Here is a 1042500-nt window from a genome sequence, read left to right on the forward strand (position 1 = left end):
GAGTGTCATTCGCAATCATTGCAATGAAATATGCATGGTTAATACGTTACCCAGTTAGATGTTATAATGCATTAAAAGAAACGAATTAAGGTTTTATTTTCTTACCGTGTATTTCGCAGTGCCCAACGGTTTATGCGCAGTGTGGATGGTCAATGAATAATTGACTATCGTTGATGGGGCAAATTATCAGCCATGATTAAAATTGAATTTTCATTACTCACCTGTAACGCTATAAATGATACCACGGGACAGCGGTATTGCAAACGAAGGCTGCCCCCACTTACCAAACAACAAGCAAATCTTGAACGAATGATTTTCTCTACATATTTTAATTCTTTTCCTTTTCTCAATCACCCACAGCATCTCCCGCTCATTCACAGCAGCCGCCGCCCCTGAATAACAAGCTGAACACCTGGCAAGCTCCATCACTCCACTTTGTCACTGTAAATCTAAATAGGGGCCGTTCAGATACCACGTGGACAGAAAAATGAGATTTTTGACACCCCCCTCCCCCTCCGTGGACAAGCGTGGACATTTGGCAAACCCCTACCCCCCTTCCCGGATGTCCACGTGGACAGATTTGATATTGTTTTTTTTTTTCAAAAACTCGTTTGACAGTTAGAAAACACTACTTTTTGCCTATTTTTTATTGGAATGGCTGATTTAAAAAATAAACAACAGCATTACCTGATATAAAATAATTTTTAAATTTTTAAATTTCTTTATAATCATATTTATTACTTGCTTTCAAGTGATTTTTAATTGTTTAAACTTAAACTGGAAAGCTTTGTAATTTTAAGATTCCAACAAAAAGTATGTCCACGTGGAAACGACCCAAACCCCTACCCCCCTCTCCGTGGACAAGCGTGGACATTTCCATACACCCCCCCTCCCCCTAAGTTGTCCACGTGGTATGTGAACGGCCCCATACAGAATCAATTTTCAACCGATTGCCAAAATCCTGGCAAGGATCACCAATGTAAAATCCTCGACTGGTTCAGGCAATGTTCAATTGAATACTAACTTGTTGATCGGGTTGCACGCTTATCTTCCAAAAGTCTCATGATGGTTCAATTCAAACCATAGCTTCACTCATATTGTACTTCACTTACTTTCATCTTTATTATTAGTCAATATTCAGGATGCCACAACCTGGGGGAGGAAGACTGAAATTTCCTGCATCGTTTTCTGCATCGTTTTTTCACTGTTCGGGAAAAAACCAGCAATTGTTGAAAAGATTTGTAATCGTTCAAATTTTAACTTTAGATGATCAGTTTCGTGTAGTGAGTCATGTAACTCAGTTGTTTAAGTGCTAAATTTAGATTTAGCTATATTTTTAGAACAATCATTAATCACACGCAGAGAAAACTTGGATTTTGAAACAAAACAAAACTGACTTTGATTCAAAACACTCAGTTTTTTTAATCAAACTCCTGTTTTCTTTGAATCAATGAATTCTCGTTCTGATTCAAATGAATAATTTTTGAAAGAAAGAATTAATTTTTTGAACCGAATAATTTTGGAATTTGATTTTAAACAAATTCTTTGATTCAAAAGACATTTTTTCAATTGCATATGTCTTTTAAAACAAAGTAAATTTTCTTTCAACCAAAGAAAAATGTTTTCAACAGAAAGGAATAATTTCTTTAAGTTAAAACTTCAAACTTAGAAGATAATTTGGATTGAGCAAGTACCGAATTTCGAATTAAGTTTCGCCGGTCGTGTTAAAAATCAAAACTAGTGAATCAGAGATAGCTATTTAGGAGGATTCAGGATGAGGAATGCATACCATGGTAAGTGCGTGTTAATCCATTAGTCAAAAAGTGAATATTTAAGATTTTATATAAACTTTTGCATTGTTACAGGACCACGGCTGATTCCGCCCAAAATCCAGCGGTCTGATTATCTTCGGGCCGATCTTCAGCGGCAATCACCAGTTGGATGACCGGAGTTGCTTCCGGAAGTTTATTGAGCGGTCCAAGAAGAATGCCCTCAGGCCAAAATTTAGGACCGGTTAGTTCCATTATAGTGAACCAGTGTTTGTGTTAAGTTTGTAATAAAAATGAATTTAAGATGTAAATTGTTTCTTTTTATTGTTCAAAACTCCTAATTGGAACTTCTGTACAACAGAAAATATTTTTTCCAATTGGAATAAAAGGAAAATATTTCAATGAACCAATCCTTTTAAATCTAAATCTAAATTACATTGTAGCAAACGAAAACAACTTTGCATCAAATGAAACTGTTTTTTGTTTCAAAGCATTAAGATTTTGACTCAAAGATTTTTCAAAAGAAAAATTCTTTGAAGCAAAGGAAAATGTCCTTGAACCAATGGAATTTTTATTTATCCCAAAATCAAAGGAAAAAATCCTTTGTTTTTGCGGCACTTTCCTTTGAAATAAAAAATCTTTTTTCTGCGTGCAAGCCATTTTTATTTATCAGCTCCAAAACTTTGACGAAATTTGAGCGACATAATACGCCTGATCATGCAGGAATTTGCCAGAGCAAAACAAAACCTAATTAAATCATTGTTTTATGCAAAACAAGTGCTTTTCAGCATGAAAAAAGTTTTATTAAAAATTACTAAATAAGAAAGTAAAATTTTGAACCTTCGCACTGGTCGGTAGATTAATGAGAGAAATTTGACGTTTGAATTTTTTTTTGCTTTTTTTATTCAGTCTTCCTCCCCCAGGCCACAACCTGTAGTATGTGTGATGTTGGGTAGTAGCTGCTTTTAAGCTGCTTTAGCAGAGAAAGGTTTCATAGGAGAACAACCGAGGATTGATCATAAGTTAAATTAAAATCAATATAAATAATAATAAAATTTAATTGTGATTTTGTTTATTTACTGTAAACCCTCTTAACGTTATATGACAATTGCCACCTATCTTATCGAAATCACAAATATTTATCAATATTTGTGATTTCGGAGCTATCTGAAGTTTAAATTTAAGAATTAAAATAAAATTTAAAAAAAACTTATTTTTCAGTTAGAATTTCGATGTTAGTTACTCAGTTGAACAATTTTACTAAATTCAGGCTACAGATTCACATCAGATTCAACATTTAGATGAAAAAATGTTGATTTTAAATAGGCAATAGGTAAAAAAAATAAGTTTCTACGTACCATTAATTTTTTTTCGGGGAAATATTCGGAACTATTTAAGGGATTTCGATGCCTTTGTTCCAATCGATAGAGATCCTCCGACCCCGCCGATCCAACGCCGATAATGAGCTCCACTAAATACCGGTAGCATTCTCGGCACAATCGAAGCCAATTACGGAAAACTTTAATCTTACGAGGCCAGTATTCCCAGCCGATTCTACCAAACCAGTGGCATCCGGAACTACATAACCTTAAAAAACAAAATAAATTTTCAATAACATTTATAATTATTACTAACCTCACAACTCCTACCGCCACCAAAAGGTAACTCCGGGATATTCCACAGTGCTGATGAAGCCGATTCCTTTTCCACGAGGATTCCGGTCTTCCGCGAGGTAACATTTTTTGTTCCGTGCGATTCCCGCTCTTGCTTTTTGTTGACTGACAGTGAAGACACACGATGCACTCGGATGCACCAAAATTGAGTTAATTTTTAAGATTATTACCCGTATCTTTCAATAATATTTTTATATCGTTTTAAGCGAAGACGCATAAAAAACGCAAAAGATTGTTGAAAATTAGAAGATACTACCCGCATAATCAAATATCATACACGTTATCATTGATATTATTCTATTCTGATTACACGAATAGTGATCATTCGAGTAATCTTTCCTAAATCTTTAAATTTTGGCTAACTTTGATATTTTTCATGCGTCTTCGCTTGAAATGATAAAAGAATATTTTTGAAAGATACGAGTAATAATCCTTGAAACCAAAATCCAAATGCATCTGAGTGTGTCTTCACTGTCCACAAAGAAAAAAAAATGGCGTGCAACTTTAGTATTGTGGACCGTTCGTTTCCGGAAAACCCTTCTAATTTGGCCGGGAAAGCCATAAATGGCCGTAACAACACTGAAGAATAAGCGTACCGAGGCCCACCGCAACCCATGCGATGAAGGTAAGTGCTAAGGTTTTATTGTTTTGATAATATACCTATTAGTTTTTTCAACTCTTCGACAGCTCCCCAAAGAACAGCAGATAAGGGGATTTGTCGACAAATTCCACCATCCGGCTGGACAAAAATCGGAGCTGTTCCAGTGCCAAACACACTATAAGACTCCGTGGAAGTGGCATAAACTGTGATTGCTGCAGCTGTGGTCAGGGGAAATTTCATTGTGTTGAAAAAAAACTCCATGGTACCGGGGATGGCATCGGTAGAGTATTCCAAAACGACAAACAATTGATACGCATTCTCGCACTCAAAAAATTCCCCTATTGGATGCCTTCCTGTGAATTATGCGTCGTATAAACTGATAAAACGAAGGCTTCCACAGTTATGAATGGAACGGATTCGACATTTGGTGGGTGAGTTATTCGAATTTGTTTCTTTTTATTGCGCTCATTACACTCCTAATACTTATGTTCTGTACATCCGACAGAAAAAAATGACTGCCTAACGAACCGTCATTGCTGGAACTTGACTGTCAGAATAAAGTACGGGATGGAGCACGATCTGGTCAAGACAATTTATTAATAAATTATCATCACAAGGTGACCCTGCTCCGGATGCATCCAGAGAAACAGCAGGATCAAGGAAGTTCTCCCAGAAGTGAGCCAAGCTGAAAATGAGCGATAAGGACACAGCTTTAGTTTTGTAAACAAAGTAGCACCACCCTGAAGTATGCCGCTTCCAGTTCACTGGTACTATGGTAGTTTCTTCGAAAGCCGTAAAATGTTGAATTGTGAGACGATTCACTGCATGTTCTATGATCAGTGCGGTTGATGATAAAATGAAACTACCGCTGCTAGGAGCATGCTTTACGGCACTATAATTTCACAAGTAAGTAATTGTAATGGTACCTAGTGGTCTATAAATTTTAGACTTTGATTTTGTATTTTGGTGATTTTTTTCATGTTTAATTTTATAATTTTCAATTATTATAAGATATTTTGTGTTTATTTAAGGTTGCTGGATCGACGAAATATATTCCGAATCACTGATAAGTTGAATGTGAAGCAACAGAAAAAAATCAACGGAGACTGCAGTTTCGAATTTACGATAGGTTTTCCGGTTTCAAGATTTCGGATGGCAATGCTCCAGATGCGGCTACAAAGCGTTTTTTTATGTGCATCTTTTAAGGAAACTCAAAAAAGCGAACAAATTGATTAGACACGGTTCGTGTTTCGAATTTCGACAAAAATAGGTCTCTGATGTTGCCACCAAAACAAAACTACCAAAATCGATGCTTTGCCTCATCTTTTGTCATAACTCAAAACCTTTGCGAGCCATCAGCAATCAACTTCAGTCTCGTTTCTAATCTACTGTTTACGGAAGGCGCCACTACGCTAATGTAGTCTTCGAAAAGGAAGATGTGGACCAATTCAAGATGCATCTAAGAAGCTGCAGAACCGTAGAATACTAAAGGATTCATGAAAAGGTATTTATGAATGTATTTCTTAAAAATAATCATGAATTTTATCCATTACGTTTGATTTTGTCATAATTAAAATTGTAGAACAGTTAAAGTAAATATATACAAAGTTGTAATTCTATGTTTGATACCACATGAATTTATAAAACAGAATACGTTCTGAAATAACAATTGAAAATTACACCAGAATTTAATCTATTATATAAAATTCTCTTGTAACGGTGTTTGTAGTACTACTCCTCCGAAAGAACCGAAACGATTCGAATGAAATTATTTTTAGAATATTCTGTAGCCATGCGAATCGGTTTATATCGAATAAAAACAACAAAAAGTCGCATCAATTGTCCGTAATCATTAAATTTGTAATAAAATGAATCAAATTAAAGTCATGACATCCATTTTCTCGAGATTTTTTTTCCTTTGGGCGGTTTTTTTTTCGTCTCCATGCTCGAGGCATAGCATACTGATCAGTGAGAATATTTTGGGGCGTATTTCTCAACCAAGCATATTTTCAATGCAAGTGGTGGCGATATGAAGCATTGATTTGGTTTTTTTTCTTCTTGATTCCTAGCTCATTTCTACAGCACATGGTTATGAATGACGCCTAGATATGACTCAGATTGACATTTAGCCGATCGAATAAAAAAAAAATTTCATTTTGCCAAAATCTGAAATTGAAAAGTCAGGCATCCATTTTTAGAAATTTTCTTTTTTTTGAGGGGTTTGTTGTTCGTCTCCATGGGCGAGGCGTCGCTAGCAAACGTCGTTGCAAGATAATAGTAACCAAAGCATACAGTTCATTGGTCGCTGGAAAAATTTAAAATTAGGCGCCTCTTTCTCAACCAAGTACCTATATGTCTTATGCACGTGGGGCGATATGCAACCTAGATGTTTTTTTTCCTTGCATATTTGTACGCAGCACATGGTAATAAATGACGCCTAGATGTTACACGGATTGATATTTTATCGATCGAATCAAAACCATATAAACGATTTCAAATATTAAAACCATTTTTATTTCGTGTTAATTAAAGTAGTAAATTATTGTCCAAAAGATATGAATTTGGTGATGATAAACATGAAATAATGACACTTTGCGGACGTTTGAAAATAATAAATTGGGAAGCTTTATATTCAATTTCGTATAATCTGATACGCCTAGAACGCTGGACACATCAACTGAATGAGAGTCTGTTCTTTGAAATAGATTAAATAGGATTGAAGTTTTTAAAGGCCGAATGAACTTTTTGATTTTTTGCAAACGTAAGTTGAAGTTATCAATAAAATAATCTACTTTTCAATAACAAAAAGTGAGGATATGCATTTTCCGGAAGAATTTTCAATTAAGAAAGTAAACTAGAGCAAGTGCAAACTTTCAACTTTTACGAAAAATGTATACATTATTCCTTCATCTAAAAATTGTTGGGCCCAAAAAAACTATCTGATTAAATAAACTCAACTCTTTTTTTAATCATTCATCAAAAAACTGTTTACACGTTGACTGTTTGTTTACACACAATTCAAGTACGAACTTAACATAAAAAGTATGTTTTTGTTTAACATATTGTGATTACATAGAAGAGACTTTTGATTCATTTTTTTGTTGAAAAGTTTTTTTGTGATTGATATTCCAGGGGCAGCAGATTTTTATGTTGAACTTTTAATATGACCTGAAAGTGTTAAAAGTAATATAAATTCCTGTAATTTCTTAGGTGGAATAAGTGAAAACACGCCATTTAAAAATGGAACATCTACAATTCAAGAATTTTATCTCCAAAATAGCCAGAAAGGATATCCCGAGTGTTAAATCTGAAGTGGATTTTCAAAATTATTATAAAGGTCTTTGTAAATCAAGGTCTTTTGGTTGAACAGCATTCAGTGAAATTATTTAATTAATTTATTTATTCCGGAGAAAACTTAGTATATATCAATGAAAGTTGATAAAACAGACAAACAAGAACAAGTATTAAATTCATTTTAAAGTCTTTTCACTGACGCCTCTGAAAAAGACAATGTTCAGGAAGTTTTGAAATCAGAACATCCCATTGCTTCAATTAGAATCTTTAAAGTAATGGGTGAATATATCTAAACATACATATGTTTTCCTCTTTTCAAAACCAATCGTTTCTTTGATTCATTGGGTTGAAGTTCAAAGGAATTAATTTGCATTTTTTGCTTGAATAAAAAAAAAAGGAATTTGCAGTATACAAAATCGTCAGATTTAATGCCATGACAAGTGCTGTTTGGGAACATTTTTAGTTGAAATATGTAAAGTCTATAACTTAAGTATCAGACGAAACTTTTTGAAAATGATTTTGGTAAGAATATGGATTTTAATTATAACTGCTACGAAGCATGAGGATGGTGAATAAAAAGCTGTTTGAAAAAGGTTAGTAAAAAACTTTTCTTATATGTTTCATTTCTTCAGCTCTAAAAAATACACCATCCAAAGCTAATTGGGAGCTGAAAGCGCTGCGTTAGGCAAAATATTCGGAATACTCCAAAAATTGTCCCGATATTACAAATTCTATTTTAAAAAAGATTCATAAGCAATATATTCCAATAAATGGGGAACTTTTTATTTCGGTTTAAACCTTAATGTAAACTCGAACAAAACGGAATAAATCTACTAAATGGAATACAGCAAATGAAACAAACATATTATCGACAAACAGTTATTTATGGAACAAGTACAAAAATTGGATTTTAAAAGACCCGTTGAGTTAAAATTCTTAGGTTAAATTTTGATAGAATTAAGCGGGACGATTCGAGAGAAGGGAAAAAAGTGAAATGTAAAGAAAACTAGAAAAAATGGAAAATGGACGCCAAGTTGAACATGGTAAGACGAAGTTTACCGGGTCTGCTAGTTTCTTTATAAAAAGTTTGAAACATTTTCTTCCTAAAAATTTATCTCTTTAATGAACTTAGGAATATACCAATTCAGATGGAAATTTAGTATGTAGGATAGGAATCTAGATACGATTTTAGAGTACAAAAATGTAGTATTCAACAATAGGGATAACTCATCAAGAAAGACTTCGATATCAGTTTTTCTTGAAGTAAACAGTATTGTATATCCCAGATGTCTCATTTCAATTCCGAAATTACTTTTGTTCTGTTCTGACTTTTTAAATATTTTTATCAAACTTATATATTTCTTCTAAATCTTTCACAGGTAAAGTATCCTGGACATGGCCAAAATTCCGGTAAAAAGACGAAGGCCTAAGGCAATTCCTAAGACAACAAAATGTTCATTGGCGCAGGAAACAGAAAGTGAAAATGAAACTGAAAATTGATAATCATGGATATCTATAAGGTTCAAGCTAGGTCAGCAAAAATTTTGTGTCCATTTAGACGTAGGTATCGGCTGTGGTATCAGTACGGTTTAGGGAAGTAAGATGAACGAAAAAAGAATGCCGAAACACACATTATTAGGCATTTTGTTTATACCCAACGATAAGGCAGAATTATCTTTTTTATTTATGTTTTGTAAAACTAATCGAACTTATAAAATGTTATAGGTACTTATATTTATATTAATGTGTATTCTATAAATAATATGATATGTAATTATCTAATACCATGTAGTTCAAGAAATAAAATAATTGTAAACCAATTATAACACTAATCGTTTTCTTTTTTCTTGTAAATCTTAAAAAGATCTTTAGAAGATACAGTTTATCGTGTAAATAGATAGAAATGGACGATATGACAACGATTACATCTATAGTTTTGCTTAAGGTTCTTGAAAAATCTCTAGAAAAAGGCAAAAAAATTGAATGGTTACTCTACTTAACGACCCGTTCGTTGTATCGTAAAGTGCGTCCAAACGATTCCATTTCATGGAAAAAAGACTACCTCAATCGTACATCAATAATCCAAAACGATAAAGCTAATCTTTAGTGTGTCGTAGGAAAAAGATAATGGAAATCGTTATTGTATAATGCTGATTTATGCGGGTAGAACGATTACACGAATAGTTACCATACATGTAATCAGAACAGAATAATATTAAAGATTAAGTGTATGATATTCGATCATGCGGGAATGGACTACCCGCATAATCAAAAACCGTTCAGCTAATCGTCTGAATCATTTGGTTCTGATTACATTAATCGTCACGATTTGTCTGGCGACTTTGCTGATGGTGCCTTTGCTAGGAACGATAAAAAAAGATTTCTGTAATACAGGATGAATGATTTTAGAAAAAAATGGAAATTTTCGCGCATCTGAATGTAGGGTGTCTCGAGTGAAGCGTCAGTGTGTCTCAACTTCTCTTTTGTTATAGCATCATTTTATTGACCAGCAAAAATATTTAGAAAAGTAATGTTTGAAAATGTTAAAACCCGTGAATCATAACACAAAATGCGTGCTCAAACTACATCGGTAGGTAGAGAGTGCTATGTCTCCATAGAACATTCTTTCGCACCTGGGATCGCAGCACCGGAGGAGCAGGTGCTGCAAGCAGCGAAAAAAACGATTCCGGAGTAAATCATGATTGTTTGTTCCGGATGTTGGTCAAATTGTTCCAGGTCAGCCGAAAGAAAAACGCGAAGAATTAAGAAAAAACGCTTTCTTCAGAACCACCACAGGTTCCAGCTCGGAAGGTGAGTACCCATACCATATTACCTGTAGGATCAAGATTGTCCATGAATGCGAACATTTAAAGCTTTTAAATCCATTTGTTTTTAGGTTAAACATTCGGATCTGGATTTCGGTTTCTCTTGAATAGACTTATTTGTACTCGTTCTGGTCTTCATCATCCATCATCTTCATCTGATAACAAACAACGTGTCATCCGATGTAAACAGCTTCAATAGAATCATAAAAAAGTGGAAGGAAAAGTTTTTATCGCGGTCTGCATGTAATATTTAATTAACAGTTTTGCTTGAAATTACAGTAAGGTTTGTACGTACACACAGTGCCGCTGTCCTATGTGGCTAGGTAGTAGTGGCGGAATGCATGACTGCGGGTTTCAATCCGTCGCTTCCGAAATATCGAATCTCACAGAGCAATAGGTAAGCAATCAACCAATAGTTTACCCTTCCAAAATTAAATCAACTTTTACATTTATTAAACGTTCTAGGATTTAGCCTGAGCTACAGTGCGGTCCAGAGACGTTGCAGGCAGAGGCGGATGTGTTGGATTGAAAACAGTAGCCGGGATTGATGGCAGTGGCTGTCATAGTTCAAATAGTGCCACGGTAATTTGTGTATTCAAACAATCAATTTTGCTGCCAATCGACAAAAATTAAGTAGTGGATTGACAGCGCTGAATGCAAAAATTGATCTCAACGGTGAGGTGCTCGGAACCGAAGAACTTGTTCTGCGAGCTGCGATTATCTCCAGTGGAATCCAGACAGTGTAAGCACTGGTGTAAGTATAATGATTCGTTTTGAAATTGCTTCCGTAATTGATGAGAATATAATAAAGTTATTTATTTCAGTAATGTTTTGTGAAACCCTGCGTACCTGGGGAGTTATGGTCAAAACCACCGTCACGGCGCCACCGCCCACCGAGCTGGTTCCACAGTGCATGCCCAGCATGTCCCGATACGCTTGCCACCGATTGACTGCATCGATGAAACAACCACCCTGAACGACCAATCTAACGAAGACCTAGTCTCTAAAAACTTTTTCCTGGAGAAAAGAAAGGTCCATCAAAAATTGAGTGTGGTTACACTATTTACAGAGCATAAGCGCCAGAAAAACCGAAATTTTAAGTTCTGACAGGAGCGTCTGCTTCTAAATGTTTCACATTGCTCGAAAGTTGTCAGCGTGCTAAAGGCTTGCCTTGATAAAAGACGCGAAGAAAACCTTGCCAAAAGCTACTTAGTACGACATCTTTCCGAAGCAACTCCTTTACCGGAAATGCCGTCTAAAAATTGAACTAGTCAGATGCAATTAAGTCACCATCTAACCTGCTATTCTGTTTTTTCGAACATCCCAAAGATGCGAGTAAAAACAACATAATATGCAACGATGGAATAGAAGGGTCACATGAAAAATTTCAATGAGGTGTTTGTAAATTTTATATTTATAAATTTTCGAATGTTTCATCAGCAATGTTGAAGATTAATTTGTTTTTATCAACGAGCAATTGCAATTTTTCATTTCATTGTTGAATTCAGGATAAATTTAAGATATCAGGATGTTTAATTTATGCTTCGAAGATAATTTAGTAATTTAGTCTGTTAATATGTCAAATCATATTTTTAATTCCTCAATCAAAATCAGTTGACGAAGTAACATCCCATAATCATTTCCACATAAATAAGTTTGAATCAGAGTTGAACAGGAAAAATAGTAGCAGAAATCAGGTTTTTCGAGAATAAAATATGATATAATTCAAAATGCCAAACCAAAATAACAAAATCTATTTTAAGAAGATTTCAGAACCAAATGTTTGTTTATTCAAAGTGAAAATTTGAATTTGATGTATCTTTTTTTTATTGGAATCAAAAAATGGTTTTATGGTTTAGTACTTTGTAAAATGTTTTTGGAAATTGTTAGATAAAAAAATGTACTATAGGAAGTACAATACATACAAACTTAATTAAAAGATTATGTAAAGCATTAGGGAATGTTGCTGAACGTATAGATCGGCTTCGAAAGCTCGTTTGCATCTCACGAAGCCTAGAAATGTTAGTCAAATCTTAATTTATTTACTAGTGTTAAAACTACAGGAAAAATTAATGTAACAACTTATAAAACGACTTTTGTAATAAACTCTGGGAAAAACACAAATATTTTACATTTCTATTATTAAATTTATTTATATTACTATTTATTACCAACCATACCACGAATCGTCCCGCCAAGATGATTTTTTGTCTTTTTATTATTGTTTGAAGATACGTTCTATCGTCAACATTCTCTTAAAAGATCATAAAGTGAAGATTACACGTATCATACAAACCGGGTCACGGAGAAGAAAAAAGCAAAAAAAATGAATGGTTACTCTACTTAACGACCCGTTCGCTGTATCGTAAAGTGCGTCCAAACGATTCCATGTCATGGAAAAAAGACTACCTTAATCGTACATTAATAATCCAAAACTATAAAGCTAATCTTTCGTGTGTCTTAGGAAGAAGATAATGGCAATCGTTATTTTATAATACTGATTCATGCGGGTAATCAAAATTTAAAAAAAAAATGAAAAGTAGATTTTTTGGGCTGAATTAACGCTCAAAATATGGTTTTAGACTTTTTGTTCATTTTCAAAGAAAATTGGCCTTTTTGATAAATTAATGCTATTTTCAGCCTACTACGATTGGCGCGTTATAACGAGCGCATGGGCCGTGATAGAACATACTCATAAAAAGTATACCTTTGCGAGTTCAGTATGATTTTTTAGCATAAAATCATAGTTTAGATTCTCCTCTTTCGATGTGTCAGAAAATATTTCCTTATTCGTTTTTCTCTGCTTGGTGACACCTTATTGAAAATGTTTTAAAATTTAGATCGAAATGAAGAAAAACCTAAATTGTGAAATTATCACGACACAGGGGCATTTTAAGGAAAAATTCATACTTGCCATGGCGTATCACAGCATTTAAAACAAATAGGTAATATTTTGCAGGCTTAAAATGTTTCAGATTCTTCAAAATAAGGGTGGCGCGTATTAGCCACATGGGGCGTTATATGAACTTTTCCCCTATGATGAGTGATATTCGCCGATAAGTACGAGATTTCATCAAAATAACTTTAAAGTGCAATAAAAGACCTCCATTTTGAGTACATAACATTTTGATTTCGTTTATATAGCTCCGAGATAGGCCGGTTTAATGCGTCCAGATTTAAGATTAACTATGCTTTAGCAACACCAACAGATTTTCCATCCAATTTTCAGAAATATTATTTTAACAATAAAGTTATTGATTTTAAAGCATTGAAATGTTCTGATACAATGATATGGAATAAGGATGAAGGATATTGGAAAAAAAGTTTTGTTTTAGGAAAAATAAAACAAAAATTGATAATCAAAAGTTTGTTTATACTTAAACTGGAAAGCTTTCCATTTTTTAGATTTTTATTTAAACATCTTAATATTTATACACATTTAGAAAATAATTTGGAAGTAAGTATGTCCACGTGGACGTTAAATAAATAACGTGGACGTGACCCAAACTCCCACCTCCCTCTCCGAGGACAAGCGTGGACTTTTCGAAACACATCCCCCCCCCCCCCCACCCCTCTCTTCCTTGTACACGGATGAAAGGCCCGAGATTTGTTGGTTCACAAAATATGATAAAAATTTCTTAGAATTGTAGAAATTAAGTTAGAATGAATAAACTAAAAAAACGAATGCGTGCACGATAGCGAATCAGGTTTTTTTCAACTATACATAGGATTGATTTATTGCGGTTACTGGGAAAATTTCTAATCGAGCGACGGTAGCCTTCCGTGCGGTAGGCTAGCCGGAGCAGTAAACACAGTTAAAAAATTCACTCTTACTCACTAATTTCATTGAAAAGTTAAGAAGTAAATTCTTGAATCAATCTTCAAATCATTATTTTACAAGAGAGGACAAAACATGAAGTCATCGGAATGAAATATTATTATTCTTAGTATTCATTGAGACTGAATTAATTACGAGCGTTAAAATCCCAGACAAAACAAAAAATATTGAACACTATTGAAAACACATTTTTCCATAGCCTGAGAATTAACGAATTTGGCATGACAAAGATTTTTGATGCGATAAATGCGTCTTTGATACTTTATATGCTGGTCGAATTCAATTATGTTGTCGTTAAAATGTAACAAATCGTATATGAGAAGTTAAAAAAAGGAGTTGTGTACGGATAACGATCTATTATAGGAAATAATACAATTCGCATCGCAAAAAATTGGACTGCGCACTCATAACTGCGAAACTTGTGCGATCTGTCAAATCAGTATAAAATCTGTCGGTGGGATTCATCCAAGTAGCTCGACTAGTGCGGATGTCATTTTTTCACGACCGTCTCGAAGTGAATTTTTTCTATCGCAAAATCGAAATTTGGCTGAATTTGCCACGAACGGTGGTTTTCCTGCAGTTTGCCACAGAGTGTGGTTTTTCCTGCTGGTACGGTTGTCAATTGCCGTACACCGCCAACAAACAACCGGTGCGAGGGTGCAGTCGCCAATTTGGTCGGAAGCTGCGGATTGTTTTTCGCCATTGTCACCAACATCGCCAAGGCCATCATCATCATCATCAAAAGGGTGCTCTTTGTTCGCTCTGAACATACGGGTTTGCATACCGAGGAGGGCGTACCGAGGATTCTGGTTCTGATTGCCGTAATCGGGATACAGGGAGGACCCAGCAATTGATTGATCGTCGCCACCTTCAACCAACGAAGGACGACAACGTGGTAGAGCCGGTGCCGAAACTGAAGAAAAACACTCGCTTAAGTCTAAAAAAAATAACTGTGAGTTCTTTTTATTCTTTTTTATCTTTTTCTCCTCTATCTTTTTCCCTTTAGTTGATTTCAACAGTTGTAAGCTTTGCTTATATTTTCCACACGGAAGGCATTCGTGTCCCCGTTGGAAAATATGAGCGAAGGCGGGGGGCTTTACCCGTTAACTGTGGATGACGAAAGTGTCACCTACGAGGATGAGGAGTATTTGGAGGAATCGGCTGTTGCTGGTCCATCAAATGCTTCCCATGCTCTGATGGAGGATAATCTTATATCACCCACAGTTAATAGTAGACCCACCCGGCTCCGAACCTACACAGATGGTTCAACTTTCAATGGGCCTTGGGTGGTTTTCATCCGGCCCAAAACCGGTGGAAAACGACTTAATTTGATTCAGATAACTAAAGATCTGGCGAGGTGGACCTCCGTGACCAGCATAACTAAGGTGCGACCAGACAAGTTGCGCGTTGTTGTGGCTGACCGGAAAGCTGCCAATGAAATTGTTGTCAGCAATTTCTTTAGGCTAGAGTACAACATTTTCATTCCGTCTCGAAACGTAGAGATCGAGGGCGTGATAACGGAAATGAGTCTGGAGGAAGACTACATTAAATCCAAGGGCGTTGGTAAGTTTAAAGGCCTTGATTCGGCTTCGGTCGAAATCTTGGATTGTCGTCAACTTAAAACTGCCAACGTCATAAATGGAGTTAAAGGGTATTCGCCTTCAGCCTCATTTCGTGTTACCTTCGCGGGAACCGCCCTCCCTCACTACGTCTTGATTGACGGAATGTTGAGGCTTCCTGTGCGACTCTTTGTGCCTCGCCCAATGAGTTGCAAAAGGTGCATCAAATTGGGCCATACCGAGTCCCATTGTTGCAATAAAGCACGGTGCTCTCGTTGCGGAGAGGATCATGAGGAAGGAGCGTGCTCAGCAATAGAGCAGAAATGTATCTATTGCGGGGGCTCTCCTCATGATATCTCTGTGTGCGAGGCATTTAAGAGTCGCTGGGATAAGGAGAGGCGCTCTTTGAAAGAACGATCCAATCGCTCTTACGCCGCTATTTTAAAGAGCGCTTCTCCCCCGATTCAGCCTCCGATAAGTAACATTTTCTCAGTGCTGCCAGTTGACAATGGAGATACTGACACGACTGATGAAGAACATCCTATTGTTTTTGTTGCGAACTCTCGAAAACGTTCTAAACCAGCTCCGAAGAACCGGCAAATTCCAAAAAAAATTCCTACATTTAGCTCTTCAATCGATGATGGACAAAAACCATCTACTTCGGGAAAAGAAAAATCAATTCCGCCAGGATTTCCCATTAATTTTGTTACCCGAAATAAACCAAAACCAGCGGAGACTTCGGAACCCCCAAAATCTAACACAGTTTCGGCTGAGCCATCAACTCAATCGGGAATTTTTAAGTTGAGCGACATCTTAAATGGAATATTATCGTTCTTCAACGTATCTGAATCGATAAGAGGCATCGTTTCCGCGTTGCTTCCTGTAGTAAAGACATTTTTAAAGCAATTGATGCAAACTTGGCCCCTTCTTTCAGTGTTTATCTCTCTCGATGGCTAATTTAAGCCGAGAGGTCGGAGATATCACTGTTCTACAGTGGAATTGTCGTAGTATAATCACTGATAAACTGATGTAATTCCCTAAGCAAACGAAAGAATATTTTATCGCCCAGAAATTTTGGGCGACATCTAGCTCATCATTCCCGAACCATAGGCTCCTGTGTGAGCATTTCCTATTCTACTAGCGCCATCACTATCAACGGTATAATCACTAACTATTGAAATGATGGTTGATGAAAAAGGAGCCCAGAGTTACATCAGCTTATCAGTGGTATAATCCCTAAATTGGATCCGTTCAAATTTCTTCTTCATGAAACAAATTGCGATATTTTTGCGTTATCCGAAACTTGGCTTGCTTCTCATTCTATCATCTCTTTCCACGATTTTAATATCATCCGTCTGGATCGTGACGATTCTTACGGAGGGGTGCTTTTGGGGATCAATAAGCGCCACTCCTTTTATAGAATTCACCTTCCATTATCAGGCGGAATTGAAGCTGTTGCTTGTCATACAACTATAAGAGGTAAGGACTTAAGCATTGTCAGTTTGTACTGGCCTCAGAGAGTTGCAGTGGATCGAAGTCACCTAGAGGACCTGTGCTCAGTGCTCCCTGAGCCAAGGTTGATCCTGGGTGACTTCAATTCTCATGGAACTGTCTGGGGAGAACAAATTGACGATAGTCGTTCTTCTCTTATCTATGACATTTGTGACAGTTTCAATTTAACAATTTTGAACACGGGTGAAAAAACACGAGTACCCAAACCTCCTGCAAGACCAAGTGCAATTGACCTCTCACTCTGCTCAAACTCACTATCATTGGATTGCCAGTGGAAGGTAATTCCTGATCCCAATGGTAGTGACCACTTGCCTATCAAAATTACAATCACCAATGGAGTCAACTCTTCAAACTCAACAAATATAGCATATGACCTCACTAGACACATCGACTGGAAAAAGTACTCAGACACAATTGTCTCAGCCATCCATTCCGTTGATATTTTACCTCCGATGGAGGAATATACCTTTCTTGCTCGCTTGATTTATGAAAGTGCAGTTCAATCTCAAACGAAACCCATCCCAGATCCATCTGTTCGTCGAAGGCCTCCCAATCCATGGTGGGATAGTCAATGTACTAAACTATACGTGGACAAATCGAATGCTTTCAAAATATTTCGGAAACACGGTACCCTTGATAATTTCAACACGTATTTTTCTCTTGAGCAGCAATTCAAAAATCTAATCAAGGGGAAAAAACGTGCGCATTGGCGAAATTTTGTTGAAGGTTTGTCGCGGGAAACGTCCTTAGGCACTTTGTGGAATGTGGCACGGAGCATGCGTAATCGTTCTTCCACGAACGAAAGTGAAGAACATTCGCATAAATGGATTTTCAATTTCGCACGGAAAATCTGTCCAGATTCCACACCTGTGCAAAAAATTGTCCGAAGTGTGCCTCCGAATAGATGCGATCTGGATTCTAGCTTTTCAATGGTGGAATTCTCACTTGCTCTCCTTTCTTGTAACAATTCAGCTCCGGGAGTTGATAAAATAAAATTCAACTTGTTGAAAAACCTTCCGGATGCTGCCAAATTTCGCTTGTTGAATTTATTTAATCAATTCTTGGAGCTTAACATTGTTCCCGAAGATTGGAGACAAGTGAGAGTTATTGCTATTCAAAAGCCTGGGAAACCTGCGTCCGATTTTAATTCGTACCGACCAATAGCGATGTTGTCTTGCATTCGGAAATTGATGGAGAAAATGATTTTGTTCCGTTTGGATAAGTGGGTGGAAACAAATGGTCTCCTTTCAGATACTCAATTTGGGTTTCGCAGGGGCAAAGGGACAAACGATTGCCTGGCTTTGCTGTCTTCAGAGATACAAATGGCGTACGCGAAACGTGAGCAAATGGCTTCAGTGTTTCTAGACATAAAGGGAGCTTTTGATGCAGTTTCAATAGAGGTTTTGGCAGACAAGTTGCACTCCCGGGGTCTGCCTCCTCTTTTGAACAACATCTTATACAGCTTGCTTTGTGAGAAACATCTGAACTTTGCTCACGGAGATATTGAAATCAGAAGAACCTCTTACATGGGCCTCCCGCAGGGTTCATGTTTGAGCCCACTTTTGTACAACTTTTACGTAAGTGACATCGATTGTTGTCTCTCTGAAGGCTGCACTCTAAGACAACTTGCAGATGACAGCGTGGTGTCTGTCACAGGATCTACTGAGTCGCATCTGCACAGACCTTTACAGGATACTTTAGACAGATTATCTTCCTGGGCGTTGGGACTTGGGATTGAGTTTTCCCCACAGAAAACGGAGATGGTTGTTTTCTCCAAGAAACGCCGACCTGCTCAACCTAAGCTTCAACTCCTAGGCAGAACGATCACTCAATCGAGATGTTTCAAGTATCTTGGAGTTTGGTTTGATTCCAAAGGCACTTGGCGAGCTCACATTGAGTATCTGAAAGGAAAATGCCAGCAAAGAATCAATTTTCTACGTTCAATTACCGGCACCTGGTGGGGAGCTCATCCGGAAGATTTAATAAGGTTATATAGAACCACTGTTCTCTCAGTGATGGAGTATGGCAGTTTTTGTTTCCAATCGGCTGCCAAAACACACCTGATAAAACTCGAACGTATTCAATATCGTTGCCTCCGCATTGCTTTGGGTTGCATGCCCTCAACGCATAACATGAGCCTTGAAGTTTTGGCAGGCATACTCCCATTAAAAGATCGATTCAGCTTATTATCACTCCGGTTCCTCACCAGATGTGAGGTCATGAATCCATTGGTGATCGCTAATTTTGAAAGGCTACTTGAGCAAAATCTTCAAACCAGATTTATGTCTATATACCATGTCTTCATGTCCATGCAGGTAAATCCTTCTTTGTATTCTCCAACTCGTGTTTACATCCCAAACTACGACAACTCTTCTGTCCAGTTTGATTTGTCTATGCAGCAAGAAATTCGTGGAATCCCTGATTCGCATCGTCCACTTATGATTCCAAGAATTTTCGATGCTAAATATAGACACGTCGATGCTGACAAAATGTACTTTACCGACGGGTCCCTTATCGAAGAATCAACGGGATTTGGAGTGTTCAACCAGATTACTAGTGCTTCGTACTGTCTTCAATCTCCATGCTCAGTATACATTGCGGAGTTAGCAGCGATTTATTGGGCTCTAGAAAATGTAGCCTCACGACCCGTTGAACATTACTATATTGTAACTGACAGTCTCAGCTCTGTTGAAGCTATCCGTTCGATAAGACCAGGAAAGCACTCACCGTATTTCCTCGGGAAGATACGGGATGTTTTGAGTGCTTTATCAAGTCGATGCTTTGTCGTCACCTTTGTTTGGGTCCCCTCACATTGTTCGATAGTGGGCAATGAGAGAGCAGACTCGCTAGCAAAGGTGGGGGCAATGGAAGGCGACACGTTTCAGCGTGAAATCGTCTTCAACGAATTTTACTTTTTGGTTCGAAGAAACTCTCTTGTCAACTGGCAGCGCAAATGGGACGAGGATGAGTTGGGTCGGTGGCTTCACTCGATTATCCCAAAGGTAAGCCTCAAACCCTGGTTTAATAGGTTGGACCTGAGTCGGGATTTTATTCGTATATTTTCCCGTCTCATGTCCAATCATTATCCCTTAGACGCGGTACTCTTTCGTTTGGGTATTGCTGGCAGCAATTTGTGCAGTTGCGGCCAAGGTTATCACGACATCGAGCATATTGTTTGGTCGTGTGAGGTCCATCTTGTCGCCAGAACGACTTTCATAGATTCCCTTCGGGCCCGAGGAAAACCACCTAACGTTCCAGTGAGAGACGTGCTAGCTGTGCTAGATTTGGACTACATGTTCGAAATCTACTTCTATCTAAAAGCTATCGATCTCCGTCTATAACCCTATTTTATTTTCATATTTCCCTTTCTATCTTCTTTTTTCTTTAAAAAAAAGTGCTAGACTAAGAAAATGATTGTGAAAAACAAAAAACGAGTGTGGCTCCTTAAAACTTAAACGTATGAGCCGTTTCAAATAAAGAATTATAAAAAAAAAAAAAAAATCTGTCGGTTTTCTACACGCTAACCGCTTTTCAGTTAAACTTTATACGGATAACTCCGACTGCAAAACATAGCACGAAATCCAACATTCAATGAATGATCGCTACCGTGTCGTCGAACTCTAAACTTATTTAAACAACTACAGCGTTTTCTTTTTTTTCGTGAATTTGTCCGCTGATTGACCCCATCGCAAACAGTTTTTTTTATTATTCATTTTTCCGTGATTTCGACCGCTGATTGACCAAGCTCAAGGCAAACACAATTTTTTGTTTTATAAACAATAGATAATCCGATAATAATATTTGGTATACATGTTTGTTTGACAACTTTTTATTAAATCATCTCACGCAGAAAAATATATTTTAAAAATAATAAGATTTCGGTCAAAATAAATAAAAAATTTGGTTGGGAAAAAGCACAAATATAATTCAGATTACATCGACAAAAAAAAACCGATTGAAAATGAACTTATCATCCTTGTTTAAACAATATAGGCCCTTTTTGAAAATGATTCATAATTTTTAGCAAAATAGCCAAAATTTTGGGTAAAACGTACAAAAGATTTTTGGTCTGAAAACAAAAATAATTGGCATTTGTTTATAATCAGTTCTGTATGATTGATGTAAATGAGTATATTAATTTTGAAATAAGGGATTTTTCTTTAAATGGATTAAATTTTATTACACCAATTAAAACGGCATTTTGTTTTTTATTAATGATTTCACAATATACACTTTCACGCAGAAAAAGAATGGGGAGTGGTTCCAACAAAACGTTTTGTTATTTTATTTTTTATTTTAAAAGCAGATTTTTGGATAACTTTTACAAAAATTTGGAATATAGATAAACGAAAAATATTGTTATTTTTGTACGCTCATTTTTTTATTGCATTAAAATGCAATTTGGTTTATTTTAAATCCAATATGAGGTTTCTTCGATGAACGTGTAACTAAAAAACGATAACTTGAAAAAAAGAAAAAAATATATATGAAAAACTTTCAGAATCCGAAACACAACAGCGAGAAAAGTCATCAAAAAAGTTTAGGCGAAGAAACTTATGCTGAAAGCAGCTTTAAAGGTAGGTTTCATAGTTCCTAACTAGCCCGAAAACTTCTCAAAAACGGCTGGAAAAACATCTTTTTTTAGAACATTCATTTTTTCTTCAACTTTTTTTAAATTTCTGTTCCAGATGCTTCGACCCAAAACGTGCCGTCTACCCTTTCCATCCACTGCTGCTCAACTGGATACAATCGAGCTGCTGGATTCGATCGAGTGTTATAAATCAGGTTCCCGGTTGGCATTCTTGGCGTATGTGTTGGCCGTCGGGGAACGCTTCGGCTTGTCCAGGACGAAGATACCTTCGTCCTTTTCCTGCGCATCTGGTTCACGATGAACATCACCACCAGGAAGTCGAAGAGCAAGCCTTCCCGATGACAGCCGTTAGGATGTTCTCCTGCCCAAAGAAGCTCGCGGTTCAGTCACTGTGGTGCTCGTCCATCAGCGTAATGTCTAGCTCAGATCCAGGCCGTCCCTGAAGCAACTGGCTCGAGCGATCGTGAAAATTTTAATAATTGTAAGTTTTTGATAAATTCCAATAAAAACTTTTGAACATGCTATAAATCTTTTTAAAATACAATATAGAAATCCGAAATGCAAGTATACAGTATAAACAGACATAAATTTATTTCAAGTCAAATTAAAAAAATAAATTGATTTCAAACATCACAATCTTGTTATTTTTTAACCAGATTTGTGTTGTAATCTTTACGCTAAATTTTATTATTTTGACAAGTATGATGGATCATTTTCAAAAAGGGGGTATTTCGTTTTCAATCAAACGATAAGTTTAAATCAAATCGATACTTTTATTCAATGTGGCCAAAAATATATTTGTGCTTTTTCCCAACCAAAAATTTTATTATTTTCGTTCGAAATCTTATTGTTTCTAAAATAAATTTTTCTGCGTGTTGTTTTTCCTATGCTTTCCGCTCTCCTGTAGGGCAGATCTTCCGTCAAAAGCGGAATCTGAATCACGATCACTTGGCTTCGCACTGGTCCCCCGAATGTTGATGTGCATTAGTTTAAGTTTACGAACTGCGAAAGGGCGGGACCAGGAACGCAAAGGCCGATTATTATTGTTTTTTTTTATTATTTTTTTTCTTTTTTTTTTCAGTTGACGTTTCGTCTTGCACGCTTGGCTAACAAAACATATTTTTCGATTCAGAACAACCCAACTATTAATTTCAAAAACAACAAAAATATTTTTTATTAAATCGACGCACCCCTCTTCCATACACGATGGCTTGCTCTCGACTATTTTGTAAAAATCACAATATGTGGGATTCTGTTTCGAATCGAATTTCATATCAAAACTACCGATTAAATGTGAATGGATAAAACAAAAATTAATAATAAAACGTTTTGTTGAATCGACTCCCCATTCTTTTTCTGCGTGCTTTAAATGTTTTCCGCTTATTCATCCGATTTAATTTCAGTCGATAAATAATCCTTATGTAGAACAATGCTCATTTTTTTCTTGAATACTGTAATTTTTTTTACAGTGGTACCCTACGGGAGCCCAAATCAGCTATCGCAGAAATAGAAAAAAAGAGTGGATCAGCAATATTTGCAGTCTGCGGGTATACATACATACATATACAGTTGCGTTCAAAAAAGAATGAAATCGCGTGAAGCTGCGCACCCACTTCCAACTTTGACATGCTGCCATTTCTCTCTTGGTTGATATTTTTCCATGAAAATTTCACACAATCTAGTTCAACTATCCAACAAACTTTCCACAAAATTTGAAGTCTTAACAATGACGGAAAACAAAGATACAGCTATTCCCGTAAAAAAAAAGGGAAATTTGGAGTTGCTTCACTAAATTTGCTGTATCTTTGACAAATTTCATTGAAAAATCTTGAAATTTAGTTCAAAGATGTAAAAATGTTTTATCTAATACCAGGCCAAGTTTCGTCAAAATCGATGAACGTGATCAAAAATGGTGCCGGGTTGAAAATGAGGTTCATTATCGCCCAGCAGACGATTTCATTCTTTTTTGGACGGATGTTTATATGGAAAACAACGTTATCCATGTATTCTTGGTTTTTACTTTCACAAAACCAAAATTTATCACAAAGAATGTTTTAAATTGCTAAAAACTTCATTCGTTCTTTGTTTCGGAAAGAAAATGTTTCAACAGAGTTCAAAATAAGAAGAACAGAGTTTCAGAAATGACCTGCTAATTATACCAATAAACAAATTTGATACACAATTACAGCGAGTGTTCTATTCGTTCTTGTGTTTCAATACCAGCTCTTTTGGAACAATTTCTACTTCTAAACAAAGCACGAATGAAGTTCCTATCAATTTACAACATTCTTTGTGATAAATTTTGATTTATTGGAAGAAAATACTAAGAATACATAGATAGCGATGTTTTCCATTTAAAATCCGTCCAAAAAAGAATGAAATCGTCTGCTGGGCGATAATGAACCTCATTTTCAACCCGGCACCATTTTTGATCACGTTCATCGATTTTGACGAATCTTGGCCTGGTATTAGATAAAACATTTTTACATCTTTGAACCAAATTTCAAGATTTTTCAATGAAAATTGTCAATGATACAGCAAATTTAGTGAAGCAACTCCAAATTTCCCTTTTTTTTACGGGAATAGCTGTATCTTTGTTTTCCGTCATTATTAGGACTTCAAATTTTGTGGAGTGTTTGTTGGATAGTTGAACTAGATTGTGTGAAATTTTCATGGAAAAATATCAACCGAGAGAGAAATGGCAGCTTGTCAAAGTTGGAAGTGGGTGCGCAGCTTCACGCGATTTCATTCTTTTTTGAACGCAACTGTACATAGGATTGATTTATTTGTTCAATGCTGTAGTATAACAGTATGTGTGTTCAATGGAAGTTAGTCGAAACAGGTTGAAATAGGTCGAAACAAGTAGAAATGGATTTTGACAGTTGGTATTCTGTCTCTTTCCAATTGACTTCGACCGATTTCAACCAGGTCGTCCGTTGAACATACGTTCACCAATACTAATGCGTGTTTTGTGCGTAGTACACACGAATTTCCAGACAGACCGTTTTCATTCAAAAATTTTTGGAACCTGCGAAACGATTAGATTTATGCTTTTCTAAAATTCAATTTGGTTTAAAGTTTCTTTCAAAATTCATTAAATGAGCAAAAGTCATCAAATAGAAAACTTCTATAGCTTTTTTCGCATAACGCAAAATTATTTGAAGTATTAAGGAAAGTTTGATAATTGATTCGAAACTTTTTTTCTAGAATGGGCGGCATCCATAAATTACGTAACGCAAAAAATGCACTTTTTCGACCCCCTCCCCCCCGTATATCACAAATCGTAACGCTTTGACGTACCCCCCTATGAAAATTACGTAACGCTGATAATAACCCCCCCCCTCCTCCGATTTTCTCATGTTTAAAAATACTGATTTTCGAAGGTCAAAACAGAGAAATTTTTTAACGTTCTTTAAAACGGAATGAATATCATCGATCAGAATCGCATCTTAGTACTCATTGATGATAATTCTCTGATAAAATGAATTGAATGTCTTATTACGAGTTGCTCTGTGCTTGTTAACTGATGATCTACCTTGTTTACTTTATTTTGTTCAAAGAGCATAACTTGCTACGCAAAATTTACTCCACTTAGTAATATTCGTCGGAATAATCAAAATTGCGTTTTAAAAATCAATTGAGAAAAAATAGTAAAATTTTCTTTCTTAAGGTTCAATTGAGTTCTTGGGGATAAATGTACCCAATATTCGGTTTTCCAACGGTTAATTTACGGATATTCAATACACATTTTAAGGAATCTATCTCACAATCATTAAAAAGCAAAGGTTACAATCCTTTTTCTATCATATTGAAGCTGACAAATTTAAGGCTGATTTGGGTTTGCTTATCATTCTGCTATAATTGCATGACATCTAAATAATTGCGATGAAACTGAAATTTTTAAGGAAAAAATCGTTACGTAACGATGAGCATACCTCCCCCCTCCCCTATGTCACAATTCGTAACGATCGAGCTTACTCCCTCCCCCCCCTAGGAGCGTTACGTAATTTATGGATGCCCCCATGTCACGTTTTTGTTTTCAATTTTTGTAAAAAAGCGTTAAATAATTTCAACTTATTTAGAAAAGTTATTTCAACATCAAGAGCTAGCTTAGCTTAGCTTGGTTGACTACTCATATCCACCTTAAATCATTGAACTCGAAATGCTTCACTTACAGTTTTTTTTTTAAATCGATTCTAGAGGAACTTCGTATTTTTACATTTAATTTCAAACTTTACATTTCGAATTCCATGATCGCTGGCGTGGCTAAGCAGAACAAGTTCCACGTCGCCAATGGTTGCTACTCCGTGATTAATCGAGGCCACCAATTTTGCACAAAGTCCAAAAGAATGGTGCTTGGGATTAGCAGCCATTCTCATTGTACAAAACTGATGCTCTCCCTTTTTTATATGATTAATAACGGCGCCGGCCACGTCCTAGTAGTCAATGGGGAAAAGGGAAGGATTATTAGTAAGATACTCTTTAAGTTCAACTAGCAACCTCTCGCGACTGCACTCCAAAAAAAAGTTTTTTGAAATAGTCAGAACCAGATATAAGCTAGTATCACCAACTATGGAAGTTATTTCAACATCAAGAGCTAGCAGAAAAATTGCATATTCAGATTCAGGGCACATAAATGAACTCCTGTTACATGGTTTCCAATTTGTCGATGTATAAAACAAGTATTCGATAAATAAATTTTGAAGTTAATATGGTTCGTTTCAAACTATGTTCTTATTCAGTCACACTTCTTAATTAAAACCCATTCAAATGACGAGCTAGTGTTTTTATATGTCTTATTTAGAGTTTCAATTAAAACAAAAGGTTAATTGAATTGCAATTTAAAATTTACAATTAAACATTATATTTTCAATTATAGTGTTGTCAAATGATATTAGGTTGATTAAAGTGTTAATTCCGCCGGAAGCGAACCAAATTTCTGACTGGTTTGTCAACACTTATTATTAAACACCTTGAAGGTTAAGCAATATTCCGGAACTCTACGAAAATTTTACTTGGAAAAAATCTGCATGGGGGGGCGGTTTCGCACGGCTTTGGTTGGTACCTAAAAAGTTCAAAAGTACCTCCGGCAAGCACCACATCAAACCGTTTGATTGCGGTGCCAGCAGAGATCATGTATGAAAAATTAATTGCAGGCAGCACAGCGACAATCCCGACACGAAACTCACAGGACCGACCGCCGACTGAATCCAAACATCCAAAGTTCGAAAATGAAATGGCGAAAACGAAACAAAAACATGCTCTCTGTCTAACACACACGCTGCATGTGTGTTAGTGTGGTAGAAACGAATCCTGCTTTCGAGCTGGATCGGTTTCGACTAGTTTCGATCGATTTCAACTTGCTCCGTTGAACAACGACCAGACCTGTTTCGACCAAAACATCAGCCGATTGAACAACGACCACTTGACAGAAACTAGACGAAACCAATCGCTACTTAGGGCTGTCCCAACGGTAGATGCAAAACACGGTTTTCGACCACGCTAAAACATTTCGGCTGGCACCGGTGGCGTATATTGCTGTTTTAGCACAGTTATCGATTTCAAAATTCCCAACAGTTATACGCCTTTGTTCCAAATTCATGCAAATTTGGAACAGGATTTCAAAATATACGACAGACCGATTTAGTTCACGGTGAGAAAATTTTAGCCAACAATGATTTCTTTCACACATGTTTGGGTAACATTGGGTGTGATAATAGTTTCTTTTTGAGATATTATTTGAATGTTTTTTTTTGCTTCAACCACCCTATACGTAACATAAATTGAGAATAGATGTTAATAAAAACCATATCAAGTATAAATAATACATGTTACATTATTCTCGATTTAATATAATTGAATAAAAAGTTTTTCATTTGGGCTCGACGAATTAGTGAATCCAGTCCGCGTTCTAAAATTTGAAAAAAAATAAACGAAAAGAAAATTTTAATACTTTTTCAATGAGGTAAAAAAAATGTTTATTGTTTGTTCTATAATTTTTGTTTCATTTGAGATATTGAGGGATTTTTAGTTTCGTATGGATTGCTCGGAGTTTTCGTCGATATTAGCATATTTTTCTGTATCCATACATAAATTTACAAATAGTGAAACAAGTTTTTGTCAAACAAAAATGTCGACAAATCAAGGGAAAATTTCCTTTGACTTTGGGATGAACATTTCTCGTTTCCTTTATCAATGTCAGCAATAACTTGAAAAAAAATTGCTTTTTCATTTCATTTCAACAAAACTTTATTCCATTGATTCAAAGCAATTTGATTGAATTATTTGAAGAATTGTTTCAATTGACCTTTTTTCCTCGTTGTGTAGTCATTTTTGCTTTTAAATTAATGAAATCCTGGTAGAATAGTTGAAATCATTGTTCTGTCAAAAAGAATATTCGTAGAATTAATTTTAAGACAACTAACCTTGAAACTCAAAACTTATGCAATTTTTCCAATAACATGGGTTTTTTCTTCTCAATTATTGAGTGTCTGCAATGAAAGTGTTTCCGTTTTAAATTTGCTCCTACACCGGTGGGGAGTGGGTGTTTTAGCCGATTCTAAAATTTCAAATTTTGCTTAAACTGGTATACTTAAAACCAATATTTACGCCTGAACCGTTGCAGGTGCTCTTACGATTGAACGCAGCTAGTGTTTTTCTTATTTCTCTGCAAGAAAATTCGTACGTATGATATATCTTCAAGTCAGTTTTCTAACAGCTCCTGAGACACAAACCTTTCGAACACTTCCAACCAAATGTCAACTGCAGTTTTTTGTTTTTGTTTCGTTGCGTTTTCTTTTGAAATTTCATTCTTTACGTGTGGTCCTTCAGTGAGTACATGTGCTCGGTGATAATTTGGTGTAAATTTGAAATTGAATCCGTTTTTCATCATTTCCAGCAATGGGGAAAGCACGAAAACCCAAAATACACAAGAACAAAGTGAACCCGACCGGGTTGGTTGATGTCGGTGCCCTTCTGGATCAGGAATTAGCAAATGGAAAATCTGAATCCCCCATCCATGCTATCGTGGACCAGCTGCAGTCATCCAGCACAGAAGATAAAATCTGCGGACTGCAAACGTTGGCCACCATTTGCCAGAACAATGTGAACATCAGTGCTGCTGTCGAGACTGACCTGGTTCGAATTGCCGCTTCATTGTTGGTCGATCCGGATCAGAGTATTCGGCATGCCACGGCCGGAGCTTTGCGGAATCTTTCGGTTCTGTCGGTGGAAATTTGTGAGTATATGGTGGATCAGGATGTTCTAACGCCGCTGTTGGCCCTGCTGAATAAGTACTCGAACACCGATTGGAAGCCAGTTTTCGATCGGAACATGCAGGACCAGATGGACGAAAAGTCGGATACCTTCCTGCAGGCCGTCAGCCTGCTGTGGAACCTCTGCGAGAGTACTTCCGTTGCCCTGGATAGCTTCAATCAGTCGCAGCTTTTGGAAAGCTTCGTCAGATGTCTCGATTGGAATGTTTACGGGAAGGAAATCGGTGAGAGAAGTTTTCACTGATAGCATTCTGATTTAAAAAAATCATTTTACAAAATTAACACTTATCATACCGACACTTTGTAAATACCTATTTATACCGCCGGGGGTCAAATGACCCTTAACACTTTTTCCGCTAAAACTGTCATTTTTTTTAGATCATGGCCACAAAAAATGTAAAAATAAGTGGTGTTAAAATCGTACTTATGAATTAATCCAGTCGCCAAATTGGTTGATTCATTGAAACCTACGATTTTTACACCACTTTTTACATTTTTTGAATATAAAAAATATTTCCATAAGCGCAACTTTTATAGCTTCTAATTTTAGCTTTCTCAAGCATTTCGTGACTTTTTTACAAGCAGTTAACTGACTTACTGCCTTTTTCCCGAAGCATGTTTTTTTCGGATTTTTTTCCCAGACTTTGTATAACTTTAAAATAAATGATTGTAGCTGAAAATTGTCAAAAAAATATATTTGCGTCACGTTTTAAACTTTCCAAAAGTACAAATTTAATGAATATCAGTTGAGAAACAAGAGAGTTTTAGCGGAAAAAGTGTTGGGGGTCATTTGACCCCCGGCGTTAGAAATAGGTATACTACTGCGTTCTTCAAAATCTACTAACTTCACAATAAATATTTTGATGAGAAATTTGCGAAAACAGTTATAATAGAAGTTACAGTCATTTGAATTTAAAAAATGTCGTTTGAATCCCTCCGTTACGTTTAGTAATAGGAAAAAACAATTTTGTTTAAATTTTTAAACTTGTTTTACTTTATATAGTCGTTGCTGTCGCCCAATGTCTGCTGGTCATTTCGGAGGACAATGTAGCTTCCTGGCGTACGCTTTGCAACTTCGGCAACGAACTATCGTCACTACTGCAACTTCCGGACTCGGACAATCAAAGCATTCTTCTAAGAACCGTTGCTTCCGGTATAATTGCCAACGTCCCAGCTTTGTCGGCTACCTATTTGAGTCAGCTGTTTTTAACACTATCAAAAACTCTAGAAGTAAACCATCGCACCGCTCTGGGATCGGTGACTAGTTCTCTTCCGCTGATGTCCCGGAACGATTTGACTGAGCTGGAAGTGATCGACGATGCTCAAATGGAGGAGGAATCAGCCGAACAATCCTTCCAGAGACGGAGGCGTGCCGATTTACCGTCTGAGGTCGAGGTAGAGATCAGAAACGTGGGTTTATTGTTGCAAGCTCAGCGGATTGCGGCCGAGATTTTGACCAATATTTGCTCGGTCGAGGAGGAGGAATGGCAGGAAGATATGGACGACGACAATCTGTCGGAGGCTGAGAGTGTGCACGATTACGATGCAGCAGACTTGAACAACAGCTTACAGAATACCGACAAGTTACCGGTAGAGGTCTTGGAAGCTATCAAGTCGCAAGGCCTAGTGGAAAAGCTTTGGCAAAAGGCACAACCAATCGCCGAAAACGTTCGACAAATCCTTGCGGAAAATGATAAAAATCTATTGAAGCGAGTCAATAATCTAAGATCATCTTCCATGCTGTGTCTTCACAATCTTTGTAATCACATGTCTACTGATGATCTCGGAGGTGCCGAGGCAGTCTATCAGGTGTGGCTGGAATTGGGTCAGCAAGTATTCCAAGGGCAACAGAATCCAAAACTTCTAGAAGCGTCAACTTCCTTGATGAGGGCTACCCTGGAACATTTGCGTAAAAGTCCTGATCTGTTCAAACAGATGACAGACAGTGACCTTCAGCTTATGCTAAACGGTGTTAATGAGTGCCAAGATCCGGAAATCCGTGCCAACTGGCTTCGTATGTTGGGAACTCTGGGATGTCTGCTGCCAGAAGCATTGATAAAGTTGATCATTGATTTCGTTATAACGACGTGTCTAAAAGAGCAAGACATATGGACGATTTCCGAAGCCGTGGATTCTATGATGGACATTTTTGCCGATAACGACTGGAATCAAATAGTGCATGAGGTAGGAATGGTGACCAAATGCAAAGAGCTGGACCGTCGGATGAAAACCAAGCTGAAGCAAAGCAAACGGGACCTCAACGAGCGATATCCGGCTGTTTGCACCGTGCGAACCAACCTCAGCCGATTCTGTAAATATTTGGAAGCAGAAATGAAAAAGTTTAAACCTCAAACGGTATCCTAAAGCAAACAATCAAATGACTCCAGTTAGCGTTAAGAAGAGCGTGACCATACCAACTTAGCGTGTGATTCGTGTTATGCCTAAATCTACAATCGAGAACTGTAAGAATTGAACAACTAGTTTTTCACCTCTCTGCCTCTTTTAGACATTAGAAGTGATAGAGATGCACTGAATGAAGTCTATAAATTTTCGTAGAAACTCTACACAGAATTGTTCTCATTTCTACATCTTCGAAATATCCTGATAATTTTGACTCCCGGCTGATTACATTGTTCACTAGATTTCTTCCGACTAAATAAATATCTTATTTGTACAAAGTTGGCACAGTATTGAAATTTTTCAGAAAACATCAGATTTTTTCAGTAATCTAAAACCAAACCTTCAATTCGCTTTTGATTTCGATCTTCGGTAAGAAAAAGTTATAAGGTACTTTCAGAACAGAATAAATTCAACAGAAGAATCCCGGACACTTCAATTTATGGTTTCAAAGTTTGCTTTCGGATTAACAAAAGATTCCGCGAAGCCTGCCATTAAAACTCCCTTAACCTTCCAAAGTCGTTCGGGTCAATATGACCCGAAGCGCACATTCAAATCATCATAACTCTTCGAGAAAAAATCGCAAAAATTTGATTTTAAAAACCTCCCTGGGGAATCACGAAATACACAATCTGTAGTACCAGGCAACTTCCTGTGACCACCGGAAGTGCTCCCTCAAAAAAATCCGTAATTAGGCTGTTCGGGTCTATATGACCCGAGAGTTTTCGTAAGTTCCCCTGGCCGCAAATATTGACCGATTTCGATGAATTTTAATTCATTGTATAGATAATTTATTCTAGTTTCTCAATATTGAAAAATAAAGTCGAAATATTTTACGAAATCACCAGTAGCTGATTCCGAATGAAAAAAGTCCCGAAAAAGAGCTCTTTTTAGAATGCCTATAACTTGAGACAGGTTTCAAATATTGCGCTGATTTTATAATATTTGGAATTGTCAAGAATAAATCTATCCATGGATGCATAAATTTTTGGTGGTCCAGAGAAAGTTTTGGCCGCTATCCCGGAACTTCCGGTAGAAAAAATTCTCACTTCAAAAAAGTCACCCAATTTTGGCTTTGCATTGCTGTATCTCGATTACCAATGGATCGATTCTCTAAATTCAAATTTTAGTTTTTTTTCGTTAACTTTATTATTATTTTCGTAGAACATAGTTGGTTCCTCAAAAATCTCAGTTGTTCAGTATATGGTAATGAAACTCACATCCTTTTTGTCATTTTTCAAACTCCCCCTCGTGTCTCGGTGGGTTTACGCGATTTTGTTAGCGTGATTTCTCTAAAATTTGAACTCAAATTGGTCACTTTTTATATACCTAGAGATTCATTAGAATCTCCTCTTTCGATTGACATACATTTTGTGTGGTGTTTTGAAAATTTGTAGCAACGTTTTTCGAATTTACTGAAAGCTGCCAGATTTCAACCAGTTTGGCCCACGTTTTCAGCAGGTTGGTGTACAAATCTCGCACCCCTCACGTAGCCGCGGGAGAAAGAAATCCTTTAGCTCTCTTTTTGTCGCTCACCAAATCTACCACCCAACCCAGCAGCAGGAGGAACTGCCGTCTCGCCGCGTGGTTTGTTGATTGATTTTGCTGATGCTGATGCCTCTTTGCGTAGTAAATGTTTTGATTTTAAAATAGAGAAAGATTATTTTTCCAAATTGAAATAAGCTTCTTGAATCTTTTTAGATATTTTATCATTAGAATTCTTCAGTGATATATTTGTTTTGAATGGTTATCATGATTCTTTTCTGAATTTCTGAATTTTAGAATTCTTCAGTGATACATTTGTTTTGAATGTTATCATGATTCTATTATTTTATTTCAAGCAGTGTCTACTGCAGAAAACACAAAATCTATGATTCAAGTAAAAAATATTCTGAAATTTTAATCACAAACTTTAATCAGAAATCGGAATTTGAATCGGAATCTGAAATTAGAAATTGAATCTGAATCTGAAATCGAAATCTGAATCTGAAATCTGAATCTGAAATCTGAATCTGAAATCTGAATCTGAAATCTGAATCTGAAATCTGAATCTGAAATCTGAATCTGAAATCTGAATCTGAAATCTGAATCTGAAATCTGAATCTGAAATCTGAATCTGAAATCTGAATCTGAAATCTGAATCTGAAATCTGAATCTGAAATCTGAATCTGAAATCTGAATCTGAAATCTGAATCTGAAATCTGAATCTGAAATCTGAATCTGAAATCTGAATCTGAAATCTGAATCTGAAATCTGAATCTGAAATCTGAATCTGAAATCTGAATCTGAAATCTGAATCTGAAATCTGAATCTGAAATCTGAATCTGAAATCTGAATCTGAAATCTGAATCTGAAATCTGAATCTGAAATCTGAATCTGAAATCTGAATCTGAAATCTGAATCTGAAATCTGAATCTGAAATCTGAATCTGAAATCTGAATCTGAAATCTGAATCTGAAATCTGAATCTGAAATCTGAATCTGAAATCTGAATCTGAAATCTGAATCTGAAATCTGAATCTGAAATCTGAATCTGAAATCTGAATCTGAAATCTGAATCTGAAATCTGAATCTGAAATCTGAATCTGAAATCTGAATCTGAAATCTGAATCTGAAATCTGAATCTGAAATCTGAATCTGAAATCTGAATCTGAAATCTGAATCTGAAATCTGAATCTGAAATCTGAATCTGAAATCTGAATCTGAAATCTGAATCTGAAATCTGAATCTGAAATCTGAATCTGAAATCTGAATCTGAAATCTGAATCTGAAATCTGAATCTGAAATCTGAATCTGAAATCTGAATCTGAAATCTGAATCTGAAATCTGAATCTGAAATCTGAATCTGAAATCTGAATCTGAAATCTGAATCTGAAATCTGAATCTGAAATCTGAATCTGAAATATGAATCTGAAATCTGAATCTGAAATCTGAATCTGAAATCTGAATCTGAAATCTGAATCTGAAATCTGAATCTAAAATCTGAATCTGAAATCTGAATCTGAAATCTGAATCTGAAATCTGAATCTGAAATCTGAATCTGAAATCTGAATCTGAAATCTGAATCTGAAATCTGAATCTGAAATCTGAATCTGAAATCTGAATCTGAAATCTGAATCTGAAATCTGAATCTGAAATCTGAATCTGAAATCTGAATCTGAAATCTGAATCTGAAATCTGAATCTGAAATCTGAATCTGAAATCTGAATCTGAAATCTGAATCTGAAATCTGAATCTGAAATCTGAATCTGAAATCTGAATCTGAAATCTGAATCTGAAATCTGAATCTGAAATCTGAATCTGAAATCTGAATCTGAAATCTGAATCTGAAATCTGAATCTGAAATCTGAATCTGAAATCTGAATCTGAAATCTGAATCTGAAATCTGAATCTGAAATCTGAATCTGAAATCTGAATCTGAAATCTGAATCTGAAATCTGAATCTGAAATCTGAATCTGAAATCTGAATCTGAAATCTGAATCTGAAATCTGAATCTGAAATCTGAATCTGAAATCTGAATCTAAAATCTGAATCTGAAGTCTGAATCTGAAATCTGAATCTGAAATCTGAATCTGAAATCTGAATCTGAAATCTGAATCTGAAATCTGAATCTGAAATCTGAATCTGAAATCTGAATCTGAAATCTGAATCTGAAATCTGAATCTGAGATCTGAATCTGAAATCTGAATCTGAAATCTGAATCTGAAATCTGAATCTGAAATCTGAATCTGAATCTGAAATCTGAATCTGAAATCTGAATCTGAAATCTGAATCTGAAATCTGAATCTGAAATCTGAATCTGAAATCTGAATCTGAAATCTGAATCTGAAATCTGAATCTGAAATCTGAATCTGAAATCTGAATCTGAAATCTGAATCTGAAATCTGAATCTGAAATCTGAATCTGAAATCTGAATCTGAAATCTGAATCTGAAATCTGAATCTGAAATCTGAATCTGATATCTATCTGAAATCTGAATCTGAAATCTGAAATCTGAATCTGAGATTTGAATCTGAATCTGAAATTGGATCTTGAAATTTAAATCTGAAATCTGAAATCTGCAATCTGAAATCTGTAATCTGAATCTGAAATCATGGACGTGAACTCTAGAAATGTTGCCCATCCATTAAAATATTAAATCGAAAAAGATTCAAGCAATTCCTACAACAATAAAGCATTCATTTCTTTCAGCATCAGCACAATCAATCAACAAACCACGCGGCGAGACGGCAGTTCCTCCTGCTGCTGGGTTGGGTGGTAGATTTGGTGAGCGACAAAAAGAGAGCTAAAGGATTTCTTTCTCCCGCGGCTACGTGAGGGGTGCGAGATTTGTACACCAACCTGCTGAAAACGTGGGCCAAACTGGTTGAAATCTGGCAGCTTTCAGTAAATTCGAAAAACGTTGCTACAAATTTTCAAAACACCACACAAAATGTATGTCAATCGAAAGAGGAGATTCTAATGAATCTCTAGGTATATAAAAAGTGACCAATTTGAGTTCAAATTTTAGAGAAATCACGCTAACAAAATCGCGTAAACCCACCGACACGAGGGGGAGTTTGAAAAATGACAAAAAGGATGTGAGTTTCATTACCATATACTGAACAACTGAGATTTTTGAGGAACCAACTATGTTCTACGAAAATAATAATAAAGTTAACGAAAAAAAACTAAAATTTGAATTTAGAGAATCGATCCATTGGTAATCGAGATACAGCAATGCAAAGCCAAAATTGGGTGACTTTTTTGAAGTGAGAATTTTTTCTACCGGAAGTTCCGGGATAGCGGCCAAAACTTTCTCTGGACCACCAAAAATTTATGCATCCATGGATAGATTTATTCTTGACAATTCCAAATATTATAAAATCAGCGCAATATTTGAAACCTGTCTCAAGTTATAGGCATTCTAAAAAGAGCTCTTTTTCGGGACTTTTTTCATTCGGAATCAGCTACTGGTGATTTCGTAAAATATTTCGACTTTATTTTTCAATATTGAGAAACTAGAATAAATTATCTATACAATGAATTAAAATTCATCGAAATCTGTCAATATTTGCGGCCAGGAGAACGTACGTAAACTGCAGGTCAAATTTATCAAAAATAGATTTGTACGGAAATTTTGCGAACGGCTTTGGAAGGTTAAGTGAATTGTGGATAAGTACTCGATACACAATGTGAACGCAACTTCTGAAAGCGATATGCAAAAATTAGAGTTGCTTATTACCTATTTGACAGCGTATAGTGTGCACCGGAGTATTATGGGCACCTTCTTTTTTGAACAATAAATTAAAAAAGTAAAGAATATTACTTTGTATTATCGTTGTATAATGTGGGCCCCTACTTTTGCACAAAATTTTGGGTAGAAAATTTCGCATTATACACCCTTAAATACGGTACAGTAAGGTTTTATACGCGGATTTTTTACACGGCTTTTTTACGCGGTGTTCGGACAGGGAATAAAAACCGTTTTTGAAGCGCTTGGGTCGTTATAGCCTTAGGCTCAAACTAAAATAAGTTCAATTTATTAGATACAGAAGGGAGTTTGTTTAATTGTTAACTTACAATAAATGGTTTGATCCCTTATTTTCTGCCCGAACAATTGGTGCAGTTTGCCTTCTGCTAGGCTTGTCTACATGACATTAAATTGTTATTATAATCAGTTAATATTAGTAATTATTGAGAAACTTACGAATAAGAATGACGAGGTGTACTAGTTCACCTTTGCAATCACTCAACTCACGGGTAAAATATAGATACTTTCACCACTGACCACATTGACATGACACTTAGAAAAGAACTTCAACCATTTTCTGTCTAATTTTTTGTTGTCAGATTTCGCAGATACGCAATACCGACGGCAGGTGGTGAACCTGAAAAATTTGACAAAAAAGGCCCTGGGGGCCGTTCACATACCACGTGGACAACTTAGGGGGAGGGGGGGTGTATGGTAAATGTCCAAGATTGTCCACGGAGAGGGGGGTAGGGGTTTGGGTCATGTCCACGTGAACATACTTACTTTCAAAATATTTTCTAAAGATGAATAAATATTAAGATGCTTAAATCAAAATATCAAAATTACAAATCTTCCAGGAATTCCAGTTTAAGTTCAAACGATTAGTAGCCACCTGAAAGCAAGTGATAAATATGATAATTAAGAATTCGATTTTGGCAACATTTGATTTTGGAAACATCGGATTTTGGCACAAGTGTTAACGGTTGTTAGAAATCACAATACCTTTTAGTTTTCATTATAACTGGACCAATTTACTATAACTGGACCAAACACCAAAAAAAGTGTTCACGTTCTGAAAAGGTGATAAAATACAACAAAAAACAAGTTATTTTTAAAAAATTATAAAATACTCAAAAATTACAAAAACATAAAAATTCAAAAATTTAAAAAAAAATTACTAATTACTGACTTAAAATGGTAAAATTCAACTAACAAAATTATGAAGAATAATAAAAACGGCAAATATGACAAAAAAACAAAGATTATAAAAAAAACATGAATAGTGTGAAATGCATCAAAAATATGAAAAAATATAACTGTCAAATTGGATTGAGAAAAAAAAATTCAAATCTGTCCACGTGGACATCCGGGGAGGGGGGTAGGGGTTTGCCAAATGTCCACGCTTGTCCACGGATGGGGAGGAGGGGGTCAAAAATCTCATTTTTTTTGTCCACGTGGTATCTGAACGGCCCCCTGTAGGAAAAAAGGTCTTGTTTAGCCCGATTTTATCGTAGAAATTGCGTGTTTTGTTTTTAAAGTTGGGTGGCATTTCCTAACTGGGATAGCATTTCTTCAAATCGATCGATGCGCACTCTGGAATCGACATTGCGTACTGTTAGAAAAATTATCCAGAAAACGAAATCGAGTGTCCAGTCAGTATGGTCAGTGCTATGAATTTAAAAGATGACAAAACATGGCCAAAAACATCATTTGTGGAACAAGGTTTATTAACGGAAGTTATGTTACCAACGTCATTTTGTTGTGGAAACAGCTTTTATTTTTCACTGTTTCCAAGATCAAATGACGTACATCCATCGTAGCATGCGACGAACCATTTCCAGATATTTTCTTTCACAATCAGTCAAGTATTCGCGGCTCGTGGGTGGTAAGCTGTATCCGAACCAAAAAAATGAGTTTATAGCTGAGTACGGTATGTAACCGTCTGTTACATATTTTTGTGTGGCTCCGCCACAAAATCCAGTAATCCCTGTCCTTTACGGAAAAACAACAAATTTCACCCAAAAGAACGGCTAACTTCACCCATCCCAACTGTCATTCCGCACAGGCACTCTCTTTCTCTGAGTGATCCATAGGCGTCGTGCTCAACCAGGGTCGTCGCGGGGAAGTGTGGGCACCCAGAGAACGACGCACCATGTAATTTTGCAGGATGTATGGGCGTCGGCCGAAATTGTAGGTCTCGCGAATTTTGGCACCACTGAGCATGTTCTTTCTGTCTGTGATCTCGTTAAAGAAAAGTAGTGCGCGTCTTGTGTCGTTAAAGTAAAAATTTATTAAATTGTATGGTGTAAATTGATTAACCTATTTCTACTTATTCTAGAGTACAAAAACAAAAACACATTAAAAGTACAATGATTAGTACAGTGTAAATTAAAATGCGGAAAAATAGTACGGTTAGTAAAATAAGAACGAAACATTGAAGTCGAAAAGCACATGTTAAAAGTTTTATGTAAATATGTTATAGCCAAAAAAATCGTTAAAAGAACAACACATTGTGAACGTTAAGCAGAACAAAACACATTTAAAAGAAAAGGTAAATGTTTGTGTGTAAAACAAAACAATTTGTGAACCACGTGGACGATGTTATTTAGTCGCTAGTATTATAACCTTACTTGGCAGGTCCAAGAGGGCCTTTTCTTGTTCGCATGCTTTTTCTCCAGTAACATCGTCCAGCTAGAACGCACAGCGGCACTAGAAACCCAAATCCAGAAGCAGACAGAAGAGACCACAACCCTAACCTTGCTCGCCACTTCAAGGTTGTCGACGAAGCCCTCCCGGTGCTTGGTAAAAGCTGAGATCATCAACAACAAGTTCCAGGCTCTTCCGGGACGCCGGAAAGAGGCCTGCTGAAGCTATCTTCGTCGTTGAAAACAACCCTATCAACTTTCGATGGAATTCCGTCGACTCAACCTAGTTCTGGCTTACAAACATCGTTCAACGGTTCCGCTGCATGCTGCAGCTAAGTACGAAGAAGAAAACCGCAAGTATGCTAAAATGAAAATGTGACGTCACCTTCCCAAAAATTGTTTAAAATAAACCCCAACATTATGTTTGTATACAAATTCAGGCTTTAGTAATTTGCAAGAGATAATTGGTTGATTTACACCTTTCTTAAATTCATATTCGTTTTTCCAATCATTTGCTTAAAAGATCACTTTCATGAGATTACATGCTTTGCCCGCCTCGATTTAATGTTCATTAATAGTGTGGACTGGTTGCTAGCATGCGAAGTAATCACCCGTGTACGCCCCTGGTCGACTCGATTCTAACTGGATCACTCTGCTGCGAGTTCCGCGGAAAGGAAGTGTCGCGTTGCATCATCAAAACGACCCTGAGTTCCCATTTGTTTACCTTTCCCAAATCCCCACCCACTGAGCTAACTCCGTGTTACAGGTAGCATGAGCGAGAGTGAGCCTGACGATAATCCGGTAACAGAACAGGTACCTGGACTAACGAAGCGTGAAACGAAGCATTTGGAATCTGTGGCAAACAGGAAACGGAAGCATAATGTGTTCCTAATAACATGTAAATGTGAATTCAATTGCTCGAATCACATTTCCACAGTGAGGAGAACTTAAACAAATGAAGAGCATTGGAACCTTTCCCTGGATAAAGGTGCATTTACAGTTCTTTCGAACGTGAAAATGAAAAAACTTATATTCTTTAAAAACTCGACTATGCTGCATTTCATGGCTGCGAAACTAGGTGGAATAGATGCGGAATGGTTGAACGATTATTTTTGAACTGATTTCCTTGTTCAAAGCCCTTTAATATTAATTTTATTTCAATTCCCCCGATTTTCACTGCGGAATATTTTTTCCGCGTTCACTGACATTCCGCTCGAAGTGTAAACGCACTGAGCGAACGTGAAAACGGAAAACGAACAAGAGTGGTGAATATAAATTCCGCGTTCATTTTCACGTCCGAATGGCAATGTGCATTCTGAAAAAAATTTCACCGATGACGGAAAAATTTTTGCTTCATAAAAAATTAGTTTTTAAATTTGTAAGCACATTTGAAGGCAATTAAAGGCTTAAAATACTACGAGTTTGAAATGAAACGCATACGATATTTTTTTTTAACTTTAAAACCCGCTTGGGCATCATTTAATTGCACCTGTTGGAAGAGTTTCTCGACGAATAAATGTACCTGTTGGAAGAGCTTCTCAACGAATAAATGTAAATGAAGATCATCGAATGGCCAGATTCCATTGAAATAAAAAAAATAGATTCCGCTTTGTTCAAATGTGTGTTTCAGAAAAGGTATGGAAGTAATTATAAAAATTTATGAAATCATTCAAAAATAATGTGTTTTAAGGAGAACTGAAAAGCTGAAAAATTAACAAACAACAGAATACTGATGCATTTTAATTAAATAAAAACCTTTTCAATTGTTTCACTAATTAGAAGTAATTTTGAAATTTTTGATTGTCAATTTTTAATCAAGAACAAAAAATGGCTATCTTGTAGAAGTTATATTCATAACGTCCTTTCAATAAGTTTTTCAAAAGAAACGAATCGCTAAAGCTCGTTACTCCTTGATCGATCGATACTTTTTGGGAGTACTTTAAATTCATAAAATTTAATTTCAATTCATTGTATTCAAAGATAAGAACTTTGGGATTATTTGATTAAATCAATCGTTTTCAAAGCTGAACATGTTTTGAAGAAGAACAATATGTTTTTTTGAGAAATTTGAATTTAAATTTGAGCATTGGTTCGACAAGTATCGATCAAAACATTGGTTGAATGATCTATCATTTTCCGATCGAAACCAATTTCTACCCGCAGTTGAACAAACCTCTTACTAATTTTGAAGATTTGACCGATTTGACATTTCAATGCGGAATATTTTTTCACTGTGGTGAGTTCACGTTCACGTTCGAGTTCGAGTTCACAAGAACTGTAAACCGGGCTTAAGAAAAGGGTCTTCATATTCCAGCACAACCTTCGCCAGGACGTTAAACGCCGATGAGTCGAGCCTGATATTTATTTCCGGTTCAGGTTTCAAAAAAGCATTTTCATATGCTTACAAGCTAACAGATGAAAGCAAAGCTACACAAATAACACACGACGTATTACAGGACACGACACTTAACGTTTTTACTAACGGAAAAAAGAATTAAATTTACCTTTTTTGTCGACCGGTTTCGGGCTCGATGTTGCCCATCTACAGGACGATGTCCGACTGCACTAACTTCGCCGTTTTCCGTTAGTAAAAACGTTAAGTGTCGTGTCCTGTAATAAGTCGTGTGTTATTTGTGTAGCATAAGTTTTTACGTTTAGCACAACCAGTAAAATGAGTGAAAGCAAAGCTGTTCACCAAGTATGTCCGCACTAAAACGCGTGTCATTATGCAAAAAATTTGAAACACAAGGACTTAATTATGACCTAAACCCACCTCCTTCCGCCCTCCCCAACCTTCTCGTGAATAGGCAAAGCCATTGACACCTTTTGAAATTAATAATCATTTTACAAGAATTAAGATATAAAGGTTTTGTCCCTCATTTCGATTAGCCCTGAAGCTGGCACTAGTAATTTACTAGTAATTTTATTCGTAGAATCAAATAATTGGACAAAGACAGTCTTTTATTATGGTGCTCACACTCACTGTTACTTTGAGACGTAATCAAAGCGTTGCAAACATATTTTTTTTATTAAACTTAGGTCACGTTGAGTAGAAATGGCGCATACGTCATTTTGTTTTCATAATGTTATCACTGACCACACTGACTTGACTCTTAGAACAAAAATTCAACCATTTTCTGTCTAATTTTTTGTTGTCAGCTTTTGCAGGTTCGCAATACCGACGGCAGGTGGCGAACCTGAAAAATTTGACAAAAAATGCCCTGTAGGAAAAATGGTCCTGTTCAGCCCGATTTTATCGTAGAAATTGCGTGTTTTATTTTTAAAGTTGGGTGGCATTTCCTAACTGGGATAGCATTTCTTCAAATCGATCGATGCGCACTCTGGAATCGACATTGTGTACTGTTGGAAAAATGATTTTTGTTGTTTTTTTTTTCTGGAAAAATTATCCAGAAAACGAAATCGAGTGTCCAGTCAGTATGGTCAGTGATGTTATGTTGGTATTTTTTAACATTTATGAACATATTTTTATGTTTTTAGGTCGAGTTTGGTATCTTCTATCGTTCAACTGCAAAAAACACAAATCGGTTATGTTGGCGCATACGTCAGATTGCCAGATAACGGCAGTGCTGGTAGTTTCAGCGTTAACACCTCATTATACATGGTATTTCTAAGCACACACTCTAAGCCGTTATAACCCAAAATCAAGTTGGAATGCCGCAAAATCGGATGATTTTGGCTCCCGACGAAAATGAGTTTGAGGGGGTTTTCCCAAACTTGAGAATAGACGTCATTCTCACAACTTAATTTTGGGGCATGTCATACGGTAGGGATTTTTTTTGGGATATTTTTGTTTGATGACCCACTTATCAAAAGGGATTATAAATATTTGAGAAATAACAATTTGTTTTTCATTAAATAAAATTAATTTTATTAAAAAATAAACTTTTCACAATTGCATAGGTACTGATCTCGCAGTAATTTAAAAATAATTACATGAAACCCGAATCTGATTCGTTGTAAAAGAACATCTTACCTACTGTGGGTGATCTCCACACCAATCAGAAAGGAGAAGGAACATCCGAATTCATGTTTTGATTAATGTTAATGGGAATTTTCCGGAGAGTGGCACCATTTAAAATAAAGCAAGAGTCGTCACAATTTTCGGACCTTCCAGCGTTGTGTTATCCGGAGGCCCCGTCTTCAGTGAGTTGTGAATGGCAAGTCCGACTTTTGTCCCAGATCGCCATCCGCTTCTTGCGGTTTTTCAATGGTTTCTTCTTCCTTCCTTTGCATCGCCGGAGCACAGCGCTTTCAAAGGTACCGCTCCAGAAGAATGGTTCCATTCGATACAAATCCGCCTAAAAAACTTTAAATAAGATAAAAGAACGCCCGAGAACATTGCTTTTAAATCTACTTACCAAACTTTTTTTCCGGAACGATCGACTGACTCGCTGGGAAAAAGAAACAACCTTTCTGAAAACAAGGGGAAATTTTTTTGGGGTGGTCAGTTCCAGCAACGAACTTTTGTTTTGGTGCATTGACAACACCCCAAAATTAAGAAAGCAAGCTGAACTTGATTTTGCTGCCTTGGCAAAGTCAATTTTGGGTTGTTTTGATTCTGAGTGCAGGTCCGAGTATGGAACCCTGTGGAACACCCGCTGTTAGGGCATTTGATGGTAACCTAGTTTTGGTTTCGTACGTCAGGACTCGATTTTCGAAGAAGCTTCCTATTATCCTGCACAGGATATTGGTAATATGCATCCTGTGAAGCGCTTCAGCAATAGCTTCCCAGCTGGTATTGTTGAAGGCATTCTAAACGTCGATCTTCACAATGGCGCAGAGACGAACGCCTGGCGGCTTCTGTTTATATGCGCGCTTTTCCCAATTCGTGGAAAACGGCGAAGTTAGTGCTACAACCGAAACCTGGGAAACCCCCAGGGCATCCATCATCATATAGACCCATTTGTCTGCTGGACACCCTTGGTAAGCTACTGGAGAGGATAATATTAAACAGACTTATTTTCTACACAAGAGGCGGAAGTGGACTGTCGGACAAGCAGTTCGGTTTTCGAAAATGGAGATCTACGGTGGACGCCATCCGAATGGTGACAGACTACGCGAAGCGCGCATATAAAAAGAAGTGGACAGGTGTTCGTCACTGCGCCATTGTGACGATCGACGTTAAGAATGCCTTCAACAATGCCAGCTGGGAAGCGATTGCCAAAGCGCTTCACAGGATGCTTGTTCCCAATACTCTCTGCAGGATAATAGGAAGCTTCTTCGAAAATCGAATCCTGACGTACGAAACCAAAACTGGGTTACGATCTACTGCCCTAACAGCGGGTGTTCCACAGGGTTCCATACTCGGACCTGTGCTTTGGAATGCCATGTATAATGAAGTTTTAACGCTGAAACTACCAGCAGGCGTGCAGATAGTCGGATTTGCTGACGATATCGTGCTCATGATTACCGGCGAAACAATCGAGGAGGTAGAAGACCTTGCAACGGTGTCTGTAGAAAGGGTTGGCATCTGGATGGAGGGAGTTAAGCTTCAGATAGCTCACCATAAAACTGAAGTTCTGCTCGTGACCAATAAAAAAGTTGTGCCGCACATGGAGATTTCCTTCGGAGGGCACACAACATCTTCGAAACAGCAGCTGAAATACTTTGGAGTAATGGTCGACCATCGCTTAAGTTTTGGTGCGCATGTCAAATACTGTTGTGAAAGTGCATCGAAAGTCATAGATTCATTGGCCTGGATTATACCGAACTGGAATGGTCCAATGAGTAGCAAGAGACGTCTCCTTGCGAGCGTAGCACTGTCGAAACTACGATACGGAGGAGCGGCCTGGAGCTCCGCGATAGAGGTAGAGCGCAACAGATCCAAATTACGGAGCACACATCGGTTGAGAGCCATGCGAGTTTCCTGTGCGTACAGGACCATATCAGCAGATGCAGCTATTGTCATCGCGGGCATGATTCCCATCGACACAACTCTGGCGGAGGTTATGGAGTGTTACGAAGCAAGAGCTGTTAGAGGAGTGCGGAAAGTTCAACGAGCAGCGTCAATGCTCAAGTGGCAGGAGCAATGGGACGCATCGAACAACGCGAAGTGGACGCATAGGCTAATCCCACGACTTTCAAACTGGGGAAATCGGAAGTTTGGAGAGGTCAACTTCTACCTGACGCAGTTCCTTTCGGGTCATGGGTGCTTTAAGCAATACCTTCATCGGTTTAAGCTTATCAGCTCGCCTTATTGCCCGGAATGCGTAGAGATGGAGGAATCGGCAGAACATGCTATCTTTGTTTGCCCCAGGTTCAATTCAAGGCGTCAACAACTTCAAAATTTGAAAACTGAAAACATAGTGAGTGAAATGTGTCGCGACGAACAATTGTGGCGTGCTATTAGTCGACGAAGTCTCGCAAATCATGCGCGATCTGATAAGAATCAGGAAAGATGATAAACGGAGAGAGCGAGATAGTCAACCAAATTTGACAAGCTAATGGAAGGTCTTGGGCCTCGTATGACACTTCAATTCAAAAGCAACGCGATCTTAGGGCGCGGTATAACCCTAATCTGGACTCGGGACTCGGGACTTAAAAGGTCTCACGTACTCAGCTACGATCTTCCCTGCAGCAAAGGGAAGCGGAGATACCATTCGGGGTGGTCGTGTCGGGATTCTAGCTTGGTAGTTTCTCAATCGGCCATGTCTTGGTGGTTAGAAATCCTGGGGAAGTGGTTGCTGTGACGGGCGCGAGTTACTTTGAAAGCGTTACCTAACCGGCACACGTTTCGAGGTCCCCGGGATAGTAGATGCTGTGACGGGCGTGAGTTATTATAAAAGCGTTACCTAACCGGCACACGTTTCGGGGTCTTCCGTACCAGTCTGAAGTTGGCGATAGAGGAAAAGGAGAAGGAGAAAAAAAATAAAGCAGAACGATGATCAAGGAGAAACTGAGGAAAAATTGAGAAAGAGGAAAAGGGTGAGATGTATAAGTGCATGAGCACAGCCTACCCCTTGATGTAGTATCATAGGGTGAAACCAAGGGGCACATCTAGCACACGAAGCCCCAGGTAGTTTTAGTGGGACGAACCCACTCACGGCAGCAAACACCCGGCTGTTATGGTTTGAAGTCAAATTTCCATCTTGTAAAAAAAAGATATGCGCGCTTCGTGTACTCTGTCACCATACGGATGGCATCCACCGTAGATCTCCCTTTCCGAAAACCGAACTGTCTGTCCGACAGTGCCTTCTGTGTAGATGATTAGTCTGTTAAATATTATCCTTTTCAGTAGCATACCAAGGGTGTCCAGCAGACAAACAGGTCTGTACGATGATGCCCTGGAGGTTTCCCAGGTTTCGGTAGCAGCACCAACTTCGCCATTTTCCACGGATTGGGAAAAGATCCCTCATCGAGACACTTTTGCAGCATGACTCTAAATGTATCCGGAATGCTCTGCACCGCCACCTTCAGAACTGCATTTGAGATTCCGTCCGGACCAGGGACCTTATTCACCGCAAGTTTCTTAGCGATAGCCACAAGTTCCTCGTACGTTACTGGCTTGATGTCGTGGGCTCCCGCGTCGTACGGGGTAAGTGGCCACTGCGTCGGGCCATGCTGCGGAAAAAAGATGTGCAACGATCTCTTTCAGTTCTTCCGGACACTTTTCGGTCGGCGGCTTGGGGCTACCGAATCTCGTCAGTGCAACTCTATAGGCTTGACCACATGGATTATCACCTCCGCTCTAGCATAACGCTCTGTAGCAGTTCTCTTTGCTTGTTTTAATAGCTCGCTTAAGTGCCACCCTGGCTGCTTGGTAAACGGCACCTCTCGTTTCTCTATCGGCTTCGTTTCTCGCCGATTGAGCTCGTCGTCTGGCCTTTAGGCAGCTGGTGCGAAGCTCAGCAATTTCTGAGGTCCACTAGTAATCTGGTCGTCCCCACCACTTCGGTGTTTTCCTTCTGGGCATGGTCATGTCGCACACCGCAACCATCATTTTTGTCAGCTGCTTAGCATTATAGACCTGCGATGCTTCCTGCATGTTAATAGCTTCGGTGCAAACTTTCTTATCGAAAATTTTGGTCCTCCATCTCCGCTCATGGACTGGCAATTGCCTTACTACCTCCGGATTTCGGTTTCCTACGTTATAACGTATCGCATGGTGATCGTGGTATAATCGTCACACACTCTTTAATTCATGTTAGTTTTTAATCATGGACTCGCGAAGGTGATATAAATCACTGAAGTTCTGTCTTGAATTCTATGCTTGCGATAGGTGCTGATGGATTCAGTGTTGCCCAGCTCACCCTCCACTCTCGCGAAGGACTCTAGTAGACTGTGGCCCCTAGGGTTGTTGCACCTACTACTCCAGTTAATCGCCCAAGCCTTGAAATCTCCTCCTATTACTACAGGGGCCCTTTCTGTCAGTTCGTGAGTGAGTTCATCCAACATTGTGTTGAACTCCCCGATCGTCCATCTTGGTGAAGCGTTGCAGCTGCAGAAAAAGATGCCGTTAATTTTAGCAATCCGTCCCGAGAATCTACCTCTATCTCCTGGATAGGAAAACGGCGTAGACAGCAGCTAAGCCAGACCTGTCCGCTGTCCAATTACCGTTTCCAGAAGGAATTCTGTAAGGTTCTGACAAAAGCGCCACATCACACTTCCTTTCGCCTACCGTTGACTTGAGACCTTGTCTCATGACATGAGACCTGAGACCATATCTCAGACGCCACAAAAAACAACTTTGCAATGAAAATATTCGGAATAGTCTGCACACTCTACTATCGAATTTGGATTTCCATCCGAAGAGTTGAGTCAATCGATGAATAAAGCCTAGATTTAATCGACAAGAAAGTCATCAACGAGCTCACAAGCAAATTTGCACCCTGAACCACAATTTAATAATTTTTTTTTAACTTTATTCCATAAGAAACATTTATAATTTACAAATTATATGGTGGTTAAAATCTACATAGCAACTAGCTAAAAATTGATAGGATTTACAATTTTATTCTGCTTTAATCTGTAGTTTAAGCTTTAGTTCACATTCAAAATAAATACAACCTAACCCTATACATGGTAAGCATCAATTCACTTGGATTGCACCGGATCGCCGTTATTGTTTTGATCGATCGTTTTCAAAACACTTCCATTTCCGGCCATCTGCTGGACCCCATTCACACTTCGGCGTGGCTTAGGTAGAGGATTCCAATCGTGACAATCCTGGAACTGTGCCACTTCGTCTCCGTTGTTGTCCATTCCCAACGATTTGGTGGGGCTTTTCTTGACCCGAAAGTTCCCTTTGCTCATCAAGTTGTTCATATTATCATCCCCATCTGGAACGTTGTCATAGTACGAACCTCGTTTCGTCTGGCCAAAATCGCTGACCGATGAGCTCGGTTGACCACGATCACCGTAACGGGAATCGATTTCACGCAGCATGTTCTGGATTTCTTTCTCCCGTTCGTTCAGTTCCCGTATGTTCCGATTGACGCTGTCGTTCGATTGGCTGGAGTGCATTCCAGCGGACGTTTCGTAGTTCACTTTGAGCAGACTTTGACTTTTGTTGATCGAGTTGATGATATCCCTGACGGACCGGCGTGAATCTTCGGCATCTGAAAGGTAAAATATGTTTATAGTTTGGATCTGTGTTGGTTTTGAACAGTCTTAGATTACCTGTTTTCGTATTTAAGCCCTCGGTTGATTGAGTTGATTCGTTGATTTTCAACCTAGCCGTTACGATCTTTTCATCGATTTGCGTCTTGATGGGTTCGACTTTGTATTGATATTCGTAGTCGATAGGTTTAACTGACTTCGTATTCATGTTCTCCTCCTCCTCCTTAGGTGCTCTCGGTTTTTCGATAATAGAGGTCTCGGTGGTAACTAACGAGTTATCACAGTCCTCGGTTATACGAAGCGAAGTGTTGGCATTGGATTGCTTGCTGAGAGTTTTGTTGCGGTTGTTACGTCGTGCGGGAATCGGAGTTTCCGGCAGAGAAAGGTTCTCGAAGTCGACGTCAACTACGATTGGCGGTGTTCTTGGAACAGGGGGTACAGGTTGTACAGCACGTGGCGGAGGATTTGGTACACTGTTTTTGGGTTCTTCGATGATCTTCAACTCCTCGATCTTCGACAGTGACTCCACAGGTTCTGGGATTGTAGTGCTTTCGGTTGGTGCTATTGCTTGTTTTTCTTCCACTTTTTCGCTTATTTCTGGTTTTGGTTCTTCGGGTGGTTTCTCTGTTTGAGAAACGTTTTCGACAATAACCAGCTTTGTTTCCGTCAGTTTATTATTATTAGTATCACTTGATGTTGCTGTTTCAGCTGAAACGTTTTGTTTGTCGTTGGTGTCTTCATCTGATGTTGTTCGCACGAACGATTCTATCTCCGCGGTGAGATTAGAAAGTTGTTGGACATCTTCTGCATTCTCTGGAGGTGGTGATTCCTCTATTTTCAACCTCGTGCTGAGGAGGGCTTCTTCAGATGGTCCGTTCGGTTGATTGGGCTTAAAATGGTAAAAGTAATATAAAGTTTGAGTCTTCAATTCAACAATTATTGGATATTACCACATGGTGACGCACTGGAGGCGGAGGTGGTGCTCGTCGCTTCTTCCGGGTTCGCATACTAGTGCGAATCGACCCATTTCCTGCACTAAGTGAACTATCGTTTAACGATACGCAGTCCCCGAGATCATCGTCCTCGAAGGGGTTGGAGCTCTTGAGACTAGTTTGTGAAACACTGGGAAGTAGAATTTCAGTCATTGAAGAGATCAAATGAACATAACTAAACTTCTTACCCAGCGGTCATCCCGCGGCTATTGGTGCTGTACTTTGAGCGAGGTGTTGAGGTGACCATGCTGCCTCCACTATAAGTCGCGAAGCCATTTTGGATGGTGTTGCGGTAGCGATCGTTCCTGTTGAATCCAATGCCATTCTCCTGCAAAATACATTGGTTATACAGACAAACCATAAAACATATTTTGGGTTCTCAAAACCTCACCTTAGTTTGATCCTGCAGGGAGCTGCGGTACCGTGTGTTCCGTTGAAACTGTGGCGTTGTCGTGTTGGATTGAGTATAGCCTGGACCCACGGTGCTACGGTAGCCTGTTGAAGTCGAGCTTACGGTGTTGTAGTAGCTGTCGGCATTTTCCCGGCGCAATGGCGGTGGACTCTCGGAGGTTTGATTGATGCCCAACGACGAAGCTCGTTTTTTCTTCAATCGAAATGTTTTGAATTCCCTGTAAAGTAACAAAGAAACAAAAGCAGATTTTATTGCCTGGTGTGTAACCGGTATATGCATGTATACAGATTTGTTGCCACTGTTTAAATGTATTTGAAGATATTAGATTCTTTTATGGAAGCCAAAACCTATGAGAATTGACCTATCTCTCAGTGTCATTAAGACGCGTCGCGACTTTAGTAACCGTAGATAATAATTGCCATTCCCTTTACAACTCGAATTAGAACAGTAGAAAACGAATACGGCCAAATTTCTTCTCTGTAATTTTTTTTTAATAACGCAAACTATCGACTGGTATTGCAGACGATACTTTGAAATCAAAGAAATTTTTCCATAATATTTTTTACAATTCTGAATGTTTCGGAATTTTCGAAATAAAGATGAGTGTACCGGAATGACTACAAAAATACGTATGCTCATTTTCAAAATCCAGGCTACTAATACAAAATTATGTGTGTTCCAAACAATGAATTCTAATCGTTCTTATATTTTTTTCTGATTCAAATCAGATTTTTTGTTTTATTAACAAATTACTCTCTGGAGCCACTGCCACAGTACGTCCCTGGACTAGTGGAGCAAATTAAGCTTTTTTTTAAACCGAAAACATTCCCATTTAGAGAGTTTTGAGTAAAATATGTATTAGGGTGTCCCTAAATTGCATAATTTCTAGAAATCTGGGGGCTCACCCTCCAAATGGTGGATAAAGATGTAAGAAACAAATTTTTGTATGGGGTCAACTAAAAAAAATCACGTTTAGATGTTCCTAGAACGCGATCTTTGAAAAAAGTTCACTTTTTAATGTTTTGAATTTCATAAAATTCTGGATCCTTAAATTTTCCTTAATTGTTTTACTGGCTTTTCTAGTTGATGCTTTTCGGTGAATTTGAAATCAAATAAAAACAATTCTTTTGACGTTTCGGCCTACTACCTTCGGCCATCCTCAGAAAACTATATTATAAACAAAAACTTAAATTCATACAAAAAATTCTTCACAATATTCCATCACCATTTTACTGCACTTTTGCACTTACGATTTGTATCGCCGCGTGCTTCCTGAACGGCTGTCTTACTTGATTTAAGTCCGGTTTTGAATCGATTCAAAACCGGACTTAAATCAAGTAAGACAGCCGTTCAGGAAGCACGCGGCGATACAAATCGTAAGTGCAAAAGTGCAGTGAAATGGTGATGGAATATTGTGAAGAATTTTGTGCATTAATTTGAGTTTTTGTTCATAATATAGTTTTCTGAGGATGGCTGAAGGTAGTAGGCCGAAACGTCAAAAGAATTGTTTTTATTTGATTTCAAATTCACCGAAAAGCATCAACTAGAAAAGCCAATAAGAATCAGCGGTGACATTAAATTATTTTACTCCTCTCGAAGTTTTTTTTCTGAGCCTAGGCCTCTTGTGAAAGTTCTCTGTCGATTACTCGATACATAGGGAAAATTGTTATTTAAGTTCTATTCAAATAGAAAACAAAAAATCTGATTTCATCTTCCGATTATTACTTTCATACCTTGGTTTTCTTTTATGTCTTTTCAATCTGATATCTGTGTTAGAATATTGATTCTTGGCTTTTCAGTATAGTTTTCAAATGTTCAATAAAATTTCATTATTGCTATTATGAGTTACAAGCAAAATTAGGAATATGCATGGAAGATGTCTTTTAGGAAAAAAATCCCTATTATTTTTTTCGCTGTGTTGATTCGGCAAGATATGATCGATTTTTAAAACCCCTTTGACGATACCATCAAATAATAGGGGAGAGTGAGGTAACGTGGGCTATGGGGGCTCCCAGGGAACATTCTTTTGACCTTTGATCAAAATTGATGGCCTCGAACAATCACGGAGAAGCAAATTTTGGCGATGTAGAACTAGTTCTACAGACATCCATGGCTGATATGAATAAAGCTCTAGTAATTGCTTTTGCTATTTTCGAGCAGTTTTGTGAGTCAAATACTTCGAATGGCATGCATATTTTCAATCCGGAGCTCGTTGAAAGTAAATGTTCTACTCTGCTTTTCCATATCTAGTTGAGCAAATGCTTTCAAATTTTGCCATTTTAAAGTTCAAGTTAAGTAAAAGCTATCGAAGCAATTGCTATTTTCTTATTCATTCCACCTCATGTATTTTGTTTAGTTTAGGAACCACTGCACAGTGGTCCAGATCAAACATTTAGCGAGACACAATTAATAACACAAAATCGGTACGTTTTAGACAAATCATTTGTTCTACAAAGTAACTTCATATAACAAGCGCTCTCTTTTCAAAAGGTAAATTATTTGGACGTGTCAATACCGTGGAAATTCGAGATACTAATTTCTTTCGGTGAAGAAATAAAGCAAAGAAATGTTCTAGAAAGCTATGGATTGTATCTTTTGAAGAAACTTTGCTGAACATACCAAAGTCGTGAATGGAATGGTATCGCTCTATGATTTTTTCAAGATTGAAAAAGTAGGGCGTGTCAAAAACAGTTTTTTGCTTATACCTTTTTTTATACAAGCTCTACAAGTTTGGTGTGTTCTAAACACTTTTTCAACACAACAAAACACATATTTCTCTTGAAGACTATGCATGGATATCTTATTGTCTTTTAAAGCTAGGAGCATTATTGTGTGAAAACTTATCAATTTTTGAGCTGCTGTATCTCGAATTGGGACAAACGAAAAAATCTGCTTTTTTCTGCATCAACTAGATTGTAATACAAATATTAGATACAGAAAAACTTGAGATGCGGTTTTGTTTAACTCGGGATTTTTAATTTTCAATATTTTTTATTTTTATGTTTTTTGAAACAAAAAAGCACGTATTCAAATTTCTCTTCCATCTGTACCGTTGAGCAGTCAACACGTACGCCGGAGCATCGTATCGTTGCTGTGTACCTGCAGGAACATTTTACATTATTTATTTTTTCCTTACCTGTATTTCAATCAGCACTTTTCAGTGCTAAAATTATTTTCATTTTCTTTTATTCATATTTTCTCTTTTCTTTCCAGCATGGGGAAGTCTTCGGCCGGCTCAAGGGCCGGAAGAAAACGGATTGCTGAACCTAATCCAGGGCCATCTTTTAAAAAAAGTTGAAATTTCCAATTCATTCGATGTCCTTCATAACATCGGTGATGAGGAAATATTCATATTTAATTCTGATAAGAGTACTAAGAAACCTTCTTCTTCTTATACTCTTAAAAACGAAAAGATTCCACCAATAACGGTCACGATTCCTGACTTCAATGCCTTTCGAAAAGAAATCGTCACTTCCGTCAAGGATGTGAAGATTTCTTTTCAGATCGGTCGAAGGGGAACTGCTCGTATATTGGCAGTATCTTTTAATGATTTTCAAAAAATTTTAAATTATTTAAATAATAAAAAACACCAAATTTTTACGTACGACACTAGAGGTGATCGTCCTTTTAAAGTTGTACTTCGTGGTCTCACCGGCGATCAGACACCGGATGAGATCACAAATGAATTAAATTCTTTGTTAGGTTTTTCTCCAATTCAAGTAATTCAAATGAGGAAAAGAACCAACACGAATAATACCAGTAGTGTTGGTTTTGCTCCTGAACTTTATTTGATCCATTTTAAAAAGGATCAGGTTAATAATTTGAAAATTTTGGAAAAGGCTCGTCTTATGTTTCATTGTCGAGTAAAATTTGAACCTTTTCGTAAATCCCATACCAATATTTTACAAAATATTACGCAATGTCGTCGTTGTCAAGCTTTTTGTCATGGCACTAAAAATTGTAGAATGAACGCCAGATGCATGTTTTGCGGCTCATTCGATCATGAAAAATCTAAATGCCTTTTTGGTGGTGATAAGCCAAAAACAGAATTTTTTAAGTGTGCGAATTGCGCAGGTAATCATTCCTCGTTTTCTCTAGATTGGCCCGTTAGGGCAAAAATTGTTGCTTCTAGGAAAAACCCCAAAGTTTCCAGAAAAGTTTCTTCTCCTCCTTCCTCTTTTTCGTCTACACACGTCAGACCGGCAAACAACCTGCCTGTTCGCATTCAGCCTCGGTCTACATTGGAATCACGGCTGGGTAATACCCGAAGTGATTTTAATGTTACCTGTGCTGAATCTGCGCCACAGACTCGTTGTTTATCGTTCTCAGAGGTGGTTGAAAATGGGTTGCCCTCTCCAGGCATAACTAATAAAAATGGGAAAAAACCAAGTCTCAACGTTCATGCGAAGGCTTGGGAAAATCCCCGAAATTCAAATACTTTTTCTTCTCCTTCCTCTTCTGATTCTAACAATTTTGTTGATTTGGGTGAGATTACTGAGGAAAAATTAAAATTTTTGCATCAAAATTTAATGGAAATGATGCAACTTATGTTGAAAGCAAATTCAATGTTTGAAGCTTTCCAAACTTCTTTTAATTATGCTAACAAAATTATTATGACTTTACGATTCCCTCATGGATCCAAATAGATGTTTATATATTATGAATTGGAATGCTAGATCTTTGCTGGCTAACCAAGATGAATTCTTTTTATTTTTGAAAACTCAAAACATACATATTGCTGCCATCACTGAAACTTTTTTAAAGCCAGACATTAACTTAAAAAGCAATGTTTTCTTTAAAATTTTGCGAAATGATCGACTTGATCGACAAGGTGGGGGTGTAGCTATTGTCATCAATAGTCGTCTCAAATTTAGACTTCTTCCTTCTTTCAATACAAAAGTCTTAGAAACAATTGGAATTGAATTAGAAACTTCTATGGGGAAAATTATAATTGTTGCCGCATATTTGCCTTTTCAATGTAGCGGTGAACAGAAAAATTTTCTGAAGGGAGATTTACAAAAACTCACCAGAAATAAATCTAAATTTTTTATTATTGGTGACTTTAATGCAAAACACCGATCTTGGAATAATATTTCATCAAATTCAAATGGGAATATTTTGTTTAATGACTGCTCTGCAGGTTATTATACTGTTGAATATCCTAATGGGCATACTTGTTTTTCTTCAATTAAAAATCCCTCCACAATTGATTTGGTTCTAACGGATTTAGGCGAGCATTGTAGTCAATTAGTTACTCATGCGGACCTCGATTCAGACCACCTTCCAGTAACATTTTCTTTATCCCAAAGTCCCATTGAAAACCCTTTAAAATCAACTTTTAATTTTCAAAAGGCTAACTGGGAGCGATATATGAATTTTATTGAACGTAATTTAGATGTAAACGTTCCACTGAATTCAATAGAAGATATTGATTTGGCTGTAGAAAATTTGACAACTGCAATAGTCAATGCTAAAGTCGCTTCAATACCTAAAGTTAAACATAAATTCAATCAACCTTTGATCGATGATGATCTTCAGTTTTTGATACGACTGAAAAACATTCGTCGACGCCAATATCAACGTACTAGAGATCCTTATTTGAAATTAATTTATTGCGACCTTCAAAAAGAGATCAAACGTCGTTTAAATTTCATTCGTAATGAAAATTTTGCTAAAGCAGTAGGGGACATAAAACCCTACTCCACAGTTTGACTTCAACCTCTGAGCGAATCACATCGTCTTCAAGAGCAAAGTTAGGCATTCTTTTATTCAAATCTCGTTATCGGTAGTACCGGTAGTATTTTTTTGAGACCTGTGCGAGTACCCCACTGAGTACCTATAGTAGGAGAACACGAAAGATGGCCGCCGATCCAGGTGGCGGAACCCCACCGACCACGTTTGGTTCAAGGTTTCAAGTTTTGACCGTTGATGAAGAAAGCAACGGAACTATTGGATGGAAAACAGCCAAAAAGCAAAGAAATGGGAAAAGAACAGCACAGCGAAACGACCTCCACGAGCAACAATTCGTCAAGCAGTTGAGGACAGGAGGTTGCGACAATGGCGGACGGTTTCTGGTCGTAACTAGGACGGATCCAGAATGCACCATGGACGATCTCAATCCGTTTGTTATTAAAAAGTACTTCGACAACATAACATCTGGAGTACAAATTTCGAGATCCAAGGAAGGTACGTTACTTCTGAAGACCCTTGATCGTTACCAAGCGGAAAAACTTCTGAAGCTAACGAAGTTATGTGAAAGTGTTTCCGTCAAAATCACTGAACATACCACGATGAATCGATCCAAAGGAACCATCTTTTGCCCGGATCTGAACAAGCTCGATGACACTGTTATATTGGAATATCTGAAGGGAGCCCATGTGACAGAAGTTAAGCGCATGCAACGAAAGAATTCCAAAGGCAAACTTGAGGACACCGGCTCGTTTATTCTCACCTTCAATCTGAGTTACTTGCCACAGACGATTGAAGTTGGTTTTTACAGCTGCCGCATAAGGTTGTACGTTCCCAATCCAATGAAATGTACTTGCTGCCTCCGATTTGGACATCGAAAAGATCAATGTAAAGGTAACCAAGTTTGCGCATCTTGTGGACTTCTACTCCACAACGGAACACCATGCCCCAGACCATTAACCTGCATCAACTGCAACGGAAGCCATCATGCATTGTCTAAACAATGTCCGAAATTTATCGACGAATTAGAAATCCAGAGAATAAGAGTTACTGAACGAATTCCAATGAAAGAAGCGAGACAAAAACGACGCCCCCAGGTACCACAAGCAGTCTTTGGATTTTTACCATCATCTCGACCAACATTCGCCCACGTTGTGCAAAGCAGCGTGGCACCAATTACAACACCAACACCAAGCCAACAACCCCAACAACAGCGAGCATATGAACGAAAAATCAACAACCCACCATCAAGCCCCACCCGTTCTCTTGAGTTACCGGAAACAAGCAGTTCTCACCAAAACTCCTCTCTCGTGTGCACTCCCGACGTCGATGGAACTACGGAAGCCCGAACGCTGACCGAAATGATGCCGAAACCACTGTTGCCACAGGCGACGATGACGAAGACGGATACGACTGATGATAGGAACAACGTAAATATACCACAGTTAACTAACACTATATATAAACCTCCTAATACTAATGATACCACAGTTGATATTACTGAAAATTCAAATGATCACCCACATAGCCCAGATACTAACGATACAATGTCAGAAAACTTTAGGATTTTGAGTGATGCAGTTAGAACGTCTGCACTATTGCACTGACTCAAAATGGTTTTGATTGTACGATTTTTGACTGTAATCTTAATTTTTTTCAAAATGACCCTACTACAATGGAACTGTAATGGTTTTTACGCCCATTTCGAAGAACTGAAAATGCTTATTGCAGAATTTAACCCGGTTTTAATTTGCATTCAAGAATCTCACTTTAAAAGTTCTCAAACACCTACAATGAAAAATTATTCTATTTTCTATTCGATTGATACTTTACACCTTAGAGCCTCAGGTGGCACTGCAATTTGTGTCCGTAATGGATTTGAAGCTCAAGAAATAGATTTGAACACAAGCTTTCAAGCAGTTGCTGTCAAGGTTTTCTATCCTATTGAATTCACTGTTTGCTCACTGTACCTATCTCCAAATGAATCGTTATCCACAGCTTGTTTGAAGAATCTGATTGACCAACTTCCAAAACCATTTCTTATAATGACAGATAGTAACGCCCATAATATTTGTTGGGGATCCAACAAAGATTGTGTAAGAGGAAAAATACTAGAATCTTTGTTTGAGGAATTGGATTTAAACTGTCTCAACGATGGGTCAGCAACTCATTATAGTTTAGCCCACAATTCATTTTCTTCTATCGATCTTACATTTGGTTCTCCTATAATGTCAACATTTTTTGACTGGAAAGTACATGACGACTTGTGTTTTAGCGACCACTATCCGATCATTCTCACACCTTTATCCAGAGATGTCAACATTTCGAAACGACCTCGATGGATAACCGATTCTGCTGATTGGGAAAGTTTCCAAAATCTAGTTACGATAAATATCAATGAACAAAAACCATCGGATACCTTGACAAGAGTTGAACACTTCACACTTTCTGTAGTTAATGCTGCTTTGGAATCCATTCCTAAGTTTTCTAACAAAATTAAACGATTCAAACCACCGTGGTGGAGTTCTGAAATTGCTCAGAGCATTAAAAACCGGAAAAAAGCCTTACGCAGATTCAATAGATGCATGACAACTGAATCAGAAATCGAATATAAGCTTGCAAAAGCTAAATCCAGAAAACTTATCAGACAAGCTTCCTCTAATTGTTGGAAAGAATATGTTTCATCAATATCCATTTCTACTCCTAATAAAACAGTTTGGAACAAAATTCGGAGTATCCAAGGTCGAACAAAGGAAAATATCATATCATCCCTGAAAGTCAATAACATCCTTATCACGAATCCAGTTGAAATTGCAGATGAATTGGCAATACACTTTTCTTTCATCTCAAGCTCTGAAAACTATGACCCAGAGTTTAAATTGAAAAAAGATCGGTTTTCAATTGACACTATAATATATGATGAACCTGCAGTTAGCGAACTTAATGCCCCTTTCACTATGGTAGAGTTAAAAATGTCATTGGCGACATGCAAAGGTTCATCAGTTGGTACTGATGAAATCCACTATCATATGCTTCAAAATATGCCACCAGACGGAATGTTTTATCTTTTAGAAATTCTAAACGCTGTGTGGCACGATAGAGTATTCCCAGATAAATGGAGGGAATCAATTATAATAGCTATTTTAAAAACCGGGAAAAATCCATTAAATCCATCCAGTTATAGACCCATATCTCTGACCTCATGTCTCTGCAAACTAATGGAAAAAATTGTTAACCGTCGTCTGTTATGGTATCTTGAATCTAACAACTTGATAGATAATACACAATCAGGATTTCGTAGGTACCGTAATACCTTAGATAATCTTTTGACATTAGAGTCTGATGTACAAAATGCTTTTTACAATAAGGAACATCTAGTTTGTATTTTTTTCGATCTCGAAAAAGCATACGACATGACGTGGAGAGCACGAATCATTGAAATTCTTTCACAACTAGGAGTCAAAGGAAACATGCTCTACTTTATACGAAATTTCCTCGAAAAAAGATTGTTTAAAGTTCAAATTGGAAATTCCTCATCCAGGTTTTTGATCCAGGAGAATGGCCTTCCACAAGGTTCAGTATTAAGTGTCACACTTTTCCTAATAGCGATGAACTCAGTTAGTAAAAATTTCCCTGTAAATGTCAAAAGTTTGAAATTCGCTGATGATATGGTGGCCTATGCAAATGGAAAATCTCTGAGTGCTATCCAGGAAAAATTACAGACCGTACTCGAAAAGCTTCAAGAATGGAGTAAATCCACAGGTTTTCGTTTTTCGGCTAATAAAACGAAAATGATTCACTTCTGCAGACGATCCGATTGTCGAACGAATCCAGAACTTTATTTTAATGGAACAGCTATTGAAGTCGTAGAATGTCATAAATTCCTTGGTATCTTCTTTGACCGGAAACTGAAGTGGGACACTCATGTTAGAAATCTGAAGAAAAATGCTGATAACTCTACTAGGATTCTAAAGACATTGTCTCACACCTCGTGGGGCTCTGATAGGAAAACACTGCTTACATTAACAAAATCCTTGATCTTATCAAAAATTGATTATGGATCGGTAGTGTACAGTACGGCCAATGAAAGACTCCTGAAACAACTGGATGTAATACACCATAAAGGAATAAGATTATCAACAGGTGCATTTCGTACGAGTCCCATTGAAAGTTTATATGTTGAATCAGGATTACTCCCTCTAAACTATCGACGTGATTTATTGACCATGAAAGTTGGATTTAAAATTTGCTCTCTACCTCGCCACCCTTTGTACAAAATTTTGTCTGAAACTTTGAGGAAAAACTTATCTGGATCGTCTAATGATTTCTGTAATCGATGTGTGGAATGTTTTAAAAAATACCAAGTCATGTACCATGAACCTATGAACAGGGGTTTCCACGAAATTCCTCCGTGGATCAAATCTAACGTATCGTTTGACCTCAGTTTGGAAGTTCTAAGAAAGGATGAAACCTCTAAAGAAATGTACATATCGAAATTCAGACACACTAAGAACAAATATAAGAATTTTAAGTTGTTTTACACTGACGGTTCCAAAGCTGACAATACTGCTGGATTTGCAGTGTTTGATGGATTGAATAATATCAAAAAAAGAGTTTCATCAATGACGTCGATATTCTCAGCAGAAATGTTAGCATTGAGAAGTGCGGTCGAAATGGCTATCGATAAGGACGAACATTATCAATTTTTGATTCTATCAGACTCTTTAAGTTCAATTCACGCTCTCCAAAATCCTTTCAGTGAAAACCCTTTAGTTCAACAAATCCAAACCCTTATGAGGAAAACTCCAGCTAAAGAATTCAAATTCATGTGGATTCCTAGTCATGTAGGGATCATTGGGAACGAAGAAGCTGATGAACTAGCGAAATCAACGAGACATGATTCTATCACATGGTATGCTCCATGTTTACACGATATAACATCTGTTATTAAAAATCTAGTATGGGTAGATTGGAATCAAAAATGGAACACCATGGAAAATAACAAGCTGTGGATGATTCAGAAAACTGTCAGTGAATGGAAAGGCGTAAACCGATTTTCTAGAAAAGATTCTGTTATACTAACTAGACTACGGATTGGTCATTGTAAATTAACGCATAAATACCTTTTAGAACGTACAACAAAACCACGGTGTTTAGAATGTCAATGCCCCTTAACTATTTTTCACGTGTTCAACGACTGCCAATCTTTTTTACATTTGAGAAACAAATATAAAATAAGTATGGATAGCTTGAAAAATAATGGAAACCATGAAAATGTGATACAATTTCTTAGGGAAGCTACATTGTATGATGAAATTTAGATAAGTTTGTTTTATTAAAAATTAGATAAGATAAGTTTTTTTTTTTTGTAAAAGTTAGCTAAAGTACAGATAGCCATTGTATGTGCTGAGTACTGAATTAAATAAAAAAAAAAAACCCTACTCAAAGCCATTTTGGAAATTAACTAAAATTCTAAAAAAGCCCCAGAAACCAATTCCTACTTTGAAAGATGGGGATAAACTACTTTTAACTAATTCAGAAAAAGCTCAAAAATTAGCCCAACAATTTGAGTCTGCTCATGATTTTAATTTAAACGTTGTAAGTCCAATTGATGCTCAAATTTGTACGTCTCGGTGGTCGAGTGGTTAGCGTGGTAAGACGGTAATCACTGGTCCACTGATGGCATGGGTTCGATTCCCATCTCGGTACTGGGTAAATGTTAATCTTAAGTTGTCCGCGTCATTTAATCAGTCTGTAAAGCCTAAATCGGCTAAGACGGTGTATGTCTTTTAAATTTCCCTAGAATTTGATGATATTCTTTCTAAGCAAATTGTGTTTGAAAGTTCTTGTGAGACAAATATTGATGAACTTAAATTGATTTTCAAAAAATTTAAAAATATGAAAGCCCTGGGGGAAGATGGGATTTTCTATATTCTTATTAAAAAGTTGCCTGAAAGCACTTTAAATTTTTTAGTTAAAATCTTCAATAAATGTTTTCACTTGGCTTATTTTCCCAATAAATGGAAAAATGCCAAAGTAACTCCAATTTTGAAACCTGGAAAAAGTGCTTCAGAGCCATCAAGTTATCGACCAATTAGTTTGCTTCCTTCTTTAAGTAAACTATTTGAGAGAGATATTTTGAATAGAATGACGATTCACATTAATCAGAATTCTATTTTCCCTGATGAACAATTTGGTTTTCGTCATGGACATTCTACTACACATCAACTTTTGAGTGTAACTAATATGATTAACGCTAGCAAATCTGAGGGTTATTCAACTGGTGTTGCTCTTCTTGATATTGAAAAAGCTTTTGACAGTGTTTGGCACAAAGGTTTAGTAGCTAAATTAGCTCGATTTGATTTTCCTGTATATCTCACCAAAATTATTCAAAATTATTTGACTAGCCGAAATTTGCAAGTAAGCTATCAAAATTCATGCTCTGAAAGGATACCCATTAGAGCTGGTGTCCCTCAGGGTAGTATACTTGGGCCTATTTTATACAATATTTTTACTTCTGATCTTCCTGATGTCCCAGAAGGAAAAGGTAGAAGATTATTTGCTGACGATACTTTGCTTTCAGCCAAAGGTCGAAATTTACGGGTGGTACGCAGTAGATTGCAACAAAATTTAAATTCCTTTTTGAATTACTTGAAAATGTGGAAAATTTCTCCTAACGCTTCCAAAACTCAACTTATTTTATTTCCCCATAAGCCAAGAGCAAATTTTTAAAACCCAATGAAAATCATTCCATAACTTTTAATGGGGTTTCTTTAGAATGGTCTGATCACGTGAAGTACTTGGGACTCACACTTGATCGGAATCTTTCTTTTAAAAATCACATTGAAGATATTCAATCTAAATGTAATAAATACACTAACCCCCTTATTCTGCGCCGCGCGTGAGGTGACGATAGTCGAGTCGAGTCGGAGTCACGTGAGTCTTGTCACCTTATTCTCGAAGCCGATGTGACAGAGCATATGATTTGTGCCTCACGGTGACTACTAGATTAGGATAAGAACTCAAAAAGTTCATTTTAAAAGACGTTTCTCACCTAAAGCGACTACTGGAATCGGGTGACTCGACTATCGTCACCTCACGCGCGGCGCAGAATAAGGGGGTAAATCTCTTTATTCTCTCATCAACAGGAAATCCCGACTTTGCCTGAAGAATAAGATGCTTATTTACAAGCAAGTCTTCCGACCAGCGATAATGTATGCAGTTCCGATTTGGTCTAGCTGCTGCGCGACGAGGAAAAAAGCCATCCAGAGGATTCAGAACAAGGTTCTGAAAATGATTTTGCGGCTTCCACCTTGGCACAGCACCGAAGATCTTCATCGGATTGCAGGCATTGAATCTATCGAAGAGATGGCCAACAAAATCATCTCCAACTTCAGAGGCAAATCGATGCAGTCTTCCATCGCAGAGATTCGCTCTCTCTACAATTAGTTTAATTTTAGGATAGCTTTAGCTTTAGTTTTAAGTATAAAATATTTTTTTTCACTACAGGATGTTCTCCTTTATAAAAATGCTTGATTGTGCTCAGCAAATTTAAGTCGAATAAAAAAAATTTAGTGATTATAAAACTATAGGGCTCTGAAAGTTCATTATTGAACTGAACACCTAATTTAATGTATTAATGTAATATAAATGTAATGATGAATTGGTACTAATAAAGATATATTAAAAAAAAAAACGTATTCAAATTTCGTGCTTTAATTTTCATTGAAATCACATTCAGTCGGTCGAATGAGAGTATTTATGCTATATTTTTTACCTTTCTCAAATATTCTTTATATTAAAATACTTTTTATATGAACAAATGCATTTTCATACAACAATAATGTTAAAAATGTTAAAATCAAATATTTTAAATATACTGTGCACAGCTTCACTTAGTTGAATTTCTTTGACCCTGAATTTTAGCTCCTCTCTCCGCTACAATTGGGTTTCTTCTAACTGAAAAAAAAGATTAAAACAAGAACTTATTTCATTTCGTAAGTCGAATTTTAACTTTTAAAAACAACTCCATGGATCACACGTACGCATGTGATGGGGAAAACCATAACAATATTTATTAGGATTTTTCTCGTTGATTGGTTGCGGTTTATTCAGCCTTTTCCCAGATAATTTACAAATGTAAAAATTTTGAGAACATGTTAAAACCGTCAAATTGTTAATTACTTTTGTATCAGCCATGGTAAAGAGAAGTTCGCTTTTGATATTGACAAATAAATTCTTGTACAAAAAACACGTTAGACGTAATAATTTTATCTCATCTTCCATTTTCAAACTTTTTCCAGAGTTAACACATGGGTGTCTGTTTTTTAAACAAGCTTAATTGGTCTTGGTAATTGGTAGTTGAAGAGGGATCTGCGACTGAGCTAGAATTATCCGGGAGTTGCTGGCCAATAGTCTCAAGATGTAAATTTTTTTTACATTTTTCGATGCCGTAAATAACTTTACCTCGTATGACGGATTGGCTTAATGATATTACCTACAAACTTTATATTGCTTTTATTATCCAATACCAACACTGTTGGTGTATAAATATTTTTCGGACAACACCAATTTAAATACATATTTTTTAGTTAGCTGGCTGGGGCAAAATGCAAAAAATTGCAAATCAGAAATAGATCTCATAAATCGAGTTTCCATATGCTGGGATATGATTATTTTGCATTATGCGTTTGTTAACATTAAAATTTCATCCATCCTCAGATTTATTTACATGATTTAAGATAATAGAATATTTTGCAGTATTTTTTACCCCTAAAAGTATGCAGCAGATTAACACTTTTTTCTTAAAAACATTTTTGACAGAAAAAATGTTAAATTTAATTCGAAAAAATCCAAAAATTACTGCAATTGGTGTTTTATGTGTTATGAAATCACAAATGCAGTTTTTATTTGATTTTTCATTAATTACAGAGTTTGTTGCAACTTACCCCTTTTTCTTAGTAGGGTGAAAATCGCATGTTTTTGTGAATTTAAAAATAACTGTTAAAACCAATAATTTTTTTGACAACGTCAGTTTGGTGTCCCATTAACCTTAAAACTTTCGATGTACAAGAGGTATGATTATCTGTAAGCATCAGTACTGAAATCAGTAGTTATTGAAGTTGAAAAGTGTTGCATGTTGCACCAGTTGACGATAGTCATTGTTCCCTTTCAAAAAGGTCATATGACGGTTTTCAATGTACTGAGCTTAGGTTAAGTCATTCCGACAAAGAAACGCCAAAACTTCCTCTAGCGTCTACGGATCTACCGTGGGTTGTACAGACGCTTGCGAGGATGCGTCTGGCGATTTTGTCACTGATTTGATTTTTTGTCTTACATTTTAGGTAATTTTCTACTAGCAATTAACAGTTAAAAAACACTGTATGGAACTTTCATTTCGAAAAATCGAATATAGCTCTAAATTCAAACTCACCAAACATAACATGCTTAATAGCACGCCTTCGCTTTCTGTGACTTTTATCTGCACAAAATCAGAATTTTTTTAATAACTTTTAAAGCCGGGAAAAAAGGGGGGTTTTAAGAGGAGGATTTGATATTTTTTGAATGAAAAAAATATAAAAATAAGAAATGGAAATTAAAAATCTCGAGTTAAGCAAAAACGCATCTCCAGATTTTTCTGTATCTAATATTTGTATTACAATCTAGTTGAAGCAGAAAAAAGCAGATTTTTTCGTTTGCCCCAATTCGAGATATAGCTGCTCAAAAATTTAAAAGTTTTCACACAATAATGCTCCTAGCTTTAAAAGACAATAAGATAGCCATGCATAGTCTTCAAGAAAAATATCTGTTTTGTTGTGTTGAAAAAGTGTTTAGAACACACCAAACTTGTAGAGCTTGTATAAAAACAAGATATAAGCAAAAACTGTTTTTAGAAACGGCCTACTTTTTCAATCTTGAAAAAATCATCAAGCGATACCGTTCCATTTCATGACTTTGGTATGTTCAGCAAAGTTTCTTCAAAAGATACAATCTATAGCTTTCTAGAACATGTCTATACTCTATCTCTTCACCGAAAGAAATTAGTATCTCGAATTTCCACGGTATTGACACGTCCTAATAATTCACCTTTTAAAAAGAAAGCGCTTGTTATATGAAGTTACTTTGTAGAACAAATGATTTGTCTAAAACGTACCGATTTTGTGTTATTAATTTTGTCTCGCTAAATGTTTTATCTGGAACACTGTGCACTGTGGTAGCATTATATTGAGCCGGGAATGAATTAAATTGCTTGGTGACCAGATACGGAGAACTCGCTCTGGGAATGATCTAATCTTGAGTCCTAGCTGAATCTCTTTCTACCTATGACAATAGGCACCATCATCATCAGTAAAAGTCATCATCGGTGATCACCAAGGCTGAGATTACAGCTGATAAAAGAGTGGTCCATTGTCAGAAAAACATCGCAATATCCGAGTCCAATCTGGAGACCTGCACACAAATTGATCTTGCCATCACCGACCAGTTGAGCATCCACTCCCGGTTACCTAAGATGCATGCGATCGTTCGTGAACTGTACCTAACTGCTTGCTACTAGGTATAAGTACAAAATTATATTTTGTAAGCCTAAATCCTAATATAAGTACAGTTAGTTAAATCCGCGAGTGTTCTTTATCTGTTCCGCAAAATCCGAACCAAAAAGGCGTCTGCAAGTCTGAGTAACGACACTTGGTACCCCGTTGGCGATCACGAAGTTTGGCCTGAGGTCAATGACTTGATACCGATCTGCAAGGGGTGTCCAGACGACCAAGGAACCAGGTATTGGCCAATTCCAGACCCCAACATATTTACTCTCATCAAAAATAAATTTATCAAATAAATCTAAGAACATACAACCACCCATTATTCAAAAAAAAATATGAATCACTTCGGGTTCAATGATTTAAGGTGTGTGTGTAGTAAATCAAGCTAAGCTAAGCCAGAAGGTAACTTCTAGATTTCAAAGATTCAAATTTATTTAGATAGCATTTCATCACATTTTGGAAAAAGTTTGAGTTTGTAGAGGTACACTGTAACTAAAATAATTAGGTAGGGGAGAGTGGGGTAACGTGGGACATGGGGAAACGTGAGCCACCCTAAATATCTCAGCTGTGTGTTGAGATAAAAATCCCAATCCAACTGTCATCGTCGTCGCTTTGCGTAAGCATGTTTTTCTATATGTTGTTGACTTATATACGCATCATATGTTTCTTTTATTTAACTAGCCTAGAAAAATGTTCTTATATAATTAAAAAAGCACCCGCATAATTGCATCCGTGGGAGACATAGAGTACATTAGAAACATATGCTCATACGCTTATTATCGTAGTTTTGTCATGTTCTTTCACGTGGAAAAGGAATTTTTGATGAAACATCAATAAGTTACACAAACGCAACCAAATCATAGCTTGTGGGGAATCGTGGGCCACATTTTTTGGGGTATCTTGGGTCACCTATATTTTGGAATTTTTAAACACATTTAGAACTTAAAATACTTTATTCTATATGTAAAGTTTTCTTATGCCAAATGAAAAGTTATGAAAAATGTTTTGTCGATCTTTTCTAACACAATAGAGACGAACATTAATTCTATATATGGAATTTTGCCGAAACGTTCGCGAGCCTGGTTTTAGGAACTATTCGATCATGCACACCTCTCTTTTTTATTTCCTCATCTAAAATTGAAATTATGAAATGAAATGAATTATGAAATTTCAGTTTTGGGTCAACTCATAAATTTCACATGTTATCTAGTCGGTTTGGATTTGGTGGCCCACGTTTCCCCACAGTTTTTCAAAATCCAATTAAAAATACTTTTTTTAAAACAGTCAGAACTCATGATATCAAGAAAAATAGTGGCCCAAGTTACCTCATTCTCCCCTACCTTTGTCATTTTTGACAACTTTCAATGCCCAAACTTCAAGATGCCAGTGGAACTAACAAAAAAATAGATTTCGATTAAAAGCAAAAAAAAATCTTTATTTACATTACATTTTATTGATCGTTATCAGCATCATGAGTATTTGGTTTTTCAAAATAGTTGATAAATCTAGTTCTGGGCAACAGGGGCAACCGGCAGATGAGCTCCCTCAGGATGGAATCCGGTCTCGTCGGCCGTGTAGGTCAGCTGAATTTGAGTTCCGTCCGGGGCCGGATAGGAGAAGCTTCCGGTTTGAACCAAAGCTTGGACTGTGTCCGTTCCTGCTCCATCGGCCTTCGGAACCTGGACCGTCTTAATGTCTCCCTTGTTCTGGACCTTGATTCCGTTGCCACTTTCGTATGCGTACTGGAAGCTGCCATCGGGCTGGATATCGGAATTTTCACTCACAATCGGAACCGGAGGATTCGCTTGCTGGGGCGCTGCCAGAACGGCCACCGAGCAGCAAACGACGGCAAACAGAACTACCGATTTGTTCATTTTTGGAATTTTGGAATGAGATGTGCTATGGATTGACGTGTGGTTTGAACTATGCATTTTTGCCCAAATCTTTGACAATTTATAGTGCCGAACTTTTTTCCACCTACCCATAACAGGTGTGAAGGTTGTTAGATGGAACGATGAAGGTGATAATTTTTATCAGCTTCGAGGTAGTTTGATTCACGAATTTTCGGTGTAGTACAAAAATTTAACCCCTATTATCGTCATTGAAAAGACAGTCACTTTGGGAATGGACGGAATTGAAAAATAATATAAAATAGGAACCTGTTTGTGGATAAATATACATAGGTAGGTACATATGGTACTAACCGTTGATTGTTTAAAATAGACGATGTCTAAGTTCATTGCCCGAAATATTTTCTTGTTGTTGACATCTTCAAACAGCAGAAGAAGCAAGAAGTGAGAATCAATCGATTATACAAAGCTTGTCTTAAGGAAATGTTTAAGAAAATGAACTTTCAAAATAGTTTTATGAAGAACTTTTAATTATATAGCTTTTTCTGAAACTGATTTAAAAGATTTCCAGGATGACGATTTTCTTTCGTATAGCAATTTTTCACATTTCATAAAAAAAGTTATTATTTTTATTTTAAACCGTGATTGTTTTTTTTTTGCATTATCAAACATAGTCCTACGCATCAACGAACAAAGCTGGCAGATGAGCTCCCTCTGGATGGAAACCACTTTCGTCGGCCGTGTAGGACAGTTGAATTATTGTCCCATCCGGGGCCGGATAGGAGAAACTTCCGGTTTGCACCAGAGCTCGGGCTGTTTCCGTTCCCGAACCATCGGCCTTCGGTACTTGAACCATCTTGATGTCTCCCTTGTTTTGGATTTTGATTCCGTTGCCACTTTCGTATGCGTACAGAAAGCTTCCGTCGGACTGGGCCTCAAAATTCTTGCTCACGATCGGGATGGTATCTAATTGGGGAGCAGCTAAAATGGACATCAAACAGCAGACGAGGATGAATAGGACAACGAGATGACTCATTTTGTATTTTTTTCTGTATAAAATTCAAAGGTCTCTGGATTACTGTAAAATTTCAACTATGCATTTGCAGTCGCTAGAACACCCTTATATAGTGCAATCATGTTTACCCCGAATGCATTTTGGCATTTGATTCAAATGGGATAGTTCAATAGCGATCGGTTCTTGTCCAAGACCGATTATCGTCTTTCCAAGAATCCTCAACTCTCGAAAAATCGCGACTTCTTAGTCAATATACCGACAACAAATTATAGATGCATCTATAGAAATTCTTGATTCAAATCAACATCGTGGAATATACAAGTATTATGAATGATAAATATTAAAGATCTGCATCATAGATTTCTTAGTTGGTTTTAAAACGTAAAGAATTCCTTTAACTACGATAAAATTCCATTTCAATTCAATGTTCACTGCTATACATATCAAGCTTAGTTCAATATATTTTTGGTTACGATTATTCTTAAGTAAAAAAGTGCAACATCAGCGCATTGAAATCTATTTAGATTTTGTGACTCTGAGTTTAAATAGGCACCACCTTTAAGTTTTAAAAGTGAAATTAAAGTAAGTAATGGTAACGAGAAAGGTATAAAATCTGGATTGAATAAGATGGGACACATATAATCGCAATGGTTTTATTAATACAAATAGAATTTAAATGTTACTAGGGGTATTCTGAACTTAATTTTATTAATTTTATGAGAGGCTAGAGCATGCGCGGTTAGACTGGCCCATAACACAAAAAATACTTTTATTCCACGCGGCACCCCCTAGGTTGGTGCCTTTAGGTGAAAAAATAACTTTCTGAAAGTTTCAAGTCATTTGGCAGAAGCACGAGCTGGCGCAAAGGACTTGAAATTTGTATGAAGATTTTCGGAAAAATGTATGAAAAATCGCCATACCTTCACTCTTTATGTTCTAAAATATGTTCCCAGGATGCTAGAAAGCTCAGAATATCAGGGATTGTAGTTCAAATAATGACAAACAAGTTTGTAGAAGATTGTGACGCGATACGAGTTAATTGTGATGAGTTATTTGCAAATGAATGTGTGATTGTCGCATTTCTATGATATAACGTGAACAGTTTATGGGCTAATAATCGCACTTATTTGATCGCATCGTCACACAATGAAAATAAAAAAATACATAATTTTTGTCCCGGCAAAGTTGTAGCTTAATTTATAACAAATAGATGCAACTATGCCGAGGACACAAATTTTCTATCTGTTATCTCATTGTGTTACAATGCGATCAAGTTAGTACTAATAATCCACCTATATACCATTCACGATATATCGATGAAATGCGAAAAAAATCACACATTCATTTGCAAATAACTCATAACAGTCAACTCGTATCGCGTCACAATCTTCTACAAACTTGTTTGTCATTATTTAAATTACAATCCCTGAAATTCTGAGCTTTCTAGCATACTGGGAGCATATTTTAGAGAACAAAGAGTGAAGGTATGTCGATTTTCCATACATTTTGCTGAAAATCTCCATACAAATTTCAAGTCCTTTGCGCCAGCTCGTGCTTCTGCCAAATGACCTGAAACTTTCAGAAAGTTATTTTTTCACCTAAAGGCACCAATCTAGGGGGTGCCGCGTTGAAAACAATGTTGTAAAAATCACCCCATACAAATTTGGGCCAGTCTAATGCGCGGTCCTATGGGGAGGGAGTGATCGAGGTGATAACTCCGCCCCTCCCCAAGCAGGAAAAATTGTTACAAAATACACGAAAAGGCTCGAATTTCTATAAAAATTTAGAACCTTTCCTAGCCGATATACAATTGAATTTTCAAAATTTTCCACACCGTGGGAATCTTTATGGAGCAAAAGTTATGTTCTATTGGGGTGATCAATTCTCCAATAAAGGCATTTCAGAAGCGTAGGACTTCTGTAGTCAGTCTAGCTTCCTTCTTTTTTCACATTGTTTTAATTCTACGAAAAACATTATCGTAACGGAAACATTTCTGCATTTTTAGCGAAAATTCATGGACACATGGGCTTAATAACTGAATTTCAGTATTTTTTCGAACATATTTTTGGATTCGTTGTCGATTTTCCTTCCTATATTTCTTCTTTTCTACTTAACCTATGATGATTTTTTTTCAAAACAAAGTTAATTCATATTGGTAATGAGTATGAGATCTAACTGTTTTTAGATCAAAATCGCAAGGGCCAAGGATTTCTGACGCTACCAAAATGATAATTTTTGGAAAAAAAGACCATTTCCAGTTTTCTCATGTTTTTTTTTAGGTGAACAGACTAAGATTGCATTTATTCCGCTCGGGACCATGATTCTCCATGTCACAGGAATACTGCTCAATTCAAACGAAATTTGAATGAGAAATAACTCGAACCTCGAGCGGGACTCTTCATTTCTTCTGAAATCCTAAACACACTCGCTACAAGACGGGGCTTGTGATATAGCTCAGTTGGCAAGTCTGTTGTCTCCTGAGCCGATGTCCGCGAGTTCGAGCCCAAGAGTAAACATCGAACACAGTTGTACCGGATGAGTTTTTCAATAACGATCCGCCAACTGCAACGTTGATAAAGTCGCGAATGCCATAAAAATGGTAAAACGACTATGATCGAAACAAACAAAAAAACTCGCTACGAGAGCACAGGAACTTTAAAGTGCCCCTGTACTATCAGGATAGTATTCTCTTGAATCATGGGAGAACCTATATTTGTCAAATTTTCTCTCTCTTGCTCTCCTGTGTGGAAAAGCAACAGTCTTTGTTCCTCTTTTTCACTTGAGCATAAAATTTAAAACCGCTAAACGTTTCAACTCGTAAATTTTTTCATTAGTTTCAATCACTTGTTGAAGTATTAAAGTCTGCTTCATTTAATATTGGAACAAATTCTTTTGCTCATTGTGGCGCTCCTAGTGGACGGATTTGGAAACTTTTTTCACCCACGTGTCGGGAAATTCATTACCTTTCACCATGTATTTATGTCATAACACCAAACGATAGCATTTTGTAAACAACCGCCATGGAAGCCGAACGGAGAGATCAAATTGTGCACAGTTTTCTTGAAAATCCATTGTTGTCGGCATCGAAGCTAGCTAAACAGCTTAAAATGCCCAGAAATACCGTATGGCGTGTTATCAAGCAGTACAAGGAAACATTGACGACGGCTCGGAAGCCGCATTCGAAGCGTCGGAGTGGAACTGTCGACCGGAAACTGCGTGGGAAAGTCATCAAGGCCGTCAAGAGGAATCCCAATCTTTCAGACAGCGAATTGGCCAATAAGTTCCAGGCCGCTCACAGTACGGTGCGACGAATTCGTCTCCGGGAAGGAATAAGGTCATTCCGAGCCAGCAAACAGCCAAATCGGACGCTGAAGCAGAACAATGTGGCCAGAATCCGTGCTCGAAGGCTGTACGACCAAGTGCTGACCAAGTTCGACGGATGTATTCTGATGGACGATGAGACCTACGTGAAGGCGGACTTTGGGCAAATCCCAGGTCAAAAATTTTATTTGGCGACGGCTCGGGGGGATGTACCTGCAAAATTTAAGTTCGTGTTTGCGGATAAATTTGCCCGCAAGTTAGGAACTTGCTTGTTAGGAACATGACTCAAATGAAGAACTGGTGGAATCAAATCGCCAAAACGGTGGACGAAAAGGGTGTGCGCCGCCTAATGTGCCGTATTACGGGAAAAGTACGAGAATTTCTTCGAAACAGCAATGAATAATTTTTTTAATTTTTTTTTATGAAAGAGTAAAGAAAATGCTACATTTGTATGAAAAACTAATTATGAATTCGTTAATAAATGACTGAACTACACGCAATTGTTTGTGTTCCAATATTAAATGAAGCAGATTTTAAGTGTTGAAAAAAGGAATCAAATCAACAATTTTTATGTTCAGAGACACAGATCGTCGAACATCATTTGAGAAAAATGTTAATGGCCCCTCCGTCCTTCCGTTTCTTGAAACCGCCCAGGCCGGCAAAGTTGTTTCCGATATTCTGTTCTGAGAGTGTTCTGTAATTTCAGCTGTTGAAAATACAGGACAAAATCGGGACGACGACCACAGGAGACAAGATTAACTGTGTACACATCAAGAGAATTATTCCGTTCGGGACCATGATCTTCTGAGTAACAGGAAAACAGCTCAAAATGACACTTGAACTTTTAAAAAACAAGAGTTTTCTTGGGCCATTTTTTTTTATTTACAGAGAAAGTGTCCCACCTGTGTGTAGTGTTGCTAAATAATACAAAAAAAAAAATTGATATAGATGGATGAAAAATTTGCTGCTAAACATTTCAAAATAAATTTCATTTTTTTTGTTAAACATTTGTATGTGATTTTTCTAATAGTGGGTTGGGATTCATTTTTATAATGAAATGAAAAAAGAAGGGTTGCAAGGATACCAAAAATTCAATCAAAATCTCGGGAGAAAGCCTTTTTGGGCTCACAGGAAAATTTTCAATAGTCCCGAGATTTTCTGTAGTTTCAGCTGTTGAAAATACAGGATAAAATCTTCCCGACCCCAGGATAAAAGATTAAGTTTGTAGGTCTTGACAACTGCTGAAACAATCGAACAGTGGCGATTAGTATGAATTGTTGAATTTACATAATTTGAAACATTCTGCTTAAAAAAATAAAAAAAAATTAACAAATGATTTAATGCATATTTTAGCAAACGCCATCTAAAGGCGGGATTGGTTTTTAGAGGGGGTAATAAAATTCAATTTTGGGATTTTTTTTCTCGTGAAGTAACAAATTATAACAAGAAATGTTCAGCATAGAAAAGCAACAACGTTTTTTTTCCAATTATTTTTCCGTTAATGTAAATCATTACCTGTTAAATATGATTCAAATAGAAAATTAAAAAACTCCGAAATGAAGAGACTCGATTTGCTCTTTGTGATAACCATTAAAAAAATTTAAACTTCATGATACACTTTTAATTTAAAGTCCCGATTTTGGCAATCATCTCTTAGAAATCATCTGCCCCATAGCCTCGGTACCGTATATACAGTTTACGAGCTCTAGAACTAGCCGGTTTATTTCCGAAGTTTTTGAAAATCTCGCATGTTATACCGATACACAAGAACGGTTCCAGGCTCACTGTAGAAAACTATCGGGGTGTTGCAATTCTATCTGCAATACCCAAACTTTTTGAGAGTATTGTATGTATACGATAAGATTTACCTGTGGATTGAAACGAAGATTTCGGACGTTCAACATGGTTATCTCCAGAAACGTTCAACCGTAACGAACCTAACATGGTTGTATCGAGAACCTCACAATGGATGATGCAATATACATTGCGTGTCCAAAGCCTTTCACGTTATCAATATAAACGCTCTATTGTCGGAATTATGCAAGAATGGAATTACCGGATCATGTCTCCAATGGATTCGTTCGTACCTAATCAAAAGAACGCAATATGTCAAATTTAAGAACGTAAGATCTAGTACTTTCCGGGTCAACAGTGGTGTTTCACAAGGGAGTCACTTAGGACCCCTTCTTTTCATCGCTGTTATGAACGAATTTCCTGTTATTTTTATGTTATTTCTGTTTTATGCCGATGATTTAAAAATGTTTTTGCCTATTCGTCACCTGAAGGATTGCGTGACTCTGCAAAACGCCTTGCACAGGTTCACAGATTGTTGCAGTAGATTTGGCTTAAAGATCAATTCTTCGAAATGCAACGTGATAACATTTTTTCGAAAAATAAGCAATATCACTTATGAATAGGTACCGCTTAGAAAACGATTTCATCATTGCATCACACAACAACAGGCTAGAGAGAGTTCAGAAGAAATTCTTGAAATACGCTTTGAGAAACCTTGGGTGGCCAGCAGAAATGCCGGAGTATCGAGTCTTGTGCATGCTGGTAGGGTTGGACACATTGGATTCCCGAAGAAAGTCGATCGACGCACTGTTTCTAAAGGATTTAAACTGTGAAGATATTATTTGCCGTATTTATTATCTCCTATATTTATCTCCGTACGAAGGCCGCAGCAGTTTACCTAGCGTAGGGCAGTGTCAACTAGATAATTGGATCCAGAATTACGCCAGAAACGAACCAATTTACTGAATGGTGACATTTTACACACTTAATCTTTTCTCCTGTGGTCGGAACGATTTCGTCCTGTATTTTCAACAGCTGAAATTACAGGACGATTTCAGGACAGGAAAACAGCTCAGGAAAACAACTGTCAAAACGTCCTGTGAGTTCAAAACGCTTTCTCCCTGAGAGTTATAGGAAATTCTGAATTGGGTTCCTGTACTTTCGGGACTGTTTTTTTTCCAAAATGTTATCGTACAAGACAATTGAAAGAATAAAACGCAATACAGGCTATGAATGAATAGTATTTATTTCCAAACATTTCAAGCTATTTTAAAAAATTTCACACATGGCCACACAAAAACTGGAAGATTCATTAAAAAAACTCCACACGGAACACTTATAACGAAAACTCGGATTATGGGACCTGTTTCCGGAAAGCCGTCTCCTCTTGCGATTTGGAAGCCGCCTTTTTCAAATTTGTCACTGGAAGCTGAACCGTTCCTGTTGCGGAGTGCTTGCTGGTAAACTTGCGTTGGCCAGATGAATTGTCTGCATAGTGCTTCTCATGATTATTTGTTGCTCCGTTTGCACCTCCGTTGAATCATTTGCTGCAGGTGCCCGAATATTCCAAGTTGAACGCCAAGAAAGTCACTGTTCTCGTTGACTCCACTTTTGACTCGAACCTTTCGACGAAAACAAAACAGAAAGATTTTTAAAATGAAGGTTTTTCAAAAAAAAGTTACAACTCACTTGCAAATTGATGTGTTTTTTTCCAATTTTGATCGAAAACTTAAACTTAAGTTCCGAAACTAACCTTGACTAAAGTGAACGTTGCAATGTCAAACAATAGAAAAGGATAAAGGATAGTTGTATACTCACACATCGACAAAAAACGCGCGAAATCAGATGAGCTTGAGGTGATACAGGTGATAACTGTCCTGAATTCCGGACGGTTGATCGAGTACCTGTGCATTCATTAACGTTTTCTCCTGGATTTCAGAGAAAGCGAGTCGTCACGGGTTTCGGTCGGGTTTTCATTTGATTTTCGTGAATTTTTAGTATGTCCCCTGTGGTTCGTGAAGTCGTTATCCCGAGCGAAATAATTGCAATCTTAGTGTGTACAACGCGAACGTCGATATTATTCAACTAAGAGAAACAGACAACTAAGAGAACAAATCAAAAGTAGAATTGTGCAGTGCTCTTTTACTAATTAACAATTACTGTAGTTATTAAGTGTCATTTATATTACAGAATAAGATAATGGACTGAAGCCTAGGATCTAATCAATAAAACATAATATAAACAAAACATTAGAACCGAGGTCATCTCTGCATTCTAGCAAAAACAAAATGTTGTTGGAAGTATGAGCGAAAGGATATGGTCAAGAGGCACTCTTCACTAAAAATTTATTCCACAATTTCCTGTGAACTCTAATATTTACAGTTGAGTCTAGGCTCTCTGCTTGATTTTTTGTTCATTTTATCTAACCTTGCTCTAAAAAATGTTTCTCACTTTTTCATACAAAAACTGTTACAAACTTTCTTGTTTTGAAAACTAGAAGTTACCTTTTCCAGAAAAATACAAACAACAACAAAATCGTGTCCCAATTGGACATCGTTCAAAAGTCAACGAGTAGCGTAATTCAAAATTCCAGCCAATTTCATTCAGCCAATGTTGGATACGGAACCGAGAAAATAAATACCGTAGAATAGGGTGAGTAGGTACGAAAGTATGAAAATAAATATGACTCCGGAGCAGTCTTTGATGCCCGAATCTATAGCAAACAGTAACCAAAATAAGCTACCAATAACATAATGATAGCATAATTTAGTATAACATTTTTCCCGATGGAAAAATTAGGTGTCATTTAAGCATCAGTATGTTGAATGATGATGCCTTACCAATACCTAAATAAGGAAATGAGACCAAAATGAAAGCACTATGTGATTTTGTTTTTTCAAGATAACAGAATGAGGCATCATTAAGGTTTCATTTATTATAGTAGAGTCTATAGTCTATCAGTTGAGTAGCTGCGACTGCTGCAGCCCTCTCCCCTACTAACCTAGTGAAACGAATAAACCAAGCACAAAATATTATTATAAGGTTGCTATTATTTTATCTAATAACTTGGCAAAACCCGGCCAGTTGATTTCAAAATTGGCGACATAAAATCCGGGCAATATCCGGGTAAATTTAGTCAAACCCCAAGAATAACTCAACAAAAATTAAGCATTGTTTTTTTATCAAACCTCATCAGAAGATTTCAAATTGTATTTGAGATTTCCAAAAACCATAATGATTTTTTGCTCATAAAATTTCATCTTGGACGCAAAAAAAACACAATTTGTTTCTTTTTTTGTTGGATTTGGCAAGTGAAGTGAAGAAATTCGGGCAGATTCCTGGCATTTTTCAATGAAATTCGAGCAACCGGCATAAGCGGATTTGTCCAAAATTTTGTATTAAATATCCGGGAAAACCCGGATAAAACCGGGCAATATTATGGTCATCTTTTGGACATGGGTAAAAAATTGAAATTCTTTTCACGTCCACTTTCATGGAATTAAAATGTGAAATTTTTGAATAAGTTAGTATTTTCGGTACTTACAATTTTTGAAGTGAAAACCAACGCACTGATAGATTGCCTCTTTTCACCTCACTCCGAGCGTAAACAAAACTAGATATTCTTAAATTGTTAGTAAAAATCTGATTTACTGTTTTTTAATTTTTTTTAAATTCATTTTTGTTTAGGTTTACAAATTACATCATTTAAAGAAAATTGGCTGCTGGAAAGGTTGAATTTGATGGTTTTTTTTTACCTAAATAGTCCGAAAACTGTCCCAATCCACCCCATTCTACGGTATCACGAATCAGTGCTCATCAGACGACGCATTCACTTGTCTTAGATGTTCCGCCTTACGCCAGTCAATTTAGGTAGTAGCGATCTTAACGACTTTGTGAGAGTTAGATATGCGATACTTTCCGCCCCGCGTTGTTGGTCTTCGGAACAAATTGCACAAGTGCTCTCACCAAAATGTCGATCTGGTTTTTTCTACAATGTCAAAGCCCATTAGATGCATTGCCTTTTGAATGGTTATTGTTTCCTAATGCAAATAAGCTCCGATGTTCTGTGATGGAGTTCCTATACATGCATCATAAACGTCATATGTATTGGAGCGACCAATTTGCTCCCATCAATACGGAAAGGCGAATGACCTTCGTCTCAATCTTTTAGTAGCAAGCGCATACAAACTACTTGAACGCCATTTAAAATATCGGGTCGGGATCGTAAAAAACGGATCTCGAGTGATGTTTGAACTTCGTTTGATGTAGGTTGCGAACGACCAGATCCGGTATTGTTTAGTATCAATCAATTGTGATCATTAAACAACCATGTCTTGAGAACGAGTGTAGGTTTTTGGAATGTTGGGAAATTTAATTTAGAATACATGCAAATTACATCTTCGATTAGCAAGCTATCTATGTATATCAAGGTTGATTTAGTTAAGATGATACTTGCTTGTCACTGAAATTGACCCATTAGCACATTTAGGCCTATATTCTAGATAACTCGGTTTTTGCTATCCTCATGTTTGTTACACTTAGAAAAATAGCTTTGAAATAAAAAATAAACAAGACATCAACATTACACTTCCAGTGCCGTCAACTGGGGCAACATGCAACACTTTTCAACTTCAATGGCTTCTAAAATCTTAATGTCTGCAGATAATCATACCTCTTAAACATCAAAAGTATTAAGGTTGATGGGACACCAAATTTACGTAGTCAGAAAAGTTATTGGTTTTACCAGTTATTTTTAAATTTTCAAAAACATGCGATTTTCACTCTACTAAGAAAAAGGGGTAAGTTGCAACAAACTCTCAAATCATATGAAAACGTTTGAAAATTTATAGTTTTTGATACATTTGTTTTTTTTTTTTTTGTTTCGATTATAGTCGTTTTACCATCTTTATGGCATTCGCGACTTTATCAACGTTGCAGTTGGCGGATCGTTATTGAAAAACTTATCCGGTACAACTGTGTTCGATGTTTGCTCTTGGGCTCGAACTCGCGGACATCTGCTCAGGAGACAACAGACTTGCCAGCTGAGCTATATCACAAGCCCTTTGATACATTTGTGATGTCATAACGCATAAAGCACCAATTGCAGTAATTTTTGGTTTTGTTCGAATTATATTTTACATTTTTCTATCAAAAATGTTTTTTTGCATACATTTAGGGGTAAAAAAATACTACAAATATTCTATTAGCTAATTAGCTTAAATAAATCTTAGGATGGATGAAATTGGAATGTTAATAAACGCTTAGTGCAAAACAATCTTAACTCAGCATATGGAAACGAGATTCATGAGGTAAAGTTCTGATTTTAATTTTGTTGGATTTTGCCCCAGACATGTAAGTGAATTATAAAAATATTTATTGAAAAAATTGGTGATTGTCCGAAATAAATTTTTACACCAACAATGTTGGCATAGGACAATTAAAGCAATATAAAGTTTGTAGGTGATATCATTAAGCCAATCCGCCATACTGGGTAAAGTTTTTTACGATATCGAAAAATGCAAAAATTTGTACATCTATTAATCGATTTTTTAATTTTTTTATGAGAATAAAAACCTTTCAAAAACTCTTTCACGATGTTAATGACGTCATCAATTTGTTATCATTCAATGATAACTTCATTACAGTATATACAATACAATACAAGTAAATAACAATTCAATGAGTGTTGTGGTACAAATGTTGCATCTAACCCTGATTTTGCATGATTCCCCGTTTGACAGTAACTCATAAGTGTTTACCGTCAACTGGGGCATCATGCAACACTTTTCATCTTCAATGGCTTCTAAAACTTAATGTCCACAGATAATCATACAGCTTGTACATCAAAAGTATTAAGGTCAACGGGACATCAAATTGACGTCTTGAGTCAGAAAAATTATTGGTTTCATCATTTGTTTTAAATTTACAAAAACATGCGATTTTCACACTACTAATAAAAAGGAGTATGCTGCAACAAACTTGTTTTGAATGAAAATTCAATTGAAAACGTTTGAAAATTTATAGTTGCTACAAAAAATTTTACTAGCAGAAATCATGAAAAAAATTAATGTTGAAATGGATGGAATTTTGAAATTAACAAACGCGTCATGCAAAACAATCATATTCCAGCACATGGAATCGAGATTTAAAATGCGAATCTTTCATTTGCATTTTGATGCATTTCAGCCCAGACTGGTAACCGAACTATAAAATCTATATAAATAAAAAGCAATTTCTGTGGGTTTGTTTGTTTGTTTGTTTGTTTGTTTGTTTGTTTGTTTGTTTGTTTGTTTGTTTGTTTGTTTGTTTGTTTGTTTGTTTGTTTGTTTGTTTGTTTGTTTGTCCTCTATAAACTCAGCCGTTTTAAGAGCTAGGGAGCTGAAATTTGGCATGGATGCTCATAAGGACCAGGAATGATGAAAAATGTTTTCAGATTTTCGGATGACCCCTTTTGAAGGGGGTCGTCCATACAAGACAAATATTGTTTTCGCGATATTGACGTTATTTTTTGTCGGATTGCGATGAAAATTTGCACGTGGGGATTTTTAGAGATGAGCAATTAATTTCAGGTATTGCGTGTTGGGTCAGGGGTCGGCGAAAGGGGTCGTCTATATCAACTGTTTAATATTTTTGCGATATTGGCGTTATTATACATCAGATTCAGATGAAAATTTGCACATAGGAATTTTGAGCAACGAGCAATTGATTCCAGGTATTAAATGCGGAGTCAGAGGCCAGCCAAAGGGGTCGTCCATATGAACCATTCGCTGTTTTTGTAATATTGACGTTATTATGCATCGGATTCAGATGAAAATTTGTACACGAGAGTTTTGAGGGACGGGCAATCGATTTTTGGTAACGAATTTTCAAAGGGGCCGGCAAAAGGGGTCGTCCATATTACTTTTCAATATTTTTGTGATATTTTCGTTATTATACATCGGATGGTGATGGAAATGTGCTCATAGGAGTTATTAAGGACAAACAAATGATTCCAGTCATCCAAATCTTGGTCAGAGGTCGGCCAAAGGAGTCATCCATATTAACTGTTCACTGTTTTCGCGATATTGACGTTATTAAGCATCTGATTGAGATGAAAATTGGGACACGGGAGTTTTAAGGGATGAGCAATTCATTCCAAGCATCCAATTTTGAGGGATGGGTCGGAGTCGTCCATATTACCTGTTCACTGTTTTTACGATATTGACGTAATTATACTTTGGATTAATATGAAAATAGGCACACGAAAGTTTTCAGGGATGAATAATCGATTTCAGGTTTCAAATTTGGTGTAAGGGATCGGAGAAAGGGGTCGTACATATCACCTGTTCACTTTTTTTGCGATACTGACGTTATTTTAGATTGCGTTGCAATGAAAATTCACGGGTTGTAAAAGTCGGGCATCCGATTTCAGGTATCAAATTTTGTAAAAGGAGTCGGCCAAAAGGGTCGTCCAAATCACCTGTTTTTATAATATTTACGTTATTATCCACTGGTTTGAGATGAAAACTAGCACAAGGGAGATACAAGGACAAATGATTGATTCCAATTATCCTATTTCGGGGCAGGAGTCAGCAAAAGTGGCAGGGGTCGGCAATATTGGTGTAAAGGGTCTGCAAAAGGGGTCGTCCATATTAACTTGTGGCTTAAAGATACGAGCGATTATATGGATGTAAAAAATAATACACGGCGGTTTTATCAGGTGAGACGAATTGATCCGTATTGTGAAATTTTCAGTTAAAAGTTCATGCACAGGATCGATGAGTTTGGGGGTGGTTTTCCAACTTTTCAATAAAAATAAATACTGTTTAGAAAAGGTACTTTTTGTTCAGTGTAGAGAATATTTTACTTTGTTGGAAAACATCATCTTATTTTATCACATTTTTATGAGTACTTGCGAAACGAAGTTCGTACGGGATCAGCTAGTAATTTATATAAAAAAATAGGGTGATTGTCCTAAAAATATATTTACACAAACACTTTTGGTATAGGGTATACTGCCGCTGGAAGCGTATTTGTCACATGTTACATTTTGATATGTTAGGTGTTTTGGTGTCTACCGGTTCGTTGCTATGAATATTTTAAATATTTTTAATAAAAACATGTTTGGGCTTTCTTACAGAAAGGCATAGTCCTATTTGCCGCTAGTAGTATTTGTGTCGCAATTCAGGGCGTTTCACTAACACTTTTTCATTTTGAGAACATTAACCTCAAAAACGACCGTGTTCGTCGGCTGGCTGCTCGATTTTTGCACTGGAATTTTTGGAGGTTAATTGTCCCGTTCTCGTCCGTACACGCCAGTGGGACGCCAGTTAATGTGCGTGAGAAATGTCAAAAACAACTCTATAGCGAACGGTCAGTTGGGGATATCATTAATTAAGGGTCCAAAACCCACTTAATATATAGGCTACCAAGCGGCTTATCTCGACGAGTTACGAAGATGTCCGTGGATTTGTATGTTCCATTGAAACGTTCATACCACCCTAACTCCTATTCTAGGTTTTACGATTTTGATGAATTTAGTATAAAAAATTGGATTTTTCTCATGTAGGTCATATCTTAAAAAAAAACAACATTGTTTAAAATCGTTCTATTCCATAGTAAATATCATGCTCACGTTGACTCCAAAAAAGGTAGCCATTTGCTCAGCAGCAGTAGCCAGCAATCGCTAAATTAATTACAGAGGCGATCGAAAATTTGAGAAAAAGTTCATCCTATAGCCGAGAATCGATCCCATTCATCTATCATGAGAGTTTAGGAGGCTAACCCCTTGACCACTAGTGAGCGTTGCGAAATGTGGCTCTCAAACTTAAACAGTTAGAAATATTTTTATAGTGAATGAACTCCATTTATATCAGTTCGCTTAACGTACTGGCCACCCTTTTATTATATTGAGTTTAGTAATTTTTGCTTGCAATTTTCTTTAATCATAATCTTTTTTATAGATTGATCATATATAATTCAGAAATAAGATATCCATCATTGTGTCATATGTTGTTTCCAAAGATAATTTACACTCTGTAAGGGCATCCGCAGCAATCGCGAGCAAAGTGAAAATGCTCACGAGTTTAATCACTTCCATACCGCACCGGGGGTTAGTATGAAGGTGAGCAAAATAGGGCCGTTGCCGTCGGGACCGACAAAATCAGCAAATTTGCTCACTAGAAAGGGGCGAGAGCAAATATGCACTGAAAAATTTTTACCGTTTTAAGCAGAATTAAACAAACGACGTCGCAGCGTGTAGATGTTAAAATTTGTATGAGATTAAAATTGAGGATGGACTTTTTTTTAATAACTAGTTGAATTCGCAATTTCGTTAAATTTTTTCGGGTAGGAATTGAACGAGAAAGTGCAAATGCTGGTTATTTATTTATTTTGAGTTATTTATTTTGTATTTTATATTGTTTTGGACTTTTTTCTTCCCTACCGATTCGGCTTTCGAAACGAGGTCTCCCAATAAGTTTGCAACTAACCCAGTTTTTCGGAGCAGCAATTATTTCAGTCAGCACGTTGGATAGAAAAAGAAGTTGAAGATTTTTTAGAAAAGTATGATTTTAATATAAATATAATAAACAAATAAAGTTGAATTTTAATTGAATTGTTTGGTTTGTTAAATATTGTTTTTCGGGTCCATGTGTTAGGAAATATAAGTGCCCGGTGTTTTGAAAGCAAAATCGAGCTTAACTCGAAAATATATTTTTATCTGAACGTTCTACAATTCAATAAGTTTTTAATCACAATCCAGCAAACGGGTGACACGGAATTGGAAACATCGGTAGGGAAACTCAAAAGCGGTGCCCTATAGATATGATGACGAAGTAAAGCGAAGCAAACATCCTGCTCGGAAGTTCTTGCTGCATCCGTCATCGGACCCTATTGCTGGTCGTCGAAGCCGCTTGGCCTTGCTGCTGCTGTACGGCATGTTCAACCAGGATGTAGACTTTGACGTCACGTTACGGATAGCTAACCCGTCGAATAACTGCCAACAACCCCCAGGCCCTTTTAGCGAAAAAACTGACGACTCCGAAAATTTACTCGGTCCGTATTAATTTATAATTAAGATTTTCTTCAAAAGTTTTCTCAGTGCAATGCTAAATTTAAAAATAATAATGCTACCGCCCGGTGCGCGAAAGAGTGAGTATCCTAAAACCGGTCCGCTGAAATGAGCAAAACCGGGCCGCTTATACTCACTTATTGGTGCGTTTGCTCTAAGAAAGCCTCCTATCCACTGTAAAGTGGATATTATCTAATAGACAGTTTTATTAACATTAAATGAATTTTAAAAGAATAAAATTTGTCTGGATTTTTTTTTTTTTTTTTAAATATGTCTTTATTTGTATCAAATCATGATTACACTTATATTACATTATTGCATTAAACTAGGTGTTCAGCTCAATAATGAACTGTTCATAGCCCTATAAGTAACTAGATTATAAAAATTTATTTATAAGATTTAAATTTGCTGAGCGCAATCAAGTTTTTAATGTAGGAGAACATCCTGTAATAGCAAAAATATTTTATACTTAAAACTAAACACTATCTTAAAATTAAACTAAACATAAAGAGAACGAATCTCTGCGATGGAAGACTGCATCGATTTGCCTCTGAAGTTGGAGATGATTTTGTTGGCCATCTCTTCGATAGATTCAATGCCTGCAATCCGATGAAGATCTTCGGTGCTGTGCCAAGGTGGAAGCCGCAAAATCATTTTCAGAACTTTGTTCTGAATCCTCTGGATGACTTTCTTCCTCGTCGCGCAGCAGCTAGACCAAATCGGAACTGCATACATGATCGCTGGTCGGAAAACTTGTTTGTAGATGAGCATCTTATTTCGCAGACACAACCGGGATTTCCTGTTGATGAGAGAATAAAGAGATTTAGTGTATTTATTACATTTAGATTGAATATCTTCAATGTGATTTTTAAAAGTAAGATTCCGATCAAGTGTAAGTCCCAAGTACTTCACGTGATCAGACCATTCTAATGAAACCCCATTAAAAGTTATGGAATGATTTTCATTAGGTTTTAAAAAATTTGCTCTTGGCTTATGGGGAAATAAAATAAGTTGAGTTTTGGAAGCGTTAGGAGAAATTTTCCACATTTTCAAGTAATTCAAAAAGGAATTTAAATTTTGTTGCAATCTACTGCGTACCACCCGTAAATTTCGACCTTTTGCTGAAAGCAAAGTATCATCAGCAAATAATCTTCTACCTTTTTCTTCTGGTACATCAGGAAGATCAGAAGTAAAAATATTGTATAAAATTGGCCCAAGTATACTGCCTTGAGGGACACCAGCTCTAATGGGTGTCCTTTCAGAGCATGAATTTTGATAGCTTACTTGTAAGGTTCGGCTAGTCAAATAATTTTGAATAATTTTGGTGAGATATACAGGAAAATCAAATCGAGCTAATTTAGCTACTAAACCTTTGTGCCAAACACTGTCAAAAGCTTTTTCAATATCAAGAAGAGCAACGCCAGTTGAATAACCTTCAGATTTGCTAGCGTTAATCATATTAGTTACACTCAAAAGTTGATGTGTAGTAGAATGTCCATGACGAAAACCAAATTGTTCATCAGGGAAAATGGAATTCTGATTAATGTGAATCATCATTCTATTCAAAATAACTCTCTCAAATAGTTTACTTAAAGATGGAAGCAAACTAATTGGTCGATAACTTGATGGCTCTGAAGCACTTTTTCCAGGTTTCAAAATTGGAGTTACTTTGGCATTTTTCCATTTATTGGGAAAATAGGCCAAGTGAAAACATTTGTTGAAAATTTTAACTAAAAAATTTAAAGTGCTTTCAGGCAACTTTTTAAGAAGAATATAGAAAATCCCATCTTCCCCTGGAGCTTTCATATTTTTAAATTTTTTGAAAATCAATTTAAGTTCATCAATATTTGTCTCACAAGAACTTTCAAACAAATTTTGCTTAGAAAGAATATCATCAAATTCTAGGGAAATTTGAGCATCAATTGGACTTACAACGTTTAAATTAAAATCATGAGCAGACTCAAATTGTTGGGCTAATTTTTGAGCCTTTTCTGAATTAGTTAAAAGAAGTTTATCCCCATCTTTCAAAGTAGGAATTGGCTTCTGGGGCTTTTTCAAAATTTTAGTTAATTTCCAAAATGGCTTTGAGTAGGGTTTTATGTCCTCTACTGCTTTAGCAAAATTTTCATTACGAATGAAATTTAAACGACGTTTGATCTCTTTTTGAAGGTCGCAATAAATTAATTTCAAATAAGGATCTCTAGTACGTTGATATTGGCGTCGACGAATGTTTTTCAGTCGTATCAAAAACTGAAGATCATCATCAATTAAAGGTTGATTGAATTTATGTTTAACTTTAGGTATTGAAGCGGCTTTAGCATTGACTATTGCAGTTGTCAAATTTTCTACAGCCAAATCAATATCTTCTATTGAATTCAGTGGAACGTTTACATCTAAATTACGTTCAATAAAATTCATATATCGCTCCCAGTTAGCCTTTTGAAAATTAAAAGAAATTTGTCTGGATTGTTTGACGAAAGACATAACTTTTTCAGTTGCGAGTGGTGTAAAATTTAATCTAGATCTTAATCAAATCTAGAATAATAAACGAGTTTTTTTTATTGCACCTATAAATCAGACTTTACTCCAATCATTATTCCAACTTCCTTGGAGGTGGAATTTTCGGTATTATGTTCTATGAAGGACCGGCATTTACCCTTTAATGCATAGTGTTGTTTTAAAACATTACTAATCAAAATCCAAATATCTCGGAAACGCGTTTTTGAGTGGTGTATTCACAAAAATATTGTAGAGATTAAAAGAAATTAGCCCATGGTGTTTTTATTACGAAATTTTGATGTATGCGTAAGATATCTAACAAAGTATGCGGAAAAAATACAAAAATCAAATTCATTAATTTCTTTGAAAAAAAGTAGTTTTTAGAAAATCGCTGTTATTTCTTCAGATTTACAAATTCTAAAAATTTTTTTATTCTCAATCAATCACAAACACTTTCCTGCACCCAATTAACAAGTTTGGAAGAAATTTGCTAAATCGTATTGAAATGAATTAAGAATTTCAATAAATATTTTTCAACTTTGATGGGCCATAACTTTTATAAAACTCAAAATAACGACATCAAACCAGTTGAGTTGTGTTATTCGAATTAAAATGATACTATTTCACTGAATCAATATTTGCTATTCTCGTTTTAAAAAAGTCATGCATTAAAGGGTTAACCAGCCTTTTTATTACTGGCATTGTCCCCCTAGCGCAACCGCATTACATATGTCGGAAAGAAAGCGAATAAAACATATCCCATATCCTATCACAAGACAAAGCAGGATGAAAACTATCAGCCAGCAAGGATATTGTCGAATGATATACCGAGTGCTGTGTATGTATGTAAACCAGCATCAGAATTTTTTTTTTGTTTCTAACTGACGGCAAAAAACCACCAGCCAAGATGAGCTTTGCGCGTGTAAGTAAACCGGCCGGCAATAGAAAACAGTTTCTAGTTTCCCATTCCCGCCCCGTTCCACTCCTCTTCTCATCCCTTCCTCATCAAAGACAAAGGGAGATGAAGCAAAAACTACCGGCCAAACGGCAGACAACCAATGCAGTGCATTTTTTTTGGTAATAGGGGCGGTGGCAGAAACAACTATGACAAAAAACTTTTATTTGCTTACCGACTCAGATGGTGCACTGGGTAACACATTGGACTGGCAAGCCGAGATGAGATGTTGCAGTGAGTTCGATTCTCATTATATCTCAAAAAATGTTTTTCTTGTATCGCTTGAATATAGTGGTCCTGCATAATTTTGTTGGAAGCTCGAATTTTATGTTGGTAGTGCTATTCCAACCATATCATCTTTGGTACAGTACACTTTTCAGCGCATTTTTGGCATAGAGATTTGCTAAATAGGCAAAGATTTATGCGACCTCTTTTATGGGAGTACCTGAAATCAATTGCTCATCCTTCAATATACCCATGTTCACTCATATTAAACGGGATTGTGTCATGTTCCAATATTTATTTCAATCCTATGAGTAACATCGTCTTTATCGTTAAAACAGTACTTGTATGGTCCTAAGGAGCACCCATGCCAAATTTAAGCTCTCTAGCTCTTAAGACGGCTGAGCTTTTTGAAAACAAACTAACACACAAACAAACAAACAACCAAACAAACAAAAAACTAAACAAAGAGATATTACTTTTAATATACATAAATTAGTTCTAAAACACTACAATTCATCTGGGTTTGGTTGATAAAGCAATACAATTTTTTCTGGACTTCCAGAATGCGTGCATTATTGATGATTTTCTAAATTCATAGGGTCCCAAAAATGACCTTTCTCATAATTTACCCGAAAACATATTGTATTAAATTGACACTCGAGTTGTGGGTTAAGTTAGATTAGTGGCACGCCAAGGCATAATGTCTTTTGAAACCGAAGGGATTTGATGCCACCTTCAGCACGCTAAGCATGTGTTCTAAATGTTCGGTCACTGAAACCGCCATTCCACCGTTTAGTATGTTCAGTACGCTGACGTACTCCAATTACCTGAAACAGTCCAAACCGCCGCATTTTCAATAAAAAAGGCTTAATAAATTATTCCCATCAAATCATAATTGACGGCTCAATTATGAGTAAGCCATTGGCAGGCTGCAAAGTAACACGCGCAGTGAGGCCGCCTCGCTTAACACTGATCTGCTACCGGAGCGATGCTAATAGATTGTGACAAGTTGAACCGAGGACCTTGAAGTGGACTTGTTGTTTGTAAACGTAAATACATATGATGTGGGGGCTAAGTATTGCAACTGCATCAAGTTATTCCCGGTCCGGCACAACTAAAACTCGACTCACTGTCATGGGTGAGGAAATTTCCTCAACTCTCATCATGGCCTTTTTCGATTTATTAGCACCTTTTGGATTTGAAGATCATCTGTTTAGATTTGGTCAATGTTTGGGAGGGATTCGATCATCAAACTATATAACTTATAGTTGGAGGCAACTGGAAGTCATAAGTGCATTTTGAATCCAGATTTCATCGTGACAACTATCGTTTATTCTTCCTAGCCAAAGAAACTTCATCAAAATGATGATTGAAGTGTTTGCCATTATTGCTGCGGCAACTGTCGTATTTGGAGCTCCTCAACAAAATCCTTCGGACAGCACGCCGGTGCCGATAGTGTCCCAAAGCTCGAACCTTTCCCCGGACGGTTCCTTCAGCTATGCCTACGAATCAGGCAATGGAATTAAGGTGCAGGATGAGGGAGAAATCAAAGTGATTCAGGTGCCAAAGGAAGATGGAACCGGAACTGAACAGGCCTCGGTAGCTGTCCAGCATGGAAGTTACTCGTATCAATCTCCCGATGGAACTCCGATCCAGGTTCAGTGGACTGCCGACGAGAATGGATTCCACGCTCAAGGAGATCATTTACCGGTGGGACCAGTAGCTTAATTGTGTTCTAAAAGTGAATACCGCGCTCCGACTGAATTGTGTGACAATTAACTATTATCTTTATATACTCAGTTTTGTAATCGATGGAAAAAAAAATAAATTGATTTTTACGTTTCCATATCTATTTTTGTGGTGACATATTAGTGTAAAACTCTTAAGTTTTTCCTTATTGTTCGTTACTTAATTTTATCAGCCTTATCGGTGAAAAGTGAGTAAAAAAATCATAAGATTATGATATTTTATAGATGGATTGATAGATAAAGGAAATGCAAGATGTCGAAAATGAGCGAGTAGAATTTACAAGAAGCATTATCAGCACATACTAAATTTTTAAACTGTTTGATTAAGGCATTTAACTTATACCGTTTTTTGTGCCGAGTATTCATTTCACTTTCTTAGTGTTGATATTCATAACATAAATCATTTTAAGATTCCGTAGAAAACGCCATGACTTACAAAATTTGTCAAAGGGGTGATACCATAAAGTATTTAACAAAAATAACAAGAACGACAAAAAAAAAAATCACAAAAATTACAAAAATTGCAGTAATTACAAAAATGACAAAAATTACAAAAATGACAAAAATTACATAAATTACAAAAATTATAAAAAAAAACAAAAATTACAAAAATTACAAAAATTACAAAAATTACAAAAATTACAAAAATTACAAAAATTACAAAAATTACAAAAATTACAAAAATTACAAAAATTACAAAAATTACAAAAATTACAAAAATTACAAAAATTACAAAAATTACAAAAATTACAAAAATTACAAAAATTACAAAAATTACAAAAATTACAAAAATTACAAAAATTACAAAAACTACAAAATTTACAAAAATTACAAAAATTTCAAAAGAAACAAAAATTACAAAAATTACAAAAATTACAAAAGTTACAAAAATTACAAAAATTACAAAAAAAAAAAATTACAAATAGGACAAGAATTTAAAAATAAAGTTGGTTTGTTTTATCTGAGATTTTGACAAAAATGACAAAAAATGACAGATAATGACAAACAATGACAAAAAATGACAAAATAATGACAAAAAATGACAGAAACTGACAAAAAATGACAAAAAATGACAAAAAATGACAAAAAATGACAAAAAATGACAAAAAATGACAAAAAATGACAAAAATGACCAAATTGTCAAAACGTCAAAAATTATAAAAATGAAAAAAACTAGAATTATATTCGCTAGTCATTTTCTGAATTGCTATTTTCGATTTTAACAATTGATTAATTTTAGTATGAGGCATTTATTCATCAATGGTATTGGCAAAATCTTAACTTTTGAGATTTTTCAAAAATGTATGCCATTTATGTCATTTAAAAAATGCTGCAAGTCATGGCTTTAAAAAGAAAATTTTTACAGACCATGTTTTTTTACCAAACAAGTTTTTAATTCTTTTTCGGTTTTATTAATTTATAAAAACAAAAAAGGTTTACATGCGTTTTGGAGCAGGTTGTGATGGCAGGTTGTGATTTTACAAGCTACTTCTTCAACATTTTACATAGTGTCATTAGTTAACAGAAAGTCTCAGTACCAAAAGGTAAATTAAAAAAAAAAAGTCACAGCTCGTTGATTTTCGTTTTTTTACTGACACTAAACCCCGACGTTTTATGTAATTTTAAATCATGATGCATGAAAAATCGATTGCTATGTAGTTAAGATGTATTAAGAGTATTTATCAAAATTTATGAATAGGTCGGGAGTTTTTTATGTAAAGATTTTCAAAAGATATTCCTTTCAAAAAAAGCCGTTTATCAAATTTGAATCAAAAAATTTCTCATCTGAGAACTTTTCGATAAAGATAATATAGATATTGATTGAGATTCAACAAAGCAAAGTCTTTGCTTATAACTCGAGCCAATGCAATGAGGGCCTAATTTTTTTTCGATTATAGTCGTTTTACCATCTTCATGGCATTCGCAACATTTTTTATCAACGTTTCAGTTGGCGAAAGTTATTGAAAACTTCTCCGGTACAACTGCGTTCGATGTTGACTATTGGGCTCGAACTCGTAGACGTCGGCTCCGAAGGCAACTGACTTGCAAACTGAGATATATCATAAGCCTCCTCACGAGGGCTTAAATTTTTCAATACATGCCACAGCAGAAACCACAAGAATTTAATTTCATGAAACGATAAATATATCAAAGAAATATGAAAAATATGGCAAAACTGCACGGAAAATTCACATTTTCGTATTCTGGAAGGCAATCCTTCTCAAGCACGTGAAATTTTACCATTTCGATTTTCTTTACATGCAGCGCACAATTTTTTATTGCTGAATAATGAATTCAGCAGAGTATTAAAAAAAATATTGAAGAGCCTTATTATTTTTCGATTTGGCAAGGATAACCAAGGATACCGAATATTAACATTTTAAGATAAAAACTCGAATAAAAATCTCAACTTTCGCAAGTTTAGAAAAACAATAGATTTAAAAAATAAATAAATTTCTATGGCTTTTTATGTTACTCTGACAACAACAGGCAAAACAAACAAAACAAAGTCAGTCATTGATCTATTCTTGTGAGCGACCGACGTTTCTGAGTGAATTTCTGAATTGAGATTCGCGAAAATCGTAAAATCACGACAATGGCGTGCAATAAGCACGGAGAGCGCAAATTGTCAAGGCTGCTACTACGAAAAGTTCATTTCAGCAGCAACACGTGAAAAGAGTCTATGTTCATTTATAACGTTTCGAGAAAAACGCGTTTGAAAATTTTGCAACCTTATTTTAAATTGCTAATTAAAATCCACGAGGAACCTTTCAAGTCTATATGTTTTTACAACCTAGCTAGAGTATGAATTTCGTCTTAATGTTTTATACACCCTTTGCTTTGTACTGCTTGTCTCATATGTGTGAGGGAGACGGAGATAAAATTACCCCTTTTTTTGGCAAACACCTCTAGTTCTCTTTATAGGAGTGAGTGAAAAGAATTTCTTATCCTTCCCATTTTAATGTTTTGCATCTAGACCGTTTGTTTTGTTGTGGAGTAAAGGGTGTATAATACAATTGGCGTGAGGATAATGTCATTTATGGCTCTAAATTTTTTAGATCCTTTGCTCAAACTTAGGAATCTTACGGAAACTAATGAACTAAAAACGGTTTTTGTGGTAAGTAGAGCTCATATTGGGCTATTTGAATCCACTGAAAACGGGTTTTGGTTATTTTGTCTCTTATACCCCTTTCACATGTTGGTGCTGATTACTGTTTCGGCCTCCGGTAAAAAGAAGGATTGGCACAGGTTGTGCAAATTTTTAAGACCGCTGCTGCTGTTTGTTAGTTTCTGATTCGGTCTCTGGCGGGAAGACGGGTTGGCACAGGTAGCGTAGATTATTAAGACTGCTGCTAAGATTGTTTGTTTCTTATTCAGCCTCCAATGGAAAGACGGTTTAGTACAGAAAGCGCAAATTTTGAAAGCTGCTGCTACGAAAAACTTGTATCTGATTCGGCCACCGTAATTTCCCCACGGCGCAGATTTTTAAAGCTGCTGATTCTGTGTGTGTGTTTTTTTTTATGAAGATCGACACGAAAAGCACAGATTGGGAAGGCTAAGAATGTTTTCGGCTAATTCCGGCTCTGATAAACAGAGACAGAACGACAGGAAAGACACAGACTAAAAAGGTGTTCCTAAGAATATTTTAGGATTAAAAGGAGGGTTTGCAGGAAATGAGTAAAGCCTTTGCTAAGAATGAAATGAAGAATTGAGATAAAGGATATTTGAAAAATAATATTTTGTTTTACATACAGTACCGTTCATAATTGTATAGAAATTGGAAGCACGCGCACTGTCACCTCGACTTTGAACTTCCATTACTTTTCACTCTGATGATATTTTTTGATCAAATTTTTTGCTTTAGATAGATCAACTATCACACTATTGTATCACAAAATTTGAGCTTTCAATATCGTGAGATTCTGATTTCAAAACACAAATGGACCATTTATTCCATTTTTTCTTTTCTTCATTGCTTTTGTCAGACATTTTTTGTCTGATTGTTGGATGGAAACGATATTGTTCTCATGGATCGTCCAAAATTCTGTAGAAATCGCATTTCTAGGTTCATGCCTGAAATATTGCACCTCGCGTAACTTTTGATCTCATCGACAGAACTTTTCGAAAACTTCAGACATGCTAACTCTAAGTTTCAACAATCACTCTTCAAAATTTCAATGAAAAGTGTAGCGTAGTTTCAGAGATATTGCAGTTTAAATGAGAAAAGTCCAAAAAGTCCGATTTTCGTAGAATTACTGTATCTCAGGCCACACAAACTCCAGAAAGCTCAAATTTTGTTGTATAATAATGTGATAGTTGATTTATCTAAAGCAAAAAAATTGATCAAAAAATATCATCAGAGTAAAAAGTTATGGAAGTTCAAAGTCGAAGTACAATTATGAACGGTACTGTATATTCAAACAAAAGTCGACAAATAAAAGTTTCCTTTGAGTACCGTAAAACGGGGTAACATTGATCACCGGGGTAGCTTTGATCAACATGAAAATTTGCCACATAATCATCAATAACTAAGTCTTAAGTTAAAATATCTTAAAACTTTTTTCTACGTTTAAAAAACTACATGTTGTGTTTCAAATTGTGTAAATCTTGATTTGTTTTTGAAAATTTCAAATGTAAGTAAAATGTTATTTCAAAATCTTGAAATATCTGTCTTTTCGAAGGCTCGCAAACAAACACCCGGCTGTAGGAAATGATATACAGAAAGTGGTAAAAGTTATTGAATATAATGATAGAATGTAAAATAGGAATCTTGGCAACACAATATCAAAACTGTGCGTTCATTCACTCGGCGAGCCGAAGGAAAACTTCTGCTGATGAGCGAGAAAGAGATTGTGATAGAGTGTAGAGTTTTTAGAAGAAAAGAGAAGTAGTCTTATAAATTTCTGCAACCTTGTTTTACGTTCATAGGAGTCCAGTACTGGTTTCAAAAATATGAAACATGTCACATTCCCCTTAACAGAAAAAGTTTTTGAGAAATATTTAAAAAAGTGATCAATCTTACCCCGTTAAAAAGGATTTGTGTGATGAAATGAGAATATGCAGAAAATAGATAAAAAAATTTCGATTAGAAAAGCTTTTGGTAAGAATAGATTGGAGAATTAAGATGGAAGATGTTCGTAAAAAAGCTTTTACTTGGAATGAAATGAAGAACTGAAATGAAGGATATTTAGAAAATAATTTTTTTTTCGAATTGTCAAAAGTCTAAAAGTTAAAAACTGTAATTGAGAAAGAAGGTGAGAAGGAATGTAGAGATGAGATAAAGCATATGTAGAAACTAAATAAAATTAAAATTTTAGTCGTATTTGGCAACACTGAAGATTAATAAAATAAAATAAATGTATATGCCAACGTTTATGGTTTTTGCAACACCAAACAAACAAAAGTCAGTCATTGATATTGTGAGTGGCAGAGGTGTTTGAGTGAATCTCTAAGGTAAGATTCGTAAGAATCGTAAAATTACGACAATATTGACCCTATAAAAATCTTCAAATGAAAAAGGGAACCATTCATTCATTTTATTCACTTTCGAGAACTTGAACATTGGAAAAATTCTTGTTTAAGCTTTAAGTATAAAATTTTAGTAATTTTGTTCATGATTATTTTGTTTCATATTCCATAATCGTTCATTATTGTTCAAAATTATGAAATCGAATGCCTCGATTTTGTCAATTTTTTAGACAACATAGCAACATTTTGCGAAAAATAAAAAAAAACCCTGCGTTAACAGTCTTATTAATTAATTTAAAAAGTGTGATAACTTTTATAGGAAAATGTGTTGATAGGTAATCAAAACATATCAATTTCTTTTAGTTGAGTATCAAATTTTGAAATTATATTGGTTGGTTTATTTATTTCAAATCAGCCATCTTCAGAATAAAGCTGAGCCTCATTATTGGAAATGTTCTCATTCAGAACACAACCGAAACTCATGAAAGCAGTAAACGTGCGAGGAATTAGTATTTGTTGAACAATTCGACTTGTTGAGCCATCCAAATGAATTGCCCCGGTCGATCTGCGCAGACACATTGAGAGTCTCGCGTGTTCGAGGGGACAAATTAATTAAACTTGATGGAACGCCGGCCGTTCGATAGATTGCTAGCTAGTTCGAAACCCTCGAAATGGCTAGGCGCATCCCGGATTTCCATATCATAAAAGGCAATGGCAGACAGCAAAAAAAAAAAATAAAATCAAAAAACACTTACCACATGTCTCGGATGTTATCTTTGAGGCTGACCAGACTGCCCCGGCGCCCCGATCCGCTTGAACTCCGGTTAAACTGCCAAAACCGGAGCCGTTTGTGGTTTTCGTCCTCATAGAAGGGATTCAGATGTTCCGGATAGTCATAGATTGAAGACTGGCTGGCCGTTCGGCCACTACTGTATCCGTAGGACATTTTCCGGGGTTTTCAAAAATCAACACTTTCTGATACACTCACTAAATTAATTGCATTTTCTGCACAAACCCCGTGATATAAGGTACTTGTTTTCACTATCACTGTATTGGGTGTTGTGTCTTCCTTAATGATAAAATATTTGAAATTTCACTTCATTTGAGAATTCACGTAGCTTCCTGTCGCTTCATTAGCAACGTTGTGTTAATTCCAGAACCATTTTACGGCAATTTGGCTGTCATTAAGATTTTGCCTGTTGGAGCACACTATGAAGATAAAGTGGTTTCGTTGTTGGAGAACGATTCGACAAATGAGGAAGCTGGATGTTATTGGCTTGAAACGCGCACTGTCTAAAAATTTCAGATGCAAATTGAAGGTAACTTGGGAATGATGTATGGGCAACTTGCAAACTTAAATCACGAAACGGTATCTCAATTGTGCGATGTAACCGCGATGCGGTTATCTTCGACCGTCAGCTATAGTCAGTCGGTGTTCTTCAGCATTTTGCTATCACGGGAATGTTTTATCTTATCAGTCGAAATACAAACAAGATTGCCTACGACGACCGCGCCGCTGCGATTTAGTTGAGGAATGTAAAAAGCACATATTATTGGGCACACGAATACCATTGAGCGTTTTTCCGTGGTCGCGCAATGGCTACAGAGAAACTTAAGTCACGTTTCTAGTTGTCACCCACGAATGAAGCATCGATGTTAAGAAAAAATCCATTTTAACATTCAGAAGATTTAGGAATAAAGAAACTTGACTTTTCACACCATAACCAATTAAATTCACTGTCAACACTGTCTTCACAAAAGTCTATAATTTTTCATCTATATTTAAGAAAACTGAGTTGTTTTATGGATGATCCCCTGTATTAAACTCCACTTGACATAGAAGGGATTGATACTGTCATATCTTTTTTCGTTAATCCTACTTAACTAATATACCCAAAGCACCTGCGTGTGATGCATTGATTATGTAATATTAAGGCTTAGGAAAGAACAACTTGGAAGATGTTCCAAAAAAAAAAAAACAATCCCTGTTCCTGGCAACACTGTTTGATAATTCAGATTATTTTGAATAAAAACATTCATTTACATAGGACATTACATAACATCATATAAATACAAAATTTCGAGAAAATGCTGGAAAAAAATGCTGAATTGATCCTTTCTCTGAAAACACCAAAATTTTAGAGAGAGTAGCAGGATACAACGCAAGAATAACTACATAAACCTTTTACATTAAACTAAGAGGGGACAACAATGTTGTAAACAGACAACGAGATTCATGTAATTTTAAAACAGCATACGACCCCGTCATTTCCAAATTAACACAGACACTGACACACAAATGTAAACGCAAAACAAAACAAACTGAGCCAGAACAAATTAGTATAGACGAAAGCCAGTAATTCGTAAGTTTGAAAACAAAAATTAAAATTTTAGTAATTATTAGTAATTTAAAATAAATTTTAGTGTCCACTGAAGAGGAGCGAATATCAGAGTAGCTTGAAACGTCTGGACAAATGGTATAAAAACGTTTTTTAATTTGTAAAACTCGCCGAAAAACGTCGATAAAATTCAACAAGAATTCGAGGAATGCCCCTCTGTTCTTCCTGTGGGAAAGTTTTAAAGTGGAAGGGTTCACTCATACTATTTTTTACATCACTCGAGAACTTATCCAGCAAATGGAACCAAATTTAGCTTGGAATGGTATTCCAGTACTAGGAATAAGAGGATAGGAAGAAGAGAGGGGGCTCCGTTACAATGTTTCGCATAGCTCAAGAACTAATCTAGGAAATGGAATCAAATTGGACATGGAAGGGCATTTGGATACGATAAATGGTTTTATGCTTTTTCGAGACTCCTTCCTTCTTCAATTGGGGATAAAGTTAGGGAAGAGGGGAGCTCACATCAAATTGTTTTGCATAAACCAAGAACCTATCAAACAAATGGAACCAAATATGACATGGGAAATCATTTGGGTACGAGAAATGGTTCTATGATTATTTGAAACACCATCTTTTTTCCAGTGACTACATAGGAAATGGAGAGGGGGTCTAATATTATTTCCTTGGTATAGAATTAATCAAGCAAAAAATAATTTGCAAAATCAAAATTTACATGGGAAGGTATTTGAGTTCGAGATATGTTTCCAAGGAATGTTACAGACACATTGACTTGCAGTATGGATAGGGGAGGGACGGAGGGAGTTCCATATACATGTTAATGGCCCTTATTCTGCGCCGCGCATGAGGTGACGATTGTCACCTCACCTCGAGTCACCGTGAGATTTGTCACCTTATTCCCGGAGTCGTTGTGGGTAAAGTGACAGAGGTTCACTCAAGGTGAGTGACCGAATGAACACATCTGTCAAAATGGTAGAATTTTGCTGGTGTTGTTTGGATTTTGCTCTCGCTTCGGATTTTCCGAAGTAAGTTTTTAGAATTTCGGGTTAGAATTTTGGTTCGAAAATGGCCATCATCGGATGGTACGGTTACAGCAAGCTGCTTCAGGAAGAAAAACGGACGATTTGTGCGACGTAAGTGGAAATTTCGTTCATCGAAGCTAAGTTCGGATCTGGGTCATATTGCCGGGGAAAAAAAATCAGATGCCGACGGCTGCTGCTCCAAAAACCCAGCGCACAAAAAGGCGGTGTTTGTTAAACATTTCCAAAGGTTTATCAGGTATGTAAAATAATTTGTGTTTTGTACCTGAAACTGTTCGATCATCCAAGAGAAGTTAAGTTTTTTTTTTCGTTTTCAGTAATGGCGAATGCTGCCGGTTTATATATTTTCCTCAACTGAAGTTACCCCCGTGGCATGCCGGAAGTTGTTTCGCCTGCCAGATAGGAGATCATGGAATGCCGAGCATTTATCGAAACCAACGAAATAGCAGCAGCAGCATCAGATTCAAACGACAAATTTCGGTCACATAAACCTAAATCCGGTTTCTTTGCATAGCATATTATTAAAAAGTGAAAATAAAATTAAAAGTACTATAATATTTGAATTCCAAAGTTTTCGTCATTTCATCGTTTTAACGGTTCGAAAAACAAACTTCAATTGAATCTGAATTTTAGATTTCATTAGAAGATCATATTTTCCATTCAGTATTCCAATCCAAATTATATATTTGAGATAGCAATGAAAAAGTTTCAATATATTTAAAAATCATATTTGCTAATAAATTTGCTTAATTTTATTTCCAAAACTATCATTCATTAGTATAATTAACCATTTAGAGCCTAACATTGTGATTTACATAAATTCTCGATTAAATTTCTATCTCGTCACCACCTGAAAAGGTACCGACAATTGTCACCTAAAATCGTCACCCGAATGCGACGATTCTCACCCACGGTGACTACGAGAATAGGGTAAGAACTCACAAAGTTCATCCGAAGTGACGTTCCTCACCTAAACCGACTGCTGGAATAGAGTGACTTGGGTGACTCTACTATCGTCACGTCACTCGAGGCGCAGAATAAGGGCCAATGTATTTCTTAAAACTTTTTAACCAATAAAATAGGATCGCTACCTCCTTGCAGCATTTGCAGATGCGAGGGGAAAAGATGGGTTTCCATACAAGTTTTTTGAAATAAACCTAGTACTTATGATACCTACAAAAAAAAACAATATTTAATTTTTTTTTTATAATTTAATTTATTTTTGCAAAGCACACCGGGTCAGCTAGTCAGTTTATAAAAAGGAACCATTTATTTGGTGAAAAAACGTTCATTTAAAAAGGTCGAATGAAGGAGGAGGGGGAGTCTTCAATATTTGCTGCACACTACTCCTCCCCTTAAATATTTATTTTTATATCCTTTTGCAAAACTTGGATGTACTTTTTATAAAACAATCTGCGAATCTATAATAATCATCATGAAAATATATAGATAAAAAGATAATTTTCGTAATTTGTATATCTTGAAGTTTAAAAATTATCACTTTCTGAACTCTTTCATGAATCTCTCGGATGAAAATAATGCACATATTTTTGGCGAAGAAAACGAAGATAAAAATCTCAAATCGATAAATTCTAAAATAAAATTATCAACCTTAGGTTTAAGCTTTTGGAACTTTATTTGCATTGATAATATTTCGAATTTTAAGCTCTCATAACAAATTTTTTATTGAGGCCTCAGATTCAGAGACAGATAATAACCCAAATGATAGTTTCAAGAAAACGCGCTTCAGAGTTGTCAAGTTGCTTGATTTTTGATATATTTTTTAACTTGGAATGTTTTAGGTCAGAAGAAAAAGTGTTAAAAAAATGTTTTTCAATAATCTGAGTATTGAACCAGATGTAGATTAAGATAAGAAAAATCAACTGGTAAATTTAACTCAAATCGATAATTTTGGCGCTATCTCCCTATAATTTTGAGAGCCTCAATTTGATTTGAACTGAAACGGATGAAATAGTAAAAAATAAGCGACAAATGATTTATAAAAAAAAATTAAAATTCGTATTTTTTTAAATGTGCGTATTCTATCTATTTTTTAGTAGAATTTTGAATACCTATAATAAAAAAATGAAATAATAAGTAAATTTCTGATCGGTAATATTGTTCATTAAAGAAGAGTCCTTAATAATTCTTATTGATATAGCCAAACTTTCAGATCCAAAGTGGAATTTCTTCTTAAAATCTAAAACTTTCTACTTAAATTTTCAATTATAATTGTTTGAATAAGCTAGAAGCAGTTTTAGTAATATAATTGATAAAATCTTTAAACCCAGTCGTGTCGTGTTGGTCAAAAATCAAATAAATATTTTCTGAATAATCAACTTGAGCTATTGCCTTGAAGCAGAGAAAAAAGTCGACTTTAAACAGGATAGTTTTGAAATAGAAAAGAAAAATTCTAACATGGGCACATTTTTGGTGAAAGATTTTTGTGTCCTGAGCTCGATCATTTAGTCAGATTATGTCTATCAGTTCTAGTTTTAGGAATATGGCGTTTAGTAGTTTAAAATTAATCTGTTTAGAGTGAAATCAAAAATTGATTAATGATACAGTAAATAACCTACATGAAAAACCAAAAGCGTCACAAAGGAGTAAAGTCCTCTCTCCCCAACAGGAAAAATCTCTATTTTCTTCATCTTTGTAATATGTCACACTGATAGAAAAAAAATCAAACAGCGCGCAAAATTAAGTCAAATCAATTTTCAAATGTCTGCTGCTCGTGGATTTTTAGCTCTGGAGATGAATTAAATGTATATCGCTAAACACTGTTTCCTCCATATTAAAACAGCATTTATAAATACATACCTTCTAACTATCCCTTTTGGCTCTGAATAATCATAATGATGGTTATAATACGCAATCCCGTTTTTTGATTTGCTGTTGCTTGAATCTCCTATGTTTTAATGATTTAACTCGAATCAAGAAATAGGTTACAGAATTTTTCTACTTACTCCGTAATATTCTATATCTGATTTCTGTTTTGCAACACCAGTATTTTTTACGGCCATTCATTATATCCATATTTGTGTGTGATCGATGTGATTTGAAACGGAATAAATTGAAATCGAATCCAAAATTTAAATTATGATTATTGAATGTCCATGTCCAATGTCCATGTCAATGCCCATGGTTAAGCTTGCCAGATTGCCCGGTTTTATCCGGGTTTGCCCGAATATTTGATGCAAAATTTCGAGGAAGTCCGGTCCGGCCCAGTTGCCCGGATATCGTGAAAAAAATCCGGATGTTGCCCGGATTTTTTCACAATTTTCACAAAGAAACAAAAAAAAAACATAGTTTTTGAGTAAGTTTCATTAAAATCGATTAACGGTATGGAAATTTTCAACGGTTGTTTCAAATAATTTCGCTGATTTACTTTTATAAATCTTTAAATATTTAAGTGTTCCAAAAAGTTTTTGGAAGTCTGCAATTACATTAATAAAATATATATTTTATTTGTTTTTTTGCATTTTTTCTTTGGTTTTATATATAATAACACCTAAATTTTGCCCGGTTTTTGCCCGGTTTTTGGATTTGAAAAATTGAAATCCATGCCCGGATTTTGCCAGGTTTTTTTGAAAAAATGCCTGGATTTGCTAGGCCCGGATGGGAATGGAAAAAATTCTGGCAACCTTACCCATGGTAATTTTGAAACATCGTCATTTGTACACCCATAGAAGAGGTTGCAAAAATCCAACGCCTATTTAGCAAATCTCTGTGCCGAAAATGCGCTACCAAAGATGATATGATTGAAAAGGCACTGCCTGATATTGGCCGGTATTTATTTTCACCCTCCATCGTCTTGTGGTGCGATAGGGAGGGACGTGAAAACGTTTTTATTTGGTTTCTTTCAGTCATAAGCAATGCGGATGCGCTAGGAGGTTAATGCCGGCGGTCGCAAATCGAATCATCCTCGCACGAGTTCCTTTCTTATGCCAATTACGCTATGATATTCGTTACTCATGATTGTAGTAAACGCTAAATTTTGGGTGTATTGTCGAAAATACTATGCTCATTGTAATTCATAGTACTTTTACTATGAATTCGGATTTCGGAATACGGACAAAAATTTTGCGCGGGTACGTTTATGAGGTGGATGCTGTTTCAACTAACCTGGTTAGTACCAGGAGTTCAGTCTAGGTAGTTCATTATTGGAGTGTAAATGCGCCTACAGCCGTTTGGCGAAACGGCTGGTAAAACAACATATCTAATCATTGCTTTTTGAGAGTTGTCAGTTTCTTGCATTTTCAATTAAATTATATGAAACACATAAATGCTTAAAACATAAATAGGCGCATTTAGCTTAGTAGGTGCATATAGCATTATAGCCTGCTTCTCACCTAGTCTGTAACTCTGACAACTGTCACTACTTTGACATGTATTTTACATTTTGAGAAGTCTAATTTCGGATATGTTGGGGAGATGAGGGCATAACGAGCACCCAGGGCATAATGAGCACTCCTTTTTTCTACATAAGTACGTATTTTCTTAAACAAATTTTCATAAGGACTTGTTTCGTACTACCCATAGTATTAATTTTTCACCAAATAAGAAATATCCTTTTCATCTTTACAGAAATATAAAAAATAACCAGCTAGGTTCTCAAGTGACGAAAGTATTATAATTTTTGAGTACCACCAAATAAGCTTTTATGACCTTTAAATCATCTTGATCTGAAATGTACGCACTGCAACATGATCTACACATTGTTTCTCAATTTTCAACATCATAAATTTTTTGATTTTTCACTTTTTAAAACGCGTTTTTATTTTAATTTGTTCACTAGAGGCGAACAGAGCACTTTCAATGAAGGCATAATTAGCATTTTCTGCTGTATAATCTATCAGTGCATTCAACTCGATGAAGGCAACTGAATAATAGAGCTACAGCTTAACTTGTTTCGTCTGTCGATTTAGCCTATTGGTTAGGTGTCGGAGAGGTAATCAGTAGACTCGAGTTCGATTCCTGTTCGAGGGGATTTTTTTGCACATACCATTCATGATTGATTTTTTTATTGTTACATTATACGGCTAATAGCATCAAAGCATCATCCGTCAAACAAAACACCAGAAACATAATGTATGAGCATGTGTTAATTCTTTGAATTCTACAAAGAGACCTTGATTATTTTGTTATTGCTTTGTTTGATGAATCTACGCCTCACCGCTTAGTGCAATCATGATCATGAATGATAAATAAAAAAGAATCACCTCCTCCAGGAATCGAACTCGAGCCTACTGATTACCACTCCGACATCTAACCTATAGGCCAAATCGTCAGACGAAACAAGTTAAGCTGTAGCTCTATTACTCAGTTGACTTCATCGAGTCGAATTCGCTGCTAGATTCCCCGCAGAAAAGGCTCATTATGCCTTCATTAATGGTGCTCATACTGCCTCGGGGGGTTTCTCATTATGCCTCTACAGTGACTGGTTTTCAACTTTCTGCAAAAAATTTTAAAATGCATTTTTAAACGTTTTTATCTACTTTTTCAAGTTTCATCCAATTAGCCCTTTAATGCATAGTGTTGTTTTAAAACAACACTAATCAAAATCCAAATATCTCGAAAACGCGTGAATATTTTTGAGTGATGTGTTCATAAAAAATATCCTGGAGATTAAAAGAAATTAGCCCATGGTATTTTTATCACCATATTTTATTGTGTGTGTGAGATATCGAACAAAGTATGCAAAAAAATTGCAAAAATCGAATTTATTTATTTTTTTTGAAAAAGTTGTTTTTGGAAAATCGCTGTTATTTCTTCAGATTTGCAAATTCTAAAAAAAATTTTAATCTCAATCAATCACAAACACCTTCCTGCACCCAATCCACTAGGTTTTGAAGAAATTAGCAAAACCGTATTGAAATGAAGATATTTTTCAACTTTGATGAGTCATAACTTTTATAATACTCAAAATAACGACTTCGAACCTGTTGAGTTTTGTTTTTCGAATTAAAATATTATTATTTCACTGAATCAATAACTGCAATTCTCATTTTTAAAAAGTCATGCATTAAAGGGTTAGGCAATAGACTATTTGAGTGTCTGAAACAATGATGTAATTTACATATTACAGCTGTTCTCTATGGTTAAATAAGCATTTTCCTTAAGGTAGCCATTAAGCCCCCATCTCCCCTTTCACCGAAAAAAAACTGGTTACAAAAGTTATCGAACATATTAACAAGACTACTCCGAGGTTGAAGAATCTGGTAAAAATAACAGAACTTCATTTCCGTTGACTAATTAAAATATATTTTTCGAATATCAAAAATCGATTTTACGTTCGACATGCTCTCTACTTTTGAATGAAATTTATCAAAATATGTTTTTGCATCTGATCGATATCCTGAAATAGAAAGTTTCATACCTGCATCGTTTTTTATGCGAATGTCAAATAAACTTTGCTTCATATGGATTTTGTTCTCGGTACTGCCTTGTTCCAATTTCGGACCTGACCAACTTTAATAAAATAGTTTAAAAACACACCAGACGCGATCCACTTTCTGGAAGCAAACGGACGACCACGGACGGGTTATTGCCAATCGAATGTTTCCTCATTGGAAGGCGTCCGTTGTTCTCGATTGAAACTATCAATAAATAACTGAACCGACTAAACAACAATTGTTTCCACCAACAACTGCCTGGTGGTAGCGTGTCTCATTCAAAAACCATCAAAACATCATCAACTCGACCGACGACACCATAAAGCCGTCGTCATCATGAAGCCGTTCGAAGTTTCGATCGAGTTCTGACTGGTTTTGACGAACGAAAGATGATGACCGGATAAAGCAATACGGCGAAATACCCACTGCCCACGTCACATTCTGAGTACTATTGGATTTGTGAGTAGTTCATCGGAAAAGCGGTAACCGTAAGATGTTAATAAATAAGTATGTAAACTATCCATTGCACTCAGAGAGGTGGTGCTCCTGCATTGAAACTGTGAACTGGAAACAGCTACAGCGACATATCACCGGTAGCGGGTGGGTGTCTAAAAATATGAACACGTCCAAGAGGCAGAAATCGGTGACGTGATCCATCCACGATGCGACCACCAACACTTTAGGAAGCTTCGAATTTAGTTGAGCTGGCCTTGTTGTTTGCTCATTTCGGGACAACTCTACTCTCAATGAGGTGTGTTTGTATGGGACGTGTGGTTGCGAATTAACGTCCACTTGGCGGAAGCTATCTAATTTTTGTTCAATCGCGCTACAATAAAGGTGTGCCGGTTTATGGTTTATGTAGAAAGCAACTGCAATTGCTTCCAACGAAACTCGGTGGTCTTCAATTACGATATTTCGTTAATCTTAAACATCAGATATGGGATATATCGATTTTTCGTGATATTTTAACCATAAAATAAAACTAGGTAATAAAAAAATATTCTTCAAGAAAGTAAATAAAAAAATGGAAGATTTTCCTTTCATTCGCAAAAAACTGTGCAATTGAAACCCATCGAAGTTAATTGAACTCAGACAAACACACGAGGCGTAGCATTCTCAAGCTCAAAGCGGCTGTTATCCAACATTCCTTAATCGTCATATGATTATACTTCAACCGGCCTAGTAGAGACGCTGTCAGTGAGTTTAACGCTATCTACGCGACTCATTATCAATAAATAAAGGCTTGTTTACTTTGGGTGCTGGCTGCTACCTGAAGAACGTCGATTTGGCATGCGCTGCTTGTTCGCACCTTCTATGTACGATACAATCATCTAGGTGCACACAAAACTAACACAACAACAGTCAAGTGTAAATTAAGTGCACTTGCAGATAAAAGCTGCGATTGAATGCAGCACACCATTGTTGGTACGAAAATAAATATTAACATCACAGGTATCTTCAATAAGGGATAAATCAAACATTTGCTCAAAAATTCACAGGGAAAATGAAACTCCCGGAAGAAAGATAAAAAAATAAAATCGATGGGAATTCTTTGCCTTCATGTATTAATATTACTGATCATATATTCGGTGTACACGGTGTGCCAAAATACGTTATTAAAAATAAAAAATGACCACCAAAACGGCACTCGACATTCGAAAGATATAGTATTCAGGCATCTATCCTGAAAATTTGGAAATGTTTCATCGGGCTTTTTTGAAATTAGAGCGATTTTAAATTTTAAGTCAATTTGCATTAGATTTCTAATGGGGTTTTTCGACCTTATGTTCTATGGCCATGGATTTTTCTGACTACTCATATTTTATGACAATCACCCAGTTCAATGACTTTATGGAAAATTTCTTGCCCGACAACTTTGTGGAAGACTGGAAAAAGATTTGAGTTGATCCTGAAAAGTTATTGGCAATTTTCAAAAACTTTATTAGACTGATTGAAATATTTCCATGTTTCTTAGTTTTTTTTTCAATTCCGCTTCACTAAAAAACGAATATCTTTCCAGGGGTAGTTTGAATCGTTTTTGGGTCTTCGATAAAGTTGTTTGAGATAGAATTTTCAGCACAAATGTATATGTTATAGTAAATCTATGGGTAATAGTCATCATTCGAGCTCACAGCTCTTTGAAACCAACTGCTCCTGTATCTGCCCAGAATGCGTTCGAAATGAAAGTTGACAACAACTTAAGCGTGAGGAAAACCCTTAGTTTTACACGAAACTTCCGTATAATGGGTATAAATTTTGAGCCTAATCTTAAAGAAAAGTTAGGCTCATATAACCGGCAATTAAAGGATTTCTTCGAAATCAAGAAGTTGGGTGATATGGGAGGAAACGTCAAAGAAGCACCTATAGTATACTGCGTCGATGTAAAAAAAAATATTGGAAAGATTCGAGACTCGCGAAATATGACTGATGAAGGACTAATTTTTAAATTTGGAATGGACGGTGGAGGTAGTTCTTTTAAAATTACTTTGTCGGTGATTTCACTGGGACAGCAGTCCAAAGCTGAACGTTTCAAGGATGGCGGTGTTCAAAGGATTTTTAGAAATAGTTATGAACATTAGGCTTTGATGAATCTCATCAATATTGGTCACCCGAATCGTAATGTAATTATGTCAATAGTTGAAACCCCCTAGAATCGTTGCTATAATTTAAGTCCTAAATGTTGCCAGTTTGTCATTGTTTTCTGTAACCTATTGTTTAATTCCGGCGGGAAGAATTAATGTAAATGATGGAAATCAAATAAATGTCCTTTTTTAGTTTGGTCATCAACACGATAACACCTATCTTTAACCCATCCGAAATGGTCTGCCCAAACATTTGGTGCCGTGACCAGGATTGGAGTTAAGCTCCTATTCCTGTAGTAACGTTTGAGCAACCCTTCAAAATCCCTATTCGACACATCCGACCCGACAGTTGATCGCCGTACCGATAGTTTCAAAGCAGTTTTGATTCACCCCAGCCGTTCGTTGCCGATTAATCTTGTCTCATCCCGATAAGATATGCGATTCGGATGGATGGTACTGGTATTCAGGGCGAATACCAGCCGTCTGGATCCCTGCCGTGCTGGTTGCCCGACCAGTACTTGCCGCATAGCAGATAGTCCAAACTATCTCGCATAACGATTTTCTCGAAAGGCAACCTGTTAACTCCCAATGAAGCCGAGCCGATTTGCAGTACCGTACCTACCCGTTGGACATCATTGTGATCCTGTTTCGTAAGCCAAAGCCCACGCCTATCTGTGACCCATGTTATTTGTTCCGTTCCCGATCAGTGATTCGACCCAGTTGTGATGTACTGGTAGGTCCAATGCCAGCCATCTGGGTACCTGCCGTACTGTCTGCCAGGCAGTACTAGCTGCTAAAAGTATTTTGCAAACACTTTGGAAGTGATAGTGTCAATTACTGATCAATTTGTCCAGCGGCCAGAAGAGTTTGAACAATACTCTTACGGAGTCCAAACTTCATTCCCGATCAGAATCCAACTGCCAGCAATCAACTGTCCGACATACCTACCCAACCGTTCCATTGTACCATCCAGTTAGTGAATCCGAAGCAACAGTTTATCCGCTAGACGATCTGCAAAGAGACTTTAATTTTTTCTGCAAACCAGAAGAGTTGTGTACAGTGAAAAGTGTACCGTGCCTTCTAAAAACAAAAGCACGAAAGTTAACCAAAACAATGCTAGGGTAACCAATGTAAAAACAGTTGTTTTTGGTGGCCGGTATGATGAATCTCATCAATATTGGTCACCCGAATCGTAATGTAATTATGTCAATAGTTGAAACCCCCTAGAATCGTTGCTATAATTTAAGTCCTAAATGTTGCCAGTTTGTCATTGTTTTCTGTAACCTATTGTTTAATTCCGGCGGGAAGAATTAATGTAAATGATGGAAATCAAATAAATGTCCTTTTTTAGTTTGGTCATCAACACGATAACACCTATCTTTAACCCATCCGAAATGGTCTGCCCAAACAGGCTTATAGTATAATAACGTCAAATTATTCAATCAACTATTAGCCTTTTGATTTTTGCTCTTGCCCCAAAACTGGAAGAAAAATATGAGAATATTGCTTCAATTTGAAACGCGCTACAGTTGCAAGACTTCGATGTATGTGTTGCAGGAGATTTAAAAGTCATAAATATTATAACGGGCATAATGGCTCATTCGTCAGCACATCCGTGCCCATATTGCGATGTCAGTAAGCAATATTTAATGACACGTAACGGAAACTTGAGGACTTTGGGGACATCAAGAAAAACTGCCAAACTCTTCCAAATTCCACATTCTACGATTCCATGTAAAAGGTTTTTTCAAATACCCCGGAAAATCGCAGGGTGTATTCGGAGAACAAGCCTCGGAGGGTGTTCATCATGATTTTTCAGAAACGTGGAAACAATATCAAACCCCCGATACATCAAAGTTGTACAATGGTCATCTCTTAAATGCTGTAGTGGACTATAACAGTGGTCTCTGTGTTGATTTTTAATTTAAAATTAAAAATATCGATTTTTTTTTTGTTGAATCCAAGAAGGTAATCAAAAATGACTATTTTAAAGCTAATATTACGCTATTTACCTTGTTCGACTAAGCACATTCTAAGCACGAAAAAAAGGTTGAAGACCCAAACACGAATCAAACTACGCCTGGGAAGATATTCGCTTTTTAGTGACGCGGAATTAAAAAAAAAAATAAAAAAAACATGGAAAAATTTCAATCAGTCTAATAAAGTTTTTGAAAATTGCCAATAACTTTTCAGGATCAACTCAAATCTTTTTCCAATATTTCACAAAGTTGTCGGGCATGAAATTTTCTATAAAGTCATTGAACTGGGTGATTGTCATAAAATATGAGTAGTCAGAAAAATCCATGGTCATAGAACATAAGGTCGAAAAACCCCATTGGAAATCTAATGCAAATTGACTTAAAATTTAAAATCGCTCTAATTTCAAAAAAGCCCGATGAAACATTTCCAAATTTTCAGGATAGATGCCTGAATACTATATCTTTCGAATGTCGAGTGCCGTTTTGGTGGTCATTTTTTAGTTTTAATAACGTATTTTGGCACACCGTGTGTAAGGTATCCTCCAATATTGAATATCAGATCGAAGGTATCATATATCAGATAGAAAATATTAGATATCAGATATCAGAAATAAGACATCAGACATCTGAAATATGACACAAGAAATTAGATCAGACATCATCAGACATCAGACATCAGAAATCAAACATCAGACATCATACGTAGGATATTAGACATCAGACATCAAACATTAACTTTAGCTATTTTTTTTTTTTTGGAAACAAACACACACACATAGGATCTCAGTGAAACTTCATATTTCTTTGAAGAGATCTTCTTTCCTTAATTCTAAGCGCACATCTTTCGAAGTAATGATGGCTAGCATCTTACAAATGCTAAAACCACAAGACCAGAAAGTGTACTCTGTATGCCATGACCGGGAATCGATCTCATGAACTTTGGCGTAGATGACTTGAACTCTAACCACTACGCCGAAGCCGCTGGCGAAGACGTCAGACATCAGAAATCAGATACAAGAAATCAGATAGGCATCATACAACAGACATCAGATGTAAGAAATCAGGCATCAGACATAAGAAATCAAACATCAGACGTCAAACATCACATATCAGACATCAGACATCAAATACCACACATCAGACATCAGAAATCAGTTATCAGACATCAGATATTCAGACTCAGACATTCAGATATCAAATATCAGACATCAGGCGACAGACAGCAGCAATAAAACATAAGACATCATACATCGGATATCATACATCAGACATCAAATATCAGACATCAGACATCAGACAGGAGAAATCAGACATCTGACATCAGATATCAGACATTATACATCGAATATCTGACATCAGACATCAAATACCAGACATCAGACATCAGATATGGGACTTCAGACATCAGACACCAGAGAGCAAACATCAGTCATCAGGCATCAGGCCTCAGACATCAGATATCTAAAATCAGACATAAGAAATCAGACACCAGACTCAGACATCAGATGACAAAAATCAAACATCAGACATCAGACATCAGAAATCAGTATCTGTAATCTGACATCAGACATCATATATCAGACATCAGAAATCAGTATCTGTAATCTGACATCAGGCATCAAACATCAGACATCAAACATCAATCATCAGATGTAAGACATCAGGCATCAGACATCCGAAATAAAACATCAGTTATCAGAAATCAACCTTCATACATGATACAACGAATATCAGACATCAGACATCAAATATCAGACATCAGACAACAAAAATCAGACATCAGAAATCAGCCATCAGAAATCAGACATCAGGCAAATCTGACCTCAGGCATAAAATCTGACCTCAGGCATCAGACATCAGGCATCAGGCATAAGACTCAGACATCAGACATCAGAAATCAGACATCTGACATCAGACATCTGACATCAGACATCAGAAATCAGTATCTGAAATCAGACATGAGATATCAGACATCAGACATCAGATATCTGACATCATACATCAGACACGAGACATCCGATATTAGACATCAGACATCAGACGTCTGGCACAAGACATCAGAAATCAGAAATCAGACATCAGACATCAGAAATCAGTATCTGAAATCAGACATCAGACATCAGATTTCAGACTTCAGACATTAGATATCAGGCATCAGATATGAGACATTAGACATCAAACATAAGACTTCAGACATCAGACATCAGACTCAGACATCAGATATCATCAGGCATCAGACATCAGGCATCAGACATCAGGCATCAGACATCAGGCATCAGACATCAGACTCAGACATCAGACATCAGACATCAAACATCAGAAATCAGTATCTGAAATCAGACGTCATATTTCAGACATCAGACATTAGATATCAGGCATCAGATATGAGACTAGTGCTCAAAAAAGTCAAATTTATTTATCACAATACAAACTGAATGAGAAAAAAATACTCTCTTGCCCATCTGTTTAGACAGACAGTGAAAAATATCAGGTTGGCCTAGACCAACTTTATGATGATTGTGGATATTTATGTCTTATTCCATCGTTTGCTCCACAGTCAGTCATTTCACAAAGTCGTGACATTATGAGAAAATGTGAATGGATTTTACAATGTTTAGTTTTTTCGGTAAATTTTGTTATCAATATGAAGAATTAGGAATAGAACACAAACATTAGAAAATTCTTTCAATTTCTTTTCAACTTCCATAAAAAGCTATTAAACGTTTAAGAATGTCCTTATCTTTTTACATGCACTCAGACGATTTCTGGATAATCCCATCAGAAAAGCATAATATATACAACGCCATGCATTTCTGAGTGCGAAATCTTTTTTTGTTTTTGCATGGAACAACTTTTTTTTCCAAATATAAATATTAATAGCAAAACAATTTTTTTTCTAGCCAATGCATCCAACACCAGACACCAGACACCAGACATCAGAAATCAGTATCTGAAATCAGATATTAGACATCAGACATCAGACTCAGACATCAGACATCAGAATTCAGACATCTGACATCTGACATCAGCCATCAGAAATCAGTATCTGAAATCAGACATTAGACATTAGACATCAGACTCAGACATCAGAAATCTGTATCTGAAATCAGACATCAGACATCAGATATCCGATTTCAGACATCAGACATTAGACATCAGACATCATACGTCACACTTCAGTCATCATATGTCAGACATCAGACATCGGAAACAAGACATCAGAAATTAAACATCAGCCATCAGAAATCATACATCGGATATCACACATCAGACATCAGACATCAGACATCAGACATCAGACATCAGACATCAGAAATTATACATAAGATAACAGATATCAGATATCTGACATCAGACATCAGAAATTAGTATCTGAAATCAGACATCAGACATCAGACATCAGACATCACATATCAGGCATACATCTGACATCAGGCATCAGATATCAGACATCAGACATTAGACATCAGGCTTCAGTATGAGATGTTAGACATCAGACATCAGACATCAAACATCAGATATTAGACATGAGACATCAGACACCAAACATCAGACATCAGACATCAGACATCAGACATCGTACATCGGATATTAGACATCAGACATCAAATACTAGACATCAGACATCAGAAATTAGACATCAGATATCAGACATCAGACATCATACATCGGATATCAGACATCAGAGATCAAATATCAGAAATCAGATATCAGATATCTTACATCAGACATCATAAATCGGATATCAGACATCAGACATTTGTCAACAGACATCAGACATCAGACGTCAGGTATTAGGTGACAGATATCAGATATCAGGCATCAGATATCAGATACCAGACATCAGACATGAGACATCTGACATTCTAATCTAAAGACATCTAATAGCTGACATCAGACATCTGATATCCAGTGTCAGATTGCTTGGTTTTATCCGGGTTTGCCTGGATATTAAATACACAATTTGGAAATCCGGCATGGCCCGGTAGCCTGCATTTCATTTTATTTGGCAAATCAAACAAAAAAAAACCAATTGTTTTTTCAAAAATTTTATTTATGCTTCCCAACGAATTTTTTTTGAGCAAGTTTAAATAAAATGATTTTTATTCAATACGATTTAAAATCTGTCGTTAAGTTTCGTTTGAAAAGAATTATTTTTTCACAATGTTTTTTTCTTGATTTCTGTTGAATAATTTCTGGGTTTTGACAAAATTTGTTCAGATATTGCCCGGATTTTCGGTCGTCAATGTTTAATTCAATTGCCGGGATTGTGCCAGGTATTTATATAAATATGCCCGGATTTTCTCGGCCCGGATATGTGCCGAAAAATTTCTAGCAACCTTAATTTATCTGATATAAGATATTAGATCTTGTACATCAGATATCATGTGTAAAATATTAGATATTCAATTCTGATTATCGATATTCAAAATCAGATTCGATAGTAGAGATTTATTCTAAGATCTGAGAAATCAGATTTTTTTTTAAAAATTAGGATAGGACAGTTTGATAAAAAAATTCAGTTAACAAAATTATCAAGTTTTTGATTTGCCACTAAATTGAGCAATGCTGTACCTACCTTAACGGAATGATGTATTCATCAAAGTGTGAACTAAACCCATTTGTGGTTGTCCATTTCTGTGGTTATTTTTTTGTTGTTGCAATAATCAGTACCTATACAAAAGTATTTCAACTGATTCGATTGGTAGAGAAACGCGATGAGTCGCATGCCTTCACAAGAAAGCATTTGTTTTCGCCATCAATGGTTAAATATCCGCGGGGATTTTTCCGTGAGATAATGAGCTGCAAGTTTATTGCTGTATTGCTAAGTGATCAAATGCTTTGAAAGATGTTGTATTTCTTTTCTTAATGAATTATTAGATTTTATTTAACAATGTATCGAGAAAGCTTTTGTTTATACTAAACAATGAAAAAAATTTCTTACATTGCTCAAAAGTGCAATTGAATTGCCCTTAAGGATCTGATTGAAAAAAGAAGATTTTAAATTTTTGTCAACCATCTTCTGAGCTAGACAAAAGTAAGAATTAAATTTTATCAATATTTATCTGTATACTTAAATCGACTTAAAAATTTTCAATATCACCAAAGGAAAGAGGCCAAAAGAAATTTTAGTTAGATGGCAAATGACTTAGAAATGCATGAAATCTATATTTTTTTTTAATTTGTGAGTAATACGGCATGAATCGAAGTCTCAGTTCTCGTGTCAGTTCTTCTGTTTAAGGTTCATGTATCGTTTTATTGAAATTTCCTGGAATTTTATGTGTCCATATATGTATGCAATTTTTTCTCATAAATTATTCTGAGCTGGTGTGCATATTGCATAATTACATTGAGAAGAGAGACTTGTGAAAGGCAAATCAACTTGTAGCTATTATCAAATTTTCACAACGATCGTTTTCAGTATCTTCTATCTCAAGACAATATCTATGAGAATGTTCTCAACAACCCCTTGCGCTGGTCGGTTTCTCAACGCCCCATAATTGCACCTTTATTTCAATCAATCAGTATCAGTGATGGTCCATTAATCACCATTCCATCTGTGTAGTAGGTACCGAGATGCTACGCGAACGTGATTAGTGCGATCTCATCAATGAACCCCAAGTAATGGGTGGTTTAAGCATGTGCGCTTGCTCAAGATGATCGTTTACCGGGTGTTGCAATGAGAAGCAAAAACAGAGAAGTAAAAAAAACTACACTGCCCAGAGATCCATACAATCGAAACCCATTTCACACCTATTTGAGGCGATTACTGTATACCTGATTTATCTTGGCTGTATAGTGAAAGAACTGCCGTGGATAGGTTACTGTACTAGAATATATATTTTTTCACTTTGTTTGATTCAATTTATCATGCCATTCTCTTTGTTACCCGAAGGTGTTATCCGAGCGTATCAGTACACCGTTTCACAATGCATGTTCTCTGCGAATAGCTGATAGTACGATCACATTGATAAAGGCACCCATTGAAAGCACTCTCATTAATATTGGTTAATTATTTTGACACACGTCTTCGTTCTTTTTCTGGAAACCTTATCGCTGATATGTTGTGAAAACAGTAACTTTAAGCACTACAAACTCTTGTTTGAGCAATTGTGTCAATTTGCAAGACCGAATCGCATTGGCTTAAAGGGAAATCGTACCGAATGTTTTCATAACCTTATCTTCTGGATCGGCACCTTTTATTATGGAGCAATGATGAGTATAGCGATTATTAGCAGCGATAGCGCAGGGCCAAATTTTCCCTTAGTAACCCAACTACTGAGATACCTATTACTCAAAATACAAGATGATGAGGTCAACAATCAATGACCGGATTAAATCCACGATCGTGATCCGTCGAGACTCGTCATCGCCAGGGAACAATTTGTCATAAAAGCGTGATTCTATCATTCCGGGTGCTACTTTTACCTGCCTGTAGGTGTTGTCACTTGGGTAAATCGCAGTTCATCAGCCCACAAAGTGTAAGTAGATACAAAAGCCGCATGGCACTGTTTGCGAATCTCATTATCCACATTCGACACGGGCACATACGATCATACGGAGGAAATTTAGGGTGTGTCAGTTAATTTTGCATCATTTTTCAAATTGTGAATTGAACGTTGTGAAAAACGTAAACAACAGGTTAAAACTAGATCAAGGTATTATCGTAGGCAGAAAATGGCTAAGCTCAAAAAGAGGTTGCAAAATATCAATGCCAAACGAAGCTAACTATTTATGTGCGGAAATGCTTTTATTGGAAACGGCTAGGACTTTGTTCAGTTTTAAGGAGCCTATGTCCTTTGTTTTTTTTCATGGATGACATTGATCACCTCAATCTAATAAACTTATTGAAAAAGGAGAAGGAGTAGTTATAGACGAGGATCAATAGATAAAAAGATAAATTTCAGACATATAGACAAGGTCCATCGCAGCCAATACATCTCTCACTGGAACTGCCAACCAGATTGACACGACAGAGTAACGCGTCCAAGGCACAGTGGTTGGACATGTGACGGGAAAATGTTTTAATAAAATCTCGGCTCAAGTCCAATTTTCTATAGCATGGCGTGAGGCTTACCTTGGGGATGTTTGAGTAGAGCCATCGACCCAACTCATCTTCGTTCCATTTGCGCTGTCAGTTGACGAGGGAATTTTTACGGACTAAAATGTAGAATTCATCAAAGGTGATTTCACGATGATAAATATCTAAGTTAATCGCACCCACCTTTGCAAGCGAATCGGCCTTCTCATTGCCCTCTATAGAGCAATGTGAAGGGATCCACACAAAGGTGATCAAGAAGCAGCGTTTGGATAAAGCACTCAGTGTTTCCCATATCTTTTCGAGAAAGAACGGCGTGGGCTTTAAAAAACGAACACACACACATAGGATGTCAGTGAAACTTCATATTTCTTTGAAGATATCTTCTTTCCTTAATTCTAAGCGCACATCTTTCGAAGTAATGATGGCTAGCATCTTACAAATGCTAAAACCACCAGACTACAGAAAGTGTACTATGTTTGACCTGATCGGGAATCGATCTCATGAATTTTGGCGTAAATGACTTGAACTCTAACCACTACGCCGAAGCCGTTGGCTTTGTTTTTATTGAACGGATAGCGCTCATAGAGCTAAGACTATCCGTGACGATGTCTGACTGACCGTAATTTAATGCTTTCAAGTGCCCAATGAATAGCGGCTAATTCTTCAATATAAACAATATAAGGTGACTAGAGACTGAAAGTGGTGTTAGATAATTCGTTAAAGACTCCAAATCCGGAAGACTCGTTAATCAGGGATCCATCTGTAAAGATCATTTTATCAGCACTGATGTATCCATACTTTGCATGAAACATCCTAGGAACAATAAGGAAGAAATGTTGTTCCGGAACTCCACCGATTTCATGATGTATGGACAAATCAAACTGGACAGAGGTGGTGACAAACACGAATTGGAGAATAAAACGAAGGACTAACCTGCATAGACATGAATTCATGATATGTGGTCATGTATCATGATTGAAGTTTTCGCTCAAGTAGCTTTTCAAAATTTACAATCACCAATGGGTTCATGACCTCACACCTTATAAGGAACCTCAGAGATTAAAGGTGACACGGTCAAAATTTGGTCAAGGGAAATCGCGTGTAAATCGGTGAAATAGTTTATTTAAAAAATCAAATTCAGGAGAAATATTCAGTTAGGCTTCCGCTTTTCCAAATCCGAATTGCCAGGCCTTAGGCTTAACCCCTGCCATCAAATTTGTACAGCCACCTTGTCCACTTTCTTCACCGCAGAAAGCCAGTTTGCCTTGAACTGCTGCTCGTCCTTAGCAGTTTTTTGGTCTTCTATAGGTTCCGCTTGACAATAGCCCAGTATTTCTTAATTGGGCGGAGCTCTGGCGTGTTGGGAGGATTCTTGTCCTTGGGAACCACCTGCACGTTGATGGCGGCGTACCACTCCACGGCCTTTTTACCGTAATGGCAAGATGCCAAATCCGGCCGAAACAGTACGGAACAACCGTGTTTCTTCTGGACAGGCAGCAGACGGTTATTCAAACACTCTTTCACGTAAATTTCTTGGTTGACAGTCCCGGAAGCTATGAAAATGCTGCTTTTCAAGCCACAGGTAAAGATGGCTTGCCAAACCAGATATTTCTTTGCTAACTTTGACAGTTTCATGTGCTTGAAAATATCTGCTACCTTTCCCTTTCCTTTTGCCGTATATAGCTCCTGTCCCGGAAGCTGCTTGTAGTCGGCTTTGACGTAGGTTTCGTCGTCCATTATCACGCAGTCAAACTTCGTCAGCATCGTCGTGTACAGTCTCCGTGATCGCGCTTTGGCCGTCGTATTTTGTTTATCATCGCGATTTGGAGTAACTACCTTCTTGTAACCTTCTAAGTAACCTTCTTGTAAGTCGATAGTCCGGCTCGTTTTTTGGCTCGATGTACGGTTGTAGACGATACACCCAGCTAATTTGCGGCATCTCGGAGAGAGAGGTTAGGATTTCGCTTGAAACTACCGGCTTCCGGTTTTCGATTTCCCCCCGATCCAGACTTCCTGGCTGGCGACAAACGGTCCCCAAACACTTTAATTACATTTGTAACGGTTGATTTGGCAACTTTTGGCGATTTTGCCAGCTTTGCGTGCGAGTAGCTCGGATTTTCGAGATGCGCGAGCAAAATTTTGATACGCTGCTCTTCTTCCTTGGACGGCATTTTGACAACTGAAGAGTGAATTCCAAAATCAAAATAGGAGCGACATTCTACACACACACACCTTCATAACGAGGGGTGTTCAGGTTTTTTAAATGCAAAATTGAAAGAAATACGTCAAGTTGATATTGACCAAATTTTGACCGTATCACCCTTTAAGAAAGCCAGTGCGGCATGAAATCTTATAACGATAATTGCACCTCAAAGGAAGTTCATTATTAGAGTAGAACTGATTTGTGGTGTGTACTGATAGTGATTGTTTTCAGTCAAAAATCAGAGATTTGATTTTGTTAATCCAGCACCAACACTGGTGGAGCCAAAAAGGCTACGTTCTTTACGCGTAGGATGCTCTGCGGATCTTTGAAATGCGCTTTAGGTTGTTGGTGAATCATCAAACTTCTTCACTCCATCTACGGTATACGTGCGTCATATTATAGCAGAGTTCAAATTCCAAATGTATTTGAAAATATGCATACCGGCTGATATAATTTTCAAATTTATATGCTAATGCGGCTATGACTAAGCGAAATTTAGCAAGGTTTTGGCGAGGTAGTTACAAGTCAACTGAAAGCCGCTAAAATCTGCCTCGCAAGTGGCCACAACCTCACAAAATCTGATTTACTCAGAAACCAGAGAGCAAAGGCTCAGTAGATTGTGACGCCGCGCTGCGGAATAGGCATGAACTGAGATGATCCAATCCGAACAGTTCCATTCACGAAAATAAATAGGTCCAATGCGCGGAAATATTTCCGAGCAGCAGCAGTTCATTTTAGAAAAAAATTGGTTTATATTTAATGATAAGTTTTTTGAAGTAATAATCGCGTTCTTGGGTTAGTTTTTTTTTCTAATTTTGAATCTCAACCAGATATCGGTTTTTCCAACATGATCTGGAAAACATAATTTCTGTCCATTGGCCAGCACCGATCGCGATGGAGCCAAAAAGTCTGGATAACCCGACTTCCAATCGGACTTGCAAAACCCGAAGGCAACGTACGCTACGCGTAGGAAGCAGATCGATAAAATAAACGTATTAGTATGACGTAGTAGTTCGTTAGTCATAAAACTGTAGCACTCCATCTTGCGGCTGATGTCATTTTCGGATTAAAATGTTAATACGGCTATGACTAAGCAAGATTTTGGGAGGATGGGCATGGGTTGCATGATGTTGTGCGAGATCAGGGATAGTTTTAACTTATACTTTAGAGTCTTTTCCAATTCGTGATGATAAACGCAGGCGAAAATTTCCACGGAAAGTTAGTGTAAACCCTTTTTGAAAACCATCAACCATGGCGTAGTGAATACTTATTGCTTCAATCTTAGCGTTGAATTGACAATAGCCAGGCTTCGAACTCGTTGTAGAAACTACCTGTATGCCATTATAATTATGAACTAAACGTCTAAAAACGGATGGTCTTGCAATTTGTTGGTCCTCTGGATGAAAACCTTTACATAAATATCTGTATTATTTAGATCCCAAAGATCTGTCTATGTACGTAAGAGTTTGTATGAAATGGTTCTGATAAAAAAAAACTGTTTTTGACAGAGAAAACTGAATTTGTATCAACCATGCGATGCGTTAAGTCAATTACGTTAGTTTCGATAACAGCATAAATATCTGTGGAATACCAAATTATTGAAATAGGGTATTATAGACTGTTCCAGAAATTATAAGCACACTCTCAAAATAATAAAAAATATAGTTGAATAAAATTCCATATATTTTATTTGGCACACTGTATCATTATTTGTGTTCTACCCACCACTATACTCTTATTTGATGAAAATCTTTAATCATTCTATTCGCACTTTTCTTCAAACATGATTCATAAGCTTCTGCACAGTTGCATTACTCAGCATTTTCACCACTTTTGGAAAATCTTTTTTAAATTTTCAGATGTCATCAGCTGGTTTTATGTATTTTCGTAGCTTTGCTCTGGTCAAAGCCCAAAAAGTCTCGATTGGCCGCTCCTTTGGCGTAATGACATGATGCCAAATCGGGCCAAAATATGACGGGTCTATCACGCTGCTTGATCGTCGGCAATAAACGCTTCTGAAGGCATTCATTGATATAGTTCTGGGTGCTCATTGTTTCCGATGTACGTACGGGCTAGATATTTTGCCGCACTCGCAAATTTCCTGCCACACCATCATCTTCTTGCCAAATTTTTCGATGAAAATGGCCTTCTCCGTTTCGTGAAGTACTGTGGCCCAGGAAGAGTTTTATATTTTGTTCAATTTTACATACGTTTCATCGACCATGATAACGCACACAGAACTTTTACAAAAAATTGAATCACACAGTTTCCGGACTTTAGGTTTGACATAAGCGGCTTGATTTAGCATACATCACGTTAGGCGTCGAGGTTCCGACTTTTCTTGCCACATCGCGAACGGAAGCCGATGGTTTCTGTTTGTAGGCATCCCTGACCTTTTTGTCGATAGCAGGACTTATAGGACCAGATTTTCGACTACTCCTTGATTAATCTTTGAATATACAATGTTCACCATATTTTTTGATAGCTGTCCGTACCTCTCCGATGCACTATAAGGGAGGTTCCATATATGAGGCGGCAAAAAGTATGATTAGGTGTTTTGGACTATTTTGTTATCTTTGAAAATTTTGTATGAAAATTATTATTTTAACTAACTTAAAATAAATTCAAAATTTGTATTCATAATTTTCAAAGTATGATGCTTGGTGTTATTTTTACCATACTTTATATTTCTTTATGAAAACCGGGTTTTGGACTAATTGATCATTAAATGATAAATAACATCAAGACATTTCATGAAACTCAAGAGAAAAATGTGTGAAATGATTGATCAATCATGAGAAACATTTTTTTGACGAACCAACATCAACTTTGTTGAATTTATACTAGATAGACGAATAGACGAAGATACGAATAGACCTTTTTCTGAATTAATTGAAAATTAAGGGGAATTCAGGGTAAAAACAGTAATAACTTCATTTGTCGATGCGTGCGGTGGCTCAAGTAGATTTCATTCGTTATCTGGAGAAAAATCTCATAGGAAAGGTATAATTTTTTTTTTTCTAAATTTCCAAGGCCAAATATTCTTTTTTTTATTATTATTTGAAAAATGTAGGATTTGAATCGAGGATAAAATAGCCATAACGAGCGGTGGCACGAACAGGCTTCATTCGATTATTCGGGAAATATAACACAAGATAAATCTCATTTACCCTTTAATTATGCGTTATCGTCTAAATTTTTAAGAATTAAAACGTGAGGGACTTGAAAGGTTTACCAAATGCGACATAAGAATGAAATAACAAGGATTGTTTTCTGGATTCAATGGCCAACTTACATATTAAATGATATTGTTTCAACCTATTCATAACTTCTCTGGTCTTGTGAATCCCACTATTTGCCATAAAAAGTATACGAAACACGATTAATAGCTAAACTATCGTTCGCCATAAAGAATTTGTTGCTTACCGTGACACACCCTAACAAACACGATTCATTCATTCAACACTTAACCGCTCTCGTTCGGACACCCAACTCATAAACCGGGCAAATTCATCGACCCTATCAGGTGGCGTAGGAGGTCATCCATTGTTTTTTGTGTTGTACCCAGACAAGTTTCGCACAAAATTTTAAATGGTAATAGCTCTAGCAGTGACATTGCGAATACATTCATCGGGTGCTTCGATAGTCAAACCATATTGATCCGTAGCTATGATGGGTTGAGACGCATGAATTAGGCCATGCTGGATTTGGATGTAAACGATCACACTCGTTCATGTTTTCTTTAATCGCTTTAGCAGCAGCTTATTTCAACATCCCCGCTAAGGCGACGCGAGAAAACCGTTTACCAGTTCCGCGAGTTTCTTCTGCAACAGATCAGCGGGAAAATTCAAAGCAAAATATAGAATATTTATTTTTAGGCACTGTTTTGCTTTATAATTTCACTTTGCACAGTTGAAGGTATTTCACTGTTGATCTCATTTTTGCACCGCCGCTGAGGCGAGATTTTTCATCGTTGGTTTCGGCTTTTCCTTCTCTTGGCTGTATACATCGATACACATATGTGAACTTTACGCCAAGCTGAGCTGATTTTTCACCACGTATTATCATTGCGTTTTACCCCAAATAAAACAGTCGGAATATTAGATCATCCTATGCAGCTTTCAAGCCATACACCCATACATTTCTTCCTTATTTGTCGATTCCATTAACAGTTGATTAACGCTGTCGTCTAAACAGCTTGGGCAAATAGTTATTGTTTCCCTTTGATAATCGCTAATCACACTTCGTCACTAGCGACTCCTGAAACCGTTCCCCATTTTCAACCACCCCACACACCATCCATGAAAAGAAGAACCCGCAAATTTTCTGGAAAACCAAAACCAGCCGCGTGACTCAACAAGCAACCGTGCAAACTTCCTATCGATCGCGACGAGTAGCTCACCTTAAGCTAGAGCGAGGAGCGCAAAGTCAAGAAGTTGACGACTGTTTTAAGATCTCGTTCGATCCGCGTCCGCAAACCAACTGAAAGAAGGGGGTGAACTGCAACGACGAGCTAGCAAACAAACCGCGCTCCTAAGTAGATAGTCGAGCAGACGTCTGCCTGTTGCTCGCGTGTGGAGGAGCGTATAGAACATTGCCGGCTGATGGGTTCGACTAATTGAAGAGAATAACTTATGGTTGGCGGTTGGCAGAGGCGTTTTCGGGATGTATACTTAAGAGAAGCTCAAGTAATGGTTAACTATAAATTAAAACAAATGGTTGACGAATTTTAACCCAGCTAGTGCCCAACCCCGCCTAATACTCATACTAAAATAATCATAAAACCGTATAGAATAGTTGGTTTTACAATTTTTTTCGCTAAATGATTCAAATCAGGGATGAGCTTGCGGCCCTCGAGGCATATTTGTGCGGCCCGCGAAACTTATTTTTCTACGATAGAGTTAACTATCACAAAATAGCAGTCCTACTAAACCAAAAAAAAAAATCAATTACTTGATATGTACGTTACTTGTTTGCAGCTGCATTTGTCCATAATAATCCAGATTGTTGACTTTTTTGTAGGATTTAAGATTAATTGAGTACTTTCAAAGACTTTTTAAGATGCAATATTATTGATTGGAAAACCGTAACTAAGGAATTAGTAAAGCCAGTACTTGTCGTTTTAAGCAAAGTTAAAATTGTATGATGAAGTGAAATATTTTGTTCTTGATAAATTACAGAAATAAAGATAGTTTTATAATAAAGACTAGGTGAGCGATTATAGATTTCTTATCGACATCACCCAAAAAGTTTGTAATGATTACAAAGGAGAGCAGCATTTTGGTGTCTATGTTTCATTTTGTTAGATTTTGACATTTTACAGATTTCGTCTATCACTTCTAGTTTCAGTGATATGGCGTGTGGAAATCTTTATATTGATCAGTTTTGGGTCATAACTGATAAAGCAATAAACCTACATAAAAACCAAAAGCTGATTTTCAATTAATTTGCTACCCTTCATTCAGTAAAGGACTCAGATATTGCCAAGATATTTCTGTATCAGAGATACAACGTTTTAAAAAAATTAGATTCTATAATTAAAAAATAAGATTACAACTTCTTCTGATATCAATAAAAAAAGTAATTGAATATTGAATATTAAAGATTTTATTTCATTTAACAACTTTATTGTAGCCTGTAAAATATTTTGACTTACGGTTTAAAAAATATCAATTATTCAATTTAGTTTAATGTTTCTTTAAATTTCGTCAAAATTCGCGAATTTTGACAAAAACCGGAATTTTTCGTCCGCAGCTGCAAATACCTTGCCAGATCAAACACTTTCTTGCACACTTATCAGCAAAAACGAATTTGAAGTTGCCGGGGACATCACCATGACCAGTGCAGTGCACCACTGCAGTGGCTTTACATAATTTTTGGCCAGAAAGCTGCCCAAAATCCATCTTCACGTACGTTTCGTCATCCATGAGGATGCATCCGTCGAACTTCGTTGGAATCTTCTTGTATAACTTGCGGGCACGTCCTTTGGCTACTAAATTCTGCTTCAATGTCCGGTTTGGTCGCTTACTGGTCCGATAGGATCGTATTCCTTCGCGTAGACGAATTCTGCTGACGGTGCACCGGTCGGCGTTGAATTTCTTGGCAATGTCATAGTCCGACTACCCTGTGTTTTCCTTGATCGTTCTCAACACCTTTGAATGCAGTTTCCGATCCTTAATTCCACTATGACGCTTGGTATGAACCTGCCGATCTATAGTACGCATCTCACGGAAACGTTTGAGAACGCTACACACGGTTGATTTGACCATTTTTAACGATTTCGCGATTTTTGAACCCGACCACGTCGGGTTTTTGACGTGGGTGTTCAAAATTTATTTTCATCTCGTGGCTTCCATCACGTGTAACTTTTTCGAAACAAAACGAATCGTAATGAAATTTTCAGCACTGGTAGAAGAAAAATTCCTCTACAAAGTGCTACCAAAACATTCCAGATCCGACAACTAGGAGCACTATGGTAAAATAAATAGTGCGTCCAGATTTGTAGTGATCCATGCTTTAACTCTGAAACTTTGCGATTTCTGTGATACTTTTTCTTAAAAAATTCTTCAAAAAGTTATACCAGATAACGACAAATTGAGAAATTCAGTGATGTCTGCTACCTTATTCAACATTTCAAAGATATACAGAGTTTCAAGTCAATAAAGCTTTTTACACGTCGTCTGTTAAAAAAAATGGGAGTGTTAAAAAAAAGTTCCTCGCCGGTTTTAACAAAACAGGATTTTTCTCAAGAAACGGGAACAGTAAGAAGGGAGAAAATAAAAGTTTGGCAAATGTATTGAATTTAAAAGTATCAAAGTATATGAATTACATGAATTTGTTTGATTTGCATTTTTTAATTTGTTTCGTAAAATGTTTATGCTAGGACTTATGCCCTAGCTATAAGCAAAATTTCGTTATGCTTCTTAATCAATGAATGTCTGCTAAATAATAACGCGTATTGAGTGCGGCCCGCCGAAAAAATATTAAAATTCAAATTGGCCCGTTGGTTGAAAAGGTTGCTCACCCCTGATTTAAAATATGTTAATCAATCCTTGTAACTGAAAACTCAATTTGGTAGCCTCACAAATCCTTTGTTAATGTTTTGTTTTAAATCTAAAAAATGATTGGTAGTTTAGTCAAACAGCTATCACCATACTGGATTGATTTTAGAGATAAAAATAAATCTAAGTAAAGGTTTCTTCAAGGTCAAGTTTCAATTGAGTGAAAAATGATTGAACAGTGTGAAAACTACAATCGAAAAAGTAGGGTGGATGTACCTAATCTCGCTAATTTCTGCTAATCATCATTGGAAATTTATATGTTTTTTAAAGATTGTTCATATTTCTAATTGTGCACTTATTGTTCCTAATTATTACAATATCGTTTCCTAATTATAAGGAAATGTGTATCGGAGTACCCAATATTACACTTTTTGTTTCTGATTTTGCATATGGTTATGTTTCTTAGAATATTCATGGAAAAAATCTTAAAACTTACCGTTTGATCATGAATTTCATAACTTTTTTGGAATATCAACAGAAAATGAAGTGATTGTACACAATATTCGTTTATGCTTGTTTTGTAGAAAGTTGTTGAAGTTGAGCTTTTAAAAATCAAACTATGCCTTTTCTAGTGAATACTGTTGAAACTTGTTTGATTTTTTCTTTTTCTCAACTATATTTTTTCATTTTTTATTTTTTATTAAGGCATTTAACTCATAAAGTTGTGTTTGTTTTTTTTATGTGAAGTTAGTTATGTTTGAATATGGAGAATATTCAAATGAATAGATATAAATAATTAAAACTTCAATAAGTACTCGACAATTTTCCCGAGCAGACTTTGATGCCCAAATCGATAGCAAACAGTAATCAAAATGAGCTATCAATGCCAAAATGATAGCATAAATCAGTATCAAATATTTCCCGATGGCAAAATTAGGTTTCATTAAACCATCAAAATTTTGAAAGATGATGCCCAACCAATACCTGAATGAGGCATAGAGTCCAAAATGAAAGCACTTTTTGGTTTGGTATCTTCGAAGATAGCAAAATGAGGCATCATTAAGGTTTCGTTTATTATGACAGAGCAGAAAAGTGAGAGCAAAATGACAGCATGATTTGGTATTCGATTTTCTGTGATGATACCAGCAGCACTTTTTTTTTTAAAATTATAAATAATGTAGAGAAATGAATCCAACTTAGATGAAATTTCAGGGACTAGATAAGGGAAAATTGATGTTGAAAAACATGCGAAAAAAATTCGCCTTGTCTCCCGGTGAGACTTGAACCCACATCTTGCGCCTCTCCGGGGCCCATGTATTAACATTCTACTACAGGAGACCAACCTGGCGTATACGTATACGCCAGGTTGGTCTCCTGTAGTAGAATGTTAATACATGGGCCCCGGAGAGGCGCAAGATGTGGGTTCAAGTCTCACCGGGAGACAAGGCGAATTTTTTTCGCATGTTTTTCAACATCAATTTTCCCTTATCTAGTCCCTGAAATTTCATCTAAGTTGGATTCATTTCTCTACAAAAAAAGTTTCGCTGACTGAATGTTTGAGTCAAGACCCATCTTTGGGTCACAGTTTAAAAATTATAAATAATGTTCAAATAATATAATCGCAGCACACTAAATCGGACTGGGCATTTCATAATTCTACAGTGCGACTTTTGAGCGGTTGGTCAAATCTTGCCTAAATCTTTTTATTACGCGATAACCGTTTTTTGAATTAATTCTGTTCGAAAAATATGTTGCGATTAAAAAAACATTATTATTACACGTTATAAGTGTTTTTCGGTCATATGAAAAAGGATCATTTACTTTAATGTATCCATAAAACCTTAAAATATTTTATATAAAAGTTGTGAAACTTAAAATTATTGTAAAATTTGAAGATTGTACACGCAGAGAAAACTTGTACCATCGAAAAAAAAACTACACATTTTAATCAATTTTCCATCTTTGAATTTGAATTTTATAACTTAGATTTAAAAACTTTTTTCATCGAAAAAAAAAATTATTTGAATTCAATGTCAAGAAATTGTGAACTAATGTACTGTACTTAAAATCAAAAGAAAATTATTCGTGCCATGAATCAATGAAAAAATTGTTTGATTTTGATTACATTTTCTTTTGAAATGAAGGCCAAGAATTTCTCCTTCTTCTGGAAACTGTTAGAATTCGAGACAGCCTACGCGACCGGTCAGCCTCCAGGGAAAGGCAGGCAAAAATAAGCGAAAGCAAGGAAGCGAGAGCTGAAAAATAGAAAAAAAAATAAATAAAAATCGCTCAAATGTCAAATTGGTCGGATTGAATCATCGATCAGTGAGTAGGTTAAAAAAATTTTGTTTATAGAAAATAACCATTATAAAAACTTTTTTTTAAGCATTTAAGAAAATTTTTGATTGAACTGGTTTGCAAACATTTCTTCGAAACAAATGAAATCGCATTTGAATCAAAGGAATTGTGTTTGTCCAAAAATCGTGTAAAGTCGTGTGCGTGTAGGATCGATTGATTGGAGAATGGCTTTTATAATACAATTATATTTTAAACTAACAACAATAATCCAAATATATTAAACTAAATTTGGAAACCAATTCTAATGGCAAAAGATTCTCACATAATTAAAAACCATATACCTGTTCAGATTTCTACAACTTTCCAAATATGCAAAACTTATAACATGTAAAACCACCTTGTTTTCATGGTTGTTTCTTAAATTTTTTATTTTTCGTTTTCGAACGTACGTAGCGTTATAAACGTAATAGAAAATTTTAGTAATGCTTCTCATCTCGAAAACTTCAATCGATTTTTTATTCAAATAACACAAAAGAACTACTAGACATATTGTTGATGTCACTGATCCAATCTAGGAAGGGAAACAAAACAAAAAAAAAATAAACAGTGCAAAAATTTGCAACGAATTAGACCTGAGTTCTTCCAAAATCCAACAGTTTTCGCATCATCAGATGCGAAATATATTTATCATACGTTGTCTAAAGGTAAGTTAGATAAGATAAGAGTAAAATCATTAATAACCGTAGATCTATATTTTAGTTTTTCAACGTTTGAAAAAATTCCTTAATGGATGTTCCGGCGAAAGCGAATTAGCTCCGAAACTTTATCTTACCGTGATTCCATTTTCACACCCGGTTTGACGGAAGTATCTTTGAGCGACTCAATCATAAATACCGAATCCAATTGGTTCTTAATACCTGTGGTCCAATGATGACTGGAGAGTGAGGAAGACGGACGAAAGAATGGCCACAACAAATAAAAGCTACAGGGCGGTTGTCTAAATACCAGGTAAGTTCGACCTGGATATTGACTTTTTACCAAACTAATATTTATATTGGTATGATATTTCACGGCTTTCGAAAACCTTAGACTTGTTAAATTTATGGATTCTAATTTACAAAACCTACTTACATTAAGTTTACAAACTTCAGGATACATGCTTCAAAAACGTCGTTAAAATTAATTTTTTAAAGAGCTTTGAACCGGTTAGTTAAATATAACTTCATAGAAGGTCATATGATTTTCTAAAATATTGTCAAACAATAAATGGTTAAGTTAAAGGCAATAATCGATTACCTTCCTAAGTCATAAAATTTTGAATAAAAAGTGTTAAGTACTCACTAACAGTTCAAAAAAGACATGCGACGTCATGAAAACATGTTAATGGATCGATTTGATATGGTCACTGGTCAGATAAATAACTTAATGTAAACTTAATGTAAGTAGGTTTTGTAAATTAGAAATAATAAATTTAACAAATATTAGGAATTTGAAAACCGTGAAATATCATACCAATATAAATATTAGTTAGTTTAGTTCCATATTTATGCTTTAAATCCTTGCAACATTAAATTGTAACTCGGAACTATTAACAAAAGGGAGGAATGTAAAGTAGATTATGTCCTATATGGGAAATCAGTTTTCTTTTGTGCATTTAGTTTACATTTTCTTTATCCAGGTTTAACGCCTTTATTTGTAGAATGCATCAAAGCAATATTCATACATAATACACTCTGACATTTAAGAATATTTAATGTGCACAGTCTTTGAGCCCGATATTAATGTTTTATTCTTCTGTAAATCATGCGAAGGTTGCAATTTATGTATGTACATTAGGTTGACAGGCTCTTGCAGAAACATGCTACAAAATTTATGTTGCGCGATATTTCGTATGTATCTGCTATTTGACTTCTGTGTGTTAATTATATATCTAGCGATTTTAATTAGGGATGAGCAATCTTTTTTATTGAAAAGCCTTTATAAGTTTTGAATCTTTTTTTTTACAATTCAAACTTATCATAAATGTTAATTGATTTATACAAATTTAACAAAATTATTCAAATTTCAGGGGGGTTACTTTCGATTGATTGAGATTAATATTTTATTGGAATCTTCAAATCTGTCGAAAAACAATTAAGTTTAATAGTTGGCAAATGCTTTTCAGTCCAAATCACAACTACTGGGACCAATATTCTAGCAATTCTGAAATAATTAAATTTTAATTTCACAACACTTTAAAATAAATGTTAAAATATTATTCTGCAATCAGGTTCATCAGTTCAACTAAATATTTTGAATGCCTTCATAAAAATTATTTGGACATAGAAAACAAACAACTGCTTTGTATCCAATACAATAACATTTTTTAAATACAAATTCAGGAGTTTGGCTTCGCAGATACATGTAAAGAATTTTTCGTTTAAAAAAAAAACATTCCATACTAGAATTTATGATATTTTAAAATCGTCAAACTAAAATCTTAGGAGATTTATGAATTTTTGAAAATTTTTGGTATTACCAAAACCATACATTAGATCTAAATTTCCAACACTATGTATGTTCTCGTAAAGTGTTATACACGTTGCATAACTGAAGGCGACTTTGGTAAGGTATGAATATTTATTTCATTTGATATAGTGTAATGCCGGATAATTGCATGAATACTAGCGATTTTTTACCTCGATTTTCATCCTATTGTATGTCCTATTGTTTATCTCAATACAGACGATTTCACTTATTCTTTACGATTTATCTGACAAGGTTTTCTACAATCCAGAGCAAACATTATTAAAATCCCCGAAAATCAAAAAACAAAAAAAAAACGGAGCAAACATTAAAATGGCTGAATTATAATTATTTATGCTATCATGCCTTGTTAGCAATATGTGGTATCATTTTGCTCTAATAAAGGTACTAAAATTTGGGTATCGTTTTAGATTAAAAATAGCTCACTCACTACCAAAATTTGGGTATCGTTTTAGATCAAAAGATAGCTCAGTGATGCCACATTTTGGTTTCTGATGAACGCTTAATGATGCCTCATTTGGCAGCGTTTTAAAAAAAGAATTTGATGTCACAAAGATGCCCAATTTTGGCTGTGAAATACACCAAAAAGTGGTATCATTATGCCCTCAAAACTCGCGTTGAAACGTTGGCTAAATAAGGTATCATTGAGGTTTCAGTGAAACCTACACTTGACATGATTGAGGTATCCATATATGAAAAGTGAGACCCAAATTTTGGCATTGTACCACCTTTATTCGGGCAGAATGATACCTCAATTTACTGTCAAGGCATGATAGCAAAATAAGGTTTAATTTTGCCATAAAAGTCTGCTCGGGTTAACTTAAAGTTCACGCGAAATTGAAACAAATTAATTATGATTAACGGCACAAATACCGCGAGAAATAGGTTTAGCTCCGATTTCAACTTGTGGCCCCTCTTTTGAAAGAGTTTGACTAGTAGGTGATGGAAATTAGTGTCGCGAGTTCAATAGTACAAGCTACTAGTGTAAGTACCGCGAGAAATTAGTTTAGCTTTGATTTCAACTTGGACCCCTCTAGTAAAAGAGTTTGACTTGAAGGTGACGAAAATTAGAGTCGCGAGTACTTACACTAGTAGCTTGTACTACCGAACTCAAAACGCTAATTTTTATTACCTAAAAGTCAAGCCCTTTCACTAGAGGGGCCGCAAGTTGAAATCGGAGCTCAACTTATTTATGGATTAATTTAGTCGTTAGAAGCTGCACGATTTTAACCCTTAACTAGTTACTTGCCTTACTGTCAAGGGATACGCAAGAAAAAACAATACTTACATCGGAATTTAATCCTGTTTTAAAAAATTTAACATCGATTTAATACTGACCTACTTACTCAACCGAGCTCCACCTCTGCCTGCTCGTAAAATGCATCCACTTTATCGAAGAAAGAGAGCGCGAGAAATATAATGCAGTAAACATGATGATAATAAACTCGCCCTTTACCCGCTCAACTGGTGATAATCGAACGGTTAAACAGCAGCCACGCGAACGGATTAACTAAATAGAAGAGATTCTCTTCACCTACTTAACTAGACGCAGTAACATGAGTGGATTGGCCAAACAGTGCCGGAGTTCATGACTCACAGCTTGATGTGTGGCCAATGTGGCGTTTTTCTTTTGGTTTCTTGAGGGTGGCACTGTAGAAGAATGACGTCATATGATGCTTGTAGGTTTTTTTCTCCGATATCTTTTTTAAAGTGAACGGGAGCTTCTAACATGGAATTTAAAGATAAGGGTGGCAACGAATGTATGCGACAAATTTCATGAACAAATTTTGTCGACCATATACGTTTTGTAGATTGGCCCAAAAAACTGACCTGTTCAACAAATCGAACTTAATTGACCCTAAAAATTCACCAAAGAGGAGACCAAAGGAAATCGGAAAAATCGAAATTTTATTTTGATGCCAAATTACCCGATAGCTTAAAGAGTTTTCGATAATGATGAATAGAATTGAATAAAAATTTCAAGTTCAAGAACGGCATTTACTATTGCAGGAATACTTATGTCTAACAAAAAAAAAAAGCACCAGCTTGAATTATTTGGAACCGACACTGCAGTGTAAGCTTTCCTAAGAAGCGTGTGCTATAAAGCTTCATGGGTTGTCAGCTTTTTAGTACAATATAAGGAAGCACCAAGTTTGGTTTAATATACTAGTTATAGCATCGATCACTACTTAGTACATCTTCGAAAATTCCAGTAAATGAAAAAAATATTTACAACGATTTATCATTTAAACTGGCTCTAAACGCGATTCTCGTATACTATGGGACTCCTAATTTGAATTGCGATGCCGATCAATCATTTTCATATTAAATTTTTGTCAAAAATTTTGGTTCTAAATAAAATTTCAGAATCTTTATGTTACATACTCGTTTTTTCTGAGTTTTTTTAATCGTTTGGTATGTTAGGATTTATTATGAATCTCTAGGCTAAAAATTGATGATGGATTGCTTATTGAAAATTTGAATCTTATAAAATTAAGCTATAATCTTCCGAATGGGTATTTTTAATATCGAAAATGAGCAGTTTATTTTCATTCGGAGCAGTTTTGGGCTAAATTTTTGTAACGCTTGCTCAATTTAAAAAAAAAACAGAAGTTTTTTTTTAATTTCTCTCCCTTTTTTTTAATACCAATACCTTACGTATAGTCGAAATAAATGAAATAATCAAAAATTGAATAAAAAGTTTATTGTCAGAACTTTGAGTTCCATTCCATTGATTCTCTAAGAGCAGAATTATGCTGAATAACAATATAAGACGAATGAATAATAGATTCTTTAACTTAAACACCTTGCACTGATTTATGAAATATTGCTGTATTTCCATTGTTTGAAATTATTTCTACAAAAAGACAATTCGATTAAAATGAATAAAAGTTTGAGATTTTAAGTTCAATCACCTAGAATCCTTCATATGGGAAGATTTATAAACTATCAATACACCGAAAAAACTGTCGGTTTATTTTTGCAATAAAAAGATAAGATGTTTCAACACTTTTTCATAACTTTTAATCCAGCTTACTTATGAAGGTTCACATTACGTCAAATACATTAAATTGGATTATATTTTCGGTGTATTGAGTTTATAAATCCATATTTTTTAAAGGATACTCATTTAAAATTTGGACAAATATAAGTGGAAAACAATATAAATCATAATAAATTTGGGCAAAACTGATGCTCTATCGATGAAAATTCCTGGTGAATCGGATTTCGCTAAAAAGAAAAAAGAAAAAAAAAAGAATAAGTTATGCTTTGGAATAAATGCTAAAGTATTATTTAATATACAGCTGATTTTAGGCAAGAATGCCAGAACTTCAGCACGTATCCGGGAAATTTTATATGAAAACCTGGCAAAACCCAGGCATTTGATTTCAAAGTTGACGACCAAAAATCCGGGCAATATCCGGGAAATTTTGTAAAAACCCAGAAATTACTCAATTTTGCCAAATACAGTTAAAAAATCCAGGCAAAATCCTGGATTTTTTCAATGAAATTTCGCAAAAGGGCCAATTATACATTATAAATCTGGGCAAACGCGGATAAAACCGGGCAATCTGTCAACCTTAGCTTAGGGTGTTACTCAACATAGTGAACATTTGGTACATGAGGCAAAAATCAATTTTAATAACTGTACTAAACATAGAGTCACTAAGGATGCGCTATGACAGATCAGGCGGACAAAAAATGTAAAAATAATTGCAAAAGATTTCTTTTCTATAGCTTATAAGCAAAAAAAGACCTTCTATAGTTTTGCAGGAAACAAGATGAAAATAAGCAAAAACAAGATTTTTTTGATTGGAAAAATTGATATAAAAAAGAGTTAAAGAACACTTACAGAAATACAGTAAAATATAAAAACAAAATGTGTTGCGTGTCTTCGAAGTTAAGAAAAAAACGTGAAGCATGAAAAAACAGGCAAAATCAGATTTCAAAGTTATTTTTTTGTTATTTATATAATTTTTGTATTTTATGTTATTTTTGTAATTTCTGTAATTTTTGTCATTTTTATAATTTTGTTATTCTTGTAATTTTTGTATTTTTTGTATTTTTTGTAATTTTTGTATTTTTTTAATTTTTGTATTTTTTGAAATTTTTGTATTTTTGTAATTTTTATAATTTTGTAATTTTTGTAATTTTTGTATTTTTTGTAATTTTTGTATTTTTTGAAATTTTTGTATTTTTGTAATTTTTGTAATTTTTGTAATTTTTGTAATTTTTGTAATTTTTGTAATTTTTGTAATTTTTGTCATTTTTGTAATTTTTGTAATTTTTGTAATTTTTGTAATTTTTGTAATTTTTGTAATTTTTGTAATTTTTGTAATTTTTGTAATTTTTGTAATTTTTGTAATTTTTGTAATTTTTGTAATTTTTGTAATTTTTGTCATTTTTGTAATTTTTGTAATTTTTGTAATTTTTGTAATTTTTGTAATTTTTGTAATTTTTGTAATTTTTGTGATTTTTGTAATTTTTGTAATTTTGTTAGTTTTGTTATAAAAGTAATTTTTGTAATTTTTGTAATTTTTGTAATTTTTGCAATTTTTGTAATTTTTGTAATTTTTGTAATTTTTGTAATTTTTGTGATTTTTGTCATTTTTGTAATTTTGTTAGTTTTGTTATAAAAGTAATTTTTGTAATTTTTGTAATTTTTGTAATTTTTGCAATTTTTGTAATTTTTGTAATTTTTGTAATTTTTGTAATTTTTGTAATTTTTGTAATTTTTGTAATTTTTGTAATTTTTGTAATTTTTGTAATTTTTGTAATTTTTGTAATTTTTGTAATTTTTGTAATTTTTGTAATTTTTGTAATTTTTGTAATTTTTGTAATTTTTGTAATTTTTGTAATTTTTGTAATTTTTGTAATTTTTGTAATTTTTGTAATTTTTGTAATTTTTGTAATTTTTGTAATTTTTGTAATTTTTGTGATTTTTGTAATTTTTGTAATTTTGTTAGTTTTGTTATAAAAGTAATTTTTGTAATTTTTGTAATTTTTGTAATTTTTGCAATTTTTGTAATTTTTGTAATTTTTGTAATTTTTGTAATTTTTGTAATTTTTGTAATTTTTGTAATTTTTGTAATTTTTGTAATTTTTTAATTTTTTTTATTTGTTTTATTTTTTCAAATATTTGCAAATTTTGTTATTTTTTGTAATTTTTGTCATTTTTATATTTTTTGTTCTGTATTGTAGTTTACTTTTGTATTTTTTGTAAATTTTGTCAATTTCAACATTTTTGTCATTTTTGCCATTTTTAAAATGTTTTACATTTTTGACATTTTTGACAATTTCAACATTTTTGACATTTTTGAAATTTTTGAAAGTTTTAAAATTTTTTGAAATTTTTAAAATTTTTGAAATTTTTGAAATTTTCGAAATTTTTGAAATTTTTGAAATTTTTGAAATTTTTGAAATTTTTGAAATTTTTGACATTTTTAAAATTTTAAAAATTTTTGGAATTTTTGAAATTTTTGAAATTATTGAAATTTTTGAAATTTTTGAAATTTTTGAAATATTTTAAATTATTGGAATTTTTTGAAAATTTTGAAATTTTTGAAAATTTTGAAATTTTTGAAATATTTGAAATTTTCGAAATTTTTGAAATTTTTGAAAATTTTTGAAATTTTTGAAATTTTTGACATTTTTGACATTTTTGACATTTTTGACATTTTTGACATTTTTGACATTTTTGACATTTTTGACATTTTTGACATTTTTGACATTTTTGAAATTTTTGACATTTTTGACATTTTTGACATTTTTGACATTTTTGACATTTTTGACATTTTTGAAATTTTTGACATTTTTGACATTTTTGACATTTTTGACATTTTTGACATTTTTGACATTTTTGACATTTTTGACATTTTTGACATTTTTGACATTTTTGACATTTTTGACATTTTTGACATTTTTGACATTTTTGACATTTTTGACATTTTTGACATTTTTGACATTTTTGACATTTTTGACATTTTTGACATTTTTGACATTTTTGACATTTTTGACATTTTTGACATTTTTGACATTTTTGTCATTTTTGTCATTTTTGCCATTTTTGACATTTTCGACATTTTCGACATTTTTGTCATTTTTGTCATTTTTGTCATTTTTGTCATTTTTGTCATTTTTGTCATTTTTGTCATTTTTGTCATTTTTGTCATTTTTGTCATTTTTGTCATTTTTGTCATTTTTGTCATTTTTGTCATTTTTGTCATTTTTGTCATTTTTGTCATTTTTGTCATTTTTGTCATTTTTGTCATTTTTGTCATTTTTGTCAGTTTTGTCATTTTTGTCATTTTTGTCATTTTTGTCATTTTTGTCATTTTTGTCATTTTTGTCATTTTTGTCATTTTTGTCGTTTTTGTCATTTTTGTCATTTTTGTCATTTTTGTCATTTTTGTCATTTTTGTCATTTTTGTCATTTTTGTCATTTTTGTCATTTTTGTCATTTTTGTCATTTTTGTCATTTTTGTCATTTTTGTCATTTTTGTCATTTTTGTCATTTTTGTCATTTTTGTCATTTTTGTCATTTTTGTCATTTTTGTCATTTTTGTCATTTTTGTCATTTTTGTCATTTTTGTCATTTTTGTCATTTTTGTCATTTTTGTCATTTTTGTCATTTTTGTCATTTTTGTCATTTTTGTCATTTTTGTCATTTTTATCATTTTTGTCATTTTTGTCATTTTTGTCATTTTTGTCATTTTTGTCATTTTTGTCATTTTTGTCATTTTTGTCATTTTTGTCATTTTTGTCATTTTTGTCATTTTTGTCATTTTTGTCATTTTTGTCATTTTTGTCATTTTTGTCATTTTTGTCATTTTTGTCATTTTTGTCATTTTTGTCATTTTTGTCATTTTTGTCATTTTTGTCATTTTTGTCATTTTTGTCATTTTTGTCATTTTTGTCATTTTTGTCATTTTTGTCATTCTGTCATTTTTGTCATTTTTGTCATTTTTGTCATTTTTGTCATTTTTGTCATTTTTGTCATTTTTGTCATTTTTGTCATTTTTGTCATTTTTGTCATTTTTGTCATTTTTGTCATTTTTGTCATTTTTGTCATTTTTGTCATTTTTGTCATTTTTGTCATTTTTGTCATTTTTGTCATTTTTGTCATTTTTGTCATTTTTGTCATTTTTGTCATTTTTGTCATTTTTGTCATTTTTGTCATTTTTGTCATTTTTGTCATTTTTGTCATTGTTGAGAACTGGGCGCACTGCCTGAGAGTGCTCCAGAACGCCACCTGAGAGATTACGATGGTTCTTACAACTCAGGAGACAGTCTTGGTGAAAATTTGACAAACCCGATCTGACAGACAACATCCTGTTTTGATCATCGCTTTACACACGTTTTGGAATACTTTGGTCGTGGCTGCGAACGAGGTTTATTGAAGTGAATTATGAAGTTGTACCTTATAGTTAAAATATGTATTTACCTTCTTATAGTTATTAGGCGCTGCAAGCATCTGCATTATCAGAGCAGGTTTAGGATTTGTAAACTCAGCCAATCGTATTTACAAAAAGGTATTATTTGAGGTTAAAATAACGCTATTTCTCCAGAACCGTAACAATTTAAGTTCCTTATCAGGCTCAACTTCTCGGAATAGCCAGCATATTTGTTGTTGAAGTAAACACTGAAGGAAAACTATAAATGTAAGTCAATGAACTTCCTTATGAAATTATGTGAAACTAATTCAATCCATATAAATATATTCTAGTTTGAAGCGTTTTGCTACCAGAATAAGTTTTTCGTCTCTCAAATAACATCAATCTTCAAAATTTATATGGCTGGATCAACCTCCGAGGGTCAGGAAGAAACCCCTGCCAGAAATACCGAAAAAAGCAGTTGTGTCGCCTGTGAGAAGCCCGACTCGTGGGACAACATTGTGCAGTGTGACAGTTGTCAGAATTGGTGGCACCAGTTGTGTGCAGGAGTCACTGGATCAATTGCTGATCGTCCATGGAGTTGCCGGAACTGCATACCAGCTATAAGCGAAAGTTCCGTGTTGACGACTGCTAGTGTTCTTAAGCGTCGGAAGGCGCTCCAGTTGCAGCTGCTTAAAGAAAAGCGCGCCCTGGATCGACGTGCACGAGAGATCAGTGTAAAAGCTCGCGAAGAGAAGCTTAATGCTCAGCTGGAAGAAATCCAGGCTGAGAAGAACTATGTGGACGAAAAGTTCAAACTCTTGCAAGAAGATGACATTTCTGGCAATGAAGAGGAAGCACAGGAAGTGGGCAGCCTCATCAGTCGTCGATCTCGCCGAAAGAGGGTTGAGACCTGGGTGGAAAATTCATCATGTCGAGACGGTGCAGTCAGCATACATCCCAGAGTTTTGGAACAGGAAAAGAATAAGCAGCAGCAACCAAGCCGCGCTATTCGTCACGACACCTACGAAGTTCAACCAGCTCAACTAACTCCCCTACGTTCAACTGGAGCGATTCCAAAGCATTCATTGGGTCAACCAATGGTTTCCAGCTTTCCTTTGGGTGCCTCGGATATTGGTATCAGCCCAATGCAGCCAGCCGTAACTCAGATGTACCCTAAACCGTTTTCACTACCGAAGGTCAACGAGAGATGTTCGGAACAAATTCTTGCTACTCCAGCAGGAATGAATGCTAGCTGCAGCGGAGTTCGGGAACATGCAAGTGACGGTAATCAGTATCTCCCCCCCTTCGAGATTAGTCAACAAGCCACAGGTAAGACTGTTCCAATTATTTCTCATCATGACCAACATACACTGCCTTGCCAACAAAGTGAGCCCCTATCCCACCTCATTCAACAACTTGGTTTGGGGCCAAACGAACAATTAAATTTTTCCCATATATTACCCGCATACCAACCTACGCCATCTCAACTCGCTGCTCGGCAGGTTATAAACCGCGACTTGCCTATATTTACGGGTGCCCCGACTGAGTGGCCAATTTTCATTAGCACTTTCACCAATACCACTCTAAATTGTGGCTTTAGCGCAGCCGAAAATTTAGTACGCCTACAAAAAAGTCTAAAGGGCCCCGCTTTAGAAGCTGTTCGCAGTGATTTGCTTCAGCCGGAGTGTGTTCCACAAATTATGGAAACACTTCGATTTGTTTATGGACGGCCTGAATTACTTTTAAAAGAACTTCTGGAAAAGATTCGTGGGATTCCAGCTCCAAAACCTGATCGCCTTGAAACTCTGATCGATTATGGGGTAGCCGTTAAAAGTTTGTGTGGTCATCTGGAGGCCACAAACCTACATGCACATCTGTCAAATCCGGATCTGTTATTCGAACTCGTCGACCCGTTACCGGCGCATACGAAATATGAATGGGCAAAACATAGTGAACATTTGAAAGAAGTGAGTTTGAAAACGTTTGGTGTATTTATGACAAACGTAGCGCGAACGGTGAGTCTAGTCTGCCCGTACAGTGGAGCAACAGTGAAGCATGAGAAAAGCAAAACGAAAAGAGGCGCAATCCACGCTCACGTAGAACTGCCGAAGGAACGTAATAGTATCACCGTGAAAAGATGTCCGAAATGTACTGGGGACCACTATTTGAGGGATTGCGAGGAATTTCAATCGTTTGATATCGACAGCCGTTGGAATTTCATTAACTCTTCAGACATATGTCGCATCTGTCTTTTCAGCCATGGGAGGAGATCTTGCCGGAGTAACAACCGATGTGGGGTTTCCGGATGCAAATTACGTCATCATCCCCTTCTTCATTCCACGCGTTCTTCTTCGATTTCCCCGCATTATTCATCAACAGAAAACCATAGTAAAGCTCCTATTACTACCTATTCAGCTACTTCTGGCGAAGTTCTATCCCACAGAAGTCCCGATCGTGGGAGTTTATTCAGAATGATCCCTATAACTGTGTACGGAAACGGAAAAGCCATCGACACCGTAGCTTTCATCGATGAAGGATCGTCTCTCACGCTGATAGAGGAATCACTGGTCAACGAGTTGGGCATTAAAGGTATCGCGCAAGCACTCTGCCTCGAATGGACTGGAAATGTGACACGAATGGAGAAGGATTCTGAAGTATTTGATCTCGTGGTTTCCGGAATAAATCAGCAGAAAACTTATCTTAGAGAAACGCGCACAGTTAAAAACCTGTCATTACCGACACAAACATTAGATTACAGTAAGTTGGCGAACCGATATCGGTATCTTAAAGGCCTCCCAGTGGCCAGCTACGTCAAGGCAGTCCCTCGAGTCTTGATAGGCGTGAACAACCTCCATCTGACCGTACCATTGAGAATCAGAGAAGGGCAATCGGGTGAACCAACTGCTGCAAAAACTCGTTTGGGTTGGTGCATCTACGGCGGAACTCCAACTGAACAATCTATTCCGTCTGTCAACCTTCATGCCTGTGGTTGTTCGAAAGATGAAACTCTTCATTCAATGGTACGCGATTTCATCTCGCAAGAAGATGCAAGACCAATCACTGAAGTTATCCTGGAATCCAAAGCAGATCAAAGAGCTCGTTCTATATTGGAAGAAACAACACGCAGAGTAGGCGATAGATTCTCAACTCGACTGCTTTGGCGTTTCGATGAATTCGAACTTCCCGATAGCTACCCAATGGCGGTAAAACGCCTAGAATGCCTAGAACGGAAAATGGCTAAAAACCCTCGTCTTCAGGAAAATTTACAGAAGCAGTTGGTGGATTACCAATTAAAGGGCTATGCTCATCGGGCGACAGAAACAGAGCTGAGGAATTCAGATCCAAGACGAACTTGGTACTTACCACTAGGAGTGGTAGTCAACCCTAAAAAACCGGAGAAGGTGAGAATGATATGGGACGCTTCTGCTACGGTCGACGGAACGTCATTGAACACCATGCTGCTCAAGGGGCCTGATGAACTGATTCCACTTCCCTGGATCCTTTTCCGCTTCCGCCAGTACCCTGTGGCCGTAACCGCTGATATTACAGAGATGTTCCATCAAATCTCGATCGAACCTATAGATCAACAAGCTCAGCGTTTTCTGTGGAGATCAAACCCTCAAGACTCACCCGAGATCTACGTTATGAATGTGGCAACATTTGGGGCGACGTGTTCTCCAGCTGCCGCTCAGTTCGTCAAGAACAAGAATGCCAGAGAATTTGCAAATATTTACCCAAGAGCAGTGGAAGGTATCACACATGGCCACTATGTTGACGACTACGCCGACAGTTTTGAGACACCCGAAGAAGCAGCTAGAGTATCTTCAGAAGTTCGGATGATCCACGCAGCAGGTGGTTTCAACATTCGAGGTTGGCGATCTAATGACACAAAAATACTCGCAAGTCTAGGTGAAGACGTAAACCAGCAACCCAAAACTTTGGATCTAGAATTTCGTAGCTATGAACGCGTTCTAGGCATGCACTGGTTGCCAGAGGAAGATGTCTTGGGATATTCCACTTCACTAGCACAGGAACTCCAAGATATCATTAGGCTCAGGAATCGACCAACAAAACGACAAGTACTACGCTGTCTCATGACTTTTTTCGACCCGCTAGGTTTGTTGGCAGCCTTTATTCTACATGGAAAGGTATTACTGCAGGATATTTGGCGCTCAGGGATTGAATGGGACGAAGCTATCGACGATGGAGCTTTTGGGAAATGGCAACGGTGGACAGAACAATTCGTACATATAGCTGAACTTCGAATACCACGCTGCTACTTTGCCGGAGCGACTAGAACTCGCTATCAAAACATGGAACTGCATATCTTCGTAGATGCCAGCGAGGACGCTTACGCTGCAGCTGGTTACTTCCGTATTCCTAGCGGTCCTAGTAAATTTGAGTGTGCTCTTGTAGCGGCCAAAACGAAAGTTGCTCCGTTGAAACATTGGTCCATTCCACGCCTAGAACTTCAAGCTGCTGTTATCGGGACGAGACTGAAGAAGTTTATTACTGACGGGCATCCACTTGTAGCACAACGTGTTGTATACTGGTCGGATTCAAGCACGGTGCTCGCGTGGATTCGATCGGACCATCGCAGGTTCTCGCAATTTGTTGCCTGCCGTGTGGGAGAAATCTTGTCGACAACAAATGTATCCGAATGGCGCTGGATACCGTCGAAACTCAATGTTGCGGACCTCGCTACCAAGTGGGGACAAGGACCTCCTCTCCGATCAGCTGATAGCTGGTTCAAAGGGCCGGCTTTTCTGTGGGAACCAGAAAAGGAATGGCCACAACCGAAGGCCCCGAAAACTACTACCGAAGAATTAAGAATCTCGTGCGTGCACACTGGGTTTGTTGCCATAGATCCCATAGTCACCTTCACCAACTTCTCGAAATGGGAACGCCTCGTAAGAACTATGGCATATGTCTACCGGTACATTAACATGAAAATATTTAAAAAAATATATTGTGAATTCCTGGGACAAGAAGAGCTCATCGCAGGAGAGAACGCTATCTTTCGTTTATGCCAACAACAATCCTTCCAAGAAGAATTGAAAATTTTGAAGCGCAACCATAAACAACCTTTGAAAGACAAAATCCCTTTACCTAAGGACAGCGTACTCCACACACTTTCTCCGTACTTAGATGAGAACGAAGTAATACGGGCGGACAGTAGAGTTAGAGCAGCGAAGAACTTGGCAACTAATTTTAAGTTTCCTGTTATTCTACCAAAAAATCACTACGTAACCGATCTGATTGTGGACTACCATCACAGAAAATACCAACATTGCAACACAGAAACAGTTGTCAATGAACTGCGCCAGAATTTTATCGTCGCACAACTAAGGCCAACTGTAAAGAGAATAGCTCGTAGATGCCAGTATTGTAAAGTGTATCGCCAACAACCCCAAACCCCTCGAATGGCTCCCTTACCCGAAGCTAGATTAGCGTCGTATACTCGCCCGTTCAGCTACGTAGGACTGGATTTATTTGGTCCGTTATTTGTTAAAGTCGGAAGAAGTTCGGTGAAAAGATGGGTCTCACTGTTCACCTGCTTAACGATTCGCGCAGTGCATGTAGAAGTGGTATATAGTCTAAGCACAGAATCGTGTATACTAAGTATTCGAAGATTCATTGGGAGGCGTGGAGCACCAATTGAAATCCACTCGGATAATGGTACCAATTTTCGAGGGGCCGATAACATCCTGCAGAAACAGATCCAACAGCTACATACGAACATGGCCTCCACCTTCACGAATGCGCGGACAAAATGGGTCTTTATACCTCCCGGAACTCCGCACATGGGCGGAAGTTGGGAGCGCATGGTGCGCTCCGTTAAAACTGCACTAGAAGCGAGCGTTTGCGCGGGACGAAAGCTCGATGATGAAGCGTTGTACTCACTCGTTGTTGATGCCGAAGCGATTGTGAATTCTCGGCCGTTAACCTATCTACCTTTGGAAACTGAGGAACAAGAAGCTCTTACGCCCAATCACTTCTTGCTTGGGAGCTCTGATGGGGTCAAACAAAAACCGGAGAACGCAACGCCTGATGCTAAAGCTATCGGCAAGTCGTGGAATCAAATTCAAGGGCAACTAGATGTTTTTTGGAAGCGATGGGTACGCGAATATCTGCCTTCGATAACGCGTCGTACAAAGTGGTTCGACGACGTAAAACCAATTGAAGTCGGGGATTTGGTCGTTATCGTGAACGAAACGCGACGAAACGGTTGGACACGCGGTCGGGTACATGAGGTCATTTTGGGATCTGATGGGCGTGCTCGTAGAGCTATTGTGCTTACAAATAAGGGGCTCACGCGGCAGTCGGTCGCTAAATTGGCAGTCTTGGACGTACAACAAGGGGAAACCCTGGGCCTCAGTAACTAGTGGCCAGCGTTACGGGGGGGAGGATGTTGAGAACTGGGCGCACTGCCTGAGAGTGCTCCAGAACGCCACCTGAGAGATTACGATGGTTCTTACAACTCAGGAGACAGTCTTGGTGAAAATTTGACAAACCCGATCTGACAGACAACATCCTGTTTTGATCATCGCTTTACACACGTTTTGGAATACTTTGGTCGTGGCTGCGAACGAGGTTTATTGAAGTGAATTATGAAGTTGTACCTTATAGTTAAAATATGTATTTACCTTCTTATAGTTATTAGGCGCTGCAAGCATCTGCATTATCAGAGCAGGTTTAGGATTTGTAAACTCAGCCAATCGTATTTACAAAAAGGTATTATTTGAGGTTAAAATAACGCTATTTCTCCAGAACCGTAACAATTTAAGTTCCTTATCAGGCTCAACTTCTCGGAATAGCCAGCATATTTGTTGTTGAAGTAAACACTGAAGGAAAACTATAAATGTAAGTCAATGAACTTCCTTATGAAATTATGTGAAACTAATTCAATCCATATAAATATATTCTAGTTTGAAGCGTTTTGCTACCAGAATAAGTTTTTCGTCTCTCAAATAACATCAGTCATTTTTGTCATTTTTGTCATTTTTGTCATTTTTGTCATTTTTGTCATTTTTGTCATTTTTGTCATTTTTGTCATTTTTGTCATTTTTGTCATTTTTGTCATTTTTGTCATTTTTGTCATTTTTGTCATTTTTGTCATTTTTGTCATTTTTGTCATTTTTGTCTTTTTTGTCATTTTTGTCATTTTTGTCATTTTTGTCATTTTTGTCATTTTTGTCATTTTTGTCATTTTTGTCATTTTTGTCATTTTTGTCATTTTTGTCATTTTTGTCATTTTTGTCATTTTTGTCATTTTTGTCATTTTTGTCATTTTTGTCATTTTTGTCATTTTTGTCATTTTTGTCATTTTTGTCATTTTTGTCATTTTTGTCATTTTTGTCATTTTTGTCATTTTTGTCATTTTTGTCATTTTTGTCATTTTTGTCATTTTTGTCATTTTTGTCATTTTTGTCATTTTTGTCATTTTTGTCATTTTTGTCATTTTTGTCATTTTTGTCATTTTTGTCATTTTTGTCATTTTTGTCATTTTTGTCATTTTTGTCATTTTTGTCATTTTTGTCATTTTTATCATTTTTGTTATTTTTGTCATTTTTGTCATTTTTGTCATTTTTGTCATTTTTGTCATTTTTGTCATTTTTGTCATTTTTGTCATTTTTGTCATTTTTGTCATTTTTGTCATTTTTGTCATTTTTGTCATTTTTGTCATTTTTGTCATTTTTGTCATTTTTGTCATTTTTGTCTTTATTGTCATTTTTGTCATTTTTGTCATTTTTGTCATTTTTGTCATTTTTGTCATTTTTGTCATTTTTGTCATTTTTGTCATTTTTGTCATTTTTGTCATTTTTGTCATTTTTGTCATTTTTGTCATTTTTGTCATTTTTGTCATTTTTGTCATTTTTGTCATTTTTGTCATTTTTGTCATTTTTGTCATTTTTGTCATTTTTGTCATTTTTGTCATTTTTGTCATTTTTGTCATTTTTGTCATTTTTGTCATTTTTGTCATTTTTGTCATTTTTGTCATTTTTGTCATTTTTGTCATTTTTGTCATTTTTGTCATTTTTGTCATTTTTGTCATTTTTGTCATTTTTGTCATTTTTGTCATTTTTGTCATTTTTGTCATTTTTGTCATTTTTGTCATTTTTGTCATTTTTGTCATTTTTGTCATTTTTGTCATTTTTGTCATTTTTGTCATTTTTGTCATTTTTGTCATTTTTGTCATTTTTGTCATTTTTGTCATTTTTGTCAATTTTGTCATTTTTGTAATTTTTGTAATTTTTGTAATTTTTGTCATTTTTGTAATTTTTGTAATTTTTGTCATTTTTGTCATTTTTGTCATTTTTGTCATTTTTGTCATTTTTGTCATTTTTGTCATTTTTGTCATTTTTGTCATTTTTGTCATTTTTGTCATTTTTGTCATTTTTGTCATTTTTGTCATTTTTGTCATTTTTGTCATTTTTGTCATTTTTGTCATTTTTGTCATTTTTGTCATTTTTGTCATTTTTGTCATTTTTGTCATTTTTGTCATTTTTGTCATTTTTGTCATTTTTGTCATTTTTGTCATTTTTGTCATTTTTGTCATTTTTGTCATTTTTGTCATTTTTGTCATTTTTGTCATTTTTGTCATTTTTGTCATTTTTGTCATTTTTGTCATTTTTGTCATTTTTGTAATTTTTGTAACTTTCGTAATTTTTGTAATTTCTGTCGTTTTTGTCATTTTTGTCATTTTTGTCAATTTTGTCATTTTTGTAATTTTTGTAATTTTTGTAATTTTTGTAATTTTTGTAATTTTTGTAATTTTTGTAATTTTTGTAATTTTTGTAATTTTTGTCATTTTTGTCATTTTTGTCATTTTTGTCATTTTTGTCATTTTTGTCATTTTTGTCATTTTTGTCATTTTTGTCATTTTTGTCATTTTTGTCATTTTTGTCATTTTTGTCATTTTTGTCATTTTTGTCATTTTTGTCATTTTTGTCATTTTTGTCATTTTTGTCATTTTTGTCATTTTTGTCATTTTTGTCATTTTTGTCATTTTTGTCATTTTTGTCATTTTTGTCATTTTTGTCATTTTTGTCATTTTTGTCATTTTTGTCATTTTTGTCATTTTTGTCATTTTTGTCATTTTTGTCATTTTTATCATTTTTGTCATTTTTGCATTTTTGTCATTTTTTTCATTTTTGTCATTTTTGTCATATTTTGTCATTTTTGTCATTTTTGTCATTTTTGTCATTTTTGTCATTTTTGTCACTTTTGTCGTTTTTGTCATTTTTGTCATTTTTGTCATTTTTGTCATTTTTGTCATTTTTGTCATTTTTGTCATTTTTGTCATTTTTGTCATTTTTGTCATTTTTGTCATTTTTGTCATTTTTGTCATTTTGTCATTTTTGTCATTTTTGTCATTTTTGTCTTTTTTTTCATTTTTATAATTTTTGTCATTTTTGTCATTTTTGTCATTTTTGTCATTTTTGTCATTTTTGTCATTTTTGTTATTTCTGTAATTATAGTTTTTTTTGTTTTTGTTTGTAATTTCTGAGATTGTTGTCATTTTTGTCATTTTTGTCATTTTTGTCATTTTTGTCTTTTTTGTCATTTTTGTCATTTTTGTCATTTTTGTCATTTTTGTCATTTTTGTCATTTTTGTCATTTTTGTCATTTTTGTCATTTTTGTCTTTTTTGTCATTTTTGTCATTTTTGTCATTTTTGTCATTTTTGTCATTTTTGTCATTTTTGTCATTTTTGTCATTTTTGTCATTTTTGTCATTTTTGTCATTTTTGTCATTTTTGTCATTTTTGTCATTTTTGTCATTTTTGTCATTTTTGTCATTTTTGTCATTTTTGTCATTTTTGTCATTTTTGTCATTTTTGTCATTTTTGTCATTTTTGTCATTTTTGTCATTTTTGTCATTTTTATCATTTTTGTCATTTTTCATTTTTGTCATTTTTGTCATTTTTGTCATTTTTGTCATTTTTGTAATTTTTATCATTTTTGTCATTTTTGTCATTTTTGTTATTTCTGTAATTATAGTTTTGTTTTGTTTTTGTTTGTAATATCTGAGATTGTTGTCATTTTTGTCATTTTGGTCATTTCGGTTATTTTTGTCATTTTTGTCATTTTTGTCAATTTAGTCATTTTTGACATTTTTGTCATTTTTGTCATTTTTGTCATTTTTGTCATTTTTGTCATTTTTGTCATTTTTGTCATTTTTGTCATTTTTGTCATTTTTGGCATTTTTGGCATTTTTGGCATGTTTGTTTTTTTTCAACTTTTTTAGTTTTTAATTTTTTTAAAATTTTAGTATTTTTGATGTTGTAATTTTTTTTGTTATTGCCATTTTTTTTCCTTGATAACACCGTTTATGTCAAATATTCAATTTTTGTCACAACCAAGACCACCACTAGCCAACGATTTGATCTTTTAAAGTTTAAGTTAGAATCTTACCCTCATTGACTTGTTGATTGGTCCAGGAAGCACCTTGAGGAGGAGTTTGTGCTGGTATTCCGCCTATTACTCCAACATTCGGATGGGACGAGCCTGATCCCTTTTCCTTGCCCGAGCTGATGCCAGCAGTCGTATAAAGAAACCCGATTTCTGAAGCAATCCACTCGCGGAAAGGCTCGATCGGGGTGCAATAGGCGGTTGTCCGTCTCAGCCGGGCACAATTAGCTGGATTGGGAGTCGGATTAATTTCCGCCAAAATGCCTGATAGAGTAAAGTTGCAAACAAGGGCAGTTCCCCGTTCTTCACTAGACCGGAGGATTCGGGAATCGAACTGAAAAGAATTGATAATCTGGTCAAAACTCTAAAGACGAAAGTTTATTTCACATACATTTTGGTATATAAAATATTTGTTAAAATTCGGAAAAAAATTATTAAATTTCTCTTATCGGTCTGTAATTTCTGCTTCAAACACCTGAATGGCATGCAAAGTTAAGCATTATGTATGCAACGTATATTTTTAGCAATTCTCCTGTATAAACATTTACCAAAAACCATCACAACTTACCGAACACGACTGCAGTCCACTGAAGCGATACTCCAAACAACGTCCTTCGGCCCGCCCGCCAGGATTTGCCCAAGACTGATCACAGACCCATCGGTCCAGAAAGCTCACATTTTGTACCGAGGTGTAAGGATAATTGGAAAACTACAAAACAAAATTGAGACGAAACATTGTGGTGCAAAAAATGTTGCAATTAAATTATAAAGCTTATAACTATAACGGGGAAGTACATCTGCTGGGTGGTGCATTAGGGTGGTTCAGATTATAAACTTAACATGAAATTTACTACTGAAATTATTAAAACTTCTGTTTCGTACTAGTTCTTGAACACATCGTAAGTTTTATTGAAAATTCCAATAAAAACAGGGAAAGTTCCACAGCTCTAATAAGCACGAAGCTTATGGCTTTAATCCGGAAAGTGGACAAAGTTGGAGTGTAATTTACTGTTACAGTCGATGCTGCTTTTTTTTTCCTTCCCCGCACAAATGTTCTGCCATACTTTAGGCGAGAATTGTTCTGGAGGATAATATTAATTGCTTTCTGTCCGAGAGATGAAGTTTTTATTTGGTTCTATTTTTTGTTGGCTGCTGCTGCTGTTAATATCCTTCCGCTATCTATCGGGATGATTCTCGGACAGCTGGATGCAGTTTGGATGATGCTCTGACTTTGCTGGACGGACCATTCGAGGTCCGGTTGAGCAAAACTTCTTTTACAAATGGTGGATTTTGCAACTTTATACGATGATCATTCATGCGCTTCGTCTTGCCTTTCGGAAAGCAAAAGATAGAAAAATTATTTCGGGCATGACTCAACTTGTTTCTATATAAATACGTACCGCAATTTTCTAAGAATAATCTTTCAAAGCTGGTCAAGTTAATATGACCCGATACGCACATCTAGATCATCTAAATCTAAATCTTCATTCCAATATTCTGAAGAACTGAGATTTTTTTATAGGCCAAGTATGTTCTAAGAAAATATTAATCAAATTGACGAGGAAAAACTAAAATCTATGTTCAAAAAGTCGGTTCATTGACAAATGAGATGCAGCGAAGCAAAGCGGATATTTTCCGAACAGCTTCGGAGGGTCAATTACTTTCAACAAATAGGGGAGCGTGGGGATACTTGATCCCCTTTTCTTATTTTCACCATATCTTTTTGGAAAAATTTAGCAACTCGCCGTCTTTTACATTTTCTGACAGTTTGTAACTTTAAGTTTCTATGCTTCAAAAATTAGAAAGATACTTGAACCCGTTGATGAACTACAAGCATTTTCGTGGGAGTAAAAAATTGCGATTTTTCTGAAGCTAGGGGAGACTTGATCCCCTATTGAAGGAGACTTGATCTTTTTTCAGGAAGCCCTAATCCTTGTATAAAAATCAAACAAAACCCCAAGATAAAATGTTAATTGACTATTTTGGTCATGTTTGTTCTCATTTCACAATTTATAGCAGACATAAGAAGAAAATTCTATAACTTTGTCTCAACGCTAATAACATTGCATACTTAAAGGCGCTATTTTTTTTATAATTAAGAGAAAATTAATTATTTTTGCTCTTTTCTTCAGACAATTGTTTGATAAATATTAGTTTTTGGATAAATATTAGTAATTTCGTAATCAGCAATCATAACGATCAATTCAGAAGAAGAATATGCCGTTTGGAAGGGGGATCAATTGTACCCAACTCTAGGGGATCAATTGTACGCATAATCAACATTTTAGAAAAATTTTTCTGAAAAAAGTTGAGAGTTTTCCATTGCTTTGAAAATATGGCATTATGAAGTTCATTTTACGCTCGAACGATTGATACATTGGAACAAATATTTTTTTCATAATTTTCCCATATAAGGAACATTTTAAAGTGATGGAAAAAGATCTTCAAGTTACATTTTGTGAAATTTTCCAAACAAAGTTCAAATACTCAAACAATGATTTTGTTAAAAATTTTTAAACTACAAGCATTGTTATTTTGCTCATTTTGGCACATTTTTCTAGAACATTTGATCATTGTAAGACATTCCAGTTTCGAGATATAGCTAAGGAATCGAGTATCCCCAGGGATCAAGTATCCTCATTCTCCCCTATTGTTTTCTTTTAATTAAGTTTCATAAAAATAGCTATGAACAACTGAGCTGAATTTTAATCAGATGAAAACTTGAAAATTAATTGCAGAACTCTATTTCGGGACATTTGAACTGAGCAAAGGTTTTCTTGTTTTTTTTTTCCTATTCGGTCGAATACTATCCCAGCTATTCGGTGAGTCGAACATTTCTAGTCCAAATTAATTGATGAATGATTCACTATAATCATTTTCATCAAAGCCGTACTGCCACTCATAGCAAGTCCGTCCTATTTGCTTTTTTTGTTAACTTGAGAAAACAGCAATTCAAATTTGTAACTTGTTTTTCGTATTTCCCCGTTGATCGTTGCAATCTACAGGATTTGTTACTTCCGTGACAAACAAATACTTTTGCATCATTGCTCTGGGACACATATGCAATTATTTACACGGTAGGTATTTCACAAGAATGATAGCAAATCAGTTCCATTCCATAGGAAACTGTAAGCGCTGATGAAAAACAAGACTAGCGGAGAGCCTATTACAGTCTGTCGGAAGTATTTTGCTTTTCTTAAACAACCCAGGGTAAGCATTCCAGGTTGTCCGAGTTTAACCGGCTTGCCGGGTTTTTCAAGGAAAATATTGGGAAATACCCGGTTCGGTCCGGCCTGACCTGGATCAAACAGAAAAACAAATCTGGAAAGTTTAAGCCTTTGATGCAAAGTGTTGTTTTAAAGCAACACTAACTAAAATCTAAATATGGACTTGGTAGGCTATGGCCGTCGCACACAGGGGTAAACGCACCTAAAAAGCGATCAAAATTATTTGCGGACAAACGGTAAACGATAGACATGTGATGTCTTCATAACGTTTTCATATTTTTTGATGATCTATCAAATTTTTGAAAGAAAATAGTGATTTTTCCACCTGGAACCGAAATAAAAAAAAATCTCAAAATAATTAGTTTAGAGACTTGATGTCTTCACAAAAGTTGTAGATCCTTTTATTATAAGAGCAAAATCACTGGTGCTGGGAAAAAGTGGTAGAAATGTTGACATTGCAAAAATGTTTTCAAAATCTTGGAGCGCTGTATTTTTTACAGCACTGATTCTATTTCAGCCGTGTGTGATAGAAATATTTCTATTTTTGCATCACAGCTTGCGAAACTACAACACGTGTTGTTAAAAATCTTGAAACTTGAAAATGTTTTTGCATGGCAAAATTTTCAAAATGTGTTGTAAAAGTGACAAATTTCTGCCACTTTGCTCCCAACACCAGTGAACTTACCCTAAGAAACTTTGTTGAAGACACTATCAAGATCGCATGAAAATCATAAATGTTACGAGCATTTTAAAAATAATAAAGCATGGATCACTACAAATCTGGACGCACTATTTATTTTACCATAGTGCTCCTAGTTGTCGGATCTGGAATGTTTTGGCAGCACTTTGTAGAGGAATGTTTCTTATACCAGTGCTGAAAATTTCATTACGATTCGTTTTGTTTCGAAAAAGTTACACGTGATGGAAGCCGCCAGATGAAAATAAATTTTGAATAACCACGTCAAAAACCCGACGTGGTCGGGTTCAAAAATCGCGAAATCGTTAAAAATGGTCAAATCAACCGTGTGTAGCATTCTCAAACGGGTCTGTGAGATGCGTAGGGTAAAACTGTACAAGACGCACCAGCTAAGTATAATTGCTATTTACAGCGATACCAATCATTTAAGAACCAAATTGAAAGTTGACGACGATTCAAGCATGAAATTTACGTATTATCTAAAAGAAAAAATATGATTAAAACACGCTTTTAATTAAATTTTTGCAAAAAACTAAAACAGCCAGAAAACAAACCGCGGGGTAGAACGCCAAAACTAGGGGACAAAACGCACCAAACAGGAAGGGTGGTAAGAAATGGAACAATGATTATACGGAATGTAATTACTGAAACACCAAATGTTTAATTACATGTTCATCGTATTTTTGTAAACTACCATTCTTTGGCTCAAAATCATTTAGTATTGCTTAACTCATCTAAAATTTCGCTTTTCAAAATACACATTTTTATATCCTTATATATAAAACGCCTTCAAGTAGGCAATGAAATTCAATTTTTTTGACTGATATAGTGATATTGCGGCAAACATGGCGGCCAATACTTTTTTCGAGTCAAATATTGGTGCACCGTTTTAACTCGAACAAGGACAAAATATGTTATAACCATGCATTGTTATCGTAATTTGGGAGTCAGCAAATAAAAAGAATGGTATTTTGTTTTGATATTCGGGTTTTCTCAAAAATTAATAGCATTCAAAATTTGAGCGTAGAACACGTGGTCTTGTGGACATTCTGCCCCAATTTTCACATGAGTGATTTTTGATAAAATTTGTAGGAAGTTAATATAATACAACAAAATATTTATGGTCTTTCGAAAGTGCACATGAGTGGTAAAACGATAAGCTGTAGTTTGATCAGATTGCGCAGGCTGTTTTACCATAAAACCTTATATGTTACTTATGAAAAATAACAAGATTCACGCTGATTCAATTAATTCCTCTGTTTCTAAGAACTAAAGTAGATTTTGTGAACTTTTCATGTATTGAATGATGAAAAAGCTTGTTTGCTACACTAAAAATGAAGAAAAACATCATTCGAAGTAGTAGGTTAGTGTATATTTGAGAAAGAATGACATGGGCCATCTTACCCCGCTGGTGCGTCCTGTACAGTTTTCCCCTACTATAGATCGGCAGGTTCATACTAAGCGTCATAGTGGAATTAAGGATCGGAAACTGCATTTCAAGGTGTTGAGAACGATCAAGGAAAACACAGGGTAGTCGGACTATGACATTGCCAAGAAATTCAACGCCGACCGGTGCACCGTCAGCAGAATTCGTCTACGCGAAGGAATACGATCCTATCGGACCAGTAAGCAACCAAACCGGACATTGAAGCAGAATTTAGTAGCCAAAGGACGTGCCCGGAAGTTATACAAGAAGATTCCAACGAAGTTCGACGGATGCATCCTCATGGATGACGAAACGTACGTGATGATGGATTTTTGGCAGCTTTCTGGCCAAAAATTATGTAAAGCCACTGCAGTGGTGCACTGCACTGGTCATGGTGATGTCCCCGGCAAGTTCGAATTCGTTTTAGCTGATAAGTTTGCAAGAAAGTGTTTGATCTGGCAAGGTATTTGCAGCTGCGGACGAAAAATTCCGGTTTTTTGTGAAAAACAAGACCATGGACTCCGAAATTTACAAGGAGGAATGCCTGAAAAACTTTTTTTTTCGTACATTAGATCTCACAAAGGACTAGTTAAGTTTTCGCCAGATTTGGCAAGCTGCCACTACAGCTAGGAGGTTCTACAGTGGTATTGGGCCAACGGGTGGATTTTGTCGAAAAGGACATCAACCCACCCAACTGCCCTCAATTCCGCTCTATCGAAAAATTTTGTGCAAATGTCAAGCAGAAGATGAAGAAGAATGGTAGGACGACTCGGGATGCAACAGAGATGAAGAGATTGTGGAACAAAATGGCCGCTGAGGTCAGCGAATAGGGTGTTCAAACTATAATGAGTGATACTCAACGAAAAGTTCGAAAATTCATCAAAACAACATCGGAATAATTTTTTTATTATTTTTCCTTTAAAGTGCAATAAAAACCCTACATTTTAAGTACAAAACATTTTTATTTCGTATACATAGCTCCGAGAGAGACCCGTTTTAATGCGTCCAGATTTGTCCTCAGATTTGTCCTCAGCGGCCATTTTGTTCCACAATCTCTTCATCTCTGTTGCATCCCGAGTCTTCAGACCATTCTTCTTCATCTTCCGCTTGACAATTGCCGAAAATTTTTCGATAGGGCGAAATTGAGGGTAGTTGGACGGGTTGATGTCCTTTTCGACAAAATCTACCCGTTGGCCCCATACCACTGTAGTACCTCTCCCAAGTAACACAGATCAAGCTAACTAGCATTTCGATGTTTTATTATGGTTTTATTATGGCTTTTTTATGCAGCTCGTTTTATGATGGTTTTATTATAGTCATGCAAAATGCTTATATTCTTGAATCGACTATCTGTTTTTAGATAGTTTTGAAAACGCTCATAAATCTTCCATTAAACATACTGTTTTAGTTATTTAGAAAGAGTTAGGCATGCTATGTTTAAACTATAATACAACACAAACTTAGAAGTTTGCTTCAAGCTTTCTTTTGCGTGTTCTAAAATAGCACTCAGTGCCTAATTATTAAATCGCCATAAATCTTAGTGACAGTTCTCGATGAAGATGTCAAAACAGGACACGCTCAGATTAGATAGCAATATTTGAATTGGAATTCCCATTTTTACACATTTTTGATAAGTTCTGTGTGTTGATTTTGAGTTAAAATAATAAAAAAATTAAAAAATCTATGAAAACTTCGAATTACCGGAAGTGGAATGAATAACTCTACAATATGAGTATTGAGTGAAAGGGTTCAAATAGGAGGAACAAAACTTGTTGCTTGACGCCATCATTAATACAAGATGGCGGCTTCCGCTTTTATTTTCAAAGCTGTAAATTACTGAAAATATCATGAAACCTTCTTAATTTTGTTATTAGGTGAAAGTAATAAACGAGTAGAAGTCGAATTTCGTTGTCCATCGCCATCTTAAATTCCAAGATGGCGGCTACCACTCAACTTGAAAATACTGCAAATGACTGAAAATCGCCTTAAACCCTTACAATATGGGTATTAGAATATAATATCTTTGGTATTACTTGAAAGAGATGAACCAGTAAAAGTCGAAGTTCGTTATTTGACGCCATCCAAATTCAAGAACTGCTGAACTTTAAAATGTTGTATATGACTTATAATCGTTTGAAACCCCCAAAAAAATGGTATTGGGTAGAAGGGCTAAACGAGTAGTAGTCGATTTTCTCTTTTCGCTTTACTCTGAAAATCGCATTAAACAACCACAATACAGACCTCGATCGTTTTTGGCAATATTCGATTTTGGCAACATCCGAATTTGGCTCATGTGCCTAAATCGAACAAGTAACAGAAACAACATTACCTTATAGTTTTCGCTAGAATAGGACCAATACAATTTAGACATAATAACATGACATAAATAGCAAATATGGCAAAAAACAAAAACAATCGACAAAACACGAAAAGTGCTCAATGCATCAAAAATATGATAAAAAATGTAGTACTAAGTAAAAACAAAGTTGGGGAAAAAGTCATTCGATTTTGACAACACAAAATGTTCGAGCGGGTTGCCAAAAACAAACAAGGTCTGGTTCTTCTAGTTTATCCCTTCCAACGAATACTAATATTGTAAAGCTTTCGTGCGGTTTTTAGTCATTTGCAGAATTTCAAAGCTCAGTGGAAGCCGCCATTTTGGATTTCAAGATGTCGTATGATAGCGAACTTCGACTTTTACTCGTTTGGTCCTTTCATCCAATGCCAATATTGTGGAAGTTTCATGCGATTTTCAGTGAATTACAGCATTTTAAAGCTCAGTGAAAGCCGCCATCCTGGATTTCGAGATGCACCTGATAGCGAAATTTGACTTCTTCTAGGTTAGCCCTTTAGCAAAAATAGTTTATATAAAGATTCTCAACTCTTATGAAAACCGGGAGATAAAAAAAAAATAAGCGCCACCATCAAATATGACGGCAGAAATGCAACTAAAACACAGTGAACCCTGTTAGCAGAAAAAAACTCATGTAAAGCAGTTTTTATCACACAGTGGGACACATGTACTCAATTGAGAGTTTTTAAGCACAGCAATCAAAAGTTCCATTAACAAAACTTATTTTTGCACTCAAAAATCTTTAGTGTCAGAAATGAGGGTGTGGATTATTTTATGCGCAGCGCACAAAATGGTACTGCACACTTTAGATCCGTGGATCTACTATCTTTGTTTTTAGCCAATACCCATATTGTGGGGGTTTCATGCAATTTTTAGTTATTTGCAGCACTTTAAGGTTCAGCGAAAGTTGCCATCTTGAATTTCAAGATGATCTGATAGAGAAATTCCACTTAAACTGATTAAGCCATTTTACCCAATGACCATATTGTGGGAATTTCAAGTGACTTTCAGTGATTTCAATCATTTTATAGTTCAGTGGAAGCCGCAATCTTGGATTTCAAAGTGACGCCTGATAGCGAAATTTGTATTCTTCTCGTTGATCCTTTTCAACTTATACCCATATTGTGGGAGTTTCATGCGATTTTCAGTGATTAACAGCATTTTAAAGTTCAGTGGAAGCCGTCATCTTGAATTTCAAGATGGCGTCAGACAACGAAATTCGACTTTAACTCACGATTAATTCCACGGGTGATTAACAACCCATCCGTTTTTATTCAAAATTTCTGTCCTCATTTACTGTACTAAGGATTAACAACTCAGAAATGAGGAACTCATCCTAAGCATGTAATTGGCTGGCTTGCGAGAGAAACGTCAAATTGTAGCTTTTTTGGGGTCATCATTCAACCATAATAAAACTAATTAGCCATTTTTCTGACCATAGAAAAGCTATTAAGCATTGAATTGACTAACGCCATGTTGGTTGCAAAATCGAAGGGCACAAAATGACGCCATGTTGATGGATTCACAATGCAAACATATGAAAATATTTTTTTAGGCCTATTTTCCATCAATTCCATCAGATTTGACGAGGCGCATTTATTTTGAGATACTATTTCATACACAGTTAATCTTGACTGGCAGTGAAAAAGATGCTCATAATATGGTTAAAACATTGATGTTTTGGCTATTAATTTTACCAGATCATATCTCAATATGCAATTATCATTCATCAACAATTATATTTGATGGAAAAAAATAAAAAAAAAAAACTCCGAGAACTCACCGAATCGAAAAAAAAAACAAAAATTGATTAATAATAGCTTTTTAAAAGCTTTGATGACCAACAATGATTGGTTATGATGAAGTTTCTAGGATAGGGCCAAATAGTTTGATTTTGGCTTTATTAGAGTCCAGGAGATGTTATAGAATGCACATTAGCTTTTTATGAAGATTAATGCAATAGTCCAAACGAAATTATGCTGACCATAATAAAGCTAAAATTGCTACTTGGGAACTGAACTATATCACAAGTATCTGTATTTTTTAAAGCTTCATGGAAAAAATTGGCAACTCTTAGGACTTATTTTTAAGAATTAATTACTTTTAAAGCAAAATAACCTTAACTTGAATAATTTTATTTTAGAACATATACATTTTTTCAACTTGTGAATGCATTGTTCAAGCAAAAATGTTGTAGGAAAAAATTGTCATCAACCCCCCCCATGAGCCGGTTCTTCCTACGGCTCTGTGTAGGAAACGTATTAAAGTGATAAAAAGAATCTTCAAACAATTTTTTGTTAAATTTTTCAAACAAGTTTTAAAACTAGATAATCAAAATGAGATAACAGCATAGTTGGTTTGTTCTATTTGGCACATTTTTTTACAACATTTGATGTTTGTAAGACATTCTGGTTTCAAAATATACCGAAGGAATCAAGTATTCCCAGAGATAAAGTATCCTCATTCCCCTCTATCTATGAATTTAGCTATCATTTTAGGGATCCGTGTGCAATTTTCGTGAGCAACGTTCATGCTAAAACAATTTAGTAATCCTAATGAAAACCATTTATACGTTTCCTTGAAATCGTTTATGTTTATATGTGTATAATTCCTATACGCATAAATGGAATCGGCATTGTTTTTCATTGCATCCTCAACAACAACACCGTTCAAGAAACTTTTGCCTCGTTATTATCCGGTTACGTTACCAGCAACACCCAGGAATGCACTGAAAAATTAAAACCATATTCCCTGCTTTCTCGCCTTTCCCTCCTCTCCACATTCCTAAGTGGCCGTTTGATTTGAAATATGTTTAATGATAACGAGAACGGAACAACCGAACGAAAAACAACTAACAATGATAATAAAAATAAGACCGGAGCAGGATCACTGCCCGCCACTCAACTCAACTTACCCCGACCGAGTTGTTGTAAATGTTTATGAAACAGTTTTCATTAACTTTGTTACTGGTTGGCACGGAAGTTGGGCCTGGGTGTTGTTGTTGTTGTTGTGGGTGGCTGGAGTTATTCTGACTGGGGGTGGTGGGTGAACTCTGCGGTAACTGAGCCAGTTCGATCAACATTACCGAAGTCGTGTTGTGATGCAGAAGCAGCGACCGGTCAAGCTGTCGGAGGTTTCGGATTGCGTCCGTAGAGTAGAAGTATTCCGAAAACGGTCGATGACGATGTGGGTGGAGCGAGCGTGCGGGTGACGACGACGACGCCGCCGTTTGGAGAACCGGAAATGAAAGTTTATTAAATTTATTAAAATTAATTTCAGTTTTACTTGTTTCGCTGTCGAGTAGTGGGAATTATTCGGTCGAGGGATGTTGTCCAACGGGAGATTCTGATGTTGCAAACATTTGAACATTTCCCGGGAGAGCGTGTTTCGTTCTCGTGAATGTTCAGTCTGTTGAAGCGTGGCACTATCTATTCGTTTCCAAATGTTTTTGAGAAAAAACTGCTGTAGTTTTTTTTCCTCAAATAAACAACTGTAAACATGACCTCACCAGTAGAAGAGCGATGTCATTTGCACCCGATGATTCATTGAACCCGGGGTGCGGTATCACGGATATAACACTACGCCGCAAGGTGTCAATCGAATTGGACCAATTTCCGGCCGGGGATCCTGTCAGTTTGACATTCCCAGCCACCACGAAAACTTCAACAGGAAAAATAAATCGCCTGACGTAAGGAAGTAGTTAGTGGAAGTTATTTAAAAACATTTTTTTTTATATTTGAATTTACCTCAAATTGGTTTGTCTATCGACGATATAAAGGCAGCTGGCCGTGGTGAGAATATATTTCTCTTTCACGAAAACTCCACTACAAATGTGTTGCTCCAAAATTTGTCCAACGTTCGAAAGGCCCACAACTGAGGCAGCATTGGAACGAATAGATACCTGAATAAAAAAAAATCATAAATAAACTTCAGCAACATCACATCTTCCACTTGTGTTTTTTTATTGCCTGATATGGTGCTGATACTGCGGAGGATGTATCAAATTTTAGAATGAATAAAGAAAATACGAAGGAAATCCACATTTTCTTGTAATTTGAAATATCTTTCTCTAGCATGGATATTAAATTAAAACACAGTTCAGTTCAACAATCACTTTATCAACTGCTCTGTTAAGACTATAGTTAACAGTAGTGAACGCAAGCCAAAGAAACCTTGAATAAGCAACGATCATGAGACGATGTTTAGTAAACGAGATAAGCTTTTTATCAGTAGAAAATCTTCGCCTTAATGCCATATCGTTGCATTTTTGCATCATCTCGAGAATGCTGAGAAATTGTTTCTGATTGAGGCAAATCTGGCTCGTAATATTTAATTTGAATTACAGAAAAAAAACTAATATTAGGTATCAAATTTTACACAAGTACAGTAAAGTTGGGAGGGAATGAAGACACACATTTGAAAAAAAAACTACAAGTTCAAATTTGCGCAAATGTCATAACCTTTGTGCATTCATTTGTAAAAAATTAAATTCTACGGTTTTTTTTCAATTTGGAAAGATTTCACTATAAGTTTATTTTACTTACTGAAGAATGTGTAAGGAAAAGGTTTGATTTTATTCAATAATTTTTTTGAAGCCTCGAAAATGATTTTTTGCTCTAAAACATATCTTAAACTCAGTTTGGTTTTAAATAGAGTGTCCATTTCCCGGCAATTTTTTCGTTCCCGGGAATAGGAATCTGCCATGCAATTTTCTGGGAATTCCCGGGAACTATTGGAATAATGTAAAATGTCTGTACTTTGACTTTAATACAACTGGTTAGAGCTCTGCTGCTTGCAATCTCTAATGGTCTAAGGTTTTCATTATTTAATTGTTTAATCTGGATTGTTTAACTCTTTAACATATAATCAACTGTGAAAAATTAAACACAAATAAAACATAGTATAAATTGAACTTGCGATTGCGTGCAAGGATAGGAAGTGTGGTGAAAAATCCATATTGGTTTGTATTAAGGTAGAGAGAGGAAAATTTTCAAATGTGGAAAAAGATTGAAGGTGGCATATTGGAATCGTGATTTTAAAGGCTTGATCAGCGGGGGAAAAAACGACTTGTGCTACGTTTGCATTGAATATAGAAAAAAGTACCCCAAAAAGAAAAAAAGTGAGGTAAGGCAAGGGAAGATAAGGTAAGTAGAGTTTCGGCAGCGAGGTAAGATGTCTAGTGTATTTGAAATTTTAATTTTGTCATATAACTAAATTAGAATGATCAATCACCTGCAAACTATCCAGGTATATACACGGATGCCGGAATACCTGATGAAAATTTATGAAAATTGTAAATTACAATTTTTGTAAAATTTTGAATGGTCGTGTAGGTGATTGAAAAATTCCTCCAAAATAAATACCAACATTGACACGAAGTACATACATCCACAACATATAACACGAAGCCATGGTGCCGGGTGTGGAAAATTCTGCATTAGTGATACGCCTAATTCTAAATACGAAAAATGCAGTTGTGTTCTTACTTTGGTAAAACTGCGGTGAATCCGTGCACCCATGGTGGATTACCAACATACATACATACAGTATAAATTGAACTTCCAATTGCGGAAACCATTCTTGCAGTTTATTGGTCATAAAACTTATCAAGTAAGTTAAACTAAATAGAAAAATAACAAATTGAGAAAAAAAATAATGTAAGGTATGCTGGAAAAATAAATCAAAAGTTCCTTTTAGATATTATTCAGGGATGTTGTACACTAGTCGAAGATACGAATAATAAAATGAATAATTTTAATTTATTTGGATGCTTAGGGGCTGTTCACTAATTACGTAAGCACATACGGGGGGTGGGGGGTTTTCACATTTGCTTACGATATCTTACTTGGGGGGCATGGGGGGGGGGGTTTCCAAAAATCTTACGTAAGAAATATTACATTAAAAATTCATCACAGCCACAGCCATACGAAACCATATTACTCAGGTTTTATTTTACTCACTATATATTCGTTGGTTAATTTTTATGTTCTTCTTTATGAGCGTCTGTTCTCCAGGTCAGGGGCAGCTCAAACAGCGTCTATCTCGCAGCGAGCGGCTGAATTTACGAAATGCGGCTCCCGCCAGCTAAGTCCAAGATGGCAGCCCCATCGCGGGATAGGGACTTTAGGCTAACAACCTACTGCTCCCGATTCAGAAATTGTTACGGAATCCGAAAGAAATGACCAACTTGGAACTTTGGCGACGACTTTTAGCATGAAAACACGGACACGAATTGGAACTTGGAACGTTTTAACCCTTTCCCAACAAGGCAAACTGGAACAACTTGCTAGAGAGGCTAGCCGCCTCAAACTTGAAATTCTGGGACTGAGCGAAGTCCGTTGGCCTAATATTGGAGAACACAAGACACAATCCGGCAAGTCCTGCTTTACTCTGGCATACGAGGAGAACATGCTACTCGGGAACGAGGAGTTGGTTTCCTGTTAAGCCCGCAGGCCTACGCGGCCCTCATAAAATGGGAACCGATAAACGAAAGAATAATCGTAGCCAGATTTAGAACAGGGGTTAGAAACCTTACAATGGTCCAGTGTTATGCGCCAACTGACGTTGCCGATTTGCAGGAGAAAGTGCAGTTTTACAGTCAATTGAACAGCGTGGTAGAGAAAATTCCGAAGGGTGGCATTCAAATCCATTTGGGCGACTTCAACGCAAAGATTGGCTCCGACAATCAGGACATTGAGCGCATCATGGGGCGCCATGGTCTAGGACAGATGAGTGAAAACGGAGAGCTGTTTGTAGAATTTTGTGGCAACAACAACATGGTGATCGCTGGATCGCTCTTCCCCCATCGACCAGCACATAAGGTCACTTGGGTATTCCGAGATGGCCGAACAGAAAATCAAATTGACCACATTTGCATCAGCCGAAAATGGAGAAGGAGCCTTCTTGATGTCCGCAACAAACGAAGCGCAGACATTGCATCTGACCATCACCTTGTCCTTGGCGAGATACGACTAAGAGTTGCGCGTGTCCAACGGCGCGAGGAGAAAGTCGGGTGTCGATACGACGTCCGCCGGTTGGAGAATCCAGAGATGAAAAGGGCATACGTTGAACAGCTAGAATCCCGAGCCTCGGAATTGCCGACAGACGGAACAGTCGAAGAACAGTGGTGTGGAATCAAGAATGCCTTTATCACGACGAGCCATGGTACTCTCGGTAAACTGTGTGGAAGAAGAAGTGAATGGATGTCGGATGAAACTTGGAGGATGGTCGATGATCGGAGAAAGGCGAAAGTCGGAATTGAGCAGGCATGTCCGGGTCAGCCAAAGCAGTCGCCCGCTTACGATATGCGGAGCTGGAAAAGGCAGTTAAACGAGCTTGTAGACGAGACAAGAGAGCCTGGACAAACTCCCTAGCCGAAGAGGGAGAAAGAGCCGCCGCCAATAGAGATATCCGATTACTTTATGACATTTCTCGCCGCCTCAGTGGTGCAAGGACTAATGAAAGAATGCCGCTGAAAGACCGAGCAGGTCAGTTATTGACCGATCGAACATATCAGCTCAAACGATGGACTGAGCACTTCGAACAACTTTCCTGAGTCACGAATAGCGATGGCCAACAGAATCCGCAGCTCGAAGCGCCAACAGTAAGTCGCATAAATGGCGTCAACTCGGAAGCGCCTTCGCTGGCTGAAATAGAAGCGGCAATCAAAAACATGAAATCCAACAAAGCACCGGGGATCGATTGCATCCCTGCTGAAATGCTGAAAGCCGACCCTGGCCTGTCAGTACAAATGTTGCACCGTCTTTTCGCTGACATCTGGGATACTGCAACATTCCCGGCCGACTGTATGCAGGGTATCCTCGTAAAGATCGCGAAGAAAGAAGACCTGACAGAGTGCGGTGACTGGCAAGGCATAACGTTGATCTGTACAACCCTCAAAGTACTTTGCAAAGTGATCCTGAACAGGATCCAGGAGAAAATCGACGCTACACTCCGACGGCAACAAGCTGGATTCCGATCCGGGCGATCATGTGTGGACATCACAACGCTACGAATAATACTGGAACAAATCAACGAATTCCAGGACTCTCTTCTGCTGGTTTTCGTTGATTTCGAAAAAGCATTCGACCGACCTAACCATGAAAACATCTGGGCGGCTCTAAGGTTACGAGGGGTCCCAAGAAACTAGTCCATCTTATCGAAGCACAATACGAGGCATTTTCGTGCAAGGTCTGGCACGATGGTGTCTTGTCCGAACCAATCCCGGTAACTGCTGGAGTGAGACAAGGATGTATCTTATCACCGCAATTTTTTCTCATCGTAATGGATGATATTCTGACTGGATCGATCGACTGTGCACCGAACCGAGGATTGCCGTGGAATCCTTCAACAATGGAGCAACTGAACGACCTTGACCTGGCTGACGATATTGTTTTGCTCGCCCAAACACAACCGGATATGCAGAGCAAACTCGACGACCTCACCGAAAGTTCCAAGGCAGCAGGTCTCAAAGTTAATGTCGGAAAGACCAAGTCGATGGAGATCAACACAGGAAATCCCTCAAGTGTCATGGTAGCTGGGCAACAGGTTAAGACAGTGGAGTGCTTCCAGTATCTTGGTAGCCAGATAACGCCTGATGGTGGTACCAGGAAAGACATCGAAACCCGGATCAGAAAGGCCCGATTTGCGTTTGCGAGTCTCCGAAACATCTGGTGGTCACGCCAGATCTCTCTAGGAACGAAAATCCGAATCTTCAACTCAAACGTCAAATCCGTATTGCTGTACGGGTGTGAAACTTGGTGCACATATGCGGTAACGACGAGAAAACTGCAAGTATTTGTAAACCGCTGCCTGCGGAACATCATCCGCGCTTGGTGGCCTGGCAACTGGATCTCAAATGAGGAACTACATCGCCGGTGTCATCAAAGGACGCTAGAAATCGAGATTCGGGAACGTAAGTGGAGATGGATTGGGCACACGCTGCGGAAAGATGAAAATGAGATTTGCAGAGAGGCTCTAGATTGGAATCCAGAAGGTCATCGAAGGAGAGGCAGACCCAGAAACTCGTGGCGGCGAAGCCTAGCCGCTGAAATCCGAACTGTCGACGAGAATCTTGACTGGGACCAGGTGAAGACGCTGGCACCGGATCGTCAACAGTGGAGGTCTTTTACTACGGCCCTATGCACCGGTGGATCGGTGCGGGATCATTAAGTAGTAAGTAAGTTATTTATCTTTTAATGTCTTTGAATTAATAAAAAAAATTGCAGGATCTATAAAATTTATTGAGAATCAATTTAAACCAAAAACCCTAAATAACATTTTTTAAAAAGTTATAATATTTTAATGGCATTTGAAAACATTTTTAAAAAAGATCGTCGCTTTTCGCTTTTCATCATAACAATCTTTTCAATTGAGAAATCTATAGAAACAACAAGGAAAACGGCGCGTTTTGACACCACGATTTGAATCCATCATGTTTGATAATGACTTCATTCAGAAAAAATCTTTAAAAATCTATATAAGGCGCTTTAAATATTGAATTTCTAAACAGTTTTTTCCGTGATATCTAGACACTACCAACTCTAAATTAAAGAATAGATTTACCAAAAAAATCCTAAAACTTTATCGCTTACCGCTGAATGAGTCAGAGCTTTTAGGTTAGTTGACAAAGTGATTGTCGTTAAACATTTTTGACCCAATTCTAGTAGTAGTAGTTTTATGATTTTCAGGTAAAAAACATAACAATTTTTTATGGTACATTGTGCTAACCTGATCTCTCTTTTTGAAATCGGAATTTAGATTTAATATCGTTTATTCGATTGTGGAAATTTATTGAAATCTATTGTTACCCCATACATGTCTTGAATAATGTTTTCTTCAATCGTTTACGACATTTCATCTGTTGTTTTGTATAGATTGTTCTTTTCAAATACAGTTTTTTTAATTTAACTCAAAAAGTGCTTTACTTTGAAGTTTGTATGTCACATTTTTAATATTTTCAAGTATTTTTGAAAAAACGTGTCAATTTCTCTGACACGAATGTCATAATGCTGGTAAAGTGTCGAAAATAAAACCTAAAAAAAGTGTCAATTTCTCAAAGAATAAAAAACGTAAGATCTTACTAGAGGGGAGGGGGGTTTTGAAAAATCTTACTTTTTCTTTCCAGGAGGGGAGGGAGGGTTGGAAATTTCCAAAATCGTGCTTACGTAATAAGTGAACGGGCCCTTATCATATTGTAAGTGTTTTGTTATATTTTATTATTATAATTAATTTTTACTTTACCTTTCCTATACATATATTCGTATCTTGATCGCCCCTGGGTTAGTTCAATAAAACGTTTTGCAAAGATTAACCGTGCTAATGCATTATTTTTACTCTAAAACATATCCGATACAGAAAGATTTAATCAAAAGCTTGAATAATCTATGGGATAATCAACTTTTTAGCTTGAACAATCTTTTATTCGTTCTTCGTTTAACATTTCGTTTGGTTGATTGATTAATGAATTTTGTTGCATAACATTGAATATCATTTCTGGGGTAAAAGTTAGGTTTAAGGTTTGTTTACATAAAATGTACAGCAAGCATAAAAAATTATATAAAATCCAAAGATATATTTTTTAGAACTTTCAGTACATCTCTGGCGATTTTTGATTGAAAAATTTTGATATCCCATACAAATTTCCATACAAAACTCAGAACTGGATGAATCGCATCCAAAATTTGTATTTCTTTTTGTGGCAATAAACAAATAAAGTTATGTATAAATGTAAAAATTTGAAATTTTCATACAATGCTTACAGCGGTACCCAATATGCACATTTGGGAACACTTCCCCCTATTACAGTGTCTAGAAAATCCGTAGCGAAGAGGCGGGTTAAAGGCGCATACTAAGGAGAACACTGTTTTTTTCCCATATTCTAATAGATAGGAGTCTGAAAACTTTACACACATGAGTGGACATCTGTTGTTCATACGTTAGAACAATTTTTCTGTTAAATTCTTTTACAGTGGTTAAAAAAAGTATTTTATAATAAACTAGCTGACCCGGAAAACTTTGTTGAGCCTTTGAACTTCGAAAAAATAATGTACATGTAGATAAGCAGAATGAAGGTCATTAATTATCTTTGTTCATGAAACTGAATTGGGGTGGATTGAGACAGTTTTTGAACTATATTCGTTATATTTCTGTGTTATTATGTTAAGAGGACCTTCACAACATCATCTTGAACGTGGATCAGTGCGTTGTTTTTCGCTTCGCAAATATTTTATAGCAATTAAACCCAGGGGACTGAGATAAACGGAGAATCATCGTCAATGATCAAACAAATTTTGAAGCCAATGATTGAATTTGTGGTAATTTGTTGCAATTTGTTAGAGACTGGGGGAGGAAGATTGAATATAAAATGGAAAAAAAAACTTTCAAACGTCAAATTTCTCTCATCAATCTACCGACCAGTGCGAAGGTTTAAATTTTTACTTTCTTATAAGTGATTTTCAATAAACCTTTTTTGATTCTGAAAAGCACTTGTTTTGCATAAAACAATGATTTAATTAGGGTTTTTTTGCTCTGGAAAATTCTTGCATGATCAGGAGTATTGAGTCGCTCAAATTTCGTTGAAGTTTTTGAAGCTGATAAATTAAATTGTTTGATTAATGGTTGTTCTAAAATAGCTTATATAACAGATTTAGATTTTGGGTAGATCCCATGAACCGAACAACATTTTTATATAGTTCAAACACAGACAAAGTTCAAAGTTTATATTTACGACAGAGCTGACAGACTGGTATTGGATAGTCTAGCTGGCGTATTCAATTTCGATGTTTATATTTTTGAATCTGCAGCAATTAACTCAGAACACTTGAATTTAGTACCTAAACAACTGTCATGACTCGCTACACGAAACTGTTCATCTAAAGTTAAAACTTGAACGATTACAAATCTATTCAACAATGGCTGGCTTTTTGCCGAAAAGTAAAAAATACGATACAGAAAACGATACAGCGTATTTCAGTCTTCCTCTCCCAGGTTAGAGAGAATTAGAAGGTTTGATTAAAAATGAGAGAAACCAGTGCTCAGAGAGAGTGAAAATGTGCTAATTGTTGCAATTTGTTAAGCAGTTGTGGAATTTTGATCATTACCATTCCAAATGCAAAGAATTCTCTCTCCATTGCAGATTAAACCTATTAGGGACTTTCTCGTATTTTTTTTGTTTATTCCAATTCCTCGTTTTTACCCTTTTCGTCTCCCAATTTTATTCAAAGAAATGTTAATGGTAGTAATGATAACCTCAAGATAAGTACCCAAAGAATTGAATTGACACGTGTCGTCATTGTCGTGATTCAACCAAAGGACTGAAGCAACTGTCAAATCGCATACAAATGGACCGTACCGACTTTTTGGAACCAAAACGTCAGTTCCCATTCGATTTCAATGGCATTTTTGGTACCAAAACGTCAGTGTGGTACTAAAATGTTAATTCGGAAATTTGCTTCTCTTTCTGCGCCTTGGATTCAACGAATCGCAATTCAGAGACTCACTTAGACGTCTGTCGCTCACAAGAATAGATCAATGATCAATTAAAGCTTAGTTCTTTTAGAAATGGGACAGTTACAAATGCGTGTATCTCAAAAACCATTCGTTTGAACGAAATACTTTCTATGAAGAAAATGAAGGTAATGTTATGATATTTCATGAAAAAATTTGAAAAAAAATATTTACCGTTTTTTGTTTAAAAAATTTCTACTTTATTCTTGGTATCTCCCATTGGCCGGCGCACACTTTTTTCAGTCATGGTATTGATCAGTTTCTTCAACTTATACTTCATAAAATCTATATTTTAGGTGGCTTCACCCTCTTTCTTCAATTTCTGATACTTTTCGGTCCAATACTTCTCTTTGAAAAAAAAAAACTGGAAGCATTTTAGTGGAAACAGTTGTTTCGAAATGAACAAATTTGAGTATTTTTGAGCACATTTTTGAAAGTTTTTTTTCGGTATCGGTTTTACAGCTTAAGAGATTTGGAACTATCAAAAAATGGTTGTTTGAGGTTGGATTTCAATGAGTAATCGCTAGGCAACACTTTCAGCTTATCGGAGAAAATTGTTTTGGACATTTCAGCGATCTACCCTTAGTTTTTCGTTTATTGAAAAATAAAAATGCTGGTATGAGACTTGGCTTCCTTGATGACCTTTAACCGTAGTTGCCGATCATGTGCTTCACTCCAATGCTTGATTTGAACTTTCGGGACATTATTGACAGTGTTTGCATATTTATTCACCACAAAAACTCAGTAATTCTTTGAATAATCAACGGTTTTGTCAGCTATCAATTTGATAATGACGAATTTTCAAGGAAACTGTGCAAAATTATTTTTTTCTTTTTCTCTTGCATCGTACATATCTCAAAAACGCGTAAATTTTAAATTTTGAAAAAAATAGGTCGAATAGTACTTTTTATAGGCAACAAAATGCTGTCAAAATTTTTAATATCCAATATCTAGTTAACGAGCTATTAGCAAATGAAAGTGTCCCATTTCTAAAAGAACTAAGCTTTACTAACTTTGTTTTGTTTGTTTTGGCTGGTGTTTCCAAAATAACAAAAAAAAAATTTATCTCCAGTGTTGCCGAATGCTACAATTTTTTTTTACTAATTTTTTTACCGTATATCTTTCACCTCATCTCTACAGTCATTTTAAGCAATTTCAATCAATTGTCTTTCTATTTTCGCAAAAATCATGTTAGCAGTGTTTTTCATCGTATACTAAAATGGCAGACATGGCACATCACTATTAGCAGTGTTTCTTTATCAACACTTCTCATGGTATGAAATTTCACGAATTTTATGCTCCATACATTGTTTTGAGCGAATTTACATATTCCATTCTGTATTTTCGTTATCTATTTTGCATTTGATGTGTACTCAGCATTTGATAATCTCTCATTTCTATGATCAACCTAATATTACAATTTTATTTTTATCATGTTTAAATCAAGATATGAATGCTTAAGCACTGAACGTTGAAAATTACACATTTAATATATGTGACATTAAATATATGTTTTTACTCACAGCAACTATAAACCAAATGCTATTGAAATTTTTTACATTGTGATCTTGAGTTCAAAATCAGAAATGAAATTCTAAAACTGCTTCGCTGAATTAAAAAAAAATCATTCTTTGTTTTGGTTTTTGGATTTTTTTTCAAGAAATTTATCAGCAAGCTGTCATTCTTCTCAAAATCTTGAATTATATTTTGAATACTCGAGACTAAAATTAATATTAATAATTATTATTTTCCTAGCTGCTAATGCTCTAAGATGTTATTGAATCAAATATTTGTTTCTGACTTCTGATGCTGATTGTTGGATCAAATTATGAGTTCAAGTTCTATAAAGTTAACAAAGTTATGCATCTAAGCATGAAAGGAAGAAGAGGGCATCATCAAACATATTCTAATTTTCCAACTGATTTTTTACATAGATGAATTTCTCATCATCATCTTCTTCTTCTTACATCAACATGGCCAAAACATGTAGGCATCCTGGAAAATGCTATATAGATGAATTTCTCATGGAATCATAAAGCTGCGTATCATTTTATTCTCAAACTAACTCAATATATTTTTTTCGTTTACCATAAATATGAAAAGAAGATTTTATAATGGAATATTTCATTGTATTTATTGTTATCTGTTTAGTTGTTTTGGATACGTCAAAACTTTTGCATTCATATCGTAGAATATAATTTCCCTTGAGTAATATGACATTTTTTAATATGTCTTAATTAACAAAACAAAATAAAGAAGTAAATTGAGGTTATCAGAATTTTTTCCGCACGAATTCAGGCCAGGCAAATCCAGGATATTTGATCTAAAACCCTTAAAATATCCGGGCTTTTGATTTCAACATTTGAAGTCCAAAATCTATGCAGTACCAAGCAAATTTTGGCTAAATTCAGGAACTACTCAATAAAAATCCTAAAGAAAATAACTTGAATCTTTTTTTTAACCCATTAGCAGATTTTGAATCGCATTTTATGCATGCAGAAACCGTTCATGATTTTTATGATTAATTTGTAATGATTCTGAAACAAAAGTGCCAATAATCGGAAACATGCTCCTTACGTCATATTGCAAATTGCAAATTAATTGTCAAATTTCACAAAAACATTTTCAAAAATCGTCGTGTTCTGCTCAGCGCAAAAACGGACAGATAAAAAAAAATTACATGAAAATCGGATAAACCCTGAAAGAGTAGTTCGTGTACGTACATATTTAGAGCACTTTATATTGAAAAAATCTTTGGGATTCATTGAACTTTTGGCGCACAAAAAATAACGAATGGTTGTAAGATGAAATTTTGATAGTGATGCTTAAGCTTGTTCCACAGCCTCGAATCGATATGATTTTTTAACGGAAAAATGTTTTAAAGCCATCATTTAAGCCTTTTAATTCGAAATTGTTTTTGTTCCAATAGTTGAACACGATGATTCAAATATTGAACAGTTAGTGTTTCAGTTATTGAACAGGTAAAAATGGGAAATCGTTGTATACATTTAGGGGTATTTCTTTCAATAGAATACTTTGCAAGGGCAATTTGGGTTGAGCTAGCAACCAAGAAACAGTTTTTTTTTTTAATTTCCAAGCACCCAACCGATGTCTGGTCAATAACTGGTACATGCATTTCTTTATGAAACAGGTATAGCATAATTGAAACATTGGCGTTTTCGGTAATCCAATGATTGAACAATTTAATTTAGAAATTTAAAAAAAATAGTTAATGAAGGCTGCCAGCCTGCTAGAAATTATCAAAGAAGACTTATTGGAAAACAGTCATGATATTATTATAGAGTTTTATTTGTTTTTAATCCAATTTTTATCCCAATCAAAAAATGGCTGTTTTCTTCATCCAGTAAAAAATCATGTAAAAATTTGAACAAATATTAAAGTTTTGCAGATTAAAGCTCTTAGAGTCCGAAATTTTGATAAAAATTCAAACCAAGGTAGAAAGTTTTTCAACAGTGGCACGGCGGTTTTTGTTTAATTTTTCATTGGTTTATGTTTTGCTAATGTTCAATATCTGATACCTGTTAAATAACTAGTGCTTCTACCCTATTTTCGTAAAATTTAATTGAAAATGGTTGAAACTGATGTTAAGCATACATCAAAGCTGAAATTTCGGTGAATTGGAATCATTTGGATTCTTGTTCAGTTAAAAAAAAATAATGTATGTTCAAAGTCAATTTAATTTCTTGCTATAGTTTCCTACATCACAATTGTTTTCAAATGTATTTAAATTAGAGAAACTTATATTTCATTCATGAGGACACACTCTTTAATTCATGTTCGACTTTCTCAATTGCTTGATGATTATCATATTTTTTCAACCAAAGTAGATGTAATGCTTTGTACGCTAAGCCACATCCAACGGCAATATATCCCGTGTAACGGAATGCCATTCTCGTCCCATACTGAACGATCATAAATCCTCCGAAGACCGACCCAACACCTTTTCCCAAACAGAAATGAACCATTCCTGCGACGCCGATTAGAGTGGCTACTAAGCTGTTAGGTGCCAGCACAGCACAATAAGTTGTGGCCACCACCCACATAAAGTAACAGGAAATAGCTTCGTTCAGTTCGATCGGAAAACACCAAAAAGGATTGCTGAAAATTAGAAGTAATATAAATAAGAAGTTTAAATTATGCTATGATCAACCTTTACTTACTGGATGAAAGAATATCCCAAAATCCTTAAAGCATGGGCGAAAAACGCCAGCACCAATAAGTTTACATGTCCTGCCTTTCTGGTGATCGGGCCCGTGAGGTACATCATCGGAATGCTGGCAACGGTTCCCACGGTGTAGGTTAGCCCCAGGAGATAATTTGGGGAACCCATTTCCTTCATGATCACAAACAGGTAGCTCTCGATGAAACCCCAGAAGCTACCCAGGAAAAACAGGAAGAACACGAATGCTATAACGTGTGGAAGCTGCAGAATTTGAAGCAAGTGCTTCAGAATGCTTTCCGAAGGCAGCTTTTTACCGACCGGAAGGAATGCAACGGATATGAGTGATAAACCCAGTAAGAAATCATACGTTATGAAAGCTGGTTCGTAGTTTGTGTTGAAGTGATCCACCGAATAGTAATCGATCAGAAGTCCCGTGAGAGGCGTGAAAATTGCCATACCAACGCTGGAAAATAGTTTTTCCCGCCCAAAGTCTCCACCGTGCTGCTCGATCATGGTGAGAGCTACCGGATCCGTTAGGGTTAAACTGGCGGAAAGCATTGTGGTAGCTACGAATCGCACCATCAAGTAGTACCAGAATGTTTTATCGTTTTCACTTCTGTTAGGACATTTTACAAGTTTGGTCCAATTTGTGAGATTGCTTTCCGGAGTGATACAAATCGGAATTGAGGGGATTCCTGCACACGATTCGTTGGGTGACAGAATTTTGATTTGCAATGCCATCTTGACATCGTTGACACTGACGCAGCTCTCTAAGTTGGTCTGAAGACGGTCCAATGATGGGCATATTTGTATATCACACGGAGCTTCCTGTTGACATACAAAACATTAGGATTAATACTTATTAGTTAAATCTGATTCTGAGGAGCATTCATCACAGAAATATAACTTCCGGCTAAATCATGTTCGAATTCAAATGATTCCACTTTGCAGGATTTAAATTTTTAAAGCATTCTTGAAAATAGCTTCACAACGTTTAACCACTTGAACCGAAGAAATTATCCTACAGTTTATCCGTATTCGTATCAGTATTCGTGCCAAATATCACCCAAATATCCGTTAGGCTGAATGTTTAATTTCTTCCTTTTAATAACACATTTTATGATACAGAGCGGACTCGATTATCCGGTGCCTCGATTATCCGTGATATGATTATCCGTGTATTTTGACTCGATTATCCGTTCAAATTTTTGTCGTGATCACATTAAGATTGAAAATAAATAAGTGACCAATAATTTTGCTCTCGTGTTAAAGTGAATGTTATGTCAACTAAAGAAAAAATTGTTTTTAAACAAATTATTAAATTTACGCTTGAGATTTGACCACACAAAATCCAAAACTAGGATTGTTTCTTTTTTGGCAAACGGCTTTGCTCTGCTCGAGTGATTTAGTTTCAAAACCATTCTACGCCGAGGCATTGGAATTATCTCATTGCTTTTTATCATAGCGATTGTTGGATCCACATTTGGCGAAGAAATTGCTTTTTTGAAAATGTATCATCGCCATCATAGAATGAAAAGTCAATATTGAGATTCTAAATACTCACAATATTTTCTTAATTTATCACATCAATCTGAGCGTATTCTTCTTCTTTAACGGTGTTTTAATGGCAATTTCCATGATAATTTTTGAATAACTTAATGAGTTGAATCAAAAGTTACGCGAGGTACAATATATTTAACTTGAACTGAAATATGCGAGTTGTATAGAATCTTGGAAGGATCATGGGGACAATATGTTTTCACTCCACCAATCAGTCTATGAATTTCTGGCTAAAATAATATCGAAAATGAAAAATGAAACTAGAGATGTACCGAATACTCGGTTGGCCGAATACCGTTTAAAATCCGTTAAGCCGAATATTCAACCCACCGAATAGTTGAGCTAAGTATTCGGCCGAATATGCCGAGTAGGCCGAATATTAATTACCGTAAAACGGGGTAACTTTGATCACCGGGGTAAATTCGACCAACAATAAACTTTTCCACATTATCATCAATAACTCAGTCTATATTTTGAATTCTTGAAAACTATTTTCTACGTTTGAAAGCCTATTAATGGAGTGTCAAATAGGCAAAATTTGGTTTGTTTTTGAAATTATTTTCTGTTAGTAAAAAATCTAATTTTAAAATCTTAAAATATCTATTTTTTCAAGGCTCGCAAACAAACAGCTCTCATGATGATTCCAAAAAGCATTTAGAAGCAAACAGGTTGTTAAATGTGAAAGACCAACGTTTTTTCTTTGTATATGAACAGTTATAGTGCTATTTTAATAGTCATTTAATGATAAATTTAACTTACTTACTTAACTTACTTAATGATCCCGCGCCGATCCTCCGGTACATAGGGCCGTGGTAAAAGACCTCCACTGTTGACGATCCGGAGCCAGCGTCTTCACCTGGTCCCAGTCAAGATTCTCGTCGACAGTTCGGATTTCAGCGGCTAGGCTTCGCCGCCACGAGTTTCTGGGTCTGCCTCTTCTTCGATGACCTTCTGGATTCCAATCTAGCGCCTCTCTGCAAATCTCGTTTTCATCTCTTCACAGCTTGTGCCCAATCCATCTCCACTTACGTTCCCGAATCTCGATTTCTAGCGCCTTTTGATGACACCGGCGATGTAGTTCCTCATTCGAGATCCAGTTGCCAGGCCACCAAGCGCGGATGATATTCCGCGGGCAGCGGTTTACAAATTGTTGGGGCCGTACCTTGGTTCCTTCGAAGTGGTTCCTTATAATCCTGTTTTATAGCGACGGCACTCCAACACCGAACCAATCCCAGAAAGACTATCAGTCTTGCCTTGCTCCCGTGCAAGGCCTTGCGAGGCAAGCTTCTCGGATTAAATGTTCAAACACGCGCACAATATTGTTAAAAACTACGCACAATTTTATTCCGTATAACAAACACAATTTATTACTTAAGGTTACTAAAGGTTTAATAAGCAAAACTAGATTTGAACTTAACTTAACATGTATTATAGCTTATCCTAACGAGTAACACTTATAAAATTTATAATCCGATCCGGAGTAGTTGGCTGGCTCAACTCGACTGGTTCGAGTGGTGAGTTTTGCCTTCTGCCTCCTCATTCTGCGATGTTTTTTCCCGGCTGCAATACTCTCGCTCACGATCTTGCTGTAGTCGCTAGAAACAATACCGGCTGGTGATGATCATCTCAACCAATACTGCGTGATGATTGCCGGCCGGTGTCATCGATCAGCAACTCGGGTACCAAACATGGGATGAAAAAACAATCGGTCTTCTGCCGTCTATTGTGTGGTAGAACGTAGGTAGCTGCTCGCTCAGACCGGTCCGTGTTGAAAACACCAGCTCGAGCGATCGTCGAAAACAATACAGGCTGGTTGTGATCGGTTGTGATGATTGCTGTTGGCTGGTGATCACGGGTAGAAAAAACCTGGTTGGTGCTGGCTATTTTTAGACCGTAGGTCGTCGCTCGCTAGTCGTCTGGAAAACACCGGCTCGAACCAAGATCAGCTGGTTGTAGGTTTTTGGTTTGTTTCGTTGCCGGCTATCAGTGGTGTCACTAGGGTCTATTGCGGTCGTAGACACAAATACTTGCAGTTTTCGCGTCGTTACCGCATATGTGCACCAAGTTTCGCACCCGTACAGCAATACGGATTTGACGTTTGAGTTGAAGATTCGGATTTTTGTTCGTAGAGAAATCTGGCGTGACCGCCAGATGTTTCGGAGACTCGCAAACGCAAATCGGGCCTTTCTGATCCGGGCTTCGATGTCTTTCCTGGTACCACCATCAGGCGTTATCTGGCTACCAAGATACTGAAAGCACTCCACTTTCTCAACTTGTTGCCCAGCTACCATGAAATTGGAGGGATTTCCTGTGTTGATCTCCATCGACTTGGTCTTTCCGACATTGACTTTGAGACCTGCTGCCTTGGAACTTTCGGTGAGGTCGTCGAGTTTGCTCTGCATATCTGGTTGTGTTTGGGCGAGCAAAACAATATCGTCAGCCAGGTCAAGGTCGTTCAATTGCTCCATTGTTGAAGGATTCCACGGCAATCCTCGGTTCGGTGCACAGTCAATCGATCCAATCAGAATCTCATCCATTACGATTAGAAATGGAAATTTAAGATATTTAAAAAATAAGGACATTTTCCAAGAGTAAGCCCGTATTGGACAAATGGATAGGAACCCTATCAAGTCGCTAACTTTGAAGAAAAAATGAAAATGGAAATAGTGGGAGGGGCTAGGGGAATGTGTGAAAGTGAAATTTTATTTGTATTTTTAAGCTCAAACTATTAAGCAATTATGAATAATTATAATTATTTTTATCCCTAAATGTAGGCAGTATCTGGTTAATTTTTCGATTTTAAATATTTTTAAAATAAAACGTTAAAAATCAAGAGTAAATTTATAAACTAGCATTTGTAAATATTATGAAGGTTTTGAAAATCCATTATGATCAAAAAATCTCGTTAAAACCGTCATAATAGAGACTGATCAATGTCACCCAAAGCATCAAATTCTGAACAGAGACGAAAACGATTTTTAAATCAAATTGAAAGTAGCCTAATAATTTTCTGCAACCATGTTTTACGTTCATAGAAGTACCTGGTAATACTGGTTTTAAAAATATAGAACATGCCAGATTCTCCTGAACAGAAAAAATAATCGAAAAATACTGAAAAAAGTGATCAATTTTACCCCGGATTACGGTAAACAATATTTTTATTTTATTAATCATTTAATAACAGTCCTTACAGAGAAATTAACTTAAAAACTTGTCGTGATATGCTGATTAAATGAGAGTTTCTGATCAAAGGTTACTCCTTGATCCTTTATGGTGTAAACTCTTTCAAGCGAAGTGCCACCAAAAAAAGCTGAAGAAAAGCTAATACACTTTATTGTGTTGTGAGCCAACTTGGTTGAATGATTAAGCTGAATCAAAGAAATCGAAAGATTCCTTTTAATTCAACCACGGTAAATGAAAAGGTCATATATCGATATTTCGATAGCAACTTACTACCTTCTTCAGTGAGCGCTTTCGATGGATCAATCGAAAACGCTCACTGAAGAAGGTAGTAAGTTGCTATCGAAATATCGGTATATGAACAAATAAGTCTTGTATTTAGTAGGTCTATAATTTCAAAAACTTGAAATAAAAGAAAAATAGAGAAAACTTTTAACAAATTTTCTCATTATACTTATTTTGATATCTTTTTATAAATCAATCTGCAAATCATAGAAGTTCACTGCAAAGAAGTGTTGATAAAAAGATATTTTTTTTAATTTTACATTTGGCAGTTTAAAAAATATAACTTTAAGAATTCTTTAAGGAATTTTCCGACATTAATGTCATTTCACTAATGAAAAATAAACACACATTGTCTTTGAAGAAAATGTAAAAAAATCTTCAAGTAATCCACAATATTTTTACTGGGAATCTTCATATCAAGGTAAAACCCTCACCAAAAATTTTAATGATTCTCAATTTGCAACGATTCTAACACAAATATTTGAGAAAATTGTTTGTTTATAATTGCTTTGAATCAAAAACTGAATATTTAATTATTTTTCTTAAGTATTTTTCTGAATCGTTGCTCGAAAGTATCGAATTATTAATAATTCGTTTTCAAATTCTTAAATTTTTGAATATAAATTTAATTCTAAAATAAGATCATCAAAATCATATTCTTAGGTATGAAGCTTTTGAAATTTCATTTTCATTTGTTTTTTCTTGAGTTTCAAGCTCTCTTACTAGTTATGGGTTTTGTTGGTACTGAATTCAAAGAAAAAGTAACTAATTTGCAACGAATTATTTATGAAAAAAATCGATTTTTTCTTCATGCTTTCAATATTTTCAAACTTTTTTTTCATAATGTTTGAGTTAAAAAAAACATATTCTATATAGAGTCAATTTCTGAAAGTTAAAACTATTTCGAAATTTCAGTGAAAATTCATAATCAATTGCAATTGAAAAGACCAAACTCTCAGATTCAGAGTGGATTTTTTAACCTTAATAATTAAACTGGATTTCGACTTCAAACTTTAAATATTATTGCGTTGATGAGCTAAATCAGTATCTGCGATATAACTGGTGTGAATCCTGAAATTCAGCCTTGTTGGTCAAAAATTAGAAAAATGTCTTTCAAATGTTCAACTTGAGCGATTGTCTTGTTTCCGAGAAAATAGTCGGGGATTACGAAATAGTTTTATCTCACCTGGTAAAAATTAAAACATAGGCAAGTTTTTGGAGCATATGTTTAAAAATTGATTTTGGAATTAAATTTATGAACTCGATTTCAGATTTTATTCATCACCTCTAGTTTCAGAAGCAGTATTTTCAGTATTTTTCGAAAATTGAATAGATATCATTGCAAACGGCCGAATACCAACTATTAGCCCTTTTCAAATATTCGGCGAAACGAATATTCTGAACATGCAAAATCGTTAATAAGCTTAAAATGTGTTCAAAAGTACCGTCTACATCACCGAATATTCTGCAAAAAATACCATTGTGAGTAATATTTTAAAAATGATTATAGAATTGCAATGCAAAAGTACTAATCAAAGCAGGTGTAAAACACTATTTTTTCGTGCTTTGTATAGAGTTTGAAGCATAACTGATATCAAGTTTCAATCAATAATCTAAGTGTCTCATTTTCAATGTAATTTTTGTTATTTGGTACCAATAAACCCCCATAATTGAAATTTATTTTTATAATTTTGGTCTCAGAACAACTTTATCGTAACCATTTCTTGCTGGATTAACTTAATTTTGAAAGTTTTAAATTAAATGATTGATTTTTTTTATAAAAACTATTGATCATTATTCAAATGGTTTAATTATGATAACGGCTCAAATTGAATGAGGCCCTTCCAGCCAAAGGGGTATAAAAGCATAAAAGCTAATGAAAAACGTAAAATATCACAGTAAATAAGCCTTGGAAAGATAAATAACTGATTTACTGAAAAAAAAAGAAACTTATTTCGAGAAAACACATTTTTAGTTTGATGTGTTTGGCCATTTTCCTTATATTTATCTAAATTAAATTTATCTAAAAGTATGTAAATTAAAATTCTAAATATCTGAAAATAGTTTGAATTATGAAAAATCCTTTTATATCAATAAATCAAAATCGATCACTTTTTGCTACGTCGAGGCGAATACAATCAAAGCACATTTTTTTTCAAAAACGTTCCAAAATAAGAAATTATTAAAAAAAATATATATATTCTGAAAATTAAATGTTTCTTTTTAATTTAAACTGTCTAGACAGTTTCAATATCTTCAATTCAGAAAACAATATGGGCTTTTGAGAATATCAAATTGAGATGCATTTTGTAAATCGGATATTGCAATGAAAATTAAACTAAGAAATGGAAATGTAGTATTAGGTGTAGGAAACAAAAATCGAATCTGCCCAGGTGGGCATCTGGGGGAGAGGGGTAGAGATGGCCAAATGTCCACACTTATGCACGGAAAGGGAGAAGGGGGTAAAATCTAATTTTTCTGTCCACGTGGTATCAGGGCCCAAAGGTAATTTAACACTTAAAGGCTCAAGTCTTTTTTACTTCTGAAAAGGATCGAGATATGTTGATCCATCAAACATGGAGCCAACCCGATCTGCAATAACTTGTAAGATAACAAAGTTATGATCGAAACAAGTTTGCAGGTATTTATTGAACATACCGACTATTTGGTGAACATTATCAAAAAATTGATCAAATGATAGCTAAAGTTTTAACGAAGTTAGTCTGAAAAAACATTTATCACAAAAAACAATATCCAAAAAGCGAAAACAACTCATGAGCATTAAATATAACTTATCACATTAGCAATACGATGTTTGATGACAGAGATACGCACGAAATTAAACTGCATGTTTCGCAAGATCCCAAACTTTTTGCCGATACAACATACTGAGGGGTGAGCACAAACTTTTGATCGATAACTTAACTAGCTATTTTATCTGTTTAATGCACTATGCAAATTTTTAGCACAAAATTTTAAAAATGTGTTTTGAGATTAATAAAAAAAGATTCAAATGCAACCCAGGACTCTCTTATGCTGGTTTGCGTTGATTTCGAAAAAACATTCGACCGACTGAACCATGAGAACATCTGGGCGGCTCTAAGGCGACGAGGGGTCCCAGAGAAACTAGTCCATCTCATCGAAGCACAATACGAGGCATTTTCGTGCAAGGTCTTACACGATGGTGTCTTGTCCGAACCAATCCCGGTAACTGCTGGAGTGAGACAAGGATGTATCTTATCACCGCTACTTTTCCTCATCGTAATGGAGGAGATTCTGACTGGATCGATCGACTGTGCACCGAATCGAGGATTGCCGTGGAATCCTTCTACAATGGAGCAACTGAACGACCTTGACCTGGCTGACGATATTGCTTTGCTCGCCCAAACACAACCGGACATGCAGAGCAAACTCGACGACCTCACCAAAAGTTCCAAGGCAGCTGGTCGCAAAGTCAATGTCGGAAAGACCAAGTCGATGAAGATCAACACAGCAAATCCCTCCAGTTTCATGGTAGCTGGGCAACAAGTTGAGAAAGTGGAGTGCTTTCAGCATCTTGGTAGCCAGATAACGCCTGATGGTGGTACCAGGAAAGATCTCTCTACGAACAAAAATCCGAATCTTCAACTCAAACGTCAAATCCGTATTGCTGTACGGGTGCGAAACTTGGTGCACATATGCGGTGACGACGCGAAAACTGCAAGTGTTTGTGAACCGCTGCCTGCGGAATATCATCCGCGCTTGGTGGCCTGCATGGTTGTCCATTCCTCTCCGAGCGGCTTGAAAAGTGCAACTCAGTGAACTTTTCGTTCTGAAACACTTGCCCTGCTCTGTTAAGACGCCAGGCGCACACCCAATCTAGGAGCAGAGAAAGCCTTCGCCAGGGTGAGAGCAAGAGAAAAACAATGATCACATTAAGTGTAGGGGAGCAGCGCTAAAGCAACTCAGTAGGTTTGGTTCGTTCCCAACAAGAAAAGGAAGAAGAAGAAGCAATATCGTTTCGTGCTGTTTGTTTGCCTACTGTGGTAGGAAGAGAAGGAAAAATTGGATCCAGAAGATTGGCTAGATTGGAATCCAGAAGGACATCGAAGAAGAGGCAGACCCAGAAACTCGTGGCGGCGAAGCCTAGCCGCTGGAATCCGAACTGTCGACGAGAATCTTGACTGGGACCAGGTGAAGACGCTGGCTCCGGATCGTCAACAGTGGAGGTCTTTTACCACGGCCCTATGCACCGGAGGATCGGTGTGGGATCATTAAGAAAGTTAGTAAAACCCTGAGCTGATCGGGTTTAAATATAAAGTGCGATTTTTTGTAAATTTTCCAACTTTAAGTCAAGTTTAAGTCATATTAAGTTAACATATACATTTTGCCGAAAACATACGAACAAGGTTTTGCTCATCGACTTTAGAATGAGATCAAAAGAAATGCAGATAAGATGACCGAGATATGGCCAAACAAATTAACTTTTTTGAGGGGGTAATCTTAAACTTATGGCCGACAGCGTATATGGTCAGTAAATTCGAATTCAACGCTGTTAGTACTTCAACAAAAGTTATTTGGTGAAATTCGGTCTAGGGAATTGTAAGTTACAGCTATTTTAGTTTGACGGATCGACTTTTTTCCAGTTTTAAGCTATTATAAGCGATTAATAAATTCTTTTATTGAACAACCCCCCACGGAGTGGAAAAATTTCGAAAGTACACCTACTAGGAAAAGTTGTTAGTTTTTATACAAAATCCAGCGTTAGCGAGTACTTCGTAACGGTTTTCTGCCGCTTAGGGGGGGGGGGTGATCACCCAGATCACCCCCCCCCCATAGGACCGCGCCTGGTAAAAGCCTACTACAAACAGCTTCCGGGACAGGAGTTTTATACGGAAAAGGAAGAGGAAAGGTAGCAGATATTTTCAAGCACATGAAACTGTCAAAGTTCGCGAAGAAATATCTGGTTTGGCAAGCCATCTGTACCTGTGGCTTGAAAAGCAGCATTTTCATAGCTTCCGGGACTGTCAACCAAGAAATTTACGTGAAAGAGTGTTTGAAATCCGACCAAAACACGGTTGTTCCTACTGTTTTGGCCGGATTTGGCATCTTGCCAATTTGGTAAAAAGGCCATGGAGTGGTACGCCGCCAACAAAGTGCTTGGTTCCCAAGGACAAGAACCCTCCCAACACGCCAGAGCTCCGCCCAATTGAGAAATACTGGGCTATTGTCAAGCGGAACCTAAAGAAGACCAAAAAAACTTCTAAGGACGAGCAGCAGTTCAAGGCAAACTGGCTTTCTGCGGCGAAGAAGGTGGACAAGGTGGCTGTACAAAATCTGATGGCAGGGGTTAATTTGGAAAAGCGGAAGCCTGACTGAATATTTTTCCTGAATTTTATACTAATTAAGCTTGAAAAAGATTCTACAATTTTCAGTATAGAAAAACTGTTTTTGTCAGGGTATTTTTTTCTAATTTTACTCTATCTTATGAGGCAGATGTAATAGAACTTGAACATATTCTACAAAATGTATGTATAAAAGATAAGCAACTTTATTGAAGATATCAAACCCTTTATTTGAACAACAACAAAGTTGGACCCCGGTGGACCCCTCGGCAATTAATTTTATACCAAAATATACTCCTTGTAAAACAAATGTCTATCACTTCAACTCTAGGCGCAATTGATTAAGTATAGTTCGATTTATGTTGTGTACTACTGTGCAGTGCATTTGAATATATAGGTATTTCAAAACTAATTGGATTTAGAGAAAATTTAGGCTCTGCAAACTAAAACTAGACATCTCAGTAACTCAACAATTCACCACCCTATATTTTAGTTAAGAAAATTTTGTAAGTAATAGGACGTAAAATAAAAACAAATTTATCAAAATGAAACATTGTAAAAAAGAAAACGGAAATTTTAAGCTCTACGGAGTATAAAAGATCACATAGACGAACCAGGGAAAATGAAACAATGAGAAAATTTCTATCACTTTTTTCAGAAGTTAGAATGATTCACGATCTTCGGGAATGTTCAATTTGTCAAGGAAGAATGACCCTAAAGGGTTAAACTACTATAAAAAAAATGGAATGTTTAATTCAAAAATCTTTGAAATCTTCTTCAAATTTGACCAAAATTGAATGAATTATCAACTATTTTCCAAAATTATTTCGAAAACCAAAGCTGCTAGAGAAAACAAACTAGTCTGAATCAGCCAAATAAGTCTGGATCAGTTTCTAAGTTCTTTGAACCTCGGATTAATGTAAATTTAGTTGCCTTACGTTCTTACCATCAAAAGCAGTTCCCCAATGCTGCCGGTTTTCACTTCAAGCTGCACCCCAACTGGAACCATTTGAAACGGCTGCCTCCTTGGGACCAAATCTAGCGTATGATGAGCCACCATATTGAGTGCCAAGCTTACTAGAAGCACCGGTTTGTACCGACCGAACCGATCCACAATATATCCGGTCAAGGGCGGACTCAGACAGGTGGTAACCAGCAGCGTCAAATAAACGGTCGCAATTTCGCCCACCGTCAGCCCGATACTTTGCATGTGAACCGTCAGATACGGCACCAGGGACGAAGTGGCGCCAAAAATCAGGAACAGCGACACCTTCAACAGCACCAGGTGAGGATTAATGAGTCGCGCTTTGTCTTGGCCGCGGATGGTTCCATTTTTCCCGCTTAGCAGCTTATCTATTTCCGGTTTAGGAGTTCCCTTCCCACCAAAAGTGGCGCCCACCAGGTGGTTTTGTTCGGGCTCTGTGGCTTCCATGAGGGTGGTTGTGCTTTAGTTGAAAGACTCCAGAAGACTCCATAAAGGTGATAAATGCGACAAAGAACTTCAGAACGGTGGTGTGGCAAAAAATAAGTCTACTTCAGCGTCGTTCTCGGAAAAACGGCGGAGGAATGTAATTATTTTTGAGCGATTGCCAGAAACAACTAGAAATGACGATGGTCAGACTGCGAATGTTTCAAACCTTTGCACAAACTGAGCTCCCACTGATGGGATTGAGGATTTACATAAGTCAGAACGGTCCATCGTAGATGTGATAAATTTGATAATTTAGATCGTTTACGTTTGCCGGTGAGCACGATTGAGATACGTGCGCTGGTGACGAAGCTAAATGTAGGCTCAAAATGGCAACAGATATAGTTTTATTTGTTATCACAGCAGATGGTTATCTGCAGGTCCAGATTGCTAGCTGAATATTGTCGGATGATAATCAGAATCATTTTATGCTTCTGTCAAGATAATGCAGGGCAAAGTATTACGAATGGTTAATGATTTTATAATTGTTACGAATTTATTTTTTTTTTATTTTGAAAGAGATCAATGCTAAAACTTCTATTGGTTCCATGTCACTTTTTGACTTACAATCAACGGTCAGTGCTTGATGTGCTACATATTTGATCAATACTGTGCATAGTGCACACATATGATTCTTAGTGCTCTGCATAAAAACGCCAGTCTGCTAACTTTTTATTAATGAATAAATTTGTGTGCTAAATATTTAACAATCTAGAGTATTTAAAAGTAACGATAAATTAATTTGGCCATATAAAGACGAAAAAGATCGTCAATTCGCCATCATTCGCCGGTTCAAAGTTTAAGATTGCCCGGATTTATCGAAGCATGTCCGAATATTCAATGTTCAAATTAAGAAAAAGTGTCATCCGGCCCAGTTGGCCGATAATCTTATAAAAAAGCCCAGTTTTTTGCCTGATTTATTCACATTAATTGTAAAACCAAACGAAAAACAGCAGTTGAGTAATTATAGTTTTTTTTATTATTTTCGCATCCATCGGCAAATTGTCAATGATTGATATTAAGCATTGTGTGAATGTAAAATTTCTTTTTCTTTCGTAGTTCGAAAATATTTAAGCGGCATCCATAAATATCGTAACGCAAAAATTGCACTATCTTGACCCTGTCCCCCGTGACACTACGAACGGGCCTGCGGCCTTTTCCTGTTTTTAAATTTCAATTTTAGAATGTTCAAAAACCGTTTTATCGTGCTAAATTATAGTAAATTTGAACATTTCATAGGTTTGCGACATACTAAAAAAAATAATTGAAATCAAACCAAACATCACAAAGTTTCTAAATCATAACTATCGAAGTCTAGATTCGAACAGATGACTTCTAAGTACTCAATAATAAGGGGAAAATGGGGATACTTGATCCCTGGGGATACTTGATTCCATGGATGGCAAAACTCTTCAGATCGGCTTGTCCAGTGAAAAAGAGTGTAATTTTTTTTCGTCTGCTTCCCCCAAGCTGTGCGGGGAGCGATAAATTGTACTGCAATCAAGTGTGAGATTGTCAGCACATAAGAGTGAGCAAGAGCATTCCCATTTACTGATGAAGAGAATTCCCTTCCCCGAAAAAATCAGATCCCGGCAATGTTATACAAACCATGTTGAGCACATCTCTCAGATTTAAGCTTTTTTTGACAAATTCAAGCTTTTTTCTCAGATTTGAGCCTTTATCTCCTATGCTCTCAAGGCAAACACGCTTAAATCTGAACAAAAAAAAGCTTAAAAACTTGATTCTAGCCATGTTATACAAACCGTGTGGAGCACATCTCTCAGATTTAAGCTTTTTCTGACACATTTAAGCTTTTATCTCAGATTTGAGCTTTCATCTCCTATGCTCTCAAGGCAAAAAAGCTTAAATCTGAGGAAAAAAAAGCTTAAAAACGAGATTCACTATGCCTTATTAAAAAGGTGTTGGTCACACGATACATAGACAAATCGTGTAACGTTCCCGTGATCTGGGAAAAATCTATTGCGCATTGTGTTGATGGGAAATTTGAGAACTAACACAGTTTTATTCTTGGTACGTTCAAAAGAAAAGATGCTGCTCTCCGAACCAGAGATGTATTGATTTTCTCAAGATTTGTCCTGATTTTGGAGAGGCCGCCCTAGTTTTTTTCAAAAACTCTCGAATTGTTCCGATTCTTGAAAAAAATCTAAATTTTAATTGAATGCCATTTCGTTAAATTTATGAGAACATCAAACGAATCTGTAAAAAAAACTCGTAAAACCGGTGGTGATATTTAAATGGTGTTTTTCGATATAAACTGCAAGACAGCTACGAAGTTGATCTCTTCTGCTGCATAAGTGAAGGCGTCTACATCACCGTTATTTCTTCCTCATTTATGCATTTTATCTCCATTTTATCTCTTTGTACGTTGTGTGGTAGGAACAAGGGATTGAAATCAAGAGAGAATTCTTTGCATTTGGAGTGGTAATGATAACATTTTCACTCCCTCTGAGCACTGGTTTCTCTCATTTGAACTCAAACCTTCTAGATCTCTCTGACAAATTGTCACAAATTACCATAAATTCAATCATTGGCTGCACGATTTGTGTGATCCTTGACAAATTTTCTCCCTTATTTCAGTTCTCCGGGTAGGAGTCTTAATATTTGTTTTCTTCATTTACACTGAGGTGTATGAATGAAGCACTAGGTCTCCTTGGCCTTCTCTTTCTCCCACTCAGATGCGAAAGCTCTCACACTTGCCGTCAGTGATGTCAACTTTCCAGATTTTGCCTGGATCTTCCAGACTTTTTGGACTTCTGTCAGACATTTTTTTAGGTTTTCAAACTCTCAGACTTTTGTCATTTCTTCCAGACATTTCCAGACTCATGAGTTTGGACATAAATTTTTGACAAAACAGTCAAAATTCGAAATATTTGTTGCAAAATGGCTTTAAATGATTTGAATAAGTAATTGAGAAGTGAGGAATGTTGCCAGCAGAATAAAATCGTAATCTAACGCTGAGCATACCTCCCTTCTCCCCTAAGTCATCATTCGTAACTCTCGAGCGCTCCCCTCCCCCTCCCTGAGAGCGTAAGTGGATGTAAATGCAGTAAATGGAAGCAGTAAAATGTTTTTCGCAAAATCTTTTCTTATAAAGATACCCCTGTTTATTACAATTAATTTGATGTTTAAAATGTTATTATCGTCTGAATAGGAGCAAAGTTATTCAAATATTCATGCATCAGTTTTCAAATCATAACAGAGTTCCTATTCAAGTTTTAGCTTCATGCAACCTGAAAAACGTTGCATCAAAAGGACTTGCATATAACTTGATCAAAGCGCGCGTCTTTTTTTAACTCCTGGCCCAGTCATGGGGTACTAGATTGAATAAAATATCATTGCTTGTGCACAAGTTGGTGTGGAGAAAACTTGAATGAAAAATATTGTATAAATTCAAATTTGTTGCAAACATCTGTAAATAACTTGACTGCAATAAATCCAATTTGTATATTTATTAAATCAAAGGAAAGGCTAGCTTAGCAAAAAAAAGCTATTGTGAAACATATTTTTTCTGATTTACTGCAGATTTTTTACTTTCAACTTGTAAGTAAAATTTCTGTACAAGTTGGTAGTTTATGATTTTTCAATTTTTTTCGGTTTGTTTTCAACGATTATCTAAAACAGATCCATAAATTGCTCAGACAAAGGCAACAGAACCGTTGTAATGTACACCAAAGATTACGAGCAGAAGATGACTGAGCTCGTCAAAGACCATAACACGTATGAGAAGCTAACAAAAGATCCCACAACCCGGTTTAAAAACAAATCAAATGATTTCGTGAACCGTCTCTTCAAGCTAAATCTAATTGATAAACGGACTAAAAGACTTCTGTACACCTCCGACTCAGTTTGCCCCAGGATTTATGGTCAGCCGAAAGCTCACAAACAAAATCTTCCTCTCAGGCCCGTCATACCAAACGTAACAGCACCGACCCACCGCATATCAAAGTTTTTAGCTAACATACTACTCTCCTGCAAAGGGAAGTACAACATCTCCAGCTCTTCCGCTTTCTGCGAAGAGATAAACACGGTGGTTCTACCAGAAGGATACATCATTGTCTCCCTTGACGTGGTGTCTCTCTTCACTAATGTGCCCAGACACTTGGTCATCAAAACAATAATAGATCGATGGGATGAAATCATTACAGAAATAAATCTCGATCTGTTCCTGGAGATGATTGAGTTTTGTATGAGTTCGAGTTACTTCCAGTACAAAAACCAAACCTACATACAAACATTTGGAACAGCCATGGGCAGCAGTCTCAGCCCCATTCTTGCCGATATTTGCCTCGAAGGAATAATTGATAGAGCACTCGCCCAACTACCCTTTTCAATACCAATCCTGAAGAAATACGTCGACGATCTATTTCTAGCAATCCCATCAGACTCTGAACAACAAACTCTAGAAGCTTTTAATGCACAGGAACCCAGAATACAGTTCACCATGGAAACAGAAGAAAACAACAGCTTACCATATCTCGACATGACAGTTATCAGACAATCCAACCAGAAACTCATCACCGAATGGTACAAAAAATCCATAGCATCGGGACGCATGCTCAACTTCAATTCATGCCACCAACTCAAGCATAAAGTCAACGTTGCCCGAAATTTCATTCACAGAGTCATCTCTCTCTCTCACGAAATCCATCCAACCAAAACCCGAAAGAAATCATTCACGAAATCCTGCAAATGAACAACTATCCCAAAACGCTAATAAACCACATCATCAACCTGCAATACAGAAACAAAATTACGTCATCAACAAGCACATCAACAACAGCTCCGTTCACCATATCTCCCACCGCCCGATCTCAGCCACCCAACATCCAATCAGCCACCGCCAGATTACCATCACCAACCGAAACTGCCTCGCCTACGCTCCGTAACATAAACTCATCAACCCCACTTCTGCCGATCGAATCCGCCACTTCCAAAAGCCATCAAAATAGCCATACCGATTTTAACACACCCACATCATCCGGAAAACATCACTGCACCACCCATCTGAACCAGCATAACATCAACCAAATTCCAACATTCCATCAATCAGCCGTCGCCGTCACCAGATCGTTCGAACAAACTCCGTCATGCCAATCCAACAACACATCACCAATCCAGCACGAATCTCAGGTTATCCTCGCAGCAGCACCAACAAATCCATCGCCATCCTGTCCGTCCCACGATACTCCAACAGAAAACAGCCAACTCAGTTATTTTTCCATGGCATTTGTACCTAATTTGACGGAAAAATTAGGGAAAATGCTGCAAGCCGACTATCCGTCCATCAAAATCGCCAGTAAACAAACGAATTCCATAGGCAACATATACACAAACATGAAAGATCCAGTACCAAACGATGATCGCTCTAAGCTCATCTACTCCATCCCGTGCAAAGATTGCGACCACCTATACATTGGCCTCACCCGACAGAGATTAAGCGACAGAATATCAGGACACAGATCACTAATGAACCAGTTAGACAAGATAGTTAACTCATACTCCAACACAGCCCCCCTGTTAGACAAACTCATGCAAAAATCCGCTCTTATAGAACACTGTATTAAAAGTAAACATAGATTCGAACTCTCAAACACCAAAATAATTGATAGCACACTACGACATAGAAATCTGGAATTTTTGGAAATGTGCCACATCTACATGACCAAAAACTCTGTAAACAAACGTACAGATGTTGACAATCTCAACACTGCATACGCTGCAATATTTGACAAATTGTACAAACACTTCGAACATCAATCTAAAAGCTTACAGAATGAACACATAGAACAAAATGAACAAACTTCCATCGATCAAAGCTCAAACATATCACAGTAGCTTGTGACCGCCATAGACAAACGACCAAAATCTCGTTCCCATGTGCCAACTACCGATCGACCAGCAATGTGACAATAGACTTATCTTAAGTAAATTAACAAAGGACAGAAACGTTATTGTAAGTAGGACCAAACAACACTTAGAACATTTATAACACCTTTATTCTAACTAAAATCTCACATTTATATTAAACTATCTTAGTTTCCCTGAAGATGGTGCCAACAAGCACCGAAACGTTGGACAAATAATAAATTTCCATGTTCGGATTATAAAGACTGCTTGGCTATTATTAAAATAAACAACGTACAGTCGAAAAATTCTCATCATAAATTTGTTAATAATATCAACCACCTTGTATCTTAAAATTATCGTTTTATATTTACAGGCACTTGCTAGAACTCTCATTAAAAAAATTTTCAAGAAAAATGGACTTTTTTCACAAAAACTCATTGCGCAGAATAGAGATTAGTTCAATTGATCTCAAATTTAGCAGAAATATGAGTCCGGCTTTGATCTGCGAAAATAGCCGAAAAGTGAACTAGTCTTATGTACATTAAAAGTTTTAAGGTTGACGGAACATCAAATTGACGTAAAGCATGGATCACGCAAAATCTGGACGCATTAAAAAGGGTCTATCTCGGAGCTATGTAAACAAAATAAAAATGTTTTGTAATCGCAATGTAGGGGATTTTATTGCATTTCAAAGGAAAAATAAAAAAAAAATATTTCGATTTTGTTTGAATGAAATTTCGAACTTTTCGTCCAGAACCACTCATCATAGTTTGGACACCCTATTCACTGACCTCAGCGGCCATTTTGTTCCACAATCGCTTCATCTCTGTTGCATCCCGAGTCGTTCTACCATTTTTCTTGATCTTCTGCTTGACAATTGCCTAAAATTTTTCGATAGGGTGGAATTAAGGGCAGTTGGGTGTGTTGATGTCCTTTTCGACAAAACCCACCCGTTTACCGAATACCACTATAGTTTATGAGATCTAATGTACGAAAAAAAAAAACGTTTTTAAGGCACTCCTCCGGAGTCCATGGTCTTGTTTTTCACGAAAACCGTGGTTTTTCCTCCGCAGCTGCAAATACCTTGCCAGATCAAACGCTTTCTTGCCAACTTATTGGCAAAAACGAATTTGAACTTGGCGGATGTGTGGTAGTCTATTACATGATTGTGTAATACAAAGCTGTTTAGTGTGAGAGTGTTAGTTATGTCCAATCGCTCTCCCGATCACTCCTTGACTGTCTGAGCGTTTGTCTCTTGAAGGACGTCATTCAGCAATACCTACTACGGGAGTTGAGACGTGTGTTGCTTGTTGGGTGATTCCTTGCGAAGGACCATTTTGCATATTGGCGACCGTGGCAGGTTCCACTTTCGTTTACCGACGAGGCGAAATCCAAAGAACAAGATTTTCACCTTCCAGGAATCACTCAACTTGCAACCAGTGAAAATTAATAGTGATTTTATCTTTTCTGTCGATTGTGTAGTTGTGCGTTATCGAAACGACAGAAAAGACGAAAGAAAGGGCACACAATCAAAAAGTGTCAGCTGTTTTTTTTGGTTTATTGATGTCACTTAAAAGTAAGTATCGTGTGATATTGAGCTCGGGACGAGCAATTGATATATGACCGTATGCTAGCTCGGGACGAGCATTAAAAAAAGAATATTTTAAGCTCGGGACGAGCACCTCAATATTTGTATGTATGATAGCTCGGGACGAGCGAAAGTCATGAATATTAGCTCGGGACGAGCATTTGGCAACTCAAGTGAATTGAAGCTCGGGACGAGCATTGAAATTAAAAGGATTTTGAGCTCGGGACGAGCATTGAATTAAAAAGGTTTTGAGCTCGGGACGAGCATGCATAACATGATTTTGAGCTCGGGACGAGCATAAATAATATGATTTTGAGCTCGGGACGAGCATAAGTAACATGATTTTGAGCTTGGGACGAGCATTTTAAAAATGATCTTGAGCTCGGGATGAGCCCATTATTTTTGTCTGTTGTCGACAGCTCTGGACGAGCAGAAAAGAAGTAATTGTAAATTTTGTATGTTTATGTATGAAAGCTCGGGACGAGCTATATTCAATGATAGTTCAGAATGAGCAACTTCAACATTCCTATTAGTGATCGCTTGGGGCACGAATTTTCGCTCGAGACTAGCAGCAATGAAAAAATGGCGGAAGGGCGCTTTAGTAATTCAAATGTTCACGCAATAGCTCGCCGGTAGCTGGTAGCTGGTAGTCTGATCGACGAATTCACACACAAACACAATCACAGATTATGTGAGCAAAGCAAACATTCTCCTTCTCTTTGGGTACCAGCTTATAAATTGTTGTTGTATTTAGTGCTGTGCGCAAGCCGATGTTTGCCAGTAGACATTGTGTATATAACCATGAATGGTAGAAGTGTGTACACGGAGTAACCGACAAAAAAATCAATGATGTATGTGTTGCCAAATCATCGAACAATTACCAAGTTAGGTTTTGAGGACAAACGTTGCAACCAATTCAAATCATCCGATGATAATGGTGATGGTAATTGATCATTTCTAGAAAATCACGAAAACACCAACACAATGAAGCTACAGGCTTTTATACTAAACCGAACCATTGCTATCCCCCACCCCACCCTTTCTGTCGCTCTCGTTTTACCTTGCTTGTCTCAAATAATTTCAATTTTCTACCGAGCGCCGGTTGCTCTTCGAAAGATGCGTTGATTTTCGAATGTGCGAGTCCTTCTCGAAAACGCAGAAAAATGTTTTCTCTCTCAGTAGCAGCGAACGACAGCCAATAGCAACGTCGATGCAGAGACAACATAGAGCGACGCCAGGAGAGCCCTCGACGAGAGCGAATTATCGTGCATGAACGATGCGTCGCTTGAAAGAGAGCATCACACCGTCGCGAACGTGTGATACCGGGAGCAACGACAATTGCAAAAACAACGCACTCAGCATATTCTGTGCAGTTTGGTGATGTGCGTGCATTTAGGCGTTTAGAACGCTAGTCTATTGTTAGGCGCGCCCTATTTGCGCATTTGTTCTTGAATAGCATCTTGATATAGAAGGGTATTTCCAAGCGTCATGGCCACAGACTCACACAGTGAAACAGTCAGAGAAATAAACTGTGCATAAAAACAGAAAGGAAGTGGTGTTCTTTTTTGCGCCTCTTATCCTGGAATTCGGTCTGCCTGTTCGTACCTTGAGTTTGATAGTTTGTTGGTGCAGATCTGTACTTTTAGAACCCTCAACGAAAAAGTTGTTGAATGTTTTTCTGTGCTCACCAGTTCTACCATCCAACCGATCCGCGTGCCTACCAAGCAGAAGACTCCCTCCTAAATAGTATGCATTCTTTTACCCTCTTGGTTTTTACTAGCGCTAATGAGTTGCTGCCCAATTTCCCCGTCCGGTAGCACACTGGGTGTGAAGTCATTTCCGGTTGATATTATTGAGATGTAACACTAAATGTGAAATAAAGCATTGGGATTTAATTTCCTCTGCACTGACTAAAATTTACAGGTTGTCATTTACCGTTTTTGGTGCACAGCTCGCACTGGCTAGTGTTGTACTGAAAAAATAAACAAACAAATTGACTGCAATCAGTGGCGCACTGAGTGCAACCCAGATTACTCCCGAGAATGAACGAATCGCATCGAATAAGGCTGGGTAATAGCCATGGATCGTAATTACGGTTCGTAAACATTGAATTTTGAAAATCGTGGGTCACCGGTTCTAATCAAACGATTTTGTTCCGCTTTGTGGTAAATTAAAGGTGGAGAATTCAAGTGAATACATTTTAATTTTATTTGATACACTTCACTCATTTGGAATGTTCCAAAACCATGTTTGAAAACGAATCAAAATGAATATTAAAAATAGTTTCAAACGTGCAAAGTTTTCTATTTGTATAGATAACTTTTGAATTCATGGATTAAAGTTGATGAAATTTTTAGTGATACAAAGTAGTTTTGTACTGTTTACATGTGTGGCGATCGGTCAATTGGTTTTTGAGATAGCGTCTATGTAAAGATCAATGACCGTGTAAAAATCATTGTTATAAACTCTCTTATTGAAAAAAAAAAATTCTGAACGTATCAAAACACGTATTTTCAGACATGATTATAAAATTTCAAGATAATGATATTGTTAAATTAAACGGTTAAATAACCTCTGACCCAGGATGTTTATTTTATATCTCCGGGCGTTGGAGGCTTAAAAAACGTAGGCACGGTTTGTCAAATCCTTCTCGAAAGCAAGGTCTTTTGATACACTAGGTTCCCGACTTTCACAGTAAGTAGGCGAGGAGTGAGCGGGGCTCTCAATGAGTTTGTTTATTTTTTGCTCAGCTTTTCGGTGGTTTGTTGGTAAACAAACTTCATGAGTTCCGTATAGTTGCATAGTCTACATAGCCAAAATGGCTGAATCGGGAATTCGATATTCGGTAACACCTCCTGAATATATACACACCTTGCTCGAAAGTGAGGAAAAGGACAGAACAAAAGCTTCGTCTCAGAAAAGTGCTCACGATAGAATCGATACCTCATTTGTTCGGTAATGAGAAAGAATATTTTATAATCTGGACAAAATGTAATTCAACAAATGTTAAATGCCGCGTACGAATGACGTCACATCATGGTTTCTGGTGAACAGTTGTTAAGAAGTAAACTGCATCAAATTATGCACGACCTTTTCTGTATTTATGGCATAGTACAGAGCAACAAGTACCAACAACATCTGAATTACTTTCACGAAATCATAATACTTTGGAAAACAATGTCAAAACAAGCATTTTCTGAGTGAAGTGAAGTATTATTTTCATTTTATTATAGTCAGGTGATAAGATTTCATCAGATTTGAGTGCAAAGTTGCAATATTTGAATTAAAAGCTACAAAGTTTAACGATCCCAACTATTTGTTAAAAAAAATTCTCCCGCGTATCTCGATACTTTGGTTGTAACTATTTACATCTAGTTTCTTATTCCTTGATGAGACGTTCAAGAGAACATGTTCATTTATAGAGCTACTGATGCTAAATGTCAAGATCGAGTGGTTCTGGGAAGTTTGTTGCCAAATATATGCTAACCCATCATATAAGTCATGGATAACCCGCCACCAAGTTTTATTGTCAAAGTAATTTTTTTTTTCAACTTTCAAGGAAGATTTACAATATTTTTTAATTTTGGACTCGCCTTAGAGGACTGCTTGGTTAGAGCGATGCCCGTGTCTGAGTACAAAAGTACTATAGAGTTGTTTTTGACATTTCTTACGCACACTTGCTGAGCGTGTACAGATGAGACGGGACAATTAACCTCAAAAACTCTCGGTACAAAAAACGGGCAGTCGATCGTCACACATGGTCGTTTTTGAGGTTGATTGTCCCAAAACTGAAAAGTATTGGTGAAACAACCTGCATAATATCACGAAGACTATCAGCGGCAAATAGGACTATTACTTCTCGAAGAGATATAGACTATGGACTAACTTGGAGCATGGTTGCCACATGTACAGATTTTTCTACAAAAATACAGATTTTTTAGTTCGTATTCGGTACAGAACTTGACTACAAATGAAGATTTTTTTTTCTAACTGATACAATTTGTTGGCATTTGGTGTAATATGTAGCGCTGCGTTTTTTTTATATGCAATGGAGTTGTAAAAATAATTGAACCTATGTGATAATTATACTGGATTTTCTTATATCGGCGGTTACAGATTACAGAAAGCCTAATTTGAATGTGGCAAGGGTGACTGAGAGTTTTGAAAGTGGCTTCCAGGTCGCCTAAATTGTAGGTAGCTAAAATAATATACATATTTTGAAATCATACAAAAACGGAAAGTTACAAAATAATTTTACAGCATGACGTTAGTAAATGTTATTCCGTTGATTCAAAATTTCGCCGAAAAAAATTTCTTTTTCCTTCTTTTCCTGGGAGAAGAGGGGAGATGTGTGGTAGTCTATTACATGATTGTGTAGTACAAAGCTGTTTAGTGTGAGAGTGTTAGTTATGTCCAATCGCTCTCCCGATCACTCCTTGACTGTCTGAGCGTTTGTCTCTTGAAGGACGTCATTCAGTAGTTAACACTACGGGAGTTGAGACGTGTGTTGCTTGTTGGGTGATTCCTTGCGAAGGACCATTTTGCATAACGGAGACATCACCCCGACCAGTGGCTTTGTAAAATTTTCGGCCAGGAAGCCGCCCAAAATCAGATTTCACGATTTTTGAACCAGACCACGTCGGGTTTTTGACGTGGGTGTCCAAAGTTTACTTTCGTCTCGCGGCTTCCATTACTTTATTGAAACAAAACGAATCGTTATGTAATTTTCAGCACTGATAGAGAAACATTTCCGAACAAAGTACTGTCAAAACATTCCAGATCCGACAACTAGGAGCGCTATGGATAATTAACAGTGCGTCCAGATTTTGGATGGACCATGCTTTAGTCAGAAAAATTATTGTCTGTAGTGACTCCAAACACTTCTGCACGTTCACAATTTAAAATTCACCAACGTAATGAAAACGCAACTACCACTTACAAAATCACTCAACTGAATGATGTTCTTTTTATACACGCTTAACTAATCAACCCCACGTTTTGGGAGGTAGAAACGTAAACCCACTTTCTTTTTTATTTACACGTTTCTCTATGTTTCGCAACTTTGTGAATAGAAACGTAGAAAACTGTCCGTTTATGAAAAAAAGAGTAATTTCAAATTCATGACAATAAACTAAGCTTGCCAGATTGCCCGGTTTTATCCGGGTTTGCCCGGATATTTGATGCAAAATTTTGAGAAAGTCCGGTCCGGCCCGGTTGCCCGGATATCGAGAAAAAAGTCCGGATATTGCCCGGATTTTTTCACAATTTTCACAAAGAAACCCAAAAAAATCATAGTTTTTGAGTAAGTTTCAGCAAAATCGATTAACGGTATGGACATTTTCAACGGTTGTTTTAAATAATTTCGCTGATTTACTTTTATAAACCTTTAAATATTTAAGTATTCCAAAAAGTTTTTGGAAGTCTGCAATTACATTAATAAAATATTAATTTCATTTTTTTTTGCTTTTATATATAACAACACCTAAATTTTGCCCGGTTATTGCCCGGTTTTTGGATTTGAAAAATTGAAATCCATGCCCGGATTTTGCCAGGTTTTTTTGAAAAAATGCCCGGAATTGCTAGGCCCGGATGGGAGTGGAAAAAATTCTGGCAACCTTACAATAAACTCTGTCAATATTAAATTACAGAAATTACTACCATATGCTGTTCTTGTTACTATCATTAACCTTACTCACTACTCACTGTTCATCAGTTATTTTTAAATTTACCACAACTTGCGAATTACACCCTTTTATGATATGAAAATAGGTTAAGTTGCAGCCATCTTCATAACGTTTGAAAATATATAGCGATATATTTGTGATGTCATTACGCATAAAGCAGTTGCAGCAATTTTTGGTTTTCTTCGAATCAATTTTTTTTAAATAAAAAGTTTAAGGGTGCTGCAAACATTTAGGGATAAAAAATCATTGTGTTATCATTAAATGATAAATTTATTACACTATATTAAAATGAAATTTAATAACGTTGTGAACAAATGTTGCATCTAATCCTGCTGTTGCGTGATGTACCGCTTTAAGGTACATAAACATGAGCACTCTTTTTAGGCTTTAAAAGCAGCGAAAATCAAAGTTTTTGTCACGAATATTTTTGCTTTTTTATAGGAGCAGAGTCCCACCAAATCATGATATTTTTTTGCCAAACATCCATCAAATCCATTCTTTAATCTGCTAGAGATTCAATCAGTTTAACAGTTTATTGACTTTTTTGCCTAATAGAATGCGAAGTTACGGTCTTCAACAAAGTTGTTCAGCTGGAAATTTCCTTTAGAGATTTCATAAATTGGCGCCAAAACCATAAGTGGGCTTGGTTCCATAGAAGAAACAAAAATGATGTTGATTTTTCATTATAAAATATTCAATTTTTCCATACAAACCTTCAAATTTACTCTTGTAAACGTTACTTAAAAATTCTGCAAAAAATCATGGATGAGGTTTGGACTAAGACGAAGCTCTTAAGACTCCAGGGATTGAGAAATTCAAAAGTGAACCCAAATCGACTCAGTCTACTGTACAGCTTACGAACTCTTGAACTCGCAAAAATGTATTGTTTGAGGTTTGATTTAATTAAGTGATAGCTAGACTCGGAGACTAACTTACTGAATATCTCAGAGACCCTTAACTGCAGTTGCCGATGATGTTCTTCACTTCAACGCTTGCTTTGAACTTTGGGGAAATCCTTAACAATGTTTTTATACACAGTAAACAAAAATTACCGTGTTCGGTAATTTTATTTACCGAAATCCTAACATGTGTAAATCGTTAAACTGTTCGGTAATTTTTTCGGTAAAAAATAAATGAACATCGGTAAATCGATTCTTCATTTACCGATGCTCGTTTATTTTTTACCGAAAAAATTACCGAACAGTTTAACGATTTACACATGTTAAGATTTCGGTAAAAAAATTACCGACCACGGTAATTTTTCGTTTACTGTGTACTTTTTCACCATTCACGCTTTGTGATTTTTTGAACAAACAACGGTTTAGTCAGGTCTCTTTTGAAAATGATAAATTTTGCATGAATCTGTGCACAATTATTTTTTTCTTTTTCTAGTACTTCATTTATATCTAAAAAAAATTCATGAATTTAAAATTTCGAAAAAAAATAGGTTGAATAGTAATTTTAACAGGCAACGCAATGCTGTTAAAATTTTGTATGTCCGATTACACAAATTTACAAACCATTTTACTTTGCTCCATTGATTCAACAATCTCACATTGAAAATTATGTTTGCTCTTTATCGATAATAAATACATTTCCTTACATCAGATTAAGAAAAGCTTTCAGCAATTTCTCAAAATATGTTTCAAAACGCAATTAGATGAACGGAGAATCGTTTACATCATCCAAACACAAATATCACTCTCATCTATATTCTGCAAACGAGCAGCTTTCATCTGCATTCATTCGGATTATAAATTTGTATTCTATTCAGAGGAATCAAAAAACCATCAAATAGAAACTATTCCCGAGCTGTAGGTATTCTCCAAAATTTGATGCATAAAATCCTAGCCTAGGCAATGCATATGGGGCAAGTAAGAGAGAGAGAGGAAGAAAAAAAAGATCCTTTCCCTAGAAAAGATGAAGCAAAAACCTATCCGAAATATGACCCACCATCAAACATCATGAATGCAAATTAAATTTTTGCCATTTGTATGCGAACAGCCTCTGACTAGTCTGAATCAACCGCACCTGATCATATTCCATCCGGGGTCAAATGTGCGAGGAAATGGAGAGAAGGTAGCAAAAATGAAAATAGGGAAAGCCGCCTTTTCCAGACTGTGGCTTCCGAAGCACCTACGGGGTCGTCATGATCCGTATTGACTGCCCCACTACTCACAGGGACAGTAAAGGACTTGCCAATTGGCTGCACCCAAGCTCACACATTCAGGTCAGTCAAAAAGCTGTGTTCCTGGTTTTTTTTTTCGAATTTTCCAAAAAAAGGCGAAGAAAAATAACAAAAACCCTCTCCGAAATAAAATAGAAGAGGTAAATCTGCTTCAGCCATCCGTAGCAAGCATTCCATCATATTGACATAACGCGGGCGAACGTTTTCAGCCGAACAGGATTTCCATATTTTGAGCATTTCTATTCCGTTGTTTCGATTCCAGTCCCGAAATGGTGTGTCGACGACGTTCCCCGACGAAGAAAATGGTGTTTTTCACTCTCAAAGCACTAGGTTCGAAGGGATTTGATAAAAAGCTAGAAGAGAAATTTTTCACTATAGAAAGTGTACAGCTTGATGAATTTCAATTTTAAATAAAGGGGGGGGGGGGGGGGGGGTTAGGGTCTAACGGGTAAAAACAATCACCATTTTCACGATTTTTTTTCTAGAGCTGTCGTTCAAAGCATTGTTAAAAGAACATTTAGTAATTTTTTGGTAGAAAAATATCGAAAAATGAGCCGGTGACGAAACACTTTCGAGGATGCCTTTTAGAAAACAGGATTTGCGGTGGACACTGTATCTCAACACAGAATCATCTGAAGTCAAAAAATCAGAGCAACATATTTTTAATAGATGTTTTTCTAGACCCCAACGTTTTAATTTAACTTAAAAATTTTTTTATGAAATTTTTGTGGCTGTTCGAAGTAAAAACTACGATTTTTCACGAAAAAATCCGCCATTTTTATCTGTAAAATCTCCCCAAAGTAATAAAAAAGAAAAGGAAAAACGTTGGGGTCTGGTATTTTATATTTAGAAAATATGCTCCTAATTTGAAAAGAATTGGATAAGTAGTTTTCAAATGGCTATGTCCACGGACTTTAAAAATGTGCTTTCGAGAAAATCGCGTTTGAAGTTTCTGCTCTTGCTTTCTTCCAGTATTAGATAGGAGGAGATAAAGGCCTATAATTTTTACAGTTTTGCTTCAATTGACTTGAAAATTTGACAAAACATTCTTGAAATGTTTTACAATAAGAAAATAAAGAAAATAAAAAAATCGATTTTTTTAAATTGTTAGACCCTACCCCCCCACCCCCTCCCTCCCCCTTAAGGAACAACTACCAGCTACAATTTTTATGAGTTCACATTTGTTAATCATAGCTGCTTATACTATTGACAAGCTTCTTGGGTTGGGTTCGAAGAGTGGTTGAATAAAACGTATTAAATTAGAAAATAAATTTTATGTGAATTCAATTATCATTTGAAAATAAAAATTAAAAAAAGATACAGTGCAACACAAAAAGCGGAAACAACTCCAATCTTTGCGATTTTGAAATTTCAAATAAAACTTATTAAATTTTTCATTTAATTTTAACTTCTTTGGGAAATTGACACTAATGTTTTGTAAAAAACGTTAACCACTTCGGGTTAGCAAAATGGTTTCTGGGATTAATTTTTGGTGAATTGTTTTCGTCTTTCGGGTGAGTATCGATTTCACTTTGGAATCCTTAAAGATGATCAAAACGATTGGTAACACTTTGTTTAGCACTGTTGACTCCAGAGTGGCTAATGCTGAATTTATTTTTCGAATCTAGGGTTTCTTCAAGATGATTACAAACGATAAACAATACTTTCCCAAGTACGGAGTTGCTCTATCAGATGCTTGGATCTACATGAATAGAGGAACTAATTCAAGGCATATTCTACCCGAAAACTTACTCTCTGGAGCCACCAATGTAAAATCCAAATAGTACATACATCACTTATTATCGATTTGTTCAGCACGATTGATCTTTTTTTTGAAGTGGTGCAGTCAACTTAAAAATAGTTGATAAATAATAATCAAATCAATGATAGGTACCTATAACATTTTCTAAAGGTTAACATAACCATCTTAACAAAATTTGTAACAAAATGTATCATTTTGTATAAGTTTTATAATTTTAGACTTTTAATTTATTTTTTTTAGACTTTTAATTATGTTCATTTTATGCTCTCAATATGATGAAGATTTTTCTGTTGCTCGACAATATGAGCTGTAGTCCCTCCGATTGAAAATTAAATGCGTTATCCATGAACCACGCTCAATTCGAAAAAAAAAACTGATTTTCAGGGAGAAAAAATCAAGAAATTTTGCTAGTGCTAACATGGATTATAGGAACCATACAAATCATGTTACATCTACACGGAAAAAAATTGCGTTGCTTTTCCAAAGACGTTGTCATGATAATTTCACCATTTCTGCGTTATAGTATTTTCAACCACGTAAATTATAACATCAATTTTGTTAAAGTACGCATTAAACATTATTGAAATTACTATGCACCTAGTAGTTTTCGATAAATGTCAATGTTTGTTGTCGAAAACACTATGGTCATGATGATTTGATCATAATTTGTATTACAACTAGCGTCCGCATATTAATTTCGACATTGTGGCATCAATTCATATCAACAAAACATTACGCACATGGTACTTTTGAGAACAAAACATATTTGACTCAAAAACATCAGTGCGTATGCTAATTTTACTATGGAAAACATTCTTGTTGTTTATACTTATTCAGGATCATTAATCATCAAACCCGCGAGTAAACAAACAAATTTTGAGCTGCTTTCAAGTTTCATAACTTTGTAAAAAAATTTCCAGGGCATCGTAAGAACACACTAACATTGACCGACGTGTGTCGGAAGTGTGAATTTCAATGTTTTACATGAAGTCATAATGTATGCATGCAAATGAACAAACAAACATGCATAGTAATTTTACTATTCAAATCAAGCTCCTCGTGTATACTAATCTTTATCATAACACATACTAGTTTCATCATGAAACATATCAATTTTACTAGAAACGAATTAAAAACATGCATCATTTCATTGACAATTTTACTAAAACGCAGTCGAATTTACTATGCTCAGCCAAATTTAGCACATGGTAAAATAGCTATGCGTAAGATATTATAAACAACAAAACATATTTGACTCAAAAATATGGTTGCCTGTTGTTCATTTAAACCACGGATTTAGTAGTTTTACTATGCTTTTTTTTTGTGTGTACGAGGATTTCAAGTAGCAAATAGAGCTCACATAGCACGCAGAATTCACGTTATTTTCATATGAGATTTAGTTGTTAATCGAATATGAAAATCCCTTAGATGCGTTTGATTTAATCAAAATATGATCATTGTGAATTATTTTCCTATTGATTGTGCAAGTGAACTTTATTAGGTCGAATAAATATCATAACACATAAATCACATACCGTCAACTGGGGCATAATGCAACACTTTTCAACTTCAATGGCTTCTAAGAACTGAATGTCCACAGATAATCATACCGCTTGTACATCATAAGTTTTAAGGTTGATGGGACATCAAATCGACGTAGTAAGAAAAATTATTGGTTTCACCAGTTATTTTTATGTTTATAAAAACATGCGATTTTCACCCTACTATATTAGAAAAAGTAAAAATTAAATGAAGTCGTTTTAGTATTATAATTTAGTATTTGTGGTTGTTGAATTTTGAGCGTGTAGTGATTGGGTAAAATCGAGCCAAGCTCGAGTATTGATAGTATAGAATGTAAGATGTCAAACAAATACACGTCAATTAGAGCGGCCACACGCTAGAAACTATTAAACCATTTATTATTCAAAAATAACCATTTTTGACCTTTTCCCGGGAAATGCCATTTTATGAGTTCTCAATGAAAACCCATAAAATGACTTTTCGGGGAGAAGTAGAAATATGGTTGTTTTTTAACCACATGGAAGATTACCGTAGAAATTCAAAAATGGTTATTTTTCAACCGTAAGGGCTGTTTTGTGCGATTTAATTACAATTGTTGAAGGAATAGATAAAATAAGAGTTATCAGAACATTAATTTTATTGTTTTTGTACTTAATACTTATAAACTATGCCCCATTGTAGTAATTTGAAAGCCTTTTTGTATATTATGACTGCCACCTAGCTTTAAGCAAACGCCAACAGCAGCCGAATAACCTGGTAGCAGGAGTAAAATTCCCCCACGAGCGCTACTGAAACCTGATAAGAAAGCGAGCTCTTGCGGGATGGCCAATACCATTATCCCTAGTTTGCTATCTTTAACGTGGTGAGGGGGAAGGAGGCGGGTCTGGCGAATAATCTTTGACTCGCTGGTGATGTTTCTCAAATATTTTGGCCTCCTTCCGGGTGGTGCTCCAGCTCCTTCCGGGCGGTGTGAAATCAAATTCCTGTATTCCATTAGCAGTGGCTGGTAACGATGGACCGGTGTGTGAGTTCTCGTCCTATGGAATGTTGTTGGTTTATCAAACGGAATCGAATCGGCATCATCCAGTCGGCACCCTGAAATTTTTCTTTGTTCATGATGTTGAGATCGACAAATAATTGGAATAAATCACTTACCTTTCTCCATCTGCGACAAATCCGAAGTTTGTACGATTTCCAGAACTGATTTTTCAGGAAACTGGATGCTGTTCCGCGGAAGAAAAATTTGCTTGGGGGTCCGGCTGCAGTTTGAACCGCTTTCAAAATGGCGATATCAAATTATTCAACCATTTTATGGTTTATACTCGAAAACTACCAAAATGGTTAAAATTCTTGCTAGAAAAATTATTGAAAAATAACCATATTGGCGATTTTGAAGTAAACATCATAAAATGGTTATTTAAGAACCATAAATGGTTATAAGAAAATGAGCGTGCAGGGCTTTTAAATCTTTATTTTTATTTACTAAGTCTTCCGTCTCACGACATAACTTGACGAACATAATTCCTAAAATTCACTCGGTTCATAGCAACCGTTCTCCAATTTCTCGGGCACCCCACGTTTGCCAGATCACGCTCCGCTTTTAAATCTATGGGTGGAAAAACTTTGACACAAAGTAGGCGCGGTGAAGAAGTGGGCACGGAAGCCAAAATTTTGACAGCCTATTTCATTCTTTACGTTTTGTGTCAAAGAAAATCGATGAAAAGTATGACGAAACAGTCGTGCTTTGGTAGTGGTGTTTTATATGACGTCACCATCAACTTGATTTGAATCTTTTTTGTTTTTGTTTTATAACAAACAACAGTGGCTATTTTTCTACCCCGTAATGCCGTCTTCGTAATCGTTAATATCGAGGTAAGTGTATGGCCCTAGTTGTCGGTTCCGGCTGGACAAATCGAACTAGCAGAACATCGGACCAATCGGCGGGCACTGTTTTATTTTTCGAATCGCCCAATAATAATAACTTCATATCGCCATAGGTACTTCAGCTACTGACCGCGCGGGTAAGCCCACTGTTACACGAGCGTTCGGAAAAGGTCAGCACCTCACTTGGTAGGCTTATTGAGGATCTGATGAAGCTGGTAGAGATGGTTTGCGTTGCTGGTGATCCGTTGGAATTCTTTTTCGTACATGTCCCTGGTCTGGCTACCGAAATCGTGGAGGTTGTTGTTCAAATTTCAAGTACGCTGCGTAGCTTGTTGCTGGTGATGCACATTCCCTTTGGCGAAAGCGACCAACTGATCAAACCAGAGTTATCCGCATCACTAGGATCGAACGACAGCCAAAAATTCGAAGGCCGAGCTGCATTACTTCAGAAAAACATTGCATTTATTGTCAGTGATTTGATTAGACTAATCTAACCCATACGTTAATCAGTAAGAATACAGTCATAGACTTAGCCAAGAAGAGAAGATCGTGGCAGTGGCCACGAATATACTAGGAACGCTTCATGCTCTGCTCAGCTACTACCAGGAGCATAGCAGTTCTTTCAAGCAGATGATTGCCTACAGACCTGTGATAGAAAGTACTCTCGCCATTTTCACCGCGGCCAGCAGTAAACGTTCGATTCGAAGATCGGGTTTTGAGGTGATTTTCTAGCTTTAAATAAGAATACTCTTACTAAAAAGGAATTTTTTTTATTCAGTGTGAGGAACAGTAGAATTTGTTGAAAAACCATAACCTTATTTTATCACATTTTTTATAATTGCATGCAAAACAAAGATCTCATGGGATCAGCTAGTGAAGAATAGATGAAGCTTTTTTTAAAAGGGTACCTGGAAAAATTGAAAGAAAAGGGCCACAGATCGGTACTGTAGATTTCCATGTACTGCAAACGGTGCGGTTCCCGATCGTGAATCTCTCGGAAAATGTTAACGGCCGTTTCATACTCTCGCATCTCGTGGTGCGACAGGGCGATCATACTTTGAACCCAACTGCTGTTGTAGTGATGCGATGGAACTCTGTTGTTTCATGGCCAGCACGAGCTGTGCCATTTTCTGGGCATTGTTGATACTGTTGTTGATGAAATCTTTTTCACTTATCGTTTCACTGGAAGTGATGGTTTCGATCTTCTCCTTTCCATCGCTTCCTGTTTAAGATTTCCGTTCGTGGACATTTTCCAGCAAGCTGGCCGTACTACTGTTTAGATTCTTGGAAATTCTTTGCTTCGATTTACGCGGCTGAGATCTATGTGCCACGAATTTATTATTAAGTTGAGGACTCTTGGTGTTTTCCTTGACTGAACAGTTGTTGTTGCTAAAAAGTAACATTTTCTTCTGTCTAAAATGTTTTTTAAGAAACTACATAAGGGTGCTGCATCAGGTATTAGGTATCAGAAAAGGGGTAGGCTTAAAGCGGCACGTTATCCAAACAAACGGGAAAATTGTGCCTAGCCTTTTTTTTCACAGATTTCATCATTTACCTGAGAAACCTGAAAACCATAAAAGGATTAGAAAATAAACAAATTTATAGGGCATAAAACCGATCCAGGTAGGGATTTTGAAGCATTGAAACTTATAACCACATGGGGTGAAAAATGACAGATTGTTATTTTAGTTTAAATTCTTAGAATTAGATACACTTATAACAATATAGGCGAGAGTACCGAAAAGCTTCCTAGCAAACGAAAAACAGCCGTTATATGAGCTGAAATGCATCATACATTATTGATTCACAACTACAAAATTCAGGATAGTTGAGTTTACAATGATCAGAAAATGTTCTATCCAGGATGCTACAATGAGGGCAAATGAACGATTTTATAATGGCAAAGTTGGCATTTAGCCAATCCACATAGGGATTTTTAAGCAATAAAGCTTTTAATCATAATATTGGAAATAAGGACTTTTTTTAAACTTACTTTGTTAAATTCTGACATACATTAAAGAAATGTAGTCGGGCAAAAGAGGGACATGTACACACTAAGTGGAAGATAAATTTAGGTACAATAGTACCTCTGAATCATAGCTTAACCATACAGCAGATTCAGAAAACAAAGTCTTGTTTTTATATATTTTTATTTAACTGACCAGTTAGCGCTCTGGTTAGACGACTACACTGAGTTTCTGTGATGCAAAGTTGAAACAAGCGATATAAACACTGCACGAAGCTGTAGCAGTGGATTCCAGAACCAGGATTGACGTATGATAACGAAATATCAGAGTGCGATATTAGAGGAGCTTTGACTCTTCCTAACACTATAACCATTCTAAAGCCAAGGGAACATTGGTCAATACAAGAGAAGTGACATTTATTAGGTAAGACAGATATGACTGTCGACATGCGATACAAGTTTTGATCAAAAGCTTGATTTAATAGGGAATTTTAAAGCCTTTTGGCAACCTAAATGAAAATATTTTTGAACATTTTTTTCATGGAAACGATATTTGTACGGCTTGAATGATTGAATAACCGAGACGCAATTTTCAAAATTAAATATCATTATATGAAAGGACATTTACCTTCACAAAATTCTGTTACCAATCCAAAGATAAAAGGGACTGAACACTTGTCTATTATAAGGAACATACACTTATTTTGCGCTTGATGTAACAGATTTAACTGATGTAATTTAGATCATATTCTTCAATGATTTCAAATGGGTTAATATTAACAGATAGCCAAAAGCAATGCGTTTGCGATTCACATTTGAACACTCGTGAAGAGATTCTATTAAACGAAGTTACTAGGAGAGCAAAGATATTAATTAAATGAAAAATCATATTCAAATTGGCAAAACAAGAAAATATGGAAGAGTACAGCTTGTGCAAATGCATGTACTACATATGCACCATTGGCATACCCTTCTCGAGAGAAAATACGTACAAAAATTCAAAAATACTAGCAAGAATTTAAAACTGATTCAGATTGAAAACATTTTCTTCCAATGTTTTGAACTTGAAAAACTTCCGAACTCTGTATACAATAATTGACCTTGACCTATTTTCTCCCCCTCCCAGATACAGTCTCATTGATTTCCAATAAACAGAAATATGAAATAAACGTATCTGGGAGGTACTGGATAAGTCGCCTCGTACGACATGGACCAGTATCCCAGTGCACAGTGGTCCGAAAAGGCTAAAAGTGGAACTTTTTTCGTAGTGCCTCTGTCCATCATTTTATCTCTTAAGTGTCTTCAGAACATTTGCTTCTTCAAACATGCTTCATAACTTGAAATAATCAAAAGTTAGTCAAAGCCTACTATAAAATAATTGAAAATTCTAACTTTTTTATTTCAATACATAGAGAAATACTTTATACTACAAAGTTGTAGAATACAAGAAAATATGAAACTTTGTTGAATACATCAAAACTCTATCTCTTTTCATAGCAGAGTTATAAAGGATTTATTTTAAAAGTTATTTAAAAGTTAGTTTTTTAAACTTAACTATAGTTAGATGAGGATTTACATGAATAAAATGTTCTAAACATTTGTTGAGACATTCTAATCACACGTTTTGCACAAAATTGCAACATTCTACGACGTTTCCTAGCCAACTTATTGCATTTTTAAGTTTTATTTTTACTCAACTTCACGAGCGGTTATTGCAAAAACGTGCAAGTGGATTTTCAAAACTAATAAACCACATTGAAGCTTGAACGTAGTGCAACAAATTGGTGTTGGCACCATTTGTCTCCACGCGCTTTTATTTGATCACAACTGGCATACGTTTGATGTGTTTTGCGTGTTTTCATACAAAAATTATTTTTAACTGCCTTCTGCCTTCGTTTTGCGTAGGATCTGCGTAGCCTGGAAATGAATTTTTCCATTTTTGGTATGGAAACACATAAAACATATCAAATATATGCTTGTTGTGTTCAAATATGAGCGCGTGGAGACAAATGGTACCAACACCAATTTGTTGCACTAAGTTCAAGCTTCAATGTGGTTTATTAGTTTTGAAAATCCACTTGCACGTTTTTGCAATAAACGCTCGTGAAGTTGAGTAAAAATAAAACTTAAAAATGCAATAAGTTGGCTAGGAAACGTCGTAGAATGTTGCAATCTTGCGCAAAACGTGTGATTTGAATGTCTCAACAAATGTTTAGAACATTTTATTCATGTAAATCCTCATCTAACTATAGTTAAGTTTAAAAAACTAACTTTTAAATAACTTTTAAAATAAATCCTTTATAACTCTGCTATGAAAAGAGATAGAGTTTTGATGTATTCAACAAAGTTTCATATTTTCTTGTATTCTACAACTTTGTAGTATAAAGTATTTCTCTATGTATTGAAATAAAAAAGTTAGAATTTTCAATTATTTTATAGTAGGCTTTGACTAACTTTTGATTATTTCAAGTTATGAAGCATGTTTGAAGAAGCAAATGTTCTGAAGACACTTAAGAGATAAAATGATGGACAGAGGCACTACGAAAAAAGTTTCACTTTGAGCCCTTTCGGACCACAGTGCAGTGGTAGTATTCTTTAGGCCGCTGCCACACAGCACCGAAGCACAAACATATAGGGGTAAAAAAAACGACGAAAAATTTGGATGAAATTTTGAAATTAAAACAGCGTAATTCTAAACAATCATGGAAACGAGATTTAAAATGTGACTATTTGATTCGCATTTTGACGCAATTTTAGCCCAGACTGGTTACCGAATCATAAAAATATTTATTTTAAAATATTTGGTAATTGTTCGAAAAATACTTGATCATCAATAGTGTTGGTATAGGATAAATAATTAAAGCAATTTAAAGTTTCTAGGTGATATTATTAAGCCAATCCGTCATACTGCGTAAAGTTTTCTAAGGCATCAATAAATGTAAAAATTTGTACATGTATTGCTCAAATTTTTAAATTTCCTTTGAGAATCAAAAATTTCAAAAAACTATCTCACGATATGAGAAACTGTGTCAGGATAATTTTGTTTTTATTTGATAACTTTATTACATTACTAGCTGACCCGGCAAACGTTGTTTTGACATCTAGGACAGTACGAAACACATTGACGGAAAACATTGTGCGAGATAAAAATGACTACATGAATTTCAAATTTAAATAACTCATCTAATCATTTAGAGAAAAGCGAAATTATAATATCAATTTCAAATTTCAATGTTTTAAAGAGTTTGAATAATTCAAAATTAAATTTGATCTATCGTAATATTTGCTTTCTTCAGCTTTCTAATTTTTTTTTTCATCCAGATGCGATTCAGAAGCTGAAATCTGAGTCTGAATTCTGAATCTGAATTTCGAATCTAAAATTTGAATCTGAATTATTAATCTAATTCCTGAATCTTAATTCTGAATTATTAATCTGAATTCTGAATCTTAATTCTGAATCTAAACTCAGATATTTGATTACTGGCAAACATTGTGTATCTTATGGTTGTTTTTGCTATATGATTATTTAATAATAGGGAAGTAAATGGTGATGTCTTATTGGAATATCAAAAAGATTATTTTATAAGGCTTTCAAACATAATTTTTGATTTATTAACTTAAACTATACTACATGAAAACAACACAAACAATGATTATTAATTTTGAAGAACGGTAGAGTGAACAATATTTTTAGTTATTCCATGATTCGCTAACACGACCAAATTCGATGGCTTACCCACGCGAGAACACGCCACGTAGAGTTGTCCATGTGAATAACACGGTGTGCTCAGATCGAGACCACAAACGGACATGGTTTGGTCTTGTGCTTTGTTTATAGTGATCGCAAAAGCCAATCGGATTGGGAATTGAAGCCGTTTGAATTCCATGGGCATATCCGTTGGAATCATTGGTATTCTAGGCAGTAGGACATCTTCTCCTCGAAATTTTTCATTTAAAATGGTTACCCCGATAACGTTTTTCATTTATTTCTTAATTACTAAACGCGTGAAAAGCCGTGGAGGGTTTAAATTTCGTACCAAAATTACTGGCGATCCTACTTTAAGTTGGAGATGATGTGGTGGCAAGCCTGGACAATCCAAAGAATTTAAAAACTCGGAGGGGTAGTTTACCGTTTCGTTGGCATCGCAAATGGTTTCAATAGATTTTTATGACACTAAATCTCTTGGTATTAAATGCTGAATCCTAATATTTAGATTGTTTACTACATCATTTTTGGCAGCCAAGATAGCTCTTTCTGCCAACCACTCGTGCCTTAGAAAGTTTTTGTCAAGTTCGGGGAATATGCGGTTAATGAGATCATTCTGGGACTCAACAATTTAGCAGAAGTCTGCCAGTAATTTGATACATCCTGTGTTTTCATGCTCAGCTAATTTCCCATCGCCGATTTCTAGAAGCTTTTTTGAGAACACTTCAGCGGATGGATCTTGAAGCGTTTCTACTCACATGTTCGTTTTCAAGTGTAATTTTTTAACAAACCTCCACAAATGCGATGATTTTATGCAAGCGTTCACCTCATCGGTATATGTTGACCGCGGAATGACGGGTAGGGTTTGTCTGAAATCCCCTAAAAGTTTAAAACGAATATCAAATATTAGATGAAAACGACTTACCTGCCTATGTATTTTTCTGCATAAGATGGTACACGCAGATGGCAAACCAAAGGGGATTAAATTTATCCGTCGTTTTCTGTTTACTGCCACGCAACTGATATTTGATCCACACGACACCGTTATTTGCACTTCAGGGATGACAGACCCCATAGACGTTAAATTCTTTATGATCAAATATTTATTTTTTATATTTTCACTTTGTTTGTGGTTGCTAAGTTGCATTATAAACCACCACACAGGTGAGCGTCGCTGTAAAGAATCCTATTTAGGTAATCGAGGCACTCGTCCTAACCACCTTAAGGCATCAATTCCACCAAATAAGACTCTTGCTATTTTTTTTTGTTCTTCTGAAAATTTTGATGGTGATTTAGACAGCCACATCTAGGATGCATATTGTCACCACGTACATTAAAATATGCTTGGTTGCGAAATAGGCGCCAAAATTTTTCATTTTTCCAGCGATCATTGATTAGTATGCTTTGGTTACTATCCCCTTCCGACGTTGGCTCGCGACGCCTCGACCTTGGAGACGAAAAACAAACCGCCCAAAGGAAAAAAAATAATCTCGAAAAAATGGAAGCCATGACTTTTATTTTATTCAAATTATTACAAATTTAATTATAACGGCCAATTCATGTGACTTTTTGTGTTTTTTATTCGATATAAACCGATTCGCATGGCTACAGAATATTCTAAAAATAATTTCATTCGTATCGTTTGAGTCATTTCGGAGGAGTAGTACTACAAACACCGTTACAAGAGAATTTTATATAATAGATATTAAAATAAAAATTGAGCAAGTGTTGTGGTATACAAATGTTGCATCTAAACCTGCTGTTGCATGATTCCCGTTTGACGCACTTTGTGTTTGCATTAAACTGAGACTTTTTATACTTCACTTCACTAAATCACATTAATGTAACACAAATTCGCCGAAAAAAGGTTTTTGGTTTTTCCCTTTAGCGGTTGCCTGGCCGTCTTAGCTGCATCATTTCAAAATCTGTTAAAATAACAATGTTGTAAATACACGCAGAATAATCTGAACGTCGAGGCTACGTAAAGAACTACATAATTTTTATCCAATTGATTTTTTCGTAGATGCTACGGAATAAAAATGTAAATGCGTCCCTATAGGAATTGTTTCTTACCTAAAACTTACGTGAAATTTAAGTGAGCTTAACGCGATGTGATGATGGATGCTACGTTAAATGTTTTGAGTATTGAAAAGATGTTTGAGTCCTTATTCGTTTATTTTAAAAATAATGAGTAAATTATAAAATTAAATCGTAAATATTTATTTGAATTTTCTTAGAATAATCACTATCACTTCTTCAGTGCACACTAACACTACTCTTATTGTTTCAAAAATCCTCAGTTCCAGAAGTTGCCAGCGGGTTAATTCAGGAAATTCTGAAAAGTTAAAAAAAATAATATGAAAAAAAATATCTAAATGACACAAATTACCATGATCGGTAGAAAAATTTATTTGTTCACCAAACCCGGAACGCAAAACGACTGCAGGGTACCCGACTAACCTCAAAATCAAATAGCCTTCAGCAAGTTCCCACGTCAGCTAACCAAACGCTTGAGAAATATGCGCAAAAGGCATTCACTTAGACTTTACGTGAAATTCATTGTTTAGATACATAAAAGTAAAGGAGATACTTCAGGACACACGTAGAATCGATGTAATGCATCAAAAGCTTTGTTTACATGAGCAATACCGTAAAATTAATTTCTAAATTATTTTGCGTGTAGCAACCACTAAACAATTTTTTTACCTTCAAAAAGACAGATTTTCCATTACTCAAATTTTCAATGTTTATTTATGCACCAGCTGTAGGATCCACGGCATATTGAGAACTGTTTTCCTTCACATAGATTTTACGTGAATGAGCCATTCGGAGTTACGTAAACATCATATAGACTGCACCAAATCCCTCTGTACTGGGCTAATCACTGGATTTTTACTTAAATCTAATTTGTCTTTGTTCTGACATGCATTCAACTAAGTTATTTTCGCGGAAGGATCAAGTGATTTTAGCTTCTAAATGCTTCACGTAAATCAAACAAAAATTAACGTAGTGAGTGGCTACGTGAAAATCCAAGTGAATTTAAATTTCTTTTTTCAGCTGAGTGCGGCAGTACCAAATTGTATGTGTATGTTTCCTTAAATGCTAAATCCTCCAGAAGAAATACTGTGTGTCATGACCAAAATTTGATCTTATAACCATCGATTGGGTTAAAAGACTCACTACAATACGGCAGCTGTTATTAATATTCGTTGATTTATATGCTCTGAGCCGGGAAGTTAACCTTTTTGTTATTTGTACAATATTTACAGTGTCTCTACTTGTTAAACGTTTAGAGATTTATTGGAACTTAATGAAACATAAGGTCTATCGTTTCGGTAGCCAAGGGTAGCCCATTGTTGTAGTTAGTATTCCCCACTAAGCATACGAAGAGTGCAATATGAAAGAAAGTGATAGGAGTCCTTTGAGGTTTTTCCGTTCCTTTGCCGAGCTGGAAAATGCTTCCTTAAGGATGCTAAATAAAAGCACATTCCTGGGTGCTGGCCGGTACAAAATGCTCGAGCACCTTTACTGGTATGTACCTATTTGCTGTTGCCTTTGTGCGTCTCTTTCGATGTTTTGTTGTTCGTGCATCATCAAAAGAAACAACCCTACAACTGCTACCTACTTCATAGAGCTTTATGGATGTCGGCTGGCGTCATCCAGAAAACCGATGTTGGCAAAATAAAGGGAACATCCTTCCGGATGCTACAAGAATGGGAACCAAACATCTCCAGGAAGATAATCCTGGGAAATTGCTTCTCATCACGTTCACTTCTCGGAGTCTGTTTATAGAACCATTGTGGCTAGTCTTCTTTCACATGGAATCGAAGCTTCCTCATTTTCCAAAAGAGTTTTTAATTATTTTGGTAATTGTGGAAAAACTATTTATATTTATGTTTTAGAAAAATACTTCAAAATTATACGTGTGGCAATCGTATTTAAAATATGTGTTAATTTGTGAAATCAGTTATACTAGATCCCTCAGAGAATATCTAAAATACACTCGAGGATATCTCCAAGGTGCGAAGGTAATAAAAAAAATCCGAGTACCAGCAATTACCCCCATATCTCGTAGAGCAATGGCACAAGATGCGCACTGAACTGTTAAATTCAATTGAAAAACCTGGGCGGACTTTGAGTGGAATTGGATTTTCATTGCTTTTTGGTTGAACTTTTTTCGTTCTTCTCCTTACGCTGCTTTACACCTTAATAATCGGCAAGCGAAAGCTGTCATCCAAGTTTCATTTTGGGGCTTCATTCGGAGAAAGTGAGTCATTTTTAAGCATTCGCCTCATTCGCAGGAAATGCTTGATGGCAGCACATTATTACACCAAATAGCATAAATTAGCCTAATAGCCGCCATCTTCAAGGATTATGGTGACAATTTACACCACTCCGTGGTAATGATTTTTCGGCTTTTTTTACTTTAAAAATAAATGAAAAAATATTTTCGCAAGTTATTTCAACACAAACAGGAACGATTTTCTGGAATTCTAATATGAAATGAAAAAAAGGTAACGTTTTTCGAATTCATGTGTTCTCTTCTAGACTATTATTGAGTAGTTCCTGGATTTCTCCTAAATTTGTCCGGATATTGAGGGAGCTTAATTTGTAATTGCTACACATCGATTTTATAGGAAACTAGCTGATCCCATACGAACTCCGTTTCGCTTTCAACTTGGAATATGTCATGAACAGTTTGTATGAAAGTCAATTGTCAGACATTTTCCAGATGCACTTCCGAATGCATTGTTAAGTAATAAATGCAAAAATATTGGACTACCACTTTTTCTGTCGTCTGCTACTGAATTTGAAATCAGGAATCAATTGACCGTGCCAAAAAAACCACGTGTACAAATTTCGACTTAATCATTGCATAACAACGCAGTTATTGCCAAAAAGCTTAACCCTTTTCGGGAGCTCTTATACAATCTTTGATAACTGAAATCGATTGCCCTTCACTCAAAACTCCCATGTGCAATTTTTCAATGCAATCCATTGTATAATATCGTCAATATTGCTAAAAACAGTGAAAAATAATTTATATGGACGACTCCTTTCATCAACCCCTGGCAAAACATTTGACATCTGGAATCGATTGCCCGTCCCTGAAAACTATTGTGTGCAAATTTTCATCCCAATCCGATGTATAATAACGACGATACTGCAAAAATATTGAAAGGTTTATATGGACGACCCCCTTTGCCGGACCCTTACACTGAATTTAATACCTGAAATCCATTGCTCATCTCTCAAAACCTTCGTGTGCCAATTTTCATCTGAATCCTATGTATAATAACGATAATATCGCATCAATAGTGAATAGTTAATATGGACGACCCCTTTGGCCGACCCCTGATTTTAGATTGGATAAGTGAAATCAGTTGTTTGTCCCTAATAACTCCTATGTGCAAATTTTCACCCCAATCCGATGTATAAAATAGTCAATATCACTAAGATACTGAAAATTTAATATGGACGTCCCCTTTTGCCGGCCTCTTAGAATGAATTTGATACTTCAAAACGATTGCACGTCACTCAGAATTATCGTGTACCAATTTTTGTCTGAATCCTATGTATAATAACGTCAATATCGCAAAAACAGCGAATAGTTAATATGGACGACCCCTTTGGCTGACCCCCTACACAAAATTTGACACCTGAAATCGATTGCTCGTCTTTCAAAACACTCAAGTGCAAATTTTCAACACGATCCGACGAAAAGTAACGTCAATATCGCGAAAACAATATTTGTCTTGTATGGACGACCCCCTTCAGAAGGGGTCATCCGAAAATCTAAAAACATTTTTCATCCTTCCTGGTCCTCATGAGCATCCATGCCAAATTTCAGCTCTCTAGCTCTTAAGACGGCTGAGTCTATAGAGGACAAACAAACAAACAAACATACAGAAATTGCTTTTTATATATATAGATAAAGAATTTTGTTCAAAAGACAAGATATGCGCACTTACAAAAAATGGAGTTATTTGTCATGTTAGGGCATCCGCAGCAATCGCGAGCAAAGTGAAAATGCTCACGAGTTTGATCACTTTTATACCGCACCGGGGGTTGGTATATGGGTGAGCAAAATAGGGCCGTTGCCGTCGGGACCGATAAAATCACCAAATTTGCTCACAAGAAAGGGGCGAGAGCAAACAGGCACTGAAAAAATTTTACCGTTTAATTCTGAGTTAAACAAACGACGTTCAGCGTGTAGAGTTTGTTTACATTCCATTTTGCGCATCGGGTCGAACTGGTCCACTGAACACCGGCCGTGGTGGAACCGGCAGACTCGTTTACGGGAAGAGCAGAAATTTTTCCAATCAAGGTGCATCTCCCAGGGTTAACAACAACGGAACTCCGAACCAGAATCATGGCCTTCAATAACTTCAAATCAATCTTCGAAGTAACAGCAACATCAACCACAATCAGTTCAAAAAACAAAGAAATTTTCATTCGTGATTTCATCCGAAGCTCCATGGTTCGCCGATTCGACCCGAAGGATTGCTAAAAGGAAAAAAGTCTCCGTTCTCGAATTTCAATATTCGCTGGTGGCCGATTCTGATAAACATTGTTCCGGTCGTGTAGCTGTGATTTTATTGGTCTGTGTGCTCTACGCATAGCGAACCAGAATACATACAAAAATAGGAAAAATGAAAATCAGCGCTTCTAAAATATCAGGTAAATATGATAAAATAAAATTGGTTCAGCACATGCCAACTATATTTTTGTATTTTGAAGGTTCGTCTGCAAAATGCTTTCGGGGATACAATTTGATATCGTTTGTTGGCATTGGAAACGTCTTCCGGAAAGTCGAACAACTTAACCCAGTTGAGAGGACTAGGTCAGCTTCAAATTGGCCTTCTAATCAGTGAGCAGCTAATCGATTGAGACAGTGGCTCAAAAACATAATAGGATGGCGTACTGGATGATGACGTATGTGTTGAACAACAGTGCAAACATGTTAAATTTGAAATATTTGTAGTGTTGTTTTCTACTATTGAACTGTAATAAATAATGTATCATAAAGTGTTTCGAATATTAATGAAACGTGAAAAAAACTTGATTTTCTTCATATAGGTTTATAAATAGTTTATTTCGAAGGTTTTCAATCTGTCCATATTTGTTTTTTTCTGGAAAACTTCCAATCTGTACATTTTCTAGAAAATCATTATGATCGGAGTTAGAAAGCTTCAGCAAACTGTTCAAAATGAATATTCTTCGTTTTAGGATTTTCCTGTTTTAAGCATCTCGTCCATTACGATTTTCGTGGCGGTTTCGGTGACGTATTAGTCGCTTCCTGATGAGGTGCATCAAATCGAGGATGCATCAGATAGGCTTGAACCGGGGCAATGACGAAAACGGCCCTTCATCTCGCTCCAGGCCGGACGGGTCCAACTCACAGAAACCGAAGCCTCTGACCAGCGGTGGAATACTTTCTACTTGATGATAGAACTCCACAGCACCTGGAATATTTCGCGCAGATTCTGCTGACTTTGATTCCGGCTGTTGCTGCCCGGAAGTTTCGGCTGTATCCGCCACCGGACCCGGTTGCTGGTCGGTCGAAGCTGCTTGGCCCTGCTGATGCTGAGATGTCGACTATGACTTAACTTTTCGAAAAAGCACCAATCGAAATTTAATCGAAAAAACTCACGGCTAAGAAAATTTACTCGGTCCGTATAATATTATTTGATCAAGATGTTCTGCAAAAAGTTTTCTCAGTGCAATGCTAAATTTAAAATAAATATGCTAACGCCTGGTGCGCGAAAGGGTGTGTATACCAAAACCGGTCCGCTGAAATGAGCAAAACCGGGCCGCGTATACTCCCGTATTGGTGCGTTTGCTCTTACTGATAAACTTGCAAATTGATTGCAAAAAAAAAAATTAAAATAAGAGAAATTCCAATTAATATCAAAATTCAAACCAATTTTTCAGAGTTTGAACATTTTGTAGCACGAAACAGCAACAATCGGATTAAAATTATTCTCATTTGGTTGAAAGTAGTAAACCAACAAACCGATTCTAAAACTTATACTTTTTTGAAAATAACTTGCATTCAAGAGTATAAAATTGCAGACTAATAGTTCTACATTGTGCTCCTGTGAATTTTTCAATAAAATCTTCGCAAGTATTCAATGACCTGACACAAACACTTAGGGATGATAAGAGCATACTATTTACTTCTCTTTTCTACAAAAGTACGTATTTTCTAAAAAAAATTCTTGAGGATTTGTTTCGTACTTCCTCTAGTATTATTGTTTACAAAAAAAATAATACTTCTTATAATCTTTCCAGATATATTTAAAAAAAAACCAGCCAGGTTTTCAAGTGACGAAAATATTATAATTTTTGAGCACCACGAAATAAGCTCTTATGATCTTTAAATCATTTTGATCTATAGAGTAAAGTGGGGCAAGAGTACGCAGGCGGAAAGAGTACGCACTAGGCTTTTACAGTAAACGACAACAATGAAACTAGCAACACTGTACCGGTTTGACAGGTCATCGAGTCAGCTGATCATATGTGTTTTTGTTTGTGGATTGATTCGCGCACGTCGGAGAAATGAGATAAGTTTTAGTTTTTCCAATTTTCATGTAATTTTATGCGTATTTGGAAACATTATTACGCTTCGTGGAAATTCGCTTATCAAATCTGCATACGTGACAAAGGACACATAATTAATATAGATTAAATCTGTGGAACACTCATGCCAGGATATGATCGAAATATTTAGCACTTTTAGTTTTTTCACAAATAGTCGTAGGGGGCAAGAGTACGCAGATTTGGTGGGGCAAGAGTACGCGTTGGTTTCCTTCGTCTTTTTGATAGCATTTGGAAAGCTAACCCAAAGAATAAGCAAGTTTTCAATAATCAGTACGTACAAAAGGAGAACTAACCGGAAGATTTGCTCTCCGGAGATGCTGGAAAACGCAAGGCAGCGGTTGAAGGAGGGAGAATCGAAGCGCCGGATTTCTGAAAGCCTCGGGACTTCGGAATCAACCTTGCGTAAACGCCTTAAGAAGGTAATCAACAGAAGATATTTTTGTATTGAATTGTGAATAACAATCACCAGGGATTCGGTGCTGAAAGCCATGGACAATTCACTTCAGTTTTTACCCCTCAGCAGTCAGACGATCTCGTAAATCACTGCAGAGCGCTGCACTGTGTTTTTAACGGTCTGACTTACTTTCAGTGATTTGCGTCGCTTCGCCTTTGCCTTTGCTGAAGCGAATAGAGTTACCCATAAAATCACTGTTTTATTTTAACTATTGTTTATGAAATAAAGGTTTTGTTTTGTTTTGTTCAATAAACGATTATAATGATTCAAGACCTCACTTACACCGGACCAGAATGGAATACAATGAGCTTATTAAATGCGTACTCTTGCCCCACTGGTGGGGTAAGAGTACGCTTTGGTAATTTTTGAAAAATATGATTTTTTATCGATGTTTACAAACATAATCAAAACTTTTTGCGTCATACAATCAAGGTAAAGAGCCTTACTTTAATTTGGTTTAATTACTATGATCGATACTTTGTTCTTTGAAGAGATACAATAAGTACACAACTAAGTGCGTACTCTTACCCCACTTTACTCTAATGTATGCACTGCAACATGATGTACACATTGTTTTTCAATTTTCACCACTATAAAGTTTTTGATTTTTTACTTTAATCAATTTTAAAACAAGTTTTTACTGAAATTTGTTGGCTTGAGGCGAAAAGAATTGGGGCACGAAAAGCGTTTTCTGCCGTATAATTTAGCAGCGAATTCAACTCGATGTAGCCAACTGAATAATAGAGCTACAGCTTGACTAGTTTACATCTGACGATGTGGCCTATTGGTAAGATGTCAAAGAGGTAATCAAAAGACTTGAGTTCGATTTCTGTTCGAGATGATTTTCTCCATTTACAATTCATGATCGATTTTTTTGATTGTTACATTATACCTACGGCTAGTAGCATCATCCGACAAACAAAGGACCAGAAACATAGCGTATGAGCGTGTGAGAATTGATTCTATTCTAAAAACAGACCTAGATTATTTTGTTATCGCTTTGTTTGATTAATCTACGACTCACCTGACTTTATCGCGTCGAATTTGCAGCTATAATCCCCGGCAGAAAACGCTCATTGTGCCCCGATTAATGGTTCTTATACTGCTCCAAGGGGGTTCTTATCATGCCTCTACAGTGACTGGTTTTCAGCTTTTGGCGAAAAATTTTAAAATGCATTTTTAAACGTTTTTCTCTACTTTTTCAAGTTTCAGCCAACTAGGAAATAGACTATTTAGATTTATATTTATTTATAATTAGATTAAGAATATTTTGGAAGGAGTTGCTTTTTTGTAATGCATAAATAAAAGTTTTAAATTTCTTACTAAGGTAAGGAGTAAGCATGATCATTGATAGCAGAATATTCAAACGACATTAGTGGCTATAAATAAATGTTTGTTACAAAACCAGATCTCAATTTTCGGGGTAACTTTGATCACTATGGTTTTAGTCTATCTCAACTCACTGAAGGCTTGAAACATCAATAACAGTAATTTTTGGTTTGGACTCAATTGACTTTTTCAACTTTTTCTTTCAAAAACATATGTACTCAAAAGATGAAAATTCTGCTACACACATTTAGGGGCAAAAATTATAAACATTTCTTAATATTGTTTGGCCTCAAAAACAAATGAAATTTTCCATCCCTTCAATTTCCTAGGTCCTCTTTCTATGTTCTTTTGTAAAAACTTAACCATTTGATAGGGTTTTCGGCCTTTTTTTGTGTACAGGCTTTCTCAAAGAAAATGTTCGTTTTATTAATATCCAAAAATTATCACAGAACTACCATGAAAATAACACTCTAAAACTATACTTGTACAACGGAAAAAAGTTGAACTTTCAAATAAAACAATCTATTTGCTTCTAAATGCTATCATTTTATCAGGAGAGGTGTTTGTTTATGAGTCTTCGAAAGATCAGAAAAATTTCAAACATTTTTCTTCGATCAGAGAAGTTGTAATTTCTGTGAAAAAAAAACGTTTTCAAACTTGATCAATACTGTTATTCAAATTTAAGTCGTGTAATTTTTCTAAGTTTATTGAGTAAACTTGATCCATGGTGTGGATCAGTATCTCGTGTGGATTTGCCATTTTGTATCTTTTCACAATATTGAATTTAATTAAATATGTAGTTTTTAGCTTATCAGGAAATCGACAAAATTAAATTCTCGATAAAAAATAGTATTAAGGGATGAGCAACATAATATTCATTTGAATATTCTTTACATTGAATTCCAAATTATACTTTTAAAAATTATATGTTATTTTCTTTTTATTACATCTGTTCCAAAAGTTACGCTCCAAATGTCTACAATCCCGGATTCATTTTGTACGAACCGGGAAATTTTGTCTATCCAAATCGCGAGCCTGCGCACACCGGTGACAGTTCTATCGGCAACTGTCATCGGACCAAACATTATTATCAACCATATTCGCTTTCCATCCGCAGCATCCAGCAGCAAACAGAGAGCGAACCATTTTTTACCACCCACCCACCATCTAAGAGTTGTGAAGGGCGGATGGAGAGAGGCAATTATCAAAGTGAGAACGAGGGAGCACAAAGAAGCTTTTAGAGCTTTTTTCATTCCTTCGGCTCTCCCGGAATTCGGTATTATGTCTCTCGCTCGAAGACGGCCACGCGGCCATCTCCCGGTTTGTTTCGGTTTGTTTTTCTTCGGTCCCACCCTTTGCGCCCCATTTTCCTCACAAAAAAACGCATTGATCCTGAATTCGTTTCAATGTAGGTATGTTGAGTGTTGGGTAGGAAAACAGTCGTTTGTCAACATTCCTTCGGTTTTAAGAACAGAACGGTTTCGTGTTTTGAATAGAGAGCAGAATTATGGGTGCCAAATTGTTCGATTTTCGGGTTTACTTCTTACAATAGTCGTTTTATCAAATTTCGTACAATTTTGATACTGTCAAACGGGGCATCATGCAACAGCAGTGTTAGATAGAAAATTTGTGTACCACAACATTTATTCAATTATTATTTTAATATAATTAAATAAAGTTAGCATTTAATGATAACAAAATGATGATGACAAAGTTTCTCACATCGTAAAAGAGTTTTATAAAGTTTATGATTTGAAAATTTAACAAATCGGGCATTTGATTTACAAATTTTTACATTTTTCGATACTGTTAAAAACTTTACTCAGTGTGACGGATTGCCTAATTGTATAGGTAGCCTACAAACTTTATATCGCTTTTATTACTTTATAGGTACCAACCCTATTGGTTTAAATTTTTTTTTTTAGAAAATCGCGCTTTAAATAAGTACTTTTATAATTCTGGGATTAAGTGCTTAAAAATTCAAATCAAAGATACACATATAGAATATGATTGTTTTGCATCTCGCAGTTGTTAATTTCAAAACTTCATCTATCCAAACATAAATATCTATGATTTCAGCTAGTAGATTTTTTGTAGTATTTTTTAACCCTAAATGCATTTTCTTTAACACTAGAAAGACCGCACCAGTCAAAATGACTGGTTGGACACTTTGTTTGTTGAACATCTTTTAAATTCTTCGCTTTGAAAATTCGCAAAAATACGACTTTTTATGAATTTTGAATCTGAACTGTGTATTTTTTATTTCACTAGCTCTTTTAATAAACGAGAAAAATTTTGCAATGGACACTTGGACCATAACCAGTCAAAATGACTGTTCACAACCCTGTAACGCAAACAAGATAATTTTTTTTGCTTGCTTTTGGTTTCCTTTGCAATCTACATTCAAGACAATGAGATCTAGTTGATTTATGGTGGGCAGAAGTGTATCATTCGTTATGAAATTATTGATTTTTGATGCGAAGTCATGAAGATTTGGAGAAAAAGTTCTCGGATTGACCGCTGTGTGGCGCTTCGAGCACTTGACTCCCAATTTTTTTTGGACTTTTTTGTTGCTCAACTTTCTGTCAAAATTTTCAAAATTTTATCAAGATTTGTAAAAGTTATGTTAGACTTAATACATGTCCACTCGAGTAATTGAGTACTTTTAGGTGATATTTAAATATGTTTTATACTCAACTTGTATGAGTAAAATTATTATGAATTGTGTACTGTCGACCACTTATGTGTTCGAACCCAAAAGTTTTCTTACCGATACCGTGAATCGAAACCAGTACGCCTTCCATACTAAGACCAGACTCGCGCCAGCCTATCTGCTAGACCACATCGGCGCTACGATATTTCAATATGGGTGCACGGAATGGCCGCAATTTTGCCGTTGTAAATTATATAGAGTGAAATAATTTTCAACTTGTTCAGAACACAAAATATTTTTGAGTCAGATATGAAAGGTATTTGAAATGCAATAATGGCCAAATAAAAAACTATTCAGAAAAACAAATCAACGTAAAATTTAACAATGTTGATTCATTATTTTTATTTTCACTGCTTTCCGTCGCACGACATAACTTGATGCACATAATTCCTAAAATTCACTCAGTTCATGGTAACCATTCACCAATTTCTTGGATGTTAATTCAATTACCATATTATCAGATAAATATATGATTGCAAAAACCTGTTTTCTAATTATAAATAAATAAATTTAATATTTCAAGATATAATTGAAATATTTCATTTCCAGGTATTAAAACGAAACTCAAAATAAAAATCGTTATTTGAATTGTTATGTCTCAACATGAAAGACATGGTTTCGACTTTGGTTTAGTTAAGATTTTTGTTTTATTGTTTTATTGTTTAAAAATTAAGTGAATTTTAAGTGATGGGTCAAATGAATTCACTTAAGTGACCAGTCAAGTGAATTACACTACGACTTTCGAGTGAAATTTATCTGAATTTCTAAGTAAGTTTCAAGTTAATTATCTCTCGCGTTTTTAAATAAAAGAACATTTATAGAACACCACTTCGATTTCAAATACTTACATTTCGCTTTCGCCATAAATTTATGGATTGGAGAATTCCATCGTAATCCCAAGGCAGATCGGTTACTGCGGATAGTGCAACTTCTAAATCTTCCCTGCTGCTACCGCCAAAATCGCCTAGTAAAGAATTGGGAAAATCTCAATCCAGCATAAGCTTTAAACGCTCATCTTTAGAATTTGCCATTTTGAACTCTGAAAATAAACACAAAATAAACGACATTCACTTGAAATTTAAGTGATGGGGAAGTGAATATTTTTCCTCACTTCAAAATTCAAGTGACTTCAGAGGGATGGGTGCTAGAAAATATCTACTACGACAAAATTGAAGTGAACCGTGCACCCCTATTCAATATGTGTCCATAACGTGTTTTAATTTTTTTTAAATAATTTGAAATAATCATTTTATGACATACACGCATTCATCATCTATACCAAAATGAGGTGATTCCGTGCACCCTTGATAAAATAATATTCACATTTTATTACAAAAATATTATAGAACAAGTAACAAAATAATATCAAAAGATTAAAGTTCAAAATAATAGTTGATTAAATAATTTGACGTTATTATACACAGCAAGAAAAATTCGTGGAAATTTAGATCAAAAACGATGCACGAAAACGGAACATCGATTTTGATGTAAAATTCTATCACGGTGTATTTTTTTCACGGATGTTTGAATTTTGAATTTTGAAATTTATTATCGTAAATATTGATATTTTTGTTAAATATTAAGGTTTTTGCTTTTGTTTTGAATAAATACGACGAGTGTATAATTTTAAATTCATATTTATTTCGAAAAATGAACATAAAAAACCATAACGGAAAGCGTCAGGCTGGAATTGTTGTTGCATCCGGATTCTAAGCACGGAGACGTTTTTAACGATCAGCGTCATCAGTATCCTCGAACGGTTCCGGAACATCATGATTCTTCGGTCAGCATCACCAAAAGTTCCTCCAGAAAATCACTGTCCGGATATCAGCCTCTGAAACTAATCAGTTTCAACCGCATTTTTCATTTCACGTCAATTTACTTCTTCAAAAGGCTCTATAGAAGTGCTGCTATACACAGAAAAAATTTTTGACTATTACGTGTCATTAAAACTGCAACCTTTAAGATAAATCAACCTGTAATTAACAAAACCTGTAATTTTAAATTGTTTTCCTTGCAATTTAACGAAGATTCATTCATTATTACAGCAAATGTCCTGTAAAAAAGTTGTACACTGAAAATTAAATGTCACGTAATTTGTTTGACCTGTAAAATTATGGTAAATGTCCTGCTTCTTTTTGTTACAGGACATTTGCGTAATTTTACAGGAAATAATTTTTGCTGTGTAGCTACGCCTCACTCGTTTCTGAATCATATTCTGACTTGTTTACTTTGAGCCCGACGCGCAAACTAACTTGAAATATAAAATGGCACAAGTTAAATATTTCCATTCAATTTTAAATCGAACAGATATAATTTTACGCTGTTTGTAATATAAATTTCATTAACCGGTTGATTTTTGCATGACGCAATGTAAAATTGAATCAAAACAGTTTATTTCTATCTAATTTTTGAAAATAGACTAATATTACATCAAAAGGAGTTTAAAATTACATCTTTTTGTAATTACACCAAGGAAAAAATAGATCACTTGTTTTTTTAGATTCCGTGTACTTTTAGATTTTTTTGCTGTGTACTTATAAGCCTTATGTTCATAACTATTTCTTAAATACCTTCGAACACCGCCATCCTTGAAACGTTCAGCTTTGGACTGCTGTCTCAGTGAAATCACCGACAAAGTAATTTTAAAAGAACCGCCTCCACCGTCCATTCCAAATTTAAAAATTAGTTCTTCATCAGTCATATTTCGCGAGTCTCGAATCTTTTGAATTATTTCTTTTACATCGACGCAGGATACTACAGGTACTTCTTTGACGCTTTCGATTCCTCCCATATCACCCAACTTCTTGATTTCGAAGAATTTCGGATTTTCCTGTCTCAGCCATTTTTGTAAAGTGTTCGTCCCGGGATTTCCCGGTCGAGAATTCCCAGGAATTTGAATGATTCGGGAATTCACGATTCCCGGGAAACATAGTTTCTTTCCCGGGAATCCCCGACATGTATGAAATTAATTACTCTGGAAAAGCCTGTAGCCTCCAGAATCATTCTTATTGCTCTTTTTGAAAATGTAGTTATACAAAACTTATTGAGAATATGCCGATTCCTGTGGCAGTAGACATTTTGCAGCCATTTGGTGCAATTTTTTCATTCAAAAAGATAAGTTTAAAAAGATTATATGTTTTACCACACCGTTTTTATTGAACAAGAATTCACAACACTCCGAAAAATATACGAAAAATCGCACAACAGGTAGGCAGATTGCGTTTTCTCGAAAGTAACATTTATGCACTGGTTTCTCTCTGGCTTTGAATGCCAGATGAACTTCAAAACTTAAGAATGAAGAAGATATCGTTTTTTTTGTTCATATGAAGAACAAATATCTAAAATGTTAAGAAAAACGAAAAAAGGTTGGATTATTCAAACAAATAAAAAGATGTTTTTTTTCTTTTAACCCCTAATTACACAAATGAATTCTTCATTTGACTTATTTAGGTTAGTATATAGTTTCGTTTGACTGTTTTTAATTTAACATTGTTGAAAACAGTTTGAATTATATGATAAATACAAGTTTCATAAACATTGAGAAGAGTACATTTTGAACAAATTATGGGCTTGTATGCACGCATGGTTCGATAAGCTAAATTTGAAGCAAAATGCATATATTTTACAAGTTTTTGAATATTTCGTCACAGTCATTCAAATTGGCGACACGTTCGGATACAGTACAGGAATGTTTCTTTCCTTTGTGGATTTCGGATAAGCAGTCATTGCACCTGCGCGTAAACTCCTTTGGTTTACTTTCAAAAGATCTTGGGCGTCCTCGTTTCAGCTTTTTAGTTTGTATCTTGCCGATCGTTGTCTGAGCGGCTTTGCATATTCCGCAGCAACACCTTTTGTTTGCTTTGGTTATGGCAAGTCTTTTTATGTAAATATGCACTGATATTTTTCGTTCAAAATTGCCTGTAGCGTATTGATTGCTGACAACTCGACAAGTATTGCAAAGAACGTCAGGGTAATATGCTTCGCGACTTTTAAAACGACTTATAAAGTTAGCACTGATGACCTCCTTTTGACTTTCTGTTATCTTTCGCATACAACTTTGTTTCGAAAAGCATAATGCACATACGACGTAGCGATTAGCGTTATGTGATCTATATAAAGTTTGTAAACACATTTTCTCCTCACCCTGATGCGTCTGCCGATGAGATCAAAAAAAAAAAAAAAAAAATGCACTTTCAATAAGGCCGGAACAAATTTCAAATCCTTCTTTTGTCACTCGGAGTTGGAACATCGCGAGGGGGGGGACAATAAAAAATAATGCGAAAAACAAATAAATTGTAATAAGTTGCTCGGAAGCTTGTATGCAAAAAAAAATTGCATACTATATCGTTGCACAAAACCTCTACATCAAGTAATTTTTTATCGAATAATTCAATCAAATCAAGAAAACCAAAAGGTGAAAAACTTCCATAATCTTAAATTTGTTTTTTGGTATTTCAATCTTTCAGATATTGGAATTTTTTATCGAAATTTACATAAATTACTTCAAACTTTATTTATTTCCCCCTTCGGGTTTTTTGAAATTTCGAAGGGGGGGGTGACAAAAGAAGAAATTGATATTTGTTCCAGCCTAATGTCAGGCACCAGTTTCTAGTCCCTACGCCAACAACAACAAAAATAGAACTAACCCAGCTGTCGAAAACTGTTCTCTTTTTGTTAAACTCACGAAGATATCTGTGACAGTAAAAGCTTGCTAGTATGATGACTTTTACCTATACATTTACTATTACATACACATTTGGGCTAAAAATTCTATCCCAAACAACTTTATTGAAGACCCAAAAACGATTCAAACTACTCCTGGAAAGATATTCGCTTTTTTAGTGTAGCGGAATTGAAAAAAAAATTAAGAAACATGGAAAAATTTCAATCAGTCTAATAAAGTTTTAGAAAATTGCGAATAACTTTTCAGGATCAACTCAAATCTTTTCCAGTCTTCGACAAAGTTGTCGGGCATAACATTTTCTATAAAGTCATTGAACTGGGTGATTGTCATAAAATATGTAGTCAGAAAAATCCGTGGTCATAGAACATAAGGTCGAAAAACCCCATTGCAAATCTATTGCAAATTGACTTAAAATTTAAAATCGCTCTTATTTCAAAAAAGCCCGATGAAACATTTCAAAATTTTCAGGATACATGCCTGAATACTATATCTTTCGAATGTCGAGTGCCGTTTTGGTGGTCATTTTTTTTTTTTTAATAACGTGTTTAGTAGGTTGCCCCAAATGACCCGACTTTTGAAAAAGTTATACGCTGCAGGCTGAAATTGATCCTGAGTCTAGTACAAGATCTCATGCCAAATTTGAGCCAGATCGGACCACGGGAAGGGGTCGCTCAACGAGCCTGAAGTTTGTATGGGATTTTGAGACATTTTGTTCGAGAGGAACATGAAAAACCAGTGTTTCGTCAATAACTTTTGTTTCCTTTGACCGATTGCTTTCAAAACCGGGTTTTCTTGAAGCCGAAATTATGACAAATGATTTCATCCCAAGGTTTCACTTCAATTAAAGTTAAGATAAAAAAGTTATTAAGCTTCAAAAATTGGCTAACTTTTTTAAGGGTGATATTCATCACTGTTTCAATGACTGTTGGTACTAAATCTCCGACCAGGACACTCAATGTGAAATACATGCCGTTTCGTTAAATAATGACCGATTTTATCCATTGTTGTTGCGCTCGATTGCAATTTTTGATGTTTTTCTAATATTTGAGTTGGGATGATATTCGTTTGATAGTTCGGAAAGAAGTAAGGGCGGAAAAATGCTTAACAATTTAACGACTTCCCCGAATCATTGCCAGTGATGAAAATCATCCTTTAAGAAAAACCGTTTTAAAAAAAAATCGGCCAACGAGAACCAAAGTTATTGATGAAAAACAAGTTTTTCATGTTTCTTTCGAACAAAATGTCTCGAAATCCCATACAAACTTCAAGCTCGTTGAGCAACCCCTTCCCGTGGTCCGATCTGGCCCAAATTTGGCATGAGATCTTGTACTAGGACTAGAATAAATTTTAGCCTGCAGCGCATACCATTTCACAGGTTTTGAATTTCCCATAAAAATTTGGGGCAGTCTATTGTACATATTTCCACCTTTGGGCGACTCAACCGCCAACCTTTTTTTTAGATCGAAAAACACATGGACCAACGCTTTATGATGCCAATAAAATGATAATTTTTCGAAAAGAGGTCCTTTTACATTTTTCTCACGTTTTTATTATATTAGCTGTAGCTTTCTATTGATAGAGAATGAGGGTGAATCTTTTTATTGGCATCACAAATCGCCCAGTCATGTTCCTAAGCCCCTGTGGTTATGCAATTTTTCATTTAAATTGTCAAGCATTTTTCTGCCCTTACTACTTTCCGAACTATCAAGTGAATATCATCCAAACTCAAATATTAGAAAAACATCAAAAATTGCAATCGAGCGCAACATCAATGGTTAAAATCGATCATTATTTGACGAAATGGCATGTATTTCACATTGAGTGTTCTGGTCGGACATTTAGTCGCCTCATTAAACAGTGATGAATATCACCCTTAAAAAAGTTAGCCAATTTTTGAAGCTTAATAACTTTTTTATCTTAACTTTAATTGAAATAAAACCTTCGAATGAATTATTTGTCATAATTTCGGCTTTAAGAAAACACGGTTTTGAAAGCAATCGGTCAAAGGAGACAAAAGTTATTGACGATAAACTGGTTTTTCATGTTCCTCTCGAACAAAATGTCTCAAAATCCCATACAAACTTCAGGCTCGTTGAGCGACCCCTTCCTGTGGTCCGATCTGGCTCAAATTTGGCATGAGATCTTGTACTAGGCCCAGGATCATTTTTAGCCTGCAGCGTATGACATTTCACGGGTTTTAAATTTCCCATACAAATTTGAGGCAGTCTAGTGTTTAGGCACACCATGAATATCTAATAAAAAAATTCCCCTTTACCAGTCATTTTGGCTGGTCACGGTCCAAATAGGTTCATTCAATTTGCCGGTCCTTCTAGTGTTAAACTAAATCTAACTTTTATAAATAAAACAAATATGGAGGATATCTAAAGCGTCAACGAATCGTTTCAAGCTCACTGAGAAACATCGAGAGCTATTATTAGAATAGAACTGATTGATAATGCAGTTAAAGTCACCTCCAAGTACTGAGCAATAGGCTCCAGGTTTACTGAAATGCATAGAAAAATCTCCTATGAACAATTTCTTTCTTTCTTTCTTTATTTCTTATTGTTTCCAGAAAAAGCATAAATATTGAAATTATGTTAACAACCAGCGAAGAAACTCTTCCGTTAGGGTCCAGAATAATATTGCTGTGTTCGAATGGTTTTCGTACTAAAATACCTATTCTATTCTATTTTGTTTATTTATAGAGGATTTTAACCAACTTGGTCATTCGTCCTCTACTAAAATACCGGTTGCCGTATTTTGGCCATTCACATTCAAAATCGCAAAATAAGAAGGGATAAAGGAGAAGGTCTCATAGCTTAGCTCTTGTAGAAAAGTTGAAGAAAAAATGAAGAATCAATTTACCGATGTTCGTTTATTTTTACCGAAACAATTACCGAACAGTTTAACGATTTACACATGTTAGGATTTCGGTAAAAAAATTACCGAACTCGGTAATTTTCGTTTACTGTGTAGGATTATTCATAAAAAAAAGTGAGGAACAAACTCACTGCAACATCTAATCTCGGTTTGCCAGTCAGATATCTTACACAGTGTACCATCTGATTCGGTTTGCAAACAAAATTCTATTGTCATTGTTCATGCTCACAATCGTTCAGAAATCCCCAGTCCATGCAATTTCTCATAATAAGGCCAGAACAAATTTGATTTTTTTTACTTGGAGTTGAAACATCACGAGGGGGGAGGGGGGATGGGGGGGGGGGTTGTGATAAAAAATAATTCAAATTTTCAATAAATTAGAACAAATTGAACAAAAGCTCACAGGCAACAAACTTACGTACAATCTACATTGCTCAAAATTTAAAATTGAGTATAAAAAATCGAAAATTTGAATCAATTCAGAATACAAACAGTGATACAATTCCCAACTTCTACAGTTTGACTTTCACTCTTTCAACTGTTTGAATTTAAAAAAAAATCAATGAAATAACTTAGACTTTATTTAAAGTCTGTTTCACATATAATCTGGTTGGATAAAATAGATCATTTTAGACTCGAATGAGCACTCAGTGTTTAAAAAGTCTCTAATAAAAGTAAAAAAAAAAGATCATTTCTCCGCTAAGAAATAACGTACAACAAAAGTAAAAATGTCATTTTGTAGGGTTTTTAATGCAGAAAAAATACATAAAAATCATTCGATAGCTCTTCGGATGAATTTTCGAACTTTTTTTTTGATACCACTCATCATTTTCAGAACAGTACTGCTGGTAACCTCATTCGCCATCTTGTTCCACCACTTTTCCATTTGATACTTAATACTTTTTTCAACAAAATCGATCTTGTTCTCCTTATACCACTTAACGACATCCCGGCTGTAGTGGCAGCTTGCCAGGTCCGGCCAGAACTTCACCGGACCTTTGTGGGACCAAATGAATGGCAAAACCCTCTTCTGGAGACATTCTTCTTTGTAAACGTAAACAACTACAGATCCCTTGCCAAAACCTCAACTTATGAGCATATTTATCTGCGAAAACAAACTTGAATCTATCCGCAACATTCCCTTTACGCTTCGCAAGGTAAAATTAGTTACCGGGTATTTGTCCAAAATCCATTTTGACGTAAGTTTCGTCGTCCATCAAAATGCATCCGTTGTACTTGGACAACACTTTCTCGTTCAACTTCCTTGCCTTGGTTTTGGCAACCAGGTTTTGTTTCAGCGTCCTGTTGGGGTGTTTGCTTGCATAATACGACCGCAAGCCTTCTCGCAAACAAATTCGTCGAGCTGTACTGTAGTTCGTCTTGAACTTTTTCGCCAAATCACGCAAGGAGATTCCAGGATTATTGTGAACTGATCGAATAACCTTTACTCGCAGCTTCCGGTCATATGTTCCACTTTTACGCCTGGTTTGTTTTGCTCGATCCACCGTAAGGGTCTCCCGGTAACGTTGCAGCACCGAATTTACAATCGATTTTGGATATTTCAGGAATTTCTCGATCTTTACCCCTGACCACGTCGGTTTCTCTACGTGAGTGTGTAGAATTTTCTCTTACCTTTCGCGTTACATCGTCGATAACTTTTGACTGACTGCTTCAACCTTGTTGAAATTTTCACCACTAAGCAAACAAGCCATGCGGATCAAAACACTGTCAATAGATTCGCGATGTGACAACAAGGGGCGCTGCAGTAAATGAAAAGATGCGTCCAGATTCTATGTGAAACAGACTTTACTATCCGGATCGGGATTTTCGGAAAATTTGAAATGGAGTTACACAATAAGAGCTTGATACTTACTTATTCCGAATCAGCATATGCAAAAGGTTTGGCAACGCTGCCCTGGTGAGAGTGGAAAAGCGCATCTCGAATCGGGTGTGTTTTCCACCGTTCGTGAGAGAGAAAGCTTTCCACCGTTCGTTCGTTTAGGGCGCGTTCCATTCTACATTCCAGAGGTGTCCTGACTGGTGGCTTCGTGCTCCTTTTTGGCCAGAGCTGCCTAGTGCCGGACCAAGGGAGATCAGTTTTGCTGAGATTTTCGTCCCCATCGGATGCTGACCGTGGACAATCCGCCGGAGTGAATTCTTGTGCTTCAGATATTCTGTGTGTGAAGGTAGAAAGAAGAGTGGTTTGGGAGCATTAGGGAAAAAAGGCTTCTCCACATCTTGGATTATAGGGAGTTGCTGATGTGAATTTTTTCGTTGCCTCATCTCGGATACCAACTTAGTTGCTCGAGAAGGAAGAAGAAGGAGCGACGGATTTGTCGTGTTTCTCTCTTTCGCTCAGTCGGTGGTGAGTTTGACTAGCAGGATCCCCGCCAGGGTGTCGAAAGGGGAGGATTTTCCTCCTTTTTGACAGTTGTGTGTTATTTTTTAGATCCGCATCCGTAAATCGAATAGAGAAATTGTGTGCCAAATCAAAAAAGTTTTCATGGTTTTCCTAATCGGCAGTGCATTTGAGGCGAGTGTAATCAACGGAAAAGTTTTCGCCAAAGGGTGGCACTTTTTTTTGTTGTTGTTATTTTTTGGGAAAGGAGCGAGAAGATTTACTCTTTAGAATTGTGTTTAACTTCGGTGGTGAATCGATTAAGGGTTTTTTCCTACAACATCCGATAGGGAGTCCGCTAGTGGGATGAGATAAAACACGACAAGCTAATTTTGCTGGCCAAAATAGAAGGGGCGAAAGCTGTCGTGAATAGCGACGCAGCATCCTTCATCGAGTGATTCAAGTGTTTGTGTGTGCGTTTTACGGTCCAGAAGTAGGAGAAGTTTTTGTCCTAGGGGTGGATTAGCAGGAGGGCGTGTAAGTTTCCCGGAAGAAAAAGAATAAAATCAAGCTACTTCTCGGAAAATGTGATAATGTTTTGCCATTTCTGACCAACCCAAACTCCAAAAGAAGAACCCCCGGCCATATTCGAGGGAGGGTAAAGTTTTCCTTAGAAAAGAGTACAACAACAACAGAAGAAGAAAAAAAAACATCCAAATCGGGCTCACACACAGACAGCTCATAATCGACACTATTTGTGCTTCAATCAAGTGGACGGCTGGGAATTTGGAAATCGGTTGAGCCCAAAGCTCACATTCGTGTGAACACACATACACACACACAAACACAGAAACGCACATTCGAGAAGGAAAACTCCGGTGATCAAATTGTCTCAACCTTGTTCGACCATCTGCTGCCACCGTTTTCTTCTTCTTTTTCTGCTTCGGAGTGTCCTCTGAGAAGTGAAGAAATAGACGGAACTTTCGCTACCATTTCTCGATACGCTTCCCCGATGAAGGTGCCCATTTGGTGCCGCTTGTTCCGAAATCAGCAACTTTGGAGATTTTAGAACTTTATCACCTGGACACTGCGAAGAAAAAAAGGTGAGTTGAGTTTTCTATTCAATCTTCTGCCACCCTGAAATGGAAAAATTATTGAAAGTTTGTTAGAAATTTTCCTTATGGGGTGAACATAGAAGTGGCAAATCAACTAAGTCGATTTAGGATTGATTACACAAGGGAAAACAGGTTTGGTGTCTATTTTTTAAATCAAATATCGGAAGATTTGGTCGTGCTGATTTCAAATCATTCGGCAGATTTTGTCTTTTTAGCAAAATTGATCTTTGATTACTCATAAACTTATAAACCTACATGAAAACGAAAATAAGTCTTGAATCTATTTATCATGCTTTTTAAAATAACGCTGCTGTTAATCAATGGTGGATACATACTTACATACATGCAAACATTATTATGCATCATTTCATCAAGGATTCAGATTTTTCCTAGAAATTTTAGTTTCATAATATCAACTTTGACAAAAAATAATTCTAGATTTTTTTAAATTTGAATAGACATGATAACAGCTGTTTCTGACATCATTCAAGTCTTTGAGTATTTAATTTCCAAGATTTCTACTCATTCAACAAATTTGTTGATGACTGCAAATTCAAGATATATCAATGACTTCTATAACTTTTTTTCTTAGAATTCAAAATTACTCGAAAAGTTAATCACTGAGTTTCAACCTTACAAAATTGTGGCTATTTTCTCCAGTTCTGCCAAAAAACAAATGAACAAATTTATAAATATAAATAAAATTTGTTAAAATAATTAAAATTTGGTTTTATTTTAAACCAAATTTCATCATAATTAAGAAATTAACGCTTTAAAAGAGGAGCTGCAACTGGAGTTTCCAATTTCCAAAGATGATTCTATAATATTTTGTTGAAATTGATCTCGAAAATTTGTTTTTCAAGATCCGAAACTTTCAAACTATTTTTAGAGGCTCCATAGAATTTAAAATTATGTCAAAATGTATGTTTTAATGATATGGACTTTCAGACTTTTCCCTCTTCCAATTCGAGAAGTGCTCACGAACTGCTATAAAACATATCTAAATGACGAAAAATTGATTTGTCTGATAAATTTTCAAATTATGCCAATTGAATATATATGTACTTGCCTCCTTCTTTCCGACTCCACCCAAAAATAAGAAAGGGTCTCAAATTATTCGTCCGCCAACAACCTCTCTTCCTTTTTCTTTCATACCGATTTTTGAAAAATTCGATCAAACAGAAAAAATATTTACAAACTTAAATGAAAACAGGGCCGCAGTAAGAATCAGATCAGGTGGGGGGGGGCTAGAGGGGGAGGAGGTTTGCTGACAAATTCTTTTCTATGAAATTTTAGCTTGAAAAATGCATAACTTATAGAAAAAAGGAGTTCTATATGATTATTCAAGTTTGAGTTATTTTACATTAAAAGTTGGTTATTTATTTTAAGGCTATGATCATTAAGAATCCGGACAGTTACAAACGTGTGTATTTTAAAAATTATTCATTTGATCGCAAAACTTTCTATGGAGGAAATGAAGGTGTTAATATGACATTTAATGCAAAAATATAGAAAAAATATTTATCAATGATTTCACGAAATAATCTTACTTTTTCATAAAATCTCTTTTTCATCTTTGCACACTTTTTTAAGTCAACGTTTGCAAAACCATGATATTTTACACAAACCCACCAGGAAAAACCAATTGGAATCTGGTTGGAATCTTTTCATGAGTAGGCATCTCGAAGAATTTGACTTTTTAAATCCGGTTTTAACATATATTTCTTTGTCCATCAGAATACATCTGTCACATTGCGTAAAAATCGGATGCACAGATTGCGATCTATTGAACTGCTCACTCACTGAGGTTTATTTGCTACTCTAGACAACGCGATTAAAATGTAAGATTTTTGTTTGAAACTTTGGTTTTTTCATGAAACCAAATGAATATATTTCCAGTTGAACTTTCACTAGAATATAAAGTTCAAGTTCTTTCACCAATATAAATTTATAACTTATTTATAAATATCAAATTAAATTTGGATTCATTTTGAACTAAATTTTCAAAATGAATCCAAATTTAATTTGATATTTCACTTGGTTTGTCGTTAAAACCTGACTGAGATTGAATAAAAAATTATAATTTGGAATCCTGAATTCAAAATTTTGAAACTACGATCTTCTGCTATTTGTTCCAATTCTTAATCAAATTCTCACATTGATATTTTAATCTTGATAATAAAACTTAACTTCAAGCTGAATTTGAAACTGAGTTTTTAATTTTTTATTCCGGATCTGAAACCTGCCTTTTGAACCTGAGTTCAAATCTAAATTTCGAATTTGAAAACGAATTTTGAATCTAAGTTCAAGATAATAATTCCTAAATAATAATTACTTACCAAAAAGCGTTATTTGTATTAGAATCCTTAATCGGAAATTTCCTATTTGAATTCTGAATTTCTAGATTTCAATCTGATTTCTTTCTTCAGTTATTGATGCAAAATTAAACTTGTGAATTTAAATGAAAATTGCGGATAATGACACTGTTTCAATTTTGGATCACCATTATGGTACTTTCTTAAGCTCCGATTCTGTATAAGAGAGAAAAAAAAAATCCAAATGTTAAAAAGTGTTTATAATATCAAGTATTTTCCTTCATATTCCAAAATGATGAGTTTCTTATATCAAAAAAACCAAGATTCGAATCATAATTTTTATGTCAATGATGATAAACTGAAATTCATGAATAATTAACTGGACACAAAATCCGAAATCAGATCACGGATATCGAATTTTAATGTTTAAAAGCAGCTCTTAAACCACAATATCTGGAGTTATTCTAACCTAAACTTTCCAGATATTTTCCGGTTAGTGTCCGTTTCGTGCAAATTCGTGCTATTTTGCTAATTATCCACCTACATAAATTATTCAATTAAAGTAAGTAAGAAATGTATTTTAAATTTTTTTTATAGAAACACCTCAAATCCACCACCTCAAATCATATTTTAAGCTTCCAAAAATCGTTTAGGTTCATTATAATGAAATTTGCGTAAAAAATTGTAAGCAAAATACGCAATTTGAAAGAATCAATTTAAATTTTTGTTTGCTTTTGCAAATCAAGTGAAACTATTCGGGCAACCGGACAAGCCATATTGTATTGAAATTCAATATTTGGGACTAAAAAGTACAAAAATCATCCAAAAACTCTAGACATAAGTTAAAAATGTAAACTTTTTTTAAGAGGGCGAATGACCAAATTGGTTAAAATCCTCTATAAATAAAAAAAAAATAGAATAGAATAGAATAGAATAGAATAGAATAGAATAGAATAGAATATTTGGGACTAGGTTTGTATGAACAAAAGAAGAAATTTTCGAAAAACTGTAGTAGAATTTGTGACCTGGGATAAGATTTCGAGATTTTTGTTTTAGTTTTGACAGTCTGAGTCGAGATTGTAACTTTTGAATCATTTTGATCGTTCATCTAAATTTGATTAAAAATTTGAAATTTGGAGTTTAGATAAGAACATTTTCCTTGGCATTTTGGACCCTTATGCATTTTTGGACCCTTATCCAGCATTCCTCAGCGTAGACGATAGCATTCCTGTCTTCTATGCAAACTGTTTTGAAATCGAATCTTGGTCATCGAATAATGTGGTAGATTTTGAAGTTGTATGTTTAAAACTAATGAAGTAAGATACACTGCCGTCCAAAATTTTGGGATCACTCCTTCAAAAACATGAAAATTTTGACCGGCCATATCTCAGCTATCTTATGCCGTATTGTGATTATTTGATCTCATTCAAAAGGAGGTAAGCAAAACCTTTCTTGTATGTTTTTGACAAGTTGGGACATTAGCCTAAAACTGCACATAAAATTCAAACCCGACCAACTTCATACTCATTTAAACATTAATGTTCAAATCATAGTTAACGTTCTGATGACAATCATAGATGATATATTCGTTTTAGCTAAGTGCAATTTATAAGCTTATAAATAAGCCAATTCGATCTGCAATAACTTGTAAAACAATTGATTTATTGTCAAAACTAATTTGCATGTTTTTAAACGGTCGGACCATTTGGTGAAAATTTTTAAAAAAATGATCAAACTTTAACTAAAGGATTTAGGAAGCTGGTCTTCAAAAATATTTCCGCTTAATATCCATAAAGGAAGTTCAACTCATTAGCTTCCAAATCAGCTTAACAGATATACAATACGACGTTTGACTACAGAGATACGCGTGAAATAAAAATACATGCTTTAAAAGACTGATTCCAAACTTTTGGCCGTTACACCATATTGCGGGGAGATCCCAAACTTTTGGACAATAATCTAAGTAGCTATTTTATGTATTTTGAGTACATTTCAAATTTGTTTCAAAATTAAACAAATATGTTTTGATAAGTACGAAAAAAGGATTCGAATGCAACACGAATTTTTTAATTTTGTCCACCCCACCTTGAGATGATCGGGTTTAAATTTTAAGTGCAGTTTTTGTAAAATGTCCGAACTTGAAGCTAAATTTAAGTAATACAAACTTAACAAAGACCTTATGTGAAAACATATGAAGAAGGTTTTGCTCACGATCTTTCGAATGAAATCCAAAACATCGCAATATGTCATAAGATGGATGAGATATGGCCGATCGAAATTTCGTGTTTTTGAGGGGTTGATTCCGAACTTTTGGCCGACAGTGTTAGTGTGCGCTCGTGATAATTAGTGCACAGTATCCCAAGTAACACTTAAAGTTTTATAGCAGGCTACTAGATATAGTTTTAGTTTTATAAGGGGCTTGAGAAGTCTAATAAAACTATCGGTGTTACTTGGGGTATGTACTCTAGAAGAAAAAACCTAGATGTTTAAAAATAGCGATCAAGGTTTGATAAGTGTGACGAACGATTGATGCGAAGATAAGAAACAGATGATAAAATTTCTCATGAGAAATGTGACTACAAAAAAAACGGTTGAATCCTTTTAATAATTTCACAAATAATTTCTATGAACAGATTTTCAAGCAAACACAAATAAAAACAGGGCTTGTGATATAGCTCAGTTGGCAAGTCAGTTGCTTTCTGAGCCGATGTCCGTGAGTTCGAGCCCAAGAGTAAACATCGATAACAGTTGTACCGGATAAGTTTTTCATTGACTTGTCCGCCAACTTCATCGTTGATATAAGTCGCGAATGACATAAAGATGTTAAAACGACTATAATCGAAACAAAAAAAAAAAAAAAACAAATAAACTAAATTCGGATTTCCCAAAAGTCAAAGCAACCAGCGTAAATGAAAACTTTCGAAACTAATAGACCATTTAATTGAAAAATCATTTGACACAGAAGGAAAGCTTAACATGGATAATAAGATAAAATTGTTTTCAAAACTGTGTTTTTTCTCTGAAGTTTCAGCTTTATTACGAATTGAATTAAAAAAAAAAAAAAAATTATTAAAAGAGGAATTAAACCACGCGAGGTTACTGGCCCTCTGAACATATTGAAAGTGTTAACCGCTTTAGTTTTCAATGCATTTTTTTAATATCGACAATTTGTTCATTCAAGCTTTGAAAATATAGAAATTTTTCAATACTCTTTCTCTCACTTCGAAAAAAAAATCGGAATTAATACCGTTTTTGGAATTTTGATACCGAATGCCGATTTACCTGAAAATACCGGATTTAATGCGGCATCACTGTAAACAACGCAATTTATATAGAACTCCCTTTGTCACTCCCTTCTTCATACTGCATTGCAGAAAGATTTGAGATAATCGAAGAAACATATCTCATACCCAAATACCTTCCCATGTTAAAATCATGTTAATAATTTTGTTCGCCAAATACTAAACTTGTACACATGACACATTACAACTTGAAAAGATGCCAACAGCACTTGTCATGGTATGAAATCCGGCGGTTTTTTTATATTGCAAATTACTATTTTTATATTTTTTTAAGCAAACAGTGCAAATAAAATTCATATGGATAAGCTGTAACCCAATGGATCATGGAAAAGAATGATTTTTAAAGGAGAAAAAATATTTTGATATTGTGTTATTCGACTGAATCACAGCATTTTTTCTTTTTTGTGCTAAGTGTTCTTTTTAAGACTTTTCAAGATTTTAACTTACTGACCTTATTCTCATAAACCCATTGAAATGCACATTTTCAAAAATTGAATGGATCAGTTCATATATCGACAGTGGTATGAATATTTTCTAGAAATTTTCAATGAAACATCACGCAAAACCTTAAAATGATGATGTTTGCGCCGAAAATGATAGTAGTTAACAAAGTTTCTTCTGCTTCTATTTTTTAATTTCAATCTTTATTTCAATTCAGATGCAACGCACAATTGAGAAAAAAGTATATAAAAAGCGAAGAAATCAATATCGTCCCTCCTACACAAAACAAATCAGTTTTTTTATAGGAATTGAACCCAATAAGGTAATTTTTCCTCGGAGACTGCATCGTTCTCCCGTCGCGCGTGGTTGGTTTTTTTTCTCTCCGGTTTCTCGTTCGTGTATTTTGTTCGTTTTGTTTTTGTTTGGTGGTTTTCGTGCAAATTTGTGAAAAAATACATTTTGTTTGAAGTTTAATGACGCGGCCGTTTTGAAACTAGTTTTAGTGACCTCTGAGATATAATCAGTTTAAATGGGACCATACAAATTTCATTCGAGAAGAAAACGCCAATATATGTGCTCTGTGATTGTACCCCGTCTGCTCCGAGTTGGTGGTCTTGTTCGTATTGAAAAGAAATAATAATTTCTTTATAAAAACTCGAAAAATTCAAATCGTCTTGTGAGTCACAGTTAAATCAAAGTGAAAATCGAAAATAATATCCGATCCGGTATATGACGCCGGAACATGCCAGCGCATGTTCGTCTAGATCGCAGCAAGCGGAGAACGCCAGCCTCAAGAGAGGAAAGAGCGAGTTCCATCTTTTGCTATTTCTTCTTTTTATTATTTTGTTATTTCTCGATGCATGATTTCTGTTTCTGGTTTCTTTTCACTGCTGATGCTGCTAAAATGCGCTGGCGGTGAGTAGCAAAAGTTCTAATAAAAAATATATGGATGTTTTTTTTTCGTTTTGCGTGGCAATCAACGGCGAATTTTCTCGGGAATATCAAACAAAGTTTGTTTAACAAGCTTTAGAAGTTCGAAAGGTTACTAGTTAAATGTTAATTCGTTAGGACATCAGAATGCATCTTTTTCTTTTTGTAAGGGCAGAGTGAAAGCGAAGGGCTCTGGTGCGCGGGGGTCTATCGATTGTGGGCAGTGTTGAGATCAGCGGTAGTCGGTAGACTACGATAAATTCTGTGATAATGTTCAATGAAAGTGTGTGGGTGTAAGTGATTACTTTGGATCCAAATTTGTGAACGTGCTCTGAAGAAGAAATACAGATTAGAGTGCGCAAACAGCTACTGGGTAATTTTCGAGCGCATCCCGCACAAGAAAATGGTATGAATTAAATCGAATTGAGCGATTAATTCTTTCAAAGTTTTAATCGAGTTTATCTGATAACTGGCAGGAAATGTGAAGTCGCTTGAGAGTGTTATTGTGTTTTTAGAAATGAAGAATTGGGTTTTGGGCTGAGTTCGCTAAGTGAAGTGATTTTGAGTGAGGCACGAAGCATGTCTACAAGAAATGAAAGTTGTTTGAATAAAAGACAGCAAAAAATTTGAAAAACGCTGCTGCTGTCTAATTCAGGGCTTGGAGAGCACCTGTATTCCTGAAGGCAGTGGAATGGTGAAGCTGAACTATGGTGAGATCGTTGCATTATATTGATTACATCGAACATTATTTAAATTGTTCATAAGAATATTCAATCAGTTGCCAGCTGGCCAGGTATATACACGGATGCCGGAATACCTGAGTAAATGAATAACATAGAAAATGTTATAAATTTTAACTGGTTGAGTAGCTAATTGAATCATTCCCCCAAAATACACTACATAGACACGTAAAACATTCACTCCATAAAAGTTCATACGAAGCCATGGTGCCGGGTATGGTGAACGTTGCATTGAAGATTGGTTGGGATATTTATATAATGCATATGGAACCATACTTTGGTCAAACTGCGGTGAATCCGTGCACCCATGGTGGATTACCAACATACAACATATAAGGTAATTTTTCCTCGAACATAAATCTATGAAAAAATACTTTCTTTTAGTGTAAATGTCCAGAGAATCGATTGGACGTAGTTTTAGAGGCTGCACGAGCTTACGAACGGAGTTAAAGTGGCTATTTCACCCTCAATTTCCCTGTATTTTGTAAACAATCGTAAATGAAACTAATTGAGACTTAAAAATTTTGAACGAAAATAGACTTATCTTGTACATTTTTTTCTGGATAAGGCAGTCAGCCACAGTCCACTTAGGAAAATGGAATTATTGCTGATTTTACCCCCAATTCCCCTCTGTTTTTCAATTATTTCAGAAGAAAACATGTTTGGACTTCCAAATTTTAAACCAAATAGTAAGTACCGTATGTGATTTTTTCAAGGAATCGAATGGAGACTGTTTGAGCCATTGCATGGCTGTTTTACCTTCAATGCCCTTACATTTCTCAAATAGTTCAGAAAAATCACAGTAGTAAAAGATAGTAAATCAGCCATCACTCCTGTTTCCAAAGCATGCGGTGGCTCAAAAAGGCTTCGTTGGATTCCTCGAAAAATATCACACAATATACGTACATTTTGGCTCAAAATTTTTAAGTCCGAACATGCCTTTTTTAACAATTGAAAAATGTAGGGGAATTAAGGGTAAAAACAGCTCAAACTCCATTTTCCGAAGCGTGCGTTGACTCAAAGTCTGAACATGGGGTTTCTTAACTATTTGAAAAATATTGGGGAATTGAGGGTAAAACAGCCATAACTCCATTTCCTGAAGCGTGCGGTGGCTCAAACAGCTTTCATTGGATTTCTCGGAGATAATTTTTGTTGAACATTTTTAAGTCTAAATTAGTATTATTCACGATTGTTTACAAAATATAGGGGAACTAGGGGTTAAAAAGGCGCTAAAACACCCTTCGTTAGCTTGTGTGGCGTCTGAAACTACGTCCAATCGATTTTATGGATATTGAATTTTTACGCGGTTTATACACTTTTTCCCCATTGTGCACCGGGGCAAGTGCAAACGGATTTTACCATGGTTGAACTTTTATAAATCTAAGAAAAATACGTAAATCTTTTAAACAATTCTATTATCCTTTGTTGCATAACTAAATGAGTTATCAGAAAACTCTTGTTGACTGTAAAGTATGTAAAAATGTCCAAAAAGATATTGCTTAGTTTACATTTGTTCCGCTTATTGAGGCAAGTGAAAAAACAATGCTTTTTCTGAACTTATTCATGGATGCGTAGCGTCATTGAAATGAATTTAACACGTATTCCTGTTTGTTTTGTCCAACTTCATCGATATATCTGCAGTTTTTCTGCAGCATTAGTTAATTTTTGATATTCCACTTTAACTGAATGCTGTTTTAAGCAAAAGACCTTCATTTAATATTTTTGAAAATCGACTTCAGATTCAACAGACGGGATACCCCTTTCTGACCCTTTCTCACATAATGCTGAATCCTTTTGGAGAGGAAATGTTTAAAAGGTTTATGTTTCATTGGTAAAAGGCGCGTTTGAGCATGTTCCACCGTGTGAAATGACAGGAGTTAATATTATTTTCAACACTTTCAGGTAATATTAAAAAAGTATCAAAAAAATCTTCTTTCACTGGAATATCAATCATAAAAAAACTTTAAAACAAAAAAGCGGATCAAAAGTCTCTTCTATGAAGCCAAAATATGTAAAACAAAAACACATTTCTCATGTTGAGTACGTATGGTAACAGCCTTATTTTGGACCGGGTACATATTTTGGACCACATTTCGGCTGTTTTCTATTTCATCCATTCCATTCATTAATTATTTTAATCATGAAAATTTAGAACTTATATAGTTAAAGCTTCTTCTTACGATTCTCATTATATCTAACATTCTATTTAAATAAACCGATAAGGGAGAGAAAATTGAAAATAAAGTGTTGAATTTTCACAGTTGGACCGAATCAAGCCTATTTCAGGAGGACGTGCCATTATTGGAGTCAACTTTCAAGAAGTTTTCTGCGTAGCTGTGATGAATTTAACAACTACGATCATGTTGACAGCTATGAAAAAATACTTGAAAACTAGTTTACTAGCTCGAAGAACCAAAAAAAAACTTGTTTTGATAGCAATTTGACCCATGTCGAAAATAGGTCCTACTTAATTCCTTAAGGACTTATTTTGGACCACTCAACATAACTCGAGTATTATACTTGTTGTTAAATGTTCATGGACTTAACAAGACGTTTTACGACGATATGAAAAGAATTTTACACTATTTCAAACACTTATTATAAATAAAATTTAATACTTGGAATTTTGGCATTATTTTATTAAATCAACTCCCTAAAACTCAAACCTGCCTTTATACTGGGCTTACTTCAATCGGATTAAAACCAAGCCAACGATTGTTTTAACTTACTTTTTGTGATTTAAACCACGTTAATCTAACAATCCAAATTTGATAAGTAGTTTTTAAAGGCTTCAGCTTAATGAAGCTTAAAAACATATTGAAAGTGGACATGCACAATTTTTTTATTTAGTCAGTATTTTTTATGTTTCATAAAAACGGATAACTGTTTGGCCTAAAACTCACAACCATTCTGGATTGATCTTCAGATAGAAGAGACGAAATATAAACCCCGTCTAAAGGAGGGGTTGAAAAAAAAAACGACAACAAATCGGCAACTATGTAACGAGTTTAATTTTTGTAACAGTTGAAATATCTCAATTAATAGTAGAACATTTTAACAAACAATACATTCAACTATAGCTATGAGATAGTCTTATAAGGCATCAAAACTTAGAAAAAAAATTGTTGAAATGTGTGAAAATTACAAGCAAAAAAGTACTTAAAGTACTTTTTAAAAATCTATTCCAACGAAGTTTTTTTTCGTAAAACAAAAGTTGTTTCAAGATAAAACTGAACTTTTGAGATTTTTCAGCGAAAAAAATATAGCTTTCGGGTGGTAAAAAAACTCGAATAATTCTCGCACATTTTTATCTTTTTTGAATATATGTAAATATTCTACAGAACTTAAGCTGAACCAAATCCGCTAAGGTTTTGGAAGTCAAAATGCATCAATTCATGTCACGGAGTTGATGATGTCAGACTTTCTTAACTTATTATCGGGTCGCCAGATGGAGATTGCGTTCAATAAATTGATCCTAAAGGTAAAATATTTCTGACCTGGCTTTCAACGTTTGAAACACACTATACAACAGTGCAGTTTTTCTGTTTTTACTCTTACCTTTTCTAAAATTATTGTTTTTAACCACTAGAAGTTTTAGAAAAAAAGGTTGTAGTAAGAAATATTCAACAAACAAGTGTATCTGCATAGAGGCTGGGGAAAGGTTGAAGAAAGTTAGTTCAGGAATGAATTAATGTGAACAAACCAAACTTGACTATTCGTATTATTCACATAGTTGCGTATCAATCGCTGTCATAAATATAGCAAAATTTAGAAAAAAAACTTTTTTAATTTAAGGGTGGTCTAAAATAGGTCCGGAGGGTGGTCCATAATAGATACCTGGTGACCAAAATACCGACCATCTTAAATCTTGTTACATTGCAACAAACTACGATATGTTTCGATAGAAAAAGCCTTGATTGTCGTAATGAACGGATAAAGCATTCAAAAATTGTAACATGTACTTTTTTAATTCAGAAAAAAAGCATAGCCACTTCCCAAAGCGGTCCAGAATAGGTCCGTTACCCTTCTTGAATTGTGTGTAAACAAAAAAATACAATGTTTTTCGGTAAATGATTTAAACAAAGTTAAGTTTATGTAGTCAGACTGTTTATTTGGGCCCAACAATTTAAAGTTGAAGAAATAATTTATAATTTTTTTTGTAAATGTTGGACATATGGATAAACATTTTAAACATGTCTTTTAAAAATCAGTTTTTAAAGAACCTTGGACGGAACACTCAAACTTGTAATTTGATTGCTTTTTCGGGGTAAACTTCTCAAACATGAGCAAATAACTTATTTTCCAAAGTTGGCCAACCAGCCATGGCTGCTGCTCAAGTTCAATTTTCAGTGTCCGTTAGCATGCAAAACAGGTACAGTGAAAACCTAATTTTCGGAAAAGCACGTTAAACGATTGACGTAACGAAAATTTCGTCGTAATCTCCCCGTCGTCCCGGTAGGAAAGTGTGAGAAAATCGAATGAAAAACTTTATAAAATCTAATTCGCTTCAACAAAAACGCGCTCACATCAGTCTGGCTGGGGTCGTGTAGCGCCAAAAAGTTTTTCTGAGGTGTTCCCATTTTCCCGTTCCATGTTCCACGACCGAAAATCTTGACCCGTTCAATGGAAGCTTCTTTGCACGGAAATTTGAACCAAGTTCGGAGTGGGTGGATGTCGAGAGCGGATGATCTAAAATAACGAACGACGTGAGATCCATAAAGATTTAACACCCGGCCCAGCAGAGGGTTTGTATCTATTTTGTCGAGAGCTGCTACCCACCTTGGAACTTTGCATTTTCAGTTTCGATTTTGAGCTTTAACATCAATTTCGTTTTTATTTTATTACTGTTCAAATCGTCCCAGGATTTTTCTTGCTTGTATTGATAAAACTTAATAAAGTGCAAAACTGAAGCGTGGTGATATTGTAGGTAAAAATAAAACAAATGCAATTAAAGAGGGTAATGGTACCAGATATCAACTATTCAATAATCTAATGCTCAAACGAACTTTGTTTCCTATTCACATTTAAATTTTCACACTATCACTATATTTTTTGTCGTGTTTTTTCTGATGAATTGTAGATGAAACTACCCTACCCGATCCCGATTTACTGTTTCCTGTTTAACTTTTCATTTGCAGTTCGGGAGTTTTGAAACCGAAAATTTCTAACCGGAAACTGCTCACCTGGTCGGGGTCGGATAGAAACTTGCATTCTGAAACTGCGACTGCTTCTCGGGAAAACATACCCGGAGCTGGCATTAGTTAAAAATTTAGTTTGTTAGTTTCAGTTATTACGATGTACGAGTACACTACAGATTAGTTTTCTTTTAATCATATGGATTGTGCTGTTTCTTTTATGCTTGGTTCTTGGCATTATAAATTTCATAACAGTGAAATGCATTTAAAGATTCAACATGTTGTAAACAAAAATTTATCTTCTGGAAATCAGTAAAGCTACCTAAATATGTAATGTTTACACGTACATAATTTGATATCAATCAGTTCATTGGTTTTCGAAATAGCGTCCAATTGACTGAATTTTCTGGGCAGTATAGAGAAAAATCCAAGAAAATCCCAGTGGGAGAACCAAAAACAGCCAAAATCTATTATTCGAAAATTCTTCCAATAAAGAAAAAGCCGCACCCAGATGCTCTGAGTAATAAGTATCCTATGCTCACTGTCAAAAGCATTTAAAAAGCTTCTCGAGAACTAAATACGTACTTTTATCAGCGACAATAATCTACTATCTAAGTTTCAAGCTGAATTTAGACCTGATCAAAGTGTGAAAACTGCAACCCTTCGAGTGAGTGATGATGTTGGTATAGTACTAGACGGTAAAGGTAGGTATTGCAGTTTTTCTATTGCTAGATATTTCTAAGGCATTTGATACGATAAGTCATTCAAAGCTTTGTCAAAAATTATCAATAAATTTCAAGTTTTCCCGAAACGCTGTTCAACTGTTATCTACGTACCTTCGTGGGCGTGAAAAAATAGTTTTTGGCGATATCATTGCTGGAATAGTGCATCTGTTGCCTCAGGCGTGCCCCAGGGATCTATGCTTGGACCTTTGCTGTTTTCCTGCTACATCAACGACTTTCCTGACGTCTAAACATATTGTTCAGTTCTGTGCGTCCGATCTTAGTTAGCAGTAAAGCATACAAAGATAAGACTCTACCTTCTGCGTAATCCGAGCTGTTAGGTACGTTGCGAACGTTGTGTAGGATACCTCCACGCACCGCCGCGGATTATCTGAGTAAACGCGCTCCCTACGAGGGAAGCTGCGGGGATAAGACTTGACCTTCTTCGCAGTCGAACTCGTAGGGGGAAGAGTATTTACGCCGCGAAATACTCTCGGGTAGGGTGACTTCAAGTCGTCGGCAGGTGAGCCACCTGAGTCGGTGTAGGATGAATTCTTCGCCGGGACGTGTGCTGTGACAGGCGGGTGTCCATGATAAGCTGCTCTCGATTCGGCACACGGACGGGCAAAGAGGGGCCTCGAGCCTAGCCAAGCGGAGCCAAGATCTCGAGTCGTTAGAGGAGAGGTCATTGGTCTCTTGCAGTGGGCTCGAACAGAGTCGGAGTGCGCGATATTCGTTAGTCTCGAGTTGCGAGTAAAGGCCGGACCTCGAGTCGTTAGAGGAGAGGTCCTTAGTTTTGAATCGTAACAAGAGTCAGGGTATATATGCTGGAGTTTGACTCGAACTAGAGTTGCCGATGAGCGCTTTAAGCGCGGACTTGGTCTCCCATCTCGGGTATAGCCTTCGTTGCAGGTCCGGATGGGAATTATGGCCAGAAGCCCCAGGTGGACTTTATGGCGTAGGGGTACTTAGTATCATGAGTCGTCCAATTACACCCATGGACCCAGAGTAGCATACTGGGGGGACTCGGTCGCTTGCCGTGCCTTGGAATGCAATCCGTAGAAAAGATTTACCACCTGGGTGATAAACTAATAAAAAAAAATATTCGCTGATGATGCATAAAAATACTTAGCGAGGCACAACTTCTCAGCCAATGAGCTCATACGAATGATGAATGACGATCAAACCTGTGTCTCTATGAAGCCTTCATCAGATTTACTAAATGTTAACCACAGCAAAAGTAACGTGCTGTTGTTAACCAGAGTGATGTTCGACCTGTGGAAAATGTGGTAATGGACGGAATTGGCATGGAATTCAAAGATAAGGCGCTTAACCTTGGTACAATTTTTCACCGAAACCTAGAATAGAGCGATATGGTCACCCAAAAACGTTAAAAAATTTGTGCTGCATTAAGGACTCTCAACCAAAAAAACGCTCTCAGCTTCAACCGCAACTAACTTGAAACTAACCAAATCATTTATTTTATTTAGCAGTAGATTTTAGGAAATTTCACATAGCAGAGCAACAAATTAAAACCATAATTAATATTTTATATATAAATAAATACAAAACAGTGAAATTTCATAGCTAGAATAACTAAAAGGAGAAGTGGCACAATGAATAAATAGAAACAACACAAAATACAAATGTCAGGTACTGTATACAGCCTTTCACAACACCACACGATCCACGACACACCTATGAATTCTGGAGTTTAGGGGTAAATCCAGGAGGAGGGAAAAATGCGTTCAGCAACTTCTTCTGACACTTGGATCGAGACGGGAGAACAGCTATCATCCAAGATCATAAGCTGTGAAGTGTCTCTAGCGTTTACTACGGGATATCTTTAACCGTCGCGTTGATCCAAGTAAGGAAAACTGAAGGCTGTAGCCACGTTAGCGTCAATATCGATCGGGCTCAGCCAGGAATAACAGAAGAATTGGCCGTATCGGCAACTCCACGTGGTCCGGTACCATGGCCATACTTAGCAGCATCGCTACTTGAGCCAGGAGGTCAACACCAGGGCTAGAATCACGATAGCGCCGAATTTGACCGAGTCCAAGAGCGTGGACAATTTCGACTGGTTACCTGATACCGTCAAGCAATATCGGGCACAGTCGAGTGGCGAGCCGTAGGCCGACGGTAAATCCAGGTGGGATCCCCAAAGATCGGTGCAAGTGCACGTATATGCTTCCGGAATCTGAAGTCAGGCATCGAGGTACCGGTTTCCCCTGGAGAGCGTTGGCGGTATTTCATGTGGTGCCGCAGATGACGGCGAAGGACCTAAATAGCATTGGCAAAACTGGACTAAAGCAGCACGCATCGACGGGCCCCTACACGACACACCACACACTTGACTAAACCGTAAGTTGGTTGTGAGGGAACTTAGACGAAGTTAGGGATTAAGGGAAAGTGCCAACCCAGAAAACATGAAATCGTATCAGAAATGATAACTTTAGTCATTGACAATGGTAATGCGAATCGCAATTTCAACTGCATAGTGAAAAGATCGTATAAAATGTCATCTGAAGTCAGTTTAACACGCTTGTCACCATGGTACCCATATTCGGGTGACGGGTATATTTCCTGGGAGGCCCCGTCACATCAAACAATGTGTGACGCTCTCTTACTCAAGTTAGCCGCTCAGTTTAGCCACGTGTTGCAAATCATGGAATCTCCCTCTTTTCTTTCTCGTTCCGAGAATTTCTTTGCCCGGCTAGTAAAACTACCAAAAAGAGCGTGGCGACGAACGCGTTAAATAGGATATGATAGAAAATTCGCCATGTTTGTAAATTTTGAAATGATTTTGCTTCTCGTTGCAACCAGCTGTGCATCCATATGGCCAAAATTCAGATGGGAATGCAGTAATACTAACCAATGAGTGAACTGGAAAATATTGCCACTGGTAACGGTTTGAAGGTTAAGAGAGCAAAATCTTCCGCCATCTTGCATTCTTCCGATAGGTATAAATAAGGTGTCGAATAGCGCCCAATTGGTGTAGTTTTCGTCGTTTAGAAAGAAATTAAATTTATGCATGTATATTGCCTCCACTTCGGTACGTCCATGCTGTTTTTTCAACTTTCATACGATCATTTTATGATGTATGTGGAATGTATATCAAAATAACATAAGAATAAAGCTACAGAAATGTTTACTGGGAACAAGATAGTTCAGTATATACATTGATTTGGTTCCCGCACTTTAGCTCTAAGTTTTCACTTGGGCTAGTGAGCCGACCCTGGGTGTTCTTTGAAGAGTCCTTGTGACTGAGCGGGCTGAAATATAAGGGATTGTTACAGGATACAACGGGCGACAACAGAAGTAACTTTCAGGAGGGGCTGTTTAACTTTTTTTTAATTGTTTATAGTTTTAAACAATAAATCGGAAGTAGTTATTTTAAAAAGGGAAATTCAACGCTACTGGGCAATATAGAATAATAATAATAATGATAAAAATAGTATGTGTATTGGAAACTCTGTTCCAAAACTTTCATTCGAAATCCTTAGAAAAAAAATGCGTCTGAAAAATGCAAAAAGGAATTTTACATTTGAAGATCACAAATCAGAATATAGAGGAAAGTCGGGTATACCGGAAATTTTCATTATCTAGAAAATTCCCATTTTATGCACTTATCTAAAGAAATGAAAAATATCAAGAGAGGGAAAAATATGGAAAAACTTCGGGTTCACTGGGAAACTCTTCCGGAGGCTATAAAGTAATTTGAATATCGTTATTTAGTCAGATTAGGATTTAGGAAGGAAGGATTTAGGAAGGAAGAAGGGAGAATATACCTTCCTATAGATTTTGGTTTCGAAGTCGTAGCTGAGATTTTAAGAAATCGGATCTTAATATATGGAAAATTCCCCATTTTTGCGGCTATGTTTTATAGTATATTATAAGTATACTTTGCAAATTAAATGCTAACGACGACGACGACGAATACTTTGCGTCTTTAATGCTAAGCGCTTGCGTTTTTGAGAGTCAAAAAATCCAGAACACCGGAATAAGAAACTTACCCGGAAGAACCTGTATGCGAGAGGAATTTGTATTTTCGGTAAGTTTTTCTATTGATTCTATTGATATATCGTACCGTTGCGGCAGTATAGAAAATTCATTTGTGGATTATTTCTTGATCATAGCCAATATCAATATTAATTATCGCGATGATTCTTCTTTCTGTGCCGATTTTCTAAGAAATCCCTCCTGAGACTTCTGCACATCAATTATTTCGTATGGTTGGTGGTTATCTTTGAAACACATTTTAAATCGAAAAGAGGACAATGATTATGCAGAAATTTAGCAGCAAAAATAATACAAATTGCTATATATTTTCTACCCAGCAAACATGAAATCGCATTAAAAATGATAACTCAAGTCATCAATAACGTTACTGCGAATCGTAATTCTAACTAACGCAAGTTTAAGGTCGTAAGAATCGTTACTCGAAGTCGGTTTAATTGCTTCTAATCGGATATTATAAAAGTCCACCATGTTTGCAGATTTTGAAGACGTTTTCGAACCTTTTTTTCTCCCGCGGAAGGTCAAGTGAGAGAAAAGCTTTGTAGTTCTCTCTGCGACCAGTGGTGAAACCAGATTTCTAAAAATCAGATGGTGTATTTGCAAGAATTTCCCAGTGACAAAGGCAGCAAATACTGTCGCTGGCAAAGGTTCGTATGCGTTGAGAGAAAAAACTTGTGCTCTCTTGCATTCTTTCAGTATGAATTTGGTGTCGAATATCGTATACTCTTGTCGCTTTAGCCAGAAGTTTGAAAATATGTATGTATATTACCTCCACTTTTGTAGGTAAATGCTGTTTTTTCGCGTTTCATACGATCATTCCATAATGTATATGAAGCGTATAACAAAGTTGTTGAGTAACATACCTACAAAAATGTTTGCTGGGTAGTTACAGAACATATAAAATTATACTTTTTTACAATTCTCAATCCTCCCACTCTTTCCACTTCCTTTTCTTTCTAAGAATTTTACCGTTTAATAGGGTCACAAGCCATTTATTCTTTACAGGCTTACTATTGGAAAATGTCCTATTTTATAAATATTAATAATTTATCACTAAATAACGAGAGCGCCGATGTGATCCAGCAGATAGACTGGCGCGAGTCTGGTTTTGACATGCCGGGCGTACTGGACGCATCAACCCATTCGAGACGGAGGCCTTTTCACGACATTCGTACTCATAGTTCTTTACTCTTAGATAACTTTTACGTCGTTTAATTTTCATTAAAACCATTTCCCAATACATTTTGCCTAACATTTGCGGATTCCATTGGTACAATAATATTATTTTTCCGAGCAATAGTTAACTCACTATAAAAAAAGATTGTTCTGACAAAGGCATAAAAATTCCATTGCACACACGGTGTGCAATCAGTCTCGAACGGGTTAACGGGTCTATCTCGGAGCTATGTAAACGAAATAAAAATGTTTTGTACTTAAAATGTTGGTTTTTTACTGCCCTTTAAAGGAAAAATAATGAAAAAAATATTCCGAGGTGGCTTTGATGAAATATTGAACTTTTCGTTGAATACCACTCATTATAGTTTGGACACCCTGTTCGCTGACCTCAGCGGCCATTTTGTTCCACCATCTCTTCATCTCTGTTGCATCCCGAGCAGCGATGAAAAACAAATTCGCCGAAAAAAAAGATGCCCTCGGGATTGAGTTCGCTCTTGGTTTGTAACATACCGAGATCTGTACACGTTGAGAATAAACGTTGGTCGACTCGAAATCCTTCCTTCCGAAATCGTTCCTTCGCGCAAACGAATCCTTCTGACGGTGCACCGGTCGGCATTGAATTTCTTAGCGATGTCATAGTCTGACTGCCCTGGGTTTGCCTTGATCGTTCTCAACACCTTCAAATGCAGTTTCCGATCCTTAAGTCCACTATGGCGGTTGGTATAAACCTGTCGATCTATAGTATTCATCTCACGGAAACGTTTGAGAACGCTGCAAACGGTCGATTTGACTATTTTTAACGATTTTGCGATTTTTGAACCCAACCACGTCAGGTTTATGACGTGGGTGTTCAAAATTGATTTTCGTCTCGTAGCTTCCATTACGTGTAACTTTTTTGAAACAAAACGAATCATAGTGACATTTTCAGCACTGATAGAGGAAACATTCCAAAAAAAAGTACTGTCAAAACATTTCAGATTCGACTACAAGGAGCGCTATGGTATAATAAACAGTGCGTCCAGATTTAGGATGATCCATGCTTTAAACATAACATTACTAACTTAAAACTAAATTTCATTCAAACCGAAATTTAGAGCTTGACAGTACTTTATTTCATATTTGCAGTGCACACTGTAGTCGGTGCTGCTCTGACTATGATACTGTGCGGCTTAAAAGCGCCACTCCGGAAAGGAGACCGCACAGCTAGGTTTACCCGGATGAGATTCCTTTGAACGAGCCGTATGCATTGCTCCCCAAATCGAGGAGGGTCAGGACAGCTAGACTACGGAAATCTCCAAAACGACCAAACTCAAACCTCTGCCTAAAAGTAGCGAACGTTTGCCAACTAGAAGCGTGACCAGCAACGCCTCAAACCGACTAAGGACTCACGATGGTTCGACGACACCCATACCCGAAGACTCTCATCATTGGACAATCTAACGTTCATCCCAGAAATACTCCCCGAACCTGGAAGCGTGGTGGACTCAGAATTCTAATGCGCAAAGCGCAGAGCGAGCAAACGAAATGAACAACGACCGAAGCGAAGTAAACATCTCTTATCAAATTCAAAACTCAATTCTGGCTAGGGTTTTGGATCCATTGTATTTTAAGGGCGAAATAACCAATTAATAAGGGGTACATTTGGTGGTTTTAAGTATATTGGACTAATTATAATTAACTTGCGTAGTAAAGTCTGCTTCATTTAATATTGGAACAAATTCTTTTGCTCATTGTGGCGCTCCTAGTGGACGGATTTGGAAACTTTTTTCACCCACGTGTCGGGAAATTCATTACCTTTCACCATGTATTTATGTCATAACACCAAACGATAGCATTTTGTAAACAACCGCCATGGAAGCCGAACGGAGAGATCAAATTGTGCACAGTTTTCTTGAAAATCCATTGTTGTCGGCATCGAAGCTAGCTAAACAGCTTAAAATGCCCAGAAATACCGTATGGCGTGTTATCAAGCAGTACAAGGAAACATTGACGACGGCTCGGAAGCCGCATTCGAAGCGTCGGAGTGGAACTGTCGACCGGAAACTGCGTGGGAAAGTCATCAAGGCCGTCAAGAGGAATCCCAACCTTTCAGACCGCGATTTGGCCAATAAGTTCCAGGCCGCTCACAGTACGGTGCGACGAATTCGTCTCTGGGAAGGAATAAGGTCATTCCGAGCCAGCAAACAGCCAAATCGGATGCTGAAGCAGAACAATGTGGCCAGAATCCGTGCTCGAAAGCTGTACGACCAAGTGCTGACCAAGTTCGACGGATGTAAAGTCTGCTTCATTTAATATTGGAACACAAACAATTGCGTGTAGTTCAGTCATTTATTAACGAATTCATAATTTGTTTTTCATACAAATGTAGCATTTTCTTTACTCTTTCATAAAAAAAATTAAAAAAATTATTCATTGCTGTTTCGAAGAAATTCTCGTACTCGTACTCGTAAGAAAACTGTGCACAATTTGATCTCTCCGTTCGGCTTCCATGGCGGTTGTTTACAAAATGCTATCGTTTGGTGTTATGACATAAATACATGGTGAAAGGTAATGAATTTCCCGACACGTGGGTGAAAAAAGTTTCCAAATCCGTCCACTAGGAGCGCCACAATGAGCAAAAGAATTTGTTCCAATATTAAATGAAGCAGACTTTAACATACATAGTGTTCTTTTCGAGCTACCCTTTCGGTACCTAGCCGTGTGCCATTTCTACTATCTAACCTCTCAGTGCTCTTGCTTGTCTCTTATTCTCCCCGGGGCGATATTTAGTTTGGTGAGGTTGGGGCGGTCATAAAAAATGGCTTATCGACCGATGTGCCTCGACAACCTTATTTCGAGGAACGGACCATGTGTCAACAGTTCAGAATTTATAGTTTTATGATCGATCAATTATTCATTCAAAGGTATCCTCCTTTAAGGACGGACCCTCATGGAAAGCACCTACTTGTTTTTGCTGCTGCTGCTGCCGATGATCGGGATGACGGTGATGCTGATTGGCTGCTCTCGCTTCCAATGAGTGGTTGGTGGAGCGGTTAGCCAATGATTCTACCGGATGTATTTGACGTTGGTGGGGTTGCAAATACACCGGATATGCTTCCAGTGTGACCAAAAGTTCCCAGCCTTCTTCCAGCAGATATGGTGACGCATCGAGCTTGCCTCCAGCGAAGAAGTTTAGCCCAACGGGCTGGTGTCTCGGGGTGAAGTGTGCAGCAGGGGTTTGCCGATGATTTTGCTGCGATCGCTATTTTGTAATTAAGGTTATCGTTAGACAAGAGCATGACGATTAAAGAGCGCTTTTTACCTTAATTTATCTAGGCACAAATAAACAACTGCTTGGCACACTACACACGGCTTATTTCTAACGGAAATCTACGAAAAGAACTTTAAAATTAAACAAGAAACTCTTACTTCACTTAATAAATTAACCTACAAAACGAAACCCGAACAAAACGCGCACAACCAAACTCGTGGGCAAACTGGGGCTGAATGATAGGTTGTTAACCCTCAGATCAGGGAAGGCGCCATCAGACCTGGCTCCCCGGAACTACGCCATTACACGAAAACGTTTGGGAGATTCGGGTTTGTGAGCACGATCTAGTTGCTCGTTTTTGCTCCCAGACCCCCATTTTTCACTATCCTGCTCCCACAAGACCGGGGAGATACATCCCGAACTCGACCTCGGGAAATTCTCAATCCAGGCCGTTATTCTATGAGAAAGGTCAACTATCATTGATGATCAACGTTATTTAAATTGCAGCACTCTATCAAGTTCGACTCTACTGATTAATTGATCTATTTTTAGAAGTAGTTAATAATTTAATACCTAAATATTTATTAATAAATAGTAACAAACTAACAATAATATTGACGCTCATGAATAAATAACAACTTATTTAATAAATAACAAATAATGTATTAAATAAAAAATAAACTTTACAAGTGAAACATGTAACAAGATACGACCGTTACAACACTTAGACTGAGTCGATTTGGGGTCATTTTTGAATTTCTCAAACCCTGGGGTCTTAAAAGCTTTGTCGTGGTCCAAAACTCATCCATGATTTTTTGCAGAATTTTTAAGTAACGTTTACATGAGTATATTTGAACTTTTAGGTTTGTATGGGAAAATTGAATATTTTGTACTGAAAAATCAACATCGTTTTCGTTTCTTCTGTGGAACCGAGCCAGCTAAAGGTTATTGTGCCAATTTATAAAATTCCTAAGGGAAATTCTACGCTTAACAACTTTGTCTAGGAGCGTAACTTTGTATCTCATTAGGCAAAAAAGTTATTAGCAGTTTCATAGGGGCATGTCTTTTCGCATTGATAAACATCAAATTCAATTTATAAATTGGCACAAAAACCTTTAGCTGGCTCGGTTCCACAGAAGAAACGAAAACGATGTTGATTTTTCAGTACAAAATATTCAATTTTCCCATACAAATCTAAAAGTTGAAATTTACTCATTTATTTATTTATTTATTATTAAATCAACAGATCAAATATTGATCCAAATGATATTTTAAAATTAAAAACTAACAACTAATACAAATCTACACTGAACTTAGAACACTAAGAATTCTTCTTCGGAATAAAACCTTCGAAACGTCAAAATCAAAATGTTCTGAGAAGCGGTTAAAAGTCTTGATGACGCCAATTATTGCAGAGTTGGCCCCGTAATTGTTTAGTCTAACATGAACGAAGAGCTGAAGATCCCGATTCCTCAAACCACGAGGTCGGACGCTAAGTGGAAGAACTTCCAAAAGTGCAGGAGAGTCGATTCTTGATGAAAGCAGATCAGCGACGAAAGAAGCACGAGTGGCTGTCCTGCGGGCTTGCAGCGTGTCGATGTCGATCAGGCGGCAGCGGCTTTCGTAGCTGGGAAGTCGAAAAGGGTCTTGCCAGTTTAAGTGTCGAAGGGCATACCTCAAAAAACGTCGTTGGATGGCTTCGATGCGATCAGAGCCGTTTTGATAATATGGGCACCAAACCGCAGAAGCATATTCGAGGATCGATCGAACCAGACTGCAGTAAAGACTCTTCAGGCAGTAGATGTCCTTAAAGTCCTTCGTCATGCGGAAAAGAAGACCCAGGCTTCTGGAGGCTTTGTCAACGATATAGTTGGTGTGATTCTTAAAATCCATCCGCGCGTCGAGGATCACACCAAGATCTTTCACGTGTTGAGCTCGAGAGATTGCATCGTTTCCAAGGAAATAAACGGCTGAGAGCGGGCGTCGTTTGCGGGAAAATGATATTACTACACATTTATCACGGTTTAAAGGTAGGCGATTGGCATCACACCAGGAGGCAAAGAGGTTAAACTGGTTCTGCAGGAAGTTCACATCCTCGGAGCCATTGATAGAGTAGTACAGTTTCAAGTCGTCGGCGTACGCCAATTTTGGTCCGTCGAGGAGTTGCAGCACGTCATTGAAGTAAATTAGGAATACTAACGGCCCTAGGTGACTTCCCTGAGGCACGCCTGATGAAGCTGAGAACTGCCTGGAAAAACAGTTACCCGTACGAACTGTCAATTTACGTCCCGTAAGGTAACTGCGGAACCAGCCAATGAGTGATCCACAAAATCCTAAACGCGCGAGCTTTCCGATGGCAATATCATGGTTCACCTTGTCGAATGCGGCAGACAGATCGGTATAGATGGCATCAGTTTGGGATTTCTTTGCAAAACTTTCATGCACATACGAGGTAAAGGTTAGTAAGTTAGTTGTAGTTGAGCGTTGAGGCATAAATCCATGCTGGTCGTTGGAGAGGTTGTGCTTGCAGAACATGAAAATGGGATCTAAAACCACCAATTCGAAAAGTTTGGCAATAGCACACAGAGCTGAAATTCCTCGGTAATTATTAACATCTTTCCTATCTCCCTTTTTATGAACCGGGAACATGTAAGCTTCTTTCCACAGTGAGGGGAAGGTGGCCTGGTCGAGCGAAGCTTGGAAGATAAGCCTGATAGGAGTCAGCAAAGAAGGCATAAAACGCTTCAGGAAGGTAGCTGGTATCCCATCCGGGCCCGTAGAGAAGGAGTTTTTGAGCTCAGTGGCTGCTTTAGAGATGATTGTGTCCTCGACTGTAATACCGTTTAAAGAAAAGCCCAGTGGTGAAACACTCCTGATGGCGCGATTCAGTTGGTCGTCGGTTATTGAAGATGTATCAAAGATGCTCGAGAATTTATTGGCAAAGAGATCGCAGATTCCGGAGTCAGAGTTCGCTATGATGCCATCTAAGAACATGCAGGACGGTGTTCCAGGTTCATTCCGCTGATTTTTAACGTGATTCCAGAAGGATTTTGGGCTAGTCTTGAGATTTTGCTGAATTCGACGAAGATGGTTTTGATAGCTACGTTGGCAGGCTTTTTTATAGGCGGAGTTGAGTTTGCGATATTCTTCCTTGGTATGCGGCGATTTGTGCTTGTTGAAATTTCGAAGGGCACGCCTTTTTGTCGCTTTCAGTTGTCGTAAAGCTGCTGTAGCCCATGGAGTCCGAGGATTAACATTGGCGGTGCGTTTCGGCACATGACGGTCGATTACGTAGTTGAGGATGTGCGAGAAAGTTTCGGCTGCAGCATTAGGGTTAGCTAGTTCGAGTTCGGATTCCCAGTCTATAGTGGCCAGTACGCGAGAAATGATATCGAAATCGGCGTTTTTATAGTCCAAGTAGAAGGGTGTGAGTTTATTAGCGGGGTTACACAATCTAGAGATATTAATTGTAACCAGTAAAGCCGGGTGATGTGGGCCTACTTTAACTAGCGGTGCCGGTTCTGATTCGATAGTTGGTAAACGGAATCCGTCATTGGCAAAGCAAAGATCAAGCATCCGGCCGTTCTCGTTTACAACACTGTTGATCTGACGTAAGCTTGCTGTACTCAAAGAGTCTAGAATAATGTTCGAGGAAGCCGAAAAAGTGGAGCGTTCAGGATCGGGATACAGGAAGCTAGCTTGGCTGGAACACCACTTTATACCTGGCATGTTAAAATCGCCTAAGACGATTATGTCATCTTCTGGAGCGCAGAAAGAGCTTATTTTAGAAATGCAACTAGAGAATGATTCAGCTAAGGTCACGTCTCTCGAGCGATCAGTGTGTGTGTGTGTGTGTTCCATCCAACGACCCCCTGAGCTGGCAGGTATGTTATGCAAGAGAACCAATGTCAACAAGTTTGGATAACTTGGTTCAATTGCGGGTGCTGGAGGTGTTAGCTCTATTGAAATTCCAGTAACCCATTTCAGAATGACAGAGACCTAGCTGCACATCCCGAGGTTACTTTCCTTATCAATAAGCCCCGCCCAATCATAGCCACATGACCAAATGGGTCATGTAATTATGATTAGACTTTCAATCTTTTATTGCAATACCTATCTAGGTTCCAATTAATTATAATCGTCTGATTATATGAAATTATTTTCCTAGTCAGTTTAATAAAAGATTGACATGTATTTAGAGAGTAACGCATTAAAAACAAGGTTATGATTATTTTTTATAAAAAAAAAGAATTAAATGATCTTACCGTTTTGTTTTCTTATTTCATTTACCATTCTTTGTACCAGTATGATTCCTCTGCTCCTCTGCTCCTAAAATTATACTTGAATTTATGGCTTCTTGTTAGTGCAATTTCTCTTCTGAGTATTTGCAAGAGGCTCCTGAAAATAATACATCGGGCTGTTTAAAAAACTTTCTATACAACAAATGTTCGACCATGCTAGCTACATCACGAATTAGTAAGTTTTGATTAGTTATAAGAAATTCAAATAATGTTAATGCTAATGTACTACTTAATATTAATAATGGTGAAATTCTCAATTGTCAGATGATACGGCGAAATCATTTATGGAAATCTAGAAAAATTTGAAAATTAGGTACATACAAATGAAATTAAAAATGTCCTGCAAAAATAAAATTAATTATTAAAGATTTGTAAAAAAAAGTTTAATTAACATGATAGAAACGGAGATAAAATTGTTAGGTAACTTTTATATGCTGTTTGCCTATATTAATATATGTGTATAGTGTATAATACGGCTTTTTATGGATAGTATTTTGCCTGAAGGACAACAAGTTAGTTGAGAGAAAAAAACCTTGATGTATATCTTGATTTCAAAAAGTAGCAAGTACTAATACATCGCTTCCAATATATTATTTTATTTTAATGAAGCTTAAAAACAAAACAAAAAGGTTAATAAGGCATTTTATTGAAGTAGTACAGTTTATGGCAGCCGAAAAAGGACCCAAAACTTAGGCAGCATCGTACAATAAACGATCATACTACATTTGCCAAACAAACGTGAAATAAATATTACGATTAAATTAAGAGGAGCTGAAAAAAGATATATTAGCCGGAAAAGATATACCAAATGTTAATGAGCGTAAGAAAAATAACCTTTAATCAAACAAAATTTAATTCACTGTTGAATATAAAGTCTGAACCCTGTTGCAGAAAAATAACAGCAGTGTAACACATGTCATATTAGAGTTTTGGTTTATAAATTTTCCTAGAATGAAAAAAGTAATAATACATAAAACGCTTAAAAAAATAAAGCATTAAAAAAATAAACATTATAATATGTTCAACTAAAAACATCTTATTAAAAGAATTTGAAAAAAAAAATTGATCGTTGAATATTCGATGATCTGTAAATTAATAAATGGTTAAATTACAGATAAAATTTGCGCATTGATTGTATGAATAACACACATGACCCAAATCAACATATAAACAAAATATAACACTAGATTTTTCTCCTAAACCATTTTTTGAACGTTTAAGAAAATTTTTCAATATAATCCAATCACCATTTATGTATTTAAAAGGATGACCAATTTCAAAAGTAAATCATTTCCAACCTTATTCATTTCCAACCTTATTCACCATTCTGAAGTGATCTGGATGAAATCGGGAAGCTCACATGTTTGATTTGAATATTGATTCCTGCTACGGTACAAATGATAGAATTCAATCGTTATGATTTTCAACGATTATTAGAATATTTCACGAAAGATAGAGGATGATTCTGGAAAATGATTATTTTGATAAAGTTTTAAATATGATGAAATGATTCCTGCAATGCAAAATTCAAAACCTCTAAATAAGCCAAAACAAACTATGAACTGATATGAAACGCCATTTAACACCACATTGAAGATGTATTACGAGCAGCCTTCGATGACTCTGGAAAAAAGATATTAGTATTTTTTTATGAAAATTATAAAACATTATGAGATGATTTTGAAGATCAACCTGAATTATTTAGGAAAACCTATAATACTAAATTCAATGCTTCATTTGATTTTGTATAAAATGCTGACAGTAACTTTCAAGACCATCCCTAAGGAACGAAGATTAATTCATACCCAACACTTTCTTTAATCAACGCATGTTTTTTTTTATCGTAAAATAAGTATAACGATGCCCATACTGAAATTTGGAATAATCTCACCAAGTTCTAGCACCTCCTGTTCTTTTACTTAATTTGATTCAGCAACATGCATGAAATCAGCGGCAGGATCACTGAAAACGTTCGCACACAGTCACTGATACATTATGCTATACTTATTTCACTATGGACCAAATCACTTTTTCATTAACTTTAATTTAATGAAAAATGCATTTTCTATTCTCTCATAGGGTTGCTGTTCAATAATGAATTTATTTTCATATTTCCACTTCTTTTTCGAAATATTTCCTTGTCGAATTCTTTTACCACAATTCTTCCATAAATTTCGAATGTGTATTTGAATTTTATTTTTTTTAGTAAACCACATAGTAGCCCACTGTTGCGCTCTCTGCTGGGTTGTCATTTGAAACGGACACATGATAACTATGTGTGTGTAAGTGATGCACTTTCAAAGGCTTCTCTTCACGCGCACGCCGTGGCCGCCAATTTAATTCACCACTCAAGAAAGCTACACATTAATCTTACTAAAAGAAACCTGTAACGTTCCCATTGATCTCCCACCCCGGACACAGGAGTAATTCCTCTTCCTTTTACGCTCACAAAACACTGAAAACTTCGATGACTGGGCCAGTATTGAAAGATTTTTGCACCCCCGCATAAAGCATTAGCACATAATTCCCAATTAGACAACCATCTCCTCGATATTGACACAACTTTTGAGAACGAATCTGAACGAAACCACCCACAAATCACAACCACTAATATCAGGGTGTATCACTGGAATCACTGTGACGCATACAATTAAAGTTTTCCCCTGTTTAGGAGAAATTCACCACTGCTGAATATGCCTCCACAGAACAAACAAAAAAAAAGGGACGCGAGGAATGAACTTTTAAAAATTGATTTTTTCGAAAGGCCGCTCGAATTTCAACAAAAATTTTACATGTACACTTCACGAAAACGCCCGAACTCCAAATACACAGTATTTTGATTGTTTCAAAGGCGAAAAAACACGAAAAGTTGAAACAAATTCTACGACCGATAAGAACGCGTGTAAACCGTTCAATTCACCACGACGGACCATCGGTCACGTCTCTCGAGCGATCAGGAGGCAAATATAGTACGCCAACGTAATGCTTCCGGTCGCCGAGTTCGATGCGGGACCACACCATCTCAAGATTATGCCAAGATTCATCATCGATTGGCATGGCTCTGAATTTGGACCTTACGGCGAGTAACACCCCACCACCTGTGGCCTTTCTGCTGTTACGGGAGCTTCGATCGCAGCGGAACACTGAATAATCGGATCCGAAGATCTGGTTGGAGAGAGTGTGATCGTTCAACCATGTTTCGGTAAAGGTGATAATATCGTAGCAGGAATATGAAGTAGCAAGCAGATAATCAGTCACGCAGGAATTGATACCACCGACATTCTGATAGTAGATGTTGATGAAATCAAGCGGTTCTGATGCCGATCTGGAGCCGTTGTCACTGAAATGGAGAATACCATCTCGCGGAGGAAGGCAGTCAGAAGCAGCGTACTTGCCTGGTAAAGCAGGCTGGAGAACCCCTACGCCACAGACGAACTCAGGGCCGGGACGACTGGTGACGCTGGCAGGAATCAGCTCGACTGAGTCGAAGGGCACAGGGGTCTCCGTGAGGCCCGATACGTTGCGTCCCGGTGATGAGAGCTCAGTACCAGTCGTGATGATCGTGGGGGGCGATGAAGAGCATGTTGGATTACTAGCAAGCACAGCTTGGTGATAACCAACGAATGATGTACTGTTGGGCGGAAATTTATCACACAAAAATAATGTTCGAGGTGATGTAGAGTACTTGCCTGAGTATGCAGGCTGGAGAACCTCATTGCCACGATCGATCTCAGGGCCGGGACGACTGATGACGCTGGCAGGAAACTGCGCGACTCAGTCGAGGGGCTCTGAGGTCTCCGTAGTGCCTAGTTCGTTGCATCCCGGGGTCGAAGCCAATGCCGCTGGGACAGAACCTCCAAGGTGTGGTAAAAAATCGATGAATCTGTCGAAAGGCAGGAAAACATCAGGCGCAGGAAGCGCTCTCAAGATTGACGAATACTTGCCTGTAAGGGCAATTTGGGGAGCCTCATCACCACAGACGAACTCAGGGCCGGGACGACTGAAGACGCTGGCTGGAAACGGCGCGACTGAGACGAAGGGCTCCGAGGTCCCCAAAGTGCCAGATTTGTTGCGTCCCGGTGATGGAACCCGTAATGCGGCAGCAATAAGATCAAACTGGAGGATGTCGTCACTCATGTAAACGTTACTTAAAAATTCTGCATAAAATCATGGATGAGTTTTGGACCACGACAAATCTTTTAAGACCCCAGGGTTTAGGAAACTCAAAAATGACCCCAAATCGACTCAGTCTAGTGCACACTGTTCAGAAGTCATATTTGTTGAAAGAACCTCGATTTACATCCATGGTTTTACAAACAGCAGTTTAATCTAATACATAGTGTTCTGGAATAAGTTGTTTTCTAGTTCCAACCTACTCATTCATGCACACGCAAATCCGCAGTTACTGCACGTGAAAAAGTAAACAGGAAATGAAAAAAAAACCGAGTTGCAGAAAATTTCAACGCGAGTGGCATAAATTTCCAGGGTCTTGGTGCAGGTGGGTTGAGTTTCAGTCATAGAACCGGAAGGGGTTTGGCGTTAGCAAATGGCTGGGAAAGCATACAGTTGATACGCAATGAAAAGTTCCTTAGAATGCCGGTGATGATGCTCGGTTTGAAAAAGGCAAATGCTTCATTGTCTCTTGAAGTGGCTTTTGTATTCACATCCCCCAACCATCTAACCCCTACTAGGTAGATAGCATGAATGTTCGTATTACAAATGTCGTAAAAGTTTCGCAGAAGACTGCTGTTGGAGCCATCTGAAAGCACCCGGTAATGAGTGGTTTTATGTGTCAAATTCATCATTTTGAAGCTTCCCTTAAAAGGGATGGAAAGGGCGAAAGGATCCCTGGCAGCCCAGATACACGTAGAAGGTAGATTGTGGGTCATTGTGACACTTGTTACCGTTCTCAATTTTCGTCGTAGGTTTGGTAGCTACTCATCGTTCGGTTTGAGCTTCTCGGTTTTTACATCTTCGTCGTCATCGTTTCTTCTGTTGCTCGTTAAAGGTCTAATAACTGTAGAAATTGGGCGGGACACAAGTTTCGGAGCATTTTAATGGCACTTGGTGGTTGAGCTTCTTGCTTGTCATTTTTGCCATAGAAGTACTACCCTCTTCCATTCGGTTGCTAGGGATGGCGAAGGTAATTGCATTTTATTATTTCACTGCAGATAAACTGAACACCGACCGAAACAGGAACAAAGCTCTCCCACCTGACTGCTGGATGAGATGAGGGCGGCCATCGAGGTTTATGGTTTGGATTATCGTTTGTTTGATGTGCCATTATTTTCTTAATTTATCATTTTTTTTATGGCCACAATCGAGGAGGATGACATTTTCTGGTGTAAGATGCTGGATAGTTAAATCTTGCGGAAGTGTTCTGCTAGGTCAGTAAGTGTGAGAACAGAACAGAGCTGCGTGAATTTTATTATCTTCTATTATGAGAACGTCGGCTTCAATGTGAATAAATAAGATTTTAAACTCAAAAGCTCTGACAATTCGGAAATAATGAACGAAAATTTTTTGCAAAGCAGATTTAAATATCTACGTTTTCTTTTGATCCTATTTTAGGTTAAAAATGTCCAGTATACTTTCCTTTCACATCCTGTAACGCAAACTTCTCGATCCATTGATGGTTTAATAAATAATAACATTCTAAATATTAAACTCCAAAAAAATGTGGAACTCAATAGTAATTTTCAACCATAGAAAAGTCGGGTAAGACGGACGGCCTAAAATAAAATCGGAATAGATATTAAGATATCGTATTTGTCCTAGGCTTCAATCAATTTCCTCCATCGATACTGTTTTCAATTGTTATTCAAAACATGCTTGCCAATCATACTATTTAGAAAAGTCGGGTAAAACGGATACCAAGTAAATAGGTATACAATGCATTGTCGAAAAAATTGACATACATGCCAAGTTACAAAATTTATGAGATTGAGATTTTTTTTAGTGAGATTTTCCCTCTTTGAATTTCACTGTGACGTTAATAAATCTCATCGTAAGCATTGCGAGCAATAACTGCCTTGAATGTTGACGTTTTCTCATCCTGAGAGTCACAGACAGAAAAACTATTTTCACGAGGACAGATCTTCGACAAAAATCTGATTTGTGATTTTTTTTTTTCGATGTGATGCTTAGCGAAGTTCGTTTGACGTAGAAAGCATTGAGAGACAGTGAGTATCAATTTCAATTGATTATCGGAAAACTTGCAACTCTGCATACATATTCGTTCATATTTTTGTGCATTACGCATTTGAGAACGTTTTGCCTTCCTAACAGAAAGGTATAGCTACCAATAGATTTGAGAGATTATTAATTGTGGGTCTTGTGCAAACCTGTCCGGAGCTCCGAAGCCCGGAAGTAGCACTAGTGGCCCACCGGATCACTTGCCGCCGCGGGAACCGCACGCACTACTCAGCTGACTCGCCTGCTTGTCGACTGGCTGACGGAATGGACTGACTGCGTGCACGCTTGAGGCGAATGACACGGTATTGGGTTGATCCATTCACACATCCCCTTCCTATCCCAAACAAAATAACTTTGGAACAATAAAAAAGAAACTGTTTGAATCGTTCCTTTTTTATGAAGTTTTCTAGAAAAAAAAGATAATGAACAGCAAATTTGTTTTTCCGTCTACTTTTTTTTATACCTTTAAATTGCCCGCCAGCATGTCGACAGCATACAAATAACAAAACGCGAACAAGACTCTACTCATGCTGGGAACCATTTTTTTTAAAGCTATATGCGAAGGAATGGACGAGAAAAAATATCTAAATTTACGTTAACGTGTGAATCTCAGTGGAAATATATCTTTTTAAGAGATCCACAGAATACGACAAAAATTTACAAAATTAAAACTAGGTTAAAAGATATGAAGAAAAAATTTAAACTAAGGCTGTCTTAAAACTAAATTAAAAAAAAACTGAACTAAATTAAATATTTAAAGGTGAACAAAAAAAAACTAAAATTACTATGACTGATACGATGGTTGGTGGTTAACGAACATGAATTCCTTTGAGATATTGTATCAAATTTGTTTTAAAGGCGGATCGATTGTTGATGATTTTGATTCGATTGGGTAAACTATTATATTTGGTAGGCCCAATGAAGGAGATTCTTCGTTGACCTAGAGTAGTCGATGGTCTACTACGCTGAAGATGACTTGATTGTCGGGTATTATGGGTTCGGACTCCCATGGTAAAGCTCATATTTCTATTGGTTGGAGAATGAAGATTATCAAACACAAATAAGATGGTTTGTAAGTCACACATTTCTGTAAGGGGCAAAATATTGTGGGATCTTTCAGAATAAAGCTGGAAAGTTGGAAACAGTAATGGAAGATTAAATATTGTTTTCAGGCAACGGTTCTGCAGTGTTTGTAGGCGTGTTAGTAGGGATACCGATGCTCTTCCCCAAAGAATGATTAAATAATTTAGAATAGAATTAACAAATGCGTAATAGAATTTTAGTAAGACATGACGTGGCACAAATTGCTTTATACGCCAAAGGATTCCACACAGTGATGAGACCTTGCTTTCCAATTGCATTATATGATACTTCCATGATAAGGTGTCATCTAACAGTAGCCCAAGGTATTTGAAGTTCATAACTTTCTCAATCACCTTATCATTGACTATAGGATCTTCATGACTGGGAACTATTTTTCTTGCTGAATGAAACACCATATATTTTGTTTTCGAAAAATTTAGAGTAAGAAGATTTGCATTAAAATATCTCAAAAGAACTGTAAGATCTTCTTCAATTTGCTTAACAATAAGCCTAGGACATTTCCCTGGATAAAAAGGGCCGTATCGTCTGCAAACAGTCTTGGGATGCCATGTAAGGGAATGTTCTTAATATCATTCACATAAAGCAGAAATAGCAGCGGTCCAATATTACTCCCTTGAGGGACTCCAATGCTCATGTTTTGTAGAGAACTGTTGGTATTATTTACTGATACATATTGTTTTCGACTTGACAGATAACTGCGAATAACATCGTTCGCAATTCCCCGAATCCCATAAGAATCTAGTTTTTTTTAACAGTATATCGTGATTCAAGGTGTCAAAAGCCTTTTTCAGGTCTAAAAACGAAGCCCCGACTATGTTTTTTGAATCTATGTTTTCGATTATCGTGTCGACAAGTTCACAGGTAGCAATTGAGGTGCTAGAACCAGCTCGAAATCCATACTGTAGATTATAAAGGATATTATTTTCTTCCAAGAATTTATTCATCCTATTAATCAACATTTTTTCAAATACTTTGCTGAGAATACTTAAAGTAGAAATCGGACGGTAGTTGTTAACATCAAGACGGTCTCCTGACTTGAAAATTGGCACGACTCTTGCTATTTTGAGAAAGTCAGGATACTGTCCTGTTTCTACGATTTTGTTAAAGCATTGACAAAGAATTCGAGAGAAATCATCGCAATTTCCCTTTAATAAGTAAGTAGGGATCTGATCGTGGCCACAGCATTTTTTGTTTTTAAGAGAATTTATAATTAAAACCACTTCGTTTTTTTGTTCCCGGATATAGGAAAATGGAGTTAGAGATACGATTAGTAAAGGATAACGGGTCAGATTGAAGATCGTTATGAATAGTTGTTGCTAGATCTTTACCAATTTTTGTGAAGTGATTATTAAAAGCTTCGCATACTTCGGGGTTTGTCTCGAGAAGAATATTATTAACTTTAAGTTTCATTCCATTATTAGGATTACCTTTTCCTAAAATTGAGTTAATGCCTTTCCACACTTTGGAGCTTGTTGTGTTGCTGAGCAAATTTTCATAGTAGGAAGCTTTACATTTCTTCTTACATTGTTCTACCTTCTTAGAGATATGTTTTAATATTTCTTGTAAGTGTGAATCTTGGGGATTCCGTTTTAAACGTTTTATATAATTATTTTTTATTTTGATTAATGTACATAGATCAAAAGACATCCATGGGCAAGGCTTTCCTTTCAATTTCATTTCTCGTGTTATTTGTTTGGTACATTCCGATACTAGTCTATCGTAAACGGTACACATTTCTTTCAAACAATTCTCAGGATTTTCGATAATTTGTACACTTTTAAGGTAATCAGAGAATAAACTGTTTAATCTTGCACGATCAATGATATTTTTATACAGAACAGTTTTACATTTATTGGAGAACAATCTTAGAGTCGTAATAACTTGAGAGTGGTCACTAATATTATTGCCGATTGTGTCGTTTCTAACGAGAGCTAAATCACTGTGCTTGCAAATAACGTGATCAAGAACATTTTTACTCCTGGGTCTTGTGAACAGTGTGTTCGAACATACAAAACCGTAGGATTCTAAAAGTGATATGTATTTTTGTACGTTACTATTGCTTGTCATGTTAACAGGTATGTTGATATCACCAACCAAGAAACAAGAGTGATTCTGGGGAACGGAAGACAACATATTTTCAAGAATTGGAAAAAAAATTATAACAGGAAACGATGGAGGTTTGTATACACCATACACATCGAAAATTTGGTCTTTTATTTTAATTTCAATGCTTGGCTTCTACCATGCATTCTATCAATTCTACGGTAGAATTTCTACCTCTATTTCAATCTCCGTTAAATGAAATAATCTTAAATATTTCAACGGAATGAGATCTCTATTTGATCACCGACTTACTCTGCGACGAGAATTTACGACAATTTTTCCACGAAATGCGAACTCTGTAAACTATGTAAATGTAAACTATATATGGGTCGTAGTGGTTTTAGGCGTAGTCATGTTTGTTTATATTTTGCATAAATGTTTATTGTTGCCGTTTTACAAATTTGATACACAGTTAACATACAATCAATAAAACGGTGTTATAAATCAACGATTACTCGTTCGATCTCCAAGCTGAATTGAGAAAACCAGTATTTCATATTTTATCGTTCATGTTTCTTATATTAAATTATGTTCCCGATTTGGACAATTATTTCTCGACTTTTATCACTGGTTACCCTCATCTCACAACTCGTTTGATTATTTATTTTATAAGAAACTGAAACTGTTCTCTCAACATTTTGTCAATGTATTCTATTCACCTTCAAACTTTCCACTCGATTTACATTCTACATGTTTTCACCATTTGTTCTTATCCCAAGCTGTTTAATTTCAACTGATTCTCTCGCCACGCCTTATTACAAACAATCTACAAGCTGTTGATAGTACAACACGCTTTTTTCCTCATTTCAAGTTGTCCTCTCGACTCGCTTCGTAGTTGAATCTGTCCTCAAGATGTTCTCCCTACCCGGTTGATTTTCAATTTTAAAAAAGTATATAAAATGTCATTCGATTCAATATTTTCAAATATCAAGTAGTCCTCTAGACTCGTTTTAAATATTAATTTTATCGCAAGCCAAAGTCCAAAGTGTTTCCATTTATTTTATGTTCAAGCTTTCTTTCCAACCCGCTTGGTTTCCAAAGATAAAGTACTCTCTACTCTCAATTCGCCTTCCATTATCAAGCTGTCCTCTCAACTCGCTTGAAACTTTTATTGATAAGTTCAGGCTGTCCTATCAACACGCCTTTCATTTTCAAGCTGTCCTCTCAACTCACTTGGAATTTCTATCGATATTTTCAGGCTGTCCTCTCAACTCGCCTTGAAAATTCAAGCTGTCCTCTCAACCCGCTTGAAGTTGTAATCGATATGTTCAGGCTGTCCTCTCAACTCGCCTTCATTTTCTAGCTGTCCTCTCAACTCGCTTGGAATTTCTATTGATGTATTCAGGCTCTCCTCTCAACTCGCCTTCCAATTTCAAGCTGTCCTCTCAGCCCGATTGAAGTTGTAATTGATATGTTCAGGCTGTCCTCTCAACTCACCTTCCAATTTCAAGCTGTCCTCTCATCCTGCTTGAAATTGTGAACATGGTTAGTGTGAATTTTTGTACCCTTTGTTCTCGACGTTTTTGGGAAACTGAGCTGCACAATTAAAATGATTTTTACTTGAAAAAATTGGATTTTTTTCCTCTTCAAACTACAAAATAATGAAAAACAAAAATACAAAATTGTTTGAATTTTTTTTTCATCGGAAATATCATAAAAATGATTACTCCAAAAAACGTATGCATTTGGCTTGCCTAACAGCAATATCCAGCAATCACCCATCAATATGATCAAAAATATGGGCTTGCTTTCACAATGCGCAATTTACTACGATTAATAGAGAGGGCGTCGACTGATTGACAAACATGACAATTATTACACAAGTACGAAATTGACAAACGATCAAAGTTGTCAATTAGTGATTTACAATCGGGGAATTAATTATATACAATCAACATTCAATGTGTTTTTCAAAGGGATTGCACAATGCAACGCACATATCATAGTCAGAAACGTAATATTAGAGTTTTTTTTCTAAATTAAAATAAAACATTCCTATTTTTTCTTGATCGCTTACAAATTTAAAATCAATAACTAAAGGCAAACAAAGAAATTAGAAGAATATTGATGATCACATGATGCTGATTTGTTTCATAATTTTGTCAAAGATGAAGTTGTATGATTAATTAACTCAGCAGATATTTTTTCTTTGAAAATATAATTTGTTTTTTCAAATTGTACAAAAACGCTTATTTCGTTGGTAATTGAATTGAAACTTAGCATTAAAATTACCGAAAAAATCATGTTCTTGACAAATCCATTATTGTTATTTTGTATTTGATCCAAAAAATCTGTGAAAATCTAATGTTATACCAAATCTTAACAAATTCAGTCTTTCAACTTGGTAAATAACAATTCATATTACCAACGTTAAGATATTTTCTTAAGCTAGTGTTAGAAATCATATCCCAGTAGCGATGGAGTTTATATCATCTGTTAATAAATGTTTTAAAAAACTACAATAAAGAATGTAAACTCTTCTTTGATAAAATACGCTTGGGAATCTGTTAAATTATGGTTATTCCCACGATTTCTCAAATTTGATCGACATGATATGTTAAAAATATTTTCTCACCAATTTCAGGAAATAATCAGGACTTCGATGGCAAATAGGAAAGATTTTTTTGAAAATTCGTACTAGAACCAAAATTTTGATTAATGAATTTGAACCACAGAAATAAAAGATCTTTAAAAATTTCCGTTTTTTGGGAAAAAACGTGATCCAAATGTTGTCTATGTTTGGAAGAGCGAATGTTTGTGAAGAAGTAAAAGTTAATTGAAAAAAAATCAATATTTTCCTACAAACCCTGACTTTGATTTGGTGACGTTCCCAATCATTTTTGGTGGATTTGTAAAAATGTTGTTTATTTTTTTAAGATTTGAAATAAATAACATTATTCATTAAAAAATTGTCATTTTATATAAGTACAGCCCGTCGAGAAGAAGTTGGATTTTAACTGGCCCATTGGTTCAAAAGGTTGCTCACCCCTGGTTTAGAGCATTTGGAGAGCTTTTGGATGTATTTAATTAAAAGCGAATAAGCTCTTCATGTAATTTTTTTAAATAATTAAGGGGCAATATTTTGTTATGGCAAGGTACCGAACCGACGAAAAAAACTAAATAAATGTGCCAACAGACTCCCATAAGAGCAGACATTTCAGAAGCATATTTTCATAAATGGAGATCAACTCATGAAAAAATTTTTAAAAATCAAAATTGACATAATTGACAAAATTGACAAAATTGACAAAATTGACAAAATTGACAAAATTGACAAAATTGACAAAATTGACAAAATTGACAAAATTGACAAAATTGACAAAATTGACAAAATTGACAAAATTGACAAAATTGACAAAATTGACAAAATTGACAAAATTGACAAAATTGACAAAATTGACAAAATTGACAAAATTGACAAAATTGACAAAATTGACAAAATTGACAAAATTGACAAAATTGACAAAATTGACAAAATTGACAAAATTGACAAAATTGACAAAATTGACAAAATTGACAAAATTGACAAAATTGACAAAATTGACAAAATTGACAAAATTGACAAAATTGACAAAATTGACAAAATTGACAAAATTGACAAATTTGACAAAATTGACAAAATTGACAAAATTGACAAAATTGACAAAATTGACAAAATTGACAAAATTGACAAAATTGACAAAATTGACAAAATTGACAAAATTGACAAAATTGACAAAATTGACAAAATTGACAAAATTGACAAAATTGACAAAATTGACAAAATTGACAAAATTGACAAAATTGACAAAATTGACAAAATTGACAAAATTGACAAAATTGACAAAATTGACAAAATTGACAAAATTGACAAAATTGACAAAATTGACAAAATTGACAAAATTTACAAAATTGACAAAATTGACAAAATTGACAAAATTGACAAAATTGACAAAATTGACAAAATTGACAAAATTGACAAAATTGACAAAATTGACAAATTTGACAAAATTGACAAAATTGACAAAATTGACAAAATTGACAAAATTGACAAAATTGACAAAATTGACAAAATTGACAACATTGACAAAATTGGCAAAATTGACAAAATTGACAGAATTGACCAAATTGACCAAATTGACAAAATTGACAAAATTGACAAAATTGACAAAATTGACAAAATTGACAAAATTGACAAAATTGACAAAATTGACAAAATTGACAAAATTGACAAAATTGACAAAATTGACAAAATTGACAAAATTGACAAAATTGACAAAATTGACAAAATTGACAAAATTGACAAAATTGACAAAATTGACAAAATTGACAAAATTGACAAAATTGACAAAATTGACAAAATTGACAAAATTGACAAAATTGACAAAATTGACAAAATTGACAAAATTGACAAAATTGACAAAATTGACAAAATTGACAAAATTGACAAAATTGACAAAATTGACAAAATTGACAAAATTGACAAAATTGACAAAATTGACAAAATTGACAAAATTGACAAAATTGACAAAATTGACAAAATTGACAAAATTGACAAAATTGACAAAATTGACAAAATTGACAAAATTGACAAAATTGACAAAATTGACAAAATTGACAAAATTGACAAAATTGACAAAATTGACAAAATTGACAAAACTGATAAAACTGATAAAATTGACAAAATTGACAAAATTGACAAAATTGACAAAATTGACAAAATTGACAAAATTGACAAAATTGACAAAATTGACAAAATTGACAAAATTGGCAAAATTGACAAAATTGACAAAATTGACAAAATTGACAAAATTGACAAAATTGACAAAATTGACAAAATTGACAAAATTGACAAAATTGACAAAATTGACAAAATTGACAAAATTGACAAAATTGACAAAATTGACAAAATTGACAAAATTGACAAAATTGACAAAATTGACAAAATTGACAAAATTGACAAAATTGACAAAATTGACAAAATTGACAAATTTGACAAATTTGACAAATTTGACAAAATTGACAAAATTGACAAAATTGACAAAATTGACAAAATTGACAAAATTGACAAAATTGACAAAATGGACAAAATTGACAAAATTGACAAAATGGACAAAATTGACCGAAATTGACAAAATTGACAAAATTGACCGAAATTGACAAAATTGACAAAACTGTTAGAACTGTCAAATTGACAAAATTGACAAAATTGACAAAATTGACAAAATTGATAGAATTGTCAAAATGACAAAATTGACAAAATTGAACAAAATTGAACAAAACTGATAAAATTGAAATAATTGACAAAATTGACAAAAATAACAAAATTGACAAAATTGACAAAATTGACAAAATTGACAAAATTGACAAAATTGACAAAATTGACAAAATTGACAAAATTGACAAAATTGACAAAATTGACAAAATTGACAAAATTGACAAAATTGACAAAATTGACAAAATTGACAAAATTGACAAAATTGACAAAATTGACAAAATTGACAAAATTGACAAAATTGACAAAATTGAACAAAATTGAACAAAACTGATAAAATTGAAATAATTGACAAAATTGACAAAAATAACAAAATTGACAAAATTGACAAAATTGACAAAATTGACAAAATTGACAAAATTGACAAAATTGACAAAATTGACAAAATTGACAAAATTGACAAAATTGACAAAATTGACAAAATTGACAAAATTGACAAAATTGACAAAATTGACAAAATTGACAAAATTGACAAAATTGACAAAACTGATAAAATTGACAAAATTGACAAAATTGACAAAATTGACAAAATTGACAAAATTGACAAAATTGACAAAATTGACAAAATTGACAAAATTGACAAAATTGACAAAATTGACAAAATTGACAAAATTGACAAAATTGACAAAATTGACAAAATTGACAAAATTGACAAAATTGACAAAATTGACAAAATTGACAAAATTGACAAAATTGACAAAATTGACAAAATTGACAAAATTCACAAAATTGCCAAAATTGACAAAATTGACAAAATTGACAAAATTGACAAAATTGACAAAATTGACAAAATTGACAAAATTGACAAAATTGACAAAATTGACAAAATTGACAAAATTGACAAAATTGACATAATTGACAAAATTGACAAAATTGACAAAATTGACAAAATTGACAAAATTGACAAAATTGACAAAATTGACAAAATTGACAAAATTGACAAAATTGACAAAATTGACAAAATTGACAAAATTGACAAAATTGACAAAATTTTCAAAATTGATTAATAGAAAAATTGGAAAAATTAACAAAATTTAAAAAAAATGATGAAATAGAAAATATTGACATTTCATAATTTTTGATATCTTCAGTTAATTCTATCGACTTGTTGTTGCCGAATCGTATTTTTCTTAAGCAATTGTAATTTTACCCAATTATATTTTCGATTTATTCGTTTCCTTCACTATAGAGGTTATTTTTAACAAATTAGAAATTTATTTCTATGAATGTTTTATAAATTTGTTCGATATCAAAAGTAAATCAATAAAATTTACCATGTACAAATATTTTCTGAATCTCTTTGTGTTCATTTCATGGAAACCAATTTTGCTTGAACATACTGCCAGCAAGTAGTACAAGCTATTAGCGGTTTGTTTTTCATTCCAACACAGATCTATGAACAACATAATCTTTTCACAAGATTGTTATTAATATCACAGATAATTCTTGCTTAATGATTCACGAAGGTTATTTTTAAAAAATCACTAGAATTTCATTTCTTTGATGGATTGTCTTTTTCTCGAATCAAGTGTTAAACAAGCGCGATTTTTTAACTTATTATTAGAGTCGTTTAAAACAATCGTGTTTATCAAAAAAAAAAATTAAGTCGCTTACTTTTGTTAAACGTTTGATGATTGAATTCTTGAACGTCTTGAAAAAAAAAGTCTTGAAAGTTTTCGAATAAAGCGAATCAATTTTCGTGACGTCGCAACGCGTTCTTTACCCGGGTACAACTCACAACCTTCTAAACCGATATTCATTCTGAAAATTGCTTAAAAGTCTTTTCAAAAATTTAAAGAGGCTCCCAATTTTCAACAAAATGTGACGTTTAAAGAAATCCAGAACTGGAAAATAGAAGAATTTTCGTGACGTCACAACGCTAAAAAATAGATATCTTTCTCACCGATTCTAGAGCGTAAACTTGCAGTGAACTTTCATTATCTCATATCATGCGTCAAAGATGGCTTTTCATGTTGCAATTTTTTTTTGGAGTAGCTACATTTATGACTATAAGTTATGTTCCAAATAAAGAATGATGTTAAAATTTTTTTTTTTTCATACTAAAATTTTTAAATTTGTACAATACCAAAACTATACAAATGCAAACGAAAAAAGATCAACTTTCATCATTTTACTTATTTAAATACTTAATGCTTAAAATTCATTAGGAGAGGAATTTGTTTGCGAACCTCCGGGAAAAAGATATTTCAAAATTATGAAATTAAATTTGGCTAACAGCAAATATTTTTAAAAACATACAGTATTTTGCATGTTTGAAACACAACTAACAGGCTTCCAGACGAAGAAAACATTTTTAGATATTCAAACTTAAGGCATAATTATTGATATTTCTGAGGAAAAATTTCATGATCATGTGACTACAGTTTACGGTGCTTCAATTAAATTCTTATCCGGTGCCAGAAAACGTAATTATTGAGTCACTTTACATGCTAAGTACACGATCAGAAGAGCATATCAAAATGATAACTAAAAAATAACTTAACGAGATTTTAATATCTCATCTAGATATAAATACTCCAGATATAACAGATTCTCACAGTTTTCGAGTTTCAGTTTCTTCAATTTAGGATATCCATAAGAGTGCCCAAAATGACCCGATTTTTGAAAAAGTTATGCGCTGCATATTCGGAAAAGGTTTGCTCAACGAGCATGAAATTTGTATGGAATTTTGAGACATTTTGTTCGGAATGAACATGAAAAATCAAACCATCACTAACTTTGGCCCCCCCTAAGGTTGCCAGAATTTTGACAGCACGTATTCGAACCGGAGAAATCCGGGCTATTTTATGTAAAAAAAAATAGAAAAATCCGGGCATTTGACTTGTCGGCCAAAAATCCGGACAAATTTGGTAAACAATTAGTTATTACTGAATAAAAATTAAAAAAAAAAAGCTTAAAAAAATGTTTTTTTATCAAAACTTATCAGCAGATTTTTAATGGTATTTTTGGCTCCCATGAAACCTTTTATGATTATTTTTTTTAAACTTGCCCAAAAAAATTCGTTTTGGACGCATAATTAATTAAAAAAAAAACAACACAATTTTTTTTTTTTTTGTTCAATTTAGTAAATAAGGTGAATAAATTCGAGCAAAACCCGGTCTTTTCAATAAAATCCGGGCAACCGGGCCGGACCGGACTTTTCCCAAATTTAGTATTGAATACGAGTTTTCATAAAGCTTTAATTATGACAAATATTTTATCCATGGGATGGGTGCCTGGCGCAATTGTCTAGGGCGTTTGACTGGTAAGTCAGAATTTGAGGGATCGAATCCCACTGCCCCCCAACTTTAGGTTAAGAAAAAAACTTTGTACGTCTACGGACATAAAAATGAACACAAGAAAATATAATACAACACAAGAACATGAAGAATTTGTAAAAAAAAAGACCGCAACATTCATCACTGTTAATGATGCGTCGAAATTGTCGACCACTCTCATCGTAACACTCAAGTTGAAATGCATGCCATTTCTTCAAATATTTACCAATTACAACAATTTTAAATTTTTAACCGTTCTAAAGATTTTTCAATCTAATGCAACAAAAATGGTTGAAATCGGTATATGAATTTGATAAGTCTCACAAAAATCATCTATATAAAGTATTTTAGATCAAGTAAAATGATAAAAACATCTTTACTAGTGGCTCCGTTCAACGGCCACTATTTGAGTTAAACATGAGTTACAAAAGACGTAACATCAACCATAATAACGACTAAAAAATAACACTCAGTGCAAACATTCACGTTTTTCTTTTTTAAAATCACGCCATCTTATAGTCTCTGGAGCCACCAGTTTGGAAATCTTCGAATAAATTGCTATCAAATTAAGCTGTTAATTCACGAAATCGTTGTCGAGGTATGTACGTGTAACGCATCTATTATAAGCATCGTTTTTTAACAATTTGACCATTATTTCTCTTTGATGATCGAATCTAGTTTTTTAAGATTATTTTTGATTGTTTCTTTTTCTCTGCTTCATCATATAGTCTTGTTTAGGTATTCGCAGGACATAGAAAAATGTTCTCAACCAAAAAATCAATGAAAGCGACCTCTAGGTTTAACATTCTGAAATGCTACCTTTTTCATTTTAAAGCTACCATATCCTGTGACTTCAAATGGAGTAAATTGAGTGAGATTATAATGTCATAGAAACGGGATCATACAAGATATTTAAGAATCCAGTATTTAGAAAATCGCCAATTAGTTGGAATTTACGTTATTTATCAAAAAAATCTGATTATTTCAAAATACATTATTCTTTAAACAATTTTGAATCTTTATTTCTTTAATTCATTTTTTGTTTACTGCGTTCGAAATTCTTTAATCGTAATTCAGAATTTATAAATACAGACCCCGTTCGTTTTTGGCAACATTCGATTTTGGCAACATTCGATTTTGGCAACATCCGATTTTGGCACATGTGCCAAAATCGAACGGTTTTTAGAAACAACATTACTTTTTAGTTTTCGTTATAACAGGACCAATTTAATTCAGACAAACATCATAAATACGTATTTATGCTCTGAAATGGTGATAAAATGCAACAATAAAAACCAAATATTTTTAAAAAAATTATAAAGTACTCAAAAATGACAAAAAGATGAAAAATTCAAAAAGATAAAAAACAAATTCAAATAAATGACTGAATATGACAAAAAACAACTGAAAAATGATGAAGAATGACAAAAACAGAAAATATGACAGAATAAAACAAATATTATAAACAAAACAAGGAAAGTGCAAAATGCATCAAAAACATTATGAAAAAATTAAAAAACTACTACAAATGGTCGAAAATTTACTGAAAACAACGTTTTTGATAATAATCATAGTTATTTTATAAAAATAACTCAAAAACCAGATGAAAAAAAAAACCGTTCGATTTTGGCAACATTCGATTTTGGCAACAGAAAATGTACGGGCATGTTGCCAAAATCGAACGGGGTCTGTATTACATTTTTTTTATTATTTCGTGCAATATGTATCCAAATATACTTTACACGTTGTGAGAAAGGGTACAATCCACTGTCAAGTGTATTAAATCGATTTTTTTAAAACTAAAATTTTATAGTGTGGCGATTTTATCGTGGACATTCTTTCTAACGGAAGTAAACGGTCCTAGTCGAGTAGTTAAATAGTGTGTTTCACGGAATTCCGTTGTTTATAGGCGCTTTTCTCACGAGAAATCAGATTTTAATAGTTTTTATCGCCTATTTAAGATGCTGAGAGCATTTCGACTGACAGCTGCTCAGGAAACATTGGAGGCGTCTGAAGGGTCAAATCGATAAAACAATTTGATATACACTGCATAAACTTATGTGTCTTATTTATACGACCTTGGAGTATTCGTCTTACCCGACCTAGTAACTTTTTTTTTAACACCGCTTGTTCCTAAAGTCTATAGACCTAATTTTACTGGTTTTTCTCCAGATGGCCAATGACAACCCGCATGCTTGGCATCGCTCCTCAGATTTGCCCGTTCAGAGTAAGAGCGTGTATTTTTTTCGCTGTGCTCTTCCCAAACGGAGAATCTTAAAAAAATGCTCAGTTACCTCCAGAGCGACCTAGCGTCCACCCAAGTGTGGGCAAGAGAAGCAAGCAAACTGATGAAGTGCGTTCTCGGTGTAGATAAATTCGTTCGCACTCGGGCGAAAGAGAAGCTTTACAGAAAACTCGGTTAGTCTTCATCGGTTGCGTCTGGATCGATGTTTCGAAGTGCGTCAGAATTTACAATGCAGAACATAAATCTAACGAAACTAAATTAATAACGCCAAAGGTAGTTAAGATAGAATTCTGGTGTCTTCGACAATATTGCTCTGTATAATAAAGCGCATATTTTGATATGAAATATAAAGTTTAAAGGTCCACCAATAGCAAGATATAAATCTTAACTTTCTTGTTTAGCATTTGAGAGCTTAAGTTTTTTCTACAAAGTTATTTATCTCAATAAAACACACAACTTTGCTTAACATGTCAAAGTTCTACAATCTTTACCCAAGGAGATACGGTTAAATTAGAAAAAAAAACTTTACAAAAAGTTATTGTTATTATCGCGCTATTTTTTAATCTCTCCACTTTAAATTTTATATCAAAATATGCGAATTGACAACTTTGCCCAAAACCCCTATCTGGTCATTCCTGAGCGAGTTCCTCTAGATTGATGTTCTGCACCAGGACTAATGATTAGCTACGAAAGCTTTCTTCGGTCAAAAAATATCAAAAGCCTAGCGGTAAAGGAATAGATAAATCCTAAATTTTACGAGTTGTGAAAGTTTTGCAGTTTTATTACTAAAATTTGTCCTAGATCCCTGCGTAATTTTCACGGTTTGTTTAATAGACAAAGATTTTTGGATAATTTTAGTAAATGTTACTTTGCGAATTGCTGCTTTTGTAAATTAATGCTACCCACGTACGATATTTAAAGTACATAAACCTAAGTATACAGCAATTTGCAGATGCCTGGATATTGTGAAAAAACTACTTGGATTTTGCCCAGTTTTATTCACATTATTTGGAAAATGAAACAAGAAAATCGAATTCAGTTTAAAATTGTTTGTCGAAAATTGGATTTGTGAAAGTTTGTTTCATCAAAAATCAAACCAAAACTTTCCTTCGTATGCTTTAAACATAAATGTAACACTGCTGATGTGTTGCGACAAAAAAATGTAAGTCGTTTTTCTTCACTAGATAAATGTCTGGAATTTCCTCAGATTTGGCCGGATATGGCTCGGTTTTTGGAATGGAAAATTTCAGATTATTTACCCGGATTTCACCATGTTTTTCAAATAATTTGCCAGGAAGTGCCCGGCCCGGCTACGTACAAAAATATTTTATACATAAACCTACATTGGACCTCTTCGATTGATGCACTGTTCCGCACTGCATAGCGGCTTTTTAAAAGAAATCATTCCTGCATTGAAATCTTTCTGGCTTGATACACTGAGCTACTCAGCAGCGTCGCTAGAGCACAATTTTCTAGCCAGCTCCTTCTCTTTTCTTTAGAGCGAGCGACGTCTACCCGACCGTCAGAGCAATCGCAATCGGGCGCACTCGGCAAAAAGATTTGTGAATGTTGATCGGCTGAGCAGTGCACTCGGAAACCTAAATGATAAAAGTGTAATTCGTTCTCTGCTCTGTTCTGCTTGCGAGGTGTTGGACAAGCATGAAACCCGTATGAACTTTCCATAAATGAGAAAACCGAACATTTGGTGATTTTTTGTTTTCATTACCGTGAACTGGCGTTACTTTGATCACCGGAGTAACTTTGATTATCAAGCATGTTTCCACATTATCATTAGTTATCAAGTAAAATATAAATATCTGAAATACGTTTACTACGTTTGAAAGATTTTTAATTTGAGTTTCAAAAAAGCAAAATTTGACTTGTTTCTGAAAAAATTACTTTAATTAAAAAAAGGAATTTCAAAATATCAAAACATATTTTTTTTCTAAGGTTTTCAATCAATCTCTTCTGTTGAAAAAAAAAGAAACATTTAGAAGTAAGTGGAATGTTTGATGTGAAAGTTGTACTTTTTAACTTCGTACATTAATAGTTTAAGTGTAATTTTTGTAGCCATTTTATCATACATTTTTGGTGGGACATTTGTCAAGACTAAACCTTTAAATGACATATGGCTCGGAAATATATAATGTGGTAAAATTTTAAGAAAAAAAACAGTGTTTATAGTGGGATGGCCTTGGGAATAGTATGAAGGTAAACTTTTATTTGTGTTGTAGCTAGAAAATATTTAGCGATGATTATAATTTATGCTCCTAAATGTATGCATCTTCATTGTCCGTCTATATTAAAACAAATTACCCCCGCGCTCTTTAGATACCTCATTACCTTTTAATCATGCACTTCCACTACAGAAGTGCTTTGAATTCGATTGAATATATCAGTAATAAAATTATATTTAAAATGCTTAATAAGAAAATTCCAATTTCTCTATTTCCACTGACATTGAAAGCTATCGAACTAACATTGTCCATTACGATCATCCATGGCAAATGAGAATCAATGTTTCCTCAAGCGATTCTTCAGACCATTGATTTTGTACGACCTTGTCGAATGGCCAAACCGACGATAACAATAAACGCAGCCGGAATAAAACTTAAAATTGCTGCTCAATTTATTTTAATTCTGATTTAGGAGCCGACAGGAGGTCTACGCTTTTCAAACATTTGTAACGCTCGGAATGGAAAGCGAAATTCTCGAAACAACATAAACCCAACCTAGTCCTGAAACTGTACGTAATCCTTCCTTCCATTGGAAAATGGCATTCCTCGAGAGTTTTATGGGCGTTCGCTTTGACTGCTGAATTCGTTCTTCGGATCGTTCTCGATGACTTCACTGACTCGGAAAAAGGGACGTTTGTGTTTTCTTGCACTGCCACAAGTCGAGAGAAGCCAAGAAATGTTTTTATTGTCTTTTTTTTTTACAAAGTTTGTGATTTTCTCCTTCCCTTTTATTTTATTTTATTTTATTTTTTGCAAGAAAATGGCTCCAGGGGTCATTCCGTTGCGCTTTCAGATTCGTTCCGATGGCAGACGAATCCCAGTTGAAGGGTGGCTCCAGAGAGATGCTGTCAGGGAAAGGTCATGAATGCCAATGGTAAGCAGCTCAACGAAGCTAAAAGCTTTTAATGAAAGAACGAACAAAAACTCAATTTGCTCGCTCAGGCTTATTCTTGGCTTTTGCTATTCGCTCGAGTCTCGAGTCGCCTAAAGCCATCGCATTTCGGATGGGACGCTTGAATTTTCGAAATAAGCCATCAATGTTAATTATTGAAAGTTGGTGATAGAAATGGCTTTCTGTCCGGGGAAGAAAATTTCGAATGTTTTCTCTTCATTTGGATTTTTGTTTTTCTTTCTTTTGCCTAGAAGCCATTCTATGGAGAGAGAAAAAAGAAGCATGAAACCCTACCGTTTTCGCTTGACAAAGCATTCAATTTCCATGAGATTGCAGTTCTGCTCTTTGTCCTCATGAATGTTTCATTCATTGATGTGAGCGAACAAAACAAAATCGCTGCAGATGTCAATCTTCGTGTACTCTGGCAATTTAAAATCTGCCACAGCCAAACATATCACCCCCAAACAGCAGCCAGCATCCCGGCCGAGATATACGAGTCAATCTCCGGCAACACCGCCATTGCCAATAAATTGCAGAGCTTTGGATCCTCGAATCGAGTGCACCGGTTAAGAAGAAGAGGCGAACGGAAAAAAAATCCCTAGTAGTGTACACAACACCCGAGGAGAGCACCATCAGGAAATGAGGTCAAGTGTCAGGCACATTCGCATTAAGTGCATCGAAAGCGTTTTCACTGGCACAATTTTTGAGCTGAATCGAACGTTCGAACGAATGGAAATGGGAAACCGTTTGAAGGATCCAAACGATCAAAATGAGCCTGGTTTTGAAATTTTTAATTGGCAAGTGCATGCAATTTAAGGGATTCCTCTGCCGATCTGCGCCTATAATGATGGAGCTTTGAATGATTTTTTTCTAGAAACCCCACAGAATAAATAAATGGGGGTGAATAAGCGCAATTTAAGGATTGTTTTCTCTCTCACACTGTGCTGTCATGTGCATTGTACCATAAAAAATTGGTAATGGTTCAATTAAAGCTTTAATCTTATACAACGTATAAATCAATGCATAGTTTTTCAAATTCATTTTTCTATCTTAAACATTTTGACAAAGCTTGCTAGATCGTCCTGGTCTACCTGGACTTGGCTGAATATTTGATACAGAATTTGAGAAGAGTCCGGTCAGGATTTTACCCGGATTAATTCACTTCATTTGACAAATTATACAAAAAAATTGAATTATAATTCTTTATTATATTTATGCATCTTAAGCGAAATTTTTTAAGCAAGTTTGAGGGTTGTTCCTGAAAGGATGTATAGTTAAAAGTAGTCTGAAAGTGCTCAAGCTTTTTTTAGTTAATTATTCCGATTCCTACAACGGAAAAAATACCAGTGTAAAATTTTCGTATTGAACATTTAAGCTCGTTCGATTGAAGTTTTGTGCGTGTGCGAGCCCCGAATTGTAAAAACTGTATTTTTGTAAAATTAGCTTTTCGAATGGTCAAACGCCAACCTTTTACCAATCAATCCCTCAAAAACAAAAACTTTGTTCTTTGTCATACAACAAGCCTCCTATACCTACTTATCGTCAACTTTTTAGGAATGATACTGCTATACAGTTTGTCGACTACGCTGAAAATCTGGGTGTTATGTTTGACCGCGATCTTTCATGGTCAGGTTAATGCTCAATCTCGCAAGATTTATGGCTCAGTTAAAAGACTTAACTTTACAACAGGCCATCTGGATGTTTCTACACAACTAAGATTGTTTAAGGCCTACGTTTTTCCTATGTTAATTTATAGCGATTTAATTTATTCGAAGGCATCGGAGAGATCTGTTCACAAGTTACAGTTGTCCGTTGTGTGTCAGATTGAGAGCAGCTTATTCTAGACTCGTGCCTGTCACGGCACACGCGCGGGACTTTACGCAACGACTCGGATGATTCCCGACGAAGACGTCATCCTATTCCAACTCAAACGGCTCAACCGGCTCAAATCGAGAGCCACTCTACCCGTGAGTATTCCCCGATCGTGGAATAACCCTTTCCCAACGATTTCCACTGCGAAGAAGGTATGGTCTTATCCCCGCAGCTTTGGTCGTTGAGAATCGTCCTACTCGGATACACTCCCCGAAGGTGCACAGCAAAAAAATTTGGTGATATAACATCAAAATCAAGCACATAGTTTGAGTTTCAAAAGGCATCTAATATTACATTCTGTTGATGTACACAGCTGCATACATTTGATGTAAAAATGTTACACTTTGTATTTGTATCACAGTAGACGAATTCAAGCACGCAAATTGTAGAGCTTCTGCTTCTAATGATATGGCAAGCCGTCATTAATTTCAATGTTTTAGAATCTTCCTGACAATTCAATAATAACTTCCGATTTTATTCGTAACAGGGGGCATGGGTCCACCTTACAACTCAGATTTCAAATATTGAATTAGATGAGAAATTCCAATCACAATAAAAAAGCGAAATTGTTTGAAGCGTGATTTTTTTTTTATTTATTAATCGAGAAGACTATTTACTCCCTTCAGTGGAAAAATGATTTCACTCACAAATCCTGCCCGTTTCGCTGGAAATATTGGAATCAAGTTGGTGTGAAGTATTATTTGCATTCTGAAAACAGCTTTCCGATCACAGATTTCACGAATCATCGAACCCCGATTTCACAATGGAATGTTTAATGCATCCGATCCAATCCCGATCCACTTATTGTTGAGGTTCCATACCCTCCAGATTTGTCCTTTGAATGACCACTGCATGTTCACAAGACTTTCTAAAAAAAATATTTGAAAAAACAATTCAGGGCTTACAAATTTTTGAACAACATACTAACCTTCCGGTTGTTTTGAAATCCGTTAATACTTTTTCATTCAGACGTCTCGAAGTAAATGGACCTTCAAACGAAAAGAATTGAAAAAAAAACTTAGGGCAATGATTTGCTTAGACTTTTTATTAATATTGATAGCGCTTACCGGCAAAACACACATCCCCAAAGTTTATAATCGGTCCCCAACTTTTTAATGCGAGAAATTTCAAAACGTCAATTTAGATAAACATTGGCTACTTGATGTAATACTACAGAACAGGTTGTGATATTACACTAAACGACATGTTCGCAGTGTGTACATCGGTTTGATGTAATATAACAACGAATATAACAAATAACACATGGAACGTCTAACATCTCCTCAAATTACATCGGCCATCGTTACATTATTTTTTGCTGTGTGGAGCATCCTACGCACGAATACGACGAACCCACGGCATCCGCTACGCAGAAGGTGTTGCCTTATCATTGTAGCTTCAAACCGTGGGGTCGGACGCACACTACTTGACAGCCCCCCGTCGATGGGGTCAGTCTACTCCGACCGTTGTCCGGTCTTCTTTATCCCCCTTGGTTGGCAACCCTAGGATTTTTGGCCCGCGGATTTTCCTGCCCGTTGTGTGCCAAATCGAGAGCAGCTTATCCTAGACTCGCGCCTGTCACGGCACACATTCGGGACTTGGAACGCTATGACTCGGATGTTTCCCGACGGTGACGACATCCTACACCAACTCGAGAGGCTCGCCCGGCGTCGAGAGCCTCTCTACCCGTGGGTATCCCCCGACAGTGGTTAACCCTCTTCCCTCGAGATCCGCTACGAGGAAGGTATAGTCTTATCCCCGCAGTTTCCCATTTAGGAAGCGACACTACTAGGATACCCCCCGACGTTGGGATATCCTACAAACGTTCGCGGCGCACCCCTGACCTCCGCTACGCAGAAGATGATGCCTTATCTTTGTAGCTTCGATCAAGGGATCGGACGCACACTACTCAGATGCTCCCCGCCGATGGAGTCATCCTACACCGTTCGCGCCTTTAGTTCCAGCTCCTCTGTAGGGCAGTTATGATCTGGGTGAACCCATCGCTGACCGCATCCCAGCAAACATAACATCGCATAAGAAATGTCAGCTCAACTCGTTAACAATGTTAATGCGAATCGTAATTCCTACCAAACCAAGTAACTGCCCGCATAATCAAATACCATACCCGTTATCGTTGATATTATTCTGATCTGATTACACGAATAGTGACTATTCCAGTAATCGTCCTTAAATCTTCTAATTTTTACCTAACTCTATATTTTTCATGCGTCTTCGCTTTAAATGATAAAAAAATATTTTTGAAAGATACGAGTAATAATCCCTGAAATAAAACTCTGAGTGTGTCCTCACTGTCTTAAGAAAAAAAAAAATGGCGTGCGCGACTTTAGTTTGTAACCCGTACGTTTACGAAAAATCCTCTAAACTCGGTCAGGCAAACAAAGAATGGCCATAACAGCGCTTAAGAATAAGCGCACCGAATTTCACCGCAACGCAAGTGCTAATGGTAAGTGGAAAAGCTTTTTTGTTTGCCGTAAATTTTATTTTTAAAACCCTCCTTACAGCTCATCAAAATACAGCAGATAACAGAACAAACTCCACCACCCGGCCGACCAACATCGGAGCGGTTGCACTGCAGTGCCCAACAAAATAAACACAATGCTCCGTAGGAGCGGCAGCAGCTGTGGTCTGTCTGCGAGAAATTGGAAACACAATTTAGGAGATGGCATAGGCAGCGAAGTTCCGGATTTGGCGGCATCGAAGAAAAAGTAGTTCTTCCGAAAACCGGAAAAAAATTTCATCACTCGTCCAGTTTTCGATCATGATTGCGACCACACCACCAGTCACAACATTCCGGAGGCCGAAGTATCCGGTTGCTGTAAGTATACAGTTTTCTTTTGACTTCTCTCCAATCCCCTAAGATTTTTTTGTATTTTAAACAGTGGCGGGTCTCACCAGGAAACAGTTTATTCTCCCAAGACGGTAGCGCACCAGGCGCGGCAATTTATGTCGATGGCTAATGACCGGAATTCAATTAGCATCGAAAATCTCATGTAGAAACAGGAAATTTTACGCAGCTCTCCAGGTAAGTACCACCATTCCTTATCGGTTAAATGGTTTTAAGATTTTTCTTTGTTTTGCAGGTTGAGCCTTTGGTTACGAAGGACCCCGTCCAATTTTTACAACTCTTATCGCTTAAGCCGAAAGTTAAAAATATGTATGTATATTGCCTCCACTTTAGTACGTAAATGCTGTTTTTTCGAGTTATATAAGATGATTTTATAATGTATATGAAACGTATAGCAAAGTTTGTTGAGAAATATACCTACAAAAATGTTTGCTGGGATGCCAAGTGTTGGAATCGCGTTGTCTGCTGTCGTGTCGAGCCCGCAGGCGGCAAGAATATTGGTACGTACCCCCGCAAACCTCGAACATACAAACACCACATCTTCGGGTGTTTCCTCTACGTTCCCACAATGGGCAATATGGCGAAGCCACATATCCAAACCGGTAGTGGTACTTCATTAAGCATCCATGACTAGTCAGGAATTGTGTCATATGGAAGTACACTTCACCGTGCCTTCTTCCGATCCAGCTCCCGATGTGCGGGATCAGACGATGGGTCCACCTTCCTCTCGCGGAGCTGTCCCACAGCTGCTGCCAGTTGGACATCAAGTCCTCATTGGCGAGATCTCGTACGTTGGGCATGTCCTTGTTGTCGTACCAATAGACATCCGCCTCAAGTAAAACCGAGATGGCCATGACACCCGCCACTACACAGGCGGCTTCCGACGACACAGTCCGATATCCGGTGATAACCCGCAGGTTCATCAGCTGCTGAACGCGGCTAAGTTGCTGCAGGTTACAGTTTTTTTTTCCAGGGCCTGCCTCCAGGCCGCTACTCCGTACCGCATGATTGATGTGGTCACATTTGCCAGGATCCTCCTTTTACTCCTGCGGATTGCTGAGGAGTTCGACATCATCCGAGAGAGTGCAGCCGTGGCCATTGCCGCTCTCTTGCACACGTAATCGACATGACTCGTAAAGCTAAGGCACAACCTGAATGGTTTTAGCGGCATACCACTCCAAGGTCTTTTTTCATAATGGCAGGATGCATAATCCGGTTAAATACGAAATAATAATAGAATAAATACGGCGAATTAAAGTTGACCACTTTTTGATCCGAACACCCTTTAGAGTCAGTTGATAGAGAATTGCGGTATCGAAAGACTGTGAAAAGCATTCCCGAATGCGCAGTGAAAAAATACTCTACGGACTCGACAATGGTGTGGTCAAATCTCCCGGGGAATATGCGTAGGGCGAGAAAAGTGAAAACATAGGTACATATCGGTAAAGTGGATGTGCGTGTGTATTGAATCAATTGATGAGTATCTGAGTGAAATTTATCAGTGATGAGGTTTGTCAGGGTACCCTGATTTTGCCATCGGACTTCAAGTTCGTCAGGTACCCATTTTGAAATGGTCCAAAGTTGTGATTGCCTTGCTTTGTGATCGGAACAATCGCTCTGAGTGGCGCATATTCAGTACTTTGAGTGGATCTGACTGATTTTGTTCTGAGTGGAAAAATCGAAAAGAATCTCGAGCGATTCTTGCTGGCTTTGCGTCGCCTACTATTGGCTCTGAGTGGCCATGTAGGACTTGCTCCGAGTGGCAAGTAAGAAAGAATCTTAAGCAATTGTTAGGACTTACCTCGAGTGGCGCAGTTAGGCTCTGATTGGCCTTATATCGGCTCCGAATGGCCGTGCACTTGCTTCAAGTTGCATGTAATTGGGTATTTTGAGCGATTCTTATTGGAACCGAGTGGCCCAGTTTGGCTCTGTGCTGCCGTGTACTTCGAGTGCAACTATGTAATTGAGAATCATGAGCTATTCTCACTGCCCTCGAGTGGCATTTTTATGGCTCTGAACAGGCTTGCTTGAGATGCGAAAAATTGGAGAAAATAATATCTTTTTTTTTCAATTCGTTTATTTGAAACGGCTCGCACTGTTGGTTTTACGGAGCCAAACTCTAGTTTTTTGTATTTACAATTCATTATTTAAATTATTGTAGTTGGAGAAAGGAACAGGAAAAGAGAACAGAAATTTATACACGGAGATCGATAGATTTAAGGAAAAGGTATAATTCGAACATGTAGTCTAGATCTACAGCAGCCACCACATCCCTTACTGGAACATTTGGTGGTCTACCTCGGGCCCCGAGACAGTCTATCAAATTCGCCCTGGCGATGAGAAAATAACTTTATTATTTTTTTTAAGAAATGAGAAATGATCAATTAAACATATGAAATATGTTTTCGGAAATATTGAATCCGAACATGAATATACACGTAATGCTGGAACATGAAATCTTTGTGCAGTCTGAGAGCTGAAAAGAAAGTTTGTGTTTTGGTAGCCTTGCTCTGATGAATTTCAAAAGCAGAAATATTTGAGTCAGAAATTAGATGAAAGCAGAGTTGAACCTGAAGATCGTATTTTTTTAACTCAAGAACTCATATTTTTAAACCTAAATTTGTTCCTAAAAAAATTTAATGAAAAATGGGAAATGTATTGATTTGAAGATTGAATTTTGAATTTTAAAATAATAATATTTATATGAAACGGTAAGATGGTAACTATTTTGAAATCAAGTTGAATTTTAATATCGGAGTCTTATCAATTATTCTCGCTCCTGAAATTTAAACCTAAAGTTTGAGATTGTGGCCTAAAAGGCAATAATGAATTTTTCGAATTCAAAGCGTTATGACAGAAATTCTAATTTAAAAGCCTAAAACCTGAGGTTTGAACAAAAGTCTAAATCTGCGATGCGTCCAGTATCTGACTTGTATGTTTTCATTTGATATAACTGAGCTTTTATTTATCAGTTGATGTGAAACAATGATATGAAATTGAGGTTTGAGCTTGAATTCGCAAATATGTTTTTACGATATGTCTATCAGTTGAAAATCAAAACTGTTGATTAATTGAACCTTAAGCAGTCTGACAAAAAAAAGTTTAGTCTGAAGACTGAATCAAAAGCCTTTATTTATATTCGACATTAAATACGTCCGAAATATGAAATAGAGCCCTTCATTTGAATCTAGATGTGAATACTATCTGGAAGATAAAATGTTATTTTGTCTGTACAATAAATCAGTTTTCAAACATTTGAAAGGAAATCGAAATCTGAAATTTAAGATGGAGTGCTGATCCAAAAACGTGTAACAATAATCGGGACTTCATGTATGAAATTAAAATTTGAAAATTAAAAGCAAGTTCGCTTTGAAATCTGGATCTGAAATTCTTATTTGGAATCTAATGTTCTTCGATAAAACACACAAACTCATTTCGAACCCTGAAAATTAATTCTGATCATTAAATCTGCATACGAAATTTGTTTCTGAAGATCTATTCTGAAAAGTTTTGAGTTGCAAAATTTAAATCTGAATTAATTTTGAAATTGAAACTGAGAAGTATTTCTGAAATCAAAACATTTCGTTTAATTTTGAATATACTGAGCACAACGTTTGAATCTATCAAAATTTGAATCAGTAGCTTAATTTCGAATCGGACAAAGTCATCTGATCTTGAATCTGATGTCCGATAGACGATAATGAGATCTGAATGATCCGTTCAAAAGATTTATGAATCTTCAATGTAGGTATGAAGATTGAGTAAAAATACATGAATTAGAATTAAGAAGTAAAGTCTTATAAATCGATTGTGTCCAAATGCCGTAATCAAATTTATGCATATTTAACTTTAAATTTGATCAGGAAATTCTAATGTGTAGCTTTTATTAAGAGAAAACAAATCTGAATATACTTTTAGAAGATTTATCAATTTTGTGCATCCAATTTGACATAAATTTACACCAAAAAATTAATAGTGTGTACCTATCTGAAAACATATGGTTGAATCAAGAATCAAAGCATTTTCCATGACCATAATAAAATAGGTTTAAAACTAGCTGCATTTGAAATGTCATGTTTTAACTTTCAAATGATAGTTGCTTAATCTCTGTTACTCGGAAGACTAAAAATTCCCTTTTTTTAAAGGGGTTAAACATTTTATTTTAGAATTTTATACTTGATGAGTCTTACAGACGATTGTATCTACTGAAACTATTAGTACTTTCAACATTTTTGTGCGAAGGCTTTGATATTTTTATTTTTTATCAAGAACTATTTAATAAGCCTAAAAAAAATTTCTGTATAGAATTTGATTTTAGGCTTAATAGTTAGTTTCCATAGACATTAATTCCCTTTACTGATAAATTTAAAGTTTAATTACTAGTTGCCTTATTTTTTTTTAAACATAATCGGATATTTCAGGACATCAGCTTTGATAATGCTTTCTCGTAATTGCCTTCGATAACCCTCCACCTCCCCTTAATACGATCATGCTTTTTAGTTTTATTCTTTAACTAGCTGATCCCGTACGAACTCCGTTTCGTTTTAATTTTAAAAATGTGATAAGTGTGTGTAAATGGTAATTGAAATGCATTTTCAATACTATATTGCATAAAATATTAAACAGTTTTTTTTTGAAAGACAATATCGCGATAACAGTAAATAATTGAAAACGTGACGTAATACAAAAATGGGGGTTACGGAAGTTGTGACAATTTGTGACAAAGGGGGGAGGGGAGGTTATTTTTTTCCAAATTTTGCGTGACATCCTTAATGGACGGCCCCTTAATATCCATATTTTCATCAAAACCACGTCAAAAAAAAGCTCGCCCTTTTTTCATTTGTCGGAGTAAAAATTGCAAATTTTTATTCCATAAAATATTAACTCAATAAATCAAGTTTTCTTGATTTATTGGTTTAATGTTCAAAGGAATTTAATTTGGTTTTGAAAGAAGAAAAAATATGTTTACCTTTTTTGTTATTAATAGTATTGAAGGTGATTTACGATGTCATTGAAGATTATGCGCTATTTCTAAGATTCAATAACATTTAATTGGAATGCAAGTTTTAAAAAATTAAATACATAAAAAGAACTAATCTTTTAAGGCTACGATGATTTAATCTGTTCATTCTATATTCTAGAAATTTTCATGTGAATCTACCTCGAAACCTTTAACATTTAAGTGTCTTTCTTTATTATACATTGTTATTTTTATTAAAGAAACATCGGGGCAAGTGCAAATGGATATCATCACAGTTTAACTATCATATTCTTTCAAAAAGAAAATGATAGACTTTAAAATGAATTTAATACTTGTTCCTGTTTGTCTTTTTTATCACCCTTCATTGATATATCTGCAGTTATTCTCCAGAGTAAAATAATTCTTGGTACTTCAATTTTTCTGAATACTGTTTAACCAAAAGACCTTCATTTACGAAGACATTTATTAATTGTTGAATATCCGCTTCAGATTTAACACTCGGGATACCCTTTCTGACTATTTTAGAGAATTGGTAGGTATATGTTTCATGGCTAAATAGCACGATGCCACTTGTTTCACCGTGTGAAATGACAGCAGTTAATATTATTTTCAACACTTTCAGGTCCTCATAAACACTTATCAAAAAAAAATCTGCTTCTGCTATCAAAATCAAAATCTGCTTCTGGAATATCAATCACAAAAAAAAATTTCAACAAAAACGCGAATCTAAAGTCTTTTCTATGTAGCCAAAATATGTTAAACAAAAACACACGTTTATGTTAAGTACATACCTGAATTCTGTGTTAACAAACAGGGAACCTGTAAACAGTTTTTCGGTGAATGATTTAAAAAAAGTTGAATTTATTTAGTCAGATTGTTTATTTGGGCCCAACCATTTATAAATTAAGAAATCATGCATACATTTTTTGTAAATGTTGAAGGTTTGCACTTCTTTGCATTCAACTTTTAAATAAACATCAATCCTATATAATCTATTTTGAAGGACAGACTCTTGTTCAGTTCATAAGCCATGTGTTTATGTTCATTTTCAACGGATTTTGTAGTTGTTCTGATAATTTAAAGGCGCTTGATACAACTTCAGTAAAGCACATTTGTACATGTTCGAAAAATGTTTCTAGGCGTATTGTATTATAAACCAAATCTATCGACTTTTCTTTTTTCAAATGTCCGTAAAGAGTCATACCATTATTTCATATGCATCAGTACTAAATTTATATTTTTCAGACAAAAATTCCTTCTTTATATAACACGAATTATAGTTTAATTTTTTTAAATCGTTTAAATGGGTTTGAATTGATCGGCAAAATATCAATTTGGGTCACATCTAGGCGTCATTCATTACTATGTGCTGAAAAAATGATCTAAGAATCAAGAAGAAAAAAACACATCTAGGCTTCATGTGGCCACCACATGCATTGAAATTATGCTTGGTTGAAAAATGCGCGCCCAAATATTCCCACTAATCACAATCAGTACGCTATGCCATGGTTACTACCCTCTTTCGACGTTTGCTCGCGACACCTCGACCATAGAGACGAAAAACAAACCGCCCAGTCGGCGCCCAAAGGAAAAAAAAATCTCGAAAAAATGGAAGCCATGACTTTTATTTCATTCAAAAAACTACAAATTTAATTATTACGGACAATTGATGCGACTTTGTGTTGTTTTTATTCGATATAAACCGATTCGCATGGCTAGAGAATATTCTAAAAATAATTTCATTCGAATCGTTTCGGCCATTCCGGAGGAGTAGTACTACAAACACCGTTACAAGAGAATTTTATATAATAGATTAGTGATAAATAAAATCGTTGTTATCATTTAATGTTTACAAAGGTTTTTAAATCTTTCGTCAGGTTTCGTAGAAATTCTCAATTTTCATTAAATACAAAAGTTGCTCAAAGCTTATCTCTCTAATTTCTCTCTCATCTACTCAATACTATTCAAGGAATCTCCGTAAGAAGTTTAGCACAAATATTTGATATTTTTGTCGTTAAATTATCGTTAAAAAAATAAGTACCCTATTTTAATGTGTTTTTACTTTTTTTTTTCCAGGTAAAACGCCTAAATATATGAATTTCTGAAGGTAAAATGTATAAGATTTCAATACCAGGAAAATAATAACAAAAATACTGCACGTCACTCAACGTTTCAAACAGTTGCGACAAACTTTCGTGGGATCCGTTTTACATCTCCTCTACTGTTCAAAGAAAAGTGACATCATTGAAAGCTGAACAAATGACAAAACAAACACAAACAACACGACAAACAAGAAGTATCCGTCTATGTATAAAGTTAGCATCTTTCCATCTTCCACACAGCTAAACAGCAGAAGTTGAACTTTTGAGGAAGTAGGAAGCAGTATCACACAGCCTCGTGAATTTCGCGTGTGTCAGATAAGCTCACTTTCGAAACAAGACCTGCCTTATCACTTTGGTCGCATCTTAAAGTGTCAACGGTCTTGTCTTCCTGGTTCTTTGCCAACATCAACATCAATGACGAGCAGCTTTATTCACCCTTCTTTGGCACATGCATGGTTGAGATACTTAACTTTTCCCAAGCGCTATCATTGGAGGCTTAGGCTGGAGCCTAGCAGATTGAGTCCTTACCGGGTTCAGAGAGAATTTTTAATTATTCTTATTCCTTTTTGGCATTTAGCTGACAGCATTTAGGGCACCACCATGAGTTCATTTTCAACGTCAACGCCTCGAAAGGGAAAGAAGCCAAAAAAATAGAACCTGTTCCAACATTCTGACTTAAGGCTTCTCGGCAGAATCGTTCTCGCAAGTCTTCCGGGCAACTTTCACCCAGATTCGATAAATCATTCCGATTATCAAAAATGTATGGTTGAAAATACTTACCCACCCATTCTTCGTCGTTTTGGCGCCAACTTGCTGCTCCGATCAGTAATATACCTACTTCTACTCGTTGGTAGGTATACTTAGATAGATACTTCTTTTTTATGGCAACCGTCTCGCTCGATGTATGTGTGCCAGGCTGCGTTGTACGTGTGAGCTGCTCAGACTCTTCGGGCTATTTATCACCTCGAAATTTATTGCGCAATTCGGTTAGGTCATAGGTCGGCAACCTGCGGCTCGCGAGCCGCATGCGGCTCTTTGGATGTATAACTGCGGCTCTTTAGCTTAATGTGTGAAAATTTTGAAAATCCTCAAAATTTTCTAGAGTAAACGAACGCAACATAAGTTTTCCTTCAGTTCAGATAATATTTCCCAGGATTAAAAAAGTCACCAAAAAAAATACTATACAACAAATTAACAGCATCTTGTCAGTTGGCAATCAAGTTGGGATTAAGAAATCAGTTAACGTTCTTCATGAAAGTCTGATATAGCATTTGGAAGCCTGGAGAAAGTTTTCTACGGTGGTATGAGAACGTTGAATTTGTTTTATTTGTTGTTCTAATTTAATCGGATAAATACGGATCATTTTTTAATCGTCAAATAAAGTCCTCACTTTTGAGATTAAATTGAGTTTGATTTTCTTGAATTGAAAATTAAAAAAAAAAATTAGCTTTACCACCATTCTGATCAAATATGTACATCAGCTGATGATTTTAACATTGCTTTGAGTACTGATAATAATTGTTCTGTGCATTAAAATTTCTTTCTTTTTGTTTTTGAATTTTTCAAATATTGAATTCCCTCTCTCAATGTTCCTTTTCAAATCCATGAAAGCATTCCACAAATTTTCAAAAATTCAAGTTCTTCCTTCTAATTTTGAACATGAGTTCAAGTTAGTTCAAGATTGTTAAAAAATATTTTTGTAAACCGGGAGCTGAGTGCTGGATCTTATTTGAGAATTTTATATATACCTAATATGAATATTTTTAGGTATTTATTCGAAGGAACAACTTTATTTGGTAAAGCAGAATTTTCTTCCATATACTTTAATATATTTTCTTACAACTTTTACATTCATTTTTGATTAAAAATCAAATTCCTTTATCATGTTTCTGCAATTATTTTTAAAACGCTATGACTGTTTTAAAAGTTGATTTTGATTTCTGAGTCTTTGTCAGAATTTTGGTTTTGGTTTATTCTATAATGTGATGATTAAAATAAAGTGATTATTAAGGGTTATTCTTTAAAGTGATAATGTCAAAAAACTAAAATTTGAGTTTATAAAATCGGGTTGTTGAAAAAAGAAATACTGCGCAGCAAAGCCAAAGTATATTATTATTATGTAAGATTTATTATTGTACACGAAGATCTGAGATAGCTATCGAAACTTTCATTGGACCCCAGCATATTAATACATCATCGGATGAATCTATTCTTGATGATTCCAAAAATCGAAGATACACTGAAATACAACAAATCTGTCAAGAATTAAAAGTATATTAAAAATATTTTTTTGACTGACATATAAATAAAATCTTGGTTCAGTTTATTTTTTAACAGTTGTTCAGAAATGTAATACTTTGTTTCGAACGTAATTAAAATTTCCTTGAACTTATAAAAAGGCCTGTGCTAAAAGGTTTTTGTGTGTAAATAAATCAACAATTACAAATTACTGATTGAAATATTTGATTTTTTTTTGTTTTGAAATATTGAAATATAAAAAAAAATTATTCACACAACGAATCTTGTATCATTATAATCGGTTAGCATTTTCGACCTTATCTTGGCAGAATGCAGAAGAAACAACTTGAAAAGGTTACGATTATGAACAGAATTGAGAATTTATACTTAAATTTTCGTTATCATAAAATATAATTTTTGAAACCTCTTTTTTTATTTTACCAGAAATCAAAAAGAGAACTTGAAAGCTGAATCGGAATGCTTGTAATTAAAAAAAAAAGATTTTATAACCGTATTATCAGACCACATTTCACGACCGATCGTTAGATTTTGTCAAGTTGTGATTATTTTTTTTCAATCCCTTAAAAGAGCATTCATGAATTAAATTTTGTTGGTTTATTTATTCTAAGGCTCGGAAAACATTGATCTATTTGTAATGATAGTTTTATGCGCATAACAATCAAATGAACCTCAATGGTTGGTTTTTAACGGATGTTCAAAACCAAAAAAATAGGCCTATTTGTAAAATTTGAAGTCAAAAATAATAGTAACAAACCCTCGTTTACTTTTTTTTTTAGTAAATTTACTTCTTGTAGTATGCATTTTTATAATATAAAATTTTCAATGCATCTTTTTAATATTTCAAAAGAACACATCGAAAGTCTATTTTTTTTATATTTTGAATAAGTGTTAGGAATGAATTGCACCAAAGTTTGGAATCTCCATAATTTCAACGTTACTAAGCTGTACTCGATTTGAAAATGTATTGAATCAAAAGAAAGAAAATCGCTTCTGTTTGCCAATGGAACAACAAAAATCTGTGGTGATGTGAAAAAGGAAAATAAAACAGTTCACATCAGAATGCAATGTATATTAGCGATCACCATTATTTGTAGTTAGGATAAAATGAAGTGCGGCTCTTTCAAATTTGGAAATTTGCATAATTTGCAATTTTTGGCTCTTCTGTCTCAAAAGGTTGCCGACCGCTGGGTTAGGTATATATACATTTTTTTACTCTCCCTTGAAAGTTATCTGTAACGGCAGCGATGCGAGTTTAATTTTTTTTTCTCTAGTTGCTTCGAACTTGAAAAATTGTCATTTAAAGCTCGGAAGCTTCCGGTAAACTGTAGGGGAGAATGAGGATACTTGATTCCTGGGGATACTTGATTCCTTAGCTATATCTCGAAACTGGAATGTCTTACAAAGATCAAATGTTCTAGAAAAATGTGCCAAAATGAGCAAAATAACAATACTTGTAGTTTAAAAATTTTTAATAAGATAATTGTTTGAGTAATTGAACTTTGTTTGAAAAATTTCACAAAATGTATCTTGAAGATCTTTTTTCATCACTTTAAAATGTTCCTTACATGGGAAAATTATGAAAAAAATATTTGTTCCAATGTATCAATCGTTCGAGCGTAAAATGAACTTCAGAATGCCATATTTTCAAAGCAATGGAAAACTCTCAGCTTTTTTCAGAAAAAGTTTTCTAAAATGTTGATTATGAGTACAATTGATCCCCTAGAGTTGGGTACAATTGATCCCTCTTCCAAACGGCATATTCTTCTTCTGAATTGATAGTTATAATTGCTGATTATGAAATTACTAATATTTATCCAAAAACTAATATTTATCAAACAATTGTCTGAAGAAAAGAGCAAAAATAATTAATTTTCTCTTAATTATAAAAAATAGCGCCTTCAAGTATGCAATGTTATTAGCGTTGAGACAAAGTTATAGAATTTTCTTCTTATGTCTGCTATAAGGCCGGAACAAATTTTAAATCCTTCTTTTGTCACTCGAAGTTGGAACATCGTAAGGGGGGGGGGGGGGACAATAAAAAATAATGCGAAAAATAAATAAATTGGAATAAATCGCACGAAAGATTGTATGCAACAAAATAGCATACTCCATCATTGCACAAAACCTTTAAATCAAGTACTTTTTTTTATCGAATAATTCAATAAAATCAAGATTAGAAAAGGTGGAAAAACTCCCATCTTCCAAAATTTGTATTTTGGTCTTGTAATCTTGCGGATATTTGAATTTTTGGTCGAAATTAACATAAAATATATCAAACTTTATTTTTTCCCCCCTTCGGGTTTTTGGAAATTTTGAAGGGGGGGGGGGGGGGGTGACAAAAGAAGAAATTGATATTTGTACCAGCCTAAATTGTGAAATGAGAATAAACATGACCAAAATAGTCAATTAACATTCTATCTTGGGGTTTTGTTTGATTTTTATACAAGGATTAGGGCTTCCTGAATAAAAGATCAAGTCTCCTTCAATAGGGGATCAAGTCTCCCCTAACTTCAGAAAAATCGCAATTTTTTTACTCCCACGAAAATGCTGCTAGTTCATCAACGGGTTCAATTATCGTTCTAATTTTTGGACCATAGAAACTTGAAGTTGCAAGCTGTCAGAAAATGTCAAAGACGGCGAGTTGCTAAATTTTTTCCAAAAAGATATGGTGAAAATAAGAAAAGGGGATCAAGTATCCCCACTCTCCCCTACTCAAAAAGAGCTGAAGACTTGAACATTTGCATCACATCTTCAGTTGTTTTGAACAGGAATTCGGATTAATTGATTATGAAATGAAGATTTTCTTTCAATTCTACAAGATGCTGGTATCTTATAGTTTTAGGGCAGAGACACAGTGCACGCCTTCCTAGTAACTTTGTCCGAATAATGGTATCTAATAGCCCACATTTTCCCTAAAATTTTTATGAGAGTAGCTAAGTTATACTTAATTGAATTAGTATTTTATGGAAACATAATGGCAAGTTTTTTTTTATCGAACCTTTGAAAACTTTTCAAATTGAAATGTGTAGATTTATTTAAAAGCTTAGTAGTGCCATATTTTTTTAAATCGTTTTAAGAAGCCAAAATAAGAAAATTCTGGGTGTAATGGAAGTCAACAATTGACAGCATTGCGCTCTCAAAGATCTTGTTAAACGAGTTATCTTGAAGCAAAACCACCTTTATTTGTTTGTTTTTTTAGTGTGTGATTTTCTTAAATTCAGTTAGCTAAATGTAGCTTTATGTTTCCAATAAAAAATCTGCATGGGCTTTGTCTTACAATGGATCTAGAATAGATTTTCAAAAGTTGTACCAGATCTGATCCCAGAAACAATTCATAAAATTATATTTTTAATATTCGTCATAGGAATGCATAATCTTGGATTCAACATTTAAATTTCACACAGAAATATTACATTTGAACCTGAATTTCAAATATCAAAATTTTAAATAAAGCTTTCAGAGTGAGAATAGTATTTATGACTATTGAACTGTTTCAAGATGTGCAAAAAATAACACAATTCTATAATTAAACATATGTAGTCCTGCGAAAATTCCACTTTTACAAATTCTAGGCACTCACATTCAATAACCAATTGGAATTATTTTCTTTTTCTTGAAGCAATGTAATTTAATCACATCACCGTTGAGATGAAACACTCAATTTCGAGTCGCTTTCTGGAATGATTTGACAACATTGCTCAAATTCCTGTCGCGAAATGATACAGCAGAAAATCTAATTAACATCTCTCTCTTCAGTCAGTCAGAATCCTTCTGCGGTAATTCATCAAACAGCTAATCTATCCCAAACATTTTCGGCTAATTGAACAGGACTCGAGCGAAGGATTGGTTTTTAGGAGCGAGGGTGGGTCTGTTTCGAATGTGTTGGTTTGATGTGGCTCTAGTCAGACACAGAAAAGGAGAAAAAAAATCATTGGCTCCCCAGTTAATACCTCCCCAATCGCCGAGTTCGTTTGCCCCCATCTTGGCCGATGGAATGGTCCTAAAACCATTTCCATCTACTGTGGGGCTGTTTTTCTTCAGTTTTTCCCTTTCATCAAAATGTCTTCTGGGGTTGATTTGTTTTTACACCATCTTTTGGCGTGGTGTTGAAGGAGCGTTTTTTCTAGGCTATGGGCCCAGAAATTTAGGAAAACGAACCAAGAAAAAATCACCTAACGAACAAGAAAAATGACTTCGGGAAGAAATGTTAATTAAATTTCAACGCTGGGGGATATTTCGGGGTTGGCTGGGCCGGGCTTATCAAAACGATGACTTTCTGGTGAAATCATAAACCGCGAAATGGACAAACGGAGAAACAAATCAGATTATTTTGTCTGCTTTTGGAAAAATACTGTTGGGTGGGTTTGGGAGAAGAAGTTCATTTAAATTCAAGACCTTTTTATAATATTTTTGATGATATATGTAAAAGCATTAATTTTTCTTCATAATTTATGCAAAATCTATCCTTCTATTCTATAGCAATAAGAAGTTGCTTAACATTTACGAACCAGTTAAAGGATTGAAAATTTAACGAAGCCTTTTAGGGAGACAGAGAAGTACCCTTTCATTGAAGACGTTCTAGTATCCTTTTAAAATGGTACGAGGTAAGATGTTAAAAATGTGCGACTTTTTTTAACTATATTCCTACAATCAAAATAGCTTAACTCTATTAAAGGGGATTAGTGGGGGGTTGGACAGGGCATCAAACGAGCGGAAAACTGATATACAATGGATTGTGGGTTCAAGCCAGCCGGAGTATCTCGGCAAATTTGGAATTTTGATTAGGCTACTTAAGCTCCTTTTCAGGATTCTTTATTTGTTTCGAACAGTTTGAAGGGAGTAAGATGAGTCAAACCTGTCCCAAGCCAGTGGTAACGGACCCCTTGGTTGTGCTGCAACTATTGTTGATGAGTTAAGCATGAACAGTATTTGAATGCGCGATCGAGACTTCCCGTACTGCCTCGGGTCGAAAGACCTATCAGCCACTGGTGGGTTCAACTACATACATACATACATACATAAGAAGTTGCTTAACATTTAAGCCTGTAATCGACCTTATGATTTGACCTTCATAGTTGCTCTTTAAACATCCCGAAAGCTCAAATTGTAAATCTCATCAATAATGCATGACTGTCAAATGGTGCTTCCTATTTCCAGAAATCAAACTACCAAAAATATGACACAAATTACGCCAATCATCAGCATTCCAGATTGGTTCAAATCTTAACGAAGCGAAACGAGACGTAGGTATTGTATATCTTCAGGCGCTTCTGGTTCTACGAGCTGCCGCCCTGATTCCTGCTTCCTTCTTCCCAACTTCTGTTCCGAGCTCGTTTATTACATCAAACTGCTGCGCAGGAATCAATTTGTTACAATAATAAATTCGATTTCTCATTTTGTGATGTCGCTGATGTTTTTCCCCGTATTCGCCCTAGATATTTTTTTTCTCGCTTGGTTCTCATCCACTTTTCATAGCTCCAGCCCGGATTCGAGACACAAATTGTTGTTCCGTAGCCGCTCGCGAAAATTCCACCCGATCGAGCCCCAGAGTATTTTTTCGAGCGACAGGATACCTGACGTCAATAATGGAAGCTCCAACAGAACAGCACCTTCAACAAGGAATGGGAAATCTATTGATTCGTTGCCTTAGAGTTGCTCCTGGAAAACACCACCCGCGCCGTTGAAAAGATGGAAGAGGATTAAAATTTGATGCTGTAGCCGTCTTTTGCTCGTTCAGTCTATGTTTGGGGGCTGACTGCAATCGGAACTGGAAAATGTAGGCGGAGAAATATGGTGACAGGAAACAGTAACTAAGCTGCTTCCTAAGGGTTGTGGGTTGGGGGCCAAGGTTGGTTGCTGCGAAGATCAGTGATTTACTTTATTTTGTGAGCAAGCTGCCAGCTATGTTTTCTAGAAAGCTGACTTTAAAGGAATAACCATTTTCAATAGAAATCTGTTTTCATAATTTTACTTGGAGGAAGAAATTGTTTTGAAAAATATAAAATATTACAGAGTCTTCAACCCAATTAAACCATTGACATACCGAGAAATTCAAATTCTATCGTGATAATTCTTTCAAAGATATTTTATGTTTTAAATTTTCATTTCATCATCGTTAGAATCTACCTAGTGAAGTTCTGGTCATTTGAAAACTTTTAATATTTTACGCCTTCATATATGCAATGGAAGACCAAAAAGTTCAGCAGAGACACCTCTGAAACTCATCAATTTGGTTTAGACGAATATTTCATACGGCGAACGAGATGTTATTTATCTCACCGACATTTAACCTTAACTTACCCAGTTCGCATCGGAGTACACTTAAGATAATGTTTTGATCGTTTGATTTTTACCAATACCTTTTCCTGATTTGTTTGTCTTTACAAATTCTATTCTGAGAAAAATTGAATTTACACAACGGTAGTACCCAACAAACATTTTTGCTGATTTAGAAAGCCTAAAGGGTGATACGGTCAAAATTTGGTCAAGGGAAAACGCGTGTAAATCGGTGAAATCACTTATTTAAAAAATAAAATAAAATTTCCTTTTTTTTGTAGAGAAATGAATCCAACTTAGATGAAATTTCAGGGACTAGATAAGAGAAAATTGATGTTTGGTCTCCTGTAGTAGAATGTTAATACATGGGCCCCGGAGAGGCGCAAGATGTGGGTTCAAGTCTCACCGGGAGACAAGGCGAATTTTTTTCGCATGTTTTTCAAACATCAATTTTCCCTTATCTAGTCCCTGAAATTTCATCTAAGTTGGATTCATTTCTCTACAAAAAAAAGTTTACTGACTGAATGTTTGAGTCAAGACCCATCTTTGGGTCACAGTTTAAAAATAAAATTTCCTTTTCAAGTTTAATTAGTATAAAATTCAGGAAAAATATTCAGTTAGGCTTCCGCTTTTCCAAATCCGAATTGCCGGGCCTTACGCTTGACCCCTGCCATCAGATTTTGTACAGCTACCTTGTCCACCATCTTCGCCACAGAAAACCAGTTTGCCTTGAATTGCTGCTCGTCCTTAGCAGTTTTTTTGGTCTTCTTTAGGTTCCGCTTGACAATAGCCCAGTATTTCTCAATTGGGCGGAGCTCTGGCGTGTTGGGAGGGTTCTTGTCCTTGGGAACCACATGCACGTTGTTGGCGGCGTACCACTCCATGGCCTTTTTACCATAATGGCAAGATGCCAAATCCGGCCAAAACAGTACGGAACAACCGTGTTTCTTCAGGAAAGGCAGCAGACATTTATTCAAACACTCTTTCACGTAAATTTCTTGGGTGACAGTTCCGGAAGCTATGAAAATGCTGCTTTTCAAGCCACAGGTACAGATGGCTTGAAAACCAGATATTTCTTCGCGAACTTTGACAGTTTCATGTGCTTGAAAATATCAGCTACCTTTCCCCTTCCTTTTGCCGTATAAAACTCCTGTCCCGGAAGCTGCTTGTAGTCGGCTTTGACGGAGGTTTAGTCGTCCATTACCACGCAGTCAAACTTCGTCAGCATCGTCGTGTAGGGGAAGAGGGGGCATAATGCCCACGTTAAGAAGAAAGCCTTGTTTTAGAATACATTTGAAAAGATTAACTTTAATTTTCGTTTGTGTTTGGAAGTTTGGTTTGTTTTTTGTCTAAATCTGATAGTTAGAATAACTGGAATGTCAAAAAAGGCCACAAATTTAATGAAGTTTGAAGAGTAGGTAGAAAATTGGATTTCAGATTCAGTAGGGGCATAATGCGCATATGTGTGTACCCAATCGCGCCGTTTAACGTTTACTAAGTGTTTATTGATCCAAGTGCCTCCGAATGTGTTTGCCAGGTAAAAACACTTCTATTCTACTTCACAGGTGGAAAAATGTAATGCTACGCGCAGGGCTACCAGATATACTGCAATTTTTGTGAATTGTTAATTAAATCTATATTAAATTTAGGAATTTTAAATATATTCGTTTATATTCAAGTTATGTTTTCCAATACAACTTATAAATATCTTAAAAAATGTTGTGATGAAACTGAATATAAATTGAAACAATGTGAAACATGCTTAAAGATAAACGGACATGGCGCGTTTTGCCCCACCTAGACATGTTCATTAAAAATCGTTCAAAATAACATAAAAAATAATTGAATAAGGAAATTTTTCGTTTTGTGATGATTTTCAAGACCAATGTTCATCATTGTAACAGATGTCAGGTAATTTTTTTTTGGCGATAGATGCCGTAATTCCTTACGAAAGTCAAGGCACAAATTGCAAGGAATATGGCTTGAAAAGTATTTTTGGATTTTTGCAGGGATTTATCGCATATTTGATGCTAATTTTTTGTACAAAATGTTTCTACTGTTAATTAGAAGGGAATAGCGTACCAAATTCTTAAAATAAGTGTATATCTAGCTAGATATCGCAGTGGGTCGTTTTGCCCACTCTGGGCATTATACCTCCAGTTCCCCTACAGCCTCCGAGATTGCACTTTGGCCGTCGTATTTTGTTTATTATCGCGATTTGGAGTCACTACGTTCTTGTATGTCGATAGTCCGGCTCGTTTTTTGGCTCGATGCACGGTTGTAGACGATACACCCAGCTTATTTGCGGCATCTCGGAGAAAGAGGTTAGGATTTCGCTTGAAACTACCGGCAGCTCTCTTTGTCGTCTAAGCGGCTTCCGGTTTTCGATTTCCCCCCGATCCAGACTTCCTGGCTGTCGGCAAACGTTCCCTAAACACTTTAATTACATTTGTAACGGTTGATTTTGCAACTTTTAGCGATTTTGCCAGCTTTGCGTGCGAGTAGCTCGCATTTTCGCGATGCGCGAGCAAAATTTTGATACGATGCTCTTCTTCCTTGGACGGCATTTTGACAACTGAAGAGTGAATTCCAAAATCAAAATAGGAGCAACATTCTACACACACACACACACCTTCAAAATGAGGGATGTTCAGGTTTTTTAAACGCAAAATTGAAAGAAATACGTCAAGTTGATATTGACCAAATTTTGACCGTATCACCCTTTGCTAGGGTTGGATTCGGCGGTGGGGGCGAAACGCAACCGAAATTTGACAGCTGGCTGTTGGCTGGGCTGCTGGCTGGCTGGGATGCCAGGGGCACTGATTTTTGTAAAACACGGAGTTTTGCCAATCATGAATATATTGCTCAGATAAAGATTTCGCCATGATTTTTGCAAATATAATCCATAGAAGCGAAAAAGTTCTTCCGGCTGAGTTCGGGGCTGGTTAGTGTGCGGTCTGGTCCCGCGATTGGAAGCAGTACCGGCGGGCAACAGGCGAGCGCTGTTGCACCCGGCTCGCTCGCTCGGGTCGTACACGCTGACTGACTGAGTGACCGACGTGCACGCTCATGACAAACTGTCGAGTGACGGTTTAATCCATCCACACAGTAAGCAAAGCTGGAAGACGTTGAACCAATAGATGACGGTGCCAATTTTGTCGGTAGCAATGAGAAACATTAGTTATCTCTGGATTATGTCTGGAAGCAGTAGGAAGTTATCGAATTGGATGGTAACATGGTGAGGTATGACATTCCATCGTCCGAGAAGCGTCTGGCCTTCCTGCAGGAACATCTGATCTTCATCGAGATGAAACAGCGGCTTCAGAAGGACCTCCGTCTGTTGCCACCGCGGCTCCAGAAGTTCCAATCGAGTAATCCGGATCTGATGGGTATCATTTGGGAAAACCAGATGGAGTTTTTGGCCCTTTTGAACGAGGGAACCGGTGGCAGTGTCATAGTGCATGATGTGGCCTCGACTGCCGCTTTGAAGGTGAACACCGTGAGTCCGACCTCGATGCCATCGATCGGATAAGCAACATCCGGTTTAGGATTATGGTTATTTGGTGCACCCTTAACCCATTCGAGACGGCGACTTTTTTCGATCGCGTCCCCCAGGAGCGAAAAAAATTTATTCTTTGATTCGATCAATATTTATCTGAAAAACATAAATTCAATGAAATTTCCAAAATTTAATCGTAAATTCACGAAAAATGTCCATTGCACACCGTGTGTGCAGTCCGCTCCTCGAAATAAAATTATTTCGAGGAGCCGCATTGCACACACGGTGTGCAATGGGTAGAAAAATGAAAATACATCATTTTAAACATGTTCATCATCCGTTTAATTTTTGTTTGGTCATAAAGGAAAGAATATAATGCAAAAAAATATAATGTAATGTGGTTTAAACCAACAATAAGTTTTTTTCAACTTTTTCCAAAATGTGGTTACTTTTGTGATTCATGGCCATGTTTTCAACTTTGTCGGTTTTAACCCAATTTTTACTTGTGTTCCTGTGGATTTTTTCTATTTGAAAACTATTTAAGTTGTTCAACTATTTAAGTCCGTCTAATTAATGCTTGCGATAATTTAGATCTATATTTCATCAAAAATATACATTGAAATATGTAATGATCGTAACATTATCTTGCGTATATTCTACTGAATAGCACCTTGAAAGGAGGGTGATTCGCCCATCATTTCATGAAGACACATCGAACGAAACGTTGAAATTATAAAAATTTCAATACAATATAAAACAAGAATTTACTAGAAAATCATGTTATGAATGTTTGAATACATTCCATGAAAAAACAATCCATGATGATGATATTATTAGCAATTACCATAGAGCAGAAATTTATTTCATTTTTTTCTAAGATAAATTTTTTAAATGTTACCAATAATTAAAATTTTATTTGATCATGTGTTTAGTTAAATAGCTATTTTTCATAATGTTTTCAGCTATAAGATACAGATTTCATCTTGGTGAAAGTAGAATTTACTTAAATTACTCCGCCAAGGGCTGGAGAACCCAACAGCACGCTCTAAACTACAGAATTTAACTTAAGAAAATAAGGACTTAACAATACGAAGTTTACACAAACGGTATACACCAGCTCCTAGATGAATATCAATTTCAGTTATTCTCCTCTCACCATAACCTTAACAATCACCGACGCAAACTTCCATAAAAACAGCACAAATAGCGTTCAAATGACCTACTGTCTGTATCGACGATACGAAACTCTGTCTGCGGTGCTCGATTTTATAAGTCATTTTCAACCTCATATATTTTGAAGACATTTTCATACACAGTGAAACCAATGCCAAATTACGATTATGTATGCTTTTAAGATTCTATTATTTCAAGAACCATGAAAATTGGTCCACTAGTTTATTCAAAATCATGAAAAAGTTAAAACTACTTCCATTGCACACACGGTGTGCAATCAGTCTTATAGCCTCGGAAAGTCATTGCACACACGGTGTGCACTCCGTCTCGAATGGGTTAAAAAATCCTTCCTTTTATCACGGTTAATCCCAGCTATTTCGGAGCTTTCGAAAAGTGCGGAGTGTACTGTAATAAAGGAAATAAACTAAAACCCAATTTGGTTTGAAATCTTTTTTTTCCAGGATTTTCATCCTTAAGGATGATTTATCCCTTGGTTTTAAATCTTTTGATCTTTGGTCTACGACATGCACAGATATACGTAGACTTTTTTCTATGATTTTGTATCTCAAACACCTGGCATCCCTGGACCCCCTTTTTCGTAAACACTTCAGCCAGCTGTCAAAACTTTTTTCAATATGGCTGGACGTGCGATTTGGCATGTGAGACCACCATTCCTCATGACTCAAACTACCATTCAGGGTTGCCAATGTGCCTGATTTTTCAGGATTCGCCAAGCTATCTTCTTGAAACGTTTCATGCAACATTTGCTGACTCCCATCGGACAAATTTTTCGAGCTTCGCTGAACTTCGCAACCTTTCCCTCGCTCTGGAAAGAAGCTTACATGTTCCCTGTTCACAAAAAGGGAAATAAGAAAGATGTGAACAACTACCGCGGAATATCAGCTCTTTGTTCGACAGCCAAACTGTTCGAATTGGTTGTTCTGGATCCGATTTTCTCGTCCTCAAATCAATACCTTTTCAACGATTAGCACGGATTTCTGCTGAAACGATCCACGACAACAAATTTGTTGACTTTTACATCGTTCGTGCAAGATAGCTTCACCATGAAGTTACAAACTGACGCCATCTATACTGATATGTCTGCTGCTTTCGATAAAGAAAATCACGATATTGCTAAACTCGAACGCTTAGCATTCTGTGGATATCTACTAGACTGGTTTCGAAGCTATTTAACGGGACGAAAGTTATCAGTGCAAACTGGAAATTACTTTTCAAGACTTTCTCCGCTTGTTCAGGTGTGCCCCAGGGAAGCCACTTGGGACCGATAATTTGTGTCATCTCACGATGTTCTCACTCTCTTGGACGGCCAAAACTTGCGTATGCCGACGACCTCAAACTTTTCCACACCATCAATGGCCAAGACGATATCGATCTCTTGCAAAGGCAGTTCAACACCTTCGCTCACTGGTGTGACACCAACTGCTTGCCTTTGAACCACAGCAAATGTGCGGTCATTTCTTTTTCTCGCAAGCGGAACCCCTCTCACGCAGAGTAAACTCCATCGCCCACGAAACCATCGCCCGGGTGGACCACATCAACGATCTGGGCGTTATCCGAAACCATCGGCTGGAGTTTAAGACTCATACGAATTACACCGTCGATAGAGCGTCTAGAAGTCTTGGCTTCTTATTTCGCGTAACAAAGGAGTTTAAAGATGTGTACTGCCTAAAAAGTTTGTATTGCAGCAAAGTTCGCTCAACGCTTGAATATGCATCTGCAGTTTGGTGCCCATTTTACCAGAACGGAGCTGAACGAATAGAGGCTATCCAGCGGCGTTTCATACGGTATACCCTGCGACACTTGAACTGTTTAGATCCGTTTCGTTTACCCAGTTACGAAAACCGTTGCCGCCTAATTGATTTAGACACGCTTCAAATTCGTCGTAACGCAGCACGTGCTCTATTCGTAGCGGATCTCCTTGCGTCGAGGATTGACGCTCCCATGCTGCTGGAGGCTATTCCTCTCAGTGTGCGACCCCGAGGATTAAGGAACCAAAATCTACAGCTCTATGTTCCCATCCGGCTGAATAACTACGGAGCCAACAGCGCTCTAATTGGAATTTTGAGAACTTTCAACCGCTTTGCCGAGTACTTCGACTTCGACGCTTCAAGGACTACTTTCCGAAGAAAAGTTTTAATGGTTTCGAGAACTTTGTAGATTTAACTAGTTTTTAGCTCATTATTTTATTAAGTTATCATTAGGATCAACATGTGATCCGTTGATATTTTACACAAATAAACAAATTTTTGGAGCCCCAACCAGTGCTCGAAACATTCACAGTCATTGACAGAGAGCTGATTGAATGTGAGAGAAAAAAGCTGTCACTTTCATCTCCTTCGTCAGTCAATGAAATGTACTCAGTATGGAGAGGATGACCTTCATGTTGACTGTGAATGTCTTCTCCTTTCTTTCACCATTCGTTCCACACTCATTCGTTCCGCAAAGTCGTGACAGGTTCAAACTTAGAAAAATCGTTCAGCTGGGCCCTCTTTGAATGTGTGAACCAATCATATTCGCTTAGGTTACTTTTCATGAACCAAATAGAGCGATCAATATTAATAGCGGCTAAACGGTAAACGATAGCAACTTCATGACTTCGAAGCAATTTATCAACGCAACAAAAGCTTTCATATTCTATTGAAAAATAAATGATTAATTTACTAAGATGGGAGATAAAATAATTATTACTAAGAATATTTAATTAAGACACTTGATACATTGAACAAAGTTAAAGATTGTGCATTTCTTACAAACTTTGTCGAGGGCATTATTGCGATCAGATGAAAAATATGAAAGTAACAAGCATTTTAAAAATAAACATGAATGCAGCTATAACATCAAGAGATCGACTGAGTTTTTATGTTTTTATACTAGATGTTATTAATCAAGTAATTAACTTTCAAAGGATCTAGAAACGAAACATTAGTTTTCACTAGATTTACTGCAAACTTCCAATTAACATTTAGGGTTTTTTCTTATCCACACACTAAGATTGCGATTATTCCACTCGAGACCAAGTTCCAATATTTTTTGCCCTTGGAGGTTGGCACTATAATTAACATTCCTTTGATATTGATGTTAATAAATAATAATAATGTCTTCAAAATTTTCTACTTCTTCTTCTCGTTTTCCAATCGCCGGATCGATGGCATAAAATTTTCAAAATTTTTGTTTTTTTTGCAATTTAAACAATTTGTTTTTATAAGAAAAGTCTGAAAAAATTATACCGTCAAACGGGGCATCATGGAAAAGTAGGGTTAAATACAACATTTGTATACCACAACACTTATTCAATTTTTATTTCAATATACTGTAATAAAGTTAACATTGAATGATAACAAATTGATGATGACATAGTTTTCAACATCGTGAAAGAGTTTTTTAAAGTATTTGATTTTCAAAAAATAAAAAATAAAATTCGTGCAATAAATGTACAAATTTTAACATTTTTCGATGCCGTTAAAAACTTTACTTAGTTTGACGGATTGGCTTAATATATCATCTACAAACTATATATTGCTTTTATTATTCTATACCATCACTGTTGGTGTATATTTTTTTTCGGACTATCACTAAATTTTTCTAAATAAATATTTTTATAATTCAATTAGCTGTATGGGGCAAAATGCAAATCAGAACTGAATCTCATAGATCGCGTTTCCATATTCTGGAATATGATTGTTTTGCATTATGCGTTTGTTGACATTAAAATTTCATCCATGCTAAGATTTATTTTCATGATTTAAGCTAAATGAATTTTTTGTAGTATGTATTTTTTACCCCTGAATGTATGCAGCAGATTAAAACTTTTTTAAAAAAAATTTGACAGACAAAATTTAAAATTTAATTCGAACAAAATCAAAATTTTCTGCAATTGGTGCTTTAAGCGTTATGACTTAACAGATGTATCCAAAACTATAAATTTGTTCGTGTTCATTTGATTTTTCATTGATTACAGATTTTTTTCTCTTAGTAGGATGAAAATCGCATATTTTTTTAAATTTAAAGATAATATAAAACCAATAATTTTTCAGACTACACCAGTTTGGTGTCCCATAAACCTTAAAACTTTTGATTTACAAGAGGTATGACTATCTGTAAGCGTTAATATTCTAAACCATTGAAGTTGAAAAATGTTGCATGTTGCCCCAGTTGACGGTAGCTTGTTTTTTAAATGCTAATAACTTTTTTTTTGTTTTTTATTCGATTTCGATGATTTCCTCCACAAAGTTTCTCAAAGGACACAATCTTAAACTTTTTTTTAATGCATCGAGTGTCTAAACTCAGTATTTAAAAAAAAAACAATTATTTTATCTCCTTTCAAGCTTAACACGTGACGTATGAAACAAAATGTAAACAAATAGATTTACTACGAAAAAATACAAAAACTTTCCTGAACAAGTCGCAATTTTTTCGCATTAAGAATATTTGTAGTTTGGATAACATGTTCTATATGTTAAAGAAAAACTTAAAATTGTTTGACAACTTTTTCATTTTTTTAAAAGAATATGAAAGACCTTGATGTGTACACACAAAATTTTCGAGGCCGGAATTTAGCAAAATTTTGCTCAAATTTGACCAGCTACAAACTTAGCAATCAATTTAGCAATATTTTTTAACTAAAATTTTAGCAAACGAGAAAAAAAGTTAGCCGCCGCTGTTTTACTCATATTTTAGCAAAAACCGGAGAAAAAGATTGCCCGGATCCGTAATTTCATGTTCTGTTATTTTTTCTCTGGAGAATCAGGGGAATGTTTGATTATTGAGTAGAATACACAAATTTCATTCACTTATAATTTATTTTTAACATTAAAAAAAAATCACACTTTTTGTAAAACGGAAATTCCGATCCTGGGAACGCACCTACTGGCTAGCGAAATCCCATGCCATCTTCATTAAAGAAAGCACCGGGGTGTTTGCCGGATGTAGCTTGTTTCCAGTTGTGGTCCTTCTTTATTGCCGGAGTGTTGCGGGTTTCGTGTTGCAGTTTTAACCTGGTAGAAAAAAACAAACACACAAATTTGAAATTTAAAAATTGGACAATCTAAACATTTCAAGATCGGACCTTACCTGTAAGCATCTGGTGTCGATTCAGATATCATTTACTCGCGGAGTAGGCCACCACAAGAAACACCACCAACGAACATCCGGAACCGCACTTAATCGCGACAGCTTTTTGTTTTTCTCCCAACTGGCGCGGCGGCTGCTGTCTGTGAACAAAGCGGCTGAAAAACCTTCGTTTTACTAAAATCTAGTAAAATGACCTTTTTTATTACTAAAATCAAGTAAATGTAGCTTTTTGCTAACTGAACAGTAAGAAAATATTTTTGCTAACGGAAAGTAACAGCGAAATTTTGCTAAGTGGAGCCCCGAAAGTTTTGTGTGTAGATAAATTGTCTCGAAGACACTGACTTTCTATAGTTTACCGTTTAGCCGCTATCAATTTAAATTGTTTTTTATTTCCATTTATCACTTTGTGCGCCAGGAAGTCAAAGAACAACGTTCAACTTGTCTCCAACGGATTCCATTCATTCAACATCAGAATGACTGAGTTTACATCGAAGCTCACAGTCATGGGCTCGAAGTGACTGTGACCTTTGTCCAAATGGAATGAGAAGAAGAGCGAATGAAAATTGTAAAGGCTGTCAGTCAGAGAGAGCTTATTGAGTGAGAGAAGGAAATGAAGGAAACGCAAACGGAAGACTCTGAATGGAGAGAAATTTCACATTCACGCAAGGCTGTCAACTTTTTTAAGCTCTGGCCCCAACCTGATAACCTGATAAGCCTTCGTTTTTCACTTATTGTTGGAAATAAGCCTGATTTTTCCTGGTTTTTGTGAATAAGATGGAAAATGGATAGTATGGAACTGCAGTGAAACATTTGGTGGAGGTATAAATGTGGATTGACTACCGAAAAAAAAAGTCCTCAAATCGACTGAAATTTCCGTTAAATTATGTATCCTGATTTTGGAGAGATACGACTGAGAGTCGCGCGTGTCCAGTGGCGAGAGGAGAAAGTCGGATGTCGATACGACGTCTGCCGTTTGGAGAATCCAGAGGTGAAAAGGGCTTACGTTGAACAGCTAGAAACCCGAGCCTCGGAATTGCCGTCAGAGGGAACAGTCGAAAAACACTGGTGTGGAATCAAGAATGCCATTATCACGACGAGCCATTGTACTATCGGTAAAATATGTGGAAGAAGAAGTGAATGGATGTCGGATGAAACTTGGAGGATGGTCGATGATCCGAAAAAGGCGAAAGTCAGAATTGAGCAGGCCAGGATCAAGGAGAAAATTGACGCTACCCTCCGACGGCAACAAGCTGGATTCCCATCCGGACGATCATGTGTGGACCACATCACAACGCTACGAATCATACTGGAACAAATCAACGAGTTCCAGGACTCTCCACTGCTGGTGTTCGTGGATTTTGAATAAGCATTCGACCGACTTAACCATGAAAACATCTGGGCGGCTCTAAGGCGAAGAGGAGTACCAGAGAAACTAGTCCATCTCATCGAAGCACAATACGAGGCATTTTCATGCAAGGTCTTGCACGACGATGTCTTGTCCGATTCGATCCCGGTAACTGCCGGAGTGAGACAAGGATGTATTTCATCACCGCTGCTTTTTTTCATCGTAATAGATGAGATCTTGACAGGATCGAATGACTGTAGACCAAACCGAGGATTGTCGTAGAATCCTTCGACAATGGAGCAGCTGGACTACCTTGACCTGGCAGACGATATTGTTCCGCTCGCCCAAAGACAACAAGACATGCAGAGCAAACTCGACAACCTCACCGAAAGCTCCGAGGCAGAAGGTCTCAAAATCAATGTCGGAAAGACCAAGTCGATGGAAATCAACACAGTGAATCCTTCTTATTTCGTGGTAGCTTGATAACAAGTTGAGAAAGTGGAGTGCTTCCAGTATCTTGGTAGCCAGATAACGCCTGACGGTGGTACCAAGGAAGACATCGAAACCCGGATCCGAAAAGCCCGATTTGTGTTTGCGAGTCTCCGAAACATCTGGTGGTCATGCCAGATCTCTCTATGAACAAAAATCCGAATCTTAACTTAAACGTCAAATCCGTTATGTATGCAGTGACGACGCGAATACTACAGGTATATTTGAATCGCTGCCTGCGGAGTATCATCCGCGCTTGGAGGCCTGGCAACTGGATCTCAAATGAGGAACTACATCGCTGGTGTCATCGAAAGGTGCTAGAAATAGAGATCCGGGAACGTAAGTGGAGATGGATTGGGCACATGCTGCGAAGAGATGAAAACTAGATTTGCGGGGAGGCGTTTGAATGATATCTAGAAGGACATCGAAGAAGGGGCAGACCAAGGAACTCGTGGCGGCGAAGCCTAGCCGCCGAAATCTAAACTGTCGACAAAAATCTTGACTGGGACCAAGTGAAGTCGCTAGCGCCGGATCGTCAACAGTGGAGGTCTTTTACCACGGCCCTATGCGCCGGAGAATCGGTGTAAAACCATTAAGTCAGTAAATAAAATAACGAGCTGAAGAGAATACTATTCATTTCCTTTGCCTTTATTGCATACCCAAAAGCGCTTATAGTCTTCTGTCACTATTCAGAAATTTGTATTACTTAAAATTTTCCTAACAATAAGCTTCTGGCTAAAATATAGATATTTTTCTAATAAAACCTCACCCACGCTGCGTAAACATCTTGTCAGCTCTTTCATATGTCATCCAATAAATCTGTGCTGTGTATTTTTATCGTTTCAAAAACGGTTCAAAGTCTTCCTCTCGCAGATGGGGTAATTCAGTCACGTTCGTTCGCTGCTGCCGGTTGAATCTGTGACATAAAACGAGCAAACAGCTGAATTGCTGCTGCAGCTCTAATCAGTTTCCATTCGCATCAACAGACTATCCACCAGCAGCAGCAGATAAGAAGATTAGCATTTCGGTATTGCGGAATACCAGACAGCACACGGTTCGCACGTCAAGAAAACTGTGTGGAATTTCCCACAGTGCCGAAACCACAGCATCCCATTCATCTTTGCAAGAATCTATGAATGGATGTGTGCTGTTGGGTTGAGTTGGGAATGCCAAACGAAACGAAACGAAACAGCTCCTCCGTAACAAATTCAATCTGTGCAATGGTACCTACTACAACACACAGGATTCAGGCAGGAGCGAGAATCGGGAATGGCGTGCATGAAGTTATGCGTCTGTTACCAAGTGCTGCTGTTCTACTCATAAAACGACGAAGCCACGACCACGTACAGGATTTTCGGAAAAGGATGCTTTTGGCTGACGTGATTCATGTTCCTTTTTTTTTTGTTGTTGAGGGAGCCTCGTTGGAATAAACCGTTCTCTCTTGCCATATTCGTTTTCATCCTGGTGGTGCACCGGTAGTGCACCAAGTGTTGTCAAAGCGTTTTTTTTATATGAAGATGACAGCAGTTGGTGCACTACCATCTTTCCACCAGATGAAAACGAATATGGCATCTGTCTCTCGGAATCATAGTTTCCCATAAAGAGGTTTGCTTGTAGAGGATGAGGTGTTATTTCTTTCCACTTCATGATGCAGCTCGGTGGCGCCTGATGGCATTCTACACTGTCCCAAGCATTTGTGCCACTTAACCGAAGGATTCCTTCGCGTCACGAGACAATCGTCAAGGAACTGCTACTGGTTGGTTCGTGGAAGACCAAAATCGGCACTGCCTTATAGAACAATTTCAACGAAGAACCAGGCAGTGAACTACTTTTATACCATTATCGCATGGTGAAAGTCACGACGACGACGACGTTTTAAATTGATGCGCCATGCGATTCTTGACTTACTCCAAGGCCGGAAACGTCGAGATGCATCCCCATAGCGCGTCACTTCTGTCAACCCAGATCCCATTCCAGAGAAATTTATCATCCGTTGGTACCAAAAACTGGTCTTTGTCAGTTACTTTCATCTGGTGCGGATTTTAATTGTGATAAACGAGCAACGCATACATCAACAGTTCTGTTATTTGGAGAAGAATAGGTAGGGGAACATGCCCTATTATGCGCCACCTAAGCGAATCGTTGATTTTCTATGTATTCCACGTACAAATTGTGTTAAAAATGGGTGCAATCGTTGAAGAAAATTGTTTTCTACAAATGCCAATGATTTTTTATTACTCAAATTGCTATAGTTGATTCAACAACTTGATTTTTAAAAACCTTATTCAAAGCCACAGAACAAACCTGTGCTGCAAATACGCGCCGCCGTGTATTCAATACGCGCCTAGCAGCCGAACACACCCGAAAGCAGCCGAAGACCGAAAACACACCAATACTTACAGACACTTTGAATGAAAATAAAATCAAAATGGACTAATCAAAATTTAAAAAAAAAATAAAAGTAGATTTTTTGGGCTGAATTAACGCTCAAAATAAGGTTTTAGACTTTTCGTTCATTTTCAATGAAAATTGGCCTTTTTGAAAAATTAATGCTATTTTCAGCCTACAACGATTGGCGCGTTATAACGAGCACATGGGCGGTGATAAAACATACCCATAAAAAGCATACGATAGCGAGTTCGGTATAATTTTTTAGCATTAAATCGTAGTTTAGATTCTCCTCTATCGATGTGTCAGAAAATATTGTTTTATTCGTTTTTCTCTGCTTGGTGACACCTTATTGAAAGTGTTTTTAAATTTAGATCGAAATGAAAAAAAAACTTAAATTGTGAAATTATCACGACACAGGAGCATTTTAAGGAAAAATTCATACTTGCCATGACCAATCACAGCATTTAGAACAAATTGGTAATATTTTGCAGGCTTTAAATGCTTCAGATTCTTCAAAACAAGGGTGGCGCGTATTAGCCACATGGGGCGTTATATGAACTTTTCCCCTACCCATCTACTCAAGCTTCCGGTTATTCACAGGCAGAAGCACTCTTCAATTGTTTCCAGAGAATTTTGCATCATCCTCAATTTGCTGCGATGCTCTTTTGAGTAACTAGGTATGATGCACGGGAAACAAATGACGTTAGAATGCTTTTAGCGGAAAGTATGAAATGAATGGGTTTTTTTGGATTATTATTTTGGTTAGATGTGAAATAAAAAGCTGTGGACGGTTTTCATGAAGTTATTATTTTAATTTGAATAAACGGCAGTGTTAGAAAGATTTACTATTCAATTTCAAACTTTGTGTGCTCTTGTAAGTATGTTTATCACAAGACAACAAAATTTACATTGAAGATGCCAATATGTTAGAGCTAATTTTCAATATTATTATTAAAAATTTGAATTTTTTTAAATTTTGCGCACATTTTTCGTTAAACCGTAGAGTATTATCATGATACAGATAAAGATGAAGATTTCAATTCAATGATCAATTTTTTTCCAAGCACAAGTGGTCCTGAGCGGACGCCATGGTTTTCTTTTAGACCTCAAAATTCTTTGATTTAAATCTTAAAATTTCTTCACGCATCTTTTCACTCAATAGTTATTTTCTCAACTCCCGTTCATCAACGAATTTTCCAACACCTATAAGCATAAGCAACTGCATAAGCATTATAACTTTTAGCTCTAGCTTTAGACACGTTTATGTGATAACACTCACGAAATACGTCGAATTACTCATTAAACCAGGCCCGTGCGAAGGACCCGTCAAGGGGGGCGGGGATGGAGGGAAGCTTTCGAAATTCAAATTTGGCTTGAAACAATAACAACACCAAAAATGCACAATAAATCCGGTAATTCAATATACAAATATTCAAAATTATGTAATTCCATATTTTGAAGTAAATATTTAAAAAAAAAGCACTTCAAAAACAATTGAATTTTGCTTCAAAGCTGCTACTTTTAATAATTTTTGAAAATTTTTATAGATTAACTATCACAATAAAAATACGGGAAACGCTTGAAAACTTTAAAATGCATATAAGATAGTTTAAAATTTCAAGCTCCTAATATATTTTTTAAAATACTGAGTCGTGACAAGGACAAAAGGTTGAAATTGTGTTTTTCTTAATGAAAATTAATGAATATTTTGTTTTCAGAAAACAAAAATTCGGAATTAAAAACAAAAACAAACTTATCAATAAATATCTCAAAAATTTAAAATCGTTCTCTCACAATTTATATGAAAATTTCAAAAACAATGCAATAAAATTTGGTGAGGTTATTTGAAAATACAAAAAAAAAAACAAACAGATAAGCTTTTACTAAGAAATTTTTGTCAATAAAACTTCTTATGATTTCAAAAATTAATTTATAGATTTCAATTGATAGCTAAAGAAAACAACACTTTATGCCTTTGTTAATTTGGTAGTTTTCAAATTTTCCTGAAATCTACTGAGTTTCCTGAATTTTTACATTAATTTTGTCAATCGCCTCTAGTTTTGGAGATATGAGGTTCATAAGTTTAAAAATGAATAAGTGTTGAGTGATATCAATCATACTGATTAACTAGCAAATCTACATGAAAGAACAAAAACTGACTTTGAATTTGTTTACTTCATTGAAAAATATGTTTATCATGATGATGATGAATAATTCAAAAGTAATACATTTGACAGTTTATAAAAATTGGATTAAAATCATAACAATATTTAGATTTTCTAAAAGATTATAAGATTAAACTTTTTTGTTTAAGCCTGAAAAATCATTTTATTTTTGCCTTAAAATATCTAAAGTTTTTGTTGATTTTTTTCAAAATTAATTAAAATTAAATTAAAATTAAAATTTTTTAAAATTCCTTTATTAAACTTGCGGTTTTAAAAAAAGTTGAAAAATTTTAACCGTTATTGATTTTTTGTAAAGCTGTAAAATTTTGTCTTAATGATGCCGATTATTCTTATCTGACTTTTACACATTTAAAAGTTATATTTCAAATGAAAGGAAGATGATGATAGAAAGAATCAATATCTGCATTTTTGGATTTAATTAATTTAAAGGATATTCGCTATAAAACCCTTGCTAAAAAACCCCTTGAATGTGGAGTTGAGTATAAGAGGAACAAGAAACACAAATCAAAATTGAAACTACATTTTGTTTCTTGAAGAATATTTATAGTTAGCAAAAAAATGTAACGACTCTCAAATTTTTACCAATTTGTTGACATGTAAAGTAAGAATTCGATTAATAAATTTTGTTAGCTTCAAATTCTGAATTTGGTTTGTTACGCTTCTTAATGAAAACCCATTCTTAATACAACCCATTTTTTGTGTCAAGATTTGAGTTTCAATACAGATGGTCTACTGAATTACAAACTCGTTCAAATTCAAGTTCAAACCTTATTAAAATTTTGCTGAAGTTAATTTCAAATCAAATCCGAAGGTTTTCCGGTATCAGCCCTACAAGACGGAAATTTTTTCAAGAGGTCTCAAACCTTTATTTCAAAAGATGATTTCTAGAGTTTGTTTTGATTAAGTCGTATGAACCAATATAAACTAAATTGAGTTATTGAATGCAAACGACTGATAAACATGTAATCTATATTACGTAAAAATTTGGTTTCATTTGATCTATGTATAAATTTTACAATATGATTTGAATTTTGGACGCATGATGACTTTTTCATTTTCGAGTGTAATTTGGTTTTTGCGACTTTTTGCACTGCACTGGATTGGCGTGAAAAACAAAGGTCGAAAAATAATTTTTTGGCTGGTTGGTTTTGCAACGTTATGCATTTTCTCAGAAAATGCTTCGGAAAGTGTCCAAAAGATTTAAAATTTGAAAGAAAATCGTTTGGAAGAGTAGTTTAAGTTACTCAGCATGAATGGTGTATTCAATTTATTGCAAGGTAAGTTAAATAAGTGATACTTTTTTAGCTGGATAAATTTATCAATTCTAATTTTTCCATCATAGTGGCAATGGATAAGTTTCCACACTCAACGGTTGCCGGAGTCACAAGTAGTGATCATCATGACCCTTACAGCACCATGCTAGGCTGCAGCGGCTGAGAGGAGATTGCTTTACTAAAGCAGAAATAGAGACTTGCCATTCGGAAAAGCCGGAAATTCTGTAGCGTGCCTATCACCCGGGGCTCAACGCACCAGAAGGGGTTCAAAAGTAAGTCCTTTTCCTTTGACACTCTATTTTGAGGTGCTTGGCAAATAGCCATACTAAAAATATCTCAAAATCTCATATCAATTATTGAGTCACTCGTCATAGGGGCATATCATGATAGATTTTAAATTAATAAAGCAGGTTAGCAAGAATTAGCGAAGCATTTGCAAGATCAAAAGTAAATCCTTTTCCTTTTTCGCTCTATTTTGAGGTGCTTGGCGAATAGCCATACTAAAAATATATGTAAATCTCATAGTCACTCTGCAGACGGGTTATATCATGATAGATTTATAATTTTTGAAACAGGTTAACAAGAATAAGCGAAGTTTTTAAATTATTTTTATCGATCTGCAAAATGACGTTTGCGCCAAATACTTAATGCAAAAGGTTGTAAGTGCATATATTCTAGAAAAACTAAATTTATGCCTCTATCGAACACATTCACGTTTTGCTCAGCTTTTTTATTATCGTATACCAAATTTCCAGACTGTTATGAGCGATATTTAAAATATAAGAATTAAAAATGTGTAACAAAACTTCAACAGCGATTTTCTCGAAACAAGTCAAGTGGTTTATACGACGTAATCAAAACAAACTCTAGATTTGTCCTGGCTTCCTGGAATGCTGTCGACCACTCATACTAATCGAGGATAAAACCTTCGGAGCTATTCATTGATGTTTGGTATCCGGAAAACGTTAAAGCTAAGTATTATAATTTTTTTTTCAATAAGTTATTCAAAACTTGTAAATTTTACCTAAATACTACAATATTGTCAATGTGAAAAATTATTCACAAATATTCGTGTCACATTAATAATGTCGCAAAAAAAACATTTCGTAATTTTTATAGAATATTTTTAAATGTTTTCAAACCAATCGTTATTTCACAAATTTAAAATATAAATTTAATCAGTTCTATTACAAAATTGGTCCCTTTTTGGTTAATTTTTTTTTATTCTTGTATCAAACCTAAAGTTGGATTAACTTATTCAATAGCTTGCTTAGAATTTCTTAATTTCCCATCAACTTTTCCTTATTTAAATGTCCAAAACTTTAAAGGGATCGTGATTAAATCATAAACAAGACACAAGTTAATTCTTCATGTTTTTAATCAAATGGGGAAAGTCGTTACATGAATCTTTTAATCAAAATTGCTAAAAATAACTAACATAGTTTTCACATGTGATACCATTCTCTCCATTTCTCTTTTTTTTTAAAAAAAAAAAAAAGGTAGAACGTTCTATTTGAACTAGATTTCTCCAATGGTTCATTTAACTTTTTCTTTCAATCTATTTCTGAATTTTTCTCCAAAATATTTGAACTTTTACAATTTCCATACGTTTTTAAATTCCTACATAAATATGAGTTAGAACTTCAGATCGAATATCATTTCGAACTTTAAATTATGTGAGCAGCAACTATTATAGATACAGATAAAGATGGAAATTAAGTTTAAACGATTGACTTCGAAGGTGTTCAAGTCATAATCTCCCTTAAAAATTGTTGTTTCTTTTTTCACACAAATGTTTTAATAAATAAAAAATATGTTTCAGGCGAAAAAATTGCTGATAGTCACTGCTTAACACTAGTCAAAAGTGTTTCCAAATTATTTCCTTTCCTTCACATTCCCAACAAATTTTACCAAATTTTTTTAAAAAAAAAAAAAAAAAGGTAGAACGTTCTATTTGAACTAGATTTCTCCAATGGTTCATTTAACTTTTTCTTTCAATCTATTTCTGAATTTTTCTCCAAAATATTTGAACTTTTACAATTTCCATACGTTTTTAAATTCCTACATAAATATGAGTTAGAACTTCAGATCGAATATCATTTCGAACTTTAAATTATGTGAGCAGCAACTATTATAGATACAGATAAAGATGGAAATTAAGTTTAAACGATTGACTTCGAAGGTGTTCAAGTCATAATCTCCCTTAAAAATTGTTGTTTCTTTTTTCACACAAATGTTTTAATAAATAAAAAATATGTTTCAGGCGAAAAAATTGCTGATAGTCACTGCTTAACACTAGTCAAAAGTGTTTCCAAATTATTTCCTTTCCTTCACATTCCCAACCAAATTTTTTGCAAGGACGCAGAGGTGACCTCGGTTCTTAAGCACAAAGTTGTTCTTTCATCCCTTTCTAATTTTTTCTAACCTATCTTTTGACTACTAGGACGTGGCCGGCGCCGTTATTGATGTTCAAAGAGAGAGCATCAGTTTTGTGCATTGTGAATGTGTAGCCAATCCCAGGTTCCGTTCATTTGACCTCTGAACAAAATTGATGGCCTCGGTCAATCACGTAGTAGCAACTATTGGTGATGTGGAACTCGTTCTACTGAGCCACGCCTGCGATCTTGGAATCCGAAATGTATTGAATCGTATTTGAACCAAATTTAGAAATCAATCACAGAGTATACTAGAATACTTTTAAATTCTTTATCATCTTAAGGTGCATTTCGGGTTCAATGATTCAAGGTGGATGTGAGTAGTCAATCAAGCTAAGCTAAGCTAAGCTAAGATGGTCTACTGAATTACAAACTGAAGTAGTATCAATTTGGAAAGGTCTTAAAATGAAATGTTTTAGGCCTTGAGTGATTTTGGATTTAATTCCGCCGGAGGCAAGAAATTTTTCCAACATGTACGGAAAATTATTTTCTTGAACTGAAAATTTTACTTAGAAAGAATCTCCATGGGGGAAGGGGGGATTAGACCCCTAACCTTCCCCCCCGCTCGCATGGCCTTGCGTTGAACGAATAATAATTCGAATGGATACGAGATTAAAATTTTTTACCTTATCAATCCTAGAACCTATACACGTTTTTATTTTGGCTTGTAGAACAAATGAAATTTGTAAAATTTATTGAATTTTTATTTACTTTTGTAGGTTTGATTTTTTATTAAAGATGATTTCATCTTATTTAGTGAAACTTGATCTTTAAATCTGTTTTTCAAGATTTGAAACTGTTACTTTGATTACCTTTTGATTTGTTAGTTTCATGAGTTCTTTAATCTTCCTTTGCAGTTAGGTTCATACACGGAGAAAAAAGACCACAGTTGCTCTAATATTTCTACTGGTTGTAGCAATCATCAAAGCGTAGTTGAATTTTTCGCATCCAACTATAAATATAATAGACTCAACTACAAACTGATGATTGACTTTACGCAATCAACTATGAATATAATAGAATCAACTGTTATGATATAATTGATTCAACTGTAAATATGATAAATTCAACTACAATTGTATGGTTGATTATAGTTATTCAACTATAAATATAATAGATTTAACTATACATATCTGGTTGACCTCTAACATTCAACCATAAATATGATAGATTCAACTGTAGTGGTAAAATTGATTCAACCGTAAATATTATAGATTCAACTACAAATGGATGATTGATTCTAGGTATTGAACTATTAATTTAGTAAATTAAACTATATTTTCATGATTGATTGTGTGATACTTGAATTCTATAGTGTTCATCCGTGTTCATCAGCAAAAATTAAAAAAAATTGTAAGAGTGAGACCAGTATGTGCTCCCTGCGATGATCGTAGTGTTGGTTTTAGGGCTCAGCCGGCAGTTCCTGACGTCGGTGGCAAAACGCAAGCGCTCTCCGGCGATGGAGAAACATTTTCCTCTACCAGTTCCTGGCAGCGGTCGTGTAGTAGGCCGCCAATTTCTGGAATTGGGAAAGGTACACCTACTGATGTTCCTTTACGTGATTCTGGCAGAACCCCACAGGACACTAGCATTGTTAAGTCAGCGTATGATAGATTGATGCCATGATATTGAGTGAATTGAGTGAATTTAAGTGAATTGAGTGAATTTAAATAAACAATATTTATAGTTGACCTCATTGTATCAATCATATTATTCTTGTTAAATCTATCATAGTTATAAATAAATCAATCATATTATAGTTGAATGTACTATAACTATTGTTGAATGTATGACATCAATCGTACATTATAGTTGAATCTTTTGTTGAAATTTTGATAATTATAGTTGGTCGAGAACCAATCAGATATATGATTAAATATAAGTGGTTTATTTTTGTAAATACCATACGCAGACAACCAGAAGTCGTATTTTATTTTACAGATTATATCGTATAGAATGTTATTCCAACTCATTTTTGTATATCTGCCAGTGATTGAATTTTGCTGAGCATGAGTTGATCAACCATCTCTCGCTCAACGCATTAATCGGAAGCAAAGGATGCTTTGAGGCAGCGAAAACGACAAAACCGATGATGCATACGCTCTCAACATGGCCCGCCTTCACGAAGCAATTTATTTATTTTATTTACATAGTATTCCGTCTTACGACATAACTTGATGAACATAATTCCTAAAATTCACTCGGTCCATGGCAACCGTTCTCCAATTTCTCGGGCACCCCACGTTCGCCAGATCACGCTCCACTTGGTCTAACCACCTCGCTCGTTGCGCCCCCGCTCGTCTTGTTCCTACCGGGACAGTCGTCCGGCATTCTCGCAACATGTCCCGCCCAGCGTATTCGGCCAGCTTTCACCACCTTCTGGATACTGGGTTCGCCGTAGAGTCGCGTGAGCTCGTGGTTCATCCTTCGCCTCCACATTCCGTTCTCCTGTACGCCGCCAAAGATGGTTCTTAACACTCGTCGCTCGAATACTCCGAGTGTACGCAGGTCCCCCTCGAGCAATATCCATGTCTCGTGCCCGTAGAGAACAACCGGTCTAATGAGCGTCATAAACAGGTTACACTTCGTGCGAGGGCTAAGTCTTCTCGACCGCAGTTGCTTGTGGAGTCCATAGTAGGCACGACTTCTGCTAATAATTCGCCTCCGGATCTCACGGCTGGTGTCATTGTCTGCGGTCACCAGTGAGCCGAGATAGACAAAGTCTTCGACTATCTCCAGCTCGTCGGAGTCGATCGTGACCTTGTTATTACTGGACAAGCGGGTTCGGTCGGTCTCGGATCCGCAGGCCAGCATATACTTCGTCTTGGACGTATTAATCATCATTTGGAAATTTCCATGTAGAGGGGGGTAGGAGTTTGAGTCATGTCCACTTGGACATATTATGAAATTGTAATTAATATTTTAAAATATCTAGCATTTTAATGAAAATTATAAATAACTTTTTATTAAAGTGCTAAATTCAAAGCAACATTACGTATATAACTTCTACTACGAATATAAACTCGGGATTAATGTTAATTACACAGAAACATGTCCGCTGGAGTCCTCAATTTTCGTTCATTTATCTCTAGCACACTTTAGCAGCTTTCTCACATTATCCAAATTAAAGTTAAAATTATATTATAGGCTCACATTTTTCGAGTATCTGAATTTTGTTGATTTTGTATACGAATACGTATACGGATTACGAGATATGGCTGAAATATCAAACAATCCAGCGCATCCTTCTTTTGTGTGTTGAGCTGCTTTTGCTTCAAATTAGCAGCTTTTGGTTCTTCGCCCATCAAATCACAGGTAACATAGACTGAGGAGCGAAGAACAGCAGAAAGCTGTTCGAGCGTTCTCTCGAACCAAAGGAACCGTGCTGGGTGGTGGTTCAAAAAAGAGTCGAAAAACGGCTCGAAAAAGAACGGCTCGAAAAAGAACGGCTCAAAAAAGAACCGCTCAAAAAAGAACCGCTCAAAAAAGAACCGCTCAAAAAAGAACCGCTCAAAAAGAAACCGCGACTCGCTCAACTCTGGTTCACAATCTGAACGGCAAGAGCGGAGTATGGAGAGCCGTTCAATTTGATCAAATGAACGGCTTGGCTCGGATGCTCTGTTCGGTTTTTTTTTTTCGAGCCGTCCTGTAGCTCTTTTTTAACCATCCACCACCCACCTCGGTTCTTTTGGTTCGGGAGAGCAAACGAACGGATTTCTGCTGTTCTCCGCTCTTCAGTTTGTGTTGCTTGTTTGGTGATGGGAGAGCAACCAAGAGCTGTTTATTTGAATCGGCTCTTTTGGAAAGAACGAACGAACCGTGACTCGTTTGATTCGAAGAACGGATGGCTCTCCACTTTCCGCTCTTGCATATTGTAGCGGTTGAATATTTCAACCGGTGTTGAGCGGCGGGTCACGGTTCATTTTTGAACCGCGGCTCTTTTTTTAAGAGCCGCGGGTCGTTCGTTCTTTTTGAAGAACCGGTTCAAATGAGCGGCTCTTGAGCGCTCGCGCATCACTAACTTAGTGGTGAAAATTTCATCAAGATTGATCAAGATTGAAGCAGTAAGTCAAAAGTTATCGACGATGGAATGAAGGCGAGAGAAAGTTCTGCACACTCACGTAGAGAAACCGACGTGGTCAGGGGTAAAGATCGCGAAATTTCTCAAATATCCAAAATCGACTGTAAATTCGGTGCTGCTACGTTACCGGGAGACCCTTACTATGGATCGAGCAAAACAAACCAGGCGTAAAAGGGGAAGATATGACCGGAAGCTGCGAGCAAAGGTAATTCGATCAGTTCACAATAATCCTGGAATCTCCTTGCGTGATTTGGCGAAAAAGTTCAAGACGAACCACAGTACAGCTCGACGAATTTGTTTGCGAGATGGCTTGTGGTCGTATCATGCAAGAAAACACCCTAACAGAACGCTGAAACAAAACCTGGTTGCCAAAACCAGGGCAAGGAAGTTGTACGAGAAAGTGTTGACCAAGTACAACGGATGCATTTTGATGGACGACGAAACTTACGTCAAAATGGATTTTGGACAATACCCGGTAACAAATTTTACCTTGCGAAGCGTAAAGCGAATGTTGCGGGTAGATTCAAGTTTGTTTTTGCAGATAAATTTGCTCGCAAGTTAATGATTTGGCAAGGGATCTGTAGTTGTGAGAAGAAGACTAAGATTTTCATCACTGGGGACACAATGAATGGAATTGTTTACAAAGAAGAATGTCTCCAGAAGAGGGTTTAGTTTAGTTTAGTTTATTTATCAAAAGCGGCGTAAGACAATTGTCTTTTTTAATGCCACAATGGCTTTAAAGTATTGATGGAATGCACTATCAAATTTACAATGGTTTGCTTCTCTATTTTCGATTATTCGCTGAATTTCTCTGATTGTTTTTTTCATTTAACTAAATAGTATTGAACATTGCTTTTTGAATGCGCTAAAATTTAAAATATTTTTAGTTGAAGTTGGAAGTGAATTCCAAAGAACTACACCTCTGACAAAAAATGTGCAATTATAATATGTGCTTGCATGATTGGGTATGACATAATTTCTCACTCTAGTCCCACTGAAGGGTTGAAGAATGTTAAACAGGTATAAAGGACATTTAGTTTTGACGATTTTATGGAACATTAAACATGATCTAACTTTGATAAAATTATAAAAAGAATAACTTAGCAACTTATGTTGTAAATGAGTAACTCGATCTAAGCGATTTAAGCTAAAAACAAAACGGACGCATGAATTAAGTGCAATTCTCATTCTGTCGAGTGCTCTGGCTGATAATGTGGGTAGAAGGAAATCACACGCGATGAAATATGGCAAAATGAATGTCTTAAAAAGTTTCAATTTAATGTTCTGGTTAAGGAAACAAGACTTGAGCTTTAAATTTCTAAGCATTCCGTAAATTTTACCACACTGATTTAAAACATGACTATCCCAATCAAATTTGTTGTTTACCAGAAATCCTAAACTGGTAGCTTTTTCCACGAAAACTATTTCATTTCCTCCTAACTTCAAATACGGCGTTTCTGTGCAAGCGGTTCGAGTTACCAGAAGGGCATTCGATTTACATGCGTTCAACGTCATCAGATTGTTCTTCGCCCATTCATTGATTGAATCTAAATCAAGGTTCACTAACCGACAGGTTTCGACAATATTACGTTCTTTACTATTTAAATACAGCTGGATATCGTCAGCAAATAAGTGTAGAGTACAATGATTTACAACACTTGGAAGATCGTTTATATACATTGTGAACAATATTGGCCCTAAAACAGATCCTTGTGGCACTCCAGAATTCACGGGTAGAAATCTCGAAAATTCTTCGTTGCTGTAAACTGCTTGTTGTCTGTCCTCCAAGTACGAAAGAATTAAGTCAACGGCTACCGGCTTGAATTTGAAATTTCTGTTTAGTTTTTTACACAGTGTTCTGTGAGAAATTGTATCAAACGCTTTTGAACAATCTAGAAGAACTAAAACGACTTTACAACCTTCGTCAATAGATTTTGATATATCATTACCTATTTTAAGCATGGCTGTTTTAGTGCTATGACCTGTTCGATATCCAGATTGATGTTCTGTAATCAAATTATTTGCATTTAAATATGAATTGATTTGCTTTTTTATTATTCGTTCGAATACTTTTGATAGAGCACATAAGATGCTTATTGGACGGAGATTTGAAAGTGATGTTAAATTTGTTTTTTTCTTGAAAGGAATTATTTTTGAAAGTTTCCAAGCTTTTGGATATTGAGATGTTTCGATTATTTTGTTGAAAATGTGTGATAAATGTTTTATGATAAGTGACAGAATTCGCTTGATAAATTTTATGGGTATTTCGTCTAGTCCTACGGCATTTGATGTTACTTCGTACAAAGCATTGATAATTTCATATTCTTGAATGTAGTTGAATTCAAACCCTGATGAATTTACGCGATAATGATCATAAGATCCCACATGGTCTACAGTAAAACTTTCGTGAAACTTTTGATTGATTATATCTGGTTGAAAATTATTTTCCGTAGTAGATTTACGCTTTGTTAAGCCAATATTTTGAAGCTTTCTCCAGAACTCTTTTGGTGTCATATCCTGACTAAAGTCACTATTGTAGTAGTCGCGTTTTGCTTTCAAAATTTTCTTGTTTGCTAGATTTCTTAGTTTTTTTAAATTTGATTGATCTTCACTGGATTTAGTAATTTTCCATTTAACGTAAGCGCGGTCGCGGTCTATCAGTGTCATTTGTAAATTCGAATTGAACCAGGGATTGGATTTTCGTTTAGTTGTATTTTTTCTTCTCATTGGAACACACGTGTCATGAAGACATTTGACGTGGTCGTTAAAAAAATCAACAATTTCGTTGGTATCAGTTAGGGTGTAAAAATAAGTCCAGTTGATGTTGTTGTACTCTTGAATAACATAGTTTGGATCTAGACGTTTATAGTCTCTGAAGAAGTATTCATCGTTAACATTATCCGTATCGTAGTTGAAAGAAGCATAGATCATATCGTGATTAGAAGCATTGGGTACACTTATTTGTCCAAATCGTATGATTGAGTTTTTCTGACATGTTATGAGTAAATCAAGTTGTGAAGCTCCTTGATTATAGAAAAAGGTTGGTTCTGTCCCTACATTATGCATTCCTATTTCAATCAATACATTACAAAAACGTTCGGTTTTACTACTTTGGATCATGAGATTAGTATTAAAGTCACCTATCAAAACAATATCATCGTAAGCACCTTCGTATTTTAAAATTTCATCGTGGATCATTTCAGCACAGTCTATGTTAGGATGATTGTAAATTACTCCAATTAGTATTTTTTGATTGGGCAAAATCAGCTCTACAAACATATACTCAAATGTATTAGAATGTCTAACGATGAAATTTGCTTCAATAAGTTTGCATTTGTAACGTTTTTTAACATATAGAAGTAGACCACCGCCGGTTTTGCCTACTCGATCACTCCTAAAGGTGGAGTAATTATCTATAGTAATTAAACTTGTGTCTTTGGTATGGTTAAGCCAAGTTTCGCACACTCCTGCAACATCGACAGATGAGATTTGCAATATTTGTTTAAATTAGTCAAATTTGGTCATACTTTTCGCACATATGCTTTGCATATTGAGAGAACAAATAGATAATTTCTTAGATTCATACGAGGATTTCATAACAATACCGGGTATGCACAAATTCGCCATGGTGTTGAACTGATTATTATAAGCCATTATCGTGAAAACACATTCAGAGAAGCAATGATCAATATAAGCTAATACGTATTTTTGCACAATTTCTTAACTAGACAGCAGGCTTATACTCGAAAATAGCATTTTTTTCCGCTTAGGTAGATAGAGTAACGGTCAGAAGCAAGTGCATTCGATGACGCCGATCCGAAGATATCACAGCAGCAACAGCTCCCACTCATCAGCAGCAACATAGGCAGCAACCACAGCAGCATACTTTTAGGAATGGGAATCATGGGAAATTTTTTAGGATGGATTGGAAGGATAGAGAGCGCTTGTGAGGAAAGGTGTTTTTTTTGTTTAACTTTTAGGAGGGGAGTCACGGGATAACTAAAGGATGGATTGGAAGGATAGAGAGCACTTATGAGGATAGGTTTGTTTACTTTTTGTAACTTTCAGGAGGGGAGTCACGGGATAGCGTAAGGATGGATTGGAGGGAAAGAGAGCACTTGTGAGGAAGGGTTTGTTTACTTTTTGTAACTTTCAGGAAAGGAATCAAGGGATAATTTTCAGGATGGATTGGAAGGAAAAGAGAGCGTTTGTACGGAAAGGTTTTTGTATTTGTTTTTAACTTTTAGGAGGGGAATCACCAAGGAAAAAAGGATGGGAATCAGAGGAGAGAGATATCTTAATAGGGAAGGTTATTGTAGAGCTCGCTTGAGATCGTCTTCCGAAGAGATCGGGGTGCCTTCGATGTCAGATCTCTTTTTAACAAACACCACGCCGTTTCTCGTGAAGACAGATGAAAGCTTTTTCTCCCGTTTCATATTAAGAGCTTTTATGTTGAGTAACCGAGCAGCGGGTGAGAGATTCTCGTTCACGTAGATTCGATCCTTGTTGTTGAAGCCGATGATCTCGAGAGTGAGTGTCCTAGTTCTGAGATACCTGGAGTAGAAATCGTTCCTCTGGTTGGTTATCGCGAATTGGATCATCACGATGTACGCCTTCCCAGCTACCATTGTGGCTCTTGACAAGCGTCTTATATCGACGAGGGGCACCTGTCCAGCGTAACCAAGATGACGACAAAGACTTTCAAAATATGCGTATAGGTTTTCTCCTTGAACAAATGGGATGCCTCTCATCAACAGATCGTTGGTGATCAGAGATCGTTCGATACGCTCTGTGTTTAATTTGATGCTTTCCGTGTTACGTGTAACTGAAACACCAAGCTCAGAGATTGTTCGCTGTAGATCTGAGCGTATGAGATCCATTTCAGCTTTTAACTCAGATTTCATGGACAATAGCTCATCTTTGAGATTTTCGGAAATTTCAGTTTTTGTTTGTTCCATCTTGCCCGTCAACAATTCGGCTAGTTGTGAGATGGACATTTCTTCAGCAGAGTCGGTGGAATCGTTATTGTCCGGCTTGTTTCTTTTATTGTTCTGGCTCCGCGTTGCCATAGTGAGCGGAATTGGTGAGATGTGGCCGGTGGGTACAACGAACGGTGTTGAAATCCGTAGACAATGGCTCCCTGCTGACGGAATTCCAATTTTTTTTTTTTTTTCGTGTTGATCGTGCTTTACCGACGGTACGAACTCGCGTCGACAAATATCGGTTAAAGTTTGACCGTTTAACAAAATTTTGGGTACACTTTGGAACGATTATAAGGTAAGATGACTGCTTTTTTCGAGGTTTAAGCGCGCCACGATCTACTCTATGCACTCCATAATACTACGAAAGTGGTGGAACAGCCATTCATTCGGTCCCACAAAGGTCGGGTTAAGTTCTGGCCGGACCTGGCAAGCTGCCACTACAACCGGGATGTCATTAAGTGGTATAAGGAGAACAAGATCGATTTTGTTGGAAAAAGTATCAATCTACCAAACTGTCCGGATTTTCGTCCCATTGAGATATATTCGGCAATTGTTAAGAGCAAACTGAAGAAATGTGGCAGAACCATGAAAAAATCGGCTCAAATCGAAAAGTGGTGGAACAAGATGGCGAATGAGGTTACCAGCAGTACTGTGCAGAAAATGATGGGTGGTATCACAAAAAAAAGTTCGAAAATTCATCCGAAAAGCTGACGAATGATTTTTATGTATTTTTTCCTTAAAGTGCAGTAAAAACCCTACAAAATGACATTTTTACTTTTGTTGTACGTGATTTCTTTGCGGAGAAATGATTTTTTTTATCCGACCAAATTCTATGTGAAAGAGACTTTACATTTTGGAAAAAATTTCTTAGTAAAAGTTGAGGAGTACATGTTATTATCTTACGATTGGCATATTGGAATGAATATTTTTATCACAATTTATTCATGTGGGAAACATTTTTGAGCGATAAAAAAATCTTCAATCACATTTTGTTGAATTTTTGAAACAAAGTAGTTCAATAGCTCGAAAAACAAAATTTTCAAATGTTTTTGGGATAACAGAGTTGTTGTTTTGTTATATTTGGTTTATATTTCTAGAACATTTGATAGTTGTAAGACATTCCGGTTTCAAGATATAGCGAAGCAATCAAGCATCCCCAGGGATCAAGTATTCTCATTCTCCCCTATAGATAAATATCGGAACTTTTTACTTCGCTAACTCAATAAAAACATAGCGGAAAAATTAAACCGCTAACAAAAAGTTTGCGGACTAATAAACGATTAGCGAATAAGCGCGTGTTTTAATGAAAAATAACCTGCGATTATCAAATTTCCCCCAGTTTACTGTTGGTAAATTTATGAACCAAATACCCTCTTCCAATCACTTTAAACGTTTGCAATGAATTGTCATCGAGCCAATTAATAGACAAAGAATCATTTTCCGCTTCCTGCCATAAATGTCAAAAGCTCAAAATCCTTTTGCGAGCTTCGCTCAACCTTACAAGCATAGAATTTGGAAAAGTCTGAAAAAACACTCATTTCAAACTCTCAAACTGACGGCGGCAGCGCCTGTCGTCATATTTGTGTAGGACTTTCTGTGTTCCGCCAGTCAACCAACAGCCAACATAAAAATGGGGGAGGGTTCATCGTCGTTTTTCGTCGCAGGATTATGTTCGCATCCATAAATATGAATAAACATCAGAGCAGACACATGTTTCCCATTCGTAAAGCCAGCGGGATCCCAAAGAACGGCGGGATCTGTCCTATTCTTGTATGAGCCCCGGAGTCGTGTTCCTACCCCACTGCCTGTATTGTGTATATTGTTGTATTCAAAATGGACAACATATGTTGTTTGCGGGGAGCGAGCTCGCGATGGCCATTTTTTCTTGTTTTTCCTTAGCCTGCCGGCGGGCGCAGTGGCTCAGCAGTCAGCTTCCAGCGCGGTTGTTCACATGCGGATGGTTTCACTTTTTGCCGGATCGGTGCTTTCCGGAAGCTCAACTAACCGCATCGCACAAATTTTGATTCTGCATGTATGGTGGAAAGTTAATTCTTATTTTATGGATCGAATGCTTACCGACAGCCGATTTGTGCTTGCAAATTCCAGAACCACCATCGAAGTCAATTGATCAGACTTATTCTTGTTTAGAAGCCTCAAGGTTTGGCAGAACTGGAAAACCTTCAGGATCGAAAAATTTTGAGTCTGTGTACTTAATTTAAGTTGATATTTAGTCTTGGATAACTTGTAGCTATAGGCGATATATATAGGCGATATAGCTATAGGCGGCAATATAAACTGATTCTGTAAAACCTTTTTTAATTATTTTTTTCAACAAGTCAACTCCCTAGGGTTCACTGAGGCCATTCCCGATCAGGAGAGCATATCAAAATAGTAACTCAAACGTATCTCACCAAGATATTTACATCTGATTCAGTTATAATTAAGTACTCCAAATTTTCGATTTTAAGTTTCTCCAATCTGAATTATATCTTATTCTGATTGACAAATTTGAATGGGGTTCCCGATCAGAAGATAAAAACTAAATTATATCAAGATGAGATATTTTGATATTCAATTTTTTCCTATCTGGATGAGTTATAATTTATTTTTACTCATATTCAATGATCAAATTTTTTTTCGGATTGTCCAAAAATTAAATGATTACATCTTATTTTGATATACGTACAACTTTTTCTGAAACACGGACATCGAAGTCAACGGCTCAAACCTTACATTAACGAGTTTTGCTCAACAGATTCATAAAATTGAATCAATCTTTTGGGGAACCAAAAATGGGGCATGGTTTTATCAAATAATGTGGTTTATTGACTTTCCACTAGAAAATTTTCTCGAAGCACTCATATCTTGATAAGTTATAATTTTGATATAATTTGTTCTGTCCAATATCAAACTATGCTATCTGAACGAGATATAATCTTGATAGGAGCATATCAAAAACTGATATAATTTAGCTATGATCGTATAGATTTTTTGATATAATTTGAGATATTTTAACATCCTACGAGTACTGAATTATAACTCATTTAGATAGAAAAAAAATAAGTATCAAAATATCTCATTTTGATATAATTTTGTTTTTCCCTCCTGATCGGGTTGACCTTGATCAAGTTTGGGCACTGGTCTAAAGTATTCACTCGGATGAGAGTGCCAGTGCATTCCAATGCAATATTCATAGACGAATCCACTGCGTCAGAAAATACTTAAGGACCTTACCTCCAAACGACTCAAGAGTCTTGTAGACTAACAAGCCTACCCAAGACCTGACCCCTTCGTGTGACGCTTATCATGGACCCGTGCCTGTCGCAGCTCATGCTCGGAACTTTTTTTACGCTACGGCTCGAATGTTTCTTGATGGTGAGTCACCAACACCGCTTCGAGTACCTCTCTTATAACCAAGAGTCTTTTCACTCTGACTGTATCCCCTGACAAAGAGTTACCTCTCTCCTACGAGATTCACAGCGACTTTTCAACGAGATCAATAGAGACTTATTCTCACGGCTTTCCGGGTGAGAAGCGACATTACTTGGGCGCTCCCCGTTGGTGGATTACAAATACTCACGAACAAGTCGTACTCACAGCATCCAAAGTACCGAAGATCACAAACGAGTCTTACCCACAGCATCCAATGTTCCGAATATCATTCCTCAACTTTGAGTTTAAACCGTAGGATCGGACGCACTCAACTCAGGTGCGACAAAGTCATTGTATATCATTCGCTTCCTGCCGCACATTCCAACTTCTTCCAACATACTTCGAATCATGGTATTGGCTGCTGTGTCAAGTCCGATATATAGCCCGTGCGTTCTCATATCTTTGGTAGTGTGGGACAGAAAAAAGATAGCATGTTTTGCCGATTCCTCCGTATCTACGCATTCCGGGCATTAAGGCGAGTTGAGGAGCTTAAACCGATGATGGTAATGCCTCAAGCACCTATAACCTGAAAGGAACTGCGTCACGTAGAAGTTGACCGCTTCATACTTCCGATTTATTCGGTCTAAAAGTCGCGCAATTAGACTATGCGTCCATCTCGCGTTGTTTGATGCGTTCCATTACTCCTGCCTCTTCAGCATTGACGCTGCCCGTTGAACTTTACGCACTCCTCTAACAGCTGTTGCTTCGTAACACTCCATATCCTCCGCCAGACTTATGTCAATGGGAATCATGCCGGCGATGACAAAAGCTGCATCTGCTGTCTGCTGATATGGTCCTGTATGCCCAGGAAACTCGCATGGCTATCAGCTCCGTAATTTGGATCTGTTTCGCTTTACCTCTATGGCGAAGCTCCAGGCCGTTCATCCGTATCGTAGTTTCGACTGTGTTACGAACGCAAGGAAACTTCTCTTGCTACTCTTTGAATCATGGCAGTTCAGCATAATCCAGGCCAATGAATCGGTGAATTTCGATGCTGCTTTTTTGAAGATGTCGTGTGATCTTCAACAGTAATCTCCATGAGTGGCACAACTCTTTTTTTGCAGAACTTCGGTTTTATGGTGAACCATCTGAAGCTTAACTACCTCCATCCAGATGCCAACCTATGGACACCGTTGCAAAGTCTTCTACCTCCTTGATTGTTTCGCTGGTGATTATGAGCGCGATATCGTCAGCAAATCCGACTATCTGCACGCCTGCTGGTAGTTTCAGCGTTAACACCTCATACATGGCATTTCAAAGCATAGGTCCGAGTATGGAACCCTGTGAAACACCCGCTGTTAGGGCAGTAGATTGTAACCCAGTTTCGGTTTTGTACGTCAGAACTTGATTTTCAAAGAAGGGTCCTATTATCCTGCAGATGGTATTGGGAACATGCATCCTGTGAAGCGCTTTAGCAATAGCTTCCCAGCTGGCATTGTTGAAGGCATTCTTAACGTCGATCGTCACAATGGCGCAGTGACGAACACCTTTGCGCTTCTTTTATATGCGCACTTCGCGTACTCTGACACCATTCGGATGGCGTCCACCGTAGATCACCCTTTCCGAAAACCGAACTGTTTGTCCGACAGTCCACTTTCGCCTTTTGTGTAGATAATAAGTCTGTTAAATATTATCCTTTCCAGTAGCTTACCAAGGGTGTCCAGTAGACAAACGGGTCTGTACGATGATGGATGCCCTGAAGGTTTCCTAGGTTTCAGTAGTAGCACCAACTTACACCATTTTCCACGGATTGGGAAAAGATCCCTCGTCGAGACACTTTTGCAGCACTACTCTGAATGTATCCTGAATGGTCTGCACCGCTACCTTCAGTACTGCATTTGGAACTCCATCCGGACCAGGGGCCTTATTCACCGCAAGTTTCTTAGCGATAGCCACAAGTTCCTCGTTCGTTACTGGCTCGATGTAGTGGGCACCCGCGTCGTGCGGGGTAAGTGGCCACTGCGTCGGGCCATACTGCGGGAAAACGATCTCTTTTAATTTTACCGCACACTTTGCAACTCATGGCATCATGGGTTATCATCTATGCGCTGGCATAACGCTCTGTAACAGTTCTTTTTTCTTATTTGAATAGCTCGCTTAAGTGCCACCCTGGCTACTCGGTGAACGACACCTCTTGTTTCTCTATCTATATCTATCTATCTAGCGTTGAAATCTCATCTTATTACTTCAGGGGCCCTTCCTGTCAGTTGTTGAGTAAGTTCAACCAATATTATGTTGAACTCCCCGATCGTCCATCTTGGTGGAGCGCAGCAGCTGCAGAAAAAGATTAATTTTAGAATTCACGAATCCGTCCCGAGAATCTACTGCTCTCTCTTGGATAGGAAAATGTCCCGTGGCGTAGGCAGCAGCTAAGCAAGACCTGTCCACTGTCCAATTACCGTTTCCAGTCGGAATTCTGTAAGGTTCTGATAAAAGCGCCACATCACACTTCTTTTCGCCGACCGTTTGCTCTTGCAAGAGCTGTGCAACCTCGCTTTGGTTAATGTTTAGTTGGATTATTTCCAGTTTTACTGGCTTGCCTTTGCATTCATATATACCGGGCAGTCCAAGCAACCTGTTTCGTGAACATTGCCATCCGCTTGCTTGCATAGCCTGTATTTCTGTGGGTTTCTGCAATCTCTAGGGAAGTGTCCTTCTTCACCACATCTTCGGCAACATCGTGACCGGTCGGGTCCGTTGCAGCTTCGGGATTGGTGACCAAAGTCCCAGCAACTAAAGAAGCGGTGCGTTTGTTTCGGTATCCTGGTCGTGGTTCTGAAGTGCCCCACTTACAATCCTGCACTGCTTTCTCCGTCCGCAATCTCGTAGTTCGTACGCTACCTTATTTACAGGCATCGTTTACGACGAGGGAGTCGCGAACTCTTTTCGCGTTTCTTCTCGGTTTGAACTCCTTCGAAGGTCCTTGAGAAGCAATCAATTTTGCTTCCTCCAGGTCCTTCTCCGCAGCCTCGGCTTTCCGCACCAGCTCCGGCCGTTCTTTGACGGCACTCTGCAGAAACACCGTCAATTTGACACCGAAGTTTTGATGTGCGTTTGCACGTTATTGGTACTTCGCACAAACTTCTGCATCTTTTCGACAATGTCGGCTGCCTCCAAAAGGCCACACTGTTTGATGCCCCTACAACTGGGATCTGCTCATCCTGCTGGAAATTACTGAGATTTTCAGAGTACCCATCTGCGGTCGGGCTTTTTCCCGCTTCCTTGGCAACCTCCCTGCCAATCTCCTTTCCAAGTTCCTTCACGATTTTGCTTAATAGAGTAGATCTAAGGAGTCCTGCGTTCTTCTGCGCTTTCCTCCTTCGTCCGAGCTAACGTCAGTTGTCTCGACGTTCCTTCTGTTTTTGGTGTTGTTTTTGTTTAAATTCATGTTTAGTTCCACGAGAAGCTAGAGAAATATACGGTCCATTGTTCCAGTGCCCTGCTTTAGCGCAGCAAGAACTTCAATTCTGTGGAGTGCGTCCTGGTGTCCCGTTTGCGTGCTCCCGTGAGTAGTACGCCTTGGGGCTTTGGTTGTTATTTTCGTATATGGGAATATGGGTTAATATTATTCGTATATCTTCATCAAATGGGTAGTTGAGTCGTTATGAGGAGTGTAAATGCAGAAAACGGTTTCGTTAAAGAGTATGTCGTGGAGCGCACTAAATATTTCGAGGTATGAAACAAGTATTTCGACATCATGTGAAGTTTAGGGTGTAGAAGGTATATGTGTTGTATACCATTAGTCTTCCCATTTAACCTATGAACCAAAAATAGCAAACTTCGAAGACGCGGTGGTTTGGTAAACGAGGATTTCCCACCTGGGTAACGAAATTGATAAAAAGCCCCTCACAGACCTCACACGTATTTGTCGAGCTGCGCCAAGGATAATTTAATCGGGGCAAATCTGGTGGATTCTTTTCACGTTTCAACTGAGTTCTGTCTATTGGAGGATGTTAAAGAAGGTAGGGCTAGGTGGGGTAATTATGAACAAAATTTCTTCATTTTGCACACTCACAGCCACCATATGTTTATTTCTTATCATAAATTCTGAAAACCTGCCAATAATGAATGTTTCCGTACTCTTTATCATTCTGTAGAGCAATTTTTTTTCTGGCCGCAACCCACGTCCTTGAGACGTCTGTTCATAATTACCCCGTCTGATCATATTTACCCCCCTGTCTAGGGGGTAATTATGAACACGGATTACGGACTTGGTATAAAATTTTTGAAAAGTAACAGTATTTATACGTTACATTTATATGGTGTCATAAAATCTCAATGCAACACCAAATAATGAAAATAATTAGCAGTAATAAGAAAATGGGTTGTTTTATAAAAACTCAATTCAATTCATGTATAAAACTTATAACATAAATAAATGTAATCAAAATTTAGAGGTAAAGCAATACAAAAAACAGCTATTAAGTGTTCTTTTGTATTGATTTTTTGTATATTTTGTTTCGGGAGTTCAAATTTTTGTTGCATCCTTTACGTTTTAGTTGGTTTCTTTTTCTTTCGTTTCTTTATGTCGTGGCAGATCATTTTTATTTGATAGGACCTCTCAATACGTGTGAAATTTCAGGCGAGTTAGGCTACTCGATAGTCCGTTTTAAATGTACTGCGCAGCAAACATCAAGTTTTCACCGAAATTTCGTGGGTTAGGCTTTTCACGTACGTGCGAGATATCATGAAATTGAAACCGATACATACATATACAGATAATTCTAATTTTTTTTAAAGATGGTTGTATCACAAAAACACCCATTAACATCTTCTTGGATCATTGAACAGTCATATGCAAGGCTTGTCAGTTCTATATGATCGACTGTTTTGAAAAATATTTACACTAAATAATTTTTTTATTACCTGTACGAAATTTCACATTATTTAATAGCTCCATTTTCTAAAAAAAAAAAATAATAATGCAGAAGTTTTCCTCACCAAACTGAAAGAGAAAATCTTCAACCAAAAGATTTTCATTTTGTACTAAATTTAAAAAAAATGTATTCGAACAAAAAAAGATTGAAAAAAGTAACAAAGTTTGAAAATAAAACAGCAAGAACATAGATTTTGGATCTTTGTTATCCGAATGTAACTCATAAACAATTATTCTTTGCTATAATTCTAATGCTCTGAATAGCAGCACGTTGTCCAAACAAACAGAAAATTTATCTTTTTGATCTTTGTTTTGTGGACTTATTCACCTATTAAATTTATCATGGTTTTTCATATATTTTACTGTTTACCACAGTGATACAGTGATTTAAGATTTATAATAATGTCAAATTTCACGCGGTAATGAATTAAAGCTCGAGCAGCAAACCTTTTGTTAAAAAATGGTGAATTTTATTTTTAGTAAAATTAAAAATTTCTTAAAGTCTAGTTTAAAGCCTTGTTATTTATCAAAACCATAAAAACTGGTTTTGGAAGGACGTAAAACCATTATTCGGTGTTAGAAAACTATTCCTGGGATACAAGTTTTCGGTTTCGGTATTACCGGTAAAACTATCTGTACGCACCACTCACTTAAACTGAGAAAACATTTGACTACATTTTTTTTTCTATCAACAAAAAGCAAGTTCTTATCACTATTTTTTTAAACAAAATTAAGACTCGTTTAAATGCGAATAAGCTTTTTTTCAAAATTTCTGTCTTATAAACTTTTTTCACTCTTGAAGTTTTATTCAGTTTTGATAAAATTGTGTTCACATTTTTTTCAAAGACTGAAAAGAACTGGCATAGCTTTTTTCTAAATCCGAATCTCATTTTTAAAAGAAAATAAAAACAATTTCTCAAAAATTCAAAACTTAACACATTGCGGACCTAATAAAAGCCAAATAAATGTCAGGAAATGTGTGTTCATAATTACCCCATAGGACGAAAACTATGGGGTATATATGAAAACTTATTTGTGAAACTGTGCGAATGAAATTTTTCAAAATTCCTTCAAAATCCAGACAAAGCATCATTAACCGGATGTAAAACAGTTGATAGCAACATTCTAGCTGGAATTCCTATGATCAGATATTCAAAACATTGAACACTGTCCAAAACGATTTCTGTTCCACGGGGTAATGGTTCTTTAAAACATCTGAAATGATATCATTAGGATTTGAAAACAGATCGGAAACAGCTTAAAGCTTTCAATCGGATGTTAAACTACCACTTTTGGAACTTTTTGTGTTCATTCATCCCCCACATCAGCGCGTATGGCACTTGTTCGGAATTACCCCGTATTCATAATTACCCCAGACAACCAGAAGTCGTATTTTATTTTACAGATTATATCGTATAGAGTGTTGTTCAAACTCATTTTCGTATATCTGTACCTGGATTGTGCGGCCCATGCATATTCTTAATCGTATTTAGTTGCATTACATGATTTTGTTACGACAAGAAGATAGACTCGTATTTATGTACATATGAACTCGACTTTTGTGTACGACAATTCGCATAAAATCCGTGAAGGGACCGATATACGATGATCAGCCGTGATTTTTCTATCAAACAAGATTGCTAAAGTAAGAGATTATATTTAAATGAAACAATTAGTGATAAAATTTTATTTTAATTTTTAGTATGTTTAAAAAGTAACTTCAAACTTAAGTATCTTAAGTTATAAGGATTAATAAACTATGAAATGAGATGAAAAAGCATTACTCACTCTGTGATAGCATATTGAAATGTTTGTTCTAATATTTGTGTAAATTTCGTGAATGAATGAATGAAACAATGAAATTTCTCGTTATTTGAACAAAACCTGTAAACTGAAATAACAGAAAATAAGCTCGCAACTCTGCTTGCCACTTGGAGATATATGCAATACAATCGTATATAACTGCATTGATTCGTAATAATTTGCATGCAATCGTATACCTATGCAAATTAAATCGCATGTCTGATTTTCGTAAAACGTATTTGCTACAAATAAGTTCAATAAAATCGTTTATGATAATGATACATCGATGATTGGAGTCGTATTTAAGGAGGCTTTAAATTGTTGGTCTATTTATAGATCATCGATGACGTGTTCTACGATTTAAAAGATTTTAGTTATAGAAATATACGATTTGCTTTTGGTTTAATGCCTTTGAAGCAAATAACACTGAATTTATTTATTCCAGATAGCGTCGAGGAACCATCCTGAGCTGGTGATCATATCGTCAGGGGAACAAGTCCAGGTGCTAACAATAAATACATGAACGTGGAAAAAAAATCTGCAATCAGGCAAATAATTAATTTGTACCTACGATATAAACTTGAATTTGACAGCAAAAAACGCATTTTTTTTGAAACAATCTAATTTTTAATTTTTTTTGGGGATGAATAAACCAATTGGTTTAAAATCCCACAAAAAATATTTTTATTCAACTGACGTAAAATGAGAGCCCTGCACTCAAGTCGCAGAAGACGACCAAATAAGTCGTCAAACTTTCCATATTGTTACGAAAAATGTCCTATATAAAGCTATTCCCAATCGCATATTAAGCGAAGACCTACAAGATTACCACTCTCAATCATCTAAATGATGATGTAAATTGTCAAAGTATATTCCAAAATGAATCAGGGTAGTCTTAAATGTTTCGCATGACAAATCGTGCAAATCGTAATTCAATACAATCCAAATCAAGAATATGTGTGCTTATGTATATGGCTCCCAAAATGATATGTATATACTGGTTTTGCTGCATTATATACGATATGTTTACACGTATATTTGCACGTATATTTGCGTTGCAAATTCGAAATACCCACCAAATGGTTGTCTGGGACCCCACTTGACCCTACATCCTCTATTATGATTTGGTCTTGATCGTCTCCCTCTTGTCTCTCACTAAATTCTAGAATTTAGTTTGAGGTAGGATTTGGGTTTTTCTTGCGTACCGACAATCCTCTGTTAAACGGTAGTTCCCACCTTTATGCGGCGCACATCTTTGCTCAGATCAAACTAGACTAGTTGATCCTCGATTAGTTTTTTGTGTTTTGAGTTGACTGGTATTTTCCTCTTAGGTTTGTTCGTTCTTGAGCCGCCTGCACAACCGCGTTGCCCCTCTTCTGGACGAATGGTTTTCGACTTCGGTAGAATCTCCGCCATACCTTGTTCTTTCTGTGGGTTGTCCACTGAAAACATAAGGCTTATTATGGCCTTTTCAGGCGGGGTAAAATGTGTCATCAGTTTTTATAGTTTATCCTATTGCGTTCGCAGATTTTAGCCATACTATTCGTTGTAATCTCGTCAAATTTCCAATCAAATTCTTGTAAGGGAAAGGGGATGAGGATTGCTAGATTTTTTTGCTTCTTACGAAATTGAGCAAATTCTCCAAAGTTATATTTTTTAGCCGCTACCCTTTAACTGAAATAAATATTGGAAAACCTATTTACTACGCCTCTACTTTGTTAATAATGTTGTTGTTATTCCAGCTAAATTTAAAAAAAATCGAATTTCTGACAGAACATTTCTATCCTCTAACTTAGGTTAGAGCTTAGGATATTAGATGTCAAAACGTCATAAGTATTTTTAAAAATAGAAAAAACACGTTCGCTAGGAGTTTTTGTGATGAGTTAACTAAACTGAATACTTCACACGAATGAGATAAAATATAAGTGCTTTTCAAAAGGAGTTTTTTTCCTTCAAAAACTGGATATTTTAAAAATAAATTGGAATCATTTTAACTCTCAAGATTCCAAAGCCATGAATTACTGCGTGTTCCAACCTCATTCCACACTGTAGAAATAGATTTTCCCATCCCTCTTCCGCACAAACTTTAATGGTTGTCACTTCTCGAAAACAAACCATAAGAATTGCTTGGCGTGAAATAGCTACTCTATCCTATCGCGGTTTGTCACGCAAATGGAATTTAAATCAATTAGCACACCGCCCGAGTTGCCTATTACAAGGCGCATAGAGAGGGAAATATATTCCCGAGCACGATTTCCTCGACAGCGCGGCCCCATGCACTTACTTGCTTACTCGGGTAGGTAGGTAAATGTTTCTGGATGTTCTTCGTGGGTGCCCCGGAAGTGCCACATTTCCGTTCTGTTTGCACTGTCTGTTACTGTGGGACTGAGTGTACATTGGGTAGGGTAGGGTTGGATTTTTTTTATCCTCTGCTACACCATTTTCTTCGTACCGAAGAACGTGGGCGTATGTCGGAAGTCCTACTTTCCCCCCTGCTTCCCCCTTCCACTTTTGGTGGTGGCTCTCATTCGGATTGCGGAAGGTTTAGGTAAAAGCTTTTCCCTCGCCCAGCTCCGGTTAATTTGATTCGAGGGCTGTAAATTGAACCACCACTTCTAGCCGAGCACTTTTCCATCCGGAACTACAATCGAGAAAATGTGACACAGAAGAGCAAAGCAAGGGAAAAATGCTCTCCCCTAGAATAAAAAAAGGCACACCGGAAATGCAGCGAATGTAAAACGAAATCCTGTCATTTGTGTTAGACAAGCACACGCCAAAGCGCAATTTTATCACAATCACGTAAGCGCGGCGAGCTTTCGCGGGGATTTGGATGATGATTGAGCAACGGAAATTTCAATGAAGAGAAAAGAACGGGAAAGAATGGCTATTATTATTTTGTATGGGAAGCGGCTTAACAAAGTATTGTTTGTCATGTAGCAGCATTTGTTTCGTGTTAATTGTTGAGTGGTGAAAATTGTACGAATCAGTACATATAGCAACTCAGAATGTTTGAAAAGGTAGGTTTTGTGATTCAAACATTTTTTTTACGAATATTTATCAACGAAATCAATGATTTTTCACTTTATTTTTAATATAAACTGTTACAAATTTCTTACTTTAGGAAGCAAAGTTAACAAAACGAAATAGACGGGAAACGTGAAAACCTTCCATTACAAAACCATTTACTTTCGCTCTACTTTGTACAACGAATTCTTATCAGCGAATGGCATTTCTGCACCGGGTAAACAATCACATAAATTGATTAAATTCCTTTAGGTACCACCGATATCAGCCAGCCAGGAAGCTTCCTGCTTTGAGGTGGTTTCGCCAAGAAAGGTGCAAAAGAATATTTCACTCCATGCCAACAACGGAATGGAAGTTGGGAAGCAAAAAAAAAAGGTTGAAAGTTGCTCGTTGCTTCGTTCCTTACAGCAAGTCTCCGGGTCTGATTCCATTATTGGCAACACTTTTCAAAATTCATGGCATATCGTCGAATGAGTTTTCTTCGAGAGCTTTTTGCTCGCGTTTGTAAGATGCTTTAAGGGGAAACCCGGAAAAACTCTTGGGAGTTTAAACTTTTGCTGGCAAGTGGGTGAATGTAGTCATAAATTTCATCATAATTGCAAACTTCTTACAATTATTTAATTTCTGTTTTTTTTTGCTTTTTCGTTCCAGGTTGGTACAATCTTACTTTGAAACATTGCTGGTATTGGAACGGTGAAGTAAGTATCCCTGTGGCAATATTTGAATAGTTGAATGCTTTGTAAGTTTTTTTTCTGGTGAAGAATTCAAACTATCGAACACGTTTGTTGAGGATTGCTTAATTATCCGAAAAATTTATTGATCATTTATTTTTTCTTCAGTTTTCTAAATTATAAGGATATTTTTCTTTTATTTACTATCAAATAACATGTGCAGTGTTCGACACAAAATCACTAATCCGATAATCGCTAATAAGTCCGCAAACTTTTCGTTAGCGGTTCAATATTCCGCTTATCCGTTTTTATTGAGCTAGCGAAATAAAATGTAAGTACCCCTTCTTTATGGTTCCGCTAAATAAGGGCCGATTAATCCCATGTTTTTTTTCTAATGCTTGGATTATTACTGATAAAGGTATTTTTTGAGTCAATAATTAAGCTAAGGAGACATAGGGTATCATTAAGCCCGATTTTATCCGGGTTATTTCATAGAAAACGCGAAAATAGTCCGGTCCGGCTCGGTTGCTCGGATTTCATTGAAAAAGCCTAGATTTTGCCCGGATTTATTCATGTTATTTGGCTAAACAAACAAATAAAAAACAAATTGTGTTGCAAAAATTCTCATTCATGAGTCCAAAACGAATTTTTTTCGAAATTTTTTTTCTTGATTTATTTTAGTAATTCCTGGGTTTGGACCAAATTTCCCGGATTTTTGGTCGACAATATTAAAATCGCCCGGATAGTTCCAGGTTTTAAGATAAAATAGCTCGGATACGTACTGAAAATATTCGGGCAACCTTCGGTATCATGACTCAAATACACGCTCGAATACAATATCTCATAATTTCCAAAATGGTTCCACTTGCTGAAAGGTCATCAGATGACTTGTCGCTTCTATAGCCCGAATATTTGGTACATCTGTAGTATTTACGAAACATAATTACTCCCCATAAAATAGTTAAGTAAAAAGATAGTTTTCTTTAATTTAGTTAACTATTTTTTTCATCATTTTTTTTCTGTTAGAAGTCCATTAATATTAAGCCACGGTTTGCTGGTTCTTTTAAAAAATTGGTCCAAATAAGCATTTAGTCGCCCGCCCATCAAATCACAGGCAACATACACTGAAAAGAGACCCGGTAAATTTGAATCGGCAGAGAGGTAACTCAAATCGCCAGAGGGATCGTAACGATCTCTCTGGCGATTTTGCATCATCACATCGTTAGAGAGGAACACACCATATGGTTGCCTTGGGTGAGTACCACGAATTAAGCTAAGACTCGCCCTCCAGAGAAACACACGAACACAATCCGAATCGTGTCTGTATGTTTCCCTCCGAGACGCGTGTTCGCCTGTCTGAGAAGTCGACAGCTACGATTGAAAGCACACACGTGACACGGGGACCAAATGCGACCACACCGTACGAGTGTACGATTCAAACTGATTTCGCATGTACGCATTCGTATTTGTTGCCTCTAGGTATCTCGGCAGGACAAACCGAATGAAAATATTTGCGTTCTTGGAGTGTCGCCGAAGTTAACCGTTTTATTCTAAGTTCGGTGACTCAACTCTCAATTTTTTGCATGCTCTGTCGATTTCTGAGAGGACGCGCTTACTGGGGAAGAACAGCAGAAAGCCGTTTGTTCGTTCTGTCGAATTGAAAGAATTGTGGTGGGGTATGGTTCAAAAAAGAGTCACGGCACGGCTCGAAAAAGAACCACTGTTCGAAAAAAAACACAATTCGGAAAAAAGACACGGTTCCATGGTTGGTTAATAAACTTAACGGCAAGAGCGGAGTATTGAGAGCTGGTCGATAGAATGAACGGCTCGCCCGCCATTCTCTGCTCGTTTCTTTTTCAAATCGTGGCTTTTTTCGAGACTCTTTTTTTGATCCACCACCTATCAACAATTTTTTTTTCAAAAATCTGGGACTGGATAAATAATAATCATTGATGACCTTTTTTCGGTCGTCGCTGCACATTTTCACTACAGAAATGGTATCTAAGGCAGTCTAAGGCTCATTACCCATTTTCAAAGATCAGGGAAATTCAATGGCTTATCAGGTTGTCAGGCTGAGCTTCGAAAAATCAGGCAAAACCTGAACAATCAGGCACATTGGCATCTCTGCACATCACGGTTCTTTTGGTTCAAGAAACGAACGAACGGCTTTTCGCTGTTCTCCGTTCTTCAGTTCATGTTGCTTGTTTAGTTATGGTCTGACTTTATAACTTATTGAGGAGCAATCAAGAGTAATATTTGAACCGGCTTTTTTTTTTGAAAGAATGAACGAACCGTGCGGTCCTTTTTTAGGACGTTCCTCTTCGAATTTTGGACTATAGAATACTATGTTTTTTGGTGTCTCGTCTACGTCACCGCATGTCAGGCAGACTGGCGAGGGCACATGTCCGAACCTGTGGTGATACTTCATGAAGCATCCGTGACCAGGAATCATGATCATGATCATGACCAGGAATTGCGTCATGTAGAAATCCACTTCGCCATGCTTTCACTCCATCCACTCCTTGATGTTTGGGATCAAACGATGGGTCCACCTTCCTTTTTGTGAGCTGTCCCACAGCTGCTGCCAGTTAGCCATGGCTATCTCTGGCTCGTGTTCTCACGTTTTGCGTGCCTCTTTTTTCGTAGCGATAGGAGTCCTCCACCACAAAAAGTTCAAGAGGTTGTTTATAAGACACAACCACAAGGTTTACGTAGAACTACGGCATCTTTTTTCATTTTCACAAAAACTTAATAAATTATTTAATACGAATTTGTTTAGTTTGTTTAATTTTAACTTTAATATTTTTTTCTTGTTATCGTTTGTGTCATTTCTAGTCAGCCCTAACCGCTTAACAGTTCAATAAAGTCTGTTTCACATAGAATCTGGTCGGATGAAATAGATCATTTCTCCGCAAAGAAATAACGTACAACAAAAGTAAAAATGTTATTTTGAAGGCTTTTTATTGCACTTTAAGGAAAAAAATACATAAAAATCATTCGTCAGCTTTTCGGATGAATTTTCGAACTTTTTTTGTGATACCACCCATCATTTTCTGCACAGCACTGCTGGTAACCTCATTCGCCATCTTGTTCCACCACTTTTCCATTTGAGCGGGTTTTTTCATGGTTCTGCCACATTTCTTCAGTTTGCCCTTGCTCAATATTTCTCGATGGGGCGAAAATCCGGACAGTTCAGTGGATTGATACTTTTTTCAACAAACTCGATCTTGTTCTCTTCATACCACTTAAAGACAGAACTTCACCGGACCTTTGTGGGACCGAATGAATGGGAAAACCGAGGGATTGCAGTGAAGAGAGAATTCTTTGCATTTGGAATGGTAATGATCGAAATTCCACAACTGCTTAACAAATTGCAACAATTTGAAACCATTAGCACATTTTCACTCTCTCTGAGCACCGGTTTCTCTCATTTCAATTTAAACCTTCTAATTCTCTCTAAAAAATAACCACAAATTACCACAATCATTGGCTGCAAAATTTGTTTGATCATTGGAGATGATACTCCGTTTATCTCAGTCCCCTGAATAAACTGGTGCATGTGGGATTTTATTATAAGCTCTCCTCGTCATTGCTGCGTCACAAGCACGTGTTAGTACTTTTGTCAGGTTTTCCGGCGACAAGTTAGACAGGTTTTGCTCCCACTTCAACACCTCGAGAAAGACATTCCGGTCAAATTGTTTGGACCTCCTGCGTCGTTCTCCTACCATTACCTCTCCTCTGACTGACTATGCACTCTTACTCACTCGATAGCGGATCGCAAAGTGGTCGCTATGAGTGCAGTCCTCGCTCAGCCTCCAAATAGATGTCCATCTGGGACTAGCAAATGTGATATCTATAATCAATTCCCGTCCCTCTCTACGGTAGGTCCTAGTATTACCTACGTTCACCAGGTCCACATTCAGCCTTGCAAGTGATTCAAGTAAACTCTGTCCGACTCTGGCGTTCGTAAGGATACTACCCCATTCCTGGGCCCACGCATTGAGATTCCACGCGATAAAAACGGGACTTCGACCTGTGAGCACCTCGAGTATCTTATCCATCGTAGCGCTAAATTTCTTCAAGGTCCACCTCTGAGGATTGTAGCAGCTACAGAAGAAGATCCCATTGATTTTGACTATCACGAAGCCTTCCTTATTCGATGTGACCACTTCTTGTATGGGAAACATTCCTGTCACCCCTATTGCGACCAGATTGGCATTATCGGTCACCCAATTTGTGCCATTCAAGACTCTTTAATAAATAGGGGTCTGCTACTAACGCTATGTCCAGCTTTTCTTCCTCCGTCATCTGTCGCTGAAGCTGTTGTGCTCCGTGACAGTGGTTGAGGTTGGTTTGGATTACTTCCAAGCCCTTGGTATCGCTAATAGCGCTTTTTGGTAGGCAGGGCACCTTGGGTTGCCAGTTACATGGTCACCAGTGCAAATAAGACACTTCGCTGTCTTACTGCATCTAGCCTCTATGTGACCGGATTCTCCGTACCCCCAGAATAATCCTCGTCTGTTAACTCCCTTGCAGTCACTTGTGGCCGACTCCATGCATCAAAAGCATAACTCTGGTTGCTGGGAGATGGTTATCTCACAAACTGACCATCCCACCTTTAGCCGCCTGCACTCAAATGCTGCGTTGGCTGCTGCCACTGGAAGCCTTACAATTGCGATCTGTGTTCTGGATTTGGGAGCATCGTGTCTTAATCGGATCGAGATCTGATCTTCGTTGACCTTACTCTGGTCGACTAGTGCAGTTCTGGCTCCATCTTCTGTCGTAATTTTGTCGAGATTTTTGATACGGATGGTTACTTCGTGACATAGAGCACACACCTCCGCTTTCTCGCCTAGAAGTTCCTCCGCTAGCACCTTCATGGATGCACTCTTTGTTGCTGAACTTCGTTCCAACTCGAGGATCATCTCAACGGAACGAATACGACGGATCCTCCTCACGTTTTCACCTAGTCTAGAAAGCTTGTCGTCGGTTGGCATCTGACGAAGCACGTCCGCGTACGTACCCACTGGCGCCCTAACTACGATAGCTTCACCCTTTTCCCTTACGCTCGGGGTTTGATTTTGTTGCTCTCTCCTTACGGTGTACGTCACTGTTTACCATTTGAAGTTCTTGCCGTCCTTGCCTTTTAACTGGATATGGTCCTGTCGAATCACCGGATGTCGGGCCTTCTTCTATAGGCTGCCAGGTCTTGGATCACCTGGCGACCCGTTGTTTTCTCTTTACACTATTCGTTTGAACGATGGCATCGATGCGTTTCGGGTGACTGACATTAGAGGGTTTCTCTGCCTCTGTTCCTCCACTTAGTAGAGCTGCCATTTAGCGCTCTAACTATCATCAGGACCGCTTTGTTTGCCTCTGTAAGTAGAGCTATAGTCTTTACCAGCTTGTCCTTGACCTCCTTATGAATGTTATGCTTGCTCAAACCAAGCTAGTCAAAGCCTTCATTTCTGTTATCGCTTCCTCCTTCATTGCCTTCGGTACAGGAATTATCTCCTTTTTAGGGCTTGCACTCTTCTGCGCACTCTCCTCCTTCTTTCTCTTATCCTTATCAGTATTAGTATTTTGAATCAGTATAGAATCGCACGAGTAGCTAGGAAAATACATGGTTGACTGCACCACTGCCCTGCTTTAGCGCAGTAAGGACTGCAATACTGAGGGGTTTGTCCCGCAAGCATTCCACGTCATAAGCACGGTCATGGGACCGTTTTAGCGCTCCCACGAGTAGCACACCTTCGGTTGTTTCTTTTCAATAGGTTCGATAGAGTATTCTAGTTTCATTTGCCATTGTCGTCATCGAGAAGGGGGTTGCTAAATTTAGTCAGTGACCCAGGGGTAGTATTCTTGGGCCGCTAGTCTACGACTGTGTGTGTGCGTTTTTATTTTTGGGATACCCAGGTGGTAAATTCGAAGAAGGAATTTTTACGAATTGGTACCAAGGCACGTCGAGAACCGTGTCCCTTGTGATCGGCGCGGAACCCCGACGTCCCTCTTTTCCACTGGCAACTAAGCGTGAATGTTGCCATATTTTCGTTCGAAAATTTGGCGCTGAAGCTAACATTTTCCAACGTTCCTCGGTTTCCATTTATTTGCCTTTAATATGGCCAACATAACACATTACATTTTTTCCTCTGAATCGCATGCGTAGCATTTTTCCCTTGATGACTTTTTTACCTGCTTTGCGCTCTACCTTTGTTTTGCTTTCGCGACAAAATTTTCGGCACTTAGAAGGTGTGCGCTGCTTCTCATTTGGTTCATATGTCGAAGTGTTGAGGCTGTTCGCCACGTTTGGTAACAAGATAAAAAGATGCACTACAATTGGAATAATACTAATCTACTATTGGAATTTACTAATCGTTAAATCTTAGAGTTTTCATTAACACATTATTTTGAATAGTGTCTATGAATGAACTTGAATTTTCGTGGAATGAAATGAAAAAAGAGATAAAAATCAAGTTGTCGTTACCTTGTGGTTGTGTCTTATGTATAACTTCTTCTACTTTTTTTTTAGTAAGAGTAAATAATTTAAAACCATCTTATCGAATTTTCTGTGAGTTTCGCAGCACATGAAGCAAATATAAAATTGGGTCTGGATTCTCACATGATCGATAAACAAAATCGGTTGCCGAAGTTCTTTCCCGAATATATCTTTTCTTAGCTAGGTGTCAATCTTAAACCTGTCTCCAAAATGAATCCGTATAACTTCAGAGCATGGCGTCGTCGACGGCACCTTTTGTCACACCAAGTAGATTGGTACCCACATTTCTCAACACTAGAGTGAAATTCGCAGATAAAAAGCCTGTCACAGGCACGATTTACTATTCAGCTGAGTGAACGAAACTCCTAATCCTTCATCCGAACGATTGAACGTGTGACACGAGGACGACGACGATGACGGTGAAGATTGACGATCGTTTTACGCTTCTTTGGAGCACCGACACAAAAACAACAGAAAACCTGCCGAGCGACCAACAAAACCAACTCAACTGGTAACGTAACGTTTTCTCTTATCAAGCCAAACATTTGGTGATTTACAGTTGGATGCATTTCATCGTTTGTTATCACGAGTGAGTAAAAGGGAATGAGACCGAAAAAAGTACGACCAGAATAGGAAAATAGGAAAACTCTACAACACGGTATTTTTGTAACTAGAATCCTCGATGAGCAATGACACGATTGAAGCGTTCAGAGATAGGATACAACACCCCATTTCACCTACCGGGTGACGTTTCACCGCTTTTCTTGTTTGTTTCCTGAAGTTTCCTCCCGGAAATTTCCCTGGGAAGCCGCGTTGTTGTTGTTCACTTGGCATTTTCAAACGATGGAAGTTTCGTTCGCTTGTCAGGATTTACTGCCATTAGGAGGGTAACTTGGCTGAAGTTCTTTTTTTTTTTGTTTGTTTCGTTCTATTCTCTATTTTCTCGATGTTCTGGTGCCATTGCAGCTGGAGCTAAAACGAACGAAAGACGGCAATGGAAAATGGCGGCAGCAACAGAAGCAACAAAACAATAGCAACAGCAACAGGAACACCAACCAGGTATGGCGCGGAAAACTCACCGTGTGTGTGAAGCAACTCGAGCATGCATCGATGGGAATTGCTCAACTACGCTCGAGTCTTTTCGCTTCGCTAGATTTTCCCGAACACGCTCCAAGGCAAGAGGAAAAGATGCAAAAAAAGAAAACCCGTTCGTTCATGGATGTGTAATCCTTAGTTACATCGGATGGAGGAGAAAAAAAATTCTCCGTACATCATGGTGGAAAAATTCCTGGTGCTGGAAAACTAAAGGCTATCAATGTATTCATCATTACGCTATTAGTTTCTAAAACATTGAATAGCTGATTCAAATTTAAGCATTATAAGTGCTTCGAACTGAATATGATAATAGGGGGAGTGTAGTGTGGAAATATTTTGATCAATTGAAATAGTTTTTTATGCATCAAGTTGCAAAAAGCTGATTTTTTCAGCACGAGCCTTACACAGGAATAAAAAAAGAGTTTTGCAACGAGTTGCTAACATATTTTTTTTTGCAATCCCGCGAAATACTCTTTAGGATCAAGTTTTAAAAACTGAAGAGAAAAATTGTAGTTTTTTCATTAGACTCAAAACAGTGTCGAAATTGCTAGCTTTCGACACTGTTTTTTTCTATGCGAAATGTAGGTTTTTGCATGGTAACGGCATTTACCAATCGTTGCACAGTTCGGTGTGTCGTTTTGCAACTTTTTTAGAATTTCAAAAATCCTGTAGTCTTAAAAGTTTCCTTTTTAATCAATACAAATGACAGATTTTTTACAGATTTTCCAAATGAGATGTACATATGTAGGTACCCGGTGTAACAATTTTTCGGATGCAAGAATTGCACTTTTGTTTGGTGTCTGAACTTAGAAAGAATCCTCTTTGGAACCCTCGTTCCACTTTATTTATACTTATTTAAACTTAGAACTATCTTACTGCCTAAACCCTCCAGTGGGAATTTTTCATCCGTTGGGAAACAATCAACCAAATCGGCATAGAGTAAATACCGATAACGTCTGTTGACTGTTTATGTCATTTCATGCCTCATTCGTATAGTGCATAGGTTGGCAAAATGCGGCTCTTTTGGTGTAAAGCTGCGGCTCTTTAGTTATCTGCGCTTATATTATACTAACTGACCCGGTGTGCTTTGCTACACCTTTCAAAATCAAATGATAATTTCAAAAATTATTCAAATGTTAATTTTTTTTTGGCATTATTTCAAATCAAATTATAACATAATTCATTAGCAACCGCTATAAAATGAGAGCTGCAGTTGCAGTTACAAATTGCAACACAAAGATAATTTAAACAAATATTCTAAATCTTGCTCTATAAATTTATGTTAAAGATCTGATAATTTGAATCTGTTTGGAGGGTCTCAAATTATTCGTACGCAAACAATCTAACGTGTTTTTTCTTAATATGTTCTGGATTTATGCTGAAAAACTGTTAAGAGTGACCCTGCCCTGTCCTTACCTTCACCCCCTGCTGAACGTGATTTTTAATAATCATACCTAATTTTTTCGTTGATTGAGAACTTATGCTAACACTATTGTTATGGGCTCACCTCCCTCCTCCTATGTACCTACTCACTGAAAGGAGGATGGTGTGTCAGATAATCATAGAATCATACCAAAATGATTTTCCATGTTAAGGTTTGTCCATTTCTTGGATTTTGTAAAAAAAGTTAAATATAAGCCTCCTCTTCCCTTCCTATATTCCCAATTCTATCATTCTACTGCAAGAAAAGAATTGTTTTACAAAGAAAAAGCATTTTTCATACTCAAATACTTTTTGATGACAAACTTGGTTACATTTGCTCGATTAATTCTATATGAAGTCCCCTTTCCCTCTTTATATCTTTCCGCTGAAAAAGGGTGGGGCTTCAATTTATGATAGAAATATCTCTCGTATCCAAATAATGTCATATGCCAAATATGGTTCAATTTGCTCGATCAACTCTCCAGTTATACTGAAAATTGTAAAGGAGACCTTTCCTCTCCCTTTTCATCCACCTCTTTGAAGGAGTGAAGGATACCAAATATTCATAGAAGCATTTCTCGTACCCAAATATTGTTCCATGCCAAATTTGGTTCCATTTGCTGTTGTTGTTTTTGAATTATGCTGGAAAAATTGTATGAAACTCCCCTCCCTCTTTCCTTTCTCCCCGCTGGAAGAAAGAAAGGGTTCCCAAACAATCATGAGAACATGTCACGTTCCCAAATACCCGCCCATGCCAAATTTGGTTCCATTTGCTTAATTAGTTTTTGAGTTGTGTGAAAAATTATAAAATAGGCCCCTCCCCCTTTTATTTCTCCCTACTGGAAAGAGGGATGGGTCTCAAATAATTATAGAAATATTTTTCGTATCCAAATACCCTCCCATGCCAAATTTGGTTCCATTTGCTTTATTAGTTTTTGAGTTATGAAAAAAATATGAAAGAGGCCCCCTCCCCCTTTCTACTGGAAAGAGGGAGGGGTCTCAAATAATCATTGCAATATTTTTCGTATCCAAATACCTTCCCGTGCCAAATTTGGTTCGAATATCTTGATTAGTTTTCGAGTAATAAGAAAAATTGTTAGGTAGGTCCCCCCCCTTCCTATCACCCCACTGAGAGGAGGGAGGGGTACCTAATATTCATAGAAATATTCCTCGTACCCAAATACCACCCAATGCCAGTTTGGATACCATTTGCTTGATGGGGGCTCGAGTTATGAAAAAAATTATCTTTTGTTTGGGAGGCCCCTCCCTCCCTTATTGAGAAAGGGAGGGGTCTCAAACCACAATAGGAACCTTCCCCTGCCTCCAATACCCCCCCCCTGCCAAGTTTCACGCAAATCGGTTCAGTAGTTTCCGAGTCTATAGGGAACAGACAGACAGACAGACAGACAGACAGACAGACAGACAAACAGACAGGCAGAAATTCATTTTTATTTATATAGATACTAGCTGACCCGGTGTGCTTTGCTACACCTTTCAAAAACAAATGAATGTTTCTTTAAGCGTCGCCCTGAAAAAGGAGGGGCTCAAATTAATCGTACGCAAACAATCTAACTTATAAAATAAGGTTGTTTTTGCTTTATATGTTCTGGATTTATGCTAAAAATCTGATAAGAGAGCCCCCCTGTCCTTCTCTTCACCTCTTGCTGAATGGAGGTCGTGGTCTTGAATAATCATACACATTTTTTTCGAGCCCTAAAATCCTCTCATATACTGGTATTTGTTGATAAATTTTTAAGCTTTACTACAAAATTTCTTCTCCTCTCTACACTGTAAAGCGTAAGGATCTATAACAATCGTAGAAAAAATATCTCGTAGCCAAATACCTTTCCATGCTATATTTGTTGGCTTCGTTAGCATAAATTGAGAACTCATGCTAACAAAATTGTATTGGGCTCAACTCCCTCCTCCCATGTACCTACTCACTGAAAGGAGGATGGTGTGTCAGATTATCATAGAATCATACAAAAATGATTTTTCATGTTAAGTTTTGCCCATTTCTCGGATTTTGTTGTAAAAAAAAGATAAATGTAAGCTTTCCTCTTCCCTTCCTTTATTCCAAATCCTATCATCCCACTGCAAGAAAGGAATTGTTTGACATAAAAGAAATACTCGTATTGAACTACCATCCCATGCCAAATTTGGTTTTATTTGCGTGGTAAATTCTTGAGTTATGCTTAAACTTACCACCATCCCCCCTTCCGTTCTCCCCATTGAATGGAGGGGTGTGAACTTAATATTCACAAAAGTGTTTTTTTTTACTCAAATACTTTTTGATACCAAATTTTATTTCATTTGCTCTATTAATTCTCGAGTTATGCAAAAAAAAATTGTATGGAAGCCCCCCTTTCCCCCGTATATCTTTCCGCTGAAAAAAGAAGGGGCTTCAATCTTTAATAGAAACATTTTTCGTATCCAAATACCCTCACATGCCAAAATTGGTTCAATTTTCTCGATCAGCTCACCAGTTATACTGAAAATTGTAAGGGAGACCTCTTCTCCCCTTTTCATCCACCTTTTTGAAGGAGTGAGGGATACCAAATAATCATAGAAGCATTTCTCGTACCCAAATGTAGTTCCATGCCAAATTTGGTTCCGTTTGCTGTTATCGGTCTTAAGTTATGCAATAAAAATTTTATGAAATTTCGCTCCCTCTTTCCTTTCTCCCCGTTGGAAGAAGGAAGGCGTCTCAAACAATCATTAGAACATGTCACGTTCCCAAATATCCGCCCATGCCAAATTCGGTTCCATTTGCTTGATTCGTTTTTGAGTTATGAAAAAAATTAAAAAAGGGCCCCCTCCCCCCTTTATATCTCCCTACTGGAAAGAGGGAGGGGTCTCAAATAATCATTGAAATATTTTTCGTATCCAAATACCTTCCCATGCCAAAATTGGTTCCATTTGCTTTATAAGTTTTTGAGTTATGTAAAAAAATATGAAAGAGGCCCCCTCCCTCTTTCAACTGCAAAGAGAGAGGGGTGTAATATAATGATTGAAATATTTCTCGTATCAAAATACCTACCCATGCCAAATTTGGTTCCAATATCTTGATTAGTTTTCGAGTTATGCAAAAAATTGTCTTTTGTTTGGGAGGCCCCTCCCCCCCTTCCTGTTAGAGGGAGGGGTCCCAAACGATAATAGGAACCTTCCCCGGCCTCCAATACCCCCACCTGCCAAGTTTCACGTAAATCGGTTCAGTAGTTTCTGAGTCTATAGGGAACAGACAGAAAGACAGACAGACAGACAGACAGACAGACAGACAGAAATTCATTTTTATATATATAGATATTTTTAAATAACATATTTATAAGATCATGCTGAAGTGATAATTAAGTCTTATGACCTGGTACACAAATTTTCATAGCTTCACAAAAGAATTTTAGAATTGCATCCGCTGTAGGAACAAGCGGAAAGGACCAAATGGCAAAATAGCATTTTTAGAAGCATCAGCATAGAAATCAAGAATTAGTTTACCATGAACTGTAACTGCAAAGAATAACTGTTGTTTTAAAACAACAGAATTAAATTATCATCAGATTATTTATTTCCAAACGTTTGTATATTTTTGATTCAATCAAACACAAACACAGGAAAACCAAAGTTTATCATTTACAAAAAAGTAGTTTTTGGATAGACTCAGTTTTGTTATCAAACAACGTAAAATATTCTATATTTCAAGCACTCATAACCCAAGTAACCAAAAGTCACTTAGATACTTAATCGTGTACATTAAAAGTTCACATTTGGCTGAGTAAAAGGTACTCAAGAGAAATGAAAATAGGTTCTTGATTTGGACTTCTGACCGAACATGAAAAGTCTAAACAAGTAGCATTGAACATGTTTGTGCGTTCCAAGTACCTTAAAAAATCCAGAATTCAATTAGGCTTATCGTGCTTCGTTACGAACTTCTTACGAATCTGTTGGTTCAATGCAGAACTTCTTACGAACTTTTCAATTCCAAACAGAACTTGTTACGAACTTTTTGGTTCCATGAGGATCTTCTACAGAACTTCAATACAAACGTTAGCGTTAAGATTTTTCAAAAGAGTGAATAACAGAATATCTAACTTCGAATATACGAGCAACGATTTTTTTATCTTTATAAGAGATACTTTCAGCCTTTAGCTGGTTCGTCTCTACCAGAACAACGAATTAAACCCACAAATAAATCAACTATTTTAATCAAAATGGAAAAATGACATAAATCTAATATATTTTTCACATTGTTTTGGATTTTAAACAATATTCATATTTAACTAACCGAAAAAACACATCTTTTCGTTTGCAATTTGATTTTTCTTCTTGCACCTGGAGCAACGTAATTACCGGCTTGTATCTACGGTAGCCTCTTGCAACTAGCGGCAATTTATTCTTTAATAGGATAAGCTGGGTTCGAAATTTCTCTATGCCTTTTTTATAGTTGAACATGGTCCGCAAATTTTCATTCTCGTGGTTGGGAGAACTCTTGATGAGGAATTAAGCGCTCTCCATTTTTGAAACTAAAATAGAAAACAGATAGAAAGAAAATGAATCACAAAAAAACAACTTAAAACATAAAAATACTCACGTTCAATTTCAGTTCCTCCTAGTTTGTTTTGGAAAAAGTTTTAAAATCCTTTGGTGATGAAGTACGAATGTTTACATTTTTTTATTATCGCCTGCTTTGAAAAGTCGATAATTCCAAGTTTATTTCATATTGATGTTTAAAATAACAGCAATCTAAGCATTGGCCATGGTACAGAGGTAGCGTGTTCAGTTTTTACCTCGCTGGTTCAGGTTCAAATCTTCAAGCAGACAAATTTTTCAAGTAAGTATAAAACTCATTCACAGTTAAAGTAACATCAGATTAAAATTAAAAGGTATAAAAAACCGTAGCAAGAAACGGATTTTTCTTTTTTCATTAATTTTTTTTTTATGTCTCTATTGAGCCTTCTATTCAGCTTCTATTTAGGACTTTAGAAGTATCGATAAGAACTTAAATTTGAGGCTGGGTAGAATGCTACTCATTCGTTAAACAAAGCTGAGTAAGCTTTTAAGAGCCTGTTTTATGGAACTTTTGGTTACTTGGGAATTATCTTTTTCCCTCTATGAAAATTGATCAGTTGAAATTTCCAGAATTTTATTAGAATTAATCAACCATTTCGATTCAATCGTCGATGAAAAAAATATAAAATCATTTAAAGCTAAAGTAAAATATAAAAATTTTGCTTTTCACGTCTGATTCTCGCAAATCTAAATTCAATATTTGAGTTCGAAATTTGACTATCTGAACAGCTGCTGTTTGAAAATAAACGAAACAAAACACGGAGAGAAAATGAAACTCACTGCAGATTTTTCCTCGTGAAGATTACATGTTTCTTTATCAGCAAACATTCTTCATTTAAAATCAATTCCAAAGCAAAAATCCTGTGGTTGATTTGTTCATGAATCGAAATCAGTTTTTTTTTATCATGAAACCAACTTCCAATTGAAATCAGGTTTTGCTTTATATTTGTGATCTTCAGCTGAAATTTTAAAACTACGTTACCAATCAACGTTTTAAAACTCAATTTACCATCTAAATCGGAAATTGAATTTTCAATATTATTTCTAAATCCAAATTCGGAACCTGCATTCAAAAATTGAATTTTGAATCTGTTTCCGAATTTCAATACGCTTTCTAAAGCTTAATTCAAATTCAGAATCAAAAAATGAACCAAGATGTGAAGTATATTCCAGAGCCCTCAAAAGCATGAATTTATATTTATAGATTGTTTGTTTTTCATCCGACTTGCAAACCTGAATTTAATATGAGTTTCGAATGAAGATCTGGTTCCGAGTTTTCAGTTGTGGATGGCCATTTTAAAGCTTGGCTATACCTGAATTTAGCATAAGAATCAAGTTCAAGAATTTTTTTATCTTAAAACAAAACTAATACTCAGGACGGTTCCTAATATTATTTTTTTCCAAATTATGAAAATTAACCTTTTCAATTTTGTAAATGCATACCCAAGCAACCAAAAGTCTCATAAAACAGGTACAAAAACGGTACGCTTACTCAGCCCCATCATTGATATGAAGTACGTTCTATGCAGCTCAAAATTTAAGTTCTTATTGATACTTTCAAGTTCCAAAACAAGTTTAATGATCTTCTATTCAGCTTCCAGCGGTCTCTTAATTCAGCTTCCAAAAAATCGCAAAATGAGCAAAAAAAATTTTCTCTATCTCAACTGAACCGTTGGCTTCGGTTCATATCACCTTCTCTTGATTATTTACTGTGTTCTGTACCGGTGCCGCCATGATGCCACGCGCCGGATTTCAAACTCTGCATATTGCTCACTTACACTTACACGGGATTTGGTAAGTCACATAAAGGGCACTTTTGTGCCCTTTATGTGACTTACCAAATCCCGTATTGGGCACTTTTGTGCCCTTTATGTGACTTAAGTCCCGTATAACGTACGTATAGATCACTTTTGCAGCTTTCAAGTTCGTTAATGAGCACATATAGTTCACTAATGGGAATTGGGCAAAACAAGTCACATACAACGTACATATTAATCACTTTTGCAACTTTCAAGTTCATTAATGAGTACATAAAGTTCACTAAAGTGAATTGGGCAGTTGATTCTCTTTGTCAGCCAATATGTAACTTTCAATGCCTTCATTCAAGTAAATATGTGACTTTTGGTTGCTTGGATATGCATTGTGAAATTCATGGATCGAATTTTGTATGCCAGGACCCAGGATTTCCAAACTTCTATCGAAAGTTTCCCAGAATTATTCAAATTCCAAATAAAAATTCTTAAACTCGAAACAAAAAACAAAATATAAAAACAGAAATACAATTATGATTTTGACAGCTTGGAACCAAAATTGCTGGAATGAATTGAATCTCATTTAAAATTTAATATAAAGATCTGAGTTTCAATCAACAAGTTAGAAAATTTTTAATAACTGTTGCAGATTTTTGAACCAGGAATTAGTGTGGCTTGACTTGACTTGAATTAGAACTGATCCGGGGCTTGCCCAGATTTTCAAAGAAAAAAATTGATGGTGCCAGGCCCGGTTTTTCCAGGAAATTCCACTAATTTTACAAAATAAATTCGCATGCATTTTTGAAATATTTGAATAAGATTTGAACGCTTCTGATGTGCCTTTGTAAAGAAAATCATTTTTCGTGTGTTTATTTTTCAGCTTTTTTCTTGTCTTTTTCCAAAAATACGTTGATTTTGGCTGGATTTGCCCGGATATTAACCGGTTTTGAGTTATAGATTTAGAAACCCAATGTCCGGATTTGCACGGCCTGGATTCTTACAGAAAAGTTCTGGAAAGCCTGTTCAATAAAAAACGGATTAAAAAAAAGTGAATAGAAATCTACATGAAATTGAAATCCAAATTCCAAAACTAAGAATTGAGGATTACAAATTAAAGTTTGACAGCTTTTCCAACTCGAATCATCATTGAGAATAAATAGTTATTACAATTCGGAAAAACTATTTAAAAATTTCACCATAGGTTAAATATTTGTTTCCAATAACTTAATTGACATTTTCGCCCTGAAGCAGTTTTTTTAGATAATTTAATAGAAAATATAATAAAATGTAAACTTTTGAGTCTTTGAACATAAATATTTAAAACTTCAAGTGTGATGCGTGCAGCCAAAAAGCACACAAATTTTGAACAAATTTGCAGTAACGGATTTTTTTTCATTTGCGATTGAGAGTTAATCATCGTTGATTTATTTTTAGTATTTTTTTAAACTTTAAAAATATTGATAAAAACTGATATTTGCCAGTTCAAATGTACTGTTTCTTTATGATTTGTTACGGTTTTTACATGACGGCTACATAATTTCAATTTTAGAGATTTATACTGGTCAAACAATATTTCACTCCAACAAATTAAGCTTTGACAAGCATTTATAATATACAATGTATCAAATTGTATATTTGTAGATGCATAAAATTCTGAAGACTCGTTCACTTGATGTCATGAATTTTTAAAATTTTACCAGTTGTCAGGAGCATATTTTTTGAAGATTGAAATTTTCAACTAAATAAATTATAGTTGATTTTTACCTCATACTTCTAGATTTTGGAAAGGATTTACTAAATCTGGTGAGTGTCTTAAAAAAGCTTTTCAATATAAAAAAATATTTCTCTTTACTTTGTTATTTTAAAAGCTTGACTTTGCGAAGAAATTATAAACATTCTGCTTTTGTAAATAAGTTCAAATCCTTCTCATTATCATCATGCAAAGTATTCATATAAGCTTTATATGCACTTAAAACCATCTTGACTTGATTTTGCCAACGTATTAAAATTGATATACATTCAAACCATGCAAGAAGAGTTTACGATCCAGAAGGGAATCTATGTTCTGAGAGCTAAACAGAAACAGAATGAAAAGATAAATCCAAGAGTGAAAAAAACTCTAACGCCTTTGAAGTTATTTTCGTAAAACTAATGTTCATTGATCATTCAGTTATTTTGATTTTAAAAATTAAAAAAAAACTCTAATGTGGCTCTTTCAATCTCAAGAATTTTGAAAATTTGAGGTTTTTGGCTCTTCTGACTCAAAAGGTTGCCGACCACTGGTATAGTGCAATAAAATGCATCCTGTGAGAATGAAGGAATCATGAAAAAAAAAATGAAGATAACAACCAACGGACGGACAGATCTCACTCAAGTGACTATAAAGCATAATTTATATGCTTATGCCACACCGGGTATTGATTTGATATTTCGTATGGAAAAACACGAAAATTTGTCCGGAGAATGTCCTTTTTTGTTTACTTACTTACTTAATGATCCCGCGCCGATCCTCCGGTGCATAAGGCCGTGGTAAAAGACCTCCACTGTTGACGATCCGGAGCCAGCGTCTTCACCTGGTCCCAGTCAAGATTCTCGTCGACAGTTCGGATTTCAGCGGCTAGGCTTCGCCGCCACGAGTTTCTGGGCCTGCCTCTTCTTCGATGACCTTCTGGATTCCAGTCAAGCGCCTCTCTGCAAATCTCGTTTTCATCTTTTCGCAGCGTGTGCCCAATCCATCTCCACTTACGTTCCCGAATTCCGATTTCTAGCGCCCTTTGATGACACCGGCGATGTAGTTCCTCATTCGAGATCCAGTTGCCAGGCCACCAAGCGCGGATGATATTCCGCAGGCAGCGGTTTACAAATACTTGCAGTTTTCGCGTCGTCACCGCATATGTGCACCAAGTTTCGCACCCGTACAGCAATACGGATTTGACGTTTGAGTTGAAGATTCGGATTTTTGTTCGTAGAGAGATCTGGCGTGACCGCCTGATGTTTCGGAGACTCGCAAACGCAAATCGGGCCTTTCTGATCCGGGTTTCGATGTCTTTCCTGGTACCACCATCAGGCGTTATCTGGCTACCAAGATACTGGAAGCACTCCACTTTCTCAACTTGTTGCCTAGCTACCATGAAACTGGAGGGATTTCCTGTGTTGATCTCCATCGACTTGGTCTTTCCGACATTGACTTTGAGACCTGCTGCCTTGGAACTTTCGGTGAGGTCGTCGAGTTTGCTCTGCATGTCCGGTTGTGTTTGGGCGAGCAAAACAATATCGTCAGCCAGGTCAAGGTCGTTCAGTTGCTCCATTGTTAAAGGATTCCACGGCAATCCTCGGTTCGGTGCACAGTCGATCGATCCAGTCAGAATCTCATCCATTACGATGAGGAAAAGTAGCGGTGATAAGATACATCCTTGTCTCACTCCAGCAGTTACCGGGATTGGTTCGGACAAGACACCATCGTGCAAGACCTTGCACGAAAATGCCTCGTATTGTGCTTCGATGAGATGGACTAGTTTCTCTGGGACCCCTCGTCGCCTTAGAGCCGCCCAGATGTTTTCATGATTAAGTCGGTCGAATGCTTTTTCGAAATCAACGAACACCAGCAGAAGAGAGTCCTGGAATTCGTTGATTTGTTCCAGTATGATTCGTAGCGTTGTGATGTGGTCCACACATGATCGTCCGGATCGGAATCCAGCTTGTTGCCGTCGGAGTGTAGCGTCGATTTTCTCCTGGATCCTGTTCAGGATCACTTTGCAGAGTACTTTGAGGGTTGTACAGATCAACGTTATGCCTCGCCAGTTACCGCACTCTGTCAGGTCTCCTTTCTTCGGGACCTTTACGAGGATACCCTGCATCCAGTCGGCCGGGAATGTTGCAGTATCCCAGATGTCAGCGAAAAGACGGTGCAACATTTGTGCTGACAGGGCAGGGTCGACTTTCAGCATTTCAGCAGGGATGCAATCGATCCCAGGTGCTTTGTTGGATTTCATGTTTTTGATTGCCGCTTCTATTTCAGCCAGCGAGGGCGCTTCCGAGTTGACGCCATTTATGCGACTTACTGTTGGCGCTTCAAGCTGCGGGTTCTGTTGGCCATCGCTATTCGTGACTCGGAAGAGTTGTTCGAAGTGCTCAGTCCATCGTTTGAGCTGATCTGTTCGATCGGTCAATAACTGACCTGCTCGGTCTTTCAGCGGCATTCTTGCATTAGTCCTTGCACCACTGAGGCGGCGAGAAATGTCATAAAGTAATCGGATATCTCCATTGGAAGCGGCTCTTTCCCCCTCTTTAGCTAGGGAGTTTGTCCAGGCTCTCTTGTCTCGTCTACAAGCTCGTTTAACTGCCTTTTCCAGCTCCGCATATCGTAAGCGGGCGGCTGCTTTGGCTGACCCGGTACATGCCTGCTCATTTCCGACTTTCGCCTTTCTCCGATCATCGACCATCCTCCAAGTTTCATCCGACATCCATTCACTCCTTCTTCCACAAACTTTACCGAGAGTACCATGGCTCGTCGTGATAAAGGCATTCTTGATTCCACACCACTGTTCTTCGACTGTTCCGTCTGTCGGCAGCTCCGAGGCTCGGGATTCTAGCTGTTCAACGTATGCCCTTTTCACCTCTGGATTCTCCAACCGGCGGACGTCGTATCGACACCCGACTTTCTCCTCGCGCCGTTGGACACGCGCAACTCTCAGTCGTATCTCGCCAAGGACGAGGTGATGGTCAGATGCAATGTCTGCGCTTCGCTTGTTGCGGACATCAAGAAGGCTCCTTCTCCATTTTCGGCTGATGCAGATGTGGTCAATTTGATTTTCTGTTCGGCCATCTCGGGATACCCAAGTGACCTTATGTGCTGGTCGATGAGGGAAGAGCGATCCACCGATCACCATGTTGTTATTGCCACAAAATTCTACAAACAGCTCTCCGTTTTCGCTCATCTGTCCTAGGCCATGGCGCCCCATGATGCGCTCAAGGTCTTGATTGTCGGAGCCAATCTTTGCGTTGAAGTCGCCCAAATGGATTTGAATGTCACCCTTCGGAATTCTCTCTACCACGCTGTTCAGTTGACTGTAGAACTGCTCTTTCTCCTGCAAATCGGCAACGTCAGTTGGCGCATAACACTGGACCATTGTAAGGTTTCTAACCCGTGTTCTAAATCTGGCTACGATTATTCTTTCGTTTATCGGTTCCCATCTAATGAGGGCCGCGTAGGCCTGCGGGCTTAACAGGAAACCAACTCCTCGTTCCCGAGTAGCATGTTCTCCTCGTATGCCAGAGTAAAGCAGGAATTGCCCGGATTGTGTCTTGTGTTCCGTCGCCAAAGTTCCAGGTCGGTCATTTCTTTCGGATTCCGTAACAATTTCAAATCGGGAGCAGTAGGTTGTTAGCCTAAAGCCCTATCCCGCGATGGGGCTGCCATCTTGGACTTAGCTGGCGGGAGCCGCATTCCATAAATTCAGCCGCTTGCTGCAAGACAGACGCTGTTTGAGCCGCCCCTAACCTGGAGAACAGACGCTCGGTTGTTGTTGCACGCCGCCCCTGACCTGGGGAACAGACGCGTGCGGCCACCTTCTCAGTCTGCATGCGACCAAAGTATCCACCGGGGTTGGGTACCCGATCTCCGCTTAGGTTACTCGCACCCCAGCCGGCACCGCGGGGAGGTAGAGATAGGAGTTGTGAATAAGAGGTGATATGACCACTATGGGGTCTCGTGTTGCACATTATCCACCGTTTACCAGCCTCCTTTTTTGTTTCGTCTTGAATATTTTTACTCACGCGTACCATCTTGAATAGTGGAATGATCTCGAAAGAAGATTTCCATTAGATGGGGGATGGAAAAGATAAAAAACAATTTTAACATTTGAAGATTAAAAGTATTAGGCGAAATCTATTTAAGCTTCCTGAAAAATGGTGGATGATAAATATTATTTTCGTGATAGTAAAACATTTCTATTAATTAAAACCTCATGACTATAGTTTTTTCAATCTCAATTAAAACTTAAAGAAGACTTACAAAACTTACATGGCGAAACATGAGCCAAACTTCATTTAATGATCAATATTATGCTTCCAAAATTTCTAAAAATCTTACGACTCATTTTAACGAGCAAGGCCGGATGAAATTAGCTAGCATTTTATATTTACGGAAATCTCCGTTTGGTTACAGTTCTTTATCCATTCTAAAGATGTGTCAAGATGTGAGTTTCAATTTAAAAATTTTACTGAACTGCAAACCACAATTAAAATTCAAAATTAGTATCAATATGGAAACGTAAATAAGTGTCTTCTAATAATATAAGTAAGGTCTTGAATGATTAAGTGCTGAATTCCCACGGAGGGGAGCCAAATTTCTATCATGTTTATCAACACTTTTTTTAACCAACTTTTGCGATCAAGTCACATCTATTGACTACAGTAAATTCATATCATGAATTGAAAATTTTCCATAAAAGAAACTCCATGGGGGTTATTTTTGAAAAACTGGGATTTCATATTCCTCCCGCACAAATCCCAAAAAAACTTCAGGCTCGTTGAGCGACCCCTTTATGTGGTCCGATCTGGCCAAAATTTGACATGAAATTTTTACTAGGCCTAGGATCAATATAAGCCTGCACTGTAGCGCATTTCATTTCACAGGTTTGAATTTCCCATAAAAATTTGGAACACTCTTGTGTGCAACTAATGGTTGACAAAATTCAAAAACTCTATAATGACTGAAAAAAGATGAAGCTATTCTGGTATTAAATGAAAACTTCAGTATGCTTTCTTTTGAAAATAAGCAATATTTTTTATATTCAAATCCACTTTCATCCTGTTTATGGCTTTCCCGATACACTTTTCAAAACAAAATATGGTTAACTTTGAGATTCAACTCGAACAAGTTTTCTTGCTTATAAAAATCAATATCACCTATGAATATTATAAAAAAGGAACGTTAAAAAAATTATCTTTTTCATGCCAAGCGTGTATGCGCTCGAGTTTTTTTTTTTAACAATTCCATTCTATAGTGTTTTAAAATATAAATTCGAAACACTTAACAAATTTTTCCTAAGAAAACTTTTTTAAGACCATGAAATTAACTGTACGTGTACTGTATTTTAAATCCCAAAGCAACAAATAGGAAATCATACCATTACCATCATCTGGGTCCAGACTAACTTTTGATCAATTAAAAAAAAAGTCTCTCGTAAACATCCTTCAACTCACAATCACCAAGCTTTCTTTATCAATAAAACTTTGAATCCCGAATTCCAAAACTTCGGTCCATCTCCATCCATTTTATGGCACCAAAAACACACAAAATTACGAAGTTTATGTAATCTATTCGAGTTGTTTATGCTCGATGGCTCTAATTTTCGCTTCCCATTCACCCAGAGGGTGTGCACCATAAAATTAGTTCATTCCAATCTGATTATTTCATTATATGGAAGCCGTCCCTTTTTCTCGGTTATTCGAAAAAAAGCCCTAGCTCCCACTTACGAAACCCTCCCGGGATGTTGATGGGTGGGCCTTTGGTTCCGTGCCGATATCTCTGGTGTTTTAAAATATCTGCCCAGCATCGACGGCGGTGGTCCAGCTGCGAGAAAATGAAAACGAAATGCTAATCGATATTCGCCCCAAAACCTGGCCAATCTATTTAGCTCGGTCACCAATTTTATTATCAACCTTTTTTTCAGGAGAAAACTTCGTGCTTCTATCACAGCATGATGCGGAAAAGCTCTTGGAGGCAATGATTCTAGATTGTGAACCATTTTCGGTTTTCTCCAGCGATTCGGTCCCAGCGGAAGGCAGCACGGTATGAGAAAACTGTGAGATGACGTAGGAATGTTAGCAAACAGAGAAATAAAAAAACGTTTGGATCGAGATGAAATTATGAATAAAATTATTCTCGACTTTTGAAGTTTCCTGGTTGAAATTCCTCGAGCTATTAGAAACTGGGAGTGGCAATGGTAAAATTATTAGCTACTGGCTCATCTTATGATCCCTACTCATTCACAGTTTCCAATTTATTTAAACTAGAATAAATAAGTATATAGATTTTGGTAAGAGTAAGTATTTATTACATTCTGATTCTTTCAAATCTTTGATTTATAAACTATCGACAAATGTTATTGAAACACAATTATTTTTTTCTGTCGTAGTGGCTCCAGAGAGCTATATTTTTTAATTTATCGCTATAAGTTACTTAACGCTATAATTACTAATTTTTTTAAACTGGCAAATCCATTTTGTATGTTTTATGATTTGTCTTAATATTTAATTTCTAGTTTAAATATTTTAAGACGTCCCATGTGTTATTAAAAGTTTTTGGTACCAGCAGCTGATAGCTGATCTGATATCCTCGTAAAATATAAACCACGTTGAAAAAAAAAATCAATTGAATCCCTCTTTCTCACGGCTGCAAACCAAAATCTGCCACAGATCCCCGATCCCTAACAAGCAGCAAAAATTATCCAAGAATTTTGGTTTCAATTACCTACCCCTCCTCAGGCCGGACTCCGGGAGATACGTTCTGGTTCTGGTTGTTTGCTGGTCCAATAAAGTTGGTCAGTGCAATGCGGTTTCATCTCCGATTAATACGCGGCCCAGTCTCTTCAATTTCGGTGTTTTTGCCGGTTTTGTTTTTCTCTGTCCTCTTGTTATAGCTGAATTGAAAATTTGATTCGATGGGTCGCGTTTTTCTCTCTGTTAACTGTCCATGATTTTTTCCCGTCATTTTCGACAGATGAACCATCTGCTACATTTCTTCCACGAAGTCTCGTACAGTAAAATCAATACCTCTAGCATGAATTACGAATCAGTCGTTCATTAAACCATTATTCAAAAGTAAACGTTATTAAATTTGAGAAAGTTTGATAAAGATCTTAAAGGTGGATATTTTGTAAAGACTATCCAAAAATCATGAATGAAATCAGCCGGTTTTTATTGAGTTCAACTACTGTATTATCATGAATTGTTGTATGCAGCCATCTTAATGACTGTTTACAAATTACATTTAACTTCTAATAATTCTATCAAGTGTTTTTATTTCAAGATTGTCGAAAAATTTGTGTGGTCAATGCTTTTAAAATGGAATTCAGAGAATTATTGTTTTTAAATAAAATCCTCAACAGGCATCATCTAAATTTTATTAAGGGTGGCATCGCTGAACTTGAAAGACCGAAAACTGTATCAATAAGGGTATATATTTATGAACGAGAGTATTGGCGAAAAAATGGCCTTAGCCATAACCTCAAATTTTGATTTGCTGGCGGCCCCAGTGCACCAGTGCACCAGCACCAGTGATTTTAGGTGCGTTACTAAAATCAGTTTGTTCTTGCTTTAAACTAATTATAATATTTCTGAATTGATTAATTTTTTTTAAACTATCAACAGCTAAACGTTTGAATTCATTACGGAGCGTCTATAAATGGTTGAAGATAAGCAATCTTTTGCTAATGAATTTTCAAGGTAAATTCAAAACATCTGAAATATATTTTCATGTACAACTTGGTAGACTGAAAAAGAGTTGTTTCCAACTTCTAAACGAATGCAAAATCATTCATTGTTACAAACAAGTAAACTAATGAAAGTCCCGTCTATGTTGACTTTGAAAACCTCAAACCATGGAAGAACAGAATCGATTTTTGAGAAGGGCGCACGGTAAACGCGATTTCCCAGTACTAATATTTATCGACAAATTCGCCCTGTGGAAAAGTGCGCACAGATGTTCGCGTTTTGATTTTTTTAGGGTGCTCAGGGGTGCCAAGTGCATTAATATTTGGAAAATGATTAAATATTTTAATTTCCTATTATTTAACTGCTATTATTGACTGGCCCGAAATATAAGCTTATTTAGTATTTATAATAAAGCGTATGTAATACACACTTTATTGGTTTTTTTTCACGGCTCGGTGGTAACATATACAGATTATTAATTAAAAAAATGTCAGATGCCTTCAGTTATAAAGCATTGAAAGAGAAAACATACATTGAGGATAACAGTTTACGCTTAAGATCAAGGGTGAGCAACACGCGGGCCGCATGTGGCCTTCGATGCATGTTTGTGCGGCCCGCAAAGCTTTCTTGAAATTTAATTTAACGATTTTTTTTTTCGATAGATTGTTAATCATCATTAAAATACTGGCCCAAGCAAATAAAAAGAAAAGATAGGTGTGTCATGTCACAAATATGATCAAGTATGACTTCAATCGTTCGTTGTTGCATTTGCCCCGCAATCAATCAGACTGAAAACTTTTTCAAGAATGTTAAGCATTAATTGTGTTCTTTTAAATACATTTTATTTTTATTCATTGGCTACAGATAATCACAGGCATTTCTAAGTCCATTAGTGAAGATTTATTTTTCATTTCAAGCAAAAATAAAGATGTGTGATGAATATGCTCAGCAGTTTTTTTTTTAATTTTTTTAGTTCATCGAATTTGGAACGAGGTTAGTTCTGAACAAAAATATGGACTATAAGAAGAAAATAAATTTTGTTCTTGAATATGGACGAAAACGAGGAAAGCCGAATAAAAAAAAACTGGGTGAACGATCCAAGGTTTCTCACGACCAAGTAAAAAACAAACATTCTGAACTTTCGGTGAAACCAATATGTGCTATTCTTGGATTCGACCCAGAAAGTTTCTGACAAATATTTGTGATGATATTTTCAGAAATTTTACAGGATTTACTTTAAAATAAGCAATCAATATTCAAAACATTTTCATAAACCAGCTTTAAAAAGCCTTTCCCAGTGGAATCTGTAAAACGAAAAAATTATAGAATCAGATACGTAACCTGTAATTTTTACGAAGTTTGCATAAAAACTGTGAAATAAGGTTTTTTTCTGTGACTTTAACTACCATGCTATAGTAAAATTCAATGATTATATACGGAACATCAAATTAGAAAGCCGTTTTTTACCCTCTGTAGAGAAAAAAACAGGTCTTTAATTTAGAAGAAACATTTAAAAAAGTACAGTACACAGAGAAAAGGATTTTAAGTCTTTGAATTTCAATAACAATTCAAAATACAACGCAAAGATTACGGTGATTTCCTAAAAATATATTAATCTCACTTTGAGCTTCTTAAAACTTTTAGATTGAAGGGATGTCGAGTTGTAATAACAGTTAGTACAGAAAAGAGTTTTTCCTTAAAATGGTCAAATCTTTTTACAAAATATTTTCGTTTCGAATTAAAAAAATTAAATAAGAATATATCCCAGCGGCGATTAAAATAAGATAACAATTAAAAAAGGGAAACAAATTTAGTTTCTGTTAGTAAGAATAAATAAAGTTCAAATCGATTTTTAAAATCAAAGTTATTCAAAAATGATTAAGGTTTGGTGATATAATTATTCAATTTGGCTGATATTATGCACCTTGTTTGAAAAAAATGGTGATAATTTCCTTTTTCATCTTCTTCTTCTTCTTTTACCAACATAGCCAAAATGTGTAAGCACCCTGGAAAATGAAAAGACTTGCGTCCTTCATTTTTCTTTTCAGCGTATTACCTGTTACATATTGCTATGCATTGCAGATATTACTACGGCCAGGCCAACCATGTGAAACCGCGAAAGATGCAGGATACGGGGGTGGAATGAAGCGTGGAGATCCCTACCAAACGCTTCATATGGATTACTTAAATACCTACAGCATAATTTGAAAATATCTACACTAATCTAATGACAATGTGTATTAGGAAAATAACGTTTAATATAATAGAAAAGGTTTGATCTCACCAAATAAGTCTCGGAAGTTTTCGACTAAAAAACTTTTCCTTTAGTCCGGAGCAGCTGACTTTAAAATTCCAGGATTCAGCATGCCGAAACAAAGTACGAACCGCTCCGGGAACTACCACCAATCACTTAATCTAGCATTTTCCACTGTTTTATTTTAAAATTTCTAGTTTTACTTAATTTTATTTAAAAAAAAATATGGACGAAAACAAAAACGCGTGCGATGCCCAAAAACCATGGCTTACTCCGTGACAATTTCCTTTTTCTTTAAACTCAAAAAATTGTTTTATTTCATCTGTTTATGTTTTTTGTTGTCATAAAAATTGACGTAAAGCTCTGACTAATAATAAATATTATTTTGAGTGCGGCCCGCCGAAAAGATTTCAAATTAAAATTGACCCGTTGCTTCAAAAGGTTGCTCACCCCTGCTTTAGATGGTTCGCTATAAAAAAGACATTTTAGGCAATAGAGCCAAAGGGATATAATGTTTAAGTGCCTCAAAGCTGTTTTCGAGAAAACGCGCTTCCAAGTTTTCTTTTTTCCAATTTAACATATATTTTGCATAAAGTTTTAGATTTCGTTCGTACGGAATAGTATGAAGGAAAAATTCTACAAATCCGAAAATATAACTAAATATAGTTTAAAGTATGAAAAATATGTTGCATTATAAACTCAGAAAAGACCATTCAATTTTAAATAAGACACTCAAATGTGTTGATTTTTTCTTCTTTTGATCTAATAAACTTCAAACTTATCAAGAAAAATTATCGAAAAACTTGTTGATGAAATGATTATGTTCTTTTCACTTCTATGAGATAAATTTTATATTCCACTGTATTAATATTTTATTATTTGAATTCCAGTACGGGGCTTGATCCAGCGAGTTTTAAAATATATTTACAAAGAACGAATACATTTTATTATTTTTAAAATTGAAAATTCAGAACTATCTTCCATCATTCGATATCCGAGGTTTGAAGTATTGTTTTGCTTGTTTTCTAAGAGACTAATGAAAACTACAATGCTCTTTATTTTAACTAAAGTATGAACCGTTTCTATTCATGAATCGACGAAAAAAGCTCTTTATTTAGCTGTGCAGTAGTTTATCTGGCAGTGGAGTTTTTTTGAAACTTTTTCTTTTTGAATTTAGGTTTATTTTTATTGCTTTTTTGTTCTTAACCTGATTTCTGATTTGAATTCTAATTTTAGAATCATGTTCCATATGCTTATGTTCATCCCGTGGATTGAAAAAAAAACTTTATTCTTCCTTTAATTTTTCCAACGAACTATATTTAATAGTGTTATGTAATTTGTAATTGAATCATTCCATCAAATAAATAAAATAATAGGGGAACTAGGTACAAAATGCGCAGAGTGGGCAAGATGCGACAGCATCAGTATTTCACTAATAAAACTTTTTTCAACATATCTGAAAATTCCAGATTGTTCTTTTTAAACTATTGTGCGTTTATAAACATTTGAGGACCTTCTAAGTTGCTTATATCACGTAAATTTGACGGAAAACGAAAACAAAATATTTTAGCAGATTTTCTTGCAATTTCTCAACTTTTCTCGGAATTACGGCATCTAAAAGCAAAAAAAAAACACCTGTCATCTATTCTAATGATGACACGGCGCGCCTCCATCAAAATAATTTTTAGATTTTTTTCCGTGCATCAGGCATAGGACTTTAGATCTGATACAAAATAGCAAAAGGCTCATGCGAAATGATCGTGATCTTGTAAGGAAATAGTTCGGAGAGATTTTTTTTGGTAGTTAGAACAATCAATAAGAAGAGGCAGAATTAAAAGATATTGCGCCAAATTTATTGAGCAGTTTGTGAAATACTGTAAAACTTAAATTAGAGCCATTTTTTGATAACTAATTTGAGCACGCCTTGATAAAGGAAAGTGATCAGCATAAGCACCATTGTGATACGACCAGAATGGATTCCAAACGACCCTCATGTTTAGCATCCACTGAGTAAATTGTCTAAACGCAAACAGCGTTCAGAAGAAAGGCGTCGCCGTGTTATTGAAGCTTATTTACATACTTACTCGTCATACAAGTGAGGTTACCCATTTATTAGTAAACATATTAAATTATAACCAAAATATTGGAATGCATCACAATAAGCTGCGTAAATCGTTTAGAAGAATCGAAAATAGAGTCTCTAGAATAGAGAAAAACAGTAAACGTAAGTCAAAAATTGAAATGTTAACATAGCAAATTGTAAAACAAAATCGTTGCAGGAATTTTCTAATATATTGCATATTAAAAATACGGAATCAACTCTACTTTATTCTTCTTTAAACGACAAATGATAAACATGGGTCTTTAAATTCATCACAAAACATAAAGTTTCCCAATTTGTCACTGAACAGATCTTCGAAACCAAATGTGCCATTGAACGCACTTGCGCTGGAATGACAGCTGTAGGATTCGAAGATGAGTTCGATGTAGGTGAGAAGTGAGTTTAGAAGTCTAGGCGGGAAAAATAAAATAAAGTTAAAGCATGGATCACTACAAATCTGGACGCACTATTTTTTTACCATAGTGCTCCTAGTTGTTGGATCTGGAATGTTTTGACAGTACTTTGTTCGGAAATGTTTCTTCTATCAGTGCTGAAAATTTCATTACGATTCGTTTTGTTCCAAAAAAGTTACACGTGATGGAAGCCGCAAGACGAAAATAAATTTTGAACACTCACGTTAAAAACCGACGTGGTCGGGTTAAAAAAATCGCGAAATCGTTAAAAATGCTCAAATCAACCGTTTGCAGCGTTCTCAAACGTTTCCGTGAGATGCATACTATCGATCGGCAGGTTCATACCAAGCGTTATAGTGGGCCTAAGAATCAGAAACTGCATTTGAAGGTGTTGAGAACGATCAAGGCAAACACAGGGTAGTCGGACTACGACATCGTCAATAAATTCAACGTCGACCGGTACACCGTCAGAAAGATTAGTCTCCGCGAAGGAATACGATCATATCGGGCCAGTAAGCAACCAAACCGGACATTGAAGCAGAATTTTGTAGCCAAAGGACGTGCCCGCAAGTTATACAACAAGATTCCAACGAAGTAAGACGGATGCATCCTCTTGGATGACGAAACGTACGCGAAGATGGATTTTGGGCAGCTTCCTGGCCATAAAATTTTATAAAGCCACTGCAGTGGTGCACTGCACTGGTCGGGGTGATGTCCCCGCCAAGTTCAAATTCGTTTTTGCCGATAAGTTGGCAAGAAAGTGTTTGATCTGGCAAGGTATTCGCAGCTGCGGACGAAAAACCCTGGTTTTTGTGAAAAACAAGACCATGGAGTCCGAAATGTACAAGGAGAAGTGCCTTAAAAAATGTTTTTTTTTCGTACAATAGATCTCACAAAAGACCAGTAAAGTTTTCGCCAGATTTGACATGCTGCCACTACAGCTAGGAGCCACTACACAGAAAAAAGTTTGGACTATTACGTGTCATTGAAAATGGTTACCTTTAAAATAGTTCAACCTGTAATTCAAAAATCACATAATTTTCAATTGATTGGTTGAAAAGTAAATGTTAAATCATTTGATATTACAGCAAATGTCCTGTAACAAAAAGGAGCAGGACATGTACTGTAGTTTTACAGGTCGAAGCATTATTTTTAAGTGAGAGCATTATTTACAGGCTGGTTTCGTGCATATGAATGTAGTGTGTCTTCGCTGTTGCTGCCAGTCACGTCAAGAAAAAAAACACCGCAGGCCGTTAAAATTTCAGAGAACTCCTTAAATTTGGCCAGAAAAAACCGTTAAAAGACAATAAAAGTACTGAAAACTTAGCGCACCAAGGCCGAAAACATCGCTAACGATGAAAGTAAGTTTTAAAATGGTTTTGTTTAGCGATAATTTTAATATTTTCTACCCCCCGTACAGCTCGCAGTAAATGCGAAAAACGAACTTCACCATCCGGCCGGACAAACACCGGAACAGTTCCAGCGCCAAACGAGGTGAAAACTGGGCAGAAACGACCATGCATCATCAACAGCAGCGGTAGAAGATTTTACTTTGGCGAAAAAACAACATCATCACCCGTCCAGATCCTCAATCATGACTGCGATCACACCACCAGTCACAACATTCCGGAGGCCCGAGTGAGAACCAACACCATAGCAGCCAATTTTGGGTCGCAGAAAACGCACCGAACCACCTGCGTCGGCGCCCTTTATTGGTAAAGTAAAAAAAGCCATTAAATCGAAAATTGTTCATTGATGTATTGAGGTTATTGTAATAAATAAATAGTGTACGAATACAATTTGGTTTGTTCATTAATGAAATTTAATTCTATTATAATAAATCAAAATAATTAAATTACGTGCAGATTTCATAACTGGTCGCTTAAAATTACAGGTCGCTTGCAATTACAGATCGCTTGCAATTACAGGTCGCTTGATATTACAGGCCTGTAATTTTAAACTATCCTGTGAATTGCCATGTCCTCGACCTGTGAAATTACGGTAAATGTCCTGCTCCTTTTTGTTACAGGACATTTGCTGTAATTTTACAGAAAATAATTTTTGCTGTGTACAGTGATATTCGGCCAACGGGTGGATTTTGTTGAAAAGGACATCTACCCACTCAACTGCCCTCAATTCCGCCCTATCAAAAAATTTTGGGCAATTGTCAAGCAGAAGATGAAGAAGAATGGTAGGACGACTCGGGAAGCAACAGAAATGAAGAGATTGTGGAACAAAATGGCCGCTGAGGTCAGTGAATAGGGTGTTCAAACTTTGATGACTGGTTCTAGACGAAAAGTTCGAAATTTTATCAAAAAACCATCGAAATATTTTTTTACTTATTTTTCCTTTGAAGTGCAATAAAAACCCTACATTTTGATTATAACACTTTTTTTTTCGTTCACATAGCTCCAAGATAGACCCGTTTAAACGCGTCCAGATTTGTAGTGATCCATGCTTTATAGTATACGAGGTGTAGCCAATGACTTAAATCGTAGCTACCCAAGTAACCATAAGCACTAAAACATAGCCCTTAATCAACACTATATTCCCATATATAACTCTGTATCAATGCTTTTTTTGCACTATATGCGTATATAATGCAGATTTAATGCTAAAAAGGCGAAATAGCGGGCTGATTAAATGCTATCACAAAATAGCCTTTAAAAAGCATAACAAATGCTGAATAAGAGCACCATCAAAACGTCATTTTTCGCAAGCCGTATAAAAGCATTTACAATGCATGCATACTTAGAACACCTTTTGTTTATTTAATTATTATTTTTTAAATAATTAAAATGAACAAAAAATAAAAAAATTATTATTATCTGCAACATCAATCAACCTGCTGAATGGAGGAGGATTATGCCTGCTTAATGAATTCTTCTGAGTCTCGAACCGAGGATTCCGCAGCAGCCTTTATCTCTCCTTGCGCCTTTACCATTTCGACCACTCTTGATGCTGATAAGGTGGGTGAAAAAATCCGTACTTCAAGTACTGTTCGGGTCACACCACTCCTAATGCTTATTAACTTTAGAGCTACTCTATATGTGCATATAGTGCTATCATTAGTGCTAATTTTCTTTATTGCTTCTATGCATTAATAATACTTATATAAAACAAAAAAGCATTATGAATGTTGATTTAATGCCAACTTGCATTAGAAATGGTGATTTCACGCTAACTTGCATTAGAAATGTTGATTAAATGCTGATTCAGGGTTTTGGCTTAATGCTTATGGTTACTTGGGTACTTATCAAATCGAAAGTAATTCGTGCCCATTGACAATACCGGCAGTGCACTTGAAAAAATTGATATAGGGGTTCCATAGGGAAGTATTATTGGACCATTACTTTTCCTGATATATATCAACGACATAAGTAAGCTTCCCTCACATGGTACTCCTCGTCTATTTGCCGGCGATACTGCACTTTTTTACCCTGACAAAAATCCTAATTCAATAATAAGGAAAATGGAGGAAGACTTCAAATTGCTACTTAAATATTTCAACAGCAACCTTTTGTCATTGTACTTTTCAAAAACTAAATATGTAATGTTCCACTCAGCACGGAAAATTGAACCTCCACACAATGATCCATTGATTGGGAGGTGTACCATTGAAATAGTAAATGAGTTTAGGTATACTTTTGGATGTATCGCTTTCTTGGAATAATCATATCACTCGTATTCAAAGAAAAGTGTCCTCGTTTTGTGGAATTCTGTGGAAAAATAAACAATTTGTTCCACGCCACGTTCTTTTCAAGCTTTACTATGCGTTCATACATTCCCATCTATGTAAATTATTTGATAGCTGTATGGGGCAGGGCCTCTATATCATCTTTATCTCGGTTTCAAACCCTACAAAACAGATGCCTGAAAACTATTTTAAATTTGCCTCTGCTTTATCCGACATCAGCACTATACTTAGACACGTCGCACAATATATTGCCTTTATCTCAGATTTGTGACTTGCAAACAATGATTTTTGTGTTCGATATCCTCCGTTCCACTGATACCTCTCGTAATTTAAAATTCACTGTAGTATCGCGCACCCATAATACCCGACAATCAAACTATTTACAATGCAGTAGATCTAGCTCGGCCTTTGGTCAACGTAGAATGTCTTCTACCGGACCTACTAAATATAATTCTTTACCGCAGGAAATAAAAAATTCTCAATACCATAACATGTTTAAAACGAAACTATCACATCTTAAGAAAACGCCGAACCTATAAAAACCAATCGTCATGCCAGTTTTTTTTATTTATAATATTTTTATTTGTTTTTCTAATTTTGATTTGTAATTTTGCGAACTTTAATAATTAAGTAGAAGTGTAATATTCTTTAATTTTTTTTCTCTTATTTGTTATTTTTATAAGTATGCAAGTAGGATCTCTTAAAAGGAAACCTTTTTCCACTGAGATCCCTTTTCTAGAATAATACTTAAATCTTAATATACATTTCCTTGCATTAAATATATTTATGCTCTCAACATGCTTAAATTTTTTGCTCGCGTTCTTTTGTAAATTTTGCTGCCAGACATGTTTAGAACTGAAGTGTCCATTACCAGGCGACTTAGTTGATTTTTTTGGTGTGGGGGAGTGTGGCGTGCCATTAAAAATTTAAATAAATAAAAATGTTAATGCGAATCGCAATTTCTACCAAACAAGTAAACGATCGTAAAAATCGTTACTTAAAGTTAATTGCAAAAAAAAATGGCAAATAAAAAAATTGCAAATTAATAAATTAAATTAATTGCAATGAGAGAAGCAGCAAATATTGTCGCTGACAACGGTTGGCATGCGTTGAGAGTAAAACTCGTACTTTCAGGATATACGAATAAGTTGGTGGATATTGTCCAGTTTGTGTAATTCTGATCGCTTAAGCCTGAAGTATAAAAAAATAATGTACATCGCCTCCTCTTTGGTAGGTTAATGCTGTTTTTCCAATTTCATGCGATGATTCTATAATGTAGGTATATGAAACGTACAATAAAGTTTGTGGCGAAATATTCCTACAAAAATGTTCTCTGTTCTTCTTTTTAACCTCCTTTATTATCTTATCTAGAATCAATGAAACATTCTCAAAGTTCAATATTATTTCGATTAAAGAGCTTATTGCATTGTATGTAACATCACAATGTTGGTTGAACAACCAACTTGCTTACCAATGAAGGAGCATTTTTTTTTCTTCTTATAGGTCTTTGTTGAATATAATCAATGCTGATATTTAACCGGTATACGGTCTCTCTGATGGAACCATATTATTTATCAAAAATTAGCATCGCTTATTTTTGCAGCATTCGAAAGCTGGGACTTTCCACTTTCATTTCAGCCCAAATTTGAAACAATCCATGAGGGGTTAAGAATTTTTTTTTCTTGAAGATTCTTTAACCTTTTTAATGGTTTTTTCGAAGACTAAATTCTACTTTTTACTGTGAAAACGCTTGTCTGTTAACTCAACTCCATACGTAATATTAGAATGATTGTGTCTTTGAAAAAACCATTAAAAGGTTTAAAAATCTTCAAAAAAAATTATTCTAGACCCCCCGATGGATTGTTTCAAATTTTAGCTCAAATGAAAGGGGAAAGTCACTGTCGGCGCGACTAGCAACACTTGTGTCATCGATCGCAAGACAACAAACCACCCTGTGCTACTGACGACTAAAAAACGTTTTTTCACTCGGCTCACTCGAAGTTCTGAGTTCGCCGGATAAAAAGTGCGCGTCATTCCATCCGCCATATGAATAAGTGCCGAAGTAGTATATATAATCTTAAAGTTTGTGTTATTCCTGGAGCATCCAGCTAAGATTTTGTTTATCCAGGAAATTGCGTAACAGTAAGTTGTTAGTTTATAAATAAAATCGGTGATTTCAATTATTTGTACCTGGTACTAGCTCCGCCCGGTTTCCAGACAGTCAAGCCTCAGTTAGTAAGAAGAAGGCTAGCAAAAGCGTCTTTTTTGACCGTAGGTAAAATTATTTATTCTAAAAGGATAAAATTAGTTAACAAAGTTTGTTTCTAGTAGGAGGTAAACTGGACCGGATAGCAAACCCGGACAGCACTAGCGTAGACTTTTTAACAAGCACACTAAAATGTAAGTTTGTCTCGAATTGTAACCAATGTAACCATGTACTGAAAATAACCTCAATTTCAGTTTTGAAGCTGATCAAATATACTGCTATCAAACATTAGTGGTTTCGCTTGTGTCTGCTTCCGGAAGAATCAACAGTCACAGCTTTCGAATGGTGCAAAAATTAGTGATGCTTATTCTACAAAAGCAAGTTTTTTCTCAGAGACACCGTGAGTAGGTACGTCGAGCTCATTATTTATTATAATGTTTCAGTTTTTGAATAACTTTAATTATATGAATGTTAATCATTAAAATGCTCTTTTCGAGTTTAGTTTCGTTTTCAAGAAAAGTCGTTTATATATAATTTTTGTTTCCGAAGCTCAAATAATGCTCATATGTTTTTTTCAGAAGTTAATCCTCTTTTTGGGCTAGTATCTTTGGCAAAAGTTAATTCAACCAGCTTACCTTCGTATTTATATTTCAAACTAAGCTTGCTAGAAAAATCCTAAACCTTTAATTAAGGTCGTTTTTTCTCCATTTCTTTTGCAGGTAATCTACTCATTTCCGGCCCTAATCTTTGAACGAACAGCCAATGATAGAAGGTACCTACCCAGGTTTGACATTATGAAGGAAGGATCCGTAACCAAAAGTGATACAACTTCCCAGGGGCCAAAACCTAGTGAATCCGTTAGACTGGACCTGGACCTGAATCTGAAGGATTAGCCGCTCGATGGAACCGTGGAAGTGAAGAGCTATAAAATCCATCCCATCCAAAGTTTAGTCCGCTTTTACTGCTTGTAATCCTTTTGGCTAACTTTCAGCTTCGTAGAAACCGAAATAACAACAGAAAAAAAATGCTAAAAGAGGAGTGTTTCTCTCAGGTAAAGATTGTTACGTGAGGTTGAAGCATCTCATTAAATAATGATTAGCAAAAGTTTAGGTGATGATGATGATTTGATAGGGAATGGAATTTGCAATTTGTAATGCAATCGTCTGCAGATTTGTTAATCAACAAGTTTAAATTGAATTTCATTCTTAAGAATTACTTTTGTGTACAAGATTTAAATGCTTTACCGTCGAGTTGAAAAAAAAAATGAAGCATAAACTAGTTGTTCTTTTCCTTCCAAACAGTTGAACAATGCATGGGACGCGTTCCACGAATAGTTTATCCTCAGGCATCATTTTTGTTTTTATTCTACCATAAAAACCAGCACTAGAGCCGGTTGTTTAGAAGCAGTACCAGTGAATTTACCAGTCATATCTTTCGCGGAATCTTCCCTTCTGCTCATGAATTCCCTGGTTGGCAATCACTAAAAGCTACCGGGAAGGAAAGGGAAAGGAAAATGGAAGTCGAGGGATAGGAAACAAGCAGGTTGGGACCACACGGTGAATTCCTAGGTATTTTTCGGTTGGCAAAACTTAACCAGGGCCACGTGCGCCAAATTCAGTAAGTGCACAGAACATCCCTTGGCTAGCTCGTGGGTGGGTGGGTGGATTTTTCACGTCCAACAACACAAGAAGGAATAAGTTGACTGAGACACCGGGTTTGGAAGTGGGAAAAGTTAGTTCGCCGCTAAGCACTTTTCTCATTTCGTGCCGGTCGAAGGAAAAGCGGGTCAAAGCCACGTCACGGTTATTCGTTTACGTGTGGGTGGGTGGGTTTGTTCTCGTTTCTTTTTTTTTTGTTTCTACGTGAAACTCAAACTTCACCCTTAAGAGACTGGTGAAGTGATGTGTGCTGCAAATGTATGCGCATACGGTGCAAGTTTCAAGTTTTTTCTTGTGCCTTTCCATATAGTTATTCTTAACCCAAAACGAAATTTAGCCATGTCTTCGGGGAGAAAGCTTTTGTAGTAGTTTTTGTTTGGCTTTCCTGGAATCGGAGCTCTTTTTTTGCCTTCATTTTTGTTTTGTTTGCGCTGCTAAAAGTTTTCTATGAATATTTTGCTTTCGGATAACAAGCAAAACTTTCCCGCATATCAACTGGTTTGAACCCTGAACTGCATATTCATTTTGTTGGTTTTGGATTTGAAGCAATGGAAATTAAGCTCCAGTTTTGCAAATTAATTCAAAACGACTATCTTCATAAATCTTCATGTGGCAAGTTCATACGATCTATTTAAAGTTATTTTGAAATAATTCACGCTTTTGACGTATACCTACTGTGTATCACTTAAGGGTTGCTTATTTAAAGGTACAGATTATTTTGAGAGTCATTTATTTCTTTACTCTCCTACTTGTTTCTCTTTTAGACGAATCGACAGAATTTCTTATTGAAATGTTTCAAATAAACTCCAAATCCTCACAAGAATAAGAACGTAGCGAACCTTTTTGCATCCCAACATCTGCATCTGCAAAAATGTTGCAAGAAGCACTTATATATGGGAATCAATAAACCCGAGAAAAAATCAAATGGACGATACTACACAACAAATTTGGAACCAGACTTAGAATCTTAATTCAGCCATTTGTTTTAAGGTTGTTCTGAAAACGCAAATAAATAATTTACTAAATAAACTGTTCAAGTTGTTCAGAAAGAGTTCTGAATGCTCTATTGAAACTGAAATAAAACATGAACTTAGAATTTTGTTCCAAGCTTTTTTTTCAAATGTTTTATAAAGGCACGCAGTGTTTCATTTTAAAACCGTTATAAAACTAGGAGACAGTTATCGATCAAGATTTCAAAACATGACACACTCAGTCTTGATTGCTTCTATTTAAATTGAAATTCTTACGCATCTTTGATAAGTCATATGTTTTATTTTTCAGTTAAAAAAATGTATATGAAAATCTTTGTAATGAAAGGGGAACGGGTAGAGGAAGAATTCCGCTGTCCGACGCTACCTTGAAATCCAAGATGGTTCCATCCGCTCAACTTGAAAATACTGTGAATTACTGAAAATCGCACGAAACCCCCCAGATTATAAGTTAAGTTGAAAGGGCTCAACAGGTACAAGTCGAATTTCGCTATCTGACATTATCTTGAAATCTTTTCTTTTCAAACCTGTATATTGCTTATAATAGCTTGAACTTGAGATGTTACGAATAGTAGTATTCAGCGAACTGCCGAATACAGAATATTGACCTTTTCAACTATTCGACCAAACGAATATTTGGTCGGATATTCTATTCGGTTTTTAATAAATAAACAGAACAGAAGTGATTCTTTCAATTTACTTATTTCTTCCATCCAAATGCGCCTCATGGAAGTTGATTTTTTTAACCAGTTGATATAATAAGAAGACGTATTACAAGATTTTTTCAAGTAGGATCTCTCTGATTATAAAAGTGTCAACAATAGCTGAAAGGACATCAGATGACTTGTCGCTTTTAAAGCCTTTGTCACCAAAGAGAATGGGTTTCTGTGAAATTTGGGAAAAACACGTTGAAACAGGTGCCAAGCAATTTGAAATTGCTTATTTAATATCGAATTAGATGAAAGTCGAATATGAGTAAGAAATTTTCAAAATAGTTGTTAAAAAAAACGATGATCTTGAACCTTTAGGTATACCATACTTTAAACGACACGCTCGGGAAATTCAGGTCGATTTTTGAAAAAAAGGCATATTTGTACAAAACTAGGCGAAAAACATACAAGAAGGAAGTGAAAGAAAATAACTTCAATTTTAAAATTTTCATTGAATCATAGCAGCAGTATTAAAATCGTATCTAGGAACTAAACAAAAATTTATGTTCATATTGAAGTAGTTTAAAAATCGTTATTGAACATAATATGTTGAAATTTTCAAAGTTAAATTAAAGTTTTTATTTGATTTAGCAAACAATTTGAACGAAGCTGGACCTTCCGGCCAGATTTGACTTATCTCGAAATTTTTATTGGATTTATGGGAAAGCCTAGGTATTTTGAGAAGATATGTCTTATAATCGATAATAATAGCGATATAAAGCGATACTTGTCAGCATTTTCCTGAACGATATCTACAGTATCAGATCTTTATATATCTACAATGAAAGATACACGAATACACCTAAGATATTCAGCGGTACTTTTGGATATTTTATAAATTATTCAAAACGAGAACGGCTTTTCCGGGTGAATTGTCGAGTTCATTCGAATCGCGCAGGGGGCTTCGACAAGGTGATGGTCTATCCTGCATGATGTTCAACGTGGCGCTAGAAGGTGTTATTCGACGAGCGGTGGGCGAAATGCGATTTTCAACAGATCCAGTCAACTTATCTGCTTTGCCGATGACATTGATATAGTCGGCAGATCATCTTCGGCGGTGGAGGAGATCTACCGCAAACTGAAACGCGAAGCAGGAAGGATTGGGTTGATGATTAATACGTCCAAGACGAAGTACATGCTGGCGTGCGGATCCGAGGCCGACCGAACCCGCTTGTCCAGTAATAACAAGGTCACGATCGACGGCGACGAGCTGGAGATAGTCGAAGACTTTGTCTATCTCGGCTCACTGGTGACCGCAGACAATGACACCAGCCGTGAGATCCGGAGGCGAATTATCAGCGGAAGTCGTGCCTACTTTGGACTCCTCAAGCAACTGCGGTCGAGAAGACTTAGCCCTCGCACGAAGTGTAATCTGTATATGACGCTCATTAGACCGGTTGTTCTCTACGGGCACGAGACATGGATATTGCTCGAGGAGGACCTGCGTACACTCGGAGTATTCGAGCGACGAGTGTTAAGAACCATCTTTGGCGGCGTACAGGAGAACGGAGTGTGGAGGCGAAGGATGAACCACGAGCTCGCGCGACTCTACGGCGAACCCAGTATCCAGAAGGTGGTGAAAGCTGGCCGGATACGCTGGGCGGGACATGTTGCGAGAATGCCGGACGACTGTCCTGAAAAACAGGTGTTCGCTACGAATCCGGTAGGAACAAGACGAGCGGGGGCGCAACGAGCGAGGTGGTTAGACCAAGTGGAGCGTGATCTGGCGAACGTGGGGTGCCCGAGAAATTGGAGAACGGTTGCCATGGACCGAGTGAATTATAGGAATTATGTTCGTCAAGTTATGTCGTGAGACGGTATACTATGTAAATAAAAAATAAATTTGGATATTTTATAAATTATTCAAAATTATTTGAAAAATTTTGACAAGTTTGTGATTGTATAAATTTAAAAACTCAAGTTCAACTATTCGGTAAGCCAAATATTCGGCCTCACAGTTTTTTAGCGATATTCGGCCGACCGAATATTCGGTACATCTCTAACTTCAAACCCCCATAATATCCGTATTGGATGAAAAGGCTAAACTATAAAAAGAACTATATAAATTATATAAACTCCCACAATTACTGCAAGTGACTATAACTTCTTTTATATTTGTTTTTTCGCAATATTTTCTTTTTTCTTAAGTTTTTAGATCTCGAAAAACGTATGTGGTAATAATACCTATTTATACCGCCGGCGGTCAAATGACTCCTTACACTACAGGGTGATACGGTCGAAATTTGGTCAAGGGAAAACGTGTGTAAATCGGTGAAACCGTTTATTTAGAAAATCAAATTAAATTTCTTTTTCAAGTTCAATTAGTAGAAAATTCAGGAAAAATATTCAGTTAGGCTTCCGCTTTTCCAAATCCGAATTGCCAGGCCTTACACTTAACCCCTGCCATCAGATTTTGTACAGCCACCTTGTCCACCTTTTTCGCCGCAGAAAGCCAGTTTGCCTTGAACTGCTGCTCGTCCTTAGCAGTTTTTGGGTCTTTTTTAGGTTCCGCTTGACAATAGCCCAGTATTTCTCAATTGGGCGGAGTTCTGGCGTGTTGGTAGGGTTCTTGTCCTTGAGAACCACCTGCACGTTGTTGGCGGCGTACCACTCCATGGCCTTTTTACCGTAATGGCAAGATGCCAAATCCGGCCAAAACAGTACGGAACAACCGTGTTTCTTCAGGAAAGGCAGCAGACGTTTATTCAAACACTCTTTCACGTAAATTTCTTGGTTGACAGTCCCGGAAGCTATGAAAATGCTGCTTTTCAAGCCACAGGTACAGATGGTTTGCCAAATCAGATATTTATTCGCGAACTTTGACAGTTTCATGTGCTTGAAAATATCTGCTACCTTTCCCCTTCCTTCTGCCGTATAAAACTCAAGTCCCGGAAGCTGCTTGTAGTCGGCTTTGACGTAGGTTTCGTCGTCCATTACCACGCAGTCAAACTTCGTTAGCATCGCCATGTTCAGCCTCCGGGATCGCGCTTTGGCCGTCGTATTTTGTTTATCATCGCGATTTGGAGTCACTACCTTCTTGTAAGTCGATAGTCCGGCTACCTTCTTGTAAGTCGATAGTCCGGCTCGTTTTTTGGCTCGATGCAGGGTTGTAGACGATACACCCAGCTCATTTGCGGCATCTCGGAGAGAGAGGTTAGGGTTTCGCTTGAAACTACCGGCAACTCTCTTTGTCGTCTTAGAGGCTTCCGGTTTTCGATTTCCCCCCGATCCAGACTTCCTGGCTGTCGACAAACGTTCCCAATACACTTTAATTACATTTGTAACGGTTGATTTGGAAACTTTTAGCGATTTTGCCAGCTTTGCGTGCGAGTAGCTCGGATTTTCGCGATGCGCGAGCAAAATTTTGATACGCTGCTCTTCTTCCTTGGACGGCATTTTGACAACTGAAGAGTAAATTCCATTTTTTTTTTAATACAAAATTGCAAGAAGTACGCCAAAATGATATTGACCAAATTTTGACCGTATCACCCTTTAACAAAAAACACACAAGCATTAGCGCAAAATTTCTGGATTTACTTTAAAAAAAATATGTATCGCATTTTTGTCAAGCATTGCACAGCCAAAAGAATTACATTACTAGAACAGCTATGAAATTTTCTTTCTTGGGCATATAGTTTTATCTTTTGATAACATACTGAAAATCCAGTGCAAAGCCCAATGTAGATGCAAGAATAGTCTCCAAAATGCAGATTGATAAAAAGTTCAAAAAGCAGCTACCTTTGAATAGGAGTCAACAATTCTGTGTTTTGTGTTTTACACATCAAAAGATACCAAGATGTCACATTTTACGTCAACTTTCAAATTCTCTTTGTCATTTTTTAACTGTGACTGGAACAGCTTTGACGGTTGATCCATTAAAAATATGGTTTATACACCACTCTTTTACATTTTTTATGGCCATGATCAAAAGAAATTTAAAAAATAATATTTTTTCGAGCACCTAATAACTGACTTACAGCCCTTCTCCCGAAGCATGTTTTTTCGATTTTTTTTAAACTGTGAATAACTTTAAAAAATAATTGTAGCTGAAGAAAATCTGAGAATCAAATTTGAGTTACAAGCTTTCTTAAACTATAAATTGTGTAAAAACTGGTTGGGAAATAAGAGAGTTTTAGCAGGAAACGTGTTAGGAGTCATTTGACCCCCGGCTGTATAAATAGGTTGAATCGAAGTGTCGGTAGCTTCAATGTTAAATTTTAATGATATTTTCGACCATTTACAGCATTGTCAATTTTACTTCTATTGTTTAGCCTTTTCACCCAATACCCACATTGTGGGGGTTTCATGTGATTTATAGTCGTTTACAGCATTTTAAAGTTAATCGAGAGTCGCCATCTTGGGTTGTATGTTGGCGTCAGAAAGTGAAATTCAACTTCTTCTAGTTTAGCCCTTTCACCCAATACCAATATTATGGGGATTTCATGCGATTTTCAGTTATAAACAGCGTTTTAAATTTAAGCAGAAGCCGTCATCTTGGATTTCAAGATGGTGTCAAGTAGCGAAATTCGACTTCTTTTTGTTTGACCCTTATATCCAATATCCATAAGGTGGGAGTTTCATGCGGTTTTTAATTATCACAGCATTTTTTAGTTCATCGATAGTCGCCATCTTGTATTTCAAGATGGCATCAGATAGTGAAATTTTTGTAATTTGGCTCTTTCACCAAATACCCATATTGTGGGGGTTTCATGTCCTTAAGACCTTTTAAAGCGAAAGCCGCCATCTTGGATTTCAAGATGGCGTCATACAATGAAACTTGACTTCAACTTATGGTAAGGCTATGATCATTTAGCATCCGGACACTTTATTTTGGTGATTGCTACGTTACTAGAGCTTGGATACGCAAACCTTTAGCAGCGTTGTTTTGGTTATAGAAAGGAATATTTTGCCAATATTTTTTTCAAATTTTAAAGTTCACGTGTGTTAGAAATATTTACAATGCAAAAAGATATGGTAAAAATAATGTTGCACGACCGCCTAGGAAATTCTTCATTGTCGACTTGAATACTCCAGAACTGTTGTTTTTTCTGATTTTATTTTTGGTAGGGGAGCTGAGGGCATAACGAGCACCCAGGGCATAATGAGCACTCCTTTTTTCTACATAAGTGCGTATTTTCTTAAACAAATTTTCATAAGGACTTGTTTCGTACTACAAATAGTATTAATTTTTCACCAAAAAAGAAATATCCTTTTCATCTTTACAGAAATATTAAATAAAAACCAGCTAGGTTCTCAACCCAAGCAACATTTTAGGTTTTATAACCGGCTTCAAGACCAACGTTTAGTTTCATAAGAGGCTTGGAGAATCTTATAAAACAATCAATGTTACTTGGGAAGTGACGAAAATATTATAATTTTTGAGCACCACCAAATAAGCTTTTATGACCTTTAAATCATCTTGATCTGAAATGTATGCACTGCAACATGATCTACACATTGTTTCTCAATTTTCAACATCATAAAATTTTTGATTTTTCACTTTAATCAATTTTAAAACGCTTTTTTACTTTAATTTGTTCACTCGAGGCGAACAGAGCACTTTCAATGAAGGCATAATGAGCATTTTCTACCGGGGAATTTTGCAGCGAATTCAACTCGATGAAGTCAACTGAATAATAGAGCTACAGCTTAGCTTGTTTCGTCTGTCGATTTGGCCTATTGGTAAGGTGTCGGAGAGGTAATCAGTAGACTCGAGTTCGATTCCTGTTCGAGGGGATTTTTTTGCACATACCATTCATGATTGATTTTTTTTATTGTTACATTATAAGGCTAATAGCATCAAAGCATCATCCGTCAAACAAAACACCAGAAACATAAGGTACGAGCATGTGTTAATTCTTTGAATTCTACAAACAGACCTAGATTATTTTGTTATTGCTTTGTTTGATGAATCTACGCCTCACCGTTTAGTGCAATCATGATCATGAATGATAAATGAAAAAAAAATCACCTCGACGAGGAATCGAACTCGAGCCTACTGATTACCTCTCCGACATCTTACCAATAGGCCAAATCGTCAGACGATACAAGTCAAGCTGTAGCTCTATTAGTCAGTTGACTTCATCGAGTCGAATTTGCTGCTAGAATCCCCGGCAGAAAACGCTCATTATGCCTTCATTAATGGTGCTCATACTGCCTCGGGGGGTTTCTCATTATGCCTCTACAGTGACTGGTTTTCAGATTTCGGCAAAATTTTTTAAAATGCATTTTTAAACGTTTTAATCTACTTTTTCAAGTTTCATCCAATTAGGCAATAGACTATTTGAGTGTCTGAACAAGAAACAATGATGTAATTCACGTATTACAGCTGTTCTCTATGGTTAAAGAAGCGTTTTCCTTAAGGTGGCCATTATGCCCCCATCTCCCCTACAAATGGTTGAGAAGTATAAGGAGCCACTAGAATGTTCACGAAGTTCAAACGAAGCATTGGAGTGGAACCCTTGATCTCAACTATGGTAAAAAGTCTATGGTTATTGGGGACTATGCCCCTTAACTATGCAGTTAATTTGTTTCCGGCAGGTAAAAAGTGTTGCCTAACTAGTAGACGCCAAGTAAATAAGCTATAGTGAGCAGTTCCATAGATCGCAATCTATGCCTCCGGTTTTTCCGTAATATGACAGATGTGTTCTGATGGACAAAGAAAGTCATGTTAAAACTGAATTCTGTGTCAACATGAAATATTCAATTGGTTTTATTGCAGGTCAGGTCAATTCCAACTGGATTCATACGAGAATGAACAGAAAGCTCAATCCCCAAAGCACTCTGCGCACTCATTCATCAATCAGCGACATCGATGTTGTTAGCAGGCTCTTTGCAGGTTCATGAGATTAGCAAATCTTCCTTTTCAGTTTCAGGCAAACAATGCTGACAGTGATAAAAGCTTCATTTCAATATTATTAAGTTTCATAAAGTTAATGGTGACAAAGCTTGGGCGAATCGACTTCTTGCGACTTCAGAAGAAACTATGTTTACGACAATCAACGATGAAATTATTTATGAAAAACACACTACCAAAAAATCTGGAAAATTACATCTCATATGATGTTAACAAAAAGAAGCCTAATATATGACGGAATTTTCAGTGCGTGTTGAATGTAACACGCCCGTAAAATTATGCAACGTGTAATGTGGAAGTGGTGTAAATTTTAAAGCCAATGAATTTACGGAAAATATCCTATATTTAAAATTATTAATTCGTGTAAATTCTGCATCATCAAGAAATTTCTAGTATGACTCCATAAAACGTCAAGGTATGAGCCGTTTCAAATAAAGAATTAAAAAAAGAAAATTCCAACCCGCTCAGCCTTCCGCTCTTCATCAGAATAATCGTTTACGACGATTCAGGGATCCGTTTTATGTCTTCTCGAAGAGAAAAATAATTATAAAATCTTGATTTTGATGATACTTTTGTAAAAACTAAACCAGCTAGAAAACACACCGTGGGGTAGAACGCCAAAACTAGTGGATAGAACGAAGGGGAAAACTGTACAATAGACAATTTTTGTTTCTTCTGTGGAACCGAGCCTGCTAATGGTTTTTTGCAAATAAAAAAATTTCTTACAGGAAATTTTCCGCTGAGCAACTTTGTTGAATATCATTACTTCGTATCTTTTTAGACAAAAAAGTTATTAACTATTTAACAGGTGTATGTCTTTTTGAGTTGATATACCATGAATTTTATTGACACCACTGCTTGTGCCCCACGAAGTATGGCATGAAAAGTGGTCTTGCAATACTTCGCTAGGCACCCAGCAGTGGTGTCAATTGAATTTCTTGTTTATGAATGTCAAAAGACATACATCTGTCAATAACCTGATAACTTTTTTGTCTAAAAAGATACGAAGTTATGAAATTCGACAAAGTTGTTCAGCGGAAAATTTCCTGTAAGAAAAACTATTAGCAGGCTTGGTTCCACAGGAGAAACAAAAATGATGTTGATTTTTCAGTATAAAATATTCAATTTTCCCATACAAACCTAAAAGTTCAAATTTACTCATGTAAACGTTACATAAAAATTCTGAAAAGAATCATGGATGAGTTTTGGACCAAAACGAAGCTTTTAAGACCCCAGGGTTTGAAAAATTCAAAAATGACCCCAAATCGACTCAGTCTACAGTACAAGACGCACCAGTTAAGCATAATCGCTATTTACAGCGATACCAATCATCTAAGAACCAAATTAACAGTTTACGACGATTCAGGGATCAGATTTACGTATTATCAAAAAGAAAATATATGATAAAAACACGATTTTGATTATATTACAAAAAAAAACTTAAACAGCCAGAAAACAAACTGCGGGGTAGAACGCCAAAACACGTGGACAGAATGCTCCATATGGAAAGGGTGGTGAGAAAAGAAACAATTGTTATAAGGAATGTATTGATTCAAACTTAAAATTTTAATTACATGTTCATCGTATTTTTGTAAACTAACCATACTTTGGCAAAAAACCATTTACTAATGCTTAACTTATCGAAAATTTTGCTTTTCAAAATACACTTTTTTATAGCCTTATAGGTAAAACGCCTTCAGGTAGGAAATGAAATTCAATTTCTTGACTGATATCGCGGCAAACATGGCGGCATATAATTTTTTCGAGTCGAATATTGGACACCTTTTAAATTCGAACAAGGACGAAATCATTTATAATTATGCATTAGACTGGCCCATAACAAAAAAATCCGTATATTTCACGCGGCACCCCGTAGATTGGTGCATTTAGGTGAAAAAATGACTTTCTGAAAATTTTAGGTCATTTGGTAAAAGCACGAGCTGGCGCAAAGGACTTGAAATTTGTATGGAGATTTTCGGCAAAATGTATGAAAAATCGACATACTTTCACTCTTTGTGTTCTAAAATATGTTTTCAGTGTGCTAGTAAGCTCAGAATTTCAGGTATTGTAGTTCAAACAATGACAAAGAAGTTTGTAGAAGATTGTGGAGCGATACGAGTTGACTGTGATGAGTTATGCGTAATTGAATGTGCGATTTTCTTGCACTTCTTTGATGTATTGTGAACGGTGTATGGGCTAATAATCGCACTGACTTGATCGCATTGTCACACAATGAGAATAACAAATAGAAAGTTTGTGTCCTTGGAAAAGTTGCGAAAAAAGCTTTAACAAACATTATCGCATTTAAACTTTGCCGAGGACACAAACTTTCTATCTGTTATTCTCATTGTGTGACAATGCGATCAAGTTAGTACTAATAATCCACCTATCCACCGTTCACGATATATCGATGAAATGCGAAAAAAATCACACATTCAATAGCGGATAGCTCATCACAGTCAACTCCTATTGCGTCACGATCTTCTACAAACTTCTTTGTCATTGTTTGAACTACAACTCCTGAAATTCTGAGTTTTCTAGCACACTGAAAACATATTTTAGAACACAAAGAGTGAAAGTATGTCGATTTTTCATACATTTTGCCGAAAAACTCCATACAAATTTCAAGTCCTTTGCGCCAGCTCGTGTTTCTGCCAAATGACCTGAAACTTTCAGATAGTCGTTTTTTCACCTAAATGTACCAATCTAGGGGGTGCCGCGTTGAAAAAAATGTTGTAAAAATCATCCCATACAAATTTGGGCCAGTCTATTATGCATTGATATCGTAATTTAGGAGTCAGCAAATGAAAAGAATGGCATTTTGTTATGATATTTGGGTTTTCTCAAAAGTTAACAGCATTCAATATTTGAGCGTAAAACACGTGGTCTTGTGGGCAATCTGCCCCAATTTTGATATGATTGATTTTTGTTAAAATTTGTATGAAGGTAGTAAAATTCAACAAAATATCAATGGTCTTCCAACAGTGCATGCGAGTGGAAAAACGATAAGCTGTAGTTTATTCAGATTGCCCAGGCCAGTTTACCGTAAAACCTTAAATGTTAACCATGAAAAATAAAAGGTTTCACGCTGATTCCATTAATCCTTCTGTTTCTAAGAACTATAGTCGTTTTTGTAAACTTTTCATCTAATAATTTTTGAAAAAGCTTGTTTTCTACAATATAAATGAGGAAAAACATCATTCGAAGCCATAGGTTAGTGTATTTTTGAGAAAGAATGACATGGGCCATCTTAGCCCGCTGGTGCATCTTGTACAGCACAGATTTAAGCTTTCATCTCCTATGCTCTTAAGGCACAAAAAAGCTTAAATCCAGAGGTCGGCATTAAAGCGCTATTCGCTAGTTAGTCCGCTACATTTTTGTTTATATATTTATTTTATAACTTTATTTTTAGAAAAATTACGGCTGAAAAAACTCCATCACCTTGCAGAAAATAACATTTATCAGCATTCCGGCTTGAAAAATGGCACCTAGTGGAGTTTGTTTATCCCTTATTTCAACAGAAATCCCGGAATAAAATAGATTTGCCAGCAAAAAAGTAGCGGACTAATTAGCGATTAGCGATTTACCGCCAGATACAAGAGAAAACCATATATCAGCGTTCTTCCTTGACTGATTTCTTGTGGTGGAGTTTGTCTATCTGTTAGTACAAACGATTGGTCAAAAACTGAATTAAAACGATAATTATTTAACAAAAACGGAATAGACAAATTAGCGATTAGCGCTTTAATGCCGAACACCGAACACCGAACAGCCGAACCGATTTAAGTTAAATCTGAGTAAAAAAAACTTTAAAACGAGATTCGCTAACACTTTGCAAATAGATGTTGGTCACACGATACATAGACAAATCCTGTATCATTGCAGGGATCTGATCTTACCCCGCTGATGCGTTTTGTACAGTTTTTTTTCCTACTAATGATAAAGACTATAATAAAGTTATTAGGCATTGACTTGTTTGCAATATAGAAGGGCACAAAATGACGCCATGTTGATGGATTCACAATTTCAAGCATCTGAGAATATTGTTTCAGGCTTATTTTTAATCAATTGCATTACGTTTGCGATATCGTTATGTCATGTTTTACAATTATATTCATTGAAAAATATATTTCGCGAAATATTTTTATTTTAAATTTTTCCCATAAAAATAAATATTCTATTAAAAATTATTCGATTTCTTTTCTTGACTTGGTGCATTGATTTTAAGATACTATATCTTACATATTTTACCAAAAATCTTTACTGGCAGTAGAAAAGACGCTCATAATATGGGTCAACAGTGCTGTTTTTGTTATTAACTTTACCAAATTATCTTTAACTCAATTATGCAACCATCATTTATCAACCATCATAATTGTTGAAAAAAAAACTCGGAAGACTTACGGAATCGAAAAAATAACAAAATTGCTAATATGTATTGAAGAGATGAAGAGATTAGCTTTATTAGCTTCATTAGAGTTCTGATGATGCATAGAATGCGCTTTAGATTTTTATGAAGATTAATGCTATAGCTGTAATGAAGTTATGCTGATCATAAGAAGGCTAAAATTTTTACTTGGGTAGCCATCTCTTGACAGATAAAACGGAAAGAAAATAAGAAAACCTATCATTAGCAATTCAAACGATGCCAAACCTCAAGCCGGATTTAAACATATCGATTGAGCTGCCTTCCCAGAAACTTGAGTCGAAACCAATGACCCATGGGTCAATTTAGATCCACGTGGCCTTTTAACTGTACTTATAAACATACCCACACACTCCAGCCTCAACTCTCTGGAGCCACACATGATCTTCTGAAATCTCAATTCACGTTGTATCCCGTTTTGGAAAGATTGGACCACATGTGACTTTGTTTCTTCCACATCATTCCGGCTGAATCTCCATCACAATGACCACAAAAGGAATCTGGCCTATTCATCGAATCCCAAAGCCGGCCCCAGAACGATTTCTCAGGCCCCTCCTAAATCCATCCCCTCAGCCGGATGACGCTGCACCATCTGGGGAGGGCATTCTTGCGTGCTTATCTCCGGAATAGAAATATCTCCGGCTGGTTGACACATTAAACGACACAATACCCGGACCCGATGTGATGCTGCTGCTGCTCCCAGAGCAATCTAGCACCGGTGCTGCCATAACTCATACTGAGCGATGGGAAGAAGGAGGAGGAGGAGCCTCGAAGATCTAAGGAAGGAAGGAAGGAAGGAACCAAGAGGATTCGCCCATTCATCTCCAGCAAACGGAAGAAGGTGGGGCAGTGAAAAGTAAGTTGGCATGGCAGGGACAAACACGTACCGAAACGCACATTGAAGGTCGAGAGGAAAAATCGATTTTCCGGTATCCGGAGCCAGGTTGCTTGGCGTCGGGTTTAATTTATTGGAATCAGCCAGCAGCAGCGTCCCGGGGTCGTCGTCGTCGTCGTCTCCGTCATGCTGATGCTCATGCTGTGTCTTGCTGCTGGGCTGGGTGAGGAAGATTTTTCTTTTTCCATTCATCTTTATATTTCTTACTTGGGTAGCACATTTTCACTTCGAAAGAATGCCAGTGATGCCATAATGATGTAATATGTGCAAATTCTTTGATGGTGTCATGCACCAGGAGGACCAAACTGATGGTGAAGTTCATATACATTCTATAACTGAAGAAATTTTTGTGAACGGTGGGTGGTGATAAACTTAGGAAAATTTTTACGGATATTTAATAATGAACAATTGAATATTCAAGCTCCAAGTAAAGTTACCTTTTGAGAACGCTTTAAAAATTAACTAGTCTGGACTTTTAACTGACTAAAAAAGGAAAATAAAGCTGCAAAGAGATTTGGAAGCAATTTTTACGGTAAATTGGGTTTTCGTTTCGCAGAAATTTAGCATGCTTTTGTTAGAAACAATTTAACCCAATTCTACAAATTAAATTTCTTTGGGTGACCTGAAATGTTGTGTTTAATTTTGTAGAATAAAGTTTTACTATCGAGTTTATAGATTTCGAGTTATGCTTCTAAGTGTAGCACACTTGCGGCAAGCAACATAACGAAAATTCTCGTAATTGGTCCAAAATATAACTGTACGGACGCAGGATTCCGTTGTTAGTGTCCCACGAAATTAGGTCCCAAACGGCGTTGAGGGATTCGAAATAGCAGGAACAACTTTGGTCATCAATTTGACCAGCGATGGCGGAGCAGAGCAAAGGCCGAGAAACGAACGAACTTTCGGGTGGTAAAAACACGTCCGTTGCGCGCGATTAGGTTTTCAAAGTGATTTTTATTGAAGCATAAATAAATATACATGTCACTTATATACTAGTATTGGAATTCACTTGTCATTTTTTCGTCATGTTTTTTCTCACTCTTAAATCTATGGTATGAGTGTGCAGTGTTGGCAATTCAATGTTTTGTGTTGTGTGTTGTGTGAAATTGTGTTTGGTAAAAATCATGTTTTATGTGTACTATTTACAAAGAATTTCCTCCCTTATGTCTATTTCACTTAAAATTTTTCGAATTTTCGTATTTCTTCGTATTTTATCGTCATTATTTGTTGTGGGCCGCTTTTCGTTGTGACTGCGCTGGAACAATAATAGTAAAAGCAAATCACTTCATTTTGATTTTTTTTTTCATGTTGTTTATAAATTCTATTGAATAATTTGAAGCTATTTTAAGATCTTGTTGAAGTTTGAAGTTACTCATCGACTGAAGTCAACATTCAATCCTAATACGTCCTAAAGTGACATTTCGACACTATTGAATGTTTGGAAGCTTGAAGCATTTCTTCAGGATATCACAAATAAAAAAAAATCTGGGACATTCAATGAAACGCTACTTGATTGCCCTGACAAAAAATTTAGGATTCAGAGCATGAGTGGTCAACATTTTCAACAGGCAAGTCAAATTTTTTATATGAGATTTACTCGCGGGTCAAACAAGTATTTTTTCTTTAATATTCCAGGAAAAAAAGCCAAATACAACATAAGAATTAAAAATTTCTGCATATGCCTGCATCAAGAAATGCTTTTTTCATCAAAGAAAATTATTACAGAATTTAAGGGGAAGATCACAGAAAGTCAGATTTTTAATGAAAAACACATAATTATTTTCGGCACTTTGCTGTGGAGTCCACTTCACAAACCAATGCTGGTATGAAATAACCAAAAACAATCAGAAAAACTGCCTGATATGTGATAGAAAGTACACAATGCAACAAAATTTACATTTTTCCGAGGCGCAGAGACTTTAATAGCTTATTTTCTCTAATATGATAGCGCTAATTTCAATGGATTTAGTTATTTTTTCTATCATCTCTCGTTTTCGAGATAACTCTTGACAATAGATGAAAATTTATTAAATTAATTTGTGCACTTTTTTGACAAACTATAGAACATTTCAAAAAATTTTAAAACTAAGTTTTTAACTCAATGAACAACTTTTCAGAAGACTGCGTATAAATTTATCATCTGATAACAAAGTTACAGTAGTTTTTTTTTATCTATTTTTCTCAATCCTGTAAAAACACGAGAAATTTTACGGAATTTAAAAAAAAGATTCAACCAATTCGAATCTTTGATATTTTTGAGCATAAGTCGTATCATGACACACTCTGCAAAAAAGTTGTTAAAAGAGTTAAAATCTTCAATTTCAAATACTCCAAAACTTTCTAGAATTATTTAAGAAATAGTTGTTTTCTTATGTATTCTAAGTTCTAAAAATTGTAAGATTTAATTTTTCAAGCGTATCTTTGAATCAAACATCTTAGCAAGACCTGAATCCGATATTTGAATAAAGGATAATAAACCGATTCAAAATTAGGTTTTAGTTTTCATTTATTTTATTTTTATTTATAGCTGATCAAAGATCGATTTTATTTAAAACTGATCAATTTTACATTTTTCACACGTTATAACACTAGATCTGGAAGTGATGAATAAAATCTGACAAACAATTTATATTCAGGACGCCACAATCTTCTAAAATCAGTTATCAAAACATAGGCAACAAAAATGTTATTCCCCTGTGAATGTGTCAAATATTGTACACATTTTATAATTTAATTTTTTTGTATTGGAATTGTATTTGGTCCATTAATCAGCGACTAAACCATTTTTGTAGAATTACATTATATCAAATAAAGGAGGTACATTTTTTTGAATAATATAAACCGAGAAACACAGTCAATTCTGAGAACGTGGTAACTTAAAAAAGAGCTTTGCGGACCATAAAAAGTCAGCCGCGGTCCAAAAATGGCCCACGGGCCACGGTTTGGCCACCCATAATTTAGAGAGTTAATTACTCAACTGTAAAGTTTGAACAAGTTGAAAATTTGTTCAAACTTAGTTTCGGAAAACTTTTAACGTAACTCAAACATGAAACTGAGACAATAATCAGCTACTATCACTCGTTTTCATGTAACTCAAGATTGAAGAAAAAAGATGCATCGGAAAAAGGCTATAGATCAGATTTAAATTGCTCAGAAAAAAATTTCATTTAGTGCCTTAGAAAACTGATGTTAAAACCTGTGTGTTGAACATATGGATTTTCAATGATTTTTTTTTAATTATGGCCATAGAAAAAGTACTTACAATTTTTTACATAACTCACAAAACATTCAAGCAAACGGAATACAATAAATATTTCTATGATTATTTGAGACACCACTCTTCTTCTTCTATTGCATTGGTGAGATAGAAAAGGAGTTGGGAGGCTCCCATGCTTATTTTTGCACAACTCGAGAACTTATCCAAGAAATTGAACCAAAGATGTGGGCACAAGAAATACTTCTTTTATTATTTTAGACACCCTCCTTTCAACAAGTTTATTAAAAAGGGGGAGGACCCTTATACATTTTTTTGGCAAAACTTGAGATGTTATCAAGTAAATGGAATCAAATTCGGCATGGGAAGGTATTTGGGTACAAAAAATGTTTGTTAGATTATTATTTTTTTCATTTTTTTCGTATACAGTAACAGTAATTTTAATGAAGAATTGCAGAACTAGAAAAATGTCTTAAACACAAAAGCTCTAGCTCACATTTTCACCATCTATTTGATTAATCAAAACTAGCACAGGTTTATATACTGGTTAAAGATACTCGCAGGAATATCCAAAAACAGGAGTGAGCAAAAACAAGGCCGTTTCCTAATCCACAAAAAAACAACGTTCCTGGTGAAGATGTTTATTTTGGAACATTTTTAAATGGAGAAAATAAGCTTTGTTTGCCATTGCCTCTAATTTGACTGGTTTACCTTACATATGTTTTGAGCTGATCAAATTAATAATCTCAATAGCTGCCAATTATACCTAATCCATTTTGAAATTCGACGTAAAAATTGGTAATTTCAATTGCAATTGACTACGACTCTGCAGTAAAGAATAACTACACAAGATGACAGCTTTTTTTATACATATTTCGTCAGATTTTGTCTATCAAGTTTAGTTTTGGTGCTATAGATCGTAGAAATTTTAAAAATATACCTCTTTTTACTGAAATCAATCAATAATTGATGTTAAACTATATGAAATCCGATTTCAAACCATTCTACTATCCTTTATATAATGAAGGATCGAAAATTGGCATAGATATTCTAGTTTCAGAGATGCAATGCTTTAGAAAAAATGTAATGTTGTTTTTAGAAAATTTAGTTGAAAAGAATGTAACCATTTCTGCCATCACTAAAATACTAGAGATTTGAATTCATTTGACAACTTTGTTGAAGACTGAAAAAAGTTTCGCTATCAAAACTGTCTAAGAACACTTTGGTATTTGTTTTGTCAAATTTCTGGATTTTCGCAGAACTGGACAAAAATAAAAATTTAACTTATGTAACTTTTTCATGGCTGTCAGAATTACTCTCAGTCATCGAGAAAGTGAATCCTTGATTCAAATCCTTTATTTTCATTAGCTTTGCAACGATTGAAAGTTTTTTAAAGTGCACAAATTTACTTAATTAATTTTTACATGTTTTCAAATGCAAGCCTAAGTCTCAGAATCGAGAAATGATATAGTGAAATTAGAAGCGTATTTGGCTTCAGAACTCCCGAATCAGTCAAAATCAACTTTTCAATTTTTTGCATTTCGAAAAAATGTGATTTTTTGTCTTTTGCTATCGGTAATTGATCCTTCATTTAATGATTTTGTAATTTTTTCTTAAAAATTGTTCTAAAATTTTGAGAATAATGTGTTCTTCAAGAAATTAATAAAACAATTTTTCAATTTATTTATACATTCTTTATTGCAAATTGGTTACTATTTGAAATGAAGAGGTTTCATTTCATTTCATTCGTTTCAGATTAAATGAAGTAAGGATGAGAGCTTGCAAATTAAGAGCAAATCAATAAAAGAAATGCTCCCAAATCGCTAGAGTTCAGAGTCATATTTTATTATTTTATACAAGAATTAAGTTTAGATTTAGAAATACAATTCTTCGGCCACACGAGAAATGAATTTCAGGATATAATAAACAACACGATTTCGATTTTCAAATTACTATTCCGAAAAATATAACCTAATTAATAATAAAGAAAATATCATTTTGAACCAAAGAATTCAAATGAATGAATTTAAAATAGCAATAATTATCAAAAACTAATGTCAAATATATGTTTTACGAACAAATACATAGGTGCAAAATGCAGGGCCGGATTAAGCCATTGGGGAGCCCGGGGCAATTTATCTCGGGGGCCCCTAAAATTCGATTTTTTTTTCAAATGCTACCCAGAAAATACAAAAGCTTTTAAACGTGTTAAAAACTGGAGATGAGTTAAGTATACTATCTTCAAATTGCCATATTGTCTGCGAAGAAAATAGCTTCTAGTATCTTCAAATAAAAATTGTTAATCAATCACGTGCAAACATTGCTGAAGAGTTTAGAAATTTCTTAAAAATGAAAACTCTTATTTAAGCTGCAAAATGCTAAATTTTATTCTTTTTTTTAAAACCCTTATCACCAACTAAAATTCTCTAATTTAAAAAAATTACTGGATAGATATTTTAAATGATTTTCATATAATCATTGATCGTTTGGTTTGTGCTAATTCGAGAAATATTTACCTAGTGACAAATAGGAAAAATCTTGAAAATTTGAATCATAGAAAACAAAATTAAAAAAAAAAATAAACAAAATAACTAAATCCATATTCCATAGAGATACAGATATAAGAGTTTAGGAATTCAAAACTTTAAATCACGCTATATTCAGAACCAAAATACAGTGTCCCAAATCTAAAGCATAATTTCTTATCAAGTTTAAGAAACAGAATATGAATTAAATTAAAAAAAATAGAGATACAAAGTTACAATCAGAGCAAAATCAGAAATTGCACCAAATGTGAATTTCAATTTTATGTCTTTGAAACTTAAAAAAAAAACTTTTCATGATATGTTTTTGAATATGATTCTCATCAGATAAATTTTTTTTTATCAAATTTTTATTTTAAATGTGACGAAAGTTTCATTCGATGCCTTCAAAACCAAAGAGGTATTAGTGCCAAAATGATCGGTTGAAAAAAAAATTGAGAATAAAGATTAAATGTTTAAAACACAGAATCAGTTATTATTGAAAAAAAAAACAGTTACGGAATCCAAATGAGTTTAGTACGCAAAACTAAGGTTGCCAGAATGCCCAGTTTGCCCGGATATTTAATAAAAAATTTGAAAAAAGTGCGGTCCCGCCCGGTTGTCCGGATTTCATTCACATTATTTACCAAAGCAAATAGAGAAAATCATATTATGTTGTGGTGTCAATCAATCAACCCAAACGTAATTTTTTGAGCAAGTTTTATAAAATTAATAATGAAAAGTTTTTTTTTTAAGCTTAAAAAACGATTTAGAAATTGCTGATGAAAAAAAATCAAGTTTTTTTTTCTCGTTTTGTGTACTTCCTGGGTCGACATTTTGGTATCAAATGCCCGGATTTTGCCAGGTTTTTAGCTAAAATAGCCTGGACTTGTTCGGCCCGGGTTCGTGCTGAAAAAAATGTGGCAGCCTTACTCTAAACAAAAATCCTGAATTTTAAAAATTCAGAAAAATGATGGAACTGAACAACACAAGACTTGAAAATCCCAATGAATTGGATCTGGAAAAAGACCATAGAAATATTCATATTGAAAAATGACTCAATCGTTTTTATGATAATTTGAGAATGAAGATGTTTTTTTTTATTTTACCTGTTCTGTACAGAATATCGTAACTGATATGTTTCGATAAAAAATGAAAATTTGAGGTGTTTGGCCTCATATCCTTCTTAATTTTTTTTCGAATTCAGTTTTGTTCGGAAGATTTTGATATTCTTAGCTCGGAAATGTGGGAGAGCTCCTTCACTGCTTACTCTAGGAGGCCCCTTAACTTTTTAAGACAAAAACTAATCTAGATATTTTTTAACGTAGGCCCTTTAGTTTTAAGTTTTCAAGTTTTCATTCCGATTTTCTAGTTTTGATTTATTTTCATGGATTTGTAGTAGTTTGATTAAAGTAATGTTAAAACTTTTTTTTCCCTCAGGGGGCCCCCCTGAGCCGGGGGGCCCGGGGCAATTGCCCCTTTTGCCCCCCCTTTAATCCGGCCATGGCAAAATGAGAATCATAAAAATTTTGTTGTGTTAACCTTGCGCTGATATGAAGAAGCTCAGGAATAACAGATAATTGAAAAGTTTCTGAAAATGTTCTTTTGTTCAACAACAAGTGTATTATTTTCTTTTTATAAAATAGAGAGATACCATACAAAGCTCCTCAGTCGGTATTTTTTTTAACTCCCTGGTAAACAAAATACGAAAATCATCTTTTTATCGACACTTTAATTATCGCATTGAATATTATAGATTCGCAAATTGAAGTTGTATCAAAAGATATCGAAAAATTAAAAAAGGGGTTTTAAAAAGTTTTCATTTCTTCACTAACTATGAAATTTTTCAAATAGGTACCTCAAATCGAGTTCAATGTAATGAAATAGAAGGAAAAGAGGTAGTGTGCAGCATCTCTCCCCCCTCTTGCTCTCTCAAAATTATCGTTATTACACTAGATATTAAAGTTCTTTTCATTGGTCAATTTTTGAAAAATAAAATCAGCCCAAATCAGTCCATAATCTATGGATAAGTTCTCAGGACTAGTGTATTTTTCTCATTTAGTTCTTATTTTATTTAAATTTAGTTGATGGATCCCTTTTTTCAATAAAGGACCTTTTTCTAGGTTCAGATTCATCCATCCTTCTGTTATAACACATTTAATCAAACAGCTGAATTGGTATTCTCATACTTTTTTCTAATTCTCCCCCCCCCCCCCCCACCCTTTTTATGGAGCCTTGATGAGAACGCTATTCATAGGAAAAAAATAATTTTAATTAATTGAATAGTTTCTCATTTTTGAAGGTGTTCACATCATGATGAATGATTGAACTGTCAATTAAACGTTAATCAAAATTCTTAAGTTCAGTTTTGCTTAAAATATACACACACACACGCATGCACAAATGAACATGTAAAGCTTAGTAAATCATAGAGCTTAATCTCGATAGAGATACTTATAAAAGTGTGTCTAGAACCCATTATTTATGACATCACCATGATCATCAGAAGGATAAAAAAAGGCAAAAGATCGGCCCAAAAAATATAAAATTCAAGGTTTCCGAAATTTTGGAAAAATAATATTGGCAACTCTGTTTCCATTTGATTTGCTCAAACATCAACTCACTTATTGAGAGTTCAAAGAATAAATGGGGAACATGACGCATTTTTCCATAGAAAATTATCAGTCCCGCTCCAAAAAAGAACAGTTTCACGAGTTATTGAATTGTTCAGATCATTTGTATTTCATTAATTTTCTCGTCTTTTGCAAAGGTTTGATAAAAGTGGAGTGTCAAAAATGATAATAAAGCTTGCTCCAGATAGAATTGCAACAAAATCAATTGCTTGTATTTCAGTTATTTATTATTGAATTCAAGATCTTTTTTCATACAAATGTAACGTTTTCTTCATACTTTTAAGAAAAAAACACTTTTTTTTGTTTCGATTATAGTCGTTTTAACATTTTTATGTCATTCGCGGCATATATCAACGACGCAGTTGGAGGACAGTCATTGAAAAACTTATCCGGTACAACTGTTATTGATGTTTATTTTTGGACTCGAACTCACGGACATCGGCTCAGGAAGCAACTGACTTGAAAAGAAAAAAAAATACGGATAAATTATTCGTCACGGTTTTGAAGGCTCATTAGGCGGCGCACACCTTTTTCGTTCATCGTTTTAGCTATCTTATTCCTCCAGGTCTTCATCTGATTGATGTCTTTGACAACCTTTCCCTTTGCCTTGAGTTCTTCATGATTGCCCAGTATTTCTCAATAAAGCGGAACTGGGGCAGTTGGGTGGGTTAATATTTTTCGAAACAAACTGGACCCTTTTCTCTGCATACCATTCTTGAACGACTTTGTTGTGATGACAGCTTGCCAAATCTGGCCAAAACATCACGGGATGGTCGTGAGATCAAATGAACAGCAAACAGCGTTTTTGGAGACACTCTTTTTGGTATAATTTTGACGTCGTTTTCTTACTTGTAACCAGGGTTGGTCGGCTCTTCTCAAACAACAAAGAGCCGGGAGTAACCAACACTGTTTTCAGTTCGGCTTCCGAGTGTAATCCTCTTTCGCTGATCGTGCTCCACTCGTTACCCGAGTTTACACGAGCTGTAAGTGACTCGAACGGCAAGAGTGAGAGCATTTGCATCCGAGTGGGAGAAAGAGAATTCTAAACAAAGAGCGCCCTGTGTTTCAGTCATACACCTCAGAGTAAAGAAGGAAAAAAATATTTAGACTCCCACCACACAACGTAGAAAAAATATAAACAATTTCTACTCCGCTACCATGCCTACTGCTGTTAACTGTTTTGAATTTTTTTTTTGCAAAAGGTAGCGTTCGAAGAAGAGGTGGACAGGTGGTTTCATCAAAAAATTAGGACACCGCGTAGAACAAAAACCAGGATTTTTCAGGAGCCCGATAGATTGGTGGAAATGAAATGCAGCTCTTCTTAGATTGCATAAATTAAGGCGAAATAGCGGTGCAGTATACGCCTTAATGTATGCAGCAGAAGAGATATGAAGTTAGGTGGCTTTTAGTTTATACCGAAAAACACCCTTCAAATATCATCTGAACCGAAGATTACCATTGGTTTAAGAGGTTAAACTGTTTTTTTTTTTTTTGCAAAATCAATTGCAATTAAGATCAGGACGGCTTCTAGAAAATCAGGACACCGCTGGGAGGTTTGATTCGGAAAGTAGCATCTTTTTTCGTGAACGTACCAAGAATAAACTGAGTTAGCTCTCGAATTCTCCTCAGCACATTGCGCAACAGATTTTTCCGGAGAAGGGAATTCTCTTCATCAGCGGATATGAATACTCTCGCTCACTCTTATGTGTTGACAATCTCACTCTTCATTTCAGTGCGATTTATCTCTCCCCGCACCGATTGGGGGAGCAGACGAAAAAAATTGCACTCTCTTTCACTGGACAAGCCGATCTGAGGAGTTTTGCCACCCATGCTTGTAACAAAAACTTTCGTTTTTTCCCACAGCTGCAAATGCCCTGCTAAATCATAAAATTTTGAGCAAATTTGTCGGCAAAAACAAATTTAAAGTTGGCGGGAGCATCCCCCCGAGCCGTTGCTAGGTAAAATTTTTGTCCTGAGGTCTGCCCGAAGTCAGCCTTGACATAGGTTTCATCATCCATCAGAAGACACCCGTCGATTTTGGTCAGCACCTGGTCGTATAGCTTCCAAGCACGGATTTTGGTTACACTATTCTGTGTAATGGTTCTGTAATGCTAGCTTGATACGACTTGATTCCTTCCCGGAGTCGAATTCTCCTCACGGTACTATGGGCAGCAGCGAATTTTCTGGCCAAGAAACGGTTCGACAGATTGAAATTCCTCTCAATCGTCTTCAAAATCTTACCATGCAGTTTCCGGTAGTCAGTTTCACTCCGACTAGCAGAAATGTGTTCCAATTCTAAATGAAGCAAGCTTTATTTTAAAAAAAATATATAAATAGGTCTTTGTAAAAGTTAATGCTTTGTATTCAAAATGTTTTTTTCCTGAAAATATAAATTACGATACATTAATACAACTGGACCACAGGAATTACAACACCTAACATTTTTAATTTAAAATTTTTAACCACTACATGATTCGGTTCTGCATCGCTCAATAATTTTGGCATCTCTTCCGGGAAAAGACCTATTTTCCGAACGGTCCATGTTGTTGGTTTTTGGCTTCCACATTCCATGGTTACCTACAAAGATGTCCCGATGTTGTTATCGTTCGGCAGCTGGCCTTCGTCATCTCCCGACCGGCCAATTATGAGCGTGGGTGACTGGATCGGATCGGTCGCCCTGTTGTTGGTAAAAATGTAGCCAAATTCGCGACCCAACCATAAAAAATCCTACAACAGTCCAACGGAATAAAAATGCCATGTATATTGAAACATTTGGTTTGGCTTGGCGAAAACAGCCGGCAAAAAAGAGAGCCTGGTGCTCAACCAACCGACATCTGACAAATATGTTTACATTATGGTCGTAGATTTCAGATCTCCACCCGCGCCATCTCTTAGGGAACCATTGCATTGCCGGCCAGCCGTAAACATTCCAAGTCCACCACCTCCCCCATTTCGAGAAGGACATCGATGATTTACCGAGCCTTTTAGTGGATTCAGGAGGTTCCGGGTCGTGGCGAAGGAAGAGGGCGGTGAAAGTTTGAAGAGGATTTCTGGAGCCACGCGGCCAGCCCACACCGTTTTATGTAGCCAAACATGTTTTGGGACGATGCCATCTGCGTAAAATAACTCACTGATGCTGCCGCTAGTTGGGGTCAAAGAGTGGAAATGGTTATCCATTTTTCACCGGCCCCAATGTTCTTCCTTTGGCAACCGAGTGAGTGGGCGGCTTCTATTGACTTTGTGGCAGAACCTTTTCATTGTTTATGATTATGGTGGGCATTATGTTCGATGTTATCGCAGAATTAGGAAAATTCTCGATTGGCATTTGAATCGTATCGATTCTTCTGCTTTTAGAATACTGAGAAGGGTATTGTTTACGATAAAAATTTTAAGGTATTTTTTTTGAATGAATTAAAAGCAAATGTTTTACATTTCGAAAAGGGGGTGAGTTCTCAAAACGTGCTTTACGTCACGAAAAGGTTAAAATTAAAAAAAGGACCCAAATTTTGGAGTAATTTAAACTGGAACTACTGTAAACATTCAAACTGTGATATAAAGGGTGACAACGATGAAATTGCCACACTATGAAATTGCTCTAACTTTTGGATAGAATTTAATGAAAATTTGGGAGGCTTTAGTTCATAGTGCATTGTTTACATCCTGCAAGTCCTGTGATCAAAAGTCGCGAGTCGAAAGAACAGCTCTTGCGTGATAAAATCTTGCGCATTTATCACGAGAACAAGGATCACCTACATCGTTCCATCGCTAAAACGTTGGAAATCGCGAATTCCACGATGTCGCGAGTGATTATGCGGTTCGAGGAACGATTGACCATCAATTGGAAGCCCAGAAGTGAGGGAAATAGTATTCCGTATATTACAAAAAATCACAGACGCGTAGTTGGGGCCTTCAACCGAAATTCGAACGCTTCCGTTCGGGATGTGGCTAAGAAGCTGCACCAAAGCCGAAGTTTTGTCCAGAGGGCCAAAACTAAGGCTGGGCTTCGAAAATTCAAAGTACTTTTTTTTTTCTTATTATAGAGACTTTCAAGCCTTGGGCTGGTTCGTCTCTTTCTAAGCGCATCTTTCGAAGTAATGATGGCTAGCATCTCACAAATGCTAAAACCACCAGACCACAGAAAGAGTACTATGTATGCCATGACCGGGATTCGATCTCATGAACTTTGGCGTAGATGACTTGAACTCTAACCACTACGCCGAAGCCGCTGGCGATAAGTTCAAAGTACAAAAGGCCCCTAATCGCGACAAGAAGCAGGACAAGTCCGCCAAAACCCGTGCCAGGAAGTTGTATCTCAACATGCTGACGCAAGTTGAATGCCACATCATGGACGACGAAACATATGATCCTTGGCAACCTGTTTTTCACGGCCAAGGATAAGTTCAGCGTTCCGGGGCATGTCCGCACTCAGAAGATGTCCAAATTTGCGAATAAATTCCTAGTTTGGCAAGCCATTTACACGTGCGGGAAGCGAAGTGCACCTTTCGTGACCCAGAAGCGAAAGGGTGCCTTCAGAAGCGGCTGCGTCCTCTCCTGAAGGCCCACAACGTCCCAACAATCTTCTGGCCGGATTTGGCCTCACTACCCCAAGGACGTGCTGAAGTGGTATGCGGACAATAAGGTCAATTTCGTGCCGAAGTACTGAGCGATTATGAAGCAGCACCTTCTTAAACGACCTAAGGTAGTGAAAACAGTCGAGGAACTGAAGAAAGTATGGGTACTACTAGCTATACGTTAGAAAAATCAAAAATTTTTTAGAGAAGTTTTTGATGAAATTTCAAAACTGATTTCAATACTCTGATATTTTTTTTTATTGTTCTATTACATTTTTCTGAATAGTGATTCAGAAATATAGCGTTGTTTTCGTCACTTCTGAAATCACTTTTCATTGTAAATTGTCGTCGAAGAATTTCATTTCTAAATATAAATTTAATTCTGAAATATGATCATGATATACGATTCAGAACAATGGAGTTTGAAACTCAAATTACTCAAGTTCTCTATCTAGAATTTTATCTTTTTTTTTTAATATGAACCGAATTAAATGACATTTAAATTCTCGTTTCGAATTTGCAACAAAAAATGTATGAATAAAATAGATTTTTAAACAATTTTCAGATAATAACAAAGGGAAACAGCATTTTTTAAACCAAAACTTAGAAAACTTAATATTGTGTTTATCACCCTAGAGTTTTGGAGATATGGCGACTAAAAATATTGAATTGGTCAGTTTTGAGTAAAATAGATTCCTTGATAACTGATAAACTAAAACGAAATCTGAAAGCTGATTTTATACCAATTTACTAACCTTCAAAAAATCATGGATTTAGATTTAGATACAACACGGTTTATTACGTAGAAAGACTTATTGTCAGTGTACGGCACTAAAGCGCTTATCTTCTAATCGCTAATTAGCCCGCTAACTTTTGGTTAGCGGATTAATTTTGCCGCTAAATTTTTGGTAAGCTAGCGAATTAAAAAGTTCCGCTATTTTTCGTTCCGCTAATAAAAAACCGCTTATCTCATATATTTTTTTTCTAATTCGTAGATCACTGCTGATATAAGTAGGTATTTATACTTTAGGTCATTTATCAGGCTACCCAAGTTGCCATGAGCACTAGACTTGTAGTTTATTTCGCCAAATCTGGCTCATAAAGCTTAGAGAGAGCAGAGAAGCTCTAAAGCTGATTTTGGATAGCATTTTGACAAGTCATTAATGCTTTTGGTTACTTGGGTAATCCGGCATTTCGAATGGTTTCAATGAAAAAGTGCGTACTAGAGTCAAATGATAGGAGTATTTTGGGTCACCAGATTAACCAAGATGTGTAAACAGCAGGTGATTCGATCTGTCAAGTTTCAGAATCAGCCGTGTTGATTGCTTCGTTGCGCTTGTATACCTTTAATTCATAGAACAGCTGAGACCTAAGCTTGCCTTTTAATTTTAGAATATCGAACAATATCGAACTTTTTTACATCCTTTAATTGGTTTATTGTTTTAAAGTAGTTGAAATATTCAGATTTCAAAAATAAGTTTTTTTTTATTTCACAGATCAATTCATATAAAATGAGAAGAAAAATCACCAGAGAAAAAATTGACATTGTTAAACAGTATGCTCATTGAATTGTTCGTTTTGTATTCGATTTAGGTTCGAATAGATATTGTATGAAGATTCACGTTTGGGAACGCTTCTATCATGAGATTCATACAAGTTTGGAAAAGGAGATAATTGGTTGAAGGATTTAACAAAAAAAAAACTTCACTATGTTTGCCAAGCATTTGAATAAAAAAAAAACTTTAGATTCAACTATAATCCATGCTATTAACAGTTAATTTTTTTGTGTTGTTTTTAGAAGTTATAGTTAACTGTATTTGCAACTACAGAGCTATTAAAACAAAGAAAATTGCCTGAAAAATATCTTCTAATCTAAATTTTAAAATCGGCTGGCAAATCTTTTCAACTATCTGAGAGGGTCAAATTATCTGAAGTTATTATAATTATCTGGAATAATGGATTCCAGATATATATATATATATATATATATATATATATATATATATATATATATATATATATATATATATATATATATATATATATATATATATATATATATATATATATATATATATATATATATATATATATATATATATATATATATATATATATATATATATATATATATATATATATATATATATATATATATATATATATATATATATATATATATATATATATATATATATATATATATATATATATATATATATGGATTCATTTGAATCCATGATCTTTAGATTTTCGGATTGTGGCAACACTGGATGGAATGTTATTCAAAAAAAAAGCTCAAAGATTAATAAAATCAGGTAATACTAGGAACCAGTTTAACTTTTTTGTGATAACGCTTATCGTGATGCGATCTAGAGTATTAACAGGCAATGATTTACATTAACTGAAAAATAATTCAAGAAAAATGATGTGGCTTTTCTATTTTACACATGTATGTTTAGAATTTGTTACTTCTTGAAAAAAAAAAAATAAAAATAGAATCAAAAAATGAATTTTATTAACCCTTTAAATACCAACTCCGGCTTCAGAAGGTGTTTACAAAAAGCATAAAATTAAAGCAAATCATTATTTTAACTTTTTCTTTAGAAGAATATTTTAAATTATGTAAATTTTACAATTCATAGTAATAGCCTCTGTTCGATTGTTTTAGCAGTTGGCAAAATCTACGCATAAGATAATCATGAGAAAACGGGAAATGGACTTATTTCTTCATACATTATCATTTTGGTAGTTTTCTCAGGTTCTCTCAGCTGTAAATTTTGACAACTGCTTGTCAAACAGTTTTCAGTAAGAAGGATCTATAGCATTTAGCAAATAAAAAATCGTGGAATCGACTTTTTGATGCTGTTTTATGATTATTTAATGGTATCGAGTGTAGATCACCACTGATTGTTATTTAATTTTTGGGTCGATACTTTTCAGTAAATTTCAAATCAAATAAACACAATTGCTTTTGACATTTCGGCTTACTGTACAATTTCAGCTATATTCAGAAAAAGTAAGTGTCCAAATGAAGCTTGGGAGAAAATGTGCTAGAAGGGTAAAATTCAAATATTCATATTTAATTTGAAACAAACCTTTTAGTCTCCAATCATTTTGAAATTCATAAATAGACCAAATAAGGCACACTACATTAGACTGAGTCGATTCTGGGTCATTTTTGAATTTCTCTACCCTGGGGTCATAAAAGCTTCGTTTTGGTTCAAAACTCATCCATGATTTGTTGCAGAATTTTTTTGTAATGTTTACATGTGTAAATTTGAACTTTTAGGTTTGTATGGGAAAATAAAATATTTTGTACTGAAAAATCAACATCATTTTTGTTTCTTCTGTATAACCAAGCGTGCTTATGGTTTTTATGCCAATTTATAAATTTTCCATAAGAAATTTGCTGCTGAACAACTTTGTCGAAGACATCAACTTCGTATCTTATTAGGCAAAAAAGTTATTAGTTGTTTAACATGTATGTCTTTTTCCATTGAAAAACAATAAATTCAATTGACATCACTGCTTGTGCCACGCAAAGCATTGCATGAAAAGTAGTGATAGTACCTTGATAGGAAATTGAATTTATTGTTTATCAATTCCAAAAGACATACATACATAATAACTTTTTTGCCTAATAAAATACGAAGTTAATGTCTTCGACAAAGTTGTTCAGTGGAAAATTTCCTTTGGAGAATTTATGAATTGGAATAAAAACCATAAGCAAGCTCGGCTCCACAGAAGTAACAAAAATGATGTTGATTTTTCAATACAAAATATTCAATTTTCCCATACAAATATAAAAGTTCAAATTTACTCATGTGAACATTACTAAAAAATTCTGCAAAAAATGGTTAAGTTTTGAACCAAAACAAAGCTTTTAAGATCCAAGGGTTTGAGAAATTCAAAAATGACCTCAAATCGTCTAACACTACATTATACAACAACTTTTATTTAGCTGCAAGCTAATTATAGATGAGAAACATTAATGTAAAGATTGCTTTATTCTTTACTTCTGTAGATACTTTTGAAACCCGAGATATAGATTTTTCAGTGGACTGTGGTCTTAAAGCTTCATTTTAGTTAGAAACTCGTCCATTATTTTTGTAGAATTTTTAAGAAATGTATACATGAGTAAATTTGAATTTCCTTGTTTGTATGAGAAAATTGATTATTTTGCACTAAATAATCAACATCATTTTTGTTTCTTCTGTGGAACCAAGCCGCTTTGTGCTGATTTAAATATTTTCTAGAGAAAATTTTATGTTGAAAAACTTTGTCGAAAAGCGTAACTTCGTACCTATCTTTTGAGACAAAAAAGTTATTTGGTGGTAAATGGGGGCATGTCTTTTGGAATTGATAAACAATAAATTAAATTGACATCAATGCTGTGTACATAGCGAGGTATTGCATGATTATTTGTCATGCAATATTTTGCGAGGCACCAGCAGTGATGTCAACTGAATTTATTTTTCTTCAATGCCAAAAGAAACACCCCTGTTATACGATTAATATTTTTTTTGCCTAATGAGATACAAAATTACGGTCGTCGACAAAGTTGTTCAGCGAGAAATTTTCTTAAAAGGATTAAAAAGTTAACACAAAAACCATAAGTGGGCTCGGTTCCACAGAAGAAGCAAAAATGATGTTGATTTTTCAGTATAAAATATTCAATTTTCCCATACCAACTTAAAGGTTCAAATTTAGTCATGTAACCGTTTCTAAAAAAGGCTGCAAAAAATCCTAGATGAAAATTGAACTTTTACAAAGCTTTCAACATCCCGGAATTTGAGAAATTCGAAAATGTCTCCAGATCGACTCAGTCTGATGTGCATGACAAAGGTTATTGATTGTCAGAGTATAGATATTTAAATTCGAAAGTGTCCTAGAAATCTCGCATTTGTTCTTTTCGTGAGAGGTCTGAATTTCAATTTATTTCATTAAATTGGAAGTTTCAACCTAGATTGCCTATGATGATTTGATTAAAATTAGAAATTCATAATATATTATCTCTATTATGAATTTGAGCAATAAAAAAAAAGTTTCATTTTTACTTCCTAGATTTCTGTTTGAAAGTTGAAAAATAAACTCTGTATCTGAATATAGATTTAAATACTGAGTCTTTATTTAAGATGTAAAATCGAAATCAGAATTCTGAATACGCTATCAGAATCTTAACCCTTTATTTGAATCAGATTGCTACATTTTATTTATTTTTTTTTTCGAGAAATTTGACTTGACTGATTCAAATCATATGAAATTGATGATTTAAAGACGCTCTTTTTCCTAGTACCTTACACTAAATTGATTCTCGAGCCATTTAGAACAAAAAGTTAAAGTCCTCAGGATCAGAGTGTTAGCACTTACACATAATTGATTTTGAGTTAAATGTACCAATCGATATTGTATATCTTAATCTACATCTGGTGCGAAATTCTATTTACAACACTTTTTGGATTGAATGAAAACTGCTTGAATTATATGATAATTCGAGCACCTTCAAAACTATAAGTGCGTTTTTTTTTCTCTTAAACTTCATTTGGGAACTTGCACTCCTCTGATTCTTATCGTCTAGATTGATTTCTCCTTCTTAAGTGATCAAAGATATCATGTTAATCTTATTATGTAGTTTAATCATCGAAACATCGATTTACTGGCAACCTGCACAATAGATTGCTTTAAGCCTTTTGTTTAACCCAGAATTAATTATTTTTCAAAACCTTTTCCAAATCCAACATCAGAGAACAACTCAACTAGCGAACCCTATGATTATGCAAGGTTTCATTCACATGTGTGAGTAAGAACACATGAACCCGATAGTAGGTAATTGAATTATTGCGTCGTAATTCATCTTCCAACAGCTCCGGGGAAAACTTCAAACAGAAAATCTCAAAATCTACTCTCGTATCCGGAATGGAAACCTTTCCAAGTCGAATTAAAATCGAACACACCACACAGTCTTGCCATATAGGAAGCCTTATTTGGAAAATTATATTCACAGAGCAAAATCTTTGGAATCACATACACTGGCACAAATTAGCCGAAGTAGATTCACTCTTTTTCATCGGCTTCACCAAAGCTAGTCAAGACCGGAGAAAGTTTCTAATGATAGAAATATATATATATTTGAGAAAAAAATAAACACCACCCTCTCCATATTGAAGCAAATGGCCAACGAAGTGTTTTGTGGGGTTCGAGAAATTAAATTTGAATTCATAATTATGTGTATGAGGGCGTCTGCCATCTTTGGTTATAGCTGAAAGACCGCAGGCATAAGCCTCATCGAGAGCTTCTCGGAGTTTCCCATTAACCAGCACCCTCTTAGTATAGAAAGCCTCCTCGGTTGCCTGCTGGTGGTTGCTAGTTCAACAAGACATTTATCTCGGGAAATTGAAATTTGTTTGATGGAGTACTTCTTGTTTTGTTTCTCGAGAAGCAAAAGGCCTTCCTACCCCATCGCATCGTATCGACAAGCTGGCTCAAGTTCATTGCCTGGGGAAATATTTGGCTTTGGAGAAATTTTCCCAAGGACGTGATTGACAAAGTGTGCAAACGGTTTTTAATCAACGTTTTGCCTGGGCCTGACATTATTCTCTATTGAAATGTGATACTCAACGACTGGTTTTTGCAACAACGACGGGGCTTCCCGGGGAGTTTCTTCCATATTTAATTGAGGCTTCTGGCTTCCTCGAAACGGATTAGTCGAATAAAGTTACTGGAGCTTTTTGCAAAACATGGTTTCCCCTGGATACCTTTGAACGTGATTGGCATCGGCAAAAAACAAGTGCTCGGTTTATAAAATGGTACGTTTCCGTATTTTAAATATTGAATGAGATTGTAGGTTCAAGTCTCGTCAGTGAGCCGATGTTTCTTTTTCGAAAAAATCTATATATTTACGGCCTCTGTTCTTTCTTTTCATGATATGTTTCTCTAAAATTTTCCATTACCTTGGAAAATTTGATTGAACGTTATTGAATGTTGATCCTATTTTCCGCTTTTTGCGGAATATTCTAGATGAATTTAGCTAAACTACCCTAACCCTCTAAAACCCAATCCAGTCATCTTTAATAAAATAGTAAAAAAAAGCAGTGATGGGGAAACAACCAGGTTTGTTTCTGCCGAAGGTACTTAAGGGTATATGGTTACCGGAATTGTAGATCCTACCGTCCAACGATTTGTTTTTTGGAGAATTTCCGTGTAAAGTTGTGTATTTTCGATTCCGGAATATCCACTGAATCACACTATCACAATTTTAGTTGCAAAACGCGCGTTTATTAAAAACAAATAATATTTTCACTTTTTATTTATTCTAATTTAACAATCTAACTTAACGAATCAGTGGATTCACGAGTATTTCCGATGCCGAGCGATGGTTGGCTTATAGTGGGCGAAGATCAACTGCTCCGGGTGATCGCGCCAAAATCGTCGGGTACTGTCGGCTACTACTTTGACTGCTAGTGGGCGATCACATCTTCGGGTCCTCTGGGTTGTAGCTCACCTTAGTGAGCTGTGGTAGTGCGATGTGGTAGTTGACAGTATGAGATGAACGGGTCGAGGGGCTTTTGTATAAACAAGCAGTGTAATTTATCCACAGAGAACCTTTATCCTTGAATGCAATCCCAAAACATGAAAGTCAATCAGACTTTCAAATCTTACTTCTGAATTTTCAATCTCTGAATTAAATAACAACTGGATTCTAATGCTGAGTTTTGATAGTCACGGTGTCGATAGTTGGGTGTCGATTCAACGTCCGCCGGTTGGAGAATCCAGAGGTGAAAAGGGCACACGTTGAACAGCTTGAATCCCGAGCCTCGGAGCTGCCGACAGACGGCACAGTCGAAGAACAGTGGTGTGGAATCAAGAATGTCTTTATAACGACGAGCCATGGTACTCTCGGTAAAGGCATGTACAGGGTCAGCTTGAAAAGGCAGTTGAACGAACTTGTAGACGAGACAAGTGAGCCTGGACAAACTCTTTAGTCGAAGAAGAAGAGAGAGCCGCCGCCAATGGAGATATCCGATTACTTTATGACATTTCTCGCCGCTTCAGTGGTGCAAGGACTAACGCTAGAAATCCGCTAAAAGACCGAGCAGGTCAGTTATTGACCGATCGAACAGATCAGCTCAAACGATGGACTGAGCACTTCGAACAACTCTTCCGAGTCACGAATAGCGATGGTTAACAGAACCCGCAGCTCAAAGCGCCAACAGTAAGTCGCATTAATGGCGTCAACTCGGAAGCGCCCTCGCTGGCTGAATTGGGAGCGATTGCACCCCTGCTGAAATGCTGAATGCCGACCCTGCTTTGTCAGCAAAAATGTAGCACCGTCTTTTCGCTGACATCTAGAATACTGCAGCATTCCCGGCCGACTGGATGCAGGGTATCCTTGTAAAGGTCCCGAAGAAAGGAGGCCTGACTGAGTGCGGTTAAGTACTCTGCAAAGTGATCCTGAACAGGATCCAGGAGAAAATGGCACCAATGGCACTAGGCTGGATTCCGATCCGGACGATCATGTGTGGACCACATCACAACGCTACGAATCATACTGGAGCAAATCAACGAATTCCAGGACTCTCTTCTGCCGGTGTTCGTTGATTTCGAAAAAGCATTCGACCGACTTAACCATGAAAACATCTGGGCGGCTCTAAGGCGACGAGGCGTCCCAGAGAAACTAGTCCATCTCATCGAAGCGCAATACGAGGCATTTTCATGCAAGGTATTGCACGACGGTACTTGTCCGAACCAATCCCGGTAACTGCTGGAGTGAGACAAGGATGTATCTTATCACCGCTACTTTTCTCAGACTAATGGATGAGATTCTGACTGGATCGATCGACTGTGCACCGAACCGAGGATTGCCGTGGAATCCTTCAACAATGGAGCAACTGAACGACCTTGACCTGGCTGACGATATTGTTTTGCTCGCCCAAACACAATCGGATATGCAGAGCAAACTCGACGACCTCACCGAAAGTTCCAAGGCAACAGGTCTCAAAATCAATGTCGGAAAGACCAAGTCGATGGAGATCAACACGGAAAATCCCTCCAGTTTCATGGTAGCTGGGCAAAAAGTTGAGAAAGTGGAGTGCTTCCAGTATCTTGCTAGCCAGATAACGCCTGATTAAGGTAGGATTGAATATTTACTATAAATTGAAAGGTTTTAAGAAGTTGAAAATGATACAGTAGAAATGAACAAAATCCTAAGGTCAATTCAATGATGAGTTTGTTTTACTTAGGTAATGTGTTAGATAAGTTAAACGTGCAGAATATTCTTGCTGTCAGTTTTGAGTTCAAGAGGACAAAATAAGAATTACGATAGAGAGAACGAGATCGCGTTAAGCGCGTCATTCTTTTGACGAATTTGTAGGGAGTAAGATGTCTTTTTAGTTGTGTGGAGGAAATTTTAGGAAGTGACCGAGAAATTTGGTCTTTTTAGTTGTGTGGAAGAAATCTTAGGAAGTGACTGAGAAATTTGGTGATGAGCACGACAGGTGGTACCAGGAAAGACATCGAAACCCGGATCAGAAAGGCCCGTTCTGCGTAAAAGACATCACTTTTCACCGCTAGGCCGATAAATTAAATCTACATTATTTAAGAAAATTCTGCACTTTTCTGAAAAAAAAAACTTCAAAACATTTGAAAAAAACAAAAAAATAAATGAGTTTTTATTAACTTTTTCCAAGACCTCAAGAAATTTTGACATCTGCCAAAACAGTTAAAAAAGTTTATTGTTTGTTTGGTTCGTTGATTGAAATTTTTATATTTCAAACTTTCGTCAGTAATGTCAGAAATACTTGTATATCCAAATTTATGAAAACTGTAGAATTTATGTATCATGATACATCATAATTATCATCACCAAAATATTATTCATTATCTGTATAAAGTATAATATAGCATTTCAGAACCATTTTTTTCATGTAGATTTGTTAGATAATCAGTAATCGATGATTGATTGAACTAAAAAAATCACGTTAAATCTTATGAACTTCATATAATATTTATTCATTTAATTTATCGACCTTATCAGTGGAAGTTATATTCTTTCAGTATGCATATTTCAAGAATATGAAAAACGAAAAAAAAAATAATATACTCAAACTTAGTTCCTACTTTTTATTCGTTCCGGAACCTAATATATCAATTAACGGCGAAAAAACATTCAGAGTGTGATATTTTTAACAATAATTACGCTTAAAAATTTATAAACGTTTCACTTATTTAAATTGTTTGTTATTGTACTGTTAATCCATCTTTTTAAAATCGATTTGACGTTATGAGCCATTCATTTGGATAACTGGAAGAATTTGAATATAAGAAAGATTTTTATCTCTAACTTTCAGTGTCACTCTTGAAGTAGAATTGAATATTTACATTTTTATCAAATCCAACGCCATTATCATCTACATATGTTAAACTAATTCACTTAAGTTCAAATTGAATATTTTTTTTTCATAGAAAAATCACATTACCATTTTGCTGACCTGATCTGAAATTTGTTTGTTAAATTTGAGTTTAGTTTCTTTTTTAATCTGGTATAAAATTTTATGTTTTCTAAATCTTTGCACTGATTCTTATGCCCAAAGCTTAAAATTCTGGTTTCATCCAAAATTTTCATTTTTTTCGTACAATGCACTTTGCTCAAGGAATTTTATCACTATTTTTTCACTTTCTTTGTTATTTTTCAACATATTCACTAGTCCTCCTCCGGCGTCGGAAAAAATATTAGCCCTTTGCATGTCGTAACATTGCTTTCAAACTTTGATTCTTATTTATTTTGAACTTTATAAGTAAAGCATTTTTTTCGAGTGAGTGTGATGATCATGAGTGTAAAAATAGGTTAAGAAATTAGTTTCCTTTTTCATTGTTTTGTTTTGGTATTGTTAATAATACCAGCTAATTTCGGCCGAATACTTAGCTCAACTATTCGGTGTGCCGAATATTCGGCTTAACAATTTTTTTTGCGATATTCGGCGATGAATAGTCGGTACATCTCTATTAAATATATTCGTCGAATTTTTACTCACAGCAACTTAAAATCACAGGGTTATGGGATTTTTTACATTTCACTAATCACTAATCACTAATCGTACTTCCATAGCCAGAACTTATGTCTGAGTCCCAAAGAATAATAAAAGTGTTTTTTTTTTTTTTTTAAATATGTCTTTATTTGTACCAATTCATCATTACATTTATATTACATTATTACATTAAATTAGGTGTTCAGTTCAATGATGAACTGTCCAGAGCCCTATAGTTTATTAATCACTATAATTTATTTATTTGCATTAATTTTGCTGAGTGCAATCAAGTATTTTTATGTAGGAGAACATCCTGTAATGTCAAAAAATATTTTAAACTTACTACTAAAAACTAAGACTATCCTATATTAAAACTAATTATAGAGAGAACGAATCTCTGCGATGGAAGACTGCATCGATTTGCCTCTGAAGTTGGAGATAATTTTGTTGGCCATCTCTCCGATCGATTCAATGCCCGCAATCCGATGAAGATCTTCGGTGCTGTGCCAAGGTGGAAGCCGCAAAATCATTTTCAGAACCTTGTTCTGAATCCTCTGGATGGCTTTCTTTCTCGTCGCGCAGCAGCTAGACCAAATCGGAACTGCGTACATTATCGCTGGTCGGAATACCTGTTTGTAGATTAACATCTTATTTCGCAGACACAACCTGGATTTCCTGTTGATGAGAGAATAAAGAGATTTAGTATATTTATTACACTTAGATTGAATATCTTCAATGTGATTTTTAAAAGTAAGATTCCGATCAAGTGTAAGTCCCAGGTACTTCACGTGATCAGACCATTCTAATGAAACCCCATTAAAAGTTATGGAATGATTTTCATTAGGTTTTAAAAATTTAGCTCTTGGCTTATGGGGAAATAAAATAAGTTGAGTTTTGGAAGCGTTAGGAGAAATTTTCCACATTTTCAAGTAATTCAAAAAGGAATTTAAATTTTGTTGCAATCTACTGCGTACCACCCGTAAATTTCGACCTTTGGCTGAAAGCAAAGTATCATCAGCAAATAATCTTCTACCTTTTCCTTCTGGTACATCAGGAAGATCAGAAGTAAAAATATTATATAAAATTGGCCCAAGTATACTACCCTGAGGGACACCAGCTCTGATGGGTGTCCTTTCAGAGCATGAATTTTGATAGCTTACTTGTAAGGTTCGGCTAGTCAAATAATTTTGAATAATTTTGGTGAGATATACAGGAAAATCAAATCGAGCTAATTTAGCTACTAAACCTTTGTGCCAAACACTGTCAAAAGCTTTTTCAATATCAAGAAGAGCAACACCAGTTGAATATCCTTCAGATTTGCTAGCGTTAATCATATTAGTTACACTTAAAAGTTGATGTGTAGTAGAATGTCCATGACGAAAACCAAATTGTTCATCAGGGAAAATAGATTTCTGATTAATGTGAATCATCATTCTATTCAAAATAACTCTCTCAAATAGTTTACTTAAAGAAGGGAGCAAACTAATTGGTCGATAACTCGAAGGCTCTGAAGCATTTTTTCCAGGTTTTAAAATTGGAGTTACTTTGGCATTTTTCCATTTATTTGGAAAATAAGCCAAGTGAAAACATTTATTGAAGATTTGAACTAAAAAATTTAAAGTGCTTTCAGGCAACTTTTTAATAAGAATATAGAAAATCCCATCTTCCCCTGGGGCTTTCATATTTTTAAATTTTTTGCAAATCAATTTAAGTTCATCAATATTTGTCTCACAAGAACTTTCAAATACATTTTGTTTAGAAAGAATATCATCAAATTCAAGGGAAATTTGAGCATCAATTGGACTTACAACGTTTAAATTTAAATCATGAGCAGACTCAAATTGTTGGGCCAATTTTTGAGCTTTTTCTGCATTCGTTAAAAGAAGTTTATCCCCGTCTTTCAAAGTAGGAATTGGCTTCTGGGGCTTTTTCAGAATTTTAGTCAATTTCCAAAATGGCTTTGAGTAGGGTTTTATGTCCTCTACTGCTTTGGCAAAATTTTCATTACGAATGAAATTTAAACGACGTTTGATCTCTTTTTGAAGGTCGCAATAAATAAATTTCAAATAAGGATCCCTAGTACGTTGATATTGGCGTCGACGAATGTTTTTCAGACGTATCAAAAACTGAAGATCATCATCAATTAAAGGTTGGTTAAATTTATGTTTAACTTTGGGTATTGAAGCGGCTTTAGCATTGACTATTGAAGTTGTCAAATTTTCTACAGCCAAATCAATATCTTCAATTGAATTCAGTGGAACGTTTCCATTCAAATTACGTTCAATAAAATTTCTATATCGCTCCCAGTCAGCTTTTTGAAAGTTAAAAGTTGATTTTAAAGGGTTTTCAATGGGACTTTGGGATAAAGAAAATGTTACTGGAAGGTGGTCTGAATCGAGGTCCGCATGAGTAACTAATTGACTACAATGCTCGCCTAAATCCGTTAGAACCAAATCAATTGTGGAAGGATTTCTAATCGAAGAGAAACAAGTATGCCCATTAGGATATTCAACAGTATAATAACCTGCAGAGCAGTCATTAAATAAAATATTCCTATTTGAATTTGATGAAATATTATTCCAAGATCGGTGTTTTGCATTAAAGTCACCAATAATAAAAAAATTAGATTTGTTTCTGGTGAGTTTTTGTAAATCTCCCTTTAAAAAATTTTTCTGTTCACCGCTACATTGAAAAGGCAAATATGCGGCAATAATTATAATTTTCCCCATAGACGTTTCTAATTCAATTCCAATTGTTTCTAAGACTTTTGTATTGAAAGAAGGAAGAAGTCTAAATTTGAGACGACTATTGATGACAATAGCTTCACCCCCACCTTGTCGATCAAGTCGATCATTTCGCAAAATTTTAAAGAAAGCATTGCTTTTCAAGTTATTGTCTGGCTTTAAAAAAGTTTCAGTGATGGCAGCAATATGTATGTTTTGAGTTTTCAAAAATAAAAAGAATTCATCTTGGTTAGCCAGCAAAGATCTAGCATTCCAATTCATAATATTTAAACATCTATTTGGATCCATGAGGGAATCGTAAAGTCATAATAATTTTGTTAGCATAATTAAAAGAAGTTTGGAAAGCTTCGAACATTGAATTTGCTTTCAACATAAGTTAACATTTAATTTTAATTTTTCCTCAGTTATCTCACCCAAATCAACAAAATTGTTAGGATCAGAAAATGAAGGAGAAGAACAAGTATTTGAATTTCGGGGATTTTCCCAAGCCTTCGCATGAACGTTGAGACTTGGTTTTTTCCCATTTTTATTAGTTATGCCTGGAGAGGGCAACCCATTTTCAACCACCTCTGAGAACGATAAACAACGAGTCTGTGGCGCAGAATCAGCACAGGTAACATTAAAATCACCCAGCCGTGATTCCAATGTAGACCGAGGCTGAATGCGAACAGGCAGGTTGTTTGCCGGCCCGACGTGTGAAGACGAAAAAGAGGAAGGAGGAGAAGAAACTTTTCTGGAAACTTTGGGATTTTTCCTAGAAGCAATAATTTTTGCCCTGATGGGACAGTCTAGCGAATTCGAGGAATGATTACCTGCGCAATTTGCACACTTGAAAAATTCTGTTTTTGGTTTATCACCACCAAAAAGGCATTTAGATTTTTCATGATCGAATGAGCCGCAAAACATGCATCTGGCATTCATTCTACAATTTTTAGTGCCATGACAAAAAGCTTGACAACGACGACATTGCGTAATATTTTGTAAAAAATTGGTATGGGATTTACGAAAAGGTTCAAATTTTACTCGACAATGAAACATAAGACGAGCCTTTTCCAAAATTTTCAAATTATTAACCTGATCCTTTTTAAAATGGATCAAATAAAGTTCAGGAGCAAAACCAACACTACTGGTATTATTCGTGTTGGTTCTTTTCCTCATTTGAATTACTTGAATTGGAGAAAAACCTAACAAAGAATTTAATTCAGCTGTGATCTCATCCGGTGTCTGATCGCCAGTGAGACCACGAAGTACAACTTTAAATGGACGATCACTTCTAGTGTCGTACGTAAAAAATTGGTGTTTTTTATTATTCAAATAATTTAAAACCTTTTGAAAATCATTAAAAGATTCCGCCAATATACGAGCAGTTCCCCTTCGACCGATCTGAAAAGAAATCTTCACATCCTTGACGGAAGTGACGATTTCTTTTCGAAAGGCATTGAAGTCAGGAATCGTGACCGTTATTGGTGGAATCTTTTCGTTTTTAAGAGTATAAGAAGAAGAAGGTTTCTTAGTACTCTTATCAGAATTAAATATGAATATTTCCTCATCACCGATGTTATGAAGGACATCGAATGAATTGGAAATTTCAACTTTTTTGGGCGATGGACCTGAATTAGGTTCGGCAATCCGTTTTCTACCGGCCCTTGAGCCGGCCGATGACTTCCCCATGCTGGAAAGAAAAGAGAAAATATGAACAAAAGAAAATGAAAATTATTTTAGCACTGAAAAGTGCTGATTGAAAAACAGGTAAGCAAAAAATAAATAATGTAAAAATGTTCCTGCAGGTACACAGCAACGATACGATGCTCCGGCGTATGTGTTGACGGCTCAACGGTACAGATGGAAGTGATAATAAAAGTGTTTAATTATTCTTCTTGTCTTTGTTCATGTCTTTAATTATTTTAACATACAAACATTAAAATGATCAAAAACACAAAGTGGTTGGGCCTACCATGGAGCAGAGAACGCAGAGACATCTGGAACACAGGAACAGGAAGAAACGTGGACCACCAGTACCATACGTTTCAAATGGGGGTTATCGTTGGAAGCATGCTAAGAAAAATGCTCCTTGATGAAGTAACCATGCGTGAGGTAAAGAAATTCTGCCAATCACTAGGACCATTCTAGAAGGGCTGGAAATGATTTATTTTGTACACAGAAATCCTAAACCTCAGAATAAAAGAATTTTGAAGAATTTGATGTTTCAATAAAAGATTCCTAAGTATAAAGTTTTATTTTCATCGTTAAACTGTTAAGGAATTCAGTGTTCAATCATTTCTGGTCATCGACCAAGGATAAAGCGCCTTTACTCGCTCTTGGAAATAAAAAAAGAGAAACGGAAAATATCAGTAGACCATGAAACCTTTCTAAGTCTGTTTAGAACTCGAAAGGTTTTTTTCATAAAAATTGCTCCCCCCCTCACATTCATTTGGAAGAAAAATGCACAAAAAAAAATTGATAAAAATCCTGGAAATGTACTCACCAAGCCTTATAAATATCGGAAATATAAACATTTTAATGCAATCGTCTTGGAAATAAAGTAGGTATAAATAGAACGGGCTCACCAATTATGTAGACAGGGACAGGAATCACATCAGGTGTGAAAATATAGGAACGTGGGTTACGCACTCTGCAATCAATTTTTCTGTCACTGATTTTAGGGACCCTTACCAGTTCTTTCTATACCTCGTGCACTTAGAAATGTTATCAGTTTTTACACTCAAAATCCAGGCTTAATCAGCCGGAAAAAACCAGTACAAAAAGGCACCATGCAGGAAACCATGTTCACTTTTTTTTTGATATTTTTACGCAATCAAGATGAAAACAAATCCATGAGATGTCCTTAGAATAATTACTCGGTTATCATTCCAATACTAAACATTTTTAACAGCCCAATAATCTGCCAGAACATCACTTGTTTCAAAGCATGTGTGCACATTTTCTCCCATTAAAAACCACCTACACTTTCTGATATGTTGTTCATCTTTGGCCACGTTCACACATATTTGAAAAAATGGAACTGAAAAAATTTCTGGAAATTCCATCCATTCAATAATTTATTCCCAATACGTTCACTATTTTTCTTCATTTTGATGACTGCATCCACCCGTTTATTTCACATTGCGCACAATCAAAATTTTCTTATTTTTGAAGATCCCGAATGTACTGCAAACTATGTTCCACTAATCATAAACCACTTCGGCAACTTCCGTCAGTCACTTATAAAAATATTTTCCACTATGCTGCTCTTTTACTCCTAGTTAATTTTAATTTTATTGAAAATTCGTTATGGGATTTTTTACATTTTGTTCTTAAATTCAAAATCAGAAATGAAATTTAAAAAATTTCTTTGGAAATCTTGAAAACTATTCATTTTCTTTGTTTTGGATATTGGATCATATTTTTCTCAAGACTAATTTTATACCTTTCAAGCTTCTTGTGTTCATAAATCAAATCAAATATCTGTCTTTGTCTTCTGATGCTGAGTATTGGATCAAATTAAAAGTTTTAGTTCTACAAAGTTAAGTTATTATTTTGTTAAGTTTGTTAGCATCTAAGCATGAATGGAAGAAGAGCAGATTATCTAACGTTTAATAATTTTCCAATTGGTTTTTGACATTGATGCCATGAAATAATAATAAGAAAACCATGTAAATGAAATAATTACTAATTTGGTAAAAATTAGACGTTCTTTTGTTGTTACCAGAAATATGAACAGAAGATTTTGTTATGGAGTACCTCATTGTTTTATGATTAGTTGTTTTGGATATTTAAAACAAACAATTACAGTCGTATCTATGAACACTATTTCCTTTCAGTAACATTTACCAGTGTGCGGCACGAAAACGCTAATCGCTTATTAGACTGCTAACTTTTGGTTAGCGAATTTATTTTCGCGTTAAATTTTTCTTCAGCTATCGGGTAAGAAAGTTCCGCTTATTTTTAGTTCCGCTAACTGAAGAACGCTACCTCTTTGAAGTGTTAATTTGGCCATAGACTTATAAATCTTAAATTCGGCATCTTTCAGATTTTGAAATTATGAAACCCACCAGGTATTAAAATTTTCGTTTTAGATTGATTTCAGAAGCTATTCGATCTTGAATTTAACTGGAATCATAGAAATAAGCTTCTTTTTTAATTGTCTTCACTTGAATTTATGTCTGAAGCATGTTTGAATATAAAAAAAAGGAAAAAAGTTGTGAAAAATTGAAATTTCCAGAACAAAATAAGTCAATCAATCAATCAATAAATCTTTGAGTAAAAAAATAAATGTAAAAAAAAAACTATTTCAAACAAAACAAAACATCTACTTAAAGAGAATCTTTGCGTTAAATGATGTAAACAAAATTGATAAACAGGTGAATATATTGAAAAATATGATTCAAAAGTATTCCCTTTTACTTTCCACCAAATATGCTAACTTAAACTAAAATTGGACTGACGCAGCAGACATGGACAGAAATATTACAAAATAAGTTCGAAAACTGCCTTTATTGATATCCTTTAACAAATTTTTTAGTCAATATTATAATCAAAGATGGCTGCAAAATTTGTGTTATGTGCTTATTTTTTTCTAAACTTTTGACTATCGATTAGCAAGCTTTTTTTTGAGCCGTTTTAAATAAACGAATTGTAAAAAAAAATACTATCGATTAGCGATTAGGGCTTCATCATTGATTGATAACTTTTACGCAACATTTAGCGGTTTTAATTGCCGATCGCTAATTTTGATCTAGTTAGCGATCTAATTAGCGCCGATAACTTTTCATTTAGCGATGCCGAACACTGGCATTTACATTCTCTAATATGACCGAAAATTTAACAAAACAAAATAACGGGGTAGATTGAGGTTTTCAGAAATTATGCCGCGCGTATCCGGACTTATTATCTTAAAACCTAACAGTGTCCGGACATTCGATTTCAAAATTTTCAATCAAAAATACAGGCAATATCGAACAACTTGCATCCAGCTCTGCTTTTGTATGATGCTCCGTTTGACGGTATCGAGAATGCAGTAAATCATAGTGTGGCCCTCATGTTTTCTAATCTGTCTATTGACTACTAGGACGTGTGAGGTCCATGTTGTCGCCAGAACTAATTTAATAGACTCCCTTCGGGCCCGAGGAAAACCATCCCACGTTCCAGTGAGGGATGTGCTAGCTGTGTTAGACTTGGACTTCATGTTCGAAATTTATCTTTTTCTAAAAGCTATTGATCTTCGTCTATAATCCTTTTTATTTTCATATTTACCTTTCTATCTCCTTTTTTCTTCTAAGAAAAGTGCTAAGCTAAGCAAACGATTGCAAAACAAAAAAATAAGTTTGGCTCCTTGAAACCTAATCGTATGAGCCGTTTCAAATAAATCAGTTACGAAAAAAAATAAAATAAAAAAAATTCTAGGACGTGGTCGGCGCCGTTATTGATATTAGAAGAGAGAACGTCAGTTGTGTTCATTGTGAATTTGTTGTCAACATCAGACACCATCCTTTTGACCTCTGGGCAAAATTAATAGCCTCAATCAATCACGAAGTAGCAACCAATGGCGAGGTGGAATTTGTTCTACTGAGCCACGCCAGCGATCATGGAGTTCGGAATGCATTTGTTTTAAGTAAGATTCCGATATAAGAAATACCATTGAAAAAAGTTTACGAAGCTTAAAAAAAATGCTTCTTTAAATTGTTAATATTGCATTTAGAATTCAGTTATCAAAGGTGGATGTGAGTAATTAATCAAGCTGCTTTCTATCAAACTGTGTGATTTGAAAGGTGAATATTTATACAATGTACCGAGATTGTAATAATTGAGCTGTTAATAAAGTTATTTTATATAACCCTTAAAAAAATTGAAAAAACCAAAGTCATCCCTGATTCACAAGTTAATGTTACTCATTTCATCTTATGTGTCCAATCAGGAAATCATTCACACTTTACTTATATCAACTTATCGATAAGCATCAGAAGCCCCTTTTTTTCTCGGGACAACATTACAGCAAGACCTCTTCTTGTGGTTCTGCTATATTTCCCCCCTGGGACCCATTCCGATATCGAACATGCTTCATCAATCATGTTTGTTCAGCATCATCCGCCGTGTCAGTGCATAAAAGTTTGAATTTTAATGAGATTTCTATCAATTAGTCTCTCGCCGGCAATCTAGTGATGACCCGTCAATGGCACTTGCTAATTGCCCTCAATAGAATCAATAGTAAAATAATTATTCTTTTTTTACTTATGATTACACAAACTGCTCCAACACCCCCCTGCGGCAAGGAATAGAACTTTTAGATATGCTTAGCAAACAACCCCCGTCACACACGTATAACTACACACATTCCTAAACTCACTCTAGGAGTGAGTCACTTATACAAGCCCTCGGGAGCTCCAGTATGCATATATGGATGACGATGAAAACTAAGAGAAGGACTTCGTTTCGTCGGGTGCTCTCTTTGCGAAGCTGCAGAAATATTTGTCCCCACACACATTTCAGCTCGCTCTAACGCACATGAATTCAATTAGTTTTCAATTAAAGCGAGAACCGCAAACCAAAACGACAGCCAGAAACGCTGACTCTGCTGGGTCCTGGCTGGAGAATTAAAGACGGAATGATGATGATGACTATGATGATGCGATGTGTTGGCATAAAATTTTGCGGAAATGTTTTATGGATTTGAACCACTGCGGAAGGGGTTCGTTGGGTTTTACAAAGCTTTCTGTGGCTCGGCTGCTCCATTTCACACGAATATGACCGTTCCGGAGTTTTTTTTTCCTTATGTTTAAGTCAAATTGAAGCTTTTTAAAACTTCTCTATGATATTCTACTCATATAACGGAACGACAAGTGATAATATATTTCCTTTCTTTTTAAAATTTTCTTCAATATAATTTCTTAGGAATGATTGTAATATTTTGCATTGCTTCACAGTTTTTCACTACAGAATATGTAGAAAGCATGATTAAGGCACTGCATCAGATGTCAAGAAAAAACAAACGAACGGATAGAGAGTGTTATCTAAATAGTTTTTCTCTGTTTTATTTCCGAACACTGATCTAACACCAATTCATTTTTGTTTCTTTCAGGTATGGCATTCCACCACTCAACCGACTTCTACAGAGATTCTGATATACGAGTTAAGGTAAATTTAACAATAAAGTTTTTTAAAGAAGATTAGAAGATGAGAAAGTATGCAATAAAAGATGATCAGTTCCTTGGGTCGAGTATTAAAATTTACACGTGCATTGGACTTGGTCGATTCGGTGTCACTTTTGAATATCTGGGGTCACAACAGCTTCGTTTTGGTTCAACCCTTATCCAAGGTTTTTGCAGATTTTTAAGTAACGTTTACATCAGTAAATTTGAACTTTACGGTTTATATGAGAAAGTTTAATAAATTGTACTGAAAAATCAACATCGTTTTGTATGTCTTCTGTAAAATCAAGCCTATCGAGTTTATCGTTTTTGTGCTTATTTATAAATTCTTTTAAAAAATTCCCTTTAACAACTTTGTCGATGACCTTAACTTCGAATTTTTAAGACAAAAAAGTTTAAAGTTGTTGAATGAGGTGGGTCTTTTGGCATTGAAAAACAATAAATTCAATTGACATAACTGCTAGGTTCCTAGCAAGGTATTGTATGAAAATTTTTCATGCAATACTTCGCGAGGCACCTGCAGTGATATCAATTGAATTTATTGTTTTTTAATGCTTAAAGACATTATACAGTTTTAAAACAGCTAATAACCTTTTTGCTGCAAAAAATCATTGATGAGTTTTGAGCCAAAACGAAGCTTTTCAGGCACCAGGCTTTGAGCAGTTCAAAAAGAGCTTAAATCAACTCACTCTAATGTGCATTGTTAAAATTGATGGTGTTTCATGTTCAATTTTCAATGCGTTAAAGGAAATCTTTACAGGGATTTCTACCACAAAATATTTCCCCTAAAAAAATTAAACTAATTTTCTATTATCAATAAAGATGGATTAAAAGCAATACAATTTCTAGTTAACCACCAGTAAATCATTTCAAATGGGGTAGGAAACATGCTCTAATATGCCCCATACAAGCGAATCGGGATTTTCCGAGTTATTTATGTACATTTTTAGTTAAAAAACGAGTTGACTCGTTAAAAAAATCGCGAATAGGTCAATATATAATTTAATACGTGACACAGTCCAAAAAACCCTAAGATCAAAAATAAACTAATACTTGAAGACATTTTGACTGAAAGATTGATTTATCTGGGCTAAATAATAATCTTTAATTGGTTTTTGGACATTTTATAACTTTCCGATACTTTGCATATTCAGCCTCAGAAGTTTATTACGTACCTACGAATATAAAAGTGGCAGTCGAATTGGTCATGTCTAATTTTGCAAACCAATCAAATGAATTTTGTAAATTGGCCCAAACAAATTGACCTGTGTGGAATTTCAGCTCATTCGGACTAAATACGGGTACCGTAAACTGGGGGAACTTTGATAACTTTTTTTATTCATTTTTGAATATTTTGGTAGAGGTTGCTTTTTTGTAATATCTAAAATTTTTAAAACCCTTACTGAGGTGAGAAGTATCAAACATGATCATTGATTGTAGTAAATTCAAAAGACATTGGTGGTAATAATTGAATGTTTGTTACAAAACCAGATTCCGAGTTTCGGGGTTACTTTGATCACTGTGGTTTTTAAGTACCGCAACATCTTCAAAATTTTTGTTATGGTGCCAATAAGCACACAAAGCATAAACATTAATAACAGTAATTTCTGTTAGGACTATACTGAGTTTTTCATCGTTTTTTTCAAAAACATTTATAGTCAAAAGATGGACCATGTTGCTGCATACATCTAGGGGTAAAAATTATAAACATTTCTCAATTTTTTTTTGGCCTTAAAAACAAATAAAATTTTACTTTCATGCAATTCCCTAGGTCCCAGCACTGTTCCCATGTATTTTTTTCTTCAAATTGAACTATTTGATAGGGTTTTGAACATTTTTACTATTCGGGGTTTCTTATGGAAATACACCGTTTTTTCCAATATAAAAACATTATCACCAAATGACCTTAAAAATAACACTTAAACTAACCCTAAACAAAGAAAAAAGTTGAACTTTCACATTAAACAACCCATTTGCTTCTAAATGCTTGAGTTTGATCAGGAGAGATGTTTGTTTGTGAGCCTTCGAAAAACTAGATATTTTAAGTTTTTAAAATTACATTATTAAGAATATCAAAAATCTTCTAATAAAAACCAAATTTAGCTTATTCGTAAGTAAATTTATAGGCTTTCAAACGTAGTAAACAGTTTTCAGATATTTTAACTTTTTGCTTAGTTAATGATGATTATCTGCAAAAATTTTATGTTGATCAAAGTTACCCCGGTGATCACTTACTTACTTTACCCCCAGTTTACGGTACCTCAAAGCGTTTTGATGCCAAATGACTTGAAAATTCCTAAAACATTACAATCTAGTGTTATCTTGTAAAATAGAGGTTTTTGTCAAAAAATTACTTTAGGATTTAAAAAATCACGCAAGGGGGGGGGGACCAAAGGAAATCCGGAAAATTGAAATTTTTATTTATATGACAAATAACTTAAAATCGCAAATTCTGGCCAGAAATCGAATTCCTGGGACGACAACGCCAAAAATTTGTTTTCGAGATAAATGCAGATTTTTCATGCATTTCATTTCGCATCAAAATTAAAATTTCGAATTTCTCGATTCCCTTTGGTCCCCCCTTTGGTGGTTTTAAGGGCAAAAAACCCCGAAACTTTGAGCCCTTTGAGACACTCTTCAATCTAGCCCGTTTGAGCCGTTCGAGCCCGTTTTTCATAGGTCTGTTTGTTAGGCCAATTCACAATATGAATAGATATGGTCGGTTTTCGAAATTCGTCATGACCCACTTTGAATAGGATGAATAATCCAATAGGGTGAAAATTCCCGAAAAAAAGACATGACCTATTTGGCTGCCATCCTTATAGATAGACTAAGAATTTCCCGGATATAGCTCGGTTTTTAGAGTTTTGGAGTTTCCCGGTTTTGCCTGGGTTTTCATAATATTTCCCGGAGTTGCCAATCAAAGTTGCGTATGAAAATAATTCTGGAAAGTTTAATCTTTTTATTGGGGTGGCAATGGATGTATGGTAAAAAAAAATTTATGATCGAATTTTGTAAATCGACCATACACATTTTGTAGATTGACTAAAAAAACATACCTGTGCCAAATTTCAGCTAAAAAAACGAAATTTAAATTTTTATGCCATTTGTTTGTTTTTTAAGGATTTCAACACTCTCGTGTTATTCATCCTTTATAAATTTTTATGCCAAATAACCTAAAAATGCATAAAACGATAAAATCGGATGTTATCTCGAAAAAAAAATTTTTGTCAAAAATCGACTTGAAATTTCAAAAATCATTAAAGGAGAAACCAAAGGAAATTTGGAAAATCGAAATTTAAATGTTGATGCCAAATGATTAAAAATACATTAAACGTTGAGATCTGGTGTTATCTCGCGAAAAATTTCGGCAAAATTCGACTATCTGAGACTTGGTTTTCACAAAAACGGTCAAGTTCCAGAATTTCATCTTGACGTTTTATACATTTCTAAATCATTTGGAATCAAAGTTAAAACTTCGATTTTCAGAATTTCATTAGGCACTCCTTTCGGTGATTTTTGAGGGTCAAAAACCAAAAATTTAAGCGCTTTGAAGCACCACGAAATTAAGTCTTATTGAATTGCACAGGTCAGTTTTATTTGCCAATCTACAAAATGTATATGGTTGGTTTTCAAAATTCGACATGACCCATTCTGCTGCTACCCTACTATATATAAAAATAAATTTCTGTCTGTCTGTTCCCTATAGACTAGGAAAATACTGAATTGGCGAAAAACTTGAAAGGTGGGGCATTGAAGGCAGGAGAAGATTCCTGTTACTGTTTTGAGAGGGAAGGGGGTCTCACAAACAACGGAAACATGTTTGAATATGTTGAGAAATAATCAAGCAAACGGAACCAAATTTGGCATGGGAAAGTATATGAGCAGGAAGATTTTTTTTAAGGGTGGTACGAGACCCCTTCCTCCTTTCTGTGTGTGGAGTTAGAAAGGAGGAGGAGGGCTTGGGTCGTTGACTTGGGTAGTTGTTTGAGTACGAGAAATATTTTTGTGATTATTTGAGACGCTTCCTTCTTCGATTGGAGAGATACAATAGGGAGAGGGGCACTCTGGAATAAACGAATCAAAGATTTTCAAGGGAGTATATTTGAACACGATTTTGTTTAATGTTCCCTACTTCTGAGATCCATACTTCTCTCCATAAAGAAAAGGAGAAGAAGAAGAAGGGAGGCTTTCGTACAATATTTTTTGATCATTCAAGAACTTTTTATTCAAATTTAACAGCAGATGGTATTTGAGAATTTAGAATCTTTTTCCTATGATTTTTTAAGGGGGAAGTAGGGTCTAACACTTTCAAAAAATCGATTTTATTTTTTTTATTTTCTTATTATAAAACATTTCAAGAATGTTGTGTCAAATTTTCAAGTCAATCGAAGCAAAACTGTAGAAATTATAAGCCTTTATCTCCTCTTATCTAATACTGCAAGAATACTATTTCTCGAAAGCACATTTTTAAAGTCAGTGGACATCGTCGTTTGAAAACTACTTCACCGATTCTTTTCAAATTTGGAACATATAAAATACCAAACCCCAACGATTTTCTTTTTTTTTTACTTTGGGGAGATTTTACAGATAAAAAATGGCGGATTTTTTCGTGAAAAATCGTAGTTTTTACTTCAAACAGCCACAAAAATTTGAAAAATATTTTTAGGTTTAATAAAATCGTTGGGTCTAGAAAAACATCTATTAAGAATACTTTGCTCTGATTTTTTGACTTCAGATGATTCTGTGCTGAGATACAGTGTCCACCGCAAATCCTGTTTTCTAAAAGGCATCCTCGAAAGTGCTCCGTCACCGGCTCATTTTTCTATTTTTTTCTACGAAAAAATTACTAAATGTTCTTTAAACACTGCTTTGTATAATGCAAAAAAATTCAATACATTTGTTTGAACGATAGCTCTAAAAAAATCGTGAAAATGGTGTTTTTTTTACCCGTTAGACCCTACTCCCCCCTTAAGGCTCCCCATCCCCCTCGAAAGCGACAGAAAACCGTTTCAAAATACACGAAACCGCTCGAATTTCTATAAATGCTTAGAAGTTTTTCTAGTTGATGTACTTTATAATTTAAAACAAAATTCAAATGTTTTTCAAACCATAATAGTTTTATATCACTTAATCTTAAAATCTTAACAAAATCTTTTATATTGGCTTAAAAATAACAAAACATTAATAATTTCGCTTGACTATTCAAAATTTCTACAATGTTTAGTAATCAACAGAACTAGGACCTTTCAAAATGTAAAAAAAAAGACGTTGGGCCTTAAAGTGTCTATAAGTTAAAAAAGATAAAATGCGTAATTATTTCCTTTGGAGTTGTCAGTTCCATTTGCACTCTAATTTTCATAACCTTATTTTAGACATTGTGGCCAAGGTTGCCTAAAAAAATTCTGTGCTTTGACGAAAAAAAATCTGACTTTCTGTGATTTTAACCAAAAATTCTGTGATGGATTTCTGTGACGCTTTTTCCATAAATTTCATTCAAAAGTCATGTCAAATTGCATCTTTTAACATTTTACTTAAGAAAAATAAATTAACATTTCAAATTTTATCATAATTTTCTAATTCGTAGATAATTATCCAAAATTTATATTTACATATAAAAATTGGATTTTGAAAAGAAAACGTCCTGAATTTCAAAATTCTGTGTTTTGTGACACAGATTCTGTGATGAAAATTGGCTCAAAATTCTGTGAAATTATAGATTTTTCAGTGATTTTGGCAACCTTGATTGTGACCTTTACTTGATGTTTTTGATTTTGTTTCAAAAAGTTACAAATTAAAAACAGATTGGGTTGTATTACATAGAAAAAGCGAAACCATTGTTTTTTTTTTAATTTCTCCTAATTTGCGTATATTATTGTCTTAAAAATGATTTAAATATAAATATTAAATACTTTAAAATGCAGGGTTGAAATTTGTTTGTTTTTCGTGGCAATTTTAAAAATTTTAAAAGAAAATCTTAATTTTTAAATTTCTCAGTAAATTATTTTGTTAAACTTATTTCTTATGCCCTTAGCCCTTATTTTTAACAGAATGCAAACAAAAACTCCATTATTTTTTCTTAATTGAAGATAGTAAAACTGATTAGATGATTTCAACTTAGAAAATTTTGAAATACTCTACTGTTAGTTTCAATCACCAACACAATAACTCAAATGTCGATATTGGACTGACATCCACTTTTTAAAATGTTTTTTTTTTTTGTTTATTTTTAAACACTAGTCAAAATCATGAACTCAAAATCAGAACATCATATCAAAACTACGGCTTTTGAATTAAAAGCTTGCACATGAAGTTGAAATAAAAATTAAAAGCCTTAATTTCCAATCCAGTATCAGATCTCAAATTTTGAATGCATAATTAGATTTCCAAATCAGAAATTTGGACCTGAATTGAAGCTACACCCATAGAAGAGGTTGCAAAAATCCAATGCCTTTTTAGCAAATCTCTGTGCCGATAATGCTCTGAAATGTGCACTGTGCCGAAGAAGGTATGTTTGAAAAACCGTAACTGGCATAAGGACTCGGCTCCCAACCAAAATGATGACCACTACATTCAAGCGAAACAAGAAAAACATTTTATGGGATTTCCTTCCTATTGGATAATTCATCCCAGAAAAAAGAAAATAAAAATTAAAACCACAGCGCTGTATGTAGTGAGAATCGAACTCACATCACCAATTGTAGCGTCTTGCCATTCCGACATTCTAACCAGTGTACTTTCTGTTACCGATCAATCACAAAAAACGTACAACGGCGGCTTCCCGGCGTTTGGCCTCCTTTCAATGCATTCCTTTGTCTTAAGATGGAAACGGGAAAGGGAACGGGAGTGAAGGAACGGGAAACCCATTGAATAAGAACTGTGCTTTGCTTACTGCCTGCTATTACATACACACGCTACATATACACAGCTGCTAAAGCCGGGCAGCTTTGCCGGTTGTTGTTTGCCGGTAAATTGAAGGAATGTTTTTGTTGTTGCTTTTGCTACATACACACGCACAGCTTAGCCGTGTTTGCCGGTTGATTGAAAGCTGCGTTCAATCGTAAGTAGCGATTGGTTTCGTCTAGTTTCTGTCAAGTGGTCGTTGTTCAATCGGCTGATGTTTTGGTCGAAACAGGTCTGGTCGTTGTTCAACGGAGCAAGTTGAAATCGATCGAAACTAGTCGAAACCGATCCAGCTCGAAAGCAGGATTCGTTTCTACCACACTAACACACATGCAGCGTGTGTGTTATACCGTATTTGTTTATGCCGAGTGTTGCACTAGTGTTGCACTGGTGCACCACTAGGTGCTGTCAAACTGTTTGTTTATTCGGACGGTGTTGCACTGGTTTTGACCTGTCGGAGTTCTGCTTACGGACGGTGGCCCACCGATAATTTTGCCAGTGTTGCGAGAGAGCGTGTGAGTGAGCGAGGTAGCAATACACTGGCGAGGATTTGTGTTTGTTTTTATCGGGTACGGTGGAACACTCCACGAGTGGAGAAAACAAATACAGTATTAGACAGAGAGCATGTTTTTGTTTCGTTTTCGCCATTTCATTTTCGTGCTTTGGATGTTTGGATTCAGTCGGCGGTCGGTCCTGTGAGTTTCGTGTCGGGATTGTCGCTGTGCTGCCTGCAATTAATTTTTCATACATGATCTCTGCTGGCACCGCAATCAAACGGTTTGATGTGGTGCTTGCCGGAGGTACTTTTGAACTTTTTAGGTACCAACCAAAGCCGTGCGAAACCGCCCCCCATGCAGATTTTTTCCAAGTAAAATTTTCGTAGAGTTCCGGAATATTGCTTAACCTTCAAGGTGTTTAATAATAAGTGTTGACAAACCAGTCAGAAATTTGGTTCGCTTCCGGCGGAATTAACACTTTAATCAACCTAATATCATTTGACAACACTATAATTGAAAATATAATGTTTAATTGTAAATTTTAAATTGCAATTCAATTAACCTTTTGTTTTAATTGAAACTCTAAATAAGACATATAAAAACACTAGCTCGTCATTTGAATGGGTTTTAATTAAGAAGTGTGACTGAATAAGAACATAGTTTGAAACGAACCATATTAACTTCAAAATTTATTTATCGAATACTTGTTTTATACATCGACAAATTGGAAACCATGTAACAGGAGTTCATTTATGTGCCCTGAATCTGAATATGCAATTTTTCTGCTAGCTCTTGATGTTGAAATAACTTTTCTAAATAAGTTAAAATTATTTAACGCTTTTTTACAAAAATTGAAAACAAAAACGTGACATGGGGGCATCCATAAATTACGTAACGCTCCTAGGGGGGGGGAGGGAGTAAGCTCGATCGTTACGAATTGTGACATAGGGGAGGGGGGAGGTATGCTCATCGTTACGTAACGATTTTTTCCTTAAAAATTTCAGTTTCATCGCAATTATTTAGATGTCATGCAATTATAGCAGAATGATAAGCAAACCCAAATCAGCCTTAAATTTGTCAGCTTCAATATGATAGAAAAAGGATTGTAACCTTTGCTTTTTAATGATTGTGAGATAGATTCCTTAAAATGTGTATTGAATATCCGTAAATTAACCGTTGGAAAACCGAATATTGGGTACATTTATCCCCAAGAACTCAATTGAACCTTAAGAAAGAAAATTTTACTATTTTTTCTCAATTGATTTTTAAAACGCAATTTTGATTATTCCGACGAATATTACTAAGTGGAGTAAATTTTGCGTAGCAAGTTATGCTCTTTGAACAAAATAAAGTAAACAAGGTAGATCATCAGTTAACAAGCACAGAGCAACTCGTAATAAGACATTCAATTCATTTTATCAGAGAATTATCATCAATGAGTACTAAGATGCGATTCTGATCGATGATATTCATTCCGTTTTAAAGAACGTTAAAAAATTTCTCTGTTTTGACCTTCGAAAATCAGTATTTTTAAACATGAGAAAATCGGAGGAGGGGGGGGGGGTTATTATCAGCGTTACGTAATTTTCATAGGGGGGTACGTCAAAGCGTTACGATTTGTGATATACGGGGGGGAGGGGGTCGAAAAAGTGCATTTTTTGCGTTACGTAATTTATGGATGCCGCCCATTCTAGAAAAAAAGTTTCGAATCAATTATCAAACTTTCCTTAATACTTCAAATAATTTTGCGTTATGCGAAAAAAGCTATAGAAGTTTTCTATTTGATGACTTTTGCTCATTTAATGAATTTTGAAAGAAACTTTAAACCAAATTGAATTTTAGAAAAGCATAAATGTAATCGTTTCGCAGGTTCCAAAAATTTTTGAATGAAAACGGTCTGTCTGGAAATTCGTGTGTACTACGCACAAAACACGCATTAGTATTGGTGAACGTATGTTCAACGGACGACCTGGTTGAAATCGGTCGAAGTCAATTGGAAAGAGACAGAATACCAACTGTCAAAATCCATTTCTACTTGTTTCGACCTATTTCAACCTGTTTCGACTAACTTCCATTGAACACACATGAATTAGAAGGATGTTTTTGTTGTTGCTTTTGCTACATTCACACGCACAGTGCTCGGTTCGCTGGCTGCCTGGTGTTGGCCGGTATTTATTTCCATCGTTCTTCGGCTTGTGATGCGATGGGGAGGGACGCAAAAACGTTTTTGTTTTGTTTCATTCAGACATACGCAATTCGGTTACGCTGGGAGGTTAATGCCGGTGGGCGCAAATCGAATCAGTGCCGGTCGCGTTATCTTCTTGTACCAATGATGCTATGAAATTGACTACACGCCATTGGCACAGAGGCTGAATTTTGGGTGTACTTATTTGATTCCAATACTAAATCTCTTCTAATTAAATTCCGTTTCAAATCTTGAATTCATATTATTGATGACCGTGGAAAAATACAAGTACTGCAAAACTGAAATCGAATATACACAATTAAGAGATAAATTCAAAAACTTTTTTGCAGATTTAAGTTATAAATAATATAAAAACACAAGAGATTCTAGCAACAGAAAAGGATAATATGTATTTAAATATGCTATTTGAATATGAAGCAATCAGTTGCATTAAATTTGAAATTCAGAGTTCAAACTATTTATTCATAAATTTTGCAATACCTAAAAATACCTACGAGAATTAATCTATAAAACTTGCGAGTAACGGAGGGATGTTTTTCTTCGGAACCAAAACAGTGTCGAAAAGTAGCAATTTTTGACATTGTTTTGAAAACTTTATAAAAAAGTACTACTTTCGACAGTGTTTTTTTTTCGGTACAAAAAGCAGGCCTTTCCAAAATCAAACTTCGTAATGAAAAACCAACAACATAGTTCGGACTAGCAAAAATCAAATTTGAGCGCCACTGTTGCGCCTCGATTAAAAAAATCGATGTATTTATTTTCCCCCTGAATACTAAAATTTTGGCCCTAATCTCCTGAATATTGTTCGTGTTTTGACTTAAAAATTTCAAAATCTAATGCCAGGATTCTTTCAGATTTTTGAGTAAATATAGCTCCGCCAAAATAAGTTTAAAAAACTGGAAAGCCTTTGTCATAAATTCCAAAAGCTTTGTTTCTCATAAGAGAGAAGAGTTCGTATTTAGAAATTAATGAATCAATTCCAGAAATGATAAAATTGATAGTATGATATTTCCGAATCACAATTCAGTAAATTATTTTGGAATAATAATAAAATATCAGAGTTTAAAAATCATTTTTAAATTCATAATAAATCCACACTTACCTATTTTAAATGGTTGCTTCTTTAAATGTCTAGTTGCAGAATAAAAACCATTAAAAATTTCAGGAAAAATAGATAACTTGAAAATTTTTTTGCATTCTCTTCTAACAAGTTCATTGTTATTTAAAAAAAAGAAGAAATTCTATTAAGAGCTCATAAATTAAAAATTTTTAAACTCCCAGATAATCCAAAATAAAAAATTTCATCTTTTATTTCAATATTTTATCGCATTAGCTAGTTTTATATAGGTATGTCTTTTGTCATTTAAAATCTATTAATTCAATTGATATCACTGCTGGGGCCTTACGAAGTATTGCTTGAAAAGTAGTCATGCAATACCTCGCTAGGCACAAGCAGTGATGTCAATTGAAAAGATTGTTTTCCAATTCCAAAAGACATACTCCTGATAAACAGCTAATAACTTTTTTGTCTAATAAGATACGAAGTTACAGTCTTCGATAAAATTGTTCAATGGAAAATTTCCTGAAGAGAATTTATAAAAACACAAAAACCAAAAGCAGACTTGGTTTTACAGATGAAACAAAAATTATGTAGATTTTTCCGAACAAATCATTTAATTTTCCAATTCAAACTTTAAGTTCAAATTTATTCATGTAAACATTTCATGTAAATTCTGCAAAAAATCACAGATGAGTGTTGAACCCAAACGATTTTTTTAAGATCCCAAGGTTTGAGAAATTCAAAAATGATTCCAAATCATTCTATTGGTACAATAATTGTCTTCCAGTAATCAGTCGGACATCGTTCTGTAGATAGACAACATCGTGCTTGAAATCCGTCGACAAAAAAGGTAACTTCAAATCTTTCTTTTCGTTAAGTAATAACTTTAAGTGTCGTGTCCTGTAATACGTCTTGTGTTATCTTTCTTTACTTTAAGAATTGATCAAAGCTTTTTAACCCTTTAAACGTTTTGTAATAAAAATACTTCATGATGACTTCAAATTCTTTCAACATCAGTAAATTGCGTGTAATTCATTTTTAGGAGAAAAAACTGATGAAATTTGGAACATTGTAACTTTTTCATGATGATAATTTATATTCATTAACTTCGTCTGTTTTCAAGAAACAACTAAATTTATTTGTTTCCATTTTAACTTTCTGCAAGAAATAACTTAGAACTTCTGTTACTATCAATTAATCCAAACTGATTTAAATTCTCCTCTTGCACTTCAAGAATAAGAAGCAAAATATTGATCCGAAAACGTTTCCTACTTGAGCCAAATTGCTTAAAGTTGGCCAATCATTCTAAGCGACAATGAAGACGAATTGACTTGACAAAAGTCAGATAAGATGGATGCGATACCTGTATCTGGTGGTAGAACGTCACACAAAACAACGCGCCGAAAATAACTTCCATCTTCCATCTTCGAATAGGAGAAGGTAGTGGGTTGGAAAAGCATTTTCCATCACTAGAGCACTTTCGAACTGTAGCAGATGCCATCTGATAAACGTTTATCTTCAACCGCCGAAGCAGGTATCTCAAGTGGATGGATGGATATTGAAAGTTAAATTTCAAGAATTGAACACAAATTTTCCTTCCCCCCCTTGGGAGAACATTTTTTATTATTTTTGTTTATCAACTTTGCTTTGATTCCGAACTCGTTTATTTTGCTGCTGCTGAATTCGCGTACAAATAAAACGGAAATTCCTGCTTCCAGCGAGTAGGTACGTAAATAGAATTTTAAGATCTACATCGGGTAAGAGCCCGGGAGTGAATTTACTTACCCTGAAGAGCGGCGTAAAAGTTCAACAATCGTAAAAGTCATGATTTACAATCGTAATGATTCACATTGCCGCATCACAAGCAGCTTCAGGAACTTGGACGAGTTGAATTGAGTGAGATGGGTGAATCTCAAAACTTGGAAATTTTCGCTTGCAGCTCTTCAGCCGACAAACTTCCAACTTTTCATCATCTACATTTTGGGAGCGTAAATGTTTCGCCATCGTTAACTCCTTTTCATATATTAACTTTTGGATCCGGAATGCTTATCGCCGGGGTAAAGTTATTCCACGTGCCTCGGAAGAGTTTCCGTCGAACAAGAATCCAACTTTTGTTTTGAAATAATTTCAGCGCTATTTGAGGTTTAGAATTTCACAAAAACACAAGATACTGTTTTGGAAACTTAGATTTTAATAACTGAACGTAACACTACAACAAGTTTCCCACTGTTACGAAAATTTCCTGACTTCATACATTGACAGCAGCGAAATTCATCCAATTTAGTCACGTTGTTAAACTTGTCTCCAAACTACGTGAATCATTTTTAGTGCTTCACATCTGGAAGTTAGTCGTCGTTGTCGTCGTCGTCGTTAGCTCGTCAACCGTAACCATCACTTGAACAACACTTTTTTGCACCCATACGCTCATAACTGCCTGCCTGGCACGGAAACACGTGAATCACGAGCACTCGCTGAAAGTGTCATAAAAATTCAAATATCACATAATCATCGCGCTTAACGTTTCCGGGGTGCCGGGATGTGTTTAAAATTTCTGAACACGAGGATTCCGAGCTGACGAGGTTCGAGTAAACCAGGTGGCATCTTTCGCGAATGTCGGAAAATGTACCAGCCCTAATCTTATACACCTGTTGGGTCCTTAACATGCTTTCATTTTAAACTGTTTTTCGTTTTTTTGTGTAAAATATATAAAAATAAATAATACCTGCACTGCAATAGCTACATTTTTTACAATTATAGTCATTTAGTAACCATCTTAATGGCATTCGCGACTTTATATCAACGTTGCACTAGTGGACATCGACTGAGGAAGCAACTGACTTACCAACTAAACGTCTATTTTTCTTTGGTCATTTCCATCTAAAACTTCTTCGAATACATCTAGACATGCCCGGTTCATATGAATAAAATTTGTTTTGACTTGACAGTTCTTTTCTCAGTCAGAAGCTTTTACTTTTAAAACAAGTAAGTTTGTGTGCGGTGCACGAGTTAACAAGTTAACGCCTGCTGCATAGATTGCTTTGACCGTGTGTGGCGCGTACGAATACATCACAACGATTGCTATTTGCCTCTCTCATCAGCGTCGTCTCTTCCTTTCGGGCGTCAGTAGTTGAACGAGTAAGTCGAGTGTACGTGGTATATATTGTCTCGTGATTCGGGTGATTTCATGTGCATAATTAGCCATTGCACATTTGGCGACCATAATAGGACATTTTTTCTTCGAAAACCAGCATTGAAATCACCCGGTCACGACGACTGTTTCTGTTTTTTGCCGAGAAGTTATTTTGTCCAGAAAGATGAGGTGAGTAAAATAGCGCGTTGAGAGTCCGCTTAGGGGAAAATTGGAAAGCGTGCTTGGAGTCCGCTTCATTAAATGAAAAATGGCGCGCTGAGAGTCCGCCAGAGATAATATTAAAAAGCAGGCTAGGAATCCGCTTTAGGTACAGAAAAGAAAACAAAGGCGCGTTGAGAGTCCGCCGAAAAGAAAAGTGTGCTGAGAGTCCGCTTAGGTAAAAGTTAAAATGGTGCGTTGAGAGTCCGCCTAGAAGGAAATAAAGAAATGTGTTTGGAGTAAGCTACATAAAATGAGAAAATGGTGCGCTGAGAGTCCGCTAAGAAGAAAATGATGGAAATGCGTGCTGGGAGTCCGCTGAGAATAAAATAAAAATTGACGCGTTGAGATTCCATGAAGAAATTTGTTTTAAGAAAAAGTCTGCTGGAAGTCCCCTATGGAGCTATAGAAACAGGTGTTGAATGTCCGCCTGAAAGAGATTTATATAAGTGCGCTAGAAGTCCGCTTGAAAAAAATATGACGAATTGATAGCCTGTCTAGAGAAATATTACAGGCGTATGATAAGCTTGATACAATAGAGGAGTGGAGAGCGAGAGTACGCCGACAAGAAAAGGTGCACAAGAATGATGATAATAACATATTGACAGAAAGAACACTGAGAGTTCTCTTTGAAAGCAAATAAAGAGCGAGATGGGAGTTTGATGGATATAAAGATTAGAAACGAAGATGCTGATAGTTCACTTATTTACACAGAAACTGTGCAAGGTGAAAATCATCAATATGTAATTTAAAAAAAGCGTCAAAAATCCCTGCCAAATTTGAAGAAATAAAATGAAAAAACCGTACCTTGGCAGTTAGTTTTAAATATCAACTTGGGTATGGAATCGAAACTGCGAAAATAATTAGGTTATGTTCACAAAACTAGGAATCAGTTGTAAGTAGTGGATAATGTGATCTTGGGCATAATCATTAAAGCAAAATTGCGTTGATGTTGACAGTACAATCAAGCATGCTGAAAAAACAGAACTTTAAATGTTATGATAAATAACAAAAAAAGAATACACCTATTCTGGCTCATTTCAATGAAATAATGACATAGTTAAACCACTTATAATAAAAATTCCACGAAGGTCTGGTACTGATAAATTAAATGACAAAAGCAGTCATTAAATAACTAGAATGAACTCATATAACAAGAAAGAGCATGGAAAAAACAGTATATTTCAGAAAAAAATGTACCAGTAATTGAAGCATCATTACTTCCATCGGAAAGGTAAGATTTTGGAACGAACAGCAAATTGAGAAAAATATGTATAAATTAAAGTAGCTTCTTCATAACTTCATATTTATAATTAAATCAAAATATTGTCTTGAAAGTTTCCATTTATTTTTGGAAATAAACCGAAACAATTGCAATAAGAATGTCATGAATTGTTTAGCTGCATGTGATAAAAAATAGTAGTTTCCCACCGGCGCACACAGGGGTAAAATATGAAAAAGGCGATCAAAACTATTTTCCGCTAAAACTTTGCGTTTTAGACCTATAGTGTCTTCGAGACAAATGACCAGCATTACAAGGGCTAAAAAACGAGTTTTTTGAAAAATTGATGAATCCACCTAGTAGTGAGTTAGAAAAACTAACTTTTTTAATATCCATTTTAGAGCTGTATTGTCTGAGAAAAGTTTTTAGTTTGTACCAATTCTAGCAACTTTGCTAAAGAAGTCATAGCTATAACATTAAACGTTTCAAAGTTATGACAATTTTTAGAAAAATAACACCAATTTTTAGTTTTTTCAACATAACTTTTTTGCGCGTGATTTTTCATATAAAATATGTTCTAGAGAGTTTTAAAAACAGAAAAGTTCCAGCATTATTGAATATATTGTATAGAAATTTTGAAGTTTAAACTAGATATCTTAAAAATACTTAACAAAAATAGTCATTTTGAACTGGTTATATCTGCTGAGTTCGGACGAGTTCGGTTACATATTTTACAGTTTTAGAATTAGAAATGTATCGCCTTTCAAACAATGTACAATTCAAAGTGGCCAATTGTGACCTTCATAGTGTAAATATCAATAGAAGTGAGCCGAAAGTGAAGTTTTTATACTAATTTGAGCATAACTATTACTATTAGGCTGCAACACGTAGGATTCCTAAAAGTAGGCCTACTTGAACCACTTGGACTTGAGATGGTAGATGGGCTCAAATTAGTATAAAAAGTTCATTTTTATCTCACTTCTATTGACATTTACACTATGAAGATTAAAATTGGCCACTTTGAATTGTATATTGTTTGAAAGGCGATACTTTTCTTATTGCATAACTGTAAAATATGTAACCGAACTCGTCCGAACTCGGCAGATATAACCAGTTCAAAATGACTATTTTTGTTAAGTATTTTTAAGATATCTAGTTTAAACTTCAAAATTTCTATACAATATATTCAGCAAAAGTGTACAACTTTTCTGTTTTTAAAACTCTCTAGAAAATATTTTATATGAAAAATCACGCGCAAAAAAGTTATGTTGAAAAAACTGAAAATTGGTGTTATTTTTCTAAAAATTGTCATAACTTTGAAACGTTTAATGTTATAGCTATGACTTCTTTAGCAAAGTTGCTAGAATTGGTACAAGCTAAAAACTTTTCTCAGACAATACAGCTCTAAAATGGATATTAAAAAAGTTAGTTTTTCTAACTCACTACTAGGTGGATTAATCAATTTTTCAAAAAACTCATTTTTTAGCCCTTGTAATGCTGGTCATTTGTCTCGAAGACACTATAGGTCTAAAACGAACAGTTTCGACAGAAAACAGTTTTGATCGCCTTTTTCATGTTTTACCCCTGTGTGCGGCGTTCCCTGAATTGAAAAAAAAATGATTAGAAATCTCAGGCTAAGAACTGAACTTGGTGGTCAGGTTCAAATAAGAAAACTTGTTTCTAAACAATCATAAAGTTTAGCAACAGCAAAAATGGGGAGATTTAATTGTGAGAAATAATTGAGTTTCTTTGCAGAGATGATAGAACTTTTAAGTTTAAAGTCTCTCTTATCAAACAATTAATCAATTATGTTTCTGTATCTGTGTATCATGTCGGCAAAGGTAACGGCACTGACAGCGTGACCAAATAATTTTGTAACCTACACAGCTAACATCGTTAAAAAATACATGAAATTTTCAGCAAATTCATTGTCGCACATAAGCTTCAGAAAGGATAGTTAAACTCGAGAAAACCTACAAAATAATTTAAATGAAATTAATAAATTAAAGGAATTAAAGCAAAAGAAAAGAAAAAAATGTAAAGGAAGCTGGCCTAAGTTGATAAGGAATGTACACTCAGAATTGAAAATAATATAAAAATAATAAGTTTTTAGGTATTCGGTTAAATCTCTGACGATATTAAACTGAAAGCATTAAAAAATAATGACTCACGATCATTTGTATCTAAGAAACGATCCAATGCATAAAATTAATAACTACGAGATATTTCTTTCCTAAACAAACGTTCTATCTTTTGTGCGTTTGAGTCCCAGCTAACCAGTATGTGAGCACGTGCTAATTTTTTCAGTTGTCACATGGTGCTCACACAGCTTGGTTGCATGTTGCTCGCATCCTGACTTCAGTTATTTTAAATTTGAATATAAGGTGAATAAAAGCAACATCACCAAGTATTATGCTTATGGTTTTATGGCCATGATGATGGAAATGACATTGCAAACCAAACGAAAACAACATGGTTTTCGTTTGCTTGTTTTTGTTTAAATTCAGCTTCAAGCGTTTGCGATTAGTCCTGGCTGAAACCTTTTTTTTTCTACCACCAGATGTCGCAAAAATTCAATAACCGAGATATTTCTCGGCAAGAAATATCCCAGTTATTAAACCCAGAGAAATAATTCTGTGAGTGGGCACGGTAAGCTTGAAAAAGTATGATAAATTATATTTTTATTTTTTTTTTTAATTTCTGAGTGTAGTCTTCTCGATTGCTAAGGTAATCTACTTCTACTTTTTGTTTAGTTAATAAAATTGTAGTGAATAAGGGAGTCCGATGTGTGTAATGATTTGAAGGATATAAACATCTTGTCTATATGAATAACACCTGAAAATTTATATCAGTTACAACGATGTGTAGAAAAACAACCATGATGAAAAATTAAGGGATTTATAAATGCGTGCGAGAGAGAGAGAGAGAGAGAGAGAGAGAGAGAGAGAGAGAGAGAGAGAGAGAGAGAGAGAGAAGAATATAAAAAAAATGAGAGTAAGATAAGTATGAAGAATTGCAAAGCGTATAGGCAGATCAGTTTGAAAAACGTTGTACGAAAATGAAGTTGAGAGAAAAATGAGAAAACTTTTTGAAGTTTTATGAAAAATACGGATTTGAGGATGGAATTGTAATGTCCAAGTCGATCGGTTACGAAAAACACCATACTATAAATTAAACATTCCAGATTTCTCGCATTTATCCGGGCTTGCCCGGTTCTGTTGATATATTCTCCAAAACAGAGGAAGACCCACGTACTGATTCTGGAAGGGGAAAAAGTGCTGTCTCTCAAAGATAACAGAGGATCCGCGAAAGAGATTATATGGAAGACTACTGGTTATTGCAGTGAATGTCCTGCTATTTGTAAGCTCATCTTCAGCTTACACAGCTGCGATCGGAAGAGTTCCAGCTGGTTCGTACCTATGAAGAAATATATTGCTCACAGCCGTGCCGGCAGTGTGATATTAGCAAGAGATGTGAGGGTGTGTGTTACAGAAAAGTTCGGAGATGTTGCAACAGAGTGTGCAGTGAATTGATTAAACTAAGTATATTCAGGTTGCCGGATGCACGAGGGAGATTCCATTGAAATCCTTTTTTTAAATAAGAATTAATGAGAACCTTTCGATTGCTTTGATTTAGCCATTTTTTCATTTTTTCACTTCAGCTATAGTACCTACTCCTGTTCCTTACTACCCATTTTCATGACATTTGCAAAAATCAGGCAAAATCCGGCATATTTTAAAAAATCAGCGAAATTCAATGGCTTATCAGGTTGTCAGGCAGAGCCTCGAAAAATCGGGCAATGCCTGAAAAATCAGGCACATTGGCATCTCTGCTCATCAGCGTCGTCTCTTCCTTTCGGGCGTCAGTAGTTGAACGAGTAATGGCGTATTTTTTTTTTTGATTCCGGATTTGGCTCTGGAACCGTCAGAATAAAAAAGCGTCTTTCGGGTTTCGAGTTATTCCATACGTAGGTGTGCGTGAGAACGAGCGCAATGTTTACATGCAGCTATCATTTTGTTTTCTCTTCTGGATTTCTTCATTCGGTTCTTCACATCCGGATTGCCTGTTTTCGTGTCCGGATTGCACTGGACAGCAGATAGTACGATTTTGCTTGGCTGAGAGGTTCAAAATCACTGCAATAATCATTTTCCCGTTCATTATTTCAACTGTTTTGCTTTCAGCCCAAAACAGCTGTTTAATGTTTTGACAACAACGTTGAGAGTATTGGTGAACTTCTCGCAAAACTGACTTTTTTCTCAGGGCGACTCCGTCCGATTTTCGAGCAAACCTAGGTTGCCTCTCGAGCAATAAATGAGCACGATGACAGCAGTTTGTGCGAACCTAGGTTGCCTCTAGTTTGCCTTCAGGTGAAAAAAAATACGGTATAAGTCGAGTGTACGTGGTATATATTGTCTCGTGATTCGGATGATTTCATGTGCATAATTAGCCATTGCACAGTTTGGTTAGAATAAAGCCCAAATCTGAAGCAATTATTCGAGAAATCTCCTAGCAATTGCTTATATTCAAAGCATGCTCGGGGCAGGATGGGATGAACGATATTCAGAAATTAAACAAAATCAAAATGAAATTAAAGTTGTGTTCGGCAAAAACGTTTGTTGTTTTGGCAATCCTAGGCAAAAAAAAAACAAAACAAAGTCAGTCGCAGAGATGACAATGTGCCTGATTTTTCAGGACTTGCCTGATATTTTGCCTGATAACCTGAAAATCTCGATTTTCCCTGATTTTTGGAAATAAGCCTGATATTTTGGATTTCACATAAAATTAGTAAAGATCCGTTAATACTCAATAGAAATTTAGAGTTTGCTCGTCGTCACCCCATCCTTGAACTCAATAACTTCACACTCTATTAGATTCAAATCTTCTATCAATGTTTTATAGCTAGTTTTAGAAGATGTTGTCACCCTGGACTCGAAGTTTTTGTCAGAATTTGTCTATCGCATCCACTTTTACATTTTAACTTCAAAGTCAAAATAACTTGCGGTATTCAGGAAAGTTGATCATTGCGTAAAAACTTTAATTTTTAATATCATGTGTTATTCTACAGTTTTTCGAAAAAGTGCTCAAAAAGAGCTGGTAGAAAAAAAACATAATTGCATATCTATTTAAATTGCGACTCCAAATTAGTCAAAATCTATTTTCAAATTTTTGGCACCTCGGAAAAATTTGAATGTTGTTGCCTTGTGTTATCGCACCTTTATCGGAGTCAATTGGACATTTCTTAAATATATGTAACTTTATGTGTTTCAGTACTTGTAAGTTAATTAAAATTAGAATTTAATATGAATCATTCAAATAACAATATTTATCTTAAATGTTTCGAAACTCCTTTTAAAAAGCTGGACGTTTTCGCCCAAAAATCTGAAAATTATATAATGTTTAAAATAATAAGTATAAACACGAGATGAATGATTGATTTGTGTTTCAAAGTCTTAGGGAAATGTACTTTTAATAAAAATTATTTGACTCGAGGATAAATGACTGGAAAATATGATTGTCGTCGAATGGCTTTGGTTAGTATTTCGAAAATTAAAGTTTGAATAAAACAAGTTTAAAATAGTAGATTTTTAAACAACTGATGAATCACATATGTAGGTATCACATATTTGTAAAAACAATATATTTTGTCAATAAAACATGTGAAAGCTGGTCAATCTGTGGTCAAATCTGTTGAAGTGTCAGTAAGCAGCTCGCTAGCTAGCATGTCAGCTCCACAACATTTTACAACGGTGACCAAAAATGGCACTCAGCTCGGCCTCGGCTCGGCTCGGTTTGTCAGATTTTCCCTAATTTTTATTTTCAAGCTACCTGAATTTTGGTAAAAAAAATGATGACAATCCTGGTCAGTCGTCGATCGCATGATGAATCTAGATATGGTGGTCTAAATTTACATAAAATGTCTCGAAGACATCGAATTTCTAACGTGTACCGTTTGGCCGCAAATAATTATGATCACCTTTTTTGCCCCTGTGTGCGTCGGTAGCAGTGTAGTGAGTAACATTAATTATCCATTACTTATGACAGATTTTTGCTTATTTAACACTATTTTCTTCCAAGAGCTGTATGAAAGCAGCAGAAAGTCATCGAATCGGATGGTAATATAGCGAGGTATGACATTTCATCGTCCGAGAAGCGGCTGGCCTTCCTGCAGGAATATCTTATCTTAATCGAGAGGAAACAGCTGCTTCAGGAGGACCCCCGTCTGTTGCCATCGCTGCTTCAGAAGATCGAATCGAGGAAAACCAGATGGAGTTTTTGGCCCTTTTGAACAAGCGATGAGCTGAAGGGTGGTGGAGGAGGCGGCGTTAGTTGTGACAGTGTCGTAGCGCATGATGTAGCCTCGACTGCCGCTTCGTTGGTGAACACCTTGAGTCCGACCTTGATGCTATCGATCGGACAAGCAGCATCCGGTTGAGGATTATGGTTGTTTGGTGCACCCTTAAAAGATCCTTCCTATTATCACGGTTAATCACAGCTATTTCGGAGCATCCGAAAAGTGCTGAGTGTATTGTAATTAAGGAAATAAACTTAAACCCAATTTAATTTTAAATCATTTGATCTTTGGTCTACGACATGCCCAGACATACATAGACTTTTTTCTTTGATTTTGTATCCCAAACACCTGGCATCCCTGGACCCCCTTTTTCGTAAACACTTCAGCAAGCTGTCAAAACTTTTTTCAATATTTGGCATGTGAGACCACCACACTAGATTCATCATGGTCGATGGATTCTTGAGAGCGAGTGAATCTCTTGAGATTCATGATAATCGTGGAATCACGACAATGGCGTAGTTGGTAGAATAAGCATAGATAGTGCAGATTTTTAAGGCGGCAGCTATGAAAAAAATGTTAATAATTCGGCATCCGGTAGAAAGACGGATTGGTACAGGAAGCGTAGATTTGTAAGGCTGCTGCTGATTGTTGGTTTTGATTTGGCCTTCCTTTTGAAAAATACGGGTTGGCTAAGGAAGAGCAGGTTTAAAGGTTACTACTGACTGTTTTGGCCTTCCGGTGGAAAAAGACGGATATGCAAAGAAAGCGCAGAACTTTTAGGCTTCTGCTGATTGATTGCTTTTATTTGGCCTTCCGGTGGAAAAAGACGGTCATGCGAAATGCTTAAATTTTTGTTTCGACCATATGTTCTTAGATAGTTTTGAAAAGAAACTTTTATTAAACATACTGTTTTAGTTGCTTTGAAAGATTTATGACTGCTCTGTTAAAACTTTTATGATACACTAACTTTAGAAGTTTGCTCCAATGTTTCTTTTGCATGTTTTATAACCGCACTCAGTGCTTAATTATCAAACCGCCATAAAACTTAGTGACAGTACTCGATCAAGATGTCAAAACAGGATAAGCTTAGGTTAGATAGTATTTGGTTTTATTCGATTTCCAGTGATTTACAGCATTTAAAAGTTCAGCGGAAGCCGCCATCTTGGATTCCAATATAGCTTCGGAAAGAAAAAGATAGACTTCTTCTAGTTTAGCCCTTTCACCCAATACTCATATAGTGATGGTTTAATGTGAATTTTTGTCATTTACAGCATTTCAAGTTGAGCGTATGCCGCCATCTTGGATTTCAAGATGGCGTAAGAGAGCGAAATACGACTTCTACTTGTTTTGCCCGTTCACCCAATACCAATATAGTTGGGGTTTCATGCGATTTTTAGCCATTTACAATATTTTAAAGTTCAGCGGAAGCCTCCATCTTTGATTTTAAGATGGTGTCAAACAACGAAATTCGACTTTCACGTGTCATTCACAACCGATCCCTCTTCAGTCAAAAAGTCTGTCCTCATTTACTGTACATTATTAGATTAACAACTCAGAAATGAGGATCTTGCGTTTGCTTGCGAAAGAAACGTCAACATTTAGCTTTATAGTTAACTGGCACTCATAAAACCATTATTAAACTAATTAGCCATTTATCTGATTATAAAAAAGCTACTTAGCATTGAATTGACTAACGCCTTGTTGGTTGCAAAATCGAAAGGCACAAAATGACGCCATGTTGATTTATTCACAATGTCAAGTATTTGAAAATATTTTTTTAGGAAATTTTCCATCCATTCCATCATGATTGCAAATCAGATTTGGCGAAACGCTTTTCTTTTAAGATACTGTTTCATTCACTTTTTTCCTAAAATCTTGACTGGCAGTAGAAAAGATGCTCAAAATATAGTAAAAACATTGTTTTTTTGGCTATAAATTTTACCAGATCATATCTCAATAATGCAATCATCATTCATCAACCATCATGGATGCTAGAAAAAATAAAAAAATAAAACTCGGAGAATGCACAGAATCGAAAAAAATTTGTTAACGTGTTTAGTAATGGCTTTATAAAAGCTTTGGTGACCAAAATTTTAAAGCATAATGATTTAATCAAGGTATAAAAAATTGGTTGTGATGACGTTTCTAGGATAGATTTTAGCTTTGGTAGAGTTCTTGTGATTTTATGAAATGCGCTTTGGCTTTTTATGAAAATTAATGCTATAGTCCTAACGAAATTTTGCTGACTATAACACTGACACTCTACAAAGTACGAAAAAATTGTGGTTTTTATCTGCTTTGATAAGTTCTTTTGTTTCCATGTAGATGTGCGTACTACCTCCATATGTGAGTGCAGTTATTCGACCATTGTTTGTTTTCGAAGCAAAAAAAAGAGATTTATTGTCATTATTTCTTTCATAACTCTTCAAAGAGTTGATGGCTCGCTTTGATGTCTTTAGATGAAAGTTGCATAATAAATTGAACTATACAAAGGAATTTTTGGCAAAATATTCCTTGATGCAGACAGTACTTTTAGACGCCATTTAAAGCTTTCTTTACAATTTTTCATTTTAAAGGTCATTAACGAATTTTTTTCAAGTATTTTATTTGGAAAGCTTATTAAATTTCAATGCATTTTAACTTGCTATTCTATAATCTCCGTTGAAAAATAACAGAGTTATGTAGCTTTGAAATATCGTTATTTTTTATTTACAAAAAAATCTAACCGAGTCTTACGTGAAAAATAAAAACGTTAGAAATCTGAATAAACGCACATGTCGTAAAAATGAATCAAATGTTCAATTTTGTGAAAAATCTGAAGGCCCCCGGTGCAAACCCGTCAGATAATAAAAAAAATCCCCATAAATTAGGAGCTCAAACTGGAATAACAAAAGTGCTTAACTAAACAGTAACTTAACAGTAGTTCTTCAAATCATTTTTATTTCATGAATCATAAAAAAGATAGTGATTATGTAGGTAGACGATATCAACATGATATAATTTAACAATTTTGTTGAAGACTGCGAAAAAATTTGACTTATAGTTTTAAAAATAACAAAGATTCAATTTAGTTTGATTTAAGTGAAAAATAGCTCTTAAATGTGAATTTTGTTGTGAAATGGGAATCCTTGCCTATTTCTGTAGAACTAGGATTCCCATTTTCAGTTTAACCCTAATGAGGGCTGTGACTTTTCCTTGCCATCCACTCAACTCACCCGAATAAGTAGCTAGATTACTTATTTTCATTAAATCATTCTCACCCTAAACTGACGGGACGGAACGCGTTGTGACGTTGCGGTATGTGAATCTCCCGGGGGATATTCCGCAATACGAGCGAGCGTCGTTCTTCAAGAACGACGCCAAAACAGGACACACAGGGACATCAACGAGAGACAGGAGAAGTAAAAAACAACAGCCAACCAACCATTGGGAACGAAAGATGACGACTGTTTGCTTTTAGTGAGGTGTTGGCAAACGACGACCTGGTCCCGGGTTTTGGCTATTTGTCATGAATATAATCCGGGAACCCTTCCTCTGTTTTCCCAACTGCTGGGTTCAGAGGGTGGGAGAGGTTTCGCAGTTTCCAAACGAGCAGGGCTGGTGTAGAGTGTATAATCTGAAAATATAACACGAATTATGGGACTTGATCCCCCAGAGGATGGGTTCAAGAGATTCGGGGCCAAAGAGACTTTTGTGATTATGTCATCCAATCTGCTGACAACCGTACATTTCGGACAGTTATGTCGTTTGATGAGCTTTGGTAAGAGTTGTTTGGAGTAATTTTCCGCAAACATTGTGTTATTGTTAGATCATACATGTTACTCTGGTTACGACACATTTTGAAGCCAGATTTTGGACATCGTTGAAAAGGCTGTAACACCGATAGTTTTATTGGACTCCTCAAGCCCTTATAAAACCAAAACTTTATCTAGTAGCCTGCTATAAAACTTAAAATGTTACTTGGGTATGTGAGGTAGGTTTTGAAAAAAGTTAGACAAGTATTTGTAGGTTATACCTATTGTGTTATAGGTTATCTGAATCAAAAATCAAAAATAATTAATATCTTTGTTTTTATTGTGATTTGATTGTTATTTACTCAATCTTCCCATGCAGGAAGAAAAAGATGTCCTCGAATGTGTGCATCAACTGTTAAGAAGGAACCCATACGTTGTCATAACAATTTAAAAGAAGCTCATCTTGCTGGGTTCCCAAGTGTTATCCGGAGTCGTTTCCCTCGGGGGAAAGTCGACTTTCTTAAGCCAGTACTCTTCTGATTCTTCTTCTTCTTCTCGAACCAACAACAGGAGCAGCTCTCAGACTAAGAAAAGTAAACACACAACAGCAGGGGAAAGATCAATTAACTTTTTCCGCACCCACTTTGGCCCTCGAGGGGTTTTACACTGGATGTTGACGATGATGGTGGCAGACACTTGCCATAAAAGATCTCAAACGAAAGTTGCAAGTTAGTTGCTTTCGATCCCTTCACAACAAAATGCTCGTCTTCGTCGTCTTAGTTGTTGTCGTCGTCTTGGGCCTCGGGATGGTGTAACGTCATCTTCTGCATTATTGTTTGCTTGAGTGCTTGTTTGTCTAGGAACTATTTTTTTTTTTTGCTTCAACCTGTCGCTCTTGGAGCAATGAAAAGATTTCGGAAGAAAACGTCAACCTTTCAGTACTAGCTGGTTGCACCTTGCCTTGGCACTATTTCATCGTTCATCCGCTCCGGGATGATTGGAATAAAGCAAGTATGTTTGCCAAGGTTTATCCTAAGGAGATCTCGAATGAAGTCTTGGGTTGTGGAGAAAGGATTCACTCGTTGGCACTACAGCTTATCCTGCTTTTTACTTGATGAAATGGATTGAATGGGCTCTCTGTACGTATTTGTGCACTTACATTCAACAGAATCATTTGAAGCTAGCTTGAACTATTTGATGTTTATGCGATGGACGAATCTTTCAGAAAAGAAACTTTCAAGAATTTTCAGAATGAATTCATTTTTTTTTTGCCACAATTTTTCAAATGTTCTTTGACTCAGTTAGCTCATAATTGTACTAAAAAAAAATCAAAATCAAAATTTTGTCAATATAAACTTGACGTATTTCTTTTAATTTTGCGTTTAAAAAACCTGAACACCCCTCACTTTGAAGGTGTGTGTGTGTGTGTGTGTGAAGAATGTTGCTCCTATTTTGATTTTGGAATTCACTCTTCAGTTGTCAAAATGCCGTTCAAGGAAGAAGAGCAGCGTATCAAAATTTTGCTCGCTCATCGCGAAAATCCGAGCTACTCGCACGCAAAGCTGGCAAAATCGCTAGAAGTTGCTAAATCAACCGTAACAAATGTAATTAAACTGTTTGGGGAACGTTTGTCGACAGCCAGGAAGTCTGGATCGGGGGGAAAACGAAAACCGGAAGCCGCTGAGATGACAAAGAGAGTTGCCGGTAGTTCCAAGCGAAACCCTAGGCTCTCTTTCCGAGATGTCGCAAATAAGCTGGGTGTATCGTCTACAACCGAGCATCGAGCCAAAAACGAGCCGGACTATCGACTTACACGAAGATATTGACTCCAAATCGCGATTATAAACCAAATACGACGGCCAAAGCGCGATCCCGGAGGCTGTACACGACGATGCTGACGAAGTTTGACTGCGTGGTAATGGACGACGAAACCTACGTCAAAGCCGACTACTAGCAGTTTCCGGGACAGGAGTTTTATTCGGCAAAAGGAAGGGGAAAGGTAGCAGATATTTTCAAGCACATGAAACTGTCAAAGTTCGCGAAGAAATATCTGGTTTGTGTCTTGAAAAACAGCATTTTCATAGCTTCCGGGACTGTCAACCAAGAAATTTACGTGAAAGAGTATTTGAATAAACGTCTGCTGCCTTTCCTGAAGAAAAACGGATGTTCCGTACTGTTTTGGCCGGATCTGGCATCTTGCCATTACGGTAAAAAGGTCATGGAGTGGTACGCCGCCAACAACGTGCAGGTTGTTCCCAAGGACAAGAACTCTCCCAACACACCAGAGCTCCGCCCAATTGAGAAATACTGGGCTATTGTCAAGCGGAACCTAAAGAAGACCAAAAAAACGGCTAAGGACGAGCAGCGGTTCAAGGAAAACTGGCTTTCTGCGGCGAAGAAGGTGGACAAGGTGGCTGTACAAAATCTGATGGCAGGAGTTAAGCGTAAGGCCCGGCAATTCGGATTTGGAAAAGCGGAAGCCTAACTGAATATTTTCCTGAATTTTATACTAATTAAACTTGAAAAAGAAATTTAATTTGTTTTTTAAATAAACGATTTCACCGATTTACACGCGTTTTCCCTTGACCAAATTTTGACCGGATCACCCTTTACTTCGAATTATCAATTAGAATTTCAATTTAAATAGTATTGGGTAATTTTTTACCCAAAAAGCTTTTCAAGGCTGTTCTACATAATGTTGCATAACGCGAATGTGCAGCTATTCCAAATTATAAGTATGAGGCGCTCAGAGCCAAAGGGGTAAAATGCAAAAAAGATAAACTTTTAGTTTACTGATGCCAAACGCAACAATAATGGTTAACTTTGCTCGATTAGTTTTTGGGTTATGTGAAAAATTTTAATGGAGTCCCCTCTCCCTTTTCTGTCTTGCCATTGCAAGAAGGGAGAGGTTTTGAATAACCATAGAATCATATATTGTATCCCAATACAATTCCATGCCAAATTTGGTACCATTTGCTTGATCGGTTCTCGAATAATGCAAACATTTGTCTTTTGTTTGTAACGCCTCCTCCTTCTTTCCTGTGAAGGGGGAGGGATCTCAAATCATAATAGGAACTTTCCCCGACCTTAAATACCCCCGCCTGTATAGTTTCACAAAAATCGGTTCAGTAGTTTTCGAGTCTATCGGAACAGTCAGTCAGAAACTCATTTTTATAAACATACAAGCTGACCCGGTAAACTTCGTTTTACCTTACTCTAAATTATAAAATGTAAAATATTCAAACAGAGGAAGAATGACTGCAATGGTTAAAATCCTCTATAAATAAAAAAAATTAGCATTAGAATTAGAATTCATCGAATTATTTATTAGAAAATGTTTGCCTTCATCTACACGTCTTTAAATTCTTCGTGCCCGTGAATCAATTTTCCTGAAATTCGATCGTCATTCCAACCGTCCGTTTATACGTGATGGTGTTACAAAGAAAACGCCTCCATTTTATTGTAAGAAATAGACAGAGGGTTAGAAGGAATAAAAAATGATTAAACGAGCGAGCAGAATTCATTATTAACATTATCATCACATTCCCAACTTATGTTTATCTTGGGCGAACTACTATGAAGTGGGCAAAACAGATAGAGTTTAATCTACCATAGATTAGAAGGCCAAGCGAGGTTGTCCTACAAGCGGAAAACTTGCAGTGCGAACGAACTCAAAAATTGTAGATGATACACAGTAAACGAAAATTACCGAGTTCGGTAATTTTTTTTACCGAAATCCTAACATGTGTAAATCGTTAAACTGTTCGGTAATTTTTTCGGTAAAAAATAAACGAACATCGGTAAATGAAGAATCGATTTACCGATGTTCATTTATTTTTTACCGAACAGTTTAACGATATACACATATTAGGATTTCGGTAAAAAAAATTACCGAACTCGGTAATTTTCGATTACTGTGTAGGTCAGATAAGCTCCCTTAACCTCAGAAACGGATCTATCGATGTATAGCCTTCTCAGTTTGTTATCATCACGTACCGATACAACCGGGGTTCGGTTGCGAATCGGTAGGTAGGGCCGATAGTTTGAAAGAACAATTGGCATATAGTGCGTGCTTCCGAAAATTGCCGATGCTCATAAAATTGGGGCTAGTAGCATTACCTTTAAGCACACTTTCTAGCACAAAAAGGAAATAGTCCGCATTTTCTAAATCCGTGAACAATGGTTTCCAGTTTGAGAGCACGGTTCAAGGCTTCTACTAGAGTAGGGACAAAACTTTCGAAAATAACGACTCCCAGGCCATTAAGCCTCATATCTTCTACCGTTTCAGCCCATGAACTTTTCAGCGGTTTGAGAATGGCAACATCAGCTGGTTGCGTAAAATGAGTAGTGTTTGGGTACAGAGCAATCAATATTATATCCTGGTAAATGCACTCTTCAGCCACTTCAAAGCTGAGTGACTGGTGTGCCCATGAACAAAAAAGATGTTGAAAACGCAGGTTTCAGTGGTGGAATAGAGTTAATATTTATTCGTTTTTTTCGCCAAGTCCTTAAATAACTACTTATAACATAAGCGATAGCTATTTAAATTATTCACTGAAGTGATATCCTCAATTATTAGTTTTCTCATTTTCGTGTGATATTCTGAGCTAACCACTCAGAATATCTGGCAACACTGGTGAGTTACTACGAACCTAAATTGAGTTGTTTGGCTTCACAGTGTGGTGATGTAAACATTTGTACCGTGTTTATCATCATCAGCAGTCATCATTAATCATCACCGCTATTGTTTCAATTGCGAATTGACTCAAAGCATTTTCGCCGACGGAGCGGCAGAATTCCTCTGCTGAAAACGTAAGTATCAACAAAAGATTACAGGTTATTTTTATCAGATACGGTTTGAAAATCTTTCTCATGAAAAGCACGAAATTTTTCGCATCCATCCAACTTTTTTGCGACGTACCAAGCCCTCAACCTGACGGAAAAGACAGGATGGTCTGTTTCTGTAGTCGTTGAACTGGAAGGATCACATCCGGTGGCAGAATTTTTCCATCTGCAGAAAACGTGAAGAGTACTGTTACATTTTGTTTGGCCTTGCTGTAGGATCTTCCAATATTTCTAGATATTCATTTTCGGTGAGATATTTCTGGACGGCATCAAACCATTCCCGAATGTCTTTTTCGGACACTTTTGAACTGGCTAACTTACTGCCTCAGGAGTGCAGAACGATAGAGAACGATGACCCTTAAAAAATCTGGTACACCATTTCCTGCCTGAAAGTGATCAAACACATAGGACTATAAATAAAGTTAAAAAAAAAAATAAATTCAGCTAAAAACAACAACGACTGCTTGTTTGGCCTAGTTCAAAACTTAAATTCAAAAGTATCAAGAATCAGCTGCCTATCTACAAAATTTGAAGCCATTTTTCTCAGGAATCAATTTTTTAAATTAAAATTAAATCATCCGCCTTTAAAGCAAATTTTGCTCAAAAGATACAATAAAAAATAAATTTAAAACTTGAAGAAGGCCAGTTCTGAACAGAATTCAAACCCAATTTAAACTTTTTGCTACGTAGCTTTGATATATTCAGAGGGAAATTTAAGTTTGAATGCAGATATTAATAACTGACCATGCTACGATTTCTAAAAATGTTTTTAAAAATTCTTTCCGTAAATCTAAACAGAACATGAACAGAGCAAGTTATTTCGAAAACAACCCGGACACGTTCGAAGCTCTTCCATATTCTTACTCAATATGATTTATTTATTCAAAACAATCTTACCTGGCAGGCCGTTTGTGAATGGTGTAATTCGGTTGTTTTCTGATACAAATTTCTGGATTCTTTTAAGCAGACCATATTTCGTTAATGGAAAACCTTTCTCCTGCGTATTTGTCCGGGATTCTTCTTTCTTTGTTAGGACAGTAGTTGGTCCTCTTGTTGGTGATCCTTTAAATTTATTCATCCGGAATTGTATGGTGGTTCGGGGGATTTCATAAAGCTTTAAGGCCCGGTACGTTGTTATGCCACCGGATCTCACACGCTACAACGCTTCCATAAGATCTTCCTCCGTGTACGCTACTGTGAGAAAAAAAAAATTATAGGCTTCACTTGATTTAGAAATGTTCAAATTACCTTTGCGCGTTGAGTTTTCTGGTAGATCCACATCCATTCCGGTTCGGGGTTTTCAAAATCAATGCTGTAAACGAACCAACCAGAGATGCCAGGTGGTTTTGGCGAAAATCATGACATAGCGATAGGGGTGTCAGGTGTCCTGATTTATCAAGAATTGTCCTGATTTTCGAGAGATCTTAATTTTTTTTCAAAAACGCTTGAATGGTCCTGATTTTTGAAAAATGGCCCTTAAAATGTCCTGATTTGTCCTGATTTTTTGAGATTCTTTGATTCAAATGATACTTCAATGAGGTTTTAGATATTAACTGCAGGCCAGCCAAGGTTATTCTCGCTTCAGTTGCATAATTTGCCTTTAGTTATGCAATCTAAGCAGAACTGCATTTTGTTTTCACTAATTTGGTGGTGTCCTGAAAAACCCTGATTTTTTCTTCGCGGTGTCCTGATTTTTCACAAAACGACCTGGCACCTCTGCATAGCGATGAAAAATTTCTGGATTTTTTTAGTATACCTCTGGATCGATGGAAATAATAAAACAGCTCGGCTTGGCTTGTGTTAATAATGGACATATTTTATGCAAATGATGCGAATAGAATGTAAGCTTGCCTGCAGTTTATATCGAAAAAAAATCATTTTAATACTATGTGAACCGAAGATCATCATCGGTTGAATGTTTTAAGCTATTTTACTATAGAATTGTTGCAAGTTATAGTGGTTTTTTTATGTTAGAAATTAGAATATAGTTATTTAAAAAGATTATTTTCATATTTCACACACAGCAAAAATTTTTTAAATTTACATGAAACCCAATTCCTAATACGATATAAAAATCCACAACATAAACTGAAATCAAATATAAATTCACATCGGATAATATACAATTCCTTACAAATTACGAAGCATTTGTTTCTGAGTGTTTTAAGATAGATATTTCAAGAGCCACGCTGTAAAATTATGTTGAAGCAACAAAAAATAACATCTTGTCGATGTGATCCTGCAGCACCGTTTGTTTGCAAATGGCCGCGAAAATAATTGTTTAATTGAATCAGTTTTTCGTTCTTTGTGTCGATTCGGTACGTCGGTAAAGTGTTATTTGTATTCAATAGTTTATTTAAACTTACATAAATCCAAAATAAGTTGGAGTGTGTATTACAGATGTTTGCCTTAAATCGGCAATAGCATATAAGTGTCTTCGAAAATGGCTCCACCATTGATACCAAAACTTCTAGTGCTGAGTGCTCAGATGGGATTTCACGGATTCCAGTAACCAGTTACCATAAATAAAAAGCTTACTCAAACTAGGTGTGACACTTCCGTTAAGTTCACGTAAGAATCATCCAGGGTAAAGTAACTGCACCGTCAGGTTAAGTTGTAAATTTCCTTGTTATGTTGGATATTTACCTAAATATTTATTTTGTCTCTTTTCCTAAAGGTCTAAAATTCTATGGAAAAGCTTAAGAGCTTTTAGAGAAATGGATCAGCCATTTCTATAAGTAGAAATCTACCTGCTCTTAAATATATACATCTTTTGGACAGGTGAAATTTTGACTAAGTCAACTCCTCCAATTTCATCTTCCACAAAAACACGGGTAAGTTGAATTTATTTACGCTTGTTGTATGGATAAATTATGATAAGTACTTTATAAAAGAAAATGTTTATTACTCTCAGAAGAACTCTAAGGTAATTTAAGTTTTTTTCAAGCATAAGCATGAATAAAATATTGCCGAGTTTATATGAGATAATTAAGTAGGGTTAAAAAAATTAATTCCAAACGAATTCTAAAACGCTGATTGCGTTATTACAGTTTTTGTATCCGACAAACGTATTGTTTCTTTTGTTTGTTCTTTAAACTTTTGCGATTATTGTTAAAGCTTACTCAGCAAAGGTGATTTTCAAATATGCTAATAATGATAGTACAAGGATATTTCAATTAGGTTCACTTCAAACTATTTTCATCATTCATTTACATGTGTTTTTTTCAAGAATCAACTCTTCTTAGGATTTTCTCAAGTAGCAGTTATAACTTCATGTTTAAAAAACTCATAATTTCTATTATTCATGCCACTAATCTGCTTGATTTCCAATTCAGTCAAACTAAAAATGGATTTTTCCTCTCGTCGTCATCTGGTTCATTGATGAACAACCAACACTCGGGTACAGGAGCACCTCCAGCAGCAATCAACGAAGAACAACCGGATAATAGTGATTTAGACTTCCAGAACACTTTTTCTTCGGGAACCTTCTGGAAGGCTCTAAACTGTTGTCTAGTATCCATTTCTATGTGGATCTCCAAATGAACGAACGGGATTTAGCTGTAGCGATATTGTAGAATTGACCCTCGAATGCTTGTCTACTGCCTAAAAACACAAAACAGTTTCTATGACGTATTCCAATATTTCACCTGAGCAAACGCTTACCTTTTTAATTCCAGGATTCAGAATAATAGTCGTCTTTACGATTTTTTTGGTGCACCATCATCCAAGTTAAGACTCGTAGCAAGCTAGCGCTTAAAAACGAAAAACTTTTCGGATTCTTTAGAAATGTTTCTAAAAATTAACATCGAGAATATTTGTTGTTGTAGTGACGGGAAGTGTCAACAGAGCAACACGCAATAGTTGCCTTACAAAACTTTGGTTTATAAAAACCTAATCCAGAGAGTTATGCTGCAAAATGAGTCCCAAAAACGTGTATTGTCTATTTTTCGAACAACATATCTCTATTAGAGTTTCAATATTAAAATGTTATTGACGAGTATCCTGGATAACTTGTTATTACTTGCAAGTGCATATGTCAATAAAATCACTTCATTTTTTTGACAAGGAACCTTCAGTTGGGCTCGTAAATGTTTAAATCCGTGGTTTTTAATATTTCATTTTTTCAACCAGACAGCTTTTCTAATACGTGTTTTTTCGCGTTTTAAAGTCAATTAATTATTTTCATGACGAACGGCAACTTTTATGGTAATTTACCTTTACTAAATTGTAGATGTTTGTTTCGAATGATTATTCAAACAAGTTTTTGGGTGGTGTACTTCAGCATTATCAAAATGGGTTTTTACAAACCAGAGCTTTGTGAAGCATCTTCATCGTGTGGTTCTACTTATGTCACAAACGTCACAAAGTCACAAGTCACAACATATACAACATTATCGTGGTGCTTAGCTCCAAATATATTTCCAACCCAATCCGAAGTGTTTTTTTTTCGGAAAAACGATCAATCGAACCATGGTTTTTCAGAAAAAAATGATAACGACTAGAATTCTGGATTCCCGGATTGAAAGGTAAACGTATGTTCCGCAGTAATTCTTGAATAGTTTCATAGAAACTTGTTTGTTATTTTCCAGAATTTCAAAAATTCGAAGGTTATTCCTTCAGCCAGTATATATCGCTCATATTAGCTGGCTACAGCTCTCCCGGTTTTCAGTGAGACGAAAATTGATGCCAGTCAACAGATTTCAGCATTAAAGAATATAATCCTACTAGGATTTTCCGACTGCTCCTAGATGATTGGCTTCGGAGGTGCTCCTGAACGAAGTAACTTTACGATTTCATCATGTGTCGGTCAAAACAGTTGCATTCAGCATGCGTGGAGGCAGATCAAGCTTTTTAAACAGGTACAAACTAATTTTCAATGATTATCATTGCAACTTAATTTAAAAACAGTTTGCGTATGGATACTTAGATAAGAGGTTTATTTAGTGAATCTTAAAAATTAACTGCTATCACTGAAGCTAAAAGAAAGCTATCCTCGATACAATAAATTGAAATTTATAAAGCTACTGTCTCAGCATATTGTGTTACATTGTGATTATTTAACTACACGTTCTTATCCAGGTAGATCATGCAGGCTTGATTAAATTTAGTTACTGTTTTTAAAAAGGAAAAGAATGATATAATGGCCCCGTAGGGTTGTTTAGTGATGTTCACACTGTGAACTGTGAGCAAGTAGAGCTACAGTAAAAAAAGTAGTACACTCAACAAAATCATTCTGCTCTATTTATACAAATTTTAATCTTACTGTAGAACAATCAACACTACATTTTACAATACACTAAATGCTCTATCATTTTAACAGGTCTTGGTTATAGCCCATCGTCCAACGATTCGTACCTATCGGACCAGTTCGACAGAAATCATTTTTTATGTAAAGCATACCGCTCCCGACTTAATTATAATTGCCTTATCTTAAAGTCACAGAATGAATTAGTTCAACTATATTGTATTTTAATATCTTCATCGAGAAGACCAAAAAGTATTGCTGTTTTTGTGCTCAAAAGTAAACTGTGTTTTCAACCATTAGACCGATTACATATTTTCTGTAAATGATAATGAATAAATAAATAAAAATATGTTTGAATTAAATCACATAAAGTTACTGATTCCGCTTGTTATGCAATTCATTTTTATAAGATTGGCACCCACGAAGGAGTGTAAGTAAGTTATTCTTTAAAACAAACCAAATCCGATAAGAATATAATGGCTTAGCTGATATTATGCGACCGTCAATCGAACAAGGTTTTCCAATTGACACTGATCACCGTAAAACACAAGCCATCAGCAAGAATAGAATTACAAAAATCCTTTCTGGAATATTTCAATTAAATGTACGCATCGTAAGACATACGATGAAATAAATTTAAATACTTTAAGAGGAAAAAATAAGCTTCACATTGCCATTGCACATTGCATTGCCCGATGTGTATTTACATCAAGCAAATATTTACATCGATTGTAATTTTACAAGTCATGATGTAATTTTGATATGAAACATAAATTTGTGTCTTAAGCGATGGTCCAATAATTTGCATCGCTTTCAATGTAAAATTGAATGAATCAATTTTTGCTGTGCAGAGGATGAATGTTTTAAAAAACTTGACGTTCCAAACAAAGTTTCGTGAAATAGTATTTTAAACAAGTTTGTTGAAGACCTTTAAAGCGGTTGGTACAACGGATTGTAAGTTAGATTTTTTATCATACTTAAAGGGAAATAAAAAAAAAAAATTATACATTTTCTTATAAAACTCATTTTACTGTAAATCTGCTTGAAGATAAAATGTAAAACAAAAAAAAAAGCAATGATCACATTTTTCACATTTATGACCACTGTGCTGTGGTTTGGGTTTTTTTTTTGTCTCAAGACTCAAACCAAATTTATTGTTTATTGTTTTTATTCAACCCTATAAAAAAAATGTAGGTACTTGATTCTATGCCCGTAATTGCTATCTAGTTCAACAACATTCACGGTCGTAACCAGTGTCACATGCAGGAGTAATGAAACTGTCGTTTGAAACAAGTAATTCACAACTTGTGCCACAAGTAATTGATGAATTTTGCTTCAAATTTTCTAGCTTCAATGAAGATTAAAAAATAATGTGTCATCACTTTAAATTCAATCATCATTTGGCAGTTTCCAGGGAAAGCTGCCTTTTTACTTGAACTTGAAATTCCAAGAAATGGAAACATATATCAACTCACGTCTAGCAGGGCCAATGGTCATCCAAGCGAACAATCAACGGTCATTGCTTGTTTTCCCCGAAGGTGTAACCTGTAATGCATACATAGGTGTGCTCTCGGAATGAAAAACATTTTTAAGCTCGGATAAAAGATACAGACTGGAGAAGATAGAAACAGAACCACGTCCTCGGAACAAACGGAGGAAAACTTTTCCCGTGAAAACATTCTTCCCGAACAGACTTTGTTGCCAAAATCCATAGCTGATTGAAACCAAAATCAGCTATCAATGCCAAAATGATAGCATAATTTAGTGTTGATTTTTTCCGATGGCAAAATAAGGTTTCATTAAAGTATCAACTTGTACAAATGTCATGACAAAACGACACCAAAATAGAGCATAGATAGCAAAATGATAGCAGTTTTTGATATTAATTTTTACTATAACAGCTAAATAAGGCATTGGTAAGGTTTCATTTACTCCCATAGAGAAGAAAAATGAGATCAAAATGATAGCATGATTTGCTAATAAATTTACTGTAATGAAAAATAAGTTTCATTGGGATTTGTAAATGAACACTAACACATACCCAGGGGTGGAAAACAGAAGAAAATAACAAAAAAAAAGCGCTCAAATGTCAAATTGATCAGAATAAATAACCGACCAGTGAGCAGGCATCAAATTTTGTTTCATTAGAATATGTCCATTCTTAAAACTTTTTTTAAGTATTTGAGAGACTTTTGCATTGGATAAGTTAACAAGTTTCACCAAACTGAGCATGCTTCATCTATGAAACAACAGCTTTGTTGATTTTGTTTGGTGTCGGCACGAATTTTTATCATAAACGATTACAAATCTTTTCCAAAAGTACTCAAAAAAAAAAAAACGCAGCAAATTTCAATTTGCCGGACCTAGACACATACTAACACATCTTTCCTTACCGCTATGCTGCGCATTATTAAGCGTTGATTATTAGACATAGCAAAAATAATCATTTTTGAAATGCCATTATTTGATTATTCTAGATTAATGAGGAAGAGGGGGTTCGAAAATGATTGAAAATTGAGTTAGGTAATTTTTGAACTCCCTCTTATGTAGTTAGAGTGATTGAAATCATAAGGCAAATAAGCATATTACATAGAAATGATTTTATGCTTTGATAAAGCCCCAAAACTAAATTTATGTTGTGATTTCAATGCCAAAGCATAAAATAATCTAATTTCATAATAACATGCAAATTAAAAATATTTCAAAAAATATTAAGGTAAAAAAAATTTTCAACTTTGAATACTCATGCTAATTCACAATCGATAAAATAGACGGCAATTGATAAAACATATTTTTCATTGAATTCTAAATAATTCCTTAAAGTTCAAAAATATAGTCATAACCGGTTGAAATTAAATGAGCGTGTAAAGAAATACAAAATGTAAACAAAGTTTGTTTTGGCTCAGCGGTGGCCGTGGCATGCATAATTTATTCACAAGAAAAGTTGCGGTTTGCAGCGAGATAATACGATACCGTCGGTAAACTCCGGATTGAAATTTAAAACACAGCACTAAGATGCGTGGACAAGTAAGTACAGTTGTTATTCAGTAAGTTCACAACAACAACAAAAACTTATTAATAGATGCTATCCGAACAGATTGTCGACGGACGGCTTTGCTTCAATGTGCTTCTATCAACTGCTATACCTAGTTATTGCTTGATGGAATGAGACTTCCTGATATCATAGATCGCTGCAGTCGTACTATGCAAGAGAACTTCCAGTTACAAGAACTCAACCGATGGAGGAGGCTTGCTTGTCCCGGGGCGGCTAAGAACTCCAGTATGGTCCATCTTGTCGGAGATTGTATTATCAGCAACGAGCATGGAAACCAGAACAAAAAATTGATGAGGAACAAGGTTGGCGACTCCTGCTGCTGCAGGTGTTATACATTTTAATCAGGTGAGTGAGTTTTGATGCTTAGAAATTTATCAAGCGTTAAACCATAGAATAGTCAATAACTTTCCTTTTAGTTTGAAGTTATTAAATTTCAAACTATCATTGAACGCATCAATGTACGATGATTAACAATCACTGTACGAAATCTGCTTTAGACTGACATCAGAATTCTGAAACAATTTTAACTGAACTTCGGAGTTTAATTGATATTAATATTCCTAGTTTTAACACTTTTTCCATAACCTTGGAATCCCATCCCACTTCAAAATTTATATTTAGGGTTTTTTGTCGATTCCTATTTTGAAATCCAGACCCTATTTTAGATACACTTGCGAAAACGATTTTAATTACAGATGTGTTAGGTAGTTATTTTAAAGCAACTGCGCAATTCTATAAACACGATGTTATGATTCCGTAATGAAGTTCATATATCTAATGTATTGTTCTAAATTTCGGTAAATGTCTGAAAATGATAAGACTTTTCACAAGATTCTGAATAAAATGAAGTTTTGATTCGAAATTATCTAATACCGCTTAAAATTCAAAACTAGGATTCAAACAGTACTTGAATCAGAGTTTCTTATTCTGGTATTTCAAATTTTAGTCACACTTCGTCTTCAGATTCAAAATCATAACTTAAAGCAAAATTTTATTTCAGAATCAGGTATTTTAATTATAAATAACTTGTTGTTCTGATTTTTATTTCTTCGTGACTTATTTATAAATACGGTTCAACAATATAAATCCAAATTTCTTTAATTGAACAGAACTGTTGATAAAATCGTATGATCTGTAATTTGTAGGGAAAGAATTGAAATAAGGTAGTTATTGTACTATTCTATGAGTAGATTGTTATTAGCTATCGATTACACCAATCGCTTCTTCTTTATTTTCCTAACGATGATTCTGATGATTATTTGTCTAACATTCGAAACAATTATAAACGCTAAAGTATATTGAAAATGAAAATTAAGACTTCGACTAATTTGCTCTCACAGATGTCATTTGGATCGTATATATTAAGGCGTTTTCACACGTGGTACAAGCTATTCGAAGGGGCACTTAAGAACAGAGGGATGCAAGTGCCTAAATGATAATTTCGAGAACACGCGCTTCAATGTTGTGAAGGTGCTAGTTTATTCAAATATGAGCATTTTTTCAAAACATTTGAATTTGTACATCATTGCGTTTCTAATAGAATGAATGTTAGTTTTTGTCATCGCCTTTTTTGCCAAAATCAATGATAAGTACAAACAACTTATCGTGGCGATTAGTTTATTCAGTAGCAGAATGAACGTTCAAGGAAAACAGTATTACTGACAACTATGATATGTTTTCGTGTTATAAAGGCATTTCACCTATAGGTACTTTTTTAGGTTTTTTTTATTGACACTAACTCATCATGGCATTCGTGTCTAAATAGGTACTTTTGATTGTCGACATTCAAGACCATTATTTTAATGACACCAAACAACGTGGAAACATTCTAGAAGATCAGAAAATCTCAATTAAGTCTTCATTCCCCCTACTGAATATGTAACGCCTAAATGTATACCCTACGTATGGCTTAACTGAAGGCGAATCTGGATACTCAAATAAAATTGTAAGATTGAATTTTGCTATCACGCCTTGATCAGCAAATTCGTTCTCATTTCGGTTGACTTAAGGTAGAACATAGCAAAAATAAAACGCAATTTTTAAACAGGAATAACAAAATCATACCTCGTTTTGCTGTAGTTTTATTAAAATTTTGAAAGCAAAATAATGCCAAATTTTGATGTCAGGCAAAATTATGTGATGCCTTATACTGGCATCATTGTGCTCTCCAAGCTCTCGGAAAATGAGGTGTAGTTCGGCTCTTAGTTTTAGCAAAATCAGGCATCACTTTGGTAACCAAGTATGAAAATCTTTGCTCTCATTTTTGCTGTGTACCACCTTATGTCAAGCAAAATGAGAGCAAGTTCGGCTCTCAGGGCGTGATAGCAAAATTTGCTATAATTTTGCCATAAAATTCTGCTCGGGTTTCGCTTACGATATGGCTCCAGCTTTTATTGCAGTCAGCCATCCAGTCACGACGGAGACTGAAAACGAAAACAAGCGAGGAGGATCGGAAAATAAATACGAGCTTGTTTCGCATTAATTGCGATAGCAACCGGCCGTAAAACTGCAATAAACGGCCCCTTTTCCCCGGTCCCAGTTCTTACTTTCCACAGTCTGCCAGTTTGCCTTCTACTGGCTTTTGCTGCCGCTCCTGGGCAAAATATAGTGACCTGACCAAGCATTCTTACAGACAGGGCAGTCTTTTAGGCCGTTCTGGGTGCGACACTCCGGAACAAGTTGGCGCTTCATGACACTTTCAACTGACCCATTTCGAGCCTAGGCTCTGCCCGATGGGAGTAAAACTCTGGAGCCGGTTGAACTGTTTCCGAATGAAGATGCGAGAAGTATTTTTCTTAAAGTTTTTCTGAGCTTTCTCATGTCACTTTAACTCTTGAAATCGTTTGCCAACGCAAATATATATAAGATGCTGCAAGTAACTTCATCTGTTGGGGGAAAGTTAATATAACTGTAGATATCATTTGAATTCAAAGCCTTTAAAATACTACAAATTTGTTTAAATACAATGGTTTGGCATGAAAAATATGATTTTATCCTTCAAGTACCCTTGTGTGGTGGGAATTCTACCTTTTTAGTTTTTTTTATACATACCATAGTTAGAAAAATTGGTAGGTAAATTTTTCCCTGATACATTACAAGAGATATTCATTTTTATGATTTTAACGAAAAGAGTTAGCTTAAGGATAAAACTTAATATAAGTTCACGGATCAGAATCAGACACAGGAGAGATAAAAAAAACGTTTTCAGTCACTGAAGAAGTTTCAAATAGGATGGAAACGTTGGATTTAAAAAAAAATCATTTTGCTTCAAAAAGATTGCAAGCCAGAATTCCTGCAGGATAATAGTTCTGATCGATTAAGATCAAAATCAGGAATAAAATCATGATCTCGATTAAAATCATGATCAGGATCTGGATCAGGACCAGGATTGGATTAGAATCAGGATAAGTCAGGACCAAGAAGGTAATTAGGCTCATAAACAAAAGAAAAATCAGGGTCTAGATAAGGATTACAATGAGGGTAAAAATCTGATGCAGGAACAGGGTCTGGATCAAGACCACAATCCGTTTTGCTGTCAAAACCACGATCAAGACCTTTACCTACCAATAATTTTTGAAATGTCAGATTTGAATTTTTTTAAAACTAAACTCACTGAGATGGCAACGCTCGATGGAACTTTCCTGAATTGAATGATGGACTGCGCACTTCATTCAAGCTCTCGTTATTGGTGTTTCATTCCATTCCCGAAAAATGGAAACGAAGCCGAACACCTCCGGCAGCCTTCACGTGGCACATGAAATGTCCCTCGAAGGGCCATCTCATCGGCTTCCGGGACTACCGAAAGGAAATTGCAGCGGCATCCATTCATCACTCGAATGAAAAAAAAACAGCACGTCACACTTCTTTTTATATTGCCCCATCCCGGTGTGTCGTTTATTTTGGACCAAACAACCTGAATGGGTTCCTACGGACCGTCCATTTTTGGGTTTGGGGAGCAGAGTGAAAGCTTTTATGGGTAAGGAGGATGCCCTTTAATGGAGGCGGTGTATGGAACACATTTCTTTCAGCTATAAATTTAGCCTCGGACCTGTCCGTTCAGTTATATTCAGCCCATTTTGTGGACAAAAGTCCAGGTTAAACAGACCGCGGTACAAGATCCGAAATTTTTCTGGGGACTTTCCTGTTCGGCCAGGGAAAGGTCCGATCCTAAAGAAAGGACGGCCAGGAGGAGATACACGCAATGAGACTGATTTATAGGCCTCTAAATGTGCTATAAAATGTTGGAATCTTTGTCGAGTTTGGGCTAATGAATGAACCTCAGAAGGTGGTTTTGATGATTGGCTCACGGCGATTTTGGGGAAGTCTTTTAAATTTGCTTGGCTGAAGATTTAAGAATCATTTAATCCTAACATTTTTTTTAAATAGAAAATACTCAGCTAGTATCGTTCGATGAGTCCGATGAGTATTTATATAAGCATGCCAAATTGCATAATTTCAGGGGTAAAATACTTAAGCAAGATAAAGTTAACACAAAAAGGCAGCTGTGGGCTTAGACAAACTTCTATTTGCAAACAAACACTGAAATTTATCTTGAAATTTATATACAGCACTTTTTCGATTTTATCACTGTTAGATTTTTCAATACTCGCTAAATTCACGCTCGATTTTATCACGTTGTTTTTGGAAATCATTTAGAAATCATTTGCCATTTTTCCATTTTTATTTCAAGTTTCGCCAAATTTACGGTTTTGCCATTATCACGGTGAATTAAGCGTGATAAAATCGAAAAACTACGTAAAAATTACTGGCAAAACTTACACTGACGAAATTTTAAATTTTTCTGCCCAGTTCCTTAAGCGAAAATAAGATTCAAAAATATCTTATTCTGATTATTCACAAAAACGACAAATTTTACGCATCAAAAACTAAAGAAAACTAAAAAAAAACTACTGAAACTTTTGGGCTGCAATACTTGATTTGTAATTGATTTTAATTTTTGTTGAAAATTTGCAGAAAAATAATCAAAAGCATTGAAAATGCATTTGAAGAATTGCGCTAAATTTCACCCAGTTTTCTTGTCCCAAACTTTACAACATATCCTGATTCCAAACAAACAAACCTATACCATCACGAAAGCTTCCAATTATTGCCAAAATTAAACAACAGATCAACCAACAAAAACCAGTCCCGACCCGAGTCATGTGCGAAATCTATTTGTACATCAATTTCTCTTCCGAAATTGTTTAGTTCTCAGTATTATGGCCACGTTGCGTAACCGAGCAGGGGTACCTTTTTTGAATTCTGCCATAAAACCGAAACGGGAAAATGAGCTCTCCTCCATTTTCTCTTCCGACCTCCAAGCTCAGCTAATGGTGGCTCCAGAGAGTGCGTATTTACGTGCTTCTGACCGAAATTGCCCCTCGGAAACGTGCCATTTCTGATGCGCGTTGAATTTGACTTCGGGCCAAAATGTGTTGTTTGTGCCCGGAAAATAAACCACTATTGTGCTTAGTCAGCACTTGAATGTATTATTATGTCCATCCTGCACGCAGTCAGCCTCTTCCCCATCCCCCTTCATCTTCTTTTCGATTTCCGATCGACAATTCATTCCAATTCGGCGTAAATGGCATCGTTTACCGATATGAGCTCGGGGCCATACAAGTGATTGAGATTCTCGCTCGAAACAACAAATGGTCCTGTCCATCTAATTGGGCTCTTATATCCTGGCCGGGAATCGGGCACACGTAGCTCGTTGTAGAAATTCTACCTCGAATTCGTAACCAAACCGAGCTATTTGACGACGACGTGTGGGAAGCTTTCGATTGCTTTCCCGGTACTAATGTGTTCATTGTTTTATTTATGGTTCTGAAGTTAACTTTTGTTTGCTCACAACAGACAGCACAATTGATTCCGATGAATGTTCAATAGCAAAACAACTTCTTCGAACCTTGAATAGAAAAATACTTGAGCAAATCGAAAAAAGAAATTTTCTTTAAATGTTTTCCTAAAATTAACCAGAAAGAATCGAACCCGGCGAAGATTTCTCTTTACTCTTGACTCTTGACTCTTGACTCTTGACTCTTGACTCTTGACTCTTGACTCTTGACTCTTGACTCTTGACTCTTGACTCTTGACTCTTGACTCTTGACTCTTGACTCTTGACTCTTGACTCTTGACTCTTGACTCTTGACTCTTGACTCTTGACTCTTGACTCTTGACTCTTGACTCTTGACTCTTGACTCTTGACTCTTGACTCTTGACTCTTGACTCTTGACTCTTGACTCTTGACTCTTGACTCTTGACTCTTGACTCTTGACTCTTGACTCTTGACTCTTGACTCTTGACTCTTGACTCTTGACTCTTGACTCTTGACTCTTGACTCTTGACTCTTGACTCTTGACTCTTGACTCTTGACTCTTGACTCTTGACTCTTGACTCTTGACTCTTGACTCTTGACTCTTGACTCTTGACTCTTGACTCTTGACTCTTGACTCTTGACTCTTGACTCTTGACTCTTGACTCTTGACTCTTGACTCTTGACTCTTGACTCTTGACTCTTGACTCTTGACTCTTGACTCTTGACTCTTGACTCTTGACTCTTGACTCTTGACTCTTGACTCTTGACTCTTGACTCTTGACTTTTGACTCTTGACTCTTGACTCTTCACTCTTGACTCTTGACTCTTGACTCTTGACTTTTGACTCTTGAATCTTGACTCTTGACTCTTGACTCTTGACTCTTGACTCTTGACTCTTGACTCTTGACTCTCGATTCTTGACTCTTGACTCTTGACTCTTGACTCATGACTCATGACTCTTGACTCTTGACTCTTGACTCTTGATTCTTGACTCTTGACTCTTGACTAATGACTCTTGACTCTTGACCCTCGACTCTTGATTCTTGACTCTAGACTTTTGACTCTTGACTCTTGACTCTTGACTCTTGACTCTAGACTCTTGACTCTAGACTCTTGACTCTAGACTTTTGACTCTTGACTCTTGACTCTTGACTCCTGCCTTGAACTCTTGACTCTTGACTCTTGACTCTAGACTTTTGACTCTTGACTCTTGACTCTTGACTCCTGACTCTTAACTCTTGACTCTTGACTCTTGACTCTTGATCCTTGACTCTTAACTCTTGACTCTTGACTCTTGACTCTTGACTCTTGACTCTTGACTCTTGACTCTTGACTCTTGACTCTTGACTCTTGACTCTTGACTCTTGACTCTTGACTCTTTCGACTCTTGACTCTTGACTCTTGACTCTTGACTCTTGACTCTTGACTCTTGACTCTTGACTCTTGACTCTTGACTCTTGACTCTTGACTCTTGACTCTTGACTCTTGACTCTTGACTCTTGACTCTTGACTCTTGACTCTTGACTCTTGACTCTTGACTCTTGCCTCTTGACTCTTGACTCTTGACTCTTGACTCTTGACTCTTGACTCTTGACTCTTGACTCTTGACTCTTGACTCTTGACTCTTGACTCTTGACTCTTGACTCTTGACTCTTGACTCTTGACTCTTGACTCTTGACTCTTGACTCTTGACTCTTGACTCTTGACTCTTGACTCTTGACTCTTGACTCTTGACTCTTGACTCTTGACTCTTGACTCTTGACTCTTGACTCTTGACTCTTGACTCTTGACTCTTGACTCTTGACTCTTGACTCTTGACTCTTGACTCTTGACTCTTGACTCTTGACTCTTGACTCTTGACTCTTGACTCTTGACTCTTGACTCTTGACTCTTGACTTTTGACTCTTGACTCTTGACTCTTGACTCTTGACTCTTGACTCTTGACTCTTGACTCTTGACTTTTGACTCTTGAATCTTGACTCTTGACTCTTGACTCTTGACTCTTGACTCTTGACTCTTGACTCTCGATTCTTGACTCTTGACTCTTGACTCTTGACTCATGACTCATGACTCTTGACTCTTGACTCTTGACTCTTGATTCTTGACTCTTGACTCTTGACTAATGACTCTTGACTCTTGACCCTCGACTCTTGATTCTTGACTCTAGACTTTTGACTCTTGACTCTTGACTCTAGACTCTTGACTCTAGACTCTTGACTCTAGACTTTTGACTCTTGACTCTTGACTCTTGACTCCTGCCTTGAACTCTTGACTCTTGACTCTTGACTCTAGACTTTTGACTCTTGACTCTTGACTCTTGACTCCTGACTCTTAACTCTTGACTCTTGACTCTTGATTTTTGACTCTTAACTCTTGACTCTTGACTCTTGACTCTTGACTCTTGACTCCTGCCTTGAACTCTTGACTCTTGACTCTTGACTCTAGACTTTTGACTCTTGACTCTTGACTCTTGACTCCTGACTCTTAACTCTTGACTCTTGACTCTTGACTCTTGATTCTTGACTCTTAACTCTTGACTCTTGACTCTTGAATCTTGACACTTAATTCTTGACTCTTGACTCTTGATTTTTGACTCTTAACTCTTGACTCTAGACTCTTGACTCTAGACTTTTGACTCTTGACTCTTGAATCTTGACTCTTGACTCTTGACTCTTGACTCTTGACTCTTGACTCTTGATTCTTGACTCTTGACTCTTGACTCATGACTCTTGACTCTTGACACTTGACTATTGACTCTTGACTCTTGACTCTTGACTCCTGACTCCTAACTCTTAACTCTTGACTCTTGACTCTTGACTCTTGACTCTTGACTCTTGATTCTTGACTCTTGACTCTTGACTCATGACTCTTGACTCTTGACTCTTGACTCTTGACTCTTGACTCTTGACTCCTGACTCCTAACTCTTAACTCTTGACTCTTGACTCTTGACTCTTGACTCTTGACTCTTGACTCTTGACTCTTTCGACTCTTGACTCTTGACTCTTGATTTTTGACTCTTGACTCTTGACTCTTGACTCTTGACTCTTGACTCTTGACTCTTGACTCTTGACTCTTGACTCTTGACTCTTGACTCTTGACTCTTGACTCTTGACTCTTGACTCTTGATTCTTGACTCTTGACTCTTGACTCTTGACTCATGACTCTTGACTCTTGATTCTTGACTCTTGACTCTTGACTCTTGACTCTTGATTCCTGACTCCTGACTCTTAACTCTTGACTCTTGACTCTTGACTCTTGACTCTTGATTTTTGACTCTTGACTCTTGACTCTCAACTTTTGTCTCTTGACTCTTGAATCTTTTAACCCTTTTGATTGTTTCGACTATTTCGACTCCTTCCACTCTCTTGACTCTTCCGACTCTTTCGACTGTTTCGGATTTTCCAAATCTTTCGACTCTTTCGACTTTTTCGATTCTTTGTACTCTTTATACTCTTTCGACGCTTTCGACTCTTTCGACTCTTCCGATTTTTTCGACTCTTTCGACATTTTCGACTCTTTGGACTATTTCGACTCTTTCGATTCTTTCGACTCTTTCATCGATTTCGTCTCTTTCAATTCTTTAGAACCTTTCAACTCTATTGACTCTTTTGTATCTTTCGACTTTTTCGAATCTTTTGATACTTTTTACTCTTTCGACTCTTTCGACTCTTTCGACTCTTTTAACTCTTTCGATTCTTTCGGTTTTTCCAAATCTTTCGACTCTTTCAACTCTTTAGACTCTTTCAACTTTATTGAATCTTTTGTCTCTTTCGACTTTTTCGAATCTTTCATTTTTTCGACTCTTTCGACTTTTTCGACTCTTTCGACTCTTCGCCTCCTTTGACTCTTTCGACTCTTTTGACTCTTTCGTCTCTTTCGACTCTTTCGACTCTTTCGATTCTTTCGACTCTTTCGACTCTTTCGACTCTTTCGACTCTTTCGACTCTTTCGACTCTTTCGATTCTTTCGACTCATTCGACTCTTTCGACTCTTCCAACTCTTTCGAATCTTTCTACAATTTCGACTCTTTCGACTCTGTCTATTCTTTCGACTCTTGCGATTCTATCGATTCTATCGACTCTTTCGACTCTTTCGACTCTTTCGACTATGTCGACTCTTTCGACTCTTCCGACTCTTCAGACTCTTTCGATTCTTTCGAATCTTTCGACTCTCTCGACTTTTCGACTCTTTCGACTCTCTCGACTCTTTCGACTCTTTCGATTCTTTCGGCTCTTTGTACTCTTTCGACTTTGTCGACTCTTTCGACTCTTTCGACTCTTTCGACTCTTTCTACTCTTTCGACTCTTTCGACTCTTTCGACTCTTTCGAATCTTTCGACTTTTCTGACGTTTTCGACTCTTTAGACACTTTCAATTCTGTCGACTTTTTCGATTTTTTGGACTCTTCCGACTCTTTCGACTCTCTCAACTCCTCCGACTCTTTCGACTTTTTCGACTCTTTCGACTCTTTCGACTCTTTCGACTCTTTCAACTCTTTCGATTCTTTCGACTATTTCGATTTTTTCGACGCTTTCGACTCTTTCGACTCTTCCGACTTTTTAGAATTTTTCGACTCTAACGATTATTTCGACTGTTCCGACTCTTTCGACTCTTTCGACTCTTCTGACTCTTCTAACTCTTTCGACTCTTTCGATTCTTTCGTCTCATTCGACTCTTCCGACTCTTTCGACTCTGTCGAATCATTTGACTCTTTCGACTCTTTAAACTTATTCGACTCTTTGACTTTTTCGACTCTTTCGACTTTTCTGACTCTTTCGACTCTTTCGACTTTTTAGATTTTTCTGACTCTTTCGATTTTTTCGACTCTTTCGACTCTTTCGACTCTTTCGACTCTTTCGACTCTTTCGACTCTTTTGGCTCTTTCCACTCTTTCGACTCTTTCGACTCTTTCGACTCTTTCGATTCTTTCGACTCTTTTGACTCTTTTGACTCTTTCGACTCTTTTGACTTCTTTGACTCCTTTGACTCTTTCAACTCTTTCGAATATTTCGACACTTTTGACTCTTTAGACTATTTCGACTCTTTTGACTCTTTCGACTTTTTCGACTCTTTCGTCTCTTTAGACTCTTTCGAATTTTTTGACTCTTTGGAATCTTCCGACTCTTTCGACTCTTTCGACTCTTTCAACTCTTTCAACTCTTTTGACCATTTGGACTCTTTCGACTCTTTCGATTCTTTTGACTCCTTCAACTCTTTCGACTCTTTCGAATCTTTTTACTTTTCGACTCTTTTGACTTTTCGACTTTTTCAACTCTTCCGACTCTTTCGAATCTTCCGACTCTATCGACTCTTTCGAATCTCTCGACTATTGCGACTCTTTTGACTCTTTTGACTCTTTCACCTCTTTTTACTCTTTTGACTGTTTTGACTCTTTTGACTCTTTTGACTCTTTTGATTCTTTTGACTTCTTTGACTCTTTTGACTCTTTTGACTCTTTTGACTCTTTTGATTCTTTTGACTCTTTTGATTCTTTTGACTCTTTTGGCTCTATTAACTCTTTTGACTCTTTTTATTTTTTTGACTGTTTTGACTCTTTTGACTCTTTCGACTCTTTCGACTCTCTCGACTCTTTCGATTATATCGACGCCTTCGACTCTTTTGAATCTTTCAACTCTTCTGACTCTTTTGACTCTTTTGCCTCTTTTGACTCTTTTGACAGATTGGACTCTTTTGACTCTTTTGATTCTTTTGACTTCTTTGACTCTTTTGACTCTTTTGACTCTTTTGACTCTTTTGACTCTTTTGACTCTTTTGATTCTTTTGACTCTTTTGATTCTTTTGACTCTTTTGGCTCTTTTAACTCTTTTGACTCTTTTTACTCTTTTGACTGTTTTGACTCTTCGGACTCTTTCAACTCTTTCGACTCTATCGACGCCTCCGACTCTTGAATCTTTCAACTCTTCTGACTCTTTTGCCTCTTTTGACTCTTTTGACAGATTTGACTCTTTGGACTCTTTCAACTTTTTCGAATTTTTTGATTCTTTTGACTCTTTTGACTCTTTTGACTCTTTCGACTCTTTCGCCTCTTTCGACTCTTTTGACTCTTTTGTCCCTTTTGACCCTTTCGACCCTTTCAACTACTTCGACTCTTTTGACTCTTTTGACTTTTTCGACATTTTTAACTCTCTACTGTTAAGTGATTTTTGATGATTTTATTCCAGTTTAATTCGAAAAACAAAATTGAGTAACGTTTCTTTGTAAAAAAATCTTTTTTTTTTTTGATTATTTGGAGCTGTGCAATTTTTTTTTCTCGTCAATCAGAGCAGTTCTAGTCTATTTTTTATTCTTCCAGAATGTTTTTGTTCCAATGATGTATAATGCTAAACTGCCAGACGGAATTCGTTTTTAATCAGCGCATTCGGCGAAGGACGTGACAGTTTTTTTCCCCAAATTTGTCTGTGATTCATCTTGAGCGGCGGTGCTGAGCTGTACCCTTAAACCTTTTCGACGAATTGAAACGAACGCAATACCTGTTGTAGCAACGATGTCGGGTAGGGAGCAAAATTGGCTTTTCTTTGTGCAGGAAAAAAGGACAAATTTTAAACGTTATTGCATCCTTAGCTTTCAGCAGCAAACGGAATGACAATGAGAAAGGTTCCACGTCGAAACGAAACACCTGTCTGTTCCATCTTACGGTGTGGGGTTTGATAAGTATCTGTATCGAATAGGACGACTGTTACACCCACATTTAACTGAAAAGAATTTTTTTTTGTGTAGACGTGGAGACACTCTTTGAAAAAGGGGTTATTGACACCAGGTGTGGCTACTGTCGACCGAGAATAAATGGTCCCTTGTTATGCTTCAGATGGTTTCATTTTACTTGAATCCCAGAACGAAATTAAATTCAAAGGTGGGGTTGTTCCATGCAAAAAAGTTGTCAAAAAAGTAATTATTGATCCTAAGCGGAATGTTCGCGTTTCTCGACGTAAATCTGTAATGGGCAAAATTCGGTCACACTATTGAACTTTTATCGGCTTTCCAATTTTCATCCTGGCAACGGAACAAACTGTAGCTACCAGCAACTTTGAGTATCAAAAATTATATTGCCCCAAAAGTTTCGATCCGCTGTGCTTGACGCTCGTTTTCGGTCCACAGTATTGCCTGCCAACAAAGAAAATCAAAATGGCCAAAGTTAGTCCGCACATCCCCCCTGTCAAACATTTGTCAACTCGCACACAACTTGGAATAAGTGTTATGTGTTTCGTGTTGTTTGGGAAGCAATTTTATCTAATCAGTTTCCGAGCAGATTGTGGATTAGGGTGTGTCAGATTGGGACCCTGTACGAATTTTAAAAGGCCTGGGATCGTTAAAATTCCTACAACTTTGTGGAAGACTCAAAAAAATACACGTTGCCAGGAGAATCTTTGACGTTTAGTGTTCGGGAAAAAAAGTTTATAATAAGGGATAAAATGTTAACAATTTTAGATGAATTTAAAACTTATATTACTTTTCCCTTCAGAGCTCATTAGAGGTCATTAAATGGTAAATAAACGGTAAATTGGGTTGAAAAAATAAATGGTTTGGGACTCCTCTCTCTTTCCAGTGTAGAAATAGAAAATGGGGAGGGGCCTTCCATACACTTTATTGCAAAATTTGAGAACTAATAAAGCAAATGGAACCAAATTTGACATGGGTGGTTATTTGGGTACGAGAAAGGTTTCTATTATTAAATGGGACTCCACTCTCTTCGATTGAGGAGATACAAAGGGGGGAAGAGAGCCTTCCATACAAATTAATGCATTATTCAATTACTTATCATGCAAACGAACCCAAATTTTACATAGGTAGGTAAAAGGCTACGAGTTAAGTTACTAAGATGTTTGAGGCCCATTTGTCCTTCCACTGGGGGGATAAGAAAGGAGAGAGGTCTCCCTTTTATACATTACTCGAGAACCAATCGAATAAAAAAACCAGATTTACCATAGAAGTGTATTCGAGTGCGAGAGATGTTTTTTTTATGTTTCGAGACCCTTCCCTGTCTCCAACGGGTAGAGGGGATGAAGAAGAGATGTTATCATACAATATTATAGGATCACCCGAGAACTTATTTTTCAAATATTATAACAGAGGGTATTCGAGTAGGAGTTTTTGTCTATGATTGTTTAAGGCTTCTTCCTCCTTTCACTGATTCGATAGGAAAGGGCAAGGGGAGCTCCCATACAATTTTTTTAAGAACTTAAGTACTAATCTAGCAGATGGTAACAAATTGGGAAAAGCACTTCAATACAAGAAATATTTCTAAGATGATTTGGTTCCCCTAACGGGATATGAAAGGGGAGAGAGGTGTCATACGTATGATTTGATAAATTTAAGAACTCATCCAATAATTTTATAGGGGAGAATATTAGGGTACGAGAAATGATTCTATGGTTATTAAAAGAACCTCTTTCGCCTTCCAGTGGGGGATAAGAAAGGGGAAAAAGAGTTCCCCATAACTTGAAAACTTATCCAATGATTGGAACCAAATTTAAAGAAAAAGTATTCGAGCCGGGAATGAGGGAGGGGTTATCACATAGTTGTTAAAACTTTTCAAGCCAAAGAAACCTTATTTTACATCAAAAGTTTTTTAAGACTCAAGATCTTTCCTTCTTCCAGAGAATAAACGGGAAGAAGGAAAGTAAGTACCGTAAAACGGGGTGAGATTGATCACTTTTTTCAATATTTTTCGATTTTTCTTTTGTTGAAGGGAATGTTGTATGTTTCATTTTTTAAACAAGGAATGGACTCCTATGAACGAAAAACATGGTTGCAGAAATTTATTAGACCACTTTAAACTGATTTCAAAATCGATTTCATCTATGCTTAGAATTTGATGCTTAGAGGTAACATTGATCAGTCTCTATATTGACGGTTTTAACGAGTTTTCTTGATTATAAAGGATACAAAACACTTCCATGATATTTACAAATGCTAGTAATTGATAAACTAAGGCAGTTCGTGTGTTAATGCCGAACAACAAAATTGAAAGATGGACAATGATTAAGGGGCTAAGTTTTTTAACATAACTTATAAAAATTTAACTACAAAAAAATGAAATTCTGCTTTCATTCAATTTCTAGGCCCTCACACATTCCCCTGTAGTTTTTTTCTTCAAACTTTACCATTTGCCTTTTGTCACAGACCGCTTTCTCTTAGGAAACGTCCCTATTTTTCAAATATCAAAAATTTACCTCAAAGTACAACAAAAACTATAAATTTACTAAGGAAATAAGTTGAACTGTCACTAAAATAAACCTGCTGCTTCTAAACGTTTTGAGTTCATTAGGAAGGGTCTATGTTTGCGAGCCTTTCAAAAAACAAACCAAGTTTTTCTCTATTTGAAACTAAGGAAACTAAGGAAACTAATGTAGGTTTTTAAACGTGGAAAATAGTTTTGAGATATTTAAACTTCTGACTTAGTGATGATTATGTGGGAGAATTTCATGTTGATCAAGGCTACCCCGGGGGATCTATGTTACCCCGTTTTACGGTTAAGCTCGAAAAGTTATCAAGCAAATGGAGCCATATGTGAAGTTTGATGTTATTTCCTTACAAAAAAAGTTTTTATAGCTGTTCGTGGACCCTCTCCACATTGCAGAGGAGAAAAGAAAATAAAAACGAATTCTTAATATAAAATTTAAACCCATTATCGAAAATCAATTTCAGATCTAGTTTGAAGAAAATAATTTCAAGGAATCTTATTTTCTTTATATCCAAAAAAAAAAAATAATGTGAAAGCTCTCATTAAACAATACCAAAAATTAAATTTAAAAAAATATTTTCACGCATTTCATTGATTTTTAAGAGGTGTAGCACAGCGCATCGGGTCAGCTAGTTACAAATAAAATTCAAATAAAAAATTTGAGACAAGTTACAAGTTGAGCCAAAACAAGACTTGCAAATTGAATAATTTTTCATCAAAATGTTTATTAAAAATCATATATTCAAAACACAGAAATAGGTGGAAATAGTTTTGAAATTTCAAATGTCATGGCGATTACAATTTTCAATTAATAAAAAGATTTTAATCAGATTAAATATTGAAAACAGAAACTTTTCTGGAAAATGTCTTCTCAATGTGACAAATGTTGAAAATATAAATTCTAAAAAGGTTATAGGATATTAAAAATTCGAAATTAGTAATTCAGTAATTCAGTAATTATAAAATTAGATAAGGTATCCAAATAAGTTTAGTACCTTCGAAAATGATCTCGAGTTACCAATACTCAAAAAAATCATGAAACTGGAGAAACAAAACAAGACTTGCAAATCTCAATGAATTTTATAACTTTCTTAAAATCTAAAAGAAAACCAGGTTATAAAAATTCAAATTTACATTTATAGAACACCTCATGGAAAATCGCAATCCAACTACGAATGTTTTTTATGATCAATATAATTTGAAAATAAACGATCAATTGGATAATAATATGCTGAATTCAGGATATTAAATTCTGCGAGGATATCTATTAAATAGGAGTATCTCAGAATCAATAGACACATTCCACCGTGACGTGAAATCGTTTTTCCGGACTTTTCTGCACTGTTATAATTCTAGAAGTCAACCAATTTACTTGAAAATGAAAAAAAAAAATGTAGCAAACGGTCGCAAATTGAATTTTCTTCAAAATGAATATAATTTGGTCATTTTAAAATTTAAGTTGTTTTTGTTGTGATAAATTACTTTTGTGACGTGAATCACGCTAGAATTGCCCATTTCGGACTTTAGTACATACATCTTCGATTTCCTGTTCTCTCTGTGGAAATAGAATATCGGTGTCTTCACATGAGTTGTAAAAAAACAATTACCCACAATTTGATGTACGTTGCTTCTCGATTGAACAACAACGAACGAAGTTATGATTATTTGAAATTGTGACGTGAATTCACTCAGTTCAAACAGAACAGGGTAGTTGACTGAATTCACGTCACGAAATATAAAGTTATACTGTGGTTATACTGAACCATTCTTTGGAGTCTTCAAATTTTATGTACGATATTTTGTTGTTCCGACTTTTACAATCATAAATTTTCAGTATCTGCACCTAACGTTTTCCTTATTTTGATTGGCACTTAAATAGCAACATATTGAGGGATCATATGTTAAAATTACTACTGTCTTCATTCAAAGATTCACGAAATTTTTTTTTTTATTTTTTTTACAATATTTTTGTATTTTTATTTCAAAATAATGAACTTATTAAAAAAATCAACTAAATTATGCTCGATTTGTAAAAATCCGACCATCTGGAGGGTCAAACCAGCTTTCAGAGCACATTTTTCATAAAGAATTTAACAAAAAATCAAATTTTTGTGACGTGAATTCACTCATTCGCGCTGATTTAACTCAGCTAGATTTCAACCGAATTTTATAAATTTTAGAGTTTTAGAATCGTCGTATCATTTTCAAAGAAAATCTCATTTTTTTATTTTAAAAAAGTCAGAGTTTTCAGAGTAAAGTCAGAGTAAAATTAGAAACTTCCCTTTTTTTGTGACGTGAATTCACTCATTTGCGACTGTTATTGTTCGCTTTTCAAACAAACTACATTGAATATAAACAAATTCTTTTTTCTACAAAATGAAGCCGTGTTTTTTGGCTTCTGAACATACTTAAAATATTTCCAAAAAAATCATCCATATATTAAAATAAATGATTTTGTAAAAGCTGTCAAAATCACCACTTTTTTCAACAAAAAGAACTGATTTTCAAAATCATCTAAAACATGTGTAAAATTTTTTTTTCTCTTTTTTCCGTTGGTTTTGTATGATTTGAATTATCAAAATTATAGACAATTTTGAGATTTTTTGCTACGTGAACGGATAAAAATCACTTTTGAGCGGTACAAGCGCGTGGAATGTGTCAATTGCACAAATTTAAGCAACTACAATAGTTTTTTCTATTCTTGTTGTTTTTTTTTTTTAAATTGGTTATCGAAAAGATTTAATTTTGCATTATTTATACTTACACGTATCCTTTTCAAGTAAGCGTTCTAAATTGCCCATTTTTTATTTATTCTATTTCTAGCAACGCTCTAGGAAATTCCTTATATCAAATGATAGTTAATGTTTTTACACTTTCTTTGATTTTTGATATGTCAGTGACACCTGATTTGAACCCGGATATTGCCTGGTTAAAATTCTGGAGTGTTTATAATAAACGTCTTTTATTCAATTCAAGTAAATATGAAGCTTTCTATAAATTGCATTGCATTGAATTGCATGCAAATAATGTAAATTTTCAGTAATCTTGTAATTTTACATGACGTTTGTACTAAATAAAAATGAGGAATGTCTTCTAAATTCTAGATCTTCTTTCTTCAAAAACTTACTGTTATTTATCCAAATTTCACCAAAACTAAAAAAATGTGATTCCAGGCATCACAGAATCCGTTTTTTTTAATGTGAAGAAAAAACATCAAAATTAAACTGATTCAATGATTGGGAGAAAGCGATGTATTTTTTATTGTAGTTTAAGCATTCCATATATATTTCCATATATATTTCAACTTAAAAAGAAACAAAAAAGCACAATTTGAATTGCTTGCTCATTTTTTCAACTAAGTGTCGGTATCCAAGCTTCATCTTAATTAGCACTCTCGGGAGTTTAAAAACGATACGAAAACTACTGATGTTTTTTTTTAAATGAAAACTCAAGGCGTTTTATCTCTCATTCTCTTGAATTTTCTTCGGGGGGGAGGGGGACAAATTGTGAAATGTTTATTTTGGCCCCTTGGCTTATATTATAGTGAAAATATTCGAGATATTGTTTCAGGGAGCCCCTTTGGTGTTATAAATTCAATTTTTTATTTGTGTTTTCCTCGATTTCTAGAACATTAATTAGTATAATTAAATCAATGTTAAATTTTTTAACCCTCGAGGCATTTGCCCCCATTGCCCTCCCTCACCCACTAATCGGGCGTTATCAAGAAGAGAACATAGATAACATTGATAACTTTTTAAAAGAGGAATGAAAACATAATTTATACTTAAATCCAAAAAGTTTATTCCATTCATTTACTGCCAATGTCTTGCAAGAAATGTTACAAAGGCTCAGTATTTGAACACATTACGGATCGAATACGAGATGAATATCTTGTTTTTTAGCTCGCCTCTAGTCTTCTACACTCATTTCAATTGTAAGGGGAGAGTGGGGATACTTGATCCCTTTTCCTTATTTTCACCATATCTTTTTGGAAAAATTAAGCAACTCACCGTCTTTGACATTTTCTGACAGCTTGTAACTCAAGTTTCTATGCTCTAAAAATTAGAATGATACTTGAACCCGTTGATGAACTAGAAGTATTCTCGTGGGAGTAAAAAAATTGCGATTTTTCGGAAGTTAGGGGAGACTTGATCCCCTATTGAAGGAGACTTGATCTTTTATTCAGGAAGCCCTAATCCTTGTAAAAAATCAAACAAAACCTCAAGATAGAATGTTAATTGACTATTTTGGTCATGTTTCACAATTTATAGCAGACATAAGAAGAAAATTCTATAACTTTGTCTCAACGCTAATAACATTGCATACTTAAAGGCGCTATTTTTTATAATTAAGAGAAAATTAATTATTTTTGCTCTTTTCTTCAGACAACTGTTTGATAAATATTAGTTTTTGGATAAATATTAGTAATTTCGTAATCAGCTATCATAACGATCAATTCAGAACAAGAATATGCCGTTTGGAAGGGGGATCAATTGTACCCAACTCTGGGTGATCAATTGTACCCATAATCAACATTTTAGAAAACTTTTTCTGAAAAAAGTTGAGAGTTTTCCATTGCTTTGAAAATATGGCATTATGAAGTTCATTTTACGCTCGAACGATTGATACATTGGGACAAATATTTTTTTCATAATTTTCCCATGTAAGGAACATTTTAAAGTGATGAAAAAAGATCTTCAAGTTACATTTTGTGAAATTTTTCAAACAAAGTTCAATTACTCAAACAATTATTTTGTTATAACTTTTTAAACTACAAGCATTGTTATTTAGCTTATTTTGGCACATTTTTCTAGAACATTTGATTTTTGTAAGACATTCCAGTTTCGAGATATAGCTAAGGAATCAAGTATCCCCAGGGATCAAGTATCCTCATTCTCCCCTATTTATTTTATCATTAAACTTCCTTCAACAAAATTGAACACAACACTTACCATAACTGAAAGAATCTAAATTTATGGAATTCAGTTTTATGATTTTGGAGAAACAGAGTACTGAATTTTAGTGTTTCTCGGCTTAGATTTTTCGCGGTCCATAATGTGTTAAAATGAATTATTGGAAGGGGCAAAAATTTTTAAGTTTCTGGTTAAAAATGACACCAAGGACAATAAGAGGCTGCATTTCAATCAAAAAATTATTGAAGATTAAATTTTCATTCTGCCAGAATGTTATTTTCAAATTCTGTGATTTTTATTTGGTCACGATACAACTCAACGTATTTTGCTTTTTCTGACAGCATATAATTTCAAGTTTATATTATAATCATCATATCTTTTTGGAAAATGAAGCAACTCACCATATTTCTCTATTTCTGGCAGCGTATAATTTCAAGTTTATATGCTCCAAAAGTTAGAACGATACATGAACTCGAAGCATTCTAGTGGGTCTGAAAAAAGTGATATTTTTTAAGTTACCGGAGACTTCAACCTTTACTGAAGGAGACCTGAATCTCAATTCAGAGTGCTCTGACCCTAGGAAAAAATCCAATAAAATCCGAAAAAAAAGGTCCGTTGAATATTTTTTGCCATATTTGTTCTCATTTCACAGTTTGAACGTTTGAGACAAAGAGATGTCAAAAAGTTCGTCTACTACCCTAGATTAATTGAATACTTTAAGGCGCAATATTAGGTTTTAGATAAATAAAGTTTTTTTGTCCTTTTTAACAGCATATCGCTAGACAAAAATATGTAATTTTACAAATATTAGTGAATTCGTGATAACCAAAGATCACGGATCACGGATCATGGTTTTAACATCCACAAAGGATTTTTTATGGCAATATTTATCATAAAACCACTTGTGTTTTGGAAGCCCAACATGCCATTTAAAATCTGTTGATGTGGTTTGATGAAAAACAATAAATTTCAAGTTTTTTCTTTTTGATTTTTACAGAATAATTTCGTGGTTTTGACCTAATTTGAACGGATATTGCCCGGATGTTGGGTCGTACATTTTGAAATCTTATGCCCAGATTTTGCAAGGTTTTAGGTAAAATTGCCCGAATACGCCCGGAAAAACAATCTGGCAAGCTTATTATTAATGTTTTAGTTAATTTCTTTACAATTTAACTAAAAACAAAATTTTCGCAGATTTTGCAGATTTTTGCTTCACTAAATTGTTACCAGAGGTAATAGACTGAGTCGATTTGGGGTCATTTTTGAATTTCTCAAACCCTGGAGTCTTAAAAGCCTCGTTTTGGTTCAAAACTCATCCATGATTTTTTGCAGAGTTTTTAAGTAACGTTTACATGAGTAAATTTCAGTTTTTAGGTTTGCATGGGAAAATTGAATATTTTGTACTGAAAAATCAACATCATTTTTGTTTCGTCTGTGGAACCGAGCCTCTGGTTATGGTTTTCGTGCCATTTTATAAATTCTTGTAAGGAAATTTTCCGCTGAACAACTTTGTCGAGTATCATAACTTCACATCTTTTTAGACAAACAAGTTATTAGCTGTTTAACAGATGTATGTCTTTTGGCATTGATAAACAATAAATTCAGTTTACACCACTTCTTGTGCCCCGCAAAGTATTGCATGAAAAGTGGTCATGCAATACCTCGCGGAATGTGACACACCCTATCGTACAGAGGTAGGAACGCTTTGTGGGTGAGAAGAAATGTTATTGCTACTTGGCCATGTCTTCTGTTCTTCCCATCCAGTTTTCGACCAAACGTAAAGTTCTGATCCACCCGTAGACAACACCTGCCCAAGATTTTCCCGAAGAAAAGTATCGAGAAAGCTCCCGGTTGTTACGAAGGTGATTTTCCTGCCACCCACCGAAGAAATGTCAACGTCCTTCGATTTTTCTTCCCTGTCGTCGTGGAGAGGAAAAGTTTTAATTGAAACACACTGGGTGGCAGTTTTTGTTTCCCCAAGAAATATTCTCTAACGACTCGTTCAGGGTTTGGCTCATGCGTTTGCTCAGAGTTCAGGAAAAGTCGGACACGAGAGGGTCAACTTTGGGAAGCAATTTGGATTCGATCAGGTTGAGTGGCTTTGCAAATTATTTGTCCTACTAACAACTTATTATCGGTAAATGGTATCGGTCGGCAGTTTCTTCGTCGTTCTTGCTCACTTTTCTCCCGTGATTTTATCGGAAAGTTCTTATTAATTGTCTGACGATATTTTTCTCTCCAGATGAAGAAACTTACAACCAAATAAAATTCAAATTTATCTCGCAAAACCACCGTAAGCCATTAGTCAAGTGTGCGAAATGTTTTCGCATCATTGGCTCCGTTAAAAAAGTTATCCTTCGATTAAGTTTCCATTTGGGTCTGACAATTTGACTGTTGAAAAACAACAACAAGCAGAGCAAAGTGAACAAACATCCAGAAAAAGAAAACAAACAAAGTTGAGTAATCTTTGGCTGAAGCTCGCTGAGGCAGGTTCAGCAAACATCTCGGCGCCAGATATACTCATTTTCTGTTTCATTTCATCCACGAAAGTCTCCCGTGGGGAATGGAAAATCAAACCGGCAAATGAACTCTCGGCAAAGTTCATAGGTACGTTTTCTGGAGAAATGAAAAACACAGACAAAAAAATCTAGGGGCGGAGCATGTCTCCACATGCCACCGTTTTGCACTTTGAAAAGTATTTAAAAAGTAATTTCCCATTCCCGACCGACGGGGAAAAACCAAAAAATAAAATATGGCGCTTTGCCTTTCTGTTTTATTTCCTTTTTGATTGGAACCGAAAAAACCTCGTCCAGCTTTAGCTTCGGGCAGATTGATTTCGTTTAACGTTGTGTTCCAAAGAAATTTTTCTGGGCAGTAAACGTTGGTAAGTGATTGTAAAACAAACATTCAAACAGAATCGATTTGAAAAAAATGCCACATATTTTAGGCATACTCAAATACAATTTTCACAATTGAAGTTATGGTCCAAAATGTACATGAATCAAAAAGAAATTCATTCATATTTTTAATAGATCTAAGAGTCTTTGGATTCTTCACACGATAATCTTCCTACTTGTATGGCGACCGTTATAACTTGGTAACGAATTTTAATACTATCGCACGATGAGGCACAGGTTGTCTAGAATCTGAAACAATATGTTTAGAGAAGTCAACTCTACTATTTACTATCTTTTTTACAATGTCTGCCATTTTAGAGCTCAAGATCCAGGATTTACGGCTAGAATCAGGAATTAAGAATAGGACCAAGTATTCAAAGTCCGGAGCAAAAATTAAGCATAAGCTTTAGAATCGGTACTCAGTATCCAGGAACAGGAATTCAGGATTAGTATTCAAATGCAGTATCCTAGATCGGCATTCAGATCCAATCCAGTATCCGGAATTCGTAATCGATGTAGACACAGTTTTCCCGTGTTTTGGATTATGTACCGCAATTAAACCTGTCCCTTCCTCATGCGGAATTAGGATCAGATATCCGGGATCTGAATCTAAACCCGGAATCAAAATTCGGGGAAAGCATGAGGACCCTAGATCAGGATGGAAGATCAGTATTGATGATTCAAGCTCAGGATTCAAGCAAATCGAATCCGGGATAAGTAGTGGTATGAATAAGGTTTAGCAATTGCTTCGGTAGCTTTTAAATACTTAGCTCGAAATCAATCAAAGCAAAAGTCCAAAGCATTTGCTTAGTTTGGTATGAATAAACATTTGCTTAGCGGATGTGTACTAAAGTCTTAGAACATAGCTTTTGCTTCGACAAATAGAGCTATCCAACCAGCAGAATCTGAAGTTTTCTATAGTAAATTGAAAGAAGACGGTCAGAAAATTGAAAAGTACGGCTAGAGTAGCCTTGAAGTCGACGAAGGTGAGAACGAGCGGAATTTTTTGTTAATGCGTGCTTGTATGTTGATGTTTAAAGAAAAATGAATATATACATATTCGAATATTGTCAAACGAAAAACGACATAACTTTAATATTTATCATAAGCTCTCCCACATGTATTTGGATCGGGATAATCCGATGTTTAAAATAATAGGCAATAGGCCCGCTTTGAATTTAGATTTTTTTTTTAAATCTAAGAATTATAAAAAAAATTATATAAAAATGAGAGATCTGTATAATGTTTTAAATTATTACAATTTATTTCTAACTTTGAGCCAATTGAGACTTCCTCCACGATAGCCGGATTTTTTTTTATTTGAAATATATACTAATTGATTTGTTTATTTTCATCTTAGACGAATGATTTTATACAACGACAGGAATATGAAAAAAGTTGGGTTATCACTTCGACTTTCTTTATCCATGTTGAAAATGCCTTTTTGAATTGTTTTGAAGTGAAATATTGCTGATTTGATAAATTCATGACGTTATTAAAGAATTTTTTATTGGAAAAGTCTGCTACCGAGCATGCTTAGAAAATAAAGCAATTGCTAGGAGATTGGTCGAGCAATTGCTTCAGATTTAAGCTTTATTCATACCAAATTAGCTTGTTCTAAAAGTAAAAGCTCCTGACTGAGAAAACAGCTGTCAAAAAAACTTTATTCATAACAACCGAAGCAATTGCTTTAAGCGACTGCTCGACTGCTCGATTTAGTTTAGCAAAAGCAATTACTAGGTTTTTTTCATACCACCCAAGGATCTAAGAACATAATGTTAATCTTAAATGTCAAATATCTTTTAATTTTTGTATAACCTTTCTTGAATAATTTTTTTGAAATTTTCTTTGTCTCAAACATGAATCTCTTTAATGGAAATCTTTTTGCATTGAGATTTAAAGTATAAATTAGTTGAAATAGTTTTCGTCACCTTTCCTCGCAATTTTGAGTTCTCAGCATGGGTTGAATTTGATCGCGTAATTTTATTTCTCTTTTTTTCACTTGCTTTAGCTTCCTTTACCAGGAAGCTCAAATAAGCTTTTTGGTGTGGGGGGTGTGGTAGCCGCTACATTAAAAAAAGGGGGATTTATGGATAATGGTTGTTTTTTTTTAAGATATTAATCTTGACATTTTTGTATTTTTAATGTAATGTCCTTTCAAACTTATGAAAATAATCGTAATTTTATCAATTTGGTTTTCACTTTTTTAATTTTAAGCCAAACAAAAAAAAATACTCGAAGTAGTTCACCAAAAAACAGGCCTTTCATGTACAAATTAACGAAGACAATTATTTTGGCTTCAAAATCAAAACTACTAAGATTATCATAAATTATACTTTTTGAAATTCTTATAACCCTCTACTGCATGATTTTTGAAAGCAGTAAACAGGAGACTGGTCAGAAACAACAAAAAAAAAGATTTTTGCAGTTTTACTGCATTTTTTCTTTGATATCTCTCACATACATTAAAATATCGTCGTAAAAATGAATGGACTGATTTTTTTTCATTCTCAAAAATATTTTTCAAGAACACATATCTAAAAATTTTCTCAGGTATATTTGGAGATATTTGGACTCTGATTAGTTGTATTAGTAACTCAAATTCTTCGAAAACATGGAGTTGCGATGGTAAAAAAACATGTGTACCAAATTTAAACAAATTTCCCCCTCTTCAGAGGTGTTACTTATCATTTTATCAAAAACAATTACCGTCCTAAAAACCCGTTTTTTCACGAAAATCGATTCAGCAAATAGCACGAAAAAGGAAAAGACGCCAGCTAGTTTCCAACGTATGATGGCTCCTACCCAACATGTAGTGCAGGGGTGCCAATTGAAATAAAAAAAAATCAAATCAAATTATTCAATCTTTAAATCGTTATAGCTTTTGATTGGCGCATCTAAGTTGTTCACGGTCTTCAAAAATGAATTCAATGCAACAATTAGACTGTAAATTTGTTTGAAACAAAAAAGTCAATTTTTCCATTCTTATTTCCATACAAACAACCAATATTTACTTTGTTGTTTTTGGATCCAAATGGAACCCAAACCCGTTTGATACCTTTTTTGGCCAGATTCTGAACAGTCTAGTGAACAGTAGTTTTTCGATTTTATCACGCTTAAAAAAATTATTTTATACGGCATTTTACAACTAAGAAAGTTAAAGATCATTTTGAATGCGAAATCGGGCGCTGAATCCGAAAATTATATTCAAAAATATCTCATAAGTAGAGTTTTTTAGTTGCTACAAATATGAAATTTTAGAAATCTAAAAAAGTACTTGTGCATTGCCATCGATCATCTGAACTAAATTTTTGCGAATGATCATCAGTATTGTTGATTGTAGTTAATTTGTGATAGAAAAAATGATTAAAAAGCATTATTAAAGAATGATACGGTCAAAATTTGGTTAATATCAACTGGACGTATTTCTTTCAATTTTGCATTCAAAAAACCTGAACACCCCTCATTTTGAAGAGGTGTGTGTGTGTGTGTGTGTGTGTGTGTGTGTGTGTGTGTGTGTGTGTGTGTGTGTGTGTGTGTGTGTGTGTGTGTGTGTGTGTGTGTGTGTGTGTGTGTGTGTGTGTGTGTGTGTGTGTGTGTAGTTTTTTTTTTCTTTTTTTTGATTACCCAGGTGGTAAATTCGAAGAAGGAATTTTACGAATTGTTCCCAATGCACGTCGAGTGCCGTGTCTACATGGGAACAATGGGTCAACTCGTTATATACTCATCCGTATATACATATGCCCTAAACTCCACCTGGGGCGTCTGACTAATTCCCAAACCGGCACCTGCCCTAAGGCAATACTTCGGTATGGCCGTGTATAATTCACGCACAGCGCTACTTTCGCAACACTCGCCAAGAAGTTCATATTTTAATTAAATATCATCCTGATTGTTTTGCGTAGTTCATTTCATAGCTTCGGACTCTTTAAGCTTAGTAAAGTTACCCTACGTTATCCTGCGTCAATTGCAATTTGCGTCAGTCTCCAACTCCTTTGCAAAGCAGCCATTATCCGGGCGAGCCCATCACTGACTGCCTGCCATGTGCTAATGTAATCACACATCTTCTGCAACATGTTGTCCGCTGTCGTTTCTGGTCCGCAGGCGGCGAATATGTTGGCACGTTCCTCTTCAAATCTTGGACAATAGAATACCACGTGTTCGGGTGTCTCGTCCACGTCACCGCATGTTAGGCAGACCGGCGAGGCCGCATGTCCGAACCTGTGGTGATACTTCATGAAGCATCCATGACCAGTCAGGAATTGCGTCATGTAGAAATCCACTTCGCCATGCTTTCTCTCCATCCACTCTTTGATGTTTGAGATCAAACGATGGGTCCACCTCCCTTTTTCCGAGCTGTCCCACAGCTGCTGCCAGTTAGCCATGGAGCTATCTCTGGCTCGTGTTCTCACGTTTTGCATGCCTCTATTTTCGTAGCAATATGAGTCCTCCACCAACAAAACCGAGATGGGCATGACTCCCGCTACAACGCATGCAGCCTCCGACGAAACGGTGCGGTATGCACTGATGACCCGCAAATTCATTCGCCTCTGTACACTGTTCAGCTTCTGCTGGTTACACTGGATGTTAAGACCAGATTTCCAGGCCGCCCCTCCATATCGAAGGATTGACGAAACTACATTCGAAATTATCCTTCGCTGACTACTTCGGATCCCCGAGTTGTTCGCCATTATACTCGTGAGTGCGACCGTTGCTGTTGCCGCCTTCTTGCACACATACTCAACGTGGTTTTTAAAGCTGAGCCGGTCGTCAATCATCACACCCAAATATTTAAGCTCACGCTTTGATTCGATAGTGCATGATCCAACTGTAATCCTGCCTGTTTGCGGTGAAATCAGGTTTGATATCAGGACCATCTCGGTTTTGTGGTGAGCCAACTGCAAACTTTTGGAGTGCATCCAGCTCTCTACCGCATCTACAGCCTCTGAAGCTCTTAGCTGGACGATTTCTGTAGAGTAACCCGTCGCTAGTAGCACGACATCGTCCGCGAAACCAACCAACTTTACTCCCTCTGGCAGGCTCAATGTCAGCACCTCATCATACGTAATGTTCCACAGAACCGGGCCCAGTATCGACTCTTGCGGTACTCCAGCTGTAACATCCATTTCCTGAAATCCTTCGCTCGTCATGTATAGAAGCTTGCGGTTCTGGAAATAGCTTTCCACTAATTTGTAGAGATATTTCGGTATCCTCATTTTTATAAGCGAAGAAGCAATCGCTGCCCAGCTGACACTATTGAAGGCGTTACGCACGTCCAATGTTACTACCGCACAAAAACGGTCCCCTCTTCTCTTCTTGAGTCTGGCTTTATCAGCCGTTTCGATGACAGTTCGAATGGCGTCGACTGTGCATCGCCCTTTTCGAAAGCCGAATTGATTGTTGGACAATCCGCCTTCGCCCTCGGTGTAACGCTGGATACGATTCAAGATCGCCTTTTCCAGAATCTTTCCAACCGTATCCTGTAGGCATATTGGCCTGTATGCCGATGGGTTCCCCAATGGCTTTCCTGGTTTCGGCAGCAGAACCAGCTTCTGTCGTTTCCAAATATCTGGAAACATCCTTTCCTCTATACAAATTTGCAGTGACGATCGGAACATTTCGGGAAATTCCATAATCGCGGTCTTAACTGCAATGTTCGGGATACCATCTGGACCCGGAGCCTTTTCCAGCTGAAGGGATTTGGCGATGTCCCGCAGTTCCTCCAACGATATTAACTCCTCATCGCTCGTATCCCAGTCGTACGGGACTTGCGGCCAGCTATTAATAATATGATGAGGAAACAGCTCTCTCGTTATTTCCCTCAGTTTGTTGGGGCACATTTTTTTTTTTTTTTTTTTTTTTTTTTTTTTTTTTTATTGAGGAATTAAAATTAATCTAAATTATGCTACAATAAAGACCTAATTCTGTCCTTTCCTGTAATTCCCTAACAGATATTAAGCTTTTGACCAAAACATTTTTCATATCGCTTTCTATTCTCCCATCTCATTTCTCTAATTTCTTTTTTTAACATGAACAAATTCGCGTTTGGGAAATGCTTTATGCAATGGGAAATACAACGAATCGTCATCCACATTGCTGCTTTTTCATTTTTATTATTATCATCAATATCTACTGATAAAAAATCTTCTAATTCTAATAGGTTTATCTTAAACTTTTTCCTTATCAAATTTTTTACCCAATCTGTAACTATTCTAGCTGCATTACACTTTGACATTCTGTGGTAATTATTATCATTTTCATGGCATTTTTCACATAAGGTGGTATTCAGTCTTCCGATATTGTAAGCGTAAAGTTTTTCTTTATTAGGAATCAAATCATTACATAAAACAAAAAGCCTTGTTCTGTCTTCAGACGATACAAAATTTGAATTTAAATTTTTCCAGATTATATTCCATTTTAATGTTGGATGATCAGATTGTGCCTTTGGAATTATATTTTTTTCGGTTATAAATCTGTTATAAATTAATGTACATGTATTTAAATCCGTTTGGTGTTCTTTAATATATTTAGCCTGATTGATCCACTCTCTAAAGTTTAAAGGTAGCATGTGCAGCTTGGAATAGTCAAATAAATAGAACTCATTAACATTATTTTCTCCACTCACACTATAGTTTATATTTTTTATAAGCAAGGATTTTGCTTTCGATTCTGGATCGACTAGTTTTATGCCTCCATCATTATATGCTAGGTAAAGTTGATCTCTGTTCACCTTAAAAATATATCCTTTCCATAAAAATTTGCCAACTGACATTTTAATTTTAGCAATTTGTTTTTTAGTAGGTGGAAAAATTTGCGCAATATACCATAGCTTTGATAAAGCAAACGCGTTTATAAACCAAACTTTTTCGTATAAGTTCAAATTCCTCGATCCGTGAACATAAAAAAGATTATTTATATTTTTTATCAAACGATCAAAGTTCATATTAATTATATCCGAAATTTTAGGATGGAATTCAACTCCCAGAATTTTTATTGAGTTTACTTCTCTTATCATTTGCGGTCCTAGCTGACACTTGTTAATCCTCATGAAAACCGATTTGCTTTGGTTCATTTTGATTCCAGCAAAATGAGCAAAACAATTAATAGATTCTATTAGGGAATCGAACTCTGAGTCATTTTCAATCAAAACATTGATATCATCAGCGTAGGCAATAGTATTTAAAAATTTATTATAAATCAATAATCCTGGGATAGTACTACTTATCTTGCGTAATAAAGGTTCTATGTACAAAGCGAATAAATACATACTCAATGGGCAACCCTGCCTAACTGATCTTTGAATGTTTATATTATTAGTTAAAAATCCGTTAAATAGAACGCGGGATGTAGCTGACAAATACAAATTCCTAATGCACTGAATCAAAGTCGTAGGAAAGTTAAATTTCTCTAGAATTTCCCACAAATAGTTTTGATTCACATTGTCAAACGCTTTCTCTAAATCTATACTTACAAGAGCTCCTTTAAACCTCAATGTTTCATTTGCTCTTAAAATGACTCTTCTCAAATCCATGAGATTTCTAGAACATGACCAATTTTCCCTACAAGCGGCTTGCTCTGGCCCCAAAATATCATCTAAATGCCTTTTTATTCTGTTTGCTAAAATTTTAGCAAATAATTTGTAATCACAGTTTAACATACTTATAGGTCTATAATTATTCAAATCTGATTTGGATCCTTGTTTGTGTATGAGTGTTATTATGCCAGAACTAAAATCTTTCGTGGGCCGTGTACTACCTGACAGTAAATCGTTAAAAATCTTAACAAGATCCTCCTTTATAATATTAAAATGTTTAATATAAAACTCGTAATTGAGGCCATCAGGACCAGGGGATTTTTTCTTTGTACATTGTTTTAATGTATTCTCAATTTCCTCCTCCGTTATCAATTTTATCATATCATTCTGTTGATCCGAGTTAAGGGTTTTAGTTAATTCATTAAGTGGATCTTGTGATAAATTTAAATCGTTGTTGGTCAATGGTTCTTTGAATTGAGTTGAAAAATGCTGAGTTAAGATTGCTTTCAAAATAGGAGGTTCTTTTGTAAGATTACCATTAAAAGTTAATGAAAGCTGATTTGAATGAGACTGTCTCTGAATTTGGGAAGATATTTGAAATAAACTAATACTTTCATACTGAGTTATACTGTAATCATCCATCCTACTACACCTAGATTTAAGATTTTGAGATTCTATTTCAATTAGTCGATTTTTAACAAGTTGTACATCTTTTGATACATTTTCACCTTGTGAGCTACGCTCTTGTGAGCTACGCTAGAATTCCATAAAAATAACTTTTTTCTTGCAACATTTTTTGATTTTTCAACCAACCTGCTCTTTTATATAAGTTTTTGGTTCCAGTTTTGACTATCTCATCCCACCAAACACTTCTGCTGCTACAATATAAAGGACGAGATTTCCAGCTTAAATATTTATTTTCAAATTCGTTCGAAATTTCATCTTCATCCAACAAATATTTAGATAATTTCCAATACCCTCTACCGCGTCTCGATAAGTATTTTTCATCAAATTTAAACTTCAGTACAACAGCACAATGGTCTGAAAACGGAACAGGCATAGTTTGAGCTTCAGTAACAGTTTCTATAAATTCAGCTGGGGCATAGAATCTGTCCAATCTTGAGTTAAACCCAGCCCTTGAGAACGTGAATTGGTTTTTACCTAATTCATACAACACATCTTTCAAATGTAAAGATTCTACTGCACGTTTTAATCCATAAGAAAAGTTGTTTGTGCAACCGGTTGCATCTGACTCGCGTAGAATACAATTGAAATCCCCACCAACGATGGAATATTGTATACCACATTTGCCAAAGTGTAATGCCAAATTATTTGTGAATAAAGTTTCTCTTTCTTTTTTAAAATTTGAGCCAGAAAAAGCATAAATATTAATATAATTAATACCGTTTATGACTACCGAAGATATTCTACCGTTTGGATCCAAGATAATATCTGAATACTCCATATTTTTACGAATCAAAATTCCGGTGCCCATTTTTTGACTATTTATGTTTACGATAGCTAAATGAGATGGAATGAATGAAAGGTTTTCATAAACTAGTTCTTGTAAAAATATCACGTCTATGTCATTATTCCAAATGAAATCTCTTAATAAATTTTGATGAATTACTGTTTTGGTACTGTTTAAATTAATAGTCGCTATTCTAAGAATGCAATTCCTAACATTTGACATTTCAATGAGTTATTATAAAAAAAACTATTTTTGATTCTTCTGGAAAACAATCAACAATAAAAAGTACGATAAACTAATTCAGAACAACAATTTACGATTTAAGAAAATTTCAAACGTATTAATAAAATCTGAAAGAACTAAACCTGAATGAGATCAAAAAACTATCTGTTTATTAAATCTAAATAGAATCAACTGGATTCTGCTGCCTGTCTCGTTCATCTAACTCACCATTGCCTGACATTTTCATTTGCTTAGCCTTCGATTTACTCCTGGTAACCCGATCAAGTGACTCACAAAGTTGTGTAGCCGGTACGCTGACGACGTCTTCGTTTGTATCCGAATCAGTAGTAGAGTTTTCGGATTCCATTTGATTATTCGTTTTACCGCAACTCTTCCTCCCTTGGTTTCGCTCACGCTTATTTTTCGTCATGATGTCTGTCTGGTTCGGATCGACGCATACTTCGGCTCCTGCTCGACTCTTTCCTTCGGATGATTCTGCTTCGCTGACTAGCGTCGTGTACATCCATATTTGCATTGTTCGCCTTCCCATTTGAATTGTCAGATGTTGGCTGCACTGTGTTACGGTTGAGGAGAGTGAATTTTAGCAAATTCTCTCCGCTGGCCGATATCGTTGGCTTTGTGACTGCATCTGCGCTTGGCTTAAGTCTAGAGCCGCTCGCAAGAACAGCGCTATACAAACTAGAGTTTGCTGTCTGCAGTCTCTCATTGGCTGATTTCTTCTGTGGGCAGGTGGCCTTGAGATGTTCGGCACTGCCGCACAAGAAGCATTTATTAACGATTCCTTCGTAGTACACACGTGCCCTCAGGTTCCGTACAAACACGTTGGCTGGTATCTCAATATCTTCTTTTAACTCCAGATAAATACCACGCACCGAGTTCCAAATAGGGAACCCTGTTTCCTCAGCATATTTTTCCCTCACTAGTCTTGTTACTTTTCCGAACTTTGCCATGACTGAAGCAATTTCTTGATCCTCGATTTCTGGCGGTAAGTTGAATAACCGCACGTACTTTACAACCACATTAGCCGAAGATAAGGTCACCTGTACACTCGTATGCTTTTCATACCCAAAATCCATCGTCTGGGGTAGGTCCATCAAGGTTTTGAGCATATCGTCTTCTTTTTTAAACTTTATGATAACAGATTGGTCCGTTTTGTCTTTATACATTGACAATAATTTATCACACGTAAGACCCATTTTAGAAGTCATAAAACGAAAAACTTCCATATCCGATGGTTCTGGTGATCCGCGAACAAATCTAATTCTTAACGAATTAGCTCTCAGCTGATTGCCCGCCATATTGTGGCAAAAAAACTGTTACACTTTCAGTTGTCACTTGAAACAATCAGCAAACCGACTTTGCACGCAAGATAGCTTCGATTCGTTATCGCTCTAAACACGTCTTATCAGATCAACGGTCCGTAGCAAACTGACATTTCAGGTGGTGTGCTACCGCTTTTGTTTTTTGCCATGACTATCCTGTAGGCATCGCCCCATGGTCGGTCATTGGCATCAAGACAAAGTTTCCTTAAACATGCCTTTTTACTCTCTTTAATTGCCTTGCATAGGTTTCTTTTCGCATTTTTGAAAAGCGGCCTACGCTCGTCTCTCTCCATTTGAGTTCGTGCTCTCTGCATGTTTCGTCTAGCGCGAAGGCAGGTGGCACGCAAATTCACGATTTCCTCAGTCCACCAATAAACTGGTGGATGTGGGTTTCTACGATTAACTCTCCTCGTCATTGCTGCGTCACAAGCACGTGTGAGTACTTTCGTCAGGTTTTCCGCCGACAAGTTTGACAGGTTTGAGATGGTTATCTGACAAACTGACCATCCCACTTTTAGCCGCCTGCACTCGAGTGCTGCGTTGGCTGCTACCGCCGGAAGCCTCACAATCGCAACCTGTGTTCCGGATCTAGGAGGACCCTGTCTCAATCGGATAGAGATCTGATCTTCGCCGATCTTACACTGGTCAACTAGCGCTGTCCTGACTTCATCTTCTGTCGTTATTTCGTCGAGGTTTTTGATACGGATGGTAACTTCGTGACAAAGCGCACGCACCTCCGCCTTCTCGCCTAGAACTTCCTCCGCCAGCACCTTGAAGGATGCACTCTTTGTTGCTGAACTTCGTTTCAACTCGAGGATCATCTCACCGGAACGAGTACGACGGATCCTTCTCACGTTTTCACCTAGTCCAGCAAGCTTGTCGTCGGTCCGCATCTGACGAAGCGCGTCCGCGTACGTCCCCTCTGGCGCCTTAACTACGATAGCTTCACCTTTTTCCCTTACGCGGCTTCGCTGCTTTTTGGGCTTGGGGTTTGCTTTCGTAGCTCTCTCCTTACGGTGTTTACGCGTCACTGTTTGCCATTCGGAGGACACTCCCTCATTGGGTCTGTCGTCCTTGCCTTTCAGTTGGCCAGGGTCCTGTCGAACCATCGAGTCTCGGGCCCTCTTCTTTAGGGTGCCAGGTCTTGGATCACCGGGCGACCCTCGTTTCCTCTTTACACTCTTAGAGCTTCTCGGAGTAGTGAGCTCATTCCTCACCGTTTGAACGAAAGCATCGATCCGTTTCGGGCGACTGACATTCGCCTTAGAGGGTTTCTCCGCCTCTGTTCCTCTGCTAGTAGCGCTGCCATTTAGCGCTCTTACCATCTCTAGGACTGCTTTGTTTGCCTCTGTAAAAAGAGCCATAGCCTTCACAAGCTTGTCCTTGACCTCCTTATGAATGTTTTGCTTGCTCAAAACCAAGCTAGTCAAAGCCTTCATTTCTGTCATCGCTTCCTTCATTGCCTTTGGCATAGGAACTTCCTTCTTCTCTGGAGAGCTGACAGGCTCTCCTCTATCTTTCGCTATGGAGCCTTCTGGAGTTTCTACCAGTTGGACGGCAAGCTGCCGAGCTGGAGATCGCCTCCTTCTTCCTCTTATCATTATGTTTAGTATTTTGAATCATTAGTGAATCCCACGAGTAGCTAGGGAAATATACGGTCGACTGCGCCAGTGCCCTGCTTTAGCGCAGCAAGGACTGCAATACTGTGGGGTTTGTCCCGGTGCCCCACAGGCTACCGTTATCGACTGACACATTTACAACCCGCCAGCCTTCCACATCATAAGCACGGTCTTATGCATGGGACGGTTTTAGCGCTCCCATGAGCAGCACACCTTGGGCACATTGGGTTGCTTCTTTCCAATAGGTACGGTAGGGTAATCCAATTCCGTTTGCCGTTGTCGTCATCGAGAGGGGGGTTGCTGGATTTAGTCGCCTCTTACGACATGGGCCAGTGACCCAGGGGTAGTATTCTTGGGCCGCTACCCCACGACTGGTGTGTGTGTGTGTGTGTGTGTATGTGTGTGCGTGCGTGCGCGTGTGTGTGTGTTTGTGTGTGTGTGTGTGTGTGTGTGTGTGTGTGTGTGTGTGTGTGTGTGTGTGTGTGTGTGTGTGTGTGTGTGTGTGTGTGTGTGTGTGTGTGTGTGTGTGTGTGTGTGTGTGTGTGTGTGTGTGTGTGTGTGTTTGTGTGTGTGTGTGTGTGTGTGTGTGTGTGTGTGTTTGTGTGTGTGTGTGTGTGTGTGTGTGTGTGTGTGTGTGTGTGTGTGTGTGTGTCTGTGTGTGTGTGTGTGTGTGTGTGTGTGTGTGTGTGTGTGTCTGTGTGTGTGTGTGTGTCTGTGTGTGTGTGTGTGTGTCTGTGTGTGTGTGTGTGTGTGTGTGTGTGTGTGTGTGTGTGTGTGTGTGTGTGTGTGTGTGTGTGTGTGTGTGTGTGTGTGTGTGTCTGTGTGTGTGTGTGTCTGTGTGTGTGTGTGTGTGTGTGTGTGTGTGTGTGTGTGTGTGTGTGTGTGTGTGTGTGTGTGTGTGTGTGTGTGTGTGTGTGTGTGTGTGTGTGTGTGTGTGTGTGTGTGTGTGTGTGTGTGTGTGTGTGTGTGTGTGTGTGTGTGTGTGTGTGTGTGTGTGTGTGTGTGTGTGTGTGTGTGTGTGTGTGTGTGTGTGTGTGTGTGTGTGTGTGTGTGTGTGTGTGTGTGTGTGTGTGTGTGTGTGTGTGTGTGTGTGTGTGTGTGTGTGTGTGTGTGTGTGTGTGTGTGTGTGTGTGTGTGTGTGTGTGTGTGTGTGTGTGTGTGTGTGTGTGTGTGTGTGTGTGTGTGGAATGTTGCTCCTATTTTGATTTTGGAATTCACTCTTCAGTTGTCAAAATGCCGCCCAAGAAAGAAGAGCACCGTACCCAAATTTTGCTCGCGCAACACGAAAATCCAAGCTACTCGCACGCAAAGCTGGCAAAATCGCTAAAAGTTGCCAAATCAACCGTTACAAACGTAATTAAAGCGTTTGTCTACAGCCAGGAAGTCTGGATCGGGGGGAAATCGAAAACCGGAAGCCGCTGAGACGACAAAGAGAGTTGCCGGTAGTTTCAAGCGGAACCCTAACCTCTCTCTCCGAGATGTCGCAAATAAGCTGGGTGTATCGTCTACAACCGTGCATCGAGCCAACAACCGAGCCGGACTATCGACTTACAAGAAGGTAGTGACTCCAAATCGCGATGATAAACAAAATACGCCGGCCAAAGCGCGATCCCGGAGGCTGTAAACGACGATGCTGACGAAGTTTGACTGCATGGTAATGGACGACGAAACCTACGTCAAAGCCGACTACAAGCAGCTTCCGGGACAGGAGTTTTATACGGCAAAAGAAAGGGGAAAGGTAGCAGATATTTTCAAGCACATTAAACTGTCAAAGTTCGCGAAGAAATATCTGGTTTGGCAAGCCATCTGTACCTGTACCTGTGGCTTGAAAAGCAGCATTTTCATAGCATCCGGGACTGTCAACCAAGAAATTTACGTAAAAGAGTGTTTGAATAAACGTCTGCTGCCTTTCCTGAAGAAACACGGTTGTTCCGTACTGTTTGGCCAGATTTGGCATCATGCCATTACGGTTAAAAGGCCATGGAGTGGTACGCCTCCAACGTGCAGGTGGTTCCCAAGGACAAGAACCCTCCCAACACGTCAGAGCTCCGCCCAATTTAGAAATACAGCAGTTCAAGGCAAACTGGCTTTCTGTGGCGAAGAAGGTGGACAAGGTGACTGTACAAAATCTGATGGCAGGGGCAGGCTTGTAATTGGTCACCATCGTTTGAATTTTTCCGGAGACCATCACCACACATCGTTCGTGACAATCGTGGAGAGCGCAATCGTTTGATCGGAGAGCAAAAAAATGTCAAACGAAATTTTGATCTTTTTTGTGGTTAGTCGTTTGACTGTCATCCCTCTTGCGTAGATAATCGAGATAATCATTCCATATTGCTCGACCAACACATCCAAACATCACCCGGCGCTGCAGAGTGACGAATTTTTTTTTTCAACAGGAGGGAGTGAATAGAAAAGATTGCATTTGCTTATTGAGTCTGTAAATTCTGCTGCGTGAAAGAGATAGGCGATGTCGTAAACTGTCGGGAATGATGGTCGTTTGACCATCAAATTATCCCTCTCGTGTACCAAGACACGAAATTTCGTTCGACAATCACACAAAGAAGAATGAATGTCGTTTCGTTTGATGGTAGTCGACTGTTCGGCAAGTTTTTGGTCGCATTCGTTTGATGGCACGAACAATGATACTGATAAAAGCAGGCTGTGCGACTGTCAGAGAAAATGTCGATGGTTTACAAGTCTGGGCAGGGGTTAAGCGTAAGCCCCGGCAATTCGGATTTGGAAAAGCGGAAGCCTAACTGAATATATTTCCTGAATTTTATACTAATTAAACTTGAAAAAGAAATTTAATTTGATTTTTAAATGAAAGATTTCAACGATTTACACGCGTTTTCCCTTGACCAAATTTTTACCGTATCACCCTTTAAGAATCTAAGAGTAAAATGTTCGATTCAGTCATGGCCCGAAATTCAGGATCCTGTTTCTGGGATCAGGTTAAAAATAAAGGAACCAGAATCAGAGCTCAGGATTAGGATCCACAAACAGGTTCCGGGATCAGCATTCAGGATCTAGGCTCAAATCAAGCAATCAAGCGTTTTAAATTTGAAATCAGGATCATAATTTGGGGTCGAGATTCGAGACAAGGGCACAGCATCGAGATCCGGAAATCTGGATCAGGATCAGAAGGATCTAGGATCAAGATTCAAGTTTAGAATCTGGCATCAGAATCGTTTGATCCAGGATCTAAATTCAGGATCAGAATCAGAGCCCAGAAAGAGGGTTCCAGATCAGAATCCAGTATCAGGATCAGGGTCTTGAATTGAATCAGGATCTTGAATTTGTTCAATTGCAGAGTCCTTATTAGTTCAACGATCAAATTTGGAAAAGAAACGGAATTAGTTCCGTAGTAATCATGTTGAACCAGATATTGATCGGTTTCGTTTTTGATTTATTTAATAGTGTAGCAAAGTAAGTTAGAGTTAGGTTCATTGCAAAACTGTCGACCAAAAATCCATACAATATCTGAAAACATTTGGTCTAACCCCAGGAATTACTCAACACAAATAAAGAAAAAAAAACTTGAAAAAAAACTTTCTCATTATAACTCATCACCAGTTTCTAAATCGTATTTTAGGCTTTCAAAAAACCTTTAATGTTAATTTCATTTTGGACACACAAATAAAAAAAACTGAGAACACAATTTGTTTTTTTTTGTTTGATTTGACAAATACAGTGAATCCAGACAACCAGGCTGAATCGGACTTTTATCAAATTTTATACCGGGCAATATGGCAACCTTAAGTTAAAGTGATAAATTTATGTGATACTATCGTAGGGAAGAGTAATTTATACTGGAATTTAACTTTGCATGGGCATCAACAGGTTGTCGTAATTTTTCAAATTATGTTGCGGGCTGAATGGACAATCAAAAGACGCTGAGTCTTGATAGCAGTAAAACAGCTTCAAGCTGTAATATATTTAAACTTTTAGAACTACTCTGATTTTAGGTTAACAAATTAATCAAATCGAACTACTTCTGTGATTGTAATGAGCTTGCTGTAACTGCACGTGATTAGGTTAGAATAAAGTTTTACAATTTAGCTTTAAATTTTAATCAATTCCTACCTAGTGGAACGTATTCCGTGTCTGTGGAGCAAACTACCGGATGTTTTACTTAATCGATTTTAATTTGTTTGTAATTTGTGTTGCTGTAACTTAGTTAGATTAGGTTAGATACAATTGTGTTTAGTTTAGTTTTAGAAATTTGTACCTGAATCCTGAGCAACTTTGCCGCACTACAAACCGTACTATTCGAAACGTACTAACTCCGTACTATTAGTTTAAGTTTCACAATTTTAATATAATATTTTTATAATTTTTATCCACTCTTGTTTTCCAAACAAAATTTCCACCCGTTCCGTTCGGCTGACGTGAAGAAGAGAGCGAGCGAGACCGCCAATCCTCCGACAGTTCAGGAGAAACGTCAGTTGTTCCACCCGCCACTGAACTGCATTTCACAGTGGCGCGTCGAAAGCGACGCTTGCTGTGTTGCCGATGTCAACAAATTCTATTTCAATTTATAATCGAAGCTATTTAGCAGTGATTGAAATCCTCACCAATTTTCTCATCAGAGGCATTCAAAATACACACTTTGAGGCCTCGCATAGCTATACAGAAGACGATACATATACATTCATTCAAACCTCCCCCCATGAGGAGGATCTGCTCTGAGAGACACTATTCGTATGCTGCCCCGAACGAACTCTCTCAACGTTCGGTTGCTACATGATGTATGAAGAAGACGAGGCACACATACTCATTTACGTTCTTGAATTTGAATAACTCCAGCCGATAGCTGTCGTTGAGGAAAACATCTTCAACCTCGCCGCAAAGGTTGAGGCAACACCAAAAACAACCGAACTTATTTCGTTGCATGGCCCGCAACGTATTGTGCAAAGAGGGGGGAGGAAAAAGAAACGAAAAAACTAGCTGCCTGCGTGCGGTTGCTGTGCAATAATAGCAATAGCAGAAAAACCTCACGCATTCGATCCAGGCACAAACAAGGAGACTCGGGTTCGCTCTACCTTTTGAATTCGCTTCCCTCAAGCACGTAACAGGAGATGAGTGAGAGCCATTCGTTTGGTTTTTTGGATTCGCTGCCTCGAATGTATATTGCTTCGTGAAGGCGGGCCATGTTGAGAGCGTATGCATCATCGGTTTTGTCGTTTTCGCTGCCTCAAAGCAACCTTTGCTTCCGAGTAAAGCAGTGAGCGAGAGAGGGTTGATCAATTCATGCTCATCAAAATTCAATCACTGCTATTTAGGCAGTTCATTGATATCATTACTTAATAATTGGTTAGAATTCATGTACCAAATTCGAAATTTTAGGTTCTCTATAAATAGGAAAAATTGAAGAGACTTGATCCTTGAGTTGTCATGATTTGTCAGCTTTATCTCAAAACTGGAAATTTTTGCAAAGGTTTATTGTTCAGACTATTTTTCTCATTAATAGATTGTGATTATCGCTGATCACTTATCATATTTAAACAAAAACTAAACTTCTACCTTATCGATGGCTGTGACTCTAGAGTTTTGTTGACTTCATCGAGTTGAATTTACTGCTAGATTCTAAACCAGAAAATGTTCATCGTGCCTTGATCAATGGCGCTCTATACGCCTCGAGTCAACAAGATAAAGGTAAAACGTGCTTTAAAGATAATTATGATGAAAATTAAAAAAAATTAATGATGGTGAAAATTGAGGAGCAATGTGTAAATCACGATCATGATAGTTTATTTTCCGGTGCTCAAAAGTGATAATATTTTCGTCACTTGGGAACCTAGATGGTTTTTTTTAAATTTTTCTGTAAATATGATAGAGAGATTTCTTTTTGCGGAAAAATTAATACTAGGTATAGGAACTACAACACAGTTCCTTATGAAAATTCATTTGAAAAAACAAAACCGTAATTTCTTCGTAAAATGGTTGTACTCCATTTACCCGAAAACTATTGCCCAGAACGAAAAATCCCCAGAATTACAATCGCCAGAAAGAACCATTCCCCACAATTTTTTCTCCAGACGAACCATTCCCCAGAAAAATTTTCGCCAGAATGTACCATTTCCCAGAATTTTTTTAACAGAATGAACCATTTACCAGACATTTTTTCGCCAGAAGAACCATTTCCCAGAAAACTGAAAACATTTATCCTTACTAGAAATTATTTAAAAAAAAAGGAATTGTTACAAAAAATGGAGTTTCATAACCTTATTTTCGAACGCGCAGCGTGAGGAGTCGCAGACCAAAACGGTTTTCAAAGGACCATGGTTGGCATTGAATTAATTCAAGTACTCAAACCACAAAACATAATATCGGTTTTGAAATAATCTTAGTTGGAAATTTTGGAAACAATTGGTTTCATTTGAAAAATCATTTTGTAAAATTTAATTTCGAATCATATAAAATTTTCAAGATTTCATTAGATTTAACAGCACAAAAAAAATACAAGAGGAAATAATCTGGGATTTGTGTCATTCTGGAAAATGTTCTATTCTGGGGAAAAAATTCTGGGAAATGTTCCATTCTGGGAAAAAAATTTCTGGTAAATGGTGCATTCTGGGGAAATGGTTCATTCTGGGGTTTTATTTCGGGTATTTGTCATTCTGGGGAGAAGTCATTCTGGGGAGAAGTCATTCTGGGCAATAGTTTTCGGGTAAATGGGATACAATCCGTAAAATGAAGTGTTTAATATGCCCCGGGTGCTCGTTATGCTCTTAGCTCTCCTACGTCCTAAATTCAAAACAATTTAGTAAAGTTATTCATTAATCAAATGAAACCAAATTTTTACCGATCATAGAATACATCTTTGTCAATGGTTGGCAGTAGATAACTCAGTTTTGTTTATATTGGTTCATACGACGTAATCAAAACAAACTCTAGATATTTTCGCCGACTTTAATTCATTTGCTGTCATATCGCATTAACGGATGTTTACTGTGGGTCTAGTAGATTTACACTAAAATCCGCTGAGAAAGCCTAATATTTTTTTGCACCGCAATCACAAATTCATGGTCCTCTGCCTGGCGACCGTAACGCAGATGAATTACGGTCCCCAAAAATAATCTTTCCCTAATCGGATAGGATGATAGCTGGCGCTGAAGGAAAAACATATCTCGGAAATTTTGGTCTTTGATAATAGGGTCTCCCCCGATGATTACGGTGGTCGGTTGACTTAAAAAGAAAGTGAAAGGCCTTTCATCGACACAAAGATTCCTTCCCATGGTTTCGCTCTTTTTTCCCGTTGAACGAACTTCATCAACTGTCCAAAAGTTCACGTCACGCTCAGATCACCATCATTTTCATCAGCCAGCCAGCAGGAGGGCTTCTTTCTTCATTGAGAGAAACATCATCCCACTCCATCAGGCAGAAGTAACTAAGCCGCCAAAACGAATCCGCCACAACCCCGCCCTCCGAAACGAAAAGAAAGAAAAATTTATAAGCAAAATTAAGGTTTTCTGTCAGCCCATCATCAGACAACTATTGTGTGTATCGTCCAAGATGACGATGACAACAGCAAAAAAAAAATGCTGAACCGATCCAGGACCCTAATCCTCCGAAAATTGTGCAACGGCGTGCGAAATTTGATAAGAATTGTCAAACTAGAAGAAATTGTTTGCTGCCTTTCTATCAAAATGGTCGAGAGAAAGTGAAAGACAGACAGAAATGCCAGCGACAGCTAGGTTGTTGTTTTTCTTACAAACTCAACATTTCCTGGGAATGGTAAATGTCATAGGTTTTGGGTTGCATCATCGAAATCGTAACAGTGAAGCACACAAAGGACTTTTGTCACTAAATTAATTAGCCTTAGCCTTTTTCTTCAATGTCCTCATTCATCGCAGAAAATTAACAAAATTGACAAAATTGAAAAAATTGACAAAATTGACAAAATTGACAAAATTTGCAAAATTTACAAAATTCATTTACAATTAACCGAATTGACAAAATTAATATTTGCAACATTTTTAACTTTCAATGTGCCCAAATAGCCCACAAACAAAGTTGCCGAAAAAAATTTCTGTGGTTTTGGCGAAAAAAAACCTGATTTTCTTCGATATTACTATTACCCCATAGTTCTGTGATGGTTTTGTGATGGAAAAAGCATACATTTCTTTAAAACATCATGAAAAATTTAGTAATTTTACATTTTATTCAAATTGTGTGAAATTATAGATTTTCCAGCAATTTCGGCAACCTTGCCCACAAACAAATCTGTGATGCACAATTTTCATGAAGAAATGCATTTTCTGCTGTACGCTCCCGATCAGAAGAGAAAAACTAAATTATATCAAGATGAGATATTTTGATATTCATTTTTTTCCTATCTGGATGAGTTATAATTTAGTACTCGTAGGATGTTAAAATATCTCAAATTATATCAAAAAATCTATACGATCATAGCTAAATTATATCAGTTTTTGATATGCTCCTATCAAGATTATATCTGGTTCAGATAGCATAGTTTGATATTGGACAGAACAAATTATATCAAAATTATAACTTATCAAGATATCAGTGCTTCAAGAAAATTTTCTAGTGGAAGGTCAATAAACCACATTATTTGATAAAACCATGCCCCATTTTTGGTTTCCCAAAAATTTGATTCAATTTTATGAATCTGTTGAGCGAAACTCGTTAATGTAAGGTTTGAGCCGTTGACTTCGATGTCCGTGTTTCAGAAAAAGTTGAACGTATATCAAAATAAGATATAATCATTTTATTTTAGCACAATCCGAAAAAAATCTTGATCAATGAATATGAGCTCAACCCCATTCAAGTTTGTCAATCAGAATAAGATATAATTCAGATTGGAGAAACTTAAAATCGAAAATTTGGAGTACTTAATTATAACTGAATCATATGTAAATATCTTGGTGAGATACGTTTGAGTTATTATTTTGATATGCTCTCCTGATCGGGCTAGCTTCAAAATAAGTGTATTTTGGAGGAAACCTCGACACCCGTTGCTCAGTTGGCTAGCCAGTTGCTCCCTGAGCCGATGTCCGTGAGTTCGAGCCCAAAAGTAAACATCGATCACAGTTGTACAAGATAAGTTTTTCAATAACTGCCCGCTAACGGCATCGTTGATATAAGGCGCGAATGACATAAAAATGTTAAAATGACTGTAATCGAAAAAAGACCACTGGTGGTGTAAAAACTTAGCTAAAAAATAATTAATCGTGTTTCCCCCACCTAAATAAAAAGTATTCTACCACAATAAATAATTACGACACGACTATTTTACCAGTTTTTAGTTTTCATATTCCTTTGTGGATTTTTTTTTTATTAAAGTGTTATCTGACAAATGGTGTTCAACGGCTACTTCCCGGAATCCATTTTGTGAATTGAGAACTGTTTCTTCTCCGTATTTTACCGACCAAAACAGGCCCCTAATCTCTTAAATGTTTTATAAAGCATTTTTTCGGTAGCTAAGCCATCTGCCAACTAGGCCAGCTAACGAACCTCCGATTGTTTGATGAGCAGAAGCATCCTCGATAATAAAAACAAGTCGAGAGACGAAAACCTGCCAAACGTTTCCTGGAACAAACGTTCCTGACCTGGGGCTTTCAATTTCGAACATTCGAGAGAATCGAGTTTCGAGCCGGGGCCAAGAAATGTTTTTATTTTTTATTCTCTCTCCCTTGATTTAGACCCCCGAAGGCTGTTGACTCGGAAATCGTTTCATCTTTCTTATGCTCTGCAGCTTGTTTATGCGGAAACCGCCGGGAAATTATTCACTGTATGGTAAATAATCGGAGCTGATTTTCCGGCATTGTTTGATGCTTGTGTTTTCTACAGCTTTTCGAAGGCACTTATTCAGAACTCCGTTAATCGTTTTTTCTTCATTTATTATTCATGATTATGAATGAAGAAAATTATTGAAATAAAATATGTACAAAATTACTGAATTTATTGTTGCGTTTAGCAGATTAAAAAAATCTATGAAAAACTCCGCGTGCTAGTGTCCAAAACTATGCATAGATCATCTTAAATCTGGACGCAATACAACGAGTCTATCTCGGAGCTATTCAAACGAAATAAAAATGTTTTGTACTCAAAATGTAGGTTTTAAATTGCACTTTAAAGTAAAAAAAATTATTCTCATGTGGTTTTGATGAAATTTCGAACTTTTCGTCGAATACCACTTATCATAGGTTGGCCACCTTGTTCTCTGACCTCAGCGGCCATACCACTGTAGTACATTTTTGCTGTAGTGGCAGCTTGTCAAATCTGGCCAAAACTTTACTGGTCCTTTGTGAGATGTAATGTACGGAAGAATACGTTTTCTCAGGCACTCCTCCTTGTACATTTCGGAGTCCATGGTCTTGTTTGTCACAAAAACCGGGGTTTTTCGTCCACAGCTGCAAAAACCTTGCCAGACCAAACATTTTCTTGCAAACTTATCGGCAAAAACGAATTTGATCTTTCCGGGGACATCACCTCGACCAGTGGCTTTGTGAAATTGTTGGCCAGGAAGCTGCCCAAAATCTATCTTCACGTATGTACGTTTCGTCATCCATGAGGATGCAACCGTCGTACTTCGTTGGAATCTTGTTGTATAACTTCCGGGCCCGTCCTTTGGCTTCTACATTTTTCTTCAATGTCCGGTTTGGATGGTTACTGGCCCGATAAGATCGTACTCCTTCGCGCAGACGAATCCTTCTAACGGTGCATCAGTCGGCATTGAATTTCTTGGCAATGTCATAGTCCGACTGCCCTGGATTTACCTTGATCATTCTCAACACCTTCAAATGCAGTTTCCGATCCTTAGATCCACTATAACGCTTGGTATGAACCTGCCAATCGATAATATGGATCTCACGAAAACGTTTGAAAACTCTTCACATGGTCGATTTGACCATCTTTACAGATTTCGCGATTTTTGAACCCGACCACGTCGGGTTTTTGACGTGGGTGTTGTGGAGCCGATAATTGCCAGCACGACACTCTCTTGGCTGATACCCAGTAAGCGCGTCCTCTCAGAAATCGACAGAGCATGCAAAAAATTGAGAGTTGAGTCACCGAACTTAGAATAAAACGGTTAATTTCGGCGACACTCCGAGAACGCAAATATTCTCATTCGGTTTGTCCTGCCGAGATACCTAGAGGCAACGAATACGAATGCGTACATGCGAAATCAGTTTGAATCGTACACTCGTATGGTGTGCTCGCCCTTTATCCCCGTCTTTTTTATATGCGTGCTATCAATCGTAGCAGTCGACTTCTCAGACAGGCAAACACGCGTCTCGAAGGGAAACATACGATTCGGATTATGTTTGTGTGTTTCTCTGGAGGGCGTGTCTTAGCTTAATTCGTGGCACTCACCCAAGGCACGCGTATGGTGTGTTCCTCTCTGCCGATTAGATGATGCAAAATCTTTAGAGAGATCGTTACGATCCCTCTGTCGATTTGAGTTACCTCTCTGCCGATTCATGTTTACTGGAAATCGACAGAGGGATCGTAACGATCTCTCTAACGATTTTGCATCATCTAATCGGCAGAGAGGAACACACCATACGCGTGCCTTGGGTGAGTGCCACGAAATAATCTAAGACACGCCCTCCAGAGAAACACACAAACATAATCCGAATCGTATGTTTCCCTTCGAGACGCGTGTTTGCCTGTCTGAGAAGTCGACTGGTACGATTGATAGCACGCATATAAAAAAGACGGGGATAAAGGGCGAGCACACCGTACGAGTGTACGATTCAAACTGATTTCGCATGTACGCATTCTTATTCGTTGCCTCTAGGTATCTCAGCAGGACAAACCGAATGAGAATATTTGCGTTCTCGGAGTGTCGCCGAAATTAACCGTTTTATTCTAAGTTCGGTGACTCAACTCTCAATTTTTTGCATGCTCTGTCGATTTCTGAGAGGACGCGCTTACTGGGTTTGAGTTACCTCTCTGCCGATTTATGTTTACTATGTAGGCCTGTCTGAGTCGGCAATCTCCCTCCATCATCCTTACAACACCCACACACACGACGGCTGAGCTGTCGTGTCGTGAGCGGTTGTCAGTTAGTAAACGACGCTCACTGAGGAATGACACGCGTCTCTCGTTCAGCTAGCAGCACACGAAGCGGAACTGCACAATGGCGAATCCAGCCAGGAGGCTATTTTTCAACTTGGCTGAACGGGAGGCTCATACATCCAGTTGTTTATTCTCGGTTGAAGGTGTTGTGATCTAAGACTTAAAAATCCGATGAAGTGAGAATCAATATTGATTGGCTAATATAAAAATCGGGCTTAAAAAGAAAACGAAACGAAAGGTGCCCTTAAAGAGGGAAGTGCAAAATTTTATGGATCCGGGTTTCGCTGTTCAGTCTTGGAGTAAACAAGTGAAAGGAATTAAAATCTGGCTGGAAGTGGAAAACAAAAATGAGAAGGTTTGTTGTTCGAGTTGAATTTAACTAGATGCGCACTAACGATTGAGCTGATTCAGGTATGTTAAAATTCATTAAGTAAACGAACGAATTGTCATATTTTTTCTAAGTGAAAATTGAAACATAACAGTTCGACATAAATGTTGCTGTTAAACCTGTGGATAAAATTAAAAACCTGATTCTAACAAAAACCAAAGATAAAATTCCCAAAAAACAAAAAATTCAATGTTTTATATGAAATTAAATGTGGAAAATGTGAAAAGTCATACATGGGTGAAACTAGTCAATTTTTAAAAAAGTATAGAAACTGGTCACCTATTTGATTTTGAAAAAAACCAAAAATATTAGAAAGAGTAGCAGGCTCTGATGCTAGAATAACTGCTGAGATTTTTTACATTACAATTAAAGGTGATGATAAAAGAGTAAACAGACAACGGGACTCGTGTAACTTTAAAACAGCTTACGACCCTGTTATCTCGAAATAGAAACAGACACGGACAAATAAATGCCAACGCAACACAAAACAAACTGATCGAAAACAAATAAGAAAAGACGCAGGCCAGTAAATTGTAAGATTTTAAAATTGTTAGTTTAGTTAAAATTTATCGTTTAAAATCAAAATTTTAGTGTTCACTGAGGAGGAGCGAATGCCATAGTAGCTCAAAACGTATGAAGAACTGCTAAAAAAAATTAATTCAAAAACTCGCCGAAATAAGTCGATTAATTAATTCATACACTGTAAAGTATTGTGAATGATTGAGAATCACTTGATAAAAAATCTAACATAAACAATAACAAAAATATAACAGATTCATGAAAAAATATGGCAAAAATATAACAATATTATGACAAAACAAATCACGAAACTTTTTTTTTTAAAAAAGAGGTTAATATGACAAATGTAATGAATGTAAAAACGGTCAAAATTATGACAAAATATGAGAAAAATATAGCAAAAGTTTAATAAATCTGACAAAAAAACATTAAATGACAAAGCCATGTCCAAAATATAAAACAGTTCAATACAAATATGATATTGAAATTTTACAAAAAATTTAAAAAAAATCTGACAAAACTTTAAAAACAATCTGACAAAACATTTTTCATAATTACAAAACTCGAAAAAGAAATTTAACAAAATTATGGAAAATATGACGAATGTGATAAAAATTGAAAATTATAATTTCTGTAAAAAAATGACAGATATGACAAAATTCGGCAATACAATAACAGACATCTGACAATAGCACCAAAATATTACCAAATTTGACAAAAGAAACTTAACTATAACAAAATTATGACGAAACAAGATAAAATATTGATAAAAGTCTGTTAAAGATTGAAATATTCTTTGACAAAACTCTTTTGCAGTTCTGTCCAATTTTTGTAATTTGATTATGAAATTTCGTCATAATTTTGTCAATTTTTTTTCAGTTGTCTTATTTTTGTGAAAGTTCTGCCAGATTGTTTTCTTTTTATTTAAAAAAAAGTTCATAATTTTGACTTTTTTGATTCGATTATAGTCATTTAAATATCTTCATGTCATTCACGACTTATAACAATGATGCATTAATTGGAAAATTTCTGAAGAACTAATATGGTACAACTTTTTTCGATAATTATAATATTTTACATTTTTTGATTTTTTTAATTTTTTTAAATAAATATTTATCATTTAACTGTCGTTTTTGTCAGCATGTTGACTATATTTTGACATATTTTTGTCATAATTTTGTTATATTTTTCCCGTTTTTTTTTATAATCATGTAATAGTTTTGTCAGAAGTTTGTCATTTTGGTGTCAAATTTTTGCTTTTTTTCCCAACTTTGTTATAATCTTTTCGTAGTTTTATCATTGAATGTTTGTCAGATTTTAGTGATTTTATTGTAGTTTTTTTTTTTATTATTTTGTCATACAAACCCCGTTCGTTTTTGGCAACATCCGATTTTGGCAACATTCGATTTTGAAAACATCCGATTTTGGCACATGTGCCAAAATCGAACGGTTTTTAGAAACAACATTACCTTTCAAATTCAAACAATAGACTGAATATGACAAAAAACAACTACAAAATGATGAAGCATGACAAAAACAGCAAATATGACTTAAGAAAACAAATATTATAATCAAATCAAGAAAGGTGCAAAATGCATCAAAAACAGGATGAAAAAATTAAAAAAATGACTACAGATGGTCAAAAATTGACCAAAAACAACGTTTTTGAAAATAATAATACATATTTTGTAAAAATAACTAAAAAACTAGGTGAGAAAAAAAAACCGGCAACATAAAATGTACGAGCGTGTTGCCAAAATCGAACGGGGTCTGCATTTGTAAATTTTTAATCAAATATTTTTCCATATTTTTTACCTGCCATTTCTTAGCATTTTTGTTAAAATTGACAAAATTTTCAAAATACTCATATTGTATGGAGTTCATTCGATTTTCAGTTATTTACAGCAGTTTGATGTTAAGTGGAAGCCACCATATTGGATTTCAAGATTGCGGCGGTGTGTGTGTGTGTGTGTTCCAACCAACGACCCCCTGAGCTGGCAGGTATGTTATGCAAAAGAAGCAATATCAATCAATCTGATTAATACTGTTCAATTGCGGGTGCTGGTGGTGTTAGCTCTATTGAAAATCCAGAAACCCATTTCAGAATGACAGAGACCTAGCTGCACATTCCGAGGTAACTTTCCTTATCAATAAGCCCCGCCAAATCATAGCCGCATGACCAAATGGGTCATGTAATTATGATCAGACTTTCAAACTTTTATTGTTGATATGTTCAGGTACTAAAAAAATATAGTTACCAAATTATATAAATTTAGCACCCTAACACATCCAACAAAAGATCGACATGTATTTAGTATATGGTTAAGTTCAATAATTAATATATTTATATTATTTATGATGAATATAAAAATTATGGATTAAATGATAATTAAAATAAATAATGTTAAAAAACTGAATACCGGTTGGAAAATCTGAAACATGAAAATCATTTACATTATTTGTAACACTTTTGCTGAATTATAATAGTTAAACAATACTGTAGAGATTGTTCGTATTTTTTCTTTGCAAAATGTAAAGTCGTAGAGAGCGTAATAAAATATGCTTTCTGTTGTGCCTTGCGGAGTCCATCTGAAAAACCTAAATCATTATAAAATTATAATAATGTTTTTAAACGGCGTTTTTAATGATAATAGTGCTGATGGATGAGTAAATCACTTAATGCTTAAGTAAAAGATTAATTAGTGCCAAATATGATGTTAGTATTTTATATACCAGGCTTCTTTGTAATGGACCTATTCTTTGGTATAGAACTTGTCTGTTTAATATATTTAATATAAACACAAACTGTAAATTTTTAGAACATTTTAGAAACAATAAAGAAATGAAATCGAAATCGAAAATCGAAATTCAGCTGCTGAAATAATTATCAAAATAATGTTCATCTGTAACTCTAGAAAAAAACTTCTCAGAAAATTAGAAATGATGTAAGGAAAATAACATATTTTTGTATGGATAAGATAAAATTCAAATTTGATTCGATACTGAAGATTTAGAACTTTTCCTAAAAGGATTCACAAGATATTTTTAAAAATTTGACTAAGCAATTATACTATATGACCTTGTGGTTTTCTTATTTACTAATAAAATATGAATAATGATACTGAATGTACATTGGATGTAATTAAAATATTACAATATGTCTAAACACAATACAAAATGCTCATTCATATTTGTATTGCCTACTTGGCAAAAAAAAAATACAAATCTGCCACTACCGCTTCCTAAACCAAACAAGAACTCCAATTCGGTAACAAATTTAGAATAGAGCGAATGCGCCAAATGTAAACAAACTGAGTTATCAACTGGGTGAAAAAGTACGTTCGAAGACCTACATTTCGATGGTATAAAGTTATTTAAAGAATATTTGGTTTTCGAGAAATAAAGGAAATAAAATAATATTCTTGCTGGGAGCTTATGGAGCTGTCCAAATTTGAACGCGCCTTTCTCGAAACAGCAATGTTGGCGCCGTATTCAAAATTCGATACGGAATTGAACCACCTTATGATTATAAGAGCTGTTGTGAATGTATAAGTCGGCATCATACAATACAACATTCGATTCATTTAATGCTTCAACATTGCAACACAGCTACCTTTGTGATGCTTTTTGTTGGCGCAAAATGATATAAATTCATTTATCAATTACATAACTAATGATTAGAAAAAAGCTTCTAATGCCATGCATTCTAGCAGAAGCTTTTCTTGCTGGCAAAAGCTTCTTATGCGTACAAGTTGAGATACAAGAAAAGCTTCTCGTATATCCCAACTTGTACGCAAGATTGAAAACAATCAAGCACGTGTGTGAAATATTTCACAAAAAAACCGAAGAAACATTTCAATTTTTCTTTGCTATGAAAATTAATCTGTCAATTTGTTACCATAAACTACCATTTTTGAGCAAATGTACTATTTACATTAAAAAGTTAAAAAGATAAAAGAGAAACCACTTAGCTTGCTGTCCAGATGAAAGCTGTAGAACCTGATACATCCAGTGAAATTTTCAGAACGGCTCTTCCTCTAGGCTTGGCTTGGAGGGCGTAGTACCCAGCCCCCTTGCTCGTACGTTTTGGTAGTAAAATCACTTTTTTTTTTCACTTTTTTGATCATACTTTAACTTCTTCTGGTGAAACTAGTTATGACACCTCACCTTGATGCAATATAAACACATTTCTACACATTCAACATTTTTTTCAGATAAAAATTAGAAATTTTCTTAACCCCGAACTTATCGAGCGACTTCACTCTCTCCACATATTTCTGTCCAAGTCTCGGTTCTCGAAGACTCCTTGAAATCAGAAGCTTAAAATTTTGCTAAAACTGGTATACCTAAAACCAATTTTTACGCCTGTGAAAATTTTTAGCTCTTAAATTACAATTCCTACACAAATATGGCCTACGCGACAGTTTTAGAGAAATGGTCAAATTTTCTGGATTTCAAGATTGCGGCGGACAGCTAAATTCGAATTTCACTTATTGAACCCTTTTACCCATATTGTGTGGGTTTCTTCTGCTTTTCAATCACTTCCAGCATTTCAAAGTTGAACAGAAGTCGCCATATTGGATTTCAAGATGGCGTCGGACAAACAATTTCAACTTCTATCCGTTCAGCCCCTTCACCCTATAGACATAAAGGTCACTCAACTACAACTGCCTTAGCCAAGGTGACACACGACATACTCAGTAATCTCGACAATGATCATTGCACAATATTGGTTCTTGTTGACTTCTCGCTAGCATTCAACTGCGTCAATCATCGATCGCTAGCAAGGAAGTTGATATCCGAATTTTGTTTCTCGTCACCCGCATGTAATCTCATATCGTCTTTTCTCACGAACCGATGTCAGGTCGTGCGCTGTTCTAATGCGACATCAGCTGAACTACCACTCACAGATGGTACACCCCAAGGCTCATGCCTGAGTGCCTTGCTCTTCAGCTTATATGTAAATAGTCTCCCTACCATCCTAAAATGCAGCTATCAACTCTATGCAGATGACTTACAAATTTACATAAATGGTCCTATATCTGAAGTCGATCAACTTGTCCGAACCATCAACGAAGACCTGGCGAGAATTGAGCTGTGGAGCAAGAATAATTATCTCTCACCCAACCCCAGTAAGACCCAGGCGATTGCCTTCTCCAAACGAGATAGTATCAGTCCTAACATTGACATTATCTTCTGTAATCAAACCATCCCTCTGATGAAAAAAGTGAAGAACTTAGGACTTACAATGGATCACAACTTGAATTGGACCGACCACGTGAATAGTATTTCATCAAAAGTCTTCCTCACTCTCAGAACTTTCCGTAAATTCCAATCCGTTCTCACTGTTCCAATTCGTTTGAAACTGGTCCAATCTATTATTGTCCCTATTTTCTCATACTGCGATACAGTTTACTTCCCAGGTCTCTCAGCAGCCTGTAAAGACCAGCTGCTAAGGTGCTACAAGTCTGCGGCAAGATTTGTCTTCAATCTGAAACGAAGGGAGACTACAGAGACCACCAGAAGACTTATACTTGGCTGGGATCTCCTTGAGAACTATCGGAGGCGTATATGTTGCTTCATGCGCCAGGGTTACGACCAAAAGCTACCTGCATATCTCCTTTCTCACCTCCAGCGAGGGAGGAACGAGCGATCTAAATGCTTCATCATCCCCCAACATACCACAACCTCTAGGAAGAGTATACTGGTGTATGGCCCCTCCTGTTGGAACAACTTGCCTTTGGCGACAAGACAAACCAGCTCGCTAACAACCTTCAAGACCGCGTTGAACAGAGCTACATAACGCAAATATTATATTCGTTATCAAAACATTTATTAATATTCCACGCGTTTTGTGACACAAGTGATTTCCTTAACCTGAACTAATAGTTAATTGTAACCGACAGGCTGCGTTAAAGTTAATAAATTACAAATTACATATTGTAGGAGTTTTATGCTAGTTCCAATTTGGTTCCAATGAAAAAGACTGACACCACTTTATTTGCAAGAATCCGCGAAATAAAGGCGCATTTTAATAAGCATCAGAGAAACGACGATGATAATTTAATAAACAAACTATTTAAATAGATTTTTTGAGAAATTATCATTTGCGATGAAAAATACCCGAGAGAATATTCTTAGTGTATGTCCGGATGAACTCTGAATGAATTCGTGCGATCGAGCCGGTTCTTCGCGCAAAAAATCTTTTGCACTGTGGCAGGTCGATATTTTTTTCATCGTGTTTCAGTGAGAAGCAGGCTTTCATGAGAATTGGGAATCCGCTATGCAGTTCGCTTCACACTCACTGGATCCTCGACCTACCGCCACAAGCAAACAGATTCGTTGGAAGTCATCAGGCCGCTTTCATGGAAGGACGGTCTACGTCGGACCAGACCTTTACTCTACGGGATATCCTCCAAAAATGCCGTGAGCACCAAGTCCCGACGCAACATCTGTTCGGCTTCAAAGCCGCATACGACACGATCGACCGTAACGAGCTATGGAAAATCATGAACGAGATCGGCTTTTCCGGGAAGCAGACCAGACTGATCAAGGTGAATTGACGGATTTCGGGTGAATTGTCGAGTTCATTCAAGTCGCGCAGGAGGCTTCGACAAGGCGATGGTTTATCCTGCATGATGTTCAACGTGGCGCTAGAAGGTGTTATTCGACGAACGGTGGACGAAATGCGGAGCACGATTTTCAACAGAGCTCGCAAAAGATCCTGTAAACTTATCTGCTCTGCCGACGGGCGACGACATTGAATTAGTCGGTAGATCATCACGGAGGAGGAGATCTACCGCAAACTGAAAAGTGAAGCATGAGAAATAAGATTGATGATTGATACGTCCAAGATGAAGTACAAACTGGCCTGCGGATCCGAGACTGATCGAGCCCACTTGTTCAGTAATAACAATGTCACTATCGACGGCGTCGAGTCGAGCGTAAAATCCATCATCCACAAGTTTGGGGAACACTATACGTTCGATGATTTACCAGGAAGAGGCAGAAAACCAGGACCATCTGACCCAAATCTGGACCGTAAGGAAATCTACCTCATCAACCGGAATCGATCGATGTCCATACGGTATTTGGTGAAAAAAGGTGGTGGTACAGCGGATCAAAAATCGGAACAACCTAAAGACATACAAGAAGCAGAAAGTGTCCAAACAAACGGCTGAGAAAAAATCACGGGCCAAAACCAGAGCCCGGAAGCTGTATCATCGGATTTTGCAGAAGCCAGATGCGTGCATTCTCATGGACGATGACACTTATGTAAAAGAGAATTCCGGTACTCTTCCGGGACCACAATTCTACACTGCAGCTATTGGGGAGGATGTGAGTGACCACGAGAAGTCGATTGAGGTGGAAAAATTTGGCCAGAAAGGGCTTGTGTGGCAGGCAATCTGCTCCTGCTATTTACCAAAAGAAGTATTTGCAGAAAAGGTTGCTGCCACTGTATAAGAAACATACAACTCCACCATTTTTCTGGTCGGTTTCGGCGTCAGCTCACTACGCTAAACCCACTCATAGATGGTTTGAGAATAACGATGTAGATTTTGTTGAGAAAGATATTAACACACCAAACTGCCCCCAGCTTCGCCCCATAGAACGATATTGGGCTATCGTCAAGAGAGTTTTCAAGAAGGATGGTAAGGCCAACAGGACCATGGCGGTTTTTGAAAAAAAAATGGAATGCTGCGGCCAAGAAGTGTGATCAATCAGCTGTACAAAACCTAAAGAAACGCGTCAAGTCGAAAGTCCGAGAATATTACCAATAATTACTTTTTTACTTGTATTTCTTTATAAACTGTAAGAAAAAACTTTTTAAAACACTTCCAAACTATTTCTTTGTTTGAATCATCAATAAAATCAATACAATGAAAAAAGTGTTTTTGTAAGTTAATTTCGATACACTCCTTACTCCAATAAGAATCTGACCTTCCTTGGAGGTGGAACTATCGGCATAAGATTCTATGCCGGACCGGCACAAACAAGCTCTTTCATCGCAGGCTTTGTCCTCCCGGCGCAACCGCATTGCATATGTCTTGAAAAAAATCAAATAAAACATATCCCATATTCCATCACACAACCAAGCAGGATGGATATAATCAGCAAGGACAAGAACAAGGATATTGTCGAATAATGTTCCGAGCGTTGTGTGAGTATATAAACCGCGCATTAGAAAAAAAAATTCTTTGTTTTCGACCGTCGGCAAACAACCACTGGCTAAGATGTCCGGCAGTAAGCAGCTGTGCGTGTGTATGTAAACCGGCATTAGAAGACAGTATTGCTCGTTTCCCATTACCATCCCATTCCCATCTTATTTCCATCGAGGACAAAGGAGGATGAAATCAAGCAAACGGCCAAACGGCAGACGGCCAACGGACTGCGGTTTTTTTTTGCAATCGGACGTGGCAATAGACTATGACAAAAATCTTTCGTTTGCTAACTGACTCAGTCAGTGCACTGGTTAAGTTTTCGGACTGGCAAGTCGAAATAAGAATGATGCTTTGGGTTCGATTCTCACTATTTTTTTTTATTTTGGGATAAATTATTCAATAGGCTGAAAATCTCATAAAATGTCTTTCTTGTTTCGCTTGAATGTAGTGGTCATGCGTTATTCTATGCCAGTAGTGCTTTTCCAATCATATAATCTTCGGTACAGTGCATTTTTGGCATAGATTTAGCGCCGAGTGGCATTGAAATTTCGCAACCTCTTCTTTGGGTGTAATCTGGACTCCACAAGCAACTGCGGTCAAGAAGACTTAGCTCTCGCACTTGGGCGGCGTACAGGAGAACGGAGTGGGGAGGCGAAAGATGAACCAGAAGCTTGTGGTTCTCGACTGTTCTGCAAAACAGGTGTTCGTCGCGAATCTGGTAGTCACCAGACGAGCTGGAGTGCTCGATTGAGGTGTTTAGATCAAGTGGAGTGTGATCGGAGGAATGTGAAATGCCCCAGAAATGAGAGAACGGTTGCCATGGTCATCAATGGAAATAAATAAATAAATAACTCTTTGAGTATTAAGAAGAGCTCTTTTTCCACTGAGATTTTTGTTTAAAATTTTGCATCGTAAATTTTTCCCGCATTATGTAAATTATGTAAATATTTAAGTTCTCATTATAATTTAATTATTTTCGTATTAAAGAACTTTCACTACATAAATCCTTTTTTTTATTTTCAAGCAGATATGCTAAGAACAGAAAAAACAAAAACTAATGATTAAAACTTAGGTGCAATGTAGTTTTCAAAATACTTAGTTCTAGTTCTTTTGGTGTTTAATATTTTGGTGTTTGATATTTGGAAACTCATGTTTACCAAATTTTTATCTCATTCGAGACTCGAAATATCTACTCAACATCTAACTGATCCCATCAAGATTTTCGCGGTTCGTTCCGTTTTCAGCGCAATTAAGCGACACCAACGCATTTGATTCCTTCAAATTATGCTCATTATACTAACAAGTGTTTTCTTTTTTTTTCCTTTCTACTCCACAGATATTCCCCTTTCACGGACCGAACTGCAAACTGAACAAATTTTGAGGACCTACGTAGCTAGTTGAACACCATTTTGAAGGAGTTTTCTGTTGACAGCTTCCGGTTGGTTGGATTCTGGAAATCTACTTGTTGGAAGATTGAATAGGGCCGGGAAAAAGTCGGAAGCCTAGAAAAAACTTGGGGACACAGAAATCATCCACCATTTAGTGAAATTTTTGTGGGGAAGGTTTTTTTCTTATTTGGTTGGGTTGGGATAGGGAGTCGGAAAATTGAAAAATAAAGTGCGTATCTTCTTTCTGTGATTGTAGGTTTTTTGGGGGCTGTTTCTTTACGCCCGGTGAGTTTTTTCGGTAAGGAAAGTGATTTGTCTGGGAGACCTTTTTCCGGAGGATTGTGATTTCGATTTTCGTTTGGGTTGTGTTGCCGAAAGCGGCATCTCTCCCCGGCTGTGAAGGGTTTCTGTTTTTCGGTTGAGTGAAACGCCTGTGGAAAATGTGGATGATGAAGTCATGTTTTTTGCGATGCTGCTTGCGGCTGGGATTTGCGATTGTTTTGGTGATGGGAGGAGTCTGGGGTTCGGTGGGGGTTGAAGAAGTGTTGAACGTTGAGGAGGATGCAGCCTTGCTGACGGTGGCCACGGCTTCAGTGCCCAGCATCGTATCGGTATCATCTACGAGTGGCGTTGCTGGTGAAGAAGTCATGAGCACTGCTGCGGTCATCGGTGAAGTGGCAACAACGGATGTTAAAGTCGTTTCAGAAGAGTTGGAAAGTCCAGCTCCGTCGGCTTTTGCGGGAGAAACTTCGATGCCGTCATCATCGTCGTCGAGTGTCGTTGAGACGAGTGTGCCTACGATAGTGACGGAACCATTGACGACTGCTGCCGGTGCTGACGCCGATGGAGAGTCTGCAATGGTAGTGAGTAGTAGCAGTGTTGCCAGTTTCACGGATGGGTCGGCCAGTCAGAAAAAGATCGAAATGGAGCTGGAGAGTGAAACTCCGGTAATTAGTTTTGGCATCCGGTCCTTCACAGTGGAAGTTGGAACTGGAACGGAACGGTCCAGTGATGAGCTGGTACTTGTGAATGCTAGCCAACCGGAAAATGCCACTCAGCAAAGTGTTGGCGAATCTGGTACAACGTTGGTTGCTTTCTCAAGTGAAGCTGTGGCTGGGGAGGCTATTTCAAGTACTACAACAGAAGCTGCGGTTGTCTCGGAAGCTGTTACGGTTTCACCGAGTACCGAATCTGAAATCGGCCACGTGGAAACAACATCTGATGCTCGGGTGCCGCTGTCTAGTGAGGCCGATAACCAAAACGTGGTCACCATCAACACCAAAGTCAGCCCGTCTAATGAGCAGGTCATTAATATGGATGACTCCAGCAACGAGGAGGCCGACCATCTCTCTAATGAGATTCGAGTCGAGAAGAAGAATGGCCTGTACCGGATCAAGATTGCGGAAATCACGACTGATGAGTTTGATAACGGACTTCACGAAACAGATGGTGAAAATATGCTGATGGGGCCCAAATCGGTCTATCCGGCCAAGATTAATATTGACGATTTTTACCCTTCCAAATTGGAAGATTTTAAACCACCCGCTGGCTTGAATGGCGTGTCTCGGGACGAAGATGTCCAGCAAAAATTACTGCGGGAAAAGGCGATTCTGCGAAATAACGAGGATAATGAAAAACTTTTCGAATCAACAATCATGAAACCGTCGGAAGTTTTGCCGATAATTGACAGCAAACCTGACAGCGGTAGCGATGAGGATGAGAAACGTGTCGCCGGCAGTCCGGATAATAACGGTGACATCTCCACCACCAAGATTGAGATCGAACTAATTGATGATACTTCCGAAACTTCAACCAGCGACGAAGGCAAATCTGTTGCCACCGATAACATCACCGAAAAGCTGGAAGAGAACGACGAAGTAATTAGTAGAATTGAGGAAAATTTCAAAGGGTACAAAACTTTTGACCTACCCGAAGAAGACGAATTCCAAGTCGTTGAACCGACTGATTCCAAGAAAAAGGACGATGAAGTTATAACGATTGCCATCTCCTCGGTGACATTCTCATCCTCGCAGCAATTATCAACTCAGGCTCCGCCCACTTTAACGCCCATCGCTGGCACAACCACCCTACAGTCCCCGCCCCAAACCACCGAAGAGGAAATCCCTATCATCCCAATAAGTGGAAGTGACATCGTCAAGGAATACTACGGTAATCTCTTCATTCCCAGGCGCACCAAGAAAAACGATCCGGCCGTCACGAAAATTAACATCTTCAGCACCGCACCCCTGAAGAAAATTGATTTCGCCAATACCAAATTCAACACCGACAATTCTGCTGCCCAGCACGATCCCAACGATGCAAGCAAGAAAGACAAACCCGAATTCTCGACCACAAAGTTCTACAACAGCAAGGAGCTCTACAGTGAGCTCCATCATCAAGTTATGAATGACACCGTCCATGGACCCCCGACTCGAAACTCCCCGGCCGTCCCCAAGAAAACCACAGCCGTCGTATCGGAAAAGGACATTCTCAGCGCAAAAACTCTCTACAAACCCAACAACTCGGCCCAATCAACGCCACTAGCCACAAACCCTGGAAGTAGCAAAAAACAATCGCCCAAATCCATCAACCCGACCGTCCAAATCCCGATCCGAGACGCAGCCAACATCAAAAAGCAACTTCTCAAAACCAACTTCATCCCCCGGGAGGACTCCACCCAAGTTCCTGCCTTCAATCCGCAATCCGTTTCGCCTCATCCGCCCACCTCCCAGCAGCACGAGGTCACATCCGTCAACAAACCAAACTCCCACCACCCCCAGGACCAGCAGAAGAAGATTAAAAGCCTGGGGGCAGCAGCATCGGCCATCATTGCCGCCACCAGCAAACTCACCAAGGACAGCGTCAAGCAACAACATCAACGACGCCAACAGCAACAACACCATCAACAAGAACCCCCACCCACATCGACCAACCACCCACCCCCACCCCCACCATCAACCAGTGCCGGTGCCAGTGAAAATTTAATTACCCGACTAGCGGCGGCGGCGGCGCCCGGCATCGTCGTCGTGACGCCCCAGTCCCGATTGCAGGAGAAAATCAACACCCTGGATTGTGACATCCAGCCCCTGGCTCAGGATTCGAGCGTCTGGCGCGGAAACGAAACCCACGAGCTGGAGCTGCCGATAATGGTAAGTTGAGAACTTTTCGCCAACCAACAACACCCACACCCTCTACTGTTTTTAAACATAACTACATGTGAGACACAGCCATCCAACCACCCATAGAGTCAATGGGGACCTTGTGTGATTCAAAAGTTGTTGTTCGTCGTCATTCAATCTGGTTTGACTGGGGCCTCTGTGATTATCGAGCTCCATTGGCATCATCATCATATTGTGTTGTGTTACAGGGCTACATGAATATATTTTGTATCAAATTGTTTTGTTATGGCTTCAGATTTAAATATGCTGGTGAAAATGACCGACTGGTGATCTATAAAAGTACAATCTTTGTGCAACGTGCAACGTGATTTCTACTAAAGCAAGGTCAATAGTTTATGCTTATGCTAGTGCTTAGGATTATGATACGTACACAGCCAGATCTTGTCACCATACTGGTGAATAGTAAAAATACATTTTCTATTAATCTTATCTTGGCCGAGCCTACTGTGCAGTATTGGACGCAGAGATGACTGGAATTAAGGAAGGAAGAAATGTGAACAACAGTAGGGGAGAATTAGGTTATTGGACCCCACTGATAATGGATTCCTTCGCTATATTTCGTAACACGAATGTCTTACAAATAACAAATATGTACCTATGTATTCTAGAAAAGTGTGCCAAATTTAACAAAACAACAATGCAGTTACCTCAACAAATTTAATAAATATTATTCTTCGAGTTATTGAACTTTGTTAGAAAAATTTAACAGAATGTTATTTAAAATCTTTTTTTTTATTACTTTAACATATTTCTCACGTGAAAAAGTTATAATAAAAATATTTATTCCAATATGGCAATCGTTTGAGTAAAACTTAAAATTCACAATGCCATATTTTCAAAGCAATAGTAATTCTAATTTTTTTTAAGGAGATGTTTTCCAAAATGTATGTGATGGGTACAACTTAGTGGTTGGCAACCTTTTGAGTCGGAAGAGCCAAAAACTTCAAAATTTCTCAATTTCAGAGTTTGAAAGAGCAACATTAAAGATTTTTTTAACAAAAAAATAAATGAATGATCAACAAAAAAAATATGAATGATCATCATAATTTCACGAAAATAACTTTAAAACCATAACATTTTTTTCCTCTCCTGGATATATCATTTAAATCTGTTTCTGATAACTTTTAAGTGAACGGATTTTCTTCTGGATCGTCAACTCTTCTAACATGGTTGGATCTTCTATCAATTTTAATGCGATGGCAAATAACGAGAACATTTATAATCCATATCAAGCTTAAACGAATACTTTGCATGATTTTAAAATGAACAATTAGAAAATATTAACATAGGCAGAATATCTATAATTTCTTCGGAAGATAACAATGGAAGGGAAATTAATTTCTAAAAATATAACAATTTTTTTTTTAATTCCCCAGACATAAATAATATTTTTCGAAATCCAGAAGTATAAGATTAAATTCAATTGAAATACTTGTAGTTGCAAGTTTTAATTTTCAGGGGAATTTCAAAATTTAAGACACCAAGCGAACGTGTCTTCTTAAGACTATGCATTTAAATTCTATGCATCCGGAAAATTAAAAAATCTCATGTCATGTCACATTAATTCTTCAGTATTGTGTGTCCGATTTGATGAAGAACGAAAATCTATATGTACATTGCTGATTATGCATTAACACTTGCTCAAGCTAAGATAACTGGAAAAAATCCGTGGTTTGACCAGTATAAATCTGTAAACATGTGATTTTGTAGCTTTCTATGAAAATTCGTGACAAATTATATAGAAATAAACATTTTTACTGATAAAATTAGTCCTCAATACTTAGTTTTGGAATTTTGTATTTTTATTTCATGTATTTTTTCACTTTTTAACCAGTGTGAGCTTTCCCGATCCAGGGCGGGCATATCCGAGCATTGAGTTTCTACATTACTCAAAACTGCGTTATACCCGGGCAAATCCAGCCAAAATCTAGGTTTTTCCGATAGAAAAGGCAAATTAAAACTGAAAAAAAACACATGAAACATGATTTTTAACAAGGCACATCAGCGGCGTTCAAATCTATTCACAGAATTAAAAAAATGCATACGACGAATATATTTCGCTAAAACAAGTTGTTGAAATTCGAAATCGAAAGATTCTCGTTAATTCAACCGCGGTATAAGAAGGTTTTCGAAAACGCTCACTGAAGAAGATAGTAAGTTTTCTATCGAGATAACGGAATCTGGACCTTTCTTATACCGCGGTGGAATTGATTGGAATCTTTCGATTGCTTTGATTTAGGAGAATTCTTCAACCAAATTGGCTCACAACACACATTTGAGTGGAAATTCGAAAAAATGAGAATAAAACCGTGAAAAAACAGAGTTTTTTTCTTCAATATCCGAACAACCGTCAAAGTTGTAAATATTTTTCAAAATATTTGATCAACTCCAATACGATTTTGGAAATCGTAACAGATTAATTTTCAAAGGGGCCAATAAGTGATTGTGAGTGCTAGAAATATAGAATTTGATGAGAGTTACGTTGTTTTAGAACAAAACAGAGGCTATCTAAGAATTCCTTTTTTGTAAATGATAAACTTTTATTTTCTGTTAGGTTCAGCTTTTATGGTCGATTGATTCAAAAATGTTCACACGTCTTGGAAATAAATAATTTGGTTTAAGTTTTAGATTTTAAGTACGTTATTCTTTACATTTACGATATATCATAAATTAAATCTTGATCCCTATGTTTATGCTTGAAAATAAAAAGTAAAAAGCGAAAAGTTGTAAATTTCGGCTTCAAAAAATGCTATTTTGTCATTTGTTCCTTTTTCCGCTTTTTTCGATAGCGGATACCATTTTAAAAATTTTCTCCTATGAAAATCCTTGTACCAGGGCACAAGACTCAAATACTGGTTTTACACGATTTTATAAATGTTTTATTCAAAATTTATATGATACTAGCTGACCCGGTGTGCTTTGCTACACCTTCCACAATGTAATTATACTTGTTAAAATAATTAAAATTCAGTTTTATTTCCTAGACAGCGTTTCAAACCAAATTTCAACATAACTTAAAAGCAAATGCTTTAAAAAGAGAGCAGCAACTGAGGTTTTTAACCTCAGTAAAAAGACGTTTCAATAATATTTTCCTAGAATTGATCTCTTAATTTGTTTTTCAAGATCTAAAACTTTAACTCAGTTTTTATAAGCTACATAGTTTCTTATTATTGAATGATGTATGTTCTAATGATATGAACTTCCAGCCCTTTTCATCTTTCCGATGACCAACTTCGTCAAAGACTGTAACTTCGTATCTTATTAGGCAAAAGAGTTATTAGCTGTTTAACAGGGGTAGGGAAGAAGCAGGCTAAATATATGCGCCTATTATGCGGCATACTGGTTGAATCAAACATTACTTCGATTTGAATTTGTGTACGGAAACTATAAACACATTAGCAGACATCTGTTTTCTATACATTGTAATGATTTTTATGTTGAAAATACCTTCAGTTTTCGAGAAAACGATTTTATTATACCTAACTGTTGCCGAAACTGCCGAACCTCAAACCGTGCGGGCTGAATGCGCCTATCAGATCAGATACCAAAATCAGATTTCATGCAATATTATGCTAGAAACTGATAACATTCATTCAACATAGCTTAAGTTTAATAAAAATCTATGCCTTTTATTATTTTATAGAATAAAATATTTTTGGATAGAGGCGTTTTACAAACATGATCGGGGCATTTAAAAACACTCTCTTATTCCACTTTCTAATCAAAATGAGACCTTCATAAAAGCTTAAATTTGTTATACTTTTTGAGTGCATTTCAATTTGAAACAAAAACTACCCAAGTTTTTGTTTTGAGCATCTTAACGTTTAATTTTTTAGAGTCAAAATATTACATCAAAAGGTATCAAAACCTGGTATGAGTTTTTAAATTTTATTGAGTTGGTTAATTCATAAAATTCTTTCTAGCCTTATGTTCAAGGCGTATCACCCTCAAATTGCATTGATAAGATATGCTGTCTAGTCAGCTAAAGGTGCAATTAAAGAACACTTTCCCCATGTCTTCTGGAATTGAAAAATAATAAATACAATTGACATCACTGCTGGGTGCCTAACGAGGTACTGCCCGGTAAATTTGAATCGGCAGAGAGGTAACTCAAATCGCCAGAGGGATCGTAACGATCTCTCTGGCGATTTTGCATCATCACATCGTTAGAGAGGAACACACCATACGCGTGCCTTGGGTGAGTGCCACGAATTAAGCTAAGACACGCCCTCCAGAGAAACACACGAACACAATCCGAATCGTGTTTGTATGTTTCCCTCCGAGACGCGTATTCGTCTGCCTGAGAAGTCGACAGCTACGATTGAAAGCACACACGGGACACGGGGACAAAATGCGACCACACCGTACGAGTGTACGATTCAAACTGATTTCGCATGTACGCATTCGTATTTGTTGCCTCTAGGTATCTCGGCAGGACAAACCGAATGAAAATATTTGCGTTCTTGGAGTGTCGCCGAAGTAAACCGTTTTATGCTGCTGCTTATGCTGATGACCTGAAACTTTTTCACGCCATAAACAACCAAGACGATATCGACTTTTTACAGCAGCAATTTTCCGTATTTGCTCACTGGTGCGACATTAACTGCCTGCCGTTGAACCGCAGCAAATGCTCGGTTATATCATTTTCCCGTAAGCGGCACACTCTTCGTGCGGAGTACATCCTTGGAAGCGAAACCATCACCCGAGTAGAACACATCAACGATCTAGGAGTCATCCTCGATCAACGGCTGGAGTTCAAGACTCACACTAACTATGTTGTTGACAAAGCTTCTAGAAACCTTGGATTACTGTTTCGCATGGCCAAAGACTTCAAAGACGTGTACTGCCTTAAAAGTCTTTATTGCTGCATAGTTCGTTCCATTCTCGAGTACGCATCTGCTGTTTGGTGCCCCGTCTATCAGAACGGAGCTGAACGAATCGAGGCTATCCAGCGGCGCTTCCTGCGGTTTGCCCTACGTCACTTGAATTGGTACGATCCGTTCCGTCTGCCAAGCTACGAAAATCGTTGCCGCCTTATAGACTTGGACACGCTTCAAGTTCGTAGGAACGCTACTCGAGCTCTGGTTGTGGCTGACCTGCTGACATCGAGAATAGACTCACCCACGCTGCTGGAAGCTGTCCCTCTCAGTGTACGACCCCGAGGATTAAGAAACCAGCATTTGCAGCTCTACGTCCCCATTCGTCTGAACAACTATGGGGCCAACAGCGCTTTTGTCGGAATCTTAAAAACTTTTAATCGTTTTTCTGCGCATTTCGACTTTGACGTTTCGAGAAATGTGTTCCGAAGGAAAATATTAGACGTGTCCAGAACTGTGTCGAGTGGATTTTAATTTTGATAAGTTATTTAGGATTAAGTTATCATTTGGATCAACATATGATGATCCGTTGATTTTTTATACAAATAAACAAATTCTAAGTTCGGTGACTCAACTCTCAATTTTTTGCATGCTCTGTCGATTTCTGAGAGGACGCGCTTACTGGGTGCATGAATACTTTTCATGCAATACCTCGTGAGGCACCAGCAGTGATGTCAATTGAATTTATTGATTATCAATGCCAAAAGACATACCCCTGTTAAACAGCTAATAACTTTTTTGCCTAATAAAATACGAAGTTACGGTCTTCAACAAAGTTGCTCAGCGGAAAATTTCATTCAGAAAATTTATAAATTGGCACAAAAACCATAACCAGGCTCGATCCAACTCAAAAGCTGTAGTTATTTCTGGTGCGTATCCATTAAATAGAATAGCCAGATGCTACAAATAAAGATCCCAATAAGTTGTTCTTGGGTTTCTGAATGTAATTGTTTCTAAAAATTCATCTGAGCGTTCAAAGTATACTTAAACTAAGGTTGCCAGAATTTTTTCAGCACGTATCCGGGCCGGACAAACCGGGCTATTTTATTCTAAAAACCTGGCAAAATCCGGGCATTTGATTTCAAAATGGTTGATCCAATATCCGGGCAAATTTGGTCAAATCTAAAAATTACTCATCAAAAATCAAGTAAAATAAGTTGAGAAATTTTTTTTTTCACCAAAATTTATCAACACACTTTAAATCGTTTAAGGCTTTCAAAAAACCTTTCATTATTATTTTTATAAAACTTGCTCAGAAAATTTCGCTTGGGACGCAAAATTTAAAGAAAAATATCACAATTTGTTTTTTAAAGTGTGATTTGAGAATGAAAATGAGAATAAACCCGGGCATAATCCAGGCTTTTCCAATGAAGTCCGGGCAATCGGGCGGGACCGGAAAATTTCCAAATTTTATATTAAATATCCGGGCAAACCCGGATAAAACCGGGCAATCTGGCAACCTTAACTTAAACCAATGGTCAGAAATCGATTCTTCGTTCGGCACATGCCAATTCGAAATTTTCCGAGAAATTGTTCTAAGGCTATGATCATTTAGAAACCGGGCTGTTACAAACGTTTGTATTTTAAAAACTATTCATTTGATCGAAAAACTTTCTATGAAGCAAAATAAAAATATAAAAAAAAATGTTACCGATGATTTCAAGAACTACTCTTACTTTATCATAAAATCTCTTTTTTTTTTATTTTTGCACACTTTTGCACAGTCATATATTGATCTGTTATTTTTACCACAGAAGCATAACCTTTGCAAAGTCAAGATATTTTACACAAATTCACCTGGAAAAACCAATTGGAATCTGGTTGGAACCTTTGGTTTGGTTTAAGAAAATTCCCTAAGTAAAAAGTTCCATTTCGGAAATAAGGATCTTTGACCAAGGCGATTGGTGTAGTTTATGCCAACCTTCAAAGCTCACTTAAGACAATTTCCTAAAGCTTCTTTATAAGCAGAAGCACATTCTATGCTTAAGCACAACTACTTTAAAGCTAACATATGGACCTGTTTTGTTAACGTCGTTAAAGCTAATTCTACAAGCTTCAATAAAACATCCAACAGAATACTATTCGAACTTATAAACATAGTTTTAAAAAACTCTTCAGAGCTCTCTTAAGACTACCCACAGCTCTTTTAAAACTACGTCATGAAATCTGATAGGAATTTTACTGTGTGGCTTCTGTTCCGAGTTGTTTTTTCCTCGTGTTATCACTTACTCTCCCAAGCATTCTGTGGTTGGTGAAAATTCCATTTGAATTGTTCTTAAAATATTTTCAACTTCATTTCTATACATTGTTTTTTGTTTCGATTATAGTCGTTTTACCATCTTTATGGCATTCGCGACTTTATCGACGTTACAGTTGGCGGATCGTTATTGAAAAACTTATCCGGTACAACTGTGTTCGATGTTTACTCTTGGGCTCGAACTCACGGACATCGGCTCAGAAGACAACAGACTTGCCAACTGAGCTATATCACAAGCCCAATCATTTCTATATATCTTAGCATGAAACTTCCTGCAACCTCAGATTTCTGGTGAGAACTATTCGAAATATCATTAAAACATAAGCCCGGCTCAAAGACAATCAAGGTGGACCACATTTTAAGGCCACATTGAAGATGATGACGTTACCGAAGCAAAGAGATTGGTGAGCAAAAATTCGTCGTCCAGGCATGCACCGCTTCTTGTTACATTTGAACGTACTACAGCAAAGGAGCTTTTGTTCCAAAAAGAGCGAGAACATGGAATTTTGCAGGCAGCGCAGATCGATAATGTTTTTGCGGGTTCGACAAGCAAAGTAACAATAAGAGATTAGTTAACCAACTTTGGGAAAGAACTGCTGTCCGAAACCAAGAACATGCAGAATGAGCTCGGCATTAAATTCTTATGGCCGGGAAGAGACGGTAAAATCCTGTTTAAACGACACGAAGGAGCAAATATTGAGCAAATTGGTACCGTAAAACGGGGTAACTTTGATCACCGGGGTAACTTTGACCAACAATAAATTTTTCCACATTATCATCAATAACTCAGTCTATAGTTTGAATCAATGAGGCTTTCAGAGTTGAGTTTGAAAACTTACGCGCTAGCAGTCCTACAGAAAAATTAGAGAAACTATGCTTATTATATAGTCAACTGAAAGCTAGATTTTCAAAAACAGTATCTGTCAAAGTTAGTGTTAAGGGACATTTCCCGAGGATGTCGCTGGATGTGTGGAAGTTGATGCGAATCAAAGAAAAGGCACTAGCGCGTTGCAACAGCGACTATAAGGATCTTTTGATACAAGTGTCGAAAAAACTCAACAGTGCTAAGACTGAGGCAAAAAAAACTATTACCAAAAACTGTTTCGGAAATCCACCCAGAAAGAAATGAGCTTAGCTTGAGCTTAGATAAACCGTACATTTCAGTAGTTGCTTCTCCGTGATTGACAAGAACCATCCAAATTGTACATAGATCCAAATAAATGGGGCTTGGGATTAGCTAACCATTTTCTGTGTACACGTTTCGAAGGTTCCTTATCTTATACGGTCAATAACGGCGCCGGCCACGTCCTTACGGTTCATCGGGGAAAGGGAAGGATTGTTAGTTCGACTTCCGTTGCTACTAGAGACCGAATACACCTCTAAATCTCCACGGTCGTCACAGGAAGGGTGGTTTGTTAGTGGGGAAGGTAAATTAGATCTGGATTCCCTTTGGGAAGGGATGTGATCAAAGCAAAGTTAAATATTTAATGTTCGTCGCGTCGCACACTATCGAGTTCACCGCGTTTTTATTTCATCCTAACGTGGCATTGTCATACACATACAATGTACTTAGCACCGGTGCAACTCACCGAATATTACCGCGCGTTTATGACGAGGAGAGCAAAACGTCCTAACGTGGCATTGTCATACACGTACAATGCACAATTATATCGCGCGCTTAAAATGAGAAGAGCAAATGGTCCTAACGTGGCATTGTCATACACGTACATAGCACAATTTTATCGCGCGCTTAAAATGAGAAGAGCAAAACGTTCTAACGTGGCATTGTCATACACGTACAATGCACAATTTTATCGCGCGCTTAAAATGAGAAGAGCAAAACGTCCTAACGTGGCATTGTCATACACGTATGGCACCGGAGCAACTCACCGAAGATTATCGCGCGCTCAAAACTAGAAGAGCAAAAACGTCCTAACGTGACATTGTCATACACGTATAACGCACTTGGCGCCGATGAAACTCACCGAAGTTTTGTTTCGGAAATCCACCCAGAAAGAAATGTTGAAAAAGTTAAACAAATTGATTGGAGAAAACGAATCTCAAAGCGAAAGAATCAAAATAGAACTGAATGGATCAGTTACGGATGATGAAAAGGCAGTTGCCAACGCATTCAATCATTATTTTTGTAACATCGGAACTCAGCTAGCAGTCTCAATTCCCAGAAATGTTCGAGGAAGTGCACGAAGAGATATCGGAAACGGTGACAGTATAAACCTTACACCAGCAACAGACCAAGAAGTTATCATCAAAATAAACAAGCTGGATGCTTCAAAAAGTCCGGGTCCAGATGGGATCCCAGTACAATTTATCATAGCCAATCATGTCGTTTTAGCCCCCCTGATAAAAGATGTTTCAACAATGGTGAATTCCCCGAGTTCCTCAAAATAGCTAGAGTTCTGCCCATCTATGAAGCGGGAAAAAGGGCGGATTACTGCAATTATCGCCCAATCTCCATACTATCGACGTTCAGTAAAATCCGGGAGCAGTTAATAGAAGATCGTGTCTCACAATTCCTGAAGCACCATAAACCTGCTGTATACCTATCAATACGGTTTTCGCGAAGGATCCAGTACTCAAACAGCAGCAACTGAACTGGTAGATGCCATACACAATGCTTTTGATAATCGACAGTTTATGCCCAGCAAACATAACATCGCATAAGAAATGTCAGCTCAACTCGTTAACAATGTTAATGCGAATCGTAATTCCTACCAAACCAAGTAACTGGTCGTAAAAATGGTTAGTTAAAGTCTACCGACTCGTATATGGCAAAAGTCCGCCATGTTTGCAAATTTGTCTCCCGCGTGCGGGATTCAAATGAGAAAACAACCTTGTTGTTCTCTTTGCGATAAGCAGTGCAACCAGATTTCTAAAAATCAGAGGGTCCATTTGGATAAACTGGCCAATGAGAGAAGCAGCAAATATTGTCGCTGGCAACGGTTTGCATGCATTGAGAGCAAAACTTGCGCTCTCTCGGATACTGTCAGGATGTACGGTAAAAGGTGTTGTATATCTTCCAATTTTTACAACTCTTATCGCTTAAGCCAGAAGTTAAAAATATGTGTGTATATTGCCTCCACTTTAGTACGTAAATGCTGTTTTTTCGAGTTATATAAGATGGTTTTTTAATGTATATGGAACGTATAGCAAAGTTTGTTAGAAATATACCTACAAAAATGTTTGCTGGGTGGGAGTGTTATTCTTAGACTTATAGAAAGCTTTCGACTCGATTGACCACACGATACATCTCCAAAAATTGCATGCCCATGGAATCAGGAGTAATGCGAACCTTCTACTTGCCAGTAACCTAGCCATCAAAAAGCAGTACGTCCAGATAAATCAGGTTTCTAATGACCTTGGAGACCTGCCTGTTGGAGTCCCTCAGGGTAGCAACCTAGGGCCTCTTCTCTTCGTATTTTATGTGAATGATTTGCACAAGCTACAATTACAAGGTAAACCCAGGCTGTTTGCGGACGATACATCGTTGTCATACGAACATAATAACGTCGGGACTATTATTTCCCAGATGTCAAATGATTTGAAAGAACTGAAATCATATTTTGACAAAAACCTTCTTTCACTGAACCTGGATAAGACCAAGTATGTAGCAGTACCTGGGTCTGAACTTCGATGAACGTCTAAGATGGGACGCACACATAGATTATCTTAGAAAAGATCTAAGTGCTATTCACAGTATCATGTGGAAGCTTTCGAGGTTTGTACCGACCAAACAACTAGCGTGCCTGTATCATGCATTTGTGCAATCCAAGCTGCAGTACATGTTCTCGATCTGGGGCGCAGCTAGGAAGGAGGATATTAAACGGTTCCAAACAATGCAGAAGCGATGCCTAAAAGCTGTTTATAAACGGCCCAGACTTTTCTCCACCAAAAATCTTTTCCACGAAGCTCCACTATCTGTTTTACCAATAGCTGCACTAAGAGTACTCCAAAGCGTTACTCAAGTACATTACCAGCTACACCACCAAGTCTTCCACCACAATCAACAAATTCAGCAGCAGAATCACAGATTTCCTACGAGGTCGAGAGAAAACCTGATGCTCAGCAGAGTAAATACAGAGACAATAAAAAGTCCCCTGAATACTTCAGCAAGATGAAGTACAACGCTCTTCCAGGATATCTGAAAATCACAACCAACAGAGCCAGCTTCAAACTTTCAGTTAAAACATACCTCAAAACCAACCTAAAGCATGGATCATCCAAAATCTGGACGCACTGTTTATTATACCATAGCGCTCCTAGTTGTCGGATCTGGAATGTTTTGACAGTACTTTGTTTGGAAATGTTTTCTCTATTAGTGCTGTAAATTTCATAACGATTCATATCGTTTGATCTCGATCACGCTTTCGATCGGGTAGAACACAGTTTCCTTTTCAAAACTCTATCGGACCTTGGTTTGAATTTGGATTTGATACACCTGCTAAACAACATTGCTAACAACGCCACATCTCGTCTTCTCATTAATGGCCACCTCTCGACACCTTTTCCTATTTTACGCTCTGTACGTCAAGGCGATCCTCTTTCAATGCATCTATTTGTATTGTATCTACATCCGCTTCTACGGCGCCTAGAAACCGTATGCGGAAACGACCTGATTGTTGCTTACGCTGACGACATAACCTATTCTATTCTATTCTATATTTTTTATTTATAGAGGGTTTTAACCAACTTGGTCATTCGCCCTCTTAAGAAAAGTTTACATTTTTAACTTATGTCTAGAGTTTTTGGATTATTTTAGTACTTCTCAAGAATTGTAGTAGGTTGTCCTCGTTGAGCACGTTCAACGCCCTCGATACGTCATGGTCAATTCCACAGTTCTGTCGTTCTGTCCCATATAACCTGCATTCTCCAATAATATGCGCAACTGTTAGTGGTTGATTGCAGGTGTTGCACGTGGTTATCCCTTTTGTGAAAAACTCTGAGTGCGTGAGCATGGTGTGTCCAATTCGGAGTCTAGTCAGAGCACGTTGTTCCAGGGGGATGTTTCTATCTTTCCAGCGTAAAGTGGTAGATTTGATTCTCCTCAAGAAAAGTTGCCGGTTACCTAGCCAATCTTCTTCCCATTTAAGCCTTATCTCCGATCTTATCCATGTGATGATGTCGGGCGCTGGAGTCTCAGTTGACATTTTCGGACCACTTCTACCTTTTTCAGCTAATTCGTCAGCTTTGCTATTTCCATCGATACCTACATGACCGGGGATCCAACACAGGGTTCCTTTAAGTTTTTGGAGATTTTCTTCAATCTCTTGCACCCATGGATGAAGAGATTTTCCAGACTCCACTGCCTCCAAAACGCTAGCTGAATCAGAAAAAATGACTACCGAATATCTTGATTTGTGGGCAATCGTTTTAAGTGCGAATAATATCGCCATAGCTTCCGCCGAAAAAATAGTACACTCTTCCGGTAGTTGATAGCAGATCTCTCGATTACCACATGATATGCCAAATCCGACCTGTTTGTTAGCAACTGAACCATCGGTGTAAATCTGGAGATGATTTAAATAGCGTTGTTCAAGGTGGTTTTTGAACAGTTGGACTGCCTTTTGGTTACTTTCTCCTACTTTAAAACTTTTTTTGATCGACCAGTCTACATTGGGAGTTTTGAAATTCCATGGTCGGGTGCAAACTGATCTGGATTTACAAACATTGGGAACATCTTTTCCAGTTAGTGATTTGAATGCTTGAAGTGTCCTTTGTGAGGCCGGAGTGATTGTAGCATGTGGTTTTTCGAGCGTGCGAATGGTGGATGTTGTCATGCGCTCTATTAATCGGTAAATCCACGGTAGAGTTCCGCTTTCTGCATGAAGGGATAATATTGGACTACTCCGCAAGGCGCCAGCAGCGATGCGTATACCGGAGTTATAATTGGGCATTAGTGGTTTTAGCGAGTTGATGCCTTTTCTCCCTAAAGTGTTAATTGCGTAAAATATTTTTGATTCACCTATACTCTTGAACATGTTCAGTAGGCATGTTCTTTGACCTCCATATGATCGACCGCCTATTGCACGTAAGAGGTTTAGGCGAGACTCTAATGCTGCTTTGGTTTCGAAAATTTGGGGCGAAAAGTTTAAAGTTTTAGTGAACGTTGTACCGAGGATGCGCGCTTTTTTTACTTCAGGAACGATTTTACCATTTATAGTTATTTGGGGGACCGTTTTGTGTTTTCTTCTCTTACAAATGTGAAGTATGCTTGACTTTTCCGAAGAAATCGTGAAATTTATCTCGTCAGCCCATTCGATCACTTTTGTCACAGCATTCTGCAATTTTTTCCTAACACTTTTCACTTGTGCCCCTGATACAAGTAACACTATGTCGTCAGCATAAACGAATGTTTGCACTCCGCGGGGGATTCTTTCGAATAACGGCTCCATGGCAATTAAGAATAGTGTTACAGCAAGAACTGATCCTTGTGGAACTCCATTTTCTATGGATTTCAACTGGGATAAAGTTCCACCGACCAGTACATTGAACGATCTGTTTGTTAAGAAGTCTTGGAGGAAATTATATGGATTTCCACTAATTCCCCATCTAGCTAAAGTATCGAGAATGGGTGCTTTTTGAGCAGTATCGTATGCTTTGCTGAGATCTAGTAGGGCCAACTCAGAGTGTTGTTTGTTTTCAAATGGATTGTCTAAGGCAGCCTCCAGTTCTGTTAAGTATTGTTCTACACCCCTTCCTTTTCTGAACGCGTATTGGTTGCGGCTCCATAGATTTCGGTCTTCGATCCACTGAACGAGCCTTCGGTTGACCATGCGTTCCATAGTTTTTCCAATACAACTCGTTAGCGATATTGGTCTGTGGTTTTCAGCTTTTTTAGGATCTTTCCCTGGTTTTGCCAGGGGTATTATTATGGCTTCTTTCCAAGAGGGTAGAAAAGTTCCATTCGCCCACAGCTCGTTAAAGCAGTCGAGGAGTTGCGTTTTGGTTGTAATGGGTAGTCGTCGAATCATTTCGTTACTTACGCTATCTGGTCCCACAGAGTTGCCTTTTTTGGATTTCGTCGCGTGGAAAAACTCCTGTATAGAGAATTTTCTTTTCAGCTCGGACATTACCTTTTCATTTTTCCGGCTGGTACGTGGTGGCGGTGGAAATGGTAATTGGGGTTGATTGGACATTGACTGAAAATGGTCTCCAAGGCTTTCTGCAACTTTTTTGTGGTCCTCTGTTATTCCGTTTAGGGTTTCAAGTACTATTCGGGAATATTTTCGTTTCCCAGAGAACCGATTGAAATTCTGCCACATAACTGTTGTGGGGGTGTCGGATGTAAAAGTGGCGACAAAGTTTTCCCAACTCGTTTTTTTCGCTTCCGCTATCCCACGACGTGCCGCATTGCGAGATACTTGGAACTCTTTTAAAGCGCTGGCGCGTTGTTGGTCGTCTGCTGGAAGGATTCTCAGGCGTCTCAACTTTCGTCTTCGATCTTTTATTAGTTCTTGTACATCTTTGTTCCACCAGGGCACTGATTTACGGCAGCAGTTGCCACTTGTACGGGGGATGCTGGCCTCGGCTGCTTTAACTATTGCTACTGTTATTTCAGCTAGACTCGGTGTCGTGTTGTGGGAAAGTTTTTCTAGTAATACATTTTCGAAAAGCTGCCAGTCAGCTTGATTTTCGAGCCAGCGTGGGCGTTTGGTTAACTTTTTTGGTGATGTGTTAATTGTTACTCGTATCGGGAAATGATCACTGCCGGAAAGGTCATTCTCCACTTGCCATGAAAGGCGATTGCAAATTGACACGGAAGCCATGGATAGGTCTATTGCACTGGTTGTACCATTAGGAAGATGGAAGTAGGTATGTTCGAATGAATTTAAGATGATCAGTACATTTTCGGCAGCAAGTTGTTCTATGAATCGTCCACGACGGTCAGTACGTTCACCACCCCATATGGCATTGTGAGCGTTGAAATCTCCAACAATCAGAAGAGGATGAGATAAAGAATCGAGGACATTCTCGAATTCAGTTTTTAAGGACTCGAGAGACTCGTTATTTGGAAGGTATGTGGATAATATCGTAACTTTTATGGGTGCTTCTATGGTGACAGCGCAGAAAGGCAGGGATGTATTAAGGCTAACTTGGGATGCCGGGATACCATTTCGGATTCCAAGGCCAGCACTCGAAGTGTAGGGAAATGCGCTAGGAGTTGAAAACCAGCGATAGTTTTTTACATACCCGTTAAGGTTCGGTGTGCGAAGCTCTTGGATGGCTATAGCTACAGGATCGTACCGGCTGATAAGTTGTTGTAATTCGGTTCTGCGTGGGTTGGCGCCGCACACGTTCCATTGGAGGACCAAGGTTTCTTCGCTGGTTGGGGCTCTATTTCTGGATGTGGTGCTGTTGCCGTGACGACGTGTGGGTAACGATGTGTTAATGCCGGTCCATCGATTGGTGATTGATCGCGTGGGTGCTGAAAGGTACGGTGCATCGGAAATGTGTTCGGGTTGGATATGCGTTGGTGTACTTGCCTGTGAAATACACAGGTGTCTGGTGCCAGCAAGCGCCCTGGGTGAACCAGGACTTGGAACAACCAGATTTGCGGCTGGCACCGAACTAAGGCTGTGTAGAAGTGATACTTCTGATGATGTTCTAGGGGATTCTTCGCAGGCTGAGGCTCGGTTTCTGGGTGTTGTGGTACTATTGCTGTGGTGACGTGTTAGTGACGGTGTATTACTGCCAGTCCATCGATTAGTGATTGATTGCGTGGGTGCTGAAAGGTACGGTGCATCGGAAATATGTTCGGGTTGGATATGCGGTGGTGTACTTGCCTGTGAAATACACAGGTGTCTGGTGCCAGCAAGCGCCCTGGGTGAACCAGGACTTGGAACAACCAGATTTGCGGCTGGCACCGAACTAGGGCTGTGTTGAAGTGGTACTTCTGATGATGTACTAAGCGATTCTTCGCAGGCTGAGGCTCGGTTTCTGGGTGTGGTGGTACTGTTGCTGTGGTGACGTGTAAGTAACGGTGTGTTACTGCCAGTCCATTGATTGGTGATTGATTGCGTGGGTGCTGAAAGGTACGGTGCATCGGAAATATGTTCGGATTGGATATGCGGTGGGGTACTTGCCTGTGAAATACACAGGTGTCTGGTGCCAGCAAGCGACCCGGGTGAACCAGGGTCAACCAGATTTGCGGCTGGCGCCGAACTAAGGCTAGATAGAAGTGATACTTCTGAAGATGTTGTTGTTTGGTCGGTAGTAAAAGTTGATTGGGGAAGGGCCATTTTGATGATTTAGTTTTGAGAAAACATATCCTGGCTTGAAATTTAACCGTTACTCGAGAGTGAGGCATACAACTTCACTACGTTACGCTTCTTCTGGCCTCAAACTAACTCGCAGACCGGAAACCACTACGTCAAAAGTCTGATTCCACAGAGAAAATACGCTTAGAATATTCCGCATAAAAACACGTGCCGTTACGCTCGTACTGATAAACTCGGAATGACGACATAACCGTTATCATTACCAATAATGAACAGATCTCCAACATGCGCAATTTGTTCAGAAGTTTTCACCAAGTCTCAGGGGCGCTGCTAAATGAGCAAAAAACCACATCGATCGACGTAGGTTCGCAAAATGGAAACCCTTTAACAGCACCATGGCTTAAAACGGCAAAAGAAATCAAAATTCTGGGCTTGATATTTACTAACTGCATTCGTGAAATGATACGGTTAAATTGGGAAAAACTAATTGTAAACTTTAGTCGGCAGATCTGGCTTCACAATCTTCGCACGCTCACTGTACATCAGAAGGTTACGTTATTAAACACTTTCATCACCTCCAAACTATGGTACGTATCCTCTACAATTATGCCGTACAGCGTACACATAGCCAAAATAACATCAACAATTGGAACATTTTTATGGCGCGGCTACTGCGCCCGAGTTCCAATCCAACAACTTGCCCGCAACGTTGAGCACGGTGGATTAAAATTACAAATCCCTGCAATGAAATGTAAAGCGCTACTCCTCAACCGCCATCTGAGTGAAATTGAATCGATGCCTTTTTATAAAGATTTCATCATTCATCGCCAATCAACGAATAGCCCCACAACACTTCCTTGCTTGACACAAATTCTCACCAGTTACCCCAGTCTTCCCGATCAGCTGAGACAATTAATGACTGCCTCAAACGTAGGTACAGAGTTTTTTCACTTCGCAAACGGAGCAGCCGAGAGTCGAGCGAGATCACCCAAGTGAAAACTGGAGACGAATTTGGAAGAATATTTTTTCTCGTTTGCTGTTGCCCCACCAACGGAGCCTTCTTTACGTGTGGGTAAATGGCAAATTAGCCCATCAGCAATTATTACACACAATGCGACGCGCCGACGACGATCTTTGCCTGCACTGTGGTTCGGTGGAGACGTTGGAACACAAATTTTTTGCCTGCGCACGAGCTCGAGATAGTTTTCGATGCCTACAACAAGTTATCATCTCTGCTGGAGGTCGGCGCTTATCAAGTGATGATTTGTTAAGGCCTTCGCTGGAGGGAACGAATAGGAGTACTCGCACAACCATTCTACGCTTGCTTGCTAGTTACATCAATTTCATTGAAAGTTGTTCAAACAGAGTAGTTAATGTGAATGAATTAGAATTTAACTTAAGAATTGAAATTTGATCTCTTGTACATAATTTTATAAGCACTAATAAACAAATTGACGTAATTAAAAAAAAAAAAAAAATTCTTTAAGTTCCAATAAAGTTACACGTAATGCAAGCCGCGAGGCGAAAATTAATTTTGGACACCCACGTCAAAAACCCGACGTGGTCTGGTTCAAAAATTGTGAAACCTGATTTTGGGTGGCTTCCTGGCCAAGAATTTTACAAAGCCACTGGTCGGGGTGATGTCCCCACCAAGTTCAAATTCGTTTTTGTCGATAAATTGGCAAGAAAGTGTTTGATCTGGCAAGGTTTTTGCAGCTGCGGACGAAAAACACCGGTTTTTGTGAAAAACAAGACCATGGACTCCGAAATGTACAAGGAGGAGTGCCTTAAAAAACGTTTTTTTTTCGTACATTAACTCTCACAAAGGACTAGTAAAGTTTTCGCCAGATTTGGCATGCTGCCACTACAGCTAAGAGGTATGTACAGTGGTATCGGGCCAACGGGTGGATTTTGTCGAAAAGGACATCAACCCACCCCACTGCCCTCAATTCCGCTCTATCGAAAAATTTTGGGCAATTGTCAAGTATAAGATGAAGAAGAATGGTAGGACGACTCGAGATGCAATAGAGATAAAAAGATTGTGGAATAAAATGGCCGCTGAGGTCAGTGGATAGATTGTCCAAACTATAATGAGTGGTACTCGACGAAAAGTTCGAAAATTCATCAAAAAAACATCGGAATAATTTTTTTGTTATTCTTCCTTTAAAGTGCAATAAAAATCCTACATTTTGAGAACAAAACATTTTTTTTTCGTTTACATAGCTCCGAGATAGATCCTTTTTAATGCGTCCAGATTTTGAGTGATCCATGCTCTTGGTAGAGAGGTTTTCAAATTGAAGGGCAGTCGCTGGACGAATCTCAAAATGTTTGTTCTGTTGTTTGCTGGTTATCTACCATGGGTGCACGGATTTACCGCAGTTTCTGCCTAAGTATGTGCTCACATGCATTCTTAGAAGTCGCTGGACGAATCTCAAAATAAACAAAAAATACTTGCCTGACATCGGCCGATGGAGAGCCCCGTTGCCTTATTCGAACACAGGGCCTGAAGCTGCGCAACTATGACGAATAGCTCAGGGGCTTTTGAATTATTTCCTCAATATTTTTTTTTCAAATTTAAAACTTCCTGCCTACAATTTTTGTTTGGACAGTGCATTTTGTGGATTTTAACAACACTGAAGAAATTATTGGAAAATAGGAAATATTAAGCTTATACATATTTGAAGTAATGTGACTGGTTGAACATAAATTCAAGGACCAACAGTAACCAAACACATTTCACCGTTATCAGTTCCATAACACGAATGTAAACAAGCTCAATTTTACCGTCCCGTCACTATTACAAGCGATTGCTTTGAATATGTTTGACATACTCATAAAATGCATCGCTAGTTCCCTTGTTCACATTCACACAAATCACGCCTCGACTGAGGAATTTCTCGACACCTAGGACAGGCAATTTCTCACCACGTTGCTCTCAGCCACATAATCCACTCGATATGCACCCGGCGGAAAACCACCAAGGCCAGGCCAGGGACACTAATATAACGAATGGCGGAAAATCAGTGCACTCTCAGCCGGAGAGCATCAATTATGGCTCTAATAACCCACATAAATTTTATTACCTCCTAATTAAATGCTACTCCAAGAGCTCGAAGCCGGGAAAGTAGTGTTATTTGAAGTTTTCCCACATTCGCATCGACTGACAAAGGGTGGGTGGGTGATCCTGGAAAATCGACGGAACCAACTTGAATCAACCAACCAACCAACATCCATTCCACTCCATGGGTTCAGCAGAGTTTGGAAAATGTGTCCTTTGTTTGCCGGACAAAAGCGAAGTGTGAATAAATGGGTTTGAATGACCGATTCATGAATGCGAAACTACCTACATACCTCCTAAAACTAGTTCAAGAGGGAAGAGATGGAGTCGGAAAAGCGGAAAGAGGGTTCCAGGTTGGGTTCAACAAATTGGCCGAACATTTCACTACAACTGTCGGCCGATCCTGTGTGCACTTGTCCTCAACTGAATTTTGAAGTGGCACTTTCACAGGCTAAGCTCTGTCTCTGAATGAATGACCGACCGACATGTAGGACTTTGGTAAATTGTTTGCAAATAAGTACACAAGCAAACAGTTGTAATTGCGTGTGAAATGCCCAAAATGTTGCCTCTGTTGGTTTGTTTCTTAATTGGTAATTTGTGAGCGTAGCTATAGGATTTTTTATGCCCCAGCAGCTATGTGCAAGTATTTGTTTGAAATTAGATGATGGTGTATGTACATAAATCGACAAGTTTTTCAATTCAGCTGCCTATCGGCTCCTATTTTATTATAAGTAGGGAAATAAGGGAATTTCTATTGCATAAATTTTTCATCAAAAATAATCTCCTTCTCATCTTTACAGAAACATGAAAAACTAGATATACATATAACGAAAATATTGCAATTTTTGAGCACCGGAAAATAAGCTCTTGTGATCGTTAAATCATCTTGATGTATAATGTACGCACTGCAACATGTTGTACACAATCTTCCTCAATTTTTACCATCAGTATTTTTTTTAACTATTCACTATATTCAATTTTTAAAGGCATCTCTACTTTAACATGAACTGAAGAAGATAGAAAGTTCCTATCGAAATACCGGTATCTGAACTTTTCCTATGCCGGGGTTGAATAAAAGGGAATCTTTCGATTGTTTTGATTCAGTACTCTAGCTTTTTGACTCGGAGCGAACAGAGCACCATTGATCGAATTCAACTCCATGAAGTCAATTGAATTATAGAGCTACAGCTTGACTAGTTTACATTTGACGATTAAGTCTATTTGTAAGGTGTCGGAGAGGTAATCAGAATACTCGAGTTCGATTCCTGGTCAAGGCGTTTTTTTCATTACACGGCTATGTATGAGTATGTGTGAATTGTTCGTACTCTGCAAACAGACATACATTTTTTTAATGCTTTGTTTGATGGATCTACGAATCACCGTTTAGTGCAAAATGCATCGATCATGAATAATAAATGAAAAAATCTCCTTCACCAGGAATCGAGCTCGAATCCTCTTATTATCTCTCCTACATTTTACCAATAGGCCAAATCGTCAGATGAACCTAGTCAAACTGTAGCTCTATAATTAAGTTGACTTCATCGAGTTGAATTCATTGCTACATTCTACGGCAGGCAGCGCTTATCGTGCCCCTTATAATGGTGCTTATACTGCCCCAGTGGGGGTTCTCATTATGCCCCTACTGTGACTGATTTTCAGCTTTCAAGAAAAATTATAAAATACATTTTTAAACATTTTTATGTACTTTTTCAAGTATCAGCGAGTTAGGAAACAGACTATTTTTAGTGTCTGAACACGAAACAACGATGTAAGTCACATATTATAGCTGTTTTCTATGGTTAAATAAGCGTCTTCCTTAAGGTGGCCATTATGCCCTTACCTCCCCTACTCAATTCAATTCTCTCAACTGATTGCTGATGAAAACATCTACATTATGTGCCAAAAGTTGGAAGAATCAATGCAAAAATGGGCACTGGAGGGCAATACTAGCACAAACACTAGCTGACCCAGTGTGATATTGAATTGAATTTTTTCTTTGTCAGCACACATTTTTTTTAAATTTCAAAATCCTTTGAAATCAACTTCTTAAAACGAATGTCGTTACTAGAAATTCGAATTTCAATAGAATGAAGTTTATTTTGTGAATTTTTCTTTAGATCTCAAAATATGATCAATGGATATTTGGTATCTGGAATTAAGACTCTGTATTTCTTTGCTAATAAGTTCCAAAATCCTGCCAAAATAAATGTAATACTTGTATGAATTTCCTCTCTTAGCAAAATTTGGTTCCATTTGCTTGATCAGTTTCCAAGTCCTTACAGTCTTCGTTTAGGCGGAGAGGTTAGAGTTCAAGTCATCCACGCCAATGTTCTATGGGTTGGTGATTCTACCATTTTTAAGATGCTAGTCACCATATCCTCGAAAGATGAACGCTTAATTTTCAAATTGACAAAATTGACAAAATTGACAAAATTGTCAAAATTGACAAAATTGAAAAATTGGAAAAATTGACAAAACCGACAAAATTGACAATATTGACAAAATTGACAAAATTGACAAAATTGACAAAATTGACAAAATTGACAAAATTGACAAAATTGACAAAATTGAAAAAATTGACAAAATTGACAAAATTGACAAAATTGACAAAATTGACAAAATTGACAAAATTGACAAAATTGACAAAATTGACAAAATTGACAAAATTGACAAAATTGACAAAATTGACAAAATTGACAAAATTGACAAAATTGACAAAATTGACAAAATTGACAAAATTGACAAAATTGACAAAATTGACAAAATTGACAAAATTGACAAAATTGACAAAATTGCCAAAATTGAGAAAATTGACAAAATTGACAAAATTGACAAAATTGACAAAATTGACAAAATTGACAAAATTGACAAAATTGACAAAATTGACAAAATTGACAAAATTGACAAAATTGACAAAATTGACAAAATTGACAAAATTGACAAAATTGACAAAATTGACAAAATTGACAAAATTGACAAAATTGACAAAATTGACAAAATTGACAAAATTGACAAAATTGACAAAATTGACAAAATTGACAAAATTGACAAAATTGACAAAATTGACAAAATTGACAAAATTGACAAAATTGACAAAATTGACAAAATTGACAAAATTGACAAAATTGACAAAATTGACAAAATTGACAAAATTGCCAAAATTGACAAAATTGACAAAATTAACACAATTGACACAATTGAAAAAATTGAAAAAATTGACAAAATTGACAAAATTGACAAAATTGACAAATTGACAAAATTGACAAAATTGAAAAAATTGACAAGATTGACAAAATTGACGAAATTGACAAAATCGACAAAATTGACAAAATTGACAAAATTGACAAAATTGACAAAATTGACAAAATTGACAAAATTGACAAAATTGAAAAAATTGACAAAATTGACTTAATTGACTTAATTGACTAAATTGACTCAATTGACTAAATTGACAAAATTGAAAAAAATGACAAAATTGATAAAATTGATAAAATTGACAAAATTGAAAAAATTGACCAAATTGACATAAATGACAAAATTGGCAAGATTGACAAAGTTTTCAGAATTAACTAAATTTACGGCATTGACAAAATAATCGGAACTGACAAGATTTGCAAAAGTAAAAAATGAAAAAAATTTCAAGAATTGTTAAAAATTACCATATTGATAAACTTTGCAAAATTGATAAAATTTTAAACTTTATGTAAAATTGCTTTTATTGGCAAAATTTTGACAAAATTGCCAAAAGCAGAAATGACAGGTATCAACAAAAATACACAAATTAAAAAAGAATCCAATTTAAAAAAAAAATTACAAAAATAGCAAAATGGAAGAAATTGTAAAACGTTAGCAAAATGGAAATAAATTCATATTTGGCAAAATTAAAAAAAAATCGAAATGAACCAAGTTGACAAAATTAACCAATTTTGCCATTTGGGGCCGTTCAAATACCACGTGGACAGAAAAATGAGATTTTTGACACCTCCCTCCCCCTCCGTGGACAAGCGTGGACATTTGGCAAACCCCTACCCCCCTCCCCGGATGTCCACGTAGACAGATTTGAAATTGTTTTTTTTTTTCCAAAAACTCATTTGACAGTTAGAAAACACTACTTTTTGCCTATTTGTTATTGGAATGGTTGATTTAAAAAAAAATAGCTTTACATGATATACAATTATTTTAAAATTTTTAAATTTCCTATTTATTATATTTATTACTTGCATTCAAGTGGTTTTTAATTGTTTAAACTTAAACTGGAAAGCTTTGTAATTTTTAGATTCAAACAGCAAGTATGTCCACGTGGACATGACCCAAACCCCTACCCCCCTCTCCGTGGACAAGCGTGGACATTTCCATACACCCCCCCTCCCCCTAAGTTGTCCACGTGGTATGTGAACGGCCCCTTTTTGTAATTTAGTCCATTACACCAGCTTTTAAAATTTTGTTAAATTGTTTAATTTTGTCAAATAAGTCATTTTTGTCATTTTTTTTCAATTTGGTTCAATATAGTCTCTTTTGTCAATCTTTCTTATTTGATAATTATCGACAAGTTTTTCAATTCTTTTTTTCGTCTTTCTCATTTCTCTCCCTTTGACAAATTTTGTCAATTTACAGACAAAAAATTGACTATTAAGTGTTACTAAAAACTGCAACCTTTAAAATAAATCACCTGGAATTAACAAAATCTGTAATTTTAAATTGTTTTCCTTGAAAATGAACGAAGATTCATTTATTATTATAGCACATGTCCTGTAAAAAAGTTGTACACTAAAAATTTAATGTCACGTAATTATGTTAACGACCTGTAAAATTACGGTAAATGTCCTGCTCCTTTTTATCACATGGCATTTGCGTAATTTTACAGGAAATAAATTTTGCTGTGTTGTGTCAAGTTCTTTAATATTGTCCATTTGGTCAATTTTGCGAATTTTGTTATTTTTCACATTTGTCAATTTTTTTCATTTCTTTAATTTCGTCAGTTTTGCTAAATATTGTCTGTTTTGTAATTTTCTATCCGTTTTGTCCGTTTTTTAAATCTTAATTGTCGAATTAAATTGATTGTACATAATTTAATAACCTTGGCCCCGAAAGCATAGCTGACTAGATTTCCTCTGATTGTAGCCATCCTGTAATGTGCACCTAATGATTGCTTACTAGCCAGAAATGCAGTAAAAATATGTCCTAGCTTTAAAGCTGTTGATAATTTGAGATAAATCCCATCAAACTGTTTATTGAAATGCTTCTTATTGTAGCCCCGCTCAAAATTGTGGCTCTTTCCGAGTTCCTTAAATTGGCCGTCTCTAGAAAATAACTTGCCTCACTAATACAACAACAGCCACCGCGAATTCGTTGATAATATCCCGAAAGGAAGCACAACAATGTACTGTATTGGTTTCAAAAAGTCGGAAGTACGAAATGTCAATAAACTTTTATAATTGATCGGCATGCAGAATTATAATCACCGAAATACATTTGGGCATGCCAAGATTAGGAGCATGCCTAGTTAAGGCTCTCTTTATCACTGAACTTTGGTTGAACCGAGAAAGGGTATATTTCTATCCACACGCTCATTTATGTTTAACCATTTGTGGTTCACAAATAACCATTTTATCGTTTTTGCCCCCAAACTGCCGATATGGTTATTTTTTAAAAATTTTTCAAGCGACAAAATCAACCATTTTTGAAGTTTAAGCGCATTAACCAAATATGGTTAAAAATTCGATAGCCAAAGCTTCGCCATTTTATTTTGGAAGTGAAAAACGACGAAGTTGTACGCGTTACATTCGTTTTTAACCCAAGTTCAATCTAGGCTTGGATTCCACCGGATTTGTTCAAACTTCTTCGACTGGAAGATCCCATTCTGTCAAAAGGTAATTTTAATTGAGTGCTTAGGAAAGATGATTTTTTAAATTTCATTACAAATTTCTTTGCAGAAAAACAAAACGAATCTTCCGTATCGTCATCGGCTCCGTCGTCAGCTTACCACGGGTTGGCCGGACACCCTATCTGGGCTGCAAAAAAAAAACATTTTCAGATACGGAACGGGCACGCATCGATGAACAACCGGCAGCAATCCCTCCGTCAATCCGCGCTAATCGCACATAACTGCGGTAAACAGAAACCACCGGAATCCGCGGTCGTCGTTATCAAAGTCTCCGGAACCAAGTTCAACGGCAGAGGTGGTGGTTTTTTGATCGAGCAAACGCACCTTCCCGTATCGCAGGGAAGAGGAAATGCGGGTCGATTAGGAGAAAGTTGAACCGGGAGCTGTTCCGGTTTCGTTAGAGTACGACGGATTAAAGTACAACATGAACAGAAATAATGGTATCGATTCATATTCCCGAGAAACTCCGTGCATAGTACCATGGTGAGTAAAAACCTATATATAGTAAGACTACAACAATGCTTATACCATTTTTAAATACCTCTTGTAGGAATTCCGGTACTGCCCACGGAGAAAAAAATCAAGATTGACGAGCCGGTCGACCAGCTGATATGTTTGCCTGGCGCATGATTGAGTGATGATGCCCATCGTCGTCAGCGACCCTCGGATTAGTGCTTCCCAGCCATGACTTCACTCTGACACCCGTTTGCCACCCGCTACTACTCAACGTCAGCAGAAACATTTAAAATGGGTCTACCAATTCCAGCAACATATGTAATGCAAATAAACAATTTGGAAAATGAAGATTTTTTTTATTTATTTCCTAATTTGAAGTTCGTAAAATCGTGCTAAGCTGCTTTTGGACATTCGGTTCAAAAGTAACCATTTTCCTACTTCTTTAATGTTATCCCTTACGGTTGAAAAATAACCATATTTCAACTTCTCCCCGAAAAGTCATTTTATGGGTTCTCATGGAGAACTCATAAAATGGCATTTCCCGGGAAAAGGTCAAAAATGGTTATTTTTTAATTATAAATGGTTTAATAGTTTCTAGCGTGCAAGCTTTTTTTCCGCATTCGGTTCAACATTTGATACTTCCAATTCTCTGTTATTATTGCAACTTTAAGCAAAGATAGAATCAGATGAGCCTACCAGATGACGTTGGTCAGCGAGAGAGTGCGGTTGCGTTGGATCATACGGAGTCTTTGCTTTGCGTTTTGGCTGGTGGAATTACGTTGATTGGCGGTTAATTGGCTGTTAAGTAGTGCAGAAGTGAAGTGGTTGAGTTTTTGGGTAGTTGGGAGCTTTTAAAAAAGGGATTCAAGTGCTTATCCGAGTGTTAAATTTAAATATTTCTGGCTGTTCGGCCATTGTGGGGAAACGTGGAAAATTTAAGTGAGACGGACGATTTTGAAATCTTGTGGGAGTCCACGTGGGATAGATCTGCAGTAAAGTGCTGGGATAGATCTGCAGTGAAGTGCTTGGGTAGATTGAGAATAAAAAAAGAAATCGGGTTGTGTAGTGTTTGAAGAGGTGTAGTTAATATTGCGACATGATGGTCAACAATCGTGGGTTGAAAATTTTCCTGAAGAACGCTAGAGAGAAAGAAAAAGGTAAGTGGCAATCTCTACTTTCAATGAATCCAGGTCAGAACAGAGCATCTGAGAGAACGCATCAATATGCTTCAGATAGAGAGATAGAGAAACTAGTGGGTGGCGAGAAGATGGAAAAGGGGGAGGTTTGTGTAGAATTTTCAATCAAATGGAGTAGGTTCGGGAATAGAAAATTGCTTGTGAGAGAGGAAATAGTTTGAAAGATGCTATAGAACATCAAATATGTCGATTAGCAAAGGAAAAGCACATAGTTATGATGGAAGAGAGAATCATATTGTTGGAAGCTTTTATCATACAACACCTTTTCCAGCCAAATGCACCGACGGGTAATGAATGGAATGAGATGGCAAATTTATTAGGACTGCATATTAAAATTATACAGAGTAATCTCCGAGATGAAATTTTCGCTTGTAAGGACGCAGCAGGTGAAAATGGTATAATTCAGTTGTGGTATGAGAGAGATGGAGTGTTTGCGAGTGTTTTGAGGGTGGAGGAGGTGGTTGAGGCTTCGCTAGACGATGACGATGTGGGGCAGGGACGAATGAAAATTGTGTATGTTGAAAGTGGCATGCTTAACTTGATCGAGTGTGTGGAGCACCAATTGCAAATTCTGAAAAAGACTATAGAACCGTCAATTTGTCTCAAATCGAGAGAGCGAGAGATTGCTAGATGGAAATTAGAGAGTGAAGGAAGAGATGAAATTGTTAGACAGGAGGATTGGACGATTCAGGAAAAATTGGAGTGGTTGGCGGTTAGGTTAGAAATGAGAATTAACATATTCTCTCTCAATGAAGAGGTGTGCATTTTCGGTAGCAGCGAGTATCCGATAGAAGTGTCGTTATTTTATACCTAACGGGTTTAATTTTTACAGGAGGCAGAGAAGGAAGATAGATTCAAGGGAATAGTTCAAACTATATTGCAATGGAACGCAAACGCAAGGTCTGAAGCATGTTCTAGGAAAATTTACAGTAAAATGATTTCGAATTTAAACCTAACTGTGAAAGAAATAGAAGGAGATGGAAACTGTTTAATACGAGCTGTTTTGGATCAGATATTGGAAGGGGAATATTACCGTGTGGATCAAGGGTTGATTAAAATAGTGAGGAACCTTATTGCAGAGTATTTGAGCTCTAATAGGGAAAGATTTGAGCCCTTCTTAGTTGAGAGTCTAGAAGAAGGATTCGAAGCATTTCTAGATTATGTACGAAGGGATGGGACTTGGCTTGGGCATGAGACTATGGTAGCGATATCAGAGTTATTCCAGAAGACTATTGCAGTATACCAAAGCAATTAACAGGTTATTTATGCGGGAGAAAGCGAGCGTAACCTGGAAGTGATTCGACTGCTGTATACTGGAAACGCAACCAAAAACCATTACGATAGCATATTAAAAGTTTCAGAAATGGAAGATCAACACAGTGGCACTGACAGTTTAGTGAAGAAGGTTAGAAATTCCGATAGGGATCGCAGCAAGCCTTGCTCGGAAACGGACGAGTTTTTTTTTCGGTCGTCGCGTTCGATTTTTCCGTTGTCTATACCTATCATAGAGAAAATATGGCGAAGTATTTCGTAGCATAAATTTGAAATGTGTAAAAATGGAGTCTCCATAGAAAAGGAGTGGTGTCTGAAGTAACGAAATAGAAGAGTGTAATTCTAAATCATCGATACATTTACGATAAATACGGGCCCAGTTTCTATTTTCGGCTGCTGTTGTGCGTTAACACAAGAAAGGAAATGCGTTTTATACAGGTTTTTGAAGTTCCGCGAATTAAACGGAGTGCTTCCCGGGGGCAGTGTAATTTAGCAAAAAAGTTATCCCAAATAAGAAATATTTAAGAAAAGGAAAATTTGGAACCGGATGTGAGAAAAATGACCGCTGCACCGGAAAGCTGTTCATCACTTTTGAACCTTCACTTCTTGAATCGTCGAACGGACGCGTGCAGTTCCGAACTCGGTTAGGATGTGCAATGAAAGTAAAGAAGTATCGAAATGAGCGTTATGATATGGGTGAAATGGACGAATGTGAGCAGATAACTTGAGGGCTAGAAAAAGATTAAATTGCGGTTTTTTATTGATTTTGAAAAAAAAAACAGCAGTACAAAGTCTTAAAGTGCACTGTGTGGAAGTGAGAGGAGAAGTAAAATGATGGTGATGATTGTACTCTTATGTGAAAAATGGAAGAAATATTGACTAAATCAGTTAAGGTAACAGAAAGAAAGTGTAGAAGAGGAAAGAACTTGTTTGCTGTTTCGGCTGTGCTAATTGATGATGTCGAGTTGACCACAAACCCTGATATTTTCACTCGGATTGCTTCGATTATATTTCCTGAGAATTACCGTGGCTAAGTATATTCTTTATATATTTTAATTCTGTAGAGTTTTTAGTTTGATCTTTACCATTGAGAGGCCTAGGCTGGGGTTGTTTTTCCCATTCTGAACCATTGACATAGATGGCGTCTAGCACAGTGGGGAGGTGAGGGCACATTTTTTCTTCTGTGACACAATCTTAAAACACATTTTGTTGTTGCATGCTTGTTCGTATTTACGGTGCCATAAATTATGGTGGGGTGTAAGGGGGGGGGGGGGGGATGTGTTGACACTAACTTTTTTTTTGTTCTTCTAATGTTTCTTTTCAAGAGCGAGCAAAGGCGCTATATCCAAGGTCAAAGACCAGGAATGATAGTGCATTGAAATCCGGAACTCTCAAATTTTAATATATACAATAACTAACGTCAATAATAAAAAAAAACCAATAACTAACGTCAATAATAAACTGAAATCGAAAATTTTTACATAATGGTTCTTGTTAACAAAAATTAAAACAATTGTCAGTTTATTACTCATACATAGGGTTTTGGATTTCTGTGCAGAAAAACATCATTTCCATCCCAAGAAGGACGAATACCTCGGACCACTATCAAGGAGCACATGAAGTTTAGCATATGTGCTCCCAACGTTAGAATCTTAGTTATAGCGATGGAAACGTATGGTACTGTTGTCCACGTTTCTTCCTCCCTGTGTTCCAGTTGTCTCTGCGTCCAATACTGCACAGTGGGCCCGGCCAAGTTTAGATGAGTAGTAAATGTACTTTTACTACTCACCGGGATGCTGACAAGATCTGGCTGTGTATGTATCATAAGCATAAGCATAAGCATAAGCAGGTTAGAAATTCCGATAGTCTGCAGCAGCAGAAAGTTGCTCAAGTAGAACACAAATTAAATAGGATGGAAATAGTAGAAAAATCTGAAGATAAACAGGAAAAGGAGTTGCAGATTCGTGAAAATCATGTTAGCAAGGAGGTTATTCGTATAGGGACCCTTAATGTTCGTGGATGTTGCAAACAAGAAAAAAGAAACATAATTGATGAGGTGTTGTGGGCCTACAGGATAGACATAGCTGCATTGCAAGAAGTCAATACAGTAGGAGAAACTATTGAAACCAAGAACTATATGTGGAAGGTCGCAAAAAAAACGCAGAACAAATCTAGGGGATTAGCATTTCTGATTAGGAAGGACAGAAAAGTACAATCAAAGGAGATTAAAGTAACATCCTTCGAAGCTATCTGTTCGGAATTTGAAGTAGACGGCAGGCGGCTGATAATAGTTAATGTTCATGGACTGAATAATAAGCCATACAATTTCTTCGCAAAAATAGGAGCAATAGTAGATATTGAAAGATTTAGAGGTAGTATGGTGCTTGTTGGGGACTGGAACGCACAGATAGGCTCCGGAGAAGTTGAAAATGAGGAGAAGTTGTTCATAGGAGATAGGTTAGGGTTCCAGGGAAACAATGACAATGGAGTTGCATTCAAAATATTCATGCATTTGCACAAGTTGCAGAACATTTCTTCCATAATAGGAATAGATACTTCAGATACGTGGAGATGCAAGAATAAGATGAGTCAAATAGACCATGTTCTGAAACCAGTTGATAGTAATATTCATATTAGATGTATAAAAGGGTATTGGACCAGAATAGAGACTGACCACAAGCTTTTAGTTACAGTTTTAAGGAACAGTAAAGGAACAGAACAGGTAAAGAAAAGGGATGATAAGAAAAAAATCTTAGAAGCATCTGCCTTGAAATATGATTCTGTAAGAGAAAGTTATCACAAAGAGCTTAATCGTGCAGAAGTAGAAGTAGATATAATGGATCAGGATCTCGATAAAGTATTTGAAGAAGTTACAGGAAAAATGAAGAAAGCAGCAAGGGTGGCGCTAAAATCATCTAGGCCTCCATTAACTCCCAGGAGGAAAAGAGCTTTATCAAAATTAAATTCGGCAACAAGGTTAGCTAACAGATTCCCAGAGGTACCATTTTATAAAAATAGAGTAAAAGAAAGGAAAATAGAGTTTTTGGCAGCAGTGAAAGCTTACGAGGAGAAGTCAATAACAAAATTTTTCAAGGATATCAACGACTTTGACGTCAGCGTTAGAGTTAGGAAAACTTATGCTTTCTTGAGGAGGTTTAAAAATAAGAAAAATCATAGGAAAATAAATATGCCAATGAAAACATGGAATGATATTCTAAGAGCAGGAGAAGGGGAACGAGATATAATGACATTGTGTGAGGAAGATAAGTGTCCCTTAACTGAACCGCCCAGCAAGAATGAGATGGAAATCATTCTTAAAAATCAATGTAATGGAAAGTCAGCAGGTAGTGATGGTATAAGAATGGAGTTAATTAAATATGCAGATGAGGAAACTTTAGACGAATTAATGATATTATGGGGAAGAATATGGAAGGAGAATAGGTTTCCGAAAGAAATGTTAAAATCAGTCCAGGTACCAATTCCAAAGATAAGGAATCCAAAAATAGCCAACGACTATCGTAGGATAAGCTTGTGTAATGTAGTTTATAAACCGTATGCAAAATGGCTCAAAAAAAGGTTGGGACAATTCACTCAGGAGATAGATCTTTCACAGTCAGCATTCATTGAAGGTAGATCGACAGAAGATAATATATTTTTGGCACGCAGCATTATGGAAGAATTTTGGAATAGTGGCAAAACATTGTGGATGGCGGCGCTTGATATAAGTAAAGCCTTCGACAATGTGAAGATTAGCGAACTCCAGAGAGTTTTAAAGGAGTTAGAAGTTCCATCGCATTTAGTTAATAGAGTTCTAACTTGTGTAAGGGACGAGAAAACAAGAATTTTATGGCAGAATCAATGGTCAGAAGAAGCGATTAGAACGAAAGGGATTAAGCAGGGATGTCCATTATCACCGTTTTTATATTAATAATGCAGAACGTTTTACGTAAGGTTGAGAATAGGGTAACAGAATTGAAATCAATTAAGAGAGGAAACGTAGAAGTGCCTCTTATATTAGCTTTTGCAGATGACGTGCTCATTCTTGCAAATAATAGACGTCAGGTATCAAAAATAATGAAAGAAATGGAAGAGCAATTAGGGGTAGTGGGGCTAGAAATAAATGTGGATAAAAGTCAGATACTCATAAGAGAACCAGATTATAATACAGAACAGCCCAAGGCATGGCCGTAGGAACGGGGGGGGGGTTTTGGGGGTTAAACCCCCCCCATGAGGGTCCAAAAAAGCAAGCGAGGTATTCTACTCTACACTCAAAATTTTAAATTCATAATCAAATTATGATAATAGATCAAAGTTATTCAACAATAAAAATCTAGATTAAAAACCTATCCCAAGTTCAAAATTCTGCTACTGTTTTTCAAAATTTTCTCATTTCTTTTTGGAATAAATAGACAAATCTGGGACGTTTTATTTAAAAAATCCAGGCAAAATCTGGGTATTTGATTTCAAAATTGTCGACCAAAATCCGGACAATATCCAGACAATTTTGGTCAAAACCTAGGAATTACTCATCAAAATCAATAAAAAATAACTTGATTAAACATTTCATGATTTTTTTTTTTTGAAATTTGCCACACAATTTGTTTTTAAAAGTTTGATTTAAGAATGAGGATGAGAATAAACCCGGCAAAATCCGGGCTTTTCCAATGAAATGCAGGCAAACAGATTGAACCGAACTTTTTCCTTAAGTTTATTTTAAATATCAGGGCAAACTCGGTTAATCGGGCAATCTGGCAACCTTATCATTGAACCTCAGGTTTGAATATTAAATTTGAAATTAAACCAATTTTGAAGGTTCTGGTTCCATATTCTCATAACCAAAACTGTATTTCTACATATTTTCGTATTTCTGATTCTGTATCAACTTTAGGATTCTTGATTTTTTCAGTTCGAATAATCATTATAAATTAGGAATGAAAAGCTGCTTTCCTGGTTCAAATTCGGTTTTGCATTTCATATCAAATTTTAATCATGTTTTTCGAAAATCATATGGATTTTCAATATTTTGATAATAGTTTTCCGAGTATGACAAAAATAATAATTTGGCTTTATATTGAAAATCGAAGTTCTTAAACTTTATTGTTACACAAAGTTTAAACATTTAAATCTTCTAAGTGACGATCCAAAATGGAAAACTCGGATTCAACATTTGAAATTCCCATTTCAATTGAGATTCACAAAATAATTTAAAAATAAATAATTGAAATAATGAAATAAGATTAAACTATCACTACAGAATTTAAATAATAGATTCATTAACGATGGCTCCAAACTTGCCTTAAAAAAACTGATCTGGAATTAAGAAACGGAAAAAGTATTTTTATACATTTAAAAAATCGTATAGAAATTCAGAAACAGATTCAAAGTTCAATTTTCGAATCCAGGTTCAGAATTCAGGATCAGAATTCAGATTGAAAACTTGCAAAAGGTATAGCTTGTGAATGAGTTTTTCAATCAATATAGAATTGTTGAGGAATTGAAAAGAACATAAGCTTGTCAATTCAATTAACAGATTTCAAATACTTTATCAGAATTAGTTGGACACACAATTCAGAGTAGAATTTGAGTTAATGTTCTCATATTGTTTTATGCAAAATATTAAAATTATATTAAAAAAAATCATCTACAAGATTTTCATTATAGAATTGATTCTTTATGAAAAATATTTGCTGTTAAAGAAACCTGATCTTCACCCAAAAAATCTGCTCAAAATTTTATATTTTCTCGGAGTTTTGTTTAACATTATAAATATTGCAGTGTTTTTAAAGCCAAATTCCAAATCAAAATCATAAATTTAGTTCAAGTTTGCATCATGAATGTTTGATCCGAAAATTTTAAATCTCTAACTGTTTTTTTAAATTTTATTAATTTTCATCAAAAGTTAGAATCTTAGAATTTGCAAAAGAGCTTGCAAGATTGGGCTTGTTTGATTTGAGTAAAGAATAGGTTTTTTTAAAAGAAATTAAAGCTACTCTAAAAAGAACTTATTCTAAGCGCAAATCCAATAATTTTTATATATCAGACTCTTAAACAAATAAAAAATTTAATCATCGATCAAAGAAAATTCCATATCTGATTTTTGAAGGTGCATTATAAAAATTCAGCTCACTGTTTAGGCTAAGGACCACTTTTCTAAAGCTACGATTTAATAAGAATACTATTAATGAGTACTTAAAAATAATATTCGTAAATATACATAGTTACAACCATAATTTGTTTTAATTTTTTTTTCGTGCGTTCTTGGGCAAAAAATCATAGGTAAAAATCTGTCACCAAAACCCCCCCCATGAGTCGGTTCTTCCTACGGCCCTGGCCCAAGGTAATCGAGATTAATGGGGATACATATAACGTTAGCAGCTCAATTCGATATCTAGGAGTGAATTTAACGTCAAAATTGAATAGACCAGAAACAGTAAGATTAAGATGTCAGAATGCACTGAGGGCAGCTAAAATGATTGTAGAGTTTTGCAAAACGTACAAACCTCCTGGAGATTTGGGAAAGCTGATGTACAATTCAGTCATAGCTCCATCAATGTTATATGGAACAAAGGTTGCCATGCTCACTAAGAGAAATAGATTACAGTTAGCGAGATTCGAGAAGCAGATACTATTAGAAATTTGGAATCATTGCAGGAAAGAACCAGAAACTAAGTTTAATGTGAGGAACATGCTTAAGGGAAAAATCATCAATAGAAGAGTCAGGGCAGGCAGGTTAAAATATTTAGGTCATATACTGAGGAGGGAGAGTGATCATCCCCTCAGATTGGCTAAAGAACTGAAGTTCGGATATAAGAAAAAGGGTAGACCCAGTTTTACATACAATAATGGGATAGAACAGGACATGATAAGATATAATGTAGATCCAGAAGTTTGGTTAGAGTTGGCCAAAGACAGAGGTAAATTTGCACAAAAGGTGGATCAGATCTATGAAGATAGCGATAGTGAAATTTCAGAAGGAATAGATGAAGAGGAAGAAAAAGATTAGAGAAGGAAGTGTGATCTGTTCTCTCAAAAATGCTCATGTGTACAGTCATAAATTAAATTTCCAAATGATTGCCACTTATCTAGAACTTATACTCTCAATCTTAGCATAATAAAGTGTTAATATTATATAATTAAATGTTCGTTAAAAATATATTAAACAAAAAAAAAATAAATAAAAAAAAAATGTGTCGTGGTCGTGGTGGATCGTGGTGTCGGGACACTTCTAACTGTGATTCTAGCAAAACTTTATTACTATGAAGTGATATGGGTGTCTAACGATTTTAAGTGTTTTTTTATATTCTCAATGAACGTATCCTTTTCAAATTATTGATATTTTACTATTATTACTAATTTTTTGTAAATTTTTAATTTTGTATTTTTATGATGGTTTGTTGTTGATATATTTATTCATACTGGTTTGTATATGTGCATATTGTTTATTATTAAATATTTTATTTCATTACTATATATTCCTTCATATTATTGATTTTTCATTATTTATCATCCTTAGTAAATAATTATATTTCATTTTTTATATTACATGTACTATATTTATATATTTGATCTTTAAATATTTTACAGAGGGAATGCATCTGGGGATAACCCAAGGAAACCTTGCAAGCGGAGTGGTAGCCAACCATTGTAGGTTTCTGAGGGTTGGATGTCTTCCTTCGACGAACCATCGGCCGTGGAAGCCTTCGGGCCAACCACACAGACATAGGCAGGTCCTTGCTACCGATGGGGGAATCATACATACATACATACATAGATAGAATCAGATGAGCCTACCGAAATAAACAAATAGAGTTAAAAAACCAGGATCATACTCTATGATTTGATTAGTGTAATTTGACCATAAACATAAAATTGACCTGATGACTTCACACCTGAATAATCAAATATGTTTCAAATATCAACACTTAAAAAAACCACATCAAATTGGTAGCCCCAACAAAGACAGGGCATCTCGTCAACCCGAAATACCAGAAAGAATCTTTAAAATGTTCCCATATTCAAACAGTAAACAATTGATTGCCATCAAGAATGTACCCAACTCATGCCATTGATTACATTTCCAATCCAATCAGTGTCTCTTGACTCGGACTGTGTGTAAATAAATAAACCATTCCGTATACCTTCCATTCCTTGAGAGGTTCCGATCCGATTCGATCCCTCAGCACAGGCAGGCCTCCCAGGTTGGATTGGGCAGGGCATTCATATGACTTGCTCCTAATCAAAGAAACCTTTTCCGGTAACGGCCCAAAGTATGTGTTTGTGTGTTAGGGGGGACAATCGAAATCAATTGAATTTCACCTCATAAATGTCAGAACCAAAAGAACTCTTGCCTATCTGTGCAAGTCTCCGTTTGGAAAAGGTTCAACCGAAGAAAGAAGCGTGGGACGAATATAACCTCAAATCTTCCGGCCTTTTCAATATTGTGACAAAGACGCAGAAAATTAAATTAGATTTCTCCTCGCAGAAAGCAGAAAGGAAGGTGCCCGATTTTCTCTTTTTTCCTGCTTCTTCCCTCCAGCGGGAAAAATGTCCTTAGGCCAAAACTTTCCACTTTATGTGGTGTGAAATATTTGGACTCTACAAGAATGAACCCCAACCCCGTAAACGGACGCATTGAATCGGGGCATAAGTGTGTTTTCCCACATTCGGGCCGAGATAAAGAACGTGGTGGTTCTTTTGGGGCCATTAGTAGAGGATTGCGTGCCGTTTGGTCGTATTTTTGGCCAACTTTTGCCGTCCTCCGATGGATTTTTATTTTTCACATTCGCCGCTTTCCGGGCAATTGAATGACTTCTTTTCGGACAATAAATTTTCCTTATTTATTCGCACTTCTTAAGGAGATCCTTGAGTTGTGGAATGCTTACCTTCCGATGTGATCTGTTGTATGAATCAATAAATTTTACTAAAAATCTTCAATCACACGAAATTTCGATAGGGTTCAATTGTGCAGTAATGGAAACAGGGTGGCCACAACTTTTTCCTTTTGAAATTCCCGGTTTTCTCGGTCATTAATTCAAGTTTTTCCAGACTTTGATTGGATATTTTCGTCGACATACACCAAAATTTTGAGTTTTTACAATGGACTTGGACTTGGTTGTTTCATAACACTGAAATCATTGAATACTTAGACGACTATTTTAAGGTTTTTATCACATTTTATTAAAATGATAAAAAAAAATATCCCACACAAAATCGTTATGGGTTTTTAAATCATGTTTACAAAATTTAAAAATGGTGTGTTAAACAGGACTTTTCAATTTATCGTTTGTCTTGTGACTTTCTTTCATTTTTTGATAAGTTACAGATACCAAATGTGTTACCACAGTTCACAAAATCCACGTCTTTGAGAACTAAAAGTTGTTCTGAGGGCGTTCAATCATGTAAAACCACGAAGGTGTTACATGATTGAGCGCCCTCAGAACAACTTTTAGTTCTCAAAGACGTGGATTTCGTGAGCTGTGGTAACAAATTTGGTATCTGTAACTTATCAAAAAAAGCACAGTATGCACAGATAAACGAAGTTATTGATGAAAAACCAGTATTTTTCGTTCCTTCCGAGCAAAATACCTCAAAATTTTATTCACGTTTGAGACTCAAGCAACCCCTCCCTATGGTCAGATCTTCCTGAAACTTGGCATGGGACCTTCTGATAAGCTAATAAATAATTTTGACTTGGAGCGAGTGATTTTTTAAATGCTACCATCGAGTCTGAAACTTTCGTTGAAACAAAATTTTCACTAAATAAATGCGATTTTTATAATTTTTTTTCTCATAAAGTCACTAATAACAACAATACTGTTGGTCAAACACAAAAACAGTGTTCAGATGATCGATAGAAAATTTATTCACCTTCAATATGCAAAAGAGGGATTTCAAATTACTGTTGTACCGTCCGATATATTTTAATCTAAGTACAAGAACTTTTCTAATTTTTCCGAAATTTCATATTTGGAGCATAACTCAAAAACGGTTCTATTGAGATTTTTTTTGAATTTCATTTTCGGTTTCAGCGCCCGATTTCACATTAGAAATGACCTTCAGTTTACTGAGTTCAAAAATGCTGTAAACTAGTGTTATCAGTCATTTTGTATAGTCATTAACATGTGGTTATCTATAAGATGCACTACAAGAGGCAAATTAATGGTTTTTCTAAGGAATTTTCCGACTTAGCATAAAATTGTGAATGCCAGTGGCAAAACTCGATTTTTCCAGAACTCGACGTTATTATCCAACTCGGCAAGCTCCGTTGGATAAATTCTCGACTCGTTCTAGAGAAATCATCTTTTTGCAACTTGACCATCACCCAAACATCGTTTCTGCATCTTGATTTATGACTTCAAAAGTTTAAAAAAATTTGGGCAACAAGTTAGTTTGTCTTGATTTAACAGTTTTGAGATTCATTTAACAGCATACACAAAGATCTTATTTATGCGGGTTTGTTTTACCCAATATTTTAAACGGGGCTTTATTTTACACGGTTTTTAGTCATTAGACCGATTCATTTACACGGTACTCACGAATCAACATGGTTTTTGGGAGAAAATATTTTAAGTCCCATGTATGAAGGGCGGATTTCATACCGCGTAAAAAAATAACAAAGTTTGAGATATGAAAATTGAAAACATTTATTAAACACACATTTATCAACTGTATTTTTTTTATTTTAACCTAAGAAATTTCGGTTTTAAAATGAATATTAAAAGAAATTTGCAAACGAATTCAAAATAATGATATTAAAATTTATTTAATTAAATCAGAAATTTCATAGTTACAGGTCAGTAAAAATATTTTTATAAAAATAATTTCTCATCGTTTTCATTATTCATGCAGTATAGGGTTAGCTTTGTTTGCAGAAAAATGTGGATTTGACTTCAGTGAAAATTTAACAGTTGATTGTTCAAAATTTATTTTTATTATTATTTAGGGTTTGCTTGGAAACAACTCTGTAGCAGGAAACAAAATCTTTTAAATTTCTGTAAACACATGCTAAGCTAAGCTTGCTAAGCTAAGACTAACTTTAACAATTTATGCAAAACCTAGTTGAAAAGTGGGAAAATAAGGTTTTTAAAATCAAAGAGACTCAACAGTTAACATAAAATTTTAGAAACTTAAAGCTAAGATATAAAATGAGATTACAAAAACAACATGATTTGTACATATTTCCGAATCTGTAAAGCATTTGATTCTAAATTTCATTTGACAGATTCTGTCAAATCTAGTTCTAATGATACTGGGTTTTTAAATTTAAAAACTTATTTCAGAGGAAAATAATTCATTAATAAATAACTAATAAACCGACAAGTTAAAAAAAAATCGAATTTATTTATTATCCTCCTAAAATCCATTTACAACTTTCTTGAAGATTGCAATTTTTTCAACTTTCTTGAAGATTGCAATTTATTTTTAATTTTTTTTTTGCCTTGAAAAAAAATTTATTCATTCAAATTAAAAAAAATATTACAAAATATCTCTCAATTCTCATATTACACCAGACTGTGATAAATAATCAAGAAGGAAACCTTAGTTTTCACAGAAGTTACAACTACTTCGAAATTTCCTTAAACTTTGCTAAAAAAATTTTAAGTCAATCCTTGAATCTCAAAAAGAAGTGCTAGTAGAAAAAAAAGTAAATTGCATATTTGAATAGCTCTCAACCCCCGGAGAAACGAAAAAACGTAAATTTTGTTGCCTTGTGCTATCGGAAAGAAATAAATTAAAAATAATCAATTTTATTGCAATGATTTGTTTACCATGGGTCTTTTTGAACATTTAAATTTAAAGATCTTGTTTCTAAACACAGATATCCCAAGCATCCAAAAGTCACAAATTTACTTGAATAAAGGCATTGAATGTTACATATTGCCTGACAAAGAGAATCAAATGCCCAATTCCCTTCAGTGAACTTTATGTACTCAATAATGGACTTGAAAGTTGCAAAAGTGATTAATATGTACGTTGTTTGAGACTTGTTTTGCCCAATTCCGATGAGTAAACTATATGTACTCATTAACGAACTTGAAAGTTGCAAAAGTGATCTATATGTACGTCATATGGGACTTAAGTCACATAAAGGGCACAAAAGTGCTCAAAACGGATTTGGTAAATCGCAAAGAGTGCACTGATGTGCTTTCAACATCAAATCACCACTTCGAATTTTAGTTTCATTTAGAACAACATATAGGCGTGGTCTAGTGGTAGCGTGTTGGATTCTCACCTCTAAGGTCGGGGTTCGATCCCCTAGCCGGGCAAGTTTTTTTTCAATAAATAATTTGATAATTGAGTGACCATTCTGATGCGATATTTGTAGGAAATGTAGGAAAGAAGCAATTGAGATATTTGTCTAGTTTGGAATCCGGCGCAACATAGTAAATAATCAAGATAAGGTGATATGAACCGAAGCCCAGGGTTCAGATAGAGAGAGATTTTTTGCTCATTTTGCGATTTTTTGGAAGCTGAATCAAGAGGCCGCTGGAAGCTGAATAAAAGATCATTAAGACTTGTTTTGGAACTTGAACTAAAATTTTGAGCTGTATAGAACGTACTTCATATCAATTATGGGGCTGAGTAAACGTTTTTTTCCTGTTTTATGGGACTTTTGGTTGCTTGGGTAGATCTGGTTAGAAGTCACTTCATTAGAAATTTTCGCAAATTTTCAAAGAAATCTTAATATGTTCGAGTTTCTAAAAGTGTTATTTGAAATGTTTTGGATAAGTTATTAGCAGTAATGGAAAGAAGTTAATTTACCAAAAAGTGCGTTTGAGAGGAGATGGTTTCCTTTTGAACTCAGAAAATTTTCAATGATGTCAATTATTAAGCTACAGAAAAACACATATTAGCATCGTTAGCATTTCCAAATTTTCATAAAGAGCTCTAAAGTTCTGGAAAAAATTTAAAAGACTTTCTGAATTTCTCATCTCATTCTTTGATCCATTTTTTTACTCTAGGTTTCAGTTATATTAGTGAGTTTTTTTTTTCAATTTAAAGGTAATTGAAGAGAAATCGAAGTAGTTTGAAAATATCAAAACTTATGATATTTTTCTTTTACATTTTTTGAACTGTTGGATTTTGACATGAAAATACAAATATTGAATATGAATTTGAATTTTTGGTTGAGTCCCTGATCTTGGGGCCAAATCTGAACTTCGATTTCCATTTGTTAATTTTCCCGGTTTTGGGTCTAAATTCCCGGTTTTCACGGTTCTGTGGTCAGCCTGTGGAAAGATCTTTCTTCCAGAATTTCAAGTGATCAAATAGTTTCGAATCTACTTTAAGTACCGGTTTCAAAATCAGTTCTTCTACCTTAATAGAAAGCAAACCGTGTTTCTTGGTCATAAGTTCAACCAAAATCAATAAACAAAATGGCGCCTTAATGTAAACTTCACATCAAGCAATAACAAGGACGTACACTTTTAAACTATTACCTTTGAGTTCGTTCAATTATGTAAAAGTATAAATTCAGAAGTTGATCAGTTTATGTTTTGAAATGAAAATCCTCGAAAAAAAATATATTTTAAGTTAATTATTGATTGACAATAAAAATGCCAATGTTTGATCCATATTCAAGTTAAAAAAAAAACAAAGCATACATTTTGGTTGAATAAGATTGAATCCATAAATCTTTATGACACCCCATGTTTATGACAGTGTAAGCCACTGTATTGTTGTTTCTTTTTTCGCTGCTTCTTGAGAATCCAAATGAGTCATAAAAGGTGAACTTTCCGTTTGAATTTAGCAAACAAAAAATTCCTACCCCAGCCAGCAGCGCAAGCGTTCATCAGTGTGCGAAGCGTAAGCGAAAACTAGAGTGAATGCGCGCCAAGCTATCTGACATAACGCAAAACAAGCACGCACACAGACCACAAAAAACTCACCACGTCGCTTAACCTGTTTCGGAAAAAGTAAGCATGACATGACGGAATCAACTGTGGTAATTGAGAAGCCAATCATTGGCTGTGTGAATGCTTCCATCGGAAAAATCATAACCAAAAACCAAGCCAAGCAATTCACCACTTGAAGATTGGGTGAAATTTATCCTAGGTAAATGTGAAAATCCAATTTGAATGGCCAGTCCCAGAAACAGTCGGTAAGTTTGCTTTTGGTTTATTTTTACCTCCACATTTCGGCGGTAGAAGAATCCCAGTTCACGTCAAAGAAGCGACCGCCATTTGTATACCTGTGAGCGAGCGGCCGATTGATTTACCTGCTGGGGGATAGAAATACCTTGCGTCTCGATTCTGCTGAGCCAGTTAATCGCAAACATTCCACGAAGTTCATTTCTGGGCTTCTTTGTCGCACAGTGGAGAGCATTTTAGTTAGGAAATCAACTAGAGTAGAGTACTATTAGCAACTATGGCCGATCAGGATCAAGAAATGCACGACCAGCAGCAGCATCAGTTCGAAAATGGAAACGGGCATGTGGAGGAGACCCAAAGCGGCGAAGGAGCTGGTAACGCGGCGGCGGAAGCAAGCCATGATGATGGCGGAGCAGCAGCAGCAACTCCCGTGGCGCGTGATGACGATCGGAAACTGTTCGTGGGAGGACTGAGCTGGGATACCACCGAGAAGGATTTGCGGGACCATTTCAGCCAATATGGTGAAATCGACAGTATTAATGTGAAGACTGATCCGAACACCGGAAGGTCCCGGGGATTTGCGTTTGTGGTCTTCAAAACGCTGGAATCTGTCGAGCAGGTCATTGCCATTGGTGAGCATACGATTAAGAACAAGAAGGTAGAGCCGAAGAAGGCGAAAGCCAAGCAGGGGAAGATTTTCGTCGGAGGGCTGAGTTCCGAGGTTAGTGATGCGGAAATAAGAGAATTTTTCCAAAAGTTTGGAGCTATTGCCGATATTGAACTGCCGTTCGATAAGAAACGGAACCAGCGAAAGGGATTCTGTTTCATAACCTATGAATCGGAACAAGTGGTTAATGAGCTGCTGAAGAACCCCAAACAGATCATCGGCGGCAAGGAAGTCGATGTGAAGCGAGCGACTCCCAAGCCTGAAGGTATGCAATTCGGTGGTGGATTCCGTGGCCCTCCGGGAGTTCGAGGAGCACGCAATGGACGACCGGGTCCGGGAGGTCCCAAGGCAAACTACGGCCAAGGGTGGGGTGGTTCGGCCAATTACGGTGGATACTCGAACTACGGAGGAGGTTATCCCGGAGGATACGGAGGCTATGGAGGATACGATAATTATGGTGGAGGATTTGGAGGATATGCCAACTATGGGGGATACGGAGCAGGAGGTGGCTATGGAGCTCAGGGAGGATACGGCTACGGACAGGGAGGCGGACATCAAGGTAAGCATCAATGAGTCGTTGATCAACCCGAACACGTTTACTGAAGTTTCTCGGTATTTTAGAGAACGGACGATCAAATAACCGACACTGATGTTCAGAGACCCCTCGCTATACGACCTTTGCCAATGATTGTTCCCCAAAGTGATTCAAGGTGCAATAATTCTATCCTTACGCCTGAGATGTACAAAAATAAATGTTATGGTTATCTCAAACTTGATGTTTTTGTTTTCCCCGATCCGAACGTGATATTCATTTTCTCTCTTTCATCATTTTCTTTAAATTTAAAAGAAACATTCTTCAACAACGCAACCGCAAAACTGAAAATTTTTAAATTCAGTTAGCTCATTAGAAAGCTTTAATCGTTATGGAATATCAACTCAAGATTGGAAAATTCTGGATTCATAAGCAACTTAAGGTGAAAACCTATTGGTTCCAGCACTGGGGTCTCTTAAGACCGAAATACAGTGAGATAAATAAGAATTAGTACCACTGTGTGTTTTGCATGTTAAAATATGAATGAGAAAATCACAAAAAAAATCTACAATTTGTTTTGAATTGTTTAATGAATAAATCAAGCATATGTTTACTTTTTTGGACGTTGCAATTGCAATAAGCTTTGAAGACCAAAAATATGAAAAATATATAAAAAAAATTACTGTGTATAATAATGCTTCTACGAATTATTTGAAAAGAGAAGGTAGTGGCGCATAAGAAGAATCGAAGAAGTATTTTTTTCGATTTTTTTTCTATTGCTTTTAAAAGTGCTTTTTGAAGCTGGTTAGAAGTTGTATAGCAATTTATACGAACTTTTTGTCTACTTTAAAGTTAGTTTAGCTACTTAAAAATCGAGCTGAAATGAAATTGTATTGTATTTCGAATTTATTTGTGCAGACAAGCCTCCATGGCATGGTTTTTGGCGCTGCCTGTACAAATTTCAGGTCATTTACTCAGTCCCAAATTCATAATTCAGGGTTCAAAATTCATAATTCAGAATTTCGATTTTCAAGGTTTTGAATCATTCCTTTTTCAGGCAAGTAATCAATTATTTATTTAAAACTAGCTGATCCCGTACGAACTTCGTTTCGCTTTTAACTTTAAAGCTGATGATTTTGTATTTTGTTGATAATTGGGACGCATTTTCACGGAAAAAATGCCTAATATACTAGACAGAATTTGCAAGCGACATATTTGCTTGTCTACCAAACGGAAATTTAAGAAATTGATTGACCGTCGAAAAGAACGCCTGTGTTCGAATTTTTATTTTTTTAAGATGCATAACAACGAAATTATGTCTTAATAATTTTAAAGATAATTTTAACGACACTTTTCCTGTCGTCTGATTCAAAATTTGAATTCATAATTCAATTGTCCGTGAGTTTTTGCCTGGATTTCATGCATAATTAAACAACTATTGAAAAACCTTAAACAGTAAATGTGGACGACCCCTTTATCTGTCGTCTAATAGAAAGTTTGTTATCAGGAATCGATTCATCGTCCTGCAAAACTCTCGTGTTTGAATTTTTGCCTCGATATGATGCCTAAAAACGTAGTTATTGCAAAAAAAAATCGAAAATATTATGTAAGATACCTTTTGCTGGTTCCTTGTCGAAATTTGACACGTGAAATCAATAACATGTGCTGTAAAACTCCCATGTGTAAATTTTCATTATAATCCGATGTATAATCATGACTGTGGTACCCTCCTTTCAGTCCACTCGTAACACCTTGTACACTACAGGACCACTCAACATAGTATATTTACTAGTTCCTGGCTGCTACCCTATTCTGCGTGCCACTCACACAATGCACTCCACTTTCGACCATGTTGAACCATTGCTCTCTATGCCTGGAGTGTCGTCATATAAAAGTTGTTCGTATGCCTAATAGTTTTCCATAGCTTGTATTCACATATCACCACAATGACAATGGAGCTTATTCTGAGAGTCACGTGACGTGATGTGCAAAATTTCACATCGTTGTGCAGACTCCAGAAAACACTCTAGGCTAGAAGTTTTAGCTCAAATGTCCGGTGATCGATTTTTGAAGCTCATTCATACTTAGGTTTCTTCTCAAAAACATTTCTTAGGTCAGGATAAAGAAGTGAAATTTTGTGAGTCACATCACTCGACTCGCAGAATAACCCCCAATATAGAAAAAACAGTGAACGGACGACCATTTTTGCCGATCCCTGACTCGAGATTTGAAACCTGAGACAATTGAGCGTGTCTCAAAACTTCTATGTGGAAATTTTCATCTCAATAGTATGCATAATAACGTCAATACCGCAAAAACATTAAACAGTTTATACGAACGTTTCTTCCGCAAACCTCTGAATGAAAATTTTAATATTGAAATCAATTACTCGTTCCTTCAAACTCCCACGTACCAAGTTTCCATTTTAATCCAATGTATTTAAGCATTAATATCGCAAAAATAGTTTTAATATGAACGACCCCTCTGGCTGACCCTTGACCCTGAATTTGAAACCTGGAATCGATTAATCATCCCTCATAAAACTTTTGTGATAATTTTCATCAAAATCTAATCTATAATATCGCCAATATCGCAAAAACATTGAACAGCTGATATGGACGACCCCTTTTGCCGACCCCTTCTACAAAATTTGATAACTGGAATCGATTGTCCGTTCCTTAAAATAAACGTCGTCAAATTTTCATCTCAATCCAATGCATAATAACGCCAATATCGTAAAAACATTAAAAAGTGATATGGACGACCCCTTTTGCCAACCCCTGACTTCTGACCCTAAATTTAATACCTGGAATCGATTGCTCGTCCCTCAAAACACTCATGTGCAAATTTTTACATCAATCCAATGTATAATTACGTCAATATAGTAAAAACACTAAACAGCTCATATGGACGACCCCTTTTGCTGACCCCTGACACAAAATTCAATACCTTGAATCAACTCCCCATGTCTCAAAACCTCTATGTGCAAATTTTTGTCACAATCCGACGAAAAATATCGTCAATATCGCGAAAACAAAATTTGTCTTGTATGGACGACCTCCTTTCATTTCAGGGTCATTCAAAAATCTGAAAACATTTTTCATCATTCCTGGTCCAAATGAGTATCCATACCGAATTTCAGCTCTCTAGCTCTTAAGATGGCTGAGCCTATAGAGGACAAACAAACAAACAAACCCACAGAAATTGCTTTTTATATATATATATATATATAGATGATGTTCCTCATCCTGAACTTGAAATTTGCTTAATAATAAATACTAAGAAGTCAAGAAGAAGGAAATTGAGCAAGTATCAATATACTCATGAAAGGTTTTATGAAAACTTAAAATACGAATCAAAATCTGCTTATTAGTTTAGATAAAAAAAAAAAAAGTTCAAAGTTTTTTTTTCTTGATTTTTGATAAGTAAGTTTTGATAAAATTTGCTCGGATATTGCCCGGATTTTGAACAACAATTTTGAAATAAAATGCCCGCATTTTACCAGGTCTTTGGACAAAAGTAGTATAGTATATAATAAACAGTAGGGGAGAATGAGGATACTTGATCCCTGGGGATACTTGATTCCTTAGCTATATCACGAAACTGGAATGTCTTACATAGATCAAATGTTCTAGAAAAATGTGCCAAAATGAGCAAAATAACAATGCTTGTAGTTTAAAAAATTTTAACAAAATAATTGTTTGAGTAATTAAACTTTGTTTGAAAAATTTCACAAAATGTAACTTGAAGATCTTTTTTCATCACTTAAAAATGTTCCTTACATGGAAAAATTATGAAAAAAATATCTGTTCCAATGCATCAATTGTTCGAGCGTCAAATGAACTTCATAATGCCATTTTTTCAAAGCAATGGAAAACTCAACTTTTTTCAGAAAAAGTTTTCTAAAATGTTGATTATGGGTACAATTGATCCCCTAGAGTTGGGTACAATTGATCCCCCTTCCAAACGGCATATTCTTCTTCTGAATTGATCGTTATGATTGCTGATTACGAAATTACTAATATTTATCCAAAAACTAATATTTATCAAACAATTGTCTGAAGAAAAGAGCAAAAATAAATAATTTTCTCTTAATTATAAAAAATAGCGCCTTTAAGTATGCAATGTTATTTGCGTTGAGACAAAGTTATAGAATTTTCTTCTTATGTCTGCTATAAATTGTGAAATGAGAACAAACATGACCAAAATAGTCATTATCATTCTATCTTGGGGTTTTGTTTGATTTTTATACAAGGATTAGGGCTTCCTGAATAAAAGATCAAGTCTCCTTCAATAGGGGATCAAGTCTCCCCTAACTTCAGAAAAATCGCAATTTTTCTACTCCCACGAAAATGCTTCTAGTTCATCAACGGGTTCAAGTATCGTTCTAATTTTTGGAGCATAGAAACTTGAAGTTACAAGCTGTCAGAAAATGTCAAAGACGGCGAGATGCTAATTTTTTCCAAAAAGATATGGTGAAAATAAGAAAAGGGGATCAAGTATCCCCACTCTTCCCTATATATGGAGCAAAGTGAACAAGTAGAATACTGCTTAAACTTTTTCCGCCGAAACGAAAATTACTTGCGATCTTGGAAAAACTGGATAATTGATTTGAAGCCTTTATTTTTTAAATTTTTGAAGTTTTGTCGAAAAAGAAATTTCTTAAATGATTTTCAATTACTTTCAAAAGTGATTTCAAAAACTCAAGCTGTTAGTCAAAAACCTTATTGCTGATTTGGACTCGAGGCACTCAAATTAATCAAAACAAACTTATAAATTCTTTGCACCTAGAAAAAAAAGAAGTGGAATTTGAGGCCTTGAGCAAGGTTGCCGAAAAAAATTCTGTGTTTTTGACTACACAAAATCTCGAGTTTTATGATTTGAACCTGAAATTCTGTGACGGTTTTCTGTGACGCTATGTTTTTCAAATTCTTTGGGCAATCATGTAAAACATCATCAAATTGGAAACTTCTATCAGTTCAATAGAAAAAAAATCAATTCACATTACCTTGTTTTCATATTTTCAGCAATAAGAGTCAGAAATAAAATGTCGAAAGTGACATAAAAATTAATTATTTTAGAAATCTCTGCAATATTTTAAAAATCTGTGAATTCAGTGAAAACTTTAAAAATTCTTTGATCTGTGTCACAGATTCTGTGACGAAATTTGATCAAAATTCTTTGATAATACAGGTTATTCTGTGATATTGGCAACCTTGGCCTCGAGTAGTTTATCAAAACTATTTGCAATTTGGATTGAAGGATTTAGAAGAATGAGAAACACGAAATACAATTGAGGCTGAAATTGGTTTCTTGAGAAATATTTCATACCAGCATAAAATTTCAGATGACTTTTTCCCTTTTTTAAGAATCAAAGTGATTTTGTTTTTATTTTACTAAATCTGTTGACTATCGTGAGTGTTCAACAGCTGTCACTACTTGTGATACTTAGAATTTGTATCCTTTGAATGAATTTTGAAGTTCAAACAGTTGGTTTCAAATGTTTGTTGCACTTCTTTGTAAAAAGCCGTTCCAAATACGAGTTAAGGTTTTTGTGTGTCAAGACTTGAGTGCCAATTCAAAAGGGTAACTGAATTGTGAATCGAAATCTACGATTGATTAGATTAGTGAACTCAATATACATTCGTAAAATGAAAAGTCTTAGGCCTAAAGAGTTATTTAAGACAAAATTCCGCCGAAGGCGAGCCAATTTTCTGACATGTTTGTTAACACTTATTTTTAAACACCTTTTGGGATCAAGTGATTTCCCGGTAGGGGAGAACTGTACAAGACGCACCAGTTAAGCATAATCGCTATTCACAGCGATAGCAATCATCTAAGAACCAAATTGAAAGTTTATGGTGATTCAGGGATCTAATTTACGTATTACCAAATATAAAAAAATATGATAAAATCACGATTTTGATGGGTTATTCGTAACAAACTCAAACAGCCAAAAAAACAAACTGCGGGGTAGAACGCCAAATCTAGTGGACAGAACGCATCATACAGAAAGGGTGGTAAGAAATGAAACAATGATTATAAAGAATGTAATGATTGAAACATAAAATGTTTAATTACATACATGTTCGTCGTAGTTTTGTTAACTTACCATACTTTGGCGAAAAATCATTTACTCATGCTAAACTTATCGAAAATTCAGCTTTTCAAATACACTTTTTTATAGCCTTATAGGTAAAACGCCTTCAGGTAAGCAACGAAATTCAATTTCTTGACTGGTATCACGGCAAACATGGCGGCAGATAATTTTTTCGAGTCGAGTATTGGTGCACTTTTTTAATTCGAACAAGGACGAAATATGATATAATTATGCATTGATATCGTAATTTGGGAGTCAGCAAATCAAAAGAATGGCATTTTGTTTTGAAATTTGGGTTTTCTGAAAAGTTAACAGCATTCAAAATTGGAGCCTAAAACACGTGGTCTTGTGGGCATTCTGCCCTAATTTTGATATGATTAATTTAAGTTAAAATTTGTATGAAGTTAGCAAAACAAAACAAAATATTCATAGTCTTTCAAAAGTGCATGCGAGTGGAAACACGATAAGCTGTAGTTTCATCAGATAGTCCAGGCCAGTTCACCATAAAACCTTAAATGTTAACCATGAACAATAACAGGTTTCATGCTGATTCCATTAATCCTTCTGTTTCTAAGAACTTAAGTCGTTTTTGTGAACTTTTCACCTAATAAATGGTAAAAAAGCTTGTTTGCTACAATATAAATGAAGAAAAACATCATTTGAAGCCATAGGTTAATGTATTTTTGAGAAAGAATGACATGGGCCATCTTACCTCGCTGGTGCGTCTCGTACAGTTCTCCCCTAAATTAATTTTTTTGTACTGAAAACTTGAATTCAAAAAATCACCATGAGGGAGGGGTTAAACCCCCCAACCCCCCCCCCCCCCCACCCCCCGTTCGTACGACGGCATGTAAAACTTTTCGTCACATTTATATCATCTTTCATCTTGGTTAGTGATTGCTGGATGTTTCTAGCAAGCCAAATGGATACCTTTTTTGGAATGATCATTTTTTTATATGTATGTATCTATCAGTGATTGAAATTCTTACCCATGTCCTCCTCAGAGTCATTAAAAAACATGCTCTGAGGCCTCGCATAGCAAGACAGGAGACAATACATATACCTACATTCTCTCAAGCCTTCCCTCATGAGGAGCGTCTTCTTCGAGAGACACTATTCATGGTAGTAAGCTTTCGAAAAATTAGAGTTTTCAGAAAAAGGGCTGTAGTAAACTTTTTAATGATTTGCTGGCTCAAACGTTGATTGCAATACTTTGTAACTAATTATGCTGATAAAACTCAATGACAAGCAAACCTTTTCAAAATTGACTAAGGCAAACCGTGGAAATGTGCAACTTCGTTAAACCCTTTCCATTAAATTCTCCTCCATCCTTGCGCTTCCGTGTAATGTAAAAAGGATTATGAAAATTACAACATGATCTGAATGAAACTTAAAAACCCCGTCCGTCAGCAGCTTCACTTTCACACTAATCCCGATCGCGGTGCCTTTGAGAAGCGAGAATTTTTTTTCGAAAAAAAAAAAGAACACTCCAACAGCTCTTTGCCGGATTTCCCGACAGACGTTTCGCAAGGAAATTCTGCTCTCGGTTGCACAATTTCCTGCCATCAAGTGCCGGGGAGATGACGCTAATTACCGACAGCAGCAGGTCCTCTCCCGCATTTTTGAAAGGGTACCCGCCCCCTGCCATTCTGCTCTGAAAAGGGAGAATTGAGGTTTATCGGGATGTAAAATTGCCTCTTCCAGTGAGTAGCGGTTGGCGGATGAGCTGTTTTCTTTTTTGTTCCAACGCGCGTTCAGGAACTATACTCTTGGTTTTGAAAGTTGACGGATTTATGGAATGTCAGACCGGGATGCTCAAAGGTCTGCTCCCAGCAGAGATGATAGTGTTTTGTTGAGGTTATGTTGGAAGATTTGTCTTGTATGGCAACGGCGACAATAAAGTAGCTCTTACCTATAGCAGTCTGAGGAATACCATTAGTTAATGTAGAAGATAAACAAATTATGAAACATACAATTTATTCTCTTACAAAACCGAGAAGGAGGCACAAATCAGATCAGCCATCGACAAGAGACTTAATGCAATTACCATATATTTTCCCTAATAAATCCCCAAACAAGTAGGATGTATGAACAGAATCTAACCTCAAAGATTATTGCATCGGGCAGGTCGCTCGGTTTTCAATAATCAAACCAGAAACTATCATCTGGAGCCCATCTTATATCCTGAATCCTGATCCCGAATCCGATTCACCCGGCTACAACGAGGTCCAACTACTCGTAGGCAAGATATGTATGATATGAGATATGGGCCAGTCGTTGTCGTCATCGTCGTCCCATTCACAATACACTACCATCATCAGAAGAGCAAACCGCAAATCCACCCTGGGACGTGTCCTTCTTCGAAATAAATTACATAAATATTTTATTTGACATGGCATGAAAGAGAAGATTTTATTACATTTCATCTCTATCCCGGTTTTTCGCCCAGTTTTGATATGGGGAGATTCGAATGTGCAGGCTGATAGGGTGTCATGCGAAATAAGGGTTTTTTATAGGGTTTTTACCGAATAATTGGTAAGAAATTACCGATATACCGGTAATATTTATCTAACAAACTGTAAAATGTTCATCTAATAGGCATTCGTATTACCGAGTGATGTTGTTAAATTTAACCAAATGTTCGGTAAATTTTTTAATCGACGTGAACAGCTTTTACGTCTTCACGCTCAGTAGTTCTTACCCTAAGCATAATTTCAACCGACCCACAGAAAACATGGCCAATAGTTAAATTTTTTAATTTCTAATTAGGTTCTATGAAGCCATTATGTTATGCCCCGGTCATTATTTTGACATTTGATTTGTTCACTAGCAATAGCAGCAAATTTCAATGTATACATGAGATAAAATTTTGACTCAATTTTGTTCCAAACCGCGACAAAGTTTAAACTGTGATTACAAGTTTTTTAGGCGATTAAAAATAAAAATTTGAATTGGAAAACTTAATCGAGATATGCACAATACATTTAAGCATAAGGGGAAAAATCGATGATTGTAGATAGAGTTAACGGAGCTTGGAAAGTCCTTGAATTTTGTTTGATGTTTTCGTAAATTTAATTTTCGGATTACGTAGGCGATGCCTTTTGCCAACCGCACGCGTTTTTCTCTTTGTCCGCGAAAATTTCATAAAATCCTGAATTTAACATCGGAGAATGGACATAAAATCGTTTAAAAGTGTTCAAAGTGAAGGCTGGGATAAAGTGTAAAAGTTTTCACCTGAAAAACCCTGGTGAAATATATTTAATCTTATTTAATTTCATGAAAAGAGTAGCTAAACGGTAGGGACGAGGTTTTTGAAATCTAATTCCAGCCGGAAACGTGTTTTTTTTAGCGCTCGTCATTTTTTCCGGAAAATTTGCAGTTTTCATGTGAAACTAATAACTTTTTTGTCAAATCGTGTTATAGTCTTGGAATAAAATGTTTGTCTCAATTAAGGCTTTAATCAAATCAATCAGAAAAAAACAATCGGCTGGTGAAGAAAACAGATATTATTGAAAAAACAGTATTTTTTGCTTCTCCAGAGCATTATATCTTAAAATCCTATTCACGTTTGAGACTCAAGAAACCCCTCCCAGATCGTTCTAAAAATTGGCTTGTGACCTTCTGGTAAGCTAAAATATAATTTTGACTCGGAGCGAGTGAGATTTACCTTGTTGATTCCTTCCTATACTATGGTTAGTATACTGCAGTTCGTTAAATTATTCAAAAATGCAGAAAATTACTGTTATAGTAAAGTAACCGTAACTTCTTCTATTTTCAACCGATTTTGAAAAATAACCCCTCAAAATCTTTGTTTTGAAATCACATTCAAGATCAAAAGAAAAAAAGATTTTTTAAATTTAACTATCGAGTCTAAAACTTTCACTCAAACAAAATTTTCTCTAAAAAAAATGCGTTTTTTATATTTTTTTTCTTTTATAAAGCCACCTATATCAACAATACTGTTGATGAAGCGCAAAAATGAAGTTCAGATAATCGATAGCAAATTTGTCACCTTTAATCTGCAAAACAGAGATTTCAAATTACTGTTATGCAGTCCGAGATATTTCAATCTAAGTACATATATTTTTTTTATTTTTCCAAAATCTCATATTTGGAGAATAACTCAAAAACCGTTCTACTGAGATTTTTTTGAATTTCATTTTCGAATTCAGCGCCCGATTTTACATTAAAAATATAGGTCGGTCAATGAAGTTCACGATTTTTTTTTAATTTTGTAAACTAGTGTTATTATTCAACAGAGTGCAGCATTAGGTATATTTAAATCAGAATGTCCGGATATGAGCTGCAGTTGAAAAAAGAGTATTTATGGTGACTTTGGGTAGTGCGTTTTTTTGTTTCCTTCGCATGAAATGTGTTTGCCGCATGCTTGTCCTTTGGTTGCCAACGGAAGTTTAAGGCATGCTATGTATTTTTCGGTGGTCATTGTGGTGGTGGTGGTGGTCATTTTCGTATGGCGTTTCCTGGAGAACCAATGAAGTTTTGAGGAAGGTAGCTGCACTAAGATTTTTTTGTAAATAAAATAAATAATAGCTGCTCTAAGATAAGTATCATTAAAAGAAACAAACAGTTTTTAACAAATTTTTCTCAGATGCCATTTATTTAATCCCTTTACATTTTTGATTTAGGAATTTGAACTGAATGCGTTAACTTCTGATTATATTGAAATTACTTCAAACTTTACTAAATTTAGAGAAAAATCAATAAGTAAAATACATTTGTATCTTACTCAAATTATCATATAAACCTTTCGAGTTATCAGAGAACTCGAAAGGTTTGGGTTCTTTTAGTGTTTTTTTTTGTTTTTTTTTTTTTACTTTCAAGAGCGAGTAAAGGCGCCTTATCCTTGGTCGATGACCAGAAATGATGGTACACAGAAATCATTGAAAAATATCAACATTTTTAATGTTAAATGATTTGAAGTTCTCCAAATGTTTAAACCTTGTTTGCTGATAAAATGATGGTCATCCTTGTTTAAAGATTTCTGTGTACAAAATAACTCATTTCCAGCCGATGAAGGATAGGTCATATTTCATAATGTTCCATTATCAACAAGGAGCACTTTTCTGGCACAAGTTCTGGCTGTGGAAGTACGATTCGATGTTTTCGTAAATTCAATGTTCGGCAAATCGGTGAAATGTATAACTGAGAATTGATAAAGATGGATAGAGAAGTAAGGAGGAAATTTACAGATGTTGAAAAGAGCGAAAGAGCAAAATATTGATGTTTTCAATATTTAGTTTTACAATTTAACGTTTTTCTATATGTTTCCAGTAAGTAACGGTAACATGTTTGCCATCAAATAAAAATTGAAAACATTAAGAATAATAACTTTGAAGTTGAAAAATGTCATCAACTTTTTTCTCTCAAAATTCACATAGCGCTTTGTTTTGTGATTATAAAAAAATCTAAAAGAATCTTAGTGTATCTAATAGAGATGTACCGAATATTCGGTTGGCCGACTACCGCAAAAAAACCGTTAAGCCGAATATTCGGCTCACAGAATAGTTGAGCTAAGTATTCGGCCGAATAGGCCGAATATCTACTACAGACTTGTAAATTATTCAAATTTTTTTAGATAATTTATTAAATATCCAAAAGTAATGTTGTAAAAGCCACACAATCATTGAAAACTTATGGTTTCAGCAGTTATTTACGAGGAAAAACGACCTTAAATTGACCTTAAATTCCTATAAAATAGGAAAAACATAGTTTCAGTAAAACATCTAAGGTGTATCCGCGAATCTTTCACTGAAGATCGTGCAGGAGAACGCTGAACGGTATCGTTTTATACTTTGATTATAGTTTATTAGAGAGGGATATATTCCGGCTTGCCCAAAAATCCAGATCAGTCAAATCTGGCCGGGATGTCCGGATATTGAATAAAACTTCCCGAGTTTTGCTCGGGTTTATTCAGATTATTTGCTAAATCAAATAATGAACTCAAATTACTATTTAAAATAGTTTAAATTTTGTGTTCAATATGGATTTTTCAAAAATTTCAAAATATACATAAATTTTGGCCTTTTTAATATTTTTTTTTCAAAAATCGTCCTGAATGCCTTTTTTTTTTTTTAGTTGGTAACCACAGGTGGTAAATCCCGGTTTACGGATTGTATTCCAAGGCACGGCGAGCCACCGCGTCCCCCCAGTTTGCTACTCTGGGTCCATGGGTACAATGGGCAGACTCATGATATACTCCGTGTATACCCCCTACTCCCTAAACTCCACCTGGGGCCGCAGACCTGGTTCCCACCTCGAACTGTTTAGTACACTATGCTTCAATAGTGGGAGGTCTATTCGCGCTAATGCGCTCAAAGGCAATACTCATTAACGAGACCACTTTCAGCAAAACCTCTCATCCTTACGACTCGACGCCTGAACTCTCCTCTGACGACTTGAGAACCGACATCTCCTCGCAATGACTCGAGATTCCCACACAAACCTCTCCTCTTCGCGACTTGAGGCCTGATCTCTCCTCTAACGACTTGAGATCCGACCCCTCCTCGCATCGACTCGAGGTTTACCTCTCCTCTGCACGATTCAAGGCCCGATCTCTCCTCTAACGACTTGAAATCTGACCTCTCCTCGTAATGACTCGAGGTGACCACTTGTACCCCTCCTCTTGTTGGTAAGGGGCCTGATCCCTCCTCTTACGACTCGGGACCCGACCTCCTATCATAAAGACTCGGGGTTGACCACACAAACCTCTCCGCCTGAAGGTTTGAGGCCTGACCTCTCCTCTAACGACTCGAAGCCCGACCTCTTATCTTCAGGGTTCGAAGTTTGCCACCTTGCCCGTCGTGTGCCAGATCGAGAGCAGCTTATCCTGGACTCGCGCCTGTCACGGCACACGCGCGGGACTTAACGCAACTACTCGGATGATTCCCGACGAAGACGTCATCCTACACCGACTCGAATGGCTCGCCCGGCGTCGAGAGCCACTCTACCCGTGGGTATTCCCCGAACGTGGAATAACCCTTTCCCAACGATTTCCACTGCGAAGAAGGTCAAGTCTTATCCCCGCAGCTTCTGTCGTTGAGAACCGCTCTACTCGGATACTCCCCGAAGGTGGAGCATCCTACACACGAACGCGGCGCACCCACGGCATCCGCTACGCAGAAGGTATTGTCTTATCTTTGTAACTTCAAACCGTGGGGTCGGACGCACTCTACTCGACAGCCCCCCGTCGATGGGGTCAGTCTACTCCGACCGTTGTCCGGTCTTCTTTATCCCCTTGGTTGGCAACCCTAGGATTTTTGGCCCGCGGATTTTCCTGCCCGTTGTGTGCCAAATCGAGAGCAGCTTATCCTAGACTCGCGCCTGTCACGGCACACATTCGGGACTTGGAACGCTACGACTCGGATGTTTCCCGACGGTGACGACATCCTACACCGACTCGAGAGGCTCGCCCGGCGTCGAGAGCCTCTCTACCCGTGGGTATCCCCCGACAGTGGTTAACCCTCTTCCCTCGAGATCCGCTACGAGGAAGGTAAAGTCTTATCCCCGCAGTTTCCCTCTTAGGAAGCGGAACTACTCGGATACCCCCCGACATTGGGGTATCCTACACACGTTCGCGGCGCACCCCTGACCTCCGCTACGCAGAAGATGTTGCCTTATCTTTGTAGCTTCGATCAAGGGATCGGACGCACACTACTCAGATGCTCCCCGCCGATGGAGTCATCCTACACCGTTCGCGGACTGCCGTTGGTTCCAGCTCCTCTGCAGGGCAGTCATGATCCGGGTGAACCCATCGCTGACCGCGTGCCAAGTGTTGGAATCCGCACACATCCTCTGTACAACGTTATCTGCTGTCGTGTCAGGCCCACAGGCGGCAAATATGGAAGTACGTACCGCCGCAAACCTCGGACAGACAAACACCACATGTTCGGGTGTTTCCTCTACGTCACCACAATCTGGGCAGTATGGCGAAGCCACATGTCCAAACCGGTAGTGGTACTTCATGAAGCATCCATGACCAGTCAGGAATTGCGTCATATAGAAGTCCACTTCACCGTGCCTTCTTCCGATCCAGCTCCCGATGTGCGGGATCAGACGATGGGTCCACCTTCCTCTCGTTGAGCTGTCCCACAGCTGCTGCCAGTTGGACATCGAGTCCTCATTGGCGAGATCTCGAACGTTGGGCGTGTCTCTGTTGTCGTAGCAATAGACATCCTCCTCTAGCAAAACCGAGATGGGCATAACACCCGCTACTACACAGGCGGCTTCGGACGACATGGTCCGGTATCCACTGATAACCCGCAGGTTCATCAGCCGCTGAACGCTGCTAAGTCGCTGCAGGTTACAGCTTCCTCCCAGGGCCTGCCTCCAGGCCGCTGCTCCGTACCGCAAGATCGAAGTGGTCACACTTGCAATGATCCGCCTTTTGCTGCTTTGGATAGCCGAGGAGTTCGGCATCATTCGTGTGAGTGCGGCCGTGGCCATTGCCGCTCTCTTGCACACGTGTTCGACATGGCTCGTGAAGCTGAGCCTGTCGTCAATCATCACCCCTAGGTACTTAATTGCGCGTTTAGACACGATGTTGCACGATCCAACGGCAATGGTACCTGTTTGGGGTGATTTCAGGTTGGTGATAAGCACCATCTCGGTTTTGTGGTGGGCTAGACGCAGGCACTTGGAGTGCATCCAGCGTTCCACTTCCTGGATAGCTACCGTGGCCAGTAGCTCAACCTCCGCTGTTGAGGAGCCCCTCGCCAAGAGGACTACATCATCTGCAAATCCTACGAGTTCGGCTCCCGATGGGAGGCTCGTTCGTAGGAGTTCGTCGTAGGTGATGTTCCACAGAACCGGGCCGAGAATTGACCCCTGTGGAACACCCGCCGAAACCTCTTGTGTTCGCAAACCCTCGCCGGTCATATACTGCAGTTGGCGATTGTGGAAGTAACTTTCCACAAGCCTATACAGATATGCCGGGATCCTCATTTGGATGAGCGACGACGCAATCGCTGTCCAACTGACACTGTTGAAGGCGTTCTTCACATCCAGAGTGACAACCGCGCAAAAGCGGAGCCCTCTCCTCTTGGTCAGCCTGGCTCTGTCCGCTACCTCGATGACCGAGCGGATGGCATCTACGGTGCTGCGACCTCGACGGAAACCAAACTGTTTCCCCGAGAGTCCGCCCTCACTTTCCGTGTATCTCTGAAGTCGGTTCTGAATCACCTTCTCCAGGACCTTACCCGCTGTATCCAGTAGACAGATCGGCCGATATGCCGATGGGTCTCCTGGACGCTTACCCGGCTTTGGCAGAAGAACAAGTTTCTGCCGTTTCCACGTGTCAGGAAACACCCGTTCCGTCACGTATCGTTGCAACGATGTTCGGAACATATCGGGGAATTCCCTAATCGCAACCTTCACCGCGACGTTCGGAATGCCGTCCGGTCCGGGGGCCTTCCTCGGTTGGAGAGACTTGGCGATCTCGCGAAGTTCTTCCACCGTTATCCTCTCTTCGGCGCTGGTGTCCCAGTCATACGGGACTGTTGGCCAGCGGGTAACATCGTGCTGTGGGAACAGCTCATTGATGATAACTCTCAGTTTATCGGGGCACGTTTCAGGTGGTGCGCCCCCACTTTTAGTTCTGCCCATGACTATCCGATAGGTCCTGAATGCCTGACCGTGTGGATACGTAGCGAGTATGGTATGCTTAAAGTTACTACTTAAGGCACTCAAACAATACTCAAAATTGAAATGAGTACTCTATAAGTGCGTCTCCCAAAGAGCACTCTGAAAGTGTACATTTAGTGCATCCAAGTAATGAATAGATGGTGTTGTTCGCTTTGGTTCGTTTTTTGCTGTGTTTTCCGAAGATAAATCAAATAGATAATAATGTCAAATCGGGATTAATGAATCTAATAAACTTTGGTTAAAAAATTGGCGTTAAATTACAAGCTTCTTTATTCTTTTAAAATCCCTATTGACTATCCAGACCAGCGGCAATCTCTTCACGATTTGGTCAGAATTTGCAACTTTCAAAAACGCCAAATGGCGATTTTTTTCATTTTTAGATTTCGTTCATTTCATTGCGGGATGACCTGCATCAATTTTAAATTTGTTTATATACTTCTGTGTGCGTTGCAACACATCATATTATGAATTCCATTCAAATCAAATAATGAAAAAAAGTCTTGAAATTAAACTCCAACTTAAAATTACTTGAACTTTGAGTAAATCGAAAAATGTGGTTCGATTTGAACTGCAAGCCAGCCAAGAAACTGGTTACTATTTTGCATAAATCAAGACGTTTTCAGCACCTGGATTCCGCCTTTTTTTATGCAATATAAGCAGAGCTGCTTATGATTTCCATGAATCAAGAGATCTCATGAAAAATTCTGATTTTTTGCTGTGAATGATCCTGATTTTTAACGAACCAACCTCGCAACCCTGATATGTGTTAAGATGTAAACGAACAATTACTTTACATTATAATAATTTCATAAAACCCTTGGAACATGAACCTCTGCACGACTGCTTGCGAACTGTGCTTTCTGTGCGTCTTTATTTTTGTTAAGAAAGGAAGGGCGGTTGCCTAAAACACACTTAACTTCCCTTAGTGTTAACACTAAGAGTACACTCTGAGAGCGACACTTACGGAGCACACATCACTCATGTAAGTGAGTGTCGAACATTTATTTTCCGGGAAGCTTGAGCAAAATGTATGCGGTTTGCCGCTCACAAGAGTGTGGGGACCACACCTCTTTGTGAAGCTTTGCTCTTGCACTTATGAGGGACACCTCAGGAGCCGTCCGAAGCCTGAGAGCAACAATGATAATCAAGTCATTTCGGGACCGGCACACGAAAAAACTGTGTCGTCAACTGTGTCAGATTTTGTGTCGTACACAGTACTGTGTTGTGTTGCGGCCGACACGCAACGAAAGTAGACACAGACATAGCACAGCTTCGTTTCGGATTGGGCTTAGGCCTGCTAAAAAGAATAAATTCTGCTCTTCACTCTTAAACAGATTTCCATAAGAATGACAGCTAATCGGAGTGAAATTGGAGTGAAGGCTACTGCTCTATCTGTTTAACGAGAAATCGTATAGGGGAGAGGAAGGCTATATGCGCATATTAAGGAAAGCACTCATTTTCTCCTATACTCCAAAAGATAGGAGTCTGAAAACTATATGCACATGAGCGGACATCTGTTCTCTATACGTAAGAGCAATTTTTCTGTAAAATCTCTTACAGTTTTTGTGAAAATAATTTTATAATAAAAGAAGTCAAAATAGCCGATTTCCGAAACTGGCGGGCTAAATGCGCATATTTATGTTTTTAGCTATATTTCATTACCACTTGCAATATTTTGATATTATTTAATTGAAAATGGTAGAAACGGATGTTAAGCATACGTCAAGGCCGAAATTTTGGTGAAATTTTTCACATCACTAGTTCTTTTGCATGAAACATTGTTAAGTATGCCATATGGCCATATTTCAGGGTAATATTTTGTTCATATTGTATTTTTATCGGATCAGTAGGAAGTTTTTCTTTTTTCGCTGAAAGATCGTCATTTGAGCGTAGATTTCATGTTTAAATGATAGAAAGTAAAAAATTTATAAGACTAATCTATTTTTCTTGACATAGGCATTTAACCTACCTTGATATGGGCATACAGAACCTGTCTCTTATTCCAATATCTTATCAATTACAACTTTGCCAAAAGCTTCGATTTGTTGAATTTCCGATTTCCAGATGAATAAGAAAGAAAAACCACTAAAATTTTTGTTCACAGAATCTGTATGCACAATAATTAAAGTTCAATATATTATAACAAAACTGACAAAAATCTTGTTTGAATTTTTAAATTTTTTCGACTTTATATAATAATTTAATTTTTTTATGCCATGTGTTAAAAGCGTATTACCCTCAAACTGCACTAATTAGATATGATGAATCTCCAGCCATATCGTCAATCGGCTGTATGCGCATATTACCCAATATGCGCATATAGGAACACTTCCCCCTACCGGGATTGCGAGCGCGCCCATCGCCCATGTGTCGTGCCATCAAATTGTGTTGCACTTACTGTGTTCGTGCTGTTTTCGGTCCCTGGTTCTCAACCTTAATTTTTTTCACATTTTTTCTATGCTAGCGAATTACTTCTGAGTGCATCTGCAGCATCTCTTTACAAACTCAAAATGACACTGAACTGTTGTATTCGCTGGATCTATCATCTAGGAAGAATTTTAAGAGTAGCTCACCTTCTGAGTTATTTGATAGGATGTAGATTTAATTTTTTTTTTAAATGTACGGTCATGTATTGCCTTAACTAGAATTATTCGTTTCGCACAACCACAGTACCTTTTCTAGAAATGAGTTCCCTTCTGAAGTAGACGTTTGTTAAACTTTGTCATTCCCAACCATAATACATCACATTAAGGCAATCAGGGTTGCCAAAACTTTTTTTTAATTAGGGACCGGTTAAAAATAAAAAAAAACCGTCAAAGTTATCACTCGAAGTGATGACCTTTTTTATATGGTCGTTGGTTAACATTTCCACTTCAGCACTTATAACTAATGCAGTTTCTCACTACCCATTTTCATCACATTCACAAAAATGGGGCTTATTTTCTATTCTAAAATCTATTAGTTCGAACATCAGAACACATCTGTCATATTGCGTAAAAACCGGATGCACAGATTGCGATCTTTGGAACTGATCATTATTAGTTATTTACTTGGTGTCTACTAGTCAGGCAACACTTTTTGGCTGCCGGAAATGGATTTTTTACATTATTTAAGGAGTCTGCATTCAGTTAAAAATCCCCAATAACCATAGACTTTTTACCATATTTAAGATCAAGGGTTGCACTCCGATGGTTGGTTTGAACTTCGTGTGGATCCTAGAGTGGCTCCTTATACTTCTTAACCATTTAGTTCGAAAAAACAAAATCAGAAAAAATCAACAGTTCATGAGCTTTCAAGTCGACAATGAATAATTTTCGAGGCGCAAAGTGCGTAAAAGGAAAAAAAATGTGCAAAATTGTTTTTACCGTGTCTTTTTGCATCGTAAATATTTCAAACACACGTTAACTTAAAAATCTATCAAAAATAGGAAAGATAGTCCTTTTCATAACCAACACAACGCTATTAAAGTTTTGCATATCCTAGCTCTATCAACGTAGCTATCGCCGAAATTAAGAGCCCGGATACTAAAAAATCATAGCCTTAGTGTATGTTATGGTTCAACAGAGAAAATAATTAATGTACAATAGAGTGCCCCAGATAACCCGACATTTGAAAAAGTTATGCGCTGCAGGCTTAAATTGATCCTAGGCCTAGTAAAAATGAGACCTTTTACTTTTTACCTTTTAATTTACGAAAAACTAGATTTTCGTGTTCCTCCCGAAATAAATGTGGAAAAATCCCATACAAACTTTAGGCTTATTGAGCGACCCCTCCCCATGATCCGATCTGGCCCAAATTTGGCATGAGACCTTGTACTAGGCATACGGTCAATTAAGGCCTGCAGCGCATAACATTTCACAAGTTTGAAATTTCTCACACAAATTAGTCTAATGTACAGGTTATAGTTTTATTTTATTTTATTGTTATAAGAATAGTTAGCTTTTTGAAAATCGATTGTAATAACAGAAAAGGAATGTTTCTTACTTTTTAATTATCAATCAATAAATTTAATTCAATTCAATTCAATTCAACTAAATAAAAACAGGTACATCCTGCTTTTGATCGAAAATGAGTACATGTACTCTTAAATAAAAGTGTACTTATCTACATCGCCTTAATCTATTTATGTAACTTCCCAGCAAACATTTTTGTAGGTATATTTCTCAACAAACTTTGCTATACGTTTCATATACATTATAAAATCATCTTATATAACTCGAAAAAACAGCATTTACGTACTAAAGTGGAGGCAATATACATACATATTTTTAACTTTCGGCTTAAGCGATAAGAGTTGTAAAAATTGGACGATATACAACACCTTTTACCGTACATCGTGACAGTATGCGAGAGAGCGCAAGTTTTGCTCTCAATGCATGCAAACCGTTGCCAGCGACAATATTTGCTGCTTCTCTCATTGGCCAGATTATCCAAATGGACCCTCTGATTTTTAGAAATCTGGTTGCACTGCTTATCGCAAAGAGAACAACAAGGTTGTTTTCTCATTTGAATCCCGCACGCGGGAGACAAATTTACAACCATGGCGGACTTTTGTCATATACGAGTCGGTAGACTTCAACTAACAATTTTTACGACCAGTTACTTGGTTTGGTAGGAATTACGATTCGCATTAACATTGTTAACGAGTTGAGCTGACATTTCTTATGCGATGTTATGTTTGCTGGGTTGGGCGATCAACTTATGAAAATATGATCCATCATCTAGCTTAAGATGACATGGTGATGCAAATAATTGAATCTAACTAAACATGCTTTCAGTTAATTTTATTGCGTTCAAGCTCATGTCGTACCAATTTTGCCGAGGACACCCGTAACGGAATGAAATGCTGAAAAATGCGACTGCTTGCGACCCTCGTTTGTGGCTACATTCGAGAAAACACAGTGTGTGTCATGTTTCGGGATGTTTTGTATTATTATGAACGAGGACCATACATGGCAGCCGGCCGGCCAATTGGTCCCATGTTTGACCCAGGGAGACAGTCTGAGATCCGATGAGGATTCCGGATAGTGCGGAAACAAAACAGGCAAACACCATTCCGGAAAGAAATGATAGTCTCAGTGAAATGAGCTTCGGGAGACATGCTGGAAGGACATTAAATAGATGGAATCTAATGTGGCGTTTGTTGCCTTGTACTGAGTTCATTGCATTTTCCATTTTCTCTACAAATTTTCTGACATCGATTGAAAGTGACGTTCAATAAGAAGTTATGAACTGTGGATAGTTTTATTTTTGAAATAGAGTTCCTATTTGAAGTACTCAGTAAAAAGGGCAAATTGGATTTCCTTTCTTTTCAATGACTTGCAGTTAGTTTTTCATGATGATGATGTTAAAATCGTGTTATGAGGTTACAATCTTTCAAATTTAAGGCAAAGATAATTCTCTACCTACAGCCATCATTTGAAAAATATATAAAGTGAAATCACACTGTGTTTAAGAGAAAAAAAATACTCCCCCATTTCCAAAAATTAAAATTTTACGAATTTTGCCTCCACGTCATTTTTTTCTGTTAGGCAGAAGCTCATGAAAAGAATTGTTTATTTGATCGCTGGAGCAAAAAACAAAGCCAAAATCTCATTATCTGAAGCAGATAATTTGATACCCCGAAAATAATGAATGCAAAGCGCTTCCACTTTCCCAGGCACAATCGAGAAACACTTTTTTCATTAGGTTTTTTTTTTCGAAAAATATCCTCTTCGTTTATTTGCCGGTGCTCTTTATGCTAAGCAAAGTTTAATAAAAATTCACTCCAGCACAAACACAAGAGACAGAGCGACCCACACCGGAGGATAAAAACAAGCCCCAGAAAATAGAGTCGGGATGAGCAGAGAAAAAAAAATCACATTTTAAACAAAGCTCAGGTAAAATGAGTGGATCGGGCGGCTCACATTAGAGATGCTGTTTTAAATCTGCAGACCGGAACAGAAAGCTCCCAACTGACACGACGACAAACAACGCGGCGGAAATAGAATTAATTTTTTTCCGAACCGTGGTAAATATTTTTTGTCGTTTCGCGGAAAAAGGGGAGAAACTTCCTTTTTAGATTTATAGGTTTTTTTCTATTTTATTTTAATCTGGCACATGCTTAAAAGTGTGATAGCGTGATTTGTTATAATGCTAGATATATAGCTGAAAATAATTTGCTTGTGCAAAGAATTTTAAACGTTTGGTCACCAACTTTAACGATTCTGTTTATGCATTCTTGGAAAATTTTCAAATTTAAATAGTTTAGTTTGGTTTAAATAATTTTGTGATTTGGACATAGCCTTTAGAGCATAGTTGTCTTTTTTATGGGAAAAAATATGCGTAACTGAAATGATAATCAAAATATAGGCGTTCGTGAATAATTTAACTGCTATAGATCGAATAGCAAAGTTTTGAAACATGAGAAAACTTAACTTCCTTTAGACAAAAGCACAAAAAAAAAACGATATAATACAGGTATAAAGGGTGATACGGTCAAAATTTGGTCAATATTAACTTGACGTATTTCTTTCAATTTTGCATTTAAAAAACCTGAACACCCCTCATTTTGAAGGTGTGTGTGTCTGTGTAGAATGTTGCTCTTATTTTGATTTTGGAATTCACTCTTCAGTTGTCAAAATGCCGTCCAAGGAAGAAGAGCAGCGTATTAAAATTTTGCTCGCGCATCTTGAAAATCCGAGCTACTCGCACGCAAAGTTGGCAAAATCGCTAAAAGTTACCAAATCAACCGTTACAAGTGTAATTTAAGTGTTTGGGGAACGTTTGTCGACAGCCAGGAAGTCTGGATCGGGGGGAAATCGAAAACCGAAAGCCGCTGAGACGACAAAGAGAGTTGCCGGTAGTTTCAAGCGAAACCCTAACCTCTCTCTCCGAGATGCCGCAATTAAGCTGGGTGTATCGTCTATAACCGTGCATCGAGCCAAAAAACGAACCGGACTATCGACTTACAAGAAGGTAGTGACTCCAAATCGCGATGATAAACAAAATACGACGGCCGAAGCGCGATCCCGGAGGCTGTACACGACGATGCTGACGAAGTTTGACTGCGTGGTAATGGACGACGAAATCTACGTCAAAGCCGACTACAAACAGCTTCCGGGACAGCAGTTTTATACGGCGAAAGGAAGGGGAAAGGTAGCAGATATTTTCAAGCACATGAAACTGTCAAAGTTCGCAAAGAAATATCTGGTTTGGCAAGCCATCTGTACCTATGGCTTGAAAAGCAGCATTTTCATAGCTTCCGGGACTGTCAACCAAGAAATTTACGTGAAAGAAAGTTTGAATAAACGTCTGCTGCCTTTCCTGAAGAAACACGGTTGTTCCGTACTGTTTTGGTTGGATTTGGCATCTTGCCATTACGGTAAAAAGGCCATGGAGTGGTACGCCACCAACAACGTGCAGGTGGTTCCCAAAGACAAGAACCCTCCCAACACCCCAGAGCTCAAGCGGAACCTAAAGAAGACCAAAAAAACTGCTTAGGACGAGCAGCAGTTCAAGGCAAACTGGCTTTCTGCGGCGAAGAAGGTGGACAAGGTGGCTGTACAAAATCTGATGGCAGGGGTTAAGCGCAAGGCCTGGCAAATCGGATTTAGAAAAGCGCCTAACTGAATATTTTTACTGAATTTTATACTAATTAAACTTGAAAAGAAATTTAATTTGATTTTTTAAATAAACGATTTCACCGATTTACACGCGTTTTCCCTTGACCAAATTTTGACCGTATCACCATTCATAGTTGGAATTTGTGTTTTCCACCATTAACTACCTTCTTAACTACATATCTCATTATGTTGTTTCTAAGGTTTTGAAGTGCCTTGAAGTAGGCAAACTTCAGTAGAATCCCGATTACTCGGGAGAGGACCATCTCGAATAAGCGAAACCTCGGACTACATTTTTTTTGTTTCGATTATAGTCGTTTTACCATCTTTATGGCATTCGCGACTTTATCGACGTTACAGTTGGCGGATCGTTATTGAAAAACTTATCCGGTACAACTGTGTTCGATGTTTACTCTTGGGCTCGAACTCGCGGACATCGGCTCAGGAGACAACAGACTTGCCAACTGAGCTATATCACAAGCCCTGAAACCTCGGACTACGCGACTATCATTTTGCTCTGGTTTTCAAGGCCGGATTGAAGGGAGGGGTCGATGAGGGCAATTGCCCCGGTCCAAGAAGAAAGTAAGAAAAAAACACCTTGGCCCTTATTCTGCGCCTCGAGTGACGTGACGATAGTAGAGTCACCCAAGTCACTCTATTCCAGCAGTCGGTTTAGGTGAGGAACGTCACTTCGGATGAACTTTGTGAGTTCTTACCCTATTCTCGTAGTCACCGTGAGTGAGAATCGTCGCATTCGGTTGACGATTTTAGGTGACAATTGTCGGTATCCTTTCATGTGGCGACGAGATAGAAATTCAATGAAAAATTTATGAAACAGGGAATAATTTGGCTCTAAAAGTTCAACAACATTAAAGTATGACCATTTTAAAAATAATTTTTACGAACAAATCTAGATTCGCTGAACTAATTCGGCAATCGATGAGGATTGTCGGTACCTTTTCAGGTGGTGACGAGAAAGAAATTTAACAGAAAATGTATGTACACGGGAATGAAAGGCTCTAAATAGTTAATTAAATGATAAAGAATGATAGTTTTGAATATGTATGATTTTTTTCATTTATTGAAATTTTCTTGGGTTCTTGGGCGCAGCCTCGAAGATGGCGCAGTCATGTTGTAAGTTTTTGTCCAGTTCTAAGATTGCGACCACTTTTCCAAATCTAAAAAATAACAATAAAATCTATTAGTAAAAATCAGTACGCCACAATCAACTAACTGTTGGGATCGATAATTTCCGGCATGCCACGGTGGTAACCTCGGTTGGGGAAAATATATAAACCGGCACCATTTGGAGCCGTCGGCATCTGATTTTGTTTTTTCGGCAATAATACCCAAATCCGAACCCAGCTTTGATGAGCGATATTTCTACTTACGTTGCACAAATCGTCCGTTTATCATCCTCAAGCAGCTTGCTGTGATCGTACCATCCGATGATGACCATTTTCGAATCGAAATTCTAAACCGTTACACAAAAAACTAATTCGGAAAATCCGAAGCGAAAGCAAAATCAAAACAGCACCAGCTAAATTCTACCATTTTGACAGATGTGTTCATTCGGCCACTCACCTAGAATGAACCTCTGTCACTTTACCCATATCGACTACGGGAATAAGGTGACAAATCTCACGGTGACTCCGAGGTGAGGTGACAATCGTCACGTCACGCGCGGCGCAGAATAAGGGCCCTTGAGTTTTCATTTTTCATAAAACACGTCAGTAGCTTTCGTATCGTTTTTCAAACTCCCGAGAACAATAATTCAGATAAAGCTTGGGTACCGACACCTGGCTGAAAAGAGCTGAGAATAATTCTAGTTTTTTGTTTCTTGCACATGTGAATAAACCCAGAAAAATATGGATGTTTTAAACACTATTGTGGCAACCGTTGATTGTTTTACTTGTCCACTTTACTTTGAAATCCTAAGCATGTTCGTAAAAAAATCAGGGGTATCTAAAATGATTACCCTGCAGTAAATGAAAAATCACTTTCTCTATTTTATTAACTAGGAATATATTTAAGGAGGTTTCAGCTAGTCAAATATTAGGTTTTGATTTTGAAATTTTTTCTTCACATAAAAAAAAATACGGATTCTGCGGTTGATAGAATGACTTTTTCTTATCGTTGTCGAAATTTGAATAAATAACAGAAACTATTGAATTTGGGAGAGAAAGAAGATGTACAATTAATAAAACCATTTTTGATTTTCATTAAGTACAAACGTCACTTACTTACTTACTTAATGATCCCGCGCCGATCCTCCGATGCATAGGGCCGTTGTAAAAGACCTTCACTGTTGACGATCCGGAGCCAGCGTCTTCACAGTACAAACGTCAGGTTAATATAAAAAGATAACTTAAAACTTACATTATATGTGAGGAGCTTTACAAAATGTTATTTATGGAAAGCATCAATTCCTTCCTAGTGGAATGTATTCCGTGTCTGTGGAACAAGCAAACTGCCGGATGTTTCACTTAATCGATTTTAATTTGTTTGTAATTTGTGTTGCTGTAACTAAGTTAGGTTAGGTTAGATACAATTGAATCCTGAGCAACTGCACTACAAACCGTACTATTCGAAACGTACTAACTCCGTACTATTAGTTCAAGTTCACAATTTTAATATGATATTTTTATAATTTTGAGCCACTCGTGTTTTCCAAAACAAATTTCCACCCGGTCCGTTCGGCTGACGTGAAGAAGAGAACGAGCGAGACCGCCAATAGAGCATTTCCTGAGACAGATGGTGGTAGGGTAGCAGTTTGTTTTTGTTTTGAAAAATGTAAACACCTACTAGTCGCCATTTTGAACTTGGGAGATTAGCACTGTTAAATTATTTCTTCAAAAGATATATTTTTTCCAAATTAACATAACATAACATCAACACTACCTTCAAAGTATGTCATAACTACAATTTTTTAATTTTAGCTATTTTAAAAAATTAGGAATTTTGCATAACCATTACATTTGCACCGCCAATTTGGTTTCGTTACTATCCGGCCATTGAACATGCGTAGTGTTGTTGTTATTTTTACCCTACCACCAGATGCCGAAAATTGTAAACATGAGAAGTCAGCTGTTCGGTTGACAAGTCGGGAAATGCCTTATCCTCCGACAGTACAGGAGAAACGTCAGTTGATCCGCCCGCCACTGAACTGTGGCCGATGTCAGTCCAGTCTTTGCTGTCTTCGACCCTGGGTTGCCAGGTGCCCAGATTTGTCTGTAAAACCAAGACTTTTGACCCTTCGTTCAGATATTGGTCAGACACAGATTTTGCCCAGATTTTACAGACTTTCAAAATTGAGTGATGAAATCAATATTCATTTAGACTGCCCCAAATGACCCGACTTTTGAAAAAGTTATACGCTGCAGGCAAAATTGATCCTAGACCTAGTACAAGATCTCATGCCAAATTTGGGCCAGATCGTACCACGAGAAGGGGTCGCTCAACAAGCCTGAAGTTTGTATGGGATTTTGAGTCATTTTGTTCGGAGGAACATGAAAAACCAGTTTTTCGTCAATAACTTTTGTCTCCATCGACCGATTTCTTTCAAAAATGGGTTTTATTGAAGCCTAAATTATGATTAATAATTCATCAGAAGGTTGCATTTCAATTAAAGTTCAGATAAAAAAGTTATTAAGCTTCAAAAATTGGCTAACTTTTTTAAGGGTGACATTCATCACTGTTTTAATGAGGAGACTAAATGTCCGACCAGAACACTCAATGTGAAATGCATGCCGTTTCGTCCAATAATGACCGATTTTAACCATTGTTGTTGCGCTCGATTGCAGTTTTTAATTTTTTTTCCAATAATTGAGTTTGGATGATATTCACTTGATAGTTCGGAAAGAAGTAAGGGCGGAAAAATGCTTGACAATCAAAAAGAAAAATTGCATAACCACAGGGGCTTAGGAACATGACTGGACGATTTGTGATGCTGAATGATTAATTGAAATGCAACCTTCTGATGAAATATTAATCATAATTTAGGCTTCAATAAAACCTATTTTTGAAAGAAATCGGTCGATGGAGACAAAAGTTATTGACGGAAAACTGTTTTTGCAAGTTCCTCTCGAACAAAATGTCTCAAAATCCCATACAAACTTCAGGCTCGTTGAGCGACCCCTTCCCGTGGTACGATCTGGCCCAAATTTGGCATGAGATCTTGTACTAGGCCCAGGATCAATTTTAGCCTGCAGCGTATGACATTTCACAGGTTTTAAATTTCCCATACAAATTTGGGTCAGTTTAATATTCATGTATCCGTAAATGCCAGATTGGACTGAAATCTCGCTTGTATTCATTGGTATTTGACCAACCCACTCATTAAACATATTTTTTTAAAATAAGATAGACATGGTAGGTAGTAGGAAACAGTGTTTGTTCTGTAGTTCAACTCGAAAATTACCCCGAATACCACAGAAAAGCAATCCCCCCCCCCCCCCCCCTCTCACAAACATTGTCAAATTTCTGTGATCTTCCTTATGTACAGACGCACACAGACTTTTTTTTTCAAAATTGCCCAGATTTTTCATCCTCAACACCTAGTATCCCTACTTCGACCTTCTTCGAAAAACTTATTTGAAATGCACACGCTGGGTTATGTTAAACCATTTATGCCTGAAAAATAACCATAATCGAAGTTTTCCTGGTTAACTCGTTTTATGAGTTTTCAGCATATACTCATAAAATGAGATTTCAAGGAAAACTTGCTTTAAAGCAAGTTCACTGGTGTTGGGAAAATGTGGTAGAAATTTTGACATTTTGAAAATTTTACCATGCAAAAATGTTTTCAAGATCTCTGGGTGTTGTATTTTTTTACAGCACTGTTTCTATTTCAGCCGTATGTGATAGAAATATTGCTGTTTTTGCATCACAGCATGCGGAAATACAACACGTGTTTTAAAAAAACTTGAAGGCGACAGATCTTGAAAATGTTTTTGCATGGCAAAATTTTCAAAATGTGCAAAAAGGACGAAATTTCTTCTTTCCCAACACCAGTGAACTTGCTCTTATCGTTATTTTTCATCCATTTTTCAAAAAGTAAGATAATGCTTGAAAAATAACCGTTTTCAGAAAAAGGAAACGCCCAAATAATTGTTTATGAATAAGAAAGCAGATTTCCGCAAATAGTTTGATATTTTTCAAAACATTATGATCAAAATATCTGATGTTTATTATTTTTCATCTAATACAACAAAACATTGAGCAAAATGTATATCCATTTTCCGATGATTTCCTTTGGGCCTCTCGATGGATTCCACTGACTGGGCCATTGATAGTCCTCGGAAGGCAGGGCACATGGCCTCAGGGATGTTAGATGACATCCCTCATCAGTGTCTTTAAGGCACATCTCGTTTCCTGAACTCATTTCCGGAGCGCTACTGGAACAAGGGAATCGAGAAACCCTCTACCAGATCCGACAACAGGTTGCGTCATATTAAACTCTTGTTCTGTAACTTTCTCGTCCGGCTTTTTATTCGACCTGGATTTCCAGGACTTGGGTAAACTAAGTTTTTCACTTTTCACTACCTGAAAAAGGAATTAGGAAGTTGGTTAGTGGGCGAATTTCAATGAAATTGTATATTGACTACTGTTTCCATTTTACTGCGATTCGACTTCTACTTACGATTCGAATAATCCGTCAATTGCAGGAAGTTGCAAACCTAACAAAACAGATTATAAAGCAGAGTCGAAAAAAACAGATAGGGGAGATGGGGGCATAATGGCCACCTTAAGGAAAACGGTTATTTAACCATAGAAAATAGCTATAATATGGAGGTTACATTATTGTTTCGTGTTCAGACACTTGAAAAGCCTATTCCCTAACGGGCTGAAACGTGAAAAACTAGATGAAAACGTTAAAAAATGCATTTTAAAAAATTTTGCAAAAAGCTGAAAACCAGCCACTGTGGAGGCATAATGAGAACCCCCCCTGAGGCAGTATGAGCACCATTAATCAGAGCAAGATGTGCGTTTTTGCCGGGGAATCTAGCAGCGAATTCAATTCGATGAAGTCAGGTAAGTCGTAGATTCATCAAACAAAGCAATAACAAAATAATCTAGTCTGTTTGTAGAATACAAACAATTCACGCACGCTCATACATTAAGTGCTTTGTTCGGAGGATGATGCTACTAGCCGTATAATGTGACAATAAAAAAATCGATCATGAATTGTGAATGGAAAAAAATCACCTCGAACAGAAATCTTACTCTAGTCTTTTGATTACCTCTCCGACACCTTACCAATAGGCTAAATTGTCGGATGAAAACTAGTCAAGGTGTGGCGCTATGAATCAATTTTAATTCGCTGCTAGATTCTACGGCAGAAAATGCTCATTATGCCTCGATAATATGGTGCTCTATATGCCTCTAGTCAACAAATTTAAGTAAAAACGTGTTTTAAAATTGATTAAAGTGAAAAATCAAAAATTTTATGATGGTAAAAATTGAGAAACAGTGCGTACATTATAGATCAAGGTTATTTTAAGATCATAAGAGCTTATTTCGTGGTGCTCAAAAATTATAATATTTGCGTAACTTGAGAACCAAGCTAGTTTTTCTTAAATATCTCTGTAAAGATGATAAGGAGATTCCTTTTTTTGTGAAAAATTAATACTATAGGAAGTACGAAACAAATCCTCATGAAAATTTATTTGAGAAAATACGCACTTTCGTAGAAAAGCGTAGTTCTCATTATGCCTCGGGTGCTCGTTATGCCCACATCTCCCCTACTTGAGCTGCGATTTCAAACATGGCGACTTTACTTTTCAGTCATTTTATTATTGATTTTAAACCATTATCATCATTTTCATCATGAACTCCTAAAACGGTTGAAATTCAACAATTCATTATGATTGAAAAATAGCAATTATGGGAGTTCTTTCAGAAATACCATAACATGGTTCAATGAAAGGCATAAATGGTTAAATAAAAATGAGCGTGCAATACAACTTGTACAGTGTTTTATAGACAAAACTATGATAACTAATTTGAATACAAAGCTAGCTGCCGAAAGTTGCCGATTGTTCGTAAAATTGAGATTGAGCTTACATTTTTTATGCTTATAATGTTCAACTAAAATATGTGTTTTTTTTTTTTCATTTAAACAATTTTGTACAATGTTTTGAAGATTTTAAAATTATCAGAAAAAGTTAAAAAAGTTATTTTTAAAGGTTATTTTCATATTTGACACTGTAACTCAAAAGATGAATTTTTAAGAAACCTGACGCTTAAGACAAAGCTTCATGAATTGACATTTTAAATAAGTTTTGTCGAAAACAGCAAAGAAATTGGACTAACGGTTTAGAAGTTGATTTTTTTTTATCTCACTTATAGGGGGATTAATTAAAAAATTCATTACATTTTCTTAAAGATCTCATTTTGTTGTAAAATTTCTTCGAAGACACCTAAAAGATAAAATGTTAAACAAAAAAGTTATAAGCAGCGATCACGTTTTTCACATTTTTGATTCACTGTGTATTGGACTCGAAAATCCGTGCGAACTATTTATCAATTAAATCTATACAAAAGCTTGAAATGAAAGCAAAACATCTCCAAAATGCCAAAATACGGTGAGTTTCGGACTTGATATTGGAATTTGAGGACAGATTCCAAGATTTCGGAAAGCATCGTGAGCTTATCTTTGCATTTCGAACACAATTTTCCGTTAACGAAAGCTTATTGCAATGATTATTATGAATGGAACATTGCAAAATGTTCTGTAATACCCAGCTGGAGAAAAAATATCATCAGGTTGATCTGGAAGGGTTTAACAAAACAAATTTGGATAAAGCAAAGAATCTTATTTTATAAACATGGTTTGTTGATGAAAAGTTGCTAGCGAAGCGGGAAAGCCGGGAATTTCGGTGAAAAAATGGAATAATATTCCTTCACCAGGAAACCAGGAAACTGGGGATTTCAGTTAAAAACCAAGAAAATCGTAATTTTTAGAATTTTCCCACAAATTTAAAATATTTCGTACCAAGATTGAAAGAAATCTTTGGGTTCAACTATCTAGATGTGATGATAATTAAGCTCTTTCAAAAGCATAGAAATATTTTTCATCAAATTCTATTTAAGTTTACAGAAGTTTAATCGCAGACGAGTGAATGAATTGATCTGAACGAAATTCGGCTTATAATCGTCACAGGCTTATTTTTTTTTTTTCAAACTTAATGAGAACATTTTCACACATTAGTAGAAAAAAATTATCCTCAAAAAATTATATCTTCCAAAGTTTTTGAGCTTATAATTTTTCATATCGAAAAGGAAACAAATATTTTAGATATCTACATCCGTCGCTCTTAAATTGCTATATTTCATGTTATCTTAAAATTTTAAATGACTTATAAAGGAAATTATTAAGGATATTTTTTGTAAAATAATAATTGGAGGGTGAATTTTGTGTTTTGTTGACATAATTTTTAATTTGAGCTAACGCTAATCCCATTTGATTCATAATGCCGACGAATGATTTTTTCTTTAAATCGTCCCTATTTTCAATCAAACTGTTCCTGTTATAAACGGCAATAAGCTAACACAATTTTTGGAAAAAGTTTCTTTCTTCGTGTGATACTTTTAAGCTCTTAATATTTGAATACAGCTCTGGGTAAATTTTCAGAAGCCCAACATTTTTACTTTTGTGATTGGACTCGAAAGAAGTCTTAAATTTAAAAAAAAAAAATCCAGAAGAGGGTTACGGATCTCCTTTTCTCAAAAATTGCTAAAAATGACGAATGAGGTAAAATTTCATTCGTTTTTGAGCCAAAAATATTGAGAAATGTTTATAATTTTTGCCTTCTAATGTATGCATCAACAATGTCCATCTTTTGAGATATTTCAATTGAGTCCAAACCAAAAAATACTGTTATTGATATTTAAAGCCTTCAGTGCTAAATGGCATCAAAACAATAATTTTGAAGATGTTGAGATACGTTAAAGTGTTACAAAAAAGCAACCTCTTCCAAAATATTCGAAAATGATTAAAAAAAGTGATCAATGCTCCCCCAGTTTACGGTATATTTATTTTTTCGGAAAACCTTCCGTTTTTTAAAACTGACCCCAAAAAGTCAATTTTTTTGGGCCAATCTACCAAATGATCGGTTTGCGGAATTGACCCTTTTGGCTATCACCCTTAAGTATATTGTTCTCCATTGTTCAGACTTTAGTAATGTTGATTTAATCTAGCTTAACTAGAATGTTTCCTAAAATAAATTTTCTTTTATTCTCCTTCTTTTCAGGTAAATTGAAACAATATTTCCAACATAGTACGTAAGTATGTGTTCAAAATGTCCCACAGTAACTAAGTGATAAATAAACCAAATCTTCATAGGAATCCCACTAGAAAACACCAACTATCCGTCAAGTTGTTTGACAGATGAATCTTTGGCTGGCTGACTGGCGGCAGTTTGTGGATGGGAATGGAACGATAAATTTTGCGCCCTCGTCGTCGTCGTCGCGCCAGTATGAATAAATTGAATTTGAATATTTTATTCGAAATGGAATTTCTTCTTTCCAACCGAATGGGTTTATCAGTTTACGATAAGAAAAAAAACGGAAAGTATAATATTAAAATGGCACTGAATCGACAACTACTGAACAGATGAAAAGAGGGATAGATAGAGAGCGAAGAGAAGAAACACATCTCAACTAAGAAATGTATCCTTTCCATTTCCTCGGGAAAGAAGTTGATGTTAGAAAATTCCCGCATTTCTTTTCCCGTCCGTCACTTTCGGTATCTGTGACTGAACTGAATGAAGGTGGGCAGCTTGGAGAGGATCTGGAGGGTATTCTGAGAAAAAAAAACAGCTCCACCGCCAAAGTTGGAATCGTAGCCGTCAGATACCTACTGTGGAACGAATGTTTACCACATGCCTTCCGGGGTCCAAGTCCGGGAATGTCAATATCAGCCAGTTGTACGATAAATGGAAGAAAAATGTCGTGTCCTTTAGCTGCCACACACACCGCATCGGGTTTTCTACTCTTTTAGATTCAGGATTATTTTTTATCATTTCACCAACAACCATCAAAGCCCGAAGGTATTCCGACATTTCCGATAGCTGTGATACAACGAGCGCTTTGCCGGGTCCATAGTTTAGACCTGTGATCGAGAAATGGAAATAAATAACCCTGTCGAAATGAGATAAAATTGTTCGATTGAGCTAGCCGAAGAAGCTTCCTGCTATCGACTACTGATTTGCGATACACTCGAATGGGAAAGCGATCCGATGTTGATGAACATATTTTCTTTAATTTGATTGCATACTTTTCATGGGAATTTCTTGTTTATTGGATTGGAGGCTGTTTGGATTTTTAAATTTCCATCTCATTTGGAACCCATGCAAATGAAATAGGTACGAGCAGTGTAACTGTGTTGATCGCTGCAGAGGAACAGTTTCTGCTTGGATATTGCATTTATAAAATTACTTTAATACAATATTTCAAGTTAGAAAACTTTGTTTTCGCAAGCCATGATCTTGCATTTGAATTTAAAACAGGATACCAATTCAGTGATGTCAACCTTCCAGATTTTAACTGGATCTTCCAGAATTTTTGAACTTTCGGCGGACATTTTTTTTAAATTTCCAGACTTAAAGACTTCCAGACTCTATTCTTTCAAACATTTCTAGACTTTTGAGATTGAATATAAATTGTAACAACAGCGACAGTTTGAAATTTTCGTGGTTAAATTGCAGGAAAAGGTGGTGATTTTACGGATTTCAATACAAAGATTCACTCAAATACATCTGTCGGTCACAAGAATAGACATATGTCTTACCTTGTATTGCCAATAAATAAAACGCTGCCATTAAAAATTATTTAAGTAAAAAGTCAAAATCTATCGACTGGTTGGGTAATGAATAAATTTTTTTTCGGCGATTTCAGTCAAGAAAAAATCCTAAAACAATTTTTATTTCTTCATCCGACGTTTCGGATTTTTTTCGAGGAGTCTATTAATATGAATATATTAATAGACTCCTTGAAAAAGGCATAATTAATGCCGAAACATCGGATGAAGAAATATAAACCGTTTTTAGATATTTTCTTGATTGAAATCGCTAAAATTCAATTTATTCGGAATTTTTTTCATTTCATTTTCCTTCGCTGAATAGATGTTTTATTTTATATCATTTATTTAAAAATTTTATTTATTTTTGACATCCTTCATCTCATCTCTAAATTCCGTTTCACCTCTATTCTTAAGAGAGAAACAATAATTTACCGATTTTTGTTTTTTGCTAAAACAAAATTATAAACTATGTAAAATATAAATAATTTTCATATTTATTTTATATTACATCCTAGACAAAAGCAGTTGTTTATTTTCCCAAATTACATTTGATGAGATGCAGGTCTAAAGCCGCCCAACAAGTATGGTAGACTTTCAGCAAACAATATGTAAACATAAACAAGTCTCAGCAACCGAAATCGCAGTTCAAGTTGCCGAGTGTGGACAAGTCTTTAGAAACAGACGTTTTTCTTCTTCTTCTATTTCTACATGCTATTTTTAGCATGACTTTTTTTTATTAGATTGGAATTCAAGGCGCGGCGAGCAACCGCGTCACCCCAGTTTGCTACTCTGGGTCCATGGGTGCAATTGATGACTCATGGTACTATGTACCCCTACACCATAAAGTCCACCTGGGGCCTCTGGCCATATTTCCCATCCGGACCTGCAACAAAGGCTATACCAATGATGGGAAGACCATACTCGCGCAAAGCGCTCCACGCCAATAAAGGTATATACGGGCGTCAGTATTGGCGAAAAATTGGCCTCAGCCATAACCTCAAACTTTGATGAGCTGACGGCCTCACCAGTGATGCTAGGAGTGTTACTAAAAAATTTGTTTTTTTTAACTAATTATAATATTTCTGAATTGATTTTGAATTCATTACGGGGCGTCTCTAATAAAATTGATGAAGATAAGCCATCTTCCGCTAATGAATTTTCAAGGTGAAATATATTTTCATGTACTGCTCGGTAAAGTAAAAAGAGTTGTTTCCAACTTCTAAACGAATGCAAGATCATTCAATGTTACAAAAAAAGTAAATTAATAAAAGCCACGTTGATGTTGACTATAAGGGTATATACGGACGATAGTATTGGCGAAAAATTGGCCTCAGCCATAACCTCAAATTTTGATTTGCTGGCGTCCTCACCAGTGATGCTAGGTGCGTAACTAAAATCAGTATTTGCTTGTTCAAAACTAGTTATAATATTTCTGAATTGATTAAATTTTTTAACTAGGAATAGCAGCTAAACGTTTGAATTCATTACTAGGCGTCCCTAAATGGATGAAAATAAGCCATCTTTTGCTAATGAATTTTCAAGGTGAATTTAAAACATCTAAAAGATATTTTCATGTATTGCATGGTAGATTAAAAAATAGTTGTTTCTAGCTTCCAAACGAATGCAAAATAATTCACTGAACAAACAAGTAAATTAATGAGAGCCTAAGTTGACTTTGAAAATAATCGCCTACATGCTCTGATTAATTTAAATATATCCACATAATTCGCTACATAGTTTAAGTGTGCGATACAGACAATTGTCATTTCGTTGCGTTTAATGTTCACATTCGGATAGAAATCTACGGGAAAGTTGCAAATCCTTAGTACTCATGAAAAGGTTTTTCAGTAACAATTGCATTAATGCAATCAAAAAAATATAATCATTTTCCAAATATCAATGCTCTTGGCAGCCCTGAACACCAAAAACAAATCAAAACACGAGCATCTGTGTATCTTTTCCACAGGGCGAATTTGTCGATATTAGTACCGGAGAATCGCGTTTATCGTGCGCCCTTCTCAAAAATCGATTCTGTTCTCCCATGGTTTGAGGTTAGGGCTGAGGCCTCCTGCTAAGGTGGTGTTCGTGTAGAACTGTCAATATATCCTAATGAAAATAATAGCCTGCATGCTCTGATTATTTATAACATTTTCACAAAATTCGCTACATCGTTTAAGTGTGCGATACAGACAGTTGTTATTCAGTTCAGATAAATGTTGCGTTTAATTTCATATTCTCATAGAAATCTAGGGGAAAGTTGCAAATTCTCAGTACTCATGAAAACGTTTTTCAATAAAAATTCAATTTAAAATATAATCATTTTCCAAATATCAATGCACTTGGCAGCCCTGACCACCCAAAAAAATCAAAACACAAGCATCTGTGTGTCGCTTTTCCACAGGGCGAATTTGTCGATATTAGTACCGCAAAATCGCGTTTATCGTGCGCCCTTCTCAAAAATTGATTCTGTTCTCCCATGGTTTGAGGTTAGGGCTGAGGCCTCCTGCTAAGGTGGTGTTCGTGTAAAACTGTCAATATATCCTAATACTCGTTTATACGTAGGTACTATAACAGCAATCATCTTCCACTCTTCTGTCACGATTAACGACTCATGGGTTGGCAGTGCGCCGCTACTCGTGACTCGAGTCCCGCATTTGGCCTCTTGCCACAATTCGAGACGTCATGACTCGCCTCTCCTCGTGACTCGAGACCCTCTCACGCTTACACGCTAACTTTTGGCTACCCATTAACGAATACTTTTGACTCGTTATTCGATAAGACTGGGAGAACTTCTTTTCAAGGATAAAGTCGCTGTACCCCTTAAGGGGTTCTCAGCCTCATAACGCTTGTAGCGGATCAAAATTACCCCTTACTCAAAACGAGCGGATGAAAATTACCCCTTTTTTGAGACGCTTTCATATGGTGGAAATTTAAGAGCTGCTTATCGACAATATGTTTGCTGGGAAATAAATCACTACAAATATCATGTTCCGTTTGGTTTATTTAAAAATTAAAATTAATAAATTCATTCACCCTTTTTTATTTATCATCTATGTTAATCCACTGCGATCTACCAACAAATTTTCAAGGCCCTCGTCCGAAACTGTGCAGTTCTGAAATAATAACATGAATAATAGACTGCCCCAAATGACCCGACTTTTGAAAAAGCTATACGCTGCAGGCTAAAATTGATCCTGGGCCTCGTACAAGATCTCATGCCAAATTTGGTCCAGATCGGATCACGGGAAGGGGTCGCTCAACGAGCCTGAAGTTTGTATGGGATTTTGAGACATTTTGTTCGAGAGGAACATGAAAAACCAGTATTTCGTCAATAACTTTTGTTTCCTTCGGCCGTTTTCTTTCAAAGACGGGTTTTCTTAAAGCCTAAATTATAACAAACATTTCATCCGAAGGTTGCATTTCAATTAAAGTTAAGATAAAAAAGTTATTAAGCTTCAAAAATTGGCTAACTTTTTTAAGGGTGATGTTCATCATTGTTTTAATGAGGCGACTAAATGTCCGACCAGAACACTCAATATGAAATGCATGCCGTTTCGTCAAATAATGACCGATTTTAACCATTGTTGTCGCGCTCGATTGCAACTTTTTAATGTTTTTCAAATATTTGAGTTTGGATGATATTCACTTGATAGTTCGGAAAGAGTTAAGGGCGGAAAAATGACTGAACAATTTGTGATAAAACAAGTTTTCATCAACAACTTTGGTTCCCGTCGACCGATTTCTTTCTAATATGTTTTTTCTTAAAGCCTAAACTATGAAAAATATTTCATCCGAAGTCATTATTTCGATAAAAAAAGATTTTGAAATATTTTTTTTAGTCTAAAACCTACTAGGAAATAACTTCACGTGTCAACCTCATTATTTTTTGTAATAAAAAACACTCCTAACACGTTGACGGACAGTTGCGTCTATAGCCGTCAAGTTCAAGTTCACTATGTGACATGACGGCAATAGCCGTCCAATACGAAACGGTCGTTTTTAGACACTGTGGCTGTAGCAGCACAAATGTGCATTTACCAGCGTACAAGTAGAAGCCTAGTGTCATGTTTTCGAAAAAAAATTTAGTAGGGTAGGTGTACCCTCCTCCGTCGTATCCCTAAACGACCGTTTCGTATTGGACGGCTATTGCCGTCATGTCACGTAGTGAACTTGAACTTGGCGGCTATAGACGCAACTGTCCGCCAACGTGTTAATAAAATTATGTACTTTGTTTTAACTACATCTAAAATTATAGAAAAACGTGAGAAGACAGTGAATGATCTGTTTTTTAGACATTTATCTTTTTATTGTCATCAAAAATTGTTCAGTAATGTTCCAAAGCCCCTGTGGTTATGCAATTTGTTTAAATTGTCAAGCAATTTTCCGCCCTTAATTCTTTCCGAACTATCAAGTGAATATCATCCAAACTCAAGAATTTTAAAAACATTAAAAAGTTGCAATCGAGCGCAACAACATCGATTAAAATCGGTAATTATTTGACGATCCGCATGCATTTCACATTGAGACAGTGATGAATATCACCCTTAAAAAAGTTAGCCAATTTTCGAAGCCTAATAACTTTTTTATCTTAACTTTAATTGAAACGCAATCTTCGGATGAAATGTTTGCCATAATTTAGGCTTTAAGAAAACCCGTTTTTGAAAGAAAACGGCCGAAGGAAACAAAAGTTATTGACGAAATACTGGTTTTTCATGTTCCTCTCGAACAAAATGTCTCAAAATCCCATACAAACTTCAGGCTCGTTGAGCGACCCCTTCCCGTGATCCGATCTGGACCAAATTTGGCATGAGATCTTGTACGAGGCCCAGGATCAATTTTAGCCTGCAGCGTATAACATTTCACAGGTTTTAAAATTCCCATACAAATTTGGGGCAGTCTCATTAATCTCAGGATCAATTTTAGCCTGCAGCGTATAACATTTCACAGGTTTTAAAATTCCCATACAAATTTGGGGCAGTCTCAATTAAAATATCACAAAGGAAGCAAAATAATAGCAATAAAATACTTACAATCTTCCCCATCAGTAGCAATTTACCGAACAAATAATAACGCTTTCAATGTAACATCTGCAACTACCCCTTTGAAGCGGACTCGAGCTTTTTGAAATAAAGGGTAATATTGACCCGACAAAATGATCCGTTATTTGACAGATCGTGGAGGTTCTCAATAACGGGTCAATTTTACGCCTTTAAGGGGTAGCCTGGATGTATCCATCGACCACGTGGCTCCGTGGCTTTAGTGGGAGAGCGCGCACTGTGTCGCACGCTTTCTCTCCCGGTTGAGAACTCTCGTTCTCTAGGCATAGTACTCTCACGGCGCTGATTCCGTTTACCACCGAGTGTGAATCAGCGTTACCACATGGACAGATTTTTGTAATTATACGGATTTTCAGCAAATCAAAATTTTCTAAGATATTTTGGTTATTCTTTGAGTTCATCGATAAAAAAGCGCCGATGTGGTCTAGTGGATAGGCTGGCGCGAGTCTGGTATTAGTACGCCAGGCGTACTGGGTTCGATTCCCGGTATCGGCAAGAAAAACTTTTGGGTTCGAATCCCATAAGCGGGGCCGACAGGTAAGATGTGTTTCATTATATAACTGACTATATAATTGGAATGTTCAATCAGTTGCCAGCTGGCCAGGTATATACACGGATGCCGGAATACCTGTAAGTAAACTAGCCCACCTGATTGATTCGTTCTTCCAAAATATACCTACATCAACACACGAAATACATTCACCACATAACAGTTCATACGAAGCCATGGGGTCCGGGTATGGAGCGCGCTGCATTAAAGATTTGTCGAACCTAATAATCTAAGGAATGCATGTGAACCCATACTTTGGCAGAAACTGCGGTGAATCCGTGCACCCATGGTGGATTACCAACATACATACAACATACATATTCTTTGAGTTCATCGATAAAACTTTGATGATCCAACGTTCAGGCATTCTTCAATTTTCGCACTCCCAAATTTGAAAAAAAAAGTTTAGATCAGAGATCGGGGTCGTAGCAACACATCACATTATAAAAAGACTAAGTAGTGCAGATTTAGTATCAGAAATCAAAATTCAAGGTACAGATTTTTGAGATTTAATACAAATTAAAAAGATTTTTTCTCTCGTCTCACCAGCTCTCACTCTCTCACATACATTTCTAGTGGAGGAAATCTCACACACACCACCAGCGGTAGAACAGCAGGAACCGCACGGCTCTTCCGTAACTGTCAAGAGAGTTTTTCGCCAGGCATGCCAGACAAATGTTTTTTCGTATCTTATGAATTATCATACATGTCTTCAACAAAAACATATTTTTTCATGCCTACCCCAAACCATGAAAATTACTTGTATCTTCTAATTTGTGACCTGTGGTACAATTAAAGTTGAGTTCTTTTCAGATTAAAGTTTTTTTTTCTCAACATTTAATAAATCTTTTCATTTGAATTTTGTGATTTCATCCAATCGTATTTCAGTTCATGACACTTGCGTGGTGTCTTTTGAAAGTTCTGCTTCAAACTTGACTCTTCGCCAATTGTCTTTTGTGCATCATTTAATCATAATTTTATTACCCTGCTTTTAGCTTGACTCTTCGCAAATATTCTTTTATTCATTATTCATTTTCCTTTTTCTGTTGGTTTATCTCACTTCTCAACCAACATTCGAAACAAGTTCTCTCGCAACAATAAAATTGATGATCTTTGCCGCAAACTCATTTAGTTTGTTCATCATTTCATCTATTTCTAAACTTCTCAGCTTCTTCACTTCCTTGTTAACTTCTTATTTTTATGACTTCGATTCCGCTCATCTTCTTTTCTTATCTCCTTATCTTCCCATCTTATCATCTTCTTCTCGTCAAGCTTTTCTTCACCAATCATTTTCTGGATCTCATCTTTTAACTAACATCTTATACTTGTTTCATCTTTTTAATTTTTTATTTTCAAACCAATTCACAATTCCATCATCTGCTGTTTTTCCCTTCTCTTAGATATCACATCTTCATTTTTCTAAATAGCAATATATAGGCTGTCCTCTTAACTCGCCTTTTTCCTAATACAGCTTTCCTCTCAACACACTGTTTTCATTTTAGCGGTCCTCTCAACTCGCAATATATAGGCTGTCCTCTCAACGCGCTTTTTTTTCTAATACAGCAGTCCTCTCAACACGCTGATTTCATTGTTGCGGTCCTTTCAACTCGCGATATATAGGCTGTCCTCTCAATGCGCCTTTTTTTTCTAATACAGCAGTCCTCTCAACACGCTGATTTCATAGTTGCGGTCCTCTTAACTCGCAATGTATAGGCTGTCCTCTCAACGCGCCTTTTTTCTAATACAGCTGTCCTCTCGACACGCTGTTTTCATCTTTGCGGTCCTCTCAACTCGCAATCATAGGTTGTCCTCTCAACTCGCCTTTTTCACTCAGAGTCATTACTACTTTTTTGTTTCCATTCAATGAATACTTACATGCTCATCTAGCAACACTGGTCTGTTATGTTCCTCTCTCAAATTCCACGCCTTTTTCTGATGGGTGATCTCTTCTACGGGCTTGCTTGTTGCTAACAAAAACAAGCTACTTCACGCAGCACAATATGCTTTTTTTTCCTCCTCATAAAAGGTCACTTAAGGAAAATTAGGTTCTGTCACGGTCGCCAAATGTGCAGGCTAGTTATCCAACAGAGATCACCCACCAAAATGTTCTCGGCCACCGGACGGCTGTGCGCCCCACTAAGCTGACGGCTGCGTCATTACTGGGGGAGATGCTCGAGCCATCTCTGAGAGAATGTATGATATACCCATACATCCATTCGGGCGCTACACAGCGTGTATCCTCTTGACACAATTTGAGACGACTTTACCCGCCTCTCCTCGTGTCTTGAAGGCCTTCTTTCAATCCGTCTCTTGACCCAATTCGAGACGAGAACAACTCGCCTCTCCTCGGGTCTGGAGATATCCACACATCCAACCTGTTCTCCGTCACGACTCTTCGAGACTCATACTGAGGCCCATCCGCTGGGCGCCACATTTTACGGCACAAGGCTCTGCCCGTCGTGAGTCGGTCATATCCGTGAATCGAGGCTAGGACCACCCGACGCGCGAATTCGACCAGCACCCGCTCGAACATTTGGTCGTCCCGCATATCGGGGTCGTAACTAGCCGATACACTTTACGACCCCTCCCTCTTGCAACTGAGCACTGGTACCAAGGTAGCCAGTCGCCCCACGTTTTTGCCACACTCGGCACGCAGCTCGTCGGCGGGCTGGCTGCACCAAGTGGGACGTGTAGTTCTCTTGGCCGTACGCCTACAGGTGACAAGTCTGTACACAAGTTTCCACTCTGCACCTCGCGGAGGTGGAACTACGTCGCAAAGCATGACTTTTTTTTTCAGTTGATCACCCAGGTGGTAAATCCTTTTTACGGATTGCATTCCAAGGCACGGCGAGCGACCGAGTCCCCCCAGTATGCTACTCTGGGTCCATGGGTGCAATTGGACGACTCATGATACTATGTACCCCTACGCCATAAAGTCCACCTGGGGCCTCTGGCCATAATTCCCATCCGGACCTGCAACGAAGGCTGTACCCAAGATGGGAGACCAAGTCCGCGCTTAAGCGCTCTTCGGCAAACTCCAGTTCGAGTCAAACTCCAGCATATATACCCTGCCTCTTATTACGATTCAAGACTAAGGACCTCGCCTCTAACGACTTGAGATCCGGCCTTTACTCGCAAATCGAGACTAGCTTGGTTCCCACGAAAAACGTGCGCTCCGCCTCTGTTCGAGACCACTGCAAGAGACCAATGACCTCGCCTCTAACGACTTGAGGTCTTGGCTCCGCCTGGCTTGGCTCGAGGCCCTCTCCTCTTTGCCCGTCCGTGTGCCGAATCGAGAGCAGCTTATCCTAGACACGCGCCTGTCACAGCACACGTTCGGGGCTTTACGAAAGACTACTCGGATGATTCCCGGCGAAGAATTCATCCTACACCGACTCAGATGACTCACCCGCCGACGACGTGAAGTCACCCTACCCGAGAGTATTTCGCGGCGTAAATACTCTTCCCCCTACGAGTTCGACTACGAAGAAGGTCATGTCTTATCCCCGCAGCCTCCCTCGTAGAGAGCGCGTTCTACTCAGATACTCCGCGGCGGTGGAGGTATCCTACACAACGATCGCGACGTACCTAAACAGCTCGGCATACGCAGAAGGTAGAGTCTTATCTTTGTATGCTTTGCTGCTAGGATCGGACGCACACTACTCGAATGCCCCCCGCCGAAAGGACATTCTACTCCGACCGTGGTCCGGTCTTCCTCCTCCCTTATTGGCTGGCAACCCTAGGGTTTTTGCCCGCCGTGTGCCGAATCGAGAGCAGCTTATCCTAGACTCGCGCCTGTCACAGCACACGTACGGGTCTTAGACGCTTGCGACTCAGATGAATCCCGACGGTGATGTCATCCTACCCGACTCAAGTGGCTCATCCGGCGGCGACGTGAGACCACTCTACCCGAGAGTACTCCGCGACGTGAATACTCTTCCCCCTACGAGTTCGACTGCGGAGAAGGTCATGTCTTATCCCCACAGCCTCCGTCGCAGAGGGCGCGTTCGACTCGGATACTCCGCGACGATAACGATGGAGGTATCCTACTCACAGACGCGCGACGTACCTAGCAGCTCGGCATACGCAGAAGGTAGAGTCTTATCTTTGTATGCTTTACTGCCAGGGTCGGACGCACACTACTCAGGTGCTCCCCGACGAAGGAGTCACCCTACACCGATCGCGGACTGGTGCTGGTTCCAACTCCTCTGCAGGGCAGTCATGATCCGGGTGAACCCATCGCTGACCACGCGCCAAGTGTTGGCGTCCTCGCACATCCTCTGCACGATGTTGTCGGCTGTCGTGTCTGGTCCGCAGGCGGCAAGCATGTTAGCACGTACCTCCTCGAACCTTGGACAGCTGAACACTACGTGTTCTGGCGTCTCAATTATGTCTCCGCAGGTTAGACAGGATGGCGAAGCCACGTGTCCAAACCGATGGTGGTACTGCATGAAACATCCATGGCCAGTCAGGAACTGTGTCATGCAAAAGTCCACCTCACCATGTCTTCGATCCATCCAGGATCCGATATTAGGGATCAAGCGATGGGTCCACCGGCCACGTTCCGAGCTGTCCCACTGGTGCTGCCAGTTGGACAGCGAGTTCTCTATGGCATGTTTCCGCACGTCGGGCACGTGCCTGTTCTCGTAGTAGAAGGCATCTTCCTCTAGCAAGACCGAGATGGGCATGCCCCCGCCACAACATCAGCAGCTACCGAGGACACCGTTCGGTATGCGCTGATTACACGCAGGTTCATCAGCCGCTGCACCCTGCAGAGCTGTTGCAGATTACACTGCCTACTCAAGGCTGCCTTCCAGGCTGCCACTCCGTAACGCAGAATGGACGAGGTCACGCTCGCCAGGACCCTCCTTCTGCTGCAGCGGATCGCCGAGTTGTTCGACATGGCCCGTGAGAGGGCTGCTGTCGCCATTGCCGCTCTTTTACAGGCGTAGTCGACGTGGGCCGTAAAGCTCAGCCGGTCGTCGATCATCACCCCCAGGTATTTTACCGTACGTTTGGACTCGATTGCGCACGGTCCAACTGCGATCGTCCCTGATTGTGCCGAAATCAAGTTAGTGATCAGCACCATCTCGGTCTTATGGTGTGCTAGGCGTAGGCTCTTAGAGCGCATCCAGTTTTCCACCTTCTCAATAGCTACTGTGGCGAGTAGCTGGACTTCTTCTGTTGACGGGCCCGATGCCAGGAGAACTACATCGTCGGCGAATCCCACAAGTCTCACTCCTGTGGGGAGACGCAGTCTCAGCAGTTCGTCGTAGACGATGTTCCACAATACCGGGCCAAGTATCGATCCTTGTGGAACCCCTGCCGAGACTCTCACTGTTTCCAGTCCCTCGCTGGTCATATACTGTAGTTGGCGGTCACGGAAGTAACACTCCACCATCCTACAGATATATGCCGGGATCCTCATGCTGATGAGCGACGACGCAATCGCTGCCCAACTGACGCTGTTAAACGCATTCTTAACGTCAAGAGTGACCACTGCGCAAAACCGATCTCCTCTCCGTTTCTTCAACCTGACTTCATCTGCCCTTTCGATGACCAGTCGAATGGCATCCACCGTGCTACGACCTTTCCGGAAACCGAACTGTTCGTCGGATAGGCCGTTCGCTCCTTCGGTGTAGAGCTGGATCCTACTCTGCAGCACCTTTTCTAGAACCTTGCCAGCGGTGTCCAGCAGACATATCGGTCGATACGCTGATGGTTCACCAGGTGGCTTGCCCGGTTTTGGCAGGAGCACCAATCGCTGCCGCTTCCACTCATCTGGGAAGACCCTATCATCCACGTACTGTTGCAGTGAAGACCGGAACATTTCGGGATGTTCCATGAGCGCAGCCTTCACTGCAACGTTAGGGATGCCATCCGGACCCGGAGCTTTGTTCAGCTGAAGGGACTTAGCGATGTCGCGCAGTTCCTCCAGTGAAATCCTCTCCTCGTCTCTCGTATCCCAGTCGTATGGGACCCTCGGCCATGTCACTTCCGCATGCTGTGGGAACAGATCGTTGACGATCTCATGCAGTTTTATCGGACACGATTCCTGTGGCGCACCTCCACTCCGCGTTTTGGCCATGACAATCCTGTAAGCGTCGCCCCAGGGGTTGTCGTTGGCGTCCTCGCAGAGTTGCCTGAATCGTGCCTTTTTGCTCGCCCTAATTGCCCTGCAGAGGGCAGACCTCGCCACTGCGTAGGGTACTCTCCGCTCCGCTCTCGCTGACGGGGACCTCGCTCTCTGCATATGTCGCCTAGCCCGAAGGCAGCTAGTACGCAGGTCTGCGATTTCCGCCGTCCACCAGTAGACGGGTTGTCGAGTGTCCTTCCGCTTCGCCCTTCTCGTCATCGCAGCGTCGCATGCACGTGCGAGTACCCTCGCTAGATTTTCCGCGGACAGGTTTTCCAAGGTCCGCTCCCAGTTTAACACCTCGACAAAGACGTTCTGGTCGAATTGTGTTGTCTTCCAGAGACGTGCTCCTGTTGTCGTACCTCTTCTACCTGCCCGCGAACTTGTGCCCACACGATAGCGGATCGCGAAGTGATCGCTATCGGTGAACACGTCGCTTACCCTCCAGTCGCTCGTCCAGCCCGGACTGCTGAAAGTGACGTCGATGATGGACTCGCTCCCATTCCTGTGGTAGGTCCTCGTGTTGCCTACATTCCCCAGGTCAACGTCTAGCCTTGCCAGGGCTTCCAGTAGAAGTTGTCCCCTGGGGTTTGTAAGGCGACTACCCCATTCTACGGCCCACGCATTGAAGTCCCCGCCTATGACAACGGGGCTCCGACCCGTGAGACCTTCGACGATTTTGTCCATCATGACGCCGAATCTCTCCAGAGACCACCGCGGGGGGGCGTAGCAGCTACAGACGAAGATCCCGTTGACCTTGGCTATAACGAAGCCTTCCTCACCAGCGGAAACTACCTCTTGTATGGGGTATCTTCGTGTAACCCATATCGCGGCCAGTTTGGCTCTATCGGTTACCCAATTGCTGCCATCCGTGGTCCTGCGATATGGGTCTGCTACTAACGCCAGGTCCAACTTTTCCTCAGACGCCAACTGCCACAACAGCTGGTGTGCTGAGTAGCAGTGGTTGAGGTTGAGCTGAACCGCTTCTATCCCCGCGAAGGTGCAGCCGACGCCTTTTGAAAGGCGGGGCACCTAGGGTTGCCAGCCCTGTGTCCTCCACCGCAGTGGAGACACTTCGCGTCTTTGGTGCAGCCAGCCGCCTGATGGCCAGCTTCGCCGTACCGCCAACATAACCCGCTCCTATCAGCGCCCTTGCACGCAAAAGACTTGTGCCCATATTCGACGCACCTGAAGCACCTTTCCGGTTGCTGGGGGATGGCTATCTGGCAGATAGACCAACCCACCTTTAGCCGCCCACACTTGAGTGCGGCGTTTGCTGCCGCAACCGGAAGCTTCACAAAAGCCACCTGTGTCCCAGATCTGGGAGGGCCATCACGCATCCTGACCGAGATCTGGTCAGTCCCGATCTTACACAGATCCCTCAGCGCGTTTTGCACCTCAACATCCGTGGCTATCTCGTCAAGGTTTTTCACCCTGACGGTAACCGTGGTGCTGAGGGCACGGATTTCTGCAGCTCCCCCCACAATCTCTTGCGTGAGGGCGCTGTATTCCGAACTCTTGATCTCGGAGCCACGTCGGAGCTCGAGGATCATCTCGCCGGAACGAGTTCGGCGGATTCTCCTCACATCCCCTCCAAGGCCCACCAGCCTATCGCTCGTCCTCATTTGACGGAGGACGTCAGCGTAGGTGCCTTCGGGGGCCTTTACCACCAAAGCCTCCCCCTTGTCCCTGACCCGTTTGGGCTTGGGCTTGGGTTTGGGTTTGGCCTTAGTGGTCCTTTTCCTCTTACGCTCAACCGTCTGCCACCCAGTTGGCGCATTAGGAACTTGGCCGCCCGCATCTCCAACACTCTCGTTATCATCGCCCGGATCCTGCTGGACCGTAGGATCCCGGGCCCGCTTTTTTGGGGCTCCTGGCCTCGTCTCGCCTGGTGACCCCCTTTTCCTCTTGCCGTTTCCGGCTACCTCTGTATTGCCATCCGTTTGTACGCAGACGCTGACCTTCTTCGGGCGGGTTGTATATGCCCGAAGGGGAGTCGCAGCGTCCTCGCGTGCCCTCGACCGGCATTCCGGAGCTGTGAGCAAGCTCACCACCGCCCTGTTTGCTTTCACAAACAGGGCCATCACATTTGCGAGCTTCTCTCGCACTTCCTTGTAGATGTTAGATTTTTTCCTAACGCAATCCACAAGGTCCTCCATCCCGGCCATCGCGACGGCCAGTTCAGCAGGGGTCTCAGGGTCCTGAAGCTCCGGAGAGCTTAGGAGTTCCTCGACTGCCTGCTGAACCTCTGCAAGGGGGTCATCGCCCTCACCACTTTCAACCGGCGTCCTCACCGGCTCGGCGGGTTGCCTAACCGGCGAGCGCCTTAGTCCGCTCCTACCAAACGGATTGGGACAGTTGTCCCTCTCCGTCTCATTCCCATCCATCCTTCTGTTTCTAGTATTATTGTTTGTTGTCATGTTAATCCCACGAGTCGCGAGGTAAGTATACGGTCCACTGCGCCAGTGACCTGCTTAGCGCAGCAAGGACTGGGATACTGTGGGGTGTGTCCCGGTGCCCCACAGGCTACCGTTAGAGACTGGCGTGATTTAGCGACCCGCCAGCCTTCCAGGTACATCGGCACGGTTCAGCATAACACCTTCACCAAATGGAGTCGGTTTCCAATAGTTTTTCCATTTTCGATTTTCGTGGTCGTTGCATAGGTCTTCATAAGTGGGGGTGGGGTTGTAGTTCTCTCGGCCGTACATCTGCGTAAAGCAGACACGTTTCCACTCTGCACCACGAGGAGGTGGAACTACTTTGCAAAGCATGACTTGGAACTGCCTTAACGATTAGCTCCTATTTTGGTCCAGTTACTTAAGCTATAGGACCAGCGTAACCGTTTATACTCCGTGGAGTTTTACAATCTTTTTATACTTCGTAGAGATATTTCGGTCAGAAAGTGCACCAAAAACGGGAAAAGAGTTACTTTTCTCGGGAAGCAAGTCAAGTTTAAATTTTTAGGGGAGGTTTTTTCCCTAGGAAAACTGCTAAACGACTTGTTTTGGATTTGGATTCTGGATTTGTTTTGGAGCCCTAAAATCAGGCGGATAGCTTTTCTTAGAGTCAACCAGCAGTCAAGCAATGGCATATGCGACTCGGACATCTTGGCGTTGGAGCGTTGCAGCGAATAGTCCGTTACAATATGGTGAAGAGTTTCTGCCATATTCCAGCCAAGGTGGAGAAACAAGCTGTCTGCGGAAGCTGTATGGCAGGTGAACAAGCAGCCAACAGTTTTCATAACGTCGAGCTGCCTAGGTCGGATAGACCATCAGAGCTTGGGCACTCGGCCGTGTGTGGGTATATGGAGGTGCCGACGTTTGGCGGATTCTGTTATTTCGTCACGTTCATTGACGACTTCACTCATTTCATGACTGTCTATCTGCTCAAACACAAGACCGGGATGTTCGAGCGCTTCAAGCAGTACGAGGCTATGGCAACTGCACACTTCGGTCAGAAGTTGTGCAAGCTGCGATGTGACAACGGGCGTGAACACGTTAGTAACGAGTTTTAAAGACATTGTTCTGAGAAAGGAGTTCAGATGATATTTAGGGTCCCGTATACACTGCAGCAGAACGGGGTCAGCGAGAGAGCGAATCGTACACTGATGGAGAAGGCCAGAGCGTTGATTCACGGTAGCGGATTGTCGAAGACGATGTGGGACGAAGCTATTTGTGTACTGCGCGCCTCACAAACAGATCACCAACAAGAGGTCTTGTGGTCAACAAGACTCCTTTCGAGATGTGGTATGGTCGGAGGCCAATGGTTCGAGCCGATCCATCGAGATTCACCGCAACGTGGTCTCCGATGAAATCAGCGTTTTTGAAGCCAGTGCGTGGCAGTGCTGCTTCAGAGAAGGGCATCGAGAACCCTGTCGAAGACCCATCGGAGGCCATCACATTTGAGCGATTAGCCGATGTGTATGAGCCAGAACAACAGCCCACATCTGAGCAGCCAGTCGATGTGCGAGCACCCAAAAACACATTTGAGCGGTCAGCCGATGCACCAACAACAGAAAACACATCTGAGCGGTTAGCCGATGTGCCTGCTGATCCCGATCACACTGTGGTTAACAGTGTGGTTGTGACGATCACGGTTAGAGCGATTGCGAGAGCAGTGCGGAATTCCCGGACGATGACGATGATGACCAAGATTCCGTCACCCCTTAACCAGCCCTGAGACGAAGTCAGCGAACAAGAGGAACTACACAGCGCTACGTGGCTAACGTAGCTTCCCAAAAACCAGGATTGGATAACTGGGAAATATACGCTCCAGTCGCCAAGATGGAGAGCGTTCGGACCGTTTTGGCGTTGGCAAAGCAATACGACATGGTCGTTCATCAGATGGACATCAAAACAACATTCCTGAATGGAAATTTAGCAGAAGTTATCTTCATACAGTAACCAAACGATGACTTCGGCAAATCGAAGGTCTTTCGATTAAGGATAAGCCTCTACGGCTTGAAGCAAGCGAGTCATGGTTAGAATCAGCGATTCGACGACGAAATAAGAAAGCTTGGGCTCTATCCGTTGAAGAGTAACTGCTGCGTTTATCGATCCTGTAAGCGAGGAATCACCCTCATCCTGTTCGTGGATGACATCCTGATTGCCGGAAAAGACGTTTCAGAGGTTTTCTGGATCAAGACCGAGCTTGGAAGGCTATTCCAGATGAAGGATCTCCTGGAAGTCAAGACTTTCTTGGGGATGACCATCAAGCGAGACTTCCCGAATAGCGTCTTCGAGATTTCGCAATCAGGATACGTTGAGAAGTTTCTGCAACGATTCGGTATGGCCGATTGTAAACCCGTAAGAAAACCGCTTGACACAAACGTTCGCTGGACTAAGCTGAAAGATGGAGAGGTTATCACCGAGCACCCGTTCAAAGAATTGATCGGTTGTCTACAATATCTGGCGACATCTTTGAGACCAGATATCTGTGCTGCGGTTAGCGCACTGAGCAAATACCAGGCCACTCCTTCAAATAGGCATTGGCAAGGTCTGAAGCGTATTCTGCGATACCTTCGAGATACGACCGATACGGCGTTGTTACTCCGCAGTAACGCGAAATCGGAACCACTCATGTTGGTGCAGATTTTGCCAACGACTCTGATGATCAAAGATTTGTATCAGGCTACACTTTCGTGATCTTCGGAAATCTTAGTTCGTGGCCAACGAAACGTCAGCAGATGGTCAGTTTGTCGTCTACCGAAGCAGAGATTGGAGCACTTTGCCATGCAGTCAAAGAAGGGTTGTGATTAACAAACTTCCTTGTTGAATTGGGTGTGGTTAGCACCCCTTTCACGTTAATGGAGGACATCCCCTGCATCCAGTACCTGGAAGAAGCGCAAACTCATCAGCAGATAAAGCATCTGGACGTGAAGTATGCATTCATCAGGGATATCGTAAGAAGCGGTCAGCTTTCTTTGAGACACATCCCTACTGAGGATCAGCCAGCTGATGCGTTCACGAAGGCGTTACCGAGGACGAGGCACGCGAAGCTGTTCAACATTCTCAATTTACGAATTGAAGGGAGGTTGACTTCTGCTGCCACGAGCAAAACCAAAACGTTGTTTGTTTTGGTTCCTCTTACTATGTCCAATTCGCAATCGAGAACAATAGATCGATGATTGCTGATGACAGGTGATGATGATAAACACGGTACAAATGTTTACATCATCACACGGTTAAGCGAGACTACTCAAATTGGGTTCGGTTACACAATAGTGTTGTCAGATATTCTGGGTAAGAGTATCAAAGTACTTTCCTGGTTAGGGAAGATTATAAGTGGAGAGTGAGATAATAGCAACCGCTAATGAATTGTGTAGTTATGTAATGACAAGACTGACGAAACATGAATAAAGATAACTCTATTCCACCACTGAAACCTGCGTTGAATATTTCATTTCAACAAAATCTTTATCTATTTTTGAGGAATACTTTGAAGATGGATGTAAAACACGGATGCAAAGCATAGACAATATTACAACAATGCAATGGACACAGGCATTGGTAGTATTGAATAGAAAGTATGATTATCGTTTATGTAGTTCATTATGTCATCATAAACGAATATTTTCCTTGCTTAAAGCTTACTAAACCTTGCATTTTAATTCTTAAAAAATAACGAAATTGTACCAAAGTAAAGTGATTAAATTAAAATGAAAAAAAGACAATCTTATATCTTACGCATCTTGCGCTTCTGGATAAATAATTCCAATTTGAGCAAGACAAGTTTTGAGAACAGCACTTGAAAATTTTTAATCCTCGAGATTATTCCAACCGAGCTTTGGATTGGCTTACACATTCAGAACAAACTTCGTCGGCGTTGAAAAAAAAAATCCGCCAAGAAGGTAATATTGAAATGAGTACAGAAATTAATTAACGCTGGCTGCTGCAAGCTATCCCCAACCAAAACGGGAATGTTTCGCTTCGAGTGTGAGATAAGACGGGAGCCAAAAAAAAGTTAACCAGAACCAGGAGGACTAGTCGCGATAAATTGGGGGTGCTCCTTAATTTACTCGGATTATCACGTAGAGATTTTATCGTCAAGTATTTTTGGATTCCGATGCTTTTTCGGGGGCTCTCTCCTTGGCACTTGCTTGCATAATCAATTAGGGTCTGCTGGGCGACAATTGGAAATTTTGCAATGGAATTTAATTAATTTTAATGGCTGGTCGGGTACAGCTTGGCGACATTCGATGATAAGCTCTGTAGCAGACCGATCTTAAATATGATGAAGGATAACATATTTCATAGGATGAAGTTGTGGATTGCGTTTTTGAAATTGTTAAATTGTTAGCTGAAGGTGGCATTCCTTAATTTGTTGGACTCAAGTTCCTGTCCGGCAAACATTATTTTTGTCATCACTTTAAAATGGAATTTGCTCTGGGAAATATTTCTTCAAGAATGCTACAGAAAATCTGCTCTCGGAAGAAAGTGTTTCTCTTCACAATATTATCAAGGGAAGCAGCAGCAGCAGAAGCGAAAACAAACAAAAAATGTTAACAAGATTCCACCAAAGGTAAGAATCATAAAATTCCGCATAGAAAGATCCTCTGCCAATAAGAAAGCAAATCTTATTTATTCACCGGCAGCAAGGCGAGGGTAACCCAGCCAATTTTGGGACCACTGCTGCTGCACCGGAGCGAGGTTTGTCTTTCGGTTAATTTTCAAACTATTTTCCCCCGCAGCTTCCAGAGGGCTTCGAGCTGGTGGTCGAGGACCGACAAAAATTTCCTACCAGAAAACTTTGAACTGGAAAACTTTGACCGTCAATTTGGTTCGGTCGTCTCGAGACAGGGAAGGAGCTTAGGACCAAAATACAGCATAAACCGTCATTCCGGATCTTTTGTTTGTGCCCAGCTTGTTTCCGAGAAGCAAATTTTAAGTTTTCGTTGCCGTTGTTGGAAGAAAATCTGAGGTCCACCGAGCCACCGCCCATTTCCTTAGGAGGGTGATAATTTTACAAATTTATTTTGCGCCCTATGGTGTGTTGAGAAGGCCGGCAGCAAACGATTTGCATTTTCCAAGGGGCTGCGCCGGAGAAAAATTTCGTGTGAAAGTTCATCCTACTACCTGAAATGATGATGATGAGGGTTTCGGCCGTTTCGTGCAACGATATTAATTTCATAAGATGAAATTGAGGAGAACAAACCTCGGGGGAGTGTAGAATAAGTTTGAAAAAATGAATTTGGAAACTGAGTTTTGATGTTACAAATTTGTTGAAATACAAACTTTCACATGAACTCCGAAATTTTTGAACAAATTTCAATGCTAGCATTAAATCATTCAAAGGGACAACTTGAAGTTCTTGTTTGCAAGAATAAAGCACAGCTTCTCAACATATTAAGGACCGTGGAGAAATTTATGCCGAGAAACACCGGAATTTGGCATTCGAAATTTTTAGTTAACATAACTTCAAGTTACCAAATGTGTAGTGTTGAACTTTGTCGAATTTTTTTCCTTTATAAAATTTATAACATGCAAGAGACAGCACACTAGCAGCAAGCAGAAAAAAAGAGATATCTTGTATTTGGTTCACAATTGTTAACATTTCCAGTAGGCAAACTATCTTTTCCCCTCAAATAACACCTAGTCGGGTCTATTACTTTTTTTTCTTTCATCGACTTGAGAGATGAAAGTCGGGCAAAATAACTTACTTTTTATTGGTCGTCAAATTGCGGTTTTCGATAAGCGCTTCAGCTAGTAGCGCTTACTTTTTCTGCACCTTTAGCAGTTCAAATTGGCGATCGCTAACATTATCTCAATTAGCGTTCAAATAAGCGACGCTATAATTCAAGTAAGTGTCAATAACATAATGCCTTAATTGCCTCTGAAAAAATTAGCTTGTTTTTACTTTGGATTTTTTTTTTACCAAAATATTACCTATGGCCGGAAAATTCGGGCAAGTTTATGTAAAAACCTGGAAAAATCCGGGCATTTGATTTGGAAATTGACGACAAAAAATCCGGGCAAAATCCATGCAAGTTTTGTCAAAACCCAGAAATTATTCAATAAAATTAAAGCAAAAAAAAATTGAAAAAAAAAAATCTTTTTCTTCAAAGTTTATCGAAAGTTTTCAGATCGCATTTGAAGCTTTAAAAAATTGTTTTATTATTATTTTTATAAAACTAGTTCAAAAAATTTCGTTTAAATATAAAAAAATTACAATTCAATTTGTTATTTTGTTTGATTTTCCAAAAAAAGTGAAAAAATCCGGGCAAAATCAGGGCACTTTTCAATGAAATCCGGGCAACCGGGCCGGACTGTTCACAAATTTTGAATTGAATATCCGAGCAAACCCGGATAAAACCGGGCAATCTGGCAACCTTAATTTTAAATCTTTGGAAGACGGCAAGTTGTAAAATATTTCAAAAAAGATACATTGAGGATCAAAAAATTGAAAGTACAAGGCCCGTTCATTTTTGGCAACATTCGATTTTGGCAAAAATTTAATATTAATAAAATACTCAAAATTGACGAAAAAATATGAAGAATTTAAAAAGTAAAAAAAACAAATAAAAGAAAAACAAAACATGTCAAGGAAAAACTATAAATTTATGAAGAAAGACGAAAATAGCAAATACATATGACAAAAAAAAAACAATCATTATAAACAAAACAAGAAACGTGCAAAATGCATCAAAACACGATAAATTTGTTTTTTAAATTTCTAAAAATTTTCAGAATTTGTTTGAAAATAACGTAAACGATAAAAATTATAGATATTTTGTAAAAATAGGGAAAAAAATGAGATGGCATGATAAACAGTAAATAGAAAATAAGGAATGAAAAAAAGGAAATGTGAAAGTGAGAAACAAGAAATGAGAAATGAAAAATGAAAAATGAGAAATGAGAAAAAAAAATGAGAATTAGAAATGAGAAATGAGAAATGAGAAATGAGAAATGAGAAATGAGAAATGAGAAATGAGAAATGAGAAATGAGAAATGAGAAATGAGAAATGAGAAATGAGAAATGAGAAATGAGAAATGAGAAACGAGAAATGAGAAATGAGAAATAAGAAAGAAGAAATGAGAAATGAGAAATAAGAAAGGAGAAATGAGAAAGGAGAAATGAGAAATGAGAAAGGAGAAATGAGAAATGCGGAATGAGAAATGAGAAATGAGAAATGAGAAATGAGAAATGAGAAATGAGAAATGAGAAATGAGAAATGAGAAATGAGAAATGAGAAGAGAAATGAGAAATGAGAAATGAGAAATGAGAAATGAGAAATGAGAAATGAGAAATGAGAAATGAGAAATGAGAAATGAGAAATGAGAAATGAGAAATGAGAAATGAGAAATGAGAAATGGGAAATGAGAAATGAGAAATGAGAAATGAGAAATGAGAAATGAGAAATGAGAAATGAGAAATGAGAAATGAGAAATGAGAAATGAGAAATGAGAAATGAGAAATGAGAAATGAGAAATGAGAAATGAGAAATGAGAAATGAGAAATGAGAAATGAGAAATGAGAAATGAGAAATGAGAAATGAGAAATGAGAAATGAGAAATGAGAAATGAGAAATGAGAAATGAGAAATGAGAAATGAGAAATGAGAAATGAGAAATGAGAAATGAGAAATGAGAAATGAGAAATGAGAAATGAGAAATGAGAAATGAGAAATGAGAAATGAGAAATGAGAAATGAGAAATGAGAAATGAGAAATGAGAAATGAGAAATGAGAAATGAGAAATGAGAAATGAGAAATGAGAAATGAGAAATGAGAAATGAGAAATGAGAAATGAGAAATGAGAAATGAGAAATGAGAAATGAGAAATGAGAAATGAGAAATGAGAAATGAGAAATGAGAAATGAGAAATGAGAAATGAGAAATGAGAAATGAGAAATGAGAAATGAGAAATGAGAAATGAGAAATGAGAAATGAGAAATGAGAAATGAGAAATGAGAAATGAGAAATGAGAAATGAGAAATGAGAAATGATAAATGAGAAATGAGAAATGAGAAATGAGAAATGAGAAATGAGAAATGAGAAATGAGAAATGAGAAATGAGAAATGAGAAATGAGAAATGAGAAATGAGAAATGAGAAATGAGAAATGAGAAATGAGAAATGAGAAATGAGAAATGAGAAATGAGAAATGAGAAATGAGAAATGAGAAATGAGAAATGAGAAATGAGAAATGAGAAATGAGAAATGAGAAATGAGAAATGAGAAATGAGAAATGAGAAATGAGAAATGAGAAATGAGAAATGAGAAATGAGAAATGAGAAATGAGAAATGAGAAATGAGAAATGAGAAATGAGAAATGAGAAATGAGAAATGAGAAATGAGAAATGAGAAATGAGAAATGAGAAATGAGAAATGAGAAATGAGAAATGAGAAATGAGAAATGAGAAATGAGAAATGAGAAATGAGAAATGAGAAATGAGAAATGAGAAATGAGAAATGAGAAATGAGAAATGAGAAATGAGAAATGAGAAATGAGAAATGAGAAATGAGAAATGAGAAATGAGAAATGAGAAATGAGAAATGAGAAATGAGAAATGAGAAATGAGAAATGAGAAATGAGAAATGAGAAATGAGAAATTAGAAATGAGAAATGAGAAATGAGAAATGAGAAATGAGAAATGAGAAATGAGAAATGAGAAATGAGAAATGAGAAATGAGAAATGAGAAATGAGAAATGAGAAATGAGAAATGAGAAATGAGAAATGAGAAATGAGAAATGAGAAATGAGAAATGAGAAATGAGAAATGAGAAATGAGAAATGAGAAATGAGAAATGAGAAATGAGAAATGAGAAATGAGAAATGAGAAATGAGAAATGAGAAATGAGAAATGAGAAATGAGAAATGAGAAATGAGAAATGAGAAATGAGAAATGAGAAATGAGAAATGAGAAATGAGAAATGAGAAATGAGAAATGAGAAATGAGAAATGAGAAATGAGAAATGAGAAATGAGAAATGAGAAACGAGAAATGAGAAATGAGAAATAAGAAAGAAGAAATGAGAAATGAGAAATAAGAAAGGAGAAATGAGAAAGGAGAAATGAGAAATGAGAAATGAGAAATAGGATGGGAAATGAGATATTAGAAATTTGTTCTCATTCTCAAATCAAATTTATAAAAAAACAAATTGGATTGTAAATTTTTTTTGTTTGTATTTTTATGTCCAGAACGAAATATTTGAAGCAAATTTTAAACAAGTTATCAAAAAAGGTTTTTTGAAAGCCTTTATATCGATTTTTGTCGATAAATGTACAGGCCCCGTTCGTTTTTGGCAACATTCGATTTTGGCAACATTCGATTTTGGCAACATTCGATTTTAGCAACAGCACATGTGCTAAAATCGAACGATTTTTAGAATCGAAATAACCTTTTAGTATTCTCTATAACAGGACCAACATAATTTAGAAAAACACCAGAAATACGTTTTTACTTTTTGAAAAGGTGATAAAATACAACCAATAAAATGAAAGTACAGACCCCGTTCGATTTTGGCAACATTCGATTTTGGCAACATCCGAACGGTTTTTAGAAGCGACATAACCTTTTAGTTATTTCTATAACAGGACCAATATAATTTAGACAAACACCAAAAATACGTATTTACGTTCAGAAATGGTGGTAAAATACAACAACAAAAACAAAAGTTTTTTAAAAAATTTATAAAGTACTCAAAAATTACAAAAAGATGAAAAATTTAAAAAAAATCAAAAACAAATACAAACAAAAGCCTGAAAATTACAAAACTAACTTGAAAATGATGAAGAATGACAAAAACAACAAAAATGCAAAAAAAAAACAAAGATTATAAACAAAACAAAAAAAGTGCAAAATGCATCAAAAACATGGAAAAAACCTTTAAAAATTCTTAATAATTGTCGAAAATAGACTTAAAATAACGTTAATGATAATAAAAAAAGTTATTTTGAAAAAATAAGAGAAACAAATTTCAGATAAAAAACCGTTCGATTTTGGCAACATTCGATTTTGGCAACACAAAATGTTTGGGCATGTTGCCAAAAACGAACGGTGTCTGTATTTTAAAAAAATTATAAAGTACTCAAAAATGACAAAAAGATGGGAAATTCAAAAAATCAAAAAACAAATACAAACAAAAGATAAAAAATGACAAAAACAACAAAAAAATGATAAAGAATGACAAAAAGAGCAAATATGACAAAAAAAAACAGAGAAAAAACAAGAATAGTGCAAAATTCATCAAAAAGATGAGAAAAATAATAAAAAATGACTTAAAATAATCGGAAATTTACTAAAAATAACGTTAATAATAATAACAATAGTTATTTTGTAAAAATAAGAGAAAAAAATTAAGAAAAAAAACCGTTCGATTTTGGCAACATTCGATTTAGGCAACACAAAATATTCGGGCATGTTGCAAAAATCGATCGGGGTCTGTAGATGATTTTTTTTCAAGTTTATTTTTTATTTTTCATGAGTGATTCTAGGTTTTGACCAAATTTGCTCGAATATTGCCCGGATTTAGATCGGCAATTTTGAAATAGAATGCTTGGATTTTTCCAGGTTTTTGGATAAAATTGCTTGGATTTGTCCGGCCGGGATACATGCTGAAAATTTTCTGCATACTTACACATAAAACAATGGTCGGATTATTATTCCTTATGAATGTGAATCGGACCTTTGATTGCCCTTAGTTTTGTTAAGCGATTTTGACCGATTCTTGCTGTTCTCCCACTTCTAAACTTTCGTTTTATCAGCAAAAACAATTTTTTAATTTTGCAGAAAATGGCTTAATTTGAAGCTCAAACTTCTGACTTTCTAAAGAATAATTGAGTCATGAAAAATATTATATAGGTTATATAGGTTAAAATGTTTTGAAATAAAGAAACGATGTTCTAGACATTCGATGACGTCTTTTTAAGGCGTTTTACTTATGAGTTTCAATAAATATTGAAACAAAATTCCTCATTTTTTTTATCAAACTGCTGTTTAAATTTTGTCAATAAAACTAATACTTTCGATTCAAAAAGCTATAGAAAATTCTACTCATCGATTTGGATCGGCAATTTTTGCCTTTAGACTCTTAAATTCTTAAAGCTCCTTCAGTGTCCTCTTGTTTTAATTTACTGCATTTCCCTTTAAGCTCCTAAAGAATATTAGGTTCAGCAGAATCAGCAGTTTTGAAATCATCAAAATTTTTACCGTTTCTAAAGTCTCTGAAGTCTCTAATCAATGAAAACTTCTTTAAGTCCCTCAAGTCTTTTTAGTCTTATAACAATCCTTTGAAATCGTACAGTTCCGGATGCCCCTTTTTTCTCTTAACACAATGCGAACCAAAAACGAGATTTTTCGTTTTTTTCTCTTAACGCAAATGTGTTAAAACCCAAGGCGTTTAACTCAAATATGACAAATTAAAAAATTAATAGTTTAGGTTTAAGAATTTGCAACACTGGGTTCTGGCATGTACAATTCCGAATGTTACTCTAAATTCTGTTCAGTGTCTAAAATCTCTCAAGCCTTTTAAATATGAAAACTCCCTAACCTGCTAAAGGTCCTTATTTTTTCAGAAGTCCTTATGTAAAAATGTCTTATAGCAAAGAAACATAAATATGTTTGAACTCATTTCCGAGGTGTCAGAACCTATTGCAGCACAAACTACTGCAAATGACACTAAAGCCGGTAATGATTCAAGATCATCGCGGTCCATAAATTAAAAATTCAAATTGGAAAAGGCGCTTGCATACGCGCTTTCCACAATTTCCGTAAGAAGAGCGAAAAAAAAAATCCTAAAGAGAGCTAAAACTGTCATCCTTGGCACAAGAAAAACCGGAATACGTGCGGTTCATAAATCAACAGTTTGAACTGTTGCGATGGAATGTGTGCATGCCAGATACGGCTGGGCAAAAAAAATCCCATTTCCGCGAAAGCATTTCTGACTTCCTGTCACAAACGTTGCCCATTCGTTGTGGTTTTTTTTTCCCTGGGTTGACACTTTTGTCTTCTGGTATGAGGAGATTCGGGCTAAAGCGTTCTTACATATAAACCCGAGCCAGCCGAATTTTTGTGCACTTCTATACAATCCACCAACGCATCCATACCCAAACGGAAGGGATCCTTTAAGCTGGCGAAAGACATTGACTCTACCCGTATGCATACGGAAATGTGACAAAAAAACAATACAAAATTGAATGCAACACAGTGTCATTTGAGAGTCTCGTTTTCCCCGTTTAGGAGAAATGGCACAGGGAAATAGTAGGGTGATTTTTTTTACTCATCCAAACCGACACCATAAATATTCGAATAAATCATAACAACTTGCTCTCTGGAGCCACCCGGGAGATGCTCCAGAGACTTCGAAAGAAGTTTTTTTGTTTTCAATTTGTTTTATTTTGGGATTTGGAGAGAAGAGCAATTTTTTAGTTCGGAGTTTAAAAAAATTAGGTTCATGCTAGGAATTTTTATGTAAGATGATTCTAAATAAAGTTCAAAGTAACTTCATCGAAAGAGCATGGAACATTGAAAATTCTTGACTCTGGTTCTGTTAAGCATTTATTACCAGGTATTTTCATGCACTTATCGATTATCGAGAGGTTTAAAGTAAGTAATATAACGCCTGAAATTAGGCTATAAAATTACTTCAATGCATTCTTTCAATAAGAAAGTAAATTATGCGCCTTTAAGTAGACTGTATACACATTATGAATGACAAAGCAGTTTTGGCCGAACTGGTTGAAACAAACATTCATGACGTTGGATTTTTTTTAATAGATGGAAAAATACATAAAAATTCTTGACAGGAAAAATTGAACAGGTACCTACCTAAATTTGTCCAATAACGAGCGTAAATTCTCATGACAACGTTCAAACATTTGCATCTCCAATGCCTTAGCCTGATCCGATTTGACTTCCGAGAAAAGGGGTTAAAGTAAGACATTCACTCGTAAGCTATTCTGCAGTGAGCTGAAGCGTCACGTGGAGGAATAATTTTCGACCATTTCCGCCTGGCAGCAAATCGTTTTGGGTTTCTGTAGACGACACGTAAAAACAACCCATAAACCCCCGGCAGTGGAGGGAAAAATCCTCTAGAAACGAGTCAACCCATGCAAGAATTCTCTACTTCGATGGACGGCGGATATCGTTTTTGGAGGTGTTTTTTCGTCTTCGACCCACAGTAATGGCTTGACCATCTTCAGGTTTTTCCGTGTTATTGTTGTGTTCGGGCAAGGGTTTTTTTTTGTTGCTGTCGATTTTCTGTCGTTTTCCTTCTTAAGGTTCGAACCTCAAGGTATTATTCTGCCATAAAGGCCTAAACTGTTCATTGTTCGTTTATTGATAACGATATTGGGGCCGAAAATAGAGACGCTATTCGGATTTAGTTGTCCGGGAAAGATGGAAAATAAAGCTGCGAACGGCTTTGTCTACATTATTACCTTTAGTGGAGCGTGTTATTGGATGTGAGGAATTTATGGGGACGTTTATGTTTTTCTTTTTCGGGGGCACCAACTTTCATCCCTCGCCAAAAAGGTGATTCCGATGATTGTTGGGCTTGAGTTATCATTAAAACACGCACGCATGACGGAAGAAACGGAATTGAGTTCAAAACACACAGGTGGGAAAAGACGAGTGTAATTTGGTTTCGATGTTTCATAGTCAATAACATGAAAGTGGAGTCGCCTCTCATGTACGCAGATTAAAAGTAGGACGCAGATCTGAACAAGTTAAAACTGACAGAAGAACAACGAAACGCCAGTAACATCAGTATCCAAAACCAGAAAATTCCATCTTCTCTTCACATAAGCATTAGAGGGAGCTTGTTTAGCTCCTAACGAAGAGTGAAATTAATTTTCTTATTGCTTTATCAAAGCTTGTTATCCTAAATGAGTTTGGATACGTTTCAGCACTTCACACGCGATGAAAAAATTTGTTCCGACTGTTTTTTCCTTCTTCTTCGAAAGCCTATGTGATCATATAAACACTTTGTTCCGGTCCAGGAACCGTGAAACGAACTGGAATTAAGCTCTGATAAAAGACTAGATTTTTTCTTCCTACATTAAACTAGAGAAATTTCCCTCAGAGCATCAGTACAAATATCTTTGTTCATTCTCGCTGAGTTGTATTTATTTTTATTCTCATTTCTCACTTCTCATTTCAAATTCCTCATTTTTAATTTTTCATTTCTCATTTTTCTTTTCTCATTTCTCATTTCTCATTTCTCATTTCTCATTTCTCATTTCTCATTTCTCATTTCTCATTTCTCATTTCTCATTTCTCATTTCTCATTTCTCATTTCTCATTTCTCATTTCTCATTTCTCATTTCTCATTTCTCATTTCTCATTTCTCATTTCCCATGTCTTATTTCTCATTTCTCATTTCTCATTTCTCATTTCTCATTTCTCATTTCGCAGATCTCATTTCTCATTTCTCATTTCTCATTTCTCATTTCGTATTTCGTATTTCTCATTTCTCATTTCTTATTTCTCATTTCTCATTTCTCATTTCTCATTTCTCATTTATCATTTCTCATTTTTCATTTCTCGTTTCTCATTTCTCGTTTCTCATTTGTCATTTCTTATTTGTCATTCGTCATTTCTCATTTCTCATTTGTCATTTCTCATTTCTCATTTCTCATTTCTCATTTCTCATTTCTCATTTCTCATTTCTCATTTCTCATTTCTCATTTCTCATTTCTCATTTCTCATTTCTCATTTTTCAATCCTCATTTATCATTTCTCATTTCTCATTTTTCATTTCTCATTTCTCATTTCTCATTTCTCATTTCTCATTTCTCATTTCTCATTTCTCATTTCTCATTTCTCATTTCTCATTTCTCATTTCTCATTTCTCATTTCTCATTTCTCATTTCTCATTTCTCATTTCTCATTTCTCATTTCTCATTTCTCATTTCTCATTTCTCATTTCTCATTTCTCATTTCTCATTTCTCATTTCTCATTTCTCATTTCTCATTTCTCATTTCTCATTTCTCATTTCTCATTTCTCATTTCTCATTTCTCATTTCTCATTTCTCATTTCTCATTTCTCATTTCTCATTTCTCATTTCTCATTTCTCATTTCTCATTTCTCATTTCTCATTTCTCATTTCTCATTTCTCATTTCTCATTTCTCATTTCTCATTTCTCATTTCTCATTTCTCATTTCTCATTTCTCATTTCTCATTTCTCATTTCTCATTTCTCATTTCTCATTTCTCATTTCTCATTTCTCATTTCTCATTTCTCATTTCTCATTTCTCATTTCTCATTTCTCATTTCTCATTTCTCATTTCTCACTTCTCATGTTTCATTTCTCATTTCTCATTTCTCATTTCTCATTTCTCATTTCTCATTTCTCATTTCTCATTTCTCATTTCTTAATTCTCATTTCTCATTTCTCATTTCTCATTTCTCATTTCTCATTTCTCATTTCTCATTTCTCATTTCTCATTTCTCATTTCTCATTTCTCATTTCTCATTTCTCATTTCTCATTTCTCATTTCTCATTTCTCATTTCTCATTTCTCATTTCTCATTTCTCATTTCTCATTTCTCATTTCTCATTTCTCATTTCTCATTTCTCATTTCTCATTTCTCATTTCTCATTTCTCATTTCTCATTTCTCATTTCTCATTTCTCATTTCTCATTTATCATTTCTCATTTCTCATTTCTCATTTCTCATTTCTCATTTCTCATTTCTCATTTCTCATTTCTCATTTCTCATTTCGCATTTCTCATTTATCATTTCTCATTGCTCATTTCTGATTTGGTTTTTCTCATTTCTCATTTTTCATATCTCATTTCTCATTTCTTTATTCTCATTCCTCATTTGTCGTTTGAATTGTTAAATGTATAAATTTAAAGTTTCCTGAAATTTTACTGAATTTGCTTTTCTCTGAAAAGTCTCCAAGTGGCTTCAGAGAGAAAATTGTTCTTATTATCGAACGATAAAAATTACCAAATATTTTCTTCGAAATTGTTGAACAACCATGTTAATTATCCAAGTTTCAAATGACACTTTTATATTTTCCCATCAAATTCATTCATGGGGAGACAATAACAAAAATTCTCGGAAACGGAAAATTTAATTACTTTAATTGTCATTTCACTTCGACCGGGCTTAAACCACACACAGAGAGCCAAACAAATTCAATGAATCATAATTTGATACGTTCGCTTTAATATTTCACTTGAAACAACCCACAAAAAAGGAACACTTTGAAATTCAGAACCGTTCTCCCCCTTGTGGCCATCGGAGAAGCATGAAACCGAAATATTCAATTTATGCATCGATAAACAACATCAATTCCAATCGAACCGGCCAGTCCACCCACGCTTTTTTCCTACCCACTCTTATCCGTTTTCTCTCTTCCTTTTGACTTTTCCTTGAACAGATTAGGATTTGCATCTCCCACTCTCTGAACCGGTGAATTCTGAAAGAAGGAGTCTTCGCTTTATCGACCCAATCTCGATCCTCAGAATTGGGTTTATTTCGATATCGGACGAAACGTCTTCTGGCGGTCAAAAACGGTACAGACAGAATAGAATGAGTTCTATTTTTTTGTATCTAGCTGGCTTTCTTGCTTCTTGCAACTTTGCGCAAACAAAACTCGGTTGGCCAATGAAGAGCTTCACAATTCGGTTCAATTTTGTTATTGCTGCCATACCCATGAGGGATTCGAACAGTGGTATGAGCAATGTTGATTTAGATATTTAATCTAGTGCGATCCGAGTTTGTGATGGGGGTTTGTGGTTTGCCTTTGTGAAGGATTAAGTTTTGGATTTATTCGTAAGCCGTTCCAGTGAAACACTGCAGATGAGGATTGAGAAAATTGCTAAAAATATTATGAACATATCTAAAAATATTATGAACATATCGGTAAATCTGTTGTATTGAATGTAATTGTTCATTGAGTTTATTTAAAGTTTGAAATAAACATAGCCTGTAAACGTAAACTGGGTACCAAATCGATCGAAAAAGTTTTTTTTCTGATAACACGACAATCAGCTAATTTTTCTTCACTTTGGACAGTTTTTAAATTTGTTCTGTTATTAAATGGCGCTTTGCTCATGCGCTTGATGATGCATGTAATCAACCTTTAACCAATCGTTGCAACAAACAACTCGAGATATTCGCTTCCTTAGTCAGCCTCCGGATGGATCTTAAGAGGTACCGCTACATTCGTCTTAATTAATTTTGTCACTGTTACAGGGCGTGTAGACCGTGTCCTTTCCTCAACCGGCTTCCATGGACATGATCCATCAAGAAAAAAACGTTTCACGCGCAAAATAGTCGCTAGATGGCATCCTAGGTATCAATTATAGCTTTATTATGGTCAGCATAACTTCGTTAAAGCTATAGCATTTACCTTCATAAAAAGCTCAAGCGCATTCTATACATCGCAAAAACTCTAATAAAGCTAACAGGGCTATTTTGCCATGTTCTAGAAACGTCATCATATCTATTTTTTTAAATTTTCGATAAAATCATCAGCTATCTGCCGCAATCTTGAAATCCAAGATGGCGGCTTTTGCTTAATTTTGAAACGCTGTTAATCACTGCAAAAAAGATGAAACTCCCACAATATACACTGCCGGCCAAAAGTTTGGGATCACCCGCTAAAAACATGCAAATTTTGATCGTTCATATCTCAGCCGTCTTAGGACATATTGCAAATCTTCCGATCTCATTTGAAAGATAATAAGCAAAAGCTATTTCGGAGGTATTTTTCCTAGAAATAATGTTTTAGTTTTGCACCTAAAACTTAACCTAAATTTAGAACATTTTCAAAAAATCGCTCTCAATATTCAAAGCCGATCATCTCGCGATAGGGTGGACAAAATTTCAAAATTTGAGTTGCATTAGAATCCTTATTCTATACTTCTCAAAACACAATCAAAAATTTTCGTGCAAAAGTTTAAGATTGTATGGGAGAGTGGGGAATCATGTACGCATAGAGTTAAGAAAAAAAAAGGAATCTCTTCGAGGAAACATCATGTTTCATTGAGACCCTGTATGTGTTTGTGTTAAAAATAAAACAAAAATAAGCGAGGATGAAGATCCCGCTAGCTCTGTTCCTTTGAGCAAATTCCTGCGGAACTGGAGTATCGAGAATAATGTCCCCCATCGAACTCTGAAGCCGCTGCTTAACAGGTTCAACTCCCAACACTTTACCATCCCAGAAGATCCATCCAAGGAGGAAAGAACTGGCATAATGAAATAGGTTAGAAATAAAATTATTAAGAATTAAATTCAGCAATCAAATTTCAAACTTGAATCTACCCGCAACATTCCCTTTACGCTTCGCAAGGTAAAATTTGTTACCGGGTATTTGTCCAAAATCCATTTTGACGTAAGTTTCGTCGTCCATCAAAATGCATCCGTTGTACTTGGTCAACACTTTCTCGTACAACTTCCTTGCCCTGGTTTTGGCAACCAGGTTTTGTTTCAGCGTCCTGTTGGGGTTTTTGCTTGCATGATACGACCGCAAGCCCTCTCGCAAACAAATTCGTTTAGCTGTACTGTGGTTCGTCGCCAAATCACGCAAGGATTTCAGCCGTATTGTGAACTGATCGAATTACCTTTACTCGCAGCTTCCGGTCATATGTTCCACTTTTACGCCTGGTTTGTTTGGCTCGATCCGCCGTAAGGGTCTCCCGGTAACGTTGCAGCACCGATTTAACAGTCGATTTTGGATATTTCAGGAATTTCGCGATCTTTACCCCTGACCACGTCGGTTTCTCTACGTGAGTGTTCAGAATTTTCTCTCGCCTTTCGCGTTCCATCGTCGATAACTTTTGACTGACTGCTTCAATCTTGATGAAATTTTCACCACTAAGAAAACAAACCATCCGGATCAAAACACTGTCAATAGATTCGCGATGTGACAACTAGGGGCGCTGCAGTAAATGAAAAGATGTGACCAGATTCTATGTGATACAGATTTTATGAAAACTTTCTTTGCTTATTTTGTGCAGTTAAAACTTGTCACAGTCTTTTAGATGTTGCTCAAACGTTGTTCGAAAAGTTCATAGTCAATTACGACTCATTTTTTGGGTCAATAATCAGCAATATGCACAACTTAGTACACGTCGTTAAAGAAGTTAAACGGTTTGGATTACTTCCTCTCGATTTCCTCATATCCGTTTTAAAACTACTTGTACAAAATCGAACAAATTCTACGATCAGGAAAGCTGCCTTTATATCAAATTATAAATCGATTGTCAGAACAATTTTTTATAAAATCTTTTTTTTTTAATTTCTTAAGAGGAATATCCGATACTGAGTTGTTTCGATGCCAAATCCGTACCACTTTTACACCATTGTTGCATACTCTACCCAGATGTTCTCAATGATTGAAAAAATGATATTAAAATAAAATTATTTGAAACCACTTTTTTGTTTTTTATTTTATTGGGCATTTTTTGAAAGAAAACATAAACAACAGTTATTCCGTTTCCAAAATCTCTACTTAGAGGCTTTGTTCGATATCTTCCTCATCGAAAGCATCTTCAATTTCTGATGTTTCGTACCTTGGATCCTCGAGCCCATCTTTGGCGATAATCTGACGTAGGTTTTTTTTTCTGATTACAAGCAACAGATGCTCATAACCCTTTCACTTGTGTTGATCGCTGTTTTGCATTTCGTAGGCAACGATGCAGAAATTTTATGCATTCATTAGACGTGGAATGTTTTTCAGAAAAAAAACACCACTTGTTATAACAGTTGCATAACTTTATCGCACTTCTGGAAAGCTATTTTGTTCTTTGCTTTTCCTCTTTTTTTAACTCGGCGAATTCCTGTCCATGAACATTCCACGAGAAACCTTCATTCGAAGAAAAGATCCACAATGCTAAGGCAAACAGTTGCTCCTTCACCTACAAATTTGTCTTTCCCATGAATTCTACTAAGCATTTAATTTTTTTTCCAACAAATTCTTCATGACACGCCATATTTTTCAGTTATTTCAGCAAGAGAATCTAGCGAATTAACAGGATTAAACATTTTAAAGGTAACTCCAACGTTCTCACAGTCTGATTTTCCCAACATGTTTGCCGCCAAAATATCGATTTTCGTGTTGACTTAACAGGGTTGAGATTCAACGCCGTTTTCTCTGTAATTTCCATTTTTATCAAGAATTTGGTCAATTTTTTATTGATCGCTGTTGAGGGAAACGACTCCCAATTTCACGACCGGTTCGGACATGGGAAAAAACTCGCGAAGAACCACTTGAATTTCGGACGGCTCGATAAAACAAAACTCTCGGCGGCGGTTTCTGTTCGACTGTACTGTTGCTGTTTCTATCAGCTGTTTCAGCATTAAAATTTACTCACACATGCGCACAAATCGATCTGTCCAGTCGTGTGATGTTTTATGTAGCTAGGGGTGCTCAAGCATTTTAACTGTCGATACTTTCGCTGTCTTTTTCTAACAATAGCTTCCAAATCTTCAATGCATTCGTTTTTGTGAGGTGTTTTAGTCGATGTGTCTATTTGCAGCTCCGGAACAAATGCTTCAGTTTTCATCCTTTTAGGTGGTATCATTAATCTTGCGAAAATATTGACACTTTATCTTTTAACTTATAATTTTAAAAGTACACTATTACTGAAGCTTTGAATTACCTGGAGTATAACAAAAATTAAATACAGTATACATTAAAGAAATTTGTATAGACCGATATCGTGCTTATAGCATCAACAATGATAACTGACAATTCTTGAAGCCCTATACCAGAATCAGGCGCGGTCCTATGGGGGGGGGGGGGGGGTGATCGGGGTGATCAACCCCCCCCAAGCGGCAAAAAACCGTTACAAAGTACTCGCAAACGCTAGAATTTCTATGAAAAGTTCGAACATTTCCAGGTGAATGTTCTATGGAATTTTCAAAATTTTCCACTCCGTGGGGTTGATTGTTAAATAAAAGAATTTATTAGTTTCTTAACGTCTTAAAATTGGAAAAAAAATCGGTCCGCCAAACTAATACCGCTGTAACTTGCAATCCCCTAGACCAATTTTCACCAAATTACTTTTGTTATAGCACCTACAGTGTTGAATTCGAAATTGCTGACCATTTATGAATCTTTTATAGATTTTTATACAATCATATCTATTCAATTTTCTAAAAATACCAAAAATACTTCTTCTTAAATTAGAGGTGATGAACAAATCCTGATAAAAATTGAGTTCAGGAATATTCCTCCAAAAACAGGTTTTAAAACAGATGCTCCAAAAACTTGCCTATGTATTAATTTTTCCCAGATGAGATAAAACCAGTGATAATCATATCTCGTCAAAACTCGACTATTTTCTCGAGAACAAGGACTTTTCATTGAAAAATAGTATAAGCTATAAGAAATGAACCCTTTGTTATTTTTTTTTATTTAATTTTAAATCATATATGATGTTTGAAAATATTAAATGCATGTAGCGATCTTTCGATTCAGTTACAATAAATTTAAAAATTTATGAGAGCTGCATTAAGAGAAAACAAATAAAAATAAAGTTCCGGAAGTTGCATACCTAAGAATTTGATTTTAATGATTTTGTTTTAGAATTAAATTAATATTTAGAAATTGAAGAATCGAAACAAGAGTATATATTAAATAGTTTTTTCGAATCACGATTCAGCAATATACTTCTGAAAAATAATTAAACATTCAGTTTTAAATTCATAGCAATTGTTAACACATTCTCAAATAAATGATTTCAAAATGTATTGATGGAAAACGAGAATCACTAAAATTTTGGAGAGAGTTTTACTTTGATATTAAAATATTGTAGATAACTTGAGATTTTTTCACATGTGTGTATTTTTTCATTTGTAAAATTACATTTATCTCGGAAGGTTTTTCAAAGAATTGTTAAATTGATAATTTTTAAACTGTTCAATATACAAATGACGAAAATTGTCTTTTTGTCAACAATCGGTGCAATCGGTGCAATGAAATCTTTCAACCGTTTTTCGGTGCATTTTGACTTCGACATTTCGAGGGATGTTTTCCGAAGAAAAGTGATTAGGGCCTTGAGATCCCCATAGTTAGATTTAAATGTTTTGTTTTTAACCTTAATTTTAAGTAATCATTGGGATCAACATGTGATCCGTTGATCAGAAATAAATAAATATAACAATCGATCGCAGTAAATATTAAAGATTCGAAGATTGTTTTATAAAAGGTGTTTATGCTACTTAAAAGGATATCAAAATAAGTATGTAAGAAAGTTTGTTAAACTTCTCTAATTTCTAACTTTTTTTTTTAAATATAAACCTCTAATTAATTTAAATGAAATTTATAAGGGAAGAGAAGAAGCAGTGTGCATCATGGTCGTGAAATATTGTTTTTTTTTTTTTTTAAGAAGTATATCTAATCAAATTAATCCATTACTTTGATGATTTATCACATAAATCCAAAAAATTGTTTGAATTAATTCAAATTTTATGCTGATATGAAATATTTTATCAAGAACCCAATGTTCAACTCCACATTCAAAAGAGTTTTTTTTATAAATTCACATAGCCACAGAATTTGAACTTTTTTAAATGAAAAGAATTTAAGAGCTAATTTAATTTATGTTGGTGCCCTAAATTATTTTCAAATAGGTTAAACATTATTCAAGAAAATTCTGCACTTTTCTGACAAAACTTTTAAACATTACAATAAAAATTCGAAATAAGGGTTCATATCACATTTCTTTCCTCAAGAACGCAAGTAATGTTGACTTATGTGAAAATTTTTTAATTTAAGTTTTCTGTTTATTAGCTGTTCCCAATCTTGTAAAATAATAGACTTTTAACGAATGTTTAAAGAAGTCATGACTAAATAGGATTTAAGATATTTCTCAAAGTAGAAACCAAATCGTTTTTCATTCTTCAGTAAATTTTTCAATAAAATTAAATCTTTGTTTTTTACAACTTTCTTAAGTCAATAATGTCAGAAATTTTTGTGTTTGAATTATTAAACACTGTAGATTTTTTTAAGATCATTCATCATCATGAAAGTAGTATTTCTTAATTGAATAAAATATAATAAACAAGTTCAGAATCAGTTGTTTTTTTTCATGTTAACTTGTAAGTTCATCAATTATCAATGATTGATTTCACTCAAAACTGATTCTTTTTAAAACTCCAAATTACCAAAACTCAATATTACCAAAACGAGAGGTGATAAACAAAATCTAGTTGAAGTACGAGTTCTACTAAATCAATCATTAAAACATAGACACCAAAATGCTATCTCTTGCATTATTTTGGAAAGACGTTTTTATTAGAAAAATCATTTTCAAATGTTATTAACTAATCTTTTTAATCTTCGTATTATATTTAAATTTATGAAGAGTTAATCACCGTGATTTTGTTTGTTAATTTTATTTATCGACCTTATCGATGAAAATTAAAAGAAAATAACTAAGACCATTTAAACATTATGAAAATTCTTGTCAAATAGAAAGTTAGAAATGTATGGATATTGAAAATGAGAAAGTAGAATTTTATAAGAAGCATTTTAATCACATGTCATCAATTCATTGCTCATGGATAAAAAAATAAACAAATGAATAAATGAATAAATAAAAGGGATCAGTTTCGTGTTTGATCATTCAAGAACTCTTCCATTTCCCGAATTGTACTTTGTCAGTGATGATGAATTGTTGATGTATTTTAAATACATAAAGTTATAAACTTGATAGAATTAATTATTTTCATTTTTAAATTAATCATCTACTAATTTCGAATAAATTCTCTGAAGTTCAAAATGGATATAATTTGCTCGTCGATAATTCACATTTCAAATTGTGATTGAATAGTATTTCAAATGGATGACATTACAGAGGGATTTTTCAACCGAAACTAAAATTGAAATTGAAGAAAAGAAATGTAAATTAATATGGTTGATAATTTACATTATTATCAATTAAATATTCTGACCTGATCTGATTTTTTGTAAGAATTCGAGTTTAATTTCTTATCAAATCTGGTGTTATATTTGATCTATTCTTCTTATGTGCACTGATTGTTATGCCCGAAGCTTCAAATTCTGGTTTATTCCAATTTTTAATTCGCATTCCGTTTTTGATGTTTTGAAAATACTTGCTTGATTTTTTTTTGTTCAGAATAAGTATCAACATTTCGAATGAATTATTAATGACTAACCGGAAATAAAATTGATTTGAAATTTTGATTCTGATTTATTTTGATTCGTATCAGTATTTTTTTTTCGAGTTTGTGTGATGATTATGGGTTTCAATTTGGTTTTAGAAATCAATTTGCTTATTATTGTCCTTTTTTTGGTATTTTATAATTTTTAACAAAATTTGAAATTCGAAATCCCTCACCCATTGACGTGTCCATTGCACGGGTCTGGTGTGTAGCAAATATTAAAGTCTCATTTGAAACTGCACAATAACCCCCCTCCCCCCATCCCCCCACTCGCACTCTCCAAATGAACGTTTTTTTCGCAATATATTTACGTTATTGACTGATTTTTGAAAATTTGGAAAATCACCCCCCCCAAGAGCCAGCTCTAGGACCGCCCCTGACCAGAATTGTAATATGCCTTATTAGTGCTTACTTTTTCTGCACTATAACCGTATTTATTTTCGCCAACACTGACTCAGTTATATTAGTGCATAAAACCGTGCTCTACAGTAGACTGAAGAGCAAAGATAGTGTTTATTATTAGTGCTCATGGTAACTTGAGTGTTGTGGAAAATTATCTATCTCAATAAATTCAATAGCTAATTGCAGCTCTCGACAAAGAACTACACAGTGACAAAAAATTAGAATCCGTAACAACACTGAAATTGAAAACCTTCAATATTACCTGACGTTGAACGCGATTTTTAAGTGTAAATTTACAGATTAAAAAATTGAACACTCTTTAATGCCTTCGAAAATCTGAGTTCTTTAGACTATAATGGATAATGAAAGTGGCTATTAGATACTGGTGTATTGTTCATAGAATCAGATTTAAAAACCATATGATTTTTATTCAAACCGAATTGTTTTAATTTAACCATCATATTTTTGTTAAGTATCGCAGCGCTGATTTGATGATATCACTAAAATTGGGATGAAATTGGCTTTCTGGTGAATATAAATTTAATGCGGAAATCTTGCATTAATATACTCAAAATCCCGTACAGAGATGAATTTTAGTCTAAGAAAATCTGGAAAAAATTGCAAATTGACAATAAATTGGAAAAACAGCTACCCTCGAAAATTCAGTATTTCGTATATTAACAATCTAAAAATGTGCCAAATTACGTTGACGTCATTAATTGAAACGTACGGTTTTAACACCACTCTTTTACATTTTTTATGGTTATGATTTAAAAAAAATATCAAAAAAATATATCCTTGTGTGCAACGTATAGCTTCTAACTTAAGCTTACGAGGTTTCCAAAACCATAAATATTGTAAAAATCGGTTGAGAAACAAGAGGGATATATTGGTTTTAGTCAGGAGTGTCAAATTGACACTCAAGGTCTGACTAGGAAGTTTTTATTCCTGGGCTTCAGGGTGCGTTCATAAAAAAAGTAATTATGCAAAGTTAAAGATTTCAAGAATTCATCGAAGGTTCCCAAGAAGAAATTGTATTACTTGGATGTTCCCGAATAAAATTAAAGGCCGCCAAATTTCTAATAGTGTCATATTGACACTCAAGAGCGGATCAGGGTCAAAAGATGAGAATCTGCTATTAAATTGGTTCGCTTTTGCGTTCCAAAAAGTTACTTAAAAGTAAACAAAAAAACATCCAATAGGAGAATTTAGCCAAAGTTCAGTGATTTACATCACTTTTATATTACACGTCTTTAAAATTTCACAGACGTGTAAAATACTACATTCATTGAAAATTCCGTCGTATATTATGCTTCTTTTTAACAGATTTTTTTCGTAGTGTGTAGGTATAATCTTTTTCCCACTATTCCCAGAGCTTTCGAATATACGCTCCACCTCTCTCCCCATCCAACGAACCGACAAGGACGAATGAATGACGCTATCGAGATAATGAAAAGTAATCAAATCTACAATTTAAAACGATTCCCTTTTGCGTTTTCCTCGTGGCTGCGGACGTCCATTTGTATACTTACTGCATGAAAAGGGCTCACAGCAGAGCCATTTGCCAGTGTGTAAATGCGGGCTTGTTTGATAAGGATAAAGTATCCCAACATGACCCAACCCAGCCCAAACCAAACCATACCGAACCGAACCGAGCTCAATTTAACTGAACCGAACCTCACTCGCTCGGCCCCGAGGCAGAAAACATCTTCCCTCCCTGGAGGGCATTTCCCGAGGCTTTGTTTCGTGTTTTGTGTAGGACCATGCCGTCTGTGCCACTTCGTTACGTTCTGTGCCATTTCGTCCGGTTTGGAGGTTAGGTGGGTGTTGTTCCAGGGAAAATGACGACGATGTTTTAGTCTCGCCTTCCGAAGTTCTAAGCACTCCACCGATGAAGCTCCCTTCTCGGTCATCTCGGGCATCTCTCTTATGAAACGTGTGGAAAACCGAAGCGATAAATTCTTCACATTTCGCCCTTCGACGTTGGCTGCCACTTTTGTCGGACCATTTCTCCTGCAGAAAGCTTCGGACTTTCCATCCACCCGCTGGGTAAATAACAACACCAATGAATGTCATCCACCAGCCCCACTTTTCCCAGAGACGACCTTCTATGTTTGTTGTCAAACTGCAGCTCGGTACATGGAACCTGTCCGTTGTCCCTTTTTGTTTCTACTCCGTAAACCCTCCTAAATCCAATGCTTCAACTTGAAGGGATACGGGTGTTGTCCTAGAGAACGTGTTAGTGTTTTAGGATCTGTGGCATTGGTCAGTTTCAGTGCTTGCTCAACGATTCGAGAATGGAGTGAGTGAGGTCAAGATGGATTCCCTCCAATCTTCGAATTGGTATTCATACCGGGATGAGAACATGTTCACAACATGATAGAAAAAAAGACAAATCCAGAGCCAATGGAGTGCGGTTGGTCCAGTTTTTGAAAGCTGATCTAAATAACACAAACACTTCAATGAATCATGGGTTCTGAAGCATTGGCTTTGGATTTGGGTAATGGATGGTGCATTCTAGACAAAGGATTCTAAATTAGTCAGTACCATTTCAAGTGGAAGGACAACGTTCCGAAAGTATTCCATAAAATAGAAGAAATAGTTGTGTAATATTGATCACTTTTTCCAATATTTTTCGATTATTTTTCCTATTAAGGAGAATGTGGCTTGTTTCATATTTTTAAAACCAGTACTGGACTCCTTTGAACGTAAAACATGGTTGCAAAAATTTATTGGACTACTTTAATATTGGACTTACTTTAAATTCGATTTCGTCGCTGTTCAGGAATTGATGCTTTGGGTTTACTTTGATCAGTCTCCATTTTGACGGTTTCAACGAGTTTTCTTGATCATAAAGGATACAAAATACCTTCATATTTGTTTACAAATTCTAATTTATTAATTTTACCTTGCTTTTTAACGCTTTTTTTATTTAAACATTTATACTAAAAAAAACAATGATGCTGCATACATCTAGGGGCAAAAATTATAATAAATGGCAAATAGTTCAAGCTTAAAAACACAAAGGAAATTTTCCCTTAACACATATTCTCCTAGGCCCTCCCACTATTTCCATTCTCATTTTTTCTTCAAAATTAATCATTTGATATGATTCCTATCCATTTGTCCAATAAGGGCTTACTCTTGGAAAATGTCCTGATTTTTAAATATCAAAAATTTATCATTAAATGACTATAAAAATAGCACTATAACTGTACATATACAAAGAATAAAAGTTGTTCTTTCACCATCAACCACCCGTTTGCTTCTAAATACGTTTTGGTATCATCGGGAGAGCTGTTTGTTTGCAAGCCTTGAAAAAATAGATATTTTAAGATTTTGAAATTTTGTTTTTACTAACAGAAAACAGTTTCAAATACAAACCAAATTTTGTCTATTTGATACTCAATTAATAGGCTTTCAAACGCAGAAAACAGTTTTTATTAATTCAAACTACAGACTAAGTTATTAATGATAATGTGGAAACATTTATTGATGGTCAAAGTTACCCCGTTTTACGGTAATTCGAGAGTACAGACCCCGTTCAATTTGGCAACACGCCCGTACATTTTGTGTTGCCAACATCGAATGTTGCCAAAATCGAACGGTTTTTTTCTTAATTTTTTTTTAAAACATAACTATTATTTCTATCAAAAACTTTATTTTTAGTAAATTTTCGATCATTTGTAATCAGTTTTTATTTTTTTCATCAGGTTTTTGATGCATTTTGCACTTTTCCTAATTTGTTGAAATGTTTGGTTTTATTTGTCATATTTGCGGTTTTTGTAATTCTTCATGATTTTTTAGTTGTTTCTTTTTTTTGTCATTTGCAGTCTTTTTTTTGAATTTGTTTTTTAACTTTTTGAATTTTTCATCTTTTTGTAATTTTTGAGTACTTTATAATTTTTTTTAAAAAACTCTTGTTTTTATTGTTGCATTTTATCACCATTTCAGAACATAAAAACGTATTCATGGTATTTTCTAACTTTAATTGGTCCTATTATAACGAAAACTAAAAGGTTACTAATGCTGTTTTTAAAACCCGTTCGATTTTGGCACATGTGCCAAAATCGGATGTTGCCAAAATCGAATGATGCCAAAAACGAACGGGGTCTGTACATACTCAACGTGAGATTGAACAAGAAAACTATCTTAATTAAGGTTGCCAGAATTATTCACACACGTGTCCGGGTCGGGAAAATTTGGGATGTTTAATTCAAAATCCTGGTAAAATTCGGGCTTTTGATTTCAAAATTTCTAATCCAAACTTTAGAAAATATCCAGGCAAACTTGGTAAAAATAAATGATTTATTTCACAAATGTCAAATTTTTTCCATCAAAACATGTCAGCATATTTAAATTGTATTTCACACTTTCAAAAAAGATGTTCATGATTATTTTTTTTTTAAATATCGTTATAAGATGCAACATTTTTAAAGTTTTTACTACTCAATTTGAATTTTTTAGTTTGATTTTACAATTATAGTGAATTAATAAGTGCCAAATCCGGGCTTTTTAATGGAAATCCGGGCAACCGGACCTTTCTCAAATTAACGTGATTATTGCAAAAACATAAAGAAAACTATTATGGAAAACCTTTTTTGCCGACTCCTTGTCTAAATTTTAAACCTGGAATCAGTTACCCAGGCTGTAAAACTACCATGTGTAAATTTTCAACACAATCCGATGCATAATCAAAACCATATCGCAAAGACAGTGAACAGATAATTTGGACAATAGCCCGCTGCAAGATTTTGTATGGAAATTTTAGATTAATAAAATTTTACACTTCCCATAACTTTTTTTGTTGTTGTTTTTTTCTGCCAGAAATGGCAATTAAAATTTTGGAAGCGATTAATTCAGTCCTGAATAAAAGCAACGAGTTTTAATTATATTTGGAAATTTGAAAGGGAAAACAATATTTTTACTCAAAAATTGTCAGATATGTACTTGAAGTTCCTTAAACTGTAACTTTAAATGGAAAATATAACTTGGTTTTTGCAGTATAATTCATGGCAACAAAGCACAAACTCCATAAAAGATATTCGATGTTATATTTTTTTTTTCAAAGTATTTTTTTTTTTAATTTTAGCGGAATTGTCTGCTTATTTTATTCAAAAGCTGTATAACTGTAGGATGAGAATAAAAAATCTTAAAAACTGTTCTGCATAGCATAGGAATTTATTTATTTATGAAACCTTTTCAAAAACATTTCATGAAATTATTGAAAGCTCTAGTAAACAAAGCAAAGCCACTTTAGAATGTGTTTCAATGAATTCAGATTATTTATTTTGAAATGATTATAACTATTTTCATGAAATACTTTACTTAGTTGCTTGTCATGTAAGCAAGAAATGAAGCTTAAGAATAGTCAAAACTAAAAATTAAAAATCAATTTCGTTTCAAGCTTATTTGAGTTTTCTAGATGATCTTATTCACAAAAATATATTCTTCCATACAAAATTGAATCGCGTTGCGCTAATTTAGAAATCATCCAAATTATCTCAAATTTGACACTTGGTGAGTCAAAAGGCATCGAAAAACATTTGGGAGCAAAAAATCATTTTTGCAGCGTTCTTATGGGCAACCCCTTTTGCCGACCCCTGACCCAAAATTTGATACCTGAAAACAATGAAGCGTCTCTCAAAAGTCCTATATGGCAGTTTTCATCTCAACCCGATGTATGATAACTTCAATATCTCAAAAACATTAAACATATAATATGGACGACCCTTTTTGCCGACCCCTGACTTAAAATTTAACTTCTGGAATCAATTGTTCGTCCCTCAAAACTCCCATGTGCAAATTGACATCTCAATCCCATGTATTTTAGCGTCAATATTGCAAAAATAATGAATAGTTAATATAGACGACCCCTTTGGCCAACCTCTGGCCATGAACTTGATAAATGGAATCAATTGCTCGTCTCTTAAACCACTCATGTGCAAACTTTCACCTCAATTCGATGTATATAGACTAATCCAGAAATTATAAGCACACCCAACGTTAGCGGTCATTTTGAATCGAATATTTATTTTTCGAATTCTACTGGCTGCGTACTTTTGTTTACACATTTCTGTACGTACGTGATAACATCAAACAAACTTTAGGTTTGTAATGACATTTCAAAAGGCGTGGTCTAACTCCGGAGAAAAGAAAAAGTATCGTGCACAAGTGGTGTACTGTGAATGGAATCTCATTGAAAAAATTGGCCAAAAAAGAGGAGCTCCGAAGCGGTACGGACAGCAATTAAAAAATATGGTGAACATTGTACATTTGAAGATGAACCGAGGAGTGGTCGAATATCTGGTCCTGTAAGTTCTGCTATCGACAGAAAGGTCAGGAATGCCTCCAAACAGAAACCATCGGCTTTCGTTCAGGATGTGGCAAGAAAAGTCGGAACCTTGACTCTAGGCCGGTTTAACCCAAAACCAAGTTGAAATGCCGCAAAATCGGATGAAACTGGCTCCCGACGAAAATGAGTTTTAGTAGGTTCTCCCAATCTTGAGAATAAACGTAATTTTTGCAACTTAATTTTGTGGCATGTTATGCGGCAGGGATTTTATTATTTGATGAACCAAATTTCAAAAAAGAGTATAAAAATTTAATAAAAACAATATTTTTGTTCATTTTTCCTATTTTATTTTATTTCCAAAAATATTAAAACCCGAGTCTGATATATCACGGAGAAATTTTCAAGGGATTCAGTCAGAAAATACAGAGTGCTGTTGCCATCATAAAAAACGAACTTAAAGCTTACATTTTTTTTCAGAATCAATAGGTCTGACCTGCAGGATGCATCTGGAAGGAAACCAGGCTGCAATCGTCACTAGAATTGACTATCCAGTGGATTAGTATCAACGGCTACGAATCTTCCCGTTTCCCGTTGGGTTTCTCCCTTCCGGTAATTTTCCAGGGGCATGGTAATGTATTTACCGATTTGACGGCTTTCTAAAGAAGATATAATCGTTGAAAAAGCATTTTCTGGAAATATATTTAAAAATAATGAATAAGTCATTTTATCAGAGATTGTTTGCGATGCTTGTTTGCTTACAAAACGAAACTAACTGAAAGCAAAGGGATTTTTTCGGGGTGATCAGTTCGAGCTTCGAATTTTGATTTTGGTCTGTTGACAGCAGCCCAAAATCAAGAACGCCAGTCGAACTTTGTTTTGATGCGCTGGCGTTCTTATTTTTTGGTTGTTTTGATTCTGACTGTAAAGAGGGACTTGGATTCAAGACGTTCCGGAAGCAGAAAAAAAACCTAAAAGAGCCCCAATCAAGCCGTTTCTGTCAAACCAAGAGCCTGGGAACTGTATGATTTAATATTTTACAAAAGTTCTGGGTGCATTATAATGGACGATGAAACGTTTGTGAAATTGGAATATAAAACCCTTCGTGGGTCACAATACTAGACTGTACGCAAGGACAAGGATATCCCCGAAACAGAGAAGGCAATTTTCACCGAAAAATTTGGCAAGAAGGTGATGGTGTGGTAGGCAATTGTGAGTGCGGCAAAATATCTAGCCTGTACGTCACATTGGAAACAATGAACACCCAGAACTGCAGAAGCGTTTATTGCCGATGATCAAGCAGCATGATGGACCCGTCTTATGTTGGCCCAATTTCGCATCATGTCATTACGCCAAAGACATACTAGGGTGGTAAAAACGTCTGTTTTTGCCAAAAATCATGAATCCGTCAAATTACCCCGAGGCACGGCCAATCGAAAATTTTTGGGTTTTGACCAAAGCAATGCTACAAAAATACATAAGACCAGCTGATGACATCGGAAAATTTATAAAGGATTGACCAAAATTGGTGAAAAAGGTGGGACATGAAACTGTGCAGAAGCTTATGAGTCATGTTCGAGGAAAAGTACGAAATCTGACTTATGATTGAAGATTTTCATCAAATTAGAGTACAGTGTAGGGTAGGGCACAAATAATGATTCAGTGTGCCAAATAAAATAAATAAAATTCAATGAAAAAAATTTTTTTACTATTTTGAAAGTGTGCTTATATTATACTGAACCGTTTATAGTAGATAATTCACATACGACGCAGCAATGCAATTTTATGACTGAAAACTTCAAAGTTTGAAGGATGTTTAGTGTACTTTGCGGATTTTTTTTAAGCATGTAAAAGATAACCCTCAACGAGATTGACATATTTTTCAATTTTTTGACGATACCATCCATTTGATAGATCACTGTCGTTATTTAACGGTAACTTGAAATGCTCCCTCTTAGTTGATTAACAACGACGTTAAGGAAGAATGGATGAAGTTAAACTTCTCATTATGGTCAAAATTTCAGAGCGCCTTAATTTGCTGCCATGTTTTTCCCGAACCGCCGATGAGGGCAGTCAAGAGAGTGACATCTGCATGAAAGAGCAGATCCAAAGGCATGCATCTGGAAAACTTACTTACACATCACACTTATTTAGGACCGCATAAGCTATTCGACCATGCAAAAGCAGACCAGGACCTTCGAAAATGGATTTCCTCCAGTCGCTCAAGTGAATGGTCCGGATGATTGCAGGTCCTTGGTTCGTTTCTCGTCGGGTTCAAAATCGAGAGAGCCCTTTTCCTTTTGTTCGGTTCACCGAAATCCAATCCAACAACTTCCGGTTGACCTAGTCTTGATCCGATAGGGACCCGGTGGGCGTCGAAGAGTGTTCCCTGATGAGGACCCGATTTTACACCGAACGAGAGCCAACCGAACCAATCGAACCATAACGGCTGTTCTGGGCAGTTTAGTTAAGAAGGGTGCCCTGTTAGATTCAGGCTCTTTTACGACGACGACGATCGATGGGCCGGGTGACATAATGGTCAATTTCGGAAACAAGTGGCCTCTGTACCGGTTAACTGCCGCCATGTTCCATACTTTGGATAGGAAAGAGTCCACCACAACCGATGTCATTTTGTGCAGGCTGCCGTGTCTGCCGTCTTTGTGTCGAATGATAGCATCGTTCGGTCGGTTTATGGCCTCGGTTCGGAGCTTCCTGATGCTGAATGGTGTGTTAATGATTGAAAATGCTTGAAGCTGATTTTTACTGCCGAAAACGGAAAAATTGAAAATTTTCACAATAGGTTCTAGAATTCATGTCTTTTGAAATATTTAATGCAAACTGCATTGCATTGTTTAGAAATAATTTTTGGATGAAACAAATAAACCATCCATGATTCGACGTACCTACATTTCATTTTCTGCTCAAATTAACAATGTTCTGCTCTATTTGACAAAACAACTTTTGAACCGTTTCAAAAGTGGGAGGACCATACAATGCAATGTCTTATAAAATCAGGTCCAAATCTAATTGATGATTTTTTTTTTAAATTGGTTAAAAGTATTCTGAAATTTATATTGATTTTGCAAAGGAACCTCATGTTTAAAAAGAGAGAGGCATTCAGTCAAATAATGTTGATTGTTTATTGTTAGGAGTAGGGGAGATAAGGGCATAATGGCCACCTTGAGGAAAACGCTTATTTAACCATAGAATACAGCTATAATATATGTTGATACTCACGGTTTCGGCGGAACCACATAGCTGCCGATTGCAGCAGAACCAAAACATTGTTTGTTTTGGTTCTTCTTGCTATTTCCAATTCGCAATCGAGAACAATGGATCAATGATTGCTGATGACAGGTGATAAACGCGGTACAAATGTTTACATCATCACACGGTTAGCCAAGAATACTCAAATTGGGTTTGTGGTAACACAACAGTGTTGCCAGATATTCTTTGTAAGAATATCAAAGTACTCATTGAGAAATGAGTATTCACACACGCTCATACATTTTGTTTTTGGTGCTTCGTTTGGCGGATAATGCTACTAGCCGCATAATGTTAATATAAAAAAAAAACGATCAGTAATGGTAAACGGAAAAAAATCTACTAGATTCTACGGCAGAAAACGCTCATCATGCCCCGATTTTATGTGCTCTGTTAGCCTCGAGCCAACAAATTTAAGAAAAAACGTGTTTTTTCTTTGACTTAAGTGAAAAATTAAAAAATTATGCTGGTGAAAATTGAGAAACAATGTGTAGATTATGTTGCAGTGCGTACATTAAAGATCCAGATGATTTAAAGATCATAAGAGCTTATTTCGTTTGGCTCAAAAATTATATTATTTTTGTCACTTGAGAACCTTGCAGGTATTTTTAAAATATCTCTGTAAAAATTAAAAGGAGATTCCTTTTTTTGTGAAAAATTAATACCATAGGAAATACAAAACAAATCCTTATGGAAATTTATTTAAGAAAATACGTACTTTTGTTGAAAAGAGGAGTGCTTTTTATGTCCGGTCTCCCCTACGTGATCCTGTCAGTTACAATCCACTAAATTCAGCGATGTTTTTTGTGATAAATTGTGATTTGTGATAATTTAAAATTGTTTTATCTTAGAGGGTTTTTACGTTTGATTTTTCACTAACTTTGCTTTCAAACTCATCAGGCACCATTTTGGACTCAAAAGAAACAAACAGCACACAAGGAAAAAGGGGGATTTGCCATTCGTTGAACAGCTAAGCACATGATTTTGGTTTCTATGCAGTATTTTAGTCATTTCAATCGAATTCACACGATTTTTTGTCGATTGCACTCATACAGGATTGGTCAACAAGATCAGTTCAAGTGATCGAAAAAAGTGACGAAAAAGTATTAAAAAATCATTTCAAACAGCTTGTCTGTGCCTATTAGTTGCACAGGCAAAATTTACATCGTGCCTAATCATGTCCGATTTTTTCCAATGGTTAAACATTTTAAAAACCTTCTTAAGGCTCAGCCATTATAGGTATATTCAAAGAGGCTGATATTTTTTCATGGAATCTTATAATGAGAACTTCTAGTTCTAATGAAATCCAATTTGGAGGCGGCCCTTTTTGAGGGGGGATTTTTCATTTAAACCATTCAATGCACAATGGGAAAATTCAGACAAAAAATGAAAAAAAAACACGAAGCCGCCGGTTTGAAAGTCTGGAAATCATTTTTCACATGTGAAATTTCCTCAGAAACTCAAATCTGCGGCTAAATTTAACCGGAGCCATCTGAGTGAAGTGTTATTTGACCTAATTTGCTCAGTTTTGAGCTTTTTCTTTATATGTCCTACCAACATAAAATTTTGTTTCATTGAAATCTTATAGGAGGAACTAAAAGGTATTTAAAACATTTTATAAACTACCCATTCACAGGTGAAAGGATAAAAGGATCTGTTTTGCCCCCCTCTACCCCTATGAAGAAAATGGGGTTTTATAAAATAATTACTTTAGAACTTACTTGGAAGTCGATCGATATTTACATAATGAATATCAATTTAAAGCTTAAAAATGCACTCAACCACGCCTTAAATTTCAGATCGTTCGTCTGATTTATTGAATATATCTTTTCAAAAAGTTAATTTATTTTGAATATCTTTTTCGTGAAAGTGGGAATATTTGTAATAAATGTAACTTCTGAAGCCTGTCATAAATCTTCAAGAGACATTCATTTCACATTGCAATCCTTCCAAACAATTTCCGGCTGAAAAACTGTTTTGATCAAATTAAGTTTCAAGATGACTGTTTATTTTTCTGTTGACATGAAATACAGTTCTTTTAAATTTCTCGTCTCGAAACTTGAGAAACAGGATTCTTAGAATAAACTTTAGGTACCTTGCATAAAATGTTGAATGAAAGGTCGGGATAAAAGATTTCAAAATAAATCTGATAAAAAAGTAGTCCTCCAAAGCCAAAGCAGTTTAAGTGACTTTGACACTTTTCGGACATTGCAAGTTGCCTGACTTCTAAAAACATAGATATGGATTTCAACAAAATTAATAATTCCATGGAAATAAAATAAAAATATTTTCATGAAAATATGAAGTGTTTTTAAATAAATGTTGAATTATTGAAAATCAACATTGACTGCACAAACTATGAAAATTTTGAGTGTAAAACAGTCAATTTACAAGTGAAATAAAATTACAAGTTAAATAGTTAAAGAAGAATTTTTTGCAAATAAAATCTTTCAGAAAATTCAAATAAGCTTGATAGGTAGTTTGTCTTTGATTAGATATTGATTTTACCTATTCTAAAGTTTTTTTTGCCAACATGAAGAGATGCAAAGTATTTCACGAAAAAAGTTATAATCATTTCAAAATAAAAAATCCAAATCCATTGAAAAGTATTGTAAAATTGCATGTTTTGATTGCTAGAGCTTTTATTAATTTCATGGCATTGTTTTGCGAAGGTTTTTTAAATCAACAAACTCATTGGCTATGAAAAGCAGTTAATTGCGATTTTTTATCTCTATACTACGGTTGAACAGCTTTCAAATTAGCAAACAAAAACACTAAATTAAAATTTTTATTGGGAATTTTATGTTTGACAGCAAATATAATTTCTGAAGTATAAGTTAGGATTTGTTTTTGTTCACATGAAATGTATTGCAAGAACCAATAAAATATTTCAAAAAATAAAGTTTTTGAATTTTTATTACATCTTTGGTGTTTTTTGAATGGAAATTTTCAATTCTCGTACAAATCCAAACACGTTGCGCTAAATCATGGTGTTAAAATTGTCCAACAAACGTTTCGTAAAGAAACCCGATACGAAAAATGCACTGTTCGGACGTAAAACCTTATTTGCCGTAAAAGGAGTCTTAAAATTTTGTTTAACAATTAGCACAAAAATCGTGCGAAAAAAACTTGAAAAATTAAAACTGCGGGTAGATGCATATTTTACAGCAGAAAATATCGTAAAACGCCTCAATTCATTAGTAAACATTCTAATAAAAATCATTCAGTACTATTTTCTGGAAAAAGTTGAAAAACAGCTGAAATATTGACAATTAAAGTCATGCTGTGCAACATGTGGGTTGGACAACGATGGCAAATCACCCTAACAAAATATTAGGATAAACGTTGCGACGCTGAACTTTACATGAAATTGCAAGCTAATTCCTTTGCAAATGCCAAGACGCTCTACTATTTCTCATATTTTCTGAGGTGATGATGCGTGTATATAAGATGACATTTCTCTTTCTTAATAGGATCCAGTAACATAATTAGGAAACAAAATCCGGGATCAGGATTAAAATTAGAATCTGCGATGAGATCCAAAATGAACAACAGACTCCAACATCTAGGTCAAAAATAAGTATTCGAGAACAGAATGCTGGATCAGGAATCAAATTTTTTGGATCAGGATCCAGCGGTCCAGGATATTTATGTAGAAAACTATCCATTTTTTACATAAATAGTAATCAAATTCGATTCACAAAATAGACATTGAATATCCAAAAGCTAGTTCCTGGGAAATGTGAATGGCTTCTATCTGAAGCACTATCAGTAGGGAAAAGCTTGAAATTGGCTTTCAATGAAGCCAACTTGCATTGTAGGTCACTTGGTTTACAAATTCATACACTAATCCTACCGCATCTCTGATTCGAAACAAATCTTTCTTGTGAGTTACGTTTTGCAAATAATTCCACATAAGACCCCTGTATTCATAAAGTATTATTAATCCTTGCTCTCAAATAGCAATCAGTAAAAGCGCAATTCCGCTCATTCATATCAATCGCATTTCATTTGCCGCTCAGTCGAGCTGAATTAAATGATTGCTCGTGCTTCGAGAGACCCCAAGTTCTCGTTTCGTTTTCGATCCGATGCTAAGCTGTTATTTCCACTGTTGGATGTAATGGCCCACATTCATAACTGATGCAATGTGCAAAAGTACACCGAATTCCGGAAAACATAGCTGGGTACTGTCTCCTTCTTCCTTCATCGCATAGATGGGGCTGGCGGAGGTCGAACGAGGGATGGAACGAACATTTATAGGGTTCTTCCGTTGCTCAAAATAACCGATGAACCATTTCGGTCGAAATTTATATGCATAAAATTTGCCGGTACCATTCATTCATATTTCAATCGAACCGATTCGATTCACGAAATGGAATGAGTCGATCTCTGTAATGGTTTTATTGAGGCTGGGAACTGGAATGGTTGAATGAAGGATTTAAGTGCTTCCATACCTTCGTCGGAGCGGCTTAGCCCCCTGAAAGCTGAAACCGGTATTAAGATGTTCCAGTTGCCATTTGCAGTGAAACTCTATCAGAAAACTGTAAAATCAATCTAATTCCTACAGACAAATTCTAAGCTAAAAGCACTAAATAGTCCAGAAACCTATTCCAGAAGTGATTCGAAAAACTTACCGAGTAAAACTTCATCAACAGCGAAAAAGGCTTCGGTTCCACTCTGAAGAAACCCTTTGGCTGCCAGAATTTCTAACGGAAGCGGAAGTATCATACATCACTCCTTTGTACCGCCCGATCAACCGACAACAATCCCCCAGTGAGAATAAGGATTTCCCCCGCTAAAAGCAAATGTGATTCACTTTACGGGATGAAACTTAATGAATGCTGCTAGCATCCTTCGTTCACAACGACCTCCCAAGCCCAATCTGGGATGCAAGAAAAAGGTTTCAATTCCATTCGGTGGATTTATTGGGAAGAAATTGTTTGTTTTATACGAACACTTGTTCAAAATGCTTTTTTTTTTATTATGTTTGGATTTTTTTTGTATACAGAGTTTCAGATTTGTTCTGAATATTTTTCAGAATTTGATCAACATTTTGAATCAGTTCTAACATAACTATAATAAAACTTAGTAAACCGGCTGTAGTGGCAGCTTGCCAGGTCCGACCAGAACTTCACCGAACCTTTGTGGGACCGAATAAATGGCAAAATCCTCTTCTGGAAACATTCTTCTTTGTAAACATTTCCATTCATTGTGTCCCCAGTGATGAAAATCTTAGTCTTCTTTCCACAACTACAGATCCCGAGCCAAATCATCAACTTACGAGCAAATTTATCTGCGAAAACAAACATGAATCTACCCGCAACATTCCCTTTACGCTTCGCAAGGTAAAATTTGGTACCGGGTATTTGTCCAAAATCCATTTTGACGTATGTTTCGTCGTCCATCAAAATGCAGCCGTTGTACTTGGTCAACACTTTCTCGTACAACTTCCTTGCCCTGGTTTTGGCAACCAGGTTTTGTTTCAGCGTCCTGTTGGGATGTTTGCTTGCATGATACGACCGCAAGCCTTCTCGCAAACAAATTCGTCTAGGTGTACTGTGGTTCGTCTTGAACTTTTTCGCCGAACCACGCAAGGAGATTCCAGGATTATTGTGAACTGTTCGAATTACATTTGCTCGTAGCTTTCAGTCATATGTTCCACTTTTACGCCTGGTTTGTTTTGCTCGATCCACCGTAAGGGTCTCCCGGTAACGTTGCAGCACCGAATTTACAGTCGATTTTGAATATTTCAGTAATTTCGCGATCTTTACTCCTGACCACGTCAGTTTCTCTACGTGAGCTTGCAGAATTTTCTCTCGCCTTTCGCGTTCCATCGTCGATAACTTTTGACTCACTGTTCCAATCTTGATGAAGTTTTTACCACTGAATAAACAAAGCATCCGGATCAAAACACTGTCAATAGATTCGCGATGTGCCAACTAGGGGCGCTGCAGTAAATGATAAATGTAAAAGATGCGACCAGATTCTATGTGAAACAGACTTTATGTAAGATTTGATCAAGCGTTTATATTTTGCAGTTGAGACATTAAAGTCAAAGAGAGCATAAAGGCATAAGAAGCTAATTTTTAGGGGTCGTTGCTGCCATAGCGTGTATTTCTCGATTCCAGTGAAATCCAGTCATGATTTCGCAAAGCTCTTTTTGGGGCATAAATATTACAGCTGGAGAGTATCCAAGAACAGTCGATTTCGTTTCAGAGAATTTTCGCCACAAATAGTGATTAACCGATGGAATGGCGATCTGACAGCGTGTGAAGGCCAAGCAAAGCGCAACGTTGTGCATAAGGTGACAGGTTTCGAGGATTATCCCACGGTAGATCACGCAGAGCATAACGAACGAATTTCCGTTGAACCGCTTCAAAACGCGCTACCCATGTAGCTTCACACCAGATTTGCAGATTCTAATATTGAACCGACCAGGCAGCAATAAAGAGCTCGTAGACAAACAGGATCTGTAAATTGTTTACTCAGACGTATGACAAATCCTAGCATTCGGTTAACCTTTTCCAGTGTAGCACAATAGTGACGCTTAAATGTCATATGACTATCCAAAACAACGCCAAGGTCCTTTATTTGATCAACACGATGAAGAAATTCACCCTGGATATTGTAGTCCTACCAAAATGGATGTTTCTTGCGTCCAAATGTTACGATACAGCACTTAGAGACGCTTAAGGCCAGTAGGTTAACAGCACACCAATTTACAACCGTATCGAGGAATCGCTGTAATATCTGACAATTTTCCAAGCTGTTTACGATCAGAAAACAATTCAAATCGTCCGCAGTACTCCGGATCCAACAAGCTGCATGTTAATATCATTACAGAACAGGGTGAACAATAAAGGGCCCGAATTGCTTCCTTGTGATACCCCAGAGGTCGGAATGAAATCTGGAGATTCGAAAGATCCGATTTTAACAGCAAGACGACGATTACTTAAGTAGCTTCTGATCCAGGAGCATAATATTTCAGAAAATCCTAAACGTTTTAACTTTATAATTAAGTAAAATAAAGAGATTCACTGAGTCAAATGCCGCACTGATGTCCGTGTAAATTGCGTCGACTTGTTTTCCACATTATTGGATAGGCAGAATGATGTAAACAATGATGTGAGGTTTGACGTAACCAAGCGTTTCGGAAAAAAACCGTGTTGATTGTCCGAAATCCAGTTCCGGCAGGCTGAAAACATAACATCGTTGACAATTCTCTCTAAGACCTTCGAGCAGGCAGCTAGCGATGTGATATCTCGATAATTGCGCACCTCTTGTCTAAATATCACCTTTTTTAAAGATTGGGCTTATGAAGGATCTTTTCCAGGTGACAGGAAACTGATGTTGTTGTAAGGACTGGTTGAAAATACAAGTAAGGGGCTTTACAAGTAAAGTGCAACACTTTTTTAATACACACGCAGGTATTCCATCCTGTCCAGCTGAGGAGAGTACTTCAAATTTTTTATAGCCTCGAAAACCATTTCCTCGTTAACAACTAAAGGATGGTACGATCAAAATTTGGTCAATATCAACTTGACGTATTTCTTTCAATTTTGCATTCAAAAAACCTAAACACCCCTCATTTTGAAGGTGTGTGTGTGTGTAGAATGTTGCTCCTATTTTGATTTTGGAATTCACTCTTCAGTTGTCAAAATGCCGTCCAAGGAAGAAGAGCAGCGTATCAAAATTTCGCTCGCGCATCACGAAAATCCGAGCTACTCGCACGCAATGCTGGCAAAATCGCTAAAAGTTGCCAAATCAACGTTGGGGAACGTTTGTCGACAGCCAGGAAGTCTGGATTGGGGGGAAATCGAAAACCGGAAGCCGCTGACAAAGACGACAAAGCGAGTTGCCGGTAGTTTCAAGCGAAACCCTAACCTCTCTCTCCGAGATGCCGCAAATAAGCAGGGTGTATCGTCTACAACCGTGCATCGAGCCAAAAAAACGAGCCAGACTATCGACTTACAAGAAGGTAGTGACTCCAAATCGCGATGATAAACAAGATACGACGACCAAAGCGCGATCCCGGAGGCTGTACACAACGATGCTGACGAAGTTTGACTGCGTGGTAATGGACGACGAAACCTACGTCAAAGCTGACTACAAGCAGCTTCCGGGACAGGAGCAGGCTTGTAAGTGGTCACCATCGTTTGAATTTTTTCGGAGACATCCACAACACATCGTCCATGACAATCATGGAGAACGCAATCGTTTGATCGGAGAGCAAAAAAATGTCAAGTGAAATTTTGATCTTTGTTGTGGTTAGTCGTTTGACTTTCATCGCTCTTGCATAAATAATCATTCCACATTGTTCGACCAACACATCCAAACATCACCCGGCGCTGCAGAGTGACGATTTTTTTTCAACAGGAGGGAGTGAATAGAAAAGATTGCATTTGCTTATTGAGTCTGTAAGTTCTGCTGCGTGAAAGAGATAGGCGATGTCGTAAACTGTCGGGAATGATGGTCGTTTGACCATTAAATTATCGCTCTCGTGTACCAAGTCACGAAATTTCGTTCAATCACACAAAGAAGAATGAATGTCGTTTCGTTTGATGGTAGTCGACTGTTCGGCAAGTGTTTGGTCGCATTCGTTTGATGGCACGATCAATGAAACTGATAAAAGCAGGGTGTGCGACTGTCAGAGAAAATGTCGATGGTTTACAAGTCTGGACAGGAGTTTTATACGGCAAAAGGAAGGGGAAAGTTAGCAGATATTTTCAAGCACATGAAACTGTCAAACTTCGCGAAGAAATATCTGGTTTGGCAAGCCATCTGTACCTGTGGCTTGAAAAGCAGCATTTTCATAGCTTCCGGGACTGTCAACCAAGAAATTGACGTGAAAGAGTGTTTGAATAAACGTCTGCTGCCTTTCCTGAAGAAACACGGTTGTTCCGTACTGTTTTTGCCGGATTTGGCATCTTGTCATTACGGTAAAAAAGCCATGGAGTAGTACGCCGCCAACAACGTGCGGGTGGTTCCCAAGGACAAGAACCCTCCCAACACGCCAGAGCTCCGCCCAATTGAGAAATACTGGGTTATTGTCAAGCGGAACCTAAAGAAGACCAAAAAAACTGCTAAGAACGAGCAGCAGTTCAAGGCAAGCTGGCTTTCTGCGGCGAAAAAGGTGGACAAGGTACAAAATCTGATGGCAGGGGTTAAGCGTAAGGCCCGGCAATTCGGATTTGGAAAAGCGGAAGCCTAACTGAATATTTTTCCTGAATTTTATACTACAGGGTGACAAAAAAGTCCGGTCACACAGGAAAATCTCAATATTTCAAAAAATAAGAAGAAAATCTGAATCTGGCTTTCAAAGGTGTATTCAGTAACTCATGAAGATACTTTACAGACAATATCTCGGAATTACACCACCTTTCTCTGATCGAACCAGCTTTAGACGTCTCGGAAAGTCGTCGCAAGCGGCGCGCAAGTGCTCCATCGGCATTTCGTCCCAGATTTTCGTGACAAATTGATCCAAATTTGTTATTTTTGAATTGCTCCAAATTTGTTATTTTATAGTCGTTCAGCTTCGACATCATGTATCCTCACACGAAATAATCCAGTGGATTCAGATCCGAAGACGACGGAGGCCATCTATTCTTCAAAACGAAATCGGTCAAGTTTTCCTCACATCACGCCTGAACAACCTTTCGGGGTGGGATGGGGCGCCATCTTGCGGGAAGCAGTAGTTATCGTCTTCAAACAATAGTTCAGCTTGAGACAGAACATTTTTCTTCAAAACCGTGTTCAGGTAGTACGCTGCGTTGATTTTGACCCCTTTATCGATAAAAATAAGCGGCAGTTTACCTCTCTTGCAAATGGCTCCCCAAACCATCACTGACGACTTATTTTGGAACCGGGAAACGTTCAGCTTGTTCGCAGGAGCTTGCTGGAGGTTCACACTCCAAACTCTATCATTTTGGCGATTGACTGTTTGCTCCAAAACGAACAGCTTCTCGTCCGAAAAATAATCTCGTCATCTGCGCGCCAACCAAGCAGCGATAACAGCTGTCCTTAACTCTGCCATGGCTCACAACTCAATGTAAACAAACTGCACAGAAACGAAACTCTGCCTCTTTGTGCAGCAAAGTTAGCCCTTTCATTTGACATATAGATGGCACCAGAGAGATGCAACGTGTAGGCTACAGGCAACCCCAAAAGTGTGACCGGACTTTTTTGTCACCCTGTAATTAAACTTGAAAAAGAAATTTGATTTGATTGTTTAAATAAACGATTTCACCGATTTACACACGTTTTCCCTTGACCAAATTTTGACCGTATCACCCTTTTTTGCAAAAAGGTTGGTTGAAAATAGGGATCTTTAAAAAGGTCGCGGAGTAGTACATTGATGGGTATTAAACCACTTTAACAACAATCGCCCTATCATCCATCATCGTTATTAGTTCACACTGACAAACAAGCGATACACTATCATCCGTCAAATTAAAGCCACCTATAGGGGAAAAAATATACATACATACATATATTCCAATAACGATAATAACAACGATTGATGACATAGTCCCAAACACTTAATCAAGCATAAAGTGTCCACCATCGCTCGTTCGTATTCACGAACACCAACACAAACATACCCATGATACAGAGTCGATCGGTGATTTGCCCACATCTACCTAGTAGCGGAATATTTTATTCGACTCCTCCTCCTGGCTCCCATCAAAAAGCTCCACCCACTCCGCATCACATCTATCTCATTGTGCATCGCAAACGAGAATCGGTTCAATTTGCCGTGGCTTTCCCAACCCACGGGCCCCGTAAAAGAGGATTGTGTTAATGTTCCAATTTGCATGCAAATCTGCCACACTAATTTATCACCCTGGCAGCAGCAACGCGACGCGGCAAAAGGGCGGGCAAAATGGCGACAATAATGTGTGCACAAATAAATGAATGATAATGGTTTGGTGCGGCGGCGGAGAGAGAGAAAAAACTGTTCCATAAAATACCCGGATGCAGTTTCGTCGCGTAAAAAACTGCATTTTTCTCCCCCGCACCGTGCTGTTTGTTATTGAACTGTGGTGGCCAATATTCAAATGCGGCTCCGATAACAACGCTGCAGTTTTTTGAAGTTGCTAACCGAAGAAGAAAAAAGCAAGGGTTTTGGTAGAAGAGTTGTGGATTTTTTTTAAACTCATCTTAACTAGGTTAACATGAAATACTTGTATGGCTTCTACACCCATAGAAGAGGTTGAAAAACCCAATGCCTTTTTAGCAATTATCTATGTCGAAAATGCGCTGAAAAGTGTTTTTTTTAGTTGATAACCACAGGTGGTTAATCCCGGTTTACGGATTGTATTCCAAAGCACGGCGAGCCACCGCGTCCCCCCAGTTTGCTACTCTGGGTCCAGGGAAGACTCCACCTGGGGCCGCAGACCTGGTTCCCACCTCGAACTGTTTAGCAAACTATGCTTCAATAGTGGGTCTATTCGCGCTAGCGCGCTCCAAGGCAATACTCATTAACGAGACCACTTTCAGCAAAACCTCTCATCCATACGACTCGACGTCTGAACCCTCCTCTAACGACTTGAGAACCGACATCACCTCGCAATGACTCGAGATTCACACTCTTCGCGACTTGAGGCCTGAACTCTCCTCTAACGACTTGAGATCCGACCCCTACTCGCATCGACTCGAGGTCTGACTTGAGATCTGACATCTCCTCGTAACGACTCAAGGTGACCACTTGTACCCCTCCTCTTGTTGATACAGAGCCTGGTCCCTCCTCTTACGACTCGAGACCCGACCCCCTATCGTAAAGACTAGGGATTGACCACACAAACCTCTCCGCCTGGAGGTTCGAGGCCTGACCTCTCCTCTAACGACTCGAAGCCCGACCTCTAATATCCAGGGTTCGAGGTTCCACCTTGCCCGTCGTGTGCCAGATCGAGAGCACCTTATCCTAGACTCGCGCTTGTCACGGCACACGCGCGGGACTTAACGCAACGACTCGGATGATTCTCGACGAAAACGTCATCCTACTCCGACTCGAATGGCTCGCCCGGCGTCGAGAGCCACTCTACCCATGGGTATTCTCCGATCGTGGAATAACCCTTTCCCTACGATTACCACTGCGAAGAAGGTCAAGTCTTATACCCGCAGCTTCTGTCGTTGAAAACCGCCCAACTCGAATACTCCCCGAAGGTGGAGCACTCTACTCGACAGCCCCCCGTCGATGGGGTCAGTCTACTCCGACCGTTGTCCGGTCTTCTTTAACCCCCTTGGCTGGCAACCCTAGGATTTTTGGCCCACGGATTTTTCTGCCCGATGTGTGCCAGATCGAGAGCAGCTTGTCCTGGACTCGCGCCTGTCACGGCACACGTTCTTTGAAGGCTACGACTCGGATGTTTCCCGACGGTGGCGACATCCTACTGCGACCCGAGAGGCTCGCCCGGCAACGAGAGCCTCTCTACCCGTGAGTATTCCCCGACAGTGGTTAACCCTCTTCCCTCGAGGTCCGCTACGAGGAAGGCAAAGTCTTATCCCCGCAGTTTCCCCCTTAGAAAGCGGCACAACTCGAGTACCTCCTGACTTTGGGGTATCCTACACACGTTCGCGGCGCACCCCTGACCTTCGCTACGCAGAAGATGATGCCTTATCTTTGTAGCTTCGATCAAGGGATCGGACGCCGTTGGTTCCGGCTCCTCTGCAGGGCAATCATGATCCGGGTGAACCCATCGCTGACCGCATGCCAAGTGTTGGAATCCGCACACATCCACTGTACAACGTTATCTGCTGTCGTGTCGGGCATTTTAAAAACGAACACAAACACATACAGGATCTCAATGAAACTTGATGTTTCCTCCAAGAGAGTCCTTTTTCTTAACTCTAAGTGTACATCTTTCGAGGATATGATGGCTAGCATCTTACGAATGCTAAAACCACCAACCCACAGAAAGTGTACTATGTATGCCGTGACCGGGATTCGATCTCATACCCGCTGGCTTAGAAAACTTGAAGGCTATCTGTACGGACGCAGGATTCCGTTGTTAGTGTCCCACGAATTGGGTCCCAAACGGCTATCGAATTTCGGGTGAGCAGCAAACAATTTCGGTCATCAATCGACCAGCGATGGCGGAGCGAACAATAGGCCGAATCGAAACGAACTTTCGGGTGGTAAACAACACGTCCGTTGCGCGCGAGTAGGTTTGAAAAGTAATCTTTATTGAACATAAATACATACATGTCACTTACGAGCTATTGTTTGAATTCACGATTCACTTTTTCGTCAAGATTTTTCTCACTCTTAGAACTATATGGTGTGAGTGTGCAGTGTTGTCAATTCAATGTTTTGTGTTGTGTGTTGTGTGAAATTGTGTTCGGTGAAATTCATGTTTTATGTGTACTATTTACAAGATATTTCTTCCCTTATAACTATTTCACTTAACATTCGTATTTTATAGCGTTTTTTCGTATTTCGTTTGTAATTCATTGATGTCTTCGTATTTTATCGTTATTAATTCTTCTGGACCGCTGTTCGTTGTGACTGCGCCGGAACATGCCGCCCCCCTTGAAATGTTCATTTCAACAGCATCTCGATTGGAAGGGACGGCTGTAACGATGTGTACTGCGATGGAACCCAGGATGATTACTCGTCGTTGTCGTCGTCGGAACCAATCTCGCTGTTCGGAGCCAAATGTTGAGCAGCGGCCGGAAGTGTGGATGGAGCCTGAAGATCAATTGTGGGAGATGGTTGGGGAGTGCAGCTCGGAGCGGAAGGCTGACGCTCGGATTCCGTGACTGTGGAGGATTCGGAGGCTTCGCAATGTGGGAGAGGGCACATTTTGCGGATTGAGCAACGGCGGATTTGGTTTCCATCACACAGCACGTCTGCAACTCTGCCACACGCATCGTCGCCAACAATCGTCTTCAGGACTCGAGCGATGGGCCATTTCGTAGGAGGCAAGTTGTTGTCTTCGACCAGAACCATGTCACCGACGGCTAGATTCGGGTGTTTACCGGGCCATTTTTGGAGACGCTGTAGAGTGGGCAAGTATTCTACGTACCAGCGATCCCAAAGCGTTTGGAGAACACGCTGTTGGTCTTGCCAGCGGGACAGGTGATTGGAGGGTAGTGAGGTAAGGTTTGGTTCGGGAAGAGCAAGGATTGGACCACCGATTAGGAAATGGCCTGGAGTTAGGGCCTCGAGGTCTGTGGGATCGTTGGAACGGGGAGTAAGCGGCCGGGAGTTGAGGCACGCTTCGATTTGTGCGACCGTAGTGGTCATTTCCTCTTGCGTCTGAAGGACATCAAGAGTCACGCGATGTAGGTGATGTTTCACGGACTTGACGCAAGCTTCCCACAACCCTCCAAAGGTGGGTGAGCGTGGTGGGATGAAATGGAAAGCGATTCCCATTCGGGCTGTTGTTCTGGCAATCTCGGACTGATGCCGTTGCGACAGGAAGAGAACACGAAGTTCTTCCAGCTGGTTCTTGGCGCCGACGAAATTTGTGGCGTTGTCGCAGTAAATATCTGATGGACGTCGTCTCCGGGAGCAGAATCGTTTCAGCGCTGCGATGAAAGCGTCGGATGTGAGGCTCATTACCAGTTCGAGATGTGCGGCCTTGGTAACCATGCAAACGAAGACGCAAATATAGGATTTGATTGGGCCCTGTTTGCGAGGAGGTTTCAAGTACACTGGACCCATGAAATCGACTCCGGTGCTGGTGAATGGAAGCGATGGTGTTACGCGTACAGCAGGAAGATGTGCCATAACTTGCTGAGCGAATCTCGGTTTGTTGCGGAAACAGACGATGCATTGGTGGACTGTATTACGGGCTTTATTTGGACCATCTATTGGCCAGTAACGACGACGAACTGCTGCCAATAGATGCGAAGGTCCAGCGTGAAGCGTTTCTTCATGGGCGTCGAGGAAGATAAGATCCGTGATGAAATGCTTCTTCGGAATGAGAAACGGATACTTTCGGTCGAATGGAATTGGAGCGTTTTTGAGGCGACCTCCCACACGAATCAACTGTTCATTTTGGTCCATGAACGGGCGAAGTTTCAGCAACGGAGATTTCTGCGAAACGGTCGAGCCTTGCCGTAAACGTTTGTGATCTTCAGCGAACTCTTCGAGCTGCACGCATTGCAGAAGTGACAACTCTGCCGAACGAATCTCGGAAGGTACCAGAAATCCCACGGTGCGTGCATGTTCCAATAATTTACAGTTGTTCATGAAACGCTTGCAAAGGGCGATGATTCGAAGTAGGCGGTAGTAGCTATCAAAATAGCCCAACGTTTCTCGGGTCCAGGACTCTTGGTGAGTGCAAACTGCGGAAATAGGAACGGATTTCCTTTTCTCGGTGTCTACTTCTGGCGGCGGCTGGGTTTTCCAGGAATACGCGGACGCAGGCCAATGTTGAGGAGGACGAAGCAGCCATTTTGGACCATTCCACCACAATTCATTGCCAACGATGGATTCTGGAGTCAAACCACGCGAAATGTGGTCAGCCGGATTGTCTTCAGTAGGCACATGCAGCCACGTAGCGGTCTCAGTTAACTGCTGAATCTGCGAAACCCGATTGGCGACGAAGGAATTCCAATTCGATGGATCGCGCGAAATCCAGTGCAGTGTAATTGTAGAATCTGACCACAGAAACCGGGGACATTGGAGTTGAAGGCTCTCCAGCAGTTGATTCTGTAGATTAGCCAAACGAAGACTAGCACACAACTCCAGACGTGCGAGGGTAGGTCTCCGCTTCTCAGTTGGGGCAACCCTGGATTTTGCTGTCATCAGGCGGACAGTGACTGCACCCGATGCGGATATCGAACGAAGGTAGATGCAGGCACCGTATGCACGCAGCGAAGCATCAGCAAACCCATGAAGCTCTAAAGTGGCTAGCTTCTCCGTCAACACGAAGCGAGGAATCGAAAGCTGCGACAAAATCGGGAGCTGCGATGATATCTCCATCCACTGGTCGGAAATACTTGTGGGAACCGGATCATCCCAGCCTAACTGCATTTCCCAGAGGAGCTGGATCAGCATTTTCGCACGAACAATCACCGGACCAACTAACCCAAGCGGATCGAACAAGCTGCAGATATGCGACAGGATATTTCGCTTGGTCGAAGGGACGTCTGGCCATTCAGGAACTTTGAACAGAAGCTCATCGGAGGTAAGCTTCCAAAATAAGCCGAGTGCTTTGATTGGAGACGAACGATCAAGTTCCAAAACGGAGGCCTGTTCTCGAAGTTCTGCTGGAAACTGCTCAACTACTTCTGCAACGTTGGATGCGTATTTACAGAGAGGAAAACCACCGGAATTCAGCATCAGAGACGTCTCTCGTATAGCTGCAACTGCTTCCTCCACTGTGTCGAAGCCTCGCATAACGTCGTCAACGTAGAAACCTTGTTTGACTACGGGAACTGCTTTCGGAAACTTCTGGGCTTCATCGTCGGCTATTTGCTGCAGACATCGTGTTGCCAGGTACGGTGCGGTTGTGGTGCCATAGGTGACCGTCGTAAGCTCGTACGTACGAAGTGGTTCCGAAGAAGATTCACGCCAGAGAATCCGCTGATAAGCCCGATCTTCCTCTGCTACTCAGATTTGGCGGTACATTTTCGTCACGTCAGCTGTTACGACAACAGGATGCATCCGAAACCGTAGAATGATCGAAATCATGTCATCCTGAACAGTTGGACCCTTCAGCAGCAAGTCGTTGAGGCTAAAACCCGAAGTGGTTTTGCAGGAACCGTCGAACACTACTCGCAGCTTCGTAGAAGAACTGTCCGGCTTGAAAACAGCATGATGTGGCAAATAGAAATGGCGACCCGGAGCATCCTCGACAGCGTCAACCAATTTCATATGTCCAAGCGTAAGATATTCGGACATGAACGAGGAATATTGTACCTTGAGATCGGAATTCTGCTCAAGACGTTTTTCGAGGCAGTAGAATCGACGAGTAGCGATAGCACGCGAATTTCCCAGCTGACCGATAAGTTCCGGTTTTTTGGGCAGGCTAACGATGTAACGTCCGGAATCATCCCTGCGAGTTGTTGATTCGAAGTGGTTCTCACAAAGGCGCTCCTCAACTGACAACGTAGAATTTGTCTGGCACATTTCAAGCTCCCAAAATCTGCTAACGCTCTGCTCAAGATCGTGGAACGTCGACAGGTTACAATGGACCCGAACTTCATCAGCATTGGAACCACTGTCGTGAAAACCGGATACGAGCCAACCAAACACCGAATTCTGGAGCATCGGTTTTCCGTCGCCAAGTTTGGAGTGACCGCTTCGCAAGAGCTCGAAGAAAACGCGTGCACCAATCACAATATCGATGGGACCACGCGAAGCAAACGATGGATCGGCGAGACGAATATTCTCCGGAATGGCCCAATCGTTAACATCGATGGTGCAAGTTGGAAGATCGCTGGTCACCTTATCCATCACAATAAACTCCAGCGGAACTCGGAAGTTGTTGAACCGTGAGGCAACAGTAGCGACAGTCGAAAACAGCGAAAATGCAGAAATATTTCCACCAATGCCAGCGATCTCTGTGTTACCAGGAGTTTTCCGCGAATTCAGAAGACGACGAAACCTTTCAGTCATGAGATTTGGCTGCGAAGCGCTATCAAGCAGAACTCGAGCGAGGAACGAAGTACCCTTAGGACCGAGGACTTTGACAACAGCAGTGGCGAGAAATACTTGGTTCGAAGGGGAGAGGTCGAGACGTTTGGTCCCCGAGTGCGTATTGGCGGAGAGGCTGAGAGGAACAGGAAGCGAACTATCGACACCAGCAAAATTGGAAACGGAAGGCTGCTTCGGAACTTGATTTGTGCCGGATCCTCTTGCTTTATCCACATCTGAATTGTGTAGTAGCGTGTGATGCTTGGTTCCGCATACTCGGCAGGCTCCGTACTTGCAGGTAGCGAACGAATGCTTTCCAAAGAGGCAGTTGACACACAATCCAGATTTTTTCACGATCGCAGCACGTTGAGTAACCGGCATGTGTTTGAACTGCTCGCAGAAATACAAACGATGTCCCTTCCCGCACGCCGCACAGTTGTCGTTGGATTTGACCTCGGTAGCAGCATTCACGCTCTGGAGATTGGGTCTGGAGTCACGCACTGGTCGATCGGACTGCAACGTCTCTAGCTCCATCACGTACTCACGGATAAACTTGATCAGCTCGTCGTACGTCGGCATCTTTTTTTTATCCGCTGCTCGCTGCCACTCGCGAAGCGTGTTGTGATCCAGCCGCGCTGACACCATATGCACCAGAAGTGAACTCCAGCCTTTCGTGTTCTCGCCCAGCTTCTCCAAAACTCCTAAGTTGTTCTCGAAGTCGCCGACCAAACTTGTCAGCTCACGAGGACACTCCTTGCGCACCTTTTCAACTTTAAACAATGCCTCAATGTGACTGCGTACCAGGATGTTCAAGTTCTGGTACCGATCAGTCAACATTTTCAGCGCCACCGAATAGTTGTTACCCGTGACAGACATTTTCTCAACCAGTTTCAGTGCCTCTCCTCGAAGAGTCGACTTGAGGTAGTGAAACTTCTGCACATCTGACAAGTCTGCATTGTTGTGCACTAGCGAATCGAACGTGTCGTAGTAAGAAAACCACCGTAAAATACTGCCACTGAATTCCGGCAGTTTAATATCCGGCAACTTCAGGGCCCGAAAAGAATGACCCGATGAACCTGTCATTGGTGCTGGCGTGCGGGGTACCTCTAGCGATGCGTAAAACGCTTTAAGCGTGAAGTAATCCTCCTCAAAAGCAGCCATATCCTTCGCGAAATCTATCTCAGTGTTTTCCTCCTCCTCAAGGCTCTCAAGATTCAATGAGGCTTGGCAAAATTTCTTGTAATTGCTCTCAAGAGCATTTTTTCGAGCTAAAGCTTGCTCAACTTGCGTATCTGGGTCGAAATTTTGCATGAAATTCATGGCTCGTTCCATTGAATCTCGAGCCTGGCGATAAATCACCAAGTTTTTCTTAAACTCCACTTCTTTCTTCATCGCTTAGCGGAAAAAATTCAAAAAAAACCGCAAAATACCGAAAAAATATTTTTTTTTGTTTTCAATTAATTTCCAGTGGTACTGAGAGGGTTAAATTTCCCAAAAAATCGATAATCGCAATCGATTCGCAAAAAATCAAAAATAAAAAAAACTTTCAAAAATATTTTTGAATTAGGCACTTTTTGTGCTACTGGGACTTGAAGGGTTAATAATCAGCTCCAAATTGATCTGCTATGGCCTACAGCAATGGCCGACGAACAATATTCGATAATAAAAAAAATATCCGAAACATGCACCAATTGTGCTAACTTTTCACTTGGAACCGTTTCCGGCGAAAGAATAGTGGGCATATGACTTACCGGACCGGTCCAACCTACGGTTTGTTGATGTTGACAAATCGAAAAAAAATCACCCGGGAAGTTTCCGAAAAATTCCAACTCGATCCGTTCAACGTCGATTATCGTGTAAAAGCCTCAATTACGCACTCGGGACCGATGACCAACCCCCCTGGAAGTCGAAAAAAGCGTAAGTAATTGTGTATACGAAATTACCACAAGTACTGAAACGATGATTCCTTTCAGGATTGCTGGTTGTTCCGCGGTGATTGATTGCTGCTGCTGCTGGTACTTATGAGCAAATTAATTGCTTCTGCTGCTGCTGATCAAAGTGCACTTTCTGCTGCTGATGCTGGTGGTGAATGCCGAAAATGATTCCCCAGGCCTGGCAGGTACGTGCGCGATTCAATCCGGGATGAAGGACCATGTACGGACGCAGGATTCCGTTGTTAGTGTCCCACGAATTGGGTCCCAAACGGCTATCGAATTTCGGGTGAGCAGCAAACAATTTCGGTCATCAATCGACCAGCTATGGCGGAGCGAACAATAGGCCGAATCGAAACGAACTTTCGGGTGGTAAACAACACGTCCGTTGCGCGCGAGTAGGTTTGAAAAGTGATCTTTATTGAAGCATAAATACATACATGTCACTTACGAGCTATTGTTTGAATTCACGATTCACTTTTTCGACAAGATTTTTCTCACTCTTAGAACTATATGGTGTGAGTGTGCAGTGTTGTCAATTCAATGTTTTGTGTTGTGTGTTGTGTGAAATTGTGTTCGGTGAAATTCATGTTTTATGTGTACTATTTACAAGATATTTCTACCCTTATAACTATTTCACTTAACATTCGTATTTTATAGCGTTTTTTCGTATTTCGTTTGTAATTCATTGATGTCTTCGTATTTTATCGTTATTAATTCTTCTGGACCGCTGTTCGTTGTGACTGCGCCGGAACACTATCCTCTACGCCACAGGCTGCTGCCGCTCTCTTGCACACGTAATCGACATGGCTCGTAAAGCTAAGGCTGTCGTCTATCATCACCCATAAGTACTTGATTGCGCGTTTGGACACAATATTGCACGGTCCAACGGCAATGGTACCTGTTTGGGGTGAGATCAGGTAGGTGATCAGCACCATCTCGGTGATTAGCGCTGAAAAGTGTACTGGGCAAAAGATGATATGAGGCGCTCAGAGCCAAAGGGGTATAAGTGACAAAATGGTCGATTTTCAGTTAATAATGCCAAACTATATTTCACGTTTCAAGCAGTATTTGATGATTTTTTCTGATTTTTAGAATTTTATTTACATACTTTTACATACTTTTACATTCGATAGAAAAATACAAATTATCGAAAAATACATGGAAAATAGTCAAACTCATCAATTTCAAAGCGTTTGTTCTCGAAATAAGCATTCATGCACTTATACCCCTTTGGCCCCAAGGGCCTCATATGATTGAACAAGCCCTACTGGTATTAAGACTCGAGCTCCAGTACATAACGATGCACTACTATGTACATTCAAGCGAAACAAGAAAAATATATTATGGGATTTTCAACCTGTTGGATAATGCATCCCAAAAACAAGAAAGGCGTTATCATTACTTAGAGTCATCAGATGCCATGATTGTGCAAAAAATAAATTAAATAAGGCAGGACAATCTTATTTTTCTCACAGTTTGATTAGGAAAATGGAGCTTTTTGGTACAAATCACATTTTGAATATAGTTTACTTCCATTGCAGCTTGCCTTTTTTCAAAAGCGTAAACCTTGTATGGAGCCTCTTACATTGAGTAGTTCCAAGAAAACGAAGTATGCTGATCTTTAAATAATTGTTTCTCTGACATTTTTTTTTATTTGGACTGCTAAAGCATAAATAAATTATGCCATGTGAAAGTCAAGAAAACCTGGCAACCTTATTTTTTTTGCAAATAATAACACTCGCCAGTCAGATTTCTTGCAACGAAGCCGATCCACAACATCATTAGGGCAAAAAAGAATTTCGTTTATTGGACCTACTAAATACAACACCTTACCAACTGATATTAAAAACATAACCAATCGTTCCATGTTCAAAACCAAAGTGATACAGCTTTTGAAAGAAAAATTGAACCATTAAAACAGTCGATCATCAACCAGTCTTTGTTTTGCTTACCTTTTGCATATTTGTAGCGTTAATTTCTAATATTATTATTCTTTAAAAAATTGTAGTTTGTATTTTTATCTTATTAAATTATTGAACATAACTTGATAAAATTAGTAAATATAATTAGTGTAATAGTAAATATAGTATAATGAATCTCTTCAAAGGAAATTATTTTCCATTGAGATTCATATTGTTGTCAATTTAGTTAAATAATACATTTCCTCGCACGACATTAAACAATTTTGTGTTCTCAGCATGATTAAAATTTGCTCGCGTTAACTTTTATTATTCATTGCTGCCAGACATGCTGAGAACAGTAGCGTCCATTACCAGGGGGCTCAATTGAGCCTTTTGGTGTGGGGGAGTGTGGTGGGCCGCTACAAAAAAAAAAAAAAAAAAATAAAGAATCCTATGAAAATTATTACATCAGAACATTTTAATGCCCTAAGATAAATATCTTTGTAGCTAAAGTAATATGTCTGAAAATTGGTCAGTGTTGCAAGTTTCTTCTCAAGAAAAAAAAAACGCTTGGCAGTCTTCGGCAAAGTTGTGGCCAGAAAATTTCCCAGTAAGCTTCATGTATTGAAATTTTATTTGCATTGCGTGAGAATCAAATAAAACTTTTTAGACTAAAGGGTTTTTGAAATTAGAAAAAAAAAATCCAAAATGCCCTAATGGACACACTGCGATTTACTCTATGAAAACAATTCCATCAACCACCAAAGGATTACCAAGCTAATCTCCATTTTTTTTTTATCTTTTTTCTCTCCCCCTCAACAGACTCCGGAAGACTGCTCGGCCGGGTCCAGCTGCATCCCGACCACAATATCCTGGGAAGGCACCGCTGACATTCAGTCCGGCGACGTGTTGATTGTCGAGATTGACGATAAGCACCTAATTCCGTCCAATTATAACAAATCAGCGGAAAGGTAAGAATGACGACCGTTTCGAAAAGCAACGACAACGACGACAAAACCGGTCCACGTGGCCACTCGATATAGATTTCTTTATTAGGGAAGTAACAGACTGAGAAAAAGTCACATAAAATAAACCTAAAATAAGCTGAACTTTCACGGAAACCGAAGGACGACTTGCTTCTTCTGCCTTCTTTCTTCCGTTATTCCAAGTCATGATGTGCGACATAATAACCAGCAAAATCCACAAGCATCAGAAGAGGGATCAGAGGGCGGCCAGGCAATTCACAACCTTTCCGTGGAGGAAATTAAATGTGACCATTTTTCTCATCTAATACGTGATGACCGGACGGAATTTTGGCCTGATGGAAATTTGGGAACTTGTGTAGGCGCGACGAATCCCGCCATTTTCTTCGGGTGTGCCATTTATCAAATTTCCATTAACGGAGGCGGAGCCGTGAATCCTTTTTTCCATTTTCCGGTATCCACGGTCCTTGTTACAATTGGATACTTTACTGGGACACTCTATAATCAAGTGTTGATTGCTCGAGTCTGGTTGCATGGTTGATGAAACATATTTTTTTTTAATTATTTTGAAACAATTATCACAATATTCACAACATCTTTTTTTTACGCATTGGACCCTAAATGACTAAATTTAGTTTCGACTAAGCAGTTCTTGATATCATCGAAAAATTGTATGGTGCCTCCTCCCCTCTTTCTATCTTCTCACAGGGATCATGGAGGGGTCTCAAACAACCATTAAGTCATCTACCGTATCCATATATTCTCCCATGCAAAATTGAGCTCCATTTAGGTACTCGATAATTTCTCCAGTTATGAATAAATTCTATGGTAGCCCTAACTTTCCTTCCTGTTTTCCTAATGGAAGGTGGGAAGCGCCTCAAACCATCTTGGGAACATTTCGTTCACCCAAATACTCTCGCCTGTCAAATTTGATTTAATTTGTTCATTAGTTATCGAGTTATACACCAAATTATATGGCTACCCCCTTCCTTCTTCCTATCCTCCCAATGGAAGTGGGGAAGGGTCTCAAACAATCATAAAACCTTTTCCCATACCCAAACATTCTCCAATGCCAAATTTGGTTCGGTTTGCTCAACTTAATCTTGAATTGTTTAAAAAAAAATTATGGTGGCCCCCTCCTCTATTTCTATCTCTTTGCTGGGATAAGGGAGGGGTCTAAAACCATTTTAGAAATGTTTTATCTACTCAAATACTCTTCTAAGCCATATTTGGTTCTCTTTGCTGGATATGTTTTTGAGTTATAGAATTATACTCCTTACCCCAATTAAAAGAAACGATGGGTCTCAAATGATAATAGAAACATTTCTCGTGTTCAAATAACCTCCCATGCAAATTTTGGTATGGGAGAGTGAGGAATCGTGGGCAACTTTTCTTCTATACTCCATAACTTCCTTAATATAAAAGACAAAATGAAATTTAAAAATGGTATGGTTTCCTACATTTCTAACGTATCATTAGGCATTTTTTTTATTAATTTTTAGTAAATTTTTTTCCCCAAGTTTTGATTGATTAAAAATAGCAATATTTTTTGGATTTTGGAAGATGGTGGGGAATCAGTTTAAACCACTCCGATAATCATTAGTCAAGAATAGCTTATGATAAAATTCTTGTACTTCAAACTTGAAGGTTGGTTGAATTGATTTTTGTTTAGCCATCCAGAATCTCCTGTGGACTCCTCACTCTCATACTCGTTTTATAAATTAATTGAAATAAAAACTGGAAGTTGCTTAATACCAAATATTTGATTGAAGTGGTTTCACAGGTTTTCACAGAACCTCAACTTATACTTGGTTAGTCTTCACTTACTTGATCCTAAACGAAAGCATTGAATAAATTTGAATCTTAAGAGTATAGTGGGGAAAAAGTACAAGTCGGGTAAAAGTATGTTCTGAGATTATCACAAACCGATAACAGTAAAATTCAAAACTCTGGTGAGGTTAGATAATGATTTGGACTGCCTACATCCCATAATCGTAAGAAAGGGGGATTTGGGGGTTAAACCCCCCCCCCCCATGAGTATCCATCAAAAGCAAGAAAGGTGTTTTACTCTACACTCAAAGGTTATTCGATAATAACAATCATGACTCAGAACTGATGCCAATCCCTCGAATACTAATCCCAGATTCAGAATTCAGCAACAGTTTTTTAAATCTGAATATTAAATTTAAAAAAAGATTTAACTCATTTCAGAGCTTCTGGTTCCTTATAATCAAAATCAAAATTGTATTTGTGATTTCATATTTCGGATTATGTATCCAGTAGGATTCTTGATTTTCGGTTCGAATCATCAATGAAAATTGAAACGAAAAGCTGTGATTGAGATCATCGTTTAAATTTAGTTTGACGTTTCCTTCAAAATTTGATTTATGATTTTTGAAACTCATATGCATTTTTTACATTTAATTACACTAGTTTACAAAATTTTAAAAAAATCGTGAACTTGATTAACTGACCAACATTTTTAATGTAAAATCGGGCGCTGAATCCGAAAATGAAATTCAAAAAAATCTCAGTAGAACCTTTTTTGAGCTATGCTTCAAATATGAAATTTCGGAAAAATTAAAAAAGTTCTTGTACTTAGATTAAAATATCTCGGACGGCATAACAGTAATTTGAAATCTCTCTTTTTCATATTGAAGGTGAATAAGTTTTCTATCGATCATCTGAACACTGTTTTTGCGTTTGACCAACAGTATTGCTGATATTAGTGACTTTATGAGAAAAAAAATTCTAAAAAACGCATTTTTTTAGAGAAAATTTTGTTTCAACGAAAGTTTTAGACTCAATAGTAGCATTTAAAAAATATGATTTTCTTTTGTGCTTAAATGTCAATTTAAAACAAAGATTTCAAGTGGTTATTTATCAAAATCGGTTGAAAATTGAAGAAGTTATGGCTACTTTACCATAACTGTAATTTTTGCAGTTTTTAATAATTTAACGAACCGCAGTACACTTATCATAGTATAGGAAGAATGAAACATGATAAATCCCACTCGCTCCAAGTCAAAATTATTTATTAGCTTACCAGAAGGTCACATGCCAAGTTTCAGGAAGATCTGACCATAGGGAGGGGTTGCTTAAGTCTCAAACGTGAATAAAATTTTGAGGTATTTTGCCCGGAACAGGGTTGGTCGGCTCTTCTCAAACAACAAAGAGCCGGGAGAAACCAACACTGTTTTCAGTTCGGCTTCCGAGTGTAATCCTCTTTCGCTGATCGTGCTCCACTCGTTACTCGAGTTTACACGAGCTGTAAGTGACTCGGACGGCAAGTGTGAGAGCATTTGCATTCGAGTGGGAGAAAGCGAATTCTAAACAAAGAGCGCCCTGTGTTTCAGTCATACACCTCAGAGAAAAGAAGGAAAAAATTATTTAGACTCCCACCACACAACGTAGAAAAAATATAAACAATTTCTACTCCGCTACCATGCCCACTGCTGTTAGCTGTTTTGAATTTTTTTTTGCAAAAGGTAGCGAAGAACAAAAACCAGGATTTTTCAGGACTCCAGTAGATTGGTGGAAATGAAATGCAGCTCTTCTTAGATTGCATAAATTAAGGCGAAATAGCGGTGCAGTATACGCCTTAATTTATGCAGCAGAAGAGATATGAAGTTAGGTGGCTTTTAGTTTATACCGAAAAACACCGTTCAAATATCTTCTGAACCGAAGATTACCATTGGTTTAAGAGGTTAAAATGTTTTTATTACAAAATCAATTGCAATTAAGATCAGGACGGCTTCTAGAAAATCAGGACACCGTTGGGAGCTTTGATTCGGAAAGTAGCATATTTTCTCGTGAACGTACCAAGAATAAACATCGACGCAGTTAATTCACACTCATCATCACCTTCTCACCCTGGAGAATGTGTACGGTTATGCTGCATGTCTACACATTTATCAAATTCAACATGGATTGGTCCACACAAACACGGTTCTAAGCAGAAGTTCGGACAGGCATCAACACATGACCCGTGGACGAAATCATCTTTCAACGGCAAGGATAAATACTACTACATTTGGTCAAAATTCGGCGCTGAGAAAAGCTATCAACATGTACAACCAATTGGAAGAAGATCTCAAACTCCTTAGTTATAATGTATTCAAAAAGCAGTTAAAACAAAAGTTATTAGTCCAACAATCATGATCTCTCTCATACTAAGTTATCTTGTCAATTATTATATTTTTCCATTCATCAAGAATTGATGTTTTTATAAAAAATGTGAAATTTGAATTTACCATAGAAATCAAACAAATTTGTAAAACAAAACTGGTCAGTCTCTAAGAGCCTTGGCTCAAAGACAAATAAAGATACAAATACAAAATACAAATAAACTGAGTTAACTCTCGAATTCTCCTCAGCACATTGCGCAACAGATTTTTCCGGAGAAGGGAATTCTCTTCATCAACGGATGTGAATGCTCTCGCTCACTCTTATGTGTTGACAATCTCACTCTTCATTTCAGTGCGATTTATCTCTTCCTGCACCGATTGGGGGAGCAGACGAAAAAAAATTGCACTCTCTTTCACTGGACAAGCCGATCTGAGGAGTTTTGCCACCCATGGCCCGGAAGGAACGAAAAATACAGGTTTTTCATCAATAACTTTTTTCATCACTAGCTGATTGTTTTTTATGGTTGATTTTCTTAAAGCCCAAGTTGAGACAAATATTTCACCCGAAGACTGTAACTCGATTGGATTTGAAACAGAAAAGTTATTGCGGTTCAAAGATTGTATTTTGGTCGAAAATTGTCGTATAAAACGCAATGCGTAAAAAGTACTCATTGCGTGTTGGACAAAATTTGCGGCCTTTGAACCACAATAACTTTTCTGTTTCAAATCCAATCGAGTTACAGTCTTCGGGTGAAATATTTGTCTCAACTTGGGCTTTAAGAAAATCAACCATAAAAAACTACAGCTAGTGATGAAAAAAGTTATTGATGAAAAACCTGTGTTTTTCGTTCCTTCCGGGCAAAATACCTCAAAATTTTATTCACGTTTGAGACTTAAGCAACCCCTCCCTATGGTCAGATCTTCCTGAAACTTGGCATGTGACCTTCTGGTAAGCTAATAAATAATTTTGACTTGGAGCGAGTGAGATTTATCATGTTTCATTCTTCCTATACTATGATAAGTGTACTGCGGTTCGTTAAATTATTAAAAACTGCAAAAATTACAGTTATGGTAAAGTAGCCATAACTTCTTCAATTTTCAACCGATTTTGATAAATAACCACTTGAAATCTTTGTTTTAAATTGACATTCAAGCACAAAAGAAAATCATATTTTTTAAATGCTACCATTGAGTCTAAAACTTTCGTTGAAACAAAATTTTCTCTAAAAAAATGCGTTTTTTAGAATTTTTTTTCTCATAAAGTCACTAATATCAGCAATACTGTTGGTCAAACGCAAAAACAGTGTTCAGATGATCGATAGAAAACTTATTCACCTTCAATATGCAAAAGAGAGATTTCAAATTACTGTTATGCCGTCCGAGATATTTTAATCTAAGTACAAAAACTTTTTTAATTTTTTCGAAATTCCATATTTAGAGCATAACTCAAAAACGATTCTACTGAGATTTTTTTGAATTTCATTTTCGGATTCAGCGCCCGATTTCACATTGGAAATGACCTTCAGTTTACTGAGTTCAAAAATGCTGTAAACTAGTGTTATTATTTTTCCGAATATGAAAAAAAAAATTTGAAATCAGTCTGAGTTTTTGTTTAATGTTTAGATTCAAAGTTCATGAACTTTATTCATATGCAAAGTACAAACATAATAAAGTTTCAAAATTGCGATTTACCATTTAATTTTTTTATATTTATTAACATTTGCAAGTCGGGTTAGAAATACAAATTTGGAATTAAAAATAGTCATTTTAACACGTTACATCCGAATTATAATGATGGATTCATGATTGACGGCTCTGTGTTCATGTTCATTTTAGAAAACTTATTCAAATTCCGAAACAGATTGGAAATTCAAATTTTGAATTCAGGTCCAAAATTAAGATTAAGATAAAGCTCGTAAATGAATTCCACAGTTAAAATAAAATTATCAAGATAATTATTTCGACAAGGCTTTAAATTTGCAGGAGATTGCAGGCTTAAAACTTTGATTGTTAGATCGATATCAATATTTAACCAAAATCGGATCGTTCGCACAATTCAGCTGAAAAAGATAAAAATTAAGTGGAATGTAATTAAGTTGCGACTTTATCGGTGAGGGTTAAAGAGTTGAAATGAAAGACGGATAGAAGATCATTATGTGATCAAGCTTCTATTTCAAATGCTCTTCACTCTTTTTGCCACCTTACAATTTTCTTCTGATCTTCTATCCTCACCGATAAAGCCGCAACTTAACTTTAAACAACAAATTCACGGTGATTTCTTTTCTTAATGATAAAAATTAAGTGGAATTTGTGTTCATTTAGCAAGTTTTGTCTTATGAAAAACGTATTTGAAAAAAACAATCTACAGGAATTGATTCGAAGGGAATCGCAGAGAATTCCATATGTTTTGGAATACTGTTCAACATTATGAATTTTGCAGTGATTTTGCAGAATTCAAATCCTTAAAAAAGATCGGGTTTGCATAAATCCGATTTAAACTGCAAAATTTTAATTTTTAACTTTATCTTTAAAAAAATTGAAATTATTTCAATAAATTTCGTTTTTTGAAATTGAAAGTTTTCTTAAAAAAAAGCCTATCATAAATTCAAATCAAATAAGTAAAATTGAGCGGGACAGATAACCGGTTTTACCAGGACTTGCCCGAATATCAAATAGAAAAAAATTGGAAAAGGTTTGGCCCGGCCTGGTAGTCCAAATTTTGTTTAAAAAATACTGATTCTGTCCGGATCCATTCACATTTTTTTGGAAAATCAAATGAAAAATTCAAACTGCATTTTATAATTTTATGTTTTGTCGTCCAAAGATAGAATTTTTAAAGCTTGATTTATAAAAATAAACATAAACGTTTTTTGGGGGCCTGAAATACGAATAAAAATTTGGTTTTGTTTTTCGATGAAAAATAATGAATAAAATGTTTATTTATGGTTGAATGGTTCCTGGATTTTTCAAATTTTCCCGGATATTGCCCGGATTTAGGTTTGAAAATTTTAAAATGAAATTGGTCGAATTTTGCCAGGTTTTAATAAAATAGCCCGAATTTTCCCAGAATTTCCCGGATCAATACGTGCGAGAGAACTTCTGGCAATCTTAAGCTAGGTCATAGGTCGGCAACCTGCGGCTCGCGAGCCGCATTCGGCTCTTTGGATGTATAACTGCGGCTCTTTAGCTCAATGTGTGAATATTTTGAAAATCCTCGAAATTTTCGAGAGTAAACGGACGCAACAAAAGTTCCTTCAGTTCAGTTAATATTTCCCAGGACTACTATGAATAGAACAAATAAACAGCATCTTGTCAGATTGCAACCCAGTTGAAATTCAGAAATCAGTAATCGTTCTTCATAAAAGTCTGGTATAGCATTTGGAAGCCTGGAGAAATTTTTCTTCGGGGCACGGGAAGTTATCCGTTAATTCCATTTTCTGATTTAATCGGATAAAAACCGAGTATTTTTTAATTGTCAAATAAAGTCCTCACTGTTAAGATTATTTGGGATTAATCGGGTTTGTTTTTCTTGAATTGAATATATTAAAAATAAACTTGCTTTACCACCGTTCTGATCAAATATGAACATTAGATGATGATTTTAATAATGCTTTGAATACTGATCATAATTTTTTTGTGCACTAAAATTTCTTTCCTAAAACATTTTGTTTTTAAATTTTTCAAATATTGAATTCCATCTCTCAATGTTCCTTTTCAAAAAAAAAATGAAAAAAAATCAAGCTCTTTGTTCTAATTTTGAACATGAGTTAAAATGAACAAAATTTTCAAGTTTGTTATAAATTACTTTTATAAACCGGGAGCTGAGTGCTGGTCTAATTTTAGAATTTTTTTTTTGTATGAATATTTTTAAGAATTTTTTCGAAGGAGAAACTTTATTTGGTAAAGAAGTATTTTCTTCCATAAACTTTAATATATCTTCTAACAATTTTTACATCTTTTTTTTTTATTCTAAACCTAATTCCTAATTCTGCAATTATTTTTAAACGTCATGGCTGTTCTAAAAGTTGATTTTGATTTCTAAGTCTTTATCAGAATTTTGGTTTTGGTTTGTTCTATGAAGTGATGGTCAAAATAACGTCAAAAAACTAAAATTTGAGTTTCAAAAATCGGTTCGTTGAAAAATGAAATACAGCCAAGCAAAGCCTATAGATGTCTATTATTATGTCAGATTTATTGTTGTTATGGAAGATCCGAGATAGCTATCAAAACTTTCATCGGACCCCAGCATATTTCTAAATCATCGGTTGAATCTATTCTTGACGATTTCAAAAATCCAAGATACACTGAAAAACAGTAAATCGGTCAAGATTTAAAAGAATTTTAAAATTTTTTTTTCGACTGTTTGAAATATTTGAAATTGTTTTGTTTTGAAATATTGATAATTAGAATAAATTATTCACACAACGACTCTTATATCATTAAAATTGATTAACATTTTCGGCCAGGGAACCGCCAACAAACTAATATAATTACAAATTCGCAAGTGAAAACTAAGAATTCATTCAACAAATTAAAATATCTGTTTGAAAAAATCAAATAGATTAAATTCCAAATAACTAATTGCATAAAAATTTTAAAATATGAATTTGTGATTAGAATTCATAGAAACTTTGACAGAAGGATCAATCGGAATCCATGATATTATTGAAACTCAGAGGTTTAGACTTTATTTTTAAGATTTCATTAGTATGGAGAAGAAACAACCCTTCAATTACGATTTCGAACAGAATTAAGAATTTGAACTTAAATTTTCGATATCAAAAATATAATTTTTGAAACCTTTTTTTAATTTTATCAGAAATCAAAATGAGAACTGGAGAGCTGAATCGGAATGCTTGTAATGAAGAAAATTTTTAAGCAATTTTATAACCACATTTTATAGATCACATCTCGCGACCGATTGTTAAATTTTGTCAAATTTTGACTAATTTTTTTTTCAATCCGTAAAATGAGCATTTATGAATAAAAATTTATTGATTTATTTATTCTAAGGCCCGAAAAATATTTATCTATTTAAAATGATAGTTTTATGTGCATAACAAACGAATGAACCTCAAGGGATTTTAACGGATGTTTAAAACCGAAAAAAATTTGAAGGTTTATTTGTAGAATTTGAAGAAAAAATAATAGAAACAAACCTTCGTATAGTTTTTTTATATTAATTTACATCTTGTGGTATGCATTTTTATGATATACAATTTTCAATGCTTCTTTTTAATTATTCAACAGAACACATCCAAAGTCTATTTTTTATCTGGAAATAGGTGTAAGGAAAGAATTGCATCAAAGTTTAAAATTATAAATTTTATCAGGTCACAATGGTAAATCGCCAAAATTTCAACTTTACTAAGCTGTACCCGTTATGAAAATGAAAATCGCTTCCGTTTGCCAATAAACAACGAAAATCTGTGGCGTTGTAAAAATGGTAATAAAACTGAGTTAACATCAGGATGCAATGTATCTTAGCGATCACCATTATTTGTAGTAAGGATCAAATGAGTTGCGGCTCTTTGAAACTTTGACATTTCCCTAATTTGCCATTTTTGGCTCTTCTGTCTCAAACGGTTGCCGACCGCTGAGCTAGGTTCATCAGATTTTGATACAAATTTTAGGATTTCAACAATCGCTGAAAGTAAGTTTCCAATTTTGTTATTTAAGGATTCTTTAATCAAATCCTGACCATCATTTCAATGATTTTAGGATGTGTTTTAAAAAGTTTCTATTTAACATAAAAAATTATGTTTATAAAAGAACTTAAAAAGGAATAATCAAATGTTATTTAATTTTTTTTTATTTATGCATTGTTTGAGATTAAATGTTACAGAAAAAAAGATCACTAGAACCTCCACCACGAAACAGTTTTTCCTACGGCACTGCTACATCCAGACAAAATTTGTATTCGTATAAGTTGAGGCAACACCGAAAAATGAGATTAAGTTGTTTTTAAGCATAAATGATGTAATATTTAAAAGAATGGCAAACAGCCTTATGACGGATTTTGCGCCAACTCGACACAGTATCTGGCATGACAGTCTCAGATTTGGCTAAAACTTTGTGTGGGTAGGCACTTAGCATACTTATTTTCCCAAAAAAAGATCTAGACTAACACATGAAAAGGACCAAATTTTTCAGGCCAATTTGTAATGAAAATTTTTAGCTCTAAAATTAAAATTCCCACACAAATGTGGTCTACGGGACAGTTTGAGAAATATGATTGAATTTCTAGAGACAAAAAATTGACAAAATTTTTTTTTAAATCCTACACTGAGAAAAATGCATTTCAAAAACTAAAACTCAATTTCCCAAAAAAAAAAACGCTATCTTAGAAGTTGATGAATTTTTTTTCCAAGACGGGTAGTAATAAAGCCTAAAAGTCATCCATACATTGCAACTTGTGCATATTAAAGGGAAAAAAGCTTTTCTAACATTTATCCTTGTTTCATCATCCTAGGATTGAAATTATTATTATTGTGTACCTTAACAAGAGAATTGGCTTAGCTTTCTTTCTGCCAACATCTTGTTTTGAATGTTACATTAATTACCCTAATTACACTTGTTTGTACCTAATGACTAGAAATGCTTGGTTGTAATAACAAATCGAAAAAGTCAGACGGGGACAGTGCTATACACCAGAAACATTTGTTTTTTTGTTTTTCATAAAAAAAAACATAAAACAGTTTTTGCCGAAAAAAAAATCAATTCAAAATGACTGTTAACAGTATGTGTGCTTATAATTTCTGGATCAGTCTATAAAAGTCCATTAGTTAAACATAACAAATAATGGTACAGTTCGATATACAGCATTTGGCATTTTTACTACTGCTATCCAATCCGTTTTCCGATTATCTTCGTAACTTTTAAAAGAGAGATACAAGTCTAATGAATCAAATGCTTTAGGGGAGATGGGGGCATAATGGCCACCTTAAGGAAAACGCTTATTTAACCATAGAGAGCAGCTGTAATAGGTGAATTACATCATTGTTTCGTGTTCAGACACTCAAATAGTCTATTGCCTAATTGGATGAAACTTGAAAAAGTAGATAAAAACATTTAAAAATGCATTTTAAAAATTTTTGCGAAAGCTGAAAACCAGTCACTGTAGAGGCATAATGAGAGGCAGTATGAGCACCATTAATGAAGGCATAATGAGCGTTTTCTGCCGGGGATTCTAGCAGCAAATACGACTCGATGAAGTCAACTGAGTAATAGAGCTACAGCTTGGCTTGTATCGTCTGACGATTTGGCCTATTGGTAAGATGTCGGAGAGGTAATCAGTAGACTCGAGTTCGATTCCTGGTCGAGGTGATTTTTTTTCATTTATCATTCATGATCATGATTGCACTAAACGGTGAGGCGTAGATTCATCAATTAGAGCAATAACAAAATAATTTAGGTCTGTTTGTAGAGTTCAAAGAATTAACACATGCTCATACATATTGTTTCTGGTGTTTTGTTTGACGGATGATGCTTTGATGCTATTAGCCGTATAATGTAACAATAAAAAAAAAATCAATCATGAATGGTATGTGCAAAAGAAAATCCCCTCGAACAGGAATCGAACTCGAGTCTACTGATTACCTCTCCGACATCTAACCAATAGGCCAAATCGTCAGACGATACAAGATAAGCTGTAGCTCTATTATTCAGTTGACTTCATCGAATTGGATTCGCTGCTAGATTCTCCGATAGAAAATGCTCAATATGCCTTCATTGAAAGTGCTCTGTTCGCCTCTAGTGAACAAATTAAAGTAAAAACGCGTTTTACAATTGATTAAAGTGAAAAATCAAAAATTTTATGATGCTGAAAATTTAGAAACAATGTGTAGATCATGTTGCAGTGCGTACATTTCAGATCAAGATGATTTAAAGGTCATAAAAGCTTATTTGGTGGTGCTCAAAAATTATAATATTTTCGTCACTTAAGAACCTAGCTGGTTATTATTTAATATTTCTGTAAATATGAAAAGGATATTTCTTTTTTGATGAAAAATTAATACTATAGGTAGTACAAAACAAGTCCTCATGAAAATTTGTTTAAGAAAATACTTACTTATGTAGAAAAATGGACTTCTCATTATGCCTCGGGTGCTCGTTATGCCCTCATCTCCCCTACTCATGTAGAAAAAAGGAATGCTCATTATGCCCTGAGTGCTCGTTATGCCCTTATCTCCCCTACTTGATTTTATGGAGAAACAACTGTAAAAGTTTCTAATAATAAGAAACCACTAAGGTCGTAGTTTTATCCCACCCTTTTCTACTAGCTATCATATGACGTTAATTAGCTCCTGCTGATAATACAATTTGTGAAGTATAAATTATTTTTGATGTAAATGACAGGGAAAATTGTCTAAGTACATGTACTGATTCAAATAAAATATCAAAGAAGGATAACGGAAGGCAGAAGAAGAGAGGAAGATCGAGTTTTGATAAGAAAGAACGTATAGAAGGAAGGAAGAAAAAACAATAAATAAGATACAACAAGAAAGGAGAGAAAGGATATGCAAGAACTAAGAAGGAAAGAAGCTAAAAGTTAGTGAATAGATTGATAGTGACAGAAGAAGGCAAACGGAAATAGAGAAACGAACAATATGATTTCAAGCAATAAAAAGTATGATAAAACTCATACTAATCTCCTATTTTCCCTCCACCATTTCAGTTCTCACCACGCCACAACAGCCGTCTATCAAGTAACACGCCTTGGCCACGAGCATTGCGACATCACCGAGGGAGTCCTTCTGGATATCACTCCTCTGGTTGTGGACGGCAAAAAACTAGTTACCCTGTACGACAAGGACCTGACAGAAGGAATTAATCTACTAATTGGTAAGTCCTGCTCTCCTTCACAGTTCTTCTATTCTCTCTATTTTAGTAGGTAGTTGTCACTTTTCCGAGTTTTTTCGTCCCTCTTTCTTGTGTACCTATCTACTCTTTATCAACGCGCAACGACGACGACTGAAGGACCACTTATAAACGTCACTTTGCACTTCTCCTGTAAACCCGGAGGTTAACCAGCCGGACACAATTCCTGTCATCCAGGCGTTTTTCCCCACTTCTACTCCTCCCCCAGACTGTCATTATCAATGTAGCTTAATCCCGATCTCCAGGACATTAATTATTGTCTGTCGCCGTTTGAATCGCTGCCATGCCGGTTTTCTGAGAATTTCTCGTTTGTTTTTATTCCCGCATCCTCCGACAAACGAGCTTTCCAAGAGCTGACAAATCGTACAAAATGAAGCATGTCGATGGGTGATGCCGTTTTCCGTCGTTTCCGGAAGATGATGATGATAATGATAATGATGATGATAATGATGTTTACGAGCACAGACGGTCGACAGTGAAGGACTCTCTCTCACTCTCTGCGCCCTTCTTCTTTTCGCATTCGGATGGCGAGAATGTCCTGTTCAATTATTTGTGCAATCCATCTTAATCTTTTCGCTGTTTATGGATGAATGTTGTTTATGTTTGCTGATAAATATTATCTTACCAGAAAATGGTTGGAGGGAATACTTGTTCCCGATTCGGGAATGCTTACCCGGATACGGATAATTAGATGAATACAAGCATGCATTCGATAGAGGAGGCTCTAATCATTCAATGATTTTTTGTCATCGGATTAATTTGAGTTATCATTTGCAACACTGCATCTGTTATATCCCATGTCTTAATCAACACATTGAGGACTTGATACGAGATATCTTGTGTTTCGTTTTCGTTGCCTAATTGCTACAATTGAATCCAAACATACAACATTTAGAGAATTTACCCTACATATGACACTTCGAATTTTAAAATCAAATTCAAATTCTGCGCAGAGGCTTACCAGCCAAAGATGGAATCGCTCTCATAAAGACATAAGAAAGTTCTACCGTTTTTTTATGATCTTAATTTAAACGGGCTTTAACTTTCGAAATTAAGGTCTTGGATCACTGTTGATTATTAGGATCATTAAACGAAAACACATATAAAGGACCTCAGTGAAACTTCTGGTTCCTTCGAAAAGATCTAATTTACTTAACACTAAGACGTACATCATTGAAACCATCAGCCACCGGAAAGAGAAGAATGTGTGCCGTGGTCGAGATTTGATCACATGACCGCTAGCTCAGAAGGCTTGATTTATTTATTTTTATTTTTATTTTCATGGTGTTCCCTCTCACAACATAACCCGATGAACAATATTCCTTGAAATTCACTGGGTCCATGGCAACCGTTCTCCTATTTCTCGGGCATCCCACATTCGCCAGATCACGCTCCACTTGGTCTAACCACCTCGCTTGTAGCATTCCTGCTTATCTCATTCCTACCGGATTCGTAGCGAATGAAGTTTTTGCAGGACAGTCGTCCGGCATTCTCACAACATGTCCTGCCCAGCGTATCCGTCCAACCTTCACCACCTTCTGTGTATTGAGTTCACCATAGAGTTGCGCGAGCTCTTGGTTCATCCTTTGCCTCCATACACCGTTCTCCTGCACGCCACCAAAGATGGTTCTTAACTCTCGTCGCTTGAATACTCCAAGTGTATGCAGTTCCTCCTTGAGCCATATCCATGTCTCGTGCCCTTAAAGAACAATCGGTCTTATGAGCGTCAGGTACGGTCGGTCTCAGATCCGCAGACCAACAACCTAATCCTTCTTGGTTCACGTTCTAGTTTGCGGTAGATCTCCTCCACCGCCTCAGATGATCTGCCGACTATATCAATGTGTTCCGGATCGTCCGAGATGACGGTAGTGGACTATATATCTGCTGCTGTTGAACGATCGGAACGGCCACTAAACACTTCAACACGCTGGGGGATCGAAATGATATTCGTCCTTAGGTGGGCAATAAAGGCGCCACAGTGATGAGATGCACCACGGAATATTTGGCTATCGCGCACTGACCCGGGAATTAACGGATAACTTTCATCTAGCAAATGCACTTATACTTCAAGTAATATCAAGACTTTTTATTTTTGGCAGTCAACCAGACAATTTGTTTTCTTCGCGATGTGAACTCGTTGGAGGGTAGCGGCAACTAACTTTATCAACATAAAAATACTAATCATCGGCAATCGATCGGCAATGATCGGCCGGGAGATTCCAAATCTCTATGAGAGAATTTAACTGACAGCATTTTCAGATAGGGTGGTTCTGACATTATGGCAACTATTATCAATCCAGAACACAATGTCATCGGTAAAGCAGATAAGTTGACTGGATTTGTTGAAAATCGTGCCCAGAATTTCGCCCACCGCTCGTCGAAGAACACCTTCTAGCGCCAATCTGAACATCATGCAGGATAGGCCATCGCCTTGTTAAAGTCTCCTGCGCGGTTCAAAAGAACTGGACAATTCACCCGAGATCCGCACACAGCACTGCGTTCCATCCATCGTCGCCATGATCAGTCTGGTCAGCTTCCTGGAGAAGCCCTTCTCGTCCATGATTTTCCATAGCTCGTCACGGTCGATCGTGTCATATGCGGTTTTGAAGTTGATAACTATTAGGGACTTGGTGTTGGTGGTTGGTAGTCCATTTTTGGAAGATTTGCCGTAATGTGAGGATCTGATCTGTCGTAGACCGTCACACCATGAAGCCGGCCTGATGACTTCTCACGAATCTGTTTGCTTGTAGCGTTAGGCAGCGGAGTAGGATTCAAAACAACACTTTGTATTTAGGCGGCATTGGGAACAGTGATCCCTCGGTAGATTTCACAGTCCAGTTTGTCGCTCTTCTTGTAGATGGGGCATATTACCCCCTCCTTCCACTCCTCCGATAGCTATTCTGTATCCCTGATCCGGACCACCAACCGGTGTAGGCAATCGACCAACTTGTCCGGGCCCATTTTGATGAGTTCAGCTGCGAATGCCATCCTTCCCAGCCAACGTGTTGCTATTCAGATGACGAATGGCTTCCTTAACTTCACTCATCGTTGGGAGTGGCTTCTCTACGTCGTTGGCTACGCCGGCAATGTACCTTCCCCTCCGACCGTTTTGATCTCCAACGAGTGTCACCGTTGAGGTGTTCATCGAAGTGCTGCTTCCACCTTTTGATCATCCCACGATTGTCCGTCAGGATGCCTCCGTCCTTATCCCGGCACATTCCGGCTTGCAGCACGAAGCCTTTGCGGGATGCGTTGAGTTTCTGATAGAACTTTCGTGTTTCTTGGGAACGATGCAGCTGCTCCAGCTCCTCGATCTCCGCCTCCTCCAGGCGGCGCTTATTGTCTCGGAAAATTCGTACTGGCTGTCTCTTCCACTGTCGGTGAAAGAGCCGTTTACTGTACTTTTGTTCGAATTTTGGGGACCGTTCGAAAAGAGTAAAAAGTTAAAGTTCGAATCAGTTCATTCAATCAGTTGCTTCAACCTGATGCCCAAGCTCCAAACCACGCCAATTTAAATTGATCCCGGAATCTTGTCGGCTGTTCCATTCGCCAGAGATCGTACCTCAGGATGAACCGAAGTTAACCATTACCCCGGGTCTCTAGAAAGGATAAAAGCTAAGTATTCTCTCCATGTTTTTTCGATGTCACATGTTGAACTATCATGATATTTTCTGTAATTTTGATAACAGGATTTTCATTTACTAAAATATCCTAATTTTGCTAAAACTTTTACTGCTGGAATTCAAATGTGTGCGTATTTTAGTCTAATATCTTTTATTTGTTAAAAATTACTATGAATTAATTATTTTAATGAGCATCGTTGTATTCTAAATATTCTAAGATATGAAAAAAATAATTGCTTTGACAGTTGTCTATCAAAATATTTTTGCCTCATATCAGTCAGTTAAATTTATTGTTGAATCGTTAGTAAATCGCTAATAAGAAAGTTATTTAAAACATTCGTTACAACTCACTATCAACTAAATTGGAAAAGTCTTAGCCAATACATTTTTTTGCATATTCTGCGGAGAATCACATCACTGGTTATTTATTCATATATGTCATTCCTGCTATTCTATAAGTGCCAGTCAAGTTTAGTCTTCGTTTAGTCTTTTTGAAGCAAAGAAGCATAGCATTATAACAATGCTTGTTTGAATTTAAAGTTAGGAAAATCAGTTTCATGTGAGCTCGAGTCTGCAAGAGATTTTTCAATACTATAAATCTTCTACTCCTTTATGTCACATATGCATATGTCAGGAAATATTTGTGTTTTAAATCTGATGAAATTCTATTAGAAATTGTTCGGATTGTGTCGTATTTTACAATGATTGGGACACTCCCGTTGAAAAAATGGAAAAGAGGTTTTTAATACAAATTATTACATTTTATTATAATTATAAATAATTATACTGCGATGCATTTCTAAAAAGTTTTTTCGTATTTGAATTTGCTATTCAAATTTTGTTCTTAGTTAAATAAAAACCACTTGGTAATTGATATAATAATGTTCACCAATTCAGCTCTCTATATACATATGAAAGAAGTCTTTCACTGCAATAGGGGAGATAAGGACATAACGAGTACCCGGGGCCTAATAAGCACTCCTCTTTTCCACAAAAGTATTCATTTTCTCAAATAAATTTTTATGAGGACAGTTTTGTAGTTCCTATAGTATTAATTTTTCAGCAAAAAAGAAATCTCCTTATCATCTGGGAGCAATTTTTTTTCTATTGTCTCTGGAATTGCCTAGGTATTCGAGCTTTTCAGATACGAACTTGGATTTGGTAGGCTGATAGTTCTAAACACTGCTTTCAGTTAACATTTACAGAACAATTCTGAATATTTTGAAAAGCGTAGCATAACACACGTGCAAAATTATAAAAACAAATTACAATAATATATTGAAATTGATCAATGATGAATTGCATTGTTTGTTCGACATTCAAAATATAACAATGATTCTGTTATTTTACAAAAAAGAAACAGGAGTTAAAGAATTAACATTACAACTTTTTGAACTTATCTTGTTGAATTTTTTGATATTGAAAGACGGTCTCTTAGAAAAAGGTTGGGTTTATTATAGTTTACAAATATCAGCCGAAGAAAAACTTTAACTTAAATAATTTTTATTTTTATTTTATCTACATTGTTTTTATAGAGAGATTGTTACGCTAGTGGGCCAATATATGTTATTCACAATAAGTTTTATGATTTTTCCGTTAACTGATGTACATGTCTCTTGATCTTTTGTTTTGTTGTGTAGAGTTAAAAAACATTTTGTTAGGAACAATGAAAGTACCGGAGAATAGGTTTACTAAGATCTATACACTTGTCAAAAGTGTCTCCTGATCATATCCCTTTTCCCCATCCCTACAACAAACTTTTTTGCTAGGATGCAGAGGTGACCTCGGTCCTAAAGCATAATTTTACATTCTATCATCCCTTTCTCTTATTTTCCTCTCTATCTATTGACTACTAGGACGTGGCCGGCGCCGTTATTTATGTTTAAAGAGAGAGCATCAGTTTTGTTCATTGCGAATGTGTTGTCAATCCCAGACACCATTCTTTTGACCTCTGGGCAAAATTGATGGCCTCGGTCAATCACGGAGTAGCAACCATTGGTGATGTAGAATTCATTCTACTGAGCCACACCAGCGGTTATGGATTTCGAAATGCTTTAGTACTATTATGATGGAACAAACTATGGAAAGCAAGAAGTTTATATCATTTATATCCGAATTCATAACGGCATTTCGGTTTCAATGACTTAAGGTGGATGTGAGTAGTCAATCAAGCTAAGCTAAGCTAAGCTTATTTTGGGGACCGTTCGAAAAGTCCGAAGACACAATTTACCGGATGTTAATTGGAGAAAATTTCACAAATAACAAAGCACTAATTGTTCTCTTTAAACATTTTATTTTCACTATTTACACTTGAGCTTATTTTGAGGAATCATAAATTAAAGTAGGAATGAAAACTTAACTTGAAGGAACAACTTAAACTCGTAGGAAGGAATCTTCTGGAAAGGAGGAACACTTCTAAACTTCAAATCGACGTCTTAACTTGTAGACAGACGGAATGGATCTGAATGGAATGAAGAACACGCCGATTGCTTGCATGATTGATTCATTCACACGCATACATACATTTGTGTACGTAATGGAAATTTTCACTGTCCGCTGGCTGACGCAACAGTATGGAAATGTTGTTGTACGCCGGCCGGCGTTTACCTGCGTTTTATACGTACATATGAATGCATGGCCTTGAATGAACAGAATTACGACGTTTCCATTTCTTCGAGTTTGGCTCGAACAGTTGGTGATTTTTCACGTTTTGCCGGGTGCTTCTCTGCACTACAGCCGTCCACGCGGCGTTCTTTTCGCCCATCACCCTTCTACACAGCTTCTCGCCACAGTAGCGATTGAGAAGGTGGTAAGTTGGATGCGCTACAAGAGCTTGCATCTGGCTCACCACAAGATCGAGGTGGTACTGATCACCAACCTGATTTCAGCACAATCAGGGACGATTGCAGCTGGACTGTGCGCAACCAAGTCCAAGCGTGCGATCAAGTACCTGGGGGTGATAATCGACGACCGGCTGAGCTTTGCGGCCCACGTTGACTACGCCTGTAAAAGAGCGGGAATGGCGACAGCAGCCTTCTCACGGGCCATGTCGAATAACTTCGCGTTCCACTGCAACAGAAGGAAGGTTCTGGCGAGTGTGACCTCATTCATTTTGCGGTTCGGAGCGGCAGCCTGGAAGGCTGCCTTAAGCAGGCAGTGTAACCTTAAGCAGGCAGTGCAAGTGTACAGCGGCTGATGAACCTGCGAGTAGTCGGCGCATACCGAACGGTTTCCTCGGTAGTTGCTGATGTTGTGGTGGATGTCATACCCATCTCGGTCTTGCTAGAGGAAGATATCTTCTGCTACGAGCACAATCACATCGGGCGATGTGCGGAAACATGTCAGAGAGGCCTCGATATCCAACTGGCAGCACCAGTAGGACAGCTCGGAACGTGGCCGGTTGACCCATCGTTTGATCCCTGACGTCGGATTCAGGATGGATTGGAGACATGCAGAGGTGGATTTCTGCATGACACAGTTCTTGATTGATCACGGATGCTTCATGCAGTACCGCCATCGGTTTGGACACAAGGCCTCGCCATTCTGCCTAACCTGCGTGACACAGTAGAGACACCAGAGCACGTAGTGTTCAACTGTCCGAGGTTCAAAGGGGTATGCGCTAACATGCTTGCCGCCTGCGGACCAGACATGACAGCCGACAACATCGTGCGGAGGATGTTTGAGGATGATAATACTTGGCGCATGGTCAGCGATGGATTCACCCGGATCATAACTGTCCTGCAGAGAAGTTGGAACCAGCACCAGCCCGCGACCGGTATAGGGTGGCTCATTCGTCGGGGAGCTTCTGAGTAGTGTGCGTCCGATCCTGGCAGTAAAGCATACAAAGATAAGACTCTCCCGAACGTTGTGTAGGATACCTCCACCGCCTCGGAGTAGAACGCGTTCCCTTCAGAAGCTGCGGGGATAAGACTATACCTTTTACTCAGTCGAAATCGTAGGGGGAAGTGTTTTTACGCCGCGAAATACTTTCGGATAGAGTGACTTCACGTTTTCGGCAGGTGAGTCACTCGAGTCGGTGTAGGATGATGTCTATGCCGGGAATCATCCGAGTAGTTTCGCAAAGCCCCGGACGTGTACTGTGACAGGCAATTGGATAAACTGCTCTCAATTCGACACACAAACGGGCAAGCGCCAAGATCTCGAGTCGCTAGAGAAGAGGTCGTTTGTCTTGAATCGTTTCATGAGGCAGGGTATCTATGCTGGAGTTTTGACTTGAAATTGAGTAAGCCGATGAACGCTTAATCACGGACTTGGTCTCCCATATCGGGTACAGCCTTCGATGCGTGTCCGGATGGGAAATATGTCCAGAGGCCACAGGTGGACTTCATGGCGTAGGGGCACATAGTATATAGAGTCGACCAATTGCACCCATGGACTTAGAGTAGCATCCGTAAAATGGATTTACCACCTGGGTGATCACTGATCAACTAATTAAAAAAAGATCTTCCGTCGAGTTCTTTCCACATGACCGATGACGTTCTCCGCAACGCTATTGATTGCTGTCTTGATGGTATCCCAACAGTCTTCGAAAGGAGCTGCGTCATAATTGTCATCTGCTCTGCATTGACCAATTGTGCGTAGTCTGCTACGTCCTCAGGCTGCTTTAGTCGTGCTTTAGTCGTGATATTTAACCGATGCAGGCGTTGGCTTCGTATATTGTTCACTACGAAGAGTTTTGGGGGCATCTTCACCATCACCAGGTAGTGATCTGACTCGATGTTGGTGCCTTGACAGGATCTGACGTCGATGATGTTCGAGAAAAGCCAGCTATCTATCAAAACTTTGCCGATTCGTGATTGCGTTTGGTTCGGTGATCTTCAGGTGTACTTGTGTGAGAGGCGGTGTTGGAAAAGGTTCGACGCACGGCCATTCGTTTGGAGGCGGCGAATTCTACAAGTCTTAAGCCGTTTTCGTTGGTCAGCTGGTGCGCCCTGAACCTTCCATTTGTCGGTTTGAATTCCTCCTCCTGGCCGACCTGAGCGTTAAAATCCCCGATGACTATCATGATATCATGTGTTGGGCAGCGGTCTTATTCACTTTCCAGCTGCGCGTAGAATTTGACTTTGTACTTCCTAGGTGAGAGCTGTGCACGTTGATGATGCTGATGTTGAAGAATCGGCCCTTGAATTTTAACAGGCACATTCGTGGGTCGATTGGCCACCACCCGATCACGTGCTTCTTCATCTTCCCCATCACTATAAAAGTTGTTCCAAGCTCGTGTGTGTTGCCGCAGCTTTGTTAGATGGTATGACCATCTCGGTACGCGCGTACCGTGGAGTTCTTCCAGCATACCGCCTGCAGCGCCACTATATGGAATTTGCAGCTCTTCAATTAAATTGATAGCACGTGTGTACTGCCCACGAAATTTAGAGATCAGCAGTTCCATGTTCCAAGTTTCCAAGTTTCAAAATGCTAGACTCTTTTCGTCGCGTCTTTGTCGATTTCCATGCGAAATTTGTTGTTCATTGTTCGTTGCTGGATTTTTTTTCAGTCACAGGCTCGCAAGGCCCGCAGATAACCTCGCTAACCATATCTCACAGGAGGATCGTCGTGATGTTGCTGTTTTGGGTCCCGAACACCACCAAATTTACTTATCTCTAAGGCGTACATCTTTCAAGGATAAGATGGCTAGCATCTTACAAATGCTTAAACCACCGACCCACCGACCCACCGACCAGCATTCGATCTCATGACCTCTTGCTTGGAAGACTTTATCGCTATCCTCTCGGCCACGGTCGGCGGTAAAGTTGCACATTGTCTACCGTTCGCCAACCAACTACTGAAGACAAGTATGAACAATAATCATTTTGTTTTAGACGATATTATGAGTTTTTCACCTCAATTCCTGTTTCTCCCTAGCTCTTGGTTCTCCATAATATAAGCATGCTCCAGATATGTTTTGGTATGCCAAAATTTCGAAAATTTCACCCACACATGCTGAACGAAGACTTCATTGGTTCCACTTCTATAACCCCACTCTTTGTTTCTATAATTTAATTTTTGTTATAATTATATTTGATTTTCTGTTATGTGTCATAATTTTGTTTTTTTTTCGAAATTTAATCAAACTTTATCCTTTTTTTTTTGCTTTGCAGTTGTATCCGAGCAATGGGGCCAGCAGTGCGTCCGGCTAAAAGTGACCGTCAAATCGGACAACTGCGGCGAAAACGCTGACTGCTCCGGAAAAGGTGTCTGCTACTCCAACAACTCAATGGTAAGTGTTGTCTGCTTATTGATATTCTCTTATGACGAAGAAAAATAAGAATGATTGATACAATGCAAGCAACAGAGGCAGGCTCTTTATCAAAATTCATTCCAAGAAAATTTTGTTATAAACAATCAGATCATTGGGAAGACATTGTTTACGTCCACCCTTAACTAGGAAAAACAAACTTTTCTGGCTAAGGCCGGAACCCATAAAGTTTTTACACACATGAGCTTTGCTCGCCATTTCGAAACACGAAAGTGATGACTGGCAAAGTAGTATGTGGAAGCCTATACCATACACACTGTACCATGCCGTATATTTCATGCGGATGTCCGCCGGGGGGAAGGAAAAATGACCAACGGAAGTTCTATTCATTCATTTTGTTGATTTGCTGCCGGGCCAGACAGACCGACAGACAGACAACAATTCCAATTAGGGTAATTGCCTGAACGGGCAAGTATCCGGTCAATTGTGCAATATGTTCCTGGTCCAGGCATGTGAATTGCTGATTTCTTTGGTTTTTGGTTTTGATGCTTGTGATGAGTGTGATTAATTGATGGAAAGTAAAACAATAATAGTTTGATATCCATATTGATAATTTGAGAAGTTGTTATTGAAGTTTTTATTATGTTAGATGTCTTATTTTTGAATATTTCTTTGGTTTTCATCTCAACAGGAGGGCTACGAGTGCCAGTGCTGTGGTGGCTTTGCTGGATCCCACTGCGAGGAAATCGATGCCTGTACACCGTCTCCTTGCACCAATAATGGGATCTGCGTGGATCTTTCCCAGGGCCATGAAGGAAATGCCTACCAGTGCTTATGTCCATACGGTAAGTTTTAATGATAGCTTTTCCCTGCGAGAAAACAAAAAAAAACCTTATGACTTTAGTACATGATAACCAGTGAATAAAAAGCCACATACTAACGAAAGATTATGGTATAGTCCCAACTTGAACTAAGGAGTGTATTTGAAAAAAAAAAATGCTTCACCTTGCTCTGTGAATAACTTTTGATTGCATGAGTAGACTTCTACAAGATTTTCAGGGAAGTTAACTAGCAATGTATTATGTACGTGTACAAAATTTTGTACCAGTACGTCAAGTGGGTTTTTGATACAGTCAATTTGAGAAGCTTATTTTCAATTTTAGTTGGGCAGAATTGAGAAAAATCTAGAATAGACACAGTGGGAGGCCTAAAACAGCTGGAAGTCAACTATTTGACCAAAGTTTTAATTGTGAATAGTTTAAGGAATCTTAGAGGACCTAACAGTGAGCTCAAATTGTGAAGATGTGATATGCATGTGTGTGAAATTGGAAATTGATTGATTCCATGGAGGTAGACAATGTGAGAGGTTTTATCAAGAGCAATCTGACAATTTCAATAGGGCAGTGGATAAAAAAATTTAAATTTTTCTGAATGATTCATCTAGCTGACTATTAAACAGGCCTGACTTGATTTCTCTAAGGTAGAAAAGCTGCCAACCGGTAAAATAAACAAAATGCGGATGTCAAATCATGCGGTCCAAATATAAGACAGCGCTAGCGGGGAGATATTTTGAAAAATTTCGTAATGGACAGCAAATCGAATTCTTTGGCGGGTCCCTGGCAGGTTTCCAGCTAATAATTTTTCGTTGAAAAGTCTTGTTTGGATATTCTGAAGATAAATAAGAAAAAAAAACTCGAACTTGAGGAGGTTGATGATCTGTGGAAGCTGTGAATCAATTGCTTTATTTTCTAAGCATGCTCGGTAGCAGACTTTTCCAATAATTGTAATCATTTAAAACCTAATTAAGATCTCTCATATAAAAATGTTTTTTTTATAATTCTAAATTAAGATGCACGCCTATTGCCTATTTTTTCATACATCGGATTATCCCGATCCGAATACGTGTGGGAGAACTTATGATAAATGTTAAAGTTAGGCCATTTTTTGTTTGACAATATTCGAATAAAGGGTGGTACGGTCAAAATTTGGTCAATATCAACTTGACGTATTTCTTTCAATTTTGCATTTTAAAAAAACTTGAACACCCCTCATTTTAAAGATGTGTGTGTGTAGAATGTTGTTCCTATTTTGATTTTGGAATTCACTCTTCAGTTGTCAAAATGCCGTCCAAGAAAGAAGAGCAGCGTATAAAAATTATGCTCGCGCATCGCGAAAATCAGAGCTACTCGCACGCAAAATCGCTAAAAGTTGCCAAATCAACCGTTACAAATGTAATTAAAGTGTTTGGGGAACGTTTGTCGACAGCCAGGAAGGCTGGATCGGGGGAAATCAAAAACCGGAAGCCGCTGAGACGACAAAGAGAGTCGCCGGTAGTTTCAAGCGAAACCCTAACCTCTCTCTCCTAGATGCGGCAAATAAGCACAACCGTGCTTCGAGCCAAAAAACAAGCCGGACTATCGACTTACTAGAAGGTAGCGATGTTAAACAGAGTACGACGGCCAAAGCGCGAGGCTGTACACGACGATGCTGACGAAGTTTGACTGCGTGGTAATGGACGACGAAACCTACGTCAAAGCCGACTACAAGCAGCTTCTGGGACAGGAGTTTTATATGGCAAAGGGAAGAGGAAAGGTAGCAAATATTTTTAAGCACACGAAACTGTCAAAGTTCGCGAAGAAATATCTGGTTTGGCAAGCCATCTGTACCTGTGGCTTGAAATGCAGCATATTCATAGCTTCCGGGACTGTCAACCAAGAAATTTACGTGAAAGAGTGTTTTAATAAACGTCTGCTGTCTCTCCTGAAGAAACACAGTTGTTCCGTACTGTTTTGGCCGGCTTTGGCATCTAACCATTACGGTAAAAAGGCCATGGAGTGGTACGCCGCCAACAACGTACAGGTCGTTCCCAAGGACAAGAACCCTCCCAACACGCCAGAGCTCCGCCCAATTGAGAAATACTGGGCTATTGTCAAGCGGAACCTGAAGAAGACTAAAAAAAAACTGCTAAGGACGAGCAGCAGTTCAAGGCAAACTGGCTTTCTGCGGCGAAGACGGTGGACAAGGTGGCTGTACAAAATCTGATGGCAGGGGTTAAGCGTAAGGCCCGGCAATTCGGATTTGGATAAGCGGAAGCCTAACTGAGTATTGTTCCTGGTTATACTAATTAAACTTGAAAAAGAAATTTAATTTGATTTTTTGAATAAACGATTTCACCGATTTACACGCGTTTTCCCTTGACCAAATTTTGATCGTTTCACCTTTTATGTATTCATTCTTCTTTAAACATCAACATACGAGCACGAATAAACCAAAAAAATTCCGGTCGTTCTTACACAAATCACCCGCACCGTCGACTTCATATTTATTTTAGCCGTACTTTTCAATATTCTGATCGTCTTCTTTCAATTTACTTCAGAAAACTTCAGATTCTGCTGGTTTGATAGATCTTTTTTTCGAAACAATAGCTATGTTCCAAGCTAAGGCCAGCATTTTCAACAGGCGGGCCAAATTTCAGAAATGAGATAGGCTAGCGGGCCAAAAAAACAATTGTTATGGAGTATTAAAAAAAATAATTACAGATTTTCGAAAACGTTAGAAAACCATTAGCCTAGGTCACAATGAGTAAAGATTAAGCTTGCCAGGTTGCCCAGTTTTATCCGGGTTTGCTCGGATATTCAAAACAAAATTTGGGAAAAGTTCGACTGGGCTCGGTTGCCCGGATTTCATTTTATAATGTTCGAATTTTTCACCTTTTTTGCCAAACCGAAAAAAATGGGTGTTGAAAGTTGTTTAATTACGCATCCAAATCGAAAACTTTTTAGTAAGTTCTTTAGATATAATCATGAAAGGTTTTGGGGAAGCCTGAAATACGATTCAAAATCTGCTGATAACTTTTGATGGACATTTTTTTCAAGTTTTTTTTTGCTATTGATTTGCGATTGATATTGACTGGTGTTTTGGTCGACAATTTTGAAATCCAATGTCCGGATTTTTCCAGGTTTTAAGATATAAATAGTCCGTATTTTACGACTCGCTCAACATTTGAGTTTAATTCTTGACTTGAAACTTGAATTTAGCTGATTATATTTTTCCACCAATTCCAGTATCGACATTGTTTCATAACTCGTTCATTTGCTTTTTTCATTAATTTAAGCATTTTATATTTCACATAATTTACTCATGTCGTAATCTGAGGGTTTTCCTTGTCTCGAAGACCGTCTTTTTGAGGTCGCTTACTCCGCTATATGCTATATAAGAATGACCTGATTAGCATAAGTGCCGTTCTAGAACTAGAACTCATATCATCAGAGACAAAAATGTGGTTTTCATGATTCATCAAAGTTTCTGCCTTTTCCATCAGAACCCTATCTTGGTCTTCCGCTTTCTCATCGGAGACACAATTGCACCTTTTTCTAGATTTGTCCTAGAGTTTCTGCCTTTTCCGTCAGAACTCCACAAACTAATAACTTCGTCTTTCCTACAAAGTACCTTTCGTCAATACTTTCGAAACTCACTTTTAGTGGTTTTCCATTTTAACCAAGAAGTTCAAAACATAACCCCCAAAACATAAACATAAACAAACTCTTTTTTTTTTTTTAGTTGAGATTTTTTCCTAAATGACTTTTTTAAAGCCTTCATGAAGAAACCTACTCTCAAAAGAGCATACTGAAATTACTAAATCCGTGGTTTAAATGAACAACACGCAACCATATTTTTGAGTCAATAATATTTTGTTTTTGAAATTACCATGCGCATAGTAATTTTACTTTGTGTTAATGTTGGCTGCGCATAGTAATTTCGAATACGTTCATAGTAAAATTGTCAATGAAAGGATTAGTTGTTTTACTTCATGCATAGTAAATTTGAAATGTTTAATGATAAAACCAGTATGCGTTATGATAGAAATTAGATCAGGTAGATGGATTTAAGTAGTTAATTAACCACGTTGCATGGTTTTATTACCCCGCAGCATAATGGATTTTACCCCTTTCATGGTGTTTTCGAAGCTTTCATTCAAAAACATAACAGTTTTTTGCATATTCAATTTTTATTACACACAACAAAAGAAATCACTACATTTTTTTCACTTCACTCCATCTCAAACGTCGATTCTTCCCTGAAAAGATTTTCAAAAAAAAACAATAAGTTTCAAATAAGATAAAAAATATGGTTGTGTTACTTACATATTTAAAATCGTTGTTTTCAAGTGGCGTTCCTTGGTGGATTCAGCTCTATTCTATTTTCCATGCCTGCAAAACAAAATAAATTTCATCATAACCACTTAATTTTCGTACCTTGCGCATGGTAATTTAGACACGAGAAAATTACTATGAGCTATCAAATTTCGCATAGTAATATTACTATGTTGTAGTATTATCGCCTAGATTTCTGGTGGAAAATACTAAATCATGGTTCAAAATACTATGTGATGGATATAGTAAAATTATGACGACGTATTTGAGAAACTCATGCAATTTTTTTCTGTGTATGGGATGGTAGATCCGCAGCTGCTGCCGACTGCACCATTGTCGTAATCTAAGGGTTTTCCTTGTCTCGAAGGCCGTCTTCTCGAGGTCGCTTACTTCACTTGATGTTTGCTTCCCAAAATTTGATTTAAGAATGACCCGATCAGCACAAGTGCCGTTCTATTTATAAACGCAGGAAAATATATTTTGAAAACAATAAGATTTCGGCCAAAAATAATAAAAATTTTGGTTGGGAAAAAGCACAAATATATTTTTGGTAACCCTGACTAAAAATATCTATTTAATTTCAAATTATCGATTGATTGGAAATAAAATGCACCCTTTTTAAAAATGAATCCAAATTTCTATCGGAATAAATATTTTTTTGGGTAAAACGAATAAAAATGAGTGGGATCAAGAGAATGAATATCCGGTTCAAAATAATAACAGTTTTAAGGTTTGAAATAGGTTATAAGAAGAATTAAAATGAAAATGTGATATGGTTTTAAATTTATTTTAAAATTTGATAGGATTATAGGATTTTCAGAATTTATTAAAAACATCGAAAATAACACTGAATCACTTCATTTATTTCGTTATTTACACTTATTATAATTGTATGCTGGCACTTGCATACAAACGATGAATTTTCTTCTGCTTCAGGAGACCTGTTCCGCGCCGTAGAATGGCTAGTCTGCGACCGCGGAACTGGCGCGCCCAATGCATCTCTTTTGGCCTGATCAGGAACTGCTCCGGCCAGCAACGGTACGCTTCCAGCCGTTCTTTTTTTTTGCCGGTGAGGATTGGTCGTTCATCTTCCTGAAAAGAAAACATGTAATAAAAATTACTTATCGCGAATTACCTTAAAATCGCTTCACCATCTTACCGTAACTGACTGTTCCGTCGGGAATGAATCCAAGGGCCCTTTGCGAATTGCGGACCAGACCTCCAGCTCCATATCTCGTTCGATTGCAGAAAAACAAATTTCCGCACGCACCACAATTTCTTTCCGGTTCGAATTTTTTGATTTCTTTTTCTTTTTTTCCTTCTTCCGACTTATCGTTTACACGGATGATGAATAAAACTGAATTTTGAATTTAAATTAAATCAAATTTTATTTTCAGCTAATAAAAAATGTAAGTGTACTAATAATAAAATTTTGTAATTAATTACAATCGATTTTTCTGTGAAAGTTATCAAAAAATGTGCATGGAAAATATAAAAAAAAATAACAAAACGTTTTGTTGAAACCATCCCCCATTCTTTTTCTGCGTGTAGGTAAAAGCTACCGCGCAACAATGAACGCAATGAACATTGTTTCCAATCGAAGTAGCCAGATTTTCTCTGATTTCGCATGTTGTTCACTTGTCCGTCAATTAAAAGTGCGTGTTGAGAAGTTCTAAGTGATAAAATTACGTTATTTTGTTCTGACATAAATTATTTGATTTTAAATTTTCCATTATCTCATATCTTTCCCATAACTCATTCTACCAATTTTTTTTCGTACGGAGTAATATTAAACAGTTTGTTTATGAAGATTTTTCTACGGCTTTATGCGCCGGAGAATCGACACGGGATCATCAAGTTGATTTTTAAGCAAGTTTGATGAAAATTATTCCAGCGTGAATCGTTTATCACATTTCTATTGTAACATGTTATAAGGGCGAAAAAGCTCAAATGTAAACAAATCGAGTTAATGGTTATTCTGCATGCACGTAGATGCACGTTAATTAATTAACGCGATTCCATCTCAAAATCACTTGAAACTCTCAAATTATTGAAAAAATTCAATTGGGCGAAACTTCCTTTTGGTGCATTTCTGTTGGAACGTGAAGTTGTGCCTATTCAAAACGGGGTTAATTTTTCTATTCGTGTAGGGCGTAACTGAGTAGACCGTGTGTGACAAAACGGCCTAATTAGTTTTTTTTTGTATAGGACTAAAGGGCGAAACTTCAAAACCAAAACAAACACGGCCGTTAAATTGGGCATAACTTGCAGGCGTTACTGGAATTGAAAACAAAAATGGGCAAGACTCGCAAATTTCTGATATTTAGTGGAAAAAATCTTAAGTTTTTGATAATCAAAGAACAATTAGTCAATATAATGCACATTTCTTGATTTGTTTTTAACAAAAAGTGAAAGATTTTTTTAAAAATAGGGTTTGATAAAATGTTCCGAAATTTCAAACGCGTTTTTCTAGTTTCGAGCTATAAAAAATTAATGAATATTTCCTTATTTTCATGAATTAGAGTTAGAAATAAAATGGCGAAAGTGACCAAAAACCATAATTTTGAAAATCTCAGCTAACTCTATCCTTACAATTATAAGCATGGAAAGAGCATATTTTTGACTAGAGATGGTAACAAATGGCATAAAGAATTGCAACCTTTCTTTCGAGTGTATCTATTTGAAATTTGCTTAGTCTTGAACAGGATACCTTTCTTTTTACGCCATTCATGTCATAGCACAACGGTAGAAAATGCCTAGAACTCCTCCAGTATTGCTCCATTAGCTTGACCAAACACTTATGCTACATCAAGCAATTTTCTTTGGGGAGGCTGAAGCATCGAAAACAAAAATAAGACGAATACAACCGGAAAAACCAATATTGTTCAATACTCCACACGCAGCCCACCCTGAGCCCGAAAAAGTCCAGAGCTAATCCAATTTTGGTATTTGGCTACGTGAGTCTGGGAGAGCTTGCTTGTCTGCCGGAAGAATTGTCTTTCATGTGTTTGGGGATATTTTTTTATTCTGAAAACGACGACGACGCAACCAACAAAACGCAAACGCACGTGATGGCACAATATGTGACTCACTCACGAACTGACTGACAACATTGCTCCAAAATTCTGCTCGACTTGAGATGAGATGAGATGGGGAGCTTGGGAAAATAAAGAGTTTAATCCTAAGCAAAAGCGTCGTCGTCGTCATAATGCTGGTGCTGCTTTTGCTACTCTACTTGTGTCCCGTGTCTCTGGGTACCAATATTTATCTTGTTCCTAATAATGGCACGTTTTGCGCTCTTGTTGTGTTCTGCTGGCTCAAACGAGAAACAGCAGCAGCATGATGGTTCTGTTATGAAGCCAATATTGAACGACATATACACATGAGAGTAACGAAACACACCTTCACAAACGCACATATGTACCTACTTCAATGGCCACGTAAACGTAGCAGCTTGAAAGAAATGGGGGAAACGATTTGTATGACAAACGAATCGCATGCAAAAATTTGTCACTATTTTCGTTTCGTTTTCCAAACAGTTGAAACATGAAGCACAGAGTACCAATACTTAAGTTTAGTATTCAAGTTCTTTTTATGGGCCGAGGAAGGATGCACAATGTCAATTTCCCACAGCCGTTTCCATCATTTTTGGAGCAAGTTTGATGCCAATCGTAGCACTAAGTTTATGTATTGGACTCCCAACGTTACACGATTTCTCTTTAAAACGTGTGACCAACATCTCTTTGCTAAATGTTTGTGGATCTCGTTGTTAAGCTTTTTTCAATCATATTTAAGCTTTATTTTGCCTTGAGAGCATTGGAGATGAAAGCTGAAATCTGTTGAAAAAAGCCTCAATATGACCAAAAAGCTTAAATCTGAGAGATGTGATTTGATCTGTGGGTGTAACTAAGTTCGAAAGTACTGCAAACGTGATGAAAATGTGCCGGAAAGCAACTTAAAGATACCGAATTTAAATTTTGTGCTGTGATTTGGCCTTATTAGCTCTATCAAATCAAAATTGCAACAATAAAAATTTATTCCCAATCGAATGAAGTTTATTATTCAAAGCACTGTTCCAGTCAAGTATTTTATTATGATGTTAAACTCGGAGAAAACGCAATAAAATTTACTGCTATCATCGCCATTTTCTGTTATCATTATGGCAGGTATTTCATTTCCGATATTCCTGTTCCCGAAATAAATAAAAACCTCACGGCTATCCCTCCTCATATACATCCACTGACAAAAGAATCATGAACCATCCAGGACCAAAACGAAAAAAAAATTGATCTCCTTCCATTCCTGAGTCCTCTCACCATGTGGAATCTCCGAAAGGATCAATCAATGACGAAGCATAAAATTTATATTACTTTCCCAGTATTTATTTCCGCACTCGGCGAACACATGTGAGGTTTGTTTTCCGCGGAACGTTCGCCATTCAAGTATTTTTTTTTGCTCACGAAAACCTTCTATCGGTTGGCCTCGGCCTGCAATCACGTATTGCGTTGTTTTTGAATTTTTCCGGCTTCCCTCCAAACCGGTGGGGATAAAATATGGCAACCGGCGGATGTATATTGGTGCAAGCTTTTTTCACCACGCGCCCGGTTCAATTGTGCTGTTGGTTTTGGTCGTTTTTTTTCGGCGTGTTATTTTTTAACAAATTCCGCACTCAAAACAAAACACCACAAGGTCGATAAGACAAACGCTCAGATTGGCTGGTTATTTGCACATGGTTAAAATACGGCGTGTTGCTCAAAATTGAAAAATTCTTTAAATTTATCATACAATCTGAGTCCATATATATATATAAGGCGAAAGAGATCGTGATTTGCCCGGGGGACTGAGAAGTAGAGAGATTTTTTTTAAAAAGAATGGTAATGTAATGATCAAAATTCCACAATTACTGCACAATTTGCAACAATTTACTACATTTTCTTTTGTGACTCGAGATCCGATTTCTTATAGAAAAAAACTCGGGGTTCACCACACAAACTTCTTCTCCTGCAGACTCGAGGCCTAAAATCTCTTCTAACGGCTCGAAGCCCGACCTCTTATCCCCAAGATTCGAGGTTTGCCTCGTTTATGTCCGTCGTGTGCCGATCGAGAGCAACTTCTTGGATGATTCCCGACGTAGACGTCATCCTACTCCGACTCGAACGGCATACCCTGCGTCGAGAGCCACTCTACCCGTGGGTACTTCCCGATCATGGAATAACCCTTTCCCAACTATTTTCATCGCGTAGAAGGTAAAACCTTATCCTCGCAGCTTCGATCGTTGGGAACCGCACTGATCAGATACTCCCCGAAGGTGGAGCATCCTACGCACGAACGCAGCGTACCCACGGCATCCGCTACGCAGAATATGTTGCCTTATCTTTGTGGCTTCGTGGGGTAGGACGTACGCTACTCGACAGCTCCCCATCGATGGGGTCAGTCTTCTTCGACCGTTGTCTGGTCTTTTTGTGTTCCTTTGGCTAGCAATCCTAGGATTTTTGGAACGAGGTTTTTTCTGCCCGTCGTGTGCCAGATCCCGGCACACATTCGGGACTTTGAACGCTACGACTCGGATGTTTCCCGACAGTGAGGGCATCCCACACCGACTCGAGAGGCTCTCCAGCATCGAGAACCTCTCTACCCGTGGGTGTCCCCCATCAGTAGTTTACCCACTTGCTAAGAGGTCCACTACGAGGAAGATATTGTCTTATCCCCGAAGTTTCTCCCGTAGGAGGCAGCACTACTCGGATACTTCCTAGCGATGGGGTATCCTTAACACGTTCACGGCGCACTCATGATGCCTTATCGCATAAATATGATGCCTTATCTTTGTAGCTTCGATCAGGGGACCGGACGCACACTACTCAGATGCTCTAAGGCGATGATGGAGTCATCCTACACTGTTCGCGAACTGCCGTTGTCTCCAGCTCCTCTACAGGGTAGTCATGATCCGGGTGAACTCATCGCTGACCGCATGCCAAGTGTTATAATCCGTACACATCCTCTGCATCACGTTGTCTACTATTGTGTCGGGTCCGAAGACGACCGCGAACCTCGGACAGGCAAACACAGCCTGTTTTGGTGTTTCCTCTTCGGCACCACAGCTGGGCAATATGGCGAAGTCGCCTGTCCAAACCGGTAGTGGTACTTCATGACTAGTCAGGAATTGCGGCATATGGAAGTTCACTTCACAGTGTCTTCTTCCGATCCAGCTCCCGATTGGTGGGATCAGATACTTGATCCACCTTCCCCTCGCAAAGATGTTCCACAATTACTGTTAGTTGAACAGCGAGTCATCATTGGCGAGATCTCGTACATTGGGCGTGTCTTTATCGTCGTAACAGTAGACATCATCCTCTTACAAAACCGAGATGGGCAAGGCGCCTGCCATTTCGCCGGAGGTTTCGGACGAGATCTTCCGGTATCCATTGATAACCCGCTGTACGCTGCTAAGTCTCTGCAGGTTACACTGGTTTCCCAGGCCGCCGCTCCATACCACGAGATTGATGTGGTCATGCTTGACAGTATTCTTCTCTTGCTACTACGGATTGCCGAGGAGTTCAACATCATACGTGTGAGTGCAGCCGTAGCCATTGCCGCTCTCTTACACACGTAATCGACATGACTCATCACCCCTAGGTACTTGATTGCGTGTTTGGACACGATATCACTGCAATGGTACCTGTTTGGGGTGAGATCAGATGGTGATCAGCACGATCTCGGGCTAAGTATTGACCCCTGCGGCACACCCGACGATACACCTTGTGTTTTTTTATGAGTTGATCACGTAGCGTCTCCCCAGTTTGCTACTCTGGGTCCATGGGTACAATTGGTGACTCATGATACTATGTACCCCTACGCCATAAAGTCCACCAGGGTTGTTTCTTTTTTTTTCCTTTTTTCTAAAAAAAAAATACCCCAGATGGACTTTCCTTTTTTCTAAAAAAAAACACCTCAGGTGGACTTTATGGCGTAGGGGTACATAGTATCATGAGTCACCAATTGTACCCATGAACCCAGAGTGTGGGGTGTTTCCTTTACTGTCACAATTCGCGACTCACGGGACTCACAATCCGTTCACCGCTACTCGTGACTTGAGGCCCACATTCGGCCTCTTGTCACAATTTGAGGCTTAAAGACCGGCGCCTCTCCTCATGATTCGAGACTTTCTCACGCTCATCCCTGTTAACACAATTCGAGACGAGAACAACTCGCCTCTTCTCGAGTCTGGAGATACTCGCATCACCTAACGTGTTCTACGCCTCGACTCCTCGAGACTCAGTCTGAGGCCCAACCACTGGGCACCACATGTTTACGGCACAAAGCCCTCTGCCCGTCGTGAGTCGATGATATCCGTAAATCGGGGCCAGGAACTAAACCCCCCCCCCCCCCACCCTCCAAAAAAGCAGACCGATCAAAACCCGCTCGAACATTTGGTCGTCCCGCATATCGGGGTCGCGACTATCTGAGGGACGACGCAAACGATGTCCAACTGACGCTGTTGAAGGCGTTCTTCACGTTCAGAGTGGCAACTGCGCAAAAGCGGAGCCCTCTCCTCTTCGTTAGCCTGGCTATCCTGGCTAGCCTGTCTGCTATCTCAATGACAGAGTGAACTGCATCTACGGTGCTGCGTCCTCTACGGAAACCAAACTGTTACTCCGAGAGTCCATCCTCACTTTCAGTGTACCTCGGCGTCGGTTCTGAATCACCTTCATCAGGACCTTACCCGCTGTGTCCAGTAGACAGATCGCCCGGTTTTGGCAGAAGAACTTATTACTGCCACTTCTACGTATCAGGGAACACCCGTTCCATTACATATGGTTGCAATGATGGCCGGAACATTTCGAGGAACTCTCTAATCGCGGTCGTCACTGCAACGTTTGAAATGCCATCCGGTTCGGGGGCCTTCCTTGGTTGGACTAGGCAATTTCGCGACTGATGTCCCAGTCATACGGGACTGTTGGCCAGCGGGTAACATCAAGCTGTGAAAACAGCTCATTGATGATCACTCTCAGTTTGTCTTGGCACGTTTCAGATGGCGCACCCCCACTTTTGGTTTTGGCAATGACTATCCGATAGGCATCGTCCCATGGACAGTCGTTGGCATCTCGGCATAGTTGTTTGAAACGTTCTCTATTGCTTGGATTGATGGCCATGCGGAGGGCCGAACTCGCGCCGAACCACCTCGTGTATGGATAAACTACCTGTGACCCATAACGGGCCAGTTTGGGCAAGCCGACCAGCATTCTCAAATGAGGGGGGGGGGGGGGGAGTTTCTCAAGCGAGCTATCATCAGGTCCGAGTGGATTTTACACTGCTCGACCAGTGCCACCCGCAGTTCCTCCTCTGTTGTGACCTCGTTACGACCAGGTTTTCAATCCGGATGGTCATCAGAGGGCGCGTACCTCAGCTTCGTCACCAAGGACTTTGGCCGCCTTAGCGGTGAAGGTACCACTGGAGTTTCCCGCGCCACGCTTAAGTTCCAGGAATATCTTGACGACAATCTGCCACCCAGTATTCGCATTCATAGGCTCGCCTGCATGCATAACTCATATCGCACCTGACCCAGCTATTGTTTTCTGAAGTCAGCCGCGAGTCTGATACCAGCGCATTGTATTACTTATTTCAAATTTTATTTACCGCATAAGCTGGTAAAGTTTATTTGAACAAGATTGCCAGACACATGTCCACCAGAGTAGAAGCGGTTAGTTCTGCGTTATCTTTGTGCACATCCTCGCCCATAACGGACCAACGTAATCTTAAAACGCTTTTTTGTGTTTCGGTCCTTGAATCGTCTTCTTTCTTTGGTGATTACCTTTTTTTCTTACAGTTATTTTTGCTTTTGGTGCCCTTTAGCTCTTGCGTGTCGTCCACTTCAGAAACCACAAAGAACACTAAGACCTGTAGTAGATGTTGAACTCGTACATTGGTGTTTTCTTCATTTCGACTACAGCATCGACCAATTGGTCATGAAAAGTATATTTTTACAGTTCTGAAGAGTTCAAAAGGGGCTGTAGGCGAGGCATTCTTATCTCAAGGATAAAGAGTTCCCTAATTCACCTCGTCTGTTCAACAGAAGTACGAATGAGATCGTACAAACCGCAACGCGCAACGAGACAGTTGCTCCTGGAAACGACCTCTCGGTGAACTTCCAAGTTTTGGTAGTGTGTCAGTGTAAGTGAGTGAGTCAGTGAAAGCGACAGGAATTCGGTTGAAGGAATCCTGAGACGGCTTCGGCAGGGAGTTGATATCTACAGAGCAGAAGTCACGAGTAAAGGTGGACCCGGAAATGCTGGCAGAGGCAGATTTAATAATAAGAGAAGCGTCATCCCTTGGGAATCTTCGGGAGCTACGGGAAAGGAAGACACGCGTCAGTTTCACACAACGATAGAAGAGTTTCGTGCAAAAGACGCTGATTGCAGAAAGGGTGGCCGACTTGGTCACTTTGCTGGGAAGTGCCGATCGGATGAGCTAAATGCTGTTGATCAATGTTCCGATCATAAGCAAATTCATTATAAATTGTTTTGTTCCTTCTCATATAGACAAATTTCGTTTACCAGTTGACACTCGAGGATGTGTTGATCTATTGCTGTTAGGGATCCGACAGTCCTATCCGCTTCATGATGGACTCTGGGGCAGATGTAAACATGATTGGAGCTTTGGATTGGATTATCCTTGATCTTGAAATGCGTGAGGGGAAAGAAGATTTGAGGCCCTTTGGTCTGATTTCACATAGAGAAGTGAAAGGCTATGCTGCAGTTGAACCCATGGCGATCCTGTGTAGTTTCGAATCTCAGATAGCTGTTTTGCATTCAGACAAGTCTCCCTCTGCCAAATTCTACGTGGTTCCTCATAGACGTCGGTAGATACTTGGTAGAACAACGACTAGCGCTATAAAGAAGCTGAAAGTTGCACTTAATGTTGATAGTTGTGAGAGCGAAACTCGTATAAAATCTATTTCCAGAATGCCTGTTAAAGTCAAGTTTAATATAGACCAGTCACTTCAGTTAGAAACGCTAACAACAACGAACCTGCCACGTAACGAGAGAGGTGGCGAAGAAACGATTGAGGGAAATTGAAATTCAAGGGGTAATAGAGTGCGTAAAAGAAGCACCAAGGTAGATAAGCGGAATGTCTGCCGTTGCAAAAAACTAGAATGACTTCCGGCTTGTTGTGAGTATGAGGGCTCCCAATAAGACGATTAAGAGAGAATACTATAGATTCCCCACTATCCAAGAAATAAAAATCAAGTTGCACGGAGTGAAGATCTTTACCCAACTCAATTCAACGAATGCCATTTAGAACTCAGCAAATAATCTAGAGAGCTTACAACCTTCATGACTGATAATGGGATGTTCAGGTTTACTAGGCTAATGTTTGGGGTAATTTGTGGACCTGAACTATTCCAGAGGGAAATAAAGGAGCTCCAGCTGGCAGTACAAGCTCAAAATTCAGCAGCACACTCAATCACCAATTCCTAAATATCGAATCTCTAAATGCTGGGGGCTTCTAAACGTCTATTTTGTTTCTTTTATTGTTAGCGTAAGGGGGAGATGTGTAGCAGATGACTGCTAGTGTCTTGTCCCTCGGACAGAGTTAACTGCTGTCAAGTTGCTGCTAAACGATTCTCTCGTTCAAAAGTTGACCAGAACTTGACCTCTTCAAATATAAAGGCGTCGTCTCGATCAGCCTTACCAAACGGGGAATAAGCTTCACAACAATCTAGTCAGGTTGTTACCCTGACGGAAGACTGGAATCCTTATACCTCTGATTGCTTAAGGTAGTTTTAACTCTCCTTAAGAAGCAGAACAGAAATCGCCAGCTCGTATCCTCCAACAGGCTCCACAGTGTAGCAAATCCGTTGAAGCAACATTAGTTTTGGCTACATTTCCAAATTTTACAATCTGCTCTTTCTGCTCAAAACCAGGGCGCATCAACACGTCCTAACCTGACCCAGAGGATTCATCAGCCGGGGACGACGCCTTTGGAGTCACCGCTCTGTGTCATCCTCCGAGTTGGTGGTGTCACCATCGACAGCCCCATTCGAGGCGGCCAATCAGGATTTATCGATAAAATATTGGTTTCCTGATTTGAATATTTTATGACCGTGCGGGAACATCATCACGGTTACGCAGTTTGGGAATCCGGTCGGTCGTTTTGCGTACGCTGCGCCGTGCCGGCAGCCGGAATGGCCTTTTTTCCGGCTCGCTGAACCACGCTGATTCGGAACTGGGATTCGGATAAAAAGTGGAAAAAATACTGAAAGAAATAATAACCGTAATATCAACAACAGTTGAACCGAATGCATTTCACACGCGCACACACATCTTGGACAGCAGCCTGAGCGCGTTTTAAAAGCGCCAGCTCGTGACCATAAAACATACGCATCGCCATCAGTTTATGGTTTATGGTTTCCGGTTTGATCCTATACAATAATACGGACAGAGCCACACGAACGAGCGAACATATTTACTCGGGATATATATCCTGGCAATTGGGTCATTGGCGATGTGATTCCGAGCATTGATTATGTCGCTGAGTGGTATTTTTTAGTCAGCGTCAAGCGACACGTGTATGTTTGGTAAGGGAACAAAAAATTCTCAATGACCGGTCATTTATCATTCAAAACAACATTAGTTTTTTTTTTTCTCTTGAAATTGGAAAACCAAACGAATGAAAAATCTGATTGAAATTCAAATTCAATTATTTCTGATTTCTCTCTACTTTCAGGTTACACCGGCAAAAACTGCCAGTTCGAATCGGATCCCTGCAATCCATCTCAGTGTCTGAACGGCGGAACCTGCGTAGGAAATTCTACTCACTTCCGGTAAGTGCAATACATCTAACCCCATCCGGAATCGTCCACCACTCGAGCCCATCAAATCCAATTAGTGCACAATATCGGCGTTCGACGGATGGATTTTTTTCGTCTACCCGGCCACCTTTAACCGGCATAAGCTTCGGATTTGTCTGGCCGGAATGTGCCTTCAAGCTCTATCAATCTCTAATTCAATTGATCTCCCATATCCGGATAAAGTGGTTCCATTGATCTCGGCGTTTTCCCCTCTTCCTTTTTCCCATCCGTGACTAATCAATTAACCGAGTTATGCTCACCGGTCTGTCGGTGGCCAACCGAATAGATCTGAAGCCGGAAGCGTCGCTGCAGAAGATGCCGATACCAGAGACATGAGACCGAATCCGGAATTGTGTACTAATGCTTGTCACGAACTTGTCATTTGATTTGTATTCCTCATATCTTACACTTTGCCTCTCTTTCTCTTCCAGTTGTGACTGCACTTCCGGCTACACTGGGCCGCTCTGTCAGCACAATCTGAACGAGTGTGAATCGTCCCCATGTGTCCACGGAATCTGTGTTGACCAGGAGGACGGTTTCCGGTGTTTCTGCCAGCCAGGTGAGAACGAACTATATACCGTCAACTGGGGCAACATGCAACAATTTTCAACTTCAATGGCTTCCAAAAAACTTATGTTCACAGTTAATCGTATCCTTTATGCATCAAAAGTTTTAAGGATGCTGGGATATCAAATTGGTGTAGTTAGAAAAATTATAGGTTTCTTCAGTTATTTTTAATTTTCTAAAAACATGCGATTTTCACCCTCCTTAGAAAATGGGGTAACTTGCAACAAACTTTGTTTTTAATGAAAAATCTTATGAACACGTACGAAAATTCATAGTTTTTAATATATTTGCAATGCCCTAAAGACCATTACGCATGACAACACCAATTGCAGTAGTTTTTGGGTCTGTAAAAACAAATTTTCACATTTTTTCTGAAAATAAGGATGCTGCATACATTTAGGGGTTGAATAATACTACGAAAAATTCTACAAGCTGAAATCATAAAAATAAATGTTTGGATGAATGAAATTTAAATGTTTACAAACGCGTGATGCAAAACATTCATATTCCAGCACATGGAAACGAAATTTACAAGGTATTTCTTTGATTTGCATTTTGTTGCATCTAATCCCAGACACCTAACTGAATTTTAAAAATATTCATTTAAAAAAATTGGGTGATTGTTCGAAAAATATTTTTACACCAACAATGTTGGTATAACATGAGGAAACCTGTAAAAAGTTTGTAGGTAATTTTATCAAGCCGATCCGTCATACTGGGTAAAGTTTTTTTCGGCATCAAAAAATGTTTAAATTTGTACATTTATTGCTCGATTTTTCAAATTTTACATAAAAATAAAAAACTTAAGACAACTAGCTTAAGATGCGAGAAATTATGTCATCATCATTTTGTTATCTTTAAAAGATAATTTTATTACAATACATTAAATTAAAAATTGATTCAATGTAGTGTTATATAAATGTTGCATCGAACCCCGCTGTTGCATGATGCCCCGTTTGACGGTATGATTTGCTGATTTTCATTATCACTCCATCTCCATCCGTCTTATCAAGCATTTCAGCAACTGAATGGAAGATTTTCGTTTGCAGGAGAGTAATTTTCTCTCTAGGTGTCACCTGATATAGAACAAAAATCAAACAAAATACTGCGTGAAATTTGTTTGATACCAATCAGAATATTTTATTATTATTTGGTATATCTTCGTTGGAACGCAGGAAAATATAAATATGCAAATCTGCAGTTCGTTCAAATATTGACGATTGATTCTGATCTCCGCATGTCTAGCCGCAAAATTATTAGAGAAGTAAATGCTATCAAATTTTAATCATGCCGAGACACAAAAATGAACCATGTCGAGCGAGGAAATGTTTGTTATATTAATAAAAAATTGCAATTTATAAATCTCAACAAAAGATAATTTCCTTTGAAAAAATTCATTTAAATCAAGTTTTTGTTATAGAAAAAAAAATATTAGGAGGAGGAATCCATTGGAAATGGTTGTTTTGAATGTTTTCGAAGCTTGAGGCAAGGACTGTTAGTACTCTGTAATCGGACGTTTATTCAATTCACTTTAGTTATTCGATGTTTTCTTGATGAATATTCCACTAATCAAATGCATCCTAACGTTATTGAATTAAAATTCACAAATGGATCTAAATTTAAATGCTTTCTCACTTTATTAAAAATTTCATATTTACTCAAAACTGAGTATTGGAATTTAATGAACTATAGGATCAGGATGGCCAGCGAGTTTTCATTTTTCAATTTCCGTTTTTCCCGGTTTTCTCAAATAAGATTTAATGATTTTTCCAGGTTCAAAATATAAAAATAAATTTTGTAATCAGATTTTTTGACTAAAAAACTAGCCATTTTTATAAAAGTTGAACGTAAATTTTCAATAATTGAATTTAAAGGTTAAAAAAAGTTTAGATTACAGTGATGTTTTTTTTTTGGAATTTCTACAGAAAATTGCAGTATTTGCAGAATGATATAAAAAAGGGTAAGCAAATAATTCTAGTTATCATGACCTTAAAATTATCCTGCGAAATCTTCTCAAAAATTGTTATCTTCTTATCAATTCAACTTTGTTTTTTTATAAGGGGAAATCCTTATTGATAACATGGATGGTGGTATTTTCATTCATGGCCGTATTAAGGGGCTTGAGAGCAAAAGGGGCAATTTCCCCGAGCCTCTTGGCTCAAGAGGCTCCCTGAGGAAAACTAAAACTTAAGTAGTAGTTTAAAAAGTAAGTATTGCAGAATTTGTCCAGCATTTTTTTTGCTTAACAAATTTATGCAATACCTGGCAATATCTGGGCAAATCTAAGCGGAATTCGGAAATAATTCGAAAAAAATCAATAAGAGAGTGACCAAATCCAACTAAAATTTTTTTTTTACTTAATTAGAAACCCATCAGCAGCGTAAAAATCTGTTTCCAAACTTAAAAAAAAATTTACAATTTGTATGAACAAGCACAAAAAATTTAGACTAATTTAGAGACCTAAGTTTGCTTTATTTGTTCACATTAGTTCACAAATCTGGAATGTAGACAAAATAAAAAAATACAGAAATTATGCGTTAATTTATTGAGTTCCATTTTAGAATTCTTATTCAAATTTGAATTTAACATTTAAAATTCTAATTGAAACTTTAGCAACTGATTGAACTCAAATTTCAAAATTTTGATTCTGATGGCCTTTTTTCGTTATCATTTACAAATTTCATAAAATTCATTTCAATCTCATTTTCAATCTTATCTTATTCCAGATTTATGATTCTGTGTCTTGAACATTTAATTCCATTCTGAGTTATTGTTTTCGAAAGTAGCTTTTGTCACATTTTGAAGAACTTTTGACAAAAGCTTACTATTTTTTAATAAAATGAATAAAACAAATTAGAGGACGAATGACCATGTTGGTTAAAATCCTCTATAAATAAACAAATTAGAATAGAATAGAATAGAATAAAACAAATTTTAGTTTTAAGTGTTAATCAACCGCATTACATTTTGAAAGTTTTACCACATTACATGAACATCTAATTGGATAACTTTCAGCTAACCATATAACATGGTAGATTTATTTTATAAAGGCTCAATTCAAAAGAGTCAAAAACAAGTATAGTAACATCGAAAATCTCATTGTTAAAATTATTCAAAATCAATATTCTTTTATTAGACCTTTGTAAAATTTTACTTCTCAAGAACATTGGTTCATTAACAGGTGAGATGGGACTGAATGAATACTAAATTCATATCCATTTTTTTCACAATTCAATTTCAACTTTATTTGTTCCAACGAATTCCAGTTTTTTTGGTTGGGCTCTTTAAAATTGTTCCCAAATTTAAAAAAAAATTTGGTACATGGCTGCTCAAACTGTCGTTTGAACAAATTTGATCAACCATTAAAAAAAAAACCCAAAGTAGTTTCGAACATCCTAGTTTTCGAGATATGAATTAAGTAAATATATCTCTGATTTCAACGTGTGAAATTTTCATTGTGTATTAACCTATGTATTTCTTTCATCAGTTGAGTCGCTGCGACGATTACGGCTCCCATTCTTAAAAACACAACACAAGGGAAGTGAATATTCGGCACAAAAATAAATTATGAGGGAAATGCCTGAATAAAATCCATTGTAATTTAAAAAATAAAAATAAGTGATCTTTTTATCCAAATTTTATGTTTTTTTTTCACTGAATATTAAATCAAGTGGGACAAAACATGTCAAAACAGATGTTAAACTATTAGAAATAGCTTTATTTTATATCGATATAGATGAATGTCTAATTTTTGCTAGATGTCATCAAAATAGTTGACAAAAACAAAGATAATCTCTGACTTCAAGCATACAATACTTTCTTCGACACTACGATTTTTTAAAAACTTGTAAAAAATAGGGAAAATCTTTACAGAAATTAGGAATTATTCTCAAACATACAAGAGGAAAAAGAAATAAAATTACTTAAAATTAAAATTTTTATCGATTTACAACACCAGTGTTCAAATCGAATCAAACGAATAAATTTAGTCTAAATAATCATTTTATAACAGAAAATTTAAAAAATTTCGAAGAGACATTTGTTTTTTATTTATTTGATTTAGCAAAAAATTTGAACAAACCCTGGTAAAATGCGGAAAGTTTAAATAAATATGTGGCCATCCCGGTCAGATTTTACTTTTCTCGAATTCTTTATTTGATTCTTTTCAGTAAAACTCTTAGCGCACGCTGGAAACTTACTCAAATGAGCTCAAATTTGGCCAGACTACTTGAAAATGGCGTTGTGATCAGTGAAAAAAGCCGAAAAGTGAACTAGTCTACTGGATATATCAAGCAAATTTGGAATAAACGTAAATCAAAGTATAACGCCATTTACAAAGAAAAATACACGGATACATCTAAAATGTTTTACTGAATCCATAAGTTTTTCATGATTTCAAATGTATTTCAACAAAACTTTTGGATATTTTATAAATTATCCAACATCAGTTGAAAAATTTGAGAAGTCTGTTTTTGTATAAATTTGAAAAAAAAAATAAATATTCGGCCTATTCGGCCGAATATCTAGCTCAACTATTCGGTGAGCCTATTATTCGGCTTAAAGGTTTTTCGGCGGTATTCGGCCAACCGAATATTCGGTACATCTCTAGTTTAAAATACATGCATTTAAAATATTTTTAAATGAGCTGGAACAGCTCAGAGCCCTGAAATGTGTGCGCTGAGCTCAAAACTCCCGATTTTCAAGAAATTTTCAACTTGTCTCCGCATTATTTTCATGAAATCAAAGTTCTGACTTTTTCTCGCTATTCCCGAACTGTTCCCATCTGTAAATGAAAGACTATGTTGTAAAAAACTGTTAAAAAAATGTCATCATGATGAAATGAATGAACTTTAGGATTCAATAGGTTTTTGAAACTGAAAAACAATCTATAAAGAATTTTCCCGGTTTTGATTCGTAATTCTCGATTTTTTTCCCGGTTTTTCCAGTGCCATTTTCAATTCCCGGTTTTCTCGATTCGCTTGCCACCTTGCTATCGTTATTCATGTATGTATAATAAATTTTCACGTAACCAAAATTTGTTTTGTTGATTTATAAAACTCGTTAATGCATATAATTTTTTTAATGAGAATAGCAATTTTAAATTCAGTGAAACAATGTCATAATAATTCAAATATCACAACTTAACAGGTTTAAAACTGTTTTTTTTTTTAATTTTTAGAAAAGATTCAGAAATAATTTTTGAAATTGTTGATTGATTTCAAATTTAACAAATTTTGTCTAAACATTGTCCCTGAGGAGTAGGAAATGTTAGTGATTGATTGAGATTGCAAAAATTTTAAAAATTTAAAAATTTTATAAAAGAATAACAGTCATTTTCAATAAAACTACTTTAAAAAAATTGATATTTGAGTTTTTATTTTGTGTTTTTTTTTGTTTTAGAGCGACAGCGATTGAAAACTTTCATAAAAAGAAATAATAAATCAAATCAAATGCTAAATTGTTTGGAAAAAAATATTAAAACAAGACCATTGTTAAAGCTCTGTTGGATTTGGATTGACTATTTAAACACACAACATTGAATTAAAAATACAATATCGCCTTGAGGATCAAGAAACGGAATCATTATTCTTATCCGTGGACTGTCACAAACTATTTAGGTGATATTAATGAACATTAAGCGAAAATGCCTGAATTTCTACCAAAACTCCAAACCAAAACTTCCAAACAATTTTCCAGTATCGTTAATTGCCCAGAAAAACCAAATTCAGCATAGTAGGCACATAAATATGTTTTTAATAAAAATTACAATAAGGTACAAAAACAAGACTCAAAAACCTGATTAGTTCGAAATACTCGAAATGTAAAAAATAGAACTTAAGCTTTTAGAAATGGGACACTTTCTTTTGCTGATAGCTCGTTTACTAGTAATCAGATGTTCAGAATTTTGACTGCATTTTGCTGCCTGTGAAAAGTACTCTCCGACCTATTTTTTCAAAATTTAAAATTCACACGTTTTAGAGATATTTAGGATGCAAGAGAAAAAAAAATATTTTGCACAGTTTCCTTCAAAATCCACACCCACAGAAGAGGTTGCAAAAATCCAATGCCTATTTAGCAAATCTCTGTGCCGATAATGCGCTGAAATGTGCACTGTGCCGAAGACGGTATGTTTGAAAAACCGTAACTGGCATAAGGACTCGGCTCCCAATCAAAATGATGACCACTACATTCAAGCGTAACAAGAAAAACATTTTATGGGATTTCCTTCCTATTGGATAATTCATCCCAGAAACAAGAAAATAAAAATTAAAACCACAGCGCTGTAGTGAGAATCGAACTCACATCACCAATTGTATCGTCTTGCCAGTCCGACATTCTAACCAGTGTACTATTCGAGCTTCATGCAGGACGAGGTATATTTGTCATAGGCTTTCTGTTACCGATCAATCACAAAAAACGTACAACGGCAGCTTCCCGGCGTTTGGCCTCCTTTCAATGCATTCCTTTGTCTTGCGATGGAAACGGGAAAGGGAACGGGAGTGAAGGAACGGGAAACCCATTGAATGAGAACTGTGCTTTGCTTACTGCCTGCTATTACATACACACGCTACATATACACAGCTGCTAAAGCCGGGCAGCTTGGCCGGTGTTGTTTGCCGGTAAATTGAAGGAATGTTTTTGTTGTTGCTTTTGCTACATACACACGCACAGCTTAGCCGTGTTTGCCGGTTGATTGAATTCGAAGGATGTTTTTGTTGTTGCTTTTGCTACATTCACACGCACAGTGCTCGGTTCGCTGGCTGCCTGGTGTTGGCCGGTATTTATTTCCATCCTTCTTCGGCTTGTGATGCGATGGGGAGGGACGCGAAAACGTTTTTATTTTGTTTCATTCAGACATACGCAATTCGGTTGCGCTGGGACTTAATGCCGGTGGGCGCAAATCGAATCAGTGCCGGTCGCGTTATCTTCTTGTACCAATGATGCTATGAAATTGACTACACGCCATTGGCACAGAGGCTGAATTTTGGGTGCATCAATATCAAAATGATCGTTGACAAAACCATTGATATTTAAAGAATTACTGTGTGTAAGTGGTGGAAAACAATGCAAACAATGTCAAAAATGTCCACTAAGTTCAAAGCAAGCAATGAAGTGAAGCAAATGACCGGCAACTACGGTTATGAGTCACCTGGAAGGTCAAGTTGCACACCAGCATTATTTATTTTGAGTAAGCGAAAAATTAAGGGTAGATCGCTGAAATGTCCGAAAATTTTTTCTCCGGAAATAAATTTTTGGAATAAATTTTCATTTATATTCATCTGTTTGATATTTATTAATCCTTAATCTGATGGTTAGCGACACATTTTATGTTTCTACTTTTATGAAAGGAATTATTTACGCATTTGGGGTTTTCATACTTTTAAGTCATTCGTTGTTATTTTATTACGTTTTAGACACATTTAAATGTTTAGAGGTTTTGTTATATTTATAATAGATACCTACTTTTTATTTTTGTTATTTCAATCTTTGTGAAGATATTTCTGTCATATCTTGTATCTTGTTTGTATTTGTTTTTTGGTTTTATGGAATTTAAATAATTTTAATAATTTTTACACCCAAAATTCAGCCTCTGTGCCAATGGCGTGTAGTCAATTATATAGCATCATTGGTACAAGAAGATAACGCGACCGGTGCTGATTCGATTTGCTCCCACCGGCATTAATCTCCCAAGTTAACCGAATTGCGTATGTCTGAAAGAAACAAAATAAAAACGCTTTCACGTCCCTCCCTATCGCATCACAAGACGAAGAAGGATGGAAATAAATACCGGCCAACACCAGGCAGCCAGCGGACCGAGCACTGTGCGTGTGAATGTAGCAAAAGCAACAACAAAAGCATCCTTCTAATTCAATCCCTTCAATCTACCGGCAAACAACCACGGCCAAGCTGTGCGTGTGTATGCAGTAAAAGCAACAAAAAAAAAACATTGCTTCAATTCAATCCATGGGCAAACAACCACGGCTAAGCTGTGCGTGTGTATGTAGCAAAAGCAACAACAAATACATTGCTTCAATTCACCGGCAAACAACCACACCGGCCAAGCTGCCCGGCTTTAGCAGCTGTGTATATGTAGCGTGTGTATGTAATAGCAGGCAGTAAGCAAAGCACAGTTCTCATTCAATGGGTTTCCCGTTTCCTTCACTCCCGTTCCCTTTCCCGTTTCCAACGCAAAACAAAGGAATACCTTGAAAGGAGGCCAAACGCCGGGAAGCCTCCGTCGTGCGTTTTTTTTCTGATTGATCGGTGGCAGAAAGCCTATGACAAATAGCCCTCGTCCTTCATGAAGCTCAAATAGCACACTGGTTATGATGTCGGACTTGCATGACGATATAATTGGTGATTTGAGTTCGACTCTCCCTACGGGCGCTGTAGTTTATATTTTTATTTTCTTGTTTCTGGGATGAATTATCCAATAGGAAGGAAATCCCATAAAATGTTTTTCTTGTTTCGCTTGAATGTAGTGGTCATGCATCGTTTTGGTTGGGAGCCGAGTCCTTATGCCAGTTACGGTTTTTCAAACATATCATCTTCGGCACAGTGCACATTTCAGCGCATTATCGGCACAGAGATTTGCTAAATAGGCATTGGATTTTTGCAACCTCTTCTATGGGTGTAAATTCCTTAATTTTTTTATTCTTTTGTGTTGTTGATATATTTTATGAACATTGAAAAATTCAAAGTGCAATGTTAAGAGGTTTGTCAGAATTATAAAGGTTCCGTAGGAGGGGAAATATTAGGTAAGATTATTTCAAAAGACCTTTCGATATTGGCATATAAGCTAAAATTCAATGTTTCCAAAAACGAACAGAGTCAATACACGTTTTATTTATGACTTCATGCATACGTTTCGAATGTATATACATACAATATGCCAATATTTGAATGTTGAAAATTGATTCTTAGAAATTGTGTTGAGCGTTGTTTTACTGAAATTAATATTTATTTGGCCTAAAGGGTAAAGAATCGTAAGGGATGAGAATTCCGAAAAAAATATATTTGGCTTATTAATGTGTGGTGGTACATGCTACTCTTTCCGTATCTACCATTTCATAGCAGAGTTTGTTCGTGCCGATCAAAAATTTGCTATGTGATCATAATGGTTCTATTAAATTGTACTCGCTTATTTCACCATCTTTCATTTCTTCTAACTTTCTTTACGTCAATAACATTATTTTTCACCAACGAGGCTGCAAAATTAATTAGATAAAAAACGTTGATTGTTTTCAAAATTGATAACAGTGCATCATAGTATGGAAAAGTAAATTCACGTCACTGTAGGTTCTGTCAAATTTTTAAAATCAACAAAAGTATCATGAATCCAGCATAAATAATTACTACAAAACTTATCGATTTCATCATTTAATTGCAATATGCAACTGTTTCTCAAACATAATGATTCGCAGTCTTTAAAGATACCATCTGTTCGTTCCTCTCTGGAGCCACCACTTATAAGAATACCATATTCTTCCATTTTGTTATGTTAAAATGGTGATTTTTTTTTAAGAATTCAGAAGTCTATCTGCAGTACGTTAAAGGGTTCTTTAATCAGAACTGTTGATTTAAATGAAATTAAATCCAATTAAAGCAAAAATCGTTCAAATCCGCGCTCAACATACATGCTGCTAGGGTTTCTGGTGGGATGCAATTAATCAGCTAGCCAAAGTAGTTTCAATTAAAATTCATTCCGCAACGTTCATCCATCCATCGAATGAAGGCACTACGGGGTACCGCAAATGAAAAATATCGGCTCACCGGCCACTTCAATTTCGTGAATAAAAACCAACTCCGAGAGCATCCGCACCGGCCGTTCATCGTTCTCCGGAGCCCATAATTTAATCTTTGGTTTGTGATGGAAAATAAATTGCACTGTGATGGTCCCAAAGCATGAATTTGGACCGCGCCGCCATCTAGGTACATATTTGACGAAGGAGGAGGAAAATTCGTGTGTGGGTGGTGTGGAAAGTAAATTTTCCCTCAGCCCACATGGAAGCAACCGAAGCTTTCCCCCCTGGAACGATGCACCGAAATGTTCAAAGTTGATAGGACCTTTTGACGCGGGAAGTTTCGCAAAATTCTCAACTGCCAACGCATAACCACTCAACCGATGGAAATTTATCGAATTTGTCACGCACTAGTTGAGCATGATTCGATCCAAAGTGCATCGAAGCTGAATTAAGGCTAAGTCGGAAAAATTCGAGAGAAATCTAATCCACAAGCGTTCGACCTTAAAAGGAGTCATATGGCATAAGAAAAATTCTACTAGATTGAATTAAGCCATTGAAAAAACCAAAGACCTGTTAAATTTAAAATTTAATCTTTTCAAACTTAAAAAGAAAACTATGTTACTTAAAACATATCCATATTCATGATTTTTGAAACAAAAATTTTTTGTTAAATAATTCTATTGTTTAAGAATTAGGTAAAAACTTAAACTAAACGCATTATTAAAAAGAACTTTAAACAATTCGTTAAATTGAAAATATAAAATTGATCTAAATTTAAGGATTATGCAATAGAGAGTTTTCTTGTAACAAAAGTGAAACAATTCAAATTATTAGAATAGTAGTTAGCGGATTTCATTGCTATCAGCAAATTAAACGAACTATTTCGTTGCTAGGTCGTTAACACAGCTGTCATGCTCGTGTTACGAAAATTCTGACTCTGATCATGGATCCTGAATATGATTCAGATAAAGTTATAATATTATCCTAGATCAGAATGAGTGGCCAGAATATTCCCAATGCAGATTAGGATCAACTTTCAAGGTTAAACTTTGTCATCCATCCAGTATCCTAAATCAGGACTAAAATCTAAGACATACATATAAGATTACAACCAGGGTCCAGGAACAGCAAAAAACCAATATCAGAATCAGGATAAAAGATTCAGGAGCGAGGATAGGGATTATGAACGAGATCCAGAAACAGAAATCACTATCATGATCAACTTTCGATTCAGATCAGTATCCAAGATCATCGAGATCATGATCAGGATCAGGATCAATATAAGAACTTATAAAAACCCAAAATAAGAATTTAAAATCACAATTCAGGATTCAGAGAAAGGATCCAAGATCTACGATCAGGATTGAGATCGGGTTCCAGTACCATGATCAGAATTCCGACTTGTAAAATAATTAGAATCTTCAACATTAAAACACGATGATGTAAAAATTTCTTTAAAAAAATATGAATCAAGTTTTCTGAATATTGTAAAATTTTTGGTTTTGGAAAAATTATTTATCGAAAATTGAAAACAGTCTGAAACGAGATCAGAACAATTATTGATTAATCGGTTTTTTTTTCAAGTTTACCTTTCAGATGACCGATTTGACTTAAAATTGATAGTTTTTTAATCTTTCCAACGGCATGTTACCCAAAAAATTATACCTAAATCACACAAAGGGCACAAAAATGCTGTTTTCCAGTGATATGGATTTGTATTTCCTTGATTTCCATGTTCCGTGCGGGAATGTAGAAGAAATTTCAGGTAAACAATCTGTTGATACTTACGATTTTCTGGACTCGAATTTCGCGGCCACATTGGAACAAAACCAAAACCGATTGTTTTGGTTTCATTCTCTTTCGTCAATTCGCATATTGAGAACAATAGCTGTTCACAGTTAATGATGATGACAACAATATAAATGTTGTCATCATGCACGCTAAACTCCGCCAACACAGCTAGTTGTTATGATTTACCCTGCAGTGTTGGCAGTTTATTCTGGGTGGTTAGCCCAGAATGTGATAGTATTTAAGGAATGACTCTGAGTTGAGAATCACCTAGGTTAAGCGACAAGATTGTTAATCGCTATAGGTCTAAGTTAGCTTATAAGGACTTGACGAATGAAATAAACAATGTTCAACTCAATTCCAACACAAACCTGCGTTATTCTCTCATACTTTAACACAATCGAATTTCTTTAAAATGTTCAAACCGTTTTTTCTTGATTGAAACTGAAGATAATAGTTAATTTTAAGTTCAATGAAAAATTAAAACAAACTGCTTGTTCTTATCTCTAGGGAATTTGGAGAAAATTTAAAATGTTCGGGTAAAGCACATTATTCGAATAATTAACAATTGTTTAGTACACCCAGCAAGCATGAAATCGTATCCGAAATGATAACTTAAGTAATTTACAATGGTGTTGCGAATCGCAATTCCAACTGCAGAGTGGAAAGAAATGTCGTATAACATGTCATTTTAAATCGGATATGACAGAAAATCCGCCATGTTTGTAAATTTTGAAATGATTTTGCTCCCACGCGAGCTTCAAATGAAAAAATCATCGTCATGTTCTCTCGGCAACCAGCAGTGCATCCAGATGGATAAAAATCATATGGTAATTGAGTTTTATTGACCAATGAGAGAACCGGAAAATATTTTCGCTGGCAACGATTTGAAGGCTATGAGAGCAAAATCTAGCGCTCTCTTGCATTCTTTTGGAAGGTACGAATAAGGTGTCGGATAGCGCCCAATTGGTGTAGTTTTCGTCGCATTAGAAAGAAATGAAATTTATGCATGTATATTGCCTCCATTTTGGATTTTAACCTTCATGCGATCATTTTATAATGTATGTGGAACGTATATCAAAACAGCATGAGAATGTAGCTACAAAAAATGTTTGCTGGGCATTGTACTAAATAAGACAATACACTTTCGGTGGTGACGGTGCACTGGGTAAGACCTCGGACAGGCAAGGCGAGATGAGATACTGTAGTGAGTACGATTCTCACCATATATTTTTTTTTATGAGTAATCGAAAAGGATGAAAATTCAATTCCGTAAAATGTTTATCTTGTTTTGCTTGAATGTAGTGGTCATGCATCATTTCGCTTGCGAGCTCGAGTATTTAAGCCAGTAGTGCTTTTCCGAATAATCATATTATCTTTGGTTAAGGTTGCAAGAATTTATTCTGAACGTATCTGAGCCGGACAAACTGAGCAATTTTATATAAAAACCTGGCAAAATTCGGGCATTTTATTTTAAAATTGACGACCATAAATCCGTGCAGTATCCGAGCAAATTTCTCAAAACCCAGAAATAACTCAACCAAAATTAAAAAAAAAAATGAAAAAAAAATTTCTTTTCATCAAAAACCCATAGACAGATTTTGAATCGTTTTCTAAGCTTCCTTAGAATACATGGTTATTTCTATGGAATTTGCTTAAAAAAATTCGTTTAGAAGCGTTCGTTGTTTATTGTTTCTTTTTCATTTGCCAAATAAAGTGAATAAATCCGGGCACAATCCAGGCATATTTCGATGAAATCCTGGCAACCGGGCCGGACCGGACTATTCCCAAATTTTGTTTTAAATATCCGGGCAAACCCGGATAAAACCGGACAATCTGGTAACCTTATCTTTGGCACAGAACACTTTTCAGTGCATTTTCGGCAAAAAAAAATCTTCTAAAGTAGCAGTTGAATGTCGATGATAAAGAACTTCAAATCAAAAACAAAAAAAAATACGAGTACGTTTAAAAAAACCTCAATTCCCCTACTTTTTTTGATAATATTCGAAAAAGCATACTCTGACTGTAAAATTTTAAACAAAATGAGACTTATTTAAAGTGATTTCTTTCGAGGAATCGAATGAAGGCTATTTAAACCACCTTATGCTTCGGAAAATGGAGAAATGGAATCTATTTGAAAAATGGAAGCGAATTGAGGGTAAAATCAGCCATCATAACTCCATTTTCTGAAGCGTACGGTGGCTCAAACAGCCTTCATTCGGTTTCTCGGAAAAAATCACATAAGTAAAGTCTCATTTGCTCCAAAATTTTCAGGTCCGAGCAAGCTTTTTCTGAAATATTTGAAAAATGTTGGGAAATTAAAGATAAAACAGAAATATGAAACTTTAATTTATAAGTTTGAAATTCGTGGATAGATCTCGTTTATTAAAATCTAATTTTTTTTTTGACGAAAAACATAAAAATCCTTACCAAAATGCCTTGCATGAATCGTGATTAAATTTATTCCTAGAAAAAAAATAAAACGAACACTTTTAACATTTTCATTGTATTGGAAGACTATTTCAAGTAAACTACCATACTCAAATAAATGAAACGGATGGAGCGATTCGATTGAATATTCTTTTTCCACTTTTTAACTTCCAAAATTGAATTCATAAACAGAATTGCGTAGGGTGGCTGAACTTTCCTCAGATAACTATAACATTTCCGTAGCTACAGTCAGACAATACAAGAAAATGCACAATTAATACGTAAATTGATTTCTTAAATAATCTTAAGTGAATACTCATGGCCATCAGGCAAACTCGTAAAAATAATAAATATAATTGATGTGAATCAAAATTATTCAGAAAAAAAATTCAAATCAATCCTGTTTTCGGTTTCATTATTCTGAATAAGAAATTTTAAGCAGTCTTGTTTGAAAATTTGGAACAATATTTCCGAAACTCCAGAAAACGTATGATAATTTTATTAATTGAAAACTCCAGAAAACGTATACAATATAAAGTTTAAAATAACATCAGAATTGAATGCTTCAGGAATAAAAAACAGTGCACACAAATAGAATTCTTAAAATATAACATCATATGTAAAAATAAATTTAACCCCCACTAAAAAAAAAAATCAGATCAAGTCAGAAATTACCCGTGATTAAAAATTGATAGTTATAAATCATCTTAATTTACATTTCTATCCGTCATTTTTTAACAATGATTGAAAATTTCGCAGGAATATCTTGAACTTATTTGAATTTTATATAGTCACGATCATTAAGTTAATTTGAAAAAAAAATATATAAAAAATATTCAATTTTATTTAAAAAGTTATTAAAAAAAAGGCTAAAATATTATTTGAAGAAGATCACAAAAATGACAAAGTTTAAAGGGTGATACGGTCAAAATTTGGTCAATATCAACTTGACGCATTTCTTTCAATTTTGCGTTTAAAGAACCTGAACACCCCTCATTTTGAAGGTGTGTGTGTGTGTGTAGAATGTTGCTCCTATTTTGATTTTGGAATTCACTCTTCAGTTGTCAAAATGCCGTCCAAGGAAGAAGAGCAGCGTATCAAAATTTTGCTCGCGCATCGCTAAAAACCGAGCTACTCGCACGCAAAGCTGGCAAAATCGCTAAAAGTTGCCAAATCAACCGTTACAAATGTAATTAAAGTGTTTGGGGAACGTTTGTCGACAGACAGGAAGTCTGGATCGGGGGGAAATCGAAAACCGGAAGCCGCTGAGACGACAAATAGTGTTGCCGGTAGTTTCAAGCAAAACCCTAACTTCTCTCTCCGAGATGCTGCAAATAAGCTGGGTGTATCGTCTACAACCGTGCATCGAGCCAAAAAACGAGCCGGACTATCGACTTACAAGAAGGTAGTGACTCCAAATCGCGACGATGAACAAAATACGACGGTCAAAGCGCGATCCCGGAGGCTGTACACGACGATGCTGACGAAGTTTGACTGCGTGGTAATGGACGACGAAACCTACGTCAAAGCCGACTACAAGCAGCTTCTGGGACAGGAGTTTTATACGGCAAAAGGAAGGGGAAAGGTAGCAGATATTTTCAAGCACATGAAACTGTCAAAATTCGCGGAAAAAATATCTGGTTTGGCAAGCCATCTGTACCTGTGGCTTGAAAAGAAGCATTTTCATAGCTTCCGGGACTGTCAACCAAGAATTGACGTGAAAAAGTGTTTGAATAAACGTCTGCTGCCTTTCCTGAAGAAACACGGTTGTTCCGTACTGTTTTGGCCGGATTTGGCATCATGCCATTACAATAAAAAGGCCATTGAGTGGTACGCCGCCAACAACGTGCAGGTTGTTCCCAAGGACAAGAACCCTCCCTACACGCCAGAGCTCCGCCCAATTGAGAAATACTGGGCTATTGTCAAGACCAAAAAAACTGCTAAGGACGAGCAGCAGTTCAAGGCAAACTGACTTTCTGCGGCGAAGAAGGTGGACAAGGTGGCTGTACAAAATCTGATGGCAGGAGTTAAGCGTAAGGCCCGGCAATTCGGATTTGGAAAAACGGAAGCCAAACTGAATATTTTTCCTGAATTTCAAACTTATTAAACTTGAAAAAGAAATATAATTTGATTTTTTAAATAAACGATTTCACCGATTTACTCGCGTTTTCCCTTGACCAAATTTTGACCGTATCACCCTTTCTTTTATATTTCATGAAAAAAATATGATCAACTATTTAACTATGAAATAACAAATTCAATTTATCATAAAAAGCTCAACGATCAATTAGAAACCGATTGAAATATAACCACTAATATAACTAAGGAAATCCAAGTTTCGTTTTAAATATTGAAAGCTCTGAAAAAATCTCTAAAAAAAATCAAAAATTGAAATAGCAGGTCTATAAAATTCTGTAAATCCACTTGAAAATTTAAAAATTGTCCTTTGAAACTCGGGTAGATTTTTTTTTTTTGAAAAGTTAAACAAAATATTTATTTACGACAGCTTGACTCACCGCTAATGTTATCTTTGGGATTTCTCGTTGATGTTAATCGGTGATGTTTAGTTATCAAATTGTTTCTCAAGATAGTTTAAATAAAATGGTAGACAGAAACGTAAGAAATAAAGCGATTTTTTCTTCAAAACATCACCGAACAACATCAACGAGATATCCCAAAGAAGAAAACAAAGAATGGAGATGATTTTTTCAAAGATTTTTTTTAATGTTCTTGAAGTATTTTTTTAATAAAAAACGTCTTGCCATTTCAAAAACAAGTTCATATAATTGAATTGATAACTCAAGAAAACCGTCTTTTTATGCCTATGTTTTATTGACTGTTATGGATGATTTTGGCGCTTTGAACTCGAATTTATGTTAGATATTGTCTATCACTTCTAGTTTCGGTGATATGGCGTTTATAATTTAAAAAATTAATCAGATTTTAGTGAAATTAATCTTTGATAACTAATGAGCTAACAAACCTACATAAAAAAAAGGATTTTGAAATTTCTATTCCATTTCAAAGCAGTCAAGGAATGATATTTTGCCTAGATATTCTCATTTCTGAGATACAATCATCTAAAAAAGTTAAATTCAATAATTTTAAAAATTTAATAGTATTTCTGACTTAACTAAAGAATGTTAAAAAAAGGGTTAATTTCGTTGGACTAATTCGTTGAAGCCTTCAAGCTTCAATTATACTTTTACTGTAAAAAATATTTAAAATTCAATTTGGTTTATAACTTCTTTTAAAATTCAATTGAATTTCCGTGTTTCACAAAATGCGAGAAAGTAAACAATGAGCTAATTTTTATCACTTTTTCCGCTGAAGTCAAAATTTCTTGCGGTCTCAGAAAAACTGTCGATTGATTAAAAGCCTTCATTTTTGAAAGTTTTTTCACATTTAACAGTTTTCTATGAAAACTGCTGAAATTTCTCAACTGTTTTGCTTATTTTGAAAGTTATTTAATAAAGGTGATGGCTAAAAAACTTCTGCACATTTAGGTACAGGGCAACCAAGCTATTCAAATCTAGCTTTTAAATTCATTGCACCTCGGAAAGTTTAAATTTTGTGGCCTTGTGTTATTTATCTAAACTGTTGACTATTGTGAGTACTTAACACGTGTCATATGGCTACCAGTTTGTTGTTGTACTAAATTACTATTTGTTGAAATAATACGTAAAAATATTTTTTGAGTCAAAGTTGTTGGTATAAAATACTGAAAATGTCCAGTTACATTTCCTAGTTAAAACTCGTTAAGACGAGATAAGGTTGTTGAGTGTCAAGATTTAGTTTGTTGAATCTCAATTCGAAATTTACTAACAAAAATTATTTTCAATTTGTAAACGTCTTATAGTGTCATAGAGTAAAATTTCTTAGGCCTAGAGTGATACATGAATGAATTCCGCCGGAGGCGATCCATTTTTATGACATGTTTGTTAGCACTTATTTTAAAATATCTATTTGAATCAAATAATTTCCCGTTACGACAGAAAAACTCTATATATGATTCCTTTGTTATAAGTGTTTGAATGTACATAGAAAACTTTTTAATTAATTTATTTTATTAAATTTATTTAAATTCATAATCAATAAAAAAAGTTACCTATGATGTGGAATGGGTATACCTACGCACCGAATCGTTTCGGGACTCAAAACCTCTTCCAACGAACATCTATCGCATTCAAGAGTTCCTGTAATTCAGTACTCTGCAATTGTCTTAATTGCAGCAATAATCACTAGCCAGCCAGACACAGCTTCTGATCAAACACTTCTTGGCTCCTCAATTCATGGATAGCACCCTGCCGTGTTGATGCTCGGCTATGGTCGGAGTATTGGGTTCGCTTAACGGAAATAGTGGGTTCTCTGCTAAATGGCGAATTAGTACGAAACTGAAAACGTCCATCAAACGGCCAAAGTCAATAGCCGCCATCCATTTCGGGACACGACGATTGCTGTCCAAATACCTATCTAAGCATCTATGTGTGGATGCACCCAATATGTTGGTTCTCGGTAGAAACCGGAACAGATAGTTTAGGCGTGCCACCGAAATGCCTTTAATTAATATCCGCAGCAATGCACCCACTCATTCACATACACGTAGCCATACACAAACAAATTCCTCCTGGGAACATTCTAAAGCAATAAGTATTTCATGTCTCTGTTCTGTCTTCTCTCTCCATGCTTTCCCTACGCACGCAGGATTTTCCGGTGAGCTCTGCAATTTCGAGTACAACGAGTGCGAGTCGAACCCGTGCATCAACGGTGGTCAGTGCATCGATAATATCGGCGGATTCTCGTGCAAATGCACCCGCGGATACACCGGAAAGCGCTGTCATATTAAGGTAGGTACCGAGCCATAGTCAGAATGGGTGTTCACCGGGGCGGAGCGGGTGTGGGAAATAATTTCATTTCGATGGAAGAGGACCAACGTTAAGGTATTTGATGTTCGAAGACTTCATGTTGGATCGAATGCCATCGTCAACTAATGATGACAATTTGATGATGGGACTGTATTTAAAGGTGCAAGTTGTTTAATGGAATACGATTTGAAATTATATATTCTTAAGGTTCTTTACGTCGTAAATGATGTTCACTATAGTCAGCAAATTGAAAAAAAAGTCCCACCAGCAAAAAAAACTTTTTTTTTATATCTATTTATAGGGGAGATAAGGGCATAACGAGCACCAGGGGCGGACTGGTATACTTATTTTCTTAAATAAATTTTCAAGAGGATCAATTTTGTACTTCCGATACTATAATTTTTCAGCAAAAAAAAATCTCCCTATCATCTTTACAGATATATTAAAAAAACTAACTAGATTCTCAAGTGACAAAAATATTATAATCCTAAGCGCCGGAAAATATTCTCTTAGGATCTTTGAACCATCTTTATCTTTAATGTACGCACTGCTATATGATGTACACTAGACCGCTGCAACAAATGACTTTTTGCTCTCATATGTTTTTGCGATGCCTTTTGGGTCACCAAGCGTCAGTGTAAAATTTGAGATGATTTGGTTGATTCCTGAGTTAGCGCAACACGTTTCAATTTTGTATGGAAATTTGTATGGAAGAAAAAATTTTTGCACATTAAATCATCCAGAAAATTCAAATAAGCTTGAAATGAAATCGTTGTAATTGTAATTGTTGATTTATTTACACACGAAAACCTTTTAGCAATTAAAGGCCTTTTCATAAGGTCAAGGAAATTTTAAGTACATTCGAAACAAAGTATTACATTTCTGAACAACTGTTAGTAGTTCTTTAATTTTTGGTTTTGACTATTCTTAAGCTACATTTTTTGCTTACATGACAATCAGCTAAGAATTTCATTCAAAAAGTTATAACCATTTCAAAATAAAAAACTTGAATCCATTGAAATGAATTCAAAAATGGCAGACTTTGCTTGCTAGAGCTATCAATAATTGCATGGAATGTTTTTGCAAAGGTTTTATAAATCCATAAATTCTCTGGCATTGCAAAACAGTTTTTTGAAATTTTGTATTTCCATCCTACGGTTACACAGTTTTAAAATAAGCCGACAAAGATGCAAAAATTAAAAAGAAACAATTTTGGAAAAATAATAATTTTGTATAACATTGAATAACTTTTCTCGGGTACAAATTAGGTTTATGTTTTTTTTTTACATGAATTGTTCTGCAAGAATCAAGGAATATATTTCATCCAAAGTTGAATTCTTTGGCTCTTTCAGTACATCTCTGACGATTTTTGAATGAATAATTTTATTTTCCCATCCAAATTTCCATACAAAATTAAAACTTGTTGCGCTAATTCAGGACTGAATGGATCGCTTCCAAAATTTTCATTGCTATTTTTGGCAGTAAAAACAACCAAAAAAAAGTTATGGGAGGTGTAAAAATTTTAGAATTTGAAATTTCCATACAAAGCTTGCAGCGGTCTAATGTACACATTGTTGCTCAAGTTTCACCATCATTACATTTTTGATTTTTCAGTATAACCAGTTTTAAACTTTTTACTTTAATTTGTTGACTCAAGGCCAGGGATTGAAATGTTCTCGCTCAAGCGGCTGATCATCAAAGCTCTTAAAGCTCGAGAGCGAAGAAAGCTGAGAGCGAAGAAAGCTGAGAGCCAGTTTTCGCCCACCAAAAAATACTCAAGTTATTTAGGATCTTCAATAAATAAATGTCAAGCTTTTCAAGAAATCTCAATAATTTTTTAATAACGAGTTTGCAAAAAGCTGCAGCGAATTTCTATTTGCCTCACCCAGAAGAAAAAGCGCCAGCTCCAGCGTCAGCCTTCTTCTTCTTCTTCTTCTTCGTTTTGATCGTTATCACGTCAGTTTTGACGATAGCGGGGAATGGCACAGCAGTGTTGCTATATTGCCAGCGTCAACCTTCTAAGCGCAATAGCGATAAAGACAAGCCCGAGTTGAACTTGCATGTTTTTGGTTCGAAAGTTGCTGAGCAACTACTCGAATTCACTCAAATTTTTAATTTAGGGAAGATAAGGGCATAATGGCCACCTCAAGGAAAACGCTTAATTAACCATAGAGAACAGCTATAATATGTGAATCATATCATTGTTTCGTGTTCAGACACTCAAATAGCCTATTACTTAATTGGATGAAACTTGAAAAAGTAGATAAAATCGTTTAAAAATGCATTTTAAATTCACTGTAGGGGCATAGTGAGAACACCCCCCCCCCTGAGGCAGTATAAGCACCATTAATTCGGGCACGATTAGCGTTTTTTGTCGGGGAATCTTGCAGCGAATTCGACTCGGTGAAGTCAACTGAATAATAGAGCTAGAGCTTGACTTGTTCCATCTGACGATTTGGCCTATTGGTAAGGTGTCGGAAAGGTAATCAAGAGACTCGAGTTCGATTCCTGGTCAAGGTGATTTTTTTTTTCATTTATCATTCATGATAGATGCATTTTGCACTGAACGGTGAGGCGTAGATTCATCCAACAAAGCAATAACAAAATAATCTAGGTCTGTTTGTAGAATTCAAATTTACGAACACATGCTCATAAATTACGTTTCTGGTGTTTTGTTTGACGGATGATGTTACTAGCCGTATTATGTAACAATCAAAAAAATAAATCATGAATGATATATATGTGAAAAAAATCCCCTCGATCAGGAATCGATCTCAAGTCTACTGATTACCTCTCCGACATCTTACCAATAGGCCAAATCGACAGATGAAACAAGTCAAGCTGTAGCTCTACTGTTCAGTTGACTTCATCGAGTTGAATTCGCTGCTAGATTATACGACAGAAAACGTTCATCCTGCCCTGATTAATAGTGCTCTGTCCGCCCCAGGTCAACAAATTTAAGTAAAATTGTGTTTTAAAATTGATAAAAGTGAAAAATCAAAAATTTTATGATGGTGAAAATTGAGAAACTATGTGTAAATCATGTTGCAGTGCGTACATTTCAAATCAAGATGATTTCAAGGTCATAAAAGCTTATTTGATGGTGCTCGAAAATTATAATATTTTCGTCACTTGAGAACCTAGCTGGTTCTTATTTGATATTTCTGTAAAAATGAAAAGGATATTTCTTATTGGTGAAAAATCAATACTTTATGTAGTACGAAACAAATCCTCATGAACATTTGTTTAGGAAAATACGCACTTTTGTAGAAAAAAGGAGTGCTTATTATGCCCTGGGTGCTCCTTATGCCATTATCTCCCCTAAAGCATGGATCATCTAAAATCTGGAAGTATTATTTATTATAGTATAGCACTCTTAGCTGTTGGATCTAGAATGTATTGACAGTACTTTGTTCGGAAGTGTTTCCTCTATCAGTGCTGAAAATTTCATAACGATTCGTTTGTATGAGTATTTCAATACTTTTCTATGGTTATTTGAGGCACCACCCTTCTACCAGCGGAGAGGATGGAAAGGCAGGGGGGGATGAACTTCCATACAATTTTTAAACATAACCCGAGAACTGTTCATGCAGATGGAACCAAATTTGGCATGGGAGTGTATTTAAGTTCGAGGAAACTTTCTATGATAGTTTGGTACCCTTACTTTTTCCAGTGGGGAGATAGGAAGGGAGAAGGGGGCTATCTTAATTTTTTTATATAACTCGAGAACTAATCAATCAAAAGGAACCAAATTTGGCATGGAAGAGTATTTGAGACTCAAAAAAGGTTTATAGCGATATTTGGTACCTACCACTTCCTTCTTCCAGTGAGGAGATAGAAAAGGAGCTCCTTTACAATTTTTTGCATAACTTATGAATTTATAAAGCAAATGGAGCCAAATTTGGCATGGGAGAGCATATGGTACGAGAATTGGTTATATGATTATTTAAAACCCCCCCATTCTTTCATCGGGGATATTGGAAGGGAGTTGGGAGGCTCCCATACCAAACTTAACATGGAAAAGGGTTAGAGCACGAGAAATGGTTCTTTAAGATTTGAGACCCCAGTCTTCTACCAATTAGTTTAAAGGAAGAAGGAGGAACCCTAATATAAATTTTGTTGGCATAACTTGAGCCTGAATCAAGAGAATGGAATCAAATTTGTCATGGTACTTATTTGGGTACGAAAATGTTTTCAAAATACTTTTGGCCTTGCAGAGAAAAGAGAGGAAGGGAAGGTGAGGGTTCCGTATAATTTTGTTGTATCGCTTGAGAATTACCAATGGAACCAATTTTCGTATGAAAGGGGTTTAGGTACGATAAAATGGCTATGATTTTTAGAAACGCAGAGTTCTTTGAAGAATGGTACATGAGGAAGCGAAATAGGGAGAGGATCTCATTTACAGATTGTTTTTGGCATGAATCGAGCACTTATCAATTAAGAGGGACCATCTTTTTTTGAGGCCGGAGTAGGAAAGGAGTCCTGTATTTTTCATATTTTAAGCGGATTAGGATAAGAGCACGAAAAATGGTTCTATTATTATTTGAGACACCACTCTTCTTCCTCCTCCAATAATGGGGGAGGGGCCCTAATACAATGAGCATAACAGAATTAAACAACAAATGGAATCAATATTGTCATGGGAAGATGTTTGGCCGTATAATTTTGTTGTATCGCTCAAGAACTTATTTACCAAAAGTAACAAATTTGATATGAAAGGATTCCGTACGAAATAGGTATGGATATGATTATTAAAACGCCTACCTTATTGGGATGGATGGAGTGGATTGGACAGAGCAAAAGGGGAGGGGGGCGGTCGCCTTTATCTACAGCTTTTTTGGCATAAATCGAGATCTTATCAATCAAAAGGGACAATCTTTTCCAAAGAGATTATTTGCGTACAAATAATTCGTTTTTTCTTCATATTTATTTTTGGCATAACTTGAAAATTCATCGAACAAATGAAGCTAAATGTAACCTTTAACGTTATACAGATGCAAACAATGTGTTCATGAAAGTTTATGAACCCTCTCCACTTTGGAAGAGGGAGAGAGTGGACAATCCATACAAATAAGACATACATTTTGGCATAATTACGGATGTCGTGAAACTTACAAAAACACAGTAAAATTTCAGATCTTGGAAATCAAATTTATCGATCAACTTTCACTTAATAAGTTGACCATCTTTGATTTGAAATAATACCTACAATAAAAAAAATTTATTTTAATTATTAACGGATTTTTGTCTGTCTGTCTGTTCCCTATAGACTGGAAAACTACTGAACCGATTAACTTGAAACTTGGCAGGTGAAAGCTTCTGTGGCTGAAGAAGGTTCCTATTATAGTTCGGGACCCCTCCCTCTCCCTGGAAGGGGGAAGGTGGTCTCTCAAATAAATGTAAAAAGTCTTCATTACTCGATAACCATGCAAATGGAAGCAAATTCGGCATATGAGTGTATTTCAGTATGAGGAATGTTTCTATGATGGTTCTATGATGTAAGGGGATTTCAATACGAGAAATGTTTCTAACGTTATTTGAGACACTTTGAGCCATTTTTGGGGAGGGGAGCCTCCATTGAACTTTTCTAAAAGAGGCTTCTATTCCAATTTTTAATAACTTGAAAATTAATCGAGCAAATAGAATTCAATTTGGCATCAAAGGGTATTTGAGTACAAGAAATATTTCTATGAATAATGAGTAGGGGGAAGTGTTCCTAAATGCGCATGTTGGGTAATATGCGCATACAGCCGATTGGCGATATGGCTGGAGATTCAACGTATCTAATCAGTGCAGTTTGAGGGTAATACGCTATTGAAACATGGCGTGAAGAAATTTGATTGTTATATAAAGCCAAAAAAATTTAAAAATTCAATCAAGATTTTTGTCAGTTTTGTTATAATATATTGAACTTTAATTATCGTGCCTACAGATTCTGTGAACAAAAATTTTGATGGTTTTTCTTTCTTATTCATCTGGAAATCGGAAATTCAACAAATTGAAGCTTTTGGCAAGGTTGTAAATGATAAGATATTGGAATAAGAGACAGGTTCTGAATGCCCATATCAAGGCAGGTTAAATGCCTATATCAAGAAAAATAGATTAGTCTTATAAATTTTTTACTTTTTATCATTGAAACATCAAATCTACGCTCAAATCACGATTTTACAGCGAAAAGAGAAGAACTTCATAATGATCCGATAAAAATACGATATGAACAAAATATTACCAAGAAATATGGCCATATGGCATACATAATTATGTTTCTTGCAAAAGAACTAGTGATGTGAGAAATTTCATCAAAATTTCAGCTTTGACGTATGCTAAACATCCGTTTCTACCATTTTCAATCAAATAATATCAAAATATTACAAGTGTAAATGAAATATAGCTAAAAACATAAATATGCGCATTTAGCCCGCCAGTTTCGGAAATCGGCTATTTTGACTTCTTTTATTTAAAAATTATTCTCAAAAAAACTGTAAGAGATTTTAACAGAAAAACTGCTCTAACGTATGTAAAACAGATGTCCGCTCATGTGTATAGATTTTTCAGACTCATATCTATTGGATAATGGGAGAAAATGAGTCCTTTCCTTAATATGCGCATATAGCCCGCCTCTCCCCTACTCACCCCTCCACCCAATGAAGAGATAGATGGTTATGATGAATGGTTCTATGATTATTTGAAACACCACACTTCTTCCAGTGAGCAGGATCATAGGAAGAGGGGAGGATGGCCCAATACATAAGTTCTTAGCATAAGTTCTAAATTTCCACTTCCATCTGTACCGTTGAGCCGTCAACACGTACGCCGGAGCATCGTATCGTTGCTGTGTACCTGCAGGAACATTCTACATTATTTATTTTTTCCTTACCTGTATTTCAATCAGCACTTTTCAGTGCTAAAATTATTTTCATTTTCTTTTATTCATATTTTCTCTTTTCTTTCCAGCATGGGGAAGTCATCGGCTGGCTCAAGGGCCGGTAGGAAACGAATTGCCGAGCCTAATTCAGGTCCATCGCCCAAAAAAGTTGAAATTTCCAACTCATTCGATGTCCTTCATAACATCGGTGATGAGGAAATATTCATATTTAATTCTGATAAGAGTACTAAGAAACCTTCTTCTTCTTATACTCTTAAAAACGAAAAGATTCCACCAATAACGGTCACGATTCCTGACTTCAATGCCTTTCGAAAAGAAATCGTCACTTCCGTCAAGGATGTGAAGATTTCTTTTCAGATCGGTCGAAGGGGAACTGCTCGTATACTGGCGGAATCTTTTAATGATTTTCAAAAGGTTTTAAATTATTTGAATAATAAAAAACACCAATTTTTTACGTACGACACTAGAAGTGATCGTCCATTTAAAGTTGTACTTCGTGGTCTCACTGGCGATCAAACACCGGATGAGATCACAACTGAATTAAATTCTTTGTTAGGTTTTTCTCCAATTCAAGTAATTCAAATGAGGAAAAGAACCAACACGAATAATACCAGTAGTGTTGGTTTTGCTCCTGAGCTTTATTTGATCCATTTTAAAAAGGATCAGGTTAATAATTTGCAAATTCTTGAAAAGGCTCGTCTTATGTTTCATTGTCGAGTCAAATTCGAACCTTTTCGTAAATCTTCTACCAATTTTTTACAAAACATTACGCAATGTCGTCGTTGTCAAGCTTTTTGTCATGGCACTAAAAATTGTAGAATGAATGCCAGATGCATGTTTTGCGGCTCATTCGATCATGAAAAATCTAAATGCCTTTTTGGTGGTGATAAGCCAAAAACAGAATTTTTCAAGTGTGCGAATTGCGCAGGTAATCATTCCTCGAATTCTCTAGACTGTTAGGGCAAAAATTGTTGCTTCTAGGAAAAATCCCAAAGTTTCCAGAAAAGTTTCTTCTCCTCCTTCCTCTTTTTCGTCTTCACACGTCAGACCGGCAAACAACCTGCCTGTGCGCAGTCAGCCTCGGCTTACATTGGAATCACGGCTGGGTAATACCCGAAGTGATTTTAATGTTACCTGGGCTGATTCTGCGCCACAGACTCGTTGTTTATCGTTCTCAGAGGTGGTTGAAAATGGGTTTCCCTCTTCAGGTTTAACTAATAAAAATGGGAAAAAACCAAGTCTCAACGTTCATGCGAAGGCTTGGGAAAATCCCCGAAATTCAAATACTTGTTCTTCTCCTTCATTTTCTGATCCTAACAATTTTGTTGATTTGGGTGAGATTACTGAGGAAAAATTAAAATTTTTGCATCAAAATTTAATGGAAATGATGCAACTTATGTTGAAAGCAAATTCAATGTTTGAAGCTTTCCAAACTTCTTTTAATTGTGCTAACAAAATTATTATGACTTTACGATTCCCTCATGGATCCAAATAGATGTTTAAATATTATGAATTGGAACGCTAGATCTTTGCTGGCTAACCAAGATGAATTCTTTTTATTTTTGAAAACTCAAAACATACATATTGCTGCCATCACTGAAACTTTTTTAAAGCCAGACAATAACTTGAAAAGCAATGCTTTCTTTAAAATTTTACGAAATGATCGACTTGATCGACAAGGTGGGGGTGTAGCTATTGTCATCAATAGTCGTCTCAAATTTAGACTTCTTCCTTCTTTCAATACAAAAGTCTTAGAAACAATTGGAATTGAATTAGAAACTTCTATGGGGAAAATTATAATTGTTGCCGCATACTTGCCTTTTCAATGCAGCGGTGAACAGAAAAATTTTTTGAAGGGAGATTTACAAAAACTCACCAGAAATAAATCTAAATTTTTTATTATTGGTGACTTTAATGCAAAACACCGATCTTGGAATAATATTTCATCAAATTCTAATGGGAATATTTTGTTTAATGATTGCTCTGCAGGTTATTATACTGTTGAATATCCTAATGGGCATACTTGTTTTTCTTCAATTAGAAATCCCTCCACAATTGATTTGGTTCTAACGGATTTAGGCGAGCATTGTAGTCAATTAGTTACTCATGCGGACCTCGATTCAGACCACCTTCCAGTAACATTTTCTTTATCCCAAAGTCCCATTGAAAACCCTTTAAAATCAACTTTTAACTTTCAAAAGGCTAACTGGGAGCGATATATGAATTTTATTGAACGTAATTTAGATGTAAACGTTCCACTGAATTCAATAGAAGATATTGATTTGGCTGTAGAAAATTTGACAACTGCAATAGTCAATGCTAAAGCCGCTTCAATACCTAAAGTTAAACATAAATTCAATCAACCTTTGATCGATGATGATCTTCAGTTTTTGATACGACTGAAAAACATTCGTCGACGCCAATATCAACGTACTAGGGATCCTTATTTGAAATTAATTTATTGCGACCTTCAAAAAGAGATCAAACGTCGTTTAAATTTCATTCGTAATGAAAATTTTGCTAAAGCAGTAGAGGACATAAAACCCTACTCAAAGCCATTTTGGAAATTAACAAAAATTTTGAAAAAGCCCCAGAAGCCAATTCCTACTTTGAAAGATGGGGATAAACTTCTTTTAACTAATTCAGAAAAAGCTCAAAAATTAGCCCAACAATTTGAGTCTGCTCATGATTTTAATTTAAACGTTGTTAGTCCTATTGACGCTCAAATTTCCCTAGAATTTGATGATATTCTTTCAATGCAAAATGTGTTTGAAAGTTCTTGTGAGACAAATATTGATGAACTTAAATTGATTTTCAAAAAATTTAAAAATATGAAAGCTCCGGGGGAAGATGGGATTTTTTATATTCTTATTAAAAAGTTGCCTGAAAGCACTTTAAATTTTTTAGTTAAAATCTTCAACAAATGTTTTCACTTGGCTTATTTTCCCAATAAATGGAAAAATGCTAAAGTAACTCCAATTTTGAAACCTGGAAAAAGTGCTTCAGAGCCTTCAAGTTATCGACCAATTAGTTTGCTTCCTTCTTTAAGTAAACTATTTTGAATAGAATGATGATTCACATTAATCAGAACTCTGTTTTCCCTGATGAACAATTTGGTTTTCGTCATGGACATTCTACTACACATCAACTTTTGAGTGTAACTAATATGATTAACGCTAGCAAATCTGAAGGTTATTCAACTGGTGTTGCTCTTCTTGATATTGAAAAAGCTTTTGACAGTGTTTGGCACAAAGGTTTAGTAGCTAAATTAGCTCGATTTGATTTTCCTGTATATCTCACCAAAATTATTCAAAATTATTTGACTAGCCGAACCTTACAAGTAAGCTATCAAAATTCATGCTCTGAAAGGACACCCATTAGAGCTAGTGTCCCTCAGGGTAGTATACTTGGGCCAATTTTATATAATATTTTTACTTCTGATCTTCCTGATGTACCAGAAGGAAAAGGTAGAAGATTATTTGCTGATGATACTTTGCTTTCAGCCAAAGGTCGAAATTTACGGGTGGTACGCAGTAGATTGCAACAAAATTTAAATTCCTTTTTGAATTACTTGAAAATGTGGAAAATTTCTCCTAACGCTTCCAAAACTCATCTTATTTTATTTCCCCATAAGCCAAGAGCAAATTTTTAAAACCTAATGAAAATCATTCCATAACTTTTAATGGGGTTTCATTAGAATGGTCTGATCACGTGAAGTACTTGGGACTTACACTTGATCGGAATCTTACTTTTAAAAATCACATTGAAGATATTCAATCTAAATGTAATAAATACACTAAATCTCTTTATTCTCTCATCAACAGGAAATCCAGGTTGTGTCTGCGAAATAAGATGTTAATCTATAAACAGGTCTTTCGACCAGCAATAATATATGCAGTTCCGATTTGGTCTAGCTGCTGCGCGACGAGGAAGAAAGCCATCCAGAGGATTCAGAACAAGGTTCTGAAAATGATTTTGCGGTTTCCACCTTGGCACAGCACCGAAGATCTTCATCGGATTGCAGGCATAGAATCGATCGGAGAGATGGCCAACAAAATCATCTCCAACTTCAGAGGCAAATCGATGCAGTCTTCCATCGCAGAGATTCGTTCTCTTTACAATTAAGTTAGTTTTTAGGATTTAGGATTAAGTTTATACATTTTTTTTTTGCTCAACAGGATATTCTCCTATAAATCAAATTATTTATTGCTTAAGCAAATTTAAATCAAATAAACAATGTTTAAAATTAACTGTATCAAAGAGTTGAACTGATCATAATTGATCTGAACACTTTAATTTAACTTTAATAATGTAACTTGAATGTAATGATTAAAAGACTAATAAAGACATATTTAAAAAAAAAAAATAAGTTCTAAATTTATGTTGACAAAGTTCCACAGTGGAGCACATTCTAGTAGTGGAGAATGGGAAGAATAGGAGAGCTCCCTTACCAGTTTGTGGTAAATAATTATTTGATGTAACTAGAAAACTCTTATCAAACAAATGTGGCCCTTCCCACATTGGAAGGGGGAGAGGGTGGGGAATTTATATCAATTATTAAATTATTTAATTCAAGAATTTTGAAGCTTATAGAAACAGATTTAAAATTTCAAATCTTGGAAACAAATTAAGATATCAAGTTTCATAAAATTAGTTTAAGACTTCTTTGTATTGCATTTTGCGACTTCTGTTACATCTCTTATCCTATAGCGGTTGCTTTTGATTTATGTTGTAATTTGATTAAAAATAATGCTCACAAAACAATTAAAATTTGAATAGTTTTTTGAGAATTTCATATATTTTTGAAAGATGTAGCCAAGCACACCGGGTCAGCTAGTACCTAATAAATCAACGGATTCATCAGATATTTTGAAATTTTTCTTTAGAAATATTCTAGTGAATTGTTGACCAAATTAATTTTATTCATAGGTACAAAACATGATATACCGGCAACTGGGGTATCATGCAACACTTTTCAACTTCAATGGTTTCTAAAAACTTAATGTCCACAGATAATCATATCGCTTGTACATCAAAAGTTTTAAGGTTGATGGGACATCAAATTTGACGCAGTCCGAAAATTTATTGCTTTCACCACTTTTTTTTTTTTAAATTTACAATAACACGCGATTTATTCATACTAAAAAAAAGGGGTAGGTTGCAACAAACTTTGTTTTTAAGAAAATTCTGATATAGTCGTGATATCATAACGTATGAAGCACCATTTGCAGTAATTTTTGGTTTTTCGAATTGAATTTTGCATTTTGAGAATGAATACGGGTGTTGAATACATTTAGGGGTAAAAATACTACAAAAACTTCTACTAGAAAAAATCATAAAAATTAAAGTTTGGATGGATGAAATTTTGAAATTAACTTGATGCAAAACAATTATATTCCAGCATATGGAAACGATATTTAAAAGGTGAATCTTTGTTTTGCATTTTGATGCATTTGGTGTTTGTCCGAGAAATAGTTTTACGCCAACAGTAGTGTTGGTATAGAATAATAAAAACAATATAAAGTTTGTAGGTGATAGCACATCCGTCATACTGAGTAAAGTTTTTCAAAGCATCAAAAATGCGAAAATTGGTGCATCTTTTACTCGATTTTTAAATTTTTTTTATGAAAATTCGAAAACTTTAAAAAGCTATCTCACGATGTGAGAAACTATGTCATGATCATTGTGTTATCGTTAAATGATTTTTTTTTGTTTCGATTATAGTCGTTTTACCATCTTTATGACATTCGCGATTTTATCAACGTTGCAGTTCGTTATTGAAAAACTATCCGGTACAACTGTGTTCGATGTTTACTCTTGGGCTCGAACTCGCGGACATCGGCTCAGGAGATAACAGACTTGCCAACTGAGGCATATCGCAAGCCCTTATCGTTAAATGATGAATTTATTACATTATATTGAAATTAAATTTGATTAAGTGTTATAGTATGCAAATGTTGCATCTAAACTCGCTGTTGCGTGATGCTCCGTTTGACGGTTCAGATTTCCAGTACTTTCTGAGTTACTAGCAAAATGTGTAACTATTTTTATGATTAGATATAGTTTTATGAAACATATGAATTATTGTGATCCATGAGATGTTTATAAAATTGATTTAATATCATTGAAAAACATGTTGCTCTGAATGCAAAATTTTAGTGTGATTGTTTTAAAAATATAGTCAATTATCCTTAATGATATCTTTCAGGTTGCTAGCCCTTCCAACTTTATCATAACATTTTTAATTAAGCAAATACCCTCTGTTCGTTATCTGATCCTCGCCACCGCGCCGTTGTCAATAATGGTTTCCCGGCCCCATGAAAGTACAATTGCGGCCCCATCAGCAAACTGCAGTTGTCAACAGCAAATGCACAGGTCATTAAAAGCAAGATGTACTCTCGTCGATGTCGATTGTGTAGGCGTACCCCCATTAACGGTGTAATTGTTCTTGTTTCTGGGTAAGTCTTGTGCCCGCCTTTCTCTCTCTCAACGTCCTGGAGCTGAATCTCATCTCGGTATGAACAAGAGTAGGTACCAGGTCTTACCTCTTACAAGCGAATGTTCGGCAGATGAATTATTGGTACTGCATTTCAGCACACACAGAACACACACATCGCATTTGAATGTTCTCGGCTGCCTGCAGGCAGAGCTTCCTTCAATGATGCCGAGAAATGCCGAAGGTTGGCAGCAATAAATGTGTAATGAAGGCCCCCCCGGATGCCATTCATGTTGCCCCCAGGTTCCCTTTTGAATTGGGAAAATGCAGGGGTACCATTTTGTTCCTCCACGATCGCACACAATTATCGACAGTAATGAATATAGACGTGATGATTGCGAGGGAAATCTAAGAACTGGAAATCGGTTCAATATGTGAAAGGTATTTCACTCCATTAGGCAAGGAAATTGTGGCTTCTGCATGGCTAAACATTTGGCTTTAGACTAAGAAATATAAGATTAAATTCAAAAAGATCAATGCTATGCGCAAAACTTACCTTTGAAATTATTCTTGAGGATAAAAAATTTGTGCATTGGATCAAATCCAAATGCAAACAATTTTAAACATCAATTGAGAGCTATGGACAGATTTAAATAGCTCATTTTAAAGATCTGGAACGAAATGCAGATGAAGCCGCTTGTGATTCTCTCAAAAATCGTCTCGAGCTCGTGCGTTCACCTCCTGATCAAGGTTTCCGAAAAATATTCTGTGTTTTTGCGGAAAAAAAATATAAAGAGGTTGTATATAAGACACAACCACGAGAACTAAGTAGAATAACGGTTTTTTCGTACCTTTTCACGAAAACTTAACAAATTTTTTGTAACGAGTTTGTCGTTTTTTAAACATTTTGAGTCAACATTTTTAACTTTCATTTACAATTTTTTGCAAGTTTGTATCAATGAGAACTCTGAGTATTCATAATGAATAAACCATTAGTTCTTCTAATTCTAGTTCATCTAATTTTTTCGTGAAGTAAAATGTATAAGCAATAAATTGATTTGTACTTCAAATTATTTAATACCTACCTTAGATATCGGTCAAAAGTTTGGGTCACCCCGCAGTATGGTGTATCGGCCAGAAGATTGAGATCGATTTTCAAAGTACCCAACTCCAACGAATTGAAGAGCCGCAAATTCGACATCGAAGCGCTCCAGGAGGTATGCTGGAAGGGCTCCACGGTACGAACGTACCCAGATGGTCGTGCCATCTACCAGAAATGCGGCAACACACACGAGCTTGGAACAGCTTTTATAGTGATGGGAAAGATGCAAAAGCGCGTGATCGGGTGGTGGCCGATCAACTCACGAATGTGCCGGTTGGGAATCAAAGGCCAGTTCTTTAACATCAGCATCATCAACGTGCACAGACCTCACCCCGGAAGTACCGGTGACGACAAAGACGAATTTTACGTGCAACTGGAGCGTGAATACGACCGTTGCCCAAAACATGATATCAAGATCGTCATCGGGGATTTCAATGCTCAGGTCGGCCAGGAGGAGGAATTCAAACCGACTATTGGAAGGTTCAGCTCGCACCAGCTGACCAACGAAAACGGCCTCAGACTTATTGATTTCGCCGCCTCCAAACGAATGGCCGTACGTAGTACCTTTTTTCAGCACCGCCTCCCACACAAGTACACCTGGAGATCACCGTACCAAACGCAATCACAGATCGACCACGTTTTGATCGACAGCCGGCACTTTTCGGACATCATCGACGTCAGATCTTGTCGAGGCGCCAACATCGAGTCAGATCACTATCTGGTTATGGTGAAAATGCGCTCAAAACTCTCCGTAGTGAACAACAAACGAAACCGGCGCCCGCCACGGTCAAATATCGCATGACTGAAGCAACCTGAGGTCACGGCAGACTACGCGCAATCGGTCGAAGCAGCGCTGCCAGCAGAGGGCGAGCTTGACGAAGCCCCTCTCGAGGACTGTTGGGATACTATCAAGACAGCCATCAACAGTGCTGCGGAGAACGTCATCGGTATTGTGGAGCGAACTCGACGGAACGACTGGTTCGACGAGAAGTGTAGGAGGGTAATGGACGAAGAGAAAGCCGCGCGGGCGGCAGTAGTGCAAAGAGGCACCCGTCGTAATGTGGAAACAGCGGAAGAGGCAGCGAGTCCGAATTTTCCAGGAGTTCCGTAACGCGAGATCTGTTCGCGAATTTCAATTTGTATCCCTATAGTGTTTCCGTGAGACGTAATTCACCTTGAAAAACCTAATGATGTATGCCAGCGATTTGCACTCTGTAAAAAACTGCAAGGGGATTAGATTTACGCAGATTATGCCAAGGCTTTCGACAAAGTACCTCACAGAATCGAAAGAGGAAAACTTGATCGATATAGATTTCACGAGTGGGCAACTAAATGGCTTTATTCGTATCTGCTGAATCGTCAAGGTTTTTAAAACATTCGTGGGACTCACTCCTCCGTGTTCGACATGCCGTCTAGTGTTCCGCAGGGTGGCCATCTTGGACCGCTCATCTTCGTGTTTTTATTAACGAGATTTTAAGATCATCTGCAAAGAGCAGTTTTGGTGATTGAAAGAATGGCAACATTCTTTCAGTCGCCGAAACTGCTGTTTGCAGATGATCTTAAAATCTACCGGACCATGCATTGATTTGATATTGAATTGTGTTGCGCTTCAGGAGGACGTCGATCGATTATTAGTATGGTGCGGATTACACGGTATGGAAGTTAACGCCGAAAAATGTAAGTGTATAAGCTGTTTTAGAACCAGAGCCTCTGTTGTCTACGACTACGGTTTGAGGGACATCTCTCTCGAAAGAGTAACCTTTATTAAAGACCTCGGAATAATGTTTGACGAAAAGCTCTCATTTGCTCAATACACCGCGACCACTGCAGCCAAAGCCTTTGCTTTGCTCGGCTTCCTGCGTCGGAATACACTCAGCTTTGAGGACCCGTATGCTCTGAAAAAAGTTTTCTACTCATTTGTACGCAGTGTTCTGGAATATGCGGTGCCGGTTTGGGCACCCTACCACTCTGTCCACAGTGAAAGACTCGAAAGGATTCAGAAAAAATCCTCCGCTTCGCACTACGACGATTGCCATGACAAGATCCCGTACGGTTACCACCCTATTCTGAGAGGTGTGCCCTGCTATCAATGAGGTCTTTGAGCCAAAGAATAACTTTTCTACAGCGCACCTTCGTCTACGATATCTTGACAAATGCTGTTGACTGCCCGCAACTGCTCCAGAGATCGAACATATACGTTCCAACACGCCAACTGCGTAATCAAACTATGTTTTGGCTGCCAAGAAGCAGGACAGTCTTCGGACAGAATCACCCCCTCTTTCGATGTTGTGAAGTTTTCACTGCTGTTTCTCACTTGTTTGACTAAATGTTAATCATGTTACTAAATCTAAGTTTAAATGTGCAATCCGTGACGTCACCTAAATTATTTAATTGCTATGTAAATTAATTGTAAGCTAATCTTAAACATTCAGTCTGTATGACAATAGTCAAAGACTCTAGAAATAAATAAATAAATTCTACGTCAAAATCTGAATTTCAATCCGACACCTCAGTATTCAATCCGACACCTCACAAGCAAAACAGATTGATTTTCCTAATACAAAAATAAACAGTCTTAATCTACTGGACCTTAATTTTAATTGATTTGCAATTGAATTTCAAGTTATCGTACATGTCGTAACCTTAGCTATATTTTACTAACATAAGTCTCAGCTCAATCACACTTTTTATTTCACATGAATATTACATACGACCGGTCGAAGTTTTGTTCATGTGAAATAAAAAGTGTAATTGGGCTAAGACTAAAGTAAAATATAGCTAAGGTTACGACCAAAAACAAAATCAAATTTATCTGAAACTAACAGGCAATTTCATTTCATTATGCCAATATTCTCTACAGTACTTAATTGTCGATTTCAGTTTTACTGAAACGAATTAAATAGTTGCAAATTTGCAACAAATAAATCATAAAGAAAGTGAAAAATCTGTTTTTTTTGCGTCATGTAGGTGCCATAATTCGATTTTTTCTAATGATCTTGAATTATAATAAAAAAAATCATGAAATGAAGGGTTAATTCTGATATTTATATTCAAAGAGAAAGTTTGAAGAACATCTTGGCTGAACTATGATTTCAAAGTTGTCGATGTTGCCATAGTAGCCAAATTCTAAGGAATTCACCGAATAGTATGTACTTTGAAACCTTTATTCTGATAGTTAATATTATTCTTTAGTGAAGAGTCTTAAACAATTTAAATTGAAATAGCCAAACTTTCAGATTCAGGGAATCAAACCTTGAACTGGATTTCAACTTCAAAGTTAATCATTATTGATTTAATGAGCTGAAAGCAGTATCGGCAATATAATAGGTGTAGGTCGTGAAATCTAGCAATGTTGGTCAAAAATCACTAAAAGATCTCCCGGATGTTTATCTTGATGGATAGCCTTGCTATGTATGTATGTATGTTGGTAATCCACCATGGGTGCACGGATTCACCGCAGTTTTACCAAAGTATGAACACTTCTGCACTCTTCTTATTAAAAATTCCGCGTATCTCTAATGCAGAATTTTCCATACCCGGCACCATGGCTTCGTGTTATCTGTTGTGGCTGTGTGTACTTCGTATCAGTGTTGGTATTTTTTGGAGGAATGTTTCAACCACCTCCACAACCATTCAAAAATTTATAAAAATTTACAATTTTTATAAATTTCATCAGGTATTCCGGCATCCGTGTATATACCTGGATAGTTGGCAGGTGGTTGATCATTCGAATATTAATAGTTATATGAAAAAAAAATCAATCAACAATTGACATCTTACCTTCTTGCTGCAACTCTAATTACCTTACCTTACAACCTCACATATTTTTCAATCTTATTTCCTCCCCCACCTTGGAGCAGCGCAAAAATTATTCTCACAACTAAACTACCGCTTTTTCAAAAAAAAAAAAAAAAAAAAAACGCAAGCCATCATTCCATGCCGCCATCTGCCCCACGTAAATATAGCTCTACTACTTGCGCGTTTGCTTCTTTTTTCCTTTTCTTCATATATTCACACTTTTCCTGTATTCAAAGCACAATTTTTTCAATGCATCGGGTATGAGCAAGCAACTCGTATGGGAGATGCGCGAATGAATAAAAAGTCAATAATAAAGACTTTTTCACCGCACACTCAAGGCATTTTCTCCATCGAACAGCGTCTTCCGCCTACTGTGATCGGAAACATGTTCGGACACGTTTCAGATTGTTGCTGTACCTAATGTGGGTGCTGTTGACTCGCTCCGTTTGCACTCCGTTTTCGGAATTGCTTTAACAAATTCACTGTTTTCACAATACCGATTTTGAACTGCATTTGGTACTTGATATTTCCCCCAATATTTTAAGCATTTCATCGATTAAACACAGAGAGGTGATAATTGAACCTGTAACCGGACGCCAAGACAACTACCGCCACCAAAACACAATCTAACCCGTTCGCGTGGCTTTCTCCGAATCCGTGTTTGCAAGCACAAAATTAACTTTAACGCCATTAAACCCAACTTTTCTTTGCATACCCAACTACGGAATTAGAAATTTCACCGACACATTTGATCCTTTCCATGAATATTTTCTTTGATTAACTTTCAATAAATTAAAAACGCACGCGCACGGGGAGCAACAAACGAAACCGAACCGTACACGGCGGTAGCACAAAGCAGACTCATCTTGATGGATAGCCTTGCCGCTGAAAAAATAGTCAACTGATAATGTGATAGTTTGAATTCTCAAGTGAAAAATTAAAACAAAGGCAAATTGATTTTGGAATCACATGTTTTTAAAATCTGTTGAATATTTTTTAGCTGAGCTTAACATTTAATTTAAAATTTGATTTCATGTAAAATTAGGTGAAATGTGTTGTATAACTTGCCTTATTATAACGCAGCCCTGAATTAACATGTGTTTCCTCATGTGGGCAGATTTGCTGTAATTTGACATGATTTTTGCAGGACACGATGAGTAGAAAAATCGTTTTACAATCAAACATCAAATCTGGAGCTCGTTAATTGCAAGAAAAACAAAAACTTGACGAATGACCGACATGCTTGATTTTAAGGTTGATGGCTAGAAATGAATAAACTAATGATTCAAACATTTAAAAATAATAATGAGCCGGAACGGGTACATTGTTATGGTCGTGTGAATTTACAATGGCATTTTTTACGTTTCTCAAGCGACTACTGGAAAACTGATTACTCCAATAGAGAATTTGACTATAATTAATCAATTTCTTACTATAAAAATAATTTACACTTGAAGGCCAATGGTCATTTTACACTTCATAAGGCCTATTTACACTTCACGTGAAAAGGAACGTGAAAAATCTTATTTCGTCAATAGCTCAACAACGCGACTAGGTTTTGGAACCTAGTCGATGGGGAATGGTTTAAAGATGAAATTCCAGCTGGACTCTTCAAACCTGATAAAACTGAAAACTTTAACGAACAAGTCCGGCTGGAATTTCATTTTTCAACCATTCCCAATCGATTCCACCATGTTACACATGTTAGTTGTGTCACGTTTTTGAATTTTTGATGGAATAGCTTTTTTTCACGTTCATTTTCACTTGACCAGTAAACTGTGCTTTTGAACGACCAAGAATGTCAAAAATAGTAAATATGACAAAAAAAGGAAACGGCATGGAGAAGACAATAAATCTGTGACGTCAGCTAAAAACATATATCAAGTAATTCAGTCTTATAGTCATATTCACCCTCTTGATTTTTTCAAATTTGTCATTCCATTAAAATACAAAACAAAATGAAAAATTAGAAGCTCAGAATTTGAAGCAAATGCAAAATTTATTACCATTTACTCATGTAAAGTAAGACATACAGTGACCGAAATAAGAATGGTACCACTATGTGTTATGCTTGTTAAAATTTGAATTATTAAAAATCACGAAAATTTTCTTCTACAGTTTGTTCTAAATTGTTTAACGGATAAATCAAGCATAAGTTTACTTTTTTTGGACGTAGCAATTGGCGTTGAGAACCAAAAATGTGAAAAAAGGGGTGTGAAATAATAATAGTACCACTTGAGTTTTTCAACAAAAACTAGATTATTTTTAAAAATTTACTGTGTAAAAGAGAATAATAATGCTTCTACAAATTAGTTGAACAGATATCTGCATTTTAAGGAATTTTCTAGAATGGCAAGGGGTTTCAAAGGGATTAAAAGGGAGTTTTAAAAAAAGGCTCCTCTAGCGTTTGATATTTAAGCTAAAATACTTTATAAAACTGCTCGATTTCTTCATAAACATTCATAAGTATGATGCAAAATGAGCAAACATGGATTTGAGGCTGAACTTGAATCCAAAACACAGTTTGAAATACTAATGTTTTTTAATAGTCAAACACTATTTTTCTAGTTTTACGTCATAGATGGCAGCACTTTCATGTAATTTAACCAAATTTATGCCCATTTTCGAACATCCGGGATTAATTAAGGTATGCTGGATGATTTTGGTCAAGAAATAAGTACATTGTACCGTGTACCCCTTGGAAATTCTAAGATCACTAAATAAAAAAAAATTGAATTGCATCAAGGTCACTAAAAGTGAAGTTTTTGGACCGATAATCAGAATGAAGTAGTACTTTCCGATGGTGCTTGATGGATCAGACAGCTAGCAGTGTTATTGGTATGATTTGCAATAGCATCGGAAATTGAGATGAGCAGGAATTTTGGCGGTTGTACAATCTTACGCTGGTGATTCTTTTGCAAATCCGGAAAAGCTTTCTGCAGCGTGAACTTCCACAAAACTGTTATGGAAAAATATCTTAAAATGATGAACATGGGCCTTAATAAATCTGTAAAACTATGTTGAAACTTAATTTGGTTTTAACTGCAAGATAGTGCTGTCATCTACGACTTGAAACTCAAATAAGTAGGGGAGAATGAGGATACTTGATCCCTGGGGATACTTGATTCCTTAGCTATATCTCGAAACTGGAATGTCTTACAAAGATCAAATATTCTAGAAAAATGTGCCAAAATGAGCAAAATAACAATGCTTGTAGTTTAAAATTTTTTAACAAAATAATTGTTTTAGTAATTGAACTTTGTTTGAAAAATTTCACAAAATGTAACTTGAAGATCTTTTTTCATCACTTTAAAATGTTCCTAGAATGGGAAAATTATGAAAAAAATATTTGTTCCAATGTATCAATCGTTCGAGCATAAAATGAACTTCATAATGCCATATTTTCAAAGCAATGGAAAACTCTCAACTTTTTTCAGAAAAAGTTTTCTAAAATGTTGATTATGGGTACAATTGATCCCCTAGAGTTGGGTACAATTGATCCCCCTTCCAAACGGCATATTCTTCTTCTGAATTGATCGTTATGATTGCTGATTACGAAATTACTAATATTTATCCAAAAACTTATATTTATCAAACAATTTTTTGAAGAAAAGAGCAAAAATAATTAATTTTCTCTTAATTATAAAAAATAGCGCCTTTAAGTATGCAATGTTAATAGCGTTGAGACAAAGATATAGAATTTTCTTCTTATATCTGCTATAAATTGTGGAATGAGAACAAACATGACCAAAATAGTCAATTAACATTCTATCTTGGGGTTTTGTTTGATTTTTATACAAGGATTAGGGCTTCCTGAATAAAATATCAAGTGTCCTTCAATAGGGGATCAAGTCTCCCTTAACTTCAGAAAAATCGCAATTTTTTTACTCCCACGAAAATGCTTCTAGTTCATCAACGAGTTCAAGTATCGTTCTAATTTTTAGAGCATAGAGACTTGAAGTTACAAGCTGTCAGAAAATGTCAAAGACGGCGAGTTGCTAAATTTTTCCAAAAAGATATGGTGAAAATAAGAAAAGGGGATCAAGTATCCCCACTCTCCCCTATGGTTTACTGAAAAAAATCTAAGTTTTTGAATTCCAACCTGTTTTTTCTGTTTCAAAATAAACCCCGAATGTTTAATTCATCATTTCACGTCATGTTAAAGAAGAAAGTAAGTAGTTTTGTTAAGAATTACAGCTCAAATGTCAAATTCCTCAACGCTGGTGGAGCATCTCTCAAACCCCCCTTTTAAAACCTATGAAAACCTTTGCAATTCTAGAAAACTCCTTAAAATGCAGTTATCTATTCAAAACATCAGTAAAAGCGTTGCAATTCCCTTTTACACAGTAAATTTTAAAAAATATTCTGGTTTTTGTTGAAAAACTCAAGTGGTGCTATTCCTATTTCGCACCCCTTTTATTTTTGGTCCTCAACGCCAATTGCAACGTCCAAAAAAAGTAAACTTATGCTTGATAAATCCGTTAAAAAAAATTAAAAAAAAAACTGTAGAAGAAAATTCTTGAGATTTTCAATCATTCACAGCAAATCTTTATATTTTATACAGAACAACCAATATTTTACACAATACATTCTTCAATCTGCAAGGGACCTTGCCACGATCACAAATATTATAAAATTCAACTGTCGCCGACCGTGGCCTAGAGGATAGCGTGCAAGTCTTCTAAGCCAGAGGTCATGAGATCGAGTCTTGATCACGGCAAACATAGTACTCTTTCTGTGGGTTGGTGGTGTTAGCATTAGTAAGATGCTTGCCATTATATCCTTGAAAGATGTACGCTTAGTCTTAAGTAGAATTTAGATCTCTTCAAAGAAACATGAAGTTTCACTGAGATCCTATATGTGTGTGTTCGTTTAAAAAAAAAAATAGAATTTCTCATAAGTTTGGCCGCCCATCAAAAATCACCTGATTAATTGCCTCGGTAACGGCTATACAGCTTACGTGCTCTGGAACTAGCATAAAATAGATTTTTGAGCTTGGGTTTTAATGACTCATAGCTAGGCAACACTTCCAGCTAATCGAAGAAAAATTTGAGGGTCATTTAAGCGATCTACAATTAGTATTTCGCTTATTCAATATTAAACATTCTGGTATGAGCCTTGACTTCTCTGATGACCCTTAACCGTAGTTGTCGATCATGTGACCCATCTTCATGCTTGATTTTAACTTTGTGGACATTTTTGAAAGTGTTTGCATTCTATTCCACCACTCACAGATAGTCATTCTTTAAATAGTCAATGGTTATGTCAGCTTTCGATTTTGCAAGGATGGATTTTGAAGATTTATTTCTCTTGCACCGTAAGTATCTCAAAAACGCGTGAATTTAAATTTTGAAAAAAATAGGCCGGACAGATCTTTTTACATGCAGCAACATGCTGTCAAAGTTTTGAATGTTCAATCACAAGTAAATGAGCTATCAGCAAAAAAAAGTGCCCTATTTCTAAAACAACTAAGCTTTATGTCTAATTTTTCTTTAACTGATAAAAATACAAATATTGAGAAACTAGAAACCAATTTCCACGTAGTTCAAATTTTTGAATGTTGATTCAACAGATTTTTAAGCTTAAGCTTCCACTTAACACTGCTAGACCTCATCCAGGTAGCGACAGGTGTACCAGATGAGGGTTAAATTCTCATTTTATCCCTAAAGTTTACGTATGAAGGATTCGCTGAATAAAAACAAAACAAATCACAATTCCACTCGTTGAAACTTGGTTAGGGGATGTTTTCTGACACCCAACTTTGCAAATTCCCCAAACAGCAGCAGAAGGGAAGGTAAAATAAAAACTCCATCTACCCATATGGTGCTCTACTAAAAACGAAACAAATTTTATTGCCACGTCAAGTTGAGCTCAAATCTGATTATCGCCATGACCGAAAACCCCCGTACAAGCTTCTACTAACGTTCACTTTTCCTGCTTCTGTTTCCATCCACCAGGTGGACTTTTGCGCCAACGATCCTTGCCCGGATGGCCATCGCTGCATAGACCATGGGGACGACTTCACCTGCGAGTGCCCCGGCGGACGAAATGGACCAGACTGCAACCAGGTGCCTCGGACGGTGAGTTTTTCGCTTTTTTCCCTTCTTTTTTGCTTGCTTTATCGTTAACGATGTGAATCGAGCTACCGGGCGAAACAGAATGCAAAATGATTGGTTTGGGTTTGGAGGAATAAAAAACTTTTCTTTCCACGGTACACAAAGTTTGTTTTTATTTTGTTTCTAGGAATGTGTATTTTTTCTGCAGGTGATTTCGTTTGGAGTGTAGCGACCATCAGTTGAGTGATTCATCAGAATGTTTTTTTTTGAAAAAGTATTTTTTTTATATATTTCAGTAATTTCAATACATACCTACTTTCATCTGAACTCAACTTAAAAGCATTTTAAATTTTAATTGGACTTTTATTTTTCTGAGTAATTCAGTTGATATGTATATCCTGCAGGAGAATATTTTTCACTGGGAGTCCGATTTTTGTTTTCTACATCGCAAATACGGGCGTAATGAGATTAACATCTAAATGGGACGGCACTATCTACTGTATCCCGAAAATTATTCACGAAATTAAAATTTTGATTTTCAAACACCAAAAGCACAGAATTACTGATGCGGTGCTACGGAATGTCAGAATGCGTTTTATTTATTGAAGAAAATACACCAATCTTTAAGGCTCATCATTTGATCACTCTAAATTAAAAATTTCAATATGGGTATAATCCTAAGCAGCATAAAGTACATGCTGCAACGTTTGGTTTCATATGATCAATGAAATTTAAAAAAGTGCAAAGTATGTATTAGGTCATTCTATTTCGAGACAGATACTGAGTTTTTTCAATGTAGTAAAATTGATGTCACAATTTTAATGAGAGGGAGAAATTGACTTGGTTCTCTATAAAAATCAAATATCAACTTGTCTGTTTATTAATCTGCCATTAGTCACCAAATATTTCGTCGATGACAAAAAAACAAAGAACCCTTGTCAATCGAGTTGTGTAACGATAATCAATTTTTTTTTTCGTTCCATAATCCTTACGTATCACATCAAAAGTTTGATGACAAAAAAAAGATGGCTGGAAACGACCAACCACAATGGATGAAAAACCAATCCCCAAACCACAGGGATAATCCATATTTTATTCCTATGTGTTATTCCGTTGTTTGCCCACAAAAACCAGCTCTAGTGACCCACTGACCGAACTATATGTATATCGATGCAGCATCAGTCAAAGAGAGCAGAAAAACAAAACATGGGTGTGAACAGCTCTTTTTATCTTTTACTGTATAGTATAAAGGTTCATTGAAAGAAGTTTTTTTTATTAATTCCTTTTAACACAAGTTATCTTTTGAATACAGCATAATTGATATTTTTTTCAGGCTCATTTGGTTGGGATTCGGAGTTCACAGCTTTACCAATTGATATCATTTCATCAGATATCTCATTTGGTAATTTTACCAACACTTTAAGACTTTTATAAAGACTTCGAGGCTTAGACGACAAAAAGCGATGAGGATACTTGATCCCTGGGGATACTTGATTCCTTAGCTATATCTCGAAACTGGAATGTCTTACAAAGATCAAATGTTCTAGAAAAATGTGCCAAAATGAGCAAAATAACAATGCTTGTAGTTTAAAATTTTTTAACAAAATAATTGTTTGAGTAATTGAACTTTGTTTGAAAAATTTCACAAAATGAGACTTGAAGATCTTTTTTCATCACTTTAAAATGTTCCTTACATGGGAAAATTATGAAAAAAAATATTTTTTCCAATGTATCAATCGTTCGAACGTAAAATGAACTTCATAATGCCATATTTTCAAAGCAATGGAAAACTCTCAACTTTTTTCAAAAAAAGTTTTCTGAAATGTTGATTATGGGTACAGTTGATCCCTGGAGTTGGGTTACAATTGATCCCCCTTCCAAACGGCATATTCTTCTTCTGAATTGATCGTTATGATTGCTGATTACAAAATTACAAATATTTATCCAAAAACTAGTATTTATCAAACAATTGTCTGAAGAAAAGAGCAAAACTTATTAATTTTCTATTAATTACAAAAAAGGCGCCTTTAAGTATGCAATGTTATTAGCGTTGAGACAAAGTTACAGATATTTCTTCTTATGTCTGCTATAAATTGTGAAATGAGAACAAACATGACCAAAATAGTCAATTAACATTCTATCTTGGGGTTCTGTTTGATTTTTATACAAGGATTAGGGCTTTCTGAATAAAAGATCAAGTCTCCTTCAATCGGGGATCAAGTCTCCCATAACTTCAGAAAAACCGCATTTTTTTTTACTCCCATGAAAATGCTTCTAGTTCATCAACGGGTTCAAGTATCGTTCTAATTTTTGGAGCATAGAAACATAGACGGCGGGTTTGCTAAATTTTTCCAAAAAGATATGATGAAAATAAGAAAAAGGGATCAAGTATCCCCACTCTCCCCTATACATTCATTCAAACCATCATCGGTTGTGTCGTTTTCGCTGACTCAAAGCAACCTTTGCTTCCGAGTAAAGCGTTGAGCGAGAGATGGTTGATCAACTTATGCTCAGCAAAATTCAATCACTGGCTAAGACACATTGCACAACTTAGGTTTATTATCCTTCTTTAAATCGCCACAGATTTTCGATGATTTATTGGCAAAAGACAAAAAAAAAAAACTTTCGATGTGTTCTGTTGAAATATTAATAAAAAGCATAAATAATTTGATATCCATTTTATAAAAACGCATTCTTCAGTTGACGATCAGACTTGGTTCAAGCAGGACGTGCTATCGTTCAAGCTCTAAGATAAAGCTTTTTTGCAAGTTGTGGTTTTAATTGTTCTAACTTCTTCTCGACGGACCACGTGTTCCAAAATGGCTGGCAGCCTGGTAAGAAATACGATATCGTTCTGGTTTCTGGACGGTGCTGCTGGACCATCTCTTGTAGAGGTGGCTAGATTTGTTAAATTCTTCGATGCCGATAGAAACACCATGGAAACGACGTACAAAATCGCAGAGGAAAGGTCAGTCTACATAAAATTTAAGTCTCAAGAATTCATGAAGGATGCTCTGGCACAAAATCCGGAAATGCATATATTTGAATATTCCAACGGTGATAAGGTGTTTGTTAAAATGGGCATTGCTGGAGGACTAACCAAATATGTGAGGATATTTGATTTTCCTGCAGAGATTCCAGACTCAGATTTGATAGCGGTACTTTCGAAATATGGCAGCGTAAAAAGGGTGGAACGTGAAAAGTTTCCAGCAGATTTAGAACTGGATTTGTTAACCAGAGTTAGAGGAGTGTACGTGGAGCTCAAAAAGGAAATACCGTCTACGCCAGGCATGTCAAACTCGTTAAGGTGTGCGGACCGCATTAAAAATCTTTCATTTCCAAAAATAATATTATTTCCTCTCGTAGCAAAAAAAAAATCTTTTTAATATTTTGTGGCAGGAAAGCCAGCGTACTTCTGTGTAGTAGGGAATTTTGTGATAATTTAAGACGGGGCTACGCGGGCCGCATAGACCAAGGCCGCGGCCCGCATGCGGCCCGCGAACCCCCAGTTTGACATGCCTGGTCTACGCTGTATTTTCTCAACCGTCGTGGGCGCATTTACTACGAGGGCTTGAAACAGAAATGCTTCTTATGTAAGATGGATGATCACCTTAAAATAAAATGTCCACAGAACAAAAAGCAAGAGAAGAAACAGGAAAAGAAAACAAGTCCAGAAACACAATCGGCACAAATCACGGATGGAAACAATAAAAGCTAAACATATTCAGCTATTCTGTAAAAATTCGGTTCGCCGTCAAAAACAGTGGGTAAGGAGTTGAATATCGTTCAATCGATATCGGTGCGTAGCGGACCAATGGAGACTGTGCCTGAGCTGGGAAAAAAAGCTAGCCGAGTCGAGGTAAAGGCGCCATCAAAGTCGGGCGAGAAGCTTTCGAATTCTTCGTCTGAAAGCTTAAACGGAGACAATGGCGTTATGGAGACTGATTTCGAAACCACTAGCCCTAGACTTAAACGAACACACTCAGACGACTCTGCAACATCAGTAAACACCGAAGATGATGGTTTCGTTAGAGCTGGGAGATCTAAGACGCGTCGAGCTAAAAAAAAAGTTCACTGGAAGCTTTAGAATCAAATTTAGAAATTTTCTCTACGTGGAAGGTGGGACGAAGATCAAGCAAATAGAATAAATAACATAACCTAGAATCATCACGTGTTTAGTGCAACTTGAAGATAGTGCTTCGATTGTATAAGTTTGATTAGCTCTTTAAAGTTTAACCTTATATTACTTTAAAAAGATGCTGCTTATTTGTGCGTTCAAATTCATTATGTTAATGCTAACTGCAACTTTTGGACTTTAGGCTAACAACCTACTGCTCCCGATTTGAAATTGTTACGGAATCCGAAAGAAATGACCGACCTGGAACTTTGGCGACGTCTTTTAGCATGAAAACACGGACACGAATTGGAACTTGGAATGTTTTAACCCTTGCCCAACAAGGCAAACTGGAACAACTTGCTTGAGAGGCTAGCCGCCTCAAGCTTGAAATTCTGGGACTGAGCGAAGTACGTTGGCCTAATACTGGAGAACACAAGACACAATCCGGGCAAGTCCTGCTTTACTCTGGCATACGAGGAGAACATGCTACTCGGGAGCGAGGAATTGGTTTCTTGTTAAGCCCGCAGGCCTACGCGGCCCTCATTGGATGGGAACCGATAAACGAAAGAATAATCGTAGCCAGATTCAGAACACGGGTTAGAAACCTATTATTAGTCCAGTGTTATGCGCCAACTGACGTTGCCGACTTGCAGAAAGAGCAGTTTTACAGTCAACTGAACAGCGTGGTTTAGAGAATTCCGAAGGGTGACATTCAAATCCATTTGGGCGACTTCAACGCAAAGATTGGCTCCGCCAATCAGGACCTTGATCGCATCATGGGGCGCCATGGCCTAGGACAGATGAGCGAAAACGGAGAGCTGCTTGTAGAATTTTGTGGCAACAACAACATGGTGACCGGCGGATCGCTCTTCCCCCATCGACCAGCACATAAAGTCACTTGGGTATCTCGAGATGGGCAAACAGAAAATCAAATTGACCACATCTGCTTCAGCCGAAAATGGAGAAGGAGCCTTCTTGATGTCCGCAACAAATGAAGCGCAGACATTGCATCTGACCATCACCTCGTCCTTGGCGAGATACGACTGAGAGTTGCGTGTGTCCAACGGCGCGAGGAGAAAGTCGGGTGTCCATACGACGTCCGCCGGTTGGAGAATCCAGAGGTGAAAAGGGCATACGTTGAACAGCTAGAATCCCGAGCCTCGGAGCTGCCGACAGACGGAACAGTCGAAGAACAGTGGTGTGGAATCAAGAATGCCTTTATCACGACGAGCCATGGTACTCTCGGTAAAGTTTGTGGAAGAAGGAGTGAATGGATGTCGGATGAAACGTGGAGGTTGGTTGATGATCGGAGAAAGTCGAAATTGAGCAGGCATGTACCGGGTCAGCCAAAGCAGCCGCCCGCTTACGATATGCGGAGCTGGAAAAGGCAGTTAAACGAGCTTGTAGACGAGACAAGAGAGCCTGGATAAACTCCCGAGTCGAAGAGGCAGAAAGAGCCGCCGCCAATGGAGATATCCGATTACTTTATGACATTTCTCGCCGCCTCAGTGGTGCAAGGACTAATGCAAGAATGCCGCTAAAAGACCGAGCAGGTCAGTTATTGACCGATCGAACAGATCAGCTCAAACGATGGAACAACTTCGAACAACTCTTCCGAGTTACGAATAGCGATGGACAACAAAACCCGCAGCTCGAAGCGCCAACAGTAAGTCGCATTAATGGCGTCAACTCGGAAGCGCCCTCGCTGGCTGAAATAGAAGCGGCAATCAAAAACATGAAATCCAACAAAGCACCTGGGATCGATTGCATCCCTGCTGAAATGCTGAAAGCCGACCCTGCCCTATCAGCACAAATGTTGCACCGTCTTTTCGCTGACATCTGGGAAACTGCAACATTCCCGGCCGACTGGACGCAGGGTATCCTCGTAAAGGTCCCGAAGAAAGGAGACCTGACAGAGTGCGGTAACTGGCGTGGCATAACGTTGATCTGTACAACCCTCAAAGTACTCTGCAAAGTGATTCTGAACAGGATCCAGGAGAAAATCGACGCTACACTCCGACGGCAACAAGCTTGATTCCGATCCGGACGATCATGTGTGGACCACATCACAACGCTACGAATCATACTGGAACAAATCAACAAAATCCAGGACTCTCTTCTGTTGGTGTTCGTTGATTTCGAAAATGCATTCGACCGACTGAACCATGAAAACATCTGGGCGGCTCTAAGGCGACGAGGGGTCCCAGAGAAACTAGTCCATCTCATCGAAACACAGTACGAGGCATTTTCGTGCAAGGTCTTACACGACGGTTTCTTGTCCGAACCAATCCCGGTAACTGCTGGAGTGAGACAAGGATGTATTCTATCACCGCTACTTTTTCTAATCGTAATGGATGAGATTCTGATTGGATCGATTGACTGTGCACCGAACCGAGGATTGCCGTGGAGTCCTTCAACAATGGAGCAACTGAACGACCTTGACCTGGCTGACGATATTGTTTTGCTCGCCCAAACACAACCAGATATGCAGAGCAAACTCGACGACCTCACCGAAAGTTCCAAGGCAGCAGGTCTCAGAGTCAATGTCGGAAAGACCAAGTCGATGGAGATCAACAAAGGAAATCCCTCCAGTTTCATGGTAGCTGGGCAACAAGTTGAGAAAGTGGAGTGCATCCAGTATCTTGGTCGCCAGATAACGCCTGATGGTGGTACCAGAAAAGACATCGAAACCCGGATCAGAAAGGCCCGATTTGCGTTTGCGAGTCTCCGAAACATCTGGCTGTCACGCCAGATCTCTCTACGAATGAAAATCCGAATCTTCAACTCAAACGTCAAATCCGTATTGCTGTACGGGTGCGAAACTTGGTGCACGTATGCGGTAACGACGCGAAAACTGCAAGTATTTGTAAACCGCTGCCTGTGGAATATCATCCGCGCTTGGTGGCCTGGCAACTGGATCTCGAATGAGGAACTACATCGCCGGTGTCATCAAAAGGCGCTAGAAATCGAGATTCGGGAACGTAAGTGGAGATGGATTGGGCACACGCTGCGAAGAGATGAAAACGAGATTTGCAGAGAGGCGCTAGATTGGAATCCAGAAGGTCATCGAAGAAGAGGCAGACCCAGAAACTCGTGGCGGCGAAGCCTAGCCGCTGAAATCCGAACTGTCGACGAGAATCTTGACTGGGACCAAGTGAAGACGCTGGCTCCGGATCGTCAACAGTGGAGGTCTTTTACCACGGCCCTATGCACCGGAGGATCGGCGAGGGATCATTAAGTAAGTAAGTAAGTCAAATTGAAAATGTTTTTTTTGATGAAGTTTTGTTGAAACTGACCGAGAAAGTTATAATGATAAAAAAAACAGTAAAAGTCTATTCTAATGTAATTTAGTTTAAGATGATTGAAAAAAAAAATACAAGAGGTGAATTAATATAAAATAAACCAAAATAAGGTTAAGTCACTATTATTATTTTAAATTCTACATATAAACATAGAATCCCTTTGGTTGTGAAGGCCACTAAGATTCATTCATTTGTTATGCGCATAAAACTATCATTTAAAATAGATAAATATTTAGTAATTAAACCTAAAAATTTTAATTCATAAATGATCTTTTTACGGATTAAACAAAAATTGACAAAACATAGCGATCGGTAGGTTTTAAAAATTCTTTTTAAAACTGTTTATGACAAGATCTGTCATGAATTTCGATTAGGATAACTCTAGCTTTTCAAGCATTCTGTGCAGTTCCTGTCTTTAAAATTATGTTGAATCATTCCGATTTTTTTTGCAAAATGTAGGGTAAGTTGACCTACGTTGTACCCTTTAAGTGATGGTTTTTAAATAATCATGTTTTCTCATAAATTAACGGGAGGTTTATATCTTTCAGGAAATTTAATTATAGTTAATGATCTTATCAGCAAGTTTCAATAAAAATTTTCATCTTAGGTTTTACCGTTATCGAAAGGTTAGCAAAAATATGGATGATCCAAATTTCCATCTTTGAACCTACTGTTCCTATTTCGGTACCGAACTAGTACCTTTCGTTGAACCTAGAACTAGTATTCCTATTAAAAGTATGATTTTTTTTTTAAAATAAATAAACAAAATCATTAACAGTGTAATCTTCAATCAAATATTATCATAAAAAATTATTGCAGCTTGTTAATGATTAAAAATACTTAAATTTCTATTATTAATATCTCGAACACTTTCACTCCCCGTTAGCTCCATCGGCAAAACAATAGCTGAACGTTTATTGTGTTTACTTTCTTGTAGTTTATGTGTGTAAAGCTGACAAATAATGTAAGAAATGTTCAATATGGTTTCTGAATTATGCGCCAATTAAAAACTCGCACATTTGTAGATTTGTTGGTATTGAAACAAAGATTTGGTAATGTCAGGTCTTAGAATGGAACATCAAAGTAGAAAGTCTCCTATTTTTGGCCCCTTTAAAAATTTTCCAAATTTTCCATTGATTTTCATTAATTTTAAGAAAATAGGTAGTATGGCTTATATTCTTCTCAGTGAAAGTAATTTTACTTTAAACTTTTGCTTGGACAAAAAAAAGTTTTTTTTTCTAACGTGCCTCACTGTTTGAGCTGTCTGATGTACCACTGATGGGGAGGTACATTTTTAAAATCTTTGGAAATTTTACCAGACAGATTATTCATGGCAAAAAGCGGAATGGTAATATTCAGGAAGAATAAGAGCTGATGGTGTACATAGGGGTATCTTCACCATTTGCCAGCAAAATGAATGTTTTCAATTTTTGGCATTTGAGGACTGAAGTATGCTCTAGGTCCAATGTAGGAGCACTCAAGATGTTTTTGTACCCGTGGTTAAATATTGTACAATTTTGTTCAACGATTCGATGATTATAGTGACATCATTCACTGACACACGATGCAAAAACAAAGGTTTATCGAAAGATCTTGACGAGACAAGAAAAAGTTTGTATGGGGCCAATGAAATTCACCGTGGGAGAAAAAGGTATGAATTCAAGAAATTGTTTTATTTCAAGTAGAACAGCGGCCAATTTCCAAATCTAGTAGACATTCAGGAGGATTTGAAAGACGGCTTACATAGTATTGATTTTATATGTTAAACAAGTTCTTCCTTTCGTATCTTGTATCTTCCACGATAGATTTTTTTGGCCCTATAGTGATTTTTTTCAAAAATCAATTCTTGTAATTTGTTTTGAATGTTTTGGATACTTTCTGTGTGTAGTATAAATGTGTTAGTGAGCACAACAGTACATTCCCGCGAGAGTTGACTCGAGCTGTTGAGAATGCCTGAGTGAGTACGTCGTATAGACAGTACACATTCCCTTCCGAGCTGATTCGAGCAGTTCAACGGTCGTCTCGTCCAGTCAGTCAGGACGCGTCAGCTCAGCGTACACGTTACAGTTATTGTTAACTGTCGCTTAATCACGATGGGTGGTTTCCTACGCATTTGCACGTTACACACTTTCAAACTTTGCCGGTTTTAATGTAATTTAATGTTTTAAATCACTCGAAATCCTTTACTGTAGAAGATATAAACATGCTATCGAAATACCAGTATTTAAACTTTTCTTATAACGTGGTTGAACTAAAGAAAATCTTTCCAGTGATCCGATTCAGTAGAATTAATCATCCATGTTGGCTCACAACACATATTAGAGTTTTTATTTACCATTGAATTGGGAAAACATTATACATTAGACTATAAATTTGCTTTCTCAGGTTAAGAAGATTGTTGAATCAGTGAGTTTTTTTTTTCATTTCTTATAGTTTTCAAAGTTCACTGTTAAAAATATTGCTCCTAAACCTGGGGGACTCGGCTCCGGCTCCTCCGGCTCAAGTGAATGGGCGGACGTTTTCCATTACGAGGTTAATGCATTCGATTTGATTTCTCCCATCGCCCCATCCATGATGCCTAATTGCCCCTCGGTGTCGTTAAAGAATGAATGAACTAAATGTTGCGGTAATTTTGCTTCTATTATTGCTGGCACTGATTGTTTTCTCCCGGTGCCTCCTCCATTTGAGCTTTTTTGTTCCGTGAAGTGTTTTTTTTTGTGTGTCTGCGTCTCGGTAGGAAGTTGTGTTTTTCTTTGCCCGGGAATTTTATTTAACCAAGGAAGGTAGACAACTTTATAGGATAGTAACTGTGCCACACAATATGGCGGCAACGGAACGCAACTTTAAGGTCGGTCAATGTTTTGGTGCGGGAAAATCCAACGAAGGATAATGAAGGAAGACATCCCATGAATTTTAATTAGCTCTGTGCTGCTCGCATTACTTCAGTGTGCACTCTGCGCATTAAGGAAGCTTTCGTTTGCATCGTTAGATTGTTTCTTGTTTCACCTTCCGATCCTGCTTCCGGATGCTCGATTGTGTAATCAAGGTTTCACATTACGCTCAGCAGGTTTGTTTGTATTTTCCGTATTTTTTGTTAATGGAAATTAAAGAAGAGTGTATGGAAGTTTTCTCTTACAAAACAAGGACGTCTGGTAACTTCTAGTTTTATGCAAAAAGTTCATCTTTTTTCACAGTGTCCAAAAGCACTCACCCAGTCCATGGTCAAGGATTGAAGCACTCAAAATTTAATGCTGAATCAGAGTGCGGTTTACAACGTTCTTCACCTGCCTTCCAAGACTGGTACGTAGCCTTTTGCAAACGTTCGTTTGTGAAAGAATCATCGAGAAAGGACGATGCAGAGAGGAAAAAAAACGATTGCAGTAATTAGCCAACATTAACGGCACCTGTACTAATTGATGTTAAATTGTGCTCATCAAATATCCGAGAAAATACCGGTAAACGTTGGATAAGAACCATTATTGGCATACTTTTTCGAGGGTATGAATTCAAGTCAGCAAAATCTCGAGAACGGTGCGATTAAGAGGGCTTTTTCTTTGAAATTTACAAGCCAGTTTAAATTAATTTTATGATTTTTTTCCATTCCTCCCTTCCCCCCATGCTCCAATCGATTAAGCATTAGGGTGTCCCAAAATTGCATAATTTCTGGGAATCTGGGGGCCAATCTCCAAATGATAAAGCATAGATCATCTTAAAGCTGGACGCATTAACCACGGCCCTATGCTCTGGAGAATCATAATTAAGTAAGTACTATCAATTGGATCAATTCACGATCTGTTGATATGCAGTAAATAATAATCCGGGCGTATAGCTAAATTTTAACAGAAATCCACACTTCCGTTTCTTTCTGACACTACGAGAAACATTTTTATGACAACACAGGACAGTCGGAGCGTCTGATTTTGGTGCTAATGTCGTTTGGCTGTTGTTTCTCAAAAAAAATCCTAGCGACTTACTACCGGCCAGTATAAAGTTTCTTTCTACTGAGTCCGCCTTGCTTGACACAACAAAGGGACACGGCAAAAATGGATTCCGTTCCATGGCCCTCCGAGAGCACCCGGCCAGATCCGTTCCGGCACAGTAAGCTGATTTATGATTTTAATCCTTCTTCCTGACACGGAAAAACCACTCGGTGCCAAATCTTGTCTGCAGCCATGGCGCTTGAAAGTTTCCATGAAACCTGATACCAACGCATGGTAGAGCGTGAGAGGAATTGAATCATACTTATCTGGGAATCAAAAATACGATACCAACATAACGATAACAATTGAGATTAAACTGGGAAAGCTTTTCTTATTGAAGGATTATTGAAGATGTATGATTATTAACAAACAAATTGGGTCTTATACAATCACGAGCATGCAACGTTATACAAGCCGTGCGACGAACATCTTTCAGATTTAAGCTGTTTTTGATCAGATTAAAGTAAATTCCTACCTATGACTGAAAACATAGTGTCGTCAGCTAATAATCTTCTTCCTATTCCTTCTGGAATATCAGAAAAATCTGAAGTACAGATATTATATCAAATTTTTCCTAGAATACTGCTCTGAGGGACACCAGCTCTAATGGATGTTTTTTCAGAGCATGAATTTTGATAGCTTACTTGCAAAGTTCAGCTAGTCAAATAATTTTTGATCATTTTAGAAAGATGTATAGGAAAATTAAAACGAGCTAATTTTGCTACTGAACCATTGTGCCAGACACTGTCAAAAGCTTTTTCAATATCTAGAAGAGCAACACCAGTTGAATAGCCTTCAGATTTGCTAGCTTTAATCATATTTGTTACACTCAAAAGTTGATGTTTAGTAGAATGTCCATGAGGGAAACCTTATTGTTCATCAGGGAGAATGGAATTCTGATTAATGTGAATCATCATTTTATTCAAATTGGCGAAATTGGAGTTACATTGGCATTTTTCCAATTATTGGGAAAGAGTCCAAGTAAAACATTTATAGAAGATTTTAATTGATAAATTTAAATTGCTTTCAGGCAACTTTTTTAAAAGAATAAGGATAATACCACCTTTCCCCGGGCTTCATTTTTTTTTTTTTTTTTTTTGAAAATCTAGATACGACTGAGTTGAGTTTGAGTTCACCAATATTTGTCTCGCATGAACTTTAAAAAAAAAATTGCTTAGCAAGAATATAATCGAACTCTAGGGAAATTTGAGCATCAATTGGAATTACAACGTTTAAATTTAAATCATAAGCAGACTCAAATTGTTAGGCTTATTTTTGAGCTTTTTCTGCGTGATTTAAAAGAAGTTTATCTCCATTTTTAAAAGTAGAAATTTGCTTCTGGGGCCTTTTCAGAATTTTTGTTGATTTCCAAAATGGTATTGAGTAGGGTTTTAGATCCTCTTCTGCTTTTGCAAAATGGCAAAACGACATTTGATCTCTTTTTGATGGTCGCAATAACTAAATTTTAATTAATGATTTTTAGTTCGTTGATATTGGCGTTAACGAATGTTTTTCAGTCGTATCAAAAACTGAACATCATCATCGATCAAAGATTGATTAGTTTTTCGTTGGGTATTGAGGCGGCTTTTGCATTGGCTATTGAAGTTGTCAAATTTTCTACAGCCAAATCATTATCTTCTATTGAATTCAGTGGAACGTTTACATCTAAATTACGTTCAACAAAATTCCTATATCGCTCCCAGTCAGCTTTTTGAAAGTTAAATGTTGATTTTGAAGGGTTTAGAGGGACTTTGGAATAAAGAAAAAGTTACTGGAAGGTGGTCTGAATAGACGTTTGCATGAGTAGCTAATTGACTATTAAGATGTTCAACGGTATAATAACCTGCAAAGCAGTCATGACAAAAATATTTCCTTTCGAATTTGATAAAATATCGGTGTTTTGAATTTAAGCCAGCAATAGTAAAAAAAAAATAGATTTATTTTTGGTGAGTTTTTGTAAATCAGAAAATTTTGCTGTTCGCAGTTACATAAGAATGGTAAATATGCGGCAACGATTATAATATTCCCCATAGAAGTTCAAAATTCAATTTCAATTGCTTCTAAGACTTTTGAATTGAAAGATGGTAGAAGCCTGAATTTAAGACGACTATGGATGCTAATAGCTACATCTCCACCTTGTCAATCAATATTTTTTAAATACTTTATATTAAAAATTCGCAAAAAATACGACTTTTCAAGAATTTTGAATCTTTATAAATTGGAGTATATTTTGTTGCTCTAGCTCTTTTAATAAGCGAAATAAATTTTACCATGGACACTCCCGTGAGCAGTCAAATGACTGGAAAAATTCACAACCCTATAACTCAAACAAGATTTAATTTTTTCGCTTTCTATTGGTTTTATTCGCAATCTTCATTCAAAACAATGATTTCTAATTGATTTATGGTGGACAGAAGTGTGTCATTCGTTATTAAATTATAAATTTTTCAAGCGAAGTCATGAAGATTTGTGTAAAAAGTTCTCGGATTAACCGCTGTGTGGCGCTTCAAGCACTTGACTCCCAATGTTGTTGGTCTGTTTTGTTGCTCAACTATAATAATATAAACTTTCTGTCAAATTTTGGCGAGATTTCTTCGAACTTTGTGAAAGTTATGTTACATTTAATTCATGCCTTTCGAGCAATTTCAGTAATATTAGATTATAAATATCTTTTATACTAAGGTTACTAGATCTCGCAATGCTAAAAAGAGTAGGTACAGTTAAAAATATTTAAAAAAAAAGGTAATGAAAACTTTATAAAATAAAAAAAAGATGCTATATCAGATTGCCTGCAGTTTTAAAGAGAAAAATGACCGATCCGATCTGGTTGCCCAGGTATCGAAGAAAAATGACCAGATTTGTCCTAAATCGAAGCAAATGAAATCAAAACTATATTTTCTTTACGTAGTATTTGCATAAATTGAACATCTTGAATTTACATGAGAAAAGCCTGCAATTTTGTCAGATCCGGTCTGGTTTTTTAATTGACAATTATAAAATCCAATGACCGGATTTTGACAGGTTTTTTGGTTAAATTCCCGGAATTGCCAGACGGCCCGAATACGCTCATAAAAATTTCTGGTAGGCTAAGGTCATTTTTTTTTATAACGAAAAAAAAAGTCTAGGACTTAATATTCTTATTTGGATTATTCGAAGAAAAATATGTATTTGATAATATACTGACAAACCACACCAAACCCGATAAAATACTTGATTTCAAAAAGAGATTTAAGGCGCGTTTTTTTGCTTTGAAAATACAATATGTTAGAATAGTGCGCTACGAAGCATTCGAGTACCTTGCTTTTTGTTAACTCTTCGGAGGTTCATTGCATACTCAAAGGAACTTATTGCGCTCACTAAAAATTACGATTAAAAGATGTCTTCATGAATGCGGGATATTTAGGCAAGGTTTTGAAAGTTTTTATAAGTTGTTTTTCTTGCTTATATAAGATGTGGTAAACGCAGTTAATATATTGAAACAAATTAGTTAATTTTTCTGATTAAATGGCTCTCATAAAAAGAGTACATTTCGTAAAATTTCACAAAAAGAAGAGTTCGCCCATTTTTCGATCAAAAAAGAGTACACGTACTCTTTAAAGGGTACGTATGGTAACCCTTTTTTATACAGATCTAGTATGAGTAAAATGGTTATGAATTTGTATTCATTTATTCATATTTGAAGACATAAGCTATGAAACTGAATAATTGAAATGATATTTCAACATGGGTGCACGGAATGACTGCAAATTCACCGTAGTAAATTATAAAGAGTGAAATAGTTCGCAACTTGCTTTAGAATACAAAATATTTTTGAGTGAGATGTTAAGAAACAAGGATATTGAAATCAGTTTAAATGTCATTTGATATATACGGAAAAAAAGGTATTAAAAATGCAATATTAAAGGTATTAAAGGTATTTGAAATGCAATATTACCAATAAAAAAAGAAAAAAACACATCAACATATGAATTTAACAATGTTGATTCATTATTTTTATTTTCGAAGTTTTCCGTCGCTCGACATTACTCGATGCACATAACTCCTAAAATTCATTCGGTCAATGGCAACCGTTCTCCAATTTTTTTTTATGTTTATTCAATAACCATCTTATCAGATAAATATACGATTGGTAATACCTGAATTATCATAATAAAGTAAATATATAATTTCAAGATATGATTGAAACTTTTTTTTCCCATTAATGACTAAAATGAACTATTGTTGATTTAAAACTTATGTTGAGACATGGTTTAGAATTTGGTATAGTTTTTATTTTATTTTCATAGTAATCCGTCTCACGAAATAACTGGACGAACATAATTCCTAAAATTCAACCGTTCTCCAATTTCTCTTCTTTTTTCCTAGAAGTAGAGCAATTTTCCATGGGTGAATGGTTTCACTTAGGTTCGGCAATTCTTTTTCTTCCGGCTTTTGCGCCGGCCGATGTCTTTTCCATGCTGTGGAAAGAAAAGAGAAAAAAAAATTAATAAAATGAAAAAAAATGCACTGAAAAGTGCTGATTAACAAAAGGTAAGAAAATAAAATAATGTAAGCAGTTCCTGCAGGTACACAGCAACGATACGATGCTTCGGCTTACGTGTTGACGGCTCAACGGTACAGATGGAAGAGGATTTCCAAGTGAGCTATGTAGTTATAAGTATTTTATGCACTCTGACATCAATTTCTAATCCTCAGGTTACGTGTATAGCAACTACAAAACGAGCATGGTGTCTCTAGAGAAGAATGACCCTAATTGTTAACTCCCTTAAAAAACGTGGCTTCTCAAGCGCAAAAATGATTAATAACTGGTAAATCAGATGTATTAGATTTTGAGTTCATTAATTGAGTTTGATTGAGCCGATCCAACATGTATTTATTAGATTTATTCTCTAAATGAAGTGCAATCATTTTCGTGAGACAACTAAAACATTAAGGTTAAATAAGTTTCCCAAATATAAAAACTCTATTAATATTTGGTATCGTCGCAGCCAGTTAGCGATATCTGATACAGTACGAATCCAAACTCATGATTCTATAAATAAAGCTCTTTTTATCATAATTTGTGGTCCTTTTGAACTTATAGCTCAACATTTTTTTCTGCTAATTAGTTTTTCTAGTCAACTATGCTACAGCTCCAACTGAATGACGATTTATTTGCCCGGACGGTATGAACCGATTTTTTTTCCAATTAATCGAGCAATCAAGCTAGCATATTGTCAGCTGCAGCTTAGCGGATTTCAGTCCCGGTTTCTGATCCGAGGTGTCACAACTTCACGAAGCCATAGGTCACACGGCAGCGCGACAACGCTCGAACAGACGCCGGATATGATTTATGGGACAGGTAATGTTTATATAATAAATGCTTTCTGTGTAGAGCGGTATTTTTTTTTAAATATAAATCCACGCCACTTTTCCACCATTTTTTCATGGGTGGACGAATGTGCGGGGGTGTGTATCATTTTTTTTCTCAATTCCGTGGCTGTCAGCATCAGCATAAAAAACGATTTATCATGCCATTCTCTCCACCTTGATGAGGGTGAGTGTGGGATCCATTTTCTCCTCCCTCTATCCTGACGACGCCGGATGATTTGGAGCCTAGAAGGACGAACGGGTTAAAAATTATGCCCGTTTCTATGGTTCCATTCAGATTCAGGGACAGCTAGGGAGCTCGTTTCACAAACCTGCACCGGAATAGAGAACAATTCAAGTGAAATGGATTTCCATTGTTCTATTCAGTGCCATCAACCAACTGTTCCACCGAAGTGAAGACAACGATGAGGCTTTTGAAACATTTCTTTACCCAACCTCAACCATGCCCCACCCACACTCTTAATGTCGCCTTTTTATGGTAAAGCTTCGAACACACCTGTACGAATATGCTACCTAAATGTAGCTATGTGAAGGTACGCAAAAACATTTCATCAGAAGCTGACAAGAAAGCACTTGGAAAAAGCCATATCCTGAAGTTGTGACTCGGCTGCCTGCCTGTTGTATTTGTGAAGTGAGAGGAAAACGGTTCAACATAGCACTTGAAATTGCGGCAGCAAAGAATGTCACGAGCGATTAACGATGGATGAGACTTGAGACAGGTGGAAAAGTCTATTCCTTCGAAGACTTGATGAGGGGATGAGGATTTTGTGTTTGAGGCAGATTCAAGAAGTCGGCTGCTCGTAAAAAAAAGTCAAGTGTTTTGAATCTATTTTTGGTTCTTCAAGCGTTGCGCTATAATCGTGGTTGAACGGTAGTTTTGGAACCTTGGAACGATTTGCGAAGCCGAGTGCATTGAAATGAAAAAAAAAAAGATTCGTAAAGTCAAATAGGTACCTACATGTAAACATCGAGGATGTTTTTGGTAAATATGAAGCTTCAGTATTGACTTTCTCGAAGATAGGAATAGTGAGCGGTAGAGACGAGCGTTTAACGGAAACAACCCTGTTACATTTAAAATTTCCAGAATTACATTGGGATACGCGTCTGTTATGCATGTCAGGAGCGGCGTGCGGAATGCAACAACGTCCTGGTGGTGTTCGGGGCCCAAAACAGCAACATCACGACGGTCCTCCTACGAGATAGTAGTGTTAGCAGCGTACCTTGCGAGACCGTGACTACAAAAAACATAAGCAACGAACAACGAACAATAAATTTCAGATGGAAATCTGCCAAGACCCACGCGACGAAGAGGGACTAGAGATTGGAAACTTGGAATATGGAACTGCCGATCTCTAAATTTCGTGAGCAGTACCCACGTGCTCTCCAACGAATTGAAGAGCCGCTAATTCGAAATCATAGCGCTGTAGGAGATATAGATACTGAGATCCACGGTATGTGCGTTCCGAGATGGTCATACTATCTATCAGAGCTGCGGCAAGACACACGAGCTTGGAACAGCTTTTATTATTATTTTATTTACATAGTATTCCGTCTCACGACATAACTTGACGAACATAATTCCTAAAATTCACTCGGTTCATAGCAACCGTTCTCCAATTTCTCGGGCACCCCACGTTCGCCAGATCACGCTCCACTTGGTCTAACCACCCCGCTCGTTGCGCCCCCGCTCGTCTTGTTCCTACCGGATTCGTAGCGAACACCTGTTTTGCAGGACAGTTGTCCGGCATTCTCGCAACATGTCCAGCCCAGCGTATCCGGCCAGCTTTCATCACCTTCTGGATACTGGGTTCGCCGTAGAGTCGCGCGAACTCGTGGTTCATCCTTCGCCTCCACACTCCGTTCTCCTGTACGCCGCCAAAGATGGTTCTTAACAGTCGTCGCTCGAATACTCCGAGTGTACGCAGGTCCTCCTCGAGCAATATCCATGTCTCGTGCCCATAGAGAACAACCGGTCTAATGGGCGTCATATACAGGTTACACTTCGTGCGAGGGCTAAGTCTTCTCGACCGCAGTTGCTTGTGGAGTCCATAGTAGGCACGACTTCCGCTGATAATTCGCTTCCGGATCTCACGGCTGGTGTCCCTGTCTGCGGTCACCAGTGAGCCGAGATAGACAAAGTCTTCGACTATCTCCAGCTCGTCTCCGTCGATCGTGACCTTGTTATTACTGGACAAGCGGGTTCGGTCGGTCTTGGATCCGCAGCTCAGCATGTACTTCGTCTTGGACGTATTAATCATCAACTCAATCCTTCCTGCTTCGCGTTTCAGTTTGCGGTAGATCTCCTCCACCGCCGCAGATGATCTGCCGAATATATCAATGTCATCGGCAAAGCAGATAAGTTGACTGGATCTGTTGAAAATCGTGCCCCGCATTTCGCCCACCGCTCGTCGAATAACACCTTCTAGCGCCACGTTGAACATCATGCAGGATAGACCATCACCTTGCCGAAGCCCCCTGCGCGATTCGAATGAACTCGACAATTCACCCGAAATCCGCACACAGCACTGCGTTCCATCCATCGTCGCCTTGATCAGTCTGATCAGCTTCCCGGAAAAGCCGTTCTCGTCCATGATTTTCCATAGCTCGTTACGGTCGATCGTGTCGTATGCGGCTTTGAAGTCGATGAATAGATGATGCGTAGGGACTTGGTGTTCACGGCATTTTTGGAGGATTTGCCGCAATGTGAATATCTGGTCCGTCGTAGACCGTCCCTCCATGAAGCCGGCCTGATGACTTCCCACGAATCTGTTTGCTTGTGGCGTTAGGCGGCGGAGTTGGATTCGGGACAACACTTTGTAGGCGGCATTGAGGACAGTGATCGCTCGGTAGTTCTCACAGTCCAATTTGTCGCCCTTCTTGTAGATGGGGCATATTACCCCCTCCTTCCACTCCTCCGGTAGCTGTTCTATGTCCCAGATCCGGATTACCAACCGATGTAGGCAATCGGCCAACCTGCCCGGGCCCATTTTGATGAGTTCAGCCGCGATGCCATCCTTCCCAGCCGACTTGTTGCTATTCAGCTGGCGAATGGCTTTCTTAACTTCACTCATCGTTGGGAGTGGCTTCTATTCGTCGTTGGCTACGCCGGCGATGTACCTTCCCCCACCGTCTTGATCTCCTGCATGTGCGCCGTTCAGGTGTTCATCGAAGTGCTGCTTCCACCTTTTGATCACCTCACGATTGTCCGTCAGGATACCCCCGTCCTTATCCCGGCACATTTCGGCTTGCGGCACGAAGCCTTTGCGGGATGCGTTGAGTTTCTGATAGAACTTTCGTGTTTCTTGGGAACGATGCAGCTGCTCCAGCTCCTCGAGCTCCTCCTCCTCCAGGCGGCGCTTTTTCTCCTGGAAAAGTCGGACTCGCTGCCTCTTCCGCTGTCGGTGATTTTCCACATTTCGACGGGTTCCTCTTTGCACTACTGCCGCCCGCGCGGCATTTTCTTCGTCCATTACCCTTCTACACTCCTCGTCGAACCAGTCGTTCCGTCGAGATCGCTCCACATAACCGATGACGTTCTCCGCCGCACTGTTGATGGCTGTTTTGATGGTATCCCAACAGTCCTCGAGAGGGGCTTCGTCAAGCTCGCCCTCTGCCGGCAGCGCTGCTTCGACCGATTGCGCGTAGTCTGCCGCGACCTCAGGTTGCTTCAGTCGCGCGATGTTTAACCGAGGCGGGCGCCGGTTTCGCTTGTTGTTCACTACGGAGAGTTTTGGGCGCATCTTCACCATCACCAGAAAATGGTCCGACTCGATGTTGGCGCCCCGACAGGATCTGACGTCGATGATGTCCGAAAAGTGCCGGCTGTCGATCAAAACGTGGTCGATCTGTGATTGCGTTTGGTGTAGCATCCATGCTAACTTCCAAGGGATTTTCCCAACAATCCCAAATTTGTCTGTCATCACTAATTAGGTAAAACCGGCAATCCGCCTAACGGAATGCCCAGCCATAAACATGCATTATGTTTTGCTTCATGCGCGACCTTTACCGGCACGCAGAGGTAAACATTGGTTGCTTTCTTGGAGCGACCCTCGCAAAGGTCTGCTGTGCTTTGCCAGCAGACCGGTCGTCGCCAGAATGGTTTATTATACAAACAGTATACAAACAGATACTGCACTACGCCTGACTGCAGGTAACGTTAACATAGTATATAAGTCATTAGTGAGAAATAAAGTGGAAGCATTCATTCGTCATACGTAACTCGGTGCGGCGATATGCCGTTGGTGTTATCTTTTCAACAAAACTAAAACTGTCCGATGTCCCAACGTAAATGAAAGAATTATTAGTTGGCGACCGTGATTAGTTGACAGTAGTGAACCGTTATCGGAAAAGTGTTTCTGTGCAAAAAAAAAAAAAAAAGAAAAAAAAAAAACAGTGAAAATGGGCTGGTTCGGGGACAATATAGTGAACCACACTGAAGTAAGCACGACAGAAGTGCGAATTCTGTCCGGTGCTGCCGTGGTAGCCGTCGCGATGCTTGTTATATACATGTGCCTACATGCACATTCCAAGTACAGTAAGGCAACCACGAAGGAACAAATTCAACGCGAAGTGCGTTTGAACAATCTCAAAATTGAGATTTAAAAAAAAAAAAACTAAAAGTGATGGAGAAGTGTTAATCAAAGAAACAGTCCATTATAGTGCAGTGCGAATCAAGCCAAGCGGACGGCTTTTGTTAAAAACGATTAAAACAACAACAAAAACAGTTAAAACCACCTTCAAATATATCGCCTAAATCCCGTTAAGGAGCGTCTGTTTGAATCGCTCTCGCTTGGACTGTATGCCGGTGTTCAGCAACTACACGCCGTCGACGCCGATCTGGATTCGTCGGCACTGGAAAACTACTAAAACGAGATGGACCTGCCAATAAACATCATCAACCTACAAACCACAATAGCACCCCGGAGTCGGAATCGTTAAATGGAAAACATCAGCAGCAGCAGCCGAAATTCTATGGAACCAGGGAATCACCGCCACCGACCGAGCAGAACGAGGAATAAATAAATAAGAAAAAAAAATCGAAAGACCAAGGTAAGATGCATGTCTATAAATAAAAGTAATAATTATTAGTATTATAAATAAAAGAAGAAAAGTAATTTTTTTTTTCTCTCAATTCATTTCGTTTCCGAATAAATAAATAATAATAACAAAAAAAAAACTTTTATGCTTGAAAAAAGTTTTTATCATATTATCGATTTTGGGTGATATTTTTCGGTGAAAATTAGGTCAAATCCAAACAACTTCTTTACGTTTCGGCTTACTGTTTTGTTTCGGCCGTCTTCTGAAAGACTGTATTTCAAAAATACAGTTCCCCCGAGAAAAAAGTTCACAAATTTATTTTGCCCTTAATGGAATTTTTCGAAGTCAAACTAGAAAGACTAAGAAAAATCGAGAGAAATCTCAAAAGGGCACCAGGAAGAACCTACACAAAGGTATTCCTGGAGAATTTATTAAATGAAACTCATAAACTAAGGAATGATATTACAGATGAACTTGTTCGGTTGGAAGAGGTGATAGATGAGGAAGATCATTTAAGAATTAATTTTGAAGCAAAACTTTTAGCAAGCAGCACAATCCATATAATTGAATCAAAAATTCCATTTGCAAAAAGTGGATGTAACTACTCATTAAAAAACATAGCCCGAGTAGCAATTATTTGTAAAAAATTAACAATGACGAATAATACTTTTGATATAAAAACGGCTACGGCTTTAGTCCAGCCATATGATGGTTCGGCAGGAGGATTGAGCGCTTTTATGGATGCGGCTACCCTTCTGCATGAAATAACAGCAGAAGCGCATCAAGCAGTAGCTGCAAGATTTTTAAGAACACGACTGACCGGTAAAGCAAGATTAGGGCTACCGGAAACTGCTACTACCATCACATCAATCGTTCAGAACGTGAAAGCACGTTGCCAAGAGAAAACTTCCCCTGACAACATTCTAGTTAAAATGAAAAATATTCGACAGAAGCAGTCTACACAGACGCTCTGTGACGAAATTGAGAGTTTGACTGTCCAATTAAAGGCAGTCTACCTCGACAAAGGAATACCAGAAGATGTGGCATCGCCTATGGCTAACAAGGCCGGCGTCGATGCCCTAATTGGAGGTATTAACAATAATGACACTAAACTGATATTAAAAGCAGGGACTTTCAACGATATTAAGGATGCTGTGGTAAAGGTACTAGAAAATGATACCACTAGCAACGCTCAGGTATTTGCTTTCTCTGGCAGAGGCAGATACCAATCAAACTATAGAAACAACCAAAATCGGCAATACGGCAATAATTACCGATATCAAACTAACAATTACCAACAATTACCGGTGATCTCCAGGTGTACTTGTGTGGGAGGCGGTGCTGAAAAAAGGTACTACGTACGGCCATTCGTTTGGAGGCGGCGAAATCAATGAGTCTGAGGCCGTTTTCGTTGGTCAGCTGGTGCGCGCTGAACCTTCCAATTGTCGGTTTAAATTCCTCCTCCTGGCCGACCTGAGCATTGAAATCCCCGATGACGATCTTGATATCATGTTTTGGGCAACGGTCGTATTCACGCTCCAGCTGCGCGTAGAATTCGTCTTTGTCGTCACCGGTACTTCCGAGGTGAGGGCTGTGCACGTTGATGATGCTGATGTTGAAGAACCGGCCCTTGATTCTCAACCGGCACATTCGTGAGTTGATCGGCCACCACCCGATCACGCGCTTTTGCATCTTTCCCATCACTATAAAAGCTGTTCCAAGCTCGTGTGTGTTGCCGCAGCTCTGGTAGATGGCACGACCATCTGGGTACGTTCGTACCGTGGAGCCCTTCCAGCATACCTCCTGCAGCGCTACGATGTCGAATTTGCGGCTCTTCAATTCATTGGAGAGCACGTGGGTACTGCGTGGGAGGGCCGGTGACGACAAAGACTAAATTTTACGCGCAGCTGGAACGTGAATACGGCCGCTGCCCAAAACATGACGTCATTGGGGATTTTAACGCTCAGGTCGACCGGGAGGAGGAATTCAAACCGACAATTGGAAGGTTCACCGCGCACCAGCTGACCAACGAAAACGACTAAAGACTCATTGATTTCGCAGATGATTATCTTCTGCTGGTAACAGGTTTGTGCATAAGCACATTATTTTGATATAATGCAACAAGCTCTACGCTTTGTTGAACGATGGTGTTCTCATGTAGAACTTTCAGTTAATCCCCCAAAAACTAATATTGTTTTATTTATTAAAAAACGTTACAAACGCGGGGTGCGCCCTCTGATGTTTTATGGTTCCGAAAACACCGTGTCTGATAAAGTTAAATATTTGGGTGTCTTTCTTGACTCCAAATTAAACTAGTCAGATCACATCGAATTCAGAATCAAAAAAACATGCATGGCCTTCGGACAATGCCGACGTGCAATCGGGAAAAACTGGGGACTCAAACCCAAACATATTCACTGGATTTACTCCACAATAGTAAGGCCAATTCTGGCCTATGGGTGTCTAGTGTAGTGGCAGAGAGGGGAAGTTGCAACAGTACGGACAAAAGTAAATCACCTTCAAAGAATGTGTCTCTTAGGGATGTTTGGATCGATCACTACAACTCCTACTGCAGCACTAGAGGCTCTGTTTTCTATCAAACCTCTACACTTGTTCCTTAAACAGGAAGCCTCCGCATGTGCTTTTCGTCCACAGGCAGTTGGTCTCTGGTTGTCAGGAAATATCGAAAGATCATTGAGTCACACAAATGTGTGGCCTGAATTAATTAGATTAAACGAGTTTAATTTAGCGCCAAACGATTTAACTCTCTCGAGTAGTTTTCCCTACATGGGGTTTAAAGTCAAATTTCCTTCTTCTCAAGAATGGTTATCAGGTTTCATAGAGGACCAAATGTCCTCTCATATTCTATTCTATACTGACGGTTCATTATCAAACGGCCGTGCAGGTGCAGAAATTTACTGCCAGAACAATTTATTTCTGTTCAGATAGCTAAGCAGCTATCAATTCACTCAGTGATTCCAGTTCTAGATCAAAACTGGTAATCGCGAGCCGGAGAGCAAACAGGAAACATCCTGACTGACAATCTTGAGGTGATCAAAAGGTGGAAGCTGCACTTCGATGAGTACTTGCGCGGCGCATATGCAGGAGATCAAGACGGTGGGGGAAGGTACATCGCCGGCGTAGCCAACGACGTAGAGGAGCCACTCCCAACGATGAGTGAAGTTAAGGAAGCCATTCATCAGCTGAATAGCAACAGGTCGGCTGGGAAGGATGGTATCTCAGCTGAACTCATCAAAATGGGCCCGGACAAGTTGGCCGATTGCCTACACCGGTTAGTAGTCCGAATCTGGGACATAGAACAGCTACCGGGGGAGTGGAAGGATGGGGTAATATGCCCCATCTACAAGAAGGGCGACAAATTGGACTGTGAGAACTACCGAGCGATCACTGTCCTCAATGCCGCCTACGAAGTGTTGTCCCGAATCCTACTCCGCCGCCTAACGCCACAAGCAAACAGATTCGTGGGAAGTCATCAGGCAGGCTTCATGGAGGGACGGTCAACGACGAGCCAAGTCTTCACATTACGGCAAATCCTCCGAAAATTTCGTGAACACCAAGTCCCTACGCACCATCTATTCATTCTATGTTCTTTACGGGCTCGGATATTGCTCGAGGAGGACCTGTCTACACTCGGAGTATTCAAACGACGAGTGTTGAGAACCATTTTTGGTGGCGTGCAGGGGAACGGAGTGTGAAAGCAAAGAATGAACCGCGAGCTCGCGCGACTCTACGGCGCACCCAGTATTCAGAAGTTGGTGAAGGCATGTTGCGAGAATGCCGGACGACTGTTCTGCAAAACAAGTGTTTGTCCATGTAACACAGAATTTCGAGATGGCGTCCAAAAGAGGAATTTGACTTATTCTAGTTCAGTTCAATACCAAATACCAAAATTGTACGGCTTTCGTGCCATTTTCAATAATTAACAGTATTTAAAAGTTCAGTGGAAGCCGCCATCTTGGATTTCAAGATAGCTTCAGATAGCGAAATTCGCCTTCTCCTGATATAGAGCTTTCACCCAATACCAATTTTATGAGGGTTTAATACGATTGTTTTAGTCATTTACAACATTTTTAAGTTCAGCGGAATTCCAATCTTGGATTTCAAGATGGTCTCAGATAGCAAAAGTCGACTTCTACTTGTTTAATCGTTTCACTCAATACCTATAAAGCTTAGTTCTTTTAGAAATGGGACAATTACGAATGCGTTTATCTCAAAAAGCATTCGTTTGATTTAAATACTTTCGATGAAGGAAATAAAAATTATATTATTATAAATCATGAAAAAAATTGTATAAAATATTGTCCCTTTTATGAGAAAAAAACCTACTTTTTTCATGGTACCTCCCAACAGCCAGCGTACACTTTTTTCAGTCATGATATGGATCAGTTTTTCAAATTTAAACTTCGTCAAATCTGTATTTTAGGTGGTTCAATTTCTGCTACTTTTCGGTCCAAACTTTTCTTTTGAAAGAACTGAGCGCAGTTTAGTGGATACAGCTATTTCGAAACTAAATTTGATTATTTTTAAACCACTTAAAAGCGTTTTTACTGAAATCTCTACTGGCAAAATCAGACAATAACGAAGTAAAACCATCATGAGATTGAACCTGAAGTATAATCGATTAGTATAGATCGTGGGTTGCGAAGGTTACATACAATACAATATTACTTTAGTTAGGCTTTTAAAAATAGCGAAAATCAAAGTTTTCATTTTTGAAATTGTTATTTTTTTTACAGGAGCAAAATCATGATATTTTATACAAATCAATCATCAAATACACACTTTAATATAATATAACGAGCACTGGAACTAGCAAAAATTGTTGTTTGAGGTCAGGTTTGAATAATTCATCACTAGGCAACACTTTCAGCTTATCAGAGAAAAAGTTTCTGTGCATTTCAGCGATCTACCGTTAGTTTTTCGCTTATTTAAAATTACAAATGCTGGTATGAGACTTAACTTCCCTAATGACCCTTAACCGTAGTTGTCGATCATCTGCTTCACTCAAATGTTTGATTTGAACTTTGTGGACATTTGTCACCGTACAGTGTTTGCACACTTTTTCACCACTCACAAACAGTAATTATTTGAATAGTTAACGGTTTTGTAAGCTTTCATTTTAATAATGATGGATTTTGAAGGAGGCTGTGCATTTTTTTTCTTTTTCTCTTACAACGTAAATATCTCAAAACCGCGTAAATTTGAAATTTTGAAAAAAATAGGTCGGATAATATTTTTTTATAGGCAGCAAAATGCTGTCAAAATTTTGAATGTCCGATTACTAGTAAACGAGCTTTTTGCAGAAGAAAGTGTCGCATTTCTAAAAGAACTTAGCATTTTAAAGTTCTGTAGAAGCCGCCATCTAGGATTTCTAGATGGCGTCAGATAGCAAAATTCGAACGTCAGTTTTTAGCTATTCATATGGCTCTCATAAAACCATTATAAAACTAATGGGCCTTCAAGCATTGAATTGACGAACGCCATGTTTTTTGCAAAATCGAAGGGCACAAAATGACGCCTTGTTGATGAATTCACAACGTCAAGTATCTGGAAATATTTTATCAATCCTATTTTAAATCAATTCATTATGTTTGTGTGATGTTTTACAATTATGTTTATAAAAAATAATTTGTGAATTATTTTTAATTTTATTTTTTAACATTAAAATAAATATTCCATTAAATCCCTTATAGTCCCTATTCTAAAGATTTCACGAGACGCATTTGTTTTAAGATACTGCTACTGTTTTATAAAAGCTTTGGTGATCAAAAACGTACAGCATACAGCATAAAAAATAAGTCAAGTTGACGTAGAACAGTGTCAAATAGACAGCTTTAAGCTTTAAAAGAGTTCTTACACTCTAAGAAAATTGTACATAGTGGTACCGTTAAAACTACATACTTTGAAGTTCGACAACCTTTACGTAGAACTGGGTTTCAGAAATTACATACTTTGTCAGTTCTTTCTATTCTACAAAACCCTCTATGTAGAAAGAACTTTAATTTTAAGTAAATTTGTAGTTGACGGCGTTTTGCTTCTCACTCGCACCACCAGGGAGTCAGTCTTTGATTTGCATCCTACTTGCGCGCACGCAACAACTTTTGCAGAACTTCCCCATAAGTCTTTGCTTAAACAGAAAAGTTTCTCTCGGTAAGTTTGGTAACATTTATTTCTGCTGAATGTTTTTTTTTCAATTCATCTCCTTAATTTTAGGATAGTTGTTATGGTTTCCACTGGGGAAGCGATATAGAACGCTATCATAGACGATTCAACAATCTGATTCCACCATAGTTGCGGCCTCAAAATTTCTTCGCTCCTCTCGGTAAGTTTGAAAACATTTTTTTTGGTTTATGTTTTATTCAATTTTTGTCCATAATTTTAAAAAAGTTGTTGGTTTCTTCTAGGTCCCGAAGCAACATGCCGATTCCACCATAGTCCCGGTCGCAATCAACCAAAAGACATGGGTAATATTTTTTTTTAAATTTTAGCCGTTTTTTGACCATTTTTTTCTTCTATAGGATTGACAACCTCACCGGCCAATCCCGGGTCCCCTGGACACCCAGCCCCAGAATCTGCAGCCCAATGACCAGCCCAAGCTAACTGATGTGCCGTAGTGATCAATGATATAACGATGGTTTCTGGTTTACCCATCATTATCCCCAGCGAAGAACTTCTCAGGTGGACCAACGGAGCCAGTTTGCTGTAATTTTATAGTTTGACAATAAATTAGCATAATCCAAAAAAATGATTCAATTCGAAAGAAAATATCCCTGCTTCAAAATTTCTAATTTAAATTCAGAAATTTTCCTAATTTATGTGATTTTAACATACTTTTTAGTCCACAGATCCCTACGTTCTTTTGCGTACTTTCTACATACTCGTCCGTACCAGCCTTACTACATAATTTTTCGTATCATCCTTTTTACATACTAGTGGCTTCCTGCACTTACGGGTTGTTTTGACTTCTTTTTACATACTTTTGTGTACGATTTTCTAAGGGTGTATGATGCTTTTTATGAAGAATAATGCTATAGCTCTAACGAAGTTTTGCTGACCATAATAAAGCTTAAACTGTTCTTAGGGTGATGCCGGTAGGAACGAGGTTATGTCGTGAGACGGAAAACCATGTTAATAATAAAATGAGCAAATTTATTTTATTTTCATTATTCATTTGAGTTCTTAAACCAGCCCTGTTTTCAGTTCTTTGATGAAACGGTGCAGTTCTATGAAGCTGTTTTCTCTAGTACGTGGCTTATTTATTGCAGATATCAGTTTTGCATAATTTCAACTAATTTCATTCAACTGGATTGTTAAATTCTGGGTGATGCTTCTAGTGGACAGAATTTCTTTAAAATGGAAAAATTAAAAGCAAATCTGCTGACAGCTCTATAGTTTTAACCGATATATAGGTTAATGAATACCTTTCTGCTATTAAATGGAGTCTCATTTCGATCGGAATTGATTCGGACGGGTATTGCACTTTCCAGCAGTCGTCAGCAGTTAGCATTAGCTGCAAGATTACGCGCCCAGATAAACGGGAATTTTAAGCGATGAAAACGCAACCATACCCTAGTATTAGTAGATATAGCGATGGATGTTTGTGTTGGTACAAATATTGCTCTGGGGTGGAAAACAAATTACAAAGATCGAACTGTATCCCCCCGTTCGCCATTACATTAATTGGATGAAATGGGTCGAAAATGCAATTTAAAAGCAGGTAATTTCCCCACGGGCTCGTAAACAGCAGCAGCATCTGCAGAAATTGCGATGTGAGATTGGGGCTCGGCGTGTCGGTGTCTGTGTGTGTTTGTTTATTTACGTGTGCTCCCCACCATCAACATTCGGGTTCACGTCGTCGTTGGAAAGTAACTATATCGTATCGCGGCGCAAGTATCGATACACAGACCGAGAGCCTGGCCTGGGCCTACCGGAAGGAGCTTTTGCGATCCAATCACCATAAATGGTTTCACATCGCTCGCAGAATCCCGATGGTTCATCATTCGTATGATGATGGGCTCTAGCCTCGATGTCGATATGAAGGAGGTTTTGAGAAAATCGAAGGAAAAACCGTCGTCGTCCAAATCATCGTCATCACCCTCATCATCATTCAGCATTATCATCATAGTCAAAAGCGTCGTCGGTCGAACGGCCGGTTGGCATCATTAGAAGGAGAAAAGTTCGATTGAGGGAAGTGCAAACAGCTTCAGAGGGTGGCATCGGATCGCATTGGTCGACTGGATGACCTGGAAGTAACACTATCATGACCTACAACACAATTCGAGCGGAGTAAATATATTGTATGCACTTTGGAAACCAATCAAACCGCTTTGGCTCTAGATAGGATTGTAATGTTAGAGGTAGCTGAAAATTGAATATCATCGTAGATGTAACGAGATTAAAAGATAAATTAAAATTCGAAGGTTATGTTGGGTATTGTTTTGCAAAACTAACCCTGATTTGCGGGAAGTTCAGTGTGGTAGCATGTCCTCTTTGATTTAAGCAATCGCTAGTACAACTGACCTTGCCAGTATTCATGCTTCATTAACACTCGGAAAATAAAAATCCCTTATCCCAAGTAACACAGATTAAGCCAGCTAGCATTTGAAAGTGTTATCATAGTTTTATTATGGCATTTTATATGCAGCTAGTTTTATAACTGTTTTATTATGGTCATAAAATATGCTTGGATTTTTTATTCAACCATGTGTTGTCATTTGTTGTCTGAAAACGCTAATAGAGCTTTTACTAAACTTACTGTTTGAGGGGCATCGCCGCAGCCCGTGGCGTAGAGGATAGCCTTCCAGTCTTCTAAGCCAGCGGGTATGAGATCGAGTCCCGGTCACGGCACACATAGTACACTTTCTGTGGGTTGGTGGTTTTAGCATTTGTAAGATGCTAGCCATCATATCCTCGAAAGATGTACGCTTAGAATTAAGAAAAGGGATTCTCTTCGAGGAAACATCAAGTTTCATTGAGACCCTGTATGTGTTTGTGTTCGAGTAATTTCGAAAGAGTGCTGAATTCTTTTTTAAAACTCAAATAAAGGAAAAACCAAGAATATCACCTCAAGATATTTTTTGCTGGTTTTATTAAGGCACACAGTGCTTGATTTTGAAAGCGTAATAAAATTTGGCGACAGTTTTAATAAAGATTTTAAGACAGGATACGCTTAGGCTTGTTTGCATATATTTGGATTGGAACTTCCATTTCAACACTTTTTTGATAAGTCATTTATGTTATTTTTAAGTAACAAAAAATATACATAAACTCTCTTGAAATACTTCAAATCATCGGAGGTGGTATAAATATCGCTACAATATGAGCATTGAGGAGACAAAAATTTGTTGCTTGACGAAATCATTATTCCATTATTAGCTATATCTCGAAATTGGAATGACTTAAAAGGATCAAATGTTCTAGAAAAATGAGCTAAATGGAGCAAAACAACTACAGTAGTGTTCCGATTTTGTCAGCTCCCGATTTTGTCTACCCCCGATTTTGTCTATCCCCGATTTTGTCAGCTTTTTATCCCGATTTTGTCAGCCTTTAAATTTATTTGAAATTTTCTGCTTTTCAACTGAAATTCTCAGTCATTTAACACTGTATGTTTTTTGGCGGTTGACCTGACCCACGTAGAGGACCACCCATTAACCACTTGGTATTTTAAGGGTTGGTATTTTAAGGGTTGGGGTGATTGAAGGTTCATAAGAGTTTTCATTGATGACGAATGGAAGGAGGTTGAAACTTGACCACATTTTGATCACATGGTTTATGGATAGCCCTTGGGATTATCCATAAACCACGTAGACCTCAGGGTGGAGAGGGGGGGGGGGGGGTTGGCCAAAGTGTACACTCGGAAAATGTCGGTTGGTTCTCGTGGGTTCCTTGCCAAATGATTTAATAAAGTTGGTTAATTTTCAATACAAATTCACATATTTTAAGACCTTTTTCAAAGAAAACATCCGCATTTCTCGTAGAAAAGTCGAATTTGCGTCGTTTAATTATTGCTTTAGTCAATTGCGACGCGTCGTTGGTTAAGAAACCAAAGAAACAAAAGATCCTCCAAATTTTTATACGCACCTGTGGAAACGTATTTGAAAGTCTTACCAAGACGACACGAGGTGTTGGATGCCGCACGAAGTATGGAGTCAGCATTCTTTTGAATTTTTTTGACGGTTGTTGGATGGATGTTGTACTTCTTCGCGATGTCTGCTTTCTTCACAGCCTTGTCCTCAAGATTCCGAAGGATTTTGACTTTTTCCTTAAGGCTGAGCGAGTTTCGTTTTTTTTTCTCAATAGCCATTATTTTTGGAGACGTATGTAAATTTAAAAAAAGCCATCTGTTTTGAAAACCATACAATTTGAAGCACTCAGGATAGTACAAACCTTGCTCTACACAGTGCTTAGCTTTTAATGGTGACGCTTTTTAAAGTTTGTTATAACGAAGTTCTTGATGATGTTTGTAAACAATCACTTAGGGTTGAGTTCTTGAACAGGTCCTCCATTTTGCTATTTGCAAGACCTTTCACTTGATGCCTCAAGAATTCAAATCGGTCAAGCGGTCATCGAGAAACGTGTGTGACATTATTTTGTTACATACACACGCACACATACACACATACATACACACACATACAGACATTTTCCGATCTCGACGAATTGAGTCGAATAGTATATGACACTTGGCCCTCCGGGCCTCGGATCGAAAGTTAGCTTATCAAGCGACATGTATACCCTTCCTTGTAAGAAGGGTGAAAAATAAAGAAAAGGGGTCAATGTCACCCCTTATCACGGTATTGACATAAAATATCAAAATAACAAGTAAACCGACAATTATCAAATCAAAATTGAAATTATTTTCAAGAAATTTTTTTTCCCGATTTTGTCAGGTACCCTGTTTTGTCAGCCCTAAATTCAAGATGGGGCTGACAAAATCGGAACAATACTGTATGCTATTTGATCAACAAATTTCAAAAAAGAGTTTTTTGGGTTGTTGAACTTTGTTTGAAAAATTTCACAAAATGCAGCTTGAAGATCTTTATTTTTATCACTTTAAAATGTTCCTGACATGAAAAAATTTAAAAATAAATATATATTCTAATACATAATTCGTTAGAGTGTAATATGAACTTTATAATACCGTATTTTCAAAACAATGGTAAACTCTCAACGTTTTTCAGATAAAGTTTTCTAAAATGTTCATTATGGGTTCAATTGATCCCTAGAGTTCAAAAAGGTTTTTTTTTTCTTCTAAACAGATTGTGATCATTGCTGATTACAAGATTACGATTATTTACCCAATCATTGATATTTATACAATAAATTTCTGGCAAAAAGGGCTCAGAAAGTGGATTTTCTCTTACATTCAAAAAATAGCGCCTTAAAGTATGCAATGACTCTAGGGTTGAGACATAGTTTTGGAGTTTTCATCTACTGACATTAATACAATGTGAAATGAGAAAAAAATTTGACTAATATAGTTAGTTGGCATTCTTTTTTGAAATTTAGTTTGATTTTATCCTAGGACTAGGGCCCCGGAATGAAGGATCAAGTCACCTTCAATAAGGATCAAATCTCCCTTACCTTAAAAAAAAATATCAAATTTTTTTTACTTTCATGAAAATGTTTCTAGTTCATCTACGGGTTTATGTATCGTTCCAACTTTGAGACCATATAAACTTGAAATTACACGCTGTCATAAAATGCAAAAGACGGCGAGTTGCTAAATTAAAAAAAAAAATAAGAAAAGGGGATCAAGTATTCTCCCCTATATTATTGATAATAGCTTGAAATCCCCATAAAATGGGTATTGGATTCCCCTCTCGTGTTATTTTCTTCTTTCAAACATGGCTCGAACTTTGAACCTACGACTTGTTGGTCTCAGGTCGCAGAACGCAGAACAAACCATGCATTCTGCGAAGGATCAGAAAAGTGTCGTTCTTAAAGTGAGCGAAATATCTCCCAACCAAGGTCAATTTCATATGAAGAAATTAAAATTGAAATGCTACGAGAATAGAAAGTAAATTTCCCGACTGGGCCATTTTATCAAGAAAACTGAAAGATTTCGAATAATTAGAAGATTGAAAAAATTAGCTATCATACCTTAATTGATCGATACAATTTTTTTTTAAATTTCTAAAACCATACGATTTTCACCCTACTAAGAAAAAGTTGTAAGGGAGATAAGGGCATAATGGCCACCTTAAGGAAAACGCTTATTTAACCATAGAGAACAGCTATAATATGTGAATTTTGTGTTTCGTGTTCAGACACTCAAATAGTCTGTTGCCTTATTGGATGAAACTTGAAAAAAAAAGATAAAAACGTTTAAAAATACATTTTAAATTTTTTGCCGAAAGCTGAAAACCAGTCACTGTAGGGGCATAATGAAACCCCCCCCCCCTGGGGCACTTCCCGCCGGGGAATCTAGCAGCAAATTCGACTCGATGAAGTCAACTGAATAATAGAGCTACAGCTTGACTTGTTTCATCTGACGATTTGGCCTATTGGTAAGGTGTCGGAGAAGTAATCAGTTGACTTGAGTTCGATTCCTGGTCAAGGTGATTTTTTTTTCATTTATCATTCATCTTCGATGCATTTTGCACTAAACGGTGAGGCGTAGATTCATCAAACAAAGCAATAGCAAAATAATCTAGGTTTGTTAGTAGATCAAAAAATCAACACATGCTCATACATTATGTTTCTACTAGCCGTATGATGTAACAATAAAAAAAACCGATCATGAATGGTACACAGTAAACGAAAATTACCGAGTTCGGTAATTTATTTTACAGAACTAGTTCTGTAATTCGAAAATTTTCGGTAATCCACCAATCTGACGTCTTGTTTTTACCGAGTTCGGTAAATCGAGTTTTGATTTACCGATGTTCGTTTATTTTTATGTAAACAAAACTCTTAGCAAAAAATTTTCGGTAAAAAAACACCGAAAACTGTAAATCAGTGTCGCTGTCAGCACAAAAGTCAAATTTTGATGTGTCTTCTTCTGGCAGCTGTAATCGCAACTGTCTCACTCTGATAAACGCCATGTAGAAAATGAAAAGTGAAATAAAAAAGATTCATTTTGTCGTGTGCGCGCGCGAGCCATTTTAAAAACTTTTGCTTCGCCCGTTGTAAACATAGTGTTTGTGTGAAATTGAAAATTGTATTGTTTCGGGAAACGCAATTTTGTCGCTGGGCGGTAGTTGGACCTGGAAGCTATAAAATCGTCGTACCATTACTACTAAAATCAGCTCCATCGGGAACCGTCTTAGTTGCAGCAAAAGCGACATCGTAGAGTCGCAGAAGTGCCCCACTGAGTCGAGCTTGATCCCGCTGCATTTCTGCTTTTTCTGGGATCACAGTACTAACGGACTGGTACCGAAAAGTCAGGAAAAGAAAGCGGTAAATGAATGCAGCATTCAGGTGAGTGAACGCTCTTTAGAATTATTTTTAATAATGTGTAGGTAATTAATGTTTCTTAACATTGTTTCATTTACAGACCAACACGGTTGATTGCAGTCTTTGCAATAAATAAATTCTCAAATAAATAAATCTTCAATAAATTCATCATGTATTTTCTTTTCTTCTCATCTGAAAATTCTCACGACTGTTAGTGAACTTTATGTCGAATATGGATAAGCAAAAAAGTTATACGGGGAAACCTGAAACTGCAAAACTTTCGGTAATTTTGACTGAAACCCGTAAAACGTTCGATTACTTCAGCTTATGATGCACAGCGCATAACACAAGAGGGTTCGAGTATCCCGAAGACACTTCAAGCAAGAAATCTCAATTCTGAGGAACACAGATGGACATAGAAGGTCGAATCGATGTTTTTGCCTAAAGCGGTGTATTAATATCGCACGGCGTTCAACGTGAGGGGACACGGGCTAAAACATTTTTTCCAGAAGACACTTGCACTTTACGCACAAACATCGATTTGACTGAGTCTCTAACGACCGTATGATTCCTTAGAATTGAAATTTCTTGCTTGAAGTATCCTCTGAAAACTCCAATCATCTCGCGTTATGCGCTTTGCATCATATGCTGAATTTACCGAACGTATTACGGATTTCGTTAGAAATTACCGAAAATTTTACAATTTCGGTAATATTTACAGAAATTCCGGTAAAAATTACCGATATTTGGTTAAAAGTTACCGGTTTTTCGGCAAATATTAATTACAGTTTTTTCGGTAATAATTTTAGGTATTTCGGTAAAATCTACCGGTTGTTCGGTACATATTTACTAGCTTCGGTTAAACATAACCGACCTCTCGGTAATAATTGCAGACATTTCGGTTCAACAATACCGGTTATTCGGTAATATAACGAGATATCACGTTGACAACTGTCAATAATTTGACAGATGATCAGCCGAGTTACGGTATTTTTTTACCGAAAAAGGTCTGTAACATTTGACAGCTGTCACATCTCTGCCATGAAAAAATTACCGAACGGTTTACCGATTTACACATGTTAGGATTTCGGTGAAAAAATTACCGAACTCGGTAATTTTTGTTTACTGTGTATGTGAAAAAAAATCCCCTCGAACAAGAATCGAACTCGAGTCCTACGATTACCTCTCCTGTAAATCATGTTGTAGTGCGTACATTTTAGATCAAGATGATTTAAAGGTCATAAAAGCTTATTTGGTGGTGCTAAAAAATTATAATATTTTCGTCACTTGAGAACCTAGCTGGTTAATATCTAATATTTCTGTAAAGATTAAAAAGATATTTCTTTGTTGGTGAAAAATTAATACTATAGGTAGTACGAAACAAATCCTCATGAAAGTTTCTTTTAGAAACTACGTACTTTTGCAAAAAAAGGAGTGCTTATTATGCCCTGGGTGCTCGTTATGCCCTAATCTCCCCTAACTTTCAAACAACTTTGTTTTGAATGAAAAATCTAATAAAATGAACGAAAAATCTAGTAAAAATTTAAATTTTATGTTTTTGTACAAACTTGTAGAGATGGGATGAAGGATATTCTGAAAAGAAATGAAATTTCATAATAAAATGATAATAAAATAATAGCTGAATTCGGCAACACTGGAGTCAAATAAAACATAATAAATTCTATTTCTATGGCACTAGGCAAAAGAAACAAAACAAAGTGATCGATTGTTGTGAGCGACAGACGGATCTGAGTGAATCTCAGAATTGAGTTGTTCGAATAAGCACCGAGAGCGCGGATTTTGAAGGCTGCTGCTACGAAAAATGTATTTCTGTTTCCACCTACGGTAAAAAGACGGGGGGGGGGGGGGGGGGGGTAGAAAGACGGATTGGCCAAGGAAGCGCAGATTTTAAAGGCCTGTTTTGATTTGGCATTCCGGTGGGAGAAGACGAAGAGCATAAGAAATTTTTAAGGCTGTGCTGATTTTTTGCTTTGGTTCGACTTTCCTTTGGCTCAATATTGGCTAAGAAAATGCAGATTTTTAAGGCTGCTGCTGCTGATTGTTTTGATTTGTCCTTCCGGCGAAAAAATAGGGAATGGTTTAGAAAGCGCAAATTTTAAAACTTATACTGCTGATTATTTATTTTAATTTGGCCTTCCGGCGAAAACAAACGGATTGGCTTAAAATGCACAAATTTTTAAAGGCTGGAGCGGATTGTTTGTTATGATTTGGTCTTTCGATGGATAAAGCGGATATCATCGACAGGTGTGACAACGAGAACAAATTGCTGATCCTGGAGAACTGCCATATAAAAACAACAAAGCACGCAATAAACCTAAAAAAAGACACTGAAAACATACATTCAACATACGCAAACATTTTTAAAACACTTCAACACACAAAAATAAACTCAAAACATAAAAACACCAACACAGAAACACAAATCCAACAACACCCTGTAAACAATAACATACACTAGCTGAACCAGATCAAAGTAAAACAAACAGTGGAAAGTGGTGACTGTGAAAAATCGAAACAGTGAAAATTTAATCCAAATATAGGAGGAAGTACGAATTTTCACACAGTAAGTCAGATAACACTACATAACACTAGAATCGAAAATTAATCACAAAAATTATTGTAACGGAACAAATGACAGCTTTATCTGATCAGCCGAATCAAACCCGACAAAAAATACGACACATTTTAGGTAAGAATCAGATAATCTTGTGAAGAATTTTTTGATAATTTAGTTCACACGCAATAAACTTTGCAGTCCCAGATGACGATCCTATATGGATTGAAACGTTGGAACGTTAAATAAATATGTAGTCGTTTTCACTATTTAAAAAGACTGAAAGCCGAAAAATACATCTCGAGATGGATAAAGACGGAATTAACTGAGAAAGCGGGCTTGTGATATAGCTTAGTTGGCAAGTCTGTTGTCTCCTGAGCCGATGTCCGCGAGTTCGAGCCCAAGAGTAAACATCGAACACAGTTGTACCGGATAAGTTTTTCAATAATGATCCGCCAACTGCAACATTGATAAAGTCGCGAACGCCATAAAGATGGTAAAACGACTATAATCGGAACAAAAAAAAAACTGAGAGATTTTTAAGACTGTTGCAGCTGATTGTTTATTTTGATTTGGATTTTCGGTGGATAAATATGGAATTGGCTGACAAAGCATAGATTTTTAAGGCTGATGCTGCTGATTGTTTTGATTTGGCCTTCCGTTGAAAAAAAATTGGATTGACTTTAAATAAAAACACATATATTTTAAGGCTACAGCTGATTATTTTTTATTTGGCTTTTCGATGAATACTTTCGGATTGTTCCGGCTCTGATAAACACGAAAAGCACAGTTTGGGATGGCTGTTGCTAGGAATGTTTTCGGACTGTTCCTTCTCTGGTTAATAAAGACAGAGCGACAAGAAATACACAGATTGGGAAAGCCTTTACTTAGAATCGAATGTAGAATTGAGATCAAGGATATTTGAAATATAAAATTTTGTTTTAGAGAAAATCAAAAATCAATAAATCAAAAAATCAATTGAAATTTAGAGATGACATAAAGGATATGCAGAAAATAAATGAAATTTTATTAATTTGCGAAGCCTCTGCTGAGAATGGAATGAAGATTAAAGATGTGAATTTGGTTAATAAAATCTTGTTTAGAAAAAAAGTTGATAAGCAAACAAGTTTCAGTTGAGAATAGAGGTAAGAGGGAATGTAGAGATGGGATAAAGGATACTTAGAAAATTAATAAAAAAAATAAAATAATATATAGTTGAATTTCTAAACGTTGGAGTCAAATAAAAAAAAACTATGGCATTGATTTTTTTTGGCAACACTAGGCAGAACAAATAAAACATTGTCAGTAATTGATCGATTAATCGAATCAAAATAATCGTGGAATAACGACAAAACCAATTTTTACGTTTTCTGTCAATAAAGCTATTCGAAATAAAACATTTGAATGCTGCATACATTCAGTGGAAAAAAATACCTTGATAAATTCTACTAGCTGAAACCATACGAATAAATGTTTCGTATTAATGAAACTTCAATATTGGAAACGCGTGATGCAAAACAATCATAATCTAGCATATGGAAACTAGATTTAAAAGGTGAATCTTTAATTTGCATCCTATTACATCTTACCCCAGACAGGTAACTGAATTATAAAAATATATTTTTTAAAAAAATTTGGTGATTTTCCAAAAAAAAAAAAATTACACCAACATTGTTGGTACAGAATAATAGAAAGAATCCTAAATTTGTAGGCGATATCATTAATCCAATCCTTCATACTGGGTAAAGTTTTTTAAAGCATCGAAAAATGTTAAAATTAGTACATCCTTTGCTCGATTTTCTCAATTTCTTTGAGAATCAAAAACATTGAAGCACTTGCTCAAAATGTGAAAAGACTTTGTAGTTAAAAATTGAATAAGTGCTATGGTATACAAATGTTGCAGACGAACAGCTCATTTCTCATGTTTACATTTTCTCGGCATATCGTGGTACACGCTAGGAATTATTAAACCATTTACGATTCAAAAAGAACCATTTTTGACCTTTTCCCGGGAAATGCTATTTTATGAGTTCTCGTTGAGAAGCCATAAAATGACTTCTAGAGGAGAAGTTCGAATATGGTTATTTTTTTAATCGTAAGAGACAGCACCCTAGAAGTAGGAAAATGGTTGTCTTTGAACCGTAATTCGGAAAACAGAATAGGAAATGTGGAAATTTTTAAAAATTGTAGATAAAAAATTTAAAAAAAAAATACAAGTTTTTATTTTTTATTTTATATATTTTATTTCATGTTTGTTAAACATGGATGTTTACTGTACAGACTTTCCGGTTATCGACAATGAAAGATTCCTTAGCAAAACTTTGTTTTCCGATTCTGCTCCGACTGAAGCTTTTCGAAATGGCGTTTTTTTCACTTTCGACTGGTTTTACTGGCGGATATGGCCAAAATTCAATTCGCGCGATTTATTCTTTGTGAATATTGTGAGGCGACGCACTGAGGAAAAGCATCAACAGCTAGCAGTAATAAAGCCGAAGTTAAATTCCTCCACGATAGCCACCAAATCCAAAAACGAAAACGATTCTAGTCACAGAGCGGGGCATCGCTGGAAGTAATAGAACCATTTACCCAACATGGGCATTTCGACATTCTTAAAAAACACTCCAATCCGTCCAATGGAAAATACTACCGAAGTGGAACGGTTTTCCGGTAACCCTTCAAAAGTTGTTTTCAGAGAAAAATTTGAAAAAAAAGCAGGAATTCACATACTTGAGAATGCTAACGCTCGAGTTTTGGTCCATCCAGGTCAGGGTGGTGCGAAAGCTGTAGGCTCAAGCCTGCTTCGGAGTGTTTACGATGACCCAGCTGTCATTCCGAGACTTCCGAGACGGCTTCCTGACATTTTGTTCTGAAAGATCCATGTTGCAGCAAACTCAGTTAAGAAAAAATCCCGACAGCAAACAAATCTATCGGTTCCACAACGACCAGTCTGACCCGATTCGGGTTCCGGAAGGTACGGAAAATGACCGTACCAGCTTTTCGAAGCTCCCGATTAAAGGAGAACCTCCAGATATCAGCATCCTATTCTGGAAGAAACAAATCGAAATTCAGTTCTAGTGTCGATCACCAGCAAATAATTGATTTACCTTCAGAAGAGGATGTTCGCCGTATGATTTTGATTACTAAAGCAGTATAAATCGATTAATATTTTCTCCTCGTTAAACGCACCCGGCTACGGAATCAATCATTTTCAAAATGGCAGTGATGAAGCACAAAATTTTTCAAGCATTTTGTGGTTAATGCTCACGAATTACCAAAATGGTTGAAAACAATTCTAAAAAATTGTTGAAAAATAACCATATTTGTGGTTTTTAAGCACAACTCATAAAATGGTTATTTAAGAACCATAAATGGTTATAAAAAAAAAATGAGCGTGTAGGTTAACAACAACATTACGCACACTAAAAAAACTCTTCACATGAACGCTACGTGAAAATGTACATGGATTTTTGCCACCATGAAAATCACGTGGAACCTAAGTAAATTTCAGGTAGTAAACAGAGCTCCCACAGCAAGCAGAATTCACTTAATTTTCAAATGAGTTGTACGTAAAAATAACATAGATCGAATGTGAAAAGGGATTCGTTATTCTTCCTGCGATTCACGTAAATTTTATTGAAATATGAAGGTAGTGAGTTTTTTAATATCTTTTAAATAAAAACTATATGGATTTTGCGGAAGAATTTTATTTTATTTTAAGAGGAGAAATCACCGTGAATTTGTTTTATGAAATGAATTTGCGGCTTTATCGGTGAGGGTTGAAGAGTTGAAATGAAAGACGGATAGAAGAACAGAAGAAAATTCTAAGGTGGTGAAAAGAGCGAAGAGCATTTGAAATAGAAGCTTGACCACATGCTAAATTCTTTGTCCCGCATCAATTAACTGTATTGAAGAAGTAGTACCCAATAGAGAAGGCACTACATTTTTCGATACAGTTAATTATGGATGGTTCGACCGCCATGTGAGTGTGCACATGTGCCGAACGGTTGTCCGTGTAAATTCATAACAAGTTAAGACATGGAGGTTTGTTGATCGTTTTAATTAAAGAAGTTTTTAAAAGAAGGCATTGAACAGTCTTATCATCAAAGATCAAAATGGCGACCGATTGATGTTTACATTTTTTAAAACAAAAACAAAAATCTATCCTACCACAATCTGTCTCACGAAATACTCTATTGTATGATGCCCCATTTGACGGTTGTTTCTCTGATGAAATCAATCTATAAACGCATACATTACCTCAAACTTAGAAAAAAAAAATCCCATTTCACCTGGGAGAAGTCGGTTTCGTTCATCAATCTCCGGCTGACGAACTTAAGGGGGGGGGGGGGGGGGGGGGTAGGGTCTAACACTTTATAAAAATCGATTTTGTGTGTTGTGTCAAATTTTCAAGTCAATTGAAGCAAAACTGTAGAAATTATAGGCCTTTATCTCCTCCTATCTAATACTGCAAGAAAGCAAGAGCAGAAACTTTAAACGCGTTTTTCTCGAAAGCCCATTTTTAAAGTCCGTGGACATCGTCATTTGAAAACTACTTATCCGATTCTTTTCAAATTTGGAACATATTTTCCACATATAAAATACCAGACCCCAACGTTTTTCTTTTTTGTTTTTTTTTTTTACTTTGGGGTGATTTCACAGGTGAAAAATGGCGGTTTTTTTCGTGAAAAACCGTAGTTTTTACTTCAAACAGCCACAAAAATTTCATAAATTTTTTTTTTAATTAAATAAAACGTTGGGGTCCAGAAAAACATCTGTTAAAAATATTTTGCTCTTATTTTTTGACTTCAGATGATTCTGTGCTGAGATACAGTGTCCACCGCAAATCCTGTTTTCTAAAAGGCATCCTCGAAAATTCTCCGTCACCGGCTCATTTTTCAATATTTTTCTACGAAAAAAATTCTAAATGTTCTTTTAACAATGCTTTGTATAATGCAAAAAATTTGAATACATTTGTTTGAACGATAGCTCTAGAAAAAAATCGTGAAAATGGTGATTTTTTATACCCATTAGACCCCCCCCCCCCCCTGTCCCTTAAACAAACACGTTCAACGAGCTACCTTAACTTTCTTTCCGAACCTGGTTCGTTCCTAATATTTGTTCATAATCCTCGGGACCTGTCATGTGACGACTGACGACGACGACGATGAAGAAGCTGCCATCAGTGCCAGAGCCTTTCAGCTTCCGTTCCAATTCGGTAGACACGGAAACAGAACAGAACCAGATTGCCATCCGATATTACCGGGAGAATCATTTGTTCCTAACTTCTCATCCATTGTGCCGGGTTCCGGATATGTATGTATTCTATTATTATGATGGCCCATGCGAATGGTTTCAAATCCATGTGAAAAGGAAAGTTATGATGGGAGGGGAAAAAAATGCACTCGATCCTAGTCCTACAAGTTTCCATGCATACAAATGTGACTCTGCGGGGGAGCTAAAAGGTTGTAGATTTGCATTTCATCTCCAGTTACTGTCTAGAGGAGTCCTATGGTTGCCTCTTTTTTGCTTCCTTTCATTTCCCGTTTTTTATTTCAGTCTCCCCGAACCATGTGTACCGTGGAATAAAAATATTGCATAATAACAAAGACATATTGCCTTTCTTCCGGGGCGTCGCCATCATTCGTTCAGTCGGGTGAATGCAGTGAATGCAAGCAACATCGGAACCGTTTTCATGAACGATTTTTCTCTTTTCTCTTTCCCGGCAACAGTTGTGTAACGTAAATCCTTGCGCCAATGGCGGAACCTGCTGGACAACGGAAGAATCCTTCTACTGTGCCTGCCGACCCGGATTCACCGGAAAGATGTGCGAAGGTAAGTGCAGGCAGAGAAGCACTGGTTGGTGATGACAAACGATGTTTTTTTGTTCGAAATTGAAGGCTTTATGCCCGGTAATTAGTGGCAGTAAAACATACCGGAAACGGTGCACGGTAACCATATTGGAATGTTATTCAACCAAATGATCGTTTTGTTTTAATTTACATATAACTGAATTCAAGATAGAGTATATAAAGGGTGTTCCGATCAAAAAGTGGTCAAACGAAATTGCGTGTAAACCGAGTATTTATTTGTTTATTAAAAACAAATCAAAGTATCTTTTTTTTTAAGTTCAAAATGTATAAAGACGGAAAAAATGCTCAGTTAAGAGTCCCGTTGACCTAGTCCAAATTAGCGAGACTTTAGTTTAACGCTTGCCAGATATTGTACAGTTTCCTTATCAACTGCCGCCGGTCGTGGCCTAGAAGATAGCGTTCCAGTCTTCTAAGCCAGAGTCCATGAGATCGAATCCCGATCACGGCACATATAGTACACTTTCTGTGGTCTAGTGGTTTTAGCATTTGTAAGATGCTAGCCATAATATCCTTGAAAGATGTACGCCTTAGGGTTAAGTAAATTAGATCTCTTCAAAGAAACATGAAGTTTCACTGAGATTCTATATGTGTGTGTTCGTTTTAACTGTCTTTGCCGCAGAACGCCAGTTTGCTTTGAACTGCTTCTCGCTACTAATAGTTTTTTAGTCTTCTTAAGGTTTTGCTTAACTATCGCCTAATATTTTCCGGTTGTACGAAGACCTGGTGTGTTGGGAGGGTACTAATCCTTGGACACTACCTGAATGTTGTTAGTGGCATACCACTCCAAAGCCTTATTTCATAATGGCAGGATGCGTAATTCGACCATAACAGCACAGACAAGTCACGTTTTTTTTTTTTTTCAAAAAAGACAACAAACGCTTTCGAAGACACTCTTTCATTTAAATTTATTGGTTGAAGGTCCCGGTTGCAACAAAAATGTAGCTTTTCAAGCAACTGGTACAAATAGCTTGTAAAATGAGATATTTCTCTGCAAACTTTGATAGTTTAATATGCATGAAAATATCTGCCACTCTTTCTTTTCCTGTTGCTAGTTAAAACTCTTGTCACGGAAGCTGTCTAAAGTCTGCCTTGGCGTGGGTTTCGTCGTCCATTACCACGCAATCAAACTTTGTCAACAATATCGTATACAGCTTCCAAGATCTTGTTTTTGACGTAAGGTTTTGCTTTTCATTGTGATTAGCAGTCACTACCTTCTTAAAAGTCGATAGTCCGAATCGTTTTTATGCTTCATGCACGGTTGTAGACGATATTCCCAACTTATTGGTGACATCTCGAACGGAAAGATTGGAGTTTCGCTTGAAAGTGCTAGCCACTCTTTTGTGCAAAACGTGTGATGTAGCATATTGCAGAGGCGGATGTAAAATGAGTACTATTTGAATAAACATAAATTATCAACAGCGTAAATTCTTACAACCCTTTAATATCGTGATTGTAATATTACTATCGATTAAGCGGGAAGTTTAAAAAAAGAATGGAATGGGAATGTTGTTGACTCAAAAAAGTTAAGGTCAAGCATTCATAATAAATGACTTATTTATTATGGCTGCATAAATAACTGAAAATATATTGAATTACGACATTGACGATAAAATTTTCCAGCACAGATTTTAGACTTTTGTCATAGCATGCATTGAAAATTTTCAGCAGCATTTTACGAGTAAACAAACAAACTATGTACATATTCTTGATCAAACATTTGAGCCTTTTAGTTTCTTGAAATTGAATTCCACAATTTTTTTTTATCTCTGCTTTCATTTCGAGGTTTTAACATGTCCTAGAATATGTCCATACAAAAGAAGAACCTGAAATGATTTTTTATAATAAATACGTCACTTTCCATGGCAGAAACAGAATTTTTCCTTTTTGCAAATAACAAATCACATGATGTTTAATGTGCACTCATTTTTCGTGTTAATTTAAAGTAGATGAGCAGAAATTTTTTTATTCTGCGATATAATCGTTTCTGTAAAACTTTTCCAGCTTTGATTTTTCATTTGTTTAGATTTTTGTTTTACGTTCACGCGCACAAATAAATGATGGGAAAACATTAAAAAATATATCTCATTCCAATTTTTCATTGTTTGTTTGGTTTTGATCCGCACTTTCTTGTGGTTTTCTTTGATTGATATTTTTCGGTGATTTACGACGATAAATATAACTACTGTTTTTTACGTTTCGGCTTACTGAATTTCAGCCATCCTCAGAAAACTATATTTAAATTGAAAAGAAATAGAATATAAATTTTACAAATTTTTTCACAAATAATTAATTTTCTTATAACATAATTCAAAATTTCAAAAAACTATTTTAGTGCACACTGTCGCGAAACTCACAACTTGTTTTGCCGCGTGTTTCCTTTACGGCCGTCGTACGATATTTGAAATCGACGTCAGATAGATGCTCCTAGTCAGCCGTCGTCTTGGTGTGCATCCGATTGGTTCGTCGTCGGCTTGGTTTTCGGTTGGACCGTTCTCTGGAATTGGGGCGTCCCTCTCAGCTTTTTTATGAGAGCGTCGTAAATATTCGAAATTTCTATGGCGTCCCTTTGAATGTTTACTGCTCTCTCTCCTCTCAGTTTTATGTGGAGTGTTTCTGCGATTTTCCTTCCACCCTCATCGCTCACTTTTTCCAAGATCTTGACATCATCGTATTTAAATGTGTGGTGATTTTCCACAGCGTGTTGTGTTAGGCCGGTTGTCGATGCGTTTGGTTTGAAACTATATATGTGATTTTTTATTCGTTTTTCGATCGTTTGCGAGGTTTGTCCACAGTAAACACGGCCGCATTCGCAAGGGATTGCGTATACTACTTGTGTTTGTTTCATTTTCGGTATTTCATCTTTGAGTTTGGTGAAAATGCTGTTTTTTATTTTGTTGACCGGTTTTGAAGAGACGATGATGTCGTATTTTCTCAAAGTTTTGGTAACTTTCTCACTTAGGTGGGGAATATATGTCAGCGAAGCGTATCTACCCAGTTGGGTTTCCCTTTCTTCGTATTTAAGTGAGTTGTAAATTGCGTCAACACGTACACTTAAAATATTGTTGATGAAATCGTCCGGATAATTGTTGCATCGGAGGATTTCTTTGACGTTTTGAATGCTTTTCTCTCGTTTCCCTATATCGGTTAGTTTAAGTGCACGGTCGATAAGCGCAATCGCAGTGTTTTTCTTATGCGCATAAGGACTGCTAGATGAGAAATCTAAGTATCTCCCATTAAGTTGTTTGGTAAACCAATTTTTGCTAATTTGGTCACCGTTTCTGGTGAGGGTCATGTCCAGGAATCGTATGGAATAATTTGTTTCTCTTTCTACTGTAAAATTGATGCTGTCGAAAGGTTGATTAAATTCGTTCAATATTTCATCGATTTTGTTTTCTTCTGCGATGAGGAAACAGTCGTCGACGTATCTTTTATACGTTACAAGATTGATTCCCTTTGCTTTCAGTTTTGTGATTACTTCTTCTTCGAGAAGAATATTAGCTACAACTCCACTTAGAGGTGACCCCATCCCAACACCGAATATCTGTTTGTACATCTTCTATCTATCTGACGTCGATTTCAAATATCGTACGACGGCCGTAAAGGAAACACGCGGCAAAACAAGTTGTGAGTTTCGCGACAGTGTGCACTAAAATAGTTTTTGAAATTTTGAATTATGTTATAAGAAAATTAATTATTTGTGAAAAAATTTGTAAAATTTATATTCTATTTCTTTTCAATTTAAATATAGTTTTCTGAGGATGGCTGAAATTCAGTAAGCCGAAACGTAAAAAACAGTACTTATATTTATCGTCGTAAATCACCGAAAAATATCAATCAAAGAAAACCACATTTTTCATTGTACAATTGTCTATATTTATATAAAAAATCAATCTGTGCCCTTTCAAAATGTTAATCTGGAGCTGTCAAAACGCTGATCAGGGAGGCTGTCCAATCATATTTTTTTATCACTTTTTTGTTCAGTTTATGTACACTTAAAAAAATTAAATTCTGCTCATTTGGGAAATGTTATTTTATCTCTGAATTTCATTTGTCAGCCCAAATAGATTTAAAGGCACTGATTTTTTGACGAATATATTTCATTTTAAACCAGACACAGAAAAAAAAATCGTGTAATTTATGTTGAAGCTAGTATGGCTTAAGTAAGATTTATTTCTATTTAGTTTTATGATACAATAACAGTGGAAGGATTAATGCTCGTCACAAATGTATTAGTTTTTTTGAGTTTATAGAAGAAGCAAATTTTGTCTCAAGGAATTCAACAGGAAGCGGTTATTCTTCTCATCAGACGTTGCAAAAAGGAAAAAAAATATATTTTAAATCAATTTTAATTTCTATTCTTTCCAAAATTCACACCACCAGCCTACACTTCTTTCAGGTTATTCAGAAACTGAAAGATACATATGTTACGAGTCTCTTAGGCATAAATCCAAGTCCATTATCAGAGTATATGGATATTAATTGTTAGCCTTTTGTTTTTTGGAGCACTTTCACTTCGGAAACAATTTGTAAGCATTGATTTTTTTAATCAATTCATTAACTATGAACATTTAAAAACAAATAATTTTGCCATGTCATTGCTGGATAAAAGCTCGATATCCTTTAATTTAAGATCTGGATTTGATAAATGATCTGAAAAACCTCAGAGTTTGATGATGATAAACCAATTTCTTTGAAAGTTTTTCAAATACTAACAAGAAACATCTGGCATGAGACAATATCAATACAGACCCCGTTCGTTTTTGGCAACATTCGATTTTGGCAACATTCGATTTTGGCAACATCCGATTTTGGCACATGTGACAAAATCGAACGGTTTTTAGAAGCGACATTACCTTTTAGTTTTCTCTATAACAGGACCAACATAATTTGGACAAACACCGAAAAAACGTTTTTGTGTTCAGAAATGGTGATAGAATACAACAACAAAAACAATTTTTTTTTAAATTTATAAAGTACTCAAAAATTACAAAAATATGAAAATTAAAAAACAAATACGAACAAAAGACTAAAAATGACAAAATCAACTAAAAAATGACGAAGAATGACAAAAACAGCAAAAATGACAAAAAAAACTAAGATTATTAACAAATTAAAAATAGTGCAAAATGCATTAAAAACACGAGAAAAAAACTTTAAAAATTTTAAAAAAGGTCGGAAATTGACTTAAAATAACGTTAATGATAATAAAAAGAGTTATTTTGTTAAAATAAGAGAAAAAAAAAATTCAGAATAAAAACCGTTTGATTTTGGCAACATTCGATTTTGGTAACACAAAATGTTCGGGCATGTTGCCAAAAACGAACGGGGTCTGTATCACCTTTAAAAACGAATTGTCGAATAAAACCCTTTTTTTTCGCTAAATTGACGCTATTGTACGGATATATTTTCATTAACCCCGTTATGTTTGTTTGTTGGTTCAATAAAATTTTTAAAGTGCAAGAATAAAAAAAACAATTTTTTTAGTATAACTGGCATCCCTGATCAAGTCGAGTCCGGAATAAGGCATTAAGGCATTTCCCCACTTGTCAAACGAACAGCTGATTTCTCATGTTTACAATTTTCGGCAGCTGGTGGTACACGCTCCTTTTTTTAAACTCAAAATTAAGTACGACCGAGGTTCAAAACATAGTTCGATTCTATGAACTTAATGTTAAGTACCCTTTTTCCTCCTCGCGATTGTTTAAAATGGAGTTCGAACTGCGAACTCAAAACTAATCCCATTCGTGCCATTTTTGCCGAGCCGCATTTCAGGTAGCTACGAACAAGGGCATAAAAAACGGTTCAAAAAATGGTACTCGCTTTTGAACTTAGTTTTGAGTATGCTTGTCAGAACTTAGTTTCGCTATTGCCCAATCAAACTCAAAGCTGAGGGCTGCCACTGAAGTGCTGTTTGACCGTGGTCAAATCATAGTTCGATTGTATGAACTAAAGTTGAGTTCCTTTTTTCCTCCTTGCGATGGTTCAAAAGGAAGTTCGAACTGCGAACTCAAACTAATTCCATTTTTCCTTCGGCGAAGGAGCAAAACTGAGATCGATCTAATGAACTAAAAATTGAACTCTCCTCGCGTGTGTTGAACTGAAAGCACTTAGCGAGTTCGGCTGCGAGAACTGCATTTTGGGTAGCTACGAATAAAGGCATAAAGAAAGTTCAAAAAATGGAACTCGCTTTCGAACTTAGGTTTGAGTATGCCAGTCAGAACTTAGTTTTTGCGTTTGCTCAGTCTTACTCAAAGTTGAGGGCTGCAACTGAAGTGCTGTTTTGAACCAAAACTACTTAATTTTGAGTTTAAAACAAGGAGCGTGTAGGGTAAAAATAACAACAACACTACACAGAAAAAAATAATGACTATTACGTGTCATTGAAAATGGTTACCTTTAAAATAAAACTGCCTATAATCGAAAAAGCATGTACATTTAAGTTAAAATCATTCAAATTTACAGCAAATGTCCTGTAACAGAATGGAGCATGACATTTGCCGTAGTTTTACAGGTCAAAGGCAATAATTTGTAGTGAGCAGGTTTTTTACAGGCTGCACAGAAAAAAAATCTGAATCCTTAACGACACTGAAATTGAAAACCTTTATTATTACATGACATGGAACGCGATTTATTGATGTAAATTTACAAAATAAAAACAGTTGAATCCTTAACAGCACTGAATTCTAATGACACAAATATTATTTGACACGGAACGCGATTATTTGATGTAAATTTACATCACATATGATGTAAATAAAAAGAAGCATCACATACGACGGAATTTTCAGTGCGAATTAAATATTACACGTCTTAATATTTTACATGTCTTCCAAATTTTACACGTCTGTTGAAGATTGCAGACGTGTAATATTCAACTCGCACTGAAAATTCCATCATATGCGATGCTTCTTTTTCGTTCCATCATATGTGATGTAATTTTACAATTTTTTTTGGTCACACGAAATTCTCAACAACACTGAATTGGAAATTTCTCAAAATTACACGACATGAAATATTCCAATACACTGAACGTGATAATGTCATGTAAAATTATAAACTGTGAAGAACAAGACCAGACAAATGTGACAAAAACTGTTAAGTCAAGTCGTGCGCCAAAGTATTTTCCCCGCGCGCGAGTAAGTTAATCGGTGTTGATGGTTCCCGGAGATATCCGAAAAACAGGGATGCGGTTCTGGAAGCGGATCCACGGTGTTCAACATTGGATCCGGTACTTCGCGGAAAAAATAAAAGAAATAAAATATAATGTGTGTTGAAAAAAATTTTGCCGCTTAATAAAATGAATCATATTAATTATAGATGAGTTTCATTTTTATTAAGAGACGTGAAAATTCCAGTATTGAATCATATTAACAATAAATAAAACAAAACAAATTCCAATTGGAAAGTTTTTCTTCCAACATTCAGTGATTTTATAATTTACATCATTTTTTATTTTACACGTTGCTAAATTTTACATCATTTTTTATTTTACACGTTGCAAAATTTTACTGGCGTGTAATTTCCAACTAGCACTGAATATTCCGTCATATATGATGCTTCTTTTTATTTACATCATATGTGATGTAATTTTACAGATTTTTTTGGTAGTGTGTGGTTTCAAATTCCAGGACAATGAAAATAAAGGTTGTCAATCAAAATCACAAAAGCTATTATGCTAGTTACTGTTCGACTGCCAACATTTTCACAATTCAGGAGATTACACAAGTCAGCTAAGCAAAAGTGACAATTACTCCGAAAACAGCGATGCGATGAATTTGCAGGACCAAGCAGGAGGAAGAAGAGGTAACTTTTTTTTTCATTAGAAGCTCAGAATAGATTTTCAACTTTAATTTTTTTTTTCTAGCTCAAAATAAACCGGATAAATGGAAAAATTGTTTTCGGTTGGCTTTTTCAAAAGCCTTTCCTGTGTGATTGCTAATGATTTCGACGCATGGAATTATTTGCATCGATGGAGACGGTCTTACCGCCAACAAACTCGCTGATTTGGCTAAATTAAAGCGGCATTGGGAGTTATTAAGCAAACACTAGCGACACCATGTCCTCCATAGAAAAGTTTCGATTAGTTAGGGAGCTTTTGGAAAGCTTTCGAAAACGGCCATACATTTGTCCTAACTCCGAAACGTCAAAAAATTTACCTGGCAAGGCGGTTTGACGGAGCAACCTGTACGGAGATGGGTTCTTGTAAGATGGAATTCCATCCGTGTGTTTTCGTTCCCAGGAACGATAGGAGAAAGTATTGACATGATGAGATTAAATAATAATAAATAATGCTTACTGCAAATAGTTTGTTTTTACTCAGAATTGAAAAATCGCCATTAATTCAGGTTACTAAAACATAAACAAGACAAATTCCAATAGGAACGTTCTTTCCAAATTTACAGCCTGTAATTTTAGAGCAGCCTGTAGAAAAATACGATCACGTAAAAATAAATTTCACGTGATATATTTTCGACCTGTAAAATTGCGGTAAAAGTCCTGCTCCTTTTTGTTACAGGATATTTACCGTAATTTTACAGCAATTAATTTTTTCTGTGTACGCATGTTCAATGGCCGGATAGTAACGAAACCAAATTGGCGGTGCAATAGTAATGGTTACGCAAAATTTTGATTTTTTTAAACTACCTAAAATTAAACAATTGTAGACAAGAAGTACTTTGAAGGTAATATTGATGTTATGTAATGTTAATTTGAAAAAATAATTTCTTTTGAAGAAATAATTGAACAGTGCTAATCTCGCAAGTTCAAAATGGCGACCAGTAGGTATTTACATTTTTCAAAACAAAAACCAAAAGCTACCCTACCACCATCTGTCTCAGGAAATACTCATTTCCCCACTTGTCAGACGAACAGCTGATTTCTCATGTTTACAATTTTCGGCAGCTGGTGGTAGGGTAAACATAACACCAACATAACGCATGTTCAATGACCAGATAGTAACGAAATAAAATTGGCAATGCAATTGTAGTGATTTTGCAAGCGCACCTTGATGAGGAGAATATAAATTCTATATTTAATTAATTGTAAATTCATAACAAGTTAAGACATAAAGGTATGTTGATGCTTTTAATCAAAGAAGTTTTTAAAAGAAAGCATTGAACAGTGCTTATCAGCGAGGCTCTCTTCAAAACACCTGAAAATGAAAATAAATTAATTTCTTGTCTTGAACAAAGAAAAATGCTTCGTGAGCTATAAGTACACAATTTGTAAAATCAGTAACTCAGTTAAAAACTAATTGTAACACAACGAAATGCAAAAATCAAGAATTGACTCTAATAACCCTAGTCACGGTGCCCCCTTGGACCGTTATTATAAAAAAAAGTGACCATCAAAACCAAGTATAGGGCTCGATTCCTTAGGTTATTCTACACCTCTGGACAAATTTTTAAAAAAATCCCTAGTCGAATTTTCGAGTAATCTTGATTTGAAGTTTTTAGGTAAAAAAAAACCAATATAATCATAATTCGAAGTACTTAATATCGCCAAGATACCTCCGAAAAGGTTCAACAAGTTTTCCGAGATGTTTTCAACCGGAAGTTACATGTTGCCGTTGCTACAAATTGTAATTATTTACAGCTGACTTAACTCACTAAACAGGCTTAAGTATGTTGTTTATACGGGTTATTGGTTTTAGTTTAACTTAAGTGTTACTTTCTTTGGAATGAGAATTAATGAGTGATTTTCAATTAAGTAAAGGTGATTTTTATGGAGCAACGTAAAATAAACGTTATTGTTACAGACTAATAGTAAAAAGCTTATCCTGACATATATGATTACTGTTATAATCAATCAATGCACTTATCAAGCGATCATTGTAAATGTGCGATGATTTCGGCGCTTTGTCATTGCTAGGGCGCGGTCAAATTTATGAGGCCATTGACCAACAACCTCTTTGAAGAAATCCGAGATTCTCCGAGACTTAAGTGCTGCAAAATTTTCAGCAAAAATAACTGGCAAGCATCAACGATCGACAGGCCCTCACTAACTGCAGTAAATATTTCCGGAAGCAGAGCAATCTGTCAACCTGATTTTTTGCGACGCCTAAATTGTTTAAGGTGTTCTCTCTCTTTAGATACTAAAATGAACTTCCGAGAAGCTTTAAAAATAAAATTTTAGGTTGATTATCATTCTTTTCAGACAGAACCGAAAGGTGATTAAGCTTCTATGAACAATTTTTAAGGAAATATTGATTGCTTGGGTTAGCCTTTTTAAGCCAGTGTAAAGACTTTTTAAGTCCATCATGTCTTTTTGCTTAGTATTTAGAAGCGCCATACTCTATGAAACCTTTTATTCGAATTGAGGAATGTATAAGCTACCATGAAACCGGGCTTCATTCTTCAATGGGAAGCTTAAAAATCTTAATGTACTGATTTCATCGATTTTTCAATCAATTCAAAAAACCAAAACAGAAACAGTGGGCTAGTCAAAGTGCAAAACAGCATCTGCATCAGCATCATCCAAGGTACATAGAAGTTTCAAATTGGTGCCGTATGATACTTGAAAGCTGAATAATGGTAAAAAAATGTCAAGAGGACCTCCAATTTGTAAAAAGTGCATCATAAGAAGGGGTTGCCAAATTTCAATGCCGATCGGAGTTAACTAAGAGTCAAAAATGTGATGAAATGTGCATAACACCAAAGAAGATACGGTTGCTTTCCCGACTACTGGCATAAAAAATTCGAGTTCTCAGGCAAAATGATACATAACCTCAAACCTTATGTTTTGAATTCGTCTTGGTACATCTTCGTACCTGAAAATTATTACATTTTCAAAGGTGATGGGCAAGGTGGCCGAAATCACAGAAATATCAAGTTAAAAAATGTTCAATTTCTACACCCATAGAAGAGGTTGCAAAAATCCAATGCCTATTTAGCATATCTCTGTGCCGATAATGCGCTGAAATGTGCACTGTGCCGAAGACCGTATGTTTGAAAAACCGTAACTGGCATAAGGACTCGGCTCCCAACTAAAATGATGACCACTACATTCAAGCGAAACAAGAAAAACATTTTATGGGATTTCCTTCCTATTGGGTAATTCATCCCAGAAACAAGAAAATAAAAATTAAAACCACAGCGCAGAGTGAGAATCGAACTCAAATCACTAGTTATATCGTCTTGCCAGTCCGACATTTTAACCAGTGTACTATTCAAGCTTCATGTAGGACGAGGGATATTTGTCATACGGTTTCTGTCAACGATCAATCACACAAAAAACGCACAACGGCGGCTTCCCGGCGTTTGGCCTCCTTTCAATGCATTCCTTTGTCTTCTGATGGAAACGGGAAAGGGAACGGGAGTGAAGGAAAGGGGGGGGGGGTTATTGAATGAGAACTGTGCTTTGTTTACTGCCTGCTACACATGCGCAGCTTAGCCGGTGGTTGTTTTCCGGTGGATTGAATTGAAGCAATGTTTTTTTGTTGCTTTTACTACATACACACGCACAGCTTGGCCGTGGTTGTTTGCCGGCGGATTGAATTGAAGGAATATTTTTGTTGTTGCTTTTGCTACACACGCACAGTGCTCGGTTCGCTGGCTGCTTGGTGTTGGCCGATATTTATTTCTATCCTTCTTCGTCTTGTGATGCGATAGGGAGGGACGTGAAATCGTTTTTATTTTGTTTCTTTCAGACATACGCAATTCGGTTAACTTGGGAGGTTAATGCCGGTGGGAGCAAATCGAATCAGCACTGGTCGCGTTATCTTCTTGTACCAATGATGCCGCCATCGGCACAGGGGCTGAATTGTGGGTGTAAGAGTTATATGGAGGGAAGGATGCACCTTTTTCTCCAATTTGATTTCAGTGAACTTAATTCGAAGCATTTTAAAAAATTTCAAAACTAGAGATGAAATTTAAACTTTTTTAATCCATTTTCTATTTAAACTTATTTCGATATTCTTTGATACAACTTCAATCTGCGAAGCTATATTTTTCAATCCTAGAGAATGTTTATAAAAAGGAGACTTTCGTTTACCAGGAAGTTAAAAAAAGACTTATGAGCTCATGAAGGAATCTCTTGTTACAAATGCCATTTGTTAAATATTAATAAAAAACACTTTCAATTGAATAGAAGAAAATATAAAGAAACTTTTCAATTAGGTATATATTATCTCTCAGCTTCTTCATATTAGGGCAAAGTAATTTCAAAGAATTTTTAAGATTCTATCTCTGTAACTCTAAGTTCGAAAAACACATATTAGAGATAAAATTAGTTTATGATTATAGAATTATTATGAACTTAAATCTGGTTTCAAAACTCTGATATTTTCTAACAAAATAATATTATACGAAAATATCGTATATTTAACCAATTCTGAAATTCATTTCTCATTGTGGATTGTGGTCCATAAGTTTTATTTCAAACTCTAAATTAAATTCTTGAAAAAATATAAAAATATCTATATTTTAAAACTTTTTTGAATCTGAAACAAATTAAATGAAATTTTTATCATTTGCTTGAATAGAAACAACTTTGGAACAAAGAGGGTATGAATAAAATGAAAAATACATTTTTATTCCTTTCTTCCAATTTTCCCTAATTTAAAACGGTTCTTAGAAATAATTACAAAAAAAATGGATTGAAGGATACATTTCTGGTAGCATAAGACAACGAAAATCACGTTGATACCAAACATATAAGTGCTGATTTTGACTATTTTGGCAGTGTTGAAAAATCGTCAATAAAACAAAGGAAACTATAAATATTTATTATCTGTATTAATTATAACAAATTAAACCGTATAAACAACATACTTAAGCCTGTTTAGTGAGTTAAGTCAGCTGTAAATAATTACAATTTGTAGCAACGGCAACATGTAACTAAAAAGACATACACCGTCTTAGCCGATTTAGGCTTTACAGACTGAATAAATGACGCGGACAACTTAAGATTAACATTTAACACCCAGTACCGGGATGGGAATCGAACATCTCGGAAAACTTGTTGAACCTTTTCGGAGGTATCTTGGCGATATTTAGTACTTCGAATTATGATTATATTGGTTTTTTTTACCTTAAAACTTCAAATCAAGATTTCTCGAAAATTCGACTAGGGATTTTTTTAAAATTTGCCCAGAGGTGTAGAATAACCTAAGCAATCGAGCCCTATACTTGGTTTTGATGGTCACTTTCTTTTTATATTAACGGTCCAGGGGGCACTGTGCTAGTGGTTAAAAGGTCTCAAATAAATAAATGGCGACCAGTTGGTGTTCACATTTTTTAAAACAAAAACCAAAAGTTACCCTACCACAATCGATCTCAGGAAATACTCTATATACGCTATTCACAAGTTAGATGAATTTTTCGAATTAGTGTTTCCATTTTGTCCGCTGGAGGATGCTGATGATGTCGCCTTCTCATGAAGTGAAGAAATCATGTGTGGTGAATATTGGTTTCAGTTATATTTGGTAGTGGGCAAACTATTAGAATTCTTTTTGTCTGATACTTACAAACTGAGAAATGAGAACTAATATGGCAAAAATAGTGAACGGACCTTTATCTTCGGATTCTACTAGATTTTTGCCTAATGTCAGGGCATCTGTATTAAGGATCAAGTCTCTTTTAGTAGAGGGTTAAGTCTCCTGTAACTAAAAAAATATCACAATTTTTTTAGTCTCCCTCAAAAATGCTTCCAGTTCATTCACGAATTCATGTATGTATCTTTCAAACTTTTGGAGCATATAAATTTGAAGTTATAAGACGGTGAGTTGCTAAATTTTCCCAAAGAGATATGATGAAAATAAGACAAGGGGATCAAGTATCCCTATTCTCCCCTAAGTTTCAACGCCTCGAAAGTAGTTTTAAATCATTGGTTTAGACTTTATTTGAATAAATTTTCTGTGTCAACTGAAGTTTCAAAACACTATCTTTATTGCCTAAGAAAAAGCGCATCGCAAAAGGTATGTTAATAAAGTTTTCAATTTTAGGTAGCAACAATTTCGACGGGATTTTTTTTCATGCTACGAATATTGCAGTAATACGACATACAATTTCCTAGACATGTTTGATGCCATGCTGATGACATACTGAGTGAAATATTTTTCAACTTTATGACTTCTAAAAAAATAATGTAAACAGATAATGAAACGGTAATGGTTAATGGGGCATAACATTGAAGTAGCCAGAAAATTTTCATATTTAATTTCTCTAAAAAAATCCTTTTCTGCGGCCCGCAAAGCTTTATTCAAATGTTTTTGCCACTTTGGAAAGCAAAATCCATTAAAGAAATTAGTCGGCAGAGCAGCCAAACAAACAGATGCTACACATGATCAAAGGAAATTTGAAGTCCGTTGGTGGAGACATTATTTTCGTTTCAAACAAAAATAAATTTTTATGATAAAAAATATGCTCACCAGATTTTTTTTTAAATTATTCTATTTAATTCAGCAAAAAGGCTTGTTCTGTACAGGCAAAAAATTTAAACGAAAACCTTGTGGAATATTTTTTCATTTCTGAATATTGACGGAAATTACAAAAGTTTAATAATAAAGCCTGGGTGAAAGATTTAAAAATTCTTATCAACGCGAATCAACCGGCATCAGAAATTTAAAAAAAATATGATTTTGATAAAAACAGAAGATATCTGAAATTCTGTGACTATCCCCTTTTGACGAATATCGGTGATGCTGTTTCAGAAATTTTGATAGATAATTTACATTCCACATTACCAAAGTCACAATAAAGCTTCAGAAATCCTATCCTATCTTTACATCTAAATTAAATCAAAAATAATAAAAATGTATAACGAAATTCTAGAATCATGTATGAAATTTTGAAGATATTTGCTAAAAAATATGTGAAATTAAACATTTTTCTGTGATTTTAACAACCTTCTCAATGCAATGATCCAATACAGATATTCAATTTTAAAAGCAGAGATTTTACCGTTTGTAAAAAAATAAAGCAAGTTTTTATTGTGGAAAAAAAATTACAGAAAGTCAATTTGCGATTCTACGTCCAACGCTTAGTTATCACTGTGGTGTGGTAAGCTCCATAAGATTTTCTAAATGGAAGTGATTACGAATATTACCATCGGTTTAACAAGAAAGTTTTAAGAATGAATGTTCGCCAAAAAGTACTGTTAAAAAATTGAGAGAGTTAAAAAATGACAAAGATTTAGTGATGTATCTTTTCAATATCGGGTATTTAAAAAGACGTGTTAAATTTCTGTTTTAAAACAAGTAAATTCGTTTAATCTTTCCTATTTGAGATTTGTAGTTCTAAAAAATGACGTGAAGCTCTGCTAGTTATAAAAAAAAATATTTTAAGTGCAACCCTCCGACAAGATTTCAAATTTAAAATGGCCCGTTGGTTCAAAAAGATGCTCACCCTTGCTGTTAAACTTGCCTTTTGCACTTTTAATACAACGATTCCCATTTCCCATCTTCTGAAAACCTATGAAAATTCATGCATAAGGTGTCATGAAAGACTGCCACACATGCTGTTATATGAGAAGAGCATCAAGGTGTTGCATACATTTAGGGGTAAAAATGAAACCAATAAATTATACTTACTTCATGAAACACCCGGATGAAAGTTTACTGCTAAAAATAATGTTCCAACCCAATAACATTGCAAGGTGTGGATTTGACAAAACTTGTAACAAAAAAAAAACTCATATGAGAAGTAAAAAATTACGTCATCAACATTTGTTAACCATTGAATAGTAGTAATGACTCATTGGTTTAAAAATGTTTTTTTACCAAGGAATACCAAGGAGAGTAAAATGATAAATAAAATTCAAAAGTATTGTGGCATGAAAACGTACGTAACGTTGCTCCGTTTGAAGGCAATCAGTAAACGCTATAATTTTTTGGTAATTTTTACATGTTTTGCCTGAGATACATAACAAACAGGCTAACATGGTTGGCGTGAAGGCGTTTTCTAAATTTTAAGCATCTCAAAAAATTAATTGAAGGGTAAATCGCCTTTCAGTAGCCAAGGATTTTTAATTTATTCATTTATGATGGAAAGGGATTGGAATCCTTAATCCCAGTTTAATGGAAACATATTTTGCATGAAACAATTGAGAGAAAACAGTTTGAATACCAATATGAGCATAGTTATTGAACTAGTTAGTAAATTGTCTGATCTTCAAAAGTGTTATGAACATACATCTATTCTTTTTTCAAAATCTCTATTAATAACACTAGTTTACAGCATTTTTGAACTCAGTAAACTGAAGGTCATTTCCAATGTAAAATCGGGCGCTGAATTTGAAAATGAAATTCAAAAAATCTCAGTAGAACCGTTTTTGAGCTATGCTCCAAATATGAAATTTCGAAAAAATTAAAAAAGTTCTTGTACTTAGATTAAAATATCTCAGACGGCATAACAGTAATTTGAAATCCCTCTTTTGCATGTTGAAGGTGATTAAGTTTTCTATCGATCATCTAAACACTGTTTTATAGTTTGACCAACAGTATTGTTGATATTAGTGACTTTATGAGAAAAAAAATTATAAAAAACGCATTTTTTTAGAGAAAATTTTGTTTCAACGAAGGTTTTAGACTCGATGGTAGCATTTAAAAAATCTGATTTTCTTCTGCGTTTAAATGTCAATTTAAAACAAAGATTTCAATTGGTTATTTATCAAAATCGGTTGAAAATTGAAGAAGTTATGGCTACTTTACCATAACTGAAAATTTTGGAGTTTTTAATAATTTAACGAACCGCAGTACACTTATCATAGTATAGGAAAAATGAAACATGATAAATGTCACTCGCTCCAAGTCAAAATTATTTATTAGCTTACCAGAAGGTCACATGCCAAGTTTCAGGAAGATCTGACCATAGGGAGGGGTTGCTTAAGTCTCAAACGTGAATTAAATTTTGAGGTATTTTGCCCGGAAGAAACGAAAAATACTGGTTTTTCATCAGTAACTTTTTTCATCCCTAGCTGATTGTTTTTTATGGTTGATTTTCTTAAAGCCTAAAATGAGACAAATATTTCACCTGAAGACTGTAACTCGATTGGATTTGAAACAGAAAAGTTATTGCGGTTCAAAGATTGTATTTTGGTCAAAAATTGTCGTATAAAACGCAATGGGTAAAAAGTACACATTGCGTGTTGGACAAAATTTTTGGCCTTTGAACCGCAATAACTTTTCTGTTTCAAATCCAATCGAGTTACAGTCTTCGGGTAAAATATTTGTCTCAATTTAGGCTTTAAGAAAATCAACCATAAAAAACAATCAGCTAGTGATGAAAAAAAGTTATTGATGAAAAATCAGTATTTTTCGTTCCTTCCGGGCAAAATACCTCAAAATTTAATTCACGTTTGAGACTTAAGCAACCCCTTCCTATGGTCAGATCTTCCTGAAATTTGGCATGTGACCTTCTGGTAAGCTAATAAATAATTTTGACTTAGAGCGAGTGAGATTTATCATGTTTCATTCTTCCTATACTATGATAAGTGTACTGCGGTTTGTTAAATTATTAAAAACTCCAAAATTTTTAGTTATGGTAAAGTAGCCATAACTTCTTCAATTTTCAACCGATTTTGATAAATAACTACTTGAAATCTTTGTTTTAAATTGACATTCAAGCGTAAAAGAAAATCAGATTTTTTAAATGCTACCATCGAGTCTAAAACCTTCGTTGAAACAAAATTTTCTCTAAAAAAATGCGTTTTTTATAATTTTTTTTCTCATAAAGTCACTAATATCAACAATACTGTTGGTCAAACGATAAAACAGTGTTTAGATGATCGATAGAAAACTTAATCACCTTCAATATGCAAAAGAGGGATTTCAAATTACTGTTATGCCGTCTGAGATATTTTAATCTAAGTACAAGAACTTTTTTAATTTTTTCGAAATTTCATATTTGAAGCATAGCTCAAAAACGGTTCTACTGAGATTTTTTTGAATTTCATTTTCGAATTCAGCGCCCGATTTTACATTAAAAATGTTGGTCAGTTAATCAAGTTCACGATTTTTTTTAAATTTTGTAAACTAGTGTAATTTATAGAATGTCTGTTATAAACTTATCAAAATGATTTATTCTCTAAAACCTCCAATTGGCGGAAAATTCATTTAGTTTTGAACTTCCCAGTGGCAACCCTTTGCTTCTTTCGCAAAATTGCCTCACACACTGGCTAAGTTTTTATTTGTTCTCCTGGTAGGAACCTCCATACATATTACATAATAAATTCCATTACTCTAACCTGCGAAGGCAATAAAAATTGGCTTTCCCTTGATTTATGTTTCAATTTTTGCTACAGCATGTAGCTAAAGGATCCACAAATGTGCGCGCTCTCTTCAGGTTATTTATCATGAAGCATTTTATTCTGGCATCCATTTCGGGTTTTTTTCTGCTATATTTTTTCAACCAGTTACATCCAGCCCGGGGATTTTGACGAGGATGCACCTTTTTCCATGAAATGCGGATGCTCTGCATTGTTTGTTGGGTAGCAAACTGTGAGCTGCACTAAATATTTCCTTGTTGCTGAAGGCTGCTGCATCCGGAAAAGAGCCCGGGAAAAGTGAGCTTTATCTGCGCAACAGAAGGCACACTAATTGCTTCTTAATCGTACAGATTATGGCCGGCTGACAGTTTATTAATTTTTCTTGTCCGGATAAAAAACGATAAATCGCTATTAGATTGGATCGCACATGCTTGTGGCAACCTGAAGGTTTTTTTCTCAACATCTTAGAATGGATTATGCTTATGGATAGAAATTCCATTGAAACATTCCCTAAAACAAGGGAAAATATCATGATGCAATTTAAAAGTGTAAGTAAATTTTCAAATTTGGTTTCCGATTTCTTTCTTCTTCACAGAAAACTTCGTTATCGACAGTGTGGTCAGCTCCAGTGAAATGCTTTCGGATACGCTCAGCCAGAATGGGCACACGGTTTCTGAATCATCGAGTTCGCTGTCTGCGGAGTTCGGTTCCTCTTCGCGAAAGCGCGGAGGCGCCATTGAACTGCATAATGCCTACATTGCAGCCGGAACGTTAGCTGCCGCCATTTTGATCGTCGCCGTTGTGGTGAGTATTGATCGAAACCCCATTTCCGGATAAAAGTTAGAAGATTTGAAAATATTGGAGAGTAATTCGTGCTGTAGGAGATGCAGGCTTGTGCATTCAAAACATCACTTCCACCTGCAACTACTTGTTTATAGCCCATTCAAAAAATTTAGGAAATTGATTAAGCTTAAAGGCAATCATTGTCCGTGGATAAATTTTGATCCTTGGACACTGATCAAAATAAAAATTAGTTATCTCAAAAAAGACGAAAGTAATTCAGAAAATACACATTTGAAAGAGATGCAAAATCATATTTTGAAAAAAGTAGAGATGTGTAAGAGGAAATGCAATAGTAGTCACTTTGGAAATATTTTGAGCAATACATCTTGTTCAAAACTGTGGAATAAAAATTAACTCAATACTCTGAAGGTCAAAGCCTAAATTCGATATTTTCTTAAATGTTAATAACACCGTCGAGGAAAATCAACACAAATTTTTTATTACATTTAACAATTATTTCACCAGCATCGGAAAATCTCAAACTATAACTAGAGACCATGATTTCAATACATTTTCGCATAAAAGGTGATAAGGTAAAAATTTGGTCAATATCAACTTGACGTATTTCTTTCAATTTTGCATTTAAAAAACCTGAACACCCCTCATTTTGAAGGTGTGTGTGTGAGTAGAATGTTGCTCCTATTTTGATTTTGGAATTCACTCTTCAATTTTCAAAATGCCGTCCAAGGAAGAAGAGCAGCGTATCAAAATTTTGCTTGCGCATCGCAAAAAACCGAGCTACTCGCACGCAAAGCTGGCAAAATCGCTCAAAAGTTGCCAAATCTACCGTTACAAATGTAATTAAAGTGACGACGACGATGCTGACGAAGTTTGACTGCGCGGTAATGGAGGACGAAACCTACGTCAAAGCCGACTACAAGCAGCTTCCGGGACAGGAGTTTTATACGGCAAAAGGAAGGGGAAAGGTAGCAGATATTTTCAAGCACATGAAACTGTCAAAGTTCGCGAAGAAATATTTGGTTTGGCAAGCCATCTGTACCTGTGGCTTGAAAAACAGCATTTTCATAGCTTCCGGGACTGTCAACCAAGAAATTTACGTGAAAGAATGTTTGAATAAACGTCTGCTGCCTTTCTTGAAGAAAACGGTTGTTTCGTACTGTTTCGGCCGGATTTGGCATCTTGCCATTACGGTAAAAAGGCCATGGAGTTCAAGGCATACTGTCTTTCTGCGGCGAAGAAGGTGGACAAGGTGGCTGTACAAAATCTGATGGCAGGGGTTAAGCGTAAGGCCCGGCAATTCGGATTTGGAAAAGCGGAATCCTAACTGAATATTTTTCCTGAATTTTATACTAATTAATCTTGAAAATGAAATTTAATTTGATATTTTAAATAAACGATTTCACCGATTTATACGCGTTTTCCCTTGATCAAATTTTGTCCGTATCACCCTTTATATTACCTGATAGCGGTTTGAAGCGAACCTACATGTAAAAGAAATGACGTTTGAAATACAACTTTCCAATCGATATAAAAGAGTTGTCAAAATCGATTCAAATCGATCCGAGCTTTTGTCCTAGAGTTTGCAGCTCTCTAATTGAAAACCAAAACGGTAAACATTTGATGTTTTCGCAACATATTTAAAATTTTATGGTCTTTTATATTTTTGAAAGAAAAAACTGCTTCAATTAGCTAGGGAGATAAAAAATGTTTATCTTATGAATAAATTCATTGACTTAAATTTTTGTGCAGGATTGTGAAAAATCTTGGAAAGTCACGTTGAGAGATCCCAAAACACCTGGAAATCAACTATGATAGGGATGCCAGCTCACAAAGAACAGTATTTCTGGATCTTTAGTCTTTTTATCCAACGATTAAAAATCTCCTTAAATTATTAACTTAAGTTAATTTCAGAAAATTATGAATGAGAGAAGAAAGGCTTACATTTAGTGTTCGCAATAGCTATTGTGCGGCAAATCTCTCCTAACATCGTCCAATCCCTGTCGGAATCTGTTCAGCATCACGAAATCAGTTATTAAATGCGTTATCTATACGTTGTGATAACAATCTTACCAGATAAGAACTATCGACCTATAATGTATAAACTCAATTTCCACGTTTTACAGTATTTGTAAACCTGACTACGAAGTAAATAGTTCGTAATTTGCCATTTATTGTACAAAATATCAATTTTAATCTTACCGTTCGGAAAATATTAGTTCGATCACTATTTCCAACGTAAATAGAAAAACTTTCTTATTTTTTTAAATTATTTCACGCACGCTTTTTATCTACTACCGCCTTATCAACCTTTTTCTACGTTTTCTCTTGCCGCTCTGCCGATTCTCGATCTGACGACTATCCGTCGCTGTCATCAGGAGTTGATCGTCGATGTATCCAAGGTTGCCGAAATCACAGAAAAATCTGTAATTTCATAGAATTTTGAGCAAGTTTTCATCACAGAATTTGTGTCACAGAACACAGAATTTTGAAAAATTCACAGATTTCACAGAATTTTTGAATTTTGATTAGATTTCCAAAATTATGATTTTTCAACCAGTATAAAATTAATATTTTTTTACTTTAACTGAATTTTCAATGAAATTAAAGGAAAAAGCATCACAGAAAACCATCACAAAATTTTTGCGTAAAATCACAGAAATTCAGATTTTTTATTCTCAAAAACACAGATTTTTTTTTCGGCAACCTCGGATGTATCCCCAACCAAATCGATCAAGCCGAGGGGCTCAAGTTGGCGCTACTAACAAATTATGTGACTAAAATTCATGTGGTAAATCGTTTTAGAAGTCCTAGAGTCTTTAACAGTGAGCTAAAATTTGAATAAAAGTAAGAATGAATAATTTCATGAAAGTATGGGAAGTGAAGGGTTCAACCCGTTTTCTTTTCATAGCCTTTTCAAAGGTTTCTCAAAGTTAATATTCTGTTTTTTTGGATCTGAAATCGTGCCATTAAGCAAAAACTGTGATTGGGTGAAAAAAAGTTAATTATGTTGTTTTCTTGTAGAAGGTGAACAATCTGATAAATTTGTAGTGACTTCGATAGAAAAGATAATTTTGAATTATTTTGAAGGAAATGACGGACGCCAACAAAAATAGCCTTGATTTATATAAACGGTTGTTCATAGTAGGCAATATAGATAGCGCATGTTGCCCAAACATTTCAGTCAATAAACTTATTCATTAGGTGCTATTACAAAAACTACTTGACAGATCGCCAAAAATTTTGCACATGTAAACACTACATTACTAGTTAGTATTATTGGAAATTTCATCAATTTTTATCCATAAATTCAAAACTTATTCACAAATGAATGTGTGGCCTTTTTATCGAATACAAGAGCTAAAATGACATTTGGGAGCGCTGATTCCAATTATAAACTTGATTTTTTTCTATCAGCTCAAATCAACGAGGTAGATTTTGAAAATAGTTCAAAATACATTAAACAAATTTGTGCACATTTTTGGCAGTACTGAGATTTCAAATCAATGATCAACATTCCCCAAAACCGCTAGTAGTTTTGACTTCTGAGAGAAAAGTTATTGAAGTTTTTTTTTTGTTATTTATTCCGAGTATGCAAAAACGGGTATTTTGACCAATTTCTAATGAAAATTTTAACTAAATGGAATATTCGTTGTATTTAAAATCATATCCATAGGTCAAACCATGTCGTAAAGCTTAGTGTTTTTAGAAATGGGACAGTTATGAATGCGTGTATCTCAAAACCTATTCGTTTGATCCAAATACTTTCTATGAAGGAAATAAAGGTAATCCTATGATAAAATTATTTATCAGTTTTGGTTTGCAAAATGTCTACTTTATTCATGGTATCTCCCATCGGCCGGCGCACACTTTTTCAGTCATAATATTGATCAGTTTTCCCAACTTAGACTTCGTCCAATTTGTTTTTTAGGTGGCTGTACCCTCCTCCATCAATTTCTGCTAGTTTTTGATCCAATACTTTTCCTTTTGAAGAAACTAAGGGCAATTTAGTGGATACAGCTATTTCAAAATTAACAAAACTCGATTATTTTTGAGCCATTTAAAAGCGTTTTAACTGGAATTTCTGAAGGAAAAATCTGTCAGTTACGAAGTGAAACCATCATGAGATTAAATTTAAATAATAATCAGTTAGTATAGATTATAAGTTGTGAAGCGTATATTCAAGATTCCTTTTTTTGGCATTTTAGAACAGCGAAAATCAAAGTTTTCGTTTTTAAAATTGTTGAACTTTTCCACAGGAGCAGAATTTTGGCAAATTATTATATTTTGTACAAAACAACCAGCAAATAAATACTTTAGTCTGCTAGGGACCTTGCCACGAGCAGACATGTCATAGGATTCAAATACTGGAATTTGTTAATCAGCTATCAATTGAAAAATGATGGATTTTATAGGAAACCGTGCAAAGTAATTTTTTTCCTTTCTCTTTTGTATCGTAAATATCTCAGAAACGCGTAAATTTAAAACTTAAAAAAAGGTCTGATACTACTTTTAACAGGCAACAAAATGCTGTCAAAATTTTGAATGTGCAATAACTAGTAATTGAGATATCAGCAAAATGAGGTGTCCCATTTCTTAAAGAACTAAGCTAACTTCAATAAAGTTGTTAAATGAGGTTTCTTAAAGTTATATATTTTTTCGAGAATTGTATCTCTGAAACAAGAATATCTATAAAAGATGCCGTTGATTCAATGAGGTATAATTCATTTATTCAAAAACATCTTTGTTTATCAGTTTTCAAATATCGCATTTTCCCAAAACTGATAAATCTTAAAATTTTCACTCTCCATTTCATCAAAAACTAGAGGTGATAGACAAAATCTCATAAATGTTTAGAATTTATAAGACGCAAAAATCTTCGAATAAGTTTTCGAAAAATAGGAAACAAATCCTGTGTTACCTATTGATATGAAAAAAAGATGAGATCGGAACACTTTTTTCCAAACTTAATAATGAATTATTTTTCAACGAAAAAGATAAATTTTGACAGAAATATGATAACTTTGTGACAAAAATTTGACAAATGTGGCAAATATATGAAAAATATACGATGAAAATATGATAAACTTATGATCACATTAGCGTAAAATTTTTATAAAAATATGAAAAAGAAATTACAAAAAAAAATGACAAAAATACTGGAGTTTATTGACAATATTTTGAAAAAAAAGTAAGAACAATACAAAAAGAATATTACAAAATTATGAAAAATATGTCAAAATTGGTAATAAAGATTTAAATTATCTTTTTGCTATAATAACTTGGACGAAAATTCATAAAAAATGAAAATATGATAAAATTATTACAAAAAAAATTTTTACAAAAATATGAAAAAATGTGATAAAAATTTGACAAAATTATGACAATAAAATGACAAAACTGTAACGAAAATTTGAGAAAATAATGAAAAAAATGACAAATGCGGTTGAAATTTGACAAAGTTATGACAAAAATATTAAAAACTAGCTGACCCGGCAAACTTTGTTGAGCCTGAATTTTTGAGAATTTTGAGAAGTGGATATCCTTGTGCCAGAAAAAAATCCAAATCCAAAATTATAGTTCAATATACAAACAAGTTACGCTTACTTTTGGTTAGCGAAATTATTTTCTTCCAGTAACTTAAGAACGCTTAATCTATCAAGTTCCAATTTAGTTTAGCCATCATTCCTATTCAAAAACTCCTATCTGATCAAGTATTATAAAATTAATGAAGATTGATTTGAACAGGAAATGGATCTTTTTTGCTCGAGTCGTCATAAACTTAGTTTTTTAATCGATTTGTGTTTCCCTCTGTATTTAAATACATTGATGTTTTCTTTAAGGATGATCGTCAGAATAGAAAAATTTAAAAATGAATTGCACAAAACCAGAACATTTAAAGAATAATGAAAATAAACTTAATTTATATATTTTTTTTCATTATTTCAAATGTCGTTTTTTTCGGACTTTGTACTAAATACACTTATTGAATCTTATTGTGAGTTGACAGAGCTGAGTTTGACAAATATTTAACAATTTAGGAAAAGCCACTATTCATCTCATTTTACAGCAACACTTTTCTAATCAATATAATGTTTGAAAATGTCTTTAAAATTTGTGTCGTCATTACCTTTTTTTTTTTTTCAATTTTCAGTTACGGATTGGCAAATTGCACTATAAATTAGGAAATATAAAAAATTAAAAAAAAAGGCAAATCTGTTTTGAGTATTTGGAATAAAAATTCAAAACAATCACAAATTTTTAGTTTATGATCGTAAGATAAGAAACTGTAATCCAAACAGTTAAATTGAAATCTGAATTTTATTGTTAATTTATAACAATATTCTGAATTTGGCTTTATGAATCTGGATTTTCAGTTATAGTTGAACGTAAATTTAAAAGCTGATTTTCTTTGATCTTGATTTTATTTTATTTTTTTTTTTTTGATCGAGTTCAAGTGTTTATATTCTTAAACTCACTTGTGCTTGATAGATTGTTTTTTTGATCTGATATCTGGTACGAAACATTTTTTTTATATTTTTGTGTATTGGTTCATATTTTTCTTTATACTTGAATGTTTCGAACTTTTATGTGGCATGCTTTTCACTTAAATGTTAAATTTTTATATTCTTTCGAGTTTGATTATATTTTTGATTACGATCCTTTTTCCTGACTTTTGGTACTGAGAGTTGGATCTAATATCAAGTTAAAGTCCTATATAGCTAAACCTTGGAAATGTTCCTTTTAACCACTGAGCATAAAAGGTAGTGTACATTTTTCAATGTTTCCTGATCCTCCAATCCGTTCTTATGACAGTGATGCAATTTACTTGGAATCACAAAATTGATAACATTCAATTCTCAAACTGACTGGATAAATTCCTAACATCTTCTAAAAATCAACCAAAAATAAATAAAGGTGATTTTTTATCAGTGATATGACTTTCTATTGGTGTTATCAAATTTCATCAAAAAAGATTTGGTAATGGTCATGTTTTGAGTCTATCGACATTTTTACATCCATATTGCTTGAGTTGCTAAAAGAATATGATATTTCAAAAAAAAAAAAATAACGATGCACGAACAATCATCTAAGAAAATATTAGAATTGCCGTGATTCTGATGCAACAAAGAACAAATTTCGTAAATATGCTTCTTACCGGCTAGTTGCAGCACCCCATAGCAGGGACAATCATATCCAAGTATCCATTTTACTGGTGCCACGTGAAAAGTACACTGGCAATGAAAATGGGCGCCAAAACTTCCTATAGATAGATGGAGGAACATTAGTAAGATGAAAAAAAAAATAGAAATTGGGTGCCATGACTTTTATTTGATACGAATAAAAACTAAAAATTAATTTTCAAAATCCACAAAAACATTTTTGAAACTCTCTCTCCGTTGTGTTATTTTTCGCGTGAAGACGAACACAACAAAAAAATCGCATGCAAATCGTATGATCCAGTGAAGAGTTTCGCGTGTTCGTACATTTCTGTCTCTTTCCCTGTTTTATACATAAGTATAGATAGAAGATATATGATAAGATATTGGAATAAGAGACAGGTTTGAAATACCATATACATTTTTAACTTTTTATAATTGATACATTAAATCTATACTCTAATTACAATCATACAGTTAAAATAGAAGAGCTGATATCATCGTCAGAATTGATCTGATAAAAATATGAAATGAACAAATTATTACCATAGAATATGGCCATATGTAAGCTTGTCAGAATGTTTATAGCACGTATCCGGACTGGACATATTTTTGTCACAGTTTTGTCAGATATTTATCATTTTAGCAGATGCCGACCTCTGTTAAAACGCTATTCGCTAGTTAGTCCGCTACATTATTGTTTTAATATTTATTTTTTAACTTTATTTCTGGAGAACTTACGGCTCAAAAAACTCCATCACTTCATAGAAAATAAAATTTATCAGCATTCCTGCTTGAATCATTGCATCTAGTAGAGTTTGTTTATCCTTTTTTTTTTAAACTGAAATCCCATAAGAAAAAAAAATTGTCGACAAAAAAGTAGCGGACTAATTAGCGATTAGTGATTTAACGCCAGACACTACAAAAAAGCAAATATCAGCATTCTTCCTTGACTGATTACTTGTGGTGACGTTTGTCTATCTGCTGGTACAAAAGTTTGGAGAAAAAATAAATGAAAACGATAACTATCTAACAAAAACGGAGCAAACAAATTAGCGATTAGCGCTTTAATGCCGAACACTGCATTTTAGCGTCAACATATTGTCACATTTATTTCATATTTTCGTCATGATTGGTTATCTAATTTTAGTCAAATTCTTGTCATAGTTTTGACATATTTCTTTAGAACTTTGTCGTCATTTTTCACATTTTTATTTGACTTAAATTGACTAAATTTCCAAACTTATCAAATTAACTAATATTGTAGAAATTGTAAATATTTTTAATGTTGTCGAATTGGTTCGAATAGTAAGGCAACAAATGTATCAAGGGTACAAAAATAAACTTGTGAGCATATTATAGCTCAGCGATTAAACCCAGCTAATAACCTAAAATGAACAAAAATATTTTTTTTTTAATATTCCAGTGATAATTTGTTCTCTAGTGTTTCTGTTTATTACTGATTGTGTTCTTTAATTTAGTGTTTAGTGCTTTGTGCATGATTAAGAATTCTGCCAGTCATCCAAAACACAATTCCACAAATTAAAATAAAGCACCCAATGTGTAGATGACTTCTGCTTCTCAATATCAATTCTATTAGAGGAGTTCATGTCCTGAGTGTCAATGGTTGCCTAAAGATAACTTGAGTAATTTTTCTTCGGCTCTTGGTGTTTTTTTTAATTAGAAAACCGCGAAAACAAAAATCAACAAAATTTTCAGGAAGCCTCTGAAATAGTATGTATCTTAACTAATATTGCATAAATAAGGTGAAATACAGTTTCTATACAGTTAAAGACACATTAATTTATGCAATAAAGCTTTATTATCATCTGAACCGAAAATTACCTTCGGATATATAAGTTGAACTATTTTATTGCAGATTGGTTCGATGGTTCGATCACAATGTATCTACAAACTCAATCATAATTGAGATGCACTTTTTTAAATTACAACATTTCAAAGACGAATTTTGAAAAATGAATTCATGTCTCCTAGTTTCCGCTTGTGAATTGCGTAGGATTTCATACAAACCTTTGTCGTGTTGCCAAACGTTCGTTCAATGTTTCAAGACTATTCCTTATGTTTTTTAAAATCAGGAAGGTTTCTCAAAAATTTTGACAAATCCTTAAAAATCAGAACACCTGATATATCTGCTGGTATAACGGATGTAAATCGATTAAAGCGCTCTCGTATTATATAAAGATTTTAACAAGATAATGAAATTTTGGAATGAAAGTATTGGAAACTGTTAGTAATATTTCTGCAGTTTGGTTTTCAAATTTTGTTTTCCAAAAATTATTGGATTTTGCTAGTTTAATCTAATTGAATGTCCAATTTTGCATGTGATATAGCTCAGTTGGTATGTCAGTTGCTTTTTGAGCCCATTTCCGCGAGTTCGATCCCAAAGAGTGAACAACAAGAGAACACAGTTGTATCGGATTAGTTTTCCAAAAACTGTCCGCTATCTGCAACGTTTAAGGTGGCAAGCTAAGCTAGCTAACTTTCCGTTAGCTCCAACGTTGATATAAAGTCGCGAATGTCATAATGATGGTAAAACGATTGTAATCGAAACAAACAAAATTAATACAAACCAATCGCCTAACTCAATAACTCAATAACGTGGCAAAAGTCTAACAACTTATGATCATTTAAATAATTTCTTCTGCGCCTAAAAGTATGCAATCGTTCTAGTTCTAGTTCCGAACCCGAACCAACTTTCATTTGAAGTCAAACTTCTGTCACGTAGGACTTCGCTGAACTGAATGATTTATGACTAGAGTTACCAACTTACAGGTGCCAGTATGCTACTGGGTAACATTATGAAGAAAAAAACCGCCACCATTCGAGGGCTGCAAATTTTCAGACGAACTAAGGGACTGCCTCAGTCGAAACAGCATCTTGTGCATTCGGAAGTACGGCACTCTAAAGTAGCTTTAAAAATCGAATTCCTTCCGCTCCGAAAAACCGTCACCCAATTCTTGGCGATATGTTCCGAAGAACCATGCTACTGTAGAAGGATGCAACAAAAAATTGGCTCAAAGAATGAAGACGAACAGGGACGAACAAGTCAAAAGTGAAATATTAAACCATAAGTTCGCTTTTTTTTCTTGCTACAATCGTGTCAACGTTAACTTTGTGTTGAGGGTTCAGGAAATGAAGTTGAAATCGGACACTGAAAAGAACAAGCCAGCGAGCGAGCGTCGTGATTCTAGACTCATTTTCCTAGCCTGAAAGTTATGTTTCTACAAGTGAAAAACTTAAAGCGTTAAGCTACCTACTCGAGTAAGCGGTTTTTCCTATAGGCTTTTCAGGAAAGTTGCTTCCCGAGGAAAGGTTAAGCGAATGAGTTAATCGTAGAACGTAGTTTTTTCTTCGTCTGAGCTACGTAGGAGAGCGGAAAAAGGACATCGTCTCTTTATAAAAATGCTTTAAAGGTTAATAAATTTCAAGTGATGGCGAACAAAAGTTCAAGTAAAAATAAGTTATGATCTTGAAGGATTAATGCCTAAATATCAAATACACTGTAGAGAAGGTATTCAAAGAATGTTTCAAAATAGTTTCACTTCTGTATCGAAAATTCTCCAACAGCGGATTGGACCGTGAAAATGGTAAAATTTTCAATTTAACAGAGGATTTTAATTTTTTTCCCTTAAATTTGGTTCCAAGTACCACTTCGATTCACCTGAAAGTTCGAATCGAGTTGGTGAAATTTGTCCACCGGGTTAGCAGCAACACCGCCACAACTTTTCTTTTATCAAACTCATTAAAATGCAAACCATGTTTATGCTAATTGTGTTGCTGTTTTCTATCACCTTGCTGCTGCTCACTGCTCTCTACATTCCAATGGGTAGCATTCTCTTCCGATGCTGTGCCATTGTCAAGCTAAGGCCAATTCCGGTTCCGGTCCCTCGGCCATTACACGGTCTAGGGATCCGGATCGGGTAAGGGGCAGGTTTCCAGAACGAGCAAAAAAAAAGCACAGAAAATGTCGCCCATTCATTTCGGTGGGTTGTTTCGCATTCCAGAAGCTCGTCCCGGATATTGGACTTTTCAGCCAGTAGTAAAGCGCCCCGTATTGTCGCATTCGCGCGATTATTTTTCACACCTGCTCACTGTCAGCTGCTGGAAATTTGCTACCGCAGGAAACAGTACGAGACCGTTTTGTTGGTTTTAAAAATTAAAATGGTCAACAGAATTGGCAGATGAAATCAAGAAAATCTGAGAAAATTAAAATTGACAAAAAGTTTAAAAAACGGCAACCTTTGAAAGTTCATTAATTACTATGTGTTTCGTATTTTGCAAATCGAATGATTTGAAAATGAGCCTAATAACGTCGATTTTCCAATCCTCTTTTCAAAATTTATCTGGTGTGACTTAAACAATTTTGACGGTTGATTTAATAAAAAGTACGGTTTTCACACGAAAGTTCTGCATTTTTAGTGGTCATGATCTTCAATTATTTTTAAATCCTTGTGTGCAAAGCTGAAGCTAGGAACTATATCCTAGCTTCAGCTTTCTTGGAAACTGAGTGATTTTTTGGCATTCCGTAGCTGTTCTACAACCTTTTTTCCGAAGCATGTTTTTTCGGATTTTTTTCTGAGGATTTGAATAACGGAAAACTGAAGTGTTGTGGGTGAATAATGTGTGAGAAACAAAATTGATTTCCATAACTTAAATTTTTGTAAAAAATGGTTGAGAAACAGAAGAGGTATAGCGATTTTCAGCAAGGAGTGTCAAATTGACACTCAAGGTCTGATTATAGAGTTTTTTATGAGCTTTCAGGGCGCGTCCATAAAAAAGTAATGCAAATTTTTAGATTTCAATAATTCTCTGCGGGTCTCCGAAGATTTGATTATATTTGGATGCAACCGAATAAAGTTTCAAGCTGTTAAATTGACACTCAAGAGCAACTTAAGTAAACTAAAAAACCTATTTTTTTGTATATGTCTAGAAATTTTTAAATTTGTCAGTTTTGGGTAAAATGGATCGTTTTTGGTAACTGATAAACTGAAAACCTACATGAAAACTTAAAGCTGGTTTTGAATCAATTTACTATCCTTCATCCAATCAAGGTTTCGGATTTGTCGAGATACAGCGCTTTAAAATTAAAAAAGTTCTGGAATTAAAATTATTTAATTAGGTTACAACTTTTGCTGACATCATTAAACCCTTTAAAGCTGTACGGGTCAATATGAACCGACAAGCACATTTCAAACATCCTTATCATCATTCCAATATACTGAAGAACTGGGACTTTTTAGAGACCAAGTATTTTCTATGAAAATCTTAATCAAATTAAGCGCAAAAAACAAAAATTAATGTTCAGAAAATCAGATCAAAGACAGCGAAGATGTCAAAAGTTATGAATATTTCAGAACAAAATTATTGTTCGGATTTATTTTCTTTCAAAACCGGTTTCTGATAACCTGGCTATATTTTACATATTGACTTTATTTTGATATGTTTAGTAATTGGTATAAATAACCTACATAATAAATCTTATACAGTGGTTTTCAACCTCTTTTCACTCACCGCCCCTTTTGCAAAATTTTCGAGTTCAACGCCCCCCTGGGCAAATATTTTAAAACATCTTTCAAAAAAATGTTCGTTGAAAAACCTTTGGCTTTATGTTGTTGTAAGACTTACCTTAAAATTCATTAAAATTTATATGAAGCCCTCACAGCCTAAGGGGTAGGGGGTTAAATTTTCGATTTTGATTTAATAATGTCAAACGATTCTTCATATTTCAAACTACATATATTTCGTGATTTTCCAGATTTTAAGAAATTATTTACCTACTATTTCGTCCGAAAGAAAAATGTAAATTTTCGAAAAATATGTGAAAAACGACCAAACAGGACCATTTCAATATTATTTTTCATTTGTTTCAGAAAAAAAAGCTTGTTCGGACTTGAAAATTTTGAACCAAATGTGTTGTGTCTTGTGTGTTTTTTTTTTTCGAGAAATCGAATGAAGGCTGTTTGAGCTACAGCACGCATCGGAAAATGTAGTTATGGCTGTTTTTACCCTTAATTCCCCTACATTTTTCAAATTGTTAAGAAAACGCATGTTCGGACTTGAAAATTTGGAATCTAATGGGGCGTATCTTGTGTGATTTTTTTTCGAGGAATCCAATAAAGGTTGTTTAAGCCACCGCACGCTTTGGAAAATGTAATTATGGCTGTTTTTACCCTCGATTCCCTTCCATTTTTTCTGAAATCATTGAAAAATGTAGGGGAATCGAGGGTAAAAACAGCCATAACTCCATATTTCAAAGCAAGCGGTGGCTCAAACAGCCTTCATTGGATTCCTCGGAAACAATTGCATAAGACAAGTCTCGTTTGGCTCAAAATTTTCAAGTCCGATCATAGTTTTTCTGAACTTTTAGGAAAATGAAAGGGAATTGAGGGTGAAACAGCCATAACTCCTGTTTCCAATCCGTGCGGTGGCTCAAACGGTCTTTATTGGATTTCTCGGAAAAATTACATAGGATACAACCCATTTGGTTTAAAATTTTCAAGTCCGAACATGCTTTTTTCTGAAATCATTGAAAAATGTAGGGGAATTGAGTGTAAAAACAGCCATAACTAAATTTACCGAAGCGTGCGGTGGCTCAAACAGCCTTCATTCTATTTCTCGGAAAAAAACACACCAAATACAACCCATTTGTTTAAAAAATTTCACGTCCCAACATGCTTCTGTTGAGCTATTTGAAAATTTTTGGGAAATTGAGGATAAAACAGCCATAACTCCTGTTTCCAATCCGTGCGGTGGCTCAAATAGGCTTCGTTGGATTCCTCGGAAAAAATCACATAGGATTCAACCCATTTGGTCTAAAATTTTCAAGTCCGAACATGCTTTTTTCTGAAATCATTGAAAAATGTAGGGGAATTGAGGGTAAAAGAGCCATAACTTAATTTTCGGAGCGTGCGGTGGCTCAAACAGCCTTTATTGGATTCCTCGAAAAAAAAATCACACAAGATACGTCCCATAAGATACAAAATTTTCAAGTCTCTACATGTATTTTCTTAACAGTTTGGAAAATTGAGGAGAATTGAAGGTAAAACAGCCATACATTCATTTTTCGAAGCGTGCGGTAGCTCAAACAGTCTACAACACATTTGGTTCAAAATTATCAAGTCCGAACAAGCTTTTTTTTCTGAAATAATTGAAAAATATAGGGGTATTGAGGGTTAAAACAGCCATAACTCCATTTTCTGAAGCGTGCGGTGGCTCAAACAGCCTTAATTCGATTTCTCAGAAAAAATGACATACGAAAGGTCTCTCTTTTCGTTCAATATTCTCTAGTTCAAATCAGTGTTTTTCTGGAATGTTTACAAAATATAGGGGAATTAGAGGTTCAAAAGGTACTATATCTCCGTTCGTAAGGTTCTGCGGCGTTTGAAATTATGACCAATCGATTCTCCGGAAATTTTCACAAAAGGAAAGTATATTTCCATAGATTTGGTTCATGTGTGACGAAAGATATTGAATTTCTTCGCGGTTAGTACACTTTTTTCCCCATTGTGCAATGGTCAATTCTTTCAAAGACTGCGAGAAAAAATGAATTAAGAGAAAGATTTACATAAGTATTTAATTTGAGTTTTCCCAGTTCTACAAACACCGAGAAATTTAATGAAATTTCTCAAAAAAAATTGAAACAAAAATAATTTTCTGCAGTTTTCAATAAAGGTGTTAAAAACAAATATTTTTAAAATCACAAACTTTAAAATGCTCTCTTGTGATGTCAGGAATAGTTATAACTATTCAATAAAATATTCTAAAAAATATGGGATAACATTTATTTTTTTAAATTTTCTTTTGAACTAGAACATCTAGACAAAATATGTACTTATCTTTCATAAAAAAAAACACATAATGGAAACATTAAAACCAAGTTTTAAGTTCTTGGATAGGTTTACTAAGTTGTCAGCAATGAATGACTGATCCCAGAAAAATACGTAAAATTTATTTTTTTTCCTTTTTTCACCAAAATTTGACAAAATATTCGATTTTTTACGCCAAAATCTTTTCAAATATTTTTAAAACACATGCACCAAAATTTTTATTATCTTGTGTAAAGCATGGATCACCACTGTTTATTATACCATTGCGCTCCTAGTTGTTGGATCTGGAATGTTTTGACAGTACTTTGTTGTGGAATGTTTCCTCTATCAGTGCTGAAAATTTCATTACGATTCGTTTTGTTTCAAAAAAGTTACACGTGATGGAAGCCGCGAGACGAAAATAAATTTTGGACACTCACGTTAAAAGTTAAAACCCGACGTGGTCGGGTTAAAAAAATCGCGAAATCGTTAAAAATGCTCAAATCAACCGTGTGCAGCGATCTCAAACGTTTCCGTGAGATGCATACTATCGATCGGCAGGTTCATACCAAGCGTTATAGTGAATCTAAGAGTCAGAAACTGCATTTGAAGGTGTTGAGAACGATCAAGGCAAACATAGGGTAGTCGGACTACGACATCGCCAAGAAATTCAACGTCGACCGGTACACCGTCAGAAGGATTAGTCTCCGCGAAGGAATACGATCCTATCGGGTCAGTAAGCAACCAAACCGGACATTGAAGCAGAATTTAGTAGCCAAAGGACGTGCCCGCAAGTTATACAAGAAGATTCCAACGAAGTTCGACGGATGCATCCTCATGGATGACGAAACGTACGCGAAGATGGATTTTGGGCAGCTTCCTGGCCAAAAATTTTATAAAGCCACTGCAGTGGTGCATTGCACTGGTCGGGGTAATGTCCCCGCCAAGTTCAAATTCGTTTTTGCCGATAAGTTGGCAAGAAAGTGTTTGATCTGGCAAGGTATTTGCAGCTGCGGGCGAAAAACCCGGGTTTTTGTGAAAAACAAGACCATGGACTCCGAAATGTACAAGGAGGAGTGCCTTAAAAACGTTTTTTCGTACATTAGATCTCACAAAAGATCAGTAAAGTTTTCGCCAGATTTGGCATGCTGCCACTACAGCTAGGAGGTACTACAGTGATATTCGGCCAATGGGTGGATTTTGTCGAAAAGGACATCAACTCACCCAACTGCCCTCAATTCCGCCCTATCGAAAAATTTTGGGCAATTGTCAAGCAGAAGATGAAGAAGAATGGTAGGACGACTCGGGAAGCAACAGAGATGAAGAGATTGTGGAACAAAATGGCCGCTGAGGTCAGTGAATAGGGTGTCCAAACTTTGATGAGTGGTTCTTGACGAAAAGCTCGAAATTTCATCAAAAAAACACCGAAATATTTTTTTTTCTTATTTTTCAATTGAAGTGCAATAAAAACCCTACATTTTGATTATAGAACTTTTTTTTTTCGATTACATAGCTCCGAGATAGACCCGTTTTAACGCGTCCAGATTTGTAGTGATCCATGCTTTAGTTAATATTAGTCTTTTAATGCAATTGAAAGAATAAATTTTTATGGTAATTTTAAACGACTGAATTTTGTTTTCGGTATTTTATTTTCCAATTGGCATTTCACGTCAGAGTTTTTTTTTCAGTACGTAGCCGGACTGGTCAAATCCCGGCGTCTGGTCAAATGCGGGCATTGGTTTTCAAAATGGACGACCCAAAATCCGGGCAATATTCGGGCTGATTTTGTCAAAACCCAAAAAATACTCAACAAAAATCAAGAAAAATAAATTGAAAAATAAATTTTTTCATCAAAATTTATCGACAAATTGTAAATCGTATTTTAGGCTTCAAAAAACCTTTTATGATTATTTTTGTAGAACAAAATAAAAAAAATCATTTTGGACCCAAAAATAGAGAATTTGTACAGCACAAATTGTGTTTTTTTGTTTGGTTTGCCAAATAAGTAAATAAATACGGGCCAAATCCGGGCTTTTTCAACAACAAAAAATTAGGCACCTGGGCCGGGTCGGACTGTTCCTAAATTTTGTATTAAATATCCGGGCAAACCCGGATAAAACTGGGCAATTCGGCAACCTTATGTTAACAATATTGACGATATGATTGAAACCAGGCCAAGTTAGTCAAAAATCACTGCAAAATCATTCGAGCGATTGTCGAGAAAATAGTCGAATGATAACGGGATAGTTTAAAATATTATTGTGAATTTGTATTTTTAACTCTGGAACTGAGTTTAAATGTCTATTGCCACATTTAGCACTAACTTCTTGATATTAAATTAGCATTTGATACTTACTATAATCTGAAATCTCTAAATGAACACAAAAGTTATAACACTCACAATCAAATTATTGTTGCAAAAAGGTCAAGAGATTCAACGTTCTGAATTGTATTAATAAATCCGTGAAATTTTATATTCGTTACCTTTTTTTGCAATATATTTTACCCATTCCAAGCGCCCCTCAACTGGAAACCCGATTTTTATTTTTCATCATTCAAAAATAAATCGCCCAGCATTTGATAGTTTATTTCTTGAGCTACGTTGACGTTGAAATTTAAAAATTTAAGTACGAAAATAAACTGATTTTAACAACTATTCTTTATTAACATAACTTTGTCGAAAAACTAACTATATGAAAAAGAATTATTGCAAAATGATTGTTAAAAAGCCATCCTTTTAGCATGATATTAGATTGAAAGTAATCACAGCAACTTCACGCTCTAGAATCGGTAATAAAAGTATCTATTTTTAAGCGTTGTGATGTCACGAAAATCCTACTATTTTTAGTTCATGGTTCCTTTTAACGTCACATACTGTCGAAATTGGAGATCTCTTCAAACTTTTTTAGAGGAACTCAATGCTTTTTTCAGAATGAAAGTCGGTTCAGAAGGTTGTGGGTTGCATCCGGGTAAGGAATGCGTTGTGACGTCACAAAAATTGATTTCCTTTTTTCGGAAACGTCCATGACTTCTTACTTCAACAATATTATAGTATATCTTCAAAACAAGTTTAAAATAACAATGTAATTCAATAAATTAATTATTTTATCAAGCTTTTAATGAACTTAAGAATCATATTTTTTTTTTCGCATAAACGCGGTTATTTTATAACGTCTTTAATAAAAAAAAATATAAATTTGCGCTTGTTGAAGACTTGATTCGAGAATTATAAAACAATCATTAACATGAAATCCTCATCGATGTTTTAAAAGAATATTTGTGAATTATACAGCAAGTAGGGATCTCTTATTTGAATAAAAATCTTGCAGGTAGTTATCTGAGGTTTGAAAAAAAAAATACAATAAGATCAAGTTCTTCTATATAAGATTGAAAAAACGCGCTAATAGCTTCTATTACTTGCTAATATTATGTTCAAACAAAATAACTAAGTGTCTATGGAATAAATGCAATATGATTAAAAAATCTTTGAACATGGTAAATTTTATAAATAATCTTTTTCTTTTGTACAAATTCATAAGACTTTGAAAGAAAATAAATTTCTCATAAAATATTTAAAAAAAAAGTGTCCTTTATTGAAACTTCCACCTCATAGAATGTTGCTAGGAAATCCAAATCAAACCCTGTATTCACATTAAATCCCACGAAGAGACTTTTAACTGAACAACAAAATTAAAATATGAAGGTACTAGCACAGGGTTCCATGCAAAATTAGGGCCAGATTATACTACGAAAAGGGGTCGTGCAACAAACCTTAAGTTTGTATAGAATTGACTAGAACTTTTCGGGATTAACAAAAAAAAACTATTAAACAGTTTTGTATCAATAATTTTGGTCCTTATTAACCGATTGTTCTTTTAATTTCAGTGTTTCAAAGCTTAAATTATTACTATATTTCACCTGAGGAACGCATTTCGATCAGAGTTATCGTGAACAGTTTTTAAGCTTCAAAACAAGTATATAACCCATCAGAAGCTTATTTTTGAAACTCAATATGTTTTTTTTTACCATAACCCTTATCGAAATGGGACCTTGGGACAAACTGTTCCTCATAACGAAAGCTTTGTGAATGACTATAATGAAAACAAATCACCCGATAGGGACTTCAGAAATTGGTGCAACACTGGGTGCTCATGTTTTTTCCAAAAAAAATTTCTCATAATTCCATATAAATTTTTGGTTTATTGCGCCATCTTTTTCTGTGGTCCAATCCCCGAAATTTGGAACTGGACTTTGTGCTAAGCCTGGGATCTACTTAAGCATTTCATTAGTCGGCTGATTTAGGCACTCTAGTGTCCACTTAGGGGAGATGGGGGAATAATGGCCACCTTAAGGAAATCGGTTATTTAACCATAGAAAATAGCTATAATATGGAGGTTACATTATTGTTTCGTGTTCAGACACTTGAAAAGCCTATTCCCTAACGGGCTGAAACGTGAAAAACTAGATGAAAACGTTAAAAAATGCATTTTAAAAAAATTTGCCAAAAGCTGAAAACCAGCCACTGTGGAGGCATAATGAGAACCCCCCCTGAGGCAGTATGAGCACCACTAATCAGAGCAAGATGTGCGTCTTTGCCGGGGAATCTAGCAGCGAATTCAATTCGATGAAGTCAGGTGAGTCGTAGATTCATCAAACAAAGCAATAACAAAATAATCTAGGTCTGTTCGTAGAATACAAACAATTCACGCACGCTCATACATGATGTGCTTTGTTCGGAGGATGATGCTACTAGCCGTATAATGTAACAATAAAAAAATCGATCATGAATTGTTAATGGAAAAAAATCACCTCGAACAGAAATCTAACTCTAGTCTTTTGATTACCTCTCCGACACCTTACCAATAGGCTGAATTGTCGGATGAAAACTAGTCAAGGTGTGGCGCTATAAATCAATTTTAACTCGCTGCTAGATTCTACGGCAGAAAATGCTCATTATGCCTCGATAATATGGTGCTCTATATGCCCCTAGTCAACAAATTTAAGTAAAAACGTGTTTTAAAATTGATAAAAGTGAAAAATCAAAAATTTTATGATGGTGAAAATTGAGAAACAATGTGTACATCATGTTGCAGTGCGTACATTATAGATCAAGGTTATTTTAAGATCATAAGAGCTTATTTCGTGGTGCTCAAAAATTATAATATTTTCGTAACTTGAGAGCCAAGCTAGTTTTTTTAAATATCTCTGTAAAAATGATAAGGAGATTCCTTTTTTTGTGAAAAATTAATACTATAGGAAGTACGAAACAAATCCTCATGAAAATTTATTTAAGAAAATACGCACTTTCGTAGAAAAGCGTAGTTCTCATTATGCCTCGGGTGCTCGTTATGCCCTCATCTCCCCTACTAACTTTTAATAGATCGCAGGATTTTGAAATTATCATTTATTTTTCTTTCCCTTTGCAATTAAATATTGTAAAAATTCAGACACATTTTTCAACGCTTTTACAAATAAATATTTTCTAGCAAATTTTTTTAAAGTTATATTCACATCATCGCATAAACAAATAAAATTGATGTGCGCAGTGTTGCAAACCTTATCTGCTTATATGAGCCATTTAGATTCAATTCTCTTAATTTTTTGGGTTTTAATGGATCGATTTCATCATTAAATCATATTATTTGTTGAGTTTTTGAGCATTTTTATTAAATTAAGCATTAGTTTCAAGATAAAATTTAGATTTATTTCATGTAGCTCACCATAAAATTTCGGGACGTCACAACGCTTTGCCAAACTCTGCTTAAAAAATGGCGCGTTGTGACGTCACGAAACTGAATCACTCTAAAATAAATTTAAATCAACATTTGATAAAAACCAAAAACAGCGATTTGTTGGTTGTATTTGGACGATACATTTTTGAAATTTTCATAAAATTTGCTCGAATAGGAGAGCAGAAAAATGCGGTTTTGTAAAAAAAAACTGAAAAGTTGAAAAAGAGGAAAAGTTGAGCTTAGGGGTAAAATTTTTTCAATGTGCGATATGAACTGTAAAATCTACAACCAATATATCAAAAAATGTTTTGCAAACGTTGTGACTCCACGTTGGAATGGGTCATGTATTTTTTTCATTTTGATGATCGTTAGATGAAAATTGTTGTAGATTGGTACATGAAAAAATGTTTGACGTGATTCCAAAACTAACTGCATCCTTTTAGTTGAAATGATCCATTGAGTTTGATTGTCTTTAATTAAGAAAAATAATGGGGTTTAGAGATGCTTTCTGCCAAAATTGGGACTTTAAATCATAAGTGTATCATGAAGTTTAAAATGTACTCAATGGTTAGCACAAAAAAAACAACTGGAGTCCCTTCATTTCATAGTTTTTAATTTTTTGTTTTAAATTATTTTTAACATTAATATTTAACATTCACGGAAAAATAATTTAAAAAAAATTGTTGCCTTTCTATGTTATACATTAGACTGGCCCAAATTTGTATGGGATGATTTTTAACAACATTTTTTTTAGCGCGTCACCCCCTAGATTGGTGCCTTTAAGTGAAAAAATGACTTTCTGAAGGTTTCAGGTCATTTGGCAGAAGCACGAGCTGGCGCAAAGGACTTGAAATTTGTATGGAGATTTGCAGCAAAATGTATGAAAAATCGATATATTTTCACTCTTTGTGTTCTAAAATATGTTTCCAGTAAGCTAGAAAGCTCAGAGTTTCAGGAATTGTAGTTCAAACAATTGCAAATAAGTTTGTAGAAGACTGTGACGCAATACAAGTTCACTGTGATGAGTTATTTGCAATTGAATATGTGATTTTTCGCATTTCTTTGATATATCGTGAACGGTGTATAGGTGGATTATTAGTACCAACTTGATCGCATTGTCACACAATGAGAATAACAGATAGAAAGTTTGTGTTCTCGGCAAAGTTGGAGCTTATTTTATAACAAATATCTTTGCAAACAAAAACAAACAAACAAACTTTCTATTTGTTATCCTCATTGTGTGACAATGCAATCAAGTTGGTACTAATAATCCACGATATATCAAAGAAATGCAAAAAAAATCACACGTTCAGTTGCAAATAACTCATCATAGTCAATTTTTATCGCATCACAATCTTATACAAACTTGTTTGCAATTGTTTGAACTACGATTCCTGAAATTCTGAGCTTTCTAGCATACTGGAAACATATTTTAAAACACAAAGAGTGTATGTATGTCGATTTTTCATACATTTTGCCGCAAATCTCTATACAAATTTCAAGTCCTTTGCGCCAGCTCGTGCTTCTGCCAAATGCCCTGGAACCTTCAGAAAGTCATTTTTTCACCTAAAAGCACCAATCTAGAGGGTGCCGCGTGAAATATAAGGATTTTTGTGTTATGGGCCAGTCTGTTATACATGTCTGATAATTTTTTACTTCATAAGAAAAAAAAACAATATTTTATTTACCCCGCCTTTAGACGGTGCTTACTAAAATTAGCATATAATCATAGCAAATCATTATTTTAACGTTTTAAGCAGAATGTTTCAATAAATGTAAGTTTAATTATTCATACTAATGGCCACTGTTTGATTGTTTTAGCAGTTGTCAAAACCTACACCTCAGAAAAACATGAGAAAACTGGAAATGGACTTATATTTTTAAAAAATATCTTTTTAGTAGCGCCAGAAATCCTTGGCCCTTGCGTTTTCGATCTTAAATAGCTAATGCAAGCTAGATCTAAAACTAATCATAATTTTGGATTAATTTTGTTTTGAAAAAAATGATCGTAGATAAGGTAGAAAAGAAAAAAAAATAAAGGCCATTTAAAGGTGGAATTGGGAAAACTGACAACATATCGACAAATATAATGCATTCATGCAAAGCCGAAATTGATTTCCGTCAACCTGAATAGTGGTCTACTGAAAAATTATGTTTTTTCTTCGCAATGAACGAATTTTTGACTAAACCCCCTGGTAAAAATGTTTCCACTTCACTTGTACCTACTTGCTGAAATCAGTCATCGTTTTATGTCAAATGCACTTAACACTGTGATGTCAAATTGTTTTTTTAATTTTTTTTTATTTGAAACGGCTCAACTGTGGTATCAAATCTTGTTATCAAGCTAATGACATATTCAAATGTTGCAAGCCTTTAAACCACCACTGTAAACTGACAACCGCTTTTCGTTTGCTCTCTATTTTGGGTAGAAAAAAACTAGGACTGGGTTGTAAAACTTTTGGTCAGTTATTTTCACCAGTTACCACCCTCCAGCCACACTGACAGTCCCGTGGTATGCGATTGTTTCCAATTTGGTAGAACTGGATATAGTTTTGTATGTTTTAATTAAAAACCTCTACTACTGCTGCATAGAATTTGAATACTGCGGCAGAACACAGATTAGCTAGATGTTGACAACTGCATGGCTTTTGAGCCGAAGGATAACATGATTTTTTAAATATCTTGCGGTCTGTTTTATTCAAAGGATTATGCTCCAAAAATATGCCATTTTCGAATCAAATCACTAGTTTTTTCCAATTTTAAGATTAATGACGAATAAATAAACCTTTTCAAGTCGAGCCTTATCTAGAGACTTAATTCAACGTAGTTTATGGCAGCCACCGGATACACGTGGGATTCCAACCGCGAGCCTTTTCGATTGCTTCAACGCACAAACATACAATGCAATTGTTTGGGAAAATTCGGGACCCGGGCGAAAGCAAATGGCCACAAAGCCACAATTTATTTGATTCCATCCTTCCATCAGACGCAAACCAGAAACTGACAATGTTCTGTATCGACTACATGTTGTGTTTTTTCTTCTCTTCCTTCCTCCCACAATCGCGCAATTCGCAGGTAACGGCCTGCCACTGCAAGGTGCATCAGAGCTATCGCCAATTTGCCTCCAAACACCGGCAGCTGATACCGATCTTTGGCCGCAAATCGAAGGCCACCTCGTCGAATCGGCACTGGCTCAGCGGCAAAGGACCTCAGGGTGGTGCGGGTGCTGGTGGTGCGACCGGAAGTGGATCAGGATGCGGGGGCGGCGGCGGCCACAGCAACCTCAACTATAGCTACGCCCACCAACATCCGAACTCGTACAGCCTCCAGCCGGAGCGGATAATCAACAAACCGCTGCCGATGAACCTCGAGAACGACATGTACTATACGGTTGACTTTGGGGACGCACAGAACGTGCCGTTGATCCAGTAGATAGGACCAGCGAAGAATCCCCGGATGAATGGCCCGTGTCACACCTACACCTGATGCCGGCCATGATGATACATCCGAACGAGGAGAATTGAGCGGGCCCTGTTTGGTTATCTGTTTTCGGATTTTTTTGTTTCGTTTTGCAGATACTGTTTGAGTTCCAGTTTCAGGCGCTTAGCTTGTAGGATAATTGTAACTGTGAGTATCTCTCTGGATCTTTTGGCAATGATTTCTGTTTTACTAAATAAAATTTACAATTGGTCACGTTATCTATCAACGGCAGAGAAATTCATTCTCAGTTCTGATCCGAATTTGCTCCTCAAAAGCTTAATAAACTCATTGAATGTGGTAAAATATGTTAAATAAATTTTAATTATACATTTCACTAAAAGAGCTCTTAAACTTTGAAAAAAAGAAGGAGGTACATAAGCAAGTTGAAACAAAAAAATGATTTAATGTGTTTATGAGCACTTTCGATTTCAAATAGTAGGAAATTAGGATATCATCACATATCATGTTTCCTTTAATATCAATATCAATTTTCCTTTAACTTCTCTGACAATCTAACTTTTCCTGGTGGTCTGGACACTAAGCCGAAGACCGATAGGCCGAAAGATGTTAGGCCGAAGGATGCTAGGCCGAATGGATTAACATAGGCTTGCCAGATCCTTTCAGAATAAAGCGGGACGTTTCACGAAAAAAAAGCGGGACATAACCGAAAAAAGCGGGACATTAAAGAAATTCTTAAAAAAGCCTCATTGAATAGCCAAACTCATACGTATACCATCAGCCAAAAGGTCGTTTCACGCGCTGCCTGACCTCTCTGTTTTTGACACTTCGCGATTTCTGTTTTGATTCCTCATTTTCCAATTATACACGCTGGGGTAGCAAAGCAAACATTTGAGTCCTCATTCAATTCTTATTTACATGTTTTTAGCAATATTTTTCTGCTCAATTTTAAGATAAAAAAAATTAAAAAGGAAATAAGTATTAAGAAATTAGATGTTTTAGTATTCAATAATAAAAAATCAATCATTTTGTTTGTTAATCCAGCTGATAACAGAAATACTGCAATAAATGGATTGAAACTTAAAAAAAGTTGAAGTCAAGTTAAAAGTTAAACTATCTAACGTTATTTTTATTTCTAGAAAAAAAAAACATAGCGTAATAATCTAGAATAGTTCAGCCTTTTCTTTCAGAATGTTTACCAGAGAATTTTTCTATATTGGATTCTTCTGCCCCTGAATAGTGTTGTCGTATAATTATATGCATTTGTTTACAGTTTACGGTCAAAATAACACCAGAAACTTCCAGACAATCGATTTGACACATTCGAATTCTTAGAAGCTTCCACATTTAGACATTCGATAGGATTTTTGTTTCAAGTAGGCAGCGCCCAGAATATTCAGTGCAGAGTCGGTTGGTCCAGAACAAATTAGTTAAAAAAAGGGTTTTAATGAAACATTTGGGGATTGGGATGAATCATCCAATAGGATGAAAATAAATACAGTTGCGTTCAAAAAAGAATGAAATCGCGTGAAGCCGCGCACCCACTTCCAACTTTGACAAGCTGCCATTTTTCTCTCGGTTTATATTTTTTCATGAAAATTCCACACAATCTAGTTCAACTATTCAACTAACTCTCCACAAAATTTGAAGTGTTTACAATGACGGGAAATTAAGATACAGCTATTTCCGTAAAAAAGAGAAATTTGGGGTTGCTACACTAAACTTCCTGTATCTTCGACAATTTTCATTAAAAAATCTTGAAATTTGATCCAAAGGTGTAAAAATGTTTGATCTAATACCAGGCCAAGTTTCGTCAAAATCGATGAACGCGATCAAAAATGGTGCCGGATTGAAAATGAGGTTCATTATCGCCAAGCAGACGATTTCATTCTTTTTTGGACGGATGTTTGTATGGAAAACATCGTAATCTATGTATTCTTGGTTTTTCCTTTTACAAATCAAAAATTTATCACAAAGAATGTTGTAAATGGCTAAAAACATCATTCGTACTTTATTTTGGAAGAGAAATTGTTTCAACAGGGTTCAAAATAAAAGAAAAGAGTTTCAGTAATGAACCGATAAACAAATTTGATCCACAATTAAAGCGAATATTCTATTCCCTCTTTTGTTTCAATACCAACTCTGTTGGAATAATTTCTATTTCTAAACAAAGTAAGAATGAAGTTCCTATCAATTAACAACATTCTTTGTGATAAATGTTGGTTTTGTGAAAGAAAAACCAAGAATACATAGATTACGATGTTTTCCATACAAACATCCGTCCAAAAAAGAATGAAATCGTCTGCTGGGCGATAATGAACCTCATTTTCAATCCGGCACCATTTTTGATCACGTACATCGATTTTCACGAAACTTGGCCTGGTATTAGATCAAACATTTTTACATCTTTGGACCAAATTTCAAGATTTTTTAATGAAAATTGTCAAAGATACAGCAAATTTAGTGTAGCAACCCCAAATTTCCTTTTTTTACGGAAATAGCTGTGTCTTAATTTCCCGTCATTGTAAAGACTTCAAATTTTGTGGAGAGTTAGTTGGATAGTTGAACTAAATTGTGTGAAATTTTCATGAAAAAATATAAACCGAGAGAGAAATGGCAGCTTGTCAAAGTTGGAAGTGGGTGCGCAGCTTCATGCGATTTCATTCTTTTTTGAACGCAACTGTATGTTGAAACATTTCAACAAACAAACCTTCTTTTTGAAATTTTTAAGAATTTTCAACTTTTTGTTAATTCCCGGAGAGATAACCGTCAAGAAACCAAAAAATGCGCTAAATTCAGTTCACAAAATGGGAAACCTTTTTTTTGCTTTCCTCAAACTGAGTATTGAGTTAAATTTCTTGACCGTGCAGCGACACGAAAAATTTCGCCGCACGCCTACACACAAAAAAAAAAGCATAGTAAAATTACTAAATCCGTGGTTTAAACGAACAACAGGCGACCATATTTTTGAGTCAAATATGTTTTGTTGTTTATAATACCATACGCATAGCTATTTTACCATGTGCTCAATTTGGCTGCGCATAGTAAATTCGACTGCGTTTTAGTAAAATTGTCAATGAAATGATGCATTGTTTTACTTTGTCCCTAGTAAAATTAATATGTTTCATGATGAAACTAGTATGTGTTATGATAAAGATTAGGAGGAGCGAGGAGCTTGATTTAAACAGTAAAATTACTATGTATGTTTGTTTGTTTATTTGCATGCATGCATTATGACATTATTTGAAACATGAAAATTCACACTTCCCACACACGTCGGTCAATGTTAGTGTGTTCTCCCGATGCTCTGGAATGATTTTCAAAGTTATGTTACTATAAAGCAGCTCAAAATTAGTTTTTTTTACAAACGGGTTTGATGATTAATGATCCTGAATTAGTGTAAACAACAAGAATGTTTACCATAGTAAAATTATCATACGCACTTATGTTTTTGAGTCAAATATGTTTTGTTCTCAAAAGTACGATGTGCATAGTATTTTGTTGATATGAATTGGTGCCACAATGTCAAAATTACTATGCGGACGGTAGTTGTGATAGAAATGATGATGAAATTATCATGACCATAGTATTTTCGACAACAAACATTGAGAGTTATCGTAAATTACCAGGTACATAGTAATTTCAATATTGTTTCATGGGCACTTTCACAAAATCGATGTTAAACTTTTCGTGGTTGAAAATACTATAGCGCTGAAATGGTAAAATTATCATGACAGCGTCTTTGGGATGACCACTCAATTTTTTTCCGTGTAGGCGTTAAAGTCCCAGGAAAAAAAAGCACGCCATTTCTCGTTCGTAAAATTCTGTAAACAGGACGTGCGAACTGTCACCACAAAACGGAGCTACGTTATCGTGAATCAACCCATAGAAAGTACACTATGGTTTTTCTTATTCGCGGATTGATTTTGTTCAGTTTTTCTTAAATGACTTCTATTTTCATAGTTTTTTTTGCCATATGCACCGTTTTTTCCACGATTCCCGCGGATTAACACGTTATTTAAGAGAAAATATTTCAAGTCGTACATGTTAACAGCGGATTGTGTAATTTGTGTAAAATAATTTTCGTTTAATTATTTGTTTTACAATTTTGAAAAATCAAGAATATTTCCGTCTTTATATGTTTAGGATAATTGAGTCAAAAAAGATGGTGTATATATTTATAACATAGGGCAATTTAATTAAGATTCCAACGGCAAAAATAAACCTCTATAATTCTATAATCTATTATTATTTGGAGGCAACTCAAACTATATTGTCTTCAAACATTGGTTGGACGTGCTCCAAGAGCGCTTAACTGAGAAAAAGACCTATTTTAAAGATTTTATGTGTTGAACTAATGCAAATTGAGAAAAAAATTGATTTTTTCCAGTGTATGTTAGTGAACTTTGTAACAGTTTTCCAAGAAATAAAAGCGGGATATTTTGAGGGAAAAGCGGGACAGCGGGACATTCAACCGACGGGACATGTCCCGCTTTTGCGGGACGGATGGCAACCCTAGGTTAACATGCCGAAGGATGTTCGCTCCAATAGGGCTATAGGTCAATGAGACATTGGGCCGAAAGGTTGCAAAGCTGAATGAGCATTACACCAAATCGTCGTCAAGCCTAATGGTCGTAAGGCCGAATGGATTTTAGACCGAATGGTCGCTAGGCCGAATGTATGCTAGGTCGATAAGAAATATTAACGCTTGTTTGCATGTTGGAGCGAATGGTTCGTTAGGGGGAATGGCCATCAGGCCGGATGGATACATGACCGAATGATCGAAAGGCCGAATGGTCGAAAGGCCGAATGGATGCTAGGCTGAATGAATGCTAGGCCGAATGGTCAAAACGGCGAATGATCGTAAGGAATGATCATCAGGCCGTATGGTCATCAGGGCGAATGAATATAAGGCCGAATGGTCGTTTTTGCAATTTTTGTCATGGATGCTAGGCCTGCTTGACGACCATTCGGCCTAGCATCCATTCGGCCTTTCGACCATTCGGCCTTACGACTTTTCGGCCATACGACCATACGGCCAGATGACCATTCAGATTGTGCTAGCATTGAATGCTACCGGGAATTTACATGAGATGTGCAGTATTATCACTAGTAAACAGCCGATTCCTTTCTATCCATGTAGTCGCATGTAAATCTACGTGGATTTTTCTAAAGCGGGCCATAGACTACACAAATGGCCTGTACAAATTCGATGATTCCACGACGATTGTTTGATCTATGCTCGCCCACACACTATACAAACATTTTTCACGCGAACACATACGATTGCTGGCGAAAACAGCAACAGCAACAAAGAACCATCTCCACCCCGGCTGGGAGTATGTTTTGTACAAAATATTTCGATCCCGACCGAATTTACTCCAACCGTTTGGGCGCTCATTCAAGCAGTGCCATACACTATGCAAATCGTGTTTAAAGCGACAATATTTCATCGAATTTCATCGCATTTGTACAAATGTTGTGTAGTCTGTGGCCCGCTTAAGTGTGTACCCTCTTTTAAGCGGGCCACAGACTACACACTAAATTCATATATTTCTATACACAGCAAAAAATTTCTAAAAGTACACGGAATCTAAAACACGAGTGATCTATTTTTTCTTTAGTGTAATTACAAAAAGATGTAATTTTAAACTTCTTTCGCTGTAATACTAGCCTATTTTCCAAAATTGAATAGATATAAACTGTTTTGATTTAATTTTACACTACATCATGCGAAAATCAACCGGTCAACGAAATTTATATCACAAACAGTGTAAAATTATATCTGTTTGATTTAAAATTGAATGCAAATATTTAAATTGTGCCTTTTTATATTTCAAGTTAGTTTGCGCGTCGGGCACAATGTAAACAAGTCGGAAAATTATTCGGAAACGAGTCATTCAAAGGCGTAGCTACAGGTGCACTTTAAGAGTCTTTAAAGTAGTAAGTTTATGAGACGTGAAATAAAGAATATTGTTGAAACTGATAAGTTTTCTCTCCATTACAGCAAGGTCAGATTTTTCGCAGCGGCTGATATCCGGCCAGTGATTATCCGGAGAAACTTTTGTCAGAACAATTCGAGTGTGCAGGATGCTGACCGAAAAATTATGATTTCCGGAACCATTCGAGGATGCTGATCATGCTGATTCAAAAAACATCCCCGTGCTGGGAATCATCGGATGCAACAACAATATCAGCCTGACGCTTTCCGAATGGTTTTTATGTTCAGTTTTGTAAATAAATGTGAATTAAAAATGATACATGCGGCGTATTTATTCAAGACAAAAGCAAAAACCTTAATATTTAGAAAAAATATCAATATTTACGATAATAAATTTTAAAATTTACATCCCAGTGTATTTTTACACGACGGCTTTTGTGATCCAATCTCGTGCATTGATTTTGATCTAAATTTACACGCCTCAAAAATTACATCCTCGAAAAAAATACACCGTGATAGAATTTTACATCAAAATCGATGTTCCGTTTTCGTGCATCGTTTTCGATCTAAATTTACACGATTTTTTCTTGCTGTGTAGAAAATATTCCTTTCTTAAATTTAAAGTACACCATATGAAAGCGAATATTAATAGCTATCATTTGAACCACTAAAAAATTTTACACACTAAATTGATCTATGATAAAAAATGAGTATATAATAACTTTTTTCAAAAGTCAATAAATTTAAAGCCTTGCCAAAAAAAAAATCCCCGCTTTTCCTCAAACTCTTTTTACTATCAAGATATAGTTTAAGGTCCCAAAAATACAATGAAAAGATTCCAGGCACCTTAATGCACCGTTTTTTTTTTTAAATTTTATTCAAATAATGCTGAAAATATCATGCAAATGGGTATTTTTTACCCATTAATGAGTATAAATTTATCAAAGTTGATGTTGGTTTGTCAAAAAAAAGTTTCTCAAGATTGATCAATCATTTCACACATTTTTCTCTTGAGTATAATGAAATGTCTTGATGATATTTATCATTTAATGATCAATTAGTCCAAAACCCGGTTTTCAGAAGAAATTAAAATTAGGGTAAAAAATAACACCAAGTATCCTACTTTAAAAGTTGTTTATACAAAAATTTTGTTTGAATTTATTTGAAGTTAGTTAATATTAGAAAATCAAATTTGAAGATGAAGATTTTTCTACAAACATTTAAATTCTACCAATTTTTTTTAATCTGATTGAACCACACATAGCTTCCTGCACCTTTTGAAGAATGTTAGGAAGAAATTAGCGAAATCGTATTAAAATCGTATTCAAAATTGATTTTCTAACTTTGACGTTCATGACTCATAATGGCTACGATCCATTTTAGTTATGGTGTTCGAATTAAAATGATATTGTTCCACAGAATCAATTTTTGCTAAATTTATTTGAAAAAAAAAACATGCATTGATGGGTTGAATCTGAATTCTAGTCAAAATCAACAAACATTGAAGAAAATTTGTGAAATTTATAAAAAAAACACTGTAAATAAAGGTGTATTCTCTATCTTCACTTCTATCGAAGGCGGATTGCACATTTTACTTTCGTGAAGAAAACTACAGCTTGTTAGTTTCAGTAAACAAACTCACTTTCTTTAAGATACAAACGTTGTGATTTTTTTTTAATAAAAAAATATTATTTTAGGTGTAGATACTTTAAGATTTTTTTAAATTTCAAATTTTCTTTAAAACTTGTGAATTTTGTCAAAAAAATAAGTAAAAAAAATTTTTTACATTGTTTTTGTTAGATTTTAATAACTTGAGAAATATGAAAAACATTTATTCTAAACTTTTCAGGTATACATATATAAATGAAATTTCTGGAACAAATGAACGCATTTTAAGTATAAAACTCGTCATATTATTTTTCGGGGTTTCTTTTGATGATTTTTTTTCGATGATGTTTTTAAAAATTCGCTTATTTTACGTTTCGGTCTACTTTATTCGACAATCCTCAGAAACTATATGTATTACAGATAAATCTTTTTTTTTTCATATGTGATGAAAGAAATTAGAGAAACATGAACTATCAAAGAACGAAAGAACATAAGCCGTAAATATCATGAAAATTTCGAAAAAGATACAACGGCTCACCGACAGGACTTGAACCTGCAATCTCCGCTTCGGTACAACGGCGCGTTAGCCAATTCCACCACGGTGAACGTGATGGAACCGGCGAACACGAGCAATCAAGCTCTGCCGATCAACTGCTGGACCCTCTATCGAAACACCATGTATATCCCGCATGTGATCTTTCCCTCTATTGATCTCTCTTGTTTCTCTAACCCCACCCATCGACTCGGGATTTTAGCCGAGCGAGCACATGGTCGATTGCTTCGGGTTTGCCGCAACTTACGGTCAGATGAAGGAGCAATCAGTGCCGGTCAAGGTTCCGAGCAGACCAGTTACACAGGGAGGTGTTGCTCTGTTGAAATCAATACTGATGTTATGAAATCGCTTGGTACATCTTTGTACCTGAAAATGATCACATTTTCATATGTGATGAAAGAAATTAGAGAAACATGAACTATCAAAGAACGAAAGAACATTAGCCGTAAATATCATCATCTGACCGTAAGTTGCGGCAAACCCGAAGCAATCGACCATGTGCTCGCTCGGCTAAAATCCCGAGTCGATGGGTGGGGTTAGAGAAACAAGAGAGATCAATAGAGGGAAAGATCACATGCGGGATATACATGGTGTTTCGATAGAGGGTCCAGCAGTTGATCGGCAGAGCTTGATTGCTCGTGTTCGCCGGTTCCATCACGTTCACCGTGGTGGAATTGGCTAACGCGCCGTTGTACCGAAGCGGAGATTGCAGGTTCAAGTCCTGTCGGTGAGCCGTTGTATCTTTTTCGAAATTTTCATGATATTTACGGCTTATGTTCTTTCGTTCTTTGATAGTTCATGTTTCTCTAATTTCTTTCATCACATATGAAAATGTGATCATTTTCAAGTACAAAGATGTACCAAACGATTTCATAACATCAGTATTGAGATAAATCTTGAAATAAAAAAACTAAATTAAAATTTTAAAAGCCTAATTAAAATAATTATCAAAACACAAATTGGGAAACACTCACAAAAAGCAATTTTTTTCCTAGGGCAATTTTTTGCTTCTCTCTGCTTTTTTAAAAACATCACCGAACAAAATCAATAAAAGAAACCCCGAAAAATTACATCCAGCGGTGATCTAAATCGTCGTGAACTCGTCATATTAAGATTCCGTCGATCGTGCGAAAAAAAAACTGTTGCCCTTTATATTTCGTTTTATTGTTTATTTAAGACCACACGAGTGCTAAATTAAGTTTGAAGATCCCTTTTAAACGTTCAAAGGATCACAATGTGGTTCAAAATGAGTTGCAATTTATTTTGAAACCCCCTTTTTAAAAATTCCCAGATTGTAGATTCGAAATTCTGTATTCATAACACCAGATCTCGACATATAAAGCATTTTTTATCCATTTGCTTGGATTATATTGATTTCCTTAACTTCTCGTTGAGATAAGCTTGCCAGGTTGCCCGATTTTACAAGGACTCGCTCTGTTTTCTGAAACAAAGTTTGAGAAACGTCTGGACCACAACAAAAAAATAATCTCCTAAACGAAATTTTTGAATCAATTTTTTTATCAAAATCTACATTAACGATTTTTGATTCAAAATCTTGTGATGTGTTTCGATGTAAAAATAATTATTTAAGTGTTATTTCTTCTTGTTTTGTTCTGAATTATTCTGGAGTTTTTCCAAAAATTGTTTGGATGCTGGCCAGATCATGAGTCAAAAACTCCTGGGCTTTGCCAGATTGTGAAATAAAGTTGCCAGGATTTGTACGGCTAAACTAAGTGTGAAAAAAATTTGAGCAATCTCAACTTAATCTGACCATTCTAATATTACGTAACGCGTTTAAGGGGGGAGAGGGGTGTATAGTAGCTTGTTACACTATGTGAATTTTGAATAGAAAACTTTATGTGAATCGTGTTTTACCTGCGGTGAGGAGAGGGGGAAAGCTATAAAATGGTCGAAAACTACCCGATCAGGAGAGCATATCAAAATAATAACCCAAACGTATCTCATCAAGATATTTAAATCTGATTTAGTTATAATTAAGTACTCAAAATTTTCGATTTTAAGTTTCTCCAATCTGAATTATATCTTATTCTTATTGACAGACTTGAATGGGGTTGAGCTCATTTTCCATGATAAAGATTTTTTTTCGGATTGTCCTAAAATAAAATGATTATATCTTATTTTGATATACGTACAACTTTTTCTGAAACACGGACATCGAAGTCAACGGCCCAAACCGTGCATTAATGAGTTTCGCTCAACCGATCCATAAATTTGAATCCAACTTTTAGGAAACCAAAAATGGACCATGGTTTTAGCATTTAATGTGGTTCATTGACATTCCACTAGAAATTTTTCTCGAAACACTCATATCTTGATAAGTTATAATTTTGATAGGTTTTGTTCTGCTCAATATCAAACTAATGCTATCTGAACGAGATATAATCTTGAAAGGAGCATATCTAAAATTGATATAATTTAGCTATGATCGCAAAGATTTTTTGATATAATTTGAGATATTTTAACATCCTACGAGTACTGAATAATTACTCACTTAGATAGCAAAAAAGTTAGTATCAAAATATCTCATCTTGATATAATTTAGTTTTTTCCTCCTGATCGGGTATGCTATGTAATATTTGAATGGTTTCAAGGTGATTTTTGAGGGTAAAAATTCGAATCTTTGAGCAAGTCAGTTTGCACAGGTCCAATTTTAGACAAATTAACATATGATCAGTGTTTTGAAATTTGACATGAAAATGACCAGTAATTAAAAAAATGTTTCTAAATAATTTTTTTAATTTTTTCTCTCAATTTTTTTACAGGATCTAAGGTTATGTGAAATTAAAAGTACCCATTAGCCAAAGCAACAAGACGGAGAGGAAAGTAAACGTTGCCCTCCGGGAGGAGTTGGACAAGAAAAGCCAACTCAAAGTGTGAACGTACGTAAGTGATAAAAGTGTATAAGAAAATTGAAATCGACATCGAAGAGATTATAACATCGTTCGGAGATTAGAGAATCGAAAAAAAATCCCACAATCAGACGACGACGGAGCAAAGAAAAACTTTAAAAACTTCAGAGTATTGAGGATAGATAATATTGTAAGTGATGGTAGAAACTCGCATAGTCTTGAACAAAGAGTAAATGGATACGAATTGCCAAAAACAAAAAAAAACAATAATTAAAATTGCACGATTCAGTTTTCTTTTAAATGAAAATAGAGTTAACCTGCAAATAAGTTTTCGGGTTTACTTGGAAGAAACTTAAGATGAATGGTTTATCTCGAGTTTCCTCCACAAAAACAGATTCCAAATTCATGAGCTCACAACTGGGTTAGCCTCCTACTAGCCAATATTCATTCAGAATCAGTGAGGAAGAGATCTTCTTCTGTTTCGTTTGATCTTTCTTCATTTCTTAATGCTTTTAAACTTCGCAACATCAGAAAGAAATCTTTGGCAGATTGGATTGATGCCGCAGATTTCTGCCGCCCGTTGTTGTTCAGGATTGTTGTTTTTCTTTCCCCATCGCCACAAAGAATGGGGAAAATCCCACGCACGGTGCGCTGTAAGCCATTGTGGACGAAAAACGAAAACATTTCAAACTAGCACAGTCGGAAATTAAAGATTCTATCTTTCCGAATGACAGGAAGACAATCGGTTGTTGTTTTTCCTCGAAGCATACATTTTTCATCTGCAAAACACTTCCTGATACAGAAGGTTAGAAAAAAGTTGAAGCAAAAGAACGTGCCACAAATTTCTAGATTTTTCAAAGTGATAAAACTGAAATTGAATTCAATTTTCAAACCTCATTCAAGATTCAAACTTCTGAGAAAAAAACATCAAAACAAATTTCAAAACCTCTTCGGAAAAATCTTCCAACGAGATGAATTGTATCACGAGTATTCTTTTAAACTAAAATTCATAAGGTTCCGAAGTTGATTCAACCAAATCGATAGAAGTTTTAAGTAAGAATGGTTTTAATAATGAATTATGGAGCTAAAAATTTTGATGAAACATTTATTCCGAATTCATGAAATATAATGTGAAGCGTTTTCACTTCGTTAAAACAGGTTGTTTAATGCTGAAAGTATAAGTAAACGGCCGAAGGATTATTGTTTGTTATTTCATTGAATGTTTGAGAGAGATTATTTCTATAATTCTGTTATTTTTGAACGAAAAGTTGTAAAAAAACCCCTAGTAGCTTCTGAAGATAAGCCAACAAAACTTACACGCAAACTACCAGAATACCCGTCATTTTAATACAATAAAAAGTTAAAAGTGAGAATAAATTGAAAATTACTCACAAAGTCAAAAAGAAGAGTTACAATTTTATAGGAAAAAGTTAAAATTGGAAGCAAGAAATGGAAGAAACGTTTAGGTTCGTGAAAAATGAGCAAACAGAAACTATAACATGTGCTAAAAAATGGGAGAGGAAACGAAAAAAAATATGCCGAGCTGGCCAAAACTCGAAGCATCAGCTTGTGCATGGAAGTGATTACAAACTCGGTGCACTTGATTGAAGCTCAAGATGAGTATATATAAATAAAGAGTAAAAAAACACAAGTTGAAACCCAGAAATGAAAAGCCAGCGCTGTTGAGGTAAAGTAAGAAAAAGAAAAAAAACATGAAATCTTGTGCCAATAAACATTTTTGCGAACGGAAGCTGAATCGAGCATAGAAATCATTATTTGTAAAGTTTTTCCGTAGGGTAGAAACCATTTGTTCTCTCTTTCCAGACACACAAACAGCACACAGTTTTGCAATCAGACCGGGTTGCATCCAATAGAGTTATCAATACATTGTAGTGCTCTTCAGTTAGTGAAAAGTGATACGATTGCAAAACCATTTCATCCCCCACATTTGCCATAGATAATCCAACCGGAAAGTAGTAAAAAGAGAAACAGTTTCGTTGCTTCACAATCTTAAAAGTGAGGGTGGGTCCGAAGCTTGAATTAACTTTTGTTTAATTTTAAAACTGTTTGTATCATTTGAGAGTTTTTATTTTAAAGGAGGAAAATTAAAATGATTTATACACCTACTAATGATACCGATCTCAAAGAAACATAATTAAGATCAATGCTTTACTCAAATTGAAACTGAAAAAGAGATGGATCTTTGTTTACACCGAAAGGTACGCGCTAAACCTCGTATTTGGCTTATCGATAATTCGAAGTAGTCTCTGATTGTCCAAAATAAGTCATCTCTACTGCTGACGATCCAGAGCATCTTCTCTTCTTCATATTGGAGGAAATCTTCGAAAGTTCGTATTTCTGGGGCTTGGCTTCACCAAAACGGACTTCTAAGCTGGCCTCTTCTTGGATGACCTTCTCCCAATCAAAGGCATCTTCGAAAAGCTGGTTCACATTTCTTTGCAGCATATGCTTTATCTCCACGAATGCAGCGTATGCTTTCGAATCTCGATTCCTATTGCTGTGCTAAGCAATGTAAAGTTGCTCCACGGATCTTTTTTAGGATCAATATTTAGAGTTTTTAGAACATTTGACCTCCAGACATGTTAAAATCTCGAATCTTCTTACGCCCACTTTACCATATTTGCATATCGATTCTATTCTGCAGTGATGCTATTGATAGGATCAACTCGGAAAGCATCAGGAAGTGAGCTTTGAATAAACTCGGATAAACATCAGCAAAAAGAACAGTTCAACGAATTCAAAGTTTAAACTTGTGTTCCTTCGGCAGCCGAACACATCAATCGGACAACGCCGTTTCACATTGTTAAAAGTGGGACAAGGGAACGGGAAATAAGCGATAGGGCGGTTTGAGGTACTGTTCACTCGTTTTGTTGGGCTACGAACGTTCGTGCGTATTTTGTGTTCGGTAAGCTTCGTTCTGTTGTTCCGTTGTTTGATTTTATTCTGCGATGCTTCGAAATCATCAATGCAGAAGTGTTCTTTTCGTTTTGAGCGCATTCAAATATCTACAGTTTTGGACCGATCTTATACCGGTTGTAAAAAAAAGGTTGAGTTGAAGCTGCTAGAAAGGACCACGGATGTGGTTGCTTTGGTCTGGATTTGGGTCTAAATCAACTGTTTGGACCACGAATACAGGTGCTCTGATGATCGATATTGAATACCAAATCACCAGACTGAGAAATCTCTTCTGAGAAGTTTATTCTGTTTGCGAGATCTTATGAAATTCTTCCAGTAGTCTTACCGTGGTTAGTAGAGACGGGGAGAACGGCCCATTTCAATAAGTGGATCAGAGCCGTTCACTCAAATCAATGAGACGGTTCATTTGAGCGGCCTAGAAATAAACTGTGTCTTGCAGCTCAACAAAAACTGAAGAGCGAAGAACAGCAGAAAGCCCTCCGTTTGTTCTCTCGAACCAAATGAGCCGTGGTGGGAGGTTAAAAAAAAGCCACGACACGGCTCGAAAAAGAACCTTATTTCGAAAAAGAGCCAAGGTTCAAAAAAGTGCTGGCACTCTCCGCTCAACTCTCGTCAATAAATTTAACGGCAAGAGCGAAGTCTGGAGAGCCGTTCGATTCGATCGAAAGATCGGCTCGCCCAACATTTTCTCCTTGGTTGTTTTTTGAACCGTTTCTCTTTTTCGAACCGTGGTTCTTCGAGTGACCTGTCTCCGCTCTTCAGTTTATGAAGCTTGTATAGTGATGGGAGATAACCCAAGAGCTGCTTATTTGAACCGGCTCTTTTGGAAAGAACGAACGAACCATGGCTCGCTCGAACCACGTTTCTATTGATTCGGCCCTCCACTCTTAGCTCTTGCATTTTGCATTGTACTAAGGGTAGCAGTAAAAATTTTCAACCATTGTTGTGTTGAGCGGAGTGTCCCGGCTGATTTTCGAACCATGGTTCTTTTTTTAAGTGCCATACATGAGCGCTCAGGAGCCAAACGTTCTGTTTTGGAGAACCAGTTCAAATGAGCGGCTCTTGAGCAATCGTGTATCACTAGCCTGGGTATTATCCACGTTAAGACAATAGCAAGTCTGTGTCTTCATAAGTCATCAAAATTCTTGCGAAATTCAGTTTAAACCTTGATTTGTAAGCTATCACTCCAAATTCGTTTACCAAAACGAATAAGTTATTACAACCCGCCTTATCTACATAGAAATAGGTGTCCAGACCAGGTTTTCTCGCGTCCACAGATTAACAAATCACTTCCCAAGCTGTCGAAGCTATAATTATCGATGGCGGTTTTTCCACATTCATCCCGGCGTTTCAACTCACTGATGTTTTAAAGTGAATCATCATGCATATGTTCGACTATTTTAGTCTGAACAGCCTTTAGTAGAGGCTCTACTCTGCAAGTTACGCCTTAAAATGGGATTTTTCTTCAAATCACCTGTGAATTCAGCACTGAGCTCATGGTCGTTCTCTCTGTGGCTCTGGAACAGCATAACGCAAGAGACTTGAGTGTTTTGGGTTATGCCCAACAATATTTTTGAGTAGTGTTGCTCCATTTCGCTGATATAGGTTGAGAATTCGGCTTTTCCTTTGGCAACAATGCGGAATCCAAACAACTTTTAAAAAAATACTTCGTATTGATAGAGAACAGCTATGGATAAAAGTTTATAGGGACCTTAGAAGGTGATTAACTTTATAGCTACTTCATGCTGATCATGAGACCGTTTCTTACTGATACTGTGGCATTGATTCCGTATGACATTGGACATTGGAGAATATGCAGAATTCATTTGGTGTGAAATGGGGAAAGAACATACTAAAGTAGACCCATAGCAGCGGCTTATAAATATTCGGAATTCTGCAGTATGTGTATCTTTGCTACAGACCTGTGAACAGAGGGGTAGAGCGAATAGCTGAAATAACTCGTTGTGGATAAAAGTCTTACAACATCCAGAATCTGTAGTAAGGGGGATAGCACACTAAATGGCTCAATCTGCAACCAGTGGATGGAGTGGTCTCAGTTAATCTCAATCTCAGACTTAATCGTCAACGTATAACTACCTCGGCAGATTGCCAGGTCGTGAAATAGGAGAGAAAGATATGCACCATTCAAGCCGCGGGCGTACCTATTTCGCGACTTTGACGTTATGAGGTTTCCACATTTGGCGAGCTTTCCCAGCAAACATTATTGAAGGTATGTATATTTCTCAACAACTTTGTTATAAGTTTCATATAAATTATAGAACGATCGTATGAAACTCGAAAAAACAGCATTTACCTACCAAAGTGGAGGAAATATACATACATATTTTCAAATTCTGACTAAAGCGATAAGAGTAAACGAATTGGACGATATTCGACACCTTATTCATACATACTGAAAGAATGCAAGAGAGCACAAGTTTTTTCTCTCAACGCATGCGAACCGTTGCCAGCGACAATATTAGCCGCTTCTGTCATTGGACAATTCTTGCAAATACACTATCTGATTTTAAGAAATCTGTTTGCACTGCTAGTCGCAGAGAGAACAACAAAGCTGTTCTCTCACTTGACCTACGCCGGAGAAAAAAATGAACGAAATCGCCTTCAAAATTTGCAAACATGGCGGACTTTTAATTATATCCGATTTAATCCGACTTCGTGTAACGATTTTTACGACCTTTTACTTGCGTTAGTTGGAATTACGATTCACAGTAACGTTATTCAATTACTTGAGTTATCGTGTTTAATGCGATTCTATGTTTGCTGGGTTCCAGAAGCCGATTTTTTAGCTGTGCTTAATTGCGAGCTAAATATGCTGCGCCGAATTGCGAGCCTCGGATGTTGTGTTTGCGTAAAAACTGGACGAGCTGAGCTGTAAAGCTGCTCCTGCGAGCCGAGTGTGCTGCGCCGATTTGCGATACAAGTAGGCTGCGCCTAAGAGTGCAAAGTGGCTGCGCCTGAATACGAGCCAAGTAGGCTGTGCTTGAATGCAAGCTTTGTACTGCGCCAAATGCGAGCCAAGTCGGCTGCGCCTGAATGCGATCTTTGTGCTGCGCTTATGCGACCAAAATGTCTGCGCCTAAATGCGAGCCAAGTAGGCTGCGCCTGAACGCAAGGTTTATGCTGCGTCAATAACGAGCCAAGTGAACTGCCCCTTAATGCGACCTTTTTCTGCTGCGTAAAATGCAAGCCAAATGTGTTGAGCCTAATGCGAGCGATGTGCTGCGACTAATGCGAGCCAAATTAGCTGCGCCTAAATGCAAGCTACGTGCTACACGTGCTAAATGCGAGTCGAATGAACAAAGCCGGCATGCGAGCTCTGTGTTGCACCTGAATGTGTATGCGAGCTGTATGTGCGTTGAGCTCAGTTGCACTGAATGTGATCTAAATGAGCTGCGAAATAAGGCTAAGTCAATTGAATACACCTGATTGCGACTTCTCTTTAAAGCGAGTTCAAATGTGCTGCGCCTACATTCATATATGCGAGTTAAGTGTATTACGCAATATAAGAGCTGATACTAGCTGTACAGCACTAAATATATGCTTACGGAATATGTGAACTGCCTCACATGCTAATTATTGCACCAGCTAGATTGCAAAAGATCTAAATTATTAGAATTTTTTCATCACTTTTCCGGAGAGGAGGCTGAATGTGCGGGTCAGACTCAATATGAGAAGCGCAGTGCATATTATATGGCACCTCTACGGGCATATGCACGTGTGATGAGCTGGTCGTTATCTATCGCTAGCGCAATAGATCTCTCTTGTACATATAGGCCACGGGCGTATCTATATCGCGTTTTTGGCAGTAGGTAGTTTCCACACGAACGACTTTATTCTTGTTATTGTTCTTCAACCGTTGATCGACTGCAAATATTTTTCAAATTTGAAATATTTGAAATTGAAATTGGCGTTTGGGCTCACTATTCACTTCAACCAATCATCCGGAGCCCAGGGTACCTGGGAGCAACCATAGCTAGCGGCGATGGCCATCATTCAGAAGCAGAACAAACCACAAGTCTACTCGGTAGAGATGGTTTCCCCTCAACGAGGTGTGAACACTCCGGAATGAGGACAGCTCCACTGATCTGATTTGGGCGATTTTTTTAAACGACGTGCTCCGTTCAAGTTAGAGAATGATAGATTTAAACGGCACGTGCAGCTACCATCAGGTAGTTCAGCTGGGTAGAGTGGCTCTCGACGCCGGGTAAGCCATTTGAGTCGGACTAGGATGACGTCTTCGTCGGGAATCATTCGAGTCGATGCGTTGAGTCCCGCGCATGAGCTGTGACAGGCCCGAGTCTAGGATAAGCTGCTCTCGATCGACACACGACAGGTATAGAGGTGGCAAACTTCGAATTCTGGAGATAAAAGGTCAAGCTTCGAGTCGTTTGAGGAGAGGTCAGGCCTCGAGTCTTCAGGAGGAGAGTTTTGTGTGGTCAACCCCGAGTCTTAACGATAAGAGGTCAGGCCTTTAATCAACAAGAAGAGGGGTATAAGTGGTTACCTCGAGTCATTACGAGGAGAGCTTGGATCTCGAGTCACTAGAGAAGAGATCGAGCATTGAGTCGTGCAGAAGAGAGGTTTGTGTATGTCAATTTCGAGTTGATGCGAGGAGGGGTCGGATCTCGAGTCGTATGAAGGGGGATCAGGCCTCAAATAGCGATGAAGAGAGATTTATGTGGGAATCTCGAGTCATTGCGAGGAGGTGTCGGTTCTTAAGTCGTTAGAAAAGAGTTCAGACGCCGCGGAGACTGGCAAAAGCAAATCGGGCTTTTCTGATCCGAGTTTCTATGTCCTTCTCGGTACAACCATCAGGCATAATCTGGCTGCCTAGGTACTGGAAGCACTCGACTTACTCAACCTGTTACCCAGCTACTACGAAATTGGAAGGATTTCCTGTGTTGATCTCCATCGACTTGGTCTTTCCGACATTGACTTTGAGACCTGCTGGCTTGGAGCTTTCGGTGAGGTCTTCAAGTTGGCTGTGCATGTCTTGTTGTCTTTAAATGAGCAAAACAATATCGTCTGCCAGGTCAAGGTCGTTCAGTTGCTCCATTCCACGGCAATCCTCGGTTTGGTCTACAGTCATTCGATACAGTCATGATTCCATCCATTACGATGAGCAAAAGTAGCGGTGACCCTTATCTAGCTCCAGCAGTCACCGTGAGAGGATCATACAAGACACTTGCACTAAATTGCCTCGTACTCTACTTCGATGAGATTGACTAGTTTTTTCGGGGACTACTCGTCACCTTCGAGCCACCCAGAGGTTTTCGTGGTTCAGTCGTTCGAAAAATTTTTCGAAATCAACTAACACCAGCAAAAGAGAGTCCTGGAATTCGTTGATTTGTTCCAGTATTATTCGTAGCGTTGTGATGTGGTCCACACATGACCGTCCGGATCGGAATCCAGCTTGTTGCCGTCGGACTGTAGCGTCGATTTTCTCCTGGATCCTGATCAGGATCACTTTGCAGAGTACTTTGAGAGTTGTACAGATCAAAGTTATGCCACTCTAGTTACCGCACTCGATCAGGTCTCCTCTCTTCGGGACCTTTACGAAGATACCCTAAATTGGTGCTGACAAGGCAGCATCTCAGCTGGAATGCAATCGATTCCATGCTCTTTGTTGGATTTCATGTATTTGATTGCAACTTCAATTTCAGCCAGCGAGGACGATTCCGAGTTGACGCCGTTAATGCGACTTACTGTTGGTGCTTCGAGCTGCGGGTTCTGTTGGTCATCGCTATTTGTGACTCTGAAGAGTTGTTCAAACGTTCAACGTTTGAGCTGATTTGTTAGATTTGTCAACAGCTGAACTGCTCGGTCTTTCAGAAGCATTCTTGCATTAGTCCTTGCACCACTAAGGCAGCGAGAAATGTCACAATGTAATCGGATATCTCAAATGGCAACGGCTCGCTTTCTCTCTCTCTCTCTCTTTGACTAGGCAGTTAGTCCAGGCTCTCTTGTCTCGTCTACAAGCTAACAATACTTCAAAAAGAGAGACTGAAAGCATAATCAACTCAAGGGCTCTAAGCTACCTTCCCCTTGATTTAGCGGAAGATGAAGCACGATGAAGCGTTAATACTGCTGAACTTTTAGTTGACGTGACGTAATGATTCCCAGTTTGGTTCAGATGAATTTCCCAAATGTTGGAAGAAAGGAAAGAACTGCATACTTTTTCACGAATCGTTGTCTAAATTTGTGTTCCTGTGGAGCTCATTTTGAGCTCAATGAAAAGGCAACAACACACAACGGTATCATTATCTTGAAATCACTATGGAGTTGTTTTGGTGCCGAATGGCATGCGTTTAAATTCGTTTGTCTATTCTCTATGAAATTCGCACAGGTTAAATAACAAATTAAAAGTTGGATCCGTTTCGCTCAAGCTGTGTTCGTTATTACAAAAACATAGGTTTTAGTTTTTTTTTTTTCAATAAAACTAGCAGTTTTATTTCAAATAGCTAGAAGTTGATTTTTTCCTAAACATTTAAGCTTTGGACACACCAGTCTGGAAAACAAATTCAGTCACAAAAATCTCGTAAAATTGCAATTTCATAGTTCAGATCATCCTTTCATTGTTTTCAACACTTCATCCAGAGAGACATAAATAACCATTTTCAATCGTTTGTAGATTAGAATACAATCAAACAAGAACAGAAAAAAGCAACCCAACAGCATAACAGATAAAAAAAATAATCCCCTAGCAGGAGCAAACGGCGCTAAAATGGATGAAGAAAAAAATATGAAAAAAACCAGAACAATAAATACTCTACAACGTAGGAAAAAAGGAAAACTTGCCAACTCGTTTGCTCCGAAATCTTCCAAATTCGAGTATCTTTCTCTTCATTCTAGTATTTAGTAGTTGGTAGAAGGACATTTCCTCTTCTGTTCCTTATACCACACTTAGATAAAGACAACAAACAAACAAAAAGTAAAATAAAAATCGAAAGAAAAAGAAGATTTCATCCAAAGTTGACTCAAACAAACAAATCAAAAACCAAATCGCAACTCTCGGGAAACGAATGCCAAAAAGTTAGAAAAAAACGGAAAACCGAAGCATTTGAAAATAAAATTCAAAACAAAACTGAAACGACGCGATGCAAAACCATTTGAGAGGAAAATCCCCGCCCCGATAAAGCCAATAACAATAACGAGCAGAAGTAAGTGGAAGAACAATTGCTGAGATAATAATACAAGAGAGAGAAGCAAAAAAAAACGACGTCAAAGTAGAGAATTACACAACTCACCCAACCAGATGCCAAAAGATTTCCTCGGTCCTCTCGCGGTGAACGCTTTTCGGGACACGCATTCTTCCGATTTCACTTGGTTGGCGTAATGTTTTGGAAAATTTTCCGTTGGAAGGAATTCAGTCGAAATGCTGCTGTCAAAATGTGGTCTGTTTTATCTCTTCGAAGGAGTAAATAAACACAAGTGGCCATTTGAAAGGATACGTTTTTGGTTTTAGAACCAAACGCTGGTTTCTTTCTTTTTTTTATGGGACTGATATACTAGAAACGCTGAATGCATGTGTGAAATTGGTTTTTATGGGAATTTTTTTTAAAGAAACTCTATAACTATCGTATCAAAAATTAAAGTTTTTTCAAATATGCAGCACTGCTGTTATTATTTATTCCAATTTAGACAACTCATGAATAATGCTTTTATTTTTAATTAACTGATCAACGAGAAATGCGATTGATTCCATGAATTTTATCCAATTTGTTAAACAGCCCTTCTCTGATGTGTGTGTGTCCAATTTCACAGAAATAAGCTTTTCATCCGACCCATTGAAGTAAATCGTTTAATAATCGTCCCTCGTTAGCCAAATTCCCCATAACAGTCAATCGTGCGCCAAACGGACGAGTTGAACTTTCCGTAGGTAAAAACAAATCGAAATGAATGCCGGTTACATTACACAATACGCCAGCGTGACCCCAAAAACGTTCACCGAGAAATGGTGGGATTGCTTCAATTGTTTGCTTTATGGGATAGTAATAAATAAATGAATGGAATGGATTACGCAAACATAACCCCCCCTGGGATTGGTTATGCGGAGAAAGCAATTTTGCGCGTGAAAAAATATTTTAAATCAATGGATTTTAAAAACAGTCACAAACGAGAGGTCATCGAGACAAATTGGCGCTTGTCAGAAACAAAATGGCAAAGGCCAATCCAAATTGTCATCGGCAACGCTAGGGATTTCATTGGGAAAGGGAATTTGTAAGTGATCCCTCGAACAAGGAGGGGTGGTGTGTCAATAAAATCTTATTAGCGAAATTGATTTATTGTCTGATTCTCACTGACTATGTCAATAGCTGCACATGGATTGGTGCAAAAAAACCCAAAAATGAAAACATTCGACGGTTTAACCGAGGAGAGTTGGTCGAAACTGCAGCCACGAGAGAGAGAGAGTCGTTAAAATAATAACAAAAAACTAATAATAATTATATTTGAAAATAACAACACTACAACAGACAGTCACAACACAAAAGTAATTACTAACGTAATATTTAATGGTAAGAAATCTGAAAAACAATTAAAGTAATAATAAATTGTTAATAAAATTTATTCGGTGTTTGAGAATTTTATGATGACAGTTGCGTATCATTAGATATTTTTAGATTGTAGCGCAAAAGCAATAAGGTAAGTATTTTTTAATGAAAAATAGTGGTCAAACAGAGTTCAGTAAGTTCAGTTCTGTAAGATCTTGCAAGTAAAGGGTGATACGGTCAAAATTTTGTCAAGGGAAAACGCGTGTAAATCGGTGAAATCGTTTATTTAAAAAATCAAATTAAATTTCTTTTTCAAGTGTAATTAGTATAAAATTCAGGATATATATTCAGTTTGGCTTCCGCTTTTCCAAATCTGAATTGCCGGGCCTTACGCTTAACCCCTGCCATCAGATTTTGTACAGCCACCTTGTCCACCTTCTTCGCCGCAGAAAGCCAGTTTGCCTTGAACTGTTGCTCGTCCTTAGCAGTTTTTTTGGTCTTATTTAGGTTCCGCTTGACAAAAGCACAGTATTTCTCAATTGGGCGGAGCTCTGGCGTGTTGGGAGGGTTCTTGTCCTTGGGAACCACCTGCACGTTATTGGCGGCGTACCACTCCATGGCTTTTTTACCGTAATGGCAAGATGCCAAATCCGACCAGAACAGTACGGAACAACCGTGTTTCTTCAGGAAAGGCAGCAGACGTTTTTTCAAACACTCTTTCACGTAAATTTCTTGGTTGACAGTCCCGGAAGCTATGAAAATGCTGCTTTTCAAGCCACAGGTACAGATGGCTTGCCAAACCAGATATTTCTTCGTGAACTTTGACAGTTTCATGTGCTTGAAAATATCTGCTACCTTTCTTCTTCCTTCTGCCGTATAAAACTCCTGTCCCGGAAGCTGCTTGTAGACGGCTTTCACGTAGGTTTCGTCGTCCATTACCACGCAGTCAAACTTCGTCAGCATCGTCGTGTACAGCCTCCGGGATCGCGATTTGGAGTCACTACCTTCTTGTAAGTCGATAGTCCGGTTGTAGACGATACACCCAGCTTATTTGCGGCATCTCGGAGAGAGAGGCTAGGGTTTCGCTTAAAACTACCGGCAACTCTCTTTGTCGTCTCAGCGGCTTCCGGTTTTCGATTTCGTCCCGATTAAGACTTCCTGGCTGTCGACAAACGTTCCCCAAACATTTTAACTACATTTGTAACGGTTGATTTGGTAACTTTTAGCGATTTTGCCAGCTTTGCGTGCGAGTAGCTCGGATTTTCGCGATGTGCGAGCAAAATTTTGATACGCTGCTCTTCTTCCATGAACGGTATTTTGACAACTGAAGAGTCAATTCCAAAATCAAAATAGGAGCAACATTCTACACACGCACACCTTCAAAATGAGGGGTGTTCAGATTTTTTAAATGCAAAATTGAAAGAACTACGTCAAGTTGAAATTGACCAAATTTTGACCGTTTCACCCTTTAAGAGTTTTGTGAACATCTTAAAAAATTACTCATTAAATAATGTTTCCAAATATAAAATTCCTTCTTCTGGAAGTATTACATGAAGTGACATATTTTCATGTACCCTTCGTTTGGTGATTTTTTTTTTAAACTATTTGAGTTGTACCATAAAATATATTCATTTCAGTAATAATTCGGATTTCGATGTCTTTCTTGATACCAGATACCAGATTAACAGATGTACAAGCTAAGCCTTGAATCGTGTGTAAAGTTCCAGCGACCGCTTTGAATTAATTTTATGTTTTTTGGTCTAGCAATCTCCATAACAAAAATCTAGTTAGATTTGAAGGAGTTGTAATTCTATTTGACGAGTTTCTAGCAAATCAATGCTGGAATCTTGAAAAAAACATTTGTTTAACTGCCTAATGGAAATGGTTAGATTAAAGCCATTTTGGTAATTTCTTCAAACTACCGTGAAGCACTAAATTTTGTATAAAAGAATTAAATATGACACGTGAGAGTGCCTGCATAGAGACGCCTAAATAGAATCAGTATGGCAGCTTGAGACTGTTAATTTTTAACTCAACTGGATAAAATAATTGGTTCGTCTGACTTGTCCAAGATTGTTAGTTAAATAGCATCTTTTGTTAAAAGGATAAAGGTAAAATGAACCACATAAATTTACCAAGCTGACCAGTTCACAAGCAACATGAATTAGTGTATGTTGTACCTCAAAAACAAATTGAAGCCATCCGTTCTATTAAGAAATTGGTTTATTTATTTTTAAAAAATATATAAAGTTGCGTTGTTGGATTTCATGTCTTTGATTGCCGCTTCCGATTCAGTCATCGAGGGCGTGTTGACGCCATTAATGTGACTTACTGTTGGCCATCGCTATTTGTGACTGTGAGTTGTTCAAACTGCTCAGTCCAACGCTTGAGCTGATCTGTTCGCTCAAAAGCCGCCAAGAAATTCTCGGAGCCAGATAGAAAAGAGGGAGATTCCAAGATTTACAACGTGTGGCTAAACTGAGCCTCCCAGGAAATACACCCGTCATCCGAATATGGGTCCAACGACGACGACGAACGTGTTAAAAAAAACCGCGGTTTGAAAATAAGCCGTGACACGCCGCTCAACACCGGTTGAGCGGAGCGGAGAGTGGAGAACCGTCCGAATCAAAAACCGAGGTTCGAGCAAACCACGATTCGTTCGGTTTTTGCAAAAGTACTGGTTCAAACAGGAGCTCTTGGTTGCTCTCTCATCACTTGGGCCACCGAATCTCGCCAGTGCAACTCTGTAGGCTTGGTCCCATGGGTTATCAGCTACGCTCTGGCATAACTCTCTGTAGCAGTTTTCTTTGCTTGTTTTAATAACTCGCTTAAGTGCCACCCTGGCTGCTCGGTAAACGGCACCTCTCGTTTGTCTATCGGGTTCGTTTCTCTCCCGTTGAACTCGTCGTCTGGCTAGTCGTAGCTAGTACGTAGCTCCGTAATTTCTGAGCTCTACCAGTAAGCTGGTCGTCGCCACCACTTCGGTGTACCTATTCCTTCTGGGTATGGTCATATACCGCTACCATCATTTTCGTCAGCTGCTCAGAATTATGGATCTGAAACGCTTCCTGCTTGTTTAAAGCTTCGATGAACACTTCTTTATCGGAAGTTTTGGTCTTCTATCTGTGTGTGCGGATTTCGGGTGAATTGTCGAGTTCATTCGAATCGCACAAGGGGCTTCGTCAAGGTGATGGTATATCCTGCATGATGTTCAATGTGGCGCTAGAAGGTGTTATTCTACGAGTGCTGGCGAAATGCGGGGCACGATTTTCAACAGATCCACACACCAAAAAATTTATAAAATTACATGAGACAGAAACGCTTGAAGACCTAATTATGTTTCGCCCTAATTAGGAATTGATTTAATTTCACATCATTTTCAATCTAAACTTAACAAACACCCAAGCTTACGGGCCATAATTTTTGAAAGACTTAACTGTATCATGATCTAATTAACTAAAGATGTAATTTTCAATCACATTGAATATAAACTTATAAAAGGGACCTAAACTTAAATTTAAGAAGATGTAAAATTATGTGCGAGGTTACAATTTTGCAAGCCTGCGAAGAAACAGAAACAAAACAAATAAACGCATGTGCATTCTATTTTGGTGCGTATTGTCACAGTGATCGTCAAAGATTATTATTATAATTTATTACAGACCTTTTAACCACCCGGGTCATTCGGGTCTGTAATCGTCAAAGAGTAATGGAACATCAGCATTCAAGGCTCCAATGAATAAGTCTATCCAGAAAACAGTAAGTAAATAATCCATATTCCAGCAATAAAAGCAACAACGAATCCTTTTTTACAGTTGCCCTGCTGCCGTATTTGTGTTTTAGTTTACAGCTCCATCGCAATATGGACGCTTCTGTCATTGTGCAATTTTAATACAAATTAAAGAGATCATGAAATTTCTGAATGCTTTTCCTGCGCACTCGTGCTTGCTAGTCTCCAGCAACCGACTCCTGCTGCAATTCAAAATTAGAATCCTCATTTGTAATAGCGGATACGAACAGTTGTGATGGAGCCTCCTGGATGTTGATAGTCGCCTCCCCGTGTGGTTCGTGAATTGCGATTGAAAATTTTGTGAAGTGAACGGTTATTGCTTATAATGTTTGCGGAACTGCACGGAATCACTAAACGGGTGCCTTTGTTCTCATCCTTGCCACATCATACCTTCCGGTGGTCACTTAACTTTCCGCTCCACTGTGGGGACCGATTAAGTTCGGATAGAAAAAGAAAATCGCGAGTTGAACGAAACTTATTAATTTCTGTTTTGTTTAGTTACTTCTACATTTTCCGCTCACCTGTTGTACTGCAAAGCGGAGTGGAGACAAGTAAGAAAACGGAAAGTTGAGAATATCGGTATCGGTTTTAGTAAAGGGCGAATGCGCCAACATCGCTGTTTCGAAAAAATCACATCTAAAGCTCCGTAAGCTCCCGGCAAAAACAATACTTTGTTTTCTTATTATCGCGAACGTAAATCATCAAGGTTTTCGAATGGATAGTTGATAACTCGATTTCTTTACATTCGACTCATATACCCTTTTGAAAGATCTATACCGATATCTTTACCGGAGGGGGCTTCCATAAACATCGAAATATTTTTTATTTTCCGCCTCCTATCAAACGAATCTAAATTTCTATTGAAAAAAAACTAACCAAATATAATTATGGTAACATGTGGTAACATCTCATGTTACTATTCTCAAATTCAAACATTAATACTTGGTGTTGACTTTTATCAAAGATAGTTTATACAATTTGTCATACATTAGTGATAGTTCCATTTTTTCCGATTTTATCGCTTTTCCGTACGCCCATGGAAAACTTCTGGAGGCGATGTGCGCGCTCGCAGTCCCGGTATACGATTTCTCGTGTGTTAAACAGAGAGAGAAATAGACTTCACTCCAATTTCACTCCGATTAGCTGTCATTCTTATGGAAATCTGTGTAGGAGTAAAGAGCAGGCTTCATTCTTTTTAGCAGGCCCAATCCCAATTCTAATCTCTCCTATCTTGTTTGTTTTGATTCGGATATTCTACTTCAATTTGCAGAACGACGGTAGAAATCAATCCGAAGTTCAAAAATGTTGATTCAAATGGTTTCAAGCTGAAAATGTTTGCTGTCTCGACGACCGGTGGTTTTGCCCGAGACAAAATGTATTGGGGGCAGCTTTTCTTCAGGTGAGTTTTTTCACATAATTTTAATTTATTGCTAAGTAGTTTAATGCATTCTAGCTTTCGGTGGCCCAGGCGGTGCAGACCGGTCCCAGTGGAAAACGAAATCAATGTCGTGAATGTGAATTGTTACCATCCTCAAAATGTTTCAATTTAGATATTCTTCTGGTAAGATCATTCATTAACTTGTTATTCTCGGTGGTAATTTTTTCTTATCCATTTATAGATTGAAAAAACTTAATAAAAATGTTACGACGCAGAAAAACGCAATATTCGTCGGAAGTTGGTTTATTTTGAATTTTCCAAATGTACCTTTCTCAAGTAGTGCGCCATTCGAAAGCTTCCGGGGCGGCAAAGTCAACGGAACGAAGATCTATCTGGGATCTGTCCAAGTCTGATCGGGGAGCTGAATACAGGCCAAGATGGCACTTAACAAGATTGTTGATCGTCGTGGGTCTCGCCATAAGGATGTAATTTCCTTGGACAAGGGCAAGTACTATGATCAGCTGCTTTCATCATATAAATTACAATGCTGGATTATGACTATAGAAATAAGATGCTTCCGCGCTACACCTTCAACTTTGAACATTCATAACTTATAAGTTTGTAAATATTTTCTTGTCAAATCTTCTCTAAAAGATAGATCAACTATCATGCTATTATCCCACTATATTTGACGTTTCTCGAAAATGTGTTATTTGAGATAATTTCCTTCTACGAAAATTCGATTTCTCGTATATTTTTCACTCCATAATATTAAAGAAATTACGCAATGAACGTATATGTAAAAAAAATTCCGAAAAAATTAAAAACAATAAACCATGTTCTTACTTTATTTTGAAATTCTTTTGTTTTCTTATACGAAACGAAAAAACCCTACAAAAACAGACACTTGTAAAATTAAGGTCCGCAAGAATCCTATTGGTTCATCTTCGATAAGCGACATACTATATGTTGACAACGAAACGACCAAGTGAAAAAATACCCGATTTTTCTGAGTTGCTGAAAAAGGAATGTTGTTCACTATTTTTACTACTATAATATTTCCCGTAATTTTTTTTTAAATTAAATTTTGTGTTTTTTTGGAATAAGCTGCATAAACAATATAGGAATATAAATGATAAAATGAAATGTATGCCTCTAAAATTGTGTCTCCGAAAGCTCCTATGACTAAAAATATAGACGACACTGAATCAAAGCAATCGAAAGATTTTTTAATTCAACAACGCTATAAGCTAAGTTCAGATACGTATTTCGATAGCAACTTGTGGCAACTTACTATTTTTATCAGTAAGCGTTTTCAATCGAAAACGCTCACTGAAGAAGATAGTAAGTTGCTATCGAAATGCAGATATCTGAACTTTTCTTATACTGTGGTTAAATTAAAAAGAATTTTTCGATTGCTTTGATTCAGAAGAATTATTCACATATTAGTATGTACGATGCAATATTATATCACCAATGAACTAAATTTATGTCAATAACGATGCTACGCTTTTGTGCGTCCTACTTGACGTAAATTTACATCACTGATGATGTAATATTATGTCGAATGTGCTATTCAATTATAGCCGGAAATTTTATGTCTTCAAGCGTTTCTGTATTTTCCAGAGTAATTTTATGTCAAAAGTGATGCTTCTTTTTTGTGCATCCTTTTTGACATAAATTTACACCAAAAAATTAATAGTGTGCAGTCAACTTATCTGCTTTGCCGATGACATTGATATAGTCGGCAGATCAACTGCGGCGGTGGAGGAGATCTACCGCAAACTGAAACGCGAAGCAGGAAGGATTGGGTTGATGATTAATACGTCCAAGACGAAGTACATGCTGGCCTGCGGATCCGAGACCGACCGAACCCGCTTGTCCAGTAATAACAAGGTCACGATCGACGGCGACGAGCTGGAGATAGTCGAAGACTTTGTCTATCTCGGCTCACTGGTGACGGCAGACAATGACACCAGCCGTGAGATCCGGAGGCGAATTATCAGCGGAAGTCGTGCCTACTATGGACTCCACAAGCAACTGCAGTCGAGAAGACTTAGCCCTCGCACGAAGTGTAACCTGTATAAGATGCTCATTAGACCGGTGGTTCTTTACGGGCACGAGGAGGAAAAAGGAGTATGCACATGGATAACGGTTGATGTTTGGCAATGGATGAAAATAAAAGATAACCTTTTTGCAAAACACAAAAGAAACCCGATGTAAGCACACGCAATTTATTACAACATGCGTAAAAAAAACTAAACTTGGGCAAGCAAAACGCGAAAAAGTTGTACTACAGCAATCTATTCAACGCTCCGACAGCAAAAATATTTGGAAATGTTTAAATAATTTATCTGGTAAAGGATTGAAAGAGCATGATTCAATAAAACTTCTAATCAACGGAGAACAAACAAGTCACGAAAACACTGTTGCTAACACTTTCAATACATTCTTCAGTAACATAGGTCCCCAGCTAGCCTCCACTTTAACGAGCCAGCGAAATACTAACCGATTTGGAACATTGTCACAACTGCGCAACTCAATATTTTTGGAACCGGCTACTCAACAAGAAGTCATCACGAAGATACGAGATCTGGATCCAAATAAAAGTGCTGTATCAGATGGAATACCCGTTTATTTTATTAAAAACCATTTTCGATTCTTCTCTACGTTAATACGAGATATTTTAAATGAGAGCCTCTCTACTGGGAAATATCCGGAATGCTTAAAGGTTGCTAAAATCATTCCGATACATAAATCAGGATCAAAATTCGAAGTTAATAACTACCGGCCCATCTCCATTCTACCTGCCCTAAATAAACTGCTAGAAAAATTGCTGGTCACGAGAATAACAAGGTTATTTCGAAGCCAAGGAGTTCTATATGACTGCCAATATAGTTTTCGGGAAGGATCCAGCACAACTACAGCCGTTTGCGAGCTTTTCCTTGACGTTTACAAATCCTTCGACCAGAAGGACCCCGTGGGACTTCTTTTTCTCGACCTAAAAAAAGCGTTCGACACCATCGATCACGATCACGCCATCCGTATGGTGAAAGAGTACGCGAAGCGCGGTTATAAAAAGAAGCGGACATGTGTTAGTCACTGCGCCATTGTGACGATCGACGTTAAGAATGCCTTCAACAATGCCAGCTGGGAAGCGATTGCCAAAGCGCTTCACAGGATGCTTGTTCCCAATACTCTCTGCTGGATAATAGGATTCGAAAATCGAATCCTGACGTACGAAACCGAAACTGGGTTACGATCTACTGCCCTAACAGCGGGTGTTCCACAGGGCTCCATACTCGGACCTGTGATTTGGAATGCCATGTATAATGAGGTGTTAACGCTGAAACTACCAGCAGGCATGCAGATAGTCGGATTTGCTGACGATATCGTGCTCATGATTACCTGCGAAACAATCGAGGAGGTAGAAGACCTTACAACGGGGTCCGTAGAAAGGGTTGGCATCTGGATGGAGGGAGTTAAGCTCAAATACCTCACCAAAAAACTGAAGTTCTGCTCGTGACCAATAAAAGAGTTGTGCCGCACATCGAGATTACTATTGGAGGGCACACGACATCTTCGAAACAGCAGCTGAAATACCTTGGAGTAATGGTTGACCATCGCTTAAGTTTTGGTGCGCATGTCAAATACTGTTGCGAAAGTGCATCGAAAGTCATAGATTCATTGGCCTGGATTATGCCGAACTGCCATGGTCCAATGAGTAGCAAGAGACGTCTCCTTGCGAGCGTAGCACTGTCGAAACTACGATACGGAGGAGCGGCCTGGAGCTCCGCGATAGAGGTAGAGTGCAACAGATCCAAATTACGGAGCACACATCGGTTGATATCCATGCGAGTTTCCTGTGCGTACAGGACCATATCAGCAGATGCAGCTTTTGTCATCGCGGGCATGATTCCCATCGACATAACTCTGGCGGAGGATATGGAATGTTACAAAGCAAGAGCTGTTAGAGGAGTGCGTAAACTTCAACGAGTAGCTTCAATGCTCAAGTGGCAGGAGCAATGGGACGCATCGAACAACGCAAGATGGACGCATAGACTAATCCTGGGTAAATCGGAAGTATGGAGAGGTCAACTTCTACCTGACGCAGTTCCTTTCGGGTCATGGGTGCTTCAAGCAATACCTTCATCGGTTTAAGCTTATCAGCTCGCCTTATTACCCGGAATGCGTAAAGTCGGAGGAATCGGCAGAACATGCTATTTTTGTCTGCCCCAGGTTCAATTCAAGGCGTCAACAACTTCAAAATTTGAACGCTGAAAACATAGTGAGTGAAATGTGTCGCGACGAACAATCGTGGCATGCTATAGTCGACGAAATCACCGCGCCCTAAGATCGCGTTGCTTTTGAATTAAAGTGTCATACGAGGCCCAAGATCTTCCATTAGCTTGTCAAATTTGGTTGACTATCTCGCTCTCTCCGTTCATCATCTTTCCTGATTCTTATCAGATCACGCATGCGATTCTTATCAGATCACGCATGCAAAATCAGGAAATATTTTGAACGGAGAGAGCGAGATAGTCAACCAAATTTGACAAGTTAATGGAAGATCTTGGGCCTCGTATGACACTTTAACACGTTCGTCGCCACGGCACCCTTATTCGGGTGACGGGTGTATTTCCTGAGGGCCCCGTCACATCAAAAAGCAGGTGACGCTCTCTTACTCAAGTTAGCCGCTCAGTTTAGCCACACGTTGCAAATCTGGGAACTCTCTCTTTTTTCTTTCTCGCTCCCAGAATTTCTTTGGGCCCGGCTAGTAAAACTACCAAAATGAGCGTGGCGACGAACGTGTTAATTCAAAAGCAACGCGATCTTAGGGCGCGGTATAACCCTAATCTGGACTCATACGTGTGGTGGGACTTAAAAGGTCTCACGTACTCCGCTACGATCTTTCTTGCAGCAAAAGGAAGCGGAAATACCATTCGGGGTGGTCGTGTCGGGATTCTAGCTTAGTAGTTTCTCAATCGGCCATGCCTTGGTGGTTAGAAATCCTGCGGAAGTGGTTGCTGTGACGGGCGCGAGTTACTTTGAAAGCGTTACCTAACCGGCACACGTTTCGGGGTCTTCCGTACCAGTCTGAAATTGGCGATAGAGGAAAAGGAGAAGGAGGAAAAAGGAGAAAAAGGATAAAGCAGAACGATGATCAAGGAGAAATTGAGGAAAAATTGAGAAAGAGGAAAAGGGTGAGATGTATAAGTGCATGAGCACAGCCTATCCTTTGATGTAGTATCATAGGGTGAAACCAAGGGGCATATCTGGCACACGAAGCCCAAGGTGGTTTTAGTGGGACGAACCCACTCACGGCAGCAAACACCCGGCTTTATGGTTTGAAGTCAAATTTCCATCTTGTAAAAAAAACCATCGATCACGAAATATTGTTGGAAAAACTAAATTTCTGTGGTATAAGAGGGAACCGTTAGAAATTATTAAAAGCTTCCTGACAAATAGAATCCAGTACGATGCAATAAACGGAGTTCGCTGCTGTCATCAATCGTTGAGAGTCGGAATACCCCAAGGCAGTAACCTCGGTCCTCTACTTTTCCTTGTCTACATCAATGACCTACCTAATCTCAATCTGATCGAGAAGCCACGTCTATTTGCTGACGATTCTTCTCTGTTCTACACTGGGAAAACAGCCCACTCAATTGTCGAGAGCATACGTGAGGACTTGAAGGTTTTACGACAATACTTTGATGAAAACCTATTATCACTGAATATAGCGAAGTCCATATACATGATTATATCAACAGCAGTTGACACAGCAGTTGCATGCAGACTTGACTATTGAATCAATACAAATTGATAAAGTGGAAAACTACACATATCTCGGACTGAACATCGATAGCAAACTTAAATGGATCAACCATATCGCCAAGCTGCACATAGAAGTCAGTGCTACGTGCGGTTTATTATGGAAAATTATAAAGTTCGTACCAAGAAAGCAGCTGTCTTGGATGTACCAAGCATTTGTGCAGTCTAAACAGCAATATCAAGTTTTCATTTGGGGTGCGTCAGAAGATATACCTAAAAAAAACTACAAGCTGCTCAAAACCGTTGCTTAAAAGCTATATTTAATAGGCCCAGAACGTACTCTTCACGACTCCTGTACTCAGAAGCTCCGCACTTGACGCTACCAATAAAAGCTCTACGGGAATTGCAGGCGATCCTGATCATCCATTCACACCTACACGACCAGCAAGCTCATCACAATGTTGTATATGAACAACCAAGCCATGCATACACCCTCCGTAACCAAGCTAGCCTCTCAATTAGTAGACCAAGCTCTGAAATGTCACGGAAGGCATTTCCTTATTACGGCAAACTACTTTATAACAACCTTCCTAGTGTTCTTAGAAATGAAACGAACACAAACAGGTTCAAATCAATGCTGAAGCAGCACATCAGAACTAAACTGGAAAGTTACTTCTACCCATAATAGTTCATATGTTGAAAGAAACCCGATGATCTGTAATCCTTGAAACACCGCCAATACGCTTCCTTCAAAGAGATTCATCTCGCTGGAAGCAATGTGGAAATTATACTTCCCATAATTTTCTTTTGAAGAATCTTGAACGACACTGGGAAAGTTGCATTCGAACGATTTACACTCTCGTTTTAATTCTTTTCTTTTCCGCCAACTGCCACCACCCTCCGCCGCCCACCGCCAAATCACCGCCAACCACTGCCACCCATCGCCACCCACCACAACTCAACGCCACACACCGCCATCAATCGCCGTCACCACTAACTGCCTCGACCACCACCGAAATACCAATAAATGTTTGTTGAAAAGAAAAATTACGGGATTGATGTATAATATTGTAAAACATGAGTGAAAAAAAAACAGAAATAATAAATGATGAGGAGGTTTTGCGCCCACTGGAGAAGCACTTCGGAAAGAAAGTACTCTCCCGCGGGCTTTTCCCTGCTGGCGGCGTACGTGTGGAGGCGAAGGATGAACCACGAGCTCGCGCGACTCTACGGCGAACCCAGTATCCAGAAGGTGGTGAAGGCTGGCCGGATACGACTGTCCTGCAAAACAGGTGTTCGCTATTAATCCGGTAGGAACGAGACAGCCAGGGGCGCAACGAGCAAGGTGGTTAGACCAAGTGGAGCGTGATCTGGTGAACGTGGGATGCTCAAGAAGTTGAAGAACGGTTGCCATGGACCGAGTGAATTGGAGGAATATTATTCATCAAGTTATGTTGTGAGACGGAACACCAAATAAATAAAATAAACAAATCTCGAAGGAAGACAAAATTTGTTTGATGTCCCTGGTTTTCAATCGAATTCATTTGTTTTTTCGTAAACGATACTGTAAGTAGAAAATCATACATGCATGTATCAACACTAAGCAAGCAAAGTTGGGTGGTTTCTCGAGCAAAAAAATCTTCAATTAATCGAGCGTATTAAAATGCATTTTATTATTCGATGAAATTAATATCACTAAATTCTGCAAAACAAGGATAACAAAAACAATCGACGTTTAAAGTGCTAAAGCAAGAAGAAAGTAAAAGACGTTAAACATCTGCGTACAGGTACCCCAAAAACTGTGTCCGTCTCTGCGGCAAACCTACTATCAGGTATCGTTTTTACCATTCTGATTGTTCGGTATGCTGGGTTTGGGTTCCTCTTTGGCTTCAACATTGACCACAACATCCGGCGGACCATTGGCCGGAGTATTCGGGGCACTGCTATCGATGGTGCTGCTGGTCATCAGATCGCTTGGTTCCACCGGTCGTTCCGGAATGTCGTTCAGGATGTGCGCCCTCGCCTGTTTGGCCAGTTCCGATTTGTAGTGCTCCGACTCCAGCTCTGTCAGCGATTCACGATGATCATTTTCCTGCAAATTGATAAAGTGTAACCTTTAGAATATTTAGTCTTTCGTAATTTTTAGCCAAACAAATCATGCATCTCATGCTTATTCTCATACAATAATGTGTCCAATCGAGCCAATAATTGATTCATCATTCCAAGAGTGGGAGCTTTCAAAATCATAACCTACAAATTTGAAGATATAATTTTGTGATATGCTTTTACGGCATGAAAATGATGGAATGTAAGTTTAATACAATTGAAACATAAAAAAAAACAAGCAGAAATCTAAAAATGAGTATTTAATGTACACATGTCATTACAACGAATATGAAAAATAGAATTTAAACTAAGGATTGTAAACTACAGTATATGAAAATCACTAAAGAATATCAAATTTTTTGTCATCTTTTGAATTGTTAATTAAAGTGGATGTGTTCTTCATGTGAACGAGAACGGAAATTCTTCACATGGAAAAATTTCCTCGAAATGAATTATTAAATAAGCTTTCTTGATTCTACAAAAGGCGTTGATGAAAAGTATAACCGAATGGGTGATTATCAGCACCCACTTTGTAGAGAAACTAATTTTCGTGTTTTGTCGTATTTTACAATGAATTTATCCTTCAATTCAATTAATTGAATCATTTCATAATGTTAAAATGTGTTTTAGTAGCAAATTTGATAGAAAATAGAAATAATTTGTGTGGGATGCGTCATATTTTGTGTATATGTATATGGGAGCCCCCCCCCCCCTTAATTCGTAGGGGTTTATAACCATTTCCGGCCCCAAAAATTATCAGATGCCATATTTCATGATGATCGGTTTAGTAGTTTACGAGTTTATAGGGAGACAGACAGACTGACAAACATACATTTTTATGTACCCTGAACTGGAGTAACTTTGATCGCCGGGGTAATTTTGATCAACATGAATGTGAAATATCTGAAAACTTTTTACTACGTTTAAAAGCCTATAAATTTAGTTTTAAATAGGCTAAATTTGGTTTGTAGTTTAACATTTTTTATACTACTTAAAATGTAATGTTGAAGCTTTAAAATATCTGTTTTTATTTGGAGACTAACAAACAAACACCTCTCCTGATAAAATAATAGTATTTTGTATGTGAAAGTTTAACTTTTTTCTTTTGTATAGGTAAAGTTTCAGTGTAATTTTTATCGTCATTCTGTGATAATTTTGGATATTTAAAAAAAACGGACATTTCATATGAGAAAGCCTGTAATCCTATCAAATGGTTAAGTTTGAAGAAAAAAAGAACATGGGAAGAGTGGAAGGACCTAGGGGATTGCATGAAGCTAAAGTTTCATTTTTTTAGCTAAAAAATATGGAGATATGTTTATGATTTTTGCCCCTAAATGTATGCAGCAACATTGTCCATCATTTTAGTATATTTGTTTTTTAATGAAAACGTTGAAAAATTCAATTAAGTCAAAACAAAAAATAACAGTTATTGATATTTTTAAGCCTTCTGTGCTAAATAACTGTAAAATGTAAATATGTGCTTAAACATATAGCGACGATTATGGCAGTTGGATTGAAATTTTTGTCTCAACACACGTACAAGATAATGAGGATGGCCAACGTTAACCTATGACCCATGTTTTCCAACTCTCCCCTATTTTGTGCAAAGGTATGAATTTAGTGCAGCACACAGTTTGTCCGTAGACTTATCTAAGCAGTTTGATTGAATAGTTTAGTGAAAACTAAACAAAATTTGGACGGGTTTTATCTAAAATTCAACTGTAAGACTAGAGTGTCTGCCCCGGGATTTCCCGGACGGGAGTTCCCGGGAAATTGATAAATTCGGGAATTCCAGTTTCCCGGGATGCGTAGTTTCATTCCCGGGAATTCCCGACATGTATATAATAATATATAATAATTTTGTTACACGGCTTTTGACAAGTTTTTTCTGTCATAAATTGTAAATTTTCAATTTTTTAAGTCAAAGAACCCCAACAATAGACTGAGTCAATTTGGGGTTAATTTTGAAATTCGTAACCCCAATCTGCTCTTGAGTGTCAATATGACACTATTGAAATAATTAATTTTGCATCATTACTTTTTCATATAAAAGCCCAGGAAAAAACTACCCAATCAGACCTCTCTTGTTTCTCTACCGATTTTTTCAGGGTTCATAGAAAATTCGTCAAAAATTCTGTGTTTTGTATTTTGACAATCTGAAAATGCAAACCTGTGGCAAATTCATCAACTTTTTAATTCTTTATTCAAAATTTAACTGGTGAGACTTAAAAAACTATGATTGAAAAGTATAGCATCATATTTCAGCTTTGTTGAACACTAAGTGAAATTTTTTTCAGTATTCTATAGCTGATCGGCAGTCTTTTTCCGAAGCATGTTTTCCGAATTTTTCTTAGACTTTGAATAACGGAAAACTGAAGTATTGAAGATGAATATTGTCTAAAAACATATTTGAGTTACATCACGAAGTTAACAAAACTATAAATTGTGTTCAAATCAGTTGGAAAACAAAAGAAATATATTGGTTTTAGTCAGGAGTGTCAAATTGACACTCCAGGTACTGTGACAGGTAAAAAAATCAAGGACGGATGAGAGTTGAACGCTGGAGTCTTGAAAGCTGTGTTTTGGTTCAAATCTCATCCATGATTTTTTGCAGATTTTTTAAGTTACGTTTACATTACTTAATTAGAATTTTTTGTTTTTATGGGAAAATTGAATATATTCTTCTGAAAAATCAACATCATTTTTGTTTCTTCTGTAAAACCGAGTCTGAAAATGGGTTTTTAACCAATTTTTAAATTCTTGACAAGTGTCCGCTACAGAGCTCATTTTGCTGTCCATCACGATTTTTTTTTTAAATATCTGCGCACTAGCGGTCCAAACATTCGCGTACGATTTTATCACTGTTTTTGTTTATTTTACCGATAGGCAGCTTTCCTACCTTCTAGAAATGAAATCAAGCCTGTTTTTAAGTCAGCTAGATGATTCAGTTAGAAAAATTTACCTGTTTCATCACTTCTCCCAATGAAATTTTCGAATTGCACTTGATTAAACCTCTCACACTCCTAAACTTCATGGAATCAATCATCTGCATTTTTATCCAAATTTTAGCTCACTGTTAGATTATCTAAGGCACCTCAAACGATCTACATACCATTTACATTTTGTTCGAATAGTTTATTTTTAGGTATTTTTGGATCTCTCACTGGGACTTTCCTGAATTTTTCTCGATCCTGCCCAAAAAATGTTGTCAATATCTCAAAAATCACTTGACAAACTGTCATGAAATTTTTCACACGTACAGCGTATCCATGCGCTCAAAAGTTATCCGCGAAACAAAGTGTTGCGTTTTTTTTTTTCGAATACACTGCTTAAAAATTCTTGTTTCAAAGACACAAAGCATTAAGAAATTGAATTCTTCAATTTTTAAAAATTTAAAAAGGTAAGATTACAACTTTTTCTGACATCACCCCAGAAAAACATTGAGTAATTGGGATTTTAACTAATTTAACAAATTTGGTGAAGACTGTGAAACGATTTGATTTTTGGTTTTAAATATTAAAGATGCAATTCAATTAAAATGTTTAATCAATAATAGTATTTTTAAATAGTTTTTTTTGTTGTTTGAACTCAATTGAGTTTTTCAAAGTTTTCTTTCAAAAACAAATATACATACTCCAAAGATGGACAATGTTGCTGCATACATTTAGGGCAAAAATAACAAATATTTCTCAATTTTTTTTGGCCTTAAAAACAAATGAAATTTCACCTTCATGCAGTTTCCTAGGTCCACCTACTGTTCCTATGTTTTTTTTTATTCAAACTTAACAATTTGATTTAGTTTTGAGCCATTTGTTAAATACAGGCTTTCTCGTAGAAAATGTTTGTTTTTAAATATCCTCTATAGAAATAACTTTAAAACTATACTTATACAAACAAAAAAAAGTTTAACTTGCATATTAAAAAAATCATTAGCTTCTAAATGCTGTCATTTAATCAGGAGAGGTGTTTGTTGGTGAGTCTTCGAGAAAGCAGATATTTTTAAACTTTAAATCTACATTTGATTGAAGCAGGGCCGTAGGAAGAACCGGCTCATGGGGGGGGGGTTTGATAAAAAAAAAATTCCCTATAACATTTTTGTTTGAACAATGCATATACAAGTGAAAAATGCATGTATATGTTGATACATATTATTCAAGTTAAAGTTATTTTGCTTTAAAAGTTATTCATTTTTGAAAATAAGTCTGGAAGATGACAATTTTTCTTCATGAAGCTTGAAAAAATAACGGGATTTGTGATATACAGTTGCGTCAAAAAAGATTAAAATCGCGTGAAACTGCGCATTCTTTTCCAACTTTGACAATCTGTAATTTCTCTATCGGTTGATATGTTTTCCATACACATATCCGTCCAAAAAAGAATGAAAGGCTGCATTTTTTCAGTCATTGTAAACACTTTAAATTTTGTATAGCGTTAGTTGGATAGTTGAACAAGATTGTGTAAAATTTCATGAAAAAATATCAACCGAGAGAGAAATGGCAGCATGTCAAAGTTGGAAGAGAGTGCGCAGCTTCGCGCGATTCCATTCTTTTTTTTTAAGTAACTGTAGCTCAATTGGTAAATCAGTTGCCTTCTGAACTGATGTCCGTGAGTTTGAGCTCAAGAGTAAACATCGAACAAAGTTAATTCGGATAAATTTTTCAATGACTGGTGTCCCAAATGCATCCTTGAGAAAAGTCGGGAGTGGCGTAATGATGTAGAAACGACTTTCCATATCGGAACAAAAAACAAAGGATTTTGAACGCTCCATTTAGAAAAAAAAACTTTTTTGCTAACTAACATTAGCAAGCTAATTCTTTTGAACCACAAGCATAACCATTTTAAGTATGGGTGAAAATGTATCAAATATTCAGCAATTAAAGTAAAAAATAAGGTTTTTTCTACTCTTGTCAACTCAATTACAATTAATGATTTTTGTGAGAATCTATGATTTTGAAGAATCTGCAATATATGTAAATAATGTTAAATCAAATTACCAGGAGGACAAAAAACAAATTCAAAAATTATCATTTATTATTTATTTATAATTATCATATTTTTATTAATAATTATCATATTTTATTATTTTATATTTCATAATTTTATTTCTATGATTAAGGTTTTAAAAATTTAAATCTAGATTTTTCTAAAAACTAATTCTTTGAAATAAATCCAGATCTTATTTCTTGTATGTGATTTTCACCAGGTTTGTGTCTCTAAACTGACTTTGATTGGATTTAAAAAATTTATTATAAATCAAGAATCAAATTTATGAAACTGCGATCTCCTTCAATTTGAATCCTTTACGAAATATAAACATTGATATTTTAATATTATTTATATTTTACTATCAATATATAAAAAAAAATTAAACCCAAAAACGAAATTCCTATCAAAACCCTTAACCAGAAACCTTTTGTTTGATTCTGAATTTATGGTTTTCAATATTAATTTTGTTTTAAATTTAAAACTTTTAAATTTAAATAAAATTGTGAAGGATGAAATTGTTTCACATTTTTTAATTCTGGACTTTCTTATGTTCCAACTTTGCAGGATTCTTAGCAGGAGTCTATACCAAAGATCTCCAATCCAATCTGAAAATCAAGAACAATAAACTGAATACTTACTAGAAATTTTTGCGCAAGTTTCCAGGCCGGGCGAATCCAGGCAATTTTATTCTGAAATCTTTTCACAAAAATCCAGCCAATATGCAGGCCAATTTCGGAATTATTCCATTAAAGTAAAAAAAAAAAACACATAGAAACTGTTTTTAATCAATCGAAACACATCAGCCGATTCATAATAACGTTTAAAGTTTCCAAAATTTTTTTAAAAAATCTAAATTATTTGGACGCGAGATTCATCATTCTTATGACTCAATTGAAATTTTCGTTTGATTTGACAAATAAAAGGAGAAAATTTGGTCAAAATCTAGACAATCTGGTAAGCTTATTAGTCTAACTTTTTTGCACTCAATCACTATCAACAAGTGAGATTTTTTTTTGAAAAACTGCTGTATAAATGTTATCCGGAAATGAGATTTTGAGGTTTTGGAGTCGAGATTTTTGCACTATTGTTACTCATGAATCATTTCAGTTTTTATGAAAGTTTTATTAGAAATTTAAAATTTTATGTCTAGCAAAAAAATTTCACTTGGCATTTTTGGACCTTCATGGGCGGGGGTTTAACCCTTAAACCCTCCCCGTTCCTACGGCCATGGATTGAAGTAATATAAAAAAAGCTCCAACTACAAACTAAATTAAGCCTATGCGAAGCTCAATTTATAGGCTTTCAAACGTAGAAAAAAGTTTCCAGACATTTTAACTTCAGACTTAATTAATGATGATTATCTGCAAAAATTTCATGTTGATCAAAGTTACACCGGTGATCAAATTTCCTCCAGTTTACGGTACCTTGGTAGGAACACAGAATATCTATATAAATTCATGTTTGACAATACCTAACACATATCATTCGTCTCCCATCAGTCAGTGAACACGGTCGTGGTTTTGCGAGCCTCGTGTGTGAAAAAAGTGTTCTTTGTTCGGTTGATAGGAGAGAGTTGCCGTATTCAATCCGGTGTTTTTTTTGCCGTATGGTGACACAAAAGACAATTAAATTTTCGCTAGCTACCAAAGTGGAGAAGTGCCCTCGCTAGAATAGGAAAAGTGATACGTTGACTTCCCCGAAACTTGGCCTGTCGAGTGCTGGTGGCCTACAGTTTTTTATTCCGTTGTTCCCCGTGAAAAGGATTTGGCCCCGCTGGAAGTGTTTGGAGGTGCGGGTGAAGGTCGTCGTCATCGTTTGACAAACGGCCTAATCATCTTCGTCAGACTAGTTCCCCGCTCATTGACGTTCGTGGCAGCCATCTTCAATCAACGAAAGAAGACCACGTGGTTGGAGCCATCGTTAGACACTGGACCAAATATACGACTTTCCAATTGGCCGAATAGTCGTGGATTACGAAAAAATCAATCAAGTTTGTAATATCTTTTATTTTTTTCACTGTTTCTCCCCTATCTTGTTTCCCTTTTTTTTATATTTCGATCATTGAGTGCTTTGCTCATATTTTTAAAACGGAGGCATTAGTGGCTCCGTTGAAAAAATATGAACGAAGGCGGGGGGTTAAACCCCTCAGTTATGGATGATGAGAGTCCAACCTACGAGAATGAGGAGCATCTGGAGGACCCAGATGCTGCTGGTCCCTCAAATGCTAGTCTTTCTCAGATGGATGATGCCTCTTCATCATCCCCAGCTGAGAGTAGAACAACCCGACTCCGAGCATATGCAGAGGGCTCATCTTCCTCTGGGCCATGGGTGGTTTTCATCCGGCCCAAAAAAAACGGTAAGCCTCTTAACGTGGTACAGATCACCAAAGATCTGGCGAGGTGGCCCTCTGTAACCAGTGTTACAAAACAGCGTTCAAACAAGCTGCGCGTTGTTGTGGCTAACTCGAAAGCTGCAAACGAGATTGTAGCAAGTAATTTTCTGAACCTAGAGTATCACGTTTACATCCCGTCTCGAGACGTAGAGATAGAGGGCGTGATCACAGAAATGAGTCTGGATGCGAAATACGTTAAATCTAACGGCGTTGGCAAGTTCAAGAGCCTCGATTCGACTTCTGTCGAAATCGTGGATTGCCGTCAACTCAACACTGCCAACGTCGTAAATGGAGTTACAAAGTATTCGCCTTCAGCTTCATTTCGTGTGACCTTCGCGGGTACCGCCCTCCCTCACTACGTCTTGATTGACGGAGTTTTAAGGCTTCCTGTGCGACTCTTCGTGCCTCGACCCATGCATTGTAAAAATTGCATCAAGTTGGGGCACACAGCGTCGCACTGTTGCAATAAGCCACGCTGTCCCCAATGCGGGGAGAATCATGGGGATGGAGCATGCTCAGCAATAGAGCAGAAATGTGTTTATTGCGGGGGCTCACCCCATGAAATCTCTTCGTGCGAGGCATTCAAGAGTTGCTGGGATAAACAGAAGCGCTCTTTAAAGGAACGATCGCGTCGTTCTTATGCCTCTATCTTAAAGAGCGCTTCTCCACTAGACCAACCTCATTCAAGTAACATCTTTTCTGTGTTGCCAGTTGACAACGAAGAAACAACGGATGAGGAAAACCCTTTTGTTTTCGTTGCAAACTCCCGGAAACGTGCTAAAACAACTCCCAAGACACCCAAAATACCCAAGAAAATCCCTGCAATGAGCCCTCCAACCAGTGTCCCTAAAAAGCCGAATGCTGCAGAACAACAAAAACAAAATCCTCCTGGATTCCGCACGATTTTTTCACCACAGAACGATTCAACACCAGCAGGGACCTCAAAGGCCCCTTTGACGAATGCAGTTTTTTCAGAATCAACTTCCCAGCCAGGATTGTTTAAGTTGACTGACATTCTGAATGGAATTTTTTCGTTTTTCAACGTTTCTGAATCCATCAAAAGCATTGTTACAACAATGCTTCCTGTAGTAAAGACATTTTTGAAGCAATTGATGCAAACTTGGCCCCTCATTTCAATGTTTATCTCTCTCGATGGCTAATTTACGCCGAGAGGTCGGAGATATCACTGTTATACAGTGGAATTGTCGTAGTTTAGTTCCTAAACTGGATCCGTTCAAATTTCTTCTTCATGAAACTAGTTGCGATATTTTTGCCCTTTCAGAAACATGGCTTTCTTCTCAATCAAACATCTCATTCCACGATTTTAACATTATCCGTTTGGATCGCAACGATTCTTATGGAGGGGTGCTTTTGGGGATCAATAAGCGCCACTCCTTTTATAGAATCCACCTCCCTTTATCAGGAGGAATTGAAGCTGTTGCATGTCATACAACTATAAGAGGTAAGGATTTATGCGTTGTCAGTTTGTACTGGCCTCATAGAGTTGCAGTGGATCGAAATCACCTAGAGGACCTGTGCTCAGTGCTTCCTGAGCCATGGTTGATCCTGGGTGACTTCAATTCACATGGAACTGTCTGGGGAGAACAAACTGACGATTGTCGTTCTACTCTTATTTATGACATTTGTGACAGTTTCAATTTAACAATTTTGAACACGGGTGAAAAAACACGGGTACCTAAACCCCCTGCAAGACCAAGTGCAATTGACCTCTCACTCTGCTCAAATTCACTATCATTGGATTGCCAGTGGAAGGTAATCCCTGATCCCAATGGTAGTGATCACTTGCCAATCAAAATTACAATCACCAATGGGGCCAGCACTTCAAATTCAACAAATATGGCATATGACCTTACAAGACACATCGATTGGAAAAAGTACTCGGACGAAATAACAGATGCCATTAATTCTATGAATGTTTTACCTCCTTTGGAGGAGTATCACTTTCTTTCACGTTTGATCCATGAAAGTGCACTTTGCGCTCAAAAAAAACCTATCCCAGATTCATCTGTTCTTCGAAGGCCCCCAAATCCATGGTGGGACCAGCAGTGTTCCAAGCTTTATAAGGACAAATCAAAAGCATTCAAAGATTTTCGAAAATATGGAACCCTCGTCCTTTTTGAATCATATGTTTCCCTTGAAAATCAGTTCAAAAAATTGATCAAAGGGAAGAAAAAGGCGTATTGGAGGAATTTTGTGGGTGGTTTATCACGGGAAACATCCCTGAGTACCTTATGGAAAGTGGCACGAAGCATGCGCAATCGATCATCTACAAATGAAAGTGAAGAAAATACACATAGATGGATATTAAACTTTGCACGGAAAGTCTGCCCAGATTCTACACCTGTACAAAAAATAATCCGGAACGTGCCTCCTGATAGGTGTGGTCTGGATTCCAGCTTTTCGATGGTCGAATTTTCACTTGCCCTCCTCTCTTGCAACAATTCAGCTCCGGGAATTGATAAAATCAAATTTAACTTGTTGAAAAACCTTCCGGACGCCGCCAAGTTTCGCTTGTTAAATTTATTTAATCAATTCTTGGAGAACAACATTGTTCCCCAAGAGTGGAGAGAAGTGAGAGTTATCGCTATCCAAAAGCCCGGGAAACCAGCGTCCGATGCGAATTCGTACCGTCCAATAGCGATGTTGTCTTGTATACGCAAGTTGATGGAGAAAATGATTTTGTTTCGTTTGGATAAATGGGTAGAAGCAAATGGTCTCCTTTCAGATACTCAATTTGGGTTCCGAAGGGGCAAAGGGACAAACGATTGTCTTGCTTTGCTGTCTTCAGAGATACAAATGGCGTACGCAAAACGTGAGCAAATGGCTTCAGTGTTTCTAGACATAAAAGGAGCTTTTGATGCAGTCTCCATAGAGGTGTTGTCAGACAAGTTACACTCCAGGGGTCTGCCTCCACTATTGAACAACATCTTATACAGTTTGCTTTGTGAGAAACATCTGAACTTTGCTCACGGAGATATTGCAGTTAGAAGAACCTCTTACATGGGTCTCCCGCAGGGTTCATGTTTGAGTCCACTTCTGTACAACTTTTACGTAAGTGACATCGACAGTTGTCTCTCTGAAGGCTGCACTCTAAGACAACTTGCAGATGACGGCGTGGTGTCTGTCACAGGATCTTCTGAGTCTCATCTGCACAGACCTTTACAAGATACTTTGAACAGATTGTCTTCCTGGGCTTTGGGGCTTGGGATTGAGTTTTCCCCTCAGAAAACGGAGATGGTTGTTTTTTCTAAGAAACATAGACCTGCTCAACCTAAGCTCCAACTCCTGGGCAGAACGATCACTCAATCGAGGTGTTTTAAGTATCTTGGGGTTTGGTTTGATTCCAAGTGTACCTGGAGGGCCCATATTGAGTATCTGAAAGGAAAATGCCAACAAAGAATCAATTTTCTCCGATCAATCACTGGCACCTGGTGGGGAGCCCATCCAGAAGATCTTTTAAAATTGTATCGAACAACTATTCTCTCAGTGATGGAATATGGTAGCTTCTGTTTCCAGTCAGCTGCCAAAACTCACCTCATTAAACTCGAGCGTATCCAATATCGTTGTCTCCGCATCGCTTTGGGCTGTATCCCCTCAACGCATAACATGAGTCTCGAAGTTTTGGCAGGAATACTCCCACTAAAAGATCGATTCAATTTACTATCACTCCGGTTCCTCATCAGGTGTGAGGTCATGAACCCATTGGTTATTGTAAATTTTGAAAGGCTTCTTGAGCAAAATTTTCAAACCAGATTTATGTCTATATACCATGTCCTCATGTCGATGCAGGTAAACCCTTCTTCGTATTCTCCCGCTCGTGTTTGTAGCCCAGACTACGATGATTCTTCTGTCCAGTTTGATTTGTCTATGCAGCAGGAAATTCGTGGAATCCCGGATCCGCATCGTCCACTTCTGATTCCAAGAATTTTCGAAACTAAATATAGACACGTCGATGCTGATAAAATGTACTTTACTGATGGATCACTTATAGAGGAATCAACAGGATTTGGAGTGTTCAACGAAATATCTAGCGCCTCTTACAGCCTCGAGTCACCATGCTCTGTGTATATAGCAGAGTTAGCAGCAATTCATTGGGCTTTGGACAGTATCGCTTCAAGGCCAGTTGGGCACTACTTTATTGTAACGGATAGTCTGAGTTCTGTTCAAGCAATTCACTCAATAAAACCGGGAAAGCACTCACCATACTTCTTCGAGAAGATACGGGATAGTTTGAGTGCTTTATCAAAACGTCGCTTTACCATCACCTTTGTTTGGGTTCCCTCCCATTGCTCGATAGAGGGTAATGAGAAGGCAGACTCTCTGGCAAAGGTGGGGGCGATGGAAGGTGACACGTATCAGCGTGAAATCGCCTTCAACGAATTTTACTTTTTAGTTCGAAGAAACTCTCTTGTCAACTGGCAACGCAAATGGGACGAGGATGAGGATGGTCGGTGGCTCCACTCGATTATCCCAAGGGTAAGCCTTAAACCATGGTTTAATAGATTGGACCTGAGTCGGGATTTTATTCGTATATTTTCCCGTCTCATGTCCAATCATTGTTCCTTAGACGCGGTACTCTATCGTTTTGATATTGCTGGCAGCAATTTGTGTAGTTGCGGCCAAGGTTACCACGACATCGAGCATATTGTTTGGTCGTGCGAGGTTCATCTTGTCGCTAGAACGAATTTGATAGAATCCCTTCGGGCCCGAGGAAAACCACCCTATGTTCCAGTGAGAGATGTGCTGGCTGTTATAGACTTGGACTACATGTTTGAAATATACCTTTTCCTAAAAGCTATTGATCTTCGTCTATAATTCTTTTTATTTTCATATTTCCCTATCTATCTTCTTTTTTCTTTAAAAGTGAACTAGATATAAGCACACAATTGTAATCAAACAAAACGAGTTTGGCTCCTTAAAGCCTAAAGGTACGAGCCGTTTCAAATAAAGAATTTACAAAAAAAAAAAAATACCTAACACATAAGTTAGGTTTCCACGTGATATACGAACGGTCCGAAGTGGATATTTTTATCAGTTCCAAATATAGGCTAAATAACATTCTTCACAGCTTCAATATGAAACTAAAAAAATGCGATAACGTAATATTAGCTAAGTAATACTCTTTAATCGTCTTTGGGAGGACTGAATAAGTTTATGAGAGATCTTTTTTATGGAAATGTTTGTAGCTTGAGAGATTTTTAACATGATGATTCCCATCCACTTTTTAACACTTACTGAAATTCATAGTTGAGTCGATTTTTTAGAAACGAAACATTTTTCACGTTTATATTACCTGAGAAGTCCGTTAAGTTTTACAGCTAAAATTTTCTTGATTGGGTCCAAACTAGAAAAACCCGATTTAATACACTTAACAGTGGATTGGAGGCTTTCTTACAGAGTGTAAATTATCTTTGAAAACATATGACACATTAATGTATTCCTTATTTCTGAATTATATATGATTAATCTATATAAAAGATTGTGATTAAAAAAATTGAAAGCAAAAATTACTAAACTCAATATAAATAAAGATGGCCAGTACGTTTTTTTTGGAGGTTAAACGAACTGATATTCAACGAGTGCATTTACTATCACTATATTTCAAATTGTTTAAGGTTGAGAGTCACATTTTTCGACGCTTACTAGTGGTCAAGGGGTTAGCCTCCTAAACTGTCATGATAGATAGCGTGGGATCGATTCTGGGCTGTTTGATGAACTTTTGGTCAAATTTTCGATAGCTTCCGTAATTTATTTAGCGATTGCTTGCTACTGCTGCTGAGCAAATGGCTACCTTTTTTGGAGCCAACATAAGCATGATATTTACTATAGAATAGAACAATTTTAAAAATTTTTGTTTTTTTTTCAAGATATGACCTACAGGAAAAAAATCCAATTTTTCAAACTAAATTCATCAAAATCGTAAAACCCAGAATAGGAACACTATGTTACAAAATTTCAATTGGAACATACAAATCCACGGACATCTTCGTAACTCGTCGAGCTGAGTCGATTGATATATATAGAGTGGGGTCTGGGACCCTTAATCAATGATAGCCCCAACTAACCGTTCGCTATGCCTTTCTGTAAGAAAGAAAAAAAGTTCATGCATTCAATGCCAAAAGTTAAACGAGAAATTTTGTTTTAAGATGAACCTAGTATTGGGTGAGTGAATTGAAAAATCCCATGCAAACACAGCCACAAAGTAAACAAACATCTAGCCAGGTGAGAAAAATATAAAGCGAGCAAAGAAAGAAAAAAACAGCAAGAACTAGAAAAGTGTCCCGCCAGGGTTACCCGCAAATAATTCCTCAGATCCAGATCTCCATCCTGGCTGGTGGCTCTCAACACCAAAATCCCACTCTGGTGATGTTTCTTCCGGTGACGGCTCAGAACACACGGAGCGCCGACCTATTCGCAAAACTCGAAACAACAACAAAGCATGAGCAATCACACACATTCGACCACCACCGAGGGGCTTTTCAGAGAGGAAAAAGCTAGACCTCGACACATTCGTAGAATTCGACACCTGCCAAGCAAAATCTGTCCGTCTGCAGGAAACCATTGATGGGGGTTTAAAACTCACCTCGTCAGCCACGGAACTGAGTGCCGGTTGCGAAATGTTCTTCGAAGGGTTCAACCGGGGGGCGCTGTCTGCCCTCTTGGAGTTCAGCGACTGATCCGACGCCTTGCCGTCCTTCCGGAGCAGGTGAGGCTGCGAGACTTTGTGGTTGATTTCCAGGGCCGATTTCAGCAGGTCAACCTGCACGATGAATATTTCATTGAGCGAGCATGGAAAGCGGAAACGGAAAAAGAGAAGACGGGTGGGTGTTGATTTAGGTTGTGGTTTTCCGGCAGCACTAACGTGATGTGAGTTCAAGTAAAAGAGCCGAGAGTACATCATCGTCACCGCCATCTTCATCATCATCATCATCGGTAGGGCTCAATCAATTTGCGGTCGATTGACTAGTGAGGTACCTACCACCGGAATGTATGGATGTGGTAATCGGTTCACATTGACTTAAAACTTACCTTGGAGGCACTTCCTCCCCCTTTGGGAGCGCGCACGTACTCGATGTTGTAGCTGCTGCGGCGTCTGGACAGCGAATCCGTTACGTCACCCTGAAATTAATAGATAATACCATTTGTTAAAATTTCTGTTTTAATCATAAAATTGTTAATATCTTGCAAAAGTCTTTCATTGCTTTTTTTAAGAATTGTGACTCAGCTTGAAATCACCGAGTTTTCACTAAAAAATTCAGCCACTTTGAAAGTTTCATCAGGGGAGTACGTGGATACTTGATCCCCTTTTCTTATTTTCACCATATCTTTTTGGAAAATTGAGCAACTCGCCGTTTTTTTTGCATTTTCTGACAGCGTGCAACTTCAAGTTTATATGCTCTAAAACTCTCTCTCTGAACTCGTAGATGAATTAGAAGCATTTTCGTGTGTCTAAAAAAATTGTGATATTAATCAAGTTACAGGAGACTTGACCCTTTACTAAAGGAGACTTGATCCTTAATTCAGGGTGCCCTGACTGTAGGCGAAAATCCAGTTAAATCTAAAAATTAAAAGTCCATTCACTATTTCTTGCCATATTAGTTCTCATTTCACAGTTTGTAAGTATCAGAAAAAGAGAATTCTCATAGTTTGTCTACTACCCTAAATTCATCGCATACCTTAAGGCGCAATTTTTTAGTTTGTAGATGAATAAGGTATTTTCATGCTAACCAATGATCATGATCCATTCAGAATAAAAATATATCTTGTTGGACTCTAGGGATCAATTATACCTATTACATACATTAAGGAATACTTCTTCTTAAAAAAATGAGAGTTTACTATAGCTTTGAAAATATGGCATTATGAAGTTCATAGAGTATAATCTAACGATTGACATATTGGAATAAATATTTGTATTATAATTTTTCTCATGTGAGAAACATTTGAAAGTGATTCAAAAGATCTTCAAATCAAATTTTGTTAAATTTTTAAAACAATGTTCAATAACTCGAAAAAAAATATTTCAAATTTGTTGAGGTAACAGCATTGTTGTTTTGCTCTATTTGGCACATTTTTCAAGAACATTTGATATTTGTAAGATATACCTATACCGAGATATAGTAAAGTAATCGTATCCCCAGGGATCTAGTATTCAAATTGAAAGATCATTTTCAGTTAAATATTTGGGCATTTGGTTTGATGGTTAACTTTTAAGGAGAAAACATATCAAGTATTTAGTCAAAAAATGGCAAATAAGAATAAATTTTTTTTAAACTGTTACAAGCATCTGGTGGGGAGCACATCCACAAGATTTCATTACACTGTACAAAACCACAATTTTTTCAGTTCTTCAGTATGATTTTTATTGTTTTGCAAGTGTATCCAATGGTCATTTAATAAAATTAGCTCGAATACAATTTTGTTATTTGTGAATAGCTCTTAGGAATATGATGTCTACGCATCCAATGTCAACGGAAGTGATTGCAGGAGTGATGCCTCTTGAGCTAAATTTCCTAGAACTAAATTTACTTCAATTATTTCGTTTTCAAGCAAGGCGGAAGATTATTATGAATAAATTATATATTTAAATTTAATCGTGGAAAAAAAATTTACAAAGAGCTCATAAAAATTGAATCTTTTAATCCACCAGATGAAAATATATTTGATTTTAAAGTTGATGAAATTCAATTTACTGCTAACGTTGATTAGAGTTTTAAACAAGAAATGGAAAATATACCGCCAAGATTAAAGGCACAAGATATGAATCAAATTTTTAACCCTTCGTTTCATAAAGTTACAAATTTGCAACAATTAATGTATGGAAAAATGGAAAAATCGTATTTTATTTTAATTTTTTTTCTTGATGTACTCATCATTTTCAACTGTTTAAACTGATTTTTAAGGAAAAATAAAAAATCATGAAACGAAGGGTTAAGTAAGATAGAAGGTTTAACGACAAGTAGTCCGATTTTTACAGAGGGATTTGTAATGCATCAAAATGTAGGTATCATTCTGATTTTTCACAGAGCTTTAATTTATCAGCACCATGTTGAATATTTGTAGCAGAATTGATTGCCATGTTCTACAGCATGGGTGGCCAACATTTTCAACAGACGGGCCAAATTTCAGAAATGAGATTGGCTGGCGGGCCAGAAAAAAATTGTGCTGAAATATTCAAAAAAAAAAAAAAACGAATAATAAAAGATCTTTTAAATGCTATAAAAAACATTTGCCTGGGTAACATCAAGTATAGATAAAGCTTGCCAGATTACCCGATTTTATCCGGGTTTTCCAAGATATTTAATACAAAATTTGGGAAAAGTCTGGTCCGGTTGGTTGGCCGGATTTCATAAAAAAAAATCTCGGATTTTGTCCGGATTTTCTCACCTTTTTTGCCGAACCGAACGAAAAACAATTTTTATTTTTATATTTTTTATTTATGCGTCTAAAACGCAAGTTTTTTGAACAAGTTTAAAAAAAAAAATAATAATGAAAGGTTTTGTGGAAGCCTAAAATACAATTTAAAATCTGTTATTAGGTTCAACGGGATTTTATTTTAAATTTTTATTTTTTTAGTAGATTTTGGGTATTTACCATATTTGCCCGGATTTTTGGTAGACAATTTTGAAATCAAATGCCCGGATTATGCCAGGTTTTTAGATAAAATAGCCCAAATTTGTCTGGCCTGGATACGGACTGAAAAAATTCTGGCAACCTTAGTATAGTTTCATCTTTATGAGTCATTTTTGTTACTAGCATATTTTTACCAATTTTGCTTTATTTTAAAAATAGTAGGATTATTATGCCATACGAAATGATTTATCCCTTGCAACTTATGTAAATCAATCTTTTCAAGGCAATTCTTGGTTTATTGATCCCAAAAATGTCAAATAGTGTGGCTACAATGAATATTAAGTCAATTTCATGGTCTCTAAGTATTAAAAAATGACCGCTCATTTTTCAAAGTTTTCAAGTTATCGTTCTTCTTAGAAAAATTAAATAGGCAAATTAAAAAAAAACCCGCAGATTGTAATTGTTGAAAGAAAGAAACGTCACATGCTTTTGACATTGAAAAGAATAGCTTTTAACGGACTCTACACCCAAAATTCAGCCTCTGTGCCAATGGCGTGTAGTCAATTTCATAGCATCATTGGTACAAGAAGATAACGCGACCGGCACTGATTCGATTTGCGCCCACCGGCATTAACCTCCCAGCGTAACCGAATTGCGTATGTCTGAATGAAACAAAATAAAAACGTTTTCGTGTCCCTCCCAATCGCATCACAAGCCGAAGAAGGATGGAAATAAATACCGGCCAACACCAGGCAGCCAGCGAACCGAGCACTGTGCGTGTGAATGTAGCAAAAGCAACAACCAAAACATCCTTCTAATTCAATCAACCGGCAAACACGGCTAAGCTGTGCGTGTGTATGTAGCAAAAGCAACAACAAAAACATTCCTTCAATTTACCGGCAAACAACACCGGCCAAGCTGCCCGGCTTTAGCAGCTGTGTATATGTAGCGTGTGTATGTAATAGCAGGCAGTAAGCAAAGCACAGTTCTCATTCAATGGGTTTCCCGTTCCTTCACTCCCGTTCCCTTTCCCGTTTCCATCTTAAGACAAAGGAATGCATTGAAAGGAGGCCAAACGCCGGGAAGCCGCCGTTGTACGTTTTTTGTGATTGATCGGTAACAGAAAGCCTATGACAAATATACCTCGTCCTGCATGAAGCTCGAATAGTACACTGGTTAGAATGTCGGACTGGCAAGACGCTACAATTGGTGATGTGAGTTCGATTCTCAGTACAGCGCTGTGGTTTTAATTTTTATTTTCTTGTTTCTGGGATGAATTATCCAATAGGAAGGAAATCCCATAAAATGTTTTTCTTGTTTCGCTTGAATGTAGTGGTCATCATTTTGATTGGGAGCCGAGTCCTTATGCCAGTTACGGTTTTTCAAACATACCGTCTTCGGCACAGTGCACATTTCAGAGCATTATCGGCACAGAGATGTGCTAAAAAGGCATTGGATTTTTGCAATCTCTTCTATGGGTGTAGTAATATCATAATGATATTGATTTTTCAAATTGTGGAACTCAACCTCAACTCAATCCAACTATTTTTAAATTTTCCAGTACCTCGATTTGACAAGTGTATTGGAAAATCCTTGTATAAACAGGATGAATACGAATTTGATTTTTTGATAATCATTGCACTTTTTGTAAGTTTAAAATTTGGGAAAAAAAACGTTCTTCTGAGAGATTTGCCAGTACAAAACAGATTCTAGTTGAATTCTACTACCGAACTGTAAATTCTGTTTAGTTTTTCATTATTGACGTACTTGTACATAAATACAAAGCAAGATGCCAATTAAAATATATTTGGAGTTAGTTTAATTTTCATAAAGCTTGGCGAAAAAACAACTACACCCAAAATTCAGCCTCTGTGCCAATGGCGTGTAGTCAATTTCATAGCATCATTGGTACAAGAAGATAACGCGACCGGCACTGATTCGATTTGCGCCCACCGGCATTAACCTCCCAGCGTAACCGAATTGCGTATGTCTGAATGAAACAAAATAAAAACGTTTTCGCGTCCCTCCCAATCGCATCACAAGCCGAAGAAGGATGGAAATAAATACCGGCCAACACCAGGCAGCCAGCGAACCGAGCACTGTGCGTGTGAATGTAGCAAAAGCAACAACCAAAACATCCTTCTAATTCAATCAACCGGCAAACACGGCTAAGCTGTGCGTGTGTATGTAGCAAAAGCAACAACAAAAACATTCCTTCAATTTACCGGCAAACAACACCGGCCAAGCTGCCCGGCTTTAGCAGCTGTGTATATGTAGCGTGTGTATGTAATAGCAGGCAGTAAGCAAAGCACAGTTCTCATTCAATGGGTTTCCCCGTTCCTTCACTCCCGTTCCCTTTCCCGTTTCCATCAGAAGACAAAGGAATGCATTGAAAGGAGGCCAAACGCCGGGAAGCCGCCGTTGTACGTTTTTTGTGATTGATCGGTAACAGAAAGCCTATGACAAATATACCTCGTCCTGCATGAAGCTCAAATAGTACACTGGTTAGAATGTCGGACTGGCAAGACGCTACAATTGGTGATGTGAGTTCGATTCTCAGTACAGCGCTGTGGTTTTAATTTTTATTTTCTTGTTTCTGGGATGAATTATCCAATAGGAAGGAAATCCCATAAAATGTTTTTCTTGTTTCGCTTGAATGTAGTGGTCATCATTTTGATTGGGAGCCGAGTCCTTATGCCAGTTACGGTTTTTCAAACATACCGTCTTCGGCACAGTGCACATTTCAGAGCATTATCGGCACAGAGATGTGCTAAAAAGGCATTGGATTTTTGCAACCTCTTCTATGGGTGTACTGTGAAAATGTTCACAGCAAACTTTCGATATTTTACAATATTGAAGTTGATGTAAAATTATTGTTTCAATTATGATGTTGATAAGATTCGGTGATTTTTTTACGAATTTTAAATGATTTTGATACGATTTAACTATCGTTCTGAGGCTATTCAAACTCCTCAATATTAAGACTAGAGTCCGCTTGAATGCTCTTTAAACCAATGATATGTAGTCACCAAATCCCAATCGGAAAATATTGAAAAATTTGTTATGGGATACACAGATAATGTGTCAAATACCGTAAAATTTTGATAACTTGAAAACCGTAATTTTAGTGATTACTTTTTGGTAAAACTATATGAGACTCTCAGAGCTAAAGACATATATGTAAGAGCAAAAATGATCGATTTCGAGTAAATAATGCCAAACGATTCTCGATGATTCAAATTAAATTTGGTGAATTTTTTAGATTTTTATAATTATATCCTTATACTTGCACGCTCGAAAGAAAATTACAACTGTTCGAAAAATAAATGGAAAATGGCCAAACACAGTAATTTAAAAGCATGTTTTCTCGAAATTTGTTTTCAAACACTTTTATCTCTTTGGCTTATATCACTTCAAGGAGATTTTCAGATCTCTGTTTTGAATTTTGTTAGTGTAGATCCAGATATATTTATCCAAATGATATACACAGACCGAGAAAAATGTCAAATTCTTAGACAATAACTTTTCCAAAAAGAGCTTCGCGGGCCACAAAAAGTTGGTCGCGGGCCACATGTGGCCCGCGGGCCATGATTTGGCCACCCATGTTCTACAGGGTCCGGTAATTTAACTGCTACAAAACTTTAGGAGTGATTATTACGAATTATACAAAACCGAGTTAGATGACACCTTGTCACCTTGTTAACATTATGTCTAAGATGTCAGAGGATATTATTGTTAATTTTGTAAACAAGTGTTTTTTTTGTAAAAATAGTCCTCGAACCTTAACGTAGTGCTCTGATTGCCTAGTTCCAGGCTGTGAAACGGTAGAAAGATATATTTCATGAGTTGTCCAATGAGTTATGATTTTTTTTTTTAAATTTGTCTCCCCCTTTTAAGATACCTGGAGATCAGAAGTACCCAAGTATACAGTGAGCGAAATAAGAATAGCACCACTATGTGTTTTGCTTGTTAAAATATGAATGTTTGAAAATCACCAAAATGTTCTTCTACAAATTGTTTTGAATTGTTCAACGGATAAATCAAGCATAAGTTTACTTTTTTTGGACGTTGCATTTGGCGTTGAGGATCAAAACTATGAAAAAAGGGTGCGAAATAAGAATAGCACCACTAGTGTTTTTCAACAAAAACAAAATTATTTCTCAAAATTTACCGTGTAAAAGTTTTAAGAGATGCTCCTATAGCGTTAAGGAATTTGATACTTGAGCTATAATACTTTATCAAACTGCTTTATTCCTTCATTATCATTCATTAGTATGATGCAAATTGACGAATCATAGATTTGAGGCTGAATTTGAATAAAAAAAAGGCTCAAATTCAAAACACTAATGTTTTTAAATAGTCAAACGCAATTTCTCTAGTTTCAAGTCATAGATGGCAGCACTATCTCGCAATTAAACCGAATTGATGCCCATTTTCGAATATCTGGGATTAATTCAGGTGTGCTGGATGATTTTGGTCAAGAAATAAATACTTGGTACCGTGTGACCGCCTTCGAAATTCTAAGATCACAATATCAAAAAATAGGAATTTCATCAAGGACCTATAAAAGTGAATTTCTTGGACCGATAATCAGAATATTTTTGTACTTTCCGATGGAGCTTGATGAATCAGATAACTAACAGTATTATTGGTATGATTTGAAAATGAATCGGAAGTTGAGATGAGCAGGTATTTTCGCGGTGGTATATTCTTGTGCTGGTGATTTTTTTTTTTTTGCAAATCCGGAAAAGATTTCTACAGCGTGAACTCTACAAAATTGTGTTGAAAAACTACCTCAAAATGATGAATATGAGCCTTAATAAACCTGAAAAATCAATATTACGACTTAATTTGGTTTTAACGGCAAGATAGTGCTGCCATCTATGACTTGAAACTGGAAAAAGTTATGTTTACTGAAAAAAAAATCTAAGTTTATGAATTCCAACCTGTTTTTTCTGATTTAAAATAAACCCAAAATGTTTGATTCATCATTTCATGACATTTTAATTAAGAAAGTAAGTAGTTTGGTAAAGAAATACAGCTCAAATATCAAATTCCTTAGTTCTAGAAGAGCATCTCTTAAAACACCATTTTTAAAGCTTTGAAAATCTTTGGAATTCTAGAAAACTGCTTAAAATGCAGTTATCTACTCGAATGATTCATAGAAGCATTATTATTCACTTTTACACAGTAAATTTTGAGAAATAATCTTGTTTTTGTTGAAAAACACAAGTGGTGCTATTCTTATTTCGCACCCTTTTTTCATAGTTTTGATCCTCAACGCCAAATGCAACGTCCAAAAAAAGTAAACTTATGCTTGATTTATCCGTTAAACAATTCAAAACAATTTGTAGAAGAAAATTGTTGTGATTTTCAAACATTCATATTTTAACAAGCAAAACACATAGTGGTGCTATTCTTATTTCGCTCACTGTAGTATGGTGGGGATCGTCAAGCTACAGTGGCGACACCTACCATGGTGAAGATCATCAAGATGCACACTGAGAGAATTTCTTGACGTGGTAACACTAAATTGGCGATAGATTTTAATACTCCGGATCAAAATGGCCGTCGGATCTTGGAAAATGATCTTTAGGCCCAGCCTTACAAAATCATAGATTTCAAGACCGCTCGTTTGAACAGAAGCAAGCGCGGGTAGAAAGGGCGAAGGCGCAGCTTACGTGGTCCGCGCATGAAAAATTTGGAGAATATCGTGTTTTCTGCCGATGAATTCGTCGCCGTGCAGCGGTTCGTGAAAAAAACAGAACTACAGATTTTGGTTGCCAGAAAGATCACGAACCTATGCAAACCTATTAAAGGCAACAAGACGACAGAATTCTGTCTTATTAAAGGTCTGGGTCGGAACCGCCCGTACTTTCCTGGTGAAGATCAACCAAACACCCTGAAGAGGTGTAGATCAATCAATTCACGTATCGAAAATAGATCTACGGCATGTCCTTGAACTGTGGACACGTCCCAATTTTGGTTTTGGTTAGTGGTTTTTCAGCAGAACTTGGCATTGGCTTACGAAGGAAAGAGGTCCCAATTTTTGTGTGCGAATTTTCGAGGGTTAATTTCGAGTACGGAGTAGTCGGGGAATTTGCCGGACCTATAGACTTGGCTGTCTAGCGTAGAAGCCCAAAGTCTACTCCACAAAACATGACGGGTTGGAAGTTCTGAAACGCCATCTAGTTGAGTTCTAAGGTAAAATTCCACAAAAACCACCTGCGGGTTTTTTAGAATATGTGCCTAGAGCTTCTGCAGCGAGTGGTTCAGTTCAAGGACAAAAAATCGAAAGGCGCCAATGGATTTTGAAAATATGATCTGTTTTGATGTAAATCCTATTAAATTTGAAAGAAAAAGATTTTGTTTTGGTCAAATTATTTGTTAGGTCCAATGTATCACTTCAATTGCCGGACCCTGTATAATAAAGTACTTCAATCAAACAAACTTTATCCTTTAGTTCATTCCTTACTAATGTCCATGAGGCAAAACAAAGAGAGTAGTTTCAATTAGGTCTATTTTGTTTTAAATTTTACCGAAAGTTGAAGAAAAGTCCTGGATTCATAATAAAAGTCTTGAGAGAAATGTTTTAAAAATATTTGCGAGAATAATTTCAAATCACTTTGGCAGCACATCTCTAGAATAAATTTAAAAGACACAAATATTTGTCAATGGGGTAAAGATTACGATAATATCGATCAAGTTGTGTGGTGTTGTCCAGTGTAAGAAAGCGTAAAATCAACTTTCAAAGATATTTCGGTTATTTAATTGAATCTTCCACGAATTTCCATGAGAGATATTTCCAGTCAACGTGACATGCAAACTATGAAAAGTATTTTTGATTTTCTGAAGAGAGCTGACTTAAAACTTTGAAAACAAAATGGAGACGAATGAAGAACTTGGGCCAGAAGAGCTGTGAGCGGCAAATCAAGAGACTCGAGCCTATTCACGACATAGTCCAGGTTCAACCCAAGACTAAGTCAATGATCTATCGGCCGAAACTAGGTCCACTATCAATTTAAGACGAGGTCCCCGATGAACCCAAGACGAAATCCATGGTCTACACGAGATAAGGTCCACAATCAATCCAAGACGAGGTCAATGATCAATCCGAAAGTCGAGAGCTTAGAACAATGAAATAAGTTCTCCGGGTCATCAGTTTGCCTTTATCGCAACAAATTCGAATGGTGATTTGAATCAAAAAGATACTAAGTAATGCAAATTTATAGAAAAAAGTTTGAATTGTATATAACTTTTGTATAACAAAGTTAAATTTATTCTTAAGAAGTTTTCGGCTCAATCCGATCAAGTATCAAGAGTCTGTTTGTTATAGTCTTAATAAATGTTTGAAGGATAAAAAAAGTAAACACAACTGTTTTTTTTAAATATCGTACAATTATGCTACAGAATTTAATCACGCTCTGGCCAGTAAATATCCTAGAAAAAAAAAGTTCATTAAAGATGTAAAAGATTTAAAAAATAACTGCAATGAACTTAATTTGTGGTTCAAAATACGGAACATTTTCATTTGATCTCAAATAATAACAATAAAAATCATTTAATGTTTATAAAAAATAACTTTATCCTGAAAAAAAAACCTTTAAAATATTTGTTACCGAAAACAGTCACTAATTTGTAATAAAAGGATTGAAGATCTGAACTTGATTCAATTTCAAAACTTAGTCATTAGTGAAGAGATGATATGAAGGATATGCATAAATAAATAATATTATATAGATTTGAAAAGATTTTGCAAAGAATGGATTGTAGAATTAGGATGAAATTTCTTTGGAAAAATAAACAAACAAGTCAGTCAGTCATTGATCTATTCTTTTGAGCAACAGATATGTCTGAGTTAATCTCTGAATTGAGTGGAACAAAGAGGTTGCAGGTTGTAAAGGCGCCTGATTCTGCCTCCGGTAAAAAGACGGATTGGAACTGGGAGCGCAGATTGTTAAAGCTGCTGCTGCTGTTTGTTAGTTTCTTATTCAGCCTCTGGTGTGAAGAAGGATTGGTACAGGACACGAAGATTTTTGAGGGTGCTGCTAAGATTGTTTGTTTCTGATTCGGCCTCCGATGGAAAGACAGATTGACAAAGGGAGTGCAGATTTTAAGGCTGCTGCTAGAAAAAAAAAGTTTCTGATTTTTAAGGCTGCTGCTACCAATGTGGTGGAAAGAGAGGTGATGAGAAAGAAACATTGTAAAAGAGAAGTAAGGTTTTTTCTTCGTAAACATAGTTACCATGACAGAAGTGACGTCACTACCGACCATTTTCGCGACGCATTTTGCCTAGGATAAATGAAGCTCCCTGACAACGTGGCGTTGCGACGCAGGGATTGTTTATGTTTATTTTTCTTTTTTCTCTCCGATGAGCAATAGTGTGCGTTCCTTTGCGCCACCTTAGTAAAAGTGTACCTCATTGTGCTGCTACATTGTGTTAGTTTCTGATTCGGTCTCAGGTGGAAAAACTCGACTGCAACAAACAGATTGGGAAGGCTGTTGCTGAGAATATTTTAGGAGTGCATGAATTATTTCTAATAATTTTCTAAGGATGGAATATATAATTGGGGGTTGGGCAACGCAGAACATGTTGCCTTATCTTTGTAGCTTCAAACCGTGGGGTTTGACTCGACTCGACACTACTTGACAGCCCCCGTCGATGGGGTTAGTCTACTCAGACCGTTGTCCGGCCTGCTTGTATCCCTTTGGCTTCTTCCGATCCAGCTCCCGATGTGCTGGTTCAGACGATGGTTCTACCTTCCTCTCGCTGAGCTATCCTACAACTGCTGACAGTTGGACATCGAGTCCTCATTGGCGAGATCTTGTACGTTGTGCGTGTCTTTATTGTCGTAAAAATAGACATCCTCCTCTAACAAAACCGAGATAGGCATGACGCTCGCCACAACTCAATCTCTGCAAGGTACTCTATTTTCCCAAGGCCTACCTCCAGGCCGCCACTCCGTACCGCAAAATTGACGTGGTCACGCTTCATAGTATCCTCTTCTTGCTACTTTGGATTGCAGATGAGTTCGACATTATCCGTGTGAGTACGGTCTTGCCCATTGCCGCTCTCTTACACACGTACTCGATATGACTTGTTAAGTTGAGTCTGTCGTCGATCATCACCCGCAGGTACTTAAATACGAGTTTGTTCACGATATCACACGATAGAGGTACCTGTTTGAGCAATGGTACCTGTTTAAGGTGATATCAGGTTTATGATTAGCACCATATTGGTTTTACCAAGAGGACAACATCATCCGCAAATTTTACGAGCTGGGATGCTCATTCGTAGGAGCTCGTCGTACGTGATGTGATGTTCTCGAGTGCCCTTACCGGTCATTTTATACTGTAGTTGGTGATTGTGGATAATCTTTCCACAAGCCTATACAGATATGCCGGCTCCCTCATTTGGATGAGCGACGTTGCAATTGCTATCCAACTGACGCTGTTGAAAACGTTAATCACGTCCAGAGTCCAGAGTGACAAGTGTGTCTTCGTTAGTCTGGCTCTGTCCGCTGTCTCAATGACAGATCGGATGGCGTCTGCGGTGCTGCGTTCTCTACGGAAACCAAAGTAAGAAGGTACGCCAACTACTAAGTGGTTTATCTAGAGTTCGGGACAACCAAAAACTTTAGTATTAGTTTGTTGTATCCGTACAGTCAAGTATTAGGCGTCCAAATGTAGCTAGAGAAACATATTAGGAGAAATGTTTGGAATGCAAATAAAGTTGTATATTATTAAGAAGTCGCCGTACTAGGCGTCGTCGGGAAGAAAATGCGTAAATAAAAAGGTACTTTGATTGTCAATTTTCAAATAACATGAAATGTTGCATGTCGTCGATGAACGGCGACTTCAACGTCGAGACGCTCATGAAAGTTTGTGACGTAGCAACCAAATCTTACACACACTCGTGCAAAGGCAGTCTTGTCCTCACCTATAGATAATCCATATAGCACCAATTACTCCTTAGAATGTACGTTAAAGCCGAAGCGTCGGTGTACAACGTAAACTGCGTACCTTCAATGTAACACCTTAACTTTTTGAAAGAATTTCTAACCGCCAGTCATCACTTGCATTACAATGGATGGCAAAGGGCTTATTAAAGCTGGGATTAGTATGTATCGGGACGCTGATCAAAAGTTTTCAGATCCTAATTTAAACTGTTTTCCGCTTCACGATTCCTATTAGGAACACTATTAGGATTATCCTTAAAAGCTCCGTTAAGGGACGTACAACTTCACTATAGTTGGCTTTGAATCTACTTCAATTATTGCCCATCTCTAGGAACTTTCGAAGGGACCAAAGGGATGTTGCGGTCTTTCGATATTTATAATTGCTTCTACCCTATCAGGATTCGGACGCAGTGCTTTTGAGGGCAAGACATATCCCAAGTATATCACTTCCAGTACGCGAAATTTGGAATCCTGAATTTATGAAAAGGTTTTCTGTGTTGAGAGGTGAGTTGCCGTAATACGCCGAAGTGACGTATATGCCATTTCCAGATCTCGTCATTAAGGGGTCTTTCTCCCTTCCCCCACTTTCCACTTCTCCGGGACCCCTCATAAAATGTGATCTGTATACAGTATCACATTTCATGATTAGTCGTGGAGAAGTGGAAAGTAGGAGAAGGGCAAAGGACACTCTTAATGACGAGATCTGGGAATGGCATATACGTCACTTCGGCATATCACGGCAAAAACGGTTGGTTCCAAAGTTTACCGAAAATTTTATAAGAAAATTAATTTACTAACAATAAACTCACAGACTGAATATAGCCGTATTTCCAATATTTTCATATTTCATGGACGCTATATATTTTTCTTAAATCGTAAATACAGAAGCTGAATTTCAAATTTATTTTAGGAAATAAAGTATTATGTAAAAACTTAGAAAAAAAAATATTTCCAACCAATTTGTTTGAAAGAAACAAACTCAGATTTCTTCTAATCCAGTCATTGACGAAGACAGAAATCCGTTTAATCACAGATCGTAAAGACAACTTTACGGTGTGAAATCATGTAAACGTACAGACACAAATACTGAAACACCTACCGGAGGGTGCAAAATTGTCACAGGTGTCGTCATCACCTTTCACTTGACAGGATTCAATGTTTGTACGTCGCCTCGGCTATCTTACTGGCGCTGCTCCCGTTATGACATATTTATGTGTTGTGCTGGCTGTTATCTTTTATCTTATTTGGTTTCTATCATTCAGAGCAACCCCGACTTGCTCTTCCATCATATGATGTATACGATCAAAACAAGCATGGAAGCGTTAAGTGGGTCTTGAGGGTTAAAATGTTTCTTCATGAGGAGGAAACTTATGTGAAGATGAAATAAAAGCACATAATCACTAAACAATTGCAGTAATATGTTTCGATAAATGCAAAACAAATGCAAAAAATGAGAAAAGAATGCACATTACCCCCTTCGAGTGCACCGGTAAGCAAATCTCGAGGTGTTGATGCGACATCATGGCAAAATGTTTGACTGTTCTCGAATTGCTGACAGCTTCGAAGAAACCCTCATATTGCAAACATACCGCTTCGAAAACACAACATCGTAAATCTACTTTGGCGTTTGCAGCGAAACTGGCAGGCGGATTTTATTTGCAGCTTCTTTAGAGGATTTTTTTTTTTTGACAAACTCAGTTGATTTTTTTAAAGATTCTTTCGGAAAGACTTGAGAATTGTGTGATTTTTTTTTCTATTAAACTAATCAATGATTGAAAATTTTAACTTAAAACGGTTTTAAAAATGAATTTTCAAAGGTTTTTTTTATAATTTGATATCTCAAAACATTGAGATACCTCAGGAATTTTTACCCTTAGGCCTGAACAAACGCCAAATGATTCTTTTGTCACCATCCCATACTTTCATTTTTTTTTAGAATATCTCGATGGGGAAAATTATTCAAGTTTCAGGTTTGTGATGATAAATTGACTAAATTATTTGAAACAAGATGAGAATTCTATTTCTAATTTGTTCCACTTTATTGAAAACTAGCTGACATGGCAAACTTTGTTCAGTCTTTGAATTTTCACAAAAAAGTGAACCTCCAGAACATTCTTCATGTTGGTCCTCCCGATTCAACAATAATTCAGAAGTGAACCTTCAGAACACTCGTAATGTTGGTCCTCTCGATCAAACGAAATTTCATAAAGTGAACCTTTAGAACATCTTCATGTTGGTCCTCCCGATCCAACGATAATTCTTGAAGCGGACCTTCAGAACACTCTATTGTTGGTCCTCCCGATCCAACGAAAACTGTAAAAGGGATTCTTCAGAATACTTTTATATTGGTTCTCCTGATCCATCGATAATTCGTAAAGTGAACGTTCAGAACACTCTTCATGTTGGTCCTCTTGATCCAAGAAAATTTTGTAAAGTGAACCTTCAGATTACTTTTTATTGTGATTTTAAGACAGGAATGTCTAATTGAACCTCAGACCCCAAACTGGATTTTTTGTCTGGGCTTTTGAGGGAGCTTCCATAATTTAAGTTATTATCAAAATTTAAGATTATTAGAATTCAATAAGGTTTCCAGAAGAAATTTATTCATTTGGAAGTGACTTAAAAAAGTTACAAGCCGCCAAACTTTCAATAGTGTCATATCGACTCTAAAATGAGATGTTAAATCATATGTCGAGCTTTATAATCTTTCCCATACCTTGATCGAAACTTTCATTTTAAAGTCTTACATCAGTTGATCACAGGTTTCACGGGTATTTGCAACGATCGAAGTTTTGAGTTTCAAAGCTCTTCTGAAAACACTCCTGAAATTACAGTAAATTGAAGCTCTACAATGTGTATGCGAAGAAACAACCGAAGCTTTATCAAACTATAAACATATCGGTTCTTAATAGCGGTATCGTTTCCTTACATAACAACCACATTCCATGGTAGGAAAAAATCCCACAAACCAACCATCAAGAATGAAAGCACCGAAAATCAGAAACGAAACAGAAACCACAGTTTGGCAGCTCGGAAGCGTCTTTCCACAATCAGTTTGGTGGACCAAACCAAATGTTCGGAACCAGAAGTGTGGAAGAAGATTTTCTCCTGTTGTTATCAAAAACATTCTCTCAAGTTGGTTGGCCGCGGCCTTGCTCGTTGTTGGCTGTTGTTGTCTGGAAACCAACTGAACTAAAACGAACGTGAAACGACGACCGACGCCAGGAATCAAAAGTTTCAACTCATCTCCCTCGAATGCCAAAAGAGTTTTATCAGGCCGGCAAACGCCTCACCGAAAATCCTTTGAGCATTCGGCCATATTTTGTGCCAGTCAAGCCTTTGTGTTCTTACGCCATTTTGGCGGGAGTTGGGGCAGGACAGATTTTCGGAGCCGTTTGTTTCTTCGCTGCTTATTTTGCCATCTTTACACACAGTGGCTATAAGATGCTTTTCCGCTTGAAAGTTTTCGCACCGTGTAGCCAAAGATGTATGGAATGGTTCGGAATTAAATTTAAAAAGTTCATAATTCTACCGTCGTTGCTGCTGGTTTCACAGCATTTTTTTTTCTCTTCCCTCTACTGTCTCCTCTACTGATTCGCGAAACATTTTCTACCGCAGAAAATCCCACAACAGGAAAAGTTTTTCGCATTTGCGTCAGAACATTTTTATCCCTTTTTATTTACAGCAATGTTGCGGCACCTTTTCCGGTGAATTTGTTTTAGAAAAATCACATAAAAGGATCGTCCATAGACCGTAGCTTTTTCGTACCTTTAAGATGGGGAAGATTCATGCCACAAATTATAGAAACAATTCAGTCGGACGACAATGCACTATGGATTAAACCGACTTCACGTCAGTCAGACAGTCGGCGATCAAGCGAGAGAGCACAGATTAAAAAAAATCTACAGGTTGATATCAAAATTCGTGTGGTTGGCTCTTCCATTACACAGAATCTGGTTGAACCCATAATATTGTTTAATCAATGTCGATAGCTACGAACAAACTAGCGTTACTGTAAAGTTAATTTGGCTGCAGAGGATTTCTCAACTGCTTATCGCTCAAATAATTCAACAGCTGGTAGATTTGGCTATTTTTTTTCTATTCTACATATACTATCTGATAGTTTGTTCTCAAATATCACTGATGCTTAACTAGACCTCGAATTTCGTATAAAAAGCGGGAAAATTGAATGACTTAGAAGAAATATCAGTCAGAGTCAGTAGTTATTTCTCATGGAAGTAGTCGACCAGCACAACAAAATATTGCTGCTGTGTGATGGACGACGAAACGTATATAACAGACGATTTTAGGCCAATTCCGGAGTTGGAATTTTTTACCGGCAAGAGCAAGTTCGATGTGGACGACAAATTCAAGAAGAAGAAAATGTCGAGGCTCGCCTCCAAATATCTCGTTGGCAGGTCATCTGCTATTGCGGAATGAAAAGTTTGAAATCGGATGACAAGTTGAGAGGACACCTTATATTATTGATGAGAAATCAAGCGAGTCGAGAGGACAGCTTGAAATCGAAAGGCGACTTCAGAGGACAGCCTGGTGAATTGATGAAAAAAAAAACGAGCGAGTTGAGAGGTCAGCTTGCAATCTAAAGGTGAGTTGAGAAGAAAGCCTGAGTAATTGATGAAAAAACAAGCGAGTTGATAGGACAGCTTGGAATCTAAAGGAGAGTTGAGAGGACAGCATGAGTAGTTGATGAAAAAAACAAGTGAGTTGAGAGGACAGCTTGCGAATGAAAAGCAAGTTTAGAGGACAGCCTGAGTAAATTAGCAAGTCTTGTTTCTCCAGAGAGGACAGCTTGAAATCGAAAGGTGAATTGAGAGAACAGCCTGAGTTACTGATAATAATTCAAGCGAATTGAAGGAACAGCTTGAAATCGAAAGGCGAGTTGATATGATAGCCTAAGTTACTTATCAAATTGAAAATCAAGCGGATTGAATGAACAGCTTGAGATAAGAACAATCAAGCCTTTTGTCCCATTATGCGACGAAAATGATACTTAAAGGACTTCACTCCGGCTTCCCAGAGGCCACCAAAGTGTGGTGAGCGGGCCGGGATGAAGCGAAAGATGATGCCGTATCCTGCGCAGAATTCGCCCCATTCCTTCGACTTGAATTGTTGCTGGAACTCCTTCCGAAGTCGACGCAATTCGCGATCCGCCCCGACGAAAGCGGTTGCATTGTCACAGTGCAGTTCGAGAACGCGGCCACGACTGGCGACAAAACGTTTGACGGCGTTAATACACGCGACGGTCGACAAGTCAGCGACGACTTCGAGATGCACGGCCTTCACCATCAAGCAGACGAATAACGCAACGTAAACTTTAACCGACGCACCTTTACCAAAAAGCGGACGAACGAAAAACGGCCCACAGTAGTCCATTCCTGAATAGGTAAAAGCTCGGGCTGGTTTTAGACGTACTGATGGTAGTGGTGCCATGATTTGGTTTGTAGTTGTTGGATTGCACCTGAAGCAGATTACGCACTGGCGTACAATCTTCCGAGCTAACTCTCGACCCCGTAGTGGCCAAAAACGTTGGCGAATTGTTGCAAGGAGAAGGGAAGGTCCTCCATGAAGTGTCTGCAGACGCATTTCCACTTCCAGTTCGGGTTTAAATGGTATCGATACAACGCCTTCCGGCCACATTTCGACGGGGGAGGAAAGAAATTCTGGACCATGCCACCACAGCTTGTCGTGCAGGATCTGGCTTGCGAGCATTCCTCGGGAAATACGATCCGCAGGGTTCAATTCCGTCGATATGTGCCTCCATTGGGAACCCTTTGTTAGACGTTGAATCTCTGCAACTCGATTGGAGACGAAAACTTTCCAACAGTTAGATCGGGAATTGATCCAGTGAATAACGACTGTTGAATCCGTCCAAAATGTTACTGATCCGGTGATTCTTGTGTTCGTTAGCAGATTGTGAATCAATTGGCTGCCAAGAAGAGCTGCGCACAGCTCCAAGCGAGGAATAGATTGACCACGAAGCGGAGCGACACGAGATTTTGATGTGAGAAGATGCGAGTGGAATTTGCCTTGTTCGTCAGATGATACAATGTAGATGCAGCAACCGTAACCTTTCTGCGACGCATCGCAAAAACAGTGGATCGTGTATTGTTGTAGTGTGTTCCGAAAAACTCTGCGAGGGATTTGTAACGATGACAGCTCCTTAATGTCGCTACGATATTTCCTCCACCATAGTGCCGACTCTTCTGCAAGCTCAGAATCCCACGATAGATCAGCCTCCCAGAGGGTTTGGACGAACATCTTTGCGTTAACGACTACAGGCCCCAGGAGTCCAAGGGGATCAAACAGCTGAGACATCTCAGAAACCACAATGCGCTTAGTAAAAATTTCAAGCTCTTAGAGAGCAGGGATCTTGAATTTGAAGACATCCTTCTGGGGAAACCATAACAAACCCAAGGTTCTGACTGCTTGAGAACGATCGAGTTCTAGTTCTGTTGATGTCTCCCAGAACTCTTCCGGAACACCGCTGAGAACTGTTTTGTAGTTTGACGCCCATTTTCGCAGAACAAATCCAGCCGACTTCAACATTTCCATTAGTTGCTTGCAGGTTTCTGTCATCGTGTCGTGGTCATCGTGTCCAGAAATTATGTCGTCTACGTATGTGCCCTTTTGAATCACAGGTACGGCAAGAGGATACCGACTTCCCTCGTCGATAGCGAGTTGTTTAAGCACACGAGCAGCGTGAAATGGCGAACTTGCAAGACCGTAGGTAACAGTTTTCAACTGGTAGGTGCTGATTGGGTCAGTTGGGCTTCTGCGCCAAAGAATTTGCTGGAATTTCCGGTCATCAGGGTGGACCCAAATCTGCCGGAACATTTTCTCTGCATCGGCGGTAATGGCGAACAATGACAGGCGAAAATTAACGACAGTAGAGAAAAGAGCTGGCTGAGCTGTTGGTCCGGTGTAGAGAGCGTCGTTGAGCGACAGAGCGGCTGTTCCACGACAGGAACCGTCATACCACGCGTGTTTTGGTGGTCGTACTTTCTGGACGTTGGATGGCATGGTGAGGAAGAAAAAACTGTGGGCTACGCGGCGCGTCGCGAATCAACTCCATGTGACCCAAACTCTCGTACTCTGCCATGAAAGCTGAATAGCTGTGATGCAAATCTTGGTTGGCAGCGAATCTCTTTTCCATTTGCTGCAATCTTCGAAGAGCAGCGGTGTATGAATCGCCAAGCATCGAGACCTTCTCTTCCTTGAGTGGAAGGCGAACGATATAACGACCTGTATCGTCACGGGAAACGGTAGTTTTGAAGTGATCTTCGCAGTGTTGTTCGTCAGGAGTGAGAGCCTTACCGTCATCGAAGTTTTCAACTTCCCAAAACCTCTGAAGTTGAGTATCGAGGTTATCGTCAACGCAGATGTGGCATGCTTGCAGTTCTCTAAGCTCTGCATTTGGCTGCTTCAATGTGCCACAAACGATGTATCCGAGGACCGTTTTCTGTAGCGTCGGAAATTCGGAACCAAGGGAAAATTGCTGGTGTTGAAGAAGGTCGAAGAACAGAGCAGCTCCAATGATGATATCAACACCTTGGCTAATGTTGAACTGCGGATCTGCAAGCGGTAGATGTTTTGGAATCTTCCAGCGAGCGGTGTCAATGTGATGGCTGGGTAGCGAGACGGTAAGCTTTGGCAGTACGAGACAGTCTAACTGAGTAGCGAAAGTTTCAAAACGTGAAGCAATGGCTAACGTAACACCATAGCGAACGTTGACGATGGATTGCCCTATTCCACTAACTGGTGAATTGAGTTTGTTCCGCTTCAAACGTAGTTTCTGACAGAGGGCTTCCGAAATGAAGCTAGGTTGAGAACCACTATCGAGCAATGCTCTGGCAAAAACGTATTTATTATCTGCATCTCTCACTTTTATCACTGCTGTTGACAAGATAACTATTGACTGCTGTAGTTGGGTGTTTATTTCCGCATTTTGGGAGGATTATCAACGGAAACGACCGACGGCGTTGGGAAAGGATCGACACGCGACGATAACGGAAACGACGGATCAGGTGGTGAGGCAGATGAATTTTGTTCGGACAGATTGCTTTCGGCAAAATTCGGTACGAGATGCGACATTTGGCACGAATGCGACGAAGTTGCTTCAGCGGAATTGTGAACTGGCACAGGTCAATTAGTAGATGCTGCTGGTTGTGAACCAGAAGCCGACGGAAATGGAGGCAGGTGTAGCAAGGAGTGATGCCTCTTCGAACAACTTTTACAGGATCCGCTGGAGCAATTTCTGGCTTGATGTGTTCCCTTGAGACAGATTATGCAAAGGCCATTCTTTTTGACAAGTTCAAAACGGAGTTGAGGAGAAAGTGCTCTAAATTGTTCACACTGGAACAGGAAATGCGCTTGCTTACAACAGGCACACCTGGGCGCATTATCAGAGACGACATGTGATACAATTGATCTGGATTTCGTTTGCTTATTCTCGGATTGGGTCGTTGCCGATTGGGAGAGCTTTAGGGTTTGTACTATTCGCGATCTTCTGTGGATAAACTCGAGAATTTGATGGTATTGAGGGTATTCGTCAAAGGCTGATACTAATGTTTCCCACTCGCGAAGTATTGCAGCATCAAGACATTGGCTCAATCGTTCGATAAGAAATGAATTCCAGTGGTTCTCAGCGCCTTCGAGTTTATCCAACAGAGATACATGGCGATCAAATTCGTTCGCAAGATCTGCAAGCCCCTGCGCAGACTCTTTTTTCAAAGAGGGAACGGAAAGTAAGGCAGACATGTGTCTCTTTATTAACAGGTTAGGTTTCTCATAACGTTCTTTCAATAGATTCCACGCTACCAAATAATTGTTGGCAGTAATCTCCAGCGCAGAAATAATTCAAGCTGCTTCACCAGAAATTGTTGCTCGTAAATAGTGCATTTTCTGTACCGCTGATAATTGCACACTTGAGTGGATGAGAGAGACGTAAAGATCGCGAAAGGATACCCAATCATCGAGATTTCCGGAAAATTCCTGTAATTTAATTTCAGGTAAACGAACACTTGAAAAAATAGGCACAGCTGATGATGCAGTAGGGATTGAGGTAGGTAAGGGTGGTGGAGCAGGAATCTTACTTTGCAATGATGCTTTTAATTCATAATAAAGTGTTTGAAAATCTTGTCTTTCTTGCAAGAATTCTTCTTCAGCATCTTCCAACACTTCTATCTCCTCTTGTGTTTCTTCGAATTCATGCCACAAAGCATCTAAACGTAATATGCGAATGGGCAGTTGTTCACTTTTACTTTGATCAAACAAATCATTAAAAGTTTTGATCAAATTTGCGGAACCCAAAATATTTGTCCGCCGACGATAAAGGGTTTTCAATTTGGCTAACTTATTATTCGCCTTCTTTGGTGGCGTCATACTGCTCAAATTCTTCTTAAAAGTAAGTCTCACGTACCTGCATGTGCTGCTACCACCTTACCCTAACCTCACTTTCGGTATGCGGATCCTCACGTGTGCTGCTGACGTAGAATATGCCTCAATTATCTGCCACCGAATGGGGAGGCTGGCCGACTAGTGATGTTGACGACAACGACGACGAATGCTGGATGATAATGGCTCAGCAACACAAACGGGCTAATGACGACTGCACTATGATGAAATCGACAGTGCTGAAGGTGATGATGACTTCCGGATGTTTGTAATTCAGCTGAGCTGACGATGAAAACGACGACAATGACTGCCTGATGACGATGGATCAGCAGTCGCAACGATGTTGTTCCGTAAGATCGGGTGCTGGACTGGATCTTTGTGGTTCTGAGAGCACAAAACGACGAAATGTAGTGCCACGTGGTGGTCGACTTGGTAGTGCAACTGCTATCCCGGGTTTCGGCACCAAAATGTTTTGGGTAATCACCTGAGATTCCGGCTGCTTGTGGTTCGCACTCACGTCCAATTCCTCCGTCGACGATGACTGGTTCCAGCTGGTGGTGGTTCGGATCGGTTCCAGGCAAACATGTTCACTTATTTTCCACGGGAACAAAACTTGGCGATGTTGCCTCCACGAGCGTAAAATTATTGTGTGTCATGTTTCTCTAACTTTGACATTTTTCATTTCAGGGATGCCAGTATGACAGAATTCATGGTAAGTACCAAGGTAAGTAGGTATTTAAGGTAAGTGTACACGGAAAGTATAATGTAGGTGAAATATTAATTTTGTTCCAAGGTGAGTATAATTTTAGGTGAGGTAATGTGTAATCATTAATAATTCAATTTTCTTATTTTTAGGTTTAACTATTTTGTGTAGGTAATGTATGCCGCAACACATGCTTTATCTTCTTAGATTTCACCTTCAAGTGTAACAAAATCATATGTTTTTTAAAGCATAATTCATAACGTTTACAACGATGTAAGTGTGTATGAGTGTAAAACTTTTTTACATTAATAAAACTAGTTAACAGCATTTTTCAACTAAGTAAACTGACGATCGTTGTTATGTAACAATCGAAAACCTAATCCAAAAAAAATCAGTGGAACAGTTTTTGATTTATGCTCCAAATATGAAATTTTGGAATATGAAAAAAAATCTTTTACTTTAAATATCTCGGACTGCATAACATGAATTTGAAAACTGTTTTAACATATTGAAACTGAATAATTAAGCTACCGATAATTCGTACTTCAATTTTAACAGTATTGTAGATATATGTGAGTTTATGATTAGAAAAAAATAAAAACACATTTTCTTAAAAGAAATTTTGTTTCATCGATGGCTTTTGACTCGAAGGTAACAATTGAAAATTTATATTTTCGCTGGACCTTAAATATAAATTTAACCAAACCAAGATTTCAAGTGTTTCTTTATCAAAATCGGTTGAAAATTTTAGGAGTAAGAGTTACTAAAAAGTAACAGTAATTTTTGCATTTTTAAATAATTTAACAAACCACAGTATATGACAAAGATACGAATCTTAATTTAGGAAGAAATAAACGCGATAAATCTCACCCGCTCTAAGTTAAAACTAATCAATGACTTAGCAGAAGGTCACATGCCAAATTCAAGCAAGGTCTGACTATGAAAAGGAAGCTTAAAGCGTGAATGGAATGTTAATCTATTTTGATCGGTAGAAGCAAAAAAAATAATGGTTATTCGTTGATACTTATTTCTTCACTGGCCAATTGCTTTTCATGAATAATTTTCTTAAAGCTATGCACTTGAAATCTTGGTTTTAAATTGACATTCAAACCCATCGAAAGTAAAATTTCATTGTTACCATCGATTCAAAAATCGTCTATGATACAAAATTCTCTCTGAAGAATGTGTTTTAATCGTTTTTTATTTTGATTATAAATTCACAAATATGAAACGTACTGTTACTCGTACGCAAAATTAAAGTTTAAATGATCGTTAGCAATCATTTGAACTTGAATCTTGCGTAAGAGCAGCAGTACCTTTATATTTGTGAATTTTAAATTGAAAAAACAATAAAAACTTATTTTTTAAGAGAAAATTTTGTATCATCGAAGATTTTTGACTCGTCGGTAACATTTGAAATTTTTTACTTTCTATGGATTTTAAATGTTAATTTAGAATCAAGATTTAAATTTATTCAGTTTAAATTAGCAAAAAATAGATTTCAAATTTATGTTATGTAGTCCTAGATATTCGAATCTAATTATGTTCAAATACATTTTTTTCCAAAATTTGGTGTTTGTAGCATAACACAAAAATTATTCTTCTAGTTCACGATTTTTTTTTAAATATTGTTTAAGCAAGTGAAACAAATATTTTCAAAAATTTCATTTCATTTTAATTTTTTTTTTATTTTTCATTTCATATCTCTTTAGATTTAGATTGAGAACAAAAATCAAGAAAACTCGGAACTTTTCTCGCATTCGCTGTTTGTGTCAAAGAATACTTAATAATTGTAGTTAGTAATAATATTCGTCGGAATAAGATTAAGATATCAGCCATAATTCTAATCAATAGTTTTAAGAACAATCTGGTATGAATCTTTTAGAATTATTCCTAGATTTTTTTTTAAAATATTGAGGCCTTTGGAGAAAAGTGGTATAAGTGCATAAAATCTAATTTATAGAATACATGTTTCTAAGTTGTTAAGTTTTCCATTATTTTTAGGGGTCATTATTCATCAAGTGAGCACAGCGAAAAATATCTTATTTGAAATTTTACAAATACAATACAAGACAAATTTTGAATATGATCTATCCCTCGTTTCTGGAATCTTCCTCCTTTTTTCACGATATTCAAAAAGTCATCATTTTTTAAATGCATCATTTCCGAATCAGGTAGTTATATAAAATTGAACAAATAAAAAACTCCTTTCGAAGGTTTTATAAACATCTATTTGGTGATATTACTGATGTTTTGAAAAAATAACGTTTTAAACGCCAAATTATCGAATCAGAAATAAAAGTTTTCTTGAGAGATGTACCTATATTTTAATTTATGATTTTCCAACTTTATCATGTTTATCCTAATAAAATATCTTTTTTTCTATGATGGTCCCTAAGGCCCATTTGGGTCTTTTCTCCAGCCTATATTCATAGATTCCAGGATACTGAAGATTGATTATTTTTCGAGGTTTTTTGCCCATAGTACTATGTGATTCCTCCGCTGACTATACACCAGAATCAAAAACATGAAATCTAGAACTGCTGCTTGATCTGTATAGGAGACTCATACCAATTTTTAACTTATTTGGACTGTTTTGACACAGCTCAAATTCGTATGACATTTTGGCAACTTATATTCTAGCAGAAACCTTTAATTCACAGTCTTGTTTAAAAAAACACTAACTGAAACTCGAAAATCTCAAAAACGCGTGAATATTTTTGATTTATATATTCACCGAAAATATTATTGAATGAAATTTTTAATTTTTTAAATGAAGTTGATCCTTGGTATTTTTATTACAAAACTTCAAGGTATGAGTGAGATATCGAAGAAAGTATGCAGAAAAATTGCAAAATTCAAATTCAGTAAATTTTTTGAAAAGATTAGTTTTCGGAAAATCGCTGTTAATTCTACAGATTTGGAAATTAAAAAAAAATAATCTCAAACGTCTTCCTGCACTTAATGAACTAGGTTTGGGAGAAATTGGCAAAATCTTAATTAAATAGACTATTCTTTCAAGAGATTTCTTGACTAGTTTTCATTACTACTTCTTATACAAAGCCTAACAAGTTTGGTACATTTCTATTTTTTTAGATGAATATGAAGATATGTTTCGTCATATATGGATAAATCCACAAAAAAAACTTACCCTTGAACCGCGCGGAAGTGAAGTTAGTGAGCCAATCTGGTTGTATTTGATCATCAGCGTGAGTCGCTCTTGAGACATCCAAGTGCCTTGGTCCTTCGTTTTTGGCTCCTCGGTTAGTTTTTCCGCTTCACCATTCTCGGTGTCTTCCTCTTCCGCCTCCTGAATGAGTAAGAAGTGTAAGGAGACGGTAGTAAAGTGAAACAAATCCCTTTAAAAAAAAAAGTCTCCACACCAACCGAGCCAGCAGACTTACCGGATTATCGTACTTTCGCAGCCAGATGGCGTGGATAAACTTGTACGCCAGCCCTCCGGCGACTGCAACTAATCCCATGTACCGGAATGCTTCCCGAGTGCCAACTTCGCCAATTAGAAACCCTCCAAAGAAGGATCCGCTTCCTCGACCCAAGCTGAAGTGAGCCATTCCGAGCACACCGATCAGGGTGGCTAGCAGATTTTTCGGTGCCAACAGGGCGCAATAGGTGGCCGCTGCTACCCACATCAGATGACAGGAGAGGGCTTCCATCGCCTCGAATGGGAAACACCACCAGGCGTTTCTGGGAGGGAAGAAAGAAATGATGCTATGAGAAAACAAGTTTACACCGCGTTTGGTGAAATGAAAATCTTATGAGGACACGCTGCATTTAAGCTGTTTTTGGATTCAAGTTAACTTTAATCTTTACCGAAGGGGAAAAATTACCTTTCTTAGAAACGAATGATGTTAGGCACTGTTATAACTGTCATTACTGTTTTCACAGTTATCACTAAATATAAAAAATATCGACATAATTCTATACAAACATCAGATTTGATGCACGCCCCTTTTCCTAAGTAGGTATTATCTGGCCCAAATTTTGCTTGGGACCTTGTGCTAATATATATTTTAATGTGTTTAATTTTGTAATTCAGTTAAAAATTTCTTTTGTGGGATCATAGGTGAATGTATGATTCGATTTGGATTTTTAGTAACATTCTTTGAAGTGGAAATTTCAATAAAGGACAGGTTTACCTTTCAAATAATTTTTTAAAAAACTTATTTTTTAACTTTTTGAATTTGTTTGATATAAAAAGTTTATCTATGAATTAGCCATATTAAAACATTTTTTGAATCTCATTGCATTCATTTGGTGGAGACTTATTTGGTTTGGACATAATGCCAACAAGTAATACAAGCTATTAGAGCAGGGATGAACCAAATGCGGCCCGCGGGCCGCTTGCGGACCTCGAGACTTTTTTGTACAGCTCGCGGAGCTGATCTCAAATTAGTATTTTTAAATTGATCAGTTTTAGATATAATGGATCTTTCATAATCCATAAACCAATAAATCTATATTAAACCAATAGCTGATTTTTAATACCTTACTACCCTTCGTTCAATCAAGGGCTCAGATATTGCCCGAATATTTTTATATAAGAACGCTTTCAAAAAATACTCTTACAATTGACATTTTGAAATTAATTTTTTTTATATATTTTTCCTGTGAGAAACATTTAAAGTGATAAATTAAGAACTTCAAATCACGGTTTTATTTTACAAACAAGGCTCAATAACTTGACAAATATAATTTTTAGAATTTGTTGAGATAACACCATTGTTTTGTTCTGCTTCGCAAATTTTTCTAGAACATTTGATATTTGTAAGACATTCCTGTTTAGAGATATAGCGAAGGAATCAAGTATCCCCAGGGATCAAGTATCCTCACTCTCCCCTAACATTGACAAATCTGGTTGAAAATCTGTAAAATTATGAATATTTCATGATTATGAAACCATGCTTACTATCCCAATGCAATGATTTTATACGAAACCTAAAATTAAAAAATAACTCCGATTATAGGAACAAAAGGGAGTTTCTCGACAAAATTTCAATAAATTGTGAAGAAACTTTTTTTTAAATGCGCACAAAAAATAATCGCTATGTATAAGCTCCTTGAAACTTTTAAATTTAAATAGAAATTTGAAAGAAAGGTGGATAGACAGGCATTAGTGCGCCAATAGGAGAAAGGTTGAGAGCGTGTTTTTACGCACACTTCAAACGAGCAAAAACGTAGCAACCCATAGGTCTACTGAGCTTTTCTTATGCGAGAACAGTTCTAGCGACGTTGCCATCTTTTTTCAGATTCGCTGCGAATAGTTGCTACTTGTCGATTTTTTCGCATTTCACATTTAATCTATTCCGCGTTCTTAATTTTTGGCCAAGTGTCAATTTTTGAACCGTATTTTCTTGTTGTATTTTTTTTTTTTTGAAGTGTGCGTAAAAACACGCTTTCAAACCACTGGGCTCGCTATGCATGGGAATTCTCTTTCTGAGTTTCTTATGTATAGTTAGCTAGTGTAGAGCAAAGGCGGGAGCAATTCATGGGAGCTTTTCATCAACATGCCCTCTAGCCTAAAATTTCAACACCTATCAAGCTTTCTCCTATTGGCGCACTAATGCCTGTCTATCCACCTTTCTTTCAAATTTCTATAAATAAATTCTCTCTAGTTTTCACTCCGCCGCACATGCCATTAAAATTATAATCATAAAAATTACGGCGATTAAAATCATATAACATTAAATGGAAGTGGTGACGTAAAATACGACCGCATTGGTTCAAACAAAAAAGGGTTTTTCTCAGAAAACGGTTCAAACCTTTTACTAAGCGTAGACATTTTTAATCTATATATATATATACTAGCTGATCCCATACGAACTCCGTTTCGCTTTCAACTTGGAATATGTCATGAATAGTTTGTATGAAAGTCGATTGCCAAGCATTTTCCAGATTCATTGATAAGTAATAATTGCAAAAATATTGGACGATCACTTCGTCTGTCGTGTGCTACTAAATATGAAATCAGGAATCAAAAACTACGTGTATAAATTTCGACTAAATCATTGCATAACAACGAAATTATTGCCAAAAAGCTAAACCCCTTTCGGAGGCTCTTATATAAACTTTGATATCTATAATCGATTGCCCTTCCCTAAAAACTCCCGTGTGCAAATTTTCAAAACAATCCATTATATAATTACGTCAATATTGCTAAAAATAATGAAAAATTAATTTATATGGACGACCCCTTTCGTCGACCCCTGGCAAAATGTTTGACATCTGAGATCGATTGTCCGTCCCTGAAAACTACCGTGTGGAAATTTTCATCCCAATCCGATGTATAATAACGTTGATATTGCAAAAATATTGAAAGGTTTATATGGACGACCCACTTTGTCGGCCCCTTAAACTGAATTGAATACCTGAAATCCATTGCTGATCTCTCAAAATCCTCGTGTACCAATTTTCGTCTGAATCCGATGTATAATAACGACAATATTGCATCAACAGTGAATAGTTAACATGGAAGACCCCTTTGGTCGACCCCTGATTTTAGTTTGAATTGAAATCAGTTATTTTTCCCTAATAACTCCTATGTGCAAATTTTCATCCCGATCCGATGTATAAAAACGACAATATCACTAAGATACTGAAAATTAAATATGGACGACCCCTTTTTCCGGCCCCTTACACTAAATTGGATACCTCAAATCGATTGCACGTCACTCAAAACTATCGTGTACCAATTTTCATCTGAATACGATGTATAATAACGTCAATATCGCACAAACAGCGAACAATTAATATGGACGACCCCTTTGGCTGACCCCTTACACAAAATTTGACACCTGAAATCGATTGCTCGTCTTTCAACACACTCATGTGCGAATTTTCAACACAATCCGACGAAAAATAACGTCAATATCGTGAAAACAATATTTGTCTTGTATGGACGACCCCCTTCAGAAGGGGTCATCCAAAAATCTGAAAACATTTTTCATCCTTCCTGGTCCTAATGAGTATCCATGCCAAATTTCAGCTCTCTAGCTCTTAAGACGGCTGAGTCTATAGAGGACAAACAAACAAACAAACAAACAAACAAACAAACATACAGAAATTGCTTTTTATATATATATAGATAGATAAAGCAATTTCTATGGGTTTGTTTGTTTGTTTGTCCTCTATAGACTCAGCAATCTTAAGAGCTTGAGAGCTGAAATTTGGCGTGAATGCTCATTAGGACCAGGATTGAAAAAAAATGTTTTCAGATTTTCAGATGACCCCTTCTGAAGGGGGTTGTCCATACAAGACAAATATTGTTTTCGTGATATTGACATTATTTTTCGTCGGATTGTGATGAAAATTAGCACCTGAGTGAGACGAGCAATCGATTCCAAGCATAAAATTCAGGATCAGGGGTCGTCCAAAGAGGTCGTCCATACAACACACATACTGTTTATGCCATATTACAGTCATTATGCATAGGATTGAGTTGGAAATTGGTACACGGACGTTTTGAAAGACGGATTACCGATTTCAGGTATCAAATTTGGTGTAAGGGGCCGGCTTAAGGGGTCGTCCATACTAAATAAATACTGTTTTAGTTATATTGACGTCATAATACATCGGAATGTCATGGAAATTGGCACATGAAAGTTTTTAGGAATGAACAATCGATTTCAAGTGTCAAATTTTGTAAAAGGGGTCAGCAAAAGGGGGCGTTCATATTAACAGTTCAGTGTTTTTGCGATATTGGCCTTATCAAACATGGGATTGAGATGAAAATTTGTATATTGAGGTTTTAGGGGATGAGGAATTGATGTCAGGTTTCAAATTTTGGATCAGGGGTCAGTCAAAGGGGTCGTCCATATAAACTTTTCTCTGTTTTAGCGATATTGTCGTTATTATGTATCCGATGGAAATTAAATTTAGTGCGTGCGAGTTTTAAGGGACGAGAAATTGATTACATTCATTAAATATGAGATTGAGATTGGAAAAGGGTCGTCCATATTGATTGTTCATTGTTTTTGCGATATTGTCGTTATTATGCATCGGGTTGAGATGAAACTTTGCACATAGGGGTTTTAGAGACAAGCAATTTATTTCGGGTATGAAATTTAGTGTCAAAAGTCGGCGAAAGGTTCGTCCATATTAACATCACTCTATTTTTTTTTATATATTTACGTTATAATGCATTTCAATGATATGAAAATTTACCTACAGGAATTGAAATAGACGAGCAATCGTTTTTAGCTATTAATTTTTGTGAAAAGAGTCTACAAAGAATCGATTTGAAAACTTATGCACAGGCATGTAGTGATTAAATCAATATGATTTTATGTGTTGAATTTTGGATTATTGTACAACGAAAAGGTAAAATTCTTTTGAACCATCCGCCATTTTTTTAAAATGTCGTGAAAACTAAACGGGTTATCGTGCTTATTGAATAACGGGATGCTAAAAGAAACTGTTATGTCGTTTATGAAGTTTGGTTCTTATTTTATCAATGAGGATAATCTCAAAGCGAAGGTATTTTTTTCTTCAGTATTAGAAATATCTCGATTGAGTGAAAATAATAACAGCTAATCTGATCAAATTTTTACATTTTTAGCGAAACGAAGTTCGTACGGGATCAGCTAGTAAATTAATAAAAAGAAAGCAAATGATATTTTCTTTTTTAAAAAAAGAATATTCGCTTTATTCGTGTTTATTACAGCACACGTCCAGCCCAAAACTTTACGCTACACGACTTAGATGATTTCCGACGAATACATTATTCTACCTTGATTCAAATGGTGTTGGTGTCAAAAGGTACTCTAATACCAGGAACGCGACATATCCTCGAGAACAACTTCACAGGAGGTCTTGTAGATATTAGATTTGTAGTCCTTCGTTGGTTTGGACGGATTCTACTCGAAAGTTCATTCAACATCTCTTCATTTCTTAGTTATTATTTCCTATCAGTCAGCCTTTATATTCGACGGTAGATAAACAAAATACCACACTTCGGGCAGCTTAAAGCTCCCACAATTCGAGAATCATGTACTGATTTGCCTCCAAATAAGGATTTATTCTCGACTGCATGGAAATATCGAATATTCCCACACTTTGGAAAGTGTTTCGAGAAATCCCCGTTTTACTGGGTCTCAGCAACTGTTCTCATAATTCGAAAACCCTGCACTGTGTTTGATTCACCTCCAGCTTGGATTTATTCTCGACTGCATGGAAACATCATATGTTTACACACTTTGGGAACTGTTCCGAGAATTCCCGTTAAACTTGAGACCCAGTTCCCACATCTCGAGAATCATGTGCTGTGTCTGCGGTATTCCGGCACCAGAAGCCGGCCTTCTCCAGCCAGGATTTATTACTCGAATGCATGGTCATACCAAATCGCCATGGTTTGGGCAACTAATCCAAAAATTTCCAGTTTCCCGGGTGTTGGCAATAGTTCCATCAACTCGAGAAACTAAGGCTCTTTCGGATTCCGTAGCTTTACAGTTATACTGAACCCCCTACGTACTTAATACGGCACGAAAAAAATAGAAATGAATATTTTGTAACATTGTCCTTTGATCATCATTCATTTGAATAGTTTGATTTGAAAATCGGATAATTGATTTGAAAATTAAAATAAAATATGAAGATGAAAATCATAAGTGTTTTAACGTTTCACAGGGTTTTTTTTCAATAAACTTGTCTTCCCATTGTAAAAACTCATTAAAAGAATTTAATTGATAAATCAATGGGACAGCATTTTGGCGAATATGATTTCATGAAATTTCCTCTGGACAAAATTCAATAATATTCGAGTGCAGGACGCTTAAATCTACCAAATCTACCTGCTAGATCTTTGCTTAAGAAATATCTTTCATTCAATTTCAACTTCTTTTAAAATTAGGCAAAGTAAACAAATTGAAAACTTATATCACTTTTTTCGCAGATCTCAATTATTTGAAGTCTTGGGGAAAGTTGACGATTGATTTTGAACCTTTATATCAAAATGTTTTGTTTATGTTTTGAGATTTGTCAAAAAATGCAGAAATCAGTAAAATGATTCAAAATATTTTCAAACGTTGTTATAAACACATGCTGATAGAAAAATTGCGTATTTAGATCCAGGGCACCGAAATTAGTCAAAATTAGCTTTTAAATTCTTTGCACCTGGGAAAGAAGTAAATTTTTTGGCTTTGGCTAAATTTATCAAAATGTTTTTAAATGTGATGTTGAGCGTTAAGAAGAACAAGAGACACAAAACAAAATTAAGACTGAAATTGGTTTTTTTGAAGAATATTTTATATCAGCACGATTTTTTGTAAATCAAAATTTATAACAATAAAGAATGGTGATACTAGGTTTAATATTTTAAACACCTATACATGTCTTTCAACTTGTTGATGTACAAAATTAGTATTCGATGAAATAATTCTGAAGTTATAAATGATTGATTCACAATTTGGAACTTGTTTAGTTATACTTCTTTATAAAAAAAAACCCATTCTAAAGGCGAGATGAGTTTTTGTATGTAATTTCTCCAATATCTGACTTGCTTGTTAACACTTATTTAAAACCTTGTAAGATCAAGTCGTTAGTACGTTGAAAATTTAACTTGACAAAAATGTCCATTCGAGGGCAAACCCTCCGTTCGCACGGCCTTGCCTGGAGCTCAAACGCACAAATTGATAGTTACCAGCAGCATGGGGCAGTCTATATTCGAAGCCAGAAGATCGGACACTAATAGTGCTCGAATAGAAGCTCGCCGGGCTTGGAACGTTTCCAAGGATATGAGAAAGTAACAATTCTCGTATCGAGGGAGGCGGAAGGGTCTTGCCAATTCAAGTGTCTCAAAGCGTAACGTATAAAGCGTCTTTGGATGGCCTCGATTCGATCAGCACCATTCTGATACATAATAGGGATTCCATACAGCAGATGCATACTCCAAAGTTGAGCGGACAAGGCTACAATATAGACTTTTCAGGCAGTAAATGAAGTCTTCAGTCACGCGAAAGATAGATCCCAAACTTCTCGATGCTTTGTCGACTACATAGTTAGTGTGCGACTTAAAGTCCAACTGTTGGTCAAATATTACACCCAAATCATTTACGTTCTTTTATCGAGCAATAATCTGGTTTCCAAGAAAATAATCAGCAGTTACAGGAAGCCGTTTACGGGAAAAGGGGATGACCGAGCATTTTTTGCGGTTTCATGGCAGGCAGTTGTCATCGCACCATTTGGCAAGATTGTCAAGCTGTCGCTGTAAAACATTTTATAGTGTAGAAAAGCTTCAGATCACCTGCATATGCGAGTTTTGGACCAATTCAAGAAGAAAAGCACGTCATTGAAGTAAATCAGGAACACTATTGGGCCAAAGTGGCTGCCTCAAGGCACGCCTGATGTGCCAGAGAATTTTTTGGAACATGGGTTAACTGATCTTACAGAGAATTTACGTCCAATGAGATAACTACGAAACCAATCTAAAAAGGATCCGCAAATTCCTAGCCTCTCCATCTTCGCAATAGCTTTTTCGCGGTTCACCTTGTCAAAGGCAGCCGACAGATGTGTAAATTGCATCGACTTGAAAACCGGCAGCAAAGCTGTTTTGCACAAATGATATAAATTTCAATAAGTTCGTAGTCGTAGATTGCTTGGGCATAAATCCATGTTGATCATTACAAATATATTGCATGCAAAACGAGAAAATTGGGTCAAATATAACGAGTTCGAACAATTTAGCTACTGCACACAAAGCCGATATTCCTCTGTAGTTATGAATATCCCTCCTCTCGCCTTTTTTGTAAACCATAAAAGCATTCTTCCACAAAGACGGAAAGATAGCTTTGTCTAGCGATGCGTCAAATATGCGTTTGATAGGAATAACTAAATGAGGCATGAAGCATTTCAGAAAGAAGCTGGTATGCCGTCGAGGCCCGGGGAAACAGATTTTTTCAGTTTAACAGTCGCCTGCAGAATAGTTTCTTCATCAAAAGAGATGTTGTTTAAAAGGCTATTCAAAGATGGAACGTTTCTAGTTGCACTAGTTATTTGTTCAGAAAGTAAAGACGCTAGAAAACTTTTAAGCAAAAAGATTGCATATATCGTGATCCGACGAGGCCGTCTCGTCGTCCAGAAACAAGTTGATTGGTAATCCAGACTCTTCCCCCTGGTTTTGCCGATGTTATACAACTAACTTACGTTTTATTAACCTATCTTACTCAAGTATAAATAACTTTGACGGAGCATAACACCAAAGAAATTCCCGTTATGAAGGTTTTCAAATAAATACTCCTCTTTAGACCACGTCATCATTTATTGACCTTTTTTGTTACCCAAATATCGGTTACATTGTTCTTTCATACATCCAAATATTGGTAAACTCAATGCATTGGAACAGTCATTCTTTGTCTGGATCTACAAACATTCTAATATATGAAAAAAATATATAAGAGTCTTATAATAAGATAAGGTAACTTTCCAGTATGTTTGGATAACGTGCATGCTATTAAGCCTAGCCTCATTCTGATACCTGAGGATATTACTTACTCAATCAACGAATACCCCACTAGACGGCAAGCGTGAGCAATGAAGGCTATCACAATCAGGTTGACATGTCCGATAAATTTGGTAATTCGACCTGCTCCGTACAAAAATGGAATACTGCTCACCGTACCCACAGTGATTGTAATACCTGCAAAAGATAAATGCTATTTTTAATCGTCCTATGAAATATACTTAAAAAGATCCTCACCAAGCAGATAATTGGGAGCTCCCAACTCTTTAAGATATAGGAACAGGAAACTTTCGATAAAGCCCCAGAAATTGCCCAACAAAAACAGGAACCAAATGAAGATGATCACATGCTTCAGCTTAAGTAGATTGAGCAGATCCTTGAACACATTGTCTGCCGGTAGTTTTTCTCCCAGCGGCATCATAAACACTGATATCGATGAAATCACCAACAGGATATCGTATGTGTAGAAGGCAGCCGAGTAATCCGTGTAGCCGAGATCTCTCGAGAAGAAGTCAATCATTATACCGGTGATTGGGGAGAAGATGGCCATTCCTATACTGGAGAAAAGACGCTCCCGACCAAAATCTCCTCCGTACTTTTCAATCATAGTCAGGGCAATAGGATCCATGATTGTAACACCAGCTGACAGCATAGTTGTTGCCAGGAACCGCAAGCCAAAGTAGATCCAGAAAACCTTATCATCACTTTCCTTGTAATCCGGTGGGCATATATCGGGACCATTCTTACGGAAACGGCATCTTTGTACCATACAATCTGCCGCGAGTTCACTCAATTTTATGTTACTGTTCAGTGACATATTGGAAGACAACACAATTCCTCCACAACGGAGATCTTCCTCCTCCAGAGCCGTAACGTTGACACCCTGTTTCCAAAGAAGCTTTTCCCCAAATCGGGTTTTAAAATCCGTAACGGTTTCGTTGTCATCATGTTCAACTTCCATTCCCAGCTGCTCGATTGGCTCACCCAAATCCGGGTGCATGTCCAGCACAAAATAGGCCGAATCTCCACTTCCCGCAAGCACCCAACTTTCCTCACTCTCCTCCGAAGAATCTGGGTCTTTACTTAAAATTTGTTCTAAAACGATAAACCACAATCAAACGAGAAACTAGTCAAATAACGATTAACGTCAGAAGCTCATCCGTTTATAAACAAATCTTACTATCCAGATACAGCTCGGTGGTGCTCGAACTACTCAACGAAATGTCCAGTGAGGTCTTGTTCTTCCGGTTGATCTTCTTGTTGATGTACAGTTCCATCTCATCGCCGGCCACGTCACCCACGGCTGGAGGTAGAATGGGGGCAAACGTCGGCGGTGGAACTATCTCTATTTTGGGGTCCTGCTCCAGTAGCAAACAATGATCCAAACATTGGTCCACGGCTATGTCAATTTCCTCTTCCTCGGGACATTCACGACTCGGACAGGGAGACCACCAGACCTACAACGTTCGATGGGAGAAAAGATGGGAGACAAGAAGCTAATTAAACTGTTACTTATTCATAAGCCGGGTCACGGATACAAGGGCCGATGCCTGTTGGGAAAAAATCTCATCAACTCTATCATATTTTTGGCACCTTCAAAATTTGATGACCAGTTTTTGTTTTAACAACACTGAGTGGAACTACGAACTGAGATGAATTTTAAAATTTAAAACATTGCAGAGAATAGAAAATTATAGCTCCAGGGGAAGGTTAACCACAATCCATGAGCTTGAAATTTTTCATATCAGTAATCATTAAAAAGGCTGATAAAAATGGAAATATTATTGATATCTAACGGTAAGGATAGTTAATGCAATTTTGATAATGAGTCAGCCAGTGTCCCGGTGTTTGAAGAGATATTTATGTCTGATTTTGTGATTTTTTATGTTTGTTTTGCTGTTAATAGTAGGTATATGGCACCAATGAACCAATATACCTAAAACTTTTACCGGGAAAACCATTACAGCCGCCACCATCAATATCCCGGCTTAATACCTGTCAACACCTCAAAGAAACAACTTTGTTAACTCCAGGGCGTTATGACAGCTGGCCACAAGCATCGAACGTTCACTTTCGCTCGCCAGCTAGCTAACTTCCTTCCTTCCGTTCGGTCGGTCACACCAAAAGCCAATTTCATAAAAATAAATTGCATCCACCCGGAGGCCCGGCCCTGAGAAGGCAGACGTATGGATTCTCACGGTGCCAGCCAGCTCAGGTTCTTACCTCAACATTTCCCGTCTCCGGATGTCTCATTACGTACGCTTCCGGTACCTTGCCGGGGATTTCCTGCTGCGGAATCAGCAGCAGCGAGTGATGGAAGAGGGCGTTCAGCAGCAGGCTCATAATCACCACCGGTTTGTAGCGGCCAAACTTGTCCACCAGAAATCCTGCCAATCGAGAAGAAAAATAGAAGAAAAATTAACGGGGAACGATAATAAAACTAAATAAAATCACGTTGAAAGTTGGCGTTTTGCGCTTCGGGAAATCAAGAGCTCAAGGATACAATTGGAAAACGATTGTTGACAGCTGTTGCTGTTGAGATTAAGGCGGCAAAATTAGGGTCTAAATTTAAAAAAAGATCTAAGTGAGAGCAAATAAAATTTAACTTCAATATCACCAAAATGGAAACCAAAGTTAATAGAAAAAACGAGATTTTCTTTTTAAAGAAAATGATATAAAAATGCATTTTTATTTAGAATTTAAAAGCAAGGTGTCATTCTTTCCAAAACCCATAGTAATTCTAATCTGGTGTTGTAACAAAAAAAAATTGAACAAAATTAATTTTTTAGATCTTAAAGGGTGATACAGTCAAAATTTGGTCAAGGGAAAACGCGTGTAAATTGGTCCGGCTCGTTTTTTGGCTCGATGCACTGTTGCAGACGATACACCCAGGTTATTTGCGGCATCTAAGAAGGAGAGGATAGGGTTTCGCTTGAAACTACCGGCAACTCTTTTTTGTCGTCTCAGCGGCTTCCTGTTTTCGATTTCCCCTCGACCCAGACTTCCTGGCTGTCGAAAAACGTTCCCCAAACACTTTAATTACATTTGTAACGGCCGATTTGGCATCTTTTAGCGATTTTGCCTGCTTTGCGTGCGAGTAGCTCGGATTTTCGCGATGCGCGAGCCAAATTTTGATACGCTTCTCTTCTTCCTTGGACGTCATTTTGCCAACTGAAGAGTGAATTCCAAAATGAAAATAGGAGCAACATCCTACACACACACACACACACACACACACACACACACACACACACACACACACACACACACACACACACACACACACACACACACACACACACACACACACACACACACACACACACACACACACACACACACAAACACACACACACACACACACACACACACACACACACACACACACACACACACACACACACACACACACACCCACACACACACACACACACACACACACACACACACACACACATACACACACACACACACACACACACACACACACACACACACACACACACACACACACTCACACACACACACACACACACACACACACACACACACACACACACACACACACACACACACACACACACACACACACACACACACACACACACACACACACACACACACACACACACACACACACACACACACACACACACACACACACACACACACACACACACACACACACACACACACACACACACACACACACACACACACACACACACACACACACACACACACACACACACACACACACACACACACACACACACACACACACACACACACACACACACACACACACACACACAAAATAAGGGGTGTTCAGGTTTTATAAATGCAAAATTGAAAGAAATACGTCAAGTTGATATTGGCCAAATTTTGACCGTATCACCCTTTAAACCTGCTTATTTTTAGAAAAACCGAGCAACATTTCAGGTTTTTCAACAGGCTACAAGACCAAGTTTAAGTTTCATAAATGGCCTGAAGATTCTCAGTGTTACTTGAGAAAGATGTATTTCAAAGATTTTATGTTCATCACAGAATTCAAAATGAGACTAAAGTTTGATTTTGTCCATTGCTACACACAAAATTTTCGAGGCCAGAACTTAGCAAAGTTTTGCTCAAATTTGATCAGCTAGAAAATTAGCAATCAATTTAGCAATATTTCTTAACTAAAATTTTAGAAAACGAGAAAAAAAATTAGCCGCCGCAGTTTTTACTCAAATTTCTAGCAAAAACCGAAGAAAAAGATTGCCCGGATCCGTAATTTCATGTTTTGTTATTTTTTCTCTGGAGAACTCAGGGGAATGTTGAATTATAGAATAGAATACACAAATTTCATTCACTTATAATCTGAATCTGAGAATCTGAACACTTTAAGATCGGACCTAACCTGTAAGCATCCGGTGTCAACTTAGCTACCATTTCGTCGTAGAGTTGGCCACCACAAGAACCACCGTAACTGACATCCCGGAACCGCAAATAATCGCGACAGCTTTTTATTTTTCTCCCAATTGTCGCGGCGGCTGGTGTCTGTGAAACAAAGGGGCTGAAAAACCTTCGTTTTGCTAAAATCAAGTAAAATTACCTTTTTTATAACTGAAATCAAGTAAATTTAGCTTTTTGCTAACTCTAAAGTAAAAAAATATTTCTGCTAACAGAAAGTAACAGCAAAATTTTGCTAAGTGCAGCCCGAAAGTTTTGTATGTAGTCAGTTAACTTAGTATATTCTAAACCAAGAAAAAAAAGCGGGACATTTTGAGGAAAAAGCGGGGACAGCGGGACATTCAACAAAAAAGCGGGACATGTCCCGCTTTTGCGGGACGGATGGCAACCCTAGATTAGATACATCCATGTTAATTTATGAGCAAATTTCGTCAAAAGGTAGCGCTATGAATAGTTCCTTTGAAGGGGTAATAAGTATCATTGGGTTTTCCGATACCTGTAAATGTTGCACATACTGTATGGAAAATAAATTAGCCTTAATATAGAATACTTTTTTAAGAAAAATAGTTTAAAACTATTTTTCTTAAAAACACTTACCATCTACATATCAAGTAAGATGTTTGGTGTTGTTTTCAAAACAACTTTTCATTTTTATTGAAATCCGTTTGTAGTAATAATTCATAATTTTTTAGTAAAACAATTCATAAAACTATGCAAGAAAATTATTAAATAATGAATAGAAAAATGTAACAAGAAAACTTCTTTCGACAAATCAGCAACATCTTTGGTGATTGATACTCAGAAATGAGTAAAAATTGTCCGTTTTGTTGATTTATTCTACTAGAACTCTTTAAACGGTGTTTAAGGTGCCGGGAAACCATTTTAATGAATTTTAAGACTCAAACCCAGACCTAAAGTATGAAAATTAGGGAAAAAGGGGGGCTCTATAAAGTAGGCTTTAAACATACTAATTTTTGAAAAAAAAGGTCTATTACTCAGCTCATTGTACGTGAAAGTTTTAAACCACGTTTGAAACCGCTTTAATGAAAGCTTTTGAATTCAGAATGCAAGTGTTCTTCAAATTAGCAGAAAATATAATTTTCATGAACAATGTAGTTTAATTTGTATTCTTGAAAAAATCATTCTACTTTTCCTGATTCTGATGAGTCTTATTTCTCTGGTGCATTTTGTTTCCAAGAAAATGAGTTATAAATTTTGGGAATATCTTAGTCAAATATTAATTAAATAGCTAACCCAGTGTGCTTTGCAACACAATCCAAAAACTGACAAAATTTCATGAAGTGATTTTGAATTGCTGTTGTTACAGTTGTATTCTATTAATTTTACTTTTAAGCAAATTGATGAACTTTCACGAATAAAGCGAATTTGGTATTTCGTTTTTGAAATAAATTTTTGCATTTTTTAATAATCATTTATTTTTGATTCTTAGAGTTTGCAAATGAATTTCTTTTGTTGTGTCAAGTTTAAACACAAATTTTTTAATTTTTATTGCTATAATCCTCTGTATTGATACAAAAAAATGTAAGCCCCTCGCTGTTTTTGACGGTCTTGTTTGTATACATTTTTCAGGTGATTTAAGCATGCTCTAAGAAAGAATATGTAAGTCGGTGTGGTGCTACGTTTTTGCCCGATTGTGTATTCACAGAACACAATCAAAATGACTTGCTGTATTTAGGAATGTGTGATCAAAAGCGGACGATTTTAACCACCTGGGATTATTCATAATTCTTGAAAATACCGGTCGAAAAAGCGTTTTTTTTATGAAGCAGGGAAAAGGCCCCGGGAGTTGGTCTCTCTTCCAGCACTATTCTCCCGAAGGCATGCAATCTCCTCACATACATTGATCATGTTCGATATCTTTTAAAAATTCACATTATAAAAAAAAAAAAGTTTTGAGAAACATAGCATAAAATTTTATAATTTTCTTTGTAAAAAAATTATTATCAACTAAACGCCTACACTTTTATGAATGACGCAGTTATTATATTTTCGGATTAATTACTACAAAATTATAGAAAATGTGCCTTTTAAAAATTACCCGATTTTGTCACTGTCCCCAATTTGTCACCCTAAAATGCATCATGGAGGTGCCAAATTCGGGGATTCACTGTATTGAAAAATTGTTTATATTTTGATTTATTTGTGAACATTTTGCAAGTGAATATTTTGGGATGAGTCCCTTTTTAAAAAATTAGAAGAGCTTTCCATACTACAAATTTTCAAGAAAAACTCCAGAAATTCAATTTGTGCAATACACTAAATAGGTTTCAAATTCCTTTACAAAAAATCTGAGGTACGTAGGAAGAACCGTGTCATAGGGGGGGGGGGGGGGGGGGGGGGGGTTTGGGAGATTCTGGTGACCCATTTGTTTCTATGATATTTTTGTTCAATCAATGCACGAATAAAAACAATTATGTAGATTTTTTTTATACTATTTGATTATTCATTTTTAATATCTTTTACATTGAAAGTTTTCCCTTTTTCACTTTATAGAAACTTTTGAAAATATTTCCTAGAGTCTTTGAATTTTAAAGCTTAAGGGGAGGGGGGGGGGTAGGGTCTAACGGGTATAAAAAAACACCATTTTCACGATTTTTTTCTAGAGCTATCGTTCAAACAAATGTGTTCAAATTTTTTGCATTATACAAAGCATTGTTAAAAAACATTTAGTAATTTTTTCGTAGAAAAATATCGAAAAATGAGCCGGTGACGGAGCACTTTCGAGGGTGCCTTTTAGAAAACAGGATTTGCGGTGGACACTGTATCTCAGCACAGAATCATCTGAAGTCAAAAAATCAGAGCAAAATATTTTTAAAAGATGTTTTTCTGGACCCCAACGTTTTTATTTAACTTAAAAAAAATTTTATGAAATTTTTGTGGCTGTTTGAAGTAAAAACTACGATTTTTCACGAAAAAATCCGCCATTTTTCACCTGTAAAATCTCCCCAAAGTAAAAAAATCAAAAAAGAAAAACGTTGGGGTCTGGTATTTTATATGTAGAATATATGTTCCAAATTTGAAAAGAATCGGATAAGTAGTTTTCAAATGACGATGTCCACGGACTTTCAAAATGTGCTTTCGAGAAAAACGCGTTTGAAGTTTCTGCTCTTGCTTTCTTGCAGTGTTAGATAGGAGGAGATAAAGGCCTATAATTTTTACAGTTTTGCTTCAATTGACTTGAAAATTTCACACAACATTCTTGAAATGTTTTACAATAAGAAAATAAAAAAATAAAAAAATCGATTTTTTGAAAGTGTTAGACCCTACCCCCCTTCCCCCCCCCCCCTTAATTTGTATAAGGAATCCTTTAATAAAAGGAAATTTACTTTCATCGGTGGTTGAAATCGTTGAATTTTCTTAAAAATCTGGTAAACTAAGCTTGGAATGGAATTTGAATTGAACATAGAATTAGATTTTTTCCTAAAAGCCTTTAATTTCTGAAACAATCTAATTCTACGCGCAAATGTAATCAGCCTAATCTATCATGTTCTCGAGATTTGATTATTTGATAAAAAAAAGTAAAAGGTTATACTTCTGTGAATCTAATCAGATTCTTGCAAAATCGATCTAAATTTAAGATTTGAGATTATAAACTGCAATGTTTATATTGTTAATCAAAACATCAAACAAAATATAGCAAAACTGTTTACGGTAAGATCACTTGTTTCGTTATCAGTTATAATTAAATAAGAGGAGATCAATTTTTAAAACAAAATCCAGTTTTTTTTTTCAATTTAACAAAACGTGCAAAATAAACTCAAACTCTTCTTCATTTGTGATAAGAATTTTTCAACTAAATTTGATCAGATTTGATAACTTGAACACATGCGAACCAAAACGAGATATCTCGCTTTATCTCCTGTTACTGTTACTGTTACTGAAGCATTACTCAAATCTTATAAATGTGTTAACAGTTTATCACCGCTGGTTTATGATTTTAATTTAATGATTAATGGCATTTCGGTGAACTATACATTCTAATAGGAAGAATTTCAAATGAAAGTAATGAAAATTATAGACGGATAGATTAGATTAGGAAGCATGAAAGGTGTTGAAAATGAGCCAAGAGCGTGATTTGAGAAAACTTCTTGCCGTACGGCAAGAAATCACGCTCTTGGCTCATTTTCAACACCTTTCATGCTTCCTAATCTAATCTATCCGTCTATAATTTTCATTACTTTCATTTGAAATTCTTCCTATTAGAATGTATACTTACTTACTTACTTAATGATCCCGCGCCGATCCTCCGGTGCATAGGGCCGTGGTAAAAGACCTCCACTGTTGACGATCCGGAGCCAGCGTCTTCACCTGGTCCCAGTCAAGATTCTCGTCGACAGTTCGGATTTCAGCGGCTAGGCTTCGCCGCCACGAATTTCTGGGTCTGCCTCTTCTTCGATGACCTTCTGGATTCCAATCTAGCGCCTCTCTGCAAATCTCGTTTTCATCTCTTCGCAGCGTGTGCCCAATCCATCTCCACTTACGTTCCCGAATCTCGATTTCTAGCGCCTTTTGATGACACCGGCGATGTAGTTCCTCATTCGAGATCCAGTTGCCAGGCCACCAAGCGCGGATGATATTCCGCAGGCAGCGATTTACAAATACTTGCAGTTTTCGCGTCGTTACCGCATATGTGCACCAAGTTTCGCACCCGTACAGCAATACGGATTTGACGTTTGAGTTGAAGATTCGGATTTTTGTTCGTAGAGAGATCTGGCGTGACCGCCAGATGTTTCGGAGACTCGCAAACGCAAATCGGGCCTTTCTGATCCGTGTTTCGATGTCTTTTCTGGTACCACCATCAGGCGTAATCTGGCTACCAAGATACTGGAAGCACTCCACTTTCTCAACTTGTTGCCCAGCTACCATGAAACTGGAGGGATTTCCTGTGTTGATCTCCATCGACTTGGTCTTTCCGACATTGACTTTGAGACCTGCTGCCTTGGAACTTTCGGTGAGGTCGTCGAGTTTGCTCTGCATATCTGGTTGTGTTTGGGCGAGCAAAACAATATCGTCAGCCAGGTCAAGGTCGTTCAGTTGCTCCATTGTTGAAGGATTCCACGGCAATCCTCGGTTCGGTGCACAGTCAATCGATCCAATCAGAATCTCATCCATTTCGATTAGAAAAAGTAGCGGTGATAGAATACATCCTTGTCTCACTCCAGCAGTTACCGGGATTGGTTCGGACAAGACACCGTCGTGCAAGACCTTGCACGAAAATGCCTCATACTGTGCTTCGATGAGATGGACTAGTTTCTCTGGGACCCCTCGTCGCCTTAGAGCCGCCCAGATGTTTTCATGGTTAAGTCGGTCGAATGCTTTTTCGAAATCAACGAACACCAGCAGAAGAGATTCCTGGAATTCGTTGATTTGTTCCAGTATGATTCGTAGCGTTGTGATGTGGTCCACACATGATCGTCGAGATCGGAATCCAGCTTGTTGCCGTCGGAGTGTAGCGTCTATTTTCTCCTGGATCCTGTTCAGAATCACTTTGCAGAGTACTTTGAGGGTTGTACAGATCAACGTTATGCCTCGCCAGTTACCGCACTCTGTCAGGTCTCCTTTCTTCGGGACCTTTACGAGGATACCCTGCATCCAGTCGGCCGGGAATGTTGCAGTATCCCAGATGTCAGCGAAAAGACGGTGCAACATTTGTGCTGATAGGGCAGGGTCGGCTTTCAGCATTTCAGCAGGGATGCAATCGATCCCAGGTGCTTTGTTGGATTTCATGTTTTTGATTGCCGCTTTTATTTCAGCCAGCGAAGGCGCTTCCGAGTTGACGCCATTTATGCGACTTACTGTTGGCGCTTCGAGCTGCAGATTCTGTTGGCCATCGCTATTCGTGACTCGGAAGAGTTGTTCGAAGTGCTCAGTCCATCGTTTGAGCTGATCTGTTCGATCGGTCAATAACTGACCTGCTCGGTCTTTTAGCGGCATTCTTGCATTAGTCCTTGCACCACTGAGGCGGCGAGAAATGTCATAAAGTAATCGGATATCTCCATTGGAGGCGGCTCTTTCTCCCTCTTCGGCTAGGGAGTTTGTCCAGGCTCTCTTGTCTCGTCTACAAGCTCGTTTAACTGCCTTTTCCAGCTCCGCATATCGTAAGCGGGCGGCTGCTTTGGCTGACCCGGTACATGCCTGCTCAATTCCGACTTTCGCCTTTCTCCGATCATCGACCATCCTCCAAGTTTCATCCGACATCCATTCACTCCTTCTTCCACAAACTTTACCGAGAGTACCATGGCTCGTCGTGATAAAGGCATTCTTGATTCCACACCACTGTTCTTCGACTGTTCCGTCTGCCGGCAGCTCCGAGGCTCGGGATTCTAGCTGTTCAACGTATGCCCTTTTCACCTCTGGATTCTCCAACCGGCGGACGTCGTATCGACACCCGACTTTCTCCTCGCGCCGTTGGACACGTGCAACTCTCAGTCGTATCTCGCCAAGGACGAGGTGATGGTCAGATGCAATGTCTGCGCTTCGCTTGTTGCGGACATCAAGAAGGCTGCTTCTCCATTTTCGGCTGATGCAGATGTGGTCAATTTGATTTTCTGTTCGGCCATCTCGGGATACCCAAGTGACCTTATGTGCTGGTCGATGGGGGAAGAGCGATCCACCGATCACCATGTTGTTGTTGCCACAAAATTCTACGAACAGCTCTCCGTTTTCGCTCATCTGTCCTAGGCCATGGCGCCCCATGATGCGCTCAAGGTCCTGATTGTCGGAGCCAATCTTTGCGTTGAAGTCGCCCAAATGGATTTGAATGTCACCCTTCGGAATTCTCTCAACCACGCTGTTCAGTTGACTGTAAAACTGCTCTTTCTCCTGCAAGTCGGCAACGTCAGTTGGCGCATAACACTGGACCATTGTAAGGTTTCTAACCCGTGTTCTAAATCTGACTACGATTATTCTTTCGTTTATCGGTTCCCATCTAATGAGGGCCGCGTAGGCCTGCGGGCTTAACAGGAAACCAACTCCTCGTTCCCGAGTAGCATGTTCTCCTCGTATGCCAGAGTAAAGCAGGACTTGCCCGGATTGTGTCTTGTGTTCTCCAGTATTAGGCCAACGGACTTCGCTCAGTCCCAGAATTTCAAGCTTGAGGCGGCTAGCCTCTCTAGCAAGTTGTTCCAGTTTGCCTTGTTGGGCAAGGGTTAAAACATTCCAAGTTCCAATTCGTGTCCGTGTTTTCATGCTAAAAGTCGTCGCCAAAGTTCCAGGTCGGTCATTTCTTTCGGATTCCGTAACAATTTCAAATCGGGAGCAGTAGGTTGTTAGCCTAAAGTCCCTATCCCGCGATGGGGCTGCCATCTTGGACTTAGCTGGCGAGAGCCGCATTTCATAAATTCAGCCGCTTGCTGCAAGACAGACGCTGTTTGAGCCGCCCCTGACCTGGAGAACAGACGCTCGGTTGTTGTTGCACGCCGCCCCTGACCTGGGGAACAGACGCGTGCGGCCACCTTCTCAGTCTGCATGCGACCAAAGCATCCACCGGGGTTGGGTACCCGATCTCCGCTTAGGTTACTCGCACCCCAGCCGGCACCGCGGGGAGGTAGAGATAGGAGTTGTGAATAAGAGGTGATATGACCACTATGGGGTCTCGTGTTGCACATTATCCACCGTTTACCAGCCAATTAGAATGTATAGTTCACCGAAATGCCATTAATCATTAAATTTTTAAAAAAATGTTATAAATTGAAGTATAAAATTATATTCTACAAATTTAATAACCGCAACTCTGGCAATTCAGAGATAAACAATTTGTAGAATTTGGTTCAGTTATTTCTGAGATGAAGAATGTCTAAATCTGTGTTTTTTGGCTTATATTTTTTTGTGGTCCTGTATAAATTTGATTGCGAAACTCATTTACAAACTTAATCGGGATCTGAATTTTGAACATATATTCTTAGTGGGTTGATTCTCGGCTTTCAGTCTCAAGATTTTTTTAAAAAAAACGACTTTATTTTTACATATCCAACTTTTCGATCCTTATAGGATCTGATTCAGTAGACGTAAACTTAATATTGTAATAAATTTTAGTCCCTGATGAAGATCCTATAAATATCGAAACGTTGGATATGTAAAAATAAAGTCGTTTTACTAAAAAAAAAATTGGGACTGAAAGCCGAGATTCAACCAATTAAAAGTAAACTAAACAGTCGCCCCAAATAGAGAACATATATCCGGAATCTGAATTCTGACCTGAATTCACAATTTGAATTTTGGATATGTTATCGAATTCAATTCGATTTCTGGAGTGTACCAAAAACTATTCCTGAAATTAAATTCCAGATCAAAATTTTAAATATAAACCAAGAAATGAAATTTATCCAGAGCCTCTATTCATGAATCTGTGATTTAAATTTGAATTCATTAATTTAATTATTTATATTCGATCCAACTTTGGAATCTGTATTAAAATATGAATTTCGAATTAGGAAGCTGCTTCTGAGTGTTCAATTCCTAAAGCTTTCAAGCTTTTAAGCTTTGTTATGTTTGAATTTTGCATAAGAATGATGTTCAAGAGCTTCGAATCTGAATATTATACAAAAACTCGGTATACTTTCTATTTAGTTATTCACATTCAGAAAATTAATATCAAAATATTGAAAGTGCATATGAGTTTCGAAAACCATGAATCAAATTTGGAATGAAATGCAAAACCAAATTTGAACGACGATATCAAAACAAATTTTCAAATGATGATTCGAACCGGACTGGATACAGAATCCGAAATGAGGAAACAGAAATACTATTTTGATGTTGATAAAATGGAATCAGAACCTTAGAAATATAAAATTCAGAAATGAATTTCTATGAACAAAGAGAACATTTTGAATAAACTATTAGAAATCTGAACCTGGGTTTCGTTTTCGAGGCTTTGGCATCAGTTCAGAGTCAAGATTGTCACTCTTGATTCACCTTCATGAATCATCCAAATTAGCTGAAGAATTTGAAATTTTGGGCGAGAGAAGAACACTTTGCTTACTTTTCCTGGACCCTCATGGGGGGATTTATCCCCCAAAACCCACCTGTTCCTACGGCCATGTCTCGACATATTTGAAAAAAAACTTTAGAGTCTTTTCCGTATGCAAATATCCTCCCATGCCAAATTTAGTCCCATTTGCTCATGCGAAAAATTGTATGAGAGCTCCCTCTCTTTTTGCGTTCCTCGAATGAAACATTTCGAGTATTGAATAAACGCTATGGTCCCCTTTCCTCTTTCCCTTTCCTCCTACGAATTCAATTCGGGAGGAGTTTCAAACAATCATGGAACCTTTTCCCATATCCAAATATCCTGCCATGCCAATTTGTTTCATTTGCTCGAAAAGTTATCGAATTTAGCAATGTGAACAAAATTCACTATTCATACCAATCGAATTTTCATATCTTTGTCTTATTTATAATTAAAAAACTTTTAATATCGTGTGATTATTTCCAAATCGGGTACTGATTATATTCTGGGTTTCATAACTTTTTTCTCCCACGGTAGATTTTTTTTTGACCCATAGACATAGACGTTCTCGTCAAGATTTTCCAAACCGTGTATTCCATGTGTACATGAGAAAATCAAGTTTCATACATATTTTTCTAGTCTTCTTAATATAAAATTCTAGTAGGAATTGAAGTTTAAGACGAAAAATTCAACCATGATTCAGTCTCGAATTCGCAAAAAATAAATTAATATTCAAGTGTAATATCCCATTTGAATTTCAATCCTCCCAAGCCTTTTGGAGAAATTGATCCCGTGTATCAAGATCGAAGGCTCAAACTCAACCGGTTAAATTGCTGGAAAGCAATACACTTCGGCATGATTGCCAACTCAATCAGAAGCAAAATTAATTATCTTCTTCTGTCTTGTCAGGGCAAGCTGTTGTATTTGATAAAGTTAACCAGCACAGCAGACACACCCCGACTCCAAGGGAGATATTGAGCTGACTGAATCGTGTGGTTGTGAATTTATGAAAGAAAAGAACGAGATGACGGAAGATTGTTTCCTTCTACCAAACCAAGTCTTGGATGGGCTTGGAAGCTACATATTAAGGCATCGGTAAACCACTTTGAATAATCTTCTTGAGTAAGAGTGAGTTGTCAGTACGATGGTTAAAATTTACCCCTACCTCAAGGAATATTTAGAATCTTCGTTTAGAATAGAAGGAACGGCTAAGGATTTTTTTTTCGTTTAGGTCTAGCGAACAGCATTAAGGGTGGTATAAATTATTCATCAGGAATTTAGAGAAAATCAAAATCTATGGAACGAACACCAGATTTTTTTTACTTTGCATTCTCCTTATATTCACAATTTAAACTTATATGTTCTGAATTGTTTGTTGGTTGAATTGATTGTTAATTTATTTTTACAACTTCTGGATTCTCTGTTGGATAAACATCAACAATAAAATAAAAAATCACAACCTCAAAAATAAATGTTTTTCCAAATTCAATTTAAAGTTAAGGCGTCGAATAGCAACAAACGTGAACATTTTTTTGGTAGGTATTATTTTTGGCACCATTTCTAAAATCTAAATTGAAATGTTTTCTGCTCTTATGGCTTCCTTCAAACCGAAAAGGTGTCTGTCTAACAATCAGCCAAAGAATGCCATTCGAAAACATGAAAACACTTCTCATCATTCAAATGTTCTTCAGGTTGTTGGTTTGTGGCTACGGTATACTGCACAAAAGTATGTATGGATGTCGGTGCGAGTATTCTTTCCCTCATCTAAAACAACCTTTGACTGGTAAAAAGGCAGCTCCGGTTTGAAGACGAGAGCCTGTGAGGAAGTGTGGAATGGGAAGCACTTAGCAGTAGGTTTGAAGAGCTTTTCAGCAGAAAAAAGTGAAACTGGAAAACACCTTCCCCAAAAATTGCTACTGCCAAGAGCCTGCAAGAAACCGGTCTCAACAGCCCAGCATCCAGCGTTCACAACCCACCATCTAGTGGAGCAGCAGAAGGGAAACATTTTCCCGAAAGCGGTGTTTCAAAACTTGCTAAATTATGAACAAATATAACAATTTATCAAAAAACTTTCCCTCCACCACCAACGGCACTAGATTTAATCTCTTGTGGCAAAATGTACGACTTTCGGCGATATGCTCCAGCAAGTTGTGCTTTATTTGGCGCCCTCTCAGAGGGTATGAGTATGTTTATGTGGGTGTGTGTCCTTGCCAGTGGCAGCCAAAAACACAACAAAAACAACCCCTTTTTGACGCAACATTTCCGCAGCGCTACACCTGAGGAGAGGCGCTCGTCGTACACACACAAAACGCTTGCCCACAATCTGGATCGTTCCGGGAAAACTGATGCGCCAGCCAGAAAAAACCAAAAAAAAATGGTGGCTCCAGAGAGTGAAATAGCTGCAGCAACAGCAAAGGCACACGAAGGCAAGTGTTATCCGGTTGGTTTGCCAGTTAGGCCTCTTAGTCTAAGGTATTAAGTGGGCTTTACTTTGGCCGATTCGGTGGGCCCACGTAGCGAAAAATATCATTTGGTTTTCGGATGGTGGGGGAGTGTTGGCGCAATGGGGAATTTCGAAGCACTGATAGTGGTAAACTTTCTAGTTGGAATAATCACACTTGCACCACAACTATGCGTGTAGTTTAGGATTAAATTTTTAATACTGAAGAGGCTGATTCGGCGTTTATAAACGTTCAGCTTCAACGTTAATTCTTTGCACAATCTTCGTAAATCCATGAACAGCTATCAAATTTTGTTAAATGGAAGTGTATGATCTTAATCTTAAATATCTTAAAATATTATGATGACCTGACAATTTGCTGTGTTTTTGTTTTGGTAAATTTTTAGAAATTCTTTCAGTCATAGTTCCTTGCAATTCAGGGCTTTTAATTGATTTTTAAGCCATCTTTTTTATTTTCAAAATTATCCTTTTCGACTTAAAAGGATGGGGAATTTCAAAAAATTTAATAATATTTACATTTTGAAATAAAGGTCGTAAAATTGTTTTCTTCTCGCGTTAGCTAAAATGATCTTCAATTCTTAATTTCTTGGTAAACTTTTAATTTCAAGCCCCAATTTCGACAGCCACTATGGAAGTTACTAGACTTCCGAATATATGCTCAATGTTGGGGTGTGGACCAAGCCCTTGCTTGAACCTGAGTGGAGTGTATGTGGGTGGGTTCCTTCCTTAAGACCGTGGCTACCTTGGGCTGGGTGATTTCGTGGGGAGTAGCCTGGGTGGTCCTTGATTGTGATAACGATTTTTTCTGCGACGGTAAGTAATAACTCCGAGAATTTTATATAAGGCACAATCGTTTTATTTAACAAACAACAACTTTATTTGGGTTTAAAAACATAATACATCAAACATAATTTATTAATAGTATACTACAAGTATGACAAATCGATGAAGACTTGACAACATCGATTAAGTGGGTGGTTTCGTCCAAAAACTATTCTGCTTCCAGGTAGCCAGAAGGTGGTTTGGAGCAATTGTAGACCGTTAACAGTGTTTGTCAGGATATCGTATACAAAAATTCTTTACAAATATGTTTTACTTTGACTCAGAGACGATATAGGCAGAAGAGTGCACCTTTGTAAGGCGGTAGTCTTACGGGGTCTCGCCAGGGCAGTCGACGCAGCGCATAACGAAGATTTGTTTTCTGAATTCGTTCGATTCGTTCGATATGGACAGAGTGGTAGGGTTCTCAAGCACAGTCCACAGTCCACAGTCAATGATCCTGTTGATGTAGTTCACCCCACGATGAGCATTTCCAGACTTATGAATTTTCCTTAACCTGAATTAATAGTTCATTGTAACTGATAGGCTACGTTTAAGTTAATAAATTACAAATTACAAATTACAAATGAATTGGAGAAATTGAAGCAATGTTCCAACGGCTAGGAAAAACTCCTTCTGAGATGGATCGGTTGAAAATTATACAAAGCGGTGTTGCTGTTCCCGCTATTCTCGATACTGCTTGAGGTGCCATGAACGATAAATACGAAAGATGGAACCGTATTTTTAAGGCTGCGGCTGTTCATGAACTTCCAAAAGCTAGATGAATTTTGCTTAACAGAGTTCCACCAAGGGAGCTTAAACGGCTTTTGTCAGTTTGGTCGTCTAGTAGGGGTGTTCTCACGCAATATACCCCAAAGTTGGTCATAAAAGGTTGAAAGTTCACTATCAATATCCAGAATGGCAAACGCTGAGTACTTTTTTCGGCTAACGAATCTATCACATGATCGGTATCACAATGCGTAAAATCTAAGTTACAAGTATCGGGGCGAACTGTGTCGATAGTGTCTTAAAAAGTATAGTCAATCAATAAAATTAAAGAATGATGATTTCGATCGGTGTTTAAAAGTCGTTTGGCGGGCTCACAATTTCAGAAAGATCTGGTCTATTCAAAAATTAGAGGTCGAGGATTCTGCCTTTGACATTCATGAGCGAGCACATCTGATATAAACCAGATGCAATAGAGCGCACAATCAGATACAGCCAGTTCCTTCCTTTATTCTGCCCGCCTTCCAACGACTTGGCGGCAAAATACCCTCTTTGATGATTGCCAACTGTCCAGCCTTGTCATAAATCGGCTTCATCCATCTTTTAAACCGTCCCTGAAGCTGTTTTATGAACTCAACTCTCCAACGATCCCAAAACTGTTGAAGCTGCTTCTGTAAAGTCTGACTCTGATTTAATCTGTTCATAGGGGCGGACATTCGGCCGAAAAATGTTAGGCTGAAGGCCGCTAGGCCGAATGGGTTAAATAAGACAATAGGTCAAATAGTACATTAGGCGGTTATCAGACCGAATGGTCATCAGGCCGAATGAACGATAGGCCGAATGGTCATCAAGGTTGCCGAAATCACAGAAAAATCTATAATTTCACAGAATTTTAAGCAAATTTTCATCACAGAATCTGTGTCACAGAACACAGAATTTTGGAATATTCACAGATTTCACAGAATTTTTCGAATTTTGAATAAATGTTCAAAAAAAATTTTTTTTCACCAATGTAAAATTAAGATTTTTTAACTTGAATTAGTGAAATATGATAAAATTGTCAATGTTTATTGATTTTTTGCAACTAAAAGGTTAAAAAGACCCAATTTGTCATGAATTTTCAATGAAATTAGAGGAAACTGAATCACAGAAAACAATCACAGAATTTTTAGGTAAAATCACAGAAATTCAGAATTTTGTATCTCAAAAACACAGAATTTTTTTCGGCAACCTTGATGGTCATTAGGCCGAATGGTCGTAAGGCCGAATGGTCATTAGGCCAAAGGGTCATTAGGCCGAATGGACGTCGGGCCAAATGATCGTAAGGGTGAATGGAAGCTAAGCCGAATGGCCTCTAGGCCGAATGGTCGTCGTTGGGCCGAATTTATGCTAGGCCTGTAAGACATATTAACGCTTTTTTGCATGTTTGGCCAATCAGTCGAAAAGTCATCAGGCCGAATGGTCATAACGCCGAATGGATTCAGGATCGGATTAGATCATTCGACTTTGCGATCATTCGGCACTGCGACCATTCGGCCTAGTGACCATTTGGTCTAAAAACGATTCGGCCTTACGACCATTCGGTCTAATGACCATTCGACCTAGTGACCATTCGGCCTAGTGACCATTTGGCCGAACATCCTATCGGCCTAACAGCTTTCGGCTGGACAACCATCGGCCGAATGTCCCATTCGGCTTAATGGCCTATTCGGCCAGATAGCCCATTCGCTGAATGACTTTCACTCGAATGACTTTCGGCCTCTTGATTTTCGGCCGAATGACCCAGCCTTGTTCATAGGTACTTCACGGTATATTCTCTTAGGCAGTTGTTGAAACGGCTCTCCAATCGACGCTTGTCCTTGAAAAGGCTCGAGCTACTGTCACGCTTGTTTAGGGTAATTCACCCATGAACTGCTCAATTTGAGTGGTTTCGAGCGGACGCATTCCATACAATTGTGTACAACCCGTCGCGGAATAATTCTGCCTTCAAGAGGCCAATACTTCGGCCTTACTGTACTAAGTAATAGTAAGCTTGATATGTTAATATTCGTATAGCATCGTAGTGAACGGGTGTTTTGCTGGAAGCACAATCGGTTGCTTCGTATCTTCCGATCCCAGTGATCTGCCTAATCTTCCTCCAACACGAATTAGGGCGTCCAATAATATATATGCGGGGTGAACCATCTCAACGGTGAACTTCGATGAACTGCTCCTTTCTTCGTTAAACCCTTTCACTCAGTAGGGAAAGACTCTTGTTGAATACGACGATTAATTGCAAACTCTGCATCTCTCAACGCTTCTACTGTTGTCTTCGGATTTTTTTTTCAATAAACGCATGAGTCGCATCCAGTATTATTGAACTATTAATTTTCAAATAGTTAGCAAAGGTCTTTAAAAAATATCTAATAATACCCCAACACATCAATCACAAATTTGTTAAAGTAAATTTTCAAGAATATGATGTGTCAGTTTTAAAAATTTGATCAATCAACGTTAGATGCTTGTTTTGAAAATTTTGATGTGCATACATTTATTAGGGAAAATATTAAGGAGTTTATAGTAAATTTTAACATAAATTCGCAAGTTTCTAACAGGCCTATTTTGTTTTTGTTTTGAAGATCGTTTTAGATACATTTTATGTTTATTTAAAATATTACGGTATATAACATTAAGATATCAATGCAATTGACTTAAATGACGTCAACTTTAAAATTTTTCAAAATTTTTGTTTACCAGCCTCAATGGTAGAAGCTAGATGTTTCAGTAGGAAACTTTAGGAGAATAGGAGGTGTAGGACGAAATCATCACCCGCAATGCTGGCCAAGCATCTCCCAGGGTTTACCTTCCCAATTACCTGTTACAAACCTCCCCACGTTTATGGATGGATTGTAGAGATCTCTGCATCTACTTGTTGAGCAAACGTGAGTCACTTAAGTGACTAACATTCCTTCCCCTTTTCCCCACACAGTCCGCAGGGTTCGGCCAGGGCACCTTCAACATTCTGTGGGGACTGGTTTTTCAGTTTAAGAGATTAAATAATCTGAGGCATCAAACTGAAAGACTTCAGTTTCTATTGAAACTACAGGTTAGAAAGTGTAACATCATCTCAAAAGAGAAGGTGGTACAATTTAAAAAGCTGTAATTTCATAAAACGGAGAGTTGCTGAGTAGCGCCAACCGGAGTTTTAGGCGACTGTTCATGCGAATGCGAATGCGAATGCGAGTCGCATCCAGTATGCGATGCGGCGTATAAGTTTAGTGAAGAACGAGAATTTTTACACATACTCTTCTACAAAATGTGCTATACAACTAGCGGCTAGGACTTCAGGACAGTAGCTGTGCTTCAGCTACTTGTGACTCCAGGGTTTTTGGCTGCTCCTGGAAATGATTTTGCCCTAACCATTCAGGGCCCTTCCACCAAAGGTCGCATCCCTGTATCTGTTCTGAGTCCATATCACGTGAGATGAGGTCTCCTGGTTCTGCAAGCCAGGAACATGTCCACAAGGATAGTTTTCGGTTATGGTTTGTATTTTCGCCGGGATTGCCTTAAACTATTGAAGAACACATGTTGAATCCGTCCAAATATGCATGTCGACCTGCGGTGAAGATACCGCCGCCCGTACCTTGCTGGATAGTTCCGCCGACAAAAGTGTTCCGAAAAGCTTCAGTATCGGAATGGATTGACATTTTTGCGGCACCACCTTGGATTTCGATGCTAGAAGACATACATACGTAGGATTTTCCATCTACGTAATATATACGCACGCTCCATACACGCTTTCCGATGCATCCGAAAAGAAACGCAATTCCACCTTGATTGCATTTCCGAATGATGCCACAACGTTGAATCTTTAGAGCGTTCAGGATAGGTAATTGGTCGTAGAAATTTCGCCACTCTAGTTCCACGTTAACCGGTACAAAATGATCCCAGTCAAATATGTTACCGTCTTCTTGTAGTTTCCACAAACGCTGCATGAAGATTTTCGCACTAGCTGTTACCGCTCCTACAAGTCCCAGGGGATCGAACAGCATAGCAATGGCTTACAGAATTTTTGGTCGGATAACCGCACGTCCATGAAAACTCTTCCAATGTTAAAATTGAACCGAAAGTAATCGGTGCGTGGGAGCCGAACCAGTTCGAGGGTCTTTACTGCTGGATCAGGATCAAGATTGATCTCTTCGGTTTGTTGTAGGGCCAGATCTTCCGAATCCACCTCTCTTAGGGCCGCAGCTGAATTGGATGCGAACTTCCTTAGACGAAAACCTCCGCTACTCGACAACTCGATGAGATCTACACACAATTTGACAGCATCTTCTTCTAGATCCGTACCGGTTATTCTATTGTCCATGTTAACGTCGTCCTCGAATGCCTTGGATGCTGCTGGGAGTCGATGATGCTCGTTGATGGCTAGTTGTTTCAAAGCCTAGTCGCTAAGAATGGCGCCGGTTTCGTACCATACGTAACGGTGGCCAATTCAAAGGTTTCAACTTTCTTCTTAGGGTCAGCTCTCCACAGAATGCTTCGCCAGGGCATATCCGTTTCATGAATTCCGATCTATCTGAACATCTCTTCGATATCTGCTTCCACCATGATTTGTTTCATCCGACTAATGAGGGCACGAAGCTCGTCCTGGATTACTGGTTCAACCATTAACGCCTCGTTGAGGGATATGCAGCTGCTACTTTTAGCCGATGCGTCGATCACAACTCCTACCTTCGTGGTTGTGCTATCCTGTTTGATGACTGGATGATGGGGAAGATAGAACCGCTTTTCTGGACCCACATCCGCCCTGCTCATGTGTTCAAGCTCCATGAAACCGTGGTAGTGTTGACGTTGTTGTGGCTCCTTTTCCAGTCTACGTTCGGCAATATGAGCCAAAACCTTTTCGTTCTTTGGTAACGCAACGGTGTATCGCCCATTGGAAAGTCTGCACTTGATTCAAACAAACTGCGCCTCGCAGCGATGTTCTTCCAGGGAATAATTGTACAGAGACCCTATCTTTTCATAGAACCAAAAGCGAGTGTCCAAATCTTACTTTGTAGCGGTATAGCAAGCTATGCGGGAAATATAACCTTGGTTCTCCACGGATCCTGTTTTAAACCAACCTTATATTGAATAGGTTCCAAGAGGAAACCGCCACGCTGCTGGTTGTAGAAGATCCTCTGTGACCTTTGGTATTATTTATTAACATAGTATTCCGTCTCACGACATAACTTGACGAACATAATTCCTAAAATTCAACCGTTCTCCAATTCCTCGGGCACCCCACGTTCGCCAGATCACGCTCCACTTGGTCTAACCACCTCGCTCGTTGCGCCCCTGCTCGTCTTGTTCCTACCGGATTCGTAGCAAACACCTGTTTTGCAGGACAGTCGTCCGGCATTCTCGCAACATGTCCCGCCCAGCGTATTCAACCAGCTTTCACCACCTTCTGGATACTGGGTTTGCCGTAGAGTCGCGCCAGCTCGTGGTTCATCCTTCGCCTCCACACTCGTCGCTTAACACTCGTCGCTCGAATACTCCAAGTGTACGCAGGTCCTCCTCGAGCAATATCCATGTCTCGTGCCCGTAGAGGGCAACCGGTCTAATAAGCGTCATATACAGGTTACACTTCGTACGAGGGCAAAGTCTTCTCGACCGCAGTTGCTTGTGGAGTCCATAGTAGGCACGACTTCCGCTAATAATTCGCCTCCGGATCTCACGGCTGGTGTTATTGTCTGCGGTCACCAGTGAGCCGAGATAGTCAAATTCTTCGACTATCTCCAACTCGTCGCCGTCGATCGTGACCTTGTTATTACTGGACAAGCGGGTTCGGTCGGTCTCGGATCCGCAGGCCAGCATGTACTTCGTCTTGGACGTATTAATCATCAACCCAATCCTTCCTGCTTCACGTTTCAGTTTGCGGTAGATGTCTTCCACCGCCGCAGATGATCTGCCGACTATATCAATGTCATCGGCAAAGCAGATAAGTTGACTGGATCTGTTGAAAATCATGCTCCGCATTTCGCCCACCGCTCGTCGAATAACACCTTCGTTGCGCCACGTTGAACATCATGCAGGATAGACCATCACCTTATCGAAGCCCCATGCGCGATTCGAATGAACTCGACAATTCACCCGAGATCCGCACACAGCACTGTGTTCCATCCATCGTCGCCTTGATCAGCTTCCCGGAAAAGCCGTTCTCGTCCATGATATTCCATAGCTCGTTACGGTCGATCGTGTCGTATGGATACTGACCTTTGGTAGTGGAAGGAAATCCATCGACCGAGAAAAGTTTGACATTCTAGACCTAATCACTGGCACTTGATGTTTAACGCTGGTGTTAGATTGGCCAATCCCAAAGACGAAAATATTCGAACGCCTACGAGACACCTTTATACGTTGTCAGAGCCCCTCCGTCATGAAATCGCACTCCGAGCCCGAGTCCAGTAGGGTCCGCGCTTGGAAAACCTTGCCTGTGTCATCTTCCACTAAGACGACCGCTGTTGTAGCTATTGCTATTGACGAATGATTCCTGGTCATGGTCGATGAAACTGACCCCGAGTTGGCTGCTAGTGTGGTTTGGTTAGGATTTAGAGCGCGTGCAAAGGGTTGTGTGACGCGATTATTGGTGTTTCCGTCATCGTCTCGAAAGTAGTCCAGGACAGTCTTCCGAAAATCAATCAAAACAAACACTCAGGATGCGTTTCCTGTTGGAAACATTCAGATTGTATAATGGGATAGCGCCTCTCGCAACTGCTTCGCCTGGCTGGTATGCAATCTCGATCAGCGCTCCTATCAGCTATGCAAACCGAGTCGCATCATTCAGAATCATCGGTTTAGCAAACATCGCATATCGGAGATGAGTGAGATACAAACTGATCCATTCTGAATGTAGCTCACTCAGTATCTGCCTGAATTATATGAAATTCAAAATTATTTTTTGCAGGACGAGAAAAATCAAACAGTTGTGCGGGACACCATAAATTCTCAGTAGTTTCAACGTGACGGACGACAGTTTAATAAGAGAACTTGTAAAATTTGAAAAACATTGCGAAAGTGAACATCTTTCCCTCACAAACACAACTTCAATTTGATTTTGATCATACTGATGTTAAAAAACGTTATAGCAACAAATAAATTTATTAATTTGCTATATATCAAATCAAACAAAATACGCTAATGATCGGCTTCATGTATCACTCACTCACTGCCTGATCCATTCACTCCTGATCGAAGACCAACAAGATTCGCCATATGCATTGCGCATTGGTGAGATTCCAATTTGATGATGGTGCTGCACTGTTTTGACAGCAAGCATCGTACGAGCTGATCTGTATTTTAGCGATGAATTGAACGATCGATGATCGGGTAGGTCCAGTAGCAATCAATAACGAAACCCGACCGTTGTACGTTCAGGTGCGAAGTGCAATCAGAAAAATTCATTGAAAATGAGTGATATTCGGAACACTGGTCCAGGATATTGTATTTTGCTTTGCATCTGCAACAAACCTGGTTCAAGCTGCAATCCAAAAACTTGGTGGCTACGCCGAAAACAGTTTCTGCACAGGGAGTTTTGTTGCAGCAGCTTGTCTCGAGCGGAAGCGCTCAACCTCAGGATTGTAGGGCATGTGTACAGCAAATGGGATTCTGGACAAGCGATGCAACTCGCGGCCATCATCTGTGTTGCGCTGTAACTCGTTCTGGGAGCGTTGTTTTTTTTCTGCCATTGAAAAACTTCCGTTTTATTCTCGTGCGCCTTAGGCGGGAGCGATGCTAAGATCCTCAAACGAGTTTGGACGAACTGAGTAAGATCTGATACTTTGCCTTGTTCTTTATTAACGCTATGTTATTCCCATGCACGACGAGCTGTTGGGTCCAACCTGGAGCACAGCATTTCCGACAACAGCTAAAGGTCCTTGTACTCCTCCGGTTTGACTAGCTGGTCCAGGGTCTGCAGGACGCGTTCGAACCCTTCTAGTAGTGTCTGGATATCAACGGCTAACTCCATATCCAGCAAACATGAAATCGTATCAGAAATGATAACTTAATTCGTTTACAATAGAGTTGCAAATCGCAATTCCAACTGCGCAGTGAAAAGATCGTATAAAATGTCGTCTGAAGTCAGTTTAACACGTTCGTCACCACGTCACCCATATTCGGCAGACGGGTGTATTTCCTGGGGGGGCCCGTCACATCAAAAAGCAGGTGACGCTCTCTTACTTGAGTTTATCGCTCAGCTTCGCCACACGTTTTAACACGTTCGTCGCCACGCTCATTTTGGTAGTTTTACTAGCCGGGCCCAAAGAAATTTTCAGAGAGAGAAAGCAAAGAAGGAGAACTCCCATATTTGAAACGTGTGGCGAAGCTGAGCGGTAAACTCAAGTAAGAGAGCGTCACCTGCTTTTTGATGTGACGGGGCCCCCCAGGAAATACACCCGTCTGTCAAATATGGGTGACGTGGCGACGAACGTGTTAAATATGGAAGTTCTCCCTCTTTGTTTTTCTCTCTGAAAATTCCCTTGGGCCGGCTAGCAAAGCTACCAAAATAAGCGTGGCGACGAACGTGTTAAATCGGATAAGATAGAAAGAGCGCCATGTTTGTAAATTTCCAAATGATTTCAAGTGAGAAAATCATCGTCATGTTCGCTCTGCAACCAGCAGTGCATCCAGATGGCTAAACATCAGATGAAAATTGAGTAATATTGACCAATGAGAGAGCTGGAAAATATTGTCGCTGGCAATGATTTGAAATCTATGAGAGTAAAATCTCGCGCTTTCTTGCATTCTTTCGAAATGTATGAATAAGGTGTCAGATAACGCTCAATTGGTGTAGTTTTCATCGTTTTAGAATGAAAAGAAAATTTATGTATGTATATTGCCTCCACATTGGAAGATAAATGCTGATTTTTCAACATTCATACCACCATTCTATAGTGTATATGGAACGTACATGAAAACAGCATATAAATATATCTAAAAAAAATGTTTCTGAGTAGTCACCTATGGCAGTTTGAACAGGTTTCCAATTTTTCTGCGCTTCAACACCTTGCTATAGTTGTATCTGGCCATTATGTAATATGTCCCACGCTATCGGATAATTATTTGCTCTTGTGAGCACCAACGGATCGATGAAAGCTCTCGCCTCTTCAGTGAGACATCCTTTCAGGTAATGGAACTTCTCCACCTCCGGTTAGTCCGCCTTAGTATGGATCAGGGATAGATACAGGTCTCGGAAACTAAGCCACTGGTTGATGGCGCAGTCAAACGTTTGCAGTTTGCAGTAAAGAATCAGTGCACTTTTTGGTTCGACAGATGAATTCTAGCTTTGTCTAATCCAGAATTTGCACTCTTGCCTTACGCCTTAATTCGGAAAACAATTTTAAGGTGCATTCAGGGGTTAAGTAATCTTAAAAAAAAATCGATCATTTAGATAATCGAAAGTTACATTCTCCTGGAATCATCGTAAAGGATTATCGATTTATTCTACCTTTTTTGCATTCAGAATAAGAATTAAAGAAACGTTGTATTGAAATGTGTCACCGTGATGAAAAGAAATGCTGTTGGCACTAAAATAATTGTTCGAAATTTTTTTTTAATAAAAACGGGGGATGTTTTGACCGAAAACCGATTCCGATGAGCATTATTCTGCTCAATATTGTAATTGGTGTCCACATCACTTCGGTAAATGACAAACTTTTCTTACGATGTTGTTGTAATTTCGAAAATTCGGTCATTACTGTCATCCATTCCAGCAAACTGTCGCCATAAACATTGCTCCATCCATCAGGAGAATGACGATCATTAAAATGCAATTCCTCAACGAACCCAACAACTATCGGAAACTTCTTAGGACATTACTTTCCGATCCGTCACACTTGAACAAGAAAGTGGACCCGGAACCCGGAAACCCTGAGAAAGAAAGCATCAACAACAACAACCGACCCAGCAACTCGGTTTATAATTTATAAAAAAGTTTTCCGGAACCTTTCCGAACACCCTCCCAGCAAACTTTATGCTCACTCATTCAGCCGGAATGCTGCCCTCTGTCCTGTTTTCTCTCGAAGTGTGTGTTTTTCGATTTCCGGGCAGTCGGAGAAGGTTCATTCAAGCTTCCAAGCTCAACCACACCGCTTGAAGTTCTTCTACTGGCACAGGATAAACTGCTCGCTCAATAACTATAGGTCACCAAGTGCAGGCGGCAGCCCTTAATCTAACTAGAGTGGCGAGCCAACATTATAACTTTTTCAACAGAATGTCACCATTCGAAATTAAGGATTATACCTGAAGGTGGGCGTAGGTCTTCTAGTTTGTTGGGCTCCTTAGTATGACTAACAGACTAGAAGCTTTCTTTTTAGATAAAATAAATTAAATAAACTACAAAAAAAGTAATTCTTCTTATTTAGGACCTGAAAAGCCATAATCTTATATTTAAATAATTATAAAACAATTTGAAAGCTCACTTTTCATTCGGTTTTTGAAAATTTATTACCTGAAATCAAACTATGAACATGGCTGTGGCACTTGTTATTACAAGGGAACGACATACCCTATCGATAAATATGTATTGAGACGTTTCCCGCTCTTTTTTTCCATTAATCCTAAAAACTTTTGTACGTCTCGGTGGTAAAGTGGTTAGCGTAGTAAGACGGTTTTCGATGGAAAACTGATGGCATGGGTTCGATCCCATCTTGGTACTGGGTGTAAAATGTTAATCTTAAGTTGTCCACGTTCATTCATTCTGATAACCGAAATTGGCTAAAACGGTTTATGTCTCAAAAACTTACCGGTAATCGGCGGGCTGAGGAAGGTCGTGAATGGCAGGGCCAGGTAGATGATGGCTATTTCCTCAACCGTCAGTCCGGTGCTCTGCATGTGAATGGTCAAATAGGGCAGCAGCGAGGATGTAGCTGGAAAGAAAGAGAGAGAAAAACAAAACAAGTCCCGGTTGGGGTATAAGAAAGTTCAACTCCGGCAGTAATAGTTTCATCGAAGAAAAATAAAGTTGACATCGTTCGGGCTGAGAAATTGCTTCATTTCCGGGAGCGGACATCTGCTGGCTGGTGTTTTTTATGCGAGTTACAAAAGAAGCATGGTCGCTAGTTGATTGAGCTTTCTTTTTGATGGCTTTTTTGCTATTGCATTTACTTATTACACTTAAGCGAACATTATTTCTAACATAGATTTCTGCAACATTAATTTCAAAACCAAACTTTAGAAAAACACTGTTATTCGAGTGCAAAATTTTCATCAGCAAACAATTCAAATTATTTAAATTATTATCTGTTTCTGAAGTTCATTGGATCCAGGAAACATTAAAAAATTGGAATTCATTGGTAATTTCTTTGATTTTAATTGAAAGCACTGTGGTTAAATAATAAATATTGAACTGAAGTTTTTGGGATTTTTTTTTTGACGCAGAAGGGGTTTGGTGCAATACAGCTTCGGGTGAACAGATACAAATACATGGAGGATAATTAAAACTTCATTAGCAGCATCAGTCGCTCAGTGAGGGTAAGTAATGAAACACAAAGATTGTCAATTGACATATTTTTTTTGTACAGCAGAGTACATATGTTCGTGATATAATTATACAAATGAAAATGGAATACACAGCACATAAATTTGTCAATCGTTGCTGAAAAAATTGAAAATATTATACCTAGTGAACAGCAAATAATACAATAAGGATTGTGAAAAACTCTAAAAGGGAAATCAGAATTTCGGAGCTCTGTATCTTGACTACCACTGGAAAACAAATTTGGGGTTTTTTAGCTGTCGAAAATGTCGTGCACAATTCGGTAACAAATAATTGAGTATTTAAACTCACAGCATACAAGTTATTCTTCTAAGTGTAACACACTCGCAGAAAGCGAAATACAAGATAGGTAACACTAGACCACTGCAATAAATGACTTTTTGCTCTCAGATGCTTTTTCGATGTCTTGTGGGTCACCTAGCATATTCTTCTTCTTCTAACACAAACATGGCCGAAACATGTATGCATCCTGGAAAATGAAAAACTTGCGATCCTCATTTTTCTTTTCAACATAGTATCTGATACTTAGAACATGCATTGCAGATACTACTACGGCCAAGCCAACCATGTCATGAAAACGCAAAAGATACAAGAACAAGGAGGAGATAAAGCGATGATTATATAGAGTTAGTTAATAAAATGATTATGTTTAAAATGTACAGTTTAAATCAGAAATAAAAACAAAAAAAATGGATTGATCTCACCAGAAACTTCTTGGGTTGACGCTTATCAAGAAAGGCCTGTGATGATGATTTCTTCCATCATATTATTAATTTTGTATATCGTATTTGAGTACATCGCTAAAGTCATCGTTACCGGAAATGTACTTTCCCTTGAGCTTTTTGTACGATTCATCGGTCGTTATGTGTAGCCGCTCGATGCTCTAGTTACAAGCTTCTTCGTCATTTCCAATCAACTCTGGCATCGGCTCCAGCTGTCGCAGCGGCCACTAGACATTATCCACCAATTTTGGCAATAAATAAGGCTTGTACACCTCAAAACATCAACCAAATAAGAAATCAATACGAAGCAAATTCAAAGCATCAAACTTCTGAACAATTTCTTCAACACACACAAAAAAAAAACAATTTATTAAGAAATATTTTTTTCCATGGGTTAAAATTAGCAGCAAAAAAATCACAGCAGCCTGGGATTGACAGGACATTCAGAATAAACAAAATTGATGCTCTCTCTTTCAACATCAATAACGGCGCCGGTCACGTCCTAGTAGTCAATGGATAGAAGGAAAATGAAGAAAAGAATTGAAAGATTCATAACTCATGCTTTAGGACCGAGGACACCTGCATCCTAGCAAAACAATTTTGTTTTGGAAATGGGGGGGTAAGATTCTATTAGGAGACACTTTTGACTAGTGCGATCCAATATTATACATAAATTTGGTCTTCCTGTATTATTGAGATTATTATTTCTATTCTAACAGATATGGAAGTAAGATATACGAATACAACAACTTGTATCATTGGACCATTATTACATAAATGTAGAAAAATTTTAACTTTGAATTCTGCCTAAATTTATAATGTGAGCACTCACAAACCGAAACATTTAAAAGAGGAATGAAAAATTAATTCATTCCCGATAAAATAAAGAATGTAACACGATTTCATCGGAGGATGTTTGAGCTTTTCTGATATAACATTTAGAAATTATTGCTGTTGAAATCATTAATAGTTTTGCGCACGCAAACACCATTTCTTCAAAATCATTAGCATTCACATCATTCAACTTAAAAAAAAATTCACCTTTTTCTTAGTGAGAATTATACTTTGACAATGTATCTCGACAATTTAACATTAATATATTTATGTGTTATTTTAAAAAAAGTTATGATTAAGTACAATACATTCCAAGTCATAAATTAGTAAAAAAAAATCTTAATCCTAAAAAATATAAATTTTTAAAAAGCATTAATTGGGCCTACGATTGACTTTTCTGATTGTCTTTTGTGTGAGAGATTGCTTCAGATGGTTTTTTCATATTAAAATCTGATACTTATCTTTCTATCGGGATTTATGGTGAGACACATTTCGAATATTAGCAGAAATGCGAATACTTTTTGAACATCAAATTTTCCCGTTTTACCGTCGATGATTTTTCTTGCTTTGAATCACATTCCTTGCTTTTCCCATTCCCACCATCGCAGTCTTCAAAACTTCACGGCACAAATTAAACTTTTTAATTGATGGATTGAGAATCTTTAAAATTTTCCTGCCAAAAACAAAAACACAACCGTCATCGACGGCCACAGCCTACCCCGATCTCATTCGTTCTTGATGTCTTTTGGGTCACCTAGCATCATTATAAAATTTGGGATGATGTTGTTGATTCCCGAATAAGCGTAATGCGATTCAATTTTGTATGGAAATTTGTATGGAAGAAGAAATTTTTGCACATTCACGAAAAAAGTTAAAACCATTGCAAAATTAAAAATATCTGAAATAAATGAATATTATTTCAAAAATAGCAGGTTTTGCTGACTAGAGCTTTCACAAATATCAAGAAATGTTTTGTGTCAAAGTTAATAAAGCCAACAAATTCATTGGCTAAACAGTTTTTTGTGAATTTTTATTTTCATACTACGGTTCGCTACGGTACGCTTTAAAATGACCAGTCGAAAACGCTAAAATTTGTGTGCGATATATTAAGGGCGTTTTGATATGCACACAAAAATAGTTATGTTTGTGTAAGATTTTTCCTTTTGTGTATTTGGCCGTTAGTTTCACGATAATCCGTAAATAGCGCTGCGGAACAAGCGCCAAAATCAGCCTTGAGCGAACAGTCTGGGTTCTGGTGTCTGCGCCTAATGGCAGCCCTACAGCAGGGTTGCATGCTTATTATTTCAAAAGGTATCAGACTGTGCCTCTTTGTATGTAGTCTCTAAAGGGAGGGTTATTGAATAATCATAGAAATATTTATCGTAGCCAAATACCTCCATGTCAAGGAGTATGCCATGATTTGTTGGCAACGATCACGTTTTTTTCTCTTCGCCAGTGAAACTTTAGAATTTTTGTATTCAAGTGATTGCTTTAAAACGTTCAAGCAATCTAACTACTAAATTTGCGAATGTGTTATTGAATGATACGGTGTGATAGTCTAATACACACAGTTACTTTTGCGACGAAATTAAGTATTTGAACGAGACGTTTAGAGCTGAAATCTTCCAATGGTGACATGAAAAGTGAAATATTTCATCAACTATTTATCAAGAACCGGAGCTTATTTGGTAAGTCCGTTCTATGAAAATATTTTGCAAAAAATTATATCTGGAAATTGTTAAAATTTTTAAAAAATTTTAAAATTCTCGATGGCCGAGAATCGATGGCTCAAAAAGCGAATGTACGTCCAGAATTTTTCGGCTTTTCAATTTTTTAATCAAAATAATTATAATTAGGTACTGCTATGTGGGCTAAGTGCCCATGAGTGTAAGTTCAGAGTGCTGCGATTAAAAGAAAATCTTCGATCCTGTGGCAAACTCAGTTTTCTGGCACGTGCAATGAAGAGTTATATTCAAGAAAAAAACCTTCTAAATAAGTGAGGGCTTTTATTTTCCAGAGTTTATTTTTGAAAATTAAATTTTGTCTAATCATACCTTACAATCCCTTTGTTAAATGGATTTAAAAAACTACAAATCGTATAAAACTGTTCCTCTGCTCACTAAACAAATCATAGAAACATAGATCCTACCTCAAATATCCTCCCCTAAAAAAATTTTAATATACCTGTATGAACATTTTTCAAAATATGAAAAAAAAATGGAAGGAACGATGAGCATCAAAACTAAGGCTATGATCATTTAGAATCCGGACAGTTACAAACGTGTGTATTTTAAAAACTATTCATTTGATCGAAAACCTTTCTATGGAGAAAATGAAGGCGTTAATATGACATTTAATGTAAAAATATTTAAAAAAAAAATTTATCAATGATTTCAAGAAATACTCTAACTTTTTCAAAAAATCTCTTTTTTATCTTTGCATACTTTTTTCAGTCATGTATTGATTTATTTTTTCACCACAGAAGCAAAACATTTGCAAAATCATGATATTTTACACAAACTCACCTGGAAAAAGCAATTGGAATCTGGTTGGAACCTTTTCATGAGTAGGCATGTTCTCTGAAATCCGGTTTTACCATAAATTTTTTTGTCCATCAGAACACATCTGTCATATTGCGTAAAAACCGAATGCACAGTTTGCGATCTTTGGAACTGATCATTATTAATTATTAACTTGTGTCTACTAGTCAGGCAACACTTTTTGCCTACCGGAAATGGATTTTTTGCATTATTTAAGGAGTCTGCATTCAGTTATCCTCAATAACCATAGACTTTTTAAGATCAAGGGTTCCACCTCGATGCATGATTTGAACTTCGTGTGGATTCTAGAGTGTCTTTTTATACTTCTTAACCATTTGATCCGAAAAAAAATCAGAAAAAATCAACAGTTTGAGCTTTCAAGTCAACAATGAAGAATTTTCGAGGCGCAAACTGCGTACAAGGAGCAAATTTGTGCAAAACTATTTTACCATGTCTTTTTGCATCGTAAATATCTCAAACACACGTTAACTTAAAAAGCTATCAAAAATAGGCAAAATGGTCCTTTTCATAACCAACGCAATGCTTCTAATGTTTTGCATATCCGAACTCTATTAACGTAGCTATCACCGAAATAAAGTGCCCGGATACTAAATGATCATAGCCTTAGCTTGTATACAAACACCCTTAAATGCCAAATTTGGTTCCAATTGCTTTTTTTTTCTCGAAATATGCATCAAATTGTATGAAAATACCCCTCCCCCATTTTACTTTTCACGGAAAAGGTAGGTGCTCTCTACCGTCAACAGTTTTTATAAACTTCTTCGGTCATAACCAAATAAAGAAAAAAAAAAAAAAAAAAAAAAAAAAAAATAATCATTCTACCATGCCAAATTCGTTCCGTTTGTTTTAACAGTTCCTCAGTAACGCAAAAACGTGTGACCGAAAGAAAATTTGGAAAATAAAATTTTTAATTTCGATGCCAAATGACTGAAAAATGCATAAAACGTTGAAATCTGGTCTTATCTGAAAAAATATTTGGTCAAAAATCGACTTTCTAGGACTTGGTCAGTTTTTCAAAAAATGACCAGTTCAACGGATAAATAAAGCATAAGTATGCTTTATGTTGGTTGAAGCAATTAGTGTTGAGGATCGAAAATATGAAATAAAGGCGTTTTCTAGTATTCCAAAGATTTGAATAAGAATTTTCAGAAATTTAATATGACATAAGAGCTATTACATTTTCGATCACGTTGCTTCAACGAGTACATTCGTTTTTCACCAAAAAAATGCGTTCAAAAAAGAACGAAATCGCTGCTTCATGCTTAACTTGCTTTAAATTTTGGCCAGCTGCCATTATCATGAAATTTTCACAACATCTAGTTTAACAACCCAACTAACACTTCACAAAATTATAGCTTTGCTTTGAATTTAAAAAAAAAAAAAAAAAGATAAAGCTGTTCCCATGAATAAGGGAAATTTGAGATTGCTTCACAAAATTTGTTGTATTTTTACAATTTACATTGAAAATATTTAAAATTTTCTAAAAAGATTTAAAAAATTTTGATTTAGAACCTGGCTGAGTTTCATCAAAATTGATTGACACGATCAAAAATGACACCGGTTTGAAAATGAGCTTCATTTTTGTCAAACAGGCTATTTCATTCGTTCTTGGAATGAAATGACCCCATGAAAAAGTCCTTCGCAAGGACCTGACTCCAACAAAATTTGTTGGAAAACTATCCCGAAATGATGAATATGGGTCTAAATAGACCCGGAAAATCAATATTGAGATTTAATCTGGATGTTGCGGGTACCCCTGGTATTGGGCAACCTTAGTGGCGTGAGTACCGATCGACCCCTGGATAAATTGAAAATTGTTTAGAAGTGAGAGAAACGTCAAATTGAGGCGAATGATTTGCATTTTTTAGAGCTTATTTGGTAGAATCGTCGTTGAGAAGCATTTCGATACGTGAGGGAAAATACTACTGGTGAAAGTTGATCTAAGGATCTAGTATTAAGCATCGGTAAGCAGGCGATTATAAGTTAGTATTCAGTCGGTTAAAAACTATAACCACATACATTTTTCTGCAGTTCCTTAGTCCGGATAGTGGCTCGTTGTCTATCTAGCACATCCTTTCAGTACACACATCCACATACTGCTTTAGTCAGAGTTTGCGAGTATACCGTAAGTAATTTTGGAAATAGTCCTGAATCGGTATTGAAACAATTATTTTGTTCAACAGCGTTCGATAGCTGAGTGAAAGAAACCGTCAGAACTGCCCATAAAGTGTCAGCGAGAAAACAAATTGCAAGTAGCAACTCCAATGATCTAAAGAACAAATTATAATAAGTTAAATAAAATAACAGCTTAAAAGCATCAGCTAACAAAATTGGTTTTCCTGAGGGCGTTCCGAACAATCTTTTAAGAATTTTCTACATTATGGAAGGCTCCACGAATGGACGGAATTCGCAACTTGCTAAGCAGTATAATTGAGTAATGTGTAACCTCTCGGACTCAGTCGATAATTTAGTCGGATGCGATAACTGCGAGGCATGGGCGCATTATCAATGCGCTGGAGTAACCGACTCTATTTCCGAGATCGACCGATCGTGGCATTGCCCGAAGTGTAGAAGAGGTTCAGCTTTGGTCAACGAAATACCAAACCCCCGATCAGAGAGATCGGCTGGTTCCCGACCAAGCAGACGTTCGGGGAGTCACCTGCGCATGCTTGAAGAGCAACGGTTGCTTCGGCTGAAAGCCCTCGAAGAAGAAACGGAAATACAACAAAAAAGAGCTGAAAAGAAACTGGAGATCGAGGAACAGTATATAAGAGAGAAGTACACTTCCTTATCGGATACTTCTAGCATTGGTTCCACTAGACGAAGTATAAGTAGTAGATCGAGTGTGCAAATAGTCGAGAACTGGTTGGCTTGCCCCACCACGGCATCCACTGGAGGCTTGTTGTCGTCCGTGCCGGTTACTGGACCTTATGAACAAGCCGCAGTTGAGAAAAGACTCGGTTTCGCCTTGAGACACGAAAACAACAGTCCACTTCAAACCGGTATCACACCCACTTTCGCTTCCACACCGCAAACTGCTTCTATATTTCCAATGATTAGCACCAACAGTTTGATCGCCTCAATTTCGAGTATTGCCTCGACGACGATGACGAAGTGCGATTCGGCGAATTCGGTTGGTCACCTAACGTTGACGCAGAGTAATGCTGGGTATCGAATAGCTACTTCTGTGTGCCAACCGTCGAAAACGCAATTTCCAGACGCTACAAGGGTTCCAACTTCTTTGAACGTTTTGAGTCAACCATTACAAACCGGTTTTGATGCACATTTTATTCCAACAACCAAATACACTGGAGCCATACCCAAAACGGTCGCTCAAATGACTTTCGGCACAAATGCAGAAATAGGAAAGATTCATCGTCCCAAATTAACTATCGCAGAAACTTTCGGTCGTGTCAAGTTTCCTTCCAATCCACATCGGCGGTCAGCACCGTGCCGAGTGGATTTTGAACCAAAAACGATAGGTTCGATTGTAACGAATGTCAGAAGCGCTTTTCCCGTTTCTCAAAAAAGCAGTTTGATTTCTTCTTCGGTGAGTGAGTTAGCTTCGAATCTGAAAAATGTACAGCTAATGTCGAACAAGCCGACTCCTGAACAAAGAAACGAAATAGGTATCCAAAATTATAATCGTTCTTCAGCGAACTGTAACACATGTTCGAAATCAGTTCCTAGTGGCGAAATGATACCTGCATCGACGAGCTATACAAAATGTTCAGGATTAGGATCAAGCGTCAGTATTGCGGATGGAAATTCGGTTTTCAGTAGCTGCAGAACATTATTGGCATCTCCGGCGTATAATGAATCAACAGCCGAAAGAAGAAAGTATAGAGAGAATTTTTGTGAACAACAATTCTCAGCCGACATGAATGCCTTAGGTCCAGTCAACATAACAAGTACTTCGTCAAAGCCAAATTCACCATTAGTTCAATATGAGGACCACGATAATCAGGACGTCTTAATGCTACCAGTGAGCGAGAACCTCCCAGACAACCATTTGGTGGGTATTTCGAATTTGCAACGCAAATATACGTGTAAATATACGTGTAAACATATCGTATATAATGTAGCAAAACCAGTATATACGTATCATTTTGGAGGTCATATAGGTACATTAGCAAACATATTCTTGATTTGGATTGTATTAAATTACGATTTGCACGACTTGTCATGCGCATCATCACGACTACCCTGATTCTTTTTGGAATATACTATGACAATTTACATCATCATATAGATGATTGAGGTTGTAATATACGACATTTTTCGTAACAATATGGAAAGTTTGACGACTTATTTGGTCGTCTTTTGCGACTTGAGTGCAGGGATCTCATTTTCCGTCAGTTGAATAAAAAAAAAGATTATTTTAAAGAAATGCGTTTTTTGCTGTCAAATTCAAATTTCTTTTTAAACTAGCATAAAATAAAAAATAAAATAAATTCAATTCTATATCCTACAATTCAATTTCAATGTTCAAGAAGTTATTGTAGTACCTGGACTTGATCCCTTGACCATACGATCGGCAGCTCATGATGGTTCCTCAACGCTATCTGGATTATATAAATTCAAGGGGATTTGCTTCAAAGGCATTAAACCAAAAGCAAATCGTACATTTCTATAACTAAAATCTTTTAAATCGTAGAACACGTCATCGATGATCTAAAAATAGACCAACATTTTGAAGCCTCCTTTAATACGATTCCAATCATCGATGTCTCATTATCATAAACGATTTTATTGAACTTATTTGTATTCTTTTACGATTGCCAACAAATACGTTTTACGAAAATCAGACATGCGAATTAATTTGCAAAGGTATTCGATTGCATGCACATTGGTACGAATCAATGCAGTTATATACATTTTTAATTTCGAATTATTTTATGCATAGCACGACAAAATCTCTCAGTCACGGCTGATCACCGTATATCGGTCGTTTCACGGATTTTTTGCGAATTGTCGTACACAAAGGTCGAGTTCATATGTACATAAATACGAGTCTCTATTCATGTCGTAAAAAAATCATGCAATGCATTTAAATACGATAAAGAATATGCATGGACCGCACATTGTAGGTGCAGATATACGAAAAAGAGTATAAATAACATTCTCTACGATGTAATCTGTAAAATAAAATACGACTTCTGGTTGTCTGGGCTTCTATCACAAAACTCCAACTTAGGCCCCACCAAAGCTCAGTTAGCGGCGCGTCAATATGTGGCTCGAGATCTCGAGATTTTTTATGGAGACCCTCTAGAGTGGCCTCTTTTCTACAGTATGTTTTGTCAGAGCACCGAAACTTGCGGTTTGTCAAACTCGGAAAATTTAGCGAGATTACAAAGGTGTCTGAAGGGTAAAGCCTTAGATGCGGTCCGAAGTTCACTGTTGGTTCCCGAGACAGTACCCGAAGTAATAGCCACATTGAAAATGTTATTTGGTAAACCAGAAATCCTCGTACATTCGCTATTACAAAAATTGAGGGACACGCCTGGTCCCAAACAAGAAAACTTACAATCCATAATCAGTTTTGGATTGATGGTACGAAACGTTGTAAACCACATGATTGCTGCTGAACTCACAAATTATCTAACAAATCCTTCGATGCTTAAAGAACTGATTGATAAATTGCCCCCCCAAATGCAAGTGGAGTGGGGTTGGTTCAAACGGCAAAGAATGGATGTCAATTTAGAAACATTCAAGGATTTCATGAGCGATTATGTCGAAGTTACATCAGATGTTGCGTTCCCACTGCCACTTGGAAAAATCAAGAATTATAAAGATCCTCGTGAGAAACAAAAGCTATTTTTACATGCCGAAAGCAGGGACGAAGAACCGCAAGAAGAAGCTGCGGAAAATATTTCCGGTCCCAAAAACAATAAAGAAAAAACCTGCGTATATTGTAAACATCCTGCTCATGAAATCGCATTTTGCATTAAATTTAAGGAGCTGGGAATAGATGAAAAATGGAACGTAGTAAAGAACAAATATCTTTGTAGAATTTGTTTAATCCCCCATAGAAAATGGCCATGCAGATCAGTCAAAGGATGTGAATTTGAAGGCTGTCGAGTGCGTCACCACACCCTGCTGCATCCCCACAATTCTGCAGAAAATGTTTCACAACCTAGCGCTTCAGCGAACACCACGTTTGTATCGCATCACAACTTACACGCTCTTACATCCACATCGTTGTTCCGATACCTGCCTGTTATAATTAAAGGAGAAGAAAAAGAAATTAAAACGGTCGCATTTTTAGATGACGGCTCATCTTCTTCACTGCTTGATGCCGAAATTGCCGAAGCCATTGGTTTAGACGGAATCCAAGACTCGTTTTCCCTAACCTGGACGAGTAACATATCCAGAGAGGAGAAAAACTCGAAACGCGTGGCGATCGAGCTTCGAAGTACCAACGGTGAAAAAGGTTTCAAATTGGGGAATGTACGCACTGTTAACCAATTGAAATTACCACTCCAATCTTTGGACTATGACGAGATGCAGAAACATTACCCACACCTTAGAGGCCTACCAGTAGAGAGTTACTCCAATGTTTCTCCAGGGATTATCATCGGAATAGAGCATGTTCATCTGTTAACCCAATTGAAAATCCGAGAAGGGCGACAAGGTGAGCCAGTAGCAGTTAAGACTCGAATCGGTTGGTGTGTGTTCGGCAAACAATCATCGTTCTATAACGAGACACACCAACTCCATGTTCATTCAGACGAGTATATGGATAATGTGAGTCTTCATCAACAAATGAGCAAATTCTATGGCATAGAAGAAGCTAGTACAAACAACGTACACCAATCAGAAGCAGACAAGTTAGCAGTAGAAATTTTAAATAAAACCACGCAACGCCTTAAGGACCGTTTTGAAACAGGTTTACCATGGAGATTTAATCTACCGGACTTCCCGAATAGTTTTGAAATGGCGAGGAGTAGGATGGTCTCAGAATTGAATAAAACCGACCCCCGGCGAGTTTGGTATTTGCCTCTCGGGGTTGTACAAAATCCAAAATAACCTGGAAAAGTAAGGCTTATTTGGGACGCGGCAGCTCGAGTGAACAAAATCTCTTTTAACGATATGCTACTGACAGGACCTGATCTCTTGACTTCGTTGCCTTCTATCCTGCTGAGGTTTCGGCAGAAAAATATCGCTGTGTGTGGAGACATCAAAGAGATGTTCCACCAAATTCGCATCCGTGCTCAAGATAGTCAGTCACAACGTTTCTTGTATCGTTCGAACCCCAAAGACCAGCCCCAAGTATATGTCATGGATGTGGTAACCTTCGGAGCGACCTGCTCCCCATTTATTTCTCAGTTTATAAAGAATTAAAACGCCACTGACCATGCCGAAGATTATCCAGAGGCAGCCGCAGCAATAATCAAGGATCATTACATGGATGATTATTTGCAAAGCGTTGACACAATTGAAGAAGCAGTAGCTCGAGTCCTAGATGTAAAGTATGTGCACGCAAGAGGAGGCTTCGAAATTCGAAATTTTCTTTCCAACTCACCGGAAGTCCTGACACAAATCGGTGAACCCAGATTACCTGAAAAGAAATCCTTAAATCTGGAACCAGGCATCGAAGAGTCTGATAGAGCCGAGCGGATACTTGGAATGATGTGGTTACCTGCGTCCGATCACCTAACGTTCAGCACTAGTTTACATGATGAAATCTCGAAGTTCGTGGGAGGAGAGCTCAAACCTACCAAGCGTCAGGTACTACGGACAATTATGAGCATTTTCGATCCCCTTGGGCTCATAGCTCATTATGTAGTCCATGGAAAGATTCTGATGCAGAAGATGTGGAAGCACGGGTCAGACTGGGATGAACGAATTCCGGATGAGCTGTTTGAAAAATGGAACCGCTGGTGTGAACTTTTGAAAAATTTGGATGTCGTGCGAGTTCCTCGTTGCTTTTTCAGTGGAATGGTGAGTAACGAGTTTGAAAATCTCCAGTTACATATGTTTGTGGATGCCAGTGAAGCAGCGTATGCGTGCGTTGCTTATTTGAGGGTTCTGCATCACGATGTTCCTCGATGCGCATTTGTGGCGGCGAAAACCAAAGTTGCTCCCTTACGCCCTCTATCCATACCGCGCCTTGAACTCCAGGCTGCCCTTAAAGGCAGCAGAGAAATGAATAACATTTGTTCGTCTTTGGATCTCCATATAAAACAACGCTTTCTATGGACCGATTCACAAACCGTCCTTGCTTGGCTCCGTTCAGATAGCAGAAAATATCACCAGTTTGTTAGCTACAGAGTAGGAGAAATTTTAAGCACGACGACTATTAGTGAATGGCGTTATATTCCTTCGAAACTAAATGTTGCTGATAAGGCCACGAAATGGGACAGCGGCCCTGATTTCTCTCCGAACAACACCTGGTTTACAGGGCCTCAGTTTCTACTTGACCCAGAGTCAGAATGGCCACAAGATAAAAAAGTTAGTAATACCATCCAGGATGTGAGAATTCATTTTCTGCACCATTTTGAAGCGCCAACTTATTTCATCATTGATCCTTGTCGATTTTCTCTCTGGAGCCGCTTATTGAGAAGCACAACCTATGTTATAAGAGCAAGCAATAAATTCCGAAAGTCAGGCAAATCCGGAATCCTTACATCGGAAGAATTCCTAACAGCTGAGAACGTGCTTTGGCGACAAGTACAGGCCGAAAGTTTTCCAGCAGAATATGCGTCATTGAAATCGAATCAAAATTGCGTTGGTAAACACAGCGAACTGTACAAACTTTCTCCGTTTTTGGATGACTACGGTGTAATGAGAATTGATAGCAGAATTAGAGAAGCCCCCACAGCTCCGTACAATACTAAATTTCCAATAGTACTACCAAAAACTCATCGAATTACCTTTTTATTGGTAGACAGTTTCCACCGCCGTTTTGTTCACGGAAATGCTGAAACTATTCTGAACGAAATGCGTCAACAATTTCATGTAACTAGTCTTCGATCAGTCATTAAGAAAGTTGCGAAAAATTGCCTTCTTTGTCGAATTAAAGGTGCTTTGCCAAGACCGCCTAGGATGGCTCCTCTGCCAATGGTCCGCTTGACTCCTTATATCCAACCCTTTACCCATACCGGCATCGATTATTTTGGCCCAATTTTAGTTAAACAAAATCGTAGTCTCGTTAAACGTTGGGGAGTACTGTTCACTTGTTTGACAATAAGGGCCGTTCACATCGAAGTCGCTCACAGCCTTTCATCAAACGCATGTATTCTAGCTATAAGGCGATTCATAGCGCGAAGAGGATCACCCACTTCGTTTTACTCTGATCAGGGCACGAACTTTCGCGGGGCGAAAAACATATTGCTTGAACAAATTCAAAACATCCAAACCGATTGCGCAGCTACGTTCACAAACTCCAATACACGCTGGATTTTGAATCCTCCAGCTACTCCACACATGGGAGGTGCGTGGGAGCGCATGGTCAGATCCATTAAAAGGGCCATGGAAGGAATTGCTGATTACTGTCGAAACCCGTGTGATGAAGTTTTAGAGACTGTTGTTCTCGAAGTAGAAGCCATAGTCAACTCAAGACCCCTGACTTACATTCCGATCAGCTCAGAGACAGATGAGGCAATTACTCCGAATCATTTCCTGCTTTATGGAGACAAGGGAATTACCCAGCCTATGAGCGAAACGAAAACAGAAGGAAATGTTCCTAGGGATAGTTGGCAGCTGGCAAGTAAACTTGCAGATGTTTTTTGGAGCAGATGGATCCATGAATATCTACCAACCCTGACCAGACGAACAAAATGGTGCGAACCAATTAAACCTCTCGAACCAGGTGATGTCGTTATATTGGTGGATGAAAAAAGGCGGAATGGGTGGACAAAAGGGTTAGTTCTGGAAGTTATCAAAGGGATAGACAACCAAGTGCGGCGGGCGAAGATAAAGACATCAATGGGAATTACTGAAAAATCAGTTGTAAACTTGGCGTTGTTAGACATCAGATCCGCTTCGCAGAACGAGAAGTATCCAGCATCGCCGACACTACACGAAGAGGGGGATGTTGCGGGTACCCCTGGTATTGGGCAACCTTAGTGGCGTGAGTACCGATCGACCCCTGGATAAATTGAAAATTGTTTAGAAGTGAGAGAAACGTCAAATTGAGGCGAATGATTTGCATTTTTTAGAGCTTATTTGGTAGAATCGTCGTTGAGAAGCATTTCGATACGTGAGGGAAAATACTACTGGTGAAAGTTGATCTAAGGATCTAGTATTAAGCATCGGTAAGCAGGCGATTATAAGTTAGTATTCAGTCGGTTAAAAACTATAACCACATACATTTTTCTGCAGTTCCTTAGTCCGGATAGTGGCTCGTTGTCCATCTAGCACATCCTTTCAGTACACACATCCACATACTGCTTTAGTCAGAGTTTGCGAGTATACCGTAAGTAATTTTGGAAATAGTCCTGAATCGGTATTGAAACAATTATTTTGTTCAACAGCGTTCGATAGCTGAGTGAAAGAAACCGTCAGAACTGCCCATAAAGTGTCAGCGAGAAAACAAATTGCAAGTAGCAACTCCAATGATCTAAAGAACAAATTATAATAAGTTAAATAAAATTACAGCTTAAAAGCATCAGCTAACAAAATTGGTTTTCCTGAGGGCGTTCCGAACAATCTTTTAAGAATTTTCTACATTATGGAAGGCTCCACGAATGGACGGAATTCGCAACTTGCTAAGCAGTATAATTGAGTAATGTGTAACCTCTCGGACTCAGTCGATAATTTAGTCGGATGCGATAACTGCGAGGCATGGGCGCATTATCAATGCGCTGGAGTAACCGACTCTATTTCCGAGATCGACCGATCGTGGCATTGCCCGAAGTGTAGAAGAGGTTCAGCTTTGGTCAACGAAATACCAAACCCCCGATCAGAGAGATCGGCTGGTTCCCGACCAAGCAGACGTTCGGGGAGTCACCTGCGCATGCTTGAAGAGCAACGGTTGCTTCGGCTGAAAGCCCTCGAAGAAGAAACGGAAATACAACAAAAAAGAGCTGAAAAGAAACTGGAGATCGAGGAACAGTATATAAGAGAGAAGTACACTTCCTTATCGGATACTTCTAGTATTGGTTCCACTAGACGAAGTATAAATAGTAGATCGAGTGTGCAAATAGTCGAGAACTGGTTGGCTTGCCCCACCACGGCATCCACTGGAGGCTTGTTGTCGTCCGTGCCGGTTACTGGACCTTATGAACAAGCCGCAGTTGAAAAAAGACTCGGTTTCGCCTTGAGACACGAAAACAACAGTCCACTTCAAACCGGTATCACACCCACTTTCGCTTCCACACCGCAAACTGCTTCTATATTTCCAATGATTAGCACCAACAGTTTGATCGCCTCAATTTCGAGTATTGCCTCGACGACGATGACGAAGTGCGATTCGGCGAATTCGGTTGGTCACCTAACGTTGACGCAGAGTAATGCTGGGTATCGAATAGCTACTTCTGTGTGCCAACCGTCGAAAACGCAATTTCCAGACGCTACAAGGGTTCCAACTTCTTTGAACATTTTGAGTCAACCATTACAAACCGGTTTTGATGCACATTTTATTCCAACAACCAAATACACTGGAGCCATACCCAAAACGGTCGCTCAAATGACTTTCGGCACAAATGCAGAAATAGGAAAGATTCATCGTCCCAAATTAACTATCGCAGAAACTTTCGGTCGTGTCAAGTTTCCTTCCAATCCACATCGGCGGTCAGCACCGTGCCGAGTGGATTTTGAACCAAAAACGATAGGTTCGATTGTAACGAATGTCAGAAGCGCTTTTCCCGTTTCTCAAAAAAGCAGTTTGATTTCTTCTTCGGTGAGTGAGTTAGCTTCGAATCTGAAAAATGTACAGCTAATGTCGAACAAGCCGACTCCTGAACGAAGAAACGAAATAGGTATCCAAAATTATAATCGTTCTTCAGCGAACTGTAACACATGTTCGAAATCAGTTCCTAGTGGCGAAATGATACCTGCATCGACGAGCTATACAAAATGTTCAGGATTAGGATCAAGCGTCAGTATTGCGGATGGAAATTCGGTTTTCAGTAGCTGCAGAACATTATTGGCATCTCCGGCGTATAATGAATCAACAGCCGAAAGAAGAAAGTATAGAGAGAATTTTTGTGAACAACAATTCTCAGCCGACATGAATGCCTTAGGTCCAGTCAACATAACAAGTACTTCGTCAAAGCCAAATTCACCATTAGTTCAATATGAGGACCACGATAATCAGGACGTCTTAATGCTACCAGTGAGCGAGAACCTCCCAGACAACCATTTGGTGGGTATTTCGAATTTGCAACGCAAATATACGTGTAAATATACGTGTAAACATATCGTATATAATGTAGCAAAACCAGTATAAACGTATCATTTTGGAGGTCATATAGGTACATTAGCAAACATATTCTTGATTTGGATTGTATTAAATTACGATTTGCACGACTTGTCATACGCATCATCACGACTACCCTGATTCTTTTTGGAATATACTATGACAATTTACATCATCATATAGATGATTGAGGTTGTAATATACGACATTTTTCGTAACAATATGGAAAGTTTGACGACTTATTTGGTCGTCTTTTGCGACTTGAGTGCAGGGATCTCATTTTCCGTCAGTTGAATAAAAAAAAGATTATTTTAAAGAAATGCGTTTTTTGCTGTCAAATTCAAATTTCTTTTTAAACTAGCATAAAATAAAAAATAAAATAAATTCAATTCTATATCCTACAATTCAATTTCAATGTTCAAGAAGTTATTGTAGTACCTGGACTTGATCCCTTGACCATACGATCGGCAGCTCATGATGGTTCCTCAACGCTATCTGGATTATATAAATTCAAGGGGATTTGCTTCAAAGGCATTAAACCAAAAGCAAATCGTACATTTCTATAACTAAAATCTTTTAAATCGTAGAACACGTCATCGATGATCTAAAAATAGACCAACATTTTGAAGCCTCCTTTAATACGATTCCAATCATCGATGTCTCATTATCATAAACGATTTTATTGAACTTATTTGTATTCTTTTACGATTGCCAACAAATACGTTTTACGAAAATCAGACATGCGAATTAATTTGCAAAGGTATTCGATTGCATGCACATTGGTACGAATCAATGCAGTTATATACGTTTTTAATTTCGAATTATTTTATGCATAGCACGACAAAATCTCTCAGTCACGGCTGATCACCGTATATCGGTCGTTTCACGGATTTTTTGCGAATTGTCGTACACAAAGGTCGAGTTCACATGTACATAAATACGAGTCTCTATTCATGTCGTAAAAAAATCATGCAATGCATTTAAATACGATAAAGAATATGCATGGACCGCACATTGTAGGTGCAGATATACGAAAAAGAGTATAAATAACATTCTCTACGATGTAATCTGTAAAATAAAATACGACTTCTGGTTGTCTGGGCTTCTATCACAAAACTCCAACTTAGGCCCCACCAAAGCTCAGTTAGCGGCGCGTCAATATGTGGCTCGAGATCTCGAGATTTTTTATGGAGACCCTCTAGAGTGGCCTCTTTTCTACAGTATGTTTTGTCAGAGCACCGAAACTTGCGGTTTGTCAAACTCGGAAAATTTAGCGAGATTACAAAGGTGTCTGAAGGGTAAAGCCTTAGATGCGGTCCGAAGTTCACTGTTGGTTCCCGAGACAGTACCCGAAGTAATAGCCACATTGAAAATGTTATTTGGTAAACCAGAAATCCTCGTACATTCGCTATTACAAAAATTGAGGGACACGCCTGGTCCCAAACAAGAAAACTTACAATCCATAATCAGTTTTGGATTGATGGTACGAAACGTTGTAAACCACATGATTGCTGCTGAACTCACAAATTATCTAACAAATCCTTCGATGCTTAAAGAACTGATTGATAAATTGCCCCCCCAAATGCAAGTGGAGTGGGGTCGGTTCAAACGGCAAAGAATGGATGTCAATTTAGAAACATTCAAGGATTTCATGAGCGATTATGTCGAAGTTACATCAGATGTTGCGTTCCCACTGCCACTTGGAAAAATCAAGAATTATAAAGATCCTCGTGAGAAACAAAAGCTATTTTTACATGCCGAAAGCAGGGACGAAGAACCGCAAGAAGAAGCTGCGGAAAATATTTCCGGTCCCAAAAACAATAAAGAAAAAACCTGCGTATATTGTAAACATCCTGCTCATGAAATCGCATTTTGCATTAAATTTAAGGAGCTGGGAATAGATGAAAAATGGAACGTAGTAAAGAACAAATATCTTTGTAGAATTTGTTTAATCCCCCATAGAAAATGGCCATGCAGATCAGTCAAAGGATGTGAATTTGAAGGCTGTCGAGTGCGTCACCACACCCTGCTGCATCCACACAATTCTGCAGAAAATGTTTCACAACCTAGCGCTTCAGCGAACACCACGTTTGTATCGCATCACAACTTACACGCTCTTACATCCACATCGTTGTTCCGATACCTGCCTGTTATAATTAAAGGAGAAGAAAAAGAAATTAAAACGGTCGCATTTTTAGATGACGGCTCATCTTCTTCACTGCTTGATGCCGAAATTGCCGAAGCCATTGGTTTAGACGGAATCCAGGACTCGTTTTCCCTAACCTGGACGAGTAACATATCCAGAGAGGAGAAAAACTCGAAACGCGTGGCGATCGAGCTTCGAAGTACCAACGGTGAAAAAGGTTTCAAATTGGGGAATGTACGCACTGTTAACCAATTGAAATTACCACTCCAATCTTTGGACTATGACGAGATGCAGAAACATTACCCACACCTTAGAGGCCTACCAGTAGAGAGTTACTCCAATGTTTCTCCAGGGATTATCATCGGAATAGAGCATGTTCATCTGTTAACCCAATTGAAAATCCGAGAAGGGCGACAAGGTGAGCCAGTAGCAGTTAAGACTCGAATCGGTTGGTGTGTGTTCGGCAAACAATCATCGTTCTATAACGAGACACACCAACTCCATGTTCATTCAGACGAGTATATGGATAATGTGAGTCTTCATCAACAAATGAGCAAATTCTATGGCATAGAAGAAGCTAGTACAAACAACGTACACCAATCAGAAGCAGACAAGTTAGCAGTAGAAATTTTAAATAAAACCACGCAACGCCTTAAGGACCGTTTTGAAACAGGTTTACCATGGAGATTTAATCTACCGGACTTCCCGAATAGTTTTGAAATGGCGAGGAGTAGGATGGTCTCATTGGAGAAACGATTGCAGAAAGATCTCCAATTGGAATTGGCAGTAAAGCAGCAAGTGAGTAGCTATCTGGAGAAAAATTACGCTCATATCGCCACGGAGGAAGAATTGAATAAAACCGACCCCCGGCGAGTTTGGTATTTGCCTCTCGGGGTTGTACAAAATCCAAAATAACCTGGAAAAGTAAGGCTTATTTGGGACGCGGCAGCTCGAGTGAACAAAATCTCTTTTAACGATATGCTACTGACAGGACCTGATCTCTTGACTTCGTTGCCTTCTATCCTGCTGAGGTTTCGGCAGAAAAATATCGCTGTGTGTGGAGACATCAAAGAGATGTTCCACCAAATTCGCATCCGTGCTCAAGATAGTCAGTCACAACGTTTCTTGTATCGTTCGAACCCCAAAGACCAGCCCCAAGTATATGTCATGGATGTGGTAACCTTCGGAGCGACCTGCTCCCCATTTATTTCTCAGTTTATAAAGAATTAAAACGCCACTGACCATGCCGAAGATTATCCAGAGGCAGCCGCAGCAATAATAAAGGATCATTACATGGATGATTATTTGCAAAGCGTTGACACAATTGAAGAAGCAGTAGCTCGAGTCCTAGATGTAAAGTATGTGCACGCAAGAGGAGGCTTCGAAATTCGAAATTTTCTTTCCAACTCACCGGAAGTCCTGACACAAATCGGTGAACCCAGATTACCTGAAAAGAAATCCTTAAATCTGGAACCAGGCATCGAAGAGTCTGATAGAGCCGAGCGGATACTTGGAATGATGTGGTTACCTGCGTCCGATCACCTAACGTTCAGCACTAGTTTACATGATGAAATCTCGAAGTTCGTGGGAGGAGAGCTCAAACCTACCAAGCGTCAGGTACTACGGACAATTATGAGCATTTTCGATCCTCTTGGGCTCATAGCTCATTATGTAGTCCATGGAAAGATTCTGATGCAGAAGATGTGGAAGCACGGGTCAGACTGGGATGAACGAATTCCGGATGAGCTGTTTGAAAAATGGAACCGCTGGTGTGAACTTTTGAAAAATTTGGATGTCGTGCGAGTTCCTCGTTGCTTTTTCAGTGGAATGGTGAGTAACGAGTTTGAAAATCTCCAGTTACATATGTTTGTGGATGCCAGTGAAGCAGCGTATGCGTGCGTTGCTTATTTGAGGGTTCTGCATCACGATGTTCCTCGATGCGCATTTGTGGCGGCGAAAACCAAAGTTGCTCCCTTACGCCCTCTATCCATACCGCGCCTTGAACTCCAGGCTGCCCTTAAAGGCAGCAGAGAAATGAATAACATTTGTTCGTCTTTGGATCTCCATATAAAACAACGCTTTCTATGGACCGATTCACAAACCGTCCTTGCTTGGCTCCGTTCAGATAGCAGAAAATATCACCAGTTTGTTAGCTACAGAGTAGGAGAAATTTTAAGCACGACGACTATTAGTGAATGGCGTTATATTCCTTCGAAACTAAATGTTGCTGATAAGGCCACGAAATGGGACAGCGGCCCTGATTTCTCTCCGAACAACACCTGGTTTACAGGGCCTCAGTTTCTACTTGACCCAGAGTCAGAATGGCCACAAGATAAAAAAGTTAGTAATACCATCCAGGATGTGAGAATTCATTTTCTGCACCATTTTGAAGCGCCAACTTATTTCATCATTGATCCTTGTCGATTTTCTCTCTGGAGCCGCTTATTGAGAAGCACAACCTATGTTATAAGAGCAAGCAATAAATTCCGAAAGTCAGGCAAATCCGGAATCCTTACATCGGAAGAATTCCTAACAGCTGAGAACGTGCTTTGGCGACAAGTACAGGCCGAAAGTTTTCCAGCAGAATATGCGTCATTGAAATCGAATCAAAATTGCGTTGGTAAACACAGCGAACTGTACAAACTTTCTCCGTTTTTGGATGACTACGGTGTAATGAGAATTGATAGCAGAATTAGAGAAGCCCCCACAGCTCCGTACAATACTAAATTTCCAATAATACTACCAAAAACTCATCGAATTACCTTTTTATTGGTAGACAGTTTCCACCGCCGTTTTGTTCACGGAAATGCTGAAACTATTCTGAACGAAATGCGTCAACAATTTCATGTAACTAGTCTTCGATCAGTCATTAAGAAAGTTGCGAAAAATTGCCTTCTTTGTCGAATTAAAGGTGCTTTGCCAAGACCGCCTAGGATGGCTCCTCTGCCAATGGTCCGCTTGACTCCTTATATCCGACCCTTTACCCATACCGGCATCGATTATTTTGGCCCAATTTTAGTTAAACAAAATCGTAGTCTCGTTAAACGTTGGGGAGTACTGTTCACTTGTTTGACAATAAGGGCCGTTCACATCGAAGTCGCTCACAGCCTTTCATCAAACGCATGTATTCTAGCTATAAGGCGATTCATAGCGCGAAGAGGATCACCCACTTCGTTTTACTCTGATCAGGGCACGAACTTTCGCGGGGCGAAAAACATATTGCTTGAACAAATTCAAAACATCCAAACCGATTGCGCAGCTACGTTCACAAACTCCAATACACGCTGGATTTTGAATCCTCCAGCTACTCCACACATGGGAGGTGCGTGGGAGCGCATGGTCAGATCCATTAAAAGGGCCATGGAAGGAATTGCTGATTACTGTCGAAACCCGTGTGATGAAGTTTTAGAGACTGTTGTTCTCGAAGCAGAAGCCATAGTCAACTCAAGACCCCTGACTTACATTCCGATCAGCTCAGAGACAGATGAGGCAATTACTCCGAATCATTTCCTGCTTTATGGAGACAAGGGAATTACCCAGCCTATGAGCGAAACGAAAACAGAAGGAAATGTTCCTAGGGATAGTTGGCAGCTGGCAAGTAAACTTGCAGATGTTTTTTGGAGCAGATGGATCCATGAATATCTACCAACCCTGACCAGACGAACAAAATGGTTCGAACCAATTAAACCTCTCGAACCAGGTGATGTCGTTATATTGGTGGATGAAAAAAGGCGGAATGGGTGGACAAAAGGGTTAGTTCTGGAAGTTATCAAAGGGATAGACAACCAAATGCGGCGGGCGAAAATAAAGACATCAATGGGAATTACTGAAAAATCAGTTGTAAACTTGGCGTTGTTAGACATCAGATCCGCTTCGCAGAACGAGAAGTATCCAGCATCGCCGACACTACACGAAGAGGGGGATGTTGCGGGTACCCCTGGTATTGGGCAACCTTAGTGGCGTGAGTACCGATCGACCCCTGGATAAATTGAAAATTGTTTAGAAGTGAGAGAAACGTCAAATTGAGGCGAATGATTTGCATTTTTTAGAGCTTATTTGGTAGAATCGTCGTTGAGAAGCATTTCGATACGTGAGGGAAAATACTACTGGTGAAAGTTGATCTAAGGATCTAGTATTAAGCATCGGTAAGCAGGCGATTATAAGTTAGCATTCAGTCGGTTAAAAACTATAACCACATACATTTTTCTGCAGTTCCTTAGTCCGGATAGTGGCTCGTTGTCCATCTAGCACATCCTTTCAGTACACACATCCACATACTGCTTTAGTCAGAGTTTGCGAGTATACCGTAAGTAATTTTGGAAATAGTCCTGAATCGGTATTGAAACAATTATTTTGTTCAACAGCGTTCGATAGCTGAGTGAAAGAAACCGTCAGAACTGCCCATAAAGTGTCAGCGAGAAAACAAATTGCAAGTAGCAACTCCAATGATCTAAAGAACAAATTATAATTAGGTTAAATAAAATTACAGCTTAAAAGCATCAGCTAACAAAATTGGTTTTCCTAAGGGCGTTCCGAACACTGGATTTATCCGGAAGGTAGCGCTGCCATCTACGATTTGAAACTAAAAAAAAGTGAAACAGTTTTGTATTCGAACCTGTTTTTGTATTCAAAAATAACCCATAGCATTTGTTTCATCTTTTCACGTCATCTTAATGAAAAAAAACAAGCACTTTGGAAACATTTATGGCTTAGAGGTCAAATTCGTTAACGCTGCACTACAGTAAAATCTTTTAAACAACCCTTTAAATTTTTAAGATTACTGGGAATCGCCTAAAAATGCAGTTATCTACTCAAATAGCTCATGGAAGCATTGTTATTTATTTTTATACAGTAAATTTTAAGAAAGAATATTTATTTTTGTAGGAAATCTTATAAGGTAATATTCTTATTTCGTACCCTTTTTTCATATTTTTGTACCTCTATGCCAATTGCTACATTCTAAAGATATAAATTTATGGTTGATTTATCCGTTGATCAATTTTAAATAAATAGTAGAAGACAATTTTGACGATTATCAATCATTCATTTTGTAACATACAAATCAGAAAGTGGTACTTTCATTGAGTTGCTCACTGTAGATACATATGTATTTATCCGGAAAAAAATCCAACCGATTTTCAAAATTTAAATATTTTCATGACAGGTCTGACCAAATAACAAAAATCCATAACCGCACAGTCAATTTATAACACCTAAAAGAGAAACTTGAAACCATAAAACCAGCCTCCATCACTCCTGGCTAAATGTGAGGTAATAGATATTCTTGATAGTACCTGTATCAAAAAGTCTCTGAGGTTTTAAAAGGCACCTTGGAAAAAAATCAATGAAATTAATCAATTATAGAGAAAGTTGATACACTGCTCTGACACACGACAGCTACCATGTTGATCTTTTCAATATAAAGAGTTAAACAACCGGACAAAAAATGGTCATAAAGTGATGGTCCCATTGGTTTTATGATGGGATAAAAAAAAACTCTCTGGAGCCACAGAAATCTTCCCTTCGTTCTCTCTCACACACACACACACACACACTTTCACACACAGTTCAGTGAACAGAATATTAATAAAATTGCAATCAGCCGGAAAAATGGCGGAAACCAAAAAGCCAACATGGTTGGATGTTATGTTGCTTTTGTCTTGTTCCTCCCTTCGATGGTGATTGCAGATATATTTTTTTGATCGGCATTCTTTTTTTTTGTTATTGCATCTGGATCTGCCTGCACTTGTTTCCGCTTCATCAGTGGTAGAGCACATACCTAATAGGAATTTGGTATCAATCATCCGTGCAAGGCTATAACATTAAAAATTTAAATTGTTCGCTGAAATTTTTTAACCGCTTACATTTACAAGCTGACATTTCATGGTTTCAGAAAATAGCTGAAAACAAGTTACATTTTTTGTTGCAAAGCCCCACCTATTTTTTCAGAAACTGCACATTTTAAGGAAATAGTTTTGTTTTGAAATTTTCAGAGTAATAAAGTCACTAGTAAAGTGACATTCTCTTTAATTGTAGTCATTGAGCAAAAATTAACTCTATTGGATATTAGTTAGGTTTTTTTTTAAATTTCTTCATACAAACATATTAAATAGTTGGAAAACTAAATATAACATGTATCAAAGACCCAAGACTCAAGGTTAAGTATATATATTAGATTTAGCTGAAAAAATCATAATTCGACAACAAATATCTGCTAATTTCTGCGATTCTTAAATGAACTTCAAATCAGTTTAACTTTATTTAAATAACAGAACTGAATAATCATTAACTTCATTTACCGAGATAAACTTCTTGTTCGTCAACAGTGCTCAAAGTTCGACTACGAGCGGAGGTGTGGATTTCAATCAACGGCTCGCTTTTGGATTTCGCGGTATGATGAATAAATTTCATTTGATTGTTCAGAACTAATGTCAGAGTGAGGTAACTTTCCCGCTCTCCCTGGCGATATGCGGACATTCGTCGGTCACTGGAAGTTGGAATGTTTCATAGGTTGGGAAACGTTATTTAATTTAAATTGGCTGGACTCGAAAGCTGAAGGAATGTCGGTGGTTTTGTTTCTAGTTGAACTTGCACTGACTGGAAAGATTTTATGCTCAAAATGTAAATAAAATTGAAGTATTTCGAGATACTAAAATACTTTGTATTGCTAAGAATAGTGAGGAATGTACTCGAAAAAAAGGCAACACTTTCTTTTGTTAAAAACTTTCGAATAACATGTAACACAGTGACATGAATTCACTCTGAGTTTTCTGAACTGATATCAATCTAGTTAGAGGTCAACCAATTTACTTTAGAATCAAAAAAGTAAAAGATCGCTTATTGAATTTCCTTTGAAATGAGTATGAATTAATCATCATAAAATTTGAGGAGATTGAGTTGTGATCGTTTTCTTCTGTGACGGGAATTCAGTACCTACATATAACTTTAACACCTTGATCTCCCTGGAGAAATAGAATATCGGTGTTTTCAAACAATGTGCAGGTTAAAAAACCCAAAATTTCATGTGAGCTTACCGATTGAACAACATCGAACAAAGTTATGCCTCTTTAAAGTTGGAACGTATATTCATTCAGTTTAAAAAACAGGATTGTGAACTTAATTCACGTCATGAAGTTTCAAGTTATTCCGAACAATTTTTACAGCCTTCAAATTTTGTGTATACTAGGGTGGCCTTTATTTACGAACATCGTTGAAACTCAGCTCCCACCCCCAAACTTGATCACTTCCATCTGTACCGTTGAGCCGTCAACACGTACGCCGGAGCATCGTATCGTTGCTGTGTACCTGCAGGAACATTTTACATTATTTATTTTTTCCTTACCTGTATTTCAATCAGCACTTTTCAGTGCTAAAATTATTTTCATTTTCTTTTATTCATATTTTCTCTTTTCTTTCCAGCATGGGGAAGTCTTCGGCCGGCTCAAGGGCCGGAAGAAAACGGATTGCTGAACCTAATCCAGGGCCATCTGCCAAAAAAGTTGAAATTTCCAATTCATTCGATGTCCTTCATAACATCGGTGATGAGGAAATATTCATATTTAATTCTGATAAGAGTACTAAGAAACCTTCTTCTTCTTCTTATACTCTTAAAAACGAAAAGATTCCACCAATAACGGTCACGATTCCTGACTTCAATGCCTTTCGAAAAGAAATCGTCACTTCCGTCAAGGATGTGAAGATTTCTTTTCAGATCGGTCGAAGGGGAACTGCTCGTATATTGGCGGAATCTTTTAATGATTTTCAAAAGGTTTTAAATTATTTGAATAATAAAAAACACCAATTTTTTACGTACGACACTAGAAGTGATCGTCCATTTAAAGTTGTACTTCGTGGTCTCACTGGCGATCAGACACCGGATGAGATCACAGCTGAATTAAATTCTTTGTTAGGTTTTTCTCCAATTCAAGTAATTCAAATGAGGAAAAGAACCAACACGAGTAATATCAGTAGTGTTGGTTTTGCTCCTGAACTTTATTTGATCCATTTCAAAAAGGATCAGGTTAATAATTTGCAAATTCTTGAAAAGGCTCGTCTTATGTTTCATTGTCGAGTCAAATTCGAACCTTTTCGTAAATCTTCTACCAATTTTCTTCAAAATATTACGCAATGTCGTCGTTGTCAAGCTTTTTGTCATGGCACTAAAAATTGTAGAATGAATGCCAGATGCATGTTTTGCGGCTCATTCGATCATGAAAAATCTAAATGCCTTTTTGGTGGTGATAAGCCAAAAACAGAATTTTTTAAGTGTGCAAATTGCGCAGGTAATCATTCCTCGAATTCGCTAGACTGTCCCATCAGGGCAAAAATTGTTGCTTCTAGGAAAAACCCCAAAGTTTCCAGAAAAGTTTCTTCTCCTCCTTCCTCTTTTTCGTCTTCACACGTCGGGCCGGCAAACAACCTGCCTGTTCGCATTCAGCCTCGGTCTACATTGGAATCACGGCTGGGTAATACCCGAAGTGATTTTAATGTTACCTGGGCTGATTCTGCGCCCCAGACTCGTTGTTTATCGTTCTCAGAGGTGGTTGAAAATGGGTTGCCCTCTTCAGGTTTAACTAATAAAAATGGGAAAAAACCAAGTCTCAACGTTCATGCGAAGGCTTGGGAAAATCCCCGAAATTCAAATACTTTTTCTTCTCCTTCCTCTTCTGATTCTAACAATTTTGTTGATTTGGGTGAGATTACTGAGGAAAAATTAAAATTTTTGCATCAAAATTTAATGGAAATGATGCAACTTATGTTGAAAGCAAATTCAATGTTTGAAGCTTTCCAAACTTCTTTTAATTATGCTAACAAAATTATTATGACTTTACGATTCCCTCATGGATCCAAATAGATGTTTAAATATTATGAATTGGAACGCTAGATCTTTGCTGGCTAACCAAGACGAGTTCTTTTTATTTTTGAAAACTCAAAACATACATATTGCTGCCATCACTGAAACTTTTTTAAAGCCAGACAATAACTTGAAAAGCAATGCTTTCTTTAAAATTTTACGAAATGATCGACTTGATCGACAAGGTGGGGGTGTAGCTATTGTCATCAATAGTCGTCTCAAATTTAGACTTCTTCCTTCTTTCAATACCAAAGTCTTAGAAACAATTGGAATTGAATTAGAAACGTCTATGGGGAAAATTATAATTATTGCCGCATATTTGCCTTTTCAATGCAGCGGTGAACAGAAAAATTTTTTGAAGGGAGATTTACAAAAACTCACCAGAAATAAATCTAAATTTTTTATTATTGGTGACTTTAATGCAAAACACCGATCTTGGAATAATATTTCATCAAATTCAAATGGGAATATTTTGTTTAATGACTGCTCTGCAGGTTATTATACTGTTGAATATCCTAATGGGCATACTTGTTTCTCTTCGATTAGAAATCCTTCCACAATTGATTTGGTTCTAACGGATTTAGGCGAGCATTGTAGTCAATTAGTTACTCATGCGGACCTCGATTCAGACCACCTTCCAGTAACATTTTCTTTATCCCAAAGTCCCATTGAAAACCCTTTAAAATCAACTTTTAACTTTCAAAAGGCTAACTGGGAGCGATATATGAATTTTATTGAACGTAATTTAGATGTAAACGTTCCACTGAATTCAATAGAAGATATTGATTTGGCTGTAGAAAATTTGACAACTGCAATAGTCAATGCTAAAGCCGCTTCAATACCTAAAGTTAAACATAAATTCAATCAACCTTTAATTGATGATGATCTTCAGTTTTTGATACGACTGAAAAACATTCGTCGACGCCAATATCAACGTACTAGAGATCCTTATTTGAAATTAATTTATTGCGACCTTCAAAAAGAGATCAAACGTCGTTTAAATTTCATTCGTAATGAAAATTTTGCTAAAGCAGTAGAGGACATAAAACCCTACTCAAAGCCATTTTGGAAATTAACTAAAATTTTGAAAAAGCCCCAGAAGCCAATTCCTACTTTGAAAGATGGGGATAAACTTCTTTTAACTAATTCAGAAAAGGCTCAAAAATTAGCCCAACAATTTGAGTCTGCTCATGATTTTAATTTAAACGTTGTAAGTCCAATTGATGCTCAAATTTCCCTAGAATTTGATGATATTCTTTCTAAGCAAAATGTGTTTGAAAGTTCTTGTGAGACAAATATTGATGAACTTAAATTGATTTTCAAAAAATTTAAAAATATGAAAGCTCCAGGGGAAGATGGGATTTTCTATATTCTTATTAAAAAGTTGCCTGAAAGCACTTTAAATTTTTTAGTTAAAATTTTCAACAAATGTTTTCACTTGGCCTATTTTCCCAATAAATGGAAAAATGCCAAAGTAACTCTAATTTTGAAACCTGGAAAAAGTGCTTCAGAGCCTTCAAGTTATCGACCAATTAGTTTGCTTCCATCTTTAAGTAAACTATTTGAGAGAGTTATTTTGAATAGAATGATGATTCACATTAATCAGAATTCCATTTTCCCTGATGAACAATTTGGTTTTCGTCATGGACATTCTACTACACATCAACTTTTGAGTGTAACTAATATGATTAACGCTAGCAAATCTGAAGGTTATTCAACTGGTGTTGCTCTTCTTGATATTAAAAAAGCTTTTGACAGTGTTTGGCACAAAGGTTTAGTAGCTAAATTAGCTCGATTTGATTTTCCTGTATATCTCACCAAAATTATTCAAAATTATTTGACTAGCCGAACCTTACAAGTAAGCTATCAAAATTCATGCTCTGAAAGGACACCCATTAGAGCTGGTGTCCCTCAAGGCAGTATACTTGGGCCAATTTTATACAATATTTTTACTTCTGATCTTCCTGATGTACCAGAAGGAAAAGGTAGAAGATTATTTGCTGATGATACTTTGCTTTCAGCAAAAGGTCGAAATTTACGGGTGGTACGCAGTAGATTGCAACAAAATTTAAATTCCTTTTTGAATTACTTGAAAATGTGGAAAATTTCTCCTAACGCTTCCAAAACTCAACTTATTTTATTTCCCCATAAGCCAAGAGCAAATTTTTTAAAACCTAATGAAAATCATTCCATAACTTTTAATGGGGTTTCATTAGAATGGTCTGATCACGTGAAGTACTTGGGACTCACACTTGATCGGAATCTTTCTTTTAAGAATCACATTGAAGATATTCAATCTAAATGTAATAAATACACTAAATCTCTTTATTCTCTCATCAACAGGAAATCCCGGTTGTGTCTGCGAAATAAGATGCTCATCTACAAACAAGTTTTCCGACCAGCGATCATGTATGCAGTTCCGATTTGGTCTAGCTGCTGCGCGACGAGGAAGAAAGTCATCCAGAGGATTCAGAACAAAGTTCTGAAAATGATTTTGCGGCTTCCACCTTGGCACAGCACCGAAGATCTTCATCGGATTGCAGGCATTGAATCTATCGAAGAGATGGCCAACAAAATCATCTCCAACTTCAGAGGCAAATCGATGCAGTCTTCCATCGCAGAGATTCGTTCTCTTTATGTTTAGTTTAATTTTAAGATAGTGTTTAGTTTTAAGTATAAAATATTTTTGCTATTACAGGATGTTCTCCTACATTAAAAACTTGATTGCGCTCAGCAAATTAAAATCTTATAAATAAATTTTTATAATCTAGTTACTTATAGGGCTATGAACAGTTCATTATTGAGCTGAACACCTAGTTTAATGCAATAATGTAATATAAGTGTAATCATGATTTGATACAAATAAAGACATATTTAAAAAAAAAAAAACCCCCAAACTTGATACAATCAATTAAACTACCGTAGTAGGGGAAAAGTTCATATAACGCCCCATGTGGCTAATATGCGCCACTCTTGTTTTGAAGTATCTGAAACATTTTAAGCCTGCAAAATATTACCAATTTGTTTTAAAGGCTGAGATTGGTCATGGCAAGCATGATTGTTTCCTTAAAATGCCCCTGTGTCGTGATAATTTCACAATTTAGGTTTTTCTTCATTTGGATCTAAATTTTAAAACACTTTTAATAAGGTGTCACCAAGCAGAGAAAAACGAATAAGACAATATTTTCTGACACATCGATAGAGGAGAATCTACATTATGATTTTATGCTTAAAAATCATACTAGACTCGCTAAGGTATGCTTTTCATGGTTATGTTCTATCACGGCCCATACGCTCGTTATAACACGCCAATCGTAGTAGGCTGAAAATAGCATTATTTTTTCAAAAAGGCCAATTTTCATTGAAAATGAACAAAAAGTCTAAAACTATATTTTGAGCGTTAATTCAGCCAAAAAAATCTATTTTTCATTTTTTGTTAAATTTCAATTAGTCCATTTCGATTTTCTTTTCAGTCAAAGTGTCTGTAAGTATTGGTGTGTTTTCGGTTTTCGGCTGCTCTCGGGTGGGTTCGGCTGCTAGGCGCGTATTGAATACATAGCGGCGCGTATTCGCAACACAATTTTGTTCTGTGGCTTTGATTATGGTTTTTAAAAATCAAGTTTTTGAAGAAACTATAGCAATTTGAGTAATGAAAAATCATAGGCATTTGTAGAAAACACTTTTCTTCAACGATTACCCCCATTTTTAACACAATTTGTACGTGTAATACATAGAAAATCAGCGATTCGCTTAGGTGGCGCATAATAGGACATGTTCCCCTAACAAGAAATTGCCTGATTCCAAAAGGAGTTTGAAAATAAGTGTTAACAAACATGTCGAATAATTGGCTTGGCTTCGGTAAAATTTGATGATAAGGATTTCATTTTTCGATACTTTTTTGAATTTTGAATTGCATTCTACGAAACTTTGATTTTGAACACACGAAAACCCTACCTCATCTTTAGAATGGGGTTTTCCTTAGAACTGTTACTAAATGTGTTCATAATTTCAAACCAACCATTTTAATTTTAAAATTTATACATCAAATACTAAGTAATTACATCAACAAGCTGGTACCCGAGAGACAGGAGATTACTTTCAACGATGGTCAACAGAATGAGCAAAAAAAATCTAAACAAAATTATATTGCTTTATAACTAATAACGTTGATTATAATAATTGTTAGAGACATTACAATTTTTTTTGCTGAATTGAAACATGTTTCAAAAACCAATTGCTTTATCATTTTGATTTTGTGAACTCTTGTTCTTCTGAATGCTCAGCTCATAAAATTTTTGATAAATTGCACAAGACAAAAAAAACTCATATTTTTCCGAGGTACAAAGAATTTATGAGCTTATTTTGATTGATTTGGGTGCTCTGAATCCAAATATTTAATTAATCGTTTTTATCAAAATTAGTTTTCGAAATAACTTTAAAAAATATGTAGAAATAATTTAAGAAATTTTAGCACTCCTGGGACAAAACTGGGAAAAAAATACAAAACCCAAAAAAAACAAAGATTTTATATCATTGATCAACTATCCCGAAAACCGCAATTAATTTTGACTTCTGTTATAAGTTATAGAAGTTTATGATTATAATTTTAATGACATGTGCGGCGGAATGAAAACTAGAGAGGATTCATTTATAGAAATTTGAAGAAAGGTGGATAGACAGGCATTAGTGCGCCAATAGGAGAAAGCTTGATAGGTGTTGAAATTTTAGGCTAGAGGGCATGTTGATGAAAAGCTCCCACGAATTGTCCCGCCTTTGCTCTACACTAGCTAACAACGTCGCTAGAACTGTTCTCGAATAAGGAAAGCTCAGTAGGCCCATGGGTTGTTGGCTATACATGGGAATTCTCTTTCTCAGTTTCTCATGTATAGTTAGCTAGTGTAGAGCAAAGGTGGGACAATTCATGGGAGCTTTTCATCAACATGCCCTCTAGCCTAAAATTCCAACACCTATCAAGCTTTCTCCTATTGGCGCACTAATGCCTGTCTATCCACCTTTCTTCAAATTTCTAAAAATAAATTCTCTCTAGTGTTCATTCCGCCGCACATGCCATTAAAATTATAATCAGAAAAAATTACGGCGATTAAAATCATATAACTTTATAGAAATTTTCTTTTTGTTTACTTTTCGTCATTTTGTAAAATATGGGAATTTCGACGAATTTTTAAATTTCTAAAGCACATTTAATTTTTGATGGTTTTTATTAAAGCATAACCCAAGCAACCAAAAGTTCGAATATCACTTAAGGAACGAACTAATAAGTTCATATATAGCTGAACAAATTAAGTTGAAATTAAGAACCAAAAGGTCATTTTAAAGAAAATCATCACATCGAGTAAAATCGTTGCCTACCCAAGATGTTCATATAGGGCAACAAGTATGGATCTCGATTTTCAAGTGGTGAGCTCGGGTTCGAGGCTTGGTAAGAACATGTTTTTTGAATGTAATGTGAGTTAGTAACAAAAATGGTTGATTAATATGAATCAAATTAGCGGACTTGAGAAGGCAATTGAAGGAGCGAAAGAGTATTTTTTTCGATTTTGTATGCTGCTTATGCTGCTTTGTGGATTTTGAAGCTGGTTGAAAGTTGTTTGGCGATTTATGCGACCTTTTTGTCAACTTAAAAGTTCGTTTAACTACATAAAAATTGAGCTGAAAAGAAGTTGTATTAGCATACTCGATTAAGCTGATCAAACCTGATAGAGGAATGTTATCCGAACTTTTGGTTGCTTGGGAAGTCAAATCGTTTGGCCATCCTCAACAAATTTGTTTAATAAATTTAAACCTTTTTTTTCAAAAAACCTTCCTATGTTATGTCAAAAAACTTGTTGTTATATCATTTAAAATTTCAAAAAATTTTAGCATTTAACTTTTCCAAATAATTGTTTCTGTGATATTAGAATATCTCAGCTTTAAAAATTATTTAAGATTGAAAGGATAAAAAAATTCAGAATCAGTTTTTTTAATGTAAGTTTCTTGTTTCATCAGTTATCAATGGTTTGTTGCACTCAAACTTGATTAATTTTTCATGCTATGAACGCTATATAAACAAAACAATAGACGATAGACAAAATATTAAAGTTCAGGACGCCTAATTCATCAAAATCAGTCATTAAAAATAAACACCAAAAATGCTGTTATCCTGAGTATCAACAAAAATTTATGGTTAAATTTATTCAAAATATTTTTTTTCCAAATGTTTGAAAATCTTTTTTTTTTTTCATCTATAGATTTTGTATCTGTTTGTGAAAAAATTCACCTAGTGTTTTAGTCCATCTATTTAAATATTTAATTCTTTCAATAAGTTTCTGTTAGTTCTTCAATTCTAAATTTATGTTTTCGAACAAAATGTTCTTCTGAATGTTCACTTAAAAAATCATTTATGAACCTTTCATCCTTTTCAGGACCCAATTTTCCCATTGAAGGCACGAAATAATCAAAGCTTGAAATTTTAAAAGAATTTAATTTGCGCTTGAAAATTTATACACGTTTCTCTTATATTTATCATTTTAGATCCATTGATTAATCAATTGATCATTCAGTTTCAAATTATCAATTAAAAGTTCTAAAAATGTTTCACATAAGCAACATCAAAGTAAGTGCTTAATTTTCACTATATAAGTAATTTCTGGTACTTTCAATATTTCTAACAAAACTTAGAATTTCTTATTTTTATCATTGTCATTTTTTTTTTTTGATCAATCAATATAAGCCCTGAATGATGAATTCTTCATGTTCTATCGTAAATATAAAAGGTAAGTATTATGAACTTCAAACATTAACAATGTTTAGTTCTTGAAGAGAATCAAACGAGAATCGAAATGTTGGAAGCGAAAGTTAATACGCCTTTTTTTGCTAAAAAAAATCTGAAAAAAAAACCCTCAAAAAGAGATGATGAAAAAATAACAATCATTATCATTTTGCTAAATAAAATTTTATCATGGAAAAATGATGATTTGTACTTGAATTTGTTGAGGAAGTCAGATTTGTGTGTTTCATTTATGTATACTTTTTCTGTATTTTTGATTCTTTTTTAATTCTAAATTTTAATTCTAAGATATTCGTTTTCTCGTGCTTCGGAAATATTGATATTAAATTTGTAAATAAGACTACTTTAAATTTATTTAGTTTAGTTTAATTCAGAATCATTAAAATAATAAGTAATTTACCGGCAAAAGCATGGATTTCAATCTTTGTTTCTGTTTATATTTGAATAAATTTATTATTGTTTCAAGTTTGTGTGATGGCCTTGAGTATGAACATTAGACCGCTGCAAAAAATTACTTTTTGCTCCCATATGTTTTTTCGATGCCTTTTGGGTCACCAAGCCTCAGTGTAAAATTTGAGACGATTTGGTTGATTCCTGAGTAAGCGCTACGCGTTTTAATTTTGTATATAAATTTGTATGGAAGAAGAAATTTTTGCACATTAAATCATCCGGAAAATTCAAATAAGCTTGAAATAAAGTCGGTCTTTGATTTTTGGTTTTGACTATTCTTAAGCTTCATTTTTTGCTAACATGACAAGCAGCTAAGAATTTCATGGAAAAAGTTATAAACATATCAAAATAAAAAATCTGAATCCATTGAAAAATATTCAAAAATGACAGACTTTGCTTACTAGAGCTGGTAATAATTGCATGAAATGTTTTTGCAAAGGCTATTTAAATCAAAAAATATACTGGCAGTGTAAATCATTTTTTTTAGTTTTTTTATTTCCATCCTACTGTTACACAGCTTTCAAATAAGCAGTCAAAAGCGATAAAATTAAAAAAATAATTGTGAAAACAAAAATTTTATATAACATTGAATATCTTTTCGGGGGTACAATTTAGGTTTCTGATTTATGGATATGAAATGTTCTGCAAGAACCAAGGAACATTTTTCATCCAAGATATATTTTTTGGAATGAAAAAAATTGTTTTCCCATACAAATATCCATACAAAATTAAAACTCGTTGCGCTAATTCAGGACTGGATGGATCGCTTCCAAAATTTTTATTGCTATTTCTGGCTGCAAATACAACCAAAAAAAGTTTTGGTAGGTGGAAAAATTGAAGAATTTGAAATTTCCATACAAAACCTGCAGCGGTCTAATGAACATGGTTTAAAAAAATCAATTTTCTTGTTTATCGTGCATATTTGGTTTTGTTTCTATTCCTATCTTAATTTGAATTGTAAAAGTTTGCACAGCTAGCTATTTTTGGAAAAGGAACAACATTAAGGAGTGGAAGAAGTGGAATTTTGGCCTTTAAAAATCATCGTATACATAGCTAAGGTAAGGTTGCCAGATAGCCCGATTTTATCCGGATATGCCAGGATATTTATTACAAAATTTGGGAACAGTCCGGTCTGGCTCGGAGGCCTGAATTCCTTTGAAAAAGCCCAGATTTTGCCCGGATTTATTCACTTTATTTGGCACATCAAACAAATAAAAAAGTGTTGTAAAAATTTTATATTTATGCATTCAAAACGGTTTTTTTTTTGAGTAAGTTTAACAAAAATAACCATAAAAGGTTTTTTTGAAGCCTTAAACACGATTTAACATTTATCGATAAATTCTGATGAAAAAATTTAATTTTAAATTATTTCCTGATTCTGTTAATTTTGAAAACAAAGCCCGGATTTTGCCAGAATTTTATGTAAAACTACCGAGATTTGCCCGGTCCGGCTACCTGCTGAAAAAATTCTGACAACCTTTAACTAAAGGCTACCCTAGTAAACACTTTTAAAGTAATATCCTGTTGTTCCGACTTGGGCAATTTCAAATGTTCTGTGCCTTTTTTCTAAATTTATCCTTATTTTGACTCCAACTTGCATGAGCTTGAAGAAACAAACTTTTGAATTGTTACTGTTTCTCACATACTTTATTCGATTATTAAGTAACCAAAATATATTTTTTTTAATGATGTTGATTTTGCTTTGAAAATTGCGAATTATAAAAAACAATAACCAACTAATTTTTAAATGGTGATAACCCGATCATCAACCGGAGTGTCAAAACAGCTTCCCTAATAATTTTTGTAAAAAATTTGCTATCGAGAATTCACTCATTTGCGCTGATGTTACTCAGCTGGATTCTAACCAATTTTTCTTAAATTAAGTTTTTCAGAAAAAAATTGTTAAAGACTATTTTACAAATAGATTATGTCCAAATTTCGATTTTCAAAATCATATAAAATATTATAATTTTATTTCTTTTTATAAGATGGGTTTGTGTGATTTGAATTATTGATATTATTGGAGAGTTTGAGAGGAATAATCGCGTGGAATGTGTATTGGGTTTTTCAATCCTTCGTTCGATTTGCGATCGAAACCTATTTTAAATTTTCTATCGCCCAATTTTTCCAGAATTGATGATATGCAAAACATTTTCAGCTCATCTTACGTTCAGCATCCGGATCAACAAAGGGACGAATAAAGGAACACTTAACCTAAAATAATTTAGGAGAAAAGTTTTTACTCTAAAGCACCAGTCATCTCCGTCAGATTTATCGAACAACAGCTTGTCAATGGGATCAAATTAATGGGTCTATTTGAGGGACAGCCTTCCAGGCAGCTGGTCATCCCCAAAATCCCCTTCTAACAAATCGGTGCCAGGGACGATGAAAAGCTGCCCATCAAACTCAATCCGGTGTTCTGTGTGGCTTCTATCGGGGAGGGCACACTTTATGATGGAACCGGTACGAGTCGGTGTCCAGAAATGGCTTCAGATTCGAAAATTGGGTTCGATGCTTTCACACAGTTGGGAAAGGTCGGTAGCTTAAACATTTTGTACACATCACATCGGATGCTGATAACAGAGAGTAGAGGAAATTTGAGGGGATGGGCGAAGTATTTACACGTAATCATAAATCACATCATCAGACGGGCCCGTAAACTTTGATAAAATGGAAGGCCCAAAAACAACCGGCTCTAGAGTGGCAAGTTTCGAAAATTTGATTAGCTGATTGGATGTAAGAAACTTTCTAATCTTATAGTTTTCTTTATTGTGAAATTGGTATCGTTGCAATCGTCACAAATATTTTGATGATCCCAGAAATAATCAAAATTGTTGAAAATTACTCCTGCAACTCTATTTCCCGGAAGGTCAACCTTGACAAATGTGTGCAAAAAATCTGTACCAACCGGGATCGTTCCGGTTCCTAAGTTCCCGAGAAATCATTTTTAAGCGAGGCTCCCCAAAAATTGACAGTTCCGAAGCCCTCTGGCTAGAAGAGTCATGGTCGAACTGCAGAGCCGTGAAATCGATGTTGGTAAATATTTGCCGATCCAGAAACAGACATCATACAGCAGCGGCCACCGGAATCATCGGATTCTGATGGACTGCCGGATCACTCATCGTCCTCGTCGTCGCCATCATTCGTCACCAGCTGCTGATTCGGATTGATTTGTAAGTTTTCCTTTCGGCTGCGTCTGTTTGGTGAACCGAGGGTAATCGATTTGTTGGGTTCGCAGGAAATATTTTTTTTCTCGAACGGCGCTCATTTGAGCGAAAATCAATATAAATATGAATCTGGTTGGCGATTCTGAGAATCTGATCAGATATGGATTATGGAAGGATAAAAATGTCAGTTCTACGGAAATGTCTTTTATCCGGTTTATTATTTTTTTTAGCAGAGTCTATTTAACTAATACTACATAAATTTTACATAATTTTTATATTTCAATATCAATCGATCGCGAGCTAATCTCCCACCCTTCTTTAAAGAAAATTTTCTGTAGATCGCCATTGACTTAAATCACTTGGAATCTGCTTGCTGGATAAATCTTGAGAAAAGCTGTTCAGGAGCTAGTTATATGACATTTTTTTCCACCATCTCTTAACATCATTGAGTTTTTGAGAAGCAATTTTTTATCAATAGTTTTTCTTGCCCGTTTGAATGCATTCGCAGACTTTCACCATTTTAACGCGGCGTTTGGCACCAATTTCTATGAATGGTCAGTACCCCCTTGTTATATTTTTTCCGCATTGAATTTCACATAGAACCTGCAAAGTCTTATCAAAATATTGTAAGCTGCCCCTACAACTTATAGATTTTCCAATAGTATCGAGACAACGCACAATAGGAAAACACAGGTTTAAATTAGGATTGGTCGATCTCGGATCGATCTTTGCGAGATCGATCTTTTGAACTCCAATTTCCGATTTTTTGGATCGATTCTTTAGCCTTGGAAAAATCGATTAAATCGGTTTATTTCCGATCCGATCTTTCGATCTTTTGAAGGTTTTTAAACGGTCACTTACTCAGCCTTGAATTAAGCATTTATAGCATTCTACTCAGCACAAGATTTAAGTTTTTATCGAAACTTTCAAGTTTCATAGTCAAAGCTCTGTAGAAAGATGTTCAGTTTTTAACTGAGACCACAATAAAAAGAATTTCTAGACAAATATAGCGTGAATTTTAGATCTACGTTTGAAATATTACAATCTTAAAATCAATATTCTAAAATTACCTCTACGCTTGGTGAAAATGTACTAGAAAAATTTGTTGCTTGAAGGATTGAACTTGAGCCTCTAGATGATAGCTGAACACGTTACCTTTGTATTAGCTTTTCCATTTTTTTTCTGAAGTACCCGGGTCGTATCATTTTTACCCTAATTCGTGGTGAAAACTGTTCATTGGTTTTAAATTTCTTGACTTAAAAGCCAGGCTGTATCCGGGCAAATCTCACCAGGCTCAACAAATATTGTAATTGGACGCAAAAACCTACAGTTATGCAGGAAAATTTTAGATTTTCATCTGGATTTCTCTAATAATGAGGAAAAATCCAGACTATTTTTCTCAAGATCCGGGAAACCGTTCTTTTCCATTATTTCTCTGAAAATCTTCACAAGCCCGGATAAAACCGGGCACTTGAATGCTTGTCCTGTGACGGAATTGATGGTAATCAAAACATCAGCGTAATTACAAATCTTTCTGTAGCCTTTTTATAAATTAGCATTTTACCGTGAACTAACTTAAAATGGCGAATTAGTTGTAATCAGTCAAAATACAATATTTAGACTAATTCCTAACTAACGTGCTTAAAATTTAAACTTGAAGAATATTTTTTATAGCTCGTGTCTCGTACGATATTCAAATGTTTGAGTTTTCCTGCCGTTTTCCACTATTTACTTCAGCATAAAGCAACCCTCAGGCAGCACATCTCACAAAAAAAAAAAATAATAGATCGATCTTGCAGAGATCGATCCTTTTGCTTCGATTTTTTAGGTGGATCGATCCTGGAACAATTCAGCTGAATCGATCTTGGGAATCGATCTTTTTCAGAAGATCGATCAATCCTAGTTTAAATGCCTAAAACAATACTTATATTATATGAAATTTTCTCAGGAGTTCAAATCTGCCGTCAGAGACATTCGAGTGATGTTTTCTCTGCCCTTCAATAATAACAGTAATAACCTTGAGAAAATGAGCTTTTCCTTAAAATTGTTTTTGGAAAATATTCTAATGTGTTGTGAAAATTTCATGGAGATTTGTAAAGTTGTACATGAATTACAGGCCTATTAAATGAGCCCTGTCTCATAAAAACTGCAATTTCGATCAATTTTTTGAAAAGTCAAATTCTTATACATAAGTGACCATCTTTGGTATACATTAGTCAATCGATCTTAATTTTTTAACCGTTATTATATGCATTCTTAAGCTTCAATTTAATGTTCATTTAGTTCATTAATAAAGAGATACAAATCACGTATTTAAAAAAAATGATAAAATTTTCGTAGGAGTAAAAGAGAGCAAAAGAGAAAGCTTAATACTGATTATAAAATTGCAATGACTTAAAATCTCAAGTTGTTAAGACATATTAGAAGAATAGCTTATTACTGGATAATTCAAATAACACCTGCCTGAGATTGTTCCGGTCAATTCCGACGTTAGATTTGAACTCCTAAGAAAATTGAACGTAAGATAAGTATTAGTTCAGGTCATTAAACCTGCTATTTCAATTTTTGGGGGTTTTGGGGCCCCAAAATAATATTTTATACAACCTGAAATACGGCTTCAAAGCCGGCTGCAGTACACTGATAGCTATGTGTGAACTGATTGATTCTGTCATAGAAAATATAGACAAGAAAAAAATCGTTGGAGGATTGTTTCTAGATTTGAAGAAAACCTTTGATACTTTAGATCATGAAATTCTCCTCAAAAAACTCGAACGGTGTGGTATAAGAGGTATTGCTAATACCATCATTAAAAGTTACTTACAGGTCGGAAACAATTAATTTCTATCGACCAAACAGAAAGATCCTTGGAACCCCTTGATGTGGGTGTACCACGAGGCAGTAATATTGGTCCATTGTTATTCTTATTATGCATTAACGATTTAAGCAATCTACCTTTAAACGACATTTTATCCTGAAAGTTGCCCAAAGATTATAATTAAACAAATGGACAAAGACTTAGAGATTCTTCACAAATATTTCAATAGTAACCTTCTAACTTTAAACTTATCGAAAACTAAGTACATGATCTTTCGCTCATCCAGAAGAGTTATCACCAACAGTAATCACCTTGTTTTCGCAAATTTTACAATTGAAAAAGTTGACAACTTTAAATACTTGGGGTTGACACTGGACGAAACACTTTCCTGGAGTCTTCATATAAATAACATCATCAAAAAAACCTTGTCCTTGAGTGGCATTCTTTGGAGAGTTAGGAATTTTCTACCGCGTCATGCTCTCATGAAATTTTACTTTGCATTCATTCATTCCCAGTTTAACTACCTTATCGCAGTGTGGGGGAGGGCATCTTTGTCTCTACTTGCCCGGTTGCAGACGTTAAAGAATCGTTGTATGAAAACTATCTTTAAACTACCTTTCCTCTATCCAACTTCCTTACTTCATTCAAATACATCGCATAATGTTTTGCCTTTATCTAAATTGTGCAGCTTGCAAACATTAATGTACGTGTTCGATAATTTGAACTTCACATATAATAACCGTAATTTATTGTTTAGCTCAGGTACTCGCTCTCAAATTACTCGTCAGTCAAATCATTTGCTCCAAAGTCGCTGTTCAACATCTTTCGGCCAACGCAGAATCTCTTACATTGGACCATTATCCTACAACAGTTTTCCAGAAGTCTTTAAAAGCACTAACAACCGTAGCTCCTTCAAATCCCTACTCATTCGTCACCTCAAAGAAATACTTTAGTCATTAACCAAATCACCTTGCCATTTTTTTTTTGTGTTTTTATTTATAATCTGTTTTTATTTTTAATCTGTTAATTTTAATTTAGTACCTAGTAAAACTTTTTTCTTGATTTTTTTTGTAAAGCTTAGTTTAATAATTCTAGTTTAATTTTTGTTGGTTTTGTTAACACTAAACATACCGACACTTTGTATATACCTATTCATACCGCGAGCGGTCAAATGACGGCAAACACCATTTTCGCTATAACTCTCTTGTTCCTCAACCGATTTCTACAAAATTTATAGTTTTGAAAAGCCTGTATTGTGACTCAAATATGTTGCTCAAACAATTTTCAGCTACAATCAATTATTTCAAAGTTATTTGAAGTTCAAAAAAAAATTTATGAAAAAACGTGCTTCAGGAAAAAGGCTGTAAATCAGTTATTAAGAGCTCGAAAAAAATTTCGCTAAGTGCCTAAGAAAGCTGAAGTTAGAAGCTATATGTTGCACATATGAAACATTTTTTTCAATTTTTTTTAAAGATCAGGGCCACAAAAAATGTAAAAAAGTTGTGTAAAACCCGTACTTTTCAATCAATCAGCCGCCAAAGCTGTTCCTGTTGCAGTAGAAAAATTTTAAAAAGTAGATTGGAAAGTTGACGTAATTTGTCACATTTTGGCATCTTCAGATTTTTAAAATACGAAATACATAATTTATGACGACTTTTCAAAGGTAGCTGTTTTTCGAACTTTTTATGAATCTGGATTCTCTGAGACAATCCCTATACCAAAATTCAGCTTTACACTGGATTTTGAGTATGTTAACCTTAGGTTTAGGCAATAAAACTATATGCAAAAGAAAGCAAATTTCATTCCGGTTCTAGTGATGTAACTGCATTGGCGGTGCGATGCTTGACAAAAATCTAATAAATATATTTCTGAAGGTAAAACCAGAAAATTTGCGCTAATGTTTGTTTGTTTTTTCGTTTCCTTTCACCCTTCTTCGTGTGCAAAATAGCTTTGAGATATTACCACCCACTGCGCCCGTCTGCCAAGCAAGAATTTGTGCTGACTTTTCAAAATTCAGAAACTACTTCACTGTTTTATTTATCATATTTTTGCCAAGCATTGCACCGCCAATGTAGTTACATCACTAGAACCGGTATAAAATTAACTTTCTTTTGCATATAGTTTTATTGCCTAAACCTTACGTTAACGTACTCAAAATCCAGTGCAAAGCTGAGCTTAGGTGTAGGAATTGTCTCAGAAAATCCAAATTGATAAAAAGATTGAAAAACAGCTACCTTTGAAAAGTCGTCATAAGTTATGTATTTCGTATTTCAAAAATCTAAAGATGCCAAAATGTGGCAAATTACGTAAACTTTCCAATTCATTTTTTGAAATTTTTCTACTGTAACAGGAACAGCTTTGGCGGTTGATTGATTGAAAAGTACGCGTTTTACACAACTTTTTTACATTTTTTGTGGCCAAGATCTTAAAACAAATTTGATAAAAATTTCCGTATGTGCAACATATAGCTTCTAACTTCAGCTTTCTCATGCACTAAGTGAAATTTTTTTCAAGCACTGATGAACAGATTTATACCAATTTTCCTGAAGCATGTTTTTTCATAAAAAATTTCTTGAACTTAACATAACTTTAAAATAATTGATTGTAGCTGAAAATTGTCTGAAAAACATATTTGAGTCACGTTATAGGCTTTTCAAAACTATAAATTTTGTAGAAATCGGTTGAGGAACAAGAGAGTTATAGCGAAAATGGTGTTTGCCGTCATTTGACCGCTCGCGGTATGAATAGGTATACCACATGCGTTATTCGAAAACCACAACACTTAGAAAATTTTTAAAAACGCAAAAATACTTGCATTTTGAAAATAAAAATAGTCCAGTTGTTAAATTTGCGAAAAAAAAATTATATTAGGTGTAATCATCATTCAAAGTTCAAAAACCGTCATTTGACCGCCTCCGGTACGTTTAGTGTTAAATCAAATGGATCTATTAAAAGGAAATCTTTTTCCACTGAGATTCATGTCTAAATTTAGTTTATTGTATCGTACCATTTCCTCGCATAATGTAAATATTTTTTTAAGTTCTCAGCATGAGTAAATTTTGCTCGCGTTAAATTGTTGTTGATAATTTCTTTTTGCTGTCAGGCATGCTGAGAATAGAAAGCGTCCGGGGCTCAACGGAGCCTTTTGGTGTGGGGGAGTGTGGTGGGCCGCTTTATATATATATAAAAAAAAACATTTCCACTTTCTAACGGTGTGGATTTTCTGGAAAAAACAAACTCGGAGCGAATTGAACAAATGTTCTGTTAATATGTTGCAAAGCATTTTTTTCTTTTTTTTTTTCTTCGACTTTGAATAACTTGAAAACAAATAGTTGTAGCTGAATATTGTCTGACAAACATATTTGAGTTACATTACGAGGTACCGTAAACTGGGTGAACTTTGATCACTTTTTTCATTCATTTTTGAATATTTTGGAAGGGGTTGGTTTTTCGTAATGCCTAAAAGTTTTAAAACCCTTACTGAGGTGAGGAGTATTAAACCTGATCATTGATTGCAGTAAATTCAAACGAGATTGGTGGCTATAATTAAATGTTTGTTACAAAACCGGATTTCGAGTTTCGGGATAACTTTGATAACAATGGTTTTTACGTATCTAAACATTTTCAAATTTATTATTTTGATGCCATTAAGCACAGATGGCTCAAAGCATCGATAACAGAATTTTTTTTGTTTGGACTCGATTGAATTTTTCAACGTTTTCTTTCAAAAACAAATATACACGAGAGATGGACAATGTTGCTGCATAAATTTAGGGGCAAAAATTATAAACATTTCTCAATATTTTTTGGCCTCAAAAACAAATGAAATTTTACCTTCATGCAATTCACTAAGTCCTCGTACTATTCCCATGTTCTTTTTTTCTTCAAACTTATCCATTTGATAGGGTTTTTAGCCATTTTTTCTATACCGTCATTTTCATGGAAAATGACTGTTTTTTTTTCAATATTCAAAAGTTATCATCAAATGACCATAAAAATAAGACTTAAACTACACCTAAACCAAGAAAAAAGTTGAACTTTCACATTAAACAATCCTTTTGCTCCTAAACGCTTAAATTTGATCAGGAGAGATGATTGTTTTTGAGCCTTCAAAAAACCAGATATTTTAAGATTTTAAAATTATATTTTAACTAATACAAAAAATCTCCTAATAAAAACCAAACTTTGCTTATTCGAAGCTCAATTTACAGGCTTTCAAATGTAGTAAACAGTTTTCAGATATTTTAACTTCATACTTAGTTAATAATGATTATGTGCAAAAATTTCATGTTGATCAAAGTTACCCCGCTGATCAAAGTTCCCCCAGTTTACGGTACCATAAAACGGGGTAGCATTGATCACCGGCTAGCTTTGACCTACATGATTTTTTTCCCACAAAATCATCAATAACTAAGTCTGAAGATGAAATATATCGAAACATTTCTATACGTTTAAGAACCTATAAGTTGAATTTCAATTTGGGAAAAACTTCACAGCAAAAAAAAATGTAACGATGGCCGATGTAATTTCTGTGACCGACAGGATTTTCGCTAAAATATTACATCAAAATGATGTACACAACGCGAACAAGTCATGTAGTGTAATATCTCAACCTTCTATGTAATACTGCATCAAGTAGTCAATGTTATTTTCAATTGACGTTTGAAATTTTATCAATATCAAAAACTGAGAAACGGATTGCGGGGCTCAGGAGGATTTGTTCTGCTGGTAAGTACTATCAAATTTCATTAAAATTCTTAGCAAAACCACATCTCCGAACTGATTCTCATATTTTTATTGTTTTTAGGCTATTTGCCCAAACCACCAATCCCAAACAAATTCGAGGCTTTTAAACATCCGGATATGAAGATATGTAAGTATTTTGTGTTCATCCTCTCAGTAATTTTTCAATTAATTTCTAACAGAGACTATCAGTTCTAGCTTGCAAACACGAGAGCTTGTTCATCCAAAGGACGCGGATTGGAATTTTCTGATGTGTGAAACGTTGACCAAGAATACAATTGAATGTCTATTCATTGTTCCATCATCGTGCAAGAGGCCGAAACTCAAGTTATGTTTTGAAAAGCAAGTGGATTGTGTCAGAAGTTTTCAGAACTGAGGAAGTTGCAAAACAGACGAAAAGAATTCTTGTTCTGGACGTGTCCTCCCTTTCAAAAGGTTAATCGATCGCTCCAAAAAAAACCATTTTTCCAGACAGCCCAAGAAGAACACTCCTATTTTTAGATTTAGATAATGTTGTCCAGATAATGTAGGTGATAGTTATACTTATATTGTTAGGCTCGAGGCTTCTCAAGAGACAAATAATGTATACAAAAATTAAACTTTAACACCTAGCTCATCTGATTAATGACAAATATTCAATTAAAAAATTATTGATGAGTGTAAGTACCTAATTCTGATTTACTTTTCAAATCCCTGAACTCCTAGAAACAAACCAAAGTCTGAACTCTGAGACTAATATTTGAATATTGACAAATTATCCTGAATCAATAAAAAATTATCCAAAAAAGTTATGCTAAATCTAAACGACTCGTATCGAAAGCCTTCTATATTTTGTATGCTCGAATCCGTCTACTACGTTACAATCATTTCGTGTAATTTTGTACATCCTATGTGTGCAAAAGCTTGAACATCAAAATGATGTAATATTAGGTACCATTTGCGACTCAAGTTATGTGCACGTTTTCGATGTAATATCACAATACTTTTTTTGCTGTGTTGGTTTGTTTTTGAAATTTTCAAATATAGGAAAGTGTTCCTAAATGTGCCTATCGGGTTAAATGCGCCTACGGCTATTTGACGAAATGACTGACTAGACAGCATATATAATCAATGCATTTTGAGGGTAATACGCTTTGAACATAAGGCAAGAAAGAGTTTTATGAATTTACCAACTCGAAAAAATTTAAAAATTCATAAAAAGTTTTGATACTCTTGGATGTAATAATTTGAATTTAAAAAATGAAACGTAGAGTAGCTCATAACCAAAACTTGAGCGCTGATTTTTTTTTACTCTTATTCAAACGAACTTAAAAAGTTAAACAAATTTATGCTGTTATGATGGTTTAATAACAGGCTTCATTTAGCTCATCTTGCCCAAAAGGAGGCAGTGAACTTTTTTGCTCCTAATAATTGTGAGGCGATGTTAAATGAGCATTTCATCATCTGCTGCTGAGATCATTCTCTAACGAATGATCACTCTTCTATTGTCTGAGCACTGTTGGTTTGTGACTCTGAAAACACATCATCAGCGCTACGTGTGATCAGTGAAATGAATTGCTCAGTGAAGGCAAGGGCATAGGGTAACGGACCTATTTTGGACCGCTTTGGGAAGTGGCTATGCTATTTTCTTGAATAAAAAAGTAGATGTTACAATTTTTGACTGCTTTATCGGTTCATTACAAAGATCAAGGCTTTTTCTATCGACACATATCGTCGTTTGTTGAAATGTAACACGAATTGAGCCTAAAAACGCGTTTCTTCGATATTTTCTCTGGTTGGTATTTTGGACCACCAGGTTTCTATTTTGGACCACCCTCTGGACCTATTTTGGACCACCCTTAAACTAAATAAGTCTTTTTTTCTAAACTTTGCTACATTCAGTTAATCTTGTCTTTTCTTATTCTTGTACAAAACTTAACTTTGTTTGCTCGATGATAATAGAGTGAAAACAGAAAAACTTCTCCGCTATATAGTGTGTTTCAAATGTTTTGAAATTTCTGACAGCACACTGCAATCTCGGCGAAGTTTGTGCTGCAGTGTTAAATACTGGCCAGTTGGCTAACCAAATTTCAGAACTAAAATCTCCTTCAAGTGACCCAATAATAAGCTAAGAAAGTCTGACATCATCAACTCCGTGACATCAATTGATGCATTTTGTCTTCCAAAACCTTAGTGGATTTGGTTTGGCTTCAGTTTTTTATTAAACATAGGTTCAAAATGATAAAAAGTGCCAAAATTATGCTATCTTTTTAATCAACTAAAAACCAGGTTTTATCCGCTGAAGAATTCACAGAAAACAGTTTTATCTTCAAAACAACTGTTGTTCTTGGAAAAAAAAAATTATCGATGGAGTAAATTTTTCAACATTTTTTTCAAATTGCATAACTACAGGGGCTAAAAAAACTAGATTTTTAGTACTTTTTCGCTTGTAAATTTTACACATTTCAACAATTTTTTCCCAAATTTTTAAACATAAATTGCTATAGTTAAATATATATTTGGTTAAATTTTTTTAATATTAACGGAGATATTTCAATTGTTACAATAATTAATCACGTTGCATATTTGCCGATGTGTTATCGTCTTTTTTTTCCAAACTCCTACTTTAGACGGAGTTTATATTTCGACTTTTCTACTTGACAAAGTATTTTTTTATCAACCCTGAATGGTTTTAACTTCTAGAACGAACTGTCAATAATTTTTCATGAAACATAAAAGAAAGTCCTAATAAAAAATTGGTACATGTCCAGTTTTCTCATGTTTAAAAGCTTTTTTAATCTGTAGGTGTTGACAACTGATTATCAAACATTTGCCATTAATGTGGATTGTTAGATAAACGTGCTAAACCACGTCAAAAGTGCACAAAAATTAAGTTAAAACAATGATGGGCTTGGATTTATGCCGATTAAAGTGAATCCTGTCTAAAGGCGAGTTTGGCATTCAGTGAATTGATTAAATAAAATAATGCCAAAATTCCAAATTTCATTTATGATAAGTGATTGAAATAGTGTGCATAGTTCTTTAATATCGTCGTTCAACGTCTTTTTACGTTCATTTACATTTAACAGCAAGTTTAATACCCAGGTTATGTTGAGTGGTCCAAAATAAGTCCCTAAGGAATAAAGTAGAACCTATTTTCGACATGGGTCTAATTGCTATCAATACAAGTTTTTTTGGTTCTTCGAGCTTCAAAAATAGTTTTCAAGTGTTTTATCATAGCTGAAAACATGTTTGTAGTTGTTAAATTCATCACAGCTATGCAGAAAACCTCTTGAAAGATGACTCCAATAATGGCACGTCCTCCTGAAATGGCCTTGATTCGGTAAAACTGTGAAAAATCACAACTTTATTTTCAATTTTCTCTACTTCATCAGCTTATTTGAGTGAATTTTTCGATACGATTAGAATCAAAAGAAGTAGCTTTAACTATATTTGTTCGAAATTTTCATTATCAAAATGATTTATGAGAGAAATGTTGGAAAAGAGCTTCATGGTGGTCCAAAATATGTACCCGGTCCAAAATAAGTCCGTTACCCTAGTTTTACTATTCTCATCGCTCCTAAGAGAAAAAGAAATGCAAATCGCATATGAAATTTGGCCGTTTCACCAAATCACGTGGGCAGCTTTAATGTGTGATTGAACCGTCCTTTTTCTATATGAAATTATGGAACATTGGCCCCAGCAAGTGCTGAAATAAACCACAACCGAAGCGTCCAGCTCTGTAGGGTCGTTGATTTCTCAGCCAGTAATTGAGAAGCTGATCAACATTTCTACCTTCAAGAATGAAATTGGGTGACTGCGTTTTCGAAATGCTCTGCAACAAAACGTGGGCTGCTTGATCAGTTTAAGTGTGAGAAAGCATGTTTCTCTTAGGCGTTTCACAAGCAGATGAGGAAAAGTGAGCAAAAATCAAGAGAATCGAAGAAGCCTGTTTAATAATGACTAGATAGTGAAATAAGAAAGTGTATGCCCCTATCATGTTTATAAAATGCTTCTATCCTAAAAAAAACAGGTTAAATAGAATAAATTTATAATTTTTATCATTAAAACTTAAAATCTTAGCTCTCATAACACTTCAAGAGAGAATTGAAGATCTCAAAACAGATTTTATTAAGCTTTTCTTATGGATGAACTGCCTCTATCATATAGCAACCCTAACTTTTGTTTTATTCCATTAAATTATAAAAGACATCGTTTTTTTAAAAACTTCAGCAATGTCGTATGGAAGTTATCAGTTTCTAGCATTTTCAATGAAATTATACGGAAATATTTCCTGAAAAACAGAAATTTTTTCCAAAACATAAATAGGCGCAATTAGCCCTCACGGTTTGAGGTTCGGTGTTTAAGACAACAATTATAAAAAAATTATTTTCTCAAAAACTTAAGAAGATTTAAACATAAAATTTACTTCAAAGTATGAAAAACAGATGCCTGCTGATGTGTTTATAGTTTTTGTACACATATTCAATGTAATATTTGATTAAATCAGTATTCTTCTTAATAGGCGCATATATGTAGTCCGCTTCTTGAAATATTTATTTTTTCGAAAGCTCGCAAGCAAACACCCTTCCTGATGAAATCAAAGCGTTTAGAAGCAGTAAGTTGATTTATGTGAGAGTCAACTTTTTTCCTTATTAAATGTATACATTAGTTTTGGTGTAGTATTTGATGTATTTTGAGATATTTTTGATGTTTAGAAAATAGGGACATTTTTCAAGAGTAAGCCTGCCTAGGTCTAAAGGTTAGAAACTCTATCAAATGGTTGAGTTTGAAGGATAAAATTAAAGGGGAATAGGCAAAATTTTATTTATTTTTTGTTAAAACTTTGCCCGGATTTATTCGCATTATTTGGCAAATCAAACAAACAAAAAATTTTATGCAGAAACGCAATTATTCGACCAGGTTTTATAAAAACAATCATGAAAGCTTTTTTGGAAACTCTCAAAGCGATTTTACTTTATTCAAAAATATTTGTAACTAAGAAGCTTATAATAAACTGTTGCAGCTACCATTTAGGAAAAACATTCGGAGTAAGTATCTTATTCTACCTTAAATTAAGCAGCAATTCAGAAATAATTCAAAAGGATTTTGTAGGCGCGATTTTTTAGGGTTTACAATATGTAGGTAATTAATGTTTCACAACTTCAATATCAGAGCTTATCATAGTTTCGGAAGATCATAGATATCACAAATTCTTATAGGTTTCGAGTATTCATCCTTTTTCAAAAATACGAATCCGTTTGAAAACCAAACAAACTTGAAATTACTTTCATTTTTAAATTTTCTGGCAGCACTCAGCAGTTTTTGATTAGCGTTAGTCAAACGATGATTCAAGAAAAGCCGTTGATCCACTCCTAGTCCAATGTTGAGGCAGTTGATTGGTTATCCGCGGGAAATTCTAATCAATTTCTCCTTCAGTACGTCGTTAGTGAAACGGACCAGAATGGGTGCAATTCCGTTTCCATTTGAAGACTAAAGGCGAGTTATTCCAACGATTTGCTCGGCTTAGCAGTCAAGTTTGAAGGATAAAATTAAAGAGGAATAGTGCGAGTGCCTAGGGAATTGAATGAAGGCAAAATTTTATTTTTTTTTTTAGTTAAAACTTTGCCCGGATTTATTCGCATTATTTGGCAAATCAAACAAAAAAAATTTATGCAGAAACGCAATTATTCGACCATTCGACGGATTCGGTGGGAGAAATTAGTCCAGATAGCGGTACTTTGCACGCTTCAAAGCTGTAAGAAGGGATTTTTTATATTTTCTAAAGAGACTGTTAAGTTTGTATATGGTGATCGCTTACATTTTAATTTTCCCTTATAAATACTTCCGATCCAATTTGGATGTGCCTGTTAGCATCAGCTATCTCTACAGATATTACATATTTGTTAGCTCGAATTCTAGATTCTATCAATGTCTACTTACAGCTTCACCTTCCTATATTTATAGAAATGCTATCTGCCGTTTTTTGTCCACGGAACAACCCAGCAAACATGAAATCGCATTAAAATGATAACTCAAGTCATTAAAAATGTTACTGTGAATCGTAATTCCATCTAACGCAAGTGAAAGGTCGTAAAAATCGTTACTCGAAGTCGATTTAAATGGCTTAAATCGGATATGATAAAAAGTCCGCCATGATTGCAGATTCAGAAGACGATTTCGTTCCTTTGCTTTCTCCCACGTGATTCAAGTGAGAGAACAGTTTTGTTGTTCTCTCTGCGACCAGCAGTGCAACCAGATTGCTAAAAATCAGATGGTGTATTTGCAAGAATTGCCCAATGACAGAAGCAGCTAATATTGTCGCTGGCAACGGTTCGCATGCGTTGAGAGAGAAAAACTGGTGCTCTCTTGCATTCTTTCAGTATGTATGAATATGGTGTCCTATATCGTCCAAATCGTATAATCTTATCGCTTTAGCCAGAAGTTGAAAATATGTATGTATATTGCCTCCACTTTGGTAGGTAAATGCTGTTTTTTCGAGTTTCATACGATCATTTCATAATGTATATGAGACGTATAACAAAGTTGTAGAGAAATATACCTACAAAAATGTTTTTTGGGAACGATGCTACTCCACGCTACTCTCCAATCAGAAATGGAATAAGTGCTGTGCACTATAAGTGCATCTAAGTTTGAATATATAAAGCTTAAATGTTCTTCATGTTATTATTATTATAGTTCATAATTACCAAATGAAATTATTTAAAGTGTTAATGAATTTCCAAATTTCTTAACACGATCTCAAACTTCACATAAACTAGAAATCTCAGCCTAATTCAACCGCATGGAATCCCACTAGTTTTTTACCGCATGAAATTGTTTACAAACATATCTCTGTCTGAGTTAACTTGAGGAGCTCTTGGAACTCACCAGATCAGCGCCAAAAAACCCAGGGGTATTTCTAACAACAATCATGAAAGCTTTTTTGGAAACTTTCAAAGCGATTTTAAACTTGTCGATGATTTTTTTTCATTTTTCATTTTTTTTTTAATTTTTGCTGAGTGATTTCTGAGATTGAACAAAATTTGTCTGGATATTGCCCGGATTTTGATCGTCAATTTTGAAATCAATAAATTCTGGCATCCTTATGCTAACGGTAGTTTGCGCTGACTGGTTCAGAAAGAATGTCACATTTTTATTTATCATATTTTTTTTAATATCGCAGCGCTTATTTATACACCACTAGAATTCGTATCAAATTTCGTTTCTGGTGAATGTAAAATCGATTGCAAAGTTGAATTTTAGTGTAAGAAAATATGAGAGATTTCAAATTGACAAAAGGTATGAGAAACAGTTATTCTCAAACGGGGCAACATTCAACAGCGGGTTTAGATGCAACATTTGTATACCACAGCCCTGTTTTAATTTTTAATTTTATATGATGTAATCAAGTTATCTTTTAAAGACTGCAACATGACATAATTTCTCTCAAGTTTTTCATTTTCATTCAAAATTTTAAAAAATCTCCAGGAAATGTACAAGTTTAAACATTTTCCGATGCCGTAAAAAACTTTATCCAGTATGACGGGTTGGTTTCATGATATCACCTATAAATTTTTTTCTGGTTTGATAATCCTGTACCAATACTGTTGACGTAAAAATATTTTTCGAGCGTTCACCAATTTTTTAAAATACATATTTTTATAATCCAGTTACCTGTCTGGGGTAAGATGCAACAAAAGCAAATCGAAGAGACATCTTGTAAATCTCGTTTCCAGGTATTGGAATATGATTGTTTGGTATCACGCGTTTGTCAACCTTGAAATTTCATTTAACATTTATTTATATGATTTCAGCTAGTAAAATTTTTATAGTATGTTTTTACCCCTGAATGTATGCTGTAGCCTTATGTTCAGAAAAAATGTAAAAATTAATTGCAACAGATCCAAAAATTACTGCAATTAGTGTTTTATGCGTAATAGATTTTATGACATCAAAAATGCATCTAAAACTTTAAATTTATATACGTTTACATTAGATTTTTAATTGAAAACTTAGTTTGTTGCAAGTTACCCTTTTTTCTAAGTAGGGTGAAAATCACATGTTTTGTAAAAATTAAAAATAACTGAAGAAACATCTGACTACGTCAATTTGATGTCCCGCTAAACTTAAAATTTTTGGTGCATAAAGGGTGTGATTATGTGTTTTTAGAAGCTATCGAAGTTATAAAAGTGTTGCATGATGCCCCAGGGGACGGTACCTTAGAAAATTCGTCGAAATTTCTTATCAATTGCTTCACAAAAGGAAGTTTCTTACATGATTTAACAATCGAAAAATTCGTTACCCTACGTGTGGGATATTTACCACGTTAGTACAATGTCATTCTCAAAAAAAAACAAATGCAATTTTACGATATCAATCATAAATATCAATCACAAATGGTGATAATATCTTTCAATGAAAATAATGTCCTAAGCGTAAGTAAAAAATATTAAATCATTCAATTTGGCACCATTTGCGTCATTGAAAATCAAAACATCAACAGTTCAGTGTTGATTTTTGAAGGGGCGCATTTAGAAATAACAGTATGAAGAAATTGCATTTCATGTGCGCCCTTTTCAAAAATTCATCAAAAGCATTCATAGTTGAGAAATAGGGGTGAGGCCTTTTGTTAAGATTATATGACTACCGAAGTATCAATAAATCCTTAAGCACCTTTATAACCGTGCTTTTGTTAATTTGCTACAGTGTTGCTAGATAATTTTAAGGATTAGTGTAGAAATTTTTAATAGCTAATTTTCAAGTTTTCTTCGGCACTCATATTTTTTGTCAAAATATTTGATTAAAAACTATATGTTTAAAAAATGTTTAAGTCATTATTCATGTTTGAAAGAATCTTAACACATCTCAGCTAAAAATGGGGGTTTTTTTTTGCAAAAATCTGAAAATTATGCTCGTTTATTTTGTTCGCAAAAAAAAAGTTGTTCTAGTCCCCCCGTTCAATTTTGGCAACACGCCCGAACATTTTGTTTTGCCAAAATCGAATGTTGCCAAAACTGAACGGTTTTATTTTCTCAAATGTAATTTTCACTTATTACTACAAAAAATTATTATTTTTTATCATTGATATAGTTTTTAGTCATTTTTAGACTACTTGTAATCATTTTCAATTTTTTTTTATCATGTTTTGATGCTTTCAGTACTTTTTTTGTTTTGTTCATAATGTTCATATCATTTTTGTTATATTGGCTATTTTAGTCATTCTTTATAATTTTTTAGTTATTTTTCTTTATTTTTAGTCTTTTGTTTATTTTTGTTTTCACGCTTTATGAAATTTTAAAATTTTTGTAATTTTTGGGTTATTTATTATTTATTTGTTGTGGTTGTAAATCTATTTAAATATTTGAAGCTCCATCATGGTTATTTTACTAGTTTTGAAAAAGCGTAAAATCGGTTACCGAAATAAGAAAAATGAGTGTAAATATGTGAGTACGGTATTCCAAGAATATTCAACCAGTTTCATGATCAAAACTATCCTATTTGGTATCAATACTCACCTCCATACATAACAAACAGCGTGATCTTGAGCATAATCAGGTTGGGATTAATTCCATGGCGCAGACAGAACTTTTCCCACTTGGTCAGATCCCGTATCTCCTCTTCCACATTCACCGGATTGGTACCCATATCCTCGGCACTAGTTTTTAAAGGTTTTTCACTGTCCACCCCCATTCTTGAGATCGCGAATCACCAAGATGAAATTATCGCACTTGAATCTCTTGCAAAGCACACCGATCGAGATCGAGATGTAAACTTGGTTTGCTGCTGGTTTATCGTGCGGCTTCTAAACTGAAACGGATCAAATTCAAACCACTTAAGATGATCAACTGTGTTGATATCTGCTACGTTGTTGTTTCTTGATTTGCCACACGACGACGACGACGAAGACGACGACGCATCGAATAATAACGTGACCGGGTTGTGTGTTCCAACTTCCAAGTTCAATGGAGAGAGATACGAAATACTCGGGACCTGAGGCCATCACAAGCCGTTGCACATACCTAATCATCGCCTTAACTCGCTATATCCGTTCGAAGCGTTCATATTCGAGGTCGAAAATATTCTGAGCTGGAGCATTTCGTGGGTCGATTCAAAAGGTTGGATAAGAGATTGAGATATTTTATTTTTAAAATTATACGCTGGCGAGGGATGTGGCTGGCCCGTGTGAAGAACCCGTCCCTGGGAGAGGGGAGGGGGGTTTAAAATTCAATTTTAGAGAGAAGTAATAACAATACCGAAAATGCACAATAAATAGGGAAATTCATTTCTAAACCATTTTTTTACTTATGACCATCATAAAAATTCGACAATGATAATCAATTTTACTAATACGATTCAAAATAAATCAGAATAAAGTTTCAAAAAAATGTTATTTCTGATAATTTATAAAAAAAAATTATAAGAAATGATGATCCTTATTCGGAACTAGAAGTTTTAAGTCAATATTTTCGAAACATCAGAAAACGAATACGTTTGAAAATTTCGAATAAAACCAGAACTTTAAACTTTCGACATGAAAATTAGTGCACAAAATCAGAATACATAAACACCAGATTTAAAAAGAAATTAAATTCGAATTCGAATTCGAATTCTTTGATCAGGTCAAAAATTACCCATAATTTTTTCTTGGAAAATGATAAAAAAAAATATAATTTTTAATAATTTTAAATTACATTTCGTTTCTCTGTATCATTTCGAATTTACAATATTATTCGATCACGATTTGTAATGTGAGTTTTCGACAAGGAAAAAAAAACATTTGGAACTTTATCGAATTCATTCAAAACACACGGATGATGATTAAATTCAATTTCTTAAAAGGTTTAAAATTATTTTATTTTAAGAGAGCCAGGGATCAAAATGAAAGGTTTATTGTATTACAATTCATCCAGTTATCAAAATAAAAGGCTTAAAAAGGTAATGAATAATTGAAAATTTACAGTAATAACTTTACATACTTAAAATACAACATGTTTAATTTAACATCACTGATAAAGTACAGGATAAGAAATGGATGGCTTCTAATGCGAAACTGATAAAAATAAAAATAAGGAATTCCAAGTTAAGTGTTAATATTTAAAACACAGAGCAAATAGCTAATATTATACATTAAATTTAGGGCTTGTGATATAGCTCAGTTGGCAAGTCTGTTGTCTCCTGAGCAGATGTCCTTGAGTTCGAGCCCAAGAGTAAACATCGAACACAGTTGTACCGGATAAGTTTTTCAATAACGATCCGCCAACTGTAACGTTGATAAAGTCGCGAATTCCATAATGATGGTAAAACGACTATAATCGAAACAAAAAAAATATATTAATTTTAACTTTTAATTTGCTACTCCTATTAGTTTTTCGAACTTTTCATTGATTGATTAAAAAATTATGATTGATTCGAAATCCATGATAAAAAAAAAATTGATGAATAGTTTATATATTTTTCAGTGCATTTATTGTTCAAAATATTAAGCTATGACAATTTTGTCGGCGTCTATTGAAATATTGAGAAAGGACAAAAACAAGAAACTATATGTGTTTTTATTAAAAATTTAGAATTATTGGCTTCCAAAATTATGTTTTCAGAACACAAAAACTCAGAGTAGAAAAACAAATGGAAACTTATGAAAAATAGTTTGGCTTAAAATTGGATAAGTTTATTAGAAAACAAAGAAAAAGAACAATTCAATAAAATTTGATGCAGATATTTGAAAAAAACATATAAAAAGTTAATTTAATTTAACGGACTTATCGATAAAAATTATGTCCTTTTAGTAAGAACATTTCAAGAATACACAGATAAAAAAATGTAACCTTACAATACAAGTGATTTTACATTTCTGCATCGTCGCTTGACAATTTTTGAAAAAGAGTATAGCAGCTCAACCATTTCTTTGAAAATTACATGTCAATGCACGCTTATTCCAGCGCCGGTGTCAGTTTGTCAGTTTTGTTTTGTTTTCATTCCTGTTCGTTTCCCGTCCCGTGTTGCGTCGGCAAAAGAGGTTAGTTTTTTTTCAATAAAATCGTGGTTGCTGATTAAAGGTAAACCAATATTAAAAATAACTGTGATTGACTTGATAATTTCACACTAATTTCTGTTCTTTACAGGAAATATTGCTGCTGAATCCCCAAAACATCAAAGCCCCAACTGTGGGACGATTTCCTGCTGTCTTATCGAACCATCCGTCGAGCCGCTGTCGTCGGCGGAATCGGCAATGAAGATCAGTGAAAAGTGTTATTAATCAATCAGCAAGTGTGATTAGCGTAAAATAAATGTTTTTATGCATAAAAACGGTGATTTTTTTTATTTTGCGAAACCACTCCCTGTCCAATAAGATTCTTGAGATGTGCTAAATAATGTAAATGTACAGCAAACAACAGCATTGAATGCTATCGGGAATTTACATGAAACATGCAGTATTATCACTTGTAAATAGCTGATTCCTTTCTACCCATGCAGTTGCATGTAAATCTACGTGGATTTTTCTAAGTGTGTAATAAATCTTATTGAAAGAAAAAAAATTATCTTAAAAAGATTTATTCTACAGTTTAAAAAAATTGGATTAAATATTTCTGACATCATTAAAGAGAATAAAAAAAAGGTTTTATTTCATTCAACAAATTGGTTGAAATCTGAAAAACGATTTTTTTTTTGCTTTTAAAAACATCTTAAATTCAGTAAAGAAAATATCAAATTCTTAAAAAGTTTGTTAATGTTCTATTATTTTGCAGTATTGGGAAATGAAAACAAATATAAACATCTTTTTTTTTCTCGCAGAAGTGAAAATTACCTGCGGTCTTGAAGAAAGTTGATAAAACCTTCATTTGATTTTTTCCGCTCATTATTTAGACATATTTCTAAAAGCTTCAGGTTTTCAATATTAATCTAAATTAGCTCATCATTTCTCACCTCAGGGTTAGAGGCAAAAATTGACAGTTTCGTGCTATTTATTGTGAAGAATCAAATGGAGGCTATTTGAGCCACCGCACGCTTCGGAAAATGGAGTTGTGGCTGTTTTTACCCTCCATTCCCCTACATTTTTCAAATAGTTCAGAAACCGCATATTTGGAACATTTTGAACGAAATGGACGTACCTTGTGTGATTTTTTCCGAGGAATCCAAAGAAACCTATTTGAGCCACCGCACACATTGGAATCAGGAGTTATTGCTGTTTTACCTTCAATTTCCCAATACGTTTCAACTATTTTAAAAAATTGAGAATAAAACAGCCATAACTCCATTTTTCGAAGCGTGCAGCGGCTAAAACAGCCTCTATTGGATTCTTCACAAAAAGTCAATTTTGTTCAAATTTTCAAAGTCTAAATAAGTTTTTTACTGGATTATTTACAAAATATAGGAATTAGGGGAAAAAAGGGAATTTTAGTTCGTGCTGGCCCTGAAACTACGTTCAATTGATTTTCCGGACATTTTTACTAAAGGAACGTATTATGTCCTAGGTTTGTTTTGTGTAGGAGGGAAAATATTGATTTTTTCGCGGTTTATACACTGTTTTCCCCATTGTGCAATGTTTGTTATATTAGCAATACTCGAAGAGGCTTGTGGCAGTTGACAAGACAGTTGCTTCCTGAGCCGATGTCCGTAAGTTCGAGCTCAAGAGTATACATTGATTACAGCTGCACTGGATAAGTTTTTTTATGACTGTTCACAAACTGGATCGTTGATATAAGTCGCGAATGACATGAAGATGTTAAAACGACTCTAATCGAAACAAAAAAAATGGCAACACTTGGCAAAACAAACAAAACAAAGTCAGTCATTGACCTATTCTTATGAGTGACAGACTCGTCTGAGTGAATCTCTGAATTGAGATTCGTAAAAATCGTAAAACCACGACAATAGCATAAGGTAAAATAACGACAGAGAGAGCAGACTGTCAAGACTGCTTTGAAAAATTTGTTTTCAATTCAGCCTCCGATAGAAAGACGGATGAGCTCAAGAAGCGCAGATTTTAAAGGATGCTGATACGAAAAAAGTTTTTGATTCGGCCTTCGGTAAAAAGACGGTTTGGCACAGGGAGCGCAGATTTTATAGGCTGCTGCTACGAACAAAATTGTTACTGATTTGGCTCTTGGAAAAAGACGAATTGTCGGAATTGGCTTAGGAACGCAGATTTTTAAGGCTGCTGCTGCTGATTGTTTGTTTTGATTTAGCATTCCAGTGGATAAAGAAGGGATTGGCTTAAGAAGCGCAGGTTTTTTAGCTGCTGCTACTGATTGTTTGTTTTGATTTGGCCATCCGGAAGAAAAAGACGGATTGGTTTGGGAAGCGCAAATTTTAGATTAATAAATTTGAGGATCGATTTGAATAAATTTAAAATTCGCTCAGCTTTTGTTAATTTTTTCACATTTTGTAAATTACGGGAATTTTGAAAAAATTATTGATCAAAATGAATCTTAAATATTTTTAAAGCATTTCAAATTATCCGGCTTCAAGAATTTTTTTCACTTGTTTCATTGAAATAGACTTGCAAACATATTTTGGGAAAGCAAATTGTTATTAAAGCAACAAATAGCAAACTTGCAAGACTTTTTCAGCAACGGGGCTTGCCGAGTTGAATAGTAACGCAGAGTGCTGGAAAAATCGAATTTGACAACGAGTTGCATACACAATTTTCGCAATACTAAAAATACCTTAGAGCAGGGATGCGGCTCCCGAGAAATGTTTGTGCAGCCCGCGAAGCTTATCTCAAAGTTAAATTAAATTAATTTTACGTATTTTTCTACGATAGATTGTTAATTATCATAAAATAGCAGTCCCTACTAAACCAAAAAAAAGATATATCAATAACTTGATATGCACGTCACTTTTTTGCAGCTGGATTTTTCCTATAATCACCCAGATTGTAGATTGTTTTTGTAGGATTTCAGCTTTTTATTGAGTTCTTTTAAAGGCATTGATGCAATATTATTTATTGAAAAAAACGTAATGTGGGAGTAAGTTAAGTCATTATTTTTCGTTTCAACCAAAGTTAAAATTTTATGATGAAGGGAAATATTGATTTGAAAACATATTTGAAAGTTTTATAAGAAAGACTGGGTGAAAGATTATAGATTTTTTATCGACATGAAATTTACCAAATTTCAGATTTCTTGACAAAAACTATATCTGCAACTCTGTGATTTAACCCAAAAAGTTTTTAATGATTACACAAGGGAGCAGAATTGTTTGTACCTGAGTTTCAATAACTGGTTTTGTCAGATCTAGGTGTCCTGAATTCAAAACATTTCACATATTTTGTCTATCACTTTCATAATTGATAAACCAATAAACCTACCTAAAAACCAAAAGCTGATTTTCAATCAATTTAATACTTTTAATTCAATCAAGGACTCAGATATTGCCAAGATTTTGTTGTATCAGGGATACATCGCTTCCAAAAAATTGGATTCCAGAGTTTATAGAAATTCAAAAAATAAGATTACAACTTCTTCTGAAATCAGTTAAGAAAGTTATTTAACATTGAATGTTAAAGATTTTAATTCATTCAACAACTTTGTTCCAGACTGCGAAATGATTTGACATGCGGTTTTGAAATTATTAAAGATTCAATTAAGTTTAGCTTCCATAACTTTTTTCTTTGAATTCAAAATTATTTGCGGTCTTTGGAAAAGCTGGTCATTTTATCAATAAGTATTTTTTTTAACAATCATGTCAAAAAATTACACAAATTGAATAACTAATTCCTTTTCCAATTTTTAAAAGATATGTCTAAAACTAAAGCTGGCAAAAAAGCTAATTGAATATTTGGATTCAGCGCCCCTGAATAAGTCAAAATCAGTTTTGATATTTCTTGCACCTCGAAAAATGAGAATTTTATTTTCATGTATTATGTGTGATGCTACTTTCAGAAATTTCAAAGGCAAATCATGACAGACATTCATTAAATTGAGTCATTTTACTTCAAAATTAGCAATCCACATTTACAAAGTCATAAAATTTTCATGATTCAGCCTTATAAAGCCTATCCCAGTGACCCCTAAATTATATTTATAAAATTCATAAAATCTGTTAAAATTTTCTAGAATCAAAAATGTAAACTGTAAAATTGACAAATCTGGTTAAAAACTGTGAAATCATGAATTTTTCATGATTTCGAAACCTTTCTCGACCATATCAGTACATTGATTCCATACGGAACTTCAAATAAAAAAAATCCGTTTAAAGAAAAAACTTGACTCTTCACGACAAAAATTCGATGAATTGAATTTTTGTTTTTCAGAAAATTTGCACAGAAAAAAATCGTTGAAATGACAAAAATCACCATCGCAGCGGTTCGAACATAAAAGGATTTTTCTCAGGAAACGGTTCAAATCTATTTAAGAATTAAAAAATTTTCAAAATTTTTCGTTTTAATTGAATAAAAGGAAAGCAAAGGCTGTCAACTTTTTGTAAAAAAGAATATTCGCCCAAAATTTCAATTCAATTAAAATATTTAAATTTTTGAAAAAAATATCAAGATTTAGTGATGAACCTATTGAATGTCAGCTAGTTTTTGTTTTATTTGTTTCATTTATGTTTTTTTTCAAAAATTTGTCGTTATAAAAAATCACGCAAAGCTCTGCAAACTATTATTACCTAAATTTTATTTTGATGCGGCCTGCTAATTTCAAATTAAAAGTGGGCCGTTGCTTCAAAAGATTGCTCACCCCAGCCTTAGAGAATTAATTTAATACACTTGCAAATAAAGGTTTTTTCTTTGTCTAAGTACTACTTTTCATGACATTGTTTTTTTTCGGTACAAAAAGAAGGCTTTTTTTAAAAACAAACTTCGTAAAAAAACCAACATATAAGTACGGATAAGCAAAAATCAAATTCAAGCGCCACCGCTGTACCTCAATAGAAAATTTCCTTGTGTTTAATTTCGTATAAAATACTAGGATTTTGGCCATAATAGCCCAAAACCTGCCCATTTTTTGACTTTCAATTTTTGAAATCTAATGCCCGGATTTGGCCAGGTTTCTGAGTAGAAATGCTCGATTTTGCCCGACCCAAATACGTTTAAATAAAGCTGAAAAGCCTCTGTTTCAAACTAAAATATTAAAAAATATTATACATATACACTGCCGGCCAAAAGTTTGGGATTACCCACTAAAAAATATGCAAATTTTGATAGTTCATATCTCAGCCGTCTCAGGAAATATTACAAATCTTCTGATCTCATTTGAAAGATAATGAGCAATAGCTATTTCGGAGGTATTTTGCCAAGAAATAATGTTTAAGTTTTGAAATTCAAACTTAACCTAAAGTAAGAACATTTTCAAAAAATCTCACTTACTATTCAAAGCTGATCATCTCGGGATAAGGTGGGCCAAATTTCAAAATTTGAGTTGCATTAGGATCCTTATTCTTTACTTCTCAAAACACAATAAAGAAAATTTGTGCAAAAATTTAAGGATGTACTTTAAATTAATAAAATAGACACTTAAGTTATCGTCCAAAAGTTTGGGATCACCCCTTAGTATGGTATATCGGCCAAAAGTTTCGGATCATTCTTTTAAAAACATGCAAATTTATCTCATTCATATCTTTCTCATCTTACATTGTATTGTCGATCTGAAGCGTTCATTTGGAAACTAAGCAATTGTTGTTTTTTTATAAATTCATTCGAAAATTATATTTTAAAATCAGAATCATAAGTGTGAACTTTCAAAAAATAATCAATTACAGGTGATTTTTTATAGTTATCACTTTGAAATATAATCTTTGAATTAATTTATGAAAAAACAGCAATTCCTTAGCTTCCAAATGAACCCGTCAGATCTGCAATACGATGTGAGAAGAGAAAGGTATGAATGAGATAATTTGCTTGTTTATAAAAGAATGATCCCAAACTTTTGGCCGATACACCATACTAAGGGGTGATCCCAAACTTTTGGACGATAACTTAAGTGTCCATTTTATTAATTAAAAGCACATTCTTAAATTTTTGCACAACTTTTTTTATTGTGTTTTGAGAAGTAAAGAATAAGGATCCTAAAGCAACTCAAATTTTGAAATTTTGTCCTCCCTAAGCCGAGATGATTGGCTTTGAATATTGAGTGAGATTTTTTGAAAATGTTTTAACTTTAGATTAAGTTTAAGGTACAAAACTAAAACATCATTTCTGGGTAATTACCTCCGAAATAGCTATTGCTCATTATCTTTCAAATGAGATCAGAAAAATTGCTATATGTCCTAAGACGGCTGAGATATGAACGATCAAAATTTGCATGTTTTTAGTAGGTGATCCCAAACTTTTGGCCGGCAGTGTATGTGTATTTTTGTTTTTCATTTGTTTTAAATTGTTATTATTTCATTTGTTTCAGTTCGAGTATAATTATAGATTTAGTATGAAAGCTTGAAACTCATAAGCAAATCAATAAGAATAAAGTTCTAAGAGCTCCTTTTCTCGAAATTTGATTTGATAAACTTAGAACAGAGATTAATTTCTATATGGAAATTAATCAATCGAAACTAGAAATGATAATGAGAATAGCATAAAAGAATTGATTATGAGAATACGATATTTCCGAATCAAGATTCAATGAAATATTTCAAAATAGTAATAAAGTATCAGAGTTTCAAAATCATTTTTAAATTCATAACTAATCAAACGCTTTCTCAAACGAATAGTTCCAAAATGAAAACCATTCAAAATTTGTTGTGAGCCTTGTGCTGATCTGAAGAAGATCAGGAAAAATAGATAATCAAAAATTGTTTTCTCTATTCTTTTCTATCATGTGTATTATTTTTATTTAAAAAAAAACAGATTCCTTGAAAAGTTCGTTAAACAGATAATTTCAAACTGCCAGATTACACAAATTACGAAATTTATCTTTTGATTTCCACCTTTTTTTGCATAGGTTTGCAAATTGTTGTATTAAGGGATAAAGAAATAAGTGTTTTGAGAAAATTAGTTAAATATATTTGCTATTCATCTCTAATTTACAAATTTTTCAAAATACATTTGATTTAGTTCAATGAAGATCAAGGGTAACAACTCCAAAAATCCCATAAAATAGGCACGAAAAAGCTTACTCAGCCTCGCCTCATCATTTAAATGAAGTACGTTCTATGCAGCTCAAAATTTAAGTTCTTATTGATACTTTCAAGTTCCAAAACAAGTCTTGATAATCTTCTATTCAGCTTCCAGCGGCCTTTTTATTCAGCTTCCAAAAAATCGTAAAATGAGCAAAATATTCTCTCTCTATCTCAATGGCACCCTCGGCATCGGTCGATATCACCTTCTCTTGTATTTTACTATGATCAGTACATGGTGCCGCTATGATGCCAAGCATTGGATTCCAAACTCCACAAGTTGCTCAATTGCTTCTTTCCTACATTTTTCACATATATCGCATCAAAATGGTCACTCAAGTACCAAATTACTTACTAAAAAAAACCTCGCCCGGCTTAAGGATCGACCCCAAACCTTCGTGGTGAGAATCGAACACGCTACCTTTAGACCACGCCTAAATGTTGTTCCAACTGAAACTAAAACTCGCAGTGGTGATGTGATATTGAAAGCACCTCAATGTACTTTTTGTGACTTAGTAAATCCCGTTTTGAACAGTTTCGTGCCCTTTATGTGACTTAAGTCCCTTGCAACGTACATATAAATCACTTTTGTAACTTTCCAGGTCAATAATGAGTACATATAGTTAACTCATAGGAACTGAGCAAAATTAGTTAAATTCAATGTACATATCAATTACTTTTGCAACTTTCAAGTTTATTAATGAGTAGATAAAGTTCACTCAAGAGAACTCAGTTGATTCTCTTTGTCAGCCAATATGCAACTTTCAAAGCCATCATTCAAATAAATATGCGACTTTTGGTTGGTTTTGAAGCGGATAAGAGTGTAGCAATCGAAATACCATGGTTGAAATATTTAAAGGGGGTCTTCATTTGTTTTTTTTTAATATTGAGTGATTGTTTTTAATGTTAATGGGGTAGGCACATATTTTCCATACAAAATCAAGAACTAAGATGTCTGCTGTATCAGATAAATTTACATTTTTTTTAAACATTATGAAAAGTAATAAATCTATAGAAACTCGAAACACTAGAACGGCAAAAACGGCAAACGCATTTGTTTCCCCACAAACCGCTCGTTACACAACAAACTTGCGATGTGATTGCTGAAAGCTCAAAAACCGCAGAATCCTCGCGTATCTTTCTCAGACGGATTACCTGGCGTGGCAAGGTTGAGGACTATGCGAGAAGCTTCGAAACTTGCTCTCCAGTATTGAGACGTTCGTTGCAGGGCATTTGCTGAATTCTAGCAGAAAATATGTCTTCGAGAAAAAAAAATCGTACTGCACAAGATCTAATTAAGCGGGAACGCGTTTGCATATAATCTGAAAGCTCAGCTCCAGCAAGATAAACTCCACAGTAATTTATGGTTCTGTTTATCTACCTTTGTATGCAAACTGTTTTTCTACCCCAGAAGATATTAAGCCACCACACCGATACGATACGACGCGGATAGTAGTGCTAGTGACTGATAAAGTTGATATCCGTTTTTTGTTTTGCCGTTACCTTTCCCGAAGATAGAATACTCCGTAGCTATAAGAAGCTTTTCGAGCGCAACCGGAAACGCAAAATTGCTACCAATTCATCAGCACCGGAAGACTGCTGAAGAGTGAGAGCGAGAAATGAATCGTGCAGTTTTAAGCCTCAGCACTTGAATCGTTCTAAATTTTCAGCCATTAATTATATTGAGCAGTTTTCACACTCGAATAAAAATGCCGTTTTTAAACATACGATAGTAAATGAATGAAATTGTCTAGGGCAGTGATCGGCAAGCTTTTGAATTTCCAAGTTTGAAAGTGCCACACTTCATTTCATCCTGAAATCGTGATCACTTAAACGCATTCTACCTTGACGTAAATTCAGTATCATTATTTATTTCACAACCTACAACACAGATTTTTTATGCCTTTATGGCAAACAGACGATAATTTATTTTTTTAAATATATTTTTTTAAACGAATGTAGCTTAGTACTTTTTGCCAAATTTGTTTTGTGACGTAAAATTACCTCTTTTTATTGACTTCGGAATATGATCAGTTCTTGCTGAAATTTGACATGTGGCCTTCTAGTAAGCTGGTGATCAATTTTAGCTTGGAACAAGTGAGAATTAACATGTTTTATTCATCCTATAGATACTAAGATTAGTACACTGCGGTTCGTTAAACTTTCCAACAATTCAAACGTAGCTGTTTTGGTAAAGTAGCTATGACTTCCTGAATTTTGTCCGATTTTGTTTTGAGTTGTTGTTTTGAGTTGAAATTTCATGGAAGATCAGATTTTTTAAAGGTTACAATCGAGTCTAAACAGTTTTAGACGATGAAACAAAATTGATGAAGAAAAAGGCTCTTTTCTTTTGTTTTTCAATCAGAAATTCACAAGTATCAACAGTTGATAAAACGCAAAAAATCTGTTCAGATGATCAATAGCAAGTTTATTCGTTTTTATCGATTTTAACATAATGAGTATCAATTTTAAGCTAAAGAATGCACTCAACAACGCCTGAAGCTTCAGATCGTTTGACTGATTTTTACTTAAGATATGCCATTTAATTAAGAATTTATCTTTTTAAAAAGTTGATTGATCAAATTATCTTTTTCATGAAAGTGGGATAGTTTGTAAAGAATGTAACTCCTGCAGTATTTCATAAATCGTCATAAAACATTCAAATCACATTCAAATGCAGACTCCGTTCGTTTTTGGCAACATTAAATTTTTTTCATCATCCGATTTTGGCACATGTATCAAAATCAAACGGTTTTTAGAAAGAACTTTTTTTTTATAGTTTTCACTAACAGGACCAATATAATTTAGACAAACACCAAAAATATACTTTGACGTTCTTAAACGATGATAAAATATAACAACAAAAACATTTTTTTTTATTCATGCAGTACTCAAAAATGACAAAAAGATGAAACTTTCATAAAATTAAAAAATAAAAGCAAACAAAAGACTGAAAATTATTGAAAAAAACTGAAAAATAATAAAAAATGTAAACAATAGAAAATATTACAAAAACAACTAACATTATAAAAAAACAAAAGTGATAAATGCATCAGAAACATGATAAAAAAAAACTACTGATATTGGTCGGAAATTGACAAAAAATTATGTTAATGATAATAACAACAGTTTTTTGTAGTAATAAGTAAAAACAAGTTAAAAAAAAAACCGCTCGGGGTCTGTATTAACCAACAACATTTCAACTGAAATTTTGTTTGATAAAATTAATTTTCATGGAGTTATAACTGTCTTTTCTGGGTATTAAGGGGCTAATTAAAGGTTGCCAGAATATTTATAGTATCCGGGCCGGAGAATTGATTTCATAATTGTCGACCAAAAATCCGGGCAATATCCAAAAAACTTGAATAAATCCTGGCAAAATCCGGGCTTTTTGTGTTAAATATCTGGGCAAACCCGAGTAAAACCGGGCGATCTGGCAACTTTATCTCAATTACACTTTGTTCAAATTCAAATGTCTTACCCGATGGCAGATTTGAACTTCTGAAAAAAAAAAAATCACGTGGAATAAGTAGTATTTGAGGTCATCCAATCTGCGTTCAAATATTTTTAAACGAGTTCAATTGATTTTGAAGATATGAAGATAGATTTTTTTTTAAATAATGAAATTTTCGACATAGTTAATTACAAATGATAAACATTAAATTAAGGACGGCTCTAAGAACACCAAATATTAAAAATATTTGATTTTCTTAAAACCACATTCAAATTATCTTCGGAATAAAGATAAATTATTGAAAATCAACATTGAGTGCAAAAAATACAAAGATTCTAAATGGAAAACATTTGACTAGAAACAGAAATTAGTTCCCAAAATTACAAATTAAACCACTGACCATATTGACTCGATTTCGACAGTTGGAGACAATATTCGGAAAATCGCTCAAGAAAAGCAATCAGGATTCGTATCAAGCTAGAATACTTACACCTCCGAGTGCTGTGATACGCACGTGGTGAACGTATCCGTTGAATATTTGTCGAACATCAACACTAACTAGATACATAAAAAAATACCATGCCCCATCGGGGGCTACCGTTTCTATTCGTCACGTGGCTTTTCAAATGTGATCGACATACTTGATGATAAGTTTTGAACGTCGTTCCCACAATCATTCAATAACGCCTATCCTCGCATCATTGTTGATAATGTTCGTTATTGATAGACGATCATGAATGTCTCAGAAGGAAAATTTGAAGGAATACCAGGACCACATGTTGAAAAAAGCCGTAGCACATGCTGGACAGTTCATTACGGTTACTTAGTAATGATTTTGTTCTTCTACGCAAAGTGAAAAATAAAAAATCATATTGTAAACTTTACGCATCGCTCAGAACTGAAACACATCAGTTGTGATCCTAGAAGGTTGAAAACCATCAAGGAAGGCAATCACCATCGAGACGTTCGTTGCTGATAGTCCGCGTCCTTTTTTATCATATCATGTTTTGCGGGAATGTTTCAAATACAGAAGCGTCGTTGTCATGCATGATTGTTTATATAATTTGGTTGAAAAAAGAAAAATTGACTGCTTCGATTTTTTTGCTCTGAATGCAGTAACACATTGCTGATCGAAAATGATTGATATTCGGAACATTGGTTGGAGAATTGTACGCAATATCGATTCCAGAGTGCGCATTGATCGATTTGAAGAAATGCTATCCCAGTTAGAAAGTGCCACCCAACTTTGGAAAAATAGGCAATTTCAACAATAAAATCATGCTTAACAGGTACGTTATGGCTTTTGTTGGGTGCGAACCCACTGGGCACCAACGATAGCTGTCAACCGAAGGTGCAGTGGCCTGTGAGTGCCCCAGCATCTGGCGCGTCATCGTAGCTTTATAATCAGTTCTCTGAAGATACTTGGCATCGTCACACGCGTATTTTATATTTGTATCCAAACCGTTTTTAATAAAGTATAATAGTTTGTAAACGTAAACCTCTCGTGTTCTCCCTCGTAACAAACTGGCGACGAGTCTACGGAAAACGTCGTGTTATTTCTCCGTTCCGCGAAAACCCGGCAAAAGTGTAATTCTCCATCGCCGTAAATCAACGTGGTTAGCAGTGCTACAAAATGGCTACCAATGGACCGGCAAGTATTCCACCGTCGGGTCCATCGTTCCAAGAGACCATTTTGCACATCCTCAACAATCAGAATAAGCTGATGTCACAGCTCTCGGACCAAATCAACATCATCCAGAATTCGGTCCGTGGCACTTCGAGGAATGAGCTAGTGTTGGATTCATTGGCTAGTAACATCACTGAGTTCGTATACGAACCGGCGAATCAGTGCACCTTCGACTCGTGGTTTTCTCGTTACGCGGATCTCTTTGAGAAAGACGCGGCACAATTGGACGATGCCGCCAAAGTACGTCTTCTTCTTCGGAAACTCAACCCAGCGGCTCATGAGCGCTACACGTCATACATCTTGCCGAAACTCTCCAAAGAGTTCTCCTTTGACGCAACTGTCACGAAGCTGAAAGCCATCTTTGGAACACCAGTGTCTACTTTCCATCGTCGATATCAGTGTTTACAAACAATCAAAGACGAAAACGAAGACTTCATCAGTTATTCGTGCAAAGTGAATCGTGCTTGTGTGGACTTTAAACTGCAAGAACTCAAAGAAGATCAGTTTAAGTGCCTAATTTTTGTGTGCGGGTTAAAAGCAGCAAAAGACTCTGATATTCGAATGAGACTGTTGTCGGAGATCAATGAAACACATGATATCACGTTGGAAAAAGTAGTGGAGGAGTGTAAAAGTGTTTTGAACCTGAAACAAGACACAGTGCTAATTGGAAATCAGCCATCCACCTCCACCTGTGCATCGCAAGCTGTTCGGACGGACCATCAGCAGCCGAAAAGTCGGAAATTCGACGAGCGAATTCCCAGTGGCAATCCGAAATCACCGTGCTGGGCTTGCGGCGGGATGCATTTTTCCAACGAGTGCAATTTCAAAGTGCATAAGTGTCGGGAGTGCAACAAAGTAGGCCACCGTGAGGGTTACTCCGCCTGCTTCTCATCGAAAGCCCGACCGAAGCAACACAACAACAAACAACGTTTCAGCAAAAGTGAAAAGCGTTACAACAAAAGTGTTTCTGTTGGAAGCGTAACACACGGACGTCGTTACACACAAGTGGAAATCAATGGGGTTCCAATTCAGCTCCAGCTCGATTCAGGTTCCGACATAACAATAGTTTCGGAAGCGAATTGGGCCAAAGTCGGGTGTCCCCCTACAACCCCACCTGATTGGGCAGCCAAAACAGCATCCGGAAGCAAGCTAAATTTAACAGCTATGTTTTCGGCAACCATCAGCATTGGCGGCGTGAAGAAGCGGGGTAAGTGCTACATGAGTGGAGCTAAGCTCAATCTGAATGTGTTGGGGTCAGATGCTATGGATCAGTTCGGCCTTTGGGATGTTCCGCTGTCATCCATCTGCAATCTAGTGAACAGCCAAGAAGAAGACAGTGACATCGCTGAACTCAAATCAGCTTTCCCTGATGTGTTTTCCAAACGTATGGGACTTTGCCAGAAAACACAAGTGCATCTTACCCTGAAACCTGATGTCAAGCCCGTGTTCAAACCGAAAAGGCCTGTTGCATATAGCATGGAAGAAGTAGTGGAAAATGAACTTCAACGTCTCCAGGATCTGGGAATCATTACCCCTGTTTCCTACGCCGATTGGGCTGCGCCCATTGTTGTTGTTCGAAAACCGAATCGCTCAATTCGGATTTGTGCTGATTTTTCCACCGGTCTTAACAATGCACTAGAGCCCAATAGCCACCCACTACCATTACCCGAGGACATCTTCGCCCGAATGGCAAATTGCACCATCTTCGGGCACATCTATTTGTCCGACGCATACCTTCAGGTGGAGGTGGATGAAGAAAGCCGGAAGCTGCTTGTCATCAACACCCACAAAGGACTGTTCCGGTTCAACCGCCTTTCTCCGGGAATAAGAACTACTCCCGGTCAAATCCAGCATCTTATGGACGCCATGCTCAGTGGTCTGCAGCACACCTGTCCGTATCTCGATGACATCGTGATTGGCGGACGTAATCGGAAGGAGCTGAAACAGAAAATCTCCTTGGTTCTGCAAAGGTTGCAGGAGTACGGATTTACGGTGAAGATAGAAAAGTGTCGGTTTTTCATGAGTCAGATTCGATATCTGGGTCAGCTTCTGGATGCCGAAGGAATTCGACCGGACCCGGACAAAATTTCTGCGATCACCAACATGCTCCCTCCTCACGACGTCCCCACTCTCAGGTCTTACCTGGGAGCAATTAATTACTATGGGAAATTCATCCGGGAAATGCGCACATTACGTCAGCCGTTAGACGACCTGCTCAAGAAAGGTACATCGTTTCGATGGTCGGAGGAATGTCAGCGCTCCTTCGATCGTTTTAAGGTTATCCTTCAGTCCCCACTCTTGCTCACCCATTACAATCCGGCCATGGATATTGTGGTTTCCGCAGACGCTTCGAATGTGGGCATTGGAGCTCGGATTGCGCATAGATTTCCTGATGGTTCCGAGAAAGCAATCTACCACGCTTCTCGAAGTTTAACTCCCGCTGAAACAGCGTATGGCCAGATTGAAAAAGAGGCTTTGGCCCTGGTTTACGCTGTTACTAAGTTCCACCGTATGATTTATGGAAGACATTTTATTCTTCAAACGGACCATAAACCGCTTTTAGCGATTTTTGGGTCCAAGCAAGGCATCCCGGCTTATACCGCCAACCGTTTGCAACGGTGGGCCCTTACAATGTTGCTGTACGATTTTAAAATTGAGCATGTTTCTACTGACCATTTCGGGCATGCTGACATTTTATCTCGCTTGATTAATAACCATGTTAAACCTGACGAAGATTTTGTGATTGCCTCTATACAGCTAGAAACGTCTATCTTCACAATCGTGGATCAGTCGGTTGAGTTTCTGCCGGTCACATACCGAGTGATTGCCAAAGAGACTGAAAACGACCCGACTCTACAGAAGGTGCGGCAACATATCCTCAAAGGCTGGCCGGAAAACAAAAATAACATCAACTCCGAACTTCAACCTTTCTACGTTCGGCGTGACTCTTTTTCCATTGTTCAACGTTGCCTCATGTACGGAGAAAGAATAGTGATCCCTAAGACGCTCCAGCAGCGTGTGTTGAGCCAGCTTCATAAGGGTCACCCAGGAATCGATCGTACTCGGTCCATTGCTCGAAATTACGTGTACTGGCCGAACATCGATGACGACATCACCAACCTAGTACGCGCTTGCAAGGATTGCGCGTCAGTGGCCAAAACTGATAAGAAAACATCGCTCAAATCTTGGCCAATTCCGGAAAAACCCTGGCAGAAAGTACACGTAGACTTTGCAGGCCCCGTCGATAGTACTTACTTCCTAGTGCTTGTCGACTCTCTTTCCAAGTGGCCCGAGGTGGTAGTAACCAAGCGGATTACAACAACGGCCACAATTGAAATTCTTCGCAACATCTTCTCCCGGTTTGGCATGCCGGAAGTGCTGGTGTCAGACAATGGCACACAATTCACCAGTGAGCTGTTTGAAAAGTTCTGCGATACAAATGGCATCCTACATCTCAAGACGGCTCCCTACCACCCGCAAAGCAACGGACAAGCCGAAAGGTTTGTCGACACGTTTAAATGCACCGTGAAGAAAATTCGAGCAGGAGGGGAAGGACTTCAAGAAGCTATCGACACCTTTCTGCTCTGCTATCGAGCGACACCTTGCCGGAGTGCTCCCAACGCAAAATCACCTGCCGAAATACTACTGGGCAAGCGTCTCAGAACATCGTTGGAGTTAGTTCTTCCGCCCAGTACTTTTGGCGAAAGCAACTTCAAGCAAAATCTGTAGTTCGACAAAAAGCATGGAGCGAGACCAAAGCATTTCGAAGTCAAGAGCAAAGTCTATGCCAAGATCCACCATGGCAACGATTGGAGTTGGATCTCAGGTGTAGTTTTGGAACGAATAGGTAGCGTCCTGTACAACGTGTGGCTCCCCGATCGTCAACAATTGGTTAGATCTCACAGCAACCAAATGCGCAGCCGTTTCGACGATCATGAACCGCAGCTTATCGATCACCATGAGTTGGTACCATTAGATTTGCTCCTCAGTACGTGGGGCCTAGCACCGAACGCTTCATCGTCAGATTCGATCAATCCGGAAACCAGCCAGTCAACTGTTTCCGGTGTGGAACCAGTCTCCGATACTCTGGTCGAGCTTCAACGTGGGCTAAACAGCGAGAACTGTCCGAGGGTACCAAGACATCGTGGGCGAACTACCGAGGTACCGGAAGCAGAACTACAGCGTCGGTCAACCAGGAACCAGAAACTTCCGGTCCGTTATGAACCCTATGCTCTCTACTAAAAGGGGAGGTGTTGGGTGCGAACCCACTGGGCACCAACGATAGCTGTCAACCGAAGGTGCAGTGGCCTGTGAGTGCCCCAGCATCTGGCGCGTCATCGTAGCTTTATAATCAGTTCTCTGAAGATACTTGGCATCGTCACACGCGTATTTTATATTTGTATCCAAACCGTTTTTAATAAAGAATAATAGTTTGTAAACGTAAACCTCTCGTGTTCTCCCTCGTAACAGCTTTGTTTGTCAATTTTACAGGAATTAATCATAGAATGAGATTTTCATACTTATTTTAATACCATTTTATACATTAAACATGCTTTATCAAATCTATATCAACAACTTTAACTAGAAGATTGAAGCTTTGATTCGAGTTTTCAATGATAAAATGTATAAATTGTATGAGAATGCCTTTTTTTTAATAATTGAAGGAAATTTATCACACTCATTGAATCATTTTAGTACGGCTCTATTTCCAATATGGGTGAGTGGGGAATCATGGGCCACTTTTTTTTTCGTTGTTCCATAACTTCTTTATTATAAAAGATGAAATGAAAATAAAAAATGGTATGGCTTTCTACATTTTCAAGGTATCATAATGTTTTTTTTCTAATTTTTAATAAGTTATTTTTCCCAAATTCTGACTGTTTGAAAAAAGCAATATTTTTTGAATTTCGAAAAATGGTGGGGAATCGTGGGCTACCAATTCCAAATTGACCAAATGACATGCAAAGTTTATGAGTTGACTCAAAACTGTGATTCCCTAATTCATTTCGTTATTTTATAGCAATTTCAGATGATGAAATAAAAAAGAGAGCTGTGTATGATCGCATAGATTCTAAAACCTGGCTCGCGAACGTATTGGCAAAATTTCTTATATAAGATGAACACAATATTTTTCATAACTCTTCATTTGGCATAAGAAAAACGTATTTTAAGTTCTGAATGTGTATAAAAACATAAAAATATAGGTGATTCAAGATGCGTGGCCCACGATTCCCCACAAGCTATGATTTGCAAATTGGTTGCGTTTGTGTGACTTATTGATGTTTCATCAAAAATTCCTTTTCCACATGAAAGATCATGACAAAACTAAGATCATAAAGCGTATGAGCATATTTATGTTATGCACTTTAGGTTCCCTATCGATGAAATTAGTGGGTGTTTTTTTAATTATGTAAGTAAATTTTTCTAACTTTTTTTTAGCTTGATAAATAAAAGAAGCATATGATGCGTATTTCAGTCAACATTATATAGAAATATATGCTCACGCAAAGCGACGACGATGACAGTTGGTTTGAGATTTTTATCTCAACACACATCTGAGATATTAAAAGTGGCCCACGATACCCCATTCTCCCTCATAAATTTTAGACTTATGTTTGCAAAGGTTTATTTTTTTCAAAAGAAATTAAACTTCGTGAAGACATTCAAAAAGTTGAATACTTGAATAGTTCTTGTCTAAATTTTGTGATAAATTTGGGTTCGCGTTTCAAGGTATGGTTTGGCCAATGATCTCAAAGTGAAATTTCATCTTTTTACTATCACAACCTGTATTGTCAAATTTAGGACTTTTAAGCGCAAAATATTTTTTTTTTTTTGAAACAGCATTTTCAGCAGCAAAATATTGTTTGTATATGTGTCACATGTGCCAATTTTTCAAGCTCAATAGATAGCGGTTTTTATGAAATCGATTTTGATATAGTTAACAACACAATCAAAAGGTGTTCTAGGTGTTGAACGTTGTCATAAAGCTTTTGGTTTTATCTTTTCATTGTTTTTTTTTCAAATATTTTCAATTTACAAAAATGACCATTGAACTTTTCATACTGAACTCAGAGAAATCGATTCTTATTTTAAATTCGATTAATTTTAATAGGTCTTGAAAATCTTTTAATTTTTTTTCATGATTTGAAGTGATATTTTGTAATTCGATTATCAATTATCAGAATGGTTCTCAAGTTCCTTTTTTTTCCTTATTTAAACTTCAAATCATATATATATTCTAGGATAACGTTCTTTAGTGGACCTCAGAATTCAAACTCGAAATTTAGAACTCTGATGTTGTCTTCCGATTCTGAATTTCTATTCCTTATTCATTCCAATTTTGAACTTTTTATTTTATATTCTGATGGGTCTACTTTTTGTAAATTTATTTTCAGCATATCGGTGAAAATCTTGGAGTAAGAAAATCATATTTGAAAATTGATAAAGATGGATAGAAAAATTGAGAGAAAACATACAATTGTTAAAAAGAGCGAACGAACATTCTTGCGAAGAAAACTTATTAACGCACACAATACTTTAGCCTGCAACATTTCATTATTGAGCAGAATAGAGAGATAAAAGTCGCACTACCTTAACCTACACAATGAGTCAATCGAGAGAAAAAATATTAAAATATGAAGATAGGTATTTCTATCCAGAATTAATTATTATTAATTTATTTGTGAAATTTGTTATATGTAAATTTGTAATTCGAAATTCAAATTTTATTTCTTATCTCTGATATTTTCCAGAGCCTTGGATTCAGACAACAAATTTGATTGTTATTATGACATTGGTTGTTTGTTCTGAAATTTATCTCTGCTTCTGATTATTGATGTTAGATTAAAATTGTCAGAATTTTCTCGCGCATATCCGAGCCTACCGAATACGAGCTAATCTGTATAAAAACCTATCAAAATTCGGGCATTTGATTTTATATTTTCTACCCAAAATTCGGGCCATATCCGGGAAATTTGATGAAAACTTAGGGCTTTGTCGACAAAAATCAAAAAGGAAAGCACTTAAAACTTTTTTTTTTCGATGAAACTTATCAGCAAATATTAAAGCGTATCATAGGCTTCCAAACGCATCGTTAAGGGTTATTAAAAAAAATCTTGGTCAAAATATCCATTTATGGACGTAAAAACAAAAAATATAGCGATTTTATTTGAGATTTCTTTTGATTTTGCAAATTAAGTGAATAAATCCGGGCATTTTGAAACAAAATCCGGGCAACCAGGCCGGACCCGACTTTTCCCAAATTTGATATCTAATAATTGGGCAATCTGACAAGCTTTAACATGGTGCAATCGATGGAGAATGGTTGAGAGATAAAATTCCTACTGAACTTGTTTTTCTAATCCTTTGTATTTCTATTCTCTCGGTTTTTTTTCCGAGGATATTTCATCATGTTGAGGGAATCGAAATATCAATATTTTAAAAAGATTTCAAATCACGAGACCAGTTGAAATTTTACTTTCATAACATTCCCTTATCGATTATATCATGCTGTTGAGTTACGGATGAAATAAGATTTTCCACGTTCAAATGTTGATTTACCAGAAATTCCCTCAAAGGGTTTTAGGTTAAGCTTACCAGATTGTCCGGTGTTATCCAGGTTTGTATGGATATTTAATACAAATCTTGGGAAAAGTCTGGTATTCTATTCGGCCAGGTTGTGCGTATTTCGTTAAAAAAGCCCAGATTTTGCACGTATTGATTCCCTTCATTTGCCAAATCAAACAAAACATCAAAGTGTGTCATAAAATTTGTCATGTATGCGTTCAAAACGAAATTTTTTGAGCATTTTTTTTAAAAACTATGATGAAAAGTTTTTTGGAAGCCTAAAACAAAACGACACGATAAAATATTTGTTGATAAATTTTTTTCAAGTTTTTTTTCTTGATTTTTGCTGAATAATTCCTGGGTTTTGGCCAAATTTGCTCGGATATTGCCCGAATTTTTGGTTGACAATTTTGAATCTAATGCCTGGATTTTGCATGGTTTTAAGATAAAATAGCCTGGATTAGTCATTCCCGGATAGGTGCTTGAAAAATTCTGGCAACCTTATTTTAGGTGTATTTAATCCGATAGGCTAAATATTTCAAAATTAATGAATGATAATGATAATTGATCTTTCTTTCAATTAATATGGTTCGGTTCATGAAGTTTGTAAAATTTGTAAATCATCTAGCATAAATTTACGGGTGAGCTTGCCAGTTTGCTCGGTTCTATCCGGACTTGCTCGGGTATTTAGCAAAAAAAAAAATTGAACGGTCCGACCAGGCCCGGATTTTGTTGTTTAAAAAGCCCGGTTTTTGCCTGGATTATCTTACTGTATTTGCAAAAACGAAGAAAAACTTAAATCCAACAACTTTATTTTTTATCCTTGCTATTAAAAACGAAAGTTTTTGAACAAGTTTTGTCAAAATAAACATGGACGAGTCTATAGAAGTCTA

At 36.7% G+C, this 1042500-nt stretch overlaps 13 protein-coding genes and 4 long non-coding RNA genes across 29 annotated transcripts in view; 11 read left to right on the forward strand and 6 right to left on the reverse strand.

The window, feature by feature from the left end:
• LOC129742322 (uncharacterized) overlaps window positions 1–3704 on the reverse strand; it is a 7923-nt gene extending 4219 nt beyond the window's left edge. Inside the window, exons 1-3 of the mRNA XM_055734213.1 lie at window positions 3699–3704; window positions 3419–3618; window positions 3128–3356 (exon numbers count right to left, since the gene is read on the reverse strand). Of these exons, the coding sequence (XP_055590188.1) occupies window positions 3128–3356; window positions 3419–3618; window positions 3699–3704 (435 nt within the window). The remainder of the gene's footprint in view (window positions 1–3127; window positions 3357–3418; window positions 3619–3698) is intronic.
• Window positions 3705–9603: 5899 nt separating this feature from the next.
• On the forward strand, window positions 9604–12286 carry LOC129746295 (uncharacterized). Of its 2 annotated transcripts, XR_008737282.1 has the most exons (5): window positions 9604–10148; window positions 10234–10373; window positions 10442–10559; window positions 10628–10916; window positions 10987–12286. It is a non-coding gene; the product is annotated as an uncharacterized LOC129746295 (long non-coding RNA). The 2 variants fall into 2 exon arrangements; XR_008737281.1 differs by having other exon boundaries at window positions 10234–10559.
• A 16187-nt stretch (window positions 12287–28473) lies between these two features.
• LOC129745370 (HEAT repeat-containing protein 3) lies at window positions 28474–31501 on the forward strand. Its single transcript, XM_055738401.1, has 3 exons — window positions 28474–28492; window positions 28561–29160; window positions 29940–31501. Exons 2-3 carry the CDS (start codon window positions 28563–28565, stop codon window positions 31298–31300), a joined length of 1959 nt encoding a protein of 652 aa, XP_055594376.1. The 5' UTR covers window positions 28474–28492; window positions 28561–28562; the 3' UTR covers window positions 31301–31501.
• A 7212-nt stretch (window positions 31502–38713) lies between these two features.
• Window positions 38714–39627, forward strand: LOC129749986 (uncharacterized). Of its 2 annotated transcripts, XR_008738241.1 has the most exons (4): window positions 38714–38846; window positions 38905–38977; window positions 39049–39117; window positions 39204–39627. XR_008738241.1 is itself a non-coding variant. In XM_055745163.1 (3 exons), the coding sequence occupies exons 1-3, from the start codon at window positions 38960–38962 to the stop codon at window positions 39432–39434; spliced, it is 318 nt and encodes a 105-aa protein (XP_055601138.1). In that variant the 5' UTR covers window positions 38761–38959; the 3' UTR covers window positions 39435–39627. The 2 variants fall into 2 exon arrangements, 1 of the variants encoding a protein (XP_055601138.1); XM_055745163.1 differs by having other exon boundaries at window positions 38761–38977.
• Window positions 39628–48071: 8444 nt separating this feature from the next.
• LOC129747212 (uncharacterized protein DDB_G0290587) lies at window positions 48072–123506 on the reverse strand. Of its 5 annotated transcripts, none has more exons than XM_055741305.1 (7): window positions 123351–123506; window positions 96106–96559; window positions 50174–50411; window positions 49971–50110; window positions 49741–49912; window positions 48851–49679; window positions 48072–48789 (listed from the first exon to the last, which is right to left on the reverse strand). In XM_055741305.1, exons 2-7 carry the CDS (start codon window positions 96294–96296, stop codon window positions 48266–48268), a joined length of 2094 nt encoding a protein of 697 aa, XP_055597280.1. In that variant the 5' UTR covers window positions 96297–96559; window positions 123351–123506; the 3' UTR covers window positions 48072–48265. The 5 variants fall into 5 exon arrangements, with proteins under 5 accessions (XP_055597280.1, XP_055597284.1, XP_055597283.1 ...); XM_055741309.1 differs by having other exon boundaries at window positions 96106–96546; window positions 123351–123494; XM_055741308.1 differs by having other exon boundaries at window positions 96106–96546; window positions 123245–123434.
• On the reverse strand, window positions 68919–69375 carry LOC129747214 (endocuticle structural glycoprotein ABD-4-like). Its single transcript, XM_055741311.1, has one exon. It carries the CDS (start codon window positions 69307–69309, stop codon window positions 68950–68952), a length of 360 nt encoding a protein of 119 aa, XP_055597286.1. The 5' UTR covers window positions 69310–69375; the 3' UTR covers window positions 68919–68949.
• LOC129747213 (endocuticle structural glycoprotein SgAbd-1-like) lies at window positions 89437–89943 on the forward strand. Its single transcript, XM_055741310.1, has one exon. The coding sequence runs from the start codon at window positions 89496–89498 to the stop codon at window positions 89859–89861; it is 366 nt and encodes a 121-aa protein (XP_055597285.1). The 5' UTR covers window positions 89437–89495; the 3' UTR covers window positions 89862–89943.
• LOC129747215 (uncharacterized) lies at window positions 98831–99310 on the forward strand. The gene is made up of 2 exons (XR_008737466.1): window positions 98831–98985; window positions 99065–99310. It is a non-coding gene; the product is annotated as an uncharacterized LOC129747215 (long non-coding RNA).
• Window positions 123507–133586: 10080 nt separating the features above from the next.
• LOC129748360 (ovochymase-2-like) lies at window positions 133587–160409 on the reverse strand. The gene is made up of 7 exons (XM_055742961.1): window positions 160235–160409; window positions 160013–160167; window positions 159775–159949; window positions 159181–159390; window positions 149132–149272; window positions 148567–148897; window positions 133587–134004 (listed from the first exon to the last, which is right to left on the reverse strand). The coding sequence occupies exons 1-7, from the start codon at window positions 160340–160342 to the stop codon at window positions 133904–133906; spliced, it is 1221 nt and encodes a 406-aa protein (XP_055598936.1). The 5' UTR covers window positions 160343–160409; the 3' UTR covers window positions 133587–133903.
• An 11670-nt stretch (window positions 160410–172079) lies between these two features.
• On the reverse strand, window positions 172080–184952 carry LOC129748359 (uncharacterized). The gene is made up of 3 exons (XM_055742959.1): window positions 184252–184952; window positions 172955–173784; window positions 172080–172892 (listed from the first exon to the last, which is right to left on the reverse strand). Exons 1-3 carry the CDS (start codon window positions 184735–184737, stop codon window positions 172544–172546), a joined length of 1665 nt encoding a protein of 554 aa, XP_055598934.1. The 5' UTR covers window positions 184738–184952; the 3' UTR covers window positions 172080–172543.
• A 3503-nt stretch (window positions 184953–188455) lies between these two features.
• On the forward strand, window positions 188456–189487 carry LOC129742323 (uncharacterized). Its single transcript, XM_055734214.1, has one exon. The coding sequence runs from the start codon at window positions 188456–188458 to the stop codon at window positions 189485–189487; it is 1032 nt and encodes a 343-aa protein (XP_055590189.1).
• Window positions 189488–216941: 27454 nt separating this feature from the next.
• On the forward strand, window positions 216942–217969 carry LOC129746632 (uncharacterized). The gene is made up of 2 exons (XR_008737331.1): window positions 216942–217621; window positions 217682–217969. It is a non-coding gene; the product is annotated as an uncharacterized LOC129746632 (long non-coding RNA).
• A 15680-nt stretch (window positions 217970–233649) lies between these two features.
• Window positions 233650–872982, forward strand: LOC129746044 (mucin-2-like). 4 transcript variants are annotated; one of them, XM_055739471.1, is made up of 15 exons: window positions 234150–235048; window positions 528518–528619; window positions 528826–531718; window positions 679974–680122; window positions 692939–693105; window positions 702881–702999; window positions 703670–703823; window positions 719856–719952; window positions 720411–720538; window positions 739215–739357; window positions 763555–763677; window positions 807183–807285; window positions 826123–826331; window positions 850122–850673; window positions 861370–872982. In XM_055739471.1, the coding sequence occupies exons 3-14, from the start codon at window positions 529010–529012 to the stop codon at window positions 850476–850478; spliced, it is 4458 nt and encodes a 1485-aa protein (XP_055595446.1). In that variant the 5' UTR covers window positions 234150–235048; window positions 528518–528619; window positions 528826–529009; the 3' UTR covers window positions 850479–850673; window positions 861370–872982. The 4 variants fall into 4 exon arrangements, with proteins under 4 accessions (XP_055595443.1, XP_055595445.1, XP_055595444.1 ...); XM_055739468.1 differs by lacking the exons at window positions 234150–235048; window positions 528518–528619 and adding an exon at window positions 233650–233972; XM_055739470.1 differs by lacking the exons at window positions 234150–235048; window positions 528518–528619 and adding an exon at window positions 233664–233783.
• On the forward strand, window positions 556736–557839 carry LOC129746046 (uncharacterized). The gene is made up of 3 exons (XR_008737227.1): window positions 556736–557046; window positions 557110–557543; window positions 557611–557839. It is a non-coding gene; the product is annotated as an uncharacterized LOC129746046 (long non-coding RNA).
• Window positions 574004–575512, forward strand: LOC129746045 (RNA-binding protein squid-like). Its single transcript, XM_055739472.1, has 2 exons — window positions 574004–575300; window positions 575363–575512. Exons 1-2 carry the CDS (start codon window positions 574352–574354, stop codon window positions 575389–575391), a joined length of 978 nt encoding a protein of 325 aa, XP_055595447.1. The 5' UTR covers window positions 574004–574351; the 3' UTR covers window positions 575392–575512.
• Window positions 872983–885495: 12513 nt separating the features above from the next.
• LOC129744793 (uncharacterized) overlaps window positions 885496–1042500 on the reverse strand; it is a 158177-nt gene continuing 1172 nt past the window's right edge. For 2 of the 4 annotated variants that reach the window (XM_055737496.1, XM_055737497.1), the window contains exons 2-13: window positions 1019363–1019654; window positions 963671–963793; window positions 937696–937859; window positions 936653–936929; window positions 935710–936567; window positions 935505–935649; window positions 926405–926705; window positions 926152–926310; window positions 900381–900470; window positions 899935–900111; window positions 899646–899759; window positions 885496–885938 (exon numbers count right to left, since the gene is read on the reverse strand). In XM_055737496.1, the coding sequence (XP_055593471.1) occupies window positions 885675–885938; window positions 899646–899759; window positions 899935–900111; window positions 900381–900470; window positions 926152–926310; window positions 926405–926705; window positions 935505–935649; window positions 935710–936567; window positions 936653–936929; window positions 937696–937859; window positions 963671–963793; window positions 1019363–1019537 (2847 nt within the window). In that variant the 5' untranslated portion in view covers window positions 1019538–1019654 and the 3' untranslated portion in view covers window positions 885496–885674. The remainder of the gene's footprint in view (window positions 885939–899645; window positions 899760–899934; window positions 900112–900380; window positions 900471–926151; window positions 926311–926404; window positions 926706–935504; window positions 935650–935709; window positions 936568–936652; window positions 936930–937695; window positions 937860–963670; window positions 963794–1019362; window positions 1019655–1042500) is intronic. The other 2 variants (XM_055737498.1, XM_055737499.1) reach the window with 2 other exon arrangements.
• On the forward strand, window positions 1033988–1037770 carry LOC129742325 (uncharacterized protein K02A2.6-like). Its single transcript, XM_055734215.1, has one exon. It carries the CDS (start codon window positions 1033988–1033990, stop codon window positions 1037768–1037770), a length of 3783 nt encoding a protein of 1260 aa, XP_055590190.1.

Source organism: Uranotaenia lowii, chromosome 2 (genome assembly GCF_029784155.1).
Source record: "Uranotaenia lowii strain MFRU-FL chromosome 2, ASM2978415v1, whole genome shotgun sequence".
In the NCBI taxonomy this organism is placed as follows: Eukaryota; Metazoa; Arthropoda; class Insecta; order Diptera; family Culicidae; genus Uranotaenia; species Uranotaenia lowii.

What these genes read in the sequence shown, in the direction of transcription:
- LOC129745370 (XM_055738401.1), top strand. Translation starts at nt 28,563, where the DNA reads ATGGGGAAAGCACGAAAACCCAAAATACACAAGAACAAAGTGAACCCG. An exon ending in TGTTTACGGGAAGGAAATCG is followed by an intron (nt 29,161 to 29,939) that starts GTGAGAGAAGTT and finishes TACTTTATATAG; the next exon opens with TCGTTGCTGTCGCCCAATGT.
- LOC129749986 (XM_055745163.1), top strand. An exon ending in AAACACATTTAAAAGAAAAG is followed by an intron (nt 39,118 to 39,203) that starts GTAAATGTTTGT and finishes CTTACTTGGCAG; the next exon opens with GTCCAAGAGGGCCTTTTCTT.
- LOC129747214 (XM_055741311.1), bottom strand. Translation starts at nt 69,309, where the DNA reads ATGAGTCATCTCGTTGTCCTATTCATCCTCGTCTGCTGTTTGATGTCC.
- LOC129747213 (XM_055741310.1), top strand. Translation starts at nt 89,496, where the DNA reads ATGATGATTGAAGTGTTTGCCATTATTGCTGCGGCAACTGTCGTATTT.
- LOC129747212 (XM_055741305.1), bottom strand. Translation starts at nt 96,296, where the DNA reads ATGTCCTACGGATACAGTAGTGGCCGAACGGCCAGCCAGTCTTCAATC. An exon ending in GATAACATCCGAGACATGTG is followed by an intron (nt 50,412 to 96,105) that starts GTAAGTGTTTTT and finishes GTTACTTTACAG; the next exon opens with GGAATTCAAAACATTTCGAT. An exon ending in AGCCGCGGGATGACCGCTGG is followed by an intron (nt 49,913 to 49,970) that starts GTAAGAAGTTTA and finishes TCTACTTCCCAG; the next exon opens with TGTTTCACAAACTAGTCTCA.
- LOC129748360 (XM_055742961.1), bottom strand. Translation starts at nt 160,342, where the DNA reads ATGCTAGAGAAAGATATTTCAAATTACAAGAAAATGTGGATTTCCTTC. An exon ending in GTGGACTGCAGTCGTGTTCG is followed by an intron (nt 148,898 to 149,131) that starts GTAAGTTGTGAT and finishes AATTCTTTTCAG; the next exon opens with TTCGATTCCCGAATCCTCCG. An exon ending in CAATCAACAAGTCAATGAGG is followed by an intron (nt 134,005 to 148,566) that starts GTAAGATTCTAA and finishes TTTTCTTTTTAG; the next exon opens with CGAAATCCGATTCACCAGGA.
- LOC129748359 (XM_055742959.1), bottom strand. Translation starts at nt 184,737, where the DNA reads ATGGAAGCCACAGAGCCCGAACAAAACCACCTGGTGGGCGCCACTTTT. An exon ending in TTGGGGAACTGCTTTTGATG is followed by an intron (nt 173,785 to 184,251) that starts GTAAGAACGTAA and finishes GTATGTCAACAG; the next exon opens with GAAGCTCCGTGTGATATACA. An exon ending in TTGGGATATTCTTTCATCCA is followed by an intron (nt 172,893 to 172,954) that starts GTAAGTAAAGGT and finishes TCTAATTTTCAG; the next exon opens with CAATCCTTTTTGGTGTTTTC.
- LOC129742323 (XM_055734214.1), top strand. Translation starts at nt 188,456, where the DNA reads ATGTACACCAAAGATTACGAGCAGAAGATGACTGAGCTCGTCAAAGAC.
- LOC129746044 (XM_055739468.1), top strand. Translation starts at nt 529,010, where the DNA reads ATGTGGATGATGAAGTCATGTTTTTTGCGATGCTGCTTGCGGCTGGGA. An exon ending in GCTACTCCAACAACTCAATG is followed by an intron (nt 703,000 to 703,669) that starts GTAAGTGTTGTC and finishes TCATCTCAACAG; the next exon opens with GAGGGCTACGAGTGCCAGTG. An exon ending in CCAGTGCTTATGTCCATACG is followed by an intron (nt 703,824 to 719,855) that starts GTAAGTTTTAAT and finishes CTCTACTTTCAG; the next exon opens with GTTACACCGGCAAAAACTGC.
- LOC129746045 (XM_055739472.1), top strand. Translation starts at nt 574,352, where the DNA reads ATGGCCGATCAGGATCAAGAAATGCACGACCAGCAGCAGCATCAGTTC. An exon ending in ACAGGGAGGCGGACATCAAG is followed by an intron (nt 575,301 to 575,362) that starts GTAAGCATCAAT and finishes TCGGTATTTTAG; the next exon opens with AGAACGGACGATCAAATAAC.
- LOC129742325 (XM_055734215.1), top strand. Translation starts at nt 1,033,988, where the DNA reads ATGGCTACCAATGGACCGGCAAGTATTCCACCGTCGGGTCCATCGTTC.